The sequence below is a fragment of the Callospermophilus lateralis genome, chromosome 1 (genome assembly GCF_048772815.1).
Source record: "Callospermophilus lateralis isolate mCalLat2 chromosome 1, mCalLat2.hap1, whole genome shotgun sequence".
In the NCBI taxonomy this organism is placed as follows: domain Eukaryota; kingdom Metazoa; phylum Chordata; class Mammalia; order Rodentia; family Sciuridae; genus Callospermophilus; species Callospermophilus lateralis.
The window spans coordinates 53,435,223-54,588,655 of NC_135305.1; the positions used below are offsets into that span (position 1 = coordinate 53,435,223).

The following is a 1,153,433-nucleotide window of genomic DNA, read 5'->3' on the forward strand; positions in this document are numbered from 1 at the left end:
AAACTATTATTCTCTTTTGAATAAAATGCACACAATACTAAATGTAACTTGCAGTTACAGCCACTTTCCTACAGACTCATTCTCTCATCCAAAGGATTCTGTTTCCCCAAATGACATTAGAACAATATTCAAAAAGATAAATATTGAACTACTTTTCACAATTTGTGGGTATTTTGTTGTAAAAAAACTTTTTGTTTTTAAAAGACTAGCAATCATGTTCTTATTGTTTAGTATAAAATATCAGATGTTTCATTTCAAGAAAAGACATTTAACATTAACTTTTTTGCATGTGTGATTTATAACAGCACACTGTTTGTGAATGCTATCCTTCAGAGGGATAGTTGGAAAAGAATTTGGCCCCACATTTTTGAATAAAAAATAATATACATCAACACTGATATATGAAAGAGGAAGAGCTGCTGGAGCCATTTCTATCTTAATAAAAATAGGATTTAAAAATTCAACAAAGACCTTTAATATTGTACATGAGTATGAAATTCATTAAAAGGTAGGTTACTAAGGAAAATGCAGAATCTATTTCCCTGCAGATTCTAAAGAATAGAAGGAAATTTTTCTACAGGAAGGACCACCCCAGAAATTTCTCTTGAAGTATACAATCGTAATGCTCCACCTATCCAGCATTGAGGTTTTTGCAAACCTCCACCCATGATCAGTGTACAAAATGACTCAGAGAGTCAAAAATATAACACCCAAAGTTCTTTATTCCAATGTTAAGGCTGGATGTAACACACTCCAGCTTGCCATAAGAAACTGACTTTCAACTTGGTACACAGACAGATAATGCTGCAAGCACAGGTTTTTTGAGGTTGTTGTTATTTATTCCCAAAAGCAATATTCAATTGTTCTTCCATTTTCAGCCATCAGAAACTACAGAAGGAATAGGTCAGGGGATGTGGGAATAGCTAAAAAGAGAAGAGATTGTGCTTGCTGGCTGGGAAGACTTAACTAGCCATAGAGTTCTGGAAAGGCAGGAAAATCCCCAGGCATCAGGAAAACACATTCATTGAGGAACCAAGTGCAAAGGCAAGATAAACCCCTCATCTCAGCAGAACCCCTTTGCCCCCTAGATATTGTAGTTGGAAGAGGTTAGGATGCAGGAATATACTTTGGAAAAACTGCAATTATACCTAGTTGTGCTTTCTAAAGTCTGCTGTTTAAAATAATAAGCTTCAGTTGTCTAAAAAAAAATGTACATATGTGAAAAATCTTATTCCTCAGTAATGTTGGGAAAAATCTTATTCCTCAGTAATGTTGGGAAACTCATTCTATCTTCTATTAATTGCTATACCCATTGTTCAGGATGTGATCAAGGTAAGATTCAGTGAAACAGTATCACTTTATACATTGCAAAGCAATTCGACAATGTGTATCAATATCTGTCACTGAGACCTAATATTTCCATAGTTAAATCTGCATATGAAAAACATTATCTTAAGTATGGGGGATGATGCTTTGTGGATAAATCACTGCAGGACTCCTTACATTAAATATGCAAAATTAGTAAAGATGTAAAGCATCTTGCTATAGTTTGGATCTGGAATGTCCCCCCAAAGCCTTATGTGTTAAAGGCTTGGTCCCCAACCCATGATGCTATTAGGAGGTCATGGAATCTTTAAGAAGTGAGGATTAGCGAGATGATGTTAGGTCACTTGGGTGGGGCATGTCCTTGAAAAGGACATTAGGGCCCTGTCACTTTCCTGTTTCTCTTTTTGCTTCCTGGTCACCATGAAGTGAACGTGCCTCCTTCACCACACACTCTCACCATGATGTGCTACCACAGGCCCAAAGTCACAGGGCCCAGCAAACATGGACTGAAAACTCTGAAAATTGTGGGACAAAATAAACCTTTTCTTCTTTCAAGTCAATTATCTCAGGCATTCTTCCAAAGAAACCTGACTAGTACCTATCTACACGATAGCCAACTAACAGTATGATTACAAGGTCATTTTTACTCTTCTATGAAATATTTACATGCAGAGACCAACTCATGAGAAGTCTAGACTGAACCCGGAGCATCTCAGAGCAGGAGATGTGTGAGGGCAAGAATAAGAGCCAAGTCTGGAACTTAGTAGTGGCCAGGCAATGACCACTGAGACTGGTACAATAATGGGAGCAGTCAGGAAGGAGCTAAGATGCTAGATGTGGGAGGCAGAACTAGAAGATGGCCAGTAGACTAGTGAGATCACAGATTACGGCTGGGCCAGTGTGTATCTGGAAACCCTGTTAACAAAGGGCAGGGTAAAAGCATTTGGAACCCAGGTGTCATATCAAAAAATCAATATAAATATGAGGGAACAAGCTGATCAGGAGATAGCTGGTGTGGTCCATGAAGGAGATAATTCTCTCCTCCTACCTTAGAAACAAATTCTGGGTAAAGGGAAATTCGGAGGTGAGAACAATTAGGCAAAGGCACCAAGCTGACAAAATGAAGTGAAGGAACTCTAACAGCAGGTCCTGCCTGGAAAGGATAAGTGAGGCTCATGGGGCACAGACTGGAAATTGTTGTAAGAAATACAATTTCCAATACCCATCTCCCCCCATGACCTCTTAGTAACAGAACTCCTCCGTGTTTTAACTGGACCCATAGTTGTCTAGTTAGAGAGACCATATTTTAACCTCCCTTTCAATTCAATATAACCATGTGACTAAATTCTGACCAAGAGGATATAAGAGTAGGTGTTGTGTGCCACTGCCAGGTCACAACTTCAAAAGGAAGCTCTTTGCCCTCTGTGGGAGGCAGAACAATGGCCTCCTAAAGATGTCCATATCTGTGAGTGTGTGAAGTTACATGGCAAAGAGAAATTAAAGTCACAGATGGAAGTAAGGTACTAATAAGCCACACACCGAGATGAAGAGAGTCACCCAGGTTGCACAGGTAGGCCCCATGTAATCAATCACAAAGGGTCTTTAAAAGTAGAAAAGGGAGGCAGATGAGAGGGTGGCATGAAAAAGACTTGGCCTCACTGCAGCCTTTGAAGAGGGATGAAAGGGCCCTCAGAAGCTGGAAAACCGGGGAAAGGAATTCTCCCCTGGACATTCCAGAGAGGAGCTTAACCATGCCTTGATTTCAGCCTGCTGACACCTGTGTCAGACTTCTGCAGAACCTTAAGATACATTTGTGAGGTTTTAAGCCTTTTAGTTTATGGTAATTTTTCACAGAAGCAAAAAGAAACAAATAGCATCCTCCATTTGTTTGGTTGTTGTATAGTTGTTTTTTTTTTTTTTTCTTCTTTGATCTAGAATATAGCTATACAGCATATGAAGATAACCTGGCAAAACAAGAAAGGAGAAACTTGGGTCCCTGGTTGCCAGTGTCAGTCTGGGTGCCAGCAGGAAAGAGAGAACATAACTGGGACATTTTAATAAGGGGGCCGTTTACAGATGGGGACAGGGTAGAGGAAAGCCACAAGGACCATGTAGCCACCCAGAGCCAGCATTGGGCAGGGGTCACCACCAATCTCAGCCAGAGGGATGAAAGAGTGAACATTTAGACAGTGTAGGAAAGCCACTTAACAGGAACTATGGTCTTTGGTCAAGGGACCCAGCCATCTGTGACAACCCAGCAGGGAATCTGGGGGTATAAATATTCTCATGTCACTCTACCCACCTGCTCAGTCTCTTACTGATTGATATTCCCACGCAGATCAGCTCTCTGTAGCACACAGCAGGGGGCACATAGATGTGAGAGGCACAGTGACCTTGTGGATTAAAGTTGTGTGTGTGTTGGACTCCCTTGGATGACCTACAGGCCTAAACTTAGAAGTAAAGCAAACCTGTCATTTAAGTCAGGATGACTTTGGTCTCTCTTAAAGAAACTGAACTAACATCCTCATTAGTATGGTTTTTTTAATTAATTTTTTTTGTAGTTATAGATGGATAGAAAGCCTTTATTTTATTTGTTTATTTGTATATGGTGCTAAGAATTGAACCCAGTGCCTCACACATGCTAGGCAAGTGCTCTGCCACTGAGTCATAGCCCCAGACCCCTTATTAATATCTTTGGGACACAAGGGAACCCTAAATCCTCTCCAGTCCTGCTACAGCAGTCCTTCCTTCCTGCAGCATGGTGATGATAGACCAAGGAGATAGTGGAATCCTGCTTTGTCCCTTGCATGACCTCAGATGATGCACAGCCTCTCTGAATCTCAGGTCTTCATTTCCTTCAGCTGTAAATGCTAATAATACGCTCATCTATTTCTCAGATCTACTGAGCTAATTCACGTGAAGGGCTTTAAGAGTGAGACGTTGCAGAAATCCTTCAAGTCATTACTGTTGTTGCTTCGTGTAAGCTACACTTGTGGCCCCTTCTGTGCCATTGCAGCTGTAGTCCTGCCTGCCTTGGAATCCCATCCACTTGCTCTCTCAGACCTAACCATCCCTTACAGCAACCCCGAAGGCTTCTCTCTCTAGCCTAGCCTAAAGCCCCTCACTAAAGTTCTCCCTCATATTGCCAGGGGGCTGATGTGCCATATGTCTGGCCAGATAGTAAGTTCCATGAGGACACAGAGCATGTGTCCTTTTTGACCTTTCACAGAACTTACCACAGTGTGGAGTAATCTAAATAAATATTGGTTCATTTACATAAATTGACTCCAAATTGAAGCCAACAAGCAATCCTCAGACCTTCACTGAAGTAATGTTTTTTCCAACTGTCCTATACTGTGAAACCAGTTCACCTTATGCTTCAGACCCTCTAAAAGTGTAATTGAGGACAATTGAAATGTTTATCTCAAGTTTTAAAGAGAATATAAAGTGGGAATGCAATATGGATAAAATTTTAAAAATATATGTGCTGGGCATGGTGGTCCACAGAGACTTGGTGGTCATCCCAGAGACTTGGGAGGATAAGGCAGGAGGATCAACTTTAGCAATTTAGCAAGACTCAGTCTCAAAGTTGAGGACGGGGGGGGGGGGGGGGGGGGTGGCAGGGATCTGGGGATATAGTTCAGTAGTAAAGTGTCCAGGGTTCAATCCTCAATAATATAGATACATAATCTCCTGTCTCAATTATTAACACCTTCCATCGCAGCCATTTAAAGTCCTTCCTTTCTTGAAGCTCCTCTTCTCCAAAACATCTCCAAACCAAGCTCATACCACTCATTCCCTTGCTCTCATTTCCCTGTGATCTAGCCTCTTGCCTTTGCACTGGGTCACTCTCCCCTACCATGTTTGAGTTGACCAGAGTGTTGCTATGTTCCAAGTCACTTGGCCATAAATAAGGGGAGTTGCTCCCCAGTTAAGGTCAAGGTCCTGGACAGGCAATAGCTATGCTTTCCAAGTACAGCTCACTGAGCCAGAGGGAGGGAAATCTTTTCCTTCCTGTTCTGTCATGCTTCACCCAGAAAAACTGATTGCATTGCAGAGCTAAGAAAAAAAATTTTTTTCAATCTTTACAATTATTATAAAGATGTATGCTTACACAATTTAACAAAGATACAAATATAACCTGTAGGCCTCTCAATAGACCTTAGCCATCAAACAAACAAGTTTGATCAAACTCTCCTGTATGCACACCACACTTACCTAATTTGCTTCCTTCCTTGCCTCCCCACAAATGAGCTTGACTAGAACACCTTTTTCATTATGCTCACTTTATCCTGCTCACCAAAATTCTTTCCCAGCCCTAAATCTGTGCTTTGCAGCAGCGAACATAAGAACTTTGAGCAGTCTCACAAGCTGCTTCCCTCACAAGTTTGGAGGCTCTTTGCAACAACACTGCCTGCTCGAATTTTCCCGAAGAGAGCTTCTGTTGGCTTTCACATTTCTGCCCTCTCCCATTATAAGAAACAGAAAAATGATTATGTGATTTTTTTTTTCCTGCCACATCAAGCAGCCTAAGCAGGACTTCTGCCCTCAACACCTGCCTGTCCGATACACCTAGTGTTTCTCTTCTAGGGAAAAATTTGAACCTATGTGTCATCTTTAGTGTTACTCATTGACTGGTAAAGTGGCCACTCTGGATGCATTCTGCTTCTCTGATGATCTGTCTTTGATCATCCTATAGATTGAACAAATTTTCAGTTACACAAAATTTAACACATTAACCATATTTAATCAGATTGTGTGGAGTTTTTGACCAGAGATAAAGCTTCCTTCACATTCATACATTCTAGGATTAAGTGTACAGAATTCACAGCAGCATCTGACATAGTTATACAAGCGTAGTTCACTTTGATGATAACACCAAAAGCTAGCAGGGAGGAGGTTGGCTACACTTTATCCCCTATTCACTAGGTGGCCACAACTTTTAAGTACTGCATACACTGTGTACTTCAAAGCTCTCTCCAGTCATCCCAACATCCCACTAAGACTTACAATCTAATCTTTAGTACTGTTACGTTGTTACTTCTTACAGTGAAAATGTTAAAATATTTTGCCCACAAAACATTCACAATTAAAAAAAAAAACCCTTAAAAATCTACCAACTGAATACATTACCTCTGTTGGGAAAAGACACAGTTGGGAAAGCAGTAGATGAATAGATGCTGTTGGACCAAATTTAGCTGGTCTTAACCAGCTAAATGCAGGTGTTAGCTCAGAATCATGATTTTTCTCCCTGACATTGCCTCTTGGCTCAGGAAAGAGGAGCTCCAAAATATAAGATCTGAAGAATTTCCTGGTCCCAGGCCCTCATTCACTGAGAAATACTAGGATTGACTTGGCCAGGACTACACAGCTGGTTGGTGGAAATACCAAGGCAGATGTGATGGAAAGGTCCTTCCAGGAGAGCACTTCTTCTATTGCACCCTTCCTTTCAAGACAATTTGCTCTTTTAACTGATCCTAGGTGCTATTGAGTGGCCCATCAGGTATAGCAGATCATTTTCTTAATTGACTTATTTCTCTACGCAATGACCTACCCTAAAAATTAAATGTTAGTAAACATTTTACAGAAGGTAATTCTGCTTGAAAGAAAACAAAGGACAAACTAGCCAAATAGAAATGCTTTATCATTGAAATGTTACTGAACAAAAATGTATAATCTTTTGGGACTAGTGTCTTTTGAAAATAGCCAACTCTGCAAACATAAGGTTTGTCATTACATATATACAATGGAATTAGTTTTTGTTATTAGTACATTATAGTTATACGTATTAGTGGGGTTCATTTTGACATATTGATATATGCATGGAATATAATTTGCTCCATTATAATTCTTAGTACTTCACTTTCCTTCCTCTTCTTTTACTGGTCTGTCTGCTATTTTTTTTTTTTTTTTCTTTTTGGTACTGGGGATTGCGCCCATGGGCCCTTTACCAATGAGCCACATCTCCAGCCCTTTTTTATATTTTATTTAGAGACAGGTTCTCACTGAGTTGCTTAGTGCTTCACTAAGTTGTTGAGGCTGTATTTGAACTTGTGATCCCCCTGCCTCAGCCTCCCAAGCCACTGGGATTATAGGCATTTTTAATTGGTGCTTTATAGATACACAGAAATGTGGAATGCACTGTGATGTATTCACGTACATACACAACATAATTTGGACAATTTCAATCTATAGTCCCTCCCTTTTCCCATCCCTCTCTCTCTCCCTCAACCCCCTTCCTCTACTCCACTGATCTCCCTTCTATTTTCATGAGATCTGCCCCCCTGACTTTTTTATATTTCCTTATGTCTTTCTAGCTTCCCCATGTGAAAGAAAACATTCAACCTTCAGCTTTCCGGGTCTGGCTTATTTCACTTAGCAAGATGTTCTCTAGCTTCAGTGGAATTATTTTAAGTATCCTCAAAATTTACCATGTTTTAAAAATCGGGCCACACTTAAGAGTACCAAATTTTAGATATTGAGTGTTATGTTACCAAATTCAACAAAGTTTATTTAATTTTTTTTTTTTTTTTTGGTACGAAAACAAAACATAAACCTCATTACTAGAAGAACTAGTTGGTTGAAAACACTAGTTCTACATGATATACAAGCAATTGTAGGACTTTGTAATAAGCCAACCAGAAATCCAGATTATTTCTATTAAAGTGAATAGCTAAATCAAATTGAAACTCTCTTGATTCTCAGTTTAGAGAGCCAATTAAAAGTATCTTCTTACTATGAACTTTCTGGAGTAGAAATGGAAGTTAAATGGAGCCCATAAATCTAACAACCAAACCAGCGTTTGAGAATTCCAGAGGTTTGTACCATGGGAAGAAACTCAAAGCTTGGGAAAGCTGTATAAACACTCCATATCTAAAGATAAACATTCAAGAATCTTTATGACATTCAGGTTCAGCTTTCTGTTGGACTCATCTAGAGAAGGCAAAATATGAATGGGGAAGATGAAATATTAAGTATTAAGACTATAATTGCTTTCACATTGAAATGGCAAGTCTAATATTTCTTACAAGTCACTATTGAAAAAGGTCAATCTGTTTAGATATGGATATTTATTTGGTAGTAGGGATTGAACCCAGAGGTGCTCTATATACCCTGCCCTTTTTATTTTCCCTAGGCTTGTAGTTCTCTTGCCTCAACCTTTGAATATCAGGGGTTATCCATGAGTACCACAGTTGTCTGGGTAATATGATGTTTTAAATGAAAAGTTTTTCTTTTTTAAAAATCCCAGTTCTATGTGTTTTTTTTTTTTTTTGGATGGACACAATACCTTTATTTATTGATTTATTTGTTTTTTTTTTTAAAGAGAGAGTGAGAGTGAGAGAGAGAGAATTTTTTTAATATTTATTTTTTAGTTTTCGGCGGACACGACATCTTTGTTGTATGTAGTGCTGAGGATCGAACCCGGGCCGCACGCATGCCAGGCGAGTGCGCAACCGCTTGAGCCACATCCCCATCCCCCCTTTATTTATTTTTATGTGGTGCTGAAGATCAAACCCAGTACCTCCCATGTGCTAGGCAAGTGCTCTACCACTGAGCTATTCCTGACCTCTTAATCACTATCATACATTCTATCCAAAGTATAGAAATGTGTATGCTAAATTTTATTCTTAGAAAAATGAATTTTCTTTCATCTCACTTAGAGGATCAATACTAACATACAGACAACTTGATAGACTTGAACATTTACATAAACACACATCTCTGAGTAGGAAAAAATGTCTGAACTCTGAATGCAGCTTCCCATATTTTGATTAGAACATAGGAGCAAAAGAAGTAGTTAAAAAAAATATTGCTACTATAACATTGCATTTAAACCCAGACAAACCATTAATACTTTCTACTTAACCCCAACTCAAGTTTCCATAAAGTACTAGCTCATTTTAAGGAACACCAGCAAGTGTGATTTAATTTTTCAAGTTTTCACTGCCCAGAATATGTATTCTCTGCTTGGATGTGAACATTGCCCAATATCTGTGTCTAGATTGCAGAATCTATCAAAGTGAACTTCTTAAGCAGAAGGTCGTTTTTGAGAATGCAACCACAAGAAACTGTTTTAGTTTAAAAATATTTTAAGCCAGCATGGTGGCACATGACTGTAATCCTAGAGACTAGATAAATAAAGTTGGGGATGTGACTCAGTGGTAAAGTACCCCTGGGTTAAATTCTTAGTACCAAAAATAAATATTTTATTAGAACAAGGACTATGCATATTCAATTTAGAAAAAAAAGTTGAAATAAGGAAAAAAGGCAGCTATCATTTAATATTTGGGGCTATGAAAATAAATCCTGGGTGTTCTTCCTTTTAATCCCTTGAGAATTACATGTACATACATGATATGTATGTTGTAAATTTTTTCATAATTGGAACCTACTTCTCCCTCTACCTGATATTGTAGAAATAGGCCAAGTTGTTTTTAGGCAATTGCTTGGTGTTCCATCTCCTGGGTCTAACACTGTTATTTTTAACTAATCCTCTAGTGATGGTCATTTTGGATTATTTCCAGTTTTTCTGTAATAAAACAATACTGTAAGCATCTTTATATACATAGTTTGGTATATTTCCCAATCAAACTCATTTAAATTAAAGCATATTTCAGATTGCCCTCCAGGGAAGGCATCTTATTGATTATCCTTTATGCTAGTAGCCTCATGAGGCTCATTATAGATGAGGCAACCAAGACTTTGCTAAGCATTGACTTACCATTACATTGTCACCACTTGAGCTTTAAACATGACTGAACGTTGGGTCACTTCTTCATAATCCTCATGTAGACTATACTCTCCTCTTCACAGAGCAGTCACTGAACAAGTGTGTGTTGAATTAATACTTTCTTTGCTAATACTTCATTATTACATATGTGAATTACAGCAAACTATGTATTTCCCACTCTATAAAGTGAAATATGTCTATGCTTTATTTTTTAATTTGATATGGGGCCTAATTAAATTGCCAAGTCTAGCCTTGAACTTGCAATCCTCCTGCCTCAGCCTCCTGAGTTGCTGGGATTATAGATACACATCACCATGCTTGGCTGTGTACACTTTTTAAAGTACTAATGTGGATTTCCGTGATTCACCATGGTCAAAGAATCATCCATGAATGGTTTTTCCCCAGAAAGCACAGTGGGCAGAATCCAAAGCATTCATTCCCTCGTTCTTGAACAGTCTAAGCAAGTATTTGATGAGCACCTGCCAGGTAGCAAGCAGCTCTGTACTGGTTAAACTAAGATGCTTTCAAGGCACTTGGAATGTAGTATATAAGAAAACTGTACTCAGCAGGGCACAGTGGTGTGCACCTGTAATCCCAGAGTCCTGGGAGGCCGAGACACGAGTATCCCCAAGTTGGAGGCCAGACTGGGCAATTTAGCAAGATCCTGTCTCAAAATACAAAAAGGGAACCTGGTGTGGTGACAATGTGCATGTAATCCCAGCAGCACAGAAGGATCAAAAGTTCAAGTCCAGCCTCAGCAACTTAGGCACTAAGCAATTTAGGGAGACCTTGTATCTAAATAAACTATAAAAAGGGCTGGAGATGTGGCTCAGTGGTTAAGTGCCACTGGGTTCAATCCCTGGTACTTAAAATAATAATAATAGTAATAATAATAATACAAAAAGGGTTGAGGATATAGCTCAGCAGTGGAGTACATATGGGTTCAATACTCAGAACCCCCAAAGCCAAAAAAAATCTATATTCATATACTAGGCATTCACTTGACAGATACTCATTACACAGCTACAGTATGCTCTGCACTCTTTAATTTCTGAGGATATGTCACTAGTGCCAGAGGAGAATGCGTGTCTTCATGGCATACCTGTTCTAGAAAAATCTAGAAAGTCCCTCTCCAATTGGCATAAGTATTGTACTTAGGCAATGGGGTTGCAAGAAGCTATCTGAGCTGAGGTACAGACTGGAGGAAAAGCTGGCTTTGCACAGAAGTTATTCAGTTGGAAGGAACTATAGGAGCCAAAATGCAGGGTTTAAATTTTGCACATGATGAGTATGTTAAAGCTAGAAAGGGGCAGGAGCTGATAGACTGAGAATGCAGAGACCACAGCAAGATTGCATAGGGGCCAGACTTCAAATACTGACTCAGGCACCTGAACTTTGTACTTACTTTATAGATAAGGAAACTGAGGCACCAGAGGAATGGGGCTTACCATGGTCCCAAAGGAAAAGCCTATCATGTCTTTAACAGATGACTAGTGAATCTTTAATTCCACAGAAAAAGAAAAAATTCAGACTCAGTCAACATTCATAGTCTACTTCAATAGCCTACTTTCTTCAAATTATAGCAAACATTCATTCTTCAGGACAGTTTTGGCTAGAATTTTTGTTCTGATGAAAATGCTCTCCTTATTTAAAAAAAAAAAAAAAGACGAGTAAGGCAGGAGTTTCATTTTACTCCCACCCCAAACAATTCCTGTATTTCCCCCCTAAAACATCTACTGTTATTTATTATTCCTCCTCCTAGGACTTTATCACTTTTTATGTTTATATAAATGTGCCTTTGCTTTCTTTAAAAAAGTAGATCATTGTTTTGGGGGCCATGTTGTAGCTCAATAGTACAGCACTTGCCTGACATGCATAAGGCCCTGGATTTGATCCCCAGTGTTACAAACAAATCAAAATAAAACCCCTGTTGTTCCATCATCTTCAATTGAACCCTTTTTATTTTACCAACAGCATATGTATTTCAGAAAATTCTGGTCTTCCTTAAATATAAAACCACTGTACATGTCATGCTTGGCACATAATATGTGCTCAAGAAATGATTGCTAGCCAGGCACAGTGTTGCACACCTGTAATCTCAGACACTCGAGAGGCTGAAGCAGGAACATCCCAAGTTCAAAGCCAGCCTCAGCAAAAGTGAGGTGCTAAGCAACTCAGTGAGACTCTGTCTCTAAATAAAATACAACATAGAGCTGGGAATGCAGCACAGTGGTCGAGTGTCCCTGAGTTCAATCCCCAGTACCCACCCGACCCCCCCAAAAAAATGTTTGCTAAAGAATGAGAGATGTTGCTGATGAGGCTTAAGGTACACATTAGATAGTTATAGGTAAATCAAATCATGGTAACTATCTCCACAGGATTGAAAAAGTCCTCGGGATATCCAGATGACTCGACTGTCCACTCCCTGTTTCATGATTTCCAAAAGGACCACTGAGAAATCATTTAGTCCTAGATCCTCACCAGAATGGAGGCTCACACTGGCATTTCACTAGCTACACCAAATACAGCAAACACATCCTGCAACATCTCAGGTTGGCAAAAAGCCCAAAATTTGAAACAGCACCTAATCCTGGAGTGAGACCTAGTGCTGACTTGTTTCTGATGTGATAAAAGTGCAGCCGCTCTGCGCTAGGTGGGCTGGTCTTCATAAATCTGATTAGCAGCCTTGGCAGCAGCAAGCGCCGCAGCCATGATGAAATTAATGCTCTCTCCAGAGAAGCAGCCCTCCTCTTCTCTAGATGAACTACAGTCGTAGAGTTAATTCATCTCCAAGGCCAAGGGCATTACGGTTGGGAGAGAGGAGGCAAAACCTGCAGCTGTTTGAGAAAGGAGATGGTTTTTACTAACATTTCTACAACTTCTCAGAGCACAGATTGTTTTCCCAGGGCATTAATACTGGATTGGGAATTAAGACTTGCTCTCCCCACGGTACAAGCCATGAATAATAGCAGAGTGTTTAACTTGCTAATTAAGCCCAGTTTCCTGGATCACCCTGGGTAATGATTAACAACCCAGAATTGTGAGATAATCTAATCTACTCTATCTGCAAACCTATCACTGTGAGACTCGGGACAAAGACATGGCCAGAACCTTACCAGGTTTAAGATATTTGTTAAATACAATGCACTCTTCATTCAATAAGCATTTCTTTTTTTTTTTTTTTTTTTTTTTTTTTTTTTTTTTATTGGTTGTTCAAAACCCTACAAAGCTCTTGACATATCATATTTCATACATTAGCATACATTAGCTTCAAGTGAGTTATGAACTCCCTTTTTTAATCCTCAATAAAATTCTCAATAAGCATTTTCTAAGTATTTGCTGTTTGCCAGGTCCAGTTCTAAGAATGCTTGGGGAAGTGTGGTAAGGATTTGGGGGGTCCACTAGGAAATCTGACCTTGACCTTTCAAACAGACAGAATTTAGATAAAACAGAATAAAGGAAGACTTCAAAATTTAAATACTGGAATAAAGAGAATTCATTTTTCTCCTCTGGCTTTTACAGAATAGTAGCTTCCTTCTGAAACTAGAGAAAGAAAGCTGAAATAAAATTATTCCAAATCTTTTAAAATAAAACTTGAGGTGGATTCCTTTAAGAGATGAACTGAATTTTAATTAAAAGCTCCCCCAGTCCAAAATTTAGTAAATATTAACCATTACTTACTTAGTCTGACATCAGTGTTTTCCAGTAAACATAGTGACTCACTTTATGAAGATAAAAGAAAGCTAGCATTCAAATCATAAGGCATACAATTGACTACATTTAAGTGAATCCCACTACAAATCTGATATAATTTTCCTTTAAAGAGCCTTCCTACAGCTGTCTCTCCCTTCCTCAGACATCAATCTCTCTGCAGCTCATTTTTAAAGAGTCAGGTTAACAATCAGGTGCCCAAATTCACAAACAAAGAATAAATAGTGAACTGAAAAAACTTGCCCCATTTAGAGTGTTTCTATGGTATTCCTGTTAAATACAGATTGGAACTTTAAAAATTTGGAATTCATGGGCATAGGCAGGCAGAAATGAAGTGCCACCCTATCTCCCCTTGGATCTTGCCACCTTTTTGGGAAGCAAAGTGCAGCAAGTGTTCAATCTTGCAAAATGCCTGTAGCTTAGATGAGGCCTTCTTGAACCTATTTGAGTCACTATCTTAAAACAGTCAGGCACAGAATTTGGTATTCTCATCATGACATCACTTTTGAGATAACCAGGATCTCAAAAGTGATGTGTGATTATTCTTAAGACAATGTTGATAAAGACCTGCCAGCATCAGTCAGCATAGGCTACATTATGTTTTAGTTAAGGGGGTGAGGGGAGCCTCTCAAATCTCAGGTTAAAACAACAAAGATTTATATCTTTCATGCTACATGTCCAAAAAAAAAATTTATTGGCTAAGGTAATATATTCTGCCCTGTTCAGGCATAGCTGGATCAAGATACTTCAAGGTGGTCCTTAAGATTCCACCTTTCAGCTTTCCTCTGTGTTGACTCCAGTCTCTTGCAGCCTCTACCAGTTTCAGGCTGACATCCATATAACTACAAGTCTGGTATGGAGAGAGGAATGCTTCCCAGGAATGCCCACAAAAATCCCAGAGTTGCTCTAACTGGAAAATTTGAATTTCATATCTACTCCTAAACCAACCAAGGGAAAGGAGATGGAAATACCCCAGTTGGCCTGGAGCTGATGAGGGATTAGCCTCATCCAAATGTGAGAGGGCTAGCCCCTCAAGAAAAATCCAAGGGAGGTGGCCAGATGAAGGGAGAATGGATATTAATGAAAACCCAAACAACAGTCTCTGTTACATATCCAAGACTTAAAAGGCCTTGGCCCCTGTCTGATTCACGCCCTGATGGTTTGCATGTTATGGAAGGTAATAATAATAATGATCCCTTTGTGATCCCTTAACTGTTAGAAAGAAGGGTTATTCAATTTTATTCATGTAACAAGTAAATATTAAATATTATAAATAATATACTCAAATCCAGAAACTAGAAACTCTCCCAGGTGGCTGAATATAAACCTTAACAAAACAGTTCTTTTCTTTTTAAAATTTGTTCTAATTCATTATATATGACAGTAGAATGCATTTTGACGTGTTTTACATAAATAGAGTATGACTTCTCACTCTTCTGGTTGTACATGTTGAAAAATAACATCGGTTGTGTAATAATATAAGTACATAGGGTAATAATGTCTGATTCATTCTGCTATCCTTCCTACCCATCCCTTCCCTTTATTCCCCTCTGCCTAATCCAAAGTGCCTCTATTTTTCCCTACCTCCCGCCTTACTGTGAATTAGCATCCATAAATCAGAGAAAATATTCGGCCTTTGGTTTTGGGGGATTGACTTATTTCACTTAGCATGATATTCTCCAGCTTTATCCATTTACCTGCAAATGCCATGATTTCATTTTTCTTTAAGGCTGAGTAATATTCCATTGTGTGTATATATACCACATTTTCTTTATCTATTCATCTGTTGAAGAGCATCTAGTTTGGTTCCATAGTTTAGCTATTGTGAATTGAGCTGCTATAAACCTCAATGTGACTGTGTCACTATAGTATGCTGATTTTTAAGTCCTTTGGGTATAAACCAAGGAGTGGGATAGCTGGGTCAAATGATGATCCATTCCAAGTTTTCTGAGGAATATCCATACTGCTTTCTATAATTTGGAGTCCCACCAGCAATGTATGAGTTTTGACCTCAAAGAGTTCCTAGGGACAAGGGCACTTAATTCAAAACTATAAGTTTTCAAACTACACATTATAAAAGACATGTACAAGGGGCTGGGGATGTGGCTCAAGCAGTAGCGTGCTCGCCTGGCATGTGTGCGGCCCAGGTTCGATCCCTAGCACCACATACAAAGATGTTGTGTCCGTCGAAAACTCAAAAATAAATATTAAAAAAATTCTCTCTCTCTCTTTAAAATAAATAAATAAATAAATAATAAAAGACATGTACAAAATTATTCTGACATTTGTCCTGAATTTTACTGGTCATTGATCTTATTGTTACCTCCTAAACTTGAAACATATTGAGAAATTAAGAAAGTTGTATGAAATTGAACACACATGAAGCATCAGTTCATGAGTGAATTTTGGAAATATTCCTAAAATGAACTAAACTGGATAATATTTTTATTTTAACCAGAGAGATTCATGTTTGTTTGCAAGGAAATGGACATGTAAGAACTAAGGAAGTTTTTGTGTGTATGTGTATGTGAGATTAATTATGAATTTCACAAAGTAAAATTCAACCTAATTTTCAAAACAACAAAAATCTAATGTTTTTCATGAGCACAAGTTTATGTAAATAATGAGGAGGGGTTTATTTTGCTTTTTTTTTTTTTTTTGCGGGGGTGGGGGGATTACTGGGAATTATACTCAGGGGAACTAGGCCACTGAGCCACATTCTTAGCCCTATTTTGTATTTTATTTAGAGACAGGGTCTCACTGAACTGATTAGTGCCTCAACATTGCTGAGGCTGGCTTTGAACTTACAATTCTCTTGTCTCTGAACAGCTGGGATTACAGGCATGTACACCCGGCTAATAGTGAGGTTTTATGACCAAATGATCAAGTTCTTGAATGTGATGTCCCTGTCGTTTCACTGTTGATCAGAATTTAAGATGCCACCCATATGTGGCATTTTAAGACTGTGAGTGAAGGTAACCTTAAATGATTCTCGGTGGGTTTTTTCCAGATAAAAATAGTAAATGCCTCAGGGAGATAACTGTTTCACATTCTTTAAGGCAGAACAACCAACAATTTGCAATTCCATCAGTCATTCAAAATGCTGCAAAACAGTGATGATTTCTTCATGCAGAAGAGGTAGTGCCAGGTAAGTACAAGAGAGGGTGTCATCAGCCACTGTGAAGTCTTGGACAGGCTGACAAAAAGAGACTCATTTCTCCTAAACTTGTAAAATTTTCAGAAATCAAGGAAGTTGTATGGAATATAACAGGCAAAAATAACTTGTTCACGTATAAAATTTGGTAGCTAGAAAGTAGACATTTAAGAGCTAAGGAAGACTTTAAAAGGCAGAGACTAGTCTTTCTTTCCTTCTCGAGTACCTCTAACGTGCCCCATGGCATGCCAGTCAGTGGTCATGCAGAAATGAATGTTACACAGTACTTGTCCTTGTCTCACTGTCTATTGGAGATAAGGGCACAAACAAATAGTTACAGCATTATGTCATATATGCTGTTTTGAGCTTTTACAAGGCGCTGGAAGAAACATTCATGTAAAAAGTCAGTTTAAGTGGAGTCTACAAAGATTAATATAGTTGATCAAGTTGATAAGGTCAAGGAGGGTCCATGTAGCAGAGAGAGAGAAAGTCATAAAAGTATAAAATATGTCATGCACAAGGAAAGAGCAAAGGGAAACCACCGAAGGCTACTGAACAAGAGAATAATGTAGGCCAGAAACAGTGGTGCACACCTGTAATCCCAGCGGCTCCAGAGACTGAGGCAGGAATATTGCAAGTTCAAAGCCAGTCTCAGCAATTCAATGAAGCATTAAGCAAGTTAGTGAGATCCTGTCTCTAAATTTAAAAAGGGCTGGGATTTGGCTCAGTGGGTAAGTGCCCCTGGGTTCAGTTACTGGTATTAAAAAAGAGAGAATGACACAGTCTAGGTTGTGCCTCTGAAATCTCCTTCTGTGGGTTTTAGGAAGGACTTGACTGCAGCAGACAAGAGCGGTTGGAAGTTGGGACAGCGCCAGAGGGCACCTGCAGGCTCCAGATGTGAAGAGACACTGAACTAAGGAAGGCAGGGCAATGAGGCTGGAGCAATGAGGATGTGATAGCTAGTTGCTAAGAAAGTAGAAATGGCAGGAACTAATGAGGGGGTCAGGGAATGAGTGCAGGAGAGGAGGTGTCTAATGTTCCCAGGCTGCTTCATGGGCATGTAATATGTGCAGTTAGACTCAAGAGAGTCCTGTGATAGGTTTAATGCTCTGCTATTACTGGCTTTACATTATTAATAACAAGGGGGCTATGGGCTGGGGCTGGGGCTGGGGCTCAGTGGTAGAGTGCTCACCTAGCATGCGTGAGGCACTGGGTTCGATCCCCAGCGCCACATAAAGTAAAATAAAGGCGTTGTGTCCACCTATAACTAAAAAATTTTTAAAAAAAGAAAAGAAAGAAAGAAAAGAAAAACAAAAGAAAATAAGGGGGCTACCATTTGTCTCCTACTAGTAACGTAGCCTGACTTTTCCCAGTTCATTCCCTGAGATAAAGGATGAATCATGGCACTAATAACTGAAGTGGGAAACAGAAGAACATTTTACTCTGTGTGGTGCAATGGAGAGATGAGTTCAATTTTATGTGAATATGAAGTACCTATGTGTCATTAATGTCATTAATATTCAATGGCCTATTAGAAATTGCATGCAAATTCTGAACAAGGTACAGGCTACAGATATAGATGCAAGGGTGGGAGACAAGGCCATTGGTGGACCTATTGGATGTGGATGAGCACGTGCAGAATGGAAAGAAAGAGATGGAAACTTTGGGAGCACCAATGCTTAAGAAATCAGAGAAGGACAAGAGAAATGGAAGAGTCGAAGTCCTACGGAAAAATTTTGGATTTCTGTCCTGAAAGTCACGAAGAAAGCAGTCTGAAGAAGGGAGCGATCATCTGAACCATATGCCACAAAGAGATCAAACAGGACCAAAGTGGGACAAAGTCCATTGCACTGAGCAGTTAGAGGGACATGGCCACTAACAAGAACAATGGTGGAGATGGAAGCTTTACTTCAACAAGAAGAAGGAGAAACCAGGAGGAAGCAGAGAACCTAAGTGCAGACTGTCCTGCCAAAAGCCTGAGTCTACTGTCAAAGGGAGGAGAGGAGTGGGCGGCAGAAAACAGGCAGGGCTTATTTTGCTTTTAAAATGGGAGGAAAATTGAACAAGTTTTAATGTAAAAGCACTGATCTGATGAGAGGAGGACAGAAAAGATGTACCCTCTAGGAGGGAAGTACAAAAGATTCAGGTGGGATTGGTGGTGACAAATTCATGGATAGAGCGGTCAGAAGGTAAGTGTTACACACATTCTGCCCCCTACAAATACATTTGCAAATTATAGGAAAAAAAAAAACCCTAAATTTTTCAGTTGTGTTAGATTTACTAAGAGCGTGGTGATCAGGAAGGCAGCCAAGCTTTTGAAGAGTATTAATGGCAAATAAACCTTTGCAAAGGGAGAGGACACTGACCAGGGACAGGTGGCAAGGAGTTTCAGGAAAGAGGTGAATGGTGCTTGTAATTTGTGTGGATGAAAACTGTAAGATGAAACTTTGGTTCAGGGTATTAAAAAGCTGAACAAAGAAGAGATTTTTTTCCCCCCATTTAATCTGTATAGACTCTCCACTGCAGTATTAAAGCCCTCACAACAGCCAGGATTTTCTCAGTGCTGTCTGGACTGCCCAGTTAGCACCCAAGATCTTAAGCATCATCAGAGACCAAAAATCTACTCAGGCTGCAATAGGGGCAATACTTATTTGGTGAATAATTAATACCTCATCAAGACCTGAGGCTCCTGCCTCCCTCAGATTAGTGGATGTTTATAAATTCGTAGGGTAGCTTTGTCTATGGTCTAATGATTAAACTTCCCTTGGCCCTATCTCATTATAGCCAAGTTAAAAACTGACCATTTAGCTATGTAAACCCTTCACCTCCAGGACTGGAAAACAATCAAAATCTCCCGACTGGACTAACAACTAACTACATTTCCCTCAGTTCAGGCACAACTGGTCAGAGAAGGACTAAAGAAAGCTCAGACTTTGACTCCATCCATGGTAAAGGACATCAGAATTGGCTAATTCACAGCAGTAGGTTGGTCCCCAACCTCTTTTTCCTGTCCAACCGCTAGGAGATGGGTGAGCTTCTATTTAACCAGCCAGCTACTCACAGTGCTGTTAAAGACACTTCATTAGAGCACCCTCCTCACCACCCCATTTGTATACTAAGGAGTTCCTCCCTAGAAGTGTCCAGATTGTGCTGAACAGAAATTTTTAAGTGTGTCTCTCGTGAAAATGATCTCTAGCTTCCTGGCTGTATATCAGTTCTTCCGCAGAGAGATGGAGAAAACAGGCCTTAATGATAGTGTCATTCAAGAAATTACCTGAGAGAAGGGAAATTGCATGGAAATGGAAGGAGACCCTCATTGTTATACAAAATTACTATAAGAGGAAGTGAGGGGAAAGGGAAAAAAAAAACAAGGGAGAGAAATGAATTACAGTAGATGGGGTAGAGAGAGAAGATGGGAGGGGAGAGGAGGGGAGATAGTAGAGGATAAGAAAGGCAGCAGAATACAACAGACACTAGTATGGCAGTATGTAAAAACGTGGATGTATAACCAATGTGAATCTGCAATCTGTATACGGGGTAAAAATGGGAGTTCATAACCACTTGAATCAAATGTATGAAATATGATATGTCAAGAGCTATGTAAAGTTTTGAACAACTAATAATTAAAAAAAAAAAAGAAATTACCTGAATTAGTGACAGTATTTGGTAAAAAGTAGGATTTTAAAAACAGAACGGATAATTCAGTGCCATGACCATCTCAGTAGCACAGATTGTAAACATGTCCTGAATAAATGTGTGCGTATAAACAATACACAATGAATAGCATTTTCCTTTTTCATATGAAGACATTGAAGATGTGCCCATCTCAGACTCTGGGGGCTGTCGGTATGTGTGTGTGGGGGGGCGGGGGGGTCACATTCCAAACAACAAACCCGACAAGTTGACCCTCTTTCTAAGGGGTAACCAGCCTTCCCCCAGTGCCTGTGCAAGAGTTTGTAGCCTTAGGCACCTTTTCATGACTCACTTCTTATAAATGTAAATGTACGAGTCCAGGTAGGTCCCAACCGATTCCCCTCGCTGGGTGATCTGAGCACCGATCTCTGAAACCAGCCCAAACGCATCCCACCCTCACACGGGCCCAGGACGCGCACTGGTGGTGGCCCACCATCCCACGCTGCAAACTGGAGGCACCAAAACCAGCAGCAGCCCTAGAAGCTGCCTTAAAACAAAAGAAGAGCCCGGGGGGGTGGGACCGGGACCTCTCCCCCTCCTCGCGGAGTTGCAGCCGCCCGCCCCCTCAGCCCCTGCTCTCATTTGCGCATGAGCAGAGGCGCCTCCCTGGGTTCCTCCCAAGGCTAAACTTTCTAATTCCCTTCTTTGGGCTCGGGGGCTGCCAGGACCGTGAGGAACGCTCGCACAGTGGGGTGAGAAGAACAAAGTGGCTGCATGATTTTTCCCCTCCTTTCTCCAGCCCATCCCCTTCTTCCTTGGGAGCGGCAGGAAATGGAAGTGCCCTTCTCCTTTCCCTGAATATTCGCCTTTCCCCCTCTCCACCTCTCCAGAAACCAAGACGCGAAGAAGAAAAGGCAGGCAGTTTGGCTGGGGTGTTTCCCTTCCTCGGCGGTGTCCCCTCGGCTGTAGGGACTGGATATGGGGCTGCTCCAGGTGTTCGCCTTCAGTTTCTTAGGTAATTCTGAGAAGCGGTGGGGAGAGGGGTGGCGCTTGGGCATGGGGAAGGGAAACCCAAAAGCGGTTTGTCCTCGCTTCGAAGGTAGCCTAGGGGACCGGGAGCAGGACTGGTTGGAAATTATCTCCCTGGGATTAAACGCCACCACCTTCACCTCGGTGGTGGTTGGGGACGGCGCATGCGAAGGGCTGCGGACCCGCATCCCCCGGCTCTGCGCCCAGAGCTCCCGCCCCTGCTGCTCCGGAGGAGGCACCTTCGGCCAATTCATTTTACCCATTAGGAAAGGCAGGCTTCCTAGGGTGGCGGGGGTTGCCGTGGAGGATCTACGAAAAACTCAGTTGCCCAGGAAAGTGCCTGGGCCGAGGGTAGGTATCGTCCAGGGAACTGATTTGGGGCCATGTGGCTTTAATTAACCATCGCTGTTTGTCTCTGGGTGGCACCAGAAACAGCTGGACTAGATGGTTTTTCGAAATGGCGAAACCTTGAAGCCACTTCAGATCTGCAGAAACGAAAATTTGCCCTTTGCGTGAGGAAGCGGCATCTGCTACAAGCTCCTAGTCCCCCCACTGAATCACCAGAGACCCCCCGCGTGCATGCGCACACGCTTTAACCCCCCCACCCTGGTTCATTTCCACGTGCCCAAATTTCCACGCACACATACTGAGGAGGCGCGCCGCACTGCCATGTGCGCGCGGATGTGCAGCGCGTGTCCGCTAGCCTCCCTGAGCCTCGGTTTAGGCACGTCCAAGTGGCAGGTCAGCACATCCACCTTTTGTGATGGGAGTTTGCGCCCCTGGGGTGGATCAGGATGGGCGCAAACTGTGGGATGGGTTTTCCAGGAGTGATGCCTTCAGCTGCTGTTAGACTGACCTGATGACGTGTGTAGGTTTCTTTCTGCGTTTTTTTCCCTCCAGACCCTGCCTTTCCAGCCTCTTCGCTTATCGCTCCTTTGTGTTTTTTCTGTGTATTCTGCTTTCTTCTGAATTGGCTCTGTCCCCGCCTCCTGTTTTTTTTCTTTTTCTCGGGCCTATTCCCTGCTTGTGCCCCCCACCCAACCGTGTAGCTTGCTCTTCCTGTAGCCTTGTGCGGAACCCGAGTGCGCACTCAAGAACCGGAGTTCAGCTACGGTTGTGCTGAAGGCAGCTGTTACCCCGCCACCGGTGACCTTCTCATAGGCCGAGCTCAGAAGCTCTCAGTGACCTCCACGTGCGGACTGTACAAACCGGAACCCTACTGTATTGTCAGCCACCTACAGGTGAGGATCGACCACCGGGTGCTTGCACCTCCTCCAGACCTGACCTAAGGGGCAGGCGCAGGGGACTCCGCATTCTGCCAGCAATCCAGATAGGAAGTGCAGCCAGCCGGGGGAGTCCTGGGATTAGGCTAGTCGCTCTCGCCCCCACCTCAGTTTGCACAGTTGCATCCGCCAAACATTTCCTGCCACTACCACAATCAGTATGAAAAGCCAGGACTGCAGACAGACCTGGCCTTTGCCAGGGCCTCCAAAAGCTTTTTTTTTTTTTTTTTTTTTTTTTTTTAATCTTTTATTTGGAAATGTGCATTAAAAATGGTTTATCCTCTTATGTACTGAGCAGTAATCTTGGGTTTCCCCCCCTCATCTTTCATTCACACAAAAAAAGGGTATTCAAAGCACTATTGCCTTGCAAGGTGATTCCAGTCACTGAATCCATTTTTATTTCTTGGTTTGGTCCTCTGCCCACTTACCTCCATTAGATATTAGGATCCTATTCAGAATGCCCTGGTTGCCATGGTACCCTGAGAGTAGAGGACCAAAATGAAATGGCAAGGTGTTACCTGTTTCTAAGAGTGAACCCAGATTTTAAACTTCAGAGGTCATGTATATAAAGTCAGAACTAATTTAAAAGACAGAGCATAAATTACCCAGAATTTGGATCCTTTTCCTTGATTCTTAAAAAAAAAAAGGCCTTATATCTCTGGTTGCTAACAAAAGCAAAAGATGTTAGTCTCACATGTAGGGTGAGTTCCAAGCTAATTGCTCAGATCCTGGTCAGGCCACCCACCTGTGAATCTGCCCTTCAGTAAGAGGACAGTGTGTCCTGTGCTTTGCACAGCAGATGCCTTAAAGTAGAGACACATTTACAAAGCAGAAAGCTCATTCTGGAGACCTGATAAATTAAACTGCAGGAATGTGGTAAAGTGACTTCCACTTATTTGCTTCCAGGTTTATACAGAGATGTCTAGACTGCTTCCTCCTGATTAGAAGGGAGGCTATAATTAAACTTTTTTTTTTTTTTTTTTTTAAGTTCTGGTAATTGTTCGTCAGTACTAGTTTCCTTGACTACAAGTTAATGAAGGCAGTTGATGTTACTTTTTCTAATATTAGCATTTAAATTTTACCTAAACAGTTGTGCTGACATTTACTTCAGAGGCCAGGACATCCTGTAAATGAATCACCAGAGTCTGAAATCAGCTTCAACCAGAATGAGAATCCATCTGCTTGTCTTAAAAGCAAGTAGAGCCAGACTCTCTAGTTTATAGGATTAGCCATGAAATTGTAGAGTGCTTTTCACAGACAATGGGGTCGAAAAGGGAATAGGCATGCACTTTTTAAAAAAATTTTTTTTTGGTGCTGAGGATCAAACCCAGGGCCTTGTAAATGCTAGGCAAGTGCTTTATATCCTCAAGCACTTTCCCAAAAACACTTAGTGGGAGTAGAAATTAAGGGAGAAAGCTTTTGTTCCTGGTCCTCATATATCCCTAACTTTGGGTCTCTATTATTGTTATTTATTTATTGGTTAATACATCTTGCCAAACCTCAGATTCTTTGGGGAAGAAGGTAATGACTAAATAAATACAAATGTAAAAGTATAGTCAGTCAATTTGGGCTTTGTAAGAAAACTGTCCTGAACCAAAGTCTATTTTTGAAATAGATATACGTCAATCTCTATATATTTCCGTCTTTCGGTCATTTTCAGACTTGAGAATAATCTGCACTTCAGAAAATGTAGGTACAGAGCAAAGGTCCATATGGAAAGGGAAACTAGTAAACTTTGTTTTTTATGATCCACTCTATTACCATGCAAAGACAATTGGGAATTCTTGTGACCCTATGGCCCATTTGTCTGTGGCTACCATCTTAGGGAGAAAGAAAATCAGAGAAATTCAAGTCTCCTCTAAAACAAGTTCATCTTCATTCCAGTTCACACTCGTTTGTGAGTTCTTTGAATTGGCCCCCATTTATAGAGGTCCAGTGGGGCAGGACAGCCTGGTCCCCGCCTCTCCAGCTATTCTGGGCAGTTTGCAGGTTAGCCTGGGAGCCCACTGCCAAGCTGCTTGCTCAAACAAAGTAGAAGCTAAGAAATCTTGTTCTGTAGATCCCAAAGCCTCTCAAAATACTTCTGCCTAACACTTGGTTTCTGCCTTATTTAGGTTTTAGAAAATCAGGCCAAATGAATTGTTCTTTTTTCTTTTGTTTTTTCATTTCCAATTTGCTTTATGTCAGCAAAAACTCTAATACCTCTTCTTCATTTTCCTTTAGACTAAGCTTCTCCAGCAATTTACTGAGATTAAGGTTTAAGCCTAGAAATTTGATTTTGATTAAATTAGTAGCTTATGAAGACAAAGCCCTCTTTTTACTTTTGGCCTTGAATTTGCAAGAAAGGAGAAAATTATTTTCAGTAGTATTTTAGACTCAATAACTTAAAAATGTGAGAGTCATTTAAGAAATTTTTGCTTATTCATCTTTTTTGAAGCTGTAATGGTTTGATTTTTGTATTGTGGGCTTAATGGGTTTTTTGTTGTGGTGGTGGCTAGTTTTTTGTTTTGTTTTAATGAGATTGCTTCCTAGACTCATGAAACTACTTGTTTACAGGAGGACAAAAAATGCTTTATATGTGATTCCCAAGATCCTTATCATGAGACCCTCAACCCTGACAGCCATCTCATTGAAAATGTGGTCACTACATTTGCTCCAAACCGCCTCAAGATTTGGTGGCAATCCGAAAATGGTATGTGGTTGATGTGGGAACAAGTTCCATGGGTGTGATTGGTAACATGCATGGGGTTTACAGGCTCCTGGTGTTTGTAATTACTATTGGCTTTTCTGTCCTGTAATTATGGCCTCTGACAGATATACTGCCTGCAGCAATAACTTTTCTTGGTAAAATTTGACCCTTCTCCCTGAAGCAGACAGCTCAGAAGAAAGCGATATCTCATGCTGGACCACAGGAATATGCCATCGTCCTCACCCAAGGAGTCCCTTAGGGAATAAGTTTGTGTCAGGGGCAGTCACGGGAGGGTGTGTGAAGAGCTCCATATTCCTCAGGCTCTCTTGTTGCAAAATATTTAGAGACTGACATATATCTATCTCACAAATAGACTTTGGTTCAGGACAATATTCTTATTCTTCCACAGAACATAGCTTTCATTTTTATCAACCCCAAAGGAAAGGGGTTGATAAAATCAGAGATCCTCCCCAACCTTCTTTCCAGCTACAGAAAATTTCATAATAGTAATGCTGTTAAATAATAATAGTGAGATAATTATAAGAGTTCATCAATATGGATATGACCCTAAGTTAAACCATTTCCCAATAATTGTGTAAATCCACTCCCCTTTTTTCCTTTGCCTTTTGGGTTTTGACTTATTAAATTCATCAAATATGATGCTCTTTTTGATAAGAAACTAAGGCATGAGTATGACATTTGTTAAATGTTGAAATTTAGGGAATAAAGGTAAAATCAGTGTGTTAATTAACAATGTACTATTAGATCTTTTTATTAAAATTTTATGGAAAAGGACCCTCAAAGAAGTGAACAGAAGTCTGACATAAAGGGGCTGGATACAACTAAATTTCTTTAGCATAGGCCTATACCTAGAGAGCTTTGGATGTGTGCACTTGTTTATCATCCAATAATACAGGAACTCCCTTAATTTAATATTCTCCATGTCATTCACTATTAAATTGCAAAAGTTTCTAGAAGACTTTTTCTAGGGAGGGTTAGTTGTTCAGGGGTTGGCCTTGGGAACTATTGGTTACAAATTTGAGACCAATCCTCAGAAAGTATGCATAATTTAGATTCATTCTTAAAGAATTAACAATTCCTATAGGAAAATATTTTGGTTGACAGTTCAATGTGACAAACGTTGCTATAAATGTGAGTCACAGAGGAATTCTGAAATAGCCTGGAGTGTATTACAAGCAGGGGCAAGAGTGTATCCTGACCTTCCACATTCTTCCAGTGAAATGGAAAGACAATTAAAAGTGTACCTGGACAATAGGAGCAAGACTGTCTCTGGTTTATTAGTAAAATTGCTTTTCAGTTGATAGAGTTCCTAGGGAAGGTTTTTCTTAGTTATATCTGGAGTTGATCCGTTTCTGCAGCTTTGAATTTTTGCAACAAGAAAGTCCAAATGCCAGAAGGATTTTCCAAACAGAGGGGCTTGGGTTCTCTGTCACAAAGATTAGATGAGATTAGACAGATGGAACTGGGCCTTTAGAAAGTCAGACTGATTGTTACTATACCCTATCATCTCTCTGTTGTCTGATAGCTCACAATTAAAGACTTTCTCTCTGAATGTGACTTTATCTATTTTCTGTGTGTTTTGCGTGAGTTGTGTTTATGCATGGTGGTATTTAAATCAGCAGTGCTCAGGCCAGGAGATGTGCCTGGAACATACAGCTACTTTTAACTGACCCTTAGTGGTAATCTATTCCTAGATCTGAAAAATCAAATGCCCTATAGAAGAATGATCTTGTTTCTATTCTTCATGGATCTTTCTTCTCATATTAAAACTCAAAAACAAAGCATCAGAAAAAAAAAAACCAAACCATAGTGCTTTATCAGGCTATAAATCTAAATGGAATGTGTGCTTTGGGGACACGCACTGTGGTATGTGTTCTTACGTTACATGTAAGAATGTCTTATGGGGCTGGTCTTGCTTTGTACTTTATTTCGTTATCTCTTAATTTTGAACAAATATCCCAGATTTTTAAAAGCCTGGAAAAGGAGAGAAGTAAAACCACCTTAGCTTACATTTCACTCAGGAATAAGTGTCCAGAGTAGTTTTGTAACATGTTTCTTTTTAATAAGTTAGATAAGTTTCGTTAGTATGATTACAGTGTTTTTCTTTAACATTCCAACTAACTCATATCCGTTCCAGTGACCACTTTTTCCCCTCAATCGACTTGGCAGTTTTCCAGCAGGAGAGTTTATTTCAAAAGATCCCACTGATTTCCTGAAAATACAACCAGCCTGTGACATGATTCATTCCGACACATTCCTGTCTTCCCGCGTTTAAGAGTTCTTTTACTCTGGAAGATGGCCCCCAAAGGCTTCCTCCAGTCTGGAAATATGGAAAAGTCTCCTTGACCAAACAGGCAGGCTAGAGGGTTTAGGGTTGGGGGAGGTGCTTCCCATCCCTGGGATTCCAGTGGCCTTTTTAGTGTGTTCAAGTGGGACCGACTGACCCTCAGGGCACAGTGCAAAGGCTCATTTGTTTGTTCAGGCTTTCCCCTGAAAGGGAAGATGTTAGTATTTGTTCTGGGCCAGTTTATTTACTTGACTGATTCTTTGTCTCTTTAGCATTGTTTTTCGGCTATGGAAATGCATCCAAAGTTTGCCCCCACTGGGACAGATTTTTCTAAGTTGGCATAAACTAATATATGCACTAGATTTATTTATTTTCTTTGCTGTCCCATACAGAAAAAAGAGTATTTGTATTTTATTAAAGGAGGATTGTGTTCCTTTGCTTCATACTGCAAGCTGACCCCCTACTGTGTACAGGAAGTGCCCCCTTCCTTTCTGAGAATTGCTTGGCTTTGTGGGTTGGGGCATGTTTCATGTCTTCCTGGGCAAGAAATGTCTTTCTTGACAGCACTGAGAGGCACCCTGCCAGATGTCTTGTTCCTGTGAGCAGATTGAGTAAGTTGAGTTCCAGAATTTGTGGAAAACTGAAGACCCATTCTGGCCTGTGCTTCTTTACCTAAATAAGTACAGAAGATTAACATTAATATCTTCAGCTTCGGCATAAGTTGGAAGGCAAAGAGGATTTCCATAAGGAGCCAAAGGGTAGTTTAAGAAAATAGTCTTAAGTAGTTGTTCAGAGATGTCCCCATCGCCTTACTATTTCCTTCTTTATTTTTTAAAATTCTCTGATAGGTGTGGAAAATGTAACTATCCAACTGGATTTGGAAGCAGAATTCCATTTTACTCATCTCATAATGACTTTCAAGGTAAGAAATCTATAATTTTCTCTCAAATGACACGTGCGAGTACTGTGTAATCTCCCCTTTCAAAACAAATGTCCTTGTGAGTTGGCCCAACTGGAATTTTTGTTGCCCTAAGTTGGGATCATCGAGTAATTTTTAAAACATGGACATGAATAATGACCATTAACAAATACTCTGTCTTCATGGCCATAAGTAGAAAGAGCTTCTATTCTAAGGTAATTCAACTGTAAACTTTTAATTAGAAATCTCTCTATCTCTCCATAGAGAGAGGCAGCATTGACTTACTCCCAAACCACAATAAAACATCTGGACATAAATCTTTGATCCCATGTGTTTGTTTTAAGGCTGAGTCCTGGTAGCTGAAAAGGAAGTGTATTATCTTTAGTTTTCAAGGTTTTGCAAAATTCGTGGGAATAGTTTTACAGTTCCTTAAGAAATGTGTGTGCCTTCTTAAATGTAGATTTTTCTCATCGTTTTTCTTTTCAAGATGTAAAATGACTCCAGGACTAGGGAATGTCTCTGCACAAAGTCCCTTTGTTTCTTCTCAAGCAGCTGCCTGGAAATGACAGACTCCACATGGCTTAAAGTACACGTTGGCGCACATAAAACTCATAATTTGCTTTTTGCTTCCCAGATTAAAATCACTTTGAACAGTTTGCAGTTGGAGTTAGGGAACTTAACTACTACACCCTCTCAGGTTAGGAAAATGTGCTTGGGATCCATGTCCCATATGGCCAAGGAGCTGTGAAAGTTTCACTTGTGTGTACTTACCAAAGCCTGTGAGGCCAGGGAGCAAGGGTGGGCGTGGGAGCCAGAAAGTGACTAGCAGGAACATTGGGGCCATGTGGTTCCCAGGCCTGAGCTCTTCATCTCCTTGCTTACCCCCAAGTAACTGGTGGTTATGTTGCTGGGACAGTAAGGTTGACGTTGATACCGGATCCCGAGGGTGAACTCATCCAGGTGCTTCTTTTCACCAGACTTGACCTCTCACTGAGCACACAGTCAACCTGGTAGTTAATTAAAACTCAGTCACACATGAAGATGTTGCCTTCAGTTTATGTGACACCTAAAAATATTGAAACTCACCTTTATTAATGCTTATGGTCTTGACTTTTATCTTGGAGAGAGCATCTGTTCACATAGATGGATAGTTCTGAGTTTATTTGTATTCAAAAGTCCTTTGGGCACATATTCAGTACTCAGCCTAGTGAATATGGTGGGCCAAAGATGAAATTCTGCACACAAATGCAAAAGGTCAAACAGCAGGTGGCAACTAGATTGTGAATGATGGACACGTTTGTCAGTGTGAGGTTTAAAGGAAAAAACTTACCCTTCGGGTTCTAGCTCCAGTGAGAAAAGCAACACATATGGGGGTGGGTGGATTTGGGTGTGAATCTCTGTTCCACCATTTACTGGTGTGGGGCTTTCTCCTTGGTAAAATGGGAAGAAGGATACCTGTATCCAAAGGTTGTGTGACTTACCCCTCTGCTCTGGGAATGGGGATAATTGTGCTCTCCTGGCATGTTGTGGGCACTTGATAGTTTTATAAACGCTGTATTTTAGCATAGAGGAGGGGGATATTAATTTTTAGCCTGGGATCAAGGAGAAAGCCTCCCAGGGAGAGGACTGGGTTGCACTGGACCTGAGCCAGGAGGGCTGACCAGGATTTCAGTGAGCGGGGGTGGAAGAAAAGCCACTCTTGGCAGAGAACACAGTCTGCGAGCGCAGCACTGGTGGTGGGACCGTGGAGCAGGATTTGTTAAGCCAGGTGCTCTGTAGATTTGCCTGGAGCTCCAGGAAGTGAGGGTAGGGAAATTAGCAAAGCAGATTAGAATCAGAGGGACCTTGTATCCTTGGTGAGGAACCTGAGCTTTATAGGCCTGTGTTTCAGAAAGGGCAACCCACAAGGAAAAAGAGCCAGGACTGGGATAGTGAGAAGAGGGGACAAGTTGGGAGCTCTTACTGAAGTCAGGGCTGGTGTTAATGGAAAGGCCAGCTACGAGCCTCAGAGAAGGGAGCCTCTTCCTGCAGCTCAGGAGTCCAGTCCATATTACAGGTTGAGTATCCCTTATCCAAAATGCTCGGGACCAGAAGTGTTTAAAATTTTGAAATATTTCCATAGACATTATCACTTGAGCATCCCTAATCCTGAAATCAAATCCAAAGTGCTCCAAACTCCAATATTCAAAACTTTTTCAGTCAGGTTGGCACTCAGAAAGTCTTGAATTTCAGAACATTTCAAATTTCCAGGTTAGGAGCGATCAGAATGTTCTTGGAAAGCTTTTTCACATCCCATGTATCCTCTTGCTGCCATACTGAGACCCTCTGCTACCAATGCCTTTGAGAATCATTGCTGAGAGGGGGACACCCGGTTTCCCATGGACAGTGACTTGGATACTTTAGGATCAAAGGTTGACCCATGAAGGGGAGAAAGAGAAGAGGCAGAGCAGCAGAAGGAAAAGGATGAGTCAGAGGTTATCTAGCCGGCTAACTGGGAAGGGGGTGATTACATCCACAGTGGTGGAGAGGGAAAGGGAACTGAGGTTGGAGATGGAGATGAAGAGTATGTGTTGATTCTCACTCGAGTTTGCCATGGAGATGACTGACTAGGTTTTCTCAGGCTAGCCAAACTCATCTTGTGTATGTTCATTAGATTTTTGTATATAGTCAGATGTTTCCAAACCCTTGTGTTTATTATACATCTGGAGGCAACTGTGCAACAGCCCAAGAGAAGATTGATCACTAAGCAAAGGGCACAGAAAGGCTGCCTTCTTGAGGTGCAATGCATTGTTCCGGTTTCCAACAGCATAATAACTCCACAGAAATTGGATGACTTGCCAATGACCCTTTGGAATTAGAAGTTTCCAGAAGGGAAGAAGAAGAAAGCACAGGCAAAACTGGTTTCAGTGATTTTCCTCGCTTTCCCTTTTGACACAGTGACACCAGACCAGGTGTGGCTCTCTCAGACCCTCTCCTAGTGTCACCAAGTAGGAATCTGATGTCATGGGACAATGCCGTGGCTACTGGCACACAGGGTTTAGTCAGTCACTGGGGATCTCCTCCCTTACCTAAAATTCTTAGTCTCCCTTCAGTTTGATCATCATTTTCTTCTATTCCTGGATGGGTAAAAAAGTAATTTATGCATCTGAAAATGTAATCTACTTTCTTACTCTGGACTCATTTTATCAGAGAAAAAGGGTCTTGGGATTAAGAAGAGGTCTGAGGTCTAGGCACGTGCTCATTTTCACCCTTAGCTCTCCCCCAACTTACTGTCAAGTGTTGATTTTAATTTAGAAGTAGGTATCTTTATTTGGGTTCTGTTTCCTAGGTGGCTTAACTCTCCTTTGATCTTCTTCCATGGTAGTCTGACTTCACCTCCCAAAATGCGCTCGTCTTTGTGAAGGATTTGCCCATTTGCTCTTTGTTAGGGCTCATTCTGCTTTCTCTTACTTCCAGTTGTCCTTGTTCATCACGCCCTCCTAAATCTTCATCTTATTTTGGTTTTGAGCATTCTATCTTTTTTCTCTTTCCCCTCCAACTCTTTCCCTCTTCTATGCCCTTAACCAGAAAGGGAGATGGTACTAGTCTGATTTAGCCTGGATTTAAATGTAAGCTCTGCCTGTAACTATCAAGTCAATTAATGTCTGAGCCTCAGTTTCCTCCTCTGTAAGTCAAATGTGTTATGAGGGTGTGAAGTTTCCCAGGGCGGCCCTAACAAAGTATCACAGACAGGGGGATGAAACAATAAATATATATATTTTTTCTCCATCTCAGAGGCTGAAATCTGAGGTGGAGGTATGGGCAGGGTTAGTTTCCTCTTTCCTCAGCTTATGGATGGATGATTTCTCCCTGTGTCTTCACACTATCTTCAGTCTGCATGTGGATCTTCATTTCCTCTTCAAAGGACACCAGTCATGTTGGATTCGAGCCTGCCCTAATGATCTCCTTTAGCCTTAATTATCTTTTGAAGACCCTGTTTCCACAGAGTCACATTGTGACACATCGAATTAGATCTCCAACATAGGAATTTGGAAGGAAGTCAGATCAGCCCTTGGAAGAGAGTTAAATGGAATACTGTAATTGGCATCGCCGGCTCTGCTGTTTCCTTTGGTCTAGCCTCTCGCCGGTGTATTTTCCTGCAGCAGTGACCTTGGTTCCCCTTATCTTGCCTTTGCTTCTTTTTTGAAGACATCATATAGTTGATGGTTTCAAATATTATGTGTGTTCAGGGACTTCATGTTTCAAGCTCTGTTCTCAAAGCTGAGTGCCAGACCACTGTTTTCTCACCTCACATGTAACTGGCACATGCCCCAGGCCCAAACACAAGGGCCTTCACTCCTCTTCTATGCCTGTGTCATCGGCAGCACCGGTGCCTTGTTTCCTTTCCTCTCCACTGAGATCTAATTGACCACCAAGTGTAATTCAGCATATTTTACTGTCATTAACTTTTCAGAGCAGTCAATTCCACCCATTTGTTTCTCTCCATGTTGTAATTGCTTCAATTAAAAAACTTCACTTTTTTTAAAATTGGGGACTTCATTCAGGGGCACTTAACCATTGAGCTAAACCCCCAAACCCTTTTATTTTTTATTTTGAGACAGGGTCTTGCTAAGTTGCTTAGGGCCTTACTTACTTACTGAGGGTAGTCTCAAACTTGTAATCCTTCTGCCTCAGCTTCCTGAGTTGCTGGGGGAAAAAAAAAAACTTTTAATTTTTCCACTTAGTTTCCCCATATCTTGTTTTTCCAAATTCAATAATTCTGCCAAAAGCGTTATTTCGCTAAAATGTAATATGATCATTTAACTTTTTTCTTCTTAATTCCTCAGGAATTCCTTTTCATTGTAGAAGGGTAAAGTAAGCCCCTTAAAATGGCAAACAACTGCCTTCATACCCTGCCCCAACCAACCTTTCCTACCCCCTTTGGCCACCTCCAGCCCCTGCCTAGAAAACCAGGGAGGGTTTTTAAGATTGTTTGATGCTATCTTCTCTGCAAAGCATTTCCTAGCTTTATTTATTTTTAAAATATTTTTGGTTGTAAACTATGCATAAGATAAAATTTGCCTTTTAACACATTTTAGTGTAAGAAGCTCTGTAGTCCTTAAGCAATAACTCCCATTGTCTCTTCCCTCTTCCCCTAGTAACCTCTAATCTACTTTCAGTCTTTACTCTATTAGATATCTCTTAACTATCCTAGATATTTCATATAAATGGAATTATTATATTTGAAATTTTGTGTGGCTTGTTTCACTTAGTATTATGCTTTCAATATTCATCCACTGTAACAAGTATCATAATTCTCTTTGTGACCAAGGGATATTTCACTGTATGTATTTGCCATATTTTGTTTATCAGTTTACCAGTTTAAAGACACTTGAGTTCTTGCTACCTTGTGGCTATTGTGAATAGTGCAGCATAAATGGTCATGTAAAAGTGTCTATTTGAATCCTTGTTTTTAGTTTTTTGGGTATGTACCTAGCAAGAGAATTGTTGAATTCCCAACATCTGGATTAATTTCTTCCTCTTTTTTTGAATCACACTCCATGTAATTAAACTATGGTGTTTGACATGTACTGTAAATTTTTTATGCTTATATCAGTACCTCATTGAACTATGTAGAGCACATGTAATCCAAAGAGGTCCCTGTCTGGTCTATTTAGGCTGTTCATATATTTATTGAAGGGTTACATAAAAAAATGAGCACCCAAACCCAATTGTGTTATGGGCATGGTAAGTGTGCCAAAAATTGTTAGCTGTTAAGGTCTGTTTCTAATTCACTTCTAAAGAGAAACAGCTTACTTATCTAGTAGACGAGGAAAACGTGTAAAATTTAGAGAACAGACACTTTTCCTTGCAAGAAGAGGCTCCATGAAACAGCTTGAAGTAGTTGAAATCCAGCCGCTGTCTGAAATACCAGCCACATGCAGTCAGGGTTTGTGGCACATAGTGAGTGACATTTTCATGTGTGACTTAAAAAAAGTACAGATTACCAATAAAAATCATGCGACTTTTGTTCCCTGCTTTTAGACATTCCGTCCGGCTGCTATGCTGATAGAGCGATCGTCTGACTTTGGTAAAACATGGGGCGTGTACAGATACTTCGCCTATGACTGTGAGAGCTCGTTCCCAGGCATCTCAACTGGTCCCATGAAAAAAGTCGATGATATCATTTGTGATTCCCGATATTCTGACATTGAACCCTCGACAGAAGGAGAGGTTTGTTTACTCCTTTGTTCTCCATTCTACTTGCAAGTCTGCTTTTTGGACATTGTAAAAATGCCATCCACTCTTATCTATTTTTAGGTGATATTTCGTGCTTTAGATCCTGCATTCAAAATAGAAGATCCTTATAGCCCGAGGATACAGAGTAAGCTTGTTTTCAAATAAATGTTTGCATGGGAAACAGCACTCATGAAATAAGTATCACCCAGAACCCAAGTATTCAGTCCCTAATCCACCTACATTTTCTACATTTTCTTCCTTCCACTACCAGGAGCTCTTGAAATGATCAGTACTAGGTCTTCAATGATGGAGAACATGTTTTGATAAGAGTAAAAGATTTATGTCATAAGTACTCAAACAATTATGTTGATCATCCTGCTTTACTTCTGTTATTGGTCAGTATATTGTTTAGAATACAGATTAAGCTGTTGTAACAAAGAGTGCCAAAAAATACAGTTGCTCAAATAAAGTAGAAGTTTATTTCTCTTATGCAGTCAGCCAGAGGGTTTTCCAGAGAAGAAATGTAGCTCGACTGCTATAATTAAGCTTTCACTTCTACTTGCTACGTGGGTAGCCCCAGTTATATGGCCAGTCTTCTTCCTAGGTTTAGCCACGTGGCAAGAATTAGACCACTACCACTGTATCCTCAATCTGTGGCAGGCAAGCAAGTTTCATTTAAAATGAGAGCTGGAAATTGTCCGAATCACTTCTGTTCATATTCCATTGGCTGCACTGGTCACATGGCCACAGTGCAGGAGACACTAAGAAACATCTCCAACTAGGTGGCCATATGCTTTGCTAGAAATCTTGGTGAGGGAGGAATGGGAAGGAAGAAGTGTCAGCCGTCTCAATGTACTCAGTAAGGTGAAGGTTGTATTTCCATTTAATAGGTGAATATACTGAGGCTCACAGTTGGACAACATACATAAAGTGATGTGGCTATTAAATGGCAGTCAGATCTGAACCCACATGTTATGATTCTCAGTTCAGAGCTCTTTTTAATGTTCAGCATTATGCTCATGCTATTACAGTATTACATTAATAACATTCTGATCTTTTTTGGAAAACAATGTGCAATAATTAAAAGTATAGGCTTTGGAATCAACTGGATTTGAATCCCAGTTCCATCATATAGCAATGTGACCCGGGGCAAGTAATTTATTTATGACTTTTGTTGCTGCTTTCTTTCATCTTTAAATGGAGAGAATGATATTAACCTTAGGATAATTGTGGATGGAAAATGAGTTGATATATATAAATGACCAACCAAAATGTCGGACCTATAGAAAATGTTCAATAAATCGAAGCTGATGTTGGTGTGAATACTGTAGCCAGCTGTGGTTGAGGTATTGCACAGAGCTGGCCCTGGAAAGGGTGAGCCTGCCTCCCGTGCTGTGGAGTTGCAATCAGTTGAGTAGAGACAGGGCTGATCCTTGCTGATCTTTCCCAGCTGTGCTTGGCCCCTTTTTGTAAACCAAGTCCTCATGGAACTTCCAAGCTCGAAGCATGGAAGAATTGAGTGGCAGAAATCCAAGGAATATTGCCAGAAAAGTACTGCTTCCCTGCTTAAATTAATTTTGCATGTGGCCCAGACTGTCTCTGGTCCCTAATTTACTCATTCATTCTATTGTAAAACAAATGTTTAATAGTATTTCCAGCTCTGTGCCACTATATGAGTGAGCTATGAGGCCATCCTTCTGTGTTTCAAAATTCAGTTGTGAAAAAACATCCTCATGGGCTCTAGGACAGACCCCTCCTGAGTCCCCAGAAGGACCTACCTGCCTACCCCCTTGTAGGTGAAATATGGGGGACTTGGGGATGGTGCTGCTTCTATAACTTTAATCCCCTTCTCTTTTGTTTGTCTATGATCTCAGAAAACCTATTTGTGTATGACAGAAGCATTCACGTGAGCTGATCATGCTTTGGATTTACTTTGTAATCCAGGGAACAATGTTTCTTGAGTTGTCACTATTGTACAGACCTCAGAGAAGCACTTCAAAGATGATCCCCTGATGGAACAGCAGTTTTTTCAAGGCTTGATTCTTAACTATAGCAGGAGAGCAAGGGGAGCATATTTGCTCTTCTGAGGGCTTCCACAAAGATCATTTCAAGAGTTTCTAAATATTCCAGCTGCCCTTCACATTTGTGGTTGGGCCTCTCTTCAGCAGGGGCTTTGTGCTCACTTTGTGCAGGAGGATTTTGCAATAGGGAATGTTGCCATTCAGCTCAGTAGGAACGTGGATTTTCTGCTGCAGATTTTACAAGTTTAAGGCCTGCATTTTAACTTTCCACCCCCAGCCATTTCTGTAGTCTTTGTTGTGAAGTATGCATTTATTACAAGTATATAAAATTGTATTTGGGCTTTGAAAGTATCTAATGCACTGGGCCACTACTCTTTTGTCTTCTATTGTACATTGTAAGACTGTATCAGCATAAATGAAAATAAAGCTTATGAACAATTTCAGGCTACAGAGCTCAGCCAGGGGGCAGATGGAATAACCAATCTCCCGGGATCCACTTTGGCAAGAACAACTTAGAAATTAATGAAAACAATCGTGGAGAAGGTTGACTAGCTGTTGGTTTAGTCAATTATGGGAGGATGTAATTGAAGCCCAGCTTCTGTAGTATGCATAGGCCTTCAGATCTAGGATAAAGAAAAAAAAAAAAAGATGTAAGAAATTGATTTACAAGGATCTTATATTTAAGAAAAATTAATTTGCCCTGACATCCTCATACTAAAGCCCCTTTATCCTTATGTCTCTATATTATATTGATAAGTATGGAAATGTTTTGTAAAACTAGGACAAGAAAAGTTGTAGATTACAAAATGTTGCTTAAAAACTTGGTTGACTTATTCTTTCCCTAAATTGTAGTTATTCTGGAGTGTTAAATCTATTTTGGTAATTTGAATTTCATTGAAGTGGCAGGAAATTTCAGATAGTATTTTCTCCTCCAAAAATAGATAAAGAAAAATATGCTCCTAACTGTAAAAATAATAACAAGAATTGAAGTGAAGGTAAATCTTTTCCCACCTGAATGGAATTTTTCTGTGAGACTGACACTAATTTCTTAGGGTGCCAGATGGTATTCCGGAAGTGAGTGGCTTCTGGTAATCACACACCTGCATTCTTATCATTTCTCAACCTTCACACTTCTTCGTGAATCACTGGTCTTCAGACAGATTCAACACAGGTTAGACATTCTTGGAAAACTGAGAAGGCAGTAAGATTTCCTGCTTCCAGGGACCATCATGTTATGTTAAGCTTTACAACTGTCATCTAGACCATCTCAGGGGAGTAAACTTTTCTTAAGCCATTTTCATTTGTCAGGCCTTGTAAAGGGAAAGGAAGTATAATTGCAAAAGAATTCTTGGTTGTTTGACCAGACTTTTCATCTTCTTGGTTGACCTTCACAGATCTATTAAAAATCACCAACTTGAGAATCAAGTTTGTGAAACTGCATACTTTGGGAGATAACCTTTTGGATTCCAGAATGGAAATCAGGGAAAAGTACTACTATGCAGTTTATGATATGGTGGTCCGAGGAAATTGCTTCTGCTACGGCCATGCCAGCGAATGTGCCCCTGTGGATGGATTCAGTGAAGACGTGGAAGGAATGGTAAGTCAGTGTTCCTTGTGGCTTGCTCTTTTATACTAGTGATTTTAAAAGGCAAGATTTAGTCTTACCTTAAACCTTTCACATTTTTTTAGGGGGTTTTGTTTTCCAGGCTTAGGTTTCACCACTTTACCAGGTTGGTGGTTGATTGCTGATTTTCTCTTCAGTTTCTTGGACTGTGAGAATGTATGGACTGCTCATTTCACAAACCCTGAATGAATTTTTGTAATTTTTTGCTATAGGTTCTTGCTAAAGTAGATATTCTAGTCATCAAGGATTAAAAAATTGTCTAGATAACAATTTAGTTTGCCTTTACAGTAGGGAAGATTAAAAACCACAGGTATTCAGTCTTTATGCTAGAAAGCAGAAATTGATCCCAGTCCAAAGCAACTGGAAATTTAAACTCAGACCCATGGGATATCTTTAGAAATTTAAAGTTCAAGAAAAGTTTTCTTTGTATTTTTCTTCTAATTTCATTCCTTTTACACTTCCATGTTGTGTTTGTACTGTTATAAGTGTTTTAAAATTTGGAATTTGGGTGATTTGCCAAATATGTAGAAAGGGTTAGGGTATTCTAACCTAGTTAAGTAACTTCTGGGAAAATTCTTATAGACCCAGGGGATTTTAGTATCAGGATTCAGAAAATCACCTAAACCAACTGTTCTTGGTAGAAGAGACCAGAGATTGAGAACTTGGCTAAGGAGTCCTAGATAAGTGAATAACAGATGGGTATTCGGATTAGTGCTCCTGCCCTTCCCTTAGGGTTCCTGCCACCAAACTCCAGGCCTCCCTTGTTGAAGGGTGTGCCTTGCTTACTTAATGTCTTTTTGAAATTTGTTAATCCTTATTTTTTAAAAAAGGTTCAGGATTGAATGTATTCAACCGTATAAAAATTCTATCTTCCTTTTACTCCAGTTAGATGTTTCAGTGCATAAACAACTTGGATAATTTTGTTCTTATTGAGGTGCTGGGGATCAAACCCAGGGCCTCATGCATGCCAGGCAAGCCCTCTACCACTGAGCCACAACTTACTTAGATTTTTAACAGAGCCTGAAGGCAGGGATAGATATGTTACTGATCTTATAGTGTCTTTGAGAAAATGCCAGGTAGATTATGCAGTTACTTTCCAATGTAACAAATCTGCTACATAGCAAATGTCATGTTACTCTCATGGTGTCAGAGTATGTTGTCCTGTTTGCTCAGATACTATAGAGTCTCATGGTATGAGCTTTGAACCATTTTTCAGTTTATATAAAACCACTTTGTAGTGAGAGGACTTTTTATTTTCAGCTACCTTCAGTCTTGTCAGAGCAAGTCCAAAAGGGGCCTGTTAGTTCTGTTTCTGAATTCAGTTTTATAGAAACTAGTGTTAAGGTGAAATACCCATTACATACATATATGATGAGCAGAAATAGTTTATCATTTGCATGTCTCAGGAGTCCCAAGCATACATGTTTTATAGCCAAATAACATGAATAGTGCAACAAATTAGATTGTATCTTTCTGGGATTTTGTTTTCTGACTTAAAGGAAAAAAAATATTTGATTTTTAAATTTTTATTTTGGTTGAAAAAAGTGCTATGTCTAAAGTTGTTTTTTTGTTTTGTTTTGTTTTGTTTTTAAGCAAATAACTTTTTAAAAAATGGTTATCTGGGCTGAGCATGGTAATACAGCCTTAATCCCGGCTACTCTGGAGGCTCAGGCAGAAGGATCACAAGTTCAGCAACTTAGATCTTGTCTGAAAATAAAAAATAAAAAGGACTGGGATTTAGCTCAGTGGTAAAGCACCCCTGGTTCTAATTTCTAGCATCTCTCCCCCCAATTTATTTGGCCTTGTGGCAAAACTTGCAATAATATGAATTGGTCTCCAGATATAGTTCTGCATTGTGACTTTTGAAGTTTCTATTACAGTAGTTTTTTAAAAAAAATTCTTAAATAATTAGTTTGCTTTTTTAAATTAGCAAATTTTGTTTATCTGAGTTATTTTTATGGATGATAAAATACTGGGCATTATGTCATGGGAACTATTCTAGAGTGGGAATTATAGCCATCTACGAAATGGATAGAACTTGCTGGGAGAGGAAGAAGATAAAACGAGGAAACCCTCACTGTGGCAAGCTAGCAATTCATGTGGAAAGGGGTTTATATTTTCTATTGGTTGTGGAGACAGTTTGGCCATTAGTCTCTCTGACCTGACCTTGCTGGCCCCTGATTTTCAACTTTCAAGGTCCATGGACACTGCATGTGCAGGCATAATACAAAGGGCTTAAACTGTGAACTGTGCATGGATTTCTACCATGATTTGCCCTGGAGACCTGCCGAAGGTCGGAACAGCAATGCCTGTAAAAGTAAGTCTCAGCCCTGGGGAGGTTTTGAATCAATTGGGATTCCAGTTCTCTGGTTCACAGTGCCCAAACAGTGAGCTGTTTTGAAGAGGAAGAAAAGTTACACACTTCTCCCAGGCTCACCGTGATATTTCCAGGAGACCAATAGTATGCATTCAGTTAATTTAACAAAAATTACCATTTACTGAGCAGCCCCTCTGTGTTTGGCACTGACCCAGGAAGACTGAGTTGTTGTCCTTGATCTCATACCTGTTTTTAAGACAAGATGATATGAGGGAAAATGAAAGAAAAATATGGCATGATCGACCATTAAGGCCAGAGAGAGATGGAGTAGGGTTTTCAGCCTCAATTCTGTGCCAGCCAGCTGCGCCCTCTGGATAATTCCCAATGTTATTCTCTGTGCACAGGGGTACAGAAGTGTGAAGCAACACCCTTCCCACCTGCTCTGATTTCATTCACTTTTCCTCCCCTTTAAGAGAGTCCCTCTGCCCTCGCTAGGAAGAATGTTCTAAAAGTTCAGAAACCAGTGAAAGCTGGAGTGGTCACTGCTTTGTTAGCAGTTAGCACCCAGCTGGCCCTTGATGAGTGGTACTTGAGGTTGCTGGAGGAGAGGGACAGAGACGTCCCTCTGTAGAACGTCCTATGGCAGAGGCAAGTGGGGAAGCTGAGAGTGTAGAGCCCCAGGAGAACCAGACAAGAGCAGTTGGTATGCCCTTGTGTTGAGCATGAGTGAGATGATTGGAGCCACATTGGATAACTGCCAAAGAGGCTAGAGGAAGGAAATACATCTGAGAAGCTTGGCTAGATGGCTGTTAAACATACCCCAATTTTGTCGGGTGCGGTGGTATACGCCTTAATCCCAGTGACCCAGGAGGCTGAGGCAGGGGGACTGTAACTTTGAGGCCAGCCTCAGCAACTTAGTGAGGCCCTCAACAGTTTAGATCCTGTCCCAAAACAACAACAAAAAAAAAGGCTGGGGATGTAATTCCGTAGTAAAGTACCTCTGAGTTCTGTCCCCCAGTACCAAAAGCAAAACAAAATATAACATAACAAAATCTCAATTTTTACCAAAGAGCTTTACCTCTTTTACCAAAGAGACCTGATATGCTGGTAGGAATAGGGAAAAGGGAAAACGATACTTCGTACCATGTTGTTCCAAACAGGGAGTCCAAACAGGCTTTCCTAGGAATGTACCACCTTACGTCCTTTGGAGTACTTTCACCCCGTCCCGACCTGTGGGTACCCTCAGTGGACTGGCAGCTGTCCTTCTGATCATACGTTTCCAAGAGAATTTCCCTCAAGGGTTTTTCCTTTTTAGTAGTCCATTTTCTTTCACAGATAAATATGTTTGCTTCAGAGAGTTCACATTTTTAGTTTCCAACCTGATTTAGGGTTTGAACCAGTATCATTAGTGGGACTATGCCTTCTTGTTGATTGCTCTTCTGTCTGAACTCAGTTCCTGGTTTCCTACATGAGCCTATTCCTGCAGACTCTGTTGATAAGTGGCTTAAACGTCTTTTCTTTACATTCGTCTTGTTATACAGAGTGTAACTGCAACGAACATTCCAGTTCATGCCACTTTGACATGGCCGTCTTCCTGGCCACTGGGAACGTCAGCGGGGGAGTGTGTGATGATTGTCAGCACAACACCATGGGACGAAACTGTGAGCAGTGCAAACCGTTTTACTACCAGCACCCGGAGAGGGATATCCGAGATCCTAATCTCTGCGAAAGTATGTGGGGATATATCACATTGGGACCTACTTTAGGTTAGGTTAGGACCTACTTTCACATGGAATTGTCTTAGTAACATCCCTCTCTGAGCTCAGTATGAGCAACAGGCCAAGCATGGTTAGTTTAGTTGCTTCCTGGGCTATTGGGAGTGGAATTTACTTGATAGTTGAACCTTCTTTGGTTTATTTTTGTGAGATTTTGAGGGTAGAAGGGAACAGTGTATTTATATAACAATACATTGTGTTTTCTGGTCCATTTAACCTGCTCCTTTTTCTTCTTCTTAGAATGTACATGTGACCCAGCAGGTTCTCAGAATGAGGGAATCTGTGACAGTTACACTGATTTTTCTGCTGGTCTCATTGCTGGTCAGTGTCGGTGTAAATTGCATGTGGAAGGAGAACATTGTGATATTTGCAAAGAAGGTTTCTATGACTTAAGTGCTGAAGATCCATTTGGTTGTAAATGTAAGTCTGTTTAGTAAGAAGTTTGGGAGTTCTCCCATGTACCCAATTCCCATTTTACTTTGTAATTCTAAAACCAAACAGTGACTTTGGACTTACTTTGTGTGTTTTTTTGCCTCACTTTGTCTTTAATAAAGCTTGTGCTTGCAACCCTCTGGGAACGATTCCTGGCGGAAATCCTTGTGATTCTGAGACTGGTTACTGCTACTGTAAGCGTCTGGTGACAGGACAGCATTGTGACCAGTGTCTGGTAGGTAAATCCTAATCACATGGGATGAACAGTTAGTGAACATGACATGTTTTAATAGAGAACGCTTTTTACCATCATGGAGTCTACCAGTACCCCTTATGTGTTAATGTTGACACAAGTAGAACGTTCACAATATAGGAATTACTAGTGAATAATTTGACAAGATGTTCACAGTTAAAATTATAAAATAAAGCCATAGTGAAATACCACTTTTACAGGCAAACTAGTAAGTTTTTGAAAATGAGAATACTTGCTGTTAGTGAGGACATAATGAGGGCTCACACTTGTTTGTTGCTGATAGAAATGCAGACTGGTTCATACTCTGGAAAGCATTTTGGAGCTACATCTCAGTAGCCTGTGGAAATGTGCATACCCCTTGACCCACTAATCCCACTTCTGGGAATCTGTCCTAATGAAATAATCACCAAATTGGACAAAGATTATTCACAGGACTCACTGCCTCTTTATTAATCATGGCAGAAGACTTGGGAACAAGAGTGGGAAAATAATTAAGTAAATTTGGAGATTTCCATACAGTGCTAAATTGATTGCTGTTGAAAATGACAATATCATGAGGAAATGCTTCTGCTGGTTAACAGAAAAACACAGGGCATGAATAATGTCCTGATTATGTAGGAAAAAATATCCAACAAGAAAAACAAAATATGGAAGGAAATACACAAAAAAGTTCACCAAAAACGATTGAATGGGTTTTTGTTGTTTTTGCTTGATGCTTGAGATCCATTTGGTTATAAATGTAAGTCTCAATGGTAGAGGGCTTTATTCTAGCACATGCAAACCCGGGGCTTTGCATGTGTCAGACAGGCTTTGCATGAGCTACATGCCTAGCCTTGGGTGGAGTAATCCTGAGGACAGTTTAAAAACATTATTCTGCATTTTCTATGGTATTCTTACATTTATCACCATTAAAAAATGTATTTGTATATAATCCTGATAGATTATAAATAGATTTCTGGGAGTCTGATTTAAATTGGTAAGTTTTTGTTTGTTTTGGGTAACCTGGGATTGAACTCAGGGGTGCTTAACCCCTGAGCCATATCCCCAACCCTTTTTATTTTTTTATTGAGACAGGGTCTCATTGGTTGCTTACATTCTTGCTAAGTTGCTGAGTCTGGCTTCAATCCTCCTGCTTCAGCCTCCTAAACCACTAGGATTACAGTTATATGTCACCATGCCCAGCTTGGGTAGCCTCTTTTTAATCTGCTCATTTTTGAGGTTTAGAAATCATCTTCCCCGATAGATACTGTCCCATTTCTTTCTTTCTTTTTTTTTTCCCATTTCAAATGCCTCAAAGACTTTATGGTCTCCTCACCCTCCAGTTGTGAGAAGAATCTATGTAGTCTTTCCACACAGGTGAATCCTTGAAGGGCTTTCCTGGTGGGATTTATGACAAACTGAACTGAGGGAAAATTAAAGTCCTGCCAAATATTTGCTGTGACTTACTGCCAGCATAATTCAAATGAAGAAAATTGGTATCTGTACTGCTTACTCATTAATTGCACAAAGAAAAGGAGTCTGATGTGATCCTATCATGTGATTACCTATAATCCTCTGCCTCCTGTGACCTGCAAACTTGGCTTCATTATTTGAGAATGTCTCTTCTGTCAGCTTTCTTTGGTGGAAAAACCAAAACCACGCTGTGACTTGTTCCTTGTGGTGTGTTGTGCAGCGCCAGGAACCCACCTTTACTCTTTTCACCTTTTCTGTTCTGCAGCCACAGCACTGGGGCTTGAGCAATGATCTGGATGGCTGTCGACCTTGTGACTGTGACTTCGGGGGAGCATTCAACAACAGGTGAGTGGAGCTCCACTTTGTGCTTTTAACCACAGTCACTGAGGCAGGTTAGCACATCTGGGAGCAGCCTGAGTGTCTATTTACTCTTAAGCTATACAGAGTATGTCCATCTTTGGTTTTAATACCTGGTAATTATTGGTACCTGCAGTCTCAGTATTTTCAATATTTTATTACAGGATCTAGCTTTGAAACCTTCTAGTATACTTGCATTACTTGAGTTTTTATGGTGGTGTTTTCCTTTTCAGTATTTTTCATCAATGGAAGCCATGTATGCCCATGGTTAAAAAAAAAAAAAATTAAGTTCAGAAAGGTATAAAGTGAAAAGTGTTTCTTTTCTTGTTCTCACTTTCAATTTTCTTCTAAGCACTGCCTAGAAGTACCACTATGAGCAGCTTCTTATATCTCCCTAGAAATTAATAGTTTAATATGCTTGTTAAAATTGATATTCTATAATGCACCAATAAAACATGGAAAAGATTGATATTCCTTCTCATTTCTTTTAAAATGACATGTTAAGTTTTAGTAATTTTTTTTTTTTTTTTGGACAGATGAATTCAAAGAAAATCATGAACTCCTTGTTTTCTACTTTTATTCAGGGTTTTAAAAAAGAAACGTGTGTATTATATTCTGAAACTTGGTCTTTTTCATCTGTAGAACCTTTTCCATATCAGCCTGTATTCATCTACCTCTTTCTTTTCAATAGCTCTTTGGCACTTTAACATGTGAAAATGCCATGGCTTATTTATTTTCATATTTTTCCCTTTTAAAAATGTTACAGTGAATATACTTGCTATCTTGACGAACGTTTGGAGATTTTTCTGTAGACCAGGTTACCATCGATGGAAGTGCCAAGTCAAAGTACATGCACATTTTTTTATTTTAATAGAGAATGTCAGGTTGTTCCAGGCAGATTATACCAGTTGACTTTCCAGCCAGAGGATTATAAAAGTACCTTTTCCCCATCCCCAGAAACAGCTGATATCATTAAACATTTTATTTTTTTGCCAATCTAACAGATGGAAAACAGATTCTTTTACATGGAGAATCTTTTTATTTTCTTTCTTTCTTTCTTTCTTTTTTTTTTTTGGTAGCTTCCAAATCCAAAAATAAAAACTATGTATAGTAATTCTTTAGTTACAAAAATATGCCAGTATTTCTTGAGTAGAAGGAACATGAAGCTCTACCAAAAATTATAATACACATTTGGCAAGGTGCTCAATTTGTGGGAGTTTAATACACCGCCTTTGAGCCCCAGAGAATTTTGGTCTCTCACTGGATCAGAGTCAGAACATCTGGTGAAGTCAGTGTAAGTGATGGCTGAGAGACTCAACAGATGTTCCCTTGTCATCCTGAATCTCCCCTTGGAGAACATGCTGAATTCATTGAGCAAGCTTCTTGGACTCAAAACTCAGTTCTCTTACAAGGTCATTTCCCAACACCATAGTAGTCTACTGGGAAGGAATGAGATGTTTGGGGTCGCAAGAACATGTTCTGTTTGGCCTCTTTATTTGGGTTTGTTCCATTGTACATTGTGCTGCAGACTCAGTATGGCCTGTAGTCTCTGTAACTCCAGCGAGAGTTTCTGTTCTTAGAAAACATCCAGGGAATAAGTCAAAAGCAGGAAAAAAGATTAACTGCTGTCTGCTTGTGGAATCCCTTCTCTGACTCCTTTGTGGCTCCTGAAGGTTATTGATTCCTTTAGCAACTGATTCCTCCATAGAGAGCTGTCCTCACTCCCATAGCCCTCCTTGAGCCAATGGAAGTAGCCTACGTATTTCTCCAAATTATGTCCTAAACTCAGGAATGTCCTATGTTCCTTTACCCTAAGTGCTTTGTTTTTTACACTCCTTCCTCTTTTTCTCTGTTCCACGCACATTTCCTGCATGTCTCCACCCACACGCTGTCCCTGGCTACCCTTCAATGTCTCCTGCAAAACTTAATAAAATCCAGAATGTGTTCATCGAAAGTTTGTGAAACAAAAAAATTTTAGTCAAAGATTTTAAAGCAGGTAGTCCTCTGATTGACAAGACTTGCCAGCCTTTAAAGACCCACCCTTTAAAGATGTCTTCCAGTCCTGCTACTCTATTGGTCTCTAGAGGTGTTTGTCTTCCCCAGTGTTTTCCCCTAAGAGGAATTTCTCTACATGTCTCCGAGGTCCCATCTTCTAAAGCACTGCTCCTACTAGGAGACTGTGGTGTGTCAGTGGAACTCAGAAAACATCTGCTGGGTGTTTGATTTGGAGTAAGAACTCATAAATACCTTTTACCTGACAGAATTCCTTCACTTGCCTCAGACACATAGTAGGTATTAACTAAATGCCAATTGAGTAAAGGAATCTGAGAAACTAAACAGTTTTTAAGATGGAGTGAGTAATCACGCACTCCTTAGGCAATCTCTAAATGTGATCCTCAACAATCCCTAGTTACTTAAGCCAGGGACAGAATGAAGTCATTTGAAGTTTTCCACATTTAAAAATGTATTTCGAGCCAAATGGATTTTTGATGGTACAGTAAAAGCTTAGTGATCGTGTCTATTCAGTCCACTGCTAATCTGAAATTTTTAATATTTAAAGAAGATCTAATTTAAGTAATATAATTCAAGCCAGGTTAAAGAAATTTTGCCTGGCAGATGGCCTGCTTTATTAAATAAGAATTAGTGGCAGTGGTTGCTAGGTAAACAGTATGTTCAGAAACATTGAAAAAGATAAACATCTTTACAGCATTCTTCAAAATTGTTTCCTTAATTAAACTTAGGCCCTCCATATCTGGCTTGAGCACCCACCACTTTGGGGGAGATTTCTGCTTCTTATACTGATGCTCTAGCCCTCTCTCAGTGTTTCAGCAGCACCTTATTTTTGCATCTCTTTACCACCTTTTACTCTGTTTTGTGTTACAACTTTGTTTAAAAGGTCTCTAGACAGACAGTGTAGTTTTTACTTCTCCCATGGCACTCAGCACAATGCTCAATAAATGAGTGACTCAAAGTTATCGACTTTGAAACCAGAGCAGAATAAATAGAATAAAATAGACATTTTCATCAGTGTATTAAATGATTATGGTTCATCTAATCCTTTACCAATTGCCCTGATGTGGACATAAAGGGATACTAGAAACAGCTCCTACCAATTAGAAAGTATAGTTGGGATGATAGGGTGATGCTGCCCCGGAAAGAATGGGTGGTTTTGTTGATAATCAGGGTGGAACCAACTCTTAATTGAAATCAGACGTATGGAGGAGTTGACAGTATTGAGCTATTAGGTGGCTATCATTATGAATGATGCTTTCTGTACTTTAATTTTTTCCACCTAATTCCTTAGTAATAGGGAAAAGTTGAAATTGTATTTTCCTTGCACATGACTGTTTAAATTAAAATTTAAAAACTCTTCCAAAAAAATTTTAAATGCTGCTAATTTTTATATTTATGAGAAGTCTCTGTTGTTTTAAAAAAAATCTGTCTTCACCTATTGGAAAAACATAGGGCCTATATTAGTTTTACTATTGCTTCTATAATAAATTACCACACTTTAGTGGCTAAAAACATATAAATTTGTTATTTTACACTTCAGGTCAGTCTCAGCAGACTAAAAGCAAGTTGTCTATGGGGCCATATGGCATTCTAAGGGCTGTAGTAAGGGAGAATTTGTTTCCTGCTTATGGTGGTTGTTGGCAGAGTCCAGTTTCTTGCAGTCATAGAATGAGGTTTCCATTTTCTTGCTGGCTGTCATCTAAGGGCCATTCCCAGCCTCTAGAAGCTGCTCAGGGCCCTTGCCTCTATCTTAAAGCCAGCCATGGTGGGTCAGATCCTGGCTTACTTCTCTGCCTGCCTCTCCCACCTTTCAGAACTCATGTGCTGAGATGGAGCCCACACAGATAATCCACGATAATCTCCTTATTTCAAAGTTCTTAACCTTAAAGACATCTGTAAAGTCCCTTTTGCCATATCCACAGATTCCAGAGAAGAGGATATAGACATCTTTGGAGGCTGACAGTGCCTACCCCAGAGTATTATTTATTTTGTCATTATTCTATCTTACTGATTCAATGACTTGAACCTGTTTTTATTTTACAAGGAGACTGGTGGAACATGCAATATTAAAAAGTATACCGTTTCTATCACATGTGATTTTTGTTATTACTTGAACACCAGAAAGTGTCTCACTGTGGATAAGATCAGATTTGAGCACCAGTCGTGAAAACTGATGAAGATTAGGTGGGTGGGGAGGGCCTTCTAGCTGAGAGGAAAAGGAGGTAAAGACATAGACAGGAATGGGGGTGGCACGGTGACGATCTGGTCTGATCTTGGCCATCTCTGCTCACTTTCCTCCATCATGCTCTTTGTTCTTGTCATTCCTGCCTCTGCCCACCTCCCCCCATGTCAACCTGTCAAAAATCCTTTTTTTTTTTTGTACCAGGGATTGAACCCAGTGGGGCTTTACCTACCACTAAGCCACATCCCTAGCCCATTTTTTGAGTATTTATTTTGAGACAGGGCCCCTAGGTTCCTGAGGCTGGCTTTGAACTTGCATTCCTTTTGCCTCAGCCTCTGGACTCACTGGGATTATAGTCTGCGCCCACACCCCACTATTATCAAAAATCCTTTTCAAATTTCAGTGCCACAGCTTTCCTGAAGCCTCTCAGTCTCCTCAGTTGGATGAACTGTATCTTCCTCCATACCCAGAGTGCTTTGCTGGTGGTTCTGCAGAGTTCTTACTACATTGGTTAATTACTTTATTGTTTATCTCCCCAGTTAGACTATAAATTCCTTAGGACATGCATCCCTATCTGCCCCATTTCTCTTTCTGCATATCATTTAGTGAGGGAGAATGGACTTACCAAGGAAGTTTAAGGATTGGTTCAGAAAGTTGACAATGTGAGGGTATTGGTGCCAGGAAGCACAGCTTCCAAGGCCAATATTTGCTCAGTAAATATTTGTTGAAGAGTATGAGGAGTGTGGCTCCTCTGAAAGCTAAGCATGGGTCTTGGAAAGAGAAGCAGTTGTTTTCAGTGACTGGGTTGTGGAAGCTGCAGAAAGGCAGGCAGAGGCTTCACAACTTGATATAATAAGATCCAGGGAAACAACTGTGGGTTTTGTGAAAAGATGAAAACAGTGCCACCGGAAGGCAGGTTGGGTGGTGGTTGACTGGACAAACCGAGCAGAAGATGGAGAAGAGTTGAGAAGTCAATTTAAGAAACTGCTACAGTAAACAGGCTAAGACCGTCACAGTGACAACAGGAAGAGTCTGCTAGGTTAAGAGATGATTTGAAATAAGGTTTGAATATTGGAATAAAGAAAAGAGAAGGTTATATCTGACTTGCACCAACAGAAAAATTTAAACTCTTCTGACAGAAGTAGTAGAGGTGAGGATAAGAAGTTGGTGTGAAAGCGAAGGACAGTTTGGGACAAGATGAATTAGTGCAGAGGGCAGTTGGGCAAACCATGGCAATGTCTCACCCGTGGCTGGAAATACAGAAACAAGCACAGCAGAGTCGGGGTGCCAGGAGCTGTAGGGGCAGGTAGAACCACAAGAAGGAGCTCACTGAAGCAGTCATTGTGACCTAGAGCCCTGCTCATCAAAGATGGTGATTCACATCTGTCACAAAGTCACCAAGATGTGCAATGGCAGGGCAGTGTGAGGCAAATTCGACTCTCCTGGAGTTGCCTCACTGGGAGCTGTGCCTCATGGAAGGCAGCCTGGGAGTCTGCCGGGCCTCTTCAGCCTTGCCTCCATTTCCTGTCTCTTGTGATTGCTCCTGAAGGGATCTAGTTGTTTTCTTCTTTAATGGTTCGTGTTTTGGTCATTTGTTTCCTTGGTAAACATCTGCGGGGGAGGAAAAGAGGATTTCTTTTGTCCATATGATGTAATGTCTGATGGCTGAATTTCTGAAAAATGGCTGTTGGTGGCAGCCTGTGCCAAGAGCGCTGATTCCTAATGGGAACAGGCTTTCCTCTCCTGGGAACTGGCCATAGGGTGTTAAGGATTCCTGTTTCTGTGGGATAGTGACATGACATGCAGGAAGAGGACTTCTGAATTGTGACGGCCATTTGGGACATTTTAAACAAGCCTCTGAGTGTTACAGATTCCTGTGATAATTGATTTCGGGTGAACTTTGGGATGACAAAGAAAAAAGGGATCTCTGAGAATGGGTTACTTTAGTAACAATTTCAAACCACAGCTTAACTCTTTTTTTTTTGTCCTGGGGATTGAACGGAGGGGTACTTAACCACTGAGCCACATCCCCAGCACTTTTTATATTTTATTTTGAGATGAGGTCTCACTAAGTTACCTAGAGCCTCCCTAAATTGCTGAGCCTGGCTTTGAACTTGTGATCCTCCTAACTCTGCCTCCCAAGTAGCTGGGATTACAGGCGTGCAATATCGAACCTAGCACAGATTAAATTTTAATGGAGTAAATATGGTTGCATGTAATTTGGGTTTTAGGCTCCAGTGGTGATGGGGAAACTAAGGTAAGGCCCTGTTCAGACCCTCAAGGAGTTAGAGAAATAAGGGGTTAGAGAAATCTGTCAGTAATATGCTGTAAGGAAGAAAGCAACATGTCTTAAGAACAATATAGTTAAGGAACAATTAAAACCTCAGAAATCACCACTTGAGAATGGTGGAGGGAATGAAATAGAATGTGGATAAAGGGATAGGAGTTGAGTGAGGCTCTGGAAACTGGAGATTTGAAGACCCAGTGCTTCAATTTAGTGAATTCCTACTCTGACGAGCTTTGTTTTAGATGTTGAAGATACAGGAGTAAAAGAGACATTGTTCCTCCCTTAAGGAGGTGATGACATGAGAGGAAGTTCATTTTATGGAGGAAATTCATTTTATGGAATGGGGGCTGGTGGTCAGGAAATGCCACTGCAAAGTTGGTTTGTGAGTTGAATTTTTAAACAACACGTGGATCTTTGCTAGGGATTAAGGGGAAAGGACCTTCAGGCTGGAGGAACAGCATAAGCAAAGGGAAGGAGACTTGAGTCACATAGTGCATTCGAGAAACTGCAAGTAGTTGAGTGTGGTGGGAGAGATGAGGCTGGAGAGGTGCAGAACAGCAGATTATGGAAGGTGCAGAGTACACCTTCCCAAGGCCACTGTGATGTGACTCGGTTGATAAGTTCCAAACCTGGCAATGAGGATTCCAGTTAGACTTATTGCCTTTGCTTTTGGGAAAGAGAAGCAAAGTTTAGCATGATCAGTAGAAAAGAAGAAGACAGACATAAGATGCAAAGAGGTAAGGTCACAGAATTTGATTCTTATTTGTATATGAAGAAGTAATCTGTAGAATACCTTCTAAATTTCCAACTTAGTTGACTCAGTGGGCATAGTGGGGAGCAAGAGTGCCTTCACCCCAGTAGAAAACATGGAGGGATTGAGTGTTGCCATTTTGGACCCTTTCATGTGGGGTGCCTCTGGGATAATCAAGTTGGAGGTGTCCTTCAGGGAGTTGGATATTTGGGTCTGAGGCTCAGGAAAGAGCTCACAGTTGGATATAAGCAAAACAGAAAAGATACCAAAGCAAGAAAGTGTGTGATGTCTATAGAAAATCTCTACATGGTGGAGCATAAGTGAAGACAGAGAGGTAAAACTGAAAAGAGGTTTCATTGTCATGCTTTAGAGTTTGGGACTCATTCACAGGCATTATTTTTTCCCTCACATATTTTTGTTTTGTGAAGGAAATAAAATTCTACATAAACCTCTTACCTCCTGTAATGTTTAATGGCAAATACAGAACAGCTTCCAGTGAACCAATTCATGTGTATGGCCAACACAGCTGACCTGCTCTTCCTCCCCAGTTGCTCTGCGGAGTCGGGCCAGTGCTCCTGTCGACCTCACATGATCGGAAGGCAGTGTGACGGGGTGGAATCTGGGTACTACTTTACCACCTTGGATCACTACCTCTATGAAGCAGAGGAAGCCAGTTTGGGGCCTGTAAGTAGAGGGGTACATGGCAGGTTGGCAAAGCAGCATTATAAGGGGGGTTATGATGTAAATGTCTCGGCATGGAGGTCATTGAAGAAGCATTTTTGTAGCTTTTGTCAGCACAAAATATGGGTGTGGACATGCCTTATTGAAAACAGTCTAAATTTAAAGCTGAGTCAGTCTGTCATTCACAAATAAGACTTTGGAGCATTCACTAATAAGGCTTTTGGCTGGTGTGTTTAAGAAATTTGTCTTTGTAAGGAAAAGTCTTCCTCCATTCTTCTCTCTTTGTGTGCTCCAAAATTATATCTGACATCATATATACTTAAAATGTATGTCTAGACTTCAGCTGAAATGGCTGAAGCGGTTGGAGTCTGGCTGGGCATTTTTATCCACATGATCTCTCCAAGCAGGTCTCTTGAGCTTCCTGCTAGCTTGGTAGGGTGAGGACAGCGAGACTTCTTCACCTGGCCTCTGGCTTCCAGGAAGGAGGAAGCAGAAGCTGCCAGATCTCTTGAAGCCTGGACTCAGAAGTCCCAGAATATCATTTCCTGACATCCTATTGGTCACACAGCCAACTAAGTCTCATAGAGCATAATGTAGTTGGTGTCTCTTGATGGTTAAAGCTGCTTACAGATAGGGGAATAAAAGAATTGATGGTGGCTACCTATGGAGATGACCAACCACAGGTATTATCTAACAACCTTGTGAACAGGACATCAGAAATGACTTAGTAATTAGCAAGTGCTCATCAGCATATTGAGTTTATTTCCTTGTACTTAGAGCCTGAAACTAATGCCAATGAGACAGAAATAACTCCATTAGACATTGGACTGACTAGCCTTGTGGAGACTCCGAAGATGACTCCATCCCTCCTAGACTTGCTTGTCATTTTGAGTTCCATCCCCAATGTCCCAAGACTTCCAACCACAAAACTAAAAAGAAACTAATTACCTGCTTATATATCAAAAACTCTATACAACCTACTGGGAAATTTGTGTCTGAAGAACAGATATGAGAGTCATGGTTTTGAATCTTTGGGTGGCTTTGGATTTCTTTGGCTGTGAAGTGAAATTGAATTCCACTGCATATAAAGCATAGCACTGTTCCCCTTGTTTCCCAGGGAGTCAGTGTGGTGGAACGGCAGTATATCCCAGACCGGATTCCATCCTGGACTGGAGCTGGCTTTGTCCGAGTGCCCGAGGGGGCTTATTTGGAGTTCTTCATTGACAACATACCATATTCCATGGAGTATGACATCCTAATTCGCTATGAGCCACAGGTGAGGAACCACCCCGGTGGACTGTGGGGGAGGGGGGCGGAGGGAGGTGTTGGTGGAAAACAGAATTTTTAATGGGGACTTCAAGTTTCTGTGAAATCTGTGGTTTGTTTTGGTACAGATCAGCCTCTGACTTTTTGCTAACCTCCTTCATAAAAGTTAAAATGTATATTTTTCTTTTAAAGTTTTTTTTTTTCTTTTAATGGTGATAGGGATCCAACCCAGGGCCTCACGCATGGTGGGCAAGCACCTACCAGTGAATGACAGTGAATACCCTAAAATGTCTATTTTTCTTGAATCCAGTTTCATTTAGTAAGGTGCTTAACCTGGCTGAATTGAGGAGACCCCATAGGCCTGGCTGCCCATAGGTAGACACATTTCCCTCACTATAGTAAAGGGCTGGAGGTGACAGTGTGACAACAGAGGTGAGAATGGGGCTAAAAGATGGAGGGAGTGACACCAACTGGGCTGAGCCAGAGGCTGCCAAAATGTGTCATAAAGAATTGGATCTAGCTGGGTGCAGTGGAGCATGCCTGTAATCCCAGCAGCTCGGGAGGCTGAGGCAGGAGGATCGTGAGTTCAAAGCCACCCTCAGCAAAAGTGAGGCCCTAAGTAACTCAGTGAGACCCTGTCTCTAAATGCAATACAAAATAGGGCTGGGGATGTGGCTCCATTGTCGAGTGCCCCCTGAGTTTAATCCCTAGTACCACCCACCCCCGCAAAAAAAAGCTGGATCTAAGCCTTAATGTTTGGGTGGAATTTTTATAAACTAATACAAAGGAAGAAAGGAATATCATGAGTAAAGAAGAAAGATTTCTGGGAATTGTTCCTCTGGGTTAGATGGAGGATATGACTGGAAATGCTGTTAGGAAGATGCCGGATCAGTGAGGAAGGTGGGTTACATAGTCATAGGAAGCTTGAAGGATTTTGAGCAGGGGATCATCATCATTTGGGCTTGAAAGTAGGCCATAAGGGACACTGGGAAGAGGCAGGGAGGGCCTTCAAGAGGTGTTTCAGCATTTTTTTTTTTTTTTAGGTTAATCTAGCATTTATTTTTTTTTAATTTTTTAATTTTTTTTATTTTTTTTTAATTGATTTTTATTGTAGGTTGTTCAAAACATTACATAGTTCTTGATATATCATATTTCACACTTTGATTCAAGTGGGATATGAGCTCCCATTTTTACCCCATATACAGATTGCAGAATCACATCAGTTGCACAACCATTGATTTACATATTGCCATTCTGGTGACTGTTGTATTCTGCTGCCTTTCCTATCCTCTACTATCCCCCCTCCCCCCTCCCCTCCCATCTTTAGAGAAAAGGGATTGGGGCTGGAACTGGGGCAATAGCAGAGGAAATGGGAAAGAGGGAGGAAAAGCATCTGTGTTTTCCATTTAAACTTGGCAAATGATCGATTTGGAGAGAACAGACAGGCAGCCCTGGGCTAATGCAGATGGTCCTCTCTTTGTTTGTTTCATATTCTAGCTTCCCGATCACTGGGAAAAAGCTGTCATCACAGTGCAGCGACCTGGGAAGATTCCAACCAGCAGCCGATGTGGTAACACTGTTCCTGATGATGACAACCAGGTGGTGTCATTATCGCCAGGCTCAAGGTCAGTGTGACAGAGGTTTGCAGCTCCACAGAACTAAGTAAAATTAAAAAAAAAAACAAAAAAAAAAATTTTTTTTTTTTTTTTTTTTGGTCTAGTCTGTTGTAAGTAGTAGTTACTGTTTCAGAGCCAGACATTGACTATGGACTTGCTTCCTTTGGAATTGTCACTATAGAGCTTTCATGTTTCATTCCAATTTTTATTTTTTGTTTTTTGGATATTTATGGGCTGTTTGTTGTTGTTTTCTTCTCTTGTCTGTGGGCAGATATGTTGTCCTTCCCCGCCCCGTGTGCTTTGAGAAGGGTATGAACTACACAGTGAGGCTGGAGCTGCCCCAGTACACTACCTCCGATACTGACGTGGAGAGCCCCTACACGCTCATTGACTCGGTAAGTGCCAGGTCGTCTTTGACACATGCAGGAAAGCCTGGGCAGAAAGTACCCAACTGAGCCAGATGCCATGGTGCACACCATAATCCCAGCTACTTAATAGAAGGAGGCAGGAGGATCTCAAGTTCAAGGCCAGTCTGGGCAACTTAGCAAGACCTTGTCTCAAAATGAAAAATAAAAAAGGCTTGGGATGTAGTGTTCATCTGAGTTCAATCCCCATTATCAAACACAAAAAAAAGAGCTCAAATGCCAGGTGCAGTGGCACACACCTATAATCCCAGTAGCTCGGGAGGCTGAGGCAGGAGGATCACAAGTTCAAAGCCAGCATCGGCAACTTAGCAAACCTTAAATAACTTAGCAAAATATAAAATATAAAACACATACATATAAATAAAATATAAAAGAAGGGGGCTGCAGTTGTAGCTCAGTGGTAGAGCAATTGCCTAGCATGTGTGAGACACTGGATTTGATCCTCAGCACCACATAAAAATAAAGTTATTTTTTTTAAAAAGTGAATGTTTAAAAATATGTATATTGTACATAAGCACCCTGGGTTCAATCCCCAGTACCAAAATTTTTAAAAAGTGCCCAAATGCTTCCTGGAGGTGTTATGGGGATAGCACCCATGGAGAGGTAAAGCATATTATTCTTTCTCCCTTCCAAGTTCACCTTGCTTATAAAATTCTACCCAATGGAAAAGATCTACTTAAACTGTTTTTTTCCCAAAATAGGAAATGCCTTAAACAATAGCATTTCAAAAACAATCACAATATGTAAAGTATATCTAAACTTTTCCTGGCCAGAAGGTTCAAGAGTAGGAAGGATTTCACTTAATGAGTCAGATTTTCTTCTGTTCAGGGAGCAAAGAGGCCTTGGGGGTTTTATCTGTTTACTTGTTTTAACTGACGATGTGGACACAGCCATCAGGATTTTTTGCTGTTTTCATTCCTTTGCAGCTTGTTCTCATGCCTTATTGTAAATCGCTGGACATTTTCACCACGGGAGGCTCAGGAGATGGGGTCACCAACAGTGTCTGGGAAACCTTTCAGAGATACCGGTGTCTGGAGAACAGCAGAAGTGTTGTGAAGACACCAATGACTGATGTCTGCAGAAACATCATCTTTAGCATTTCCGCCCTGTTACATCAAATGGGCCTGGGTAGGTGTATCCTGGCAGCTGAGGCAGGTGCTGCTTCCTGCTCTGAGTGTGCTTGGCATCAGAGGTGCACTGGAGTGCAGACCCTGTGGTTCCGTGTTTAAACAAAGGAGATGGTGTCTGTATGAGGTTTTGTCTTCATTTTAAGTAATATTTTGGTAATAAAGCTCTAGGTGTGGTTCACCTATAATCCCAGCAAACCTGGAGGCTGCGGCAGGAGGATCACAAGTTGAGACCCAGTTCACCAATTTAGCAAGACCCTGTTGGAAAAAATTAAAAAGGGCTGGGGATATAGCTCAGTGGTAAAGTGCCCCTGGGTTCAACCCAAAATTAATATTTTAATAACTGAGCACCATTGAAGAAGGAATCAGTGTTTAAGAAATATACGAATACCAGGTGACTAGGGAAAAATCCCTGAGGATATAGCATGTCCATAGGTAGAGAGAGGAGTTGGGTGGAGTCAGAGGAGCATCAAATAACAGAAATTTGTTTTTCTGTGAAAGGTCAGAGAAAGGTCTAAGTCCTGTGATATTTGAGCTCTGAAGACCAGGCAAAAAGCCGGAATGACTGTTCGCCTAGAAAAACTGGTTTGATCTGTCCTCTCTGCCCTATTTCTTCTCTCCCACTTGGCACAGGAATGATACTGTTTGAAATTGGGATTCTGAATAAGCCAGAGTAGTAAGAGCCAGGACCAGGGGGGACCAGCAGAGAGGAGGTGGGCCAGCTCAGAGGTGGGTGTGAGGTGCTGCTGCTTATGTCATAGATTCTGGCCTGTCTCCACCCTGCAGCTTGCGAATGTGACCCTCAGGGCTCCTTGAGTTCTGTGTGTGACCCCAGCGGAGGCCAGTGCCAGTGTCGGCCAAACGTGGTTGGAAGAACCTGTGACAGGTGTGCGCCCGGAACCTTTGGCTTTGGCCCCAGCGGATGCAAACGTAGGTGTATGAGAAGCCCTGTTAGGTGTTCAGATGGACAACACCGTGACGGGGTGGGGTGGGGGAGGTGTACCATCCCTCCAGAAGGCAGTGCTGAAGCTGATCACATGAGCCCACGAACATTTGGATTTGGAGACAAGTTTTCTAATTTTTAAAAGGGTGCTCCAACATGTCTCTGTATTATTCAGTGAGTTTCTCAAGGCATTTCCTTGTTGGCCTCTTTCTGCAGCTTGTGACTGCCACCCTCAAGGATCCGTCAATGCCTTCTGCGATGCGATCACTGGCCAGTGCCACTGTTTCCACGGGGTGTATGCTCGGCAGTGTGACCAGTGTTTACCTGGGTACTGGGGCTTTCCAAGTTGCCAGCCCTGCCAGTGCAACGGGCATGCCGATGACTGTGACTCAGTGACCGGGGAGTGCTTGGGCTGCCAGGACTACACCACAGGCCACAACTGTGAGAGGTATGTGCACGCCGCCTCTTGTAAGACAAGAGTGATGTTGTCCTTGGCTGAGCAAATATTTTCTTAGACAAATCACAGACTTCATCTCTGCTGGGCTCCACGTGGCTCATTCATTTCTTACCACCTTGGTATTTCCTAGGAGCTCATTCATTTATGCAGCACAAATGTAGTTTATAACTTGAATGTGCCAGGCAGTGGCCTGTTGCTGGGGATGTGGCAGAGAACAAAACTACCATGAATCTGCCCTCATGGAATCATTCTAGAGCTCACCAATAGGTCTGTGAAGACATCATGTCTCTGTCTCGGCACATTCTGGCCTCAGATGGGAGTTGTGAAATGTTAGTGCCTAATTTGGGTCAAAGAGAAACCAAATCCAAATGGGATTAGTCATTTTAAGTAGCTTTGTTTTTCAAAACATTTTATGCAATCCCAGTTTCCAGGAGACATATAAAATGTGCACAAGCAGAACTGTTCTAGCAAGTGTTAATTGAGAAATTATTATGAATGCAAAGCACTCGGAAGAGTAGACATAAAATGTACCTCCATTGACATTAACAATTTAGTTCAATAGATAAAAATAGTCTGTGAAAAATTACACACTGACTTATCCTTTCATGACTAATTCAGAAATGCAGCCTTACTGTTAGAAACTGCTTTTGGGGGGAGGATTATAGTTTCCACCTTTCCATGTTCATAAATTTTCTTCTAATATCTGTCCATAAATATAGTCACTTGTAAGACTTCAGCAGGTGCTTCATTTGGTGCCAGTTGCTTATCAGATGAAAAATGTTTAGTGAAAACTGAATATGGGGTTAACTTAAGGCATTTAAAAACATTCATGAAGCAAACACATGACTCTTGGCCTGATGCTAAAGGTGTATTTAAGAATTTGAATCAAAGTCATCACAAAATTGTGCTGTAAAAAGAATAGAATACAAGGGAAGAGTTACACAGGGATGAAAATACAAAATTAATATATCGCTGTCATCTTTTGTTTTCTGCCCTAGATTTTTCTTTGTTGATTGTCCAGAGGGAGATGGAGAATTAGTATGAGAAAGAGATAGATGAAAAAATAAGATTAACCAGAAGAGAGGAGGGTAGGGAACAGAAGTAAGCAACAAAGGTGGTTTACCCACAGTGCTGATTCAAAATGAGACACACGGAAATGTTGAAAGAGCATCGGCTGAGAATAGACTGGTTGATATTTGCAACTGTCTTGGGGATTTTATTGGTAAAGGGTTTTTTTTGTTTTGTTTTGTTTTTAATTTTTTTTTTTAAAAAAGAATAGGAAGTGATGTGGGAGAAAAGTTTTTTAGCCCTGGGTTTGGAGGACAACCCTTTTTTAACAGTATTTGGAGTTCTGCCTTCTAGTTTGAGCCAATTTTTCATCCTTCTTTTCCTTATTCCCAGATGATCAAAATGTCAATCCCACAAATTTAAAACTGTATGCTAGGTTTGTTCTTGAGGGAGGAAATAAGGGGCAGGGCAGGAAATGAACGTTTTATTTGTCATGGCGTCTTATGTTTTATTTTACTTAGAAAAGTCCCAGAAATTTCCTCAGATACCATTGTACAAAATTGCTTCATCACTATGAATTTCCCAGCACCTAGCACATAATTAGGAAGTATGTTCGTGTATTATTTCTGCATCTAATCAAATATATGATTAGTTTTCTCAGAACAGGAAATTAATTCTCTTTCCCCCCCCACTTTAAAAATATGTTACCTCTACCTCCAAAAAAGCATGAAAAATAGGCAGGTGTTGTGTCTCAGTCCTTGGTAGAGCACTTGCCTGGCATACGTGAGACCCTGGGTCTATCCCCAACACCCTAAAACAAAACAGAGAAAACACACTGAATTGGAAATCATGGCCCAGCTCTGCTTCTAACTTGCTTTATAACTTTGGGTGAGTTCAAGTATTCAGTTTCTTATAAGTATAACTAGGATGGATGGATTTATCTTGAAGATATTTGCATGACACAGTAAAAGAATCTCTTGCTGAAAGTCAGCAATTGAAATAATAGCTCATTATCTAACAAGGTATATAAGCTTGGCAAATGATCCGGGCTCCATCGACCCCTGGTCTAAAAGTTGAGAGGATTGGACCTGTTGAATTTGGGAGTTAATAAATGGCATCCCTCATTGCTAACCAAGTTTGCCACCATGTGAGACGTGGACTCCTGAGTCACATAGTTGCAGAGCATCCCTGTCCGCTTTCTTACTGGTAAAAACTGGATCGGACGCATGGTTGCTAACATTTCATTTCTCCCTGACATGGTGCACAAACCATATCCACAAAGACTGACTCCTTAGGGAAAAGAGGGAGCAGAACCCAACACTTGGGGCAGGCAGGTAGCTTATGGGACAATCGGGTGTACATGGGGAACCCTTTATCTGAGGAGCTGTGAGCAAGTGGCCATGTGAGATGACGGTATCATCCTAATGATATTAGTCCTCCAACTGTGGTGCCCAAATCAGTAGCATCAGCACCACCTGGGACCTATTGAGTCAGAAGCTTGAGGAGAGGAGCCCAGCTATGTTTTAACAGGTCCTCCATGGGATCCCAATTGGGGTAAAAGTTTGAAAAACCAGTGCTTTGATGGAAAGTTCTCCATGTGGAAACATGGGGAATGGGGGAAGATGTCCCCAAGCAGAACACAGTTTCTAAGACTTTTCTTGGAACAGGTTTCTTAAAACTGTGGATCATGGCTCACTCTCTCTCGTGTCTGCTGCAGGTGCTTGGCTGGTTACTATGGAGACCCCATCATTGGGTCAGGAGATCACTGCCGCCCTTGCCCTTGCCCAGATGGTCCCGGCAGTGGACGCCAGTTTGCCAGGAGCTGTTACCAAGATCCTGTGACTCTACAGCTTGCCTGTGTTTGTGATCCTGGGTACATTGGTGAGTCGTGTACCAACTTTAGGAGGTAAAGAGGGTGGAAAGGTAGTCTTTGAGTTCATTGTTGAGGAGAAAGAGATGAAGGGTAAGTTAGTTAGGGTCACTTTTACAATCCTTAAGTAAAAGTTAAGGGAATTGGAAAGATCCTTCTATTTTCATACTTGGCATGTGGGTAGAATTAATTCTTGAGTCTCCTAAGTTGATAATGTTATCAACTGCACATGGGAAACTCTTCCCCTGGGAAGCTGTGAGCAAGTGGCTATATGAGGTGAGGATATCAAGTTCATTCAAATCTACACAAAACCCTGTGAAACCTTTTTCTGTTCTTAAACAGTAGGAAGATTAGTTTCTGTTTCTCTCTTCCCTTGTCTGACTCCTAGCCAAACCGTCTCAAAGCAGTGAGGTGGCCAAATGGTGGCAGAAGGATGAAAAAGAATATCATCTAGGAAATTGGCAGATAGCTGTGTTGGTCAGAGCTGAACATTTTCCTCACTGATTTATTATTATAATCACATTGTCTGTTCATACTTAGTGAATTTAGCTGGTTCTGAGAATAAGCTCCTTCTTATTTCATTATCAAAACCTCTGCTTTAATACTAGCTCTGCTTTTGTTTGGTTCACATAAGCCTGGGATTCAAGGATTTCTAAAGAAAATTGCTCATCATCAAGGATCCCATTTTTCAGATTGCTTCAGAAAGTGCAGTGATTTTTCAGTTTATATAATTCTTGGGGTAGGAGTTTAATATCGAGTTACCCTTTACAGTGTCTATCTCTGTCTAGCTCCTGGCCCGCTCGACCCCTGTATAATGAGAAGCTAAAGTCCCGTGTGCTAAGAGTCTTACAACTGTCTTGCCCTGCTGTGGCCTCCAAGGCCACAGAATACTTCCCTCCCCTTGCAGCTAAGAAACCTGATATAGTGGACTCAGGCTCTGTCAATAGCACAGTGAAGACAAGCAGCCAGGTTGGCTCTCTAGGCAGGAATATCAGCGGACTGTGATCTGGCTTTTTAGTCAAGCTGATAGTCTTTTTTGTTTTTATTTTTGTTTGTTTGTTTTTGCTCACTAGGCTCCAGATGTGAGGACTGTGCCTCAGGATACTTTGGCAATCCCTCCATTGTTGGGGGATCCTGTCAGCCTTGCCAGTGCCACCACAACATTGACACAACAGACCCAGAAGCTTGTGACAAGGAGACTGGAAGGTGTCTCAAGTGCTTGTACCACACGGAAGGGGACCATTGCCAGTTCTGCCGATTTGGGTACTATGGTGATGCCCTCCGGCAGGACTGTAGAAGTAAGATTTACATTCTCTTTGCCCTTGGTTGAAATGATTGTCACCTTTCTCTTAATCATCAGGGGTTGTTTGTATCATTAGTTCAGAAAGGTTATATTTTCAGTTTTAATAAAAAAGATGAGACTGAGCCGGGTGCAGTGGCACACACCTGTAATCCCAGCGACTTGAGAGGCTGAGGCAGGAGGATCGCAAGTTCAAAGCCAGCCTCAGAAATGAAGGTGCTGAGCAATTCAGTGAGGCCTCATCTCTAAATAAAATACACAATAGGGCTGCTAGGGATGTGGTTCAGTGGTTGAGTGCCCCTGAGTTAAATCCCTAAAACAAGGATGAGACCGAATTGGTTTTTAGCATTACAGCATTTTCTGGCAAGTTGTGGAGTCTCAAGATACGGCTCAATGTCAGGGAGAGAAAACCAAAACGGAAAACTGGCTGTGACCATGATAAATGGCACACAAAGAGTGTGTGGATGTCATCTTCTACCTGGGAACTTGCTGACCAAATGGGACTTGGGAGATTCTAAATACCACTGTAGGCCACACCTTTTCCAGAGTCATTGATGAGCAGAGCCCTCCAGCTTAGTGAAAAGGAGTAACATTTCTAAAATCTTTCACATTTTTTTCTCTCTTATCAAGAGATCAGTTAGAGCCTTCTCCACTGCTCAAAGCCCCCAGGCCACTGTTGGTCTATAGAAACCTTGTGTGGAATGTGGGGACCAGCAGGACCAGATTCCTTCAAGCCTTACTAGCTTAAAGGGCTTCTTTCTACCTGTTCTTTCTGACATGTTCATTACTGCATTTTCTTGCCAAGAATTTGAAATTTTTGGATATCTCTATTCCCGCAGGCATATATCTTTTTAAATTTCCAATTAAATCTTCAATTTTAAAATGTTTCACCAGCAGCTTATTAGATTTGTATATCTGGAAAATACTCCTAGGCAAAATCTGTCATTGAGCATTGTGCAAATATGTCATTTGCCTGAGAAATGTCAGAATGATGTAGTATATCATAACAACTTCCAAAGAGCAGTAATTTTAGATTTTTTCTGTTCCTTCTTGCCTGTCAAGATTGCGATTTGGAGAGGGAAAACCTTAGCTGATGAGCTGTACCCAGCTTCCGCATGCCTGTGTGTGTGTGTGTAACCACAGGTAAAGCTGATCATGCTGTTTTTTTTTCAGAGTGTGTCTGCAATTACCTGGGCACCGTGCAGGAGCACTGTAATGGGTCTGACTGTCAATGTGACAAAGCCACTGGTCAGTGCTTGTGTCTTCCTAATGTGATCGGGCAGAACTGTGACCGCTGTGCGCCCAATACCTGGCAGCTGGCCAGTGGGACTGGGTGTGACCCATGTGACTGTAATTCTGCACATTCCTTCGGACCATCTTGTAATGAGGTAAGGGGCTATGGCAGAGGAGTGAGGATTGGATGAGCCTAGGTGACAACTAGACCACTAGGTGGCTTTGCCCCAATTATTGAAAGGCCAATACAACAGTTGGCAGCCACTGCATGAGCTGGCTATCAGCCCTTACTTGTCCCCCTTCTTGGCTAAGGTGACTCATTCTGCAGCGTCCTCATCTGATGCATCCATAGCATTTCATTTTAGTGCCCCACTGCAGATGTAGACTCACCTGAGTGGGCCAGAGTGGGCCCCTTCCTTGTCTGGCCCCCAAATCAGACTTTTTTTTCTTACTCAGTTTCAAAGGAACCGAATAGCCATACCCAGCATTGTAAAGAGTGTTATTGTTTACTCACACAGGCTGAGTGACATGCTGCTAAGTCATGTCAGATAGCCTAAGATTAATGTTGATCTGTGAGGATAAACAGGAAAGGAGCTGATGACTGGAGGCTGAGGCAGAAGGATCACAAGTTTGAGGACAGCCTCAGCAACTTAGCAAAACCTTTCAGAAAAAAATGAAAGAAAAAAAAAATGAGGAAAGGTGTAAATCAATTGTATCATGCTGTGGGCCGGCTTAAACACTGTTGCAGGAGAGCAGATAAAAAGTGCTGGCACCAAAGCTGGAGGGACAAGCCTCTCCTCAGTCAGCATGTGCAGGTCTTCTCAGGCAGACAGCTCAGTCCATTCCTACCTGGCAACTAGGGGTGAAGAGTGACAATTAGCTTCTGCCCTGAAGCCACTTGAACCATGATCTATGTTCTGGATGCAGTTCACAGGGCAGTGCCAGTGCATGCCAGGATTTGGAGGCCGTACCTGCAGCGAGTGTCAGGAGCTCTTTTGGGGAGATCCCGACGTGGAATGCCGAGGTGAGGTGCAGTATTCTGCTGCTAACGTTAATGGTAACGGTAGGAGCAGGCTCTACAAGCATTTATGGCAACATTTTAATAAACCGTTTCAACTCTTTGCTATTCTTCTGTTCCTATTTTTTTCTTCCCTTTCTTAAATTTATAACTAGATATTTTCTATAGTTTGTGTGCTCTTTGGCATATTTTCTTTGTTGCACACACTATGTAGTAAGTTCCCTGTTGGACTCTAAATTTTAAAAATGATCTTTTTCTCTTTTGGATAACCTCATCTTTTTTGGATGAGAACAAGAAATAACAGATCCTGAGTGAGCAACTCTTAAAATATCTCCTTTTAAAAGGCCAGAAATTTAGGAACTATGTTCCTTAACTGCAGGAAAACTTCAAACAGTGGACAACACCAAAGCAAATTCATATGATTTGTTCTTAAGCTGAGACTTAGCTAGAAGGATTTGTGAGGACATCTTTGATTAAGGTTTGTTTCACAGAGTGGGTGATGTTTGTTGTGTCAATAAACAAATACTCTTTCATTCATCACTGTCAGTCCAGATGTTGGTTCTAATGAGCTCAGACTTTCTCACTTCTGTTAGAAGATATTGACAGTCAGTGGACCAGTTGCTCAAAGATCTCTCTAGAAATTAAATCCCGGTTTCTGCAGGGCCCTGGTCACTATCTGTTGAATTCCTCAATCTTATAGTGCCCCAAGGGCTTGATTCTTTTCCACAGAATGGCTCTGTCTTTGCTTAGACCCTGATTCTATCAGCCTGTGTCATTGGCAAAACAGCCTTGACTGCCAAAGCTCTCTGACCTTTAGCTCTATTGGCATGAAAAGCCTTATACTCAAGAGCTGAGTCAATCAGAGAATTGTTCATGGAGTGGTCAGAACTTTACCCCTTACTCTTTTATCTTTTCTTTAAACTTTTGCCTCTAATTCTGTAGGAGAAATTGTGGCTTATGGACCCCCACATCAGCTTGTTTGGGTCAAAATTAAAATTATGTTTTAGAAAATTCATGAAGAATGAGATTCATAGCATTGGAGTTCACCAACTTCTTTGTTTATTTTATCTAAAAGAAAAGTCAGCTTATTACATAGGAAACTGATAAGCAGGAAAAACAAACACGTGATACACAACCCAAACCAAGTTTTCTGCAAGGAAAAGAGGTTCATTTAAGAATGTATTGAAACTGGACATGTATATGCCTTTCAGCATCTCCCTTGGGTATTTCCTTTTTAAGGTGATCAGACTTTAGTTAAGGAAGAAACCACAAACATCATCTAGCTTTAGGACTTTCCTGTTGCGCAGTGGTATCCCAGCAGCTCGGGGCAACAGGGAGCCAGGCAGGTGGAGAATCCCATAGCGCAGAGCTTGAGTCCTGGAGCCAAGCTGCCTAGGTTCAGGTCAAACACTCCTTCTGTGTTAGGAGAACACCAAGCCCCTGCTCATCTCTGCCACCCAGCACATTCCTCCCTTTACTGGGTTTGGCATGAATATTTCTAATCTTCTTTCTATGATTTTACATTTATAATTTTTAAAATAAAGCATGTAGAATTTGCTTTTTAAAAATTCAACCTCAATTCTTTGCATTTTCATTACCCTTTTATTATAATCTGAGTCTTCCCATTCATTCAGCCTATCCCTATTATGGTTTAGATGTGAGGTGTCTCCGTGAAGTTCCGGTGTAAGATAATGCAAGAAAGTTCAGAGGTGAAATGATTGGGTTATGAGATCCTTAGCCTAATCAGTGCTTTCATCCACTTGATTAACTGGGTATAACTATAGGCTGGTAGGGTGTGGCTGGAGGAGTCTTTGGGGTATCTACTTTGTCCCTGGTTAGCTGAGCTTAGTCTCTTCTCTGCTTCCTGAGCATCTCCTGAGCCGCTTTTCTCTACCACACTTCCACCGTGATGTTCTACCTCAACCCAGACTCAGAGCAGTAGAATCGACCAGATCTGGATTGAGACCTCTGAAATCATGAGCTCCAAATAAACTTTTCCTTTCTAATTGTTCTTATTAGGTTTTTGGTAATAGCAACAAAAAAAGCTGACTAAAAACCCCAACCAGTAAAAAGTTGGTTGCAAGACCAACTTTTGGAGATAGTACACAGATTCAAGGGAAAATACCCTAGAAGTATTGGCAGGTTCTAGATATAGGAGTTCCATTCTGTCCTTACTTTCTTATTAAATTATGATACTTTCCAATCTCATCTTCAGGATTTTTTCTAAATGGGAACCAGAAAGCCCCTTTTCCCAAAGTGTTAAAATCTAGGTGTAAAATACCTAACCTCCTTGCTAACTTGGGCAATTCAGGGTTATAAGATGTTGTCGTATCTTTTTGCGTGTTAAGATCCACGATGTCCTTTGTGTCCACATTGATTGGGCTGGGGTGAGACATTTGAAAATTTGGGGGAAGGGGAACATTTGGGTTATCACTATGATGGGGCGGTTGCCATAGGTGCTTAGTGTTCAGAAGCCAAGAATGACAAATGACCCACAGTGCTTAAGGCAGGCTGTCAGGCAAGAATATTTGGGACCCAAATGCCTTTGATATCCTGCAGAGGAGACTCAAAACCTAGAAAGCATCTAGAGAGAGTGAGAATTGAATTCATAATGGGTGATTCATTGCCAACCACAGGGCCTGTGCACACTGGAAGGAAATGGGAGCTAGACCCAATATGGTCCAGTGATCACAGGGCTAGTAAGAAACACACTGGGCTCAGGGTTTTCTTTGCAGTGCTATACATTGGAAATGGGAGTAACAGAACTCAAGGAACTGGGTCCAAAGATCAACAAAGAAGAAGTGTTATCTAAAATTAGATGGGACCATGGGGAAAGAACATACTCTTTTCTTGAATTATGTAATTAATTGCCAAATATATTTTCAGTTGAAATGGTTTGTTGGAGGGCACAAATTTAGTCTTTCTGGTGCCATCTTGCAAACAATAAGCTTATAGAAAGACTTAGGTCATAGCTAAGTATTCTCCTTATGGAAAAAAAAAATGTAGTTATGTAAAAGACAAATGAGTTGAGCCTCCAACATAAAAATTGTTGAATGTTCCTATTGTCCCAGCAAGTTGGGGCTCTTGGCTGATGGTGCCAAGTCTGAACAAGCCCACCACTGTGCTGGGATGGAGAGAAAAATCTCATCCACCCACTGCAGAACATGCTAGAGGAAAGTTCAGCCTGGAGCTCTGCATTGTGCCCCCCAGAAGCTAAAGGGTCACATAAGGAATCGTTCTGTTGATTCATAGATTGCAAAGGGAGGGTACGGTTTCCATTTGGGGCCTTGGCTCTTAGAAAAGGCCAGTGTTTCTAAACCCAGAGGAAAGAAGGCAACTGTGGGGCACAGGTGAGAGGCCCTGGACAGTGGCTGTTTTTCCCCATCATGTTTGTTTCTTATTTCACATTTCTCCAGTAGAAAAATGGTGCATTCCTTTGCCCACACAGTCATCTTTAGAATGCCTGAATTCTTTTCTCAGGTTAGAATTTCTTCTACAATCACCCTTGCCCCTCCTTTTTTTTCTTTATTTCCATTGTGCTTCAGGAAATCGGAGAACTATAGATTCTGCTGATAGGCGAGTGAAGACACGTCTTATCTAATCCTAATAACAGAATGTGGGTCCCTGGAAGTGGGGAGCTAGACCAAAAGTGGGCAGACTGTAGGCAGGGACTTCACACAGGCCACTGCCCACACTGGGAACAGAAGCTTGGAGGCTGTGGGTTTGTATCTTCTCTGTGGCTGCTTATGCTGCAGTGCCAGAGTTGAATAGTCATGACGGACAGAATGGCCAGCAAAACCTCAAATGGTCACTCTATGAATCTTTATGTAAAAAGTTTGCAACTCCTGGACTAGTCAGGCAGCCAGTTTCTGTAGGTAAAATCATAGTCATCTTCCCACTTTCATTCCAAAATTGAAGTTATAGTACGGAGGCCAAAAAAGGGAAGGGGTAGGAACGATCGTCAGAAATAGAAAATCACATATAAGATATACAAAGTATTCAAGTGTTTCTTTTAGTGAAATGGAAATGTCCAGCTAAAACATCAGCTAACCTTTTAGTCTTGCTGTAAATCCTAGAGACCCACTTTACTTAAAAAGCAAAGCTGGTGGCAGCAAATAATCTGTCATCTGATACTTCAGATGCAGCACTTTCTCTGTCCCAAGGCAAATTTAAGTGTCCAGTAGAAAGGTGGATAATGAGCCCAGCATTGACTGATAGATGCACAGTGGTGAGTGGACAGGTGTCTCGCCTTAACAGGAGGCGCTTGCAGGCTATTTGGGGAAATGGAGCACAGAAAGCAGGAAAAGGGTAGAACAAATCTTTTCAGTTGTCAGGGCAAGATCAGTGGGAACTGACGTCATTAGAAAAGGTCTCAAGGAAAAAGTTACCTTTATTGGGCATTTACAGAGAATCTGCTCAATATTGAGCATTTTCACACATGTGATATCAGTCTTCATTTTATCCTTGCAGCCACCTTTGTGGGTAAGTCTAACCTCCCTGTCATAGTTGACTAATCTCAGACTCAGGCTGAGGCTTGACTGAAGACGTGCCTCAGTGAGGGCGGGGCAGGGCTCTGAAGCCATGCCTGTGCACCCAGATCCTGCTCTTTCCATAGGCTTAGTGGCTCCTTGTTGGTAGCTGGTATTTAGAAATTACTGTCCTAGCTGAAGGACGATAAGGACGTTGTGTAGTGACAAAGCCATAGGAAGTACCTATAGGAAAAAGAGTTAGCTGGAGTATTGGAAGATTTGGTTTCATAATTGTGAAAAGCCTTAAATGACAGTCCCTGAGGGTAGACTTTGCTCAATGGTGAAATCAGGTCTGGAGGAGCAGAGGGAAGGGTATGAGGAAAGCAGGTTTCCATTCCGACACCAACTTGCACATGTTTTCCGCTGGGCCTCAACATCTTCTAAATTGGTGCAATAGTTTTCATGTACCTACCTCTTAGGAATTGTTTTAAATAAGAAAACTTAGTAAACACAGAGGATACCTCCTGACCACAGAACAGAGAATTTATTTGTAGATGAAAATGGAATTCTTGGGGCTTGTTAATTCTTGGGGCTGGGGCTATAGCTAAGTGGTAGAGCGTTCACCTAGCACGTGCATGGCCCTGGGTTCAATCCTCAGCACCACATAAAAATAAATAAATAAAAAATAAAAGCATTGTGTCCAACTACACCTAAAAAAAAAAAATAAAAAAAATAATAATAATTTTCTCATTTTTGAAATGCTATTCTTGATCTTCATGATTTGTTCATGTTAAAGATCAAGCAATAACTTTTTCTGTATAAACTCTCTTTCCACGAGAAAGTTCTTGGTTCTCTGCCAAATAATATCACTTCCTAAAGCAGCGCTGTGCTCCAGGCACACCTTTTCTCATAGAAGGCTGCTGGAGCGCATCAGCCACAGCTTGCACAGTTGGTTTATCACTGTTTAGATCCTGGTGAGTGTGAGAGATGACCTTTGAATTTCCTTCATAATGTTAGCATCCATGAAGTTTTAAATTGTCAGGTGTGACCCAACCTTTCTGCTCCAGCCATGTGAGTATCACTAAAACATCTGGGGTGGGGGGAAGGTCTTTTGACAAGGTCACACATGTGGGTCATCTGGTGCTCATCTCCTATGCGGACTCCAAGAGAAGCCATTTTGGAAATTCAAGAAGCCAGGAAGGAGGCACATATTCACAGGAGTATAACCATTTTCCAGCTTCAGTTTGAAATTAAAACCTGATGTATTCTAAACAGTTGTTTTTTGTATTGTTTGAGAGTACAGGACTGACTTTTTCAGTGATGATCAGCTCCTCGGTTGGAGGAAAGGAATGTTGGTCTGTTTGGCTAGGTTGTCTTTTGGAGAGATTTGAAGCCCTGTGGAACCCAAATTGCATCCCCATGACCAGATAAGGAGGGAAGCTTTATCAGTCTTTTGAGCCTACAGTGTCAGCCCAGTGGTTTTCCCTCAAAGATGCTTGTGACAGAATGAGAGCAAGATAGGACCTTAGCAATGCAATAGGTGAAAAAATTCCTATTAGAAAAATGTTAAATAAATTCAACATAGGCTTGCATTCCTTGCCCAAGTCGTGAACCCAGTAAACCAGTAAAGTCCTATGCAAGATTGAACTAACATGTACCTTTGCATGAGCTATGGGGAAAAAATAATTTTCTGAGCAAACTAAAGCCTGTGTAGCATATGCCTCAGTTGTCCGAAGCCTAAGGAAGGAGTGGGGTAAGTGGGCTCTGGTAGGTGGGGCCATTCATAGAGATACCTCTGGGGCTTATGGGACAGAAGTGAAGTGGGTTTGTTTATCATGGGTGGCATTGCTTATCCCTCTATCACATAGGCCCTTATACTTGTGTATAAATCCACATTGTGAACTGATAAAGTCATGGTTGTGCCTCTACCCTTTAGAATTTGTTCACACACACACACACACACACACACACACTCTCTCTCTCTCTCCCTCTCTCTCTCTCTCTCTCTCTGTCTCTCTCTCTCTCTCTCAAACATGCAAGAGAATGTAGAAACAGCTACAAAAATGACAAGGTCAATACTTAAAGTCAGGTCTAGTGACACTCAAAAGCAGCATCTCCTGGGACCTTGTAGAATATTAAGTTGTTGGGTCCCACACAGACCTCCTGAATCAGAGCATGGCGTGAGGGAGCAGGAAGCCATCTGTTTCATGATCCCTCCAGGTGATTTTGGTGTAAGCCACACAGGTAACCAAGTTTTCTCAAAGACAACTGGATTTACCAAAATTATATGGAAACTCATTCTTAAAATTTAAATATCATAAGCCTTTCAGGTGTAGCATTATCTAAGTTCCCCCTATTCATCTAAGAAATTGAAAGTAGTGCCTTTCTCATTGTTTTTCTGAGATGTCACGAGGTATTTCACTAAAAAAACAATCAATCCAATAAATGAGTTTGAGATACAGCTGGGTAAAAAATATGAAAACAGTTGTTTTTTGTTTGTTTGTTTGTTCTTCCTGCAGAACTCCTGGATCTTTAATTTAGTGAATTTTTTTGTTGTATATCAGTGTGAAATATGCTCTCAATCTTCAAGAGGAGGATATAGAATCTCCCCTATGGGCCTTGATCATGGAACTCTTTTTTCAAGGAACATACAGAATAAAGGGTATAGGAATCACAATTAAAATTATCCACAACTAGCTTAAGCTACTTCCTGATTCAGTATGAGTACCTTCCAAAATTAGGAAAGAATGAACCATGCCTAAGGTGTTTGAAAAAAAAAAAAAAATGTTAAAAAAAAAAACCCAAGTTTTAATTTTGAAACCCCAAAGTTTAATTTTGAAAACCTAAGGCACCAAGAAAAGTATACTTTGTAATCATAAAAGTTAAGGACTGGAGTAGTCTAACATTCAAATTACTGGTAAATAAGCCTATGACCATGACTACTTTTTTTTTTTTTAATCCAGTGGAAATGTAATCAGGGAACATTGGGCAGGAGAATTAGACACAGAAAGTGATACTAAAAACTAACTTTTTTTTGAGTGCTTTCTATAGATAAGATGCTCTTCTAAGCACTTTAGAATTAAGTTATTTTTATCCTAAAAGCAATCATATAAGGTAGGTAAAATCATTAGCTCCTCTTACAGATGTGGAAGCCATGACTCAGTTTGTATCTTTGTAATCATAAAAGTTAAGGACTGGAGTAGTCTAACATTCAAATTACTGGTAAATAAGCCTATGACCATGACTACTTTTTTTTTTTTTTTAATCCAATGGAAATGTAATCAGGGAACATTGGGCAGGAGAATTAGACACAGAAAGTGATACTAAAAACTAACTTTTTTTTGAGTGCTTTCTATAGATAAGATGCTCTTCTAAGCACTTTAGAATTAAGTTATTTTTATCCTAAAAGCAATCATATAAGGTAGGTAAAATCATTAGCTCCTCTTACAGATGTGGAAGCCATGACTCAGTTTCCTAATTACCCAGGATTCCATAAATGTTGTGGGGTTTTTTTTGTTTGTTTTTTTTTTGATTGTTTGTTTGTTTTGTTTTGTACTAGGGATTGAGCCCTGGGGAGCTTTGCCACTGAACTACATACCCAGTCCTTTCTTTTTATTTTGAGACAGAGTCTCACTAAGTTGCTAAGGCTGGCATCAAACTTGCAATCCTCCTGCCTCAGCCTGCCAAGTTGCTGGGATAACAGCCTGTGCCACTGGCGCCTGGTTCCCAGCTTTCATTCTTCATCATGGTGCTGGACTTGTTGCTCAAGAATTTGGTGTGTAGTTGGCAAAGACAATATAAGGTAAACTAGCAACACAAGGCAGGATGTTGTGAGATGGGGGTCAGGCAAATGGTATGAGAAGATGGAGGTATTGCAGGCCCCTCTCAGGAATGTCAATGTAACTGTTCCTGCAAGATGTTCCAGTAGAGAGTCTGGCAGAGGCAAATTGAAGCTGTTATCCAAGAAGATTTCATAAAAGTATCTTGAAGATATGAATCTGTTGAGCTTTGCCACAGTTGCCAGCAGTTTTAGGAGGGTTATTTTCTTTTGAGGAGTTATATAAATGAGGTGAGGGCCTCATTTGGCAAAATACTGTTCAACTCCAAGTGCAAGTTTACTCTGCTCAATACTGAAAACAGAAAAATGGTTGAAGATATACCCTGCCTTTGGAGATCATAGTCTGGTTTTAGGGAAATAAAAGTATATTTATTTTACTTATTCACACCTTTTTCTAGAATGGATTAAGGTCCAGAGATGTGTGTAGTATGGGCCTTTATTTAGTCAAACACTGTACAAATACTGTGAAGTGTCAAGTATTGGTAGAAAAATAAGAAGATAGAAAATAATTTGGTCACCTGAGATTTGGAACTCTAAGACAGGATCCAGTCGCATTGGGATTGTAGTAAACAAAATCAATCACGGTTGTTGCCCAGGAACACTAATTTTTACCCTGTACCAGGCATGATTTTACCTCCTGTCATCTGGCTCTGCATAAGATGCCAACCATATCAGGCCCTTGGATCATTTTATGTGTCTCCACTTAGGATAGTTATCACAGTGGCAGATACTCGTGAATGAGATTTTTTGTAGTTGAAAGCCTTTAAACGAGATACTTTGGATTCCTGAGACTTCTTCCAGATTTGGTTTTCTTTGGTCAAGTTTACTGCATTTTACCAAGTAGTCACTGCTCTGTTTTGTGACCAGATAGGATCAGTTCCATTAGGCATTGCTCTGAGTGATGCACCATCTGCCAAATGACTCACATCAGAATGTAACCTGAATTGTCTGTGCTCCATGGTCTGAGGGAAGTCATAGTTGGAGGCAGAGGTGGGACGGAGGTCAAGAGCACAGGCTCTGGAGTTAGGATGGTGAATCAGATTCCTGACTTGGCTTTTTCTGTTTCTCTATACCTCAGTTTCCCTATCTGTGAAGAAGTGATTGTTATTACTCCTGTTCCATATAGTTACCATGAAGGTTACATGAAATGAGGCATGTAAAACATTTCTAAAGGGGCTGGGGCTGGGGCTGGGGCTCAGTGGCAAAGCACTTGCCTAGCATGTGTGAGGCACTGGGCTCGATTCTTAGCACCACTTATAAATAAATGAACAAAATAAAAGTCTATCAACATCTAAAAAAATATATCTTTTCTAAAATTCCAGGCACATAGTTGAAGTGTTCAATAAATGTTAGCTGCTAATTTTTAAATTGTTTATACCATGAAGAAGGGTCTACAAGGGTTAAGGTCATATGTGCTAGAGGAAGCCTTTGCAGTCTCTACATGAGCAGTTGGTAAACTGTCATTGACAGTTGACACCTTCCCATTTTAACAGTGACTGAGGATTCTAAATGCCAAATCTGGTAACTGCAACTTGTGACTCAGTAGATCACCTACCATTGTTGTTTCCTCTCTAGCCTGTGACTGTGACCCCAGGGGCATTGAGACACCACAGTGTGACCAGTCCACAGGCCAGTGTGTGTGTGTGGAGGGTGTCGAGGGTCCACGCTGTGACAAGTGTACACGAGGGTACTCAGGAGTCTTCCCCGACTGCACACCCTGCCACCAGTGCTTTGCTCTCTGGGATGTGATCATCTCTGAGCTGACCAACAGGACCCACAAGTTCCTGGAGAAAGCCAAAGCCTTGAAGATCAGCGGTGTAATTGGACCTTACAGGGAGACTGTGGACTCAGTGGAGAAGAAAATCAACGAGATAAAAGACATCCTGGCCCAGAGCCCAGCAGCAGAGCCACTGAAAAACATTGGGAATCTCTTTGAGGAAGCAGAGTAAGTAGTTAATGAGCTAAATTAACAACTTGCTGTGTTTTTTCAACTTTCACACAGCAGAGCCTTCCTGGTGTGATGATTCTGTTAGGTCTGTTGGTCCTGCTAGTGAAAATAGGCTCTGGGCCATCATTTCCCAGCAGTCTTGACTGTGAGCACTTGGGTGAGTGAGTGTGGGTTCATCACTTTTGACCAAGACTCTGGAGGCTGCTGTTTAGAATAAATGCATGTTTTATTCCTTGCAAATAATTCTCGAAGGCAGTGAAGTGGAAGGAACACTGGATTTTAGACAGAAGATCCATAACTAAGCCTTGGCTTTGCCATGTGCTAGGCCTATGAACTTGGATAATATTTCCTTCCTGAGCTTCTTTTCTCTCCTGTGGAGGAAGGGGAAGGTAATATTTGCCTTTACTCTACATTGTAAAAATGATAATTGTGAAAGTAAAAAAGTTACATTGTAAATTTAAATTGTCATTAGTTACATTACATTGCTACCATTAGGGAAATTCTACCACCACAAATAAGACTTCTTGTTCTCAAGTTTATTTTACTGCTTATCCATTGATCCACTAGGCCAGTGCTTCACTCATCAAATTATAAGAACTTCTTCACTATGAAAAATCCTCCTCCAGCCTTCCTCAAGGTGTTTACCTCTCTGATTGGACAGTGTTTGTTTTTGCCAATTAAAGCAGAGAATTGAGCTAAGATGCCAAACTTCTTAGGCATCATTTTTTCCACCCTTTCTCCTAGCCTCATTTTTTCCTGTCCTCCAACATTCTAATTGCCAATGGTAATTGCCAAAAAGGACCCCAGGAAACAGTACAGTAAGATTTATTTTGAAGGACAAAACAGAAAGGGGTACTAATGTTTGTTTCCCAGATGCTATGGGTTTTTGCTGCAATTCACTATCTAGGCAAGAACAAGAGGATTGTTTTATAGCTAAGTCCTGTCCATTAAGGAGGTGATTTTACATGATGACAGAAGTTCAGTAACTTTTTTTTTTTTTTTTTTGGTATGGTGACACTTAAATCAGCATATCTAAGGCAACATAGGAGAAGCAATAAGAGAACTAACTACTGACATCATTAGCTCAAGTGCCTTTTCCTTCTAGATTTAATGTTAACTGATCCCTTGACTTTTAAAGCCTTAGATTTTCTGCCCAAGACCATGTAGTTGACCAGGGAGTTAAGAAATGTCTGATGTGGAGTAATAATGCATTTAATGAGGCATTTTACCTCATTAAGAAACTTAGCCTCCTCGTGTGCAGCGATCACAAGTTTTGGTAGGCCATTTTCTGAGTGCAGGCCCATTTAGGGAGAGATTCTTGGCCTGGGTTTCATGCCCCTATTTGAGAACCAAAAAATCCAGTGTCCTTGGAGAGCCTGCCAGAAGATTACATTCCAGAAAAGCTCTGTTTCTAACCCCACTACTCTGAGGTAGACTGTAAGCATCTAAGGAAAACTAGCTTCATACATTTTTTAAACATTATCCAAGAATGTACTATTTTATGATATGAAGTTATCTTTCATAAAAAAAAAATCAATATTACAGGGTTGGGGGTATAGTTTAGTGGTACAGCATTCATCTAGCTTGTATGAGGCCCTGGGTTCAGTCCCCAGCATCACACACCCACACACACACACACACACACACACAAATTAGTTTTGATTTTTTATTGTAATTATTTTTGAGACCTGAGACGAAATGAAAGTCTTTTTTGAACCAACAGACTGACAGGGAAAAGTTGAAAAAATAGACTATTATCTACAGGAAAAAAAGTCATTGGGTTTATAAAATATAATTAATCTACAAATAGAAGGAACCTGTTAAGTGTTATTCTTTTAAGTTAGGTCATTCATGGTATTATTTGAGGTTTAAACATAATTTTTACCCAGCTTGTTTTTCTTTTAAGAAACAGGGTCTCACTATGTTGTCCATGCTGGCACTGATTTCCCAGACTTGAGATCTTCCTGCTTTGGCCTGAGTAGCTGACCTATATGTGCATGCCACCATGCCTCAGTCATTTTCCCAGTTTTTTTTTTTTTTTTTTTTTTTTAAGAGAGAGAATTTTAATATTTATTTTATTTTTTAGTTTTCAGCAAACACAACATCTTTGTTTGTATGTGGTGCTGGGGACCGAACCCGGGCCGCATGCATGCCAGGCGAGCGTGCTACCACTTGAGCCACATCCCCAGCCCCAATTTTCCCAGTTTTTTGTACTATTATAGTCCTGAGAAGACAGTTATATTCAATTAGATAAACCAGTAATTCCCAGAAATAAGTCTTCTCAAATATTACTTTGCCTCTCCCCCAGCCCCCCCGCCCCCACACACACACCCCACATACTGAATGTACAACTTTGGAGACATGAAGATGTATCACAAAATGCAGTTTGGTCTGGATTAAAGAAATATGTGAAAGCTACATGTTTCTTTCTCAGTAGATAATCACCATTTTTCTTATGAAAAATGGAAGGGCAGTTTGGTGTAAGGAGATGCCTTTGATGCAACCTTGCCTGAAGAAGGCATATATGAAAAGCTGGTTTGGGTGGTTCCTATTGTCTTCATGGTGGGCTATAGAGTTTCCTCTCTGCATGTTCCATCTTGCAGGAGATCCTTGAGATTCATAGAACATTTTTGGAAGGTGGCTGGAAGGCATAATTCTACACTAAAATCATTTTTAAGTCTGTGCAGTTATGTGGGCCTCAAGTTGCTTACACATGGAGCTGAGACCCACACTGACCTGTGTTGTTTTACAGCAGGGACTTGGAACCCATCCACAGCCGCCCACACCAGCTGGGTGTTCATATGGGCTTTCTTCAAAGTCTTTGAAGAAAGAAAACTCCTTAGATATAGTAGAATCTCTTGTAAGAGTAAAATCAGTACTTAGAGATGGAATTGTTACAAATTACTAAATTGGTTTTGAAGTCACAGAGAGTAACAGATACAGCTGGGCACAATGTGGCATCCCTATAATCTCAGCAGCTCAGGAGGCTGAGGCAGAAGGACTGCAAATTCAAGACCAACCCAGGCAATTTAGATTCTGTTTCAGAATTTTTCTAAAAATGGCTGGGGATGAAGCTCATTGATAGAGCAATTCTGGGTTCAATCCCAGTCCCTGGAGAGAGGAAGAAATAATAGTAGATACAGTATTAGAAAATGTAAAAGTGAGACTTTATGATTCTCCTTTGATTTATTTTAAATAGGTAACCTCATTTTTCTTTTTTATAGGAAACTAACCAAAGATGTTACAGAAAAGATGGCTCAAGTAGAAGTAAAATTATCTAACACAGCTTCACAAAGCAACAGCACAGCCAAAGAACTGGATTCCCTACAGGCAGAAGCCGAGAGCCTCGACAATACTGTGAAAGAACTTGCTGAACAACTGGAATTTATCAAAAACTCAGATATTAGGGGTGAGCACATTTTTGTACAAATTCTCAATCCTAGATAATACATTTCACCATCGCCTCACATTTTAAATAATAATGAGAAAAAACTGTTTTCTAATAGTTCCTAAACTTTTCTCATGGAGCTTGTGGCACAAATGGGGATACTAAAGTCTCTATTTTACAAAGATGGGACTTGGGGCACAGAAAGACTGAGACATAGCAAAAGCTCCGAAGGGTGAGTGGCAACAGTTGTTACATAGGTTCCACTTCCTAATTTTTCCAGTTAATGATTTAATCCTTTGGCCTTTCCTCGAAAGAAGCTCTTCTGAATAGCAAATAAAATAAGTTGGTAATTCTGCAAATCCTTTCACATTTGAGAATATTGCTTGGTCCAGGTAGTCATTTTTCTGAATCCTTCATTTATTGGTATTACAGACCACATAGTACCTCCTCCAAAAGCAAAAGAATGTAGAAATAGTAATCACACTATTTATCCTATTTTATGCACAACTGTTTTTTTCTTGTTTAACTAGGTCCCTAAAGTTAAAACACATTATGCTGTTGGGTACATGATACTGGTCATTTGAGTGGACCTGAATAGTAAAGAAAGAAAAGGAAAAAGCATCTGAACATATAATCTACAGACTTCCCACAATTTAGAAAGAACTAGATGTTTGCCTATGAATAGAAACAACATATATCTGTGATTAATTTCCCATCTCTCACCTTAATGTTTGGCATCCTTCAGAGCTCAACTAGGTGCTAATGGGACAGACTAGGTTCACTGGTCATGAGAGGAAAGCTCTACTTCTTCATAAAGATTTTTTTTTTTTCTGAATTCTAAAACCTTACAGTAAGTTTAGGGCATCAAATATGGATGTAGCTTGGCGAGGAAATCAGGTACATTGAGATTAATTGTGGGCGATTTCATTTCCTGCCCCAGGTGCCTTGGATAGTATTACCAAGTATTTCCAGACCTCTCTTGATGCAGAAGAGAGGGTGAATGCCTCCACCACAGATCCCAATAGCACTGTGGAACAGTCCGCTCTCACCCGGGACAAAGTAGAAGACCTGATGTTGGAGAGAGAATCCCAGTTCAGGGAAAAACAAGAAGAACAGGCTCGCCTTCTGGATGAACTGGCAGGCAAACTACAAAGTCTAGACCTTTCAGCTGCTGCTGAAATGGTAAGGTTTGGGGTTTGGCCTCACTTCTGTGGTATGCTAGGAGAAAACACTGTTAAGGGTGAAAACTCCCAGGCTTAGCTCTCCCAGCCAGTGTCGGGTATCCATGACCAAGTCAGATAAACAGAGTATGCGCTTTCCCAGCCTTCCCCCTCTTCCAGCTATTTCTCTGTGGCGCAACCAAACAATCATGACCACTTTCCCACACTGTTGTATTGACTGAATGACTTTTTATTGAAGCATGATCCTTTTTATGATGTGATTTCTGTCTTTTATAACCTTATTCTGATTTGAAGTGCAAAATATATCTCAGTGGGAGAATTCAGAATCATTCTGTGAGAGACTTTCCAAAAGAATCAGAGCAAAAGAATTTTTTCCATGGGTGTTAGCTAAGATGATCCTTTGTTCCAGTAACTTTACCTGGTGAAGATTAAGCCTGAAACTGGCTTAGAAAGTAGATTAATTTCCTAGAAGCTTTTAAAGGTAATTTTGGAGCCAAATGAAATTGAGGTAGTGAGTTTAATGAAAGGCAGAAGGCCAAAGGAGAGCCAAACTGAGTCTGTTTCTTCCTCCTGTTTCCTTACAATTTTTTTATGGAAGGATACATGAGAAAATTTGGAGGGTACTTTTTATAGAATAAGACTATATTTGCATTCTCTGATCCTAGAAACAGAGGAACAGTAAGAGAGATGGTGTTTTTTGAGTTGAAAGAGTTGACTTATCACTTTGTTTTAGCCATTGTCCCTCCTTCCCCCATACCTCTCACTTTCTCTGAAATCAGTGAAAACATGCTGTCTGTACTGTATTGTGACCAATTTTGTTGATGTCTGTAAGGTTTGATAATATCTTGTGAAGCTTTACAGCACCTAGAAGTAGGGAGTATGTAGAGATTTTACCATTTATTAAATGAAAAAACTAAAGAAAAGCAAAGGCCTAGAACCATGTATAAATTGCACCTAACAGTAGATAAAGCTGTTACAGATGGATACGCCATTCTGTCAGTCTTTTTAGCATGCTAGTTTCTTACTGCAGTTCAGAAATTTTGTGATTACTGATTTTTTTGAATTAGAATTCATAAGGAAGCAATCTTGATTCTAATTCAAAAAACTAGTCATCATGAAATCCCTAAACTGCAGTAAGAAACTAGAATGCTAACAGACCTTTGATCTGTTAAGAGGGCATCTTGGGAGCGGTGGTGGGTGGGCAACCCACTACAAAAGCGCGCCTTCTCTGGCAGGCTTTTCCACCACAAAAGCGCGCCTTCTCTGGCAGGCTTTTCCACCTTTCAGCTTCCTAGAGATTAGCCAGTTTTGCCAGTTCTCTTACTGTGTTTTTGTCTTTGTTCATTAGAACTCTTTGGGTTCTATACTGTCTTTTTCTTGTAAAAAGACATATTTTTATCCCTTTGTGTTTTCCTAGTACCTCCTGGTTCTTTATCTTTGTTGATATTCAGCTAGAACCATGCTGTTTTTCTCCTGCCTGCTCCTGTCTGTTGAAACAAAACAGACCTAATGTGCTGTCAGTTTGTTTTTACAAAGCATCCCTGAGGTTTTGGCTTCACCTCTTGATTAGGACTCGTGTTCTTCTATAGCACACAGATTAAACTTTCTGAAGTTGTTTTATGTATTGTAATCCAAAGATGTGAAAGACTATTATTTTAGTTATTAATTTAAGATATAGAGTCTTCAAACTTTTAGGCCAGAGAGCTGACTATATCTACTAAACTTCTTAAAAACAATACTATCCTCATTTGGGAGTATTATGATAACTACTTTTCTATCACAGTAAATTTTTTATTTGTAGTATTAGTATTTTCCACAAAAGGTCAGTTCTTCACAGTTTCTGTTCCTGCTTAGCCTTTTTCATCATATGGTATACTTGTTATTTCCCAATCTGCATTTGCATATACTTGTTATTTCTCAATTTGCATTTGCATGACATAACCACTCAGTGATTTTGGGAAGTTTTTGGCAGACAATAAAGGTGGTGTGGGAGGGTCAGTGGGTGGGTATTTGTAGTAGGGGATAATTTGGAAAAGCTATAGCTACCTTTGTTCAGACTGCTTTCTCCTTTCTTTTTGCATCTGTAATTTCTCCCACTCCCCTTGCTCAAATTCCACTGGCTAACAAACCCTTCCTCATCTATAACTACTATAATCCTCAGTAGTCTCTCCTTTGCTTACTTTCTTTCACACTTACTGCATCTGATCTGGAGTGCTTCTATCTTCCTCCCTAAATGTGAAAGTTAATAAAAGGCTATAGGCCTTTTTATGTTACCATATGCACCAGAGCAACTAACACAGAGATGGGTCCAAAGTTGTTTCACAATACTTTTTTTTTTTTCCCTTAAACCAACTGGCTAGGAAGAAAAAAAAGCAACATTCTGTGGCTCCAACATTGACAGAATCCAAATGGATAAAGCAGATAATGTTTATATCCTGGGTATGGCCCATATGATATTCTGATTCATTTGGGCAGGATTGAGGGATGTAAGTTTTATTTCATTATAAATAAGGAGATTTGCTGACTCCTGAGCCCATTGTTTCTCTCTCCTGAACACTGTGTTTTTAAACACCCTTGCCAAGGACTACACGCTCTCTGGGGCCACCCAGGCCCTGCACAGCTGTTATATTGCAGTAGATCACTCTCTGAACTCTTGTGCCTGATCTTTGGCTTCTTGCAGACATGTGGGACACCTCCAGGGGCTGACTGTTCTGAGACTGAGTGTGGTGGCCCCAACTGCAGAACTGATGAAGGACAGAAGAAGTGTGGGGGGCCTGGCTGTGGTGGTCTGGTCACTGTTGCCCACAGTGCCTGGCAGAAAGCTATGGATTTTGACCGAGATGTCCTGAGTGCCCTGGCTGAAGTGGAACAACTCTCCAAAATGGTAATTCAGTGGATGGCCTCAGTTTTTGTTGGTTTGCTTTGTTATAGACTGGAGAATTTGAAAGGTTGTGATCAACTCTAAATGCTAACTAAAATGAAATGGTAATTTCAGTGTCAAGTATGAAAGTTCATGTTTTTGTGTGGCAAGGAAAGTGATAAAGAGGTATTATTTATTCATAGAGTTTAAGAATTTGCTTTCTTCTCAACAGAATAGCACATGCTTTGGGTGTAGGAAGCTCAAATCTTAGATAAGCAAGATTTTTGAGAACTGTTAAACTGTAGCAGGTTAATGAATACATCCATCTATACTACAAAAATTCTATGCTAAATTATTTGGCATTTGTAAAAGTACTTATGTTGGTACTTGAGAAAAAAACTAGGGAACATTTTTATAAACCAGATGTTTTGGAAGAGTTAAAAAAAGTTGGAAAAAAATTAAATGCTAGCCCTATCCACGTAAGAATACTGTATATGAATTTGTGTACTAAATACTTTGGCTATTTAGGAATACAATACTTGGTTAAATGGGACAAATTTGTTTCCCAGAGACATGATTATAATACTTAGTTTTTCAAATCATTTTCGGACCCTTTCTAACATTCTGGTCTGCTTCAGAAAGAATGAAATTGTTTCATAAATAATTTATTCTTTATATTTAGGTCTCTGAAGCAAAACTGAGGGCAGATGAGGCAAAACAGAATGCTCAGAATGTTCTTTTGAAAACAAATGCTACCAAAGAAAAAGTAGACAAGAGCAATGAGGATCTGAGAAATCTGATCAAGCAAATCAGAAACTTTTTGACTGGTAAGGATATTTTTCATTTTACTTATACTTTTTGGGGATCCATTTTTATGTTCGTTTGACAACCTAAAAACACATACAACTTAAAAAATGAACAAGGGTCTGATATTATTGAAGCCTAATCATCTTTCACATTTGACATTTGAAACTCCCTGGCTTCCATAATACATTATTCTGATTTTCCTGCTTCTTTGACTCTGAATACTCCTTCTCTGTTTCTCTTTCCCTTTCTATAATTTTCCAAATCTAGGAAATTTATAAGGAATATCACAACACTTCATATCTGCATTTGCTTCCTTCCAACCTTAAATTTTCATTGTAAGGGCAAGGGCTTTAGCTCAGTGGTGAAGTGCTTGCCTAGCACGCTCAAGGTCCTGGGTTTGATCCCCAGAACTACAGGGGGAAAGTTCCACTGCCTTCAATCCTAGCTTTAAATGCTTGCCTCTGTGGTATTCCGTAATCCAAACAACTCATTCTGCTAGGCCTTCACATAACATGCTCTGCCTATACTAGTAGTCTTCATCCAGAAATCTTCCAAATTTGGGAATCTTCCAAACCTGCTCAGTACTTCCCTTACTCTATCTACAGCCTACCTTTGTTGCTTTGTTTCTTTATCTAAGAAAGATTAAAAAAAAAAAAAAAAAAAGGCACTCTTAGGAAATAGCAATTCTGTTCAACAATTTTCAAAATTGTACTTTAGGACACTGTTCCACTATTTTTATAAAGCAGCTCAAAAGTAACGCACAACCAGTGTCTTTGAGATTGAGCACCAACATCTTAAAACTGTAATTTTGATAATCACTGGAAAGCAACAAAGGCCAAAATGTCTGTTTCCAATGACCAATTCTAGAGCCTACAGTCTACTCCAGACTATGACAATTCTGGTAATACTGTCTGCAGCCCAAAAGTGACCCACATAGTTAACACCATGTAGGTATGTGTAGGTCTCATCTCCTTACCCAGTTAGGTTATAAATTCTTAAACAGGAAGTATGGGTATCTCTTGGTGAAATCACATCAAAGATGACTGATGTGGTTAAATCAGTTATGATTTTTAACCTCTTTGCTTTTCACAGAGGATAGTGCTGATTTGGACAGCATTGAAGCTGTTGCTAATGAAGTACTGAAAATGGAAATGCCTAGCACCCCACAGCAGTTACAGAACTTGACAGAAGACATACGTGAACGAGTTGAAAGCCTTTCTCAAGTAGAGGTTATTCTACAGCAGAGTGCTGCTGACATTGCCAGAGCTGAAATGTTGTTAGAAGAAGCTAAGAAAGCCAGGTATCTGAAGACACCATTGCATGTAGGGGACATATTGGTGTTGCTAGCTTGGATTACAAAAGGATTTCATTGACCAAGGAAATACCAAGGAATGACCTCTGTGAATCTCTCTGGGTCGTTTCAGCAAGACTATCTTTAAAAAAAAAAAAAGTTCTTTGCTAGGCTTGGTGGTGCATACCTGTAATCACAGTGACTGTAGGCTAAGGGGAGGATCACAAGTTCCAAGCCAGCCTCAACAACTTAGCAAGCCTACTTTTTTTTCATGTTAACAAAGAGTATGTTTCATTCTTTTATACAGCAAAAGTGCAACAGATGTTAAAATCACAGCAGATATGGTAAAGGAAGCTCTGGAGGAAGCAGAAAAGGCCCAAATTGCAGCAGAGAAGGCAATTAAACAAGCAGATGAAGATATCCAAGGAACCCAGAACCTGTTAACTTCAGTAAGATGTTATAGTCATAGTTGAATGTGGGGGAAAAATACCCATTTTATCATCCCCTTTCAAGTAAAAAAAGTACATTTTTATCAATGAACAAGAATTCTTCCAACTCTGTAGTAAAAAGGATTCCTTTAATTTAAATAAATCTGAACTACTACTCCCTTAGCACAGATGCTAAAACTAAGTGGTGGAATTTTCAAGGAGGATAAAAAAAAGAACTCTAATGACACTGGACCATTAAGTCCCCTTCCTTTTTGCCTCCACAAAAAGCCCTCTGTCCAATAGTATGAAGTATAGTATTAAATTTCAAAATTCCATTTTAGGATACTGTCCCACTATTTAAGCAGCCCAAAAGTGACCCACATAGTTAACACCAGTGATTATTCACAAAAACTGTGTTATAGTTTTGATAATCATTGGAAAGTAACAAAAATGAAAAATGTCTTTTCCAATGCCCAATTCTAGAAGAACCTAATAGAAATCTTATAGCTGAATAATCTCTTCTGTTCAGAATGCATGAAAAACTTATTTGTTTTTTCTTTTCTTTATAAGCAAAATACTAAGGGATTTCCAGATATTAAAGGCACGAAGAAAAGCATTTCAGATTTATTTAGTGCTATTCTAACAATCCTCTTGCCTCTTAACAGATATAATTCAAACAATTCTATTTTTTTCCCCATTTTTAGGAAAGTGGCTTTATGCTTGTGTTTTGTTGTTGTTATTATTGTTGTTGTTTTAATGGGTGAAGAAAACTTGATGACTAATTGAATTCCTATACTTCGTAAGCACCCATACTTGGCACTATCAGTCTTCTCAGGCTAACCATCATCTGTTTAAAACCTGGGAGATAGTTTTTCAACATGGTTTTGCTACCACTGGTTGATGCAAAACTGTGTTCCTCTATTCTACTGCCTCAGTGAAATGAAACTTGCCAGTTGCTTAGCCATTGTTCCTTAAATTTTGAGACCATATAAGGTCTCTTCTCCAGTCTACTTGTTTAGAAAAATATTTTTTAAAAATTGTTTCTTTTCCAGACTATGCTATAACCATTTAAATATTTTGATTTTTATTTCTGTCTCTAGGTTGTTCCAATTTCTTAATTGTCCTAATAACATTTTAATGAACTTTTATTTATTTTAATGACTTTTTAAAACAGTTTTTAAGAGCAAATTGGAAAATATTATAGTTGAAATATATGGTTTGCCAATATAAGAAGGTGGATATTTTTCAGGGACTCTGGGGGCAGGAAGTGTTTTAGATCAGTAACAATAAGAAACAAAGAGAAGCTCTAACTAAACCATTCTAGCAAAAGCTTGTGTAAATCTATATTTTTTTCAGGGACTCTGGAGGCAGGAAGTGTTTTAGATCAGTAACAATAAGAAACAAAGAGAACCTCTAACTAAACCATGCTAGCAAAAGCTTGTGTAAATCTATTCACTATTGTCTAAGAATTATTATTTCTCTCCAAGACTTTTTTTCTAAATTAACAAGTAGGTGAACTTTATGAGACTGAGGATCATTTGGTTTGAAATATTTGTAAATTTTTGCATATTCCATACTCAAATTCATATTAAGACAATATGATTACTCAGTTATTTCTATGGGATTGACCTACCTTGAGCATCACCTTTAATACAAACTAAATGGTCAGTGAAATTTGGCTATTCTGTCATAGACCAGAATAGCTGCCTACTTTGGCTAGCTTTTCGGAAACAATGTTCATTCATCCCACTTAACATTTTCCCAGACAAGATACTCTTTCCCTAAATAATTCTCCATATGTATAGTTTTCAGCTATACTTTCCTAGACCATATTCCATCTCACAATCTTTTAAAAACTTTGCAGAGTTGAACATTCATTAGCTGGAACCTCTACTGCTAGAGCATAACATTTAAAAAAAAAAAAGGATGAAAATTATATTTCTCTCTCACATTCATTTGGAAATTCATGTGGAAGTCCCTCATCTCACAGCTGCTTATTTGTGAACATTCTTTAGGCAGTTTATGAGTGTCCCTAAAATGCTTTCTTACTACTTCAAGCTTCCTGGGGCTTGTTTTTAATGTCAAATAAGAAAAAGAATTTCCATCAATCTCAGCTTAGATCATTGGAAGTACTAAATGAATAATGTGAACAAATACATGAGATGTAATGAGGACTAAAGTATGGCTCTTCTTATAACTTTTATCAAAATTATATTTTTAATTACTTGACATAGAAAAAAATGACATAACATCCTTCTAAATCTTACACTAAACTTGTACTCATAGTATTCTTACCATTTCTTAAAATAATGATTGGCTGGGTTCTTGAAATTATACTTGTAGATCGAATCTGAAACAGCAGCTTCCGAGGAAACACTGTCCAATGCCTCCCAGCGCCTCACTGAACTAGAAAAGAACGTGGTAGAACTTAAACGGAAGGCTGCCCATAACTCTGAGGAGGCAGAATACATTGAAAAAGTAGTATATACTGTAAAACAAAGTGCAGAAGATGTTAAGAAGGTAAGTAAATCTTTGAACTTCACAGCTAAGTTAATAAAATCTCAATAAATCTCTTCCTTGTCTAACTTAGGATTAATAAGGGACAGATAATAAGGGACATGGTTATTCATCAGAAACATTCCAAATGACCTATTTTGAAAAAGTTTTTAAAGATATAAATAGAAAAGTATAGAAGCAGATATTAGAAGGGTCCAATAAATATGACTTAGGACCTCAAATCCCAACTGGAATTAATTTAACCTAGGGGTAAGTCTTAAAATACATATACTGAACTTGTATGTCTATATTTTAATCAGAAAGATCTTTATAGCATATAGTAATTTGAGAATACTTTAAAAGCCATTTGAGAATACTTTAAAAGCAGAATGGAAAAAGCCTAGATCTCAATATAGAGAATGGCTTGTAGGAAATCAAATCTCACCTCTTTCAGACACATTTTGAATTAACTACACCTTCTCATTAGAAGGTACTATATTTTGCAGAGAAAATTTTACACAAGCCAAACTTTGAGCTAGAAGCCAGATAATGCTTGAAGCATGCATTCAATTTCTAAATTTATGCAGATAAATGTTAATCTCCAAAGATACTTTTGAAACTTGGGGGAAGGTATTAAAACTGTAAAATGATTTTTCTAATTCCTTCCTACTCAGAATTTTTCCTAAGTTGCTGTAGTTTCGTTGTTTAATATTTTTTAGTTGTAGTTGAACACAATACCTTTATTTTATTTTATTTTTTTAATGTGGTACTGAAGATCAAACCCAGTGTCTCGCATGTGTTAGGCAAGTGCTCTACCACTGAGCCACAACCCCAGCCCCACTTGCTATAGTTTCTAAGTACATAAATGTTAACTTCCCTACACCACTCAGTTAAGAGAATAAAACAATATATGAAGTTTATTGCAGCTATCATTTCTGCTGTAGTTTCCTACAGTTTGAAGGACAAAAGTCTCCCAAGTAGTCTGCTTATAAGGCATTTTACATAAAAATGACATAACAATGAAGAACAAAATACCTTGAAATGAAATTTCCATGACTACTGTTTGAACAGTTTTCAGGAGAATCATTTGTAGCTACTTTTCCTAAACCAATGCAATTCTCTTCTTACCCACTTTTTTTATATTGCTATAATCTTACTCTTCTTTCCTAATTTTTTTGTTTGGCATTTTCCTTGGATTTCCTGATGTTCAGTTTTCAAACCCTGTATTAGTCAAAATGCAGATGGATCCTTCAACTCTTCAGAATGGACTTTCTTTGATGTCTAGTCTACTTTATGAAGCTACTTTTCTATGGAAAAGTGTTCATCTGAGGGCTTAGATGCAATGCCAAAATTTTTCTGAAAAAAAAAAAATTTTGAAATCATAACTTAATATGAAGCCTGCACAGGGGGTTCAGAATGTTTGCCTTGCGGATTAGTATCTTTATGGTCCAAGCTTGCTGCAATTAATTACACAATGACTCTTAGATATAACTACTTACATTATCACCTCTTTGTGTCTAAATGTGGAACTACAGACTCTGGACAGTGAACTTGATGAAAAGTATAAGAAAGTAGAAAATTTAATTGCCAAAAAATCTGAAGAGTCGGCTGATGCCAGAAGGAAAGCTGAAATGCTACAAAATGAAGCAAAAACACTTATGGCTCAAGCAAACAGCAAACTGCAACTACTCAAAGGTGGGTCTTTTTTCACTTGGTCTCACTTTTTCTTTAAAAGGTGAAAGAGTCTATTAGCTTTATCTTAGGTAAGCAAATAGAGCCTTATAAACACAGATTGGACCAGGTTTTCAGATCATCATAGACTTAATGTTTTCTTTTATCTTCCACAGATTTAGAAAGAAAATATGAAGACAATCAAAAATACTTAGAAGATAAAGCTCAAGAATTAGTGAGACTGGAAGGAGAGGTCCGTTCACTCCTTAAGGACATAAGCCAGAAAGTTGCTGTTTATAGCACCTGCTTGTAACAAAGAAGAAAAGGCTATAAGATAGCTGAGGTGACCAAAGTTAAATATAAAATAGTTACATTTAAAAAACTGATATAATGACATTCAAGATAAAACTCATTACCTATTTAATGTTTTAATCACCAAATTTTGTATGAAGTTAAATAAAGTATGGTGCTTTTATATAAACAGTATAATTCTTACATACATTATTACATTTGCTGATTTACTGTTCATAAATCCTTTTTAACAAAGAATTTTTTTCAATGTAAAGATGAATTTATAAAAGCTTACTGCCTCCATGAAGACCCGAATTTGTTGTCTTTAAATAAGCTTTATTACCCATCTTGTTTGGTCACCATCTTCCAAAAATCTACCCCTTAAAACACTTCCAGGTTGGATTTCCCGGTAGAAATTGAGGAGGGATAGCGCCTAAGAAGCCTTCACTGTTTCAGTGACTGCTTAGTTGCTCCAATCTCCAACTCTTGCAAGTATACTTTGCTCTAGGAATGCGTACAAAAGCAATTTCTGTAATTGTGGTTTATAAGGTTTACCACTTAGAATAAGGCCACAGTTTACGGATACTGCTTTTTGCCTTCAGAGCAATGCTACTATTAATCATAAAGTTAAGTCACTACAGTATAATTGCCAAGGCAGTGTCAATTATGTAGCTGAATTAACTAGATTACAGCCCAGCTACTATCTTCTTACGCCAAGACTATGCTGTGGACCATTTAATCATCCATATATCCAACACAGCTGCATTTGAAATCAGGCCTAGGTGAGTTATGTTAACAGCTGGAATTTAGACAACAAGGCAATGTCCCTCTAATCTAGGGCAATTATTTGTCACCTTTTTTGAATCCTAATAACAAAGTGGTAGTATCTTACCATTAGAGCAATTATTATTTTTTCTTAAATAGCAAAAACCATCTCTGTTCCCCATGCCTTTTCAGTTAAAATTTAAAAAGCTTTCACTTTATAATTATTTTAAACTTAAGCTCACTCTTCACAGGCCCTCATAATACTGAAAACTAAGTAGCTAACAGTAAGTGAACATTTAAACATTTATTCCTAGGACTTTATTCCCCACCTCATACTGAATGGAACCCTTATGATGGGTTTATTATATTTCATTCAATTCCTTAACTACAAATTTTCCCTGAATTTTAAATAAACTACCACCAAAATATTGAGATTTTTTTTTTAAGATGAAGGTCACTTGCAATAATAGCAAAGTAAACTACCACACCAACTCTTCTACTAGTAACAACTGCAAACTCTGAACAAGATATATTTAACAAAAACTGTAAAGGCACTGGAGAGCAACCAAAAACAGATGGGAAGCTAGGTGAGTTGACACTAAAGCAGGAAACAAAAACTGACTGAATGTCCTGTTTTAAAAAGCTGTCACTTGAGGAAAGCAAAAAGCAAGTTTCTTTGTTAAGAGAATCAGAAGACAATTTGGGGCAACCCCAACAGCTAGAATATGAAGGGGAAAGTCTCAAGGAAAGTAAAGACCCCCTTGGACCAATTCTTAGCTAATTTTTAATATGTTCAGGCAGCTCAAATAAAGCTAAAACAATAGAAATTTTAGCAGTTCCCCTACCCAACAAAAGTATGGAGTTTAAGTCAACTGCCCAATTAATTTTTTTCAATATTTTTCAGAGTTATGTAAGAGAAGCCAGTCTTTATAGTACATCAGTCATGACTATGATATAATCCCTAAGATCACTAAACACAATAAAAGAAAATGTGAACCATATAATATAATTAAAGACTAATAAACTTTTCATTTTAGCTACAATCAACTGACTGTAATCTGTATGGAGTAAGATACTGTCTCCAAACTTTCCTTAAAACTATAACCTTCAGATTGCATCCAGTGAATATCTAGTTTGCCTATTGCTAATATTTTAAATTTTTATGTTCCTTTTTAGAAGTCTCTGCAATCTATACCAAATATGGAAACTTAAGGAACCTGAAATGATTTTCAAATTTAGTTATAACATGGAAAAGCCTATTTAGCATTTAGTACTTGGCCTTAAGTATTTAAAATGGTTATTTATCTTATCAGTAAATGCAACTTTATAACTCTTTAAAGAAATGATCGTTTTCTCAGCCAAGGAAAATGACATAGAAAAAGACAGCAAGTTAAGATCCTTTATGTTGTATTTCTCCAAAAGTATATATTAAACATTTACTAGGTATCTGTAAAGCAGATGAAAGAGAAATGACTTTAAATGATGTACTTAATGTTGTACAATATGAAAAAGAGATATTCAGAACTATAAAAGTAATAAATAAAATATACACCAGATGTAGTCATGAATGAATCAGGACCATCTCAACATGCACTTAGAATAACCAGTAAGTGAATATTAAGACATTTATTTTGGTATCTTCATTCCTTACTATAATACATTTGAGTCTCCATTTAATATTTGAGTTCTGTAGATAAGACTCTTGAGTAACTGTAACAGATTTGTAAGCTTCAATGGAACCTTTAAAAATCCCTGAAATACATAAATTCTATCCCTAAATTGCAAGAATTTTAAGAGTTTGAAATGGAAGAGATAGTCACTTTATTTACATGAGTTCAGTTCATATATATTTTAATATTGTTCTAATAAGTGATTTGTTTCCAATATGAAAACCAAATTTAAAATAACTTGATCACCTTCTTTCAAACACAGCTGCTGACAAACCATACTCCAGGCTCCATCCTTGTGAAAAGTAAATCCAACTTTACTGAATTAGATAAAAGCCACTTAACATTAATTCAAGGAGGTTGAGCCTTTCATAAGTAGCATGAAAATATGGGTGGATGAAAACTTTGCAGGATTCTATTATTAATAGCTTTTTGTCCTGCATAGCAATGCATTGAAACAAAATATTTCAAAATATAGACTATTCCATTCTTTCCAAGCCTATTAAATTCCTTCCAAAAGTTTCATAATTCAGTCCTAGAAATGGTTGGAACTGTGAGCATATCCTGTGACCTCTACAAAAGCTTCCAGGAGATTTCAGAAAATATATCTTCTAATTTAAAAATTGATTGATTTGCCAAATGATGCAGCCAGGTTTGCTTCTCTAAAAGCTTCTGATAAGGTCTGCAAGGGAAAAAATGTAAAATTAAAAAATCACATATTTGTGGGTCAGAAGAAAGTTTAGGTAGCCCATAATTCTGTGTGTTATTAATAATTACCGGATGTGCATGGCAGACTCTAGCTATATCTTCACAGGAGGCTCCATATTCCAAAGCCAGAGCAGCTTCATTTACCATTTCTCCAGCACCCTTTAAAATAAGCCAAAAAGTAATTTTGCTTTGAGGGAAAACAACTGTGTGCTAATAGGATAGCAATTATTAAGAGAATAGAATTTTAAGTCTTGTTTGCCATTATGGCAACTGAGGAAAATTCAGGAAAAGGTGACACAGAAGAGTTTGGGCTCTGAAGCCAGATGGATTCAAATCTCTTCACTCACTACCTCAACCACTCATTGGCTCTATGTGCTTCATTTAATTTCTTCACTTCAATAATAGCACCTATCTCACAAGCCTATTATAAAAATGAAATAAGATTAATGTATATACTTAGGAAAAGCAACATAGAAAGCACTCAAATATCATATATTGTTACAACAGATACCTAGGGGAAGAATACACTGTAGACTGAGTGAAGGCTTCCCTTAGGAGGGAATAACAACAATCACCCATGCCAAAATCTGGAGGCAGAGCATTCTAGGCAGAAGATCCTACAAGCACAAAGGCCTATTATAAAAATAAGACTGATGTGGTAAAAAATTAATGAGCATAGACAGAATGAACAGAGAGACGAGGTCAGAAAGGTGAGCAGAGTAAGGCTAGATTCAGTGAGGGCTCATCTTTAACAGTTTGAAGTTTAAAAGCACCACTGGAGGGTTTTAAGCAGGGATATGGTGTGTAGTATATGTTTTAAAAGGATGATTTAGCTGTAGTATAGATGATATACTACAATATCAAGACTGTGAGAATGCTGTTGGTACCCTGGTAGAAATGATGCTCAGAAGCCTTATTCAAACTTTTGTTGATAACATCAGAATGTAAATACCAGGTGGTTTAAAATTAACCTGTAAAATAGCAATGCTTTCCAAGATTCTCAATGGAATTTCTATTTTTACAATACTCACTGGTCCTAGAATATGTGCTCCCAGTACTCGGTCTGTTGATTTCTGCCCAAGAATCTTCACCATGCCATCTGTGTCAGCATTTGTCTTAGCTCTGCTATTAGCAGCAAAGGGAAATTTTCCAACTTTATACTCAATACCCTGGTGAGACAAAAAATGAGAACTTACATAAGCACTGAAAAAATTCATCTCCATTACTGAAATCATCTACTATTTGTACAAAAAACAAATCCCAAGAAGGCAGTTGTCCAGAAAGCATACAGAAAGACCAAAAAGCGTGTTAATGAAATCTATTTTGGGTATAAATGCAAGCAAATATAAATGTATGTCCATCTATTTCAAGTCAAATATAAAAGCTCTGAAATTATTAGTTTTTTAGTATAGGCAGCTTATTCTTTCCTCTATTACTACTGATAAACCTAAAGAGTGAATGAGCTCTTTTTGATGCCAACAAAGGAAAAAATACATAAAATCTAATGTTCTCCACAATTACTAAAAAAGCATCTAGTATTGCATTAATAGTTTATCAGTCACCAGTGTCATTAGATCAATTCAAACACTGAAATAAAACTGCCCATGTTCAGAATTACCTCTTCCTTCAACTGCTCCTCTGACTTGCCAACCCACGCAACTTCGGGGTGAGTGTAAATCACTGATGGCACACAATTGTAGTCAATGTGCACAGCACCACCAGCCATTCCTTCAACACAGATAATGCCTTCATCTTCTGCTTTGTGAGCCAGCATTGGACCAGCAACCACATCACCAATAGCATAGATACTACCAAGAGATCAAAAGAAACAGTGAACTTCTGAAATCAAGGATACTCTTCACCAGTTACACCATGTTAACAAAAATGTTTCTAGGGCTGGGGGTGTAGCTCAGTGCCTCACGTGTGTGAGACCCTGGGTTCTATCCCCAGCATAATAATAAGTGAATGAATGAAGAAATAAATAACTGCACTTCTAGTTAGTAAGTCACCAAAACACATATCAAATACAGTTCTTCAACTATAAGCAATGGGAAAAATTCACTGAGTTCTTTTTTATTTTACATCTTCTAAGTACACTGTTCTTCCCCCAAGTGGATACATTTTTTTAAATATAACAAAAGTCTTATTTTTAAAACAGTGTTTGAAATAAACTTTAAAATTACTGTAAATGCCCAGCATCTGAGAGGCTGAGTTAAGAGGATCACTTGAGCCAGCTCAGGAATTCAAGACCCGCCTCAACAACACAAACCCTGTATCCAAATAAAAGAAAAAAATACATACATATACACATGAACTGAAAATGTAAATAATTACCCAACTTACTTTGGTATTTTGGTTTGGAATCTGGTATTGACTGGAATTCTACCTCTAGGATCTAATTCAATTCCAAGGTCTTCTAGTCCCAAATTCTGAGTAAAGGGTCGTCGACCAATGCAAACCAAGAGTACATCACAAGTGATAACTTCAGCTTTACCACCAGAAGCAGCTTCAATACTAAACAATAAACAGTGTATAACTGTTAAACACACATTTATAAAGATGGGTGATAGTAAGAAATTTAAAATCAAAGACTTCTCAAAGCTTGATGAAATTTCTAATAATGTTAAGTTTACTTCATTATAAGCAAACTGAGTCAGGCAATGGGAAAAATGTATACATCCTCTAGAGTTTTATCGTTAAACTCTAATAAAAACAGGCAATGTAATATACTAGTTAAAAATAGAGTCCTCAGTAGGAGGCACAGTGGCACACCCCAGCTATTTGGGAAGTGAGGCAAAGTAGCCAAATTCAAAGCCAGCCCCAGCAACTGAGTAAGACCCTTGGCAATTTAGCAAAACTCTGTCTCAAAAAATAAAAAGAACTAGAATGTCACTCAGTGGTAAAGTACCCTTGGGTTCAATCCCTAGTAACATCCAAAAAGAAAAACCACAGGTCTCAAGGGTGGGGGGCTGTGGATCAGGCTCAGTGGTAATGTGATTGATTGCCTAGGGTTTTTAAGGCCTAGGGTTCCATTCCAAGCAACACAAAACAAAACAAAAAAGCAAAAAAAAAAAATCTTAGAATCAGTTAAGAACTATTTCTGCCACTCACCAGCTGCATAACTGACTTCAGTTATTTCACTAAATTATTTAAGTATTTAATAAGTAGAACACAGACACAGTAAGCAATCTAATATCATTGATTTCTGCCTAAAAATACTATATTAATTTTACTAAACAATGGGAACTTTAAAAACTTATTGTGAACACAAATTAAGAAAAGGAATATTACAATAAGAACATTGGTTAATTTTGTCTAACACGAACTAAATCATGAATTTCAGTGCACTAAGTTGATAGATAATACTGAGTCACACAATAAGCAATAAAATCATCTTATGTTATAGAAACCCAATACATTTATTAAGCTGATCTAGTGTTTCTTAAGGTGACAAGGATGATATGTCAAAAATAAATGTACTATACTTACGAAACATCAATTTTTCCATCTGACTTTTTGGTAGCACCAGTAACTTTTGTATTCAATTTAAATTTAAATCCTTGCTTTTGAAGAATGCGTTGAAAGTTTTTAGATACCTCCATATCAATTCCGACTCCACCAACATGACCCAAAAATTCAACTGCTGTCACATCTGCACCTAGTCGTTGCCAAACTGAACCCTACAAATAACAATTTTAAAAAAAGATAAAGATTTCCATAGCAAATGTTTATTGAATCATCTTAAATAATTTACTTAAGACAGTTTCTTCTCTTGCTAATACTTTTATTAGAAAGAGGTTTAAAATGAACTCTGAAGTAAATGGGTATAACTTCATATATTCACTTATTCACTCAAAATTTATTAAGCACTAACTATGTACTACATATGCTTTTATATGCTAGGCATATATTAATGACCAAAACCCACCAAATTCCTGCCCTTGGGGCCCTTATATTATGGCAGGGGAATTAACAAGTAAAATTGATGCTAAGGGACAGTAAAGTGTTCTAAAGAAAAAGTAGAAAATAAGAATCAAAATATTAAACTGGCTTCATATTTTATCAACAATGGAAATGCTAATTTTATTCAAAGTATAATTTCAGCTGAATAGTGTTTTTGTTTGTTTGTTTGTTTGATTGATATTGGAGATTGAACCCAGGAATGCTTAACCACTAAGCCACATCCCCAGTCCGCTTTTTAAGTGCTCAGACAGGGTCTCACTAAGTTGCTTAGGGCCTTGCTAAATTCTGAGGTTCACTTTGAACTTGCAATTATCCTGTCTCAGCTTCCCAAGTTGCTGAGATTATAGATGTGCACCAATGTGCACCTGGCTGAACACTGTTTTTTTATTTTAACCATATTTTAACAATTAGCATAACTTCTGAACAACTGCATAATATACACATGACAAGCAAGATGAATGTCATTTTATAGCATTAAATAATAAAGTATGATAAACAAAGAACATACCCTTTGCACAAAATTATATTAAAAAAATCACCTAGTATGAAGAATAATATTGGCCAAATTATATTGCTATATTGTGTGCATGTACTAATGTGACAACAAATCCCATCATTATGTACAACTATGATGCACCAATAAAAAAAAATGGAGGAACAAAATCACCTAGTGATTTAATTTAAAATTAGCTAAAAATTTACTCTTTCAATTAGGTTCGTACATTCATTTTACAAATTTCATAAAATTTTGAGGTGAGAGCTGGGTTAAAAAGAGGCAATACACAGTCACTAAAAATCCAACAGTGAGACTATACAAAGATTAACTTAAAATGCATCCTGAACCTAAAACCCAAGAATATAAAACTTCTAGAAGAAAACACAGAAGACAATCTTAGATCTAAAAGCACAATCCATAAGACAAACAAGCAAAAGATAAATGGGACTTCATCAAAATTAAAAACTTAGAAATATTAAGAACACAAAAGCAAAAGCCAGACTTTTGCTAAGATCTGCAAAATATTGCAAAAAATCTATGTGATAAAGGATTTAGATATAGAATACACAAGGAACTCTCCAAACTCAATTGGAAAAAAAAAATGCACCAATAAAAAACACACAAAATACTGGAACAGACACTTTCATCAAAGATGAAAACAGATGCAATTATGCACAAACATAAACTCTCAAGACTACAAGTCACTAGAAAAATGTAAATTAAAACCACACTAAGAGCAGGGCGCAGAGGCGCATACCTGTAATCCCAGTAGCTTGGGAGGGTGAGGAAGGAGGATCCCATATGAACAGCTACCCTCAGAAATTTAGCAAGGCCCTAAGCAACTTAGTGAGAACCTGTCTAAAAATAAAAAAATAAACAGGGCTGGAGATGTGGTTCAGTGGTTGAACACCCCGGGGTTCAATCCTTGGTCCAAAAAAAATATATGGACAGTACTAAGTATTAGTGAGGAAAAAGAGAAATTGAAACATGAATCACTGGTCATGATGCAGTCACCATTTTGGAAGGTATTAAAAAAATACACAGAATTATTATGTGACTGAACAATCACACTCTTAGGTACATAACCATTAGAAATGAAAACACAACTACATAAAAACTTATCCATGAATATTTATAGCACTGTTATTCATGATAGTCCTTCAAGAGAAACAACCTAAATGTCTATCAATTGATGAATATAGGTAACAAAATGTATAATATCCATAGAATGGAATATTATTCAGTTATAAAAAGATATTAGTATAGACAGCATGCTACAACTTGAATGAATTTTCAGAACATTATGTTAAGTGAAAGAATCCATACACAAAATGCTACATATTGTATGATTCCACTGATAAGAATATCCAGATTAGGAAATCTATAGACATAGAATGTAGATGAGTTTCCAGGAAGGGAGAAATGGATAAATGACTGCCAATGGGCACCTGTTTTTTTTTTTTCCCTCAGGTGAGGAAAATGTTCTAGCTATGCAATGTGATAACTATACAACTGTGAACTCTGAACTAAAACCACCAAATCAAACCCTTTAAATGGGAGAATTATACAATATGTAAATTAGATCTCAATAAAGTTGTTTAAATGCAACAGCACTCTTCTGAAACTAAATTAGAATAATAAGAAATAGTAGGAGTGTGGAAAGAGTAAGCAGCATTATCTTGGAGTAGTATCACTCAAGTAGGGAATGATAAACACAGATAAGTTCATCTATCCTAAACTGATTCCAAAACTCCAATAATATCCATCATTTATTTATAGAGCTTATTACATGCCAGGCATTGTTTTAAATGTGTCACTTTATTAAAACCTGACAATAATCCTATAAGCTACATAGGATTTGTATCACCATTATGAAGAACTAGTTCAGAGAGGCTTATTAATTTAACAAGAACACAAAGTCAATAAAAAGCAGAGCTGAAATTCAAATTTAAATATGTACTATTCCAAAACCTATGTTCTCTTTTTCTTGTGGGGTAGGGAATGTGGGGCAGGGTAGGGAGTTCTGGGGATTGAACCCAAGGGCACTTGACCACTGAGCTACATCCACGCCCCTTTTTATTTTCAGACAGGGTCTCACTAATTGCTTAAGGCCTCACTAAACTGCTGAGGCTGGCCCTGAACTTGGGATCCTCCTGCCTCAGCCTCCTGAGTTGCTAGGATTACAAGCATGTGCCACAATGCCTAACAAAACTTAGAGAACTGGGAATTTTTTTCACTTGACATGCTAGGAATTGAACCCATTTTAGGGGAGTGCTCTACCACTGATTTACATTTCCAGCCCTCTAAATCCTATGGTCTCCACCACCAAAACCAAAGCAGGCAGGCAAACCGTAAAAAATAAAAATACAGTCATATAAAAATCTTTATGAAAAAGGAAAGAGATATGACTATACAGTAAATTCCCTAAGTTTTTAAAAAGATGTGAAAACTAATTCAATACAATAAAAAAACATCTAAAACATTGTGTCAGAATGTCTGAAAATGACCTAAGATTTTATGGTTTGGTGAGAGGTAATCCCCCTAAAGCTCACAAGTGAGACAATGCTGACTTTTGAAAGATATTTATTTATCAACAAATATTTATTGAGCAATAACAAAAACTAATACAGGAGTACTTATTATATATTGGCTACGGTGTTTGGTTCTAAAGATATACAGTGAATGAAACAGTCCTGATATCTGCCCCCTGGAATTTAAGATTTAATGAAATGATAGGAAACAAGCAGTATCAAGAAAGTGAGATAAATAAAAAACTGACCTTCTGGGTGCAATGGAACATCCAGCAAGAGCACCCCAGAACTCTGGGGTAATAAAGGCAGGGCTTACAAGAATGCAAGGACTGGTAAGGAGTATCCCAAACAGAAGGAAGGTCTACCAATAGAGAGAGATCAAGGTGTATTCAGGAACTGATACACAGATAGACCCAGAACACAGCTTGAGAGGGAAAGGTGCTAATAAAGCTAGAGATATAAGCCAGTGCCAGATCATTTTTAAACCACATCAAATTTGGATTTGTCCTAATAACAATAGGAAGTCACTGAAAAATTTCAAGCAGGGAAGGGACATGATTAAATTTGTGTTAGAGAAAGATCACCCTAGCTACTATGATGAGAAAAGACTAGAAAAACCTAAGAAAATGCAGGACACAAAGGCAGGGGAGAAATCAATGTATAATTCTAATCTTCCTGCTTACCTCTATATGGATGGCAGTACCATTTATTGAGGTAGAAATGTTAGAAGAGAAACAGATTTGGATTTATTTGGGGTGAAGAGGGAGAATGGGCACAGGAAGGTGAAATTACATTTACTTAACAGAGTGCTTGTTACATACACAAATGGAGACGTTGGTACATTCAGATATGAACGTCTAGAGGCAAGGAGAGAGGATTAGGTTACAGATATTATAACTAGAGTGAGAGTAATATTCTGTGAAAGACAAAAAGAGTCTAGGAGAAAACCTGGAAAGAGTATTACAATTAAAGGGACAGCAAGAAAGGAAAGGTACAGATGAAGTCAACTCAAAGGATAGATATAAAATCAGCAGAATACAGAAACAGAGAAGCTAGAGAGTTTTAAAGACAAGAAATCACAACGCTGACTGCTGCAAAACAGTAGTCCACTGGACTGAGCAATAAATCTAGTCATGTCCTTATCAGAAGCAATCTATTGATACCATGAACTGAGGGATGTGTGGGAGCTGATAAAAAAGAGCAGAGACAACTCTTTCAACAACTGTGGTAGTGAAAAGGTGAGAGGAAAATTAGCTGAAAGGTCTGAGATCAAGAGAAGGCTTATTTATATGTACGTAAGCCTATCTTTGCAAGCATGGATGCACCTGAGCATGTGTGGAGGGGTGTATATATATATATATATATATATATATATATATATACACACACATATATATATACACATGTAGAGGCAAGCTCAACTATAAATGAAAAGGGAGAAGGAGCAGGAAAGAGTTGAAAAACTGAAAAATACAAGAAAGAATAAAAATCATAAAACCAAGCTCCTGAGAAGGAAAAAAATGATGTGCTACCAAGCTCAGGTGAAGGTATTAATCACAGAGAAAACAGCATTTCCATAGTAACAAGAAGGAGAGCAAAAGGATAGTTGCAAAAACAGCTAGTAAGGTCATTTTCAAATGTGGGGCATCAAGGGGAGGAAGTTGTCATCCCAAGGGGAGGGAGTTGTCATCTCATGGTTTCTCTTTAATGTGTTCTTTAGGAGAAAAGGAGATCTGCAGGCAAAAGACAATGTACTAGCAGAGGTATGAAAAAAGTGAGAAAGAAAACAGCCACTCCAAGATCAGGACAGTGTACCAGTGGGGGGAGTTATGGGTGGTTACCCAGGCTGAAGAACCTGTTAAGGTTTGTGACCAAAGAATTTATATAGGCATGAATCCATAGGATTTACCTTTCTCCAGAAAAAACAATGGGAATAGCATTAAAAAGTCATACAGCTGCATACAACAAGAGTTGAATTAAACTATTTCTGCCAAGCAATATAACAGAACCACTGAGGCAAGTGACACCATATAAGAGAGTGGTTAAAGTGATAGACTATGTAAACTGATAAAGAAAGCATTCATGACAGGAAAAAGCAAATGGCAAAAACATACAGGATTTCTGGAATAGAAAATATGGAGTATAAAGTACACTGAGAGTAACTGAGCAAAAATAAAGAAGATTGTGGTTACAGAATAAAATGTCTGAATTTATGATTTCAGAAACAGAGCAATTCTTGGTGATGAAAAGTACAATGGTCCTAGAAGAGGATACCTAAAATGAAGGGAAAAGGTCACTGGAAATATGTGGAAAGTTGCCAGATGGACAGAAAGGGTGAAGTTATGAAACAAGCAGAAGGTATGAAACAGCATGGTGCTCAGAGAACTCCAAGTTGTCTAATAATTATAAAACATAAATTAGGAGGGAGCAAAGAGCCAGGGCAGGAAGGATGTGTAAGAAGCATAGTCTTCAACTGGAATGCAATTTTGCTCAGAATAATAGACATCTTTTAGCATCTAGGGCTGTCAAATTAAAAAAGAATTAGCCATGGGCCTCTAATCCAGCGGCTCAAGAGGCTGAGGCAGGCAGATCACAAGTTCAAAGCCAGCCTCGGCAAAAAGTGAGGATCTAGGCAACTCACTGAGACCCTGTGTCTTAAATAAAATAAAAAAATTGAGCTGGGAATATGGCTCAGTGGCTACTGCCCTGAGTTCAATCCCAGTACCCTTCCCCCATCCCCACCCCCCAAAAAATTAGATTATCTTCAAGGAATAGAAAGGGTGGAAGAAACAGAGAAGCTGACTATAAAATATAGGAGAATGTTCTAATTATTAATGATCTAAATAGGGTGTCTCAGAAGAAAAAGTATATTCATTATTACTAGAAGTGTTTAAGCAAAACTCAACACTAATAGGCTTATACAAGAATAAAACAGGGGCTTTAAATCCAACTCCATGGAGGTAGTAAGAGAAAGACACCACTTACCAATTCTACACCAATTACTCCTGCACCAATAACAACCATCTTTTCTGGAACTTTTTTTAAAGATAAAGCACCTGTAGATGACACTATTGTATCTTCATCAATCTATAATAAGAAAAGCAAAAGACACAATCAAAATTTCTTGGAAAAAATACAATAATTTATAAACTGCTATCTCATTCCATAAAAATCACTGAAAAAATTAAGAGCTTTTTTTGAAGTATCTATGACTTCTATATGACCAATTTCATCAAATTACATTAAAAATGCTAACCTTAAATCTTACTATTTAGCATTCCAAAACAAAAAGAATTTTAGCTTTAGATTGAACTCCTATATATCTTAATATAAAATGTTATGTTATCTGGTCAAATTCACTGCAGAATAAGTAAGATAAGTAACTTTATAAATCCTAATGATTGTCAAAAAATATATTTCAGCCAGAAATCTCTCATTCAAAAAATTCATAAATTAGATAAAGTAAAGTAAACTGGGAATTGAACTCAGGGGCACTCTACACTGAGTTACATTCTCAGATCTTCTTATTTTTATTTTGACAGGGTCTTGCTAAGGAGAATGGCCTTGAACTTCCAATTCTCCTCCCTCAGCCAAGTAGCTGGGATTACAAGCTTAGACCGCTGAGCGTAACTTATAAAACTTATTTCTACAGAAAGGGTACAACAGGTGTAAATTTATAAAGCATACCGTGATTCCAGGAAAAGGAGTAACTTCTGAACCTGTAGCTATAAGAATGTTCTTTGTATCAACAACCTGAGTGCTGCCATCGGCTTTCGTAGCTGTGACCTGATTCTTGCCAGTTATCTTTCCATATCCATTGACGTGAATAACCTTTATAATGTTTATAAATTCACAAAGCTTAAAATGATTTTTTCTTACAAACATGAGTAACAGGAAAAAAATATTCAGTAATTAATTTAAAATACAAAATGCTTCTGTACTTTAAAAAATTGTTGTACATGTCAGGGAAATCTATTTCTGGTTATTACTGTCTTTAAATTAAGCAAATATCCCCCAGTAGGCAAGTTCGAATAACACCACTGTATTAACTTAATGTATAATGTTTAATGTGCATATAAAATTAAACAGAAATCTACAAGATGAACACCAACCTTATTTTGTTTGAATAAGTGGGCAATTCCACCTGTTAAAGCTTTTACTGCAGTATTCTTCTGCTCCATCATCTTCTCTAAATTCAAGCGAACTTCAGACACTGTAATTTGTTAAATAAACCTTAAGTCTACAGCTAAATTCTTGAAGCAATGTGTGGTATATTTTACTAATCAAGGTCTGAAAAATTGGTTTAATGCTGATAGAACTGCATAAAAATCAGAATTAAAATTTTTAAATCTAATAGCTAGCTTAAAAATCACAGAAGACAAAAGCCAACATATCATATCACAATAACAGAGCTTATTAAACATTGTACTATGTATATCGGAGGTAAAAATGCAGTGCAAAATAAAATATGAGTAATATATTTGTTTTTTAGCATATATACAACACCTCTATAGTCAGTGATTGCCTACATACGGTCCTTTCTCTCAGAAACCTACTGCTATAAAGGAAAAAATGAGGGCTGGGGATGTGGCTCAAGTGGTAGCGTGCTCGCCTGGGATGCGTGCAGCCCAGGTTCGATCCTCAGCACCACATACAAACAAAAGATGTTGTGTCCGCCGATAACTAAAAAATAAATATTAAAAAAATTCTCTCTCTCTCTCTCTCTCTCTCTCAAAAAAAAAAAAAAAGGAAAAAATGAAGGACAAGTTAATAACTCAAGGTATATTTAGGTCTTTCCTAGAAAACTTCAGGGGGATAACAATAACTAGAAAGAAAGGGGGAAAACAACCCCAAAAAGTATGGAAGAAGACCCATCAAATTCAATTGTTACAAAATATCCTCCTTTTATTCTACTATGCCTCATCCCTCTCTATCTCCTTGGCCCTTTCTACTACAACAATTTGAGGAAGCCTTCCCTCCTTTATCTGTTCACCAAACTCAGGAATCCAGTTTCCCCAGGTTCTCAAGATGTTAGGGAAATGAAAAATAAGAATTTACAACAAAATTAGTAGACATCTGGCAAAAGTCTGCAAAGGAAAAAAAGATACCATGGAAAAAAATCTGGATCTAAATAATCTTAAGTAAATCTCTACATTTTTAAGATTTGTTATCTTCCTCTTCCCTCATTAAACATCTATTCACAAATACTAGCCATATAAAAGTATTTAGCAAGAAGAATCAAGTATGCCCCAAAATGCTGCTAAATATAAAAAGTATACTTACTTTCAATTCCCCGAGATGCAAAATCTTTTCCATGGGCCATATGATAATAGTGAGAATTATTCAACAATGCCTAAAAAAAGCAACAAGACAAAATTATCAATTACTCTCTACAATCAAAAAGCACTTATGAAATGAGGTTCTCTACATGTCTTATGTACTAGTACATAAGACTACACCAGTTCACATTATCTTCTTATGTAATTAATCTAAGACAAATAATAATGACATAAAAAATTCAACCAACAAGAACGGAAAACAAAAAAACTACTTTCTTTAAAAGCACAAGTGTAAGAACATGCCTCTACATGGCAGATAAAAAAGGCAGTCATGTTCATTCTTCATAGAACTAGAAAAAAACAATCATGAAATTCATTTGGAAAAATAAGAGACCCAGAATAGCCAAAGCAATCCTCAGGAAGAAAAGTGAAGCAGGAGGCATCACAATACCAGACCTTAAACTATACTGCAGAGCAACAGTAACAAAAATGACATAGTATTGGTACCAAAATAGATATGCAGACCAATGGTACAAAACATAAGACACAGAGACAAACCCATATTAAATACGGTTATCTCATACTAGACAAAGGCACCAAAAACACAGACTGAAGAAAAAATAGCGTATTCAACAAATGGTACTGGGAAAACTGGAAATCCATATGTAGCAAATGTAATTAAACCCCCTATTTCTCACCCTGCACAAAAATCAACTCAAAGTTAATCAAAGACCTAGTTAGACACTAGAACAGAGACCCTGTGTATAACAGAAGAAAAAGTAGGCCCAAATCTTCATCATGTTGGCTTAGGACCTGACTTCCTGAACAAGACTCCTAAAGCGCAAGAAGTAAAATCAAGATTCAATAAGTGGGATGGATTCAAACTAAAAAGCTTCTTCTCAGTACAGGAAACAATCAATAACATGATGAGAGAGCCTACAGAATGGGAAAAAAATCTTTACCACACGCACCTCAGATAGAGCACTAATCTCCAGGGATATATAAAGAACTCAAAAAACTTACATTATATAAACAAATAACCCAATCAATAAATGAGTTAAGGAACTGAACAGATATTTCACAGAAAAAGAAATACAATTGATCGACAAACATATTTTAAAAAGTTCATTATCTCTAGCAATTAGAGGAATGCAAATCAAAACTATGCTAAGATTTCAGCTCACTTCAGTCAGAATGGCCATTATCAAGAATACAACCAATGGGCTGGGGTTTTGGCTCAGTGGCAGAGCACTTGCCTCATACATGTGAGGCACTGGGTTCGATCCTTAGCACCACATAAAAATAAATAAACAAAATAAAAATACTGTGTCCATGTATAACTAAAAATATTTTTTAAAAAAAGAATACACGCAATTATAAGTGCTGGCAAGGATGAAATTGATGCAAGCAGTATGGAGATACCTCAGAAAACTTGGAATGGATCCACCATTTGACTCAGCTATCTTACTTCTCAGTTTATACCCAAAGGATTTAAAATCAGCATATATCAGTGACACAGCCACATCAATGTTTACAGCAGCTCAATTCTCAACAGCTAAACTATGGAACCAATCTAGATGCCCTTCAACAGATAATAGATAAAGAAAATGTATATATATATACACAAACGGACTATTACTCAGCCTTAAAGAAGAATGAAATTATGGCATTTGCAGGTAAATGGATGGAACTAGAGAATACCATGCTAAGTGAAATAAGCCAATCCCCAAAAAACAAAAACCAAATGTTTTCCCGGATAAGCAGATGCTGATCCATAGTGTGGCAGGAGTATAGGAAAGAATGAAGGAACTTTGGTTTGTGTAGAGGGAATGAGGGGAGGGGTGGGACTGTTGGGATGGGAAGGATAGTAGAATGAGACAGAAATTATAACCCTATTTACATGTATGATTACACTACTCTGCACTATGTACAGCCAGAAGAATGAGAAATTGTGCTCCATTTGTGTACAATATGTCAAAATGCATTCTATTGTAAAATAATTAAATAAAAAAAGAAAAAGGCAGTCATATTTACATACATAAGGACCTAATAGGATTTACTATTCATTATCTGCTTCATTAGAAAAGAAAACTATGAAGAAAAAGAAAATGGATCATCAGATTTTAAATGGAAAGATTAGGTATTCATAGAAAAAGCTATTTCAGGAATGAGTGGCAGGCTGGTGATAGCACTGTTTTACAAAGAAAACAATGTGTCTTTCGTAATCTTACTTGGGTCATTTACTTTTTATTAACTGTATTAAGTTAGTAAGAAGTAAATGACCCCAGTAAGTATTAAGTTATTATTAATAATATTAATTATTAAATTATTATCTAATAATAACTGTATTAAGCTATTATTAGTAATAATAATAATAATCTAGTCTCAATAATCTAGTCTAATAATCTAGTCTCAATACATCCTTATATTTTGTGGCCAATGAAAAAAACATCTCTGCACTATTCAAAATACACGCTCACCTTAGAAGGAATACAACCAACATTCAAGCAAGTTCCACCAAGTGTTTCATTTTTCTCAATGCACACTGTCTACAACCAAAGAAAATATCAGTTAACTGCATGAAATTTGCAAAGTTTCAGTTCACCAAAATTCTAAATGCATCTGTCTTAATTGTTCTGCAAAACAATCTATTTGAACTATTTTTCAGGGACTAACACATAGATAACTTTAAAATTCATCATTTGAATAAAAAAACACAAGTTAGCTTCAAAATGAATTACTCTAAAAGGTATTTTTTTTAACATTACCATATATATGCTTTTACTTCTATCACTGTATCTTCTAAAATGTGATTAGAAGCTCAAGTGAAAAGTTTCAGGAGGAAAGGAAAAACGAAGGGTCTTACTTTCAATTCCTTCAGAATACTACAACCAAATAAACCCTCTATCAGTCTCAGGGTTACAAATAATCTATAGAGTTAAGAAATTATTTATTATGTTTCTACCTGCAAAGTATTTTGTGAATATGATCTACCTGTCCTGTTTGCTTTTGTTTGAAAGCAAATCAACATCTAGTTTAATCTTACCTTAAAGCCTAACTGGGCAGCTTTAATGGCAGCAACATATCCTCCAGGACCAGAACCTATCACTGTTACATCAGCATCAACTATAATAAAAGAAAATTGATGTAAAATAGTAAGTTGCTTAATACTTACCAAAAGGTGCTATTAAAAAAAAAAAACCCAAGATTTAAATCTCCAAGAAAGTGCCAATAACCAGCATTTTCTAAACAATATTCCTATTAACTTGACATTCTTTGATCCTACTAAATATGGCACAAATTAAAATTTTCATTTTTTAATTTTAAATTTCATTTTTATTTTCAATTATTTATTATAGCACATGAAAATACAACTATAATATTACTGGTATCCAGTGACCTTGCTAAATTCTGTAGTTTTCCTTAATGATAACTGACAGGAATTTAGAACACTGGAAGATAAGTCTATATAAAGGAAAGAGACTATCTTTGGAATCTGAAATAATACTTCAAACTTCTGCTCTGCCACTTACTAATGTCTGATCATGGCCAAGTGACTTCGACTTTCTGTAAGATGAGGAAGATAAGCATGGAATAAATATGACATTTCAAAGAAGAAACAAGAGGTTCAGAGAGGTCAACTGACTAGCCAAATAAATCATCTAGCAACTGAATGGCAAGGCAAAACCAAGCTATTTCTACTAATAATAAATTTCCCATTATTTAATACTATTCCATTCCTTAATTTCAGCCACCGTAAACTAAAATTCCAGAGAAGAACAATTGAGCTTTATAATTACTAGGTATATGACTTTAGGTGAGTAATTTAACCTGCTTTATGTTTGTTCCTCCATCTACAAAATAAAGACCACAAAAAATATATATAATTTACAGCATCATAACACAAAATAATGTACATTGGGACCTGAAAGAGGATGTTTTTTAATTGTCAGTGGCCTTAATTTCCAGTGTACAGTCACACTCTCCCACACTCACACTCTATGATCTCACCTGAAATTGCTCATCCTCTGAAATCCTGAATTGTAATACTTCACTTTCTGATCAAAACCCTACAATCTCCTAATCCATAAAGAAAAAGAAATATAACAACAGATTTGAAGTAAAACAACCCCGGGTTCAAATATGAGCTCTATCAGCCCTAAATCTTTGGATAAATTATTTAATCTCTCTGGACTTTGATGTAACATATGGATAATAATAAGGATGATATCTATAACCCAAGGATTGTAAGGACAGGGAGAACATAAGTCAAGACCCTAAAAAATGGATGGAACTAGAGAATATCATGCTAAGTGAAATAAGCCAATCCCAAAAAAACAAAAGATGAGTGTTTTCTGACAGGCAGATGCTGCTCCATAGTGGGGCGACGGAATAGGGAAGAATGAAGGAACTTTGGTTTATGGAGAGGGGAATGAAGGGAGGGGTAGGCCTGTGGGGATGCAACTTTAGTCTTGCAGTCTCCAGTATTATTCCCATCCTCCATAACACCATATACTGCTACACTGCTACCCTTGTTCTAGTCCTGCTAAAGACTAACTAAGATCTTACTCTCTTGCTCTTCACTGATTTCCCTGTCTCTTACTGGAAAAAGTTCAGGTTAGTAATTGTTACACTCACATCTTTTCTGTCACTATTTCTCAAATCTCATATCCCATTCAGTTTACCCAGGAAGCTTCAGCAGAAGTGTTAGCTTACATACACAGAATTATACTGGTCTATCTGTTCCATCTACCCAAAATCAAATACTAAGAGCATGTATTTCATGAAGTTCTTGTGATATATATGATGCATGGTCCTGGTTCTTATATCTAATTAGAGAAAGAATTATAATAAAGTCAAAATCTGAGAGAGAAAAAGAAGAGAAATTACATCAAATTAGAAAAAAAAATTACATCAAAATAGAAAAAATTATATAAAAATAGAATTACATCAAAATAGGGAAAAAAAAAAAAAAAAGGTCAGTGGACTAGATGAAAGGGACTAAGGGGGAGGGAGAAGAGATGAGGCGGAAAAACAGCAGAATGAATCTGACCTAACTTTCCTATGTACCTATATGAATATACCACAGTGAAATTTCACCATCATGTACATCCATAAAACACTTAAAAAAAAAAAACTAAAAATAAATAGTAGAAAGATAAGTAGAGTAGAGGGCCTGAACAACTTAGCAAGACCCTGACTCAAAATAAAAAGTGCTGGGGATGTAGCTCAGTGGTAAAGTGCCCTCAGGTTCAATCCCCAGTACCAAAAAAAAAGAAAAAAGTTATCAGTGTTAGTATAATTCCATTAAAACCTAAGTTTCTGCTCAAGGAATATCTACACATATAAAAGCAATAAATCTTTGTTAAATAACTCCAAAGATAAAGATTTAGCCATGAAAAGTATGCTTAAGAAATAAAAAACTAAAGTTTATCTTATATAAGTTGAGAATAATAAGTAATATTTCCATTTAACAAAAGAGACATAGGGTATAATGGATCCAACATTTTCCTCCCACCATCAAGTTAATATTTTTTTAATATTTATTTTTTAGTTTTAAGTGGACACAATATCTTTATTTTACATTTATGGGGTGCTGAAGATCGAACCCAGTGCCTCCTGCATGCTAGGCCAGCACTCTACCACTGAGCCACAACCCCAGCCCAAAGTTAATATTTTTTTAAAAAAGATTTCTGGACCTATTCAAAGCTAAAATAAATTACTCACTGTTGGTTACTTGGGACTAGAATCCTCTGCCCCAAACTTTCTTCTAAGAATAAAACATCTGAAATAACAGTTTGATAATACTTAAGGATTTAGGATAAAATTATTTCACAGAATGCAGGGAGACCGACTGTCACAATTACCACTAGCTAAAAGTTTCTACAATGAGGTTTTATAAGACATATAATTTTTTACTTATAATCCAATTAGGTGAGTCCGGTAAAGATCAAACAGATAATTCCAAATAATCAATATCCATATTAGGAAGTTAAAAAAAAATCTCAATTTTTATTTATATACTTCACGTTTTAAAAGTATGAAGAAGAAAATTCCATAATCCACAGCTTCCTTTTAGGTACATCCTGCTAGTTTTTAAAAGGTGCTTTTGATAAACCCATAAAGATTTTCATCCAGGACACCAAAAATCATTTCACCATTCTAAATTGTTAAAACAACCAACACAATATTACCCAGTAGGCAAAATCAATTAATTGTTTAAATTGCAAATATAGAAAATTGCTCCTCAGTTCAAAATCTCTCAGTTGTTCCCATCATACTTGGAGTCAAACCCACACTACTTGGCCTGATTTACAAAGCTTCCATTATATGATCCTTGCCAACATCTCTGATTTTACATTCTGAGGGTCTCTGCACAAGCTGCATAAGCATTCTTGCTATTCCTGAAACCTCACAAGCTAATTCCCATTTCAGACCTTTCTCACTGCAGAAATAACCCTCTCACTCCTCTTTCCACTGAGGGCCCTGCTCAGACATCATCTGCTCAAAAAGGTGTTCCCTGACACCTTATCTTAAATAGTCTTACTCCAGTTACTGCTTTTAGTTTCAATTACCTCCTCGGTACTTATCTGTTACTTATGTATTATTTGTCTTTTATTACCAGCTTATTAAGTTTCATAAGAGCAGGGCTTTGCCTTGTTCACCACCCAAAAGACTCTAGGTGCTCAATAAACATTTCAGTGAATAAATACATAAACAAATGAATTCTAGCACAGATTACTTATAATTCAATATTCACCTACTTTTACATTAAAACACAAACAAACTGTCAGTTAATTCTAGTACTGTTGTACTAGGTACTTACTTGACTGATCAGCATAAGTTCTCAGAGGCACTGCAGAAACTCCCTGTAGGCCATGGCATATTCGATTGAAATGGCCTCTCTAGAAATGAGGAGAAATTTTTCTATTATGTAAAATACAAATCATAGAACTAATGAAGACTTATGAAAGTACAACAACTTTGGGCAAATAAATCAAGCACTGCTTTTCAATGTATCTTCTACTAGCACACAGAAGTAATATCAATTTCTCTTTGTTGGTCATCATCTTCACTTTTCACAATCCCAGCTTACTATACTTATTTTTCATTTCAGATATTCAACAAATCATTTCATATTGAACCTAATAAAAGTGATATTATTAATTTTTCAGAAAGCATGGCTAATTTTTTGTGCTGGGGATCATTAATGCCATAATTAAAGCTGAAATTTCAAATTCAAGGACTTGAATAATTCATCTGCATTACAACAATTATTTTACTTGTAACTATGGTTTCCTACTCTACCCTACCAAGTACATACAGTCCCTATTTACTTACGTGTTTTGAGCCATCAACTAGGAACTGCAAATTAGACAAGGTATTCAAGAAAATGCACTAAAAATGTACTCTTATTCTGTAGTTACTGTAGTTCCACAAACTGCATCTTAATGTCAACCTCTACAAACCTAAGGCTATCATTTCCTAAAAAGAGCAACACCTGCCCCTATCAAATGGGAGGCAAATGGGAGGCAGTGACAAAAATCTACTCTGATGTAGTAATATTCTCTATTCCAAGGCAACTCTTGCACCTGAAGTAAAGAAAGCAAAGAAGAGTGTCAATTCTGAATTTACTCACTGCTCTGCCTCTCTTTAAAAAGCTTGACTTTCGGCATGTTTCACTTACTTTCAGGAACACAGATACCTCAGGTTTGAAAGTTTGATTGCTATATTATCTTTAAGTTCTTGTAGTACTCAGCTCTGAACCAGATACATACAATTTGGCTGTATTTGGTATATGAATGAAACGATAACCCGATGCAATTAAAAATACAAGCCTGTTGGAGGACCTGAGGGTTGGCAATGGACACTAGTTCAGAGCTACAAACACAGAGGCCCTCATAGAAATCTTCTAGCGCTATATGTTGGGGTAACCCCAAGGTTACTAAACAGCAGAAAATTAGGCCACTCGGGGGTCAGGATTAGGACTACGAAAAAGGTATGAAGAGCCAAAGTGAGAAGGATGGTTTACACTTTCCCTGCCAAAGTGAAGGCCTATGGGAGACCCATACGCCCCTGAGCCCAGGGGATGCAGTGTGTGAGACCGCTGGTCGCCACACACTAGCGGGGACTGTACACAGCCCGGGCCCGCCTCTCAGCTGCCGCTATCGGAAAACCAGCGGTGACCAGCAAGCCAAACCCGAGTCAAGAGAGGACTCTCGCCAGGGCGCCGGCCTCTCCCACCACCATCGGAAAGGCCGCGTCCTGGTCCTGTGAGCGAGCTCTTCGTACTTCAGGCTCAGCTCAACCCCAGCCAGTTGGCTCTCACCTTGGCCAAGGAGCAGTACACACGACTCCAACTCTGCATTTTTCCCCCGTACTTTCCTTTTCGCCAATCCTTTCACCTCCGCTGAGCCGCCCCACTGCTATTCCAAGGTCTCCCCACCCTGCGCATGCACTAGTGAAGCCTACGTCATCACCCGGGCGCAGAGCGATTGGCCTGCGGGGTCGAGGTGTTCTTGTCAGGTTAGGCGTCGTAAGCTGCCGTAAAAAAACATAGTGCTTTGTGGCAGCGGAGCGTTACGCTATCATTTTAGAGGAAGCTGTCAAAACGTCCGGAGCTGCTTTGCAATTTTATACTTGGAGAATGAAATAAACAAATAAAACTATCGTTTGCCCAATACAGGATGCAAAAAGGAAAGCTTGACGAGTTTACAAGTTGTTGGTTGTGCTAGACTTTCCTCGGCACTTTCCATAAGCATTATCTCACTTTGTAATAAACATGTGGGGTACTACTAGCCTCACTTTTTTGGATGAGGCCCAGAGAGGTTAAACAAACAATACCGTCAAGATCTCGCAAGGGAAAAATATCTGCAGCCAAAAGTACAAGACTTTTGGTTTTGATTACTGCTTTATAAATTCTCCCTCAAGTGCTATACGAGGGATGGGGCCACAGACTTTTGCATCACAAGCAGCCTGCTCTAGGTAATTAACTAGCAATATATAGGAAACACCTATCGTCTATTTCCTCATTTGGGAGATAACACCTCCCTTGTAAACAAAGGGTAGGATGGTGGGTGACAGTTGGGGATTTTTTTAATTAAAAATAGGTAATAAGTTTAAAAGTGTTAAAACTATTGTCTTTAAAATTGAGCACGGAGGTCTGAGGTCTGTTTCTCTCTTTGTGATAACTCTATTTAGTGTGGATAAAACTTCTTCATTTCCTGAAAGTTTACCACCCAGGCACTGTGCTGGGGGCTCTGTGGTTTAAACATTAGTTAGGAATTACTCCTTACCTACATGTGCTCAGTTTTAGGGGAGAAGAATGACACTTAGAGTTTGTTATAGACACTGCTAATTGCCACCCAATAATCATTCTCCCTTTTTTATATAGTAGTAGAATAGCTGGACACATAGGTGCCCAGAATAACAGTTACTTTTTCCCTTGAAGGATGTAAAGCCATGTGACCAAACACTGGTCAAATCCCTTCCTCTTTATGTGTTAAGTTATTTCTGATAATTCTCAAAGGAATAGCCTTTATTGTAGTATATTTAAAACATGTTCAAAATGACTTGACATTTCTCCCATCAAAAAGTTAACTTAGGGGCTGGGAGTGTGGTTCACTGGTAGAGCACTTGCCTAGCATCACACAGCACTGGGTTCAATCCCCAGCATCAAATCTCTTCCTACCCCCAAAAGTGGACTTAATCTCACCTTCTCCTGACCTGTACCAACCTTAGGTGAGTGCTTCTTCTAATAAGTAGAATGCAGCAAAAGTGATATGGGGTGACCCTTAGACCCTAAGAAGCAATACATTTTTGTCCTGGCACTCTGTGCTTGCACACTACGCTTCTCACCCCCACTCCCCCACCACCACCTTTCTCTATGCATTATACCTTATATTCCAGTCACTATGTTGTCAGGAAGTCAAGTTGCTAGTTGTAGGTATTCCAGTCCCAGTAGACAGCCAATAAAAACTATTAGTCATGTAAGGGAGCAAGCCTTCAGAGGATAGCAGACTCCAGACCAAGTATTACTCAACCTCCATGTTTATCAGTAAAAATAAGCATTGTCATTGTTTTAGCCATTATGTTTTAGGGGATAGTCTGTTGGACAACAATAGATAACTGGAGCGCTCACATCCCCACAAGTCAGTTGTAATTACACTGTTCTCTCTTCTTCTCCTTATGATAAAAAATTTCTTACCACTGTTGCTATTTATTATGAGAATAGCTACATTCTTGTTGCCCTGTAGATATTGCCATTCTCCCACCAAAATGAAACCAAATATGCAAAATCATTTAGTATACAAACTTGGCTGCCGTAACAGGGCTTCCCAAAATAATGACACAGGAGTCCATTTCTCTCTCATATGGAAGTCTAGGTGTTTTTTTCTGTAAGCTTTGTTCAAGCCTTCATCTTTTATTTCAAGATGGCTACTCTAGTTTCTGCCGTCATAACCTCATTTCATGTAATTACAAAACCACATCTAGCTGCAACAGGAAGCATAGGCTTGTCACCTGAGTACCCAGATAAAATTATATTAATAAGAAAAGATGAAGAAATACTGGGGGACAGTGAGCAATGTCTACCAGACAGGCAAGGAGAACTGCTTCTCCTTCCCCAGCCTTCTGCAAAACTTGGACATCTGGTTTAGGACTCATTTCTGGGTAAGTACCAAATCAAACAATTCTTCCCTGAACTGTTCTGCAGCTTTTGACTCCTACTCCCTTTCTAGGAGTATAATATTCTCATAAGAAAAACACCTCCAACATTTCCAGCTGACATTCACAAAGCCCAAGTGCTGAACCAAGTATGAGAAGGCAGACAAGATATACTTTCCTTACCATACTCACCATGATCCTCCATGCTTCTCTTCACCTCTTATAACAACTATGTCTCTTCTCTCTTCAGCAAGGTCACAACTCATATTAATTAATGCAAATAATCTTAAGAAAGTTTGATCATTGAAGGATAGCCCAAACTTTTAGTGTTTATATTCCAGGTAAGGCAGCCAAAAATGGGACCATAATTATTTTTGGTAACTTGCTTTATTTTTTCACTTGAAACTATCTCATGGGCAACTTTCCATATCAATATTAACCTGTAATATTAGTTCTAATTACATCTTAGTAGTATTTATTTATTCCTTATTATTAGATATTTCATCTATTACTAATTTTTCAATATTATGAACAGCTTGGGGCTAAGCCTTCACTCACATTTTTAAAAAATCATTTCCTTATAGTAAATTCCAGGAAGAAGAATTACTGGGTCAAATAAATAACATATTTTAAAGCTTTTATGCTGTATTTAACTTATTTTAATTCCTAACAGTGGTTGCCTTAAATTAATCATAAGTTCTAACTGGCAGTTCCAAATATCATTCATTAGTTTAAGAGGGTTAATGGAAATAAATTATTAATTGCAAGTGCAATAAGTCAGACAAACTAAATATTTCAAAACATGACTTTTAAAGCACTGTCTTTACTTATAGAAAAGAAGAAATATCAACTAAAGTATTCTATACTTCATTGAATATTTTGGCACAACTGGTAATAACAAGAACATGGATTTTGCAGTTGGCTAGGCCTGCATGGACTCTGGATCCTCCACTTAGTAAACAAATGCAGAAGCTTGTGAGCATTTCTTAGCTTCTGTCATCTTCAGCTCCTCTAAGGGTAACACAAGGTACTAGTTCCCATGCCACAGGCTGTTGTAAATACCAATGTTAATTCCCTTCTCCACAGCCCTTTCCCTGACTTGTTAAATTAAATCTTAATTCCTTCTTCCCTCTGTGTAACAGTCTAAGTGAGTTTTAGAGGAAATTGTGCTTTCAGAATGCTAAGAGACTAACTAGTTTAAGCGATCAAAAAGTGGCCACAGTTAAATGCTATGTCCAGGGATGGAGTACAATGTGGACTCTTTATCCTTTAAGTTTCCTTCAGTGGCTCTTCTTCCTCTACTTTGTTAAACAATGATGTTTCATAGAAACCTATTTTTAACTTCGTGTTCTTTCCATTGTACATAAGTATTTTGGCCATCTTACCCATTTTAATAGCCTAAGCTTCCACCTACATACACTGATAACTTCTAGAGCCTTATCTCCAATCTACTTCTCTCCTAATCTTCAATTCCATATTTTCAATTGTCTACTGGACGTGTCCAGTAGGCACCTAGTTTCAATTAACTAACTTCAAAACATAAAATGTATTTTTCCTTACAACCATGATTAACATTATCACTAAACAGTCTATCATCCACAATAAGAATTTTCTAGTCATTCTCAACTCCTCCATTTATCTTAATATAAGTAATCACTGCTTTAATTGAGCTCTCCTAGAAGGGGAATTGAAACTCAGATTCACTGGAGACTTTGAGAGACAGCATAGAGCCCACTGTATAGTTGTCCTATCCAAAATATATCCATTGCCTTCTGCTAATCATTAGTGAAAACTGTAACCAGGGGTTTTAACTACCTGGCACTTTTGGCCTGCCCAATAGGTGAATTGAGTGAGTACCTGCAACCAGGGAAATCCCTTATGCAAAAAGTCTGTGGTGCTTGCAGTGGGAAAGCTTTTGGTGAGCATGCAGAAGAAAAGTGAAAGCTGAGTGGATACAGGAAAGACACCAACAAGATCAGCTACCATCTAGTCTTATAAGATTGGATAGTCTAATCCAAGCCCTAGAAAGAGAGGAAAGGAAATGTTGAAAATGGCTCTAAAGTTTATAGCGTGAAACCCAATACAAAAATTGGCAACACAGGAGAAAAAGCAGTATTGAGAAAAGGCAATCAATTAAGTTCACCAAATTTGACAATCGAATGGAGAAAAGTTACTGGAAATACACATCTAGCATTTAGAAACATTAGACGTGGAGTTGAAAGTTCGCTGGCATACGGCTCAGGTGTTGTGTGTAATAATAGATAGTTTCACTAAGGATGACCCCTATAAAGGGAGTTTATGAGGAAGTATGCCAAGAAGCTGGAAGATTGTATGCCAGGCACAGAACAAGTGTCCATCACCATGGACTTTATGTCCTTCTAGAAAAGGCTGTTCTATAAGCTGCCTCAGGAAAGAGCAGAACATTCTGTGGGATGTGGGGGCTTCCTAGAGGGACCTCTGGCCAAAATATTTTCACTCTATCTGCTGCCCTAACTCCTGGCCTGAAAATTTCCCATTAAGATTTTCATCTCTATTGTTCCTTTTCCAAACATTGCATATTAAAATAAGCTCTTAATTGCTGCCTATAATTCTCCCCTTAGGGAAAAGAGGCTATAAGAATGAATATCTTTTGAGCAGATGTGCTAAATCGTGTGGTGAGGGTTTGCATTCTTTCTCCATTTAATCCTCACCACAGTGCTGTGAACTGGTTTATTGGCAGATTTTTTTCTGGATGGTTGGCCAGGGGAACAAGATCCTTAGGGTGAAGGAATTGTTCTGAAGGGTAAGATCCAGACTTCTGATTGGGGTAAATGAAGCAGGGTGAATGACAGGTGGACATCAAGTGAAGAGCAAAGGCATGAAGGAAAACAGGAGCCAAACTAGATGAGAAGTCAAAGACAACAGACTTGGTGAGGTGCTATCCTGCCCAGAGCAGCCCAACACTTGCCTTGAGTATGAGTATTGACCACTGCAGCAGTGTCGTAACAACTATAATAAAAACTTGATTTTTCTTCTTTGTAATTCGCAAACTATTCACTCCTTTACTGGTCCAAGAATCACTTGGGACCCACTATGTATTTGGCCTTGTGCTAAAAGCTGGGGAAGCAACAAAAAGATAAACCAGAACCAGTCCTTGACCTTGTAGGGTTTGAATCCTAATGAGGACATAGCATTAATTAACTCATTCCATGATAAGACCATTCCATGATAAGTGCTATGAAGGAGCATGTATTCTGGTTGGGAAAATGGAGAATGGAAGGCTCTCCTGGGGAAGTGGTGCTTGAGATAACATCCAAACAAAAAGGTTTAGCTGGGCAAAGAGAATGGAATGAGTGTTTCAGGCAGTAAATGTTATCATCACATTCATTTTACAGATAGGAAAGAGTGCTGTGAAGATGAACTGATAATTAGGAAACCTAAGTTCCAGATCCAACAGCTACTTCACTTCCTTTGTGTATAATCTAGCATAATTCATCTCTTGGCTTCCCAGACTTTAAGATCCTTCCAGCTGCAAAGCCTATTTATATGAATTTCAAAGAGCTGGCTTATGAATAAGTACATAACAGTCATAAAGCTGCATACCTAAAAGAATGGCTGTTATCTAAAAAATCTAAGATACATCAAGCATTGTTGAGAGTGTGGAGAAAAGAGAACCCTGTATAGTATTAGTGGAGAAGTATATTGATACAGCTATTATAGAAAACAGTATGTTTTCCATACTGTGCCTCAAAAATAAAAAATAGAACTATTACTGTACAGAGGTTCAAGTGACAAAAACAGGTAGACATGAACAATGGAAACATTGAGATTAGGAGGTTAATTCTACAGACTGAGATGATATAATAGCTCTAGATACGTTTATAAAGAAAAAACTTACACAAAGTCATTCTGGTCCTACTCTGACTTAAGATAATAGTTCATAACTAACAAAATATTATTCACAGGGCTGGAAAGTGTCTATCCAAGTATCCTCCTTTTATAAGAGGAGAACAGATTTCACTGGCTTAACACTATCATAAAATCTATAAAAAAAAAAAAAAAGTTCCAGATAAAACTGGTTAGCACAAACCAAGATGACTAAATTTTCCTTTAGGTCCTTGGCATATTATTTAATTGTAATTATAAATTTGTGGGTTTCACTTAGACACTCATGAATGAGACATATACGATAGGGATTTAGAAATCTGAAACAATCTGTCAATCGAAAGCTAGAAATGGTGCACTGGCAGGATCCTCTGGAAATTGCCAGTTAACCTCAAAAAATGCTGGGACACAAAGGAAAGAGTTGTTAATGTCTTCTTTGAAACACCCTTTATCTCACTTGAAGGTGACTTCTTCCTCTTCTTTCCTTTCTAATAAACTTTGCTATACTTTTACTATGCCTTATGTCTTGCTTGAAATCTGCTATTGTTGTTATGGTCTACATGTGGTGTCTCCTAAAAGCTCACATGTGAGACAACGCAAGGTATGGAAGAGAAATGATTGAGTTATAGTCTTAACATAATCAGTGAATTAATCCCTGATGGGATTAACTGAGTGGTAACTGGGGGTAAGTGGTGTGTGGCTGGAGGAAGTGGTTCATTGGGGACCTGGCTATGGGGTATATATTTTGTACCTAGAGAGTGGAGTGTCTCTCTCTGTGTGTCTATCTGTCTGTCTGTCTCTCTCTCTGTCTCTTTCTCTCTCTGTGTTTCTCTCTCTGTGTTTCTCTCTCTCTCTCTCTCTCTCTCTCTCTCTCTCTCTCTCTCTCTCTCTCTCTCTCCCCTCCTCTCTCCCTTTCTCCCTCTCTTCCTCTCTCCCTCCCCCTTCCCTCCTCCCCTCCTCCTTCCTGATTACCATGTGAGCTGCTTCCCTCTGCCATACTCCTCCAATGTGATGTTCTACCTCACTTCAAGCCCCAAGGAATGGAGCTGGCCTTCTCTGAATTAAGATCTCTGAAACCAAAATGAGCCTTCAAATAAACTTTTTCTCCTCTACAGTTGTTCTGGTCAAATCCTTTAGTCACAGCAGTGAAAAGCCTGACTAAAATCGGCAAGACACAAGACCCCAGAACACAATTCCATAACACAAGGAGGTTTCCAAGAGCAGAGAAAACCTTAACTATGTTGACAAAAAGAATTTAAGGATAGGTGATATATGAATAACGGTGCAAGAGATTTATGTGAAAGGGAAAGCAAACGTTCAAGACTAGGAGTATAGGTGATCTCAGAGATAAAGAGTGAATCTTGGGCTGGTAATGTGGCTCAAGTGGTAGTGCACTCGCCTAGCATGCATGAGGCACTGGGTTTGATTCTCAGCACCACATAAAAGTAAAATAAAGATATTTAATATATATTAAAATATATTTTAAATAAAATATATATTTAAAAAGGAGTGAATCTCCTCACTTGGTCTTGAGTTTTAACATTTATAAAGGGACAGTAGCTAGAAGACTGATCTAAAGCGGGAGTCAGTGCAGGGGTATGCAATTTCATGTCAGTTTTCCTTGCACTTGCACAATTTTACCATAGCATGTTCTAATCATGCTACTTCCTATGTCACATGTCTCATTAGCATCTTAAATCTGCACCCAGGGGTATGTGCCTTACTATCATAATGAAGCTAAGATCATTTCTTGGTTATTAGTTTTTAAAGGGCATGCTTCCTAAAGGAGTGTTTCCTCCAGATACCTTATGGTTATCTTGCAGTTATGTTGCCTTTTCAGCCAATCAGCAAACTGCAGGCAAGGTACAATGACATGGGTCAGGTTGCTCACAAATTGTTTGTTCTGCCTTTCAACAGTTCATAGCTGTTTCTCTTTTGAAACTCAGTGCTCTATCTTTGTATTCTTAATTCCTATCTCAAAACCACCATATAATTCAACAATCTAACTAGTGAATACAAACAGAGAGAGAGAGAGAGAGAGAGAGAGAGAGAGAGAGAGAGAGGAAATGAAATCAGTCTTGAAGAGACATCTATGCCCCCACGTTCAGCACAATATTATTTACAATGACCAATTCATGGAAACACCTATGTATCTATTGATAGGTATTATGGTTTAGATATGAGGTGTCACACCTGCAACCCCATGATAAGATGAGCATTTTTTTGTTTTAATCTCATTGATTTTGGCTCTGATTTTAATTATTTCCTGCCTTCTACCTCTTTTAGTTCTTTTTCTTCTAGGGCTTTGAGATTGATAAATGGGTGAAGGAACTGAACAGACATTTCACAGAAGAAGAAATACAAACAATCAACAAACATATGAAAAATGCTCATCATCTCTAGTGATTAGAGAAATGCAAATCAAAACTACTCTAAGATTTTGTCTAAAATCCAGTCAGAATGACAATTATCAAGAATATAAGCAACAATGCATTGCTGATTGGACTGTAAATTGGTACACCCACAATGGAAAACAGTAGAGATTCCTCAGAAAACTTGGAATGCCACCACCATTTGACCTAGTTATACCACTCCTCAGTTTATACCCAAAGGACTTAAACTCAGCACACTATGGTGATACAGCCCCATCAATGTTTATTGCAGCTCAATTCACAATAGACAGTGAAACTATAGAACCAACCTAGATGCCCTTCAACAAATGAATGGATAAAGAAAATGTGGTACATATACACAATGGAATATTACTCAACTTTAAAAGAAGAATGAAATTATGGCATTTGCAGGTAAATAGATGGAGCTGAAGAATACCATGCTAAGCACAATAAACCAAACCCAAAAAAACCCAAGGCTGATGTTTTCTCTGATAAGTGGATGTTAATCCATAATGAGGGTGGGGAGAATGAAGGAACTTTGTAGTATGCAGAGGGGAGTGAGGGGAGAGGAGGAGGTGTGGGGATGGAAAAAACGGAATTAGACAGACATTATTACCCTATATACATGTATGATTACACTACCCTTGTGACTGCACCACATCCAACTAGAGGAAGGAGAAGTTGTGCTCCATTTGTGTACAATGTGTCAAAATGTATTCTATTGTCATGTATTATTAATTAGGACAAATTAAAAAATAAATTGATAAATATAGAAAATAATATTTTTAGATAATGAGGAAAATAAAATTCACAATGACATTAAAAAAGAAAAGCTACTACATGCCAGACACTTTAAATGAAATATTTGCTTTAAAATCTGAGAATGCAAGGATGATAATACCATTTCATACAAAAGGAAACAGAAGCCCCACATTTAAATTCCTAAAGTAATTCATATCTAAGGTAATTCGTACCTAATGCATAACTAAAGCAATTCAGCCAACAAGTAGCAAATTCCAGTCCATCTGCCCGAGCTTCTTACAGTTCTATGCTACATCTCTTCATCCCAGACACATTACTTATTGGTAAGCAATAGAGTCACTTGCTCTTTCTCTCTACTATCTCATGCTTTTGTGATTGAAAAACCTCTTCTCTGGCATTGACCTGCTATAATTATAACACAGATTAACTGAGGTTAAATTTTCCCATCTATTAGGAAAAAACTCAGCCCCAGTGGTTTTCAGAGTTATTACATAAGCCTACTCTTCTGGGCATTTTGTGGTTTTATTGAAGGAGTATCTGTACTTCAGATCCTAGGCAAGTGCTCTACCACTGAGCTACGTTCCCGCCCTTGTGCTTCAGACCCTAATCATCTCCTTTTTCCCATAGAAATTTCATTTTCTTATATTGTGCTTAAACAACAAAATTGTATCAAAATTCTAATATAAGCAGTGATGATTGGTTGAGTAAATAATAATGAGTTACAGTTTAATAGTATTTAATCATGTGAGCTGAGAATTTAGTCAAAAGCTGCTAGTATTATCTTCCCAGAAGGGGGCAGTGTTTCCCCATTATGTCGCTCATTCTGTAGCTGTTGCAGGAAAAGCAACTTCAAAAAGGAAACCGATGTGTTGGTTGGGATGGAAAGATTCACCATTTATCCTTCAAAATGACTCTAAATACAAAGATATCAGGCTACTGATATGTGTCATAATTAACAAATCAACAATTATTAAGTATTGTTTGCCAAGCAACCACTTCGTGCTCTATATTGTAGAAGACGCTGAAGGAATGCAAAAAATGTAATCAGCAAATCTTCCTTATGTAAGAGAGTCCACAATTTAATTAAGAAGACGAACATCTATGCAAGCAGTAAAGGAGCATCATAGAGTGGGCCAGCCTGGTCTGGGGCTTGTCCATTCCCACCCTCCTCCCCAAGCAGCAAAAGCCAAATGACTCACTCCTTTGCCTCCAGTAAATCCTCACCTAAAAGTCTCTTTCTCCTAGAGGCTGGTTTTGACCATTCTAATTCCCATCTCTGTCCTGAGTTCTCATTCTCCCTGGTCTGGTTTTGTTTCCAAAGCATATATCATCTTCTATTGTCATCATATTTTGTTGTATTTATATCATAACATTTTCTGCTGCCAGTAGGATCTAAGCTCTGTGAAGGTTAAGATTTCTATTTTGTTCACTGATAACACGCCTAGAAGAGTGTCTTGCACATGAGATGCACTAAAAAAATTTTTTTTTGTTCTATGAATGAAAGTGAGTAGAAAAGATAAATGCCATGAGAATGAGAAGGTGAAGACATCATAATAAGCTTGGGACCTGGAGGAAGTCCTGTACTATTTCCCTCCTTACTGTGGGAGACTGGTTTCAGATCAACCCTCTCCCCTACAACAAATACATAGCTGCCCAAATCCAGGATATTCATAAATAAAATGGGCCAGAAAATAGCATAGTAGTTGCATATAACCTATTCACCCCTTCCTATATACTTTAAATCACCCTATGTCATTTATAATACCTAATACACTGTGGATACTATGTCAATAGTTGTTATCCTATATTATATCCTATACTATTTAGGGAATAGTAACACAGAAAATATCACATGTGTTTAATACAGATGCAATTTTTTTTCAAGTATTTTCTATCTGCAATTGTTGATTCCACAAATGTGGAGCCTGCAGACATGGAAGCCCAACTCTATGTGCAAGATATAATTACTTTAATTGTTTTTTGAAAGGTGGCATATTGGTTAGGGTTCTCTAGAGGAACAGAACAGGATATATACATATGCATGGTTGTTAACAGAGGATTTATTAGATTGAGTTACAGGATCTGACGCCAGATAGTCCCACATTGGCTGTCTGCAGGCTGGAGAGCTGGAAGAAGCATTAGCTCAATCCAAGAGGCTGAAGTTTCAGAGACACAGAGACCAATGATGTAGCCCCAGGCCAAGACTGAAGGGCTAGGAACTCCTAGAGAATTGCTGGTCAGAGTGTACTTTTGAAGAGTGAAGAAGGGGAGTGTCCTCAGGCAATTGCAGCAGCAATCCAAGCACCTGCACAAGAAGAATTGAGCTTGCATCTGCCTTGGCTTCCTCCTTCTTCCACCTTTCTTCCATCCAGGTCCTCAGTCTATTAGACTGTGCTATCCACATTCAGAGCAGGTGTCTCCTCCTCAGTTTGCAGTCCTACATTCCAGTCATTCCTGGAAACATCCTCATCAACCTTCTCAGAAGTCTCTTAATCTTAGGCATCTCTTAATCCAATGAAATTGACATTCCAGATTAACTATCACAGGTAGGTAGGATTTTGTTGGAGAAGAAAGAACCGGAAAAATCTGCATGGGAACATTTGGGCAAAAAGGAGTAAAAGATGAAGGCATAATAATTTACAACATAGTAGATAGGAAGAGGTATGGTTTTTAGGGTCAGGCCTATAGGTTGGAATTCTAATTCTGCAACTTCTTTGCTTATGCCCTAGGATAAATTTGCTAATCCTGTAAAGTGCTTTCTCACTTATAAAAAGAAGATAATAATACTTCCATTGAAGACTGTAAGAAGAAAAGTAGGACATACAGAGTAGGACCTTCAAAAGGAAAATTGTTATTAAATTGCTGTAACACACCTGACAGTTACAAAGCAATGTAGCTGAACTCATCTTCCAATACATTAGAAGTCCCTTGACCTGAGTCTCTGCAAGTGTTCTATAACGAATCTTCCATAAAATGGATTAAGGCAGTGGTCATAAAGTGTGTCTATGTGAGTAGCATTTGACAATTCACAGAATTCTGTCAAAACACACTAGCAGAAGTCTACATAGTGATCCTGATGTCGATATGATCACATCATACTTTCTGATAATAAAGTGGGAAAATTTGGCTTTAATAAAATTAAGTCACTGGTCTAAAACCACAAGTTTAATAAATGATTAAGGTAGGACTCAGATTCAGGATTTCAGATTCCAAGCATTGCTCTTTTCATGAACTGTTTCTCTGCCTCTAACCATTTTTATGGGGTTTAAACCAACACAATTATATTGTTGATCTGTTCAGTCAATTGAAAAAAAAATCCTATTGCCTCTCAAACCTGCAGCTGCCTCCTCTCCTCTCTATCTCACTCTCTCTGTCTCACACTGAGATAAGAGCAACTGGAGAACTGGAGTGTATCTCAAGGCCACTTTCTGCCAGCTTATGAAAGATTCCCTCTTCACAGGCTTTGTTCTCACAGATTTAAACTCCTTCAGGCAGAAATGGCACTTGAGGAAAATTCCCTTCTCTTTACCATTCAACATACTTCATTTGCTGCTTCCAGTTAAGAAGGAATTAATTCCAGCCATTCATAAGTTGAAAGGGGGAAAAAAGGAAGCTAAATGACCCAAATGCTTAGGGTGCACAAATATATACACATTGATATGGGAAAGTTATTACTATATGAAGGGACTAATAGATTGATAAATAATGTAGGAGAATATTACGGATTTGGAAAAACTATTAGCTTGCTCTTAGCAAAACAGAGTATGAAGAGAGATGGAGGGGCAAGGTATTTTTCATTGTTGTTCTTTTTATATATACATGACAGTAGAATGTACTTTGACATATTATACATACATGGAGTATAACTTCCCATTCTTGTGGTTGAACATGATGTGGAGTTACACTGGTCATGAATTTATATGTGAACATAGGAAAATTATTTCCCATTCATTCTACTGTCTTTCCCATTCCCCCTTCCTTCCTTTCATTCCCCTTTGTCTAATCCAATGAACCTCTGTTCTTCAGAGGGGTAGGTTTGAAAAAGAACTAGATGTAACAGAATTAAATAAAGATTGCATGTATGAGATAAATCTTTTGTAGAAATAGAGCTATTCTTACTAATAATAAGAAGGTTCTCTAATATACTATAACAAAGAACATATTTATCATCTGCCACAAATGAGTCATTTTTTGATTCTTGTCCACAGGCCACATAGGTGTCTTTATTTATTAGAATCAAGAAGAGGGGATTGGAGATGTATGCTCAGTGGTAGAGTGTGTTCCCAGCATGCACAAGGCTCTGGATTCAATCCCCAGTTTGAGAGAGAGAGAGAGAGAGAGAGAGAGAGAGAGATTTGCCCAAAGAGAAAATCTCTGCAATTCCTCTTTTCTGTGTCTCTTAAAGAATTACAGATTTTCCTTATGCCATTGATGTCACACTTTATTATTATTTTTCTGACAAAATGACCCTTAACAGTTAAGCTAAAACATGCTCCCATCTAATTTTTTTTTTTTTCCTGGAGGTCTTTGCAGCCTCCAGGAAATTTGTTAATTTAAGTTCAAATTTGTTAATTTAAGTTCAATTGTTCAATTAACAATTCAAATTCTCCCCCAAATGTCAATATCCTATTCCATGGGTGTACTTAATCAACAGGTCAATATGTAGTACCCACACTATGTCCAGCACTGCAGAACTTATGAAGAATATAAAAATTTGCTGTTTTTTTTCTTTCTAAGGAAAATTTCAAACACACAAAATGGACAAAATAGTATGATGAACTGTCACGTATCTCTCATCAGCTTCAACAATTATCATATAATGGTCAATATTTCTTCACCTTATCATTGCCCACTTCCCTCCTATTTCATTTTAAGGCAAATTCCAGTAATCATGTCATTTCATTCATAACTACCTCCGTGTCTGTCTTTAAAGGATAAGGATTTTTAAAAACAGAACATAAATTTAATTTTTCATCATCATCAAATATCAGTCACTGTTCACATTTCCAATTAAGACTTGTTTAATAATAACATTTACAAGGTTCCTCAGGTATGTCAGGCACTGTGCCAAACAATTTACAAATGCTATGCAGTTTAATCTTCACAAACTATGTGAAGAAGGACACATTATCTTCCTACACTTTAGAGCTGAAGTAACTAAGGCTCAGAGATGTCAAGAAATTTGCTCTGACTTTGGGTATAGGAAATCTGCAGAAACAGAAAACACAATACTTGCAATAGGTTACTGATTTGCATGGATAGTAGGATGAGTTTAAAGGAGGGAGAAATCTATCCGTGCTTATCTGACAGGGGAAAAATTATGCTGTTAGGTATGAGAATCCATAAGGTGTACTTTAAAGATCTTCCATGTTCTGTAATGAATGGGAATTCCAAAGAAAGTCATTTCAAGCTGCACTTGAGGAGATGTGCTGCCAGAAATAACAAGGACTTGCAAATGACCAAACAACTTCATTTTTTTTGTTGTTGTTGTTCATGTGGCTGCAATATGTGTTTCAACCCATAGATGGAAGCAAGGTGGCAGCCATAGTAAAGTCTCTCATTCTAGCCCCAGTCTATCCAGTCATATTCCTGCCTTACTCTCACTTACTCGAACATATTTTAGCAGGTCTCAGTACACTGACTACTCTAAAGGTGATTTGGGGCACACAGAGGAAATAAAAGGATCTCTAGAATGGTGTTGCTCAAACTATGTGTCATACTCTCTTGACAACCCCCTCCCCCCTGCCCACACACACATTATCGACACTTAGAAGCCTTGTTAAAATGATGGGTTTGGGCAATTTAGTAAGTAAAGATTGTAAAATGTTTCTGAAATTTTATATAGATTATAAGTTGAAATAATATTTTGTATATACTGGGTTAAACAAAATGTATCTCTATACATAATTCCATCTATTTCTATGGTTCCTATTGTATCTCTGTTTGACATCCTTGCCCCCAAATCTAGAGTATGTAACTCAAGCCTGGTTAATCGAGTAATATAACCTGTTGGCCACAGTGATTGGTTCATGGACTTAGAAAACAGAAAAAGGGGGGCTGGGAATATGGCTCAAGCCGTAGCGCACTGGCCTGGCATGTGTTCGGCCCGAGTTCGATCCTCAGCACCACATACAAACAAAGATGTTGTGTCCGCCAAAAACTAAAAATTAAATAAATAAATATTTAAAAATTCCCTCTCTCTCTCTCTCTCTCTCTCTCTCTCTCTCTCTCTCTCTCTTAAAAAAAAAGAAAGAAAGAAAAGAAAACAGAAAAAGTGAAACATACTCTTGTTCTCCCTGAATTTCCATCTAGTGAATATAGGGAGCAGAGCCATTGCTCTGTCTTGTCCCCACATGCAGCCCTATGGTGGAGCAAACACTAAGGAATTGAACCAAAGGAGAGAAATGGCATCACAGTGATGCTGAGTCCTGGATGAAGCCATGTCTGCGCTCAATCTATTCCTTGGCTGCTCAGTTACACTCTTTGTTGTGTAAACAATTTTGTTTGGAATTTCTGTCACCTGCAAAAAAAAGTCTTCTAATAAGCATAACTTTGGCATGAGTGATCCTTGAAAATAAATGTCAATTAAAAAGAAAGGTGGAAGTCCTTATTCAAGGAATTGGAAACCAAGTGGTAGGGAAATATAGGCTGAAAATGAAAACATGGTGTTTGGTGGTAGAAAGAAAGATAAGTCTGGGTCTGCTCAAAGAAGGAATGGTTCAAGGGAAGTGGGTTTTCTGTTGGTTGGCTGGCTGGTTTTTGTGGTTTAGGGAGCCTAGTTTTCCTCAGCTTTGGGGTCAGCAAGAACAAGGAATGCTTCTTCATCTCCCTCTCAAGAAGGCAGTTTGTCAGGGCTTTCCTTGCCCTAGAAGATGTACTTCTTGAAGGAACACAAGCAACAAGTGATGAAGGCCTGAACTATGTCAAAAGAGATGGAGGGAAGAAAAGGGATTTAGAGATGGCAAGAATACAGTTAAAAGACTGGTTGTTTGACTAGAGGTAGTGTAAAAAAGAGAAAGATAAGAATGAGCCTCAGTTTCCTGACTCTGGTAATGCCTGGAGTCTAGGAGGGAGAATAGAAGAGGGGCTGGGTGTGTGATTTTAGACTTGCTAGTTCATTTCTGTGCTCTCCTAGTAGTTGAGAATGTCCCTTAACTTTTCCCCTCTCTTGCATTACCCAAAAGATTGTCCAAGAAATCCTCAGCCCCTGGAAATATCAGGGCAAGAACTGAACATCAGTCTCCACAGAGGGCTGCACATTTGTCTAAATAACTAGTATCCAGCCAGGGATCAAGAATCCATTCTCCCCTTCTTGTGGCACCTCCAGTCTTCATAAGTGATTTTCTGGGACACCTGCCACACATTTCTTGGGAGTAGGCTGGAGGGGAAACTTCCTGGGGATGGAAGGATAAATTCACCATCTGAGGCCAAGGACTATTGCCTCCTACTCCACCACAAACCATGTCCCTTTCTCCAGGCCTCTCCTTACATAGAGGATAAGTGGTGTGTGGGAGGTGGAAGATGCTATTTCTGAGTATGGCCTGGGAGAGAATATCACCATGGTTTTTGGTGGCTTTCTTCAGAATGCTGGGTAAAAGGGATTTTTTTGTTGGTTGGTTCATTGTTTGGTTAGTTTTTGCTTGGGCTAGAATGAGTGAATATAGCCAACATGTTGTAGCTGGGGAAAGAGGATTCTGTGCAGAAGACTCCAAGGTGGGAAAGGTCTCAGCATGCTTGAAGATCAGAAAAGAGACATAAATTCCACGATACTTGGCATGACCTTTAATGGCCTAAAGTCAGCTACTACATAGTGGGACAGATGTACCTCTTGCTTATGCACAGTGACCATCTGATTGCTAAATATTTTGCATATAATTCTAACCTGAAATTATTCCAGTCATATTGTTAATGTGACAGTTGTTTGAGTTGATATTATGGATATTTAAATAAATAAAAACTGTATTATATCATGGGAGGAAGGAGAGACAAAGAAATTAGACTTACAGAAGAATTTAAACCATGTTAAGCCAGGCACGGTGGCACACTCCTGTAATCCCAGCAACTCAGGAGGCTGAGGCAGGAGGATCTCAAATTCAAAGTCAGCTTCAGCAACTTAGTGAGGTCCTATGCAACTTAGCAAAAACTTGTCTCAAAATAAAAAATAAATAAATAAATAAATAAATAAATAAACCATGTTAGATTTAACACTAAAAAAATTAAACTGCGATGAGTAAAAAACACTTACGTAAACACTATATTTACGTAATTCTTTAGGCTAACCCATTCACACTTATAAAGGCAGTAAACTGTATTACTGCTTAGGGTGTAACTGATAACTCAGTCTTGAGAATAAATTTCATAACACAAAGTATTTACAATGCCACACAGTAGATTCACTTACTTGGCAGGGTGGTGTAGTTTGGATCTGCAATGTCCCCCAAAGGCCCATGTGTTAAAGGCCTAATCCCAAGTTTGGCACAATTGGTAAGTGGTGAGACTTATGAGGAAGGACCTACTGGTGGTCTTCCAGTCACTGAAGGCATACCCTTGAAGGGGATAGTGGGCCCCTGGCCCCTTCCTTTTCCTTTATATTGTGTCCTGGCCACAAGGTGAATGGTCTCCCTCTGCCATGCATTCCCACCATGGTATCCTGCTTCCCAACCAGAGGCCAAAAAGCAATAGGTCCACCTGAATGTGGACTGGAACCTCCAAAACTGTGAGGAACCAAAATAAACCTTATCTCTTCATATGTTGATTATCCCAGGTATTTGATATAGTAACAGAAAGTTGAATAACATTCTAACACACTTGTGACAAAACTCTCTTCACAATCATAAATTTGTGCCTGTGCCCCATGTCTTTACTTAATGAGTTGGTGAAAGAGCTATGTCCCATCTTCTCTGAATTTGTCAGTTCTAAAGATCCAGATATTCGAGCTGGGATTGTTGGCTCAGTGGTGGAGCACTTGCCTAGCATGTGTGAGGCACAGGGTTCGATTCTCAGCACCACATATAAAAAAATTAAATAAAATAAAGGTTCATCAACAATTTTAAAAAATTTAAAAATAGATATAGATATTCTCAGTACCATGAGTGGGAGTCATGATGACAGAAAAGTTTTAGAGCAAATCCCAGTAAAGATATTTTAAATAAAATATTATAAGAAAAACGTATGCAAGTAATCCCCTTTCATTTTGTCTCATAAGTTGAAACCATGACTGCCATAGATATGTGAATACTGTGCTTTTTGTAGAAAGGGAAACTGGTGACAACTGGCCCTGGAGATGGCTTTAGTGACCACTGGGATCCTAGACCTCTTTCTGTTTACTGCCTCGCCCCCAGTTGTAATTGAAACTCTCCATTTCCTGATGTCCTGTTTTACAAAAGGAGGTAAACAACATGGTGTGAACATTTGACACCCATTTACAAATGGGTGGCATAATTGAATCATGGAATATTACAGGTGAAAGAAGCCTTTATAAATCATTTAATATGCTCCATATCTTCTATAATTGACAAAACTGAGGCTCACAAACATGAACTTGCTTAAGAGGTCTCAGAGTCAGTAAATTACAGTGTCAGTTCAAGAATTTACCTGGGTAGGCATGGTGGTGCATGCCTGTAATCCCGGTGACTCAGGAGGCTAAGGCACGAGGATCGAAAGCCAAAGGCCAACCTAAGTAACTTAGAAAAACCCTATCTCAAAATAAAAAATAAAAAGAGCTCGGGATGTGTCAGGCGTGATGGCTCATACCTGTAATCCCAAAGGTTCTGGAGGCTGAGGCTGGAGGAACAAAAGTTCAAAGCCAGTCTCAGCAACAGCAAGGTGCTAAGCAACACACTGAGACTGGTCTCTAAATAAAATACAAAATAGGGCTAGCAGTGTGGCTCAGTGGCCGAGTGACCCGAGTTCAATTCCAGGTACCAAAAAAAAAAAAAAAAAAAAAAGAGCTGGGGATGTAGTTCAGTGGTAAAGCACTAGTGAATACCAAAAATAAATAAAATTTACCTTATTTCAGATGACCCTACTGATAGCAATTGACCTTGAATTTTGAAATCAACATATGGAAATTTTATGACAAATATGCATTATTGTAGAAAACCCTTTTTTTTTTTTTTTACTTTGAGACTTCATGTATTATTGTCCTGCAATGTAAGTTGAAGGCATTGTCTTTTAAACTATAGCATCCTCATTAGTAAAGTATTCAACTCTAACATTAAGATTCAAGACTTTGGGGAGATTTAGAACTGTCAATGTGGGCTGTACAGTCATATGGAGAGGAAGACAAGGGACTGCCTGGCCATGGTTGACAAGAACCATGCAGAGGAGTAGACAATTTGAGGGAAATCCTCAATACCCTCTATTGAATTCTTCATGTGTCCAGTTTCATCTGTTAACTAAAATTCTTTTATTTATTTATTTTTGGTACCATGGATTGAACCTGAACCCAGGGGCACTTAACCACTGAATCACATCCCCAGCCTTTTAAATATTTATTTAGAGACAGCATCTCTCTAAATTTCTTTAGGGCCTTGGCTAAGTTGCTGAGGCTGGCTTTGAATTTTCAGTGCTCCTGCCTCAGCCTCCTGAGCTGCTGTGATCTCAAGCGGGCACCACCACACCCAGCTCTTATCTAAAATTCTTGCTCTAGCCTCTCTCCCAAGTTCTGGGATCAGATCTTTATCATATGCTTGCACAACTGCATTTAAAAATCAGTGTTCAGTAACTCTCAAAGCATATCTACTACAATTTAAATCAAAATATATCAATTACCTGTTTGATAATTCCAATATGCTCCAAAAACATCTCAAAAACAACTTATACACTCTCACTTTCTCCTTGACCCACCTGTGCCTCCTGTAATACTTACCAGCTCCTTAATTGCTGAATCCAAAATGTAGAAGACATTCTTGGTTCCTTTTTTCCCCTTTATCTTAAATCCTTCCTAAGGCACTGATAAATCTAGTTCAACTGTATCTCAAATCCATTCACTCCTCTCTATTGCCAACCCCACCTCAAGTCATGCCACTCTCACCTCTGACCTATGGTACTATAAAAACCTCTTAAATTTTCTCTCTGCTTCCATTCTTGCCCCTCTAGTTTAATTCACAAACCAACTCCAAGACTTACTTTCTTCAAATGCCAATTAGATCAGGTTATTTACCTGCATAAAGTCCTTCCCTGGCTTCCCACTGTGCTTAGAATAAAGGCAATGTCAAATTATTTACTGTGGCCCTGAATAATGTCTGCACTGACTCCTCAGACTTAAGCCTCTCTTCCATTCATTCACCACTCTTCAAGTCTTTGGACCCTTTTTACTTTCTTAACATGGTAAACTCCTTCCAGCTCAGGACCCTTGCACTGGCTGTGGCCTCTGCCTGGAACTTTCCTACCACTTTTCCTATGGCTGGCCCCTTCTTATCTCTAAGTCTTGGCTTAAATGGCACGTCCTCAAGGGGGCTTTCCTTGACCACCCTTTATAAAATGTGATCACCAATAATATTCTATCTCAGCATCCTGTTTCTTTGTAGCATTTGTGATAATTTGCAATTATTTATGAGTTTCTGTTTTATCTCTCAGTCATCCTTACTAAACTATATACTCCAAGAAGTCAATTGTGTTGGCTATCTTGTTAGTCTTTTTTATCTCCAACTCCTAGCACAGGGCCTGGAAGAAAGGAAGCCCTCAATAAACATATGCTGGATGGACAGAGGAATGAATGCCTGTTTACTTCTCTGCATCCCTTTACCCCACCCTAGAACAGTCTCAACTCCATGAGGTGGTAACTATTTTGTTATAAATACTTCTGTTCCTAGAGCCTACCTCTATGCCTGGCACACAGTGAATATTCAACATATATCTGCTAAATTGAAATAAAATGTAGGAGATGAGATGTGAAACTGCATTGGAAAGGTGGAGGGGAAAACAGTAGGCAGAGGGTACTTGTGACATTTGCTGCTGGGAAGACTCCCTCACACAGGTCTTGCCTTTTCTAGGTATGACCTTATAAGCATTCCCAGAAGGAATCTGCTGATCTGAAGTCTGCCAAGCACACCAGTAAGTGAAAACAACAAGGTCAAAACAATATAGAGAGTTTGTTCTCGTTTATATAATCAAAAAGATGTGTCTATACATTTATGTACAGAAAATGTTGGCATACTTGAGACTCTGTTAATTGCCTCTCAGGGAAGAAGACAAAGGTAAGAGAGTAGAAGAAAAATCTTTATTTTAAAAAGTACTCCCATATTAGCTTTTTTCTGTCATTTACAGTGTATTCCTTTTTTAGGGGGGTAGGGTACCAAGGATTGAACTCAGGGGCATTTGAACACTAAGCCACATTCCCAGCCCTATTTTGTATTTTATTTAGAGACAAGGTCTCCCTGAATTTCTTAGCACTTTGCTTTTGCTGAGGCTGGCTTTGAACTTGTGATCCTTCTACCTCTACTTCTGGAGCCCCCGGGATGACAGGCGTGCACCACCATACCCGGCCTATAATGTATTCCTTTTTAAAAAATAATGGTCAATTATTTTAATTAGTAAAGATCCCCTCATAGATTTTTGAAAGCTGTCAGACTCAGTATAGAATCACCCCCATCAAACCATGGCAAATAGAACTGAGGAAGACCGTGAAGGGAAGGTTGTCATTTTGCCTGAAAACAGGAACTACAGCAAGAAACTTTTCCAAACCACAGCTCACTGCACAAATGACACAAGGACAGCCAGAAGAAAAAGGACAGCTAGTGTTTTTATTAAGAAAACTTGCCTGATGCAGTGTCCTGAAATGAAATAGCCTGCTCTGACTTCCAGATTATTTTATCCATACTTGGAATGAGATTGATCTCATTGTATTATGTGTATATACTAATATGGCATAATGGATCCCACTACTATGTATGATTACAATGCATCAGTTTAAAAAATTTAAAGGCTAGTTTTACCCAGTAACTACATCCACTTGCCAGTCATGGTTCATGGGTTCTTGTAGGATGCCACAATACCAATAAGCTCTCTTTCAAAACACTTTCATTAGCTTTTTCTCCAATAAATTCCCAAACTTCCCTTTATTTCTCAGACATACCAGAGGCCACGCCTACTCATGCATGTGTGTCCCAAATTGCAGTCATGTTTCTTGTTTATTCTCAAATGGAAATTATATTATTAGAGATTCATCTCTATGTTTTTCTTGGATGTTGACACATTCGGTGTGTCTTGGATGTTGACTTCAATTCTTATGAAGCTTAACTAATTAACCCAGGTGATATTCTCTAATGATGAATTTAAATAACAATTAATGATAGGGCACTATTCTTCAGTTTCCAAATCACTTTCACATGCACTATCTCATTACAACCTAGCAACAAACATATTAGTAGTAACCATAAGTGAAGAGATATATTCAAGTAAACAGTGAATGGTGGTTTCAGGGCTTGAGTGAGATCTATAAACATCAAATGCTGGTCTTTCCTCTAAACCCAACTGCTTCCTCTGCTCACCAGATCATTTGTAAAAGATGACTTTATGCCTTTAATTTAGATTATACAGATGCATTATGTATATCATACACGCATGATTGGAGTATTATTAATTATGTATATTATCTACCTACTATTAGAGTGTTGGCTATCCCTTTAAAACTCTGTAAATGACTTTCAGGTTTCTTGTTATCCCATGAACATCCTGTATAAAGAATCATTCTATTCTTGATTTATGTTATTTTCTTTTTATTGGAGAAAACAGAAGAGTAATTAAGACCTTTCCTGCCTCCGGTATGTGTTGGTCCATTATCAGCTTTGGATTTTGTTGGTGAGAACTTCCCAGGAGCTAAAGTTTATGGTCCCCGTGTTGCTCCTAGGCACTTACTGTCCTGTGTGCTTGTCATAGATCTGCTAGAATCATTAAGAATGGACACTTGGCAGATAGAATTTCAATCCAAATGACATAAAATAGGAGAGGGGGCATCCAGGCTTCTATACTTTCACATTAGTCTAGGCTACTTGACAGAGCTTTTGGATGAACTGGGCAGATAGCCCCTGCCACGGCCAATAGGAAAGGGGCCTCTTCCCTCTTCACCAGAGGTTCTTAACCTGTTTGTACACTGGAACCACCTAGAGAGCTTTGTAAAAATAATAATAATAATAATGCTCATGAGAATTTTGAGCGTATTCATTGTGCTCCTTAGACATTTAAATCTTTAAACCTCTGGCACTGCCATAGTTCACCTTGTCTGGGGCTTCATTTGGCAGCTGACTTCTTCTGGGTCTATGGGGATGCAAAAGTAAACCTTAACCCCAGCCTTATCAAAGTCCCCAGTTGGCTTCAGTGGTCATGAGCAGCACTGTCTCTCCCATACCCATTGACACAGAACCCTAGGTCTCCAGCTGAGCACATGCCCAGGCGGCATCTTACTAGAGCGCCAGCCTGACCTCTGCCTTCCTGTTGAGAACTCTGCAAGATGCAAGAAGGATCTAGATCATGTCTTTTTATTTTTGTCAACAAATTAGAAACTTTACCCACTGCACACCTGGACTTTAAATCAGCTGGTCCTATTTTCAATCAGTAAGAATTTCTACACTTCAAGACATGCTAAGGAATCAGCCTGGAACTGTCTGCTTTATAGTGCTTAAATAAAATCTGGCTGAAATTTTAATGGAGTCATGTGAAACACCCTTTTGGCTAGATTCCATATTCTCCATCATTGCACAAAGCCACACCTGTGCTCTTATTTTTAGATTTCTATACAAAAGTCACTACAATGCCAGCATTGAATATTATGACCTGAGGTCTTTATAGTGAGTTAGTAAAATTAATAGCTACATTAATACCAGCCCTCCAATTGTAAGTAAGACTACATTTGAAGACAATAGCTTCTATTTGGCACAGTAGACAATCACAACTATTTTGTTCATTTTATTCAATCAGCAATTATTCAATTATCCATCCTTTTTTGGATAGGTATCAGCCATAGAGAGTTGGATCAATTAAGTATTTCTAATGTTTCTAATAATTCACAGACTAGTGGGGCTGCAGTTGTAGCTCGGTTGGTAGAGTACTTGCTTAGCACTGGGTTCGATCCTCAGCACCACATAAAAATAAATAAACAAAATAAAGGTATTGTGCCCATCTACAAGTAAGTAAAAAAATTTTAAAAAAGAATACACAGACTAGTGTAGAAAACTGGCATAAATAATCACAACACAAGGAGCTGAATACAATTAAAGGGTTAGTTCAAGGTGCACAGAGGAGGACCCAGTTTCAATGTGAGCCAGGCAGTCAGAGAAGGAGGTCTTAAGGAGTGAGGGGGTGAGGCCGGAGGGCATGGCTGCTCTTTGCAGAAAGATCAAATTTAAATTTTAGAAGATAATCTGGAAAGAGCATGGAGGTAGATTTATTTAACAAACATACTTTAGATAGCACTTGCCATGACCCAAGCACCTTTCTACATGCTCATGTACAGTAAATCATTTAATCCCTATAACAACTCTCTGAGGGAGGAACTAGTATCATCACAGAGATTATGCAACTTTACTGAAGCTGTATGGCTGTTAAAAGAGCAAAGCCAAGATTTAGAAGCAGAGGATTTGGCCTCAGAGTTTGTGCCATTGCTTTGCCATTATGTTATACTGTCTCAGGGAGAAAGACCAAGAGGAGAAGCAGGTGACCAGTTGTAAGATTGATGTAGTAGTCCCAGTGACAATGCATTTAGGAGGTTTAAAAAAAAAAAAAAAAAACAGAAAAATTGACTGATACTCGTGTCTTGATTGCTGGCATAGGAAACTATGTAAATTACTATGCTCTTAACAGTTAAGGAGCATTTAAAGGTACAACTTTCAGACAAAGCAAAAGAAAAGGTTAGGGAAGTAAAATTTATAGTGCAACATTTATGTTTGGGATGCTTTACATGGTTATCACATTAGATTTTTAGAATTCTACAAGGCAGGTATTAAAAATATGGAGATTGAGGTTCAAAGAGGTCATACAATATATTAGACATTTGTAGATTTGGGCAGCCAGCCATCCTAAAACACCCTGGTTTTCTTTTGGTGGATCCCATCTCTTCCATTGCATGTGGTCTTGGTGGGAGCATAATTCCAGGTGCCTGCTTCTAACAAGAGTCCAGCACCTACATAATCCTTCTTTCTGGGTGCTGGTATGGTCCAGAGGTGGACAGGCTAGTCAGAGCTGGATTTGATTGCTTGCAGCTAAGAAATCCTAACCTGAAATTGTGAGTGGTGAAGATAAACTTCAAATCCCACTCCATATTCTTCCACATCATGCACTACCCATACTTTCTGTCCTCAGAATGTATGTACCTGGTGACTGTTCACCAAAGGTTCAATATGGGAACCTTTCTACAATGCATTAGATGTTTATTCCAGGGTAAGTGAAGATCTTTGTTAGGCAATTAAATAAAATCATGTATATGAGGTATAATTATATACAAAAATTTCATTCTGCTTAGTCAACCAGTTCTATGATTTTAACAAACATTCAGCCATAAAACAGATTATAGGCTAGGCATGCATCTCAGTGGTAGAGCATGTGCCTAGCACATGAAAGGCCCTGGGTTCAATTCTCAGTACAAAAAAAAAAAAAAAAAAAAGCTACAGAATGGTTCCATTATCCAAGGTTCCTTTGTGTCCCTTTACAGTCAACCCCTACCACCAGTCACCTGTGCCTCAATCCCTGGTTATCATGGCTCAGCTTTTATCTGTATAATTTTTCCTTTTCCAGGAGGCCATGTAAGTGGAATTTTACACTAGCAGTCTTTTGAGTCTCATTGTCTTTTGCTCCACATAATGCAATTAAGTCTCATTCATGTGGTTCCAAGATCATACGTTTATTTATCACATAAATAAATTTTACTAAGTGTTAAATCTGTTAAGTTGCCCAATAAGTCATTACGTATTTATTAGGCTAAGCACTGTTCCAGGTACTGGAGATATAGCAGTGACTTAAAGAATCCTAGTTCCTGCCTTCAATGAGCTTATATTCTAGTGTTGGGAGATAGAGCAGAGGCAGACAGGGAAAAAACATCAACAGAAGTTTTGAAATAATTTCAAGTACTTTAAAGTGCCAGAAGCAGCTATAATAGGATAATCAGATAGGGTGGAGGTGGGCAGAGAGTGCTGATTTATGTAGGATGTTTTGTTAAGGCCCATCTAAAGAGGACATGTGAATTGAGACTCAATGAACTGAGACCAGCCGTGTGAAGCTCTTGGCAAAGGAATACAAGTACCAAGCCCCTGCAGGGGCCACTGAACAGCGAACAAGCTGCAGGAGCTCAAACAGGTAGGCTCCATGGGCCAATGCTAGAGAATGTGATTTTTTTTAATTAATAAATTTATTTATTCTAATAAGGTATATGACAGCAAAATGCATTTTGATTCATTGTACACAATTGCAGCACAACTTTTCATTCCTCTGGTTGTACACGAAGTAGCATCATACCAGATGTGCAGTTATACTGTACCTAGGGTAACCGATGTTCATCTCATTCCACCATCTTTCCTGCCCCCATGCACCCTCCCCTCCGCTCCTTCTCCTTTGCCCCAACAAGTTCCTCCATTTTTCCCATGTCCCCGCCCCATTATGGATCAGAGAATGTGGTTTGATCTATGTAAGTGGGAGCCTTTGAGAGTTTTAAACCAGAGAGAAATGTGATCTGATTTACACTTTATAAAGATGCCTCTGTCTGCTGTGGTGGATGAATTATGCCAGGCAGGGGAAGGGGTGGTTTAAGAACAGAGGCAGAAAGAAGTTCTGGAAGCTTTCTCAGCATTTAAGGGAGAGTTGCTGGTGACCTGAACCAGGCCTGTGGCAGTGCAGATGGTGAGAATGCTAGGATCTAGCACTTTCAGAGCATAGAGAGGGATAGAGAAAAATCACCCCAAAAGCTGTTGAACGGAGTATTTACTTTAAAAAGTTTGACTTAAAAATCTTATTTGTGCAAGTCTGAGTAAATAAAAACTTAAAAAAAAAGTTTAAGACTCTATATAATATAAACAGGTTGGTACCTAATCTGCACAAAGCAGGTGAACCGGTTTTGATAGTCAAGGTCCAATAACCTAAACTTAGGGGATTCATTTTATTTCACTGCATACACTGAGCAATAGTTCAATGAGCCAATTGTTCACCCAGCCTCCGCTGCATTTTGTGTGTCATCCAAAAACAGATGGAAAGAAACACAGGTAGGAAGCCTAAACTCAAAGAGCTACAGTATGTTGGTAAAAGGAAACAAAGAGACTCATAGTCATGGTTGTACCTTGTCCAGGTCACACTACCACAGTTACCCTTCTGAACTTTATGGCTTAGAGATAGGAAATATAAAGTTGAGTCAAAAAATATGGTGAGTCTATAATTGGAATAAACTATTAAAATCCATGCTTTCCTGTGGCCTTTAGCTTTTTCTCCTCTACATCCTTCATTCTCTCTGGACATTAAGGCCCATGCAAAAGACACTTGGTGTGGGGTCTGGTGGCACACACCTGTAATCCCAGCTACTCAGGAGGCTAAGGCAGAAGGATTGAAAGTTTGAGACCAACCTCAGCAACTTCAAAAGACCTTATCTCAAAATTTAAAGATTAAAAGCCTGGGGATGTAGCTCACCAGCATTGTGTCCCTGAGTTCAATCCCCAATACCAGCGGGGGTGGGGTGGGGGACGACTTGGTGCTGTGCTCTGAGATTATCATTTTGATCTATAACTGACCGCCGTTTTTCCAGGCAAGACCAGCAGCCCTTATAAACAGACCTGTTCATCTGACCTGGGAATCTGAAGGAGTACATCTTGGAGAAGTGTTCTGTTCCTTTAGCTGTTCAAAGGATTTGAGGGCCTTGTTTGTTTTTAAATAAGTAGCCAGTCTTCTCCCAAACCTCACAGGACAGCCAGTAGGAAGTCAGAGCTGAAGAGCAGTCAGTGATCCATATGAGCTCCCTGTTGTCCTGCCCCACTCCTTCTTCTGTTACCTGTTTACTTATTTTGTTTTGAAGATGTTACCTGTTTTGAAGGTGTCACCTGTTTTTGAGAATGTTACCTGTTACCTGTTTACTTATTTTGTTTCACCCTCAGTCTTTTTCTCAGAGGTTAATATACACTGCCAGTACTGGCAGAGTCCCTGCAGAACAGAGCCCCGCAGCCTTTGAGACAGCGTGTCAATTCCACATTCACTCAGCCAGGAGGCAGGAAAGGGACAATAGCAATGGGAAAGGAACCATGATTGTCTGCAGGCTCTTCTTTTTGCCATGACTATACTGCAGGGCAGGTGGCTGGTCAAGGCCCTGGAAAAAAATCTCTGAGAAGCTTAGGAATAACTCAGAAGAGGACCTCCTTGTGGAGAAAGCAGTCAGGAGGAGCGATTTCCTTATGCTCCTTCACACACCTGAACAAGGGTATCATCTCTTTATTCCTAGTCCTTGTGCCCAAGCCATTAAAGTAAGTATGGTCCTTTTTAAGTCTTTTCAGAGTACAAACTTCATTCCTTCCGAAAACTTTTTGCATTTTGAGAAGCTTCTTTTAGGGCTGGGGCTGTAGCTCAGTGGCAGAGCACTTGCCCAGCACGTGTGAGGCACTGGGTTCAATCCTCAGCACCTCATAAAAATAAACAAGTACAATAAAGGAATTCTGTCCATCTACAACTACAAAAAAAAATTTCTTTTAAAAGGCCATAAAGTCACCAGCAGCTAATACTATAACTACTTCTGCACCAGTTGAGGCCAGGCACAGTGGAACACACCAGTAATCCCAGGGATTTGGGAGGCTGAGGCAGGAGGATTACAAGTTTGAGGCCAGCCTTAGCAACTTAGTGAGGCCCTAAGCAACTTAGCAAGATCCTGTCTCAGAAGAAAAATATAAAGGGCTGGGGATGTAGTTCAGTGGTTAAATACCCGGGGTTTAATTCCTCAGTACTAAATAAACAAATAAACAATAAATCTTTTGAAGATAAGAGTAGAACATAAGAGACATATTCAGAGGGGAAAAGAGAGAGAGAGAAAGAACAAAGGAGATGAATTGATGAATTGAGATCATACTAATCTTTCCTCAGGATTGCCCAAGCCACACTATTCAAAACTATTCAAAACAACTTTTGATTTACATTTATTTATTAAAGAAACATTTTTGACCTGAGAAATAACATGAGGTAGCCCTTGGCACATTAGTAGATGCTAATAAATGTTATTTATTATTATTATTTCTACTAGAATTAGTGCTGTTGTTATTATTAACGTCCTAGTCTCTGTTCTTAATGATCTTGCAGTCTGGAAGGTGGGTTGGATGAGTTAATGGCAGATCATGGCACGATATAATCAGTGCTGAGCTGGGGTAGGTCAGACTTCTGTGAAGTCCAAGGTAGAGGCATTAGTGAGGGAGGGGCAGGAATGAAGGCTGCTTGTGAAGAAAATAGTCAGTAAGAGGAGTCTTAGAGGATGTATTGAAATGGCCTAGTATATCAGCCAGTCTTAATTGCAAGTAGACAGAGAACGTATGGAGAGGATGTCAGATGGCCACACAGTTTCTGAGAGAAGACTGGAGAACAAGATTTGAGAAAGCAGCAACATTATGAGGATTTTGATTTACATTTATTTATTTATTTAAATAAATAAATTTATTTTTGTTGGTGGCATGACAATCACAGACCACCCCCAGAAATTGCAAGCTTCGGCCCCCTCCCCCTGCCATGGCCAGGAAAGAAGTTTCCCAGCCCTGCTTCTGGGTATCAGTGCTTCCCAATTCAACATCCCAAACAGGGGTAGCTGATGGGCCAGCCTAGCTTACCTGTCGATGTCTTACCTTCCAGGGTAACTGGCAAATTGAATATGGAGTCTTGTCAGTTCTGTAAAAGAAAACAAGTGCTGTCTTCCAGAAAGGGAAGAAAAGTCCTCACACAGGAAGAGGACCCAGAGGCTCTGAGTAAAAACATGCCATGCCTTCTACACCAGGTGGAGTATGGTGTGGAGGCAGAAGGTCAGTGCATGCAGAGGCCTGGCCTGGAGGTAAGAAGTAGCATGGGGGCTTCGGGAGACTGGAGTGATAATTCACTTTGATTGGGGTATGGAGTGTGTAGGAGAAGATGAAGTGGGAAAGGTAGACTGTGTAGTCCGGGAGAAAGCCTGGCTGTCCAAGCCTATGACTGTGAAGGAGTTTGGATTTCATATTGTAGATCAAAAATGATGATAAGGTTTTCGGTTTGGAGGTAGGGGACAAGGTAACAGAGATGGGACAAGGGCTGACCAGGAAGATCAGATTTTTTAAAATTTGAGCTGAGTCTCACCAGAGCCTATCTTCTCTAGGTGCTAGAACGAAGATGTTTACTTAGCCTTTGTGGACGGTCAGCTTGCTGACCCTGACCTTCCATCCTACCTGCTGTGCCTTAAGTTAGACCCACCTTTCCCAGACTGCAACTGTCACAGAGGTTGATTCTGGGCTGTAAATTCTTACATTTGAGGGAAACATTGACACGAGCATGTGGAAGCTAGCCAGGATTGCTGGAATTATATTTAGTTAGGGTTGACACAGGTCAACTCTAAACTACAGCTACATTTTCACAGAGGTATGAACATTGCTCTAGACGATGGAGATAAGTTGTTAAAAGTGGACATCCTTTTGGAATCTTAACCTATGGGAGAAAAATACAATATAGAGATGTCATCTATAGATGTCACAGTGTACAGTGAAGTTGTGGTGACTGTGTAGTTAATTCAGGGCTGATGTTCTGATAGAATTTGTGGGAGTAGGAAAAGATTTTCAGGCACCTGGAGATTTGAAGCTCTCTGGTTGTCCAGCCAGGAGAAACTGTGAGAATGAAGAATGTACAGGGAAGGAAACACTCTGGATCAGGCACCAGAAGCTACTGCAGCCACAAACATTGCTGCCTGCAGCGCTAGTGGGAAAAGACAAAGGGGAGATGCATTCCATCCAGTGAATGGGGGAAGAATTAAGTAATTCAGACTTAGTTCAACTTGCCCTTCCAGTTCACCACCTCTTGTCTGCATTGCCCACCACACCTGCCCACCGAAAAATCGTAACAGCAGTCTCTGTAAAATAGTCCCCAATCCCCCAATTCAGAAGGAGGTGTTGTTCAGGGTGGTTTGTGGGCACCCAGGCTGAGAACAACGCCTCAGCCCAATGACACCTTGTCAGCCAGTCCCCACTCCAAGCCTCTGCCTAGCAGCTAGTCTTTGTTAACATCTCCATCACCATCTTTGTTAACATCTCGAATTTCTGGGTAGTGACAGATAACAGCATCACAATAAACACCCATCACATTGAACACTTACCCAGTCCTTGCCAGCAAAGGGTGCCTGGGGTCTAGAAAACTCTAGTTCACTCATGAAGTCTCACAAAAGCCTACAGTGAAAATGCTTCAGTTGGCTCCATTACCACCCATTTCTATAGGGATTTCGAGTTTATGAATTTAAAGGGATTTTAAAAAATTTAAACCAGTATTGTAAAATAGTGAGTGGTGTCTCCTCTGTATTGTCTTTAGCTGGGACTAAATTACCTGGTTAGCCAAGGAATCTAGCTGAGTTCTCAAAATACAATTTTCTAGAGGCAGAGAGTGAATCTCTTGGATCTGATGTAGACTTCATCCACCAGACTGAGGTCAGAAGTATACTTAGTGTATTTGTTCAGGGGCATCCTGAAAAGCCACTCATATGCACAGGGTGAAAACGGGCATTGTAATCTCTGCTCCTCATCTCTTTGGAGAAGTCTATAATGGGGCTTACAGATGGTTGTCAAAACACAGTACAACAACCTGGGGGACATGGTAATGGTGTATTTACACCATCACAGATCTGTAGACACAGGCACAGTCAAGTGACCAGAGCCCTTCTTTGATTTTTGTTTTTCTTGTCCCATAAGAATAAGAGCCATTCAGTCACTCTGGAACATTCTGGCTGAACCTGAACAATGTGTTTTGGGGAAGTTTAGAGACCAAATCATGTCTGTGCACTTTTCCACATTAAATAATTTTTAAAAGTTTATCTTTTATTATGTACTTCTCATTGAACACTTCCAGAAAGAAATAATTACAATGGTTTAAAAATGAAATCCCTGATCTCAATAAATATTCTTTATAATTATAAACAGTAAACACAGAAAAATGGATATGGACTTTCAGTTTACAAGTAAAATAACTAAATAAACTATACATCTTAGGGATAAGGAACATACACTATCATTTAAGTTATTTTGCCACCCTGGTTATTTGAAAACACAATTCACAGGTGAGCTAATCATGTACACATCCATCACAAGATAAAATGAGACCGCTGATTCTAATAACTTAAAACTGAGTGTCAGCAGTAATATTCATGGCACATGCATTGAATAACTCAAAAGGTAGAAACAGTCCAAATGTCCAATGGGTGAAAGGATAAACAAAATCAATTCCTTCTTGACTTTCAGATATCAACTCAAGTTTCTCCTTCTCCTGTCTACATCACTTTATCCTGATACTTACCTATTTATGCTCCATCTATCTTCCCTCACTGGAATGTAAGCTTCCAAGAAAGTTCCATCTGTTTTATTCCCTAGACTCAGAAGGATCTGACCCTAGGTCAAGAGTTCAATAAATCTTTGTTGAAGGAATGAATGGCTGAACTAATGACTCCGGAACTTAAAGCATCAATGTATGTTCTCTATAAATAGACCTCATTTGAAGTCAAGTGTACAAACTCCAGGCCGTGCCTTATTATTTTGATTGTGCATCCTTCCTCCTTCCCATCTTTCCCTCTCAATTTTCCCAGTCCTAATTCCATTTTTACATCATTTAAGTGAGTAATACTGAGCCTGTGTGAGCAGACCTCACCCATGTTAAAGTCCATTTGGTCCACACCTATCTTACTGCTCTGCCCAGAGTGGTGAGGTTGGGACTTTGAAGGGGGGAAGTGATTTGAAAGGTGGAAAAGTCAAACACCCTAGTCTATGGGTCCTCCTGGAATGATTCCAGATTGAAGTGTGAAGCAGCAAGCCTTCCTGCATTGGTACATTTTATTACAGTCATCAGCTGGAATAGGTTTACCTCTTGCTGGGATAGACTTGGGACAGAAAAACTAGGAAAAACTAGAAACTATCTGAACTGGCCTCCATTCTAGTTTCAGTTCTCATGAGGTGATATCTGGGACACCTATACACTCGAATCCCCCAGAGCAATAACTTGCCAAGCACAAGCCTTCAGATGTGCCCCAGATCTGGGGACTGGCTATGTAAAACCTAGGGATTCCAAAGACCCCAGTGTTACTGGGAAACTTTTATGTTAGGTTTAGCCCTTTTTAAAATTTATTATTATTATTTTGATACTGAAGATTGAACCCAGGGATGCTTAACTACTGAGCCACATCTCCAGTTCTTTTTATTTTTTATTTTGAGACAGGTTGTCTCTAAGCCACTTAGGGTCTCTTAGGTTGAAGCTGGCTTTGAACTTGGGATCCTCCTGACTCAGCCTTCCTAGTCACTGAGATTACAGGCATGGACTACCACATGTGGCAGGTTTAGCCTTTAGATATTAATAGAACAAAGTTGCATATAATCACTGCCAGCAGCTATTTACCAAATGACCACAATCTTCAAATGCCCCCTGTAAGGCCAAAGCCTAGATCTGCTCAGCCACAGGTGATACAGAGTAGGTGACATGAGAAGTACATTTATTCTTGTAGTATGCCTTTTTCTCATATAGGGTTTTACTTAATCTTATTTAAGCTAATTCCAGTTCTTTAATGATAGACTACAAATCTTCTCTACCAAGCCATGATGCAAATACAGTTTCATTGGCACATGGGATACTGGGGAAAATATGAGTTTAGGTGCGTGGGTCTTGGAAAAACTATTCAAGGCACAAATTAGAGGAAGGATTTGGCAATAACACCTTTATTTTTACTTTTTTAACATTGTAAAAAATGGCACAAGAGGATGATTTTGTTCTAAGATATGGCATTAATGAGTTTACTTATGTATATCCCTTCCATAACCACCACCTCACCTCTCTTTCTCTTCTTTATTTGTCTATGAATTAGGTTTCTGTGACTATCTAAAAGAATAGGAATTCCTCTGAAGTTTTGCTAAATCAGTTGATGAAAGGAAGGAAATCTAGTATTCTAAAAGTTACAGTAAGTGTTTCTCATACCTCCTAAATGATTCTGACTGTCTCTTTGCCATTACTATCAACAGGGGAATCACACTTTCCAATGACAGTCAACCAGGACCCCTCACACACAGAACACCAATGGGAACAGCACCCCCCCATGCCTTTCACAGTTGTAAAAAAATAGTATGAGTATGTGTAGAGAGAGAGGTGTGTACAAACATGACACACTGAATGAACAGATATGTCTGTTCCTGCATCATGAAGGGTACAAGACAGGTCTTTCCACCTTACTCCAGAAAGACATCAGAAAACAAGACAACTCCCATTTGAATTTTGCATATTTGACTCGAGTGGCCAATTTGTTGTCTTTCAAGCATTATTTAAAGTAGATATTTTCCCAGAGGACATAAAATTAGCATACTACAACACAGCCACATCAATGTTTATAGAAGCTCAATTCACATTAGCTAAACTATGGAACCAACCTAGGTGCCCTTCACCAGATGAATGGGTAAAGAAAATGTGGTACATATACATGATGGAATATTACTCAGCCTTAAAGAAAAATGAAATTGTAGCATTTGCAGGTAAATGGATGGAGCTGGAGAATATCATGCTTAGTGAAATAAGCCAGACCCCTAAAACAAAAGCCAAATGTTTTCTCTGATAAGTGAATGTTGATCCATAATGGAGCAGGGGAGCAGGGGATGAAGGGATTTTGGATTGTGCAGAGGGAAGTGACTCTGCACCATGCTCAGCAAGAGGAAGCAGAAGTTGTGTTCCGTTTGTGTACAATGTGTCAAAATGCATTCTACTGTCCATGTATAATTAATTAGAACATTTTTTAAATAAAATAAAAAGTATATATTTTAAGTGTTTCAGTGATTAGATTTTGTACATGAGATATACAATAAAATTACTCTTTTGAAATTTCTATAATAAGAGTTGTTGAGTAAAATATCAATTAATTATGGATACTTGGTACTATTCTTATTTTAGGATATATGTATGTGTGCGTAAGCGCCTGCGCACATTGCAAACGGACTTTGTAAATATGATTAAGGTTAAAGACCTTGCAATTAGAGGTTATCTTGAATTATCTAGATGGCCCCATTGAATTACAAAAAACCTTACAAGTGGAAGACTCAAAAAAGTGGATCAGAGAGATACAATATGAGGCCTTGACCTGCCACAGTTGGACAAGTGTGGACAGCTTCTAGAGGAAAAGACAAGAGAAGAGCTTCTCTGCTAGAGCCTCCAAAAAGGAGCACAGCCCTGTCGACACTTTGATTTTAGCACAGTGAGATCTATTTCAAACTTCGCCATACAAAAACTGTAAGGCAAGAATTTCATGTTGCTTTAAACCATTAAGTTTAGGGTAAATTTGCTCATCAGAAAGAGAAAACTACTACAGATGGCAATTTCAGCTACAAAGTAGTGGCATTCCAGATGTCTTCATCTGTCAGAATGAGGGAAAAGTAGAAAATAGGAAAGATTTTAAAGACACAAAAGAAGAAATCCTATGTATCCTTTGCCTTGATATCAGCAAACTTTAAATTTCATATTTAATTTTATATTCCCTTCTCCAATATCTATAGAAGAATTTAGTTTTCATGACTGTCACTACTGAGCCCCTGCTTATACCATGCACATGTACTCAGCACAATAAACATTATCCCAATTCATCCTTGCTTTAATTCTTATGAAGAAACTGTTTTTAAAAGCTGCAAAAATTTAACCAACATGAACCTGTTAGAGATGGGCAAAGCCAGGATTGAGATTCAAGTCCTAAAACCCACACTGCTAATATAGACCATAACTGGTTCATCCAGAGTTCCCCTAGAGATTTGTCTATTTCCTCCAGCCTCCTAATTGTCATGAAGGCAGTTCTAGATGTGTTCTAGATATAGCTCTAGATGTGCTCCGCTGGGGAAGCATATCTCTTGGCTTTTCCACAATTATTCTAATTTATAATATTCGGTTTCAAGGTCATCAAAATATCCCAGAAATCCTAAAGTTTAAATGGCAAGTGAGGAGAGACTGCCTGTGACATTAAACCCCTCACCCACAATCCACCATGCTGGCACGTGAGTGGGTGGGAGATGGCGCCCCGACTTCCTCCAGGCCACAGAGTCAACCCTGTGGAGTTCAACCCCAACTTCATGAGGCAGATCATGCCCAAAGTGGAGTCGGGGGCACTTCTGAAGGTGGCTGATACTTTGCACCTGGTGAAGGTGCCCTAAGGATAGGAACCCAATGGGACATTTCCAAGAAAGATTCAGGAGGACCCTTGCAATGGGCACAGGCTAAACAACTGTTCCTCACCAGCTGTGGGATTCCCAGCATGCTTCTGAGTGATGAGGAAAGCCAGACTTAACAAAGCAAGGCAGTTTTACATTTTCCAACCCTGTGTATCTTTGTTGGTGTATATTCTGTTTACTAGTTCTGCCATGTGTCACTCCAAACCTTGACCCCCATGACCTACAGAGCACAGTGTTCTTGAGCTCCATACTATATCTTTTTTCTTTCTCTCTCATTAAAGGTTCAAAACCAAAAACAAACAAAATAAATGGTAAATGAATAAATATTGTAATAAAATACACAAGAGTCCTCCTAATCATGTACTAAATCATATTACCTTATTTGTAATTCAGAGAATATGGCCCAGAGGCCACTGTGTCACCTAGCCCCTTAGGAAAGTCATGGCAAATTGATGTCTAGTGCAGGCATTAAATTCCACTCTGCCCAAATAAACTGGTTAATGAAGCACAAAATGAAGAGTAGACTGGGCCCTAATCCTGTTCATTTGATTAGCAGAGCACCTCAAATTGGATGGTAACTCCAGATACATAACTTAGGAGTTAGTTCCACTGTGTAGGACATTTCTATGCACAGACAAGCAAGATATGTATGTTGTGTATAGAGCCACATGATTGTCCTTCTAGAGTCCCCAAACCTCACAGCTGAGTTCTGAAGACGCCAAGATCTGCTCCGCATCTCAGGTGTTTTATGCAGGGTTTACTCTATCAAATTCCAGTCTTCCTGGCTGTGATTCTCATTTGCCCATAGTCTTACTCTGAACTCTGAAGTTGGAGCATCCTAGGCTATCAGCTGCCTGGCAGGCACCCCAGACAAACTGCAAACATGTCCAGGACTTGAGGATGGCCTAAGGAACAAAGCAGCCAGAGAATTTCAGCACACACCATTTGGTTTCAGTTTGTGAACCAGTTATATTTTCTTCTACTCTTATTCACAATATTACATTCTCCACCAATATCCAAACAGCATAAGAATCCTATCCACAAATGAGTATTATTTATTAGAAAATAAAGGGAAACAATCACTTTTAAAATTAAAAAAAAAAAAAGAGAGTTAACTGGAATTTTCACATATTGATGGTAGGAGTGCAAAATGATGGTCATCTTGCAAAACAGTTTGGCATTTTTTAAATAAATATATACTGTTAGCATATGACCCAGGAGTCCTACTCCTAAGTATTTAGTCTAGAAAGACAAAAACATGTTCCTACACACACCCATGCACATAACTGGATGGAAATATTCATAGTGGCTTTATTCATCATGGTCAAAACCAACCAGAAACAACCCAAGACCTTCAACTGGGGACTATTATAAACTGAAATACATCCACAGGAATACTATTCAACAAACAAGGAGCAATTACTGATACACATGACATGGGTGAATCTCAAATACATTATGCTATGTGAAATAAATTAGACTCCGAAAGCATGGTGTAATACATGATTTCACTTACATAAGATTCTTGGAAAAGGCGAAAGCTATAGGGATAGAAAACAGATGGGTGGTTGCCAAGAGTTGGAGTGAGGAGAGATTTTGCAACTATAAAAAAGAATTGTTCTGGGTGATGAAAACTTCCTATATCTTGATTGTGGTGGTAGCTATACAACCGTACATATTTGTCAAAACTCAGAATTGTCCACTAAAACCTACAAATTTCATTGTATGTAAATCATACCCCAATTGATCTGACTTTTAAAGTAAGTGATAGCCCCCCTTCTTAAGATAAAGACAAGCCCCATTCTCTGCTCCTGTGAGATAATTTTGGACCCATGCTATCAAGATGACCCCAGGAACACTGCTGCTCAAAACAATGAAGCAGTTGATCAGAGACCAGACGCTATTCCCTGCTCACTCAGGGCTTCACACAATCTCAGCTTCAGCAGAGCATCCTGCATCCCACCACCGCCCTCTGCACCTGTGCTTCCTACTCTTCCTAGGCTAGGGCTGCCCTTCCCTCAACCGCTCCCCTGGGGTGTCTTCTGATGCTGCCATTGTCTGCTTAAAGTCGCCTCCTAGCAGACTGCTCTTCCTGATTCTCCCCAGTTACATTAAGTGCCCATTGTTCTTCTCTGCCACCATGCCCTGTCCTTTGCTTCACCGATCATGATGTTAATTTTTTATAGTGTGTGTAGTGTGTTCGCGCCCACTCGTGTGTATTCATAGACTTGCTATTGTCTACATCCTCCTGGAGAAGGAAGCGCTGTGAAAACAGACACCATTTTTACCTTGCTCACCCTAGCACAGTACCTTGCCAAAGTAGGTGCTCAGTAAATGTTTACTGAACCAAGGAGATTAGAGCCCTTGCCTAGGGCAAGAAGATCAAATCAGCAGCAGTACAAGTTTACCCAGCATTGCAGTTATATTCAGAACCAACAATTGTCGTTTATCCTCTGGTCCCAGAGGCACAATGGTGTCTGCACCATGTCCAGCGGCACTAAATCCTGGGTAAAACAGATCATCCACAAGTGCATTTCTGCTCTGAGCTGAAAGACTTCTAGGGTAAGTTCATGGGGTGTGGGCAGAACCCAACTGTGTCATTGTGCACCACAACATAATGGTGATCTGTTTGTGTATGTAATACCACAGAATGTACACAAATACTTCTAAAATATGAAAGAATTGGTTTTGATCAATACATTACACAATACCTTCTCACAGTCAGTCAATTAATAAGTTAAAGCTTTTCCAAATGAAAATGTGATTAAAAATTAATTTCCTATGTAAACCACCGTCCAAGACTCAAATATTGATTTCTTCTCTAATAATTATAGATCAAATATTTACATCATAAGCTTATATATTAACTAGGTATTTTTCCCTCTTCACCAAAAACTATGTAAGAGTCGCCAAACTGAGTATTTCTTGCTCAAGATCCTCTTAACCATAGTCATTTATTTGTTGTAATGGAATCTTTATACCTGCTTTTCTCTCTGCCTGGAAAAATTGCCCCTGATGTCCTCAAGGCTTTCTCTGCCTCCCTCAAGACTTGGTGCAAAGGCTACTCTTAATAGATCCATCCCTGATCACCCAATTTAAAAGTCCATCATAGTCCTATCTATACTCTGTATTTTTCTTTCCTGCTTTACTTTTATGTATAGCATTTATCTCCATCTGCCATACTAGAAATGCAACTTATTTGTTTTTTTTTTTTTTTTATTTCACTAGAATCTAAGCTCAGGAAGACACAGATTATTTCTTGTTTTACTCATTTATTTACTATTATAGCTCCAGGGCCTGGAACAGTGTCTGACCCACAGCAGGAGAGAGATAAATATGTGTTGGATAAATATTATATAAATTGATGCAATTTATTTTATCAACCACTTAATACTGAATTAATGACAATAATCATAAATCTCAGGTCCCTTCTAGACGGTGTAGTGTTATTTGCTGTTGCTGGCATGTTCACAGCTCAGGAGCTGCAAGGGTTTAAGTGCAGGGGGACTAACCTTGGATATTTATAACTCTTGAACTGTGGTCATCACTGGGTATTTATTTGAAATTCTCAACACAAACTAAGCAAGTGTCAGGTAAAAGCAACATAATGGAAAGACACTTGTCCTGGGCTTCAGGACTCACTGTTCCCATAGTGTCAGGCAAGTCACTTAACTCTCTGAGGCTCAGTTGCCTCACTGTAAAAGAGACAAACCACAGGACTTGCTCTGTTCATGCTGAAGTGTGGGTGAAATGAGAGCACCTGCCACCACCCATACACACGCACTTTCCTTTCCACACATTCTGTTTACCTTACTTTTTGGACCCTGATGCCAAAATCTGATAAAGTAACTATAACTAATGGATTACTATGCCTGGGTTTTAAAAACATTAAGAAAGTCTTTGCCCTTATTCTGAAAGAATAAGTGAAGAAAAGCTATGAAGATACAGATTTCAGCCAGGGTGGTTAATTGTTTGGAGAGCAATGCTCCTTTTGGAATGCACTAAATTAGACTTCTAAATAATCCTAGGAAAACTAATTGTAGGCCTTAGAAAATTATTGATTGCATTCTGTAAGCTAGCAAATATCCTGAGCACCTACTATGTACCCAGCACTCCTCTAACAAGTGGCTACACCCAATTACCTTATCTATCCCCTCCCCACATACATATATATACACTTTCAAGTGGGTCATGTCCAAAGATTTACAATTCATTATTGTCCTGCTACCAAATAGTAAAGCAAAGGGCACCTAAAAGAGAAACCACTTACCCACCCTCAATAAACTCTCAGTGTTGTCTCTAGAATGATAGGAGTCCTGTCTCCAGTCCTGAGCAATATCACTACTGTTCTCATACATCTGATGATACAGTGGTTAAAATGTACTCACCAGCTTCTACATTCTTGTCCTTTGTGTCATATAAATTCACCTTTGCTCCTTGTTGTCTTCCTCTCTCTCCTATGTTTGTCTCTAGTTTAGCTGTTGATTTATGCCAGGCAGGGTACAGTATGGTGGTGCTGGGAATGCATTTTAAATCAGTATACACTGTCACACTGCACATCTGCAAAAATCTCATAGGATTGTGTACTGTTGGCTTCAGGGTTGGGCTTACTGCATTCTTGGCCAGTTCAGTCCGTACTTCATAAAGGAATGTCCCTGATGTAGGTCTGTGATCATGTATCTTTACCCTTTGTTAATCCTCCACAGAATGGTTATGATTAAGATCTTCTAAGCCTTTCATAAAAGAGGATTTTTTAAAAAAGCATCATGTCCTGTCCATGTTTCTAAGACTATGAGAGACTAAATAAATAAACAAACAAACAAATAAATGGGGGAGGGAGACAGGATATTGCTATGTTGTCCAAGTTGGTCTCAAACACATGGGCTTAAGCCATCCTCCTGCTTCAGGTGCAGGGATAGCTGGGACTATAAATATGTGCCATGGCAAACAGCTAAAAAATATTTTTACAAATTGGAAAACTCACCCTCCATCTAAACTTTCTGGCTTGTGCCAAAGAAAAAGCATAATCTTGATATTTAAAGCCTCAAAATTCAAGTTAATTTGTTCAATAAAAATTAATTGAAATCTTCCTATGCACCTTCAAGTAAAAGAATGAATAAGACAGACATGGTCCCTGCTCTCCAGGATTTCTAATGAGACAGTCTGGCATCAAATAAAGGAAATAAGCAACTAATGATTTATTGTATATTTCAAAATAGCTAGACAAGAAGATTTTGAAGGTTGCCAATACAAAGAAATAATAAAGATTTGAGGTGCAAAATAGGCTAATTACACTGATTTGATCATTGAATATTGTATACATGTGTCAAAATATCACATTGTGTCTCATGAATGTGCAATTGTGTCAATAAAAAATTTTAAATATTATTTTAAAGGAAAAGAAACAAACCCAAATTATGTTAAGTACTGAGAAAGGAAAAGACATGGGACAGTGTAAAAGAAAAACAGGAGGAATGAATTTAAAATTGGGGAATGGTGCAAGGAAGGTGTGAAGGACCAGGGCTGGGAATCAGCCAGACCAAGGAGAACTGGTGCAGAGCTTCATGGTAAAACTCTGAGATGAGAGGAGGCCAGAGAGGCTGAAGCCCAGGGAGGTGGGCAGAGTGGAAGTTGGTCTTGGCTGGAGGGGCAGAAGCAGGGCCAGGCAAGGAGGCAGGCTCTTCAAAGCTCCACGCCCAGCCTGGACCACAACTGACTTCCTCCCAGGAACATTAGGCAGTGGAGAGTGTAGTAGGATACGGAGGTATCCTTTCTACCCTCCCTTTTCAGTGCAACGTTGATCTTTTTTCTGAAAATAAAGTTCCCATGCTGGCTCACTAATTTGGCGAGAAAAAAGAAAGGGTACAGAGAGATGGGAGATGTGCAAGAGGCACATCTTTTGAAGTTTTTTTTTTTATTATTTGTATTGGTATATTAAAATTATATGTATGATATATAAGTGGGATTCATTATGTCATATTCACACTTACATATAACATAATTTGATCTATCTCATTCCCCAGTAACTTCCTTTTCCCCCAAGAGGCATTTTTGGGTACATAAAGCTGAAGGCTCAGTTCAACTCCAATTAAAACCAATTTAAACCCAGTTAGAACTAAAACGTACTACTGACTCCAAGGAGAAAATTCCCTACCCACCCTGGTGTTACTGTGTCATCATCACCTAGCACTTGATTTTCTCCCTTTCTGCTCCCCCAGGCTCTTTCCACATCACTAACAGGTGTCTTTTTCTTTTTTTCCTCCACTGACTATATCTTATCCCTAAAGGTGGTGTCAGGAATAAATGTAGCAGTTGGTGTGGCTCATTGAAGTCAAGGTTCTAAGTCACCACAGTGCTTGCTTTGGTTTAGGTGACCTTGCTAAAGGATTCACCAGGTGAGAAGCAGAGCCAGATTTAAGACAGAGGAGATGCTTCCCTGACTAAAATCTTCACCTACCAGTGGGTGGCAGAAATGTAGGAATAAATGTAGGCAGAATGTGGCAGAAATGTGACAGAAAAGTAGGAAGAGTAGCAGGTCCCCCATCTCCCAAACCCTGGTTTGGGGTGGGCCAGTGTTCACAATTCTCCTCTCTGGAATTAATCTCTGGAAGATGGTTTGACAGGATGCCTCACACCCCTTGGGCTATTCAAGTTTCCACATAGTAGATGGAAGAGGCAGATTAGTTTAGTAATAAAATTTCAACAGGAGTTTCAAGACAAATGGTATGTGGCCTTGACAGCAGTGCAGGAAGGATAACCTAGCACACAGTCAACACTTAGAAAGATAGCCATATCCTGGCAAAGCCCACTTGATTAACACCTGGATGCATTTCTGACTAACTCAATTTCTCCTGCACAATGGGAAAAGAGCTCATCCATTGCAGGTGGCCAGAAGGTTTTCACCACAACCTACCTCCACAGTTACCTGGGGAGCTTTTGAAAAGAATAGCACCCTGAGCTTTTGAAAAGAATAGCAATGGTTTATTGACTGCTTATCACAAGTTGGAGCCTGAGCTAACTACCTGATCTCCTTTAATTCCCAGGGCAACTCAATGAGGCAGGTACTAGCACCTGCCTATTTCGGAGATGAGGAAAGATGAAGCCAGGAAAAGGTGTGAAATGGCCAATTCATACCATTGTTAGAGGTGGAGTCAAATTCAAATAGCTTGACTCCAGATCCCTGCACTCCTCCCCCTTCATACTATTTAGTGTCATCTCCATTTGCTGGCACCATTCTTCTACATCACCTCCATCTAGGGCACCTGAGGAGTTGAGAGAGGGAAAGGGATTCACACAGTCCAAGTGCACATCCCCTAAGCTAGGCATTGTGCAAGGAGCTTTTACAAATATTTCCCAAGTTAATTGTTACAATTCTATAGCTAATAGCTAACATTAAGCACACTGTTCCAAGAGTTTTACTCATCTAAGAACAGAAAAACTCCATGAAGGATATTCTGATATTCTAAATTTAGAGGTTCCTAAATTTAGAACATGAAGAAACAGGATCAGATAGAGGTTAAGTAACTAGTCCAAGGTCATAGAGCTGTTATGTGGCAGAATTGAGTTTAAAGGCAGCTCCAAAAATAAGGGTCTGAACCTCTTCATATGCTACCTCTCAGGATGGGCAAAATGGAGTTAAGAGGTTGTCCAGCCCAAGGTCTCAAAAGTAAGAGGGGCCCATCCAGGGCTCAGAGCCCAGATTTGTCTGACACACCATACTTGTTTCTGATTACACCTCACTGCTAGAAGTAAGACTCTGGGGAGTGCTTCTTCCCACCTTGAGGAAGAAATTCAGATAAAGCCTCCAGTTCTGATTATGTTCTTTCTCCTTCATTTCCCTCTACCCCTTTTCTTCCCCCAATTTCTCTTCCCTTCCTCTTGTCTTTTCTTTCCTTTTCTCCCTCTCCCTCGCCAGTAACACTCAGAACACAACAAGGACATGATAGGTTAATGTGTAGCAATGCTCAGTAATTCAAGCAAACTTTTATATAGCTCCACAGAAAATGCCAATCTGCCCAGAAGCCTGTTAATAACTGAAAAGTGCTTATCTCAAGAAATGGTGATGAATTGGTCCAATTGTTGGACAAAGGGGCATTTCCGTTTTCCTTATGATCAGCCAATCAACAAGATCATTAAGTGCTCACTGGACTGATTGTTTAATAATTTGGTCAAGGGTTTGGTTACTGACGTGGTTGTTCAGATTAACCCAATTACAGTCTTATCCTTAGGCCGGATCCCAGGAAGCCAGCAGTTACCAAGGTAGAGGCTGACAACAAAGTTCCTAGTTTGTTGGCCTAGAGAAAATGAGGTTTCTAAAAGACCCCAAATAAAGGAATTTACAAAAGTCATCAGTACCTAAAAGACTCCAGGAGACTTTTGGTACATGACACCATCTGTACACTTTCTATTTATGTTCTAGTGCTGTCCAAGGATCTACCTTGATCCTTTTATTTACCTGCCTCCTTGTTCCCCGTAATGCCTTCAAGTCCCCTCTCTTGCTGATGACTCCCAGATCTGTTTCTCTAGAACACACTCTCAACAGGTGTTTCTAATCATCTTTCTGAAGTCTCTACTTGGCTATCTCTCAGGAATCTTAAATTCAACCAAAAATAAATTCCTTCTTCTTTTCTCCCACACAATTCTAGTCTTCGTATTTCTCAGCCTTACGTATTTAAATTCTTGACTCTTCCGTGAGTCCTCCCCCTCCTACACGCCATACTCTGAAATTTCTAAGTTCCTTCAGTTTGTACTAAGGAGGTGCCTTCCCATTAGCCCCACTTGCCTTGGTTCATTGTCTCTAACAGGATTATTATTATTACCTTGTAACAAGTCTCTGGGATAGAGTATGTATCTGCTTCCCCATTTGTTTTTCCTTAAAATCTCTACACTACTCATGGGCAAGAATTGAGTCTTATTCATCTTTAGATGCCATTACTGGCAGAACGGAACTGTTTTCCAGCACTTTAGTTCACTATTCCTATTGCTACAGAAATTCACTTTCTACAAAGTGAATTTGTAGAATTCACTTTTCCATGAGTTTCCTATTACTTACAGAATAAAGGCTAAGCACATTACCATGCCAAGGTCTTTCACAAACTGGCCACAGTCTCATTCTCTACCTCCTACTCCTCTTATTCTTCTCCATCTACCTGAATTTCCTCCTGAACACAATATGTTCTATGTGTTCCCATGTCTTTATGTTCGTTGCTGCTCCAAAAGGTATGATCTCCTGTGCATCCACCCCAAAGTTGCCTGGAAGATATTTGCTTTTAAAACCCAGCTCAGTGTTCCATCCTCGGAGACACTTTCCCAGACACCTCCCAGGCAGCTCTTTCCTCGGCAACCGTTCCTCACCTTGATTTTTTTCTCCATGTACGATGCTGTTTTGCAAAGATTTATTTACTTGTATCACATTTGCATTAGTTTCTGCTGGCTGCTATAATAAGTTAACCCAGACTGGGTAGTTTGAAATAATACTTTCACAGTTCTAGAGGACAGAAATCTGAAATCAGTATCATAGGTTAAAATAAAGGTGTCAGCAGGACCATATTCCCTCCTGAAACTGAAGGGAAGAGTGAGTTACCTATCTCTTCCAGCTTCTGATGGCTATTAGAGTTCCTTGGCTTGTGGCCTCATTACTTCAGTCTCTGCCTCCATCATTGTATAGTGTGTGTTTACATGTGTGTGTGTGTGTGTGTGTGTGTAGTCTCTCTACCTCCCTCTTTTAAGGATGCACGTGATAGCATTTAAGTTCATGAGGATAATCCAATATAATCTCCCCACCTCAAGATCCTTAATCACATTTGCAAGAGGTCCCCCCCAATAAGGGTAACATTTACAGCTTTCAGAGAGAATTAAAATCTGATATTTTGGGGACCACCATGTAGTCCCTACCTGTTCCAACTGGGACTTCCTTAAGAGCAGGGATTGTGTCTCACTCATTTTTTATTCCCAGCATTTAGCACTAATAGGCATCCAAAAAATGTTTAATGAATGGTGGGAAAATAAATGAACTAACCTGTTGTCCTGAAGGTATTGATAAGACAATAAGCATTCAACAATCATTACTCATTATTATTCATTATTCATCCAACAAGCCTTTATCATTTTTATGTACTAGGTACTGCACTAGGCACAAGAAGTACAGTAACAACATAAAACAGTCATGGCATTAAAAGGAGTGTGCATAAAGAAATATAGATCACACTGTATAATAAGGATTGGGAAAGAAAATTGCAAGGATCAGTGAGAGAAATTAAGGGGGTGGAAGTTATAGAAGGCCTCTTTGTGGAAGCCTCTCCATAGACAAAGAACTGAAGGATGAATAACAGCTAAGCGGAGGTGAGGAGGTGATTATTCCAGGCAAAGAAAACAGCATCAACATATGCACAGGCTTTCAGGAAGTACACAGCTTAATGAGCTCAAGAAACCGAAGGAGGCTAGAGGGTGACTTGAAGGGCAGGGAGACTGGTGAGGGGACTGGTGAGGCTTTGGGATCATGTTACTGATTTTGATTTTTGAGTTTAGGTTGGAACAATAGGAACTTAAGGTCACTGAATGATGTGAACAGATTTCCAATTTAAAAGATGCCTCTGGCTGCTCATTTGAGGACTGGTAGGAGAGGTCAAGGGAAGAAGGAGAATGAGGCCACGGCAGGAGTTTAGATGAGAGATGATAGAGTAACATGGTAGCAGCCGATAGGGAAAGAGGTGCAGACACTTGAGACATATTTGGAGAATAGAGTGGATAAGTCCATGCTAAATCACAAATACCTTTTTTTTTTTTAAGTATTGAAGTATTTTTTAAGCTCAAATGTCCATCTGGTCTGAGTAGAAAAAATATAAAAGTCAATGAAATATGTATCTACAATAGTTTTACTTTCAACAGCATCTGTCAGTGGGGCAAGAGTAGACTTTTCGACAAATAGTGTGGAAACAACTAGATTTTGACAAGCAAGAGAATGAAGCTGGACCCCTACTTTTACCATATATAAAAATTTACTCAAAATAGATTGAAGATTTAAACATAAGGACTCTTAGAAGAACTCTTAGAAGAAAACATAGGGATAAATCTTCATAACCTTGGATAAGGGAATGGATTCTTAGATATAGAATCAAAGCATACAAAACAAAAGAAAAAATAGAAGTTGTACTTCATCAAAATTAAAAATGTTTGTGCATCCAGCGTAGTATTAAGAGAGGGGAAAGCAGCCTGTGGAACTAGAGAAAGCATACCTAGTAAGGGCCTAAGAGCCAGGATATGGAAATATCTCTTATAATAAAAAACAAAAGATGAATAACTCATTTAAAAAGAGGCAAAGGATTCGAACAGATATTTCTCTAGAGAAAATAAGCAAATGAAAAGAAAAGTTGGCAACATCATTACTTTAGGGAAATGTGAATCAGAACTACAATGAGAAACCACTCCATACACACCAGGATGCTTGTAGTAAATTCTTTTAAAAAATAAAATAATAAGTATTGACAAAGATGTGGAGAAATTGAAACACTTACACATTGATGGTGGAAATGTAAAATGGTTTAGTCACTCTATAAAACAGTTTAGCAGTTCCTGGAAAAATTAAACATAGAATTGCCATATAACTTCACAATTCTAGACATAGGTATATCCTCAAAAGAACTGGACATAAATATTCAAACAAATACCTGGCACACAAATGTTCACAGCAGCACTACTCACATGGTCAAAAGGTGGAAACAACTCAATATCCATCAACTGATGAATGGATAAATAAATTGTGGCATACATACAATAGAATATTATTCAGACATAAAAAGGAATGAAATCCTGGTAACTGCCACTACATGGATGAACATTGTGCTAAGAGAAGAGGGCCAGACATAATAGGTCATGCCCTGAATAATTTCAGTTAGACATCCAGAACAGGTAGCTCCATCAAGACAGAAATTGCATTAATGACTTCCAGGAGGAGGGGGAAGGGCAAAGGGAAAGGAACTGCTTAGTGGGTACAGAATCTCCTTTGGTTGGATGAAAGTGGTCAGAATTAGGTAGAAGTGATGGCTTAAAGTTTATAACTGTTCTAGATGCCACTAAATCTATGCTTTAAAATAGTTGATTTTATGTTATCTGAATTTCATCTGGAAGAAAATAAGTCAATGGAGTAGACTTTTGAATAGAGTCAGATCAGAGAGATAGACCTGAAAACTCCTTCCTTTCTCATTTTGTAAAGAAAATACAAGTTTGATCCTCTGGGCAGATGAGATCAGTGGTGGGGCCCAAGGAAGTCTTGTGTTTTATAGCTGGCAAAGGATATTTGTGTGATGTTTTGTTTTGGGAACCCAAATTACTGCTTATACTGAAAAACAATGACATCTTAAAATGGCATGTGAGTACTCTCAGAAGAGAATAAAATAATTAAATATAGAGACTGATACATATAAATATTTGTCTGCTGAACAAAGGAATGAGACCAGAATATTCCAAATCAGCAGGGGATGGGGTGATAGGAGTGAGGAAATTTGTCTGGTTTTAATACCAAATACTCCAAAGTTGTATTGCTTAAGGGACTGAGGGGGCCAGAGGGAATAGAGATTGACATATAAGTGGGTTGAGCATTGAAGATAGATGCTTGCTTATTTCCAATACTATAATTTTCTCAACTGTCAAAGTTATATCTACCTCAGCAAAATTACAGGCCATAGCAAGAATGCATTGAAAATTTCAGAGCCTGGGCCAATATTCTATTTCTAAGGAACTCATTCCCAAATGACTCATATATTGCCTTCATTGCATTCACCAAAAATAATACAGTCCACCGAAAGCACATATCCCCCATGTAATCTTAAGGAAAATATCAGACAAATCCCAACTGAAGGACATTCAACAAAGTACCTGACATTCCTCAAAACTGTGATGATCAGTTTTATATCTCAACTTGGCTAAACTATAGTACCCAGATATTTAATCTAACACTAACATAGGTCTTGCTGTAGATATCTATAATAGGTTAATATCTATAATAGGTTGACTCTAATGAAAGGAGATCACCTTTAAAATGTTGGTGGGGTCTCATTCAATCAGTTGAAAGCCTTGAAGCAAAACCTGAGGTCTCCCAAGAAAAAGAAGTACTGTCTTAATACAGATGCATTGACCATTGTCAGTTTCTGATCTGCACCATAGACATCAAACTTAGAACCTGCGACATCCAATCCTGCCTGACTTGTCAGTTGCCAGTCTGCCCCACAGTCATATCAATTGCTTCCTAATTAAACAAATACAGATGGATGGAAAGATAGAGTCTTCTGTTGGTTCTGTATCTCAGGAGAAATGAATACAGTCATTAGGTAAATTCTTTTTATAATCTGGAAAGAATATGAACTTTGATTAGTAATAAGTATCAATATTATTGATTAACTGAAATGGTAATCTATAATAATTTGAGATGCAGGAGGTGGAACTACATACATATGGGAATCTCTACTATCTTGCAATTTTTCTGTAAGCCTAAAACTGAAATTTTAAGTAGGTATTTTTTTCCCCTTTCCAATGAACCAAAATAAAATTTGCATTCAAATGTGCCTTCCATAAGGCTATAACTATTTCACATTAAACAAAAAGTAATAAATATAATTATATAGATATATAATCTTAACATAAACATAAACCAGGGATTATTGTAATATTTAGATTATTTAGCAGACCACTGAATCAAAGCAACAAGAAAAATCCAGAGAATGCCTTCATTGAGCATTTCTGAGTTTGCATCCCCAGAGAAGGACCACTTCTCTTTATGTCTATTTTTTCCCATGATTCCTGATTTTGGCTTTGGCCTGACACAGGATGAATCTGACGGGCACCGTGATTTTGAACCACGTGAAACTGAAGTATCAGTGTTCATACAAACTTCATTGGGACACAGTCTTGCTCATACATTTACGTGTTCTCTGTGGCCGTTTTGGGCTATAACACTAGAGTTGTGTAGTTGCAACAGAAAGTATATGGCCTACAAAGCCTAAAATATTTATCTGGCCTTCTGTGCAGAAGTGTGTGAGCCCTGCTGTAGATTGTAGTCTATATCACCTCTATATAAGTATACATTTGTGTATCTAAAGTACTTTTCTTAGAACTAAAAAACATGTGTGTGTTACCAAACCTTGATTGTAAGCCTGTTTTCCAGGCCTTTCCTTCCACAGACTATTGAGAGGAGAAAAGGGCTGGAGAGCTTTTCTGTATTATCTAGACCTCTCCTGTATGAAAGTCACTGAACAACTTGAGAAATCTGTTGGCTAAATCATGTAAAAATCTGAATTGTCCACTAAAGATCCCACAAGGACAATATTGCCTTGACATTGTCCACAGAATGCTTCTACATACAAATTACAGCAGCCTTTATATTTGTCAGCCAAACTAGTATCAGACAGATAAATAATGCTATTTGAGCCTGATCCCTTCCTTTCTTTTCTTCCTTCCTTCCGTCCTTCTTTCCTTCCCTCTTTCTTTCTTTTCTTCTTTCTCCCTTTCCCCTTTTCAATTTAGCTTTTCCAAAGAAGGGAATGACCATTTCCATCTAATAAAAGTGACTCTGAAATTTTATTTTTCACAGTCTATAAAAATTGGAAGAAACTGATTAGGAAGCAAAATGCTGATTAAGTAGTTCAGCCAATCATTGATCAACATTTTTTCACAGAACCAACTTATTTCAGTTTAATTGTGAGTACAGACTAAATGTCTAACTTTCCAAAATGATATGTTTGGAATCATCAGCATATATATTTACATTGCAAGTGTTATACTAGGTGAGCACATAAATGAGATTGACAGGCATGTGGTAAAACGATGTTAACAATATAATAATTAACCTTTATGGAACTCCTATTTATGGACCAAGAACTATGCTGTGATTTCCGAACATCTCCTCATATTACCCTCGCAACAAAGGTGTAAGGTGGATACTATTGTTTTCTGTTACAGATAGAGAAGCTAAAGCTTAGGGAAGTTAACATGTCAGGGCACCCAGCTAATGGGTAGCAGAACCAAAATTCTCAGCTAGTTTTGCTCCTGTTATGAGGTCACCTTATTAAATGTATTGGTGTGCCTCTTTTTTTTCCTATGTATATATTACCATGTTGTTTCATTTTTTCTCTCAGATGAATACAACAATCTCCCTAAAGGCATACTGAGGATTTGGATGAGCTCGAGATGGGGGAAAATATGAGCTCAGGACTGTTACAGTGGGAAGGAGAGAGGGAGAATGAGTTAATATTCAACCTGGACATCTAAAAGCAGATTCCCAATTCCTTAGCAAAACAATAGGCTTGAAAGTCAAGCTCTGTCATCAGGGAAGGGGATTTTTCTAAATTCTCTTATCTCCTCTATTATCAAATAAAGAACCATGTCTGGGAAAGTTGTTCAGTGACCTTCATACAGAAGAGGTCTAGATAACACAGAAAAGCTACCTGCTCCCCTTCTCCTTTCATTGGTCTGTGGAAAGAAAGGCAGAGTTACACATCAGGCAGACATACATGTTGACATTTTCCCTTTCTGTGCCAATGCCCTTGAGAGAAGAGGAGCAGTAGATCAGGTGAATAGAAAGCTCAAATCTGAGGGGGTTCTGCCCTGCTTTCTGTGGAAGACTCTGGGAAGGAACCACTTCAGGAGGAGTCCTGTACCAACATGGAGGCAGCCAGGTTGAAGCAAATTCAGATTGCAGGATGGTTAGGCAGGAGGAGAGCCTTACTTTAGTTCTCCTAATGGCTATCAGTCCTACTTGGATGTTAGGCATTGAGGGATCCACTATGGATGAGAGTATAGAATCCAGCTAAGGAATCTGCCACAGGCAAGTGTCTCCAGAGTGTCCTCAGGCTCTGTGAAGGTCAAGGTAAGGTTGAGGTGTCAGGGAGGAGAAAAGCAGCCTAACCACAAGCCAAGAGAAGACCACTCCCCTTCCTCTGTCACAGACACCAGCAAAATAACAGGGGACTGGTCTAGTTACCCTCGGCAGCTGCCAGACCAGGATGTGCCTCTTACTGCTTCATTATCCTCCCCTACAGGCACTCCTCTGCCCACCCAGTCCCCCAAACATGCAGTAACATCTGGAAGAGAAGGGCCAGAAATCCAACAGATTGAACATTGTCTCCAAAAGAAAAAGAATATTTAATTCTAAAGAGACTATTTCAATTATTGATGAAACTAGACTATGTAATTAAATTAAAATATAATTTCCTCCCCTGAAAAATGGAGAATTATAAAGAATATCATATAAATAAAAATATTCATGTCCTCAGTGAGAGTCTTCAGACAAAATCTGAGCACCGTGAGTGAATCTATCTGATCTCAGAGCCTGAGCTCTACCTGTGAATTCTAATTCCAGTGTAGGTTAATGATAAAGCTTTGGTCAAAATCTTAGAAATTTTAAACATTTGAACATTTCTCATGCACATTTTTTTTAGTTGAAGTGGTGGCAGAAGGTATATCGCATGCTATAACAAATAATAATGATATTCCCATTGGATGGTTGTGAGAATTAAGGTCTTAGAAGAGAGCCTAGCAAGAGCTGTGTGATTGCTAGCATCATTATTATTATTTTATATGGTAAATGTAATATTAATTGACTTGCTGGTTCATGTTCCTTTCCTACTAAGTAGCATCCACAGCGTTTAAGTGGTATTGAGCCACCCCCAGCTTCACACATAGGTCCTGATTACTGATCTCTCAGATTACCAATCTATCCCCTTGCCATAGTGATTGGCACAAATCACAAACTGGCTTGACCAGAGTAAAGCTGGCCCTTCTGTTTAATTTTGTGGGAAAAACTCTCTCTTTATGCAGTGGGGTGAGTAAAACTATGACCTAAAATTGCTGAGGACTATTTTGCTACTGTATTAGCTATATTACTGTATTAGGCTGAATGAGCAGTTCACAAATTTTCTGGGCTTAGGATCATTGTGTACCCTTAAAAAATTTTGAGGGCCACAACGAATCTTGTGCTTTTTAGTTTCAAATATTTAATGGATTATAAATTAAATTTGAGAATTTTTAAATTGCTACTTCATTTAATAACAATAATAAACCTCTAATGGGTTAAAATAAACAACATAGTTTTAACTTTTAAAAACATATTTAATTTGGGCTGGGGTTGTGGCTCAGTGGCAGAGCACTCGCCTAGCACATGCAAGGCCCTGGGTTCGATCCTCAGTACCACATAAAAATAAAATAAAGGTATTGTGTCCAACTACAACTAAAAAATAAAATATTTTAAAAAATATTTAATTTTCCAAAATGAAAGATAAAATTAGAAGAGTATACTTTTTACATTGTTTGCAAATCCATTCAATATCTAGTTTAATAGAAGACAGCTAGATTCTCATATCTGATGCATTCAATCTGTTGTTACATCACATAGCCTTTGGAAAACTCCCTTGTATGCCTGGGAAAGAATGAGAGTGAAAGACAAATAACATCTAAATATTTGTACTAGTTTACTATTTTTTTGGTGGTGGGGGATGTACCAGGAACTAAACTCAGGGACACTCAATCACTGAGCCACATCCCCAGCCCTATTTTGTATTTTATTTAGAGACAAGTTCTCACTGAGTTGCTGCCTGGCTTTTGCTGAGTCTGATTTTGAACTCAAGATCCTCCTGCCTCAGCCTCCCAAGTCACTGGGATTACAGGTGTGCAACACCACATCTGGCCAAGTTTCCTATTGTTGCTACAACAAAGTTGCACAAACCTAATGGCTTAAAACAATATAAATGTATATTATCTTACACTTCTGGAGGTAAGAAGTCCAAAATCAGTCTCATTGTGCTGAAGTCAAGGTGTCAGTAAGGACGTTTCCCTCTAGAGTCTCCAGGTAGAGTCCTTTCCTTGGCCTTGTTCAACTTATAGAGGCTGCCCACTTTCCTTCATTTGCAGCTCCCTTCTCTTTCTCTAAAGCCGCCAATGTAGTATTATCATAGCTTCTTCTTTAACTCTACTCTCATTTCTCTCTTGTAAGGAATCTGTAATTTTATTGAATCCATTCAGATAACCCAAGGATATATCTTCCCATCTCAAGATCCTTAACTTAGCAGGGTGCAGTGGTGCACACCTGTAAACCCAGCAGCTGGGGAGGCCGAGGCAGGAAGATCACAAGTTCAAAGCCAAACTCAGCAACACCAAGGCGCTAAACAACTTACTGAGACCCTGTCTGTAAATAAAATACAAAATAGGGCTAGGGATGTGGCTCAGTAGCTGAGTGCCCCTGAATTCAAACCCACAAAAGGGAGGGAGGGAGGGAGGGAGGGAGAGAGAGAGAGAGAGAGAGATCCTTAACTTAATCACATTTGCAAAATCCCCTTTACTACACAGAGAACATATTCCTAGTTTCAGGAATTAGGGTGTAGACATCTTTAGGGGGCCATAGGCTACCTCACTATTATTATAAAATAATCTATTAAAAAAACCAGGGGTCCTAGTTGCCTACACTACAGAGACCCAAAATAGTACTGGTTTACACAAAATGATTATCTCTTTTCCATATTGAAGAAAAGACATAAGCCATTAAAGGTTGTCACAGCAGTTCAACAGTGTCAAGGATCCAGAATCCTTTAACTTTTGATACACCTTAATCTCTAGGGTCCAGATGATTTTGCCTTCAAAGGTGTCACCATCTGTATGGTTTAAGGTGGATTATTACCATGTCCAAATTCTATACACCAGAAAGGAGGAGATATAGAGGAGGGCACTCTCCCTTCCTCCCTTCTGTTCATATCCTATAAGCCAGACCTTGTCATGAGGTCATACCATTAGCTGACCAATCATGGATCCAACTACAATTCCTACTGGAATCAATGAGTAGTTTCTACCTTAGTTTTCAGGAGGAAAAATCTAAGCTGGTGATAGAGATTACGAAGAACAGACAAGCCAAGAAAGTCTCAAAAGAAAGGAAGCCAGATCAAGCCTATTCTGAAGCCTACATTTGAACTTTCCAGTTGCATAAAACATTACTTTTTCCTTATGTCAAAACCTATTTGATTTGGAGTTTCAGTTATTTGCAGCCAAAGCTATGTACCTCAGTAACTATCCAATATTTCTCCAATCAAAAAGAAGAAATGCAGAGCATTATAGAACTTTGGAAAATGTTGAGGCAGAGGCATATTTTAGATAGTTAATCAGTGCTTCATAGATGAATGATAGAAGTCCAATCACAGCAAGCTTGTTGAGAAAATTGTAGAGCAGATGCTGATTTCCGTTATAGGAGCCAGAGACCTTGCAATTGATATTCCTGAAGCTCACAATAGATATGAGAATGTCTCATTCACATTCTTGGGTGTCAAAATTGTTCCCTTTACAGACACAAGGAAAAAAATATCTGAAAATATCTAAGAATTGTAAGAAGAGGAAATGAGTTTTTTTCAAATCAACAGGAAAGAAAAGATAGGGACAAAAAGAAACCCTACCATCAGGAAAGTCCAAACACCACAGGGGTCTTCATTGCTGAGCCCAGTCTCACTTAATGTCTGAAAAATGTGCTCTGGAACAGGAATCTTTATTTCTGACAATGTTGTTTTGGAAAGTGAAAGGACAAACCACTAAGACTGAATGTGTTTTGGAGATTTCTCAGGGCTATATAGATATGCAAAGTAGATGAAATTTGGAGTTGATAACAAATTCAAATTATATATATAATGAATTTTTGAGATGACCATTTTTAGTCTAAAGTGGATGTAGAATTCACAATAGCCTGTCCTGATTTTGACTGCCTTTCCTTGCTGGATTAGCCTTGCTATTGAATGTTTAGAACAAAAGAGAAAGCCAATGGGAACCCAGTCTCTAATATTTTAAAACAAAGTAATGCAGTGCTGACTGCAAGTACAAAAAAGTCAATTATTAGTATTAATAAATTGTGTCAAGAAAATTCTTTTCTTTTCAATAAAGGGAGTTATTTTTTGCTCCTTTTCATGCCCAATTGCCCGTGATTTATGTGTTTCTCCCTCTGTTTCTAAAATCTTAATTACTTGGTAAAGAATAAAGTTCACAGTACGTGCCTGTTCAGTTTCTTCATAATGAATTCAACAAAACATCCAAAGATTATAAATAGTGGGACAAGCAGTCCTTAAACTCACAATGGACTGCGTTACTCAAAAAGATAAAATAAATCAAGAGATTAAGAGTCAAATCTGATTTTCTCACAGGAACAATGTTACAATAGCAGGGTTATGTTTGTAGCCAAATGTCAGATCCCATACTATTTTTATTTTTTAAGAAATGACCACAAATATCCCATTCAATTGGTTCTACATTGTCTAGAAACCATTCAATAATACACATTTCAATGCGTACATAAATCAATTACCAATTCAGGCCAATAACCAAGTATAAGAACTGTACTTATTTAAAAGGGGAATGTCAACAATATGAGAACAGAAGCCCTGAGGGAACAGCAGGCCACTCCAAGAAATGATCATACCTCGGGCTCAGGAGGCAGAGTGGTTCCTGGGAAATTACCTACGTATAGAAGAAAGAGGAGTCCTGAAAAGTCAGAGCCACAGAGGGAAGGTAAGGGCACCCTTCAATCTTGCACATGAATTGGGAGGACCCAAGGTCAGCCCACGTGCAAAGGGGAGAGGTCTAAGTGCCTGGCTGTACCAGGTGGTAGTTCTCCTATTCAGAGTAGAAAAAGAAGTGCCTATTTCTACAACATTTAGGAAATCAATCAATTTCTGCCTTATCCACCAAAACCATTTAAAAATAAAAGATTAGTGCTATTTAAAGAAATAAAATAGGTTATTATAGTGTTTTCATCTAAGTCTACTGAAGCAACCAAAAATCTCGGCTCAATTGACTCTTGATCAACTTTGTTAATAAGTAAGTTAGGGTGATGGGTAGGAAATTTTATTTTTATCCCATTTTTCCATAAAGTTTATTACTTTTTTTAAGAGAGAGAGAGAGAGGGAGGAAGAGAATTTTTTTAATATTTATTTTTCAGTTTTCAGTGGACACAACATCTTTTTTTTTATTTTATGTGGTGCTGAGGATTGAACCCAGCGCCCGGCGCTTGCCAGGCGAGCGTGCTACCGCTTGAGCCACATCCCCAGCCCAAGTTTATTACTTTTTTACAATGAAAAAAAGTAATAAACTTTATGAAAAGATAGGATAAAAAAATGAAATTTTCATTGTAAAAAAGTAAAACTTATTATTTTTTCATGTCACTTTGGTACCAAAAGAATTTTTCCATTTTGAAAATGAATATGGAAAGGACAGTTGAGAAATGGATTGACTTGAGTCCCACTAAGGAAAAGTAGAGAAGAGAATGAAATAGAATGAGAGAACTAATTGATGCAAAGTCATGAGGGTTGACAGAGAAGTCAGGGCTTCCCCCTGCTTACCCATTACTTAAAAAAGAACCATGAGTGTTTCCAGAACACTCCAGTTTGAGAAGGAAGGGGTGTGACTGTGAGAAAACTTTACTCCAGGAGTAGCTCAGAACTCTGCTAGTGCAGAGTTCTATGGGGACAGCAGCAGCAACCCTTCCTCCTTCCAGAAGAAACTCTCCAAGAGCTCCACCAGCTCCCCAGCTGTCAGGACGCTATCAAGTACTGCTGTACGTGTCTAGTCTGTGATTCCAAAGTAGGCTCAAGGACAAAGGGGGAAGAATGAAGGGATTTGATGGTCAAAACGATATCGTCAGAAAATTCACTTGGTAACAACATAAAGTATGAATTAGAAGATATAATGGTAATAGGAAAAACCTGTAGAGATAAAGTAGAAAATAGCATTTATTGGGCACACTATGTGCCAGAAACTTCATTTGCTTGCCTCATTTAAATTCTAAAATAGCCACCCTCCTACCCTGTAGGGGTTATTATTTCCATTTTATACATGAGGAAATGAAAGGGTGATTAAGTGGCTTGTTCATGTTCTCTGTGCAAATAAAAGTGACAATGTATCAAGATCAGAGCAGAGAAAGCCCCATTGAGAGGGAAGGATGAAACCAAGAGATGCCTGTAGAAGAAAGGGGATTTAGCAACTCTACAATGAAGTCAGAAAGGAAAGAGGAATTGAGACTGATTGTAAGCACTCAAGCCAGAGTGATAGGAAAGTGATGAGAATGAAATCAGGGAAAATATGAGATTAATTTTTGTAGAAAAAAAGGAAGCATTAAAAAAAAGTGTTAATAACAAAACTCAATTTTCAAAAATCCAGCAATACAGTATGGTATGTATTAAAAAGAAAAATCCTCTTCTTTTTCTCAATCCTTTTCTGAAACCATAATGACTATTTATTGCTTCTTGAGTATTCTTTCTTGAAATTTATTTTTATATCAATATGATCACACATGACAACTCTTATTTGCATTGTCTTTAATACTATATTTTTAAGATAGAGCTTTCTACTTCATTCTTTTTAAAGACTGCATAGTATTCCATTGTACTTAATATATTTAGCCAGTTCTTTATTGATAAGTAGTTTAGTTGTCATTTGATTTTTGTAGGGTGTTGTTTCTTGATACTATTACTGCTTGCAACCACAAAATACTGCTGCAATGCAAATTCTTATATACAATATTTGACCTATTTATGAACATGTATGTCTAAGTTAAATTCTAAGAAATGGAAGTACCAAGTCAAATGACATTTTTCTTTAATTCTAATAAATGTCTTTTAAATGTTGATAAATTTACCAACAAAACCAAATCTTTTTATCTTGCCAAACTGACCACATGAATAATGTTACTATGCTATTGTTTTCAGTTGCTACATGAACTTTTAGACATTCTAAGTTTGAGGAGAGTCAGGGTCCCTTAAAAGGAGTGTTCTTGCAGGTGGTCAAAAGTATAAGACTGCCTTTGAATGAGCAGCAATGACTACAGATGCTGATCATGATCAGAAGAAAATAAAAGTTTTCTAAAAGAGTGAGTGTGCAGTTAAAAGAGCAGGGAAACATACCTAAGCTCTGGGGAACCAGGAGTAATGGTACAAAGAGGAAGATATATAAGGAAACTGATAAGATACCAGGAAATCAAGGGAAATTTAAGATTATGGAAGGGAAAAGAGGAAGAGTCTCAGAAAGGAAGTGAAAAGTGTCCATATATTGCATCAAGAACTAGGAAAATAGCCACAAAAGAGCCATTTGATTAGGCAGAGCAATGAAAGTGGATTAACTCCATTTCATTATAACTATATGTTGAGACTTATGGGGACAACATCTAGGTTAGAAATCTTTACTAGAAAAACTCCACCATTGGGCTGGGGCTGGGGCTCAGGGGTAGAGCGCTTGCCTTGCACGTGTGAGGCCCTGGTTGGATCTTCAGCATCACATAAAAATAAACAAAAAAAAATAAAGGCATCTTTATTTGTCCATCTACAACTACCAAAAAATAATTAAAAAACGAAAAATTCCACAATTTGCAGGCTGCGGGGAAAGCCTGCTCTTTTCCAAAGATGAAGTTGGCCCACTTCCAAAATGTTAAATAATATTGACAATAAAGTGAAATGACGAATCACATCCCACACCCATATGCACACCCATTATTTTACTAGGAGTCCCACCTCTGAAATGAAGACTCTGACAATAAGAGTGAGCTTGGACATGATGAGGACAAAAGGTTATCATGCTGTTTTTAAACATATAAAATTTAATCCTTCATTCCATTATTGCTATAAGGAATCTTATCATACTGCTACACGTAATAAAATGAATTGAAATAAGAAGCAATAAAGGAAATGTGACTTATGCAAGAAAGGAGAGTCATGAGCCCCAGGTGACTGTTGTTCAAGATTGTACAAAGTGTACTTCCTGCAAGCATCTCAACATCATGTCCCACTCCTTCCCTTAACCACCCCCACCGGACGTGTATTTCTGAGGTGACTTTGATTCCACTAAGCCAAACTCTTGCAGGGAAGGAGAAATCTTTAAACGTGTATTTTACAGAATTATTTCTCATTTCCTCTTTCTACTCTCAATTCTCAAGTTTGACCAAAATAAAATATACTAGACAGTTTGTTTCTGATCTCTGATTACTGATTAGTTTTACTGTTTTTCTCTTCATTCTGATATTTGTGTTACTATCAGGTATTTCTGGACTTATCTTGATACTAAGAGAGATTAATAGAGCTTCATATTAAACTGGGGAATTGTTTTCTTTGATGAAGCAGTCTTCATGAAGTCTGATTTCCAAAGTTCTGAAAGAAACAGAAGAAGATGCTCCATATGGGCATCTTTGTAAAGACAGATGGGGTCTATTAGAAGAATATGTTTGACTTAAAATCAAGGCACAAATAGAGGAGTTCAAAGTTTTGTTGTTCTCTCCATGACCAAGAGATTTGCCTCCTGGTTTAATTTCTTCTTTTTTTTAATCAATAATGTTGGAGGACACACATGCACTATGACAGGGAATTTGTTCTGATTTATTCATTAAAACACTGACATTTAACTCAGGAGAAGAAAAACAAAGCTGGTTATTCAAATAACTCCACTAATTGTTTTTACACAAAGCTTCATAATGGATCTCTATAACCACAGTATTAAGTGTGTTAATTCTGCTCTATAACTTTTCATATTTTTCTACCTTTGAGAACCTGATGAAAATTATGGGAAATTTTGCTTAGAAAATTCATACTTGTATAATCTCAATCTCTTTCTTTCTTTCTCCCTCTCTCTCTCTCTCTCTCTCTCTCTCACACACACACACACACACACACACACACACACGTTTTGTAGGGCTTTGGTAGATTCTCTGAATTCTAATCATTTATTTATATGTGGTGCTGAGAATCGAACCCAGTACTTCACACATGCTAGGCAAGCCCTCTGCCACTGAGCCACAATCCCAGCCCCAGGAGTTCTTATTTTTAATAGAAATCAGTACAGTGGTAAGGTCACGTCTTTTAGTGCTGTAGAGTAGGGTGATACCACATTACCAAACGTACTCTCTGAAATATTAAAAATCACATGATGACACATCTAAAACAAACAAGTGGGTGAAAAACTTAGGAGAACCCAAGTAGGTAACAAAAATAATTTTTTACTCAATGTTAATTTTTTTCTTAAATGAAGCAAATCTTTTCCACTATAAATGAATAACAGAACAAACCCAAATTTGTAAATGGAAAAAAATTAATATTTCAAAGTTGACACTGTGGGTCTGTTATTAAAAGAGAGAGACTGGTAATTCTAGGGGTTTTTCCTGTGCATTAAACTACTATGCTTACATATTTTTATTAACAATAGCCTTACTGAGCACTGGCTGCAGGCCCAGCTTATGCTAATCACTTAAGATAAAATGTAAATAAAAGATAAATAAATAAAACACAACTCATCTTCAGAATGAGGAGATGGTGAGGAGTCAAGAGAACTATTTTTAATTCAAGGAATCATAGCAATTCCAATGATATTTGACAGGATAGAAAAAGACTTGTTTTCTGAATATATGAGTAAATCAATAAATTTGCTATATTAAGTTTCAAATGTTAATTATTAATTTAGATGTGTGATGGTTAGGTGCAATAGCACAGACCTGTAATCCCAGTGACTCCAGAGATTGAGGCAGGAGGATCACAAGTTTAAGGTTGCCTTGGGCAATTTAGTGAGACCTCAAAATAAGAAGAGCTGGAGGTATAGTCCATTGGTATAGCACCTGGGTTCAATCCACAGTACACACAACACACACACACACACACACAGAGAGAGAGAGAGAGAGAGAGAGAGAGAGAGAGAGAAAATGCTTCCAGATTATAATCATATAATGGCATTAAAAATAGCTTGTTAATGTATAACACCACAGGTGTAATCCCATGACTCCAAGGCTAAACTTTTAAGGAATATTCCTTATATTGTTGTTTGAGGGAGAAAACTTAAATAAATAAAACAAATATCCACTATAGGAGCTAAAATGGAAAACTGATAATATGAAGTGTTGGCAAGGATAAGGAGCAACTGGAATTCTCATACCTGGATCATGGGAATTTAAATTGATAAAACCACTTTTCAAAAGCTGGTAGGCAACTTTACGTAAGTTAAACATATTTCTATTCTATCTAGCAATTCTCACAGTACCAAAGAGAAATTAAAACATATACCCACAAAATATTTGTATAAGAATGTTCACAATAGCCATAAGCTAGAAACAATCCAAATGTCCATCAACAAGAAAATTATAAACAAAAATTGGCATAGTCACACAATAGAATGCTATCCATCAATAAGAAAAGAACAGGCAACTGATACACATAACAATATAGATAAACTGCAAACATATTAAGCTATGAGACAGGAACCTGGACACTAAGGAGAACATATCCTTTTATATGAATTTCAAGAATAGGCCAAACTAGGGGCTGGAGCTGGAGTTCAGTGGTAGAATATTTGCCTTCCACGTGTGAGGCTCTGGGTTCGATCCTCAGCACCACATAAAAATAAGTAAAATATTTATTATTTATTAAGGTATTTTTTTTAAAAAAAGAATAGGCCAGAAAAATAACCAAGAAAGTCAAATAAATCATTAATAATTAAAAAAAAAGGATAGGCCAAACTAATCAAGGATGATGAAAATCAAAACAAGGTTTACTTCTGAGAGTTGGCTGGGATTCACTGAGAAAAGACATGAAGAAATTTTCTGGGGAGGGGGTTGGAAGTGTACTCTGCTTTAGTGGGGTGGATGTTAGACAAAGCAATAAAGAATAATGACCTTTTACCTTATACAGCAAAAAGGACTTTGCAGATGTGATTAAGGTTAAGGACCTTCAAATGAGGAGATTACCTGAATGGGCCCAACCAAATCATCTGAGCTCTTAAAAGCAAAGAACCTTTCATGACTGTGATTAGAGGAAGAGAGACATTGTCACCAGAAGAAAGTGTAGAGAGATCCAAAATTGTTGGCTTTGAAAGTGGAGGTAGGGGTCATGAGCCAGGAATATGGGCGGCCTCTACACATTAGAAAAGACAAGTTAATAGATTCTCCTCTGGAGCCCCAAGAAACACAACTCCATTGTCACCTTAATTTTGTGCAGTAAAAGCCATTTAGACTTCTGGCCTTCAGAAGTATAAGATAATAAATTTGTGTTGCTTTAAGTCACTAAATATGTGATAATTTTTAAAGGATCAATAAAAGCAAATACACAAGGATATATGCATTAGAAAAACTCATTAAAATGTACATTCAAGATTTTCATATTTCACTGCATGTAAGTTATATCATATTCTTAATTGAATTGTGTCCTCCAAAAAGATATGTTGAAAACCTAATTCCCAGTACCTCAGAAAGACATTATTAGGGAAAAGGGGTCCCTGTGGATGTGTTAGTTATGCTGAACTCATACCAAAATAGAGTGGGCCCTTAATCAACAATGATTAATATCTCTAGAAGAAGAGGCAAGGATAGAGACAGTGCTAACACCATGTAAAGACACTGTCAGACATCAGATTGAGGAATGCTAAGGGTTGATGGCCATCACCAGAAGGTAGGAAGAGGCACCCAACATCTCATAGGAATATGGCTCTGCAGATACATCCACTTTGAACTTCTGCCTCTAGAACTATGGGAAAATAAATGCCTATTGTTTTAAGCCACATGGTTTGAGATATTTTGTGCTCTCATCTTTAGGAAATTAATATATACTTCAACTTTTTCCAAAATTCTGCAATAAGAAAAAAATATAAAACATTACAGATAGAATTGAAGCCCACTTAATAGTCCTCCCCAGAAAACTGTCCCTCTCTCCACAAAACCATTATCTTTAATTTCTTTTTATCATTCTATTGTTTGTGTTGCATATATTTGCTATGTAGCTATGAATCATAAACATTTTTTTCTTTTTTAATTTTTTTAGGACAAAAATATAAATTCCTCCTTTCTCTTTTTTGATAAATAAAAATTGTTAATTTAAGGTGTATAATATGATGATGTTACATATACACACATTATGAAATGACTACCACAATCAAGCTAATGAACACTTCCATCACCTCACATTGTTACCCTTTGTGTGTGTGTGTTTGTGTGTGTGTGGTGAGGACACTTAAAATCAACTTAGTAAATTTCAAGTATATAATACAGTATTGTTAACTATAATCATAATCACAATGTTATATGTTAGATCTTCAGAATTTTTTTTGTGTGTGTATGTTGGCAGAGGCAAGCACTCGACCAAATGAGCTATATCCCCAGCCCAGATCTTTAGAATGTATTGACCTTATCACTGAAAGTTTTAGGTGACACAATATCTTTATTTTATTTTTATGTGGTGCTGCGAATCGAACCCAGTGTCTCACGCATGCTAGGCAAGAGCGCTACCACTTGAGCCATATCCCCAGCCCCTGAAAGTTTGTATCCTTTGGCCAATGTTTCCTTGATTTCTCCATTCCCAGTCTCTGTCAACCACAATTCACAATTCTATCCTTGTTTTTGTTTGTTTGTTTTGTTTGTGGTACTAAGGATTGAACCAAGGACACTCTACCACTGAGTTGCATCCCCAACCCTTTTTAATTTTTTTAAAAAATTTTGAGACAGGGTATTGTAAGTTTCCAAGGCTGACATCAAACTTGCCTCCCAAGTAGCTGTGATTAGTGGCATACACCACCACACCAAACCATATTCTTGGTTTTTATGAATTTGACTTTATATTCCTCATATAAGTAATATCATACAGTATTTGTCTATGTTCATCTGGCTTATGTTATTTAACATAATGTCCTCCAGTTTCATCTATATTGTTGTGAATGGCCAGATTTATCTATTCTTTATGAATTAATATTATTATGTGTACCTACCACATTTTCTTCATCCATTCATTTGCCAATGGACACTCAGGTATCTTGCCAATCATGGATAATGCTGTCATGAATGTGGGAGTACAGATATCTCTTGAACTTACTGATCTCATTTTCTTTGAATATATACCCCAAAGTGATATTGTTGTACATTGGCCCAGAAATTATGGAAATTGGTACAGTCATTATGGAAAACAATATGGAAACTCCTAAAAAAAATTAAAAATAGAACCACAATGTAATCTAGCAATCTCATTTCTGCATGTTTTTAAACATTTTATAAACAGATTATATTGCATTTGTTCTTTAATAATTCGTTCACTCAATTTGTATTTGTGAAATGAGTTCATGTTGTGCAGCTCTAATACATTAATTTTCATCATTGGATGTCTGGAATTCCATTTTATGAGCAAAGCAGCATTCTTTTCTTTTCTTTTCTTTTTTTTTTTTTTTTTTTTTTTTTTCTTGAGTGTAAGAGTAGGATTTATTCAAGAATGCACAGAAACAGAACTCCCGCAGGAGGAGAGGGGGCCCAACAGGGGTCGCCCTACTGTTAATAGATGATGAGGATATTTAATTATTTTATTTTTATATTTTTGCTATTACTGCTATGGGCACAGTTGAACACATGCAATTTTCCTTAAGGATGTTTTCTTTAAGGATAATATCCTTAAGGATATCAAGGAATTTCCTGGGTCTTAGATAACTTGTGTCTTCAACTTGATAAGATAGTTACTAACTGCTCTGGGAAATCACTACCCCAATTTACACTCACAGCCATAGTACAAGAGTTCCTTGTTCCTATTATTTTGTTCAATTAATATGCATTAATAATTGCAGTAATTTTTAAAAGTACCCCTTCCTAATAAAGTTCCTATTGCTTCCCATCTCCTGTGACAATATTGTCAGGCATGTGTCTGTGCGTGTGTGTGTGTGTGTATGTGTGTGTGTGTGTGTGTGCATGCTAGGAATCGAACCCAGGGCCTTGCACATGCTAAGCATGTATTCTACCACTGAGTTACACTCCCAGACAGGTATTGTGTTTACCATCTGATAGGCAAAAGAAAATTCACCATGAAACAAATGAAGTTTAAGCTTAAGGACCCTTCATTCCCATCGACTTCTTTGAAAACCTTGTAGCTGATATTGTATTTGAAATTGTGTTTTCTTTTTCTTAAAATGAGATCCACAAATTGCACAAACTTCAAGCCCCACCAAATCTAGACGCAGCCCTACTGATGATGGGTGTGAAGTGTATCTCATTGTGGTTTCAATTTACTTTTCCCTGATCACTAGTGTAATTTTACTCCTTTTCATGTGTTGATTGGCACATCAAGTTTCCTGTGAATTTAGCTTCTTTGTCTTACTGATTTGTAGTAATTCTGGACTTAATTGGGACAAATAACTCATCCAGTATGGAGTTTATTTTTTTTTTTTTGTCATAGTGTCCTTCATGTTTTATTTATAATGATGCTGTATTTATCCATCTTTTTATTTATGATGTGCACATTTTTGTAACTTGTATAAGAAATACTTTTATGACAAGGCTATAACAGAATTTTTTCTCCTTCTAAAAGTTACGATCTTTATATTTGGGCTTCTAGGGAATTTTGAAAAAAAAATTTTGAAGTATGGCATGAAATTAAGATCTAAATTTTAACATGGATAGCCAGTTGTCTCAGCACCATTTATTGAAAAGTCCCTCATTTCTCTACTGCCTTGTAGCCTCCATCATGTTTCAAGTTTCAATATATGTTTCCAACACTTTTGTTCCATTGCAGAGTTGCCAGCACCCTGCCAGGGTAGATCGCTGCTCAGGAGGTGTGAGCTGCCTGAGAAATAGAAAGCCTGAAATAATTAGTAAAAAACAAGCCAGAGCCAGAAATTAGATTTTAAAAAGCACCTAATAGATCTTACAGTCCTGATAGGAGTTGGAACTAAACAACTAAAAAATGGCTCAAATTCTTTATTTAAGGGGGAGTACATGAAAGGCAGAGGTACATGAAAGTCAGCAGGAGGAGTCTTGGTAGTCTTGGCTCTTCCTTCTCAGTGTTGCAGGGGTCTTGCAGTAAACAGGCTGTGGCTCCAGTGGGTCATCCCATCTCCGATGATGTGCTGAACTTTTGATGGAGCTGGGTAGGAAGCCACATGAACCAAGCATCCTCAAACCAGCAGCATTGCTGCTGGGAGTTCCCAGTACCAGGCTTTCCTGCGTAATGGCTTCCACATCGCTTTAGTTCACACACAGTTCACGGATGACTTTCAGCATTCCATTGGTCTAATTATTGTGTTCATAGCACAAACCTGACATTGTCACAGTCACTATAGCTTTACAGCTAGTCTTTATACCAGGCAGAATAAGTCTCCCCATTTTTTCTTAATCAAGGTCATTTTGACTTTTCTTGGTCCTTTGTGCTTCCATGCAAGTTTCAGGATGTTTGTTCACATCTATGAAAAAAACCTTTAAGAGTTTCATTGTAATAGCATTTGAGTAATAGACTATTTTGAAGAAGACTCTTTAAATATTGAGCTTTCACATCCATGAAGATGTATGGTTTTATAATTTTCTCAAGTTTTCCTTTTGTCCTTTAATGATTTTCTCATTAGCATTCTTTTTTTTTTTTAGAAATTTCTTTTGTAGTTGTAGATGGACAGCATGCCTTTATTATATTTGTTTATTTTTATGCGGTGCTGTGGATCGAACCCAGTGCCTCACACATGTGAGGCAGGTGCTCTGCAACTGAGCCACAACCCCAGCTCTCATTATATGTCTTTAGATAAGATTTATTTATACTAATCTTTGTAGCTCTTGTTGCTATCATCAAAGGTATCTTCCTGTTATATATTCTATCTGGTTATAGTGTATGTATGTGTGTGTGTATATTTGTATATAGTATTTGTTTTTATTCAGCTTGTATCAATTAACCTTAAAAATCTCTTATTTGTTCTAAATAAGTCATTTTTAATCTGATCAGTGGTTCTGAGACTCTTCTTTTATGTACAATATTTTCTAGTTCTTTCTGCAACAAAACCTAAATACACAATTTGATCAATCACAGTGGTTCTGAATAGATGTGCTGTACGGTTCTTAAAATAATCAAAAGCAGTATTATATGGTAGCCAAAGAAATGATAAAGTTAGGCTGCCTGGTTCTAATTGACTCCACCACTTAAAGCAAATCTTAACATACTCATTTGTAAAAGTACTGCACTGCATATGGTTCTTGCAAGGACTCAATGGAATAAACACAATAAAATATGTTGTATAGTCTCTGGCCCATTGTAAGCATTGAATTAAGGTTAATTATTAAAAGCATGAGGTAAATGACACCATTGTTAATTACACAGTAGATTTATAAACCAGAGATTAAAACATGGGTTAGATTAATTTAGAACAAACTCTTAGTGCCCTGTCTAAATTATTTTGCAACTGTGTTATACCAAATACAATTTATTCATTAACTGTCAATCAACTAACATTGCTGTTCCATTGTTGGTTGTTCTGTGATTGATTGACTCGAGGTATTGGGATGCAGTGGTGAGTACAACAGTCAAGGTTCCTGCCCACATGGAGCTTTCACCCTAATAAAGGAGCCAAATTTTACATACATATATAATTGTGTATTTTTAAATTATGCTGCTGTGTTTAGAAAAACAAAGTGTAGGAAGCCATGAGAGAATACTAAAAAAGGGGCATCTAGAGATTGAGAAGTCAAAGAGAAGTAACATCAAAGTCAGACAGAGGGAGGGAGAAGTGCATTTAAGCAGAGAAAATGGGGCCTGAAAGGAGGTGACAAATTCAGGGGACTAACAGAGACCAGTATGGCAGGCGAGGAGAAGGCAATGGTGAGCAGGGCCAGATGAAATTGGACAGGGGGACATCATATAAGATGATGAAGGCCTTTGATCCTATATAAATCATTAGTCCCATGAAGGGTGTGAGCACGAAAAGTTTATTCCAGTTATTGGGTAGAAAAGAGACTAGGGAGGCTAAGAAAGGAAATGAGACATCATATAAGATGATGAAGGCCTTTGATCCTATATAAATCATTAGTCCCATGAAGGGTGTGAGCACGAAAAGTTTATTCCAGTTATTGGGTAGAAAAGAGACTAGGGAGGCTAAGAAAGGAAATGAGAAGGTCAACAAGAGGCCCTTGTAAGAGGCGGTAGTGGCTCAGGCGAGGGAGTAAGTGAAGATGAAGCAAAGTGATGGCTTTGGGGTATATTTGGAAGGTAACTCAAGAGGACTTGGTAAGGGACTGACTAGTATGGGGAGATGGTCAGTAAGGGGAGGGTCAGCAAAGTTTCCAAGTTTCTGACTTGAGCAGAGGGGCATGTTCTTTACCACAATGAGGAAAAAGTAGAGATGGAGCAGATTTGGGAGGGAAGATCAAGGGGACAGATTTGAATGTGTCAAGTTTGAGATGCCATAGAAGTATCCAAGTAGAGATGTTGAGCAAGGATATAAATATATGGATCTTGAGGATTCCAGTTACATCTGAAGGTCACTGGGAACCAGAGAACTCTTACTTAGGAGAAGAGGAAGAGAGAGAAGAGAACAGTAGTCCAGGACAGAACCTTGGAGAATGCTGAAGAAGGAACTGGATAGAAAAGGAGTTGGCAATGAAGTGTGGTGAGAACATTTTTTAAAACATTTTAAAGATGGTGCAATGAGTCAGATGTTATTACCCTATATATGGGTATGACTGCATGAATGGGGTGACTCTACATCATTTACAACCAAGAAATGAAAAGATGTGCTCCACTTGTATAAAAATAAAATTAAATTTAAAAAAATAATAAAATCAACATTTTAAAAGGAGGAGATTTTGAGGAAGAATAGTAGCAGGGTCAGATGTTAAGAGGTTAAGTAGAAGAGGATTGAAAGTATTCACTGGCTTTAGCAACATAGGGTTTACAGCACTTAGCAAAAGCAGTGGTAGGAGCAGAAATTAGAGTGCAAACAGAGCACTGTTGCCTGGAGTTGAAAGAGCGTTCCTAGCAAGGACCTTTATCGTACCAAGAGTCAACTTGTACGCTCCCCTTTTGCAGTTCCTAAGCATTTCATGGAGTCATCCAGCCAAGAAACGACACCTCTGCACTTCCATCTAAACTGGTTGATAAAATGTCAGGGAGATAACGCTGGTGAAGGTTGTTTTTTTTTTTTTTTTTTAACCTCTGTGTGCAAATCTCTGCAAACCAATGAAACACACACACACACACACACACACACACACACACACAAGTGCAATAGGTGGTTTAATCTCACAAGGAACTTAAGGAAGCTGTTGTCATCATCACTTCTGCTGATCAGAGTCTCAAAGGTCAAGACCACATTGGAGTCCTTCCATTGTTGTAAAAGTTAATGAAAGTTAATTATTAAAACTGACAGAAAGGTAATTAGCTCACTGCCTTACATAACCTATATATAGACATCCATGAACATATGGATGCATGCAAAGCCTATAGACCTAAGTAACTGGACACTGTTTCTTCGAACTGGGCTGCTTTATCTCAAAAATTGTTCACTGTTGAAGCTCCTCACTGAGTGCATTTCAGGTAGGAAAAAATCTTATACTTGTTTTATTCAATCTGGATTTCTATTTCTTGAAAATGGCATTGTCTTTCTGATCAAGGCCTGTGTAGAAGTTACTGTTATATTCTTGAGTTTATTTCACAAGCATGAATATTTTGAATGATTCCACTAATAGGTTAAAAATGTATGTCCGGAGCACTGGCAATGTGAAATAAATATTTGAGTAGGCTTTAAGTTACCAAGTTAATGTTAAGTTTCAATAGCCTTTTCAAAGATAGTGGTGAGTTTTACCTTAATTATCCAGATAATTCCTTTATTCCCCACCCAAATCTGACTGTATAGTTAGATCATCTGCTCCGAAGGCTAGCAAACATAGCAAGCCTTTAGGAAAAGTTTTCTCCAGGAGGTAGAATCATCCTTTAGAAGGGATATAGAAAGTCCATCTGGCCCTGATATGAGGGATTTATCTGCCAGACACCCAGAAAGTCCAAGACCAAAGGAAAGGGGGAAAGGAGAAAAGGCAATAGAAGTAAGAAGGACCAAGAGTCAATAGGGAACAGAAATAGGAAAAAAGATATCACTGGACAGCTGCAGAGAGCCCTATGACACAAGATGTATAAGATCATGCAGGGGTACATAGCCTATAGATTACCAACCCTACATAAACACATAGAATCTAGTTCATTCTTTATAATAACAGGAACAAAATTTTACAGTATTCTTTGTATGTAAAAGTGGGAAACAATTTATTATGCCATTGAACTAAATTGTTCTTTTTTCCAAAGTAAATTTATCATTTGAGTAAACAGTAGAGTGAAAGCTGGCCACATAAAACATCATTTCTACTGAGAAATTAGGATGCCTCTATTTGATTTCAGAAATAGGTAATTTTTAATGAGTGAATACATATCTTACCTCCTCCCTCTGGATAAATGGATTAGTAATACAGAAATAAATGAACAAATGTAGACAAGAAAATACAACCTCAGTTTCACAGTGTTGAGGAGCATAGGGGAGAATAAACCAGATCACAGCATGAAGATGGCGCCCCAGGCTGCCCAGGCTCACAGTGTGTGTGTGATGTTGACAGTAGAGGTGGTGGTTCTACTCCCAAGGGCTAGGGTTCTAAGGGTGTCTCTCCTGGAGCTCTGAGCATGTGCCTTGCTTCTCATGAAGATATGGGCTAACAGGTCCCACATTAACACTGCAGAGAAAAACATGCAGTGGAGTGTCAGTGATTCACAAAACCTGGTTTCTTTCTGGCTCTGTTACTTGTAGCTAGAGATTTGGCTTTGTGTGTTTTTTTGTGCAGTGTAGTGCAGGGGCTCAAACCCAGGGCCTCACACATGCTAGGCAAGCACTCTACCACTGAGTTATACCCAAGTCATTTATCTTCTCTCATCTCAATGTCTTCATTTGTGAACTGGCAATAATAATATCTACTTTTTCTGCATAGTTCACAGGGAACCACTGGAGGAAGAAAAGTGAAAGTGCTCAGAAAACCACAAAGCCTTCTAGAAGTGGATAGTAATTCTCTTTATCTTGTGTGCTCCTATTGGGCCTAAAACTTCTTGCTATGGTGCATTTATCTCATGGTTTAGTCTTTGGGCCAACAAAGCTTTCTGTTTCCGTTTTTGGGTTTCTTACTGTCATCTGGGTGTGATTTGCTCTTTTCCTACAACCTTCTCATCATCTTTTCCAAACTTATCTTCTGTGAAGTCTAATTCAAGACCCACACTTCCTTCGTGAACTTCATAAAACTTTTCTCAACTCCAGCTTACATCCTTTCTTTTTTCAACTTATTATCTGGACCAATCATTTTGGACACTTCTCCTGTGTGTGCAAACTTCAGATTTCAGGGTGATATCATGTATATCTCTTTTGTTCACAGTTTAGTTTATTCCAACAAACCTTCTTGCATACTTACTGTGTTATAAGACCTATGTAAAAGAGAAAAAATAGAATTTGGACCTTAACTTTTGGGGAATTTAATCTTATAGAGGAGAGAAACATAAGCAAATAATGACAATACAGTATGATATGGAATAGAAATATGGTCAAGGAGCTTTCAAGAAGGAAATGATTAACTCTTTCTGAGGGGTTCCATGAGGCTTTACAGCATTTTCTTATCTTGTACAACCAAGTTCCTGACAAACAATAGACCGATCAATGCCTGTTGAAGCAATGAAGAAAGGAATCAATAGTCAGGGCAACTGAGTATTTTTAAAGATGAATTGGAATTTAGCAGATGGGGAGAAGAAACCAGATTAAGGAAACCATATGGGCAAAGACATGGAGATATTAAATCATCATGGCAAGTTAGGAACCTATTATAATCATGAAGAAGCACCCAAGAACTTGAGACATAGGCCAGAGACAAAATATGAAGAGCCTTGCATGCCAGGCTAAACAGGTGAGATAGGTAGATTCTTTAAAAAATTATATTCAAGGGGGCTGGGGTTGTGGCTCAACAGTAGAGTGCTTGCCTAGCACATGTGAGGCCCTGGGTTCGATCCTCAGCACCACATATAAATAAATAAATTAAATAAAGGTATTTTGTCAACTACAACTAAAAAATATATATTAAAAAATTATGTTCAAATAAACTGAGGTGAGAATGGAAAACTGTTGCTTCTGGAGATAAGCTCAGAGTAAACATGAAGATCTAGAAAAGGTGGCAGCATGAACATTTTCCAACAGGCTATGGTTGCTTTTGTAAATTGGGCCTACACAGTTAATCCTAAAGCTTTTATATATAAAATCATGGCCAAGGTGTCTTTCTTTGCATACTTCAGCTTACCTTGACCACAGCCCTCAGGGAAGGCCTCCTCCTTTTACCATTAGACAAACTGAAGCTGGAACAACTTGCTCATAACAAACACAGGTAAACAATGGCAAAGTGGGGATTTAAAATTAGGCCTACTTAGTCGCCAAATTCTCACTCTTTTCTGTTTCAGACCTACCTAAATTAGACTTGGCTTTGATTTCCAGCATTGTGGGCAGTATAGTAAGAGAATTAATGAAAAATAATGTTAGTGACTAAGATTAAGCTCAAACTGAGCTAGATTCCTAGAACTATATATTAACTCAAACATGTAAGCATACTTCCTAAATTAATAATACAACACACGTCATTGCCCACCATGGACACTGAAATAGAGATACATGAATTATCTACATAAATTTGGCCAAAGGAAAAAATAATCAAGAACATTTTCTTTAGCAGTCTTGCTTAGACATCTAGGGGAACCACTTCCACTCCCTTAGGATCCTCACTTAGGATCCTCACCCAAGTCCCATCACCTTTAAACACCTGTGTCATCTTATTATCCCCTCTTTCCCACTCTGGTTCCAAAATCAGTCTTGTGTTTGTGAGATGCCAATAGCGATTATCACTAAATAGCAGAGAAAAACTCAAGTGGTTTTCATGTTCTAAATGATAACAGACACACTTATTTCTCTCAAAGAAACAGCTCAGATGTACATTCACAAGATACCTTCATTAATTATCCTATTGTGCTTCAAAACTAACAGACACACAAGAGAATCGTAGCATTTAACAGGAAGTCGACCCCCTTCTGACCTCTCTTTACCATTGAGTTACTCCTCATCACCACTTGGGCCCTATCCCGTGCTGAAGCCATCATCTCCCTGCCTCTATTCAGCTGGACACCAACAGATGTGGACCTTTTTGTGCCCTTGATTCTGGCTCCACTTTGCTGACTGGGGTGCCTGTGGTGGTGAGCACCACAACAGTTGTTCTACTTGTTCTCCCATCTCTCCCCACTCTCCCAAGGACAGTTATTAGAACACTGCTGTATTCCCCTTCTCCAGGGACCAATTCACAAAATAAGTCTGGCTTACCTATGGTTTTCCACTGATTGGCACAGGTGTATTTGAGATCCATGAAAGAAGCAGCATTTTCAGCATATGTTAGCCATAGTACGGCATTTGCAGTGATGTCTTCAGCAGACCCTCCTTAATGTGGCTGGCTCTGGAGGGGTGATGTCAGGAGAGCTACTTGGTGCTCTGTGACTGGGGAGGAGCTGGGAAATGCTCTGCACACCTGCTTGCATCCTGGTTTCAAATTATCACTAAGTTAAAAACAAATCCTAGCATTGCTCATGAGCATTTGGTTCAAATTATTTGTCTCCCAGCAGAAAGGACAAACCTCTGAAAGTCTAGAAACCTAGATCAATGCTGAACTGTGGAAAGGTCAAAGCTGCAGACACCTCTCAGGAGTGGGCATTCAGAGTGGAGGCTCCCAGGTAATCAAAGGCCAGGAAGATACAAGTGCTTAGGTTGGAAAAGAGTGGAAGCTGAAGTGGTGGGGAAAGGGTGTGTATATGACAATCCTTACAAGTATCAAAAAAGTTATTGAAAAACTGGAATAGTTGGGGCTGGGATTGTGGCTCAGTGGTGGAGTGCTTGCCTCGCACATGTGAGGTACTGGGTTCAATCCTCAGCACCACATAAAATAAATAAAGGTATTGCATTTATCTACAACTAAAAAATGTATTTTAAAAAACTGGAATAGTTAAATTGAGAAACTAAACTTCAGAAATTAACTCTAGGACTAAAAATCTACTTAAAAAAGAGAATGACAAATACATATAACTAAGACATGCACCAAGGTATACAGAAATATGTGTGCATACACGTGTGTGTCTATGTAAATAGTGTACACATCTAAAGGCCAAAAAATTTAAAAGAGCACATCAGAGGAAAGTGAATAAAAATGGGAATATTCACCAAAAAAAGTGTCAGAATTCCAAAATTATGGGAGGAAGGGTCCCTGAGAATGAATTTCAATTTCCCAGAAGCCAATGACACCCTAAGGAACCCAGAGAGAAATTGAACCACAAAGATAAAACAACATGAGAAGACATATGTTAATAGGGGGTGATATTTGCAGGTGAAAATGTGTTCCAAAAATTAAAAAAAGAAAAATTCCCAAGAATTTCTAGGGGAAAGGTAACTTGTTCAGGTGAAAACAAAGTAAATAAAATCACTTTTGAATCCTTAACTAAAGTAGGTCATTCTTAACAAGCTCAGAAATGATAAATGACATTCACTTATGACTATCTGGAGCCTGCTTCAGCAGAGGCTCCATCTGGGTGTTGGCTCAGGGCTCATGTTGTTTGTTACATGTAGAATACAAAGTAGCAGATTTGGGAGCAAGAGGCAGACTGGAATGTGGTTCTCAAGGTCTCCAAGTTCTGGAAAGATTTCTTGAGCTGCCCTGATTCCTTGCTTTCAAGCCCTCCCCTTGCAGGCAGTGCTGGGTGTGAAAAGGAGACTAAGTATGCAGCAGGAGGGCTAGAGTTCAGGCTTTTGATCAGCTGGGGATTTGAGGGAGCACATTACAGACCCAGTGTCAGTCATCCCAGGGAAGGAGCTACATACAAATGAAGGTCTTTCTACCATTATTGTCACTAGTTTTTTTAAAAAAAAATTAGACCATGGCTTAGCAAAGAGAGCACATACAACAGTCAAAGGAAGAAAAGAAGTACCCTCAGGATCTTTCTTAGGGAAGAGAACCAATGAGTTTCTGTGAATTCCTCAGTAGAAACATGAATGAAGCAACAAAAAGGCAGAATTTTTCTTTTCCTTTCTTTCTGTCCAGAGCAGCATCTGAGAAAAGTAAAAGCACATAGTGCTTCAGTCTTTGTCCTACAGCTAGCTGGCCAGGCTGGATCTCTCCCAGGATTAAAGCTATTCTTGGAAGACACTCTAGACAGTCTTTGCAAAGACCCAAGATGTCAACAGTCATTGACCATAGATTAGATATTAAATGTTAATGCCCTAACCAAATTGTTGGTAATTGGCAAAAAATAAAGACAAAAATTTATGTTATGAATGCCAATGACCAAGCCAGCTCCACTTCATGAGCAAGTTCTTTTTTTTTTTAACCAAGGCTCTTAACCATTGAGCCTCATTCCAAGTCCTTTTGGGTATTTTATTTAGAGCAAGGGTCTCACTGAATTGCTTAGGACCTAGCTAAGTTGCTGAGGCTGGCTTTGAACTCACATTCCTACTGCCTCAGACTCTCCAGCCACTGGGATTACAGGCATGCACCACCCTACCCGGCACGAGTATAGTTAGGGTATGCCACCTGGATGTGAGGATGGAAAGATGGAGGTGTGAATGGAGATGAGAGACAGAAGACAAGCTGCTTGACTGAGGAAAAGGCTCAGAAAGAATAGCAAGAGGATCTAAAAGTCAAAATAAAATTCAAAGGGTCTCAATACTGGGGGCCATGCTAGAGGGTGAGGCAGAAGCACTTCACTGTGGTCAGAGAAGACCAATACAGAGAAAGATAAGGGCACTGAAGAATTGGAGTGGGCGGGTTGGGGGTATTGAGGAATGGATGGACAAAGAGAAGTCAGGTGAGGCCAAGAGTTGAGGCCATCATCAGATTCCTGGTTGTAACATGAGCTCTGCAAACATGCTGAAAATGCCCTCAGGTATGAGAAAACACCATGTAGCAACGTACAGTCTAGTGTGACATAATTCATCTAATCACTGTGATTTCAGTCAGGGAACAGAACCCTGGGCATTATGGGTAATAATGCAAAATCAAGGTGGGGGGGATGGAATGCTAACAGAATGTTCTTTAAATTGTTTTTATAGGAAAATAGAGAAACTGCATGTTGTAAAAGAAACAGCAAAGTTTGAAAATGGAAATCCCATTTTGACACTGCTCATGGTCTGACTCAATAAAAAGTACTTAGATTTTTGTCAAGGGGTGGATGTGTATGCAATCATGTTATTATTTGTAAGAGGAGAAGAATTGTAAGGCCTCAGAGAATTGTGAGGGATAAATTGACAATGTTCATAAAAAGTCTTTGTAAAATTGATCTTTTAAGTGTAATAGAAATAGAATTAAGATAAGAATTAAAAATTCCGATCAGACATATAATTGTTAAAATAATAACTACCAGTTGATGAATGCATATAGCATGCCAGGCACAACGGCAGATGTTTTGAAAACATTCTCATGTAATTTTCACAATCACCTTGAAACTTGGGTATCATCATCATCACGGTTATATAGATGAAGCTCAGAGAGGATAAGTAACATGCCCAGGGTCTTTCCTTAGGAAAGTTCTTGTCACTTGTAACTAAGTAACCAAGTCTAATTTTAGTTTGTGCCATAGTTTCCTCAACTATAAATTATAAAACTTTACCAGACTCCCAGAAACCATAGGAAAGTAAATAGATTATATCTTTTAATTTCACAAATTAAAAGCACTTTATATGGTATCATAAAAATCCTGATGACTAAATTGGAATATTGTTTGAACCTAGGAACAATGAAAAGACTTCAATCTCTCCAAGTTCTTCAATGCCTCACTTTGGAAACATTTCTAGGGGAAAAAAAATATCCACAAGATGATCTCACTTTATACATAGAAAACAGATTCACTGGTTTGTACACTGAGTCAATTTTTATTGCTTCTTAAAAAATTAAATACAAGCTCTTTGTTTACTTACCCAAAGGAGCAGTGTCCAGCTCATTGGAGGAAAAAGTGATATCACTGTCACAAAACACTTAATCCTGCCTCTTTTGATCTCAAAAGGTGGTAACATTCAGTTCAGAGCTCACTCATCTGTAAATTGCATCACATTATCTCTGAGTTATTTAAGAAGCAAGTTCTATTTGGTTTCAGGCATTTTAACCTGCTAACGGCAAGAAGAAGGGTTCACCACATAGTTCCAAAGGTCTTCCACTTGCCACCACTGCCAAAAGAAGCAAAATGATCGAACCCATAGGAAATCAGTATGTTGTGGCCAGGCCAGTGTACTCTGCAAACACTTTTGGAGAAGAACATAAGAAGAAACACAGACATCATAAGACATTTCTGGATCATCTCAAATTGTGTTGTAGGTAAGATATTTTTAAGGCATTGACATTAGGAATAAACGGAGACTTTCTCCTAAATTTTCTAGCTTCCAAGCTCTCCTTTCTGGCTCTAGTCCATAACCAAGGAGTCTTTTTGTCTGAAGTTTCCAAATCTCCTACTCCCTGCCAGAGTTGGAAAGTTAAGTCTAAAATGAATACTGTCTCAGCTAGCGACACAGTCTTTCCAAATCAGATAATAGATGGGGACGAGGAAAATTCTCAATTGAAATATAGCACAGTTCAAGCTAAGGATAACAAACAAATTCTACTACAGCTAAAGAAAAGTTGGTCTTTTTATTTTTTAAATATGTTTAATATATTTAAGTTTTAGATAGACACAATACCTTTATTTTATTGATTTTTATGTGTTGCTGAGGATCAAACCCAGTACCTCACACATGTGAGACAAACACTCTACCACTGAGCCACAAACCTAGCCTAGTATTTGTCTTAAAAAAAAAAAAAAAAAATTCTATGATGGTGACCAGGGATCTGTTAACCTGGGTATAGTAGGAATTATATGGCTAGTTTGATCTTTAATATATTATCATCTTTACCAATTTTCCACCCACAGTTAGGAACTGAACTTAAAATTTGATATTAATTAACTGACCTGTGGTTTTCAATGTTTCAGCTGTTCCACACAAAAGGCCAAGAGAATTGCCCTCTCTTTCTTCCCCATAGCATCTTGGTTACCATCATACCGAATAAAGGAATGGCTACTCAGTGACATCGTTTCTGGTATCAGCACAGGGCTGGTGGCTGTACTTCAAGGTACTCTCCTCTCCTTTTTAGATATAATGCATATGCCTTTTGTTTTTGTGGGGTGTGTGGGTGTGGTATGGTGCTGGAGATGCAACTCAGGGTCTTGTCCATGCTAGACACTCTTTTTACCACTGAGTTATACCTGCAACCACCCTTTTAATGTGTACGATTCAATGGATTTAAGTATATTCAACAGGCTGCATATTTAACACCACTAATTCCATAACATTTTCACCCTCCAAAAGAAATCCCTTGCTCATTAACAGACACTTCACATTCCATACACCCCAACTTATCCCCTTAACAATGATTCTCTGTCTCTATGAATTTCCCTATTCTGGATATTTCATAAAAATGGATCCATACAATATGTGGCATTTTGTGTCTGATTTCTTCACTTGGTATCATGTTTTTCAGGCTCATCCATAATTGCAGCATAGACAAATAATGTTTTACATGATTATTCCATTTTGTTTATCCATTCACCAGTTCATGGACATTTGAGTTGTTTGAACTTTGAGCCTATTATGAATAATACTGTTATGAACATTTGTGTACAACTTTTTGTATAAACATGTGTCAATTGCCTCAGTATGTACCTAGAAGTGTAATTGTTGGATCATATGGTAACTCCATGTTTGATCACTTGTTGAACTGCCAAATTATTGTCTAAAGTGGCTGCTCTCTTTTACATTCCCACTAGCAGTATGTGATGATTCAGATTTCTCCATATCCTTAACTTTTGTCTTTATTACTTTAGCTATCCTAGAAGGTGAAGTGGTATCTCGTTGTGGTTTTAATTTGTATTTTTCCAATGACTCGTGTTAAGCATCTTTTCTTGTACATATTGGCCATTTGTACATCTTTGGCAAAAAGGGCTATTCAAATCCCTTGCCCTTTAAAAAAAGGTTGTCTTTCTATTGTCAAGTTGCAAAGGGTATTTATATTTTGTACATACAGTTGCAAAGAACTCCTTATCCAACATATATTTGCAAATAATTTTTCTCATTCTGTGGATTATCATTTCAGTTTATTTTTTTCCAGTGGTGCTGGGGATCAAATCTGGGGCCTTGCATATGTAAGGCAAGTCCTCCACCACTGAGCTACATCTCCAGCCCTTAGTTTCTTGAAAATATCCTTTGAGTACACATTTTACAAATTTTAATCAAGTCAGTTTATTTGCTTTTTTCTCCAATTGCTTATACTGTAAGGGGTCATTTCTTAGAAATCATAACCTAACCCAAGGTCACAAAAATGTATACTTGTTTTTTTTCTAAGAGATTTATGGTTTTCATTCTTACATTTGTATCTTTGATACATTTTTAATTAATAAGGTAACTTATTTTGTTTCCTTAAGATAACTTATTTTAAAGTTCCAACCTCAAATATCAGAAAAATCCTAATGAGAATTTGTGACATTCCCTTGCACAAAATAAGGATCCTTCTGCTTGTGTGTTTACAGGTTTAGCATTTGCTCTGCTGGTCACCATCCCCCCAAGATATGGGTTGTATGCAGCCTTTTTCCCAGTCATAGTCTACTTTTTTTTGGGTACTTCCAAACACATATCTGTAGGTAAGTCAGTTATGGTGCTAATGAATGTTTTATTGCTTTTTCTTTATGAGTTCTATTAGCCATCATTTCCCCTAAGACCTAGGACTGGGATTTGGGTAAAGGGCAGTCTTTGTATATACTGTATTGTAGTATGTGCTCCAGGGAGGCACAGGCTGACCACAGTTTGCCTTCTATTAATTAGGACCATTTCCAGTTCTAAGTATGATGGTGGGAGCAGTGGTTACAAATGTAGTCTCAGATACCAGTACCACGATGGAATCATCCAATAGCACAGAGAATAATGACTTGATATTGGAGCAGAAGAAACTAGTGGTGGCTACAACTGTCACGGTCCTTTCTGGAATCATCCAGGTGAGCACTTTCTCATAATCTGCTTGTTTTGACTAGTGTGCATTTTTCTGGGAATTTTCCCCCTCCTCCCACACACTCTTCATCTTCCCTTTGGTTTGTGTCCCTTGTTCAGAGGCCCAGAAGAAGTGATTTAAAAAGTATCACTCTCCACAACCAAAGGGTTGGGAAGGGGAGACAGATCCACATTGCAAAAAACAAGTGAATGTGCATCTAGATAGAAGGGAAAAAAAGGAGGAGAACAGGGTGGTGCAACTGGTAAGGAATTCAATGCTCAAGTCAATAAAATCACTTAGTACAGTCATAAAACATAACAAGTAATAGGGACACTAGTAACTTTGGGATTTTTTCTTCCTAATCCTTCAGTGACTCCAAGCTAATTGCAAGGGTTAGGGGCTTTGCACTTTGAACTGTTCATATCAAAGATTTGAGGTACAGTAGAGAAGATCATGGTGGAACCTAAAGACTCACTCTCAAACCACAACACTGACATCGTTTTGAATAGAGAAAATTCCATGGAAACTTCAGGATGTTGCTCAAGTTTACTGATAGTGAATTTCTTGAAGAAAGAAGAAATCAATCTCTACAGTACATAATGTGTGTCCTACTTACTGACAAATCATGCAGTCAGTTGTTTGTAATACATTTCTGAACCTAAGAACAGAAATAAAACCCAACTGGACTTTGTGTACCCAGAACTTTGTCTTCATTCTGAAGACATGAGAGGAAAGAAAGGCCAAATAAAGGCCAAGAAAGTCCATTCCATTCACTTTACTGCAAAACCCTGATGCTTTGAGAGGAATTAACTACCCTTGTTCCCCAGCTAGAACCAAGCACTTTTGATGTCCAATATGCAATTACGTGTTTCTTAAACAGTCAAACAATGTGCTTGAGAGGATGTGAATGGACACTTACCCATGCATGCTGTAGCAGCTAGAAAGTGTTGATTTCAAATTACATCAGCAAATTTATGAGGGCTGATGATAGATAAGATTCTGCTATAAATGGTTTATGGTGAGTCTTCTGAAGACACCGCACCTATAAATAAGGGGGGTGGGTTAAATCTTGGGGGCATATTGGACTTAAGTCCTCTTTTCTTTGAACATCATGTAACTTTCAACCTGGGGGGTGGGATGGGAGGGAATTAGAGGGAGGAGTCCTGAATGGGAGTTTTCTGGGAGGAGAGACAGCAGCCTTTTCAAAGCCTGTGCATGCAGGGTGAACCTCTAGGTTGGAATCCTTTCCATGGCTGATCCTTTAGTTTGCCGAGGTGTACTCTTAATCTACATTAACACACGCTTTTGTCCTTCTCTTGCCAGCTGATCCTGGGGGTTCTGCGGATCGGATTTGTAGTGATCTACCTATCTGAATCCCTGATTAGTGCCTTCACCACCGCTGCTGCCGTTCATGTGTTGGTTTCCCAGCTCAAATTCATGTTGCAGCTGTCAGTTCCAGCACACACGGACCCATTCTCGATTTTCAAAGTAAGTGTTCCCCTCACTTAAAAAGAACTATTGAAATACATACGATTCACCGCGTTTCTCCTAGAGAACCTTCCTTTAGTGCCCTTGCTGTAGGGCAAACCTACAACTTCCAAAAATCAATGGGTTGTGAAATTGATTCACATTATAAAAAGGTTGGTAGAAAAGAGAGGAACACTGAAAATCAACCACATCTACCATATAGTTAATGTTAACAACAGAGGAAAAAAAAATAACCACAATCTAAGTGTATTATTAAAAGATTTGCTATTTTTTCCTGAGTTTTAAATTTTTTTTCTCAAAGTCTAATTTTCAAAGAAATTTGCTTATCAATTTATTATATTTCCCTATTTCTCATAAATCAAGTCTTTTGGAATTGAAGTTTCCGAGTCCTTTATGAATATCTGTTCATAGAGCAAAAGAAAATTGCTCCACAGGTAGAACAGTGGTTCTCCCCTCCCCCAAAGAAAGCAAAGTAGAAGTATTAAAAGATGAAATTACCATAAATCTAGTTTTGCAGATATTAATTGGCTTTATTTGTAATTATAGAATCAAGCAGTAGTTTGGACCAAAATGATTCAGAAAGCTTCACCCTACCACACAGTCTGGTTACCTTTATAGTCAGAGGAAAGGAAGTGACTTAGAGAAGATGGAAGTAAGGTACAGAGACAGTCTGACTGGTTACAGCTCATGTCTGTCTTTGTTTGAAGATGGTTTGAACTGTCAACCTCTTGTGACTAGCTGAGTGAGACTCAGCTACTTGTTACAAGAGTAGTTTAATCTATGTACACATGAAGTTATGTTATTACATAAAAAGAAATTTACTTAGGTCAAATTAAAACAGAGGTAGTTTTAGACCAAACCTTATTCCCCCACTTTTAATTTTGAGAGATTAACTCAGTTTTGTGGATAGTGATGTCACTCTCTGTCATCATCATAAATGGACTTAGTCTCAAATTCCACTGGAAAATAGTGGAACAGTGGGGTTGGTAAAGTGGGAAGAACAATACAAAAAAAAAATTGATTGGTTGAAGGCTGATTACTTCTGGTTTAGTTTCTCCTCTTTCCCCCAGGAGTTAAAGCAAAGGGGACCATATTATTAAGCTAAGTCAGGCTGAAATCACCTGCGTCTAGCAGGGGGAAACTGTTATGTTTTGAGATCTATCTGCTTTCTTAAAGTTTCATCTTGGTTATGTGGCATTCAGCATGAGTGACTTCATTTTGGTTTGATCTGGTCCGGGGGAGGTCTATTGCAGGAGCTCAGTTTAAAACAATGACCTTCCATCATTTCATTTAACAATAGGTAGTCTTCTTAGTACTTCTATCAAAACAATCTTGGAGACAGATCTTGCTCCTTATTGGAGCAAACAGTCTCTCATTCCTGTCCAGAGCAACTCCTGTCTTGGCCCCATAGATATGCAACCCTCTGACTTCAGGAAGTGAGAGCAGCATTTAGGGAACTATTTTCCAAAAAGTGACCTGGAAAATAAGCCAACAAATACGAGGGAGTTGAACCTTTAAAAGACCAAGATTTAAGGGAATACAGGCCAGGCTTAAAAAAAAACTATCAGGGGCTAGGGATGTGGCTCAAGCGGTAGCGCGCTGGCCTGGCATGCGTGCGGCCCGGGTTCGATCCTCAGCACCACATACAAACAAAGAGGTTGTGTCTGCCGAAAACTAAAAAATAAATATTAAAAAAATTCTCTCTCTCTCTTTTTTTAAAAAAGAAAAAACTATCAGGGATTAGGAGTTATTCCTTGGATATAACAGCAGTGATGGTTGTGAAATAAAGAACAACAGCTAAAGAGAACTAAGTGCAGAAAAGATCTGTTGTAAACTGTGAAAAGTATCCAACAAAATTTGACACTAGCCAAAGAGCTTCTCAGAAAAAGAAAAAAAAAATGACAGATGTCCCCCTACACTAGGGTATCACCTCCACTAGGCTAATTTACCCTTCTCATACATATTTCCATGCTGGTCTTTACGATTTTGTAGTTTACATTTGACAGGAGCAGAACAGAGACTCACTATCCCTCTCTGCCAGTCCTCCTGCTTCAATGTATATTTTTATCTATTTGGAGGTAAGTGTTGTATCCAAATTATGCACTAATATAGGAGCTTGGTGTCTTTTTTTGTAACTGTAGGTACTAGAGTCTGTATTCACCCAAATAGAGAAGACTAACATTGCAGACCTCGTGACATCCCTGATTATCCTGTTTATTGTATTTGTGTTTAAAGAGATAAATCAGCGCTACAAGTCCAAACTTCCAGTGCCTATCCCCATCGAACTTATCATGGTAATTGATCATCTTAAAAATTTCTTTCATATTCTAGTGTCATCATGTCAGAAAGTTTTCATCATCTGCAGATTTTGAGGTTTTAGTGGGGCAGATGCTATTTCTGCAGTTTCTGGGTGTACTGTGTAGTAGAATTTTTCTGTTCATTCTGAATTTAATAACTTCCTGTTATGATTTTGGGCTTATTCTTTCCATGTAAGACAAAGATGGTGCAGAGAGCAAGACCTCTAAGAAGACCAGACAGCAGACCCATTTGAATTAGAGATGTGGTTCTTTGCTTAACTGGCAGTCAGGATTGCCTCAGGACCTCTTTTAAAAAGAAATAGCAAAGCCCAGGATAGAGAGTTTATTAAAAAGTCCAGGGTGGGTTTTGGCAGTGTTCCCCCACCCCAGGTTCAGACTGTTGGTTGCATTAAACATTTCTAACTTGGGCAATTTGCAACTTTGCAGACGGTGATCGCAACAGGTGTATCCTATGGCTTTGACTTCGAGCACAGGTTTAACGTGTCTGTGGTTGGGCAGATGGATACTGGGTAAGTGTGTCTTCTATGCTGGTGTCTCCGTGAATCAGCAGAGAGTGAGTAGACAGCAGTCACAGGAGAGTGCAACCCTGGTGAGAAGCCCCAGCACTGCACATGAAGAATGAAAGCTGGCTGCTGTCCTTCAAGGAAGTAGCTACAAAAGGAGTCAGGGTCCACTGTTAATATCAGGAAGTTTCTCCTGGTTAGAATAACTCACAGCCAGGCCAGCAAGGACGCACATGAAAGTAAATGTTAGGAAAGTAGTGAGAGTTAAAAAGTAGGCAAAATAAACCACTTCTTCTAAAGAAGCATCAACTAAAATCAGATTTCCTTGTCTGTAAATTACTATAAACAATACATAGTGCTTTGTTTGAGGTTACTGGAGCCAAGTTCCGAAAGTTCAAAAGAAACACTGAAGGAATACCTCTACACCGCTTGAGCAATCGATAGGCACACTGGCACACTCTGTCCTTTCTCATGGTCAAGTTCAAAACAAAGCCAGAGCAGCTTTCCCAGCTAGTACAAGGAATTTGAAAATATATTTTATTACATTTAGTGGATTGAGAGGAGAGATCTCTTTTTGTGTTGTCCTTTCTCTGCCCTCCAGGTAGCACCAGTTTCTTTCTCCAAGGAAAGATCATCATCTGTCAAAACAAATTAAAGACCACTCCCCTTCCCATGCTTTACAAGGTTTTGAGAATGCCAGAAGTCAGCAGTTCTATGTATATCATTATCTTAGAATAGCCAAATTCCTCTAAGAACAGATATATGTATATTTTTAAGCAAAAAATATATTTTTATCATCAGCTCTTCAGGTGTTCCATTTAATGAATCTCAAACATCACTTCTGTGAAGTTGTGAAGTGGAAAGTAGGCTGAAACTAAAAGACTATTTCTAGATTTTCCCTCCACCCTGTAACTTTCAGGTGATTGCACTGTGTGCTGGAAGACGCCAAATCAAAAATAAATAAACAAAAACAAAATCAAAGAAAGTCTGGTCAGAAGCAGACGTTTTGAAAATAAATGATAAACTTCAAGATCACTGAGTGACAAAATATAATTTCAAGGTCAATGGACCTCTCTCTACAAGGAATGTGGGGTGGGGGAAGAACCTAGCTCATATTTATTAACCATTACACTCTACAGAAAGGCAGTGTGACCCATTAGGTAAATTCACATGTTCTAGAGGCAGAGAACAAATAACTAAACTCTGTGCCTCGATGCTCTGGGCTATAAAATAAGGCTGAAAAGAATAGCTGTCATACAGGATTTTCAGAAGGATTGAACTAGTTACTACATGTGCCATGGTTACGTGCCCAACCTACAATTAGTGTTGAAACTGCATTATGACTATTACTCATTTAGCATCCGAGTTAGGTAAGAGGCACTTGATGTGCTGTTTTACACTCTCATTTTTTTCCTAAGCAACAATTGAGCATTTTAAATGTCTGTTAATTGCAAATACAATATTACTGGAAGATAACGATCATTAATTATAGTTGTTAATGCATATTAATGCTATTAATGCATATGCCACTTTACAAATCATTTTCGTGAAGACACACACACACCAAATGCAAATAACTTGGCCAAAGGGAAGTGCTGGTTGAAATACTGGAGGAAACACAAAGGATGTCATTTAGATGCAGAGGGTCCTGTAATAGAAGCTGATAGGCACTTTGTATTTCACTGTGTATAAATAGCAGTCCTATTCATTATTTTATTTGGCCCTCCCACAAAACTATGAAGAAAAAAAGAACAGTTGTTATCATCCTCACTTTACAAATGAGGAATCTGCATCTCAGGAAGGATAAGTGGCAGACCAGAAATGAAGACTTCGGACTATAAAATCTCCATCACACAAGTTTATGGCATTCAGAAACTAAAACAAAAGAATAATAGTAAGGTCTGGGTTATTTTGGCATCAAATGCAAAATTTAATTATATCAGAAAACAGGGATGGGGATGTGGCTCAGTGATAGAGCACTTGCCTAGCATGTGTGAGGGCCTAGTTTCCAACCGTACCACCACAAATAAGTAAATATATAAATAAGCAAGTAACATTCCTACAACCTTTCTAATTTATGATGTCAGCCGAGTATAGAAAAATGTACTTCTTCCAAATTAAAGCTGAAAATGTATTATCAAAGATGTTTATAAGCTGGGCATGGTTGCACATACCTCTAATCCCAGCGGCTCGGGAGGCTGAGGCAGGAGGATCGCAAGTTCAAAGCCAGACTCAGCAACGGCGAGATGCTAAGCAACTCAGTGAGACCCTGTCTCTAAATATAATACAAAATAGGGCTGGGATGAGGCTCAGTGTCAAGTTCCCCTGAGTTCAATCTGTGGTACCCTTCACCCCCCCAAAAAAAAAAATATTTACAGATTGGATCCAATTAACCCACTTCCAATATGTTTTAGATCAGAAACAGATGTTTATAGGAACTGAGCATTTTAGTAAATTGATATTATGTTTAAGATATAATACAACTAATAAACATATCTAACTCTCTAAGTTCATGAGGCATAAGCACAGAAGTATCCCTTGTGAAACGAACATTTCTCTGACACTCTATCACTTTAAACTATAACCCATGCTCATCAGGGCCATGGTTGGCTCTGGCAGCTCTCTGGAATGTGGGGCAAAGTCCAAGACCCACCTGTTTGCTAGGGGTTTTTCATGAAATGGTATGGTTATCAAATGACTTTTTCTTTTTCTTTTACTTTTCTTTTCTTTCCTTTCCTTTCTTTCCTTTCTTTCTTTCTCTCTTCCTTTCTTTCTTTCATTGTTTTGTTTTGTTTTGTTTTTCTTCCCTTGTCTCAAAATTGTTTGCTCAAAGAGCCTTCATCTATGGATAACTATTGGAGGCACCATGGGCGATGCTTTGCAATGTAACAATACAAGCAGAATGTAAAATATTTTGCAAGAAGCTTGTAGGGATAAAAGTGGACATCATAATGTAGGTGTGCTGGCAAAATCACTATCATTGGACTGGATTTAAAATCTTTTTTTCAAGCCCAGGCAGTGTTGCTTTTCAACAAGATGGCAAATTCCAAAGGTCTCAGTAGGACTAAATTTTTGTTAAGTCACACTCAATTATTCTCAACTTTGGGGTCATCCAACATTGGGCTCTAATTGTAAAACATATTCAGAGTCTATTCATCACTACTCCCAAACCTCTGTCACATAGAGTGAGACATAACTCAGGCAAGATTGCATTCATTCCTTGATTTTTTCCAATAATCACATGAATTTATAAGCTAGTTGGTGACACGCAAACTCGTTGCATTTCAATTTCAGATTTGAGCCCCCTATTACACCCGATGTGCAGATTTTCCAAGACACCATAGGAGACAGCTTTGGCATTGCGATTGTGGGCTTCGCAGTGGCCTTTTCTGTTGCCAGTGTCTATTCCCTCAAGTATGATTATCCAATTGATGGCAATCAGGTAAGTACATAATCTACCCTGGGTCTGATTAGGCAACTGTAAACAATATTTTGTGCACACAATATTCTTCTAAAACAGAAAACTTCTAAGAAAACTTCTTCCTTGTTCTCCTTCAGGAGTTAATTGCCTTGGGATTGAGTAACATATTCACTGGATCATTTAGAGGCTTTGCAGGGAGTACCGCCCTCTCCAGATCAGGGGTCCAGGAGAGTACAGGAGGCAAAACACAGGTATTTCAATATCCTTGCTGCAGGGGCCATCCCAGAATTCATAACCAGGAAAACCAAGCTAAGGGCAGAGTGCAGATTGTGAAGAGAACTGTTTTGTCTGCACAGGTTGCTGGGCTCCTCTCCGCTGTCATTGTATTGATTGTCATTGTGGCCATTGCCTTTCTTCTGGCACCACTGCAAAAGGTAACACTCCTCTCCCTTTAGGTAACGTGGCTTTCCTTGGGGTGATAAAACAAGGGTCTTGGCTCTTAAGTTCTGAAAGCACAAACTAAACTAGGGAAAATGAGGTAACAGCACACTCTCAAATATTCTCTTTAGCCAGTCCTCCATGGGTCAAAAACATTTTCTTTTCCTCCTGGCAGCATTTTATGAATGTTAGGAATGCAGATGCCCAAACTACCTTATCTACTCTGCTCTGTGCATGTACGTAATGCAGAATATAATTAATGTTTAAGCAGCAGAGCGCCCTGGCACTGTAGCTTCAACATGATTGACTGAAGTGGAGATTTTCTTCAAGGCTGAGGTCATCACAGGCCGTCTATCTAATGCAGAGAGTGGTGCTACCAGCCACACAACCTGTTCTCAAAAATACGCCCTGCAGCTCCTAGAGGTTTGGTTTGACTCCAAAACCAACACTGTCCGCTTGCAGGATGAGAGCAAAAAGTTCAAGGTGTCTAATCAGACCCAGCATAGGTTGTGTACTTACCTGATTGCCATCAACTGGATAATCATCCAGGGAATAGATGCTGGCACATCTACAGACTTCACCTATTCACCCTGGTGCTCCCCTAACTGTGAGGGGTTAGTTAAATGCTTGTAAATTGCTGCAGCATCCTCATTTAAAAAAATAACATCAGACCGTGGAAAACATAGGATCGCTAGGAAACCAGATGATGATGAATACAATGCATTGCTCTTTGTGGTTCTAATATGATTCGGAGGTAGTATATAAAGTACTGGGTTAGGAACTCTGTAGATCTCTTCTAATTCTGGCTCTGCCACTTATTTTCTGTGTGCTTCTATGCCAATAACTTTACCTCTCTGAACCTCAAGTTCTCTATTTGTAAAATAGAGAGGAAATTAGTACCCAACACACACAGCTGCAAAAATTAAATGAGATGGTGTAGATGAAGTACTTAACCTAGGTCATTAACATGAAAGTTCATTAATATGACAGTCATTAATAGTATTATTATTATTATTATTATTATAAAAATGTTCTATTGTTCTTCTCACTAAAAGGATATATAGTCCACCAATGTCTACTGGCTGTTATCTAAGCTTTTTTCCCAAGTTGTTTAGTAGCTGAAATGTGAATTTAGTCCCAGGTTTCTGGACATCCATTGGAATCTTCCCAAAGAGCTTCATTGGTTCGATCTGTCTTTAAACAATGTGGAATACTGTTTGCCAAAAACACATATCCTCCATATACTGACTCTTGATTTCAAAATTGATAACAAGGAAGAAGTCAAGAAGTCACCACTATATAAATAGAAAAAAATGTGTACCTCAATAAAATTAACTACGAACACTTACCCTTATATAAAGCACCCTACTGTGTATCCTTAGAGTATAAATGTGGGCTCTTCCTCCCCCCAACAAATTGGAGACACTGAAGAGACATTTGCCATTTAAAATCCTCTTTCCTGAATAAACCACACTCCAGGACATTGTCCAGAATGTCAATCAAAACACCTTCCTCAAAGAATCCACGTGATAATTCTCTTTAGATGATCATGTCAGGAATGTCATTCAACCTGAATAGCAACTTTGCTTCTTATCATCATATGAAGGAAAAAAAAGCTCATAATAAATTGGACTACATTTGTTGAGTACCTCTTAAGTATCAGCAGAGTTCTAAGCATTTTATACCTATTTAGTCCTTTATATTAATTGCAATGTGAATGTCAGGTTCCAGGTAAAATCATCCCCCTTTCATTTCTATGGTTTCTCAATGCTCTACTCTACTTTTAAAAAGTACTCTATTGTATATATATACATATATTTCATTATAAATTGCTTCAAAGTATTGTTCCATAGAACACTGACCAGTTGGAAAATAACACCTAATGAAAAAAAAAAAAATCTCTAAAAGGTTGAACTTGACTTATTTCACACTTATACTAAAGTCCTACAAAAGAAGGAGGGCCATTGCGTACAGAGTCTTGTGAGTCTCACACCAGCAACTACAGCGGTGACATTTCTTTTTTAAAAAATATTTTTATTAGTTGTTAATGAATTATTTTTTACTTATTTGTATGGCAAGCACTCTACCGCTGAGCCACAAACCCAGCCCCAGCAGTGACATTTCTTAAAGCTGTAGTACACTATCAAAACCTGGGCATTGACATTAGTACGGTACTAGTAAATAGATTACAGACTTTGTGCTGTTTCCCCCTACTTCTTAACTGACATTTATTTGTATGCAATTTCCTTTTAAAGTTACTTAAGACCGTGTTTGTTCTAAACAATGATCTCTAGTCTCAGAATGAATCAAATGAACAGCTTAGATAATGAAATGTGAAAGTTACTTGTGAAAATTAGAAATACCTGAATCACTTAAACTATCTTCAAGATATGAAAACAAATGCTGCATTTTTTTTGGATATCGGGCTTTCACGGTATGAAAGTAGTCAGTATACTCAGAGCGGAACAGCTCATATGTCGCGGGGGCATTCCTACCATTGTGTTAAAATCTGAATAAGGATGCATATACTTAGCTATTCATCAGGTTTCACCAGACTTAGCACAACTCTCACAAGACCAATTATGTCATTCTTGGGTGCAAAGAACTGGAAGCCTGAGCTTTTTGAGGAAGTCTGAGTTGAGTGAGTCCATCATTCTGTGATGTCAACACTGGGGCTTTGTGAGAGGCTGTGTTGTCAGTGGCAAGTACTAGCTTGGGGAATATTAGTTTGTTTTTAATTATTCAACTGAATAATTATAGAGCCACTCCCATATGCATTCACTGTAATACCTTCTGCGGGTACACCAGGAAACAAGACACATACAGCTCATGCTGTCAGAGAGCCTACCTCAAGTCTTGGTTAGCTTTTTGTGATCTTTAGCTTCCTCTTACAAAATGGCACCATTGCTGGTGTTCACCAAAGATTGGGATTCTCATTCCAGAACCTCAAGTTCCCAAAGCTTTTTTTTTTTTTTTCCTCCACAAAGGGCAACCCCCATCTCCTCAACTTTAATAAATAGATACACATTACACGGGCTTTGCTTAGGGAAGAATTTATTCTAGTGCTTACCTGCCAAAGTTCTGAAGATCTACCTTTCTCTGTCCCAAGGTGGAGGCTAGTAAGTGCCCTCAGATCATCTATGGCATAATCACAAAGAGCAATTCAGCCCTTGTCACTGTGGGGACAATAAATGCAGGGGCTAGGTCAGAGTTCCAGCTCTAATGTGTCTGTCTTGCATGGCATTGGACACCGGAAAAGGGTGTACTCTTTGATATGCTTTGAGGCCCACTAAAGGACTTACTTATCTTCAGCCTTCACCTTTGCTTCTATATGGTTTATTTGATTAACTTAAAGTACATGTGCTGTCTCTGTGTTTCACAGTCTGTCCTGGCAGCTTTGGCACTTGGAAACTTAAAAGGAATGCTGATGCAGTTTGCTGAAATAGGCAGATTGTGGCGAAAGGATAAATATGATTGTGTAAGTAGATGCAATGGTACTGGAAAAAGAGATGACTCAGGATGGTAGTTTAATGTTGATGTAAAATATATATTTACATTGTAAACGCTACGAAATTTTATTTCTATATGTCTGTTCAAAACAACCTCAGATTGTTTTACTTGCCATCTTTAAATTGCATACTCTAATGGACATTCTCTGAGATTTTAATATAAAAGGTTGGACTCCCACAAGTAGAAAATGCTCCACACAACACTAGTGCAGGACTTTCTTAGATCTACCTTTTTTTTTCTTTTCTTTTCAGTACCAGGGATTGAACCCTGGGGTGCTTAACCACTGAGCCATATTCCCAGCCCCTTTATCTTATTTTATTTAGAGACAAGTTCTCACTGAGTTTCTTAAGGTCTTGTTAAATTCTTGAGCCTGGCTTTGAACTGGTGATTCTCCAGCCTAAGCCTCCTGAGCTGCTGGGATTTCAGAAGTGAGCCGCCATGCCTTGCAAAACCTAATTTTTTCTTACAGTCATCATGAATGCCACAGAAACTCTGAATTTTAGGGTGGATTTTACTTTCGTTCTCGTTTCAGAAAATCTGTGAAGAATTGAAATTCTGAACATTCCTTCTGGAAAACACTTTTTCTTTTGAAAAGGCTCCCCCTTGCTCTCAACATGCCTTGCTGTGAGAAGCACAGTCCATAATTTACTCAAGGCCAAAGTCTATGGTGTAAAAATGCTTGTCGGCATACACTGTGGTACTTAAAGAACATAAAGTAATAAGTTACCCTTGGTTTACTTTTGTCCCTGATAGATCATTGTGGGGATTTAAACACCCTTTTGGCATGCTAAAAGTCTCTTAGAGACAGTAGCCATTGATTAAGTGAGCAGACCAAGAATTAAATTGGTATAGGCTCTACCAGTTAATTTTCTGATTTTAACAACTAGGCTGGTTCTGGAATTTTTGTTGTGAAAATTAGACTGTTTCCTTTACTGGTTCAGAGGTGAAATTAGAAATAGATGCATTTTCTTTGGCTCTTTTTATATTTGCTAGTGTTTCTGAGGCACAGACCCTGGGTCTGCAGAAATGACCTCTCAAGACAGGTGTCCTCCTACATACTTGGCTCCCTGGACCAAGATAACAACTTCCAACCTCTGCTTTTGGCCCCGGAAGTTCACACGTTCTCATAGCTCTGGACATAAAACATTGTACTTTACTCAAAGTAAATTGTATGCATCTGTTGCTTTCTTTTTACAGTTAATTTGGATCATGACCTTCATCTTTGCTATTGTTCTGGGACTCGGGTTAGGCCTGGCGGCAAGCGTGGCATTTCAGCTCCTCACCATTGTGTTCAGGACCCAGTTGTGAGTGCTCATTGTTCTCTGCATCCTGGCAGGCTTCGACCTGCACAATCAGAAGAGTAAAAACTTTGTCAAGGGTTAAGAGGAGTTTGGCTAATAAGCATGCATATCTATCAGGACTAACAAGTACAGCCTTTCTCAGATTGCTCACCTCAAGGATGGAAGGGCAATAGAATGGCCCAGCTACAGAGCGAGAGCCCAGGGAGAAGCTTGCTACTGGTCTACTTCTGGCTTTGATAATAATTCAAAGAAATCATTTAGATCTCTGAGTCTGTTTGCCCACCTGTAAACCAGAATTGATCTATGCTAAGTGAGTTTAATTTCATTGTCTCAGACCTGTTAAAACACGGGAATGTGTTACTGAGAAGACAGTGAAATTCTCCAGCCTTCTTCATAGGTTGTTAAATTGCACTCTCATCTTAAAAGCCTGGAGCTGGGTTAGAGAACTTCTCAAAGGCCCCTCTAGGTCTTAATGTTCCACAAAGACTGGAATTATTCTTAATAGTCATGCAGTTCAAGCATCTTTCTGATGTTTAAATCTTTGTCATATAACATCACCACCATGTGGTGATTCAACCTGTATTATATTAAGTGGTGTGATTATAAGGAGAAAGAAGGCTCCATGGGAACTAAGGCTTTCTAGGGCAGAAGTCACCATAATAGTTAAAGTGATTCCTTGACTAACAGAATATGCTGGTATTGAAATACATTGGTTTTGCTTTTGCACTTTTTTATTCATTTACATTTTTATTGGATTCTTTACTGGGACCCGTCAAATACAGAAACAAACTGAATGGTCATATAATCAAGTAATTTTACTTTTCCATGTCTTCATTCATATCACTGCCTTACCTCCCTTAAAAAGCTATGGTATCCAGAATGAACATGGCAAAAGGTTACGGCATTGCTTTGTAAACTGGCAAATAGGAAACACTGTTTTAGGAGCTGTGGGAGGACACAAAGATAAGTAAGCAAAATGTCTGCCATCTAGAGTCTCTGATGGCATAATGATTCCCCAGTTTTTTAAAACTGAAAAGTGAACCTGTGTTGATATGCTAGAAAGAAAACAATGTTAGCTTATAGGTCTAACAAATATGCATGAATAATTTATTTGCTGTTGTTTTTCCCTACAGTCCAAAATGTAGTACACTGGCTAATATTGGAAGGAGCAACATCTATAAGGACAAAAAAGACTATTCTGATGTAAGGGAGATTCATTTTTGTCTTTGACTTGCTAAATGATATTGATATGAATCTACTGGGTACCATCTAATATTCCTTCTCTGCCTTATAGATGTATGAGCCGGAAGGAGTGAAAATTTTCAGATGTCCATCTCCAATCTACTTTGCAAACATCGGTTTTTTTAAGCAGAAACTTATAGATGCTGTAAGGTTTGGGGTTGTTCTTTTTTTTTTTTTTTTTTTTTTTAATTTTGTTGAGTCTCTGGGAATGAAATCTTTGGTTTTTAACAAGAATGTTATTGACTTCATGTATGCTGAGGCTGAGTTGTATCAGCGTTTTTTTGTGTTCCATGTCCCACAGCAGGTGAAACTGCCGTATAAGGGATCCATTAATGTGTTCTGAAATAAGCCTCTTTAGATGAGGTCCAATATAGAATCCTTTAATCCAATTCTGCTATAGAGTTAAAAAAAAAAAAAAAAAAGACTTACCACAGGTTTAGACTGCTGGTCTTTAATAGATATTATCTTACATATTTTCTTTGGGCATCAACTTCAGAGACAACAGAGGAGCATTTAATATTTGACTGGATCATGGAAGAGATAACAGTTGTAAATGAATATTTAACAGTAAATACTGGGTGTTGGTAAAGGTGAGAAGGAAGCAGTCTTTAATATTGGGAAACAAAAGCTCAGAACTCTTCCTAGATACAGACCTTTTGGTCTGATCTGTGCCTTGCATAGAGTTGCCCTAAGCCTCATTATCATTCAGTATGCATCAGATATTACCCTACCTAAGTTGGGTTGTTTTTGTTTTTTTTTCTTAAGACTCCAGACAGTTTTTATTGAAAAAATTATATGTGGTGCTGAGGATCGAACCCAGGGCCTCACACATGCTAGGCGAATTCACCACCGCTGAACCACAACCCCAGCCCCTTGGTTTAGTTTTTTGGTTTTTTGTTTTTGGGTAGCAGGGATTGAACCTAGAGGCATTTAAATGCTGAACCATATCTCCAGCCCTTTTTTATATTCTATTTAGAGGTAGGGTCTCACTAAGTTGGTTAGGGCCTCAGTAAGTGCTGAGGCTAGCTTTGAATTCTCAAAACTCCTGCCTCAGCCTCCGGAGGCACTGGGATTATAGATGTGCACACCACCATGGCCGGCTGCAACTATTTTTTAAAATGGGATCCTTTTGTATATATGGCTTTCTATATTCCCTTTCTACTTAATCTAGTATCTTTCCCTCTAACTACATTTTTTTTTGGCCAAAGATTTTTGTTACATTTTTGATTCCCCTTTCTTACTACTCTTGAACTAAAATTATAACAATAAGAACACATTTGTGTTGAAAAGGGGGAAATGAAGGTTAACTCTAGAGCTAATAACAAAATTACAAAATAAAGTCATATAGGGATAGGTTTTATAAAATATAATCAAATAAATTGTAATAGAACAAAAATTATATACAGAAGCAGAATTCTCATTAGGTATCACTATACTCAAATAAAATTCCCTAATAATAGTGAGGGCTCAAAATACAAAAGAATTCAAATGAGGCTTACATCTATTAATGTATCATTTGTAGATAACTCCTGGACTGTATGGAGAATTTTAAATGTTGATAATTGCATATGGACTAAACGAATCACAGGTCTGACACAATGTTGTTGCTGATGTTGTTTAAATCATGTTTGGATTTTATCACAGTATCCTTATTTTGTGTCCTAAGCCCCTAACACATGGCTAGTTATAAGAATTATGCTATTGAGGTAGAATATTCTGTACTCTTGTAACACAGCAATGGGTTTTTCAGGTTGGCTTTACTCCACTTCGAATTCTACGCAAACGCAATAAAGCTTTGAAGAAAATTCGTAAACTGCAGAAGCGAGGCCTGCTACAAGTGACACCTGTGAGTTGCCTGGCCCATTCCATGTGTTTATATAGCTAACAGTTCAGTAAGATATAATTCAAAGTATGAGTCCTGTTCCTTTAAATGAAATGCCAGATAAACAAGTTATTCCATGTATCAGTGTTATTTCAAAAATGGTCTCCTCAAATTTTTTGTCTTGGGAAAAGTACCAAAGACAAGTGTCTACAGTCCCATTGCTTGACCTGACTTTAAATCTATGTTCTAGAAACTCCTTGGTTATCCTCAACATACACATTTTTCACAGTCAGGATTATCATGCTTGTATCCTCTCCTGCAGAAAGGATTTATATGTACTGCTGATGGCTTCAAAGATTCTGATGAAGAGCTAGACAACAATCAGATGGAAGAACTAGATCAGCCCATCAATACCACAGATCTACCTTTCCAGATAGACTGGAATGCTGATCTTCCCCTCAACATCATGGTCCCCAAAATCAGCCTCCACAGCCTTATTCTCGATTTTTCAGCCGTGTCCTTTCTTGATGTTTCTTCAATGAGGGGTCTCAAAACGGTAATTTATTTATTTTTCTTAATGGAAATAATCAATCATTAACTAAAAGTAAAAATTATAGTTATGGAACGATGTTCCTTTAGATAATACACACTGAATTATAGGTAAAATTTAATCTTACAATATTCCATGAAAGGACTGAAGGGGAGGGAGTGGTGTGTTCCGTGAATTCTTTAAAAGTGCATTTCCCATGGAACTGCTTACAATTTTGAAGGTGACCAAACCCATTCTAAAGTAGGCTGAGCCTTCTCTCAGACCACTATGCTCACACTCCTGTACAATCTGGGCATTGAAAATGGTGCTTTCAAATCCTGTGGGCATGTATCTAACATTATCCTGAAATCAGAGAAGATTTGGAAAGGTCAGGGAAACAGCGGAATAGTGCGTCTTTTTTTTTAATACTCATTCATTATAAGTTGATGAAATTTCACTTGGCTATTTACAATAATATCAAAAAACAGATATATAAAAGAACAAGAGTTACATGTGATTTAAAAACAGGGCAAAAACAATCAAGTTGCAGGTCTTTCCACAATTTCATTAACATTTTTAAAAGCAAATAAATATGCAACAAAGATGCAAAAACAGAAAATTTAAGAAATTCTACATTTTCCTTAGGTTTTCACAGAAATCTTCCTAAGTAATCTGAATTAAGATAAGATCTATTAAATATGAATAAGCTGGACACAAAATTAGGAAATGGGATCAGTTTAGTTTTCTTCCACCTTATCTTGAAATTGGTTTTGACGCTACATAATTCTCAAGACTGCTTGCCTTTTCTTTTTTAGTTTCATTTTTGTTTATATTAGCTTTTTTTTTTTTTTTTTTTTTTAATCCCAGCAGCATAGCACAAAGGACAGGGACAGGGTTTTTTTTTTCAAACCCCAGCTCTTAGCTCCAGATTTCTAAAAATGTTTGTTGATGATGGTGATAATATTCATCATCAGCATCTAACCTGATCAACAGTTCATGGAACTGTTTAATATTGCTCCTATCATCACTGATATCTATTTTTAGCCTAAAGACTAATACAGAGGATAAATATTCCTCAGTGCTAGATACATCAAGTAACTGTGGACAGGAACAATGAATGACATATAGGCCGTAGTGTTTTGTTTTAATGTTATGTACCCAGAAAGCTCTAGTTCCTATCATCCTCACTAATGATATTAGTTTAAAATTAAATCATAGAGCCAGGCACAGTGGCTCATGCCTGTAATCCCAGCCACTTGGGACGCTGAAGCAGAAGGACGGTGAGTTTAAAGCTAGCCTCAGCAATGGCGAGGCATTAAGCAATTCAGTGAGACTCTGTCTCTAAATACAAAATAGGGCTGGGGATGTGGCTCAGTGGTTAAGTGCCCCTGAGTTCAATTCCCAGTACCAATAATAATAATAATTAATTAATTAAATCATTCTTGATGTTATGAGTTTGAGGCATGAGATTTTCTCAGAACACTTCCCTCAAGATTGATCATTTTTAACTTCTTATTGAGGAGGGAGGAGGGCTGTTCTATTCAGGTTTCTTTCTTTCTCTCATAGAACCTTGTTTTTAACTTTAGTATCTACCTATGCTATTACCTCTGTTCAAAATGTAAAAGGTTCTGAAAGTAATATATCCCCCAGAATTGTTTTCCTTATGTATCTGATAAGTGATACTGTTCCCTAAAAAACAAAAAAAATGCACTTTTTTTTTTAAAACAGATTTTGCAAGACTTTATCAGGATCAATGTAGATGTGTATATTGTTGGAACTGATGGTAAGTTCTTTTATATTTATTTTATGCTCTGATACTAACTGCAGGCTCACTGCCAATGCTTGATCTAGACAGCCTCTCTGAAAAAACAGGTATTTTATACAATCATCAAAAAGGAAACCTAATTCCCAGTTGAGCCAATAAAATTCCCTATGGAAACAGTTTCACTGTGTTTGAGTTGTGTTGATATATAATTAAATGAATTTTACAGTTTGAATTCTTAGTAAGCATCAAATGAGCAAACATTATTTTTTTACTCCAAACTTGCGGCATTAGTCATGTTTTGTGTCTCTCTTCCTCTCTTCCCTTGCATTCCTCTGCTATAACATCTTGATTTCGGCTTCCCTTGGATAATGAGAATGCCCTTGTCAATGTTATGGTGATGTCTAGCTTCTCAAGATTAATGGCCTCCTTTTCAGTCTCCTCCTGCTGGAGCTTGCTTGAACATTTGACCGTTTTATTGGCATTTGTCTTCAAAATTCTCACTCCCTTGACTTCTGTGAGTCGAATTCCCCTCCTACCTCTCTAGTATTTCCTCTGTTTCTGACACTGGTATCTCTCCTATCCCTTAGAAGTTTGTCTTCCCAGCCTTCTATCTTAAACTCCACAGTTCTACTTCCATGAACTCCTAGTCAATATCCTTCACCCTTACAATAACTTCAAGTGTACCTACATGTTAATAGATCCCCATACTATACCTCCAGTGCAGACTTTTCTTCTGAGCTGCAAGATCCATGTATTCAATTGTCTGCCTGTCCCCCCCAGGCACCTCCGACACACGTATTCTAAACTATATAAATGACCCTTTTTTCCTTCCTAAACTGCTCCTTTCCTATGTCAATTACCACATCACTTTTCATCCAGTTGCCCAAAATAGAAACCCCAGAACTCTCTTTAATTTCTCCCTCTCTCCTTCCCTTTACAGGTAGTAAGCCACCAGCTCCTAAAAATATTTCCCCTTAAGTCAGTCTCTTCCTTGGGCGGGGATGTGGCTCAGTGGTAGAGTGCCTGGAAAGCATGAGGCTCTGGGTTCAATCCCCAGTGCATATCCCCCCGCCCCCCCCCACAAAAAAAAATCAGTCTCTTCCTCTCCATTTCCACAGCCTTAATCCAGATCATTATAAGACCTTTCTAACTAGTGTTTTTGTCCATTGCTAGAATGATCTCTTATCTCATTTTTTTTTCTGACTAGAAAATTCCTTCTAGAATTTTCCCCAACAATAACTGTGACAATTTCTTCCTTACCCAGGCAGTGCACTGGATCTTCAGACTGTTTGCATCTGTAGAATGCACATCACATAATTCTGCGGTTCTGCGTTTGTGTCCCCACTAGACTGTAATCTCTTCCAAGGGCAGTTATTAGTATTGTTTACCTAATTATCTAGTTTAGAACATGCCACACAACTACTATTGGCTCTGGGAGTGGCTATAGCAGTGAATGACAAATCCCTGCCCTTGTGGAGCTTATAGTTTCATGGGAAAGTCAAATAATAAACAAAGCAATATTTAAGATAGTACTATAAAGAACAAAGCAGGGTTAAGGATATAGAGCCATGGGCATGTTGCTATTTTAGACTAGCCATTAGGGATACCCAGTAATGTGACCCTTGAGAAGAGACTGAAATGAAATATGGGAGTCAACCTTGACAGTATCTGAAGTGTATTTTAAGTGTATTTATTTTAAGTGTATTTTAAGGAGTATCTTGTACAACCAGTACACAGATCTGCAAGGAGACAGAATTAGCACCTTTAATCTCTCTTGCCCCCTATCCCCAAGTCTACAGATATATTCAGTTCAAGGGTTGCTTAAAATTATAAATTTTCTCACTCAACTATTAACTCTTAATTTACTAAACAATTTTATTCCTTCCCCATCATTCCAGATCTCTTTGAAAGTGTCCATTCCTGCTGCCTGGTATCCCTTCTCAGTCAAACCAACATCACCCCTCTCCCCCACCCTCTCCCTTGGTCACCTGTCAAAAGCTTGCCTGTGAGCACTTTTCCATCTCCATACTTTTGCTCCTCCTCTTCCTCCAAATCATAGATACTAGAAAAGTGACATCTATTCAGTTAATTTATCCCAGATACCCACCAAGAGGAAACAATTTTTACCTACTGTCTCAGAATTTCCATAGTACATACATGTCCTGCACCTCTCTTCTTGAACAACAACAACAAAAAAAATAATACGAATACCTATTGTGTGCTGGGCATTATTTTTGAAACTAGTAATAAAGAAAAAACTGGACTGCTCCTTTCCCTAATTATTTTATAAAACACTTTTTTCCTTTCAGTACTACAATTATATATAAATATTCTATGTTCCTCCAGGGTAAGACTCAGATCTAATTTTCCTTTTGATCCTTTTTATTACTCAGCTAGAGCTTTGTACATAGTAGACATGAGGTCATATTTGGTTGAATGACCTGTGCAAACAAATGCTGTTTAGTGCCTATGAGAATGGGATTTCTCAAAGGTGATGGCAGTAGTAATATGAAATCCTAAGGAAGATGCTTTCTAATAAATCCCGGCAGCTCTGGGAAAATGGGCTACAGTTAAGTAACTGGTAAATGATAGGTTTGGCAATCAAAAACCAAAGCATATCACAGATCTATCATGTTTTGTGTTTTGAAAGAATACCAATTTTTAATAACTATATTTGATGTTCTAGCCATTGAACAGGGAGATTAACTTACTAGGTTCCTGCCTAAATAAAAGTGGATTAATTTTCCAGGAAATACTTCAGATTTTCCCATTTGAATCTTTTCCTTCTTCCTTTTTACAGTAGGGCATTAAACAGGTTTATTTATTAGAAAGGCACTCTTTTAATTCCAGGAGACATTGCAATAGTGATACAAAGTTATCCTATTGTTGGAACCCAACACTTAACCAAATATCAATGAAATGCACATTTGCAAATGGAATTTTAAATTATCAACCTCAAGAGGAAAACCTGCAGCCAATAACTTCTTCCTAAGTGTTACAGTTTCTTTTCTCTCTTCAGATGATTTCATTGAGAAGCTTGCTCGGTGTGAATTTTTTGATGATGAAGTCAAGGACTCAATATTTTTCTTAACAATTCACGATGCTGTTTTGCATATTTTGATGAAGAAAGATTATAGTACTTCAAAGTTTAATTTCAATCAGGTACCAGCTCTTTGATGACATCACATTTATAACAAACCATTTGCATTTCTTAATTTTTCATTATATTTGAACATTTTAAAAACTATACTTTCTTTTTCTTAGAAAAAAGAAACGAAATCTGATTTTACCATAAATACAAATGGAGGATTGCGTTATCGGGAATATCAGGTAAGATTCTTCAACAGACTTATCTTTATCTAGATATCACAGCAAATAAATAAATAAATAAAGTAGTAGGGCCTCTTCCAGCATACTGTAGAAAGTCTAGTAGTTGTTTGTTTTTGAGTCTCTCTGCTTCATCCCTAGAAAACTGAAGCGATGCCAACAAATCTCATGGGAAATTTTGAAGAAAATTAACTCAAACCAGTAAAAGCAACCCCCCCCCCCAAAAAAAAAGCCAGGATAGAAAATAGTGATGATAGATCTCTATTCATACAGTACTGAGAATATCTTTTTTTATTTTTCAAACTACTTATAGCCATGATCTTATTCTAGCCTTGTACTAAGTCATGAGACAGAAGAGGTATTGCTATTGCTATAAATAGATGAACTAGTGATGGAGTTGAGAAACTAATCCAGGTTCATGGGATGTCCTTAGCACAGTGCTTAGCTCAACATGAAAGTTAAGTTATTTTCCTTCCTTATGAGATGACTTACCAATCACTTAACTGGATAGTTCCATTTCATTCTAGAATGTCAAATCAAAATGGGTTTTTCTTGCAGGACAGGTATATGGTGGTGGATCCCATTCATTAATTCAATCCTTACAACAATATACAAAGAGGATATCAATATTAGAAGTGAGGAAATTGGGAAAGAGTTTCAAAAAATTTGTTTAAGGTCACACACCAAATGACAATAACTGCACCTACTGAGGACAAGACCTGAGCTCTGTTCACAATAACTACTTGTATTCTTTGATGAAAGACTAATGGATTGAGGGTCCTGCAAAAATCTACTGACTTATCTTCAAATACAAGAAGACTGGTGGTATTTTTCTTAACTGAGGAAAGGTCTAAGAACAGCAAAAAAGAATGTAGATTAGAAATGAAGAAATGTTTAATGTAAAATAACCTGGACCAAAGAGTAATAGCAAAGGTCAAATGAAGAGATCATTGCAGAAAGTTAGGGGGACCAAAGATGAGAGGAGAGTCAAGTACCACCATGCTACCTCCCAGCACTGGTTGAATGATCTGTACAAACAAATGCTGTTTAGTGCCTATGAGAATGGGATTTTTCAGAGGTGATGGCAGTGGTAATATGAAATCCTAAGGAAGATGCTTTCTAATAAGTCCTGGCAGCTCTGGAAAAATACAAACTCAGCTCCTTGCCCGAGTACAATAAAAAGTACCTGGAGATAAGTGCTCTATCTGATGTGTGTGTGGTAAGAATTTGTTCCTAATTAGTAGGCTCTCCATTCACCTGATTGTTTCTTTTGCTTCTTTTGCTGAGAAGAAGCTTTTTAGTTTGAGTCCATCCCATTTATTGATTCTTGATATTAATTCTTGTGCTATAGGAGTCTTATTAAGGAAGTTGGGGCCTAATCCAACATGATGGAGATTTGGGCCTACTTTTTCTTTTAATAGAGTGTCTCTGGTTTAATTCCTAGTTTCTTGATCCACTTTGAGTTTTGTGCATGGTGAGAGACAGGGATTTAATTTTATTTTGTGGCATATAGATTTCTAAAACCCAAGAACAGTGTTTAAATATGATGCTGATCCAAGCTTTAAAACAAGGAACCATGCTGTACCTTGCCTTCCCATATTAAAAAAGAAACAGTTTGGCCAGGCTCAATGGCATGTACCTATAATCCCAGTGTCTCAGGAGGTTTATGCAGGAATATTGAGAATTTGAGGCCAACCTCAGAAAATTAGTGAGGTGCTAAACACACGAGTGAGACCCTGTCACAGAATTAAAAATGAAATAAGAGGGAATGTGGTTCAGTGGTAAAGCACCTCTGGGTTCTATCCCTAGCACCAAAAAAAAAAAAAAAAAGTAACAACACTCCTGACTTTGCTTAGAGGAAGTCAGCATTTGTGGATAGGCTACTAGCAATAATTAGAGGTAAAAACTGAAGGTGGCTGGGGCCAGGCACTGTGCTACGAAAATTCCTTGGAGGAATTCCTTGGAGTTTGTGTGGTCCCTAAAACAAATATAAAGAAATATATTTCGACAAAACATTATATTGTTATTTTGATTGGGCAAAAGCAAGTCTTTGAAACACACACATACTAAAAATAATATAACATGGATCTACATTAATCAAGTAGTAAATTATCAGTGGATACTGGTCACTAAAATTGAACACAAAAATATTTCTTGATGACTCCAGAAAATTTAACTCCTAAGATGATTATTGAAAGACAAAATTTAACAAATCTTTTAAAACAAGAACTTTTTCTTTTTGCAGGTACCACTTGAAACAAAATTCTAATCAAAATATAATTCAGAGGGACCCTCATCTGGCTGTCACATAAAGAACAACTTTATACCCAGAAAGTTATTGATAAGTTCATACATTGTATGAAGAATATTTGTATTTGACAGAATTATGTTTCAAACTTTGGAACGAGATTGTTCTAGCATGGTATATTTTTCACATATCTAAATAAATTATGTAAATACTCTTTAATTTTATACCTGTAGATTTATCAAAGGAAAATTATTTTGTATATATGTATTTTTGTAGCACTGTTAGATTCCCATTCAAGTCAGAACTTTCACAATGCTTTGCAGTGTCTTTATACCACTGCTTTGAATCTCATAATTTATACAGGTCATGCGAATATTTCTCCATTTTAAAAAATTCAGTTGTACAGCAAATGTGTTGTTTTATTAAATTTGTTATAAGCTTTCTGATACATGCTTGCTGTGGATCCTTTTAATAGTGGTCTGAATAGAAAACTGCTACATGAGAATCTTTTAACAAAACCCCTGTGATGAGACTTCTCTGCACATATTTTATGACTGCTCCTCCAGTTTTTTAAAATATCTAACCTACTATCCAGATTGACACAATCCTCCTAATGTCATATGTGTAACTATAATTAGCTTTTGAGGCAAATCCTTATTTTCCCCTTCTTACTATGAAAATGTATAGGCTAATGTGGGCTATAAAATGACAAAGCAAGGTAAAAAGAGAGACCATGATGGATAGGTAGCCAATTTTTCCTGGCCTCAATGGGAAGAAAACAAGTGGTAGGAAAAGGGATGACTCTTTTCTTTTTTCACTGCTGGTCATTGCAACTGAAAGGGCAAAATAACATCTCTCGAGCTCAATTTCACTCGAGAATGAGATTCAGTACCCAGGCTTCTTTCTCACTGGCATTGTTCCAAACATCTTGTCAATGGGAAAAGCTGTCTCAATTGTTTTAGATTTATCTTTCAACATTTATTGTCAAAATACTCTTTCATCCTTTGTTAACAGTGTCTTATACTGAGAGGGTTTGTTTACTGGATGTAAACCCAAATAGAGAAAAGCATAATAAAGGTTATTTACATAGCTGATCTTAAATCAAACTATAATATCAGTACTCTTTACAGTGTTTCTTAAACAGTTTGAATCATGAACATCTCATAAAGTTTTATGCACCTTATGGATTTTAGGGGAAAAAAATATACATACACATGTATATGTGCCCTACAAACCTCAGAATAAGATCTTTTCCTTGATATAAGGTAAAGACTAGAAATTGAAAACAGGAGTCTATTTAAGTGATCATTTGACTTGAGCAGGGGACAAACGCAAATACATTATTGAAATTAAAAAGTTTGAAGCTATACATGTTGAGCAGTTTGTCTTATAATAATTAAACATTTGATAAATATTTGTAATAAGTTGCCACTTAGAAACATAAATAATAAAATGCTTTAAACAAAAGTCTGACTATTCACTGTATGAACAAGAATAGAAGAGGAATAATTAATTCATTTTTTTTTTTGGTACTTCCTGGATTTCACCTTGTTGAAACTAGTCTGCTCCCCTTATTGTGTTCTACCAGCGTATTTTCTGACTGTGATTCTACAACTCTACTCTTCAGGCTGCTCAGACTGACAAATCTGTCAGGAAATCCTATTGACTATGTAAACATACAATCAATTAATTCTCAAAATAGCCCTTACAGGTAGACACTATGATTATGCTGACTTTGTAACAAAGTACAACAAGGCTCAACAAGGATACAAAAACTAGTCTAAGTAAGATATATAGTTGCAGAAACCTGTCCAGAAATCCAACTTCAGAGCCCAGGTTTTTAATTAGGAAATATTACTTCCCAAAGGAAATTAAGACCTGTCTAAAAACTGATCTATTTCAAAGCAGGACATTTTTAAAGGTAAAATAATAATAATAATAATAAATAAATCCTGCCATTATAACTTGAAAAATACATAAAAGAAAATCTCTTGAGAAGATCTTAGGGATGACTATCAAGGACAATTCCAAGACAAGTTAAATTGTGTGCCCCTAAGGGGCAGGGACTGTATCTTTTTTGTTCATTACTACATACCCACATCTAATACATATTAGGTGCTTAATTTTTATGTATATTTATTTATATACATATATGTATCCTTCCACAAGTCACCCAGTTCTTAATGCCTACAATGCTACCACCATCATCTCTTGTGTAAAGTATTAGAACACCCTTCTGACTGGTCTCTGCCAGATTCTCCACTCTTTTAGTCAGGAGGCTACAATGGCTTCTCAAATCTATCGGAGCAGAGTCAAAGTCTATAATGCCTATTATTTCCCTATTCCATTATTATCTCTGACTCCCCCCACCACACACACACACACATATAACACTGGCTATTAAACTCAAGGTCTTTCTTGTACATGCTAAGAAAGTGCTGTATCACTGGCCTAAAACCCCAGTCTTTGACCTCCTAGTATCTCATTTATTCTACTCCAGACTCCTTGCTTCTCCTCAAATATGCAAGGTGCAATCTCATTTCAAGCCTTTACAAACTGCGCACTATGCTTCAAAAGCTCTGACCTACATTATCTACCTGACTTTCACTCAATATTTTTCATCAAATGTCACTTTTTCAATAGGTTCTACCTAGTCCATTTTACTTAAAATCACAAACACCTAGTCCAATTACCCTTTTTCTTTTTTGCATAAGATTTTACCACATGGTCTACAATCTAATGTTTATAAATCACTTTGTCTCTTTTAAAGATTGTGCATCCCACCTATCTGGAGCAGGGTCAAATTCTTCACTAAGGCCTTTCCATCACTGAAAAATACTTTGAGAATGCTTAAAATAACACTTGTGTTACAAGTTTAAAACTTTACTTAGTGCTTACTTAGCACTATGTCTAGTGCATAAATATTTGAATGAATCTTCATATTCCACAATAGAAACTCAGTATATAATTATTGAATAGAGGTTATGAAATTTATATTTGGCATGGATTAAGATGCTTACCAGCTGAGCATGTCTATTTAAATGTCAGATCTATAAAATGATTAGTCATACAAGTCAGTTTTAACAAGACTTATCAGAAGCTCACTGGCCAAGTGGTTGAAGGTATCTCTGCCTTTATTTGTAATATTAGTTTGTTTCCCCACAGGATATCATACCTGTGTAACTGAAAGTGACTAAAATTTTTTTTTAAAAAAAAGATTTTAAACAAGGAAGTAAAGTAAAATGGAGCAGGAAATTTCCAATCTGAAGGCAAAAGGACAATTTAACAGAAAATGTGCCGCAGTCCAGCTGGGCACAATAACCAGGAGGTGAAAAGCGACTTGAAGGTTGAAATGGGAATTGCTTTATTGTGGGGAAACTCAACGGGAACTGAGCGGGAACTCAAGGTAGCGGGCACCCAAGTAGCAGGAGCCGCTTTATTACAAAACAGCAGAGGTATATATACCTAACTGATTACACACAGCTTGACTCAATTAGCATCATCCAGTTACAGCAATCAGCCAATAAGGAATCTCCACCAACTTAATGGCTTGGTGGCGTTGCCTCACAAACCATTCCTCCTGGCAAACTGCCAGGCGCCATCTTGACTTGATTTGTGGTCCCCAACAAAAATGGGCTTAAATTTAATATGACAGGGCTTACAACTACTTAAAATAGAAATGATAGATATTCTTGGGTCATAGAAAATATTTTGTAATTAGTTATTTTTTTAAAAGATGATCCTGAACAATGTGAGAACCAAACCCATTACTTACTTTTCAATACTATGATTTTGTAAAGCCTAAAAATTCATAATTTTTAAAGATGGGGAAATTAAGCTTTAACACAAGTATTATTTTAAGCAATCGCCCTTAAAGTATTTTTCGACGATGGAAAATCCAAGGGGCATGAATCAAAACAAGGTGTTTTAAAAGCCAGGAAAATTCTTATTAGTAGTACTACCTAATATTTCATCTGGCATAATTCCCATTCCTCTTTCAGCTTAGTGTATTATCTAAACACTGCTTTACTACAGTGTGCATTTATTGTAGTAAGTAAATTCTGCTTGGTTTCTAGGCCATACTCATACAATACATACAAATTACTCACAAAAAGTAAATTCCCTTCAATCCGGCTGTAATGTTTGAATATGATTATGTCAAATTTCATTTAACATTGATCTACTAATTTGATGGCTAATCTGAGAAGTGTATTTTTTAGATATTTGTGTTTTTTCATGTACTTATAAGACTATTTTTAAAAATTCATGAAAGACAGCAGTGTAGGTCTTTTTCAAAAAGATACTCTCCCAGAATATCATTCAGAACAAAACTTTAAAGCAGTTCTATATATTTCATAACTAGCCACTTATTTTTGAGTTTTTAAATTAGGCTCAAATCTCTTTTCTACTTATAATTTGGCTAGATATGATTAGTAATTACACAATTTTGAAAAAAATGGATAGTTTCTTAAGGTCTTTGCAACAGATTGTTCCCCCAATACTATACTGTACAAATATGCACCAAAGAAATAAAACAATTTGTTGGTTTTAATCTTTAAAAAAGTGAACCTAATTTTGCTGTGGAAAGTTACAACATAAACATCGAAAATTTTGTATTCTCCCAAGCATGTCATCATTAGGTAAAAACTCATCTAGGCAAAATAGTATTTATGCTTCCATTTTATTGTTTTTAAGAATTAAACTGCCACCTCAGTAGTCTTAAGAGCAATATAATGAAACATACATACATTTAGACTTATGTCCATCATAGCTTCAAAGGCTTCCCTGAAATAAGGCTGGGATTCACATCTTTTTCCTTAAGAAAAGAAACACTAACAGTAATTTTGTTTTCCTTCTACCCACCCACCCTCATTCAAACAATGAACTGATGAATTCAAGTCTAACACCATTTAAAATTTTTGTCCGCTACAAGACATTCATCTGATCTGCCTCCCTGCATATTTATTAAACATAACTGAAAAATAAATCATTTTTAAAAGCCTATAAGAATTATTAATGTGGAATTTCACCATGATAATTTTTTTTATCCAAAACACAAAGTGGTTTCTTGCCACATTCAATGCTAGTGAATTTCAATAAGCGCAGGAGAGCTTTTCATAAATAGTTGAGAAGCTCTAAAGTGAATTTGGCTATTTTTCTAATTACAAGAAACAAAGAATGGTTGGGATTTAAACAGTAATATTTTAACAGCTCCTAAACGGGCATGAAAAGGAATCAAGTTTGCACCAGTCCAAGTACCTACAGTAATATGATAGAAGCACTCACCACCATTTCACACTATTTCACTCCCATGCTTCTAATAACAAGAATTTCTCACTAGAAATAGTGCATTAACAAACTAGACTTTCAAACTGCTAAGTGTGAAAAACCACTTGCTTAAGAAAAAATTGTATTACTTATTTTCAGCCAAAGTTGAAATGGCCATTTGAATTATTTCTAAATTCTGCTCTAAGTTCAGAAATGATTTTGCATCTGATTATCCAAGAATTGTGTTTTGCCTGTTCCTGACAGAATCAAATGGTAAATTAGCAATCAGTTTATCCTTTGTCAAAAAGAAATGTTCTAAATTTATATACTACACAAACTATCTAATAAATGATATCTGCATTCTACACATCATGTTTATGTTATGCACCATTTTAGGGGGGGAGGAAAAACTTCACAGGGTTTATTCAAAGGATATACAATAATATCCTAAGAAGATTGATTTATACATATGAGATCTGTATAAACTGTAAGTGGTCATCTCAGCTGGACTGTAACAAGCCCCTATAATGCAAAAGCTGACTCTAAAGGCACCTTATAAAGCACTGAAATTCACAATTTAGTCATTACTTTTCTCTTCTCCAATAAAAAATTATCTGGTAGTCTTTACTGTTGACTCCATGCTAAAATATTCCAAGTTTAGACTGTTTTACCAACCAAAAGGAAAGGAAATTTCAAGTTAGAGGAAAACCCCTTATTACACAGCAATGAAACCTGAGCAAATGCTAGTTTGTGATTACAAGAAAACAGCCTTCATTAATACATTATTTAAATTCCTCTACAACATTCAAATTGTAGTTTAAAATTCAATAAACGAGAATCCACATAAGCACAGAATTAAGCTACCATGAAACGAGGATTTATATAAAGTCTATTTAGCCCTAAATATTTAAGACAATGAACAGAGTAGAACACACTTCATCTAAATAACACCATTTAAACAGTTCTATAAAATAATGTTACTTAAGATTAATAAGTGTGGTGCATCATGTGATTCCAACCATTCACTAAAAAAGCATTAATAAGTAACAGTATCCCCCCACCAGCTTGGAGCCTACAGTGTTGAATCCTTTGGCCATATCTTTTCAAATAATTAGAATATTTTTTAATATTACAAAGATAAATATATCTTAGTATTGGAATTCCAATGTATTTTGGTGCTCCTGAGGCTGCCTAAACATAAAAAGGCATCCAAGTGAAGTGTATTACATACTTACGATATCGCAAAATTTCAGTGCCTAAAATGTGAAATAATTCTCTATCGTTTAACAGTCTGCCCTTATAGCAAATTCTAGCAAATTTTTACTTCTAGGATTTTATTGTAACTTTGAGAAATTAGTGGTAAAACATATGGTTTTATAAAACAGTATGTGGCTGCACTTAAATTCACATAAAAATAGCATTTTTACAACCATATTGAAATTTAATCCTTTTACACAGGTTAACAAAAATGTATCACAAGAAAAACTAAACATTGGGTTTAACAAAAGCAATACTTTTGAAAGTGGAACAATGAAAATTTTTTTTTTCAAAAAAAATTTTTTTTTCTTACAAATGGTCTCTTCTGGGTCAATTTACCACCTAGGGAACAAAGTTGTTAAAATATAGCTGTGCTCAACTGAGCCATTCATCTGCACTATAGTATAGTACTTGAAATCAATCCTAAGGTCAAGATTTAAAACCATTTTAGAGACAAGACCCTACGTGTTTTTTATAGTCACCTCAGAGGTACTTTTCCTTCCCCAAACAGTCAAAGCTTAATTAAAAGATTGACTACACGTTAAGTTTTTTTTCCTCATCATATCTTCAGTTCAAAATACTATTATCATTGGTAATAAGGTCTGTATCTTGTCTGATCTGGATGATGTGGTCCAGGAAGTGGGGTTTGAGAAGGCGGACCCTGCATTCGTGGAGGAGGAGGTGGCCCTCTTGGTGCAGGCCATATACCAGGACTCATTCCCCCTGGTTGTGTAAATGGAGGGCTCAGAGTTCCTTGATCTTCAGTAAATTGGGGTAAAGAATTTGGATTATAATGGTGAGGAGGGGGAGCAGTTACAGGTGGACCACCATGTTGAGGTGGGGGAGGTCCTGGAGGAGGATGATTCATATAAGGTGGCATCTGGGCAATAATATGTCCAGGGGGAGGGGTTATTGGTGGTGGAGCAGAGGTCATTGGTGGAGGTGGAGCTTGGCTATACACCAAGTGAGGAGTACCTGCAGCCTGGGGAGGATGTGGCATTGGATGGCTTATTGGTGGTGGAGGAGGTGGGGGTGGTGCATAATGTTGTTGTGGAGGCATAATATGATGAGGGTGCGATACCACTGGTTGACCCTGATATTCAGGATGATGGTGAGCAGGTGCTGGGGCAGGAGGTGGTGGTTCTCTAGCACCTGAATTTGAGTCATCCTGAATAGGGACAGTTATTAAATTGCTGTGTTTTCTTGTTGAAATGCGAAAGGTTTCCTGACTGACCGAACGAGGTGGAGGTGGAGCCATGGACAATTCTGCTGGAGGAGCACGAATATCCTCATGTGGCTGATTATAGTGCTCATGAGGCACATGTTGCAAAGGAGGTGGTGGCATCATGATGTGCTGCTTTGGCGGAATATGACTCATATGGTGCTTGTCTGGTGGCATTATAAAACGATCAGGGATGTCGGTTGGTGGTGGGGCAATAGGAGGATGAACATTTTCAAGTGAAGCACGGGTAACAGGTTTTCCAGCTCTCATATGGCGATGGTTGATATGAGCCTGTAAGTCTCTCTGAGACAAATACGTTCTCTTGCACCCTTGAACAATACTACACATGAAGAGAGAACCTCGTGTACACTGTTCAATTCGCTGCACAGGATCACTACAGCTAAATTAGAAGGGAAAAAATTTGATTTACTAAAAAGGTAAAAATAATGCACTTATTTTTAAAAATACACCTACTTTTAAAATGTTATATAAACAGCAAAAGTGTACATTAAAAGTTATAGTTACTCTAAGTAACTTAAATCTCCCCTACCTCGTTTCTAATCATTATTTCTGTCAACCTCGAACTCTTCGTGGTATTACCAGAATATATCTTAAAAGGAGACCTTATACTTCCCAACACCTTGAACTGATTTTATAAGTGGCTTTTTATTCATTTGTAAAAATAATAATAATCCAGAAAGAACTAAGCCAAGGACCTGTCACAACCAAAGGAATTCAGACCTTGAATTACTGAGCAGTATTTGCTGAGCAAATACTACTAAATGGAGAACAGTAAGTGGGAGATGCTGCAAGGACAATAACAATGGGTAAGATCATCCTAACCATTAGTGTTCTTAACATTAAATATAAAAAACTTAAATTTAAACCTTGACTATCAGGGTCCCTTTAAGAAGGGAATTTTTTTGAATTGGGAAGTCACTGACCCATTTTGAATGTTTCCTCATTTGTCAAGTGAAATTAAATTATGTACTCTAACTCACAATGTTGTTATATCTATTTCACCTTAAAAGAGTGTTCTTAAGATCAAATAATGAAAGTGACAGTATTTAATCACTGGTTAAGTGATATTGTTTAGATACAAGCTGTTAACAATGACTATGTGTGTCAACTGACATTCTTATTAAATATATATTTTTTTGGTACTAGGGGTTGAACCTGGGGTACTTTACCCACTGAGCTACATCCCCAGACCTTTCTAGTTTTTGAGATACTAAGATGATGAAGCTGGTCTCAAGTTTGTGATTCTCCTGCCTCAGCCCCGACAATCACTGGGATTACAGGTGTATGCCAATAAGTTAGGTTAAATGGCTCTATACTCTTGAAGTTGAGTTCTATTTCTCCATCCTGCTATAAGGCTGGCAATTCCTGTTGATACTAAAATGCTTCCCTTGAGTGACTATATAACACACTTCTAATTTTTCATTATAAACTCAGAAACATCCCTACATTAAGAGGATGTGAGACACTTTCTCTGGGTGATGCCTAACAGCAGTAATATATAATGTTTATATTAACTCTGGTTGTCATTTCTTCACTTCCTGATCTGGGTATATTAATCCAGATAGGCTTATGTCCTAAAATAGATAAGGACAGCACAGGTGAGGTGCTTACTAGAATTATATTTAATGCCTTGAAAACCAAATTTCCTGTTAAATATTATCACTGGAACCCTTATGTAAGAGGAAATTTCTTAATGTCCTTTACATACTGTTTTATCACATATGAAACCCTTTATCCAAAGGAAGCAATCTAAATTTACTACATAACTTAATGTATACTGGGTTGGAAAATTAGGCATTAGAGAAAATAACCAAAACAAGCAATATAAGCTTCTAATTTCATAACTCTTCTGAATTACAATTTTACAGAATACTGTTTTAATCCCCAACAACAAATTTTATAATGCTACTTCAAGCCAAGAAAATCAGTTGTCATTGGGTTCTCAATGAATCATTCCTTTCTCAGTAATGCCAATTTCCTACACCAAAAAGGGAATGACCCCATGCAATCATTCATAGCTTTGTTAGCAACCAATACTACAAGCCTTGGAGTGCTTCAAATAGAGGTTATAAGTAATCTAAGAAGCCTAAGGCTGGGACTGGAGTTGTAGCTCAGTTGAGCGCTTGACTAGCATGTGTGACGCACTGGGTTCAATCCGCAGTACCACATAAAAATAAAAATAAATAAAGACGTTGTGCTCCATATACAACTTACAATCAATCAATCAATCAATAACCTAAGGCTGTTCCAAGGAAGTTTCTATTAGTCTTTCTCAAGCCTGCCTTATCAGGGGTTCTAAACTGATATAAAAATTCCTACTTTATTCTCAATTCTTTTAGACTATCCCAAAATGGACCTACCTCTTCATAACTTATTTGGGTCTATGTCACAATTGTGTTTAATTCGTTTCCTCATTTGTTAAATGAAGTTATATAATAATCATATTTGAATAGCTTATATATACATAGTGCTTATGTTCTATCAATCAATCAGCCTTTGATGAATCCTGAAAATAATCTAGGAAGGTCAGTATAATTACCAGTCCCATTTTATAGATAAAAAATAGCCTATGTCACATAGCCAATAAATGGCCGAACAGGGATTTGAATTTAAGAATTCTAATATCAGGAGTCTCAGTTCTTAATCACTAACCTATATTACACTACCTCTCTAGTGAGGAAGAGGGAAAGAACAACCAAAAAAAAAACTAAAGACTGACTATCCCAAAATGGACTTAGTTCTTCATAACTTGTTTTGAGACTATGAAAAGCAAACAAAAACATAATTGGTTCTGGTTTAGAATACTAATTCTATGATGGCACAGAGATTTTATCATGTGGGTCAGTTTAAGTTGACTGATGGTGGCTGCCCATCATCTTGAAAAGGCTAAAGCCAACTCTGGGCTCACAAAGATTAGCCATGTCTACATATTTGATATTTTTGCCTGGTTTACATCACACCCTGACCTTTAACCCTTTATAAATCATTATACCACAAACTTTACCAATTGAAAAAGTAAAAATGACCTTATCTTACCCTGGACACATCTTATCTCCTTTTTTTTCATGTAAAATAGCACAGTCATAGCAAAAAACATGCTTGCATGGAATCTGTAAACAAAGACATTACAGTTAAGCACACTGGAACAACTTAAAATATTTCCGTAAAAAAAACCAATAAGCATAGTGATCTATATATAGAAAGCATATGAAAACTGTTCAAATGAACATTTAATAAGTATTAACCATATAAAAGCAATAGTTACCACTCTTTTTAATCACAAAGGCTTTGAGAATGTGTTAAAACTTTGATCCCTTTTTTAATAATGTATATATATACATACATCTGTTTACATTTTCTAGATGTGTAAGTCCTATAAATTTCTAACACAGTCCCTGCTGGTTAAAAGCTCCTGAAAACCACTGTAAACATGTTTTATCTTATCTTGTTCCTCCTGAAACTATTCCAAAGTAATAAATAACAATTATATTAAATTTGTTGTATTCCCTTCGTTAAAATTTCACTTATGAGGCTGGCATTGTGGCTCAGTGGTAGAGCACTTGCCTAGCACACATGAGGAACTGGGTTCAAACCTCAGCACATTTAAAAAAAAAAAAAACAAACTAAACAACAAAATAAAGGTATTAAAAAAAAAGATTCACTATGATGGAAACATTTCATGCTCTTAAAAATTAAAGAAACAAAATTTTGCTTATATATTTCATACTTAAATGTTACAAACATAGTTATTAAAGAATGAAAAACTCTGTCTACTTAAATTTTTCAGAATTCTACCTCTACACAAATGCTTACATTCACAAAAACAGAATTTAAGTTAATTACACTTACCATTCGCCCATAGATTTTAATAGGCAATCCACATTTGTCACAGAAATGAACTGGTGTATCATCCTTTTCACCTAAGATGTTGATCTGTTGAAATGATATAATTAAAATTTCCTTCTTATGCAATTCTAAAAGTTTTAGAATTCACAGTGGTATGGTTAGAATTTTATAAACATTGTTATAACAATTAGAAATAGAGGTTTCTTAGTTTAATCCTCACATATTACCCACCATTAGTTTGTTTTTCTTCTTAAATAGTGGTTATTGATCTTATTTTACTTCAATAAACATCACCTCAAATTATTTTTGAAAATAACAGAAACCTGGCATTAATAAGCAAGTTATTTGTGTATGATGAAAAAGTCACGGATATTAAAAATTCATAACATTCTTCACATATTATGCATTTCAATTATTTAATACTTAATATTTTATTTTTAATTATACCTTAAAGTCCCAAAAAAGGTGTCCAGGAAATCTTCGCTGATTTCCAAACAGTTCGCCCCCTTTACAGTCATACCGCTCTTCTTCATTATAATCAAATCCTTCTGAGGAAAAAAGAACGTTACCCATTTACTTTTTAAATCTTAAATTTCATTTGGGAACTATATGTATATGACAAAATAGGCCTATTCACTAAAAAGTCCATCTTATGTCTTTCAAAGGTCTTCTAAAAATAAGGTAATTAAGACTAGTTTAAAACACCAGGTAAAAATGATCATATAGTCCATCCTATTACTTTATAACTGACTGCAGAATACCCAATAATTCAACATACAAGATTAGTGGCAGAGCTAGGCATGGTGCAACACACCTGTAATTCCAGCTACCAGGGAGGCTGAAACAGAATAAGTTCAAGGCTAACTCCAACAACCTAGCAAGACCCTGCCTCAAAATAAAAAAAAGGACTAAGGATGTAACTAAGTGGTAGAGTGCCCCTGGGTTCCATCTTGTGCGGGGGGGGGGGCCACAGGGCAGGAGTGTAATTAACAGCAAAATCAATCTCGACTCCCATTCAAGTGCTCTTATCAATTATAACCATCATGCTTGCTGCATAATATTTTAAGATATCATATTTATTCTAATATCTACAAAAGTAGATACAAGGCTGCAAGAAACTGATTTTATTGCCAAAAGAACATAATGAAAAAGAGCAAATTCTGAAGATTTTCTATGACAAGATTTTTCTTGTTTTTTAATTTTTTTTATTTGTTTTAATTAGTTACACATGACAGTGAAATGATCTTGACATATCACACATTTGAATCAGATGGAATATAATTTCTCATTTTTCTGAGTGTACAGGTTGCAGAATTATATTGGTCATGCAGTCACGTAAGATTTTTCTTCTGAAGATTTTCTTAAGAATCCTTCTTACACACACACTGGGCATGACTTTAGAATCATCATATTCATACTTCATCCTTTCAATTAAAACCTCTCCCTAGTTAATCACCCAAATAGCAGGAGCTGTATGATCATTATCTATAAACTTGAGACAATAAAAAGATCAAATAGTCTCACCTTCTCTCACCTAATTAAAAAGTTGAGATAGCATTCCTCTCAATCCTTTCATCTCATACAAAAGCACAGAAAACCAATGAATAGTATGATGGAAATTCTAGGTAGAATCCAATTTCCTAAAGTAAAGCTGAGAAGACAAATATATCCCTCCTTCAAGGCTTCTCATGACTCTTTTGGCCCTAGAACTGGTAAACAAAGTAGCCAAAACACTTTTAATCTTACCCACATAGCTAAATACCAGCACCTATGGACAGATGGATGGACAGGCACACACGCATACACATGTGTGCGCACACACATAGTTTTGTGAATACTCCAATATACTATTTAATTACCTCTAACACAAATGTATAGTTCAAAGTCAGGGTTTTCTTATCATTTATACCCAAGTTCTTGTATGGCCACTTAAATTTCATAAAAACTGGGGTCATTTAAAATTCAAAATAAAGAAAATCATTGCTGGAAACCCAGAAAATTACCAAGATGAATGACCAAGGAAATGAGAAATATATAATAATTTTTCAGAGTGGCTTAACCAATAATCCTATAATTAAATTATACATCTGTGCAGATAATATACTAGCACCCAAAAATCACTATTTTGATCAATGCCTTAGGGGGAAAAATAATTTCTTAAGAATACCAAATAAGTGAACCTAAATATCCAATAATTACCTTCAACCTATGTTAATGCTATTAAGAGAGACTTGTAACAGTAATTCCCTCTAGAAAGAGCTGTAGGATTGAGGATGAGTGAGGTCATACCTAAGAGGAAACATGAGCGCATTTATTTTTTTTTTTGCATTGTTTGGATTATTATTAAGACAGAGATATTATACATCATGTTTAGTTTAAAATATTACTTAACAAAAAAAGCGGGGAAGGGGAGCCTATATAGTAGAGTAGCTGCCCTAGACTGTAACTACTGCGATTTTTCATTGATTTATTGGTGCTAGGATTCCAACCTAGGACCTTGAATATGCAAATATGTTCTACCATTTAACCATACCCCAGCTTTACCACCATGATTTACCATGTTTCAACTTCAAGTAGACCTCTTTAGGCAGAAGAGAAACCCTATGGTAAAAGGAACCATTTTATAAGGTAACTAAAGCAGTCTGATACTTTAAAAAATAATAATAATATACAGTCAGATTGCTAGAATACAGTAGAAAATCTAGAAATATACCTACTTTAAGAACTTTAACATATGTTAATGGCAAGATTCCTAGTCAGCAAAAAAAAATATATATATATATATATAGCCTAGTAAATGGTTGGCAAAATGGCTAGCTGCTATGGAGAAAAATAAGTAAGACCTCACTTTCTGTTAGGCTTTTCATTTGCTTGTTTTTAATAAACTGACACAGAGAATGGTGACACACATCTATAATCCCAGCAACTTGTGAGGCTTAAGTTTGAGGCTAACCTGAGCCATTTAGCAACGCCCTAAGCAACTTAGTGAGATCCTCTCTCAAAATTTAAAAAAAACACACAAGTGGGGGGGCCCTAGGGATATTGCTTATGGTAAAGTGCCCTGGATTCAATCCCTGGTACCAAAAAAATTAAAATAACAACAACATCAACAACCACAACTAAACACATATCCATAAATGTCCCAAAACAGGGGTTAGCAAACTTTTTCTGTAAAAGCCCAAACAATAAATATTTTAGAGTTTGTGGGCCATATTGTCTCTATCAAAAATACTCAGCTTTGCCATTATAGGAGGAAAGCAAAACAGCCACCAATAAAACTTACATGAACAATCATGGTTGTGTTGTGAACTTTATTTATAAAAACAGGGCCAGATTTGGCCCACTGGCCAGTTTACTGACCTCTACTAAATAGTAAAATAGGAAAACTTATATTCATGGAATAAGGAATTCCATTTAAAGAATCTCTTAAAACCCACAAGTCCTAAGAGCAAGACTAATTATCTGGCTACACGAAGTCTTCAAGATCTTTACAAGTAAAAATTTTATTCAAATAAAATTCAAAAGACAAGTGGAGAATACAGACAATATATAACAAATGGCTAACTGCATTAATTTACAAAAAATCTCATAAAAATTGGAGAAAAGACTGCCAAACAGAAAAACTGGAAAAGAATATGAATGGGAAAAAAACCTAGGCAAAAGAAATGACCAATACTATGAAAAGATATATATATAAACCTTACATATAATGATAGAAATATATATGAAAAGAAAAAAATTAAGCTAATAATACCAGAAATCGATGTGTGGGAATATAAGTTAATGTACCTTTCCTGAAAAGCAATTTGACAATATCTGACAAATTCTAAAATGTACATTATCATCAAGTTTTTAAATGTCCAAAGTTTTTGCAAAGTATAAATTTTACAAAATAATCATATTAAGCCATATACACAAGGATATTTCCTGTACCATTATTAGAGGAAAAAAACTTAAAAATTTGCTAAATAAATTATGGTATATCATAAATGAAATATCCAAACTTATTTCTTTTTTCTATTTTTGGTACCAAGAATTGAACCCAGGGGGACTTTATCACTAAGCCATATCCCCAGCCCTTTCATATATTTATTTAGAAACAGGGTCTTGCTGAGTTGCTTAGGGCCTCACTAAATTGCTGAGGCTAGCTTTGAACTTACATTCCTCCTGCCTCTACCTCCTGAGCCACTGTCCAAACCAATTTTTTTAAATTTTGTACATCTGAATGTACTGATAAGGCAAAATTTCAAATGCACTTTACATGAAAAACTACCTAGGAAAAAACTGTACTTTTGTACAAAAGTCTTCATAAGATTATCTTTGGAAAGAAGGATTATAGAGGGAGCTATTTTACTTATGCTATGCTTTCTGGAATACCATTTAGGTTTATTTTTAAAGGGGAAACTTATAAAGGGAGAAAAAAAGCATAAAATATACCAAAATGAAATAAAAAGACTGAAAAGAGCATGTAAGATTAAAGTAGCCATAAGTAAATAAGATCACAGATGTATGGTGCAATGAGATAAACAAAAAGACTATTGAACATATTAGTTTAAACAAATTACCTTCATCACCAGGTGGAGCTTTTGCAGGCATCCTGTTTATAGTCCTCTGAGTTCGAGGTGCAGGTTTGGCTTTGTTTGCTTGTTTGGAGATGAGTTTTATAGGAATTCGTCTGCGAACATCAAGACCACCCAATGATCCAGAACTATTAGTGCCTTGTAACTCATTGTCTATGTTAGAGGGAAAAGAAAATTTAATTTCTTTTAGTTTTTCTTTTTGAAGATTAATTCATCTCAGGTATTAAAACAACATAATCAACATTATCAAGGGTTAACAATATTAGTCCTGATTTTAAATATTACACTAACACAAATTTACTGCTAATTTTCTTTATTTTAGATAAACTTTTAAAGCAACGCTTTTTGAGACATGGAACCCTATTAGAAACTGACAAAGCTATAGTACTTTTATCTCTCTTAGAGAAGTGAACAATAAAAATTTTCACTAATTCCACAGTTTACAGAAAAATAAAAAACTTCATGAACCCAAGATAAGAACCTCTGTCTTGAACTATAAGAATTTCTTAGAGGTAAATGAGAACACTGATACAACATATCAAAATCTCTGGGACACAATGAAGGCAGTACTAAGAGGAAAGTTTATTGCATGGAGTTCATTCCTTAAAAGAAGAAAAAGTCAAGAAATAAATAACGTAACATTACACCTCAAAGCCCTAGAAAAAAGAACAACAAATCAACACCAAAAACAGTAGAAAATAGGAAATAATTAAAATTAGAGCTGAAATCAATGAAATTGAAATAATTGAAAAAACTGACAAAACAAAAACTTGGTTCTTTGAAAAAATAAATAAAACTGATAAACCCTTAGCCATGCTAATGAAGAGAAGGAGAGAGAAAACTCAAATTACTAAAATTTGTGATGAAAAAGGAAATATCACAATAGAAACTACAGAAATACAGAAAATAATTAGAAATTATTTTGAAATTCATACTCCAATTAAATAGAAAATATCAAAGACAAATTTCTAGAATCATATGATTTTCCTAAACTGAATAATAATAAGAGATCAATTTCAAGCAATGAAATAGAAGACGCCATCAGAAGTCCATCAACCAAGAAAAGCCCAGGTCCAGATGGATACACAGCTGAGTTCTACAAGACCTTCAAAGAAGAACTAAAACCAACACTCCTCAAATTATTCTATGACATAGAAAAAGAGGAAACACTTCCAAACTCATTCGATGAGGCCAGTATCAAAGGCCCTGATTCCAAAACCAGACAAAGACACATCAAAAAAAGAAAATTTCAGACCGATATCTCTAATAAACATAGATGCAAAAATTCTTAGTAAAATTCTGGCAAATCAAATACAAAAACATATTAAAAAGATAGCGCACCACGATTAAGTGGGGTTCATCCAAGGGATACAATTTTGATTCGACATATAGAAATCAATAAATGTAATTCATCACATCAATATATGTAAAGAACCATATGATCATCTCAAGAGATGCAGAAAAAGCATTTGACAAATACAGTACCCCTTTATGTTCAAAACACTAGAAAAACTAAAGATAACAAGACCATATCTCAACAATGTAAAAGCTATCTATGCTAAGCCCCAGGCCAACATCATTCTAAATGGAGAAAAATTGAAAGCATTCCTTCTAAAAACTGGAACAAGTCAGGGATGCCCTCTTTCACCACTTCTATTTAACATAGTTCTTGAAAACCTAGCCAGAGCAATTATACAGTTGGAAGAAATTAAAGGGATATGGATGGGAAAAGAAGAACTCAAACTATCACTATTTGCTGATGACATGATTCTATACCTAGAGGATCCAAAAAATTCCACCAGAATACTTCTAGAACTAATAAATGAATTCAGCAAAGTAGCAAGATATAAAAATCAACACCAATAAATCATAGGCATTTCTGTATAGTGACAAAGCCTCTGAAAGAAAAACTAGGAAAATCACCCCCATTTACAATAGCCTCAAAAAAAACACTAAAATACGTGGGAATCAACTTAACAAAAGAGGTGAAAGGCCTCTACAATGAAAACTACAGAACACTAAAGAAAGAAATTGAAGAAGACCTTAAAAGATAGAAATATCTCCCTTGTTCTTGGATAGGCAGAATTAATATTGTCAAAATGACCATTACCAAAAGTACTATACAGATCTAATGCAATTCCAATTGAAATCCCAATACATTCCTCATAGAAAAAGAAGTTATGAAAATCATCTGGAAAAATAAGAGACCCAGAATAGCCAAAGCAATCCTTAGCAAGAAGAATGAAGCAGGTGGCATCACTATACCAGACCTTAAACTATACTACAGAGTAATAGTAACAAAAAAGGCATGGTATTGGCACCAAAATAGACTTGTAGACCAATGGTACAGAATAGATAACACAGAGACAAACCCACATAAATACAGTTATCTCATACTAGACAAAGGTGCCAAAAACTTATACTGAAGAAAAGATAGCCTCTTCAACAGATAGTGCTGGGAAAACTGAATATCCACATGCAGCAAAATGAAAATAAACCCCTCTCACCACACACAAAACTCAACTCAAAATGGATCAAGGACCTAGGAATTAGTCCAGAGACCCTGCGCCTAATAGCAGAAAAAGTAGGCCCAAGTCTTTATCACGTTGGATTAGGCCCCGACTTCCTTAACAAGACTCCTATAGCACAAGAAATAAAATCCAAAAACAATAAATGGGCTGAATTCAAATTGAAAAGCTTCCTCTCAGCAAAAGAAACAATCAGTGAGGTGACGAGAGAGCCTACAAAATGGGAGCAAATTTTTAGCACACACACATCAGATAGAGCACTAATCTCTAGGATATATAAGGAACTCAAAAAACTTAACACCAAAAAAAATAATAATAATCCAATAAATGGGCTAAGGAGCTGAACAGACACTTCTCAGAGGATGATATATATGATAAAATGTTCAACATCTCTAGCAATTAGAGAAATGCAAATCAAAACTACTCTAAGATTTCATCTAACTCCAGTCAGAATGGTACCTATTAAGAATTTAAACAACAATAAATGTTGACAAGGATGTGGAAAAAAAGGCATACTCATACATTACTGGTGGGATTGCATATTGGTCCAACCAATCTGGAAAGCAGTATGGAGATTCCTTAGAAAACTTGGAATGGAACTACCAATTGACCCAGCTATCCCATTCCTTGGTTTATACCCAAAGGACTTAAAAACAGCATACTATAGTGACACAACCACACCAATGTTTATAGCAGCACAATTCACAAAAGCTAAATTGTGGAACCAACCTAGATGCCCTTCAATAGATGGATAAATAAACTGTGGTATATATACACAATGGAATATTACTCAGCATTAAGAGAGAATAAAGTCATGTCATTTGCTGCTATGTGGATAGGGTTGGAGAATATCATGTCAAATGTTTTCTCTGCTATGTGGATGCTGATACATAATGGGGGTGGGGGGAGCATGGAAGGAATAGAGGAACTTTGATTAGGGCAAAGGGAGGGAAGGAAAGGGAGGGGGATGGGGGTAGGAAAGATGATGGAATGAGATGGACATTATTACCCTAAGTACATGTATGAAGACACAAATGGTGTGACTCTACTTTGTGTACAACCAGAGATATGAAAAATTGTGCTCTATGTGTACTATGAATTCAAATGCATTCTGCTGTCATGTAAAACAAATTAAATATTTTTTTAAAAAGTAACTATGAGAATTTTTTTAAAAAAAGGAAAAGAAACAAAACCATCCCTATCTCCTGTCAAGCTTGCCACGTAGACAGTCAATAAAGTTGCTAAGTTTATATTAGCGTAACCAATAAAACTGAAAAAAAAAAAACTAACCCTGATGAAGGCAAAATTAAATAATGCATCTGAAAATGAAGTCAGTTTTAAAGAGATTATTTCCTTCAGCCTAAAATGGTTCTTCTAAAAAGGGTTGAGCGATAAAGAAAAAATTTATTATACCCCGTAATAACAGAAACATGCAATAATTTGTACTACAACATTTCTAGAGATACACTGAGTTATTCTTAGCACTGTATTGGAAAATTATAATCTAGGAGGATGCAAGGTTTCTAACTCCATCTAAGTCTAAACAAATGACACCTCTGCTTGTTATCATCTATGAAACAAATTAACTTATGTCCCATTATTATTTCATAGAACCAATTCATGTAGAGCTTAAAGAGTTACCTTTGTTCAAGTAAATGAAAAGATATTATAACACAGAAAATAATCAACTTTACCTAGAGTCAAAAAGGAAAATGCTCTAAAATGAGAAATACAAAGAAACAAACATTTTAAATTATGTTTTAAACATAAGTTACTGAACAAAGTTGTATAACTGCCCCTGCAAACAATATTACCATCAAAACAAATAAATAAACTGTTCATATTAATTATAAGTAAAGACAAAAGTAGTAACTCAGTACCAATGACCTCCAAGGCTGTATTACATGTACACTTTTTGTGTTAAAATAGGGTCCTGAATGATTATTTTGAATTTTTTCAGTCTACTTTCTACTTTTTTAACAGGTAATCTTGCAGGGGGATATGAAAAAGAGATTACATGGTTAGCTAAACTCTTGAATTAGAATAAATTCAACTTTTCCAACTTCATCAATTTTCAACATTTCACTAAATGAACTAACAAGCTGATTAATGTATTTCATTCATTTTCAATGCATTTGCTTATTTATGTAAAAATACTTAAAGCAATGCAACAGCCAAAAGGCAAATATTTCTAAATAACATTTTTCTTAAAAAGTATTCCTGACTTTCCAATTATTAAAAAAGAGCTAATATTGTCCTTCAGCTATCAAAAGGATTCTTAAGGGTTTTATCTTTATGAATGAAAATACCAACACTTCATTACAAGTTCTTTTCACACCACCCTGAACACGTGAGGTCTCTTATTGTTGATCACATAGCCAGCTTGCCATGTGCAAGAGCCTGCTGCCCCTTAAAACTTTGCTGTTTGCTTCACAAATTTCAAGTTATAAAGTAGAACACTTCACAGTGACAACAATCTGAGATTGTTTGAGGAACTTTTTTTTGGTTTGTGTCTTTTTAAAATTAAGGATTGGGGATGGGGATGTGGCTCAAGCAGTAGCGCGCTCGCCTGGCATGCGTGCGGCCCGGGTTCGATCCTCAGCACCACATACAAATAGAGATGTTGTGTCTGCCAAGAACTAAAAAATAAAATATTAAAAAAATATATATAGTCCAGTTTCTTTAAAAAAAAATAAATAAAAAAAAATAAAATTAAGGATCAAAACATACAATACAATTTCCTTTTGAATTAATAACTAAACATACAGTCCATAGTAACAAAGTCCTTGGATATTACTCAAAGAGAAAACTAAGGATAACTGGCCATTTATGGTGAATTCACCTTACAAGAAACAGCACTTTTTATTATGTAGCTTAAAAAGGTTTAGGATTTTTATCTTGAATAAAAGGAACAAAGAAATATTTTACAAAATTTAGGTTACTTTACAAAGGTGCTAATTCAACAATGCATATGAGTGACCAAAGAATGAATCAAGTGTTAACTGTTTCATGGAAAATTTTTTCTCCTTAAAACACTTCATTTTACATTTCAATTTTACGCATGACCATATATACAATGGGTCATTTTTGCACTAATATTCAAGGGTTTCACCAATTTTCCCAAAGATCACTTGATCCTTTGATATTAAAATCATTCTCAAGATGCCTATTCTGTCATGATGTCTTCAATTAACTAGCTAACAGCATTTCCTCATTTGTCAATGGCTTATTTGTGATTGTCATCAAATTCATGTTTATGAACTTTGATATCTGAAACTTTCACAAAAGTTTCTTCCTCACAATCAGTGTATAGCAACTGGTACTGTCTTCTGATATGAAACATTAAGGAGAAGGTCTCACAAAGAAATTAACTTTTATTTCCCATGCAAACTTTAACTTAAAAGTTTAAAATTAGGATAATAAAGCCTCTTACACACCCATCCATTTTCAGATTTCCTAATATAACAACTTCTAAACTGTAAAAGGGACTTCACTCCCAGTTCCAGTAACAGGATAAAGGAGAAATATTTTGCTAAAATTACACATTTGTTACCCTACCGTCAAGACTCCAGAGTTTCAACTCTATATATTTTCCAAACTCTGGAATTCCTTAAAGCCTGGTTCTAGGCCCTCTTCTTTTCTATATGCCTCTCACTAAATGATTTCTCCCATGCTCATGCTTTAAAGAGATCAACTATAAGGTATTAACTCCCAAATATATATTTTTGGTCCATATCTTTCCTCTGAGCTCCATTTGGTACCGCCCATCCTATATCAATATACATCTCATACCCAGCAGTCCAAAACCAAATTTTTGTTCCCAAATTCCTAACTTCCACTGAAACCAGAAGCCCAGGCATTTCTCTCCCATACCCCCAAATCAATTCATTAGCAGGTGCTTGAGCTCTACCACCAAAACATCTATTGCATCTGCCCTTTCTCACCCCTCATCCCACCTCTCACCACCTTCTGTTGTTGTAGTGGTGGTGGTGCAGGGGATTCAAACCAGAGCCTTGTGAACTGCATGTTAGGCAAGTACTCCATCACTTCATTTTCACTAAACCAAGCCTCCTTTCTGGTCTACTACAATGAACTCCTAAATTGTCTATTTTCTATTATTCTTGACTTCCACAAAACAGTCCATTATATATTTAAAATTATGTTCCTTCTTTTACTTCTATTCAGAGACTTCATATTCACTCAAACTAAAATTAAACTCTTTAATGTACCTTTCAAAGTCCTGAAGGTGGTGACTTAACTTCCTCTGCAATCTCAACTTAGGGCTCTTTTTCCCTTGCCAACTAGGCCACAACCAACTGGCATTCTCTACATTTTCCTATCCTGAAGTCTTTGAACTTGCTGAAAATGTTCCTTCTGTTTTATTTCATGGCTAGATTCTTCTTATACATGAGTCTCAACTACTAACCTTTCCCAGAAGACCTTCCCTGCCCATTCTCTCTGAAACTTCCTACTCCACAGCATTTGTTTTCCTTGAAGGCATTCACCACAATCTGTAATAATCTGTAAACGAGTTTTATATATATATATGGGGGTGGGGGGAATGAGAATGTGTGTGACTGTCTGTCTTCCCCAGCAGGATGTAATGACCACGAGGAAAAGAAACCAGTTCTATTGTTATTCCATCATTCCATCTTCAGGCCTGCAAGTATCTAGACATATCCGGCATAAATAAACATGTATGTACACACACTCAATAAATATGTAGCTGATGATTGAGAACATTCAGATCAATGCTTAAGAAAAAGTCTATTCCCCCTACGTGTGCTATGATCGATGTAACTGAAGCACTTACTAACTTCAAGTGCCTCATTCAACATCCAAGAACCACAAGAAAGCGAAGCACATAACACCTAACAAGAGGTGGAGCTACCCTTGGCGAAAGGGATGAGAATGTCTTGATCTTTTGTGTTCCTATATAAGTGGCCTCAACTGATGATGAGAAAAGACCACAGCCGAAGCATAGGCATGCTTTAGGCTTAGGTGGAAATTTCTAGCTGCTCTGTTTATGAATTGGAAAACTATATCCGACTCCCTTCTGTAACCTCTAGTCCATGATGGACCGAAGAGACAAACAAGAAATAACTGCAGCACCCGCCTAAAGCTGAGAGCAGGAAGTCTTACACTAACTACCAGCGCAAGGAGACTTCAATCACCGCTGTTATCCACCCACCAGTACCCCATAACCTAGGGCAGAGCAACTGTGTTGGGTTTAAATAAATAAAAGATACGGTGCTCTCCCCTTGCTAGGAAGCCTACGCCGCCCACTGTCCCAGCTGGGAGCTCAGCAAAACCAGACACAGAAGCGGTTGTTGCCGGCACCGAGGATGGAGGTACCGCACCGGAGGGTAGGCCGAGAAGTAGCAGGCCCTGCGGGGCACGGGAAGAGGGTCTATGAGATTTCTTCCTCACCGCCACACCCCAGTGCTGTGGGGCAAGCGTAACCCCTTTTGCCCGCTGGACGACCAGTCCCAGACTAGCCAAGGGGGCATGAAACTGGGACCCCCACTGCCTCCGCCTCCTTACCAGTGTGATCCATGATTCGGCTCGCAGGGCACAGTGGGAGCGGAAGTCAACCGGGCCAAAGTCGCAACGAGCGCGTGCGCGCTACCTTCCGGAGCCCAGAAGACGGAAGTGTGGCCGGTTTGCCCCACTTTGCCCTGCAAGAGCTCCTTTCTCGCGCCTCCACCACCCTTCTCTGATGAGGGAGTCAGGCATAGTCCAGGCAGTGGCAAGCGGAGCCAGGAGCTTCGGTATTGAGATTGTTAAGGCTTCCCGTTTGCCTCAAGAGGAAGTAGCCTTTAGCGTGGGAAGGGAATAGATGGGGCCAGGGGGTTGGGGGGCGGCGGCGGCCGGAGAGCGGTAGTAGCTAGAGGAATAAGCTTGGGGCGGCTAAGGCAGATGCCCGCCCACGCGGAGCGTTGCCTTGTGGGACTTGTAGTGTCCTGGAGCCGGCTGGCTTAGCGCGCATGCTCGGCCGTTGGGGTGGCCCCACCCCAGCGGGCGGAGTAACGGTTTGGAATCCCCCAGGGTCCGCGAGGGCTGCTTTCCTCCTCCTGGTCTAGGGAAGGTGTAAACAGCGCGCTCCTGCAGGCGTCCTCCAGTGGGAGGTTGCCCAGGGAATCGCTGAGCTGGGGGAAGCTCCCGGCTAGAGGGAAGCTCTGTGCTTATAGTCTAAATTTCGCTTTGTCTTGACGGGCTGCCTAGACCCACGCAGAGCAGACAGTTCCCCGGTTCCCACCTCCGAAGTTCCTCTAACTGTTGAAACACGTTCACAGTGCTTGACTACCATTCATTATCTAGCGAAACTCCGGCGGCGCTTCGAACCCTCCGGACGCTTAAAGGACTGGAGGACGAGCGATCTCCCTTGCCTCCCCTTACAGGGACACCTAGCAGTAACGTGCAGAGTGAGACTGAAGAAGAGAGGATCAAGACCAGGGGGGTGAAGAGAGCACTAGGGCTTGGCCGGAAGAGAGGTTAAAGAGGAAAGGCCTCACTGGAGAAAGAGAGAGTTAAACCACAACAGGCAGTACCTAGTTCCAGTTCTTGGTCCCAGGGGTTTGTGGTTGCTGCTTTCATCTTGCTCACCAAAACAAAAGGAAAGTGTCAAATGGCGATGCCTTAGGACTTCCAGTGCAGTCTCCACCTCGCAGATTTGGCTCATTTGTGTCCACTCCTTTCCCTAACCCTTTATACTTGATCCTCTCAGATGAGTAGAAAGGAGCACAATTAATGGAAAACACAGCTTGGGAGTCAAGGGATTTGGGTTCTATTCTTGTCCCTTGGTGACGACATCATTACTTTGGGTTATTCACACTTTCAGTGCCAGAATTCCTAGATCGATAAAAGGTTATTATGTGGACCTCTTATAGAAATGTTTTTACGGTACTGAATTCCTAATAAAGTTGTGTAACAATGACCTATATCTGTGTAGTTGTAGTGTAACAGCTATGAATAACTATGATAATCAGTACTGTAACTGCACCATGTTATTGGTGATTGTTTTAGTGGGATCTTTTAAAGTCTCACCTTATTTCCCTCTTATATACAAGATTGTACTTATATTCTGGACTTGATGGACATTTATGACCACAAGTCATTAATTTTGTTAAAATGTGAAGTTCTTTCTACTAAGTGTTTTTCAGGATGCTTTCAGTTGCTGGCATTTTTGCTTGGGGTCTGGAGGAAAGTTAAAACACTTCCTCCATACCTTCCTATTTCTCTAAATATGATACTGATGTGGTTGAGTATTATTCACCAATTTAGGGTTTTCTGGGAGATAGTTTCCACCCAGAAAGTGCTCTTTTTTTCTTCCCCTATCAAACTGATCTCTATCAATTAAACTTAAGGTTGATGCAAATCTAGGTTCAGAATGATGTTATCATTAGTGTCCACTGGTGCTAAAGAATTAAAAAGAGCTTTTAAGTTGTACTTGAGGAAGTGGTACTGGTAATTGAACTCAGAGGTGCTTAACCTCTGAGCCACATCCCCATCCCTTTTAATTTTTTTTATTTTGAGACAGGGCCTCCCTAAGACATTGCTAAATTGCTGAGGCTGGTCTTGAACTTGCAGTCCTCAGCCTCCCAAGTTGCTGGGGTTAAAGGCTTGCATCACTGCTTACAACCTAAATTGTATTTTATATAATTTAATCAGCAAATCAGAAGTTTTATAAGCATTTTATAGTGTATTAAGTTATGAAATTGGCTGAAGCAAGAGTCACTTGTTTCAAATTTGATCAAATATTAAATATTCATTTTATTCGAAATTTGTCATGTTTATGCATTGCTTTTGAATTGTGCTCTATAATCATCTCCCCACCTTAATTGTGGTTACCTCACTTTACCAGTGCAGTAGCACTGCGACAAATAGATAAGTGAGACTGTACAGAGAATTTTGTTACTACTCACTAACATCCCTTATTACTGACCTGTAAGTTGTAATCAGTCACAATTTTTTTCTTAAGAGTTAATGTTAACATTTATTTTTATAGAATGATACTGACCTAAAGTTTATAAAAGTGAAAAGTGAATGTGCAGTGGACAATATTGTCGCGACCCCTTGCCCGCAAGGAAGACGCAACTCAGGAATCTTCTTTCAGCAGTTTATTCAGGCCCTTGATATTTCTTCTAATCCCTGTCGGATGCCCCTCCCAGCCTTAATAAAACATCTCAAGCCACAATGCGAAGCTGCCACGTGGAACTTTCTCATAGGGTGTTGAAAAACCATGCGCCAACTCTCCCAAATAAGGAGTTGTTTGTCATAGACCACAGCGGAGCCAGCGCCATCTTGTAATGGCGACCATAATCTGCAGAAGCGGCTCACCACACAATATGAAGCACTAAGGTGCATATTTTCCTTTTTTTTGTTGTTTTTGTTTTTGCTTAGTTTGGTTTGGTACTGGAGATTGAACCCAGAGGTGCATAACTACTGAACCACATCCACAGCCCTTTTTTATATTTTATTTAGAGACTGTGTCTCATGAAGTTGCTTAGAGCCTTATTAAACTGAGGCTGGCTTTGAACTCACAATCCTGCCTCAAGTCTCCTGAGCTGCTGGGATTACAGGTGCCTGGCCCCATTTTCCTCTTATTAACAGACTACTAATCTACAAACATGTTTCAGGAGTGAGCTGAATAGAAATGGGTAGAAAAAAAGCAAGGCAATCATCTCTTAGCAGAGAAGCTCTATAGAGGTACAGGTCTATCCAGTTCAAAGGATACCCACAGCAAAATTTTTCTTCTCAAAAAAGGAGGCAGGCTGCAGAATTTTGCTAATTCAAAAAGATCCTTTCCAAATGGGTACATACAGTTCCAGTCCCAAAGGATGTAATGTCCGTAAAGAGATAAATGGGAAAATGCTTTCAACCATCAGCATTCATTTCTATTAGTCTTAATTTCTATCTCTCTTTTTAAAATGTTTTATTTATCTGTTTATTCTTCTGTGGTGCTGAGGATCAAACCCAGGGCTTTGCCCATGCTAGGGGGGCACTCTACTGCTGAGCCACACCCCCAGCTCTCTATCTTAATCTCTGAATTTGTCTTTTGGCCATTATCTGATGGTGTGTAGAAAGCTGACTGCCATACATTGATAAGGTATCCATCTAACCAGTGCACCTTGCTCATCCATTTTAATCAAACATATAGTAACTATGTTAATATATGGTAAATATTATTTATCCTGATCAGTTTTTTTTTGTTTTTTTTTTTTTTTTTGGTGTTACTGAGGATTGAACCTAGAGCCTTGCATATGTGAGGCGATTGTTTTACCACTGAGCTAAATATATGCTCGGCCCTTTTTTAAATTTTGAGACAGGGTCTTGCCAATTTACCCAGGCTAGCCTTAAACTTGTGATCCTTCTGCCTCAGCTGCCTAAGTGGCTGGTATTACAGGCTTGTGACATTACACCGAGTTCCATCGGTTCTTTTATGAACTGTTCATTAAGAAGTGCCAGCATTTTGTCCATGGTTTCCTGGTCAACTGTTTTTCTCTTAGTCTAATAGTATTGATTTACTACCTCCTTCCCAAATTTAAAATTTGCTTTTTGTTTTTTAATGTATCTTGTTGAATTATGTTGTTTATAGGACCACACCATCCTAAGCTTTATTATATATTCTATTTTCCAAATCTTACTCTGAAATCTCACTTTTTCAAGGTTCCCTACAATCTTACCTTATTTTTACTACTCCCAAACATGGATCAAAAGTACAAGTCAAGCTGATCATAGCCCTTAATATAAGCCATAACAATTCTCACTCTGTACCCATTCTCTTCCCTGAATGATGTGCCGGTCACTGCTCTCTTCTTCTCCAAATTTTATCTGTTCATCAAAGTTCAGCTTAAGTTACTTCATAAATCTACTTTAATACTCTCAATCCCACTGCTTACTACTTTCTCTAAAAGTGGGCAGCATTGCATTTCCTTGAAACATTTAATTATATGGGTCTTCAACAATTTCTATAAATGCTATGCTGTGTGGTCCGTAAGGTAGGGACTATTATTTACACAGCTCTTGCCTTTGTACAAAAATTGAAAGAGCAGTAGGAAATGAAGATTATTGTCCTGGGTTGGCACTGAGTAAACAAGCTACTCCTCAGTAACTCTCTGATATTCACTCTATTTTTCTCATAGCATAAACAGTACTAGGTAAATGGAAGGCTACAAAGAAGACATCTTGGGCTTCTTTCTTGCTGCTTCTCTCTCCATGTGATATCTCCCCACCATGTATGTGGCCTGCTCTTTACCATAAGATATTATGTATCATGAGGCCCTTACCAGAAGCCAATGTTGGCACTATGTCCTTGGACCTACAGAGCTATGAACTAAACCTCTTTTCTTCATAAAGTATTTAGTCTCGGATATTTTGGTATAGTAACAAAGCAGGGTAAGACAGGTATTAAACTGCTCTATAGCTATGCCAATTATGCTGTAAATAAATAGTCTTTGATACTGCTTTCTGTATTTGAGAAAATTTTGCCCAAACACTTCCTGACCTTAAACTTAGATGTTACTTCATTCCAGTTGGAAAAACCATGCAGTCTTCCCTAATTGTACGTTTTGAATATATGTGTTCCTCCAAAATTCATATGTGACACTTAAACCCTAAGATGGTGGTATTAAGAGGTGGTGATCTTTGGAGAAGTGATTAAGTCATGGGATTTATGCTCTTATAAAAGATGCTTCAGAGAACTGCCTGTCCCCTTTGCCCTTCGGCTGTGCAAAGTCACAGTGTTCTCCTTTCTACTTCTTCTACCATGTGAGTGTGGAACAACAATGTGCCATCTTAGAAGCAAAGACTTACCAGATACTGAATTTGTTGATCTCTTTACTTTGGACTTCCTAGCCTTCAGAACTGTTGGATAATATGTTTCTGTTTATAGATTATTCAGTCTCAGATTTTTTTTTAGGGTAGCACAAATGGACTAAAACATCTGGTATATTTGGTTTATAAATAAAACTTTCTCATTATCAGGAATACATTTTACATTATAGCCCAGTACCATAATCATAAATTCATGCACCTAATATATATTCATAAGTGTCATGAAATTTCCTTTTATGCAATTGTCTCTGCTCTATTTTGACATTTTTCAAAAAATGTCGATTATACTGCCCTAAACTAACTATATGGTTGTAATTTAAGTTTAAAAACCAATGATTTACATTTCCCATGATGTTTTGGAGAGTTTAGACTTATAGAAATAGCTGAGAGAGGAGCTATAGATCAGCAGTAGAGCGCTTGCCTAGCACATGTGAGGCACTGGGTTCTATCCTCAGCACCACATAAATATAAAATAAAGATATTGTGTCTACCATCTTTAAAAAAATAAATAAATATCTGAGAGGAAGGCTAAGTCTTAGCACTGGGAGGCAGTTACTTAAATTCAATTTATATCAGTAAAATGGGGGCAGTGACAGCTTTCCTCAGAGTTTTCCTAAAGATCAAAGTAGATGACATCTCTAAAGGTTCTTTATTGCTTGCCAAATAACAGGCCTTCAGTAATTGTTCATTTCCTTCATTCCTCTTGAGAATTACTACCCCTTCAGAACACCCAAGCATTGTTTCTTTCTTTCTTTCTTTTTTTTTTTTTTTTTTGTAGTTGTAGATGGACAGAATGTCTTTATTTTTTTGTTATTTTTATGTGGTGCTGAGGATCAAATGCAGTGTCTCACACATGCTAGGCAAGCGCTTTGCCACTGAGCTACAGCCCCAGCCCCAAGTATTGTTTCTTTTAAGACACGATTTTCTACTTCTTTGTAGCAGAATATATATTTTAGCCATTCTACAAGTCAAGCTTGTTGAGGATGGGGTCAGTTGGTTATCCGTATTTGTATACATAGTATTTAGCAGAAGGGACTCACAGAATATTTGTTGACCTACTGAAGAATGTCATCAAAGAGAAAAATGGCCATGTCAAAATTTTAGGAAAAAATGTAACTTTTGCACATGAATGTGACAACTAGCTAAAAGTTTCTAAGAAAAAAAAATGTGATAAAAAGCACTAATTAGTAGTGTATCCAGGCAGAACTGTATTAGTAGTTATTATAAATAAATAAACTGTATTAGTAGTTATTATAATAAATTAGTAGTAATTTGTAATACCAATCAATATTTAGCATTCACTCAATAAAATAAGCAAAGAGCATCTAATATCAGAAGATAATAGCCAATGTGTACAGAGCTTCTGCTGGGGGAATTATGACAAAGAATTTTGTATCCAGTAGTTCCAGCTTTCAGAACTGTGAGAAAATGAGTTTCTGTTACTTATGCCATCCAGTATATTGTTATGACAACCCAAGCTAATACAGATTTTGATACTGAGATTTGGGGTTGAGAAACTAATGTGACTCCATTTTTGAGAAACCAGCTTCTACCTCAAGCCTTGTCCAGAGGGAGGGGGTGTGACCCTTGTCCTTGGAAAAACCCTCCTAGGCACCAACCCACCCTGCTGAGTTGTTTAACCAGAGAGATCTTCCATGCTAGGTGTCCCTGACTCAGTTATGCTAAGTGAGGATCCATAGTAACTCCCTAGCAACCACCAATCAGCATGAGACAGGGAAAATATCTGAAATGCCAGGTGACCCTCCCAGTAGTTTTGGTGATTGATAACAAGATTAGGCCACCCTGCAGTTTAGCATATACACTCTTACAACCCCTCTCAGCCTAAACCAATCAGTTCAAATGTATCCACCCCTTGAACTAACCAATCACGCTTACCCAACTTGTTCCCGCCAGTGAATGTGCTAATCAATCTTAAGAGTTTTGTTGGGGCCAGGAATGTGGCTCAAGTGGTAGCGCGCTCGCTTGGCATGCTTGTGGCCCGGGTTCGATCCTCAGCACCACATACAAAGATGTTGTATCTGCCAAAAACTAAAAAAAGATAAATATTTAAAAAATTCTCTCTCTCTTTAAAAAGAAAAAGTTGTTGTGAAGTGATTTGCTGTGTGATGTTGTGACACATAGAGTATTCCCCCCCCCCAAAAAAAAAAAAAAAAACTTATAAATCCTCACTGAACTAAGGGCCAGAACTCATTCCCTGGGACTGCGTTCAGGTTCGAGCTTGCAATAAAGACTCTAGTGTGATTGCATCAGATTTGGCTCCTGGAGATCTATTGGGGTCCCACGAATCTGGCATTACAGGGTAATACTATAAAAAAAACATAAATATGTAGAAACATCTCTGAAACTAGGTAACGAGTAAAGAATGGAAGAGTTATTTTTTTAATGTTTTTTTTTTAATATTTATTTTTTTTAGTTTTCGGCGGACACAACATCTTTGTATGTGGTGCTGAGGATCTACCCCGGGCTGCACACATGCCGGGTAAGCGCACTGCCGCTTGAGCCACATCCCCAGCCCAAGAATGGAAGAGTTTTGTGATATGCTAGAAATATGGATGGTAAGTATTTCTGGTGAGATCTCAAATGGGAATAAGGAACATATTGATGGAGGAACTTGTTAATTGGAGGAAAGTTGATCTTTGTCATAAAGTGGCAAAGAATTTGGCTCAACAGTGGACTACTGTTTTGTGGGAGGTAAAACATGAGAGACTTGAAATTGGATATGTAGCTGAGTAAATTTCAAAGGATTCCTCCTGACTGCTTATGGTAAAATGTGACAGAAGGAATTGTTAAGCAAAGGGAACCTGAACTTGAAGATTTGAAAACTTCTTAGCCTATCAATATTACAAAAAGTGATTAAACTTTTTCTGCGAATACTAAAAGTGTGGCCAAACTGTTACCAAAAGCATGGGTTGTTTTTTTCTCACTTCAGGATAGAAATGAAAAGACAAAGTAGAGCTCTTTGATATTACCATCTTATTTGGTATTCCAGCTTTTAGTTTTACCAGCTTATTCGAGGGTTCTTTTGCTCAACTAGAGGCAGACATCAGCAAGAAGCAAGTAATACCATATGAATGAGGTTTTATGGGGCTTATGCTCAAGCACAAGTGAAACAGCACATAGGTTAGAGTCCCCACACTGCTCCCCAAGGACACGGTAAAGCTTATATAGACAGAAAAAGGCAGGCTTGCACAGGCACACAGTCAGCTGTTGCCCATGATCCCAGGGTTTCTGCACACATCTTGTTAGTTCTTTGCTCTCAGCACTGCACCAGATTTGTTCAACAAGGCAATTTGCATGCAGGTTGGGTTCATCTGCACCTGGCTCCATAAAGATGGGGGAGGTGCTCATTACTGCCACTCCAGGAACGTTCATGTGTTGTTGAAGTTCAGGCCTAGTCACATGTGGGGCTGCGGACTGTGGTAAGGTTTGGGGGAGTCAGCAGCTCCTGAACCTGGTTGTTGGTGAAAACAGTTATTTCAAAGAAGCTTGCATTCACTGGGAAACCTAGATGGGGGAATCAGGGGCCTTCTCTACTTTGTCTCAAAACAGCCAGTTGATGAAAGGTGTGATATTGGACTTAATCAGCCACTTAAAGAGAAATCAGGAATAGGGATGGTATTATACCAAAAGAGGCATGGCCAGTTTGAACTGAAGGGGACAAAGATGTCAAAACAAAATGAAAAGCTGGATGTGGTCAAACACACCTGTAATCCTGGCAGCTTGGGAGGCGGAGACAGGAGAATTGTTGAATTCAAAGCCAGCCTCAGCAATTTAGTGAGGCCCTAAGCAACTAAGCAACTCAGTAAGACCCTGTCTCTAAATAAAATACAAAAAATGGCTGGGGATGTGGCTCAGTAGTTAAGTGCCCCTGAGTTCAATCCCTGGTTTAAAAAAAAAAAAAAAAAAAAACAAGGAATGCTGTCAAGACTTCTTGGATCTTTCTAGAACAAGACCATACAGCTATTTAGCTATGAACACATTATTTTAATAGAAAAGGGAAGACATATGTTAAAGGTAATTCAGAAATTAAGGCTGCCCTTTCCACCACAGGCCCAATGTGTTGCTGAAGCCACCCAGGTATTTTATTATGGCAGCCCCAGCTAACTAATATGTCTGGGAATGATTTAATTTTCCTGAGTTACACAGGAAATTATTAACAATGTCCTGAAGGTCTACTCAGCAGAAAGAAAGAATGTGCACTCAAATGTGATGAACTTCTCATTTGGAGGCAAGAAAATGACATACTCTCCTTTTATCAAGAGTATGTGCTTCACGTTGTCAGAACAGAGTCTGAACTTGCTTGTTTGCTGTAGGAAGAGAGCATCAGTCTTCACTGTACTTCAGCTCTTCCATTTATTGCTACTGTTTGTTTCTATTTGCTTATCTGCTACAATAAGAGACAATAAAATTGATAACCTAGTCCACCTTCACCCTTCCCAGAATCACCCAAGGAATTCAGAACAAATCTTATCTACCCAGGATTTAGTGCAGGACATTTCTTGGCCCCTTCTTAATGACCCAGGAGATAGGCAAACTGCTTCCTTGGAACCTGTTAGTACTTAAGTCTTCTTCAAGCATCTCCAGGGTACAGAATCACACCATCAACATCCACTTACCTCCCAATATTGTACTGATTTCTCTAATTGAAGAGGTGACCCAGTGTTTTAGTATAGCAGTATAGCAGTGGGCTCTGGAATTTTACCCTTGCCATTTACTTCCTGAGTGACCTTAGATAATTCTTGACTTAGTTTCCATTATCTGTAAAATGGGGATAGTTGTTCCCACCACCATAATGTTGTTTTGGATACTAAATTAGTCAATAAATTTAAATAAATTAATGCTACACCTAACACAATGCCTAACATAAATAAGCGTTTAATGAATTTTGGCTATCTTCATCAACATTGCCAAGTAGATAAAAATTCTAGACTCAACCCTGTTTAAATGATGCCCACTAGGTGGCACCAGTCACGGGTAAATAAAATCTTACAAATATATTGTACTTCATCAAAAGTTTGGAAATTTTTTGAGTTCTTTATATATCCTAGAAATTAGTGCTCTATCCGACATGTGGGGGAGCAAAAATTTGCTCCCAAAATGTAGACTCTCTGTTCACCTCATTGATTGTTTCTTTTGTTAAGAAGAAGCTTTTTAGTGTGAGTCCATCCCATTTATTAATTCTTGATTTTATTTCCTGTGCTTTAGGAGTCTTGTTAAGGAAGTTGGTACCTAATCCCACATGATGAAAATTTGAGCCTACTTTTTCCTCTATTAGGCATAGGGTCTGGACTAATTCCTAGGTCCTTGATCCACTTTGAGTTGAGTTTTGTGTGTGATGAGAGATAGGGGTTTATTTTCATTTTGTTGCATATGGATTTCCAGTTCTACCAGCACCATTTGTTGAAAAGCTATCTTTTCTCCAATATATGTTTTTGGTATCTTTGTCTATTATGAGATAACTGTATTTATGTGGGTTTGTCTCTGTGTTTCTGTTCTGTACCATTGGTCTTCAAGTCTATTAGGGTGCAAATACCGTGCCTTTTTTGTTATTATAGCTTTGTAGTGTAGTTTAAGGTCTGGTATTGTGATGCCTCCTGCTTCACTCTTCTTGCTAAGGAGTGCTTTGGCTATTCTAGGTCTTTTATTTTTCCAAGTGAATTTCATGATTGCTTTTTCTATTTCTATAAGGAATGATGTTAGGATTTTAATTGGAATCCCATTGAATCTGTATAGCATTTTGGGTAATATGGCCGTTTTAACAATATTAATTTTGCCCATCCAAGAGCATGGGAGATATTTCCATCTTCTAAGGTCTTCTTCAATTTCTTTCTTTAGTGTTCTATAGTTTTCATTGTAGAGGTTTTTCACCTCTTTTGTTAAGTTGATTCCCAAGTATTTTAGTTTTTTTTTTAATTAATTAATTTATTTATTTATTTTAGGCTATTATGAATGGGGTAGTTTACCTAATTTCTCTTTCAGAGGATTCATTACTAATGTATAGAAATACATTTGACTGATGAGTGTTGATTTTATATCCTGCTACTTTGTTGAATTCATTAATTAATTCTAGAAGTTTTCTGGTAGAGTTTTTGGATCCTCTAAGTATAGAATCATGTCATCAGCAAATAATGATAGTTTAGTTCTTCTTTTCCTATTCTTTCATCTCATTGCTCTGTCTAGAGTTTCAAGGACTATGTTGAATAGAAGTGGTAAAAGAGGGCATCCCTGTCTTCTTCCAGTTTTTAGAGGGAATGCTTCCAATTTTTCTCCATTTAGAATGATATTGGCATTGGATTTAACATGGATAGCTTTTACAATTCTGAGGTATGTCCCAACTATCCCTAATTTTTCTAGTGTTTTAAACATGAAAGGGTGCTGTATTTTGTCAAATGCTTTCTCTGTATCAATTGATATAATCATATGGTTTTTATCTTTAAATCTATAACCCAGTCAATGAATGGGCTAAGGGGCTGAACAGACATTTCTCAGAAGATATACATTTGATCAACAAATACATGAAAAAATGTTCAACATCTCCAGTAATTAGAGATATAGAAATCAAAACTACTCTGAGATTTCATCTTAATGCCACTCAAAGTAGCAGTTATCAACAATACAGACAACAACAAATGTGGGTGAGGATGTGGGGGGAAAGACACACTCATACATTGCTGGTGGGACTGCAAATTGATGCAACCAATCTGGAAAGCAGTATGAAGATTCCTTAGAAAACTTGGAATAGAACCACTATTTGACTCAGCTATCCCACTCCTCAGTCTATATCCAAAGGACTTAAAATCAGTGTACTATAGTTACACAGCCACATCAATGTTCATAGCAGCTCAATTCACAATAGCTAAACTCTGGAAGCAAACTAGATTGTCCTCCAATAGATGAATGGATAAAGAAACTGTGGTATATATATACAATGGAATATTACTCAGCATTAAAAGAATACAATTATGGCATTTGTAGCTAAATGAATGGAATTGGAGAATATCATGCTAAGCAAAGTAAGCCAATTCCAAAAAGCCAAAGGTGGAATTTTCTCTCTGATAGTGGATACTGATCCACAACGGGGAAAGGGGAGGCATGGGGAAAATGGAGAAATTTTTTTTAATATTTATTTTTTAGTTTTAGGTGGATATAATATCTTTATTATATTTTTATGTGGTACTGAGTATTGAACCCAGTGCCTTACACGTTCTAGGCAAGCACTCTACCACTGAGCCACAACCCCAGCCCCATAATGGAGGAATTTTGATTGGGCAAAGGGGAGGGAGAGTACATGGGGGCAGGAAAGATGGTGGAATGAAATGGACATCATTACCCTAGGTACATGTATGACTGCTAATACAGTGCGATGCTACATCATGTACAACTATAGAAATGTAAAGTTGTGCTGCACTTGTGTACAATGAATCAAAACACATTCTGCTGTCATATATACTTAATTAAAATAAATGATTTAAAAATGGGCCACAGGTCTAAATGCAAAACTACAAAACTCCTAGAAGATAACATAAAGCAGTAGGAAAGGACAAACAGGTGAGAATAGAGAATGGAGGAATGAACTGGTAAACCACAGAGGATTTTTATAGCAATGAAACTACTCTGTATAAGGGCCAGGGTTGTGGCTCATGGTAGAGCACTTGCCTAGCATGTGTGAGGCACTGGGTTCGATCTTCAGCACCGCATATAAATAAATGAATAAAATAAATGTCTATCAACAACTAAAAACAATTTTTTTTTTTAAAAAAAGAAACTACTCTGTATGATACTATAATGGTCAATATATGTCATTTCAAATTTGTCCAAACCCATAGAGTGAATGTACACCACTAATACTGAAACATAAGGTAAAGCATGGATGGGAGCAATAATAAAGGGTCAATTTGTTTCATCAGTTGTAATAAATATACCCTTTGGTGGGGATGATGCTAAGGGGTAGGTTATCCACTTGTGGGGGCAGGGCTTATGTGGGAAGTCTCTGTACCTTCCTTGCAATTTTCCTGTGTACATAAAACTTCTAAAAAAAAAAAATGTCTACTTTTTTAAAAAAGTCAAAAAATAAATAAAGTTGGGGAGTCATGAAGAGACAAATAATAATAACACAATGTGTTCAAATAAGTATAAATATATTGTGGCCTCCAAACTAAGAACTGAAACTATAATAATTACCCAAAGGATGCCTTACAAGTCAAATATTGTGTTTGTGATTCCCAGACCCTATTTGATGCCAGGGTTAGCAAACTGAGAAACCCTCTGATTCTGTATCCAAGTATGGTGAGACAAACAACTGAGGCTTTCATTTTGTAGAAATCTGTTCCTCCATATTCTATAGAATAGTATGATTTGGAGAAGACCCTGCTGAATGCCAGAGATTTTTGTACAACCTTTGTCTTCACAGAACTTTATTCAGTAACCATTGAACACTTAACTCAACACTGTTCTATGTACTATGATGAAGAGATAAATGAGGTGCTGCCTTAAGGGTGTAGTCAATTTATAACAGCAGGGTTATCTGGCCTGGGGCCCAAACAAGTAGGATACTGAACCCTATAATGTTGGTTGGTAGGTCAGGTACTACCCTTTGGCTACTGTGCTGTCACAACCTGATTTTCTGACTGCTTGCTCAAATGCTATTTTATTATAGTATTAACAATTTTCCTATTCAACATATTGACCTAAAATTGCTGAAAAGGTGACCCTTTGGGAGGAAATAACCACTCTTTATGGTTCCCAACCTTATCTTCTGCCCCAAGTAAGCTTTCCTTATGTTCTCTTGGAGCTTGCTCTCTAGTGGGGTGAAACTGATAGTTTACATGTAAACAAATAATGATTTCAGATCATTGTAAATACTATGAAGTAAATAGAGCAGGGAGATGTGATAGAGCAGGGCAAGTTGGTTTATATAGAATCATCAAAGAATGCCTCTTTAGGAAGCTGATATATATTAATCTGAGACCTGAAATAAGAAACAGAACTAATCTTCAGTACAACCTGGTAGGAGGGGAAGCTAGGTGGTGAGAAGAGTTTAGTGCAAAGGTACTGAAGAACAGGGAATGTTGAAAGAATTGGAAAAATAGCCATAAACTTTGTGATATAATGGTGGTTAGAACAAAGAGGGAAAGGTGAAACTCTAATCAGAATAGCAGTTATCAAGAATACAAGCAACAGTAAGTTTGGCAAGGATGCAGGGGAAAAGGTACACCCATACATTGCTGGTGGGACTGCAAACTCTGGAAAGCAGTATGCAGATTTCCTTAGAAAACTTGGAATGGAACCACCATTTGACCCAGCTATCCCTCAGTCTATACCCAAAGGACTAAAAATCAGCATACTATAGTAATGCAGCCACATCAATTCACAATAGCTAAACTGTGGAAGCAAACTAAATGCCCTTCAAAAGATGATTGGATAAAGAAACTGTAGTATATGTACACAATGGAATATTACTCAGCATTAAAAGAGAATACAATTATGGCATTTGCAGCTAAATGAATGGAGTTGGAGAATATCATACTAAGCGAAATAAGCCAATCCCCCAAAAACAAATGTCAAATATTTTCTCTGATCTGTGGATGTTGATCCACAGTGGGTGGGAGTGGGGGAAAAATGGAGGAACTTTGGATTGGACAGATGGGAGTAAGGGGAAGGGAGGAGGTATGGGGGTGGGAAAGATGGTAGAATGAGAAGGTCATCATTACCCTAGGTACATGTATGATTGCACAAATGGTGTGACTCTACATAATGTACAACCAGAGAAATGAAAAGGTGTGCTCTATTTGTGTACAAGGAATCAAAGTGCATTCTGCTATCATGTATAACTAATTAGAACAATTTTTTTAAAAAAATGGGAAGAGGTGAGTCTTGCTTTATAAAATGGGAGATATTAATACAGCATGTTTAAGTGCTAGCAGTTATGATTCAGCAGAGAAGGAAGAATCAGGAGGCAGGAGAAGGATCCCTTGCCCAAGAGGAGGAGGCTATTTTGATAAGAGCCAAACACATGGCTTTTAAAGCTCTTTTCCCTTAGTTTTAATGTCACTCTTGCCTCTCCCACTCTTTTTTACAGTGCTGGGGATTGAACCCACAGCCTTGTGGAATAGGCAAGCACTCTATCACAGAGCCACATCCAGCCTTCCACAACTTTCAGTAGTCTTACCCCTAACCACACCAATACATATCACTAGATTTCATACTCCTATCCAACTTCAGATACTTGCTTTAATCTTCCAGATTTATATCTACAGTCCTTGTCTGTCTTCTGAGCTTTTGATTTAGCTGCTCATTTGACACCTTCACTTGCGGAAAGGCATCTTGAATTTTTTTTTAATTAGTTAATTAATTAATTTGTTCTAGGGCATCTTGAATTGAACATGTTCAGAATTGGAATTCTCGTGTATACACACACACAACCCAACACTGACCAGCAGGTTGCCGTGTCTTCTCATAACCCCTACCCCATTCTTTGATACATAGATAAAATGTCATTGACAAACTTTATTTGTGTTCACAATATTTTTAATTCTCTTTCCCTTCCTAGACATTTGGAAGGATTATATTTATTCACGTCCTTTACTTTGGCCACTGAAATATAAATGAAAGTTACATGTTGCTTCTGAACAGAACTCTTTAAAGCAGCTCCCCACTCTCTCACCTCCCCAACCCCAACCTCTACCCCTCCCCCACTTTCCCACCCATCCCACCTTCTTTTGTACCAAGGAGATTATGTAGATGTCTAAGAGCTAAACAGCCTGGAATGTTGAGGCATCCTGTGAAGTAACAGAATATCCCTAAGAGTCACTTGGACCTGCAGAAAAGTTTGAGCAAGGAAAAAAAAAAAATCTTTGTTATATAGATCATTAAGGTTTTTGTTCTTTTTAAGTTCAGAAGCATCATGTACACGTGTGTGTGTTTTAGGTTACTGCAGTATAATAAATCCTATCCTGCTAATATAAATGCTATTTAAATGCACATTCAATATACATCTCTCTTAGCCTCTACTTCCAACTAGCTAGTCACCCATAAGCCACTCTAAACAGAAATTCCAGAGCTGTGTGTCCCAAACTCCCTTTTCAGCTCTCCCCAATTTCAGTAATTATCATCTCCATATACTTAGTTGCTCAATCCAGAATCTTCAAGCAAGGAGGGAAGATTTTTTCCTTTTCCTCAATTCCTCCCCCTTTTCTCACCTCTTTGATCACTAAATTAGTTCCTGAGTATGTTTCACATACCTCAGACCTCTACCGTAACCTACTTCCTGTTCCTGTTCCCAGCCTTGGAATACATGTGCTTTTCCATGTTACAGAATCAGGAGTTATTAAAGAGTCAACAGTAAAATTCTGCTTCCCACTGTGTCCCCTGCCACCCAGTTTGTTCTGTTCCTTGTGTATCCTGTGGGAGATAACACTCTGCACATAGTAACAGACAAGTCTGAATTTCTCCCAGAATAATCTTTTAAAATGCTAATCTGACCATATTTTTCCCAGTGTAAAGCCTCTTACTGCCTTCTGGTTAACAAGCTTTTCGATGCCGAGGATTCTGCCTTGGCAGCCCCCTCACCTTCCCTTCCTCTCACTGTATTCCAGACCTGCTGATCTTTCCTTTCCTATTCAACACCCCTCCCAATTGACTTCTTTCCTGTCTCAAGATCCTGCGCAGTTCCCTCTGTTTTAAGAGCTCCGCCCCACCCCCTCTACACACTGATCCTCCCATAAATACTCTCTCCTCTGGGAGTAAGCTTAGTCCTTCCACCCTTGTTATTTTTTGATCATTGCTCTCCATGTGTCATCTTCAAAGCCTCTACCACACATGTCATTTATACAGTCAGCCCTCTATATTCACTAGCTCTGCATCCATGGAGTCAACCAACCACAATGGAAAGTGTTTGAAAAATGTGGTAACTATGGTTGACAACAATTCATTGTATATTTTAAAAGGGAGAGAGAGAGAGAATATTTTATGTTTCCAACACGAAGAAATGATCAATGTTTGAGGTGATGGGTTATGCCAGTTATCTTGACCTGATAGTTACATACTGTTTACATGTGTTAAAATACCACGTTGTACCCCATAAATATGTGCAGTTTTGTGTCAAATAAAAATAAAAAATGGTGGGTAAGGTGGTGCACACCTATAATCCTAGCAGCTCTGGAAACTGAGGCAGGAGGATTTCACATTCAAAGGCAGCCTCAGTAACTTAGTGATGCCCTAAACAACTTAGTGAGACCCTGTCTCAAAATAAAAAAAATGAAAAAATGGGCTGGGGATGTGGCTCAGTGGTTAAGCACCCCTGGGTTCAATACCTAGTACCAAAAGAAGAGGAGGAGGGGTGGGGGAGGGGAAATTGTGTCTAATGTATAGACTTCTTTTTTTTTGTTTGTTTGTTTTTTTAGAGAGAGAGAGAGAGAGAGAGAGAGAGAGAGAGAGAGAGAATTTTAATATTTATTTTTTAGTTCTCGGCGGACACAACATCTTTGTTTTGTATGTGGTGCTGAGGATCGAACCCGGGCCGCACGCATGCCAGGCAAGCGCACTACCGCTTGAGCCACATCTCCAGCCCTAGACTTCTCTTGTAATTACTTCCTAGACAAAATAACAGTAAAACCACTATATTTACATAGCACGTACATTGTATTAAGTATTATAATTAATATAGAGTTGATTTAAAGTATATAGGAGGATGTGTGTAGGTTATCTGTAAATATTACACCATTTACAGAGGGGACTTGAGCATCCATGGATTTTGATATCTGTGGAAGTCTGGAACTAATCCTCTGTTGTTTACTTCTTTGTTGATCACTTCACAATAAAGTTTCATGAGAAAAGAGACTGGATAACAGTCTCTTACACAGCCCCTACTTCTGTGCCTGTCATAAAATAGGTGCACAGTAAACATTTGATGAATGAATGAGGAATTGCTGGAAAAACTAGTGCCCTGGGGGTGAGGATGGGTGGAAGCAGATGAAACAAAAAAGAGCAAATAGCCTCTATTTGAGCAGGCAAATTTGGCCTCTGTGTTTCCTCACTCTGGCCCCAGAGATTTTGATTCCAAGCTTCCTCACACTGTGTGGCTGGCCATGTGGCTGGATAGGCCAGCCACCCAGCATGGAGAAGAGGGGCGGAGGAAAGGCAGAGCCGAGTGTCACTCCCAAAGTTTGAAGCTCTTTAATTCCTTGGGATGAGGTGGCAGCAAACACAGAGCCCTCATTTGCCAGAGCTGGTATTTTGTCACAGACATTTAATAACTGGTTTAAACAGAAATATTAAGCAACCACTCTTCCTTTGTTTTAAGGACTGAATGTTCCTTTTTTTTTTTTTTTTTTTTTTTTTACAAGCAAATAAAACCAGAAGAAGACAGTGACTCCCACATAGAAACAACAACATATTTATAAGGAAATATTAACTCTATCATCTCAAATCAGATTCTGATTTTGCTTTATATATTTTAAATTCTACATATTTATTTTTCTGATCCTAAAATAAGGTCTCGTGTAATTATAAATAATGTAATACTGCAATTATCTTAAAAGGATGAACTATAGAAATGAAAATCACCATCATGGAACAAGGCCTTTGTTTCAAAATCACGAAAGCTTTCATCTCTTACTCTGTCCTTGGAAACTAAAACACAAAAGCCCCATTCATTCAGTTTAATTTCACCTTCTGAATTTATTTCTAGGTACCCAGATCGGCTGATTGGATTAGTCAGGTAATGTAACCTAACCATTTTTGCCTTTATCTCTTACCAGAAAAGAGGATAAAATCCAAGCTCCTTAATGTAGTATACAAGACCCCTCATTATCTGGCCCCAGGCCAGTCTCTAGTCTTGTTTCTCACTACTTCCTTCCCTGACCAACTAAATGGGGAACTTACTGGAGAACGGCCATGAGCTCACAAGTGTGTTCTAATGACCCAGACCTCTCCTATTCGTGATATACTTCTGAGCCAGAGTATAGAAGGATTCCCAGCTCTTTCTTTTGTATATGGTACAAGCCTGGGGGGAATAATTTAAAGGATCCTGCTGTGCTGATTCACAAATTGATGCGCTAGAAATGAATTCAACTGGGGAAAGTAGGCTTGGCTATTTTGATCATCACACAGAGATAAGAACCATGCTCCTTATATTAAAGAAGACATTTGGCATTTGTTTTTAGGGATTGGCTAGCTTCACTTAGCATAATCTGCTCTAATGCCATCCATTTCCTTGCAAATGCCATGATTTTGTCATTTTTTAGTGCAGAGTAAAACTCCATTGTGTATAAATGCCACATTTTTTTTTTTTATCCATTCATCTATTGAAGGGCATCTAGGTTGGTTCCACAGTCTAGCTATTGTGAATTGTGCTGCTATGAACATCAATATAGCAGTATCCCTATAATATGCTCTTTTAAGGTCTTCTTTGATATAAGGAGAGCAACTAAGTACAGAGCAGGGAGGAAGAGCATGAGAAGATTAACATTAAACAGGGACGAGAGGTGGGAGGGAAAGGGAGAGAGAAGGGAAATTGCATGGAAATTGCCGCAGTCTGGCTGGGCACAATTCAGGAGCCACTTGTCAAAAGAAATGAACTTTATTTTTAGAATCACACAGGCCAAACAAAACAGCTCCTCAGGAAAAACCTTCAGAGCCCAACTGCCACCACTGGCTTCCCACAAGCCTCTCCACCTCCCCCACTCCTTCTGCTCTTGAGGCCGATTGGCTGGGTCGTGTGGGCGGAGCCAAAAAAGTTCCCCAATGAGCAGCTCCGTGGTCTGAAAGGGCAGGGAAACAGCCCAATGAGCATCACCGCAGAGGAGCCAATCAGCTAGAAGTTACTGGGGCCGCTGTGAGCCAATCATCAGCTGGCAGTCTGAAAGTTTGCTGGGGCCCCTTCAGCTGTGGCTCTCAACAGAAATGGAAGGAGACCCTCATTGTTATACAAAATTACATATAAGAGGAAGTGAGGGGAAAGGGAAAAAAAACAAGGGAGAGAAATGTATTACAGTAGATGGGGTAGAGAGAGAAGATGGGAGGGGAGGAGAGGGGAGGGAGGATAGTAGAGGATAGGAAGGGCAGCAGAATACAACAGACACTAGTATGGCAGTATGTAAAAACGTGGATGTATAACCGATGTGATTCTGCAATCTGTATACGGGGTAAAAATGGGAGTTCATAACCACTTGAATCAAATGTATGAAATATGATATGTCAAGAGCTATGTAATGTTTTGAACAACTAATAATAATAATAATAATAATAAAAAGAACCATCCTCAACTGTTGGGGCAGGTCACCTAGTTCACAGATGCCTTAAAGAAAACCTCTTCTCTGAAGACTCCCCTAGCTTGCAGTATTGTTTGATCAAGGACTTTTAGCATTTCATCACATGTAAAAAGTGACATTTAGATGTTCCTGCTAGAGCTCCTCCATGCCTGGGTAGTAGTGGGTAGAAATGAAGTTGCAGAGGAAAAATATTTTCTCTTTGGAGGCTCACTAGAAATCATTGCAAACAAGTTTTTAAAAATTTTTAATTCATTTTAGTTATAAATAATATTAGGATTCATTTTGACATAATCATACAAACATGAAATACAGTTGGCTTCAACTCAATCCCCAGTACTTAACCTTTCAGTATAGTACAGTATAATGCAGTAGAGTAGCAGGCATTCAACCTAACCTGGCCATAGGAAGGTTAATACCAGTTAATCCAACTCAAAATGTTCTTGTTCACACCATGGTGGTGTGATGGTGGCAAGGTGTATCTGCACTTAGAAGTGCTTTTTGAAAAGGGTCCTGAGGAAGAACTGGGAATGAATCTGACCTAACTTTCCTATGTCCATATATGAATATGACATAGTGAATCTCACTTTTATATACATCCACAAGGCACTAATTTAAAAAAAACTATAAATAAGTGTATCAGTAGAGGAAAGGGAACAGGGGAGGGAAGATGGATGGAAAGGGGAAGTACTGGGGACTGAATTGTAGTAAATTATCTTGTATAATTATGTCAAAGTGAACCCTAATATTATTTATAACCAAAATGAACTAATAAAAAAATATTTTTAAAAAGGGAACCCTCAGAAGAAGTCTTTTGTTGACAGGATAGTTAAGCTTGATTGTTTATATGAAGTTGTGCAAGGGATAACATTGCATAGAGATACACACATCTGAGTGTATGTGTAACTGATAAAATATGAATAAGCTCTATGGTTTGTACAACAACAATTTCCTGGGTTTATATTATACAGTCACTATGCAAGATGTTAACATGGGGGAGATGGAGAAATGAGTACCCTGGGAAAGTTTTAAATGAGGACAAAGGAGCTCAATACTGGAGCAAATGATCTTAAAAAAAAAAAAAAAAATACATGCACTGGGAATGATCTTGAAGCTAGAAAATCTTATACAAAAAACAATATCTCCATGTCCAGACCCAAAGATGTTCCTAAAGAAAAAGATAGAGTGGGCTACCTTGTTCAGCGTATTCAAAATGAGTACAAAGTCTAAAAGACCTTCAACAGCATGCTCTCTGTTAGCAGCTAAGTGATTTGCCAGCCCCTTTCCTGGAATCTAGTAAGTAAGCAAGCAAGGATGAGTTATTGCCGTAGGCCTCAGAAATAGTCTTGAAAGCTGGGGAAACACTGCATGTTCTTATATATTTTGAAGACTAATATTCTCAAACCATGTTAGCCTGATTCAGCATCACTAACTGCAGCTTAATTCAGCCATTCAGCAATATTTGTTGAGCACCTAATGTGTGACTGGCCCTTCTGACACTTCTAAGTGCTGGTGTTATGTCCAGGAACAAAACAAGAACTCTGCCTGGAAGAGCTTATGTTCTAGCATAGAAGAGGAAACAGGAAGAGAAAAACAACTAACATAAGTGAATTATAGGGCAAACCAAAAGATGATAACTATATGGGGTGAGGGAATAGACCCAGGTAAAGAGGACCAAGAGAGGGTATGGTGTGTAGGAAAAGGAGTGTCACTTACTTCTCTTGAGTTCTTAAAGGGTGTTTGTATTGAAATCAACCCTTTATTTGAATTTTCTTTTCCTGCTACCAAATTCTCTACCTCCTATTCCTTTCCTAATTTTTTTTTTTTTTTTCAGAACTGGGGATCAAACCCAGGGCCTCTCGCATGCTGGGCAAGTGTTGTACCACTGAGCTACAAGCACAGCTCTCTTTATTTTGAGATATGATCTTAGTAAGTTACTCAGGCTGGCCTTGAATTTGGGATCCCTCCTGCCTCAGCCTCCTGGGAAGCTGGAGTTACAAGTATGCACCACTGAGTTCAGCCCTCTAATGCCATTTTCTTCATCAGTGACTCTCCCCTTTTTTACTCTTTTACTCCTCTGACCTTCCTTTCCTCTTTCCCTTACATTTGTTTTTCTCTTTCTCCCATTCATTTTGTCCCATTCACTTGTTCCTATGTAGTTTTCTTGGAACTAATGTTCATTTGATTAAACTAGAATCCATGTCCCTTGTGTTACATTCGCTTGATAAATGCTTTCTATTCTAACTGATGTAGTCAGAGATTAATCCTATTTCCACTGACTCTCATTTCTTAGGGCCACGCCCCATATAGAGGACCCCACCCCAGATATTTCTGGAACCTGGAGGAGCACCTCACAAGAATGTCCAGAGCAGTCCTATTCATGAAAGCCCATGGATAAATAAGTATTTAGATAGTGGGATACTATTCAGCAGAACAAATTAATGAATGGTTGCTGCATGCATAAACAGGGATGAAACTGATGATGATAACATTGAGTAAAAGAAAACACACAAAAGTGAAGGAGGAAAATAATCTTTGCTTCCATTTATTGCCATTCAAAAAATAGGTTTTATGATTGAAGACAGTGATTACCCTTGTCTTTACTAGGCACGAGGAGTTTGGGAGGGCTGCAGGGCATTGATTCTGTTCTGCTTGCTGATGTGGGACTGGCTGACTGGTGTGCTTGTGAAAATTCTTTAAGAATACACTAGGATTTGTATTCTTTTTATATGTATGTTGAACTAAAATGAAGAGTTTGCTTAAGATAATGAAAATCATTGTACAAAATAAGCTGTAAATATTTGGTTAAGAATTACGGATTTTACTGAGATTTGTGAATAACATTATTTATGCATTGATAAACCTACAAAAAATTACCTACAAATGGAAGTAGGGCTATGAAGAATACATCAAAATGATGACTGATAAAAGTAATGGCAAGGGCTGGGATTGTGGCTCAGTGGTAGAGTGCTCCCCTAGTATGGGCGGGACCTGGGTTCCATCCTCAGCACCACATAAAAATAAAGGCATTGTGTTGTGTCTATCTACATTTTTTTTAAAGTAATGGCAAACTTGGAATATGGGATTTTAAAATTATATTTAATAGTTTTTCTCTGAAAGGACACACCTCAGCAAAAGGCAACTTTGCATTTATTAAATTTATGTGTAAATATTTTCAAATTAATATTATTTAAGGTTTTTCTTAATAACACTCCTTTGGCACACAAATTAAAATCAAGAATCAATAAATGGGATGGACTCAAACTAAAAAGTTCTTCTCAGCAAAAGAAATAATCTGTGAGGTGAATAGAGAGCCTACGTCTTGGGAGCAAATATTTACCCCTCACATATCAGATAGAGCACTAGGGTATATAAAGAACTCAAAAAGCTAAGCACCAAATAAACAAATAACCCAATCAATAAGTGGGCCAAGGACCTGAACAGACACTTTTCAGAAGAGGATATACAATCAATCAACAAATATATTTAAAAATGTTCATCATCACTAGCGATTAGAGAAATGCAAATCAAAACCACTTTAAGATTTCATCTTGCTCCTGTCAGAATGGCAGCTATTATGAAGACAAACAACAATAAGTGTTGGAGAGGACGTGGGGAAAAGGTACATTCATACATTGCTGGTGGGACTGCAAATTGATGCACCCAATTATGGAAAGCAGTATGGAGATTTCTTGGAAAATTGGGAATGGAACCACCATTTGACCCAGCTATCCCTCTCCTTGGTCTATACCCAAAGGACTTAAAAAGAGCATACTACAGGGACATAGTCACATCAATGTTTATAGCAGCACAATTCACAATAGCTAAACTGTAGAACCAACCTAGATGCCCTTCAATATATGAATGGATTAAAAAAGTGGCAATGGAATATTATTCAGCAATAAAAGAGAATAATATCATGGCATTTGCAGGTAAATGGATGGAGTTAGAGAAGATAATGCCAAGTGAAGTTAGCCAATCTCAAAACAACAAATGCCAAATGTTTTCTCTGATATAAGGAGGCTGATTCATAGTGGGGTAGGGAGGGGGAGCATGGGAAGAATAGACAAACTCTAGATAGGACAGAGGGGTGGGAGGGGAAGGGAGGGGGTGATGGGGTTAGAATGATGGTGGAATGTAATGGTCATTATTATCTAAAGTACATGTATGAAGACACAAATTGGTATGAATATACTGTGTATACAACCAGAGATATGAAATATTGTGCTCTACATGTGAAATAAGAATTGTAATGCATTCCGCTCTCATATATTAATTTAAATAAATAAATAAATAAAACATGGAAAAAAAGTAATGACAAACTTGGAATATGGGATTTTAAAATTATGTTTAATAGTTTTTCTCAGAAAAGACACACTTCAGCAAAAGGCCACTTTGCAATTATTAAATATATGTGTAAATATTTTCAAATTTACATGATTTAAGGTTTTCACTTGCTATTCAAATTCATATGTAATACTACAATCATCCTATAGGTTAAGAATATGACAGAGACAGTTTTAATTTCAAGTAAAATTTCCATAGACAATACAGAATTAAGGGTATACTTGCTATTCACAAAATGCATAGGAGAGTATTTCTAGAGTGTGCAGGTGAAACAAGTAAGACTGGTCTTCATAGTCGCAAATGGACCCAAGATTTTACAAAAATCTAGCTTATAAAATGGAACTTTGGTATCTCCTTTAAAAGAGAGAGAGAGAGAGCGAGAGCGAGAGAGAGAGCAGTGCACATTCCCTCTATTGAACAGAGGTATTCTTTCATTTTCTGCAAGACTATTACATTCACTCTTTAGAGATAATTTTTGCCCTTATAATCAGGTATCACTATGAAAATGAGATAGCATTATAATTCTGGTTAGGCCACAACTAGATATAATCACAATTCAGGATCATCTAATTTTATATTATCACTGATCATCTTCCTTCAGAAGTGGGAACATGGTTTCTGATTTTATTTAAGAAAAAAAAAAAACAGAGATGACACATTGTACCTTTGGATAACCAAACACATTTGGGAATTTCACACATCTGTGCTAAAGGGAAATATAGCCCTCAATCAAGCAGGACACTGGCTCAACTGAAGACCTGAGTACTTATTTGTTTCTGGAAATGGTGACTTCACTCCAACCTATATATTCTACATTAATACCTAGAACTGTATTTGGAAAAGACTAAGTAAAAATGAAAGATAAAATTTGCTGGCTTAAGATACGGATTTTTTTAAAGTATGTATTTCCAAAGTGTATATTCCAAACCATTTTTTTCCTTTTGAGTTCACTCATTTTAAGTACAGACTACTATAGATATTTTATTTTTAGATTTCTTTTGAAAAGTAGTTAGAATTCAATTAAATATTACTTTATGTACTGATAAGTGGAGAACAATATAAGCTAATTTTAATCATCATGATCTTATATCAAAATTGGTTTTGCTCATAATAGCAGTTTTCAATATATCATATCTATATAAAGTTTCACACAATGAGCATTTCTATAAGGATAAGTTAAAACTTTATTTTTAAGCTAGTCTGTCTCGTATTTTATTTTCTTTGATCTTAATTGTGATCTATGATGTTATCATATCAAAAAATTATTTCTATAAGCCATGAAAATCTCACTTCTCTGCCCCAATATTTTTAAAATATATGAGCCCCATTCTAATAGTTTTTAAGTGAACCATGTCCAGGATTAAAGAGATCCTAAATTCTGGTTATATATCTGCTCACATATAACAACACTTCATTATTAAGTACTAACCAAACTTGCATTTTAAAAACTTTGACTTATTTTGCCAAAAGGCTATTATTGATAAAAGCATGAATAATTGCATTTCAGCATTTTCTGAATGTGCCTTTACTCTGTGATCAGTGCAGCTCATGGATATCAAGGTCAGTCAGAAACAGATCTTCTTTATGATTAGTCCTTCCTGACTCACCTGCCCACAGAAGCTATTAGGTCAACACTTACTCTGATTGAACAGAGATATGCCAGTAACCTGGTGCACATTGCTAGTTCATCTGCATGACAGATTTGCAGCATTCTTACAATGTCAGCAGATCCTGGACATTACCAATTTGCCTGGCAATTCTCCTTGCCACTTTGCACATTTTAGAGGTAAGCTGCTTATTAAATAAATAAGGCACAGAAATTATCTAAATGTTTTCATCATTTAATGACTAAGAGGTTAAAAAACTCAATGACTTAAAAAAATGCAAAAGGAAAAGAATGAAGTGTTTCAAGTCCAAAGAAATAATCAATGCAGAAAATGTTTGCATAGAATGACATTGTTGGGTAAATTATGCCTTGCAGTCCTTGTTTACAGTGAGAGACCTCCTGATCCCACTTTCAGGAAGCAAGTCTACGCATAGCCTGTGGAAACAAAAGGGAAACAGTGTTGGTGCAACTTGTGTCTACATCATCCTCTTACAAATACGTTTTTATGGTATTGGTTGCTTAATTTTATGCATCTTAGGTACATATTGTCACAATAAAAGTAGAATAAAACTTAATGACCTTCATCATACTTTAATTGGATTTATATAAAAGCAATAATTACTATTTATTGAGCACCTACTATACATAAGACACTGCTCTTGTTATTTCACATGCATTCTTCAGTTTTTAGAACTCTGTGGTATTTTCTATTTTACATGCAGATACCAAAATAAAGACAGGGTAAGTAATTTACCCTGGGCTGTACAGCCAATAAATAGCAGAATCAAGATTAGCCCGCAGATCTGTCTGGTCCTAAAGCCCATGCTGTTGAAACTGCTGTGCCAGACTGTTTCACCACCTATAGAAGCCTAACTGAATGATCCTTTTATGTGGTAGTCAACAAAAATCCTATAATATGACAGCTTCTTCTTAAGTTCCAGTTTTGATAGGAGTTTTTACTCAAACTAAGGCTGCCCTATATCCATAGAGTCATAAGTTACTAAAACTGGAAGAAATTCTCAGCTCATAATGACTTTCCTAGGTTCATTAAGCTGGTGGGCTAAGATGCGGGGCCTCTGATTCTCACTCTAGCAATATCTTTATCAAATTTGCTGCTCATTGCCTCTATTGCCTGATTTTATGACAGGGGTTTGGATGTTATTCTTTTTTTAAAATATTATTTATTCTGTGTGGGAGGCCGTCACTCTATGTTACCAGCATTTTCCCTCCCTGATTAGTTGAGGCTCTGTCGGTCACTTCCAAGTGATCTGGCCACATCGAAGTGGCCCTAGATGGCTGCCCCGATCTTGGAAGTCACAAAATGTCGCAAAATGTGTTTTCATGTGTAGGCGTGCCTTCTTGCAGCCCCATGGGTTGAGCTATGCTCAACTGTTTGGGATAGAATGTTCCCCAGAAATGCCCTTTGTGTGCCTGCTTCTCTTGCTCTGCTTTTGGGTGTGGCTTTCCTAGATGTCAGTCAACCTGCTGACAGCAGACATCATGAAGCTAGACTCAGCCCCTTGAAACCTGATCCCTTGCCTCATTTGAAGGGCTTCTCCTCAATAAAAGGGGTTAGCAGGAGCTCACACACTCTCTCTTTCTGCGGACCCTTAAGGTCAGAGGAGCATCACAGGACCCCCAAAGAAAAAGGTATCTCTGTCTCTTGTGTGGTTATTTCCTCAGCCCAGTTCCCCTGGAGTGACCCTGAGCGTTTTTGTCATCGGGAATGCGACAATTCTAATTTGTTATACATGACAGCAGAATGCATTTCAATTCATAGTACACATATAGAGCACAATTTTTCCCTTCTCTGGTTGTACACAAAATGTAGTCACACCATTTGTGTCTTCATACATGTACTTGAGGTGATGATATCCATCTCAATCCACCATCTTTGCTACCTCCTGCCCCCTTCTTTCCTTTCCCTCCTCTTTGCCATATCTAAAGTTCCTGCATTACACCCATGCTTCCCCCGCTCCAGTTCCCATTATGGATCAGCATCTTCATATCAGAGAAAACTATTCTTATCAACAATTTTTATCAAGACCTGGAAAAAGGCAGAGAAGGCATGCTTATCTGATTTGTCTATGATATAGGTTGAGTTGGGGAGTTGATTGATAGATTCAAGTTGCCAAACTGTTTCAATAAACTGGAACCATAAGGTAAAATCTAGCAGAAATATGTGTAATCTTACATTTGGGCCCAAAATATACATGAACAAATGACAAATATACATGAACACCCCTGCTAGACCACAGTTTGTATGAAAATGTCTTTAGTTGACCCTGTTGGGTAGATGCTAAGATTTGGATGTAGCTACAATGAAAGCAGACATTTTAAAGTTACAGTAATAAAAAGATTCTGATGGGCTGAGGTTGTGGCTCAGTGGTAAAGAGCTCGCCTCACATATGCAGGGTTCTGGGTTCAATCACCAGCACCACATAAAAAAATAAATAAATAAAATAAAGGTATTGTGTCCAACTACAACTAAAAAGAGATTTTTTTAAAAAAAGATCTTGATGAGATCAAGTTAAGTAGTGGTTGTATAATGTCCATCTGGGTCTGACCACCTTTAGAACTTTCTGTTCCCATCTTGGACAGTGAAATATTGACAAACTTCATGTCTGTGAGGAACAGTAGAATAAATTGGAGGAGTTTTCCTGGAGGAGAGTCTGGAAGAGACATAAGAGCTATTCTCTGTTAAGTGGGAAGGTTTGTGTTGCTAAGGAAGGCAGATCTCATTCTCACTAGGTGGTTACTATGGAAAAGCCAAATTCAGTTTTGTAAACACAGCTAACATTTAGAAACTTGTATCCATGTAGCAAATTCCATTGAGCATCCCTTGTTGCCTGATTTTGGAAATGTTCACACAAAAGTAAACATCCATCAAGAATGGTGCAGGAGGGATTTCTACATAGGGTGGGATGTGACACTACTTTTTTTTTTTTTAGCACTGAGGATTGAACTTAGGTACACTTACCACTGAACTGACCTACATCCCTAGCCCTTTTTGTTTATTTTGAGCCAGGGTCTCGCTAAACTGCTGAGGTTGGCCTTGAACTTATGTCCCTCCTGCCTCAACTTCCCAAATAGCTGGGATTACAGGCATGTGCCACCATATACCCAGCTAACTTCATTTTTAAGAAATCTTCCAACTTTAAAATTCTCTGATCTTGGGGCTGGGGTTGTAGCTCAGTGGTAGAATGCTTGCCTAGCAAATGTGAGGCACTGGATTTAATCCTCAAAATCACATAAAAATATAAATAAATAAAATAAAGGTATTATATCCATATACAACCAAAAAAATTTCTTTTTTTAATTCTATGATCTTCCATTGTTGCTACCATTTTACTCAGGGTTGGAACCATAAAGCTTATTCAGACATTAGAAGTTCAGGCAAGTTTCCTAGGAATAGTCTGATGCCACAGAGCATCTGAAATACATAGAATCAGCCTCCAGTGCAGTATCTTTTTTAAGCTATTATCAGTCAGATGAAGAATAGTCATAGGTTCCTATTCCTTATGTACTATTCCTGAAAAGCGAAAAGTCATAAGGTTTCTATTCCTTATGTACTATTCCTGAAGCTTATGAAATTCCTGGATTAGGAATTCCTCCATTCACTTTCTCCCTATCCCATGGCCTCAGGTCTCTAAACAATATTTTGTTGGGTTAGGTATAAAATCAAGATGCAGTGCATTAGCTACTGCAAGTTGCTGATCATCTCAATATGCTTGAGACAAAAGGTCGTCAAGTATTTCATGTCTTCAAGGGAGAATTCTTGTTTTCTATTTTTCCCTCCTTTCAAGCCATCCTTTTTTAAAAAATTTTTTTTTTAATATTTATTTTTTAGTTTTCGGCAGACACAACATCTTTGTATGTGGTGCTGAGGATCGAACCCGGGCCGCATGCATGCCAGGCAAGCATCCTCTGCTTGAGCCACATCTCCAGCCCTCAAGCCATCCTTTTTATATTTTTTGGAACTCTCTTCCCTGAATGGTTCTTTTTAAAAAAAATATTTATTTTTTAGTTGTAGATGGACACAATATCTTTATTTTATTTTACTTATTTTTTTATGTGGTGCCGAGGAGCAAATCCAGGACCTCGCACATGCTAGGTGAGAGCTCTACCACTGAGCCACAACTCCGGTCCCCTGAACGGTTCTTAATCAGACATACTCACTACTTGCATTATTCAGTTTACTCAAAATTTAATCCAAATTATTTTCTTCAGGAGAAAATAAGAATCATACCTCATCCTGGACATCAAGTTCTTCCTCAGTCAACTCTGCTTCCATTAATTCAAGAGGATCTTTACAATCTTGAATGAGGGTGATCTTGACAAAGAGAACACAAAGTATTTATTGGCAATATAATAGCATTCATCCATCTGATACCACACTGAAAATTTGAAGCTCTGCTGGTGCTTCTCATCTCTAATCCCAGACTTCAGAATCCTCTTCAGATTTCTTCTGCTTTTTTTCTTTCTTTTTTTTTTTTAATTTCCCACCTTACCATTTTCCCTATACCATTTTTTCACATTCAAGTGTGAAATAGAGAACTGGAGTTCTCTATTGTCCAAATTCCTTTTCAGCAGTCTTCCCCAACCTCTGAAGTGCATGCCTCTCAACAGTACAACCCCTGCCTAAAGGACTGAGCAGTCAATAGCTCTTTTTCAACAGCTAAGCTAAGAGCACTCCATGCAGCACTGAGCAAGCAGTGAATGCACTGTGAAGGGCTCGTGACTCAGGTCATTAAATGGTCCCAACTTGAATTGGATGGAATTAATTTTATTGGAGGTGGAAACCAACAATCTATAGACCAAGCTGGCTGTTCCAGAAAGCTCTGCTTTTTAAGGGTAATACATAATTTAATCTGCATAAGGGAGAACAACAATCTAGGGGTTAATGCATGAAGGACATTTCCAAAGCAACTCCAAATACATGCCAAGGATAAAATGTCATCTTGTGGTGTTACTTTGCTCTTTTTCATCTCACAAACAACCCACTTCTCTTTTTTAGTATGGAAATTAATTAAAAAATTAAGTTGCTATGGTCATGACAGAATGGGAAGGGTACAGTGAAGTGTAGCTACAAGTTGGGACTGTTCTGGGGGAAGAAAAGGGATAGGAGAAGATCATATTGCTGCTTCTACAGTGTCCTTAATATACAAGTGACTGTTCTTGAAAAAAACGAAAGTGGTGAGGTTTGTCATCATTTACCATTTATCTATCATGTATGGAGCTTTGTGCTAGACCCTAAGGAGACACTGAAGTGTAAGGTTCCTGATCTCATAGGCCTCCAGTAATGCTCAGCCTACTCTTCAGTGAACCAGGAAGTAAGTATGTCATGCAAGCATTCAGTTACACTCAACCTAACATATTCGGAGAAAAAAAATTCATCCCAGCCACTCACAGTGTCTCTCTGATTGCAAATAAGATGGAGTCTAATATGGTGGGTGTACTCTTTTTTTTTTTTAATATATATTTTTTAGTTGTCAATGGATCTTTTTATTTTATTTGTCTATTTATTTATTTATATGCAGTGCTGAGGATAGAACCCTGGACCTCACATCTGATAGGCAAGTGCTCTACCACTGAGCCACAACCCAGCCCCGGTGGGTGAGTTCTTGGTGAGTAGGTTTTGTGACATTCACTGCCTAGGATTTTAGATCAACTGTGTGTTAACAAAAATAACTATTTTCTTGTTGATAAAGCACTCAATACCTTGGTTTTGCTTTTATCTTTAAAGTGGAATCTTTTTTAGATATATGATCCTTTTTGGGGGGAGGGGTCTTTGGCTTAGAGAATTTTAAATTGAATAGAAAAAGGTTTATGTGTTTTCAAAGATGAGCAGCTTCCATGTAAATTTTTTAAAAATATATTTATGATTTTACTACTTTTTCTCTTTTTCATATTTAACATTGACACTTCAGTATTTAGGGCCTCTCTTTTTTCCCTGGGACCATTAAGCAGAACAACCTCTCCACTGACAGAAGCTGAAATAGAATATATAATACTTTATAAATTAGTTTATTCAAACATCAACTTCCAATCTACAATAAAGATCTACTTATCCCAATTTTATAACAATGAGAAGCAATTTAATATTCTTTATGCCCCTAGAATCATCATCATCATATTTTTGTTGGCATTGGTTCTAGTTTCCCAAACTCACTGTGAAAAGGTCAAGGTCAAAGAAAAAGGAGGATCATGTTCCAGGCCTACCAGTAGCCTCATGCAATGAACTAGACCAGAATGTTCTCCTCTCCTAGATATTTGATAAGAGAACTGACAAAATAAAACCATTAGGAAATTAAGGCCTATTCTGTTTTGTGGGAGAAAATTCACCCTGGGTTTATTTGTGACCTTAGTATTTTTTTTTTTTTTTAAATCACTTATAAACTAATGTATCCTATTTAAAGATATTTATAATACAAGGATTTCCAGATTGCTAAACTTTATCTTGCATTTATATATACAAATCATGGAAGATCCAGGACTCAGTGCTATCTTATAAAAAGGCATTATAGCTAATGCCCACTTTTATTAGTAAACCCAAACATTATAGAACTGTTACACACTAGGCATCCCAGGTATGTTCCTATAAAATATCTCATTTAGACCTCATGTCTACTCAGCAAGGTAAATATTTTTACTTCTATTTCACAGATGAGAAACTGAGCCTCTGGGAAGTTATGCAGCTGGCCTAAAATCCAACAATTAGGCTGGATTTCAAACTATATTTGTATAATTTTTGCAGTTTATAGAAAACCTGATAGTTTAGGAAAGATACAGATGCAGAAAGATTAAATACTTACCGTTTCTAAAATGGAATCTTGTCCATCTTGGGATTTAACCTGGTTCTGTATATAGATTATAGCATCATGAACAGTCAGAAAGAATGTGTCCTTTCTAATGTTATCATCAAAGAAGCCACATTGCTCCATCTTCTCTATCACATGATCTACAGAAGAAAGAGATAATGGTTAGTAGTTGATAGGAAAGGTATTTTTATAACATCTACCAATACTGGTTTTGTAGTTCCTTTCTTTTTTTCTTTCTCATTTCCAGAATGTGACCCTTTTCTACACTGACTGAGATTTTTTTTCCCAGTAGCACACATAATGATTATCCCATAACTGCTTGTAGATGGCCTTAGTCCATGTATCTTTTGCCAAATCAGTGTACCAGCTGCTGTGAGCCTGGCTGCTAAGGGTTCACAGCTCTGCTCTTCTCTGGGTAATTTTCCTTGGCCAATAGGAGCTGTTTTGCCTGAAGAGACCTGGAGGCTATACCTGTATCTAAGGGGGATCTGCATCATTGATTAACTATAATGAGAATACAAAGGCACCCCCCTTGCTCAAGAGGGCATAACCTCTGGTATTCATCCTGCTGTGGAGCTCCCTATGCAATCAGGAATCTAATGTCAAACTTCTGAAACTACTTCGATGACCAGCCTCTCCTGCCCTGTCCTGCTTTTTTCACTTCTTCAGTTACTAACGCAAGAATCCCTGTCTCAAGCTCTGCTTCTAGAGCACTCAGTCTAAACATTATCACTTTCCTACACAAATACAAAGACACGGACATAAGTTTCTATACATTCCCAACTCTGTGACACAAATTCAAGGTATTATCTTTGACATAAAAAATGTTCTCAGAATTATTGTGTCATTGGTACAGAGCTTCTGCTTGTGATGATGAAAAATTCTGGAAATAGTGATGTTTATAAATATTGTGAAGATAACAAATGCTAGTGGATTAACTATACACTTAAAAGTGACTAAAATGGCAAATTTTCTTACACATTCTTTTTTTTTTTTTTTTTAAAGAGAGAGTGAGAGAGGGATAGAGAGAAAGAATTTTAATATTTATTCTTCAGTATTTGGCGGACACAACATCTTTTGTTGGTATGTGGTGCTGAGGATCGAACCCGGGCCGCACGCATGCCAGGCGAGCGCGCTACTGCTAGAGCCACATCCCCAGCCCCATTCTTTATAACAATATTAAAGAGGTTTTTTTTTTTTTTTTTTAAAGACCTTCAGACATTATGTGCCCATATTCCAAGGTAGGAGAGAAAGGACTTAGGGAAAAGTCTTATAGATTGGCACACAGATGCACTTACCTTGAAGTGATGCAAAGTACACATTCACATCAATTCTTTGGAATTCTTTGACAATCTAAAAGTAAAAACAAATTTGTAACATCAGACAGGTAAGCATCAGAAAGGTAAGCAGACTAAGGCATGACAATCAGATGTAATAATATGAAATAGATTTCTAACAGAGGTTTAGCTTAGCTGGGGGCTTTGGGGCTATATCTGCAAGGACAGGAAATGTCCCAGGGTGTGGGTACTAGGTAGGTAAGATAGGGAAGTAATTATGCTTGGCAAAAGTGTGTGAGAATATGCTGAAAGGTTCTGTTCTCTTAGCACATCTGGTTATTAGCTCACTGGAGAACACACATTTGTTCTTTGTTGTTCATTTCACTCTAAGCATTGGCTTAGATTCATTTTAGATTGTAATGGCCCAAGGGTTTAATGAATTACTTTTGAAGAAAGTCTAACATATTTAATGCTAGAATATTTCTCATACTTTAATAGTTGCTTTCAAATACAATGATGATTATATAGAATATATTGCTCATAGGTCTAGTGCATTGACTTTTTAAGATGAAATGTTTTATGATCATTGTAAATGTAGTTGTAAGGAATAGTAGAGAGATTTTATGTACCCCTTTCCCAGTTTCTCCCAATAGTAATATTTCATAAAACTACAATACAAAATTACTGTCAAGATTCTGACATTGATATTATATTCATAACAGAGATCTTGAGGTCTACTGGAAGTTTCACCTAAACTTGAAACCTAAAGGTGACACTCTCTTTAAAGACTTCTTCAGAGAACTTAATACAGTTGTTAAATTATAAGATTACTTAATGTTTGCCTTCCCTTCTAGACTGCTTAGTCCCATGAGGATAGAGACCATGGCTACTTACTTCATCACTAGTCTCTTGTGCCTGGAAGAATGCTTAGCACATATAAGGCATTTAACATCTACTTGAAAGAAGGTGTGAACTTGAGCTTGCATAACTGCTTTCTGAAATCATGGATTTTTTTTCACCCTGCATGCTTCTCAACTCTTACCTTGACTTCCTACATGCCTGACTATTCTAACCTCTTAATAATGCCTGGCTTTTCGAGTCCTACCATGTACCTGGTGTTCCTTATACTGCTGCTATTCACATAAAAAGTAGAATAATAATGACACAAACTTTGCCCATTTCCCCTTCTTTTCATATTCCATTTCCTATACATTCTCAGAAAAATAAAACACAATAAGTGTTCATAGCTGGGTATAATGGTATTCACCTGTAATCCCAGCACCTTGAGAGGCTGATGCAGGAGGACTGCAAGTTCAAGGCCAGCCTCAGCAATTTAGCAAGGCCCTAAGAAACTTAGCCAGAACCTGTCTCAAAAACAAACAAAAAATGGTCTGAGGGTCTGGAGTTGTGGCTCAATAGTAGAGAACTTGCCTGGCATGTACTGAAGCACTGGTTTTGATTCTCAGCACCACATATAAATAAATAAAATTAAAGTATTGTATCCATCTACAATTAAAAATATTTATAAAATAAAAAAGGGTCTGAGGATATAGCTCATTGGTAGAAGACCCTTGGGTTCAATTCCCTGTACAAAAAAGAAAAATAAATATTCATAATTGCTAAGGGGTACGTATATGCCAGTCACTCTTCTAAATTATTTGCATTTATTATCTTATTTAATCTTCATAACAGTGAAGCAGTGAAGCAGATACAATCTTTACCCACCCCTCTATTACAATGAAGAAATAGAGACACAGACAGATCAAGCAACTTGTTCAAGGTCACACTGCTAGTGCTAGTGATGAAGCCAGAATTCAACTCTGGCTCCAGAGCTTATGCTTTTAAATATCACACTCTTTAGAAGAAGGAGATCAAGGGGGAGGGAGGAGGGAAGGGAAAGGGGAGTAAATGTGGAACGAATTTAACAGAATCACATTATTTGCATATGCAAGTATATCACAGGGAATTTAAACCTTTATGCATATGTAGAAAGCACCAATCAAAAATAAGTGAATGGGGCTGGGGTTGTGGCTCAGTGGTAGAGCGCTGGCCTGGCATGTGTGAGGCACTGGGTTCGATTCTCAGCACCACATATAAATAAATAAATTAAATAAAGGTCTAACAACAATGACAATAACAAAACATTTTTAAAAAATAAGTGAATGAATGTAAGGAAGATCAGTAGAGGAAAGAAAATAGGAAGAGGGTGGAGGGAAAGAGGAAAATAGGAAGAGGGAATCAGGACTGAAATGGAGTAAATCAAATGCATAAATAAAATGAACCCAGCTTCTATGTAAAACTACTGCTCTAATAAAATTAAAAATATTGCATTCTATCACAAAAGTATTCACTTGGAAAAATTATAGAGCCCATGCATTAACTCTTTTGCAAAACAGGGTAACCCATTTTACTCTTGTCAAATCTCCAAGTTTATAGTTTAAATAAACAGAATCTTACCAGTCGCAATGACCTCACTCCAACGACATCCAGGAAAGATATAGCTCCACAATCAAGCACAAGGCTATGGATTGGTACTTTGGGAACATTCACTTTGACTGGAAGCTCAGAGTTCCAATCCACTTGAACCTCGATTTCCTTGGTTGGGATATCAAGTTCTTCAGGATCTTCAATATCTTCATCAGGCTCGAAAGCATTATTTGATGAACCAGCATCACTAACGATGCCATTCTAAATAAAGAAAACTCTGCCAACTTAATTGCCATTGATTTGAAATGTCTTTCAACCATTCATTTCAAATTATTTAAAAGTCCTGCATACAATGTTCCTTGGTAAACAAAAATGTCAAGAGAATGAACTCTTTTTTTTTGTGGCAGGGGTGGGGGGTACCAGTGATTGAATCCATGGTGCTTAACCACTGAGCCACATCCCCAGCTTTTTAAATTTTGAGACAGGATCTTGCTAAATTAAGTTACTGAGTCTGGTTTTGAACTTGCAATCCTCCTGCCTCAGCCTCCCGAGCTACTGGGATTGCAGGTGTGTGCCACCACACCCAGCAAGGGAATGAACTTTTACAGAAAGAATTTTACCTCAGCCTAAACTTTGGTGTTCTCTAGGAAAAAAATGGAAAAACAAGGAGCCAAAATATTCTAGATTTCTGGAAGATAATAGAACTTGTCAAGAGAGATATTGATAGGAAAATCTAAGCAGAAGTTAATAGCTCTGAAAGTTTATGAACTTACTGCCTTCAATTGTAATTTTCTGGCATTGAATTATTACTTTTGTTCCTTTAAAGTTATTTTTGAAGAAAAACCCTTATTTTTAAAATAAGGTTTTAAAATTAATACAGATGATATTCATGCTGAAAAAAAAATCACACCCTGTGTTTTGAGGGAGCCCTGCTGATTTCATTTTATTCCCACCCATTCCTCTTGCCTACAAGGACAGCTCAGCTGTTCTCTGACATACATATGTCATTCGTTCCTACACATCTGGATTCTAAAGGGGATAGATTTAATGTTAGACCATCTTACTGCTTTCATGGAGAAAGGAAAAAAATTAATGGAGAGGGCTGGGGTTATGGCTCAGTGGCAGAATGCCTGCCTGACACATGTGAGGTATTGGGTTTGATCCTCAGCACCACATAAAAATAAATAAATAAAGCTTTAAAAAAATAATTTAAGGGGGTGGGGGAAGAAAGATGGAGCCTCACCTTTGTTGCCCTTAACTGTCCTTTTTTGATGAGTTTCTGTATTCTCCTCAATGCCTTCAGCCTCTTATTATATACTCTAATGGCATCAAATCCAACCTTTGGAGATAAATGTCAGGTTACTTAAAATATCTGGTTCCCAATGCTCATTAGTGGCAATTGTTATCTGAACAGTTATTTCTCAAAAGATATTGTTTCTTTGAGACACCCTGCCAAAAAAGAAATTGTGCATTCTGATGGAGTAGATCCCCCTCTACTACCAGGTCACCCAACCCCCACCAGAGACTTGGGGAAGACAACAGCATATTAAAAGTTCCAAGAGAGTTTAAAAACAAAAGACAAAATAGCAAAAAGTAATCTCCTTAGCTTTAAAACTCTCTTTTCCAAATTTCCGTAACATCACAGAGCCCTTTTGTTACTTGCAAATTCTATGAACATTCCTCTGAATCAGTTTGCCCTGGAGCTCGCATAGGAAAACACTGATCCAGAGGCAAATTCCAAGTTCAAGTTCGAAGTTTAGAGAGGCATTCAAGATCAGAACTTCCTCCTTATGTATTCTTCTATTTACTCTTTAACTGGGCAACGGTCCCCCCAATTCACTGCTTCTGACAGTCTCCTTGAGGCTCACATGACTCCCAAGCACCTGACATGATCCTCTTTTCCTTATCCCAACTGTCTAGTTTGTCCAACTATCTTGGACATCTCTCCCTTCTATGAATATTTTTTCACTTTTAAAACTATTTATTAATTTAAAATAATCAAAATAAACCCAATATGTGTCAACAAAAATATGTTTTATTTTTAATGAAGGAAACTATTTTTCCAAATAAAAATATTTACAACAGTGGCATTGTTTTGCATAGTTGTTTATCTCTTCAATATCTGCCTTCCCTATCTGCTCCTCTGGGCAGTCTGTTGCACAACACAATTTACATCGCCTCTGGGAAAACTCCAAAAAAACTCTGCAACCGGACCTTCTGCCTGTTGGAATCCCAAAGCCCTAGGCAGTGGCCCTGGGCAGCAGTGCAGGTTCCCGGGCCACTCCCTGGGCGGCTCCTGGGTGGCTACAGTTCCTTGGTGCCCACAGCGATTATAACATCCTGGGAACTTGGCCCAACTTGCCAGTCCTGTCCCGGTAGTGTAGCCGGCAGTCCACAAAGGAGCACTTAACACTTTCTATGCTATTTGTTTAGAATTCACTAAATTCTGACTGGACTCACCTCTAGCGTTTTTGCCTGGCAATTGTTGCTAGATTAACATGTGGATTAAAATTCCCAATAGATGGTAAACAACTTATTTTTCTCTCCCTATATAGTTTTTGAGGGGAAGGATATTATATAAAATGTCCATCATAAAAGGAATAGTGCATAGGGCCTTATTCCCAGTTGGAGCCCAATAAATAAATGAGTGAAATCTCAAGGGTAGAAACCAGACTTTGAGGGATCAAACACTTACTGTAGACTTGATACATTTTTTAAAACCATCGACGTTGCCATAAAAAATAGGACTCGAAAATCTAAGAATCTTCACTCCTTCAAGTTCTTCAATCTGGCATTTGAGAAAAAAAAAAAAAAAAAACAACTTTTTGAGGTTAAAATTCTGGCATCAAATCATCCATTAAATTTCTGGTTATTCTGCAAGGACCCAGGACAGAATTGCTTAGGGGAGCTGGGTGGCAACCCCCAACTATTCTTTTTTTTTTTTTTTTTTTTTTTTGAGAGCTATGTAACAGGATTTACTAGAGTAATAGAAAGAAAGAAAAGAAAGCTCTCAAAGGTGAGGAGTCCCAAGAGACAGATACCCAACACTCAACTTCCCACAAATAGGGACTTGCTTCATCCCATTTGGGAAGTAACAGATGGCCAAAGCTCCAGGACTTCCACAATATCAAAAAAGGTCAAGTCTGAAAGGGCACAAAGAAACTGGGGCTCAAAATGGTGAAATAATTTGTCTCCAGTTCATACTGCTGACCCTCTAGATTTTTCTAAAATTCTTTGAGTAGTTTGGGAGGCAGGGGGCAAAATCAGGGTTTTGTAGAAACTGAAGCCTATGGTGTCATCTGCTTATTCGTACCCTGACACACAGTGGCCATGCAAAGAGTAGAATCCACAGAATCAGAATCAGGCTTTTCTGTTCTTTAGGAATCATAGCAGTATTAATCTGGGCCTTTTGGGTGAGAAAATTGAGGCCCTGAGAGGCTGAGTGACTTGGACAGTCTCACCAAGGCGGAGCCTAGATTTTAGAACTCCCAAAATTCAGGCTAGGGTTCCCTATGCCAGAGTCCTAAATCATTTTTAGCTCTTGATGCACTTGGTTCAACATAACAAAAAGATTGTGAAAATAAAGTAGCAGCTACAGAAATTCCAGGTTCAGTGTCCAGTAATTCTTAAATATTAACATAAAATTAGACTATAACTTCCTAGGGCTCACATTTATGCCTTATATGTTACATATATGCACATATGCATATATACATATACACATATAAATATGCATAAGTATGGTTTTGTTTTATTTGTTTGTTGCTAAATTTCTGTTTTCTTTAATTTACTTTTTCCACCTTTTCATCTGTTTCCTTTAGTGGTCACTAAGCTATTGTATTTGCAGGCAACACAAGCCCATCAGCTTGATTTGTTTGTTTTTCATTTCCTGTGTCCCAATATTTCTTCCAATTTCAAGGATAAAGCAACATATCAAATAAGCTCTTGATGACAGAGAACTTGAAAATCTCTTGCTAGAACTGAAAGAAGAACATCTTACAGGGATTTCAGGCATTTTCATAGAAGCTAACAATTACATAACAGAGAAAAAAAATTTTGATTAAACATCCGGGAATAATCAAATTGCCTATTATTTAAAATTTCTTCCTGCAATGGTTTTTACATTAAAATGACATTCAACTAGCACAAAGTTCAAATAATCCATATGTCAAAAGATACATTGAATGAAAAGTTCTTATGACATTTCCAGTATACTAAGGACTTTCCCAGCAGAAGTCTCCCTCTTTGACCACCATGTTATGAACATGATAAGAGAGAACTATTTGACTCCTGGATTGCAGGCTAGCAGACCCATATCTACCAAAAATATCACAAAGGCACTTACATTTTTGTAATGCTTGATACTTTTGTAGATGTCTGTACTAGGGATGCTTCCAAGGCCATTCCATGAAGGACTAAAAGAAGAGAAGTTAACATCAGGGGTTTTTTGGAATAGCAATACTTTGCACTAAGAAGTTTTTTGTTTTTTTTTTTTTTTTTTTTTAAATAACAGCTACTGAAGAGCCCATCATTCTGGTGTTTTGGACTCTGTCTTTATTGCAGGTGACATTTTCCCAAAGCTAACTCTGAAATGAACAGCTGGTGTTTTCGTGGAACTGGAAAAGGAACTAACTGTGACTCTCTTCTGATAGCTCAGAGAAATAATGAGCATCACGCTTTCACGTGCCTAACAATTTATAGGATAAGCAGAGAGCTTTCTCACATGTTAAATCTATTTGAAGCTCTACCATAACCTTGAAAGATCACTGGTGCTATTCTTACTTTTATTAGTGAGTAAACTGAGGTTTAGAGAAATTAGAAAAGGCCCAGGGGTAAAGAACAGCATAGCCTCTGTCTCTTAACTCATGTTTCTTTGGTGTCTGGTACTTATCTGTGACTTATGGCAACTTCCTGATGAAATATGTAGAATCTGCGGGTGATCAAATTAGTCTCTTTTTATAGAAACAGCAGCCTGGGAAGACCAGAAATAAGTCCTTCCTGTCAACCAGACTGTTGATTTCCTGTTCCCAATGCAATCAGATAAATTCCACGTTTCTTCAAGTGTGACTAGGGACATATGCTAAATGCAACTCCTAAAGAAAGACTGTTTGGGGTCCTTTCAGCATTGTGCTTTCTGGATCAGCATTATAATTACTGAAAATTAAATACTGTGCAGTATACTACTTTTTGTTGGCTAAAAGTCTAGTTACCAAACCAGCAGCTAAAATGAACCACCAATTTTTCCTTGACCTGCTATGTTGTGCTGATCTTTAACATAATACTCATAATGTAGTCTTCTTCTCCAAAACCCTTCTGTCGCAACCACACTCACATAAGAAAAGAAAAAGACACTGAGGCAGATATAGGAAGAGACATAGCATTCCCACACCCTCTTTTCTTTTCTTTCTTTCTTTCTTTCTTTTTTTTTTCAGCACTGGGGATGGAACTCATGGGTACTTTACTACTAAGCTACCCTTCAGTTCATTTTTATTTTTTATTTTGAGACAGGGTCTTGCTAAGTAGCTAAGGCTGGTCTCAAACCTGCAATTCTTCTGGCTCAGCCTCCCAAGTCCCTGGGATTACAGGTATATCTACTTTGCTTGACTGAAAGGCAGCATCTTCTAATGGCAATTTCTGAGATATTTCCTAGCAGCAAATGAGGCACTCTGGAACATTATGTGCCCTTTCAGGTCCCTGGGCTCCTAGGATGCTGAGGCAGAAAGCCACAGGCCTTTTGAGTAGATGTGATGTGCTAGGGAAGGGAGGGAGGATAAGAAGAACTATTGAAGGAATAGGAGATGTGAGCCTTTGCTAAGCTGAAAACATCTATGTTGATATTTTTCCAGGTTTCTTCTTCCTTCATGGCCCAAACACAGGCAGAGAAGAGGCCAGAAATCTGGAAAGACAATGGAAGAATTGAGGAGAGAGAGAAGCTCTGTTTCCCTCAAGGCCCAGGAGGACACATTACCTACTTAACCCTCTCCAGAGTCAAAACAAAACTAAGGACACCTTCAAGCTCCCTGACCTGCCCTCACAGATTGTTTTCCTTTATTTAACTTGTCTTTGCTGCTTTTACTCTGCATATGAACTAATTATGTTTACTTCTCAGAATTGTGTGACTTTGGGGTTTGTGCCTCATTTGACAGATTTGACTGAATTTCGGCTATAATTAGCTGTTCTAAAGTTCCCCTGTACTGAGTTGCATAACTTTTGGGTTATTAGCTTCAAAAGAGGAAAATGAGCTATAAATTTAGCAGTTGCTTTGCCTGACCTTGGACCCAGTGCCCACCTTGCATTTTATTTAAATAAAAAATGACAAAGTAACTTGGGGCTTTGGCTGAACCATGTTTCTTTTAGTCTGACCATGGCTAAAAAGAGAGCACAGCCACGGAGCATGTGACTACATGCCTGGACTTTGGGGTGAGGTAATCTGGGTTCAAATCTTAGCTCTGCCAGTTGGTAACTGTGTGACCTTAGGAAAGGTCCTTTGGCTTTCTGAGCCTAAATTTTCTAACCTGAAAAATGAGAATAAGCCATCTTATTCATAGGATATTTTTGAAAATTAAGTATGGTAAAGTTTGTAAAGCACTAGGTGCTTAATTCATAGAATCTCTCAATATATAACTATTATCAAAGGAAGAAGTTTCATGTAAACATAGGAAAGTAGAGGGTGTGTTGTCCCATTCATAGAAAATCTGAATTTTAAATACTCACAACTGAACTCGCAGGACCACGGTCAATAGTCCAAATAGAAGGCCAGCTAGTAAGCCCAAGTCCAACCCCAGAATGATGGACATGATGCATGTAAATACCCAGATAACCTACAGGGGAATGGAAATGAAAAGAATTACATTGATTCATAGGGTACTGTCAAATGTTAGGCTACCTATAACAATAAAATCAATCATTCATAATTATAACTTCTAAAAAATATTCTGACATCATTCATTTTATCCATCCATTCATTCATATTTAAGTGAAACTGGAGTTAGCCTTCCCAATAAAGACCAACTGTCCCATTTTATTTGTTTTTAAATATTTGAATAGGGCTCAAAAGAGAATTAATTTTAAGAGCTTTACAGTGAAAACTCTTGCTCACAATTTCTCTCCTCTCTCCACCCATTCCCAATCACCCTCCCTACATTTAGTCTCTTCATTTTTGTGTGTATGTGCGCACGTGTTCACACACACACACACACACACACACACACGCACACACACACACTTTTCCCCAGCTTTTCTATTCTGGTCTCTTTTTTACACATCAATATATAGGAAGTTTTCTCTGTGCATGTGTGTGTCTAAATTAGAGTAAACTGTAGAGGACTCATTTCTGGCTTTTGTAATTCCTCAGAATAGTTGTGAAGGACACTTTAGTCACAAAGTCAGCATGGGGTTTTGTATTTTGTTTTTGTGTTTTTTTAAAAATTTGTCCTTTAAACTAGGTTTTAAAGAAAATGTGGTATGTTGAGTTTTGCTTTGTTTTGGCTTGAGAAGGCCCAGGGCCTTATATGGGATTCTTGTTAGAAATCAGTCTTCTCAGAGATAGAGGAGCTTCACTAATGCAGTTCACACAGAATACATCAAGGCTTTTGTTTATACACACAATTCTAATTTCTGCTCTGAGGTTTCCAAAGTGCAGGTAAGATTTAGGAAATGGGGAGATTTAGGAAACTTCCTTAGTGATATGACAGGAAGCATATGAAAACCAAATCTTATTTCAGAGAACGGGTGGTGGGTGACTTACAGCATCAGTCTTATTCTGCCTCCACAAACGAGGAACATCACACACCTGCATAAACATCCCTTTCAGGTTGGCAATTACAACAGCTGCCAGGACTGACTGCCAAGAGAGACAGGGAAGGCTGTGTTATTCAGGGGAATAGCTTTCCGTGTGATGATTTTTAAATCCCCTGTTATTTCTCTGGTAGCAGAGTGGTGACAGGAAATTATGCAATCAGTATACAGAGAAGCAGGGTTTTACCTTCTGCAAGGGTTCCAGAAGCTTCCCCAGGGCAACAATGGCGATCATCACAATCCCAGCAGAGATGATGCCAGCAATCTGAAAGACATACACCTTGCATGAAGAGGGTTCATCCTCCTCCCTAGTGTCTTTCAGCTCACCACATGATCATGAAAGATCCTGCACACAGGCTCATTTGGTGCTTCTCTGATTCCTCTCCTCCCCCAGCTTCTGCTCAATATTGGGAGAAATGAGCATCATTTGCTAAATCAATACAAAACTGAAAAAAAAGGAAAAACATATATATGTGTGGAAGTGTGTGTGTGTGTGTGTGTGTGTGTGTGTGTGTGTGTGTGCTATTGCAGAGAAATTAAAGAAAATGTGGAAAGTGGGCCTGCTGAAGTAAAGCTACTTTAATGTGGATTTTATCAGATAGATTATACCTACAGTTTTAGTGTCAATTCTGGAGACCAAGCTTCTAGTAGTTGCCAAGCCATGAAACATACCAACTCCCTCCCTAACAACAGAGATTATTATCATGTTCTTGGGAAATAAATCTCACAGCATGTATCTGATTGTTTTACACTGTTGAAGCAGTGACCACAATAGCCACTCTGATAACATGTTGTACTTGTAGCACACAGTTCCCATGAACGTCTCAGAGAAAATAAGTTTATCCATTCAATTGCCAATTCATAGTGCCACACTGGCATGCTGAGAAGTGGGACCCTGTCTCCTATTTCCTCTGATATTTGCACAGATGCAGGTTCCAAATTTGCCCCAAAGCAGCTGCAGTGATGGAGCAATAGCAGGGGTAAAGAAGTCCAGAAACTTTACCTTCACTGGAAAATAAAAAAGAGCTCTCCTTAGGTCCACAGATAGGAGAGAGACTGAGGGGGCAGGGGACTATTCTCTGGTTTGATCAGATGACCAATGAATTCTCTCTTGAGACAGCTGGGGCAGGGCCAAGGTGGAGACTAGAAGCTCTGAAACAGAGGAGAAAAGAAGACAGGAAACCAGAAGCAAAGCTGTCAGAGAGGAATCAACAGGGAAGATGGTGTTGAGTACAAGCATTGCCTAGTACAAGAGATCTGAGTTAAAGGAGGAGGCAGTCACAGCAAATAGAAAAAGGAAATTAGCATACTTAATTAGAAAGTATTTGCTTCATCTGGCAAATTATATTCAGCTTATGTTCATTTATGTTCGGCTTATGGCTGGGTCAGTCTGGACATACCTGTGATGTACAAAAATGCTCACGTTGTTTGTTGAGCTCCCTACTCTATGCCTTTCCAGGCACTATGCCTCCAGGTTCCCAGCACCTTGGTGAGCTTTCCTCTTTCCTAATTAAGCAAAGAAGTTAGTACCTTTCTAATGACTCATGCAATATTCACTGAGCCATTTGCATCTCACTGTAGATAAAGGCCTCTGTGAAACAGTGAGAGAGATGGAGATTTGCAGACAGGAACCATAGCCTGCTGCCCAAGTCAGGACAAGAACGCTCGCCTAGCACACGTGAGGCACTGGGTTCAAACCTCAGCACCCTATAAAAATGCAATAAAGATATTGTGTCCACCTACAACTAAAAAATATTTAAAAAAAAAAGAAAGCATCCTCTATTCACCAGTATATATAATAAGTCTCCAAATATGGGAGTCTAGGCTAGTTTTGAATATCGTTAAGATCTGTGAGGGGTCAATTACTTGTACTTATGGTATAAAGGCTGGCTTGTGGGAAACTCTGTAGATTTTATATCTATGAGCAGATTCAATTACCAGGGAATTAATTATTCTGTTAAGTGAGAGAGTAATCAGAGCTACAGAGTAGTTTGTAATCAGAATTACTTTTTTTATGAATTGATAGGAGTAAGAGTGAGAGAAAGAACACATGGCCAATGTTCAGCTCTTCTACATTGTGGAGATGTGCTGAAAACACCAACACTTTTTCTTCTATTCATTCCTTCAGCTATGCTAGGTGCTTCTTACATGCCAGGAACAACACATGTATCATAGATGCTAAGATGCCATTCCTACCTTGAGCCCAGCAATCAGCACTTACTGGTATGTGCTTCACAAACACTTCTGAATCTAATCCTCTCACTGTTCCTATAGATGGATACAAGTATTAGTCCATTTTATAGGTGCTGAAACTGAGGCTTCAACAGAAGAAAAAAAATATGAGAAGCCACACAAGAGAAGACCTGCCAGTTTATTTGGTCACAGTCCAGGCACATAGATGTTGAACCCCAGAACTTAGAATACATTTCAGTAATTAAATATCAAGCCATTTCTACACTTGTTTCCTTCTTCAGTGCTGAAATCCTGGCATCCATCATTCCTAAATATAATACACGCCAGTGTGTGGCAGAGGATATTAGCTTACCAGAATGCCATTATCCCCCAAGCCCTTTGCCAAGAAGGTCACTTTACATGGGCATTCTTACTGGGGCAGCCAGCCCATGACTCATTTGAGCTTTTGCACTGTCTGGTGAGCAGCACATCTACAACTCTCATAAAAAGTTTTTCTGTGTTTGGAGGAAACAGCAGGAGAATGGACACCAGCAGTTCAGGATTTGCCTGCACCCTCTTAGGACCACGTGCCCTGGAGAGCTTATCAATACTCTGTCTCCAATGCAAGCAGCAAGAACTCCTGTTGCTGACAGCTGCGGCATCAAATGGGCAGAGCTTTGGAAATTAGCTCTGACCTCTTCCCCTCAACAACAGATCTCTGGCTGATTATGCCTCCTGGTTTGGACTATATTATTTTACCTGCTCCCTCAGAGGTAGAAATGCTTGCAAAAACAATTTAAGAAAAATTCTGAGAATTAACAATAAATTTTTGTTTCAAAGGAGCACGGACATTGGAAGAGGTCAATTCTTCCAACTCTATAATTATCACAATCCATTATAAATAGGAGAGGAACAACCTGTGTACCACGGGGACAATTAAAGCTCTTTCTAGGCAAGCCACTGTTGGAGTCTTTTGTTTTCTCAGTTGTTCTCTTTCATAGTTATTTGTGTGTGTGTGTGTGTGTGTGTGTGTGTGTCTGTCTGTCTTAATAAAATGCTGTAAGAAGATGCTGTGTGTGTTTTACACTATTTAGTTTGGATCTGTTTTACTTTTAGAGTCTGAATGTACTTTTACTTTTAAATAATGCTTCTTCCTGTGTTGGGAGAATAAAACCCTTGAGGCATAAAAGAGGCACAATTCCTGAGTCTGTCCCTAGCCCAAGGTCACTGGTTTGGCATATCTGATTCTGTGTCTGGCTTTGAGAACCATTCCTGAGCTTTCTGACTCACTGTGACTGAGGGGTTATCCAAAGATTAAATGGGATGCTGGTTCTATGGTCATCTCATGAAGACAACTGACAGCCACATTTAAAAAGGCAAGATTAAGTACACATTCAAAACTTCAAGAACAAAAATCATACTCGGGAATAAATGCCAAAATGTGACAATACAAGATATTCTTGGCTAGCAAACTCCTATTCTGTGGGACCAAAGGCCTCTGGAGGAGGTTCCTGATCCTGGTAAAGGAAATGTGAAGAGAAGTTTTCACTTTCCTGAAAGCAAAATAACACAAAGCCATGAAGTGCTTTTACTGGGCCTTCACTTTCCCCGGGTTAGAAATTACTAACAACCAGCATTCTTCATCCCCATCCTTGGCAGTAGCCAATGTCCCTAGAAAATCACTCCAAGGGCAGTGCTACGTGAGCATTGACACAAAGGTTTATAAGAATTGCCATCTCAGGAAATCATAAATGTTGCTTTTCAAGAGGTTTTTGATGAGGGGGTGATTCAAACAGATGAACAGGCCCAAGTTGGATCCAATGAGGAAAAACAAGTCCCTCTCTTCTCAAAGGTCAACTGTCCTGCCTAGTTCTTCCGCAAGCCTTTCTGAGCTGCCATTCCTTGGCTTCTTCTATGTGATTAATGTTATCTGCTGTCATTGCATACCTGTGTCTTTCCCCCAGTGCTCTCTTGGACAGCTGTCCGGGACAAGGCAGTGGTGGCCACAAAACAAGAGAAGAATCCTGAGAAGATGTTGCTGATCCCAAAGGCAATGAATTCCTAAGGGAGAGAATGGATGATGTAATACTACAAATAGACTCTTAGCAAGACCCTCGCCTCATGTTCAAAGCAAACTGCTAAATCAGTCCTGCCTGGTGGTCCAATTTCATTTTTACCTTTAAAGGTATATGAGGATCTTATAAAACATCTGGGGTTTGGACTCCATAGAATCTAAAAGAAACTTCACAGCTGTTGATTGTACTAAAGGTTGACAAGAAATAGTAGCTTGTGATCCTTTGCTAAGATGCTTTTACACTGCCTGGTGAGCAGCACATCTGCAACTCTCATAAAAAGTTTTTCTGTGTTTGGATATTTGCTATAAAACATAATACAACTAGTAGAGCTATCATTCTGCTTGATTACTAGTCATTTAGCTGTAATTGCTATGCTGCTTTCAGAAACATCCAACCACAAAACCTGCAGTCACCTGACAATGTATCATGTGCTTACAAAAATTGTCCTGTATTTATTAATCGCCCTGTGAACCTCCACAACATAAAGTGGTCATAGCTATTAATTGTATTTTAACCTTGTTTTGTCATATTGTGCTGCCATTAAAAAAGAAATGACCAGAAAGAGTTCTCATTCTGATCTAACATGATAACTTTGAGGGTTCGTTGTGTCCTGATTGAATTAGCTCTTTTAAGATTAGGGTTATTTCAAACTATTTCTTAAAAAGCAAAGTGATTTGGGGGTGGGGTTGTGGCTCAGTGGTAGACTGCTCACCTACCATGCTTGAGGCACTGAGTTTGATCCTCAGAACCATATAAATATATTGTGTCCACTTAAAACTAAAAAATAAATATTTTTTAAAAAGCAAATTGATTCAGCATGTATATTTCAAAATAATTTCTAATTAGGAAGCCCGAGAGAAAAACCAACTCATTAAGGACTGTTGGAAAAATCCAAGTCTTTCTGTAGCAGAGACCAAAGTCATTCTTGTTTATGTTTCTTTCTTGGTTTCTGCTCTATAAAAGCAGCTCAGCAGGAGGGCTCGCATACCTGGTTCCCATCGATGGTATAGTCGTGCTTGATGGCATAGACTTTTCCTACAGATACCGCAATAGCATAAGCCACCACAGCGATGGAAAATGATGCAGTCAGCATCTTGGAAAACAAGTTCACCGGGGGGAGTGCAGGAGGCAGAAACCTAGGAGTTTTTAAATGAAAAATGCAGTGAAGATTTGACAACAACTCCTTTTTCCCACCTCACCAAATGCTGCATCCACTCAGGCACATGAAAGAATGAAAGGTCATAATCCAAGAGAATGAAGAGCACATATAATGCATAAATGGCAGCATCCATATCCACACTTTTTTTTTAAAATTTATTTTTAATTTTTATTTTTTTCTTTTTATTAATTTTTATTGTTGGTTGTTCAAAACACTACATAGTTGTTGATATATCATATTTCACACTTTGATTCAAGTCATATCCACACTTTTAAATCAGAAGTCAGTGCTATCTCACTGGCTGCTTTCTTTGAAAGCCTCTCCTAAACCTCTGACATGAATAAATCTGCCTTGACTGATTGATTCTTCAAGGCCATACGGCTCCATCTGTGACACTTCACATATTAGAATTTCTCCTTTCACAATTTAAGCTTAAAGGTCTTTGAACTTAAAAGATATTCTAACCACAATATGAGATTTACTCGTGTGAAGAGATGTCATTTTGGTTAAAGAGACTAATGTATGATATTAAAAGAGTTCAGTGGAAAAGCTGGGTGTGGTGGTACATGTCTGGAATCCCAGTGATTCAGGCAGCTGAGGCAGGAGGATTGCAAGTTCAAGTCCAGTCTGGGCAATTTAGTGAGTAAAATATCCCAATGAGTGTGTGGTTAAATGACTACTGTTTGACAAAACTAGAAGTGATCTATTAAACTACATAAATAAATCTATAATTTTATAATCATGAGATTGTCCCCAAATGTGTAAATTTGGGGGATGACCTTCAAGTACCCATAGCTTGATAACTATTCATATGGTGTAATTTCAGACCCCCAACCATAAAAATATCTCTCCACCTACCTCATTTACGCCTGAATAAAGATAAAGTGGAAAATTAGATTCTTAGAGAAAACCACAGATAAATTTAGAGTTAACAAGAATCCTAGATATTGCTTAATCTACCTCTTTCATTTTGTTGATAAGGGAACTGAGACCCAGAAAAGTTTAGATATGAGAGTTAGATAGTATGACTTTCTAGGTAACAAGATCTTTCTGGTTCTCTGCTCTCATTAGGCTTTCTCTTCCCAAGGGGAGAGGCTTAGTTTTTAGATGCCTTTTCTTCCCATATCGCATCCTACCTAGGTGTGCTCTAGCATGCACCCCATCTGTAGGCAGGCAAACAGGACATTGGAAACCCTGAGTGACTCACCATTATATCATCAGCTAGTCTGGATATGATCTTAGACCTCACTTCTTAAAACCAGGCTTCTTGGGGCTGGGATTGTAGTTCAGTGGTAGAACACTTGCCTAGTATGTGTGAGGCCCTGGGTTTGATCCCCAACACCACATAAAATAAATAAACAAAATAAAGCATTATTTCCATCTATAACTAAAAAAATATTTTTAAAAAGGCTTCTTTTTTCTGAGACCCAGTCAACTCTACTTCAGGTAACTATGGGGCCTCAGGATAACTTTCCAGCCCTGCAAAGAATTTAGTTTTCATTGTCTCCTAATGTCCATTGCCTACCCACTGCTTCCTTCTCCAAATATTACCTGATCCTTGATTGTTCAGGGTCACAAAGGTAAGGGGCAAACTTGAAATCAAAGGACCTCAATCTCTCTGTGAGTAACTTTATGACTTGGGCATGTTGTTTAAACCTGCAAGTCTCAGTTTCTTTGGCCATCTAGTGGGGACTATGCACTGTTCTCATAGAATTAATTGCAGTATTACGTAGTGAGGAATTAGTGCCTACACACATATTCGGTGCAGTTTAAATGGGGAGAATCTAAATCTGTCATATTCCTGCCACCTTTTATACTATCTTGTTGGACCTTAGTGGTATTAATTATTTGCCCCAAGTCAACGGAAGCCCTGGCTTCTGATGACCTCCGTGTAAGCCTTTCCTCTAGTACTTGTCCTCCTTCAGTGGATATAACTCTTTGCAAATTGTATGCTCACTCAGGGGGTTTGTTTGGCCCCAGCCAACCCTGTCTGACCTGATCATGAGATAACACTACCAAGAGCCTGAAGGGGAGAGGGCATATGAAAACCCCCTGATCTGAAGATGAGGATGGGAAGGCGTGAGCCCTGAGGTGCCACAGAACCATGAAGAAAGTCAGGCACGTAAGCATGGTGCTACTTCCAGTTGGACCTCAACATTTGACAAAAGTGCCAGTGCTCCAGCTAAAGGAAGAAAATGGCCCTCAGAAGATGGCCCCAGAGAAGAACTTCCAGAATTTTTTGGCCACTCTCCCCACTCTGTGTCCTTCCCTGGGCCACACTTCCAAGTACAACCACAAAACATATCACTTAAAAGCAGTGGTAGCAAACAGCATGACAGGGAGGAGGCCTGGTGAGGAGAGGACCAGTCACTGCTGAGAGATGAGGCAGGAATGAGTTTACATAGGGATTAAAATTTAGAGAATAGGAGCTGGAATTGTAGCTCAGTGGCAGAGCACTTGCCTAGCAAGTGGGAGGCATCGGGTTCGATCCTCAGCACCATATAAAAATAAATAAAATAAAGGTATCATGTTCATCTATAACTAAAAATATTTTTTAAAAATTAGAGGACAGAGCAGAAAATTGTGTTACAGCTTAAAATACAACAGTGACATGTGCCTATAATCCCAGTGACTCAGGAGGCAGGAGTATTGCAAGTTCAAGGCCAGCCTGGGGAACTTACTGAAACCCTGTCTCAAAATAAAATAAAAAGGGATGGAGATGTAGCTCAGAGGTGGCACATTCCTGAATTCAGTCCCCAGTAACACAAAAACACAGCCCACCACACACAACCATGATGACAGAGGGGTAAATGAAAGCCCAGGTTGTGATAAGTAAGAGACTGGACACATTAATAGCTAGCTATAGGATTGGGCTCAGTTGTATGAGGAGAAAGGCAGGCTGTGATTGCTCTCTTGGAATGAGAGCTCCCAGTTTGAGTGAAACCTCAAACGCTGACTGGACATAGACAGGTATCACTATCTATCCTAGCTGGCGACCTAATGCTGGGTCCAAAAAAATCTGACTATTCCAATAACTTAAGAAAATGGCAAAGAAAGCACACAAACACACAGAAGTACCTTTTCAAAATCCGGGGATAGTTCTGTGACCTTAGAGGTTTGTGGAAAGAGAGCCACTGGCATTCTTTATTCTTAAATAGGGGACACACAAGGGGAGGTTCCATGGAACATTCTATCCCAGAAAGAGCAAAAGGGTAGGATTACAAAGGAACAGGTGAGTGTAACTCAACCGCACCTGGTGACGCCTACTCCTGGAGCCATGCCTCGTTATCTGAGCGAAGGTAAAGCCCAAGTTATTGCAGGGCGCAATAATTGTTCAGTATCTCTTGCTCAGGACTTAAGGGCATGTATTTCCGGACTGGCTCCCGACAGGCTTATTTAATTTTTTTTTTAGTTGTAGATAGATACAATACATATATGTTATTTATTTTTATGTGGTGCTGAGGATTGAACCCAGTACCTTACATGTGCTAGGCAAGCGCTCTACCACTGAGCCCCAGCCCCAGCTCAGACAAGCATATTTTTACCAGGAAGGGAGTGGAGAAAAGGACAAGGAGTCACAGCCTTTGTCAGTCTAGTGTGACATTTTTATTGGGAACCAAGCAATCCTAACATATGGCTCTGACCCTGAATAGGATGAAAGCAAGCTGCCAACAGCAGCCTGATTGGAGGCATGAGGCAGGGAGGAGATGAGAAGGTGGCACCTCCCCTTCTCCCTCTCTGTTCTTCCGCCTTTCCCAGGACTCGCCTCAGCAACTAGAACATTCTCTTTCACTTGCTCTTTTCCAATGTCTCAGTGCTACCCTTTCTTTCTCAGGTTTATTAATATTAGAATTGTTTTTATGCTACCAAGTGACATCAGATAACAAAGGTCTTTCTTGTGGCTTGTGTATAATGACACAGGCCTTGGTATTTTATCCCTTCAACAAATATTTTCTGAGAGTCTTCTGTGAGATAGGTACTGTGCTAGGGAGACAGAGCCGAGCAACACAAATGGGCTTATTGTCCTGTTGGAAGAGCTTATAGTCCTCACAGCCAGCAGGCTGTTAGCTGACCAGGCTGACCAGGTGGTCTGTCAGAGGATTCAGCTTGATTAAACCCAAGGCAAGAGGCTCCCGATCCATTCTCAGGAGAAGCCAGTCAGGAAAGCTTAGTAGAAGGCCGGGAAGGACAACTAAGGGCAGCAATCAACTAATAGAATATGGATTTGGGGGACAGGGCATATGCTGCCCCCCATATCCACCTATAGTTTGTTACATATTAGGGGGGCTGACAAAAGGGATCTATGAAATATAGTTTGTATAATTTTTATAACTACCCCCAAAATTGAATATTAGGGTAAAAACTCCATAATTCAAGTAGCCAAATTGCAATTTTTTATCATTAAATTCCTCTCAGCTTTAGAATTCACTACTAAAATTCAGATCTTCTAATACAGAGTTTCCCATATTTACCTGATCAGAAGACTCATTTGAGGCAGTTTTGAAAAATAATAATTTTCAGGCCCCTATTCTGGAAAGCTTGATTCAATAGTTTTGGGGTGGGAGCCAGGAATCTTTGTAAAGACAGGTCTCACATGATTCTTACATGTGTAAGTTCGAGAAATGCTATTATGGGTAATATGTAACTCAAGTCCCATGTAGATAGTTGTTTGTTTTGCAGAAGTGGGGACTGGACCCAGGGGCTCTCTACCACTGAGCTATACTCCAGTCCTTTTTTTTTTTTTTTTTTTGGTACTAGGGATTGAACTCAGGGGCACTTGACCGCTGAGCCACATCCCCAGCCCTATTTTATGTTTTATTTAGAGACAGGATCTCACTGAGTTGCTTAGCACCTTGTCACTGCTGAGGCTGGCTTTAAACTTTCGATCCTCCTGCTTCATCCTCCCAAGCCGCTGGGATTACAGGAGTGGGACACATGCCTGGCCAACCCCTCCCTATTTTTTTATTTACTTATTTTTATTTTGAAATGGGGTCTTGGCCAAATTGCCAAGGCTGACCTTGAACTTGGCGTCCTCCTGCCCCAGCCTACTGAGTCTCTGGGATTACAGCCCTGTGCCACCAGGCCCAGCCATTTTTCAAATATTTTTTGAGGTGATTTGAAAGAAATTGTGAGATTAATCAAATGGGAAGGTAGCAGTTTCCTGTGGAACAAGCAGTAGGAATTAGCTCGCCTGAGTAGTTTCTATCAGGATCAGGGAAAAACAAAGACCAGCACAAGGTGCCTCAGCTAAGATTAAGCGAAGGGAAACCAGTACTTACCACTCAGCAGCAAGTCTAGTCATAAATGCTATAAGTTAATGTTACATATGTGATAAATATCTGGGATTCTTTTTTAATACCATATAACAAATTCACAGTGTAAAACGCTTTTTCCACTCTGCGTTTTATGAGAGCTCTCACTGGCATTTCACAAGCTTGAATTGAGGCTTCAGTTGTTGTAATTACCCTTCACATATAGGCAACTTCCCGAAAGCCATTCAACTACACAGTGACAGAGATGGATACTACCAAACTTATTTAAAACTCCCCTTAAAGGGCTGGGGATGTGGCTCAAGTGGTAGCGTGGTTGCCTGGCATGTGTGCGGCCCGGGTTCAATCCTCAGCACCACATACAAACAAAGCTGTTGTGTCCGCCAAAAACTAAAAAATAAATATTAAAAGTTCTCTCTCAAAAAAAAGTTCTTTTAAAACTCCCCTATAATAGGGGATAATGCAACTTATGTATAGATACAAAAGATATAATTATTATCTAAGATAGATTAAATGGTGGAGAATTTAAGCCAGATGTCCCTGACTTCTCAAGCAGATTGTTCACAGTGCAATAAATACTACTGATCATAACTGTGTAATTCTATTGTGTTGTAATTATACATAGGAGTTTAAATCAGGATTCTGGTGCTAAATGTACACATCCTGCCACATTTTAAGAAAATGAAGGGAAAAGAACATATATAGGGACTACTTTTAAACAAATGGCTTGAACTTTATCCATGTATGTGCTGTTTGTCTGATGTTTTGCACAAATAGGTGTTTCTTTAAGATCATACACAAATAGGACTACTGAAAAAGCACCAGTGAAGTGAAGCTTGTAATAAAAGGTTTCATTTAAATAGAAAGTACTGGCTTTATATGTTAGCATTATCTAAGAGGAACGTCATACTCACCCCCTTGGGATGGATTTAACAATACCAGCATTGTAATTTTTTTCTAAGTTGGCTCCATACGAAATGGCAGTGGCAATTATGGTCTGAAATAAAATAAAAGAAGTTATGAAACAAAAAAATCCACAATCCCTCACTTGTCAACATAATTAATGCTGAATTTTCTAACTATATGTTCTACTTACCACAATTACTTCTATAGGAATAGGAACTGGGATTTTGTGTTTAAATCGATCATTTAATTCTTTAACTGCCATACAGATGACAATGGTGAGTAATCCAGCAATGAAATCAGCAAGATTTGTCTCACCGATATTTTGAAAAATCTCTACCAGAGTCTGTAAAGAGAAAATTATTTTATATACTTCCTGCTGCAGAGACATACACATACATAAAATCAATTCTCCCCTGGATTTTCCCAATGAAAAATCAGATCATCAAACAATATGTGAACATTTTATGTTAAATCTTAACAATGTGTTGGGACCATTAAGTACATGCTGTCTCTGCTAAGTGTAGATATATACATGTGTATATGTAAATATACCCAAACATATATATACATGTATGAGTACACACTAATGACAGTCTACTTGAAGAAGTAAAACTACATTCTTATTTTTTATAATAAAAAGTGAAAAGCTTTTTGGGGGCTGGGATTGTGGAAGAGTGCTTGCCTTGCATGCGTGAGGCACTGGGTTCGATCCTCAGCCCCACTTAAAAATAAAATAAAGATATTGTGTCCACCTATAACTAAAAAATAAATGCTTTTTTAAAAATAGTGAAGAGCTTTTTAAAAATGCCATTATATTCTTGTCCTTGCTGAAAAGCTTCAAAAGTTTATATCTTAAACTGGTTTTTACAGGTGCTATTAAATGGCCTATTTTTTACCAGGTGGATAAGGAATTATTGAGACTAAAAGCTAACAAACAAAAAAAGTCCCACTTGTTTTCTTTTGGGGTGGGGGGGTGGGGTCTCAATTAGCCAGCAGCTTAAATAATGCTTTTCCCTAAACCCAAATAATATAGGTAATATAAATAAATAAATAATCCTAAAATACATTCATATGCAGATACAAGTGCACTGATTTATTCTTTCTTTTCTTTTTTTCTAACTGGATATCAGACCCCCAGGGGTGCTGTACCAGTGAGCTACATCCTCAGCCCTTTTTATTTTTTATTTTAAGACAGGCTGTCATAAATTGCCAAGTCTGGCCTTGAACTTTCAATCCTCCTGCCTCAGCCTCCCAAATCACTGCGATTACAGGTGTGTACCACCGCATCTGACTGATTCATTCTTCATGGCAAAGGCTATTAAATTGATCTGTAGGCCAAGTATACATATTTTGAAATTAATTTGGTACATAGTTTAAACTTGAACTAAGATAACCACTAAAGATAATTCTTTCCAAGTAAGCAGAGAAGCCAGGTCAAGAAATGTAAGTTTTGTTTTGTAAATAAGAAGTTTTTGGAATTGAGGGTATTCTTAAAGGAAATTAGCAAAGAAGTCTGCAGGAAAGAACACTAACATCTTTGTTATATTTGTCATGTATAAGTCTCAACTTAAGAAAACATCCCTGAAATCTTTGAGATTTATGATCTCTCAGTGAAGCTTATTTTTCTTTGAATGAATCTTTATATAAAGATAAAGGAATGAAGCATCTTACAGTTCACAACAGATACCTTGTTGATTTTTGTAGGTAAGTAAAATTCTTAAAATAATTATAATGATAATCTGGTAACCATTATATAAAGAACACAAAGTCATCTAAGAATCATTTTGCGAGCAACCTCAACTCTGGAACACATTCAAGAGTGAGGGAATAAGGGAGTATTTTGCAAACAGAAAACATTCCACCAAGAGCTTGGATGAGAGCTCAAACATTGAGCTTGTAGGAAGCCTTTTGGACTTTCACTCAAAGGGGATTTTTGTTCTTATTTTAAACCCTGTACTCCTAGCAGGTACTGGGCTGTCTGCTTTCCAGAATCACTGAGAATTGCTGGAGGCAGATAGGCTGACAGAACAAGATTTAGCCAGTAGCCCCACAGTGGAAGAGAAAGAGAACTTTCAGGAGTAGACGCAACAAGAGCTTTGGCCATCACACACAGGAGCCAACTGCCCTATTCCTTATACAGAGGCTTGAAGGCTGTCATTGCTGTTTGACCTTTAGGAAATCAATTTTCTAATGAAGACCTTCATTAATTCATGAGATAGGTATACTATTTTTATTATATAGATTAACTGTCTATATAATAAAGGTCGACCTTCCAACTCAGCATGGGAAAATTCCAACTTTAAAAACAAAACATTTGGACTAATTATCCTAACCACACAAATATTTTCACATTATAAAAATCAGTACAGAAGAGCTGGGAATGTAGCTCAGGGGTAGACCCCTTTCGAGCATGTGCAAGGCCTTGTGTTCAATCCCCTACACCAAAAAAAAAAAAAAAAAAAAAAAAAATCACTACAGGATAGTCCCATTTAATCTAAGAGACACTTAGACCTTTGAATAAAAAGCACTTCTTGCAGGGTGCAGTGGTACATGCCTGTAATCCCAGCTATTCGGGATGCAGAGGCAGAAAGATCACAAGTTCCAGGCCAGCCCAGGCAACTTAGCAAGATCCTGTCTCAAAAGAAAAAAAAAATGGGCTGGGGATGTAGCTCAGTGCTAGAATGCCCCTGAGTTCAAGCCCTAGTACCACCACCAAAAACAAAAGAAAACAAAACAACTCTGTTGTGTCAAAAATGTAATATGAGCTGCAAAAATCAAAATCAGTTCATATTATACAATTGTTTCAGCAAAGCATATATATATCAGGTTTCCTACACACTAAGTAATCATTCAGGATTTCTTATGAAAAGTTCTACAGTAGAAACTTTAGTCTATATAGAAATAAAACTCAGGGCTGGTGTTGTGGCTCAGCGGTAGAGCTCTCACCTCGCACATGAGAGACCCTGGGTTCGATCCTCAGCACCACAAAAAAATAAATAAGTGAAATAAAAGTATTGTGTCCAAGTACAACTAAAATAAATAAATAAATATTTAAACAAACAAAAAAGAAATAAAAGTCAGCCATATAAATTGAAATAGTCAGGAAAAACAGTGGAATGAATCTGACATAACTTCCTATGTACATATATGAAAATACCACAATGAATCTCAACATTATGTACATTCACAAGACTGGGATCCTAAATAGAATACGATAAATTCCATGCTTGTATAAATATATCAAAATAGATCCTACTGCCATGTATAACTAAAAAGAATAAAATTAAAAATAAACAGAAATAGAATGTACTCAAAGAGAGAAGAGATACCCCAAGGATGTACTGAACAATAATGCTAATTGAGTTTTCTATAAAATACTAAAATGTGGATAAATATATGATCCTGTATTTTAGTGTAGAATTCTAACATAGTTCCAATCATGTTATTGACTTTTCAGTAATGTATAATATTTCACTATATTTCTTATGACTTTTGGGGAATTTTAGGACCATTTCATTTAGATAACTATTCTTGCCCAGCATTACCTAGGTGTAAAGCCATAGGGAAAAAATTACATCTGATCTTGTATATAATGAAATTTACTGGTTGACTTTGAAACTGAATTTATTTTAGTTTATCTTATCTCCATGAATATAACAAACCTTCATAATCACCTCTTGCCTTCAGGAACTTTCTGCTATCAGATATTTTGTGTATATGTATATTACCCCTTAGTGTGACTTTATGCTTTATTAAGGGTGTAAATTTAACATACTGAAGTAAGTATCAAGTTTGATCAAGCTAAGCTATGGCTTTCAAAACTCTCAGCTTTGGACAGAACTTTAGTGCATTCTTCTTCCTCACCTTGAAGCAAGTAGCATGAATTTAGTAAGCAAACAAAGAGACAAACCATTCAAAGTGAATGGAGGAAAACAACCACTTTACTTTAGCTACATGGTAGCATTAGTATTATTAATTAATTAGTATTATTAACTCTGAATTGCTGCCAACACCCTGTCATGCTCACTTCTGTATTCTATACCCAAGCATCTCTGGCATTTGTGAACTAAAGGTTTTTCTTTCATTCCTAATAGTTTCTCCTTCAAATTTTTGTATTCATTACTTCTAGTTATCAGTACGTCTTTGAAGGACAGGCTGGAACAAACCAAAATAGATTCTTACAATAAAAATATTTTAATTTGTACATGATGTTGTAATAAGTTAATCACATTCCAGGCAAAGTATTTTATAATAATCCTATAATCTTTCCTAGAAGAATCCATTATTGCTGAGTTTATTGAAGGAGACTCTTATAAATGCTTACAATAGTAATGTCATAAGCATGGGTCCATTCAGGGACCAAGTGGCTCTTTGAACTTCATGCAATAATTTCTAGACCTGTTCATTCTTTTTTTTTTTTTTTTTTTCCCCAGAATAGAATGCTTGCCGGGCATAGTGACACATGCCTGTAATCTCAGCTACTTGGAAAGCTGAGGCAGAAATATCTCAAGATCAAACCAGCCTGGGCAATTTAGGAGGATCTTGTCTCATAAATACAATTTTTAAAAAGAGATTGGGATGTAGCTCAGTGACACAGCACTTCCCTAGTTCAATTCCTAATATCACAGACTTTTCAGAATGGAAAGTTTATATTTACTATCAAATAGGGGTAATTGAAATCTTTCATCACACTTGACTGGCCTATAAGGAATTTCCTGCAAAATTCTACAACAGTAGGCTCATCAGTTATAAGAAATGTACCACTCCAGGGCTGGGGATGTGGCTCAAGCGGTAGCGCGCTCGCCTGGTATGCGTGCGGCCCGGGTTCGATCCTCAGCACCACATACAAAACAAAGATGTTGTGTCCGCCAATAACATAAATAAATAAATAAATAAATATTAAAAAAAAAAAAAAAGAAAGAAATGTACCACTCCAGTGCAATATACGATGTTAATAGTGGGAAGGTTGGGGATGAACAGTGGGTATATGGGAACTCTATACTTTCTGCTCAATCTTTCTGTGAGCCTAAAGCTTCTCTGAAAAGTAAAGTCCATTAGAAAAAAACCCTATGGCACATGCTAAACTGAAACTTCAGGAATAATATTCAATAGGAAATAAGTGACACAATGATCATGTTTGGTTTTAAAATTATGTTTGACCTTGGTCTTACATGTCCATGTTGCTTTAGTCCCTGTGAAACTGGGGCCATTAGCAAGCAAGTTTCTTCTTAAAATAGTCCTAAAAGATTATATGAATCATTTCTCCTGTTCTCCAGACGTCCAGCAATGGCCAGTATCCCTGGTCAAGGGCTGGCTTATGCCTCCTGTGAGCTGAGTGGATGTAGGCCTAGCACTGTTCTCGGAAGGCGGTGAGCATAGTTAGTAAGAGATGTCTTGGTGGGTTTGTACTGGGAGTGAACAGTAACTGGCACATTTACTTATTGCATAGGTCAATTGAATGGATGAAAATGAAGGAATAGATGAAGTGTTGATGGAGAAAGTGTGAAAGCAGCCAAAGATATGTGAGGGGCTGCAAAAGTGACAGAGCCTGTCTGAATAAGAAGTCTGAAGTTCTCAAAAAGAACTGAGGACTTGGAAAGGGGAAAAAAAATAATTCTGAATCAGAAAGGAGGCTATACTAATAACGTTTTCTCATAGGCTGGTTCTCTGGGAGGTAAATAGTAACCTCCATGAGGTCTACTCTTCCATGATAATGAAAATAATAAAAACAATAAACTGAGTTCTTAGTATATGCTAGATATTATTTTTAATGCCTCACACAAATTTTCTTTTAAAATCCGCTGAGAGATAGATATTACTATCACTCCATTTTATAATTAAGGACATGAAAGTTTAGGGAAGTTAATTTTTTGTTGTTCTTTTTTTTTTTTTTTGATTGATGGTATTTTTATTTGTTTGCTTATTTTGCAATATTGGGGATTGGACCCAGGGTAACCTAGCAATGAGATACACCACTGTTCTTGTAAAATTTTTTATTTTGAGACAAAGCCTCATTAAATTGATAAGGCTAGCCTTGAACTTGGGGTCCTCCTGCCTCAGCCTCCCGAGTAGCTGGTATTACAGGCATGATCCACTATACCCAGCTAGGGAAATTTGTAGTAACATAACCAGTCACATAGGTAGGTGGTAGAAACAAGACTCCAACTCAGGTTTGTTGAAGTTTAAAGTCCATGATCTTAATCACTATGTTGTTCTCCATGATCTCAATCACTATGTTGTGGGTAATGAAAGGATTCAAACCCCACTGGTACCTTATTTTTGCATGGTATAATTCCCCTCAAGCTAGAGTGACATCATGTTACTATTATCACCCATTTTTTTCAAGCATTAGTAACAGGCTTTATATAGAATATATATTTAGATTCAAGAACTTCTTCAAATCTAATTAGTGTGATCTATATCCTTCTTTTGCATCTCTTTTGCATGTTGAGTCATCTTGAATTTAATGTTCCTTTTCATTTATAATTGCTGAGACATTTGCATTATGCATTTTATGGACTCTCATAATTAGAAAGGGCTAGAGAAATACATCTCCAATCATTTCATTTTTAAAATAAGACAGAAAAGAAGCCTTGAAATAATAATTTCAAAATAACAACTTTTTAGTATTTGCTATGTGTTAGCCCCTGGACCAAGTGCTCCTCATCTATTCTTTTGTGTATGAGCCTGTGAGGTACTGGGTTTAACCCAGGGCCTCTGACATGCTAGGCAAGCACTCTACCACTGAGCTATGTCCCCACCCTTCTCTTTTATTCCTATTTAACAATCCAATCAGGTAGATACCATTAACAACCCCATTCTACAGAAAAGGAAACTGAGGCATGATGAGTTGCTCATATGACCAGTAAGTAGCAGAGTCAGAATTTGAATCCAGGTCCATCCAATTTTAAACCTGAACTTTCAGCTATTACCTTACTGGATGTATTCAAGGTCATCTATCTTGTCATAGCAAAGCGGAGACTAGAGTTCCAGTCTATTGCACCCCAGAACTGTCTTTATTTCAGCATATTGCTTTTTTCATGAATGTTTTTAGGTGCAGTAACATTTCAGAAACCATTCTGACCAGTTGAGAACAAGGATTTGCAAAATCTGCCTTCTTCGATGTTATTTCTGATTCTATTTCTTCTTTCAGAGAAAAATGTTTTCAGTGGTTACAAAAGTATATATGGGGACTGGGATTGTGGCTCAGTGGCAGAGTGCTTGCCTCACATGTATGAGGCACTGGGATTGATCCTCAGCACCACATACAAATAAATAAATAAATAAATAAGTATGTATGGAAAACAGGTTATCTAGGCTCAAGTTAAATGGAGAAAGAACAGTGACCCATCCCCAGAATAAAAAGCAGCACTTACATAGATAATGGAGAGAACTCCGTTATAGTTTTTGGTTGAAACGTTGAGGACAATCTTTAGCTGCGAGACCAGTACCTGGAAGGCAGCAGCTGTTGTAAATCCTCCAACCAATGGATCTGCCAAGTACCTCACTATGAATCCAATCTGCAAACCTCCAAATACCAGCTAGGATGAGAAGAAAGTAAAAAGTTAAAATGTTTTCCTGAGAAGCTAGGTTTGTGGCACACACCTATAATCTCAGCAACTCAGGAGGCTGAGGCAGGAGGAGAATCATTAAGTTCAGGGCCAGCCTCAGCAACTTAACAAGACCCTATAAAACTTAGCAAGACACTGTCTCAAAATTTTTTTAAAAAGAAAAGGGTTGGGGATGTGGCTCAGTGGTTAAGCACCCCTGAGTTTATTCCTCAGTATCAAAAAAAAAAAAAAAAAAAACCAGTCTGAGAAAATAACCAGATTTCTAGAAATATTAATAAATTAAGTTTAATATCAATCAAAACCCCTTGAAATATAAACCTCAAAGTATTTCTGTGTATGTACTAAGAAAAGCAAACATCATGTAGATTTTTTCTGTGACTTCCAGGTCCCGTGGCTCCACTCACCAGTATATATACTTTCTTTCTCTCATCCTCAACTGAATCAGGCATTTTCATCTGCTTTTTTTCCCCCTTCTATCTCTACTTTTGATAGTAAGTAAATCTTAATAAGTGAGGTCTTGCAAACTATCTTAACATCTGGCTAAGATAATGTATTTTGAAAATAACTTTTGGGTCCCGGAAATTACTTTGTTTTCCTTTTAGATGAATCTTTATGTTCACAAGTTTTGAAGTTACTTATTGCAAATAAGAATCGCACAATGGAGTTGGGGCTGTGGCTTAGTGGCAGAGTGCTTGCCTAGCATGTGTGAGGCACTGGGCTGGATCCTTAACACTGCATAAAAATAAATAAATAAAACAATTATTAAAAAAAAAAAAAGAGAGAGAGAGAGAGAGGGCGGCTGGGGCTGTGGCTCAGCAGTAGAGTGCTTTCCTAGCATGTGTGAGGCCTTGGGTTTGATCCTTGCACCACATATAAATAAATAAATAAAATAAAGGTATTGTGTCAACTAAAAAAAAATTCATAAAAAAAAGAGAGAGAGAGAATCACACCAATCTATATTTTACTTGTATGACCATTACCTGTATGATTCCAACCAAAAGGGTAAGGGTGCTTGCAATCATTACTCTTGCAGTATCTCTGGCTGCTGTATCTAGCATGGTAGTATTCAAGGTACTTCCATTATTGCTGGACATGAGAAATTGTTCGTCGGGGGCCATACTTAGAACAACAGATCCCACCATTAAACTGACCACAGGGAAAGGTCCTGGGGAAAAAGTCTCTTATCATTAATCAGTTATTAATCACAAATATTTAGACTCAACACGTCTATGTAGGATTATAAAAATGTATGAAATAATTAGCTGTGGCTAGGAAAATATTGCTTATTCACAAAAGAAGTTGAGAAGTAGATATCCCAAGTCATTCATGATCCAGAAATGGCCGCCAGACATGTCAGTAAGTGATCATGATACCCATTCAGGATGCTAAACACATAGGAAAGGTGTTTAGCTAACTCTGTGTGTGATCTTCTTGTGTATGGGGGATGAAATTTGGGGTGGGAGTTGTCAATTAAAGCTTTCCAGACAAAGGCATCCTATAATTTGAATTCTTACTTGTTCCACCTAATTGTTAGTTCATAAAATAATATTAACTTCCTCATGTGTCCAGTATCCTGATCTCTGAATCCAAGTGCCTTGATCAATATCACAGGGTCCAAATTGGCAAAGGAAGTATGTAGTTTCTCTTTCTGTCTTTGCAAGATAAATTATTTTTTTCATGTCAAATGCCAGTCTGTAAGATTGTAAGTTTAAAAAAGCTCTGATTTCTCAAGGGTTGTATTTTCTCTTATATGTGGAAGCTAGAGAAGAAAAAGGAAAAGAAAGTTGGAGTGGGGATCTAATTAAAATCAAAGGGAGATCAGTAGACTAGAGAAAAGAACTAGTGGGAGGAAGAAGGGGAAGAACATGGGAAGTACTGGAAAATGATATCGGCCAAATTATATTGTTACATTGTGTGCATGTACCAATATGTAACAACAAATCCCTCCATTGTGTGCAACTACAATACACCCATTAAAAATGTGGGCGAAAAAAACTGATTTCTTCCAGGAAGTGTTCCATTCACTACTGATATTTATACCCAAGACGATCCTATTATTTGACCAACAAAAGGATTTGTTGTTGGGAGAACTCAGTACCCAAACCCAGTAGCCTGGAATGTCTAAATGTAGAGAACACTGAGGAAAAAATAAACTCTTATGTTCCTTGCATTTGTCACTGATGGATCTCCAAGATGAGAAAGTTCTTTTATTTAATAACTTCCAGACAAGGCAATGAACTAGATAATGGGAGAGATACAACTAAGCACAGGGACATGGGTTGTGGGTAGAGTAGATGGTTACATTTGTTTCAAGAGAATCATCCAGGTAGACATGTCTAGCCAACAGATGGATACAGGAACAAAACTATTTTTAGTGTAAATGTCAAATTTGCAGGAAATAGCATTAAAACATTCATTTACTAGAACATTCTAACAAAAGAGAACTTAAATTTTAGAAATGGCAGGAAAACCTTTTATGAGCCTTGCCAAGAAGAAAAATCAAGCTTGGTTTCTACATTTTTTGGCAAGATTTTGCTAGTCTTCCAATTTTAGTAACTTAAAAATCAGTATGCTCTTTAATTTAATGAATATGTATTTGATGAGTATAATTTAATAAATGCTAAGTTAATCTAGTAAAATACTGATTCAAAGACCTTGCGAAGATTTGTTGCCCTGTCATTTTATATTTGGGAGAACAATTTCTAAATAGAGTCAAATTTATTATATTTTTAAAATCAAAACATATTAAGATCTAAAGGCAGGATTTTTCAGTCTTTCAAATTTATCCTCTTAATTTTAAAAAAGTATGTATACAGTTAACTAACATCATTGACTAGGAAGAGTAGACAAAGCACTAAAGCCTGATTTCCTTGGAAAGTATTAACAAAGATAAAGAAGACTGATGCACATAATATAGCAAAACACTTTGAACATGAATGAAGACAATTATAAAATATGCTTATATTTACCAACTGAGGGGTTGTGGTTGTAACTCAGTGGTAGAGTTCTTGCTTAGCAAGTATGAGGCACTGGGTTTGATCCTCAGCACCACATAAAGGTAAATAAATAAAATAAAGGTATTGTGTCCATTATTAAAAAAAAATTTACCAACTGAAATGTGTCTTGATGTTCCAAAGATGAAGTATGTCAGGATAGGGAAAAAAGCAGAGTAGAGGCCATATCCAATAGGAACTGCAGCTAGCAGAGCATATGCCATTCCTGAAATTACATTCAAAGTGATTAAATTCACAAACAAAAGTTACAGTATATTTAGATATGTAAGACTTTTCATTGATACTCTCAATTTATGGGTTCAAAACATCAGCCTGTCCTGAGTGGTTTCTTTATCTTGCATATAGACTGTGCCTAGGCTACCATGCAGCATACGATTTAAATCAGGATAATGATTTCATCTATGTGCCTTACCTGCTCAAATGAACAGACTTGATCAATATTTCCATCATTGACTGATCATATCAAGTCAGATATTGACTAAAAACTTAGTAAATTCAGGGCTGGGGCTGTAGCTCAGTGGTAGAACACTTGCCTAGCACATGTGAGGCACTGGGTTCGGTCCTCAGCACCACATGAAAATAAATAAATAAAATAAAGGCATCTACAACTAAGAAAACAAAATTAAGAAAAAAATCTTAGTAAATTTAGTGAAGGATCAGACCAGTTTTTGCACGTGGACAATTTTGTCTGAGTTCATTCACTGTCCCTCCATGTTCAGTCACTGTTGCATTTACCATTCTCTTTTCATTTTGGAGAGCAGATGTTAGATACAAAGCAAGACCAAAAAAAAAAAAAAAAAAAGACAATTGTGCTTAGCAGCAGGCAAGATAACTTTATCCTGGTAAGGGAAAACAACTCCACCAGTAGGCTATGCCAGCAGCCTGTGGGCCCACAAATGTTAAGCTATAGAGAAATCAACATTTCAGTGTATAGAGGGTTGGAAGAGGATAATGACACATTCTTTTTCTTGGTTAAATACTTAGGCAGTCAGTATAGCTTAATCCATTGTACCTCCCCACCCTTCAGTCTCAACAAGAGAAAATCAAGTCTTTTGACCCTGAGTTGTTAGTAAAGAACTGTAACAATTTTTTTTAACAGTAATAGCAACCCAACCCAAATGATCTGGCCTACAGGCACTCAAAGCTATTTTCTGAATGAATATTTTCAAATAGGAAATGGCCAGTTAAATTATACTTAATTTATGGTATTTCTAAGTTGTTGATTTTGGGGGGGTGGGTGGGCAGGGGGAATGCATGTAATTCCATGAAATGTAATTGATGTGATGTATAGCAGAACATAGAAAACTACGAAGTAATTTTTTTTTATAAAGTGAGAAAAATAATGATTAAAAACTGATAGTGTAGGCATGTTCCCACTCTTATTAAATTATTTGTTTAAAATATATATTTTAATATAAATTCAGATATGCAAAAAGATAATGAATATTAAAACACTCATGTATCCATAATCTAGCTTAAGAAATGTTATTGCCAGTACCACTGAACCTCTCTGTATCCTCTTCCTCAATCACATTCCCTTTTATCCCTCCACCCTCAAAAGGCAAACATTATCCTGAATCTGGTGCTTATTAGTCCCGGGCATTTTGTATACTCTTATATAGATATGCATTTTTGTGTTTAGTACAATACTTACTAACATATAAATATCATAACATATGAATGGGTTATATGGTAGGATCAGAAAAGACTTCCAGTTTATAGAAGTGATTTTTTTTCATGTTCCTTATATATATATTTTCTAGTTTTCTACATAAGTATTCATTCATTCAACAACTATTGATCGTACACATATCAGGTATGGTACTACTGAGGTCTCTGCCTTGTGGAATTTGCATTCTAGAAAAATATGTATTATTGGTGTAATCGTTTTAATAGGTAAATTACAATAAGGAGTTACAACAATCAATAGTTCCAGGAACATGGATTTAGAATAAAAAGATGACTCCTCAAAAGGAAGACAATAAAGGAAGGAGGAAGGAATTAGAGCACAACCTGTTTCTAATGGACATTCTTCAAGTTCTCCTAAAAGTTCCATTTCCCTAAACTGGGCTCTGTAGTTTTTTTTTTTTAAATATATATATTTGTAGTTGGACACAATACCTTTTATTTTATTTATTTATTTTTTATGTCATGCTGAGAATTGAACCCAGCGCCTAGCTCATGCTAGGTGAGTGCTCTACCACTGAGCCACAACCCCAGCCCTCTGTAGTTTTTAGTATGCCTGGAAAAATCGGGACTTTTTCAATATCTGTTTAGAAACACCTGCTACTCAAGGATATTGCAATCATCTTTATTACAAAGGAACTTGGTACAATACTTTTAAAAGTATTCAGTTTGTAAAGAAACTTAAGCCATTAATTTAAATTATGAAATCTCTTTGTTGGTCCTATGATTTGTAGGATGGTGGCATCAACTGCTAAAGCAGGTGCTACTAAACATTTGGAAACACTCAAAAGGAAAGTCCTCCCACTATGTGAGGACACAGTGGTCCCTCATGAGAAACTGAATCTACAGGGGCCCTCATGTTAGACTTCTTACCCTCAAGAACCACAAGAAACAAATTTCTACGTTTATTAAATAAGTAAATGTCAAAGATAGAAAGTAGATAGCAAAGGAGGGTCCAAAATTGCATATTAGAAGCACATAGCACAGCTGGACCTGATGGTGTATGGCTATAATCACAGAGCTCAGGAGGTTGGGACAGGAGGATCACAAGTTCAAAGCCAGCCTCAGAAAAAGCAAGGTGCTAAGCAACTTAGTGAGACCCTGTCTCCAAATAAAATACAAAATAGGGCTGGGGATGTGGCTCAGTGGTCAAGTACCTCCGAGTTCAATCCTCAGTACCCATGCCCCCAAAGAAGCATCTAGCACTTGCCCATTTCACCGGGGTTAAATCTCTAGGAGTGTGCACGCACACACACACACAACAACAACTGAACTGCAAGGCATAAGGGAACAGAAGTTTCCCCTTCAAAACTGTGGTTTGGGGAGCCAGCTGTAAGAGTCCAGGGGAATAAGCAGCCATGTGTGATCTCACTTAGGAGCTAAGTCACACTAAGTAGAGTCACGAGCAGTACATTGTGAGGTGACTGCCCACCGCTTTCCCCACAATAGATATTTGTGATTATATAGCTTCTTCCTGCATCAGTATACACTACTTATTTCTTTTGGCTCACCTCCCATGGTCCAGAAAAGGCAGCAGAGGCCATTCACTCTGCCACCTTTGTTTATTCTTAAGTTTTTGAGTTCTGGATATTAATCCTCTGTCAGAAGAACCCCAGATAGACATAACCAGAAAAGAATGTTTCCATAACATGTAGTTAAACAAAGTACAGAACAAATAAATAATATTAAAAGCTGCAAAAGAGAAGCATAAAGTCACATTTAAAGGCAGACCCATCAGAATTAATTTCTCTGTAGAAACTCAAAAGTCCAGGAGAGCATGGAATGATGTATCAAGAAGATATAATGAGGATGTGGGGAAAAAGGTACACTCATACATTGCTGGTGGGACTGCAAATTGGTGTAGCCAATTTGGAAAGCAGTATGGAGATTCCTTGGAAAGCTGGGAATGGAACCACCATTTGATCCAGCTATTCCCCTTCTCAGACTATACCCAAAAGACCTAAGAAGAGCATACTACAAGGACACAGCCACATCATAATAGCTAGAATGTGGAACCAACCTAGATGCCCTTCAATAGATGAATGGATTAAAAAGTGGCATTTATATACAATGGAATATTACTCAGCACTAAAAAAATAATAAAATCATGGCATTTGCAGGCAAATGGATGGCATTAGAGCAGATTATGCTAAGTGAAGTTAGCCAATCCCTAAAAAACAAATGCTGAATGTCTTCTCTGATATAAGGGAGGTGACTCAAAATGGGATAGGGAGGAAGAGCATGAGAAGAAGACTACCAGTAAATAGGGAAGAGAGGTGGGAGGGAAAAAGAGGGAGAAGGGGAGTTACACAGAAGATGGAAGGAGAACCTCATTATTATACAGAATACATATATGATGTTGTAATGAGAAAAACAAAAAAAAAGTGTGTCACATTAGATTGGATAGAGAGAAAGGATGGGAGAGGAGGGGAGGAATAGGCAGGATAGGAAGGGCAGCAGAATAGAATAGACAATATGATTGATGTATGTACATTCCATGTATGTATTATATATCAAAATGCATTCTACTGTCATGTATGACTAAAATAAATAAATAAAAAATTAAAAAAGAAGATATAATGATTATAAATATATAGAGATATATGCTGAATCAGAGCATCCAATGTTATAAAACAAAAACTACTAGACATAAAGGGAGAGATAGGCCACAATGAAATAATAGTTGGTGACTTCAAAACTTCACATAATCAATAGAACATCCAGATTAATAAAAGAAAAAGAAAAAAATCAACAAAGAAACATTGAGTTACGGATCAAATGGAATTAAGAGATATCTATAGAATATCCCATCCAATAGCTGTGGGATACACATTCTTTTCATAAGCACATGGAACTTTTCCTAGAATAGATTAGATATTAGAACATAAAATAAGTCATAATATTTTTTTAAAAATTGGAATAACTTCTTGCATATTATCAGATGATAATGGAATGCAACTATAAATCAACAGCAAGACAAACTCCAGAAATTATACAAACACATGAATAATTTAAAATACACTTTGAATGAACAGTAGGTTATTGAAGAACTTGGGGAGGGGTGGAATTAAAAATTCCTAGAAAAAATGAAAATGGAAACTCAATCTACCAGAAACTATGGTATACAGTGAAAGCAGTACTAGTAATGAAGTTTATATCTATGATTGCCTACATTAAAAAGAGAGAGAGATCTCAAATAATAACCTAATGATGTATCTCAAAGTCTTAGAAAAACAAGGGAAAACTAAACCCAAAACTAGTAGAAGGGAAAAATAGTATAGATCAGGCAGAAATAAATGAAAAGAGACTAAAAGAACAATACAAAGAATCAATGAAACAAAGGTGAGTTTTTAAAATTTGTTTTTTGTGGTATTGGGGATTGAACTCACGGCCTCAACGTTAGGCAAGTTCTCTTCCAATGAGCAACACCCCCAGAAGAACTAATGAACAAATTCAGCAAAGAAGCAGAATGCAAAATCAACATTAAAAAATCAGTAGTTTTTCTATATTCCAATAATGAACTCACTGAGAAACAGGAAAGCAATCTTATTTACAATAGCCTCAAAAGAAAAACAAAAACCCAAAGAGTAGTAAACTTAACCAAAGAGGCAAAAGATCTCCACAAGGAAATGGCACTGGGGAAAGTGGATATCCACATGTAGAAGATTGAAACTTGACCTTTATCTATCAACCTGTACAAAAATCAAATCATAATGGACCAAAGAGACCTCAATGTAAGACCTGAAACTTTGAAACTGCTAGAAGAAAACTTACAGGAAACATTTAAAGATACTGGCACAGGAATGATTTCCTGAATACAACTCCAATAGCTCAGGTAACAAAAGCAAGAACTGACAAATGGAGATTACATCAAATTAAAAACTTCTTCATTGCAAAGGAAACAATCTACAGAGTAAAAGAGAACCTAAAGAATGGGCAAACATCTTTGCCAACTATTCTTCTGACAGAGGATTAATATCCAGAACTCAAAATCGTAACAACCTAAGAACAAATAATCCAATAGTAGAAGCGAAGGTGGGAGTGAGGTGCGCCTCTGTAGTCGGGCTGAATGGCCTCTGCTACTTCTGCCAAACCATGGGAGGTGAGCCAAGAAGTCAGACCACTCAGGACACAGAGGTGGTGAGGTGGTGGTGTGGGCAGCCGTCAGGGACTGAGTGTGGGGAGCCTGCTGGCTGCTCGCCTGGCCTGGCCAAACTGGAATTGCTATTCTTGGCCACTGCAGGGCAGTCCACACTGTCTTCCGGAATCCTTATCACACAGGAAGAACATTTTCCTGACATTTAGGTGCTTTTATATTCATCTCAAAACACATCCTGAACTCAGGACCTGGCAGGTATTCTTATGTTGTCTTCTAGAGTAGGTAGTCCTGCTTCTCTCATCCAGCCACTTTCCCTGTTGAAACATGGAAACCTTTCTACACAGTACCTCCATGGTTTGGAATGGAAAAGACTGCTTTTCTTTTGTTCCAACTTTCAGATTCAATACAGAAAGAGGCCCTTAGGATGCAGTTATCCTTCATCAGGAAGGAAAAAAAAGTAAGCAACTGATAATGGGTCATCTTCTGCAGTTTGCTAATTATTGAGAAATTATTCTGCAAGCTGAAGGCTGATGTTTAATTTGAAACAGATGCTTAGGATGTGGTACTGCCTGGTGAGCCAATTCCTCAGGAATTGTGCTTTTCTCTCAGACAACTTCTAAAACCTTCCCTACTTTCCTCAATAAGACCATTTCTCTCTTCACCAGAGTAGAAGAGGCACATCTTACCTTTTCATTGAAAACATGGAATCCAGGAGAAATGCTCCCAGGTTGCTTTTCATCAGAATTTCAAGCCTCTCTGAATCTGCACACTTTGAACCAACTATCTTCCTTTGAAATGGAGGAAATCTCCTCCTTGTCCTTAAGGAGTAATATTCCCACTTCTGTCCAGCAACCTATCCATATTTGCCTCTTTCTCATGAATTTGCTTCTAGACATTTCTCCTTTACTTCTTGAACCACGGATCTCTTTCTTTCTGTGAGGTTATTCCTTCCAATTCACAAATAAACTGTAGTAGCTCTTGTATTAAAAGGAAAGCAGATCTGTCCTTCACTCCACCTGTATCCTTTATCTCCCTCCAATTCACAGCAAAACTTGCTAAAAGCAGTCCTGAATTTCCATGGGAAGCTTTATCCTTTTTGTTTTAAACTTTTCTCTTTCCTCTGGTCCCTCATTCCTTTGATTGTATCTTTTTCTCCAGCTTTCTGAGTCCAACTTCCTCAAGTGATTTGTTACCCCTTCTCATTTTCCTGACCTCTAAGTACACCAGCCCTCTTCTCTCCATCTGCCCTCTTTCCTATGTAATTGCAGACCTTTCCATTCCTTTAATCCCCCGCCACCCCCGCATGGCTCTTTTTAAAGTACCAGGGATTGAACCCAGGGCCTTGTGCATGTGACATAAGTGTTTTACCACTAAGCTACATTCCCAGCCTGTCCTGCCACCTGTTCCTTCAAATATCACCTCTAAAGTGATGTCACATTCAGCCCAGGCCTCAACTTTGACCTTTATACTTGTAAGAGTTCCAACTTCTGTTTGGAATCTCTATTTAGATGTCTCATGTGTATCTATCTCAAACCTAGACCATCCAAAAGGAACCCCTTGGTTTGTCATTCCAAACCTGTTTCACAGCCAGTTTTTGCCCCCTGCCCCTGCCCCTGTACCTAGGGCCTTGTGCATTCTTGGTATGTATTCTACCACTGGGCTACATCCCCAGCCCTTTTTAAAATTTTATTGAATCAGGGTCTCCCTAAGTTGCCAAGACTGGCTTTGAAGTTGTGATTCTCCTGAGTAGCTGGGATGACAGCTGTCTACCACCAAGCCTGGCTCAGTATTTGCCTTTTTGTTTGTTTGTTTGTTTGTTTTTTGTACCAAGGATTGAACTCTGGGGCACTCAACCACTGAGCCACATACCTCAGCCCTATTTTGTATTCTTATTTAGAGACAGCAACTCACTTTCACTGAGGCTGGCTTTGAATTTGCCATTCTCTGGCCTCAGCCTCCTGAGCCGCAGGGATTATAGGCATGCGCCACTGCTCCCGTTTAATCTTTGCCATTTTAATAAATGACATAACCATCCACCCAGTTGCACAAGTCAACAACCAAGGAGTTGTCTGTGATTTTTATATGCACTTACCAGTTATACTGATGAGTTCTTGTTGCAAAAAAATACTTCAGATGTTGCAGATCTCACCATGTTCTGCTTGATCTGGTTCAAACCAAATCACCTATCCTAAGGGCTGGGTTTGGGGTGAGGCAAGTGAGGAGCCTAGGGCACAATATTTAAAGAGGCTCCCTGGGAATGAATGACTCTCTTGCCTGGCCCTAAACCCTGGCCTTCCTAACCTTATCTCATCATTACCCACCCTCCCTCACTGTACTTCACCTAGACCAGAATTTTTCCTGCTCCTCCCAGATCTAGCTCAGGCCCTGGAAAAGACTAAGCACTTTTTGCCTTCATGGATTTTACATCTTTACCTGGTGCCCTCTTCCTCCTGCTCAGCACTTGGCTGCCTCCTTCTCTTCCTCTGGTCTCTGTCTATAATTCTACTTCTTCAACTCGGCCTTTTTTGACCATTGTATCTAAAATAGACCTTTCCTCCCAAATTAATTCCCATTTTTGGCATTTCAACTCCACCACAATGGTTGTCACAATCTATAAAATATTTTTTTTATTTATACACTTAATTATTTAATTCCCAGAACTACCACTAGAAAGGAGCTCCATGAGGTCAGTACCCATACCTGTTAATAAATCATTGAATCTCATGGCTCAATACCTGGCATACAGAATTAGTCTACAAATATTGATTACACAAATGAATAATAAACAAATATATGAATGAGCCAGACTACCCTCCCAGAAAGTTATCTTATAAAGATAATGTTCCTGGAAAAACCACGTATAAAGTAAAGAACATACAATGTACAAGTTAAGATCTTAGAAATTAGACTCTGAATTCAAATTCAGCTCTACCACTTGCAGCTCCCTGAACTTGGGGAAGATTTAATAGATTTCTCATCTATTGAAAAAGGAGATGATAATAGTACCTACCTTGCAGGGTTGGTGTGAGGATTAAATGAGATAACTAGGCAAAATCTTTTGTATAGTTTCTAATAAATACTAAATAAAATTAATCCATAGACTAAATACTTGTCTATGAAAACTCAGGAGACCTGGATCTTGAACTACTATTTTCATATATAAAGACAATTAGTTATCAACAATTCAATCCTCTTCACTAAATATTTATAGGGCCATCTATTATGTACCGATTTCTATGCTAGGCAAACATGAACTGCTAACCAACTGCTAAGCAAACATGAACTAGACATGCTTGGTTCCTGTTCCCAGGAGCACTGGATGTTGCTTTGTCACAGTCATTAGAGCCAGCTGCATAGAGCAATGCCCCATTCTGTTCTCCCTCCTATGGCTTTGGGAGTGAGACCCCACATCGGGACCAACAGAACATTCTCCCCTGTGGGAATCTACCTGGCCTGCTCTGAATAATCTGGAGCGCTCCATAACCAAATTTTAGCTCAACACAATATTGTTTACCATGTATTACTAACTTCAAAGTAGTCTGTTTTCAAGCCACCTTTCTACACACAGCCATACCCTCCACTACCTCCCATCAGCTGAGACTCAGACTTAACCTTCAGGGAAACAACTTTGACAACTTAAGTTCCAGGAAGCCATTCCCAATCCCCTGATTGGGTTGTGGGATCCTCGATGGCTCCCCATTATCAGGCAATGTTGCCCCTGCCACAGCCTTTGGCACACTAAATTGTGAGCCTCCATTTCTCCACTAAACTATGAGCCCCTTGAAAACAGGTGGTACATCTTATTCTTGTCAGTGTACATCCTAGGTGCTCCATAAAATTATAATAAATAATGAGACTTCTTTTCCGTGACTTGGAGGCTTTGAGGGATTGGACAGGATGGTGGTGCCAGTAGTGCTGAAACAAGATCATGAGGATGAGGAGCAGAGGAGAATATCTATACTGTTACACACAAACTATGCAACAGATTTCTAAAATGCTTATGGAAATATTATGCAATAAATAAAGTTTCAAAATAAAACAAAAAAATCTTACCTGTGTTGGAACATTTTCCCAGAAGATTAAAATAAGAGGATAGATAAAAGGGGAGTGGAATATTCATGTATGTCCAAGCTAAGACACTTTGTTTTTAATTTACTTTAAACCAGTTTCACACTACAGGTGAAGATCCATGCGTAAAATATAAAATAATTTAATGAGCTAAAATAATAATTTTAAAAAACCAGACTAGAATAGGACATATTAGAAGGTATTAATACAGTGAGAAAAAACATTATTTCACAAAAATTTAATTGTGATTAAATTTATTTAATTTATTTAATAAGTTGTGGTTTATAGGGGCTGGGATTGTGGTTTAGCAGTAGAGTGCTCACCTAGCACAAGTGAGGACCTGGGTTTGATCCTCAGCACCACATAAAAATAAATAAACAAAATAAAGATATTGTGTCCAACTACAACTAAAAAAAATAAATAAATATTTTAAAAAGTTGTGGTTTATAAATGTGCAAAGCCACCATTTGGTATATGCCTCTAAGTTGGAGCCACACAACTAGAGAAGCTATAGCATTTCCCAGGAAAAGAATTCAATGGAAGAGGAGAAAAGAGGTGAATCTTCCCACTGAGGGACTCTAGAGGAAAGATGTAGGCCTTGAAGGGGGAGTAAGCATTTGGTACAGAGCATGGTAGAAGGAGTGGGGCCAGGCCATTGTGGACTACAGCAGGAGACAGTATCTCTCAACTACTTGAGACCTAGCCCACCAACATCTTACCTTGCAGTGTACCCACAAGTCCAGTACTAACTCCTGAAATGATATCACTGAGCAGCCATTCCTTGATTCGGTATTTGGGGAGCCAGTCCAGGATGGGCAAGACAGACTTTAGCACACCAAAGGCTCTCTTTCTTGAACAACTGTCAAAAAATGAGAAAGCTGGGGTTTCCAATTCAATTTCAGTCATAACCAATTATAAATCCTAGAATTATAGAATGAACTCCTCTGATGTTTCTAACCATTTAGAAAAATAATTTATGGAAAATACTAGCACTAGAGAGCTACCACGATTTTGCCAAGAATTGTAGCTATCCTTTTAAGTGCCCTGTACTAGGAAACACAGGATTAAATGTCCCCTCCTCTCCTCCACCTTTTTAATCCTGTGAGAAAATATCCCTACACAAGAACCCATTTTCTGGTCCAGCCAAAGAGGGATCAATGTGGAGTCTCTAAGTGGAGATTAATTTTTAGACTTCTAACCTAGGTACTGCCTTCTTTTCTTTAAACAAAAATAAACACACTGAATATTTTGGCAATACAAGCTTGGAGTCAGTTAAGAAAACCTTAACATAATAAATGTATACCTTGTAGCAACTTTAAATTCAACAACCTACACATAAGAGGAAAAATATCAACAATAATAGGTAAACATTTGACTCATAATAGAAAATTATGTTTTTAAAAATTATGACATTCATGAAACAATTGGAAATGTTTAATGCTGAGCCAATGTTTTCATGTTAAGGAATTGGTTTTAGGTAGATAACAATATGTGGATATATAGAAAGAATATATATATAATATAATCTATATTTTATACATTATGTATAAGTTATACACATATATTTTATATATAATTTTATGCAATTTTTTTTTTTTTGGTTCTGGGGAATGAACCCAGAGGGGTGCAAGCCAAACCCAGACAGGGCCTTCCTAAATTACTGAAGCTGACCTCAAATTTGTGATCTTCCTGTGTCAGACTCCCAAGTCTCTGGGATTACTGGACTGGGACACCACACCTGGCTTGTGGTTATATTTTTAAAGAGTTCTTAGAGGTACATACTAAAAGATATATACAGTGGGCCCTTCTTTTCCATGCATTCTGAGTCAACCACAGATCAAAAATCAGGGGGAAAAATTGTGTCTATATTGAACATATGTAGATTCTTACTTCCTAAGTAGCACACTATAACAACCATTTACACAGCATTTACATATGTTGGTATTACAAATAATTTATATATATTATAGCCATTTTATATAAGGGACTTGAGCATCCTTAGATTTTGGTATCTTCCAGATTCCTGGAGCCAATCTCCTATGGATGTCAAGGTAGAACTGTAACTGAAAAAGACACTATGTGGGATTTCCTTCAAAATATTGGAGGGGTAAGGGAATGGTTGTAGGTAAAATAAGATTAACTGAGTTGGTCATTGTTGAAGCTAGGTGATGAGTAAAAACTTCGCAGGGGGGATTATTATACCTTTCCATATAATAATATGAAAAGGTATAAGAAGTGTTGCATAATAAAAGGGTAAAAAAAAGAAAAGAAAAATTTGCAATTAGTTGACTGTTTTCTAAGTTCTTCATGTTTGGATTTTCTAATTCTGTGTGTCACATTTGGGCTTAGAGACAAGGTGGTTCTCTGTAGGGGTCTCCCCTGTCTCCTGGTGAAGTAATTGGAGTACACCACTTGGAGCTCTTTTCTTTCATCCAGGTCTCTAACTAAATGGTATCAAGCCCGCATTCTCTTGAGGGTTTCAAGGACTCCTGGCCTGGTGGTGGGTTTATCCACCATTTCCTTTAAATGAGCCGTTTTCTTCCCTTCTTTCCTCATGCTGTCCTTCAAAAGAAGGCAACACAGAGACCCACAGTACCTCAAGGTACACTCCAGGTTTCATCAAGAGAAAAGAGATGGGGCTCCGGGAACCCACTCCCTCCGAAGGCGAGTTTCCCCAGGCAAGAGTTAGAGTGATTCCTGGCAGGAGACTGATGGAGCCACCGTCGGACAAGGAAAGGTGGCATTGTGGTGGTGAGACTCAGAATCAAGTCTCTCAGAGAAGCGCCGGGCAGTGCCGCGGGTAGGGCGGGAGCCCCCCACCCCGCACACCCAGACGCCCCGCTCCACTTCTCTCCGCGCCTCTGGCCAACTACCTGCAGCTCTTGGCCAGGCTCTCCCGCAGAGTCCTGCGCTCCTGCAGGCGCCGCTCGTGCTGTTGCTGGAAGGCGAGCTCGTTGTAGACCGGCCGCGACACCACGTAGCTGCAGCTGTACTCTGGTAGCTGCGGCGGATCCGATCTGCTGCCCGGCGCTGCCATGACCTGCGAACCCGAGGACAACCAAGAGGGAGCAGAAGCGGCAAGGGAGGACAATCGGAGTTGAAGAGCAAGAAACAGGCTGTTAGCATCTGTTAGCTGCCTCTGGGCGCCACCTGTTGTGGCTGACCGTGGCGAGCCTGGTCTGCGTCCTGCAGCCCTCCGCGCCAGCGACACGCAGTTCCACGGCACACACGGCCAACCTGGAGTGGGGCACTTGAGCACCTTCGTGTCCCGTGGCCTGCACCTATTGCCGGGGACTGCCCCACTCTGAAGAGAGGGATCCTTATTCTGAGGGCTTCCAGATTTGGAACAAGTCGCCGCCTTGGGCAGCTGGGGCGCTGTCCGCGTCCTGAAATCTCTACAAACCACCCTTCGGACAGGGGCCTCAAGAGCTTGCCAGGGGAAAAGCGTCCTCCCTTCCAGTACCAGACCCAGGGCACTGTTCCAGGCACGTAGTGGGAGGGGTGCACCAAGCAGGGCGTGGGACCCCCAAGATGTGCTCCTGAGGTCCCGAGGTTGCCTACGCTGCAGGCAAATTCCAGCGATAGGTCCCAGCTCTCCTGCGGGGTAGAGGAGGAGGACCCCACGTCTTGTTTTCTAACCCCCTTACTCTCAGCTTCTCAGAAAGAAGGCTGTACTGCCCCCTGCCCGCCCGCAGCGTGCCCCTAGACTAGTCTCGTCCCAGGGAGTTGTGAGAGGGCGGGGCGGAATGAGGTAGTCTTCAGCCGTGGTGAACTCACCTGCTTCGCTCCTGCGCTCTGCCCGGAATGCCCCGGGACAGCCGCTCCGCAGCCTTTATAGCGCAGACAGAAGTCGGTGAGACGTTTTATTTATGGAGCAACAGAGACACCTTGGTCAAAAGGAAGGACACAAGGACTGCGGCCTTTCCCCACGGATCCTACCGGGAAAGAAATCCTTTCCCTGCCGCGTTCTTTCCCTTTCCCGAACCTGGAGGGCTGAGTGTGTTACTGGCTGTCACACAGGGGCCACCCAGATCTTCACTCACTCCCCAATTACTAAGGCGGGTGGCGAGGTCAGGGGCGGGGCAGCCCCTGTGGTATTCTTTTCCGGAGAGCAGCACCAGCTGGGAGGGCTGACCTTGATTCCTAGGTTGTGTGAATCCACGCTCCACAGTCTAGCACAGGTGCTCTCATGAGGTGTGGGGGGCGGGGAGGAGAGGAGGAGTGGTTGGTTTTGTGTATTAATAAGACTTTAGATTTCTAGAAAGTATTTAGGAGTACTCAGTGGGTGGTGGTTAGAGTGTTCATGATTTACTCGTAGATTTAGGTACATGTTCTGTGTACATATTTCACAAAGTCAAGTGTTCAGGTGGCCCCTCTGGTTCTTTATTTTTTCTCATGCACCTGGACAATCAGGGAGGGAATAAGCTGGACTAGACAGGAATCAAGACTCAAGGGTGAGGGACAGTCATGTCTGTTCTACCTCATCAGTGTGTTGTCTTCTGTGGGTAAGTACATGCTGGGATAAATCTTGCAAAAACTAATACATGATTAAGATGAACATCAAAGGAAGGATTATCACCTGAGTTTCAATGTTTTGAGGTAAATGAAGAAGAGGCTTCAAAATATGGACTTTCTGGACACTGTCAGTTACCCATATTGAAAATACAGAACATGATTCATCTTTCGGCTCCTGGAAACAGTACTCCTCAGTGTAAATTCCCTAGTCAACACCATGCAAGCATGCGTGTTTTTCTGAGGTATGACTCAATAGCTTTCAACAGATTTTCAAAGACTTTCTTGACCCAAGGAAGTTAAGAACTTGCTGGGTGTGGTGGCTCTGGCCAGTAGGCCCAGACACTCAGGAGGCTGAGGTGGAAGGATCACTTGAGCTGGTGAGTTCAAGACCAGCTTGGGCAACACAGTGAGACTCTGTCTCTGAGAGGAAGAGAGAGGAAGAAAAAGGCCACTGAAGAAGGAACCTAAAAAACAATTGAGGTCATGAAGTGAATTCTTATCCACTTGCAGAGAAGAGGGAAAGAATCACTTGTGTGTTGTGGTTTCATATACCAGAGTTGCTTAACTAAAGGCTATTTTGCCCCCTCCCACCCATGACAATGTTAAGAGACATTCTTGGTTTTCACATCTGGAAGAATGTTACTGAGATCTATTGGGTAGAGGTCAGGGGTGCTTCTAAACATCCAATAGTGGAGTTCATCATCCTGCTAAGGTTTTGGGTATGATTCAACTTTTACATTTACTAATAATTTCCCACCTGTATTAAATATATTAATCTTTCCATATATTTGTATGTGTGTATGTATTTCTTACAAATAGCACATTGTGGTTGAATATATAACTCAGCTCCACTGAAATAGAAATGTTTATTTTAAAGTAGATTCTGAATATGCCTATATTATATACCTTTACACAAACTTTCAAGGTCCAGTTAAAATGCCATTTTTTCCATCAACATTCCTTGATGCTTTCAGTCAGAATTAATATAACCCTTTTTGTGGTTTCTCTTGGCACCTTATCTGATTCTCTCTTAAGATGTCTCTCATAATACCTTAGTATCATATTTGTATTTATCAATAAGTCTTATCTTCCTCACTAAACAAAAACTTCTTGAGGACAAGCAATATATCTCCCTCCAACAATTATTACCTTCTATCATGTTCTCTAAACAGACTTACTTATAGCCCAAACATGTTTTTTTAAACTAAAAATTATATTACATGTTTGTCTACATTTTGTTTTTCAGGTAAGATTATGATATAGGTAAGTATATGTGGATTTTTCTAGCCTGGGCCAATGGCTGTCTAGGATTCCAGAATATCAACTCATATATACAACTTCACAGGAAATCACCTAGATAATTCAAGCCTTTCTTTAATTTAGGGGAATTCTGTACAAACATAAAGACAACCATATATTTATTTTAGTCTGGTCCAGTCAGTCCTCTGAACCACTTTGCTTCAGGACTTGGCAATGGTTTGGTGGTGATAGTGATTCAGAGGATTAAGGAGTGAAATAGAGATGGCAGAAGGACAGAGGAGAAAACAGACTATCAAATAACACCAGGAGTGAACAATGTTAATTCTCTTGACGAATAAACAGAATTTTTGGAAAGGCAAATGTATAAGAATTCCATTCAATAATCACTATATGTCCTGCATGTAAATGGATGAAGATATTGCTTCTTTTTTTCTATTGAATACTTTTACTATAGCAGAAATAAATAGTGCATGAACAGAGTAGCATTTCCATTACAAAATTCTATAAGAGGATAAAACTTCTTTTCTCATAGGTAAGAGTCTGTGAAGTTGGCTGTATTTTAAAAACAGAGAAGAGTAGGAGGTGATAACAGTTTTCTCTCCTCACACAATTTACTTGTTATATTAAACACATAAGATTACTCACTTGGGCTTTACAAATCAAGCTTCACCTATTTTACATAGAGGTGGGTGGTTCTTATTTATCAGAATTTAATCATATCCAGGATTCTTTCCAAGAGATAGATGTGTCACTTCAAAATAAATGTCAGACAATAATACTGTTACTTTAGATTTTTAATTAGCAGATAATGATGATTTAAAATGTATATTTTGATTTATCATATCATTTGGAGTGTTAGATATACACATTCATTCATTCGTTCACTCAAGGGTTTATTAAAAATTTTTTTGTTGGTCATGGATAGAATGTTGAACAAAGTCATGCACCTAGCCTCATTTGTGGGTGTAGCAGATACTTACCAAATGGTTACAAAAAGTATATACTATTTCAATGATTTTAAAAATGCATATTTTCTACAATTTATCAGGATTTATCTTACAATTGATGATGTGCAATGGTTCAATTGGCAGCATTTTTTCTTTCTTAGTCAAAAATAATTTTGAGTTTTATAATCAATGGCATCCTAAAACTAATGAAATATATATTTCTATACTTTCATAGTATATCTGTTTTTAAGTGACTATTTGTGCTATAAGAATGATTAGATTCCTTTGTTTATTTAAGTGCAGCTAATTTTGTTACATTTTCCTTATCTAAACAGGAATATAGTGTAAATTTTTTTTTATTTTCACAACGTAAGAAGTTCTGTAATCAAGAATTGCAGAAGAAACATTCAAATAATGCCCAAAATGCTATTTTAAAAAACAACCTAGAGTTTGATTTTTATTATTTTCTACATTTGAAGTGTGATGTATAGAGCCTATTTATTATTTTTTATGTGAAGTTGAATCATTTTTGCCAGGAGGCAGTGTTTGGAATTCTAGGGATGAAACCCAGGGCCTCCTACATGATAGGCAAGCACTCTACCATTGAGCTATATCCCCAGTCCCAGTTATCCACACTTAAAACTGAAATCCTGCTCACATTGCAGATTGGCATTCATGGTCAATAGGAAACCCCAAAAATCACTAGGGAAAGAGGCAATTTTCCCCCAGGAAAATTTAACCTTAATTTTGATCTTTTATTTTTATTATGGTTGTTAAGTTTCTTCTCTCAATTTTCTTGACTTCTCCTGCTCTGAACAATATATTATTATTGTCAATAACCATACAGTTTTTGCCCTCAATTGTTTTGTTTCCTGCATGTTACTTAAAAAAAAATATCTTTATTTATTATTTTTATGTGATTGATGCTGAGGATAGAACCCAGGGCCTCACATGTTCTAGGCAAGTGTTCTACCGCTGAGCCACAACCTCAGCCCAGCCCCACTGCGTGTTACTGTTTTTTCCTCTCTCCAGTTATAAGATATTCTCCTTAAGGATATAAATAACATATATCTTTTATGGTATTAAAAAATAAGGTGTGTCTATTGTAGAAAATTTGGGAGGGTTGGGGTTGTGGCTCAGTGGTAGAACGCTCATCTAGCATGTACCAGGCCCTGGGTTCAATCCTCAGCACCAAGTAAAAATAAATTAAATAAAGGTATTTAAAAAAAGAAAAGAAAATTTGGGAAATAAATTAAAATTAAAAATGGCAATCACTTCTTATCACATTGCTCACATAATAACAGTTATGAATTTTGCTTATTTCCTTTTTTTGTCTTTTTTTCCTCTGTGCATACAAAGGTGTTCCTTTCCTCCCTCCCTCCCTCCCTCTTCTTTTCTTTCTTTCTTTCTCTCTCTTTCCCTCCCTCCCCGCTCTCCCTCTCTTTCCCAGTGGCACTCCACCATTGAGCCACATCCCCAGCCCAATTTTGTATTTTATTTGGAGACAGAGTCTCACCAAGTTGCTTAGTGCCTCACACTTTCTGAGGCTGGCTTTGAACTCCTCCTGCCTCAGCCTCCTGAGGTGCTGGGATTACACGCATGCACCACCGCTCCCAGCAAAGGTGTGCATTTTAATTAAGATTATTATGTTAGGGGCTAGGGCTGTGGTTCAGTAGTAGCGTGCTTGCCTAGCATGTGTGAGGCACTGGGTTCGATTCTCAGCACCATATATAAATAAATAAATGAATAAAGGTCCTTTAATAACTAATAACAATTTAAAAATATTATAATGTTAGCCTGTTTTGTTTCCTACCTTGGCAAATTATGATTATATAACAGGAACTGGAAAAATACTTGCTCGATTGATTGACTGATGATAGAATGTTAAGTAATCATTAGATAGGAATAAAAGTAATTTTATTTTAATGTTTTTTAAGAGACAGAATCTCATTTTGTTGTCCCAGCTGATCCTGAATCCCTGATCTCAAGTGATCCTCCTTCCTTAGTCTCCTAGGTAACTGGGAGTAGAGGTATATGCCACCATGCCCAGCTTCAAATTAAACTAACTTTAAAAGGTGAGAATCCACCCTTTGAAAAAAATTCTTTGTAATCCTTATATGGCAATCTATGCAGTTTAAAATAAATTTAGTGTGACTAAAATTACAATTCAATAAATTTCTCAGGCTATAGGGGAGATCCTGCTTTTTAGGGGGAGGGTAATGAGAATTTAACTCCAGGGGCACTTTACTACTGAGCTAAATCCCCAGCCCTTTTTATTTTTTATTTTGAGACAAGATTTCGCTAAGTTGCCTAGGGCCTCACTAGGTTGCTGAAGCCGGCTTTGAATTTGTGATCCTCCTGCCTCAGCCTCCCGAGTTGCTGGCATTACATTCTTACATTACATTCTTTAATATGAATCCAAACTTAAATTTATTGCTATTAAAAATTTATTGCTATTAAAAATTTATTGCTATTAAAAATATTCTAAGATACATTAATAGAAAAAAAAAATAAACAAGTTACAATATAAAAGAAATCTAAATTTAATATGTAGTTTAGTAGATTTGTAAATCTACCATAGAGATTTACAAATCTCTTCCTACCATAAAACAATGGGAGAGTTTTTCCTTTTTTTTCAATGTGGTGCTGGGGAATGAACCCAGAGAGTTCTTCTGTGGTCTTCCTGCACTTAAAACTTACTTTCCAAAGTGACCAAAAAGAGTTTTAGAAATGCATATCTGGTCAGGTGCATCTATCCTTAATTTAAAACCTTTCAAAATGGCTCTCCATTGTCATTAGTCTCCTCCTTCTATGAACTCATAGTACTGAGCTCTCTTTTATCTCTGGATTTGGTGACCTGCTTCTTTCTTAGTTTAGTTATCCCTTTTGATAATGGCTTTCCTAACAGGCAAAGGTAAAGTTAGATGTTCTTCCTATACATGTCCTTAGCACTCTTACTGTGTGCACTTCCCACACTGAATCCAGTATTTTCTAAAACCAGTATTAGGCCTTAAATTTTATTGTGTGCACTTCCCACACTGAATCCAGTATTTTCTAAAACCAGTATTAGGCCTTAAATTCCTTGAGAGTAAACACTATTTAGAATGTTGTGGAGTCAGACTGAGTTTCAATCTAGGCTCTATAGTTTTTTACTTGTGTGACCTTGAGGAAGTTATTTGGTTTTCCCTGGACTCAATTGCATCAATTTTAAAATAAGACTATGTGAGAATAGTATTATCTCATAATGTTGGAGTATTAAATGCCCATGCCTGGCACATAGTAAGCATTTGATAAATGTTAGCTATTATACTTGAATTTCAGAGCCCTAGAGAGCCATTTAAGTTAGATCTTGGTGTATTTTGAGCTTCATTCCAGAAAAAGGTACATGGGTGTATGTATATGTTATTTAATGTTGCCAGGAATAGCTAATTTTATCTGTCAAAATTTTCTTTCTAGCACGCTCTTTTGAGTCATGGATTTTGGCTTTTAAGTAAGCTAAAGGTTGTTAAGTGGGAAAAGGGCCAGAAGAACTTATCCACAGCTTTGGAATCACATGTTGAACAAATCTGGCATCACAAGCGTCAAGCTGCCTTCTGTTTCTAATCGTTTTTCTTTCTAATTTAGTTTCTCCCACTCAAAGGGATTATAATTTATTTTCATTGCAGAGTCCATGAAGATGTCACAAGATGTGAAGGCAATCATTTTCAAGTAGATGAAACCCATATTTGCTGAACATCATAGTTGGCTTTATCCCAAGTGCTAAGCAGTAGCAATACTTCCCCGGAATGAGAAAACATGTTACTGATCTACGGAGCCTGGCAAGGATCCTTAGCCGACATCTCATCTATACCTCTGAAAAAAAAAATATGTATACATACAATATATACATGTATATAAATTTTACATATACAAATCAAGTGGCAGCATCTAATTTTTGAAAGTGTGTAAGAGTAGGTCAGCAGAGTTTGGCCTATGAAAGCTTTGAACCTGTCATATTTCAAAATCTTCTCCCAGGGAATTTCACTTTTCTTCCCTTTCCTCTCTTCATTTTCCAATAGCTACCACGCCACCCTTTACTTTAACTTAACAGAACAACCTCCTTCTTCATGTCCCATATTCTGCTCTTATCACCCACATGCATTTTCTACACATAGGCTCTGAAATTCCTATAAAATGAGGTGACTGGAAATGCTTTTTGTCAGTCCCAAAGACCTTAGGTCACAAACTCTTTTTTCCTCCAGGAAGTCCCACCAGCATCTCCTTTGTACTGAACACACTTTCCTTGGCGATCTTTCTGTTTTATTTCTACCACAGATTTGACATCATCTTTTGCCAGTTCCTTCTGTGTTTGTGGAAACCCCCCAGTATAAAGAAATGTTTCTGGAGGGTTTAAAGCTTAATTCTGTGACCTTGAACAAGTTCCCAAACCTCCTTCACAAGTATAATGAAGTAACAGTCATTCATTACATTGTCATGGTAATTAAATACAATGACAAACTTGCTGGACCATAGTAAAATGCTCAATAAAGTTAATCCTCTTCCCTTTTTTCCTATTTTTTGTTTTTTGTTTCCTTCATAGTGCCTCACTGGCCAGTGGGAGGTAACCCAGAACACTGATTCACAGTATGGGTTCTGGGTTTGATTTTCTGCTTAGCCACTCCCTAAGGAATTAAGGAAACATAATCTCTTTATACCTAATTTTCCTTGTCTGCAAATTGGGGATAATATTAGCATTTACTTTGGAGGGTTAGCTGCAATGATTAAATGACAGAGAGAGGTAAAGCAATTAGAGTGTAGCACATGGTGAGTACTCAAGGAATGTCTGCTGACACTATCACAATGCGCAGTGATAGTAGGTGCCTAAAAATACAATGAATTGAGAAAAAAAATCAGAATAGATTAACTGAGATAATATTGGTTGCTGTTCTCTACTCAATGGTTGTCTTCTTTTTTTTTTTTTTTTTGGTTGTCTTCTTTTCTATTTAGTTTGCCCAATGCATTTTATACCTGGATTTTACAAAAGATTTACTGACTGGTTCAAACTGTATTCAAGTCATAAAAATCATAAGTATAAATATAAATATATATATATATATATATATATATATATATATATATATATATATATATATATATATATATTTTGTACTGGAGATTGAACCCAGGGACACTTTACCACTGAGCTACATCCCAATCCTCTTAATTTTTTATTTTGACACAGGGTCTTGCTAAGTTGCTGAGACTGGCCTGGAACTTGTAATCCTCCTTCTTCAGTCTCCTGATTAACTGGGAGTACAGGTGTATACCATGGAAAAATAAAAAAATTTGGAAGACAAAAGCCAGAAGGAATTGTTAAGTAGAATCATAACAAAGTAGGAAAGAAGTTTTATGAGGGTGAATGAGAAATTTCTAGGGTTATACATGTTATTATTTAAATTTAGCTGATGTAATGTTCTAATAATTACATTAGGAACATTAAACTAAGAACATCAGAATTATAAATAAGCTTTTTATTCCTCCCTCTAACAGGCTAATAATATATTATAAACATCTCATTAATCTGCAGTGTTTCTAGAAAAGTAAGGTATTTAATTCAGAAATATTGCTTTTTAAAAAGTGTTAATTTCATCAGTCTTATAATTTAAGGAATCAACTATTTATACCAGGACAAATACCAAAAATTACAGTCCTCAGCCTCCTTCTCTAAATTCCCCTCCCTAAGGTAACCACATTCAAGTTCATTACCTGAGTCTTAGATATGTATGTCCCTATCTCTAAATAATATTCATGTATATGTTTTTCTTATTTTGTGAGATAAAGATTTAGCTCTCTTTCCTGTATTCTCAACACCACCAAAGCTCTGGGAATTCGTCATTGCTTCATCCTCCCAATACAGCATCATAAATTTGTAGTATTTATTTAAACAGTATTTATATTGTTAATACTTCTGTTTTCTGTATAGAGTAGAACTATGTGGAAAATCACTATTAACTTTTTATTTCCTGGACTGCTTGTGTTTCCTTGCATTCTAATTGTCTTGCTTTTTTGTTTCCTCATTTTGTGTTACTTGCTTTGTTTTCTGTGACCACTAACACTTATCACTATTTAACCCTAAACTGACTTCCACCTTCTACATGGCTCAGTATGGTTATTCATACCAGCTATCTGATCAACTTCATCTTCTAGAAAAATTCTTTCCCGGAGTTGTCTGAGCTGCTTTGTAACTAGCTAACAACCTCTCTTAACCAACATCCTGGGGATTTTCTCTGCTTCTTCCCTGTATGGATCTCCTTTTTCCTGGTTACAATCTTCCTTTTTCTTGGTTTACTCATCCTTTAGGTGGAGTATATCCTCCCTCTAGTAGCTTCTTAAGGATAGATGTGTAGGAGGTAAATTTTTTGGAGAACTTGCAAGCCTAAAAAATGTCCTCACTCATATTTGGCTTATAACTTAACTATAGAGTACTAGGTTGGATATTTTTTTTTTTAGTCAGAATTTTGAAAACATTGCTCTCTTGTTTTCTATTTTCCTAAGTTTCTTTTGAGAAACCTGAATTTATCCAGATGCATAATCTTTGTGTTTTTCTGGATACCTGTAGAATCTTTTTGAACTCAGTTCACTGGTTTGAATGTTTCCCCACCAAAATTCAGTTGAAATTTGATGGCCAATGTGGTATTAAGGAGTGGAGTCTTTAAGGAGTGATTATGTGATAACCTCTCATGAATGGGATTTGATGCCTTTATATAAGGGCTTAATTGAGGAAATTCATCACTTCTTGCCCGTGTGTCTTCTGCCACATGAGGACACAGACTCTCCCCGCTCTGGAGAATACTGCATCAAGGTCCCATCTTAGAAGCAGACAATAGCCTTCACCAGACCTGAACCTGTTGCTGCCTTGATCTTGGGCATTTCCATCTCCAGGACCATGGGGAATAAATTTTGTTTTTTATATATTAGTCTCAGCTATTTTGCTATGGTAACTCAAACAGAATAAGAGTTGATTTTTAGGCATTGTGTTGATATTTTAAGTGGGCCCTTATTTTTCTTCCAATAGCTCTTTTTTATTTTCTAAAAAAAAAAATTTTTTTAAAGTTTCCAATTCTGATTTTATGAGTGCATTGAGATAAGAATCTATGGCGTCTCTGAAGATATTGAGAGCTTTGCTGTTATTCTCCCTATACACTTTCTGTTTTCATCACATTAAAAAATTCTTTTCAGGCTTTTCTCAGACCTCTTCATGCTTGATTGCCTGCTCATACTGAGGGCCTCAAGAGCTGCCTGGAAGCTTTAAATGAGTGGGTGAGGTTTGTTCATGAGGAGATTTCCTGTAGGGTGAGTTATTACCCTGTGTCTGTGGTTGGGGAACCTTTGATGTCAACATCCATGTCTCTTTGGGCCCTTACTCTTGGGTCTGATGAATTCCCACCAAGGAAATACACTTTGGTTTCCTGGAGGTAAAGGACTTGATTGCCATCATTCTGGAGTGAGGAAGAAGCCCTGCACTTAGTATGCCTGCATCATTTACCTAACTCTCCCATTTTCTCTGTTTATTAAAACAGACCTCTGTTTTACTTTCTTCAGAGAGGAAACCTGTCTTCTGCTGGTCCGGGGAGGGGAGCCATCCAGCATTCTGGAGAAAGAGGGGCATCCAGGGATCAGATTGTTCAGAAAGCTTCCAACCAACATGCTCCTCTTTTTGGGGAGTAGTGGTGTCAACACCTGAGCTTCATTATTTGGTGGTTTAAATTGACCTGATTCTTGGCTTTCTCTAAGAAGTAAGATATTCAATTTGATTTTTCACCAGTACCATTTGTTCATCTGCTTGGTAGCTGTTTCTTTTCATGTTCACTTTATCCTTGTACTTTTATGCCTTAAAAAAATCCCTTTATAATTTGGCCAATATCACTATACTGATCTCCTTTTGATTTTCATGAGATCCTTTCCCCCCTCCCAACTTTCTTTTCCTTTTTCCTCTCTAGCTTCCCCATTTAAGAGAAACTGTACAACCCTTGACCTTTTAAGTCTGGCTTATTTCAAGTGCAGTTTAAAATAAAGTAAAAGTATATTTTCAATTAGCCATGCTTTTGCAAGTTTGCTTTCCCTAGGTGAAAAATCCTACACTGGATATTTTCTAGTGTTTGGAGAGTTTTACAATTGCCTGCACTTAAAAAAACCACAGGCAGCAGACTCTGGGCATGCTTTGCTGGGAGGAACTCCTCTTCAAACTCAAAATGTAGGAGTGTGTTGGCTTCTCTTACCAGTTAAAAATAAAATTTCTCCAAATCAAGAACCAAGAAAAAGTTATGGATTCTGATTGCAAAAAGCATTTTCAAAAGTATTAGCATTCTCTCTAGGTGTCCATTGACAGATGAATGGCTAAAGAAAATATGGTATATATACACAATGGAGTTTGATTCAGCCATAAAGATGAAAATTATGTCATCTGTAGGAAAACAGAACTGACATTATTCACTTAACATTATGTTAAGTGAAATAAGCCAGACTTAGAAGATCAAGGGTTGTACAGTTTCTCTCAATGGGGAAGCTAGAGGGGAAAAAGTCAAAAGAAAGGTGGGAGTGGGGCAGGAATTGTATGAAAATCAAAAGGAGATCAGTAGGGAAAGGACTAGAGGGTATGAGGTGGGGAGAAAGAGGGGAAGTGTTGGGGAGTGATATTGGCCAAATTTTAATTATATTGTATGTATATATGTAACAACAAATCCCATCATTATGTAACTATAATGCATCAATAAAAACTGTGAAAAGAGAGGAAAAAAAAAGAAAAAAGTATTTAGCATTATCAAAAAGCTGTGGGATTTTAAAGCTTTTACCAAAGAAGTTTGAGTAAATATGTTTTAACTAATTTAAACATTATACAATGTACACACATATCCATTACAAGGTGTCCCATTAGTATGTACAATTTTTATGTTTTTATCAGTTAAAAATAAATTCAATTAAAAAGAAGTGAAGGGGCTGGGTATGTGGCTCAAGTGGTAGTACACTCACCTAGAATGCGTGAGGCACTGGGTTCGATTCTCAGCACCACATAAAAATAAAATAAAGATATTGTGTCCACCTAAAACTAAAAAAATAAATATTAAAAAAAGAAGTGAAGACAAAAATTACAAAATAAAAAAACCCAAAGTGGCCTTTTAAAAACATATTTAGTATTCAAATAACTCACTCATTGTGGTAGAAAGAATAATGGCCTCTCAAATATTTCTACATCCTAATTCTTGGAACCTGTGACTGTGTTGAGTTACATAGCAAAGGGAAATTAAGGTGGCTAATCAGTTAAATTATATAGATTGTCTACATGAACCTAATGTAATCACAAGGATTCTTAATATGGAAGAAGGAAGAAGGGTCTGTGTCAGAATATGATGTTAGAAAGATATGACCAACCATTGCTAGCTTAGAAGAGGGAAAGGGCCATAAGCCAAGAAATATGGTCAACCTCTAGAAGCTGGAAAAGGAAAGAAAACATTCTCCTCCAGAGCCTCCTGAAGGAGCTCTGCTAGAAAAGGAAAGATACTCCTTCAGAGCCTCCTAAAAGAGCTGGAATGACATTTTGCCTTTAGCCCAATATGCCCAATTTTGGACTTCTGACCTTCAGAACAGTAAGATAATAAATTTGTGTTGTTTTGAACCATTAAGCTTTCTCATAATAGGTAACAGCACCAATAGGAAATGAATATACTCACTACAACTTTTTTTTTAAAAGTGAGTCATACTTTAAGGTTTCAGCAAGTTAATTCCATTCCTTACCTAGAGGCAGACTAACTTGGAAGTAATGAAGTTTAAGCTTCAAGGCTCTGGATACAGAGATCCCTTTGAATACTGGAGTTGAAGAGTATCCTAGGTAGAAAGGAGAAACCACGTTGCAAGTAGGAAGCATTCCTGATAAAAACACCCTACGAGAGCTTAGAAGATAGATCAAAATCTCTAAAGCTACATGATTTGTGATTTCTGTTCTTATTCTGAGTAAATTATTGCATTCATATCTAACTTTATTTTGGTATTTTTGTATTTATTTTTATATAGAGTACTCCCTACTCTAGGCCTTCAGAAAAATTAGATCTGTCCACTCTTGCCTTTTAAAAAGTCAAAAATGTTACATATATTGTATAGACATAATTATATGTAATTATTATTTTTAACTATTGGGAAAGGGAAAAAATGCTGTTAAGGCTGAAGTGGCTAATAAATGCCCCCAACCCAGGCCCTTCCACAATATCAAATCTGCCAATGAGATTTTAAGGGAAATTCATCAGTTCCTAGAATACATAGGGACTTATTAATATTTTAAGATGTTAAAATTGTATCTGATCATGTAATAATCTTACTATAAGAGGACACACTCTAAAGACAGGGAATGGGAAGTCACTTGAAAAGAATCAGATGCACTAGAACTGAAATGAATACAACCCCCAAAATGAATATTTATTGCATATGGAAGCACATTGGGTACTGTGCTTTGTTTGGGGTGGGAAAAGAGGACACCAGAGGGCATTTTTATTACATAGAAGTAGGGGGTCCTCCTTCTACCTTTTTCCCCATTGTTTTTGTATTGTGGTAAAATAAGCAAAACAAAATTTTCTATCCTAAATCTTTTATGAGTGTAGTTAATTAGTATTGTCTACATTCACATTGTTATGCAATCACCACTGACTTATCTCCAGAACATTTTACTTTTCAGACCTATTCATACATTTCTGTCAGATTTTTAAAAAATGGGGACAATTCACCATTTGAACATTAGTGTATAACAGAGTAACTTACCACCAGATACTACTTTACACGTATTAACTCAATGAATTCTGTTAAGAAGTGCATGGAATAGAGCTCTAACCACCTTAAAGATGAAGAAAGTGAAAGTCATAATGTAAATGGAAATTGAACCTAGGTAGTTTATGCATGTAACCACTATGCCCTATGGTTTCCCCAGATCATTTTCTGCCAATAAATAGTCTCATGAAAAGTCAACATCAGGGGATAGGTTAAATACACTATGCCATAGGAAGTCTAAGTCCCCTTCTTCACTCCCAGTGGTGATGGGCTTGGTTTCATTGCTAACAATGGTTACCTGGCTCAGTAATTGTCAATGGGGGCAGTGGTGAATAGGACTTATGAAAAACTACTGGCCCCTCAGATGATGTTTATATGACCTGTTATAGGTAAGTTGTACACTCTTTTCATAGAATATTTTATTGACATGAGGGGAAAAGCAGGTTATGGTGAAGTATGTATCAAAATGATATTGTTTTTGTAAATATTTGTGTGGATGTATACATATAAGAAAATTAACCAAACTGTTAACTATTTTTTTTCTGAAATTTTTACATCCCCCACATATTGATTTGATTGATTGAGTTGGGGGCAGGGGGAGAAACACTTTCATGAAGTAAAGCTTCATGGAAGGTTATGCCAAGAAGCCCTTAGCTAAAAGTGATATTCTATGCCTCTTTGTACTCCAGGAAATTGGCAGTTTTTAGAAGGGAAGGAAATTTTTACCACAGGTGGTGCTTCTCACAGAACAAGGTTTTTTAAGGAGCACTAGAGAGAGACCTGGCATAACCAAGAAGATGCCTGGTTTGAGGGTCAAAGCCAAAACTTCATTTTTTGCTCAAATCTAGGAAGAGGGATGATTACCAAGATCACCACCCTGTAAGAAACTTGCTTCTCCTAATTTATTAGGCGTACACATCAAGTTTTTATGTGCTACCTTTTTATATGTGATGTAGCTGGATGTTTTTGTGCTTGTAGTGCAGGCTCTCCTTATGGTGTACATCGTGCTAATGATAAGGAAGACATGGAAGAAGAGACCATGGTCTATTCTCTTGTAAACTCTTATAGTGTGAAATGTATAGGCACTGAATGATGTTGACGGACTAGTAATAGTTAAATATAACATACTTAATATGCAGAGACAGTAGGGATGTAATTTTTAATTTAAGACCCCAACACAGAAGGCAGGGTACAGAGGCTAATGGTTTTGTGCCACGTAGGAGACATTTATGGCTTTTTATTCATGTTTAGGATGTTAAGAGATACAACACATCAAAGATATCTAGTGTCATTCATTTATTCAAGAACTTATGGGAAATAATTCAGGACAGGAGTGGTACTATGTTATCGAGGACATAGTTTCCTTCTCTCTCATTTCTCCATTTTGCATGGCCTCAAACTCTTGATCTAAGAGGACAGTGTCTGCTTCAGGAAGAAGGGAAGAGGAAGAAAAAAATAAATTGCCACCACATGACATTCCTATTTCCACTTATTAGAAGGACGTGGAAAATGTTTTTATGCTTGGTAACTATATGAAATAAAATCTAGGTGTCTGTACCACAGTTAAATAAAATAATTAGAAGATGGCAATTAGTATCCTTTGTCATAAGCACCAATTGTAGGATCTTTTCACCTTGGTGATGTGGATGTTTTGGGTCAGACTAATTCTGTTGTGGGTATCCTGTGCATTATAGAGTGGGATTAGCAGCATCCCTGGCTTGTGTCCATTAGTAGCATCCTGATTGTGATTACCAAAAATATCTCTATGTACTGCCAAATGTTCTTTGAGGAGGTCCTTTCCACTCCTTGTTGTGAACCATTGATTTACTGTGTGTAGGAACTATGTTAGTCACTGGGAAGAAGACAAAAACAAACCATAAGTGAGACAGTTTCCAACAGTGGTAAATGTTAAGATGAAAATAAAATAGGGTAAAAAGTCAAGATAAGGTCTTGGCATTGTGATGCATGCCTGTAATCCCAGCATATCAGGAGGTAGCGAAAGGAGGATCCCAAGTTTGAGGCCAGCCTCTGGAATTTAGTGAGATCCTGTCACAAGATAAAAAAATTAAAAGGGCTGGGGAATATATCTCAGTGGTAGAGAGCCCCTGGGTTCAATGCCCAGTCCTGAGGAAAACAAAAACAAAAACAAAAACAAAACAAAAGCCAGTTGGGTGAGATGTAGGGAAGGTGGACTGACAGGATGCTGGACATTAGGTGGGAGTCTGATGAGATCTTGGGGGTTTCAGGTGATTTCAGGTGCAATTGAAAATATTTGGAAAACTTTAAGCAGGGAATGACATAATGACATGATCTTTGATCTTTTTAAAAATTAAAAAAAATCAGGTAGTTGCTGAGCATGTGTATGAAAGGGTTAGGAGAAGATCCAGGGAGATCAGAAAAAGTTTGTCATAATAGTTCAAGTGAGAGATGATGGTGGCTTGCAATTTTGAGTGGCAGAGGCATGGAGAAATAAAATTCAAGGAGAAAAAATTAACAAAAACAGGAGACGGCTAAGGCAATCTTTGATTTGTCCAAATGGCTAACAGGCAGCCTAAGTAGTGGTTTTCCACACATTTTGAAATTCAGTCCAGGCCTGTATAGATTAGTCTTGTCTATTTCTGTATTAGCTTCCCCTGGCAGCTGTAACGAGTCACCATAAACTTGTAGCTTGAATCATCATATTTATTCTCATAGTCCTGGAGGCTAGAAGTTCACTATCAGTTTCACAGAAAGGTATGCAGTGTCATGATCCAGCACAAACTCTAAGGGAGAATTTGCTCCTTGCCTCTTCCAGTTTCTGGTGGCTACTGGCATTCCTTCACTGTGGATATCACTCTAATCACTGCCTCTGTGGTCATACTGCCACCTCCTTTAATGCATGGTGGTATCTTCCTTTATTGTTCTAATAAGGATAATTGTGATTATAGTTAGGACTTAGCCAGTTCTCAGATTATATAACCTCTCCATTTCAAGAGCCTTCATTTAATCACATATTTTATCTTCTGCCATAGAAGAAAATACTTCCAGCATCCAGGGATTAAGACATGGGTATTTCTGGAAGGCTGGAATTCAGTCTGTCACACACAGTTTCCTAAGTATTTGAAATCACTTTTGGCTAGAGAAAGAGGGACTGAAAGTCACATGTTTCTTTAGAGATCAAAGTGGAAAGCAACACTATGAGACAATAATAAATAAAATGCTCTTCAGTAAACAAACAGAAAAATCTTAAGAAAAATAAATTTTCATAAGTGGATTTTCAAGATTTCTAGGAAACAGGCTGAGAGATTTAAAAAAATACAGGCATGCTTCATAGACTTTAGACAGTCATTCTAGACTAGATACTAAAAAGCCAATGCTTGAAAGAATTGCTATATTTATACATTTGGTAATGGACACTCAAATGCATGATACATCACATGTCTGGAGGGCTTGGCTGGGCCATTCAGTTATGGTGGTACCCAGATTAGAGAGACACTGAGAAGGCAGTAGACACCAAAAAGAAAATGAGAAGGCAGAACTAGGCTAATCCACAGAGGCAGGGCAAGATAACAGGCACAAATAGCTTGGCAGCTGTGGTTGGGAGCTCTAGATTGGGGTTCAGGGAAAGGAAACTTTGTCACTGGAAAGGGATCCTAGTTCCCAACATAGTGTAATAAGTAACTAGGAGAGGAATTTAGGCCTTAGGGAACAAGTGATTGGGCTGGGGACTTAGTTCAATGGCAGGGAACTTGCCTAATATATGTGAGGTAGGTCTTAGGTTTGAGCCCTAGCACTGCAAAGACAAAAAAAAAGGAACAAGAAAATTACAAGTATTGGAGTTCAACATTGAGCTGGATAAGCAACAAAGATGACTCCTGTGGAATTCTAGAATGCTCAGCTAGAAGATAAGTGCTACTTCCTAGAGACCAGAAACTCAGGTAGATGTTTAAGTAGGAAGTCTGACAAACCTATGTAATTCTGATGGAAAAAGGGAAAAATAACAGTCCTGTGTATGAATTTATAATGCCATTCAAGACATAAAGAAGTCATTACTGATAATGAGAAGAAAAACAATTTAATATGCAGTGTAACTAAATTCATGTAATACATATTTCCTCACATGATAGAAATTGCTAAGTACAAGAACTAACAAATACGATGTGTGAGACAGTTTGGTATAGTGGTAAAGCATACAGATTCTGTGGCCAGACTCCCTGGTTCAAACACTGGCAAAACATGGCAATGTTTTCAATTTAGCAAATTACAGCCAGTTGTGAATGAATATCTAGGGAAACTAGATACATGAATTTTAAACTCAAATCCTTACCCTCAAATCCTTTCCTTGGGAAAAAGGATCAAAGTTTCAAAGTCTCTAGTTGAAGACCTGCAAAATTGAGTGTTGAGGTTTAAGATCCCCCATATGTAAACATTAAAAAGTTTTGCAAATCCTCATGCTTGTCAAAAAGTAACCAGACTCCTTACTATACAGTTTGAACAACTTTGAGAATCACTGTGTAATCTTAGTTTGTATAGTAATCCTTATCAAATTTTATTATTCCCATTTTGGAGATGAAAATGGAGGCCTAGCAAATTTGAAAAACTTAAAATCACATGGCTACATAAATGATGACGTTGGGATTTTGGTTCTTCTAGTTCTAAAGATGTGTATTTTTCTCCATTTTTTTGCATGTTATTCTGACTTTAGACTTGATTTTTGTAGAGTAGGCCAAGATCACACACATTCAATATCTATATATTTACCCATATAGATCTCACTTTGATATTTCTATGTCTTTACTTTGAGCTGTCATTTGTTCATTTCTCTCCTATTTCAGCACTCCCTTTCCTTGTTATTTATGGTGTTGTTAGACCATATGGGCTAACTCCTATTTCTTACTCCTGTTAAATGTCTTCTTCATATCTGTTTTCTAGCAGTAACACTTGACTTTTACTTGAAATGATATTATATACCTTATAATAAAAAGTCAAATACACACAAAATTAAAATACACATTAAAATTACAATGAACAACAGCTGGGTGCTGTGGTGTATGCCTGTAACCTCAACAACTTGGGACACTGAGTCAGGAGGACTGCAAATTTGATGCAGCCTGGACAACTTAATGAGTCCTGTCTAAGATTAAAATTAAAAAGAGTAGGCTAGAGAGTACCTGCTTAGCATGCAAGAAGGCCCTGGGTTCAGTCCCAAGTACTAAAAAAACAAACAAACAAAAAAAGAGGATGAGGGCTGGGGATGTGGCTCAAGCAGTAGCATGTTTGCCTGGCATGCTCGCGGCGCTGGGTTCGATCCTCAGCATCACATACAAATAAAATAAAGATGTTGTGTCCGCTGAAAACTAAACAACAAATATTTTTAAAAATCTCTTTTTTTTTTAAAAAAAGGGAATATCATGTATATTCAATAGCAAAATAGTTTTCACAAATAGATACTAATTTAAGCTCTTTTTGAGTTAATGGTTATTCATTTGTTTTAAATGTTCATTAATATTACTTAATTTTTCTGTGAAAAAAAAAGAGGATGAAATAGACCAGAGAAGTAAAAACTCCAGTTATTTTTCATTTTCTTTTATATTTAGGTCTTTATGAGACAAGGAAATAAATTTTCATGTCTAAATACTGAAACCTAAATCGTTAACTAAATTGTTACTCTTACAATCACTATCTCTAAATATATATTTGAAAGGAAAGCAGCATTTAATATTTAGCTTCTAGAATACAGAAATGTCTCAGAAACTGTGGACACCAGTGTATGAATATTTGAGGTAATATCTGTGTAATTTGTAGCTCTCACAAACATAAAAAACACTGCTTTTTGGATATGTTATACATTAACTTTTTAAGTCAAAAAATCCACATTGTAAAATAAGTTCAGTCCAATGCTATGATATTAATGCAAACAGTTGTAATCTCTATTAATAGATGATCTTGAAAACGTAGAATTCTTTTTTTTTTTTTTTGGAACCAGGGATTGAACCTAGGGGCACTTAACTACTGAGTCACAATCCCAGCCCTTTTTTATATTTTATTTAGATACAGGGTCTCACTGAGTTGCTTAGGGCCTTGCTAAATTACTAGGATTGACCTTGAACTCACGCTCCTCTAGCCTCAGCCTCCAGAGCTGGGATTACAGGCATGTGCCATGATGCTGAGTGAAAAGGTGAAATTCATAACAATTTTTGTGTTACTAACACAAATGTCAATTAAAAAACAGTATGACAGGTGTAAAAGTGCAGTAACAAAAATATATCAATAGTCTTATTTGAGTAAACCATAGTAAGATCAAGCTTAAAAAAACATTGTCATTGTTTTCACTGTTGTTGGTGACTCCTCTCTATAAATACAGTGGTTAATATTTATCATTTATCCTTATTTAAATTTCCTATGAATAAATTTTCCAATACTGAATACTATTTTCAAACACATCATTATCAGCAACTGATTAAATAGATTATTACTGAAAACTCATCAAAGTTTTCAAGGCTATTAATAGTTTCATGCAACTTTAAAACGCCTAAATTTGGAAGTAACTGGATAATCAATGAACCTTTTATTGGTAAAGAGCCACCATTGCACCAATGTCTATCAATATGTAAATATGGGTTTTAACATGCTTATATATTTTTTAAAGAGCTGGAATATACTCTTTGTAATATATTTGAAACATTATCAAATATTTTGAAAATTTCACTACTACCTAGTCTATGTGTGGCATTAAAAAACACTAGTAGCCAGTCATAGTACATTTTTCTAAATTGAATTTTAAATTTTCTAGTGGCTACCATGATAACAAATTTATTATCTTGACACGGTGTATCAGAATCTTCTTCCATGAAGTTCACAGGCCTTTCTTATTGTCTCTTTCTAAACGATTCTATAAGAAAAAAGATAACATATAGTAAAGAGAAACAGATTCACAGACAAAAATATCTAAAAAACTCTTCTGTGTATAACAATTAATTATACAACAATCATGTGTGAAAAATGAATTAGGAAAGTCTCAAATTATAAAAACTATAAAATTTGAGTTTTGCTTGAAAAAACCTTACAGGGCCAAAATAATACCCTTGGATAAATTCATTTTTTTTCCATTTCTTAATCTATTTTGCTTTTGTTTCACAGGTGACCCAGGAAAACAAAATTTTTAAAATTCCCCTACAGTAAACCCAATTAAGATTTTTGGCAAGGAAAGAATGAAGGGAAGCAAAAACCCAGTTGGAATGGCTTTTCTTTTTTGTCTTTTTCAAATTAGAACTGGCTTCACAAATTATGCTTTCCTGATCATGTTATAAAGATGACTATAATATGTCACTTAAAACTGAAGGAAGGGGCTGGGGATGTAGCTCAAGTGGTAGCGCGCTCGCCTGGCATGCGTGCGGCCTGGGTTCGATCCTCAGCACCACAAACAAACAAAGATGTTGTATCCTCCGAAAACTAAAAAAATAAATAAATATTAAAAAAAACTGAAGGAAAATGGCAGAGAAATTAACCTTAAGAGATCACTTGAACTAAGAAATCTCTTAAGAGGAATTGCAGAGTATTATTACTTGTACACAAAACTCTTGTTCAGTTTGAGCATTAATGCTTTCAGAGCAACTTAAATAACATTAACAATCAAAAAGACGATGGGATTAGAGGAGGTATCTTGAATAATAACATACCACTTTTACTATTTTAGATAAAAAAATCACAGCTTTAATGGAATTATTAAGGACAAGTCCTTTAAGCAAATGGTGATTTTTCCAAAATGAAATTTAAAAACTGTCAAGTGCTAATGGGTTTGTGCTGCCAAAAATCCCAATCAGTTCTTTTTCTTTTCTAAGAAGAAAGTCAGGGCAAATAAGGAAAGTATAGATTACATGTTTTGAAGGAATTGTATTCTAATATTTACTTAGTGCCTACATAAGGGACAGGAACCAGATGGGAAAATCCAAATGGATTTAAAAGATGCAAAATGAGATTTGATTGTGGAAAAAAAACCAGGTTTCCCTTATATTGTTTCTTTAATATTTTAACTATCCTTTATATTATGCTTGTTTCATTTGAACACCTCAATTATGTAAAATTAAGAAACTCATAAGTTTTCCAGAGAATCTTGGAATATAATTCAATTACTAAGGTTGGTTTTTGACAACAGAAAATATTCATGAGGTTAAACTCATAAGGTATAGTTCTTATTTAAGTAATGGAGTTAGCTGAGGTACATGAATGTCTGATAATTTACCTGAGGGTTATAGAAGCTGGGATTTTTTTTTTCCAACCCTTTGAACAGAGATATTTATTATTGGGAGCTGGTTTCACATGTGATGAGAATAATTGTACCAAATATTGAGGTAAGGCACTTCAAGGATTAACAACAGTAAAAATCCACCACTACTCCTTGGGCTGAAGAGACAAAGGAGGTTATGGTTAAGGGGCTCAAGACTGAGGGCCAGCAGGTAGAGCTGGAACTATTGCCCATTGGGGAACTGGAACCATGGAGGGAGGGAATTAGAGCCATGAAGGAGATGATACCCAAAGGAAGTGGGTAGGGGGAGGAGTTCTTGGTTTTCTTTTTCCTCTTGCTTTTAGCCTGGGAAATTATCTCTCTGAGACATGGAGTAGAGCAGCAATGGGAAGAGAATGGATCAAAAACACATAATCTAATCAATGACCAGCAAAGGCCAAAGAACCTGGTTAATAATGAAAGTTCTAGAAAAGATTTTCTGACTTTGAATCCCAACATTAAATCTATCACCTTCTCCTTTACTTTGGGTGAATTATATAATACTTCTGGTTCTTGTTTGTCCACAAAAATGTGGATATTAATATATTTTAACTTACTGAGTTGCCATGGGGGAGTAAGCATATATGAAGCCAAGTGTTATGTCTATTGCACATTCTCAGTAAATGTAATCTATTAAGAATTTTAAAAAATGAGATACAAGTAGAAATTAGATTAAGGCCTAAAGATGCTATTAAACAAGGCCCAACTCCCAGACTGGTACTTGGTATATCTAGGAAGGGGTCCTTTTCCAAAGAAATGGATATTAACTATTTTGGGGGGAAAGAATTACTCAGAAAAGCTTTCTACATGTTTTGCCAAGAATATAGAAGTTCCAAGCTGAAGGTAGTTTTTTTTTTTTTTTTTGGTGGGGGGGCACGGGGTGGGAAGGGAGGTGGACAGGTTGGGGAAATCTTACTGTTATATATTCTTTAGGGATTAAGAGAGTTGCCCTTTGCTATTGCTGTTACTACAATGGAGACATTGAGCAATGAATGCTGTTTATAAGAAATTGAGGGTATGTCCTGTTTTTCTTTTCTCCATTCAATGGTCTAAGCATTTTTCAGACCCTGGTCAAGTCCACAGATATTGAAATATCCTGGTTGAGGACACCTTGAATTCACAGGAGGAAAAAAAAAAAAATGTAGGTACAAGGCCTTTGAAATGACTTCTCCACTTCCCATGGTGGATCTTGATTTCATGGAGTAATTCTTATCATGCCCTGAGGAGGTAAGCAATTTCACAAACTGTACTATACTGAGGGGAAGGGCAGTCTTGATGGAAATCTAACTGTCTACTCCAAACCTATTTGAACTGAGCCCTTAGTGTCCTGGGAATGGGACACACAGGATATCTACCCTTCTCTAGGCTGCCCAGTCTTCTTATTGTTCTTGTCAAAATAGGCTAGTTGAATCAAACATGCAAACCAACTGGGAATGCCAGATTACAAACATGCTTTGGAATGCTTCTTAACTAACCCAAGACCAAAGTGTATGGTTGAGAATAAAATATTCTTCAGTAAAAAGAAAGTGAATCTCAGAGAGATAATATAATCTCCAAAAATTGAAAAGCTAATATAATACTAAGGTATTCTAGGTGATATATATATATATATATATATATATATATATATATATATATATATATATATATATATATATATAAATAAATAAATAAATAATATATAGGTATTCCAGGTCTTTGACTCCAAAGTCTATTAAGTATAGTGTCTCTGGAGTGGTCTCTTTCACATATGATCAAAGTATGGTTAGGAAATCACTTCAGGTTAGTGCATGGCAACTAAAGAGAGGAACAAAGATAAGCCCAATATGGATGAATGTTTGGAAATAACTCTATAAAGGGGTATAATGTCTGCAAGAAGGGTAGAGATGGAAAACCTATGGCTCAAATCTGACTATGATTTTAACAACAGAGAGATGTTTTTTCCTCCTATTTCTATTTTTCGAATCAACTGTACAGGCAAATCATGTTATGTATTTTGAATGCCACAGTCTTTTGTCCTAAGGTATCTAGAATACCTGGGACATTTGGCCTCACTTTGGCACAAATACTGCAAACATTCCACAGTGAAACTCCAGATTTTCCAGAGCCAGTATATTTTTCAATGCTGAATTTTTTTTTTGCCTCAATTCTTTCACCTAACATTTCATCCAAATTGAGATATTAAGTTACATGTCAACATTCTTTATGTGATGACTACCTTGTATTTTGCTGCAATGTCCTAATCTTCACCCTCTAGGTAAATCTGCCTTCTTCAATCATTTAATAAAGCCAGGATTAAGTATCTCATTTTAAATTTAGAAGGACAAATATTGATTAGTATTTCAAAAAAATTTAGGTGAAGTGTATGTTACCCACCTGAAGTTCTGAGTGCTCTTTCAGGAGTCGATCATATTCTTTTGAAAGTCTCTCTGACTGTGTCTTCATTGTCATCACATCACTCTGTGCCTTAAAAAGGGCTAGAAAATATCAAATAGAATTTTATTTTCAAAGAATTTGAAATTTACAGAAGAGCTGCAAGACTTATATAGAGAATTTGTATAGTCTTTACTCAAATTTACCAATTGTTAATATTGTATTACATAGGTTATCATTTTCTCTTTCTTTTCTTCTTCTTCTTCTTTTTTTTTTATGGTAGGGGGAATTGAATCCAGGGGTGCTTTACTACTAAGCCACAACCCAAGTAGTTTTTTTTTTTTTTTTTTTTGAGCTACGGTCTTGCTACTATGCTGAGGCTGGCTTCAAACTTGAGATCCTCCTGCTTCAGTCAGGATCCCGAGTCTCTGGGATTATAGGTGTGCACCATCATACCAGGTGAGCACACTGTCACACATGATTATTTTCTTCAATCATTTGACAGTAAATTACAGACATCATGCCTCTTTACTCTTTAAAATTTTACTGTGTATTTCCTAAGAATAGAATATTCTCTAACATAATCATAGTATAGTTACTAAATTTAGGAAATTTAACATCAATGCAATACCTTTAATTTACCACCCATATTCTGGCAACTATCCCAATTATCCCAAGTATGCCCCTTTTAGCTTTTTTTTTCCTTCCTATTTCTAGTCCAGGATACAGTCTTGGATAACATACTACATTTAGTTGTTGGGTATCTTTAGTTTTATTTATTCTGGAATAGTTCCTCAATCTTCCTCCAGCCCTTCTATCTCCATCTTTTGTGACACTGGCATTTTAAAGAATATAGCCCACTTTTGGGAGCTCAGTGGTACAGTGTTTGCCTGGCATGCATGAGGCCCTTGGATCAATCCCAGCACTGTTTTTTTTTTTTTAAAAAAGAGTGAGTTTTAAAATAGAACAGTTCATTTTGGTTTGGTTTTAAAATAAAACATTCATTTTGGTTTGGTTTTGACTGACTTTTCTCATGATTAAGTTCAGGTCATGCATCCCCACTGACTTATGAACATAAGAAATGTTTGATTTATTAGGATATTTAGAGGATAGATATTCACATCTAAAGATCCTTTGCCCCTCACTGCTTTTTCCATTTTAAAGTTGATACTTTCCCCCTTGTAACTAAAGCAGTAATATATGGGAAGATAATTTCAATAATGTAAACATATTGCTCCTCTTAAAACATCTCCCCTATATCCCACTGATAATTCTTGCCTAAATCAATCCTCATTATGTCAGTTGCAAAATGGTGATTTTTCCTACTTCACCATCCCATGCACATTAATGTCAGCTTTCTACTGTAAGGAAGAATCTTTTTTTGCTTTCCACCCATTTATTTGTCAATTCCATCCATCTGTATGAACTTGTAGTTTTATATTTTTTCAATGACTTACAATTCATTTCTATATTTAATTATTTTGATGCTCAAACTTCCCTAGAATTTTTCAGTGTGAACTTCTTCATGCTGGTTCCTAGTTCCATTGACATGTCTCCACTTAATTTATTTATTTAGATTATTTGGTTACTTTCTGGCAAAACATGTCTAAGGCTCTCCTAAATCTTCCCTAGCTCAGTATTATAGAAGAAGTATCAGAAGGGTCTGCTTCCAAAAACATGGATAGAAAAACTATTTTATCATTCTTGCTAAGGGATGGACAACTATATCTCACAAAGTTAAAAGTATGGGATATATAATTAATGCTTAAAAGGTTTTAACTGAAGATAATGACACACAAAATGGCTATATACTGGCCTCTGTTGACCAAGAAACTACAGTTATAAGTCATCACATTAAAGTCCTTAGAAAAAACAAAACAAAACAAAGCAAAAAAACCAAATATATAATAACACAGTTTGGAGAAGAAGATAATGAGCAAAACACACAGAAGGGAAGAGTAGCCTAAATAGGCAATTGACAAATTAAAATGGACATCCTTGAAATTTTCTCTTAATGTTTTTAGAAATTAGTTTTCCAAAATCTGGGAATATTGAACAAGTTCTCTATATAATACTGTATAAGTAGTCTTTGGAAGTTCTGCATTTGTTAATCTTTTAGGGTAAGAGTTTTAGGGAAGAATGTGGGATTTATAAGTTTAAAATTACTTTATTGTCACAATGAAATTGTCTTATTATAAACAATCTAAATGCCTTCTTGAGAAATCATTTTGTGGACATTTTTACATAAACACATAAGCCATTATCAATTAAAATGCTTTATGTCTTAGTACTTTGTTAGTTGTCAATATGGAAGTAATTACCTATGCACAGCTAGGGTGTGCTTTAAATGCAGCCAGTACAATTAAGGAAGAACTGAATTTTAATTTTATTTTTCATTAAATTTCAATTTAAATAGCCAAATGTACATAGTGGCTAGCCATATTAAATAGCACAACTTCATAATTTCTTTTTTATTCTTTTATAAAGTCACAATTCCAAATGAGGATTAAAACTGATTTTGACAAACTTAATGTAATATTACTTGGTAAAGGTAGACAGATTTTTTTGGTGGTAGTTAGATTTCATTAGGATCACAGCTACAATATAGAGTTACATATTAATTTTCAATTTGGATTCTATCAGAAAGGCATTTCCAGAGGCTACCTGAAAATAAGAAACATGGGGTAGGGAGGGGGGGCATGGGAAGAATAGATAAATTCTAGATAGGGAAGAGGAGTGGGAGGGAAAGGGAGGGGGCAGGAGATTAGCAAAGATGGTGGAATGTGATGGATATCATTATCTAAAGTACATGTATGAAGACACGAATTGGGTGTCAACATACTTTATATACAAATAGAGATATGAAAAATTGTGGTATATATGTGTAATAAGAATTGTAATGCAAAAAACCACAAAGTACATGTATAAAGACATGAAATGGCATGAATATACTTATATACAAAGACATGAAAAATTATGCTCTATATGTGTAATAAAAATTGCAATGCATTTTGCTGTTATTTTAAAAAATAAAATCAATTAAAAAAAATAAGAATTGTGGTTGGTGTTATCTTTAGGACTTAATAAAAATGCTTAAGAGCCCATATTTCTGGTATTTAAAAAGCAAAGTAGATTTCACAATCTAATAATGCCTGACTAGCCTTCGTAGGTTTTAAGGATGTTGATGTAACAATCTAAATGTTTCTTTGCCCCTAAAAGTCATATGTGAAACTTAACCACAATGTCATGGTATGAAGAGGTGGGGCTGGGAAGTGATTAGGTCATGAAGGTGAAGCCCTCATGAATAAGATTAGTGCCTAAAGGTCACAGAGAGCAGTCCTCTCTCTTCCCTCATTTGAAGACAGGTGAGAGGACTCCATTTATAAACCAAAAAACAGGCACTCATCAGACACTGAATCTCTACTGCCTTGATCTTGAACTTCCCAGCCCACAGAACTATTCGAAAGAAATTTAAGTTGTTTGTCAGCTAATATGGGTCTTTGTTATAGCATACTAAACAGACTAAGACAGTTGGTCAGGAGCTTGCATTAAACAGGGGGTTTGGTCTTAATGTTAAAAATAATTTAAATTTCTGACAAGAATAAATTACTTAGGAAATTTAAGACATCTAAGAAGCTATAATCTACTCAAGAGTTTCCTCAGGTTATTACTGGTATAAAGCTATAATAAAACAACAATGTGTAAATGTTGTTTCTCTGCCACGTCAAGCCAAGGTATGAACTGTGTTTTTGTTTTTGTGTTTCAATGGATATCAATAAGCTTAATGATTACTCTCCTACTGAATTCACTCCAATTAGGGAAGATTATTACTGTCTATAAGCCTCTTGGACTGTTTCCTAGTTCTTTTCTACCTCTAATTTTATAAAAATTACAATATTGTGTTTTGGATGCTTTCCACCTCCTTCTGGAACTGCATCTGTAACTAAGGGATTATATAAACTTGTCATCTGACATATGAGTATGCTTGATTTATTTTGAGCCATATTATTTTGGAAACAGCATATATAGGAAAAACATAATTGGACAAGGAGGTTTGAGGTGACAAATCTAAATTGCTGTTTCAATTTTTGTATCTGCAAAAATGGATTGCTATCACTTGCCAGTAGATTTGCAGAAATGCTGAGGTATTTCATGAGAATCTGGCAGATTGAACTAGAGACTAGGTTTGGAGTCACTAGGAACTTAAGGCACATACATCATTTATTAATATAGAAAATAACCACAATAAATATTACAGTGATGTATATTAAGCCAATATTTTGTGCAAAATGACATATAAACAGGTCAAAAATATATGTGGTCTTTCCAAGTGCTAAACTACTACTATGAGGCTACTGGCACAGTGGGAGAAGCTGGTGATACTAATGTACTGTGTAAATGTATTATATTACTATGATTTCTACCAGAGATAACAGAGACAGTTAAGTCTTGCCAGGAAATGAAAGAGAATAATTTTTAGAGGCATTGGCATGGTATATAAAGTTGGGCTACTGTACAATAGCTGGAAGGATTGAGCCAGAGGAAAACATATCTTATTTGAAAATTTTCCACGTCTAGTGTTGTTTTCTTTTCACTTAATTTGGTTCTGTTTTTGAGAACTCAAGAGTGCAATACATTGGAGTTATCCAGTAGTTAGGCTTTGTATGGACTATTCTTTTGCCCTTTATCTATTATTGTACATTAAACCACTGTAATGCTTCCAAGATGCTTAGAAAATAGACACACAAACTTTTGTTCACTAAGGAACATAAACTGTAACTTTAATTATATTAATTTATATATATGCCTACAGTGTCAGATCCATGTATATAAGGTCTATGTTTTATTAACCATTTCATTGATTACCTACTGTCTCTCTTTTGATACTGGGGATTGAATCCAGGGCTTTGCATGTGTTGATAGGCAAGCACTCTACCACTGAGCTACATTCCCAACCCTTTCTAAAACTTATTTTGAGACAGGGTCTTGCTAAGTTGCCAAGGCCAGCTTTGAACTTGAGATCCTCCTGCCTCCCCAGTAGCTGGGGTTACCATGCCCAGTTGGTATTTAGTTACCTTTTTTTTGGGGGGGAGGGGGAATATCAGGGGCTGAACTCAGGGGCACTCAACCACTGAGCCATATCCCTAGTCCTTTTTTGTATTTTATTAGAGACAGGGTTTCATTGAGTTGCTTAGGGCCTCGCTAAGTTCCTGAGGCTGGCTTTGAATTTGGGATCCTCCTGACTTAGCCTCCCTAGCTGCTGGGATCACAGGCATGTGCCAGAACCCAGCTCAGATTAATCTCACATTCATCTGCTAATTAGGTTTGTTGATTGTATTTTATTTATATCCACTCCACCTCTGTACATTCTTTTCATCTCTAACTTAGATTACTCAATCTTAGATTCCTCACCTAGTTGTTCAGCTCCTCTAATTCACTGTCACAATGCTGACAAAGTGATTGCTCTCATGCTTAACAACCACCCTGCAATAGTGTCTCCAAAATGTTAACATATAAACATGACATATGAGGTGATTCAAGATAATTCTTTTGCCTGCTGCTCAACTTTCTGCCTTATTTTATGCTGCAGTTGCAATGGGCTTCTTATAGTACCTTCAAAATGCCATATTCATTCAGTTATGTGCTGCTCATTTGGTTAAAACATCTGTCCATCTCCCTTTATCTCCCTGCTTCACTCATTCTCTCACATTTCATTTGGCTCATTAACATCATCCTTCAAAACACTGAGGAATTGTCTTGTTCTCCAGTGTGGGCTTCAAATGCATCTCAAGCTTACCATCATCACAGCACTTGTCATGCTGAAGGACAACTATGTCCTCACTAGACAAGGGACTATTACTCAAGAAAAAGAGCTGTGACTTGTGTCTCTCTCTGAACATGCAGCACACTGCCTACCACATGGCAGGTGCTTAAAATATGTTCCCTGAAGGAAAGAAAAAAGTTAAATGTAAAGTGTAAGCTTTAAGCATTTGAAAAATTCTGTGAAATCAGTTCATTTTCTACAGATGAGATGTCACTTTAGTTACTTAAAGGGAATCTTAGTTGCAACAAGATAAAAACAACTATCTCTTCAATCAAAAAACAAAATATTCAACATAGCTGGAGAGCCACAAAATAAACATATGAAATATATATTTGATGAAAATATACTCATGTTACAAATATTTCATGCTACTCCAGAATTAAAACAAAATGCAAATAAATAGTATCTCAGAATACAATTCAGTTAAAGGAAAAAGTTAAAAGACTAATTCTAAAGAATGGAGCAGGAAATAAGCAAGATAAGCCTGAGTATCTTGGGGTGTCAGAAAGGTAGAAAATGCTCCAAAAAACAAAATTAAAAAAAATCTATAATAATGAAAATCCACAATAATGGGGATATATCCAAGGGACACAAGAGCCAACCAAGAGTCCTCAGTGGTTGAAGTTGGGCAACCTGGGCAACAAAATGGAAGTAATATTAAAGCATAACCCAAAGTTTAAGATAAATATTTAAGAGTTCATACTGATATAAAATAAACAAATGGTAGAGAAATGACAAATTTGTGCAGAATAATTCCCAATAATATACACAGATACTCTGTTCTAAGGAGGTAGAGTATGATTTCCCATTTCTTAAGTGTGGACTGTGAACATGACTTCCTTCCAAAGATAGAGGGGGAAAAAGTAACTTTATAGTACAGAAACCTGACAAACATAATTTCTTTCAGGTGATCAAGTTATCATCAATAGTGATAATCATGTTAATAGTATATACTAGAAATAATGTGATGAAAATGTCACTTTACCCCTATATTTATACTGTAGTTATATATTCCAATGATAAGAAAAACAAAAGATAAATCAATTGAGGCTCGTTTTATAAAATAAAAGATCAGTGCTTTTCAAAAATGTCAAGGTTAAGAATAAGGAAAATCTGAAAAACTATTCTTGTCAAAAGGAGCCTAGGGGTGATAGGATTACTAAGTGTAATATGATATCCTCAGTGAGATCGTAGGATAGAAGAAAGACATTAAGTAAAAACTAAATCTGAATAAATCATGGACTTCAGTCAATAATATTATGTGAATATTGGTTTAATAATTATATGTATGTACCAGATTAATGTAAGGCATTAATAATGGGAAAACTGGGTGTGGGAAATATGGAAATTCTCTATATTATCTTTAACTAACTAGATATTAGTTAAAATATCTGAACTGTTTTAACATAAAAAGTTTATCTGAAAAACACAATGGGAAAAAACCCCCCAAATACTATGTATCTAGGACCAGATACAATAAAATTCACTAAGTCTATCCAAGTTTCTAAGAGTCTATTGAAATGACCTTCAAGGACAAGATATGATTCAAGGGTAAAACAAGGAGATACCCAAGCTAGGTGTCTCCTTAAAATTTTTGTTCTAAAAATGCACATTAAAATGACAAAAATATGTATGCAAAAATATTAACCAGTTATATGTTCATATAGATTTACTGTCCACTAAGCAGAACCAAAACTGGACTAAAAACTAAGTATCTCTTGGGTTAAGCACTAAAGTCTGGGGTTTATTTTTCCAGGAAATTTTTTTTATGTAAGTAGTGTACTATGGATATTTTTAGTCACGTTAAAAGCAGCATGCAGAAACATATTCTTTGGAATAAAATTTATAGTAGTGAAACATCAGAAATCATAAGAGTTTAGTAAATAAATATGCATAAAATTGATGTCTTATTACTCATATTGAAAATTGTAGTTGAAAAATGACATAAAAGGGCTGAGGTTGTAGCTCAGTGGTAGAGCACTTACTTGGCACATGTACGGCATATCAAGTTAAATCCTCAGCACCACATGAAATAAATAAAATAAAGGTACAACTAAAAACATATTTTTAAAAAATGACATAAAAGGTTTTAATATTAACTGTAATAAATTTAAGAACTAAAAAAGTCCCAAATGGTCTTCTAAATTCATTTAAATAGATAAAATGTTAATTAAAAATTGTACAAAATTTTCCGATGTTTTGAAATTATGTGGTATAGTGTTACAGTATATATTTAAAAAAAAACTAGAATCAAATGGTAATATTAAGAAAGATCAGTGAGTGGGCAGTGAGAAGATGGACATGAGAAAAGCAGATTGAATGCATTTCAAAAATGTCAAAGTATAGGGAACAACTTCTATGAACACATCTTATATAAGAGAAGGGTTGAGAGGCAACATGGTTATAAATATCTTAAAATATATTTAAAAAAATTCATAAAAAGTTTTTATGAAATCATACATTATGGTAAAAAAGTGCAACACACATAGAAGGGCTGTGAATATGAAAATCCTTAATAAGAGCAATGATAAACCTTTACTGTTTTAAGAATATGAGAAGGGCAGTTTTTCTCCTGGACTCTAAGAACTGTGACTCCATAAGTACATACCAAAAGTTTCCCTTTCTGTTCAACAACTTATGAAATGACTACTTTCATTCATTTTCTAAATGTGGAGGATACTGCGAAAAGATAGCTAGGGTCTTTGCTCTCATTTTCTATGAGGGGAAAGAGATATACAAACAAAGAAACCGAACAGTGATAGTGATAAGTGCCACACAGAAAGGTAAAACAGGGTAAATGGGCTAGAGACTGACTATGTAACTTTCTCAAATAGAGTAGTAACAAAGTTTCTGTACAGAGAAGAAATTTAAGCTAAAATCCTTTTGTCTGTTTAGAGGGCTGAGAAAGAATGATACTCCAGTAGGATCTGCATCTTATTTTCTAAATGCCATTCTTCACTTAAAGGCCAATTCAAGGACTGGGAAAAGGGGCTGGGGATGTGGCTCAAGCGGTCGCGTGATTGCCTAGCATGTGTGCGGCCCGGGTTCGATCCTCAGCACCACATACAAACAAAGATGTTGTGTCTGCGGAAAACTAAAAAAAAAAAATTAAAAAAAAAAAAAAAAAGGTCTGGGAAAAGTGCTAATAAGATGAACCTGGAACATCTTTCTTGCTATACCAGAAAACTTACAATAGAATGACATCTAATAAAAGGGGGAGGAATGAGGGAATTAGAAAATCACCACTACAAAATATCAAAATAATAAGTGAGAAAAATATGGAGAGAGAAAATGTTAAAATGTTATCATTTGGAAAACTGAGTTAAGGGTATAGGAGAAATTGTTTTTTATTATTCGTGTGCCTTTTCTGTGAGTTTGATATTATGTCTGAACAAGAAGTTAAAAGAAAAAATTAGAAATTTTCTAAGTAGAGCAGAGAATTGGGGTAGTTGCTGGGCATGGTGGGGGGGTGGAAGTTTTTTTTTTTTTTTTTGGTATAGGAGATCCCAGAGAAAGTTTGTAGGGAAGTAAAGGAGTTTAGGGAGAAATAAAGTCCTTGAGAAGGTTAGTGAGGTTGGGATTCAAAGTACCAGAGAAAAGATTGAAACTTCATTCAAGGGCAGGGAAAGAGTGACACTAGCTATGAGGGATTGAGAGGTGAAATAGTGGTTTTGGTGGTGGGAAGATAAAAGCTGTTTTTGTGTGATTCATTCTGTGTCCAATGAAACAGGGTATATTTAGAAGTTTGAAGTTGACACAAGATCTAAACAGTTTTGGAAAATGAAAAAGTAAAAGAGTTAAGAGAAGTTCAATAGGATTATCAGACAGTGTTGAGGGCAAATTTAAATGTAATGACTATTTATTTAAAATACCTGGGTCTTTCTGAAACCTATGGAGGGAAGAAGGAGAAGCAAGAGAGAGGGGAAAGAGAGCAGAAAATAAGTTTTCAAGAACATAACTATGATGAATCATGAAATCCTAAACTGGATAAGGAGAGAAGAGAAATCAATGTTTGTGGGTGAGATTTATTAATATGTTATTATATGCCAGATCAGGAACAGTAGTGAATGCTGGAGACACACAGATGTCTTAGAAGCAGTATTTGCCTTCACAGCACTTACAGTCTAGTATGAAAGTCAAGGAAATAAAAAAATAATTTCTGTGGCATACTCAATAAGTACGTAGGGCATTCTAGACAGGCAAACCTGTAGTACTACACAAAGGTGAAAAATAATGAAACACCACTATTACAACTACCAACTATGATAATTAATAAAGTAGGAGTGTAAAATTTAAATTGGACAAGGTTGGAGATGACATTGGGGGCCAGATCACAGAGGGCCACATCTGTAACCTTGGGGAGCTATAAAGGTAACAGAAGCCAATAAAGAATTTTTTAAAAAATATTTTTTTAGTTATACATGGATACAATATGTTTTTTTATTTTTTTTGTGGTGCTAAGGATTGAACCCAGTGCCTCACATGTACAAGGCAAGCGTTCTGCCACTGAGCCACAACTCTAGCCCCCAATAAAGAATTTTAAATAGTGCAGAGGTATAAGTGTGGTTTTAGAAACTGTTCTAGTCTGGAATGGCAGCACCTGCCTTTAATCAGATTGCAAGTTCAAAGCCAGCCTCAGCAACTTAGAGAGGCCCTGTTTCTAAAAAAAAAAAAAAAAAAAAAAAAAAAAAAAGCTGGATATGTGGCTGAGTAGTTAAGCGCCCCTATGTTCAATCCCCCAAACTAAAACAAAATAAATAAACAACAATAAAACTACTAGAATGGCAATGTGAAGAGGCCAAACTAATGATTAACAGATTAAACTGGGACATATACTAGGAGACGGCTTGCTCAGCAAGAGGAGTCAGACGTTTTAGGAGTAGAAAATAAAGCTGCATAATTACATTACAAAACAAACATTAATGAATAAAACCAAATATAATTCTTTTTTTATATGCAAAGAACAAAGGGGACAAGGAACAAAATTCCTTTTATTTTTCTTTTTTTCCATTGTCTCAACTCTCAAACTTCTGGACTTTGGAAAATATATAAGGTGCATGGGCAAAGTGGCAAAGTACTTCTGGGTTTTATAAAAGAAATGAGTTAAGGCATGCTGACACTTACACTGATAACTGGTACTCTGGGCCAGGGAACTGATAAACAGGCTTTCTAATTTAATAAATAAAATATTCACTATTGGTAAAAGAAACATGATACACACATGATGAAGACTTCATTAATCTTAAGTTAAAGTAATGTATTTAAGAAAATAATTCTGTATGTATTACTGAGCAAAAATATTATAAACTATATTAATGTGCTAGACCTTAAAAATAAAGATGTACTTTTTAGGCAAAGCACTAGGTAATTACAGATTATAGGAGATGCCTTGAAAAGAGAATATTTTTTTTAAAAAATCATTTTTTAGTTGTAGTTGGACACAATGCCTTTATTTTATTTATTTATTTTTACGTGGTGCTGAGGATCAAACCCAGGGCCTTGCACGTGCTAGGTGAGCGCTTTACCCCTGAGCCACGACCCTAGCCCTGAAAAGAGAACACTTTTATAAAGCAATTTTATGTGTATACAGAATTGATGTGAAATCTAGAATTACCAACCCATCATATATGAAAACTGAAGGAGTAAATCTGCTTTGTCTATAAGCACATAGAATTTCTAAAATTATCTGATCAATATTGATTTGGCAAGCACTTAAGTGCACAGCAGATTTTATAACATTATTAGTGGCAGAAACCAATCTTTTCAGCATATTCTCATTTATAGTGAAAAAGATACTTTCTTTATCTGAAGACTCTAATGGCCAATATTTCTGCAAAGGGCCAGAAAGTAGGTATATTTAGTTTTCCAGGTCATATAATCTCTCCAATTACTAAACTTTGCAGCCATAGAAATCATGTAAAAAAATGGACACAGCTTTGTTCCAATAAAATTTAATTTATAAAAAAAGGCAGCAGGTTGAATTTAGTTCATGGGAAATAATTTGGTAACCCCTGTCCTAAAACAACATTTGCAAGCTTTATCATTTTATCATAGATTATAAGTTTACTCAAAAGACCCATAAAATAATGTCAGAACATGAGAGAGAATGGTCCAAATTATACTGCAAAATATTAAGAAAACTACTATAAAGTCTTTTTTTTTAAATCTCAATTTTTCTTATATAAAAAATAAAAATACACAGGGGATGTTGTAATGGGATTTACTTTTAGAAAGGAAGTGTTTTTTACTCCTGTAATTTTTTTCAGCTGAATTTTTTCGTAGCTGATTGTTTCTTTTCAATTTCAAAAGTGACTGAATCAGGAACCACAAGTGAGGGTATTTGAAGGGGAAGGAGAATATGAGTTAATTTGAGACTGTGCCTAGATTTTCACATGGTAATGCTCTCATCAGGTGACTCTAATGCCAAAACTCACACTCTAAAATAAAAACTAACTCATTTTATTTGTGTTCATCACTTTTAAATACTGGGCGATTAATACACTGGTGCCTAATTAATCTATTTCCAAGACCCTAATTATACAAAACAGTACTATTATTATTACTTGAGTTTATAAACCAACCCCAGATTTAATTAGCAAATGAACAACTCAAACATCTAACATTGCCTGTTTCATTACTGATCAAGTTTTGAGAGGTCTTCTCTTTCAATGCAGAAAGCCTGTAAAAGATTTTATATTAAATCCCACTACATCCTCATTAGGCTACAGGAGAAAGGCAATATTAAAAAAATTAACCCTAAACTTGAGAAAAATATTTTACTTATGATAATTTTTTTTCTAAGTTGACAGTTAAAAGCTAAACTTTTCTTTTTATTTCAGTCATTTCCTATTAACTTGGAAAAGTTTTATAATAGAAATAATAATAATAATGATAATAATAGTCTTAAAATTTTTTTTAGTTGTAGGTGGACACAATATCTTCATTTTTAAAAATTTATTTTTATGTGGTGCTGAAGATCAATCCCAGTATCTCACAAGGCAAGCACTCTGTCACTGAGTCACAATCGCAGCCCAGTTAGTGAGTCTTAACACTGAATTATGTGCTCTGTATTCATGACAACTCCATGAAGAACTACTAACTTTCTCAAGGCCAAAATTCTGTTGCTGTTTCTGTACTTTCTCGAGAATACATTTTTGACTCTAAACATGGTACTCAAGCACTCCCACATCTTGTCTGTTTTCTTGCCAGTCTCATCATTCCCATTTTACTCTACCATCAGCTTCAAGCTTTGCCACAATGGCTTTTCATTCTTGGTTTGTGTGTATTCTTAACACTAGGGGAATAAACTCAATGCTCATTTTTGCTTCTGAAAGAAATACCACTGAAGCCTGCAGCTCAGTTGAAATGATACCTCTTCACTAATTTCCGAATTATTTCAGTAAGAAAATCATGAGCTCCTCTGCACTACCATAGTCCTTTGTAATATAACTTTACTTTGACTTTTATGACCCCTCACCTTACATTTTTAGTATCAGTGAATTTGTCTATCTTCCTCATCATACATTCTTGAAGACTGGGATGACTGTGTATTTATTCATCTTGGTGTCCTTCATAGAATCCAACACAATAAGTTGCAGATGGGCAGATACAATTACAAGTTCAAAAACAGAACTGAGCAAAGATTATATATCGCTTATGTTCCTTTACTATGCAATCCTTTGACCATTTGCAGTATTTCAAGTCCCAGGAGCTGATCCTACAAAAACTGTTAAGGAATACTTGGTTCAAAACAGTAGTAGCCACATTCTATGAAGCAAGAATACGCTATTGATTCAGTGTATAAGTCAAAGAAAATCAATTTATGAGAAGGTTTACTGAAATGAAATACCAATTTTCACATATGGTGGGTACAAAAATTTTACCTGACAGCAATATTTTGTTAACATTTAAGAAAGCAAAGCAAGATGGAAAGAGAGGAAATGAGGAAAATGCTGTCAAGCTCTGAAGAAAATACCAAGTCGTGGAAGTAGTCCAAGGGAGAGGGGAGCGGGTTTAGAGAGCAATGGCATTTGCTTTCCAATTTCAGTTTCTTCATAAATCCTAATCTCCCTTCTCAATTATCTTCTTTGTCAATCCTATCAACATTCTGGGACTACCTTTCTTCTGAATTTTCAAATTTTCATTTCCAATTATTCTTTAGGCATTTTCACTCAAATATCCAAAAATAGTATATTTATAACCAAACTCATTATTTCTACCTCCCCCTACTCATGAATAAAATAAAGCACCCACTACTCCTCTGGTTATTATCCCTGTTAAAAGCATTATCTAGTCAACCAAACTAGAAAACTGGAGTCAACTTGCACTTTTATTCTCTCTTATACAAAAAATCCTGTTGAAATCGTCTTCTTTATATTTCTCAAGATGAGATTTTACATCCCCAAGGACAGAGAAAAGATTACACAAGCTTCCTGAAGGCAAAACAAGACAAAGCAGGAGCTCAGGATGTAGCTCAGTGGTATAGTATGTGCCTTCCATGCAGAGGCCCTAGGTTTAGTCTCTAGCACTATAAAACAAAAGACAACAACAAACAAACCACACACATACAGAAAGTAAAATGACTCTGACCATGCTCAGCAGAAACAATGGATGCCAGAGATAATGGAACATCATCTTCAAATTTCTGAGATTAAACAGTTTTTAATCAAGTGTAAAAGGAAAGTAATATTTTCAGACATTCAGGCTTTAAATTGTTTATTACTCATCTATTTTTTCCCCTCCGGTAGCCACTGTATGATATGCTTTACCAAAAAGGAGAGAATAAACAAAGAGTATAAAACATGGAATCTAAGGAAGGCAAAGGGAACTAGTCAATAACACAATGTAATAAAAATTAAGATATGATTATATTAAAGGATGGAGGGGGATAGATGAGGAAATTGTATAAGGAGTTGGGTGAAATAACAGATATAAGGCCTTTTCTTTCATATAAGAAAGTCAAAGATAATATTCCACACTGTAAGGCAAATATCAGAATAGTCCAATGAGCTGAATATATTTGCTTCTGGGGAGAGGTGCCTCATAAGAACTCCTCAGGAAGAACATCAGGAGACTGTTATTGTTCACTGTAAGTCTCATATTACTATTTATCCTTTCAAATTATGTATATGTAAAATTTTGATAGAGTAAAAAAATATAAAGGTACTCTATTCCCTTTACATGGCACTACAGTGACTACTTAGAGTTATATTTCTATAAGTAAAGGCTCTCAGAGCTGGAAAGTTCTCTAGAGATTTAGTCTTTTTTAAAATATTTTTTAGTTGTAGATAAACATACAATATCTTTATTTATTTTTATGTGGTGCTGAGGATCAAACCCAGTGTCTCATACATGTGAGGCAAGTACTTTACCATTGGGCTACAGCCCCAGCCCCTAGAGTCTTATTTTTAATAATGAAAAAAAAAAAAAAAAAAACAAAACCATGCTGATTTCTTTTTTCAAATCACTTCTCCTTTCCTGTGAAGGTTTACTATTCCATATCAACAGATCCAAAAGATGTTCTAAACAACCAACCATATTCTTAACACTAATGAGAAATTGTTATGTTAGCACATGCCCTCTTTTTCTTCCCAATGTTCCACCCAAGAGAGTTAAATATTCAAGATTGTGAGCTAACAGATGGATAAAACATGCCAGGTCCTGTCTTAATGACAGCATGAGACATCTTTCTGAAGTGAAGAATATGATTTAATTAACCACCTGCTGAACTTAAGTTTGAGGGAAAGGGAAGTTACTGTGTAAAGTTCTCTCTCATGAAAAATAAACATAATTTAAGAATCAAAAAAGCCAACAGTGAAAATAGTTCTTGATGGTCATTTCTGCTTCTTGATTATGCTATTTGGGGTGATATAAAAATTACAACTAGTTATTTATTCCCTTGTTTAATGGAAAACTGTTGCCAAAAAGGGTTAATGACTGGACCAAAGTTATACAGTGTATTCTCACAGACTTTGAAAAGTAAAATTCATAAGATAGAAGTTAAACTACTTCTCATATTTAGGATCCACTCTCAAAGTACAATTGGGAATAGTCCATTAATTAGGTAATTCAAGCAAAACATCTACTGCCTCACAACTACCAGGATATTTGGAAGATAGGTTAAAAAAAACAATAAAAATCTTTCTCCTTATACATATGTACTATACATGTATTATAGAAAACAATTTAAAATCCAGAAAAGTCATTCATTATACATTCCAAAGATAACCATTTGTGTATTAATAGTTTGGTGTATGTTTTTCCTAAGTGTTTTTATACTAGATTTGCCCAGTTTAATTTCTGTACCTCATTTGGCAATAAACATAAATTGCTAAAAGCTCATACATTTATTATAAAAGCATTTTATAATAAATATATATAAAAGGTCTAGTGAACATGCACAACTAGGCAGGAAATAGGAAGGAAGAAAGAATACCAAGGTATTCAAATTAATCATCCTCCTTTAGGAGATCCATCAATCGACTCCTCAACTTTACAGCATTATCGTTTATTGCTTCCTAGTGTGACCATCAACTTCTAACTGACCAGTCTGCTATATATATTGCTCCTCTTACTCAGAAGAGTAAAGCCATTTCACTCAATTTTCTGCCACTCTAAGTTCATCAAAACATTTAGAGAACTGTGATTTTTATCCTTATTCCCCGGAGCATTCCTATATTCTGTATGCATTTAGCACTCTCCACTCATATTTTTGTGATATACTAATCTATGTATCCTATGTATATATGTTTAATCCACACATCTGGACCACAAACACTTCAGGAAACAATCTACTTTCTCTTGCTTTAATGTCCACTTTGTAAAGATTATAATAGCTTTTCCTTAGGAAAGATTATCAGTTTTGCTTGCTGTGATTGTTAATAACACATAAGGTATCCTTGAATTTCTGTCTTAATATCTTCTCCACAGCTTTTCCTCCCGTTCATGGAAGACATATAGTTTCAGGCTTTGGGAATAGATAAAAAGCTCACAAAAAAGGAAAATAATCACAACTAAGTGGTAATGTAACAAGGAACCATATAGAATAAAATATCAACATTGTGTATTCATTTCAGGAAAGTAATCCTATAGAAAGCTGTTTAACAATAACATTAACTGTAAGAGGAGATAATACAGATGAAGTAATAAAAACTAATAAATCCTTTATTTACTTAACTAAAAGGCTTAGTCATAGATTTTGCTTTAAAAATTAATATACTACAAATTACATATTGCCTACTGCTATATCCATCCAATAAATACACAAAGGCTTCACACACGGTAGGCAAGTACTCTACCACTGAGGTATACCTCTAGTCCTATGGTATTCCTTTTTTTGTGGGGGTGGGTACTGGGGATTGAACTCAGGGGCACTGGACCACTGAGCCACAACCCCAACCCTATTTTGTATTTTATTTAGAGGTATACCTCTAGTCCTATGGTATTCCTTTTTTTGTGGGGGTGGGTACTGGGGATTGAACTCAGGGGCACTGGACCACTGAGCCACAACCCCAGCCCTATTTTGTATTTTATTTAGAGACGGGGTCTCACTGAATTGCTTAGTGTTTCATTTTTGATGAGGCTGGCTTTGAACTTAAATTCTCCTGCTTCAGCCTTCTGAGCTGCTGGGAGTGTGGTAAAGCCACAGGTGTGTGGCAAAGGATGATTATTTTTAGCTCCAATATATTCAAGGTAGTAAAAGGAAATTTTATTTCTTTTCAAGGTAGGTCAAGGTGATATAAAGGTATTTATTTAGGAAGATAGTTGAATTAACAATATTTCAAATAGGGGACTAAAATATTTTGTTTCTTGGTTCAAATGTAAGGTCCCTGTTATATTCTGCCAATACTTAGGCATACTTAATAAGTTTTTATATTCACCTTAAATTGTGTTTGCATATAATTTTTTTAGAAAACTGATTTAAAGTTTGCTTTTTCCTCAACAGATACACTTTTTAAGGAAAGTATTAGTTATGCTTCATGTCCAATTATTTTGTAATGAATTATTGAAAATTTATTTTAAAAATTGTTGATAATTTATATATATATATATATATATATATATATATATATATATATATTTTTTTTTTTTTTTTTTTTTTTGTGGTGCTGGGGATCAAACCCAGGGCCTTATACATGCAAGGCAAGCACTCTACCAACTGAGCTATATCCCCAGCTCAAGTTCACAATAGCTAAATTGTGGAACCAACCTAGATGCCCTTCAATAGAAGAATGGATAAAAAAAAATGTGGCATATATACACAATGGAAAATTACTCAGCAATAAAAGAGAATAAAAATCATGGCATTTGCAGGTAAATGGATGGAGTTAGAGAATATCATGCTAAGCAAAATAAGCCAATCCCAAAAAACCAAATGCCAAATGTTTTCTCTGATATAAGGAGGCTGATTCATAGTGGGATAGGGAGAGGGAGCATGGGAGGAATAGACGGACTTAGAGGGGAAGGGAGGGGACATGGGGTTATTAATGATGGTGGAATGTGATGATCATTATTATCCAAAGTACAGGTATAAAGACACGAATTGGTGTGAAAATACTATATATACAACCAGAGATATGAAAAATTATGCTCTATATGTGTAATAAGAGTGGTAATGCATTCTGCTGTCATATATAAATCAAAATAAATAAATAAAAAATTTGTTGATGAAAGAAAGGCAGGAATGCAGGCAGAGTCAAGGAATTTGCCTCAGTCGCTTTGCTTTTTGTAGGAGATATACACTACTATACAACCTATACATCCTTTATTATAAGATTGGCAGCCCTAAAAATTCCTTTTTTAAAAAAATATTTATTTTTAGTTGTAGTTGGACACAATGCCTTTATTTATTTATTTTTATGTGGTGCTGAGGATCGAACCCAGGGCCTTACACTTGCTAGGCGAACACTCTACTGCTGACCCCACAACCCCAGCCCAAGAATTCCTTTTTTAACATAGCATGTGATAGATGTATTCCTGTCCCTGAAGAAATGAGGGGCAGATATTTCTATAAGCAGCTCAATCACTATTTAATCATATTTACCCTTTCCTGGATGCAGGCAATGATTGAGTGTTGCATGTTTCCTTTAGTTTCAAGAATAAATACTGGGAAAATATTTATTTATAACAACAGTTTTCCTGGATGTGTCCTTTGAAGTCAATCTCCTTGGATGATAGGTTTTTTTTATAATATAAAGTTCTATTTCTGTTATAAAAGCTTATGAGACAGACTGTAAATTCCTTAAAACTTAGGCTATCATTTTTCATGGCAGTGCTCTTTCTCAAATACTCCACAATCTGGGATATCAGAGTCATTGTTAAATGGATTATTAAAATGACAGACGAGGTCCTTACACATGACTAAGTAGTCCTGAGTATAAATTAGGTGCTTTGGGATATGTATGCTCTCTTTTATATCTCTAGAGTGATATTACTACATTGAAGTACAGGAATAGTTTACTAACTGGTCAAATCTAAGCTGGTAATTAAAAACTGATGAAGTTTGGCACTACGATAGAACATTTTTAATAACTGCCTTCAGAATGCCACTTTTCTAATTTGGAGCTTATCAATTTACATAAAACTTTGTATTTACAGTTCCACTAATATACTTGGGAGAAAATGTTTCACTTAAATTTAAGAAACACCAAAGGCAAGAAAATTCATATGGAAAATATCTTTGCCTCTCTCAACATTTGCAAATATAAAAGTCTTTACTGAAAACTTTTCAAACACTTTTCACCTTAATATCCTAAATTTTTAGGAATCAATGAATATTTTTGAGTGATATTATATATAAAATATATTGCTGCATGAATCTAAATTCACAATTCTAATTGACACAATTTCTTTATTCTTGCTTTCATGAATCTTACTGGTTGAAGAGAACATGGTCAAAAAAATGCTTTCTTTAGAAATGGGACCTTTGAGTTTCTCAAGGTTATTAAGAATATTAAAAAAGTAACTTTGGGTAAATGTTTTCATAAAATATCACATATCTTGCAGGAACCAAACCAGGCATACTCAAACAGGTAAAATCCGCTTTTATCTCAATACTTTCTCACTTTGAAAGGAGTTATGTAGTCTACATTTCAAACACGGAAGTTGGTGTTTCTTGTTATCAGATTACAAATACAATGCCTATATTATCAAAGAGTTCATTTTCTCCAAACACCAAATTTGTCTTTTAAAGAAATACTCATATAGTATTAAGTTGATTTTTATGTCAGACTTAGGAAACTAATTAAAGCTTCCTGAGAGGAGTCAAGAGAGGCATACAAAGCCTACAGCTTATTACTGTCTTTTATTTTTATACCACCTGTTTATAAGAAAAGGAATCAATAACCTTCCTACATTCATATATAAATACATGACTATTAGAACTCCACAGCATGTACAATCACAAAAACGGAAAGTCATACTCCATGCACATTTGATATGTCAAAATACATTCTACTGTCATATATAACTAAAAAGAACAAATAAAAAAAGAGATCCTTGGCTGATATAAAAGAAAGTAAGATTTTGAAACAATTTCCTTGCTTCTTTTCCTTTTCTTTTTACTTATTTAAGGTGGCTTGGAAATGGCTCCATGAATTCTCTAAAAGGATTAGCAATAACATTTTATGCTAAGTAAAAAAAAATGAATACTACTTTCTTTTCTGAAATGACTACTGCAGAGGGTAGGTGACTACTGAATTTATCATGTCCAGACTTTTTGTAACTGTAGAATACTTATCACTACCAACTATATGATTCCTCAAATTTGAGCTATACCATACCAACCAAATATTCCACTTTGTCTAGAAGGTAATTTATTTATTTACTTGAATTTTTTTTTTTTAACTTCAGTTTATTTATTTATTTATTTTATGTGGTGCTGAGAATCAAAACTTTACCAATGAGCCACAACACCAGTCTAGGTAATTTATTTTTAACTTACTGCCTCTAAACTGTCCTTTTTGAATTTTATATTATTTATAGAATTAGCTTTTATCTTTGGGCTTTCAATTTAAAATTCAAATTTATCTTGATGCAGTAAATCTCATCCAAAGAATGTAAACAGATGTTTAACAATAACATGTTATAGTTCAAGGAACTTTTATTGTACTGAGACCTACTAAAAGGAAACCTAAACTTACAAATGGCAGAAAATAGGTAGATTCAGTCACCAAATATTCTCCAACTTATCTCCAATTTAAAGTAGAAGTGATTTAAATTGGACATGGTCTATGCATTCATATTACCTTGATCCTGACTGGAAGACAAGTTCCCCAGAATCTAGCTAACAGGTTAGGAACAATTGTTCCTATATGCAGAAATGTGCCAGAGGTTAAGCTACACACTTACAACATGAGTTTTCTATAATGACACTGGATTTGGGATGTCTACTTTTCTGTGCTATGCAGCTGCAGGGAATATTATTTTGTTTTTTGGTTAGGAAGAAAATACTGTTAGAATACTTTTTTTCTTTTAATGTAGAAGAAACAGCTGCCTTCATGGAAATGGAATTGGGGATACTCCAATTCAAGCCTACAGTGCAATGCATTTTGGAATGGAGCACTTGAATTCTCAGTTGCCATCCCAGATTATTGCTTCTGCATCTATCCATCTCTTTCAAGGAATGCTTTCCTTTTATCTAGTGGGTAGGAAATATTAGAACTTGGGATAAGCAATGTATCTTTTTGTAACCAAAACTAATCTTAGTGACTTGTTTCTATGAAAGTAGTAATTCATGATGATAGAAAAATGGGACTCATTTTACAAAAATGTATTTACAAGCAACTTTTTAGGAACATAGCTCTTCTACTAAGGCACGAACATTTGTATTTACAACACAGATCTGAAACACCTACTTGTTTCTCTACATAACAGTACATGTTTCTCTTGGCTGATGCAATGTTTTATCTTCATATTTGAGCAGGAATTTATAAATAGGTCATTCTTGGTATTTTGGCCAAAAGAACATTTAGGCATGAGTTTTGTTTTAGGAAAAACAGTGAAGTGTAACAGCATAAAATATGCTAGTCTTTTCACTTTTTTACATGCACACAAAGTTACCATCTAAAGTCTTCTTTAATTCAGCTTTCAGTTTTTCCTGGTCTTCTACTAGTTTTTTGTTTTCTGTTTCCAAAGTGTGTTCTTCATCTGTGGTTTTCAAAATCTATCACAAAAGAGAGGTACAGGAAGAAGTAAGCTTAGATTAAGATAGCTAGATAGCTTATAGCTAGATAGCTTATAGCTAGATAGATAGCTAGATAGCTTAATTAAAGCTCTACTGAATATATTATATAATCTTCAAATCATGTTTGGGAAATAAGGATTAAAATATATTCTGGAACTAAAGGAGACTCAAAATTTTGAAATTAAAAAATAATTTTTTAGAAATCAAGACAAGAAAAAAAATCATAGGAAGGGAAACAAGTAATCTATCTAAAGCTATTGGTTTTTATTTTATTCTTTGTCCTTTTAGATATTTTATAATTTTCTATAAGGTTACCATTTTCTTTTTTTTATAATTTTCTTTTGCTAACAGAAACTTGATAATTGACAAACACAAAAAATATTCCTTTGTATTATGGCTAAAATATCTGAAATGAAAATAAGAATTTCTTGATAAGGTACAATTAGAATTATGTTTTCAAAATTATTCAGGTAAATAACATGAATCTCTCTTCCTCAATTAAGTGCATGGCATAAATCTAAGGAAATAAGAGGTTGATAATAATTAGAAAACCATTGTGTTCTGGTTGTAAAGCTGTCCACTCAAGACTATTTTTTTATACAGACAAATTTGTAAGAATATAAAGTTGTCAGGGTGGAAACGAATAAGTGGAAAATGACAGGGCCATATCTATGGCTGGAAAATTCTATCTAATTTTTATTGAGCAGTTCCCAAATTATTTTTACTCTGCAATTAATTCTTTTGAAATTTAAATTTTGAAATCTATTCTGGCTTTTAGAAAAATTGTAGCTTATCTTTTCTAGGCAGGAAAAATTAAGATCTCAACAGTGAAACAACTGATTAAAATAAAAACATCATGAAGTTAAAAATTCCATAATTTGTATGGATACAAACTATCACTGTTACTAGAACTAGGAAGCTGACTTAAAGAAATATTAAGGAATTTAAGTTACTAATATAAATAAATGAATATTTAAAAACTCAAATATGTAACCTCTAGCATGGGTTAGTGGACTAAATAAAGTGGCAACAACTTAATACTGACAGTTTCCACAGTCTGGTAAAAGAGCAACTCACAAGAATTTTACACAGACAGAGGTAAGAATTTCAAGGGTAGGGTGATTCATTTTTTAATGTAAGTTGATATGATCAACAAACAAAACTTACAAATTTCCACTGAGCAATGACTATAGGCAAATATTTTATAATCCAAGGTGCTGTAAGAGAAACATGATTCCTACTCTTAGGTAACTTTAGTAGAAATGAAAAGATGAGCATAAAAACTGTTGCACAAGACCAAATACAGTACTAATGCACTATAACAAAAATTAGGCAGGTCAGAGGAGGAATTAAAGCTCTACTGAATATATCATATAATCTTAAAATCATGTTTGGGAAATAAGGATTAAAATATATTCTGGAACTAAAGGAGACTCAAAATTTTGAAATTAAAAAATAATTTTTAAAAAAACAAGACAAGAAAAACAAATTTCTCCAAACCTTTTAATTTGTTACTTAGTTCAAGTTCAAAACAATTATAGCTGTTACTTCATTGAATTCAGTTCATAAAATCTCTAGTGATTACTCAAATTGGAAAAGAATCACTGAGTTGCAGGAATGTTTATAGTGACTACTTGAATTATTATGGCAATGATTTGGAAAAGTTGGATTTGTGTTAGTCTTGTAAATAAGCTTTCATTACTGCACCTGTAAAATCATCCAAATTTATTATGTGTAACTTCACCTTGGAGACAGACCAGGGACCCTAGAATCTGAAACTCAATAGCTACCAGCTACATGAACATGAGTATTCTCTGTCCCACTCACCTCATCCCACCTTGTTAAGTGACTGGAACAAAAAAAGTCTGTGCAAGGTAAAACTCCATACTGTTTTTTTTTTTTTTTTTTTTAAATTTTAAAGCACTTAAATTAAAAGTGAGTTTTTTCCTTTGGTTTTAGTTTTATTTTTGTAATTATTTCCTTTAACTGAGAGGCAGAACAAAAAAGGCACAAACTTCATTTTTTTAAAACAATTTTTTTTAGTTGTTGATGAATCTTTACTTTATTCCTTTATTTATATGTGGAGCTGAGAATCGAATCCAGTGCCTCACACATGATAGGCAAGCACTCTGAGCATAACCTCAGCCCACTACAAGTCATTTTAATAACAGGATAGGAATTGAGGGCAGAAAACAAAGTGGTTTTAAATGTGGATTCTAGTGTCAGGCTGCTTAGTTTCCAATTTTCTGAGTAACAGAAAACTTGATTTTGTGCAAGTTACTTAGCCTTTCTAGGCCTGTTTCTTCATCTATAAAATGCAGATAATAAAATATAAAATTCACAGGATTGTTGTGAGAATTAAGAGAGTTAATACCTTACTGTCTAGCACTTGAAGCAATACTTGACATGTTGTTAACTATTATTTACAGATAAAGAAACTTTAAGACCAGAACACACAGGTAACATCCCAGGTCACATTGCTAATTACTTAATTACTTACTCACTTACTTAATTAATTGCTAATTACTTAATTGCAGGGACTGGTACCCAAGTCTCTTAGATCTCAAGATAATGAGCTTTCTACCACATAATATGCCTCTGATAAAGAAAAAAGAGAAAATTTTATTTTTCCTTAGCTAATATTTCAAAATCCACAAGTACCTGAAATCAAAGCCATCCTTTATATTTTCACCTATGGCTTTTATTTTATTGGTCAATTAGTTACATTCTGAGCACTGAGAGTATTTTGGTCTAGTTCACAGACTTTCGTCCCATTGTATACTAGCCTTAGTCCTGCATTATCTGTGCTTCATCTGATGATCCAGCACCACTGAATAGGTCTCAGCTATGTAGGAAGCAGGGAACCAGGACAGCATGGAACCAAAGGAAAGGAAAATAAAAAAAGAAGAAACTGTGGGAGGTCAAGGAATCAGTGACCATAAAATAGATTTCCTTCCTTTGGGTAACAGAATTGAAAACAATTTCCAAAAGCAAAGCTCCAAAAATATTTTGAGGAAAGTGATTTTTTTTTTTTTTGAAGAATAAGGGAAATTTAAGTGCACTAATTATGGTGTACACGGGAAAAGTAACAGTTTCAAAACTTTAAATACTTTACATTTTTGTAGAGTTGAGGAGTAAAGAGAAAGACAACTGAAGATGAAAAAGTAAGTGTCCTTACAGTAGTTATAATTAATTACTCTGATATGATGTATATAATTTACAATCAATATGAGCATCCAAGAAATCTTTTCATAAAAATGAGTCTATGTACTTTTGAATTTAGTCATCATATGTTAATCAAAGCTTAGAGGACTGTGATTTTGTTTTTTATTATTGGGAAATGAGATCAAAGGATAAAAAAATGATGCAAGTAACATTAAAGCACAAAATAAAGTGCTTGACTGTGCTGCTGATACATTCCAAAAAAGAAAATGACATATTGCTTGCTTCTGAATACAGAAAATACCAAAGCAAATTTACAAGACTTTGATAGATCAATGACTTTTTGAAATAGAGCAAATCAAAATATAAACTGGTTTTTGTACTCCAAAAGTTTCCTTAAAACATGCTAACAATCTACTCAAAAGAAAAACTTCTGAATTCTGTTTCTATGAACAGAGATCTTTCTTTACCTTTTTTGTTACAGTATAAATGATGCAGATATAAAAAATAAAATATGGGCTTTGAAGAGGTGACCATAATAATGGAGAATCATTACAATTTTTTGCAATTAGTTGTTGCCTCATTTAATAGGTTTTAGAAAGCTTTATACTGTATCATGTACAGCTAACTTATTTAGAATTGATGAAATGGGGTGCTAATTATCCTTTCTGTAAGAGACTGAACATTAGGATTTAGACAAGGACTTTAATTTTCTACTGCTTGACTCAAAATACTTTTTACCTAACTATAACTTGGTGTAATGATAATGACTGTTTGCATTTCTTTAATTCACAAGAGAAAAATAATTTTGGGATGGGGATGTGGATCAGTGGTAGAGCGCTTGCCTAACATGTGTAAGGCACTGGGTTCGATCCCTGGCACCACAAAAATAAATAAATAAATAAAACAAATAAAGTAAAGGTATTTGTCCATCTACAATTTAAAAAATATTAAAAAAATAATATTATTGCATTATTTTAGGAATGTTTTCTTCAAGATAATGTGTTTCTCTTCCCTTTTTTCTAAGGAGAATGAGTGAAACTAATGGGTCTTAATATGAACTGACAACACTGAAGCATTGAAACCTGACTCCTAAATTTTAAATTTCTTTAGAAAAAAAGATATCCAAAGTAATTTTCTATCTTTCATTTTTCCATTTGTTCTTTTTGGTCAATGGAAAAAACACCAGTACCTAATCCACACTGAATGTAAGGGGAAGGATAATATAGGATTCTCAAAGTTGGAATATCAGTAGCATCACCAAAATAAAGATTTAAACTATTATGCGCAATCATCAATCTACAATCAATGACCTCTCTCTGCTTTTTATACAACCAATCATACTTTAATTGAAAAAGAAAAGGAAACAGAATCACAAAGATTTAGTTTGGGTAATGAAGTAAGATTAATGGTAATGAAGAAATTAAAATTCATAACCTCAGAATGTTTTCTCTTTGAATCATAAGAAATAGGTCCAAAGATATTTCTCTTTGAATCATAAGAAACAGGTCCAAAGAGAGATGTGAGAACAAGTAAACTAAAAGAATAGTAAAGGTACTTTAGATACAATCATTCCACAGAACATTATTGTTCAACAACAATATCAACAATATTCATATGAACTGTTACAAAAAAGATTAAATACCCTTTTTAGTTTTTCATTCTCTTCCATGAATCTTTTGGCAGCCTTATTAGTATTTTCTGCTTGACTTTTAAGCACTCCTTTGTTTGATAGTTCTTTTGCCAGCTGAGTTATAAGTGTAACCAGACGTCTCAACACCCTAAGGAAAAAAAAATCATAATAATGCATCACTAGATCAATCAGTAACTGTGACTTTAAATCAAAGAGCCATTATCAAATGATTCCCTATAAGGTACACAGGTGTGGGTGGTGGAGAAAGTGATGTTTAAATGGAATATAATAATACATATAATATATATATATATATATATATTCCATTTAAACATCACTTTCTCCACCACCCACACACACACACATATTATACACACACACACACACACACACATATACACACATACATATGTATATTTATTTATATATATTTTTAATATGTATGTATATAAGTACACATATATTTAATCCAAGTCTCTTAGTTAAAACAAGCCTGTGTCTTATTCCTTTGAAATCTCTGTTAGAAGACTAGCATTTAGAATAGTTTCAGTGGTACTTTTTTCTCTTATTTTGTTTTGCAGTGCTGGAGACAGAACCCAGGGCCTTGTGCATACAGTGATACTTTTCAAATTATTTTTCTAGTACAGCTCTTTAGCATGAATATCAGACAGTAAGGCCAGAATGAAAACCCTTTTTTTTCTGACCAGTTCAAAAAATGGTATTTAAAGGCATTGTATACATTTGACGGAGCCTAAAAACTGCTCAATCACATCTGTTCATGGTAACTTCTACTGTTAGAAATTATACTTGATCTCTTCAATTATTCATTCAGTGATATTTACTGAGGAACTGCTAAGTATTAAACACTATGCTAGGCACTCGGGACACAGCAGAAAATGAATTAAGTCCCTGCCTTCAAAGAGTTTACGTTCTAGTTGGAGGACTAAAATATTATTTAATTACAATTGTAAATGATACTAGGAACAAAAGTATATACATGTAAGAGAGAATATAACAGAAGACCTACCTACTTTTTGGGGGACTGATGGCCACAGAGGGCTTCTCTGAGAAAGTCTAAAGAATGAGCAAGGGAAAGGAAAACAGGGAAAGGAAAGGGTGTTCTGGTAGAAGAAATAGCTTGTGTGAAGACCCTAACAAGGAAAGGAGCTGGCTATACCACAACTCATTTGTTCTAAGAATGAGTGAATAGTGAAGGTGAGTGTGGCTGGAATGTATGGTAAGTATTAGAGAAGAGTACAAAGAAAGGCTAGACAGAGAGAGACAGGGGCCAGATCAAGCAAGGTCCTATGGAATTAGCAAACCTATAAACAGTAACAATTACTTGCCATTTGGTTATTTCACCTGAATTCCTTTATGAAGATGTTAGTAAAAAAAGTCTTCACATATGTGGAAAAAGTGAGAAAGAAACCTAAACAATGTGTTAAAATTGTGATTCAACTTTTTTTTTTTTTTTTTACTTACAGCCAAAAAAATAATGAAAATCCAGAAATGTAAAGATTTCTTTGAGACCTAAAAAGTTTCATCTGTGTATGTTCATAGGCACCAAGTTTGCTAGTTGAGCTCTTGTCAATGGTATGAATAGAGGCATATTTCCTTACTTCTCTCACAGCATCTATTATAGTAAAAGAGAAAATACTTTGTTCTTAAGAATATAAAATCATTAAAGAAAGAGAAGCAGTTTTAGAGTAACTGATCAAACTTTTTAATAATTGACTTTATGTAGGGGGCTCTCTTTCCTTTTCTAGCACCTGGAGGGTAAGCAAGTAGTGATTGTGATAGATTAGACATTATAGAAATGTCTGTTTAGTTCCTTCATCCATTTTTGAATTGGGTTATCTGGCTTTTCATTTGTCCCCAAGATGTCTTTTGTAGATTTTTTTTTCAAGCCGAGAATTACATAATGGACATTTGTCAAATGATTACATCTCTGTAGTTTTTGGATATATAATACTTAAATTGGATATATTTCTGATTGGATCAGTTCAATAATTTTGGTAGGTTACTATAGCATTAAAAAAAAATCCAGCATGGACTGTCATTGGTCATTGTATTGTCTTTCTAGCTATACTACAAACTTTTATCTTTTACTCTTTCCTTAAGAATGACTAAAATTTCACCTATTGACAGTAATTTAATGCAATATCCCATTACCATCAACTCCAAGAGATGATCCTATTTTTCTTATAGTATTAGCATTTTTAGTAGCTACTATTACTTTAAATAACTACAATTTTAGAAATATTTAACAGGTTTGTTAAAATGGGATTTGATCTGTGGTGGCATATACTATATATCTATATGGTGGCATATACTTCCCTGACTAACAATTGGATTACACCTATTACTGGAAATTTTCAAATAGCTGTTCCTTTGATTTTTTCAGTTCTGACAGGTCTCAGTTCCAGGTGAACTATTTCTTTCTAGTGCAAAATAGATACCAGCACATATGTTTAGTGCATTTTAAAATTAGAATTTCATAGTTATTTAGTTATTCTTAATCACTGGATTCTTTCATGTTCTAGAGAAGGCAACCATCTTAAATGTTTTAAAGCCAAAAGAGGTACAACAAGTTCGAATGCTCCCTTCATGTGACCATTAGCATTCCTGGGGAAGTTTTTGCCACATGAGAAGAGATTCCAGTTAGAAAATTGAGGCCATTTTGACAATCATTTGAATTTTTTTTTAATAACACTTTGAGACAAAATTCACAGTCTGTTTGAACTCAGTTACTTCTAAAAAACATGGTGATTATGAAGACTTACAGAATTTGTTTTGATTAAAAACTTTAAAGCCCTTTTAACTTCTAAAATAAAAATTTCAAACATGCTGAAAACTGTCACCAGTTAGAGTGTCCTTAATCTGAAATGCTTATATTCAGAAGTATTTGGGATTTACTCATTTTAAATATTTGCATGTACATGTTAAGATATTTTAAAGTCACATGAGATTCATTTAATTTTTATACAAACCTTATGCACATAGCCTGAAGTCAATTACATACAATTTGCTTGGGTTTTAAAATTATTTGTAATAGGCACATTATAATGATACATACTAGTGGGATTTGTTATATCTCTCTATATATGCATATAATTTGATCAATCTCAGTCCTCACCACCTTCCCTTTTCTCTCCTCCCCCAATTTGCTTGCTGTACTGATCTCCCTTCTATTATTATAATGTATTATAGTGTATTATAATCATATATATAAGTAGGATTCATTGTGGTATATTCGTATGTGAATATAGCATAATTTGACATATTTTGTTCCCGCCCTCTGTCTCCCTCCCTCTCGATCCCCTTCTTATACTCTAATGGTGTTCTTCCTATTTTTGTTTTTCATTTGTGTGTATGTGTGTTTGTGTTTTGACTCCAACACATGGGGTCAGGTGTGGAAGTTTCCACTCCGGTGTCATGTTGGTCTTCAAAGTTCCAGATTTTGGAATATTCTGGATTTAAAATTTTCAAATTAAGGATGCTCAATCTTTCAAAAAAACATTTATAATCCCATTACATTGATTCAACAATTATTAACAATCTGCCATATCTGTCTTTTAAAAAGTATTTGAAAGTGAAGTTGCAATAATCAAGACACTTTACTCCTAAATACTTCAGCATGCATTTCCTCAAATTAAAAACCCATTCCTCTACATAAATTAGTAATTTTTTAAAATAGAGTTTTGTTTTAGATCTTATTGATACAACTATCCAGCTCTGCAGTTATCTGTGGAAATAGGCATAGATAATATGAGAACAAATAGGGATGGAAATGTTTCAATAAAACTTTATTAACAAAAATTGGCTTCGGGTCCATAAGCTGTAAATTGAAATACAAAAACGTTGCTATCATAAATAAAAAAACCCAAAAAACAAAAACAAACAAACAAAAAACAAAAACAAAACTCCTCTAACATCTAACAATTACTCTAAGTTCAAATTTTGGCAGTAGTCTCTAAATCTGTGGTGATATCATTTTTTTTTTTTAACCAGGATTTAATCAAGAAGCACAGTCCACATCTAAGATTCCTTTTGAGAGTTTAAAGATTCTATTTCTTTGTTCCCTAGCAGCTGACCCCTTGGATGCTTAGGATACCACTTTAACAGAGGAGTGTATAACTGGATGCCATGAAAAACAGTATCTGATAACTCTGAAAAGTGGGATATGCATTATTTCATTTTAACCTTCAAATAAAGTAAGAGGTTAATAAGAATCCCTGTACTTCCCTGAAATTAATGCCTCTGTATACAGAATATCAAATGTGTATCAAAATATCAATATCTGCTGATCTCCTCTTGATTTTTAGAAATCTACCCCACCTTTTTCTTTTATCCTCTCTAGCTTCCAAATATGAGAAAAATATATGACCCTTGACCTTCCAAGTTTGACTTTTTAGCTTAACAAGTTCCATCCTGCAAATGGCATAATTTCATTTTTCTTTATGGTTGAATAAAATTCCATTGTGTATATATGCCACATTTTCTTTCTTTAGTTATAGATGGACACAATACCTTTATCTTTATTTATTTAATGTGGTGCTGAGGATCGAGCCTGGTGCCTCGCAAATGCCAGGCAAGTGCTCTACCACTGACCACCAGCCCATGTCACATTTTCTTTAATGACTCATTTGTTGACAGACACCTAGGCTAATTTGGTTATTGTGAATTGTGCTGCTATAAACTTGAGTATCAAAGAGAGATCAACAGAGGAAAGGGAACAATGGGTGGGAGGAAGTGCTGAGGAGTGACACTGGCCAAATTATATTGTTATACTATATGTACGAATATGTAACAGCAAATCCCATTATTATTTACAACTGTAGTGGACCAATAAAAATTGTGGCAAAAAATCAATATCTATCAATATAATATATAAATTCAACTACATGCCAATATAAACATCAACATAACTAAAAATCAAGAAATTCATTAAAAAACAACAACTAGAGTTATGCTTATTCAAAGGAGGGATCAGTACTAGTACTTACCTAGAAACAGAACAATCAATAGGATTATAATGGTAAGAAAAGCCTTGTTCCAAAAAGTTGCAATTTTACCCCAAACATTAAATGAAAAAATCTTCTGCCATCTGCAAAGCAATATAATTACATTAGGTATATATATATATATTTTTTAAAAAAGGCGGTTTTGAAATACTTTCTAAATAACATTTTTGTGGTAGTGTGACAAGTAAAAACAAATAGAGGGCTGGGATTGTGGCACAGTGGTACAGTGCTTGCCTAATGTGTGAGGCACTGGGTTCAATCCTCACCACCGCATAGAAATAAATAAATAAAATCAAGGTCCATCAACTGAGTCCAAGGGATACAAATAAAGATAGAAAAAAAGAAATAGAGAAATTTAATGTTTATGAAATAGAGAACTCTCTCAAATTTAATAATAATCTGACATTTAATTATCTTCTGTCTGGCAGCTTAAAAAAAAAAAAAAAGCTTTGTTTTTTTGGATACAGTAATGCAATGTTGCCCAGGCTGTCCCTAAAATTGAGATCATCTTGCTTCATCCTCCTGAGCAGCTGGGATTATAGGTGTGTACCACCACACCCAATTAAAAAAAAGAATTCTTAACAGTAAAATGTTGTATTGTTGATCAAAGCTATTTATATCATCTTTCCTAGTCAGAGTGATGACTCAGAAATGATAAAAGTCTATTGGTCCAAAAATTAGCACCATTTCAGGAGTAAGAAGTTTCTCTGTATATTTATTTTTATATAATATACTTTTAATATCTACTCCAAATAAAGATGTTTCTCTATTTTAATCATGAGAGAATTAAAAAAAATTGAGGTACTAAATATATAAAAAAGTGAAAAAAATCTTATATAGCTTGATAAACTTTTACATATGTTTATATCTATGTAATTTACCTACTACCCAGATCAAGATCTGAACACAGAGGAATGAGATGAGGGAAACAGTCTAGGTGGAATAGCAGAAGTAAACACAAGAGTTAAGAAGGAATGAGCAATAAATGGCAAAGAGTGACAAAATGATCCAACTTATAATTTGAAAGGTAACAAACTTTGTATAAGAGGATTTAAAATTAAAAAAACACATTAACTGAGCCCAAAGGAGACAAATAAAGGTAGGAAGCATTAAATACATTTCAAGCAACTTATAATCTTTAAAAAAAATTTTAATTTAAGATTACGACAAATTATTCACTGGTAAAATTTGTAAACAACTCTAAATATTAATGACTTGAAGTTGATGGGAAAAGGGACTTATAACAGATGGAACAATTTTTGCCTCTATACTTTCTTTTTATTTAATTTTTTATTTGTTCTAAATTAGTTCTAAGAATATACTTCTATACTTAGTTCTATACTTAGAATTAAGTATTTTTATACAGGTGCTATTCAAATTCTATATTACAAAACTTTTATTTTATATTACAACACTCTTTTAAAACAAGAACAGAAGTGGTAATACCTTGATCTATGTCCAAATGTAAATTCACTTAACCTCATTTCAAAGGTCAATACAAGAGGGAATGGAAGTGACTCTCTATACGGAACAACCAGCAATTAATAGGAAGACTCAATTCAAGAGCACCTAAACCTTGCTATATTATTGGTTCTAAGCAATCCTACACAGCTATCCTACTTAATTAATACAATTACCATATGAGGCATTATCACTTCAGGAGTAAGAGGTCTTATTATATAATATACTTTTATATAATATAATATTATATAATAGACAGTACTATTTCTATTTTATAGAAGGGGAAACTAGCTGGAGAGAGTCAATAACTTGCCCAATGTCACACAGTTAATAAATAATACCAGAGAACTGGGATACATACCCAGGGAGTGATTTTGAGCCTGTGCCTTTTATGACTGGGTTATATGAGAAAAGACCAAAACTTTTTTTTGAAGATTATGAAGATACACATATAAAAGGTCAAAAGATGTGTATACACAAAGAAAAGGGACATAAGTATAAGTTATTTGTGTGTAAATATGCCATATTTTCTTATGTGTATTTGTACATGAGAATATTTATATATCATGTGCCCAAACACTCACATCAATGTAACAGCTACTTGATCCTGATGGATATAAAAAAATATTTGGAAGAAAGAAAAAGGATGATCTCAAATTATGAATCACTTTGATGGAGAAAGATCAACTAAAGCAGCACTGTTTTTTTTTTTTTTCTTTGCAAATCTTCAAGTCTTACTTGTATATTGGATGTTCCCAAACAAGATCTTTCTCTTAAATATATAAATGAAGCAAATTTTGAATATATAAGAGTCCATTGCTGCAAATACTAACAAAAATCAAAAGAGGCATTATGGAGGGTTTAAAATGAGAGGCAGTATGATGAAGAAGCTGCACTGGACTGAAAGCAAGATTCTTGTTTGGAATTTGCTGCTGACCATGTAGGTGATCTTGGTTAGGCCATTTGCCTTCTCTGGGTCTCAGTATGTGATCTAAGGAATGAGTTGGGTTGGATGAGATAACTGAAGATTCCTTCCCCACTAACAATATAATTTTTTTCTTTGGTAAAGAAAAAAAAAAACCCAACAATAACAAAACAACAATGATAGGCAAAGACAGAAGTGAGTTGAACCAGGTAGATAAAGAGCAAGTAAAGAGTTGGGAAAGACTACCTAGACCTCCAGCCATGGTAAAACTTTCTAAAGTTTCATCCAGTTCCATTATTTTACTACAGTGTAGTTTAAGAAGATATTTCTAGGATCTCACTTATGAAATATTTTCTTGAAAGTTATGATGAGTATAAACAAATATCTTGCAACATTTTATTACAAATCTGTTTTATTATCCATACCATCAAGTTCCTGGATCTAAAACTAACCCCCTAATGAGTACATTATTAAAGGTAAAGTGCGTTAACGCTTGGGTTGAAATTTCTGTTCTTAAAGATCTTAAAAGGTCCTTTACTAAAGAAATAATGTTAATACATTGATAGCTTTCACATTTGGCCCTTTTAATACATTGAGTGGAATAAAAAGTAATAAAATGCCATCATTTTACATAGTTTACATAATGCCCAAACTAAAGAACTTACAGGCTTTGGTTTCTAAATTGCCATTCCACTGCCTCAATTTAACATTTTTTAAAAATACATGCTGTATTGTAAATATATATATATATATATATATATATATATATATATATATATATATATATATATATTTTATTCCACTGCTTCAATTCAGGGCAATAAAACAAAGGTAAAACCTCATGACAAGACAGGGCAAGTATCAAAAGTATGTAATCAACAGAATCAGAAGTACTCGCACTCGGCTTGTTTCCTTTGAGAAGGGAGGAAAAAATTATCATTTGTACACATAATAAAGTTTTATAATTTTTAAATAGATATTGTCATGAAACAGTTCTAATCTGTTAAGTAAGTTTTTAAAAGAATACCCTTTGCACAGCAGGCTCTGAAAACTTTTCAATCTTAAGAAAACCTTTCCGTATCACACTGCAGCCTAAAGGAGCTAATCCAATATTTAGTATTTTTAAGATTTGAAAGTTTCCTACCTCTGAGGAGGAATAAAAGGTAGACAGAAGAGTAAAATGAGTCCTATTTCGGCATAAAGAAAGGTTGCAACTGCCACCCATTGGATTGTCATTTTTTTCTTCACACCTGAACGGAGAAACATTTATTTTACTTTACTTCATTTGAAAGAAAACTGGGCTGAAGGCCCCGGGGCACACTGCTTTGTCAAAGGGCTGTACCGAGGCCCCGCACACACCCCGAAATGGACAGGACAGGAAGAGACGGGACTAGACCGGACGAGACCCGGCCCCAGCGTCTCCACCTCCTCGGCGAGCCGCGCGGAACCCTAGAGGCGGCCGAAGGGCGCCAATGACTTCTTCTCTGGCCGGCCGCTGCACCAACAGTCCAACGCCTCCCTCCTCTAACGCTTTGCGGCCCTCCCGCCCCCCGAAAGCCGCGGGTCTGCCGGCTCTGCTGGATTTTTCAGCCCACAGCCTCGCGGCCCGCGGGTCTTGCCCGGCCTTACCGCGCTACGGCCCGCCTGACTCTCCGCGCAGCTCCGCCGCCCCGACGCGCGGGACGTCAGACGCCGCGACGGGGAGGGGGAGGGGGAGAGAAGTGGGGGGCAGGGAAGGGGGAGTGGGGAGCGGCGGGCTAGCCGGCTTTCCCCAGCCTCAGGCTGTCGTCCTGCTAAGGTCACCGGCGGCGAGGCCACGTTTATTGGTAATAATTGTTTCCTAATTGGCTATGGAGTCTAAGACGACTCGGGCTCGGGGCTCGCAAGGGTAACTTCTTCCGGAGGGCGGGCTCGCGTTTCTCCAGCGCGCCACCGTTTCTGGAGGAGCGGCGAAGGCCCAGATCTGAAACCACTAAAGTGGGCTGCGCAAACCCAGTGTCTGCGGCGAACTCTTTTCCAGTTGGGGTTCTCTAGAAGGTTAAAACTTTCAAGTGTCCAGAATTAAACTGTACAAGAGCCAAGACTGGGTGGTCGTGCAGCATTGTTTTTGAATCCACAGGAGAATTTGTAGCATTACAACATATTCTGTCCGTTTCCCCGGTTCTTTTCCATGGTCTAGGAAAAGGCAATACCCTTTGAGGTGTTCTTTGGGGACCCAGAAAAGGTGGCCGTATTCATTCACTATACATTTCCCAGGTTTTCAAGTTGCCTGAAAAACATTCGAGTTATATAAGATTTTTTTGTTTTTCTGTATTGACAACGTATCAGGAATGTAAATAAAGTATCACTTCTCGGAGACAGTTATTTTGGGACCATTAAACAAATGTTGAGAATAATTACACAATGTAAAAACACATTTAAGTCAGTGCTTCTTCTTAATTACATATAGACTTGACCATATATAAACAGGAAGAAGTGTGTGTCGGGGGGAAAGGACTTTGAACACAAATTAACCATAAGGAAGTTATTTTTAACCCAATACCTGACTCTTGGAACACTGCTTCCCTATGCTGTGCATCTTAACTCTAGTGGTGCTGCTGTGCTTACGTTAGTGTAATTCACTCCAAAGTTAATTTGATGATATATATCTCCCTGTTTGCTAATATATTATTTCTATTCTATCTATTAAAATTTCAGTAACTGAGAAGTGAAAGCACAGAAGAAAAAATGTGGCAGTTTAGTGTTCATATTCAAATTGATTCATTTAATATCCCCAAACTCGAATTAATGAATAAATAGGTTTAGAGAACTCCTTAATTTTTGTGTTGGTCATAAAGAATATTTGAGGTATAAATTATTTTCACTGAAATACTTCTGTAGCTCACATTAACCGATAACAAAATCTATTAGTAACACTCTCAAACCATGGGAATTTAATTACAATTATCAATTACAGAGAGGCATAAAAATAATGTCACTAATAACAAAATATGAAAAGTTGTTTTTAAATTAAAATCTGGCTACTATTCTCTACTGAATAGTAGAGAAATATATCATTTCTCTGGATAAATACTATTTGGAGATATGTAATCATTAGCTACCAATTTTTTTTTTTTATAGTTAAGATGTGAGGGGACACAATTTTAATCTTTTTAGATTCAGGTGTGTTTATCGAATTTGCAATCTTCTAAGGATCTAGAAGGCTTAAAATGCACAAAGTCTAATATTAAAGAATTCCATGAAATCTAGGCAAAGGAACTGAACAGGCACTTCACAGAACAAAAAATACGATCAGTCAACAAATATATGAAATAATGTTCAACCCCTCTAGCAATTAGAGAAATACAAATTAAAACTACACTGAGATTTCATCTCACTTCAATCAGAATGGCAATTATCAAGAATACAAGTAACAAAAAATGTTGGCAAGGATGTAGGGGAAAAAGGTACACTCACATATTGCTGGTAGGACTGAAAAATGGTGCAACCAATCTGGAAAGCAGTATGGAGATTTCCTCAGAAAACTTGGAATGGAATCACCATTTGACCCAGCTATCCCACTTCTCAGTATAAACCCCAAAAGACTTAAAATCAGCATATTACAGTGAAGCTGCCACATCAATGTTTATAGAAGCTCAATTCACAATAGCTAAGCTACGGAACCAGCTTAGGTGCCCTTCAACAGATGAATGGATTAAAGAAAATGTGTTATATATACATGATGGAATATTACTCAGCCATAAAGAGAAATGAAATTATGACATTTGCCAGTAAATGGATGGAATTGGAGACTATTATGCCAACTGAAATAAGAGAATCTCAAAAAAACGCAAAGGTCGAATGTTCTGATATGTGGATGCTAACTAACAATGAGGTGAGGGGGGAAGAAGGGAAGAATAAAAGTACTTTGGATTAGAATAAAAGTACTTTGGATTAGACAAAGGGAAATGAAAGGAGGGGGAATGAGAAAAGGAAAGCTAGTAGAATGAATTGGACGTTACCTTTCAAAGTTCACATCTGACTACACGATCAATTTAATTCCATATCGTATACAACCAGAAGAACGGAAGTTGTATGCCACATATGTATATCAAAATACATTCTACTGTCATGTATAAAATAAAAAATTAGAATTCCATGCAATCTTAGTTCTAAATTCCAGATAACATATCTAATAAATTTTTGTTATGTACAATTTAAAACAAATATCTTGAGGTGTAAAATTCAATTAGGAAGTGTACCAGTTTGACATTCCAATTTTAAGTTTTAATGTTAAGCCCTGAGAATAATTCTATTTAAGAGTTTCTTGTTCATTTTATATGATGTTAGCTTTTATTCTACCAGAACTCTGCACTTACTTTTATTAAAAATGTACTTCTTGTTAAGGTACAGATATTATATAAGTCATACCTTGTTAGTATTAAAATAAAAAGTTTTTATTTAAAAATGTTAAAAACATTTCCTTTAGAGAAACCCTCCTCCCCCAACCATAACAAGATTCTGAACAGTTTGTCCGTGTTTGAACCTACAGCCACTGATTTAAAGTAAAAACAAAGATGCAACCTTTTATTTTATAAAGTATAAAACAGAGTATATATTAATATAATTTAGGAAGTCCAGTCAAATGCCATAATGCTCTGTAAGGTAATCTAAGACTGCTGATGCACTTGACAGTGCATTAAATACTCTTCTTTCCTGCTTTGAAGTTATCTTTTCCATCATGTACATTAAATGTTGATGGAAACACATGTAAGGAGTTCCAAGTTCAAGAGCGATGTCAACCCAGTCCCAGATGCATTTCAATGGGGTTTCCTCATATCCAGCAAACATGGCTGGGTTTGCTAAGAGTCCTCTTGCAACCATCACACCTACAAATTAAAGCAGACCATGTTTGTCCATACCTTAAGCGCCCATGATTATTAGTTCAAACTCAATGAAACAAATGTAGCATATTAAAAAACAAGTTATGACTAAAGATTTTCACAATGCTCTATTTACATTAGTCTGTTTAATTCAATAATTTAAAATATTTTATTTTAGTACCTTTTGAAAATGAATGAAATTAAATGTATTTAAGTTCTTCATTTTTTAAGGCTTCTACATTGCAAAATTAGTTTTTAGTTTTTCATTAGGGTAAACCCACAGTGTCATAAATCAGAATGTTTTCAGTTAAAGTTTATCTGCATTCTCCCCTATAGTAAATTATTACAGTGCTTGGCTTGGTATACCAATAATTTAAAGGATAATGAAACCACATAGGGTTCCTTTGGCTTCTCTATTACTCCTGAGTTTATTAACTCCATTGTATTCCAGATGTTTTTTTTTTTTTTTTTCCCCACTAATAGGTTACTGGGAAAATTCCTAATTAGTCACTAGATATGATGGTGGAAGACAAGTAACTTAATTTATCCCCATTAAAAAAATATAGTTTCTAAGCAGGAGAATGAATAGCATTTTAATAGACTGCTTAGCTTAAATCGGTATGATGGGAAAATGTAGCCCAATATTAAAAGAAAATAATGAAAATCAAATTAATATTACTACCTTATCCTTCTTTTTCCTAATTAAAAGATAAACAAAGCACTTTTTTCTTACCGTCTGTCCCAGTAATCTGCCACACATTTTCAGCCTCTTTTAAACTCCTGATATCTCCATTAGCAATTACAGGTATAGACATATTTTCCTTTATTATTTTAATGGCATCATAGTGGACTGGCTGGTGTCTTTCTTCAACAGTTCTTCCATGGACTGTAATCCAGGAAACTCCAGTTGCTTCAGCCTTTCGACAAAGATCTACGGTTCTGGTAAGATCATCATGGATCCTATAATTTCAAAATTACACCTATCTGTTCATATCAAACAAATCTTAATACTAAAATCCACTAAAAATGGTATTTTATATACTGTATTGTTTAGTTATGTTATAATGTCATGCCACTATCAGGAAGGATCTTTTCAGGGATTATTCCCAGTCAAGACCTCAAATTTATTTACTTTGCCATTGGCAACAACAGGACAACAAATGAGTATTATCTTACCTATTGCTTCTCCCTTTTGGCTTTGATAATGAAAGAGTCATCAAAATACTAAGATAGATGAAGTGAAAGATGCTATGTTAACCCACTAAGTCCAAAGTTTTTAATTTTATATAGGACTGTGGAACATAATGGGTCAAGATTTGATATGAATGCCCCAATCCCCAAGTGGAAGAACATACTACTTTATCTGTTAAATATGTTTTTAACTTTTCACCAAAAACACATTACTATAGTTTATTTTTATTGTAATATTTTAGTGCAAATATCTTTTCATTTTTATTCTTGGTGCTAGGAATATTTCTTTAGTGTTAATTAAAGAGAACTTGGAAAAAGTTGAGGGAATGGTGAAATCTTTTAATAAAGGGAGGTTTAATTTTTGTTAAAAAAAAGGTGTTCAGGATTATAAACAGAAGGGTATATATTTGTTTACTAAATGTATTGTTTCAAAAATTCCATAAACCAACTACCAATTTATTTAGGACAGATACTCCCAAATCACCAAACAAAAGAAATATTCTTTTAATTCTTAATCATTAGATTATTTTGTCAACAGACTAAAATATTGACTTTACCTTATTTTAATAGAAACTGAAAATTTGGGGTTTTCCACTTGATTTCTTACTTGTTTCACCATATCTCGAACAAGCTCTGGCTTATTTATTAAGCAAGCTCCATAACCTTCTGCCATTGCCCACCTTCGTAAAACAAACACAATAACAAATGAATTACAAACAGGTGGAAGAGAAGATAAAAATTGAAAAAGCACTGAAATGTAAATGTATTTGTATATTTCTTTATTTAGTGATCTGGAATGAATCAGATTTTAAAAACTCATAGATCAATAAGATTAGGAAAACAACCTATGGGGGAAAAAAAAAAGATAATGATAAGGAAAACATGTTCCCAGATCAAAACCAAAACCAAAAAACTCCAGGGAAATAGTTTCCGTTGGCAAATCAGAATACTAAATTAGAATTAGTTCAACCAAAACAGATTAAAATATTTGTGATTAACTGCAATTACTTCAGATATTTTAAATTCCAAATTTGATGCTTATTGTACATAACAAGAGGTTTTATTAAGTTTCAAAATTTTTGGCTTACAGCACTAAATAGCTTCTTTAACTCTTCTAATGAGTATACAATACATCTAATCTGGTTTGGATTATGATGCACTTAAAAACTTGATTTAATTCTTTGGATGCATTTTGAATTGACAGATAAGCTAGTACAGATAAGCTAGGGATACTGTTGGCAAGTTAAGTACAGCTTACTCAAATCCAGTTACTTAAACCCAACCAAATAACTCTGGCATGAGAAAGGAAAAAAAAAAAAAAAAGAAAAGAATGATTATAATAAGGTATTTTTTTAAGGAAAATAAGAAAATAGGCAGTTTCTATCAAATCATAGAAACACTTTTTAGAGCAAGAATATATATCACATGATAGTAAAATACATTTTAGGGATTATTGTAGTCGCTACATTTCTCATGTAATTTTGGATAAGGTTCAAGCAGATCTACACAAAAATGTTATTGATAAGGGGAGACAAAATACTTTTCAAAGGTCTACACATCATTTCAGTCATCAGATAGAGCTTTGAATTTATGTTCCCAAATATTTTTTCCTTCCTTCTTTTGTAGAATCCTGGTAGTTTAATTCTATGTTCTTACTTTTTAATTTTTGGAAAACTAGAAAGAAATTTTACCATGTTCATAAAGTTTTTTCTAATCTTTTTGAAAACTCTTCCAACTTCTTTGAGCTTTACCTCTGAGGGCAACCACAGTTAATGTCTATTCCATTTGCATAAGGACAGACTATACGAGCAGCATCAGATAAAAGTCTTGCATCGTTGGCAGCAAACTGAACAATCAATGGGCAATCACCTGATAAAACGAACAGCTCAACATTAAAATCCATAGGAAAAAACCACACACACACACACACACAGAGGAAACTCTAATGTTTGTACAGGATAAAATAGCAATAAATATTTTTAGCACAAGGAACATCTATTCAAATAAGGTAATATTCAAAAAGATTTATTTAAAATTGAAATAAATTTACACAAATATTCAAACAGCACAAAATTAGATAAAATTAAAAGTATTCCAGTACTTTTTGACGAAAAGACCCACTTCCTAAATGTGGGAGTTAGTTTATTATATCTCAGCAATTTTATATGTTAACCTTTTATATGTAAACAAATTAATGTGAACAATTCCACATACATTGCTATGCCTACCACTCTACTTTTCTTGATCTGGGATATGTGCTCAGATGTAATTTCTCTAATATTCCACTGTACAGATGAACCATACACAATTTAGATTGCTTATTATTTGTGACTCTTGCAAATACAGCTACAATAGGGATAGTTTTGCATTTATGTTTTTTGTGAAAATATTCATAGAATGGATAAATTACTAGATGTATAACTGCTGAATAGGCATTTAACATTGACAGATATTACAAAATTATCTTGCAAGAGTTTATCAGTACTGATACATAGCAATATGGTTCTTTCTTCACAACTTATCCTACAGTGCATATCTTAACATTTGTATATCTTTGTGAGCTCTTTTCATGTTTGTAAATTTTTCTGTGTAATTCTATTAGTTATTCCTTTTTTACTATCATTTGTAATTTAAAAAATAAATTAGTTTTACTATTAATCAGAGTGTTTTTATTTTTTCTAGTTCTTTATCTCTATTTGTATATTTATATATAAAAGTTTAAATTTTAATGTAGCTAAAGATATCATAGCTTTCCTAGGTTTTAAAGAACATGATAAACTCTGAAGAGATCTAAATTTTTCTGAGGACTACCAATATAAGATTCACTGGGTGTTTATAAAAATGCAGATTTCTGGACATCGCCATAGTTGTACTGATTCAAGATCTCTAGGGCAATCCACTGACTTGTGATTATGATAGGGTAGAATTTGCTTTTTTATTCATGTGGACATAGGGTGCTATTCCCTTTTCTACTTTGTTATAGAATTTCAACTTAACAACCATTTATTGGGCAAACAGATTTCACATTGTGTTAGTTCTTGAGGACAAACATCAAGCTATGTTTATAGCTTGAGCTCTCAAAGAACCCATCATCTAGTGGGAAAGAGTAGCACAATTAATGAAGATATTATAAAAAGTAGGATTAAGTGCAATAAAAGGAGATAGGGCACAAGTGGAGAATGATTAGGAAAGGTTCCCTGGCTACAAACTTTTAATACTGAATTAAGAATCATTAACTGTAATTTGCCTTAGGCTCCCAAGTCACTAACATTACAGGTGCAATATTCTAGGTAGGGAAGTGTGAGAGAACAAGGTATATTCAGACACATAAAATAATGTAGTGTTTTTTTTTAAAAAAATATTTTTACTTGTAGATGGACACAATAACTTAAAATTTTTTTATTTTTGTATGTGGTGCTGATGATTGAACCCAGTGCCTCATACATATTACACAAGTGCTCTACCAGTGAGTTACAACCCCAACCCTAATGTAGCATTTTTGAAGAATAAAGTTGTGGGCTATGGGAAGAAACTAATGGAAATTAAGGCTGCAGAAGATTTATTCACAGGCTAGTAGGTCATGAAGGACTTGGCATCTTATCCTCAGGTGCAGAAATTTTAGTCTTTAAGTCAAGGGTTCTCAAACTTTGGCAAGTTCAGAATTATTTGAACACTTTTCAAAATAGATTGCAGGACCACATACCCATAGTTTTTGATTCAGTAGGACTGGGGTGAAGCCTAAAAACTTTCATTACCTTTTTTTTTTTTTTTTTTTGAGACAAGATCTCACTGTTGTTCATGCTGTCAAATTGACACTTTAGATAGGTCACTTTGAGCAGTATGGAGATAGTTTGGAAAGGTATAACACTATAGACTGTAAGACAGAGATTTATTCTGATAGTCCAGGGGAGAGGCTGGACACCTGAAGAAAGGCTGACCATATATTTTGGTAGATCACCAATAACCTATAAAGCTCTCTGTATTATATGTAAAATACTAAAGGCATTTAAAAATGAAAGGATTTTGGGGCTGGGATTGTGGCTTAGTGGTAGAGCATGTGCCTAGCATGTGCCAGGTCCTAGGTTCGATCCTCAGCACCACATAAAAATAAATAAAATAAAGGTATTGTGTCCAAATACAACTAAAAAAAAAAAAAAGGAAAGGATTTTATCATATAAACTAAGATATGTTGTGTCTGATTAGATAAGTAGCTGAGTTACAAACAAAAATTTTTTGGTAAGTTTTACAAAGTAAACAAACTATGGGTTTCACATACCTTGGTTTGTGGTAAATTCACTGTCTCTGGCTTTTATAGATCTGACAAAATCAGCGGCAACTATCATTGGTGTATAACACAGATCACAACAGTATTTTCTTACTAGTGTCCTAAAAGCCAACCTGTGAGCATATAAAACTTAAGTTATGCAATTAGGAAACACCAATAATCATATCTATTTATAAGTTTAATTTAGTTGATTACTAAATAGTTATTAGGGAGAGTTCTGTCCATGAGAAGACAGAGTAGCTGTATTTTTTCCTATTCTTCCTACTAAATATAACTAAAAACCCTTTATATTATATGTAAAATAAACACAGGAAATTCTGAAAAGTTAAAAGAGGCTGCCAGGTTAAAATAAGAGGTGGTAAGCTCCTTCAATTTTATAAACTCAAATACCCCAGCCTTGGGACTGAAGAAGCTGATCTGGAATCACCAGTGGGTGCTGAATAGCCTACAAAAGTCTGTCTAGTTAAAAGACCAGGAAAGGGGAAGCCAAGCATGACACAAAACTTTTTTATGGTAATGGTTCAAATTCAGTCAAACATTACAGAAAAAAGCTATGGCCTCACCTGTACTAGAAAAGGTCAAGCGGGGACTTCTACCCCCCTCCAATGTTGTAACAAGGTGCTCCAACATCCCACAGTGGTGGTGTTCAAGAGGACCTGGTAGGGATCTGAGACTTTCATCCCTATTGACCTGTGAGGGCCCCAATTTTAGTGGTAGTAGTGTAGACCACATGAAGAGCACAGACTTCCATGTTTACTCAGTAGTAACAAGGCACTGTCTTCCTTGGGTGTGTTGTTAGAGACCATGTGGAAAGCCAGGACTTTTTGTATTGCCCAGTAGTTATGAGGCACCCCCACCAAAAGGAATTGGAACTCTCATGCCTTCCTACAGCAACAAGGAGGCCAAGAACCTAGACTAACTACTGACAGCAAGGAGATGGTGCCCTTCTCCCCACCTTTGCCTGCTAGAGAAGGTTCAATATTCAAAATCCATCAGTATGAACTATCATATTAATATGCTAAAGAAAAAACACATAATTATGAGTTTAGCAGAAAAAGCATTTGACAAGATACACTCATTCATGATAAAAAAAAATTCTCAGAAAAACAGAAATAGAGGGAAATTCCTTAACTTGAAAAAGAATATTCACAAAAAATTCGACAGAACACTTTCCTCCTAAATAGGAAAAAGGAATGGATGTCTGCTCTCATCACTCACATTCAACGTAGAGATGGAACTTCTAGATCAGTACAATAAGTAAGGCATGGGAAAGAAATGAAAGGCACTGACCAAAATGAAGAAATAAAACTAAATCTGTTTGTAGATGACACGGTTGTTTATATAATCCCAAGGAATTTACAAATAGCAAACAAACTCTCAGAATTAGGAAGAGGGCTCAAGAACTTTGTAGGATATAAGATCAACATACAAAAATTAACTGTATTTCTATATACTACTAGTAATGACCACATGGACACCAAAATTAAAAATACAATAATACCATAAACAACAACAACAACAACAAAACTGGTGCTAAGTTTTCCAAAAGATGTACAGAACTTGTATGCTGAAAACCACACAATGCTGATGAAAGAAGTCAGAGAAAATCTGTATCAATGAAGAGAAACATCATTTTTATGGATTGTGAGATTCAACATAGATAGGATGTCAATTCTCCTCAAATTGATATGTAGGTTTCATTCAATTCTTATGGAAATTCCACAAGATAGATATATATATATATATATTTGTAAATACACAAAGATCATTCTAAAATTAAGTGGAAAGCAAAGCAACTAGAATCAGGAGGTTATCAGTCCCTTGATTCCAAAACTTTTTATATAGCTACAATAAATAATCCACATACTGTGGAAATGGTAAAGGGATAGACACATAAATCAATGAAACAAAATACAAAACACTGATTTTTTTTTTTTTTTTTAGTGAAGTAGCAGAAGTAATTCAATCGAGTAAAAATAGACTTCTCAACAAATAGGACTAGAGTAACTGGACATTTCTAGGCAAAAAAAAAAAAAAAAGAACTATCTAACTCTCAAACTTACACTAAAATCAATATAATTGAATCATGATCTTAAATGTAAAGCATAAAATTATAAAAAACTTTTAGGAAAAAAACTTTGGAGAAAATCTTCAGAATCTGGAGCTATACAAAGATATCTTACACTTGACACCAAAAGCAAAATTTATACAAGGAAAAACTGATAAAATGGACTTCATCATAATAAAAAACTTTTGCTTTGCAAAACACCCTGTAAAGAGAATAAACTATATAATCTGAGAAAATATTTGCAAGCCACATAGTTGACAAAGAAGTCATATCAAGACATCTCAACACTTAATAGTAAACAAAAATATAAATCCGGGGCTGGGATAGTGGCTCAGCGGTGGAGTGCTTGCCTAGCATGGGCGGGGCCTGGGTTCCATCCTCAGCACCACATAAAAATAAAGGCATTGTGTTGTGTCCATCTACACCTAAAAAATAAATATTAAAAAAAAAACCCTATTCAAAAATGGGCAAAATGTTGAATAGATATTTCTACAATGAAGATATACAATTGGCCAATAAGAAAAGATGCTCATGTCACTAACCATTATGGAAATGAAAATCAAAATTACCATGAGATCCACTTTACACCCAGTAGGATGGGATAGGATAAGTTTTGAAAATTCTAGAAAATGATGAGTTGGCAAGGGTGTGAAGAAATTAAGAACTCTTGTGTAATGCTGGTGAAAAGGTAACATGGTATGGCTTCTATGGAAAATAGTATGAAGGTTCCTCAAAAAGCATAACACAATTACCATGTGATCCAGCAATTCCACTTCTGAATATATAGTCAAAAAGCATTGAGATATTTGTGCATCCATGTTCATAACAGCATTACTTGCAATAGCTAAAATATGGAAGCAATATTTTATCGATCAATGAATGGACAAAGAAAATGCAGCATTCATGTACAATGGACTATTTAGCCTTAAAGAAGGAGCTGGGCATGGTGACTCATGCCTGTAATCCCAGCAGCTCTAGAGGCTTAGGCAGGAGGATTTTAAGTTCAAACCCAGCCTCAGCAAAATCGAGGTGCTAAACAACTCAGTGAGACCCTGTTTCTAAATAAAATACAAAATAGGGCTGGGGATGTGGCTCAGTGGTCGAGTGTCCCAGAATTCAATCCCTGGTATCCTGCCCCCACCTCCCCGCCTTCAAAAATAAAGAAAGGAAAAATCTGGTATATGTTACAATATGAATGGACATTGAAAATATGCTAAGTAAAAAAACTAGTCTCAACAACTATATGATTCCACCTACAGTACTTTAGATAAGTAGAATCATAAGAAAAAGTAGAGAAACAGTAGAATAATGGTTGCCAGGGTTTAGGTGGGGAGAGGAATGGGGTTATTGCTTAAGGGTTTTTTAAGAATAGAGAGTTTCAGATATCAGATGCATGATATGGAACATAATTAACAGTGCTAAACTTTACACATAAAAATTATAAAAAGATAAATATTATATGTCTTTTATAATAATTTAAAAAACTACAAGAGTAAAAGAGCAATATTAGGATATGGGCAAAAAGCATTAAGAAACATTTCCTCAAAACTATACAGTTGCCAAATAAGCACATGAAAAGAAGTTTAACATCACATACAGGACATGTAGAAAGTAGAAACACAATGAGATATCACTATATACCATTAAAACAGTTAAGAACAAAAAACCAAAACACTGCCATTATCAAAAGTAGGTTAGAATGAGGAGAAACTGGATTTCTCATATGGTGCTAGGTAGAAGGGTCAAATAGTATTGCTACTCTAGAAAAGTTTGGCAAAAACTAAACATCTTATGATCCAGCAATTACATTCTTATACATTTGTCTCAAGACACATATTCAAACCAAAACCTGTGCATAAATGTTTATATCCATTCAATATCTACTATACCTTATAGATGGGAGTTATAAATGCCACCATTTATAAAAACATAAAATGTGACACTTGCAGAGATGATTTACTCAGGCACGCGCGCACACACACATATACTAGGCACCAGGAGTCATTTCTAGATCATGATTCCAAAACTAGGAATTGAAGAGTCCATGTAGTGGTCTTACAGTACTTAAAAAAGGCAGAACATAAAAGGGAAATTATGCCTCAGTTCATTAACATTTAACAACACTTACTTTGAATATCGAACCATTGGGGCACAGATTTTCACCAGCTGCCCAGAATGAAACATTTCTATTGGATCTTTTTTTCTTTCTTGACATTTTGTAGTTTGTATGGAGTCACACTTCATGAATATATTTATTTCAAATCTGAAAAAGACAATCCATTTGCACTTGGAATATCCTTTCTCTAGGTGAATTTCATCATTCTAAATTTCAATTGCCAATGATATTTATTTTTCATTAGGTTTGTGGGATCAGAATTTGTTTTAGCTTCTTTTCATATTATTAAATAGACTATCTCTTTCTCTCTCTCTCTGTCTCTCTCTCTCACACACACACACACACACACACAATGGGATACTACTCATCCATAAAGAAGAATGAAATTATGGCATTTGTTGGTAAATGGATGAAACTGAAGATGACCATGGTAAATGAAATATGCCAATCTCCCAAAATCAAAGGTTGAACCTTCTCTCTGATATGCAGAGGCTAACACACAATAAGGTGGTGGTGGTAGGGAAAGAAGTTCATTGGGTAAGACAGAGGGGAATGAAGGAAAGGGAGGGGGAATGGGAATCGGAAAGAAAGTAGAATGATTCCTAACAACTTTCCTAAATTCACATATGAATACACGAACAGTATAACTCCACATCATGTTCAACCGCAAGGATGAGATCCTTAGAAGTAGAATGTTATATTCCATTATGTATAATATGTCAAAATACATTCTACTGTCATGTATATCTAAAAAGAATAAAAAATAAGATAAATAATAGAAAAGGAATACCACAGAATTCTACTTCTAAGATAAATCAAAGTTGAAAACTACATGAGATAGTTGTAGAAAAACAAGATAGAAAAACTACAAGATTTTTTCTAGTATACCATATTACTTTTATTATTTTTTTCCGTTTTATTTTCTTTGGCATTGATAAATCAAGGTATTTGATTTGAATAATTTCCTACAAAATACTGTGTATGTCTGGTACTGTGAAATATCCTGTATTATTCAGGAAAATTAAATGCCATTATAAGAACAACTCTAAATAGCACTTCAAAACATAACTTGGTATTTTTATTCTTTATGATCATAGGGCAAAAAAAAAAAAAAAAAATAGTGCAGTTTGGGACATGCCAAAACACTAATTTGGTTTTTTTATGGATAATGAAACATAATGTGAAACTGAGCACACTGCCCCAGGCAATTCATGTGACCTTCACTCAGAACACTGACCCCATTCGTATAATTGAGATAAAATTATATTAAAGAAAACCCTCTGAGATAAATAATGCGCAGTAGCGTGAGACTAGCTCACCTGAATGGTTACGAGTATTAAATGAGTATAGATTTACAAAATAATTTAGAACACCCTTTAGCAACTTTCGTTCCCAAGCTTTTCCCGCCTGTTTTAATCCTTGGATTGCCAATCAAGGCGTGGGGCAGTTACTAACACCCGCCCGCCTAGAGAGTGCAGTGCCAGCGAAGCTCCCAGAAACCTCCACTCTTGTCTCTCGCCCTGCGTCGGGTTCTTAGGTTTAATACTTGCTTTATCTTTTCTTTTTAAAAATATGCGCCACGGTCACGTTCCGGCGCCCACCTTCTCCTCAGTCTGAGGAACAACTCCAGCCACTGGGGCGAGGCTCCGAACTGCAAAGGGAGACAGCGAAAAAGCCCGGGGCGGACTCGGCTTCCCAGACTGCGTGGCCGAGCACCGGGTCCTCAGCGCACGAGGGCTCTGGTTTCCACACCACTCCCAGCCAGGCTCTGTCAGCCGCGTGAGCAGCCTTTGGATTACCAGGCGGGCCACAGCCGCGGTCTGTGAAGGCGGGCGGCGCCAGGATTCTGCGTCAGCCTGGGCGGGGCCTCCTCTCACTGACGCCATCAACCCGGTACCTGCCAACATGGAAGGTGGCGACAGCGGCGCCACTATGGCTGGCTTTGGGGCTCTGGGTTCTGGAGCGGCTGCAGCGACAGTGCGGGAGCTTTTGCAGGACGGTAAGGAGTCGAGTACTGGCCAGGCTGCGGGGCGGGAGGGAATATCCTGCTCGGTGCCTGGGCCAAGGTGGTGGACTCAACCCTCGCTTTGCCCAAAGTTTTCTGGTCTCGACTTGACCACTCCCCTCCGCCCGGCCCCCTGACGTCCGGGTGCTGCCCAAGCCAACTTATTCCCCCTCTTCCTTTCCGGTATCCTAGGAACTCCTGGTTTTGAGTTGCTCCTCTTCTCAACTCCGCCCCCAAGTGTTTGGGCTTCCCTGAAGTTCTAGGACCTCACACCCAGTGACCCGCCTTGGCAGCCACCGCCTGCTGCCGCACTTTTGACGAAAAGATGAAGCATTCTAGCCCATGAAAAGTGTAAGACCTAGAACAGATAACAGACACTTATTGAAAGGAGTTCTTTTTAAAGTAGAGTTGGAAACACCTCCTCCGTTAGATTATTGGGTTGTACAGGTGTCCCTTCTTTCAGTCTTGTGTTTCTTTGAGGAGGCAGTTATTCACAATTAGACAAGCAGGAGGGTTTATACTCTTAGTTCAGGCAGGGGTTATCTATTCGTACAGAAAACAGCAGTCGGATTTATTGGTGGTCAGTTTTGAAGAGAAGTTATCCCCAGTAAGTTTAATATAGTGTACTTTAAAAGCACATTCAGTTGTAGTCCAGTTAACGTGCTGAGTCTCATCATTCAGAATAAAGTTCAGATTTCTGAGGGTAAACATAAGTTTCTTAGTGTTTTTCCTAATGGATATAGCGTTCTACCTTGTATTAAAATCATTTGTATACTTACCTTTATCTCTTCTGCTCTATTGTAAACCCCTACGCCCTCTTTTTTTTTCCCCCCCTTGGTACTAGGGATTGAACCCAGGGGCCCTTTACCACTGAGCACATATACTCAGCCCCCATCCCTTTGTTACTTTTTGAGATGTTGTTTCGCTGAGATTCGAGATTTCTCAAGTCGCTGGTGTGCACCACCACGCCCTCCGTAAAATCCTTTTTTAACTCCACAATGTTAATAGCCCTATCTTACTTACAGTAGGTGCAGAAAGATTTTTTTTAATTGAACATTACTGTAAGTGTATTATAAAAGGTTAAAAGTTCTAAATGGTTTTTTTCTGTTGAGTATTTTTGTTGACTTTTCATGACAATCTATATACTTTTTTTGGTCAAAATTAAGGATATTTTCAGGACTAGATTGTGTCCAATCCTTTAGGTTAGGTTCCCTGTCTAATACATCTTTGTATTTTAATTGAAATTTAATTTAACCAAGTTTTGAACTCTTGTGAGACTAACTGTCTGCATTTTTTTATTCTCAAGTAGCTCACCATCTAGTAGGGGAGAATGGGCCGGGGTTGTGGCTCAGTGGTAGAGCGCTTGCCTAGCACGCATGAGGCACTGAGTTCAATCCCCCGCACCACATAAAAAAATGAACAAATAAAATAAAGAGATTATATCCATCTACAACTAAAAAAATTTTTTAAAAGTTAATAATCTTTTGAGCTCTAAAAGTAAGTATTATAATAGTGTTGTAATAGTAGCATTAGAACTGTGTACAAAGTAAACCATTAGTTCAGAGGATGACAACTAGAGGTTAGGGATTGGTCAGGCAGTGTCAAGAAAAACTTTTCTAGGATTAGTTTTTTTTTTTTTTTTCCCAGTGATTACATATGTTTTATTTTTTAAATCAGACATTGTAATTATACATAGCAGTGAGTTCATTTTGGAAAAAATCATACAGGCAAGGAATTTGATTTTAATCACCATTCTTTCCTCCCTTTGGTCACCCGCTTCCTCCCCTATTCTCCCTCTTCTACTCAAATGATCTTCCTTTCATTACTTGATTTATTTTTGATTGGTACTTTCTACATATACATAAAGGTGAAATTCCCTTTGGTACATTTAGATATGCATATAACATTATTTCGTTATATTCATTCCTTCTTTCCTATTCCCATAATTTCTCCCTTCTTCTTGTTCTCCTCCTTCTCTTCTAGTGATTTTCCCTATATATTTATGATATCTGAACACCCCCACCCCCCAACAGCTGTCTTTCCTTTACTTTGTTCTAGTTTCCTCATACCAGAGAAAACATTCCACCTTTGATTTTCTGAGTCTCGCTTATTTCATTTGGCATGTTGTTCTCCGTTTCCATCCATTTACTGCAAATGCTATGATTTCATTCTTTTTTACGGATGAGTAAAACTTGATTGTGTATATATTCCACATTTTCTTCAACAGGCATTTGGGCTGATTCTATAATTTGGCTATTGTGAATGGTGCTGCTATAAATACTGTAGTGACTATATCACTGTAATATGTTGATTTTAGTTCTTTTGGATAAATATTAAGGAGTGGGTTAGCTGGGTCATATGGTAGTTCCATTCCTGATTTTTTTGAGAAATGTTCATACTACTTTTCAAGTGGTTGTACTAATTTGCAGTCCCACCAGCAATGTATGAGTGTATCTTTCCCCCTACATTTTTGTCAGCTTTTACTATGATTTGTGTTCTTGATCTTTTGTGTTCATGATCCATTCAGATCATTCTTGATCTGAATGGAGTGAGATAAAATCTTATTGTAGTTTTGGTTTGCATTTCTTTGATTACTACAGATGTTGAACATTTTTTTTTTCATATATTGTTGGCCATTTGTGTTTCTTTTGAGAAATTTCTGGCTGGGCATGGTGGCGCACGCCTGTAATCCCATCAACTCAGGAGGCTAGGCAGGAGAATTGCAAGTTTGAGGCCAGTCTCAGCAACTAAGGCCCTGAGCAACTTAGTGAGATGCTGTTTCAAAATAAAAAAGTAAAAAATAAAAATAATGGCCTGGGGATATGGCTTAGTGGTAAAGTGCATCTGGGTTCAAGTCCCGGTACCAAAAAATTAAAAATAAATAAAAAATAAAAACCAACAAACCCAACCAAACAAACAAAAAGCAAGAGAAAGAGAGGGAGGGAGAGAAAGAATTTCTGTTTAGTTCTTTTGCCCGGTTATTTGCTTTTCTGGAATTGAGGTTTTTTTTTTTTTTTTTTTTAGTTCTTTATCTCTTCTGGATATAATCCCCTGTTAGGGGAGTAGCTGGCAAAGATTTTTTCCCATTCCATAGGCTCTCTTTTCTTAATCATTTGCTTTGCTGTGCATAAGCTTTTTAATTTGATGGCATCCCATTTATTGATTCTTGTTTTTATTTCTTGAGCTTTAGGCATCTTGTTAAGGAAGTCAGTGATTGCCACTTTATGATAGATTGTTGACCCTGTTTTTTTTGAAGAGAGAGAGAGAGAGAGAGAGAGAGAGAGAGAATTTTTAAATATTTATTATTTTTAGTTTTCGGTGTACATAGCATCTTTGTTTTATTTTTACATGGTGCTGAGGATTGAACCCAGCGACCCGCGCATGCCAGGTGAGCGCGCTACCGCTTGAGCCACATCCCCAGCCTGACCCTGTGTTTTCATCTAGCAATTGCATTGTTTCTGGTCTAACTCCCAAGTCTTTGATTTTTCATGTTTCTTTGAAGTCTTTCATGTTTCTCTTCCTTTTTTCCTGAGCATTCTTTAGTCTCTGATTTATATTATTTCCTTTATCCATCTCCGAATTTTTGATGTCCCCCCCCCCCCCCCGCTTCTAAAGCCTATTTCCCCTATTTCCCTGTTTATTTTTTATTTTTGTGCATTCAAAAATTTTTTCACAAATCATCTACTCTTTTTGTTAGCCATCTTCTGAATTATAGAACTGCATTTTCAAATGTGTACTGGAATTTCTGTCTTGATAGTGAATAAGCAGTACCAGTTCTACATATGAAAACCTACACATAAACAAATAGTGCAAGTTTTACATATAAAAAAATGAAGTAGTTTTTTTTTCTTCTACTTCTCTCTCCTAATTTTTTCCTCTGGTAGATTCTATTTCCATTTATTTTATGTAGGTAGGTAAAGCCTGCATGTTCCTTATGTAGATTATGAATTCCTTGGCGGCTGGCATTTGCTTATGTTCATCTTTGCATATTTAATACCTAGTGGTCTAGCTTAATGCAAAACTGAATTCCTTATTTCAGTTACTTAATCAAGAAACTTGGAAATCATCCTTGATTTGCTGCATCTAATAGCCCATTTTCAGCTTTTCACTAAGTCCTAAACAGTGTGTTTATCTGATTATTTGTTACTCTTAACACTTCCTTGACATTCTTAGCGACACTATCATTCATGCCTTCCTTATGTCACTTGGGCTATTACCATAGTACTGTACTTTGTGGCTCTACTTTATGGGTGGCATACCGGTTATCTATTGCAGTAGTAAATCAGCTTTCTGGGAAAATAGAAGAGGTCCTTATTTTATAGTATCTGCCTATTTCCATAGTGTAAATACCCTCCCCCTGGTCAATTTTAAGATATGCACATGTGATGTCAACTGGCTTACAGAATTCCTGAAAATGTAATAGCTTGCTGCCAAAAGGCAACAAGAGCCAATTATAGCAAACTGTTGTGTAGCTAATCCCTTTTTAGTCATCCTCCATACCACTGCCAAGATTATTGTTCTAGAACACAAAGCTGACAGTGCTCTTTCTTGTCTTCAAAACCTTAAATGGGATATAATTTGACTATTTTGGGTATCTTAGAGGCCTCTTTTCAAACTGCCTTCCAACTTCATCTCTCATTCTTTACCCTTTCTGCCTAGCAGATACATTCTATGATGTAGACATACCAAAGTTAGTATTTTCCATATTTGTTAAAACATGCCATGGTACTTGCTGTTGCTAAGTCTTCCATTTGCTTGAAATGGCCTTTTCCAATTTGTCTGTCTGACAGGATTATTCTGAGAACCACTGGGCAGATTGGAAGGAAATGTGGTTCTCAGAATTAAGGCCAAAATAGCAGTATTCTTCTTTTACTTCACTTCATTTTGAGAGTAGTCAAGAATATGAGTCTTTGCTTTTAGCAGAATAATACTTTCAGTTGATATACAGATTAATTAACTCAACCAATGCTGCACATCTGACCATGTGTCCCATTTTTTTTTAGGGTTTGGGGATGTAGTAGGAAACAACACACCGATCTTATCTTCATGTATCATACATTATAGTAGGTGTAAACATGGATCATACATTACAGTAGATGTAAACAGCTCAAATGTTATTAAATACTTTGTTTTGCTTGTTGGTTTATTTTTCTTTATAATGTCTGTCAAGGCAGCCCTATCTCTATCTCATATACAGTTAGGAGGCTGTGGTATATATGTACCCTGAGATCATTTTTATGATTTTTTTTTTTTTTTTGGTTGAGGGGGTACTGGGAATTGAATTCAGGGGTATTTAACCACTGAGCCACAAGACCTTTTTGTTTTTCATTTTGAGACAGGGTCTAAGTTGCTGAGACTGGCTTCAAACTCACTATCCTCCTGCCTTAGCCTCCCAAGTTGCTGGGATTATAGGCATGTGCTGCTATGCCTCGCTCTGTATATCTACTTTTATTTCTTAATTTTCTCCATTTTTTTAATCACTTACGAATTTGTGGGTTCTTTATAGAAAGTCATCTTTTTAACACATAGTATCAGTTCTTTTACCGATTTACTTATTTCTCCTGGAAATCCTAAATTTCAGTAACATTTATAAGTTTCCTTGCCTATTTCTCTTAAAATTCAAGATTCACTTTATTATAACAGTATTCATGCACTGATCTAGAAAGATCTGAGGCCATACATATTATATATAAATAGCCAATTTTCCTGTTGTGTTCTCCCTGGCAATGACCTTGTTTTCTTAGAAAAAAGACTATGGTTGGTAGTTATGTTTCAATATTTTACTCAGTGTTTTCCTCCCTTTTGAATCATTAAAAAAGTAAGCATTTAACAGTATAGCAGAGAGGTTCAGAACTTGGGCTCTGCACTTAGACTTCCTGGTTTGAAATTGCAGAGAGTAATGTTGGATAAGTTGCATCCCCTGTCTGTGCTTGTTCCTCATCTGTGAAATGGGGAAAAGGATAGCTCCAACAGGGTAGCGCAAGTATTGAATGAGTTTGTATATGTTAAGAACTTAAATCAGTGCCCGGCATGTAGTGGACTTGAGTATTCTCACTGCTCTTCAGCTGTTGCCTGCTCCACTCCTTCCTCATTATTATAGGGAAGCATTTATTACAGATCTCAGTGTACAGGAAGATGTCAGAATATGTTAGTTATAATTGTTGTGTTTAATAACTGTGCTTTAGGACAGGATATATAAAGAGTTGTCCTGATTTTTTTCCTCCAGAGTGTTATAGTGACTTTTTAAATGAAGACTTTGATGTGAAGACTTATACTTCCCAATCTATTCATCAAGCTGTAATTGCTGAACAACTAGCAAAACTTGCCCAAGGAATTAGTCAGTTGGATAAAGAACTACACCTACAGGTAATTCAGTTCTATTGGATCATATAGATTATTCAGCCTAATATGATAATTTAGCCTTTTTGTAGAATCATTATTGCTAAATTAAAGTGCATGTTTGTATGAATAAATGCATATCTTACCAGTGACTTATTTTTCAAACTACATTTTTGCTTTTTGCAGTTTTCCGTATGTACCTGTCTAAAACGTTTTATTTATTCTTACTGTTTACCACATAAATTTATGTGCAGTGACTATAATGAGCAAAAAAAAAAAAAAAAAATTAGAATGTCTTTGATTAAAAATAATAGAAAATGGAATTTTAGAAAGAGAATAATGAGAAAAATTGGGATGTTATGCTGTGTTTGTAAACACAAAGGTAAAAAAAACCTTTACAATTTATTAAAGAAAGTTGATAAATATGATAAATATTGTGATGGGTAGAATACAACAGTTAGGAGATGGGTCTTAATTTCTGATGTGTAGTTAACTGAATTTCATATCATTTATCATCTTTGAGTTTTTTTTTTTGTTTGTCTTTTAAATCTATGAAATGGATTGGATTGACTAAGAGGAGGAGATTGCAGTAGATAATCTTGTAGGTTCCTTCCTCTTGTACAATTCTGTAATTTTTTTTTGGTACCCAGGATTGAACTCAGGGGTGCTGGACCATTGAATCACATCCCCAGCCCTATTTTGTATTTTATTTAGAGACGGGGTCTCACTGAGTTGCTTAGTTAGTGCCTCACTTTTGCTGAGGCTGGCTTTGAACTTGCAATCCTCCTGCCTCAGCTTCCCGAGCCATTGTGCTTACAAGTGTGCACCATTGTACCTGCCAATTCTGTAATTTTCATAGGGTAGTTTTACTATATGTTTCAGGTATTGCATTTTGCTTGAATAGGGACTTAATAAATAATTTTTTAGCTAATGAAAAAAAATATGCAAATAAATGGACCATGTACCATGAGACATGTCTACTTAAACCTTTTGTGTCTTAGTTTCTTAAATAAAATAGCAGGTTAGAGAATTTGTATGACTTTCTAATGTTACTTTAACTTAAAATTTTTTTATTATATACAGTTCAATATTTATTGACAAATATTTAGAAGACACTTTTTTTTTTGCAAACCAACATTTATGAAGACTTACCATTCACTGGACTTTGGCCTGAGCTCTTTGTAAGCATAATCTTATTTAATTGTCACATAACCTAAGAAGTAGATAGTATTCGTGTCACATTTTTTTTTTCATCTTTCATACATTTGATTCATGTGAGTTATGCTTTTCCATTTTTACCCCAAATACAAATTGCAGAATCACATAAGTTATACATTCACAATGTTTACATAATGCCATATTAGTGACTGTTGTATTCTGCTGTCTTTCCTATCCCCTACTATCCCCCCTCCTCTCCCCTCCCATCTTCCCTCTCTACCTCATCTGTTGTTGTTCCGTTCTCTCCCTCCCCCGCTTCCCCCTCACAACCTCATATATGTGATTTCGTATAACGATGTGGGTTTCCTTCCATTTCCATGCAATTTCCCTTCCCTCTCCCTTTCCCTCCCTTCATTTGTCTCAGTTTAATGTTAGTCTTTTCCTCATGCTCTTTCCCCCTGTTCAGTTCTTATTTGCTCTCCTTAAATCAAAGAAGACATTTGGCATTTGTTTTTTAAGGGTTGACTAGCTTCACTTAGCATAATCTGCTCTAATGCCATCCATTTCCCTGCAAATTCCATGAATTTGTCATTTTTTAGTGCTGCATAATACTCCATTGTGTATAGATGCCACATTTTTTTATCCATTCATCTATTGAAGGGCATCTAGGTTGGTTCCACAGTCTAGCTATTGTGAATTGTGCTGCTATGATCATTGATGTGGCAGTATCCCTATAGTATGCTCTTTTAAGGTCCTCAGGGAATAGTCTGAGGAGGGCTATAGCTGGGTCAAATGGTGGTTCCATTCCCAGCTTTCCCAGGAATCTCCATACTGCTTTCCATACTGGCCGCACCAATTTGCAGTCCCACCAGCAATGTACAAGTGTACCCTTTTCCCCACAACCTCGCCAGCACTTATTGTTGTTTGACTTCCTAATGGCTGCCAGTCTTACTGGAGTGAGATGGTATCTGAGGGTGGTTTTGATTTGCATTTCTCTGACTGCTAGAGATGGTGAGCATTTTTTCATGTACTTATTGATTGATTGTATGTCCTCTTCTGAGAAGTGTCTGTTCAGGTCCTTGGCCCATTTGTTGATTGGGTTATTTGTTATCTTATTGTTTAATTTTTTTGAGTTCTTTGTATATTCTGGATATTAGGGCTCTATCTGAAGTGTGAGGAGTAAAGATTTGTTCCCAGGATGTAGGCTCCCTATTTACTTCTCTTATTGTTTCTCTTGCTGAGAAAAAACTTTTTAGTTTAAGTCCCATTTGTTTATTCTTGTTATTAACTCTTGGGCTATGGGCGTCCTATTAAGGAATTTGGAGCCTGACCCCACAATATGTAGATCGGAGCCAACTTTTTCTTCTATCAGGTGCAGGGTCTCTGATTTGATATCAAGCTCCTTGATCCATTTTGAGTTAAGTTTTGTGCATGGCGAGAGAAAGGGATTCAGTTTCATTTTGTTGCATATGGATTTCCAATTTTCCCAGCACCATTTGTTGAAGATGCTATCCTTCCTCCATTGCATGTTTTTAGCCCCTTTATCAAACATAAGATAGTTGTAGTTTTGTGGATTGGTTTCTGTGTCCTCTATTCTGTATCATTGGTCCACCTGCCTGTTTTGGTATCAGTACCATGCTGTTTTTGTTACTATTGCTCTGTAGTATAGTTTGAACTCTGGTATCGCTATACCTCCAGATTCACACTTCCTGCTTAGAGTTGCTTTTGCTATTCTGAGTCTTTTATTTTTCCATATGAATTTCATGATTGCTTTATCTATTTCTACAAGAAATGCCGTTGGGATTTTGATTGGCATCGCATTAAACCTGTAGAGAACTTTGGGTAATACCGCCATTTTGATAATGTTAGTTCTGCCTATCCATGAACAGGGTACATTTTTCCATCTTCTAAGATCTTCTTCTATCTCTCTCTTTAGGGTTCTATAGTTTTCATTGTATAAATCTTTCACCTCTTTTGTTAGGTTGATTTCCAAGTATTTTATTTTTTTTGAGGATATTGTGAATGGAGTGGTTTTCCTCATTTCCATTTCAGAAGTTTTGTTGCTGATATACAGGAATGCCTTTGATTTATGCGTGTTGATTTTATATCCTGCCACTTTGCTGAATTCATTTATTAACTCTAGCAGTTTCTTTGTAGACCCTTTTGGGTCTGTTAAGTATATTATCATGTCATCCGCAAATAGCGATAATTTAAGTTCTTCTTTTCCTATTTTTATGCCTTTAATTTCTTTTGTCTGTCTGATTGCTCTGGCTAGTATTTCAAGAACTAAATTGAATAGAAGTGGTGATAGAGGGCATCCCTGTCTAGTTCCAGATTTTAGAGGGTATGCCTTCAGTTTTTCTCCATTTAGAATGATGTTAGCCTGAGGCTTAGCATATATAGCTTTTACAATGTTGAGGTAAGTTCCTGTTATCCCTAGTTTTTCTAGTGTTTTGAACGTAAAGGGATGCTGTACTTTGTCAAATGCTTTTTCTGCATCTATCGAGATGATCATATGGTTCTTATCCTTAAGTCTATTGATGTGGTGAATAACATTTATTGATTTCCGTATATTGAACCAGCCTTGCATCCCAGGGATGAATCCTACTTGATCATGGTGTAGAATTTTTTGATGTGCTTTTGCATTCGATTCGCCAGGATTTTATTGAGAATTTTTGCATCTAAGTTCATTAGATATGGTTCTTATCCTTAAGTCTATTGATGTGGTGAATAACATTTATTGATTTCCGTATATTGAACCAGCCTTGCATCCCAGGGATGAATCCTACTTGATCATGGTGTAGAATTTTTTGATGTGCTTTTGCATTCGATTCGCCAGGATTTTATTGAGAATTTTTGCATCTAAGTTCATTAGAGATATTGGTCTATAGTTTTCTTTCTTTGAAGTGTCTTTGTCTCGTTTTGGGATCAGGGTGATGTTGGCCTCATAGAATGACTTTGGAAGAGCTCCTTCTTTTTCTATTTCTTGAAATAGCTTGAAAAGTATTGGTATTAATTCTTCTTTGAAGGTTTTGTAGAACTCTGCTGTATACCCATCCGGTCCCGGGCTTTTCTTAGTTGGTAGTCTTTTGATGGCCTCTTCAATTTCTTCTTTTGTTATTGGTCTGTTTAAATTGTGATTGTCTTCCTGACTCAATCTGGGCAGATCATATGACTTAAGAAACTTATCGATATCTTCACTATCTTCTATTTTATTGGAATATAGGGTTTCAAAATACTTTTTAACTATCTTCTGTATTTCTGTAGTGTCTGTTGTGATATTGCCTTTTTCATCCCGTATGTTAGTAATTTGCATTCTCTCTCTTCTTCTCTTCGTTAGCATGGCTAAGGGTCTGTCGATCTTATTTATTTTTTCAAAGAACCAACTTTTAGTTTTATCAATTTTTTCAATGGCTTTTTTTGTTTCAATTTTGTTGATTTCCGCTCTGATTTTAATTATTTCTTGTCTTCTGCTATATTTGCTGTTGTTTTGTTCTTCCTTTTCTAAGGTTTTAAGATGTATTGTGAGTTCATTTATTTGTTGGTTTTTTCTTTTTTTGAGGAATGAACTCCAGGAAATGAATTTCCCTCTTAAAACTGCTTTCATTGTGTCCCATAGATTCCGGTATGTTGTGTCTGTATTGTCGTTTATCTCTAGGAATTTTTTGATTTCCTCCTTTATATCTTCTGTAACCCATTGATCATTCAGTAACATATTGTTCATTTTCCAGGTGATGCAGGATTTTTCCTTCCTTCTTTTATCATTGATTTCCAGTTTCATTCCATTATGGTCAGATATGGTGCATGGTATTATCTCCACATCTTTATATTTACTGAGAGTCGCCCTATGGCATAATATATGGTCTATCTTTGAGTAGGATCCATGTGCTGCTGAGAAGAATGTGTATCCTCTTGATGACGGTTGATATATTCTATATATGTCAGTTAAGTCTAGGTTATTGATTGTGTTATTGAGTTTTATAGTTTCTTTGTTCAGCTTTTGTCTAGAGGATCTATCCAGTAGCGAGAGTGGTGTGTTGAAGTCCCCCATAATAATTGTGTTGTGGTCTATTTGACTCTTGAACTTGATGACAGTTTGTTTTATGAACGTTGCAGCACCATTGTTTGGTGCATACAAATTGATAATTGTTATGTCTTGATGGTGGATGGTTCCTTTTAACAGTATATAGTGTCCTTCTTTATCCTTTTGATTACCTTAGGTTTGAAGTTTACTTTATTCGATATGAGAATGGCCACTCCTGCTTGCTTCCGAGGGCCATGTGAGTGGTATGATTTTTCCCAACCTTTCACCTTCAGTCTGTGTATGTCTTTTCCTATCATGTGAGTCTCCTGAAGGCAGCATATTGTTGGATTTGTTTTTTTAATCCAGGTTACTAGCCTATGTCTCTTGATTGGTGAATTTAAGCCATTAACATTTAAGGTTACAATTGAAATATGGTTTGTACTTCCAGTCATGTTTATTTATTTATTTATTTTAGATTGGTTAGTTTTCCCTCTTTGGTTATTTTCCTCCCCCTTTACTGAGATACCTCCCACTGTTAGTTTTGGGTGCTATTTTTCAATTCCTCTTCTTGTAATATTTTGCTCAACATACTTTGCAGTGCTGGTTTTCTAGCTGCGAATTCTTTTAGCTTTTGTTTATCGTGAAATATTTTAATTTCATTGTCGAATCTGAAGCTTAGTTTTGCTGGATACAGTATTCTTGGTTGGAATCCATTATTTTTCAGTGTTTGAAATACGTTGTTCCAGGATCTTCTCGCTTTCAAAGTCTGTGATGAAAAATCAGTCATTAACCTAATTGGTTTACTCCTAAATGTAATCTGCCTCCTTTCTCTCGTAGCTTTTAGTATTCTCTCCTTGTCCTGTATGTTAGCTATCTTCATAATTATGTGTCTTGGAGTTGGTCTATTATGGTTTTGGATGTTTGGGGTCCTGTAAGCTTCCAGGATTTGGCAATCCATTCCATCTTTCATCTCTGGGAAGTTTTCTAGTATTATCTCTCTTAGTATGCTATCCATTCCTTTGTACTGATTCTCTGTGCCTTCTTCTATCCCAATGACTCTCAGATTTGGTCTTTTGATGAGGTCCCATATCTCTTGGATAGATTGCTCGTGAGATTTCAGCATCTTTTCTGTGTTGACTATATTCTTTTCAATTTGATAAACTTTGTCTTCATTATCTGATGTTCTGGCTTCTACTTGATCTAGTCTGTAATATTCTCATTAGCGCTTTTAATCTGATTTACGGTTTCTTGCATTTCTATGATTGCAGCTTGATTTTTTTTTAACACCTCTATCTCCTGATAAAGCTCATTCTTTGCGGATTGAATTTGTGTGGTTAGTTCCTCTTCAAAATATACTTTCAATGCTTGGATTTGCTGTCTCATGTCTTCTCTAATATTCCGTTCCATCTGAATTAGGTATGCCTTGATTTCTTTCCCTGTCCATGTTTCTGATTCTTCTAGGTCCTCCTGTATATTTAGATTGTCCTCTATTGTTTGTAACCCTTTTTTCCCTTGTTTTTTCATATTGTTCACGTTGCTTTCCCGCTCTGTTTGACTGCTTAGTAACTGCTTTCTCCTATACATTTGTTTTGGCTTTGTATATCTCTGTTGTCTCTCTTTTGTGGTGGGAGATTATGCCTAGAAATGTTGGGCTTTGTTGTACTTTAAAGCTGATTCATTCAATTCATATAAGGCTTCTAGGTTCTTTATGCATATAATGTTTTGCTGTTTGTTCTTAGGACTATATGTTTAGGTTGGGTGCTCTGGTGGTACGATGGTTAGTATGTCTTGGCTACTTTAGAAGATTCCTCCACTGAAGGTGGATACTACCAGGCAAGTGGATCAGGGTGTTGGTAGTAGCTAGGTATTTACGAGTCTTATAGACAGCCTCGAGACATTCACCTATTTGCATTTAGAGAATTACACGCAATGGAAGATGTAATGCTTGGGATGAGAGTTGGGGGTTAGGGGAATGAGGGTGCTGTTAAAAAAAGAAAAAAGGATAGAGGGAGAGATAGATTAGAGGGGAATGAAAAGAACAATAAAACTTGAAATGGGATAGAAAGAGAGAAGGAAAAGGGGAGAAAGGAACAGGGAGAGAAGAAGGAGAGAATAAAATATTGACAACAGCAACAAAACAAAACGGAAAAAAAAAATTAAAGTCTTGGAGATCCACCTTCCTCTCTTCCAGTAGGCGGTGCTGTGCCCTCCAAGCGGAGCGTCTGCTCTCTACCTGCCGAGAGCTATCTCTGTAGGGCGTCTCCTGGGGGTCTCTCAGACTTGTCAGTCCAGAGCCATTTCACTTCTCCAGCTCTTAACCCCCTTCCTCCTGTCAGTCTACCAGCCAGGTCCTGTTCCCCAGAAGTGACTCCCCCAAGGTCTAGTTACACTTGCAGCCCCACCCCGTGTCCCTTTTAAGCCCCAGTGCTGTGATAAACTGGTGGCTAAGACCTCGGGATTTGCCGCTGGAGATATGTGGGGCTGGGGGTCTGGGATCCCCTCTGCTTCCCTACGGACACGACCCCTGAGAAGTCAATGAAGTTTCCTGGCTGCTTGTATCAGTATGGGGAGTCACGCACCTGCTAAAGTGGATTCTGCTGGGAAGGAATTCCGCTGGCCGATGTCCGATGACGTCACCTCTCTGCTATGGCGGGCCCCAGGCTCCTTGCTGGAGTGTCTGAGGGGAGGGGTGGGACTGATCCGGCCCGGTTCGCCTCAGCTCCTGGCTTGTGGAGGTTTGGCTAAAGACTTCTTCCTGCCAAGCTGTGTTTCGGCGTCTAGCAGGACCCAGTCACTTTGGTTGCGGGCGGGTGGACGGATCTGCAGCTGTGCCCGCGGTGCGCGGATTGTGGCTGTTGGATTTGGAATTTCGCGTCTCTGGCAGGGTCCCGCTCGTCCGGGTCACACAGACGCTTCAAAAAAATCCTAGTAGCTCCCGGGCGGTCTCTCTTCAGTGAAATTTTGCTAGGAGAATCTCCGTTGGTAGAATCCAAGAGTTATCCTTGCGACTTTATGATCCCATCACTGAGATTGCATTAAAAGCGCAGCCTCTCTGCCCGCCGCCATGTTCTGAATCTAGAAGACACTTTTAATTGTCATGTTTTGTGTCAGGCTGTGGGGATAGAGAAATGAATAGAACACATTTCCTGACTTTCCAGGGACTCTTAGATCAGTGGCACACAGACAGAAGTAATGGCGAACAGATGATGTATATTTTAATTAGAATAGTACAAGGTGTTTGTGAGATAAGGGAGAATGTAGTTAACTGTGCATGTAGTTCTAAGGTGTTGGCATTTTGCAAGAGCCATCTGAAATTCTTTCTGCCTGCTTATGCTTATTTTCTCTATTTTTGCACATAATACATTCTCTGTAGGAATCAGTATGAATTTAAAATTTAACATTTCATAGATAGGACAAGTTACACTGTTAAATTTAGGATGTGAGAGGAAATCTCTGAATTATAGTATGAGATCTGAACATGCTATAAGTGGTGTTTTTACAGAAGCAAAATTGAGATGATACTAATTAATAAAATAAATACAATAAAATTAATTTGTCAGTGAGATGATTAATATTGCAAAAGATTTACAACTAGTAATTAGGGCATGAGGAAAATTCAGATGTCTTCTGGTAACCTCAGAGGTTAAATTAGACTAACACTTGGATAGGAGAGGAAGAGACTTAATAGAATGACAGTGATATCTGAAATAGGACAAAGTAGAGGGTGTCAATGAATGAATCTTTGCTGATTATGAACTTAAGTTTACCAAGATAGCTTTAGTTCTTTGTAGATATGAATAAGGAACTTTTTATTCATTGGAATTAAGTGTAAAAAATGATAAGGATTTTTCATTCTAAAGATTTGGATAATTTCTTAATGTTCTTAGGAATCACTTGCCAGTGAATTTTAACTTTTGTTTTTTTTTGGTACCAGGCATTGAATCCAGAGATGCTCATCCACTGAGCCACGTTCCCCAGCCCTTGTTATATTTTTTTTACATTGAGACAGGGCCTCACCACGTTGCTTAGGTCCTTATTAATTTTCTGAGGCTGACCTTGAACTCGCAATCTTCCTGCTTGAGCCTCCTGAGCTGCTGGGATTATAGGTGTGTGCCACTGTGCCCAGCATGACCTTTAACTCTTAACCTTCTTTACTTTTGTTGTGGCATCTACACTGCCCTAATTTTTTTGTATAAAAATGTCAGTCTTTTGTAGGGAAGAAGATTTGCTGTGACACCAGGAAACTGGAAGCAGGGATATATTTAAGTATAGATAGGCACCAAGCGTCTTATCTGTCCATATTAGGATATAGCTTTGATGGTACTGAATTAAGTTCAAGAACTAAGAAAAACTGATGTTTGAAAACATTCTTTAAAGGGAAAGAAGAATAACCTGTCAAGAACTAGCTGATTTTTCCATTTTTGGTACAACTCCACTTATGTATCTCATTAGGGAAACCAGGGGCTTCCTATGGTCTGAGAGTTCTTATTTCTGAAGAATTAATGTAATGTGTTGAAGCTTAATCCCCAATGTAATAACATTAAGAGTTGAGGGAGTTTGGGGAGAGTAGTAGGGCCCTTATTAGTGAGGGCCAGGGGAGCTGTTCAGGTTTCCTACCATTGAAGACACAGAAGGCACCGTTTATAAGGAATGGGTGTTTACTAGACATCACATTTGCCTGCACCTTGATCTTGGACTTAAAGAACTCCAGAACTATGGACAATAAATCTGTGTTTGTGAAATTACCAGTCTGTGGTATTTTGTTTAGCACCCCAAATAGACTAAGACAGAGCTAGTGAAAAGGCAATATCTCCTCCTGTTCTATTAAACTATAAACAGATGTATGTGTTCCCACTAGTAACTTATTTTAAGCACACTTCCACAACCTCATAACCTTCTTTTGTATTAGTATTTGTCCCATTTATACCACCAAGAAAGAGCTTCAGTTCTTTATTGTGGTAAACAAGAAAAATGCATTATAGAGCAATTGTTGATTTTTCATTCTTCATTTTCAGGTTGTTGCAAGACATGAAGATTTACTAGCACAAGCAACAGGGATTGAGTCTTTGGAAGGTACAGTTTATCAGTTACCACAGATTAAGTATGTTCTTGGGGAAGTTAAGAACCTTTAAGTGCAGATAGACCTAATATTAGAAATTGAGATGGGATAGAGTGGAGAGGATTATGCTTTTTGATGGCTTTGGGGTGGGGCAGAAATTAATCTTAGGCATCTTAAATTTAACATAGCAAAGTTCAGGGCTCATAATTGTATGTGTATGTGTACATAGTTTGCTACAAAGAAAATCAATGTATATATACGTATATATATGTGCGTAATATGTGCATATGTACATAAGTATACACACATATGTATATATCAATATTTTATTGAACAGAGAGTATTTAAACATTGGGATTGAATGAAATCCCCAAAAGATTATAGATGGAGTAGAGAAGATTTCTGAGAATCAAGTCTTGGGAGGTACTCCAACATGTAGAGATCTAGCAGAGGAAGGAAGAGTAGGTTCAACAAACTCAAGGGTGTGATGACTTGAAGCCCAGAGAAAAATGTATTTTAAGGAGGGAGTGATGAAGTATGTCTGTGATCCTAAAGACAAAATTGACTATTGATTTTGGCAACTTGGAGATTTCAGGTGGCCTTGATAAGATCTATTTCAGTGGAGAATTAGTGAAAACTGATTAAGAGTAGATTGTGAAGAGAATAAGATGTAAGGTAATGCTGACAACCAAGACAAGTAGGGGAATGAACCATGAAACCAGCAAAAAGAAAGGAAAAAAAAAAAATCCTCAGGTCCTTTTTGGATTCTGTTGGACTGAACCATATTAATGTATTATTGTATGCTGATAGGAATGTTTTATTAGTTCTAATGTTACTTTATTTAGAATATGAAAGGATGTCTATACTTAAATTTATTTAGATTACTATGTTTTCAAAATATGACTGTGCCAGTTGAATATAGAAACTGAGTTTTAAAGAGTAGAATTCAAAATAATTGAATCACAATAATGGAAATCCTAAATAATGAAGTTATTTTCTCTCTGAAAACACTAATAATTTTGTAATTTTTTCATCATATTGTAAACCTGGATTATAAAGGCAGTAATATGCTTGCTGTCAATGTTTATTTGTATAATACATAATTCATTAATTCAAAAAATATTTATCATGGGGCTGGGGATGTGGCTCAATCAGTAGCGCGCTCACCTGGCATGTGTGGCCCGGGTTTGATCCTCAGCACCACATACAAACAAAGATGTTGGGTCCGCCAAAAAAAACTACAAATAAATAAATATTAAAGAAAATTTTTTCTCTCCCTCTCTTTTCTCTCTCTCTCTTAAAAAAAAAAAATATTTATCATGTACCTGCTAATGATTCTGAGTTAAGCTTTGGTTATATAGTAGGGAATGAAAAAAGATACTTTCCTTAATATCAGGAATTTATATCCTGGCAGGGGAGTAAAACATTAAACATATACAACTAAATATGTAATTACTTAATATAATTGTGCCATAAAGTAAAAAATATAATATTCTATAAAAGTGAATAAAAAAGGGAATCTAGATTAGTAGGGGATCTTGTTAGTAATTGTTTCTGTTAAGCACAAGTCTTGAAGAAATAGTGGGAATTATCTTATAGGAAATTAAGGGCTAGCTAGAGTAAGTATTCCATTTCCAGATAATGTGGGATCTAACAGACCAAGCTATGGACTATAGTTTTAATATAATAGTGAAGAGGAGACCACAGATGGGTTTTAAGCAGAAGAATAGTATGATATAATTTGAACTTTTGAAGATTTCAAGGATTTGTTTTTATAGTAGTAAAGTACATGTAATAAAATTTACTATTTTAACCATTTTAAAGTATACAAATTAGTGGCATTGTACATTTACAGTGTTCAAGAACTGTACCACTACCTAGTTCAAGAACTGTTTCACCACCCCAACGAGGTCCCTAGATTTCTGTTGTGGGGTAAGCATTGAAGGGGGAAGCTAGTAAAGGTTCATATCAGGGCAAGTAAAAGTATTGGTTGCTTGGTAGGGTGGTGGCAGAATGTTAAAATTAGATTTGTATATTATATATTTTATTTTATTAATTATTTTTACCCAGTTTGAATCCTTGTACTTGTAATGCCAATATAAGTTGTTGTTTTCCCAGGTGTTCTTCAGATGATGCAGACAAGAATTGGGGCTTTACAAGGAGCTGTGGATAGGTACTGTTATTCATTTTATAAATATATGGTATGAAATTATTTTTTATATTTTGAAAATGATTTTTTTTTTTTTTTTGTGATGCTTGGGATTGAACCCAGGTACTTGTGCATGTGAGGCAAGCACTCTACCAACTGAGCTATATTCCTAGCCCTTTGAAGATGATTTTGTTCTTATTTCTCTTTCTCTGTTTTCCTCTCTTAGGATGAAAGCAAAAATTGTGGAGCCATACAATAAAATAGTAGCCCGCACGGCACAATTAGCAAGGCTTCAGGTAGGTTCTCAATTTTATTTTTATAAACTTTATTATTATTATTTATGTTGTTTTTATAAATTTTATTTCTACAAACTTTATTATTATTATTCATGTTGTTTTATAAATGCGCTTATTTAAAGAATATATATCCTACAGAAATAAAAGAATTGGATAGAACATGAGAGAAAAGGGGACGAAGTAATAAATAGCCCTAGAAGATATCCAGTTTAAAAAAACATAAATCCAAATTATTTAAGTGAATTATTTTAATTCTCATTTACTGTTTTATTTTCATCTTCAATTTCTTTCATCAATTTTTATGGTTTTTGTTCTATAGATCTTTTACCTACTTAGTAAATTTGTTCCTAAGTATTTCATTTTTCTAGCTGTTAAAAATTGGAGTATTTTTTGGATTTATTTTTCATTTTTAGTGTTCAGAAATACTACTGATTTTTTTGAGAATTTTTTAATATTTAGTTTTTAGTTTTCGGTGGACACAACATCTTTATTTTATTTTTATGTGGTGCTGAGGATCGTACCCAGCGACCCGCGCATGCCAGGTGAGCGTGCTACTGCTTGATCTCTATTGTGTTGAAGCACACTCTTTTGACAGCTAATTTGTTGAGAGTTTTTTTTTTCAATTATGAAAGAATGTTGAATTTTGCCAAATGGCTTTTCTGCACCTGTTGACAGGATCATATTTTTTTTTTTTTTTTCTTCAATGTGTTAATGTGGTCAATCACTTTCATTGATTTGTGTATGTTGAACCATCTTTGTATCCCAAGGATAAATACCCTTTGGTCATTGTAATGATCCTTATAATATGCTGTTGAATTTGATAGTATTTTGTTGAGAATTTTGCATCTATATTGATTAGGGATATTGACCTGTAGTTTTCTCTTCTTGTAGTGTCTTTGCTTGGCCTTGGTGTCAGGGTATGCTAACCTCAAAAAATGAGTTTAAAAGCATCCCTTCCTCTTCTGTGTTTTGAAAGAGCGAGAACAATTGGTATTAATCTTTAAATGTTTGTCAGAATTTCATCAGTGAAAGTGTTAAGTTCCTTAACTTTGCTTTCATGGGATACTTTTTATTATAGATTCAATTTTGTTACTTATTATTGGTCTGTTTAGATTTTATTTCCTCATGGTTTAGTCTTGGTAGGTTGTATATGTCTAGGAATTATTCAATTTGTTGCTCTATAATTGTTCATAAATTATGATCCTTGTATTTCTGAGGTATCAATTGTAATTTGAGCCCCTTTTTTCCCTTAGTCTAAAGTTTTTTTGAATTTGTGTATCTTTTCAAAACATCAGTTCTTAGTTTTGTTGATTTGAGGGGCAGTTCTGGGGATTGAACTCAAGGCCTCATGCATTGCTAGGTGTGAACTGAACTATACCTCAGTTGATCTTTCCTATTCTTTTTTTTTTTTTTCTTATACCGTTATTTATTTATTTATTTATATTTATTTTTTTAGGTGTAGATGGACACAACACAATGTCTTTATTTTTTTTTTATGAGGTGCTGAGGATCGAACCCGGGTCCTGCCTGTGCTAGGGGAGCGCTCTACCGCTGAGCCACAATCCCAGCCCCTATTTTTTTATTTTTATGTGGTACTAAGGATTGAACCTAGTGCCTCACACGTGCTAGGCAAGTACTCTACTGTTGAGAGCCACAGCCGATGGGGCCCCAGCAAACTTTCAGACTGCCAGCTGATGATTGGCTCACAGCGGCCCCGGCAACATCTAGCTGATTGGCTCCTCTGTGGTGATGCTCATTGGAGATGCTCATTGAGCTGTTTCCCCGCCCTTTCAGACTGCCAGCTGATGATTGGCTCACAGCGGCCCCAGCAACATCTAGCTGATTGGCTCCTCTGCGGTGATGCTCATTGAGCTGTTTCCCTGCCCTTTCAGGCCACGGAGCTGCTCATTGGGGGACTTTTTTGGCTCTGCCCACGCGACCCAGCCAATCGGCCTCAAGAGCAGGAGGATTGTGGGAGGTGGAGAGGCTTGTGGTGGTGAGAGAGGCTTGTGGGAAGCCGGTGGTGGCAGTTGGGCTCTTAAGGTTTTCCTGAGGGGCTGTTTTGTTTGGCGTGTGTGGTTCTAAAAATAAAGTTAGTTTCTTTTGACAAGTGGCTCCTGAATTGGTTTTACCTGTGGAGCCTAATCTCTTGGAACCTCTTTCTACAGTACGGCTGGAAAATTTATCATGTAGGCTGGTATTATTAGTAACTGTGCTATTCTATCTCCTGGTGAAATTAATGATATACCCTTTGGAGAACTGGCTATAATTTTTATTTCAACTTCATAATCGGGATCAATTACCCCAGGACTTATCATAAGTCCTTTTAGAGTAGAAGAGCTGCGTCCCAAAAATAAGCCTACTGTTCCTTTGGGAAGAGGTCCTTTCACCCCTGTGGGAATGATTTGAACTCCCATCTCTGGAGTTAGTACTGATCTGGCGGAGGCGCAGATGTCCAACTTTGCGCTCCCTCTGGTTTGTCTGATGAGGGATCTGATGGACAATGTGTCCTGGGCACTACCCTGATGGGGTTGCTGGGTTCCTCCAATGCTCCGTATATTTGTGGTTTTGGGCCCCGGAGCATTGGACCCCGATGCTTTTCTCCTCAATATCATGGATAAACACCTGGTCCTTGTTCGTTTTTTGATAATGGAGTACCCTCTATGGTGATTTGAGAACGGCATTCATTAGCCCAATGTCTCCCTCTACGGCATTGTGGGCAAATACCCGGTATTCTACTCCTTTGATACCTAGTTTTGTTAAACCCTCCTCCTATGGGGCAATTCCTTTTAAAATGTCCTGTTTGTTCACAATTGTAGCATGTTCTTGGCCTGGCATCTAAAGCCTGTTTTACTGCAGCTGCCACAATTTGCCCTTGTTCATTAATGTCTCTGGCATCTAAAGCCTGTTTTACTGCAGCTGCCACGACTTGCTCTTATTCATTAATGTCTCTACATAATTTAATATATGTATTTAAATCTTCATGTTTCCATGGTCTAATGACTTCTCTGCACCAACGATTCGCTTGCTCATAAGCCAGTTGTTTTATTAGTGGCATTGCTTGTTCTGTATTCCCAAAAACTTTGGTAGCTGTTTGAATAAGCCTATCTACAAATTCAGCATAAGATTCATTAGCTCCTTGTATTATCTTAGATAATTGACCTTGTAAACCTCCATGTCCTTGAAAGTCTTCCATGCCTTAACTGCATCTACAGCAATTTGTGAATATACACCAGGATCATATGCAATTTGTTGCTGCTGATCCTCATAAGGTCCCTTTCCTAACAACATATCTAGATTTCTCTGAGGATAACCAGCTGCTGCACTCTACCACTGAGCCACAACCCCAGCGCCTCCTATCATGTTTCTAATCTTTTATTTCTTCTATTTCTGCTTTGATCTGTATTATTTTCTTTCATCTAATAGCTTTAGGCTTAGTTTTTTTTTCCTAGTTCTTGAGATTTAATGTTATTAGCTCATTTGAGATTTTCTATTTTGATGTGGGTGTTTATTGCTATAGAATTCCATCTCAGAATTACTTTTGCTTTATCCCATAAGTTTTGGTATGTTGTGTATTGTCCATTTTTGTTTTTCTAGAGATATTTTAAAATTTTCCTTTTAATTTCTTTTTTTGATCCATGGTTGTTTGGGATCATGCTGTTTAATTTCCACATTTGTAAATTTTCCAGAATTTAACCTGTTATTGATTTCTAGTTTCATATCATTGTGATCAGAAGAGATATTTGGTATAATTTTAGTTTTCTTCTCTTTTTTAAGACTTGTTTTGTGGCCTAACATATGATCTATCTTGAGGAGTGTTCCTTTGAACTTGAGAAGAATATATATTCTGCTGCTCTTGGATGAAATGTTCTATAAATGTCTGTTAGTTCCATTTGGTGTACAGTGTGTCTCAGGTCTGCTATTTCTTTACTTCTTGGTGATCTGTACATTGCTTAAGGTAGGGTATTGAAGTCCCCTATTATCTGGCATTTCTCTCTCTCTCTTGCTCACTCAATTGATAGATTGGCATTAGCTTTAAATATTAAGGTACTTCTATGTAGTGTGCATATATAATTATGGTTGTTATGTCATCTTATTGAATTGACTTCCTTTATCTTTATAAAATGATTTTTGTCTCTTTTTACGGTGTTTGGCTTATAGTCTGTTTTATCATGTAGCTGTAGCTAGCTCTTGTCTCTTTAGTTTCCATTTTTATTTTCTACTTCTTCATGTTCCTCACGTTCAGTCTGTGTATATTCCTAAAAGTGAAATGAGTGTCTTAGGGAACGCATAGTTGAGTCTTTTGTTTTTGTAAAAAATTTATTCAGTCACTGTGTCTTTTGACTGTGATAGTTGACTGTGATACTGTTGTTACTTTGTTGATTGTTTTCTGTTTCTTTTGTGGGTCCTTTACTCCTTTCTTGCTGTCTTTCTTTGTGATAAGGTGATTTAAAAATTTTTGAGATACTTTGATTTCTTCTCATTTATTTTTTGGTACTCTAGGGATTGAACCCAGGGTCTTTTGAATGCTAAACCCATGTTGTACCACCGAGGTACATCCCAAATCCTCTTATTTTTTATTCTTTTAATGTATCTATTAACAGATTTTGATGATTATCATGAGACTTTTGTAAAACACCCTATATTTATAACAGGTTATTTTACACTGATCACAATTGAACTTTGCACAAAACCTTTTTATTTACTCCACCCTGTATTTTATGTTTTGATATACCCATTTATATCTTATTATTGCATATTTCTTAAAAATTATTGTAGCCATGATTTAATTGTTTTCTCTTTTAACCTTCCTGCTAAAGATACACGTGACTTGCATACCACCATTACAATATTAACGTACAGTAGTTCTCCATCATCTGTTGTTTGGATTTCTGTGGTTTCACTTGTCGGTGATCAACTATGGTCCAAACATATTAATTGGAAATTTTCAGAAATAAACAATTTATGTTTTAAGTTGCATATTGTTTTAAGTAGCAGGATTAAATCTTGTACTATTCTGCTCCATTCTGTGCAGGATATGAATTATCTCTTTGTCCAGTATATCCATAGTGTATATGTTATACACACCTTTTAGTTACTTAGTCTCATCAGATTGACTGTTATGACATTGCAGTACTAGTATTTGGGGTACATTTCTATCTGTGGATTAAGGCATTCAACAGGAATTCTCAGACTGTATTTCTCATGGATAATGGGACTATGTGTTCTGAATTTGAATGTGTACTTGCTTTTATCAGTGCTTTCTACTTTCATATATTTTCATGTCACTAATTATCATCTTTTGTTGAAAAACTCCCTTTAGCATTTCTTGTAAGGCAGTCTAGTGGTGATGAACTTTCTCAGCTTTTGTTAGGGAAAGCTATTTTTTCCCTTAGTTTCTGAAGGATAGTTTTGCTGATAAAAATATTTTTAGTTGGCAGTATTTTTCTTTTAGCATGTTGAATTGATCTCTCCTGGCCTGTATGGCTTCTGCTTGAAAATCTGCTTTTTAGTTGTATTGAAATTCCTTTGTATACAATATACCTCTTTGCTCTTGCTGCTTTCAAGATCTTATTTTTAATCTTTGATTTTTAAAGTTTATTTTGCTCTGGTCTTGATTGGGTGAAATTGATTGGGGATCTTTGAGATTCCTGTCCCTGGATGTTTGTCTTTCCTAGAAGTGGTAAGCTTGTCATCTTTTCTGCCCATTTCTCTGCCTCTTCTGGGCTACATTGGTGTGTTTGATGGTAACTACTATAAGCTTTTTTTGCTCTTTAAAATTCTTTTATCTTTATATTTGTCTGATTCAGTAGTTTTAAATAACCTATCTCTGAGTTCACTGATTCTTTCCTTTGCATGATCAAGACAGCTGTTGAAAATGTATGGACATTTTCTCATTATTGTGTTCTTTTTTATAGTTTCAATTAATTGTTGAAATTCTCATTTTGTTTTTTTGTCCTTTCTCTCATTCCATTTAGCTGTGTTTTTTGGTTGCTTTCTGAGCTGCTTTAAGGTGATTATTTTGAATTCTTTGGAAGTATGTAAATCTCTATTCCTTAATTGTTGTTTATTAGTGCTTTATTTTGTTTTCTTTGATGGTTTCCCTGATTATTAGTGATCCTTGTTGCCTTGTGTTGGTATCTGCACATTTAAAGAATTAGGGACTTATTCCTGTCTATGCAGACTATGTTTGACTGGGAATGCCCTTTCGCATTGAGCCTGTTCAGAGATTGTGGGTAGAGCATCTGGTGTGGTTCAGGTGCAGGCTTGTTGCTGGGTTCCTTGGGGTAGGCAGGTTTGGTACCTGGTCATCAGTTGGACAAGTTTGGCTTTAGGAACCAAAGCATTGGGTCTGGAGCCTATGTCCAATGAGGAAGGTCTTTGAGATCTTTTCAGATTTTGGAGATCTTTGAGATTCCTGTCCCTGGATGTTTGTCTTTCCTAGAATTGGTAAGCTGTTGTCATAAATTTTCTACCCCTGTTTCTCTGCTTTTTCTGGCCTACATTGTTGTGTTTGATGGTGTTTCATAACTACTGTAAGTTTTTTGTTTTTGATGAAAGAACAAACAAGGATTGTCGTCGGAGCAAATGCCCGTTTATTGAGGAACAGCTCTGCATATTTATAGAGCCAGGGGTGGTTTGACAGTTGGCATGGGGTGATTTTTGATTGGAGGGTAAGGATCAGGTGAGCCAGCAGAGCTAGTCTGATTGGTGAGTAGGATCAGGTGAGCCAGCAGAGCTCTGATTGGTGGGTAAGGATCATGTGAGCTAGCAGGGCTCACCATTGGACGGCTCATCTTGGGGTATGGGGAAGTTAGTCTTTGGAGCCGGGGCGACTCCCAACAGTTTTTAAATTTATATCAGCTTGGGTCTGCTGGTTTAGGCCTTCATCCTTGGTCTATAGTGCTAGGCTAGCTCCCACTGTGGTGGATCTGTTGATTTAGCTTTACTCTTACATGCCTGGAGCCTGTATTTGTGAGGGCTAGCCTGAAACCTATGTCCTTGGACAGTGATCTGATACTGGGACTGACTCTGAGCCTGAATCTGCAAGATGAAGCTAAGTGCTAGAACATTCTGATACCCAGATCCTCTGGGACAGATTTGAAACCTGAATCCATGGGGGTGGCCTGGATTTGTGGTGAGTCTGGGTTGTAAGTCTGTGGGTTGGGCCTTTGTCCTGAGTCTACTAGGGGTAGCCTGGGGCATGAATGAATCTATAGGGGAGTTTCTGGACCTCTTTTATAAATAGTATTGGCCTGGAATGTAGGTCCATGAGGGTTGGCCTGGAGCTTGGGTAATAAGTTATGGCTTTGTTACTCGGTGTTGTGTTCTACTGGCATGGGCCTGGACACTTGGTTTGCTGGAGCAGACTGGGATGCTGGGTTTGCTGAAAAGTGGGGCCACAGTGGCAGATCTAGAATTTTTCTCTGGCGTCTGGCTTTATGTCTGAGGCTATAGATGCCTATCTGGTATTGTGGTGGGCCTGAACTGGGACCACGTGATTTGGTTTGAAGCTGCAGGGGCTTGCCTGATTCTAGTGTCTGTGGGTGCTAAGCTGATGCAGAGGGCAGACTTGAGGCCTAGCTAGGTCTGTGGTGTGTCTGGTGCTGAATTAGTTCTGGAGATAAGTCTGTAGTGCTAACCTGGAGTCTGGGTCACAGGGTTTGGCTTATTGCTCGAATAGATCCAAAATATGGGGCTAGTCAAAGACTGGGTTTTTGGGGTATTAGCCTGGTGGTGGGATGGGTCAGGAGGCCTGGTCTGCAAGTGCTGGCACAGAATGTGGGATATTAGGGTTTATCTGATAGTGGCTTTCACTGTGGAATGCTTGCTGTTAGGGTCCAAGCCAAAGTCCAGTGCTCATTTCTTTCTCTGTCCCCCTCCCAGAAGATATTTTTGTGCCAAGGTGCCTGGGGTGGGGAAAGGGTACATGGCCATTTCTATTAATGTGTCATTTCTTATTTCTGTGCTATACTCAGATGCTGTAATGTCTCACCTGCTTTTCTTTCATCTTGTGAAGGTATTTTTGTGCTTGGAAAAATTATGCAAATTATTGTGGCTGCAAGCTGAAATGCTGGAAATTATGTTATCTTGCTGACATAATTCTTCAACATCTCGTGTTGATTTTTTTTTTTTTTTGGTTTTTTTATGTTATCTAAAACTGCAGTACCCAACTTTTTGAAAATAGTATGCCTTTAAAAAATGATTCATCCATGTTGATTGTTTAGTTGCTTAATTTTTATTGCTGTAGAATATTCTGCTGATTTCATATAAATGGATCATACATTTGAGGCATTTTATGTTTGGCTTCCTTCATTTGGCATAGTATTTTCAAGATTTATTCATTTTGCAGGATAGATCATTCATCCTTTTTTAAAGACTAAATATTATTTCATTGTGTGAGTATGCCACTTTTTGTTTATCTCTTGGTTGATGGATATTTTTTCTGCTTTTTAGCAATTATAAATTAAGGTTGCTATGAACAAGTTTTGTGTCTAATTGTTTTTGTGTGGACATATTTAAAAAAAATTCTCTTGGATATGTTTATTCCTAAGAATATCTATGACAGGTCATATAACAACTCTATGTGTAACATTTTGAGGGATGCCAAACTGTTTCCAAGGCATCTACACTATTTTCTATTCCCATCAGGAATGTGTGAAGGTTCTAAGTTTTCTATTTCTTTCCAATGTTTTTCTTTTTAATAGAGCAGTTGTATTGGATGTGAAAAAAGTATCTCAATCCAGGTATAAATACTCATGCCTGTAATCCCAGTGTCTTGGGAGGCTGAGGCAGGAGGATTGTGAGTTCAAGGCCAGTCTCAGCAACTTAGAGAGGCTCTAAGCAACTCAGCAAGATGCTGTCTCTAATAAAATACAAAAAGAGGCTAAGGATGTGGCTCAGTGGTAAAGCACCTCTGTATTCAATCCCCAGTACCTAAAACAAAATAAAACAGAAACTCATTGTCATTTTAATCTACAATTCCCTAATAACTAATGATATTGACTGTGTCTTATTATGCCTATTGACCACTTGTATATGTTCTTTGGAGGAATGTCTATTCAAACCCTTTGCCCATTTTTAAATTGGGTATCTGTCCCTCATCCCTTTGTGTTAGCTTTCTGTTACTGTAAGAAATCTCTAAGAAGTCAGATTTTAAAGAGAAAAAGTTTATTTTTATTTTTGATCAGAGTTTTCAGGTATCACCATGACTGGTTGGCCTCATTGCTTTGGGCCTGTGGTGACACAGCACATAATGGTGGGAGTGTATGGTAGAGGTCATTCACCTCTTGGTGGGGAAGTGAAGAAGGGAGAGAAAGACACCAGAGTTGTATAGCCCCCTTGAAGGCATGTCCCCACTGACTTAAGATCTCCTACCAAGTCCTACCTCTTGAAGTTTTCTACCACCTTTCAATAGCACCAACTTGAGAACTCACTCAACAGGCCCTGGGGGACACTCCACAACCACACTATATCACTCTTCCATTCTTCCTTATAGAATTAATTCTTGTTAGTTTTTTTTCATGTAGAAGATATCATCCCATTGTATTCTGGCTTCTAAATGATTTATAAGAAACTGTCATTAAGACAATGATCTGCTGTTTCCTTTGGCTGCTGCTGCTGCTGCTGCTGCTGCTTCTTCTTCTTTTTTTTTTTTTGTGATACTGGGGATTGAATTTAGGGGCACTGTACCACAGAGCTATGGATGAGCCTTTTTATTTCGTATTTTGAAATAGGGTCTTGCTAAATTGTTGAAACTGGCCTCAAATTTGCGATCATCCTGTCCAGCTCTCAAAGTCACTGACATTACAGTCATGTGCCATCGTACTCCTTTGGCATCTTTTAAGATCTTCTTCCTTTTTGATTCATTCCTCTCAGTATCAGAAAGTGGTTTCTTTTATTCATCTCATTTGCAATTCGTTTTCTATGTTCATTGTATGAATTTGTTTCCTTTATTTCTAACCCATGATTTCTTCAAGTCTACACTGTTCTGTTTCTTGAGATTGTGATTAAATTTACGCTCAAGGGCTAGGGGTTTGTCTCAAGCAGTAGCATGCTCGCCTGGCATGCGCGGGGCACTGGGTTCAATCCTCAGCACCACATAAAAATAAAATAAAGATGTTGTGTTCACCGGAAACTAAAAAATAAATATTAAAAAATTCTCTCTCTTTTTATCTCTCTCTTTTTTTAAAAAAATTTACGCTCAATTATTGTTTTTTTTTTTTGAAATTTTTTTAATATTTATTTTTTAGTTTTCGGTGGACACAACATCTTTGTATGTGATGCTGAGGATCGAACCCGGGCCGCACGCATGCCAGGCGAGCGGGCTACCGCTTGAGCCACATCCCCAGCCCCTCAATTATTGTTATTTAAGTTCTTTACCCCCTTTATTTTATATTTTTGTTTCTCCCTGCTGTTTTCCGAAGTGTTTTTTTTTCCTTCCCTCTAAATTAGATGATCTTCCATTCCATTAATTCTTTCTTCAGCAACTGATAGATTGTGGATAAGCTAATCTAAATAATGCTAGTTTGCTAAATCTTGGTCATTATTTAATTTTTATTTATTTTTTTCTTTTTCTTCATTGTGTAATTTTTTAGAAGTTCGATTTTTTTCTTTTCCTAAAATGCTGCATCAACTCTCATATTTCCTGTTTCTTGAACATATTCTATTGAGGTTTTTTGTTATCTGAATTTAGCAGGACAGTGTTATTGGTTTTTACAAATTTATCTTAGTGCTGTTTGTTAGCTCTGTCTACTGGAAGTCCAGTTTCCCTATTTGCCTGGTTGTGTTTTGCGATGGGTTGGATATTTTACTTGAGAGATCATTTTTTTTTTAATATCTTAGTCTTTCAGAGAGGATTTATTTCTCTTAAAATAAACATTAAACTCAGTTTTAACCCCTGTCCCCTACTTTGCCTCAGAGGCTATCAAGATTCATTCTGGAATTAGCAAGTATTTTAAGATTACAAGTTCATTTGCTTCTTTATTCTTTGGGTTCACTTCTTTTGCTTCACATTTGGTCTGATATTTGGGTTATCATTTCATTGCTCTTTTGAAATGTCTTTGTGTTTGAGAAAACATTTTTAGTTGTTTTCCATGGGAAGCAAATACCTAGCCTGCCTTTACTGAAGAAAGGAAAACTGGATACTTCATCTTTCTAAAACCATATCAGGTCGTTTTTTCCACTTGATATAATTATTCAGTTGTTTCTCATTAAGAAATAGAATGAAGGCCCTTGTCTTTAATGGGCATGAGCCACTTCATGATGTGGCCTCTTTTTAACTTTATCAACATTGCCTATTGTCATTCTAAAAATATTTACCCTGGATACTATTTAATTCTAAACTACTTATTATTTCTGAGTGTGCAAGAGATTCTCACATTTATTCATTTGCACATTTTCTCTTTCCTAACTCAGAATGTTCTTGATGCTTAACAGATTTCATTGGGTATGTCAGCTCTTGTGAGTTCTGTTCTCCTTACTCTGGCAAAGCATAATATTTATTTTTCATTATTTGATTCCTTTAATAATCACATAAATATTTTCATATAGCTCTTTCTGCATAACTTTGCCTTTTTTTAAACTCTTCCATAAGACTGAATTCCTTGAAGGTTATGATAATACATTAATATTTGAATCACAACCTTAGCAGAGTATTATGTACCAGGCACTTATACTTATTAAAAAAATGAATAAAATGGCTGGGTGCAGTTGTGCATCATTGTAATCTGAGAGACTCAGGAAGCTGAGGCAGGAGGATCACAAGTTCAAGGCCAGCCACAGCAACTTAGTAAGACCTTCAGCAACTTAGTGAGAACTGTCTTAAAGCAAAAAGTAAAATAAAGTGGTGATGCAGTTCAGTGGTTACTGGGTTCAGTCCCTATTACCAAAAAAAAGAAAAAGAAAAAAAAAAAGGACTACAATAATTTTTTTCCATAGCACATTTGTGTTTTTTTCAAACATGTGGCATGTGATTAAACAAAACGTGTAATATTATTTATTTACTTATTTATTATTAGTTATTCAAAACATTACAAAGCTCTTGACATATCGTAATATTACTTTTAAAATGTATTTGTACTTGTCTCGTATTACAGTTTGAGAAATAGAGCATGCAAGAAGAGTTTGAATGTCTTTTTCAGATGGTGGAGATGAGATATTTTCAAATTATTTTGGGGACAGCCAGCCAGCAATAGATACATTTTTGGTCAGTGAGAATGCAGAGGAACCTTTCTCATAGGTATAATGGAGAGTGGAACATTATTCAGTCTGTAATATCAACCTAGCACCTTTTCCTAAACCTCAGTTCCTGAATTTTTGCTTCTTTTTCTGTTACTGTGGGCTTTTTCTTACTTGTGTTGTAGACTAAGCGTCAGTCTTTTCACTTGCTCATTTTTCTGTTCACTCATTCTTGTATTTCAGAGCTTCTGTTTATTGCTGTCTCAGGCTCTACCTTTTCTTGTATTCATACTTTTATAAAAAGAATAGTATATACAATCAATTCACAGTCTGGGAGGTTCTTATGGTAGGTAATGGAATTGGTAACTAGTGACAGACTTTGTATGGCTTCCTTTGAGCTAGCATTGTTTCCCTGATTTAATCAATTTTGGCTTGAGTTGCAAGGTCATATGGCTTGGAATATGGTGAATCTCTAAAGACATGCTCAAACTATTTTTCTGATAAGGTTCATGCACTCTTAAGTGCTCAGAGCACTGGAAGAGTTCTCTCTAGGGAGCTAATGTTTTACTTTTATGTTAAAATACATATCAAAACAATACTCCTCATAGTTAAACTGAAATATAATTGTTGCTTTTTAGGAATTTTTTTTTGATACCTTTCTCATTGTATTTTAAAAACATGGCATTAAATTTCATTGGAAGTCTTTTTCTTACTGAAAGAATGGATTAACATGCAAATATGGTGTTTTTAATTAAGAAAAATTATTGTGTTTATGTGTTTACAAACTTGCCCTGATAAAGTTAATTTTTCTTTCTTTATTTCTTTTGATATTGGGGATTAAACCTAGATCTTCATACATTCTAACCATGCACTTTATTGCTGAGGTATACAGTAGCCCTAAAATGAAATTCTGTTCTTTTGGAAAAAGAATGGAAGTTAACTTTGACTTAGTATACTTTAAAATATTTTTTGCATATGAAGACATAGGCCTATTTTTTTTTTTAGTGCACTTGTCCGAGACTTGTCTTCATTATATTATATTGTTATTTTGATTTGCAGCTCATTGTTTAATTTTGGTGCAACAATTGAAATTAATTTAATTAAAATTTAATTTCAATTAACTTCTTTGCACTCTAACACCAGATCTTAAACATGCTAGAACCATGCATTTATTTTTTCTCTCCTTTGTTGAAATCTTTTGAAAGTAATTTTCAAGAATCTTCCTTATTATTGTAACTATTATTACTTTTTGGTACCAGGGATTAAACCCAGAGGTGCCTTACCACTGAGCCACATCCCCATTCCTTTTTAAAATTTAAAATTTTGTTTTAAATTTTGAGACAGGATCTTGCTTAGTAGCTTAGGGCCTCACTAAGTTGCTGAAGCTGGCCTTGAATTGCAATCCTCCTGTCTCAGCCTCCTGAGTTGCTGGGATTACAAGTATACACCATGTCTGGCTAAGAATCTTTCTTATTTTTGCCACCTATCTGGTTATTAGTGATTTGAAAAAAAAATCCATGGTTATTTAGGACTTAGCAGTTTATAAAACATTTCAAAATATTCTAAATCACTAAACTTTCTAATTATATTTGAAAATTACTTTATGTGTGAGTCATCTTTTATGGGTCAACAAGTGGAAATTCTGAAAGTTATGTGCTGAAGTTCATATAGCTGCTCTGCAGCAGAGTTAAGACTGTGAGAGTGTTTCTTTCTTTGTTTTGATTCAGTGAAATATATTTTTAAAAGGGAAGAAAAGCAGAAAATATGATTCCTGTTTTTTTTCTAAAGTTTGCTGTACATAAAGAAAGCAAAACCAGGGGCCTGGATTGTAGTTCAGTGGTAAAGCACTTGCCTAGCACATGTGAGGCACTGGGTTCAATCCTCAGCACCACATAAAAATAAATAAATAAAACAAAGGCATTGTGTTCATCTACAACTTAAAAAAAAAGAAGAAGAAAGAAAAAAGAAAAACAAAAATCAAAAGCAGGTTCACAAAGAAAAGATGAAGCATTGTATCTTCAAAGAGCACTACAGCTCTCAATCCCTCTAACTAGCTGCATGAAAAGGAACAAACTTGAATATCATTTTTTATAGTGAAAGTTCAAACTGGATCTGTGTTCTTTTCTAGCTGTAAAATGCTATGATTCTATGAAGTTGTGATAGCTTATTTTATTAATTTTTGAAGATGTTTATGCAAGAATGAGAGGTCAGGATTTTTCATTTTAAGATTAACATTTTATTTATTTTTTATTGGTTTTTCTTAGTTATACATGACAGAATCCATTTTGATAGAATTATACAAGCAGATTATATCTTATTCTAATTGGGACCACATTCTTATTGGTGGGCATGATGGTAGGATTCACTTAGGTATTTTCATATGTGTACATAATAGGAAAGTTATGTTAGATTTATTCTACTCTTTTTTATTCCTATCCCCCTCCTTCCTTTCGTTCCCTTTTGTCTAATCTACTGAACTTCTCTTCTTCCCTTGTCCCTCTTTATTGTGATTTAGCTTCTACATATCAGTGAAAACATTTGACCTTTGGTTTTTTGGGATTGGCTCATTTCACTTAGAACAATAGTCTCCAGATCTATCCATTTCCTGGCAAATATCATAAAGTCATTTTTCTTTCATGGCTGGATAATATTCCATTTTGTGCGTGCGTGCGTGCGTGCGTGCGTGCGTGCGTGTGTGTGTCTGTATGTATCACAATTTCTTTATCCATTCATCTGTTGATGACCATCTAGGTTGGTTCCATAACTTAGCTATTGTGAATTGTGCTGCTATGTGTGTAATGTGGTTGTGTCACTGTAGTATGCTGATTTTAAATCCTTTGGATATATGACTGGGAGTTAAATGGTGGTTCCATTTTTCGTGAGTGAGATTTGCATTTCCCTGATTGCTAGAGATGTTGAACATTTTTTCATATATTTGTTGATCATTCATGTTTATTCTTTTGAGAAGGGTTTGTTCAGTTTCTTTGCCCATTTATTGATTGGGTTATTACCATTATTATTGGCATTACGCTTTTTGAGTTATTTGTATATCCTGGAAATTAACACCTTAAGTTGTAGGTGGCACAGATTTTCTCCCCTCCTGTTAGGTCTCTCTTCATGTTCTTGATTGTTTCTTCTTTTAAAAAAAATGTTTTTGGAGTTGTAGTTGGACAGTGTGCCTTTATTTTATTTGTTTATTTTTATGTTTTTTAAAAGATTTTTTATTCTAATTTGTTATATGACAGCAGAATGCTGCTTCACACGTGCTAGGCACGTCCTCTGCCACTGAGCTACAACTCCAGCCCACTTGATTGTTTCTTTTGCTGTAACACTTTATTTTTATTGTTAAATATTAATCCTCATTTTCTATACTACTTTGTTGTTTAAAAAAAAGAAGACACCATAACGATAGCTGAGTAGAGGGGCTGGGGTTGTAGCTCAATGGTTGAGTGCTTGCCTCACATGTGTGAGGCACTGAGTTCAATCCTCAGCACCACATACATAAACAAAATAAAGATTTAAAAAAAAAAAAGATAGCTGAGTTGAATAAATTTGGTCAAATTATTCCAAGCTTAAGAAAGAAAGGAAGGAAGAGAAAAGAAAAATGTACTCAGGTACATTTTAATATCTTTATTTCCAGTACAGTATTTAAATTTTCCTGGTTCAGCTTATACTCAGTTTTAACTTAGAAGGAAGTTTGTTTTAGAAACTTGTTGCCTTTCAAACAGGTCCTACAGCTCTTTGGAATCTCACTTGTGTTTCAGTCTTTGTTTTTCTGTTCACTTTGTCAGCCGTTTCCATTATAAACATTGAGGAACTTTAATGTTTTTGTTTAATCTATTTCTTATTTGAGCTCCTAATTAATTTAATTACATGTGATAGATGAAGGCAAGAAATAGTTATGAAGGATGTTTTTTCCTTGAACATAAACTTGCTAAGATACTACCTCCAATTAGAAGAAAGGACTTTTATACCTATTCTTCTTCTTCTTTTTTTTAATCCCCATTTCATTCTCTTCTCGGAAAGCCTTTTCTTCCTGAAGCAGAAGCTTCTGGCTTCATTTATATCCATCACCCCAAGGATTATGTCTGTCTTAATTCATTTTAGTAATATTGTTTGCTTATGAATTGTGTTTTCCAGAAAAAAATTTGAAAAGCTTATTTTCCTTTAAACAGAACATTTACATTTAAACAATTTTAAATGATCAAAGAATAATTGAGTTAACTTTCAAGTTCTATAAGTTTTTAACTCTTAATTATGTTTTAAATATATAATCAATTTATTGAGATGTAATTCACATAAATTTTCTTTTTATCTTTAAAGTCATAAGTAATAGGGCTGGGGTTGTGGCTCAGTGGTAGAATGCTCACCTAGCATGCGTGGGGTACTGGGTTTGATTCTCAGCACCACATAAAAATAAAGATATTGTGTCCACTTAAAACTAAAAAAATAAATATAAAAAAAATCATAAGTAAGAGAGTTTGTGAAAATTTGGAATGAAAGAAGAAATCATCCATGAAACCTTTTCTCATTTTTATACATATAATTATATATATATATATATGTTTTTCATTATGTAACTTTATAGGGTTTTTAAAAACTTTTTGGTTGTTGTATCAAATAATTTAATGTACTTTTTAATGGAATACAAACCTATTTTACTTGCTTTATAATTATCCTTTGAACAAGTAAATGTATCAGGAAGGAAAGAAGAAGCAAGATGGTAACAGTAACATAAAAATGCCAGTGAATTTAAACCCTATAAAAACAGAGCAACTAGGATAGCAAAACACTAAAAACCCATACTGATGGAAGTGATGCTGCTTTAGTTTGAGGCCTAGCTTTAAGGAACTTTTATTTCTGCTCTGCAAAAACCTGTGTCCATGTAAGTCCAGCTACCATATTACCACCATGCTATGAAGAAAGCCAGGCTAGCTATATGAATCTGATGAGTGAGAAACACCCAGTGAAGCCTTCTTGGTCCAGATTAGCTTAGTTGTTAGCCGAATGAAACACAGCGAGTAGTTCCAAGTGAGACCACCTGGAGTACTGGGACTCTTCCTGAACTTTTAACCCACAGAGTATGAAATAGTTTTCAGCCACGAAATTTTACGCTGGTTTCTTGTACAGCAGTAGAGAATTGATAGACCAACCAAAGTGATTTTCATTTATAGACTCCTATCAACCTATGTCAATGCAGGGAATATTGTTTTTATAAACTTTTCTTAGGAAACTAATAGTGTTTTTCAGATACCAAAATGATTAGAGAAATACCAGTGTAAAGACTTGCGGTGAGCATTAGAACTAAGATAAATAAGGCCAGAAAGGAATGTATAGTAGGTGATAACTATATGCTTTGATAAAGAAATAGAATCCAGAAAAAATTTAGATCATTTTCAACAATCATAGTTTTATTATGGTGTTGGTTTTGTTAATTAGATACTGTTTTCTGTGTATTGTGCAGTCAAGCAAATAAATTATTTTAAGTTATCACCTGTGTCCTTAAGAACCAAGAGTCTCAGCATGGAAATAATGATATACTGATATAATATAGAAGGTAATAAATACCCTGTACTTTTGATCTTTAATTGGAAGTTATCCCTAGGAACTTGAGATATTTTAATTTTATTTTAAAAGAGTGCAAACTTTATATATTTCTCTGTATATATTTATACATATGTATATGTATAATGTTAATCTGAGAAGTCTATATTGTAGATTAAAGCAAATAAATATTTATGCTATATTTTAATTATGACATTTCCTAGCTATATCTATGGAAAATTCTCAGAAATGAACAAAACTAGTTCCAAGAATGTGGTCTTGAAATGCTATTTCTTCCTAAAAGAAACAAGGGCTTCTTTGAGAACTCTTTTATTCCAGGTCTAGGGCATGAAATGTATAAAATGATTTTGAAACATTTTTTATACCAGATACCAAAGAAGATATTGGTGACTACTAGGTCTGTGACAAAAGAAATCAGAAGCCAATTTAAAGATGCCCGAGGTTGCTCAACTATCTCACTTTCAGCCCTAAAAGTCCTAAATTTGGGAGATTTTTAGTCTCAGACAATGTGGTACAGTTGATCACTCTGAGGCTCCCACTAGCCACAATGGGTCAATTTGAGTACCAATAAGGATAATAGCTCACAACAAATTGACATATTATGTTTACATTTATGAATTCATATATAATGGAAAAAAACAAACTAAGAACAAATTTGTTTGTTCATCATTAGTGGATATTAGGAAACCCTTCCTTTTGGAAATACAAGCTGAGAGGAAGATCAAGTATTTATGTATGAGCTCTACCCTTAAGGATAGACAAATATACTTAAGGTAAAAAAATTTTCTCGTATGAGCTCTACCCTTAAGGATAGACAAATATACTTAAGGTAAAAAAATTTTCATAGAGAAATTTTTATGTGCTAGCAAACAAAGATTAAACAATAGTACATCATTTTGCATTTACTCAGGTTTTAATGAATTTTGATGTTTAATATCAGTGGTTGCTAATAATAAAAGAAAATCAAATCTATGACTTTATTATTGGTTGCTAATAACACAAGAGAAAATCATACATGTGATTTATTACCACTTAATGATAACTTGCCAGAAATGATAAACCTAAATCAGAAGAAACTGTCTACATCCTCTTTGTAGGAAATGTAGAAGATTGAGGAATTTCTTAAACTACACTATGGGAATACAGTCAACAAAACCCATTCTGTGGAAACTGTAGTTCAGATGATCCAATATATTCAATAAATTACAAAGAATAAAAGGTGGTGAGGAAGCCCACAGATCAAAAAAGGGTGACATTGCAACACTTAGGTATATATGTTTCTGTAATAAAAGTATGGAAGTGATTCCCATAGAAGTGAGAATAGTAATTTCTCTTGGGCGGGGTGATAGACAGTGACATGATTGGGAGGGAGCATAAGAGGGGTTTCTGTGCTAGCTCACACAATTCTGTTTCCTTTCTGTGGGTGGTTCCCAATTCATTTAACTATATATATCTCAGTGTGATCTTCTGTCATATATTTAATAATAAAAGATCTAAAATAAAAAATAAAGGAAATTGGGGAAGATAAATATATTGGGAAATGGTGAGAGTTAAAGCTTTATAAATCAGCTAAACTTGTCGACTGAGAATTTTTTTAAATGCTATTCTTGGAAGGTTTAATATAATCTGTAAGTAGAAAGGTACTAAAGTTTATTAGAAAGAGGGCTGTAGTAGTTACTGAAAACTGTTTTTAAGAATACAAATGTGATAGAGTAGATTTCCCTGAGAGACTGAAAGCTAGCCAGGAGAGCAGTATGTTAAGGTGAAGGTAATAGATTTGGAATAAGGGTGATTCTTGTAGTAATGCAAGTAAAACAGCAATAGTCATGCAGTAGGACAGTCAATAAAACTTGGTGACAGATTAAGTATGATTGTGAAAAATAAAAACATTAAAAATAAACTCAAAGATTATATGTTTGAGGATATTACCTTTATATTGGGCAGGACTGAGGAATTCTGGAAGGGTAGTTCTAGGTGCTGTAGAATAAAGTCTTGTGTTTCTCCTCATGGTGTATTTAGAACCTTGGAGAAGTGGTTGCTAGGGATTCTGTGCTCTGAATTGTTCATCTAAAAATTCCAATTCTGACAAGTAAGCAACTGATATGGTTGTTTCTGTTAACTGTAAGTTGGGACAAAGATATGAGGGTGACTTAAAAAAAAATCTTCCGAATTTTGAATTATGCTTATAGTGTCTACTCAGAAAATAAATACTAGTTGATTAATATTAATATTAATATTAGATATTTGAAGACTATTCAGATAGGCACCTAGAAAAGAGAAACCAGGGTTGGAGAGAGTTAAGCAGTAGGAAGACTAGCACAGAGGCTGTCCACTTTGGCTGCCATGGGTATCACCTGTGGATATTAAATAAACTGATGCTTGATTATCACCCCAAATCTTTAATATCTGGAGAGAAATTCTGATTTTGTAATCTTTATTATTTTAACTGTAGTTAACTCTGAGAACCAGTCAAGTAAACATGTTTAATACTCCGGTGTCTATGACTTGCGTATGTTTGTAAACATTATATGTTTTTGTGTGTATATGTGTAGCTTGTGGGTGCACGAATGTGGCTGAGTGTGGCTCTTATATATTATGTGTTTCATCCATGAAAGAAAACTTACAGCTGGAGGCTCAGGATTCTCATTTTCCTGGATCTTTTAATTTTTTACTGCCACCATTTAGGATTTTCTTCTTTAGGCAGAGATCATGTCTTTGCTTTTCAACTAGCTTTGGCACTGCTCAAAGATTGTGGCGATGAGCAGCATAGACCGTTTCTTTTTTCTTTGTTATTACTAAGGCTAAAGATCACTATATATTCTTTATTTCTATGGACTCCCTTCATCTCACTCTGGCAACTGTTCTGGATCCAATTTCTGTAACAGAGTGTCCTGAAATATATGAATCTTTCTTAGCCTGATGGTAGGAGATAGACATGAGCAGTGGGGACATGGAGATTAAGTGGTCATCTATACAATCCTTTGGATAGGTAATAAGCCTTTAGATAGGTTAAGACTTACTGTTAGATCTAGGAAAGAAAAGGGAATAGGAGGCGATGTGAAATTATGTGAGAGTTTTTCCTTCTTTCTTTTTTTTTTGGTAACTATTTTTTTTAGTGATAAAAACCATTAGGGGAAGCCAAGTGGGGTATGTTTATTTTTTATGGCTGGTGAAATTGGGAGAAGTTTGAAGACTGTTCAGATAGGCACCTAGAAAAGAGAAACCAGGGTTGGAGAGAGTTAAGCAGTAGGAAGCCTAGCACAGTGGCTGTCCACTTTGGCTGCCATGGGTATTAAATAAACTGATGGATATTAAATAAACTGATGCTTGATTATCACCCCTAGAGATTCTGATGTAATTGTCAGGGATACCACCTGGGCATTAGAACTTGATTTCATTGATTTAGAGCAGAAAACTGGTCTAAGACTATAAAAAATCTTTGGCTTGCACAGTGTCTCAAACTCAGATTCATTCTATCTGGGATAAATTGGAGTTTATTGTGAAGGGTAACTATGGTACAGTGGATTGCTCCCTAGAAGATTTGATACTTTTTTAAGATTTGTATTTATTTAGAGAAGTAAGGCATGAATGAGTCTTTAGCATCTGGAAAGGATGGACAGATTAAGGGCTGGGGTTGTGGCTCAGTGGTAAAGCACTTGCCTAGCATGTGTGAGGCACTAGGTTTGATTCTCAGCACCGCATATAAAGAAATAAAATAAAGGTCCATTGACATTAAAAAAAAATGGACAGATTAACATATTAATAGTAATTATAATGAAACTTGATTGGACCTGCTACACATATTTAACATTGTGATATTTGCACAGGTTGCCTGTGATTTGCTTCGGAGAATTATTCGAATCTTGTATCTCAGTAAGAGACTCCAAGGACAACTGCAAGGGGGAAGTAGAGAGATAACAAAAGCTGCTCAGAGTCTCAATGAACTTGGTAAGTCCTTTTCTGATTGTTTAAATAGAGGTTTAAATATTTTAAGTTTTAGATTTATTGATATTTATTATTACTGTTAACAAATGTTATTGAGCAAGTTTTTGAAAAGTTGGCTATAGATAGCAATGTCACATTTTTCAGAATTGGTGAGTAAAATAATTTGCTTTCTTGAATGTCTTACTTATAAAATGATATTATAAGTTGGTCCTTTTTCATATATAGATATGTAGATTTTGACATGTGTGGATTCATGTAACCACCACCACAGTCATGATATAGAATAGTTCCTTCATTGCCCCAAATTTGCTCATCAACACTTGATAATCACATACAGACCACCTGCCTCTAATGCAGGCAACCACTGATCTTTATTGTTGTGTTTCATCTTTTTAAGAAAGTCAAGTAAATGAAATTATAAAGTTTGTAATCTTTTGAGGTTGGCTTCTTTTACTTGGCATAACACCTCTGAGATTTATCCAAGTTGTTGGGTGTACCACTGGTTTATTACTTTATATTTGTTGGACTACCATTCTGTGGATGAACTGTGGGTTGTTTATTGATTCACTAATTGGACATTTGTGTTCTTTCCAGTTTTTGGTGATTATAAGTAGAACTGCCATAAATCCTTGTGTTTTCATGAGAGCTTAATTTTTCATTTCTCTAGGGGAAATGTCAAAGAGAAATGCTGTTTTCTAGGTGACAATTCCCATGTTCATATTTTGCCTACATTCCTTATTTGTTCATTCTATACTCAGACATTTATAGCAGGCCCTTAGCATTCAAGGGTTTAGTGTTCATGGTTTTGACTGCTAACAAGCTTCAAGGTCCATTATATAACAATTCATAATTTTTCTGGGAAAATTTTTAATAGTGAGTACACATAGAAATGCTCACACCTGTGGTTTATTTTTATTTTTATTTTTATTTATATATGACAGTGGAATGCATTACAATTCTTATTACACATATATATGGTTGTATGTAAAGTATGTTGACACCCAATTCGAGTCTTCATATATGTACTTTGGATAATAACGATCATCACATTTCCACCATTCTTGTTAATCCCCTGCCCCCTCCTTTTCCCTCCCATCCTTCTTCCCTATCTCGAATTCATCTAATCCTCCCATGCTTTCCCTTCCTACCCCACTATGAGTCAGCCTCCTTATATCAAAGAAAACATTCGGCATTTGTTTTTTTGGGATTGGCTAACTTCACTTAGCATTATCTTCTCTAACTCCATTCATTTACCTGCAAATGCCATGATTTTATTCTTTTTTAATGCTGAGTAAAATTCCATTGTGTATATATGCCACATTTATTTTATTCATTCATCCACTGAAGGGCATGTAGGTTGGCTCAACAGTTTAGCTATTGTGAATTGTGCTGCTATAAACATTGATGTGGCTGTGTCCCTGTAGTATGCTGTTTTTAAGTCCTTTGGGTATAGTCCGAGGAGAGAGATAGCTGGGTCAAATGGTAGTTCCTTTCCCAGATTTCCAAGGTATCTCCATACTGCTTTCCATATTGGCTGTACCAATTTGCTGTCTCACCAGCAACGTATGAGTGTACCTGTTCCCCCACATTCTCGCCAAAACTTGTTGTTTGTCTTCACGATAGTTGCCATTCTGACTGGAGTGAGATGATATCTTAAAGTAGTTTTGACTTGCATTTCTCTGATTGCTAGAGATGATGAGCATTTTTTTTTTTTATATATTTGTTGATTGATTGTATATCCTTTCCTGAGAAGTGTCTGTTCATTGGCTCATTTGTTGATTGGTTATTTGTTTTTTCAGTGCTTAGCTTTTTGAATTCTTTATATATCCTAGAGATTAGTGCTCTATCTGATGTGTAAGGGATAAAAATTTGCTCCTGGGATGTAGGCTCTCTGTTCACCTGACAGATTTTTTTTTTTTCTTTGCTGAGAAGAAACTTTTTCATTTGATTCCATCCCATTTATTGATTGTTGGTTTTCATTCTTGTGCTGTAGAAGTTTTATTAAGGTAATTAGGGCCTAATTCCATATGATGAGATTAGGGCCTACTTTTTCTTCTATTAGATGCAGAGTCTCTGTTTTAATTCCTAGGTCCTTGATCTATTTTGAGTTAAGTTTTGCCCATAGTGAGAGATAGGGGTTGGTTTAATTTCATTTTGTTGCATATGAATTTCCAGTTTTCCCAGGACCATTTGTTGAAGATATTATCTTTTCTCTGTGCATGTTTTTGGCAACTTTGTCTAATATAAGATATTGTAATTTTGTTGGTTAGTCTCTGTGTCCTCTATTCTGTAACAGTCTGTTTTGGTCTACCAGTCTGTTTTGGTTACTATTTGGTTACTATGCTGATTTTGTTATTATTGCTCTGTAGTATAGTTTAAGGTCTGGTATAGTGATGCTACCTGCCTCACTCTTCCTTCTAAGGATTGCTTTAGCTTTTCTGGGTCTCTTATTTTTCCAGATGAATTTCATGATTTCTTTTTCTCTTTCTATGAGGAATGCCTTTGGGATTTTGATCAGAATTGCATTAAATCTTTATAGTGCTTTTGGTAGTATGGTCATTTTGATACTATTAATTCTGCCTATCCAAGAGCAAGGTAGATCTTTCCATCTTCTGAAGAAGGTTTTCTTTGATTTCTCTCTTTAGGGTTCTATAGTTTTTATTGTATAGATCTTTCACCTCTTTAGTTGGTTTAAGTGGTACCTTGTGGTTTTCTTTGAAGCACTCATGTAAAAGAAACAAACAAAATAACACTTGAAGGGATGTTAGCAGTCATTTAAAGGGGTAGCAGATTATTTCCTTGCAAGCACGTGTGGTTGTTCTTAAAAGTTTTTGCCTAGCAGCTAATACTTAGAGTAAAACAAGTACAGTAGTAATACTTATATTATAATTCACACTCCTAAAATTAGAAGTGATCTGCCAACCATGTGACGTTTTGAACCTTGAATTAGTGTGACTAGACAAAATACATTGGCAAATAGAAATGAAGTATATTCTGAGGGATTAAGGGTGTGTCGAGTGATTACTGTTGGATACAGCTTTCTTTTTTGGGGTTATGAAAATGTTCTGAAATTAGTATTGTATAGAGTTGTCCATATACTATAAACTGTTGATGTGAACACTTTGAAGGAATGAATTTTAAGTTATATAAGATATATGTACTTTGAGCATCCATAATTGAAAAACCCAGAATTCAAAATGCTTCAAAATCAAACTTTTGAACACTGATATAACACTACAAATGGAAAATGGCACATTTGACCTCTTGTGATGGGTCACAGTCAAAATGTAGGTATACCGCATACATTTGTATAAAATTGTCTATAGGCTATGTGTATAAATGATATATGAAATATAAATAAATTTTTTGTTAGACTTGGTCACATGACCGAGATATCTTATTACATGTGTTAAAATGTTCCAAAATCCTAAACCCAAAACACTTCTGGTTTCTAGCATTTTGAATAAGCAATTCAGCTGTATTAATTTAAAACACATATTTTGAATATCTAGTGATAATTATACCCTCCCTTTCTTTCATCTTTCCTTCCTTCCTTCTGTGACATAATAAACTGATATATTGAAAATAAGTAATTTTGACATGTGGCATCACGAATAACAAGACAGTGAACATAGTATCACTCTCCAGAGTTTCCTCTTGACTCTTGGTATTCTCTCTTCAAGTGTTTACTGATTTATTTTCTGTATATAGATTAGTTTCCACTTTCAAGAATTTCATATAAACAGAATTGTATACTTTGTATGTGTTTTTTCCAAGCTTCTTTCAGTTGTCATAATTATTTTGAAATGCATCAGTATTATGTGTATCAATATATTATTTATTTGTTTTTTGGAACTGGGGCTTGAATTCAGGGGCACTTAACCACTAAGCCACATCCTCAGCCCTTTTTGTATTTTATTTAGAGCAGGGTCTCGCTGAGTTGTTTAGGGCCTTGCTAAGTTGCTGAGGATGGAATTGAACTGACAATCCTCCTGCCTTAGCCTCCCAGCTGCTGGGATTACTGGCTTGCCCCACCATTCCAGGCTAATAATTTATCTCTTTTTATTGCAAGGTAATGTTCCTTTGATAGATCCCAGTTGTTTTTATCCATTCATCTGTTGGTGGACATTTGGGTTATTCCTAATTTTTGGATATTAAAAATCAAGAGTTATGAACTTTTATGTACAAATCTTTGTATCTTCATTTCTCATTAATTACCTAGGAGCGGAGAGTTTGCATCATTTGGTAGGTGTGTGTTTAACTTTTTAAAAAATTATTTTTTAAAAAGTTAAATGTAAAGTCGTAATACTTTACATTCTTATCATTACTGTGTTTATATTCTACTTCTCCTACATCCTTGCCAACATTTATTGTTGTCTTAAATTGAGCCTTTCAAATTAGTTATATTTGAAAACACATTTCACCAGAGAATTTGTATAAATGGCACATATGTATATGAAAATATGCTCAACATTTTTATAATTTAGGAAAATTAAGAATAAAATTAAAATCATACCATTATCAAATTGACAGAATTATTTTAGTGTAGACTTATACTTTTTTCATCAGGTTGTTATTGTGTATTGATTAAAAACATAAAACTACATAGTGTGTTTTGCAAAATTATATTTTATCATTTTTTATTTCTAATTTTTCTTTAAAAACAGCCCCTTTTAGGGGAGGGTTCTTGGATTGAGCTCAAGGTCTTGTGCATGCTAGACAAGTACTCTATCCTTGAGCCTGATCTATAGCTCAAGAAGTTTTGAGACTAGACAAAATGTATGTGGCTCATACTACAAAAACAATAACATTTTTTAAACACTAGTAAGATAAAATACTTGGGAAAATGTTTATTTTATCATACTTACTACTTTTTCCAGCTATTATTAACCCATTTGAGCAGAATTTCTACATAATTTTAAATTTAATAGTTTTCAGAATATTTTTGAATAGCTGGATAAACTATCATTGTAAGCCAGAGGATGGCAACTTTTTAAATTCAATGAGTGTCTCAAAACACTTAACATGATTCTGGGTCAGGTTGAGTAACAGATTTGCTTGTTCCATGAAGTGCATTCCTGCTTTATCCATGTTGAATTGAAGAAGCTGCATTGTTAAAAGGAGAATGTGCTATATTTCTATAATCAACATTAGCACTTTATGATTTTTCCTTTGTGGTGTTATTAGGTATTCCACCTATAATACAGATACGTTAACCCACCTATGGTACAGCCATTGGTGAACAATTGGATGTAGTCTTTGGTTCAGTATTATCAATGTTAAAATTGGCTGGGTATTGTTGATCTGAATATTTAAATATAGAGAAAATGTGAAAGATATAAATGTACTATTTGGAATTTGGCTAGATGATTCTTTTCTTGTGTACTGATTGCCATGAATTTTAGAGAAATTCATTTTGTACCTAGTTCTTCACTATGTATGACTTCTTTCTTTTGATTAATTGTACATTTTTATGGGATATTTGTTATAATTTTGTACATGTGTACAGTGTAATGAGATCTAATTATGGTAATTAGCATTTCAGTCTCCCTAAACATTTATTATTTCTTTATGTTGGGAACCTCTGAACCCATCTCTTCTAATTCTTTATAAAAATATTATTAGTTGTAAACCATAGGCACCCTATTGTGCTATACAAAGTACTAGAACTCTGAACTTTTTATTCCTCCTCACTATGTTTCAGTATCCATTTTCTGACCTTTCTGTATTTCCTTTCTCCCCTACTCTTCTAGTCTCTAGTGATTACTATTTCACTTTCTACTTCTGTGAAATTAACTTTTTTGGCTTCCATTTATGAGTAAGACTATGTCTATTTGCCTTTCTGTGTCTGACTTCCTTCACTTATGTCCTATAGTTTCATCTGTATTGCCACAAATGACAGAATTTTATTCTTTTTATGGCTGACTAATATTTTATTGTGTGTGTATATATATATATCTCACATTTTCTTTATTCGGTCCTTCATCAGTGGACACCGCTTAATTCCATATCTTGGCTTATTGTGGATAGTGCTGCAATAAGCCTCATTGTGCAAGTATCTGATAAGCTGATTTAATTTTCTTTGGATATATACCTCGTAGTGGGATAGCTGTATCATATTTTACTTTTTTGAATGTTTTCCATAATGGTTGTACATTGCCTCCAACAGTGTATAAGTGTTCCTTTTTCTCCACAGCCTTACTAGCATTTGGGGTGTGTGTGTGTGTGTGTGTGTGTGTGTGTGTGAGATTTTTGATCATAGCACTTGTTAAGTGGGGTGAGATAATCTCTCATTGTGATTTTGATTTACATTTCCCTGATGATTAGTGTTGCTGAACATTTTCCATATAGTTGTTTGCCATTTATAGATCTTCTTTTGAGAAATGTCTCTTCAAATCATTCATTCATTTTAAAAATCAGATTATTAATTTCTTTTTTGGTTGTTGAATTTTGAGTTTATAATATATTCTGAAAATTAATCCCTTGCCTGATGAATAGTTTCCACATGTTTCCTCCCATTCCTTAGATTGTCTCTTCACTTTGTTTGTTGTTTCTGTTACTGGTGAGAAGGTTTGTGTTTTATATCCCATTTGTCTGTTTTTGTTCCTGTTGCTTGTGCTTCTGAAGTCTTATTAAAAAAAAAAAAATTGTGGGCTGGGGTTGTGGCTCAGCGGTAGAGTGCTTGCCTAGCACATGTGAGGCCCTGGGTTCAATCTTCAGGACCACATAAAAATAAGTATAATAAAAGCATTGTGTTCAACTACAACTTAAAAATAAATATAAAAAATTGCTTATACCAATGATTTAAAATGTTTGTTTCTCCTATATTTCCTTCCAATAGTTTCAGGTTTTACATTTAAATCTTTATCCATTTAATTTGATTTTTATGTATGATGAGAGAGACAGGTCTAGTTTCAGTCTTTACTATGGATATCCAGTTTTCCCAACACCATTTATGGAAGAGATTGTCCTTTTTCCAATGTACGTTTTGGGCACTTTTGTTGAAGATCAGGTAGCTACAGATGGGTGTATTTATTTCTGGGTTCTTCATTCTGATTTATTGGGCTGTGTGTCTATTTTTATGCCAGTATCAAGTGTTTTTGGTAACTATAGTTTAGTAGTATATTTTGAAATCAGATATTGTGATGTCTGCCTATGATATTTTTCAATTACTTTCCTGTTATTTCTCTGTATTTATATTAGAAAGATATTTAAAAAGTTAATCTTTTTATTAGTGTCTTAACATTTAGTAGATATTTTTGAAATTCATGACTGTCTGTTCATCATAACTGAGGATCTGTTTCTGGTTCAGAAATTTTATTTTACTGACACCAAAACTTAATTTAATAGATGTTTATGGATATTTTATTGCCTTGTTCTAAAGAAGGCATTAATTTCACTCAATTGTTTATAAGAACTAACAACATATCAAAAAGGATGGAAAAGACTAGCAACAAAAGCAAATGAGGGATGGTTTGTAGGGGATTCACATAAGCAGCCCATCTTTTAGATTGAAATCCTTAATTGAGGTAGGAGGATTCATTTATTATCCTTTCTCCCTCCTTTTAGTGGGTATTATTTTCACTCTACTTTTGAGGGGAAATGGAATATGGGATTAATAGACAGGATGGCTGGTTCTCCATAACTCATTCCTCTAAAATTTTCCCAATTCTGTACAAACCAATTTCATAAGAGAAGGATTTATAATCTAGAACACTAATAATTCATTAACTTGCATTGAGGCACATGCTATCCTTTGACTGAAAGCAGTATGATTTTTCTTTCTGCACAGATGAAATGGAAACATATTCATAATTAGCAACTTGTTTGGTAAAATTTGAATTAAAGCTGGGGAATGCCGCAGTCTGGCTGGGCACAATTCAGGAGCCACTTGTCAAAAGAAACGAACTTTATTTTTAGAACCACACATGCCAAACAAAATAGCTCCTCAGGAAAAACCTTCAGAGCCCAACTGCCACCACTGGCTTCCCACAAGCCTCTCAACCTCCCCCCATTCTCCTGCTCTTGAGGCTGATTGGCTGGGTCTCGTGGGCAGAGCCAAAAAAAGTCCCCCAATGAGCAGCTCCGTGTTCTGAAAGGGCGGGGAAACAGCCCAATGAGCATCACCGCAGAGGAGTCAATCAGTTGGCAGCTAGAAGTTTGCTGGGGCCGCTGTGAGCCAATCATCAACTGGCAGCTGGAAGTTTGCTGGCACCTGGAAGTTTGCTGGGGCCCCTTTGGCTGTGACTCTCAAAAGGGGAAGATAATTATGTGATATCATGTAATTAACAATATATATACTTTACCTGGTATACTAAATAAAAATCTTGGGTCATGGAGAGCTCTCTGATTATTGCTAATCTCTTTATATGTAGTTTTTATTTATTCTTAATGCTGTTGACTATCCTCTTTTGATCCACAGTTTTCTCCAATTAGAATAGAACAAAATTGATTAGGTTTCTGCTTCTGGTTAAAATTATATTTCAGAGCTTATATTCCTGACATGAATTGCAATTTTGAATGTTTCCTAAATTTTAGTCATGCATTTTATCTCTTGACTGTTAGATTGAGTGATTTTTCTATTAATACCACTTGCTAAAACAAATGTTAGTATTTCAAATTTACAGGTCAATGTGATAAACTTTGGATCTTTTTATAATATTGATGCTTTTGCAACTGAAATGTCTTTTCACTTTTAAAATATCCTTTTATATCTTTAAAGGTTTTCATTTAAAGTTTTTTTTAATTAAAAATAATATATTGGGAGCTGGGGCTTGGGCTGTGGCTCAGTGGTAGAGCGCTTGCCTAGCATGCCTGAGGCACTGGGTTCAATCCTCAGCACTACATAAAAAACTAAGTAAACAAAATGAAGGTATTAAAAATTAATTAAAAAACCCCCAGATCATACTTTTTGCTTCTGATACTCTGATCTGTTTATGAAAATCATGATTTATAATTTATTTACCAAATATTAGGTTTCAACATCTGTAATCCCTGTACATTGTTAGGAACCTGATATAAAATCAGTGAATACTTGTAACTTTTGTGTTTGAGAAGTTCAGGCTCTGTTCTTTTATTTCTTTAAGCATAAAACTCACACATCAGCAACAATAACAATAATAATGATGATATCCATGGGGAAAAACCCTCTCCTCTAGTTTTTGCATTGGGACTCATCTGCACTTTCCTTGAAGTAATATGAAAAGAACGTCCATGAGTCCTCTTACTGTATGACTTAGATAAATTTATTCATTTATTCTGCAAGTATATATTGAATACCTACTGTGTGTGCCATGTACTGTCCTGGACATTGAAGCTACATTACTGTTCAAAACAGAATCCCCTACTCTTTTTATAGCTTATATTTCCATAGATCTTAAGGTCACATATCTAATGTATCTGTAAAAATCTGATTATAGATATCTTAAACCACTAATGCTGTATTCTTTCCTTAAATTCTGTGGCAGCATTTAATTGGTTTGCAAAGGAGATTGTTGGCATTGTTAGAACTTCCAATATCTTCTTTTTTTTTAAGGAGAAAATTCACAGATTTATTCTACTTTATATGTATACCTTGAATATAAAAGTAGTATAAAATTAGATGAAAATGATAAAATGACCTTTAAGTATGATAGCCTCATACTTAAAGCCAAAAATAAAATATTTTAATATTTATATGAAATAAAGATATTATATAATAAAGATATCTAATGAAGCAACTGTGGATTGACTGACTTAATATTCTATATTAAAGATACTGAATTAAAGATCCTTTTTTAAAATATAATTAAGCAGTAAAAAATAATGAAGTAATTGCATGTTTTGGAAAGTATTCCCTCCAATAATTTTTATTGCTTATGTTCTATCTTCCGAGTTTTACATTTTTTATTCTTAATCTATGATATATTATTATGAGAGAATATTCTTAAAATATTCTCTTATATTTTTAAAATATTCTTTTATATTCATAAAAGTATTTATGATAATACAGTCTCATCCATTAGTGCTCTTATTGTAGCTGTGGTATTTTCTTTTTTTTAAATTAATTTTTATTGTTGGTTGTTCAAAACATTACATAGTTCTTGAAGTATTTTCTTAATTTGATAAAATAATGCATTTATTGGCAAACATTTCTGATTCATGCACAGGTGAGAAAAGTAAGATTTATATTATTTTTGCCACATAATAGATTGGTATCCAATAGTTACTACACAAATTAATGTTATGTCTATAAGATATTTTAGTTGGTGAAAATTTTAGAAAATTTTATTTCAGGTCTATTAAAAATTGTGTATTGATAGATTATAAATATGCCATGAAACTGTTTCCAGTATTAAATTAGTTTCTTTCTTATAGGTCTTAGGTGATTTGTTTCTTAAATGCTTTGAATAGTGTGTGTGTGTGTGTGTGTGTGTGTGAGAGAGAGAGAGAGAGATAGAGAGAGAGAGAGAGAGAGAGATAGAGAGAGAGAGAGAGAGAGAGAGAGAGAAAGAACTTTGTTATAAGGAATTCAATTTGCATTTAAAAATCTACAATGTAATGACATATAGACATTTGCAGTAAGTATGTTTGAATTAGATTTTTATGTCTCTAAATTTTTTACTTATGTGACTGGGTTTAGCTACCACCAGGTGGGGGTGATGCTGTGCTCAGATCCAAATGGTCAGAAAGGTCTACCTTTTGATGTGAGTTTGTCTGTTAGAGGTAAATATGCAATTACACACTCACACAAAATTCTCTTCTTTTTAAAACTTACTGAATTTATTGTTACTAAAATTTATATTGAATAGATAATACCCATGTAGCATTAATCTCATTTTATTAGTTTTATCTTTCCTCATACAGTGTCAAAAATTCAGGATAATGTTTATACAACAACAAGTGGCGTACTTATTAGAAACTTTTGTCCGTTGTTTTTCATACATTTAAAAGTTATGATAGCATTTCCATGTTTTATTCCATATGGTTGGTTAAGAATGCTAATGGAAAGCTATATATTTTACCTACTGTCACCCATTGCTGGAACATTTATCACTGTTTAATTTATTTAGTGAAGGTTTTTGTTTTGTGCGTGTGTGTATGAGTGTGTAGCGGTGGGTATTGAACCCAGGTGCTCTACCATTGAACTACGTCCCCTACTCCTAGTGTAAGGTTCTTTAAACTAGTAATTATAAAACTAGTTTGCTGGTTCTAAAGGATTTTCTATTTGAATGCTGAAGCCAGTAGTGTTCAACGTCTTTTCCATTTTAGCATATATCATTATAATATTAATTTTTGAAAATTAAAATGTGTCTTAAATATACACAAACATTGCCTCTGACTCTAGGCTTATTTTGTTGACTGTTCCTTTTAAAATGGTGTTAGTTTTCTTCTTAATTAAGTGCAAGTTAGAGTTCTAAGTCAAATATTGTACAGGAACCCTAGGAGAGTTGTTGTACTTTTTATTGCCATAATTATAATTCATTACTCTGTGAATAGAAAATCCAAGAACAATATGAAATAATTTTAAAATACTCTTTGGTCTGATAATTTTAAATTAGCAATGGGTTAAGTTAGAAAGACTCAATGTAAATTTGTAATTATAGATATATTTACAGAATTCTACATCTTAGTACTGGGTAAACAATAATGTAGGCAGGTATGACCTTCTGAGAGACATATTCAGTAAGATTGAATCTAGTTTTATTCATTCGTTTTAATTTCTGTGTTAGAGACTTGACCTTTTGATTAGTTGGAAATATGTTCTTTTGTTATATATAAATGGAAAATAATGCTGATAATATAGTTTAGGGTTAGTGTTAGGTTATGTTTAGGGTTAGGGTTAGTGTTAGGGTTAGAGTTAATAATACTGATAATATAGTTTTATCATCACAACTAGGAATATATTCAGTGGTTGGGGTGATGATATACATTGATGTTTCTATATTGATTATGGTAAAATAAACATAAACACTTCACTTTGAAAAATAATTTCTCAAACTCATTATATCTAACCATTTTCTAACATCTGAAGTTTATACCATGTTAGCTCAAAATGGCCAAATTAGTTATCTAGGGATATATATCTTTTGGCTAATTTATTCTAGTGGGTACATCAAGAAGGCATGATGCTCAGAATGAGGTAATTCATAAAAATTTATGAAGGTTTTTCTGTGGTAGTTGCTTTGCAGTATCTGTATCTAAATTAAATGATTTGTATCTTGGGTAATTTAATTGTTTACTTCTCAGATTTATCCAGAGCTACTTTGTGAGGAAAATGCTGACATTGTCAGCCAGTATTCTTGAATACCTTCTTCATATGTTCTAGAACATAGTACATTTGGTAGTATTTTTATTTTTCAATATAGAGTGCTCTCTCATTCTAAATGGGTTTCCAAAACATATTCATCTATACTTATTGTGGATCTACACACTGTTGATTGGCTTCTGCAGTGTTTTGAATATGGATTGTTCCATTCTGAAATTCATGTAGGAATTTTATTTCCATTATGGCAGAGTTGGGAGGTTAGGTTTCTAAGAGGTAATTAGGTCATTAAGAGGATTAAGGCAGTTCTTGGGAGCCTGAGTTAGTGTTGCCTTTTTTTTTTTTTTTGCATATACCCACTTGTCTTTCTGCCTTTCCATTAAGGGTTTCCATTAAAAGTTGAAGCAGCCTAAGTTTCTTACTAGATGCTGTTGCCATGTTCTTGGCCCATTCCAAGGGCAATATCTATTGACTATCTATTTTTTTTTGTCCCCATGAATCTGATCACATTTTTTCACATTTTTTGCATATAAAGTAAAGTTTGGTTGAAAACTAAACATTATATAGATAGTACATTCTAGTGATTTTAAATTCTGTTTTGAGAATTGTTCTGTTGTTTTTGTTCTAACTTGTGGGTAACCTGGTCTCAAACTGTATATTTTTTCCTTTGCCTTGTGCAGTTGCTGTTTTTGCTCAGTTCTTTTAAGTTATAAATGCTATATTTGAAGTGTGGTACTCTATGGATTCCCCCATACCCAAATAGTTTGCTATTACTAAGAATTTTGGCAGAATTGATAAATGATTATGGCTTTCACCTGTTTTTTTTTTTTTCTTTTCCCTTTTCAGTGTTTCTGCTTAGTTTTCCAACTGTACTGATAGTTATGTTGACATCTCAACTTAGTAAGACCCAAGCTTTCTGCTACATGAGCTGTGTGTTATCACTTAGGGAAAATTGTCACTTTGTAAAAGGAGCAAATTCACCTTCTTTCAAGGGTAGGCTTTTCTCTGACTTTTGCTTGCTTCTTTCTCCTGAATCAACCCTACCCTTCTTGTCTCTTCTCAACTTTTTCTTCTTTTCCTTTCTCTTCTTCCTTCCATACTAGGGATGGCACCCAGGGGTGTTCTACCATTGAGCTATATCCTCAGCCCTTTTTAATTTTGAGACAGGGTCTTAGTTGCTAAAGCTGACCTCAAACTTGGAATTCTTCTACTAGGTTGCTGGGATTATAGGTGTGCACCACTGACTGTAAACCTGTATGTGTGTGTGTATGTATATTTGATATATAAAATATACATATATTATATATGTATATATATATTTTTTTCTGTAAAATCTGTGGGGATTAAGATGGAACTGTTGGTAGGAGTTATGGTAGTAAATGCCATAAGGCAAAAAGACACTAATCTTGGAATTCTTACCCATTAAAACTTCTCTAATTCAAAGGTAAATCTTCCTCTAGTATATTCTTGCCTGTGTTTATTTTCCAGTTCCTTCAAATAGTGTATTTTTAAAAAGCTTTATCTAGATTTGAAATTATCTGCAGGAAACTATGCCTGACTAGTTCACTGTGCCATTAATGGAATTTTCCACTAACTTAATTTTTATTTGCCTGTTTCTTATGTACACTCAACGTCTGTGAAATTGAATGAGTGTTGTAAATTTGAATCAATATCTGTATATTTTGAGAATTCATGCATTGCTTTGTAAATACAATTAGAAGTAATACTTAATGGAGACTGACATTTTTTGCATATAAAAGCTCTGTATTCCCAAAGAATGAATAGATATAAGAATGTTTCATTTAGCCTAAGTACCTTTCAAACTTAGGACAGTAAAGTTGCCAAGTCATTTTACTTTGACTTTCAGAGTCTGGTACTATTAAAAGGTTTGAAAATATGAAATGCTTAATGGAAATAATTTAAAAAGTCTGAAAATAGTTTCATGTGATTATTTTCCTCCTATTTAATAACAGCCTATTTTTCTGTGGCAGAGAAGAGCAGCAGTAATATTATACCCATAGAAGTTATTCTTTTTGTCAAAACTAATTTCAAGTAGTACACTTTCCATTGTTTTCAGACATTTAATATGGGGATTCTAAAAGATCTGGATATTGTGAATTATACTCATGAATCTTGTTATCATTTGACTAAATTTGCTTTTGTTTCTATCACATGAAGCATAGTGTTGTTTTTCCAGATCCCATTAAACCTGTGTATCTTCTAATATGACTTGGTGGGAAGACTGTATTTCAGAGAGAGAGGAGTCTAAAGGTAGAAACAAGTGCTATTTTATAGTAAGAAGTTTAAGTTATTCAGCTTTGAATAAGTTATGTTTAGATGTGTTTTAGTTAACTTTTTTATCACTGTGACCAAAATACCTAATAAGAGCAATTTAAAGGAAGAAAATTTCTTTGGGGTTGATAGTTTCAGAGGCTTCCATTCATAGATGGCTGACTCCATTGCTGTGATGAGCTCAAGGTGAGGTACCACATCATGGGGGAAAGGCACAGCAGAGGAAAACTGCTCAGCTCATGGCAGAGTCAGGAAGGAAAGTGAGCGAGTGAGGGGAGGTAGAAGAAGGGGCCACAGGGAAATTGTACCTTTTTAGGGCATACCCTCAGTGACCCACCTTTTCTAGCCATGCTCCACCTGCCTGAAGTTACCACCCAGTCAGTCCATTCAAACCTGAATGGACTAATTAGGGTACAGCTCTCCTAATCTAATCATTTTACCTCTGAATATTTCTACATGAAGAGGAGCTTTTGGGGGATACCTCATATCTAAATCATATTAAATATTTAAAAAGAAGTAAAAATGTAGTGATAATATCATCAAAAAGATGGAATTTTTAAAGGTAGTATTTAATGAAGCAATTACTCAGCATTTTGAATGCCAATGCTTCTGATACTAACAACTTTTGTGGCTAAAATAGTGTCGTATTAGCCAGTTTTTAATTGCTGTGACCCAAGTACTAGGCATAAACAACTTAGAGGAGGAAATATTTCTTTTGGCTCATCAGAGGTTTCAGTCCATGATCAGATAATTTCATTTCTTTTGCCTAAGATGAGATAGAATATCATGGAGAAAGATAGCTAGCTACTCAGCTCATGGCAGCCAGAAAGGTGTGGGAGGGGGAGAAGTTGGAGGGATAGGGACAAGATATGATCCCAAGCACATGCCCCCAGTGACATACTTCCTCCATACATAACCCATCCGCCTAGTTTCCTCTTCCTTCTCCCAGTAGTCCATTTAAATTATTAATCCACTAATGGATTAACCCACTGTCATTAGACCACTCATAATCCAGTCATTTCCTAAAAGCCCTACTTCTGGACATTGCTGCATTGGGGACTGTTGAGAGCCACAGCCGAAGGGGCTCCAGCAAACTTTCAGACTGCCAGCTGATGATTGGCTCACAGCGGCCCAGCACCACCTAGCTGATTGGCTCCTCTGTGGAGATGCTCATTGGGCTGTTTCCCTGCCCTTTCAGACCACGGAGCTGCTCATTGGGGGACTTTTTGGCTCCGCCCATGCGACCCAGCCAATGGGCCTCAAGAGCAGGAGGGTTGTGGGAGGAAGAGGCTGGGTTGGGGTGTGTGGCTTGAGGGAAGCCGGTGGTGGCAGTTGGGATCTGAGGGTTTTTTCCTGAGGAGCTGTTTTGTTTGGCAAGTGTGGTTCTAAAAATAAAGTTAGTTTCTTTTGACAAGTGGCTCCTGAATTGTGCCCAGCCAGACTGCAGCAGGGGACCAAGTCTTCAACAGCTGAGCCTTTACAGAGCCATTCCAGATCCAAACTGTAACAAGTGTTTTAGTTCATTTGTGCTGCTATCACAGAATACAATAGAGTGAATGATTTATAAAGAACTCACAGTTCTGGAGGCTGCAAAATCAAAGATCAAGGCACTGGCATATGATGAGGGCTACTTGCTGAGTCATCACATGCTTTAAGGGTCAGTAAGATGAACTCTTTGTCTTCACATGGTGGAAGAACAAAAGAGAGAGAACCCACTCCGCGTCCTTTTTATAGCATTATTAATCCATTTACAAGGGCACAGCCCTCATAACTTAACCATCTTCCAAGAGACTTTACCTCCCAATACTGTTTAACTGGAGAGTAAGTTTCCAACATATACATTCTGAGGGACATATTTTACCATAGGAGATAGTGACATGCTTTGTGGCTTTGTTCCAGACTTCAAATCAGTGTAACTCAATAAGTATGGCATGATAGCAGAATAATGTTCCCCCCAAAGAAGTTCATGTTCTAACCCACAGAACCTATGAATTTGTTACTTTGCATGACAAAAAAGGACTTTGCTGTTTTGATTAAGGCTGTAAGTTTTAAGATTGGACCCATTCTCAATACATCAGTTCTTTTTTTTCCTGTATTTTTTTTAGTGATTTTATTTTTTTAAATACATGACAGTGGAATGCATTACAATTCTTATTGCACATACAGAGCACAATTTTTCATATCTCTGTTTGTTTATAAAGTATGTTCACACCAATTCATACATGTACTTTGGATAATGATGTCCATCACATTCCACCATCTTTGCTAACCCCTTGACCCCTCCCTTCCCTTCCCACCCCTCTGCCCTATCATTATTCCTCCCATGCTCCCCCTCCCTACCCCATTATGGGTCAGTCACCTTATATCAGAGAAAACATCAGTTCTTGAAAGTGGAAGAGGAAGGTAACAGAATGAGTTAGAGTATAGAAGCGGAGACTGGAGAGATCTGAAGAATGAGAAGTGCCCTATCTGCCATTGTTGGTTTTCAAGATGAAGGAAAAGGTTTATGATTCACAGCATGGAGATGTCCTTTAGAAGCTGGGAACTGCCTTCAGCTGATAGCCTGAAAGGAAATGGGACCTCAATCCTAAAACCACAGGGAACTCTGAATTCTGTAAATGAGCAAGAAAAGATTCTGCTTTAGAGCTTCCAGAAGGGAACTCAGCCACATTGATTTTAGCCCATTGATACCTATTTAGTCCTCATGGAATAAGAAAGTGCCAGAGTTAATATGACGTTTACTGACAGAACTAGATATTTTTTAAATTTAAAGATATGAAACATTAACTGACAATCAACAAGTAAACAAATGCAATGTTTTAGTCAGCTTTCTTCGCTACTGTGACTAAAGGACCCAGCTAGAATAAGGAAAAGTTTATTTGAGTGTTCACAGGTTCAGAGGTCTTAGTCCATAGAAGACTGGCTCCATTCCTTGGGGCTCACAGTGAGGCTGAACAATCATGGTGGAAGAGCATGGCAGATAGAAGCAGCTCACATCTGATCAAGAAGCAGAGAGAGAATTCACTCTCCAGATACAAGTATATACCACAAAGCCATGCCCAATTTCCTTCTCCTTCAGTCACACCCTACCACTTTAGTTAGTACTTGGTTAATCCCTCTCAGGGGATTAAATCACTGATTGGGTTAAGGCTCTCGTAACCCAATCATTTCTTCTGAACCTTCTTGCATTGTCTTGCTTTTGGGGGACACCTCACATCCAAACCGCAACATAATGAGATATTGCTTATGAAATATATTCTTTTGGTATCTTGGCAAGTATTGCACAACAATACCCCACCCCCATTGCTCTTAAAGAACAGAAGCAAAAACAAATAATGACACATTAAAGATTTTTAGAAGAAATTGAAGAAATTGAAAATTGAAGAAAATGGCTTTTTATTCTAACCAGACTTACACGTTCAATTCTATGCTGATCATATGTTTTAAATCCAGTCTTTTTTATGTGCTCATCTGTTTATGTGTCTGTTTGTTTTATAGTTTACATAAATTAATAAATCCCATTCTTGATCTTTGGGACATCTGTAGGATATTATCTCAGGTATGGATACTGGTATAGAGTGAGTCTAGTTATGAGTCGTAGTTACTTAATAATAGAAATAAAATATTTAGTCAGAATTTCATTACAGTGAGTGAGAAATTTTTCATGAAGTTTCCTTTATAGGCTACTAATTTAAAATCATGTTTGTTTCACACTGTGTTCTGCAGAATCCTTGTGATTTGAAGAGAATGTTGAGGTATTTAACTCTGGTCCCCTAATTTTATTTCATTGAAAGTACTGTGCTTCAAGAAAGAAAGAAAGAAAGAAGTCTGCTTTTATTTTGCTTATAAATTTGGGCTGGTAAGCTTTTTTATTTGAAAGTTCTCTTACTAAAAAAAAGTTTGAAAATGAAAGTCATATTGTTTCTTAAAAAGTATAGTAAAACATTGAGGCCAGGATCTAAGTCTTCATTAAGGAAGAGTCTTGGGGAACTTGAATCTTTGGACAAGTTACTCTTCAAGGATAGAAGAGTACCTAGAGACGGCCCTGTCATTTTCCATTTATCCATCTCCACTTGAAAACTTTGTATTCTTCAAAATTCGTCTGTATAAAAAATAGTTTTAAGTAGGCTGGGCACGGTGGTGCATGCTTGTAATCCCAGTGGTTTGGGGGGCTGAGACAGGAGGATCACTAGTTCAAAGTCAGCCCCAACAATTTAGCAAGGCGCTAAGCAACACAGTGGGACCCTGTCTTTAAATAAGGAATGTGGCTCAGGGTTTCAGTGCCCTTGAGTTCAATCTCCGGTACCAAAAACAGTACCCAGGATGATGTTTTCTTCTTTGGATGATAGAATAGAGACATCTTAATCTTTTTCATATATACCAAACAGTAGTAATTGTGGGACAGAGGGTAGAGGATAGAAAAAGATATTTGGTTTGTATGTTTTTGCTTTTTGGTAAGATTTTGGGATGCTTAAGAATAGTCACCTAATTAATTGACATAGAAACTTGCCACCTGAATTTAAGTAATAAAATGAACATTTTAAAATTAGATTAAGCTGTAGCAATGAAAATAAAAACTAAAAGGAAGTGGTTGGGAAGTCTTGTTCTGAGGGTAAATGACTGAATAAATCTTATTGAATGGGAACATGGATTAAGAGATGTGAGACAGATACTGAGACACACATGTGCGCGCGCGCACACACACACATACATACACACACACTGGAGCTTTACTCACCCATCAAGAAGAATGAAATATGGCATTTGCTGGTAAATGGATGGAAGTGGAGAACACCATACCAAGTAAAATAAGCCAGACTCAGAAAATCAAGGTTTGAATGTTTTTTCTCATATGTGGAAGGTAGAGCAAGTAAGGAGAAAAAAAGGGGGCAGGTATCAGACATCATAAAGACAGAGGGAAGATCAGTTGAGTAGGGAATTGAGGGGAAAGGAGGAGGGATAGGAAAAGGGGAGGAAATGCTGAATGAATTTGACGAAATTACACTGTGCATGCATATGCATATATGTGTGTGTGTGTATATATATATATAGGTATGTATAGATATACATCACAATGACTTCCACTTTATGTATATCTCTGGGTCTTTTTTGTTTTGTTTTAGTTATAATTGGACACAATATCTATTTTATTTTTATGTGGTGCTGAGGATCGAACCCAGGGCCTTGCACATGCTAGACAAGCATTGTACCACTGAGCCACACTCCAGCCCCCTTATGTATATCTCTGAAGCACCAATTAAAAAATAAATAAATGAAAAACCAGTAGTGTAGAAGAAGGGTAATGGGAAAAGGGAGGAGGGGAGAGAAATGGGGTACGGGGGACTGATATGGAGTAACTAAATTCCACGCAGGTATGATTATCTCAAAATGATCTCAACTGTTATGTACAACTACAATGCACCATTAAAAGAAAAAAATTCTATTGGTCTATTGGTCGTTTATTTTCCATGTTGCAAAATTGTTATTGAATTCATAAGCACTTTAAATTTTTTATCTATTAAAAAATCTCTTCCTTGAGGATTGATCTTATAAGCAATCCATAGGGTAGATGTTTGAGGTGTATAGTTATTATCAAACAAGTATTTGAGGTGACATTTTGAGCTTATTTCCTCATTAAACATGATTTTTTTCTTTTAACATAAGTACAGCTGTCTTAATTAATGGAGTTTCACTTTTATCTCCTCAGCTTGTACTCTGATGAAGGTGATATAGAGAACCAAAGTTCTATGAGATAAAAGTATGGGACTTTTGTAAATTTGGTATGTTGGTTATATAATTGTCAGTGAAAGTTGAATGATCTGTACAACTTTTTAAAAAATTTAATATAATGATCACTCTTCCATGAATGCTACTTACATTCTTCTTTTGAGTTATCATTTATCCTGTGGTGTGAGAATATCCAAGGAATAAAGAATTCCAAGAAAATAAGAATACTTCTCAATCAAGAATTTGGGTCTTGCTTCTTATCATTTACATGTATTCTAGAGAATGTTTAAGGAGATGAAACATGCATCATTTAAATAGTCCATGCACTTTTAGTTTTAACATTTTTTGAAGTCAAAAATGGTGCACAGAGTGTCAAATGTACAGGTTTACCGAATTTTTACCACTTTGATTTTGAGAGCCTGGCCTAATTAACAAATATAAGAGGAAAACTTATTCAAAGAACATTCCAAAAGTTGGAGAAATCACAGCTAATATATTATGTTCATGTAGTTGCTTAAATTTTTTTGAAATGGAAAATGGCACATTTCATATGCTTAACATTTAACTTTAGGAAAATACTTTTGAATGGAGGAGAAACAATGAGAAAAGTGCTATATTTTTTTGGTTTGAAACTAACAACCCCAATCATAATTATGATATTTTAATCTTCTTAAGTCTCTTTCAAATATGGCAGGCCACAAAGCAACTCTTAGCAAATACAAAAAAAAATTAATATAAATTCCTTTATCTTTTCAAATCATAATGGAATGATGTTAGAAATCAACACCAAAAAATCCTAAGAAGCACACATGAAAATTGAACAATACACTTTTGAAAGATGAATGGGTGATAGAAGAAATCAGGGAAGCAATTAGAAAATTATTAGACTCAAATGAAAATAGTGGTACAACATACTAGATCCTCTGGGACACTATGAAGCTAATTCTAAGAGGCGAGTTTATAGCTATGAGTGCCTACATAAGAAAATCAGAAAAAAAAATCCCAAATAAACAATCTAATGTTGCATCTCAAGGTCTTTGAAAAAGAAGAACAAATCAGTCCTAAAACCAGTAGACAGAAGGAAATAATTACTATCAGAGACAAAATAAATGAAATTGAGAATAAAAAAATACAAAAGATCAAATATGGCAGGGAATGTGTATTTTGTAAATTTTGTTCAGAAATAAAAAACATAAAACTAAAGATGAGAGCAGAGAAGACCTGGATATTGATAACTTAGATTAAAGTTTGACAGTACCTTTGTGATAAAAATCTTTTTTTCTAAATATTATATCCATGTGACTGATTAACTTGACCTTCATAGGCTCAATTTTTCTTATATATATTTTTTCAATAATATGACTTTATACTCATATTTGGTGAGCATGAGGAAGATCCTAAATGTAGCTGAGAAAGGGATTTTTATAAGGCCTGCTATATGTTGTGTATCTTTTTTTTATTAAATGAATTCAGAATAGTTATCTCAGTTCTGTTATTTCCAGAATTAAATATGATATTCTTCTCAGTGGTTTAATAAAATGTTTTTATAAGCCTTTTAAATTTGTAGCTATATTAAAAATATGTGTTCATTGTGAAAGAAAATTGAGGTATACTACATTAATTGCTAAAAACTAAAAAATCAGGTGTTGCCTAGAATCACTATCAGTATTTTGTTTATATAAACTCCCAGTGTTTGGCTTATACATTGCTGTTTATTATACATATTATTTTTATTTAACATTACATTATGGACATGTTTCTATGTTAATAAACATAAATCTGTCTACATTTTAGTGGCTGGTTCTATGGTTTGTCCCTTACTAAATTTGTTGAAATTTAATTGCCATTGTGGCTGTGTTGTGAAGTGGGACCTTTAAGAATTGATTATTCTTTCTTAAGAGTAATTAATGTCTTCATTGTGGGACTGGATCAATTACCATGAGAGTGTTTTTCATAAAGTGAGGTCATGCCTCATGTTTGATCTGTTTTCTACAAGTTCACTTCCTCTTTTACGTCTTTGCCGTGTATATGATGCAGTACAAGGCTCTCATCAGTTGTAGCCACTTGATCTTGGACTTGCAGCCTCTGCAACTGTGGGCAAATAAACTTCCTTGCTTTGTAAATTACCCATCTCAGGTATTCTGTTATAACAATAGAAAATGGACCATGTGAACTGGCTAATATTTAGTTGAAAATGATCCAATAATTTATATAATCTATTATTACCTATTTTGGTCATTTATCTTTTTTTACTGGTGTAATCAGTGTTTTGATAGCCATAAAAATTCAAGCTATCCTTGAATATGGATCCTTGCACAAGTGTTTTATTGCTTTCTTAGAATAAATTTTGTAAGTTAATTTTTGGTCATTGGTTGGTTTAATGTTTCAAAATGAAAAATATTACTAATAGTAATGTGAAATAGTATATCCAAATTAGTAGTAACCGTCATTTAAAAATTATTTGTCAATCTTATATGTGAAAATTGGTATGGTTGTTTTAAAATTTATTCTAATTTGCATGCTTTTGCTGTCTGCCTTAAACAGTCTTATGCTTGTCATTTGATTTTCATTGGTGAGTTACCTGTTTGTGTCCTTTTGCCATGTTGGTTTGTAACTATTCTTCACGCAACAAAGGTGCATTTGCTTTATTTTGTAGGCTGGAAATATGTTCTGAGTTTTATTTCATTCTTTGATTCTTTTAAATGTCTAATTTAAAAAGTTTCTAATCTCATGTGTTAATCTTATACTTAATAGGTTACTTTAGTTCTTTACCCATAATATTAGAAGTATTCACCTCTATAATATTCTTCAAATATTTTTAGTTTTATTTTTTATTAATATGTAATTTATTTCGATATAACTTGTGTACATAGCAACCACATCTCACATCTCCCAGGCAGTACCATTTATTGTCACCTAGAATATAATGTGAAGTACATACAACCCAAACATTTTATGAAATGTTCAAATTAGGCGTGAGGGCTAAGTGCTACCTAAATGAATCATTTAGAAGTACTTTTATAATTTTTTTTTTGTTTTTAGTGCTTACAAGATAACAGACCTGTATGTTCTAGTAACTAGGATTTATGATTGATGATACAATTTTATTAGTGCTTACAAGATAATAGACTTGTATACTATAGTAACTAGGATTTATGATTACTGCTGTTTGACAGTGCTGAGCATTTTCTGAATCTGCCTACCAGATCCTGTGACATGTGTTATTAAGAAACATTCATGTTGAGACATTATGTTGTAAAACCAATAAGCATTTTTGTTAATATAGATGGTACTGAAAAAGGAATGCTCTATTTAAAAATAAGAGTGTCTTATATCTTATTTACTGTATTTAACCACAGTGATAAAATATTTATATGGTGTCATTATGTAGCTGAGAACATGGTTCTTTTTTGTTTCCTCTTTTTTTTAGGTCTTATTGTATCTACTGTAATTGTGTCTTTGAATCATCAGTAGAAAGGTATTTTAATGAGAACCAGAAGTGTCAGGCAAAAGAGATTTTTATTTTAAATTAATGAAAATTGAATTTTTTAACTTGTCATTTCAGAATTTGGTAACAGCCAGCTTTGCCAAAGAATAAGGTGGCATTCTAGGGGTTTTAATCTTTCTTTAAACTCAGGTGGCTATTCTGATTTATAGTGTGTACTTAATCATTTCTCTGCTGATCAATTTCTTCAAAGTTTTGTTGTAAAATCATATTTCTGGGCAGTTTTTCTGAAGGCTCATCTGTCATGCCTTTCTCCTAGTGAATTTCTGAAGTTGGTAGGTGTAAGGGAGAGAGAAAGGAGGAGTATGTACATTAGAATCACCTGTAGACCATTTTTGTTTTAAAAAATACCTGTCTTCTTTTTAGTTGAAAGTACTGTTGTTCCTTTTCTCTCGGGTTTGATTGACTCCTTAAACATGTTACAAAATGGTTGAGATTCACTACTTTAATATTCTACAATGTATCCTTGGATTAAACTAGCATTATTGAAGGTTTTATATCTGGACAACATAATATTTATTCCCATGTAATTATTTTTATCAAATTTTTCTATAGTTGATGATATTATTAAACAAAGAGGAAAATTATAATCATCAGTCTTAGGAAACGTCTCTTTACTTTTTCTGTAAGATTGTTTGGGCCATTTGAATACATTGAGAGATATAAGAAATAACCATATAAGACTTACATTATCTTTATAGTTTTAGAAAACATTCTTTACACATTATGTATTTAAAAAAATTTTTTTTGGGGGGTTGTGTATAGACACAATACCTTTATTTATTTATATGTGGTGCTGATGATTGGACCCAGTGCCCCCCACGTGCAAGGCGAGTGCTCTACCACTAAGCCAAAATCCCACCCCCTACATTATATATTTTTGGAGAAGACCAGTGAGAAGACACTTCTCTCTGGTCTTAGTACCAGTAGTTTGTATTTCTACTGAGCAGCTATATGATTTTTATCTTTGAATTCTGAGCCATGTAATCAGTTCCTTTTTCCTCCTTAAATGACCTTCCTTTTTCCTCCTTAAATGACCTAGTATTAAGCACAGGGAACAGTTTATGGCTCACCTCTTGCAGAACTTAATAAGTTATCATAAGTGAAGTTCATTTCATGAAGGTTTTTTAAAACATTTTTTTCATTTTTGTCATCTTCTTTGCTCTGATTTTATTAATTATTATCCCACTTTGTTGAACTGTATCCAATATTCTTTTTTTAAATGTATATATTGTTTTACTTGTAGAGGGACACACAATATCGTTGTTTATTAATTTATCTTTTAGTGGTGCTGAGGATCAAACCAGTGCCTTCATACATTCTAGGCAAGCACCCTGCCATTGAGCTACAACCCCAGCCCCTGTATCTAATATTATTAACTTTTTAAAGTTGTCTTATGTAGATCCTTCTCAACCAAAAATGATGTTACATTCTGGTTACCCATTTTAAGTTTAAAATATCTTAAGTCAAACATGAATTTAATCCACCTAACCTACTGAATATTTTGGCTTAGCCTAGCCTACCTGAAACATGTTCAGAATGTTTACATTAGCCTCCAGTTAGGCAAAGTCATCTAACAAAAAGCCTACTTTATAATTGTGTGGGGTATCTCATGTCATTTATTGAATACCTGTATTTGGCAACAGAGTACAGTGTAGAGTGTCAGTTGTTGTATATAACATTTATCAATTTTGTTTACCTGCTTTCTTCCTAATACCTATGATAAAATTTGTTTTAGTTTTGGATTATACAGCTAGTTTTGTATTGTATTATATTGACTGAATTTGTAAATCTTTTCTCCAATATACATATACAAATCTATGTCATTTTGATTCCAATTGCAGGGGATTTACAGGCATCCAGGAAATCCTATAGCAGTCATTGTTTATCAGGGATATATTATTTGGTAAATGCTTTTCTATAAGGTAGCCATATCCAATGCCTGAACTCTTGTCTTTTTATTTTTAAATTATATTCCCTAGCAGCACATTTTCAACAATAGTAAGCTGTTATAGATTGGTTCTATGCTTCAGTTAGTGAAAATGTTAAAAATCAAAAGAATTAAAGCAGAAGATAATGTCAGTGTTGTTAGAAAAAAATTCAGCAAAAGGGTTAATGAGAAATGTTCATAGGGTAATGTTTCTGTAACATTTCATATATTATCAAGTATCAGTGTTACTTAAACTATTTTGAAAGAATAGAAAATTCAGGAATGTCACAAAATTATCAGCGAATATGTGATGAATACTTTGTAAATTTTGTTGAGGCTACAAAGGAAATAATAACAAAGGAAAACTGTTTGATTTCAGACTACCTAACTTGAGTGACAGCTGTTTAAAATATACACATATTATAGTTTTTCAGTATTTTCATTGCAGATTTATTTTAGAGGTAATTCTTATCCTCTTTAATATATTTTTGTATTGAAATGAACAGATATACACAAGATAGTACTTAACATATGGTCAGAAAAAGAAAATATAATGACAAACATTAGCCATGAAATTATATGAGTAACCATTTTGGTTGAGTGAAATAAAAGTGTATAGTAGTTTATGGTATCATGTTTCATTTTTTTTGTACAATTTTGTCTTCTGAAAGTATATGGTTTTTAAAGTAAAACTTTTAGGTTGGGAGTATAGATAAGAGGCACATGCACTAGGTGCTGGGTTTCATCCCCAACACTGGAGGTGGGGAAATGAGGGAACCAACCAGGAGATTTTTTTGATAACTTCTTAAAAACAACTACAACATTGTTTTTATCTTTAGGAATCTTATGACCTACTAGATTAGAGTATGTATAATCCAATGAAAATTTAATTAGTTAAAATGAATTGTTAAAAATTTTTTCTCTTTAGAAAGGCACTATGATTTGAATTATTTTCAGTGCTGTGTGTGTATAATTTTATTTATTAGCTGCCTGAATGTATCTTGATACGTAGTCTATCTATCCAAAGTAGTGCTTCTTTTGGAGTTGGGTCTTGCTATGTTTCCTAGGAGAACCTTGAACTCATGGGTTTAAGTGATCCTCCTGCCTCCACTTCTTGACTGGGAGGTAGCTGAGACTACAAGTATGAGCCACAAAGACTGGCTTTTAAAGAAGTGGTTCTTAAACTGTAGCATGAAAATCACCAGAAAGTACTATTTAACACAGATTTTTTTAGGATTGCAACTCTAGAGATTCTAATTCAGTAAGTCAGAGATAGGGCCTTTGTGATTGGTATTTTAAACAAGCTCTGTAGAGGACTCTGATATAGGTGAATTGCATTTTGAAAACACTATTCTAAACAAGATGCAACAGTAAGTTGAGAAACTTAAAATTTATTTACTTTCAATTCTACTAATACTTATGACCAGTTAGTGTGAATCAGGGACTTTTGGGGGAAAGCACTACATCATAGTTAGTATAGCTGTTATTATAGTGTGTGGAATAGACAGTTTTATAGTGTTAGGTAGCCTATAGTTTATTAATATTTTGTTCAATAGCAAAAGAAAAGACTTTTTTTTAAAGAATTGGGATGAAAACACTGTAGAGTATGTAAATTTGATTTTCTTTACATTTTTATTTGATCTAAGAAATTATCAATATTATAGTGAAATACATATCTTTTAGTTGTTGTCTCTAATCCATGTACAACACCACATACCCAATCAAAATAACCAGTCTATAGTAAAAGATATGGATCATGTGTAATATTACTGACTTGAATATATGTATCTAATCTCATGACAGCCCCAAGTGTATTTCTTATTCCTACAGTCTATATTTAATGTGGTCAAAGCCCTCATTTGTTAGCATAAACGTTGAAACATTTTTATATTAAATTAAAAAAATTAATTTTCTATCTGTTGCATTATACATCCACAGCTGTCTGAAGGGAAAACAGTTTCTTTATATCCTATCATCCTGTCTGCAGCTTTTTGTTTTCATCCTGAAAAACTGGTGGAGGTGCTTTGGTAGTTTGCCTTGCTTAATACCTCTTAGAAAAATATGACATATTACTTTCATGGAAACAGGGTAAGGAAAATGACCTTAATTCCAGACAGACTCAGCTCTCCTGCTTTATCGTACTTGATGCTTCAGGGTTTGATAGTGGTAGAGAGCTGATGTTGGTGGCAGTGACAGGAATGACAGCCCTTTTTACCACTTGCTGGTGGAAGTACAAAGCTGTCATGCTTGAAAGCCATGGATACAGCTTATTGGGATCTGTAAAAAATGTGTGGCTAGAATGGTAGAGATATGGGTATTGTCACATGTTATTTTATCATGAGCAAGGGGAAAAATATTATTGTAGTTTGCTTAACTCTTTTTCTTCTGCAAAATGGATATTCCTTATATGATGATAGCTTTTATATTAGTGCTAAGCCCATTTTCCATTTCTATATCTCAGTACCACTGTGTTCCAAATACCTATGAATTGTTTGGTAATATTTTTATATTTATTCTGTTTATGAGGTAGTATGTGTTATTAGATTTTTAATATGTACAGACTGTCAACTGGAGTGTTTTTGCATTATTTTTAATTGAATTTTGAATTATTGCTCTTTAGCAAAAAAAAAAAAAAAGAAAGAAAAAGTTCAGAAGAAAACTTAATTTGAAGACTAACCTATGATTGTGTGTTTTATTTGTATTTTTCTAGTAGCTGAACACCTATTTTTACGTCTTTTTCAGTTTTATCTGGGTTTTATTATCTCCTGAATTTTCTCTTATTTGATTCTGTCTGTGATCCCTTTTTTTCTCCTTAATATTTACACAAGTCAATTCATCTTTAACTTCCTTGAAGTTCATGTGCTTCCTGAGGGGACTTGCTTTCAAAGAATGTACAAAGAGTACAAAGAAGTGCCCATCTCTAAAATGTAAAGAAAATAGTCTCCAAAAATTACCGTATTTCTCATTTTATTTGGAGGAAAGGAACACAGTATTTTATGCCTTTTCCTTGCTTTTTTTCCTCTGTCCAAAAAAATGACCTGCTTTATTTGCCAAGAAATATAAACCTTCCTTATATTTTCCAAGGAATCTTGAAATATAGTTTGAAGCCACTGATTATAATATAAACAGGTTTCATTACTATCTTCTAGATATATTGATGTATTTAAACTTTTTAAATTTAGAAATTATCTTTTTCTCGTCTTTAACAAAGAATTTGGAAGATATGTTTATAATAAAGTAAGTGGATGTTCATAATTAATTATTAGGGGGGGATACAAAGGATAATATTTGTATTTTTACCTGTGTATATGTTGGCATTTTTTCACTGTTTATAATTTCTTTAAAATTAAAATTACTGAAAAAGATATGTTTAATGGGAAAATGGAATAAAACAATTGCACAATGTTAAGTATATAACTTAAAATATTCATTTGAAAATTTCATTTTGAAATGAAATCTAGTAACTAAGAACATTCTTTAACAATATTATTTTTTTACTTTATTACATTTTTCTTCTTTTAAGTTTTCTTCGGAGCTTCTTTATTAAATTTTCTTCTTCTTTTTTTTCCCTGTTATGTACTTTATGCAAAGCATAATTAAATAGTTCTTCCATCATTGAGGATAACCTTGTTTCTTATGATCTTCCTTGTGGCTATTATTTTTAGTTTCTTATACCACTTGGCTTTCTAGTCAGTTGGCACACCTCGTTGATTCTGTCTTCATTTGCCTCTCACACAACTGTACATTTGTTTGCCAGTTTGCCAGTTTTTCTTTTTCTTTTTTTTAGTACTAGAGATTTAAACCAGGAGTGCTTTACCACTGAACCACGTTCCCAGCCCTTTTATTTTTTATTTTGAAATAGGATCTCACTAAGTTGCTGAGACTGCAATCCTCCTCTCAGCCTCCAGAGTTGCTAGGATTACAGATGTATGCCACAAGGTCTGGCTATTGTCATCATTTTTTGGCCTACATATCCAGGTGATGGCAATAACTTTCTGTCTTCCTTGTCTTGCATAATCAGCTGTCTCTACATATTGCATTCGAGTTCTTTTGGAAGCTCATTCTCATTTTGTTATATCTCCTGTTCAGATATCTCTGTTGGCATTTTGGGCCTTCTATCTTATGGCCCCAAGTTAACTTTTTAGATAACTTCTCACTTCTGCTTTACTTTCCTTCCAAACAACATTTTGCTCTTACCAAAGTATTCTTTAGTAGTTTTTCTCAACAATACTTTTGTTTATATTTTTCTTAAATTCAGTACAATCCTCTTCTTATTAAGAAATTGAATATTCTTTTTATAGCATTTACCACCACGTTCTGTTTCTTCTTTCAGGTGTTTTTATACTTTATAATATGGCTTTGAGCTTCCCCAACCTAAAATTCCAAAATGCTCCAAAATCCAAAGCTTGTTGACCATAAACATGACACTTCAAGGGAAAAATTCTGCTACTTGCTCTCATGTGATGGATTTTAGTTGAAATGCAAGTGCACCGAAAGTATTGTGTAAAATTATCTTAAGGCTATGTGTGTAAAATTTATATGAAATATAAATGAATTTTGCGTTTAGGCTTGGGTTCCTCCCACAAGATATGTCTTATGCATATACAAATATTCCAAATCTGAGAAAAATCTGAAGTTTGCATTTTAGGTAAGGGATACTTGACCTGAACTTTGATTATAGATTTCAAGCTTTTGAGGGTAACAACTCTATTTCTGTAATCCAATATTCTGTCATAATACTGCCTTCTATATGTAATAATTTAAAAGTTAGTTGGATTACAATGCTTACTTAAATTTATAATTATAAAATGTAATAAAATAAAAATATTATTGACTTTGGAAAATAGTCTTGAAATTATTGTAGTTAAATAAAGCCTTACCTTATAAAGGGTCTATTACTTATAATTTTAGATTTTCATCCTTAAGTCTAACAGCATTTAAATGAGGTATCTGATTTTTAATGCCTAGAGAAGTGAGATTTTGCTATAATATTTAGGGAATGAAAAAACAGACCACATGTGTAAAAAACTGACTTACCATGGGTGCAAAACCAGAATTATTGTGAATGGCATTTTTTAAAAAAAAAGCATAATTGTAAATAATTTAATTATCATAATAAGTTTGAACATCATTTCTAGGTAGTAGTTGGTAGAATAATAACCTCCTTAAATGAGCCAACAGAACAAAGAAGGCAGTGAAATTTTCCGTACCTCTTGGAACTCAGGTTAGTTTTTAAAGAAAGAATTCTAATTCTTATCCTTTTGAAAAATTGACTCAATTTGCATATGAAAATTCATATTTGTGTTTCTGATTTATAGCACATGGATATAAAATTAATTTTAAGAAGTGTATCAAGTTTACTGTTGTCTATATTGCATTTGCTTTTAGAACTTATATTCTAACAGGAAAAAGTTAGCAAAACAAAAAAATGCTTTGTTTTGGGGTAAAATTATTAGTAATAAGGTGAAATTTTTACATACTGGGACAGTGGCCATCCTGAAGAAAGTGAAGTTTCATCTTTTCATAGAATAAACACTTAATAAGAAATAAAAGTTGTCTAAGCTTATTTTCTCATTCATCTCTGTATTTGAAAACATTTGTGACTTGTTTTTGAAAGCTGAATTTTTGACACATAAGTATTATATACATTCACATATTATGGACTCTTTTATTATGTTAAAAAGCTATTAGCAGTTGTCTGATAGGTATGACTTTTCTTTGTTGAAATCAGTGGGTGCACTTTGTATATTTGAAACATCTCTATAGGTGGGCAAATTGCTTGTGAACTGTTTTTACTCCAATGTCAAGTGCAGAAATAGTAGCTTTTAGGGCAAAGCTATAACATCGTCATTTATTTTTTATTTTGTTATTACAGAAGATGAGAATGCATGAAAGCTATTAGGCTAATATATTAGAAATCTGTTTTTATACTTTTTTTTGGCATGCTTATAAACATGAAGATTAAGAGTATTTAAAACACAAAGGAGTTAAGATTTCTTAACATGAAGACTTTAAATATAGTTTTAATTTTTATTAAAAGTATAAAACTAAATATTAAAAGTTTAATTTATACTTGGAAGTTTAAGTATAAAATGCACTTTACATTTACAAATGAAGATATCAGGAGATATTGTGGCAAATATATTTATTGAATAAAGCTTTCCTTAATACTTGTGTCCACGATGTTAGTTTCTCTTCAGGGTTTCAAAAAATAAGTCTTACTTGCTTATGCTACATTTCATCAAATTAAAGCATTTCTGTAATTCCATAAAACAGTAGAAAATACAGCAGAAGGAAACTGGGCCTTTGCCAAGATTTGACATTATGTTAGCATTATTATCAGAAATAAATTGCTATTTAATTTGCTAGTAATCTCAGTGAATTCAAACTATTGCATGGTTCTCATTTCCCAGGGATTAGGGTATTCAGTAAACTAGTTTGAATGAACCCCATTTATTTATATAAAAGTGATATATTATTGAATCTACATTTTTAAATGTAAAAATGAACTATTACTTGATTTAGTGGATACAGTGTTAAAAAATAGAATAACCATTGTTTAGCTAACCAATTACAGTATAGCAGGTACTTGCCTATTTTATATAACCTATTGCTAACTTTCTCATTGTGATATTAGTTCTCATTGCCAGATTATTACATTACACCAGTTGGAAAATATGTTTGATATGAAATTTCCAATCCTTATCATCTATAGTTAGAATTGGTAATTTCATATCTTCCTTACATGAATTTAGGATTGGAGAGAAAAATTCATAAAGTTAAATTATGTGTGATGGAGTAGAAAAAGTGAAATTTGTTGTTCCTTAACGATTTTCATTGTGGAAATAATGATATTTTGAAGAACTAGGAGCTATGATTGCTTAAGAACATTGTGTAAATTTGTATTGCTCTAAAGTTGCTATGTATCTAAAATTAGAAACAGGTGGCTTTGTTAGGCTTTCCTACAATGATATAAAAGTCTTTTTTTTCCTCTTCCTAATAGTTAGATTTGTATAATTAACTTGTTATGCAAACAGAATTGAGTTGAATAAAGTTCAAAAGTAACTTTATTTTAATGCACTGTTTTTCACCAGTATTCTGTGTTTACCTAGAACATTTGGCTTAGAATCAAGCAAAGTGAAGAAGGAAGCTTTGTAGCTTTTTCTTCCTTCCCTTTGTTGTCAGTTCATTTGTACTTTATAGGCATAGTATCCTTGATCTAGGAAATCAGTCTTTTCTTTTTAATAGTAAACTTGAATTTTAAAATTTCCATATGTTGGTGTGCATATATGGGGATGTTTGGTTTTTGGTGTATGAATTTTAAAATACTAATAAATCCCATGATTTTCTACACTCAAAAGAAAGAATGAAGTTTTAACCACACTTCATTATTTTGGATGCATCAAACATTATAGCAAGTATACTCTATCAGGAAACATAACCTAGTCGTATAGAAAATCTTGAATTGTTTTGAGCCTATAATTTTTGTTTTTATGTTAAATGCTATTCCAGTTGTCATCATATAAATATATCTTTATAGTTTGTGGCTTAGAAACAATACACTTCATATATTTTTTTAAAAAGCAAATACCTGTGTCAGTTACTTTTTAAAGTTATACACTGTTTTAAGGCTATGTATTTATTCTTTAGAAAATATGACTTACATGAATATCTTCTGATGGACATAATATTGACAAAATATACACATGATATTTACTTTAACAAACTGCCATGCAACAAATACATTAAGTAATGAAGAAATTGAATATATATGAGCTAATCTAATTGACATTCACATTGAAAATTTACAACATAACCGTTACTTAAAATGGTTTTTCTTATATTTGGCAGTAAGATAATTTTTTTTTTTTTTTTACAATTCAAATCTAAAACTCCTCTGAATATGGATTTGGTGAAAATTAGACTTTTCCCTAGTCTGTGACAACCTGAGGTACTAAACATTTCTCTCTTATTTCACTATCTTCATATGTAATCTTTCTATTTCTTTTAGGATCTATCCAAGAGTTGTGTATTACAGCATTATTAGGCATGGGATCAGCTTCCACAATGGAAACAACTCTTTTTTTCATTTTGCTTTTCAAGACTTTTTGAAATTTTTGTCTAGTGAATGCATATAGTAGAGGATGAAATATAGTAGTTCCATAAGCCATGACTAGAAAACACAATCTTAATTTTACTAAAAGGTCACTTGGGCCTAAACATAAAATAGTGGTATTTAAAACAGAAATTGGTGTCCAACAGAGAAGAAATGTAGAAATAATCAGTAATGACATTCTGAAGACTCTTTTCTGCCTTTCTCGCCGTTCACGGTGTCGTTTCACAGCTCGCCGGAGGGCAATTATTACAGAAACTGAAGTTCTTACACCAAAGACTACATTTCTCCCACCACTGCTTTGTGACATGTCTGTAGTCTCATGTTGTGTTGTTAGAGAAATTGTCTTTTTCTTTCTTGCTTTCTTCTTCTGCCCTGTTGAAAATCTTGTGCCTATTCGAATATTAAGAGCCTGAAGTATCTTGGTATATGTGATTAACATTACTATAACTGTGAAAAAGAATATTGGGATCTGTACTAGAAGATGATAATACATTCCAAGTTCAGTGTAGTATTCATTTGTACTGACACACAAAAGTGTCTTGTTTTCCCATGTATTTCCACTTTGAAGACTGAAAAAATTTACTTCCATAAAGGGAATTAAGAATGAGAAAAAAGAAAAAATCCAAATGGATATCATTAACATTACAGCTCTGCCCATCGTCAGAATTCGGTTTGCAGGTTTTACAGAGATGTCATATCTGTCCAAGGTGATAGCAAAAACGTTGATTGCTGTTGAGACACTTGCAAAAGAAACACAAGCCTCATGGAAACAGCAGATGAGAGCTGTGTTACTCTCCAGTGAAAGCAGAAGGATAACTATAGTTAGAGGAATACATCCCACACAAATTATTACATCAAGTACATGAAGATTCATTGTAATAATATTACTGACAGAGTTGATTAAGTTGGATTTCATGCAGTAAAGTACCAATACGGTGAGGTTGCTGCCAAGTCCTAGCACAATTTCTAACATAAGAAATCCTGTGAGAGACACTTGAAAGCTTAGTGGATATGATAATGCTTGGTACATATTGGTATTGATGTCATCAATGTCATCTCGCACTGTAATGTTAGATTCGGACTGCATGTTGATTTCCAGAATGGGAGAAAAACACATTCTTTTGGAGCAGTTGGCTTTTTCCCTAGAAAGTGAAATAAAATAAACTTTTTGATATATGGCAACTTAAATGACGTATAAAATATGTATTCTTTGTAATCAAAAAGCCTTTATTGTGTATTTAGTTTAATTTTCATGTTTGTATGTTATTAATGGAAAATGTACAATTAAGAAACCATTCAAGACTGCATTGCTTTGTTATAAAAGGAAATTGCATTCTCCTTTCAGAGGAATAATTTATGGGGATTGTTCCCCTATAGTACAAAATTACTTAATATACTAAAAGGGTTTTCCTCCTTTGGAAATAAATGAGACATTTATTCTTGAGAGAAGGCATATTTTTGTATATTAAACTATCCAGTATGCAAAACTAAGTTTAGCCTATTTTAAAATTTCATTTTAAAATGTTTTGAGTAGATAGAAAATATATGCTATTTTAATATGCTCTAGCATGATTAGTGTTGGTGTAATCATTCCTGTGAGATTTTAAACGAATAGGGAAAGTGTTCATTTAAAAGGACATATGGTACAGAGCACTGATTTGTTTCAAACTGTCATATCTATTGCTTTTGATAGTCAAAAGTTAACAGTGTGCTAGGGGATATTCGGAGTTATTTACCACAAAAATAGGCAAGTGGCAAGTATTTCACATATCACGGTGAATATGCTCACTGAATTTTTTCAGTGTGCAAACTTAAACAAATAGAAGACAAGGGATATTAGCCAAAGCAAAAAGCCACAAAGCTTGATAAAAGAGTACTAATCATTCCTATGAATGATTTATTTTGTGACCACACCCTCTTAAATTATTAAATTGAAATTTAATACATATTAAGAAATAGCCATTTTTGAAGTGGTTTAAAAGAATATATTAGTTGAGTTTATTTGTTTAAACAGCTTTTAAAGTAAAAAATTAAATTCTAAGGAAAAGGAGTATGTAAAACCCATTTTTTGAGGAAGCTTTTAAAGTTGCACATTACCTCTGAAACCTTTTTATGTATCACCCAGTGTTTAATTTTGAAGAAAATTTTGAAAATAAACAAGTTCTTTTGCTAAAATTCATGCAAATCTATATTTTAATATATAGGGGTTTAGAGTAATTTATAAAAATAATACCTGATTTTCTAGGCTGAAATGTCTAATTAACATGTTCAAGTTAAAATTGGATATCATAAAACCACCTATAACATTTCAGATACATCATTTTGACTGCAAAATTACATTTAAAACATAAAATTATAAAAGTTATTTTCAAGAATTTATGTTACCCTTTTACTTGGTTTACTTTGACAAGTTTTAGAATATAATTTTATTTCTGCATGTTATTTTGGGATAATGTTCCAGAAACAAATGATAATATTAATTTCTTTTGAGTGGTATAAGTATTAATAGAAGCATATTCACATAAATGAAGATCTTCGCTAACACTGAAATCTTATGAAAATGGAAAATTCTATGTGTGCCAAGTTTTTTGAACTGACAGATTAAACATCAGGTCTTTGTCACATCAGTTATGTTTACAATTAAATAAAACAGAAATGTTAAGTTTGATGATAATTAAGAAAAATTATCTAATTTCTTTTGTAAATGTTAACCAATGTGGTGGGGTGCATGCATTTTCTGACCTACCTGTTTGCTGTTGCCTTATGGGCCTTTTGGTTCACTATGGCAAATTTTCACAAATTGATACATGATATCATTGACAGATTTTGACATGAATTTTTACCTGACAGCAGTGAAGTAGCTGTGTTTTATTTCATGTCTTGTAGGAATTCTTTCATTTTCTCTCCAGTACTTCAACTGCATAAATTATGAAATTTAGTTAGCTGATGGATTTCTAAAGAACAGTACATAATATTTGTGTTTGTTTTGCCTTAAAAAGTCACGACCAAGAGAAACTTCCTCAAATGATAGAAATTTCCCTTTGAGGGAATATATGATAGTGTCCCTTTATTTTCCAGAATATGTGAAAACAAAAAAGGAAATGTAAGTTTTCTAGCTTCTAAAATGTATTTAGACATCCTTTTGTTACATTTGTAAATCTTTTTGTATACCAGTCCTCATGGTTTTGAAATTACTTCTTGATCACATAATTTCTTTATATTAAAATCCAGTCCACGTTGTTTTGATGAAAACCATGTGCTATTTAATTTGGTTTGTTTTCATTAGAAGAGGATACATAATTGGTCATAAAGCTCAGATGGAAAAATCCATTAGTCACATCAGTTGATACGAATAGCTGAATAGTGTAGAAAACAAAAGATTCATTTTGCTTGTTGGTGAAATTAGTCATTCTCTTTTTTGAAACTCATATTTCATTGTTTCTTCAGGAATCCATAGCTTCCACAATTCTGGTGTGTTAAACTCCCCCTTTATAAATGCTCACCATTTTTCACCCCAGGCTTTTGTAATCATATTGTGTTTCCTTTTGTGGTTATTATTTGTAGCATCTTCTTAGGATACTGTTGATTTGTTATATTCCAGCAGTAATATAGAGCTATTCCTTGGTTTTAACTCCTTAGTTTCTTAGGAGAAATATCTTGTAGTTTGTGGTTCAGAGAGCTAGGGAGATTCTCAGTAAGTTGCAATCTTCATATTGATGGTTGTAAATACTGAATTAGCTGCTATGGATCCTTGTGAAAAAGAAAACAAATGATTAAGAAATAGGGTTCTTAACAATTTCTAATTACTTAAAAGTTACTTCAGTTTGTTTTTTTAAATTTAAAGCCATATAGTATTTGTTCTCTAAGTAAGGAAACTGTATTGCTAGAGCCATAGCTATATGCATAAAATTAAGTTTCTTGAAATAAAATACTCCCTTGTCCTGGCAGAAATTGTATTACTTAATAGTAGAGTTAAGCATTATAAATATAACCATGAGAGAAAGGCTGTATTTTTAAAGTATTTCTGCTCTCTTCTTAGATGTTAACCAGTATTTTCAGATTATAAACAGTTGTATACTCTAAACATACTGCAATTCCCTTGTCTTTATAATAAATTTAACATATAGAGCTGTAAAAAGGTAGCTTGCTTAATTATTAGCACATGGTGTAGATTATAACTCATTAAGATAGATTCCATCATAAGATACTATAAATTTCCATTGATAAATTACTCATGTGGTTGAAATATAAAAGGCAATACCAAAATGTAACTGCAGATTAAATAATTTTCAATGTCCATGCCCAATAATAATGTTAACATAAAATCGAATAATAAATAACAACTAAATGGTAAACATGGTTCTTATAAGAAATATAAGCAGTTTTTGGACACCTAAGAAAAACTGTACTGAACACATTAAGAATATTTAGTATGTCTGAGGTGATTTAAAAGCTGATGTCTTTGTAGGTAATTAGCAGACTATTCTTCAATTTAACAGCACATCCTAAAAATTGCATTTAAAATTTATCATGTCTTAAATGAAATAGATCTAAAAATTACAAATCTAGCATTGAGTAGAAATAAACACATAAACTTTAAATTTAGACTGAAAATTTTCAAAGCAATTTTACCCCACTATGCCAATTTCAAAAGCAGCTGTATATTGTAAGAAGGAACACATCTTACCTTTGCTAAGGATTTGATAAATTCTTGATGTAGTTGAAGCATTTCCAGTTTTGATTGATTCATTTTGTTCACTTGTTTGTAGAAAACTGGGGGAAGAGGGTTATAAATACATCTTCAGAAATGACCTTAATGAAAATATGTGTCTGTACTGTGCCATTGTTTCAGCAGTACTGCTAATGTATGGAACGTGTAAGGCTGCTTAGAGGCTGCTGCAGTCTCTCACTCTTCCTACTGTGGAATCAATAAGCATCCGAAAATACATAATAAAGTCATTTAACATACTGAAGGCTTCTTGTCTCCAGAGACAACGTTTAGATTCAGTCTTTATAAAAAGGAACTGCACTGCTTTTCAGAGGAAAGCCTGTTCTGAGCAGCTTTTGCAGAATGACAGCCTACCTTGTCGCTTCTCTTCACTGCAGAGAGATGCAGTGCATTCACTAATTTTGATTGGTCAGTTGTATCGAGCTTAAACTGTGCTTCATATGTATAGCCGGGATTTCCCCCCCACTGTTTTATGTAAGGATGCTTTTTAAAAAGACTGAATTTATAAGTGATTGCATGTTGTTCTTAAATAGAACATGAGTAAATTAGTCTTTTAAAAATCTATATTCTATTCTGGTTTGTTGGTCACTTATGCCAAACATTAGAAAATGCAGGGAGGCGTGGGTGGGTGGGTAGGGGGGAGATTTACATAGTAAAAAATATTATATTCTTTTTAAAGCCTTGATAATTGTACTTGTGAATCTTTTAGTAGTTATATATGTTTTTGGTTGAGGCTCTTTGTTCTACAAATAGAAACCCACTGCATCTCTACACTGAACCACATTGAATTTCAACTGGTTTGTATTTAAGTCGTCTCTGTATATTCCAAATCGTTGTGAACATGTCAAAGTGTTAAATGTTGTCACAATTTTAGTATTCATTCAGCTATTTCTTCGTTTCATTCATTCAAAATATTAATTGGGATGATCTAGGGTGATTTTCCCCTAAGATTTTTTTTTTAATATTCCATTGCTAATAGCACAGTTTTAGTGGTTAAAACTTGAGTCATTTACTTTCACCTTTCATAACTCTTTTACTTAGTAGATATATACTGATCATTTGTTATTAATATTTTATTTCAGTTGGCTAGTTTCTATTTTTTGATGGGGGTACATTTATTAGTGGATTGCAGTTTTGTAAATATTTTATGTAGCTATATGTTAATGTTGGTAAATATATGGGCAAAGGAAGAAGGAAGCTACATGTCCTCATAAATTATAAAACTAAATTATTTTTAGATATGCTTTCAAAATAATGAAACAGTGGTATGAGTATTGAACCAAAATACTAAAATTAAATTTTTATTAAGTTTAGAATACATTTTTATTCTCAGTCATGAGGAGGATAAGTATTCTTTTAGACTTGAGTTTGGTGGATTCTATATTGACAAAATTGAAGGCATTGCCAATGGTTGAGTTATTAGAATATTAATTGTTACCTATTTCCTTTATTTTAGGATTATTAGTGATCTTCACCTTTCAAAATATTTTATCCTAAGTTTTTAATTTGTCATCAGAATTATGCTCTTAAAATTTTGAAAAGCAATGTGCATTTTTATAATTGTTCAGACTGTGTTTTTTAAAGGGGAATAGCTGATGAGCATATATGAATTTTACATTGCATTTCTATAGAAATTGAGAATAATGTGAAAAATTTTGTTGTGAGTTTCTAAAATTTTCCCCACCCAAAGCTTTGGGTGACAAGGCTTTGGTAATAATAAAAATGAAAATGTTGTATTACTGTTTATGCATTTTGAAAGTTGTGGGAAAGGATCTTTCTACAATGCCAGCCACATTAAAAAATAGCTGATAATCACAAAATATTATTTTAAGCTTAAAACTAAAATCATAGAAAGCATGGTGGTATAAGTTGAAATTTGTATTGGGAACAAAGAAATTTATTAGTATAATGAAAATATATTTTTCTGCCAGAGTTAAGTATTTGGTTAGGTTTATTGTCAGAATATCCCCATGAAATAGGAGAAAATAAGGTACAGAGAAATTTATTGACTTGAAAAAGTCTAGATAAGTTAACCATTAGAGTCAGTGTTAGAACTCTGCAAACCCCACCCTACTAGGTAGCTAGCTCTCTCTTTGGAAAATTATGAAAGTATTGGACTTAAAATTGGATAATCTAGGTTCAGTCACTGATTATTTGTTATATAACATTTGGTGAATCAAGCTTTCTTTGGATCATAGAGTAGCTTTGATTCTTTTTGTTGGAAGCATATTTCTTTGCTTTGCTTATCTCTTTGTGAGACAGTGTTTCCACATTATATTCAAATTATTTCTAAGAAACAAAATCTGAGGTTTCTGTAAGCAGTAATGGTAGCAAAAAATGCTAAGGCCCAGATATTGCTGTTTATCCTGTGTATAAGTGACTGTGGCTAAAGATGCATAAGATTTCACAAACAATAATTTAAAAAAAATGAATTCAATGCTTAGTCTTATTTTATTTCTTTTCAAAAGCCAAAAATTTATTTGGTGCTTACAAGTTACTCATATCTTCACAGAATATTCCTAACATTCCCTGTTTTTAGCAAATATGCTATTAGATTGAGAATCAGATTATGTTACTTTCATGAAGAAATTATTCAAATTACATATCAGAATTTATAAATTCTTGTTTCCATAGTAACACATTTTCCAAACTTGTGCATTTAGTATGTTTTATATTCATATAAGTAACTGATTTTGAAAAATGCTACAATTGGTAATTTGAATCAAACCTTATATTATAAATAATTTTGTAGATTAATTTTTTACTTAATAAGTTGAGAAAGCACTTTGGCTTTCCCAGTGATAATTAAAAAAAACAAATGTGTATCTAATCTCAAAATATAGCTCACTTAAATCCTTTTTCAAAAGTTATGTTTTTAGTTTTAAATATTTTGATTGCTTATCTCTTTTAATTCTAAAAAGTCCTGATATAGGGTTTTTGACTTTTAATTTTATGCATTTGTCTTCTTAAATTTGGACAACTGCCACTGTTTACATTGCATTATTCATATCAAAACATTCTTGTCCAGCTTGTGGGTCATTCTGATTCTCTTGAGTGTCTAAGTAAAAAACTCAACTTGATGATATATTGGAATTAACTAAAAGTGCTTTCAAACTGTTTTACAAAGTATATAAACAAAAGTAGGGTTTAATTGTGGAAAATCAGTTTTTAAACTGTATTGTTTCAGAAAGGGTGCTTTTTAAATGAATACTTAATGTAGTTAACTCTGAACTCTCTGATACTGGAACCTAGGGAAAACCAATTTAAAAATTTCATGTGGCTTCTCAACTTCAAATTTCTTTCACAATAAATGTTTTATCAGAAAAATAGAAATGGACCATCTGCTGAAACCTTCTTCAAGTGGGGCAAAGCCAAGGTATTAGAGAGTCAATAACAGTGATGATTCATTATCTATAAGAGAATACTTGAAAACTAATCAAATTGGATAAAGTGCATGTATCAGAATTGAATATTTTTAGGAGATAGAAAATGCCACAAGCTTTTCTTTCCTCTTCTTCCTTACCCCAACTAAGTGGAACAATTAAAATTTTTAATTTTTATTTTTTGCAATATTTATTTGTAGTTGTGTCTTTTGCTAGCATGGCATACATTACAAAAATAAATATCTGGCATTTCTTTCTGTTTTTTCATTTGAACCTAGATTTTGGTTATACTGTGACTATTACTATAGTCTGTCCTCCCTCTGTTATATTACTTTGCATGTCTGGGGCTTTGTCCAAATTATTACTTCACCCCCAATTTTATGGATTACTGTTTTGACTGCTTTTATCTGTCTTTGCGTCCTCTAAATATTAAGCATTTTGCTGAATTTTCTCCTCTTTTATTTTAATCAAAGAATTATACAAACAGCCATGTTTGTGCTCCTGCTCCCACTGTTTTTTTCTGTTGTTTCCTTTTCTTTGCATAATTCTTCTACTCTTAATTTCTTTGTTTTGAGGCCAAATCATTTATGAGCTGAATTGTATATTTAACAAAGCTATGTCACTCCCTCTTCTGGGCTGAGTCTTACGCTTGATGAAAGACACAATTGAATGGCTGACTGTAATCTTGTGGATTCAGTAACATCCGTTGTACAACTTGGTTATTCATTTGGGAGAATGAATGTATTTTAAGAATTTACTATTAACCTCTAATGAATGTCATCCCAGGTGACTTTCTGCTAGTTATATTCAGTAATATATCTTCAGTTACTACTAGTTTCCATTTTAGGGCCATGATACCTACAAAAAATCATGTTATTTTGATTGGGATTTTACAGAATTTAGCTACAGATGGATTTTGGGAAAACTGTCAACATTATTGAGTCTTTCAACTTATGGACACAATCTCTTTGTTTTTTTAATGTAAAATATTTGATTTCTTTTATCCTTTTATTCTTTTGATTTCTTTTAGGTCTTTTGCTATACATCTTGCATATATTTTGTTAGATTTGTTTCTACTTAATTTCTTTATTGAAATAACACCTAACTTTAAAAATCCAATTGTTTGTGGTTAGTAAATATAATTTCAATTGGTTTTTTATGTTGACCTTGTAGCCTGCAACTTTGCTAAATTCATTTTTTAATCTAAAAACTTTTAATAATGAATTCCAGAGGGTACGATGGTGTACACCTGTAATCCCAATGGCCTAGGAGGTTGAGACAGGAGGATTGAGAGTTCAAAGCCAGCCTCAGCAAAAGTGAGGCACTAAGCAACTCAGTGAGCCCCCCATCTCTATAAAATATAAAATAGGGGTAGGGATGTGGCTCAGTGGTCATATGAACTCTGAGTTCAATCTCTGGTACCAAAAAAAAAAAAAAAAAAAGGATTGTACGATCTTTTTGATGTAAATAATTAATGTTGTGTTTAAATAAAGGTAGTTTGCTTCTTGAAATGTAACACATTATTTTTTTTTGCTCAGGTGTTAGATTGAATAGGATTGTGTTGGGTGAGATAGTCTTCCATGAGCCCTAAGCATCCCTGAAAAGTTTGTACTGGGTATGTCAGGAATGCAGACCTGGCTACTATGTTTGTTGTTAGCACCTTTGAGAAATGATGTAATAACTCTTCAGAAAAAAGAGCAGATAAAAAACCTTCTTTTGTTTATTATAAAAAATGATAAATTTTCCAAGCTCATTGTTCTTCAGCTGTGATGGAAACCCACCTAGTATAGATTGTACATCAATGCATCTCTGTCAGGAGAACTTAAAGAGGAAGGTGAACTGTCACTAACATGATGCTCATAACTGTTTGCTATATTATGGATAATAAAGTCTTTTGACCCAGCAACTTATATCTTCTATTTTTGTCCATGAAACAGTAACAGGCTAACTAGCTTCATAGCTTGTAAGTAGGGTAAAATTCCAGACCCTTAGCAATTTTTGGTGACAAGGATGTGATGTTGAAGACATATGGGGCTTCCTGCAAGAGAAAGTATAGGGCTCCTGAGGGCTGGTCTAGGGGATATGAGATAAGTAATAGCAAATGTTCTTTTTTAATTTGGTGGAGCAGTGTTAAGAATTAAATGAAATAGCTGGATTGATGCTTTGTCTGTTGCTCACTTTTTAGGCTGGAGGAGGAAGGAATATTATCACATCAATGAGGCAGCAAGCTTCAGAGCCATAGGCAAAAGGCAGTGTTGTAGCTATTGAATCAAGGGTTTCCAAGAGCTAACATAAAAGGTGTCAGCAATGAGGATGCTGAGCTTTGGATAGACTAAACACATTATAGGTTCATTTGTTGAGTCTGAGTGGGCTACCACTTGAAATTGAATGTAAATGCAGAGTCTTTTTGATACAGTGCTACTGTACTGATTCTTTCTCTCTCCCCTTTGTTTAATCTCAAGTGCTTAAGATAAAACCCAAGTAAGGTAGGGAACCTCAAGGAGGAAAAAGAACATAACTTTTCTAGTTCTGTTGGACAGAGCTGCTCAAGTCATCATCCTACCTGTCCTGTGGTGAAAAGTACAGTAGGTAGAAAGGGAGGCTGAAGGCACTGAGCACTGTAGGGTGGAGCTGCAGCGGCATGCACAGGGGCAAACTAGAGATTCTGAGGCTCAGGCCCTTGCAGGAACTTGGGGTAGAAGAGGGAGGAAATGAGGAACCCTGAAGTGAGGAGCCAAATCAAAACAAAACCCTCCTCACTGCCACAGATCTTCCCTGCAGGCTGGCTCCCCCTTCTCCATCATGCCCCACACTTCTGAACAGGAAATAATGTAGTCTCCTGACAGCTCTGCCTGTAGTTGCTTTTATGTGTCTGTTAAATTCTTTGATTTCTGTTCCTGCAGGTGGGGGGTAAACACTCAAATACAAAAAGTTGAAGTGTGGGTGGAGACCCTGGGCCTATTCACTGTACTGTTCTGGCTTCCTTTGCTAAATGTCTTATTGGTATTGATGTTTTCACATTTTTATACTAAGAATGCTTATAGATTTAAAACAGATTCTCCCATTCACTGCATTCGTTGCTCTGTGTTGCCAGGTGATCCAACAAAAACAATAATATATCATACTAGAAGGAAAGAAAAGAAATCACAGTTTTAGTTAGGGTTTGGTGGCTGCTGGAGGACTTAGACCATTTCCCAGTACAGCAGTGCCACCTGCCTGACCCAGTTACCAAATGCACCCTTAATCTTGAGGCAGGGTCTTCCTCTGTTGCCCAGATTGGCCTCAAACTCCTAGCATGCCTGGCTAAAGGTGTATGTGTGTGTGTGTTTGTGTATGTGTTTTGCTGGAGATTAAACTCAGGCCTCAGGAATGCTGGACAAACCCTTTACTGTTGATCCCTACTACATACCTACCAAGTATACTTTTTTTGAAAAGTGGATAGTTCTTTGCCAATTACCAATAACTTTGCTCTTGGTAAGACCCAAGGATGCTTTGAGTTGTCTGGTGTAATATTTCTTTTAGAGGGTAAGTTAATATGGTCTTCATGGTTAACAAAGAAAAAGCCCAGTGGATCTTATTCATTGAATGAAAATAGTTTTTGCAAAGATACACTGGTCTGGACTTAATGTCATTTTGGCTTTTCATGAAGGGGTGGAAGCTACCCCTTTTGGAGAAAAACTTACCTTTCACTTCAACATTTGAAGCAAAGCCATTGGCCCATTGGGACTGGGTCAGGTTACTGATAGTTCAGCTAAGTTGAGAGCTGATGCCATTGTTCTGTGTCAATGCTAGCTACAGAAAGCAGACTGGATGGGATCACTCCATTCTCATAGTTCTTTTGAGTATTCCCTTTGTTTGATCTTGTTATTGACTTCTGGTCTATTGGCAATAACTTAACTTCAGGTCTGTGTGTTAGAAGATGGGCAGACAAAACTTTTTCTTTGGGACTTAAAACTATGAAAACAAATTGTATCTCACTCTGGATTACTCATGCTTGCACTTCACAGATTTCCATTTCTACCCGGATCCATTATTTTACTGGATGTTGCAAAACATTCACTCCATCTATTGCTGTTGCAACATTACTAATAGATGGGTAACCACTATGTGCTGGGTTTTGGAAATGGATACTTCTCACTGTTCCTCTCAGCTTCCATGTATAAGAAGAATTCCTTTTCCATAGCTAGGGCTAGAGGATTTTCCCCCTTTTGTTTCTTTTCCTAGCTCAACTGGATTTTCAGCAATGTCCAGAGTGAGAGGAATTCTTACCCTTTCCTCGTTGGTTTTAGGACCACTCCCACCTCTCCTGATCCCTTGCCTTATTAATGTTGATAGAAAGGATCCAGGCTGGACTCCATGCTTTTCTCTTAGTGGCTGCTCTGTCAAGTCTGCACTATGAGGGAGGTTTTCTTGGGCTTTTCACTTTGTTTGTTTTCTTAGTGAACTTTTAGTGAGGTTTGTGAAGAAGAACCCTTGAATGGACATGAATTTCCTTTGTTCATGTTCTCTCCATGGGTTCAGTATTATCTTGCGTAGTGCACACTCCTGCCTTCAGCAATTCATTAAGAATTTTAGTTAGTCTTCTGGGTGTCCTGTAGACTTTCTCCAGTACTCAAGTGCTCATGCCCAATATGTTCTTCTAGACAACCATCTTTCCTCAGAGTTTGGGTTTCCTTAGCTTTCTGATGATTTCAAATAAAGTTTATATTTGTAGATTATTTTTTCTTATTCTTTTGTTGTCAGAATGTAAACTATGTTCTTTATAGCTTTCTACATTCCATGTGGAAACCATAAAAATAACCTGCTGAGATATTGTTTGGCATTGTGTTGAATCTATAGATCTGTTGGTGAACATTCACATCTTTATGTTGAGTCTTCTGATCTACAAGCATGGTATATCTGCATTTACTGAGATTATCTTTAGTTTCTCTAATGTAATAAATGTAGCTTTCAGCATAGTGGTCTCATGCATGTTGTGTCAAATTTGACAATGCTGGAATCATAATATTTTTTGATGCTATTATAAACATTACTATTTTAAAGTATTTAATATTTTTGATTTGAACTGTGTGCAAATACTGTTGAATTTAAAAAAATTTGTTTTTAGTTGTAGATGAACACGCAGTATCTTTATTTATTTTTATGTGGTACTGAGGATCAAACCCAGTGCCTCACTCATGCAAGGCAAGCACTTTACCACTGATCTCTAGCTCCAGCCCACTGTTGATTTTTTTTTTTTATATTGGACTTAAACCTCATGATCTTGCCAGACTATTTATTAGTTTATTTTATTGATTTCTTATGCTTTTCTTCTTCCCAGTAATTAAATTTAAATAAATAGAGGTTTATAACATCCTTTTCAATCTTTACACTTTTTTTTTTTTTTTTTGGGGCTTGTTTTATTGCCATAGTTAAGATCACAAGTAAAGTGTTTGGTGAGAATGGGCATCATTGCTTTTCTCTAGATCTTTGGATAAAAAGCATTCAATCTTTCTCTGTTAGAGTTGACTTTATATACAGATTTTTCATAGATGTCATATTTCATGAGAAGTTTCCTTTTTTTCTTAATTTGTTGAGAATTTTTATCAGGATGCTTATTTAAAATGTTAAATGATTTTTTTGCATTTACTGGAAGTTCATATGGTTTTTCTTATTTAATCCACTAATTTAGCAAATTATGTTGGTTTGGGGATGTTAAATTAGCTTTGCATTTTGGAAGTAAACTCCATTTGGTCATAACAAATTACCCTTTTAAATATTGCATGATTTCATTTGAAATTATTCTGATAAAATTTTTTTGCCTATGTGTTCATGATGGCTATTGGTATATCATTGTTCTTTTATTGTAAGGTTTTTGATCTGTATTTAGAAAATGAGTTGAAAAATGTTCCTCTTTCCCTAACTCCTGAAAAAGTTTGTGGAAGAGTAGCATAAGTCCTTCTTTAAATGTTTCATAGAATTCTTTTTTTTTTTTTTTTTTTAGCTTGGCTCATGGCAATTCTTTTTTTTTTTTAATTGGTTGTTCAAAACATTACAAAGTTCATGATATATCATCTTTCATACATTTGACTCAATTGGGTTATGAACTCCCATTTTTACCCCAAATACAAATTGCAGAATCACATCGGTTACACACTCACATTTTTACATAATGGCATATTAGTGACTGTTGTATTCTGCTACCTTTTCTATCCCCTACTATCCCTCCTCCCCTCCCCTCCCATCTTCCCTCTCTACCTCATCTGCTGTTTTTCAATTCTCTCCCTTGTTTCCCCCCCCCTTCCCCTCACAACCTCTTATATGTAATTTTCTGTAACATTGAGGGTCTCCTACCATTTCCATATGCTTTCCCTTCTCTCTCCCTTTCTCTCCCCCGACTCGTCTTTGTTTAATGTTAATCTTTTCCTCATGCTCTTCCTCCCTGTTCTGTTCTTAGTTGCTCTCTTTATATCAAAGAAGACATTTGGCATTTGTTTTTTAAGGATTGGCTAGCTTCGCTTAGCATAATCTGCTCTAATGCCATCCATTTCTCTGCAAATTCTATGATTTTGTCAATTTTTAGTGCTGCGTAGTACTCCATTGTGTATAGATGCCACATTTTTTTTAATCCATTCATCTACTAAAGGGCATCTGGGTTGGTTCCACAGTCTAGCTATTGTGAATTGTGCCGCTATGATCATTGATGTGGCAGTATCCCTATAGTATGCTCTTTTAAGATCCTCAGGGAATAGTCTGAGAAGGGCGATAGCTGGGTCAAATGGTGGATCCATTCCCAGCTTTCCCAGGAATCTCCATACTGCTTTCCAAATTGGCCTCACCAATTTGCAGTCCCACCAGCAGTGTACAAGTGTACCTTTTTCCCCACATCCTCGCCAACACTTATTGTTGTTTGACTTCATAATGGCTGCCAATCTTACTGGAGTGAGATGGTATCTTAGGGTGGTTTTGATTTGCATTTCTCTGACTGCTAGAGATGGTGAGCATTTTTTCATGTACTTGTTGTTTGATTGTATGTCCTCCTCTGTGAAGTGTCTGTTCAGGTCCTTGGCCCATTTGTTGATTGGGTTATTTGTTATCTTATTGTTTAATTTTTTGAGTTCTTTGTATATTCTGGATATTAGGGCTCTATCTGAAGTGTGGGGAGTAAAGATTTGTTCCCAGGATGTAGGCTCCCTATTTACCTCTCTTATTGTTTCTTTTGCTGAGAAAAAACTTTTTAGTTTAAGTAAGTCCCATTGGTTTATTCTTGTTATTAACTCTTGGGCTATGGGCGTCCTATTAAGGAATTTGGAGCCCAACCCCACAGTATGTAGATCATAGCCAACTTTTTCTTCTATCAGATGCAGTGTCTCTGATTTGATATCTAGCTCCTTGATCCATGTTGAGTTAACTTTTGTGCATGGCGAGAGAAAGGGATTCAGTTTCATTTTGTTGCATATGGATTTCCAATTTTCCCAGCACCATTTGTTGAAGATACTATCCTTCCTCCATTGCATGCTTTTAGCCCCTTTATAAAATATAAGAAAGTTGTAATTTTGTGGATTGGTTTCTGTGTCCTCTATTCTGTACCATTGGTCCACCTGCCTGTTTTGGTACCAGTACCATGCTGTTTTTGTTACTATTGCTCTGTAGTACAGTTTGAACTCTGATATTGCTATACCTCCAGATTCACACTTCCTACTTAGAATTGTTTTTGCTATTCTGGGTCTTTTATTTTTCCATATGAATTTCATGATTGCTTTATCTGTTTCTACAAGAAATGCTGTTGGGATTTTGATTGGCATCACATTAAACCTGTAGAGAACTTTGGGTAATATCGCCATTTTGATGATGTTAGTTCTGCCTATCCATGAACAGGGTACATTTTTCCATCTTCTAAGATCTTCTTCTATCTCTCTCTTTAGGGTTCTGTAGTTTTCATTGTATAAATCTTTCACCTCTTTTGTTAGGTTGATTTCCAAGTATCTTATTTTCTTTGAGGATATTGTGAATGGAGTGGTTTTCCTCATTTCCATTTCAGAAGTTTTGTTGCTGATATACAGCAATGCCTTTGATTTATGCGTGTTGATTTTATATCCTGCCACTTTGCTGAATTCATTTATTAATTCTAGCAGTTTCTTTGTAGACCCTTTTGGGTCTGTTAAATATATTATCATGTCATCCGCAAATAGCAATAATTTAAGTTCTTCTTTTCCTATTTTTATGCCTTTAATTTCTTTTGTCTGTCTAATTGCTCTGGCTAGTATTTCAAGCACTAAATTGAATAGAAGTGGTGATAGAGGGCATCCCTGTCTTGTTCCAGATTTTAGAGGGAATGCCTTCAGTTTTTCTCCATTTAGGATGATGGTAGCCTGAAGTTTAGCATATATAGCTTTACAATGTTGAGGTAAGTTCCTGTTATCCCTAGTTTTTCTAGTGTTTTGAACATAAAGGGATGCTGTACTTTGTCGAATGCTTTTTCTGCATCTATCGAGATGATCATATTGTTCTTATCTTTAAGTCTATTGATGTGGTGAATAGCATTTATTGATTTCCGTATGTTGAACCAGACTTTCATCCCAGGGATGAATCCTACTTGATCATGGTGCACAATTTTTTTTGATATGCTTTTGTATTCGATTCGCCAGGATTTTATTGAGAATTTTTGCATCCAAGTTCATTAGAGATATTGGTCTGTAATTTTCTTTCTTTGCAGTGTCTTTGTCTGGTTTCAGGATCAGGGTGATGTTGGCCTCATAGAATGACTTTGGACGAGCTCCTTCTTTTTCTATTTCTTGAAATAGCTTGAAAAGTATTGGTATTAATTCTTCTTTGAAGGTTTTGTAAAACTCCGCTGTATACCCATCTGGTCCAGGCTTTTTTTGGTTGGTAGTCTTTTGATGACTTCTTCTATTTCTTCCTTTGTTATTGGTCTGTTTAAATTGTGTGTGTCTTCCTGACTCAATCTGGGCAGATCGTATGACTTAAGAAATTTATCGATATCTTCACTATCTTCTATTTTATTGGAATATAGGGTTTCAAAATAATTTCTAATTATCTTCTGTATTTCTGTATTGTCTGTTGTGATATTGCCTTTTTCATTTCGTATGTTAGTAATTTGAGTTCTCTCTCTTCTTCTCTTCGTTAGCACAGCTAAGGGCCTGTCGATCTTATTTATTTTTTCAAAGAACCAACTTATAGTTTTATCAATTTATTCAATGTTTTTTTTAATTTCAATTTCGTTGATTTCTGTTCTAATTTTAATTATTTCTTGTCTTCTTCTACATTTGCTGTTGTTTTGCTCTTCCTTTTCTAGGTTTTTGAGGTGTAGTGAGAGTTTATTTATTTGTTGTTTTTTTTCTTTTTTTGAGGAAAGAACTGCAAGAAATGAATTTCCCTCTTAAAACTGCTTTCATTGTGTCCCATAGATTCCGGTATGTTGTGTCTGTATTGTCATTTGTCTCTAAGAATTTTTTTTTATCTCTTCCTTTATGTCTTCTGTAACCCATTGATCATTCAGTAACATATTGTTCATTTTCCATGTGATGTAGGATTTTTCATTCCTTCTTTTATCATTGATTTCCAGTTTCATTCCATTATGATCAGATATGGTGCATGGTATTATCTCCACGCCTTTATATTTACTAAGAGTTGCCCTATGGCATAATATATGGTCTATCTTTGAGTAGGATCCATGTGCTGCTGAGAAGCATGTGTATCCACTTGATGATGGTTGATATATTCTATATATGTCGATTAAGTCTAGGTTATTGATTGTGCTATTGAGTTCTATAGTTTCTTTATTCAGCTTTTGTCTAGAGGATCTGTCTAATGGCGAGAGCAGTGTCTTGAAGTCACTCATAATTATTGTGTTGTGGTCTATTTGACTCTTGAACTTGAGGAGAGTTTGTTTTATGAACGTTGCAGCTCCATTGTTTGGTGCATACAAATTGATAATTGTTATGTCTTATTGGTGGATGGTTCCTTTTAACAGTATATAGTGTCCTTCTTTATCCTTTTTGATTAACTTAGGTTTGAAGTTGATTTTATTCGATATGAGTATGGCCACTCCTGCTTGCTTCCGAGGGCCATGTGAGTGGTATGATTTTTCCCAACCTTTTACCTTCAGCCTGTGTATGTCTTTTCCTATCATATGAGTCTCCTGAAGGCAGCATATTATTGGATTTGTTTTTTTGATCCAGGTTACTAGCCTATGTCTCTTGATTGGTGAGTTTAGGCCATTAACATTTAAGGTTACAATTGAAATATGATTTGTACTTCCAGTCATGTTTATTTATTTATTTATTTTAGTTTGGCTAGTTTTTACTTTTTGGTTATTTTCCTCCCCCTTTACTGAGATACCTCCCACTGTTAGTTTTGGGCACTATTTTTCAATTCCTCTTCTTGTAGTATTTTGCTCAAAATGCTTTGCAGTGCTGGTTTTCTGGCTGCAAATTGTTTTAGCTTTTGTTTATCGTGAAAGATTTTAATTTCATTGTCAAATCTGAAGCTTAATTTTGCTGGATACAGTATTCTTGGTTGGAATCCATTATTTTTCAGCGTTTGAAATACATTGTTCCAGGATCTTCTCGCTTTCAAAGTCTGTGATGAAAAATCAGTCGTTAACCTAATTGGTTTACCCCTGAATGTAATCTGCCTCCTTTCTCTCATAGCTTTTAATATTCTCTCCTTGTTCTGTATGTTGTGTATCTTCATAATTATATGTCTTGGAGTTGGTCTATTACGGTTTTGAATGTTTGGGGTCCTGTAGCCTTCCAGGATTTGGCAATCCATTCCATCTTTCATCTCTGGGAAGTTTTCTAGAATTATTTCATTTAATATGTTGTCCATTCCTTTGGTTTGAATCTCTATGCCTTCTTCTATCCCGATGACTCTCAAATTTGGTTTTTTTATGACATCACATATCTCTTGAATAGATTTCTCATGGGATTTAAGCATCTTTTCTGTGTTGACTATATTCTTTTCAAGTTGATAAACTTTGTCTTCATTATCTGATGTTCTGACTTCTACTTGATCTAGTCTATTTGTAATATTCTCGTTTGATTTTTTAATTTGGTTTATAGTTTCCTGCATTTCTAGGATTACTGTTTGATTTTTTTTAAGATCTCTATCTCCTGGTAAAGCTCGTTCTTTGCCATTTGAATTTGTTTGTTTAATTCATTTTCAAAATATACTTTTATGGCTTGGACTTGCTGTCTCATGTCTTCTCTAATATTCCTTTCCATCTGAGTTAGATATGCCTTGAGTTCTTTCCCTATCCATGTTTCTGATGCTTCTAGGTCGTCCTGTAGATTTAAGTTGTCCTGCATTGTTTGTACTCCTTTTTTCCCTTGTTTTTTCATGATGTTCACATTACTTTCCAGCTGTATTTGATTGCTGTGTTTCTGCTCTCTTCTGTAGATTTGTTTTGGTTTTGTATATCTCTGTTGTCTCTCCTTTGTGTTGGTAGACTATGCCTGCTAAAGTGGATTCTGCTGGGAAGGAATTCCGACGGCCGAGCTCCAGTGACGTCAACTCTCTGCTATGGCGGGGCCCCAGGCTCCTTGCCGGGGTGTCCAAATGGGGGGGTGGGACTGGACTGTCTCTGGTTGGTTTCAGCTCTCAGTCGCTGGCGGGCAGGCTGTCTCCAGCCGCCCAGTCGCGCAGGCAGCGGGCCAGTGATCAGTTGCCGGCGGGCGTGTGGTCTTCAGCCGTCCAGTTCCATGGGCAGCGGGTGGGCTGTCGCCGGCGGGCGGGCGATCTCTAGCCGCCCAGTCGCGCGGTCGGTTCCCGGCGGGCGGGTGTTCTCCAGCCACCCAGTTGCGCGGGCAGCCGGCAGGTGATCGGTCGCCGGCGTGCGTGCGGTCTCCAGCCGCCCAGTTGCAGGGTCAACGGACCGGCTGTCGCTGGTGGGCGGGCAATCTCTAGCCACCCAGTCACACCATCGGTCGCCGGCGGGCGGGCAGTCTCTAGCCGCCCAGTAGCACGGGCAGCGGGTGGGCTGTCGCTGCCGGGCGAGGGATCTCTAGCCGCCCAGTCGTGCGGTCGGTTGCCAGTGGGCGGGCGTTCTCCAGCCGCCCAGTCACACGGGCAGTGGGTGGACTGTTGCCGGCAGGCGTGCGTTCTCCAGCCGCCCAGTTGCGAGGGCCTGGCCTCTAGTCTCCTGGTTTCTCTTGCTAGTCCTGGTTTCTCCTGCTAGACCAGATTTCCCCTGAGTGATGCCACTTGGCAGTTCAAACTATACTCTGGGCCTGCTGTTTGTTTGGTGTGGAGGGTGGCTATTGGGAACCCCTGCACTCTATTGTTTTGATTTTTTCCTCTTGCCCCTTCCCCAGCGCTGGCAAGACAGGTTTCGTTTTCGCCGCTTATGGGAGGGGGAGTTGAAGGTCAGGTGTCTCTAGTTTTCCCCGCATCCTTATGCAGGCTCGCTCTGATAATCCCTCCCCCGGAAAGCCTAGGAGAGATTTTATGCGAATTCCCCACTGTATGGGAGATGAGCTGAGTAACACACACCTGTATTATTGTTGAAATCTGTCGGAGAGTGGCGGTGGTTACTTCAGCTCTCCAAGATGGTGGCCGCTGGTTTCCTTGGTGGAGTTTCCATTGTGGGGGATAGAACTGTACTGCTTCCTTCCCCGTCTGAAATCCCGAACTCAGCCCGGGGCTCACTGAGGGCTCAGCCGGCAGGATTCCACAGAATCTGCAGCAACGTTTCTTCCTGCTTGCTGATCGCTTTCTCAGCGCCCTGCCATCAGTAGCTGTGGGGCGGGCGCTCGGATCAGTCAGCCCGGATCTCCAGTCGCACAGTTGGCTTCTGTTTGAGACTCAATTACCGGACCTCGGTGCTGGAAATCCTTCCTCTAGGTTTCGGTGCACCCCCATTTTGCTGTAAGTTCTTAACAAGATAGTTTTTTGTCGTTCTAACTCGTTATTCACCTGCGCAGTGGCGCGGTACACGGGGTGTGATGCACTCTATTCGCGGCCATCTTGGAGTTCTTATAGAATTCTTGAAAGAAGACATTTGAGCCAGGAGGTTTTATATTGGTTCAAGTTTATAATTTCCACTGGCTCCTTCCATCTTTTGTACTGATTTTTACTTTTACTTATATACTTCATAATACATTGTTGTTATGTTAGTTTTAAATATCCATTTCTCTTTTATTTTATTTATATATATATATGTTTATTTTTTAAATATTATTATTATTATTTTTTTAGTTTTAGGTGGACACAATATCTTTATTTTATTTTTATGTGGTGCTGAGGATTGAACCCAGTGCCTTGCACATGCCAGGCGAGTGCACTACCACTTGAGCCACATCCCCAGCCCCTCCAATTCTCTTTTAAACAAGCCTTAAATATAAAAACTTATTTATTTATTTATTTATTTACTGAGTGCTGGGTTCCTTTTCTCGGGAGTAAAAGCCTCAGGGGTCACTCCAGGTAAACTGGGCTAACTGGGCTGTGCAAAATAACCACAGAAGAGACACAAATACCTTTTTCTTTGGGGTCGCTGTGACGGCTCCTCTGACCTTAAGGGTTGAGAGAGAGAGAGAGCCAGCATGTACTGACCCTTTTTATTGAGGAGAAGCTATTCAAATGAGGCAAGAGGTCAGGTTTCAGGGGGCTGAGTCTATCTTCATAATGTCCACTGTCAGCAGGTTGACTGACATCTGGGTAGGCCACACCCAAGGCAATTGTAAGAGAAGGGGACACACACAAGGCACCTCCATGGGCAAGGGGTTATATTACAAAGGAACAGGTGAGCATAGTTCCACCTATGGGGCTATAGCAAGACACACCCATGCACGAGACATGGACCCTCAAACCCAAGAAGGGTGGGGAAATCTCTGCCACATTTCTGTAACTGAGTGCCTCAGTACCCAGCCAGGGAGTGTGACTCAGTCACGTGTAAAATTGGTTTCCCCAACTGAGCACCAGGGATTGAACTCAGGGGTATACTCCTGAGCCACATCCCTATCTCTTTTTAATATTTTATTTGAAGACAGGCTCTCTCTGAGTTGCTTAGGGCCTTGCTAAGTTGCTGAGGCTGGCTTTAAACTCGAGATCCTCATGCCTCAGTCCCCTGAAGCACTGGGATTACAGGCATGTTCTACTGCACCTGCCTTACTTATGCATTTATTTGTAATTTCTTGCCCTTTCATTTCTTTTTGTACATCAGATTTATCCTGGTATTATTTTCTGTCAGTCTGAATAATTTGCTGTGACTGTTTTTTGTATAAAGGATTGTTGGGAACAAATTCTGCTTTTGTTATCAGAAATGTACTCATAGGTTCTTCATTTTTTATGCACTTTCACTTTATGTAGAGTTACTTATTATTTCTCTTTAAAATATTTTGTTATTTTCTGCCGTTTGTAGTTTCTGACACGGAATCTAGTCATTATTCTGTATTCCTCAGCTCTATATTGTGTCTTTTTTTTTTCTTTGACTCCTTTTAAGAGTTCCTTTTTGTTTCATTGTTTCATTGTGTTGTGATTTGCTATGACCTCTTTGTATTTGTTATCTTTCCTTTCTGGGGGTTCACTAATATTCTTGAATCTGAGTTTTTGTTTTGGTTATTCTTGGTGATGCTCCTGCTGTTTGTATTTGAAAAAAATTCCATCATATATTCAAATGTTTTTTTTGTTTTCTTTTGCATTTACTTATATTTGCTATTCCCCTTATTTATATATTATTTAGAAATAAAGGTAAGACATCTTATTATTTCACTCACAAATAGAAAAGTAGTACAAATTATCATCGTGCAATTAACAGTGAATTTTTTTTTCAGTATTGGCATCAAATGTATTTTCTTTATCACAACTTTTATCTCCTTTTTGGACTGTTAACATATATTTTGGTATTATCTCACATGTCATTGAGATTTAGTTTGGGTGGTTTTACTTGCTCTGATTTTAAGTTAACCAGTCTTTTCTTTCATTGTGTTTAAGGTAGTCTTAAATCCTTCTAAAAAATTATTTAGTTTTAATTGTGCTTCATTCCTAGAAATTTTATTTGCTCAGTTTTTATAATTTTAATTTGTTATACATGACAGCAGAATGCATTTCAATTCATATTACATATATAGAGCACAATTTTTCATGTCTCTGTACACAAAGTAGTGTCGTCACACTATTTGTGTCTTCATAAATGTACGTAGGGTAATGATGTCCATCTTATTTGCTCAGTTTTTATAGTATGATTTCTCCCTTTATTGTGTTCATGTTTTTCTTTAAATCTGTGAATATAGTTGTAATAGACATTTTGATATCGTTGTCTCCTAATTCCATTATCCTTTTGCATCTTGTTACTTCTAATAATTTTTTTATTGGATACTGGCCTTTGTATTTGAACATTGTGAGTGAATTTTTGTCTTCCTTTATTAACTGTTGCACTTTGTTTTGTCAGTCAGGTTACTTGTGGATCAACTTAATACCCTTATTCTTGTTTTTAAGCTGTATTAGGCAGCTTTAGAGAAAGCTTTATTAAGACTGTTTAGCCTTGTTATTAAAATAAAGCTCTTTATAAATCATACAAAATATTCCTGAGTTCTGTGACATCTCCCCATTTGGCTTTCAAAGCTACGATATTTTGTAGCACACTGTGAGTACAAGAATTTATCAGTATGCAGGCTTTCTGGTGTTAGTTCTTTCTGTAGCCTTTCTGAGTCTCATTTTACTCATTTATAACTTAGTATTCCTTTGAATATTCAATGGACCCTTTATAGAAATTGATGAAACTTTTTTTCTGTTTAACCTTTTTCTGCAAAATGGCCTATATAGAATTTTGTGGACATTTTTCTGTTTAGCTTTCTCTTTTTTCTTCCTTTTTTTTCTGATATTCTGGCCTGAGAATTCTTCTTCAGTCTTCTCTAACTCAAATTTGTTGCTTCAACCCATTGAATTCTGCTGTTTTTTTTTTTTCTTACACTGTAGGAAAAGATATACTTAGCTCACTTTATTTACAGGGATTACAGTGCTGCATTGCCTATTGTCCAGTGTCAGAAAATAGTAGTTCCATAAATTTTGTTCAGTTTTCTAGTTGCTAGGGTAAATCCAATATCAGTCACTGTTAGGTTGGAAGCAGAAGTTCCAAATCTATACTTAAAACTTAATTATCATGGATCTTATTTTAGTAGTTAATTATGATCTATCTGGTGGCATTTCTTATACTGCTATCTTAAAGTTAATTCTTAAAGTCATTAAAATCTTTGTTGTTTTACTTCTTATGCTTTTATTTCTTATGTTAGAGCCTAATAAATAGACTAATAATCTGTATCATATAATTCAAAGTCTTGGTCTTTAAAATACCTTCTGTGGACAATTTTCTTTCATAAATGTTTTCATTATTTTTTTCCTTTTGGAAAAAAAGATCACACCGACAGAGAAAAGATCATACTGCTCAATACATTGATGACTTTTCAGATTTATTTCTTCAGATCTCTAGTAATTTTTCTCTGCTTCTCAGGTGATATTATTTAGACCCAGGGTCATCAAATTTTTTCTTTAAAGGAGCAGATAGTAAATATTTTACACTTTGTGGGCCATATATAGTCTGTATCATATTCTTCTCTTGTTTTTCCCCCCAAACCCTTAAAAACGTTGGCTTGAGATGCAATTATCCCTTTTTAATCATATATACTGTAGCTTGGCAGTTGCTTTGTATCTTGAATTTTAATCGCTTGTTTTTGTCTTATTTGATTCTAGATAGGCCCTTCTGCAGAAAAAGGTTAAACATTTGACCCATAGGTCTTAAGTTTGGTGACTCTGATGTATTATATCACTACTTCATTAAAAGACCCCCCTCCCGTTTTTACTAAACGATTTCACTTTTTATTTATTTGAAAAAACTGGAGGATTGAATTTTATGAATTTCTTTTTTCCTATGTGTTTTCCCCTAAAAACATATTTATATCTTTAGTTATTTGTTCATTTTTCATTCTTGTGTGAAGCAAAAATGTATGTGGTTTCTTTCATTTAAGGCTACTATGTGCATTTGTGCTTTGGTTCTCTTCCAAATGCATTCACACTTTGTTCCATTTTGCTCTCATATGTATTACCTTCCTTGATTCTTCCAATTGTATTCTTTCAACCTGCATAGTTCTCACTACTCCTGCTTCTTTTTATTTTGTACCTATGTCATCTCAAACTGTTGATTTTTAGGAAGAAGCAAAACCAGCACAACAGTTTATCTGAAGTATTTTTATTTGAGTTTAAATTGCGAATGGAAAGAAAATGTTTTTAAGCTGTAATAACATACACAGGTGTAAGGTGGTTTTATGATGAATACTCATTTCTGAGTCATTCTTGGCCATGTTTTTCTTTTTCATAAATTGATGCCTCCCTACAACATATTAAAGCCAATTAATTAGAGCATCTACAGCAAAAATATTTTTTTTTTTTTGGTGTGGAGGGAAGACAGCACTCTAAAAGTCAAAACATCAAGAACAGATTTTTTTTTCTTTAATTTTAGGAATTAGATCAGATCTAGGCATTTTTGTGTTGCAGGCATCACCTCACAAATCTGCCATTGTATGTGCTTTATGAGTTCCAACACAGCTGCTATCCTAACCACTCTCTTTTCCTCTTCTCCTTGGTAGTAGTGGTTTATATTGGTGTTTTGGTTTAGGTTGGGGAAGAAAGCAAAAATTAAAAAATCCCTTCCTCATTATTTTCATAATATTAAGGGTTTAAAAGAAACTGTAAATGGGTTAAGTAGCAGAGGATTTTGAAGAATAATTCTTATCCTAAGAAACATGATGGGCATTAGGTCTTTTAAATATAGATGAATCCATTTATATATAAAAAAAGAATAAGATTACTTGTAAAGAATAAAGATACATAAAAAAACTACATGTTCTTACAACAATTTGTTCTATTCTCTTTTTCCTATAACACACTTATTCCACCCCCGCTCCCCACACAACAGATTTGTAGTGTAAGAATAGAATCATGGTGCAGCCTGTAACTCCCAGAGGTAAAACACACAGTACTAAATTTCCATCTGTAGATTTTACTTTTCAGATTTCATGTCTTTTTCTTTTTTCAGAGTTAAACTCAAATTGAAATAATTTTTTAAGCTTTCAAGAACTGAATTTATGTTAGGTTGTTTCCTTAAATGATTTCATCATATGCTAGTTATTTATATTCTGTATTTAGATTAAATATTTTGTTAGGTGCAATTATCCCTTTTTAATCATACATACTGTAGCTTGGCAGTTGCTTTGTATCTTGAATTTTAATTGCTTGTTTTTGTCTTATTTGATTAGTTTTGAAATGGTCTTTTCTCTTCAATTTTGCATATTTTGGGACAGACTTACAATAGCATCATTAAAGGGTATCTTATCTATTTGAGAAAATTTCTAAAATTAGTTTTGATTTGGATATTTTAGATATGTCAGTATAACTAAATTGAATAAAATAGTATGAATGACCTGGATGAATTACTAATACAGTTATATAATATTTTTAAACACATGCCACTTATTAAACTTGGATGTGAAAGTATTTAGCCCAGAGTAATGGAAAGTTATTACTGATATCAAAATAGCTGTGTCAATTATTTGAATCTGTTGAATCACAGAGGAAGTCTGATACTAGTAGAATAAAAATTGCCATATTGCCCTCTCTTTTTGAACATGTGATGTAATGAAGATATTTCAGATAAGTTAAAAATACAAGTGTATTATTAGCTTTACAAAGGAGAATAAGTATTATTACATTCTTTGTTATCTGGTATTTTATTCCATGAAAACATGAGGTGATTTAATATTTGAAGTTTGGTTTCTTATTTGTTTGGAAGATCCTTGGTTTGTAGTAATTTATTTGCTGAGGCAAGAGTACAAAACACATGTTGGTGTAGCTGATGTTCAGGAAGGGAGTCACTGAGCTAATGTGTCAGCTTAATCTGATCTCTCAATCTCTTAGTTTTCTATATTCCTCAGATGATGATGATGACTATGATTCTTCTTCCTTCTTCTTCTTCTTCTTCTTCTTCTTCTTCTTCTTCTTCTTCTTCTTATTATTATTATTATTATTTAGTTGTTGAGGGTCTTTAATTTAATTTAATTTATTTATATATGGTGTGAGAATTGAATTCAAAGCCCCATACATGCTCGGCAAGTATTCTACCCCTGAGCTACAACCTTAGCCGAGATTCCCATTATTGCATATGTAGTAACTCTAAAGAGTCATATTTAAAAACTGGGAAATTCTTGAAGTTCCTATTATTTATTTGTACTGACATATTACTATGAGAGATTTGACTCTTGTACTTAGATCTGAAATTCTTTTATATTGTGGTGATGTGACTTGTTCAGGATATGGATATTAAAATCACCATGGTAATGTTTGATTGCTTGGTTAGACATTTAAGAGCTATTTAGTACATTCTTTGAGACACATGCTTTCTGTCACAAATAAATGTGCCATAACAGTATACAGTAAGTGCAATATTAAGGGTTAAGTATAAGATGCTAGGAAATCACATAGGAAGGGCACTAATATAGAGAGACGTGAGGGATATGACCAAGAAAATTGTTTCAGAGGAAATAGATAAGCTGAGATATGAATTATATTCAAGTATTAGGTAGATCAAGGAGATAGGTGTTAGTTGAGATTGGTAAAAGTGTACCAGGTATCCTTTCTCTGAAGAAATTTGAGGAAGATAAGAGAAGTGCAGAGAAGTATTGATAGGAAGAGAAGACAGATAGGAAATGGTTGTGCAAGCCATTTTAGAAAGTTCAAAGTTTTGCAGGAGAGCTGTAATGACTCCATTAATGAGAGTAATGAAATCAGGCTTGAAATTTAGAAAGATGACTCTGACAGCAATGTCAAATGGATCGGAATATGGGAGCATACTTAGAGACAGGGAATCTCAGTTTCCTACTTAGCATTTGATGCTGGTAAGAATTAAAGGAGAAGCATCGAGGATGGAAAAAGTAGTGGATTCATTTTAAGGGGATATGGAAGCAGTGAGGTTTGAGAGAAGCTGGATTAACCTGTCAAATTAAGTGGCTGGAGGAGCTTCTCACTGAGTGACAGCTTTTAGGAGGAATGGTTTTGTGACGGATGTTTGTAAGTAATAGAACATGTTGAATTTGAGGTCTTCTTGGACTCCCAAGTATAGATACTCCAGATGTGGATTTGGAGTCCAGGAGAAAGAAAGGAACAGAAGATACAGATTTGAGAGCTGCCACATACAAATGGCAATTGAATATGAAAAAGTATGGAGTTGTATCCCCCCTAAAATGGTGAAAATAAAGCCCTTGAGTTACTCTAATATAGAGCAGATGAGCATAGGAGAAGACGATGACAAAAGTGGCTAAGAGGCAGTGGCAAGTGAGGTGGGATGATATGAGTAGATGGAAGCCAAGAAAAGATGGTAGTCAATCTACCATCTGTTCTGAGACTTCAGATAAGATGAATTGAAAAGTGGGCTTAGGATTTAGGGAAAAGGAATTGATAACCTCAGGAAAATAGCATTGGGAATATGCTACTCATATAAGCACTGGGATGAAGGTGAATATTAGTATAATTGCATTTTCCATATGACCCTTTCAGTGAAGAAGTGATTTCAGTTTTCAAGTTCAGCAATAAAACATCTCATGTTTATTTGAAGACAAAGGTATCAATAAGAATAAAATAAATTTGTGGAAACCTACTTTTGAAGACATTAAAAATTAGAATAAAAATCTAATTCTTAAAATGTCATAACTTGAAACTTTATAAGAGAAAAAGAGAAGTAGGTATCATAAATGTAGCTTCAATTTGAATTAACTGGGATTTAATCTAAACTCTACCAATGTCTAGAGTTTTATCTTGTAAATAACAATATATGGTTATTGATAAAATTTACAAGATACCATATGAGAAAATGCTTAGCATAATACCTGTCAGGTATGTGTATGTATGTATGAAATATGTGAAATTTTGTACACCTTATATGTAACTCTATGTGGGTTTATAATTTAAGGTATTTTCTCTTGGTATGTGTATTAGTTATCTGTTACTGTGTAACAAATGAAAAAGTTTAAAGCAACAAGGATTTATTAAATCACGCTGTTCCTTAAGGTATGGTGGGGAGAATAATGTCCTTCTAAAATGTTCATGTCCTATTTCCCAAAACCTGTGGGCAAAGAGACTTTAAAAATATTATTATGATGATTATAGACCCTTAGATGAAGAGATGATCCTGGATCATCTGTGTGGGTGCAGTCAAGTATGTAAGACCTTAAATATGGAGAATTTTTCCTAGTAGAAATCAGAGAGATGAAACATTTGACATTCAAAGTATGAAATGTGAAATGGAGGTAGAGGGCAATGCACCAAGGAATGTGAGTGGTCTCTGGAAGCTGATAATATCCCTAATTGACAGCTAGTCAAGAAAGGTTTTTCCTTACAATTACATGGGATGAATTCTGCCAGAACCCTGAATGAACAGATTTTCTCTCCCCCAGAGCCTCCAGTAGGTAAAGGAGTTAGCCAACACCTTGATTTTAGGCTGTGACACCCAGAGCAGAGAAAGCAAGTTGAGCCTACTGGACTTCTACAGAACTGTGAGATAGTAAATTAAATTGTTTAAAACCGCTAGTTACAATTTGTCATGGCAGGACTAGTTAGAGGTTAGGGATCCAGAAGCATTGACTGGGTGGTTATGGCTCAGGGTTTCTCATGAGGTTGCAATGAAGCTAGAAGCCAAGGTTTTAATCACTTGGAGGCTGGACTGGAGCTAGAGGATATACTTTCAAGCTCATTCATGTGGTTATTGGTAAGCCTCAGATCCTTATCATGAGGGCTCACAACATGGCAGATGACTTCTCTCACGTTGAGGTGGGCAGGTAGAGAATAAATGGGTACCTACTATAGAAGCCATGATGCCCTTTATAGTCAAATCTCAAATGTTATGTACTATCATGTGTGCCATATTCTGTTATACCAATTCTAGTTTGAGTTACACAGAAAAATGTGATTACCTGGAGGCAGGAATTACTAGGGATCATGTTGGAGGTAGACTGTCATAGGTTGTATGTCTAAGATGACAAACTTTTAGTTCCATATTATCTCATTAGATGTATATTGTTTCGGGTCTGCAGTATAATTTTAAGCAACTTATTTGGCCTTTTTAAAACTGAAATTATTCATTCAGAATTGAAATTAGTTTGGTATATCAGCAGTAGAAATCAACTTAAGCAAGTTTAAGCAAATAAAGTTTATCATATAGGCCCTAGCATTTACCATTTTTGAATGTGCTGTTTTATTTTTTATTTATATATGACAACGGAATGCATTACAACTCTTATTACACATATAGAGCACAATTTTTCGTATCTCTGGTTGTATACGTAGTATATTTATACCAATTCCTTTCCTCATATATGTACTTTGGATAATAATGATCATCACATTTTCACCATCATTAATAACCCCATGCCCCCTCCCTTCCCCTCCAACCCCTCTCACGCTCCTGTCCCTATCCCTCTATGAATCATCCTCCTTATATCAAAGAAAACATTTGGCATTTAGTTTTTTGGAATTGGCTAACTTCACTTAGCATTATGTTCTCTAACTCCATCCATTTACCTGAAAATGCCATGATTTTGTTCTCTCTTATTGCTGAGTAATATTCCATTGTGTATATATGCCACTTTTTTTTTTTTTTATCCATTCATCTATTGAAGGGCCTCTATCTTGGTTCCACAGTTTAGCTATTGTGAATTGTGCTGCTATAAACATTGATGTGGCTGTGTCCCTGTAGTATGCTGTTTTTAAGTCCTTTGGGTATAGTCCAAGGAGAGGGATAGCTGGGTCAAATGGTGGTTCCATTCTCAATTTTCCAAGAAGTCTCCATACTGCTTTCCATAATGGCTGTACCATTGCAGTCCCACCAGAATGTATAAGTGAACCTTTTCCTCCATATCCTCGCCAACACTTATTGTTGTTTGTCTTCCTAATAGCTGCCATTCTGACTGGAGTGAGATGAAATATTAGGGTGGTTTTGATTTGCGTTTCTCTAATTGCTAGTGATGATGGACATTTTTTCATGTATTGTTGATTGATTGTATATCATCTTCTGAGAAGTGTCTGTTCAGGTCTTGGCCCATTTATTGATTGGGCTATTTATTTATTTATTTTTTGGTGTTTAACTTTTTTAGTTCTTTATATACCCTACAGATTAGTGCTCTATCTGATGTGTGAGAGGTAAAGATTTGCTCCCAGGATGTTGGCTCTCTATTCACCTCACAGATTGTTTCTTTTGCTGAGAAGAAACTTTTTAGTTTGAGTCGATCCCATTTATTGATTTTTGATTTTAATTCTTGTGCCACAGGAGTCTTATTAAGGAAGTTGGGGCCTAAAGGCATATGATGGAGATTAGGGCCTATTTTTTCTTCTATTAGACACAGGGTCTCTGGTTGTATTCCTAAGTCTTTGATCCATTTTGAGTTGAGTTTTGTGCATGGTGAGAGATAGGGCTTTAATCTCATTCTGTTGCATATGGATTTCCAGTTTTCCCAGCACCATTTGTTGAAGAGGCTATCAGCATAAGATTCATTAGCTCCTTGTATTATCTTAGATAATTGACCTTGTAAACCTCCATGTCCTTGAAAGTCTTCCATGCCTTAACTGCATCTACAGCAATTTGTGAATATATACCAGGATCATATGCAATTTGTTGCTGCTGATCCTCATAAGGTCCCTTTCCTAACAACATATCTAGATTTCTCTGAGGATAACTAGCTGCCGCATTTTGCCTAGCCGTCTCCTTGCAAAATTCCTCATTGGCAACCTTCCATAACAGGTATTGTCCTCCATTTAGCACAGCTTTACACATATTAGCCCAATTTGCTGGCGTCATGTTCAAGTTGTTAATGGATTCGACCAAGCTTACAGTGAAGGGTGCTTGAGGACCATAGGTTGTTACAGCCTCTTTTAGCTGCTTCACTGTTTTGAAATTTAAAGCATGGTAAATTCCCTGCCCTCCTACCTCAAATACAGGTACAATAATTGCAGTCCTACCAACATTTGTTATTTGTATTCTTGATAATTGCCATTCTGACTGGAATGAGATGAAATCTCAATGTGGTTTTAATTTACATTTTCCTAATTGCTAGAGACATGGAAAATTTTTCCATATATTTGTTGACCATTTGTATGTTTTGAGAATGTCTTTTTAGTTCCTTAGCCCATTTATTGATTGGATTGTTTTTGGTATTAAGTTTTTAAAAAATGTTCTTTGTATATCCTGGATATTAATGCTATATCTGAGGATTAGTTGGCAAAGGTTTTCTCACATTCTGGTATCTCTTCGTGCTCCTGTTGTTTTTTTTTTCCTCTGAAGATGCTTTTTAATTTGATGCCATCCTAGTTAGTGATTTTATCTCTTGTGCTTTAGGAGTCTTGTTAAGGAAGTTATTTTCTGAGCCAATATGTTTGATGGAGTTTTGGGCTTAATTTTCTTCTAGCAGGTTCAGGGTTTCTGGTATAATTCTCAGGTCTTTGATCCACTTTGAGTTTTGTGCGAGGTGAGAAATGGAGGTTAAATTTCACACATGAATTTCCATTTTACCCACCACCATTTTTTAAAATGGCTCTTTTTCTCAGTGTGTGTTTATGGCTTCTTTGTATTAGTATGAAGTAATTTTGTTTATGTGGATTATTCTCTGTGTCCTCTGTTTTCTTCCATTGGTCTTCATATTTGTTTTGATGCTACCATGATGTTTTTGTTTTCATAACTGTGTAAGATAATTTGAGGTCCAGTATTGTGATGCCTCCTGCTTGTCTTTTCTTCCTAAGGGTTGCTTTGGCTATTCTGGGCCTCTTATTTCTTCTAATGAATTTTATAATTCCTTTTTCTAGTTCTGTGAAGAACATCATTGAAATTTTGATGGGAATTGCATTGAATCTGTATAGTACTTTTGGTATTATGGCCATTTTGACAATGTAAATTCTGTCTATCCAAGAATATGGGAGGTCTTCCCATCTTCTAAGGCTTCTTCAATTTCTTTATTGTTGTGTAGTTTTCACTGTAGAGATCTTTCACCTCTTGTTAGATTGATTTCCAAATATTTTATTTTTTTAGGATATTATGAATAGGATAATTCTCCTAATTTCTCCTGTAGTTGATTCATCACTGATGTGGAATGCAGTTGATTTATGGGTGTTAATTTTATGTCCTCAACTTTGCTGAATTCACTTATGAGTTCTAGAAGTTATCTAGTGTAGTTTTTTTTGGTCTTCTAAATTTAGAATCATGTTGTTCCCAAATAGAGATAGTTTGAGCTCTTCTTTTCCTATTGGTTTTCCCTTAGTTTCTTTTGTGTGTCTAATTTCATTGGCTACAGTTTACAGTACTATGTTGAATAGAAGTGGTAAAAAGTGGCATCTGTGTCTTATTCCAGTATTTAGAGGGAATATTTTCAATTTTTCTTTTTTTAGAATGATGTTGACCTTGGATTTAACATAGATAGCTTTTACAATGTTAAGGTATGTTTCTACTTTCCCTAGTTTTTTCTAGTGTTTTGAACAGGAATAGATGCTGTATTTTGTCAAATGTGTTTTCTACATGTATTGAAATAATCATGTGATTTTTGTCTCTTAGTCTATTGATCTGATGATGAATTATGTTTATTGATTTTCAAGTGTTGAACCAGCTTTACATCACTAGGATGAACCCCACTTGATCATGATGCACTATCTTTTTCATGTTTTCATAAGTGATTGTGATATTTTCTTGAGGATTTTTGCATTTGTGTTCATCAAGGATATTGGTCTGAAGTTTTCTTTCCTTTATGTGTCTTTGTATGGTTGTGGTATGAGGGTGAATATTAGCTCCATAGAATGAGTATGAAAGGGTTTCCTTCTTTTCTATTTCATGGAATAATTTGAGGAGTATTAATTCTCTAAAGGTCTTGTGGAATTCAGCTTAGAATCCATCTGGTCCTGGGCTTTTCTTAGTTGGTAGGCTTTTCATGGCATCTTCAGTTTCATTGCTTGAAATTGATCTGTTTAAATTTTCTGTGACCTAATTTGGGTAGGCTGTATGTCTCTAGAAATTTGTCAATGTCTTCAAGATATTTTATTGTGTTAGAATATAAATTTTTTAAATAGTTTCTGTTTATGGTCTGTATTTCAGTAGTATCTGTTGTGATATATTTTTTTCATCATGAATTTTAGTAATTTGTGTTTTCTTTCTCTTTGTTAATGTGGCTAAGGCTTTATCATTTTATTTATTTTTTTAGAAAACAAATTTTTTTTCATCTTGTTTTGAATTTTTTTGTTGTTGTTTCAATTTCATTGATTTCAGCTCTGATTTTAATTATTTTCTGTCCGTACTGCTTTTGGTACCGACAGAAAATAACTTGTTCTTCTTTTTAACTTGTTCTTCTTTTTCTCAGGCTTTGAGATGTAAACTTAGGATATTTATTTGTTGACTTTCTATTCTTTTAGTGAATGAACTCAGTGAACTTTCTTCTTAGAACTGCCTTTATAGTGTCTCAGTGGTTTTGATATGTTGTAGCACTATTCTTATTTATCTCTAAGTATTTTTTTTGTTTCATCCCTGATTTCTTCTGCTATTCATTAGTCATTCAATAGCATATTATTTAGTAGCTTCTATTTTTAATTTTCTTATTGATTTTAGATTTCATTACATTATGATTTGATTGAATGCAAGGTATTATAGCTATTTTTTCTTTTGTATTTGCTAGGAGTTGCTTTGTGGCCTAAGGTACTACCGCAGTCTGGCTGGGCACAATTCAGGAGCCACTTGTCAAAAGAAACGAACTTTATTTTTAGAAGCACACACCAAACCATACAGCTCCTCAGGAAAAACCTTCAGAGCCCAACTGCCACCACCGGCTTCCCACAAGCCTCTCCACCTTTCCCCCTCCTCCTGCTCTTGAGGCTGATTGGCTGGGTCGCGTGGGCAGAGCCAAAAAAAGTCCCCCAATGAGCAGCTCCGTGGTCTGAAAGGGCGGGGAAACAGCCCAATGAGCATCACCGCAGAGGAGCCAATCAGTTGGTAGCTAGAAGTTTGCTGGGGCCGCTGTGAGCCAATCATCAACTGGCAGCTGGAAGTTTGCTGGCACCTGGAAGTTTGCTGGGGCCCCTTCAGCTGTGGCTCTCAACAAGGTACGGTTTATTTTAGAGAAGAATCCGTGTGCTGCTGAGAAGAAAGCATATTCAGTTATTGATTGATGAAATATTCTATATATGTCTTTAAAATCTAAAGTCTAAAAGTAATTGTATTTTTTATTTCTATAGCTTCTTTATTTAGTCTTTGTTTGGAGCATCTATCCAGTTGTGAGAGAGAGAGATGTTAAAATCATTCATTATTATTATTGTTGTTGTAGTTTGTTTGACTCTTGAAATTGAGAAGGGTTTGTTTGATGTATGTAAATGCTCCATTGTTTGGGGCACAAATATTTATGATTGTTATGTCTTGTTGATGTACAGTTACCTTAAGCAGTATGAATTGTCCTTCTTTATCCCTTTTGATTAATTTTGGCTTGAAGTCCGCTTTATCTGATATAAGGCTAGAATCTGTATGAATGATAAGGTTTTTTCCCCCAGTCTGTGGATTTCTTTGCCTATGAGTCAAGTCTCTTGGAGATAGCACATTATTGGCTCTTGTTTTTTAATCCAATCTGGCAGTCTGTGTTTTGATTGATGAGTTCAGGCCATTTACATTCAGTGTTGTTACTGAGAAATGATTTTTATTCCCCGAAATTTTGATTTATTCTGATTTTTATTTGAATTAATTTCTCCTTTCATTGACTATTCTTGCAATGTAGTTTCTCCCTTTGCTGGTTTTCACTTTTATTTTTCATTACTTCTTCATGAAACATTTTATTGAATATTTTTTGCAGTGCAGGCTTTCTAGTTATGAATTCCTTTTTTAAAATGTTTTTATTTAGTTGTAGATGGACACAATGCTTTTATTTTTATGTGGTACTAAGGATTGAACCCAGTGCCTCACATGTGCTAAGCAAGCACTCTACCACTGTGCCACAGCCCCAGTCTAGTTGTGAATTCCTTTTTTGAAAATTTGTTTTAATAAGTTACACATGTCAGTACAATGATCTTGACATATCATACATTTGAATCAGATGGGATATAATTAGGTTGGTACCATTGTAATTGGATTTTACCCGTCACTGACTACCGGTCCAGTATACAGCCACACCTGTGGAGAGGTCTTTGTACCAGCGGGGGGGTGAGGTTCTTTGCCTCACCTCTGTTGGCCCCCAAATTTTAGCTGAACGATCATGACAAGCAGAAGGGAGGAAGATACACCAAGCCAATTGACGGCTCCTTTTGGAAAAATTGTACCACCGATGACACCATCAGCATAAATACCACAACACTACCACAAGTCACTGCATCAACAGATAGTTCACAATGCATACAAGTGACACATAGTCCAGGCAAGTTCTGCAAGCAGTTCAGTGATGGCTATTGCAGAAGCTGTAGATTGGTTTTATCTTTGTCTTCACCAGCACTGGGATGAAGATAGGAATTCTGGCAATAATGGCTAAAGAAAAAATTATGTAACATTCCAGAAGGCACTAAAAGCAAACAATTTTCTTAACAATTTACATTATCTTGAAGAGAATTATTAAATATAATGAAAAGGAAATGTGAAAGTAAACAGATCTGTTAACCTCCTTTTTTGTTCACATTTTAAAACAATCCTCAACAGCTGTTTACCCAATTTAAATTAAACCATTTAAAATCACGTGAAATAAAAAGAATTTGGATCCAGTTTTTCATGAGCGCTCTTCATATATGATATGTGGACATATGTACATTCAAACATATAACACAAAACACATGTGTACACACATAATATAATACATACAACACATAACATAATAGTAAAGGCCTTATAACTTTTTACAGGTGAAATCTCCATTGCAATGTTTAAAAACTCAATAGTCAAAAAAATAGAACTGATCAACAAAACATTAACCTAGGTCTGTATGAGCTCAAAAAACAAAATAGAACTTCATGATATGGGAAAGGGCAATAATAAAATAGATATTGAAAAAAGCATTCTGGTTCTGTCGCAGATGTAAGAATAACCAAACTGGAGTTTTGGATATCGGCTGTTATGGATTTGAGCCAAATCATCTTCTTTTTGGTCTGTAGAAATCACTTTAGTTAGAACTTAATCTTACTATAAACTTATATGAGGGCTAAAAGTGGGGACAGGAAGAGACATTGGGCAAAAAGAAGAGGGAAAACGAGAGAGTCTGAAAGAAGAAACGAAACAAAAAGAAAAGGAGTAAAAGACTAATTCATACCAAGGTAGAAAGGAGAAATAGATGAATGCATGGTATTTGAGGTAGTGGCTGATAATGGAAGAGGTTGAGTAGCAGACACGAGGAACAAGTATTTCCTATCTCTATTTCCTAGAGATAGGAAAACAAAGGATTATTGATTCAAATTAGTGCTTTATATATTAGATGACATGCATTCAAATCAGTGAAGGTACTGTGTTTGCTGTTGGGGTAACAATTATTATTCAAGTTAAAGAGTTATTGATATGATCAAAGTTGATGTTAGAGTTTATAGTAAGCCATGTCAAGGTGAAAATAATTCTGTTGAATCTTGGGTTTGGGTTTCATTGGGGGTTGGACATATAGCAGATATCCATTAGTCTTTGGCTTCGGATCTCTCCAGAGTTACAGGGATAAAGGAGCCAGTTCCTAATTACTATGAATCTCCTACCAGCTGCTTCTGGTTTGTCAGCTCAGGGGCCTGCAACTGGTTGTTTGGAGGGTGCTGTGTTTTCACTTGGTTGTTTCTATTGTGTGCTGTAGTTCAGGATGCAGGCTCTGCATTGTCCCTGTGATTTCTGTGGGTCACCATATATATGCTCCCCTCTATAAGATCCTTTTTATTGTGGCGTAGATCCTGGTGGCCGTCTGTGAGCATAGGATCTCTGGTTGTGGATTTTCTGCAGGTGTTCTGTGATGCAGAAGTATTTCCCTGCCACTCTCAGGAGTACTTTTTGAAGGCGGTTCACCTAAACTGTAGTTTCTTTTACCTGAGGTTTTTAATGGCTGGCATTGATTCCATGTGTTTACTATGTCTGATGTGACATCTTGTCAATATCCAAACTGTTCTTTCTTTATTTGCCAGTTGTGATCACAAGTCAGGCTGGGCTCAGTTAAGGCTGGGAGCAGCCACTTCCTATTATCTTCACTCTTGTAATTTTCTATCTTTGAAGCTGCCTTCAGCTTATGTTTCTTGGGCTATTCAAGGAACTTATTCTTGCAGCCCTCTGTGGGCAACTGCCATCATGCTGGACCTGGTACTCCATGTAAGTGGCTATTCAGGCAGCTTCCCTCTGGTATGGCCCTGTGATCCCTGGACTTTCCATGGTACCCCCTCCCTGTCTGTGTCAGTGGACGGGGCCTGGTGAATCTACTTTCCTCTGTTAGGGGCCAAAGCTGCTCTGTTGCTAGCTCTGTCTGATCTAGCCAACGACCTGCATAGAGCTCTCCACCCTTATCCTAGTCACAGATTCTGGTTAGGCACCATTTTCGGCACAGGTCCCTAGCACCCCAATCCCCTTGTTCACACTGAGGAGAAGGGAGAAGGAGCTTCAGTGATTGTTGGCTAGTAGTGATCTTTCTAGAAGTTCTTTTTGACTGGATTCTTAAGAGGTCTTACAGTGGGGGACTTCCTTCTGTTTTAATTTCTAGCTGTCATGGAATCATGCTGGTGTTGATTTAAGGGGATGACTGAGTGACTGAGGGCTTCACCAGGTGGCTCATTCTTATTTTGATCAACTGTACTGTTGATGCTTTCTATTTCATTTTTAATATTGTTATGTATTTTTTATCTCTAGAACTTCTGTTTAATCTTAAAACTTATTCAACTTCTCTAATTTTTGAATTGTTTCTCTGTATTTTCTTGAAGTTCACTGAACTTTCTGAACACAGGTATTTTTAATTCCTTATCTGACAGATCAAGCAGCTCAGTTTGTTTGGGGTCTATTACTGGCACCTTATTTTGTCAGTTTGGCAAGAACATGATTTCCTGATTGTTCTTGATTCTTGTAGACAAACTTTAGTGTCTGCATGTTGAAAAATTATATATTTATTTCAGTGTAGCTTTTTATATTCTCCTTCTTTAATAAGCCTATCTAGAAATCTCAGCAGACTTTTGTTAGTATCCATGACTGCTGTAGCCATTTTATTCCTGGAAGATTCCCTAAACCTAGGTTTGCCACAGGTCTCATGAGCGTGCCAAGGTTGGTGCAGAGTCTTGGCCTGGATGAACTTAGGGGAGATTCAAGAGGCTACCCAGGTTATAGGAAAATGTTGCCAGTCACCTGAGTCCAGAAGTCTGTCATGTGTACCCAAATGAGTATGTTCCCTAAAAGTACCCTGCATAGGTGCAGTAGTTCTCTAAATGCAGTTGGAGGTAAGACTGGGCACCCTCTTGCTCTGCTGTGGAATGGAGGCTGGCAAACCTGCCCTGTTGGCTCACATATGTGCATATTTCACAGTTGTTTCCTGGTAAACAAAATAGTACCCCTGGTACTGTGATAGGGCTGAAACTGAGAATAGGCTCCTCAGGATCTAGTGTGGAATATAGGCTAGCAAGCCATTCATGGAAAGTTGGATAAACAGGTAATCCCCAGCCTTCAAGATATGGATTCTTCTCCTGCTAGGTCCTTTTTTTTTTTTTTTTGGTGGATAAGTAACTAGGTATTGAACTCAGTGGTACTCGGCCACTAAGCTACATCCCCAGCTATATTTTGTCTTATTTAGAGACAGGGTCTCACTAAGTTGCCAAGCACCTAGCTTTTGCTGAGGTTGGCTTTGAACTCAATATCCTCCTGCCTCAGCCTCCCGCTGGGATTACAGGCCTGAGCCACAGGCCCTTTAGGTCCTTTTGTGAACAGTTCTACATTGGGACCTCACTAAGGGGAGCGGAAGCTGAGTCACAGGGTAACCTTCAGATTCATTGTTGGGATCATTGTCGGTAGGCAGAAAGACCTTTCTGCCAAGAGACTGCCAAGAATCTGCATGATTCTTCCTGAACCCTTTGGCAGATAGCTTTGGTTCTGGCTCAGGGCCAAATAGGCTGTAGCCAAGCTCTTTGGATAAAAGATTTATTTCTGTGGTTTTGTGGTTAGAATTCAGGAGCATAGTTGGCAGGTCTGCTACCTGGGTGCCAGTCTGTACTCTCAAAATATTCTTCCATTGTTTTGGGCTCTTCTATGATTTTACAGCCTCCTACCTGAATTCTAAGGCTCCTTCAGAGAGCCTTTTTTGTATGTGAACAGCACCAAATTCTTATTGTTTGGGGAAGAGTGGGGACTTCATATTCCTCTATCTTGCTGGCTAGAGTATTTGTACTTTTAAAAGTTAACTTGTTTCACTAAATAAATCGCTGATTGATGGAATTTAAAGTGTTTTGATAAAGTGAATAACTTTGGGCAGTGGGGGAGATTTTTGAGCATTAGTCATTAAAATTTAGCACATATGGTCTAATTAAATGCCAGTAGACATGCAAGAAATGTGTTGTGAAAATTTAGAAGATAGATAAATTGTTTAAAGTTTGGGAGATTAGAAAGGAAAAAAGAAAGGATGTTGTGTGTAGGTAGCACTTGAACAGAGTATTGAAAGATAAGGTTTTATTGGGATGTTTGGAGCTTAAGAAGGTGCAAATGTTTGAAGAGGAGCAGTTTGTATTGTAGTTTGACCAAAATATAAGTTCTGAATTAATGTTCAAATATATTTGAATACATGAGCACCTTTATATCTACTTCCTCTTTAGAGTTTACTAAAATGACCAAAGAGGATTAAATGTTATAATTCTACAAGGAGAGAAAATGCATGAAGAGACCCAGCAGATGAGAGATAATGTATTAGAACAACTCATGGAACCCAGGAAAGTGTTTAACTGAGTAAAGGGTCCCTGAGTTACAGAAGGAATCTGGGTTTTATAGTTTACAATGAGGGTGAATTAATCATTGGAGACTGAGGATGTGCTGTTTGGACAATCAGGGACCTAGCTGTGCAGGTTAACTCAGAAGGCAATTGTAAAAGTTTGAAACTCATTATCACTAGGAAGAGCTCATAATTCAGTGTTCACTGCTTATCTTCTTTTTTCTGGAACCCGTTGTTACCTAGGGCTTCACATTTTGCATTTCTCCTTCCAAGACTCATCTGCAATGGGAAAGGGTAAAAGTACAGGGCTCAGCTTTTCAGTATTGCCTCCTCCTTTCAGGACCTATTGTGATGGGAAGGGGTAGATGCTTGCTTTTGGTGGAGAAGCTGGGGATGAACCCAGGCAGGGATGAAAGTTTGCTTTTTCTCTCGGGCCCATTATTACTGGGAAAGGATGTACTGGGAGAGGTTTAATGTCTAGCTAATTTCCCCTCTCAAGTCACATGTCTCTTAGTTTTTCTGGGGGAGCTATCTTGTAGGAATATTATTTTCCATAACCCTTCAGATACAGCTTGGGAATGGTGAAAGAGAAGAGATGTAAGGGTTACAATTGGGGGAAGAATCAAACATAACTGCCTTCTTTGATGGGTCATTGTCTAAACATTTTGATATAGTCATCAACTCAGATGCTTTTTGAACCTTGTTAGGGGTTTTTATGAGAATTCCATTACACAGACAGTCGATTAAATCATAACCATTGGTAATTAATTTCATCTCCAGTCTCTCTCCACTCACCTGAAAGGGATGAGGTTGAAAGTTCCAATCTTCCAATCTTTTTGGTGATCAGCACCTGAAGTTTCTGGTGGTTTCAGCCACTGGTTATTTCATTAGCATACAAAAGATTCTTGTTTTTCTTCTGTTTATTTTTTTGGGTGCTGACAATTAAACCCGGGACCTTATACATGCTAAGATCCATGTGCACACACATTCATATGTTACCCATAAGCCATATATTTTTTATAATTCTGTATATTCTAAAAGTTTGAGGAGCAGTTATTGCCAGAGGCATAGAACAATACCTAGGATACTTGGTTTGTTTGTTTGTTTGTTTTTGGTAACTACTGTACTCCTTTCAACTTCTTTTACCAGGAGGGAAAACCAAAAGTAGGCTATTTTATAGCTGCTGGAAGTTCTTTTTTTTTAATATTTATTTTTTAGTTGTAGTTGGTTGGACACAATACCTTTATTTTGTTTATTTTTATGTGGTGTTGAGGATCAAACCCAGGGCCTCGCATGTGATAGGTGAGCTCTCTACCGGTAAGCCACAACCCCAGCCCCTGGAAGTTCTTATTCTTTTATTGATTCTATTGTAGTATTCAGAATTAAGACTACTAGAATTAGTCTTCTGATAATTCATCCAGATAAGTATTTATTTAAGTGCTCCTATGTCCTAGACATTGCTCTAAGCAGTAGAGATATAATAGCCAAATTTCTGCTTTCAGGAAGATTATGGAGAATACTTTATGGGAATGTTAGACAATTCATTTGTGAGATCATTTACTGATATCATTTACTAAGTGAAGACAGTTTTATGGGGGAAATAATGATTTATTTTGAAAATATTGATGCTAAGATGCTTTTTAGTTAACCCAGAGATGATATATGAATTAGAAATTCATGGAGGAAATAGGACATTAGGTTATAAATTCAGATTCTATAGTGTGTAAATGATAATTATCTTAGAAGCTAAGGTCCTTGTTACCAAAAACATAGGCCTGCCTCCTGGTCCCCTCATCCATAGCCTTTCCCCTTTATAGTTCACATTCCCCAAACTAGATACTTGCTCCACCATCCAGTTTGTTCCATTATTGAAATATCATTTTGGCATAGAAATTCTCTTTCTTTTGCGTAGGCTTTCTGTTCCTGGTAAAGTATAATCCATTCTCAGTATCAAGGAGAATCTCTCAGAAGTTTCAATTTGTTATCACCATGGTGATTTCTACTAATTTGTAATTGTTCAGAATAGTATTTTCTCTCTTTTTTAAAAAATAGAATTTTATTTTTATTTTATTTATTTTTTAGGTATAGGTGGACATAACAGAATGCCTTTATTTTTATGTGGAGCTGAGGATCGAACCTGGGTCCCGCCCGTGCTAGGCGAGTGCTCTACCACTGAGCCACAATCCCAGCTAATATTTTCTCTTGACCTACCAGTATAAGCTTCTATTCTCTGAAAACTGAATAAATGAAGGAACAACTTTTTGCCTGTGTTGAATGATCTGCTTATAGACATTGAGTTTGAGAACTCAGACTAACTCTAGCCTTTGCGTATAAATTTTGGAAAATGCGGCTTTATTGATTCATTGATTGATTAATTGATTGTTGTAGGTGGACACAACACCTTTATCTATTTATCTATCTATCTATTTTTATATGGTACTGAGGATCGAACCCAGTGCCTCATGCATGGAAGGCAACCGTTCTGCCAGTGAGCCAGAATCTCAGCCTGGAAAATGTGGTTTTAGGGGTTATAAAAGAATAATGTAGTATCTGGAAATGTTTAAGGATGGTACTACATAAGGAGAAAGTTGGGTTTATTTGAGGATGCAAATTTAATTCAAGATAGCACATTAATTAAATTAACAGTTTAAAGGCAAATTATTATATAAGTAGAGAAAAAATATTTGGTATGTTTGACTTTTTTTTAAATAAAAAGTTATCATATGGAAAGAATTAAGTGAAGAGCAATTTTATGGGAGAATAAGAAATAGTAGGGGCATCCTTAATCAGATTGTGGCTTTCTATGAAGTAAGTATCATATTCATTATTGCAATTTTTTTCATACTAGAAATCTAAGGTTAGTAGAATAAGGAAAAGAAAAAAATAGTAGAAAAATTAAGAAGAAAGGAGCAATATTGTCTTTATTTGCAGATGATTGTCTACATAGAAAAATTAAAATAATTTATTCTAAATTAGAATCTCATTTTATGTGGTATGGGAGGAGTGAATAGGACTGTTTTCAGTAGGTGAAACAGGGAATGTGAGAAAAAAATATTAGATTCCTTATTGGTGGAATTTTGCTTTGAAGTGCAGTAGAGAAACTATTAGTAATTGGAAAAGGATATATAGTCAAAAAATTTTTTTAAGCAAGAGAAATTTGTGTTATTATATGTGGATAGGAATGAATGACTCAATAGAGAAGGGAAAAATTATAGGAAAGGTCCTGGAAGACTGTCTTTGGGCTGGAGAGTGTAGCTCAGTGGTAGAGCACTTGCCTAGCATGCATGAGGCCCTGAGTTCAATCCCCAAGATGAAAAGAAAAGAAAAGAAAAAAGAGAAGAGAAGAGAAAAGAAAAGAAAGAAAAGAAAAGTTAAGCTCTTGACAAGGCAGGAAGGGATTCTAGCATACAGAATGGAGAGGTTGCCCCAAAGGTATGACCATAGAATTGAGTAGCAGAGAATGGGTGAAATATAAGCTCATTATGCATTATGGGAGAGAAGTTCAGGGAGAGTAATGAATGGAATAATTTGATGACTTGAAATTCACAATTGGGGTTCTTTGGTATGGAGGGAGAATGTTGAAAAGTTTTAAGAAGTAAAGTGGACTACCATTGATCTCCAGGCCAGATTACAGAAGGGAACAGGAGAAAATAGTCACTACTTGAGAAGTTGCAGGAAGAGAAACAGATTTATTTTTGACTTTCTGATCTAAATTATATTCCTTCTCATAGTCTTTCAAGCACTTAACTCACAGGTTATATTTACTAGCAAGTACCATTTACTAGTACTTTGGCTCTGTCATGCAGTGACTTAAAAATAACATGCATCTTTCTCATATAACAGTCAAGAGGTGTTGTATTTGCTCAAAAATGATGTTAAGAAACTAAGTTTTTTTCTCTCTTTCTACTCCACCATTCTTATTTTCATCTGGAGGGCCTCAGTAAGATTGCTGCACCTTTGAGCATTGAATATACTTACTTGGTAGGAAAAAGTTACAAGTGCAAAAAAGAAGAGGAGTTGATTACCTGGGGAAGTGAAACTTTCCCAGATATTCTTGATGGACAGGAATAATGTACATTTCATTGGCCACCTTTAGAAAGCTAACTGTGGCCAGTAGATGTATTTTGCCTTAAAAGTTTATTTAGGTGGCACTTTGTTACCTTCAACAAAACTGGATTTTGATTAATGACGAAGGAAACATGATATTGATTTGACAAGTTGGAGTGACTGCAATGGGAAAATCCTTGGTATACTACTGTTATGGCAAGCAAGAATTTCTGTTTTTACGCGGAATGTGTGATTGTATTATTGTTTAAAAATGCATATTAAAATGCACATTAAAATTTTTAATTAATGTGTAACAGTAGAAATAAATAAAACATGGAATGTAAAATGTATATTAAAATCTTATAGTTTCTCTCTTGGCACTGGGACTTCAAATATCTAAAAGAGCACCTGTCACTAAGTGACCATTCTTTCCGAGGCACTAGCACTTTGTATCTTCAGCTGAAAATATCACAGAAGCAAAAATAAAAATCATTATAGTCTTTTACTGAACATGCCCAGGTTTCTGTTCATTCTAAAAGAAGTGATGTAATAGATTGATATCAAACAGAATGTATTAAGGTTAGATATTTGCCTTTCTTGAAATTGAGTATGTGGAGAAGAATGTACTTGGGGATATAAAATAGGAAAGAAGTCAGAATGTGGTAATATTTCTTTGTTTCCCATGTTTGCTTAATACAGTTTCTGATTATAATACCTTGCTTTTGTGTACAACACTCATATTTTGTAGGAGATTTCACAAATGAAACTCATTTCTCATATGAAACTCATACTAATCCATAGAGGAGCAAAATGAGGCTCAGAAAGTTCCTTTTCTGAAATTTGATGGCCTATAAATGAAGCTGAATTTAGATCTCCACTTCTTAACTTAAGGTCTAATTTTTGAGTAATATGTGCTATTTGACCTTAATGTCATTGGACTTTCTTTTATTAATCAGTTCAGATATTACTGGAAATGGACATTCACTCCCTTGAGGACAATTCAATATTTGCCTTAAAAATAGTAATATTATTTGCTTTAATTATTACATAATACACCTTTTCTTATCTTTAGGGCACATATTGAGTCTTGGGGCATTTGCTGAGCACCCTCAATCCAACTGTGCTTTAATTCTCTATTGCTTTGGGATTTTCATTATATTTCTTTTCTCCACCTTTTAAGTCAGTTTTCTGTCAGTTGCAAGCAAGAATAAACATTTTTAACAACTCAACCAACAAAAATTTAAAAGCAATTCTATATTCCAAATAGAAAGTTTTGTGGCAAAATATACAGAATGAAAATTTCTATTTTAAACAATTTTAAGTGTATGGTTCTATCACAGTAGGGACATACACATAGTTGTGTAACCATCATAACCATACATCTTCAGAACTTTTTCATGTGTATGAAATTGAAACTTTGTGTTCATGAAACACTAACTACCCTTTCCCTCCTTCTACTGGCCACTGGCAAACACCATTCTTTTTATTTCTTTAATTTTGACTACTTCAGCTACCTCATATAAGAGGAATCTCATATTATTTGTGACCAATTCATTTCATTTAATTGTCTTTAATTTTCATCTGTATTGAAACATGTCAGAACTTCTTTCTGTTTAAAGACTGGATAATATTCTATTATATCTGTCTGTATACCACATTTTCTATATTCATTCATCCAGTCAGTGAACACTTGAGTTGGTCCCACCTTATGGGTATTGTGAATAATGCTGGCATGAACATGGTTTTAAAAATATTTGTTCATATTGCTACTTGAAATCTTATGGGTGTGTGTGTGTGATATATGTGTGTGTGTGTGTGTGTATGTATTTATATGTATATATATAAATATAAATGGAAAATGGGTAGACCATATGGTAATTCTGTGTTTACTTTTTGGAGAAACTGTCATATTGTTTTTCACTCTGCACCATTTAATTTGCCTAACAGCTATGTGTGAAGGGTCCACCTGCACTTTATGGTTTTGTTGTTTTTTATATTGTGACAAAAAGTGCATAAAATTTAACCACCTTGACCATTTTTGAATGTATTATAATTCGGTGGTGTTAACTATATTCACATTGTTGTGCAAGAAATCTCTAGAACTTTTTCATCATGAAAAATGGAAATGCTGTACCCATTGAACAACTCATCTTCCTTTCCACTAACCTCTGGCACCCTGTTTTCTACTTTCTAAGAGTTTGACTATGTCATTGTCACGATTTGGATCTTAAATGCCCTCCAAAGGCCCATATGCTAAAGTTTTCATCATCAGTCTGTGGTATTAGGAGGTGGTAGAGCCTTTAGGAGGTGGGGCCTAATGGAAGAAAGTTAGGTTATGGGGAATGCCCTTAATAGGGATCTCGGGATACTCCTTTTTCCCTTTGTCACTTCCTGGATGCCATGAGATAAATAGCCTACTCTACCTCCATAAATCTAAAGCAACAGGCCAAAGTGACCATGGACTGAAACCTCTGAATTCATGAGCCCAAATAAAGTTTTTCTCCTTTTAAGTTGATTATCTGAAGTATTTTGTCACAGTAATGGAAAGCTGATATAACACAGTTGATAATTTGTGTAAGTGAAATCATACAGTGTATCTTTTTGTGACTGACTTTACTGAGTATTTCTCAAGGTTCATTTATGTCAGACTGTGATAGGATTTTATTCTTTTTTTTTAAGGTGGAGTAATCTTCCATTTTGTATATATGCCACATTTTCTTTATGTGTTCATTTGTCAAAGGATATTTGGTGTTCTTGTGAATAATGCTGCAGTGAACATGGATGTGCAAGTATTTCTTTGAGATCCTGCTTTAAGTTCTTTTGGATATATTTCCCAAACTACATCATATAGTGATTTAGTTTTTAGTTCTTTTGGGGGGGGGGAGGGGGGCAGGGTACAGGGAATTGAACCCAGGGCCTCAAACATTCTAAACTTACACTGCATCACCAAGCTACCCGCCCCCCATCTCCCTAGTTTTAATTTTTTTTTAGGAACCTCTATGGCTTTTATGAAAGCTCTGCAATTTTACATTTTCTGCAGTAGTGCACAAGGGTTCCAGTTTCTCTACATCCTTTTCAACAGGTATTACTTTTTTTGTTTTGTCTTGATAGTGACCATTTTAGTGGGCATGAGATGATAAATGATTGTTATGGATCTGCATTTCTCTAATGATTATTGATGATGAACATCTTTTCATGTGTTTGTTGACCATCCATTTGTCTTCTTTGAGAAATGTCTATTCAAGTTTCTTGCCTATTTTTAAATCAAGCATTTTGTTGTTTTTAGTTGTATGATTTCTAAAATATGTTCTAACTTCTTATCAGATTTATGATTTGCAAATATTATCTAATTTTATAGGTTGCCTTTTTGCTGTATTGTGTTTTTTAATGCCCCAAAGGTTTTAATTTTGATGTATTACAGTTTAGCTATTTTGCTTTAGTTATTTCTGCTTTTGGCATCATGTTCAAAAAATCTTTGCCAGATGCAGTTCCATAAAGTATTTCCCTTATTTTTTTTAAAGAATTTCATAGCTCTAACCTGTATTTTTAAGTCTTTGATTGATTTTGAGTTAAATTTTGTATATTTTGTAAGATAAACATACAGTTTCATCACTTTGCATGTGAATATTTAGTTTTCTCAGCACCATTTATTGAATAGATTGTCCTTCCTCACCTTGATTTTTCTTGGCATTCTTGCCAAAAAAATTTGACCATATATGCAATAGTTTATTTCTGGGTTCTTTTTTGCTGTTCCATTAATCTAAATGTCTGTCACCATGCCAATACTGCACAGTTTGGGTACTGCAGCTTTGAAATATGTTTTGAAATCAGGAAGTATGAGACCTTCAACTTTGTTCTTTTTAGAGTTTGTTTTCCCTATTCAGAGTCCATTGAGATTCCATTTAATTTTAGGATAACTTTGCTCATTTCTGCAAAAAATATTTTGTGATTTTTATAGGGATTCCACTAAATCTGTAGATCACTTTGGGTAGTATTGCCATCTTAATGATATTAAGTCTTCCAGTCTGTGAACAGGAAATATTTGGTTCTCTCTTGTAAACTTTTTTTTTTTTTTTAGTATGTGTTATTCTTAAATTACTGAAATGTTTTTCAGCCTGATATCTTTTATCACCTTGAGTTTTATTTTAATGTAACTGTTAAACCTCCTTGTGTTTAGTAGTTTACTGTAAAGCAGTTTTTGTTATTATTCTGTGGTTTTGGGGATTGGGCTAACACAACTGGGTAAGTGCTCTACCACTGAACTACACCTATAACCTTTTTTAAAAATTTGATCTTGAGACAGGATCTTACTACATTGCCCGATTTGGGCCTTGAATTTATGATCCTCTTCCTCACCCTTCTGAGTAACTGGGATTATAGGTGTGCACCACTGTGCTGGCCTAAAGCAGTTAGTTTTTCACTTGACATATTCTTCCTGATGATACTTTCTGTTTTTAAGATTTAATGATTATTTTGGAATATATGTGCAAAAAGAATCTGAGGCTTACTTTAAATATTCCAGCAAAAGGCTGGGGATATAACTCAGTGGTAGAGTGCTTGCCTAGCATGCATTAGGTCCTCATTCGATCCCTAGCACCAAAACAAAACAAAACAAAAAAACTCCAGCAAAACAAACCAAAGTATTGGGGGTATAGACAAAATAAGATTGGTAAAATGATAAAATTGTTGAAGCTTACAAGGTAGAACAGATTACCATTCTTTCTTCTTTTATAGTGCTTAAAAAACCCACAAAATTCCAAAGTAACAATTTTCTACACTGTGTTTAGAGAATGACTTTTATTTAAAAAGCAGTGCAGTGATACATTTTTTATAGTAAAACTTTCTTTATGGTAAGATAATCAAGTTTGATGATATTCCAGATAAAAATATATACATTTTATGTATTATATTGTGTGTGTGTATACATCAATATATATATCAGTGATTTTTCCCCATTTTTTTAAAAAAATAGATATTAGACTAGAGAAAAGTTGGAAGACTAACAAAATGAACACTTTTAGTCATAATGTAAATATGATTGTAAAAGTTTTGCCCCATTTGTGTTTTATCTCTCTATGGATACCAGTACTGATTTTCTGTCTGCCTGTTCTATCAGTTATTCAGAGAAGTATATATAAATATTTGACTCATGTTTTTCTGGCTCTTTCATTTTTATTAGTTTTTTTCCACATATATATTGAACTCTGTTGTGTGCAAAAATCTACTAGGAATGCTTGAAGTGTATTAGATTACTATGGTGATTATAACAAATTATCACAAATTTGGTGGCTTAAAATACCACAAATTTGTTTTTTAACAGACTCTGAAATTAATTGGGAAACTATAATCAAAATGTCATAAGAGTAGTTTCCTTTTGGAGGCTGTAGAGGAGAATTCATTTCCTTGCTTTCCCTATCTTCTGGGAAGTTGTCCTCATTCCTTGGCTCGTGGCCCTGTGTCATATTCCCTTTCCCCCCCTGCTTCCATTCTTAAACAGTGTCTTTCTTTACTAAATGTACTGCTGCTTCCATCTTATAAGGGCACTAGTGATTTTACTGGACCATACCCACGTAATTCAGGATAATTTCACAGTCTCAAGATCCCTAATCATACCTGCACTATCCTTTTGGCCACGTAAGGTAAGATTTCACAAATTCTGAGGATTAGGATGTGGGATGCCTTTACTCTGCCTACTGCAGATGGCAACACTGCCCAAATTGATTTATAGATTCTTTGCCTTCTCCAGAATTCAAATTGGCAATGTGTGCAGAAATTCTAAGGCATTCCTAAAATTCATTTGAAATAAAAGCAATCTAGGATAGCTAAAACAAATTTGAAAGATATTAGCCAACTAAACTTGAAAAAAAAAAAAAACAAAGCTAGAGGAATTATACTTACTCATTTCAAAACTTATTACAGAACTGTAGTAATTAAGACAGTCTGGCACTGGCATAAGGATAGGTATATAGATCCAATGGAATGGACATAAGAATCCAGAAATATACTGTCATGTTTACATTCAGTTGATATTTAACAAGGGTATGAGGACAATTCAGTTGATAATGACTAGTCTTTTTAACAAATCGTATTGGGACAATTGGTATACACATGTAAAAAGTACAAATATATATCATACCATGCTAAAAAGGAACTCATAGGTGTAAGGTCTAAACCTATACTTTTAGAAGAAAGCTTAAGAGTACATTGTTATGAACTTAGTTTCTTAGATATAACACCAAAAGGATAACCAACGAAAGAAAAAAATAGATAAATTATTATTCATCAAAATCAAAATCTTTAGTATATCCAAGGACACCATCAGCAGTGTGAAAAGACTACTCTCAGAATGAGAAAAGATATTTGCCATTTATCTGTCACAAGGTACTTATGTACAGAATATAAAGAACTCTTAGATCTCAAAATGAAAAAGACAAGTAATTCAACTTAAAAATGGGTAAAGGACTTGAATAGATTTTTTTTTCCCCAAAGAAGATAAAAAAATAGCCGATAAGCACACAAAAAGATGGTCAGTATTATTAGTCACTAGGGAAATGCAAATCAATAACAATAGTAACATACTACTTCATAACCCCAGAAAGGATTAAAAAACTCACACACAGTAACATTCCATTACTTCAAACTATTACATTAATATTGTGCTATCAGAGATTGACTAAGATCACAGCTTAGTTGTTTTGAAAGATTGACTAAAATAATAGTTGTTCCTTGAAGATCCTTTATAGTAAGGAACAGCCAAAGTAGTTTAGGTAAAATTTTGAATTGTGCTCTTAGTAATATTTATTTTACTTGGTTTCTTTCATTATAGAGTTGGTTTGATATGCACACATTCTCATATTTTTTTAAATGATGAGCAGATAGACAAGAAATGCTAATGATAGAATTGACAAGGTGCCATCCATTATATTTTGCAAATTATCTGGTGCCTGTGCTTCAAGCCCAAAGAGTTCTTTGTTCTACTTTCCTAACTCCTCTTTTAGAAGCATATTCATTCATTGTGCCAATTCTGTTCAGTAGTTCAAGAGCTCTTGAGCTAAACGAACATGGGAACTTGCTGGTAATGTGCCAGTGAATATTGTATAGAAGATTAAATGGTTCATCTTGCAGCTGCTCTGCATGTGGAACTTTCATTGACTTTAATTCTCTATTATCTCATTTGTTCTATAGCTTCAGGCCTAAATTGGAGATTGACTGAAGTTGGAAAAAGTAGATGTATCAGAGAGAATATGTTTTAGTTTCCTGAGGCCCCTGGAACAAATTACCACAAACAAAATGATTTAAAAAAAAAAAAAAAAAAAGAAAGAAAGAAACTTATTCTTACATAGTTCTGGAGACTAGAAGTCTGAAATTAAGGGGTTGGCCAAGGTCATGCTCCATCTGAAGGTTCTATAGGGAGAATACTTCCTTGCCTCTCCTAGCTTTTTGGTGGCTGTGGCAGTCTTTGGTGTTCCTTGACTTATAGGTGAATAATATTATTTTGCCTCTGTCTTCACATGTCCTTCTCTCCTGTGGATCTTTATCTTCATATGGTATTTTCCTCTTTATGTGTCTGTGTCAAGATTTTCTTCATTGTCTTAGGGCCCATTCTAATTCAATATGACCTCATTTTACCTCAATTAAATCTGTAAAGACTCTAATTCCAAATAAGATCCCATTTGTAGGTACTAAGAGGTTAAGACTAAAACACATCTTTTTTTTCAGGGTATAAATTCATCGCATAGCAAAAGAGTGTTTTTTGTTTTAAAATATATGTAGCTTCAATTCATGAGATAATTTGTGTATGCATTGTTTTTACAAGGAGTTAACATGAACCGAATTTAATGAAAAATACATGAAAGAGAAGGAGTCATCAGTGGGCCATTTGTCAGGTTTGATGTGTAGGAAAAACCAAACCTTAATTATTTTTCTTTTGTTACCTCTCCTAAAGTCCATGATTATTTGGAACCCTCTGTTATTTTTCTTGCTTCATTATGCCTCATTCATTGAGTATGGTTTATGTATGTAGCTTTCCATTTGGATAGAGGCCTTATAATTTTTATGATCAGTAGAGGTGAGTATATTTTAATACCAGAGAAATTAATTTTTTTGCAAGGCCTGTAAGACAGGTTCCTGACTTTGCCACAGTGCAAAAGTAAAACTCCACATACTAGGTAAGTACTTAGAAAACATTCAGGTATTAGTTTCTGAGTCAGTGACAGTTTCTATAGATTTCTAAGCTTTTCCTAAATTTCATTTCCTAACAGATTTCCTTATTTATCAGTCAGGATTCCTAGTGGAGGCCAAATGAACCTTCTGTAGCTATTTTAAATAGAAAGGATTTACTAGACGACTTTACAGAGTGTGGGAAGAGAACAAAGCTTTAGAGGGCCAGAATATCAACCACTGATGCTCAACAGCCAGGAATGCCATAGAGAGGTGAAGCACACAGCTATACTAAGGGACTGTTACAACCACAACCATGCAATGTACTGAATGTTTGTGGTTCTGCCTCCTCCAAATTCATATTCCAATATGATGCTTTTAGGGGAACCCCACATACCTCTTGTATGCTTTTCACCATGAGAATATAAAGGCCTGTAAACTTCTTTGAGGGTCTTCACCAGAACCCAAACCTGCTTGTACTCTGTTCGTGGATTTCTAGCTTCCAGAACTGTGAGAAATAAAATTTTGATTACTTATAAGTTTATAATACTTTATTATAGCAGCCTGAACTGAGACAAATATCATTTGTGTCACTTTTCAAATCCTGCTTTACCACTTAATAAATAATTGGGAAATTGGGCAAATTAATTAACTACATGGTGCCTCAGTTTCATCATCTCTAAAGTGGAACAGATACAAATGTACTTAACTAAAAGGTGGTTGTATTTAATGAATATATATAGTTTCTTATAAAGGTGCCTAGACACATAGAGTATTAGTTTGCTAGGGCTACTGTAACAAAATATCATACACTGAGTATAGAAAAAAGAACAGAAATTTAAAGAACAGAAATTTGTTGTCTCTGAATTCTGGAAACTAGAAATCTAAAATCAAGGGGCCAGTAGGTTTGTTTTCTTTGAGGTCCATTGCCGCAGTCTGGCTGGGCACAATTTACAAGCTACCTATCAAGCAGAAACGAACTTTATGTTTAGAACAAACACGCCGCACCACAGGAGCTCTTCAGGAATTCCCTCAGAGCCCAACTGCCACCACCGGCTTCCCACAAGCCTCTCAACCCGCCCCCCCTCCTCCTGCTCTTGAGGGTGATTGGCTGGGTCGCATGGGCAGAGCCAAAAGAGTCCCTAGTGAGCAGCTCCGTGGCCTGAAAGGGCAGGGAAACAGCCCAATGAGCATCACTGCAGAGGAGCCAATCAGCTGGCAGCTGGAAGTTTGCTGGGGCCCCTTCGGCTGTGGCTCTCAACAGTCCATGAAAAAGAATCTGTTCCATACCTCTCTCCTAGTTTCTGAGGATTAATTCACTGATTGGGTTAAGGGCTCACAACCCAATAATTTCCCCTCTGAACCATCTCGCATTGTCTCATATGTGAGCTTTTGGGAGACGCCTCACATCCAAATCATAAATTCTGCTCCTGGCCCCCAAAAGCTCATACACATGTCACAACGCAAAATACATGTTGTTCATTTCCAGAGTCCTCGTAATCTCAACAGTTTAAGGTTTGCTCAAAAGTTCAAGTCTAAAATCTCCTCTGAGACTTATGGCAAACTTGGAACATGAGTTCCTGTAAAAATCAAAACCTCTCACACATCAGATAGAGCTCTAATCTCTAGAGTATACAAAGAATTCAAAAAGTTAAACAACAAAAAATAAACAACCCAATCAACAAATGGGCCAAGGACCTGAACAGATACTTCTCAGAGGAGGATATACAATCAATCAATAAATACATGAAAAAATGCTCACCATCTCTAGCAATCAGAGAAATGTAAATTAAAACTACTCTAAGATACCATCTCACTCCAGTAAGAATGGCAGCCATTAGGAAGTCAAACAACAACAAGTGCTGGAGAGGATGCGGGGGGGGGGGGGGGGAAGGTACATTCATACATTGCTGGTGGGACTGCAAATTGGTGCAGCCAATTTGGAAAGCAGTATGGCGATTCCTTGGAAAGCTGGGAATGGAACCACCATTTGACCCAGCTATTCCCCTTCTCGGACTATACCCAAAAGACCTAAAAAGAGCATACTACAGGGACACAGCCACATCAATGTTTATAGCAACACAATTCACAATAGCTAGACTGTGGAACCAACCTAGATGTCCTTCAATAGATGAATGGATTAAAAAATGTGGCATTTATACACAATGGAATATTACTCAGCATTAAAAAATAACAAGATCATGGCATTTGCAGGGAAATGGATGGCATTAGAGCAGATTATGCTCTAATTATGCCAATCCCTAAAAATGCTGAATGTCTTCTCTGATATAAGGGGGGTGACTCAAAATGGGATCTGGAGGAAGAGCATGAGAAGATTTCCATTAAATAGGGAAGAGAAGTGGGAGGGAAAGGAAGGGAGAAGGGGAATTGCATGGAAGATGGAAGGAGACCCTCATCATACAAAATACATATATGATGGTGTGAGGGGAAAAAAAAAGAAGTGTGTCACATTAGATTGGGTAGAAAGAAGTGATGGGAGGGGAGGGGAGTGGAAGGGGGGATAGGAAGGGCAGTAGAATAAAATAGACACTAGTATTGCTATATATGTGTGTGTGTGTGTGTGTGTGTGTGTGTGTGTGTATAACCAATGTGATTCTGCAACCTGTACACTCAGAAAAATGAGAAATTATACCCCATTTGATTCAAATGTATGATATGTCAAGATCATTGTACTGTCATGTGTAACTAATAAAAAAATAGCAGAAATAAATAAGTAAATAAAAAGCTATTTACAAGTATCCAGTATATAAAGATGCAGAATAAACATTTCTATTTACAAAAATAGGGGCATAGAAAGAAGGGATGGGACCAAATCAAGACTGAAATTCATCTGGGCAAACAAGTCCTGTAGCTCCATGTCTAACATATGGGCACATGGCATGGTAATGTTCTGTCCAAAGGGTTTGTGTAGCTCTGCCCCTGTAGCCTTGTTTGCTTCAGCCCAAGTTGGCTTGTGTCAGCTCAATCCCTGCAGCTTTTTAAGGATGATATCCCATATTACTGGCATTTCTTAATCTCAGGAGTCTCCATTGCAGCTTTGGCTTCTTCCTCACATCTCCACACTTTGCCCTCTCAGGAGGTTCCCACAGGGCCTCCAACCCTGCTATACTTTGCCTGGCCTCTCAGGTGTTCCTTTGAAATCAGGGTGGAATCTTCCATGACTCCCTAACTCCAGCATCCTGCAGTCCTGCAGAACCAGCAACAAGTAGTTGACATCAAGTTCTGCTGCCATCTTGAGCAGTAGCCAAGCCTCCAGGGACCCTGGCTGCTGCAGCCTTGGAGTGCCTGGCTAGCTGAGCATGGTGAAAAGACTTCCTAGGCCCCCTTGTGCAAGAAGGGTGCCCCACTGGTCTCTTCCAAAGAGAACTTTTAATCCTGTTTTGTAAAATTCTTACAGTAAAAATGAATATGGTTGGAAGTTTTTAGGGTATCATATATGGTATCATATCTATATATGTATATGAAATTCTATAGTCATACATTTTTATATGCTGAGTGTCATTTGTACTTGAATAAGAAACAGATATGTATCTTCCTCATGTTGTATATTATTGTTTGTGAGTACTTTATACTACCTAAATAAGATCTTTTATTGACCCAAATTTTGAAGAGATAAACAAATCACTTTTCACAGTTAGTTGATGTGGATTTTGATTCTTTTATTATTTCAAGTGAACCAATATGACATAATCACTGTGTTTTTCTAAGTGTCTTCATTCCATGGATGATGTCCTATTAGGTGTTTTAAAATCTGAGGGGGAAAATTGGGGGTGTGGGTGGTATCCTGTGGATAATTAAAGTTTGGGAAATTTTATGTATTTATAACATTCTGAAGAGAACTATAGTAAATAAATTTACATTATTTTGTGTTTATCCCAGTATTTCCTAAAGTTGTTCATTGTAAACCAACTTATTGATATAATTAGAGTCAGTGTGCACTAAGTATTTAATCCTTTGGTGTGCCTGGACTTAATAAGAGAAAACAGTCCCTCCAGTATTAATGATTAAGAATTAAGTCTGTCAGATGCCTATAGTACCATCCACTTGGGAGTCTGAGGCAGGAGAATTGCTTGAGGCAAGGAATTTGATGTCAGCCTGGGCGATACAGTGAGACCTTATCTGAATGAGAGAATGAATAGAAGGAAGGAGAGAGGAAGTGGTGGAGGAAGGAATAAAAGAAGAAGGAAATAATTGTTTTTAGCTCTTAGTGAAGAAATCTTTTTAATGTATATGTTTCTTGTCTTGACTTTTTGGATAAAGAACTACCTGGCTTAGAATTCTCTTTTCTAGTTTGGTGACCAAATCTGATGTAAATGTAGGATTGGTGTTACTTATGTATGTTTGGATGGTACATAGCAAATAAGCATATTTAAATGGCTGTTTGAAGGAGGAAATCGAAGTCATACAGATCATTCTTGATGTCTTTCATAATTATAGTGAAGAGGGAAAATGATTTTTTCTTGTTTTTGAATAAGCCCTGAAGTTCTGTTTGATGTATTTCTGTTGTAGTTTTTCTCCTCTTCCTCCTCCTTCCCCTCTCTTCCCCCCTTCCTCCTCCTCTTCCTCCTCCTCCTCCTCCTCCTCCTCCTCCTCACAATTTTACCAAGTGTAATTGATATATAGTAAACTCACTTAAAGTGTTTCATTTTTTTGGGGGGGTATGGTGGAGTTTGAACTTAGGGGTACTCAACCAACCACTGAGCCATATCCCCCTTTTTTGTATTTTATTTAGAGGCAGGGTCTCATTGAGTTGCTTCATGCCCTGCCATTGCTGAGGCTGGCTTTGAGCTTGCAATCCTTCTTCTTCAGCCTCCCGAACCATTGAGATTATAGGTGGAGCCACTGTGTCCAGCTAAGGTGTACACTTGATAAATTTTGGCATATTTATATGCCTGAAAAACAAACCATCAGTAAAATGAAGATAAACATTCATTATTCCTAAAAGTTTCTATGTGAGATCTCCCTGCCACCTATTTCCCAAATCTCCTGCCATCCCCAGGGAATTACTGACCTACATTCTAGCTTGCATTTTCTGGAGTTTTTCTATCTGTATTATGTGTTTATTGCTTTTCTTTTTCTCTTTTTCTGTATTCCTTTGTATTGAGTATTTTTTATGATTATGTTTTTTTTTTTCTCATTTGTTGGCTTGTTAGTTATAAAGTCTGTGTTTTTATTTGTTGTTTAAGAGCCCATAGTAAACATGTTTAAATTATCAATGTTTATTTTCCACTGCATTCCAAGTAGAAACCCCCATGGTCATGGCATATTATTATTTTCATATGTTGAAAGATTCCATTTGCCTTTCATTTTATTAATGATTTTGTATCTGTGCTCAGGAGGTATATTTTCTCCAGGTTTTTGTTTTGTTTTTTAATCTTTGTTGGGCTTTCCTACTAGTGGCAATCACTTTAGTATTTTGAAGAATTTCATGTCTAGGTCTAGAGGAATATTCATGTTTTTTTGGCAGTCTTTCTTTTTTTTTTTTTTCCTTTTTTTCTCTACTTTAAGAAGTTACTGCTTCCTTGGTTGTATGGAATTTGTTTCTTTTTCAGTGATAGTGAAAATATCTAGGCCTGTAGATTTCTTACTCAGAATATTTTAAACTACAAGGTTAGTTTCTTTCATAGTTCAGATCTATTCAGTTTACTTGTATGAATTCTGATAGTTTCTTCTGTTATTCCAGTATGAATTCTATTCCATTATCTTTTTAGTGCCCATGAAATCTACAATGATAATCTCTTTTTCTTTCCTGATATGGGCAATTTTGTTTTCATCTTTTTTTCTTTGTTGCTTTTACTCTAAGAATTTTGGAATTTTATTGATGCTCTCAAAGAATCAACTTTCAGTTTTTCCCTTTTTCTGTTTTCAGTTTCTTGTATTTATTAATTCTCTTCCAATTGATTTGGGCTTATTTATTTATTTATTTAATTTTGGAAGTTGTTCATTGTTTTTTTTTAAATTGGTTGTTCAAAACATTACAAAGCTCTTGACATCATATTTCATACATTTGATTCAAGTGGGTTTTGAACTCCCATTTTTACCCCAAATACAGATTGCAGAATCACATCGGTTACACATCCACGTTTTTACATAATGCCATATTAGTAACTGTTGTATTCTGCTACCTTTCCTATCCTCTACTATCCCCCCTCCCCTCCCCTCCCATCTTCCTCTCTACCCCATCTGCTGTAATTTAATTCTCTCCCTTTTTTTTTCCCCCTTTCCCCTCACAACCTCTTAGAGGAGGACATACACTCAATCAACAAGTACATGAAAAAACGCTCATCATCTTTAGCAGTCAGAGAAATGCAAATCAAAACCACCCTAAGATACCATCTCACTCCAGTAAGATTAGCAGCCATTATGAAGTCAAACAACAACAAGTGCTGGCGAGGATGTGGGGAAAAGGGTACACTTGTACATTGCTGGTGGGACTGCAAATTGGTGTGGCCAATTTGGAAAGCAATATGGAGATTCCTTGGAAAGCTGGGAATGGAACCACCATTTGACCCAGCTATTCCCCTTCTCGGACTATTCCCTGAAGACCTCAAAAGAGTGTACTACAAGGATACTGCCACATAGATGTTCATAGCAGCACAATTCACAATAGCTAGACTGTGGAACCAACCCTGATGCCCCTCAATAGATGAATGGATAAAAAAAATGTGGCATTTATACACAATGGAGTATTACGCAGCACTAAAAAATGACAAAATCATGGAATTTGCAGGGAAATGGATGGCATTAAAGCATATTATACTAAGTGAAGCTAGCTAATCCCTAAAAAACAAATGCCAAATGTCTTCTTTGATATAAGGAGAGCAACTAAGAACAGAGCAGGGAGGAAGAGCATGAGGAAAAGATTAATATTAAACAGGGATGAGAGGTGGGAGGGAAAGGGATAGAGAAGGGAAATTGCATGGAAATGGAAGGAGACCCTCATTGTGATTTGGGTTTATTTTACTTAGTTTTTTTACTTTCTTTTTGTTTTTTTATTTGCTTGTTTGGGGAGAGGAGACACTGGGGATTGGACCCAGAGGTGCACTTTACCACTGAGCTATACCCACAGTCATATATATATATATATATTTTTTTTTTTTTAATTTTTTTTTATTTTAAGACAGTCTCAGTAAGTTGTGTAGGGCCTTGCTAAATATCTGAGGCTGTCTCCTTGAATTTGTGATCCTCCTGCTTCAGCCACTGGAATTATAAGCATGTACTGGATTTTTCTAGTTTCTTGTTGCTTGCATTATTGATTTGGTGCTTATTTATTGATTAGGTGCTTGCATTATTGATTTGTGACCTTTTTTAATAATACATTTTTTTAAAAGAGATTTATTACATTCTCTGTAGTTGTTTCTTTAGTTGCATCTCAAAGACTTTTTTTTTTTTTTTAAATACAGGGAATTGAACCCAAGGTTGCTTAACCACTAAGTCACATCCCCAGCTTTTTGTTCGTTTGTTTGTTTAATTTTGAGACAGAGTCTTAATAAGTTCTTAGGGTCTTACTAAATTGCTAAAGCTGGTCTTGAGCTTGAAATTATCCTACCTCAGCCTCCTGCATCGTTAGGATTATAGGCATGTGCCACTATAACTGGGGTATCTCAAAGATTTTGATGTTTTATTTTAATTTCTCGCAGTTCAATATTTAAATTTTTTTCTGAGATCCTTTGTGAGCCATTTATTATTTAGAAATATGTTGGTTAATTTTCAAAGTTTGGAAAATTCTTTGGTTTGATCTATTATGATCAAAGAACATACTTTGTATGATTATAGTTCTTTTAAATATAAAAAGTTTGTTTTGTAACTCAGGTCATGGTGATCTATCCTGGTTAATGTTCCATGTGTAGTTGAGCAGAAATTGTATTCTGTCTTTGTTAAGTGTTCTGTGGTTGTCAGATGCCTTTGGTTTATGATATTGTTCATTTGTTTCGTTTTATCTAGGACATCTGACTTTTAGTAGTTTGTGGCTAGGTGTAAATTGGAAGGTAGCACTAAATTAAGCACCCAAGATACCTTTCTGTGGAGAAAAAAAAGAAGGTTTTGTATAAATTAATCTTCTAAAATTGTAATGTCATATGAATATTATCATAGTTAGAAAATCAGGAGAAAAAGAAAATTCTGCCCAGAGGAACAGATGGACAGTACACTATCTGTTGGCCCTGATCATTTTTTTTTTTTTCTTTTTTTAAGCTGGAACAGACACAGAATAAGACTTAGGAAAGGAAACCTCCTCCTCCCTACTTTTAATGCTAAGATTTGTTCCTTTGCCCTGTAGTAAGTCAGAGAGAAAAAAAGAAGTAAGACTTTTGATGCTAAATTTTCCTGAAGCTTTGAAAGAATACAGAAGAGCAAATATGCCCCTAGAAAGTGCTTAGGACTTGAAATATAAAGACTCAGTCAAGGGAGTTTACTTAGGCCTAAGGCTATTCTGTGCATAATTTAGGTGGTAATAACAATTAATGTACAAAAATTTAACCTATGTTTATCTGTTCTTCAGGATTTTTTTTTCTCCTTATCCCCATCAAAAGGACAGGGGTTAGCAAGGAATACCTCATTATAAAGCTAATAGCTTACTTATATGTAATGGATTTGTGTGTGTATGTGTGTGGTTTAGAAAACATACTTCATGCATATTACCTCATTTATCTATACAACTGTTGTTGGTTTGAACATAGGTATTTTAATGTTTCCTTTGGAGCCTCAGTGATTTTTCTCAGATTGTACAATTGAGTGGAATTAAAGTACAGGTATTTTCATTATTAGTTCAACATTGTTTTGATGATACTCTGCCTCTGAAAAGATATACCTTTTTTTTTGTAAAATTTAGTAAGAATTAACTTTTAAGTAAGATATTTTTGGTGTTGGGAATGTAGCTCAGTGTAGAGTGCTTGCCTAGTATATGCAAGGCCCTGGATTCATGAAAACAAAAAAAAAAGTTAAAGGTGTTTTAAAGATTTCTAAAGGTGCTTCAATGAATATCTACTATTCAGTCTTACATAAAGATGAGCTTCAAAGATTACAAAAATCGTTTAATAGGTTTCTGCACATTAACATACTAATTTTTATATGAACTTATTATTTTTTGGTTATTTACCCTCTGGAAACAATAAATTATTTATATGGTTTTGATAATAATCTACCTGTTTCATTTTTGCAAATATTCCCTCCATTCTTTTTTTCCTTATGATGTTTAATGGGTTATCCTGGATATTAGTAAATCCATCCTAATTTTGGAATTCCATCTTAAACCAAAACTGAAACTTATAAACTGCCAAGAAAAACTTAAGATACCCTGTTCCCATACCCCCCCCGCCCCACCCCCAGCCCCTAAATACAAAAATCTGTTGTTATAGTGTGGTTAACCTGCACTCAAGGTCAATTCTACCTTGCTGCACACAAGACCATTTCCACCTTGCTTTTGTTCCTTGCTAAAAGACACATAAACCTCTATTCAATTATCTGGCTGCTGTACCACTCAACTGGGTAGCCTGGCAGGCCTTCCCTGTCAATAAACTTTGCTTTCTGAGCATGAGATCCTGTCTGGAGAGATTATTTTTGAGCCTTCTGTCCTAACAACGTTATTACTGTTTTTTATTGGTTAAAGTCGGAAATTTGTCAAATATTTCTTATAATCCAGTCATTCTTATGAAAGGGTAAAGTTATTTTTCTGTATTAGTTGGAATAAGTATTCTATTTTGCTTTTTAAATTTTTATACGATTGGTTTTACATCTTCAGAGCTTTTATTTGTCAACATTTTTCTATTTGTCTTATTAGGTTATCACATTAAAATCTTCCACATTTTAAGTTCGTGCTTTTATGTTCTGTGTTCTGTGTAAGTAATTATATATTCTTTTGTGCAAATATCACAAGACTTTAAAAACTTAGCTTTATAATTTCATTATGTTTTCCATTACATTGCATATTACTAGAATTATTCTGCAATTATATATAAGATTTTTTCTTTAAAATATTTTTCTCTGGGACGGGAAATGTGGCATAGTAATAAAGTGCTTACCTAGCATGCACAAGGCCCTGTGTTCAATTCCCAATACCATGAAAAAAAAAATCATTGCAGGTATGTTTTCTCATAAGAGTCAAAATATGCACTTCAATATATTTAAAAGAAACCAAATATAAAAAATAAGACACTATTTACACCCATAATAAGAAATGAAAATCAATGTGTATATAACTTTATATGGCTTTTAACTTTTTTCTAGCTTTACATGTTCTCTGAGGTTTCTTTAGTGAAAATGATTGTTTAAAAATGAGTCGTGACTGTGTGTCTATATATCTTTAATGTCGCAGTCCGGCTGCAGCAAAATAACCGGGGGGTGACGAATAACTTGTGTATGTTGATACAGCAGGAGTGGAAGCCGTTTATTGTAGGATCTGAGCGATATTTATACATTTTACACAGCTTATCTAATTAGCATAAAATAGATACAGCAGTCAACCAATAAGGAATCTCCACACTTAATGGCTTGCTTTTGTTACTTCACAAACCACTCCCTCTGGCATTTGGCCAGGCGCCATGCAGACTTGTTTACAGACTCTAACATTTCTCTGGCAAAATACCAGGTGCCATCCTGACTTGTTTACAGACCTTAACATTTTAAAATAAAAATTGGGACCGGGACTGTAGCTCATTGGTAGAGCGCTTGCCTTGCACGTGTGAGGCACTGGGTTTGATCCTCAGCACTACCTAAAAATGAATAAAGATATTGTGTCCAACTACAACTAAAAAAATATTAAAATAAAAAATATTGGAGTAACTTTAGTAACTTTAGGAATATTATTATTATTTTTGTTGTTTTGGTAAGTGAAAGCTCAGATTTTATTTTTGATTGGATACATTAGTTATGTCAGTTTTTTACAGTATACCATCCGTGTTGCTTGGTGTTATTTTATAGTTGTTTGTTTTGTCCTATTTTAAAGTTGTTATTTAGCCCAGTATTTACTTCTTAATAAAAATTTTAAAATTTGTTCTAATTAGTTATACATGACATTAGAATGCATTTTGACACATTGTACACAAATGGAGCAAGACTTCTCATTCCTCTGGCTGTATATGGTACAGAGTCATACCAGGATTGTAATTATACATGTATATAGGGGAATAATGTCTGTCTCATTGTACTGTCCTTTCTATCCCCACAGCTCCACTCCTTCCCTCACTCCCCTCTGAACAATCCAGCTTCCTTCATTCTTTCCTATCCTGACTCCTTGCATTATGGATCAGCATCTGCTTATCAGAGGAAACATTTGGCCTTTGCTTTTTGGGGGTTTTGGCTTATTTTACTTAGCATAATATTCTGTAGTTCTATCCATTTACATGCAAATGTCGTAACTTCATTCTTCTTTAAGGATGAATAATATTCCATTGTGTATGTGTACCACATTTTCTTTATCCATTTATCTGTTGAAGGGCATAAGTTGGTTCTATAGCTTAGCTATTGTGAATTGAGCTGCTATAAACCTTGATATGGCTACATTACTATAGCATGATGGTTTTAAGTCCTTTGGGTATAAACTGAGGAGTAGAATAGCTGAGTCAAGTGGTGGATCCATTCCAAGTTTTCTGAGGAATCTCTGTACTGCTTCCATAGTGGTTGTACCACTTTGCATTCCTACCAGCAATGTATGAGTGTACCGTTCCCCCAATATCCTTGCCAACACTTGTTATTGCTTTTATTCTTGATAATTCTGACTGGAGTGAGATAAAATCTTAGAGTACTTTTGATTTGCATTTCTCTAATTGCTAGAGATGATGAACATTTTTCATGTTTGTTGATTGATTGTATTTCGTCTTCTGTGAAGTATCTATTCATTTCCTTAGCTCATTTATTGATTGGGTGGTTATTATTATTTTTTGATGTTGAGTTTTTTGAGTTCTTTATATATCTTGAAGATTAGTGCTGAACCTGAGATGCATGTTGTAAACATTTTTCCCCATTCTGTAGGCTCTCTCTTCATGTTATTGATTTTTTTTCTTTTTTTTTTGCCGGGAAGAAGCTTTTTAGTTTGAATTCATCTCATTTATTGATTCTTGATTTTACTTCTTGGAATTTAGGAGTCTTGTTAAGAAAGTCAGGTCTTTAAGCTGACATTATAAAGATTCAGGTCTACATTTTCTTCTGTTAGGCATAAGGTCTCTGTTCTAGTGCCTCCATCTTCGATCCACTTTGAGTTGATTTTTGTGCAGGGTGAGAGAGGTTTAATTTCATTTTGCTTCATATAGATTTCCAGTTTTCCCACCACCATTTGTTTAGGCTTTTAATGTTTGTTTGTTTAATAGGCTTTTCTTCAGTGTATGTATTTGGTGCCTTTGTCTAGTATGAGATAACAGTATTTATGTGGGTTTATATCTATGTCTTCTGTTCTGTACCATTGATCTACATATCTATTTTGATACCAATACCATGCCGTTTTTGTTGTTTTTGTTACTGTAGCTCAGTAGTATAGTTTATGGTCTGGAATTGTGATGCCTCTTGCTTTGTTCCTTTTGCTAAGGATTGCTTTGGCTATTCTGGGTCTCTTAGTTTTTCCATTGGATTTCATGATTGCTTTTTCTAATTCTATGAATAATGTCATTGGGATTTTAATAGGAATTTCATTAGTGTTTATAATAATTTTGATAGTATTAGCTCAGTATTTTCTAGTAAATGTGTCCTTTATGTAATGTCTAAGGTGGTAGCAAAGAAGACTGATGTCCAGAATAGCTTAAAGTGTGTTCTCGATAAGCCCCAATTGTTATAATACAATGTATTGTAAATTCAAAGATAAAATTTGTTATATTTATCAGTCTTTTAGGTAACCCTTTGTAAAGCACAGTTTTTTTTTTGTTTGTTTTTGTTTTTTTGTTTTTAACATTGTTGATGCTTGTTTTTGTACTGACAGGCCTTAGTCTAAATTCCTGAATTGGGACACAGGTGTATGGAAAAATCAAATGTGGAACTTAAAAAAAAAATTTTAGTTGTAGATGGACACCATGCCTTCATTTTGTTTATTTAGATTTTTGTTTGTTTGTTTTGTTTTGTTTTTGTTGTTTTAATGTGGTGCTAGGGATCAAACCTAGTATCTCACATGTGCTAGGCATAAACTCTACCACTGAGCCATAACCCCAGCCCTTAAATGTGGAACTTTTTAAAGTTAGTTTCAGCATTATGTTCCAAGAATGACCTGAAGAAATAATACGTAAATATAACTAAAGAGTAAATATTGAACAGACTGTAAAAATGCTTATAGCAAATATGATTAGAAAAACATAAATATAACTCATATAATTAATGCAAGATGATGTAAGAGAAAGATGAGGAAGGAAAAAATCTGTAGATATTCTTGAAAGGAGTGTCATCACTTAAAAATTCATATTAGACCATCAGTAAGAACATATATCTTATATCATCCTATAATATGTTGAGATCTTATAGTAATAAGCAGTGCTTCCTGTGGTTAGATGACTCCCATGGATGATCAAGAAAAAAATGTATGAAATGGGATATTCTTTTTGAAAAGTGTTTTAATAATTTGTATCAAGAAACTTATGAGTATTTCTTTGATCCAATGTTTATGCCTTTGATTCTTTCTCGAAATAATTCTAGATATTCATAACCTGTATAAAGATATTTAATTATTAATGATAACAAACATCCTATCTGAAGGAGTAGGCCAAGTAGTAGTTGTAAATAAATAAGTTGTATTTCACTTACATGATAGTTGTCAAAAATTGGTATTTATAGACAGCAATAGGATGGGTCAGTGCTTATAAACAAAAATATATTGTAGGGCTGGGAGGTGTTCATAGATAACATGAATGAGACCCTGTGTTCAGTATCCAACACACACACACACGTACACACACTTACACACACACACACACAAAGGAAAAAACATTATATAAATAAAAAGAAGAACAAAATGATTAATGGATGAGTTAAAAAAGAAGATAGATTTTTTTAAAAGAATATAGTAGACATTTACCTTAATGCTAAATCAAGATTTTATGTATTTTAGAAACAAGTGAATGATATTTGTTATTTTGCTGAAACATATACATGAATGGAGCTCTTTGCAAAGTCATGTATAGGATGCAGTCACTTTTGTTGATAAGTGACTGTTCAGTTCCTGTGTGTTGGGTTTTGCTTCCCCTCTTTCTCATATAAACATCCAGGGATGGGATATGTGCTATTTTTTGGCTGGTTGAGAATTTGGGTGATTCATTAATTTCTCAGACTCATGTAAATTCTACTTTATAGTGAGTGGCTGCCTCTATGTTGTGGGGTTTACCTCTCTTTTAAATGTTTTTTTTTCCCAAATCTTTGATAAACATGGAATTTAAAGTTTTTATCTAGTTGCCAGCTAATAATTTTTATATCAAAGTATTTTTTCTGAGATATAATATATTCCACTTTTCTTTAAATCTCTCATCTACTGATAATCCCATCCAGGCATTATGTATCTCACCTTTAAAAGTTCTTTGTATGTCTTTATTAATTGCCCATTACTTAGCATGTTCAGTCTTGTCTTCTTTTCTTCTCTTTTCTCCTCCCTCCCTCCCTCCCTTTCTCTCTCAAATAGAGTCATAATAATTTTTGAGAGGTCCTTATCTAACAATACCATAATTTGTGCCATAAATTTGTACTCAGTCTTGGAAGTGAAAATATAAAAATACATTTTAAATATAAAATGTAAGCTGCGGTTAGTCTCCACCAAACTTAAGAATTGATTATTTAAAACATAGTGTATCACCTTTCTCTATTAACTTCTAGGTTTTGTTATTTTTTAAATGTGTTTCATATAATGTATTGTTTAGTCTTATATTTCTTTTTTTTTAAAGAGAGAGAGAGAATTTTTTTAATATTTTTTAGTTTTCGGTGGACACAACATCTTTATTTTATTTTTATGTGGTGCTGAGGATCAAACCCAGCGCCCCGCCCCAGTCTTATATTTCTTAAAACTTCATATGAATTGTCCCTTGTTGTGTGTATTCTTCTAAAACTTGTTTTATTCCCCTTCACATTATGTTATTCAGTATTGATATGTATATACCTGTCATTTATTTTTACTCTTCCATAGTAGTTATTTAAAGTTTTGGTTATTTTATTTTATTTTATTTTTTTTTTTATTTTTTTTTGAGATGTGTTTTTACCATGTTACCCAGGCTGATCTTCAATTTGTGAGCTCAATCTTATCTCAGCTTCCCAAGTAGCTGGGGCTGTTGACATGTGCCACCATGCTCAGCCTATAGTAGCAATTTGAATGTACTATTATATTAATCTCTTCTTTAGTTGCTTGTCATTTGAGTTTTCACCTTTGTTTTTAACAATGTTACTCGGAATATTCTTGTCCATGTTTTCTGATATCTACATGTATGTGTTTCTATGTGTATCATGTAAGTGAACTTCTTAGTTATATGCCCAGAAATGTATTTTGCTAATAGGGATACTCACATGGAACCTTATTTGATAATTTCAAATTGTTTTCCAGAGTGGATTTACTAGTTTATATATAATATTCATATTTATTCCCAGATGCAGAATCATTGTTTAAGAAGATATTATTTTTAAAAAATTAAGCTAGTAACTGTATTTTGTTTTCATGACTTCTCATTTACTTTTAAATTTGCTGTTATGAAAATTATACATGTATAATATTCTTAAATAGTTCAAGGTTTGCTATCTAAAATGGTATTCCCACAACCTCTTCTACTTTCCATTTACTCTTCCCCAGAGGCAATCATTATTAACATTTTTAAGATGACTCTTTTATTATTTTCTTTCATATGTGTATATAACCTGCTTGTATTCTGCCTTTTAATTTTTAACTGTTTTGACTTGTCATTATAGAGCATGAAGACTTATCCTCCTTTATTTCTTCCAACTTCTAGCACATACCAACTTCACATATACACTCTAATCTCTTTTTCTCTAAATAACTTAGTGCTAACATTATTGTGAAACATAAATGCATGTTTACATCATTCATCAAACTATAATTATACTTCTTTTATTTATTTTTTAAACAAAGAAGGAGACTAGTATAGGAAGAGACAATGAGGATTTTGTGGAATCACTTAAGATTTTATATTTCAAAATAGAACAAGATGGTCAACAGGAGGCAATAGCTTCATCAGTGATAAAGAAGATGATATTTGAATAGTAGCCATGTGTAGTACTGATTAGAATAATGAAGGCCTGGTAAATGACTGGCATGTGTTTTAGTGGGAAATAATTTTTATGTCACCCAAGTATTGGTTTAGCTTGAAGGCTAAAGAGACAAAAATAAGTTGAAAATCCAAGGAAATAATACAAGTACCAATTATTGAGACCAAGTAACTCCTTAGACAAAGGGGAATGAAGAGAAGAGAGAGGGTACAGGAATAGAAAAGACAGTGGAATGAATCTCACATAACTTTCCTGTGTACGTATATGAATACACCACAGTGAATCTCAACATCATGTACAACACAAGAATGAGTTCTTAATTAGAATAAGATATACTCCATGTTTGTATAAATATGTCAAAATATACTCTACTATCATGGATAACTGATTAAAAAAAAAAAAAAAAGATTTAGTTGTGTGAGACCAGGACATTGATAATGGGGGAAGACAGAGTTCACTTTGTGATATCTTAAACTTCAAAGAATTGAGTATATTTGACAAAAACCATTTTTATGCCCATTGTTATCTAGCCTTTTTATATCTGTGTCTAGTCCTTTAGTTGAGTTTCTTTTTATCTAATGGATTAATTTTTTCTGCAGTTTAAATAACGGTGATTAATGACATTTCTTTTCCAGTGAAACCACCAGCCTTATCATTTTCTCACTTCTAAGTAGAAGTCGATAAATACATAAAATCCAAATAGATCAATTTAATTTGCTTATATTTTAAAAATGTTTTTGTTGGTTTATTATTGTACATATATGATACTAGGATGTATTGTGACATATTTATGTGTGTAGAAAACATAATTTGATGAATTTCAATCCCGAGTATTCACTGCTCCCCTCCCTTTCACCTTCCCTCTGACTCTCTGATCCCATCCCATTCCTATATTCTACTGGTCTTGCCTTTTTTTTTTTTAAATACATGTAGAGATTTAACAGGTACTGACATTCAGTAGCTTGAAAGTTAATTCTGGCCATGTACTCCACATTTATTAAGGTTTAATTGTCATAATAAAGCACATTTAAAAATTGGCATTTTATGTTTTTAAATGTTCACTTATTGAGATTAAACTCAGAATATTTATTTAATATTTCCAGTGTTCTATCCTGGCTAAATTTAATTCCCTGATAATGATTTTTATATTTTATGCTTTTAATGAGCAAATATGAAGATATAGGAAGAATATCTGTCCTTTGAATGTAAAATTCTCTTTCAAAATTGTCTGAAAAATAAAATTTAAACTGAAAAAAAATCAGGGGTTTTCAAGATGGAAGAATAGAGGAGGTTGCTTTCCTGGCTGCTCTGTGGAGTAAAACCAAAAAAGCAGCCAGGCAGCTTCCTAGCAAGGTGGCTGAACAACAACAACAACAACAAAAGCAGAGGGATTTCACTGGAATTTAAAACTGGACATTCAAAGCAGATCAGGGACTCAGGAGGTTGGATATTATAAAATAAGGAAGAAATCCCCAGCAGCATAGCCACTGCCACAGCCAGAACAGAAGCAAAACCCAGAATTGTCCCTCTGTGAACATAGTGAAAGGATCAGGGAATTAAAGGAATCTGCTTTTTGGGGAAGCCTAAGGCATGTCTGGGTAAGGAGTATTTAGAGATCATGGACATTGCCTGGCAAACCTGAAAGACCTGTTGCAGGATATGCATGCATGGGAAAGAGGCCACCATTTATCCAGGCTGCCTGCAGAAGTCAAAGGAAAAAAAAACATTTTGTAGGTGCTGCACAGCTGAGGGGGCTGATTACTGGCAAACCCGAGTTTGGCCTGAAATTTAGGTGCAGTGAATACACACTGCATAACATAAGAGTGTGTTTAATTGACCGGGAGAAAATCAAGCATGTAAAGAGGTTTACACAGTGGCCATCTGGTCATAGAAAGCCACCCCTCTCTCCCCTACCTCCTTCAGTCCAGTGAAGTTTGCACGGGCCATCTGGTCATGGGAAGCCACCTGGCTCTCCCCTACCCTCTTCAGTCCAGTGCTTGCAGAGCATGATGGAAGAGACACATCTGGCCAGGAACTTGGAAGGGCAGTTGCAGGAAAGATTGTTTGGAGACTGAATCGAAGACCAGGAAATGTAGGGTCCAATAGTGACTTGGAAGACTAAGAATTGGGTCCTTCACCAATGATTGGAACCCAGGGGAGATCCTTGGGGTACAGTCTTCTGGCATGGACCAGCAAGTACTGTGTGCTAGAGGTGTACTGATGTAAAATTCCAGACCAGTTGGTATTCAGCAAGAGCCCTGAGTCCACCTAAGCCTAAACTCTGCCCCCAGGAAATCCATCTATGGGATTACCGCTCTCACTCTAGCACTTCAGAGGCTGGAGAATCAAACTCCAAAGGACCACACCTAAAACTGCTAAGAAGAGAAACTGAGAATCTTTTGAACCCCAACAGAAAGAATTCTTTAAGTTAATTCATCAAGATTTTAAAAAATTCTTTTTTTGTTGTTTAATTGTGACCTTAATGGTTCATGGCATTTATACATATTCATATTTTTTCCCTCATTTTTAGCATTTTTGAAGCCAGTTATTTTTCATAATTTAGTTTTTTTTGTGAACTAGGATAATCAGTTTTGTTTTGTATTCTTTATTTTTAATTTTTAAAAATTTATTTTATATATATATTTTTCTCCTACCTGTTTCTAGACCACTTGGAAGACAGAACATCAGGCAATGAAGACAAAATATATAATCTTGAAAATAGAGTTGACCATGGAGAGAAGATGTTAAGAAACCATAAACAGAACTTCTAGGAACTGTGGGATAGCATGAAAAGACCAGATTTAAGATTTATTGGGATATATGAAGGCACAGAGATAGAAACCAAAGGAATGAACAATCTTTTCAATTAAATAGTATCAGAAAATTCCCCAAATAAAGAATGAAATGGAATAAAATACAACAGGCTTACAGGTCCCTAGTTGTACAAAATTATAACAGACCCACACCAAGGCACATTATAATGAAAATATCTGACATAAAGAATAAGGATAGAATTTTAAAGATTGTGAGAGGAAAAAAAAATCAGATTATGTATAGGGGAAAACCAGTTTGAATCTCAGCTGATTTCTCAACCCAGACCCTCAAAGGTAGGAGATCCTGGAATAATATATATCAAGCTCTCATGCATGCCAACCAAGAATCCTATATCTAGCAAAATTTTAAGCTTCAGATTTGAAAATTCGATAAAAACCTTCCATGATAAACAAAAGTTAAAAAAATTTGCAACTAGAAAGCCTGCACTACAGAACATTCTCAACAAAATGTTCCACAAAGATGAAAAAAAAAAAAAAAAGTGCAAACCAGCAAAGGGAGAAACTTCATGAAAGGAATAGTCAAATCAAAAGAGAAACTAATTCAAATTAAAAACTAGAAATAAATCAAAAGGACTAGGAATACAAATCATATCTCAGTAATGACCTTGAATATTAATGACCTAAACTCAGCAATCAAAAGACACAGACTGGCAGATTGGATTAAAAAACAAGACCCAACATATGCTGTCTCTAAGAGACTCACTTCATAGGCAAGGACATCGACAGCCCAAAGGTGAAAGGATGGGAAAAGACATTTCACTCACATGGATTGCATAAACAAGCAGGGGTTTCTATTTTTATATCAGTTAAAGTTGACTTCAAGCCAAAGTTAATCAGAAGGGACAAAGAAGGCCATTTCATACTGCTTAAGGGAATTATATGTCAATAAGACATAACAGTGGTAAATACTTATGCCCCAAATAATGGGGCATCCTTGTATGTCAAACAAACTCTTCTCAATTTCAAGAATCAAATAGAGCACAACACAACAATAGTGGGTAACTTTAACATGCCTCGGTCACCACTGGAGAGATGGAAACAAAAACCAAATAAAGAAGCTATAAAAGTAAAACATATGAATGATAATTTAGACTTAACAGACATATATAGAATGTTTCATCCATTAATGAGTGAATACACTTTTCTCTCAGCTGCACAGATTCTTTTCTAATATAGACCATGTTATGTAAGTTATCACATATGTTGGCAAACAATTATAATATTACCTTAATATATTTTTAACATCTGTAGAATTATTTTGATAGTTTCCTTTCCATTGATATTCATTTTTGTGTACTTGCTTTTTTTCTTTTTCTTTTTTGTGGTGCTGGGGATTAGAACTCAGCGCCTTATGCATGCAAGGCAAGCACTCTACCAGCTGAGCTATATACCCAGCTCCTTCCTTTTTTTCTTGATTGGTTTTGTTTGATTTTTATCAAATTTTAGCTGAATTATTTCTCCTCTGTTTCATATATTTCTACTCCTACTCTTATTTTTTCCTTCCTGCAACATAATTTGAAAGTAATTTGATTGTTATTCTATCTTCTTTCTGATACAAGTCCTTTAAGTTATAATGTTCATCTGAGTACTCTTTCATCCCAGAGGTCCTGATATTTTAAGCTTTTATTATCACTTAGTTCAAAGCCTTTTTTATTTACTTTTTTTGTGCTTTTTTCCTTGACCTGTGAGATATTTCTAAGTGTGCCATTTAATTTTGAAATAGTTGACATGTGTGGGTGTGGTTCTATCTATCTTTATGTGGTTGATTTCTAATGTAATAAATCATGCAGGAAACACAGTCTGCATGAGTTCAAATTTAAAAAGTAATGGAAATGCTTTTTATATTGACTGTATATGTATGTGTCAAAACTGATCAAATTGCATACTTTAAATATGTTCATTTTATTGAACTCCAGTTTTACCTCAATAAAAGTATGAAAAAAAATTAGTGGAAAAAATCAGATTTTCTTTTTATATTCTATGTATTACTGTTCAAAATTTATGTAATAAATTGGTATATAGTATAGCTTGTCTTATTTTGATTCTGATAATAGTCTGAAGAGTATGAAGGGAATGAATTATAAATTGTTGCTATTTTATAGGTGAGAAAAACCTGAAGCTCATAGAGACTTTGACAAGATCACTTGTCTATGATCACATCAAAGTTGAAATGGTTTGCTGGCATTTTCAGTGAACGTTTCACTGAATAAACCTTTTATCCTTTTGGATATACACATTTAAAAAAAATGCTTGTGGTTATAATATAATTAAAAATAACTATAGTATGTAACTGTAGTATAACACAGTATTGGTACTTTTGTATTCTTTTGTCCTTGTGTGTAAAACTAAACCTATGTAGTGTTCAAATATCACAAACATATTTGAGTGCTGATATGTGTTTAGTTAATATTGTATTGCCTACTCTAATGTAGTTTAACCTATGTACCATGTTTTGACCAACTTAAGTAAACCATGATAAAATGTAATTGCTAGACATATATTTTAATAAGACCAAAGATAAACAGTAATTCTAATTAAGAATATGTAGGAAAATACATTTGATATTCTAATAACTGGCAAAATTAAGTTTTCCATCTAAGTAAATTTTACTTTTTAGAAATAATTTGTCTTGTTAAAATAGAAAGCATGAGTTATAGAACTGTGTCTAAACTCAAATTAAACTTTGATCTTTGTTACTTGCATTTTAATTACCTTCAATATGTTTAAGAGTAAGAAAAAAAAGGGAAGAATTTCCCCAATTCTAAGCATGCAGATGCTGTTAAGGTCTTAGTAGAATGTTTTCACAGTTCTTACGGTGCAAATTTGTCCTATAGAAATAGTTAATTCACCAATATAGTTTTTTTTTCATTCATTAATATGAAAATTCTAAAATTAAACAATTAGGTTTGCTTGATGATGTAAATTGGCAAAATGCTAAGTTTTACATAATTTATGAATCTTGTTACATAATTCATTAATCTTATTCTCCAAATGTTGAACATTTATTTCAGATGTTTTAATCTTGGAGAATAACTTTTAAATCTGCATTGCAACTTGAGAAATTTCTGGAAGTACCAAGATACTTATTTATATTAAAACAAATTTGAAACTTTTTAATGTAATCTAATGACTTTGCTTGAACTTGAAGTAATCATAATTTAAGTTTTCGTTTTACCAACTGTTTCTTATTTGGGACATTTGCCTCCAAATTGAAATTTGTTTATTAGGTAAAAAAATTTGAGAAACTCTTACTTTTTAAAATATGGATTTTTGAATAGTAAATTTATAATATTTTTGAAAAATTTATTCATGATATGTTGATGCCTTCATATTTGATATTGAAATATTTTAAATGTGTTTTTTTTCCCAATAGATTATCTTTCTCAAGGAATAGATCTTTCTGGAATAGAAGTAATAGAAAATGATCTACTTTTTATTGCAAGAGCTCGACTTGAAGTGGAAAATCAAGCTAAGCGCCTGCTAGAGCAGGGTGTAGAGACTCAGGTAATAAAAATATTATTTTTTATGTGAAATATGTCATAATATTGACAGATTTTGACTTTGCATCCAAAAGAGTAATAAATGTCTTTATTACTGAGGAACTATGCCTACAATTAAATTGGATAGTAGGACACATATAAATACAGGTAAATTTTAATATGTTTTGATATATTTAATTCTAAATTAGGCCTAAGTTTTCTGTGTATATAATATGAAATCATTTTATATGATGTACATTTTATGTATGATAGATAATAGTTATATCTGTGGAATGTGTCTGCTTTGTTCAAGGTATCCTTTCAACCACAGTATAGTTGGTATTATTGTTATTTCCATTTTACAGATGATGAAACAGCTTAAATAATTTGTTAAGATATATAGCTAGTAAATGAAATGGTTTGGATCCAAATTTTAATCTCTAGCCCCCCCATACCTTATACCATAACTAATTGTTGTGTCATAATTTTTAAAAAATGATTTGAAATTTTTCCTAAGGTATCTTATTCTTATGCTTAATTTTCTGGATTAAACTTGTAAAATCGAATATTATGTACATTTTGAAAAATGAACAAGTCAAAAATGTACCTAGAGAATGAAATACTACAGTGTGAACATATGTGTGAAATCAAAACTCACATCATGACATAGAACATTCCTGCTGTCTTAGAGTCTGGGTTTCTCACAATTATTACTTTCTCCCTCTTTCCCAGTGGTAAGGGTTATCATAACTTCTAACACTAGAGATCAATTTTATCTATGAGGACGAAATATGTATATTATTTTGAAAAATAATATTTTTTTCTACATTACATGTGAGAGATACCTTTTTAGATCATTAACAGGTAAGGATTTAAAACACAACTTTCTTAATCTGTCTGTCCTGAATGAAACATGAAAGGGGAGTTACCTTTCTACAGAGTAGCTGCTGGGTTTGATTCTGTAATCTTCTATTCTATATAAATTATACCTTCCTTGGGGATATACTTCCTTTGTCTAATGTCCTATTCTTTATGTGGTTGATTGTATCTACTGACACCTTTATCTCTCCCATGTATTCATTCAGGATTTAGGTGGAACTGTTTTCTCTTTATCTTAAAATCCCATAATTCCATGTTATCAGTGCTTGTGCATATTTTTATACATTGGCTATACAGCTTTTTGATGTTTACTTGCTCAAACATGAAATCTATTACCCTTCCTTTCTCTTCTACTTTTGCATCTTTTTCCCATTAATAATCTTGGATTGTCATCTTTTGCACATATCTAATGTCTCGGTCTTTGGCCATGAGCTCCTTATTTTTTTCAGCCTTTTCCCTGTTCCTATTATAAAACATAATTATTTTATTCATTGAGAACACCAGTCTTTTCATGTATTTACAACATCAGTTGTCTTCACTACTTGGTTTTCTACTCTGTCAATCATGTCTGTGATCTTCTCTGACTCTACAATTTTTCTATATTAAGTTGATCTGAGATTTGTATTTTATCTGTTCGTCTGACTTCATCTGTTCTAAAACTTTAGCATGCATCAAAGTTGCTGGGAGGCCTTTTAAAAACAGAGAAAGCTGAGCCTAATGCCCGGAGTTTCTGATTCAGTAGATCTTGAAAGAACTGTTGCTCTTGATGATACTGTCAAATTCTTTTACCCCTGCCTTTATACTAAGCTTTCATGTCACAGTGCCATTTGTGGGTCATTGAACATCTAGCCTTATTTCTTACTCCATGCTAGCCTTTTCAGTGCCAAGTAAAAATCAAATAATTATAAGATTGATGTAATTAAATTTTTGGTTTTTAAATACATCTGGGATCTCATTATTTTTTAGTGTATACAGTTTCCTTTCATTTCACAAATGACTGTTTACAATCTTTATTTCCTATGAATCTTTAATTCAATCCCTTCTTTTCTATTGTAATAACAGAATCTTATCTCATTCCTCATTAAGAAAATCAAGACCAATGAAACTGAGGTTTTTTTTAACTTCTGTCAACATCATTCTTAAATGTCCATCTCTATTAAATATTTTACCTTCCTGTTAAAGGCTAATTTCCCATCACCCTGGCTGCTTTCCTTCTGTACTCTGCTGTTTTCCTTTTCTGAATCTTCAGCCTTTTCTGTTCTACTAGCAGCATACAAAGATACTCAAGTTTTTCCTACATGAAAGGAAAAAGGAATCTTCAGTTTTAAATATTCTTTATGGCTACAAACAGCATGTAGATATTTCCTTGTTTCTATACTTCACAACCAAACTGTTTGGAAGAATAGACTAATCTTACTACTGCCTCCTTTTCTTGATTTCTCATGTAGTCCCTAGTTTATTCTGGCTTCTAATATACCCTCTTCAGTAAATCTACTTTTATTTATGTCTCCAAATTTCCCCAAAGTCTTTCACCTTTTTGCTCCTCTCAATATTTTTTTTTTTTTTTTTTTTTTTTTTACCTTGGTGATCGTTTCAACTTCTTGATACTCCCTTTCTTTCAGTTTCTCTAACACCAAATTTCCCTTGATTTCTTTTTCTTTGTTTTTCTCTTGACCTTGGTTGGGATTTTTTCCTCATTCTTAACAACTTCAGCCACTTCATTAATGTTTGTCTTTCCTTTGTCTGTTTGACTTCTTTTTACTTCACATGTTTTTTTCATTGGTGGTCTCATATATTTCTGTTTGCTGATAACTTTCAAATTTCAATCTGAATCCTAGAGCTTTTTTTCTAATTCTTGATCTATATATGTATGCATCAGGATTGTTAGTGTATTGTTAGTGTTTGCTTGAAAATAGAATCTACTTCTAGCTAATTTTAACAAGCAGGGATTTATTATAAGATATCATAGGGAAGGCTCAAGAAAAAGGCTGTAAGTTGAGCTTACTCTTTTCATTGGCTGTTACAGAGTAGCCTTATTTACCTGGGAAACTTGGGAATCAGGAACTATGTAGTATGCAAAATTAGGCAACCTGGGACATTAATGATCCTTGTATGTTAGGAAACTGCCAGCTGTTTTGGTTATTGTTCAGTGCAGTTGATAGCTTTAGAAGCATATGGCCTCTGACATGACCCTGATCAACAAAGTCAGTGCCAGTGTTTTACTTATCAACATTCATGAAGCTAGGACCCAGGCATTAGAACCTTTTAGAGACAACAGAGAAAAATGTTTACACATGTATGATCAAACTTGCCAGGAAAAACAGTAAATGTTGGAAAAGTACAGCCTCTGCCTTCTAAATTTTACACAGGTGCTACAGTTTACAAAACCTAAGTCATATCTGAAACCTTTTATACAATGGGGTCAGAAAAAGTCTCTCACTGATTCCACAGAAAAAGCATACTTAAAAGTAAGCCAGAATGTATGTTAAGTAAGTTCACTTATGGAATCATTCACATTATTCCAAGTGGATATTACAATGACCCTGTAACTCAGAAAATTAAAAAAGAAATGTCATATGTATCTCCTGTAAACTGTTTGTTCACTGTTAGAGAACTGCACCTTTCACCTGGGAAACTTGGGAATGAGCTATTCAAAAGATCAGGACATTTTCTGCAAAAAGCCAGACAGCAATTAGTTTAGACTTTGTGGGCTATTCTGTTTTAGTCATACTACTGAATTCTGTTGTGGTCAGAAAGCAGCCACAGGCAATATGTAAATGAATATTCCAGTAAAATTTTATTTGTAAAAATAGCATGTGGGTCAGATCCTAGGCAAACATATTTATTTATTTTTAAAGGATAACTTTTTTAAAAAACCTTTATTTCATTTATTTATTTTTATGTGGTGCTGAGGATCAAACCCAGGGCCTCACACGTGCAAGGCAAGCACTCTACCACTGAGCCACAAGCCCAGCCCAAACCCATTTATTTTTATTTTCACATTTTTTGCTTTTAGCTTTCTCACCTAGATTACTATAGGTGTTAGTGGCCCTAATTTAATTTGATATTCATACTGCTTTCAAAATGATCTTATTGAAGGATATTTAATCATATCCATGCATCACATAGACTTTTTCAACAGCTTGGTTCATTATAAATCTTATACTCCTTGTGCTGCTTGCAATCTTGCCACATCCCCAGAGGACACTTAGGTGTAATTGCCTTTGGTTCTCTGATCAGTACCAGGGTTTGTTTAGTCTATGTGTTTGCATTAAATGCTAACTATTTCTTGAACATATTTAATGGTCTAATTCTCCTGCTTATTTGTTTTGTATTGATTCTTCAATACTCAACTTTTTTGGTAATTTCTTCACAAAGCCCTTCCTTCTGGGTTTGTTTAGAACCTGTATTTAGGGTTGTAATAACATCCTTAAGATGAAATTGCTTAATTAAGGTTATTTATTATTATTTGGGTATTTTATTTATTGTTGATATAATACATATATTTCTGATGAACTCTTTGGATTGAATTTCATTAAGAACTAGAACTATATATTTTTTCTCCTTCCTCTTATTGCTCAGTAAAATACTTATTAAATAAGTAATTGCAATAAATAATTGAATAAAACACCATATTACAATCTTGGTGTTTCTTTTGAAGGATAATTTCACAGTCCTTATCTTCTCAAAGAAATTATTAAGAAATTCCAAATCAAATGTAAATAAGAATGGGTATTTCTATAGAACATTGATAGCAGTGCAGCTTATATATTTGCAAAAGAGGTGGCAATTAACATTTCAGAAAATATTATTATAAAATATAATATTTTATATGAATAGTCTAATAGGCATATTATCACCTCATGTATGAGTTAAAATTTTATTGCATATCTATTTTCATTCTTCTAACTTTAGAAGTGTTTATCCTCCTTCTACACATACATAAGTTAACCAAACATATCTGCGGTTCCATGTCTGCAGATTCAATCAACTGCTGATCAAAGGTAATTTTTTTAAAATTCCAACAAATTCCAAAAAGCAAAACTTGAATTTGTTACATGCTGACCATAACACTGTATCAATGCAAAAGAAGTGATGTATAGGCCTCACTTACTGTGGCCTCCCACCACGTTATACATCTTTAGCCTTCCAAACACAATTGTATGAGTATCCTTTGGCTCGTGTCTTATTCTTATGTACTCTGTAGTTAAGCCTATAGTTGAATGTGTGCAGACTTTTTTTTTTGTCACTGTTTCCTAAATTGTACAGTATGACAATTATGTGCCTAGTATTTACATTTTATAAGTAATCTTAACATGATAACTGGAAGGATGTGTGTAAGCTATATGCAAATGTTATACCATTTTATATAAGGAACTGGAGCATCCATTGATTTTGGCATCTTTGAGTGGGAGGTATACTGGAGCCAATTCCCTGTGAATACCAAAGGATGACAATATGTCTGTATAGAACTTTAATTTACACAGTTCTTAATATTTCACTATATTTTAGAGTAATGGGACTCAAACCAAATAGTTGTTTTTACAAACTGCCAAAGTTTGTAAAAACAAATTCTATTTTCAGTAAGTGGAGGTGATTTTAACATGTCATAAAGGAATGATGATTTTAAAATGATTTTTCCTCGTATAGTTAAAGTAAGAAGGCATTTTCTAGGGTACTAAGTATGTTTAGATATTGTTTTGTACGTATTTTAGCAGTTGTTAAATTTGATTTTGTTTCAATTTTTAAATTCATATAAAAACTCAAAGGAAATTTTATTTGTGAAATTAATATTCCTCAAATATTGATTGATTATATGTTCAGACTATGTAAATTTATCAAAAGATGATTGAAGTAGATGATCTTCTTTTATAGCCAAAGTCGTCTTCTTAACCAATGAGATTAAGTTAGATAAAAAGAAAAAAAAATGTAAAAATAATTTATGTCTGTATGGGTAGATATGGAATGATATGCATAATCTTAGAAATAAATAAAGCACTTTAGGTTTCAGCATGGTTCAGAGAAAGGTAGATACTGTCCAGTGGATAGGAATATTATCTTTTTGTAAGGCAGTATATGTCATTTTATCATAGTTTGTTGACCTTAGTCATTACTATCCAAATCACTGTCTGAGTTAGATGTAGAAAGTAACCTTTTGAGTATAATTTGGCTTCTGTCTCAGTCTCTTTGGCCTGCTATAACAAAATGCTGTAAACTGGGTAACTTACAAACAACAGAAATTTATTTCAAGTCCAAGATCAAGATCAGCAGATTGGGTGTCTGGTGAAGCTCCACTTTTTGGTTCACAGAAGGCACCTTCTCTTTATTTCCTCACATGGTTCAAGGAGTGAAGGAGCACTCTGGAGTTTCTCTTACTACAGAACAAATCCTGTTAATGAGGGTCAACCTTATGACCTAATCTGCTCCCAAATACCCCACCTCCTAATAGTATCATCTTAGAGGTTAGGATTTCAACATATGAATGTGGGGAGGGACACAAACTTTTAGACCATAGCAGCTTTTCATATAATTTTCCTAAAGGGAGAAAAACGTACTGATTTATAGTATTAACATTCTGGTTTGATTCAGAGTTTACTATATTTCTTGTCTGTAAATTAATATTTATGTTTATAAACTTACTTATTTCTGAATTTAATTTTGTGTGTATTTTTTCCTCAGTCTGGGTCCTCTGGCTTATTTTCATGAAGTCTGGTTTCTGGCTTTGCAGAGTTAAGAGAGTTAAGCCCTTAATAATGATGCCACTGGGATCATTATTGGGCAGGAGGGTGTCTTTTGGAGAGAGCCTGTGTTTTGGAGCTAATGACTTCTTCTTGGAGAGCAACACCTTGTCAGCAGGCAGTTTAGGGATTAAGAATGAAACTTTTATTAAATGCTCTTACTTGCCAGGTTTTGTTATATTTTGTTGGTTATAAATCATAATAACAAATCTGTAAGGAAGAAATAATTACCAACTTTCTTATAGGGAAGTAAACAAAGATATGGAAAGCCTAGATAATTAACTGACAAGTATATAGCTGGTAAGTGGCAGAATCATGATCAGGAGCTCCTAGTTTTCCCCTTTCTTTATTAAGCCAAGCACTTTCTTCTGATTTTGTTAAATAATTACATTGAAGACTATTAGATAATTCGTGCAGTAGTTCATATTGGAAAATAAATTTTTATGGCATTTTTCATTTATACTGTAAAAATGACTTTAGGAAGTCTCCATATGATGTCTGATCCAAACTGGTCACTCAGTATTCCTCAGAATTTTTGTTCTCTGGCTTTTTCCATTTTCGTGATCTGAAATTACTTCTTTAGACTTTTTGATCTTCTATCAGCCTTCCCCCTCTTACTTCTACCCTCTGAGCAGATGCCCTTAATTTCTACTTCACAGAGAAGCCTTCCACATCACCTGTGCACTAGATCTATTTTATTTTGTTAGAACCTTATGTTGTTGATATTTCTATTTCTTATTTATATCATCATCTCATCCTTTCGCTTTTACTAGCTTTGTATCAGCATTTAAACATGTTTGTTTTATACCACTCTCTGCTTTTCAGCCCTACAACTTTCTTTTAGTTTTTCACATTCCATTTTCCTTTCTCCATTAAGGACTTTGTGGTCTTTTTTTTTGTTTGTTTGTTTGTTTGTTTTTTTTTTTTTTGGTTGTTGTTGTTGTTTTTGTTTTTTGTCCTTGGAATACTCTCTTCACTTCTTATTAGAACATAGCTGCAGCATTTATTTATCTATCTATCTATCTATCTATTTACTTATTTTTGGTACTGGGGATTGAACTCAAGGACACTTAACCACTAAACCACATCTACAGGCCCTTTTTGTATTTTATTTACAGACAGGGTCTCAGTGAGTTGCTTATTAGCTCCTTGCTAAATTGATGAGGCTGGCTTTGAACTTGTGAAACTCCTGTGTCAGCCTCTGGAGCCACTGGGATTGCAGGCATGCACCACTGCACCCGGCTTATTTATCTTTTTTTTTTCTTTCATATATATATACCAGATATATATATATATATATATATTTGGTAGTTGTAGATGGACAGAATGCCTTTAATTTTTTTATTTGTTTATTTATTTTTTTATGTAGTGCTAAGGATTGAACTCAGTGCCTCACACATGCTAGTGCTCTGCTTTTGAGCTACAGCCCCAGCCCTATTTATCTTTCTTAAATTATATTCTCTTACTTATCAGAGATCATTGATATAATTAACTATATAATTAATATTTAGTATATATAGCTTCTAAAAGAAGTAATTTTGAGATACTATTACATTCATAAAATATTGTACTCTTAAGTACTTTATGAGCTCATAGTATGAAGAGATGCTTAGTAAACAAAGAACTTTTGAAAGATTATATCATGTCATCACTTGCATTTAATAATCAATTTCTGACACTAATTTGATTTCTCAAAATTATTGGTGATCCTCTTTATTGAGTATGTAGTTGATGGTCATCATTTTCATTATCAATTTTTTAGTATATTACTGGGGGAATATCAATTAATTGTAAAACTACAATAGTGCAAGACTTTTTTCTTTTTTATTGTTTTTAGATATACATGATAGTAGAGTATATTTTGACATATTATAGTATAACTTATTCTAATTAGGATCCCAGTCTTGTGGTTGTACATTATGTAGAGTTGTACTGGTAGTGTATTCATACATGAACATAGGAAAGTTTTAGCATAAGAATCATTGTTATCTTTACCAGTTGTTGAATTCACAGTAGTTAAGAGCAATAAAAGTGTTCATCTTCCTTATTTTCAGTGATTTTGGATGATTTGGCAGTTGACTGATAAGTCAATGAGATTTTTTTCACAAAATCAAATTGTGCAGCTGGGGTTATAGCTCAGCAGTGGAGCACTTGCATCACACATGCGAGGCACTGGGTTAATCCTCATCATCACATTAAAAAAATAATATAAATAAAGGAAAAATATAAAAAATCTAATTGTTATTGTCCGATAGAATCACCTTCAAGAAACAGATGCTGTTTCTACCACTTCTTTGTATTCCACCCTTAATAAAATAACAGTAATAATGATGATAGTTACCAAAATGTAATTTGCAGATGTTGTCACTTCTGTTGAATGGCTGCTGTGCTATGCATACATTTGTGCCTTCCTCCCAGTTTATATGTTGAAATCCTAACATCTGTGGTTATGATATTAAGAGGTTGGGTCATTGGGAAGTGTAAATTAGCTCATAAAGGTGGTGGAGTCCTGATAAGTGGGATTAGTGCCCTTACAGGAGACTTTCTCAACTTTTCATCAACCATATCCTCTTATCCCACTTCTCATTTTACTGAGAGAACTCTCTTTTTACTTGACTGAGAGAACTCTCATTCTTTTTGCCATATAAGATTATAACTAGGGGTTGGGGTTATAGCTCAGTGGTAGGGTGCTTGCTTGCCTTGCACATGTGAGGCACTGGGTTCGATCCTCAGTAGTATCACATTTAAAAAATGAATAAAATAAATAAAGATATTATGTCCATTAAAAAAATAAAAAGAAAAAGTTACAGCTGAAAGACATTCTTGTATGAATTCGAAGGCATGCCCTCACTGAGCACCCCATCTTTTGGCACTTTGATTTGGACTTCCCAATTCCAAAATTGTGAGAAATAAATTTCTTTTGTTTCATAAGTCATCCAGCTTATGGTATTTTGTTATAGCAGTCCAAAGAGTCTAAGACAGTAGCCAGTCTTTCATTATCTGAAACAGCTGTTTAATAAAAGAAAGCTAGTGTAATTTATTTAGCATTCCTTTTCATACCTCATTTTTTTTTTTTAGTTAATGCAGGTATCTGTTCAATAGTTACCCTCTTTTTTTCCTTGTTAATTGACTAAGTGTGTTGCATCCATTTGTAAGTGTTAAATTGTTATGTAGTATTACAAAATCCCTACTGCACTGATATAAAATTTTAGTTTTCAAACTTATATACACCAAATGACTACTTATATACAGAGAAACTGTTACTTCTTCCTACATAATGTATATAAATAAATTTCCAACCTCATCCTTGTTATTTCTATATGGAAAAGCCTTTTAGAAAGGCTTATTATTATTTCTATGTGGAAAAATTTATAGTAGTACCACTGCCACTTTTCAGACATTTGGAAGGACCGATGGTTTAGAGCACATCTTCTGGGCAAGTGTAGTATATTACCTTATTGGAAAGACATTCCATAGGCAGGTATTGTCACTGTAAGGGCTATCACTGTATGAAGCACCTGCTTCCCTGACTCCTGTTTCTCTCTGTTTTCTAATAACCCTTGGAATCTTTCACTGACAGGATATATATATATATTTTAAAGGATAGAAGTAGACTCCATTACATCAAGCTTTAACTAGCTTTCAAAAATAGGTGATAGATTTTGATCTGGATGAGTTCCTGCATCACCATAGATACGAGGCCCCCACAGTGAAATTGTGATATTTTAATTAGCAGGATGACTTTAACTTGTGAATTTTAAGATTTTCTAGTAAACAGTACAGAATTTTGTGGAGATTTAAAGTGGAGGATGATGATGTACTTACTTTCTTGAGAGGTCATCATGAAAGAGGGTCTTTGCATTTAGTTCTTTTAAAGCTTAGTATATGGCTTTACTCTGTTCTGTGGTAACTGTTGCTAACAAAGTAACTAAATATCCATGAACTTGCTTTTTCCTAAAGCAGAAACCTCCTCAAATGAAGCCCATGGTACTGGTGCTTATCATTTGTCAGCCAGTAGTACCTACCATGACAATATAATCTAGATGGGGTTCTCTTAGATGACAGAGTAGAATTGAAGTTTATTAGATAAATGCCTACATAGCATACCATATGTGATTATGACATTATGAACTCTTTTTGTGATTAAAAATTCTGAGTGTGTTAAATGGAGTATTAGATGTTAAGCATTTACTTGAGCTTCAAAGAGAAGTTCCTGGCCATGTTGAATACATAAACTATGTAAGTCATACAACATCATTTCTTTTGTTCTCTCTCTTTCTTACGGATCCAACAAACATCAATAGCATTTGTCAGTTGATTTTTCAAGCTTAGAAGTCTTTCTATTGCTATATACTAGAATTTTTTTCTGACTCATCTCATAAATTCTAGAATAAATTTGAGTTTACAGAAACTCCTCTTGTTTGTTCTATTTCAATATTGTTTTTGCCCTTTTTAAGTTAAAGAATTTCAATAGTTTTTAGGTTTTTCCCTTTTTTGAGACATAATATTTGTATATCTTTATAGGGTACACTGTAGCAATTTGACACATGTATATAATGTACAGTAATCAAATTGGGGTAATAAGCATTTTCATCTCCTTAAAAAACAATTTTTAATGTGTTGGGAGTTTTGTACTTTTCTAGAAATTTTGAAATAATATAGATTGTTTTAAAAAATAGTGCTACAGAAAACCCTCCTCTTAACAGTGTTTTGGAGCCCCTTTTAAACTTCTTGGGCTGGGGATGTGGCTCAAGCGGTAGCACGCTCGCCTGGCATGCGCTGGGCGCTGGGTTCGATCCTCAGCATTCTGTCCTCCCTCCTTGTACCCTTTCTAGTTTCTAGTGACCACTCTTTCATTCTGTGCTTCTAAGAGTTCACTTTTTTTTTTGGTTTATAAAAAAGAGTGAAACATATAGTTTTTATGTTTGTCTATCTGGCTGTTTCAAAGATTTAGAAAATGACTTTATTTCATCCATGTTCCTGAATTGACAGGTTTTCATTCTTTTCTGTGGCCAAGTACTATTATTCCCTTTTGCATATATACTGCATTTTCTTTATTCATTCATCCACTGATGGGCAACTGAGTAGATTTCCAAATTTTAGCTGTTGTGAATAGTATTGCAGTAAACATGGGAGTGCAAGTATTTTTTTGGGCAGTGGGTATAATGAGTTTATCTCCTTTGGATATATACACAGTAGTGGAATAGCTAGATCTTGTGGTAGTTCCATTTGTAGTTTTTTTTTTTTTTTTCAGAATCTCCATACTATTTTCCATAGTGTACTAATTTAGTTTTCTACCAATAGTATATGAGAGTTCTGCTTTCACCACATCCTCACTAGCATTTGTTACTTTTTGCCTTTTTTGATGATAGCCATTCTGACTGGGTTGAGATAATATCTGATTGTGCTTTTGAGCTACATTTCCCTGATATTCCCTGATGATTAGTGAGGCTGATAATTTTTTCCACATACCTGTCATTTGTATATCATCCTTTGAGAAGTGTCTGTTCAGTTCTTTAGGTTATTTTTAATTAACTTTTTTTTTGTTGGGGTGGTAATCAGCTTTTTTTCTTATATATTCGGGTTAACCCCTTATTGGATAACTAGTTTGCAGATATTTTCTCCTATTCTGTAGCTTGTCTCTTAACCATGTTGATTTATTGTTGATTTATGATATGTAGAAGCTTCTTAGTTTGATATAATCCCGTTTGTTGACAATGGGGATATGGCTCAGTGGTACACCACTAGTTTAGTATGTGCAACCCTGGGTTTGATTCCCACTACCCTCTTTTCCTCCCCCAAATTGATAATCCCATTTATCTAATTTTACTTTTGTTGCATGTGCCTTTGGGAATCTACCTGCCCCCGCCCCCCAAAAAATTCATGCCCAAATGTCTTAGTGTTTCCCTGTTTTCTTGTAGTAATTTTGTAATTTCAATATTTTAGGTTTTGCATTTAGGTCTTTGATCCAGTTTGTGTGTGTGTGTGTGTGTGTGTGTATGTGTGTGTGTGTTTTTTGTTTATTGTTTGTTTTGGTACCAGGGATGGAACCCAGGGGTGCTTAACCACTGAGTCACATCCCACCACCCCACCACCGCCCACCGCCCTTTTTGAGACTAGGTCTCACTAGGTTGCTTATGGTCTCACTAAATTGCCAAGGCTGGCTTCAAATCTGTAATACTCCTTCCTCAGCCTCCTGAGGTGCTGGGATTACAGGCATGCGCCACCATGCCTGGCTCAGTTTGTGTTTATTTTTGTATGACCTGTGAGAGAAGGGATCTAGGTTTGTTCTTCTGAATATGTATATACAATTTTGCCAGCATCATATTATTGAAGAGACTATTTTTTCCTTCACTGATTTTTAGCACCTTTGTCAAAAATCAGTTCTGTGAACATGCTTTAAATTTCTGGGTTCTTTATTCTGTTCCATTGGTCTATGTGTCTGTTTTTATGACAGTACCATGCTGTTTTGATTATTATAGCTTTGTTGTATGTTTTGAATCATATATTGTGATGTTCCCAGCATGATTTTTGCCCCCTGAAGATTGCTTTGGCTATTTTGGATCCTTTGTAGTTCCATGTGAATTTTAGGATTGTATTTTGTCTACCTGTGAAAAGAGTCATTAATATTTTGATGGGAATTTCATTGACTCTGTAGGTTGCTTTGGATAGTATGGTCATTTAATAATATTCATTCTTATAATCTATAAACACAGGATGTTTTTCCTTTTTTGTGTGTCCTATATCATTTATTTCATCAGTGTTTTATAATTTTTATTTTATAGATATTTCACTTCTTTGGTTAATTTAATCCTAAATTTTTTTGCAGTTGTTTTAAATAGGATTACTTTCTTAATTTCTTTTATAGTAAGTTTATTATTGATACATAAAAATGCTGCTTTTCTGGCATGCTGTCAGGAGACAATGGATCTGAATCTGCATTCTTAGTAAAATGTGTGTCTGTGTTTCAGTACATTAGCGAAAGTTTCTTTTTTCTTTTTTTTAGAAAAAAAATGAAATGCTGCTTTTCTTGTATGTTGATTTTGTACTCCGGAACTTTACTGAATTTGTTTATCAGTTCCAACAATTTTTTCATGAAATATTTAGGATTTCTGTGTATAAAATCATGTTATCTGCAAAACATGGATAATTTAACTTCTTCCTTTCCAATTCGAATACCCTTTATTTCTTTCTATTGCCTAGTTGGACTTACTCAGATTTTCAGTACTCTATAAATAAGTATGGTGAAAGTGGGCATCTTTGTCATGTTCCTGATCTTACAGGAAATACTTGGTTTCCTCTAAGTATCATATTTACTGTGGGCTTTTCATACATAGCCTTTAGTATTTTCAGATACATTTCTTCTATACCTAATTTTTGTGAATTTTATCATGAATGGATGTTGAATCATGTTTTGTTTATTTGTTCACTGAACAGATATCTATTTAACATTAAATAATAATCCCACTTTTCTAGATACTTGGAATACTTTAATGAACAAAATCGAGCAATTCTATGCCCTCTTTAGCCTTACATTTTAGTGATGTGAGATAGTAAACAGAGAAAGCCTGATCGGGAAGTTATGTATATATTCTCAATGGATAAATATAATGGAAATGTACATATATGTGCATATAAATTATATAGGAGCAGTAGCTAAGGAAGCTTCTGGTATGGAAAGAAAACTTTTGAGTCTGATTTTCTGGTGAATCCTCAGCTGACAGGATGAGTGGTAGCTTCTCTGGCAAAAGGAATATGTATAGGGTTTCTTTTGTGTGAATTCTGTCATAAGCCTCAGGTTGGTTTTGTGGATAAAGGTCTTTTCACATGAAAAGTCTTTTTACTCTGCACATGAAAGGCTTTTCCTTTGCGTGACTCATCTGATGTACATGCAAGTCTGATGTCTGGAAGAAGCTGTTTTGACACTTAGTATGAACAAATGACCTTTCATTCCTGTGTCTTCTCTGGTGAGCTATAGTGACAGGATACCTAAAAACCTTGGGACATTTCTCTCACTTGTATGATTTGGGGACTTCATGGAATTTCTCTTGATATCCCTCACATGTGGAAGTTCCCTCCTTGCTCAGGTAGGTAGAGACAGGCTTAGAGGAGGACTGTCTGGTTTAGAGAGAAGTGTGGGTTGCACCTCCACAGTGATGTTTTGATAAGAAGATCATTTCAGGGACCCTTTCTGGGAATTAGAGGTACCTACCCTTGCTCCTCTGGAGTTGTGTGAGTATCTCACAACAAACATCTTTCTCTTTAGGCGTAGGGTAGTCCTTTTCCTGGAAAATGAACATGGAAAATATGTGAGTCCCTTAATTATTAACAGTGTCATTTACTTGAGCATTTTTCCAGGAATTGTTATATCCATCTTCTTTATCTCCTTGTCTTTTTTCCAAGTAAGTATCTGGAGATTTCTCAAAGGGTATCCGTATTTTTCTGCTGTTGTGTTCTGCTGACAACGGGTTTTTGAGATGAATAAGGACTTCTCTTAAGGGCATAGTCTCAGAACAAAAGGGTTTCCTATCCCTGCATGGGAACATGGACTATGACAAGTGGCTTCACACAATCATAGGTCAGTTCTTCCATTAATTTCTCCAGATTCTGCCCCTTGATTCCCATTTCCCTTTCAAAGTGAATTTGTCCCTGCAGTTTCCATTAATCATAAACTGCTCCAGGACCAGTTGAGAAATAATTTAATCCTTACTATGCTTTTCTGGCTGCAACCATGAATGAAAAATCTCATGGAATCTTTGCAATTTTTGCCTTGCCCATGAGTTATTGCTTATTAAAATGAATTGAGCTGAGAGCTTGAGAACTCAAGAAATCTCCTCTCCCTTCTGAACAGCAGATCCTTGGGTTGGTCTAAATTCTATATTTTCTAATCAACATCATATTGGGGTGTTTCACATTGAAATGAATTTCTGAGATGTAATGTCATTCTTAGCAAAAGTTGTCAGAAAAACTCATTTAAATGTCTGAGGATCTGTTTTAAATATTGGTGGATTTAGTCTGAGGATCTGTTTTAAATATTGGTGGATGTTTAAATGTTGTAAGTTCCTTCTCTGTTGAACTTCAAATGGAATAATCTTGGCCTGCACACTGAACTGAGGTGTGACTTAGCTTTCTGCTGAGTTAATTTGGTATGTTGAATCTTACCAAATGCTTTTTTTATGTGTATATTTAATAAGATGATCACCAGGTTTTTGTCCTTCATTCTCTTGATATATTGATTTGGGTATGTTGAATCATTCTTGAATCTTAGGAGGAAGCCTGTTAGTTCATGGTGTATGATTTTTTTTTTATGTGCTGTTAAATTTGTTTTGCTAGTATTTAATTGAGAATTTTTGCATGTATGTTTATCAGCAATATGATTTATAGTTCTTTCTGTTGTAACTTTGTCAGGTTTTTGTATCAGGGTAATGCTAGCCTCATAAAAGAGTTTGTCAGAGTCCTTCTATTTCAGTTTTTTGAAATGGTTTAAGAAGAATTGGAATTAGTTATCCTTCAGATGTTTTGTAAAATTAAGCAAGTAAGGCCATCAGATCCTGGACTATTTTTGGGATTGTGAGGGAGGCTTCTAATTACTGTTTCAATCTGATTACTCATTATTGGTCTGTTTAGATTTTTTTATTTCTTCTTAATTCAATTTTGATAAGTTGTGTGTGGTCAGGAATTTATCCATTTCTTCTAGGTTTCCCAGTTTGTTTGTTTGTTTTTTTTTTTAAGTATATAATTGTTTATCGTAGTTTCTTGTGAGACTTTGTATTTCTGTGGAATCCGTTTAAACATATCCTTTTTCATCTGTGATTTCATTTATTTATAATTTTTAAATTGTTGGAGAAATAAGCAAGGAATATATAACAGTCACTGTATGTAGCATGCAAAACCTTTACTATCATGCACTTTTTAACGTATACTGATCTTGTCTTAAGTAACTGTATTTTTTTTTGGTGAGCTCTTTAATCCTTTCCTCCTTTCCTCTCCACTCTTATTTGCAGTATTTTAATTACCATATGTTCTGTGTCTATATTTTGTTTTATACCGAATGTAAAGTAGTATTGTTATTCTAGGGTTTTCACAGTCATGTTATTGTCTTGTTCTTTGCCAGATTCTCTTATCATGGACAGACCACAGGAACATTTGTTATTGTATTATTTTATTGCCATCTTGCAGTATAGATTCACATCTAATTAACTTTCTGCTTTTAGCCGTAGGGTCTTTTGGATTATTGCTCCGTGAATAATTTTTCAATAGTCGACTAAATTTTTATTATATTTTATACAGAATTCTATCACTGTTCTTTGATTAAAATTTTGTGATTACTCTTTAGGTATAATTGTTGTCTCTTTCTCAAAAATTTCTCCCAAATGTGTTTGCATTTGGGTAATTCTAAGAGATTTTATTTATACAGTGTTGTGGTAGACTTTTATTTTAGTAAATACTAAGATTTTTATTTTGTAATTCATAAAAAATGAAAACCTAGGTAAATACTTTGGGCCATTATAGATTAATTTGTATTTTCCAAAGTTTTATATAATTGTATCTGGCTTAATTTACTCAACATAATTGATATTCATCTGTATTATGTGTTTGGTAGTTTGTTCCTTTCTTATTGTTTTTATTTATTAATTGTTAATCATTCATTCATTCATTCATTCATTCATCCATCCATTCATTCTCTTGGCACTGGGGATTGGACTTAGGGTGCTTAAACTCTGAACTACATCCCCCTTTCCCTCATTTTTATTTTTTATTTTGTGGTCTTGCTAAATTGCTTAGGGCTTTGCTAAGTTGCTGCAGCTGGTCTTGAACCTGTGATCTTCCTGCCTCAGTCTCTTGAGTTGCTGGGATTACACCAGCACCCACTTCTTATTACTTTTAATATTTTATTTTATGAAAGTAATCTTTATTCATTCACCTATTGATAGCCTTTTAGGTTATTTTGAGTTTAGCCCTGTGGTAAATAAAGCTGCATGAACACTCAAGTGTAAGTTTTAGTGTCAGTAGGTGTTTAAATCTCTGATGTATAAATATCTAAGGCAAAATGGCTAGGTTATTGCAAAGAATATTATGGTTTCTTTTTTGCATCCCTCCACCTCCTCACCTCAGTTTTTGGTTCTGAGGATTGAACCTAGGGCCTCACACATGTATAGTATACAGGTAATTTTACCTCTACCCCATGGACTATGTACTCTCAGCATTATTATAGTTACTTTTTTAATTTTAATTTTTGTTGTTGGTACTAGGGATTGAACCCAGGGGCCCCTTACAGCTTAGCTATAGCCCTGGCATATTTTATTGATTATTTTGTGATGGCCTTGCAAAGTTGCTTAGGATCTCACTAAGCTGCAGAAGCTGACCTAGAACTTTTGATCTTCCTGTCCCAGCCTCCAGAGTTTCTGGGATCCACAGGCATGTGCCTACGTGGCTATGGCTACTTTTTTAAAGGACTGTAAGTTGTGGAAAGTGGCTCTGTTGTTTTACATCCCCATGTCATAAGCTTAGAATTCTAGTTTCTCTAAATCCTTGCCACAGTTTGATTTTGGCAGTCTTTTTCATTTTACCTTTGTAGTGAGTGTGATGAAGATTCTCATGTGCAATTGTAATTTGCTGTTTTAATATCTGAAGATGTGAACAATTTTTCAAATACATATTGTGAAGGGTCTTTGTCCGAATTTTAAAGGGTATATTGTCTTCTCATTATTGAATTGAAAGAATTCTTAATAAATTCTGCATGCAAGTCTTTTGTCATATCTTTATATTATAGAAGTTTTTTCATTTGTGGTTTCTCTTTTCCCCTTAGTGTTGTTATTGAGGTGTAACATACATTTCATAACATTCATGCCATTAAGTTTATAGTTTTGATGAGTTTTAGTAAATTTATATAGTTAATAACTCAGGTTAGAATACTGTTATCACCCCCAAAAAGATTCCCTCATGCCTATTTCTACTCACTTTGTCCTCCTGCCTCTAAGTCTTGGTAATTACTAATTTTTCATTGCTTCAATAGATTTTCATATAAATACAATCAAAAGACACATAATCTTATGATTCCAATTTCTGTCACTTAGCACAATGTTTTATTTACGTTCCTCCATCTTGCAGTAGTATATGTAAGTAGTCCTTTGTGGAGTAATATTCCATTCTGTGGATATTATGTTTGTTTATGTCTTGATAGGTTGATGATTATTAATTTAGTTATAGTTCTTTGTCTGTTAAGAATGATACTACCTTTTCCCTTTTGTTTTTATTTTTTATTTTTTGGGTACTGAGGATTGAACTCAGGGACACTTAAGCTCTGAGCAATATCTCTAGCCAATATTTTGTATTTTATTTAGATATAGGGTCTCACTGAGTTGCTTAGTGCATTGCTGTTCCTGAGACTGGCTTTGAACTTGCGATTTTCCTGCTTCAGCCTCCCGAGCCTCTGGGATTACAGATGTGTGCCACCGCACCCAGCTGGTATTATCTTTTTGAAAAGCAAAGAAATTTTTTAGTTTTGATAAAATCCAGTTTTATTCATTCTTTCTTTTGTATATGATTTAAAAAGTTATATATACTAAAGTTATAAAGATTCTTCATATATATTATCTTAGGAGTTTTGTCTTTTTGGTCTTTTTTTTTTTTGTTTTTTAAGTACCTGGGATTGAACCAATGGTGTTCTACCATTGAGTAACATCCCTATCTCTTTTTATTTTTTTTTATTTTTTTATTTTTAATTGGTTCTTTTTAGTTACACATGATGGTAGAATTCATTTTGAAAAAATTATACAAGCATAGAGTATATCTTATTCTAACTAGTACAGCATTCTTATGGATGTATATAATAGTGAGATTCACTTAGGTATTTTCACATATCTACATAGGAAAATTATGTCCTATTCATTCCACTGTCTTTCCTATTCCCATATTCTATTCCCTTCCCTTCATTCCCCTTTGTCTGATTTGAGACAAGGTCTTGCTAAATTGCTGAGCTTTTAGGTGCAGTACGAATTTCATTTGTTTCTGTGGATTTAGTTATTTGAGCACCTTTTGTTGAAAATGACTTTTCCCTTCCCTCAGTTATTAATACATTATGAATTTGTGCATACTTTGACATGTCGGGGTTTTTAGCCCCCCACCCCCGTTTCCTCCTGACCTGCCTGAGAGATAGGGAATGCACGCCCCAACCAGGACAAGCCAAGAAATGCAAAGGTCAACTGGCCGCCCGCACCCAGCCCTCCCCTGCAAGAGGACAATCAGATATGTCAGGGAGACCAATCAAAGCAGGATCTTGTTTATTGAGAAAACACACACAGCTAATATAATGTACAGGAGCTAATCAGGATAAAGGTCAGCAGGGTGGGGAGAGTTCACATGTACACCCATCCTACAGGCAGTAATGGGAGACACAAGCTGTCCATGAGGGCAGAAGAGTCCTGGACCTATCCTAGAGGTGGTCTTTTTTTTCCGTCACTACCCACAGCACCACCTCCTGGCTGATCGCCAGGTGCCATCCTAGCCATGTGCGGCCCCAAGACTGGGAAGCCAGCAGCAAGTCAAGTCAGCAAGCTAGGTTTCCTCTTTTCCTATGCAACACGCCTCACATGCCACGTCATGCCCTACATGGACATCTTGGGAATATTTAATTCTTTGTCAGTCTTTCTCCTAATGATTTTAACATGCTTAATAATTTTGCAATTTTTAACTAAATCATTCTCCCCCCACTCCGCTCTCTCTCTGGTGCTGGGGATTAAATTGGCGCCTTGTGCATGCTAAGCCTGTCTTCTATCACTCTATTGATTCTGCCTAAATCTTTAAATGTCTTTCATCAGGAATTGTGAAAGATTTATTTTCTACTTTGTTATTTCTCTGTATTTATTAGTTGTGATTCTTTTGTAGAAAAGTGCTTTAACTCAGCAACTATAGGTATTTGGTTACTCTGAACAGCAGTGGTCTTTTGAAAATGAATAGTCAACAGATACATTTAAAAATGTTCACCATCTCTAGTAATTAGAGAAATACCAATTAAAACTACACTGAGATTCCATTTCACTCCAATCAGAATGGCAATTATCAAGAATATAAGTGACATCAGGAGACAGAGGCAGGAGGATCACAAGTTCAAAGCCAGCTTCAGCAACAGTGAGGCACTAAACCACTCAGTGAGACCCTATCTCTAAGTAATTTTACAAAATAGGGCTGGGGAATGTAGCTTACTGGTCAAGTGCCCCTGAGTTCAATCTCAGGTACCCCTCCACCCCTCAAAAAAAGGATACAAGTGCCATAAATGTTGGTGAGGATGTGGGGGAAAAGGTTCATTCATACATTGCTGGTGGGACTTGCAATACTCTGGAAAGCAATATGGAGATTCCTCAGAAAAGTTGGAATGGAACCACCATTTGACCCAGATGTCCCACTCCTTGGTGTATACCCATAGGACTTACAATCAGCATAATAACAGTGACACAGCTACCCCAATGTTTATAGCAGCTCAGTTTACAACAGCTTAGCTGTGGAACCAACCTAGGTACCCTTCAAAAGATGAGTGGAAAAAGAACATGTGGTACATATACAAAATGGAATACTATCCATCCATAAAGAAGAATGAAATATTGGCATTTGCCTGTGAATGAATAGAGCTAGAGACTATCATGTTAAGTGAAATAAGCCAAACCCCAGAAACCAAAGGCCAAATGTCCTCTTTGATATGCAGATGTTGACTCATATTAAGGGGGGGTATAAAAGTTCACTTGCTTAGGCAAAGGGGGATGAAAGAAGGAGTGGGAATAGGAATAGCGAAGACAGTGGAATGAATAGAACATAACTTTCCTATGTTCTTATATGAATATACAACCAGTGTAACTCCACCTCATATCACCACAAACATGGGAAGTTACGCTCCATGTATGTATGATATATCAAAATACATTCTACTGTCATGTATAACTACAAAGAACAAATAAAAATTGAAAAGAAAGAAAATGATTTTTGTCCTTCACTGCCTATGATCATAGTAACCAGTTAATATAATAGTAACTACCGATGGTAGCAGATGATTTTGTTCTTTTTCCTCCTTTTTTAAAAAAAGTACTATTATGGGCTCATATATTTTTGCATATTGTTTTTCAGTCAGTTTGGTGCTGGATGGGACAGCAAGAACTCTAACAATAAGCTAGGTTAACAATGACTTATACAGACATTTGTCTGGATGTATACCATGCCAGCATTGTTTCAGCTATCCAGGATCTTTTTTTTTCTTTAACATTTTATTATTTTCTTAAACAATTATTATTTTTATTCATTTGCTTGTTCCATTATGGTTACAAGGTAGCTGTCACATCCCTAGGCATTAAGTCTGTGTCGAAGGTAGGCTAGTGCCAGTTGCCAGCCAAAAAGGCAGTTTTATAAAATCCTTTCCCAAAATTGCCTCAGCAAACCTGTCCTTATGTCTCATTGGCAACACCCCAGCTGTCAGCAGGACGGTGCAAGCAAATATCTGGCAAAGAGGAACAGAACTGCCAACAATGGCTTAGGCTTCTCATGAGGTATATACCTTGCCACTCGTAAAGGATTTTACTTATAAGAAGGAAAGGAGAATTTGTAGGGGTACAAAGCTAATAAATCTTGCCACAAATATCTTTGATAAAGCATAGAATGACTAGAATTATTCCATTATATAGTTGTTGGGAACTGGTTCCCAGACCTCTATACCGAAATGGTAGCACACTTATACTTTGAACTGTCTCTATATTACGTATAACACCTAACAATGTAAGTGCTATGTAAGCAGTTGTTATGCTGTATTATATGGTTTAGAGAATAACAACAAGAAAATAGTCTGTATGTATTCAATCACAGATGTGTGTGTGTGTGTGTGTGTGTATGCGTTCTTGTATGTGTGTGTGTGTGTGTGTGTGTGTGTGTATGTATGTATATATATATAAAACCTTTTTTTCTTGTATAAGGATTTAACCCAGGGGTACTTTGCTACTGAGCTCTATCCCCAGTTCTTTTTTTATTTTTTTATTTTGAGACAGGGTCTAACTAACTTGCTGAAGGTATTGCTAAATTGCTGAGGTTGGCCTTCAACTTGTGAACCTCCTGCCTATGCCTCTCAAGACACTGGGATAATAGGCAGGTATCTCTGTGCCCAGCTATAGACACAATTTAAACAAATATGGATCTGTGGTTGATTGAGTTTATAACTGTGGAATTCATGAATATAGAGGGCTGACTATATTACTTTATTTAACAGTAAGATCTATTTATATATTTACTTAAAACATTTACATTCAAGCATTAAAGTTTGGGGGCTTGCCACATCAATTTGTCATGATTATTTTTCCTATAAAGTTCATTTTGTTGAAGGCATATGTAGTATCCTTGAAATACTAGTTATTGTTTTCTAATATCATGGGAATGTTATTCCAAATATAGATATCATTTGAAAACTTCAGTGCCAAACTATGGATTTTTATATATGTGTTCTTCAGATTAATTTTATTAAAATATTTGGAAGCTAAAATAGCCCTTTTTCTGTATATTGATCATTGCTGTCTTCTTTTCCTCTTTTTCTTAGATTCTTTCATGTGCTATCAGTTTTCCTATAGAACTTTCCTTTTCAAATCCATGGTCATCTTCAATTTCCTCTCTCCTTTTTCTTTTTGTTCTCATTCTTTCACTTGCCTTTTTATATATTTTCATCCTTTTTTTTCCCTGCCTATCTTCAGAATAAAGGCTAGAATAAAGTCAGTTTTTGGTTGATAAGTTCTTAGTGTGTATTAAATGTTCTTCTTAGTATCTTAATTTCATTTATGTTGTGCACTGTTGACTGTTGATTGTTAACAGATTCTGGAATAATCCTATTATATTAGTTGAAAAATACATATTAAGTATTAATGGGCTGCATGTTACTGAATCAGAAAAGCTCCTGGTAAGCTCTGAATCACAACCAAGGTAGCTAATATAATTCTTGCTTTTAAATTACTTTATTTAATGAGATTTTCTCCTCCTTTAGTATTTGTAATCTCTCATGGAGCTCCATTATAAGTATTCACTATTGTGGGCAAGTGGTTACTTCAAAAAGCATCAGCTCTGTATATCATGTTAGGGCATATGCACACAGATATCATAAGCTGTCTTAAATATTTTGACTTAATGTACAGTTGTTAGGTATAGGTATTATGAATATATTAACCTTGTTTTTCTCAAATAAAATATTATATTAGAATTTCTATGATTTCTTAATTTTGTATGATGATGGTACTGTGGTTTTTGTTATCTTAGCTTTACCTGAATATCTGCCTAATTAAATATTCTTTCCAAAATATTGAAAGAATTATCTGCTTTGTGTTTAAGATTCTTATATTTGTATTTTTTCATTAAAAAATATCAACAGTACTTCATAGTTTTTTTCCATAGTAATAATTGTCTGTATAGTGAAAGATAGCTACTCTGAATTTTTTATTGACTTTGCATTTTTTTTTTTAACTTTGCATCTTTTTAACTATGGCCTTTATGTCTTTGGTGAAGCCAGATAAGCTGGGAACACATGGATCATTTATCATTCTTCCCCTTTTGCACATCATCCCTCTGTCTTTCCCCGCTCCCCTTTTCCTTCTTTTTCTTTACATGTTCCCCTTCTTCCATCCCCTCCCTCCCTTCCTCCCTGCCTTCCTCCCCCCGCCTCTGTAGTTGGACACAATACCTTTATTTTATTGATTTATATGTGGTGCTGAGGATCAAACCCAGGGCCCTGCATGTGCCAGGCAAGTGCTCTACCACTGAGCCACAACCCCAGCCCCTCCCATCTCTTTTTAAGGTGATTTTGGGGTTCCTAATTTTTTGTCTCAGTTGAATATGAAATGAAGTGTTAATCAGTATTGAATAAATTTTGTAGTTCTGCAATTTCTTACTAATAAATTATTTTGCTTAATCCATGCTTGTTTTTCAATGAAAGATTAGTTGAAAATCAACTAAGACTATCAGAGGACATAAACTTTTGTGAATGGAGTCATATCATTGAGTGGACATGGACTTTTTCAGCATAACAGCAAAGTTTATATTTTGTGTTTGTAGTTTTCCTTCTCTTATGTTGTTGCCCTTCTTGAATATAAAGATGGAAGAAAAAGAATGTAATATCTAAAGAATTATTGTATTTGAGGAGCAAGTAGAATGTGATTGATTATCTTCATGATACTTAGCAGAGTTTTAATATACGGCCATCATCCATAGTGGACTCATGGACTTCTATATGGTATTTTTACATTTTATTTCCAGTCAGATCCTGTCATTCTTTTCATTTCTAATTTCAATTATGTAAAGCTTTAAAATTCTGTTGAACTTGATCCAAAGCTATATTTATGCTCACAAAGGTTATTTCATACTAGCCTATGGCTTCATGAACACTAGAATATTGCTTCTGTTTCATGGAATACTCTTTATGGCAGTCTTGCTGTATCTCTGTTGCATTTGCTGTGTGCCAGCTGTTGCTTTGGATACAGTGTTCCTATTTTGGCAAGCTTTTTAGAGATCTCAACTATGATTTCTTTTCTCCCTTGTGATCCTATAGAGATTTAGAAAGAGAAAAATATATTGCATCATATTGTTTCCCAAGCAGAAAAGCAAAAGTAATTTAAATTTAGTAAAGAAAATAATTGTGCCATATTCTGAAATGCTTCTGAGGAGATCATAGTCTCTTTTTCTTTTTTTTTCTTACAAAAATTATCATTTTGCTCATTACATTATATCTTTTGTCTAATTTTATATAATAATTTACAAAATTAGAGATTTCATTTAAGATTGATTTATTGAAAATTCATAGTGATCATTTATAGAAGAATTAGTTTTAGAATATTGAATATCTCATTTAAAGTGAAAGCATTGTCTAGAAAATATTGGTACTTTATAGGTAGAAATTTCATTCTTAATAGCGTAGTATTTAAAAATTTTTTTTAGTTTTTCTGTTTTGGGATCTCTTATAGTTGTCAGATTCTGTTTCTCACCTGCAAAATTGGTACACCTAGAGAAATTCTAAAGACAAATGGTGGACAGAATGACCAGCTACAGAAAGTATAAATAGGCAGTGAAGGGCTCAAGATCTAAACCTGGCCTGCCACTAAGCAGGGGGCGGGGGGGTTACCCTCTTGCTATCTTTGTTTCCTTAACTCAAAAGAACATTGCAATATTTAACCTACCTTACCTATTTGGTGATGACAAAATGAAATTAGTGGATGTGCAGGCTCCTTTTAACAGCTAGAAGCAATATTCATTTATAAAGCATTGTTATCTTGGGAAGAGCATCTTCTTGGCCATGTACTATTTTTTAGCAGATCAGGATGGGGCATTTTAATGAATCTAGACCACCCAAGAGTTTACCAATAATAGGTGTAGTTTTGTAAAGAGATAGATTTGGTAGGGAATGTAAAAGAACAAAAAGTGGAGGTCCTAGACCTATTTCTGGAACACTGAGAAAATAGGTCCACAAAATAGACAGTTTAAAGATGAGCAGTGAATTGAAGAACTTACATTGTGTTTGTCAGGATTACTTGTGGGATGAGGTGGAGGCTGTACCTGTTAAGGACAGTGTCTAATTTTAGTGTTTTAAACTGTATAAAGTTGTGATTTGCAGCAGAGTGTGGGGAGTCAGATAAGTGAGGGAAGAAGTTGATTAATTGTCTTATGCCAACTTAAATCATCAACTCCCCAGAGATGACAGCGATCCGGAGTACTAGGGAAGAGAAAGTTTCTTCATGGACAGTTTTCTTTGGGACTTTAAACTTGAGGAAAATTTGTGATGTGCAGGTAGGTACTTTTTAGCAGGATGGGACTAAATTGTTTATTTGTTCAGAAAGGTAACACAGTACTGGTTTCCCAACAGTGAGTTGAGATTCTTATCAGCCATGCTGATATTTCATCAGTTCCCAGTAAAATTAGAAGTAAGAACTTGGTAATGAGTTAGTCATAGTATTTAAAGAATATCTCTGGTTCTGAGAATTTCTCATCTAATTTTATTTACTTATTTTTTGGTATTTCAATATTTTATGAGTAATGATAGTAGAGGGGTTTTTTTCCCCCCTTAACAAAATAAGAAGATATTATTACTTTCTGGTCATTTTCTTTACAGACTTTTCTTTAATTGTTATTTTCAAGAAAACATTGTTATTTGGAAGGGGCTTTAATATGAAATGCATACTTGAATCCCTGTTTTGCCTTCTGTTCTTTGTCGCCTAATTCTCTTAATTCCTCAATGCCCTACCTTTCCTATCCTTAATTAGGAAATAATAATAACTACTTTGAACATTTATTGGAGAAGGTATCATGTATATCAAGAGCCTAAAATAATACCTGGTTCATAATAGAGCTTACTAGGTGATTACAGCAGAAATACTTATTCAAGACCATAAACTTCCTCACTGTTAAATTGGGGTTTCTGTCTTTGAATAGAGACAATATTTTTGAATTCTGTACAGAGGACACTTAGAGAGCTCTAAAACTATGGAGAATGTCCAAAATGGCATTTCTGAAGAAAATAGGGTCTTTAAATTTGGTTGCCAAGGATGATATAAGCAGTGGTTCTCAAACTTGGGAGTTTATAAGTTACTTCGGGTCCTTGTTTTGAAATGCACATTTGTTACACATGCAAAAGAATGAAGTTGGATTTTTTACCTTGTACTATATACAAAAAAATTAACCTAAAATGGATTAACGACCTAAATGTAAGACCTAAAAATATAAAACTCCTCAACGAAACCAGAGAAAAAGCTTCATAATATCGGATTTGGCAGTGATTTCTGGGATATGGTACCCAAAGCACAGGCAATGAGAAGAAAAATAGATGGATGAATCTGCATCCCACTTGAAAACTTCTGAACAAGGTAGGAAACAGAATAGTGAATAAAGGCAACTTTCAGAATTGGAGAAGATCCTTGCAAACCATATACCTGAGAAGGGGTTAATATTTAGAATATATAAAGGCCTCCTACAACTCAACAACAAAAATCCCAGTCAATAAATGGAAAAAAGACTTGAATAGACAGAAAAGACATAAAAGTTACCAACAAGCATATGAAAACATGCATAACATCACATATTTTTAGGGAAATGCAAATCAAAACCACAATGAGATATTACCTGCTCCTGTATGTTGGCCACTATCAAAACAACATAAGATCATAGGTGTTGGTGAGTATGTGAAGAAATTGGAATCTTTGTGCCCTGTTATTAGGAACTCCATGCAATTTAACAACTTCCTATTCTGTATTCTTCTAACCCTCGACAACCTCCATTCTACTATCTCTCTGAATTTGACTACTCTGGATACCTCACATGAGTGGAACCATATTGTTTTTGTCTTTTTGTGACTAGCTTTTTCACTTAGCATAGTGTCCTCACAGTTTATCCATGTGTAGTATATGTTAGAACCTCCAACATTTTAAAGCCTGAACAATATTTCATTGTATGCATGTACTACATTTTGTTTATTCATTAGTGAACACTGGGTTTCAAGTGTATGTGTCTTTTTGTTGTCCTAATTCTATGTATTGGTTTCCTAATATGCAATTAAAAATTTCCACAGACTAGGTGACTTAAAACAATAGAAACATGTTCTTTTATATTTGTGGAGGCTAGAAGTAAAATCAAGGTGCTGACAGAAGCACCCTCCCTCTCCCCAAAAAGAAAAGACTGTAGGGAAGACTCCTTTCTTGCTTATTCCTCACTTTTGGAATATCCCATCATTCATTTGCCCTTGAAGATTTATAACTGTATCATTCCAATGTGTGGCTCTGGCCTCTGTTGTCCCATGGTATTTTTCACTGTGTGTGTCTGGGTATATATTCTTTTCATATAGGGGCAATCATTATCCAGTATGACCTTATCTCAGCTAATTACATCTGTTTCTAGATTAGATCACATCCTGAGATTATGATAGCGCATAAATTTTGTGGTGACAGTTTTCACCTCACTCTACCTTTTAAAATTTAATCCATTTGTTAAGTATGTAAATATGTGTTAGTCAGCTGTGGCTGCCATAACAAAATGAAACAGACTAATGGCTGAAACAACAGGTATTTATTTTCTCAGTGTTCTGGAAGCTGTAAAAGCTAAGATTGGGGTCCTGAACGATTTGATTTCTGGCAAGGACCCTCCATGTCTCTTAACATGGCAGAGCGTGAGAGCAAGCGAGGGAGATATGAGAGCAGGACATAAACTCAAAATCCCTTTTGTCTCTAGTAAGGGCCTTAAGACCAGCCCCATCCCACCCCTTGTCACTATCACATCCACTTTAACCTCCTAAGAGCCAACTTAGCCAACTTCAAACACCAACTCTGAAGATACAGTGGGAAAACCAAACTCAGACTCAAACCTGGTTTCTCTTGCTGTGATAACACAGATCTCTTCTGTGGCTCCAAAAGGTGTGAGGGGATTTCTTCCCACCACCAAGCCAGCATTCAGTTCTATAGTAGTCTGGGTAAACTAGCTGGGTAATCCCATAATCTAATTTAAGGTTCAGTCTTCCAGACAATTCCCCAGTCTCACCCACTTCAGATGCCAGTTGCAAGTCTCAGGTTATTTGCCTATTCTTTTGACTATGAACCTGGGTTTCTACAGTCCCCTTCTTGCCTCCCATTAATTTGCTTGAGCAGCTCATAGAACTCAGGGAATCACACTTACTGGTTAACTTTAAAGGACATTACAAAAGATAGAGATGAAGAAGAGATGCATAAGGCAAGGAATGTGGGAAGAGGTGTGGAGATTTCATGCCTACTCTGTGCACACCCTCCCAGGAACCTCCATGTACTCAGCTATCTAGAAGCTCTCCAAACCCTGTTCTTTTGGGGTTTTGTGGAGTCTTCATTACATACGCATGATTGATGAAATCTTCGGCCATTGGTGATCAACTTAACTTTCGGCCCTTCTCTCCTACCTAATCCTGTCTTAATCTTTTTAATGACCAACCCCCATCCTGAAGCTAGTACCGCCAGCCATCAGTCAACTCACTAAAAAGACACATCACTTTAAAGATGCCAAGGATTGTAGGAATTATACACCAGGAAAGGGGACTAAGACCAATTACATATTTTGAAATATCACTCTAGTAAATTGTGGGATAGACTATATGAATTTTGGGAGACATAGACATTCAGTCCATAACAGTCTTTAAAATTAAAGTAGAAATTTCACATTAGGTATTATTTGGGGAGTGAGTTATGTATTTATTTTGAGATGGAGTCCTGTGATATTGCCAGACTGGCTTCAAAATACTGGGCTTAAGTAATCCTGCCTCATCCTCTAGAGTAGCTGGGAATAAAGGTGTGCATCCACATGCCTGGTGTGGGAGTTGCTTATTTTAAAAAACAATCATATACAAGTTTAATAGTGTATACATGCAAGCATAATTCTTGCTTGTATTGTTTTGGGAAAAAGTTAGGTAACATTCATATTTAATAAATTAAATATATATATTTTCTTTTTTTAGAGAGAGCGAGAGGAGAGAGAGAATTTTTTTAAAATTTATTTTTCAGTTTTCGGTGGACACAACATCTTTATTTTATTTTATGTGGTGTTAGGATCGAACCCAGCGCCCCGCGCATGCCAGGCGAGCGCGTTACCGCTTAAGCCACATCCCCAGCCCCTATATATTTTCTTATTCTATATATTTGCCCTAAAATAAACTATAAATTATTGATGATTTTTAGGTATTTAATAAGAAGTCTTGCCTGATAATATATATATATATATATCGTTATAATACTACCTCTTTCACTTCCTGTTATTTCTTTCAGAATTTTAAAAATTAAAATCATAACAGAAAAGTGCACTCATCATGAGAGTGTAGCTCAGATGATTTTTCACAAAGTGAACAAGCATGTATGACTAGCATTTAAATTAAAAAAAAAAAAACATACCATAAGCATTCCACAAGTCCTTTCTTAATTAGCAAGTGCCCTCAAGTAATTCTTAACAGTTATACCAAAATTAGAGAGCCACTTATGTAGGCACCTGGGCTTGCAGAAGGTATTTCTTTAGATTTTTATCTATCAGGGATCAGTTGGTGTATTTATTTTCTAAAATGTTCAGTGTCATTCACAGACTTTTGTATATGCTGTTTCTCTGCTTTGATATGCTTTTATATGCTTTACTTCTCCTTCTCTGTGTCTTCCATACCTATTTACCTCAAGTTCTTACATCTTCCCATGGACTTTTTCCATTTCAGGTCTTAGCTGAGACTCCTTTTTTAAAGAGTGTTTCTTCATTCCTCCATCTTTCTTCCCTCTCAGAGTTTGAGCAATTGCTCCTTTTGCATATTTTCTTTAATCCTTCTTTTTCCTCTTCCCACATTCTAATTGCCAATTGACTTTATTCTCCATTAGACCATAAATATCGAAATGTCAGATAGTGCAATATTTTTTTATTATTATTAGTAGTAGTACCTCAGAAAGTGTCAGCACATGCACAATATCAATCATACACATAGATGATAAAATTATTATATTTTGGTATTAGAAAGTGCATTTAGTTCATCTAGTTCAGTCTTCTCTGCTATTAAATAGTAAATTAAAAGCCTTAATTTTATTAATAAGGACTTAGAAAGAGCCAGTGGTTAAAGTATATGGTATATGTGTGTGATGAGACAGAATAGTGGGGAAAGGACACTAATGTATCTCTAGGATATTAAACACTGAAGAATCTCTGTTATTCTTCACTTGAATCATACCTAGAAGCAATTATTTCGTCTTCAGTTCTTCTAATATTTCAGTTCCATTTCTTACTGTTCTATCTCCCAATTTCTATTCTCTTACTCCCACTGATTTTGTTATTTATTTACCCCTTTATGATTTTTGGTTTCCAATACCTGTTTTCATTCTTTGTTACTTCAATCTAGTTTGCTACCTAAACTAGTTTTCTTTGATTATACATTTCAAAAAATTTCACATTTCCAACAAAGAATTACCCATTAGTATCTTAGACTAATCTATAATAATTAAGTAGTTTATTAACAGCAGCTTTACATTTTCCTATCCCTCCTGTCTCCCACACACTCCCTCAAATGATCTTTTGATTTGTATATTTCTATTCTCAGTTCTCCAAGTGAGATATGGTTCTTTCTTCAAAAATATAGTAAGCTTTTTTCTCTGTCTTGTTCATTGTAGTTAGTCAGCATTCAGTTTCTTTTTAGTGTTTCAAAATCTCTTCTATCTGTCCTGTTTATTATATTCTTGTATTAGTTGGCTTTATCTTACTGCAACAAACTATCTGATACAGGCTACATATAAAGAGAGATTTTCATACATGGTTCTGGAGGTTCAAATCCAAGATTGGGCATCTGTGTTTGTATGACTGTCTGGTGAGGTTGAGCAAGTGGGAATACCTGTCAAGAGTGAGTTCTCGTGTCTTGAAACAGGAAGCAGAGGGAAAGGAAGAGATTGGGGCCCTCAATCCCTTTGGAGGTCACATCTCCAGTGACCTAAGGACTTCTCACTATGCCCTACCTCTTCAAAGTCCACAGCACCTTTCAGTTACCACTCTGGGAACCAAGCCAACTGTCTTTGGGGATAGTTGCCCAAACTAGAGTAATTCTCATTGCAGTTCACTAATGCATGCTATTTTTTTTCTATTGTTTTTTAATTACTAATTGACAAAGCCAATTTAATTTATCTCCTTAAACAACCTAGGATATGGTATTTAGAACATCAATAATTTTTCTGTTACTAACCAAACAAAATAAGAATTTCACAGAATGCCACTTAATTCTGTCAATGACTAGACTCTTTTCATTTCATAGTTATCTTTTATTATCATTCTTTTTTCATGTATACAACACTCCAGACAATAAAATCTATTTACTGCTCCTTAGGTATACACCGTAGTTTTCTGTAGTAATTTCTTTGTATACTGTGTTCTTTTGTTTTTAACCAGAAAATATTTATCTCTATGAATAAATGATTCTCTTCTTTCAAAGTCTGGCAAAGACATCTAATCCAGTAGTTCCAAAATGCTTATTTTCAGGTAGCTGCTCGGTGGACTGTGTTAGAATCATCTAAATAGCTTTGAAAAATATTAATAGCTAGGCCTTAATCTGGTCTAGCTGAATCAAAAATTTTAGAATTGAGATCTTATCAGCTCCTTTTTTTTTTTTCCCCCCTAAAACATATCTCCAGCTGGGGTTGGGGTTCCATTCTTTTATTTGTTCTCATCGTTTTGAAGTTTTACAAGATGGAGACACAGAGAAAGGAGGTGATTTCCTCAGGGTTGCCCAAACAGTATTTTTTGTGTAACTTTACTTAAAGTTGGAGTGACAAAAAATTTCTTAGGAACAGGAATAGATGCTATTCTTAGAATTCTTACAACTTTTGGAACATTAGAAAATGGTCTGAGTTCAAATGTATGATATGTCAAGATCATTGTACTGTCATGTGTAACTAAGTAAAACAAATAAAAAAAAATAAAAAAGGAAAAGGCAATTTCATATATTTCAAATCCCTAAATGTAGTTTTAGATTTTTGAATGAAGAAAATATACTGAAAACTCCATTTGAATTAGAGTTGGTTATGTTTTCTAGTTTTTTGTTTGTTTAATTTCTACGTTGCTTTAAAGAGAGAAGGTTTTGTTTGCAGTTGAATTTGGTGTAGTATAGTGTGGAGTATATCTCCTTTCTCCTTTGATTATTCCAATCAAAATAAAATAATACAAAAACAACAACAACAACAACAAAAAGAAAGAATGAAAATGGTCTGAAGACCAATATTTTCTATTAGTAGTGTACTGAATACCAAATATTGTAAATGTGTTATCTCAATAGTCTTTCCAACAGTTTCATGAAGAATATATTTAAAAACCAAAAAATAGAAATTTACTTACTCATTCACTTATCCTAAGACTAATTTTAAAGTCTCAAGTTCTTCCCACTATAGCATGTTGCTAACAGATCAAGGTGGGGGTAGCTAATGTTAATTGAGCTTCTCTTGTCAATTAAAAATGCTAATTAGTTATAAGAATTACTGCAGGCCATTATGGTGGTAAGTGCCTGTAATCAGGCTTGAACATAGGAGTTTGAGGCCAGCCTAGGCAACATAGTAAGACCTTATCCTCCAAAATATATTTTTTGATTTTACTATTGGGTGAGTACCATTATTTTTTGCCATCATACAGATGAGGAGACTTAAGTATTAAAAAAGTTAACTCATTTGGTTTTGGTGACTAAGTGCTAGAGCTTGGATTCTATGCTAGGCCTGAGTCCAAAGTCTGTGAAGTAGAAATAACAAAAGCAAATAATAGAATTAATGAAGCCTAACATTATTTATTTTATAAGATTAATAAATTGAAATAAATTATTAAATGCCCCCAAAGACTGTGAGAAAACAAACAAATTAAAAAGACACAAGATGAAGCGATGATCTAATAAGACATCAAACAAAAATTAAAAAGAAAATAAGAGGGCATTAGGTATAACTTTATAATAACAGATTTGAAAATTTAGATAAAATTGACAAAATCCTAGGAAAACAAAAGGAACACTAGGAAAATTAGAAAGTCTGAATAGTTTTATGTCCATTACCAAAATTGAACATCATTCAAAACCTTCCCTGTGACAAAACTCCAAGGGCAGATAGTTTCAGGGATGAATTCTTCCAAACATTAAAGGAAAAAATAAACCAATGTTATGTAAACTTTACCCAGTAATTGAGAAGAGGAAACACACACACACCTCTGCTTATTTTATGAGGCCAGAATAACCTTGATATCAAAACAAAGACATTATAAGAAAGGAAAATTACTAGCTGTCTTTCCAAAATTGATGCAAAAATGCTAAGAAAAAGTATTAGCAAATATAAGCCAGGAAAATCTAAAAATGATAATTTATCATGACCAAGATGGCTTTAGTCCAGAAGTACAATGTAATTACTTAAATACAGGGGGGAAAATGATCATCTCAGTAGGTGCAGCAACGTATTTAATAAAATTCAACATCAGTCTGATTAAAAATACTCTCAGCATACCAAGAATAAATTTCTTTAACATGATAAAGGAGTTATCAAAAACCTCAGTGATGAAATATTTAATACTTTTCACCTGATAACACTCAAGGATAATACTCTAATTTTTTTTTTTTTGTCAACATTCCACTGTAGATCCTATCCACAGTAAGAAGGAAAAACAATAAAATAAAGGAAGATTGGGAAGAAAGAAGGAAAAAATATTCTTAGATAACATGGTTATACATATATAGCAAAACAAAACAGTCCACAGATGAAATATTAAAATTAATAACTGAATCTTGTACATTTATTAGGCTAAAATTCAATATATAAAAATCAATTGTATTTTTTAATATGCTTGCAACAAACAAAATTTTTTAAAGTTACCATTTACAGTCTCCAAAAATGCATAGATTAATTCAAATGAAAAACTATATAAGAACTCTTAACAGAAAGCTATCAAACATTATTAAGAGAAATTAAAGAAAACATGAATAAGAGAAGAGAGAGAACCATATTCATGAGTTGCAGAGCTAGTAATATAAAAATACCAATTCTAATTTTATTTATTGTTATAACTTAGTTACAAATAAAATCCCATATTTTTAAAAATTGAAATTGTCAAGTTAATTCTTAAATTAAAATGAAAATATTATGAACCAAGAATGTTTCATAATCAGTTGAAGAACAGATAAACCAATTGTGAATGATTAAATAGAGTTTCTGGAGGATAACTTTATGAATGAAAGATATCTTTATGAATGTGAGTCAGGGACTACTTTTTAAATAAGACACTGAAAGTGTTTACATAAGGAGTAAGGTTGATAAAAAGGATCGCATTGAAATTGTGAATTTCTTTCCCTTAAAAGACTTTATTAAAAGAGGGAGAAGGGGCTGGAGTTGTGGCTCAGTGATAGAGCACTTGCCTAGCATGTGTAAGGCACTGGGTTCGATTCTCAGCACCACATACAAATATATGAATAAAATAAAAGTCCACTGATGTTTAAAAAAAATAAAAACAACAACAACAACAACAAAACTGTGTTTAAAAAAAAAGAGGGGGAGAATATATTTACAATACAAACAATCATCAAAGTCATAAAATCCAATGTATATAAACAAATTTACAAATACGTAAGTAAAAAAAATGGGCAAAAATGATAAGCATGCATTTCACAAATGATAATCCAAATAGATAATTAACATTGCAAGAAGGAATAACTTGCTCAGTCATCAGAACTCCAGTGTTCACTCAAAAGAATAGCTGAAATCAAAGGGGCTGATTGTTTTAATTTTGTGTAAGTTTGTTGAGCATCCACAATTGTCATATACTGTTGGTGATGTTATAAAGTATTATAGTAGCTTTGGAAAAATGGCCAAATCTAAAAACACTTAAACATAGAAATACCTGGTAATTCAGCAGTTCACCGACACAGCAGAAATTCATATGCATATCTGTCTACTGCAGTGTTCATTGCAGCATTAATTAAAATATCTAAAAGTGGAAATAACCCAAGTATTTATCAATACCAGGATGGATAATCTAAATTTCTACAATGGAATTCTACACATCAATAAAAAGAATCAACTACTGCTACATGCAATATGATGGAAAGATTCCACAAATAATGTTAAACAAACAAAGTCAGACACAGAAAAATACAAACTCTAAAATTCAGTGTATGTCAAGTTCACAAACAGGCAAATCTAATCTATCATGTTTCAGAAGTTATGGTAGTGGTGATATTTAGAGAGGTGCAGCTTGGGAGCCATACAGGGTTTCAAGGTGCTGACACCATTGTGTTTCGTCATCTAGTTGGTAGTTTGGTCTGTTTATTTTATTTTAGTTCATAAAGTTGTGCTTATATAATGTGCACGATCCTCTGTATGTTACTTTAAGAATTTTATTTCAAATAATTATTTTGTAGCACCTTTGCTAACAATGCATATATCTGTATTAAACCATATTGATCTATTGATATATATCTTAATTGATATTAATTGGAAAAGTAGCTGTTATTTGGAAAATTTTAAATTATGTTTAGAATTATATGTGTTATAAATTATAAATATTGCTCTAATATATGCTTTAGTAATGAACTATATACATTTATTTTTGAAATGTTTTTGGAAGTTAATTTTTGAAGCAGACAATCATGAAAACTGTTTTATTTTAACTAGGCCTTTAAAGTTGAATAAAAAAAAATGTTTTTCAGTTAATGTACACAAAAATTTTACAGTATACTTTCACTGGTACCTGATAATAAAACTACTGTATGTGGAAAAACTAAGTGTTATGCTTTTCAAATCTTTTCAAAATTGTCAAGGCAATAAGTATAATTTAAAGTATCTATCTGTATTCTGGTTTTATAAGATGTAAGTATTCTTTTGAATATGCTTTCTTGGATTGTGATGATATATGAAATTTCTTTACAGTTTTCTTATTTTGATTTCTTGATCTCTAAAATGTAAAAAAAAAAATGTGTATATTTCTTTTGTGCACACGCACATATATATTTCTTTTGGGAGAAAGGGAATAACAACAATAAAAAAACAAAATGTTGTACCCTGTTTTTAGTTCATAATGTAAGGGTCCGGCGAAACGTTGGAGAAAGAGACCACAAGAGACCAGCCTCATGCAACACACAGGGGGAAGTTTATTAGGATCCGCTTCAGCGCGCTGAGGCTCCAGGCAGGCTCGCACAAAAAGGGAGAGCAGCCCAGAGCCCTGAGCAGAGGTCAGGCAGAGCATAAGTACACTTTTTGGAGAGGGTGGGGGGCTTTGCATACATCAGAACAAATCATCACGAGGTGCGGGGAAATTGAACAACAACTCTGAGACCTGATTAGTACATTCATTGGCGGGAACAGATTGGACAGGGGTGATTGGTCACTTCTAAGCGGGGTGCACATTCAAACTGATTGGTTTTGGGACTTGCAATGTCTACGTGCCATTCTACACAGAGTCCCAAGTTATTAGACAACCAGAGGAGCCAGTGAGAATGTTTACTGGGCAGTTCTGGTATTGTTCCAACAGCTACAGAGATTACAGGTTCCGGGGGTAGCAGAGGAATTGTAACAATACTTGGTCTTTTACTCTTTAACCCAAGCCTTGTAGCCTAGAAACTTTACAATGTCCGGTCTTTTACACTTTAACTCGGGCTCTGTGGCTTAGAAACAGCTTAAAAATTTCACCTTTACAATAATTTTGTATGAAGTTGCTTACTTTATCTCCTGTGGCCTTTGTTGGTGTACTAGTACAAAATTGAAAGTGTATACTAGAGTTAAATTCTATTATAATCATATTAAATTAAGCTTTTTATTAGAACATACCTTAATTTGAATGATATTCATTTGCTTCTTTTTCTCCTTTAATGAAAATTTCCAATGGGTATTGTTATTCTCCAGCTCAGTTTCCTGTTACTGTCTTTAAGCTGACTATGCTTTATCTTTCTGTGTGTGTGCTTGTGTATTTGCATTGCATACTATTATTTTAAAATGATACAGTAGATTTCAGAAAATACCTTTTGTCTTATTCATAAATTTAATCATATAAACAATGAAATAATTCAACTTTTTAATTATGTCTCTAATAATAGACAGTAAATTATAAATGGAATAAGAGTTTCAGCTCTTTGGGCCTAGAAGTATATGTTATTGTAACAGCTTCTAGCTGATAATTAAGTCATTTACTTACCAAACAAATCCAATAATTTGTATTACTCTGGACTAAATCTACTCATTGACCATGTTTCAACTTCCTATCTTATCTCCTGCCTCTCCCTTTTTTACTTTGCTCTGCATACCATCATGGCCTTCTTGCTGTTTCATTAGCATGCCAAGTACATTTCTTAGTACTTTCATTGATAACACTGAAGAAGATTTGATAGTTCCTCAAATCTTCTTTAGACTGCCTCTATCAGGATAATCAGATCTGTTTAAATATCCAGTCAGAGATGAGTTTTGTGTGTGTGTGTGTGTGTGTGTATATATGTGTGTGTGTGTGTGTGTATTTACTCCTCTCTCTATAGTAATCCTAATCATTCTCTGTTTTTATTTTCTGCTATATTTTTTCTTATAGCATTCATTATTACCTGATATCTTTTTTTCTATTTTGTACATTTCATAGTAAATATATAAGCTTCCTGTGAGCGGGATGTGTTTTTCTACTGCATTTCCAACACATAGAATTTTAACAGATTCACAGTAGGCATTGTATAAATATTTGTAGTTAGAGTGAGTGAATGGATGAATTAAATATAAAGAATAGTTATCAGTTCTCATTGCTAAGCCCTTGGCTAACTCTTCAGGATTTTTTTTTTTTTAATTCTGTTATATATCTAGCATTTCTGTTCCAGCATGGCTCCTTTGTTGGGATTTGTGGTAAATTTTAAATAAGCTCTAGTATTGTACAAAAAGCTTCTAAACTTGTTATTATCCTTTAAAGGTAGAGAAAGAGGGAAAGGGGGAAAATGATATACATGGTATTTAAATTTGTCTTTTATGATGTATAACTAAATTTAATATTTGTTTCAAATTGTTTTTATCTTCAATAATTTAAAAATGTGGTAGCAATTGTTCAAGGTTGTAGATTTACATTGATCTTATTTGTTTCTATTTATATCTGTTTCTACCCTACCTCAATTTTATTTAAGAATCCAACTCAAGTTGGAACAGCTCTTCAGGTTTTCCATAATCTTGGGACTTTGAAGGATACTATTACCAGTGTTGTGGATGGATATTGTGCTGCTTTGGAAGAAAATATCAACAGTGCATTAGACATCAAAGTTTTGACTCAGCCTTCACAGTCAGCTGTGAGAGGTATGGATATACTTTATATTTAGCTTCTTTATTTATTTATAACTGAGAAGTCCTTTGAATAGTATGTGAAACATTCATGTTTCAAAGCAATCTAATGACTCATTTTTTTAGTAGACAGAAAATGAGAGAGAAATTATGTTTCAGAATTTATTTATAATTTTTTTTGTCTAATCAGTGAGTTGTGGCCAATTGGTACATTCAGAACTAGATAAAGATCTCTAAACTATGGCATCATTTAGTTGAGAGGAAACAGATGCAAAAAAAAAAAAAAAAAAAAAAAGAACATATTTTTCTTCTGAAGTCCTTATCCTCACATGTACTTCTTATTGAGTAGGAAAATATTTTTTAAAAATCTGCTATCTCTACTTTAGCTTTCTGGACTTTTCCTTATTGTAATTCTTATACTCAGGAGCAATAATGGCTGATGGAATAGAAACTGATAAAATTTGGGGGGAAACTATAACCATAGCAAAGTCTAAAGGAAACTGCTGAAAGAAGGTGCATTCAAGGTAGAGAGGAGTCTGCACCTCTTCCTGCCAAGGTAAATGGATAGCATTCACACTTCTCCACAAAGGGGAGAAAAGAGCATATATTATGTGCACCTCTCATTTACTTCCTCCATCTCTCTTCCTACATTTTTTTTTCTTTCTGTCCTGTTAGTATGGATGATATATACCTTGCTTCTAGCAAAGGCCACTCTGCTTTTACATTAAATTCCATAATTCCAGGATATTGCTTTAGCACATACCTTCTCCCTATCTTGTCTCTATTTTCTTCTCTTCATCTCTTTTTCATCACATACAGTTATCCTGCCATATCTCCTTCTACTTAAACATAGTCATATCTATCATGACTGCATTTCTTTCTTCAGCTGAACTATCCTGTTTTATTTCATTAGCCTACAGAAAAACTTTCAAAAATTTTATGTGTACTTACTGTTTGTAGTTTTTCTCTTCCCATTTTCTAAGTGAAGGCATGCTAATCATCACAGAGTTATCCTCAAGAATAAATAAAATAATCTCTGCAGAATTAATAACAGTTCCTGATATCTGGTTAATATTAAAAACTTGCAGGCATTTATTGTTTTTTATATATTTGGTATATAATATGACCTCAAATATGTTGCACTGGATAAAAAGAGATAAAAGAATTGCAGGTCTCAGAGATTTATAATGGTTAGCTTCTGAGTAGGTCGTATTAAGACTATTCTAGAATATCCTTGAAAATAAATTGCCATAGGAGATGTTACTCTCAACTTTTTCTAGCAATTATTATCAGAAAGTTTGATCTAACATTTAAATTTCTAGGAGCAGTTTTATCTCATTCCCTCTTATGTTGTCAAGAAAAGGGAAAAAAATTAAAGCAGTTATTCACATCTGTCAATCTTAATGTAGGCCTTTTTTTTTTTTTTTAAAGAGAGAGTGTGGGAGAGAGAGAGGGAGAGAGAGATAATTTTTTAATATTTATTTATTTTTTTAGTTTTCGGCGGATACAACATCTTTGTTTGTATGTGGTGCTGAGGATCGAACCCAGGCCACAGGCATGCCAGGCGAGCGCGCTACCGCTTGAGCCACATCCCCAGCCCAATGTAGGCCTTTTTTGTTGAAAGAATAAAGAGTCTTAAAACTGCCTTCCTATCATCTGTTAAGGAGTGGATTCCTTAATTTCATGTAGAAATCTTAAGCTTCAATTATTTGCTTCAATATGTTTTAAAAGGAATAATCCTTATTACTTATAATTTTTAATGCCACATAGACAGTATTAATGTTAGTTTCCTCTTGTTGATTAGATTAAGGTTAGGTGAGAACATATTCATTAAAATGTTCAAGGATGATGGGGCCACCATATCAATAAATTTACTTGCAAATGGTTCAGGGAATTTTTTCTCTCTTTTCTTTTTCTTCCTTTCTTTCTTTCTTTTTTTTTTTTGCAATACTTGTACATTTTCTACAAATTTAAGATTGTAGAAAGATTGTTTTAAAGTTTAAAAATATGTAAAATACAATTTTAAGGAAAATAATGTGAACTTGAATGTATAAAAATCTATAATTCAATAAGAAAAAGCTAACTCAATGAAAAGTTGATAAAGACTATGAATGGGCAGTTCATGTCAGAATATATCCATTAAACATATGAAAAATGGTTAACCTTTTTTGAAGCATATGATCTCGTTGTAAGGCAAATAAAGATACAGAAGAGGGCAGAGACTATCATGCAAAGACTCTTGTCATAATTAAACTTCTCTGCCATAATTAAGCTTCTCCTCTTGTCAGAAAAGTTTTTACAAAGAGTATCAGCAAGATGTCTATAGAGAGAATTGTGGTTTGCATCTTCCTCTTTCTTGTAAATGCCAGCTTTGCACACAAACAGTGTGATAGAGGGTCTGGGGCAGCGCACTTGCTTGGCATGTCTGAGGCACTGGGTTTGATTCTCAGCACCACATATAAATAAATAAAGGTCTATCAACAAGGTAAAAATAACCTTTTCTTTCCTTTTGCATTTATATTTAACTAAAGTTTTTTTTAATTAATTTTTATTGTAGGTTGTTCAAAACATTACATAGTTCTTGATATATTATATTTCACACTTTGATTCAAGTGGGATATGAACTCCCATTTTTACCCCATAACTAAAGTTTTTTTAAAAAGTTTTTTTAAAAAGATGTGGTAGAGTTAGAATCTACAGTCAAGCTTGTTGTACAAAAAGATATTATCCCTGTTTTCTTGGTAAAAAAATTATAAAACCGGGCTGGGGATGTGGCTCAAGCGGTAATGTGCTCGCCTGACATGCACGGGGTGCTGGATTCGATCCTCAGCACCACATAAAATAAAATAGAGATGTTGTGTCCACTGAAAACTAAAAATAAATATTAAAAATTCTCTCTCTCTCTTTTAAAAAAATACATATACATACATATATATAAACCCTGTCTGGCCTAAAATGCACTTTCTGAGAACACAAAGAAAAAAATCAATTACTTTAATGTAAAACCTCCATGAGTATAAAGGTCAAAGAATTTTAAAAATCTTCGTTTAGAGGAAGAACTTTTTAGGCTGTAGCCCCCTCTGGACTCTGCAGTCTATAAACTTGCTTCGTGAAAATTTCTTGGGTGTCCAGCCCCTTCTGTCCTACTTTAATACTATTTCCCAATCTTCTGATTGTCAAAATCTAAGACAGCTGTGTTATCTGACTGCAGAAACTCTTATACCTTTATTGTAACAAATGTTTCAACCAGTTAATATGAGGTTAAAAATTGTGTATTCTTCATGACCTTTTAATTTCTTTTATAAGACTGTATCTAAGACAAATTTTCATATATGTATAAGGATTTTTATTGTACTATTGCATATAGTGGTAACAAGGTAAATATAATCTTTCCTTTCATGGAAAAATGAGCAAATAATTTATTAAATGATTTTGTAGCCAGCACTTAAATATAAAATTATGATTCTCAAAAACAGAACATGAAAAGGTAAGTTCCAGAATTATATATGTATATAAAATATGATACCATATCTAAAGCCTAAGAAGAATACAACAGACTATAATATATATATGTATATATATATATATATATATATTGTTTTGCATATGTAATAAAAATATAAATACATCTAATGATGATCACCAATTTTAAGATTTATTTTGGAGAGAGAGCAAGGAAACTGGGACCAGGAACGGAGAGAACCAGGAAGCATCACTTCATATGATCTTGTATTTCTTGAGCTTAGTGACTAATATTTGTAAACTTATTCTGTATTTTTTTCTTTCTTTTTTGTACCATGGATTGAACACAGGGGTGCTTTAACATTGAACTATATCTCTAGCCCTTTTTTATTTTTTATTTGAGACAGGGTGTCTCGTTAAGTTAATGGGGCTGGTTTTGAAATTGTGATCCTCCTGCCTCAGCCTCCTGAGCTGCTGGGATTATAGGCATACACTACTGTGCCCGGCTCTATATACTTTTTTGTATGCATAAAATATTTATTAGTTTTGAATGATTGGTGCCTTTTTTATTTCCTTCTTTGTGCTTTTAAATGATTTGATTTTCATCTCGTTCTTTTTAGTATTACTTTTCCATTTCTACATTTATCATTCCTTTGCCTGGATTTTATAATAAATTGGTCCCCCCCCCCAAATTTTTATGCATTCTTTGATTTCTCAGTTCTTGCATAGAAGATGGAGTCTTTTGCCTTTATATTTAACTAATTTGGGCAAGTATAGATTCTTATTTTCACTTTTACTTAGAATTTTGTAGCTGTTTGTGGACCCCAAAATAATGTTTCTCTTTCCTATTGAATTTGAAAACAACTAAAATACAGATGTAGGGAACAAAAGGATGATAATTAAAATGTTGGCTTTATTACTGATTTAAAAAACAAAAACATGATGACAACAATAAAAAACAAACAACCTTGAATTGAAGGGCATAGCTTAGCTTTGAAACAATGAATTTCTTAATATAGCAACTCCAAATGAAACTTACTCCCCAATATTAGCCTGCCCTGCTGTACTTAACACTGATGGAGTGCAAGTCAGAATGCACAACTTATGCACAACAAGAGAGAAAGGAAGGGAATGAGTCATTAGGTTCCATTTTATTAATCAGGTAAGTGGCTCCTTTTTACATGGGAATGGTGGAATAAGAGGTAGGAAAAGAAGGCAAGAATGTTCTTTTAACTGAAGTTCCCCCATATGAAAGACAAGGCCAGGGAAATGGAGGGTTCCCTCAAATATTAGACATGGCTCTACCGACTGCTAGGTTCAGGTGTTCATATTAGAGAATTTTCAGGCTAATCAGATTGTTATGCCACACACAGTGTAACTTGCTTCTTCATGGATGTTCAGTGTTTTTTTTTCCCCCTTTGTCTTTGAATTTTAGTAACATTTTATGGATATATTTTAGGGTTAAATGCCCTGTATCAGTTTTTTTTTTTTTTCTGAGAGTATATATTCCCTTTTATAGAGAAGTTTATCCTATTAAATATTGTTTGTTATTGTTGTTGTTCCTTTTGTTTTTCCCCAGGAACTTTAATTATGCATGTATTAGATTTTTGTTTTCTATGTCTGGTATCTTCTCTATAGTTGCTTTTATGTCTTCATATTTCATTTTGAATGATTTCGTCTTTTCTGTTTCCCATGGTGTACTGTGTTTCCACCTTTGTTCATTATGTTTGTTTGTTTCTTTCTTTGTTTTATTTTATTTTTAGTATTATCTTAATCTCTGTGGTATTTTTCCAGTCAGGATATTTCCTGTAATCACTTTGAAATAGCAGAAAACAGAGTAGCCCTTCCGGTTGTTTCTTGGGGGAATTCCTTTGGTGACCTATGTGTATCATTTCTTTTAGCTTATATTCCTTTCCTCCTCTTACCTCCTTTATCTACCTTAAGTCCAGTGTCACTTTATTTCTGATTGCTTTTAGAGCACATCTTTCCTCAAATTTTGGACCTATCAAGAGTTTAATGTGACACATAGTGAGACTATTTAAGCCATTCCTTTGTTAAAAACTAGCATTCTCAGCTTCCTCTACCAACTTTCATCTCACTTTACCTCCAGTGAACTCCCTATGTTAGAGGGCTAATTCTTATACAGTAATATCACTTTATAAGGGCTTCTTTTTCGGCTTTTCTCTGTCATTCTGTAGTGTTTAACATTTTACTAGCTTTCCCCCTGGCCTGTCCATGTCTGTGGGTCTTATCTCCAATCAAAGAATCATTGGACAGCTTGTCCAGATTCTTACAGTTGATTTGAAAAGCAATGTGTTTCCTAATAATAGGTTAAGATGTCAGCTATGTGGTCCCTTCCTTCCTTGTTTGTTTTTTGTTGATGTTTTTTCCAGTACTGGGGATCATAATCAGGGCCTCTTGCATGCTAGGCAAGTCTCACTAAGTTACTTAGGCTGATTTTGAACTCCTGCTTTAGCCTCCCAAGGAGCTGGGTTTTAGACAGGTGCCTCCATGCATGGCTTTATTTCTTCTTCATTTTGATTCATCTACTTCATTTGATATGTAATTTTATAATCTCAAGTTTGAGATTTTATGTGATTCTTTGTTTCTTTGACAATTTTTCCTACTTATTATTTGTTCTTATTTTTATTGATTTTAGAAGAGAGTAGTAAAATTAAATTTTACACTATCACCAGAAAATATTATATTTTGAGGAATTCTCAGTTTTTTTCTCATTTTAATAAAATTTAGTTTATGACACAATCGTGTTTCTTGAGTCTATTAAAACTTATACTGGCATCAGTTTTTCTGTTTTAATTATACTTTCTCTCCCTTTATATAACTGTTCTCTATTTAGTCAATTATTTCTAAAATGTTTTTATCTTCAGAAAGGTGTATTTAGCTTATGAGTATAAAAAATCTTTATGTTTGAGTGGCTCAGGAGACTAAGGCTGGCAGATCATGAGTTCAAAGCCAGCCTCAGCAACCTTTTGAGGCCCTAAGCAACTTAGCTAGACCCTATCTCTAAATAAAATACGAAAAGGGCTGAAGGTATGGCTCACTGGTTAAGCACCTCTAGTACCAAAAACAAAAACAAACAAAAAAATCTTTTGTTTTGTCAGAAAGAAAAATTGGTCCTCTAGAAATATTTGAAGCAGTGATCAATGATTATGATCTTGTCTCTCAGTTTCTTCAAAGTAAATGCAGAGAGATAATAATAGCTTATATTTCTGTTTGTATTTACTTTCAGAGTAATAGGTTAATGGGTGCCATAATTCTTTTTTTTATCCTATCATTTATTTTCCAGAAATTTAAAATTCTTTAAATTCTGTCTCTCCCTCCCTCCCTCTCCCTCTCTGTCTGTCCTCCACCTTCTCTCCCCCCGACCCCTCTCTCTCTTTTTCTCTCTCTTTGTACCAGGCATTGAATCCAGGGACACTTAACCACTGAGCCACATCCACAGACCTTTTAATTTTTTATTTTGATACAGGGTCTTGCTAAGTTGCTTAGGGCCTTTTTAAATTGCTGAGGCTGGCTTTGAATATTATATCATCCTCTTGCCTCAGCCTCCTGAACTACTGGGATTACAGGCGTGCACCACCACACCTGGCAATATTTCATAATATTCACAAAGGTATTCCATATCTTTTTCTCATTTTTATGGTTTTTTTAAAGTATTTTTATTAGCACATGGAGTTTGTTCTTGATGAGACAAGTTCAGATTGTTTAAGTATTATGTGTTTATTTCTTTTATATCTTCCCTCACCAGTGTGTGTACAACACTGCAAATAATTTTTAAAACAAGTTAGATCTATATTTTCAACAGGAATTATTAATACTTTTAAAGCCAAAAACCTCCTAGCTTTCTCTTTTCCATTATTTTCTACTATAATCCCACTTAAAACATAGCATTTATGTGCTAAAGGTACATATAATTATTTTTTAAATTAAGATTTGTTAAAAACTAGAGTGAGCAAGTTCATATGCATAGTAGTTCTGGTTTTCTTAATCTCATCCTTTTTAAAACTACAAAGGTGTCTTCGACTGCCTTAGTGTGGACTGATACTTATGTCTTTCAATTTGGGTTTATTTTTTTTTTTTTCATATTGAAACATTTCAATCTGTACTTGTAGCTTTGTCTGTTTGTATTACCTATAAGAACATTCTTACCCTCCAGAAATTTAACATTGATATGTTAATATTATTTAATATCAGTCTATATTCAAAAACTTTCAGATATCTCCCAAGTTTTTTGATACTAGCGATTGAACCCAGGCACCACTGAGTTGTATCCCCAGCCCTTTTTATTTTTTATTTTGAGACAGGGTACCATGATATTTCATAATGTTACTAAGTTGTCCAGGGTGGCCTTCAATTTGCCATCATCTTGTCTCAGCCTACTCTGGCTTCAGTGACCATGTGTGGCACGGTACGTAGCTCTAAAATGTTCTTCATAGATGTTTTTTCTTCTTAATAGATCAAGGATCACATTTTAAAACTGTTGGTTATGTTGTCTCTGTACTGTCCTTTAATAGAAAACAGTGCTTTTTTATGGCATTAACATATTTGAAGAGCCCCTCATTTGAATTTTTCTGGATATTTTCTTCATGATTCAGTTCAGGATAAACATACTGATAGTAAAGTAATGTCCATTTATTTTTACTGTACTACTCACTTAATCCATGCTATGCATTGCAAAATCCCAGTGTATACTTGAAACTGCATATAGTAGTGAACTCTCTATATACTATTTTTTATCCTACAAATTCATACCTATGTTAAAATTTAGTTTATACAGTAGGCATACTAAGGGATTAACAACAATTAATAATAAAATAAAACATTTATGACAATATACTTTAATAAAATTGTCAGTATCACTACTCTTGCTTTTGGGAGCCATTATTAGGTAAGTCACTTGAATACTAGCAATATGATACTTCAGTGGTTGATCTGATAACCAAGGTGGCTACTAAGTGACAAATGGGCAGATAGTGTATACAGTATGGATTTGCTCGACAATGGGTGATGCAGTTCCTGAGTAGAATGGAACCATGATATCATGATATTTCATAATGTTACTCAGAATCATGTGTAATCAAACGTATGAATTTTCTGTGGCTGGAATTTTCCATATGGTATTTTTGGTTTCACAGTTCACTGTGGGTAATTGAAACCACACAAAGTGAAACCAAAGATAGGGAGACTACAGTACATTATATCAGAAAATAACAAAATTATGTCAGTTTGTCTCACTATGCTGTTGCTAAATCACTTCACTAAAATGGTATATACCAGATTGTCCCTTGTAATAAAGTTCTCTTTATAATTACTAACTTAATGTTGCATAGTTTGAAATTTATTTATTGACAACTATACATATTCTTTTTAATATAAATTATAAACATGTTTGTATTATAGTAGATGCTAGCAGCAATGCTATTTATGGATTAATTTCTGAAATGCACTACTAATTTCCCATTTTCTGTCATGTAAAAAATTTCTTATAATGTTTTTTCAAGTTTCTCTAGAGGATAAGATGAAAATTTTTGGTAAATAAGACATTTAAATAATGGTCATTAAAATATGTTAATTTTAGGCTTTAGAACTCATTTCATTTGTTCATTTCTTTCCATAAATATCTTGTTTCCTATAATATATCACCTTACGTTTTGTATTTATTGGTAATCTTTCTCTCAGTTAACTCTTATACCAGTTGTTACAACCAAGTATTTTTTCAGTCATTCTTTCTGCACTTATTAACTGACAAATTTTGTGTAAAGATCAGTTTCTTTCCTTTTTTAAATATTTGATTTTCTCTGTGAACTCATGAATTATTTTTTATCATTATTATAATTCATAATCATCAGTATTATTTTGGATGGTCAGATTGTCCCCAATTTGTTTTGTGGAAGTTTTCTCTAGTCACATTCATGCATCCTTTCAATAAGTTTTCTTTTATCTTTTAACACTTCTTTGCTCTCTGGAACAATATGTACCAGGTTCATCTTGTATTTTCATTAGTCTGTTAACGCTGAGGATCTTCATTTGCTCTATTCTAAAGTAAACACTTGTTGTAGAATTACTCCATTGATACCACATTTAGCAAAAAACCCATCAAGTTCATTATTTCTGGGTTGGGGTTGTGGCTCAGCGGTAGAGTGCTTGCCTAGCACATGCAAGATGCTGGGTTCGATCCTCAGCATCACGTAAAAATAAATAAGTAAAATAAAGATATTATGTTCAACTACAACCAAAAAAAAATATTCAAAAAGTGTTTATTTCTGACGATGTGCACCATCTTTTTGTCCAATGTATCCTCACTGTATAGTCTGTGCTCCCATTTGTCACTTTCTATCCATCAGATATCTCACTGAAGTCACTGTTCTGTGATTAAAAATTACTTGAATTATTTTCCCTCATGTTGGTTATATTATTAATTTTATGTACAGATAGTTTTGTTTCTATATTTGTTTATATTCACTTTTCGAGTTTGCCTTTTTCATTCCTTTTATATTTAAATTTGCTTTTGGAATATTTGAAATATTTGTATGGATACAAAATATATTTTGGCATATGTTAACACAGTTGTGTTAGTCACAAAGATCCATTTCTATCTCTGTAACTTTCATCTTGTTCCATTTCCCACCACCCTCATCTCTCTTTTAGAAAGCCATTTTCATTAATTTATTTGTGTCCCTCCCTCATTGTATGTGTGTGTTTGATTTCTTTCTTAAACACAAAAGGTTTTCTTAAAGAAGGAGCTTCTTGTGTTTTTTTTTCTTTTAGCTTTTGTATGCTTTCAAAATAGCATTCATTTTGTTGTATCCTGAAAGTTTTATTTTTTATATTTCTTTATCCTTTATAACTAGGAGGTCCTGGACGATCTACCATGCCAACCCCAGGAAATACTGCAGCTTTTCGTGCTTCGCTCTGGACCAATATGGAGAAACTTATGGATCATATCTGTGCTATATGTGTACAGGTAAATATTTCACGGGATGCAAAGAACATTGATTATTAACTCACTCCTGGTTATTCAAAATTGTATCATTTGGGGCAGGTTTTTAAAAATCTGAGCATTCAGCCAGGTCTTCTGTTCTACTCTTGGAATCCCACCCATTTGGGAGGCTGAGTTGGGAAGATCACAAAAGGCCAGCCTGGGCAACTTAGTGAGATACTGTCTTAAAATAAAAAATAATTTTAAGCAAATACTCTCTAGCAGAGCAGCCCTGAATTTAATACTACCCCCCACAATCTCTTAGCATTCAAACACCTCCATTAACTAATTGTAATATGTGTAAAGCTCTAGCATAATGCCATTTCCTTTCCCTTATAAGTGTAATTGTTTGTCATAGATGTCAGCAGCAATACTATTTACAGAGTAGTTTCTGAAATGTACCTTGTTTTACCTTGTTTGTTTTTTTTTTTAAGTACCCCAGCTTTACATTTGTTTTATTTAAAAATACCCAATTATATATACTCTTACTTCTCCCTCTCTTACAACCTTTTTTAGGTGCAGCATCTACAAAAAGTATTAACTAAGAAGAGGGATCCTGTTTCACACATTTGTTTCATTGAAGAAATAGTCAAGGTATATTTAAACAAAGCTGTCTTTACATCTTCCTTTTAGAAGGTAGAAAGATATGTACCAGGATCATTTGTGTTACTCCCTTACAGCACCTGCATATCCATTGGCAGTAGGGAAACTTATTTATTGACAACTATACATATTCTTTTTAATATAAATGTGAACATGTTTGTATTATAGTAGATGCTAGTAGCAGTCCTATTTATGGATTAATTTCTGAAATGCACTACTAATTTCCCATTTTCTGTCATGTAAAAAATTACTTACAATGTTTTTTCAAGTTTCTCTGGAGGATAAGATGAAAATTTTTAGTAAATAAGACATTTAAATAATGGTCGTTATAATATGTTAATTTTAGGCTCTAAAACTCATTTCATTTGTTCATTTTTTTCATAAAGCACATTGCTTTATTCATTTTCCATGTTCTGAAATTTCCCTTCTGTCATTTGCAAATCTGCTAGCCTTATAGACTATAAGAATATCTTCCAAGCATAGGAATCCTTAATCCTACATCTCATTCATTAATTTTGATGGTTTTTTTAATTATTAAAAGAATAATTAATCTGTATTTTATTTATTATTAAGTCCTAATGTCTAGTACTCCCCCCCCTCCAAAAAAAATGTTTTTTCAGGTTTCCATCATCATAGTATAGGTAGTTTCACATGTAAGTTCACAGTTTTTAAATATTTTATATACTGTAGTGAGGTAATTTGTCACACCAAGTTTGGTGATTTACTGAAAACAGTTACAGGATCCAACCTATATTTGTACTCAGGCCTATGATTTATTCCAGTGAAAGGATATGAAGCATAATGAGCAAAGAGGAAAGGTATATGGAGCAAGGTCCAAAGGAAACCAGGTACAAGCTTCCAGGAGTCCTTGGGCTCTGGAGTTATATGAAGCTGGTTTAATTCCTGCAATAGGAATTAATGTTATGATAGCATGATAGGATGTTTCCACTAAGGAAGCCCTCCTTGAGGGAACTGTCCTGGGTTTTTCTCAGGGACTAGTGACTGCCTAAGATGGACCAAAATTCTAGACTCACTGAAGAAAAGCAGATGTTGAGCATAAACCACATTTTTTATACAGCTTAGGTAAAGTGAGCAACTTTTATCAGTTTGAGAATCATGGTGTCCCTTTCAAAACCAAGGACTGAGCTTGCAAGTTGGCCTTACTATGGCCATTTCAGATCTACTGTATTAGTTATTTTCTGCACAATTTACTGAACATTAGTACATATTTATTTACTTCACCCTTATTTCTACTTGACTTTCAATTGTATAAAAGAAGGAATAAGGTATTTTTGTCCATTTGTAAAGTCACTAACTTTTTTGCATTTGCTAATGGATAGGATAATTAATATCAGACCTTCGTTTTTATAGGCAAACAACTATATATGTGCTGTTTTCACCCATTTGTTGTGATTTGGCCATCTTTACACATTAACTGATTTACTTGTCTCTATGTGCAGTGGCCACATTTAAAGCTTTTACTATTTAATTATTTTGTATTTTTAATTCCCTTTTAACAGCTAATAGTCTACAGTCAACATAAGAATAATTTTAATGAACCTATTTCTATAAAGGAAAGATTTTCTTTCATTTACAAGCTAGAGTCAAAAGGAAGAGAAAGGTCAGGGGAATCTCATTGAATTAAACGAGAGATCAGTAGAATAGAGGAAAGGAACCAGGGGAAGAGAGGGAAGGGGGAAGGAACAGGAAAAATACTGGAGAATGATGTTGACCAAATTATATTGCCATATTGTGTGTATATATGAATATATAATGAATCCAACCATTATGTACAGTTATAATGTACCAATAAAAATGGAGAGGAAAAGATTAAAATAAAGAAGTAATAGTGGTACTAAAGAGGCTTATGTTTGTGATACTATTATATTGTGCAATTTTTTTACATAAAAACTCAGATCAGTGCTTGTCAACAATAAATTATTATAGTAAATGAAAATTGGCAATTTGTGTAGGCCAGATTTTAAATGCATTTGAGTCAATGAGTTTGTAATTTATAGTTTGCAAACTATTACGGAATTTCTATTTTTAATGTCTACTTGCTAGCTTGTTTCATTTATACATAAAGTTTTATTTTATATTTTCCTTTGTTAAATAATTCTTCTAATTATTATCCTTTTGCTGTAGTTTAATATCTGTAGATTTTTAAAAATATATTTGTTTTTGTTTTTTAGAGCAGCTTTAAGTTATAAAAATGCTGAGCACAAAGTATGGATGTTATGCATTATGCAAATCTCATGTACCATACAAGGCTAACTAAGGCTAAAAGCAAATTCTCAAGTAAATGTGAACCTTAATATAAGTTAATATAAGAATAGTTGTTCATCATTTGTAACAAGGGCATCACACCAATGCAAGATTGCATAATGTGTTATGCAAATGTATAATGTCTTGCATCTGACATGAGAGTATTATACAGAGTAGCCTTCCCAGTTTCCATTCCCCTAAAATTTCCTTACCCTCTCTCTACCTATTCACACCTTTCCAACATCCTTCCCCACCCTCTGACAACCACTGATTCATATCTCTAGATTGTCATACAGTACGTAGCCTTTTCATACTGGCTTCTTTCACTTAGAAATATGCATGTAAGGGGCTGGAGTTCTGGCTCAGTGGTAGAGCGCTTGCCTAGCATGTGTGAGACACTGGGTTCAATTCTCACCACCACATATAAATAAATAAAAGTCCATAAACAACTAATTTATACACACACATACACGCACACACACACATATACATACATATACACACACACACACACATATATATATCGAAATATGCATTAAGGGTTCTGTACATGCTTGCATGGCTTGGTAGCTTATTTCTTTTTATCATTAAACAGAATCCTTTTGTATGTATATACCTCTCTTATTCATCCATTTACCTATTGAATGGCATCTTGATTGCTTCTGAATTTTGCAATTTTAAGTAAAGCTGCTATAAATATTATTGTGTAGTTTTCAATCAATTTTTAAGTCTATGGGATTTTTAGTTCATTTGGGTAAATGAGAGCACTTGCTAGATCATATAGTTAGACTTCATTTAGCTTAAGAAGAAACTGCCAAATTGTTAGAAGTAGCTTTCTCATTTTTGATTCCCACCAGAAAAGAAAGTGAGTTCTTGATGCTCCACTTATCATCATCATTTGGTATTGTCACTGTTTGGGATTTTAGATAATTCAGTCATTATGTTGTGGTATCTCATAACTTTAATTTGCATTTCTCTATGAATTTTATAAAATTATGTTCATGGAAAATTTTTTCCTTAAGTTCTAAGACATTTTTATATAGGGAAAAAAAAACTGGCTTGCCACACTAGTTATTTATAGTGTGTGTGTGTATATATATATTATAATCTGGACTATAGTTATGGTGGAGATTCTTTTTCAGTATTTTAAAATAACTACAATAATTATGTTAAAAGTAAGATAGATTTTTAGCATTTGGAAAACTGAATCTTAAAGGTCTTCTTTCTTTATACCTGTTCAAGCAAAGTCAAAGGCAAGATAGTATAGTGAATAAGAACTTAAGCTAAGCTTTGTCAATACTGATTACGCAAAGGTTATATAATCATTTAGAATCCAGATATCAAATGGAGATGGTAATAGTTATCATAAAACTGTAGTATTATGAGAGAAAATGAAGCGAAATGTAGCCTTAATTCAGAGACTGGCTATTATAATATTATTTCAGTATTTTTAATCTGAAATTTATATTTAAGGTTCATAAACTACCTAAATGCTAGGTACAAAAAGAACCCTGCCATAATGAAAATCACATTTTAAAAAAGTTTTAATAACATAATTTGCCTGTATATTAATTCATGAAAAATATCAAAAATTTAAATCATTGATCTCATTCTAAAACAAGTCAATATCAGATACTTATTTTAAATATATCAAAATTTGTGTCATTTAAATACAGTGGATTATGATCTAACATGGTAATTTTGTAGATATAAAAATAGTGAAAATAAGGGGCTTTGGCGGTGGCTGGGCAGTAGAGTACTTGCCTAGCATGTGTGAGGCACTGGGCTCAATCTTCGGTACCACGTAAAAATAAATAAATAAAATAAAGGTATTGTGTCCATCTATAACTAAAAAAATTAAAAATTGTGAAAATAACTCTCCTTATTTGTGTGTTATCAAGTCTTGTGAGAATTATTAATTCGTTTATATTCTTTTTTTTCTTTTAATCAGGGAAAGATAAACATTTGGACTTATTTTAAAGCTTTTAGTTGTCAGCTTAATGTCACCAAATCTGCCTTGGTGTTTGCTAAGCTATTGATTTTTAAATAATAGAAAAAAACTGTGTGTGCTAGTATTCACTGTTTCTATACTTGATTAGTTGAGAAGGATTTGTTTTAGATGTCTATCATGTCAAAGAATATAAAGCAATCATAATTGGGTCAAATTATATCAAATATAATAAAATCTTAGGGATATTTTAAGTGTAGAGCCTTTTGAAATTGAGGTAACTTAAATTGAAGTAACTATTTTATTTTCTGCTTAATTTAAGATGACTGGATGACTTGTAAAATTAGACTGCTATCTTCGGTTCATATGATCATTAGAAAACATACCTATCTGTTCATATAATTCATAACATTTTTATGCTTAATGTTCTTTTTCTGTTTCTCTATTGTATTTTCTAAACCTTGCACAAATGGATAGATCATTTATTTTTTAAATGAGAATTTTAGGCCTATTTTCAGACATTTAGAAGATTAATTTTGATATCTTTTAAAACCAGTTAAGAGTTCACTGTATAATCATTAATACTGCATATAACACTTTGCTTGAAATGAATGTAGCAAATTATTGACAAATTATTCAGAAATACATAGTGGAATACAGTTTGTAGATTCTCATCTGCAGAATTAAAACACTTTAGCTGTGTGTAGGAGTATAGATATGATACTTTTCATTTTCTAAGCCAGCAATTTTTATTGTTTAACAGAATCTTTTAATCTGTGTGTAGGATGCATTAGGCTAAATTTGGAATGTGTTCAGCATTTTGTGCAGCTATAGTACTAATGAGAATTTTAACTATGAAAAAGAATGTGTTTTCTTTTACCCTTTTAGACATATCAAATGATTTTATAATAGCATTAAAGACTCTACTTAGAAAACTTTAAGGGCACCTAAATTTGAAATTGTTTATTATTGTAAGTAAAATCTTCAACTTTTCTATCTGTGGCTTTTCAATTTGAAATATTGAATAGTGATGAGTTATTAAGATATTTTAAGTCAAATATTATCAGTAAATATTCTTTACATTAGGAGATTTCTACTCTTACTAGTCTGGGGTCCAGATATTCTTAAAGACCCTGTTGCTACAGTACAGAGTAAAGAATTTGTGGAGCAGGGGCACCACACAAATATATATACATATACAGAAAATAGTTGAGACTACAATGAGAATTTGTGAGCTCAAAGGCAATGCAAAAGATGGGATTGCACTGGGGTCAAATGTCCATAATTAGTGATGGAATGTGCACCCCAGGCTTTAGGGTTATAGCATATTAGAAGAATGACTTAATCCATTTGTGTATAATGAATTGAAGTGCATTCTGCTATCATGTATACATAATTAGAACAAATAAAAAAGAAAAAAATGAACTTAAGAGTTTTACATTAATGAGTGAGTTCTCAGAAAGGCTTTTTGGAACATATACTTTTATTAAGTTGTATTTTTGTGAGGGAGTTGTTCTGGGGCTTCCTATTCTATCTTGTGGATATCATTCAATCTTTTTAAAAACAAATTTTTAAAATTATTTTACTTTTCTATTCCTGCCTATTTTCTAAAGAAAGAAACAATGGGCAAATTTGTACTTACTGTTTGGTTGATAAATAGTTGGGAAAGAAAGAAAACAATACATAGATAGTTTAAAACTTAATTTCATGCTGGGTGCTGAGGTGCATGCCTGTAATCCCAGCAGCTCTGGGGGCTGAGGCAGGAGGATCACGAGTTCAAAGCCAGCCTCACAGATGCTAAGCAACTCAGTGAACCCTGTTTCTAAATAAAATACAAAACAGGGCTAGGGAATGTGCCTCAGTGGTTAAGTGTCCCTAAGTTATTCCCAGTTCCCACCTCCCCCCACTCCTGAAAAAATTAATTTAGTTTTTATTAGTTCATTATTTAGTCTGTCAGTTTTATTGACTAGAGGGAGTTTTATCAAAGAATGCTAATATATTGATGTTATAAAGCAAGCATTATAGTGTTTCGTTTTAATCAACTTAACTCTCTTGACTTCTTTAACATATTACCTGCAGATCCTTAAGAATTTAAACTTGAATTTTAATCAATTTGTAAATGTATGTTAAAATGGATGCTTTTTTATGCATCCCTTATGATGTGTATAAATCCATCTTTATAATCCCATCAAACCCATCATAAGGTGAAAATATCGTTAAGTTTTCCAAACGTATTTTGCATACCTCACCTGTAAAATATCATAGTTTATCAACACAGAACTCCACAGAATATTGGTTATTTACCTTTATAATTATATGGCTAACTTGGAGCTGTGACGTGCTGGTGCTGGTCACTATCTTGAGAGAATCATTGTAGATATTGCTAGCCTGGGAAAAGATCAAAGTTCAAAATTGCAAAATAGTTTTCATTGAATGTGTATCAATTTTGCACCATTGCAAAATCAAAATGTCATAATTAGAACCATTGTCAATTGGGGCCATCTGAATATTAATGATTATTTAAAATTTTAATAGTTTATGAAGACTTTCAGGGTCTATGAAAATATGTTTTGACTTCATATGGTGAATATTAAAAAGCTTTTATGCAAATGATGACTGGAGGTAGCTTGATTAAAGTGAGAAGTATACAAAAAGGATGAAACATTATTCTTTTGATAAACTGAAGGGGAAAAACAGTATAATATGTGGTTTGAGAGGCCAAGAGAGTTATATGTTATATGTATTTTGAACTTTTTCTTAAGCACAAGTGATATGCTCATATTTATAATTTGTAAACATGATGTTAACTGCACCATAGTCTGTAGATTGGAAGGTGCCAACATAGAGAAAAGTAAACTGTTGACAGTGATTCAGAAAAAGATAACATGATCATATTAATTTGTGAGGGATGCTGCAACAAAGTACCACAGATTGAGTGGAATAAACAACAGAAATTTATCCTTTTTACATCCTAGAGCCTGGAGATCTTAGATGAAGGTTTCAGCAGGGTAGGTTCCTGTGTGGTATATGAGTGAAGGATTTGTTCTAGGCTTCTTTCTTTTGTCTTCCTTCTGTATGCATGTGTCCAAATTTCCTCTTTTTCTAAAGGTACCATTTTTATTGTATCAGGGACTCTCCTAATGACCTAATTTTCATTTAATTAATTTAAACACCTTGTGTCCAATTATGCATCCATATTCTGAGGTACAAGGGATTATGACTTCCAACAGAAAAATTTTAAGGGAATTCAATTTAGCTTAAACAGTTGAATGAAATTTGAGTGAATCGATTTGAGAATTACTCAGAAGCTAAAACTTGCAGAAGTGGTGAGATGGAGAGTAAGGTTTCAAGGATGATAAGACTTTTGGTAGGTAGCAGTGACTTCATTGTGAGTGCAAATTGAGAAGCACATTTAGAGGAATAATGATGAGCTCTGTAGGGCATGTGCTTGCTTTTAGGTGCTCAGATATCCATATCTCACCTGTAAAATATAATAGATGTCATTTAGGCAGTTTATTTGAATCTGGAGCTCAGAAGAGGCCTGGGATAGAGACATAAATTTGGGAGATCTCAGTTAATGAGGGCAAGGGTGGGGATGTAGCTCAGTGATGTAGAACTTCCCTAGTATGTGGGAAACACTGTGTTCAATCTCCAGCACTGAGGGGGGAAAAAGAAAGAAAAAAAGAGAAAAGGCAGTTATAGATGTCATTAGAAGCTTGCCTAGCATGTGTGATACCATTAGTTTAATCTCCAGTACTGGGAAAAATATTAAAAAAGAAATTCACAATATTTATATAGAAGCCCATTTTCTTAAGTCAAGTATGCATTTTGAGATGGGGAAAGATAGTATAATTTCTACCTATAAATTTTTTCAAGTATTTTAAACTATTTTTGTGTATTTTATATTATACATATTTTATGTCATGCTTATAATTTATAAACAATAAGTAAAAATGTTAGCATGTGAGTGTGGTGAGGGAAGCTAAGGAAACAATGTTTTGAGGAGAATATGATTCTAAATTGAATTTCAGTGACAATTCAAAAAAATGAATTTTGCTTATTGAATTTTTAAAATACTAATTAACCATGCATTCTAACAGGTACAATTTAACCCCAAGAGGGAGAAAATAGTTCTAATTTTTATGTTGGGGAAGGTATAAGCACAAAATTCAGACATTACGATAGTTCATTGCCTCCAAAATTGAACCCTGTTTTATAAAATCTTATTCCTTAGTATTTATCTTCTCTTTTTAAGGAATTCCTCCTCTCATGCCCCCTGTCTCAGAGGTAAAGGTAGATTGTATCTTCTTTCTCATGCTCATCCCTCTTGTTTCTACATCTACTCATCTCTTATAATACATGTGTTATATATAAGCATAATTTATGCTTTGCATAGGGATTATACACTATCCCTATATGTAATTTATATAAAATTTCATTTCTCCTTCAGAAACATGTATTATAAGAATATAACTATAGTTAATTCTTTAATTTTATCTTTAGGGGGAGTGATGATAAATAAAAAATGACTGATCTGCAGTAAACTATTTGGAAAGAGTTTTAAAATCCTTTAACACTGTAGCTTAACAGTGATCTCTAGGGAAGGGCATGTGATCAGGAATTTGAGTATGAAGTGGAACATTTACTTTTTAACCCACATATTGCAGTGTCAAATATTTTCACATTGAGAATTAACTATTCGATTTAAAATTAACACTTAAATGTCTATATTACTCTGAAATAGTCAAAAGAAAAAAGAAACCATCACTTTGATCCTTTCATCCAGAGATAACTCTGTTAACATTCTGGAAAAGAATCTACTGAATGGTATACAAAATGGTATTTTGTTTTGTTTGTTTGTTTTGTGATGCTGGGGATCAACCCAGGGCTCTTTTCATGTTAGGAAAGCATTATACCACTAGACTATATGCATAACACCACTGCCATGATTTTTACAGGTTTTATTTGTTCTATTTCAGGATGTATTGATAATGTGACTACTCTTAGTGTTTTATAAAACTCAATGTGTGATAACTTGTATTTTTGTTTTCTCTCTGAACAAAATGTATAAAATTCAATATTTTGATTTTTAACTGAAATTCTTTTGATTGTATTAAGTTTTTCATTTTGCTTTGTGGTATTGAAGTCCATATTTAATTTCTATATCTTCTTTCTTTTGTAATCAAACACAGCAAAACATTTTCCCCTTGAAGGGTACTTTTCAGCAAAGGGAATCTTTTCTTTGTCTTATTGCTAGGATTCCTCTCCTTTGACTAAGATGATTAAGAACTAACTCAAAATTGCAGTGTACTTGGTGTCTTTGATCAAATATGCAGGCTTCCTTATCCACTACATGATCTCTGGCACAGACTTTTTGCTAAGTATTTTACATCTTTTTTTAAATTTTAGTTTTGCTTCATTGACTTTCCTCTAACCTCTTCTCAATAAGCATGCTTAGAAACACTTCATCAAGGACCAAAGAGTGATACTGCTGATTCCTCCTCTCCCCTACCCGTGTCTTGAAGGTAGAAGGTAGAGGTAGTTTGTATGTTCTTTCTCAGGCTCATCTCTCTTCTCTTTTTTCTACATCTACTCATTTCTTTCTTTTCCTCCACTGACAGGAAGACCTCTCAGTGGTCTACCATCTGAGAACAGACAATAGCAACAACAAGAAAAATAAAAACCTGGGTTCTTTCTCACACACACACACACACACACACACACACACACACACACACATTCATATTCTCTTTCTCTCTCTCTCTGTCTTTCTCTCTCTCTCTCTCTCTCTCTCTCTCTCTCTCTCGTTTATGGTTAGCTGCCTTATATCTCTACTTCCCTGTTTCTGTTTTGTTCCAAACTGCTAAATTAACCTTTCACTCTACCCAAATAATTCTTAATGCAGTCAGTCCAATGATCCAGTCACTAAATCCTGCTGCCTACTTTTTAAGCCCTGTTTAACTTGACTCTTGAGGTGATTGACCATTTCTTCTGCCTTAAATTTCTCCTCCCTCAGCTACTCTCACTCTTCAGAATTTTTCACTGATTCTTCTTTCTCCTTCTACACCTCCTTTTAAAGTGTTTTACTTATAAAATTTGAAAAACATAGCAAACTATAAAATTAGAGTATAGGACAGTGATACATGGGCAAGCTCACATATGCTAACAGTTTCTACCACCTCCAGTTGTTGATTTCATATAAATCTGTAGTCTCAATCTTGCTCTTGTGCAAACAATTTCCACATGGATGCCTGACAGGTTCCAGAGGCCCAAGTTTACATGAACTCATCTCTCGATCTACCTGATACTCATCCTGAAGTTTCATTTTAATTGCATAATCTCTGTGCTTCTGGTCCTTCATGAACATATCTAGTCCCAGACCTTCTTAAATACATGTAAATCTTCTTATGGCCTACTCTTGGTACTCCTCTATTCCTATGGCCAGAGAAAAGTCCCTTTCACCTAGATTTTTTTTTCCAGTGAATTTCTAACTGATCTCATTGACTACAGGCTCACCACCACCCCATTATACTACTATTCATCTTCCATGTTACTATCAGAGTGATTTTTCCTAAACCACAAACTTGGTCATAATATTCATTCATGGAAATCCTTAGTAGTTGACTGGTATCTGTGATGAATTCAAGTGTGCCTTTATCTGACCCTTGTCTTGTCTAACCCTAATCCCTTTCTCCTGAATGTTCACTGTTTACTCATGGAATGAATTACTTTTTCATATCTCTATATGTTCATCTCTCTGTCTGGAATGCTCTCTACTTGCTCTTTACCATGAAAGATTGAGTAGAATAAAAATCTTATAATTATCCCTGTTGTTTACTTGAGGAAACCAAATCTGAGAAAATGAAGTCACCTACCCAAGGACACAGAGCCAATATATAGTGGCAGAACTGAATATAAGTCAGGGTTTTCTGACATCATAGTTAGTTTGAAGGTTTTGGATCTCATTCTGTGTGCAACAAGAAGCCATCAAATATATTTGAGCAAGGAAATTCATGATATGTTCTGGATTATAAAGGTATAGAAACCAAGTATCTACTTTGAAAACCAAATTCTGTTTAAGTATTATTATTCAAAGTTTCTTTGTGTACATTTAATTTTGTTACAAATCAATGAGAAAAGCAAAGGCTGACTTTTAATTCTAAATAATAGATTCATCTAAACAGAAAACTTTTGCTATTCCTCATATTCTATATTTATTCTACTTGTATGAATAATATGTATCTGATTTTGGTTTTGTGGTACTGGGAATTGAGCCCAGGTTGCTTTACCATGAAGCTATGTCTCCAGTCCTTTTTATTTTTTATTTTGAATCAGGGTCTCACTTTGTTGCTGCCTAAGCCTTCCAGGTAGTGGGGATCGTGAGTATATGCCACCATGCCCAGCTCCAACTTGTTTAAATAGCAAACTTTTCCCTGAATTGATCTAATAACATAATTGCATTGTACTTCTTGAAAGTAAGACAGTATTTGGTATAAATTATAAATAGATTAATGTCAAATATTAGTTGACATCTAATTAGATTAAAATTTAGTTAAATTAATTATGTTTCAAAATACAAAGAACAAGTATGTAACTGACTAATTTTACTTGAAATAATGAAATGATTTTATTTATTTTTATTTTTTCTTATTCTAAGAAATTATATATTGTAGTTTTGACCATAACATTTTTGATGATACTTTTATAGTTAAAATGAATATACTTTATTCTTCAGATTTTGGCACAGAATATATATATATATATATACTGTATATTTATTATCTATGCCAAATGGATACTTTATAAACCTATATATCATATACCTACATGTGTATATATTTAATATATATGTATGTTTTATATTAACATAATGTCCTACTTACAAATCTGCTTTTTTTCTTATTATTTCCCACACCTTTCACAACCCTCTGAATCTGCTTCATCTTTTTTCATCTAAGAACATTTCATACCCATTCTTTTTCCAATAACTATCTGTCCTCTTGCATCTTTGATATGCATCTTTGGTAACTGGCTCTAGCTCTTAATATATTTTATTTATTCATTTATTTGTTTTCGTACTGGGAATTGAACCCAGGGGTGCTTTACCATGGAGCTGCATACTTAGTGTTTTTTATCTTTTTAGTTTGAAAAAGGATCTCACTGACTTGCTGAGACCCTTTTTCAAATTTGACAAATTGCTGAGATTGACCTAGAACTAGTGATTTTCCTGCCTCAGCTTCCTTTGTTGCTGGGATTATAGGCATGCATCATTGTGCCCAATCTCTAGGTTTTAAGTTATAACTCATCCTTAGGATTGACTGATTGGTAGATTATTGATTCATTCATTTATTCAACAATTGTTTTAGGGTTCCTCAGAGAAACAAAACTAATAAGATATAGGTAGGTGGACACATAGCTAGAATGATTGATTGATTGCAAGTAATTCACTCACCAGATAAGGAAAACTGATAATCTCCAAGATCTAAATTCAGCAAGAGATAGAGCCAGGGGAGGTGATGGTGTAGTTGAATTCAAGGTCTGGTAGACTGGATACCCAGAAAGAGCCAAAAGAGCCAACGTTTTTCAAGTTGGGAGGTAAGAAAAAGTCAAATGTTCCAACCCAAAGGCAGTTAGGAGAATTTTCTTTTACTCCAGCCCTTTTATTCTATTTAAGGTCTTCAACTAATGTCATATAGCCCACTCACATTGAGGAAGGCAATTACTTTTATTCAGTTTGCTGATTCAAATGTTTATTTCAACCCTACCCACCTTTTTTTTTATTGGTTGTTCAAAACATTACAAAGCTCATGACATATCATCTTTCATACATTTGATTCAATTGGGTTATGAACTCCCATTTTTACCCCAAATACAAATTGCAGAATCACATCGGTTACACATTCACATTTTTACATAATGCCATATTAGTGACTGTTGTATTCTGCTACCTTTCCTATCCCCTACTATCCCCCCTCCCCTCCCCTCCCATCTTCCCTCTCTACCTCATCTGCTGTTTTTCAATTCTCTTCCTTGTTTCCCCCCCCTTTCCCCTTACAACCTCTTATATGTAATTTTGTGTAACATTGAGGGTCTCCTTCCATTTCCATACAATTTCCCTTCTCTCTCCCTTTCCCACCCACCACTCGTCTCTGTTTAATGTTAATCTTTTCCTTGTGCTCTTCCTCCCTGCTCTGTTCTTAGTTTCTTTCCTTATATCAAAGAAGACATTTGGCATTTGTTTTTTAAGGATTGGCTAGCTTCACTTAGCATAATCTGCTCTAATGCCATCCATTTCCCTGCAAATTCCATGATTTTGTCATTTTTTAGTGCTGCGTAATACTCCATTGTGTATAAATGCCACATTTTTTTTTATCCATTCATCTATTGAAGGGCATCTAGGTTGGTTCCACAGTCTAGCTATTGTGAATTGTTCTGCTATGATCATTGATGCTACCCACCTTTTAAAAAAAAAAACTTTTTTTTTTTTTTTTGCATACACACACACACACACACACACATGTTGTAGATGGACAGGCTTTATTTTGTTTATTTATTTTTATGCACTGCTGAGGGTGGAACCCAGTGCCTTACATGTGTGAGGCAAGCACTCTGCTGCTGAGCCACAATGCCAGCCCATCCCTTCCCACCTTTACAGACACACCCAGAATAATTTTTGACCAAATATCTGGGCATCCTATAGCCCAGTAAAGTTAATGCATAAAATTTATCACACAGAATAATTTATTAGTTATAAGATTATGTACACTGAAGATACAAGGATGATCAAGATAAATTACTTATTAAAAATAGTAGCAATGTTGACAAATGTTGATAATAGTGCTTACTGTGCCAGGCACTTTTTTAAGTACTTCATAAGTATTAACTCAATATAGAGATGGTTTTCCATTTTACAGATAAGGAAGCTGAGGTATAGCCAAAGTAACTTATTCAAAGTCACACAACAAGTAAATGAATTTGAACCTTTGTATTATGGCTTCCTTAGTAAATTATGCCTATGGTGTACATTCTCTTGCTCTTCCAGTTGTTAACTGGTATTTTCACTCTGTATTATAATGTTACACAAACACTGGTAATCTGGTTGTGCTTGAGTTTAACCTAAATTTTTATCCTAAAGGTTTAACCTACATTAACTAGTACTTATTTAGGAAATAATTATATAATATTATGTTTAGATCTTGATATTGATATTTAACTTATAAATTCTTAAAGTTCAGAATTCTAAATTATTTTTTTAGCAGTAGCCTCAAAAAAAAATATTTGAATTTTCGTCTTTGAAAAGTGAGAAATATGAGATCATATAAGGTTAAGCTGTTTTTGGAAAAAAAAACGAATATAACCTTTGATAGACTTGAAATCAGAATCTGTAGTACTCAAGCCACTAGGGAAGATAAAAGCAAACAAAGATTCTGCAGAGCACAGAAAACAAAGGAACCAGAAAGACAGCATAATATGAAATGATGAAAGCAAGAACAACCTATTAGCTAAATATATTTGAGTTATAATTTCTTACTAAATGACAACATTTGTGATTTAAATAGAATTAAAATATTACTTTTAAGAGTCACATCAAAAGGCAAATAATAGAATAAATGGATTAATAAACATTTTTCAAAGGAAAGCAGAAGAGTTAATAATAAGTTTGGATAAACAAGACAAATAATAACGTATTTGAATAAAGTGAGTATCACAAACTTTCACTTTGAAATTTGAAATAACAGATAATTGTTGAGGAAAATGTAATTAATTGAAGAAGTAGAATGCATGAATAAATCAATTCCATTTACATTTTCTTCAGTTACCAACAAATTATCCTGAAAACATTTTTTACTCTTTTAACTAGTGAAATTCCTTCACATTTTTGTGGAAGGAAAATATCACAGTCTATGATAGTTATCTGATATATATATTAAAATAACCTTTTTGAAATAGGGAAAGTAATTCATTTCATGAGTCATGTTTAATTCTCCCTCCAAAGTAAATGACTAGGAGCCTTAGAGATGTAGTTCAGTGGTAGAGTGCTTGCCTTTTCTTATGTAAGATCTTGGGTTTGATCCCTAACACCACAGAAACAAACAAACAAACAACAACAACAAAAAAAAAACAAACTAAACAGCTAGGGTACTTCTATGAACACACATGCATATACTCAAAAAGGAAAATTGGATCAATTGTTGCTTAAGAATGTAAATGCAGAATTTTCAGATGAAAGAAAATTATTATTGTTAAAATAATTATCTACATTATGAAACTAAATAGATAGGACTAATATCAGTAATAGAGGGGTCCTATAATTTTAGGAAATCTGCAAAATTAATAAACCAGTGTTTCTAATCAGGAAATCCACATAAATGTGCATTTACCTTAGTGCATAAAAACTAATAAAAATAACCTTAATACCCAGTTCGTTTCTATTTTTTAAAATAAATAGAAAATAAACATAAAATACATTTTTTTAAATTGTGGCACAGCACAACATAAAACCATTCTAACCATTTGTAATTGTGCATTACAATAGTGTCAACAATATATATATATCTTCTTGTGCAAAAGATCTCTAGAACTTTTTCATCTTCTAAAACCAAAATTCTGTCTATTGAACAAATCTTTTTTCCCCTCCCCAACTTCTGTCAATCACTGCTCTCTACTTCTAAAAGTGGAATTATTCAGTATTTCTTTTTGTGACTGATGTATTTCACTTAGTATAATGTTTGCAAGGTTAATTCATGTTTTAGCATATGAAAGTATTTTCTTTTTAACGTGAAATAATATTCCACTATATATATAAAAGATACATAGCATAGGAAACATTTTCTTTATCCATTCATCCACAGATAGACTTTTGGGTTGTTTTTACCTCTTGACTTTTATGGATAATACTACAGTGATATTGAGTGTGCAAATATCCTGCTTTTAGATGTTTACTTGGAAGTGGGATTGCTAAAATACAGTAATTCTATTTTTAATTTTTTGAGGAACCTCCCTACTACTGTCTTTTTTTTGTTTTTAAATAATGACTGCACCATTTTACTTTCTTTCCCACAGTGCCCAAGATTTTTAGTTTTTCCACTTTCTTGCAACGTTTATTATTTTCAGCTTGTTTTTGGTGGTGTGGGCGGATAGTGGGATCCATTTCTCTGATAACTAAAGATGTTGAGCATCTTTAATTTGTTGGCTCTGTTTTTCTTTTGGAAAAAAATGTCTGTTCAATTCTTTTACCCATTTTTAATTGGGTTATTTGTTTTTTGTTGTTAATAGATTTTCTTTATATATTCTGGATATTAACCCTATTAGTGTGTGTATGATTAAGGAATATTTCTCCCATTTAGATTTCCTTTTCTTTCTATTGTTTTCTAGGCTGTGCCGATGTTTTTAATTTGTGTATTTTTCCTTTTCTTGGTGCCTTTGGTGTCATATTCAGTAATCATTGGAAAATCCAGTGACTTGGGAATCTTTATTTGTATATTTGAGGCCCTTAACATTCCCTACAAGTTTTAGGATGTTTTTTCCTACATTTGCAAAAATTGTCATTGTAATTTTGATTGGGATTGCTTTCAGACAGTAGATTACTTTCATTTATAAACACATTTTAACAATAGTAAATCTTCTAATTTGTGAATAGGAAATGTCTTTGCATTTATTTGTGTCTTCTTTATTTCTTTCAGCAATATTTTGTGATTTTCATTGTAAAAGTCTTGCCTTTTTGGTGAAGTTTATTTTTAAGTGTTTTATTATGGATGCTATTATATGTGATAGTTTTCTTCCTTTTCAGATTGTTCATTGTTGGTTTATAAAATGCAACTGATTATTGTGTGTTGATTTTGTATCCTATTGACTTCAAGTATTCGTGTGTGTGTATGTATGTGTGAGTGTGTGTGTGTGTGTGTGTGTGTGTGTGTGTGTGTGTGTGTGGTGGGTTAATTACAGTTTTCTACATACTGAGTCATATAATCTTTGAAAGTATGATTTTACTTCTTTGTCAATTTGGATGCCTTTTCTTTCTTTTTCTTGCCTGATTGCTCTGATACGACTTCTAGAATTATGATGAATAGAAGCAGTGAGAATTGGCATGCTGGCCTCATTCTGAAAGTTTCACATTTGAGTATGATATTGGTAGCTGTGACCTTTATTATACTGACATAATTTACTTCTAGACGTTGTTTGGGGTGTATGTGTGTGTGTGTGTGTGTGTGTGTGTGTGTTTGTTTTCTTTTGTTTTTTGTTTGGGTACCAGGGATTGAACTCAGGGGCACTCAACCACATCCTCAGCCCTATTTTGTATGTTATTTAGAGACAGGGTCTCCCTGAGTTACTTAGTGCCTCACTTTTGCTGAGGTTGGCATTGAACTCACTCACAATCCTCCTGCTTCAGCTTCCCAGCCACTAGGATTATAGATGTACAACACAGCTCCCAGATGTGTTTTTGAAAGAATTTTTGTCAGAACATGTTTTATGTGCATCAATTGAAAGTGTTTTTTTCCCTCCATTTTGTCAATGTTTTAAATTATATTACTTTGATATGATGAAAAACATCTTTAAGATATTTGAGAAGCAGACTGCATTATGTATAAAATCTTGGCAATCAGAATGTATTTTGTGGTTATTCATAAGGAATCATTAATTATTTGTACAGTTCCCACGTGATTAAATTTAAAGCCATGAGATGTATGAAACAAATTTGTAAGAAACAAATAACATTGAAAATAGAAGTTGCATATATATAAAAATCATAAATTGGGCTGGAGGTGTATGTAACTCAATGGTAGAGTGTTTGCCTAGCATGCATGAGGCACCGGGTTCAATCCTCAGCACCACATAAAAATAAACAAGTAAAAAATAGGCATTCTGTCAAACTATTAAAAAAAAAAAAAAGATAAAATGGGCCTGTTGAGTTTGCTCTTTAAAAAAAAAATCACAAATCAACATTTTTCATTTGTCATTTTATTCACTTACAACAGTCAAAATTAGAACTTTCTTTTTATGACACTAATAATCTTTGAAATGTTAGACATTTATTTATATTATACTCTTACTTATATTTAAAAGTGATTTCATTGTAACAAAATTGAAATATCTTTTTTTAACAAATGATACTTGGTCTATAATTTTGTAATACTTTGTAAAGCTTGTTGAAAGTAATAGTAGTAATTTCTGTGGGTTTTGCATTTTATTTTATCAAATTGTATCTAGGCTTCTACCATTTTTTTGTTAATCATCTTTGATCTAAACATGCTTTGTCTATAATTTTTTTATGGCCTCACAAATTGTCTTCTTATATCAAAAGATGATGCTGATAATAATAATAATAATTATAATAATAATAGCTACCATTGATATTTTTGTCAAGCACTGGCTCAAGACTTTTATTAGTCCTTATAAAAGTTCTGCAGGGTAGGTACTCTTGCAGTTTCTGTTTTACAGATGAGAATATAAGGGCAGGAAATTGTTAGTCAACTTTGCTGAAGATCATGCAACTAGTCAGTGGCAGAGCAGGACAGCAACAGATGATTTTAGCATAAGACATAATTTAAATCATCTATATATTCCCATTTAGTCACTTAATAATTTCATTGTTTGATAGTTCAATGACTAAATTTTTTCTTTTAAATAAATTTTCAATATTACTTTTTATGTTCAAGATTCTTCTTCTTCTCCCTCCCCCACCCAGGATGGGCAACCTGAAATTTTGTATACATTCTGGAATTCAGTTACTCAGAAACTTTCTTCTCAGTTTCATACAGCAACAAATTGTAAGTTTACTCAAATCCACTTCAAGTTTTTTAGTTACTTTAAAATTTGATGTGAATAAGTTTTGCTTTATTTTATTGTTACTTTAAATCCTCTGGGTAATTGCTATTTCTTCTAGATGTTTAGTCCAGAATACTTAGTCATATAAAACAGTTTTATAATTAGTATTTAGAATAAAATTCTCTGAAAGAATAAGTTCATTCTACATAATTCAAACATTGGAAGAACTCTGGATTTTTCCTATATAGAGAATATAAAGCAGTTGATGTTGATGAATTAGTTCATGCTTTAGAATTAATTTAATTCTGAATTAAATGATTTTAAAATTTAGAGATTTCACAGCTGTTTCCTTAATGTTAACAATGAAAATTTAATTATAAACATGTAGATAAAATACCTGCCCCATGAATTAAAAGTTGACCACTCAAATTTGATTTGAAAAACTTAATATTAATTCACTATGTCTTGAAATAATAGCACAGGAGTGGTTTCAAAGAGTGAAATGTGAAAATTGGCTAATATAATTGTATTTGTTTAATTATTGATGATTAAAGCATTGATCGTCCCAAGGCTTTCACAAAAAACTTTGAAGAGTTTGTGTGTAGTTAAATTTTATTCACATATGTTTACTAAAAGGATCAATTGTTTGTTAAGCATTAGTCACTGGGAACTCAGAGTTGAATAGACTATACTACTTGACTTCTTACTTCTGTTTTTAATTAAGTATGTAGCAAAGCAGCAACCACAGAGATGGCCTTCATTCTTGTGTGGCCAGACAACCTAAGCAGAGGATTTAATTGGAACTGATTTACTTGCACAAATCCCCTTTATTTATCTTGGAAGAGAATACTGTGCATCTCCTTACATTTGGTTAGCTTTGGTTAGCTTCATTGACCTAAAATTTATATGGAGTAAAAATTCACCAATTTTAGACATAAAATTCTAGGGTTCTTGACAGATGCTCACATTTATATAACTGTCATAACCATTAAGATGTAGAATATTGTCATCAGTCAGGTACATGCCTATAATCCCAAGGTTTTGATTAGGATTGCACTGAGTCTGTGTGTCAATTTGTAATGAATTTACAACTCAAAATTGCATTTTCTCATCCACAGCATGATATATCTCCCTGTTTATTTAGGTTTTTTATATTTTCATTTATTATTGCTATATGGTTTTTAGTGTCTAGCAAATGATGTCATAAATTTAAAACTATTTCTTACATTTTGATGCTATTATAAATCATGTTGTCTTAAAAATTTCACTTTATAAGTATTCATTATTAAATTATATAAATATATTTGATAACTTTATTTTGGTCTTCTGTACTGGGAGTTTGCTAATCTTGCTTATTATTTCTAGTAGTTGTTGGAGATTTCTTAGGAATATTCTATACAGATGATCATGTTGCCTGCAAATAAAAAGTTGGTTTTTTATTTCAGTCTGGTTAGCCAGCTTTCTTCCTTTTGTTTCCTTCCTCCGGTTAGTCAGCTTTTTCACCACTGTGACCAAAAGGCCTGACAAGAACAATTAGAAGAGGAAAGGTTTATTTGGGCCTCATGGTTTTAGAAATCATAGACCATAGATGGTCAGCTCCATTGCTTTCAGCCTGAGGGTGAGGCAGAACATCATAGCAGAAGGATGTGGAGGAAAGAAGCACCTTGGATATGATTGCCAGGAAGCAGAGACAATTCCACTCACCAGGGACAAAATGAATACCCCAAAGGCATGGATGGCCCCAATGACTTACCTCTTCCATCCATACCCTACATTCCTGCTACACATTTAATTCATTCAAGTAAATTAAGACATTGATTAAGTTAAGGCTATTATAACCCTATCATTTCACTTCTAGATATTCTTGCATTGTTTCACACATGAGCTTTTGGTGAAAACCTCATATTCAAATCATAATACTCCCTTTCTCGATTTCTTCCCCTTCCCTTCTTTTTCTTTATATTATTGTACTGTGTTGAGCCGCTCTGGACAGGAGCTTAGTATGTGGTAAGCCCAGCCATGGGCTGTGTGTGTGTGAATTGGAAGCATTGAGCACACAAATTGGACTGACGTTGCCCCTTTGGGCTGGCGATCCTTTTTGCTTGCTCTGCCTCTGATCCCCAAACAGCACATGGGATGGATGTGGCCTTCCAAGATGTCATTCTGCTGACAACATGACATCTGGAAGCTAGATTCAACCCCCTGAAACCTGACTCCTTGTCTCATTTGAATAGCTTCTCTGCAATAAAAGGGTTCAGAATGTGCTCCTTGCTCTCTTTCTTGCCCGCCTTGCCTCCTTTGTGGGAGCTGGGTCAAAGGAGCCATCACAGAACCCCAAGAAAAAGTATTTCTCTGTGTGTCATTATTTCGTGCCAGCACAGTTCACCTGGAGTAACCCTTACTGGTTTAGTCATATGTTGTAACAGTAGTACATTATATCTCTGGTACTGTATAGATATAAATAGGGTTGGCATTTTTGTCTTGTTTACCATCTTAGAAAACATTTAGCCAACATTCATTATGATGCTAATTGCAGGTTTTTCAGTAATGTCCATTATCAAATTGAGGGGGTTTCTAGTTTGTTGAGACTTTTTATTTTAAATCATTGATTTGGGGGTGGTGGTGGCGGCATGTAACCAGGGATTGAACCCAAGGGCACTTAACCACTGAACTACATCCCTAGCCCTTTTAAGAAACATTTTATTTAGAGACAGGGTCTTACTGAGTTACTTAGGGCCTCACTAAGTTGCTGAGGCTATCTTTGAACTGGCCCTCTCAAACCGCTGGGATTACGGGCATGCATCACCATACCCAGCTTAGAAACTTTTTTTTAAAATTCTTTTTCTCTATCTTTTCAAGTAGTATTAATTATTTTAATCTGTTAAAATGATGAATTGAGGGCTGGAGTTGTGGCTCAGTGGTAGAGCACTTGCCTCGCACGCATGAGGCACTGGGTTCGACCCCCAGCATCACATTAAAAAAATAAAATACTAAATAAAGGTATTGTGTCCATGTACAACTAAAAAAATACATTAAAAATGATGAATTGATTAGTTTTCAGATGTTGAACTAACCTAGTATTTCTAGGATATACCCTACATGGTCATGATGTTCTTTGTATATATTGTTGCATCAATTTAAAAAAAAAAATTTAAAAAGAAAAAAATGAAAGTTTTTGCATCTAGATTCACAAGATAATAATATGTAGTTATTTTTTTCTTATAATGACTATTTCTAATTTTGTTAGCAAAATCAAGATAATGCTGATCAGAGAGAATAGGTTGGGAAGTATTTTGTCCTCTTCAATTTTCTCTAGCCATTTGTGTAGACATGGTATTATTTCTTCCTAATGTATGGTAGAATTCTCCAGGGAAGTCATCTGGAACTCGAATTTCTTTGTGGGAATGTTATAAAACTATTCGGTTAACTTCTTTTTACATATAGGGCTATTTTGTTTTTTTACTTCTTGGGTGAGTTTTAATAGTTTGTTTTTCAAAGAATGTTTCCAATTTGTTCAAATTCTCAAATTTATTGGCATAAAGCTCTTTTAATGTTCCTTCTTCTCCTTTAAATATATGTGGAATATATGTGATATTGCGTATCTCATTTCTAATATCATCATTTTTGTTTATTCTTAATTATGACTAAAACACTACTTTTGTTGACCTCAGAAGCCAGTGCTTTCATTGATTTTTCTCTTATTATTTTAAATTTTTTTTCTTTCTTTAAGATTATTATTTTCTTATCTTTGCTTTGGTTTTGTTATTCTCCCCACCCCACACCCCCTCCCCATTGAATCCATTGGTGCTCTACCACTGAGCTACTTCTTTACCCCTTTTTGTTTTGAGACAGGGTCTTCCTACATTGTCCAGGTTGGCCTTGAATTTGAAATTCTGCCTTAGAGTCCTGAGTAGCTGGGATTACAGGCCTAAACCATCACACCCCAGCTCTTCACTGTTTCTTAAGGTTTATTGATTTAAACTTTCCTAATTTAAATGTTTAGTGCTACAGATTCCTTGATAAGTAGTGCTTTAGTTGCATTTCACATTTTCTAACATGAAAAAGTTAATTGTGACATGAGCATTCATATAGGTTTGCTTCAAATGTTAAGGCCAGCCAGTTGGCCTGCCTCCCTGCCTGCCTCCCTTCCTTTCTTTGTTTATTTTACTGTTACTGGGTATTGAACTCAGGGGTACTATTCCACAGAGCTACATCCCCAACCCTTTATACTTTTTTTTTTTTTTTTTTGAGATAGACTCTCTCTTAGTTGCCCAGGTTGTCCTCAAACTTGCATTCTCTTGCCTCAGTCTCCCTAGAAGCTGGTATTACAGGCATGTATTACTACACCTGGTTAAATATACAGTTTTAGAATTTGACATGTTTGTTTGAAATTTTAAATTAAGTGGATGATTTTAGGAGGTTACATTTTCATATCAGATACAGTATTAGAAATGAAGCATATAAAGCATCCCTAATAAGAAAAGATAAAATCCTACATGTTCCCAAATCCGTAACTTTTGGGGCACTGATGTGACTTCACAAGTGGAAAATTCTACAACTGTAAGGGTCCGGCGAAGCGTCGGAGGGAGAGACCACAAGAGACCAGCTCCATTCAATTGGCAGAAGGGGTTTTATTGATTCAGCATGCTGAGGCTCCAGGCTCACTCAGGAAGATAGAGGAGCCCCGAGCCCAGAGCAGAGGTCAGGCAGAGCATAAGTACACTTTTTGGAGAGGGTGGGGGGCTTTGCATACATCAGAACAAATCATCACAAGGCGCGGGAAAATTGAACAACAACTCTGAGACCTGATTAGTACATTCATTGGCGGGAACAGATTGGACAGGGGTGATTGGTCACTTCTAAGCGGGGTGCACATTCAAACTGATTGGTTTTGGGACTTGCAATGTCTACGTGCCATTCTACACAGAGTCCCAAGTTATTAGACAACCAGAGGAGCCAGTGAGAATGTTTACTGGGCAGTTCGGGTATTGTTCCAACAGCTACAGAGATTACAGGTTCTGGGGGTAGCAGAAAAATTGTAACAATACTTGGTCTTTTACTCTTTAACCCAAGCCTTGTAGCCTAGAAACTTTACAATGTCCGGTCTTTTACACTTTAACTCTGGCTCTGCGTTTTGGAATCAGCTTAAAAATTTCACCTTTACACAACTAAATGAATTCATGTGAAGAATCACAGCCAAAACACAGATATTGCAAAGGCTGGGTGCAGTGGTGCACACCTGTAATCCCAGTGTCTTGGGTGGTTGAGGCTGGAGGATTGCGAGTCCAAAGCCAGCCTCAGCAAAAGCGAGGCTCTAAGCAACTTGATCTTGTCTCAAAATAAAAAATAGAAAAAGCTGGGGATGTGGCTTAGTGGTAAAAGTGCTCCTGAGTTAAGTCCCCAGCACCAAATATAGGGAGGTGGATTGCTGTGGAAGTGGCTTAGTAGTTGGGAGCCCCTGGTTTCAGTCCCTAGCACTGCAAAAATAAAAATAAAGCAAAAACAAAACAAGTAAACAAACAACAGAAACCCCAAATGATTTAAATATTTAAGTATATATACACACACCATACGTTTCAAAATATTGTATGGTGTGCATATATGTGAACTGTGGGTATATTTAATGTCATTATCACTTATTTTGGTCATCTGCTTTTTTTGCTTTCCTTAACCATTGCAGGGTGCAGTACTCTCCACTATCTTCCTTTTTTCTATTCTGTTCACTCTGAGAAACTCTGCCCTACACCTTTCTTTCAGATTAAACTCTTATCTTCTCTCCTTTTGAGCCTCAGCAATATCTCTCATCTGCTTCAAGGCCATCCCAACCACTTACTGTTACCCAAGCCTGCCTGCCTGCCTGCCTACCTCTCTCTCTGTCTCTCTCTCTCTTTTCATTCCTTTCTGCTAGCAACATCATTCATACTCTGTTTTCACTCTTGGCTGTCTCATTCCTTTTGATCTCTTATTCTCAGGGAAGTTCAGGTTGTCCCCATCAAGTAAAAACTAAAAACAGGAGGATTACCCTTTAGTTACTGTCTCCCCCCACCCCCCACTCCCAATCCCCTTCCCCGTCTGTCTCTTTAATCTCTTTCTCTTTTTATCCATATTTCTCAAAAGGCTAGTTTGCAAATTTTTATCTTTATTTTCAAACTGTTGATTTCTCCACTAGGTGTAATCTGGCTACTTCCCACTGATAAAATTGTTTTTATTAAGATAAACACTGACTTACTTCTTAATTGCCTAATACAGTGTAAGTTTTTAGTTCTTACTTAGAGTATGATTTTTTTTTAGGCAGAGATCCTCATTAATATTTCACTTTCAGAGTACTCTGTTACTTCTGATTACATTGTTATTTTAATAATTTCTTTTGGGAGGACTCCAAAGTAAATTATTTTTTAAGTGCCTTCCATTTTTATAGGATGTAAAGTCCCTGAAGTGTACTGTAGTACTTCTTAAAATTAGACAGGCTGTGTTAAAGAATGTAACCACCTGCAAATTTGATTATTATACAAAATGTAAATGACTGTCTAAGTAATATTTTGGCAGAATGTGTATCTAAAAAGGAATTTTCATAGTTAGGAACATATCTTTCCCATTATACATGTGCATGCTTAGTAAAAAGAAGTTCTGCTAGAAGTTACAATCAGGAATTTGACAAAGAATAAATTTATTCAAAAAGTAAAAGACCTGGGGCTGGGCTGTAGCTCAGTGATAGAATGCTCACCTTGCATATGGAGGGCACTGGGTTCAATCCTAACCACCACATAAAAAACAAAATAAAAGCATTAAAATAAATATGTCCATCTACAATTAAAAAGATATTTTTTAAAAAAAAATTAAAAGACCTGAACTTGTTACCACAAAGTTTCGAAATAGCTCTTATATGAAATCTGCCATTTTAATTATGTATAGGTCATGGTTATTTCCAAAATGACTTCTCAGCCTTTTTTTTGTGTTACTTTGCTGTTGTATTTTCCAGTGAATAATATTAACTCAGGAACTTGTTGGGTTATAATGCATATTTTCAAGTCTCAATAGAAACAAGCAAATAAGTATCACATTTTTTGAACTCTTTGAAATGAAAACATAATTTCCTTTGTAATTGGATGACTTCCACAGAATGTCTCATCATAATAAATATACTTTATTTTTCTCCATATCTCTTATCAATTTCTAACATATCTTTATATGCCCTGTTATTTATTTATCTATCCTGTCTGATCACCCTCTCCCACTGCTTTGGTCCTGGAAACATCCTTGATGGCTAGAAGAGTACCTGACCTGCAATAAGGTTTAAGTAAGTGGTAATTGTCAGGAAGTAAAGAAAAGAAAAACAAATCAAAGAAGAAAGGATGCAGTGCTATTTTATGAAAACTTAAGTATTGAAAAACTTTTTTGGGACTGAGAATGTAACTCAGCAAGAGAGCATTTGCTTAGCATGTGTAATGGTCCTGGGTTCCATCCCCAAGAATACATAAAACAAAAAATTGTTTTATAAATATGCTTGAAAAAATTTTCAAGTAAAACTTTTTGAGTTTTTTTTTTTTGTTTGCTTTAAATTTTATAACTTCTTGTGCAATGTTAGTCTCTCAAAACTCTTGAGCAACTCAAGGAAATTGTTTATACAGTTAAGAAAACAAATATGGTATATATCTGTAATACTTTGGAAAATCAAGTGTGAACAAAAGAAATAATTAGGTGATTAATATGTTTTAAGCTATAGAATTTTGTGCTGGGCCTTGTGGAACACACCTGTAATCCCAGCAACTAAGGAGGCTGAGGCAGGAGGGTCATAAGTTCCAGGACAGCCTCAGCAATTTAGTAAGCCCCTTAGCTAACTGTGTCTCAAAATACAGAAAGAGAAATGAAGGAGAGAGAAGATGGTGGATTAGAGGAAGGATTACTTCTCAGTAGTTCCTTAGCAACAGACTTACAAATTAAAAGAAAGCTCCTCAGTGGCATGGGTAACTAAGGGAACTCACTGAAACTTAATGCTGGACTGTAAAAGAAACCATAGAAACACAGAAAGTCAGAAACTTCCAACATGATGTAAGAATATGTTAGAAATTCTCTAGCTTGACTGTAGTGGTAGCTGCTGATGGGAGGGGGAGCAGAGGCAGAGTGAGAAGACAGAGTGGCCGCAGATAAAGAAATTTAAAAAATAAAATAAAATTGGCTTGGAGAGACCTGTGGATTAGAGAGGAAGGCTGAAGTTAATGGACACAGAGTGATGAGGGTAACAGTTCAATGAAGACAAACCAAAAATAGTTCACCTTATAGCGGATGGTTCAAATACTTAAGTGGGAACCAGGATTACTGGCAGAAAGCAGTCACAGGAGGAAAATGCTCCTGGATACAGAAACCAGTAGCCACCTGGTTCTGGAATCAGGTATAAGGGGTGTGCAGCACTGAGCAGAGCCAGGAGATAGTGAATTCATCAAGGAAATTATCAGTAGTTGTCTATTATAATTCCCATAGTGTTCCTGAACCGGTGACTGAAAGAGGCATAAAGAAAATTGTAACTGGACCATATAGGCTCTGGATACAAAGGAGAGAAAGCTCCCTTTGTTGCTGGCCCCCATAAGAGCTGTTGGGAATACACCTACAGCAACTATACAAGACCATCCACATTCCAGGGCTGATTATCCAGTAATTCATATTTATAGCAGTAAAGGTAAAACCTGTGGAGGTTTATTCCCTAGGCCCTAAATGTGGATTTTACCTGAGATCCTAGAGATCCAGATATCCTGCAGAGACTGGCCTTTCCTTAGCAATAGGGGTATGTATCAAATCTCACATACTGACAGACTTCTAAAGTTCAGCCAAGACTAAAGCCCAATTGCTGGAACTCCCAATTTAGAACTATACACCACCCACACTATAGAAATACATAATTTGTTAGCATTCCACAGTCTATCTCACCCTATACTAGGAGAGTAAATACTGAGATCTACAATCAAGTTTGCCTCCTAGCCACAATGGCTAACAGCTGAGGGATACACCCTTGACTCAAGGGTTACAAAGCCAATTATAAACATAAAGAATGAAATCCCCTCCCTACCAACAGTCTTGACCACCTTTGTGGAAATAAGTCTTTTATTTCTCATTAAGATTCTTTCTCTTGTTTTTCTTTTTTCCCATTTTTGCCATATTCCCATTTTTAATGTATTTTTAAAATTTTTAACTTAATTTTTTTTCAAATATCATTTCACTATATTTTGTAATTTTTAAATTCTTTTTTCATTTTACAAGATTTTGGTGTGTATGTGGGTGTGTATGTTCTCATCATGCGGATAAGTTTGAAAATGTGTTTATTTTTATGTATGTAATGTATATATTCATATAATTTAACTTTTACTTTAACAACTATCTTCTGCACCTGTTTATTATTTAGCCTTGGTTTGACATAGGTGGGGTATAATTATACATGGGTTTGTATTCTAATTTTTTGCTTATAAAACTATGATTGGATTAATATTAAAATTTCACATCATAAAATTTTGAAAATATATGCAATAAAAATTGATATGCATTAATTGAGGAAAAACCACAGAAAACTATAAAAATGATGGAATTTCTTAACATGATAAAGGATATTGAAAACTCCCTAGAGTAAATATCCTTCTTTAGACAGAAATGTTGTAATCCCTTTCAGAGCAGAATGATAACAAGGTAGTCCACTTTCATTGCACCTATTTCTCTCTGTCTGGAGGTGCTTACCATTGCACTAACAAAAGAAAATGAAAAGAAACTCACTGTTTGTAGACAAGATAATACCATTCATAGAAAATCTCAAAGAATCTACAAATATTTCCTTAGATTAATAGTTTAGCAAATATCCTGAACATAAAAATAACTAGTTAGCATAGTTTATTTCAACAGCATTTCACATGATGTTTGATAAATCTGATTTTATGAAAAATTTATTTTTCTTCTTCACATCTTTTTCTCCTCCCAAGGACCCCTTAGACTCTCTTCCATCTTTTGCTCTTTCTTTGTTTTGGGTCCACAGACCACACACAAATCCAGATGCTACCCCTATGAGATTCCAAGCAACCCAGACTTCTAAATGTTGAAGTGGTTTCTATAATATATTAGTCAGGGTTCTCTAGAGGAACAGAATCAACAGGAAGTATGATTATAAAAAGGGGATTAGAATGGCTTGCATAACCAGAAGCTACATAGTTGACAATGGCCATGTTTAGGCTGGAAAGCTGGAGAAACCAGTAGCTGCACAGTCCAAGATACTGTTGCTTCAGAACAAGAGGGATCAATGATGCTACCCCAATCTGAAACTGAAGGCTTCTGGAGAAACACCCGGGAGTGAAGGAGCAAGAGTCTGATATCCTCAGGCAATCGAAGCAATAATCAAGAACCTTTGAGAAGTTTCTTTATAAAATCGACACACTGATATTTTCTTTTGGAATGAACATTTTATTCCCTGCTTTGGTGAAAATTCTTGGGTTTGATGAGAAGATATAGCCAGAAAGACCAGGTTTCTGTAGTTTTTTGTTTGCCTGTTTCCTCATGTTTTCAGAGGTCTTTGGGAAACAGGCAAACAAAGCCTCTCTAAAAAAACTCACAATCCCCCAACAAATGAGCCCACAGGTATGGAAGTGGGTGAAATTTCAAAGAAGGGTTATAAAAAAATGATTATTAAAATGTCAGTGAACTAAAAATAGATCTAATTAAGAATGAATTAAGACAGCAAATGCAGGAGATGAAAGACCATTTTAATAGAGAAATAGCTATTGAAGAAAATCATAACTCTTAGAAATGAAAAACAGTGACTCAAATTAAAAATTCACTTGAAACCATCACCAACAGATTTGATTGCATAGAAATCTTCACCTTGAAGATATATGATCTTAAATACTCAGTTTGTAATAAAGGGGAAAAAAAACCCACCATGATCAAAATATAGAAGAATGCTGTGACAGCATCAAGAGAATAATGCTGAGAGCCATTAGCCAAGTAGGTATGACAATATCCTTGCCAGCGTACCCCATGTTGCTTAGAGGAAGGACTCCTGGAAATGGACTTGCCCAGGTCATCTGCAGTGACATTGCATGTAAGGTGACCTTGCTCAAGGACCACGGTGGATCAGGGTTTAGGGCTCTCCTTGGATTTAGGGCCATTCCAGGTTTAAGGTGTACCCTGCTGGGAATAGGGCGTATCCTGCTGCCTCAGGCTTGCCCCGCTCCTGTAGTTCCTGTTGAGTTCTCCCGGGATTCAGAGTATTTTGGGATTTTCCCCCAGAACGTGTTTGCCTCAGAACGTGTTTGTAGAGGGCTGGTGTGAGTTCGGGAATAAAGAATTGCTGTTTGAATCTACAAAGCTGTGAGTGGCTCGTACCTGAGAGTCATCAGGACATACAGGCTAAAGGCATCAAGAACATTTTCAGTGAGATAGTAAGAAACAAAACTTTTCCATATCAGAAATGAGATAGACATTAACATACAGAATGCATACAGGATCCTAAGTAGAAAGATCAGAAGAGAAACTTTCCAAGACACTTCATAATTAAAATACCTAACATAGAAAATAAGGACAGAATATTTCAAAAGGTGAGACAAAAATGTCAGTTCACATTTAGAGGCAAACCCAGAAGACTCACCCCAGACTTCTCAGCTCAGGCTCTAAAGTCAAGAAGGGCCTGGAAGAGATATTACAAACTTTACAAAGAAAAGAATTGCTAGCTAAGACAGCTATATCCAGCAAAGGTCTCTTTCAAAATCAGGGAGGAAATAAAAACTTTCCATGACAAGAATAGAAATCGTGACCTCCAAACCAGCACTGCAAAGAATACTCAAAGATAAATTGTACATAGAGGAACCCCAAAACAAACCCCAAAGCTACCCAGTAAATGAGAATCACTAGAAGTGAAACCAACTAAGTGACAATCAAGACAGAATTAATACAGGGAACAAATCAAAATGGCAGGAAACTGCAAACCTATCCATAATAATAATGAATGTAAATGATCTCAACTGCCCAATTAAAAAATATAGGTTAGCAGAAAGCAACAGAAAGTAAGATCCAACTACATACTGTTTGCAAGAGACTCGTTTCATAGGCAAAGAGATCCAAGCTGATGAGGAAAAATCTTTCATGTCAATTGAGTCTTAAACAGGAATAGTTGTTCTCATATCTGACAAAACAGATTTCATGTAAAAATTAATCAGAAGAGACAAATAAGGGAATAATTTAGTAAAAAAGATATAGTGGTAGTAAATATATATGCCCAAAATTTCAGTGCAACTAATTACATTAAAAAATACTTCTTGGGGGCTGGGGATGTGGCTCAAGCGGTAGTGTGCTTGCCTGTCATGCGTGCGGCCGGGGTTCGATCCTCAGCACCACATACAAACAAAGATGTTGTGTCTGCCGAAAACTAAAAAATAAATATTAAAAATTCTCTCTCTCTCTCTCTCTTAAAAAAATACTTCTTGACATTGAATTCCAAATTGACACTAAATACAATAAAATGGAGTTATTTGAATATACTTTTTATCACCAATAGACAGGCCATCCAAATATGACATCAATAAGGATATTGGGGTGCATTGGTGCACATCCAGAATCCTAGTTACTCTGGAGTTTGAAGCAGAATGATTGGAAGTTCAAGGCCAGCCTCAGCAACTTAGTGGGCCCTAAACAATGTAGCAAGACCATGTCTCAGAATTTTAAAAGGGCTGGAGATGTAGCTCAGTGATAAATCGCCCCAGGTTTAATCCCCAGTGCAAAAAAAAAAAAAAAAAAAAGCTTAAATATATAAATCAAATGGACCTCATATACATCTATGGAATATTTTATCCCAAAACAGCTGAATTTACCTTTTTTTCAGCAGCTCATGGAACTTTTTCCAAAATATATTGGTAACAACGTGCTAGCAAATGCAAAAACATATAATCCATGCATCTATCAATTTAAAATAGAATGAAATAGAAATCAACAGCAAAATAATAATAACAACCACATAAATAAATGGAGATGGAATAATACTCTTCCAAAATCAGTAAAGACAGGAAACAAATAAAGATTAAAGCCAAAATCAATGAAATGGAAAATAAAAAAATAACACACGGCATCAATGTTGGTTCTTTGAAAAGATAAATAATGTTGGTTCTTTGAAAAGATAACTAAGGATTGATAACAAAGAGAGAGAAAAAGGCCCAAATAAAATTAAAGATGAAAAAGGAAATATCCCACAGACATTTCTGAAATCCACAGGATTATTAGAAACTATGTTGAAAATTTGTATTCCAATAAACTGGAAAATATAGAAGACATTGACAAATTCCTAGATAACATGTAGCCTGACCAAATTGAACCAGGAAGATAAAGAAAACCCAAAAAGACCATTATCAAGTAATGAAATTGAAATAGCAATTAAAAGCCTTCCAACAAAGAAAAACCTAAGACTGGATAGATTCTCAGTAGAGTTTTACCAGACCTTTGTAGAAGTACTGACATAATCTTTCTCAAATTATTCCATGGAACTGAAGGGGATGGGACACTTCCAAAATAAATTCTATGAAGCCATATAACCCTAATACCAAAACCAAACAAGGACACATCAAGGAAATAAAACTACAAACCAATATCACTGATGAACATGGATGCAAAAATTCTTTAATAAAGAATTTTTATTAGTTATATTCAGAAGCACATTAAGAGGGGTTGTGTTTATGGTGGAACACTTACTTAGGACATATGATCCACTGGGTTTGATCCTCAGCACCACATTAAAAAGTAAACAAAATAAAGATATTATGTCCATCTATAACTAAAGATATTTTTAAAAAAATACATCAAGAAAGATAATACATCATGATCAATCCCAAGAATGTAAAATTCATTCAACATATGCAAATCAATAAATGTAATTCATTACTTAAGTAGAACTAAGGATAGGAATCATATGGTGATCTCAATAGATGCAGAAAAAGGCCTTTGATAAAATCCAGCAAAAAAATAAAGAAGGGGGGAAGATTGGATATCATAAATATATAGGGAAGGTCAGTGGAATAAAAAAAAAAAAGATTGAGAGGGAGGTATGAGGGATGGGAAAGAGGAGGAAATAATTTAATGAATTTAGTAAAACTGCATAATATGCATATATAAATATACCACAGAAAATATCACCTTTATGTATATGTAGAAAATGCCAATCAAAAATAAATCAACACGTGAAAGGAATGTCAATAGAGTAAAGTGAGGGAAATAGGGGGATGAAGTGGTGGGGGGGAAGGGGATTGGAATCAAATCCCATGCACGTATGATTTTGTCAAAATGAACTCATCTACTATATACAACGATAATGCTCTAGAAAACAAAATAAAACTAAGGATGTATTAGAGTGACTAAGTGCCTCTGGGTTTGACTCATAGTATCCACCCCCCAAAATTAGAACTTTCTAAGACATGAAATATTTTATGCTAAAACTGATTACCTTTTAAAAAAGATTGTGATAATAAAGAGTCCAATCTCCCTAAGAATAAGGAGGTCATGCAGTTGAACAATTATGAGTATGCAGACTTATTTTTAAAAGTTAGAATGGTTCCAGTATTTTTGTTAGCTTTTTCGCTGCTGTGACCAAAAGATCTGACAAGACCAACTTTAGAAGAGGAAAAGTTTGAGGGCTCACAGTTTAGAGGTCTCAATCCTTAGACAGCTGGCTCCATTCCTTGGGGTTCTATTTGAGGCTGAACCTCATGACAGATGGGTGTGGTGGAGGGAAGCAGTTCACATGATCAGGAAGCAGAGAGAGCCTAAACTCAGCTCACGAAATGTATTCCCTAAAGGTACACCCTCAATGACCCACCTCTTCCAGCCACATGCAGCAGCCTACAGTTACTACTCAGTTAATCCCAGTCAGGGGATTAATTCACTGATTGGATCAAGGCTGCCATGACCCAAGACATTTTACCTCTGAATGTTCTTGCACTGTCTCACACATGAACTTTGGGAGGGAATACATAAAATCTAAACCATAAGAGCAAGTTACATGATACATTTCTTAAAACTTAATTACAACTTAAACACATGCACATTTTTAGGAGAATAACCTCACACTCTCATTTGGAATACCATTATTATTTTTATCCCTGCAATTGAAGTCTTTTAATACAGTGACAATGAGCTTGTAAGGCACCATCCTAAGTATTCTGTAGAATATATGGAAGAAAACTTGCAGTTTGAAGTACTAAAAGTTCATATAACTATAGGAAAGTAAGGAAGTGTATACTTATTTAGCAGGATGCAGTTTATTATGTTATTTTCTAATTACAAATTTTCACTGACTCCCCATTACTCTTTAAAAAAGATCATTTGAGTATCATTGACCTAATTGAATGAGCAACATCAATATCTAGACACAGCATATTACCTCTACTTCAAAAGTGAAAAGGGCAAGAAGAAACCTCTTGCCATAGATCTGTGTATTCCTTATTCTTTGCTATTTTATAGGCTGCATAACCATTATGCATGCCATGGACAAGTATCTTTAAGGTCCATCAACTATCCTCTTATTTTTATTTCACAGATAAATGATAGCTATTCTTTCCACCTCTTCTCACCATTATTCCTGTTCAAAATGGCAAATTGAACAAGACAATAATTCTATAGAACTTTGCAACAAAGCAATTAGCTGATAACAAAAGAAAGAATGGGGGAAAAACCTATAGAAATGTATTAACATTTGGTTTGGAGAGAAAGCATAACATATATATTAATGAATTGATAAAGTTATTTTTAGGTATTTTATTGAGGAAGATAAAGTGAACACAAACTAATAACTTCTTAACTGCATTCAGTGTTAGGAAGAAAATAAATTTAGGTACTAAAATAGAGGAGGTAATGAAAGAGAAACAGAACACATGGATTACATTCATCGTTTCATGTCTCTGTGGAATTAGCTCAAGGTTTAAGATGGGCCTGAACCTATGAATTTTTGAAACTACAGGAGTTCTCAGTTGCAATGAATTAAAGAAGATAGAGGAAAGGAAATCATCTCAGGACAGACTTTCTTATTCAGAGGTTGTTTTTCACCAGACCTATTACTTAGGAACAAAATTTTAATAGTAATTACACTGATTAATGTGAGTTTCATCTTCTTGTTAGTACTTGTATTTAATCACTAGTAAATAATGAAAAATTGCAATAGTTTGTAAGGATAGAATCTGAATAATAAATTCCCAAGAAATTGGTAATAGATAACCTATCAATCATTTTCTGTCTATAATTTGTGTGGTATTAAGATAAATGGCTGGGCGTGGTGGCATATACCCGTAATTTCAGCAATTCAGAAGGCTGAGGCAGGAGTTTTGCAAGTGTGAGGCCAGCACCCAACAATTTAGCAAGACCCTGACTTAAAATAAAAACTAAAAAGGACTGGTCTTGTGGCTAGAGTACCCCTGGATTTAATCATTAGTACTGAAAGGAGATAGGGGAAGGGAGAGAAGTGTACACAGTGTCCAATTAAAAAAAAAAGTTATCATTCAAGAAATGTTTACTTTATTTCTACTATTCCAGGTATTGTGCTAGATAACAAATTGTAGATTGAAGAAAACAAGCATTGTCTTTGTCTTCATGAACTTTATGGCCAAGGAGGAAATACAACATACTTTAAATGAATATGGTCAGAAATGGTAGTTAATGCAAAGATGGCAGAGAACAGATTATCACAAGAGAATAACTAAGGAATATTATTTATTTTGGAGAGTTCAGGACTGTGAAGGATTTGAGATTTTTATCTGACTTTAAAAGTCTAATCTGCCATGGGTTTACTAAATGTTGTCAGAAGGCAAGAGTTTCCTGAGTTAGGGAAAAACAACTTCATTACTCACAGTACAGCATACATTATGAGCATTAATTTATTGTTTGTTGCTTTCCCAAGCCTCCAAATGTTATGGAAAAACATGATATGGACCCACAGGGATGGTATGTGTCTTGTGAGGTTGCATTGCTTGTAAAGAACCTTGAGCTTGGAGAAACTACCCCTTTTGTACTAAAAAGGGGTAGTAAGCAAACCAGCTTGCAGTCTACAGAAAGATATTACCTTATTTCTCAAGGTTTCTTGCTGCAAATAATAGAGTCACAATGGACTTGCTTTATGGGCATGCCATGCAAGAACATATTCAGGGATCACGTCCCTGCTTCTGCTTCTGTTCACGTCTTCTGCTTCTTCAGCAGAAAAGGAAGGCCAAAGAAGTTATCTCTGAGATAATTTCTTTTTTATATAATTTCAATAGGACAAAATTGGCATATAATAAACTGCATATAAAGTGTACAGTTTGATAAGCTTTGCCATGTATACAGCTCATCAAACCATCAAAACAGACCAGATCAATGAATATATCCACATTCTGCCCAATTTTTTTTTGTTGTCTCCCTTTGTAATTCCTGCCCCCATCTCTGCATCTCCCTCTACCTCCCCAGGCAAACATTCATCTGCTTTTCTTCATTGTATATTTTTATCTCCTAGAATTCTGTACAAACTGAATGATACAGTTTATATTATGTATGTTATTTGTCTATACTCTTACATGCACTTGTTTTTATTGAGGTTCATCTATATTGTAGTTGTTCTTACTGCTTGATCGTATTCCATTATGTGGTAATAGTACATGGTCTTTATACATTCCTCTGTGGATGACATTAGATTATTTCTGATTCTTTTCTCTTAAAAATTCTTTGAATGTTCATGTATTTGCTTTATGTGGACATATAGTGTTACTTCTATTGGATAAGTATCTGGGAATGGGATGGTATAACTATATGGTAGGTATATATTTAACATTTGAAGGAAATACCAAACTGTTACAAAATGATTATACAGTTTGTCCTTTCCGCCAAAAGTGTATTCTCTGATATTGTCATTGGATTTTTTTTCATGTTCTTATTTGCCAGTCATATACTTTCTTCAATGAAAGTCCCATTTTAAAAATTAGACTGTCTTATTACTGAGATATGAGAGATATTTATATATTCTAGATACAAATGCTCTGTATACTTATTATTGAGGAAGTTTTAGTAGTTTGTGTCTTTCAAGGAAACATTTCATGAAAGTTTTCTAATTTACTGCCATAGTTCTTCAAAATTTCCTTAATATCCTCTTATTGTCTGCAGAATATGTAATAAGGTCACCTCTCTTATGGCTCATATGGTTTACTTTTTTCCTCTCTTCTTAATCCATAAGGCTAGAAGTTTGCCAATGTTACTTATCTTCTTCAGATCCAGTTTTGGGTTTCAGTGTTTTTCTCTTTTATTGAAGTCTCTGCAAATATGCAGATATTTATTTTCTTTCTTCTGTTTTTCTTTGGGGTTTTTTTGCCCCCCTTTTTTCTAAAATGTTCTTAAAATGGAAGCATAAGTTATTGATTTGAGACATTTCTTCTTTTCACATGTAAATGCCTATATAAATTATCCCCCAAGTATTCCTTACAACTGATAGCCTACAGATTTTGCTGTTTTATTATAATTTTAATTCAGTTCAAAATAAATTAAGTTATTTATCCCTCTCCCTCCCACCTTCCTTTCCTCCTTCCTATGTCTTATGTCTCAAATATGTGAGAATTTGGGGGTATGTTTTTGTTATTCATTTCTAATCTAACACTATTTTGTTTAAAGAAGATATACAAGATATACTTTGTTTTGAAGCCCAAGTATTGTGAATCTCAGCATATATTTCACATATATATAAGAAAATATGTTTTTGATGTTTTGGATGAAGTATTGTATAAATGCATAGTCAGTCAATTGGGTTTTAGTTTTGTTCAATTTTCTGTATCCTGATTTTTTATGTACTTGTTTTATCAGTTATCAAGAGAAGAAATTGAAACCTTCAACTATAATTTGAGTTTGTCTATTTTTAATATAGATTAAGAATCAGCACGTATGTTCCATACAACAAATTTAATGCATCATCTGAAAGGAAAGTTACTGTTACTAGCATTATTTTATGAAGTATAATTAAAACATGTCTTTGATTATTTGGTGATATTGTGCTATTTATAACATCAGCTTCATATTCAAAAGAAATATTCATTTACTATATTTTATTGTTTTATCATTTATCTAACCCATGCTGTTGTTTTTCTTGGCAGCTTCCATGTTTTTGAAACAAGCCTTCGAAGGAGAATATCCCAAATTATTATGTCTTTATAATGACTTGTGGAAGCGTCTTCAACAATACAGTCCAAACATCCAAGGAAATTTTAATGCAAGTTTAACTCCAGACCTTTATGTTGACCTACAACATATGGAAGATGATATACAGGATATATTCATACCAAAAAAGTCAGACTATGAGTATGTTTCTCTAATTTGATCTGTTTGTTGGCATGTAAAGGATTTCTGTTTCTTATTTTTATTATGAATCAAAAATCGTGCATACACTAAGCTGCCAAATATTTGTAATGATTGTTATTTATTAATGTACTTTAACTTAAGACTTTTTTCTGAAGAAATCAAACTTCATCCTTAGGTGACCTTTCAGTTTTAAAATACAATATTAAATAGGATAATTGGAAATTATAAGTGAACATATGTGGTCATTGTTTTTTGTTTGTTTTAAATTTTTGTTTGTTTTTTTGTAGTTGTAGATGGACAGCATGCCTTTATTTTATTTGCTTATTTTTGTATGCCGTGCTAAGGATTAAACCCAGTGCCTCACATGTGCTAGGCAAGCCCTCTGCTACTGAGCCCCAGCCCCCCCCCATTGTTTATTAATTGATATTTTAATATATCTTAGTTATATCAGATTGCATTATTATGAGGAGTTAATGTTTGACCTGAGATCTAGATAATCTGAATAAGTGAATCATGAGAGACTTGGAGTAAGATTTTTGCAGGCAGATCAAACTTAGAGTTCTCAAATACACTAAAATGGAGAGGTTTAAGGAAGAGAAAGCAGCCAATACAGCTGAAGCACAGTAAATGAAGAAGAGAGGGGTGTAATACTAGGCCAGAGTAGAAGGGAAATAGGAGATCATGTGGGGCTTTATAGGCCATGCTAATGAGGTTGGATTTTATTCCAAAAAGTTACAAATCACTGATTTTAAACAGAGGAATGATATAAACTGATAATTGGTTTAAAATTAGCATATTGGCTTTTTTGTGGACAAGTAAGGGGGTGGTTAACACACAGGAGGAATAATGTTTCCTATTGAAACTATTTTGTTTTTCCAGAGAAAAGATGACAATGACTTTAAGTGACTTTAAATAGGATGAGCAGATAAGATGGTAAGAATTGATCAGATTGATCTAAGATGGGTTTTAAATCAAGATATAGTTTAGAGGACAAACCAATAGAATTTTCCGATAGGTTAGATTTGAGAGGAAAGGAGGAATTGAAGATATGACTACATAAGTTGGTAGAAGACTAGGATTGGAAAACTGGTTGTGTTGAATTTAGGTTTTGTTTGCAATTGCTGAACTGAAAATGCAAATAGAGTTATTGAAAATAATTAAGTATGAGTTAGGGCTAGAAATATGTACTGTCATGCATTGCTTAATGATGAGGCAAGTTCTGAGAACAGAATTATTAGGTGATTTCATTACTATGAGGACCTCATAGAGTGTACTTACACAAACCTAGATGGCATGAGTAAATCACACCACATGGCCTTTTGATAGTCAAGAAACAACATAAACCCAACATGTGTGTGGCTGCTGATGATATAACATAGGATACTATTTTATAGTAAACTTTATTTTCTTTTTTTAAGTAGAAGAAGTATACTCTAAAATATACATACAATATATATGATAAGTATAATAAATACATAACCAATAATGTAGTCATTTATTATTATTAGTTATACACTGTACATAATTGTATGTGCTGAGCTTTTTTAGGACCAGTAGTACAGTAGTTTTGTTTATACCAGAATCACTACAGACACATGAATAATACATTCCACTGTGATAATATGATAGCTATGGTGTCACTAGGTAATAGGAATTTTTCAGCTTCATTATAATTATATGTGACCACTGTCATATATGTGGTACACTATAAGTAAAATGTCTTCATGCAGCATGTGGTTATATTGGGGAGTTATAATCATAAGGATCTTTTTTAACATAACTGGAAAAGATTACATAGGGAAGATATATATAAAGAGCAAAGAGAATCCTTGCCTCATAAAGGCACTCCAGCATTTATAGATTGGGCAATGCAATGGCTCCTACAAAGGAGACTGAGGAAAAAAAAAAAAAAAGATGAGATAGAAGGACATATCAAAGTAATTTATAACCCCAAAGGAGGTGGGGTAGTCACCTGTGTGATGCTACTGAGAAGCTGAAGAATTTAAGGACTCAGAATAGACCATTGCTATAGCAAGATTTAGGCATTTGGAAACCTAAATGTGAAATAGTATTATTATTAATAATTAAAAAAGCATTATTAGAATTGATTATAAGAGAAAGGAAGATGGACTTCTAGAATGAGAACACAAAGGGCTCTGCTGAACTAGCCCTCTTTAAAGCTGGTGAAAAGTATAAGAAAGGAACCTAACCACAATAGCAAATAGCATCTATAAAGAAAAAGTCTTAAGAAAATTTGTTAAGAAAGGCTACAGTCCATAATATTTGAACCAAAGACTGTTCCCTCATTTCCCTTTCCATTCAATGAGATAAAGACTACTCTAGACTGCAGCCACCAAGAACATTGGGCTCCCTCTCTTCCCAGCTGCCAGCTGCAGGCTTTCTTCCTAGGAGGAGCAGGACCTCAGTGTTTATTCTCATGCCCTTAACTGCCTGTCACATAGGCTTACTCCAAGCTGAGTATGATTAAAAAGTAGAAGTCCCTTGTTTTGCCCAGTCCCCATTCAAGGAATGGCTCCCTGCACACATAGTGAGCTGAAAATACAGGGGCCCCACTAACCTATGCCTGGGCCTTTGAAGTTGTGATTTCCTGCCAGTAAATGCACAGTAAGAGCCACCACCACTTCCCCCGCCCCCCTTCCATCAAGTGTTCAGTTCCTGGATTAAGGAGGTTTCACTCAAAATTTAGCTTCCACTTTCTGCCTGGTCACCTTCAGAGCTTGGCAGAGGTTTTGCCTGGGGGAGAAGCAGGCAGTAAAACAGCTCCTGATCTTTTCCCAAAGTAGCTGTCTATATTCATAACAGCCTGGAAAAGTATAAGCCTAAGAGCACTCTCTAAAACCTAGGCAGTTGTAAAAGGCAATGGGAGGTGATTTGTAGATCTAGTGAAGATACAGACTAAATTATAGATTAGCTAGTCTTCAGGAGAGTTCCAGGGAACAGGACAACTAGGAGTCCTCCTGGAATTAGAATGAATATCAACTATGACCTTAGAAACTGTTCTGTCAAAAGAGCTACAGTTAAATTGTATTCATTTGTAGAGGAGTTTATGCCTACTGCATTGTTGAAAACTTAAGACAATCAATTAGTAGAGTTTAACATGAAAGTGTGTTCAGGAAAAGCAAGGTGAAGTCCCAGGGTGACTTCTCATACCCAAACCTATATCTCACTGAGGGAAAGTATCACAGGCTTAACACTATGGGAAAGAGAATTAAAATAATCCAGCAAGTCACTAAATAAATAAGGAAGTAGCAATAACAAGCCCCAAACCAGGAGATCAGTACCCAGAGTTGCTATATTATCTAAATTGTCCAGTTTCCAATAAAAGATTATGGAACATAAAGAAACATGAAAATTGACCTGCACATGAAAAATAAAACAAAAAACAAAACTCAAGGACACTGCCTGTGAGAGCAACTGGATGTTAGATTTAACAGAAAAAGATTTTGAAGTAGCTATTATAAAAGTGTTCAGAACTCAAGGAAAGCATGATTTAAAAGTGAGGAATATATGAGGACAACGTTGTATCACATAGAGGCTGCCAATTAGGAGAAATTATTTTTAAAAAATTAATGGAAATTATGGCATTGAAAAGCACAATAACTGAAATAGGAAACTGACCAGAGGAGGTCAACAATAGATTTGAATAGGCAGGAAAAAGAATTAGCTAACTCAAAGCTAGATCGATAGATATTATGCAAACCACAAAAACAGAAAAATAATGAAAAAATAATAATAAACAGAGCCTCAACAAAAGTGGGATACCTATAGCGATCTATGTGTAATGTGATTACCACAGGAGAGGAGAGAGAAAGGAGAAAGAAAAATATTCAAATAAATAATGACTGAAATCTTCCAAAATTTAATGAGAAGCAATAATCTACAATGTTCAGAAAGCTCAGCAAACTCCAAGTTGGATTAATGAAAAAGATCTACAAACATCAGTGTGAAAATGTCTCTTGATATTAAGGGGTTTGCAAGAATGCTTAATAGGAGCAACTTACTTTTTTTTTTTTTTTTTTGCGCAGCTTAAGGGCAGATTCAGAGACTATTTTACTAAGAGCTTTGAAATGAAGGTGAATTGGAAAAATCAGGATGCCAATTGAGAGCATCTTTGAGTGGATGGTAAAATTCATAAGACCTGTTAGGCTGATGAAAAATCTGGTAGGAAAAAGTCACATATCTCCAATCACAATAAGGTCAAAGAATGTGTTCTTTAGAGTAAAATCTACCCTTGTGGGAATGCAAAGCCTGACTCTTCTCCTTTTGAGTCATCTACTTTTTTTCTCTTTGTTGTCATTTTGTACTATTAACTTGTCATCTACTTGTTCTGCTCCTCTGTTTGGCAGACATAGCCAGGTATGGATTGACCTTTGTCAGGACTTTGCACTTGCTGTTCTCTCATAGAAAGCTCTTCCCCCGAAAAATCTGAGTAACTTGCTGCCTCTTTTCCTTTAGGTCTTTGCAGTAAACTTTTCCTTGCCATATCCTATCGAAAATTGAATGGGGGGTGCGGGGGGAAAAGACAAATCTATTCTCTGTCTTCCTTGCTTTATTTTTCCTGTAGCACTTATCAGTATCATATTCCATATTGAACTCATTAAATGTATTTGTTTTTGTGTCTCTTTCTTATGTAGAGGTATTCATACTTAATAAAAACTGTGCTCACTGCTATATTTCCTGCACCTATTAAATAAAGCTAAATATTATTAAGTAGAGACAATAATATTTGTGGGAAGAAGAGAGAAAAGGTGGGCTATATGAAAAGTTGTCCTCAGACTGGGACACCTTATAAATAAAACAGTTCAAAATTTGGAAGTTCTTTAGTAAAGCTAAAATAAAGATCATTATAAATGTAAACTTTCACATACAAAACAGGTAATTCTATCAAATACTGAACAGATTTTAGGAAAGTTACCTATATTGACATTGTAGTCAACAGGGATTCTGCAGCAGATTTGGAGAAAAGAGTGTTAACACTTATATTCAGGGGTCAGAATTTCTGCAGAATTGGAAAGATGCTTCTTAAGGACAATAGATAATAGGAGAAGAGATTTAAATAGATGACATGTAATTCAGTAAGAGGAGTGCCTTGAACAGATTTAGATACTAGCTCAACCTTGCTTCTAAGTGATCTTTGCATCTTTATCTGTTAGAGAGATTATAAAATTTGCACTTCACCTGTCCATTTTTCCACTTGACTATAAAACATTCTTTCATACATTTCTTCCCAGCACTTGTCAAAGTGCCTGGTGCATAGTATTCTCAGTAAATATGTGTTGAGTGAAATACTTATTGAATGAGAACGTATTAAGAGATAACTATGGAATTATGATGCAGGAGCCAAGAGTATTCTGACCTCTAGACCTGTCAGTGGACCAGAGGGTGAGAAAGAGAGAAAGCCAGGTTTCATATACATGAAGAACAGGTCAGATATTGTCACTGTTAACATTTAAGATAAAGAGGAATTTGCTCTTTAAACAAAAATTTTTGAAGAGCTGTTAGAAGGATCACAAATAGGAGATTTGAAAGTATCTTCAGTTTTCAATGAAAATATAATAGACTTAGATATTGTCAAAGGAAAGCTAATATCCAGTCATTTGGCTGCTAAATGAGAATATAGAAATTGTTGGAGACTGGAAATGTAAGGAGGAAAGAAATGTGTGTAGTAGATTAATTTTATTTTGTGAAGAATATTGTAAAACAAATTAGCTTAGAACTTCAATTGAGGTTATTTGTGTAATCATAGGACTTTCACAAATACTTTGCAGTTTGTCTTTGTTCTTTTTAGTAACACAAGAAGGGAAAACTGATAATAGTCTAGATATGTACCTTTTCCTCTCAGTGAACTTTATGGAAGATGATGACAGCTGTGAGTGAAAAGGGTTGAGCTAATGAGCAGGTCTCTGGAGATTTGCGCTCTTGTGTATGCTTGATACTCTATAAATAGGGCTTGGTAAGTAAAGGCATATTCTTCATTAGAATTAATAGATTCTTAAATATTATTATCTTAGTTTCAAGTGATAGATAATAGTAGGTACTGCTACATATTATATTACATTTATAGTTGGGTCTAATGCATAAATTAAAATATTTATGTGATCCTTAGTAAACATTTAATCACAAAATATATTTATACAATTATGTATTTATTTGTTTGTTTATTTATTAGTACCAAGGATTGAACCCAGAGGTACTTAACCACTAAGCCACATCCCCAGCCCTTTTTATTTAATTTTTTATTCTGAAACAGAGTCTCTCTAAGTTGCTTAGAGCCTCATTAAGTTGCTGACGCTGTCTTTGATTTTGGGATCCTCTAGCCTCAGCCTCCTCAGCCACTGGCATGGACCACCATACCTGGCTATTTATATATATATTAAAAAAATATTTTCTTTCTTTTTGCTAATATAGCTACTCTTATAGTAGATATATTTAAAAGGTATTTATTGCCTGATAACACTAGCATTTAGTATTGCATAATTTAAACTAATTTTTTAAAAATTTCATTTTCCACAGTCCAGAAAAGGCTTTGAAAGACTCACTACAACCCTATGAGGCTGCTTATCTCTCAAAATCCTTATCTCGACTCTTTGATCCTATCAACTTGGTTTTTCCTCCCAGTGGGCGAAATCCACCTTCCTCTGATGAACTTGATGGTATCATTAAAACTATAGCAAGGTATGTATTTTTTGTATAATGTCCTGCCTTAAGATGCCTGCCACATTTATTATTGATGTAACATGGCAGTGCATTTTGAATTTACCTCAAATTATTCAAGTAATTAGGTCTATAATTAAGAAGTCCTGCAGTGAATGAGTGTACACATAGCAAGTAGAGATTCCAATTAATGAAATTTATTCTAAAAATAGTCTATTATAATCTGTATCTTGCCAAAGTTGGAAAGCAGACCTAGCTTTTTCTATCATAGTAAATTCCTAATATCTCATGACAAAGTAAGAATAAAAATAATTTTACAAATTGAGAAACTGAAACATAACAGTTAGTGTTTTTTATCCTAAACCCAGAAAGTGCTTCATCGCAAAAACAGGGTTCTAATCCTCATTAGCCTACTTGTGTTTGCTATTTTAAGCTTTCTAAGTGAATGTGACAGCTTTTACAACTCTAAAAAGGGAAGGTATCCTAAGGGAGGTGCCACCTAAATGCTGGCAGGCAGTGTAATTATCCCTTAGCCTTTAGATGTGTGCATTTTAAAGTGATCCAGATTAGTTTGCAGTTGACACTATCAGTTCCTGTCACTGCTGACAGGTTGTTTTGAGAATAAGCCTGTACAATTAAAATGGACATTTTAAGAAGGAAAACTAGTGGCTGGTTATTATTGGTCCCAAGTGTAGAACTGTCTCAGTTATTTTAGACTATAAATTTGAAGATGGTGATTCTGAGGAATGGGAGAGTAAAACTAAAAAGCCACAGGTATTATACACATATCATCAGCTGCAAACACACCTATAAAGAGTCTAGATTGCCCAGTATCTTGGTCCTAAACCTCTTTGCTGTTATCTTAACTTGCTGGAGATTTGACTCTGTATTTTTTTTTATCCTAAGGTCTGTTACCTGTTCAGGGTGCAGGTAATAAAAATACAGTCCTTGATTCAACTTGAGCTCATAAACCTATTTATGTAAACATTAAAGAAGCATCTCTCCTATGCCAGTTACATCTTGACAGTGGTGGTATAATAAAAAAATAATCAGAACCTTGAAGAAGCATACTGATGCCAGTGTTTAATACAATTTTAAAGTGAACATTAATAAAATTATGTCTCAGTACTATATGAGAGAGCACTTTTTGTCACACATAATATGCACTAATATTGTTCCAATCTCCTTCTGTTTCTTTAAGAAGATAATCTGGGAAGTATCAACATTCGGTCTACTTCAGAGATAATTGCTTTTCTAGCTTGCTTGTATATGGGTTTTCATGCAGTTTTTAACTTTTAGTATTCTTTTCATGGTCTTTGTAAAAATTTCACTATTTTTGGTTAGTTGTGTTAGATGTCAAATTAATTAATTTTTAAAGATGAAAATAAACACAACAAGGAAATACTTAAAAGAATCCAAGTTTATAAAATTTCTATTTATAGCCATTATGCTTTTGATATGTTTTAAAAGCTGGTCTTTACAAAATAGCATGCATTGACATAATTTCTACAAAAACTGAATATCTTTATGTATCATGTGTAATTTATATTTTTAGACTATGTCCTTCCAAGGTCATCATTTCCATTCAAAAGCTGTCATTTCCTTGCAGATGTCTGTGATATGCAGTGCCTCTAATTGCACTTATCAGTATTTGCAAGAGTGCTGCTTTAAAAATCTGTACACAATTCACTCTGTTAATCACAGAGTGAACCCACACGTGATGTGCTTTTATTAATGGGAAACTGGTCATTAACAAAGCTATATCTCAAAGCACTTTTTCCTAATGCTGAATTTAGGCAGAGGTGGGGGATAAAACAATGTACCACTTCTTGGAAACAATCAGCAAAATGTATAAAAAGAAACACTGCGTTGCTTATTGGGCTTATTAGGCTTATATGTTGTGCTTTACTTTGTTGATGAACATATTTTGCTAATATTTAAAATTGTTTTTGTTTTCTGCAGTGAACTAAATGTTGCTGCTGTTGATGCAAACCTCACATTAGCTGTGGCAAAAAATGTGGCAAAGACCATTCAGTTATATGGTGTAAAATCAGAGCAGCTTGTAAGTAGTTCCCTTTTCTGTAAGCTTTAATGATTTTGTTTAAAAGTACTAATTACATAATACTTGACTAAACATAACTAACATCGTAAAAAATGAAGTAATCTATTTTTGCCAATATCTGAGTTGTTTAATTTGGTTCTGTAATGATTTTTAGGATAGCTTGTTGACAAGTTGACTGAAATAATTTGCATAAAATGATCCTTGGTGGTAACTGTACTTAGAGCCTTCCTACTTGTAGTTCCAACGGAAGGCCAAATTTTGTTTGCTATAACACAGTACTGTTTTCCATTAAATTCTTCTTGTTGTCTTGACAAATAATTTAGAGGCATTTTTTTTAAAACTTTGTTTATTAAAAACCAGCCATACAGAGAAATGGAAGTTCTTTGTAAGCAATTAGATGACTAATTTTTCTCTCAAACTTTGTTTATAGAAAATTTAATCTGGTTACTGAAAATGTCAGGGAAAAACGCCCTTATGAGATGGTTTCACTAGAGGAAAGAATCAGCATATGTATAGGAAATATCTTGCATTTTGGTGGTGGCAGGGGTGGGATAGAGGTTAGGCAGTAATATAATGGCAATATATTTGGTAGAATTATTGCAAAAGACTTTGAAAACAATCAAAATAATCTGAGAACGGTGGCGCATGCCTATAATCCCAACAACTCAGGAGGCTGAGGCAAAGGATTACAAAATTAAAGCCAGCCTCAGGAATTTAGAACTTACCTTAAGGTGTTGTATCTTAGTGGTAGAATACTCCTGAGTTCAATCCTCAGTACCAAGAAGAAAAGAAGAAAAAAAAAATCAAACCACATCAACTAACACACTTGAATTGATATTTTTGCTTAAATAGTCTGTGGCTCTAGGTTGCTTAGGCATATTTAACCTACAGTGATAAAGGTTGATGAAAAAATCATTAAGTTTTTCATTTTTTTAATAGAATTCTTACCTCCCCCCCAATTTTACTTTTCAACTTTCATTTTATTATATAAGGAAAGTCTTTAGTGAAAAAAATTACAAAAAAAAAAAAAGAAAGAAAGCATGTGCTTTATTTATTTATTTAGGTACTGGGGATTGAACCCAGGGGTGGCTTGCCTCTGACCTACATCGTTAGCCCTTTTTTTTTTTTTTTTAATTATTTTTTATTTTGAGAGAGGGTCTTGCTAAGTTGCTATGCCTTCACTAAGTTGCTGAGGCCGGCCTCAAACTTGAGATCCTCCTGTCTCAGTCTCAAGTGACTGGGATGGAGCTGGGTGGCTGGGATTGAGCTAGGAATATGGCTCAGTGGTAGAACACTTGCCTCTCATGCATGAGGCCCTGTATTGGGGCCCAGCACTGCAAAAAAGAAAGGATCAAGTGACTGGAATTATATGTGTGTACCATCATAGCTGGTATAATTTCAATTACATTTTGTGTTGTTTAGGCTGTTAATAACACCATTCCTGCTACTCCTCTATGTTTTAAAATTTGATGTGTTTTGTTCTTTGATCTTTCTATATTTTTACTCTTAAATATTTTTTTGGTGGTACTGGGAATTGAATCCAGGGCGTAGAGCCTCCCCCATGCTAGGCAAGCATTCTTCTACTAAGTTACATCCAGCCTTCATTATTCTTATTCTTTTAGAATAGTTTCACTAAAAACAGTTAGAGGAAATAGTCAAATACTAAGTATTTGGTTGAAGAAAGAAAGAAAACAGATTTTTAAGTAGAATAACAACTTGTATATAAATGGAAATGTTGACTCAAGATTTGGAATGGAAGCTAAATCTTTAAATAGGAGATTCCTTTTACAGTTGAAAAATTAAAGTCTCAAATATACCAGGTTGAAAAGTGACAGAAATCAGATTATTAATGGGACGTTTAGATAAAGGAAATCTAGAAATTTAAAGATAGGTATGCTTTCGAAGAGGGTGACTTGAAAATACAAGCTGAAATTAATTAATTAATTAATTTTTAGAGTTTTAAGGATATCAGTGACATGGAGAAATACTATATAACATTAAGTGGGAAAAGTATGGTACAAAACTGTGTGTGTTTTAGTCAGCTTTGCGTTGTAACGCCTGAAATTTAGAATGCCCAGCTATCTAGGCTCCAAAATTTATTTTCCTAAAAATTAGAAGTTTCCTACTGCCAAATACTTTAAAATACTTAATTATAGCTTTAATACGTATCAGGAGAAAGGCTCATGAGAGGATTTTCAAACTGCTTTTAACATTGTGGGTATAGTAGAGTATAACAAATAAATCACCTGTAAAGTACATTTATATTCTTATAATAACACATCAGAACTTATTTTTATCATTACATATATATTTTTCCCAAGACCTTTTCTGTTATTAATCATCAAAGACCAGTGTCATACAAACATAAATTTCTGTAAGAAGAAATCTTAAAATCCTTTCCTCCCTCCCTTCTTTATCCCTCTCTCCTTCCTTGCTTCCCTCCCTCCCTCCCTCCTTCCTTCCTTCCTTCCCTCCCTCCCTCCTTCCTTCCTTCCTTCCTTCCTTCCTTCCTTCCGTGGTGAATCTGAAGTGGTATCAGAGAGTAGGATAGACTCATTCCCTCCCCACACCAGGGATTGAACTTAGGGGCATTTTAACCACTGAGCCACATTCCCAGCCCTATTTTGTATTTTATTTAGACACAAGATCTTACTGAGTTGCTTAGCGCCTCACTTTTACTAAAGCTGGCTTTGAAATCAATGATCTTCCTGCCTCAGCCTCCTAGCCGCAGAGATAGATTTATTATTAAACACTGTATTCACTATAAATCAGTCATGGATTGTGCAAATCCATTAACATATATTATCTACATATTTTGTGATTTGCTTATTCACTTTACAAAATAACAGAGATCTGTAACTACTATTTCAATACATGCATAATATATATTATATATATCATAGTTTATTAACTTCTGTGCTCTTAATATATAGTTAGATGATAATTTAGTAGTTTAATTTTGAGATAAGAAGGGTTTAACACTGAATTCTCATGTGTGAATTCTAAGCAATAGGATATACATCCTCTAGTATGTATTTTTTAGGACGTGTCATGAATGTCAGCTTTCTAGGTGAATTTTTGTAAAAATTAAGAGCACTGGTTTTTGGACTCTCTCCATTTAAAAATTCTTATTCATTTGCCTTGACAGCAATTGGGAAGTTATAATCAATGTACTAAGTAGAATTTGGTATTCAGAACACATAGACATATAAACCATAGTGTTTTATGATTGAACTGAACAAATTATTTAATAGCAATGTATTGCTTATTTGTTTCTATAGTCTGAAATGTGCCTTACAGAAGAAAATAACACTAGACTTTATAATGGAAAGTTCAAATTTATGTTTTTCCTTGTCCTCGGTGTGTTAAAAAGAAATTAAAATTTCACTATATAAGGGAACTGTTAGTGCACCTTTATAATTTATGGGGATGTAAGCTTTTTTGGTAACAAAATTGTAGGTAAATAATAAGTATTCCTTTAAATAGTGAATTATTATATATTTTTCAGCAGTAACTATTACCTTGAGATTTTAAGGAATCTAGAATCAGTGTAAATATCAAATGTTATATGAACTATGAGAAAGTAAAATTGATATATAATTAGGTTGAAGACTGAAACAATAATAGGAGTGACTTTTTACAGAAGATTTCCATTTCAATACAAGTCAGTAGTTATAGACACTAGGGTTTTGTTTTAAGGCCTTATAAATATATACGTATTCTTTGTTTAATTTCATATGTAACTTGGAGACTTGGCATTCCCTTAATGGAAGAAAACTTGCATGTGTGTTATTTAAATACTCATGTAGAGACATATGAGTTCAATGTTTGTAGTTTTAAAAGAATTATTTAGTGGATATTTTAATGTCATCTACATGAATACCTCTTCATGTAATATGGTAATGACTTATGTTGTTCACATTCAAATAAATAAAAGATCAAAGGAAATACGAAAATCTTGGAATAGTTTTTATATTATATTTTTATGTTATAAAAATAAATTATATAAATAATAGTTTTGTTATAATAGTTTTTACATTATTTATAAATAAAATATAAGTATGTTCTCTTGGACTAAATATGCACTTAGCTATAATACAAACATGCTGGACCCTTTGGGTTAACTACCCTCTTGATCCTTTAGCTAGCCCTCTTTCATACTCTGTTTTACATTAGACTTATTTTAGTTCCCTCCCTTTAAGATAGCTTTATGACTTACGTCCTAGACACAAAGTAGCTTGATTTTCTGGAGGCTGTTCCAGGTCAGTGGTAGATGTATTGTCAGGCTTGTCTAAAAGTCAGTAGGCTCTATTGATGACAGAGAGCAGTGCTACACAATGGTGATTCTCATCATAAAATACTTCCATGAGAAAGCAAAAAAGTCAGAGTTTTCAGTTAAAAACTGTTAATGTCTATATTAGTTATCTGCTGCCACAGAATACTGTGTAACTAGCAGCCAGTTAGTATTTATTGATCGCGCTTTGCTGGTCAGAGGGATTATAGCCATGTGGCTTTGCTGACCTTGGCTAAGTTTGCTCATATGTTGGCTGGCTGCTGATCTAGAGCCTTAACCATAATTAAGATTATGTTCTGTATGTTTATAATCCTACAGCCAGCTCTCCTGGGCTTGACCTTACAGTAAAGGCAGAGGCACAGGAGAGAAAGTATCTCCATTAAGTTTGGTTCACCAAAACAGCTCAACCACAGTACCAAATTAAATAGCAAATAGAGATGCAAGGAAAGGTGAAGGATTGGGGCTAATTATTCCATCTATCACAAAGCCAAATTGGAATGTGGCAACTACCAAAAAAGAGAGCTTGTGAACTTTACTTTTTATTCCCAAAGTTAAATAATCTTGTTATTTGAATCCTAACCAACTTGTATTTGTTTTTGTGTCATTTGGCTACTAGCTTCAGAGTCACAGAAGAGAAAAATTCATTGCTATAGTAATTTCATAATTTTGTTTTGTTTGTTTTTTACTTAATGATTTTAATTCATGTTAATATTATATTTTTTAATTGAGTTTTTATTGTTTTTGTTGTTGTTATTGAAGCTGTAGTTGCTCTGTTGCCTGGGCTGCCCTCCAGCTCCTGGGCTCAAGTGATCCTCCTGCTTTTGCCTCCCAAGTAGCTGTATAGCTGGGACTACCAGGCATGCACCACTACACCCGACTGTTAGCCTTTGTCTGAACTACTAGGACTTCATTTAATGATACTGTATGTGTTGACCCCTTATCACATTCCTTAATTTTTGTTATTCCTGAACTTGTTTCATTACCACAACTAAATAATATTCAAAAAATATTTTCCATCATCTATTTTCCCTGCCTTTCTTATTAAAAATATTTCTATTAATTTTTTCCATTTTTCCAAAACTTGCAGTTTCTTTCGTCTATGAGTGAAATAAATCTTCCATACTCATGGAAAGACTTGAAAAAGAATTGAACAATTAGATATTGCCCTGTAATTTTTCACTGCCATGTTAGCACTTGATGCAATCAAGATAATTTGATAAATAAGTTATTCAATTTTTCTAAGTGTTCTCATTGAGACAATTTGTCTGAATTACCTAGTCAATTTTTCACAGGAAGTGGAAATCTTAACATTGTAGAGCTGTTACATCCCCCGCCTTCTTTATTTATTTGTTTGTGTGCTTATTTTTTCATTTATTTGTTTGTTTGTTTTTGCACCAGAGATTGAACCCAGGGGTCTTAACCACAGAGCCACCTCCCCAGCCCTTTTTATTTTTCATTTTGAAGCAGAGTCTACTTAAGTTAGTTCCTCACTAAGTTGCTGAGGAAGGCCTTGAACTTGGATCTTCCTGCCTCAGTCTTTCAAGTCTTACTGAGATTACAGGCATATACCATCATACCTGGCTGTTACATCTTTTCAAGGATATTAGTGATCAAATAGAGCTTTTAATACTACCCGTTCTCAAGTATAGAATATGATTTAATTCCCTCATGGATAATTCAAAGTTATAACAAAGTATATTCCTGGAAGAAAAAGTTATCAGCAGTTAGCCAAGATTAGGCTGTGCTTCACTATGAGTAGCCTCTACTACCCTAGCATAGCCGACACATAGATGCATATAACAATAAAGGTGTAGCCATACTCACAAATAAGGTCTAAAGAAAACCTGCATTTACTAGATAAGGCTGCTATAGGTATGGACTTGCTACATGAGGCAAGATTGCCTTGCAAATGGAGCCAAGACCTAACATGTTTTGGTTGGGTCTGCAGTGTACCAGTGTGACTAGATATCTCTGTTGCTAGCATTACACAAGGCTCTGAATTGAGAATTACAATAGGAATGATGGGGAGGGATATATGAGTAAAGATGCCTCTATAAACCCCAGATATTAAGGACAAACTGACAGAGAACACAAGAAATACTAGCTTTGAAGAAAAATTAGGATACAAAGTTAAATTCAGTATATTCAAATTTAAAAGTGGTTATTTACATCTTAAAAGATATTAATTGTCTTAGATTATAATTAACTTCATCAGTTAATAGCATACTTTTGGGCAACTGACTTTTATTCAGCTCACCAGTATGAAGTTGTGCCTATTTAGAGTTTTCTCAGATATAGCTAACAATAATAAAATGGTGACATATAGAAAAATTCTCTCTGTGATAAGAACCAAGAAAATAATTTCTTCCTCTCTGGGAACATATTTTTCTCATTTTTCAATGTGTTAGGACATGAAGTGTTAGTCTAGCAGATCAGTGTATAGGTTTTATGGGATCTTTGAATCCCAGGAATTATAAATGTTATATGATGTGTAAATTTTTACCTGGGAAATTGCTGCAACAGATTTCAAAGAAGCCTGTGATGCCTACTGTCACAATACCTGAAAAATATCTGGAAAATCCTCCTAAATATTTAGAAACTAAATGGGTCAAAGAGAGGATTGGAAAAAAAAAAACTTTGTTAAGATACAATTTTGCATACCATAAAATTCACACATTTGAAAAAAAAATTTAATTGTGATAAAATGCACATGTTACAGTTTACCACCTAGCCAGTTGTAGTAATACACATCAAATACACATCAGTCCCAGATTCTCTGGAGACTGAGGTAGGAGGATTACTGGAGCCCTTAAGTTTGTGGCCAGTCTGGGAAATATGGACCCTACTTTAAAAAAAAAAAAAAATCCCCATCTCAATTGGTTTTAAGTGGACAGTTAATATACTCACATTGTTATGTAACTTATGTGTTCTGGTTACTAACTTGTCTGAGTTCAGTGAGACAGAACATACTCATATGCAATATATTGTGTAGAATGAATTAATTACTTAGAGATAAACAGCAAGGGACAACAGAAGCTTAGGATTCTTGGTAAACCAGTCCTCCAAGGATGAAGTCTCAATTGCATGTGTCCTACTTGCACCATGGATAAGGGCCTCTAAAGCATTTTATACCTCAGGGTCACTTGAAAAGATGGAAAATTTTAAAAAATATTTCGAACTACCTAAAAATGAAACATACCAACATTGATAGAATCTAGTTAACTCAGTAAGGTTCAGAGCATTAAATCCTCATATTGGGAAGAAAAAGGTCTTAACTTAATGATTTCATAATTTTTCACATAATGAATTAGAAAGGAAAGTAGTTGGGAATGTAGCACAGTATAGCACTGGCCTAGCACGCATGGAGACCCTGAATTCAATTCCCAGGCCTTCCCCCACCAAAAAAATAGAGAGAGCAAATTAAACCCATAACAGGTTGAAGGAGGGAAGTAATAAAATGAGAATAGAAATCAATCAAATTGAAAACACAAAACCAATAGAGAAGATCAATGAAACAAAAATCTTATTTTAGAATTATAAATTAACTTCAGTGAAATTATTGTACTTAAAGTGTATAACCCGCCACACTATTTCTATTTATCATCTACAAACAGAAAATACAATTTGTTTTTGAAAATGCTTTAATGGCAGCAAAACATCAAAGTCTTAGGAATAATTTGACAAAATATGGGTGGGCTTCTACACTGAAAACTATACAATATTACTGAGAAAAATAAGAATTAGATAAGTGATGTTGTATATCCTATTCATGCCTTAGATGATTCAATATTACAAAGATATCAATTCTTGTGAAATTAATATGTAGATTTGATATAATTTCCATAAAAATCCTAACAGATTTTCTTTTACAGAAATTGATAAGGTGATTCTAAGTTTACTATGGAAATGCAAAATGTCAAGAATAACAAAGACACGTTTAAGAGGAACATTGTAGGAAGATTTGATATTCTAGCTAATAAACTTTATTTAAAGTATTAGTGCCAGTGTAGAGGGATAGAACATTGAAAGAGAAAATAGCCCCACACATAAGTAGTTACTTACTGTATGACAATAATGGTACTGAAGAATAGTGAAGAAAGGATATCTAGAAAGTCTCCTAGATATAATAAACTAATCTTAGGATAAAAAAACTGAAAAAGGACACAGATTAGAAATTAAAATGTGGGAATGCCTTCTGTATTCTTCCTTAGTTTCTTCAAACAACCACCTTTCCACAGTTTAAATAACCCAAAACTTCTAAAATAAATTTTGTAAAACTAAATATGTTATATGTCCTGGAAGTCTGGGGAAAATAAAGGAATAAAATGTGTATGTAGAAGGGTATGTGTGCCAGAAGAAATTCTTTTCTGTTTTCTAGGTTCTTTTGTAAATTCCAAACATATGTTAGAACTATCCTTGCTAAGAATTTGATTTAGTCAGGAGATTGAATTTCTAACTGTAATCATTCTAGTTGAACTTCAGAGATTAACAATAATGACAAGTTTTGTGCTCTGAGAAATTCAGATCCCCTTACTTCATCTCTTATGCATCCAAATAACTTTTAAAAATTATCAGGAGAAATATTTGTATGTACTGATTTGGAAAAGTCTAAGATGTATTATTAGGTTAGAAAAAAAAGATCAGAATAAACAGTAGTCCCACTTGTAAGTAAATTAAATATATAAATAAATGCTGTTTTATGCTTTTCCTTTTTTACCCCCTCCAGAAGGTCACATAAGAAACTATTAGTATATGACACTGTGGAGAATGAGACTTATGATATGGAGATTTTTTTGTGTGTGTGCCTTTTAGTTTTGTTTCAGTTTAAACTAGATGTAGGTTTTAGAGGAAGAAATAGCCAGGTGTGGTGGGCTACTTGGGATGCTGAGGTCAGGAAGATGCAAATTCTAATCAAGTTTTGGCAACTTAACAAGACTGTGTTTCAATATAAAAAAATGAAAAGGACTAGGGATGTAGCTCAGTGGTAAAGTGCCCTGGGTTCAATCCCCTTCCCCCTTAATACCACCAAAAAAAAAAGAAAAGAAAAAAAAAAAAGAAAAGAAAAAGAAGAAATACTTTAATTAGTACCCAGAGAGGTTGATCATACTGAATGGGAAATTAAGTACCAGTGGCTTACAAGCCAACAGGAGTCTGATAGATGATGAATTAATTTGCTTGGACTTTGGTTATATCACCAGATCTTCCAGATTTGGGGACTACTTCTTCACCTTTCCCTACATGTCTGGATTCTTAGAAACTGACAGACTAAAGACTAATTGTTCTTGCTTTCCCAGAGTTCCTTGTGACCCAGTCTGTATTCCTGAAACTATATGACTTTAACCCTCAATCATGCTAGCCCTTGCCTTTATTCTGAACAATAGGGAAAACTTTAATGATTGGATTTAGAAGGAGAAATCTAACTCAAAGAGGAAGTATTGAATGGAAGAATTAATATCCCAAAAAATTGACCAACATGTAGGTAAATCTAAGCTTTAATTTCTTAAAACAAAACTAATAATGGCTGATATGGAACATAGAAATAGGGTTGAAATAAAATACAGGTCCACATTAAGGTGTCATGAATTTTAAAACTTCCTAAAATACTTTCAAAAACTTTTTATTCTTTTTAGTTATACATAACAGTAGAATGTATTTTGACATATTATACATACATGGAGTATAACGTCCCATTCTTGTGGCTGTACATGATGTGCAGTTACACTGGTTCTGTATTTATATATGAACATAGGAAAGTTATGTCCAATTTATTCTATTGACTACCCTTTCCTTCATTCCCCTTTCTCTAAAATATTTGTATTATTTAAAAGGATTATGAAGTCATAAGTACTTGAACTTAGGTTGATTGTTAATTTTTAACAATTTAATTATGACCTGAGATAATAAAAATAGAATGTATAACTTCTAAATAGTTTGGTGGCAAAAGGGATAAAAAGAAATCTATCAGTACAATAAAAGGCTGAAAAGAAGGCAGAATAAAAGAATAAAAGTAAAATGATATATAGAAAGTTCATAATAAGGTGGTAAAATAAGTCTAAATGCATCATGCATCGTATTAAATATAAACAACTGGCCACTGACATTCAGATAGAAAATATGAATAAATTTAGCTTTGTGGAACATACCTAAAATATAAGGACAAATAGGGGATGAAAGTAAATAAATGGAGAAATATATTTCAGACAAATATTAATCAGAAAAACACTGACATAACTATATTACCATCAGATAAAACTGACCTTAAGGCAAAGACATTAGGGATTGGGGAAGGTCGCATGCTGAGAAAAGAAATAGTGTACTGAGAAGGCATAAGAATTATCATTGATATCAAAACCTCAGATTAATAATGCAAAAGTAGATACAATTACAGAGAGAAATTTACAAATCCTTTATAAAAATGGGAGGTTGTGATAGTGAGTGGGGTCACTCAGGCCACAGTAGAATGATAAATCTTTAGACCTATCCTCTTGAGACTTTCTTAGGCAGTTATAGTAATTTATGGAAATCACAAACATGGTGTGACAAATATAATAGTGACATAGTTTGAAAAATAGATTTTTTATATTTTTAGAGAAACAGTTGCTCTCAGGTAATTAACCTTTTTATTTTTTTCTAAACATTGCTATTAAGATTGATTTCTGGATAAAACTTAATTAACTTGGAGTTCAGTAATACGCTTTGTAGTTTTGACTTAAATTGAAATTTATTTATATATAAAGAAAGTAATAATTGCTGGATGTGATTGTACATACATGAAATCCCAGCTACTCAACAGGCTACACAGGAGTATTGCTTAAGCCTAGAAGTTTGAGACTGACTGAGCAACATAGGGTGATCTCCATCGCACATATGAACTTGCGTGCCCGCTTTCTCTCTCTCTCTCTCTCTCTCTCTCTCTCTCTCTCTCTCTCTCTCTCTCTCTCTCCCCCTCCCCCGCCCCAGAGATTGAACCCAGAAGTACCTAACCACTTAGCCATAGTCCCAGGCCCCCGCCCCCCCCCTTTTTTTTTGAGACAAGGTCTTGCTAAGTTGCTTAGGACCTTGCTTAGTTGCTAAGGCTGACCTCAAACTTATAATCCTCCTGCCTCAGCCTCCCAAGCCACTGGGAGTGCTTATAGGTGTGCTTATAGGTGTGCACTGCCACACCCAGCCCCATCTCTTTATAAAAAAGGAATAATGCATGCTACAAAATTGTGTTGATTAACATAGGCCTTAATAATAAGATATAATGATTTTAAGTGTTTAGTAGCAATGAGAGTAACAAACTTTCTTATCCTTTGAAAGTTCTATAGTTTGAAATTTAACCTGTATTATACTCAAGTTACTATAAACCACAGGTCTTATTCTCTGTATTTTTTGTTGATTTATAAATTAATAGCCTTCATTATTCAAAAATGGGGAAAACTCTTTATATATCTCATGGTAAATAGTTCTTATTCAAAGAAATAAAAATATGCAGACTTGTGACTGTAATTAACAAGGCCAACATTAAAAAGCCTGTGATTGGTCATGAGTAGGTGGTAAATCCATGGGCTGTATCAAAACTTAAGGGTATTGGAAGGAAAATAAAGTCAAAGCTTTTGGGGAGTATCATATTAAATGATCTGTTTTTAGGAAGTTGTTTGCTTCCCCACCCAGCATTAGTGCCAGGTGGAAATTTTCACTTGAAGGACAGGAACCTGGAGATGTAAAGGAAGTTAAAGAGAAAGATAGGTTGTTAGAATATCTCAGCAGCAGGTTGTCTGAGCAGAAAGCTGTATTTCATTCCTGTGTGCTATTCTTGCTCATCTCTTATGTAAAAACAAGATTTAATTTTGCTTCCTGCTTCTTTTTTATATGTTAACTGTTCAAAAGGGAAATGTTTTCTTTTTGAAAATGGATTTATTAAGGGTTTAGTCCAACATCAGGATATAACATTAATGCTGAATCTGTTCTATGCTTAAGTATACCTGTCTTTACTTTTTAAATAGCTGTGTCGTAACACTTTTTTTTTAATCTAGTAGTCAAATATTTGATAAATTTAGCAGTCTGTAATATAGCTAAGAACTAGAAAGGAAAGGAAAGTATCTTTTGAATGGCTAGACTTGATATCATAATGTCTGTATACAAAAGCACACACTTAACTCACAGGAATGTCTCCTGACTTTAACGTGGTTAGTTCTCTAGTTGTATACTTTAAGACATATTAGACTAAGATGAAGGGAGAGTATCAACAAGAGGTCAATAAAGAAAAGGCTTACAACTTAGAAATAGGGGAAGGAAGACCGGAGGAGGAAGACGCGCCAGGCGCCCAGCCAGACCGGAGGAGGAAGTCCGGCCCTCCCCCCAGTGCTAGTCCGGAGGAAGCCCATCAATTCTTAAAACCCATCAAAGGGGGTGTGGCTACCAGCACGGTTCTGCGGCTGATCCAGGTACCCAGTTTCCAACTCCCCCACCCTTAGCTGCGATAACTCAAATCATTTTCCACAAGCTTTTGGGGACTGTAGCTATCAACGCAAAACAACAACTGTACAGGCACCTGGTTTCTACCTCAGAGACTAGAGTAGGGAAGATACAGGTGGAAGCTCATTTCCTTTCACACTGGCTATACCCACCACCCTGATTACAGAGGCTCAAGCTAGGAATAGACAACGCGACCTACTGGAAGCAAGGAAAACAGTGTTCTGAGAGACTTTTTTTTTTTTTTTTTTTGCTCTCTTTCTCTTTTCTTCTCTCTCTTCCACAACTTCGGCATATGTGAAATCAAGAACTGTACATGAACAACCGAATTGCCAAAGTAATATAATATAGAGGAATTGCATTTTTCTTTATTTCTATCTTACTTCCCTTTCCCTTCTCTTATTTCTCTTTTCTTCCTTGTTATTTTTTTTCTTTTTTTTTAATTCGTATTCTCACTATCCCACTTTCAATCTCCTAACTTTTGCTATCTATACATAGAGTAACTATCTAAATAGATAGGAGGTTGAATATATACATTCTTCCATAAATTACCAGTCTAGTGGTTAGAGTTCTCCAAAGGTGCTAAGTTAGTTTAACCTCATACCCTCACTCCTTTCCCTCTAAGTATAACATCCTTCATCTGAAATTAAGTTTTCTATATGCCACCAGATATGGTACGCCTTTTATGAAACTAAGGAATATATTCTTAAGTAATAATTAAAACCAATATCTATAGTCTTAGAATCTAACTATAAATGTTTCAATAATGAAACTTGTGCCTAGATAATGTGCTGTTGATATTGGGATCTGTTAACATTGTCTTTCTCCGCAAAAGAGGGATTTTGGAGCTATACAAGAACAATACAAATATATAAGGGGAAAAACATTAGCACAACCGTTTCACAAAGCTAGAAAGAATCATGAGCAGTATGAAAAGACAAGGAAAGAAAGGGCCACAAACAATACAGGTCAATTCAACATTAGATGAAGTAATATCTGCAGCTGATGGAATGTCAGACAAAGAGTTCAGGATATACATGCTTCAGATGATTTGGAGTCTCAAGGAAGACATTATACATCAAATTCAGACAATGAAAAATCACTTTGACAATGAATTACATAAACAAATCCAAGAAGCAAAAGATCAACTCTATAGGGAGATAGAGGACATAAAAAACAAACAAACAGAAATCCTGGAAATGCAGGAAACAATAAACCAAATTAAAAGCTCAAATGAGAGTATTAGCAGCAGAGTAGAACACTTAGCAGATAGAACTTCAGACAACGAAGACAAAGTTTTTCAATTTGAAAAGAACATAGACAGCTCAGCGAGAATATTAAGAAACCATGAGCAGAACATCCAAGAATTATGGGATAACATCAAGAAACCAAACCTAAGAGTTATTGGGATACAAGAGGCTACAGAGGTCCAAACCAAGGGAATGAGCAATCTATTCAATGAAATAATACTAGAAAACTTCCTAGACTTAAAGAATGAAAAAGAAATCCAAATACTAGAAGCCTACAGGACACCGAATATACAAAATCATAAGAGGTTCACACCAAGACACATAATAATGAAGATGCCCAACATACAGAATAAGGAGAGAATCTTAAAAGCCATAAGAGAGAGGAAGCAGATTACATATAGGGGTAAACCAATCAGGATAACTGCTGATCTTTCAACACAGACTCTGAAAGCTAGAAGATCCTGGAATGACATATTTCAAACGCTGAAAGAAAAAGGGTTCCAACCAAGAATCATGTATCCAGCAAAATTAAGCTTCAGGATTGAAGATGAAATAAAAATCTTCCATGATAAACAAAAGTTAAAAGAATTTGCAGCTAGAAAACCAGCTCTTCAAAACATCCTTGGCAAAACATTACAGGAAGAGGAAATGAAAAATAACAATGAAAACCAACAGCGGGAGGTAGTACAGTAAAGGAAAAACTAAGCATAGAGGAAAAACAAATCATGTTAAGTATCGTACATAACCAAATATGGCTTTAAATACAAACCATATCTCAATAGTAACCCTAAATGTTAATGGCTTAAATGCACCAATCAAAAGACATAGGCTAGTAGAATGAATTAAAAAAAAAGATCCAACAATATGCTGCCTACAGGAGACGCATCTGATAGGAAAAGACATACACAGACTGAAGGTGAAAGGTTGGGAAAAATCATATCACTCATACGGACCCCGGAAGCAAGCAGGGGTGTCCATACTTGTATCAAATAAAATAGACTTCAAGCCAAAGTTAATCAAAAGGGATAAACAAGGACACTACATACTGCTCAATGGAACCATACACCAACAAGACTTGACGATCATTAATATATATGCCCCAAACAATGGTGCAGCTACGTTCATCAAACAAACTCTTCTCAAGTTCAAGAGTCTAATAGACCACAACACAATAATCATGGGAGATTTTAACACACCTCTCTCACCACTGGACAGATCTTCCAAACAAAAGTTGAATAAAGAAACCATAGAGCTCAATAATACAATTAATAACTTAGACTTAATTGATATATACAGAATATACCACCCAACATCAAGCGGATACACTTTCTTCTCAGCAGCACATGGATCCTTCTCAAAAATAGACCATATATTATGTCACAGGGCAAATCTTAGCAATTACAAAGGAGTTGAGATACTACCATGCATTCTATCTGATCATAATGGAATGAAATTGGAAATCAATAATAAAATGAGAAAGGAAAAATCCTACATCACATGGAGATTAAACAATATGCTACTGAATGAACAAAGGGTTACAGAAGACATCAAAGAGGAAATTAAAAAATTCTTAGAGGTAAATGAAAACTCAGACACACCATATCGAAATCTGTGGGACACTATGAAAGCAGTACTAAGAGGAAAATTCATTTCATGGAGTTCATTCCTTAAAAGAAAGAAAAGCCAACAAATAAATGACCTCACACTACACCTCGAAGCCTTAGAAAAAGAAGAACAAATCAGCAGCAAATACAGTAGAAGGCAAGAAATAATTAAAATTAGAGCTGAAATCAATGAAATTGAAACAAAAGAAACAATTGAAAAAATTCACAAAACTAAAAGTTGGTTCTTTGAAAAAATAAATAAGATTGATAGACCACTAGCCACGCTAACAAAGAGAAGAAGAGAGAGAACCCAAATTACTAGCATACGGGATGAAACAGGCAACATCACAACAGACAATTCAGAAATACAGAAGATAATTAGAAATTATTTTGAAACCCTATACTCTAATAAAATAGAAGATAGTGAAGGCATCGATAAATTCCTTAAGACATATGAACTACCCAGATTGAATCAGGAAGATATAAACAACCTAAACAGACCAATATCAAGTGAGGAAATAGAAGAAGCCATCAGAAGACTACCAACCAAGAAAAGCCCAGGACCGCATGGATATACAGCAGAGTTTTACAAGAACTTTAAAGAAGAACTAATACCAATATTCCACAATCTATTTCAGGAGATAGAAAAAGAGGGAGAACTTCCAAATTCATTCTATGAGGCCAATATCACCCTGATTCCCAAACCAGATAAGGACACCTCAAAGAAAGAAAACTACAGACCAATATCCCTAGTGAATTTAGATGCAAAAATCCTCAATAAAATTCTTTCAAATCATATACAAAAACATATCAAAAAGATCGTGCACCATGATCAAGTAGGATTCATCCCTGGGATGCAAGGCTGGTTCAATATACGGAAATCAATAAACATTATTTACCACATCAATAGACTTAAAAATAAGAACCATATGATCATCTCGATAGATGCAGAAAAAGCATTCGACAAAGTACAGCGTCCCTTTATGTTCAAAACATTAGAAAAACTAGGGATAACAGGAACTTACCTCAAAATTGTAAAAGCTATGTATGCAAAGCTTCAGGCTAGCATCATTCTAAATGGAAAAAACTGAAGGCATTCCCTCTAAATTCTGGAACAAGACAGGGATGCCCTCTCTCACCACTTCTATTCAATATAGTTCTCGAAATCCTGGCCAGAGCAATTAGACAGACAAAAGAAATTAAAGGCATTAAGATAGGAAAAGAAGAACTTAAATTATCACTATTTGCGGATGAGATGATCCTATACCTAGAAGACACAAAAGGGTCTACAAAGAAACTACTAGAGCTAATAAATGAATTCAGCAAAGTGGCAGGATATAAAATCAACACGCATAAATCAAAGGCATTCCTGTATATCAGCGACAAATCTTCTGAACTGGAAGTGAGGACAACCACTCCATTCACAATATCCTCAAAAAAAAAAAATAAAATACTTGGGAATCAACCTAACAAAAGAGGTGAAAGATTTATACAATGAAAACTATAGAACCCTAAGGAGAGAAATAGAAGAAGATCTTAGAAGGTGGAAAAATATACCCTGTTCATGGATAGGCAGAACTAACATCATCAAAATGGCGATATTACCAAAAGTTCTCTATAGGTTCAATGCAATGCCAATCAAAATCCCAATGGCATTTCTTGTAGAAATAGATAAAGCAATCATGAAATTCATATGGAAAAAATAAAAGACCCAGAATAGCAAAAGCAATTCTAAGCAGGAAGTGTGAATCAGGAGGTGTAGCGATACCAGATTTTAAACTGTACTACAAAGCAATAGTAACAAAAACAGCATGGTATTGGTACCAAAACAGGCGGGTGGACCAATGGTATAGAATAGAGGACACAGAAACCAATCCACAAAATTACAATTATCTTATATTTGATAAAGGGGCTAAAAGCATGCAATGGAGGAAGGATAGCATCTTCAACAAATGGTGCTGGGAAAACTGGAAATCCATATGCAACAAAATGAAACTGAATTCCCTCCTCTCGCCATGCACAAAAGTTAACTCAAAATGGATCAAGGAGCTTGATATCAAATCAGAGACTCTGCGTCTGATAGAGGAAAAAGTTGGCTCCGATCTACATATTGTGGGGTCGGGCTCCAAATTCCTTAATAGGATACCCATAGCACAAGAGTTAATAACTAGAATCAACAAATGGGACTTACTTAAACTAAAAAGATTTTTCTCAGCAAGAGAAACAATAAGAGAGGTAAACAGGGAGCCTACGTCATGGGAACAAATTTTTACTCCTCACACTTCAGATAGAGCCCTAATATCCAGAGTATACAAAGAACTCAAAAAATTAAACAATAAGAAAACAAATAACCCAATCAACAAATGGGCCAAAGACCTGAACAGACACTTCTCAGAGGAGGACACACAATCAGTCAACAAGTACATGAAAAAATGCTCACCATCTCTAGCAGTCAGAGAAATGCAAATGAAAACCACCCTAAGATACCATCTCACTCCAGTAAGATTGGCAGCCATTATGCAGTCAAACAACAACAAGTGCTGGCGAGGATGTGGGGAAAAGGGTACTCTTGTACATTGCTGGTGGGACTGCAAATTGGTGCGGCCAATATGGAAAGCAGTATGGAGATTCCTGGGAAAGCTGGGAATGGAACCACCATTTGACCCAGCTATTGCCCTTCTCGGACTATTCCCTGAAGACCTTAAAAGAGCGTACTACAGGGATACTGCCACATCGATGTTCATAGCAGCACAATTCACAATAGCTAGACTGTGGAACCAACCCCGATGTCCCTCAATAGATGAATGCATAAAAAAAATGTGGCATTTATACACAATGGAGTACTACGCAGCACTAGGAAATGACAAAATCATGGAATTTGCAGGGAAATGGTTGCCATTAGAGCAGATTATGCTAAGTGAAGCTAGCCAATCCCTAAAAAACAAATGCAAATGTCTTCTTTGATATAATGAGAGCATCTAAGAACAGAGCAGGGAGGAAGAACAGGAGGAAAAGATTAACATTAAACAGAGTCATGAGGTCGGAGGGAAAGGGAGAGAAAAGGGAAATTGCATGGAAATGGAAGGAGACCCTCATTGTTATACAAAATTACATATAAGAGGTTGTGAGGGGAATGGGAAAAAATAAGGAGAGAAATGAATTACAGTAGATGGGGTAGAGAGAGAAGATGGGAGGGGAGGAGAGGGGGGATAGTAGAGGATAGGAAAGGTAGCAGAATACAACAGTTACTATTATGGCATTATGTAAAAATGTGGATGTGTAACCGATGTGATTCTGCAATCTTTGTAATGTTTTGAATAACCAATAAAAAAAAATAAGAAATAGGGGAAGGAGAAGCAAACTTTAAAAGATTGTTACCTGTAGCCATTAAATGATTGAAAGGGCAAGCGGCTATACATACTCTACTCAGTTCTAGTAAGTCATTTTTAAACAGAAGAGGTGTAATGCTCAAAAGTACTGCTCACTCTAACAGTAGTCAACATCTACAATGGTTAACTTAAGTAGAATTTGCATTTATAAGATACAGTGAAACATAAACTATCGTGTAACATAATTGTAGAAAGGTTTCCTTGAAAATAGTTTCTGATGGTTTTAGCACCCAAGCAAATTAGTTTCATTCAAGGTGGGTTAAGTCGATTTCCCAGGGAAATGAGGAATTGCTATGTAAATCTATGAAATTGTCCCTTGCTGTCCATCTCCAGAAACACATCCTAAATCTGGACTCCAAATGTAATATAATTTCTGATGTTTTACCAATTATGTTTAATATTAGAAATATTTGATAATTTAATTGTAAGTACATGTATATAAACATTATTTCTATTTTTATAGGATAATTGACATTATAATAAATCAAGTTATATTTAATAATAATTCTTATCTTATATTCTAATCTAAACTGGAAATCTATGAAGAAATCATTTGATGCATAAACATAAATAAAAATCAGTTATTTTCATCAGTGTCACGGATGATTGATTGAAATGTACCTTAAAGAGATTTACTTTTTCTTTCTTTTTTTTTTTAAGAGAGAGGGAGAGAGAGAGAGAGAGAGAGAATTTTTTTTTAATATTTATTTTTTAGTATTCGGCGGACACAACATCTCTGTTTATATGCGGTGCTGAGGATCGAACCCGGGCCGCACGCATGGCAGGCGAGCGCGCTACTGCTTGAGCCACATCCTCAGCCCTAGATTTACTTTTTCCTAACAGTTTTGGAGTAACCAAAGCATTTTTTGCTTGTTTGTTTTAAATCTTTATGGGATGGAAATTGTATACTTTAGAATTTTATAACCGACAAAATTTTCTTGTATAATATTTTCTAAGTCTCTGAAACAACTGAACCTTTAGGTACTTGGTGGAATTCCAAAATGCCTTTAACTGCTATTTTACTATTTTCTTCTTTATGTGATTCTTCATACTGTTTCTCAACATTTTTACTTTATTTCTTTTCACTCTTTTTGTGACAGCAGATTACAACATAGATAAATCTTTTTTTTTTTTTACTATTAACACTATAACAAAACATCTAACACTCTTCTTTGTTCTGTCAGGTGAATTGCCTAATATACCCAACGATTCCCTTATTCTTTGGTTTTCTTTATGCATATAATTTTCTCTATTATTTTCTTAGGATACATTTACAATGGAGGAATATATAAAGAAACAGCAGTTTTGAAGTGCTTGGAATTTATTTCCCTTAAGATTTCCTGATCTAGAATAACCATAGACTATGCCTGCATTCTACCAAATTTGGAATACACACACACACAATGTACACACAAAAATGTGATGTATTATTATTGTTGTTCTTTTAAAGAAAAGCAGAAAGAGTAATCCATGGCTCTCATGTTATCATTCCCATGCATGTCAAAGAGAACTATGAGTTGTGGCCTGCTATGCCTTCTCACCAGAACAATCTGGGAAGTGACTAGAGCTCTCTTGAATTTGACCCTAGAGATAGAATCTATGAGTAATCCCAGATTTACCTCATATCAGTACCTTGGACCTATGCTATATGTCTAAAAGTTTAATGTAGGGGAAGTAAAGCTAGAATAACAATTGACAACACTAGGGCTAGTAATCCACCTAGTAGGAATAGATTATAAAGTTGCATAGGCAAATAGGAAATATTATTCTGGTTTAATGTGTTGCATTGTGCTTAGGGGATTTACAGGCATATAGTTGTCTGAGTCTTCTAATAGGTCTGAGGAGAATAAAACTAAGGCTAATATAAAAATAAGGAGTATCAAACCTAGGTATCTTCAATTGTATAGTAGGGGTGAAAAGGGATTTTTTAAAAATATTTTTTTTAGTTGTAGATGGACACAACACCTTATTTGTTTATTTTATTTGTTTACTTTTATGTGGTGCTGGGAACGAACCCAGTAGTGAGAAGGTATTTTAATGAGATGCTGTAGATCAGGGATTACTAATAGTGTTAATGGGCCAAGCTATATGGGCAATGACCAAACAGACTTTATTTAGCCCAGGTCATGTAAGAAATGCTTCTCCCATGGGAAAGCCCCGCCTCTGTACTCCTCAGTAGTTGCTTAGCATAGCATGTTCGGCAACACAAAATGGCAATTTTTATACAATGTAAAAGTGTTCTCCCTCTGGTCCCCATTTTTCTTGGACAATGTACACTTTCAGAGATTGATTGTCTAGATGTTAGTAACCATTCTTTTATTATTTTTAAGTTGTCAGTGGACACAATAACCTTTATTTTATTTATTTACATGTAGTGTTGAGGATCAAACCCATGGCCTCACACATGCTAGGTGAGCACTGTACCATTGAGCCACAACCCCAGCCCACTATTCTTTAACTTGTACTCAATAGGGACCTTTTGGCTGACTCCTCTTTCTGCTTATGATTTTACATCTCATGACATTGTTTTTGAATCATAGTGACAACTACTTCTGATTAATATGGTTTGGACCATAAAAGGTGTACTCAAACCCCGCAAGGGGGTCAAAGGGTATAGACTTGCTTTGCTCCTTGGCCTACCAGCTGGTGGATCTGAACCACTGGCTAGTGAATAAAGGTTCTGTCTCCTGCTCTAAGATTGACTTGGTGATTTATTGCAATTTCACCTTACCAATAGAAGTCATCTTCTGGGTCAAATCTAAGAGATCTCTAGTCACATTTTGAAGTGCTGTGTTAAGGTATCGTGCACAGTTGATTTTTGATGTTTTCTGCATCTTTGAGAGGGAGGAGTGATAATTTAGGAGTCATGCATTTTCTCTTTCTGCTTTTCATTAAAAGTATAACAGCAACATGGTGGTGGGGGTGTGCTCAGCGGTAGAGTGCTTGCTTCTCATGTGGGAGGCACTGGGTTCAATCCTCAGCACCACATAAAAGTAAATAAACAAAATAAAGATACTGCATCCATGTATAACTAAAAAATATTTTTTCAAAAAGAATAACAGCAACAATAATAGCCTTTCTCTGTATACATTTTTTTTGCTGTCAATCCCAAAATTGGATAAAAAGCATATATTAGATCAAAAGAATTCATCTTAATAGAAGTTTCATATTAAAATTTAATTTGGCAGTTATAAAAACATGTTTGCTACTTTTGGAAAAATAAGCATAAAAATTCATCAGAACTTTATTTAAAGTTTTTCTTAATATCTGATTTGAGTATAAAAATGTTTACTTATTTTTATTCAGAAAAGCATTGTAGATTTGTATATATTTCACATTGTTCTGCTTCTCTAAATCTATGAAATTCTAATAGATTTTTTTTCTTGAGTATTTTATGTGTACTTGCAGGGAAATAATCAGGATCATGAATAAATTCATGTGAAAAGGAGTTATCCTGTAGTCTTGCCATTCCCTTAACAGTAATGGAAATAAAAGATATATAGACCACCCGAAGTATTTCCATAATATCTGGAAAGTAGCTTACACTTTTGTAATTCAAAACTGATCTATGATGTGTTTTCTTGTTTTTGTTCTTAGACATTTTTATGAGTCAGCTTTATAACATCCCAGAAGTAGTTTTCAGGAGATTTTTTTGTATAGAAACTTAGAGCTATCATCCAACTCATTTCATGTATTATCAGTTTTCTTGTACTTTGAGACTTCAAGGTTGGTGATTAGAGAGAGATCTTGGTCTCATTAGTCCGAAAAATAACAATTATATAAAAACATTATTCATATTAATTATGTGGCTTTTCATTGTTTCAGGAATTCAGGCTCATCACTTGTTTCTCAAACATCAGATTTACCTGCTATTCCTAGTGAGCAGATGTACAGAATTTGAATTTCTAAAAAATATTTTATTCAGATACATAAATTTAAAAGGGAATAATATATTTTTATTTGTATGTAGGAACCATTTTAATTGTTATTAATGGATTTGTTTAGCTCTTGGATTCCCTCTCATTCTGTGTGTGTGTGTGTGTGTGTATGAGAGAGAGAGAGAGAGAGAGAGAGAGAGAGAGAGAACGCACACACGTGCGCTTTAAAACTGAAATGCAATTCTTCTGATTTCTGACATCCTTCCAGGCTGTATTGGAATTATATAATGTGATTTAATCATACGTACATTTATCCTGTTTTAGAATATGGAATCTCCCACTTTTCCAGTCTCCCATTTCCCAGTGCTTTATAGCCAAAGCTGTATGCACTTTGTGTAATTTCATTCATCTCAAATAAATTGAACTTTGAAAAAGCAACTGTTACTCTGGTCCTCCATGCATTCAGCAGATATATAAAGAATATTTGCTACTTTACAACACTTTGCAAAACATGTCTGTGAACTAAGAAAAAGTGAATTTTAAGGAGTTCAAATGCAGGAAATGGCTGGAGACAATAAAAGTTAAAAATTACTGAAGATGAGTGGAAGATTCTAAAGTAGTGAAAGTGCTTATTCTGTGCAAGATGCTTTGTTACAACAGCTCAAGTGGAGCAAAACCCACTGTAACTTTAGGGACAACTTCACCCTCATTTGATTCTGATCCCCACTCCTAGTTTACACCTATGGTCCCACCCTTGCTGGAAGCATGGGTGGTAGGGAAAAGAACCCAAGCAAAGGATAAGTGAGTAGAAAATAAAAATAACACAGAATTGTCCTGCAGATAAAAATTATAATACATTATATTTCTAAGGCATTTTGTACTTTGCACTCTTATTTAAACTTTATCATCAGTTCCATGTTATAGTTAAAGAAATTGAAGGTACAATACACTTGGCTAGCAAGCAACAGAAACAAGTCTCTTTAAACTTCTAAGTATGGTATTCCTTTTACTGTAGAACAATAGGAAAACTCCATCCAGTGGAATAGCAATAGCATAAAAGAGAGCAAATGTATAAATACCAGAAACATTATGCTGAGTGAAAGAAGTTTTACATGCACATTAATAAGAACTTGATATGAAGTTATAGAATCACCAAACTAACAGAGGGGTGAAGTCAAGGGGAACATTTATAGTGGTATTTGCAAGTTATTTTGAGATGTATGAAAAATATAAAATAGAGTCAAGTGTGGTGGTACATGCCTATAATCCCAGTAACCAGGGGCTGAAACAAGAGGATTACAGGATGCCCCTGGGATCAATCCTTGTTACCAAAATAAATAAATAAAACTACATGAGAAAAATTTTTTACTTTTCAAGAAGGAAAACAATGACAACCAGATTGTCTGTGAAACTCTGCCTCTGGAATGCTGTAAAAATTTTGTTGTTATTGTTGTTTTTGTTTTTCCTGTATTGACTCTGAATGCAGCCCCACCTCAAGCCAAGGTTAGTTTATATTTTCAGTATTCTTTCCATCCTGTTTACAAAGCCCTAGGACTTTAACTTTTTTTGAAATAATAGAACATGCTGTATTAACTTTGTTTCCTTTTTGATGGGATTTCTAGAATAGTATAGAATGGGAATGTTGTAGAGATGGTATATCTAGATTTCAGCAAAATAATTGAATATTTCATATTAGCTTGTGGACAGAAGGGAAATCTGCAAACAAGACTAGTATAGTTAAGTGTCTTTGCCAAGTGATTTACTCACTGTGTAAAAGGACTGATTAATGGTTGATTTTCATCATGAAATGAAAAGAAGTGTGTCTTCAGCTTTGTCTTATGTACCAATTTTATCAGTGAACTTGATAGGAAGGTAAATGCTTTGTTTAAAACATGTGCAGATTACAAAACTGGATGGGGCATAGAATATAGTTATTCATAGAATACGTATAATTAAAAGTAATGCCAGGATGAATTAAAGCCAAAACAAAAGGTTGCCTATGTGAAACAGTATAAATTTGTATACCTACTATCAGAAAACTGAACTATTTAAACTCAAATGGAGTAAATATTGCACTTGATGTAAATTGATATGGGATTGTTGTCTGACTCTAACCCTCATTTTAAATAGTAACTCTTAAGTACAAAATTACCAAAATAGCTGTAGGCTTTAATAATAAAAGCCTAGGGTCTGAAATGTGGGATTTGCTGATAAATTACATATGGCATGTAAGGAAAAAAAGTCAAGGATGAATACACTATCATTGGCCCAAGATGCTGAGAGTAGCAGATGCCATTTACTGAAATAGATAAAACTGTGTTGGATGAATCTGGAGGATGAAGGAAGTTAGGAATGAAGAGCTGGGCTTTGGGCAACTGTGAAGTATCAGTAAAGGGTTTGAGTAAGCACTGAGATGTGTGCATCTGGGATTCACAGGAGAAGTGAATACTAAATCTTCAGTATATTCCATTGGTTCTCCAGCAGGGGTGTTTTTCTGTCCATTTCCCCTTCTCCCCAAGGATATTCTCCAATTTCTGCAAACATTCTTGATTGTCACTTGTGTGTGTGTGTAGGTGCTACTGGGATCTAGTGGCTGAATGCCAAGGATTTGCTACATATCCTACAATGCTTAACAGCCCTTCACAACAAATAATTATCAGGTCTAGAATGTCAGCAGTTCTCAATTTTGTGTATTTAAAGCAATCCATTTTGGGAGAAGATTTAGATAGAAAAGAAAACAGATAGGGTCAATGAGGAGGAACCAGTAAAGAGAAGTAAACATGTAAGGAATGGCCCAGTGGGTAGGAAGAACTGTAAGTTTGATAACCGGTAGCCAACTGAAAAATATTTGAAGAAGAGAAACTGATCAATTGTGTCAGGCTGCTGATGGGTATGTATGGAAGAACACCAACTTTTTCATTGTGAAAAGTCTTTTGATTTTGACAGGAACTGCTTTGGAAAATGGAGACAGTAGCCTGAATGGAATGATTTTAAGAGATGATGGGAGGAAAGGGAATGGAAACAACTTTTGAGTTTTTCTAGAAAGAACAACTGCTAAATGTTGATGGGAATTTTTTATTGGGAAAAGAGAAAATGATGATCCAGCAGAGGAAGGACATAATTTTAGGATGCGTCTGGTATAATGTAAAATTATTGACTATAAATGGACAGTTCATTTATAATAAGACACATTTTAAAGATAAAAATGTGACACTATGATAAAGAAAGTTTCCGATTGCTCCTACTTTTTTCAGAAAAATAGACAGCCAAGTCATCAGCTGAGAGTAAGAAGGAGTAAGGTTTTGGAGATTACAGAAAAGGGGAGAGAAAAGGAGACAGTGAGTGGGATATATAACTGGATTGACAGGAATTACCAAGGACCCATCTTAGTTTCATAGTCATGGAAACTAAAAATTTGCTCCCAAGATGTGGGTAAAAATTTGCTCCCAAGATGTGGACTCTTTATTCACCCTACTGATTGTTTCTTTTGCTGAGAAGAAGCTTTTCAGTTTGAATCCATCCCACTAGTTGATTCTTGATTTTAATTCTTGTGCTATAGGAGTCTTATTAAGAATGTCCACTTGAATCAAAGTGTGAAATATGATATATCAAGAACTATGTAATGTTTTGAACAACCAACAATAAAAATTAATTAAAAAAAAAAAAAAAGAATGTCACGGCCTAATCCAACATGATGGAGATTTGGGCCTACTTTTTCTTCTTTTAGGTGCAGTGTCTCTGGTTTAATTCTTAGGTCCTTGATCCACTTTGAGTTGAGTTTGTGCATGGTGAGGGATAAGGGTTTAATTTCATTTTGTTACATATGAATTTCCATTTTTCTCAGCACCATTTGTTGAAGAGGCTATCTTTTCTCCAATGTATGTTTTTAGCGCTTTTGTCTAATATAAGATAACCATAATTATGTGGGTTTATTCAACATTAAAAGAGAATAAAATCATGGCATTTGCAGGTAAATGGATGGAGTTGGAGAATATAATGCTAAGTGAAGTTATCCAATCCCAAAAAACCAAATGCCAAATGTTTTCTTTGATAAAATGATGCTGATTCATAGTGGGATAGGGAGAGGGAGCATGGGAAGATTAGATGAACTCTAGATAGGGAAAAGGGGTGGGAGAGTAAGAAAGGTTATGGGGGTAGGAAAGACCCAGGTGGAATGAGATAGGCATCATTACCCTAAGTGCATGTATGAAGACACAAATGGTATGACTCTACTTTGTGTATAAACAGAGATATTAAAAATTATGCTCTAGATGTGTAATATGAATTGTAATGCATTCTGCTGTCTTATATAACAAATTAGAATAAATTTTTAAAATGCTTTAAAAAAATGGGACGAGTGAAACATTCAGCTTCTCACATCAAGTGTGGCCTTAAGTAGGACTGGAGTTTTGCTAAGCGAGTATAATGTTTATATACTGAACTCCCTTACCCAACTATCTCTAAAACTAATGGACTCTACAGGCCCCAGTTTAAAGCCAGTCACTTCACTGGTGCACGGGATTCCATCCCCTCACAAGACATCTTTACTGAAATTCATTATGGTGAATCATGAAATCTAAGCCAGAAAGTAGAGAAGTAAAGAAATGAGGGTTTGGGACAGCTGTGAGATTGAAAAATCAGTAGAGTTGGGAGGTCTCAAGAGGCCAAGGTATCATTGGAGGGAGAACAAATGAAAAAATAGGAGTAAGGTGCTTGAAGTTCTGATTCAGTCATTCTAATGGTAAGATGTGGGATGTGATCAGATAAATAAATTTGAGTGGAGAATAAGATCAATGAAGGAGGATAAAAAGAAAAACAAATGGAAGTCTATCTCTTTGAATATTAAATTAATTAAGAATTATTATTGGAGTTAGTAACAATGACCATACTTAGTGACTGGGTCTTGGTCTTTAATATCAGTTCCCTCTAAAAGGAACCAGAACTCCTTCAAGACTTAGCAGATTCCAGATAAAAGTACTATATTAGTGTAAATTTATGAGGTTGATAACAGAACTGTAGTTTTGTAAAAAAAAAAAAAAAAAAACCTATTTTCTTTTTTGTACTATGGATTGAACACAAGTTCACTTTACCTTTTTTATTTTTTAGTTCGGGACAGGGTCTCACTAAGTCATTGAAGTTCGACTCGAATTTGTGATCCTCTTACCTCAGCTTTCTAAATTACTGGGATTACAAGCATACAAAAATGTCTCTCTTCTTGGGAAAGACATACTCTGAAATATTTAGGGGTACAGGGCTGTAATGTATGAATATTCAGAAAACAAATTACACATATGCATGAGTGGGAGAGGGAGGGAAAATAAAAATAATAAAGCAAATGCATTAAAATGTTAACAAAATAGGTAAATCTGGATAAAGAGTACATAGTGTTCCTTGCATTCTTTTTTATTTTTTAACTTCCTATAAGCTTGAGGTTATTTCCCAAGAAAAAATTTTGATAGGAGTGATGTTGAGAGAGACACAGGGTGATCATGTTAGCTAAGATGTTGGACAATTATATCCTGTGCAGATTATATACATTTTCATTCTTTCAAACCTTGTATTTTTGCATCAGTTTGGTTATTTTGTACCTTATTTTTGACACAGTTATGTTTCATTTTTAATTCTTTTATGTTATCACTATTGGTTCCCATAGCTATATTATTTTATTTATATAACTTTGTGGGTCTGTCGAACTTAGCCATCATTAGTTTTTGCAAGGCTCTCATGGCACCAGTCAGATAACCTGGAAGTCTGGAATTATTCTTTCTTTGTATTTTTTTAAATTAAAACCAGATTTATTAAGATTTAACTAACATGTCATTTAACTCACCCATTCAGGTATACAGTTGAATGGTTTTTAGTATGTTCTCATTCACTTTCATAGCATTTCATCATCCTGCAAGAAACCTGGTATACACTTGCCCCTCCTACCTTCACTCCAACAACAAATCTGTTTGTATTTACAGATTTGGCTATTGGGGATATTTCATATAAATTCAGTCATTTGATACATGGACTTTTATTTCTCCTAGAGTAATGTTTTCAAGATTCATCCATGTTGTAGTGTGCATCAGAACTTCATCTTTTTTATTGCCAAGTAATGTTAGTTATGTGGTGTTGAGAGCCACAGCTGAAAGGGCCCCAGCAAACTTCCAGCTGCCAGCAAACTTCTAGCTGCCAACTGATTGGCTCCACTGCAGTGATGCTCATTGGGCTATTTCCCGCCCTTTCAACCACGGAGCTGCTCACTGGGGGACTTTTTTTTTTTTTTTTTTTTTTAAGAGAGTGAGAAAGGGAGAGAGAGAGAGAATTTTAACATTTATTTATTTTTTTTAGTTATTGGCCGACACAACATCCTTGCTTGCATGCGGTGCTGAGGATCGAACCTGGGCCGCAAGCATGCCAGGCAAGCGTGCTACCGCTTGAGCCACATCCCCAGCCCCCCCCCCTTTTTTTTAAAGAGAGAGAGAGAGAGAGAGAGAATTTTTTGATATTTATTTTTTAGTTATTGGCAGACACAACATCTTTGTTTGTACGTGGTGCTGAGAATCGAACCCGGGCCGCACGCATGCCAGGCAAGCGCGCTACCACTTGAGCCACATCCCCAGCCCCTGGGGGGACTTTTTTTGGCTCTGCCCACGAGACCCAGCCAATCAGCCTCAAGAGCAGGAGGAGTCGGGGAGGTTGAGAGGCTTGTGGGAAGCCGGTGGTGGCAGTTGGGCTCTGAGGGTTTTTCCTGAAGAGCTGTGTGGTGCGGTGTGTGTTCTAAAAATAAAGTTCCTTTCATTTGACAAGTGGCTCCTGAATTGTGCCCAGCCAGACTGCTGCAATGTGAATAGTCTATATTTTATTTAGCTTTTTATCAGTCAGATAACATTTAGATTATTTCCATTTTTGGTTATTATGAACAATGCTATGAACATTTGTGTGCAAGCTTTTGGGTGAACATATATTTTTATTTCTCTTGTTTATATATCTAGGAGTTTAATTGCTGGGTCATATGGTCACTCTGTATTTACTCTGAGGGAACTACTAGACTATTTCTGTACATTGCCACCAGTAATGAATGAGGGTTTATTTTTTCTGCATCCTGGTCAAACATTTGATATTACCTATTCTGTTTATAGCATCTTAGAGGATGTGAATTCAGCTTTTGTTTTATAAATCCCCAAAATATGATCAGTTCTCCCTAATAAAATGATTACTACCCTTTTCTAGCAGTAAGTCTGTCTCCTCATTAAATGTGGAACATATAAATTCAAATAAAATTATTTTATAAATATATTACAAATCAAAATAAAATAAGAAAATGTCTTTTCTGTTTCCATTTCTTTGTTAGTTCTTCAAAATTGTTTTGAGAATATCAAGAGAACCAACAGATGTTGAACTTTAAAGTTTATAACTTTTGTTTTCCTTGAGTTGGGGGGTCTCATTATGTTGAGCAGGCTGGCCTCCAATTCCTGGGCTCACACAATCCTGGCTCAGTTTCCCAAGTAGCTGGAACTACAGGCATGCACCACTGTGCTCCTCAAGTTCATGACTTTTAAGTACCTAGTCATATATATGTTCCCTATCTGGTCCCCACCCGCAAAGTCATCTGTAAGAACTGATGCCATTGACTGTTGCCACTTTAGTCTTCAGAGTACCTTGTTCAGGAACCTTTCTTCACCCTCACCCTTGCACAGAGCCCATTATTTGCCTTCTCTTGGGGAGTTCAGAGCTTCTGTTAGTATTAGTTTACCACTAATGGATTATATTAGATTTGTGGACTCTGCTGAGTATCTTTATTCTTTTTTGTTTTGTTGTTTTTATTTTATTTGCTTATTTTTTTTATTATGTATGTCGAGGAGTGAACCCAATGCCACTCATTGGCAAGCACTCTTCCATTAAGCTACAACCCCAGCCCTCTTTTATTCTTTATCATACTTTCTACAGAAAAATGTTTTTTGGTTTTTTTTTTCACATCACCAACACACAAATTGACTACTTTAAAATATAATGGAATTGCAAGTTGGTAACTATGTCCATGAGGAATGTTATTTAACCTGGTGTCAAAAAAAGTTTTATATTGACTTAATAACCACCAGCATGTGTTACAACTTTAACAAAGGATTGTTTCCTTTTCTATAAACTGCAATTTTAATGTTTTAAAATTGTTTTATTACAGTTGGAAAACTAGAGATTGAATTTAATTTTGAAAATTTATCTATATATATGTAATACGAATTGAAATGCATTCTGCTGTCATATATAACAAATTAGAATAAATTTTAAAAATAAAATTTACACATATTTTTTAAAGGAAAGTAGAAAGAAAGAAATAGTACTTATTATTTGGTTTTCTGTAATAATGGGAAGATGATCTTAGTTTCAGTTCTCCTAAAAAGCCAATTTTTTATATGTTTGAAATCTGCATCCACATTTGTGGAGTGAGTTATGTCATTTCTATGTCCTGATTGAGTTTAATTTACCTTTAAATAATAATCATGATAGAGGATTGGATTAAAATCAATCAATCTGAGAATGATTAATATGTGGATTTTTAAACCCCAATTATAGCAGATACAGATTAACTCAAAGTATTTCATGCACTTTTCCCCCAAATTCATGTCATTAGAAATAAATCAAAGGTCAGAAAGATGAACTATATAATGGTATCTTAGACAACTTCCTTTGGGGAAAAAAATTCTACAAAAATAAGCATAATATCTTTTCTTACCACCATTTCATTGGAGTTCAGGAAAAATTTCAAGATTTAGGTTTATTTTTCTCCTTTTGTTTTCCTTTTTAATGGCTTATTTCTGAGTTTTCAGATAGAAAAAAATAAAAAAACCTATTGGCGGTTGCCAGAAGGTATTCCTTAGGGTTACTTTGCTAATGTATCAACACGACAACACAGACTGGGAATTTGGGTCACACCTGCCTCAGAGGCCCATCAGCCAGGAAGTGTTATAATAGATATTCTTTCTGCACAAAACTAATTGTGCTTTCATGTCCATGGTATTATCTTTATAGAGATTTCTTGTGCCTAAGTCCAAAGTTTTAACTTGACCTGAATATTTCCAGTTGACATTCTCTTTGCTGGTTGGCATTCTCATTGTCAAGGGGATATGAATTTCTCCCTGGTTAAAGAAAAAATACACACTCTAATTTTGATATCTTTTTGTGTTGAATTTTTACAGCTCTCTACTCAAGGAGATGCAAGTCAAGTGATTGGGCCTCTTACTGAAGGTCAGAAAAGAAATGTGGCAGTGGTGAATTCACTGTATAAGTTGCACCAATCTGTAACAAAGGTAACCTTTCTTTTTGGTTTTAATTGATTATTTTTACTTAATTTCAGGTTCTTCTGTTCTTGTCTAAATGTATACAACTTACAAAATATTATTTTATTTTTTTGGAAAAGAATACAATGAAAATGTCATGATTATAAAATAAAATGAGACATTAACTCTTTTTAAACACTTTGATTATGACCTATATTATTTTTTTTTTCTTTTTTTTAAAGAGAGAGTGAGAGAGAGAGAGAGAGAGAGAGAGAGAAAGAATTTTTTTAATATTTATTTTTTAGTTATCGGCGGACACAACATCTTTGTTTGTACGTGGTGCTGAGAATCGAACCCGGCCTGCACGCATGCCAGGCGAGCGCGCTACCACTTGAGCCACATCCCCAGCCCCAGACCTATATTATTTACATACATTTTATCTCTAATAGTGAGTTTAAAACACATGAAATTCAATCCCTCAAGTTAATCAAATTTATTGAACAAATTATTTAAGGGCAAATCATATGTGTTTCATACTTTATTGAAAACCGTAATTTGATACAGGTGGTAATAAGTACATAGCAAAACTAATAACAGAATGAAAACTCTTAAGCCCTCCAACATGTCAGAAAGTTCTGATATGGCTCAAAAAAGCCAGGAAAGAACGGTATTAAAAATAGCAAATTTTTAAATATTATCACAGTTGACTACTTGCAAGTAGAAATAATTTCTGTTATTTTTCTACTAAAGCATTTAAAGTAGTCAGCTAAATTTTACCTTGTTTGCCTCCATGTACAGTCCTTCCTCAATATCCATTGAGGATTGGATCCAGGAATTCCCATCCTACTTTACATGGATACCAAAATCCATAGATGTTCAAGTCCATATATAAAATGGTGTAGTATTTGCATATAACCTATGTACATCTTCCTATGTATGTTAATCAGTTCTAGATTATTCATAATGCCTAATACAGTGTAAGTGCTACAGAAATAGCTATATGGTATTGTTTAGGGAATACTGTCAATAAAAAAGCCTATGCATGTTCAAAACAGATGCAGGGTTTTTTCCCTAATATTTTTGATCCATGATTTATTGATTTCATGAACGTGGAACCCAAGGGTACAGAGAGCCAACTCTATTATGATTAAAGTGAACTATATTCTTTGTTACTAGAACAGTGTTTTTTACTTCAACCATGACTTTCCAGTAGCTTGTGTTTAATTATTCTCTGTAGACCATTTCAAAATACTTCGTAAATAGAATGATAAATATTTAGAAGACTTGAAGAAAGCTAAAGGTTAGGTGTTCTTAAAAATTTGAACTGCTACTAGACATGGTGACACTTGCCTATAATGCCAACTACTTGAGAAGCTGAGGCAGGAGAATCACAAGTTGAAGGTCAGCCTGGAAACTGGGTGAGACTCTTGTCTCAAAAGAAATTTTAAAAGGCCTGGAGATGTGATTCAGTGTGGCCCTGGATTCAACTGCCAGTACTGAAAAAAAAAAAAAAAGAAAAATCTTAAATTCTTAAATTGAGCTTTAATATGCTAGATTATATTTTAGAATAGCCATGTGACATTATTCATTTGTTTAAAAAATTTAACATTCTCTAATCAGCTAAGCATTTCTAAGAATATGAATTTCAACATACTAAACAAAATAATTTTAAAACGTTAACAGGTAAATCTCAGAAAAGTAAAATTATCAGAAACATTCAATGATGTATAATTCTGTTTCCGTACTCATTCTCTAAAACACCACAAATAAATGAATGATTATTCTGTTTAGCCTAATTTAAATGTATTTATTGATATTTTGTGTTGATTTGTAAAAACGGAATATTTTATATTTATGTTTTAAAGACTTCATCAAGAGTCAGCCTAAAGGAAAGTGAATATTTTAAAAGAAATAAGTAAATATGGCTTTATTCTGACCTTTTCAAGTTAAAACTTCATAATGAAACCTTTTTAAGGCAAACAAAGGAAACTAGCTGCTGATATTCTTAATATTTCTATTATTTGAAGTATGTCTTTGCTTTATGTATGTCAAAACATTTTTCAATTGAGTTTTAAAATCATGTATGAGGTAGTACTATGAAGTAGTGATGATATTTTAATGTAGCTTGTGGAAACAGCTTTGTTTTGTTATGATCAAAATTAGTATTTGCAAAAATAAATGTCATAAGCAAAACTGTAACTGAATCAAAAAACCTCATTCTAGGTGGTTTCCAGTCAGAACTCATTCCCTGCTGTAGCTGAGCAAACTATAATGTCAGCCTTAAAGGTAAATGAATTTAATTAAATATTTGACTTTATATAGCAAAGTGATTTTAGAATTGTTTGGCTGAGTAGGAGAATGCTATGTTCTTAAAATATATATAAATGTATTTAAAGTAATATGTTGGATGATTATCCTAAAAACAGAGGATACAGGTATTTGTATTTTCTAGAATTTAAAAATAGATCCTTTTGTTATCTGCAGATAGTGTTCTGCTTATGACAATTGTATATACAGATGCAAGAGTTTTACAGGTATTTACTGTATTTATGGTAGATATTATCCTAGTTCTTCACCAGGATGACACTGATAATATCTGGGAGATGTTTAGGGTTGTCATGACTAGGGTTAGAGTGCTACTGGCATCTATCAGTGGTGACCAAGGATGATGCTAAATACTGTGTAATGCAAAGGACATTTACCCCAACAACAAAGAATTATCTTTCCCAAAATATCAGTAATGCCAAGATTGAGAAAACCTACTTTAAAGTGTAGGGCATAACATCATGGTACATGCCCATTTTTAATATAATTTTTAATAATGAATATATTCCTGTTCAAATAATTAGGAAGTTTACTGAAAAGAAATGTTGGTATGAGATTCAAAGCTAAATGTAGTTAACATTTGGTAACACTTTTAAAAACAAGTAAGTTCACTAGGCACTGTGGTACACACATATAATCACAGTTATTGAGGGTACTAAGGCAAGAGGATCTCAAGTTCAAAGCCAGCCTCATCAACTTAAGAAGACCCTGTCTGAAAATAAAAAGGGCTGGGGATATAGCATAGTGGTGAAGGACCCTGGGTTTAATCCCTAGTACCACTATGCGCCCCCCCCCCCAAAAAAAACAAGTTATTCATTCTTTTTTTTCAATTAATTTTTTAAAATTTATATATGACAGCAGAATGTATTACAATTCTTATTACATATATAGAGCACAATTTTTAATATCTGGTTGTATACAAAGTATATTCATACCAATTCAATTCTTATTATACATCTAGAGCTCAGTTTTTAATATATCTGGTTGTAGCCAAAATATAATTACATCAATTCACGTCTTCATACATGTACTTTGGATAATAATGTCCATCACCTTCTACCATCATTTCTAGCCCCATGCCCGCCCCTGTTCCCCTCGCACCCCACTGCCCTATCCAAATTTCGTCTACTCCTCCCATGCTCCCTCTCCCTACCCCACTATGAATCAACCTCTTTATATCAGAAAAAACATTCGGCATTTGGTTTTTTGGGATTGGCTAACTTCACTTAGCATTATCTTCTCAAACTCCATCAATTTATGTGTCTTATACTTTATTGAAAACCATAATTTGATACAGGTGGTAGTAGTTATATAGCTAATAACAGAATAAAAACTCTCAAGCCCTCCAGATGCCAGAAAGTTCTGGTGTGGCTCAAAAAAAAGGAAGAAACTGTATGAAAAATAGCAAATTTTTAAATGTTATCACAGTTGACTACTTGCAAGTAGATATACTTGATTTCATTCTTTTTTATTGCTGAGTAATATTCCATTGTGTGTATATGCCACTTTTAAGTCCTTTGGGTATAGACTGAGAGAGGGATAGCTGGGTCAAATGATGGTTCCATTCCCAATTTTCCAATAAATCTCCATAATGCTGCACCAATTTGCAGTCCCACCAGCAGTGTATGAGTGTACCTTTTTCCCCACATCCTTGCCAATACTTATTGTTGTTTGTCTTCATAATAGCTGCCATTCTGACTGGAGTGAGATGAAATCTTAAAGTGGTTTTGATTTGCATTTCTCTAATTGCTAGCAATGATGAACATTTTTTCATAAATTTGTTGATTGATTGTATATCATCTTCTGAGAAGTCTCTGTTCAGGTCCTTGGCCCACTTATTGATTGGGCTATTTGTTTTTTAGGTGTTTAGCTTTTTGAGTTCTTTATATACCCTAGAGATTAGTGCTTTATCTGATGTGTGAGGGGTAAAGATTTGCTCCCATCATGTAGGCTCTCTATTCACTTCACAGAATATTTCTTTTGCTGAAAAGAAACTTTTGAGTCCATCGCATTTATTGATTCTTGATTTTAATTCTTGCGACAAAGGACTCTTATTAAGGAAGTTGGGACCTAATCCCACATGATGGAGATTACTTTTTCTTCTATTAGACGCAGGTTTAATTCCTAGGTCCTTGATCCATTTTGAGTTGAGTTTTGTGCATGGTGAGAGATAGAAGTTTAATTTCATTTTGTTGCATATGGTTTTCCAGTTTGTCTCCACACCATTTGTTGAAGATGCTATCTTTTCTCCGGTGCATGCTTTTGACACCTTTGTCTAATATAAGATAATTGGATTATATGGGTTAGTCTATTCTGTACCATTGGTCTACCAGTTTGTTTTGGTGCCAAAACCATGTCATTTTTGTTACTATTGCTCTGTAGTATAGTTTAAGGTCTGGTATAGTGATACCACCTGCTTCACTTTTCCTGCTAATGATTGCTTCAGCTATTCTGGGTCTCTTATTTTTCCAGATGAATTTCATGACCACCTTTTCTATTTCTTTGAGGAATGCCATTGGGATTTTGATCAGAGTTGCATTAAATCTGTATAATGGTTTTGGTAGTATGGTCATTTTGATAATATTAATTCTGCCTATCCAAGAACAAGGTAGATCTTTTCATCTTCTAAGGACTTCTTTGACTTCTTTCTTTAGGGTTCTGTAATTTTCATTATATAGATCTTTCACCTCTTTTGTTAAGTTGATTCCCAAGTATTTTATTTATTTATTATTATTATTTTTTGAGGCTATTGAAAATGGGATAGTTTTCCTCATTTCAAAGGATTTGTCACTGATATACAGAAATGCCTTTGATTTATGGGTGTGGGTTTTTTTATCCTGCTACTTTTCTGAATTCATTTACTAGTTTCTGGTGGAACTTTTAGAGTCTTCTAGGTGTATAATCATATCATCAGCAAATAGTGCCAATTTGAGTTCTTCTTTTCCTATGTGTATCCCTTTAATTTCTTTCATCTGCTAATTGCTCTGGCCAGAGTTTTAAGAACTATGTTAAAAAGAATTGGTAAACGAGGGCATCCCTGTCTTGTTCCAGTTTTTAGAGGGAATGCCTTCAATTTTTTTTCATGTAGAATGGTTGGCCTGGGGTTTAGCATCAATAGCCTTTATGATGAACATAAAGTCATTCTATGTTTTGTCAAATGCTTTTTCTGTGTCAATCGAGATGATCATATGATTCTTATCTTAAAGTCTGCTGATGTGATGAATTACATTATTGATTTCCATATGTTTAACCAACCTTTCATCCCTGGGATGAATCCCACTTGATCGTGGTGCATGATCTTTTTGTATTTGATTTGCCAGAATTTTATTGAGAAGTTTTACATCTATGTTCATTAGATATATGGTCTGAAGTTTTCTTTTTTTTTTTGATGTGTCTTACCCTGGTTTTGGAATAGGGTGATATTGACCTCATAGAATGAGTTTGGAAATGCTCCCTCTTTTTCTATTTTCTGAAATAAACTGAAGAGTATTGGTATTAGTTCTTCTTTAAAGGTCTTGTAGAATTCGGTTATGTATCTGTCCAGTCCTTGGCTTTTCTTGGTTGGTAAACTTTTCATGGCATCTTGTATTTTGTCACTTGAAGTTGATCTGTTTAAATTGTGTATATCATCCTGATTCAATTTGGGCAAATTATACAACTCTAGAAATTTGTTGATGCCTTTGATATTTTCTACTTTACTGGAGTACAAGTTTTCAAAATAATTTCTAATTTTCTTCTGTATTTCTGTAGGGTCTGTTGTGATATTTCCTTTTTCATCCCATATGTTAGTAATTTGAGTTTTCTCTCTCCTTCTTTTCATTAGCATGGCTAAGGGTCTGTCAATTTTATTTATTATTTCAAAGAACCAACTTTTCTGTCAATTTTTTCAGTTGTTTCTTTTGTTTCAATTTCATTGATTTCATCTCTGAATTTAATTACTTCCTGACTTCTACTGCTTTTGGTGTTGATTTGTTCTTCTTTTTGTAGGGCTTTCAGATATAATGTTAGGTCATTTATTTGTTGACTTTTTCTTTTTTTAAGGACTGAACTCCATGCAATGAACTTTCCTCTTAGAACTGCTTTTATAGAGATTTTGATATGTTATATCTGTGTCCTCATTCACCTCTAAAAAGTTTTTAATCTCTTTGATGTCTTCTGCAACCCATTGTTCATTCAATAGTGTATTATTTAGTCTCCACATGTTGGAGTGGCTTTTATTTCTCATTTTATCATTGATTTCTGATTTCATTCCATTATGCTCTGATAGAACACAGGGTAGTATCTCTACTTTTTTATATTTCTAAGAGTTGCTTTGTGGCATAGTATATGGTCTGTTTTAGAGAAGGAACCATGTGCTGCTGAGAAGAAAGTATATTCTCTTGTTGAAGGATGAAATATTCTATATATGTCAGTTAAGTCTAAGTTATTGATTGTATTATTGAGTTCTATAGTTTCTTTGTTCAGCTTTTGTTTGGAAGATCTATCTAGTGGTGGAAAAGCTGTGTTAAAGTCACCCAGAATTATTGTGTTGTGGTGTATTTGACTCTCGAACTTGAGAAGAGTTTGTTTGATGAACGAAGATATACTCTGTTGTTTGGGACATATATATTTATAATTGTTAAGTCTTGTTGATGTATGTTTCCCTTGAGCAGTATGTAGTGTCCTTCTTTATCCTTTTTGGTTGACTCTAGCTTGAAGTCTACTTTATTTGATATGAGGATGCGAACCCCTGTCTGCTTCCTCGGTCCTTGTGAGTGGTATGCTTGTCCCCAACCCTTCACCTTCAGTCTTTGGATGACTTTTTCTATGAGATGAGTCTCTTGGAGGCAGCAGATTGTTGGGTCTTTTCTTTTTTTAATCCAGTCTGCTAGTATATGTCTTTTGATTGGTGAGTTTAGGCCATTAACATTCAGGGTTATCATTGAGACATGATTTGTATTCCCAGCCATTTTTGTTTATTTTTGGTATTTAACGAACTTGTTTTTTCCTCTGATTTGGGGATTTTCCTTTAGTTTAATCCCTCCCTCTGCTGATTTTCATCATTGTTTTTCATTTCCTCTTCTTGGAATATTTTGCTGAGGATGTTCTGTAGTTCAGGCTTTCTAGTTGTAAATTCTTTTAACTTTTGTTTATCATGGAAGGTTTTTATTTCATCGTCAAATCTAAAGCTTAGTTTTGCTGGATATAAGATTCTTGGTTGGAATCCATTTTCTTTCAGAGCTTGATATATGTTGTTCCACGATCTCCTGGCTTTGAGGGTCTGGGTTGAAAATCTGCTGTTATATGAATTAGTCTCCCCTGATATGTAATCTGATTGCTCTCTCTTGTGGCTTTTAAGATTCTATCCTTATTCTGTATGCTAGGCATATAATGTGCCTTGGTGTAGATCTGTTGTAATTTTGTACATTTGGTGTCCTATAAGCCTCTTGTATTTGGTTTTCCAGTTCATTGTTCATGCTTGGGAAATTTTCTGATATTATCTCGTTGAAAAGATTGTGCGTGCCTTCCTCTATCCCAATAACTCTTATGTTTGGTCTTTTGAGGCTGTCCTATAATTCTAGATGTTCTGTTCATGGTTTCTTACTATCTTCACCATGTGGTCAACTTTATTTTCCAGATTGTATACTTTGTCTTCATTATCTGACGTTCTTTCTTCCAAGTGATCTAGTCTGTTCATTATGCTTCCTATTGAGTTTTTTATTTGATTTATTGTATCTCTCATTTCAAGGATTTATGGCTGGTTTGTTTTCAGAGTCTCTGTCTCTCTCTTAAAGTAATATTTTGTTACCTGCATTTGCTCTCTTATCTCTTTGTTGGAGTGATCAATTTTTCCTGTATTTGCTCATTTAGGCCATTCTTTAATTCACAGATCATTTTAACTGTGAAACTTCTGAACTCCTTCTCTGACCTTTCATCAACTTCGCTGTCCATGGCTTCTATTATTATAGTGTCCTGGATTGTTTGAGGTACTTTCTTTCCTTGTTTTTTCATATTGTCTATGTGTCTCCCTTTCTTGCAATGTTGGTCTGAAATATTACAGTTTCTACTCTGTATTCTTGTAGTACCCATCCAGATTGTCTCTACCTCACCTTGATGTTGGGCTTCCAGACCCTGCTGGTGTCCCTCAGTCTGTACTACTGCATCTAAAGGTGGTGGCGGCAATACCTGAGATAACTCAAGATAATATAGTTAAGATGCCCCAAGATGGAAGCAATGTCTTTCAGAGATTGGGCTGAAAGGGTGGGCCTCACACTTCCTTTGGGATGCCTCCTCTGAGATGCAGCTGCTTCTAGGCCCTGTCTGCTGTCAAAAAGTTTGGGGCTACTACATGGGAAAGGCTATGGTAATGACTGCAGTGTCCCAAGATGGAAGTGGGTTAGGCTTAGGCTCCCAGGTTTGGTGGGGCGGGCAAACTTGGATCTACCCTGGACGTGGGTTCTATGCAAGTCAATGTGGACAGATCTGGACTGTGCCTGGGCTCCTGCCATAGTCTACTGGTCAGAAGAGGTGATCATGTTCTGGAGGCTGGGCTTCAGCATATGCCTGCTTTAGAAGGGTGGCCCCTACTGTGAGCCTGGGTCCCCTGCAGGCTGTTATGGGTGGATCTGGGCCACTGGGCTTGACCTCCCTTGGTAGTCTGCTGTTTGAAAGGGGCGGTTCTGTGCCTGTGGCTAGGTTCCGGGAGGTGTCTGCCCCAGAGGTGAAGGGGTGAACCCAGGCCTACGGTGAGCCTGGGTCCCATGCAGGCTGGTGTGGTGGTTCTGGGCTGGACCTGAGCTCCAGTGGTAGTCTGCTTGTTGGAAGAGGCAGTCCTGTACTGGAGGCTGGGCTCAGGTGGGTGTCTGCCCCACCGGTGGAGGGGTTTGTCATGGGCTTACTGTGAGCCTGGGTCCTGCACAGGCCAGTGATGGTGGCTCTGGGTTGCTGGGCTTGACCTCCCCAAGTTATTCATTCTTATAACACTACTACTGCCAGACACATACATAGGCAATAATTGAAATATTATGACAACCGTTCAAGTTATGTATTGTTGTTCCCATTTTATAGATCTTAAAAATAACAACTTGTCCAGTTTATCATAGAACTGATAAACTCAGGTCTTATTGACTCAAAAGAGGTGTGCCTACTGTATTTTGCCACTATTATTTATTCCTTCATTTACTAAATATTTATTTAGTACTAAATATAACAGACTTTCTGGAGCCAAACTATATGTTTATGAATCCTACCTCAGCTATTTCACCAGCTATTTTCTCAGACAAGTTAATAAACTCTCTTATTTTTGTTACTGCATCTATAAAATGGTACAATGTGCCTACTCAAGATAATAAATGTAAACTGTTAGATTGGATTTCGATCACTGATAAAAAGAGGGGAAGGAGATAAAGGTCTACAAGTAAATCTCAAGGAGAACCACATTTAGAGAGTGAAAATAATATAAGGAAAGAATAGAGAGACTAATTAAACTGGAGAATTATCCCAGATTTTAAAGGAGAAAGGAATTTCTGAGGCTAAATACCATTCCTATATTATATGAATGGGAATTTCACAGGCAGCAAAATAGAACCCTAAACTTATATATGAGTGAATTTGATTCATTGAGAATAAGAGAAGGAGACAGTTTTCTGCCAGTATAGAAGTATATTTGGCTATTTTTCTGTAGGTTTTTCTTATCCCCAGTGTGTTCATCTCATTATGATTAAATAGTATGAAAGCTGCCATAATAAAATAATTATTTTTAGTAAAAGTTGTCAATTTTATTAATTATTATAATCATACTATAAAATTGGGTCAGTGTGACAAACTTAAAAGGTTTTTAAAATCTCGATTATATATAGGTAACAGATAGTTTTCTTTCCTGTGATTCCCCATGTTTCCCTATTTTCAAGCAGGAGATATAAAATGTTTTTTGATTATGGTCCAAAATAAGAAATATGTTTTCCTTTGTGACCACATACATAATTAATAAGGATTTATAAATATACACATATATGTAGTAGTATAGAGGCTACCTCCAAAAATATCTCTGTAATTGACATGAAAGTTTTATATAAGTTTCACAAAATGATATTTAGCCTTATTTTGTATGATGTGCTCTAATACTTTTACACTAATATTAAAACCATTTTGATAGTGACCCACTCACTACATGGCTTTTTTTTTTGTTTGTTTGTTTGTTTGGTTTTTGTTTTTTGTTTTTTTTTTTTTGTTTTGAGGGCCAGAGGAGTCCCTTACTGGTCACAACCAATGGTTTGAAAAAGTCCATTCTCTAGATTAAGACAGAGGACCTCTCACTTTGCCTGATGATAAAAATTACTTGGAAAAGTTAAAAATAGAAATTCCTCAGAGATTATAGTTCAATTTAGGATGAATTCTCTGAATCTGTGTTTTTAACATACAACAAAGATTATTCTCAATTTTATTTCTTTGGACTGAGAGTTGGCACCAGTATAAGGAAAGTCCCTGATAGTTGGCTGCATCCTTCACCCTGAGGTTTGCTCAGAGAACAATGTCACACATAGCTAAGTGCTGCAGTTTGTGAGAGGCATTGCCAATTTTGCTTTTGAGAACTGGGTAAAGAGTAGTAGCAATAGGTATAACATCCTCCTGCAGCAGCCCTGCTAGTTAGACACTTAATTGCTTATGTTATATAGTCAATGAAACAGTTTTATTTTTGATTTTAGTTAATTCTTATAAAAACCATAATGACTTATTAAGTAATAAGCAAAAGTTTCTGACTTGAAAAAAAGGCAACTTTAAATTTCATAAAATTGTAGGAAACATTAAATCATTTTAAATTAGGAATAGAATGTTATGATGCGTAGACTAACTCTTTAAGAAACAAAAATCTGTATACTTTTATTATTTTATAAAGAAGACTTAAACATACTTTTTTGGGGGTAGGGGTGCTGGGGATTGAACTCAGGGACACTGGACCACTGAGCCACATCCCCGGTCCTGTTTTGTATTTTATTTAGAGACAAGGTCTCACTGAGTTGCTTAGTGCCTGACTTTTGTTAAGGCTGGCTTTGAACTTGTGATCCTCCTGCCTCAGCCTCCTGAGCCTCTGGAATAACAGGCATGTGCCACTGTGCCCAGCTCAAATATACTATTTTATTTACTGGAAAAAAAAAAAAAAAAAAAATATATATATATATATATATATATATATATATATATATTTTTTTTTTTTTTAAGAAATGTTTCTATCAGAATAGGGTCTCCCTGCTCCCATCCCAGTCCCCAACCCACCCAGACTAGAGACTACTTAAATAGGAAACACTTCCCAGCGACTGAAGACTACTTAAAATAGGAAAACAAGAAATTAAGTAGTAAAATCAGAACACATACATATACACACACACACACACACACACACACACACACACATACACACACCTGTGTATGTATGTACATGCATATACTAGTCTTTGCCTTGTTGAAATTTTATCCAAAATTAAATATTATTTTAGGCTTGAGATCCATCATTATACCTGTCACAAGATGTCATTTATAATTGAGTATACATTTACACTCATTTCATTATAACTACCATGACTCTTATGTGGCATTTAAATATCTTGGGCTCAGTAATTGTGATCCATTTTGTACTGAGATTATCTTGTACAAATAGTGATTGTATTGCTAAATTTATATATGGCAACGTCTCCTTTCTTCCTTATTGTGTGGGTTTGATATTCTATATGAAGGAATTTTCTAGATTGCTGAAGCTCCAATATTTTTGTAATCTTGACTATTTTAGGAAAATCTTTTTTAAACATGTGTGACAGACTTTCCTGCTTTACAAAGAGTATATGAAACACAATCTCCTCTCCTTTTTCCATTTCCTTTGGTAGTTATTTATTTCTTCCCTTCCTTGGTATGAAGGCATTCCCCAAGATGCTCTCTTCTCTTCCAGTTTCATATTTCCCTAAATGGGAAACCAACTAAAAAGTTTTCTGTGTGAATCATTATATGTTATGCAAATTGAGAAAGTTTTCTTTCTTTCTTTTTGGCCTTGATACCTGCTTTCCATGCCTTGTTTCACTGACAGAACCTATATATAGTTCAGTTCTTTCTTTCTCTCTCTCTCTCTCTCTCTCTCTCTCTCTCTCTCTCTCTCTCTCTCTCTTTCTTTCTTTCTGTTGTAGATGGGCACAATATCTTTATTTAATTTATTTTTTTCATGTGGTGCTGAGGCTTGAACCCAGGACCTCACAACGTGCTAGGCAAGCGCGCTCTCACTGAGCCCCTGTGTTTTTATTTTTAAAGTGCATCTCTTAATAGACACTATATAGTTGGGCCTTCCTCTTTTGTCTATTCTGATAATCTCTGCCCTTTAATTGTTGCACTTAGTCCATTAACACAATAAAAGTATTATCAACAAGATTTTATTTAGTTTTATAGTTTTATTTGCTTTTTCTTTTTCCATTTTTTTTAAAATTTCTCCCTCTCTTTTCCTCCTTTTCTGTCTTCTTTTGGTAACTGATTTTTTTAAAGAATTCTGTTTTTATTTATTTTGTTTCACTTATACTTCTTTGTATGATTTTTCTATATTTAGTATTTCCTCTGTGGATCACCATATACACCCTTAACTCTTTACAATTTTTTTAGAGTTACTATTGTACTATGTCATGTAAAATCATAGAAATACATTTATATTTATGTACATTATAAACCCCTTAAGGCATAGTGTAATTTTTGCTTTTTTAAAAATTATACATTATTGGTGGTGGTGGTGGGGTGTGTGTGTGTGTGTGTGTGTGTGTGTGTGTGTTTGATGATACTGGGAATGAGCCTAGGCATCTCAAATTCTGAGCTATATCTCTAGTTCTTTTTATTTTTTATTTTGAGACAGGGTCTCACTAAATTGCCCAGGCTAGCCTCAAACTTGGTGATCCTTCTGCCACAGCCTCCCAAGTAGCTGGAATTATAGGCATAAACCCCATGACTGGCAAAATTATATGTATTTTTAATATGAAAGGAAAATGTTTATAATCTATATTTTACATTTACTTAATGCTCTGCATTCATTTTTAAAGATTTGAAGTTTCTTTCTAGTATCATTTTTCTTCAACTTGTTTTTATTGTTTCCAACAAATCCCCTTTATTTTCTCTTGCAGAAATATTTTTATTTCACTTTCAGTTTCAGAGGATATTTTTACAGGTTTGAGAGTTGTTTTTCTTTCAACACCTTTAATATGTTGTTCCACTGTTTTCTGGAGCTTTCAGAGGAGAAGTCATCAGTCCTTAAAATTGTTTTGTTTATGATCTGTCAACTCCTTTCTGTCAGCTCCTTTTTCTCCCCTTGTTTTAAGATTTCACCTTTCTCTCTGCCGAGGTGTTTTTTTTTTTTTTTTTTCTGTTATGCTGGGGGTTGAACCCAGGGCCTTGTGCATGTGAGGCAAGCACTCTGCCAATTGAGCTATATCCCCAGCCTTCTCTTTGACTTTCAGTGGTTTTATTTATGATGTCCTCTTCATAAATAAGAGGCATAGTCCTCTTCAAAATCATTCTGTTTGGTATTTACTGATTTTCTCAAATCTACAAATTCATGCTTTTTATTATTTTGGGAAGTCTGGGGCCCTTTTTTCCTTCCAAATAATTTTTCTGCCTCAAGTTTCTCTCTCCTTATGTGACTCTAGTTTTCAATATATCAGACCTTCTGCAATTACTTTACAAGTTTAATTATTTTTCAGTTGTCTTTCTCCAGATTTCTGTTGATTCTATCTTTAGGTTCATTGACTTTTTTTTCTATTATCTCATTTCTTCTGTTAAGCCTTCTCAGTGAACATTTGTGTTTCAGAGAGTACAATTTTATAGTTGAAAATTCCCATTTGGATCTTTCATGAAACATTTTGAATCACTGAAATTTTCTATTATTTTGCTTACTTACTGTGAGCATGTTTTTTTTTTTTTTACTCACTGAAGTTCTTGCCTGACAATCTAGAGTCTGGGTCATGTCAGGTTTGGCATTTGTTGATTGTCTTTTTTCCCCTTGAGAATTGATTTTTTAAAAAATCCTATCTTTTTATATATGTAGTAAATTTTGATTGATATATCCTGGAAATTGTGAATGTTATGTTGTATAGACTAAGAGGGTTTTTTAAAAAAATATTTCTTCTAAAAGAGTGTTGCTGATTTTTACTTTAGCAATAAACTTGATTGTAATCAAATTGTAAACTGTCATACCTGTAGCTGGCCAGGGCTCAAATCTCAGTTCACTTCTTTAAATCTTAGTTGCAAGCTACATTTGGTTCCCTCTGAACACGCATGGTTGATGAGTCAGCTAAAGACAAGTGCTAAGTTTAAACATAGAATCAGGCATTTTTCTCCTGGCTTTTTCCTTTTCAAGATTTCTCTGATTTCTGCAGCCCTGATTGACCTAGATTTCCCTCCCCTGTTCCTTTGGCTAAAAAAATAGTGTGGAGTCCCCACCCCCCTTTAGCCACTCAGTCCTACTCCACCATGACTGTAGTCACTGTAAGAACAAAGCCACAAAATATGAAGAACTCACTCTGTACTGGTTGCTTGCCTCATCCCATGCTTTTCTAAAACTACCTGTATTTTCCTCTCTCCAAAGCGTTCCAGGAGGTTTTTGTTTTGTTTTGGGCATTTTCTCCCGTAGTTATTTGTAGAAGGATCTATAGTTAGACATTCCTTCATACCATAAATAGATTTCCTTCTTGAAATCTTTTCATCTTTTTATTTCTACCATACTCCAGGGTCTCTTCTCATCTCTGCTCAGGTGCATAATAATAACCAGAAGCTCAAAAAAGTCTGATATAGCTAGATAATCTTGCTCACTTATGCCTTAATAATCTCCTTAGCTTGACTTTAGTTTTCCTATCTATTTTGGATTCCTCATCTATAAGTTGGACATTTTAATAATTTTTGATACAGGAATAATTTAGTTATAAGTAAAATTATTTTACATGAAGCATATATATACTCAATAAATGTTTTACCCTTAGTAATCCTTTAAGGGCTCCTCTTCCTCTGCATGACCTTAAAGTGGAATTTGGCCTTAATCTCTGCAGCGTCTCATTGACTTGTTTGGGTCCCTCTCACATCTTAAAAACCAGTGACTACCAAATCAAATCAAAATGTATCAAAAAGTACAAATTTAAATATCTCAGTACCTACCTGATAGCTCATGTAGATTTCCCATAGACACTTCAAATTTATGTTCCAAACTGAACTCTTCATCTTTTTCTCTCTCTTCTGCTTCTGCATTTACACATTCAGTTAATAATATTGCTAAACAGTTAAAGAAAAAAATTGTATACTCTCTAATATTTTCACTCTTGTCTTCCAGATCTATTTACCAAGTTCTGTTGTCTTCTCATCTCTATTCCTGCTACTACTCACTTATTACAAGCATTCACTACTGTGGCCTCATAACTGTTCTGTCTGTAGTCTCATTTATCTATGCTACTGCTTAAAGTGTTTTTTACTAAATTATAATCTTTAGCCACATTTTTTCATTGAAAACTCATTATTGGCCTCCTGATCCTTTTGTGATGAATCCCTAACTCCGGAGCAGCCTACTCGGAGAACCTCTGTTATTGCTTCTTTCTCCTGTAAATAGGTTGACACTGGTAGTCTCTGTGTACTAACTGCTTTGCAGTTTGCCTAAAGCGTCAGCTTTCTCTGGGTTTCTGTGCCTTTTAACAGATGAGCTACCAGTATTATCCTTCTTTAAAATTCAGTTCAAAGAACACTTTTTACTTTTCATATCTTGTCAGCATAATTTGAAGGTCCTTCTGTGATCCCACAGTACCAAGTGTTTATATCACTATAATTTTTTTTATATGTGGTTACTAGACTGTAGATCCTTGAGGGCAAATGGTATTTCACTCACTCCTGTACATAGTGTGTTCATTTTCACCAGGGATAAAAAGCTACAAATGCCACTTGGAACTTAATAAAGAAGATTACTTTTTTTAAAACTTTTTTTCATTGATTTCAATCATATGTATATATGAGCCAGAGCCTTTATCTAACTTCAGTATACGCAATCATCATTAAAGCATGTAAAGTGTACTTCAGTGTTCTATTTACTGAGGGTTTACTGGGTCCCAGTCAGTATTTCCTCACCAAAACCCCATAATTAACTTAGTACACAGAGACTAATGGGGTTTTGCATTAATTAACCAGTAATTATGCCTCTCTGTGGACGTTTTTCACCCTTCACCACATGTACATTTCAGGCAAGGTAATTCTTTGTTGTGATCTGTCCTGTAGGATATTCAGCAATATCTCTGACCTTTCCCACTAGATGCTAATGGCACATTTCTCTCCCCTTCCTGGTTATGACAACCAAAAATGTCTTCAAGCATATCCAAATGTTCCCTGGGGGAGCAAATTTGCCCACAGATGAGAATCACTGCTAAAGAACTCTCAGCAGAAACCAAATTGTGAAATGCCTAAGTGTTCTTCCCTGTGAGAATTACCAGTGTATTTGTTATAGTCATTCTGGTTAAAAACATATGATGATGTTTCAGTTTTTAAAGAATTACTTTTGGTTTTACCTCTTTTGAGAAAAAAAAGTGTTCATTTTTTTCTTTGCTTCATAAGTGGAACCATTTTTCCCTTCTTTAATGTGTTACTTTCTCCAGGGGCTCATTTACCCACTCAGCCTTTTGAAAAAAAATGAGAAGAGTAGAGGAGTTGAAATTTTTCAGTGCCATGTTCCACATATTTTAAGCTTTAAAAATTGTTACTGACAGGATTAGGAAGAAGAGCAGACTTCTGTTGAGTTAAACTATGTATAGTCTAAATTAGATAGAATATGAAAACTGTTAGTCAAAATGTTTCTCACATTTCAGTTTCTTTGTGTTGATTTCTTTGATTTTGCCTCTTCTTTCTTTTTTCTCTTGTCAGACAATTCATGCTCTTATGGGGAATGCAGTGCAGCCTTTACTGACTTCAGTGGGAGATGCAATAGAGGCCATAATCATCACCATGCATCAAGAAGATTTTTCTGGGTAAAACTGTTAATTAAAAATTTAACTAGATTCTACTGCCTTTGGTTTCATCCCCTCTTTCACTCACTCCACCCCTTCCAGCTAGGCCTCATTCTTAGAATTCTATTAGCTCCCAACCTCCATTGTATTATTAACAGATTAAAATTTTTTCTTCTTATTTTCATATCTCTCCTCCTGTTGAAAAATAGGATGGGTTTATGGGATTGACTTGGCACTTCAGGATTTTTGTGGTTTGTACCACCTTCCCTTTTCACTCTTGCCATTTTCCTTTCTTCTGACAAATACCCTCTACTTCAGCCTCTTTATTACCTCCTGGCCCAGCCATAATATTTCTTGTACAAAATGTCCTCCCTGTGCTACAGTGCTCATCTGAATCCTGCTTTAGCTTTGCGGGCAGGTTCTTGCCAGCCCATTCAAGATTGATTTCCCTCCCTCAGACTTTCTAGTCACATTTAATGTAAAATGACACTTGCCAGATTTACAGTTTGAGTGGAGGAAGGAAGGCCGGAAGAGGAGGAACCTAGGTCCTTGAAGTGATGGATGAGCCCCTTTCAGGAGGGAAGAACATACACACAAGGCATCACATAAAGATGACAATCTGCTGCTTCTCAGTTATGCATATGTTTAATTCTTGTACCATCAACTTCTGTATGTAAGCTATCTTTATAAAGGTGCTTAGCTGGGTGAAGTGGTACATACTTGAAACCAGCTACTTTGGAGACTCAGGAGGATCATAAGTTCAAGGTCAGCTTCAGTAACTTAGACCACCTCAACATAAACACTAAAAAGGTCTAGGGACATGGCCACTACTAAGAATGCCCCTAGATTCAATCCCCAGTACCACAAACATAACAAAAACAAGCAAAAAAGATACTTAAGCTTCTATACAATTCATTACTATATTTTATCAGTGGAGAACCTCTAGCAATAGCCAAGCAAGTTTGATTCTAGTAAATTTAAATCAAGCATCTAATCCACAATAAGAATTTATAATATATATTTTACTTGTATTGACACATGGGTGTGAAATTCTTAATATTTATTTGCTACTGCTCAAGGAAATAATTGCAACTGACTAAACCAGAACTCTTGAGAAAGTCCTTCAGAATAGAAGATTCAGCTTAAGAAGATTTGAGCCAGGCACAGTGGCACACACCTGTAATCCCAGCAGCTTGGGAGGCTAACGCAGGAGGATTGTGAGTTCAAAGCCAGCCTTAGCAACTTAGCAAGGCACTTAGCAATTCAGCAAGACCCTTTTTCTATATAAAATATTAAAAAGGGCTGGGGAATGTGGCTCAGTGGTTGAGCACCCCTGGGTTCAATCCTCAGTACCAAAAAAAAAAAAGAAGAAGAAGAAGATATGAAAGACCAATTCTATGTCACCTAAATAGGAGAATCATGTCACCTTTAAGGTCACACATAACTTGAGAATGAAGGGATAGAAACCAAAAAAGAGCAGGGTAGCTGTATTTATAACAAACAAAGTGGATTTTAAATAAAAAACTATAAAATAAAGCAAGAGCATTATGTACTGACAAAGGAGTCAGTTCATCAAGTATATATAGTATTTAAATCATATATAAACCCAATATCAGAGTACCTAAATATATAAAATAAATACTAAAGGATCTGAAGAGAGAGAAATTAAAATACAATAGTAGTAAGAGACTTAAATACCTCACCTTCAACAATGAACATATAATTCAGACAGAAAATGAATAAGGAAACTGTGGCCTTGAACTATACTTCAGACCAAATAGATCTTGTAGACATATAGAACAGTCTATCCAACACCCACAGAAAACTAATTCTTCTCAAGCATAAATGGACCAATCTTCCTGGACAAATCCTATGTTATTCACAAAGCAGGTCTGAACAAGTTTAAGAGGATCAAAGACATAAGAAATACCTTTTCTGATCATAGTTTTGTGAAACTAAAAATCAGTAATAGTGAAAATATCCACAGATATGTGTAAATTAAACAATCTGCCTTTGAATAAACCAGGGGGTCAAAGTGGAAATCAAAAGGAAAACAAAAAATCTTTTAAGACAAAAGAAAATGGAAACACAACATATCAGAATATACAAGATGCAGCAAAGGAATTAATAACCTAATGTTACACTTCAAGGAACTAGGAAAAGAAGAATAAATCAAGCCAAAGTTAGCAGAAGGAAGAAAATAAGCATTGGAACAGAAATAACATGGAATAGAGACTTGAAAAAGTCTGGTACACACCTGTAATCCCAGGGACCCAGGAGGCTGAGGCAGGAGGATCATGAGTTCAAAGCCAGCTTCAGCAAAAATGAGGTGCTCAGCAACTCAGTAAGACCCTGTCTCTAAATAAAATGAGGTGCTTAGCAACTCAGTGAGACCCTGTCTCTAAATAAAAATAGAGCTGAGGATGTGGCTCAGTGGTCAAGTACCCCTGAGTTTAATCCCCAGTGCTCCCCCCAAAAAAATAAGTAAAATGAAATAAAAAAGAAAAAGAAAAATCAACACAACCAAGAATTTTTTTTTTAAAGATAAAATCAACAGGCCCTTAGCTAGACTAAGGGGGAAAAAATGAAGGCTCTCAAAATCAGAATTGAGAGGAGACAACTAAAACTCTCATAGCAGAGAAATAAAAAGATCATAGGAAATTACTGTGAACAATTAATTAAATCCCAAAAGATTTGATAATCTAGAAAAAGACACATATGTCTTAATGGCTGTTAGTAAAAACACAAATATTAAATAATGGCAATGGGGCTGCGGATGTGGCTCAAGCGGTAGCGCGCTCACCTGGCATGCGCAGAACGCTGAGTTCGATCCTCAGCACCACAAACAAATAAAATAAAGATGTTGTGTCCACCGAAAACTAAAAAATAAATATTAAAAAATTCATTCTCTCTCTCTCTCTCTCTCTCTCTCTCTCTCTCTCTCTCTCTCCCCCTCCCTCCCCCCTCTCCCCTTCCCTCCCTCCCTCCCTCTTTAAATAAATAAATAATGGCAATGGTGTATGGAAAACGGAACCTCTATAGACTGTTGGTGGGAGGTTCCTAGGCTCATATAACCTCTGAATCAAGAAGAAATAGCCAGGTGCAGTGTCACATGTCTATAATAACTACTCAGGAGGCTAAAGCAAGAGGATTGAAAGCTCAAGGTCAGCTAGGTAAACTTATTGAGATGCTGTTTCAAAATAAAGTTAAAAAGGGGCCTGAGGGTGTAGTTCAGTGATAGGTCATTTGCCTAGGGAGACCCTGAGTTCAATCCCCAATACAACAATAAGAAATAGAAAATCTAAGAATGATAATGAACAAATAAAAAATTGAATCAATAATAAAAAGTCTCCTGTCAAAGAAAATCTTAGGAACTAATGACTTCATGGATGAATTCTACCAAACATTTAAAAAGGAACTAATACCAGTCCTTCTCATACTCTTCCAAAAAATTAAAGAGCGAATACTTCCTCTTTTTATTTTTTAATTTTTTTAAGTTTTCTTTTTCTCTTAATAATCTGTCTCCATGAGATCAAAATAAAGACATACAAACCAGCAGACATGACATTTAGTTATACACATAATAGCTTCAAAATCATACCCCAAGTACAACTAATGTAAGCTTATCTTAGCTTGCTGATCAGGCTTTTTCTAGGACACCATTTCAATATTTTTTATTAAACCTAAGATAAACAACGAGGAAAACAGGCTAACCATCATGTATGTAAGGAGGAATAGGTGATGGGTACCAAATCTGACTCAAAGAAAAAAGACACACAAAAAAATATGGGATAGAATAACAATGAAATAGCTTCATTTCTCCTGAAAAACAAACAAGTAACTATTAGATTGGGGGAAAGGTTAGCGTACAAACAATTTTTATTTAAAAAAAAAAAAAATTAGCCATTGACAAAGTTCTCTGTGAGCCAAAGGCATGGTAATGCTCTAAATACAAAAAGTAGTATTAGTAATGTTAAAACTTTTGCATGCAGGGAGATCATTATTTGGCGGGAATTTTTAATCTAGATGATATATGCAGAGTAAACAAAACATTTATAGTGGGTCCAGAGGAGAGACTCAGGGATCATCATCAAATACATGGAGGCTATGAGGAACAGAAAGGAACAGTTGGTGGGACTTCCAGAATGAACTTGTCTGTGTGAGCTCAGCATTCTCCACTTTTCCTTGTAGGACCATCCAAAACCATCAAGGAAAACTCTTCTAGCCTCCGCCTCTGTTTTTTCTGCTGCTCGATATGTTTCTGCCTCTCTGCCTGCAGGTGCCTTTTATACTCTTCCTGCTCCCTGAGCTGTTGCTACTGCAATAGCTGCTGTCTCTGGAGAGCCTCAGAACGTTCCTTGTTCTCCTGCTGCAGTCTCAGGAAATCCTGATGGAGAGTAGACTCACCAGGCACGTTGACAGTGGAACTTGGCTCTCCTTCCTGTTCAGGCACTTCCTCCTCCTCTTCCTCACTCCTAACTCTTTTTATGAGGCCAGCATTACCTTGATGTCAAAGCCAGACAAGGACACTACAAGAAAAGGAAATTATAGGCCAATATCCCTGATGAATATAGATGCAGAAATTTCCAATAAAGTACTAGTAAATCAAATTCAACAGCACTTTAAAAGGATTATTCACCATAATTAAATGACATTTATGCCTCAGATGCAAGGATGTATTAACATATACAAATCAATAAATGTGACATATCACATCAATAGAATGTAGGACAAAAGTCATATGATCATCTCAAAAGCATTTGTCAAAAATGAACATCCTTTCATGATAAAAACTCTCTTAATAAATTAGCAATAAAGTGCTAATAAATTAGCACTAAAGACCGTGTGTTACAAGCCTACAGCTAGTATCAGACTTGATAGTAAAAAGCTAAAAGCTTTTTCTTTATATCAAGAACAAGATAAGGATGTCCACTCTCACCACTGATATTCAGTATAGTACTGGAGTTCCTTGCTGGAGCTTAGTCAAGAAAAAGAAAAAGAAGACAACCAAGTAGGAAAAGAAGTAATTCAAATTGTCACTGTTCACTGATGGTATCATCTTAAATGCAGAAAACTATAGAGGCTCCGTCAAAAAACTTGTAGACCTAATAAACAATATAGTAAAGTTGCAGGTTACAAAGTAAGAATTAAGAAAAAAAAAAAAGGAGCATTTCTACACACTAACAAGGAGCTCTCCATAAAAACAAACAAAGAAAATTACATTCTCAATAGCTACCAAAAATAAAAACAAACAAAAAACTAAGGAGTTAATTTAACCAAAAATTTGGAAGATCTATATTCTGCAATTGAAGAAGACACAATAAATGAAAACATTCTGTGTTGATGGGTTTAAAGAATTAATATTATTAAAATATTAGTACTACTCAAAGCAATGTACACGTTCACTGCAATCCCTATCAGAATTCCAATGTCATTTTTCACAGAAATGAAAATATTCTAAAATTCATATGGAATGACAATCCTGAATAGTCAGAGCTGTCTTTAGCAAAACAAAACCAGAACCATCATACTTCCTAATGTCAAGCTGCATTTTAAAGCTATTGAAACAGAATGGTACTGTTATAAAACTAGACACAATGGGACAGAATAAAGGGCCCAGAAATGAACCCACACACTGAGGGCCAACTTATTTTTTAACCAAAGTGCCAAGAATGCACAATGAGAAATAAATAGTATCTTCAAGAAAGAGTATTGGGAACACTGGTTATCCACATACAGAAGAATAAAATATCTATTTTTCATCTCTAATTCATCACCAATTTTTTATGCCATTCTCAGAATATGGAAACACTTAACTTGCATTTTGAAAAATCATATATAGCCAGTGATCTCATCTATTAGCCAGTATCAGGTGATTTTTAATTTTGATATAATTCTTTTCTCCTATATTTCATATTCTTTTAATATATTCTTTAAAGGGCACTTGTAAACATTTATAAGTTATAAATAGTATATCATGGAGCATCAGCTGGCATCGTCTGTTGATCCAAATTAAAGCCTTTCCAAGCCTCATCATCTGGAGGAAGAAATTGCATACCATGTGTATTGTTACATAACCAGTTCCACAGTCAGAATTCTGTTGTTGGACTGATCTGATTAAATAGCGCAAGAGCAGAGATACGATTGCCAAGAATTTGTTTAGAGAGGACAGTGTTTTCTGCCATTGCAATGTGTAAAATGCTATTTCAGGATTCATTATTGATGCATTCACTTACCAGGCAAAACATGGGCATGGGTGGAGAATTGTGAGACTGGAAGGGTCCTTGTGAGGCCAGAGAATAAGAGTGGCCCTGTGTGATTCATCTAAGAAAGATGGCTGTCTTCTTCATTTTTAATGATCTTTTAGGTAAATGGATTCTAAAATTCCTTCAATAGTCCTTCTAGCATCTAAACACATTCTTTAGAATATAATTTTTTAAATTTGTAGATGGACACAATATCTTTATTTTTAAATAAAGATATTGTTTTTTAATGTGGTACTGAGGATCAAACCCACAGCCTCATGCGTGCGAGGCAAGTGCTCTACCATTGTGCTATACAACCCCAGCCCTTTAGAATATAATTTAAATATTGTTCTATGATCTTTTACACTTAGCAAAAAAATGCATGCCTTTTTACCATTAAGGGGGAAAATTGTGCAGACTTGAAATAGCAGCCAAAAGTGGGGAATCAAATTTAGTGTATTGGTGCTGAAAATGGTTGTGTTTTATTATTTTACAGGTCATTATCCAGCTCAGGAAAACCTGATGTTCCTTGTTCTTTGTACATGAAGGAGCTACAAGGTTTCATTACTAGAGTTATGAGTGATTACTTTAAACACTTTGATTGCTTGGATTTTGTCTTTGACAACACTGAAGCTATTGCCCAAAGAGCGATTGAACTGTTTATCCGCAATGCCAGTCTCATAAGACCTCTTGGTGAAGGTGGGAAAATGCGACTTGCTGCTGATTTTGCACAGGTAAATTGATACATAACTTAAGATACAAAGGGAGAAGATTTTTTAGTCTCGATATTATCTAGTCAGTAAAGAGCTATTAATCATGGTTTTTAAAAAGTTACAGCATAAAGAAGGCTGGGGCTGGGGCTCATCCATATCGCACTTGCATGGCATGTTTGAGGCCCTGGGTTTGGTTCTCAGCACCGCATATAAATAAATAAAATAAAGGTCTATCAACAACTAAAAAAAATATTTTTTAAAAAAGAAAGTTACAGCATGAAGAAAAAATAAATCCACTTTAAACTAATTGATTAAATGAAAAAGTTTTAAAATATTTTTATATTTTGTTGTTTGTATTTAATGAAATAATTATCCCTTATCTTTGATCTTTCAAGGTTAAGGTAAAGTAACTCATTCCATAATAAAATAGCATTTCCCATTTTTTTGTGTAAAATGGGGCTTTTTCATTGTTTTAACATCCTAATAGATCAATACTGATAAGAGTAATTGATTGATTTAAAAAGTGATATGGGCTGTAAAATACCCTTTCAAATAATGGAAAGGGGCTGCTCTTCATGAGAAGAGAAAAAACTCCAGCGTATCTATTATTCTCTAGAGGCCAGCTCAGCACTTCATCATGGTGTTTCTGATTCGTTGAGATGTACAGTGAACCAGGTAGATATGGAGTCTGATCTCTTGAGTACATTTCTTAGTTATGGCTAGCCTTAAAATGAAATTAAAATAGCAGAAGCATAATCAGCTCTACTTGAAAGGATTATTTACATAGATTTTAAAAACCTTTCAGTACTTAGGAGAGGCAAAGAAGAAATACCCCAAATATATACTTTCATTAAAAGATTCAGAAACAAAGATGATTCTTGTTTGTATAGCATGATGAGAGTGAAATCATTTTTTAAATCTTTCAAAGCTATTAGCTTTCCTAATCTAGTTATTCAAATTGAGACTTCATAGTGATTTGCCAGATCCTCCCTGCTTATAAAGATAAAAGGTTAATGTCGATATTTATTCTTGCCTGTATCTGGGAGTGTGTCTTGGTTCATTACTCTTGCATGGTAGAAAGAATCTAGCCTGACCGTTTATGTTAGGTGATGGCTGTCAGTTTTGCTCCCTCAGACCAAACAGAATGTAAAAGTTGGAAGAGGTAACACAAACCCGCTTCAGATTTCAAGAAGCAGGCTTTTTACCTAATAATTGATCCAACTATTAGTCATTTTCATCCCCAAATGATAGTCCCATGTCTACTAGACCACACACACACACAAAAAGCTTCCTTTGGGAAATGTGCCTTTAGTAGCCACATATGAAAACAAATTAATCAAATGTTCCCATTAAAAGACTTTTTTTAACCTTGATTATTTTTGTCAGTTTCATTTTTGGGCATCTGTATATTTTGCTTTGTTTTACCAGTAAACTCAGTTTAAAGAGAATTATTATGAACTTTTCTCTTACTGGGTTTATAGGCTGCTTATTGAAATGAAAACACATTGATGTCCTAGGCCTGCCTGCTCTTTTTTGTTAAAACATAGCTGTACTCAAGTCTCCTTTTCCCTTTTCCTCCTTAATGTTGTTTTACTTTTCCTGTCCTCTTCCCTTGGGCTCCCTCCCCCACCAGCTTATTTGCATTCTGCTCCAGCTGGTTCTTGAGTCACTTTCCTGGAGGCAGCACTTCAAGTCCAATTAGAGTGGCAGCCGAGCAGGAGATGGCCAAAATGAGAAGCTGTTGGAGAGAGGCTTGTTGTTTGGGGGTTTTATTTTAATGGTATGTTTCTTTATGAGTCTTGAAAGATGGGAACTGTTGTCCTTGAAACCTTACCACTGCAACTAGTACCTGCTCACAGTATAGGGTCCTTTGTGGCAGGAGTGAGTTGCTTCTAGCCCAAATTGCATTATTCAGAATTTTATTTGCATTTATTTTTTCTTAAGACACCTTACTCAGTAAACCAGATTTTTCTCTTCTATGACAATAAATGAAATTCATCACTGATTATTACTAATTTATGTTCAAAGGCTCTATTCTCTGTTTCTTAAATGTAGAAAAGGCATCTATTTATACGGCATTTGCTCAGTGTTAAGAATCTGCTTTCCAACCCCTCAGTGGCCTTTGGTTGCCTCAGTCTGTATAGTATTGAGAGGCAGATGCCTTCACTCACTGCTATACAGTGTGTCCCAATTTCGAAACGTCCCAACACTTTCCTTGGGCATGGCTCCAGTCCTATGGATCAAGGGCACAGGAAAGTCAGGTGGAAGCACCATTATATATAATCATATTTAGGACTAGTAGCTTTGGCAAATGTTTTCCAACAAGGGGGATGATTTTATGATTCCCCATTCCCACTTTTTTTAAAAATTAAATTTTGAATTTGGGGTTTTCATTTCATTGGTTTGTTTTCTTGCCACCACACAATTATGTGTTGTGCCTCATTTTTCTGAATTGTGCATAATTGGAAGTGTTTTTTTTCTAGGCTTAGTCAAAACACTTATAAGCATTACCCCGACATTTATATTCATGACAAGCATCAACTGTCTACTAGAAACCCTTTTAACACCCTCGTCATTGAAAGTTCTATCAGTTTGTATTCAAAATTAAACAAAGCCACTGAGGTCACTGGAATCAAGAATACACAAATACTCTATGGGTTTGAAAAGTGTTCTTGTGATAAAAGTGCCTGGTATTCTGGCATAAATAACAGAAAGAGCTTAAGAAGGGCCTGGTAAAGTGGGTTTGGGAATGCAGGTATTTGGCATAATGTCCTATAGCAAAGACAAATATTGGTATATTTGAGGACTTTTTAAAGAATCCTAACCTCTCACTGGCACCAATGCAGAAAAGAGAAAGTAGTTGGAGGGTGCCATCTGGAGGGCTCATGGTGAGGGAAGTACACAGCATATCTCCCCCTTAGGAATCCAGGTCATGGGCATGAGGTGGCTTCCTACAGGTAATTAATTCCCTGCTGTGACCACATGGTCTCTGTGTCTACACTAATCACACAGCAGTTCTGAAAGCATTAAGCTTGTCCAAGGCCCTGGGGCTCTGCTGATTCCAAATCTTTGTAGACTTGCCCACAGTGCCCTCTGAAGCACACAGTCCCCCTCCACTGTTCTTTTCTTCCCTGAGGGAGAGGACATCCATTGAAGTTAGCTTTAAATAATTTAGTGGTATTCCTAGCAGTTTCTATTTATAGTCTTCTGGTGCCCTTTAAGTATTTATACATTTTTATCTCTCTCACTTTTCCCAAAAATATAAATTGAGAAAAGAAAACAAAGGTGCTCTAAATTCTAATGTCTGTTCTGATTCCTATTGCCTTTTCTTCTCATGAACAGTGTCAGGGCAGGAGAGCTCTAGGAGTATCCAGAGATGCCCTGTGGTTAACCAAATGTCTGTGGTGGATAAGGAACAGCTAGTAATTAGTTCATCTACCTGCAGCTGACTGCTCATTCCTCCCGAATAGGCGGGCTAGAGAGTAGCAGTTGTACATGCCATTTTTGTTTCCATAGCTAATTTCAGAGTCACCTCCTCTAAAACGAACACTCTTGCCCTTTTAAACATGGCCTTTATTTAATGGAATTTGTTTAATGGAATTCTGGCAGAAGAAAATGATTTTCAGTATTCTAGAGGCCTTTTATGAATGCAAATGTATTTAAAACATGTAACATTTTGAAATTGTCCTATGACATAGAGATCTTCTGTATCATCATAGACTTCACAGCCATTTGAGGTCTATTTTCCTCATATAGTAACTTTTTCTTAGTCATTTAATTGTTTTAACATTTAGTCCTGCTCAAGGGCTAGGCCAAAGATTGATTGGTTTGATCTTTGAAGACAGTGACCCACTAGGGTAATTGGGGGGAAAAATGACCAAGTATCTCATGAAAAATAAATCACATAGCCTGTCCTTTAAAAAAAAAAAAAAAAAAAAAAAGCTTTTACACACACACACATACACACACACACACACACACACACACAGGTTTATGAATGGAATTAGCAAATCAAAGCTAAATAATGATCTTTTTTTTTTTTTTAATTTGTCCTCATAGTAAAGTAAATGATGGATTCTGAAGGAAACAAGTAAATTCAAGAATGCTGGCTCACATCTATTCTGTTTTGTGTTTTTGGCAAGAAGCAAGAATTCTAGCTTTTTCTTCCTTATGTTTTTCTTTTTTTATTTTTGTATTTTAGAGTTTTCCAACCATGTACAATATACATTGTATACATGGAGTATACCATTGTATACTCCATGACTTCTATACAGTAACAGAGAAATTAACTTGGCCATTGTTCATCTCCAGTCAAACTGCCCTCCAATTCTCCTTGACATTCAGTTTATATATTTTGACCCACCACTTTAATTTTACCTAAACTAATGGTTGTATGCACATGTATATTTATATCTATATATATATTTATTCAAACAGTGATTATTCAATAGAATCATAAGACTGTGTATGTGTGTGTTATGTGCCTACGTACACATACCTTTCTTTCGATTTTATTAAATGATCATTATATTGTTTGAATAATTAAATATCACTTTTTTCACAAAATTTGAAAGTTCCTTAAGGCAAATAATCTCATTAAATTCATCATTTTATTCCTGTGTGTAGCTCAGTACCTAGCAATCAATAGGGAGTCAAACATGCTTCTCAAAGGAATGATTGATTACAAATAGCAAGAAGATTTTGAGCAGTTTTTCATAAGAATGACCAGAAGAACAGAGAGCTCACTTTCTTCCATGTGTTTCTTGAATAAAGATGCTGTTCTACCAGGGAACAGCTTATTCTCAGCCATTTTCTAAACTGTTCTTTGCCAGGGTACAAATTTATAGCAAGAGGGAAGAAGCAGTTTATCACCTGAATGCCACATCTGCAAAAACTTTGCATGTGCACTTGGTAGATAAAGAATAGATAGCCCAGGTAATGATAAGTAGAATTTCTACTTAATGGAAGAACATAAAGAGAAGTGAAACCAATATTTACTAATTTTTTATGTCAGGGAGCAGATGAATTTACCAATAATTTAAGAGAGGAAAAATGTTTTAAATAGTGATAATTGCTGACATTTAACGTGCACTCAGATGCCATGCACACAGACCTTTGTGGAATTGTCTGTTTAATTTGCATAATTCTGTTAAGTAGTTGGTAGTATCTCATTTTGTAAAAGAGAGACCTGAGACTGAGAGAGGTTAAGAAAGTTGTTAATAGTCATGCTACTAAAACCTATAGTTTTGGAATTCTGACACAGATGTACTATAGAAAGTTTTAGAGTTAAAGCTTGTAATGACTTGGGCCACACTGACTCATAAAAGTTTTCTTTGTTAATCATAAAAAAGATTTGACATACCTACTTAAAATATAGGCACACAGTCTTGAAAACTTTCTTTCCCAGTATTTCAATGGAGAAAATGACCTTAACTTTCTTCCCTTATTTAACAACCACACACACACACACAAAGGTTTTCTATTCATGTGAAGGAATTGTCTTGGGCCCCTTTAGTAATGTAAAATTTATCTAAGTTCTTATCTTTTTAGTAATTTTAATTGTCTTTTAAAACTGGCTTCATGGTCCAGGTAACATTAAGTTTACTGCAAGCTACAACTTTGTGTGATTCAGCTATGTCCCAAATTCACCTAAGGATTCTACATAAAAAGCTATGGAGTATCTTTTAATATTCCAGATGGAGTTGGCCGTGGGTCCATTTTGCAGACGAGTATCTGATTTAGGGAAGTCCTATCGAATGCTGAGATCATTCAGGTGAGAACCAATTCTTTGTTACTACAGTCATATCCTATAACAAATAAATCCTTTTTTCTTATTCAGGTTGAACTATGTAAATTTTTCATCATTCAGTCATTTTTGACCTATAATAATTGCAATTTGATATGAATCATCTTAGAAGTTTTGTTCAAATCAGAACCCCATATATAATTATATGAAATGACTAATAAGTTAGTGGGTATGTTTTTTCTTTTTGAGGTACAATTCACAAGATTGAGCTGGTAAATTTTCTTATGCTCTTCGTAGGTTGTTTCGTTTTGTTTTGTTTTTGTGTCCTATTGTTGAAAAATGTATTTAGTAGTAAAGCCAGGCAGTGCATAATAATATAGACATCTCTTTTTGAAATTTTCATTTGTTCATTTATTACTTCTAATCCAGTCTACTTTTTAAAAGATTATAGATTATATTTCATGATATGGATATAACCAAAACTATTGAATGAAGTATTAAGAGAACTGAACTCAGTGATAGACTGCAGGGAATGGCTATAAGTGTACTGGATAACTAAGGCTATTATAGTGAGCACCAATCTTTGGAAGTTTCCTAGAAACCAGTTAAAAAAACAACAACAAGTTAATTCATAGTCATAATCTAAGAATATGCCAGTTCAAAGGGAAAAAACTCTTTTTGGTGCTGATCACTTAGGCTTTTATTAGTTAACATAGACTAACTTAATGACTGAGGTCTTCAATAGCAGATTTTAGAAGATGAGGAGATGTTGTTTTTATGGCTATTTATGTAATTTCCCAATGTTTTTTACATCATGGCACATACACAAAATATTTACACTCAAAAATTTGACCAACTCTGAAGGTTCAGAGTATCAACATAATATATATTTATAATTTTGTGAGCACAGTATGTCACATGGGAAGCCTTGATACAAACTAACCATTATATCTAAGACCACAATATCTCTGAATATAGTTTTATAAAGGTAATAGAGTGCAGCATGCAGCTCTCTAAAGATTGACTTAGTATTGGAGACTAATCAAAAAGTAGTGTTTCCTTTAAATGATCTCTTTGTTCTCTTATGTCATCAAAATATTACAGTAGAAAATTCAAGCATAATGTAAGAAATACAGGAATTCAAGATTGTTGATCAAGAGGGGAACCTGATGCTTCACTTTACCTGTTAGTAATTGACAGAGATACTTTTTTTAAAATGTCAACACAAGCCTGAATTTTACTTTTTCCCTCAATGAAGAAATCACTGCCCATCTGTACAGAGGTAGACAACTTGAAGTCAGATAGCAAATATTTTTATATATCTTCTTTTGATCAGCTCAGATTTTTATAAAAAGTGTTTAAATTGTTTTGTTGAAGTTACAGAGTTCTGTACTATAAATACAGGTGAGTTAAAAGATCATGAGATCCCAAGGTTACCACTCCATCAGTCATCTGTACCATAAAAGTAACTTTAATAAAACTCCTGTGGGGGCTGGGGTTGTAGCTCAATGGTAGAGTGCTTGCCTAGCATGTGTGAGACACTGGGTTCAGTTCTCAGCACCACATATAAATAAAATAAAGGTCCATCAACATCTAAAACAGAAATTTAACAAAATAAAATAAATTTCCTGTGAAGTCATTTACTTTGAGTAAGATAGTAACACAGCAATCCCAGCTGGGTAATAAAATGTTGCCCTGGCTGAGTTGGTTAATATACTAGAAGTATGGTTAACATATTAGCCAAGTAGTTATTGAAAAAAGTATGAAAAAGCTGTTGATTTTTTGCTGTATTAAGGTTAGGCTATTGTTTTTGATAATCCTATGTTTAGTTGTTTATTTCATCTGTGGATATTAAAAGAGTATTAATTTTTTTGTCAACCCTCTCAACTCTTACACGAGAGAAAGGATTCTTAAATTCTTCAAGTCTGGGTGACATCTTCTAGTACCTATTTATGGAATAAAAAATTAGTCATTGATCAATGTATAAATTTAAAAGTTGTCCATTTTTTATATTACTTTTTCCTGAAGTAATGGTCAGTCTAAATGGGTTTCAAATTTGTGACCATTACTCATGGTAAGAAGCTTTTTAAATTGTAATTTGGCATATACTCACATATAAACCTGCAAGCATACTCAGACCTATTGTACATATATGTGGGTATATATATATACCCACATGTATGTTTTCATGAACCAGTAATTGCCCTTGCTTCATTTTTCAATATTCTCTGACCTTTCTTTTTCATTTGATTATTTTAACTCACAAAATTAGTTTCATGGCTCACTAATGGTTTTCATCTAGGAGTTACTCAACTTTTTCATAGGGCCCTTAATTCTTGAGCTGTAATTGTTCTACTGACAGAGAGAAGCATTTTTTTTTCTTTCTGTAGACTATGAAGATGCATGCCCATTTATCTTGGGATTATGGTACCCCTGCATTTCCCCTGAAGGTAGCCCTTTGGATCCTAAAGACTCAGGAACACAAAGATAATTGTATCCTACCTGTGGAGTATCTTCCATAACTTGAATTAATTGAAAAATTTCAACAAAGATTAGTCTGTACCAAAATATTCCTGCAGACCTATTGAATCTGCAGAAATCTACTGAATTGCTCCTAGCACTTTCTCAGTTATTTAATGGAACTGGGACAACTATTTTATCAACTTGATCGAGAAAAAGTGAAAGCATAGTTTATTAGGGTGTTCAAAGAGCCCTTACACTATAAAGAATAAGTTAAGTCCCATTGCTTGAGAAGAGGAAAGCTGTAGACATATGTCCCTACCTTGTGTTGTCATTGGGCAAGCTGTAGCTCTACCAGATATTCTGAGTTGCCTTTAGAAGAGATTTGACTTGGGAAAGCTTACCCATGTGTGGGGTCTACGAGATCCCTTTCAGAAAGGAGGAAATCAGTACAGAACACCCTTTGTTCTAATAATCTAATTAATCTAATTAAGCCTCTATTCTGTATATCCACAAAAACTTATTAGAGATCTATTAGATCTCTAACTTATTAGACCACATGCATATTACACTTTGGCTCTCATTCATGAATCCCTGTCAAAGACTTTGAATGACACCAAAAACAACTTCATGGAAGACAGTAGGAGATTGGCTGAATAAAATATGTACCATTAATAAGATCAGATATATGCAGCAATTAACAATTATGTTGTCTTCTAATATCAGTAATATGAAAATAATCTCTAATGCATCACTAAATGAAAAACAGAGTACTAAGTGTGATATGTGATATGATTCCTACTATATTTTAAATAATAGTGTATATTATATGGAGAATAAAAGCCAAAAGGAATAAAATATCAAAATATTATCTTTGGATAGTAAGATTGTCATTAGTGATTTTTCTTTATTTCTCAATTTTTCTGCCTCGATTGTTTTACTTTTTGTACTCAGAAAAGTTGACACATTTTACTTTGAAATTCTTCTTCCATTGTTTCTACCATTTAAAAATAACAAAGGGACTTAAGAATAATATAAAATATACTAAATCATTACCCAATAAGGCTAGGGCAAGCCAAACAGCAAAACCCAGCATATTATGGGAACACAGAAGACCTCAGTCTGAATTAGATGCAGTGGCTGTGAGGGAAGGCAAGGGGCTTCTGCAGAGGAGGGAGGTGTGCTGGCCACAGCACCTGCCTCCAGCTGTACCTCACTCATACTCCTTAACAGGCTCCCTTCCTTCACCATGCAGCTATTTACCTCAGGGCCCTGTTTTTGACTGTAATATCAGTGGACTTTTTAATTAAGCTGGCAAATTTATTGTATATATTTATATTTTGTTAGTTTACATTAGAGTTCTTCAGGCAACAAGAACCTTTTCATACTAAGGACAGAATGCTGCCTCAGAAAAGTGCTGACATTAGTGATTTGCCTTTGGGTAATTTGTATTCTACACAAGATACCCAAGTCAGAGCTGCAGAGATTGCCTCCTTGCTATCTTTCTACAGCATGATGATCCTTGAGCAGATGTCATGTGGCTGGTACCTTCACTCACCCTGTCCACAAGCCTTAAAGCTCTGACCTTTGACATTGTCAGTGCAGATCTGTGTGATGCTGAAGACACATAAGTCCAAGTGCCCTTCACTAGCTTAGAGACACAGATTCTGCCTTCAGGCAGGCCCTACCACCTTTGCTCCTGAAGGGGCAATTTGGCCTGAAGATGTCCACAGCCTGCTCAGCTGAAAGCCTCATTACCATCCAGGTTAATGACAGAGTGATGAAAATTGTCAGGACAGGGGTTCTGTTAAGATAGAGCTTTTAGCTGGGCACGGTGGCACACTCCTGTAATCCCAGCAACTCAGGAAGCTGAGTCTGCAGAATCACGAGTTCAAACCAGCCTCTGCAAAAGCAAGGTACTAAGCAACTCAGTGAGATCCTGTCTCTAGATAAAATACAAAATAGGGCTGGGGATGTGGCTCAGTGGTCTGGTGCCCCTGAGTTTAGTGCCCAGTACAAAAAAAAAAAAAAAAAGAAAAGAAAAGAAAAGATGGAGTTTTTAACATGAAGAGCAGTAGAAAAAGGAAGCCAGTAACCTGATTAGTAACCAGATGGGGGTGTTCATGTCAGTTACTTTTCATTGTAGGAGAGGTGAGGGTTTTCTAGGTCTATAGTTTGTGTCGATGATACAGATGCTCCTTGAAATTCCAGACCTCTGTGTTTGAATTTTTGTAGAACTGGAAAAAAAGGCCACCTTCTTAATGTTCTGTTCTTTTTTTCCACTTGTGTATCCAGACCCCTTAATCTATTCTCTGAAATAACAACTGCCCTGAGGTTTCTGGATTCCTAACTCCACCACCACCTCAGATTTAGGTTGTTTTTGTTATCCTCTGCTGCTGCTTTTATAGTGCAGGGGGTGCTTAGCTAAACATGAAGGGGTGAATATTGAGTTTATTATCATGTTTATTATTTCTCACAACCATAATTTAATTACTGACTATATGCCAGTCCTATACTGGGTGTTTTGCTGATATTCCTTGTGTATCCTCATTGCACTTATGAATCAGGAGCAATCTGTGTGAGGCAGTTGAAACTTAAGACGGGGAAGTAGCCAGCACTGCACAGCCAAAAAGCAGGAGTATCCCAAAGTCCCATTTCGGGCTTAAAACTGCCTGATTTCAAAACCTGTGTTTGTGACCTTACATTTTATTCCAGAAATTCCTATTTGTTTTCACTTGCATTTGTCATGGAACAACATTTGAAAGTTTATAATCAACTAGGAAAATGTGGAAACATTTTTAAAGGATTCTGGCAATTCCTGCTGCTGAGATGCCTCATCTCACTCTTCACTACCACGTGCAAACTCCAGGACAGTGCACAGGAACATTCAGTCAAGTGTGTTTTTTATTGCTAGAGAGCATCTGTCTAAAAGCCTTTCGTTCTGGTCTGCTGGGATAGAGAATGAGACTCCAAAAAAAGGAACCATTCTCACCTCTCTGCATCAAGTCCTTGTTTACCCCAAAGCATTAGTCTATATCATTCTCTCCTAGGGTCCACAAAGCTCCTCAAGTCCCAAACCAGGCCTCCCTAAAGTTTGTGTTCTATGGAAGGAAGATGGCCAACTGTCCCCCAAGTGGAATCATGTTTCCTTCCCCTACCTTTACACTTCTGTACTATTTAATAGAGCTCAATGCACATGTTCAGTGGTTATTGCTTTATTAGGCCCCCCACCAAGAGGTTATGAAGGCATGGCAGGTAGTATGAAAGGGGCCACCAATGATGTTGGGTGTTGTGGATGTAGGAGTAGCAGGACTTTTGTCTTACTTCACTTTATGATTGACCTTAACCAACTGTCAGAAAACTGATGACTACACAGTTGTCAGTCACTTAAATGTGAATTTTCCTGACAGAAATACAGTTTTTCTAAGGGACCTAATACTCTTAATTAATACTACTTTCTCACTATAAAATTTAACCTTGATAGTGATGCTATAATTAGAATATTATTTTCTAAGAATGATATTGTGACATTTGGGATAACTGCTTTTTAGATTACCGTAATTTTCTTTTACTTCTTAAAGCACTTCAAATGATGATTTATTTTTTAACTTGCCGGTTTTAAAATCCTATCTGGAATCAGGGAGAAGGGTGGGTGTAAGTTGTATTCTTTCAGCCTCTTAAAACCAATACCAGGAATAAAATGTCTACATTAGATGTTTACTAGTAATTATATCAACAGTGTATAATTCAGAATCCAGTTCTGTTTTGCTTTCATGGTTCTTTTGGCAGTTCTGTTAGGGTGGCCAGTGGGAAAGATTTAGTATTGTCTAAATAGCTTCTGTCTCAGAACTCCAAAGGGACTGATGATTGAGCATAAGGTCCCATTTTAAAATGAGCTGAATTTTACCAGCCGAGGCTTATGCAGATGTTTTTATGAGACAGCTTCTGTATGTGCCAGGCTGCTAGACAGGGCATGTTCCATGCATATGTGTCCAGCTTGTTCCTCTCTCCCTGTCTTTTGTCCTCTTTCCCTTTTTGCCCTTCTTTCCTTACTTGCCTTTCTTTCCATTTGTAGTTTATATTAAGAAAATACTGGAAGAAAGGAAAGAAAAACATGAATATTGAAACATAAAACTAACTTCATTGAAACATAAGTGTCAAATTTGGCTTTAAAATTCCTAAAGCCAAAGATAAAAAAGAAACAAATTGAGCTGTCAGTATCAAAAAGGAAGATATGTATCAGCTCTTTAGAGAAAGTTAAATGTTTCGATAGTCCTGGTGGGATCCTCGTGTGTGATGTTTCTTATCTCTTGCTGCTTCTAGAAACCCCCCACACCCTCCGAATTGAATTCAGGGATCATGCACACTAGGCAAACACTCTACCACAGAGCCACATCCCCAGTCCCTAGAACTTTTTTTCTTTAAATAGTTTGTTATGTGGTTTTGTAAACTCTTCTTTGGGTTGAATTTGATTGCAGATCTGTTTGCTTTCTGTACCTAGATGTTGACATATTTTCCCAGATTTGGGAAATTTGGCACTGTCGTTTCTTTATTATTTCTGACTACCTTCCTCTTCCTCCTCCCCTTCTTCTTCTTCTTCTTCTTCTTTTTTTACTGAATTATACAGATCTTAGTTCTCTGGATAGTGTCTATAATTCCTCTAAAATTTTATTTATTATTTTTCTTTCTTATTGATTTTTGCTCCTCCAACTGGAATTAAAATATTCTGTCTTTAAGCTCTGATTTTATGCTTGATTATACCTGCTATTGAAGCTGTCAAATTTTTCAGCTTAGTCATTGTATTTTTCATATCTAGTTTTTAAATTTTTTATTATTTTTCTTTGTCAAAATTTTATCTTGTATATGTATTGTTTTCCAAATTTCATTTAATTTTTCATGTATATATTCTTAGAGTTTGCTGAACTTCCTCAACGAGATTGTTCTGAATGCTTTGTCAGTTATTTCCATTTCTTTAGGATCCCTTATTAGAGCTTTCTTAGTTTCTTTTGGTTGTATCATGATTCCCTGATTTTTAGTAACCCTTGTATCCTTGAACTGATATCTGCATGAAGAGATAGCCACCTCTTCTGGCTTTCATAGCCATTCTTTTGGCATAGGTAGAACTTTACTATTTAATACAGCCTGTTATTCTAGGCGGGCCAGCTGATACTGACCCTGAGAACAAGCAGAGTTGCTGCTGGGCTCTGTTGTCTGGCAGTACCAATGGCTTGGCCCTGCGGTTAGGTAGAACCATTGGCTGGTTACTGCAATCACCTCTGATCTGGCAGAGTTGCAGGGTATATTTCCTGGTTAGACAGTATTGTTATTTGAATTGTGCGCACTTGAGTAGAACTATAGGCAGAGATCTGAGTTTAAGCAGAATCATTGCCCTAAATGAGTGGACTCTGAGGTTGAGTGGAGCCAGTTCAGACAAGTCTAGCCCCTATACTGCATAGATATGCACTCTCTGCCTAGGGTGGGGTCTTGAGGTAAGTTCTGAAGCTGGGCAGCCCCGCTCCAGCTCCCTACATACTCAAGCCAGCTTGAACTTTTCAGTGGGATTCTAGGAGCAATTTGCTCATCTTTGTAAGTAAACTGTCATGGAGTGGTTTCACTCATCAGGCACCACTGCTGCTCCAGATCTGCATACTGGTTGCTGTGTGCCCTCCCCTACCATTCTTTGTTTCTACTTGACACCAGGGAATCCTGTCCCATTGTTCCCTATGAGGCAAGATTGAAGTAGGCTTCTGCAAAGCATCTCAGAATTCTGGGGAAGCTGGATGTCTACTTCTGAGTCTTTTCCAACCCAGAAACTGTGGGCCAGGGAATCTTCTATGGTGCTGTGCCAGGGCAGGGAGGAGTGAGGCATTCAAAGTAGAACCGTACCTCTTAACTTTCTAGCATAGTTTATATATGGTTCTGTAATCCACATGGGTATATCAGTCTTATTCCTGAGTTTGGGATTTCACAAAAGTGTTCTCTTCTGAGGATAGTTGCTAGGTGGACTTTGTGAGAGGAACATAGTGAAGCCTGGGACTTATTCTGCCATCTTGCTTTCTGTCTAACCCTCTACACAGCTTTTAATCTGTGTTTGACATGTTGTAAGTGCTACTACGTGTGTTAGCTATTTCTGCTGCCACTGATACTGAAGATGATGATGGAATCTTTCACCTACATGAAGACAGTGTCATCCACACAGAGAAGGACTTAAAGGGATGCCTGCGGTTGAAACCGAAAATCCCTCAGTAACATTTCATACCTAATTAGGTGCTTGATGATGACCCAAAGCTCCACATCATGGAACACTGAAATGATTTGACAGATGTGACCACAGGAAGACCTTGATCACATTCCCATAGAACTTGGATCATTCTGGCTTTCTGGTGAGAGCCAGTATAAGTGAATTGAAATATTTTCTCGGTAACTAAAGAGAGTAAATGATGAAATGATGTTATTTGATAAAGCAGTTGAAATTAGAAAAATTCTTATCAGAGATAGATTCTACTTACAGAATAGTTAACATAAAGACATTTTTTCCTAATAATATTCTGGATCCAATAAGAAGCAACTGTTGAGAGCACTCCTGACATAAACTTCATTAGTGTAAAAAAAGGAAGAAATATCAAGATATATTGCTGCCAGCTCACTTTTCAACTTTGAGCTTCCAAAGCTCAGCTTGTAGTTATTAGCTCTTGTCCAAGAAAGCTCAAAGCCAGGGAGGGAACAATAACAGTTTCAAATAATTCTTTATAGCCTTTTTTTGTTATTTTATTTTTCATACTTTGAGCAGGAGATCACTATTTTGCCCAGGCTGGTCTCAAACTGGTGGGCTCAAGTGATCCTCCCTCCTCAGTGCTGCATGGCTGTAGTGTGCATCACTGCAGTGGATCAGCTGCACACTTCTCTTATAAAATCATAATGGTGAGACCCAGAGCTATAGTGTATGAGAAAGGAGCTGCAGTTGGTTGGCAAGGTAATAACTTGGTATATGCAAAACATAGTTACCATTTTGAGATGTGTAGAAATAAACATGTATACTTAATGGATTATAGCCCAAAGAAGTATTCTATAGGAAATGAAAGCTGAAAGGGTTGACCAAGGTAAGAATATGTTAGTTATCACGAATTGGGGTGAATATACTTTGTATACATCCAGAGATATGAAAAATTGTGCTCTATATGTGTAATAAGAATTGTAATGCATTCTGCAGTCATATATAAATTTTAAAAATAATGTTATAATTTAAAGACTTGACTTGGTACTTTATTTGATTTCAGCCTATTAATTAAATGAACTTTAGGAGGGGATTTTGCTGAGTCAACTGGAAGTTACTTCAGATCCATTAATCAAGGAATCAAGAATCAAGGAAGGAAAGATTTGAAAGATGTATCAGCCACCCTAGAGCATGTGCATGTGTATGTGTGGTGGGTCTTAGGGTAGAATGGGGCATTACAAAATTGAATAATCATCCTTCAATAGCCAGTTTAGGAAGAATATTGATATTTAAGTGTAATGATTCTTCTACCACATTACCTGTTTTGATGTGGAATGGCATGAATTAACTTGTGGCTTTTCATCTTCTAGACCATTGCTCTTCCAGACAAGTGAACATGTAGCTAATAGTCCTGCACTGGGGGACATCATTCCATTCAGCATCATTATTCAGTTTTTGTTCACAAGAGCACCTGCTGAGCTGAAATCTCCTTTCCAGGTAATACAGCAAAGCCAAAACCCTCTTTTGAGTCTTCCCTGTTAATTTGTGAATATTGAGCAACTTAACAACCTAGAAAATATTTTTTTAAAAAAAATTATCCATTGAATCCAGAATTAGCCCCTTAAATAATGATGTCACAAGTAGTTTATGTTCATAAACTTTATTGGATGGAGGCCCCATTTTCTTTGCTCTCCCACCATCAAGTGGGAAGTTCTGAAGGCTCTCGGGAGTTAGGAAGGTGCCTAAAGCCTGTGCCACCTTTTACAAGCTTCTGTCAGGCAGGTGTGTGAGGGAATTTCACCTTGAAAATCCCCAAGAGTGCTTTATTTATTTATTTATTGTTTTTATTTTTTATTTTTTTAAAGTTATAGATGGACACAATACCTTTATTTATTTTTATGTGGTGCTGAGGATTGAACCCTGTGCCTCACACATGCTAGGCAAGCACACTGTCATTGAGCTATAAGTCCAGCCCCTAAGAGTGATTTTTGAACCAGCATTTACCACCATTTGCTGAAGAATGTATTCACACTCTTCTCTAATTGTGTTTTGACCCTGCAGAGGGCAGAATGGTCCCATGCACGCTTCTCCCAGTGGCTGGATGACCATCCATCTGAAAAGGACAGGCTTCTCCTCATCAGGTAAATCCCTGTGTTTTAGGGTACCCACCTGGGATAGAAGCCCAAGGTAGGTGGGGGACACAGTGGGGATGAAGGGCAGTGCCTATATAGACATGGACACAGGATTGCACCTTCTTAAGGCAGGCCACCTCATTGCATAGACCACTCATGCTAGAGCACCCAGCTGTGAACCTTTGGGTATGGTAATTTTGCCCTTAATATCTAATACTTTCAGTCCTTTGCATCCTATTTTGTGCCATTCCATACCCCATGCAGGAATGGCACTATGCACTTCCAGCTCTAAAAACCAACCTGCACTCTTTGGCTTAACTCCACATTTTCTGTGTTATTTTCATGTGTTGCAGCTATTGAATTGGTGGAGCACAAATGTGAATGAACTTTAAACACTACCCAGATATGAAGTAATTGTTAGAAGGAGACAAGGACAACTTAACTATTTAGATTCTATGTGTCCTCCCATAGTGCCCCATGAGTTCACTGTGTATATACGTGTGTGTGACAGCATGTGCACATGTTCAAACACACATACTATATACTTCAGTTGTGCCGAGGTTGGAATGCTTTAACTGTTATCCTTCTTCCAACAATACTTTTTTCTGAAATTGCCCTCGCCAAGTCATCAAAGACCTCCTACTCATCAGAAATCTTCATTCCTAAACTGAGATGTGGCCCTTTCCTCTTGGAGCCTCTATGACCCTATGGACATGTTCATCTGTTTCTGTTATAACATCTCTGCCATTTTCCCCTTCTACCTCATTTGCTGAATTCTCTCCTTCCATCCATTCTTTGAATAATATTACTTCCCATATTTTGTTCTTGCCTTTTTTTGACTCATTCTTTCCAAATGTTGGTTCCCGGATGAGTTCATCCAGACCTATGCCTGTTGTGGCCTCTTCTGTACTTCATGGCATCTGATATGTGACTTACTTGATTGCACAGGCCCTCAGGTAGGTAAACTTGCTGTCATGTCACCACTGGAATGCCCCAAAGAAATCTCAGCACCAAAGTGTTCCAAATTGATCTTTTCTTACGAACCTTGTTCTACCATATTTCCTGTCTTGGTTGGGAGGTCACCATCACCTAATCAACCAAACTAGAAAACCTTTAAATCATCATTTGACTCCTCCATCATCTTTGTCCTCCGATCCAGTCAGTTGTCTCTGTCAAAGGGTTCTTGAAGCCATTCTCATCTCTCTCTAGGGTCTAGGGCCATGCCAGTTAACCTGTGTTTAAGCCACAGTGTGGGTGATGAGCTGAGTACCCTACAGCCAGAATGGGGCTCATGGTGCTAAGGTGATTCTCAGCCCTGTTTGCTGAGAAGCATTTACAAAACTTTGAAAAGTCCTACTGCCTAGGCTACACCCTTGACTGCCTCAGAATTGCTTGTGCTACGGCCTCAGGATCTCTGTTTTTGTTTGTTGTTTAATTGATTTTATTTTTTTAAATACAGGACAGCGGAATACATTACAATTCTTATTAACATATAGAGCACAGTTTTTCATATCTTTGTATATAAAGTATGTTCATACCAATTCATGTCTTTATACATGAACTTTATGTTTTTTGCATTACAATTCTTATTACACAAATATACCACAATTTTTCATATCTCTGTTTGTATATAAAATAGGTTGATACCCAGTTCCTGTCTCATACATTTGGATAATGAGTCCATCACATTCCACCATCCTTGCTAATCCCCTGCCTCCTCCCTGTCCCTCCCTCCCTTCTTCCCTATCTAGAATTCATTTATTCCTCCCATGTTCCCCCTCCCTACCCCACTATGAGTTAGCCTCCTTATATCAGAGAAAACATTCAGCATTTGTTTTGGGGGGTATTGGCTAACTTCATTTAACATTATCTTCTCCAGCGCCATCCATTTACCTGCAAATGCCATGATTTTATTCTCTTTTATTGCTAAGTAAAATTCCATTGTGTATATATGCCACAATTTTTTTTTATCCATTCATCCACTGAAGGGCATCTAGGTTGGCTCCATAGTTTAGCTGTTGTGAATTGTGCTGCTATAGACATTGATGTGGCTGTGTCCCTGTAAGTATACTGTTTTTAAGTCCTTTGGGTATAGTCTGAGGAGAGGGATAGCTGGGTCAAATGAGTTCTTTATATACCCTAGAGATTAGTGCTCTATCTGATGTGTAAGGGGTAAAAATTTGCTCCCAAGATGTAGGCTCTCTGTTCACCTCACAGATTGTTTCTTTTACTGAGAAGAAACTTTTTAGTTTGAATCCCATTTATTGATTCTTGGTTTTAATTCTTGCACTATAGGAGTCTTATTAAGGAAGTCAAGGCCTAATCCCACATGATGAAGATTAGGGCCTACTTTTTCTTCTATTAGACGGAGAGTCTCTGGTTTAATTCCTTGGTCCATTTTGAGTTGAATTTTGTGCCTGGTGAGAGATATAGGTTTAATTTTATTTTGTTGCATATGAATTTCCAGTTTTCCCAGCACCATTTGTTAAAGATGCTATCTTTTCTCCAGTGCATGTTTTTGGCACTTTTGTCTAAGACAAGATAATTGTAATTTTGTGGATTAGTCTCTGTGTCCTCTAAATTCTGTACCATTGGTCTACCAGTCTGTTTTCGTGCCAATACCGTGCTGTTTTTGTTACTATTGCTCTGTAGTATAGTTTAAGGTCTGGTATAACAATGCCACCTGCTTCACTCTTCCTCCTAAGGGTTGCTTTAGCTATTCTGGGTCTCTTATTTTTCCAGATAAATTTCATAATTGCTTTTTCTCTTTCTATGAGGAATGCCATTGGGATTTTGATCAGAATCGCATTAAATCTTATAGTGCTTTTGGTAATATGGTCATTTTGATAATATTAATTCTGTCTATCCAAGGTCATCTTTGATTTCTTTCTGTAGGGTTCTATAGTTTTCATTGTATAGATCTTTCACCTCTTTCGCTAAGTTGGTTCCCAAGTATCTTATTTTTTTTTAGGTTATTGTAAAATGGGGTAGTTTTCCTCATTTCCTTCTCAGAGGCTTTGTCACTGATATACAGAAATGCCTTTGATTTATGGGTGTTGATTTTATATCCTGCTACTTTGCTGAATTCATTTACTAGTTCTAGAAGTTTTCTGGTGGAGTTTTTTGGGTCTTCTAGGTATAGAATCATATTGTCAGCAAATAGTGCTAATTTAAGTTCTTCTTTCCCTATACATATCCCTTTGATTTCTTTCATCTTTCTGATTGCTCTGGGCCTCAGGATCTCTTAAGAGCTCATCAGACAGGTCCATTGTGCAGCCCAGACTATCACCCACTGCCACAGCAAAACATTCCAGTTACCAAGTGAAAGACTCCACTAAGGAAGCTATAAGTGATCATTCAGAAACATCAGCTCATCAGCTTCAGAGAGTGGCACTGAGCCCTCGGATATGGTGCCCAGGACTGTGGCTACTGTGTAAGCAAAGTTGATTAGCCCAGACCCCTTCCCTTCTTTCTTGCCCTTCTGAACTCAGCTGTGAGCAGTGGGAAAGGTTGCAAGGGGAGCTTCCCATCAGTTCCCATAACTGGTTTCAACTGCCCTCTGAAAAGGCTTTGGGTGTGTGAGGGAGTCTGGGTCTAGCCTAACTCAGGCATTTGCAGGGTCTCTGTGAATTTTTTCCTTGTCCCAGTGATTCACTCAGCTGCAACACACTTGATAATAGACAAGAATTCAGTGAATTGAGCGGGGCTCATTTTGTCTTCTTAACGAGTTGGAATGAGTTCATCCACAACAGTTGTCCTGCTGTGGGTACATCACAAATCTGTTTTCTTTTGCTTCTCTTTAAAAATGTTCCTGAGTGATTTCATCAGCAATGCTGTTGCTAAGCCTATTTTTAGCAACTGAAAATCATGCTCAGAAATACTGTCATGCCTTTTAAATAAGGACTAACCAGGCTTCTACAGTTGACTGATACCAGAACCTTCTTGCCCTGAGCAGAAAATTTAGCCTTCCCTGGGGGATTCAGAAAAACTGCACTCTTGTAAACCAGATTGTTGGCAAGAAAAGGACCTTTATTTCAGACAATATGTTTTTTAATGTATTACCACAAAACTAATTTCATTCCTGCATACCAAAGCATCACTGGGTGAATTTCTTTCCCCTGTAGATAAACCCAGGGTGACAATTGCCCTTTAAATGTCAGCACATTTGTTTTAGCTTCTGGGGTAAACCTTGTTGTATATTTATTCTGTTTCTCCCAGCATAATCTGTTACTTGTCATAAAGTAGGGCAAAATGAGACGAGTGTAAGTACTGCTGCCGAATAAATGGCAAATAGTGAACTCTCCTGCCTTTGTTTCCTTTTGACACCAAATGTTTTTCTGAAACTTGAATGAATAATAGTCAAGTTATTTCTAAAGTCAGAGTAATCACTGACTCATGAGGCCAGGTGGGGTAAGTGGGGCAGATTGCACCTACTCAGACCCACCAGGCAGGTGCTGCAGATGTGTGTGCTCCCAGTTCAGAGATGACTGCCTTGCTCATACCCGTGAGTCTGCTGTGTTGAATGTGTTTAAAGTAAAGATGCAGTAGGAGGTTTTGATGAAAACATTTCTCAGGATCTGCAGACTCAGAAGAACTGGCCTCAAACCCATCTACTTTTTTGTAATTTTTTTTTAGTTGTAAATGGACAGAATACCTTTATTTATTTTTATGTGATCTGAGGATCAAACCCCATGCCTCATACATGCTGGACAAGCTCTCTACCACTGAGCTACAACCCCAGCCCTCCATTTACTTCTAGTATTGGTAGTGCAGCAGCAGTCCTTCTTACTGCAGTCCTCTCTGGGAACACTGAGGTCAGAATTGTTCAGACTTTATTAACATAATGGTACTTTATCTATACAGTTATCAGAAAATGCTTGACACCACATGCATTGGACTGCTTGCCCTTTACCCTCTTATCATGGGCTAGGAGCCATAAGTATTTTTGCAAAATTCCCAAATCCCTGTTGAGGGTCGGTGAAGTTTGGTCTCCCCTTCTTGTATTGTTATGTCACTGTATTCAAATTCTGGGAACTGTGCCTGAGTTGGAACCCAGAGGGAAAAGCCTGGGGTTTAAACTGCCTTTTTAGACACTTGGTATATCCTTAAATCATGTATGTACCTCAGTACTAATCACACTGAATGTTTAATGCCTGACAAAGATCAACTTTATTTTCTATGAAAACCTCTACAGGGTTTGTGTATGTCACATTGAGCAGTGTTGCCATGTTACACAAGCCATTCCTCTAGTAATAATTTGTGTTTTGTTTTTTCCCATTAAGGATAACTTCAGTAATCATCTTATTTTGGTTACAAACCAGAGTTGAAACTAACTCTTACATAATTCTTGGCCTGACTTCCAAGAAAGCTAATGTTTTGCTGAAGCAAATGAAATAATTTAATAAGTGCTTGAAAATCTTGCTCTGATTTTATGTGGGAGGGCAGCTTCATCTGTTTTTCTCCCTGTAGTTCTGGTGGAGTTTTTAATGAATATAAAATTAAAAAATAACTAATTTCTGAGATGCTGAATTTTACATATTGTGTAATTTATATAATGTCTTATTCTTTTAAATGCAAATGAAACTGCCAAGTTGATTTTTGTGTATTAAACAGAATAGATATAATTCATTCACTCTGGCAGTTTCTATGAATTTCAACACACTTATTTCTTAGATAGATATATACATACACATATATACCATTTCTCAAAGATAATTTAGTCCTTGGGGGTGTCTCTATTATTGATTTAAAGGACTCATGCCCTGAACAGAGCATGGATCCAGCCTTCAGGAATCCAAAAATGCTGAGTCCTGCAGAGTCAAGGCTGTTGATACAGAAGTCAGATCTTTCCACAAATTTATGTAACTCCAAGATGATTTCCATTCTTTTGTGCTTCTAGGAGTTAGGAGAGACTCTTCTAAAAGGGAGCATTTGAAGCTGAGTTTAAGAGAAAAAGAGCTCTGCAATGATGAAAACAAGGAAGGACATTGCAAGGATAAGGATAATGCACAAAGGCCTAAGAGATTATCCTTATTTCATTTACCATGAGATGCTCAAAGATGAACAGACCCTTTCCCAGCTGCTAACCTAATAGGGAAATATTTCATTTTCAGCAATGTATGAACAAATACCCTTCGTCTCTCTCTGGGTGGATAAGGGTGCAGACTAATAATCACAAGTGCAGTTTAGCTGCATTGCACATTATTTGGTAATAAAAAAGAAAAATACCAAGTGACGTGAGGTCTTTTTAGGCCACATCAAACTGTCAGGAAGCCAGGAATTGCGTGGAAAAGGGCCGGGTGGAGGTCTATGGAAAAGCTGGTACTCAGCTGGATGTGAGTCGGGCACTGTGCTATAGTGACTCAGGCATAGCAAATGTTATTATGCTTCAGGAGGAGAGCTCTTGTTGTAATGTAGGGAAGACTGACCAGGAGGGGGAAAGCCAGCACCAGGATGACCACCCAAGAGGTGACAGCATTCTTCAGGACACAAGACAGCAGGGGTGAAGATCAGGGACTCTATGTGTAAATATGTGAGGTGAATTTATAGGAGTGAAAGAGAACTGATAGAAACCTTAAGATGCTGGTGTCCTCTGTTAAAACAAGGGAAGGCAGGCAGAACACTGCCCTAAGTGTTTGGTAGGTTAGGGTTAGGGTTAGGTTTGAGGGATACCTGGAAACAGATGTGTTAACGATGTCCAAAAGACAGTAAACAGAAATCAGGAGGGTGGTCAGGGCTGGAAGAAAGAGATATGAGAATTATTGCTGTATGAAGGTGATTGATGGTAGAAGACACTGCAGATTGAATGATTTCAGTGTTTGGGAAAAAAAAAAAGAAAAAGAAAAACCAGCTAAGAGTTATATATTAAATGGGACGTGAGACTGAATCTGTAAGTTAAATAATGGAATTAACATCTTTATAGAAATGCTCTACCTCAAAGTGTAAAATTTTGAAGAAAACAGTGTCACAAAATTGATTTGTATACCTTGCACTTATGTAGGCCAAAATGAACAATCTTAGAACCATTCTTTTTAGCTTCCACTTAACCAGATGATGTAGTTCTGGGAATGGCAAATTTTCCAAAAAGGGTCAGACACATTTTAGATTTTGGAGGCTCTATAATCTCTTCCTGAACCATTAACTTGGCCATGGTGATGTAAAAGCAGCCCTAAACCATAGACAGAACGAGCATAGAGTGACATTTTGCCTACAGGCATTTGCTGACCCTGATATAATTCATGAAAAAATACCATCATGAGTTTACATGGAACCACGTACCCTTGACTAAATTCAGACTGCTTCTCATCACATACCTTAAAAAAAGAGAGTCCTATAACATTCTAGTTGTGGATTGTGTGTAGTCCATAAAATATTGTGAATATCATGTACCTACTAGTGGTTACCATACATGCCAAAGGACCCCACCCCCAGCACTCCTAAACATGTCTTTCCAAGGTGTCGTCTCCTTCGTTCTGTGGATACACACAAACTATGTGCAGCTTTCAGAGGTGTCTTCAGTAGGGAAGCAGGGGGAAGGGAAACAACACATATTTAGAAGCCAGAGAGCCTATAACTAGATCACTACATAAACTGCAGATTGACAAAGTTTGCAGTTTTGCATTTTACTTTGTAGTTACCATTTTACTTTGTAGTTAACACTATCATTAAGTGTTTGAGGCTGTGGGTTACTTCCTGTGTGGTATAGCAGTTCCAGAAATGGATTTATTTCTATTTTTTTAAAAATACTATTTACCCCCCAAACTGTTTAATGTGGGTAATGTTATGATACTGTTTTCAATTTGGTTTCAGGGGAGCCCTGGAAGCTTATGTTCAATCAGTGAGAAGTAGAGAAGGCAAAGAATTTGCACCAGTGTATCCCATAATGGTTCAGCTGCTTCAGAAAGCTATGTCTGCTCAATAATAATGTGAAACCTTCGTTAATCTACATACTGCACTAACCCAAAATATGCAGTTACTGTGCACTATTGTTGAAGATTGTAAATGATCTTGTCCCATTTCTTTTAAACATTTTGACTTTAGATGTCAAACTAGGATCTTCAGCACAACCTCATGGACCTGATTTTTCCAGAAATAATCAAACTTTTTTCCTCCTGATTTCAGATTTTTGTAATAGACCAGCTGAAGTTTCTTTCCCATCACATTCCCCTACAGTTACAGTCTTTACTGTTTTTAAAGGGATATGATCAAGTGATAATACTAGGCACTCTGCTTCCCCCAACCTGCCTGCTTCTGCATTAAGTGTGTAGACCAGTGGTTCCCAAATAGGACTGCATATTCACATCGTCAGGGAAATTTTTTAAATCATGAGGCCTAAGTTTCACCCTAGTTGATACATTTTGGAGTGGTGGAAACTAGGCATCAATATTTCTAAAAGCATGTCCCTAAAGAGATTCTAATGTGCAGCAAAGTTTGTTAACCAGTGGCACATCCCAAAGCTCAGACATACCACACCACTAAATGTTCTCTAAATGTCAAACTATAATAAAGCAAGGTTTTCTTTATACTTTGTCATTTTATTAAAAGCAGACATTGGTGGTTCAACCTTGTAACAAAGATGACAAGTTAAAAATAAATTTTCTTCTACCAGAGTCTCTATAAAGTCCTTATTTGTCTATTGCTCTTGCCCCATTAATTTTAAAAATGCGTCAATATCCTCATAATTATAAAACTAATAAAGTCTGTTTTCCATCTCCTGATCATTTTATTTTGACAATTCATATATAAAATTTAGACCAGATCAATCAGAAGTCAGAGATAAACTTTTTTTCATTTTATTTGAAATAATATACAAGAATATAGTGTGCAAAATTGAGGGGCAACATCATGAAGAAGTGTAAATGAACTGAAATCAATTTTACAGTTGTGATTCCTAACCAGAAACACCACTTGGTAAGTAACATGAAAAGCCATGATTGTAGCTCAGAGCAAAAGCAGCTGTATTGCCAATGTATTTGCTCTAATTTTAGACAGTTGGAGGAAAAGTAAAGTGCAAGTGTTGCACTGCAATAAGTGCAAAGTCTGCCCCCACCATAAAGATATGATGACAAAATATATTTAAGATACGTGGCTGAGGAGATATAGAACACAAAGTTAAAAAATACAATGGTGTGGGACTGTTAATAGCACCATTACAGTGACTATATCCCAATGCTATTAACTAACTTTACCTTGGCCCAGGCTAGGTCTCCACTGCAATAATGGATTAGTGCTGCCACCTGCTGCATGAACTCAACATGCCTGTGGTAACTGCAGCAGGTGGCATTTTTTGCTGGGACAGCCACACCATTCACCTTCCACATGTTACACAGTCCCTTGGCACTGGCCAGACTAAGAGCGCCTGTTTGGCACAGATGCTGGGCCACATGGTGGGTGCTCACAGAAAGGCCAACCCCAGCTTCTGCTTCATTTCATCTTGTTTACAATACAGATTAATAAGCAGTAAGGAGCCAATGTATAGACAGCAGTTACATATTTTTAAATTCCCCTTTGATACAATTTAAAATAAAACAAGTATACACTTCTCCTCTCTTTCTACTATACTTTAGCACCACAGGATATCAATTTTCAAGCCTATATTACCTGATAGACATATATGAAGTTTGGAAGGAAAATAAGGCAATTTGGTTTACAATGTTGATAGTTTTAGCATACTTAATGCTCTAATGGAGAAAGCAAATCCTCACTCATATTATTAAATCATTTCAAGACTCAATGCTATCAGTATCTTATGGTCACACGAATTCAGGACAAATGGTGAGACCTGGATCTTCTTAAGTCTTTCCATCAAAGAGTCAATGTTTATGCAACTATAGACTTAAGAACATAAGCATCCTGGTTTAATGTTGTTGTGAGCCCTGTGGAAATAAAATTAAACTCAGTGAATGTTTAAAAATCAATACATAATAATTCTATATATGAAAGATCAGATGTGTAAGATAATGTTTATAAATTTACTATTTAAAAAAGATTGCTTTCTCAAAGATCATTTTAAATTTTGTTAATACTTTATAAAAGATGAGATGGATTAGGGCAAACATAAAAGAAATACAGGTCAAGTCCTACCACATGAAATTCTAAACTAATGAAGTTTAACTTCCAAAATCAAGTTCAGCCACCTTCTCACCTATTACTTTAAAACTTTATGCAGATGTGACCTGCATGTTACTATAGAAGTAGGCATAAATATATAGAATGAATTTAAAATGTCCTTTTAACCAGCCCTCCTGTTAACTACTGACCTCTCTTCCCTTTTTCAGTGAAGAGCCCAATCTGCCCTATCGTGTGACATTTTCTTGTAACTGATCTAAAAACAGTAAACATAAAAAATGCTAGTCTAGTAATAGAGAAGTTCTAAGAAACAAGTCTATCTGAGACAGCATTATGATACAAAATTGTTTACCACCATTTCTGGGCCTATATCCTCTTTTGAGGTTTTTAATCTAAAAATTCTGTGCCTATGGCAGAAATGACCCCCTGGATGTCAGTAAACATACACCCACACCAGCATCCTCATTAGTTTCTCACCAATTAAGGACAGAAAGGCTGGTGAGACCTGCCACCAAAATTAGACAAAATTTCTACTGTGGTATTAGTAGATTAATAATGCTCATCTTTCAACCCAGCTAGAAATAAAAACTATCTTTCTACCTCAACATTTAAGACAAACATTCTTTATAAATTAGCTTCGGATTTCTATTTGCATACTAAGGGAGTGAATGCACAGAAAGTGTTTCCTCATATGATATGAAAATATTATTAGAGTATAAAGTATAAAAATGCTAAGAAATAGCATCAATACAACCTTGAAAGTTTGTAACAACTGCTCCCCATCACTGCAGCACAACTATGGGGATAAGTCAAGATCATTTTAAACAACTACTTGCTGAAACGTACTGAATTGGTTCTTTTCCTTTTCCAACAATCAGGATTTAAACGTTTTTGTTCTTCAGCCAAAGCCTTTGCTTCTAATGTATACATCCTTCTCTCTTCATTCTTCATTTTCTTCCACCTGTCACCAAGGATCACACTTATGGCTCTGGAAAATAAATATTTACACAATGTTGAAGACAAGAATTTTTCACAAAATTCACATCAAGTGCTGCTACTTGAGGAAGAATTATAGTTAAAGACAAAAATCTTGTCCAACATAAAGAAGGGAAAAGGTCAAGGCTGTCATTCATTTCCAGCAAACTCCCAAGTCATATGGTCCATTTACCATAATCTTGACATTTAAAGCCTCCGTGGAATCATGCCAATATTCTCAATTGCAGAAAGACATCTAAAAGGGCCAGAAATCAGGTATTTTAAAAAGGATCAATTACCACTGGATCTATCCTGGTATACCCGCTTTTAAAAGATGTTTAAGACATAAAAGCAGACAGTATGCAGTATCAGTATAAAGTATTCAACTTGTATTAAAAACTGGTTGTACTTCTAACATATCAGTTATGATCCATGTCATTTTTTATCCATGCAACCACAGTGATTAACTATGCTTGCCTTAATGTTTATCTTATGATGTTCTTATCATTTAAACTGAATTAAAATCAAAAGGTTAAGAAGTCAAATTAATAGGATGCATCGTGATAGAAATTTGTAACTATTTTCCTATTCATAACTTGTCACTCTGCTACCAAGCCTATTAAAATAGTCTCACCCCAGGTCACACAGACATAACTCCTCTTCTTTTCTAAGAGTGCCTAACCATTCCATGACACTCACACAAGACAGAAAACCTTAGAATGACTACACAAGTACAAACCAGTGATTTTATACTGATAAGGAAGGTAGACTGCCATCTATGCTTTAGAAGATTGTAACCACGGATTCTCACAAAGAAATACATAGTAAGTATAATTATCTTTTGTCAACTATGTCAAGGTGGTTAAACCTTGCACTATCTTCTTTTATTAAAAAAAATTTTAATAAATGGACATGGGTACCATGTAACAGTTGATTTATTTGCCACTTAAACCAGTAAAAACTATTCACATACACACCCTTACCTCAATTTTACAAAATATATGAGATGTTTTTGAATGGGGTGGTTATGTAATACTTGGGAAACAATTTACTCCTTAAGTTAAAACACCATAGATACTGAAATTTATCTATATTCCCTTTTTTTTAAAATGTCTTTTTTATATTTACTTATTTTTATGTGGTGCTGAGGATCGAATCCAATGTCTCAACGTGTGTGAGGCAAGTGCTCTGCCACTGAGCCACAACCCCAGCCCCTATATTCCCTTTCTTTATAATTATAAAATAAACGCACTGTCTAAATATTCAGTTTTGTAGTGAATTTTTCATCCAGGTTAATGTTTATACCAACTTAAAAAAAACTATATATCTCTCTGAACTATCTATTTTCATCTACTCCCTCAATTTGCCAAATGAGAATCTCTTTATTCACTGACTCAGAACATCTCTCTATTGGAGAAAGGGAAAAATAATCCTTTTTTCTGTGTGTGTGATACTGGAGATTGACTGCAGACCTCAAACATGCTAGGCAAGCACTCTATCACTGAGCTACATCCCTAGCCCATAAGTTCACAAATATGAGATTTTTCCTCCTTCAATTTAAAGATAGATAACCTCTGATATCCTTTGATGTTAGATGATGATTAATAGATCACATGGAAGCAATGCTAAAATGCAAAGAAAAATAAGACCTATGAGCAATAAAGGGAATAATCTGACACACAGCCCTTAAAAAACAGAAAAAAATATATATAAAAGTAAAAATGAGATTTATACTCTTAATCAAACAGTTCATTTATCCAGAATTATAAATAAATTTATAAAGCATCCCTGCTGACACTCAGGGGTGTTAGGGGATAAGACTGATTAATGTGGTATAGGCACAAGAATCTAGTAGCTACATGTCAAAGGACACTAACAATTCAGTACCAAATATGTGCAACAAGAATGCAGCCCTGCACCTGTTACTAACACTCTATGGATGGTTTCTCAGATAAAAAATTACTTAAAAAAACAAGAAAGTTAAAAGTTATTCTTACAAGGTCTTTAAAATTTTAAGTGTATTTCAATATTACATATTACTCACCAGAGAAAAGATTTCCAAACCGAATTTTTAAAAAGCACTATAGTTAAACCCACTTTTTTTTAAACTGATGAAGAAATGGAAGACTAGAACTTTAATGTCCAAAGTCACACAAATGACACACCCAAGAGTTCAAAAACTGCACTGAAAAGGCCCTTAGAATGCTTTACTCAATAATTCTACAGATTGTAAAGAAATAACCAGATGCTAAGCCAAAGCTATTCATGTTACTTGTAATATATTGTAAGGGAAACTGTGTAGTAATGCAAAGATGCATGTAGGATGAGAACCTTTTCTTCTAAAAGGTAAATACTACTTAAGATCTCAAAATACTCAAATCTGAATTTACAACTGAATTGTGTGATTAATCACTTAACTTATGGTACCAAAGGTAAATGAAATGGCTGTTTTGATCATTAGAGAAATAGGAAGACTGGAAGAAGAGAGCTTTAACATAAGAGAGAATATGATTGGTTTGAGAATGACAAAGGACTCAGATGAAGTAAGGCTACAGGAAACAGTAGGCAAGATTTGAGTTCATTTTTATTTCTGGGCTCTACTGAAGACAACTCAAAAGTCAGTCTTTTGACAAATCTGGCAGCTTAGACAAATTGCCAATGGTTGTACATTTCTATTAAGACTCAGTTATAAAATCCTTGAAATATGACACAAGATAGTGCTAGATTTCTTCGATAAAGATACAATCTACCAAGTAAATGATATTCTTATTTTAAAAGGTAGATCCTTGCCACTGAAAGAGCCCAATGTATTATCGGTCCATTTATTGTAAAGTAAAACCTGACCCAAAAAATTCCATTTAAACTTACTTTAAGGTCAACCTAATAGGAAGAATTCAATTAAAGCTATTAAAAAATAAAATTTACGTAATATCCCAGTTACCGTGAAGTGTTCTGAAATATTAATAATTATAATCAGAATTATTACTATGTTTACCTGTTATCTTTCCCTGGATACATCTGAGTATATTCAACTCTGTATTTTTTGGCAAAAAGCATGAAGGCATTCATTGGTCTTTTGCACTTATTAGGAGAAGTGGCACTCACAGTCCCTGAGCTGTGGTTTTTGACAGCTTTAGCATACAAAGAATTGGAAGAGAGCTGTGATGATCCAGGTGAGCCACAGTTTTTACTGAATCCAGATCCTGCAAAGTCTTGACCACCAGGTCCTCCACAAGACAAAGATGCACGACGCTGACGAGCCATACTACTTAACACATAAACTGCAGAAGAATCCATAGGTGTGAAGTCATAGCTAGAAAATTTAAGAAATTTTATTAACATGGTTTTAATTCAATTTGGATTATCCAAATTCTAAAAAAACAGGATAAAAAATATCCTTAACATCTGATTAGAGAGTTAACACATCTTTCCTTATATAGTTTTCTAACACTACTTTTAACTTTTGCCATCAATAGTTGCTTGTATAATAAAACCTTATGTATGCATTGACTAAAATAATTTTTTAAAACTCTGCAAATCATGAAAAAGTTTGAAACAAAAAAGACTCCAAATCACCCAAAATAATCTAATTGGTGTATTTTATTCATAGTAACTCCTTCAGATTCCACAAAACCCATTTATCCTTTAGATTCATTTTTTGATAAATCTGACAATCTGATTTTGTAGCCTATAGGAACCTAAATCTAGAAAAATTAAAAATGGGGTAGCAGACAGATACTAAGGACTAACTACTACAGAGGACAAAAGGTTATATAAGGGCAGCCAAAAGCTGTTAATGTAGCTAAAGGAACTTAAAGAGCACTATAATCTGGTAATCTGAATAGGTACAGAGTCCCCAAACAGGCCCTTTCAAGAATTATAACATAGCCTAGTATATTAAAAGTTCATAGTAAAAATACACCTTCAATCAGGAAAGGCCCTGTTTTCTTTTGTGAATTCAGTTTTACATAAGCATAGAAATAAGCTGTCCATATTCTGTTTCCTTTCTTCACTAAGTTTGCTTAGAGAATACCATTACCCCCTCATTTTATATGAAGAAAACCCTGAGACATAAAGTAGTATTCACCCAATGCCACACTACTAGGATCCAAATCCAAGAACTGTCCCTCTCCAAAGCCCCAGGTCTCTTCACCAATACATGGGGCATTGCCATTGACTATAAACTCAAGGTAAACAAACAATGAGAATATTAGATGAAAATATGAGTAAATGTAGACTAAAACCTAATGATATACCAGTCAAAAGAATTAATTTTTGCTTCAACAGTGTTAACTCTTCCTATAATTCTACTTTCTTGTCAGAAAACCTTTTTATTCAGTGTTTATTCTGAACACAGCTGTTCCTTTCCCTGAAACAGAAATTCTGGCAATACATCAAAACAAGCTGATATTAATTATAGGAATAGCATCTGCCCAATGATGCTCAATCACAAACTGTGTTTACAAGCTTATCAATTTATTGTTGACTTCTGGCTCTTACCAAGCTAGAAACAAATATCCTTTTCTGAAAATCGTAATCCAAAACCCTGCCCTGAATCCCTCCTTGTACCTGAGTATTTATTCCAGGTTTCTCCTGGACTGTTTGTTTTACCTCTCTTTCCTTTCTGCCCTCCCTTTACCAGGCATCATCTTCCTAAGCACCCACAAATCATAATCTAATCACGATGAAATACTCTTGAACAGATTGGAAGAGTTAAATGAAGCAGAGGCATACCATTTACTATAGTGAAAATGATCTCTACCAATTTTCAGCCATGCAATCAATGTCTTTGTTCTTAAAGGTACTACATGAAATAAACATACTTATGACTCCAATATTAATAAATGTTGGGGAAAACTTATGTCTCCAACATTAATAATGTTGGAAAATCTGTATTATTTTCAATAGATAAAAAAGCTTAAGCCCCTCCCATATAAAGTTTAGAAAAATAGCAAACTTAGGCACTGTAAATGAACAGGACACAAAATTACTCATCTATACTAAAGAACATTATAATTTAAAAAACCAAAGACTAAGAGTAAGATAATTACTAAAATGTGAAAACTCCACCATCTAGTGACACAAATCTATCCTCTATTTCCATTATGGATACAAATAAAATATTCAAAGAACTAGACTGGAAGCTAAGAAGCATGTTCATGTCAGTTCATTTTTAAATTAATTCTAGAGAATGTAATAATGTAAAATTGTAACTGGGTTCAAATCCCAGTTCTGCCACTTACTAGTAATAGGACCTTGGGCAAGTAAAATAAAACATCTAGCCTCAGTTTATTAACTGTAAAAAAAGATTAATAGAAACTATAGCAATGTTGCTGAAAAAAAATAAATGTAAAACACTTCAGGCAGATGCTGGCACTTAGATTAGTAGGTAAGAGTACTAAATTCTTTACAAGGTCAATGCCTGAACTGGGCATGTTACCTTAAGATCCTCTCTCCCCCCCCCCACCCCAACACAAAGACAGTGATGAAGTGTGAGTAAATTAACATATAGTAGAATCTCAGTAAGTTACCACATTGCCTGAAAAAAAAAGCTTTACAATCTCCAAAGTGACTGTTATAGCCCTGCCTGGTACTTCAAAGGTTGGCCTCAATTATCAATTTCTCAGAATGGGCTTCTTCAAATTCTGCTCTCACTTCTACAGCATAATCACAAATTGTGTTTAAAAGCTTTATCAATTTATTATTGATTTCTGGCTCTTACCAAGCTAGACATAAATGTCCTTTTCTGAAAATCATGATCCAAAATCCTGCCCTGAATCCCTCCATGTACCTGAGAATTTATTCTAGGTTTCTCCTGGACTGTTTGTTCTACCTCTCTTTCCTTTCTGCCCTCCCTATACCAGGCATCATCTCCCTAAGCACCCAAATCATAATCTAATCACAATAAAAGTTCAGTCAGCTTCATACTCCTTTTTCATGGCTTCTCATAAATGAAACTGCCAGCTTCCACTCCTTTCAGGGAGAGGGAAGAAGGCATTGCTTTTATATTGCAGACACTCAACAGTAAAATAAGACCATTGGCTATGGTCATCTTAACGGTATTATTCAAAAGGAAGAGGGATTAAAAACTTGGGACTCTTAGAAAAACAAGAGGTAGATAGCCAAGTTTTCCTTTTTGCTTTAAAAGTTTTGCATCATGCAATACTTGATATGTTAAAATGTATGTAACAAAAGTTATGAAGCATAAAAAGAAATACTAGTGAATCCAAAATCTAAATTAAATTGAGTATTTCTAATATCACTAAAATTACAAATTTACTATCTCCAAATAACTACTCTCCTTAGTGGTTTACCATTCCTTCATTCTCTCAGTAATTTTATTATAAAAATAATATACTGGTTATAAACAGTATAGTAGCATCTTTATTTTATTTATTTGATTTTATGTGGTGCTGAGGATCAAACCAAGTGCCTCATATGTGTGAGGCAAGTGCTCTAACACTGAGCCACAGCCACAACCCCAACCCAAGCTGTTCATTTTATTAACATAATAATGTTTTGTGTAAAAGACTTAATAGGACTGGCTGGGCAGGTGACTCATGCTACTACTGGGGAGCCTGAGGCAGGAGGATCACAAGTTCAAAGCCAGCCTCAGAGCTTAGCAAGTTCCTGTCTCAAAACAAAAAACAGGCTGGGGATATGGCTCAGTGGTAAAATACCCGTGGGTTCAATCCCTGATACAAAAAAATTATTTATATATATATATATAAAAAAAAAAATAGGCCTGACAACTATCCTTTCAAAAATCTACTTACTGGGTGGACCTTTGACTGCCACCTAGGACTTGAATTTTAAGAGAATTCTCATAATTTCTACAAATAATAAGAGTACTTTACTATGCTTAAATTGTATACAAATAATACTCTGAACACCAGATTTCCTTTTGAAAGTTTGGAATCTGGGTACATGCCAGAGACAGCCTATGTGACCAGCCCAATATTCTGGGTCCTGAGTGTCCAATAAACTTCCCTGGTAGAAAACATAAATAATTTCATAATTCACTGCTAGGGGAACAAAAGAGTTCCCTGAATGACTCCACTGGGAGAGGTTCCCTGGAAGGCTAGCTTCATCCAGACTTTACCCCGTGTTTTTTCTCTTTCTTTACTTTGTATTGTACTCTTTTGTCTTAATAAATCATACTCATAAGCACAAGTATATGCTAAGTCTTGTGAGATCCAATCTGACCAGCAAATCATTGAACATGGGGATGGTTTGGGAAACCTGACATGATTATATAATGTGTACCATATATAATATATAAAGCTTATATAATACAACGTAATTACATTTATGTTATCCAATACATTTCTAAAGAACAGGATTCCATAAAAAGAATTATACTATGTATGTTTCTAAGACTAATTTTTTATTTAACATTGTTTTTAAAATAGATCCATGTTTTAAAACGCGTAGCTAAGGTTCATTCATTTTTCTACAGATAGAAAGAATTCCACTCTAAGATTGTATCACAATTTATATGGTAAAATCCAATTAACTGTTATTAATATTGTTTCCACAATTTTTGCTGTCATGAGCAATACAGCTATGAACTTCTTTATGTATCTCCTTTCACGAGTCTACAAAAATTTATTTCTCTAGGGTATATATTATAGGAATAGAACTGCTGATATTCACTATTACAATATAAAGTCAAACTATCTCCCCAAACTTTTCTATCTGGTTACATTCTTACCAAAATATAGGAATAATCACTGTAATCCTTAAAATTTGTCTCATTTTCTACAGTTTTTCAAAGAAGAGTATATTTAGCTCCAATTACTGAGCAAATGGCCTATGTCAAGCCCTATGCTAATTGCTTTTTAAATAATAGCCTCAATTTTCCTTATAATAAATGTAATAACCTTATATTAAATAGAATAAAATGAAATCTATATGCTAAGAAACTTTTAATTCTCTACTTTGGGCCCATACCTACCTATGGATTTGATAACTATCATAATGAAAGAATAATTCTTAAAATCCCTAATATCTACATATATGCTTTCTTTGGATAACTTGTGGGAATAGATGATCAACTATCCCATTTCGCCCAAGACTGAGGAGTGGCGGGCTTTTAGTGCTAAAACCAAAGTCCCATATAATGGGGAGAGTTGATCAGCCTTTCTGAGTTTTAGGACTTGTGGGGTTTTGTCCTATTCTGCCACTTACTAGCAAGATGATCTTAGGAAGAACAGTGTCCCTCTCTTAAGTCTTTCCCAATGTCAATTTTTATTTGGTGTTAGTTTTATTATTTGTTAAGCCATGTAACTAATGCTCTTGGTCAAAATGAATATTAAACGAAGATGTAGTTAAGAATCACACCCGCTAAAAAAAGAGGAAAAAAAAAAAAAAAAACAAGGACACGATTGTGGTCTGGTTCGAAACAACTACTTTTCTTTTCTTGTTTTGTTTTTGTTTTTGTTTCCGGTACTGAACCCAGGGCCTTGTGTACTCAGTTACATCCCAGTACTTTTTAAATTTTGAGATATGGTCTTGCAAAGTTACCAAGGCAGGCCTCCACTTGCAATCTTCCTGCCTCAGGGTGGCTGGTATTTCAGAAGTGTGCCAATGCACCCAGCTGCAGTTTTTTGATCTATTTTTTTCAATATACCTATGAAAGTTGATCTATTAACTAGTTCATCATATAACATGTGATATTCTTCCTAATCTAATCCTAAACATCTTATAAACTCACTTTCCTATATGAGCACTTTATACAAAATTCATTAGCTTATATTTTTAATTGCCTGATTTTTTTTTTTGTTTAATAGTGTGTGTGTGTTTATATACTTTACGTCATTCTTTCAATTTTGAAATCATTAAGGTTTTAATTTCCTAAATGTTTGATGTAGCAATTGCTAGGGATATTAAGGATAAACTTTACTAGAAAACAAATGAAAAAAATCCAATATTACCTTTTAAATGTATCAAAAACACCTGAATCATCAAAATTAATGGCATCAGGGTGTCCAGGAGGTAGACATACATCGCCAATATGAATTTCACAACATGGAATGCCATGCTGTACCACAGTCAAGCTTGGGTAAAATGATGACCAACCTAAAGTTAAACAAGAGTTGCATAAAGAATGAGAATTGACAGAAAGAACCTAAAGTATGTTATAAGATATATTTCTATATCTTAAAAATAAATTTACTATTTAAAATCACAAAAGATATCATCGCAATAAAGAAAATACTAGGTATTTCCTTTCAGCAATGTAAAAGCCCTCGATGCTAATTTAATTCATCATTTTATCTATATAAAGATCTCTACCAATTAACCCTTCTATTCAGTCTACGAAACTGTAAATGATAAACGGTGATGAGACCATGAAATAGTCCATGAATTATTAAAGTATGCTTAACGTGGTGTAATTGTAATAAGGCTCTTAAGAGTGACTCAGGTTTTTAGCATATTTATAGCTCTAAACCAAAATTGTGGTTATCGAATACTCCATTCTCCAAACTATACTAAAATTGTTATTTTTAAGCTTCATGAATCTGAAATTTCCGATATTCATAGAAAGTAAGAGTTCTGTCCAATTATTGCTAAGATACTTAAGCACTATTAAGTACTATTAGAAGAATTTCCTATAGTAGTTTAGTTTGGAATAAATTTTCTCTTCAATTTGTTTTTTTAATCATCAAAGCCATAAGATAAAATGAAGAAGCATTCCTTAAAAAGTTACTACACATTTGGGCTAGGGTTGGGGCTCAGTGGTAGAGCACTTGCCTAGCATGTGTGAGGCACTGAGTTCGATTCTCAGCACCACATATAAATAAATGAAAAAAATAAAGGTACATCAATATCTTTTAAAAAAAAAAAGTTACTGCAAATTCAAATGAAGCCCTACCTTTATTTTTAACATAGAAAGGGTGGTCCAGTTTACACTCTACAGTAAGTAAGCCATCTTCTACTGTACCAGGATCAAAAGTCAACTTCAGTACAGACTCACCAAATGATACACTTTCTTCATGTGATAACAACTTTAGACCATCAGAACCATAACCCTGAAAACATATGCATAGAGTGAATGAATTGGAAATGCTCAACACACAGTGATGTTTCCATTATGTGTAAGACTTCGTGGAAAAGGTAAAAAGAGCTTTTGACTGAGCAGTGAAGAAAGACACATATGTAAGTGAGTAAAACATAGAAGGTAGCATGGAATAAGCATTTTTAACTCAAGTATAAATAATGCTGGTGGAGTTTAGTAAAGGAAGATATTGATTCCAAGAGAGAATAGAAAAAAGATTCTAATTCTACTAGAACTAAGATTTAAAAGATGATGGGCTGGGAATGTGGCTCAAGCGGTAGCGCACTCGCCTGGCATGTGTGTGGCCCGGGTTCGATCCTCAGCACCACATACAAAGATGTTGTGTCCGCCGAAAACTAAAAAATAAATATTAAAATTCTCTCTCAAAAAAAAAAAAAAAAAGATGAATGAAATTTAGGTAAAAGGGCATGCCTTGCACCAGGAACAGTTGCATTTAGCAACTTCTTTGAGGAGTGCTAAGTATTTGCTAAAAATACAGTGAAGTCCAGGTTTGGGGCAAATGTGACTGAAAAGGAGAGGTCAATTAGCAGAGGGATCTTAAAGACAGTCAAGCGCTTAAACTTTTCATTTAGAAGATACTGGGAAGTCAATGGAAGTATTTTATTAATATGACTGTGTGTGTGTGTGTATTTATTTTAGTTATACGTGGGCACAATATCTTTATTTTTTTAAATTTATTTTTAGGTGGTACTGAGGATTGAACCCAGTGCCTCACATGTGCATGGCAAGCACTCTGCCACTGAGCCACAACCCCAGCCATAGACTGTAAATTTTAAGATGATAATGACTATAAAATACAAAGGATATGCTCATATTCAATTATTTGAGGATACAATGAGAGATACACCTGACAGTCCTGAATTGTCAAGTGCACTGTAGCAGAAACAGACTAAATTTCAATTTAATGAATATTTGTTGAGCATTTAGTACACTCCAGGTGGTGGGCCCTGAAAATACAAACATTAACAAGACACAGAAAAATAAATACACTGATAGCTAGATTATAGTACCCAATCACTATTACAACAGAGCATGAACAAAGTAATGAACTGACAGAGAATGACTATTGAAAATCTTTATGGAAACAGAATCAACTGAGTACAAAAGGGAGAACAGGGAATAGTAAAAGACAATTTCATGATTTTGAATACGATCTTCAAGAAGATAATAACATTTTTAAAAAAGGAGGAAAGTAAGCCAGAAAGGTAAAGAACAAGGTATGTTATGGTCATACTAAGCTGAGTTTGAAGAACTAAATGCTGTTCATGTAGAGATGCTGTTCATGTAGAGATGTCTTAACATGCAATTGGAAATGTATAGCTATAGGTTTGGGACATATTTGTAAATAATCAAACTATAAAATCTTCTCTTACTAGAGCTACAAGATACTTTGAAAGTAGTCCAATTCCATTTTACAGATCAGAAAGCCAAGGCCCAGAGGGATTAACCATATGCTTAAGCTCAGACACAAAGTTTCTAGAAGAGCTAGAGAGAAGGCCCAGGTTCCCTGATGCCAAGTCCACAGTGTTTTCCACTGCATGTATGGAGGTGCTGCTGACATATAATCAACAAACAGTGGTGAAGAGAAACAGAGCCTTGTATTAGGTACCCTTGCCACTGTAGGCAGACAAGCAGTAGTCAAAAAGTCTGAGAACTATGGCAGTGTTATGCTACTTAAATCACAGGAAAACAATGTCAGGAATTAACCTGGTGTGTCAATTGTTGCAGAATAAATAAAATATAAATAAAATAATAAAACAAAAGTTTCCACTCCTAGAAATTAAAATAAAACCAGTAAACTCTGAGACAATTTTAGTAGGGTAGTAGAAACCACAGTCAGAATACTATGTACTTTATTAGAAGGAAGAGTAACAGCAAAATGGGGACAACAAAGGCAGCCAAGTTGAGACTATTTTTCTACTAGTTTTCTAAGCTGAATGGTTGAGACTACTCAACAGCAAAAGAAAACAGAATCAAAAAAGGAAATTTTAAACAAGCACATTTCACATCCCTATTTTCTTTGCCTACAGTGAAGACAGAAAAATTTAAAGATTTCAAAGTAAAAGGAGTCAACAGATATTTACCCTAATGTTGATCACTACTGCTTTTGCTTTCAATTTGGAAAATGATAGTATTTTATGGACTCATTTAAAAAGTAACAAAATAATCAATTGTTAATTACCTATAGAGGAATTAAGCATTTGTAGACTAAGACAAGGCTTTGATTAGTTTATTTATTATTTATTTTTAATGCCAGGTTAAAATGACAAAGTATAAAATGTAAAATATACAAAATATGAAAAAGTGCTAAGATATATACTCTTTATCCTATTTTGAGAAAGTATAATTAATTTAGGTAAGTCTAAAGTCATCACTACTGTCCATCAAGCTAACAACAATGCGTGGTCATAAAACTTCTACCTAAAATATAAGATGCCATTGAAACATAAATATTTGAAAGATCAAAAATTTGTAAACAATTTTAAATCAACCTTGTGAGTGCCCATTTGGAGTTCCTCCTCATTATCACAGCCTTCAGCTCTAGCAAAATCTTCAACATCTTGCCATTCCTTATTGCTTCCCTTATGAAAGCACAGTCGTGTGCCTAAAGTTTAATTAGAAAACAAATATTAGACATGTGAATTAGTGAGCAGCACAAGTAAGCTGTAAAAACTGCACATTTCTTTACCTTTCAAAAAACAGTGCCAAACAGTTGAAGGCCAGGAATTGCACCATCCCAAATCATCATCATCTGACAGGGAGGACATACAGAAGATGCCAGATTCTGACTCACTATTTGCCTATGGAGAAAAATATTATAAACTTGTTTATTTTTGTTTTTCTAATATATCTTTTTTTTTTTTTTTTTGGTACTGGGGATTGAACCCAGGGCCTTATTATGCAAGGCAAGCATTCTAACAACTGAGCTATATCCCCATTCCTCTAATAAATCTTTTAATACCCATTTTCCTCCCAAGCTTCCAAATAACTTCATCATTCTAAACTAAAAGGGAGAAGAGGGGAGGGGAGGGGGGAGGGGGGATAGTAGAGGATAGGAAAGACAGCAGAATACAACAGACACCAGAATGGCAATATGTAAATCAATGGTTCTGCAACTGATGTGATTCTGCAATCTGTATATGGGGTCAAAATGGGAGCTCATATCCCACTTGAATCAAAGTGTGAAATATGATATATCAAGAACTATGTAATGTTTTGAACAACCTACAATAAAAATTAATTAAAAAAAAATAAACTAAAAGGGAAAACACTTTCAAAAACTGAAGTTTCTGTACTTTTTGGTTTTGCATTCCCATATGTAACACACTTTCCTATCCATAGAGCTGTATATAAAATCCAATCCATATCACTAATAGAACAATTTGAAACAATATTTCCCATCTATACAGTCTTCAAAAGAATTTCTTAAATGTTTTGTTAATGTATTCAACTGTTTGAATAAATTTAATAAAAGTTTAACCTCATGAATAGACTCACCCTTTCATGTCTTACTGGTGTTTCCTCCTTCCAGTGGTGGTGAGGGAAGGCTGACTCACTCTTTGAAGAAGAGGACACTGGTGGAGGTCGTGCATAGGAATGTAAACTTTTGCTTGTTGCTATGATGTGTACAGGAGATGATCTAAAACAAAGCAGCAAGTTTTACTATAAACCATAGGTTCTTAAAGTAGATCCTTCTTTTTGATGAAAAGAACATCACATTCTAAGTGCTGATTACATTTAAGATAGCTATGCTAACATCAATAAAGAGCAAGATGTTAATTATAAAAATGTTATTGCTTAACTTCTTACCCAAACCCACTTCACATAGCAGATTTAACAATTTTTATTTACTTATTTTTTGCAGTGCTAGGGATTGAACTCAAGACCTCACACACTCTAGGGAAGCACTCTATTACTGAGCTATAACCCCAGGCCTTAACAGTAAATTTTAAATTACCACTGTTTCATTTATTTATCCCATTCATTTTTATCTCAATACAAATAAATGTGTGTATTTTTATTCATAAATGATAATACCCCATTGCAGCTTCCCATTCATTTCCTTTTACTTTCATGTACTCAATAAATCTCAATATGTTTACAGCATCTTAAGCTTAACGTGAGCAACACTCAACTGCTTATCTAGCAACCATTTTATCATTGGGCAGACACTACAAACTGCCTTAAGCAAAAATGCTTAGACTTATCATGGCAGAAAGCAGTCTACTTGTCATTCCTTGCAACTGGACACTACATTATATTTTTTAATAGAAACCCATTGAAAAGCAACTACACATTATAAGGTCTAGTTATTTCTCTCCTAGGACCACCTTTAAAAAACCTGACCTCTTCTCATCAAGTCTCTTTACCAGGTAGTTCTCCCTTTAAAGAAGCTTCCAAGAATATACTTTCACAAACAGACCCAATTTTAATGAGAGTGTGATAGTAAGAAACAAACCTACAAGAAATTAGAGTCATATGTGAACACTGAGAAGTTTGAAAAGAAGTAGAGCAGAAATGCCAAATAAGAATGTAGTCCTTGGGGCTGAGGTTGTATCTCAGTGGTGGCGTGCTTGTCTAGCACCTGTGAGGCACTGGTTTAGATCCTCGGTACCACATATAAATAAATAAAATAATGGTATTGTGTCCACCTATAACTAAAAATTATTTTAAAAAATGCAGTCCTTAAAAGAAATTTTATTAGCCCCTCAATTTTCATTTTATCCCCATTAACATTATTATTTCTATCTATGTAAAAATGCTCTTTTAAAGAGAAACTATGAAACTACATTTTGTTTTCATGTTTATATCACTCCTTAAATTAAAAAGCCCCTAAAGTTTCCATGCATTTTAGCATACTCTCCAATCACTTTTAGACTGCGAGAAACATGCTAACATCTGCCCACCTTCTTTATTACACATTTAGATATGCATGAAATATTAGAGAATGGCCAAATGGCTTTAAATTCCTTTTGTTCATCCTTGACTTCATGAATAATGGATTTTTTCAGTTCTTCTATTTAACAATTTAAAACAGAAATTGTGATATTCTAAAAAAGGTATGGGGACAGTACTGGGGTTGTAGCTGAGTGGTAGAGCACTTGTTTAGAATGTTTAAGGCCCTGGGTTCAATCCCTAGCACCATCAAAAATGGAATAACAAAATATAATGTATGGAGCCTAAATATTCTATCAGTGTACTCTATCATTTTTTACTAACAGTAATGTAAATCTGGGCATTTCTCTATTACATACTGCCTAATTTAACCCACATGTTTTTAGAGATAAATAATGAAATGTTATCCACTTAGGTCTCCTGAGGAATGATAGTGGGAAGCTTTCATAATTTCACAGTACAGCAACTCATTTTCTTCAACACTGGTCTAGATATATGAAACAGTAATTTTATCAAGAGAAGTCCATTTTTTTTTAATATTAAAAAGATTTGGGAGGGGGTTTCTGGGGATTGAACCCAGGAGCACTATACTACTGAACTACATACAACCCCAGCCCTTTTTATTTTTTAATTTTGAAACAGGGTTTCAAACTAAGTTGCTTAGGGCCTCATTAAGTTGCTGAAGCTGGCCTCAAACTTGTAATCTTCCTCCCTCAGTCACCCAAGTTACTGGGATTACAGGCATGCAATCAGCAAAAGAATAGGTAAAACTACATAAATTGAAAAAAATAAACCTAGATCAAAAGGAGCCAAATTCAAAGTTTATAAATACTTACAATACAATGCTCATTCTAACTATGGTTCTTCAGACAAATTAATTTCTATCTTTGAGCATGAAATGTATAGTAATAGTATTTCTCAGTCTAATATATTTTTGATAACTTTTTGATGACATTTACCAATTTTTTTAAACTTTTTTCATAGCACCTTGATCCAGTTCTTAGACATATGAAATCACGATATTGAGTGAACTAAGCCTTTGATCATTATGAAACGAAGAGCTTATTTCTAATGACTTTATTTAAATTTTAGTTTATGTTAAACATCCACAAGATAGTTAATTTAAAATATTCTTATAACATAGCTTTTTAGAATTATAGAATTTTTAAATGAAAATACAATAAATGCTCCTACCTGTTGTAAAATGAGCACTGCATAAGTGGACTTTGTGGACTCGTGGCAATATTTGCTAATTCTGTTAGCCAATCCACCTCATTTTCACCATAAGTATTTTCCGATATGTCTGAGGTATTCTGGTTCCAAGATGGTCTTGGATATTCTTGATGAGAAACATCTGAATTTAGCTGGTATATGGCAGATTGGGTAGAATCACTTTGAACAGCCTGAAGTTCAGGAAGATCATCTGCAAATACGCACATTCAATATTTCAAAAAACAAATTAATAATACAATGAATAATATTAATATTTCATCTAAAAGTCATCAAATTTAGCAAGTTCATTTTATGAGAGGAAAATCAAAAATTCAAAATTAAACTCAATGTATTTTCTTGAACAAATTATTTTTAAAAAATGACATTTTGCTATTTAAGGGTTAATAGAGTCTGATCAAGAAGTAAACCCAACAAATGTGATGTGAAAATGGTTCATCACCTAAACCATGTAATTACCACAAGTGTTTTCACACTAACAACAGGGCTCACTCTGTGTTTTCTGCTCTTCCTCCCATTTTTTTTGTACCTTACCTGGAAGTAATCTATACACAAAGACCTTTTTTTTAACATTAAAAAGTTACTGAGGAAAAACACATCTTATGTGTGTATATATGTGTAGTTATTGCTTACATACTGATTGACTTACAAAACAGATAACTGCAACATTGAAAACAACAATTTCCAAAGATGAGAATGTAGATTGTATTTATTTTTCAGTGTTGCTTACACAAATTTGTGTTAAAGCTTTAAAATGTGGCTGAGGATTGAAACCAGGGCATCACACATGCTACATAGGCAAGTGCTCTACTACTGAGTTACATCCCTAGCCTCAAAAGTATTTCTTTTCATTAAGAAATTCTGAACTCAGTAATACTTTCTGGCTATTTTTTTTTCTATATATTCCCCAAAAGTATATCATGATAAACTTTATACTCTCCAAAAGAAAAAAATAGCACTACCCCCCAAATAACACTACAAAGAACAATGAGTTTGGAAAAGAAAAAAAAAAAAGAATTCAAGAAGAAAAAAAAAAAAAGGAGACAGAAAAAGAAAGATCATCTGACAGGCCTTTAAAAAAAAAACAAACAGCCTTCTCTAGGAAACACATATAAACTGAAAACTATATAATCTATTGGGTCTCTCAAACATAAGAAAACTCTTCAAGTTGTCTAAAATGTCATCCAAAAAAGTAGGTACAGTTTCTATTCAAGCAAATATTTCAGAATATCTTACAAAACTCAAATTGCTTAATTAAAATTAGTAATTCAGTGTATCAATACTTAAAACTGACTAGAAGTTATACCGTTTCATGAAGCAGCCAAGGAGTTCTAAAACATCACATAATTTAAGATAATTTCACCTCCAAATTCTCACAATGGTGTAGCTACTTCCCTCCCCTCATTGCCAACACCCTTTGACCATCATTTCTTTATTATAAAGGGTTCCTTTCTGTCTTTCAAGTACACGAATTTAACTACTTTCTGAAGTCATGGATGGAAGGGGCTAAATTTTTGACTCCCTGAGCCTAATTTCCTCCTGAAACCTAAAACAAGATAGTGCTCCTTGTACAACAGGAACTATTACTCAACGATATTCAGGTTCTGAAAATCCTTGGCATTCAAACAGGTCCCAAGACCTTCAAGATCTCCAAATTCCCAAACATTACTATAGTATATAATCTCTTCCTTTTATTTCAGCATTTGTAGAATAAGGACAGTCCTCCTCTTCAGAGTTGTTAATGAACGTTAAAGGCAACTACATATTAAATGGAGACAAAGCCAAATTGAAAAGTTGGGCTGCAAGCCAAGGGCACTCATTTTCTTCTGAACACCAGCCTCAAAGCAATACAATTCAAATTACCCCTCAACAAATCTACACAATTCTACAGGTCACATATTTCCAGAGTAACTCAGCAAGAATGATCACTTTAAGGTACAAGGGTCCACAGTCATTTCCCTATTACACCAACAAATCAGCCCTGAAAAGCTCACTGGGAGGATGTTTCAAAATTGACATCTTTAAAAAAAAAATTAAATAGACTATTTCTAAGGTATTTAGTAGTCTAATCTTTATACACAAAACAAAGCATTCAGTTTAATAACTTAAATGAGTCTATGATAACTATAAATAGCTCAAAGTCACTTTGATTTTTAAGTAATATTTTAAAAGCAAGAATCAGAGAATGTTATGTATTCCTAATACACAAAAATAAACTTTTTTAGCCAGTGAAGGTTAAGCAGAGAAGCTGACTAAATGTGAAAATTAATTTGAATCTTAGTAAGATTCCTAGATAATTTTAATTTTAAATTTTGTTTACCAAGCTCCATGTGCTCATCACAGGAGTTATAGCCAGGTGAAGATGGCAAATTCTCATTACACTGTAGCAACTCCAATGAGTCATTCATTCCTGAAGCTCTCTTGTCCATCACCAGCAGGAGTTTCTGTACTGCATTAGGCATCTGATTTGTCTTCACTTCCCACACCATGTTACGGTGCTCCGACTTAAAAATAACAAAGAGGAAAAAATTATCAAATTATGTGATTTGATTATCACATAAATATAAGATCAAAGACACATCACTATGTTACATTTTTAACTTAAATCACATATTGCCATTTATACCTTCCTCAATTCCTCTGGACCATGACAAATCCCTGTCTTGGCCTACAGCTATGTATTCTGTACTAAATTACACCTAATTACTAAAGGATTAACATCTTGAATTAAGCTTTTAGTTTTAAATAATAGCTATTATACATATTTATTTCTTCAAGCTTGTAACGCTTTCAGATGCAAATATTAAGACTAATGAAACTTTTTTTTTCCATATGTATCTTCAAATTCAAAAGAAAATTAAACTCAGTTAAAGTTAAAAAATAAAGACTGGAGGACTATTCTGTATTTTTTTCTTTTTTTTAAAGACTATTCCACTCTATTTATCAACTGTGTTCAATATTTTGTTTCCTCATATTCTGAAAGTGAACAACTTTAACACACTTAAAGATAATTATAATCTCTAAATAATATTTAAAAGTTTCTTTAAATGGCCATGCTACATGTATCATATTTTTAAAGAGAATCTGGGATCTAGCCATAATAAAAAGATACCTTTGATTCAGAATAGGCTGGTACTTCTAGAAAAATGAATAATAATCATAGTGAATTTGGCTAAACCACCAGTAAAACTACCTTCAAATCAGGCCTACAACTTATGACAAAGAAGAGAATAATATAGGCTAATACACTTAAATTCTGAGCAAAGTCCATTCAATGTCTTATGAAAGGAGAATGTGGTTAATACCCTTTACACTGGTCTCTGGACAATAATCAATTAGCTACTTAGTATGAGTGATAACAGCAGGAAGATTTCTTGATTCCTCAGGCTATCCTCCAAATTTTATTAAAAAAAATCAAATAGGTTAATAAGAAATACACAATGGACTGGGGTATAGCTTGATGGCATAGTATTTGCCTATGATGTATGAGACCAACCTCTTCCCCTGGGACACAAAAAATCCTTACTTTTTCAACAATACATAGCTTTTTCTAAAAGCAAAACAATAAAATACACTGCTCTTGAAAGTTATTAACAGTTAAAATCAACTATGCTAGTCCAGTCTGATCAAAAATACAAAGATCTTCAATACTTAGTATTTATACCATAGCTTTCTAAACCATGATGTAATCACTGAGCTCTTTTTCTACAAATGCTTTTTCATGATTGTGTTGATTATGAAATGTTTCCCAACTATAAAATATACAATATCACTGTAAACATCTGGAAAAAAAAAGAAATATAATGATAACTTCTAACCCCATTAAACAGATTTAGATACTGCTAACATTTTGGTGTATTAAAATCTAATCTCTTTATCATGCACACATACTCACACTTACTTTTTCATACTTCATATTAGAGTTGATAACTTTTCTTAAGATATGTTCATAAACTTTTTCCTATGTCATATGGAAGAATCTATAAGTTAAATAGTATACCTAGTGAGGATATACCAAAATTCACTTATCCCTCCTACTGCTGTTATTCCCAATTTTCTCATTCTTCTAAACAATACTTTATTATAATGAAAAAGTATTTACTTACAGTATAGGATTATTTTAGATTCCTAGATAAAAATTAATAAGTGGATGGTGATCAAACATCTTAATGTTCTTTTTTTTAAAGATGCTATTTTTATAATCATTTTATTTCATTTTGATTATCATGTATTAATTGTATATATTAAAGGTTTTCAGTATATTAGTATGATATTTCCATACATGCATGCAACAAACAGTGTTCAATTATAACTTCCCTTTATTTAACTTTCCTGAACCACATATATCCTGCCCACTCTCTGATTATTACTATTGCATATTTGGGTTGGCATTTTTTAGCTTCAACATAAAGAACTTGTGGTACTTGTCTTAGTATTCTGGCATATTTTGCTACATAATGTCCTCCAGATCCATCCATTTGTTGCCAATGATGGAATTTCATTCTTTATGGCTGAATATTATTCCACTGTGTGTATGTATATGTGTGTGTGTATATACACACGCACGCGCACACATACACACATACATACACACCACATTTTCTTTATCCACCAAACAGTTGATGGACTTAGGCTGATCGTTTATGTTAGATATCATGGACAGTGCCACAATAAACATGTGCATGCATGTATCTCTAACATATATATCTCTAAACTGAATATTGCCTTATGTTGTTTGTAACATTCTATTTTGTATGCTTTTTGCCTGTACCCCTCAAAAATGACCCTTATCTGGAGCATGGGAGGAATAGATGAATTCTAGATAGGGCAGAGGATTAGCAAGGATGGTGGAATGTGATAGACATCATTATCCAAAGTACATGGATGAAGACACAAACTGGTGTCATCATACTTTATATACAACTAGAGAGATGAAAAATTATGTGGTATATGTGTAATAAGAATTACAATGCATTCCGCTGTCATTTTTTAAAAATCAATTAAAAAAATTACCCTTATCCTCAGATTATAGAGTACTATTATACTACGGTTTTTGTTTGTTTTCCTTTCATACTACAGATTCTTTTTTAAAATTCTTTATTTATAGTCATACATGACAGCAGAATGAATTTTGACATATAATACATATATAGAATGTACATACATCAATCATATTGTCAATTCTATTCTGCTGCCCTTCCTATCCTCCTTACTCCTCCCCTCCTCTCCCATCCTTTCTCTCTATCCAATCTAATGTGACACATTTTTTTTTCCTTTTCTCATTACAATATCATATATGTATTCTGTATAATAATGAGGTTCTCCTTCCATCTTCCGGGCAACTCCCCTTCTCCTTCTTTTTCCCTCCCACCTCTCTTCCCTATTTAGTGGTAGTCTTCTTCTCGTGTTCTTCTTCCCTATCCCATTTTGAGTCACCCCCCTTATATCAGAGAAGACATTTGGCATTTGTTTTTTAGGGATTGGCTAACTTAACATAATCTGCTCTAATGCCATCCATTTGCCTGCAAATGCCATGATCTTGTTATTTTTTAGTGTTGAATAATATTCCATTGTGTATAGGTGCCACATTTTTTTAACCCATTCATCTATTGAAGGGCATCTAGGTTGGTTCCACATTCTAGCTATTGTGAATTATGCTGCTATAAACATTGATTTGGCTGTGTCCCTGTAGTATGCTCTTTTTAGGTCTTTTGGGTATAGTCCAAGAAGGGGAATAGCTGGGTCAAATGGTGGTTCCATTCCCGGCTTCCCAAGGAATCTCCATACTGCTTTCCAAATTGGCTACACCAATTTGCAGTCCCACCAGCAATGAATGAGTGTACCTCCCCACCCCCATCCTCGCCAGCACTTATTGTTGTTTGACTTCATAATGGCTGTCATTCTTATTGGAGTGAGATGGTATCTTACAGTAGTTTTAATTTGCATTTCTATGATTGCTAGAGATGGTGAGCATTTTTTCATGTATTTGTTGATTGATTGTATATCCTCTTCTGAGAAGTTTCTGTTCAAGTCCTTGGCCCATTTGTTGATTGGGTTATTTGCTTTTTTGTTGTTTAACTTTTTGAGTTCTTTGCATACTCTAGAGATTAGAGCTCTATCTGATGTTTGAGGGGTAAAAATTTGTTCCCAGGATGTAGGCTCCCTATTCACCTCACGTATTATTTCTCTTGCTGTCATACTACAGATTCTTAATGTGGTAAATACAACAGTATTTGAAATGGATAACAGTAAACAACCAGACAGCTTATTCAGTTTCAGCTGCTTCTTTACTGGGAAATATGACAAGTCATCCAACACATCTCAGTACCAATTGTGTATTATGCCATTACTTCAAGCAAATAACAGTTTGTCTATCTAAAAGATGTTTAAGGCATTTAAAAGGTTAATATATAGGCATAAAAAAGAAAATTCATTTTTCCTAAATACAAAAGGTTACTACAACGTACTAATTAATCAGTCTTAATGTACAGTTATAGCAAACCTGCTGAGGTATAGGTAATTTCCTACAAAGTGGATGGTTAAAAGAAATGGGATTTTTCAAGTTTCAAATAATATTTCTAAGTCTCTACCTAATCTTTAAATTTAAAAAAAAAATTGAGTGAATTAAGTTTAACCAGTGATTCTCAATTCAACTCTTGTGACATAAAGAATCATGTATGCTTTAAACAAATGATACCCAAGCCCAATCCCCAGAGTAAATGATTTGTTCTGAGGTCCAACACTGTGCACTGGTTTTCATTTGTGTAGTTGTGTGTTAACAACTACTGGGCTAAAAATAATTGCTAATTTTTTTTCATTAAGAAAAATGTCCATTTATTTAATACATATTATGTATATGGCATATTAATTGTAACGTTAGATCTCAATGGTAATAAATGAAGACTCTCAAGGAATCTATACATTCATGAAAAAAATCCAAGCAAATGACCCCCTTTCTACAGAGCAGGGTGGTTTCCCAGTGAGAAAAAACTAGTAAGCTCAAACAGCTGGCCAGTACTGGGTAAGACCAGAAATATGCAGAATCTAGCATCACCAGAAAGTGGGATGGCCTTACGTGTTATGTGGTCATAGATACTAAGCTCATAGATTATTATGTGGAAAGGTAGACTAAGATGTGAATCTCTGATCTTAGTTTAGGAAAACTTAATTTTCTTTTTTCCTTCTTTTTTACCCCTAAGACAAGAGTAAGGACTCTGAAATCAGGCTGAGTTTATGTACCAGATTTTCCACTTACTAGCTACGTTCCCCTTAATTTATTTAAGATCTTTGTGCCTTTTTGTAAAAAAAAAAAAAAAACATTATTATACATTATTATAAAACTCAGTAAGAAGGTAAAATGCTAAGAAACACCCAACACAAAGCAAACGTAATGTGGCTAGTATTGTCATCAATTATGAGACAATGGGGAATCACTAAAGATTTTTGGATAGGGTTTTGACATGATCAGTACTATACTTGAAACACTCTTTTTGGAATCTATGCAAAATCATACTAAAACACTACATGAATATGTAGAAACATATTCATATATTTAAGGTAGGGTGCAGTTAAGAAAAAGAAATACACTCATTCTTAATTTCTATGTAAGCCACCTGCCTCCAGCTTCTTTTGCAAGAATTCTCATAAAAGAAAAGGTAATTGGTAGTATCAATGCAGATTCCTTATTTGGTAACTCCTAAGACAAGAGAGGAACTAGTCATTCTGTGCGAGTTCTTTTAGCAACTAATATTAACAATTGAGATAGCACATAGATATCTCTTTGCATAGAAATCTATCCAACATCTTAAACATACAGGACATAATTAAACCTATCTTGACTAAAAAACCTTCTGAACAACTGTACCATGCTTTATATATATAGATTTGAGCTGTGTAAGTCAACTCCAAATGAAATCGTACAATTTAAAATTTTCCCATTTTTTTTAACCTTTGTTATGAAATTCAGAGTCTGTACTACATCTCTCTCTCTCTCTTCAGTTATCCTTTGTGTATAAACAGTACTGTTCCTGGGGTTCACAAAATAGATGCAATCTGTCTTGTCTTCCCCCATCCCTCTCCAGAACTCTTCCCAGTTTGATTTTTTTTTCTTCCCTAAAAGCAGGTCAGCCAATCATCATTTACAGTACACTAACATCTCCTTGTAACTTTATCATTTCTTCAACACCTTGTCTTAGTTATCTACCACCATCCCAACATTCTTTGAATGAAGTTGGAAAAAAAGCATGACTTTAATTTCAAAACACAGCTACCTATAAATAACAAAAGGGATAAAATAATTATTGAACTTAAGTTCTATGTATTTGCACCTCTCCCTGCTCAAGGTAATCAAAATTTGGCCATCAGCTGAAGTTTTGCTACTACAGACCTACTATACCCTAAAAGAAGGCCTAGACTTAAAGACAGAAGACTTGAATTTTACTCTTGCTGGCTGTGGACCTGGGGCAGGTAACTTAACCTTAGCCTCACAGTACCTCTACTTATCTCACAAGGGTATTGTAGAATTAAATAAAATACATAAAAACAAAATATAAAAACCATATACAAATGTAAGTTGTCTCACTTTTCTCTGTCAAACTATTTTTCCCTGTCAAACTATTCTGGGGAAAGAAAACAAGGACTCTGACTTGGGAAAAGAATATGGAAAGAGTTCTTATTCAAAAATACTCCCCACCATATATTACACCAACTAGACATTCATTTTGAAAAACAGTTGCTCTTTCAAATATCTCCTGGTAGAGCTAACCCTATTGTTTACTTATGATTTTGTATTCTGCTTTGGGATTAAAAGATTCAACAGAACTTGCCTTGTATTTTACTTAACTCTGCATGTGTCATTTCTTCACAAGATCAGTGATTTTTAAAGAATAAAATTCTCCTATAGTTGTTGTGTTTTGAAAGGTCATGTTCAATATTTCAAATTTTACTATAGGGGCTGGGAGGCCCTATTGTTTTTGGTGTGCAAACTTTCAGAAGCAAATATCCACAAAGCAAATATCCATAAACAATGAATGAAAATGGGAAACAGGGGTTCACAAATGCCAACCCACCTATAGAATATTTCCACATAAGTATTTATGAATTATACTTTTAAAAAATTTATTTAAAATTCAAAACAGCTCTGTAAACAATATATTATGATGGAGGGAAAAAAAAACAGGACTCTGACCACTGAATGGGACCATTTGCTTTTTGGAGAACCAAGGGAAAAAAGACAAAAGATATAGGTCAACATAGGTTAGACTCCCGCTTCTGAAGTGCCTGTTCTTTCTGAATCCTTACTTTTCCATGATTATGCTATGATCTTCTATATGTTCTCCTCTAATCCTGAAGACTTTCATACCAATTCTAGACTATTTGCTCAAATTATTTTGAAAGAGTGGTTGAAGAGAAGGTAATATGCAATTATTATACATCTCTGACAGAAGGAATTAAGGTATTTAGAATGTACTACAAGATAAAACATGACACAGCAGACAAACTTACATAAACTATTCCAAATGCAACTTTCTAAACAAAAGCAGTTGGGTGGCCTTAATACAATTCCTTAATATTTTCACTGAAACTTCACTTCTTTTACAGAACTATTTCTACAACTCTTGTCTGCCACTGTGTAAAAACAATAAAATCCCACAAATAGCAGGGTTGTTTCCTATACTACCGTAGAATAACACTTAACACCTTTATGGCCCTGACATTTTAATTTCTATGCCTGAATTTTATTTGTAAAAAGTCCCTATCTAGACATCAGAATTTTAGGTAGAAAAGATACTACATCCCACATCCTTGACTTGGCTGTACATTGCTCAATCACATCTATACAAGTTATCAGTAGTTTTCACATCTATACAAGTTATCAGTGGTTTTCATGTTTATTCAACATGAAATGTTAATATTGATGAATGTACACGGAACTCATAATACTATTAAGCAGTCACAGGACTCTATAAAAAACTTGAAATCTAAAAATTCATATTATGTAAACCTGTTTTCCTATATTTGTTATCCTATATATTTTCACATTACTAATAACTTAAGAAAAGCTTTTCTAAGCTACTGTCAATAACTTTTAATAATTCAATTAATCAATATTAGAATTATTTTTCTAATTTCAGAAGAAAATACTATTAAATTATGACTGGACGTATAAAATAAAGGCATATCAAAATATGAAGGGATATTAATTGTCAGGCAATTAATAAACAAGAAAAAATATGCCCATCTTCCTGAGTTTTGTAATGGGTGTCAGTTTAAAATTTTTTGTAATTTCTTGTCATTTATTTTCCCATTTGAATAGTCCTTTTCTTAGTTAAAACACAAAAAATATTTGGTCTTGTCTCATTGACATGGTAGTAACTTCTTTTTGATAAGGTATGCCTGATATTTTCATTTCAAACAGATATAAAAGAAACCAGCTTGCAATTCACTGCAGAAGAGCCTTCAGGGCACAGCAGTTTATCCATTCACGAAGTACATGTCATATGCCTTCTTTTAGAGGGCACTTGGATAGGGAGGAGAGTCCAAAGAAGTTAAAATACAGTGAAGACAATTGGATGCTATCATGTTTGAATTCTGAAAGGTTCAAACCTTGTCGCTGGTGAGTGAATGCATTGGTAAAACTTGGGTAAAAGTACCCTTTTAACTAATTTATGCAGGACCTGGAGAAACTAACAATGGGGAATGCTTTTCAAGTAGAAAGAAAAAAGCAATTTGATTCATAAAATTAAGATGAAAACTACGAAGTGAAATAAAAATTTCCTTCTATAAACTGGCTGTAGCTCAGTGGCAGGGCACTTTCCTAGCATGTGTGAGGCACTGGGTTCCGGTTCCATACAACTATAAATAAATAAATAAATAAATAAATGATTGATTAAAGAGCATTTTGCCTTATAATGATTAAATTATACCTTCCTCAAAAGTATAAAGTAGCTCAAAAACTTGAGCGGCTTTAATTCTTTTGAAAGTACTCAAATTTCTTTGAAACTTTATCAAATATTGCCAACCCAGCAAGAACTTAGTTTAATAGAAGAAACCAAACAGATCGTCCTAACACTCTTCTTAGCAAATAAACGATGGCGGGAAAAAAAAAAAAAAAAGACCAAAACATAAGTAGTTGGTGTTAAAATTATTATTAGCTCTCAAAAGGCAATTTTAATTTCAAAACCACTGTGTTGAGTCATCGTTACTGTTATTTATTAGAAAATAAATACAAAGAACTTCGCCAGAATTGTTGGTAGGACTCCATAGCTTCTCAATAGGTAAAACTTCCTTTTTAAAAAGCCCCTTTCCGTTCTAGCGTCAGCGGCATCCTGAGTCAATAAACTAACTTTGTGTACTGCCGTGCTGTCAGTACTTGTTTTGAAATGGACTCTAGCTGAAAACTCCCTACGAAAGACATCCAGAGAACTTAGAGCACACAGCGGAGAGTAAAATCCCCTAGGCAGCAAGCAGCGTTTAAAGCTACAAAAACCGGCGGCTGACTCCGCCAGGATTCTTTCTTGTTTTGTTTTAATCTGCCTGCGGCAGCAGCATAAATTAAAAGGCGGAGTCTGGAATCGCCTGCCAAGCCTCCTCTCTGGGTCACAAGGAGCAGCGCCTCCCAGTTCACGCCAAGTCCACCCCCACCCTCTTTCGCCATTCATAGCGCTGCCCTCCCATCCCCCCATCATGTGATCGCAGCCTGGACGCCAAGCTTGTTTTTCCCCTCCGCTCAGCCCCACCGCGCAGGCGCCTCGGAGCCCATTCATTCGAACTGCGTAACAATGAGCCCCGGGGCCCAGCGGCTACCCTAGCTTCCCACCTCTGCCTGAACCCCTCTTGGCCCAGAACAAGACCGCACTTCGCTAGGGTCCTCCACACCGGTTCTGCCCCTCACTTGTGGCTAGCCTCCGACCCTCTGCCAACAAGAAGGGAGTTGAAATCAAACTTTTCCGGGGCAACCCAGGTGCCGCGCCGACCCCTTACCCCGCCCAGGCCCGCCTGTTCTCAGAGCCGGGCCCGACCACCCACCGCGAACGCGGCCCAGACCGCGGTTTTCGCCCAGCCTCTTCCTACCCTCCGCCCCGAGACCCCGAACGACGACGCCGCGAAGCCCAGGTGAGCTCGCGGAAAACGCCGGTCCGATAGACTCGCCGCGCGCGGACAGTAGTCTGACAGTTAATAGCCCCCACCTTGGGGGCAGCCCTGGAGAAAGAGGAACCCGGACCCGAGGTCGCCTAGCCGCCCAATCCCCTCGGGCTCCTGCCCCTCCCTTCCCCACCCCCACCCCTTCGGAACAGAAAGACAACAAACCCGCCGCAGAGTGTGGGCAGCCTAGTCGCGGGCAGCTGTGGCGGCGACACCCCCACCAGAAGCTCCCGTACCCCCTCTCAGGCTGACGACGCCTTCTCCGGCGCGCGTTACTGCTCCCGTCGCGGCTCTTACTCCTCAACCGAAACTTTCCTACTTACCAAACCCGTCGCCATTACCAAGTCTTTCAAGCTTCGTCTTCCCCCTCCCCTCAACACCCTGGGGGTTGAGCCTTCGTGCAGCTCTTTCGCCCTCTTATTGGTCTACAAAACTGCCATTCTCTCTTTCCACTTTCCCATTGGGTGATACCGTGGTCCGTCTCGGAGGGCGGGCATGTATTGACTTTTGTGTTGTGTTTACTGGAGGAGGTGGCCTGTCAATCACTGGAGTAAGCGCTTCGGATTGGACTATTGCCGAGACTCTGGGGACCCGGTCCAAACTTTGCCCCCGACATGGATTGTGGGTACGTAGTTTCAGCCTCATTTGTTAGCTGAGAAAACTGAAGGCGGGGGGAACCGGTTGGACTACACATCCCAGAAGTATGTGCACAGCACAGTCTTGATAGTAAACAAGAGTCATAGGGACACGTGTATCAGCTCGTTTGTTTTGGTGTCTGAGACAAAAGGGAGGGGGCGGAGGAAGGGAGTGTTTTAAAGCTTGGGCCTCTTTTCCTCTGGGCCTCCTCTTCTAGCACTGGGAGAAACTCCAGCCTTTCGCAGTACCCAGTCCAGGCCATAAGCAGCCAAAGTTGTTCGCTGCTCACAGTTTGGCAAGAGGCCAAGGTATTGTTTTAGTGCGAGGGGAAGGAGATGACTGCACAAGCGGAAGCAGGGCACGTTCGCGAGGGACGTAGTCACTCACAAATCAAGGCCCCTGGCACCAAGGGGATGATGAAGGTGATGCTGGACTGCATCGCAGTAGGAAGAACTAAATCTCTTTATTCCGAGGAGAGAAACTTGAGAAGATTCGTCAACTCTGTTCAATTCATCTAGGATTTGTTGAGAGCCAAATAAGTGCCAGGCACCTTGAGGCTGGGGATAGACAATGAGAGAGAAGTTCAGTGTACGGAATTTACAAAGCTGTCGAGAGGGGTTAACGATTACATTGAAATTGAGGCAGATCGTTGTTTTCATATTGACCTGATTGCTTGTTGTTTAAGGCCATACAGAGGAGTATGGAGAATGAGTTAAATTGATTTGAATTGTGAATTATTATCTAAGTTTCTCTTAACCATTTTTCCCCTCCCAGAGACTTCCAATTGATGAAAGAAAGCTGTCTTTTCACTCGGTTTCCACTAGGAGTTCCCCTTAAGTTCTAATTCTCTGATGCACCAGAGGAGGATGGCTTCTCTGCTTTATAATTACCTTTACTTTAAAAGAGGCTCTTCATCACAGTTAGGTGCATCTAGTCTATAATTGCTATTTTTACTATTCACATTACAAAGGCATTATTAAGCTTTTTTTTTCTTTGAACCTTTAGTTTTTAATAATTTAAGCTATGCTTTAGGTGTTATTTGGATCAGTGGACTGTCTAGTTAAAAATTAAGTTGAGGAAAACACATTAGTAAGAAGTCTGTAAAAGCAAACTTTTGAAATTACCCAAAAATTACAGCTAATTGTTTCTTTAAAACTAAGTACATTACTTGAATTTTTAAATCAACTTGAAATCCACATAACAATCCAAAGAAATCCAAAATCACCATGGCACACACATGTAAATCCCAGCTACTCAGGAGGCTGAGGCAAGAGGATCGCAAGTTAGAGGTCAGCCTGGGCCATTTAATCAGATCCTATCTCAAAGTAATTTTTTAAAATGGGCTGGCAATATAACTCAGAGGTAGCATTCCTGACAAAAACAAGGAAATCCAAAATAACCTTTGTATGTTGAAACAAGTTTTAAATTCCTTTAGGAGTTCCCATTTAAATTCTTGAAAGTATTTATAAAATATGTCTTCCCTACCATGTGATTTACTTTCTATGTTCTCAAATAGTAATCAAACATTTTTCTTAAAATAATTCAGAAGAGAAACAATAAAATGTTTATTTGTTCCTAAGAAAAGAACAGGGATTTGAATTTACATCTTTCAGAGATAAATAGAGAAACCCAAAGAAAAGAATGACCATTTTTGCTGAATGCTATATATGCTGGTTGTATCTTCTCTCTCTTTTTTTTTTTTTTTTTTTTGTTTGTTTGTTTTAACAATAAAGTCGTCTTACTCCATAATTTTAAAAAATATAAATTTCAACATTTAATTTAGTGACAAAAAGAAAACCCCTGGAGTTCAGCTGATCATTTTAAATTAAGACCTGGGGTATTTATGCCTAGCTCACTTCTCCCAGTAAACTAAAAAAATCTTTTCTTTGTAAAAATGAGATCTCAAAAACTTAAGCCACTGTTTTATCCCTCCTGAGCACACACTATGAGATCTGCTTTCAGCTGTTACATTAAAAAGTTAAAATATTTGAGAATTTTTACCAAAGCCTTAGTTGTTGGTGTTTTTTTTTTTTAATTGGAGGACACCAGGATGGAAGAATTAATTTAACTTTAGATCTAGATATTATACATTATTATAAATAGTAATTTATCCTTTAATAGCACTGTAAAGCTTTACCATTCATTTTTTTAGTTCTATTTGTTGACTACTGTGCTAAATGATATGAATACAAAGATAAAAAACATATAATATATAAATTTTTTTCTTTTTTGTTCAAGTTTTTAAATATATGTTAAATTCAGATAGTTTAGTCACAACTTAATAAAACTATTAGAATTCTTTATACTTTTCAGTAGAAATTTGTTCATTAGACTTTCCTGGAAGCTCAGTATTTAACAGGAACATCATCATTAGTTCTTGAGTAATCAACAAAACCAGCAATCCATAAGCCAGAACAAAGATCAAAGGAAAAAACTAGTAAGATCTCCTTCGAAATTTTTACATATGTTAAGTTATATTCTTAGGCTAAAACAGATACACAAACTTTTATATCTGTCCTTTAGATGGTTCCATGATAAAATTGATATTAAAAATTCAGTTTCTTTAACACCTTCTATTGGCTAGTGTTGTCATTTTATTTTATATAAATATTATATATATATATATGTATATATGCACATAATGTATGCTAAAATGTCAAAAAATGTCATCTCAAATCAAAATGTCTTTCCAGTAACTTCTAAAATTATTTGTGATAAAGAAACATCAAGTTCTAATAAATTAAAGATCATTTTCTTAAAAACAGATAAATCCTATTTAGGATTTATTTCACCTCCTATTTAGAGGTGAAATTAAGTAGTTTACCATATCTGGTATACCAGTAACCACTTGGATTGACTAAGAAGTACAAGCATATGACATCTGTCTTGTCTGAATACTGAGTATATCACTGTTCAAATTGCAAAAAGATAAACAAATGAAATCACCCAACAAGTACAAAATTAGGACATAGAGCACACATTTGATCTAAAATAGTACCCAAACACTTTTTCAATAGTACCTCAGCAGATTATTTGAATTCATATATATACACACACACACACACACACACACACACACACACATATATATGTATGTATATATCCATATATATCCTACCATACTTGAAAATGAGTTAACTTAGTTCAAAGTGTTTAGATAAACTCAATGAAATATAATGAAATGCCTGGGAGCTGATAAGTGCGTAGTAGTAGTACGTGTCTTGTTCTTAAATTCTTGATCAACTACAAGTTTCTGATTTTGAACCATAAAGCAAGACCTTTCTTCAGTGGCTGATATGTGGTATCTAACTTAATAACCATTAAGAAGAGAAATCAATGGGAAAGCAAAGAATCAAGAATGATCGCTGGGTTTCAGGTTTAGGTAATTGAGGTATGTTGATTCCACTGTGGTAGGGAATATTGAAGAAAACAGATTCACCATCTTGGAGGAGGGGGAAAGGATGGGTTCAAATGAAGATGCTAAGCTTGCTATGAAGCAAGAAATTTGAATACAGGAGTCCTATAGGCAGGTGAATATATTCATCTGGGCTTTAAGAGATCCAAGTACACAGAAATAAATTTGGATGACTATGGAGAAGACTATCCTTTTTGGCTGCCATTGCCCTCAAAAAGTTTTTGTCAAGTTGTCCAGTTTGGTATAAATGAAAATGTGAGTATTTAGAAAAGGCAACAAGTAATTCTACTTTATCTCATTTCCAGTTTATAAAATCAAGCTCAAATGACTCATATCTTTTAATCCAAAGTTTTCTAGAATAGATAATTCCTGTTATCTGGCTTGCTTAACACAAATTCTCACATAATAATTTTCCACTTAAGTCTATTTGGTGTCTTAGATGTTTTCTATGCATTTTTCTATTATTTGCTAGACAAAATTACCTCATATTGGGAGCAATGAAGTCTGATACAAAGAACAATTAAAGTCATAATATGTTGCTGGGAGCCATCAGCCAAGTAGGTATGACAAATTCCTTGCCAGCTTACTCCCATGCTGTCTAGTGGAAGGACTTCTGAAAGGTGACCTTGCTCAAGGACCAGGGCGGTTTAGCATAATAGGAGATTAGGGTGTTCCCCCTTTAGAATAGGGCAGTTTAGCATAATAGGAGATTAGGGTGTTCCCCCTTTAGAATAGGGCGTATCCTGCTGCTGAGTTCCTCTTGAGTTCTTAGGGTCAGACAGTATATTTTGGGAGACAGAAGCCCAGAGAAGTGGATTTGGGCAGAGTGGTGGATTTGGGCAGAGTAGTGGATTTGGGCAGAGTGTGGATTTGGGCAGAGAACGTGGATTCCCCTAGAACGTGTTTGTAGACTGCCGGTGTGAGTTCGGGAATAAAGAATTGCTGTTTGAATCTACAAGCTGTGTGGAGACTCGTGATTTGTGCCCAGCCAGAGACTGCGGCAATATGTACTTTCCTTCCCACATTTTAATTGGTGCATTATAGTCGTGCGTGCCTAATAGTGCGATTTCTTGTTATATATTTGTATATGCACCCGATATGATGATATAATTTGGCCACAATCACTCCCCAGCACTTTCCCCTCCCATAGTTTTCATCACACTGTAGTAAAAACTTGGCATTTTTGGTATTTTTGTTTATATCTGCCTCTTCCCATATTTATATATTTCATCCTTCTCTCTCGTTCACCATCTGATAACATGTTTTTTTTCTGGTCCACAATAAGCAATTAATAAATAGGTGCCTACTAAACAAATACATGAAAAGTTACAGGTAAATAAAACAGCTTAAACTTTCTAATATACAATAATATCATATGCTGTCTTGAACACTGAGTTTGTCAAACACCTTCCATGTGCTTTAAGGTTCACTTCCTCCATATAGTCATTATAAGGTTAAGCATCTCTAATCTGAAAATCTGAAATCCTTAATACTCTGAAATTTGAAACTTTTTGAGCATCATGTTGGTATTCCAAAAGCTTCAGATTTCAAAGCACTTCGGATTTCAGATTTTCAGATCAGGGATGCTCAACAGGTATGCAAATATTTAAAAATTCACAAAACTCTGAAACCTGAAAACATTGGATCCCAGTCATTTCAGCTGATATACAACTTGTACTATCATCTGAAAACAGTTCTCATCTTTCAGCTACATTACATAAGCACTGTTCATTTTGTGTCCCTCACAGTGCCAGTCACGTGAAGGCAAACAACATATTTATTATAGTTCAGCTCTTCCAAGTTACATAGCAAATCATAATGCTCTATAGTAATAAAATGCTGAGGTCATTCACTTAATTTTTCTGTTGAGTTTTAAAGAGAAAGTAAGAGGAAAACAAATTTACCAAAGATGTCCTCAAAATGAGCATCAGTCTGACAATATTTCACTTTTAAAAACATCATTTTTGTACACTTCATGAATATAGTCATTATATAAAGAGAAGCACACTTGTATTAAGTGTCAACCTTTGGCCTAAAAGAAGCAATGAAGTTGCAGTGTTACACAGTTGGTTCTCTTGTTGCTCAGCAAGACCTAGGTAGGTTTCCAATTAGGACAAAGATGGAAAACAAGAAATTAGAAGTGACTTTATCCAAGATTTTGATTGGTCATATTTGCTGCTCATAAACTCATTCAAGGGTTCTACTTTATAAACTTTTGAAGATAAATAGAAAAAAGAATGTTTCCTATCTAGGTTGTTGCGGTAATGAGCCATGGCTGCTTTTGTTATTTCAGAGTCCATTTCCAATTCAACTTTCTCTTGCTCCTGGAAGAAAAGTCTTTTTTTTTTTTTTTTTTTTTTTTGTCTAATTGAGAGTAAAAAAATGCCCTAATGTGCTATAAGGAAACCATTTACAGTCGATGCTAACCAAATATCATTTCATGTGTATGCAGTTTGCACAGTATCAAGTTTTATATTTGGGAAAATGGCAAGATTCTGGCTATGGTTAAATCAAAATGTAAGAAAACCACCTCCCCAATTGGTGGAATTCTATTTTTTTTAAATTTATACATATATTTTAGTTGTTGATAGACCTTCATTTGTTTATATGCAGTGCTGAGAATCGAACTCAGTGGCTCACACATGCCAGGCAAGTGCGATACCACTGAGCCCCAGGCGCAGCCCCATGTTTTATTATTTTTTTTGTAATATTTATTTTTAGGTGTAGATGGACACAACACAATGCCTTTATTTTTATGTGGTGCTGAGAATTGAACCCGGGTCCCACCCGTGCTAGGTGAGCACTCTACCACTGAGCCACAATCCCAGCCCTATTCTTAAGATATAGACCAATTATTTCATATCATAGCATCATCACACCTTCCCACATGTAGATGATCTGTGCAATTTCAAGTTTTGAAAGGGATTTCTAAAAAACATTTTTAGTTGTAGATGGACACAATACCTTTATTTTGTTTATTTCTATATAGTGCTGAGAATTGAACCAGTGCCTCACATGTGCTAGGCAAGCACTCTACCACAGAGCTACAACTCCAGCCCCTTAAAAAGGATTTTTTATTTACAAACTAAAGAGCATAAAAAGTTAAAAACCCTTGTATTGATCAAATAAAAAGTTTTTTTTCTCAAAATTATCTGAATCTGTACTGGAAATGTTTTATAATTTTCTCTATATACCAGGCTCATGATTAACATTAGTTGGAAAACAGGATAAGAATTAGATATATGAGATCTGAATTCTTCATGAGTTCTGCTATCAACTCACAAATTAAATCTTAGTTGAAATCACTGATTCTTTGTAGTAAATTGAACTGATTTAAACTCACATGGTTATTGTTGGGCACACAAATCCTCTGCAAATAATGGTTATACTTTGCTGCTTGGATTTTCATAAATCATTGCACTTGTAAGACTTTTTTAATACCTGTGAAAATGAACAACTACATATTTTCAGTTGCTCAGCCAGTCTTGCTGCCTTAGAAACATCCTGGAACAGGTGAGGTTGTCTCAACTCCTATTCCAATTTCTTCCTTTTTGTCAAAATTCTTTGGTATTCAACATCAGTCTGTATCTCACACTTTTAATTTTAGAATCCAGCATTCCTTACAACTGTTAAATTTTTATTTAGATATTAGAATCCCCTATTTAGCTATTTAACAAAGCCTTGGCTTAATCCAGATGTAATACCTCTAAGCATAAGTATTAAGAATGCTGAGGTCATCTAATCCTTGTAAGAAATATAAGATTTCTTAAGAAGAGAAATATTTCAGAAATTTAAAAGATGCTTCAGAAAGGAACTCAGCACCTTAATCTTATAGTTTTTAATGCCCTTGTTTCATACCCTGCTTCTTTAGAAGCATTTTGAACACTTTAAGTTGTCTTCTAGCTTATAATAGTAACCAAAATATATTCACCCAACTTGTGTGGTAGAATATATATGTACTAAACCTTAATTCATATTGATATACAGGAAATACACATAACCCCTTTATATTGGTTTAAAACAAGGGAAAGCACCTTTGTTCTTCAGGAAGAATTCCTAACCTCTTCCCTAGCCATACATGATGTGTCAGGAAGCTCCATCCTTGCATGAAAACTTCCAAGGAATTCCCATAACTTGCAAATATATGCAAGAGTCCTGGTAAGGACTCTTGGATAGTGACTAAAAAGTGACAATCACAAGTCAAACTTGAGCTGTTTTAATTAGATAATTTACACATAAATTCTCTAGTTAGCCTATTTTATTTGGTTATTCTAGCACCAAGGTTTTTGCTCATTTTAGGTGTTTTTTTGATTGTTTGTTTGTTTGATGCAGTACTAGGAATTGAACCCAAGGGTCTCACACATGCTAGGCAAGCACTCTACCACTGAGCTACATTACTAGCCCTATTTGGTTACCTGAAAGTCCAAATTAACATAACCACAGTTATTTCACATATAACTACTGCCATTAAAAAAACATACTTTCTTTCGGAGTTATACCTTGGGGCTCATTTGCATTCACATGCCACATGTCTATCACGTTTTTCATCGCATTTATGCTGCAACTCATATTAAGTATTAAAAACAGTAATTCACATATTTTATTATAAAAGTGTGCTTTATTATAAGGAAAATTTAAATATAACCAACAATACTGAAAATAACATAACTGGCATTGATAGCCTTGGTCAAAGTTCTTTATTAAACAGGCATTTATTTACTGTTCCATGAATAGTTAACAATCAGCTTATTCGACAAAAGAGATAAAATGGAAAAAGTGAATGAAGAATACAGAATGATGAACCAGAAATTTTCTTTTTTTGCTTGTTTAACAGACATGGCTTTTAAAATAAAGTCTTAAATAGAAAACAAGTCATCTTCATATAGCAAGCTCCCTTTCCCTATAAGGTTTTGCAAAAGTGTTAAAACAATAGTCTGAAATGTGGCTGATGTTATAAGTTACATACTTTAACTTCTTATATATACATTATCCAATTAAAATTCTTACCATGTTTTCATATACAAGTAGGACTATAAACATCCTCTAGTAGGACAGTAGCCCCACAATAATTTTACCCATGTAGGAATATATTCTTTTGATACATGTTTCCCAAAATGTGAATACTGGTTAGAGTTAATGTTTTTAGACACTGGATCATGGAACCTAAAAATCATATAAGATTATATTCCTTTGGTTGAATATAATTAGGTTTTATATGTCAGAATAAAAGCATATCAGTGATCAATGAAAATCTGGTAAGTTTATGAATAGACATTAACACAAATGGCAAGGCCTGATGTTATCTATGGTATGAACAAAAACTCCTTTTTTGTTATATGTGGTTTTGCTTACAAATTTTATACCTACTAAGAGAGGTTTTAAGGGAAAAAAAGGCAAACCTCACTGGCTGCCGATCAATATGATTATGTGTTGTCAACCATCACAAGGAAGAATAGAAATTTGTGAAGGCAGATATATGCAAAGGACCATATTGTGTAGGTCAAGTGAAGAATAAAGACATGTATTGTGGGCATGTAAATAAGGTTCTCAACATATTTTTGGTATAGGACTAAGGTTTTTCTTTTAAGTATAAGATCTTAGGCTTTTAGAAGATAAAAGTCAGATTTAACAAATTTAAATAGCTTAAAAAAAAAACAAAACTTTGTGACACACCCAAATCAATCTCTTAAAAGTAAAAAATACAGGAAGTTGTAAAATGAAAAAAAGGAAACAAAGATACATGTTAGATGAGGGAAAAATGCATTAATGATTACTCATCTTAGAAAGACTCTTTTCCCTATTATAATAACTAAATTGCCATTCCTTAAAACCACTGGAATATGTAGGTTACTGACATTATGCCAAAGAAGTCAAAATGTATTTTATTGCAAAAATATATAGTTTTAAAATTGCATATGATGTTTTATACCATTTCACCAATAGGCCAAGGCTAACACATAACTTTTATCAAGCCAAAAAAAAATTTATGAAAATGATTAAATTTTACTATATAATGAATTATAAAAAGAATGTGATGCCATGCTGGTTGCATGATTCATTGCCAAGTTCTCTCTTACATGGGCATAGTCACTAACTTGATATCAATCTGAATAAATCAAACACATTGCCTATGATAGTATCTTTTAATTATCTTCTCAAACATGGATACTTTCAATATATTACAATCATTATAATAAAACTTTAAGTCAAATAATTTTGAGGAGTAGAAAGTTATTTTATCAATGTTGTTTTAATGAACTACTAATTAGAAAGTGATGTTAAAGCCTATTGACTATTAAATCACTACTATTTACCAATACATTGTAAATGTAAAAAAAGGAAAAACCTGAAATCACAGAAAATGCTTGGCATCTACACAAACACATTCTCAGTGGACTAACCACTACTGTGTAATTTTGTCACTATAGGTCTTCTTGCTTCATACTTTGCTTCATGCAGTGGGTTCAACAATATCCATGTTTGTTCCAAACAGGGCAACTAATTGTTCTTCATAAGTGGCGATGTTCCTTTTCATTATTTCCATGCAAGGTCCCAGAAGCCTTTCAAATGCTTGCACATCCATGGCTAAGAAAAGAAAAAAATGAAAAACAACACTCTTTGCAAAGCTGTGGAATTTCCAAGTCAATATAATATCCATTCCATTATTCTATTCCATTATATTGCAACTTTGAATAATACAAGTGTAAGTTTTAAGCAATACTGTCAAATGAAGAAAAACCATAAAGATTAAAATTCTGTTTCAAAAAGGAAGCAGCCAGGGCCCTCTCAAGCTACACTGTTGGATTCCTCAGCAGATAATATGCAATGCTAGGTTGGTGTGAGGTTTCTGGTCTAGGCCAGGAAAAGAATGAGTGTCATGGGAGGCCCTGGAATTTTAAAAAATGTTGATGTTGCTACCTTAGTAATATGAACACCTTCAAAGGTGGCAAAGGAATACTTCCTAGTCTGGTCTAAGGGTTTGCAGTGCCATGTTGTGAAGAACAAAAGTTACCTAAGTTTTTACTCTTATACCATTGTCTATATAATCCAAAATGGCAGCCAACATAATGCTTTTGTTTACTTCTATAAATATATCCTATATCACTTTTCTTGCCTGTCTCATGCACTTCAGAGCTGAATTTACAATACACAGTGAAAAATATCATACTTTCCATCACAGAAATACAATTTAAAATGTCTTTGCCTTTCAAATTTGAAAAAGTAAAAAAGGCAGAGTTTATAACAATGGGGTGAATGCAATGCTAGTAGCATATAAATTAGTAAAACTAAAAGTGATCTATATCAATCCATTTTTTAAAGAACACTTCTGAGAATAATTTCTTAGGAAAATTTCTAGATATGGAAAAGCCATCTATGTACACACATATACACAAAAAGTTAGAGCTAAAACCCATAAAATATTTACCAGTAGGGAGTGACTGAATGATTTATCATGTATATATTTACCTAACTGAATGCTAAGATTTGATGTAATGATAAAATTCCCAAGCTATAATGGATGAACAAAGCAGTTTACAAAATTGTTTTAAAACAGAAACCCCATGCAAATAAAAAGACAAAAAAAGAATTATAATAATAGAAATCACTGAGTGGTGATGGTATAGTGTGTGATTCTGTGATTATTAGTTTTCCCTGCATTTCTGATAATACTCAGATTTTTGTGTTTTTTTAGAGAGACAGAGAGAGAGAATTTTATTATTTATTTTTTAGTTATTGGCGGACACAACATCTTTTGTTTGTATGTGGTGCTGAGGATTGAACCCGGCCCGCACGCATGCCAGGCGAGCGCGCTACGGCTTGAGCCACATCCCCAGCCCTCAGATTTTTTTAAATAAAAAAATTAAAAGAATTTCACTCATATCACCTTTATTCTTACTAATAGCTCTACTCTGCAAAATTGTCTGTGTCTACTTGTCTTCTTTTTCATCCAATATATTACTTATTTAAAGCTTTTTAAAAAAGTTCCTCTCTAAGAAGTTAATTCTGTAGAGCCCTACAAATCTTAAAAACACAGAAACTAACTTTATCCTATTGAACTGTGGATAAAGAGCACAGAGAGGCTAATTACTGTGGAATCAATTTTCTAAAGTGCCATCTTTGTTGCTGCTTCCTGAATTATATTTTCCTATTACTCTGGTAATTGATTTCTCAGATATAAAACCTCAGATACATACAAACATTTTCCAGCTGAGGATGGCATTTCTGCCAAGATCCTCTGATAGAAGAAAGGAATAAACAGCTGAACAACAGAATGTTGATACACTTTGATAAACCTAAACTCTGGCATCCCTGTGCTTCGATGAGTATGTGTTTTCACAGATATTCCAACTTACCTTGCAGAGCCTAATAATGAACTTTACAAAATTATTATTTTAGCTTTTTCTCCTAAGAAACATAGCATATGTTATTTGATGGGTTAGATGTAAAACTTGGCACTTGCAAGTTTTTCTTTCAATGATTAAAATAAGGTGTTTTTTCAAACATACACAAAAGAATAAAATATATTTATTTGCATGTGAAAATTTTCAAAGAAAAAAAATGGCTTCCATAAATTGATTTTACAATGCAGTGCTAACTCTTACATTTTGTGGGGACCCCACAACATTTTTGAACCAAATGATTTATACAACATGAGTATGTGTTTTCACAGATATTCCAACTTACCTTGCAGAGCCTAATAAAATGCGACATAATTTCAATGCTCACTATTGTGATTCCTACCTAAGCATTTGACAGTCCCAATGGCGTGTGCAGAAGCTGCTCGAGGTTTGTTAGTTACCAGGGCGAGCTCTCCAAAGTACTGCCCCCGAGAACATCGAGCGATCTCTACTGCACCATTCTCTTCCACTTCTGATTTACCCTGACAAGGAATTAAAAATATTAACTTTTGCTCAGCTTGAAAATAAAACTTAAACTTAGGCTCAATATCAGAAAGAAAACATGTTCCTTGCTAATATGTGAATTTTTAGGACAGAATATTTACCTTTCTTTTCATAGTAATTTTCACTTCTCCAGATTCTACAATGAAAAAGGAATCAGCCAAATCTCCCTATCAGAATAAAACAAAAAGAGGATGAAAATGCAAATTTGACAATTCTGAAATCATACCCTTGAAATCAATCCAATCCTAGTATATAGCTATTTGCCTAAAAAGTGAAACTCACCAGGAACAGGCCATTTCATTTTCTAAATCAAGACGTTATAATTGATAATTATATAGTAACAGTTTCCTTTGTAAAGCTATTTGAAAGAACATACTCTCTACCACAGCATTTCTGCTAACAGCTAAGAAAATATGGCAAATAACAGGTAAGAATCTCCTCCAAATTTCAGCCTGGATAACAGCATAAGAGTTAGAAATGGCAATACTGCTGCATGTCCCACCTGCAGCATCCCCTCACTCTACAGGAATATGTCAGCTCATCTTGTGATCATTGGGAAGTGCTAGGATGTGCACCGTGTCCTCCTATTTTTCCTGGCAGAAATAAAGCAGACAGCACCCAAAGCACCCAGGTGCATTAGGAAGCAGTGTTGAGAGCCACAGTTTAGTCGGAATGAAGCCTGGCATTTTGCTAGAGGGAATGATTGAAAGGTGACCCTGCTCCGGGAATAGGGGCGGCTCCAGGATTAGGGTGGATCCTGCTGGGAATAGGGTGGCTCTGGGATTAGGGCGGATCCTGCTGCCTGGCGCCTGCTACTTTGAAGTTCCAGGAGAATTGGCGCATGGAGCCCAGTAGAGGGAGTGTGTTCCAGGGAAGTGTGTGTAGAGTGCAAGAGAGAGTTCGGGAATAAAGAGTTGCTGTTTGAATCTACAAGGCTTTGTGGCGGCTCGGTTATTTGTGCCCAGCCAGATTGCAGCAAAGCAGTCCCTATGGCTTTTGTGTTTTTACAGCAGTTAAGGACTTTGCTGAGATATGCCAGTCTACTAACATTGAGGTTTTGAAAAGACTACTAAAATTCTAAAAAATGATGCTGTTTCTCACTACATACACGTTTTTTCTTGTTTGTTTCTGAATCAACTGTGTCTTAATTTCTAATGACAATTTCTGAGTAAAACAGTACACTATGTTATGTAAGATAATAACAATTTTATTTTTTACTTAGCTTTTCAAAGTGACCCTAGGGAAACAGGTATTTAAAATAAAATGTTGAATCTATATTTCTATAATGTAGTACATATATAATACATATGTCTATAAATGCTTACGTAGTTATTTAAATTCTAAGTATAGCATATCTCTGCTTGGGATTGAATTCAAGACCTTGTGCATGCTAAGCGCACACTCTACCTGAGCTACACCCTAATTTTTAAGTGTTATGAATAACAGGTCTCTTGATTGCTGTGTAAATATGCTCCAAATGTATGTGGTGAAACTGATGAAATCTGAATAAACTCTGGATTATGCCAATGGCAATTTCCTATTTTGATATTATACAATAATGATGCAAGATGCATTGGGAAAAAATAGGTGAAGAGTACATGGGACCTCTCAGTGCTATTTTTCTAACTTCTTGTGAATATTTCAAAATAAACTAAAAATGCAGCATGTAAGGTGCTGGCTCAGTGGTAGAATTTGTGCTTAGCATGCACAAATTCAATCCCTATCACCAAAAAATATATACAAATAAATAAAATAAAAATAAGCATTTTAAAAATGCCCTATATTTTAATTACCAATTTACATAGCTGAAACTTAGTCTTATTCTCCAATTTGACTCCACTTCTTCCCAATCCTTAACTGTGTAATCTGCATGGTATGTGTATACCCACACACAGATTTTGAGATATTCACTTATTTGCCTTATAGACAATGATTTTCTTCCTCAGTCTCGGACCTAGAAACTTGTTTCACATTTAAAGGAAGAGACAATAATTCAGATAAGAGCACAGTGCTGTATAGTGCAATGAATCAAAAAGGCCACTTAAATCATTTGCTCAATGCTTCAGAAATATAACTAAGAAATAAGGCAACACTGTAAGTATGTTTTACCTATGAACTTAAACTGTCTTCATAAATCCTGCTTTTTAGTAGCCCTAGCAAACTGAAGTACGCAATGCTATTGGTTCCAACCAGGATCTTAGAAAAGCACTGGGGGTTAAAGAACGTGTTTATTTAAACATTTAGTGCTTGGAAACCAGTACAGATTATGGTGCAATGTGTCCCCTTCTTGGTGTCTGTTATCTAAAAGCAGCTGCAGGATGTTTCATCATGAACTGATCGTGTAAAACTCCACAATATCTCCCAAAGGACTTCTGGGTTCTTACTAATCTCAGGGAGCACTCATCTTTTCCTCTTATAAATTAAATCTTATTCCCTATATGCATGTGAAATTTCATGTCACATATTATAAAACTGCAGAAAGCCATTTGACAGTTTAATATGTATTCATTAAAGTATTCAAGAAAGCTGCATTCCTAGTTATTCTGAAGCTTGGGTTTCAAGCGGCAGGAGTACTGCTTCTCAGTGAGTGAGTGAACAACATTGGACAGTCAGAGTGTCTTAGAGACTTAGAAATTTGAGTACCTTTGGACTGGGGCTGGGGCTCAATGGCAGAGTACCTGCTTTGCATGTGTAAGACCCTGGGTTCAATCCTCAGCACCACATAACAATAAATAAATAAAGTCATTGTGTCCAACAATAAATAAATAAATAAATAAGAATTTGAGTGTCTTAAAGAAGAAAGACTATACTAGAGCCAAACTAGCTGTGTCAGTGTCAGTGTTGGTTCAGCACAGAAATACAATGGATAGCTTTAGTACGGAAAAACCTGACATCAGAAAAGCAGCCTGCCCTTAGCTGATCTAGGGGCTGCACTGTACACTGGTGCTTGGAAAGTGCCCCATGTGCCGAGAGCTGAGGGGGGAGCCATCTTGATGTGGCCACGCTGAGGCTGCTGCTGCTGCAGGAGCTGGGAGATCTGGACAAAGTTGACTACACTGTCCTGGCAAGCACCTTCCCCATAGACTAGGGTTTGCCTATCAGATTGGGAGCAAAACAGACAGAGAGACTGTTTTGCCCTGGGGGGGTTTTATCCAACTTGCTTCCCCCTTTGAGTCTGTAGGCTCAGGTGAACAACTGAAGCAGTCAGGAATCTGAACATATAGTGTGAATACACTCAGGGACTATGCCTAGGAAGCCCGGAAAGACTGGGTGAACAACAGAGGGGGTGAAGGTCTGGCTTCCCCAGTCCATGAGGAGAATCCTTGAGAGGCTCACTAGATCCAGACTCCCAGCTGTGACAGCAACTGCCAGGCCCCATGGGTATATTGATCTAATTTCTCCAGATTAGTCACCACCCAATAAAGCCCCTGAGTCTGATTAGACCTAAGCTAAGCCCCACCTGCAGGAACTCCATTCACAGAACTCTGCAGTGGCCCCACCCTGGGAGTACTCCTATCTGGTCCATACAGACAAATCTCCCAGCTGACAGTACTTCCTATTCCATCCTACCTCATTCTAGGGAGAAGAGAAACAGAATTATTTGAGCCAGCTTCAGTCCTAAGCAAATCCAAGTGGCAGCTTTGCTGAGCAACACAAAATGAAGGATTTAACAACCCCCAGCCCTTGTTCTCACTCGCAGAACACAGCCCAAGATAGACAGTATCCATCTGTTCTTAGTTGACTACTTTGACCTCGTCATTGGAAATAATTAAGTTTTCATTGAGAATATTTGTTTTGTTTTTGTGTTTGCTGTGTTGATTGGTTCATGGATACATATACATATTTTTACTTTTTTGTTCACTTTTAGCATTTAAATTTTTTTTTATTTTATTTTAAAAATTTTCCGTTGCTTTATCTTTTTAGGTTTATGTTTTTTGATTAGTATATTTTGGTTTGGTTTTGTATTGTTTTTCATTTGTGTATTTCTTGTTTCTCTTTTCTGCTAGCAACCAAATTCTATTATTCTTTTTCATTCTCCCTTTATTCTATTTTTCTCCTCCTTATAACAATCACATGCTACATCTCTTCTGCATTAATTTTTTGAAATTATGAACTCTTCTCTATCTCTATCACATCTTCTTTTATCTAAATTAATTGTATTTTTACCTTTTTTTGGTATTAGGGATTGAACTCAGGGGCACTCAACCACTGAGTCACACCCCCAGCCTTATTTTGTATTGTATTTACAGACAGGGTCTCACTGAGTTGCTTAGTGCCTCACTTTCACTGAGACTAGCTTTGAACTCGAGATCCTCCTGTCTCTACCTCCCAAGCTGCTGGTATTATAGACATATTTTTTTACCACCTTTAAGCACTAATTGGCTTATAGAATTCTTGCCCCAATTATTAATGCTGTTTCAGTTATTGTGTATGACATATTTGACACCCGTTGTTTACCTTAATAGCAAACATAGTTCAGGGTTACTTACTATTTTTGCTGTTGGCAATTGCTGACCCTACCATTTCTGTTTTTTGAGCAACTAACATTGTAGTTGTCATAGTAGGAACCAAGTATTTAGCTTAATGCTGTATATTCTTTGTATTGTTGTTGCTATTGTTTGAATTCCTCCTTTCTTTGAGGTGCTGGGAACCTTTAGGGGCACTACAGGTTCACAGGACAGAAACTCTGCTGTTGAACTAACTTAACCAAAAGACACCACACCTTGTTCCAAGCACAAATTAATGACACTCGATCTTCAGCTATACTTTAATACAAAGAATAGAAGAGACAAAAAGCCAGACTCACAACCAGGCCCCAAGTAGAACACTGAGGGACATCCATTACTATAGCAAAACCAGAAAGAAATAACACAAATGATGTGGACACCTATAAGGGGGTCTTAATCCGGATCACTCTAGGACACTTTGGCAAACAAAGACTTGTGCCCAAAAAAGGTCTATACATAATAATGGAAGAGAAATCCCTTCCAAAAGATGCAAAAGAGGTTTAAAACCCAACAAATGAATACAAGAAATATGAAAAAGCAAGTTAACAGTACCTCCTAAAGTTCATAATTCACCAGCAAACAACCCCAAAAATATTGAATGAAGGAAATATCAGATAAGGAATTCAAAAAAATCATTATAAAAATATTCAATGAATTCCAAGAAAATGTAGAAAAAAACAACTGAATGAATTAAGGAAGTCAGTATAGAATACAAAGAAATTCAGTAAAGAGATAGAAATGTAGAAAAAGAACCAAACAGAAATCTTGGAAATGAAATACACAATAAATCAAATAAAATATTCACTTGAAAGTCTCTCTAATAGGCCATGCTGAAGACAGGATCTCAGCGCGGTAAGACAAAGTGGCCAGCCTCACTCATTCAGACAGTATTAAAGAAAAAGAAAATAAACCATGATCAGAATACAAGAACTCTGGGACAACATGAAGAGACCAAATTTAAGAGTCATTGGATTTGAAGAGGGATGTGAAATATGACCTAATGGAATGGATAAACTCTTCAGGGAAATAGGAGAAAATTTTCCAAACCTTCAGAATGAGATGGACATCCAGATACAGGAGGCATTCAGAACCCCAAGTAGACAAGATCAAAAAAGAACCTCTCCACAACACTTTATAATTAAAATGCCTAACATACAGAACAAGGATATAATTTTAAAAGCCTCAAGAGAAAAACATCAGGTCACATTTAGAGGCAAGCCAATTAGAATTACTTCTGATTTCTCAGCACAAACTCTACAAGCCAGGAGGGCTTAGAATAATGTGTTCAAAGTCCTGAAAGAAAATAACTGTTAACTAAGACTACTATATCCAGCCAAATTATCATTCAAAATTGAATATGAAATAAAAACCTTCCAAGATAAGCATAAACTAAAAGAATTCATGACTACTAAACAGATATTACTTAAAGAAAAACTGCACACAGAAGATATTAAAAAACCTCAAAGCTCACAAAAGAACAAATTTCATTTGAAGAATAGCTAAGCAAATGAGAAACAGGACCAAATTAAAGACTATCAATATTCAAAATGGCAGGAATTAATAACCATCTCTCTATAATAACATTGAATGTAAATGCTTTCAACTCTCCAACTAAAAGACATAGGCTGGCAAAGTGAATTAAAAAGACCAACGTATATGTTATTTGCAAGTAACAGGCAAAGAGAACCACAGGCTAAAAGTGCAAAGATGGAAATTGATATACCATGCAAATGGAACCAGAAAATACACAGGAGTAGCCACTCTTACATCAGACAAAGAAGATTTCACACCAAAATTAATCAGAAGAGACAAAGAAGGTCACTTCATATCAGTAAAGGGAACAATCCAACAATAAGATATAATAGTAATAAACATTTATGCCCCAAACATGGGTGCAATTATTTGCATAAAAGAGACAGTACTCAAATTGAAGCTTCAGATACACCTCAGTACAATAATTCTGGATGATTTCAACACACTTCTGTCACCATTAGATGGGTCATTCAGACATAAACTCAGTAAAAACTCTTTAGACATGAACTAATATAAGTCAAATGGACATCTATAGACTATTTCATCCAACAAGAGCTGAATACACTTTCTACTCAGTAGGTCAGGGAACCTTCTCCAAAATACATAATATTTTAGGCCACAAAGCAACTTTTAGCAAATACAAAAAAAAACTGATATAATTCCTTGCATCTTATTGGATCATAATGGAATGAAATTAGAAATGAACACAACCAAACCCTATAGAAACTATATAAACACATAAAGATTGAATACTCTTTTAAAAGATGAATGGGTGATAGGAGAAATTTAAAAATGTTTAGGCTCAAATAAGATACAACATAGTGATACAATAGATCAGAACCTCTGGGACACTATGAAGATAATTCTAAAAATCAACAGCTTTCATATATGCCAACAATAAATCTGCTGAGAAATAAAGAAAGAAAACAATTCCATTCACAAAAGTCTCAATAAAAATAAAATACCTATAAATAAGAATGCAAACAATAAAAAATGCTGGAGAGAATGTGGAGAAAAAGGAATATTTTTATACTGTGGTATACCTTGAAGTTGGTATTTCCACTATGAAAATCAGTACAGAGACTCTGAAAAGACTAGGCATGGAACCACCATATGACCCAGCTATACCACTCCTCTGTATTTATCCTGGATAATTAAAGTCATAGTACAATGATACATGCATACCCATGCTTATAGCAGCATAATTCACAGAGCCAAACTATGAAATCAGCCTAAGTGTCACATCAACAGATGAAAGGATAAAGAAAATAAGGTATATACACACAATGGAGTTTTATTCAGCCATATATAAAAATAAAATTATGGTATTAGCAAGAAAATGGATGGAATTAGGGCCCATCATATGAAGTGAAATAAGTCAAATTCAAAAGGTTAAGGGTCATATGTTTTCTTTCATATGTAGAAGCTAAAGAGGAAAAAGGAAAACAAAGGTAGGGATGGATTTCCTATAAATCAAAGGGAGATTGATAGAGGAAAAGGAACCAAGGGATGGGGGGTGAGGAATGGGGGTGACTAGTGCTGGGGAGTAATATTGGCCAAATTATATTGTTATAGTGTGTACATGTACAAATATGTAACAAAAAATTCCATGAGTATGTACAATTATTAAAAAATGTGGAAAAAATAAAGAAAAAAGGAGTTGATTATATAAACAAGATATTCAAATAGATTAATGGCTGTAGATTAAACCAATTTTTTAAAAAATATATTTTTTAGTTATAGATGGACACAATACCTTTATTTATTTGTTTATTTTTATGTGGTGCTGGGGATCAAACCCAGTGCCTCACGCATGCTAGGCAAGCGCTCTACCCCTGAGCCACAACCCTAATTAAGCCACTTTTAACAGGTCATTTAGTATGAATAATATTCATGTAATATAATATAACATAATATTCATTTGCATACATTACTGCTTATTAATTTTAGTGACAAAGTTTGTCAAGATTTATAAATGTATAAAAAACCTTTTGGAATATAACCCCAAAGTGAATTACACTTAAAAAATACATACCTGAGCAATGATTTGTTCACCATCATTGTACACTTTGGTGCCTATCACATCTACCACTTTCAGGCGTTCAGAAACCTATAAAGAAAAAAAGGTAGTTATTAAGTAGACAAAGACTTATTGGGTAATCTGACCTATTTTACTTCTTAAAAAGTAGCATCCTAGAGGCTAAGTGAGCAGTGTGTGGATGACATGATTACATGTTCATTATATTAGCTGGTAGCATTTAAAAATAAATTTTGTATTTCTAGCTTCTCTTGAGAAATCAGAAGACTCAGGAATTCTCAGCCCATATTTTCGTATGGCAGTAATAAAACTATGACGGAATAGCAGCTGTTACTTTAGATGGAGTACATGTTCTCTCTAGCTTGTCACCATCCCTTCCCTTTTTGTTACTTGCCTAGCTTGGAAGGCGCTGGATTTGCATCCCTTCTACTTCTATTTAAGGAGATATGCTGCTGGAGAAGATCAGCTGGCTAACATGCATTATGAAAGGTAGCCAAGATTCTACCAGGAACAAACCAGCCATCTAACGTTAGAAAGGAAAAGCACTGTTGTGTTGATATTTGCCGTTTTATAAGACTCTGTGGGTACATACATGTTCCCCTCTTTCATTAATCTCAATTTCAAATATGAGAGTAGGATATCTAGAAAAATACTGAGCTTAGCAAAGAAGTATGTAAAGTAAGCTCTCATGGTTTCTGGCAAATTTTTACCATTCAAGATAAAAACAGCTGATGAAGGAGATGAGGGAATGAGCCCTGGGGCTGTGCAAAAGGACATCCAGACAGATAGCCGGTGCACAGGACCTGAAGCCAGTGAGAGTCAGCATGCTAGAGGAACAGTGCAAAGCTGTATGTCTAGGTAGGATAAGGAGCATGGAGCAGTAAGAAATGGAGCCAGGGATACAGGGCTGGGCCACAGGGTCTTAGAGGCCTATGAGAAAAGTCTTAAAAAGAGGTCTGTTAGGATCTAGGTTGTAAAAAGATTATGCTGGCAGCTGATATAAACCAGGCAAACGGTGATGATGAATCAGACAGAAGGTAATGTGAAGTTGGTGGGAAACAGATGCTGAATAAATTCTGAAGATAGGGCTGATCAGGTTACTGACTGGACATGGGTGGGGAAAACGGCTGAGTTTACTGGAAGGATGTTATTGCCATTGATGAAGATAAGGAACAGAAAGGAGGAGATCTGGGACCTATTAGGTTTGAGATGATAAAGGTTGGCGATAATGTCAATTTTAGGAGGTATCGGCCTACAGACAATATTTAAAGCCATGGAATTTGACATGTGCACCAAGCCTAAATACAGAAGAGACCAAAGACAGAGCCCTGGAAAGCTAATTGTAAAAAGGAAGGAGAAAAGAAAGAAACAGCAAAGGTGACTATAGGGAGAAACTGATAGGGAGAAGAGATGACTCTTCCCTGTAAGGTAAAACTAGTGGCTCTTACTGGTATTTATATGATTATTTTAAGTCTGTTCTTAAAGAATACATATAAATATGCTACAGGAGCCTGTTACTTATGACTAACAAAACAAATGCAGTTATAGGTGGTAAAAGGATGAGTTATAAAAACTCAACAGTCTTTTTTTTTTATTCAAAGAAATGTTTGTGTAGAACTAATTATTCCTAATAAAATAAACTTTTAAAGCAGAATAAAAGCATAAATACACTCACCTCCAAAGATTTAAGGAATGGCAGTGACTCAATAAAGCTTTCATACATTTTTCTCTTTTTGGCATTGTTTTTCACAATTATTCTCCTGAAGGTTACCCTGTCCTGAAGACAGAATATCAAATACAAAGAAGTTAAAATGTAGGTTTTTTGGAGGGTGGTGTAGTACTGGGGACTGAACCCAGGGATACTCTATCACTGAGTTACATGCCGAGCCCTTTTTCATTTTAAGATAGGGACTAGATAAATTGCTGAAGGTCTCACTAAATTGTTGAGGCTGGCCTCAAAGCTGCAATCCTCCTGCTTCAGTCTCTGGAATCATAGGATTACAGGCATGTGCCACCATGTCTGACTTAAAATGCAGATTTTATGGAGGAAAAAAAATCTGAATAAATAGGGTTTTTTTTCCCCGTACTGGAAATTGAACCCAGGGGTGTTTAACCATTAAGCTACATCTCTAGCCCTTTTTTATATTTTATTTAGATTACAAATATTATCAGGATTACAGATATGCATCAGCGTGCACAGCTGAATAAATAGTTCTATTCCCCATATAAAATAAACAGTAATTGAAGATTTCAAAATAAAAGGCTAACAATATCATTTTTACTTTAACTTAACTCATTTCATATTTTTATTTCTTCAGGCACAAAATTAATGTAGAACCATATAAAATATCTTCATTTTTTTTTAAAGGTTTACTTTTGTTCCTCCATCTAACATGTTGTGCTATACACCACAAGGTGGCACTATGAAACTATCTTAAAAATATATACTAGCATGTTCTTTTCCTGTGAATGGCAACCTTAGAGGATTGCAAAATCAGGACATGACAAGAATTTTTATTAAAAAAATAAAGTAGGACAGAAAATCGTGGAGTACAATCTTTGTAGTAAAGTATTTTTTTGTTAATTATCTCAATCATACACAGACACAAATATCCTGGTTTTGATGTTCCTATTGTAGACTAAAGTAAAAACCATATGAAAAACAATAGAACAAAATTTTAATCATAAAGAAATTACAAAGTCAAGAGATTTTGAAAAGTTATATACTCTAGGTTAATTTTCACATCCACATTATGATGGAGTTTCTTTAAATGTAAAAGGCTCAGAGAAACTAAATTTTCTTGAATAAGATCTAATTCTAGAGCTTATCATGTTTTATCTAATTCTTATGGCCTAAAGTCCTATCATTTATATTTATACTACATGATCTCGAGCATTTTAGTAAAATTAAAACTGAAATAGACGTATTAAGGCTGACTTCAAATGTTCTAGTGTGACAGAGAAAAATTCTAGTATGTATTGAAAGTCTTTAAGTGTGATGGACTGAAATGTTTGTGTGCCCAAAATTCATAACCCCCATTGCCCAATCAAAGTTCCTCCGTTTTTCTCATGCCTCTTTTTTTATTGGTTCTTTTTAGTTATACATGACAATAGAATTCATGTTGACATAATTATAAAACCACAGAATATGATTTCTTCTAGTTCAGTCCCCAGTACTTCCCCTTCCTTCCTCCCACCCTGTTGCCTTCCCTCTACTTACTCTATTGATCTTTCTGCTATTTACTTAGGTTTTTTTTTTTTTTTTAAATTACTACTCTATGGATGTACGATGGTGAGATTCACTGTGGTATATTCACATATGAACATAGGAAATTTAAGTCAGTTTTATTCTTCTGTATTTCCCTATCCCATCTCTCCTCCCTTCCCTTCATTCCCCTTTGTCTGCTCCACTGATTTTTCTTCTATCACCCACACCACACCTCCCGCTTATTTTGGATTAGTTTCCACTTATCTTTAGATAAAACATTCTACCTTTCACTTTTTAGGACTGGCTTACTTCACTCGGCATGTACTTTCCAGTTCGATTCATTTACCAGCAAATGCCTTAAGGTCATTCTTCTTTAAGGTTGAGTAATACTCCATTGTGTATGTATACCACATTTTCTTTACCTATTAATCTGTTCAAGGGCACCTAGGTTGGCTCCATAGCTTGGCTATTGTGAATTGTGTTGCTGTAAACATTGATGAGGCTGTGTTACTATAGTATACTGATTTTAATCTTTTGGATATATACCAAGGAGTGAGATAGCTGACTCATATGGTGGTTCCATTCCTAGTTTTTGGAAAAACCTCTCTACTGCTTTCCAGAGTGGTTGCACCAGTTTGCAGTCCTACCAACAAGATATCAGTGTACCCTTTTCCCCCACATCCTCACTAACATTTATTGTTATTTGTATTCTTGATAACTGCCATTCTGACTAGAGTGAGATGAACTCTCATCTCAGTGTTGTTTTAAGTTGCATTTCTCTAATTGCTAAAGATGTTGAATTTTTTCATATATTTGTTGGGTCAAGAGGAGTTTTAAAATTACCCTAGGTAATTCTGATGTGTAGCCAGATGAGAAGCACATGTACAAGTATTTTTGCTCTACAAAGCTGCTCTTTTTTAAAAAAATATTTTTTTAGTTGTTCATGGACCTTTATTTTACTTATTTATATGCAGTGCTAAGAAATGAACTCAGTGCCTCACACACGCTAGGCAAGTACTCTACCACTGAGCTACAACCCTAGCCTTATTTATATAGCTGCTTTTAAATAAAAGTTATAACCATCAATGGATCCCAAGAGAATCAATTTCTAGTGGTTTTGTGTGTGTGTGTGTGTTTTTTTTTTTTTTTTTTTTTTTAAGACTAGAGCACTCACCAATCACCTAGAGAACTTACTCAAATAGTTTGCTGGGCCCCATCTCCAGAGTTGCAATTCAAAATCAATAGGTGGGACCCTCGAATGTGCATTTCTAACAAGTTCCAGATGACACAGATGACACCATCCAGGGAGCATACTTTGAGAACCACTAATTTATTGGATCATATACCTCAGAGAGCAATCTGAGAAAAAAGCACTGGAGACTGTGTGCCTGGTTGTTTTTTTAAGAGTGGTTAAGAGAGGAGCATTTCGAATGAGTGTCTTTCCTGTCCCAGGGCCAGCAGATCCCAAGTTCCTGACTCGACGGGAGGAGTGGGGAAAAGGACATGAAATTCTGATTTAGCACTTAGTCCCAGTGCCCAACAGTTCAGCATCCAGCTTAATAAACTGCTTAATAAGGTGCTTAAAAAAAATTCCCTAGTGACTAATGATTTCAAATAAATCTACCTATTAGAATTAACACACAATGTAACAATTCTTACAAATAGTAATTTTCAGGTCAAACAACTGTTTTACTCACCAAACCCCACAGAGCACCAGGAGAGGTAGCAGTGATTGTAGCTGCTCTGGGTGTATTGTACATTAAGGCCAGTTCGCCGAAACTCCCACGATTATCGTAGTTACCAACACATCTTCCCACTCCATCGCATTTTACATAAATATCAAATGTTCCTCTGTTGGACATATATAAATTAGAGATAAAAATAATTCAAGGAAAATCCCATTACAGTAAGACATTATTTCAGAGAAGAACCCTGTGCAATAAAACTTTACTTCTGTCCTGTCTAGCCCCTCTGGAGACAAATAAAAAAGGGGGATCAATATGTTGATCAATACATTATAAAGAGACCATCAACTAGACAAGGGTAGGGGCCACATATGTGCCTCCTGGGAAAAACGGGACTAACCAATAAAAATTTAAGAGAATAAATGATAATAATATAAGACTACAACCATATAGTAGATGCCTAGAAAATCACCTACAGGAACAAATACCAAGTTGACTATTACTCATCTCAGACCAAAGAACTGTGAAGGACTTCCAGGATGACCCAATGAACATGTATTACTTTTGTCATCAGAAGAAAATGGCTATTAAAAAAAATACATCTATAGTAATTTAGTTATCCACTACTCTATAGAACTTACAGTAGGGGCCTTTACAATCTATAGCAGGGGTCAGTCCACAGGCTGGCTGCCTGCTTTTGTAAATAGTACTATTGGAACATAAATATATTTGTTTCTTTATGCTTGATTTATGGCTGATTTGACTACAACAGCAGATCTGAACAGTTATAAAGACCATAGTAGCCCTCAAAGCCTCAAAAATTTACTCTCTGGCCCCTCTACACAGTATGTCCCTTTATTTCAGATCAACCCCCACCCAAGCTAAAAAGCAATAAAAATCATACTAAATCTGATCCTGGACTTTTACATTATTTTTCCATTCCTTTTTTCTTTGGTGATGGTGGGTTACTGGGGATTGAACCCAGGAATTCTTTACCACTGAGCTATATCCCCAGCTCTTTTTACTTTTTATTTTAAGACAGGGTCTCATTAAGTTGCTGAGGTTAGCCCCAAACTTGCAATCTTCCTGCCTCAACCTCCTGACTCACTGGGATTACAGGCATGTACCACCATGGGACCATACTACAAATTATCCAGGCCCAGTACTATATAAACTATCCGTCATATGGGTGACTGTCATTCCATGTACTGTACTTTATCAGAGAGAATGTGATTTCAAGACTTGCTCAAGCACTTGTGAGGACACACAAGAGAAATACTTTGGCTTTATTTTGTTGTTTATTTTGGTAGAGATATATATGTGTGTGTGTGTGTGTGTGTGTGTGTGTATGCTTTTAATATTAGAAAAGGATTATGAATGATAAAGAAATAAAAGATAATAGATATTAATGTAGGAATAATAAGGAAGAGAGCAAGTGATGTTTAATATATTTCATGGACAGAATGACTATTTTAAGGATACTTTCTAGAATTTATTCTATGGATAATTATTTCCAAGTATAGATCAAACTCTTCTACTTATTTTATTTATGCTTTTCCACTGAAACTGTTTTCTACATTTACCACTTTGAATAGGATAAAACATACAATGTGCTAAAGAGAAGTAAAACAAGCTACCAATTCAGTTGAAATCACATCAATCTAATGTCTGTTTAAAAAAAAAAAAAAAACAACTATGGGTTGTTTTTCACGTGGTCTCCTTCCTGAGAGTCCAGGAGAGAGGGCTATGGGGTTGGCTCCACATTGACCATCTGGGCAACCTAATCCTATCACTTCCATGGGCCTGAATGTTTCATCTCTCGATGGGTGATTAGGATCTAACTGAAGAAAGAGCATACTATTGTCAAATATAAGACAGTTTTTATAGTAAAAAATATTCATTAAAAAAAGACTAATATCATCATGTTTGGGTTCCCATATTCCCCTACATTAAACAGTTGAATGAATTTTTAAGCTACTCATTGATAAAAGCTGGCAATAATAACAGAAATCATGACTTTGATTTACATATGGGATAACTGGTTTTGTTCTATTCCAAAATCCTGGCTAGTGTTTGGCAGTAAGTCACCCAGGCATCAGGTATAAGGGAATGGAGAAATGCGTGGAAACCTTGATTCAAACAGCACGCACAATTCATCTATAAAAGACGCCCACCCACAGAGCCCAGGTTGGGAAATGAGGCCTGAGGAGACAGAAGAAAGACAAGCTTCTCAGCTGAATATAACTCTCTACCCAGAGAAGCAGATGTAATTCAGCAAATCGACTGGGAGATGATCTGTGTTCCATGCAAAACTGGAGAGCTTAGGGACACCAACTATCACATGAACACTTCGTCATCACTTTACAAAAGCGAAGAAACGAGGACTCAGCCCAGACTGCTCCCGTTAAGCTTCCATTCTCATTTGTTTCATGAATAAGGCACACTGTTCTTTGATGAAGTAAAACTCAAGTTTTCTGCATTCGATTTTCAAATGTGTGCACTCTCATTTTAATAAAACAATTTCTCTAAAGTTTTTTATAGACAAATATAATAAGGCACAAATAATTTCTGGAAATATACACAAACTTTGCACTGTACTGAATAAATATACTGAAGCAACTGGAAGAAAAGACCAGCTTTTAACTTTATGCCCTCAAAATATCTGAACTCTTTCAACCATGAGGATGTTTTACTTTTATAGCTAACAAAATAACTTGTAAAAATATTAATTTGTATTTTACTTCTATCTCACTATAATAGTCATCTACTACATACTATTACACACTATCTTCCAAATGCAAGCAAGCAAATGAGGAAGCTCACATTAAAGACTAAGATTTAGGGATTAATCAAATATCATCAGTTCCTCTATAAACCAAGCTTCTTTTCAGGATCCAGTGTGGTTTCAATGCAGGTACAGGTTTACTATGCCTATTATGTACTAATAACAATAAAGAAGCAATAGCAACTATCATATATTAACTTGTCAGCTGTCATAATAACTGCTGGGATTCTACACAAAAAGTTCTTTAAATTTCAGTAGTGAATTAGATAAAACTTACCTATCAATTACATAAAAGTTGTCACCATCATCGCCTTGATCAATAACATGCTCCCCTTCTTTGACCAACTTTTCAAACATGGCATCTAATACTTGAGACATCTGCTCCTATTTTTTTTTAAAAAAAAATAAGATATAATCTTTATATTTATCAAGAATGTTTTCTTAAGTGACCACAATTACCTTTATATCTGTGTATGATCTCAAAGTAGAAGAAATATCATCATTGCCATTAAGTCTTGTTAGAAAAATGCACTCACTATATAGTTTTCTGTATTGCATACAAATAAGATGATTATACAGTCAATCTCAGATTCAATTTTGAATAACGTTAATTATAATTAGTCTATTTCAGAATATTTGCAAGTGTCACGACTTTAAAATAAAAAATAAATCACCATATATGTTGTGAAAATTAAATTTTAGCAATTAAAATGAGCAGTTTGGTAAAGAATTCTTTCAAAATGCTTTCAAAGATACCTGTTTTTAAAACTTCCTATTAATCGTCACCAGAATTTATGTCAAAATTACCCGAACACTTGATGAACTTAGATCCTCATCCCAATCCTTCTTTTCATTTTAGCATCAAAAACAAAATAGAAACAAAACAAATATTCCATTACTATTCTTTATCATTAAGCAATCATATACCTCACCAGGGCAGACCTATCAGAAATACAAACTGTTACTCAACAACTACTTAAACTATATAAAATTTTTATCCTGCTCAAGTGTGATTGACAAGAATTAAAGATAAATTTCAACAAATGAGAATAAACTTGGAGGTGAAAGAAATCCTTCCTCAGAACACATACAAGAACAATTCAGACATCTGAACAGACAGAGCAAATAGATGTGGAGGAGAACATGGTACAATAGTAACAGAAAAGTCAGGAGCCCAGAGGTGTATGTGTTCTATCACTTCTAAGTTCTAAGCTCTTGACCAAGTCACTCTGTGAGTACAGAAAAGCTGTATATCACTTACTGCCCAGGTCCAAATCAGTTATTATTACAACCAAATTAAAGAGCTAATACAAAGATTAGGGTTGCAAATGAAAAGAGTTTGAAAAAAAAAACATTTTGGATCAAGAGGATAACAAGTCACATGTGATTCTCCTCCTTTTGAGTCTCCATTCCAATTTTATAAGGGATGTCAAAATTTGAACCTACAACAGTACAGAGTATGAGAAGGGGCACTTGATGGGTGAGAATTCCGGTGCAAAGATGGTGAGTTAGATATGGCAGAGGGAGCTGTCCAGAGCAGTACAGATGGGCTGCAGTGTGGAAAGACCAATGTGCCTACCCAACACCCAGAAAGGTCCCAAGTAGGAAAGCCCTGGTTCTATCAGGATGGGACTGAAACACAAAGCTGAAAACAAGTGCAATGGTTAGGGCCCTACAAGGATGGATTTATATCTTCCTTCAAAGTCCGCCTACTCCAAACACAGAATGCCTAGCAGTCAAGTGTTGACCCAACCCTTCCCAGACAAGAAAACAAATTAAAACTAGAACAGATGATGTGAACACTGGTGCCCTAGCATCAACGTCCTCACTTGCTGGGATTGAAGGGTTCCTAGTGTAACAGCGGGCTCCACAGGAGCGCAGCCCGCACACATACCGGCTGACAGGCCTGCCCTGCTTACCAGAGCTCTAGTCCCCTCTCTGTTACTCCTCTGGCAGCCTACAAGACTAACAAATGGCGAAAGAGCACCACATGGGGTGGCTATTTCAAGAATAGTACAAAGCATTTAGAAAGTTCTGCTTGTATATCTAGATATTATATCCATGAGATTTTTTTTAAAGGTATTTAGAAAAAGAGCAAAAAGTGTAGCTTGGAAATATAAAACATGATGGCCAATCCGCCCCCCCACCCCCGCATATTAGACTTTTTAGAGCAGTTTTAGGTTCACAGGCACAATGAACAGACATCCCATACATATACCCACTGCCCATATACCTTCCCAGCCTCCCCATTAACAACATCCCCCACCAGAGTGGCAATTTTTACACTTTGATGAACCTATATTGACATAGCCTCATAACCCAAAGTCCACAGTTTACATTAGGGTGTATTCTCGCTGTTGGGTACTCTAAGTTGGGACCAAAAAATGTATAATGACACACATCCACCATTGCAGTATCACACAGAATAGTTTCATGGCCCTAAAATACTTGGTACCTCACCTACACATCCTCTTTCTCCCTGACTAATGGTAAACTGACCCTTTTTCTGTATCCATAGTTTTGCCCTTTCCAGAATGTCATATAATACTGGGACCACAGAGCAGGTAGGTCGTCTTTTCAGGTTGCCTTCTTTTACTCAATAATATGCACATAAGGTTCCTCCATGTCTTTTCATGGCTTAATAGCTCATTTCTTTTTAGTGGAAAATAACATTCCATTGACTGGATATACTGCAGCTTTTTTTATCCATTCATCTGCTAACAGATATCTTGGTCACTTCCGAGTTTTGGTAATTATGAATAAAGCTGCTACAAACATCTACACACAGATTGTCACATCGGTGTTTTCAACTTCTCTATGTAGAAACCAAGGAGTTTCTTCTGAGTTTTTTTTTTTTATAAGATCCACAGCACATTTATTTTTACCTATATATAGTATTCAACTATGTGAATATACAGAAATAATTGCCATTTATCTTTCTAAAAATTGATAATAGGGGTGGTACTTGATTTCCTTTTGCTTTCCTGGGATGAACAGTCCTACTTTAAATATACCTTTACACATCTCAGTGTTGTACACAATAGCAAATAATTGATAACAATTGGAATTTTGCATAGAACAAATACATTGTAACTTGGTGCAGACAATGCCAATGTGTTTTCCTAATGCTTGCTATATGAGCTACTTGATCTTTTTTAATAATTGTTTTGTTTTTAATTTTTTAAATTTGTTTTAATTAGTTATATATTATGGTAGATTACATTTATGTACTTTGATATATCATACACAGACGGCATAAAATTTCTCATTTTTCTGAGTGTAAATGTTGCAGAATCATATTGGTCATGCAGTTACATATATACATACAGTAATAATGTTTGTTTCATTCTACTATCTTTCTTATCCCCACATCCTCTCCCCTCCCCCATCACTTCCCTCTACCTAGTCCTCTCCCCTCCCCCATCACTTCCCTCTACCTAATATAAGGTAACGCTATTCTTCCCTAGTACCCCTGGCCTTATTTTGAATTAGCATCTGCATATTAGAGGAAACATTCAGCCTTTGGTTTTGTGGGATTGGCTTATTTCTCTTAGCATGATATTCTCCAACTCCAACCATTTACTGGCAAATTCCATAATTTTACTCTTCTTTAAAGTTGAGTAATATTCCATTGAGTATATATACCACATTTTCTTTATCCATTTATCTACTGAGGGACACCTAGGTTGGTTCCATAGTCTAGCTATTGTGAATTGAACTGATATAAACATTGATGTGGCTGCATCACTGCAGCAATCTGATTTTAAGTCCTTTGGGTATAAACCAAGGATATATGCATTTAATATATGCATATAAAAATATATTCTTTTCTAAGGCATCTCCATACTGCTTTCCATAGTGGATGCACTAATTTGCAGTTCCACCAGCAATGCGTGAGTGTACCTTTTTCACCACATCCTCGCCAACATTTATTGTGGCCTGGATTCTTGATGACTGCTATTCTGACAGGAGTTTCTTTACCACATCCACCTCCCATAAAGCATTAATCTCTAGGATATAAAAAGAACTCAAAAAACTTAACACACACACACACACAAAAAAAAAAACAAAAAAACAAATAACCCAATCAGTAAACAATAAATGGGCTATGGAACTGAACAGACACTTCACAGAAGAAATACAATTAATCAACAAATATATGAAAAAGTTCAACATCTCTAGCAATTAGAGAAATGCAAATCAAAACCACTCTAAGATTTCTTCTGAGTTTTTGATGAAAATAGTTTTGTAAGATACTAACAAAGTATCTTCTGAAGTGTCCATGGCATCACACATTCCTATTAACAACAAATGAGAGTTCCTGTAGCTCCACATCTTCACCACCTCTTGTTGGTGTCAGTGTTTTGAATATTGGCCATTCTGATAGGTAATGGTATCTCATTGTTGCTTTAATTTGCATTTCCCTGATGACATATGAGATGGCACATCTTTTCATGTGCTCACTGGTCATTTGTTCATCATCTTTGATGAGGTGACTGTTAAGGCCATTGGTCTATTTTTGAATCAGGTTATTTTCTTACTCTTAAATTTTAAGAGTTCTTCATATATTTTGAGACAACATTCATTTATCATATGTATCTCCTGAAAATATTTTCTTCCAGTCTGTGCTTCTCCTTTCGTTCTGTTGACAGTGTCTTTTGCAGCACAGAAATTTCTGGATTTCATCCAGCTTTTTAATTCTTTCATATATTGTGCCTCTAATATTATATGTAAATAAAAAGTCATCATCACTCCTAGATCATCTAGATTTTTCTCCTGCATTACCACCTAGGAGTTTTAAACCTTGAACATTTTTAGGTCTCTGATCCATTCTGAGTTCTTTTTTTTTTTTTGAGGGGTGTAAGTTATGTGTATAGATTCCTTTTTCTTTACAAGTATAGTCATTCCAGTACACAAAAATTAAAAATAAATATAAAAAGACTATCTTTGCTCCATTACATTGCCTTTGCTCCTTTGTCAAAGATCAGTTAACATATGTGGAGAAGTTTGGAGGAGGCTATTTTGTTCCACTGGTCAATTTATGCATTACTTTGCCAATATCAATCACACTGTCTTGATTATCACAGCTTTACCCTAAGTCTTGAAGTCAGTATAAGTCTTCTTCTATATTGTATTTGCTATTCTGGGTCTTTAATCTCTCCAAATGTATCTATTTGGAGTATAAACTTAGAATCAATTTGTCAATATCTATGAAATAACTTGCTGAAATTTTTACTGGAATTGTATTGAATCCACAAATTGAATTGAGAAGACTCTATATCTTGACAATATTGAGTCTTCCTATCCATGAACATGGAATATCTCTCCATTTTATTTAGTTCTTTGTATTTTTTTTTATGATCAGAGTATTATCGTTTTCCTCATGTAGACTGGATACATATTTCTGTTAAATTTATCTTTTGTTTTGGGGGGTGTGTGATTGTAAATGGTACAATGTTTTTAATTTCAAAATCTACTTGTTAATTATTCATATATTATAAAGTGATTGACTTTTATATATTAACCTTGTACCCTACAAACTTGCTCTAATCACTGTTAGCTGGGAGACTTCTTTTGTGGAACCTTGCAAGATAATCACATCATCAATGAACAAAGATAGCTATATTTCTTCCTTCTCAGCAAATATGGTTTTTGTTTTGTTTTTTACTTCATTTTCTTATTACAATACCCAGGGCTTCCAGTACAGTGTTGAAAACAATGGTGAGAGGGAACTATATTTTTTTGTTTATTGAAATAAAATTCACAAAATATAAAATTAATCATTTTAAAGTGAATGATGCAATTGCCACAAGTTGTGTAACCACCATCCCTATGCAGTTCCAAGACATTTTCATCACCCCCAAAAGAAACTCTATGCCCATTAAACAGTCACTTGCCATTTTCATGTACCCCTCTTCCCTATAAACCATCAATGTATTTCCTTTCTCTATAGATATATCTATTCTGGATGGTTCAATATAATGGGATTATAAAATACATGACTTTTAGTCTCTAGCTTATTTCATTTAGCATATCGTTTTCAAAGTTCATCCACATTGTAGCATGTATCACACTTTTTCTTCAGTCTGAATAACATTTTCACAGTCTGTGTATACACTCTCTGTCAAAGGATATTTGAGTTGATTCCACCTTCTGACTACTGTGAATAGGGCTGCCATGAACATTTATGTACAAGTATTTGTTCTCAATTATTTCGAGCATACATCTATAAGTGGAATTACTAGATCATATGATACCTCTGCATTTAACTATTTGAGGAGCCACAAAGCTGTTTCCTAGCTGAAGCAGTGGTGCACACATGTAATCCCAGCAACTTGGAAGGCTGAGATAAGAGGATCGTTAAGTACAAGACCAGCCTCAGCAACTTAGTGAGACCCTCAGCACCTTAGTGAGACCCTGTCTCAAATTATAAAATTTGCCCATTTTAAAAATGGATTTTGTCTTTTTGGCTTAGGATATAATTCACTACTAAAGCACCCCTAAGTTAGATTTCTAGTACCAAAAAAAAAATCTATTTTCTACAACAGCCAAATCATTTTATTTTACCACTAGCAATATATGAGGGTTCTAATTTCTCTGTATCCTTGCCAACATTTATTATTTTTCTTTATTTTAATAATAAAGAAAAGTGGTATTTCATTACCACTGTCCCAAAGGGGATAAAGGAGTGGAACAGTATTTCATTGTGGGCTTTTTTGTTGTTGTTGTTGTTTTAGATACTAGGGATTGAACTCAGGGCATTCGACCACTGAGCCCCAGCCCTATTTTGTATTTTATTTAGAGACAGGGTCTGAGTTGCTTAGCACCTCACTTTTGCTGAGGCTGGCTTTAAACTTGAGATCCTCCTGCCTCAGCCTCCAGAGCAGCTGGGATTACAGGCATGCACTGCTGCGCCCAGCTCAGTGTGGTTTTGATTTGCATTTTCCTAATGACTAACTATGCTGAGAATCTTTTCTTTTGCTTGTTGGTCATCTGTTTATCGTCTTTGGAGAAATAGCTACTTAAGAGCTTTGCCCATTTTAAAAATGGATTTTATCTTTTTGACATTGATCTCGGTTACTTATGACTGCAAACATTTTCTTCCATTCTGTAGACTGTCTTTTCACTTTCTTTTTGGTAATATCCTGTGATATACAAAAATCTCACATTTTTATAAAGTCCAATTTCTCTCTTTTCTTATTCTTGCTGCTAAATTCAAGGTCATGAAGACTTAACCCTGCGTTTTCTTCTAAAAGTTTCATAGTTATATTACAGGTCTTTGATCCATTTTGAGTTAATTTTTTAATACAGTGTGTACAGGAGTACAACTGTGTTCTTTTGCATGTTGATATCCAGTTGCCCTGGCACCTTTTGTTGATGAGACTGTTCTTTCCCCATTGAAAGGTCTCTACCCTTTTGTTGACAATCAACTGGCCGTAAATGTGTAAGTTTATTTCTAAACTCTCAATTCCATTCCATTGTTCTATATGTCTATCCCTATGCCAATACCACACTGTTTTCATTTTTGTACCTTGTAGTAAAAAAAATTTTTTAGTTGCAGATGGACACAATACCTTTATTTTATTTATTTATTTATTTTTAAATATTTATTTTTTTAGTTGTAGTTGGACACAATATCTTTTATTCATATATTTTTATGAGGATTGAACCCAGGGTCTCGCATGTGCAAGGTGAGTGCTCTACCGCTGAGCCACAACCCCAGCCCCTATTTTATTTATTGATTGATTTTTATATGGTGCTGAGGATCAAACCCAGTGCCTCACACGTGCTAGGCAAGTGCTCTGCCACTGAGCCACAACCCTAGCCCCTTGTAGTAATTTTTAAATTGGGAAATGTGAGTTCTAAAACTCTGTTCTTTTTCAATATTGTTTCAGTTACTTGAAGCCTCCTCTAATATGTATACAATTTTAATACAGTGTACAACAGCTAAACACTAATGTATTGTCATGGCTTAGCTCTAAAATACATAAAAGCTACAAGTTCAAAATTTCATAAATAAATTAATATTGATTGAAAAATAAATTTAGAAAGAATATAAAACCTCTATTGGCATAGATATATTCCAGTAAAGAATCTATGTCCACATATCTCCATGGAATCTGATATATTGCTAAGTAAAAAAAGAATAGGCAGAACACTTGTGTAGATTTTACTGCCACCAAAATTTTTTAAAAAGAATATATTTTTATATGCATTGCATAACTCTGGGAAAATGTACATAATAGTGCTAAAAGGACTTGGCTACTGAGAAAGTGGGTTGCTGGGAGACGGAGGTGGAGAGGAGATTTCCTTTCACTATCTTTTGTTCATTTTGAATTTTTGTAAATTTTGTATGTGTACAAATTTAAATTTCTTAATCAAAAATCTATTTAAGCAGAGAAGATAATTTTACATCTTCATGTAGACTAAGAAAACCTTGGGAAAATGATGATGACAGGTTTGCAGGAAACCATCCCTTCCTTGGGTGCCTGTGTGAGCTCTGGCACCTATTTGTAGGCCAGCAGCCAGGGGCTGAAGATGAAGCCAAAGTGACAGTAAAACAGAGCTTTCTTGATATGGTGCTAATTGGCCCCATGGGCACCCTTTTACCCAAATGACTTCATCAACTCAAGCAACATATGGTTACCTATCAAAATTCTGAAGGTTGATTAAATGATTTACTAATATTTTAGTTCTCTTGCTATTTCTATTTCAATTCTTTTAGAAAAGGAGGAATATTAGCTTTATTGATTAGTTTCCACTCTAAATGTCAAATGGGAGAAAAAAGATGAAATCAATTGCTATAGTATATTTTTTATTTATTAGAATCAGCTAAATTTTAAATTATACACCTTTTAAATTATAAAGGTTGAGAATTCATACCTGGATATATGAAAAAGTAATTTCTGATAAAACTCAGAAAAATTATTTCTTTTACCACTTCTCTACGTGACAGGTGTCTGTTCTACTCAATCAAAATGTAATTTCCCCATAATTATGCACAGATCGAGAACTTAGGAAATATTTAATATGCATAGGCTTATCATGATGACTGACAACTGCTATATGAAATCCACATCTAATTCTCCTACAGAATGCAAATTCAAGACCGAACTCAGTAAAGGGCTCTGACTCACTTAAGAAATAACAATTTACTCTGCATTAATGAGAGAGCCTATCATATACCATAGGAAAATTATTTCATTTAGTCTCAAATTAGAAATGTTTCAGAAGGAAAATGGCCTACTGAGTCGAGTGTTAAAATATTCATGAAAAGAATATCTTCAAAGAGATTGATAATTATAAATGCTGTGGCTCAATGTAGGAATATACAGTACTCCACAAAAAAAAATGTTCTGAAGTTGAGGAAGTGCAAGATTTTCAAGCTAAACAATGATGTCAGGAAATTAAAATGAAATAGTAGATACAAAGTCAAGATCATTCTTCTTGCTAGTTAGTAATTACTATTTCTCCTTCCTTCACGTTTTCCCAGTTTCAGAAAGGAACTACCTTCACAGTCATTCTGGCAGTCATCTTAGACTTTCCTTTAGGCCCCAATTAATTCAACTACTAAATACCAAAGTCTGTTAATAGTCGTATTTGTATTTAGTTACAGTGGGGAGAGTGATGAGAGACTTGGGTGAGAAAGGAATGAAGTAAGGGAGCCATGAAATTATTCAGGGAAAAACAATGGACCTGAATTAGGGAAAGGAGAAAAGGGACAGAAAGGAGTGGTTTTACAAAATATGCAGTATTCTCTGCCAAAAACTTTAGTTATGCCCACTGCTTATAGGATGGCATTCAGGAATGGTCCTTCATGACTGGTCTTCACCCACACCCTAGCTGCCATCACTGGATGGTATCCCCCTAGGCTCTATCGGCATCACTCTTGGAAACCTGACTATGGACCAGAATCTATAATGGCCGGGCTTTGTATGTGTGTTTCAAATTATAAATCCCAGGAGGATGAGAATCATGTCTAAACGTCATTGTCATCTTTTTTTCCCGATTTGACAATGCCTTTACAAGTATTGAAACACAGTGAGAAGTCAAGAAATTGAATGGAAAGGAGTTACATGATAAGCAGAATATACATTGTATATGTAATTCAATAAAAATGTATTTGGGTTACTAGAAATAAAGTGTATCATAAAAAACCTAGGAGGCTGCTTGAATTATGAGATCAATCTAAAATCTTAATCTGCCATGTTGAAGGCTGAATTTCTTACTCCAGGTGGTAATTTGTTGAGGAAAATAAATGTTTACTTTTTTTATATCCTGCATCATTTTTAAAAAGAGCTGAGATAGTAGGAGAATAAATAAAGCTGATTTAAGCTCAAATTTTTAAAATGATCCTTGGGAAACAACTATGTAAATATGTCTGCTTCTTGCCTATAAAACATTCCATAATAACAATTCATGTTTTGGGGTCTCTTCCTCCTCTGCCCATGAACTAGTTTTTAAAATTTATATAGAAGATCTTTGGCAGAGCAGTAAAAGAACTCTTAAAAAAATCCTGTGTTTATAAAAGTAATCACTTTAATTAAGTAAAGATACTCCTTCCCAGACTACACTAGCAAAATTCTTTAAAAATAGTTTAAAATATAACCATAATTTCATAATGCTTTAAGCGTTTAAGTTGAAATGGCAAAGTAAATCAGTTTGACTTAGATGATAGAAAAGGAAGTATCCCAGGAATGTATAGCTAGAAACTATTTCATTCATGCTTGTTTATCACTTAGTGTATAGAAACCAGAATATCCCTGCTTAGTCACTTCTGAAGCATTAAAATTCCAGTTCAGGGAATACAAACAAAATAACATATGGCAGTACCAAAATACTGAACTTTTTTTTTTTTTTTTTTTTTTTTTTTACTGAACATTTTCATATCTAGCTGAGTACCCTCGCTACTATGTTGCAGACCAGAAGTGTCAACATTACCTGGGAGCTTGTGGAAAATGCAGGCCTTCAGGCTCCACTCTAAACCTACTGAATCAGAATTCATTCTAATAAGTTCCCTTGAGGATATAAAGGCACATTAGAGTTTGGTAGGCACTATTTTTAAAGACCTTTGAAATTTTCCCATTTAAAATCCCTGTCAAAAAATAAGGAACCCTTAATGGGAGCCTACCCCTAGGTATAAAAGGAAGGACTGATTTTAGAGCTAATAGGTGCATTTGGAACCAAATAATCAAACAGGTAATTGGTCATTTTCTTAGAGAACATCTGATCCACAGACTAGCTTTAACACCAGCTCAGGACGTTGACCAGGTCTTTGTTTCCTCAGCACTGACCACCACTGCTAGTTCAGTGGTGGTAACAAGTGAATGTGGGGTGACAGGACTCACTCAACAAACTTGGGTAGACAAAGACATGCCAGGGCATGTGAATAGCGGTATGTGAACAGCTCATAATGCTCTATGTTTCACTGTTAACTTTTTTTTGTACCAGGAATTGAACTTAGAGGCACTTAACCATTAAGCCACATCCCCAACTCCTTTTTAATATTTTATTTAGAAACAGGTCTTGCAAAGTTGCTGAGGCTGACTCAGAACTTGTGATCCTCCTGCCTTAGCCTCTCGAGCCACTGAGATTACAGACATGAACCACCATGCCTACCTTCACTGTAACTTTTAGCAAGATTTGAGTTAAACAATATTTAAATGTCATCATTTTATTACAAATAATAAATCTATCAAAAATATTATTCACTAAATATGCACACCAAGATAAATATGAAAGAACAACTCAAAACATTCCTATTTTAGTTCCAAGTTTTTTTAGAAACTGATGCGTTCAGAAAGCTCTGAGTAGCATATGTCTACCTAAAGAGACAGGTGGGAATGGAAAAGACATAGCTCGCGCCTCAAGAAATGGACAGAAGTACTGATAGATCTTTTGCATGGTCAGGTCAGGCCTTTCAGAGAAAATAATCTGGACCCAGAGAAGGATATACAGACTTGTAACACAAGGCCTTACAAATCAGATTTCCAAAGTCACAAAATGTAATTCATGTTTTTGAATAAAAGGTATTAGAAACCAATGGAGACGTTTTTTTTTTTTTTAATTTCAGGGTATAAATATGACCTAGTGTAGGAGGCCATGTATGAATTATGGGTTTGTCTGAGCTATCACAAGGCAGGGAGGTTGCTTTTCTGGGAACTCCTGGGTGAAATTCCCCAGTTCAAGAATGCCCAGATTATGCTAATACCCTGCCTTAGCTCACAGCCTTTGGTTCAAACACAGCCATCCCAGAGGTAGAGGAAGCAGCCCAACCTGCTAAGCTCCAGCCAGTTGTTTCTGCCATATTCTTCCTATTTCCTCAGGAAGTTCTTTACACTGAATCCCACTGGAGTCCCACTCATTTAAATAAAGCCCACAGACTCCATTTGGGGGGAGTTAGACCCAGTCTCCATTAGAGCTGATCCCCATGGGATCCAGTTGTTTGGCTTATTTTTGTGTCTTATTTCTTAAATTTCTCATACCTTTAATATTTCTAATCTGACTTCACCACCCTAGCTCGGGGAAACTGAGTAAATGTCACACGGGTTGTGACTACCTAATGTGGAAGAATTGGTATGATGCAGTACCTTAATCTTTTAAAAAATGTCCTTTTTAAGAAGACATCTCAAAAAAGAGTAATTCTTGATTTAATGCTTTTTCCTCTAGGGCATCAATCTGAAACCTAGAAGATGCAAAGTTTGACCAAAGAAAACAAAACACAAAATGTAGAGGTAATTACAAAAGGTGACTCAGTTTTCACTATGGAACATGGTAAGAATTCTTTCCTAAATGATGAGGTAGCAAATGTATGCATAATCTCTGATGAAGAAAGTATAACATCCAGGTTGAGAGTGTAAGGCAAAACGTAAATAGTACACAATCACTCACACTGAGTGGGTATCCTAGAAATACCCAACCAAAGACTAGACATTTCAAAATCCCTACAGAGAACAAAAAGTCCCCCTACTTTACAGCCAAGTAAAATGTTAATTTAAAAACATAATACAGAATTTTTCATTTGAAAATTTTAATAAAATTCCATACTATATTTTAAAAGTAACGTTTTTATAAAATATTCAAATATAATTACTATTATTAGCTGTTAGGAAAGGCCCTCCAACATGGGTCCTAAGTATCCCTGCACATCCCTGCTGGGTGCATTCAGAATGCAAGGATCTGTCCTGTCTTTACCTGGATCATTTCTCAAGGTTGTATTTGTAAAGAAGCAACCTGAAGGGATAAGAGAATGTCTCCCCCCAAATATTCCAGGCTATCTTACTCCTTCCTCTGACAGTGTATAACTCCCCGAATTTAGTATCCCTCTCCTACAGCACAACCCACTGCATGCACAGGTATACACACTGGGGCCTCTGTCACCTCTGCCATCATCCCAGGGTGATATGATGTTAGCTTGAAATGAGGGTAAAATTGAAGCCACTGCACAATTCTTGAACCTGGCACTGAAAAAAGAAAACAAACAAACAAAAAACTCATTCCTATTATTAAGATTAATCTTACCGGATCCAGGTTCTTAAAAAGCAGGATGTCTTTGCAAGCCTCTTGCAATCTATTTCTTTGATCATCAGTTTTGGGATGTATAATCTAAAAGGACACCAAATTAGAAAAACAAAGACAGTGGTGAGAACAAATTAAAATCTAACAGGAATGCCAAAAGGTGTTCACTCTAGGTTAGCACTGAGATTCACTTTAAATGACTAGTAACTATCAGCCCACTAAGTAAGGAAAAGCAATACAGTTTGTCTCGGGGTGGTATACAGTCATCAATACAGCACTCCAGCATTCTTCAAAAGAGTGTTTCCCTAAAGTTAGCAAGTTGATTATGTAAAGGTTCATGACTGGCTATAAAGACTCCAAAGTTCCCAGCCAACAAGGGTAAGTACAAAAGGAAAACATGTTACAATGAAAACTTAGAGACTGCCTTTACTCTGTTTCTGAGTTTAATACTCTTTTAAAACGAAGCACTTTCCTTTGAAACTTGATGAACATTGTTTCTAGAAGCAAATAAATTTTTAGCTATATATTAGATGTAGGATTTTCATAAGGGAGAAAGCAATGATGCACTGCCAATTCAAGACAGCAGTGTGTGTTCAAGAGAAAGTGAATCCAAAGACTGCTGGTGTATTATAGTCTCACTAAATTTTTATTCCAGGAGGACAAAGACAGCAGAATGTCCTTTGTAAGAGTGGCTAATCAACTTTCAAGTTCCTTCTGACCAGCAGAAGGCTCACTAAACCAAAACACCTATTCTTTTCTGTTTGTTTGTTTGTTTGCTTGCTTGCTTGCTAGGGACAGAACTCAGGGCCTTGCACATGCTATGCAAGTACTCTGCTATTTTAAGGGCCCTACAAATACCAATTCATTTCTTATTAGTAACAGACCCCATAAAGCAGGCACCAACTCAGAGGCAGGAAAATGACCTTGCCCAAATGACCTCTCCAGCATCTCCTGGTCCATTGCTGCAGAGCTAGGACTTGTTGCAGGCAGGCAATGATTTCTGAACCAGGGATCAGCAGACAAGTTTGTTTTTCTATGCCTCTGAGTGAAGGATTGCTTTAATGACTGGGAAAAAAATTAAAGAATATTTTCCAATACATAGAAAGTATATAAAATTCAAATTCAATTGTCTATAAATAAGGTTTTAATGGAACACAGACATGCTTTCATTTATATGTTGTCTAGCTACAGCAGTACAGTTGAGTAGCTGTAAGAGACCTTAGAACCTCCAAAGTTCAAAAAAAAAGCCTCTATAGAAAAATTTTGCCAACTCCTGCTCTAAGGTTCTGCTGCCTGTCAATTAGAAGAATTACAACACAGTCAATAAATAAGGTTTACTCACGTGTTTTTAAAGAGCACTAAGTATCTTGTTATGCAAGAGAAATCTGTAGAAGATATTTTCATTTTTGTCTAATCCATTCTCCACAAAGAGCTGAAAATCATCTTTTAAAACTGTCCATCAGAACACCTCTTTCTCCAGCTTTAAACCTCAATGGACTCCATTCATCACATCTGTTGAGAAGTAAACCCCCATTCCTTCCTTCTCCACCCTATCTCAGCCAGCTACCCCTGCCTTCACTGGGAACCTCATACTCCTCCTAATAGCTCACGCCAAAATGCACCACTAGCTCTGGCCACATCCTTCCCCATTCATCCTTCTCATCTCAGCTCAAGAAGGCCTTCAACCACTCCAGAAAAACAGGGCCCCTGTTTGCATTAGGGGATTTTAATTCTTATACTGTTTTATAGCCCCATTAGCACTTCACAGTTTGTAATTATTCATTTATTTACTTGTTTGTCTGCATTTGCCCCTAGACTCTAAATTCCAAGAGGGCGGGAGCCTATTCTTTTTGCTCACTGTTGTATACCTAGCACCTAGGCAGATATACAAAATATACTCCAAAAGAAATCTGTGGAGTAACAGAACAAAGAAACCCTCCACTCTTAAATTTATCAGCTCTACTCTTCCAACAGCCACATGTTAGATATATAAAATCCTTACATTTTCAGTTATTAAAGGTATTCCAACTGAAATCTGTTACTTTCCAAAATGAGTTTTCAGTATCTAGATTTTCTTTGAATTCACATCAGAAGATAAATGCCTGTTTATACTAGAGATTTAATGATTTGGTGATGTACATAGTCTTAAATTTGGTATTACATAGAGAAATAATACAAAAATGTCCAGATGAAACATTATTCTAAACAGTGTACATTTTTCTCACATTTTCCAATATCTGCCTAGATCTAATTAATGTTGAAATGTGTAGTAATCATTCCTAAGAGCAGTTTGCCTTATAGTTTCTATGACAAAAAGGTGAAGTTTTAGTAACATGTTCAGAGGAGAGAATATTACGAATGGCTGAGAACCTAAAGCACCTTATTAAAATCATTAACACATTATTAATACATTACCAAAAAATTTCAAATGTGGGGCTGGGGTTGTGGCTTAGTGGTGTAGTGCTTGCCTAGCATGTGTGAGGCATGGGTTTGATTCTCAGCACCACATATAAATAAATAAAATAAAGGTCCATGGACAACTGAAAAAAATATTTAAAAAAAAAATCGTAAAGGTATTATAGTGGACAAGTCTTGGAGTGAATACCCAAATCCACAAAGAATACCCTAGGAACTTCTCTAGGAACTGACTGCCCTTGTTTATAGAAGTTGTTCCTGAGTAACCAACTTGACCTCCTAATCCTGTCCCCAATCTGGCCAACACTGGTTCTCCCAGAAACTTCTGGGAAATTAGAATTTTGAGCAGAGAGATACAGGAATAAAGAGAGACTGGAAGCTGGGTATTTTTCAATGACAACACTCAGTTCTGGTACCCTTGCTGCTGAAAACATCCCAAAGGTAGGTTACCTGCTAGTTACAGCTTGGCCTTTGAACTCTTTCTGAACTTGAGTAAGATCTCTACACACTGTCCAATAAGTTCTCCCCAGTATTTTCTTTTTTGTGTGTTCAACTCAGTGTGAATGGGCTCTTTTATGCAGCCAAGGGTGGGTGTGTATGTGAGTGTGTGTGAGGGGGTGTGTGTGTGTGTGTTATTGGGAATTGAACCCAGGAGCAAAGGCTCCCTTAGTGAGATATCCATTCTCCGACTCCATCCCTTTTTTATGTTTTATTTTGAGAAAGGGTCTCACTAAGTTAGTTGCCCAGGCTGACCTTGAACTTGAGATCCTCCTGCCTCAGTTGCTGGGATTACAGGCAAGTGCCACTGCACCCAGCTAGCAGAGCAAATTTTAACACAGGGAGCCTCCCCATCAAAACTGTTAGCAATTAGTTAGAGTGAACTAGCCAACATTTATTTTTCTCATAAGTTCTATGGAAGCTAAAATTCCTCTCAAGATCTCACAATTTTTGAGTCAATGAGACAATGCACAGTTTTTAAATTGTACTGCTAAATTCTCTTTAATTTAGATTTTTATTAATTTAAACTGCCTCATCAAACTTACCTTTATTATTATATTTTATCATAATCATTTACTTACAAATATAAAGAATGTGAGCAGTTTTCAAATGCTGCTGGATAGGTATGTGATAGGCACAAGGTAGGGTTTTTTCAGACTTCACAGAGTGGTAAATAGCATGTCACAGATTAGCATAAATATCTGGATTCTAAGGCAGCATAATTCCCAGGCTGGGATTTGAGGACTTCATCAGAATAACTGAAGTTCTGGTAGTGAGAAATAATACTTAGCGCTGGGAATCTTCACAGGATCAGGAGTGAAATGAGACTTCAAGATCTTCTGTGTTACAAGTCTCCTGATCTTTCTACCACTGGATTTCATGTGTATTTCAGGGAGCTTCATGATATAATGACTAGGGACCTACCATCTGATTTTATTTATTAAAACTCAATCTAATTGAAATAGTTTTCAGAGCTACAGAAATAGGTTCTTATTTATACCTTTTAAGGTTAAAGAGAAAAGGGGGACGTTTACAAAGCATGTACTCAAAAAAAATTATTACTTTTCATTTCCAGGCACAGTAATCTCTTATTTAGTTTACTTTCAACTGAATAAATAAAAGAAGAACCAAGTTAAAGGACACAGCTTAAAAACTGCGTCAAACCACACTGGACAAGTTCTTACAAAAACATTAGGGCCTCCAAGAAATCATTTGCTGGGCAAATAATCAACACATAAATTTTTTTTTTTTAATGGTAACTGCTGTACTGACACCTTCTATGTGATTTTACTGTAACTTGTTTCAGAGTAAGCTTCTATTGTTATCACTAATAGGAACAGCAGGTCTTCCCCAGCATTTTTCTTTACTAGAAGCACTTTCTAAGAAAAATAACATTATCACTCTGAGAAAGACAGCTGAAAACATTTTTCATCACCAGGATGTATTTTGCAAAAGAAGTAAAACCAGAAATACAGTGAGCAATATGTTCATCTTTCCTTTTATCCAAAGAGACATATTTTTTGGATAAAAATAATTCCAAAGAATTTGAAACAGAAGTAGGCTATCAGAGGTAAGACTTGAAAATGTAATAATCAAAATAATTCCATTATGTCTCCTTTTAACCTGTATGCCCACTGGCATCTTTTCTATTACTCTTTATATAAATATCAATCGAAAATTAATTCATTCAGTAAATTACATACCCTGGACTCTGCATCATCTTCTTCTTCATCAGGATTATAGGCTTCTGCACATACTATAAATATAAAAACAGACTTTTTAAAGATTTGTTCATTAAAAAACATACTACAATAAATACATCTTTAAAAAACTAATATACAAAGAGTACCATGTTGTAAAAAAAAAATTAATTCCAGGGCAAGTAGTCTACCCTCTAAAACTGATTTTATAACATAATTTACAAGGAAATTCTTAGAATATAATGCTGTATTTTAAGACATTGACAAGTGCTTTTAACTTTCTTTCATTCAAAGCCTAAATCCTTTTGTCTTCATTCCCAAGGCAAAGAAATACTTAAAACCTAAAAAGTTACTTTAAAGGACACACTCAAAAAAGTCCAAGTCTGCTGTGAAATTTTATCAATTTAATCATATTGCTGAACAACTTTCATAAATTATCCATATTCTAACCTTTCAAGAACAATATTACTAATATTTTGCATATTCCCTTCATCTTTATTGTTTATAGTGCATATGCAATTTTAAAACCTGCTTTTTCATTTAACACCATAAGAATTTCACATGTCATCAGAAGCAGTAAATATTGTTTTTAAGGACTGAAGATTATTTATCAAATGCTATAATTAACTACTTCCCTAATGTGGAACATTTAGCTGGCTTTTATTAAAACAACTTTGCAATAAACATCTTCATACATAAATATTTGTCTACATTTCAGATTATGCTGTAGACATTACTCCCAAGTGCTATTTTGGGGGGCTAAAAGGCATGATGAATATTAAGGCATATTTATCATCATATTTCTTCCGGGGGGTTGGACCCACCCATTATCCTACAAAGAATGTGTAAAAAGGCTCCTTGAACTGTACCACAAAATTAGATGTTACTGTTTATAATCTTCACCAATTAAAAAAAAGAATTTATGTTTTTCTAAATTATTAAATCTTGACTCGCCTGGCATGCACGGGTTACTGGGTTCAATCCTCAGCACCACATAAAATAAAAATAAAGATGTTGTGCCCACCAAAACCTGAAAAATAAATATTAAAAAATTTTCTCTCTCTCTCTTTAAAAAAATGGCTCATCTTTAAAAAAAATTTAAATCTGAACAATTTTCTAGTGTTTATAGGCTGACCATATTTCCTCCTTTGTCTTATCTATGGGGGAATATTTGGTTTCCTTTTCAAATTAACCAGTTTCTTAATCCAATGTTAACTGTTATATGAATTGTTTTATCCAATTTGCTTTTTAATGAGTTTTACAATGTTTTTATAGATCATGCATGTATATTTTTAACATAGTGACATCTATTGAGGAATAAAATACCCCAGTATGACTTAAACCCAACATTAAATATTATAGGAGTACCTCCTTCTTTTGAGATTGGACACCATTTTCTTATTTGCAAACCTGAAGATCTGCTACTTGCTTTTTCTTTAGGTTTTTGTTTGAAACTACGTCTTTTTACATTTATTCTTTAGTCCACAGGGTATTTATTCTATCATGAATATAGAAACTGAGAAACAAAGGATAGGTGAAAGGCTGACAAATATCTTCCCAGGGACCTCAGTATGATATCAGGAGAGTTATCATCAGTCAGTAGCATCATCACCATTATTACTATAAAATCTGTCTTTGGCTCTCTTCTCTATGTACCTGGCTACGAACGGTGGTTCTCAGCCAGGTTCAATTTTTCCTCCACAGAGGACATCTAATAATAATGTCTGGAAACATTTTGATTGTTACACCTGTGGAGGGGTGAGTCTTCTGGCATTTAAGTCACGGATGCTACTAAATATCTTACCATGCACACACTGTACAGTCCATACTCCACCACCCGCCAAAAAGCATTATCTGACCCCAAATGTCAATAGCACTGAGGCAGAAACGCTGACCTAATGTATATTATCTTACTCAATCTCACAACCCTATAGTCAATAATAATGTCATCATTTGACAGAAGAATGACTACAGCATACAGAGGCCAAGGTCACACAACTTTATAAGTAACAAGACCCGGGGCTGGGGATATGGCTTAAGTGGTAGCGCGCTCGCCTGGCATGCGTGAGGCACTGGGTTCGATCCTCAGCACCACATAAACATAAAAAAAATAAAGATAAGTAACAAGACCCATTTCTGATCCAAGATTGCCTGACTCAAGACTCCAAAGCCCTTGCTCTCAACCCCTGTTGTACACTTGAATGCTCTGGTGAATTGACCAGAACAATGCTTGGACTTCAGTCTGATATCTCAGAAATCCAGACCTTTTTCTCAGGAGCAGGCTCACATGTAAGACCCTCACTGATGCATGTAACCAGAATGCCAATTTAATAACTAACTTCCAGGATGAAGTATGGAGTCAGCATGACCAGCCAATTCTCTCCCTGCAGGAAAATCAAAGAAGCAGCCAAGTCACAATTAAAAGACTGCTTGATGAGAAGGAAATGGGGAGTTAGAGGGTTTGTCAAATAAATTGAATGACTAAAAAAAAAAAAAAAAATGGTACAAGGCTGAAACAGCCTGAGGCATCACACACACACAATACAGATGGTCCTGCTACTGTGGCCAGGAACTGTAACTGGGCTAGCCACAACTCTCCAGAGGTCGTGAGGAAATCTATGACTAAAGTGTGGCTCTGTAACTTTCTATCCCCATGCATGACCAACCTCACAGGCAGGACTGCTACAGAATTTGTAGGGCCCAGTGCAAAAAGAAAATATGGGCCCATGTTCAAAAACTTACGACTTTCCAGAGGACAATAACAGCAGAGAATTAAGCCAAATGCAGAGCCCTGATGAGTATAAGGCCCATGAAGGTGGCCCAGTTCACATGACCAACACATTCAACAAGGTGACATTTTATATATATTCTCTGACCCATTAGTATTGATCTGAAATTTTAATCCACAGAAAGATCCTAATTCTCTAATTTCTAAACTTCTAGCCACTAAGTTCTGACTAAAAATCATATACAGTAGGAATCTATTATTTTCCAAATAGCTTACTAGCTGTCCCACTGTTGTGTGTTACTTAATACCCTCTAATTTGTGATACCTACTTTATCACAGAGTATGTATGTTTGTGTCTGGATTGTTTTATTAAACCATTTATTGTTCCAGTACTATAAGGACTTAATTCTAGGCCTTTATATGTTGCAATTATTTTCCTAGATTGCAATTCACCTCCGATAGCCAGATCAAAATAAAGCACTTAGAGTTGTACTAAGTTGCCAGAGAGCCTTATAACTCCTTATAGTCAAACTGTTTTCCTCTAATTGGAACCATTTCCCTACATTCTCCTTTCCAAACCATCTCTCATCTCCAGTTCCAACTAAAAAGTCAGATCAAGAGCGTATCTTGGGCCGGGGATATAGCGCAGTAGAACACTTGCCTAGCATACATGAAGTCTTAGGGCTCAATCCCTAGCATTGAGGGAAATGAAAGAGTCACATCTTGACCTCTCACTTACACAAAGCTAATTTATGAACCTCCACTTCTGTGCTCCTCCTTTGCATTCACCCAACACAGTGAGTAGAGCTCATTATTATCACTTACCATATTGTACTCTTCCAACATGTTACAATCTGTTTGCCTCTCCAGGCTGGGACTTGCAGGCCTTCAGGGACTTACAGTATGCCCTTGTTTATCTCTTATTCCCCTAGCACTGACATGGCACATTGCCTGGCTCAATGCACATTTGAATGAATGGCTGACCAATGAACAAACAAGAAAATTCTTGAGGACAGAGATGATATCTCTTTTTAATGTCTCACAATAATGTATCTGTATATAGACTCTCAGACACATGGAATGAAAGCATGCATGCATCCATGCGTGAATGAATGAATGAATGAGTGACAAGTTGCTCTTAGTTGAAATACCCTACACTTTTTGTTCATGAGATGGGGACTGAGAGGATGAGTGAAACTGAGGGTCTTCTGTGTTTTCAAAAAGGGCCCAGCAGAGGTTAGGAGTTCTGTAAATATTTGTGCAACAGATAAAATGAATGACAGGCTCTATGTCTGGATATCTGGTCAAACTAAAGTGTTCAGATAACTTGTTCTGCCCTGTATTCTTTCTGAAATGTTTTTGCCCTGTATCTTCTAGGCAATCTGAAATTTAGTTTGAAACTATATATTTCATTCTTTAGCAATTAAATAGTAGTAAGAGACAGAGCCCTATTCTTTAAGTAAACTCTATATCAAAGTTTTACTGTTATGTCGTGCATATGTGTATTCAGATACTGGTTTTTTAGAATAGTCCAAAAATTTAAGCAGATTCCCACATTGCAGACAGAGTAATAAGTACTGGTATAGCCAACTGTCACAGATTGCAGAACAGACAGGAAAGTAAGAACTATATTGACTTTGCATCTTGTGGGACTTGGCCCTCAATCTTTTCATGCACTATATATAAATAGTGTGGTAGACAAAGGGTTATGCCAACTCCCAGAGTTTTCCACTAAGAACATGCTTCATTTTGTTGCAAATGGTTGAAAAGCAGTGCAGTCAAAGTAACTTTGCACTCCTCAATTATATATAATCCTAGTGGCAATCTAGCTAGCAAAGAAAAAAGGAACAAGACTAAACTCTATAAGCCACTCGGTCTTCAACTCTGACACATTCTTTACACACAGCATACCCTCCATAAATATTTATTAAAAGAATAAAAGACAAATTTAAAAAGACTTTACACAAAGTTCAGAGGTCTTCTATCTAGCCCCAAACTGATTTCTATACAATATATAAAAGTGACTTCTCCAGTGCTTTCAATACACTAGGACTTTAGCATACTTATTTAAATAATAATCAGCTTAAAATAAAGTGATTATAAAACACAGGTGTGTGAACAACTGACTCAATATAGTTAAACTTAACTTATTGAAGTGGAAATACCTTCCTACAAAGGAAAAAATTACCTTTTATAAACAACAGTTTAAGGTATCCATCTCAACGAAGAAAATGGTTCTTAGGGGGCAAAAAAAAAAAATGTAACTCACTTTTTTTGGTATAAAGTACAAATACACATTAATACACAGATATGCAGTCTATCTGTGGTGGTAAAATTTTATTGGGACAATTAGTAGAAATAATGTCTAAAAACAGTGAGGGAGAGTGATAATGCAAAAAAGACCGAGGAACTCTGGTATAAAAAAACAGTAGTTACAGCTAGTGAAGGAGGGGGCACCATGAGGCCAGCAGGCTTCCCCTCCCCTATTCATTCATATTTCGGCCCAGGTAATTTGATATAAATCTAGTCTCACCCATTCACAATGGTCTTAAACTTGAATTCACACAGTAGGGACATTTAGAGAAAATGCCCCAAACATGGAAGTTTACATTTTGATCTTAAATCACATTCAAGCAGAAGTCCTCACAGGAAAATTTATTTGTTCTTTAAAAAAAAAAAAAAATGTTGTGCTTTTTTTTTTTTTTTTAATATGGGAAGAACACAAAGAATAAAGGAATGTTACATAAATATGGAAATGATCAAATAAGAGATTGGATGGGATTTCATAAACAAATTCTCTTCTTGTACATTACATGTTACCTTAAATGTTATAAATGTATACCATATGTAAAACATATTTTAGCCCAGAAAGTGAGATGGAAATAGAACCATCATGATAGCATCAGTGTCAAAATGGAGGTACGTGTGAGGAGAAAGGAGTCACCAGAGGAATGGAGGAGAGAAGGAGGCTTCCCGGTGAGGGAGACTCCTAAATAGCTAAGGAAGAAAGGGAAGAAGTTCACTGAGAAAAGGAGAAAGCCTTTTGTTCTGCACTGTATTCTTAGCACGAAGAATGGTAATAAATGGCACACAGTAAATGTTAACAAAACTGTGGAAGAAATTATTATTTATTTGGTAAGAGATGCCCTTTCCTTACTCTTGGACATACAGAAACTGCACATCAGGTTAGACTGGCTTGACAAGGGGAACAGGCGGTCCTCAAATCTCGGTGACTCTAAACCAAGTAAGTCTGTCTCTTGCTCACATGGTACGTCCATCTCAGGACAGTGGTCCTTTGTTCTATGTGGTCTTTAATGAGGGCCGCAGGCTGACAGAGCCTCCACAGTGTGGAATGTCACCAATCCCTAAGGCAGTGACAAACTGCTCCTTGGCTCCCAACATCTCTGCCTGGAAGTGATTTGTGCCTCTTCTGCCAAGAAGGAATATATATCACATTTCACTGGCTATGTGACATCCCCATTCCCAACTGAGAGGAAATGGGGAAATGCACTATTACCATGACTATACCAGGTAAGAAACCCAGCATACTAAACCAGCTGATGGCCCTCACCCAAGGTGTCTCTCTACCCACCCCCTACCACAGGCTTAGAAGGAAGACTGAAATCACCTTCACAATTTACATAAAAATGGGGAAGGGCTGGAGGCCTAGCTTGGTGGTAGAGTGTTTGCCTAGCATGTGCAAGGCCCTTGATTCAATCCCATAAAAAATTAAAATTAAAAATTTCTTAATTTTTAAAAAGGTAAAAAAAAATCTTAACCTATAAATATAGAATAAGGCTGTCCTACAAGTTCTGACCAGAATTATTAAAATTTTCTTAAAACTGTCTCTCCAATTTTAATATCTAGTTATTTAATTTATAATAATGTTTTACTACTTCCTGCATGAAAATATTAACTTCTTAAAAATCCACCCTGTTATTGACTACATTTTAACTACAAAAAGAGCAATATAAATGTATTCTTTAGCTATCCTGCAGAAATTTTGGCATCTTTTCATTAAATAGTACCTAAGTGAATGCTGAATTCCCAGATCAGCTATGTTTATGTCAGCTGACTTTTACTATAAAGATTTTAGCCAAAGATTTTAGCATTTACCTTTATGACCCTGTCTGGATGAGATGATAGAAATATTTTCCTCTGAATCTAAAATATTCTGCCTTTTCCCCCAAGTTATCAATGGCACTTTAAGAATCAGCCATCCACAAACCACCTTCTGTTTCCCTATAAAACTCTGTTTTAAACATTCACACTCAGGTAGATCCTAAATCACCTCAGATACATAATTATAATCCTAAAAAAATTCCTCAAAACTTTTTTCTTGTAATTTCCTCTATATCATATTCTATTGTGTCCTAACATGTTAAATATGTCAAGTATTTTACTATACTGCCACAATCTCAAAACTATGATTTTTTATGCCATTTAACAGGAGACGTATTCATAATGAAACTATAAAATTGACTGATTCCCTTTTAAGATTATATGTTTCCAAAGACAATTTTCCCCTCATATATACCACTCCTCTTTTAAGTGACTGCATAATCAAGAATCACTGACAACTCACAAATAAACTGTCACATTCGGAACACTATTGGGATGAGTGTTGCTAAAAAATACATAATGAGTGCAATAGAAAGCTTCAAACAAGTAAGATTTTGCTCATCGTGCGCTATTTTCCTATTATTAAAGCTAAATAAACCAAAACATTTCAAATTTTGTTTTTAAAAAAAGGTCTCCAAAGGAAAAACAAAAGTCATAGATATTTGTTAAGTAAATTTTTATTCCAACAGGTTTAAAACTGGTTATTTAGCATGTCTACTCCATCACTGGCTCTCTTCCCAGTATGTTTTCTTCCTATCACATGCTCTACACATATGCATTCAGGCTATAAAACATCAACCACTCCTTTAAATAACAAATTTATTTACAGCATGGCACATTAAGAGAACAAAGCATTCAACAGGTTCACAGAAAGAATTCCAGCAATATGGGACATTTCTAAGAGCATGATTCCAATGTTCAAATATCATGAAAAGCTTTTGGTATTACAAGAGGAAAGGACATAAGGACCTTCACTTCCTTTCACAATGAAACAGAGCTCTGTAACTCCCAGTGCTCTCATAAAAAGCTGTAAGAAAATTAACCACAAGAAAAGACAGATGCATGTAACCTGGGAACCTAATTTCTGTTATAAGTACTCTTCAAAGTAAAGCAAACATTGTTTTAGAGTAAAAACACACAAATGATCAAGAGTAAGATAAACCATATAGCTAAAAGAGCCTGAAGAACAAATGAGGAGACTATATTCAGAGAAGCATTAATTTTTTAAGGCCTATGTTATGTATTTTCTATTAATCATCTGGAGAATTCAAGAATGATATTCTCCAGAACATGGTTAAGCAGCAGACAGAGCAAATGGATCAATTTGTACTGGGGAACAGTACTGCAATAGGAATTGTATTTGCATCTTTCTGAAAATGGTCCAATGAAGATTTCTGAGCATTGTATTGGATGAATATTGTGCATTTTAAGAAATTAATAGCCAAGGACAAATAAAAATGAATTCTGATTCTTTGGTTTAAATACCAACAGACAGTTTTCCAAGAGTATGTGCAAATACTCTGAATATTCAAATGCTGTGATCATCTCATGGCATTTATTTTGTTGGGTCTGAAACCTTTAATTAAATTACATATAAATATTAGCTGATAGTAAACAATATAGCCACATTCACCAAAATACAATTTTGCCCTTCAAATATTTAGTAAAATTACACTTAAGGCTTTTGAAATATTTTATTTATTTAGTGTTTGTGAGACTAACGGTGCCTAACATACATGTATGAGAGAATTATAGGAACAGAAACACTACAGATATTCTTGTAATTTACTAATAAATTTTCAGAACAAGTATCATTTAACTGGATTGTTCTAGGATAGGAAATTTGGACTGAAATGTAACCAGGATTATGAGCTTAATAGTTTAGTAAATTCCTAGCTTTCAAAGTGAGAAATAGAACTATCAGATATGAGTATTAGGGAAATATGTTTTCATCAAGCATCTCCATGTGATTATTAGAAGACTAGTAAGAATTTTGATGCTATTAAATTATTACCCAATTATGACAGTAGGCAGCATATTAATTTCCAAAGACTCACAATATAGAACACATTGAAAAGAAAATGCAATTCAGTCTGGTTTATTCATAATTTAAAGTCAAAAGAAATAAATCCATCTAACCTAATAGGATTTTCTTCCTGAAGAAAAGACATACTTCCATTTTTTAAAAGAGAACACATCAGACTTTTCTCATGCATATTTTCTTTGAATTTAAACCACACAATCTCTTGAAAAATGCTTTAAACTTATAAGATTTGGTGAACATTTTCTCTGTTATTAGATTATTTATCTAAAACATAATTTTCAAATAGCCACACTGAAATCTATAGATATAAATATGAATAAATATTTATTTTAATTATTGATAGATATATTAATTATTAATATTAAATATTAATAGATTTATTTTAATTATCCCTTGTTGATAATTCAGATTTTCTTTACACTATTATTTCTTCTGATCAGGGTCTGAATCAAGATTTGTCAGGTGGTAAATGACAAATGAGATTTGAATTTAAAGTTATATGATGATTAACAAGATGAGATATAAAAATAAACTAAAATACTAAACACTTTTTAAGTCTAATAAATTAGCAAACTTGTTATTTTTGGGGGGAGTGGGTACTCATAGATTGAACTCAGGTACACTCCACCACTGAGCCATATTCCCAGCCCTATTTTGTATTTTATTTAGAGACAAGGTCTCACTGAGTTGCTTAGCACCTCACCATTACTGAGGCTGGCTTTGAACTCCATCCTCCTGCCTCAGCCCCCTGAGCTGCTGGGATTACAGGCCTGTGCCACTCCACCCTGAGAAGATGCATTGTTTAAATGTACTTTGTCATAACTGCTGGTAAAACTCTAAACAGGATGGGGGTAGAAATGGAGAGATCAGTTTGGAAATTTATTAAAAGCTCTGGAAATTTTCATGTTTAATTCAGCAAGTGTTTTTCAAGTAATTTTGTCTGAAGAAATGACAGTTGCAAGAGAAAGAAATCTAAATTTCCAACAATAAACAATAAATTAAGATATATATCCACATATACTATTGATATTTATGCAACCATTTAAAAATAATTTCTACAGGAATATATAATGATAAAGAAAATGTTATCAAATCATGCTAAGTTTTTTTTTTCTTGTTTAAAGCAGTTTTCAAGACAGGTGCATGATATGAACACAGAAAATATGCATGAAAAAAGCCTGACAGAATAGATACAGACATTTACACAGTTAGTTGCTGCAGGATAGTAAGACTGTGATTACTCTTGCTTTCTTTTTGTGCCTTCCACAGTTTTCCTCATTTTCATCAAGAATGTACTATGCTTATAATCAGAAATAAAGGAATTAAAAAAAAAAGAGAGAGATGATCACAAAACTCCTTAAACATTCATATCACAAAGGGAGAATGGTTGTAAAATTCCCTGAAACATTCATATCTCAAATGCTAAAAGGGATTAAAAGCATAAAAATGGCTTCTTGCTAATAATCTTTTAAGAAAATCTATCTAATCCTTTTTCAAAATTAGCTTAAATTTAATACTTCCTAAAAACAATTCATTACTAACAGAATCAAGATGTTAAAATTTCTTAAAAACAGTTCTGAAAAATATCTCATTAGCAATGCTATGGGTAAAACTAAAAACTCTACTTATAGTAAAAAAATTCACATAAAAGAGAATAAGGGGTGAGGTTATAGCTCATTGGTAGAGTGTGCGTTTAGCATGTGCAAAGCTCTGGGCTTAATCTTCAGTAACAAAAAGACAAAATGTCTACCTCAATCTTGTAATAATATGTGGTCTTTTCTCCACCTTGCAGACTTAAAAACCATCTCCCCCCCACCCCACCCCCACCCCTCCACCCCACTTTTGGTACAGGGATTGAACCACTGAGTTCTTTTTATTTTTTATTTGAGAGGGTCTCATGAAATTGCCCAGGCTGGGCTTGAAAGTGGAATCTTCCTGCTCCGGCCTCCTCAGTAACTGGGATTATAGACATCCATCACCACATACAGCTCTTAAAAACCATCTTCAGAAGTATGCTAGTACCACAGAGTAAAGAGTATGGTAAATCCTTCCTACCAAAAACAAAGACAAAACTACACCAAAAAAAAAAAAAAATCAGGGCTCTGGAAATCAACCAAAGGCATACAATAAATTAAGAAGAAATTAATCACGAAAAACCACCAACTTTCAAGTTAGAATATCAGGAGCCTATGGCATTCCTGCCCAGAGCTGCTATCCTTCATCTCGAGCTTGGCCAGCATGGTGGTTCTACTAGCTCTGCTGCAGAGGAGGCTAACTGGGTTCAGAGAACACCACACTCTCAACAACAACCACCCTGCCCTGCAGCACTGCTGGTTACAGTGACCTGGGTCAAAGACAAGCAGGGAGGCTAGGAGCTCAGACAGCCTACTGCTGTGCTCCTGGCTATAGCAAACAAGACCCCCAAACTAACCAGAAATTTAGCAGAAAGCGAGACAGTCATGGATGCTTGATAAGTTCTCCAAGCATCCATGGTTGCCTGGAAGGCTGTGCAGTATATGCAGGAGAGACTGGCCAGAACCCAAGCCATTCCTTTCTCCAGCTGTCCATGAGGCTATAGCATATGCACAGGAGATATGAGATGGCTTGGCAGAAAGTAAAAGCAAGGGCATACTTGAAATCTGCCTGAAATTTCAATGTCTCCAAATTCACACAAAATCCATCAGCTCTAGATATAGTATAACCTCTGACCAATCACTGACTGCCAAGTCAGACAGACACAGTAAACCCAGAGAAGTCAGAATTAAGAAAAACAAACCAACTAAAATCAGAGACATCAGCAGCCATATACCATGGCAGACACACAGCACACAGATACAGCACAGGCAAATTACCAAAAAAGAAAAAAAAAATGCAATGATTTGAACAGGAAGGAATTCAGAATCTAGAACTGCTACCATATATATCCAAAATGTCCAATTCTCAGCAAACTTATAAGACACACAAAGAAACAAGAAGTGCGACTCATACTCAGGAAAAAAGCAGCCAGCATAAATTGTCTCTAACTAGACTTGTCTAGTCTTTTTTGATTGTTTGTTTCAAAAAGACTATTACAACATGTTGAAAGAGGTAAAGGAAACCATGTTTAATCAATTAAGAATAATGATCATGACTCAACAAATAAGACTCAACAAAGAGACAAAAATTATGAAAAAAAGAATCAAATGGAAATTCTGAAGTTTAAAGAGTACAACCAAGATAAAAAAAAAATGACTAGGTTGGCTCAACAGATTTGAGTTGGCAGAAGAAAGAACTAAGGAACCTGAAGACAGTTCAGTAGAAATTATTCAATTTGATAAACAAAGAGAAAAAGAATAATAATAAAGCATTTCAGAGACCTGTGAAACAACATGGAGCACACTAGCCGGTGTGTGATAGCAGTTGCACAAAAACAGGAAATGGGCAGAAAAAAATTGTCATAGATGACAGCCAACAACATTTCAAATTATATGAAAATATTACTCTACAAATCCAAGAAGTTCATTGAACCTCAGCATAGAATAAAGACAATGAAATCCATATCTAAACATGTTTGAGTCTAACTGCCATACGTCAAATCCAGAGAAAATCTTCAAAGCAGAAAAGATGATATATCTCCAACACAGAACAATAGAACAGTAACTAATCTCATCAGAAACAAGGGACCTCAGAAGGCAGTGAGATGATGTCTACAAATAGCTGACAGAAAAAAACATATTCCATGAATTTTATATCTAACAAAACTATCCTTTAAAATGAAGGTGAAATGAACTCATTCCCAGGTAAACAAACACTGAGAGATGTACCTAAAGAAAAATTTTAAAAAGTCTTTCAAGCTAAAAGGAAATGACACCAGATAGAAACTCAAATCAACAGGAAAAAATGAAAAACACCAGAAAGGGTAAATATGGTAGAAAATATTTGCAGCTTATGCATCTAATAAGGGACTAACAGCCAAAGAACTCCTATAACTCAACAATAGAAAAACAAGCAACCTAATTAAAAAATGGGCATAGGACTTAAATCAATATTTCTCCAAAGATATATAAATTATCAATAAGCACATGTAAAGATATTTAGCACATCACTAATCATTAGGGAAAGGCAAATCAAAACAACACTGCAATACCACCTCACAATCCTTAGGTTGGTTACTGTTTAAAAATGCAGAAAAATAATAAGTGCTAGTTAGGATGTGGAAAAACTGGAATCCTTGTGCATTGCTGGTAGGGATATAAAATCATTCAGGTACAGTGGAAAACACTGACATTCCCTCAGAAATTTAAACACAGAATTACCATATGATCCAATAATTCCACTTATAAATATATATACCCCAAAGAACTGAAAACAGGGCCCCAAAAGGCATTTGTACATCCATTTTCATAGCAGCACTATTCATAATAGTCAAAAGGTGAAAGAAATCCAAGTGCAAAATCAACAGATGAATGGATAAACAAATGCAGTATGTACACACAAGGGTATACTATTCACTCCTCAAGAGGAAAGAAATTCTAACACATGTGAACCTTGAAGACACTAACTAAAATAAGCCAGTCACAATGGGACAAATATTGTACAAGTCCACTTATATGAGGTACCTAAAGTACTCAAATGTAGAGACAGAAAGTAGAATGGTGCTTCAGGGGTCAAAGGGAATGAGGAGTTAAGTTTGTTTGTTTGTTCTTAGTTGTTGATAGATCTTTATTTTATTTAATTATTTGTGGTGCTGAGAATCGAACTTAGTGCCTCACACATGCCAGGTAAGTGCGCTACCGCTGAGCCATGTCCCAGCTTGAGGAGTTAAGTTTGAATGGGTGCAGAGTTTCACTTTGTGAAGGTGAAAAACTGTGGATGCATGGTGGTGGCTGTTGCACAACAAGGTGAATGTATGTAGTTACCACACAACTGGAAACTTAAAAAAATGGTTAAAATGGTAAATTTTATATTATGTTAAAAAGTAATAAATTTTTAAGATGTTTTAAGTGACAAATATGTGAGTAAATATAAGGCTCTATAAATGTATTTTGCTACTCTCTTTAAAAGACAATATTCACCAACAATAATTATAACATTAAATTGTTGGTTTTTAACATAGGTAACGTACAGTCAGTATCCATACAAAGGAAGAGTCTGATCACTGTATGCATGTATGCTCTGGAAGAGATCCTCTCAACTGCTTCCTGGAAAATAATCCAGAGAAAAGGGACAGGAAGGACTATAAGGACCTATTTTGAAACTTCACGATCCCATCCTGATCATCCTGAAGATGATACATCTGCTAATTTCACTCTCTGAAAAAAAAAAAAATTATTGGCTCCCAATGCAGAATAAAACCTAACCATTGTGGCTTTCACAGGTCCCTCCCCAGAGATCTGATCCAGACCTCAGTTTAGTGTGTCTCCTCTTACTATCTCATAAGATAGCCCAGGTACTTGAGCCTTGTTAGACCATTCACTACTCCCTGAGCACCATAGCACCTTACATGACTTACTCTTCTGGAAATCTATTCTTTCCACTATTAAACCTACCCTTCCCTCAAAGCTCTGCTCAAATGCCATATCCTCCCTGACACTTTCCCCCAAATACACCAGTTAGGATTAAATACTCCCTTCTAGGCTGAAACAGAATGCACCTTATTTACCTCTCTATTTCCGTGGAATCTCATCTTCTGTGAGGGTCTAAATTCTAAACATGATATGAAACAAAAATCTCCTATGGCCAATTTTATTCCTGAAAAATCCCATAGGTTACTGGAGATGGACATGTGGTCCCAGACATCCAAAAAAGTGGACTTTTCTCTTCACCATAAAACTAATTTTTCTCCTGTTGAGCACTAGAGATAACTGCTAGCTTACATTTAGCAGTCTCACTGTATGGAAAATGGGCATCTTGAAACCCAAGAACACTCATGCTCCAAGAGTCAAGCAGGAACCTAGCAAGCCTGTGGGAAAGGTTGTTTCTCACCCCACCTCACACTCGTGGGGCACAAGCTCACTAAGCAGAATTCAGACATGGCTCCTCTGCACTTGTGCTGTGTGTGGAGTATTTACAGGTGAAGCAGGTAGCTGACATTCATGATGTGACTCTGCCATGCTGTTCCTGAGGGCTTGGGTACAAGCTATATCTTCCTTACCTCTAACAATCTCAATGAGTGCATACAATGGTGTCTTGCAAATAGTGAGTGAGAAGTAAATGTTTCTTAATTTAACTGAAATGATAGCACAATCCAAGAGAGATAAAGACATCTCTTCTACAGTTATAAAGTACCATCATTTTACAAACAAACATTTTTGCCTGAAGATCTGACATCTTACAAATGAGAAACTCTCACAATTCCAGAAAAATCATGCAATCTGATTTTTAAGATGCAATTATTTGGCCAGGAATAGTGGAGGACACATGTAATCCCAGCTACCCTCTGGAGGCTGAGACAAGAGGATCGCAAATTCAAAGCCAGCCTGAGCCATTTAGGAAGAACTTCTCTTAAAAATTAAAAAAAACTAATGGATCGGGGATGCTGCTCAGGGGTAAAACACCACTGGGTTCAATCCCCAATACTTAATATTAAGAAACCAGGTCGGGGCTAGGATTATAGCTCAGTGGTGGGTGCATGCCTAGCACGTATGAGGCACAGTGTTTGATCCTCAGCACAACATAAAAATAAATAAATAAAGAGCTGGGGTTGTGACTCAGTGGTAGAGCTCTTGCCTAGAATGTGTGAGGCACTGGGTTTGATCCTCAGAACCACATAAAAAAATAAACAAACAGAAATAACACTATTTTAAAAAAATAAAGTATCCCTCTAGAACTAAAAATATTAAAAGAAATACTTTGTAACATGTAAGATGACAGTGACCTTCAGCATCTGACTTTTGTCTTTAAAACTTGTGGTTTAATTTATTTGGGAAATTTTCCATCAGTAACTAGATGAACACATATGTAAGATAACTGCCCCATTCTTTAAAGCGAAGTGACATTTGTCATTCTGTGTGAAGTACTGTTCTCTCATAAACAGTAATGTTTCTTAACAGAAAAAGACATCCAAATGGGTCACTTACAGTAGCACAGGGCAGGTGGTCAAACAGGTGACTTGAGTTTTCCTGCAGAAGGAGCTCAGGACTTATCAGCTATCTTTTATTTGCAAATATGCTGAGTAGACTGCAGATGTCCCCTCAGGCTGGAAATTCAGTAGGCCAAGAGACATAACTACCGATGACAAAGATAGATTCGGGGCTTCTTCAGGGCAGCCAATCTGAACTAATAATCAGCTAGCAGACATGATTCTAATAATCACACACTGGTCAGCCAAAATTAGTCCCAGACACAGTGAGGATTTCTGAGCCCTGTCCCAAAGCAGACCCCAGATGGGCAAATGCAACAACTCCAGATCAATTCAGGATGGCTAGACCTCTTCCTGGGATACTGGAGTGCCTGAACCAGAGGGAAGGTGAGGTCTAAGTTCTTTCTGGTAGCTACTACTATAAAATGCAGAGCTGTGCTGGTCATTATTCCCACAGCAGCCTAAAGCAAGAGAGAATCAGGCCAGAGATGGAAAGTGTTAAAAAAAAAAAACCAGTTCCAGTGGCTCCCGAAGTCCAATGGTACTCCAGCTTGGTGATTTTATGAGAATCACACACCCACTACATCTCAATAGACTTTGCTTCATTAATTGAATTAATATGAGATTCACTTAAAGTCAGAAAGAATTCAAGAGTTAAGAAGAACACTAGTTGACAAAGAGCAAGACAAGAAGGAAAACAGAAAATAAAGGTTCAACAAATTATCCACAATAACCAAGAATAAAACCACAAAACAGTCATTAATAAGGAAGTAGTATTTGCAAAATAACAAATTAAAACTCCAGTGACCATTCAATGGAATTAAAACCACAAAAACTGGATAATGCATGACCCAGGGTGCATGCGTGTTCTGTTGAGAGTAACCACCACGATCTGTTTTTCAATGATTTTAATATAGGAATATAAAGATAATGGGCAATATTATCTATCAAAAATTCTACAAAATTTTGCTAAACAAATGAAGAAATTTGCCAAGCAAATAAGACTGGTCTTATGTCTTCGATTTAGTTTTTGTGTCCCATGGATTTCAGAACCATTCCATCTATCTATCTATATATACACATATATATTTAATTGTAGTTGGTTATAATATCTTTAATTAATTTATTTATTTTTATGTGGTGCTGAGGATCAAACCCAGGGCCTTACCTGTGCTTGGCAAGTGCTCTACCACTGAGCCATAACCCCAGCATCCCCATTTACTTTTAGTAAATGAATGTAAGCTGCAAATAATTCAATTTTGACCTAATAAAATTTTATTTGCCATATGTAAAATGCTCTGAAATGCCTCTAGCAAAACTAATACATGGAAACAACTTTTATTTACTGAAGGATATGGAAAATAACATCCCTCAAGAAAAAGGGAAGACACCCCCCAGGGAGGAGGGAGGACAATGGGTTCTGGGAGAGAGAAGGTAAACATTAGGTTCTGGGCTCTGGTCTGTCATCCTTTCCCAGTAACACTGAGTTCTGGAGGGGAAGGAAAACAAATGGGCTCTGGGCTCTGGATTTTTATCCCAGTAACAATGAGTTTCAGGCTTTTATAATTGTATCCCTGAGTTAGATTTTTAACCTGCACAACTAGTTTCCTGACTGCCCAGCCAGCATGTCCCAAGTCTCTAATGATTAAGTCACACTAAACATTCTGCTATGATTAACTCTCATTAACACCTATTAAAAACAGACCCCTCTTGTAACAAGTTGCCATTTTCTCCCCTGAAAATGTTCCACTGCTGCTCAATAAAGACAGCTTGCTGATCTGAGGTCTGCTTCCATTTTCGGTTACTTTTGCTTACATTTACTGACCACTCGGTGTAAAGCTGTGGTTGATGTTTATGAAGGAGGCCAGTACCATAGGGTCCCTGGGCTCTTACCCACTTACAATTTGGCTACAAAGATAAACTCATTTATTAAGGCAGGAGAATAAATTATTATTATTAATAATATTAAGGATAACTATCATTATTCCTAATAATATTTAAAATGACTGATTTACAATACGGAAAAGAGCACAGGATCAGACAGACTGAGGTTTATCTCAGCTGTGTCATTTTTTCCCCTGCCACTTAATAACTATGTGACTTTTGCATATAACTAAACATTATGAATACCAATTTTTCTCACCTATAAAGTAAGGGACCACCTTTGTTAAGTTTTTGATGTTGATACAAACTTTGTTATACTTTTTTTTAAAAGAGCACAGGCTCTGTAGATTGCCTGCATTAGAATTCTATCTCTGTCTTCAGTGGCAGTGTAACCTTTAGCAAGAACTTATCCTCTCTGTGAATCAGTTTCCTTACCTGTTATTAGCAGAATATTAGTACCTGTTGCACAGAGCTGCTTTAAAGAACAAAATGAATTGTACACGCAAAGCACTTAGAAATGTTCTCATGGAAAGTACTGAATAGTTAAATAGTTTGCAGTTATTCAAAGTATTTCCCATTTTGTGCTTATTTGGAATGCCAGGTTCTAATCATATACAAGTCTGTGTGCAAAAAGAACTCATAGCATGGAAACCATAAAATACCTTTTATCCTGTGCACTACCATTTCCAATGTTCTTAGTACTTTTGAAGTTTAAAAAGGAGGAAATAAGAGTATCTGATGGGGGAAAATGCTTTTAGGAAAGAAAATCATAAGGAATGACCTGCACAAATACTTTCATTGTATTTCACTTTTCTGCCACATTCCCAATCTAAAATTAATCTTAATAGAACTCGTTTCATTAAAATAATATACTACTTCAGAGGAGCGTATGCTTTTAAAAGGTGCAAATTAGACATGTAACACTTTCTGTTTGAAAAAAATTCTTCTGCAGTTTTATAAAACTATATCATGATTATTATTTTAAAAGCCATGATGTACGTATAATCTTCATATGCTTAAAAATGAGGCAGACACAAAGTGTCACTTTTCTATGCAGCTTCCTGCTGCACAGTATGAATGAAACAATGGCTGCTTGTTATACACACTAATTAGCACATCTGACATATGATAAATACCCCTTATGGTAATTAGTAGGTGCTTCAACAGTTTCTATCAGGGTAACTCTTAGTTCTGATCACTAATTATTCACTTAAAATAGGAAAGCTCATTTAACAATACTTTATGAAATTGCCTAAAATTCAAAACTGAATTCTGTGTTGAAATATGTTTTGATTTGTGCTAAACAGTAGTTGTTACATGCTAGTTACATTTTTTAAATTTCCTAGTTGTTTTTTAAATTTTTTATTTATTTATGTAATGCATTCAATTCTTTTATTATTGTAATGCATTCAATTCTTTTATTATTAAGAATTGAATGTATTACAATTCTTGTTACACATATAAAGCACAATTTTTCATATCTCTGGTTTTATACAAAGTATATTCACATAATATACAATTTGTGTGAATTTGTCTTCATACATGTACTTTGGATAATAATGATCATATTTTAAAGAACATGATTAATAATCAATGTTTGACCAAGCAGAGTTCTTTCCAGGAATTATGAGAATAGTTCAATACCACAAAATATATTAATACAACTTACTGTTTTATGATGTTAAAAGAGAAAAGTCAAATGATTATATAAATACAATGAAGACATTTCACAAATTCTATTTTTAATTTCTAAAAAAATCTTAATACTAAACAAACATAATATTCTCCCCATACTTTAGAAATGTGTTAAGTACTTTACATTCATTATCTTATTAATCAATTAATAATATCCATGAGTTAAAGGACTTTTATCACTGTATTTTACAGATAATAAACTGAATTTCCCTCTCAAAGTCAATCAACTAGTGAATAGCAAAGCCTAAATCTGAACTCACAGCCTTCTAATCTCAGAGCACAAACACTTACAAATTAGAAAGGCAAATAAAACAAAAAAACACACTCAAATAGAACAGGCAGTTCATACATACACATAAAAAAAATGCTCAACAATAATGAAGAGAAACTAAGCTGCACCCATAAATAAGGAAATGCCAACTTAAACATAATTGACCTATAAAACTGAGAAACATTTAAAACTTCTGTAATGCTGAGTGTTTTACACTGTGTTAAACATAAGACAGGAATATGAATTAGTATGCTATTTTAAAGGTCAATTTGACAATGTTTAGACAAATTTCACATGCTTATGCCTTTGACTAAGCAGTTCCACTTCTAAAAATATATCCTATAGATACACTTGCACAATTACACAAAAATATAGTGGCTAAACTCAACACCCCTGTTAGAGAAAAGCCAAATCATCATACAGATACTATGAAGATACGATGATCATATAGTTTCTATAAAGCATCCATGTAATGAAACACTGCTCAGTTCCCAAGAAGAATGAGGTAGCTCTAGAAGGGAGGATATGGAAAGCAGTACCCAAAACACAGTTAAATGAACAGGACATGTAAGTTCCAACTAAATATGTATGTGCATAAAAATGTCTAAGAAAGTACACAAGAAACTGTTAGCTGTGGTTATTTCCAGGACCACGACTGGGAATAATGGGAGACAAGCACCCTTTGTTTTCATTTTATACCCTTCTCAACTACAAAACACATACTGACTGAATATTTAAATTTTTAAATGACATAAAAGATATATTTATATACTGATCACAACTATAAAAAACATGGATACTGATTCATAAAGTTTTCAGCTGGAGTAATTTTGATAGTTTAACTTTATAGTTAAACTATCAAAATTAATATGATTTCATCATTAAAAATTTTTAAAAAAGATCCTGACTTATTATTGCTTAAGATATGGAAGCTGGAAATGATTTCAAATTAAAATGGAGAAATTGAACACAACCATCATCCCCTCTCATCCCTCCCTCCATCAGGTCCACCTCCATGCCCTTCCTCCTCACCTGCTCCTCTTCCTTCCAAATCCCCAGACAGCGCTTAGCACATCTGGCTTTTAGAGTGCTTAGGGGGCTGGTCATATCTGTTTCTAGGTTATACCAACAGATACAAGTGGATCTTTTTATTTTTTATAGGACCTGTAACTACAAAGGAATATAATTTTTAATAATTACAATGCTACAAACCAAGCAAAGCTGACTAATGCAGATCCTAGCATTATCCTTCAGTGTACCTGTATCAACCTGTTTGATTTGCAGACATTTGAAAACTATAGAGATGGTAGTCACTATATCAATTTAAATGAATTTTCCTGATATTAAAAGTTTTTCTCCCTCTCCAAGGAGAAACAAAGAGCAATTACAAACTGAATAAACTAGAAGCAAATCATTTCTAGAAATACACTTAAGTCCATGTGTCAACAAACAATATTGTAGTTCTAAGTATTTCTAGATATGTATCCATTAATTTGGGTAGCAACATGGTATTTTCAGACTTCTAATTGTAAAGGGAAAGGAAAAATACTTAAATTTAGATCAAAATTAATCCGAATCACTCAAATCGATCGCTAAAAGCATAAAATGTAAATTATTTTATAATTTTGGATACAGGAATTTTGAATAATGAATTGATTAAAATATAGAAAACATCTTTAAAACACTAAGCAATAACATAATTTAAATGTTTCACCTATAAGATGTGCAGAAAAACAATGCTAGCACTAGAAAGTACTCAATTGCTTTTTTATTTAAATTCAGTGTAATGGTTTCAAAATTCAGGAAAAATCATAACAAAAAATAGCTAGAACAATTCACAATAGCCAAGCTAGGAGCCTTTGAACAGATGAATGGGTAAAAAAAAATATGATATATATACACAATGGAGTATTACTCAGGCATAAAGAAGAATGACCTTACAGCATTTACTGGTAAATAGATAGAATTAGAGACTATCATGCTAAGAGAAATAAACCAGTCCCCAAAAGAGGAAAGATCATTGGAGTAGACAAAGGGAAATGAAGGGTAGGGAGGAGAGATGGAATAGGGAAAAAACAGAGGAATGAAACTGACCCAACATTGCTAAGTACATATATGAATGTACCACAGTGGATTTCACCATCACGTACATCCATAGGACACTAATTAAAAAAAAAAAAAAACTATAAATAACAGAAAGAGCAATAAAGTACAGGGAAGACAACAGAGGTTGGAAGAAAGGGAGGAGAGGGGAAGTAATAGGAACTGAATTAGTACAAATGATATTCCATCCTTTTATAATTAATGTCAAAATGAATCCTATTATTACGTACAACTAAAAAGAACCAATAAAAACAGCTAGAAATGGTTTGATTTTATTCCCTGAAAAATATTTACAAATACCTGTCTGATTTGACTTCAAGTTATCCAAGATGGTTAGAGTCCACTAGTCCATACTTTCATTTAATATTTAAAAACTAGTTTTAATAACACTAAAAAAACCAGCTAATGATTTTAAAAATAAAAACATGACTTTGGGCGTGTTAAACTCTTTGCCTCAGTTTCTACACCTATAAAGTGAAGAGATCCTCCTTCAAACGTTGTGGCAGAGGTTCTCCTACATTATCATGGGGAAAACAGCTGAGAAACTATTTTCACAAACTGTGCTCAGGTTCATAATCAAAACAATCATCGTTACTCAAACTTTTGTCAAAGAATTTTACTCTTTGACAAAAGTGCAGGAAAAAACATGGAACTCGCAGGCCATCTTCAAACCTCTTAAGGGTCTTGGGCCTGGGGCTGTAGCTCAGTGGAAGAGCACTTGCCCAGCACATGTGAGGCACTGGGTTCAATTCTCAGCACCATATAAAAATAAATAAAATAAAGGTACTGTATCCATCTACAACTTAAAAAAAATTTTTTTTAATTTATTTTTTAGTTTTCGGTGGACACAATATCTTTGTTTGTATGCGGTGCTGAGGATCAAACCCGGGCCGCACACATGCCAGGCGAGCACGCTACCGCTTGAGCCACATCCCCAGTCCCAAAATTTTTTTAATAAATAAAAATCTCCTAAGGATCTCTGCTCAAAATGTGTCATGAATAAGAAAGTACATTATGCATTACTCCTGCAGCAACAACCTCCATCCAGAGGACTTCTCTCTCACCAACCATGCAGTTTGACCTCAAGGATCCCTTCTAAAAGTATCACTTCATTAAAGGAAACTTCTAATTTCATTTAACTCCTAAGTAGTGGTCTGTGTAATACATCATGTTTTTTAATCAATAATATGTAATTCTGGATCTTAACTCTTTTTCATCATTCCAACTCCAAAACCAGCTTTCGAATCTACTTGAATATGCTTAAAGTATGTTAAGTAGAGCCCCTCATAGAAATGTGCTGGGAAAAAATATATTCTAGCAGGTTCACAAAATCTGAATAGAGAGAAAATGCCAAATGGAAAGGCAATTTGAAAGTAACTAGTTTTCAGAAAGCCACTGAATAGATACGGGAAGTACAAGCTTTCAGTTTTTGCTGCAGATTACCACTCAGCAAGCGTCTGAAACTCAGCACAGAAACTGGGGAGTCTCAGTTCAGGAAATGCCCTCACAACGAGAAGCCACATACACAGGCCCCTAACTTATATGACAACAATATTAAACCATCTACATCTGTTTGTAAAAAAAGATATAACTTGGAATTCTGTTTTAAAACATTTTTGAATGTCAGTTCTTCCTTTTCTGGTGAACATCAGTAAAAAAAACATTCAGAATTTCTTGAAACAGGTTTAACAATATAATTTTTTTTTTTAGGCTCACTAGTCTTTCTGATAAAAAGCCCCTCATTTCCATCATTTTGAAAACAATATACCATTAAATTTATATTTCAGGTTTTTGGCAGTGTTATACTGTCTTCCAAAAAACATCAAGAAATCAATGTTCTCTGGTTTTAGTAACACCTGACTGAAGGTAGGGGAAAATACTGGGGTTGCAGTAGCTGGAAGTAGGAATAACCTGATTCATACCCGGAAATAAAAGGGAAGACCTGAACACATATTTTGCTTTTTAGTTGTATTATTAATTTTTTAAATATCGGAAAACATGATCAAATAATTAGCATAAAATACATGTTGAGCCTCAGTGACTCAGGGCCCAGTAATGGTAACATTCTCCAAGAATTAGTTCCAAAGCAGCAGTTGGTTCACACTGATTAAGGGGGTGGCTATATCTATATATACCTGTTCGTAGTAACAGGCTAAATTTTAAAGGGAAGATCAATTTATTTTCAAAATAATCAAAATATGGATCCAGCTGATAAATTAAAGGAGAATGAGATTGTACTTTTGTTCTTATCTAAAAACATCTAATGGTTGTTTTTAGATTAAGAGAAATCCCTGCTGCCCCAAAGATACCAATACAATGATAGGCCAATCCACATTTGGGGTAGGGGAGTTCATGGTAAAATACACACAAAATTATGTATTTTGGCCAATTAAAATTGAGTATGGGGGCTGAGGATGTGGCTCAAGCGGTAGCGCGCTCGCCTGGCATATGTGTGGCCCGGGTTCAATCCTCAGCATCACATACAAACAAAGATGTTGTGTCTCCCGAAAACTAAAAAATAAATATTAAAATTCTCTCTCTCTTTCTCTCTCTCACTGTCTCTTTAAAAAAAAATTGAGTATGGTAAATTACAGGAGAAAAAAAAAACAGGGATGTTGATATTATGGCATTTTATTAAATTAAAATTTGATTAACTGAGTTGAATAACCCATAACAGTTTATTTAGCACTCACTATGTGTCAGGTATTATGCTAAAAGTTTTGTGTGTTCTCATCACGAATTACCACAACCACCTAGTTTTATAGAAGATGCTTTAGGTAATTTGTCCAAGTCACACAGCTAATAGACAATGAACCTAAGATCATAAACTATGTCTGTCTTCCTCAGAGCCCAGCCCACACCCAAACACAGTCTAGGCCTTCATGAATTATTTACTCAATAAATGAAAAAATGGCCCCCAATCCAACCTCTTCAGTCTACATCAAACTTCCTTCTTAAGCTAAGTTAAAGGAAGTATCAGAAGGCTGAAGGGCTGTCTTGGGAGGCTGACAAAGATAGTTTTAAGGAAAGCTTAGTTTAACAAGCATTTATGGTGAATAAATTATAACCTAAACCCCATTAGATCTAACTCTGTCCTCTGTTCTGTCGCCCTTGATCATCCACAAAATACAGACCCTCCAGACAACCATGTTTTTGCCCATTTCATCTCCCCACTCATTAAGCTTCCCAGTTAGACTTAAGTTTCTCAAGAACTCAGAGTACTTATTGCTGGGCATTAATACAGCCCCTGGGAATGGTATTGCTTAATAACTTGCTCAGTTGAACTGCTGACCATGATTCCTCCTGTCCACCGCTACCCTTCTTTTTAACATATTCCCCTCATTCTCAAATTCGTTCATAAAACATTTCTGACATTTCTCTGCCTTAGCTGAGAAATGGTTCTGCTCCAAGAACATTACTTCCCTTGGAGGCCACCACTCCTATACACAGTGAATCGGCAAGGCAGTAAGGGCACCTTGTGGCTCTCCCACTGGCATCCAGACTACAACCTGGTATTCCCATGTAAACACTGTGTTCCTCTGAGATTTGTGTCATTCAGGTACCCTTCCTGATGGTATCTAGTTGTCTTTCCACTCCAATTTTGCCATCATTACCGAAGACTCTGATGTCCAAGTTGGTAAATAATTTGAGAGCCCATCTTCAATTAAAAAAAAAAAAATTGTAGTTGTAAATGGACAGCATGCCTTTATTTTTTATTTGTTTATTTTTGTGTGGTGCTAGGGATCAAACACGGTACATTACACATGGTAGGCAAGCACTATGCCATGGAGCTAAAGCCCCAGCCCCTTCATTTTTTTCGTCTTTTGTAATTCCAATAAAACTTCATCCAATCTCCGCTTCAGCATCCTTATTCTGTAACTACTGTCACATCTGTCCTTATTCCATAACATTCTTCCTCAGAAATCTTACTACACAGGCACCTGACCAAATTTTCCCATCCCACTAGTACTCTCATTTCCTTACCCCTCCCTTCTTTTTTTTTAATCTCACAGTGCTCAGGGCCTCACAAAGGCTAGGTGAGCATTCTACCACAGAGCTACACTCCCAGCCCTCCATTTTTATTTGGACTTAATTCAGAAATATATCTTTCTCACCTCATTAATGATAAACCTCACAGTTTAGTAGAGGGAAAGAGACATGTGAACAAACTATAGTATCAATAATGTGTAACAGTAACATAAGTACAGGTTCTATATATTGATGGCAGCCAAAAAGAAAAAATGCTGAAGATAGGGAATATAGTTGCAAATTAAACCGTAATAAGACCAGGCAAAAGAAGCCTGTGGAGTGTTCCAAACAGGAAGAGGCACATATGCCAGGCTTTAGAAATGGCATGTGCATTGCACACCTGCAGCAGAGCTGCCACAGGCCATCACCTACTGTTCCAAGGGGCTCCATTCACACACTGCAGCTTATTCTACCAAAATGCCAAGAAGGTAAAAATAAATGTTTATTTTTTTAAAAAAGCAGTTGTTTTACATTAATTTGTAATTTATAAAAGGTTTTCATGAGAATTGTTATATTTCATGTAGATCATATCAAGGTCAAGTCACCTAAGCCATGGCAGTCCATAAAAGTCAGAGATTAAGACTACTGAGAAATTATTATGGCAATTTGATATCTGTGGCAATTTTATATCTTATAACAATGCTGGTCTATATCAAACTGAGAAAAAAGAAAAAAACTGGTCCTTTTCACAGAGAGTTTGTGAAGTAGAAACCTAAACTCAATAATAACTGAAGAATGGTTGAATTAAGTCCAAATTTCCATTCAGTCTACTCATGTCTGTTTTATATATCTACCTGACTGCTTGACTTTCTCCCCCAGCTCCAGAGGCAGTGGAGTAACGATGATTCACAGGGTTTCAATGGGTTACATATGTCCCAGGCCATCTTCTAAGCCCCTTGGCATCCCCATGCACAGCTACTGGTAAGAAGGCTCTGAGGAGGCTATAGGAATAGAAAGATACTCCCCATCCCACCTGTGCCCACCTCAACTGGTGATCCAGTTGTTTAACCTTCTCTCTCCCTGCCCTGGAGGCTCAAGGAGAATTCTGGGAGAAATACTGGCAAGTTAAAGAGATAGTCTAATTCCTCATTAGCCTTGGAAAAGTTAATCAGCATTTCTAGGCCTAACAAAAATGAACCAGAGACTCAACACTTCCATACATTCCACTGGGCTCCAAGACCCCCAGCATGCTAAGATGCGGAAGAACACAATATGCTTAAGAAATATCAGCCAGGCGCAATGGTGCATACCTGTAATCCTAGCAACTCAAGAGGTAAAATAGGAGGATCCCAAGTTCAGACCAGCCAAAGCAATTTAGCAAGGCCCTAAGCAACTTAGGGGATACCCTGTCTCAAAATTTTAAAAAAATTTAAATAAAAAGGGTTGGAGATGTGGCTCAATGGGAAAGTGCCTCTGGGTTCAATACTCAGTGGAAAGAAAGTAGAAAGGCAGGCAGGCAGGCAGATAGGCTGGCTAGAGAGTAAATCGGGGCTGCAAGGGTATGGAGGATAGACAAGTGGCTGGAGATGAGATGGAAGCGGCACCTGCTCCATTCACTTTCTTTTAGTTGCAACAAGACTACAAGGAAGAATATGTTTTAACATTAGTCTGGGGAAATAGAATTAACAGGTGCAGGAAATGGCTGGGAGCCCTTAATGGACTTCAATCCCCAATGAGGAAGAAGCCTGGACCAAGGCATGTGGACTCTGGCATCTCAAAGAACCTCTCCAGGTCCCACCCTCTGACATCTCTTTTCAACTCCCTTGCCCAATACTGGTAGCTCTGGTTTCATCTGTTACCTCAGTGGAACTGACCCTTACCTTGGGTGTCATCTTTCCATCTAATTCTTCATGTCAAACTCTGAAGTACACAAGCTGCTTCTAACCCACGTCCACATCCAGCCCAGGGAGGCCCCTGCCTATCTGTGAGACATATTTAGACAACAGGCCAATAGTGTCAAACTAAGCTGGAAAGAATACTGTGTTACATGTTTTTCACAGATTATCTACTGCTCAATTAATTTAAAAAAATCTTGTGAGTTGTGCATTATCTTCATTTTATAATGCAAATAAGCTTAGAAAGGTCACTAAGGACAAACACGTTTTTAGTACGTAGATATATTAAGTAAGAGAGCTTGGTCTACCTGGATTCAGAGCCTATATGGCCTCCCTTGGCAAAGCAGACACTAACACTTTGATGTGATGGTGTATTAAAGGCAGAAATCATTCCAGGCCTTAAGTCCCTGCTGTCAATGGCCACAGTCATCTACTCACTGCATGTGAGAGGTGCCTGACAGCAGAGGTAAAATGCCTAGCAACGTACTGTGCAAATGGAGTTTATACAATAATACTTAATAAAAATAGCTAGCTATTAGCAATAAAGTACAAATATTCCCTTCTCTTATTTTCCCAGTGAAATGCATGTTAAAAGCTTAAAGACCAGCTCAAGTAGTACCCTTTCTGTGAGCCATGCCCAGGGAGAACCATGCTATTTTCCTTTCACTTCATGGATATTATGGTATCTACCACAATATGAGTCATAGCCAGCCTTCCAGATGAACTGTGAACTTCTTAAGGGCTGTAAACTTTTTCTTGTTGCATCCCTAGAACTACACCTGGCACAAAGGAGTCCGTTCTCGGTAAACATTTGCAGAATCAATTAGTAATCTCACTGGTGAAAGTAGTATGTTCCCAGCATGCATTGTCAAGTACTGGTGATCACCAAGCTCAAAATGTTATATAAAATGAGGCTGATTTCAAAAAATAAAATATAAACATAACTATAATCATACTGGCAAATTGGTTTGATGATATGAGAATCACCTCTAAGGGGGAGATGATAATTTGAGAATTAAAAGCTCTTATCATCAAGAAACTTTAAAGTAGAAACAGTGAACACCAAGGCTACAAAATATTTCCAAAACAAAACAAAAGGAAGCATATGTTCCCTGAATCAAGGAAGCATATGGTCTCCGAATCAGATTCAAGACAAATCTGAACTTCTCCTATTTGACTACTTTCTCAGAGACTAATCATTTTCTGTTTGGGGTGATTTTACTGAGATTCTTAATATGTTTCACAGTGAGTATGTGAGATTTAAAGGCTTTAATTTCACCTCTGAGTTTTTCTGAAGGCTAGTTTAGATAAAATTACAACTTTGTTAAAAATATACTCTAGGGCTGGGATTGTGGATCAGTGGTACAGAGCACTTGCCTAGCACGTGTGAGGCACTAGGTTTGTTTCTCAGCACCACATAAAAAAATAAACAAATAAAATAAAGGCATTGTGCCCATCTTAAACACACACACACACACACACACACACACACACACTCTCTCTCTCTAAAATCCAATGTTCATGGTAAAACTTTGATGAGTGAATTAACTATTCCCACATGAAAACACACAATTCATAATTTGGAGTTCCGTTTTCACTTCTAAGAAATAATTACTTTAGAGCAAGCAATGCTCAACAGTAGTCCATAAGGCAATACTAAATGCCAATGGAAAGATTCGTAGATGCCAATGGGGCACACTGACTAGGCAGTGGCTGGGCCCATGCCAAGCAATACAGGAAACTGTTCCACTGTTAGGAATAAAAACTTTGAAAAAGCAAATTCCAGGAAGTCAATCTCTGAAAGACGAGAAAAACTGAGTTATGACAATTAAATGCAATATAAATAATAAATACATGAATGGACTTAATAAAAATAGGGGAAGAGAACAATTAGGACAACTAGGGAAATCTAACTCTAAACTGTACATTAGCCAATCTTATTGTAGCAAGTTTCAATTCCTTGAGTGTTACGTTATATTGTTCTCAGGAGTTATATTCTCCAGTATTTAGGATTCCATAAAGGCTCAATAAAAAAATAAAAGTGTGTGTGTAAAAAAGGAGGGGAAAGATGTGGCAAAACATTAACAACTGGGGAACCTAGGTAAAGGTGCTCACTGAGCTCTTCTTTAAAGCTTTCTACAAGACTGACTGTGATCAAAATGAAACCTTGTAATAAAAAAATTCCAGAGAGACCTGACCTTGTGATGCAAGGCATTGTCTCCAGTCTGATCAGGCCTTTCTTTCTTTCTCTTTTTTGTTAGTTCAAAGAGACAAAACCAGAGGGAAACCATTCTGTAGACATTTTAAAAATTGGTAGTAGACAGACAATATAAAAGAGATGCCCTTATTAAAGATTAATATCAAATCATGTTATAACTCTCCAAGGCTTTTCTCTGACAGGCTTACATACAAAACTAAGGGTTTTATTGTTTTGTTTTAAACCATTTTCAGGAGAAGAGGGCTGAGCACAAACATTTTTGAAAGACTCAACACTCGGCTGGGAACTTTATTGAAACCATTTAACTTATCCCTCAAGACAAGCTTGAATACAGGTGTTAAGGTCCCAAACTGAGGGCGGGGGGGAATGAAAAGAAACCTCAGTGAGGTAAATAACTTTATGTATATATTTCTCTGTATTTTTAAAGAAATGATTACTAAGACTTGAAATAGGTTTAAGGGAGCAAAAGCAGTATTTCTTCTTAACAATGGGGTTCTGGAGTGCTGTTCAAAACTAAGGTTATGAGATGCTGTCGGAAGACATAGGAGGATGTATACAGCTGCATCTCAGAAGGCGTCCAGCTGCTATTCTTCAAGTTTTGCAGAACCTGCCCAACCTAACCTGGGGCGGGGTGGGGCCCTGTTCTCCCAGCACCTTTCTTCACTCATTCCCACTAATCACTCCACCCCGTGCCTCTCATCCCTGCACAAAATGGAAAAATGGCTCATGAAACCCTAACACCTCTACACATTCTTAAAGATTCTAGAAGTTCTGTTTGGAAATATTGAGAGAAACTGATCTTTTTACTTATAAAAATGATGACTGACAGGTTTATGGGCAGACACTGAAAACGCATAAAGACAGGAGAGTTTAGGACAAATAGTACTATTAGTACTGCAATCCTAAATAATGTATTTGGTAAATATCTCCTAACTAAAAGATTCTTCTCATTGAAGCTAACAAAAGAAAAAGGAACAAAAAGGTGGGGAATGTTTTATTGAAATTATTCAGGTTTGAAAATTTTAATAGATGCAGTACAACTATCAAAAGCCAAAAACTCAAAGAATTAGGAAACTTAGAACATTTTTTCATTCTTTCAGCAGTAATTGAATACTCAGCACCACAAAGTTATTATTGTGATATGTAGCATATATTATGTACTATGTAATACAGGCAATATAGCATTTATTTTTTTGAATTATTATTTTTAAATAGATGAATAAGAAACAAATTTACATTCCGACTTCTGGTTGATTTATCTGACTTTTTTCCCCTAAATTTTACTTCTTATGTTACAGTTTTATAATTTACTTTGGAAAAGAAAATATTTCTCAAATAAAACTTGATGAGAAAAAGATATCTTAAGAAATATTCTTAGTTATCACAATTTAGAAATCACTTATTTTTAAAATTTTCTGGAAATGTTACTTTCAAAGAAGCTGATGTATATCTCCTCTACTAAACCTCACTTTTAGCCACTAGATCAAATTTTCAAAGAGAGCTGTAGAATATCCTCTTTAGGATGTCTTAAGATGGCCCCTATATCCTTCTTTGCCAATAATAATAATAATAATAATAATAATAATAATAATAATAATAATTGTAGACTAACTTTCATAAGAAAAATAAGAAAGCCAATATAAATTTTAGATGTGTAGATAATTAAGTAGGTCCCATTTAGTTTTTTGCTTTTTATACCACTGTTCTTTTTATCTAAGATACTAAATATAATTTCCTCTCCTATAACCAAAGATTTATAATGCATTTAAAATGCTTAGCATAGGTATTCTCCATAAATTGGTTCTCTTTTCCTTCCAATACTGTCAAAAATCATTTTCATTATGGTTCCCAACATTCTGCATTATTAGATAACAATTTTACCCATTAAGGCTTATTTTTTTTTAAAGAGAGAGAGAGAGAGAAAGTTTTTTAAATTTTTTTTTTTAATTTTCGGTGGATACAACATCTTTATTTTATTTTTATGTGGTGCTGAGGATCGAACCCAGCACCCTGCACTTGCCAGGCAAGCATGCTACCACTTGAGCCACAATCCCAGCCCCAAAGGCTTATTTTTAAGTATAACAAGACTCCTGAATTTGTATCACCTGATTTATATCAAACAGTATCCTATTGTATTTAATTAATATTTCTAAATATATGTCACTCTAGGAATAAATGCAACATTTGATTTTTAATTTTAATTTTTTTTCTAGTATCCCATCATCTTTACATTCTCAGCTAAGTTTTGATGAGATATACTGAAGACATATTTGGTGGAAGAGGGATGTAAAATAATGGAATAATGGTTTTTTGAAACTAACCTATACACTGGAGCCCTGATCTATCAATTAATGATAAATATATTATACAAATACTAATGGAGTTTAACCAGAAATAAAAGTCACATGTCATACAGTTTGAGGCAGAAAGGGAGATTACTTATTTTAAGACTCCTAAGTTTCTGTTGAAAGGATTTCATGTCATTAAGACATGATGATACTGATTCTTATTTTTCCTTCCTTGTTTCCATCACTGTTCATAAAGGTCAAGTTTGGTATCTCTGCTTGAGATAAATTTGATGCCTTACTGATATAAAATAACTCATTCCACAAAAGGCATTACAATCGATACTTTTTCTTTACCATTTAAAATAAATACACTTTGATATTACAAAAACCTCAGAATGGCAATATACATACCATACCAATGTAGCAAATTTTCCTCATTCCTGTCTTTATAGGCCTGATCACTATATAGCAAGGTTAAATTGAACCAGAAACTGCTAACAAATTAAAAATAAAATTCAACCTAAAAGCATCTTTATTATAGCACAGGTGAAAATAAAGTAATTTTATGAAATAAATTATTCATATATAATATTCAAGCTCCAAAGGTCATCTGTTTGAAATGTTTATCTTTTGTTTTTCAAAAGAATAATTCTACTTATATTTACAAGGGAGCATGATTTTTCTCAAACCAAATATAATAGTACATCATTTGTCCCCCATCTTCAGAGAAGAAGGATTCCACAGTATGACTTTTCAAATAATAGCTTATTCATTTCAATGACCAAATTCACTTTACTTAAACTATTTTGGACAGAAATTGTTCTTAATTACATCCCATACTTCCCTACCAGTTCAGGTAGAACACTATAATGAACCTAATTTAAGCACTTGTTATAGGGCTGTCCCATGACTATCTATAAGGTTACTGTGGCAAATTTAAAGACAGCAATAGCCTCAGGACATTAACAAATATAAAGTAATATATTCCTATCCTAAATGACTCCATAATGATAAGTTCTTCAATTTGCATTTTAAGAGTCTTCCAGCCCCTAATTAAAAACTCTCACTCATCACTGTTGCTAGGTCTCCTTCACCCATCTTCTAAAATCACTGCTTCTAAACTGTAGCTGGTAAATCAGAGAACCATGCAAGTAGTAATTTTACCAAAATGTAGAAGTAACACACTGGGATGAGAAGCTCCATTTAAAAGGTACATCAGCTTAGGTTACAGCATAACTTACATATTTAGTTACTCAGAGAACATTTTCAATTATTTCCTAATTCATGATTATGTCAGATGGTTTTGATTTTGGGGAAAATGACAAAGAAGTTATTAATCTACAGCAATTATTCTTTGTAACTTCTTGCCCATTTTGTAAATGTCCCCATAAGTAAGCAAAAGCCATAGTAGAATAAGACTTACCTGAGGCACGCCTTGTGAATCGATTTATTACTGGAGCTAAAAGAAAAGTGCAGAAAAATATAATTAGATTAAAAATCTGATTTTTCCAAACCCCTACAAAGGCTCAGATTAGTAAGTAATCTTATAATGTAAACAGAGAAAATATGAATGAATAAATATAAGAAATACAAAAGATACAAAAATTAAATGTTCAAATTCATTAATAAAGAAATGCAATTTAAATCAATATTTTACCTATTAAATTAGTTTCCCCAAACACTTTAAAGAAAATTCACCTGGTTAGAGAGAGCTGAAACTACTTAACTGGGACAGTGTAAATCTATATATTACCTATAGAAAATCTGACAATTACATCAAGTACCATAAAAGGTTTATGTCTGTGGATAGAGTAATTCTACTTTTAGAGATTTATTCTTAAAAAAGCTACAAGAGAAGAGGAAAACAATATGTGAACACTTTTCACATTATCATTTTAAAATTGAAAAAAATAGGAAACAAAGCTAAAAGTGTTCATGTATACAGAGATCATTTTTAGGTGAAGGATAGTATATCCTTGAACATTTCCGATTTAATATTTCTGGTTTTGATATTTTTGTGCAACCCAAATGTCCATGACATACAAATGTGTACACTGAAAGCTGCGACTCCCGGCTGCTGCGTGCATCACCCAGCTGGCAAGCCTACCGTCTGCCCACATGCCTGACTCAACTCAGCTCTGTGCTGCTGCTTAGGTTTGCTGACACAGTTATCTCAAGTGGAGGGCTCTTTTTTTCTTTTTGTTCTTGAGAAAAGTAAGTAAATTTATGGTTCATATTATATAAGACAAGACCTCACATATTATACTGTATATTTTGTTTGCAGAATGTCATGGGTCTACTAAAGTACTCCAATACTTTCAAAAGAACAACTATGAAAGTTGTTTACACTATGTACTCACTTGGGTCAAGGAAAAGACATAATTTTTAACAGTACTGTGGTCACACTGCATGACGAATATATAGGAGTAAGTACCAGGAGAAAACCGCATCAGATTTTTACCTTCATCTTTGCAAACATGCTATTAAACATCAGCATCATCATATTACTGATGATTAAGTTTTATAGTAAGGCTTAGAGAAATTGATTAATTTGTTTTAGATCAAATAACCACCCTGTAGCAAATCTGGAGAATTTAAACCTAGGAGTATCTAGTATGAACACAATCCTTTGGAAAGAAGAGAAAGTGAAAACACTGATTCCCGAAATCACATCATAGGAAGTAAATACTTTCTTTCATACTGATCTTCACTGTCATTAAAGATTAACTTCATTAAATAATTCATAAATCCAATTATTAAAATAGCATAGGGTTTGCAGCAAAACATATCCTCCAGACTGATGGAGAAAAAATTCTTATTATTTATATACCAAAATAATTTAGCCATGTATTTGCAGAGTCAAAAATTACTTATATCAAAAAAAGTTCAATACTGCAAGTATTTTAAAACACAAAGGTCCTTCAGTTTCCTTGGATGCTTTTAATCCCCCTTTTCATAACTCCTTTGGAACCTAAAGAGAGTCTCCTCTGCAGGATACAAGGACAGTGACAAGAGACAATGTACAAAAACATTCAACCATAGGAATGCAGAACAGAGTACCTCAGATAAAGAAAGATGAAGGCTAAAATCCTATCTAGAGCTTGGGGCAAAAAATAAAAGTAGATATCTGCTGCCTCCTGTCCAGATGAAACCACAGGGCTATGAGCTTCAGGCTAGACATGGTGGGAAATCTCTGTTCTCATGAGTCCTTAGGTTTATGCATCTTTCTGAAGTGGTTGAAGAAGAGGACTTCCTGCACCAATGGCCCTGTCATCTAAAACATCTTTTTTTCTTTCTTCTCCTTCTCCTTCTGCTTCTTCTTCTTCTTTTCCCTTGTTTTTTCTTTTTTTCTTTTTGGCAGTGCTGGGGATTGAACCCAGGGCTTCATGCATGCCAGGCAAGTACTTTACCACTGAGCTATATCCTAGGCCCCCAGCTCTTTAAATTTGCAGGAATAATTCCGATTGTCATACTAATTCAGAAAACACCCTTGGCATTTGGCAGGCAAACTCCAGAACAGTCCTACACTAGAAAGAACTGTCCTACATTCCCAGCTTTCATCCCAGATGACTTTCAAATACCCCACAGGGCATTCCTGATTCTAATACTGTTTTATATATGTACTTGATTACTTTATGCTGTTTTAATATATATCAAATTTTCTCAAACAAAACTATGTAAATCAAAGGAATTACATTTTTGTTTTTATACTGATTGGAATTACACTTTACTAGATGTTCACTCTTTCAGGAAGTCTATGCCACTTGCAACAACATCATTTGTCATTTGGGCTATTTGAATACCAGTACTAGACATTTTTTTTAATTTTTTTAAATTTTAATTTATTATATATGATAGCAGAATGCATTACAATTCATATTACACATACACAATTTTTCATATCTCTGGTTGTACACAAAGTAGAGTCACACCATTTGTGTCTTCATACATGTACTTAGGATAATGATGTCCATCTCATTCCACCATCTTTCCTATCCCTATGCCCCTTCCTTCCCCTCCCACCCCTTTGCTCTATCTAGAGTTCCTCTAATCCTCCCATGCTCCCCCCCACCCACCGCATCCCATCATGAATCAGCATCCTTATATCAGAGGAAATATTCTGTATTTGTTTTTTGGGGAGATTGACTAACTTCACTTAGCATTATATTCTCCAACTCCATCCATTTACCTGCAAATGCCATAATTTTATTCACTTTTAGTGAAAATAGTATTTAATTGTGTATATATACAACATTTTCATTATCCATTCATCTACTGAAGGGCATCTAGGTTGGTTCCTAGACAGTTTAGCTATTGTGAATTGTGTTGCTATAAACATTGATGTGGCTGTGTCCCTGTAGTATGCTGTTTTTAAGTTCTTTGGGTATAGACCGAGGAGTGGGATAGCTGGGTCAAATGGTGGTTCTATTCCCAGTTTTCAAGGAATCTCCAAACTGCTTTCCATACTGGTTGCACCAATTTGCAGTCCCACCAGCAATGTACGAGTGTGACTTTTTCCCCACATCCTCGCCAACACGTACGTTGGAGAAAAGACAGCCTCTTCAACAAATGGTGCTGGGAAAACTGGAAATCCATATGCAACAAAATGAAATTAAACCCCTATCTCTCACCATGCACAAAATTCAACTCAAAGTGGATCAAGGACCTAGGAATTAAACCAGAGACATTACGCCTAATAGAAGAAAAAGTAGGCCCAAATCTCCATCTTGTCGGATTAGGCCCCAATTACCTTAATATGACCCTTATAGCACAAAAATTAAAATCAAGAATCAATAAATAGGATGAATTCAAACTAAAAAGCTTCTTCTCAGCAAAAGAAACAATCAGTGAGATGAATAGAGAGCCTACAATTTGGGAACAAATTTTTACCACAAGCACATCAGTTAGATCACTAATCTCTAGGATATATAAAGAACTCAAAAATCTTAACACCAAAAAAAAAACAAATAACCCAAACAATAAATAGGCCAAAGAACTGAACAGACACTTCTCAGAAGAAGATATACAATCTTATAAAATATATGAAAAAATGTTCAACATCTCTAGCACTTAGAGAAATGCAAATCAAAACTACTGTAAGATTTCATCTCACTCCAGTCAGAATGGCAGCTATTAAGAATATAAACCTACACAACTTTTATAGCTTTTTAGTCTAGCTAGTCAAAAAGGACTTAAGATTGATTCAGGGTAGAGGCCTTCCTGGAAATAAAGTTATGTGCATCTGGCCACGCCGTCATTTTATCCCTCAGTGGCCTAAGTCAGGGAAGGGAACCAGGGGTGAGGTAAGGTCAGTACTGCCAACATTCTGACCCTCCACATCACTGGTGGTGGTGATGAGGGTGGGTAGGACAGCAGGCAAGAGTTGTGGGCGCCACTACTGGCCCCATAGCCTCCCATGAAACTGAGGAGAATGCATGTAACTTAAATTCTCAGCTCATGAAATAGGGACACTAAGACCTGTCTTTCTTCTTCAGAGGGGTTTTTTGGAAGAAAAAAAGAAAACATATCTTTAAAAGTGCCTGTCAACTATAAACTCCTATTCAAATGTAAAGGACTGATGCTTATTTACTGTGAACAAACATTACCATTTTTTTAAAAGTATTTTTAGTTGTAGATGGCCACAATGCCTTTATTTATTTTTATATGGTGCTGAGGATCGAATTAGTGCTCTACTATTAAGCCAAAACTCCAGCACCAACATTACCATTTTTAAAGCATACTAACTAAACAACAATACAAATTGTCATAAAAGAAAATTTACAAATAAAGATGTTCTAAAATGTGACAAGTCAAATTAAGTTTACTTAGGAATCTTGGTTTCACCTTCAGATTTTCTCACTCATGGATATTCTGTGAATATGCACATGTGTCATACAAATATATACATATATTCACCAAAAACACATACACACACATATATTGGGGAAGGAGAAAGAGAATATTAGAGAACAGGACATGTCCAGAGAAACAAATATGATTTAAAGATATACCAAACTCCTACATTTTCAAAAGCTATAACCTAAGATCTTAGGGAATCCCTGAGGACAAATACAGAAATATTTATGTAGGTTTGACTTTCTCCCAAATACCTGAGAATCCTGTGTGCTACTAGGAGTATTTTCACACCATATGAGCAGAGATCCATTCAGTTGCCAAAGTATATCCTAGTAGATTGGTTTTACTTGCTGAGCTCCTGAAAGACTGGAAGTATAATTCAAGTCCTCATTAATCCTTGAGGATCCTTAGAAGAAAAAGACTCCTTTATTTTGGATAAACTGAAGGAGTCTCTCAATAACTAGCAGTGAAAACAGCCTCCCACACCTGTTTGCTCTGAGCTCCCCACAGTGCCAACAGGAACTGCTTATCTTTCACCTCTTCAGGCAGGTTCTGAGTTAATGACCACAGAGTGAATCAATAAACGTTGAAAAGTACACAGAGCAAGTCTCCTGTCTCCACTTATTTTCTGGCCATATTGAGTGTGGAGGACAGCACTGGAACTGTAACACTCTGTTACAGAAGGGCTTAATCAAGCCTGGTCCTATTTACGAAAGAAAGGGCTTACCCTGGCAAGTGGCCACGTAAATTTAAAATAAATAAATAAATAAATAAATAAGATGAAAGAAAATTTCAGAAGACTAAAAAAATTTAAGCTAGTTCATAAAAATAAAAGCAATCAATTGAAAGCATGAAGCAGTAAGTCTGGTCTTTTAAAAGGAAGCCCAGAGACACCATTACATGTAAGTAGGTTGCATCTTTGAGCACAATGGGGAGAGAAATCACAAGTTGAAGAAATAAGAGCTCTGAGTGGTGATCTGAAGACATGAACACACACACACAATTAAAAACAAACAAACAAAATCCATTAAAAGAATATACCCTATCTCTACTGGAGTCACCTTAGCTAAATGGCCTTTTATAGAAAGGTGTTCATATGCCCTGAAGTGAAATACATACAACAACCTTAGTTTCAATCAAATAATTAGCATCCCTGTCCTCCTATCAGCTGGCTTTGCAAGCAATAAACACTTTCTGAATCTGTTAGCTGCCTAAATAAAAGACTGTAGAAACTGTAAATTGAAACCATGTAAGCTAATTATTTTTGACAAAGTAAATAAATGCTAATCTCAGAATAAATTAATTTTTCCTACGCCTATGCTTCCAAAATTGAAATGAAGATCACCCCTGACCCAAGGAAGAATTAACTTTTTAAAATAGATCAACAGCAAATAAGCAAATAACAAAATAATTTTTTAACTGTTTTGCTAATTAACCTAATAGACACAATTTGCACACATTTTTATACATGTTCAATTATTGGTATTGAAAACACCACTTATTTTCTACGTTTTGTTAAAGGACATGATGAGCCTTAACTGCTTTCAGAAACAACTGGAGATATTCATTACTGTCCTGCAATACCTTGACCTGTATTCCAGATACACGGCACCTAACAATCTGAGCTATAGTTTAATTCTGGAGGTCAGAATTAATTGGAGAATATACTCCAGAGCTTCCAGGTGTTGGTGCTACGGAGACACTGGTGGTAAAACATGTAACTCAAAGCACTTCACTGGACATAATGGCAAATGTGTGAAAGGCAGGCTTGGGAGAGGGGACAAGTTTCTACTGCCTTTTTGATTACACAACCTGAGGAACTGAGATCATGTCCAACCCACCTATTCACATGGATCAGGGCTTGAGATGGGCCACAGTGACATAAAGTATAGATGTTCTGACTTTTACAAAGTGCCATTTTTAATGATCACTATAAAGATACACATTTTTGTTCAATTTATAAACCAAACTCCCCAAAATGTAACTGATATTTTAAAATATTAGGGTAATAAAGTGTAATGATTAAACCAGAAACAACACATTTACTTTTATTTATGAATGAACGTGATGCTTCACTTTTTAATTCATGAGGATTTTACCCATGATGCTCTCTTACAAACAGAAAGAAAAATACAGTTACAGCTAAAAAAAAAAAAGTCCCACAGTGGCTAACCACACACAGAGTGAAGCAATACCGATACCTAGAGAAAGATTCCCAAATATTTTTTGGATTTTTAAATACAGAAGAAGATAGGAAAGGGACATTGTCAAAACTACACAAACTCGGTATCTGTTTCTCCAAATGATAAAGTGTCTCTTCCAAAACTATATTGTCAGATACAACACATGAAAGACAGATTTGCTAGAGGCCAATGTTCTGCCACACATTACAAAATCACAACACAACTTTCCAGACAAGGATAAATTTAGAATAATATGAAAGCTTTGAAATGAAGATCAACTTAGACAACAATTAGGGGATGTGATAAGTTACTCTACTCATAAAAGTAGTTATAATAGAAAATAGTATACAAAACCCTCCCTGTATTTTCCCAGAATGAAAGTTTTCCTGCCATTCCAGCCTTGGCTCACATGTCCTCTCCTCAGGAAGCCCTTTCTTGAACAACCTGTGTAACTAACAAGTAGCCCTTTCCTTCTCTCCAGGGTGATCAGCTATCTAAAAAATTCTAGTGATTTACACTTATCCTCTATTTCCTTTCATGCTAGACTACAAGGTCCAAGAAGGTAGGGTTTCCTTGTCAGTGTGCTTCACTACACTATCCCAGTGCTTAGAACACTACATGCAATTATATATATTAGTTTAAATACACGAGCAGTTCTAATGAAAAACTAATGTAATTAATAAGGGATACTCCCTGATACCTAAAATCATTTGGACAAATGTGATATTCACACAAGTATTAAGTTTGTGAAACTCATCAATAAAAATACAGTATTGGATGAAAACATACAACTGATTTTAAAATAGTAGAGATTGACTAGCCTTTGGCTCTTTTCCCCTAAGTAGCAAAAAGCAACCACTTCGTATTACTGTTCTCAGTTTCTCACATTTTTCCTGCTCTAGAAGTACATGTTATATCCTTTGCAGTACCTCCCACTACCAGGGGTGCAGTACATTTCCCTCCCCACAGTTACTGTGTTTTGCACGTGACTCTCAGGACAGGAGAAAGCAAGACAAAAAGCACATAGTCTTCTTCAAATGTGCTTGGATAATTCTAGCTTGGCTGCTTATGTTTCTAACATCACCGGGAAATGGAAATCTCCAGTTATCACTTATCCCAAAAGGAGGCTACATGAGGGGCAGAGCAGAACTCAGGTCTACAGCCTGGAGCCAAATCCAGCTGAAATCAACCAAATCACAATCAACCACAGACTCATGAGAAAGTATGTGCAGTTGTAACCAATTATATTTTAAGTCTGTTTCACAATAAAAAATGGACTAATACTCAAAAAAAAAAAAAAGCAATCTCATTTGTGCTCAAAAATCATGAAAATATAACCTGGACTTTAATCTCCAAATAATGATGATGATGATGATGATGATAAAAGATTTCACAAGAAGGGCTGGGGCTGGGGCTCAGTGGTGGAGCAGTTTGCCTAGCACAGATGAGGCACTGGGTTCAATCCTCAGCATCACATGAAAAATAAATAAATAAAAGTTATTAAAAAAAAGATTTCACAAGAGAGTAGAAAGCAATAGTATTTCTCAAAAGTATGGAAAAGAGGACTTCAATAGCATTCATGTTTCCAATTCTTCTTTAACTGAGTGAAGTTGACATAAAATGAGATATAAAATTCAGTGAATTTTGATACTTACATATACAACACTCCAATGAAGATAAAAAACATTCCAACATCTTGGAAAGTTTCTGTAAGCCCCCTTCAGTCAATTCCCACTATCTATAAGCAATTACTGAGACAATTTCTACCATAATGGTTTAATTTTGACTGTCTTTGAGCTTCAGGTAAACATGAGGTTCTTTCTTGCTGTTAAAAGGATCAACCGCTTGTTCATTTTTACTGATAAGTGGCATCCTTTTGCATGAATATGCTTTAACTTATTTATTCATCAAATGTTGATGGACATTTGATTTGTTTCTAATTTGAACTGTTTTGAATAAGCCTTCTATAAATATTCTTACACAAGAAGTTTTGTAAACATATGCTTTTATTTCTTGGTTTAATGCCTAGGAGTGAAATTGCTTGGTTACGGTAGATGAATGTTTAAAATAAGTCCACAGTTTTCCCAAGTGTTAGTATCATTTTATGCTCTTACAGGTCACTTAGAAGAGTTCTAGTTGTTCCACATCTTTGCCAACATAAGGCATGTCTTATTTTAGCCATTCTCATATTAATAGTGTCTCTGTGGTACCAAGTTTCACTTTCCTGATATCTAAAATACAAAACATCATTCCCTGTGCCTATCAGCCATGCTTTTCTTCTTTCTTCTTTACTGACATGCCCCTAATAGTGTTCAATTTGATTAGGGTTTTTTATTATTGAGTTTTACTAGTTCCTTTTATACATAATAAATTACAAAATATAATAGAAAAAGTCCCATATATAATAACAATAAACATGAAAAGTTACTTAGGAATGAAACTGAGAGGATACAAAAATTCTTTGTGAAAAAAAATTACAAAACCTTATTGAAGAAAAAGAAAAGAGACCACATTCATGAATAGAAGGTTGAATATCATTAAAAATGTCTGTTCTGGGCTGGGGTTGTGGCTCAGTGGCAGAGAGCTTGCCTCACATGTGTGAGGCACTGGGTTTAATCCTCAGCACCACATAAAAATAAGTAAATAAAAAATAAAGGTATTTTGTCCATCTACAACTAAAAAAATTATAAAAAATGTATTTTCTCTCCAACTTGGTTCATATTTGCAATGTAACTTTAATAAAACTCCCAATAAAATATTTTCCACAAAATTTAAGTATATCCTAAAATTGGTAAGTCTCAAAAGTTCTTTACACTCTTGGGAACTATTTGCTTATGTGGATTATATTCATTAATATTTACTGTATTCAAAGTTAAAAACTAATAAATGTTTAAATAATATTTAATTTAAATCTAACAATAAAAGTTGCCTGTTATCATAAATAACATACTTTGAGAGAAAACAATTACATTTTCCAAATGAAACAAAAGTTAGTTATATTTAGAATGCCTTTGTTTTACATTTTCCAAATCTGCTAGAAGAAAGATAGCCAGGTTCTCATATCTGCACCTGCATTCAATCTGTGCAACCATACCTCATGTACCCTCCAGAAAATTCTGCTGTATATTTTTAAAAGCATGACAGAAAAAAATCAAGTTAGTATTATTTTACTTTTTATCCTATAGCCTCCTCAAAAGGCCTAGGGGTGGGAGAGAAATAGCCCTCTGGGGTCTCTATAACATACTTTGAAAACAGTCTTCAAAAACTAGTATAATTTCATAATACACACACACACACACACACACACACACACACACACTGTTCACTACAGCACTATAAGAATAAGAAATTGGGAACAACCAAAATATTTACCAGAGAATGAATAAAGTATTTATTTATATGAGTATACTACCTAGTAGTTTAAAATAAATAAACTGGAGCTGCATGAATCAATTTAACATCTCAAATACTGTTCTCAAAAACAAGTTAAAGGCCAAATGTTTTCTCTGATAAGTGGATACTGATCCATAATGGGCAAGGGGAGAATGGAGGAACTCTGGACTGAGCAGAGGAGAGGGAGGAGTGGGGTGTAAGGGGTGGATGGTAGAATGAGATGGATATTCTTACCCTATGTATGGGTATGATTGCACAAATGGTGTGACTCTCCATCAGGTACAACCAGAGAAATGAAAAGTTGTGCTCTATTTGTGTAAAAAATAAAATTAAAAGTAGTTAAAGGATAATACTATACATAAAATAAATTTCCATAGGGGAAATTTATACAAACTTGGACTACATTTAAAATAACACTATTTCTAACTAATGAATAAATGCCTAAGAAGTACTTGTGCAAAATAATGCACAGGAAATATAAATACCAAATACTGTATATGTGGTATATTCTTAAAAGAAAAACACAAAAAAACTGAAGGGTGCCAAACTTTGTTGGAGCTAGGGGATGGCTTTCATAAGTGTTATTTAGTCTTTGTATCTCTTTGTATACTGGAAATACCTCATAGTTTTAAAAAGAGAAAAAATAATTCTCTATTTAGTATGGGCAGTTCAAGGAGATTAGTTCACGTTGTATTTTTATGCTAAATGTGCTTCTAAAGTATTTTTCATATATTATCTTTAAGATTTTTTTTTAGTTGTAGATGGACACAACACCTTTATTTTACTTATTTATTTTTATGTGGTGCTGAGAATTGAACCCAGTACCTCATGCAGGTGGGGCAAGTGCTCAACTATAACTCCAGCCCTCACACCATATCCTTTTTACAAATGAGTTTTTGTTAAAATTCAAACACTAAAATACCTTATATTCTTTGTAAACAATTACAAGGTAATTATTATTTTAAAATATGACAAAAAGTCCTAAAACTGCTTAGTTGGTAAACTTGTTAATAAGAGTCAAACAAAAAAAAATCGAAGATCTTTGAACAATTCAATGTGAAAATAAAGATACAAAAGGAGTGTCTTTTTTTTTGCCATCTAAAAATATATTACATTAGCAATTTGTACTTAAATAAGTACAGAATTTTGGTTTTATAGGAATTAAACAACAAACTAATGTAAAACTTGGAGAGGATAAATTTGCCCCACAAGAGCTTACTTTTATAAATATTATGACTTGTGGAAAAGGCAACAAGCTGTCAATTTAATGCAACTAATTTTTTCCAATTAATTTATATTTCAGGCACACGGTCATGTTTCTACTGCAAGCATCTGCCTCATTTAAATAAAGCACTATTTTCAGTATTCCTACCTACTCTGTCCTAAGTTGTTTAAAACTGACTCGTAGAAGTTAAATAAGACCATAAATTTGGAGACTGTATACATACAACTTTATTTATTCTACCAGTTTAACAGTTATTCTCAAGGGAAAAAACAGTGTGAAAACAAAGCAAAGCTTTAATCCATCGCTTTTTTATTTTTTTTTAAGTCAAACTACCTTGAATTTGAAATGGAATTAAAGGAGGCCCTGAGTTTTAAGAACAATGGGTGTTTTAAAAATTGAGGCAACTATAAGACTCAAAGATTTTACTTTTATATTTCCATTAATAATTTTTTAAAGTACTACTACTACAGTGCCTTAAGAGCAAGCTTATTATATTTCCAATCAAACCTCATTTAAAAAAAAAAAAAACCTGTCACATTCTCACTAACTTCTAAAACGTGTGACTTGTTTCTTTTCTTTCTTTCTTTTTTAAATCAGCCCACAAATGATGCTTACTGTATGCCAGGTCCTGTTAGCTCATTTAATTACTACAACAGTTCTCTGGCATAGATACTGTCATTACTCCTATTTCATAAATGAGGAAACTGAGGCACAGATCATAAGGTACCTTGCCAAAGGTCCTAAAAGTTATAAATGGCACTACTAGGATTCAAACCCAGAGTCCATGCCAAAATTAAAGTCAAACTTTAAAAAAAAAAAAAAACAACTTTACATTATTTCAGATTTTTCATGCCAGGACGCTTAAATTTTTGGAAACTAAAAGCAATCTTGTTTTGTGTGCATTTCCGTAACAGTGAACTACTGCATGTGAGAATTGTGAAACAGAGGTAAGGGACTCAGTGACCACATTTCTCAAATCAGTAGAGGAAAACATAAAAGAATGAAATAACAGTACAGAAAAGATAGGAGGAAGAACATGAGGTTAGGACAAAATTATCTGCAGGTCACTGAAGAACATGCAAATGAAGAACTGATGGATGTGTCAATGTGATCCTGAGAGGGAGGTCAAGGCTAGAGCTAGTGGGAAACACTGGGGTCCCAAAGAGCAGAGCAGTAAAGGGAGGAAGGCAGCACTCAAGGGCGGAGATGAGAGTAGACAAAGCAGGTTTGGGACACAACCCCAAACTAGATTTCGCACAGGGTTCACGTGAGCAGGAGCAGTGACATGTAGCATCAGAGGCTCACATGGGGTCAGAATGTCACCTCACTCGGAATGGGAGGAATTTAAAGGGAAGACAAGCCTGTGAGCCTTTATTCTCTGCATTTCGTAAAGTGATCACGTCAGGTCTAAAAATAAGCCTCATTTTTAATAAAATGAAGTTTACTTCTCTGTAACTGAAGACTAAAGCATTTTAAATCTCATGAAAACATTTTAAAATGCATTCTAATTAATGGATTACTAGACTAGCATTTTAAAATATATGTGTGATTAAAGGCTTCAACCACTGTACATTTATAAACATTTACTATTAGGCATTTAATTTTCAAATGAGTTTTAAATGTAAAAAGATTTGAGCACCCACATTCCTGCCTGCCTGCAGTGAAGACCCCTAATCTGCAAAGCTTACTGTGACAAGTGTCTATTCACCCTACCACACGGGCACTATTAACATCAATAAGGGAAACCTAGGAAAATTTTTAGTGTGGTTTGTAAACTAACTTCTAGAGAAAGAGTGAGATTTAGTAAAAAAAACACTTGGGACCAAGAGAAAAACTTAGGTGAGAATATTTGGCTATATTAACTTACAACCATGTCATGTGTCTCTATAAATTGTGTTTTATTTGCCATTTAGTGAACCTTTACAAAAGAATTGCTCTTATAGCAGGTCTTTTTATACTTAAAATTACTATAATAGGTAATATAATGAATTATAAACATTTTTTGAAAGTTACAAAACAGAAAATAGTGAAGTCTTTTCCTCCTAACAAGTACCATACCCAAAGGTGTCCTTCCTGAGATATTCCTAAGACACTAAAAGAACTATTCTTTTAAACTTTACACTTTCTTCTAATTCTGAATGGTATTCACAATTTAATAATTTTTTTTTAGTTGTCAATGGACCTTTATTTATTCATTTCTATGTGGTGCTGAGAATTCAACCCAGTGCCTTACACATGCTAGGCAAGCACTCTTCCACTAAGTTACAACCCCAACCCACAATTTAGTGATTCCTAAACATCTATAGCACTTATTACACTGTATGATTCTCTTTGTCCCATTCACATTTTTTTCCCATTAATGGAGACTGAACCCATGGGGGCTGTACCACAAAACTGAGCCATATTCCCAGCCCCCCCGCCTTTTTTTTTGAGGTAGGGTCTTGCAAAGTTGCTTAGAGTCCCACTGAGTTACTGAGGGTGGTCTCAAACTTTCAATCCTCCTGCCTTAGCCTTCCAAGTCACTGGGATTACAAGTGTGCCACCATGGCCGGCTCCACCTACAAAATTTGCACCAAGAACATTAGTAATCTACAGTCTAGGACACAGTCCAAGATGCATACAGGAATCGAGTTTAAAGAAAAATCCTAAGAGGAATAGCTGGGTCAAATGGTGAACTTAAAAACTGCACACTACAGGGACACAGCCACATCAATGTTTATAGCAGCACAATTCACAATAGCTAAACTGTGGAGCCAACCTAGATGTCCTTCAGTGGATGAATGGATAAAAGAATGTGGCATTTATATACAATGGAATATTATTCAGCAATAAAAAAGAATAAGATCATGGCATTTGCAGGGAAATGGATGGCATTAGAGAAGATTATGTTAAGTGAAATTAGCCAATTCCAAAAAAACAAATGCCAAATGTCTTCTCTGATATAAGGAGGGTGACTCAAAATGGGGTTGGGAGGGAGAGCAAGGGAGGAAGATTACCTCTAGATAGGGAATAGGGATGGAAGGGAAAGGAAGGGAGAAGGGGAATAGCATGGATGGTGGAAGGAGACCCTCATCATTATATAAAATACATGTATGAAGATGTGAATTTGGTGTCAACATACCTTATATACAATCAGACATGATAAATTGCAGTATAAAGGTATATTAAGAATTGTAATGCAAAAAAATAATAATAAATAAATAAAACATTAAAAAAAAGTAAAAGAAAAATCCTGGATCTTCCTTGTTTAGGTAACATGATTTATTTCCTTCTCATTAGAGAATTTTTCTCTATATTCCACCAAAATTTTCTGTTGAATCCATTAACTTATCTAATGAATGTTTATTAAATGTTTATTAAAAAAGGAGCGTGTACACATACAACGAGATCCCTACCTACCTGCAAGTCCTTCATAATCTAGAAACTTAAATCTGGAAACCAACCAAAAGTTGATCACATCTTACACATTAATAGAGATCAAGTTAAGTTGTATTGTGAGTTGTGGTTTCCAAAATGGAGTTCATAAACCCTGAGCCACTGTATAAGGCAATCTTTTGAGGGTTGGACCACAAGTTTTTAGAGGAAAAAATATGTAGCTTATTTTTTGGTATGTTCTTTTCAATCATGTTATTGTTATAAGAGTTACTGAAAATGAAGTGTATGTACTTTATGTATGGTTCAGGAACTGGGCTCTGAAATCAGAATGCCAGGTTCAAATCCCGATTCTAGCACTTACTTTGGGAAAGACTAAATGATGTACATAACAGGCCTTGTTCAACATCTGGAAGATAAGCAGCCAAAAATGTTAACAGTAATTATTACTAAAGAAACAAAACACAATTTAACAAACATTAGCATTCTATAAAGATGGGAATGAAATGGCTGAGTCATGTTTTAATTCAACATGACCTTTTGAAAAAATGCTTTTTGAGTCTAAAATGTATTTAAGCAAATATGGGATTTTTTTGCCTGCTTTTTTTGTAACCCTCTCATCCCCTTAATATCACTCCCATGAACTGTTTCAACTTGGAACAGCTAATGTAAATTAAATAATGTCAGTCCCTAGCCAAACGGATACAGGAATAACTGTATACAGTATATCTTCTTGGCTTGGCTTTTATGTGGAACATGTGTTTATATTTTGACCTTTTTGTCTTTTTTCAAAAATTAGGAAACATTTAAATAGCAGCAACTGGAATGATTTTTTTTTTCGTTTTCAAACATTATTAAGCTACAAATGGCAGAACCTATTGCTGAGACATTTATAAATGTTACACCAACTGTGTTTATATTTCTGATTTTTTTTTTTAGATTGTTTTGTTTTCTTGTAAGCCATGACCTGAAAATTTTAGCTCAAATTCTTTCCGCAAAATAATTACATAATGGAATGGTCTGAGTCATTTTGAATTTCTGAGACACAAAATTCACTCCCATAAAATAAAGATAATGATCAGCATCACAGTGAGGTTTTTGCAGTGGGCTTTGTCATCACAACAGACGGTGTGGATAAGATGGCAAAGACAAGAACAAGACCCAACACAACAGTAATTCATCCAACTTGGAAAAACTGCTGCACTCTCCATTCTTCTTCACTGTCAAATACAGTCTAATTCAAAGTTTCACTGTCCTGAAAAAAGAATGGAAGAGTAGGGGGGGAAAAATAAAATAAAAAACAGGAATTTTGAAGGCAAAATCCAAAAGTACTTTTCGTGAGCCCAGCTGTTCAAACCATACCTAGCACCTGAATAGAAGGCAGGAAAAATTCATAATATGTAAGCTAATGTAAACAGCACACAAAATGTTAGTGACAGTTCTATGAACAAAACAAAATTTATAAGACCAAGACCTACTAAATTTAAGAAAGGAACTTTTCTGTCTCTTACCTGCCTCATCTTTTAAACCAAACTGATCACATCTACACTCTATGAAATTGTTTCTTAATTCTACAGAGCAAACTTAATAATTTTTTTCTTAAAAAAAGAAAAATAAAAAAGGAGGTTGACATTCAATAAACATTTGTACTGTGAATAAATGTGAGTGACTTCTACATATTCCTTTTCCTAATTGGCCACTCCAGGTCCTGGCCCCCTTCTGGTACTGTGACTCTGTACACTTCTAACACAGACACTGTGGTCAACCACTTCAATCTCCTTCACTGAGTTCCTCACTCTAAAATATTCCACAATCCCCACCATAGGCCTTCTCTTATTGCTACTACTCTGATAAATGCCTCTCTTAAGGGGTCATAAACAAACTCCTAATTGACAGATTCAATGGTCTCCTATTGGTATTTGCACAGGTGAAAAAGAAACATACTTGTTTTTTTTTTAACACAGCTAGGAACACAACCTTGACAGCTGGAAATTTACTGGAATCCATGCAGTGAGATTTATAACAATAAATAACCATTCAGTATTTACTTCTGTTCTACCAAGACACAGCAAGCACATCACTATGTGCGACCTCAAATGAAAAGCCACTACTGTCTTGCATGAAATAAATTTGGTTTTTTAACACAGGCAGAAAAATTAAAGTATCTAATGCTTCCATTTTTGCCTAGGTGATTTTATTGTATGCGCTCTCTTCAGACAAAGTATGAGTGACTTAAGGAAGTCTTCACATGTCTCAGGTGATTTTCCTTCTCCCTTTCTCTGGCTTCTCTAGATTTCTCTCTCCCCCAGCTCCTTTTGGCTTTTCTTCTTTTACTTTCCTTCTCAAAACCCAAAGTAATAGGTGGTTAAGAACAGAACACGATTTCAAGTTCTTTGATGTCCCAATTTCAACCCTAAAGAAATCCACTTAATACTGCTATTTAAATGAATAATGTTCTTAACTATTCTACTTCAGAAATTACCATCTCTAACTCAAAATATTTTTTAAATCTTCTCTAATACTACTGTGTTATGCTCATAACTAAAAGAATGGCTTCAATATTTCAGCCATTGTCATGAATGATATAATCCATTTCAAGAGGATTTGAAACTATCACGTAAATCTCTAATAGCCAAAGACTACACAGTGTCATTAAATACAAAATCCTGGAGCTCTTAGCTACAAATTATAAGTTGAAAGGATGTGGAATTTATTACTGTGCAACAGAACTTCACATTAAATTCTAAATGGAGCTCCTGCTTGAGAACATTTCCTACTTCAGCTCTCCAAAAAGTACAAATATTAGATTTATGTCCATAAAACACTATGAAATTGCTATTCTACAAAAGTTTGAACTTTTGCAAGGTTTCGTACCAATTAAACAATTTATTTGAATGTATTCAATGCTTGCTATGTCTACTGTCCAAATGGTCTTACAAATAGCAATCCTTTTATCCTTGTGACAACCTTGAGGTAGGTTTTTTTGTTGTTGTTGTTTGTTTTTTTGGGTGGTGGTGGTGGGATGGGTACTGGAGATCAAACCCAGGGACACTTTGTCACTGAGCTACATCCCTAGACCTTTTGAGACAGGGTCTTGCTAAGTGGCTTAAGGCATCACTTGTCATTGTCCTGCCTCAGCCCCCTGAGTCACTGAGATCACAGATGTGCACCACCACACCTGATGAGGTAGGTATATTAATGCAATAACATGCCAATGTGTTTAGCACAGTGATTCATACACTAATGTCTAAATGTTTATAGTTTATCCAAAAAGCTAATGTTCATGGACATTTCTCAGCCTAATTAAGTGTATTTGAGAGGTTCATAACATATTAAAAAGATATTTAGCTTTTGGTTGGTACAAGGTACCTATAATACTAAAGTAATTTTTCTCAGACAGATGTTGATTGCCACAGGCTGCAGGAGGCAAGAGCTAACAATTGGCTGCTTAGTCTCATAAAAGCGTCTAGTGACCATAAAGAGAAAATTCTTAAAAGGGCATAAGGAGGTGAGCCTAATAAATTGAACAACAATTTTTGAAGTTACACCTACTGTCTACAATTTCCTACTACCAGACCACGAACTCAATAGTTAGTTAACAGAATGAGCCAGTTAAGATCATTTTCACAGCAAATTCTTGAGCAGTCAATCAGTCTATTGTCACTATTGCTTCTGCCACCTAATTTCAGGGAAACCATGTAAACCATTCAGACAGATTTCTGACTTTTATTCAAGTTACAGTGAAACTTGGTCCTAATTCTGCATCTAACAGAAATGAAGAACATTTGCTCATAGTCACCTAAGGAAACTTAGATACATGAATATTCTCAGCTCTTCTTCAATGATTTTTTTTCATGATAAATAACTTTTTTCTCTTAGTCTCCCACCACCACAAGCTCTAACTTACCAATATTTTGCACAATCTGAAGGATCACTTCTAAAGTCTCTATAATCCCTAGAGACTTTAGAAGTGATCCTTCAGATTGTGCAAAATATTGGTTAGAGTTAAAAAGGTTAGGTCACGGTTACTGCCTGGTAAATCTCAACTTAAATATCTTTGATGTGCTTGTTTTATTAGGTATGGTTCCAAATATTTGTATATACACAAGACAGAAAAATCAGTTCTTCCACATTATTTCCCAGACTGACTGCTCTGCATGTACCCCTATGTAGTTTATTTTGTTTAATACTTGTCAATTTATAGGAATAATCCCAATGTATGTACTTCATTTTTAATTTTGGCATTTTTCATTGAGGAAATGGGTGAACCACACAAGATCTCACTAAATAAAGTCTATATGAAACTACTAATCACCACAGATTTTACTTCAAATTAATTGTGATTTAACTCTTTGGACTACTATAAATGCTTTAATAAGGTCTAGGCTTAAGGACACTGGTCTTTCCATGTCAAGCTTTATGTGCTTCCTGTAGGATAAGGAAGCAAAATGCAGAGAAGATGCCAAGCAGTCTCCATGAAAGCTTCTTTACAGTATCAGGAGTTTTCCTAAAGAGGATCACCATAAGCCAATGTGTTGACCTTTAGGTTTTAGAATGACAGTAACCAGAAAGTAATAATATGAACTGATAAAATTAGAAGACAACAGGAGTGGAATAGAGAAGCAATATAGTTAAGATAAAAGATTCCTTTGGAAAGGCAGGAAAGAAGTAAAGCCTACTTTTACCTACCTGACTAGCTGGCTTGGCGCCACCTACAGCCACAGCACTGGACCCTCAAAGACCATTGATTGAACTGTGGACTAGACCAGATTTTTCCAGTGAACTGTAGGTGCCTGGCTTTCTGATTCTACCTCTAAATTGTGAGTTCAAAGTCAGAGGCTTGATCCTTATGTTAGTCATTGAGCACCAGTTTCATGGTCAACAACTTTTCTTTTAATCTCAACATAACGTGTTATAAATACCATCACTTATACTAAAGGGATTTGTGAGAGAAGATGTGAACCAACAACGCAAACCCATTATGAATACTGGAAAAATACCTAGGAAAACTTGACCTGTGAGTCAGCCCATGGAACAAATTTCATTTAAGAACTCCTTGATGTCTTGGGCTTCAAGGTAAGACAGATGTTATGGAACAAGTATCTGCTACTTACTGGTTCTGTACACCATCTTGGACAAGTTAATTTTCCAATGCCAAAAAGACAAAATACATTCAAAGTCTCCAGAAGAGCTTGATATATAAGGGGCTAGCACAGGTTATGATAGCCCCAGCCCCCTTTGTAGATAAGCCTGGCAAGTCAAAAGCACATGGATGAAACCAGGGTCACCTGTGTCCCAATCCTGGTTTTACAGCACGCTACCTATGAAACACTAGTTAACTGGTGTCTCATCTTTCTCATGGAACTAGGAGAATGAACGAAAGCATTCAGATAGTGCCTAGTACACAGCATATGTTAACAAACAGCATTCTTTATAAATATTATTAAGGAGGCATTATTATCACCATCTATGTTCAATGGTTTTCAAAGTATGGTCAGGAACTATAGGTTTCAGTATGCCTGCAGATGTCTGGTGATCAATAAACAAACAAACAAACACCCCCAAAACTATGTCCCACCCTAGCCTATTCACTTATTTGCAAAAGCTCTCCAAGAATAGTACCAAGTAATATTCATTTCTGAATCAAACTTCCTTGAGATGCACATGAAAATGCAAAACTTATTGATCCAGCTGGTCTTGTGCTGTGTCAGTAAATTAAGACTTTTTTCCCCAACATTTTTTCTTTACTACGCCAAGAAAATTGCCCCAGTCTCTGATGGTTTTTCTTTGGCACTCTTCTGGATGCAGATATTAAACTGATGACTTTGTGTTGCTTAGGTTCAGTCCTGACATGTTTTTTTTTTTTTTTCTCTAGTGGAAGTATTTTGACTCCCTCCACAGTGTACCCACCAACTCCCAGTGGGCAAGATTGGTCTGCAGACCTCAACCTCCAGAGGGAGTGTGTGTTTAAAAGGCTGTTAAGGGGGGTGGGGGGAGATATTGATTTGACAGAGCAAAGTCTAAAATATTCATTATTTGGAACTTTACAAAAAAGTGTACCAGATATTTTGTAGTTTACAATTAAGTGATTTTAGCCAACAATTTACTTTAAAAAAAATGATTAGAAAAGAAAATATCACAAATGTTGCCAAAGCTTCAGGAATATATGTAAACATGTATGTCCACAGCATAATGATCAAACTATACTTGGTTGCAGTCAAAAGTTTTCAAAGTCCTTGAGGGTCAGGCAGGGGAATAAATAGCACAACCAGTTAACAAGTATTTACTAAAACTCCAGCTGAATAATTTTACAGTAAAAGTATCTTGGAAAATATAAAGCCAAATAAAATATCCTGCTGCTTACAAGTTAACAGCTTGTTTCTTACATTACAAAATGAAAATTACATCTTTTCTGTGCACAAATACCCACTGTTATAGGGAGAATATAGAATCATCAATGCACAGTACTTCAAGAGCATTAGACAAACAAAATATTTTAGTTACATTAACAATACTATAGGAATACAGGCTCAAGACTCTTAGTTCCTAGCTCCTTCTTATCTGGGAAACAGGTCCTTTCCTTTCTTTGTGTGTGTATGCCTGCATGTGCACAGATGTGTTGGGAGCATAAAAGAAATATTAGATGCCTCTGTCTTTTCTATGGCATCCATTATTGGCTTCTCCTTTTCATCTACATAAAATAGTACTCTTTCTTTTGCTTCTAATAAGAAAAGCATTTGATTAATTTTGTGTGTGTGCACACAAAAAGAACAATTAAGACTATGATTACCCTATCCTGGGAAACACTAAAAAGTGCCCACAATTTAAAATTTAAGTAACAATCTTCCCTTTTATCTTCATAGTGGACTAATTTCCAGGTTTCTGTGATTGTTTTAGACAAGCTTAAAAAAAAGCATGAATTTTATAACTCATTTAAATGTGTGATTAATTCTGCAAAGAAAAGAAACATCTTCCTAGGAAGGGACATGAGGAAATGAAATGACACTTGAAAATGTTTTCATTATACAAAATGCACTGTGGATGCACAAACCACAGCAGTATAAATAAATAAAAGCTGGTGCAATGCTACATGTATGTTTGCCTTACACCACAAAGAGAAAACACTTGCACATTTGCACAAGTATTTTAGCTTGGGATACCATAAAAAATGGAATTTAGGCATATTGTGTAAATACAGGAGGCTGTGAAGGTGCGTGTGTGTCTGCGTGTGTTAGGCAAAGAGGGTTGTAAGCAGAAGGGGTGGGACTTGCCAAAAGCAGCTATTTGAGAAAATTCCTTTTCTTTCCCATTCATTCTTTCTAGCTTCAGTGTCTGGCACAGTCCTTACAATTACTCACTGGCTTTTCATTCTAAAGACAACCAACAAGCTTTCAGAACTTCCTACAGTGTTTTTCACACACTTTTCATTTTTTAAAAAAGCATCAAATCATTCAATATGTGTTTTATTTTAAAACAACAAGCCATTAGTCCATTTCCTCATTCCAAAGACCCCTTGGGTTACAGGCTAAAAAGAATCCTTTGTTGTGTGTCCAAAAATAACATAAGACGGTACTGGTAAATTGGAAAATAATACATTACTGTTTCCAAGAATGTCACAGATATTACCATAAATTTTGAATTACCCCCAGTGAGTCCTATTCCATGCTCCTTTTAGTGAATCTACAGTCCTGACAACAGCAAAGCCAATCACATTGAACACTCTCTCTGCCTTTTCTCTTTGGACACCCCAATAGTAAATTTAAGGGCTGAAAGAGGATGCCCAGTGGGCCAGGTTCCTTTATTCACAATGGTGTCCTCCAAGCGAAATATCTCCAACCACAGTGAAAGTTGTCCTCCCAACGGATGCCCACCCCAAACCGGACCAGGAAGAGAGCAGGCAGATGGGCAGAGGGAACCATAACCTTTCAGCTCTCGCACTTCCAGAGGCGGGGAAGACGGGGAGGGCATGACAAGAGAGCAGAGTAGGAAGGTGGGCGAGTGGGAGAGACAGAAATGGATGCTGAGGGGGTGGGCGAGATGGGAAGGTAGGAAAGGTGGAGAACGCGGGGTGAGGTGGGTGAGCGAAGCTGCATGATTCAAGAGCAAAGGCGGGGAATGCTAGTGGGCAGCAAGGGGACCCGGGGGCGTGGAGGTGTCTGGTCCTCACCGTTGAACGCTCCTGCGTCCGCGGCCTCCTCCTCCTCCTCGCCGTTCTCGGAGTCGGAGCGCATGGGCTCCTCGGCGAAGTTGACCCCCTTGCTGGGGGTGCCGCCCCCGGCGGCTGCGCCCGCGTCCCCCCAGGTCCTGCCCTCATGGCCGAAGCGTGCGGCGCCTTTGCGCTCGTTCTCCTGCTGCAGGCGCGTGAAGTGCTGCAGCGCGAACTCCAGCAGGTCCGCGGGCTGGTGCCTCAGCACCTCCACGGTGAAGCCCTGCAGCAGCTCCGTCAGCCCCGCCGGGATCTCGATACTCATCCTGCCTCCGGGCGGGCGGGCACCTGGGCTCCGCCCTCGCCCCTTTCCTCGATCCGATCTCGGGCCCCGCGGCCACGAAGCGAGCGCCGAGGGTGCAGGAGGCGCTACCCGCAGCGAGCGCGGCGCACTGGGCCCCGGCGGCCCGGCTGGCCCGGCCCGCGGCTCCCGGCGCGCGGCTGCTCCGTGCGGCGGCGGAGGGTGAGCGAGCGCGGCCCCGGGAGGGCTGGCAGCATCTCCAGCTCCTCCCGCTCCTACCGCGGCCGCGCCTCTCCTCCGCCCGGCGCCCCGCCCCCGCCCCGCCGCGGCGCGCCCACGTGACCCCCAGAAACCATGGCAACCCCCGCCGGCGAGCGCCGTGCACGCGCCGCTTAGACCGCTGCAGGGCGGAGGACGCTGACAGGCGCTGGCGCTCTAACAGGGAGTGGGGCGTGAGGCACCGGGAAGCAGCCCCGCTGTCCACCTGTCTGCAAGTCTGGGAGCCGTGGGCCAGTGATTCGAATTCCCATACGTCATTCACCAGGGGAAACCCACTCAGAGCTGGTGCCTTGCGATTTGTCCTGAAATCAGCCACCACCTCAGTAGTGACATTTTATTTTCCTCTCAGAATCTAGTTGCACTGATGGATGGTGACGTCTTTTGTCTAAAGTCAGGTAGTGGTACTGGTTCTCTTTTGGTCAAAGAAATCCTATCCCATCTTCGTGACATTTTCATTTTTATTTCACATTTCATCCAACCTTTCCCTATTCATCCTATGTATTACGGTTTGTCTTGCTGATGCTCTTCCATTGTGCCTTGGATGCACTGTTACTGAGACAAAGGCACTATTTAGTGGGAGGCACTTATCAAAGTTAGTTGATACCCTTCAAACAGGACAGTGCAATTTGTGTACAATGTCAGGGCAGATGGTCCTAAATCAAAAAAAAGTTTTGCCTGATTAGTCTCTAATTGTTTATTTTAAAACCTTTCTTATGATTTGAGTAATTTTCAATTAGAACTTAAAAAAAAACCTGAATATTTCAATATAAAGAGAAATAAAATTGCAAATTTGTGCTTTAAAGTCACCTTGACTGCAATGAGGCTAATTCTGCAAGTGTTTACATTTTTGGAGTAGTGAAAATTGTCTTTTGACAATTAAACACTATTTAAATACACACATACTTAATTTTCTACAGTGACCATATCATTGTAAATAAAGTAGTTCAAGTGCAAGCGCACTTGTTCCTTTTTTTAACTATTATTATTATTATTATTTTGTGGTGCTGGGAATTGAACTCAGGGCCTTGTGTGTGTGAGGTAAGCACTCTACCAACTGAGCTATATCCCCAGCCCCTCCTTTTTCTTTTTTTAGTTTTATTTTATTCACTTAGTTATTCTGATTCCTTTTCATCCCCACAAATGAGAAAATACATGACATAGGAAATTCAAAAACTAGAAATCAGAAATATAACTACTCCCTTTTCTAAAAGTGCATCTTGATATTAATCATGTGTTTAAGATGCATCTTGTATTTATCCCATGAATGAATGTATTTCTCTAGTTTGGTTTCCTAACAACCTCATAATATTGATGTTCTGTTGTTTTTAAAGTCCTTCAGACTGTAATAGTGAAGCACTTTGAAGAAGTAAACTTTTATAAAATATGATAATCCTCACAAATGACTTCTTGGATACAATATTAGTTGATATTTATATTAGTTATGATTACTTTGTTCACCTATGGCAGAAAATATCGTAACTAAACAAGAGAGACTTATTTCTCTGTAATGTAAATGTAGGCCATTCAGGCTGGTAGATTACTCCAAGATCATCAGGGACTCAGATTCCTTTGATCTATTGCTCTGTAATCCTTGGCTTGTGGTCCAAAATGGTTGTGTGCTAGTTACCTTGTCCATATGTCAGCTAAGAGAAAAGTGAAAAAGAGAAGAGAACCTCCCCTTCTCCTCAACATATACCCCTTTAAGAACACTTTCTCGCCAAGTCCTCATCTATTCTCTTGGCCAGAATTTAATCAACATGACCACACCTGTAAGTGTAACAGATTGCATTTTCCCAAGGTTGACAGCAGCAATATCTCCAGTTGCATATGTTCTTCTACAGTGTGACCTTGCAACTCTCCCATGATGAGCTAAAGTCTTACTTCCTCAAAATGGCGTTGTGTACTGCTTCGAAAAACAGAACATGCTGGAAATCACACTGTGATGGATGCCCTATTAAAGGCCTGATCCATAGATTGCATGAAAATTTTTAAAAAAAGGTTATTTTAAGCCTCTAGTTTTGGGGGTAATTAGTTACTCAACAATAGTAGAGAAACACATGATTATAGGGAAAGTTTGGGAATGTAACTTTTATTTTGACTTGTTAGGTGCCAAGAAAACATTTATTTGAGGATTAAGAACTGAGTTGGGGCAATTATCAGTCTCTGCCACAACGTTTAATACCTCTTCCCAAGGAAGGACACAAGAAAGAAGGCATTAATCTTCCAAACATTAACAAGAGCTATATTTTAAAGTGTCATTCTACATCTTGTTTCCAAATTCATTTAATTTCTTTTGGTAGATTTATAAGACGTGGTAGATGGCCCTCTGTCATCAACCACAATGCCACAGAGACTCTCATTTCTTTAGGAGTGTAGAAATGAACCAAGCATGAAATGTATAATTGGACTAGAAGACCTATTGATCTCTGGCATTCCAGGAGATTTACAATAGTGTAATATTAAAAAGAAGATATGTTATGTTACATTGAAAATATCTTCACAAACACTTCTCTAAAGATTTTTATTTGCATCAATTCTTAAATCAATAACCATGACCTGAAAAGGTAAAGTTTGATCCTGATGTTCATATTATGTTAGTATTGTTCCCAGAACAAACACTTCTCAAATCATGTTCTGGATTTTATTTACTATCATATAACCTTTTGGTAATATTGTATGATTTTCTTTGCTTTCATTTTCAAAATATTTTCTTTTGAACCCTAGAGTGCAGTGACGGTGACTTAGTGGTACTGTTTATCCTGACTTCTTTAAAAGAACATCCCTGGTATTGATTCTTTGCTTGTTGATTTACAAAGCAATTTGTGTTAGTTTCTCAGAGAATCAGACTCTGAAAGAACTCGGAGCTCAACATTGAAATAAGAGTTCTAACAAATGTGTTTTCACTCAGAGAAATTAAACATATTGGACAGAGATATCAATTTGCATGTATGTGGCTGCCAAACCAAAAACAAACCAACAGTTTGGACAAGTTTACAATGCAGAATAATAACTACAACCTGTCAATCATGCAGCGTTCCTTATCAAAAGTTAAGATGTGTTCTGATAAAGTCTTTCTGGTGCAAGAAATATATATTCACTCAAGGCAAAAAAAAAAAAGCAGTTGACAGGATACAGGGGCTGTGTTTGCCTAAGGCTCACTGAAGTCATCACGGTAAGTTTATGTGCTTTATATTTTATATACAGTTCAACATTGACTACAGTTTTGGTGTCTCTAATATTCTCAAGAGAGTAAGTCCAGAAAGCTGGTCTTGACTATCCTAAGGATTGCCTTGCTTTGACTGAGGTAGTCCAGGGAGGCCATTGGAGTGTAGGATGAGAAATCAGTTAGGTAGTACAGACTTAGCAAGATCTACCTCTTCAGCAGAGAAAAGCCCCAAACTTTGGGACCAGAATGGTACATGTACCTAACAAAATGTCTGCTAAAGAATGGTCAGTTTCATAGCTTGAAAATCTTATAAACATTTAGACTAAACATTTGGATTAAAATGTTTAATCTCTAGATTTAGCTTTTAAAGAAGTACTTCCAGAAGACAAGTAGTTCCCAGATTGTGGCAAACATCTGAAACACCTGGAAGACTGGTTAAAATATAGTTGCTAAGCCCCACCCCTAGATTCAGTAAGTGTGAGGTAGGACCCCAAAATTGGGATTTCTATTACATACCCAGGTGATGTGTACACTGTGGGTCTGAAAAAAAACACTTTGAGAACCAAAGTGGTGCTAGATTTCCTATGGAGGAGTTTATACTCATGATGAAAAGGGAGCATCTAGAAGTAACATTTTGCTTGACATCAAAGCATAAACTTTCCTCTGGCTAAATGAAGACAATGTAAATTCATTCTTTATTCTATTCTCCTTTAAGGGGTTTTTAAAAGTTAAAGACATTTTTTTAAAAGCATCAAAGAATATCTCCTTAAACACCAGATTTTGCAAATAGAATATGGATTTCTTTTTGAAGACCAAATTGGATACACACTTTTTAAAATCTCTACTTCCTGAAAGCTCACCAAAATAATAACTAAAGGAATAGGGGGAATTCATAAGTTAAAAAAAAAGGAAAGCCACAATAAAAATTAAAATACTTTTAAAAAATTTTTAAATCTTAAAAGGAAGGAAATTCTTACATGTGTTTGAAGACATTATGCCAAGTGAAATAAGTCAGTTACAAAAAGATCGATCCTGTATGATTCCACTTTTATGAGGCATTTAAAAGAGCCAAATGTCATAGAAACAGAAAGTTGATGGTGGTTGCCAGGGCTGGCAATGGAGGAATGGAGAATTGTTGCTTAATGGGTAAAGAGTTTCGGTTTTGTAAGATGAAAAAGTTTTGGAATTGGTTGCACAACAATGTGAATATATTTAAATGTTACTGAATTATCCCCTTTAAAATAGATAAGATGGCAAAATTTATATTATGTGTATTTTATCAAAATTTTTAAAATTTTAAAGAAATGTTTATTTTTTTTAAAAGATCAAGAAAAAAGACAACAGCTGATGAAAGTTATCTGCTAAAGCTTTGGAACAAGTTTAGCAAACCAGAGAATGCTGAAACCTAAGCCTGGGTGAGGGGTCAGTGAGAGGAAGCCAACAAGAAGCAAGATCACATCTGTCTCACAGAGTGCAGAAGCATGGCATCTGAAGACACTGGGTGCCTCTGAAGGGATGCGAAGGGGAGAGGATTGGCTAAATGTATCAGGTGCTGGTAACACTCTTCACTTTCAGACCCCTATCTACCCTGTATAAGCAAATGCTGCTTCCCATTTCCCCTGACCCTCTTGAGAAATTGTGCCTGCTAGTGTCACCTCTCTCACCTTACATCATTGTTTGTTCTGCAACTGAGCTGTTCTGTGATAAGCAGATCCAGGGTGATCTGCTTCCAACCCACTGCTATTCAAGCCCTGTCTAATTCCTTTCCCTGAGTGTGGTAGTAACTGAGACTTTCTTCTACTAATAGAATATGACAAAAGAAAGGGATTTTGCAGATGAATTAAGGTCCCAAAGCAGTTGTTTTGGAGTTAATCAAAAAGGAGATTATCCAGGGCCTGACTTAATCAGGGAAAGCAGCTACAGAAGAAAGCGGTTTTCCTTGCTGGCTTGCTGATGTAAGCAGCCATGCTGAGGAAGCCCAAGTGAAATATTTTTTTCCCTGTAGCTTTCAAGTTGCCACTTTTTCCTTATTTTCCTCTTGTCACTGGCTTAGTGAGTTATGCAGAATAGAAATCAGAATTCCTGACAAAAAGAGGATTAGTAAGAATGATTTATTGCATTTCTTTACCCCTAGGCAGAATAGCAAGCAAAGATGGCTACCACCTGGGTTGTATATGTTTGGGAGCTAGAAATTAACATATCCATAAGCTATGTTGTTATTATCGTGCCTGGGTCATTTTGGACTCTGCCAAAAATGTTTGCACAAAATGTGCCTAGCATTGTGCTTTTCTCCTTCCTGGGTGCTTCTTTTAGTATGTAAATGCATTTAAATGAGGGTCTTGGCTACTTTGGGTATGCAGTTGTGGTCAGATCTGCTTGCACCAGTGCTGTATTTCCTTGTTTAACAATGGATGTGTTGAGGAAGGTCCTCCTGTCATTTATCTCAAGCTTTGAGTACCTACGTAGTCTTTTTCTTTAACAGTGCCCAAGTGGAGGCTACACTCCTGCCTCCCTCTACCTCCTCGTTCACATCTTTTTAGTCTCCTTTGGTGGCATGTCTTATCCTCCTAAACTCTAAACACTGAAGCATCCAAACATCTTCTTTCTCTAAACTCACTCCCTAGTAATCTCCTCTAATTCAGTGACTTTAATACCATTTATATGCAGATGATTCTTAGAATAATGGTGAAGAAGCCATGGTATAGCTGAGGTTCAGCAAGTCTAGAGATCATCTGAGTTCAATGGAGCAGGAAATCAAAAACACATCAAAGGAAGTCCCCAAGGAAAAAGGAAAGGAAGCAATGAATGATCTAAAGTACTTGATTATACTGAGAAAAACTCTGTTAGAGCATTTGGGAAATGAATAAATGACAAATGATAGTTTCTGAGAAAACTAGACAATTGAAAACAGAACAGTTCACTCCAGGGAAAACAGGTTAAAAAAAAAGAAAAAAAAATCATAGGATACTGTATGGCTTAGCCATAAGCAGTATCTATGTAGTCATAATAATAGAGGGGAAAAAGAGTACTGATGCAACCAGAAAGTATGGTATGACTTTTTTAGGAAGAAAAAAGGGAAGAGTATATATGGGTTGTGCCTGTGTTGGTCCATATCTGTATGTGTATGTGTGTCCGTGCGTATTTGTGGGAACTTGGAAAAGAACACTAAATTCTCTTCCATAACAGTCAATGGAAATACAAAATCAGAGAATCAAGAATAACAACATATATATCATCTAGAAAAAATGACATTAAGTAGCAAGAGAAATAGCATACATAATTCAAAGTGCCTCTGAGAAATAGAAAAAATATACAACTTTGACTAAATTAAAGAGTCTGAATTTCTATGGCAGGTTTCCAGGATCCCCACCTTTCATGTAATGCTTTCCTTTATTTCTGGGTTTAGGGGATCATATAGCTGAGATTTTTTCAGTTTCTATATTTAGTGGGTGGGCTAAATGTTTAGTGGGAAGTTCCAAACCTGCATCTTCAAGCTCTTTGAGTTCGATAAATCAGAGGCTCTTAAAATAGAGAACCACTTTGTACATGCCAGGTCTTCAAGGTATTCTCTATCCTATTTATTGTCTTACTTAGTTGAATGCTTATGAAGCTTTCCTTTGTTTTATAATATCCTGTTCTATTTCAGTGGTTTCTTTTTCTGTTCCTTATTTTCCCTCTCCAACTTAGCCTCCATTGCACTTGTGAAAGTCAAAACTCAAGATTCCCAGGTGTAGAATTCTCTTGCTAATCTGTATCCCTACGGAGTAGAATGTTCCCTTTTTTACTTTCAGTCTTCTTAGAGCAAATGTGTGCTTTATTTGAAGAACAGTTTGCCATTTACCCTGCTTCAGGATCATGGTATCTCTTGTTTGCTGAACTGCAGGCTCTACTAAATTCTGTTTGGTCTTTCTCTTGCACAGAAACAAATTACACATGTGTCAGAATAGAAGGGGATACTTAAAGTGTCTAAGTTATCTTTTATTTACTGTTTTGAAGGCAGATCTGCCTTTTCCAATTCTCCTTTAGTGCCTAAGTTCTAGAGCTTGTGAAAACATGCATAAGCCAAGCTACATGAGCACTCATACAAATAGGTACCTTTTTTACCTGGACATTTAGATCTTTCCATCTGCTATACATTATACATTGTTTGTTCATCCATGAGAAGACTGTGGTGTTATTCCTTGACAGATGATTCCAAAATACACAAGACTTTTAGTTCAGTCCTCTCTCTTACCCACAAAGCCCACAACTCCATTCATCTGGAGGACTATAATTAAGTTCTAACACCTCAAATTCAACAACAAAATGCATTAGAAACAAACATCAAGCTCTTTCCCCTCTGTTATTTGGTTATAACATCATCTAGATTGTGGTCTAGACTCTCAAAGCCACCATTGACTTTTGTCTCTCACATACCTAAGTGGACAAGCTGTCCAGTCCTGTTGATCCAAACACTATGGCGTCTTGCTGACATTTCTCCTATCCCTGCCTTCCTAATGTCACTGTGCATCTTAGCTTGGGCTGACAGAACAAAGGACCACAGATTGAGTGGCTTAAACAACAGAAATCTATTTTCTTAACATTTTGAAGGAAAAAGTCTAAGATCAGAGTGTCAGCATGGTTGGGTTTGGGTAAAGGCTTTCTTCCTGGCTCATATTCACTTAACTTTTTCTTGGCATATGCACAGGGAGAAAGAGCTCTGGTGTCTGTTCCTCTTGTCCTGAGGCCACCAATTCTATTGGATTAAGACCTTTCCCTTATGTTCTCATTTAACATAACCCCTCCCCACAGCCTTGTTTCCAAATGCGCTTACATTGGGGATTAGGGCTTCAACATAGGAATTTGGGGGTGGAAGCAGACAGAATTCAGTCTGTCACACTGTCCTAGAATGTGTCTTAGTCACTTCTTGCCAGGACTGCTGGCTCCTAATAAACCCTCCTGTCTCCGGTCTCTCCCATTTCTAGTTATGCATTATCTTTTCTAGGAACATTTTTGCTTATGTCACTTTCTGCTTTAAAAAAAATCAAAACAATAAAACCTCCAATAGCTTTTTATTTCCTGCAGAATAAAGACAAACCCTATAATGATGAAATCTGAGGACTTTTATAATCTGATTACAACCAATTTCTCTGCTTTAATTCAAAATCCCATCATGTCATTTATATCACAACCGCACTGGATCACTTCCTTGCTTTCCTCTGAACAGTGCCTTCAAACTTCCCACCTCCAAACCTTTACTTACCATGTTTACCCCACTGGAAACCCTCACCTTCCCCAATCAAACATCCTAGGTCCTTGTCACATGCCACATCCTCATAAAAACTTCTTTGATCTTCTTGCCAGAAGCAACCACTTCTTTTTGTACTTGCAATTTTTATTTTATTTTTGACATGAGTTCTCATCAGATTGCCCAGGCTGGCCTAAACTTTCAATTCTCCTACCTCAGCCTCCCAAGTAGCTGAGATTACAGGTATGTACCACTGCACTAAGCATATTATAACTATTTATTTATTTATTTATTTTTGTGGAATTATTTAGTCTGTCTCTGGAAAATAATCTTATGAAAAAAATGAGTCATGGTCTGGTTTACTCACAAAATATTGCAGGAGACTTACAGAGTCTAATAACTACAAGCATCCAGTGAGTATATTGTTAATATGAACCATGAATCTATAAATGGAAATTATAATATATCCTAGTCAAATGGATATAACATAGTGTTTATATTAGTGTTTTTCAGGCTATGTTGATTGGAGTTGTATTTTATTCCACGCCTCAGGTTTCATCAATATTTTACTTGAAGAAAGGGTTTTGTTGTTAGATATTTTAAGCCATCACTTTCATTTGACATCTTCATTTTCTAGATGAGAAAAAGAGAAAGAACAAAGAGGGGTTTATAATGACTTCCCCAAGGTTTCCCAACTGTTTGGTAGCAGAAACAGAATCAGCAGATTATATGTAATCAGTATCAATTGGAAAGATGTATTTACAGAGCAGCTTAGTGACCTCATCCTTTCCTAAGACATTACTCTGTCACTGGGAAAATGAAGCTCTGAAGGGAATTACAATAACTCAGGGAGGACACCTGAGGTTGAATCTCGATGAGTTCTTTCCTGTAGGTACTGTTGGTACAAAACTATGAAATATTTCATTTTCTCAGGAAATGTGTTATTCACCAAAGTCTAATTTTAAAGGGATTGACAGAAGCTTTAGAAAAACCCACATAAATAGTATTTCCCAGGATTTCTCAAGGACTATATCAAAGCAAGATCATGCAATATTTTAGAATATCAAATATATTCACTGCTTGGGTATATTTGTATGTGTGATAAAAATTAATGTTAAGATGTCATTTCTAGCTGTTGCTAGTTCTTGATTCCTTTTTTTTTTTTTTTAATTTCTTGTAAGTCAGGCAGTAAGTTCACAAGGTCTCCAACAAAATGAGGAGGGATGAAAGAAACAGAATGCTAGCAAAAATATTAGGTTTTTTCTCTCAATGTTAATTTACACTAGTAGTTTACTCTTAATAGCAACACAGTCTGACAACGCTTATCTACGTATTTAAATAGAATCTGCCACTTAAAGAGCTCTGTGAAGCATGCCTTTTCTGGCATGAAGTAATCCAGGGAGGATGGGAAGCTACCGGGTAGAGAGCTGAAACCTGAGTTTATCATCAATAAGAATAGTTATATGTCCAGGATGCTACTTCCTGTGCCAATTTATGTATTTAGATTAGATTTCCTATTTCTGATGCACATCCCAATGAATCAGAAATATTAATGCTGAGGGTAGCACTAAGCAAATGAATGAGAATAAATATTTTAAATGCAATAATTTTCCAGGGTTCAAAAATGTGGAAATTTACCTGTTAGATGTAGATTATGGAGCATTTCCTTTAATAGCTTGCAGTGGTTCTCCAAGAAAGAATTCACACATGAAGTCATCATTATTTATAGCACCTACTCTGTGCAAGGTCCCAGGCAAGTAGTTGTGGTTACAAAAAGGGATGATTAGGATAGAGATAAAATGCTCCCATCCCTATATTGAGTTTGGGGAGATGAGCATGAAATAAATAAATAGGAAGCAAATCCCATAATTATGAAGAAATATAGGACAGGCTGAGAGAGTATAAATTGGAAATGCTTCCTCTTTGTTGATTGCTGGTCTTGGGTCCATCATTTGCTGTTCAGTAGAGCACAAGAATGTTATGGGCAGGGCTGCCATAGGGAGAAAAGCTGATACCATTTAACAGATCCTTGGCTCAGATCCACCCCACCCCGCCAAGAAAGCAGTTTAGCAAAATGCAGCCATTCTCCATAGGCTGCCTCCCTTGAAACACATCTATCCTCTTCACAGCTTGCAGGGCTCCTGTCTGTTCCTCCCAGCTGGCTTTATTGCATAATTGGAGGAGCCTCTGATTCCAACAGGAAGTAGGCCACAGGTCAGCATGAGTCCTGACAAAATATACTTGACAATTTTCCTTTTTTACTTTTAAGTTGTCAAGGCTTTATTCATAAAAATTCATAAATGTATTTCATTTAAAATGCTTTTTCTGGGTGATATAAAAAAAGAGGAAATGTAAAACATTACCATTGTATTGATCAAATACCATTCTTTGCTCTTTAAAAAAAATATATAAGCATTTTCAATGAGTTTCTTTATTTATAGTTCAAGTTCATTGTCAATAGAGCAAAACCTAGATATAAATATCCCAACCTACTTGTTACACATTCTTAATTATGAATTTTTATTTCTATTCACTAGAAAGGATTTTCCCCCTGAAATCTGGTTGCACTATTGGAGTCAAATAATCCTTAAACATTCCAGATCATGTCTGTGCTCTTGTGTTATGTTCTTTGTCACATGTATCCTGCTTGCCTCTCCTTTCTTTCTACTTCCTACTTTTTATTTAAGTAACTGTTTCCTGAGCAAAAGGACTCTTATTAACCCTCTGTTTTCAGTTTGAAGCTTCCAGAAAAGTCTGCTATTTGGCTTTCCATAAATAACTAGTTCTGATCAGGTGCAATGGCATATACCTGTAATCCCAGAGACTTGGGAGGCTGAGGCAGGTGGATGGCAAGTTCAAGGCCAGCCTCAGCAATTTAGCAAGGCCCTAAGCAACTTAGTGAAACCCTGTCTCAGAAGAAAAAATAAAAAGATCTGGGGATGTAGCTCAGTAGTGAAGCACTCCTGGGTTTAATCCACAGTACAAAAAACAACAACAACAACAACAACAAAACCTCAAAACAAAACAAACCACAACACAACACAACACAACAACAAAACACCAGTTTCTGAGTATTTATTTCCCCTTCTAGTTACCCAATACTTTTCAGTTTTAGAAAGGTTGAACATGAGGAAGGATGGAAGACTGTACTTATGGCATCGTGGCCCAGCCTAAATGCAGCTCCTTCTCTTTATTGGAAGTTGTAGGTGGATGATTATTTTGTTCTCATACAACATAAACTACAATAAAATCAAATGAAAGGAGTTCTGAATACTGAGGTCTTGTGTTCAAATTTCAAACTCACTTTTACTAGGTTTGGGTCACTTTGCTTCTCTGGGGTCATCTAGTCCTATAAAGTGAAGGAACTGGATACCAGAAAGTCTCTAAGATCGTTTTTAGCACTAGAGTTCTTGATTCTACTTATGTCTCAATATAAACACCTCAAAGCCTATACAATGCATATGCATATTATAATTTAAAACTCTGCAGGAAGTCTTTTCTCTCAATACTCTTTATTTAATAGCCTTTTTAGTTTTTGTTTTGTACCATTTCACTATCTAAAAAACTACACTCTTATGATTCTAATGAAGATTTATATTTTCTTTTCTCATTCTTTTTGTGTTTCCCCTTTTTTTTTCTGCTCAATCTCTCTATAGTGGTTCATAACTAAATCTAGAACTACATTTGTCACCAAAATGGAAACAGAATCTACCTGTTCTTGTCATCCTTATAAAATTATTTTTATAGGCTACAACTTATATATGCTCTTTCCTTTGTTTATATACAATACTAACCCTAAATCTGAAGTAAAAATTTAAAAATAATATTTTAAACAATAAGAGTTGATGACAATAGAATGGATATTTGAATAAGAATATTTTAAACAATAAGAGTTGAATTTGAAAAATAAGACAGTACAAAGAAAAATACAGAAATTTGCATTTTCCCAGTATCTAGGGACAACACTATTATTTTTTAAAATAAAATTTGGGTCATACCTTATTTATTTCTTTCTCCTAATGTTTTGCTAAAATAAAAGATTATCTCTGTCATTTCTCGTTCTCTCCTCTTTTTATTTATAAGCTTCACTTTTCCATAAACAATAGATTTCTCATCTCCAGTAACCCTCTACTTTCACTGATTCTGCACAGAAATTTTTGCTTATTAATGTTTCATTAGCATTTCCCGTGCAGTGTATTTTCAGTTTCTATTGTTATGCATATTGCCGAGGGTTGCATGAATATTCTTGCCTTATTTTCAGCTTTATCCATTTAGAATTATCGGAATTCTAATCACATTTGGCCTAGCAGTTTTGTACATTTCACACAGTTAGAAGATAACCTATATGCTGGCCCTATTTTTAAAAGACATATGCCTCATTGAATTGATGTCTTCTAATACAAAAACAGTAGTTCAAGCTCTTTTTTAGTCATTCTGTTATTAGCTTTGTACTGACAGAAAGTCTAGTCTGTCATCTTTCTTTCATAGCATAATTTTAGACCAGAGGTATTTTCCTGTCCCTGGCTACCATTAGTCTTTGCAATGAAATTATAGAAATAATTTAATCTAAATTCAAGCCCATCAAGCGCCTCCAATTACTGCTATTCTTATTAGTTTCTTTAAAATGAGATTGTAAAAAGCACTAGTGTCATGGATTTTATTATTTCCCTTTTCCCCAGAATCTAACTGAATTTGTCTGCTGAATCCTTATTTAACTGGGGGGGGGGGGGGGGGATTATTTGCAAATGCTGTGATAAGCCAGCCTGTTCCAGGAACTCTCTTTTTTCCTCATGAACTTTATTATGCTTTCTAACTCTCAGACATTTGCCTCTGCCACTTAAAATCCAGTCTCTCCTTAGGTCAATAAATGGCATAATCCCAGAGCATTAGAAGGTGTCCTATTTCATCCCTATTCCTTGTATAGTCCTAAGAGGCTCTCTGCAGAGCTGGACTGTTGGACATGGCCATGCTATAGGGGTCTTGGTGTCACTCTCAGCTCTTGCAGAGCTTTATTTTCTCCAGGGGCAAAAAGAACATGAGGTGTGGCTCACGAGGCTGAGGCAGGAGGATCTCAAGTTCAAAGTCAGCCTCAGCAAAAGCGAGGTGCTAAGCAACTCAGCGAGACCCTGTCTCTAAATAAAATACAAAATAGGGTTGGGATGTGGCTCAGTGGTTGAGTGCCCCCTGGGTTTAGTCTCTTGTCCCTCCCCTTCAAAATGAGGCAACATCTCCTACTGTTTTTTTCTTTAGTTTTTTTTACTGATATTCATTATTTATCCATCCAAAGATCATTTTCTCCTTTATCTGACGTACATATTTGAGTGTGCCTTTGAGTAAAAGTTCTGCTTCTGACTGTGCCATTTTTCACCTTTCATAAACGTGCCTACTCCGCTCTTCCTCATTGTCAGTGATTTCATCTTCTCCCTGATAGATTCCCACCCTTTTGACTGTTGTGCTCTACAGATTCCACTCCAGATCCTGCCTTCCCCCTCCTTGCCGTCTCTTTCTCATGGTCTGACCTCTCCCCACAATCTCACTTAATCTATCAGGCATTTTCCACACCGACTCTGATTCCAAGCACAAAGTGCAGCTACTCTTTACCACCTACCCCTGCTTGTCTTGAGCAAACTATTTTCTTTCACACTACAGTGTTCACAGTTTTTTTTTCTTTTTATGATATTTGTACTTCTTTAGTTTTGATATTCTCCTAAAATCTTTGTCTGTTGTTGATGAGTCTGAGAAGAAGAAAGTGGAAAGAAAATGAATCAAAAATTTTTTTAACCTATAGTTAGAATGAATATTTTTCACAAAATATCAGAATGAACTAGGGACCTTTAGGCAAAAATTTCAGTGGATCTCCTCACCCTTTATTAAATATAAGATCAAGCCCACAAAGAGAGGCTCATCATAGGCTCATCATCTTCTGTACTTAGTAAGAAGAAAGGTGTGTGTGTGTGTGTGTATGTGTGTGTGTGTGTGTGTGTGTGTGTGTGGTGAAATTAATAATGGTGCAAGTATTCTCTTGATTTTGGAGATCAGTGCTATAACTAGCAAGCATATTCTTCTACAAAATCTTGTTCTACTATCATAGATAGAATACTGAACCTATATAGACCATGGTTTGACCCAAGTGCCTTTGTGCAAGTTTTTCAACTGTGAAGCATTTTTTCCTTTATTCTTCCAGAAACCATGATATTCTGTGCTCCAAATATGTTGATCCAACATCTCCCCAACTCATCAACTTTCTATGTTAGTTATTTTCTGAACAATTTTTTTTTTTTGTGTGTGTGTGGTGATTGAACCCAGGGCCTCATGCATGTGAAGCAAGCACTCTACCAACGGAACTATATCCCCAGCCCTATTTTCTGATCAATTTTTACTGGTTGTATATAAGAATGTTTAACAAGCAGCATTTTTTTTTCTAACTTTTTCCCCTCTTTGTTGGTCTTTTTCTGTCTTCTTTCTTCTTCCCTCTTCCCTATTAAATGAATTAACTATTGCCCTGTAACAAATTACTTTCAAGTTTACCAGTTTAAAACAACTAACATTTATGATCTCACACTTATGGGGGTTAGGAATTTAGGAGCACTAGGGGTGGTGGTTCTGGTTCTGGATTAGTTAAATGGTTCTCCCAGGCTATATTTATCTGAAAGCGGAGTGGAGACTGAAGGTCAGGTTCCAGGTGGACTCACTCAGAGGGCTGCTGGTGGACACATAAAGCCTTCATTTCTCTCCTCAGGCTTGAGTATCCTCATAACATGGCAGCCGAGTTTCCCCATAACGTGTCCAAGAGAGAGCAAGGAGGAAGTCACATTTCCTTTTATGACCTAGTTTTGGAAGTGACAAACCAACTGCCCTGCCATGTACTGTTCACTAGAAGCAACTCGATAAATTCCACTCATATCCAGAAGAAGAACCTTGCTTTTCCTCTTAGAGAAAGAGTTATTAAAGAAATTGTGAACATCTTAAAAATGTTCAATTAAAGAATTGTGAACATCTTAAGGAATTGCACCTATTTCCTTCTCCCTCCTTTTATAGAAATTTTCATTTGATGAAAGAGAACTGTAAAGCAGCAGTTTGCTCTCTTATCCAAGGCATCCAAATAATACCTTAGTAGAAACACAGCAGCAGAGGTCTAGGAACCAGAAAAACCAAATTTACTCTCAATTCCATACTTAAGGAAGTTTGTATTCCTGGGTTAACCACTTATTTGTCTCAATTTTACTCATTGTTAAGCTGCAGAAATTCTTCAAGTTTCCTTTTAAATTCACAATTTGATTTTATTTCCTACATTCATTTTTCAGAAAATTCACACATTAGACAGAGTACAATAGAATTAACTGAATAGAACTTTCCCTAAACATAATTGCAACTCAGTTTTGCCCTCCTGAGGTGACACACGGATCATCCAGATTATACTGGGCACTCACAACCTGTTGGGTCCTCTATATTTCCTATATTCATTTTTCAGAAAAAAATATTGCTTAACATTTGTTCTTTCGGAGCTCTAAAGATGAAATTCTTAATTTTGGGGGGTCTCAACCAGTATAAAAGCTAGTTACCCATAGATTTTTGTTCAAGCCTTATTTACTTTTCTCTCCCACTAGTATATGTGGGCTTAAAATGAATGTCCCACCTATATCAGGGTCCCAACAGAAAAGAGACAACATGTCTAAGGTGGATAATCCAGGATGGTTTAATAAAGACACTATCTACAATGGTGTGGTCAAGATTTAAGGAGACCTACAAGGACTGCAATGTCTTGCAAACTGCAATATCAAGGAACTGTTACCATTCTGAGCCCAAAATAGGAAAAGGGAGAGGTCACCAAAATTCAGTCACAGGGAGAGAACTACTGACAAGTGCTGCATCCTTTTACCTAAAGATGGAGCCTATTTGCAGTGACCCCATGGGAGAGAGCAGAGGGAGTATATATTCCAACCTTGTTTCTCTCTTTCCTTTTCCTTCTGCCATCCCATTTGTTGGCCCAACCCAACCACAACTGACTACAGAATAGATCTCATAAGTAGAAAGGAGGTAGCACATCCCAAAATGAGGTTGAAATTACGCTTCAAACATGAACATAGAGATTATTAAAACATGATGGATACAGTCAGACCTAGGTAGAGGACCCAACAGGTTGTGAGTGCCCAGTATAATCTGGAATATCTGTGTGTCACCTCAGGAGAGCGAAACTGAGTTGCAATTATGTTGAGGGAAAGTTCTATTCAGTTAATTCTATTGTACTCTGTCTAATGTGTGAATAACAGTCAGGTGCTCTATCAAGGGATATTGAGGAAGATAGGTTCTCTAGAAGTGTCCAGAAGGAGATGGCCCCGACTCAGGATTACAGATGTCTTCTGGGAGGCAGATAATGGCCATAGAGTGCAGGTGCACACACTGGGCTATCACTGCTTGCTGATGCTGGGCGTTAGGATCATCCAGCTCACTTCCTTCACTCCAGTCCATACTCTGAGCAAACTTTTGATGGTAATCTGTCCTGCCTAGATTTGTCTGTCATGAAATAATGCACGGATCAGAGTACCTAAATATCCAGATCTTTTACATTTGTTTTGCTTACTACAAATTAATAAGTTGGTCTTCTGGAGATTATGTCTGTTAGCTTGGTTAAGTTACATCCATTTTCAAGAGATGGATGTAGAGGTAGGAACAAGCTAGATTTCTGTATACAGAGCCCCAGGAACAGCCTCTGGATTGGAGGACACTGAGCATGGGAATGAAAATGGCCTGTGAGGAGCTACCACGTGCCTCCCAGACCCCGCAATTACCCTGTCCTGGCAACAGTTCTTTATAATTGCTTGTTGAATTTTCCATCTCCATTGCTAGGCTCTAAGCTCTGTTATTAAGCCATCTTAATAACTGTGCATGAAAATGAATGAATGAATGAATCAACTTGTCAAAGTGTGTATGCGGATCTTTCCAAAATTATCCTCACTCGGCAAAAGCTCTTTAAATCAGTATTCTGCAGTGAAGCTTATTTGGAACTCTTATTCTTCTGTACTGGGTTACCTTAGGGAGCACCCTTCTGTGTTATCTGTCACTGCTCCACTGTTTGAAGTGGAATTCTAATCCCTTTTCATCTCATAATTTTTGCTTATGCCTCTGCCTTTTCATTCAGCTTCACCGTAATGCTCTTATCCAGGGCTGCTTTGATCACGTGTTCTCCTTCTTCTTTCTTCTTGGTTATTATTTTTGTTTGTTTGTTTTGTAAGTGGCTATTCAGGTTTTCTGGTTTCTATTAGCTTTTCCATTCTGGCTTCCATTTGTCTTTTCATCTTTTCCCTTGCACTGTTTTCTCAAGTCCTCACTCCTCCTTCCCTTTCTTCCACCCACCCTGCCACCCCTGTTCAGGGAGGCACAGTATATACCTGTACGTTCCTGGTGGTGGCTACTGCCAACCGCTTCTTTGCCTGAAGGCTCTTTTCTGGTTCTGAGAAATTAGATTGGACCTGCTATTAAAAATAGTTTTATAATGTAAATTTTGGAAGGCACATAAGAGTAAGGAGAATAATAGGAAAAAAATCCTATCAGCTTTGGCCATTGTTAACATTTGCTAGTTTTGTTTCTGGATGTGGCGATCTAAGGCTATGTATTACTGAGCTGTTCTCTATACCTTCAACCTGAGAGTATGAAGCAGGTCATATTCAAATGTTCTTTTGAGACACAGAAAGTCCAGGTGGACCTGATTGCCCACCACTCTGCTCCCAACACACACTCTGAGCACACCTCAATGTAGCGCTCACCACTGAGATGCTGCTGATACTACTATGTGATTTCATCTCCCTCTCTCCTCCTCTAGCCTATGAGCTCTTCAAGGGAGGGAGTTTTATCTTCTTTATCTTTGTATGCCTAGCACCTTGCACATATTGCCTGGCACTTAATGGCTCTTAACAAAAAAGTTCTTGAATGGATGAATGAATGAAAAAATATACTGTAATAACATCTCCATTTCAAGTTAAAAATTCAACTATTCTGCTCATTTCTTTTCTAGTCTATTATTCCTTATCTATAATGTCAATTTATTTCCTTGGAGACAATGTAGTTTCTTACTTGTTCTGATGTCATAATTTATGAGATATCTACATTGCACATTGCAACCATTTTATTTCTAAATAATGTGATCACTATTAGGGTTTAGATATGGTTTGTCCCTCAAAAGCTCCTATGCTGGATTATTGCTCCCTAGTATGAAGGTGAGATCTTAATGTAGTAGGAGATGATTAGATCACGGGGCACCACCCTCAGAAGGGATTAATTCTCTTCTCTCAAAAGTGTTCTTGCTTTGATAATGGGTAGTTATAAGCAAGGCTGGCACATCCTTTAGCTCTTTTAGCTCAAGCCCACTTCTTCTTCTGCTTCCTTGTTATGGTATAATGCAACCATAATGGCCCTAGACAGACACTAGTGTGCTGCCATTTGGACTTTCCAGTCATCAGTTCAGAGCTCTTTTCTTTGGTAAAGTACCCAGTCTCAGGTATTTTATTATAGCAAGACAAAACAGACTGAGACAAACATCATCATTTAGATAGCACTTAAATGTTAGGCATTGTACAGAGTCTTTGCAGATATTTTCTGTTACTCTAAATCACAAAATCCCAGGAGCTAGAAACTACTATTATCCTCATTTTCTAGATGAGGATGCTAAAGTCCAGGGAAAATAAGCAACTTGTCAAGATCATATCACAAATGTGTAAAGGAGTCAAATATTTAGATATATTTGATTCCAGAACTAGTACATCTACCCACTGTGCTTACTAACTTACTACCGTGGAAGTGGTTTTCCTCTTGGGTTGGATAAGTGCTATTTGCATCCAGCCAAAAGCTCTAAATCTTGCCCTTTAGCTACTTTATCCAAAATAAATAAGAAAATAAACGAGAAATCCCTGTACTCGTAAAGCTTAAGTCTTGCTCTGCTCTTTCACCCTTGGCAACCAAATCACTGCAAAAAATGTCTCTTGAAGTCTTCCCTAGTGACTTGATAATCTGGGTTCCCACACAACATCCGCATGCAGGCACTTGTTGACTACTTTTCATCTTTTCCTGATGACAAATAGTCCTTTGGGTGGCTTTATGATCTCTTTTGCTTTCCCGTAGGGACTGTTGTGGAAGCACACACCATGGACAGGACGCATCTTTTATCTCTTCCTCTTTCCCGACTTCTTCTGCCTTTTTCTTGTCCTATCCTGTTAGCCCACCTGGTCTTCAAATCTTCCTGTCTTGGGCTTGCTTACCACTTCATGTCCTAATCACTGGCCTGCTCAGGATTATTTTGGGACATTGCCCTTCATGCTTGCCATTGTCAATCCATATGTTATGGTGGAACTGGCCTGGGTTAGGGCCATAATCCAAAAGGATGCAATCTCAAATGCCATAATCTCAAAGGTTCAAGTCTGTAAAAGCCAAAATTGCTAAAGTTTAAAATGCTCCTCAAATCACAGTGCACAAAATAAAATTTTGGTAAGATAATTTCATAATTATTTAAATGACATTTTTGTAAAGGTATATAAATGTACCAACATCTCAAGGAATTTTATTTTTACTTTTTATTTTTGGTACTGGGGATTGAACCTAGGGGCATTCAACCACTGATCCACATCCCCAGCCCTTTTCAATTTTTAATTTTTAGACAGAAACTTTAGGGTCTCGTTAAATTGCTGAGGCTGACCTTGAACTTGTGATCCTGTGGCCTCAGCCTCCTGAGCCGCTAGTATTACAGGCATCTACCATTGTACCCAGTGAGAAATTTTATCTTTTGCAAATGCAGATGTACAAAAAGGACATCTCTTCACTTAGGAAATTTCAACACTTTATGAATATGAACAATGCTTACACACAAAACCATTGTTGTGATATGCATTTTCATTAAGTCAAATTTGCAAAAGAAAGAAAAAAAAAAAAACAAGGTGCACAAAACAAACTAGCAGTCCAACTTTGCACAATTTATTCCTTCCAAATTGGAAGTGATATGGAGATAAAATAACATAAAACATTGAACTGTAAAAAGTAAGGCTGACAATTTAAATTGTTAGAAAATAAAAAAACATAAAATGCAACTTTAATTCATTAAAAACCCCTTGAATTAAAAAAGGAAGAAAAAGAACTTTAAATTAAAAAAGGAAGAAAAAGAACTTAAAATTAAAAAAGGAAGAAAAAGAACTTCTCTCCCCAAACACTAACCTGACATATGAAAATGTGTATTATAAGACTAGATTATTGGCAATAATAGTCTATAAGAACTGGCCAGCATTTATGATCATTAATAATATTTTGAAGTTTTGAATTGCAGTGAATTGCTACTTTTTCAGGTCAATTCCCAGCACAAGGAAAAAAAAAAAAAGCTACTTTTTACTTTTAAGGCATGGCTCTCCTCAGAGAATATATTCACAATTATTTTCTTTTGAACTTCTTATGTGATTTGATATACACAGACATGAACATTCTCTATTAAATTTTCCCACCTTCTGTGTCATGCTCTATATTCTGGGTATGCAGGAACTTACGCATCATGTAAAGATGAAAGATTTGCTGGTGACTGATCAGCAGCACTGTCCTTATGCCACTACGCACATAATTATTTTTGAACCAGTCAGTGGCTTCTCTGATGTATTCAGGCAAATGCAACTTTAATTCATTAAAAACCCCTTGAATTTTGTCAGCTAGAAGGAACGTTGGTGCCGACAAATGATGCATTTCTAAACTGATGTTTTCTTCATTGCTCTATTACCTGGTCGATCCCTTTCCTGGCATTTGACTTATACATCTCTCATAGAGCTTATTTTCCCCCATGGATTTAATGGTTTGGGGATTTTCAGCTTTCAGGATTTCAACAGTTAGGATTTTAATCTTTCAGAATTACAATTTTCAGGATTTTAGACTTTAGGGATTTTAATCTTTTGGAATTTCAACATTCAGGATTATGGTCTTTGGAATTATGTGTTTTGGGATTATGATCCGTATCTAACTAGTCTAAACCCCTGCTCCATGGGTGAGCACATGAACCAGGCCTGGCCAATTATAATTGGGAATTACTCCAACACCAGCAATTGGGTCAGGATGGGCACATGTCTGATGATGAGCCTTTCAAGTCCTTTTAAGGACTTGTGCTACTAAGGGAGTCACTCTATCCTGAAATTGCAGGTACCAAGGATGATAGAAGTCTGCAGATCCACCCTTCTCTCCTGGTTGGACAAAATGCCAAAATAATTGGTTTTGGCTCTTGTCTATGTGTCCTATTATTGAGAATATTGAAGATGCCCATAGATACTTTTGCCACAGGTGGGAAGAATCTGCTTGAGCATGAAAACTTCACAGAGAATGCAGTCTCAATGAATAGAGAGATAAATACTCCTGATTTTGTAAATTAATGCCTGGATCAAACTATGCTAAAGTCACCTGGGCCTCAGAACGTGACAGTCATCAACTGGAAAGCACTCTACAGAGTAGATCTCTGTTATGAAGAGAAAGAGGACACCAACTCTTCCTTAAATGTCAACATATCTGGGGCTGGGGATATAGCTCAGAGATAAGGCACTTGCACAGCATTCAGGAGGCCTCAGGTGTGATCCTCAGTATCTCACCCTCCCCCCCACCAACTGCAGGTGATTTGGGTGTTGAGAAGGAGGCTCATAAAGAGCAGGAAGTTTCAAACCATGCCCTGAGCTGGCCTACAGGGTTCCATGAAAGTTCCTTAGGGGACACCATGGAAACCAAAAAGCAAGGCTAAGAATAACTCTGTATTTGTTTTCTATACTGGGCTTCAAAATAAGGTTTCTGAAGAAAGGCTCGGTTGCTAACAAAAGCAAAAACAAAAATTCTTTGGAAATGATTGACATAATGCTTACGTTAGTTCTTCTAGAAGCCCAACTTCTTCTAATCTCTAAATCCTGCTTTGCATCCTATTTTGCCTGTATTTATATACCCAACTACACAATCATGTAATTGCATTTCATACTTTATTTTCTCTCTCTCTTGTAGTCACGTAGGGGGTGATAAATTAAGCATTTCTTCCCTATACTCCTTTCCCTTAGTGTCAGCCAAATCATGAGTTCAACAAATACAAATTCAGCAGATATTTATTGAGTGCAGGGTAGTGCTATGTGCTGTGCCTGGCAGCATTCATGAATGCTTCCAGTTCTCTGAGATGTATGTAGCTATTTATGTTTGATGAATGGGGTGAAGTGATCATCACAAAGGTCAGAAGGAAAATTGTTGGCAAAGCCAGATATATAACCTCCACTGCAGTCAGGTGTAACATGAAAATCCCAGAGTTAAGGAAGAGCTAGACTTGGTTGGTTCCTTTTCAGAACTTGAGCAAATTATTCAACTTCTGTGAGCCTCAGTTTTCTGTCTGTAAAATGTAATAATTCTATACCTTGCAACGACATGTGTATATTATATTAAACAATATGTTAAAAGTACAAAGTTGGCTCAGGAACTATTAGTTTTCTTCTGCTCCACCAGGAAATACCTAAGTTCCTCTATCCATTATGATTTGCACATAAAAGAGATCTTTATTACTTCCCTTTAAATACTGATATATATTATAAACATTGTGTGTCTGCATATATGCATGTTGTGCTGGGGTCAAACTCAGGGCCTCATGCATGAAAGAATAGGTAAGTGCTCTATCATTGTGCTTTGCCCCCAGCCCCAAATACTGTTTTTCATTTAGATACTTGTATGTGTGAATGTTGGATGCATAGTGTCACAAATCATAACATTTAATCATCTCATTGTTAGTGAGACTCTTTTTGGAGAGGGCAAAGGCCAGTTACTGTGGATTCTCAATTATAGGACACATAGACAAGAGCCAAAACCAATTATTTTGGCATTTTGTCCAACCAGGATAGAAGGGAGGATCTGCAGACTTCAACAAATCATGACTCATTTCATCCATTTGAATCTAGCTATCATTCACTGAATGGATAATGCCTTCAGGCCTAGTACATGCTGGGCAGGTACTGTTCTAGGGCTGGAGTACAGTCTGAACAAGACAGTCCAAGCGTGGGGAAAGGGCCAGCTGGATGATCTTTTCATTTTCTTCATTCCACTCTCCTGCCCTTTATGGCCCTTATTGCTGGGGCAAGAACTTAGGGCAGGGGGTAGCAAATTATGTTTTTGTGTAGCTGAGCTAAGGATGACTTTACATTTTTAAAGAGAGCCTCTGTAGGGGATGGGGTTGTGGTTCATTGGTAGAGCACTTGCCCGGCATGCGTGAGGCCCTGGGTTTGATCTTCAGCACCACATACAAATAAATAAATTGATTAATTAAATTAAGGTTCATTGGCAACTAAAAGAGAAAGAGAGAGAGAGAAAGAGAGAGAGAGAGCGCGAGAGAGAGAGAGCGCCTCTGTAGCTTGCAAGCCTAAAATATTTGCCATCTGGCCCTTAACAGAAAATATGTGCTGATTCTGGTTTGCAGTAATCTATATCATTCATCAAGACCAGAATAAACAGTTTAATCATATGACTATTAGTGCCTTTTTATTAATAATTTGTTATTTATGTAAAGAATCATTAAGTATTATTTCCTGTGAATTTTTAAACCTCATTCAAGTGTAAAAAGTGATGGATAGTGGGAGGGCAGACTTTTTATATCAACTTCATGTGATGGTAATTCTCTCTTAAGTCATTCGGTTGGTTGTTTCCTTAGACTGTGAACTCCAAGACAATGTGAGCCTTCTCTGTCTAGTTTTTTTTTTTGTTGTTGTTTTTTTCCCTGTACCTAAAATAGAGCATTAAAAGATGACTTGCAGAAACTATCCCAAAGGAAAGAAAGAAGAGATGCTACTTTGTCATTACTCCTGCCTTGGAATTATTACTTAAAATCTCTCAGCCTTTTTATCTAAACACCCTCTGCATTTTTTTACTGAGCCATACTTATTAAAACAAAACAGTCCTCCTTTTAAAGTCCAAATATTTCCTAGCACTTTCTTTCATTGGTACACTCATAGACTTCCTTTCCTTCCTGTTGCCCAGGCTTCTCCTACTTGGTCAGGGAGAGTGAGTGGCTAGTCACTGACTTTCACCTCTAAGATTAATTCTGAGCCATGGAGGTACACCTTCCTCTTCCTCTTGTAGACTGGCTCCAGGTAGCAAGGCAATGAGCTCCCACACTGAGCTTGTGAAAGGCTGTCCTAGTATCACCCTGGCACAGCGTCTGTTGCACAGGCTCACACTGTGAATGATTTGAAGAGTGTTCCAGCTCCAGCCACCAGTATCCCCATTTGGGTGTCAGCTGACTAATTCCAGCTCTTCTTCCTCTGATTTGTTCTTGGATCTGGGCCAGCTACTTAGCTTCCAAATGCCTACATTTTTCACATCTGTAATATTAAGATAATGCCAACTTTCATTCCAGCTTCTGGGAACAGAATTAAACTGTAGATGAACATTGATGTTTCCATGGTAACAGTCGTGTCAGGTATATAGCATGCCACTGGAGACAATAAATTATTTATGATAAGCACTTGTAAAAGCTCCTAACTGTCACGGTAATAAAAGATTTTTACAGGAAATCCTGGGGATATACTATCACATTAATTTGCATTCATTATTTCAGGGAGAGTTCATCATCCTGCTCCAAAATACCTCACTCTCAATTCACAGAATAAAATCAATTAGCACATCCTGGAGTTGCTGAATTCAAAAGCAATATGAAGTGCTCCCATAGCTGGTATAAGCTGAAAGAAGAGATAGGCTTCCTGGGGATATTCATTAAAACCAGGGAGGAGTCCATGGGTGTGGCTTGTTTGGGAAGAAATGGTTCCAACTTGGGACCATTAGAAGAAAACAGGAATGCTAGGAAGACAGATTTGTTATAATATTATTGCTATGTTATTTGGGGATTTTTTTCTTTTTTCTTTTTGGTACTGGGTATTGAACCCAGGGGCACTGTATTATGGTGTTACATCCTGAGTTTAATTTTTTATTTTCTATTTTGAGGCAAGCTCTCACTAAGTTGCTGAGACTGGCCCTTGTGCTTGCATCCTCCTGTCTCAGGCTTCTGGGGAATTTTTAAATATCTAGAAAAGCACACATATAATACTAGTCACTTGTATTATTATCATTCAGAGATAACCAATATTAACATTTTTGTCTATAGCCTTCTATCATATTTGCATACATATGTATATAAATACACACACATGTATTATGTATATGCATATACACAAACATTGTATTATAATTGCTTTGATTTGTGAACATTTTCACAAATCATTAATTTTCTTGTAGACCATAATTGGCTGACTATATCATCATAAGGATGTAACAGTTTATTTAACCAATTCATAACTAATAAATTCAGATTGTATTTTGAATTGTCCATTAAAATCAATTCATGTATTAACTTGAGGCCTTATATTAATTAATCTGACACATTCTAGATCCACAAATATTTTGGTTCATCCATAATAGTTCCATTACTAATAACACTTTCTTTCTCACAGTGTCTTTGCTAACAGCTAGATAAAGCAAATATACTCCAATTCCTCTTCAATAACAATTCCCATAATAGTCTCACAAAGAAAGGACCTCTGCCTGAGTTTTGTTTTTCCATACTCTTTGGTCTGGTTATGGATCTTTTGTCTAGAATGTTATTTTTTTCTTCAGTCTGTTGAAAATATTTTTCTGAATTCTCTTTTTAATTTTAACATTAATTTCTTCATTTTAATTCCAAATTCATTCTTATTATTTACTTTTTATAGTTATTTTTAATTTTCTCTCTTAACAAAGGTTTCTTTCTCTAACCCATCAGATCTCAAACATTTTTAGAATCAAAATCCTTTTAAACTTTTAGAGGATCCCAAAGAGCTTTTGTTTCTGTGAGTCATATCTATTACTATTTATCATATTACAAATTAAAATAGGAATATTGAAAGTATCTATCACTTCATTTTAAAGTAATGTTATAAAACCTAACAACACATTTTCTGAAAGACTCATATTTTGCAAAGCAAAAAACAAATTTAGTGAAAATTTGCAAGACTCTTTAATGTCTGGAACAACAAAAGGCAGCTCCATCCTCCAATCTGCTCTGCATTGATGATGTTGCCACTTATTGTTCTGGTTGAAGCATGTGAAGAAAATCCTGTGTCTCACAAATGTGTGGTTGGTAAAGGAAAGACCTAGCAGTTGTCCTGAAAAGTCTCAGGGACTCCCAGGGATCCTTTGCCCACGTTTGAGGAACTACAACCCCAAACTAATTTCTGGGCAGCCTTTTTGTATTTTTCCATTTCCCTTTTTATAAAAATATAGTAGTGAAAGTATTTCAAAGTGTGATCAAACTATAACATAAAAAATACTATAGTGATAGGCAGAAATCTACACCTGTACAGAACACTGTACAACATTCCTTTGGGGGTATTTGGGAGATAAGGTGCTATCTGAAGTAATATGGTAACTAAAGCAAGTCATTCTTCCCAGGGGACATTTAGGTTTCACACTTAACCACTATGAGTCAAAACAAGAATTTTCTAAATAGAACTTAAAAATTTCTTCATGTAGTTTTGGTTAAAAAAAATTTTTTTTTCCCCCAGGAGAATAAAATGTGAATTCTGGCTTAGTTTGGAAATGGACTTGTATCTCTCTAAAATCCACTGCAGGTTATCTTAATTTCCTTTGATCTGTAAAATGGACTCATTCTTTGTTTCTTGGAAATGTTGGATGTGTCAGATTTTAATTCAATCAGGCCAGAGTGGAACTAATCACTATGACACATTTAAAAACCAGAATATGAAGTTTCCCTGTGGTAGACTTCAGAATCCTGTGTATTGCAAATGATCAAATATGAGATCCAATGATTCTTTTTTTTAAATTTCTTTTTTAGTTGTTGATAGACCTTTATTTTATTTTTTTATACATGGTGCTGAGAATTGAATCCAGTGCCTCACACGCCAGGCAAGTATGCTATTGCTGAGCCCCAGCCCCAGCCCCCAGTGATTCTTATATAACATATTCTGCAATGGGTTGATTGCGTACACCCTGTTGGCAGATGTGAGAAGCTGAAATATTTGCATCCTCGTGGGACCTGTGTCTCAATAGTGCACATTCTGCTTAATCTGGTAGAGGGACTTGGCCAGTACAGGAGGATTTGGGGACAGGAGAGATCACATACAATCCTGCCCTTGATCCCCACCCATAGGTCCAGTAGATTGTCCATCCCTGTAAGAACCTCCTGGCAGTAGTTCTGCTCTCAACCTTTGAGAGGTAGGGGAGAGGCCAGAAACAGCTTTTATTTTTCCTAATCCTCCCCAAATTCTGATTGTACCTAAATTTGTCATCCCATGTATTTGCAGCCCACATTTCAGAGAGACTTTGTGTCTGCATTTGGAAAATTGAGACAATGATCCGTAAGCCTGGGTGAGGACAAAATAAAAATTGATATGAAAATGCTTTGAAAACAATTTAAACCCCATATAAGTGTAAGAGTTATTATTTTTAAGTGTCTAAAATCTCCTTATTATAAGGCATTTGAGAACATAGACATACCAGGTCTGAAGGGATTCTTTCATTTGCTTTATGTAAGTTTTTCATCATGGTAACCAAAATAACCTGACAAGAACAACTTAGAGAAGGAAAGTTTATTTGGGCTCACAGCTCCAGAGGTTTACTTCACTGCCGGTAAAGTCCATTGGGTGGGCTGGACCCGCGATAAAGCAGAACATCATGGAGGAAGTGTGTGGAGGAGAACCATTGCTCCATTCAGGCAGCCAGGAAGCAGAGAGTGGGAAGGGGAGGGGTCACAGGGAATATGAACCCTTTCAGAACACACCCTCAGTGACCCACCTCGTCCAGCTACACCCCATCTGCCTAGTCAGTCCATTCAAACTAGGATGGACTGATTAGGTTACAGCTCTCACCATCCAATCGTTTTCCCTCTGAACATTCCTGCATTAACACAGGAGCAGGACACCTCACATCTAAACCAGAACAGCATTGTCAGACCAAGGACAAGAATAGGCTAGATTCTTTCCAGATTATCCTATGATGATCTTGGCCTTAGAGATTTTGGAGTTGACAGTCACAGGAAAGCCAGATATTGATCTCTTCTCTTCCCTTGTGTCATAAATGAGTGGTATTGAACTTTATTATCTTCCTATATAGCCTAATGACTTGTTCTGTCATGAAAAATTGGTTGCAGCTTCATTATCATTGACTTTATTTTTCAAGTTTTTTATACTTTACTATCAAAACATAGCTAATAAAAACCCTAAAGATTGCTTTATCAGAGTATATTAAATACTTCAGTGTGTGCATCCAACATTTAGAAAAACCTCTACCAATTTTTTTTTCAGTTAAAAATAAGCAGGGCCTTGGCCCCAAAATAATCTTTGAACTTAGAAATTGGTTCTTGAGTGAAACCTCGACTTCTTTGTGTTTAATTAGACTTCAATTGCTCCACTTTAAAAGGTCACCTAAATTTGGAAAAGACAACTGATTTTAATTGTGACAATCTAATGCCTGCTGAATTTTATTAGAAAGGATCAAGTACTTTTTTCCATCCACTTAGTGACATTTACTCATACTTTTCACCAGTAGGGCACACCAAAAAAAAAAAAAAACAAACTTGGATTCTCAAGTAATGAAGCAATCATCATTTAATGGATTAGACTTTGCTTCCTTATATCAGCATTATCATCTTGCTGTGTGCCAATATTCTAGGCTATGTGCACCTAATTTTCTTTGCTGCAATAAGGGAACTATGTTGCCCATGGGATTGATTAGAGGTGTTGCAGGTTGAATAAGAAATTGTCTACAAGCACTTAGAATCTCTGGAGGGAGCTGGGTCATACATGATGTGACTTTATTTCTAGGGAGTCAAGGTAAAATGAACTGGGTAACCAGCGGAGAGGATTCAATAGGAGTTAAGGCAGAGGAACTGGAAAGGAACTCTGTGGAACCTGAGCTAGAGTTCTGTAGGCTTGTTTCCCATGGCGGTATGGGGCTGTCAGGCAACATATTCTTCATATCATTCTTTGGTTCACATGGAAAATGGAGGTCGGTTCTAGATTGCAGCTAAGAACTAGACCAAAGACTCCAGGTATTCTCTGAGACATGTCAACTTGGTTTATATACAATATTGGGCAAAATGAGAAAAATAATTTGGCTACAGATTGCAACCCTGAACCTCTCACATAGACCACTATTCAAATATAATCTGGATTATTATCATTATTTTTCCCAACTACGTATAGCCAAGGATTTTTTTCTTTCTCCCTTTTTGGGCTGAAGTTGAATCCAGGCCCTCATACATGCTAGTCAGACATTCTACCATGGCACTCCAGGAATTTTTTTTAAAGCAAGTATTCATTACCTTTATTTTTATGATTTTTTTTTACATATCTGCATGGAAATTTCAAATACTACAAAATTATTTCACTACTTGTTTCCTATTGCTTGGAACTATCATTGAATGAATTTTGCATTATAGGAAAACAATAGCCTGGACTCTCACATCCCCACAGGTATCTCTGAGAGGAAAGGGTTACTACATCCAAGTTAAGAATTAGAGAAAGAGGGGAAGAAATAGAGAAGGCTATAGAAGTGCTATCAACTGCTGCTATGGCCGCCCTGATACAGTTGGGAAGAAGTAAGCTAGCCTGAGGGCTTGAGGCTGGAAGCTATTGATCTACCAGCAGAAGAGGAAAATTATAGCTCTGAAAAAGATTGATCAGAAAACAGATTCTTAAGAGCAGCTGAACAATGTTACGGAAGATGAACTGATTTCTGTTCTCCAGTGTGGCTAGAAAAAAAGTTTTGCTCTTGTTTTAGATAAAATGGTTACACTAAGAATTTGAAGCATCTCATAGGCATATTTTTCCAAAGCCCCTAGAGATGTGAGTCATTATAGCAGAATCTTGAGGAAAAGACAACTCATAGGGACTTGCAAAAAGTGACATTTTATCTCTGTGTCTAGCTAATATACCACTTTCTTGAAAGGACTGGTTTGAGGAGTCTTCACTGTTCTATTAATGATGATGATCCAAGGACAAAGGAACCTAGCAATTACACATGGTCCAAGAGCATCCCCTTCTCTGATTTTTCCTTACTCAGTAGTCCTTATTCTCTTAAACTTTTCTCAAGAAAGGATTGGATCTATTCCTTCCTCCAAAGGAGCAGAAAGATTTGGCTTGTTTTTCTTAGGCGAATTTTCATTAGGGTGCTATTACTTGTAGATTCTACTACTTGCAGAATCCCACACATCAGCTAAGTTGATGGGGAAGCAAGAAAGATGCTGTTGACCCTAGCTAGCTGTCTCTGCTTCTGAGCAAGGCAGGACCTGGTGGGTTCCCACTAACACAGTAGACATCTCTGTCAAAACCACTTCAGAAATCATAGTTAGATATTCATGTTGTATGTCAGGATAAATGGCTGCACGGGGAGGAGCTTCCTAATGTCCTGTCTGGCACTGACCCTAAGGCAACTTTTAGCAGTTGTAGAACAGTTTTTAAGTTGATGCCCATCCTTGGCAAGGGTGGAGGCATTGGACCTGGGAGACGGGTCTTTTGCTGAGGAAGGTCTCATCTTTTCTCAGAACTATTCTTATAAAGAAAGCAAAAGGAAAATTTTATTACATAGTTGCAACCGATTGTGGTAAAAAATACCAAAGCAAAAGTTGAATATGAACCTGCTTTCCTTTCATTTGTTCAGAAAATGCAAGACTTTCTTACTAAGACTGTTCCTTCTTGCATATCACAGACTTATTTGACTTTGCCACCTTGTTAAGCTTGTGAAGTAACATCAGAGAAAGCCCCTCAAATCATGAAGCCATCTGCACAATTTTTATTTCCCTGACAAATCTACCAATCAAGGACACCTGGTTTCTCTAACCATATTCTATTTTGAAAATGACACCTTGGGTACTTTAGGTTGAAAAATTAAAAGTCACATTGTTTTTGAGGGAATATAGTTTATAATATGTGCCATTAGAAGCATTTGAACAAAATGTTTTTGGAACGGAAAGAAGGAAATAATCAATTCTAACTGGGGAAGGAAATAATGTTAACAGTAACAATAATATTAGTAGCTGCTATTTTTTCAACTATTCAGTTAGGTCCCAAATGTACACCGGTACTTAATTTTGAGATGGAAATGTGTTGTTCTAATGGGGAAGAACTGTAGGAGACACTGGTTCTGTGACAATATTACTACTGATTGAATAAGGGACTTTCAGTAAGTCATTTACTAACCATCTTCAAATCACCTTCTTCACCTATATAATGAATACTTGTATGTCACATATTTCAGAGGGAAACTTCAAATACAAAATATATGGAAACACTAATTTATTTCCTGATAAATAGGTGTAAGCAGCAGGAATGTGTTCCTATGCATATGGACATTGCTAATATGTCTTGGCATTGGTTATATGTGTTGAAATACATTTCATAAGCATTTTTGGAAGTGAATTAAGGCTTTTTGAAATATTGGCACATTTTTAGTAATTTCAAATGGAAAAAGCTCAAAAAAGAGTTTTTTTTTTTTAATTAGGCTCTGATATATTCTGCTGAGTTCAGTACTTAGAAAAACCACTCACCCTGGGAATGCCACACTAAAAGGGTGGGGGACGGGCACAAAGAAGAAGTTAACCACACCCCTACCCTCAAAACCCTTCCAATCTAATAGGGAGGGCAAATGTTTAATTAAAACGCTAGAGTCAAAAGAGGCTTACTAATAAAATATTGAATTGGCAAGGAGAAATTAGAAATTCTCAGAATGAGGATTAGAGAAGGTAATTATGCTGACAGTAACAACAACAGTAATAGGAACAGCTACAATTTTTTTTAGGAGTCTATTATATTCAAGATACACTAAGAATTATTTTGTTTACTCAGTGATACCCACTGAATGCTTTTGTTGTTCCCCCCAAAAAACTTACATGTTGAAACCGTAGTTCCCAGTGTGATGATATTTGGAGATGGGGCCTTTGGAAGGTAAGTAGGTCATGAGGGTGGAGCCCGGATGATGAGGTTAGTGTCCTTATAGGTAAAAGACATGAGTAGGCGGGGGAGGAGAGAAAGAGGGAGATGGTAAACAAGATAGTAGCTGTCACCAAACCAGACCTAGGATCTAACACCTTGAACCTGGAGTTTAAAGCCTTCAAAACTGTGAGAAAGAATTGTTTGTTGTTTAAGCCAGTCAGTTATGGTATTTGTTATAGCAGCCTGAGCTAAGATTCCCTTTCAAAAATCTATAGAAAAACTATTTTCCTTTTTTCACAAAAATGCAGAAACCAAGGCTCAGATAGATAGTATGACTTGGATAAGGTGACATGACAGTAAAAGGTGGATTCAAGCTTTTGAGTTTGGGTCTGATGTCAAAAATCCATGTTCTTCCACTTTGCCACATTGCATCTCGGGAGCAATGCCATTTTAGAAACCTACTGCAGTGATGTCTGAACAACCTGACACTTTTAACAGACCACTTCTCCAACAGCAGCCATGACTGTGTGATACCTATGCAAAGTTTACATCTTTTACATTTTTACAATTTGGTAATTAGGAAAAAAAAACTCCTGTTATTTACAATATTTTTCAGAAAACATAGTCATTTAAAATATAATAAAGATTCCAAGGTGACTATGTGAACTGGACATTTCTAAGCAAAATATTGCAATGAGATAGTTTTTACATGACCATTCAAAGGTCATTGAGGTGGGAAGATAGGAGCAGGCACGAGATCCATGTGGAGACTACTTTCTAGTCTCAGGCTTGTATAGCTTGACCTGACCTAGTAACAGCAGCCAGCTGGCTCTCTCCCACTTTCTTTTAGAAAGAGAATCTAGTCATTTTCAAGGGCAAACCATCTAACTAGCATTCGCACATGCTCACAAATGGTTTGTGTTTCATAATCTCCTTATTGGAGCCATTTACTTTGAGTGTTTTTTAGGGAACTCTTCCCTAAAAATAAATAAACACATTTTGGGGATTGATAATATTTGTTATATTTTAAATGACTATATTTTCCAAGATACAAGTTCTGAATAAATATAATTACAAAGTTTATTACATGAAAATTCTTAACAATGAAATTAAAATCTTATAACCATTTGGTTGTGGTTTTAAAATCAACTCTTTTTATTAACAAGAGTGAAAAATGACACAAAAGTGGAAGTAGTTTGATAATACGCAATATTTATAGTATGTAAAATAAGCTTAAAATCTCACAACATGATAGTTTTCTTCCTTATGTGAAAAAAACTTAAAGAACAACATATTTTGATTCTATTCTTGTTTTACGATATGATAGCAAAACAATCAAATAAAACAAAAACAAAAAAACCTTCCAATCAATGTGATGACATTTTGGTAATGTTAGAGCAAAGCAAGAAGATTTATTTAAAGTGTAATCCTTCTGTGATCAGCACAAGGCCTAATTTGGTATCAGGCTGGTGTACTGTTGGTTTTTTTGAAGCCCGGAAATACAGAAGAAGAAGCAAGCTTTGTTTTCTCCATCCTAGTCAGTGACCTGAATTCCAACCCAAAGCCACAGGCAACAGGCTAATTCCAAGATGGCTGCCATAGTTACAAAGGGTGGTCAATGACTCTGCTATAGTAGTTCAGAGTTTTCCTTCAGCCTTTGCAATGGAATTCAAACTGTGCCAGCCATTTTATATTAGTCAGACCCAGGGGATTTTTATTGTTAGTGTGAACCAGATCTATTTTTGTTTAATTCTATGGGAACCACACATAATTTGTACATTTGCCAGAAATCTATTTTCCAATGAGTATTACCCAATTCTAAATAAGTACATTCTGCATTTTTAGGTTGGGTGATATAGTAGGGGTGAGTTCAGTTAGAAACACCATTTTAAATGACACAGTCTAGGCTTTCTTTTTTTTCTTTTTATAACTGACATTTTGCTCTATGACAGTGAGTTAAGGTTTTGCTTATTGTTTTTGCATTTTTAGAAATATATTTTAAACAAAAACCTATTTTATAATTACAAAGTTTATTACATGAAATACAGCACTATGGTTTTTTGTTGATTTGTCACATTTGAAATGTGTAACTGCTTCATGTATTTATTTATGCACAGAGATGATCACTATATAAATTCTAGAAAATTAATACCCTGTGTTCTTTCACTCAACAGAGAAAAAGGAAACATTTCTCACTTAACTTTTGAAGCATGATTTATATGGAAATTTAAACTTGTTCCCAGAGATGGCAAGACCTCTTATTCTACTATACTAAGTATCAGAATATGTATGTATGTGTGTGTATGTATGTGTTTTTGTACTTGAACCTAGGACCTCAGGCATACTAAACAAGTGCTCTACCATTGAACTATACCCCAGCTCTTATAATATGTGTATTAAGATAATGACTCTCTAACCTGAGGAAAGCAGATTGTTTTCACTTGCAACAAAACTTTACTCCCAGAACTGGAAGGAGAAAAAAAATAAGTGACCTTATTGTAATAGAAAGAGCCCTCAAGTATCTCAGATTCTGAGGAATTTATAGATTTTCTACTTTACTCAATGGAACAACGGAATTGTTAAGTAAAACAGTCCAAAGAAAATTTATAGAAAATGACTCCTGTACTAAAGCTTTTAAAAAAATTTAAAAAATTATAAAGATTTTACAAAACCATTTTCAGATCACTAAAGAGAAAACAGAGGAATTTTTAGTGAATATTATTTGTTCCTCCAAATAAAAGCAGGTTTTTTTGTTTAGTTTGTTTTTTGATCATAGATGGAGACATAGAAGACTACATGTTTTATTCTACTTGTAAAACTAATTATTTGGCCAAATGTCTGAGGCATAAAATAAAATTTCATGTTTTATTTTGCTTTTCAAATAGACGATTTAAAAAAAAAAAAAAAAAAAAAACATACTTTGGGGGCTGGGGATGTGGCTCAAGCCATAGCTGCACTCGCCTGGCATGCGCGGAGCGCTGGGTTCGATCCTCAGCACCACATAAAATAAAATAAAGATGTTGTGTCCACCGAAAGCTAAAAAATAAATATTAAAAATTCTCTCTCTCTCTCTTTAAAAAAACAAAACAAACAAACAAACAAACAAACAAAAAAATACTTTGGAGGGTTGGGAGAGTGGCTCGGTGGTAGAAGGTCTGTGTGGCAGGTGTGAGGCCCTGGTTTTAATCCCCAGCACTAAATAAATAAATAAATAAAATAAAGTGGGGGTGACTTTTTATGTAGAAAAAAAAATGATAAAAGAGTAAAATTTAAATGGCCCAAAGTCCCATTGACTAGATAATCTTGTTGACATTTTGAAAAATCTAAAGTAATACAATCATGTTTTTGTTTTTGTTTTTAAATCAACTAGTAGTGAGAGAGGAAATGAAAATTAGGTGCATTCCTCCCTTTTCCTCATCCTACCCTAATGATCAGTCTAATTCTCCAAAGGAGAAATAAAGGAGAAACTATTAACAAATGCTTGTTTATGAAAATGGATTATATCCTGGATATCAACATTATATGTATATGCTTGTATACATGTATTTAGGTATATAAGTAGGATTATTTTCACAAGTGAGTATGTTATTCCATTATATTCCGATTTTTTATTTAATTATATATTTACAGATCTTCCCATATGAGCATACACAAAGCTATCACATTTTTAAAAATGATTTTTATGGTTCATTATTTTTAACAACTGTAAAATATTTCATTACATAGGGTGCTATAAATATATAATTAGTCCTCTATCCATTAATATTTATTTCTAATTTCCAACTTACCAATTGAATAGTGGTGAAAAAAGTCCACATTTTAAAATTTGATAGGATTTTTTTTTTTCAGTTCTGGGGATTGAAGCCCTTTTGATTTTTGTATTTTGAGACAAAATCTCAGTAATTTACTGAGGATTGACTGGAACTTGTGATTCTCCTGCCTCAGTCTCCTGAGTAACTGAGATTACAGGTATGTGCCACTGTACCTGGCTGATAGGATATTCTGTAATTTGTTAAATCAGTTTTCTTTCCCATCAGTGGTATTTGAGAGTTACTTTTTCTTTAGAAGAGATATTATCAAAGTTAAAAATTTTTACTCAAGAGAAGTGAAGTTTATAGTGGTCTTTTAAAAATAGATGACACTTTATAGAAAAATCAGAGTGCATTTCCTTTTGGGGTATATATTTATTAGTTCAGTAATATGTAAACCTATGTAGGAAAAATAAAATACTTTGATGTAAGTAAGACAGGATTGGCAAAGGGGGCTAGCACCAGAGTAAAACTTGATAGGCCAATAAGTTTTAGGGATCTTTTGAAAGAGTAAATAAGCTGATAGCTCTCATGTTTAAAAGGTAATATGCAGCTGGGGAAAGGGGAAGTAGGAGTTATTTAATGAGTGTGGAGTTTTCAGCTTGGTAAGATGAATTCCGGAGATTGATAATATAATAGTGTGAATATACGCAACACTATTGAATTGTGCTCCTTGGGGTGGTTGGCTGGGGTATGGCTGAATGGTAGAACACTTGCCTAGTATTCATGAATCATGAGGACCTGGGTTTGATCTATAGCACTGGAAAAAAAAAAAAAGAGGTTAAGGTGGTAAACTTGATATTATATTTATTTTACCATAATTTGAAAAAAAGGGTAATGCACAAAAAGTATACATCTTTAGAGAAAGAAACAACTACCTAAATATAATCTCAAAAGTGGAAGGGAAGACTATGGAGACTCAGTTGAATACCTTCACAGTAGGATAAGACTCAGAATGCAAAGAGTGCTAGTAATGGACTTAAAGTTAATCTAAGGCACAAAGGACTAATATTAGCAGCAGTAATCTCCCCATTCTGCTGTGGAACAGTTGCCTGCTATACCTGACAGATACAGGACATTGCTCCAGCTGGGAAAGTACCTGTTCTCTGGAGCCTCCGTGGTCTCTGTAATAAAAGTATAGTCACAGTCTTCAATCCCAATATCCAGGTTTATGCCTGAAGTGCCCATGACAAGGATGTAGAACCACGGTGAGGACCAGGGAGCTCAGTTCACTCTCTCACATACGCTGTTGATTCAAAGTGCTTTGTCATTATTTTTATTTCTCTTCCCTCATAGCCACCTAGTGAGAAGAGCCAGGCTGAATGGGAGAGGGCAGTCACCAAAACCTAGAGAAATAACACTTTTGTTCACAGTGACTGATTACCAGGACAGACAAATCACTGTTTTGAAAATAAAATGTTATCTTGGAAAGGTGACTCTCAGTGAATGCTAGGGAATCAACTTTAGTTAAAGTGCTTCACAAACTGCAGCCCATTTCCCAACTATTCAATGGAAGTTAAACAGCTGTCGCTGGTCTGTTTTATCTTAGTGGAGAGCGGAGGTTCTCATCCTTGGCTGCAGGTTAGAAACATTGGGGAATTTTGAGACCACAGTGGCACATGCCTGTAATCTCTGTGGCTCCAGAGGCTGAGGCAGGAGGATCACAGGTTCAAAGCCAGCCTCAGCAATTTAGCAAGACCCTCAGCAATTTAGCGAGACTCTGTCTCTAAATAAGATACAAAAAGGGTTGGGGATGTTGCTCAGTGGTTAAGTGCCCCAGACCAATTAATCAGACTCTCTGGGTGACTCTCCTGGTGGTTCCATTATGCAGCTAGGGCTGAAAGGCACTGGCACTGAGGATTTCAACTTTAGCAGGCATAATCCTTGGCCGGGCTTGCCTTCCCACCAGCAAGGCAAGTGCTCTACCCCTGAGCTACATGCCAGCCTTACATTTCATATACGTAGCTCAGGTGGTACTGAGGCAAACGGTCTCTGGTTCACATGTGCCTGCTGCATAGTAACTGAAGTTCCTAATTTTTCATTGTTATCATTTACCCTCTTTGCTTCTTCATAAATCTGATTCTCTGGGACTTGTTCTTAAGGCTCATCACCCCAAACTAATCATTTTTATTGCTTTGCCCTGGAACGTGCCCAAGATATGTACTCATTTACAATGAATCACTCCAAAGTAGTCCACATAATCCAATGAAATCCTGACGGACTGAACAAAATGGAAAGATTATGTCATGGTTTCTCCAGGACATGCTTTTGCTAACAATTTCTAGAGTCAGACTTTTAAAAACAAGGACACAAGCTGGGTGTGGTGGCACATACCTGTAATCCCAGCTATTCACAAGGGTGAGGCAGAAGGATAACAAGTTTGAAGCCAGTGTGGGCAATTTAGCAAGATCCTACCTAAATCATGGAGGACTAGGGATGTAGCTCAGTGGTAAAGTGATAATCAATCCCAGGTACTGCAAAAAAGAGTAAAAACAAAACAACAAAACAGACAAGCAAACAACAATAACAACCAAACAAGAATACAGCCTTCAACATTATCACCAACATCAAAATGTATCATTAAGGATGTTCTGCCGAGTTACAATTAACTCGTTGACTACGAACCTGAAGATATCTTTAGTTAGGCTTACACAGAATTCATCCTCTGAAGGTTGCATTCTTGCCTGTCCTTTTGAAGTTTGTCTTCATTAAATTTTTCCTTCATTTTTTCCCCCAGTGCTGGGGATTGAACCCAGGGCTTCGTGCATACTAGGCAAGTACTCTATAGCTACATCCCCAGCCCTTACCTTTATTATTTTTGACCACTGCTCAAGTTAATGTCATCAGCAAATGATGAGATGTGTGTGTTCCCTGACTCATGTTTTCAAGAGAAATTTTGAACCTGCTAATGCCCCAAGCAGATTCCACATGTTCACGCCTGATGATATCTCCAGGCTCACCTAAAACTCCACATGCCTATTTGAATAATCATAGCCCCATACAAGATGGTCAGGATCAACATTTTCTAGTGAAAAGACAACAGGCTTTGGGGTGAGAGAAATCTTCTTTGAGCTTGCAACTCGGCTTCTCACTAGCTGTGTGACTTTAGGGAATAACTTAATCCTATAGAGTCTCAGTTTTCCCCCTCTTTGGAAATGTGTGGTTACAATAGCTCCCTCAAAGGAGTACTGTGGCAATGATGAAGTGAAACACAAGAGCACTGAACACACTGGCTGATACATAGCAAGGTGCTCAAGCAATATTAAGCTTTCTTTCCTTCCATGTAATATAAGATGGATCACATGAAAAGCTGAGAATATAAATATGGACATTTTGCTGACTCAGTTTGCTCCAAGATATTATGGGAAAGGAAAAATAGTTCAAACAAGTGTTGTCTTAACCCTTAGAAGGTCACTCATCCACGGGTGACTGGGTTATAAGCCAGCATCAGTCAATGTTGGGCAGGGGACACTCTGGATTCTGGTTGGGATCCAGACTAGCATGGCTGAGGCCAAGGCCAAGAAGGAGGCACAGAGTGAAGCCAAGGAGACCAACCAGAGCCAAGGAGAGGCAGGTGCCATGCTTGAAGGCAGCAGGAGGTCACTGAGCAATAGTGGCTTTCAAAACCTGGAAGATGCCATGAGGAGGCAAAGGGTCAGCTACCAAGAAGAGGTCTAGAGGCCAAAAGTCTGCATCAGGGGAGATGATGGAGTCTGGCATGGAGCAACTGCACAGCAGCAAGGCCCCAGCCAAGGTCACCAGGAGGAGGTTACAACCTACAGCCTTCCAGAGCCGCTCTTGCCTTCTTACATTGACCTGGCTGAACTTCTGTTCTTATATTCTTTCTTGTTGGCAGGCTTTAAAAAAGTGGTTATAAATGTATTCTTGTATAATTAGACTATACATTAGGAAGAATGGGCTAAATTAACTAAAAAAAAATCTCAGTGCCAATCAAAGTTTCTATCCCAGCCCACTGTAAGTCAGGGAGGTAGCTAGGAGGGGACTCTGCTTCATGCAAGTGCTCGGGGACCAGGTTGCTCTCATCAGATGGCTCTGCCACCTCCAGCAGGAAATCTTAATTTCTTTTCCTTTTTCTTATCCCCCCTCCTCCAATTTTTCTTTCTTTTGGAGGTTTGCATCAAGTTGTATGGATACCAGCTCAGCATGAAGTTTTCAACTATGTAAAACAATATACTGTGTCAAATGACAAAAAATACGAATTGTGACAGGGTAATAGAGATGCTTCTTGGTTAATACACATGCTTTTTTTCACGTGGGATATCATCATGTCATCATGCTGCAGGACTTCGAAAGAGTCACAGTGTGCTCAATGCTAAGCCTGGAGTAGGGTCAACACCATACCTCAGCCCTTGTCACATGTGCTGTACATTGTCATCTACTGCTGCTTAGCAAACTGGTTCTCAAACTTGATGGTTTCAACACTCATCTTATTTTGCTCATGATATTGTGGGTCGGGAGTTTGGGAAAGTCTTAGGTGGACAACTCGTCAAGGGTCTATGTGGCCTCCATTAGGGCAGCTGCCAGACGATAATGCTCCAAGAAGGCTCCCACACTCAGGAGCTGGCGTCTCTGTGTCTCTGGCCCAGTCTTTTCCTGGCTTGGTTCTCCCAGCATGGTGTCTTCAAGGTGGTCATGCTTACTAGACGGCAGCCAGCTTCCAAACTCAAGTACAGAGACTGGCAAGAGTGGAAACATGAACATGAATATTTTTCTAATTTAATCAAGTCTAGGAAATTACCAGAAAGGGAGAATAATCCAAACTTGTGCTGGACTTGCCCCAAGAAGATCACCCCACTGAGGGCAACTGGGTTACTCTGCAGCATCGAGCTCGATTGAGTGGGGACCACAGAATCTTTTCTGCTGTGTCCATGAGTCATAAGTCAAAGCCGTCATCCTTGAGTTCACCAGGTTCCAGACCTCATAGCTCAAGGAAAGGGACCCCAGAAATGTGTGGCCATCTTTAACCTGTAAAACCATACTGGGAGGTAGATGTCATTGTCTCCATTGACTGATGCGGAGATAGAACCTTGAAGAAGTCGAGCATGTTGTCCAAAGTCACAAGCAAAGTTAGTTAGAAGCTAGACCTGGCTGGTTCCAATGACAGAGCTCTCAATCACACTATCTTCTTCATTTCCCCTGACTTGGGTGTACGACTGTTAGGTAGTAGCTACAACGAGCAGTGAAATGCAGGCAAGGTCACAAGTGTTCTTTAAATGACTTCAGAGTCCTTGTTTAAATAATTCCAATATAGGCAAGAAAGCAAAGGGTGGTAGTTAATTTGTAAAAATAAACAGAGGCAAGGGAACTAGTTGGAAATCGTGTCAAGAGAAAAGGATTAATGGGACTAACTCTTGACAGGGGCCATTGTTGCTGATGTTAAGCTCGGAATTATGGCTATATTCCCAATTGTCTGGGAAAGAAGATTCCTTCAGTAGCACAGATGCACTAAGGTAACTTCTGACCCAGCAATTGACCTGACCACATTAACACTGGTCGTGTATTCATATACGAACATAGGAAGGTTATGTCCAATTCATTCTACCATCTTTCCTATTCCCATAACCCCATCTCTTCCCTTCTAATGGTCTAATCCAATGAACTTCTATTCTTCCTGCCTCCTCTATATCTCAGAGAGAACTTTTGGCCTTTGGTTTTTTGGGATCAGCTTATTTCATTTAGCATGATAGTTTCCACTTCCATCCATCTACTAGCAAATGCCATAATTCCATTCTTCTTTATGGCCGAGTAATATTTCATTGCATATCATTTTGGTTGGTTCCATAGCTTAGCTAATGTGAATTAAGCTGATATAATTGATGTGGCTGTGTCACTGTATGCTGATTGTAAGACCTTTGGTATATACCAAGGAATGGCATAACTAGGTCAAATGGTTGTTTCATTTCAAGATTTCTGAGGAATCCTCATACTGCTTTCCAGAGTGCTTGCACCAATTTGCAGTCCCACCAGGAATGTATGAGTGTACCTTTTCCTCCACATCCTCACCTACATTTATCATTATTTGTATTCTTGATAATTGCCATTCTGACTAGAGCAAGATGAAATCTCAGTGTGATTTTAATTTGCATTTCTCTAGTTGTTAGAGACGTTGAACATTTTTTCATATATTTGTTGATCAATTGTGTTTCTTCTTCTGTGAAGTGTCTGTACACTTCATCAGCCCATTTATTGATTTGGGTTATTATTTTTTTTTAATGTGTTGAGTTTTTTGAGTTCTTTATGTATCCTAGAGATTAGTGCTCTGAGATGTAGATGGCAAAGATTTTCTCCCATTCTGTAGACTAGAGAGTCTAGTCTTCATGTTCTTGATTGTTTCCTTTGCTGTGAAGAAGATTTTTAGTTTGATTCCTTCCATTTATTGGGACCAGCTTGATTATTATTGATTCTTGATTTTACTTTTTGCATTTTAGGGGTCTTGTTGAGAAAGTTGGTTCCTAAGCTGAAATGATGAAGATTTGGCCTGACATTTTCTTCTATCATAAATTTCATAAGGAAGTAGGCACAGAGTCTTTGGTCTGTTGCTTAAGTCCTTGATTCACTTTGACTTGAGTTTTGTGCAGGGTGAGAGACAGGGGTGTAATTTCACTCTGTTACGTATGGATTTCCAGTTTTCCCTGGACCATTTGTTGAAGAAGCTATTTTTCTCCCACACATGTTTATGGTGCCTTGGTCTAGTATTTGAAAACTGTATATATATATATATATATATATATATATATATATATATATATATATATGGGTTTGTCTCTGTGTCCTCTATTCTGTTCCATTGGTCTTTAAGTCTGTTTTGGTGCTAGTACCATGCTGTTTTTGTTAGTATAGCTCTGTAGTATAAGTTAAGATCTGGTATTTTGATGCCACCTGCTTTAGGAGAGGAAAACTTAATATAACTGACAACTTTGAAATATTACAGGTTTACTAACATTTTTTTTCCAAGGAACTGGAGATACTTGAGATGAGATTGGGTGCATTTAGAGTGCGTTCAGGTGGTATGGCTGTACACTAGAGATACTTTGAGGCAAACTCAAAAGCTTTTAAAAAATACATATAATCGGTACTGCCCTTAGAAAAAGCTTGTACATTGTCCTACTGCATGTTTCTTGATATTTCAGCTACTTTGCTTTACTCAGTCCAGATTTAAAGTGGTAAGCAGGAGCATCTGATTGGCCAAGGCTGAGTCACAAGTCCTAAATTTTCAGGGATGGCAAAAAGAATCAAGGATCAGACTCTTCCACCAAGAGCTACACAATGGGGAATTCTACAAACATCTGAAAGGGTTCCTTCAAAATTCTCTATAAATTTCCAATATATCTGGCAGGCAAATCCTTCCAGCAGTCATTTTTCTTTTCTTTTTTGACACTGGAGATTGAACTTGGGACACTTAAACTACTGAGCTATACTCCCTATCCCTTTTTATTTATTTTTTTAATTTTAAGACAGGGTCTCACTTAGTTGTTGAGATGGGCCTTGAACTTGTGATCCTCTTGCTTCACCCTCCCAAATCAATGGAATTACAGATGCACTCCACCATGGTCAGCACAGCAGTCATTTTTATATAAGAAATTCCATTACCAGCAGGGTCCAGGGGAAGAGAATCAATAAAAGTTAAATATGCCACCGGCCCTGTGTGTGGAATCAAGGGGTGTTCTCTATACATGTGAATTAGTGATATTTGGTGAATGGGGGGATCTACAAGGAATGTCAGTGAAGACCGTCATTCTTCAATTTGCAGCATCAATTTGTGAAGGAAATTTGAGCTACTTCCCTTTCCCCTACCACCTGCTTCCTTAAGCCATTTGATTTCATTCTTCTAGTAAACACGCTCATTAATGAATTCAGAAAATGTGGTTTTAACTGACTAAATTGATAAACAGATGCCAAACTTGGACTGAAGAGCAAGCAAAAACTAATGATGTTTTCTTAGGATTGATTCTGGGCCCAGTATTCTTATTTCCTGCAGTGGTTTGTGTAACGGAATACAGAGAGGTAACTCATTACATTTCCAAACTAAATTTTCAGTGTGAAAAGAGATGGGCCTTTCATTTGGAATCGTCTGCATTCCAAACAGTAGGAGAAGTTACCAGAAACATCACAGAAAGAAGATTCAACTGCAAAGATGAGACATAACCTCTTTGTGTCTCAATGTTCCTTTAGTGAAGGAAAAGAACTAGATTCCCCGGGTTCCTTTCAGTGTTATTCTTTAAGTAGTATGAAGATAAAGACAAATCATGTGAATATGATAGTCAAAGCTGAAAAATATCCAGTAGTTTTTAGTGGTTTATATTTAAATATGTTATAAAGTGAAACAGTTGTAAAAGAAAAAAAATACACAGTTCAATGTAGTGGTTAACTCTTATCTGTGGGTTGCAAACAAGAGAAATTCTGAACGATTTAGACAAAAAGGGCAATTTATTGAAAGGATCTGGGGTCACAAAACCTCCAAGAAGAACAAGCTCAAAACTCAGGTAATGATCAGACCAAACCATGCTGCAGATTACACAATGAGGACACTCTTGGTGTTGTCACCAAATGCTGTGTCCCTGTTGGTGCCACAGAGCACAGATGGATTCTCGACCACGGAAGTATCTTTGCTCATTCCTTCTAGCTTTAAAGCCGTAGGCAGGAACATCTGCTTGGCCAAGAAGAGTCACACACCTGGTCCTAAATGTCTAGGAATGGTAAAAATCAAGGAACAAAGTCTTCCACTAAGACTATATAATAGGGAATTATGAAAATTTAGGAAAGGACCCCTTCAACTATAAATTCAAATACATTCAGCATACTAAGGATAATGTATAACAGTCCCGAGGTGGAAAGTATAACTTTGTCTAGCTGTCATTATATTTTTTTTACAAGGGAGGAAGTCAATATCTCTTGTTAGAGTTTCATCTGCTAGAAAGGTGCAGAACTAAAAAGCATAGCCTTCTTGATGCATTCAAATCGAACGGTCCTACAGGTACAGAAAGGCTGCATAAAGCTGCTTCAGATATTTGTTTTTGGTACTCCAGTTTCTGACTCTCCTTATGTTTGTGGCATTATTTACTTTATGTTTTTACTGTGTTACTAAAGCTGCTAATACTTAATTAGCTGAAGACCCAAGGTACTTCCTTTTCAGCGGTGTCTTGGACTTGTGTTGAAGGCACCACAATCAGATGGGCCTGCACAGACCTTGAATTAATTACACAGGAAGGGGACAATCAGGGAGGCTCCCCAACAGCAGGGCAGTCGAGTGGTGGCAGCTCCAGGTGCTAAAAGCCACTAGTGTTGGCAGTACAGGTGTCTAGCGCTGTGTGCTCCAAACCAGTTCTGCAGTGTGATTTTGGGTGGTTTTCATGGCCACATAACCATGATCTTAGTTGTTTAGTCATCCTGGTGATTCTATGCTACCCAATGTTCTTTTGATAATTTAATGAAGGGAAGTAGGTTTCTGTTGCTGGCAACTAAGAACTCTGACTGACACATATTGGCCCCTTAGTATCCTCTCATGCTACCCAACCCGGTCCTGAGACCCAGCAAGAGCATAGAACTATTTGTTGCAGACAGGCAGGCAAGAAGAAAGAAAGGGGAAAAAAGGTAGAGCATATAGTTTGGAAGTTAATTCTTCTATCATACTTTGGAGGGTCACCTGGAGAAAGTTTACAGGAAAGTCATCAGAATACAGAAAAGTAGAGATTTAATTTGAGAGAATCAATGGAATGGTTGTGATGTGGCGTTAAGAGAAGATTCAGGGCCAGAGAACAAATGTATTTATTATTACATAGGTTCTGTTGTATGTGACAAACAAAGTCACTGGTTTAGGTAAAAACTGTTTAAGATAAAAATGTATTTTATGCTCATGTGACAATCAGGAAGTAGAGGTGGTATGGAGGTCTTGTTCCTGAAGTCATTCAGGGACACAAGATTCTTCTCTCTTATAATCTATAATACTTAGAATATTGCCCTTACTTGCATGGTCCAGTATGGCACACCATACATCTGCACCCACAAATGATAGGAAGTGGAGGCATGATGGGCATGCTCCTCCATCAAGACACAGCCCAAAAGGTGAACATCACATTTCCCATCACATGCAGTTGACCAGCTCTTAGTGACACAGCCACACTGTGAAGAATGCAATGGTGATCTTGAATCTCCATGGAAATGTCTAGCAATTAAAGGTTCTATCACTATAGAAAAAAAAAGAGTAAAAACATTTGAGGACAACCATCCATCCATCCTTGCTTCAACAAAGAGCAGATCAAAACTTTAGCACATGGAATTAGGTGAGAATATGATAGACTTTTCTGAACACAGTACTTTTGAATGGGAGAAATGACTCCTGATATCTTAAAATGGGACAATTCTTCATTTATCATGAAATCAGTTCGGGAAAGAGACATCTCATGTTCAGTCTCAGCCTTAACATCTAAGTTTAAAAAAAAAAAATTAAAGGGTAAAAGACAGAACTGAAGAAAAGTTTAAAGGTCTTTCTCAGGGCAGATTGCCATGGCCAGAGTCGTGTGCTTGGCAGAATGCAGCGTGCCTATTCAAATGTTCCTCTGGGTTTTTGGTAGAAAATCCAATTGCCCATAAGGAGGTCAGAGAGGCCTTGGGACTAGAGGAGATAGAGAAAATACCAAGGGAAATTTACAGACGACAGATTCAAGGACAAACTGGGGGTAAGTTCAAAGATGTGGTAATAACATGGACAGACGGAGGGCACGTGTATGTCTGAGTTATCTTGCAACATGCTAGTAGGGGGGAAAGAGTAACGGGGCTCTAAGTCACTGGCGGCAAAGGCAGGAGGCGGTGTCCAGAGAGGGACTGCTGGGTCAGCACCCCTTGGGGCTATGTCTGCTCAGCTGCTGAAGTCCTGGGCTGACTCTTTGAATCCCACTTTCTGAAGCAAAGTCTTCAGGCAGCCTGTTTCCTAGTGGCAATACTTGGCGCGTCTCCACTACTGTAAATGTCTGTAAAAGCTCATTTTAGACATTCTCTCTCAGGCTCTCAGGGTTGTTATAAAGACACAAGCCACCTATGTGTGTCATAGTGTGCTCTAGCTTAGTATTAGTGTTTTTGTTTCTTTCCATTTTTGATCTACTGTAATTAGTTCAGGGTGAGGCAAATCCAAGGAGTATATGTTTCAGAAAAAAAAGATAGCTGCAAGTCTATTTATCACTGTACAATAACATCTTCTAGATTCTTCCCTACTGTACCACTGCACCACCACAACAAATCAATGCCTCTGGGGAGATCCCCACTTGAGATTGGCCTCCTCAATTTTCCCCCTTATTTCTCTTCTAGTACTCACCCTTCAGACTTCTCCAGGCAGTGCTTCCCCCATATATGTTCTAAGTGACTGTGTGTTTTGACATTCCTATACCTGCTGTGTGGGGATGTAACAGTTCTTCTCTATGACTTCCTTCATGCACATATATATACACACTTTCTTTTTTTCCATTTGGCTTTATTTTTATTTCTCACGTAGCTACCGCTCGCAGATCCTGTGTCAGCAGCTCAGGGCACAGGCTCTCAATTCACATGGGCTGGTTTGAGTCTTTGTCCTACTGCTCGCTTCCTGAGTGCCTTTGGTTAGTACTTCACGTACCCACTCTGCTTCCTCCTCCATACACTGATGATAATGATAGTATGATAGTGTTTTGAGTTTTAAAGGGTTTGTGACAGTGGCTGTCTCATAGTGAGCACTCAGTGAAGGCCAGCTATTTTTTATTATCGTAAGGTTGACTGGTATTATTTCCAGAAGTTCTCTACAGGAGTCTTCACTAGTGAGAATCTGTTGGTTGCCTGGTGAGCCTCCCCCCCCCTTGTTCTGGCAATGAGACATTCCTTTACTTGGGAGAACCCCCATTCCACATGTTTCTGCTAGTCCTGGTCCTATTCAGATACATTGCAGAAGCTATTAAGAAATGTAGGGGCTGGGGTGTAGCTTGCTGGGTAGTGTATGTGCTTGGCCTGCACTGGCCTTGTGTTCTATCTCCAGCACAAAAGAGAGAGAAAAAGAAAGAGAGAGAGAGAGAGAGAGAGAGAGAGAGAGAGAGAGAGAAGGAGAAAGAGAATTTCAAATACAATGTCTTCCAAATAGAAGAGCTTTTACATCCCTCAAAACAGCTCAGGTAGTCAGCATCAGGGCATGAAGATGGGCATTCAATCCAGTCCTGGCCAATCGAGATACTCATCCCTCTAGCAGCAGTGATTGGTTCAAAGTGTGGGTCTGGGATCCAAGGAGGGCCAATAGCCGTTCTTCTTTGGCAGTGACAGGCAGATGCATCCCTACTCTGGAAATCTGAAATTAGTAATTCTCCAAAATCTGAAAAGTTTTGAGCACCAACATGATGCCACAAGTGGAAAATTCCACACATGACCTCAAGTGATGGTCACAATCAAAATGGAGGTGCACAAAAATTATTGGATAAAATTGCCTTTGGGCTATGAAAAGGTGCATACAAAATAAAAGTGCATTTCAGGTTTAGACTTGGGCCCCATTCCTAAGAACTCTCATTATGTATATGCAAATATTCCAAAACCCAAAAGGAACTCTAAATCTAAAACAGTTTTGGCACCAAGCATTTTGGCTAAGGGATACATGGCCTATAGATCTTTTTTCTCTGGATACTTCTTTACACTATACTTGTTTTCCTTAATGGCAGGCATACCACTCATTCTAGACCTTGTGGCTAAACTTTCTTCTTAGTCTCTGGTTCAAGATTAAAATTTAACTTTGGATCCACTTTCCCTAGCCACCCCAGTTTCTTCTCTGTTTGAATACCTAAATGGTCTTCAGCTTTAAACTATTAAAGAAGGTTCAATCTACCTTTCCTGTCTCAGCTGCAATCTGAGAACTATGTCATCTAAAGAGCAGGAAAGACGCTCAGTTCTCAACCATGTCTTCACTCTGAGCTGTGGCTCTTATCCATCGATGTCTCTTCTCTTTGTGGTTTTGAAAAGACTTTGCCACATTTCTCAGATCTGTAACATGGTATTTATTATCACAAAAAACTCTCCCTCATGTAACAACCTGCTTTAAAACCACTGTTATTATTAGTAGAGGTAAAATTAATGAGACTACTTGTATCTATGTGGGAGCATGTTATAGTCTGAATCTTTAATATCTCCCCAAAAGCTCATGTTTTGAAAGCATGGTCCCCAATGCAGCAAGATTCAGAGTTAGAGTTTTAAGGCGATTATTAGATCATGAGGCTATAAACTCATCAGTGGATTAATCTATTGGCAGATTAATAATTTGAATGGATTACTGTGTAGTAACTTTAGGCAGGTAGGCATGGCTATAGGAAGTAGGTTGTTGGGGGCACGAACTTGGATTTTACTTGTCTCTGGCTCTACTGGGTCTCCTGGCTTCCTGACTGCCATGATGTTCTGCCTTGCCTTGGGCCCAGAGATGTAAAGTTGGCTGACCATAGACCAAACCTCTGAAACCAAGATCCCTAAATAAACTTTTACTCCTCTGAGTTGTTCTTGTCAGATATTTTGGTCACCGACATGAAAAGCTGACTACATAGAGCAGTTCAGTTTTACAGATAAACCGTTGATTCAGCAAAAGGTCCAGTGAGATAGAATCTCTCTTACTTCCCCTCATCCCCTGCAAAGGCAATGGAAAATGACTGAGTAGTTTCTCAGTTCTCTGTGTGCTCTCTTTGGGAATTTGCCATTGTTGTTTTTGAAGATAAAAGCATTTGTACTGTAGAATTCAGGGAGAATATTGTCCAACTTTGTTGTTTTCTAAGTGAAGTTTGGGCAAGGACCTCTCCATTTCTTAATGCATTTGAGAGATGGAAATTGGCCTGACTTTGTAAGGGCTCCTTATGTGTCTCTCTTTCCCTGTCTCTATGGCTTGCATGCTGACTACCCAAGCTGATTGGAGGGGTGTAAGAGGTCTTGCATTTGGAAGATATGGTACTTGAAATTTACCTTTAGAAATTATTTTCTTTGGATTAAGTATTAGCCTTTTCTTCTCCTTCTTTTTCTCTGCTGTGGATTGAACCCAGAGCCCATGAATGCTAAACACATACTCTACCAGAGAGCTATACCCTAGCGCCTATATTTCTTAATAGTTTCTAAAATGTAAATACTTTCTAGAAGGAGATGATACATTACACATTAGTGAGTCTTAGCACATCAATCTCTATTTGAAAGTATGGGCAGAATGAGCCCTTGGGAAAAAAGGGAGGAAAGCAGAGAGCCTTGAAAGATAAGGGGGACAGCCAAAGAAACCAGATATGATAGTCCCAAGGACTAACAAGGGGCTGACTGACCCTTTTTGATTGTGGAGAATGTCATTGAGAGGGATGCTGGTAGTGCAGGGAGAGACTCCTGAGGGTTGTCTTTTCTGTCCTAGGGACCTGGATTGTTCTACTTCCCCTGAGGACACAGGTAGTGCTGTTTCTCGGAATGAGCCCCCTTGACTGCGAGTCTCCAAGTTCAGGAGCATTCCTTAGACTTTTTCCCCACCCTGGGACAGACCAGGCCACTGAAGTTCCTCTGGATTTGAGAAGAAGCAACAACGACAAGTTGGCTTAAATAGAACTTGGGTATTGTACTTTGTTTTTCTCCTAAGGGATTGAAAAAGAGTAACAAAGGATGCAGGACAAGATAAGCTTGCTGGTGTGTGGAAATGATCCCCAGTGCCTCCTCACCTTACTTACAGAGGCCTTTCCAGAGTTCAATGTTAAGCCAGCCTGCAAGATGCCTCTTAAGCTGCACGTCATGAAAATCGTACACTAGCATGTGAGGCAATGATTCTATTGCCCCAGGAAACTCCCTGTCTCAGACTTTCTGTCTAGGTTTAAGGCCTTGAAATTCTTGCGTCAGTCCTGGGACAAATATCCCCTTATCTACACTTGTGCTTCTGGGCAGAGGTTTTTGCTGATGTCCACGAGGGATGATGGCCCCCTGCATGTGTCTAACCTTCTAGGGGTGGGATACACTTCTGTCAGTGATGGCAGCCTGTTCTATTGATGACTTGATTGGATAGAAGAGAAGGGGAAAGTATCTGTCGGTCTTTTCTGGAAAAGGGAGGCATCTCATGCAATCCCCAAGAGAGCTACGACTCCACGACTCCATGCAGGGCTTCTTTTAAAATGGGATTTTTTTGAGTGTTAATAGAAAAAAAAAAAAAACACAACAAACTTACAAGATGGGTTACTTTATATAGCTTAAACTAGTTTCCAATTACTACAAGTTGTACTGAAGAGTTGGTAGTAAGTATATCTATAATTTATTCTCTTAAATTTCATGTATAATTATTTCAAATGTCTGAATCTGCAATGCTTGAGAAATATAAATTGCCTTTAAAATTGTGATTTTGATGGCTCCTTTGTTTTCCTTGTTGATGAACTTTTTTTTTTAAATGCCTGTAGCAGTTAAGAAATTATCTGTACTTAGAGGGTAAAGACATGACGACAGTTTTTCTTCTAACTCCCTCTCCCCTATCTTTTTGGAACAGGCTGTAGATGTGGGCGGATTCTTCTGATACCATTGCTTTGGCTGTGCAGTATTTTGCAGCTTGAAAGTTTTATCTGTTGCCATTGAACATGCATTTTTCTAAATATACAATGGGAGTTCTCTAGATATAAATAAGTTCTTTAGGTTCTGCTAGTTCAGTTCAATGGCTCTCAAATTTTTCCATGCATAACACCACCTGGAATGATTTAAACAATACACATATACTGTGTTACTCATGGATCAGATGATTCAGTAGATGGGCTTGGGTCCCAAGGATCTGCATTGTAACTTTGTATTGAGAACCACTTTCTGTAGGCAAATCATTGTTTTAGAGCAGGATTTTTCAACCTCACACTATTGCCATTTTGTTTGGATGAATATTTGTAGTGAGGACTGCTCTCTGCATTGTAGATTATGAAGCAGCATCTCTGATCTCCACCCACTAGAAGCCATAACATTCTCATCATCCTCCAAGTTGTGACAACCAAAAATGTTGCCTCACTTTGGCAAATGTTCCTTTCATTGGTGGATTTGAAAAACACTGCGTTGGAATTTGTTCTTCCTAATTCAAACATCCTGGTCAACCGAGCATTCTTGTGATAGATTTGTGTATGGGACTCTAGTAACAAAGGTAGTTTTCTTAGGACTCTGTGTGATAAAATGAATTTTTTGGCATGTAGGGTTCAAACCAATGGTCCATGGCCATTTCCAGCATCAAACTTTTATTTAACCTGAAGTTTTTTTTTTTTTTAATTATGAGAATAAATTTTGGGGCATGGGGCTCATACCTGTAATCCCAGCTTCTTGGGAGGCTAAGGCACCTCAAGTTCAAGGCCAGCCTCAGCAACTCAATGAGACTCTGTTTCTAAATAAATAAAAGGTCTGGGGAGGTAGCTCAGTGATACAGGGCACCAGGGTTCAACCCCATTACTAAAAAAAGAAAAGAAAAGAAAAAAAAGTTACTAAAATAATTGCTAACATGTTCAGATTTATTTCTAGATTTACTTAAAAATTTAGACTCTGTCCACATCTGTCCCCATTCCTATCAGTTAGGAATCAATAGGAAAAGAGTGCATTTAGAAAGAGCTGGACTCAAAAACCCTTAAGGAGACTTGAGTTGCAGAAGACCCTAGTTGATGGACTTCAATCCTGCATAGTGCTGTTTGGCTTCTCTAGGCACTGGATTTGAATCCTTGATTTAAAGCTCCATAACCACTAGCTGAGGAAGGAGCATCCCATTCAGAATAATTCTGAAAGCGCTGGCCTTTTGGATGCTAACTTGTGAATGTGTTTAATGATTAATTTGATTATAAGGCTTTGGGCCTAATGTTTTAATCTCCTGTGATCATGCTATCTTCTCATTTCATAATATGCTTATGAGGACTTTGTGTTTCCCCTTCTGAATTAAAATCTGGATCTAAGGCACTCCGTCCCCTTTGCTAATTTATCATATTCAGCAAATACTTTTTGTTGTTAAGTGATTCAACTCCACCATGTCTGTTTAGAATTTTCTCAAGGGCAGGTTTTTGCTCTGGCTAGTGAAGCATTTCTGGAGAACAGCAACGGAGGTGAAAGAGGTATGTGATGCTCTTCCGGTTGCACTGCTCTCCCCGCACCTGAACCCTTGCTCTCATGGGAACAGATATTTCACACAGATGACTCAAAACTGGACTTGTGACTGACCTCAAAAGGGATTAGGAAAAGTGCTGTGGGGAAGGTTGGCTTCATGGGTGTGTGGCCATGCCGAGAAGGGTGCTCAATTTAATTCTCTGTGGTTGCCATCTTGAAATTCTTAGTAATTTTTGAAAAGGAAGTCCTGCAATTTCATTATGAACTGAGATCTGCAAATTATATAACCTGTCAGAAAAAAGGGGCTTTTGATTTAATTTTGTATTATTTTATTATTGTAGGAGGTAAAGATGTTCAAGAATATCAGACTTAAAAATTCCATTATTGTAAAGAGAAGTCTTGTCCTTTTCTCTTACTGAGAGAGGGAATTTTTTTTTTTTTCAGGAAATTAACAAGCAACCTCTGAAAATCAGATGTTTGTTGGAAGACTGCCAGAGGGCAAGGAAACACAGTTGATAAGGGAAGCGGTGCTGGGATGTAGAGCCAGGTAGAAATGGATACTAGTGAATTTCCACAAATCATGTACTTTCTCCAAGGCCTGGTCTCTTTATCTGCAAAGTGAGGATAATAGATCCAACCTTAAGAAGTTGTAAGGTTTACATGAAATAGTTGTGAGTGCTTGGTGCAGTGTTCCGCACATAGCAGGCCCTCAGTATATGGCAGTTATATTGAAATGGGTCTTTCCTTTCAAGGAGATAGGTTCAAGAAGGAAAGATAGATGCATCCAATCATAGCAGTAGACCCTGGTGTATTAGTCAGCTCAGGCTGCCAAACAAAATACTGGGTATTTCTGAAACAATGGAAATGTATTTTCTCACAGTTTTGAGAAGTCTGAGAGCAGGGTGCTAGCACAGTTGGATTCTGGTGAGGGCTCTATTTCTGGCTTGCATACAATCCCGCCTTCTTACTGTGCCCTCACCTGGGAGAGGGACAGCTCTGGTTCTCTTCCTTTTCTTATGTGGATACCAGTTCTATCAGATTAATGAAGGAGCAGAGTGATTATGCCCTCATTTAACCTTAATCATTTTCTTTATAGTCCCTATTTCTAATACAGTCACATGGGAAGGGGAGCTTAGAACTTCAACATGTGAATTTGGTGGTTGTAGAGAAGAATCCAGTCCATAGTACATGGGAATATAAGTACAATTACAGCATTAATGAAAAGGCCCAATTATACTTGTGGAGGAGGTCCGAGAAGGCTTCACAGAAGAGATGTTTTCTGAAATGCATCCTAATTTTTTTTTTTGTCAAAGAGGTATATATTTTAGATAAATCAGAGCACATAATAAAAAATAATAGTCTCCCCTCCTCTGCCCAGCCTCAAGTTCACTTTTCATAGTCAATGCTATGTATTAAAATTTTGTATCCCCCCAAATCCATATGTTAGAACCCTAGTCCCCATCGTAATGGCATTTGGAGATGGAGCTTTTGAGAGGTAATTAGGATCTGTATACGGGGTAAAAATGGGAGTTCATAACCCACTTGAGTCAAAGTGTGAAATATGATATATCAAGAACTATGTAATGTTATGAACAACCAACAATAAAAATTAAAAAAAAAAAAAGAGAGAGGTAATTAGGTCGCAAGGGTGGAAGGAGAGACAAGAGAGAGCTTGCCTCCACCCACCTCTTTCTAGGCCATATGAGGATACAATGAGAAAATGGCTGTCGGCAAACTTAGAAAGAGAACTTACCAGACACTAGATCTACCAGCACCTTGATCTTGTACTTCCAGCCTCCAGAACTGTGAGAAGTAAATGCTTATTGTTTAAGCTACACAGTCTATGGTATTCTGTTCCAGCAGCATAAAACTACTAAGCCAACATTCAAAACAGACTTCTCTTTTAGTTTTTCTCATGTTGCACACTCCCTCCCACTCCTTCCAATGTGGAGGTCTAACTTTCTTTTTTTTTTTTTTCTTTTGATTTTTCCAAAAGAAAATTGGTCACCTCTCTGACTATAGAGAGTTATCATTTAAAAACTAATGAAACTTTATAAGAACAAGATATCTAAATATGTAGCAAGCTCAAATGTGTAATGGTTTTAAGCAATTTCTAAGTTGTAATAAAAGAGAATTCATTTGACCTAGAAGAAAAGAAATTATCCTACTAGTCATTTGGATCAGTAAAGAAGTTCCTCTTCTCCTTCTCCTTCTGGTACTGGGGATTAAAAAGACAGGGCTACACTGAGTTGCTTAGGACCTTGCTAAGTTGCTGAGGCTGACTTTGAACTCCAAATCCTCCTACCCCAGCCCATGCCCCTCAAGCCTCTGGGATTAACAGGCATGCACCACCATGCCAAGCTAAGAAGTATTTCTCCACACATCTCTCTCTCTTTCCTTCCTTCCTTCCTTCCTTCCTTCCTTCCTTCCTTCCTTCCTTCCTTCCTTCCTTCCTTCCTTCCTTCCTTCCTTCCCCCTCTCCCCACCACCTCTTTTCTTCTTTCTTATATTTGGGCCAAAATAATTTCATTATGCTCTACTCTATGATAAATTGCCTGAATTGCCTCCAGTACAACATTCTATTAACTAAACTTTTTGAAAAACAATTCACATACTAAACAAAATTTCAGTTGCTAAATGTAAATGAATGATTGAATGTCTTATCAATCTTGTACATGCAGAATATAGCTAACTGAAATTGTCTTTCATATGGCATTTGGATATAAAATCCCTCATGCTAGTTTGTAAAAGGTGAAGGCTACCAGATAGTCATTTAGCTGGAGTGCATATGGGAGGCTTTCAGACCATGCACAGGTGCAGTGCTGCCCACAGTGCAAGATGGTGGAGGACTGAACTGTGCAACTTACACCTTGCCTAATAAAGCAGATTTAGTCCTCAAGCCTAGACAGAGCTCCATGTCTGCTGTGTCCCAACCAGGAGTGATTTTGACTTTGTTCAACAACAACAGAAATTTTTTTCCTAATGAAAAAGGAATAAACTCAATTATCTGTGGCAAATTATACCATCTTACTTGCTTAAAACTGCGTTTCCAGCTCGAAGAATTAATATTCTTTGCTTAGAAAAGTTCCTGATAAATATTTATTATACCAAAGTTAGCTGGAAAATCCTGAATTCATTGGGCCATAAGAGAGATCTTACGTTGGTATGAACTTAAAACAGTTATAGGAAATGCAAAATGTTTCTAATAATTTCAAAAAGAAAAAGGAAGGAAAATATCTAACCTTATTTAAAATAATTATGATATCCTGTTTACCATTTGCAAAAATTCCTGGTGTCACTGGTCAGTAGTTGTCCATCCACACCTCTATTTTTTTTGCCATCAATGTTTAGCATTATGAATGAATTCCCAGCTTCGTAAAAAGACATTGGTGCCCATATTGGTCTCATATTCTTTTCTCTAGTTTTCCTTCTTCTTCCATGGTTCTTCTTCTGTCAACTACCATTTTGGATGATCAAGATTACCAATTTGAACTCTGTTCTGCAAGACAAAATGCAGCTTTTTTGTTGTTAAGCCTGTACCAATACTCAAATTATGTCCTAGAAATATTTTTGCTTCTTCACTGATCTAAATTATATAAACTCAGGGTCAGTAGGATGGTTTCTTTTTCTCTAAGTCAAATGGATCCTCTTTTATCACAATTTAGAAATTTCTTAACACCATTATGCATTTGAGTTTGCTACATATTTAGATACCTTGTTCTTGTAAAGTTTCATCAAGTTTATAAATGATATCTCTCCTCCCTCCTCCCTTCCCCCACACCTCTGCTTTTTCTTAAAGCTCCACCTTCCACAAATCCTTGCTGTGATATTGTCTATTAGATTATACATGTTGTCCATCAAGATCACTTTTTTTTAACAGAGACTACTCTCCCTGAAACTTCCCTCCTTTCCAGAGACTGACTCTATTTTCCTGCTCCTTTGGGAATTACTTTCTAGGTCTTTACTAAAGCCGTAACATGGCAATACCAGGACTCCCCTTTTACTGCTCTACAGCATCTACTTTTCCCTGAATTTCACATCTTCCTCTTTCTTAGTTCCCTCTTGTTTTGTTAAAAGAAATCAATAAACTTCCTACAAATGGTATAAAACTAAGATTTGAATGCCTCAAAATACCTTGGATTTTATCAACACATTTGATAGTTTGGCAGAGAATACAATTGCTCATCAAGCAATTTTCACCTGCTTCTGCCCAGCCCTGTCTTGATCAGATGAACGGGCTTTCTGTTCGTGCCACTAGCATCCCACAAAATGTTTTAGGTGTCCAAAATCAGATTGTGATGGTCCACTCATAACCATGAGTGTCCCTTTGAATGAGACACTCAATGGATGGTGACCACCCTTCTGACCAAAAGGATGAAGTTTCTCACTAGAGACTGTAACCAGTGTGGACTGCTCAGCACTGCCAGTTTTCAGGCACCAACTGATATCTGTAATGAAAGGCTATCCCTCTTCCACCCCTTCCTCTCTTAAACTTAAAGAGTTTTCTTCATTTCATTTCTTTCTGAAATGATTCCTCTGCCTTTCCTTCCCCTTCCCCAATAATTTACTTAGACTTTGGAAAGGAAATAATAGCTCTGCAAGAATGCAGACATATCATTTCATCTGTTCTTTGGCTAAAGACTTCATCTTTTTAATTTTATAGTCATTGTTGATGTTTCCAGAGTGGGTGACTCATGTGCATGTGAATAGAACTGAGGGGAAGGAAAATAAGACCCTTGGGGTTGAAGTGAGTAAAAAGGGATAGAAACACACAGGAAGCATACAAGTTAATACTGCAAGTTGCAATTCTATTGCAATAGGTTGAATATTATTTTCCCTTAGACTTTTTGAAAACATAACTGCATTTGTTTTCAGCATCCACAGTTACTAATGAGAAATCAGATGTTAGTCTGGCTTGTTCTTTTTGACTTGGCTTTTATTTCCTGGAGGATATTAAGATCATCTCTTGATGTTTGGCGTTCTGTAATTTCAATACCATGCATCTAGGAAGAGATATTCATTTTTAAATTCTTGAACCGGGCATTTAACAGATCCTCTCACTCTCAAGATCTGTGACCTCATTCATGGCTTTTGATGTTTCCATTACTTCTTTGATAATTTGGTCTTCTTTATCTTTGTCCTTTGTTGTAACATTTGTTGAGTGCTAGACTTGCTGAATTGTTCTCATCTCTTAATTTTTAAAAACTGTGGTAAAATATGCAAAACATTTTGTTTCTTATCTTTTATATTATTTCCTCCTATTTCTTTTTCTTTTTTGTCCTACTGTCTAGGAGATTTCCTCAACTCTTTGATTCTCTATTTTTTTTTATATCAGTAACTAATAACTTCTAATAATTCTTTCTGTTTTTTTGCTTGCTTCTTTTTAATAGTATCTTATCCTTGGTTTATGAATATCTCATTTTTGAGTATTTTAATTATGATTGCTTTGTTTCTCAAGTTGTTTCAGTTTTTCTGATTATTTATCTTGATTTCTTTTTCTTATTGCTTTTTTTTTCCCTATGTTTGGCACTTCTAAAGTTGTCTACTCATATGTAAAAAGGAGTGCAGCTTTTTCCGGTGTAAGGTGGACTTTTCAGGTTGAGACTGCATGGGGTAGTGCAGATAGGGCTGTGGCTGATAGGCTTTGCTCTCAGGAGAAAGAGCAGGGGCTGGCCAGTAGGTTGTGTATCCTCCAAAACCTCTGGATGAAAAGGACTTTATTCAAGACCACACTGGTCACACTAGAAATTTACCCCTTGACAGTTGTTCCTGTGCAGATGGATGGCTCAAATGATTCAAAGTTGAAAATGAAGTATATACATTTAGAATTTTTCCAGCATTGATGCTTTGTTTTAAATGAGTGAGCCTCAAACTATGTGCATTCTTTTAATGGAACAGAAGACAATTTTTAAATTTTGAATGTGGATTTACTTGCAATAGGAAATATCTCACAACTATAATATATAGTTGTAGAAGTGGATTAATGTTATCACTAATTTTCTAAAGAAGGATTCACCTGCATATTTGGCTTCTATTGCTGTTCGGGTAAGCATTTTACAAGCAGCTAAGGCCAAATTCTGGAGGTTTCATCACCTTCTACTTATGAGATATTGTTTCATGATATAGCTAGAACTTTTTATATCTCAAAATTTACACCCACCACCACCACCACAATTAGTCAATGTTGTCTTGGTAGCTCCAGTGATTTTATGGTTCTGTTTAAAAAATGAATAAAATCTGATTATCCAAACAACAAAATATTTCTGTCTATCCACTTTTTCTTCCTTTCTCCTACCTAGAAGTTCAATAATGTTCTGAAAATACCTACTGAATTCAATTTTTCAAAACAACGATTGCAGGAATCCTGACACCTAGCTAGCATCATTGTGCTTCTAGATTGAGAAGTAGAAGACTTCAGAATGCTCATGTTTTGTGGTCAACTGTTTCTAGCCTATTACAATTGCTTCTGCTCACTTCCTAGGTTCTCATTTTGAGTGGGTCCTGAAGCTTATCCCATTCTTTCCTTCTCTTGGTTATTGTGGAACCTGAGGAATACCTTACCTGGTTTCTGTAGGTCCTCGGAGTTATCTTCTTCTTGGTCAGTCTGGACTGGAACAGCAATCAATATAGACAGTTATGTTCCACAATTCCAGCCTTTCCCAGCAGAATCTTAAATCTCCTTTGTCTTTCTCATTCAGGTTGGACCCCCAGTTTTTTGGAGATGGCAGAAACCCATGCTAGAATTCTCTGTGACATTAGATTGATGTGAGGCTCCACAAATACTGCACAAAGAGAGCTATGGTCACTCCAGAAGTCTACTGTCTCTCTACAGGATGAATGCTACATGTTGGGCTTCTTCTGTTTTTGCAGAAATCCTAGGGAAGGCCCTGCAACCAGGAGTTGCAGGCTCTGCTTCACATCAGACCCATTAGCTTAGACCAGGGAGGATTAAACATCAGGATGGAGTGTGCCTGGGCCCTCCATGGAGGTTCGTACTCCTTTCTTCCAAATCTCTATAACTGTTTAGGAATCTAAGGAGTGAGTGGCCCTGGTTTTTGTTTGTTTGTTTTGTTAGCTCTTATTTCTGGGTGGTAGCTCCATTTTAGGGTAAAACTTTCAGAAGAAACCGAGTCCCTGGTTTCCAGGATTAAATGACCCCTACAGACTATACAATGTGTTTGTTCTCCTTTTTCTTCTGCTTTGCTACAATTTTCTTGAAAAAGAATAAATTATGTGCAAAATTAAGCACATTCATGCACTAAATGTTCAATCTAACAAGTAAAAACATTTTAAAAGAACACAAGTTGAGATTAAAAGGCCCCTACTGACCTCTTTTCTGTGACCCCCAAGACTGGCTTCAGGAAGCCCACATAGCCTTCTGCTCTCCCTTGCTCACCACAAATACTGCACAAAGAGAACATATGTATTTATCACATGAGACACTCCCCATCATCCCTGGCTTTCTCTGTTTAATACCCAAGTATTCACTTAATTGAATAATTGGCAATGGATGAATGGTAACTAGAGAAAATGAACAACAAAAAAATAAGAATAGCATCTTGAAAGTTACCCTGATGTCCTTGCAATGACATTTGAAGGTGGCTCAACCTCCAACTTGGTCTGATCTGAGCCAATTCCATTCTAAGGAAGAGATCGAGTGGGAATTCATTACTGGTTTCTGAAACACAAGCTGGAGTCCTTACACATTGGAAGACATGTAACACTATACTCAGATATTTTGCCCACCCACAGGGAGCTTTAGAAAGTTTACTCTCAATAAATTGAAATAAGGGAAGTGACACACAGAGGAGTTAAACTATGAAATCAACAAGGAATGGTATAGAACAGAATGCAGAACACAGAAGATGTAAAACCACTTAAAAGAATATTCTCCCCAACCTACAAGATGGTAACCTGACTGTTATTCAGTGTATCTAAAGAAATAATATGAAAACCAGGAACATGGTGATCAGCATGGAAACAGAAAATCAAGGCACTAGACCAGTTAGCAGGGCCTCAAAGAATCATCCAGAGGAGAGGGAATAGGCCCATCTGTTGGCTGGACCCATCCTGTGTGTAGGTGGAAGCATCAGGCTATCTCAGCTAATGCCATCAGGCATTGGATTTATCTGAAGAACTCTCTTTGTTCTGGTTCCTGCTCTCCAGGCAATCTCTGCTTATTATCTAGTTTCCTCCATAGTTCTGCCTACGGAGATGGATCTGTTACAAGGTATTCCATTCCTTACAATAGTGCTATTTTCCCCTGATCATAAATGAACAATATGGCATTTTGACCACTGTGTTATTTGGCTTCCCTTGTATGTTTGCTAACTGAGAGAGAAAGGCTGGTTAAACAATATATAGTGTACCTGTTCCTATGAGAGTTATTTCTCATTGTAAGTGATTAATTTGGCAGTCAGTTTTGGAGCTTCGTGGCTGTGAGTCTGCCCTGGAGGAGATTAATACACTCAGTTTGCACTTGGGTTTCTGTGCCTGGAAGGGAGGAGGCCTGATCTAGAATGTGGGAAGTTCGCTTGCTAAGGACATGGCCCACTGAGCCTGTTTCCTATGTGATAAACACATATGCTTCTAGCTGCTGTTATTTTACCATTTTTAGGCAAAGATAAAATGCTCCATTCATAACATGAGATAGTGTTGCTGTGCCTGGGGTGTTCAACATCAACATCTGGGTTTCTGAAACAGGGGAGGGGCATTGTTTCCCTCTATTTAGCCTTTTCAAGTTTTACCCCAAACTCAGTCTAAAATAAACAATGTGTCTAACATTTTTAACCTAATTAAAATTCTAGGGCAGATGTATTTTTACTAGGCATACTTATTAAGTAGGGGGAGGAGGAAGAAAAATTAATTATTTCAACTCCGAAGTCGAATCCTTTTCTTCCCCTACACTCAGAGGCAAAGTGCAGATGAGAAGAATTTCTGTCCTGTTTGGATTATGCTGGGATGCTTTTGAAAGATAATCAAACGAAGGAAACAAGAGTGGTAGAAAAATAAATCCCCTATTTACTTTTTTGGGGGGTACATATTTATAAACTCCATGAACCATGAAAGTCCCTCCAAGAAAATAGGATTCTAATCTGAGGTAAGCAGAAGCAGGAACTTTTAAAACAGAATGGCACGGTTGCCTATGAGGGGATCCTATCTAGAGAGAATGGCTGCGGTTTCCATGGCAATTGCAGATTCACCTGCACACCACATCACTCTGCTCCTTTGTTCAGAGCAAATTCCCATTAAGCCACAGCCAGCATTATTAGCAAGGCAGAGGCATTTAAGTGAGCCTGTTGCCACCACTCTTCCTACAGACCTTTTGTTCTGTAATGGATCTGCAGTTCCCTAGTGGCTGGTTGTTAACACAATAGCAGGAGGGTGCTTGGAAAAAGACAAAAGAAAAAAAAAAAATCCCCGCCTAAAATGTTTGTGATCTAATCTGGGCCAAATTTTTCTGAGAGTTAGGATCTTTAATTTTCAAATCCAATAATTCCTAAATTCTAATATGCTTCAGAATCCTTCATATCTTCAAAATACAGATCCTCAGGCCCTACCTCCAGAAAATCTAATTTAGTAAGTGTCATGGTCCATTTGGTGTTACTATAACTGTATTCCATGGATTGGACAATTTATAAACAATAGTGATTTATTCACCTTGTGGTTTAAGAGTCTGGGTGGTCCAAGGCCAAGGGGCCACATCTGTTGAGGACTTTTTTTTTTTTTTTTTTTGCTGGTGGGGATTTTCTGTAGAGTCCCAAGGCAGCTCAGGGCATAAAATGGCAAGAGGGGTGCAAGCAAGCCAGGGAGAGCTCACCTTTATAAAAAGCCACTCTTGGGACAACCCATTAATATGTGAAAGAATTAATTCAATCATGAGGTCAGAGCCTTCATGGCCCAATCAACTTCCAAAGATCCCATCTCTCAAATACCATTAACATGATGTTGGGGATTATTTGTAACATGAAATTTGAGGGAACCATAGCAGTAGGTTTGAAATGGGTCCTATGAATGAATTTTTAACAGGTACCCTAGCAGATAGTGGCAAGACCTTACTTCTGAGAATTCCTGTTTTGCGTACTGTCCAAATACCCAGAAGAGGGCAGAATTGGACACTCTCCTCTTCATGGAAGATCATGTTTTAAAAAGAACAATGGAATCTCGAAGAATTTCTCCAGCAATGAATCTGCTGTGAGGATGGATGCTTGAGAGGATGCCCATCTTCCTCAGTCCCCAGGCCTGTTTCGGAGGTAACTCTGGTGTGCATGCTTCAGAGTGCCACAGGTGGTACTCATGCTTATATTCAAATGCAGTTTCTCTTCCCAGAACTGAGTAGATCTGAATAAAAGTCCTATTTTTGGAAAGGAGAAGTGATGCACTGATAAATATATACAATATAAAAACTCTTTCTTCAGGGAAAGCATCCTCAATCATTTAACTTTCTTATAGCAGGGGGCTCAGGAAGAACCCCAAATCACAGAGGGTGGCCCATGACCACACAGATTGCTGAGTGGTCAAGGGCTCTTGTCATTTTCACAAAATAGGAATGAAAAAACTGGTTTCTACCACCATAAGCAGGCAATTGTTGGCAACATTTTCTGGGACCTGACTTTGCACCAACAACTGCAGGGCCAGCTTTGTAATCACAATTTTGATCTGAGCACAGAAGTGCTGGGTTATTATCTCTATCAAATGAACCCCATAGTTGTTTGATTATGAATAGCAGGGAAGGGAAGTAATAAAACATGATATTGAAGCCTGCAAGTTTTAGAACCAGGCTGTCTGACCACTAATCCACACTCCCCCACGTACTCTGCAGGCTCCTCATCTGCCACATGGGAAATGACAATGACATCATGTGGTTTTGGAGAGAATTAGACAAGGTTATGCATGTTAAACCTGTAAGGGAAGGCTGCCACCTAGAAATGGCCCAGAGCAAGTTTGCTATTCAAAAAAGATGACTGAATTGGATGTCTACTTAACATGGTTGGCTTTATTTGGAAGATTAGGGAGACATTGCTTTCACCCTTTGGACTGGAAGAGTTAGCTCTCTGGTTGCCTTCTTGCGTCCATAGGATGGGCGATGTGGAATTAGCCATTGTGAATCTCTTCATCAAATGAGTGAGAGCACACCAAAAAGGTTGGATTTGGGGATACCCAGTCCTGCTTCCTACTGAACAGGACCCTTCTTTCCTGCACACCCGAGTTCCAGGATCAGATTCTTGTTACTGGATCATGTGCCTTGCCCTTTTTAATATCCAGAACTCCCATTCTTCTCAAGCTATGCTCACGGTCTAAAATAGAGTGAGGGGACTTCAGGAATACAGTGATTCCTCGAAGGAATTATTTCCTCCTGTGCAGTTGAACAAAGTAAAAAAATTTGGAATAAACAAGGAAAAACCCAGCTCTCTTTTATGCCTGCCACTCTCTCACCTCTTCATCTATCTTTGCTTTCTCAGACACTTATATAGTACCTATTCTGTGTACTAAGGTGTTTCAAAGAAAAGAAAGAAGAGATTGAAAGAAGAAAGCAATGGAACAGAGATTTGGGATGCTACAATAGATAGGTTGATTGTGAAGGGGCCACTGTGACTGGAACCTCAAGGTGAGAAAAGGCTGCCTCTTTGTACGAGGACTGCAAGGAGGTGATGTTCTCAGTCAAGAGCCAGACTTGGGTTGGGATCAGAGGGAAAAAGGATTTGGGGAAAAGCTGAGATTATGGTAGTGGTGCTGAGTTCAGAGCAGGCATCCCAGAGGGTTCAAGGGAGTGCATTTAAGGACTGAGTGTCCGGTGGATTAGGGACATTCAAAACACAGTGCAAATCCATCAGTTTGTTTGGTCACTCTCTAAGTGTTTATGGAGCATCACAACATGCCAGGTACAATTCTGAGTGCTTGAGTTACATCAGCCACCAACATAAAGATTTCCACTCAATGGAGCTTATGTTCTAGCTGGGGGAAGTAGAAAACAACAACTAAAAAAGTAATGAACATGTAAATTATGTCTAATGTTAGAAGGTATTAAGTGCTATGGAAAAAAGATAAGACAAGGTAGAGAGAGGTGAGAGGATAATCAGGAGTGCCAAGCGCTGGAGTGTGTGTGTGTGTGTGTGTGTGTGTGTGTGTAATTTAAAATACTGATCAGCATAGGCTGTGTTAGAAGGGGAGATTGAAAGAGATAAGGGTTTTAGCCTTATAGGTGCTGGAAAAAGCTCCAAGCAGGCCAAACAGCCCCAAGAAGTGGGTTTAGACTTCAGGATCACGTCTAGGTCGTTCAATATTTGATGGGCAAGTTAGTTGACCTTTCTGAATTCTATATTTCTTTTTTTTTTGTGTGTGTGTGTGTGTGTGAATTCTTTATTTATAATTGGAAAAACTAGCTTCATGTGGTGGTTGTAAGACTGCTATAAAATAATGCATTCATGAAAGGTCATTGTAAATTTTATAATGCAAAAAAAAATTGTGATATCACTATGGAATGGCCTCAAGTTCCTCTTCACTCTTGAGTGCTTGGACATCTCGCCACTGGATGGGAGCCCATCTCTGTCCTAAGGGTGTGTGAGACTCAACAATATGGAGTCAATAGCAAACTTTCTGGTGACTGAAGCTTGTAAACAATGCTGCTAAACAGGATGGTGGGCACTGAGAGAAATTTCTTTTTAACAAGGGAAAAAGGAAATAAAACAAATAGGCCCTGCATCGCTGAATTCAGTGGAGTCCTGGGCTTCTATTTGGGCTCAAAAGGTGGGAGGGCAGAAGACCAGGGAAAGTGGAAGCCAGTGGGGCGACATGTTAGTGCACAGGGGCCTCTAGGAGGCCAGGGACTGGAGAGCCTCGTCAGAACAGGACTGATGGCAAAGTGGCACAAGGCAGGACTCAGCCTCCTCTGAGACCGCCCCCTCACAAGTCATCTGTCTTTGTGTCCCAAAGGGAGTCCCCAGAGGATCCCCAAAGAGACTAAAGTGCTTATCTAGACCAGCACAAAAAAGTCCCTATGTCCCCACTGCCCCACCATCCTTGCTAAGGCCAGTGAAGGAAAGGCCTCTTCTCATCGCACTCGAAGGCAGAGGGAGGTAGAGTGTGCAGGGCCCCTGTAGCAGGCCATTTTCCATGAGTAATGCCATTAGTGGGGAAGTAAGGAGCCGAGGAACTTTAGCAGAAGGAAGCAGATGAGGCATGCAGGAGTCTAGTCTGTTGCTGGGCTCTGAGGAAAGAAGAGAGAGAAGAGCAGGCGTGGGTAGAGGTTTGCCACCATTGTGGCCACAGCTGAACCGTGGCTCAAGCTCACCAGGAAGAAGGTGGCTTGCTCCTTGGGTGAAGACAACTGGGTGAAGATGGCGGAGGCCCCAACTCAGGCTGATCAAAACTTGTACATGTGCTTCAGCAGGAGGGAATGTGGACTCCATGGAACGTGGACTCCATGGCCTAATGCTGTAGGCAGAGGCCCCATGGAAATCCTGTATTGATAGAGACCATTTGTTTACTACTTTTCCATTTATGACATACTTTATCTTTCTTTTTTTTTTTTATTGTGGTGCTGGGGATTGAACCCATGTCCTTGTGCATGCAAGGCAAGCTCTACCAACTGAGCTATGTCCGCAGCCCATGACTTTATCAAGTCTTTTGATTCTCACAACAACCTTGCAAGTGGAGCCAGTGTCATCAAGTCCATTTGGTAAGAAGAAAACTGGAGTTCATGAAAGTGAGATGAATCATCGAAGAGTCTGGATTTCTAAGTGGTAGAACTGGGAGTTGAACACGCGCGTGCTGACTTGGAGTGTTTAGTGTTTCATCTTTGCTTTTCTCTCCAGTGCTTTGGATTGGGCGTACCAGTTCTGCAATGATGCCATCCCTCCAGCCTGGCATCCCTTCGTTTAGGCCGGCTAGGCAAGTTCACAGTGTGAGCAGTTGAGAGTCTTGGCTCCTCTGGTGAGCCCGGGTCTGGCTAATGTGTGAACTTGAGCTCCTGCTTTTGCTCTGTGTGTTGTATATATTTAGTCATGTTTGACATAATTTACGTTAGTGCAAGTTCAGGCTGTTAGCCTTTTTCCTCTCATTGTTTCTTCCATTTTTACTTAGGCTTGGTTCAAGTGATTTGTCTTCCTTTCATCTTCAAATACACAGTTCTCCTGTCCTTGCCACCCCAACATCCACAGAAGATGCCATCGTTAGGAAAACTCTCTCTCTTTCCCTTGGAAGGGGCATTCAGCTTGGGGATGGACTGTTGCCTTGGGAAAAGGAGCTATAGTCCTCTGAGCTTTTTGGCTCTTGCTCTTTGTAAGCTGCATATTTGTTTTATTTTTCCTTTCCTTGTCTCAGTTTTTCCAAGTTTTCCTCCTGCCTTGACTTAAGACTTCCCCTGCTTAAGTTGCCTGAAATTTTCCTGCTGCTCTGAACCTTCCCTCATTTAATTATTTCTATCCAAAATCATAGTGACGTTTTGTTCTGGTTAAAAAAAGAAAACTAGGGACTATCATTTATAACATGCAGCTCCCTTTGGGCCTAACGCTGTAGGCAGAGGCCCCATCAGCTGATGCCTGCATTTCACGGCACTTCTGTCTTCACAGAGGGTTTTCATGCACTTGGTTGTCACAGCAATGCAAAGCTGGCACAGTGGGAATTATCCTCCCCATTTTATAGAGAAGAAAATGCAGGATCACATAGGTTGGCTCATCAAAGGCCATCTGCCTTCAACTTTTAGCCTTGTAACTATGATTTTGAATTTTTCATAAGAAAACCTATTGTTTTAGAGTAGATTATAAAAGTTCATATTTGAGCCTTGATATTGAATTGATACTGAATGTGTGTAGGAGAGATGAGCCTGGCTTCTAACACATCTCATATTTTAGTGAATGATCACTTGGTCCAACAGTTGGCAAGTTATTCTGGGAGCCATCAGATATTGATTCCTGACTTGTTGTACCCAAGCTACAGAGTGACACATTTTTAAAGATAAATTAATCAGATTGCAGTGAAATTTCACAGGTGTAAGAGCCAGCTGTTTTCTATACCTCCACTCTTATCCAATAAGTCTTGACTCGTATTTACCCTGAGAGAGCCAATTCACTTTTGTTTCTTGTGGGACATCTTGCCCTCGCTTCCATGTTCCATGCACCACTCCTAGGGTCAAGAGAGGCCTATTCACTCTCAATTAAACTTGATGTTTCCTCATCTCTTTGTTCCAAGTATCCTCCTGTTTGGGGAATCTCATTGATACTCATTGACTCATTTTTTTGCATCAGAAAAGACATACTTGCCTTCTGCTTTATATTAACATAGGGTTCTTGCTCATTGTTTCCTTGAAAAATCGGAGAAATTGTTATTCCCATTTTAACTTAATGCTTTTTTTCCCCCAAGTAGTTGGTGTCTAATCCTGAAGACATAAGGAGCCCAACACAGGAGTGGGTAGCTTTTTTATCTCAATAAACCTATCCTCCCACCCAACCTGAAAAGCTTGCTTCATTTTTCTTATATCGCTTATAAATACTCTACCTTGAAAATGTGAAAATAGCTAAATTAATTATTTTTTCATTAATCCAGCAAATATAAGTTGAACATTCCTTATGAGCCAGATTCTGTGCTGTGTGTGCTTTGGGTATGCCAAAGCTAGGATATACAAGATCCTCTGGAAGATCTGGCCTTATGCCGAAGCTAGTTGAGTGATCAAACTGCCACAATGGTGTAAAAAATCCTATGCTGGAACATTCTAGTAGGGAAATAGAAACAATTGTTGTAGAGGTGGGCATTCCAATCCTCTGGCAGTAGCTACAGCTCCCAGCACCTATAATTCCGAATGGTTGTGCCTCCCTATCATGACTCCACCTCTTTCTGGGATCTGACATCACTGTTTCCTCCCCTTGTCTTTTCAGCTTTAGCTGGTGATGCTTTCCCACCATTGCTGGTCTGTGGATACTTCATTTTTTTCTGGTTGAGTCACTTAACCCTTCCTATACCTCCAAAAGTAGTTCTTCATTCAAGGGTCTTCATGTGAACTCTCCTGGGTGAGTTCTGTTTCTGCCAGGCACCAGAACATGGAGAAATTTTGCACAAGCAAAGAATTGAATGTAGGTAGTCAAATAGGTACAGAGTGTGAGGTAGATGAAGAGCAGGTGAATTGCAGGGATGGGGCTAATAGAAGCCAATTCATGAATGTTGAAATTTCAGGTTTTTGTTCTGAAAGTTCAAAATTGAATGATTTCAAGCGTGAGAAAGAGATATTTGGATTTCTATGTTAGAAAAAGAGACTATTTGCCACTGTGTTTAGATTTTATTGTCTAGGTGGTAGTTTAGACAGATTAGTTAGGAGGTACTCAGGAACACAAAGCAATGAAGCTGAATCAGCTAATCGTACACCTTAGAAGGTTTCCTACATCTGCAGACCATTGGTTCCTATCCTTCCAAAAGCCTAGTAGTTTTTCTTCAATTTGGGGAAATTGCTCAGTTTCCTGACAACACACACACACACACACACACACACACACACACACACACATGCTCCTTATAACAAAGTAGCCAGAGCTACTTTCTATGTCTGTTTCTATTGCTAGTTTATTTGCAATCAAAGACGCCTGATTCAAGTAAGAAATGGATAGGGTCCTTATGGGGTGGATGCATTTCATAGATACTTAGAAGTAAGTGCAACTGACTGAACTTGGTGCTTGCAACATTGTGTGTGGCTAAGGGAGACATCAGAATCAAGAATGACTCTTGGTTTGCAGTTTGGGTAGATGATGCACCTTTCACTCGGATGAAGGATATGGAAGGAAGATCACATTTCCCACTCCTGCTGTGGGGGAAGGATGAGTAACTCAGTTTTGACAAGCTAAGTTTGAAGAGTGTATGGAAAGTCCAATAGATACTCCAGTTACGTGGCTCTGGAATTTAGGGGAAATATCTGGCTGGAGATAGAGATCTGGGAAGCATCAGCTTATCAGTGAAAGCTTGGGAGGAAATGAGGTCACTCTGGAAGAGTATGTGACTTGAAAACAGAAGAGGGAAGAGCTGAGAAAAGGAAAAGGAGTCCACGTGGGTGAGGAATTGAATAATGTAGAGTAGTGGCAAAAGGTTGCACCAATTGAGCAGAGTCTGGGGTGGAAAGAGCGAAGGGACACAAAGTAGGCTTGGTAGGCGGGGCAGAGTGGGTGGGATTCAGAAGGAGAGGTGCCAGTCTAGTTGAATGGTGACTCTGTTGTCATCTGGAAGAATAGGTTGTGGTGATGGGGGGGGCATGTTGGAATTCAACATTTCAGAGATGGAGCAATTCAGGGAAGTAATTAATTAAACTCAAGTTGTGGACATGAGAGGTCAAGGTACTGTGACAAAGGAGGCTGGTCATGGAGATTAAAGCCCTCCAGAGGGAAGTGGTGACCCAAGTGACCGAGTTTGTGGTGAATGTCTAAGGGAGGTCAGAGGTGAGAATGACAATGAGAGGCGAACGGATGCATTCATGGGCTGAAAGTGGAAACAGGAGAATTCTGCCTTCCTGCAATACACACATCAGGGCCACTTCTATCCCAGGGGACTCAGGAAGTGAAGTTTCCCTCTCTGCAAGGAGAATAGAGCAGGGAAGTTCTTTGAATGGGTTGAGAATAAGATGCAGTTTGTTTACAATCAAATGAGGAATCCAAATAACAATAAAACTTAGGAAGGAGGAGAATACAGGGAAATTGGATCTTAGAAGCAAAATACGGAAAAAGATAAACGACTGGAGGTGTCTGGGAGGTGGTATTGTGCCAGGGTGACAGGGGTTACGGAACACTGATGAAAGTTGGGTAAATGTTGTGCTCGAGCTTGCTTGTTACCTAGCACAGTGGCCTTTGCTTTCTTCTGGTTTTTCATGGGACAACAGTGAAGTCAGCTGGGATGCAAGAAACTCTGGGACATTTGTTTGCCATCAAAGGAACGGCTTTCATTGTAATCTAAAGAGGCAACTCTCTAATAGAATTATCCTCCAAGACTATTGAATTAAGTGGCAATCTGAATTTTAATACCATAAGTATTTTAAAGAGTAAGCAATTCTCAATGTGTGTGTGTGTGTGTGTGTGTATTTGCATTTTCTGTAATCTAGAGCTGAGGTCAGATGCAAAGTATATGTATATTTATATAAAGTAATTTTTTTCTAAAAAGAAACATTGTATCATTGTGGTTATAGAATCTATTGGGAAATCAGCAAAGAACATTCTTGCTAAAGGATTTGGAAAGACTTAAAATAGTTATCAAAGTTGTCAAGTCAGGAACATTTTTGTGCAATATACAAAAGGCTCATTAGCCTACTCACGATGATTTTGACATTGTCTTCTCTTTTTGTCAACTAGATCTACTCCTGTAACACCAGGTGAATAAAATTTTAAAAAATCCTTTTTGGAGCTCCGTGCAGTGGCACATGCCTGTAATCCCAGAAATTGAGGAGAAGAGGAATGGTAAGTCTGAGGCCAGTCTCAGCAGCAACTTGGTGAGAACTTGTCTCAAAACAAAAAATATAAAGGGCTGGGGATGTAGCTCAGTGGTAAAGTGCCCATGTTCAATTCCCCAGTATCACCAAACAAACAAACAAACAAAAACCCCCACAACTTTATGGAAAAACCCAACTCACAAAAGAAAAGAGGGAACTCTAGAGGAATAGCAGAGAAGGTTCTTGAGCTGTTGACTAAACCCCCAGTCTATTTCTACTTTGTTAACTCTGACCCCTGGGGGTCGGTTTCTGCAAATGCATCTACTTAAACACAAAAGCAGGACTCAAATGATCATGAACTTTGGCACTGCCTTTACAAGAACCTTCATAGAGCTGAAACAAGAATGTGGGGCCATTTATTATGAAACTGAAGAGAAGAAATCATGCTAAAAGGCAGCTAAATGCAGAAGAGAGCTCATTAAAAAACTATGAAACCAAACAAAAGACTTCATAATTTACTGGCAATTATTACCCAGAAAATAATGAATTATTGAAAAATCATAAAAGTGTCATTGTCAATTTTCTTCATAAAAATATTAATTGGTAGCTGTGTATGGTGCTGCATGCCTGTAATCCCAGCAACTCTGGAGGCTGAGGCAGAAGGATCTTAAGTTCAAGGCCAGCCCGGACAATATATTTTATTAAAAAGGGTTTGGGTTGTAACTCAGTGGTAGAGTGGCCCTACCTTCAATTTTCAGTACTGTTAAAAAAAAAATGACTGGGGGCTGGGGATGTGGCTCAAGCGGTAGCGCGCTCGCCTGGCATGCGTGCGGCCCGGGTTCGATCCTCAGCACCACATAGCAACGAAGATGTTGTGTCTGCCGAGAACTAAAAAATAAATATTAAAAATTCTCTCTCTCTCTCTCTCTCTCTCTCCTCTCTCACTCTTTAAAAAAAAATGACTGGTAAATAGCAGTATTTCCTTCATTAAAGACATTAAGCATCAGCTGTGTGCAAGGTACATGCGTATGTATTGTTACATGGGTCATATAACATGGGGAACAAGAATCTAGCCATTAGCTCTGGAGAAGTTTATATTGTGAGAGACAGTAGATTCACAGTAAACATTCTCTTCTATAGTATCCTTTTTTCTATTGAAATATATATCTTGGAATTTTCCATGTCAGTTCATGTAAACATATACATCCACCTTAATTTTATTAATGACTGAAAAGTATTCTGCGATATGACATTTATTTTACAAATGCTCTATTAATGGGCAATTAGATGGTTTCCAGTGTTTTATTCTTATGAGCAATGTTGCACCAATATCTTTATACATAATCATGCATTTTGCCTAAATATCGAGAAATCAAATTGCTGCCACAGACGACCCTTGTTGTTTGCTTTAAGAGAATTCTATGGTGTAAAAATGGAGTTGGAATTTTGCATTTATCTGGGAGTGTCTTGAATATTTATGTTGTAACACTGGCAGATTTTAAGGTGTCGGTATTACATGTGTTTTGGGGAAAACTTATCTAAAGAAAAGTCCAAATGTTGAGGAATCTCAAAACACTTGGATCTTTAAGATCATAAAGAATGAAATAGCTTTTATCTGTCTCTGACTTACTTTTTAAATCTTCCTCTGCTTTTTTGGATTTTGATTGTTTTTTCTTTTAGAGGATACAAATCTCCCACAGAAAAAAGATTTGAATGCGAGAGAATTAAAGGACTCAAATGCTGCTTTTTCAGACCAGGAAATGGAGGGAAATGATATGGACAGTGGAGTAGAAGCCCTCATCTGTCGATTCCTAGTATTTGTAATTTCTCAAATTCTCAGAAGCTATAGGGAGTATTAAACATGGAAGGAAAGCTTTGGGAAATCAACTAGATACCAAGGCGGATGGATGATACTCTGTGTCTGGTATCAAAGTTATCTAAGCCCTTTATCCCATCATGAGATCCTAAGACCCTTAAGTGTTGTATCTAAGTCATCTTCTTAACCCCACAGCCCTTCATATAGACTTCAACAATCTTTGTGCTGAAATAGAATTTCATTTAAAGACAAAAATCACATTATCTTAAGGAAACTAGTATTCTGTCACCCCAGAGTAGGGGGAAAAGAATACATTAAAGCCATCTGGGTAAAAACCTATCTTAGTGTGACAAACTTTTATCATTTTAAAACAATGTCTAATCATTCCATTATCCATTACTGAATCCTTATAGATGGAAAGATATCTCAGCCAGAACTTTCTAGAAGAGCTTTATGAGCTAATCCAATATAAAAGTATAACCTGAGGGAAGGTTACCATCAAAGTATGCTGGGTAGAAATGATAAAAAGTGATAAAACCCCAATTAAAAAGTCACGAGCTAGTTTTTATCTTCCGCCCTTCTCTTCATCCTATCTTTTTTGAGAGCCGCTCTACTCCAGGCAATTATCTTTGCAGCCCACTTCCTCACATCCTCCAGTCACTTGTTGCAGATTTTCAGAATGCTTCAATGATAGGAACACTGATATTTTCTGGTATTGTCTCTGATAGCGTTAAAAAAAATTTTTTTTTCCCGGTTACTAGAGATCGAACCCAGATCCTGACATAGGCTGAGCTCTACCCACAGCCCTTTTAAAATTTTTATTTGGATGTAAGATCTTGCTACATTGCTCAGGCTGGCCTCAAGCTTACGATACTGCTGCCTCAGTCTTCCCAGTACCTGGGATTTTATGCCTGTGTTGCTGCGCCCAGAGAGTGATAGGCTTTTTTTCTTTGGTGGTGCTGGAGACTGACTCCACCATGGCATTGTCTCTGCTAGGCAAGCCACTGAGCCATGTCCCCAGGCCCCGCTTTAAAATAAAGATTTAATTAAGATATAATTTGCATACCATAAAATTCACCCATTTAAAGTATGTGGTTTTAGTATATCCACAGAGTTGCATAACCATTATAATTATTTTAGAACACTTGCATCACCCCCAAAACATACCCGATAATCATTAACGGGCACTCACCGTTTCCTCCCATCCAACCCCAACCTCGGGCCTAGGCGGCTACTAATCTACTTTCTGTCTCTACAGATTTATCAATTCTGGACAGTTATTTATTTATTTTTTGGTAGCAGGGATTGAACCTGGGGGTGCTTAATCACTGAGTCACATCTCCAGCCTGTTTTTTTTTTTTAATTTTTTATTTTAGATACAGGGTCTCACTAGGTTGCTCAGGGCTTTGCTAAATTGCTGAGGCTGGCTTTGAACCTGTGATCTCCTGCTTCAACCTCCTGAGCTGCTGCGATTACAAACTTGTGCCACGATACCCCGCTAGACATTTAACAAAACAAAAACCACACTATGTGGTCTTTTGTGACTGGCTTCTTTTCTTCTGTGCATGTTCACAAGGCTCATCCATGTGGTAGCACATGTAGTACTTCATTCTTTCTGTTGTTGGATAATATTCCTTTGTATGGCTATACTTTATTCATTTATCAATTGATGGACATTTGGGTTGCTTCCAGATTTTGCCCATTCTGAAAAATGCAGCTGTTTGTGTAGTAGTTTTTGTATGAACATAGGTTTTTATTTCTTTTGTTATATATCTAAAAGTTGAATTGCTGGGTCCTAAGATATCTAGATATTTAATCTTTTCCAAAGTAGCTGTGTCATTTTACATTTCTGCCAGGTGTACAAGTGTTCCCATTTCTCTGCACCCTCACTAAAACCCATTATTCTCTTTTTAATGACAGCCATCCTGGTAGGTATGACATGGTATGTCATTGTGGGTTTGACTTACATTTCCCTGGTGGCTAATTATGTTGAGCGTCCTTTCATGTACTTATTGATCTTTTAATATGCTCTTTGGAGAAATGCCTATTCAGATACTCCCATTTAGAAACTGAATTAATTTTTCTTTTTGTATTTGAGGAGCTCCTTCTATCTTCTACATATGAGTCCTTTATCAGATATATGATTTGAAAACATTTTATTTCATTCAGTGTTTTGGTTATTTTTTTTAATGTTCTTGATGTTGTCTTTAGAGGCACAAAAGTCTTAAATAAAATCAAATCTATGTTTTTCTTATGTTGCTTGTCCTTTTGGTGTCTGAGCTAAAACCCATCACTTGATCCTGATGCTCCAAAGATTATAAAAACTTAAGTTTTCTTCTAAGAGATGGACGATTTTTGTTCTTAGATTTAGATCTTAGATACATTTTGAGTTAATATTTTTATATGGTTTGAGGTAGAGATCCTATTTAATTATTTTACATGTGGGTAGCCAGTTGTCCCACAGCAATATTTGCTGAAAGTATTGTTCTTTCCTCATGGAATTGTAACACCCTTGTTGAAAAGGGCTTGATCATAAAGGTGGACATTTGTTTCTGGACTCTTGATTCAATCTGTGGATCTATATGCCCATCATTATGCTAGTACCACATGGTTTTAATTTCTGTAACTTGACAGTAAGTATTGAAATCAGGAAATATAAATCCTCCATCTTGTTCCTGCATCTGCATTTTAGGATCAGCTGTAAATTTCCAAAACAAATGCAGCAAGGATTTTCACTGGGTTTGTGTTGAATCTGTACATCTATTTGGGGACTGATCGGTGAATGTGGATGTCTTTTCATTTATTTTGGTGTATTAAAATGGCTTTCAACAAGGCTGCCAATATCATGCTGTAGTTAGAGCAGGAAGGGTGGGGTAGATACTGCTGTGTCATCTTTGGTAAGTGCAGTCTGCCTCAGGCATAGACTAGTGACTCTTAGCATTCTAATTCCATCAACCTGTTAGAACAATATTTTACCAGAAACTCTGAAACTTCTGTGTGTCTTTCCTTGAAGATATTAATCTCTTTTTCCCTTCACACATCTCCACCTACCTGTATTTTGGACTTCTCTCTGAAGTTCTACCATGTGTGCTTTTACACTATCCCACAATGGGTGTGTATGTGTGTGTGTGTGTGTGTGTGTGTGTGTGTGTGTGTTTGTACATGCTGAGATCTGAGTTTCATATAATTAAAATCACACTGAGTTCTTCTACAGTTTTACTTTTATTACTTAGCTTAAGATCCAGCTACACTCTTGCATATAGCTTAGAAACATACATTTTCCAGGCCCTATACTATTGCACAGAGTCTATATTTTACAAATGATCCATTTTATTGGTGATGGAGTTTGGTTGTTCCAGTCTTATTTATGTAACTACCATTGGACTGCTATGAATATTAAACATTCTTGGACACATTTCTTTGTGCTCATGTGAGTGTCTCAAGCCAATATTCTTCAGAATAGACTGTTCCCAGTAATAAAACTATATACTCTCCAATGTTTATATTGTCATATAAATTTCTGTGACTTCTTCTTTCATATTAAGGCTTTAATATACATGAAGCCTACATACATCATGTGTAATAAAGTGTATTTTTTATGTGAAAAATGGCTTTCAACAATGTTTCATAATTTGAAGAGTACAAGTTGTGCATTTCTTTTCTTCAATTTATTCCTAAGTATTTTATTCTTTTGGATAGTATTAAAAATGGAATTATTTTCTTTATTTCATTTTCATATTGTTCATTGCAAACATATAAAAATGAAATTGATTTTTATTACTTGATGTACTTTTGCTCTAAGGTAACACTTAAACTGGTAACAGAAAACAGCTTGCTGTGGGAAATAGTATTTGATTTAAATAATATTATAGCCCCAAAGTGGCTTTATTTTATATTGAGGACTCAAATATCTAATTAAAAAAAGATATATAATGCAAAGACATTTAAACATATCATATCCATCCCATAGAGGGCTTTTGATGCTCAATATGTGAATACCATTGTCTATTTCTATATGTACTTAATTTTCTCTAGTAACAGCAAATAATTACTGGCATTCTAATTCTCTTCTTTCAGGTCTCAGCTCAGAATGTAAATCCTCAGAAGCCTTTCCCAGCTCATCTATGTGTGGTTATCCTCCTGTATAAATATAGGAAATGCAATTAAAATTGGTAACACATTCCAAGTTTATTTCCTCAATTTTACTTTTTATAATCCGTAATTGTCTTGTTTATTGTTCTCTTCCTCACAGAATAATTTCATGAGAACAGATATTTTCCTTCTCAGTGTTTGTTCACTGCAGAATCCCCAGTGACTGACACATAGTCACATAGTGGTACCTTCTAAAAGTTTTTGTTGTAAAGTGAATAAATAGATTTTCCAGCTACAAAGAGTTAGCATAGAAAACCAGTAAACATGGCAAAGCAATAATTCCGGAATTATTTAAGATCCATCTACACTATTGCATATAGCTTAGAAATATACATTTTCCATGCCCTATACTATTGTACAGAGTCTATATTTTACAAATGATCCATTTTATTGGTGATGGAGTTTGGTTGTTGAGTCTTATTTATCTGACTACTGATCTTAAATAATTCCGACCTCACACTTTTCTCTTTTTCTGATGTGGAGACTTATGTTAAGATTTACATGTTTCGCAGTTGCGTCTGGAGGAGACAATTGTTTTTTTTTTTTTTTTTTTTAATGAGACTATCTGGTCTTAAAAGACTAAATCCACATGTTACTTGACTTATTTATTGTTATATAATCAGTCAACATTTGCAAGAGTTGCAAGAAGTCTCTAAAAGAAATGTCATATTTCTATAATAGAAGGGATACAGAGATCCTTGCATGGTCAGACCTAAAAAGGGCAATATTGACTACAGCCACGGATTTGTTTACATCAAATAGCTGAGCCAATGCTGAATTAAACATCTCTATCTACATCTATAATTTTGGCTGAGAACCATCACCAACTAAGTCTCCTTAACATTTACTTTCCTCTGTCCCATAGCCAGCACTTTTGGTATTCTTTAGGCGACCCTTTTTTAAATTAAAACAACAACAATTTTTAAAAATTACTTCAAGAAAAGTGATGCACAACTGAAAGAATTGTAAGGAATCAGAATATGAGGGATCAGAAAGACTCACTTATTAGCTAAAGGCCTCTACCCTCACTCACATAAGCCTCAAGGCCTGGATTCAAAGTTGTTTTCCTACAAGAACTGATTAGTTAATACTTATCAAGGACCTAAAAGTTGCTCTTCAAGGTTGAAATCTTGGATGTCAGTTCTGCAAGTGTCATGACATACTTTTTGTCTCAGAAAGGTTAAAGAAAACAGTTTTAAAAAATCTGCATATATTTAGATCCTAATATTTCTGTTGTCAAAATAATAGCAAACACTTGATTGCATAGCCCAATTAATTAGACATTGTGAAATTTTTCATTGTATGCCGTAGTTTCTATATCCAGATTTATGTAAATGTAGCTAAAACATCCTCAATTCAATTGACATACTTGATTAAAGACAAAATATTTTAAGTATTCAGAATATGCTCTACTTATCTATGATAAATATAAGCATTTAAGAGATTTCTGGGAATTTAGAGAAAAAGGATATATGGTCTTTCATTAGGAACCAGTGCATCTCTTCTTTGTGATTTACAGAAACCAAGGGTTTATTTAAAGGGCAGGGTCACTAACAAAATGATGAGCCTTAACTGAACTTATCTGGAGAGCTGAGGGCAGTTGTTGCTCACACAAACCCTGTGTTAGTTTAAATTGCTGGCCCTGTTTTAATGCTAAGAGCAAAGACCAGTCATAAACATTTTAGGAACTTGAGATTTTGTGTTTTAGAAAATGTAGCAGGCCAAAGTCGATTTGAGAAAGTTATTTCTAAATAATATTTTATCCAGAGTGATTTGGAACATGATTAAATTTTCCCTAAAAATAAGAAGGAAAAGATACAAGGAAGACACCTAAAATTACCTTGTGTCTGAAGGAATTTTATGTTATTAATTCTGAATCCCAGAGATTTCACATGGCTCTGGGCACATAAATATTTAGTAATTACACTGAAATAGAAGGGATGTTTTTCTGAAAATATTGAGTATTTTCAGTCATGGCTCCATGGAATCCTAAGTGCTAAGGATGGTTTCAAGTGGAAACAAGGATGCTTTTTTGAAGGCCTGGCTTAATAAGGGAATCTGGAGTAGGCACTATGTGGGCTGATATTTCTTTTCCAAGTCCTTATTCAAGACTTGTCAAAGTTATAGTTGCACTGTCTGTTCTGATTTACTGAGGAGTATTATTCAGTCTTTTCCATATCTTAGAATGATACCCCTTTTCCTATGTGATTTACTTGAATTTTATCTGTTCTATTGGTGCTAGACACGGGACAGAGTTAGACTTCCATCCCAGGACATAGAGTAGATGCCTTAAAATGCCCAAGTTTCCAAACTCTAAAATAACATGGACCTCCCCAAACAAGGATGCATAAATTAGAAGCGATAGATGAAGGGCAATTTCTTCTGATGAAAATTCTGGTTATTCTGGAGATGGGATAGGGAAGGAAATTGGAGGAGAATTGTGAAATGTTGAAGAGGAAGAAGGGACTGATTACTTTTTGCTAAAGTCTAAATGTTTACACCTTCCCAAAATTCATATGGTGAAACCTTAAGCCCCAGTGTGATTGTATTTGAAAGTGAGATCTTGGATAGTGATTAAATCATGAGAGAATCCCCACAAATGGGATTAATGTTCTTGATGGTTAATCTGAATTATTAAGAGATGCCTAAGATTAAGAGGTTTCTGGGTGCCTCAATGAGGGTGTTTCTAAGAATGATTGGCATGTGGGACGGTGAAATGAAGCAGAGACCTGCACTAAATGTGGGCAGCACAGTCCAATAGATTGGAGATTTGGATGGAACAAAAAGTTGGAAGTACAAGGAAGCAGCTGCAGACACAAGTTCAATTCTTCTTGAATGGGATCTAGATTACTGCTGTGATCACCTGAGACATCAGACTCCAGCTTCTTCACTCTTCCAAAGTGGACTCTGCCCACTGACTCTCCAGGGAGTTTTCAGGCCTTTGGTCCCAGACTTGGTTGGCATCATTGATCCCTATTCTTCTGAGGCTTCAGCTTCTTGGGCTGAGTAGCTACTGCTTCCTCCAGCCTACAGTTTGCTATTATGGGACTACCCAGCTTCTGGTTGTGTAAGTCAATCTAGTAAATCCTCTTTTATAATTCTATCTATCTATCTATCTATCTATCTATCTATCTATCTATCTAACTTTCTATTGGTTCTGTTCCTCTAGAGAACCCTGACTAAATAAGGCCCAAAAGAGATTCATTTCTTATGCCATATGAGGTCACAGTGAGACTACATCCTCACTAGATTCTGAATCTGTTGGTGGCTTGATCTTGGTCTTCCCACTCTCCAAAACTATCAGCAATAAATTTCTGTTGTTTAAAAATTACTCTGTGTATTTTATTTTTATTATAGTTGCTTGAACAGACTGAGACCCTTATATAAACCTGTGGTGCATAATATATCTCCTTTCGCTAGGTAAGAACGATTCCTAACCTAGCTCCCTTGGCACTTTGGTTTTGTGCGCATTGCTGGGGATTGAATCCAGGGCTTTTGTGCATGCCAGGTAAAACATGCTACCACTGAGCTATATCTCCAGCCTTCCCTGGGTACTTTTGAAATCAAGGTATTGATATTAATTGCCTAAATCCTGAAAATCTGATAGCTCTTTGTCTCCTTTCTTCCTTCTTTTCCTCCCTCCCTCCCTTTCTTTCTTTCTTTCTTAACCACCCTCTCTCTCTTCTTTTCTTTCTTTCATGTTACTCAAGAAATGTGTAGAATGATAGCTATTGAAAAAGGTCCTGGGACAGATAACTCTATACATGATGTCTTTCCAGGTCATTTAAATTCTAATCTGCAATGCAATCTAAACATGACTGCATTGAGAATTCAGAGTCAACTAATTTATAATAATCATGGAGTGATCTCCTCTGGTTCCTCAGGGAATCCCCATCACCCACTTTGATATACACACAATAGGACTTCCTCTGCCTCTCTTTGATATGCCAGAACTTGAAAATGCTTCAACAAATACCAAAATGAATCTGATCACATTTTTTTTTCATGGAACCAGCTGGTAAAGAAAGACTTGATATTAAATAATCTTAAGCAAATAAACCCAACATTTGCTTCTGGAGCTATAGTTGAGGAGCCTTGGTCTTGACCTGTTAATGAATGGCTTAGGGCAGGGAAGAACCCCCCCCCGCCCCCCCCCACCGCCCCGCCCGGGTTGCAGCACCTGCTTCCTAAGATGATGCATGTGCAAACTCTTTAGAAAAGGTTTCCAGGGAAACCATATCACTTCTATTCTTTTTTTTTTTTTCCTAAAATTTATTAAGCACTAAACGTGCCTGCTAGTGCCTGGGGTTCTCATTTGAAATCAGGAGCTGCTGAAGAAAAGTGTTTGCCTGAAACACACCCACATGCCGAGAAATCATTTTTATGCTTCCCTCACAAAATGTCAGTTGCATGCTCAGCTGGGAGAACTAAATGACCCGGGTTCATTTGTGGGATGAAGGGTAGGGAGGATTAACTCCCATTGGGTGAATTGTTTTTAGGGAGGATTAACTCCCATTGGGTGAATTGTTTTTCTTTCTTGTTATTGTGGTGGCTACTAATCAATGATAGTCATGTGCAGATTGAGCAGTTGTGTTTTTCCAGTTAGATCTTATGTACATTAAGCTAGGTATTGAGAAAAATGGTAGTGTCAGGGAATGTCTTCATGTAAATTTTTTAATATGCAAAGAAATACTTGAGCAAGAAAATCTCTGAAAAATTGGCCAAACTATTTTTTTACATAGCTCCATTGATGGTAAAACATATTGAGTTAATCGGTTTATTACCCTGCCCGTGTTTGGGGTATGGGTAAGGTAGGAGTGATGTTTCTGCCAGGTGATCCCATAACTCTGACCATAACTTACTGGTCTTGAGGTGGATTTCTGACCAAACTAAGCCCATACCATTTGAGTTAGACTGCAAAGGTGAAGGAGGTTTAAACTCGATAATTAAACCAGAGAAGAATTTAGAGCAGCTATGCTTAACGGCTGGCTTGCTCAGTGCAAAGCAGGAAGCTCACATTCAGGAAGAGGGAGACTGAAGAACACAGAGAAAAAGATAAGGCAGAGAGGGGAGAGAGAGAAGACAGATTAGAAAGATTTTTTTGATGGCTTTAGTTCTGTTTTTCCCACAGGGAGACCTGGGTGTACTTCCTGATCTAAGGTTTTGTGAGACAAATTTACATCCTCAATATAAATCCCTCTTTGTTTTTCAGTGACAGTAGTTTTTTGTTGCTTTCAACCAAAAGTCTCCTCATAAAACACCCAATATTCCTGGAATCAGCTTTCACACCATTTCTTTCCAAATGGGTTTGTAGTCTTGCCATTTGTGATCTAAGCCAGTGCTGGGATGGATCTTGCCTCGAAAGAAGTTGTCCTCCTGCACTGGCCTTTTGGTCATGCTCTTCACACTGGGTGTGACTAGGTGACCTACACAGGGATACTGCTCCCTAAGCATGTGCTGCTTTCTGATGGGGGCATCAGTGGGCTTTTTATAGAACTGACACAGAGCAAGCTGGCCCTACTGGGAAATAGTTGAGGAGTTCAAAGTTTTCCCAAGGAGGGAGACTATCAGGCTTGGGGATATGTTGGGGGTAGATATGGAAGGAATCTTTCAGAGTCCAGCTCCATCTCTCTTTCTCCAGATGAGAATCCTGAAACCCAAGGAGGCAGTCATGGTTTGCCATTTGGCAAACTTCCTGGGTTCCTTCTCACCCTTGTTCTACTTCTAGTACTTTCTTAATGAAAAGATATTCCTGAGTTCTTTGCTTCTGGACTATGGTTGTAATATACAAAATATATGTGGGCTATGGGTGTAAAAGTTCAGAATGATATGTCTTATATCACATGTGTGGCTATGTGTCTCATATTTTTGTGATGAAATTAAATTCATTTATTTTTAAAGCAAATTGAAGAAAAATATGTGTCCACAGTTAATGAAAAATGAATTCCCCCCCAGTAAATCTGTATGTGTGGTATGTGTCTAATTTCAACCCAAGTTAACTTGGGCCTTGCTTATTCTGATATCCATGATAACATACCATAGTCACCTGAACTTAGTTACATGGTATGTTGGTTAGCTTTTCATTGGCATGACCAAAATACCTGACACAAATTACTTAAAGGAGGAATGATCTATTTTGGCTTATAGTTTCAGAGAATTCAGTCCATGATCAGCTAGCTCCATTGCTCTGGGCCTGAGATGAGGCACAACATTAGAGAGAAGGGCATGATGAAAGAAAGCTGCTGAATTTATGATAACTAGGAAAAAGAAAGAGAATGAGCGGGGTGGGAAGAAGAGAGAAAGAGAGGGAAAGAAGGAGGGAAAGGCTTGCAGATCTCGTCACTAGTGACTCCCTCCAACTAGGCCACCTTCCTGAGGCCATTAATCCATTAATCCATGGATTAATCCACTGATGAGGTCAGAGTCCTCAGGATCCTAAAAACCCCACCTCTGAATACATGAGCCTTTTGGGGGGCATCTCAGACCCAAATCATGGGTAGGAACATGATATTAACCTAAGTTTTGATTTTGTAGCATATGCCCCCTAAATCATATCCATTACACAGATGATTCCAAATCTACTTTTTAGAACTTCTCCTTGACCTCTGGGTACTTTATGTGAGATTTTGCCCACTACTTTTGTCCTGGCTCATACCATTTCCAGTTTTACCTTGTCTATTGTAGAAGTTTCCTTGCTTCTGGGTATCCCTCCTCCTTATATCCTCCAACAGACTGTCTCTAGAATTGTCTTTCTATATTGTCATGGATGGGGAGAGTCATCTTTGCACATTTCTCCTTCTTTTGAAAACAGCGCTTGGATTTTCCTTTGAGGAACTCTTTCCCCCAAGGAATGGCATTTGGGTGTATCCCATCCTCTGTTTCCAGAATGGGCACTGTATCCCTTGGCCATAGTGTTAATGTCCATAATGGATGATCCAAGTTATCCATTGACATCCATCCCCAGGCTCTTGATGGAACTCTAGGTACAACCTAGAGCAATGCAGGCATCAGTAGATGATGATTTATCATAGGTTTCCCCTCATTGTAGTCAGATGTGAATGCACCTGTTCCCTCCACCAGATGGTGCCTGACTTAGGTCAGTTTTCCTGGGATTGCCTAGCGCAACTGAGTGTCATGCACATAGTAGACACGTTTAAAGGTCTATTGAGAAGAGTGGATTTGGTCTCAGAGGCTTCCAAAGTCATTTTCATATAGGTTTTGGTGGTACTGAACCAGTTTCAACTACCGGTTTCAATACTCCCATCTGTGACTCTTTACTCAGCCCCTTCAGGATGCCTTGTTAGTTCCCCATCAGTTCTGGGTGCCTTGGAGTGATCTGTAGTGTTGTTGGCTAAAATCTAAATGAAGGCATAAGCAAAAACATGGCCAACAATTCTTTAGGCATGAGAGGTGTGTGAATGCTCTTCATGGTCTTTCTTTCTCGTTGAGGGTGAAGAGCTGTGATAGCTATAGAGTGGTAGCTCTGAACCCAGGACTGATTTCCCTTAAATGTTTCTTTGTAGTTTCCATTTGATTTGCTGCTTGCCTTTGACTGTGTATCTTTGAAGAAAAAAAAAAAAAGAAGGTAGAATAGAGAATGAGAAGAAAAAGTGGGGTCACTACTTTGTAGAACATGGCTCAGTGGGAGTTGCTCTTTCTCATTACTATCTCTCTGCGTCACCTGAGTGCCTTGTGGGGCACGTGATCCAGCTCCACACTCGAGGAAAAAAGTTACAAAGTGGGATTATATGGGATTTATGTAGATGAAAGTGGAATAGTCTACATATCTACACATGGGCATTTAGCTGTGCCTGTGTATTTATTTGTACAAGACAGCCTTTTCGGTCTGAAGGTTTCCTGTCCAGGTGAAACTAGGACTTTATATACACAAATTATTATTCTTAGGTTCGTGGCTGCAGCTGCTGTTTACAAATTCTGGTGACATTTGTGACTCTGCTGTGTCTAGATTTGACTGATTACCAAGCAGTTACTCTGTTCCGGGCACAGTGTTAAATTCTGTCATATACATTAATTACTTTTTCTTCTTTAACTTTCAAAGAAACTCTGAACAGTATTAGTTATTTATTGCCATATAATAAATTACCCCCAAATGTAGTGGCTTAAAACTCCAGTATTTATGATCTCATTGTTTCCGTGGGTCAGGAATCTAGGCACAACTCAACTGGGTCCTCTGACTCAACCTCTCATATGTCTCCACTTGAGAAGATGCATGTCCTCACTCACTGGTGTGGTTGTTGATAGAGTTCAGTTACTCACAAGCTGGTGGCTGGTGATCCCTCTGGCTTCCTTGCCCCATAGACCTGTCCATTGTTCATTTCGTAACATGGAAGGTGTCTCCATCAAGCTGAGCATTTGGGAGTGAGAGAGCCAAAGGATGCCAGCAATATGAAAGACACAGACTTTGATAACCTAGTCTTGGAAGTGCCATTGTATACCTTTATTGTATTTTGTTTGTTGAAAGCCAGATCACACACAAGGGGTAGGAGTTCCATACAGTTGTGAATATCAGGAAGTAGAAATCACTGGGATGTGTTAGAGGTTTTCCTACCACAGAGGTAGAGATAATCCTCATTTTACAGATGAGAAAAATTATATAGCACCATTTAAAGAAACAGAGATGATTGAGAAAATATGTACATATACATTTCGTCATATATTATAAAAATTCCTGTCTCTGAGTAGTATTTCTCAAGCACAGTTTGGCACCTGTTTTCAGTCTTCTTGTTTGTTTGACTTTCCTCGCTGACAATCTGCTCTATGTCCTGTCCAGCCTTGCTATGCAAAGTATGTTCCAGGAACCAGCAGCCTTGGCCTCACCTGGGAGTTTGTTGGACTTGCAGACTCTCAGGCCTCATCCCAGACCCGTGGAATCAGAATCTAATGCCTGGGAGATTTATGTGCATGTTAAAGTTTGAGAAACATTGCTCCAGAGGTCTCCTTTCTAGGGCTCTCTGCTGACTAAGGTGCTCGCATGCTGGCCCTACTAGTTTGTGGTGGAGCACATTAGGTTCTATCCCTGCACTATTTCAACACCAGAGGAAAAACAGCAAAAAAGGAGGAGTGATAATGGGGTCCTTCTCAATAATCCAAGATAGAATAGGGGCCATTGGCATAGATTGTCATCGACAGCAGACAATTCCCAGTGAAAGTTGGCGTTTGGCTGTAGAGGGAACCACAACAAAGCTGTTCAGACGTGAGCCTTTCTAAGTTTTATTTTATTTAGGTAACATAGATACATCTCAAAAGTACTGTGCTATGAGAAAGAAGCCAGGCACAAAAGATAATGCATTTTATGAGACCATTTATTTGAAGATCTAAAAAAGTCAAAACCATAGTGATAGAAAACATTTCAGTGTTTCTTAGGGGTTAAGAGAGAGGGGAGAGCATTTTCTGCAAAGAGACATGAAAGAGCTTTCTGGAATGAGGGAATTGCTCTTTATCTTGACCACAGTGGTTAATACATAGGCATGTACATTTATTAAAGCTCACGAAATGGTACATTTAGAGTTGGTGAATTTATGTAAACTAATATTCAGTAAATCTGATTTTATAAAAAAAGTTAAGTAAATGGGAGTCAGTAGCATTGTCAATTGATTATAGTATCTCAGTCTAATTATCTTTAGGCCCAGAACTCAGAAGCTAATTTGCATTGATTAGAATAACTCATCAGAGAAGGATGCTATTTAGAAGATTTCTTAGTATCTGATGTTGACAGAAAATGGAAATTATTTCTCCTTTGAAATCCTCCTGGAAAGATACTGTACTAGAAAATTGTAAGATTTCCATCATTTAAAGTACTCCTGAAAGTCAGGCTCCAAGGATGGAGCCATTGAACTTTTTGATTGCCTTATATTCCTCCAGCCTTCCTTGAAAAGAAACATAGAAATGATAGCTATCATTTACTTAGCAACAACTCCAGGCCACACTCTAGGCCTACTAGTGCTTCACTTTTATTATCTCATTCATCAGCAGAGCCATTCTGTACAGTAGGTTCTCCTGTCTTCCCTAAGTTTGCAGAGGAAAGATCTGAAATTTAGAGAGGTTAGATAATTTGTTTAAGTAACAATTAACACTTTGATTAGGATTATCTAAGGCTAAACCCACTTAAACTCTCTTTACTTCCCATCTCTTCTTAACTGTTCCTGCACCATCTTGCTCAGACTCTAATATGTACTGTCTCCAAGTTGCTGGCTTAAGGTCCACCCTGGGTCCACAGCCAGACATGCTTACTCTACATTTCTTCCAGGATCTTGTGAGTCTTGGACTCCTTTAAATCTCAATAGATTAAAGAGGTCAAATTTATTTATTTGCTGAAAATTTGCAGATATACCCTGCCACTTTAAGCAATTAGCACCTGGGCAAGGAGTTGCTTCAAATATGAGGAATTATCTTCTCTGTTTTCCAAAACCACTGCTCTGGCAGAGCTGAACTCAGGAGAAATCAGGGACTTGACAGTGGGTTATGGCCCTCAGTAGCCAAAGGGATTTTTTTTTTTTTTTTTTTTTTTTAAGAGCAGATGCTTAGTGATGATGCACAGGAAAGGTACATAGTATATGTGGGAGGTACTGGGGATCAGGATGGCTTTAGCCACCATACACATCTGGTGACTGAAGTCACTGTTCAGCCATACATCTTGCACATGGCTGGAAATGGTGGGGGTAATAGTGAATAGACTTCTGCCAGAGAGTGGAAACCCATTTTAACTCTTAAGTACAAGAATCAAAAGATTCTGAGTTTGATTTTCAGAAGATTGCCCATCTGCTGTGAGAGGCAAAGAAGTGCTATTAAGGTGTTGCAAATGTCCCTGTCCCCTAATACATCTTCCATGTCAGAGGGCCAATTGCATAATAAAACCAGATTCAGAACCCAGGCCCCAGATGGGAAGATTCTTACGAAAGCCCCAGGAAATGAGGTTTACTCACTTGTTCTAATGAGCAAATGCTTAGAAAAGAAACTGACATTCATATGAAGTGAAAATGAGGCTGTTTACACCTCCAAGGGGGACCTCAAATGTGAGCTTGAGAGCTCAGCATGTCCACAGAAGCTGTGCTGCCTGAGGACTGCAAAGATAAGAAGAGCCGTGCCAGCTAATGCATCTCTTGCTGATTGAATAGGTAGCAACCTTAGAAGCCCTCCTTCTCCAACAGCTTTGCTGCTAAGGGAGAAATCAAGGGCAGCCTTAGCAATAACATCACCATCAGGTAGGGTCAGGTAAAGCAGGAAACTTTAACATGGTCATTTTTTTATGCCAAAAATTTCTGACAATAGCTTTGATGCTACTGCTTGATAATTATTGACTTCACATTATTTTTTTGAGAAACAATTTTTTGAGTTTTTAATGAAGTATAAGAGAAAGAATATGATTTTTATGGAAACTGCATTTTTCCTCCAAATGAAAATACTTAAATTTCTCTCCTTACTGAGAAAGTTAAATAATAGAAAGTTAAATTCCCTAAAATCCAAGAGAAAAAGTAGATGCAAGATAAAAAAGAAATAACGATTAATGCTATGGTGCAAGTGGACCCTCCCAGCTTTTTAATGGACGTACAAACCTACCTTTACCTTGAACATGGTCTAGTGCAATACTGTTCTGTAACCACCTTGTTTTATTCCTCAATTTGTCATGGCTCTACGCAGATGTGAATACATTCTGATCTACTTTATCTTTCCAAGGGCTTTATTATAGTCCTCTCATGGATGTAGTTTAATTAACTAATCCTCTGAAAGACTTTTGGGCTATTGTTAGTCACTACAAAGAATTCTGGTAACTATTTTTGACCATAAGTCTTGGCATACCTGTGCAATAATTTCTAAAGGATAAATTCTTGGATGTGAACTTGCTAGTTAGAAACTAGATACATTTTCCATTTTAATAAATTTGTCAAAATGGCATGTATTTCTTTACTGACTCCCTGGTTTAAATGTGTGAAACTGTATGCTTCTCAAATTAGTATTAACTATGGGCAGTACCAATCTTTGCTAAAATGATAGGGAGAATGAACTTATATTATTTTAAATCACATTTGTTTAGTTATTAGTGATTTGAGGTCTATGTCATATGCTCACTGGCCATATGTATTTCTTTTTTTGTAAACTCAATATATTATGAGGATACATTTAAGGTTTAATTATTGAATTAGAACTTTTCTTACATTAAGAATACATTATCAGGCTGGGGATGTCGCTCAAGCAGTAACGCGCTCGCCTGGCATGCACGGGATGCTGTTTGATCCTTAGCACCACTTAAAAATAAAATAAAGATGCTGTGTCCACCGAAAACTGAAAAGTAAATATTTAAAAATTCTCTCTCTCTCTTTAAAAAAAAAGAATACATTATCACATATTTTTCATGGAATTAAATATTTTTAATAACAGCAGAAAATATCAACCAGGTTTACTTATATAAACTCTGTTTTTGTTGCTGTGACCAAAAGACCTGACAGGAACAATTTTAGAGAAGGAGAAGTTTATTTGTCGCTCATGGTTTCAGGCATCTCAGTCCATGGACCCTGACTCGATTGCTCATTGCTCAGAACCTGAGATAAGGCAGAAGAGCATGCAGGAGGAAATGACTCCATACATAGGCAACAGGAAGCAGAGAGAGAGTTACACTCAAGGAAAGATACATGCCCCAACGTCACACCCCCCAGGGATCCACCTCCTCCAGTCACACCTGCCTTCCTACAGTTACCACCCAGTTAATCCCAATCAGGATTAATACATGGATTAGGTTAAAACTCTCATAACCCAACCATTTTACCTCTAAACTTTTTTGCATTGTCCCACACATGAGCTTTTGGGCTAATATCTAACATGAGTTAATATTTAAACTCTGATCTCTTTCCTCACCCTCCCCCCCTCCAAAAAAGGAAAACTACCACAAAACTTTTAGTTATTGTATTAGTTTCCCCAAAACTTTTAGTTATTGTATTAGTTTTTTTTGACCATGCTGTAACAAAGAATCACCAAGTGGATGTCTTAAAAAATAAGACATTTTTCACAGTTCTGGAAGCTACAAGTCTAAAATCAAAACTTCTTTGGAACTTTTTAAAAAATATTTTTATTAGTTATTGATGGGCCTTTACTTATTTATTTGTTTATATGTGGTGCTGAGAATCAAACCAGTGCCTCACATGTGCTAGGCAAGCGCTCTAACACTGAGCCTCAACACCAGCCCTTTCTTTGGAGACTTTTAAGGGAAGATCCTTCCTTGCCTCCTCCAGCTACTAGTGCCTCCAGGTGTTCTTTGGCTGGTAAATGCATCAATGCAATCTCTACCTTTACCACGTGGTGCTTATCTTGTATGTCACTTCTCTGCTTATCAGGATACCAGTCACATTGGATTAGGGCCCACACTAAAGATGTCATCTTAACTCGATCGTGTGTGTAGGACCTATTTCCAGGCAAGAATACATTCACAGATATTGGGGATAAGATTTCAATGTATCTTTCTGAGGGACACAGCTAACCCTATAACCAACACTTACCTATTACAAAGTGTCTGCTATCACCTGCACTTATAAACATGGAAGGACAGGACTGGGTCAGTCTTGTGCCATATTCTAATTCCCAGTACTTTGTACAGTGTCTAGAAGATAGTGGGCAATCAATTATGGTTTCTTAAAAGAAAGAATTTTAGTTTCAGGAATATCTGGTCTTTTCAATATGAAAAGATATAGAATATATCGAATTCTCTTTTATTTAAATTAACATTTGTAGGGGCTAGGGTTGTGGCTCAGTGGTAGAGCGCTTGCCTGGCGTGTGTGAGGCACTGGGTTTAATCCTTAGCACTACATAAAAATAATAATAAAAAAGGCATTATGTCCATCTACAACTAAAAAATATTTTAAAAAATAAATCAATATTTGTAATTACACTATTTGCAAGTGAAGTTACCTAGACTGTACAGAAGTGATGGTCTCAGCTTTCTGAGTGGGCACTTTAGTCAAGATGTGTGTTTATGGTTTCCCTGGCACCTGTAATAAAATGAGTCTTTGAGAAAATGCAGATAAGCCTTCTCTAAAATCAAATTTATTCATCAGAATTATTGAGCTGGATGAAACTGAAAATAAGCGAACAGAACCCTTAAGAAATCCCAACTTTTTTATTTTCTTCATAGTGTTAAATATAATTGCCAATTTATTACATAATCAGGGAAAGCAGAGCCCAGCATACCAAAGATAAGAAATGGCTACAGAAACTAAGTTTTTTGAACTTATCTAACAAACTAATTAATTTCCATTAATAGCAAACACTTCCAAACTATTGTACAAAATTTCCGTATTTAAACTTTTTTTAAAAAAAAAATATTATTTAAGCTGGGCACAGTGGCACACACCTATAATCCCAGAGGCTCAGGAGGCTGAGACAGGAGTGTAAGTTTGAGGCTAAACTCAGCAATTTAGCAAGGCCCTAAGCAACTAAGTGAGACCCTGTCTCAAAATTAAAAAATTGAAAAGGCTGAGAATGTATCTCAGTGGTAAAGTGTCTCTGGGTTAAATTTCCAGTACCAAAACAACAACAAAAAATATTGTTTTAAAAATAGTTATATATATATAATTACTATAGTTAATTTTTTTGGAAGTCAAGAGTATTCTCTAGTTATCTATAATGTCTTCCTCCTACTTTCTCCAAAGGTAAGATTAGTCAAATGCAGTCCTATAGGGCTGTGTCTAAAACATCTACTTTGCTTTGCTTTACTTTCTGTGACCACAGTTCTATTACAAGAGCAATGTTTTAGGTCCTAGTGTATAGCAAGAAAGATGAGGTATTTCAATTCCAACAGAAGCAACATTCTGATCTGGGCATTTTTTCCTTCACTCATGCAGACATGGCCTAGGTGTGCAAAACTGGGTCATTATTCAGATACACACCAAGGGCATTATTCAGTTGTGTGTGACCTAGATGCCCAGTTCCTCACACTCAGAAGGGCACTTGGTTTGATGTGCTGCTGTTGCCATCTCCAGTTTCTTAATCATTTTTAAACAATGGGCCCCATGTTTTTATTTACACTGGGCTTTGCAAATGATGTTGCCAGTCTTAGACACACACACAAAAGTTGCTTTGGCCTGAATTCATTTTACTTGTGATCTGGCTTTTAATTTGGCACTGAACAGAGAGATGTGGGTAGTGCCCCAGTGGCAGGATGACTCCAGTTCTAGAAACTTTTCAAAAGTGTAGAAATTCTTAGTCATGCAATTCCCTGGAAACAGTAAGGAAGGAAACATACAAAGATGATTTTTTATTTTTGTTTATCTGCAAGCCTGTAGAGTTGAATTAAGCTCTTATTGGAATATGGAAGAATAAAGCTCAATGTATACACAGGTGCACCATGCACGCACATACGCATATATCAGCTTCATGAAATAACTGGTTCATTTGAAGAGCAAGTATGTATGCATATGTGCTAATAGGCTAAATATAAATCCATTCCTCTCTCCTTTATCATCAAGGTGATTATTTCAGCGATTGAAATGAAAAGCAGCATTTGTACAAGGCCCGAGCATGGCTGTTCTTTAGAAACACAGTCAAAGCTGCCTGTTTTAAATCAGGAAGAACCTTTTTTTCTGGTTCTTCTCCAAAAGGATGGTGGGGGATTGTGCTCTAGAGATGCCGTGAGATGTTTAGCTTCCATTTATGAAGAGAAATTAAATTCAGTACAGGACATGGTTCTCTGTACAGGGGGTTAGAGTGTGATTTTGAAAGGATGAGTTGTGCTGGGCGTGGTAGTGCATACCTGTAGGCCCAGAGACTGCAGAGGCTGAGACAGGAGGTTCCAGGCCAGCATTGGCAACTTAGTGAGACCTCGTCTCAAAATTAAAAAAAAAAAAAAAAAAAAAAAAAAATTTTTTTTTAAATGGGACTGATTGTAGCTCAGTAGTAGAGTGTTCCTGGATTCAATCCTCAGTAACCCTTACTACACACACATGCAAGTATACACAAAGGATGATTTGACAAAGAAGAAGAGTTCTTTGTAGATACCTAGGAGCAAGGAGAAAGCTCAGTGGACCAGGAGCTACCCATATCCCCAAAGGCCATGCAGGCCTTCTTACTCTGGCTGAGTATTAAATTCACCTTGGAGTACTTAGAAAAATACTGATGTCTGGGTCTCATCTAATGCTTATTAGATTTTAACCTGAGAGTGGGGGCACAGGCAAGAGTTTGTTTTGTTTTGTTTTTGGTACTTGGAACTGAACCCAGGGCACTTAATCATGGAGTCACATCTCCAACTCTTTAATTTTTTATTTTGAGACAGGGTCTTGCTAAGTTGCTTAGGACCTTGCTAGGTTGCCAAGGCTGACTTTGAACTTGTGATCCTCCTGCCTCAGCCTCCCATAGGGAGCCTCCCTGGGATTACAGGTGCGTACCACTGTGCCCAGGGAAGACAAGGGTATTTTTAAAATGTGTTCCTGGTGGTTCTTATTTGCAGCCAGAGTTGAGCATCCCTTAGCCTTTTAATACACAAAAAAAGAAAGGTCTGGGCTACATCAAAGTCCATCTGGTATCTATTTTGAAAATAAAAAAAATTAGAAATATATTTATAATATCTGATTATACTTAAATGTAGACAGCATCAACATAATTATTTTTATGTAATTTATTAACTACAGGTAATTAAAGATATTATATAAATAATTTAATGATCTCTCTCTGAGGTTAATCAAGAAACTTAAGAGATGAAACTGGCAAGAAACTTAACAGATGAAATTTTTTTTAAGGAAGATATTTTAGTTGTTTTTAGTAAATACAGGATGTACCAAAGTCTGAAGTCTATGAAACCAAGAAATGGGTAAGACAAGTAGTGTTCTTCCAAACTCTTTAAATAACAAATATCTTCTTCCATTAAAAATTAAAAAAATATATTAAGACCAAAAATTTAAATTAAAGCATGTGGAAACTATCATATTAATAAAATCATATTTTCTAGAATGCCTCCCTTAATAACATACTTTTTAAAAAATCCACTAAACATCTTCATAAACTAGTAGTTATAATTCTAGTAATCCTAGAATACAAATCTTTTTTCAGCCAAGTTTTGAGTTTAAGGTCCTTGATGTTCTCACAGGTCCACAAAGGGTTGAAGAAAGGTCTCACCTGAAGAAGAAGGGAGTCAGGGAGGAAGGGAGAGAGGGAATGAGCAGGTGCAGGCCCACAGAGCCCTACTGGTGACTTCCGGTTTCTGTGCTGGAGGCCACACTAATTGTATTGGATAATAAAAGGTCTCATCTCTGTTTTGGATATCCATTACCCTGGAGGCAGGCCAGCAAAGTTCAGGCAGGCCAGCAAAGTTCATCTCAGCTGCACAGTGTTAAAGAATCTGATTGCAAAAGATACTGAAAAGACTAACACGCTTTCCTTGCTTTTAGCACACCACTGACATCTGCCAACACCAAGGGGAAGTTTGGAAGCATCATTTGAGGAATGAGACAAAGGTTACAACAGTTGCATCTTTTTTCCTGGAGAGCTTAAAGCACAAGAGGAGAACCAAAATTGAGAGTAAAACAGATGTCATCAACTATTCTAAAGAATTTCCAGAAGCACTCAATAAGATAGTCAAAATATCAGGCCCCGTAAGGACATCATCAGTCTGTCTCAACTCGAAATGTCCTCCAGCATCACTGAGACGAACGAGAAGAAACAAACCTGCAAAGCAGCCCAGCGCTGAATATAACTTCAGCAGTCGGCGATGCCCATCTTTTCTTTTCTCCAGTGAGGAGTTCAGCTAGCAAAGGAGCTCTGTTAAGTGCCAGCTCTCACCATGTCCTGTTGCATTTTAAATACAAGCTTGATGACTCTGATGTGATGATTTAAAAGCTTTAGAACATGGAGTTGTTTTTTATACCAGCCCAAAGTATTAGGCTGAGTGTTTCTCTCCTTGCTTGATGCCAAGGACAAGGTGCAGGAACCAGTTAAACTGCACAGTCCATCCTTTGTCTCTGCAAACTTCAATCTGATCAAGGAAGTACTTTTTAGCATCCTCCTCGTTTTTCCCCACTGTCAGGGCATCCCGGATGTACTCGATATCTTCTTTGCTGGTTAACTGGGGCATTCCTGTCATCAACATCATGGAGAACAGGATGATCAGCAGATTTGTGTGATGGCGAAGGGCTAGGTAGGCCTTGACACAGACATCCTGGATAAAGGAGAAGAAACTGCTGTTACGGGTGTTAGAGTAACTGTAGGCTAAAGACCACTGGGCTGTACTGGCATTTACGTAGCATCATCATGAGAAGAAACCATCATACACAAGGCAGCTCTCTGCCCCAGAAGGAAAACTTGATGAGAACATCGGCTATTTTTATGATTTCTTCAACACTGCAGTGTGGACGCATAGAGGCAGGGTGTGCTCAAGAAAAGCTAATTGATTCAGTTATTTGTTGTTTGTTATTCTACCTTTTAAATTCAATTTCCTTCCTAAGAAATTGAGGGTAGAAATATTCATGGTCTCTGAAGAGGAATGAGTCATTTTTGAGCACCATACAGGAATCAATAAACTTTATGTAAGCAAAAACCATGTTTGCCAAGAGCTAATGAAATCCAAAGAAGTGAAAGAAAAAAGTGTCTGAGATTTAGTTTTATCCTTATTTTGCACTTTGTTCTATTCTAAGAAAGCAGATGAGTTAGCTTTTTACTGCCTGATTCTCAAAATTGTTGAGTGAACTTTGAAATTTTAATACAAATTCTGAATACTGAGAGAGAGGGCTTTAAAAATATGATGGTGGATGCTGTCCCAAAAAAGCTTTGGAGCAGGTGATAAAGGTGAGTTATGCCTACTTAGTGAGAAACAGGTACAATTATGTCATTAAATTGTCCCAAAGCATAGGAAAAGATGCAAAGTTCCCAATTTTATAACATGAGAACATGAGACTTAGAATAGACACATACATAAAAACATTAAAAAAAAAGGTAAGACAGTTTACTGAGTTACATAAAATAAAACTTAAAATACATGGAGTGACCTGCGATGTTCTTCAAAGATAAAATTGCTAATTATCAAGATGTAACTTATTCTTGGATTAGTCTATAAACATAATCAAATTTCAATAAAAATCTTTATCGGTGTTTAAACTCAGATATAGTTCATGCAGAATAGTTAGGGTCCAAGAGAATGTTTTGGAAAAGTACAATAATGAAAACCAAAGTTTGCCATAGAAGATATTAAAACACCTTATCAAACTATAATATTTAATTAATTACCCTGAGCGCATGCCTGTGATCCCAGCTTGGGATGCTAAGACAGGAGGATTGCAAGTTTGAGGACAGCCTGGGCAACTTAACAAGACTTCGTTGAGGCCAGAGGGCAGCATATTGTGAGAGCTCAGGACACGTCAGTTCTTTCCCTCTCCTACCATCTCTTCTCTGCTTACTTGTGAAGCAGGAGACTTGAAGAGACTCAAAAGTCTATTTGGATGGTTCCTGCTGCAGCCCAGGCCTCAGCTGTCCCCTGGCCACGGCTCCAGTGCATTAGTGCTCTTGCATTCTTTATGACTCCACCGATGTGCAGAAATCGTTTTCTTTTGCTCATCTGTAGGACCCAAAGAGGTCTGTCTTGGTTCTTTGTAATTACAGAGGCTAAGTGCAGACTTCACCTCAGGCTACAGTCTCATTAATTTGCCAACTTTCAAGATTCTCACACAGGCTTTGTGGGGATGCCTTTCAATTCTGAATTAGAGTACATTCTGATTTTTAATTATTTCCTATTCCTTTTACATACTAGGGGCTCTAGGCAAATCCCGTGCTGGGTGAGCCCACTGTGTGGTCAATCTCTTTTTAATCAGAAATTTTCATGGAGGGAAATTAACCCAAGGCCAAGTTATTACCACACCAATCCATAGGTGCTCAGTAAATAATTGTTAGGTGGTGACTGACATACTGATTCCTGCATTACCCAAAGAGATTCATTAAGGGAAAGGAACTGTGTTGCTTCTCTTAAAGACCTCCCCCACCATACAAATGATATATGTATTTTTTGTTTTTGTGTTTGTGATGTTGGGGATGGACAACCCAGGGCCTCATACTAAACTACATCCCCAGTCTATATGACTGATATTTTTTGGCTCTGATATGTTCTGGCTAGTTCTGATTTTCACACACAAGGGTCTGTTATATGAGAAAGGAAAACTTCCTCCCCAAGTTTAACTGCATGCTCCTTACTCGTTGGACACAATGTACAAGTTCTGACCGGCTGTGCAGACTTAGAGACTCAGTGCAGATTTAATTATCCTTTGCTTAAATTAAGACACTGTGTGGAGCAGTGGTTAACAGCGGAGTCACATTTTGCTGTATAATTCAGAGCTTGGCCTTCTTACTGACAAGCTGTCTATCATCAGGCAATTCACTTAACTTCTCTGGACCTCAGTTTTCTTACAACAATAATAACAGTAACAAACTGCATCCATTTCATATAGTTGTGGTAAGATTTAAATGCTAGGTGACTGGTTGACCATCACTACTAAATACTCTGCAGATTTGCGTTATTGAACACATATACGCTTATCAAGGCTAAGGAGGTCACTTTCCCACCTAGACCCTCTGTCTGTCCAAAACATCTTCTTAGATGGCGAAGCTGTAGGGGGTGAGATGGGCCCCCCTCCACCGAGTGCTGGGGGGAGAGTTGACTTCACTGGCCCACTGAAGTGGGTGGGATGGAAGCCTGTGGCACCTGGCTACAACTGCAGGTGGTCCTCTTGCCTTAGAGGCCTGGTGGAGCCTGCTCCACCCACTCAAGCCCTAGAAGTTTCATTTCTGTCCTCTGCACCCAACCAGGGTGGAATCTGTGAATCTGTCCTGATCATGCAGGTTGGGCTCAGGGGCCTGTGGCTTGAGAGACTCTGAGGATGTGGCTTGGGAACTCGGGGGAAAATCCAGAACACAGAAGTTACCGGCTGTCAGAATTTTCCCTTCTGCCAGTGCTGCCTGTCGTTGACCTCAAAAGTTCCTCCCAACTATATTTTGAGGCTCTGTATTATTGAGTGGAAAAGAAGAGGTAAGGGAAGAATCTGATTTGGGGGATTTGGTTTAATGTACTTGTTAATGAGAGTGAATTATCATTAACGTCATTAGTAGCTAATAAAGAGGTCCAGCCTATGTAGTACATCTGCTCTTAATTTCATTGTTGATTTAAATGCCTTAATGACAGCAGCTAAGTTACCAAAGGAAGGATTGTTTTTACAAAGCTACCACCCCTGTAAATTTTGGAAACCAAAGGAATTTATTATCATTTCAGGGCCCAAACTTTGAATCCATTTGCTAACTGCCCCACCTATCAGTTTGCTAAAGAAGAAGCAAAGGACCGCTGAACACCGTCTCCTAGTTTCTTAACCACTGGGGAGCTGTGACTGCGGCAGACTGTCCAGGGTCACAGGGAATACTTGTTCTTACAGTCAAATCCCCCATTCTCATCCAGAATTAAAGTGGAAGTGAAATATTCACAAAAACAAAGAAGTAATATTAGGACCATAAAATAGAAACTCCAGGGAAAGAATCTAAGGCTGAGGGGAGAGAGAGATGCTCACAAAAATTCATCAATGAAAACAAAAAGTTCCCACCCACTGACTTTTCCTAAATCGTAATGTTACCTCTGTCTGCCAAAGGAAGGACACAGAAGAGAGAGAGAGAAAACATTCAGTTTACAGTAAAGGACTTTATTTATTTATTTATTTTAAAATTGGCTAGCCAATGTCTTTAGGAGTGATTTTGGCCAACCAGAGAAGGTCACTGATTAATAGCCCTAATAATGCAGGAAGCATCACTCTCTGATAAACCTGAACTAGAGGATGCCCAACACTTAGCCACGTACGTGTTGAGTTTGTATTAGGATTCATATCTTCATAGACTCGAAAGTAATTCTCAGACTAGCTGTTTGCAAAGGAAAGGACTATGCTGTTATCTCAAATATTTAGCTAGAAACTCATTAGAAGCCTAAAGACTACAATTAAGCTGTTCTACTTTAGTCACTATTCAGAATAGTCTATATTAGGAAGGAGTGTGTGTGTTTGTGTGTGTGTGTGTGTGTGTATCTTCCAGTCTTGCTGTAAAAAGGATTTAAGGTGAACTATTTGGATACATAAAAGTCAAAACAACATTAGTGAGAGGTGGATGGAGAAAGAAAAGGAATAACAAAGGAAATGATTCACAATGGCCAGAGAAATAAACTAATTTAAAACCACACACAGAAAACTCTGTAGACTTGCTATATAGGTTGTCTCCAAATAAATCTCTAACCAAAAGGAAACTAATTCATTTCTTTATCCAATGCTTAGAGGATTTTTTGAAACCTATTTGTTTAGGAGAAACACTGCTTTTCTAGAAACCAAAATCAATTGAAATTTTACAAGGGCATCTATGGAGCATATACTCTGTAACATGGCAAATGAAGTCCTCAAAATATTCTCATGGTGACAAAACGATTCTCTAAAAGAAACTAGAATTAAGAGGCTAATGCTAGGTGAAAGATCATTCTTGATTAGTGTTTCAAAGTAGCAGGCAATGGGGATGCTGCATGCTGGTTCCTTAGCCTATACATCACCATATATGGATTCATATCTTTTCTAAAATAGTGATCAAACTCAATAAGCTAAACAAAGTCCTTACAATCTGACAAGCTCACACAAGTCTGCATCTAGCGGAAATTTCACACCAACATATTCAACCCCCTATATGTAGCTGCTGCTGGACCCTTCTAGGCAAGTGTCTTCCAATCCATAACACAGAGAGTGAAGTACGGAGAGTCTCTTCACTGGGATTGATGAGATCTAACTAATGCACCAGGGTAAAAATCCCAAGAGTGAATCCTTAATCAGCTCAGCACATTTTGTGTAATGTGACAGATGAACTTGTCATCTCCCATTTGACCTATAATAGACCTTAATTAGAATAATTGTGGTTAATCGATTGAGCTCCAAATAACATCGTTGCTTTGCTCCGCTCTCTATCCTCTAGTCCAGCCTATGCACTATTTTAAGTTGGATTCAAATTTCCTTTCTTGACTCAAGTTCTATTACACATTCCATAGAAACCTATGTTCCATTCATACTGGGGTATTGTACTTTTTCTCCCTAAATATCGATTGTACGTACTTTTCTAACTTTATGCACTCCCTCATGTTAGTTTTGTTCTGTCTAGATGTTCCTTCTCTTCCCTGAATGAGTCTGACAAAATAAAATTGAATTCAGCCCTAAAGGCTCGATAAAAACACTTCCTTCTCTGAATAGTTCTATCCTCCAGTGTAGGATTAATTGCTCCCTCTGCAAACCACTGTTAGCACAAAGTATTCCTTAGCACAAAGTAATGTACATCTTGGTCTTACTGCATTCTGGAGCTGTGCCTCTGCCCAGCAGTGTCTGCCAAACTGTAGCTGAGCTATGTAGGTGAGATGGATGGATGCTTGATATGCAGTAGTCAAGTTCAGTCTTGGGCAAGATTCACCTCTTTAAAAACCAGGAGGAACTGGAGAACAATTATACATGAAGGGGATTAAGCTGGAAAGACATCGTGCCTTTTTGAGGGCGATACTTGACCCTTCTTTGTGCCTGGCCCAGCTCCTGAAATAGAGCAGGTATTTAGTAAGAGTATGAGAATCAGTTTCCTATTTTGGATGTGGTGAACAGGGCCTGATGAGTGCAACAGGATGGAGTAGGAGGTTGAGAAAGGCCAACTGGCAGGTCACAGGTCACAGTTGTACACAAGTGTGAGGACTCCCACTCGAAGGAAGGGGAGTCAGAGTAAGGAAGTAATGGTGAGTGGCTGCAGTTTTTAGAAGAGTTTCAGGTGGTGAGGTCTCTGTGGTCCCTGGGGCTGGGCTTAGGAGGGGACAGGGCCCTGGACCTAGAGGTAGGTAGGTTAGGCTTCTGGTGGAGGAACTGAGGCACAAACAGACCAACCTGGGCTCCAGGGGTAGAATAGGCTACAGCAGAGATGGACTTCAGTTGGGTAAGGGTTCTTAAAAACTTCCTGCGTCAGGGGCTGTGGTTGTAGCTTGGTGGTAGAGCGCTTGCCTAGCATGTGTGAAGCACTGGGTTTGATCCTCATCCAATAAACAAACAAACAAATAAATAAATGAATAAAATAAAGGTATCGTGTCCATCTACAATTGAAAAAAAAAAAAATCAAAACGTCCCAGGTCAGGACTCCGCAAAGGGATTGGGCATGCAGCTGAGCGTGGAGCCTTGTCATCCTGGAATGGTGACAAGACTTCTGGGACTGGAAACTGGCAAGGCCTGGTCAAACTGGCAAGGAAACTATAGTCAGCCTAGGTTAAAATAACACAATAAATAGACTCCAGACTATTTCATGAAATGCTTCTTAACAGTGACATCTAGGGGCAAGCGCCATTTAGGGACATTCCTCAAACTGCCTGTTTTGTACAACTGTGGCTACAAATATTGTTCACTTCACCTGATGACCAGATTTATCTACATACATTTGCTTAGAGTTGACTGTGTGCAGAGAACATCTTTAAAATAATCATTTTGAAAGAACAAGTTGTTCATGTTCCCAAAAAACTGTCCCATATAGGACACCTCCTACACGTGTGTATTCCATGTTCCGTTCTCTGCGCATAGATTACTGTCCTGCTTGGGGGGAAAAGTAATATTTATCTCAGTAAGGAAATCTCCACACAAATGTGAACAGACATTAAATGACACTTCCATATTTGTATTATTTAATAAAACACTGGGTTTCATAATTAGGGTTAGTTCCTCATCTGATGTGAGGATGTGTTGTTACCTGCATTGTGATGACTTATTACCTTCCATACTGGTAGCTAGTCAATCTGTGCCCGAGGAACTATTTCACAAACTCAGAATACAACATATGGTAGGGAAGGAAGATGCCAGAATGAACCCCACTCCGCCCTCTGCAGGAACTGCCCCTCCCCATTTTGTTCCTTCACTCAGCAAACACTTTCTGAGTGCTCACTGAGTCTCAGGCTCCACATAAGGGACACAGGACCCATGTGGCCCTGCTGCACACAGCCTGCTGTCTGGGAAGGGAGAGTCAAGCAACATATTGGCACAAATCACTGTGATAGTGCAGGAAATGGAGAAGGGGCTGTGGCAAAGCCTTACAGGAGGGGACCTAGGTTGGAAGGCTCCCCTGAAGAATGGCATTTAAATGAGACGTAAAGGCAGTGAGGGCCTTCTGGACAGAAAGCCTGACCCGTGAGATGGCTCGGGATAGTGGAAGATGTGGAAGACAGAGACTCATTCACATGAGGAGTAGGGGGAGGCAGCGGATGAAGGTGGCGGTGCTGACCCCAGGATGAGGCTACAGCAGGTAGGCCCCCCAGCACGGGCCTTGCAGGCCAAACTTCCAAATTCAGATTTTATTCAAGGTGACAAAACTACCATTATGTGGAAGTCTGAAGGGAGGGATTAATATATCTAGTTCTTAACTTCAGTTTCTGAGAAAACTCTGATTATCTACAGTCTTTTTTTAAAATATTTTTTTAGTTGTCAATGGATTTTTTTACTTTATTTATTTATTTTTATGTGGGGCTGGGATTGATCCCAGGGCCTCACACATGCCAAGCGAGTGCCCTACCACTGAGCCACAACCCCAGCCCTATCTACAACCTTTTATTTTTTTTTATTTTTTTTATTTTTTAAAGAGAGAGTGGGAGAGAGAGAGAGAGAGAGAGTGGGAGAGGGAGAGAGAAAGAGAGAGAGAGAGAATTTTTTAATATTTATTTTTTAGTTCTCGGCGGACACAGCATCTTTGTTTGTATGTGGTGCTGAGGATCGAACCCGGGCCGCACGCACACCAGGCAAGTGTGCTACCGCTTGAGCCACATCTCCAGCCCCATCTACAACCTTTTAAAAGACCAAACACTACTTGATAAAATGAAGGAAAAACACTGAAATGTTGACAGCGTTATCTTTAGAAGGTGGGACACAAGGGTTTTGATAGCTTACTGATATTTTAGAATACATTCCTGTCTTTTATTTTTAATAAAGAAGCATTCACTACTTTTAAACTTAGAAAAAACTCATCAAATAAATACAAATAAATGGGAAATCAGATTTCATTTGCCATTGATATGAATGTGTTTATGTGCTCCGTATGTTCTATAGCTGTTGATTGAAATGTAAAATAAAGTGGTCTAAAATAAATTACCAGGGGGTTAACCACAGTTTACCTTTAAAAAAAGTATTTTCAGTAAGAGTGAGATTTTTCTAAATGGAATTTATTTATCAAAATTTTCATCACTACTATATGTCAGTTTAACACCCTGTGTGTAGGACGTTGCTCCAAAGACTGACAGATACCCTGAAGTTCACACGGTGGGCCTTGGTTTTCTCTAATTCTAGCTTGTTCCTGAACTTACCCCTATTCAAGAAGTAACTTACGAATACAGTCCCAGGCTAAACTAGCTTCCTTGGAAGGAAGAGAGATGAGATAAAGCACAGCCTTCCTCTTTCAGTTCTCTTACTTCCCTCCTCTGGTCACCAGCAAATGCATGTTTTCAATTCTTTGTGGCGAAAGCTCACCTCACCCTTAACAAAAAGTGGGCCAACTTCTCTCCACCCTTTTAATAGATTAATCAAATATGCAGCATGTCTTAATTAACTTTATAGAGTCAAACTTGGCAACTGGCTGGAAATGAAGACACTTTTAATTCAAAATACTGGATATGACACTTCCCTAAACCTGGCTGCTTTATTCTACAAGATTATGAGACACTGTTGATAGAGTTTAGAGACTTGGTCCCTGAGCTTGAAGAACTTCAATTTAAAAAGGAAACATACAACTCAGAAACAGAAACCCCTGCCTTAGCAGTATGTAAAAGGAAACAAAAAGGAAAAAAAAAAAAAACAACTGTCCAAGGGCAGAGTTGAACAACGAAGGTTTGGTTGCCCATCTTTGTCAATGAGGAAACTTTGGAAATTCTGTGTGTGTATAATTTAACATGATGCTGTTCAGCCTTTTCTTGTGAGGGAGGAAGATGGTGGGACAAGAAGGGAGGATAGCAGAGAAGGGGAGCGTGGAAGGGGAAGCAGAAGGTGGGGGTGTACTCCGTCTTTAACCAGAACATGTCACTTGGTCATGTTCTACATGTCACCTTATTTTGAAAACCGTTTCTCAATTTAAAAGTTTTCAAAGTCTGAAAACCTACTGTGATGTATATAACCAGGCTGGCAGTGGCTTACTGAGTCTCTACTACTGTCCAGGGTCTAGGCTAAGCATGCTCCATATTTCATTTAAATAACCCCTACCTCTGCCTCCTGCCTGCAGATGTGAGCATTTTGCTCCAACAAGTGCTCCTTGCCATTGCCACCCAGTGCCCTCGCCTGATGCTCACAGACGTGGGGCTGCCTGAACTTGGGTAGGAATCCTCAGAACTATGAGCTAAATAACCCTTTTATCTTTATTAAAAGATAACAAGCAAATAAATAATTCCTGGAAAAACCACACGAGGCAGCTCTTCTTCCCCTTTCAGAAGAAGAAAGCAAGGTTCTGAAAGGGAAAGTAGTTTTCATCATACACAGGCAATTAAGGAGCAGGGCTAGGATTCAGACTCAAAGTCTGTCTGCTCCAAGAGCTGTCCTTTCACCCACCATGCTACACTCTGCTCTCTACCTGTGTTTAAGGCTCAATGGGGGCACTCAAAATGCAGAAAAGTGCTTCAAAACCTGGGTACATGGAAGGACCACAGAATTCACAAAGATGTGTTTTTGGTGGTGCCCACTGACTAGGGTGTTGCTTTAATGAAGGAAGTTTTAACAGTCTGAGAAACAAGCTTTGGTGACAAAGGATGAAGAATAGCTCTTCGCAAGAGGACAGACTGGGCAAAAGCTCACTGCAGGCTGAAGCACGGTGGCACATGCCTGCAATCCCAGCAGCTCAGGAGGCTGAGGCAGGAGGATTTCAGGTTCAAAGCCAGCCTCAGCAACTTAGCGAGGTCTTAAGCAACTTACTGAGACCTGTTTCAAAATAAAAACATAATTTAAAAGGGCTTGAAATGTGGCTCAGTGGTTATGTCCCTGGGTTCAATCCTTGGTACAATAAATAAATAAATAAATAAGCTCAGAGCAGATGAATATAGCTTTGGGTGGAAATTGCTGGTAGGGGCAGGAAATCTTTCCTTGGCCTCCTCATAACAAAGATCTTTTCATTAAAGAATGTTTTGAAACTGAAAAATAATTACAGCAGCCAAAACAAAAGTCAAGGGAGTTGCTGATGGATCTTAAGGTTGACATGGGCCTGACAGGGATATTGATAGCAACAGAACAAATGGGCAGTCAGCCTTGAGAACATCACTGGAAAAAAGGAAGAGACTGTACATCCAGAGAGAAGGAGAGCCAGTGGATAAGGTCAAGCTCCTGGCTTTGTCTGACTCTCTGAATCACAGTTTACCATGGCTGTTTGAATCTCGTCAGATGAACCTCCCTTCCAGGAAAGTAGAACTGAGTGTTTTTCCTCCTTTAAATGGTGAAACTCTTCCAGGTTCTTTTTTTGAACCATTATCTCTTCCAGTAAGTTGTCAAAATATATGATTTTTAGCTTTAAAGAAAAAGAGGACTGAAATGTGTCAAGTCCCTGGAAACAGTCTAAAGCTCAATTGAGTTTATACAGAAAAACACACTGTAAAAATCCTAAAACCATCTGGCCGCAGAGATCTCAGTTTCTCTGACAACACCACTGGAACTGTGGGAGGGTGAGTCTTGTAATTACCAGATGGAAAACCAGCCAGAACAAACCAGAACACACAGGTTACAAATCACACATCTGAGTACCTGTCCCAAGGAAGTTCAAGGGCCATGTCATCTCCCAAGAGTCACAGTGGACTCAAGAGGAGACTCAGGAAAAGCACTTGTCCCTGGGATGTTCACTGCAAATCAAACCAAGCGTAAGACTACCATGGTGGGGGCGGGGTGGGGGGGGGCGGCGGCGAAGGTGAGTGGGTGGGTGGGTGGATGGGTGGGAGTTCATTTAAAGGCAAATGGCTCTTTGTCTCTGTTTTGTGTTGTCCACAAACAAGTGCGAAATGTTCTCCATTGGATATTTGAAATATTCAATAGTCAAAACTGGGTACAGACCAGGCAGGAACGAGAAAGGAAGTAGAATCTGAATACTCCCAGGGAGATGGTAGGCTCATGAAGGAAGCAGGACAAACCAGAGTTGTTTGTAGAACCTGGGTCACACTGCTGAGATTCCCAAGGAGAGAAGAGACTGCCCTTTATGAAAGCAAGACACGCATATGCATATGGTGGCACAACAAGAATCCGTGCTAGTAGTGTGATAAATACACATGTGTAGCAAAAACCGAGTGAAGCTCACGATTGTTTTGAGTGGCCTGAAAAGTATTTGTGAAGTTTGAATCCTTTGTCAGTGTCTTCAATAGATAAATATCCAATGGCTAAATTTCTCACTAGGTGCCCTTCCTTAAAGGCCTCTTCAGTACCAGCATCAACCTGAGCTCTGTATTTGCCAGTCCCACTGCTTATGGAATGTTTCTACTTCCTGTTTGGTTTTAGGTGGGAGGATGGCTGAGAAGCACAGCCTTGCTCTTGGGAAATGAATGAATAGAGGTAACTGGGAGGAGGAAGGTTGGCCATGCCAGAAGGGGATGGGGGCAGAGGCTAGATGAGCCTCCAAGTGGGCTGGGAGGTAAAAGCTGCAGCAGATGCACACACCACCTGCTTGGTTGGTACTCTCCGTAGGAAATAAAGAGGCGGGTGACATACCTGAAATTTCTGGAAGTGTGGGCTTGTCTTTTTTCCAGAAGTTCCCATCACAAACAAGAAGTCTGGGGTGAGCACAAATGGCACTCTCTCTTTATTAATGCCCAGGAAACTTTTATAATTCCCAAGAATGTGCCCAAAGTCAATATGAAATAGGTTTCCTTAAAAGAAAAAGAATATCTGACATTATTACACCAGCATACATGCTTGTAATAACAATTCACTTCTTGAGATAATTTTTAAGTGGCCTGAAAATGAGCTACCTTGGGTGAAAGCATCTGTTACATGTGTTACTAGTCTGTCATATTTTTGGTCTTAGCAGGTGTGTGAAAGTAGTAACCACAAAGTGTTCTTTGAACCAAATATGTTTGTTCTTGATATCTTTCTGGTGTTCTTTAGATGACAAATGGCCTTAAAAAGTTAAAAATTATCACCTCAAAATTATTCTTAGAAATCAAAACTCTCTGGCTAATATGTCACCATTATACTTAAAACTCCCCTAAGCCCTTCATGTAACTCAGGATAGCCTGATGTTGTACTCTGGCTTGTACTCCTAAGCCCCACAATAGAAATAACTCATTTTGAAACTCCTTTGGGTCAATATTTACCATCACACCTTCTCCACATCACTTCTTCTCATTTATTTGGTCTTTTATCATTTCTATAGTCCAAAAATGTATTGCCTATTTTGTTTTATTCCGATCCTCACAGGGAGTAAGCAATTTGTTCCCCTCTCATGCTTTTTCCAGACTCTACTCTGAAATTGGTTCAAATCACATTTAGAAAAGTTTCGTGGTGTGGTGGCCACTACTGGGCACTGTTAGACTGGGTAGTGAACTGGCAAGATGGGGTGAGTTAGGCAGACAGAATGTTTCACTTTTTTTTTTTTTTTCATTTTTAGAACTGGGGGTTGAAAACAGGGGTGCTTAACCACTGAGCAATATCCCTAGTCTTTTTTATTTTTATTTTTTAAGTTTTGATACTGGAGATTGAACTCAGGGGCACTCAACTACCAACCCACATCCCCAGTCCTATTTTGTATTTTATTTAGAGACAGGGTCTCACTGAGTTGCTTAGCGCCTTATTTTTGCTGAGGCTGGCTTTGAGCTTGAGATCCTCTTGCCTCAGCCTCTGGAGCTGCTGGGATTACAGGCATGTGAAACCTCACCTGGTGCCCTTTTTATTTTTCATTTAGAGACAGGGTCTCACTAAGTTGCTTCTGGCCTTGTGAAGTTGCTGAAGCTGGCTTTGAACTTTTGATCCTCCTGTCTCAGCTTCCTGAGTTGCTGGGATTACAGGTGTCTGTCACTGCCCCTAGCACATTTCAGATTTGAGGGTATCTCTGAGATTTTTTCCCCCTCTTTTACTGTTTCTCTGAAATAGCTGATACTGCTGATCACCCCTACCTTCATTAGTTCCTGAGATATGCCCTACTCTACTTTTCTAGCTCTAACGGCCTTTTCCTCCTTTACTCAGTCCTCTGCCCTCAAGGTGGGTGGTCTCTGTAGAGTGATCACAGCACTAGAGTCCCTACACAATAATACCTTCTCACTCTGTGCTCTGGCCTTGAACTCAAAAATTTCTCTGCGATGGGAGGGTGGGGGAATGGGGTGGCTGTGTTTAATGAGGACAGCGTTTCAGATGCGGAAGATGAAAAAATTCTGAAGATGGACGTCAGTGATGCTTGCACAGCAATGTGAATGTGCTCAGTGTCCACTGAACTGCACACTTAAATGGTTAGAATAGAGAATTTTGTTATGTGTGTTTTGCCACAATAAGTTATTCTACAATAGATAAACTCACCTGTCTCTGAGATCATAATATTGTCATTGTGTCTGTCGCCTATTCCAAGAACAAAGGTTGCCACACAGTAGCCTGCACAGGAATAAACAAATCTCTCCACTGCTGCCTGAAACTAATTAAAATGCATCAGAATATTAATTGTCTTTTAACTACAAAGAGCAACATGAATCTATTACAGATGATTTCCAGAAAGACACTGTTCTGGGAACCATTTTTAGAGAGCAAGTTACTTGTGCCTGATTTCATTAGCATTATATCTACCAAGCGCCAATTTTCACATTGCTGTGCTTATGTTTTAGGTGAAGATTCAGTACATCACAACAGCACGAGGAGGACACATGAGTCAAAGGGCAACAGAAATTTAATCAAAGCGCTTGCTTCCTCTGCATGCATCACTTGCTCACAAGAATGTGGAACCCATAGTAATTTCTTCTCCATCAGTGAACATGTTTTGCTTGTGACCATTTACAAGTATGCATGGGTTCACAAATCCACATGTATAACAGATTAATAAGTACTGCTAATTATATTTCCTCCCCAAATGACTGCTAACCATGCAAATGAGAAGTGCTAATCCTGTGCGGTAGAACTTCAGATGACAGCCAAACAGCCCAACCACACAGCTTGCGAAGGATTCAGCATATGCACTTCAGAAGATGGTGGAACTGACATTTTCCCCATCCATAATTTACCATTTATATTAGAGTGCAGTGGTAAATTATAAATTATGTCGTTGGGCATGTGGTATTTCCTAGGTAGGAAAGAATTTATACAGAGTAACTAAATCTCGATGCCGAACAACAACAACAACAAAATAGCCATAAAAAGTGCTAACAGATTATTTTACAGAACCAAATTGTATACAAAATGTGCCTGGGAATCAAAGCCAAAGATAATGATCATGGGGTTGGGAACTGAGCACTTCTGTTTTACATAGATGTGCTGTGTCATCAGGGAAAAGCCCTCAAGCCTCCCCACCTCCTCACCAGTAAAGGATTCACCAATATATGGGGATGCAATTCATTGAAAAATTCTTTGAAAACCTGGAACCACTATTGCTTCATAAATGACAAGTTGTAAGGGACCTCTGCAGCGGGGAGGCACAGCTCACCTTTTCTTCGATGGGGCATTTTTCTTTGAGCCAGTGATTCAGGACTTCATCTTTGAACGCACCCGTGTTGCCCACTGTGCTTTGCTGGATTTTGGCAATTGTTGTCGCATCTTTTACGATCTCGATCATTCCTACATTGAGGATGAGGAGTTTGATGGAGAAGGGGGCCTAGCGCCTGACCCAGAGTGGGGGCAACTTGTCTTTGTTGAGTAGGGAACAGAGGGGACTTTTTTTTTTTTTTTTTTTTTTGTATCAGGCATTGAACTCAGGGGCACTTGACCACTGAGCCACATCCCCAGCCCTGTTTTGTATTTTATTTAGAGACAGGGTCTCACTGAGTTGCTTAGTGCCTCACTTTTGTTGAGGCTGGCTTTGAACTCTTGATTCTCTTGCCTCAGCCTCCCAATTTTGTGCTTGTTTTTAAGTAAATGAGAGGGTTGTTTTCCATATCTGTGCTTTTTTTTTTTTTTAAGAAAGTTGTATGGGATATTCTTACAATATCCCTCAATGCAAGGGAAAAGGGTTGGTTTTGATCAGCAGTGAGTAAAGGCAGTTATGTGCTGAGAATAACCTACCTCACCCAGTGCTCTGTACCTTTTCCTTTTTAAATTATAGGGTCAAATGTAAATGGTTTTGCACTGTTCTCATATCAGAAGCTTACATAAAAGTATGTTTGATTGAAACTAAAATATTAAATGTCTATAAAAGTACCTAAGAGTAGAGAGTGTAATAGTTTTAATAATGTGAATTCTGGAATTTAAAAATAAGTGACAGATCTTTCTGTCTAATTTTAAATGTTATTTGTGAGAGAAAAATTTAATGTGTAATGAAATGAGTTAAAGTTTAGAGGTGAAGTAAAGAGAAGGGAACAAGTTCTTATTGAAATCATTTCCATGTACAGTCACAAGGACTTGAATCATGCGTTCATGTATTTTCAACATATCCATATTAAATTGAGAGGCACATTCACCAGCCTGGGAACATTTTCTTCTTCTTTATATGGATTATGATCCTATTTTTTCAGTTATTAAATGCCTACACCAAGGGAACTATGATCTTTTAAAATTAGCTGAGTGGTATATTCATTTCCTGAGGTAATCACATACCTATTTTGTCCCCCGTTGAAATGCAACCATATGGCAGGAGGCACAAATCCAAAGATTCAGTCTCCCAAATGGACTCCATGATTCGCAGAATCTGGGCATCACAACAGAAGAGTTTCTATTTTATATATATATATGTGTGTGTGTGTGTGTGTGTGTGTGTATACACACACACATACAAACACACACACAAGTGTATTTACTTCATATATATTTTTTATCCTTCAAAAAAACAGCAGTCTTATCTGGTAACACAAAATATCTAAGTGAATGTAAAATTTTTAAGTAAAAACTACTTTTACTGATCATCTTGGTACTCTCAAATTTCCCTCATTGGACATCTGTTAATTTCAGTCTGAGATGTACTTTGGATTTCTTCTGGAGTAGGTTTTAGTCATGTTTGATTATCTACCTGTTCAGTATGTTCTACTCTGCCATGGATATTTTCCCACCATAACTCTAATATCCTGACACATATCTATTACTCTAATATCCATAAGACACTCAGGCTAGACCTAAATAACGGTAACAACAATGATGATAATAATAGCTAACATTTATTGGGTGGTTTTTTATGTGTGGTTCTTGCATTAACCTCATATTGGGAATATGGTTATTATTCCCTTTCTGCAGGTGAAGGAACAAAGACTTAGAGAACTTTCCTTTAGCTGCTAAACTTGTCCCTCAATAATAAGCCAAAGGACACAAAAGACAAGGGCAAACTTTCCCTCAAAATGAGAGAAATAACAGACAAATTTTTGTGTTTTTGAATTGCTCATCTTTGAACAATTCAAGAAATCTTACAGATTAATTTGAAATTGAATTAACCTGAAAAAGAATTGAAGGATTTCTTTTTTTTTCTTTTAAAAAAATATTTCCTGGAGGAGACTAGTAGAGAAAGGGATCAGAGGGAGTGAGGATGGAGGAAATGGGAGGTTCTGGGGAATGAAACTGAATAAATTATGTTATGTGCATATATAAATCTATCACAATGAAATCCAAGATTGTGTGCAATTATAATGCACCAACAAAATTAATAAAAAACAATAAAAGGAACTAGAAAAACCACTTCTTAGACAATACTCATACCATTCTTGACAGAAAGCAAAGCAAGGGTATTATTGTTTGCATATTAGAAATAAGTAAAAACAGAATCTTAGAATTGAAAATATGACCAGTTCTTAAATAGCTTACTTTTAAGTTAATAGGATTTCTCTATTTCAAATAAACCATATTAAGTTTTAGAAATTGTTACCTATACAATTTTGAGCAAATAAAATCTAGGGAATACAACTTTACAGATTTCTGAAGCTGAAGTTTATATAGATATGTCAGAAAATATGAAAATGATCATCATCGATACTTGGCCATTCAGCTTCGCCGTAATATCACGTTCACTCTGTACAATTTCTCATTCCCTGTTCACCTTCTTTCTCCTTCCCATCAAATCATTCTCTTGAGTTTGTGTATGTGCATCAGAGGGAATGTATCTAAGGAGAGTGCCTATGAGTGTGTAGATATGTCTATGAATAAACTGGGTACTGCAGGTTTATGTGGTTACATTTGATGTTACCAAGCTCAGAAGGGGGTGTATGAAAAAGAGGCGAGGAATGTTGGATGTGAATCTTCAAGAAACGGACAGAACAGTGATGTTCGTGGGATTGGGTATCTAACATTTCACAGCCATATTCCTCACACTAAAACTATATTATGTAGCTTCTGAATAGTGTTTATCATGTGAAAGAACGGAATGGGAATGAAATTGGTATAAGGCATGTTTTAAATCTAATACAGAATTATTTTTTTCAGATAATTGAAAATGTTTCTTAACATCAACCTACCTGTAAAATAAGCATGTCTTGGCGCAGATCATCGCCATGTTTGAAGATGATTCCAATTGTTTCATTGGAGAGCGCTGTAGGATCTGCACATTTAAACTCAAGCCACAGGGGTTTTTTCTTGGAGGCCATCACTTTACATTTTTCAATCTGAAAGAAAGCAGTCACGTGTTTCCTACATGCGCTGAATACACATTGTGGAGACACAGATTCTCTGGCAAAGCCTCACTGTAAATAACCAGGACAAAGTCCTAGGTGGGAAATGATTTTCAGTCTTTGGGGAAAATGCAGATGTTCTCACCAAATCTAGATTTTTTTTTTTTTTTTTTTTTTTTTTTTTTTAGGGAAAATTCACCACACTTCAACCAATGGTTCTCAAACTGTGTTCCAAGGAAGATCAAGGGACTATGGAGATGCTGACGCCATGAGGTGTGGCAGATTCTGCCCTGTGCTTCTCCCTCAGGACACTGGTACTCCCACATTCCCTTTAACCCAGAGAAACTTCACTATTATCTATTTATATGTTTGGCCTCCCTCTAAGATTTAGCTTTTAAAAAAGAGTTCTAATGCTACCACAGTGTCTTATTATTGCAGAACCAGATGCAATAGGCCAAAGATAACAAGATAAAATTTAACAGAAATTAATGGAAAACTGGGCAGTCAAGTACAACACTCCTCTTTCATCCCTCCACCTGACACACTGAAACAAATTTAAGGTAGAGGAAAACGTGATTTGGCATCATTCAAAAATCAAAACTAAAACCAAACAACATACAATTTTCAGCCAAAGTGAATTCTCCATGGATCAAACAATTTTTATTATATTTTATTGGTTCTTTTTAGCCATACATGACAGTTGAACCCATTTTGATATAATCATACAAGTATGGAATATATCTTATTCTAATTAAGACCCAGTACCTCTCCTTCTCCTTCCCTCTATTGGTCTTTCTGCCATTTACCCATAGTCATTTATTTATTTATTCATTGTTAAATTAATTATTTGTGGATATACATGGTAGTGAAATTCACTGATGTGGTCTTTTAAAAGAGCAAACACTTTGAAATCTGTATTAATATATCATAATTCCCACCATAATTCTAAATGGACAGTAGACGATATATGTTTTTTCTATAGGGCCAATTTACTAGTAACTGCATATAAAATTAATCATGTAAGAGAGGAAGGTTTTCCTTTCTTTGCGGTTTAACCATGATAGGAGTTGCTGTCCTGTCACACACAGCTATAGGACTAGGCAAAATATATGAAATAACTCTTTTCAGACATTGGTGGCAGGCAGTGGAGGTCTGTGACCCCTGAGAGAAGGAAGACAAATAAAGTGAACCCTTTTATTGCAACAGTTGATTGCTCAGGACACTTTTGAGGCTAGACAACAGAAAAAGGCAACCTAGACTGAGTCCATGGGCAAGCAGTCTAGAACATAGCAACTGGAGTCTCAGAAAGAGAGGACAGGAAAAACATTGGTTGAAAAAGTACCAAATGTGATAGGCTATCAACCCCCAAGTCAAAGGTTCAATACTCTCTAGGAGACTCAACATAAAGAAGGCACATCAGATTCACTTTTGTGAAAACCAGTGATTAAATAAATCGTAGAAGAAGCCTACAGAAAAATAAAATATATGTTGTATAGAGACAGTTAACGATAAGGACAGAGAATTAGAATCAGAAAATATTCAAGCCAGAAGAAAATGAAGAAGAAGGAGAAGAAGAAGAAAAAGAAGAAGAAGAAGAAGACGACGACGACGACATCAATCTAAAACTCTTCATTTAGTGAAAATATTTTTTAAAATGAAGATATAATGAAAAGTTTTTAAGATAAACAAATGCTGAGAGAATTTATTAGTAGCAGAACTAAAGTATATAAAATGTTAAAGGTCAAAGGGAAATGATACCAGCTAGAAAGTCTGGGTCTATGCAAAGCAGTGAAGAGTAGCCCAATGGTAATATGGGGGAAAACATTTTAAAATGGCTTAATCTTTTAAATCTATTTTTGTTTAAAGCAAAAATAACAACAATGCATTTGGGGGTTTATAAACACTTGTAGAAGTTAACAGCATGACAAAAAAAGTACAAAGAATTGGGAGGAGGTTAATAGAAGTGTACCGCTATAAGATTCTACTTGTTCACAATGTGGTTTGTCATTTGAATGTAACCAAGGGTGTGTGGTGTTGATCTGAGGACAGATATTTAGATTAATGGAAAAGAACAGAGAGCCTTTGTATGTAGACTTGCATATAATATAGTCAGTTGATTTGTGACTTGAAAGAACTTTTCCATAATATTTCTTAAAATGTACCTTTATTATTATGGTGGTTATATGGTAGCATATGTTTGTCAAAACTCATCAAATTATACACTTAAAATGCACAAATTTTATTGTACATAAAGGATATCTCAATAAGCTAATCTGAAACAAGATGGAAGGAAAATTACCAGGTTTTGAAGCTTTCAGAAGCTAATGATTATTAGCAGAAGCTTGACCATGGACTCTCCAGCTTCCCTGTCTCTATATAAACATCAACTTTTAAGCACTGGACCCTAGAAAGCACTCCAGACATTGCAAGACATATAACCACACATAGACATCCAAGTGATACCTACCACCAGGGTTCCTGCTTTCAGACCAGGATCATAGGGAACTCTAAAGCTTTTTGGGAGATTAGAATTCTGCAGGGTTTCAAGCTTTTGCTTCAGTTGTGAAATAACTGTAAGTGTCAAAAGCACAAAAGAGTTATATGAATTCAATAAATTACCAATATTATCTACAACATTTCCTGAGGCCATATTTACTTACAGCAGTCTATATATTTGGTCTGGGGTGGAGCAGGAAAAGATTGGGTAGAATCCTGCCTTTGAGGAACTAATTACTTGAAGGGGCAAGATAAGTTGGGCTTGCTGTGACAATATAACCAGGCACATGTTTCACAGTGGGGGATGGAAATATGTGAACATATGTGGGATAGCACACAAATGCTGTACAGGATATGGGGAGGAGTTTCTGAGGGTAATGATAAGGACTTAATTCTAGTCTTCTTTCCAGCATGTGAAACTTTGAACTGCCATCTGATTTGGGGAGCAGACATTTGAAGACAATATTAAATAGTTAGGTTAAAGTTCTGCAAATTCTTTTCAAAAGAGGAAGTTAAGATGTGTATAGAAGATGTGATAATCTCAAAAATTTCAAGGCAAAATACATAAATTAAAAATTACTCTATGTACAGCAGATAGAATGGAGGCCAGCACAAACATAAGGTTAATATTATTACTGTTATCATTTTTAGGAGATAGCATTATTTGTGTACTGCGAAAGGGTCAAAGGGAAAAAGTAGATATTTAAAATATTCAAAAGTTTAAGTGATTAGGTACATGAGTAAGTGTCTATCATGAGGCACAGTGCTAGGTCTAGGTGCAGAAAATCAAGAGATATTCCCTAGTTTCAAGGCTTATACAGCTTATTGGGTCAGAAAGGTGTATTAATGACCATGATTTAATGTGGTATCAACCTGAACTTATGGGACTACAGACAAGAAGTGGTTAAATTTCTTAGGGCAGGCACAGGACTTCTTAGGGTAGGGATAAGAGGACATTGGAAGTGGCTTCATAGAGGAGGTGTCTTGTGTGTGTGTACATATACAAAGGATTATATATATTTATATATTATTAAACATCAATATTAATGTTACATATTATCTTAATATATAATTCATATAACATATTAATATATATCATTATCTATTATTATATACATATATTACTCTGAGATATATATGTATGAAGAAATGTAAAAATATTTAACATAACTCATCCAGAATTTATTACCTTAAAAGACTGAACATTTAAAAATGACATATACATATTTGAAGACAGGGAGAAAAAGGTAAAGATTTGAAACTAACTACTCTTTTATTTTGTGTGTGAAAGTGTTCTTCAAAATTATACCTGACACTACATAATGATTTTTAATTTTCAAAGAGTTTAATGTTTGTTATCATAGCTTTATCCTTAACAATATATGTTTAGTTTTTAAAAGTCATTAACTTATAAAAGGAGGGAGAACTTGAAATTACTTACTCCACGCAGACAAGAGAATTAAAAATGTGTTCTTGGCTGCCTTTAGGAAACTAAAACTTGGCTTCCCAAAAGAAGAATCATAATGATTCTGGCATTTGGAGATGAAGACATTTGGAAAGAGAACCAGGAAAATACAGCCGCTCTACCTTGGGAACTGACGTCATACTTCTCAGCAGAGAGTGACTTAATATCAATGGTGACTTTTTGTAACATCTCGATGACTTGGACCTGCTGGGTAAAGTCCTGCAGCATGGCTGTGCCACAGCCCCTCAGATAGGCTTCCAGGATCACGGCGAATCTCTGCTGATAGTGCCTGGACTGAGCGATCTCGCTTCTCAAGAACCAAAACAAGAAGTGACCGATTCTTTTGTTCTGAGGTGGGTACAAGAAGGTCGAAATTATTATGACTAATGCTCTAAGTCTGTCCGTCAATTCTCAGTGACCTAAAATGTCATGCCATTATCAAGGTGGAAGTACTTACCCTTAAGCCACGCTTCAGCAGAAATCTTGCCAGGGCACTGTCATGGTATGGTTCAAATTTGACGGCCTGAAGGAAGAACACGTTGGCATTAGCAGGACTGTACTCTATGTTGGTAGGTCAGGAAAAAGGAAATGGAGAAAAACTGGCAATGTGCTTGAGTGAGTCTTTATGGCTAGGGTGATGAGAATCCGATGAGTCACTTAGATCCATTCTTCCAGAAGACTCTTTGGACCAGAATGAACCACTTCCTTAGGGTCACAGAATAGTAACAGAAGTGGGATTAGAGGCCAGAAGTCTTAGCTCAGAGTCACATGCTTTTAGTAATTTCAGAAGTGGAGAGGCAGGGGCATTGGCTCCATTAGGGGCTGACCTGATTCATAGGAGGACAGAGGGGAAAGATGGAGATGGCTAGAACAAACCAATGAAATAGAAGAAAGGAGACTTGTTACATGAAAAGGACAGTGGCGATTAGTGCATTTAAGGAGAAGAATGTTCTTTAGAAGTGAAAATCCTAAAAACCCTAGAGCTTTCTTTTCAGCATCTCATGGCAAATCGTTGAGCTGTCTCACAGGTTCTCATTGCAAGTAGACAGCAGGTCTAGATCAATCCAGAAAAGTCATTACCTGCTGCCACGCTGTGTATATAGAGAGCTTTTACTTTTTCTTTTTTCCCCAGAAAAATCCCTGCTTTTATGTGCTTCCTCAGGTAGAGTTTGCTTTTCATCTCTAGGATTTAGTATTTTTCATGTTGTTGGTTGATTTTTATTTCTTTTGCCATGTTGGAGATCATGCATGCTAGCAAGCATTCTATCACTGAGCTACATCCCAACCCCTAATGTAGAGAATATTGACTTAAGTGATAGCTTTAATTGCTGAAGACAAAAGAAAAAACAATAAAAAAAAAAAAATCTCAATGAGTACAGTGCCTCACGCATGCCAGAGCTCTTTACCACTGAGCCACAACCCCAGCCCTCCCTTAAATATTTATAGTGACAGTTTGGAGTCTAAATGTTTGTTAAATTATTTTCTCTACTTCTTTATAGGTTTAAAATAGTTCATAATTTTTTAAACTAACAAGCATAACTGCATATATAAAGTTAGAAGGTATATCTTAGGTGTAAAACTGAAGGAGTTTTAAATTGAATATATCAGAGAGTTTCTTTTACAAATACAAACAGTCTGGTTTTTTTTCCCCCTAAGTAACAGGAAGAAATTCCCATTCTAGTTAATATTTTGGTGCCTGGAGTTTTCTTAGTAAGATTCATAATTCTTACTCTGGTTTTGCAATTTGGAAATGATAAATACTAACCATAATGTTTCAATTATACTCCATGCTTTCGAAAATGTTCATGGGTGTGGTCAAATAGGTACCATGATAGCTGTATCTATGTAAGGCCTTAATTCTGAGAATGTGGTTATTTAGCCACTAGTACTTACTTTAAATACATTTTAAGTTTCTAAACTGAACGTGAGTCTTTCTGACCTTTGTGTTTCACTTCTGTAAAGTCAGCTAGGAGACCATTTTAATTAGGAATGAGTCATTTAGTCTTATGTGAAAATGTCTCAAATAGTTTTACAAATGACTACTCTTCTTCAAATTTAAGACCACAAATTCAATGTTAATATAACTTATTGACCTTTTTCATTTAAAATGTTTCCAAGAAGAACATTATTTATCCTCTAATTTGAGAAGGTTTACTTATAAAAATGACAATGAAAAATAATTCATAGTAGCCTAGGGATTTAGAATAATGGATATACAAATTTGTTTGATGTTAGTTTTGTCATGGAGAGCCAGAACATTGAGGCTCCTTTAATTATTCTAAAATTCTCTACTATTATGCCAGTATCTGAACTAGTGGGCAGAAAAAAAATAGTGGCCATATTTAATAAATGAAAGAGCCAAACGTAACGTTTCAAGTATCTGATGAGGGGAAGGTGAAGGTTCAAAGTTGAGAATATCCAAAGTGTTTATCAGAAAATTCTAGGGACTTCCCACAAATATTTTTAAAAACAAATTTTTGTTTTTAAGTTGTAGATGGACACAATAACTTAATTTTACTTATATATTTTTATGTGGTGCTGAGGATCAAACCCAGTGCCTCACACATGCCAGAGCTCTTTACCACTGAGCCACAACCCCAGCCCTCCCATAAATATTTACAGTGACAGTTTGGAGTCAAAATTTAGCCTGACTTATCCTAAAGATCTTGGGGCAAATATCACTCTGGACTATGTATGCCTGGATTCCTCAGTCGAAATTAAGCATCCCTAACCCCCTTTTTTCTCATAATACTCTGTTGTTTTTCCTTGACACAATCTGTTATTAAACATGTTTGTGTATGTACTCATTTAATGTCAGTCTTCTCAGTATGGGTTGTTGAATTAATGAATGGACATGTCTGGGCTCTAAAATGACATTTATATTCCAATTCCTTTTTTCCTTATCTTTTCAAACATTACAACATAATTTGAGAAATGCTAGAGTGAGGAGGAGAACTGCTGCTCCTTAAGTCTTTAACTTCCTAGCTAAACCTCAGGGACATCACTGAGCCTCTCAGGGCCCCAGGGGACATCATGAGAACTGGAGTGGAAACATAGCCCTGGACCTGTCTAAGGAGAGGAGCTTTCAAGACTCTACCCAGCTATGAGCTTTATTCTATGAATTGGAGTACTCATGGGGTGGGGTGCACAGAGAAGATCTCTTTTAGCTCACTCTTTTGGGGCAGTGAAAAGGGCAGGGCTTGAAATCAGACCTCCTACATTTGAATTCTGGTATGCTTCTTTCAAAGTATGTGATCTTGGATTGCTTAGCCTCTTTGTTCCCTAATTTCTTTATGTATAAAATGCAAATACTAATTTGACCACTATCATAGTCTTTGGAAGAGTTAAATGAAATAACACAAAAAAGCATGTAAATCACTTGGAAACTTGACATAAGAAAGCATTCAATAAGTTGAATCTATCCTTAAAATAATAAATGAGAACAAAGTATTTCCATGAGGCCAATTTTCCTACAAAACAAAATATCATACTGATGTCTTTAAAATGCTTGTCAGCAAACCCTTAAGGACAGTAAAATAATAAATGGAAGCATTTACTGCTTTCTGAGGTGGCTTCATTAGATCTGTTTTGACCCATCATGAAGCTCAGAACAAAGAGTATCTGATAACAACTGAATGGGGTGCCTATGTACATGCAAATAAATTCCTGAGGACAGTTCCCTTGATAAAGCCAACGTCCCCTACCTGCACCAGCTGCAGCAGGTAATGCAAAACATCATCGTCCTCCAAGCTCTCCAGTTTCTGAACTGCAATGGCTCTGACATTCTCATCTGAAAAGTTGCAGTCCAGGAGCTGCATTGTTAACCCAACATCCAAAGCACTTTGATCCCAGACCTCCCTTCTGGCTAACAGTTGGTATGTTTTGGCCACAATTTCTTGCTGTCCCCATTTCACTGAGCTAAATAGCTTAGGATATGCTTTGGGATGCTTCAGGCTTTCATATCTAAAATGCCAGAGCAATTCTTTGTCCTCTGCTGTGAGGGGATTAAGTGGATCAGTGGCTATGATTGCCTCTAGTTGCTTTCGAAGCTGGTTGGGCATTTCAGCTCGAACTCGGTCACCTTCGGGATCAGGAGTGGGCCGATGCTTAGGCAGAGCTATTGGGTGACAGTAATTGTCCAAAAGAATGGAGATGGACATTGAGTTCTCTTTGTCTGGGTTGGTTGCAGAAGTGAGCTTGTCCGCATTAAAGCTCCCTTGGTCTTCTCCCTTCCCAGATATCTGCCACATATGGAGCACATATTCCCCATGGCGCAGGAGGAACCTGTGGTCTATCAGTAGCAGGTTTACATAGTAAAGAAGCTGAGCTTTGCCCTTGGACTCTGAACTGGGAGTCTCTGCAGAGGCTTTGCCTGACAGTGCAGGAGCTTTGCCACAGAATATCTGGAGGTTCAGTAGAGCCCCTTTGGGCAAGTCTTTGATTTTGATACTGAACTCGAGCCATACATTCCAGAGCACCTCCTCTGTGAAGGGTTTGGGGCTGGTTCTCTTTTGACAAAGAACTTGCTGCCCATGCTGGATGTTTGCTTCCACAAAAACTGTGAGATCTGCATTTCGGGGTAGGACAGGAATATCAATGCCTCTGATCTTGACCCTGAACTTCCTGTCACAGTCCCACAGGGATACAGTAAACACACTCTCATGATCCTTGCCGTGGATGGTCAGCTGCTCATGGTAACCGGTGACTCCCGTGCAGTCATCTACCAGTGGCCACTCTTCTTTTCTCACCTCGTCCAGGGCTGGGTCGGGAGGCCGGTCCAGCACTAGGTGAATCTCTTCTCCATTCTTAAGGCAGTGCCTAACCCATTGGAAGTTTTTGATGGGTGTTTCACCAACCAGGTACTCATCCCGGCCACAGACACGCAGCACGAAATCCTGCTCATTTTGGCTTTCGGGGATGTCCATCAGTGACTTCTTTTTGGCCATCTTGGTGAAGAAACTCTGGAGGATGGCACCTGGGGTGTCATCAGCTGAGACCTTGATGGTCTGGCTGGTCGTGCTGCGATGGATGACAATGAAGATGCAGTTGTTGGTAATCTTCCTTGACAGGTACTCAGGGAGGGGCTTGGATGTCACCCAGGGGTGCATGGCGTAGAGCCTGGCATCGCGACTTGCCACCTCTGCCATGCGAGGTGTGACCAGGCGGCGGCGTGTGAACTCCAGCTCGTCGTCATGCACGTTGCTGACGTCAGTGACGTCGTAGCCGATGAGGGCGGTGAGCTGCTGCTGGAAGGCCAGGGTCTCCTCACAGGGCGCATGCCGCTGTACTACGTGGATCTGACCTGGGCTCTTATTCAGCATCTTCCAGTACCGCAGGCAGTCCAGGGTCTGCACCACCTGGTACTTGTCATAGATCTCGTACCACTGTCCCTTCTTCTGGTAGAGCAAGATGAAGTGGTCCGGACCCAACCGGTGGTAGAAGTCCGCGGCCACACTGGTCTCCATGGAGCGCAGCCACACCTGGGCTTTCATCTGCTCCACGTTGCCGTGCCCCGCCACGTGCAGCAGCGCCGTTTCCGGAATCTTGGTGTCCCGCTGGCTGGTGGGCAGCACGAACTCAATGGGGATGAGCTCCATGGAGGACAGGCTGGCCGCCACACTGCGTGGCTTCATTCTCCGACGCCTGCGGAGGTTGTCCTCTCTCAGAATCACCGGCTGCTCATAGCTCTCCAGCTCCATGCCCTACAGAGTCTGGGAGCAGAGAAACAGAGGCCTTGGTCACAAGAAAGGCTTTTCCCTCTCGGTTTCCTACCAGATGGTGGAAGAGAAGGCGTAGTAGATTGACGTGCACCCGAGGACCCAGAGGGACCGTGTACTTCAAGGTGGATGCAGCACAGCTTTTAAGAGCTTGGGCCTGCGAGTTAAGGCATGAGAATCTTGGCCCGGCTACTATCTATTTAAGTGACTTGGACTATTTAATTTCTGAGCCCGTTTCTAATCTGTCAGATTGGTTGGTAATACCTCAGAGGGTGGAGGTGAAAGTTACATAAGGTGGTATACTTTTTTGTATGGACAATGGGCCTATGGGAATTCATCAATCATTTCTCTCCTTTTGTGTGTATTTGAATTTTTTTAATTTAAAAAAGAAATATTCCAAAGAATCATCTAGTGCAGTGTCTGACTTAATAGCTCAAAATGATAATTTTTGTTAAATATACTCAAACACACAGATAAGTAAAATAATACAGTTAAGGATCAAGTTCTAGTTTGCAAGGTGCAACTGAAACATCTCACTTTAAAAACATGCCCTAAACTTTTTCCTTTGTTCAGTCTCACACTTCTCCTCTAACCCAGACACCTTACCCAACCTCACATCATGTTCTCTATTTTCAAACTGTCTGGACCTGCTACTCCCTAGTCAACTTCCTGTCTTTCTTTTTTTCTTTTCTTTTTTTTTCCTTACCTCTCCTCTAAGAATGGTAGTCATTTCATTCATAAAATTCAAAAATACCAGAAATAGTAAAGTTGCAATCAAGACCATTTAAAGGTATGTAAAATTTTGAATCACAAAATGTGTAAGTGTTCTAGACATCAGCCCTTTTAGATTAAATTGCCTAATTTAAACATCTAACATAAACATCCTAATATAAACATCTAGGCACTTTTAACCCTGTACCAATTCACTGGTCTGGCTCTGCTTTTGATAGTGGAAGGACCCCAGAATGGGAGACAGAATTTCTGGACTCCAGTAACCTACTATTTTGACCCTAAATGATTACTTAACTTTTTATTTTGCTCTAATCTTTTTATTCATATGTCAAGAATTCACAAATATATTCCCATTAAATTATCCACTTTCAACAAGCATTTCATGAAAACCTCCCCTTCACAAAGCATTTAAATATAAATGTGACTTACTGTAGTAAGAAAACCTTCTAATATTTGAAATTCTGTAAGTATTAAAATTGAAAGATGAATAATTAGGTATTTTAATATTTAATATCACTACCTTGTAATACATTATATTCTAAATAAGACTCACTATTGAAATAAAAAAAATAGTTTCTCAGAAAATATCATTCACTCTTAAATAACTAATATTAATGAGACTCATGACAATTTATTCCCTTAAGAAATAGTAGGGGGATTAATATATACCAAAAAGGTGGTATATGTTTTTGATTAAAAGCTAAGAAAGTGAGTTTCATTAGATCTTAAATTATGTTAACTTAAGTTAACTTGGCTTAACTTATTTTTAAAGTCAATATTCCCTGCCTTAAAATATAATGAAGGTATACTTAGTAAATGAAATCAAGACAGCCCCAAGGAACTCTCTCTTGTAACACCCATTTTGAACTTTTGCTACATTATAGAATAAGAAACAAAGAAGAGAATTGTAAGGTAGACTGCTATTGACACTAACTTGAAATGAAACTGTCCAAATTAGGCAGCATAGAAATATATGGCCATATCTACTTCAGTGATACCAAACAGGCTGAGCAAATACTCACTGGATTTCTTCATGGTTGAGGCTATGAAGTTTTCTTCTCTTATAAAAAGACGTTAGAAACACGGTAAGTTCAGTAATTTCTACATGCATTTGTAAGAATATGAAGCCTGGTTGGCAGAGGCTCCCAGGCCCTCCCTCTTCCTCCCAAACAAAAACAAAAAAGAATCCATGCACCTGCAAACTATTGCCGGAACCTTGTGGATATCCACAGTCTAGGTTGGACCAGACCATGAAACTCGGACCTTCAGTGGGAGGATCATCTGAAGAACCGACAACAGTTCCAGATAAAAATATTCTAGCTGAGAAGGAAGTGTCTCTATTTCGAGTCAGACCCAAAAGAAAGCAAAAAAATAGAAGGAAGCAATACCTGATAGAGCAGCGGAGGCGATGATGCTGAAGGATCATTTGTTTAATTTTTGAAAACAAAACAAATTCAAACCTACCCAGTGTGCCTCTCAACTCTTCCGCTTTTCTGGGGCTCCCTTCATATCCAGATGCAGAGGAAGTGTTGCAGTTACCAGGAAGGAAGTTTTAACCAAGTTGATTATAAGTGTGATTGCTCATTTTAAAAGTGTCAGAAATGCATTTCCTGCTATAGCACAGAGACAGCGAGGGAGAGAGAGCGAGCGAGTGCGTGCATGAGCTGGAGAGTGAGCAGCCTCTGCCTTATTTTCTTTTTACTCTGAATTAATTTTTCAAAAATTGTGACAGACTGAGACAAATTAAAATTATAGAGATCCAAATAAAAAATATACATGAGACACAAATAAATGAAATATTTTTGTGACTAGTTAGAAGTAGATGAAAAGGCCTCACAGCTGCAATCGTAGATGACTTGTTGGGGAGAGTTGTAAGAACTGAATTAGACCTGTTACTCTTATGGAAATTCACATAAACTCTGGTTCATGAGACGTAACTGAGGGATAGGGGAAGAGAAACCTAGTGATCTAGAGGACTGAGTTATCAAGCTGGGCGTTTTCAAAGGCAGTGTCTGGGAGCTCACTTCCTCAGTGTGGTGAGAGATTTCTCTATTTTTTTTTTTTTTCAGAGAATTTAGAGCCTAAAATATCATGGACTCAAACTGAAAGTCCTGCAGTGTGTGTGTGTGTGTGTGTGTGTGTGTGTGTGTTGGTGTAGGTTGAGGGTGGAAGCTTACTGTGAACAATGGTTGCTTGACTGAAGACAAAATAGGAGGTTTCTTGGTATCCTTGGGAAACAGGGGAGCTGAAGACTGCCATAGAGGAAGGCCGGTAGTCAGTGGGAGATGGCTTTTGGTTCCCATGGGAATGCAGAACACACAGAAGAGTCCTCCTAAGTCAATTTTTAGAGCAATTCTATATCCTGCAGATTAACTCAATTTCTTCAAGGACCCCCATGCCCACTTGGATCCTGAATGAGGAGTGCTCCTTCCTGTACATCCCAGGGTTCTAAAGTTTATCCTCCAAGTTGGGCTTTCATGGACTATAGTTGGGCTTTAGAAATAACTAGAAGAATGGAGTTGGCCTCCTAAGTCTCTTGGAAGTATATAATTAAGAGTTCCTTGAATTACTCAGCTACCAAGATAATTGATTGTTTGACCTGTTCTGTGTCTTTTCACATAGAACCCCTGAGATCTTTACTTTTTGATAATACTCCAATAATTGACATCACCAGGTGAAACACTTAATTCAAAGGTTGCCTCCCAAATATTTAGAGGGGGCTTAGTAGCTTCCCAAAGTATATTCCTATATAAGAATATTCCCTTAGGAGCCTGACAGCTTTAGAAAGCTCAAGACTTTTTTTTTTTTTTTATTTTGTTTGAGGGGAAACCACCCCTCTGTTGTCATCAAGTCACAATGTAAAAGCTTGCCAAGCTGTGTTTCACTGAGTGTGGGACAGTTCATGGGAGTCTGTAAAGTGGAAGGTGAGTTTTGGATAGGAGGGTTAACCTTAGAAGGACCATGAGCTTGACCAGTTCTGCCCTCAAACCATTCTTTCCCTGGCCTGCTGATACTAAACACACACACACACACATACATACACACACACACACACACACACACACGTGTGTTTTCCCAGATATGCTAGACTCAGGCTCCTGGGTCTCCTTGCTTCTAAAGGAACTATTTGGTTAAATTCAATTATGCAACTTTGTTGGTGGTTTGAAATTAAAAATACCCTGATCTTCCCCCAATCCTGATATAGCCACCAAAATTTGACTATACGTAGTGAGAGTTCCCAGGGAGAAGTAAAGGTCAATGTCTCCATCTGGCATATGGGTATTTACATCACGCCAGGGTTGTCTTCATTAATAAGAATATTTTATTCCCAGAGTTTTTAGGTTAGAAGACCCCCTAGGCCTCATCATTGTTTTGTTTACTAATATGTTTGTTATTTTTCCCTTTTGTGAATCTCCATGAATCTAGCACGGTATTTTACATATGGTAGACATGTAAGTTATTTTGGTTAAAAAAAGTAGAGTCTGACCTTTTATATCACATTCAACCATCATACAAATGACAAGATGGAACACATTAGAAAACAAAAGTGTGATAGGAAGTGTCCATGATAGAGAAAAAGATAAAGAATTAGTTGTTTGTGCAGTTGGGCATGGGGTCACATGCCTGTAATTCCGGGAGCCAGGGAGAAAGATGATATATTTCAGGCTAGCCTCAGCAACTTAACCTTAGCCAGGCCTCAGTAATTTAGGAAGACTCTGTCTCCAAAAAATAAGATATAAAAAATAAAAAAAAGAAGCTTGGGGATGTAGCCCAGTAATAAAGTACTCCTAGGTTTAATCCCCAATATCCCCTCAAAAGAGAATTAGCTATTTGCTATCAGGAAGGCTCTTTGCAGTGACCTTCAGAGAGATTATTTATGGTCTAATTAGAGAAACAAAACACGCAGATGCATTTCTTTTCATCATGCAGTTGAAAAAACTGTGTGCCGTGTGATAGTACATATAGTCCCGGTGGTTTAACTATATTACATAACTGTCATTATGCAATCCAAAAGTTTATTGGAGGAAGTAACTTCTGGTGGGATTTTTAAAGTTCTATTTTAAATATGGAAGGGAAAGCCCAGGATTCAAGGCAAAAGTAATTACAAGGCAAGTCAATACCCCAGTACTCCAGGCCAAAAGGTATTTGGGATAGTAAACAGATTAGTTGACTGAAATGGACAGTTTGTGGAAAAGAGCAGAGGGGGCTATGGGGAAAGTATACGCTTTCCAAACTTACCTCTTGGCACATTAAAGGGTAACAATATGTGTTGGCACATTGGGGCAAACTGAAGAGGCTCCTCCAAGCATGCAGTAATGCCTGTACCCCCAAAGGCTCCCCAAACTCTTGGAGTACATTGATTGCAAAGATCTTCAACTGGTCATTGTTTGTGAGTGGAATAGCTGTCTGACTTAGTCATGTGGGTACCTCTCAGCTTGAAAAAGCACTAGATCCATCTTTTCGTATTCTTTAGCAGGTTGTTTATAAATGAACAAAAATGAAAAAAGGCATTTTAATCTAATACAGTTTAGTTCACATTCATGCTTTGCTTTGTTGTCTGGGCACAAAAAGAAACCTTTTTAAAGCTGTGCATCTTATTTTCTGGCCTGGATTTGATAAGATCAAAGAGAAGCATCTGGTATTATAAAAGCACCAGTATCATTCATCTTTAGGTGTAACATGTGCCAGTTCATCTCTTTCAGCTTCCTCATCTACCAAAAGGATAACAACCACCCTACTTATCTCCTAGGAAGTTGCTATAAATCTTCAGTTTTCAACGGAACAAAAACTTATCTAGCTGTACTATGAAAGATATTGTGTAGATGCTCTAGAGGACATGCAATTCTGGGTGTCACACATCAGCACAACATCCAGAGGAAGAAGAGTCCACGTCATCTTGTGTGCTTTTTTTCAGAGAAAGAAAAGAAGCCTCCTGGCTTCCATTATGGCTCTGGCTAGAATTGTGGCAAGTGCCCATCCATACCTCAGTCAATCAATGGGAAAGTGGATAGAATTATGAGATTGGTCTTAGCTACTCAGAATGTACCCCCTGCATTCTCAGCTGGCCAGGGAATGTTATATACCAAAACAGACTGTCAGGGCTCTGACAGTAAGAACAAAGGCAGCCCTGGAGATCACTGGGGAGGCAGGTTATTAGCCTGTGGGTAGAGAGGAGCACTGCAAATTCTGAGAAAAGAGGCTACAGGAAATCAGTCATTGTCAACACAACCGCAGGAATCTATAGCCAGGTCCAGGTGCCTACGGAATATTCCACTTCATTTTCCATTCTTATTAGCAGACTCTGGCCATTCACTACACTTTTCTTAGATTTCTCTATTCAGTTAATTTTTGCTAACATAGTTTAGGAAGTACTTCGGAAATTTCCAGAAATTTTTTTTCCTGTAGATTGACTTTTAAAAATCCAATTCCTTATGTACGTTGGACCCTTTATGGTCTATTCTGCTTCATCTTTCAAATCACCTCCACAATGGAATGAAACTGATCTCACTCTTGCTGGGCTCCTCTGCATTATGTGCCTCTGTGTGCTGCTCCCTCTGTCCCCTTCCCCCCATTCTTCATTCTCCTCTACCTTTCTTTCTCTACTCCCCTCAGCCATTTAGTCAACTCCTGCTTTTTCAATACTCAGATTGAGTAACCTCCTCTGGGAGAGCTTTCTGGGTTGGGAAAGCACAGGGTCAGGACCACAATAATAATAATTGTCACCACCACAAGCACAAACTCTTTTATAGCTCTTTCTATGGGTCTTGCATAGTTCTGAGCACTTTAAAACTTATTCACTTAATTCTCATATCATCTCAAGGAGATGGTATTACAATGCTCCTCATCTGCAGGCTGAAGCATGGCACGGAGAGTTTACGTGGCTGTCCTGGGTCCCAAAGCTTGTCAGTGGCAGTCATCATAATGCTCCTCCCAAGGTTGAACAGCTGTGCACTGGGCTGCCTCCTACACCAGTCACTTGAGAGACTGCTATGTTCATTATCCCTCTATTACTCGGGGCTCTGCGTATATGAAGATAGGGCCTTGATAGATCACTTGTATAGAATGTCTCCTTTTTTGAAAATCTTTGCATTTACAGGAATATTAAGTGATATTCCCAAAGTTGTCCAGACCATCCAAGATCCAGACAAAGCCCTTCCCTTCAATCTAACCACCTGACCTAAAACCCTGCAATCTCCCTCATTTTCAATCATCAGAATGGGGAACTTGGGAGAAAAATAGTCTGTGGCCTGTGGAATTTGGGAAGAATCCCACTTTGACTACCCTAAGGTCTTGCCTGCCCTTTATTGCCCTTCTGTTGATCCAATCTATTAGTTGTCCTCAGGTTCTCTTATTAATATTGACTGAAATTTAGGACCAAAGGGTGCCGGTACCATGTCCTAGTGAGCAAGAACTTCTGCTTTATAACGACTTCTCCAGACCCATTTCTGGGGCCCTGGTTCAGAGTTATCTGCAGACTGCCAAGAGTTTTTATGTATCTGCTCACACACCTACACAGCCACCTACCAACCTGCCTCCTTTCCCGAGTATGATGCTGCCAGAGAGGAAGCAGTAAGGGAGGGAAGTTCCCAAATCAAGGATGGCTCCTTCCATCATGGGGTCTTTCCTGTTCGGGGGCATTGTAGAGTGTCCGAACCTCGAGGAAGACTTAGGGGACCGGTTTGGATGCAGCCTGCTCCCTGAGCTCTGGTCCTGAGGCCTCAGGTGACATTATAACATGGGAGTTGCTGGCCACATTGCTCCTTCCTAAACCCTGTGTTCTCAGCTTGGAATCTGGCAGGTGTCACATCCCGCTGGAAGGAAGCCCAGAGGATGCCCCGCCTCTCCAGGTTCAGGGAAAGGGCGCCCAGTGCGGCCCCGCGGGGTCGACCCGGGCTGGAAGCGGACGGTGGCGCTGCGGGAGCGGTCCTCTTTCCTGGCCCGCGGGAGGGCGACGCCTGGGCGGCGAGCCCGTAGCTCTGCACAGCGCAGTGCGGCAGACGGTCGGGGACCTCGCGGCCCGGCTGCCATTCACCTCGGCCGGCACCTGGTCGATCCCCAGCCAGGGGCCTCAGCGGGACAGGGACCTTCTCTGCCGGTCTTGCCCTGAGCTGTACCTAGAAGCCCTGTTCACCTTCAAAGCCTGGCCGACGTTTTCTGGAATTACCCTTTGTGTGAAGCTGTGTAATCACAGCAGACTGTTTGGCAGATCGGGAAATGCCTTGTTGGGTGTGTCCGGGTGAAGACTTGAGTTCCCTGAGATGTGTCCCCCTCCTGTGACTGCGTCCCATTATTTTTTAAACAGATGCCCGGGCAGTCTCCCTTCCCAGTGTCTTTTTTTTTTTTTCCCTCCCCCTCTCTGCTTTTGCCTTCTTCAAAAAATACTACGTAAGGGCTTGAAGGGGAGGGGTTTCTGGGCGGCTGGTTCTGTGGTTTCCTAATGGGATGCTGACTTCACGGGCTATTAATTTGCAAAATCCATCAAACTGCACATGTGATGGCCACTTTTCTGTATGTATGTTTCATGTCAACAGAGAGTCAAAAAAAATTTGCCTAAAGTTATTTTTACTAAAAAAATAAAAAAAGCCTCAAAGTTAAGCTATTTCTTATACTTTCTTACACAAGATTGTTTTCCCTTGTTCTTGGTAGACTCCTCTCTGTGTGAATCTTGATGTTTCAGGGACAGGCCAGTTCTGGACTGTTGTGTCTGCCACTCACAAGCTCTGATCTTTTCCCATTTGCTCATCTTTCTGTTAGCTGGAGGGCTCTGGCCTAAGCAGAATGTAATAAAGGAAGCACGGTTACCTTCAGACTCATTTGGAAGGAAAGGGGTCCTCCCATTCAAGCTGATGCTGTGGAATTGCGTTTACTTATTCATTGACTTGAGCATTCATTCCCATTTGCTCACAAATTCATATGACATTTATTAGCATATCTTTTATGTGCTGGCACATGAAGTTCCTGTTGCAAGGAACTTGCTACTTAGTTGGACAGTTTGCCTATCATCATCACGAAACCTGGAACATAGGATGTGCCCTCAGAGCTGTACAGGGAAAGGGCTGTAGGCGTTTGGAGCAGGATGCTGTCATTCCCAACTGAGCCTTCCAGAGGGAAAGCCTTGGTGAGAGTGGCAGGGAGAGCAGTGATAGAATTCGAGTAGGCAGAGGTGATGGAAAAGAGCTTTCTAACAGAGAGAGTTGTGTAAGGCAGTCAGAGCTTAAAAGAACTAAGTTCACCTAAGAAAGGCCAAGAGAGGATGGCTTATGGCTAAGTCATGGGGTTCCTGAGAGGACCAAGGTAAGAAGCAGAATCTTTATGTTGTAAAACTGTTACAAAGAAACAAATTGAACAGGGTGGGAGTGGAAGTAGGGGGCCTCTTACACTACATCACCAAGGCCACCTCTGCTTGCTTTCTTAAATTAATGGCTTTGTTAAGGTTTACTTAATATACCGTGTGTCTGTGTCACCCCTCCCCAACCTTGACATAATTCTCCTCCGAGGCGAATATATTTGTTAGCATATGCCACGTGCTAATCACTATAGCAACTCTCCAAGTGCTCTTTCTCTCTCACCTTGCTGCTTCGTGCACATAGGATAGGGGAGATGCTGTTCTACGCATTTATTGGAAGCCTCCCTCCCTCCAACTGTGGTCCTGCTCTCTTCTTGGGCCTTGAGTCCTCCACTGAGTCTGAGAATGCCTCATATCTCATGCCTACTTTCCATCGGCCAAAACTCTGATATATAACCCATTTAACCGTAGGGGTGGCCAGAAATAAAGCCTATTCATATGTTCATAGGGACAAAGAAAATAGGTTTGTCATGGGAAGTTATACTCCATGTAGATATAATATGTCAAATACATTCTACTGTCATGTAAAACTAAAAAGAACAAATAAAAAAATAAGAAAATAGGTTTGGTAAACGCATAGCATTATGGTTACCATGTTATCGATAATAACACTTCAATGAGGACGATAAAATCTAAGCACTATCATACATCTAATTTCATGTATCATAAATTAGTTGTATCATGAGACATTTAGAATATGACCCTTTAGCCTGAGGCAGTCCCTGATGTGATTATATCTTGTCTATACATTGAACTGTTGAAATCCTGGGTTCTTTTGTAATCATAGTTCAACTTAATATGTCACAACAGATTAAGGGTCTTTTTGAAAAAATAGGCTCCATAATATTTTGTATCAAATTTTATAAGGTTAATTTTTACTCAGTGGGATTAAAAACCTTTATAGTGGAGATTTTGTTGAAATCAAATTTAAGTGATATAAAAATATCATTCACTAAATATAATATTTAATTTAAAAATGCTTCAAAAATGACTCTAAACTTCTTCATTATATAAATATCAGAGAAACAGAAAACATTTCATGTAAGTTTAAGATACAGTTTACCAGTGACTTTAAAATGAGATATAATTTTTAGGGTTTTATACATAGTTGTTTAGTAAAAGTAAATTATACTTAATTCTTTTCGTCTTTCTTCATGAAAGCTTTCCTCCTCCCTCAGGGATTTTATGTGGCTTTTCTTAGAATCTCCTTCTTCTTAATGGTATTGAAATAACTGGAATTAATAACAGAGGAGCCTTTTCTCCTTTTGTCTCCTCAGTTCTGCTTTTAAAATTCTATGATTAGTGTATTTAAATTGTGGTATCCGAGGCAGGCAAGATGGAGGCCAAGATGCTCTGATGATCGTCTCTTCATAGGTGCACTAATTTGAGCATCTATTCACACACCAAATCACTTTCCCAGGAGCTAAGGAAATAAGAGAGAAACCACGGTGCCTGCTTTTAGTGTAACAAAATGAAAAGCATAGTGAAGAAAGCAGGCAGGAAGGAGTTGCCTATGTTGCCTCTACCCCAACTTGAAGCAGTGGAGCGGTAATTCCCACTTGGGGAAGAGGGAGAGGATTAATCCAGGCTTTAGACTTGAGACCCATTATCAGGTCCACCATGCTTTAACACAGGGCTGGGCAAAGCCCCATGGACCCTACCACCAGGCTGATACCCAAGGAATCACGTTACCCAAGCCTGGAATTATTAGGCGGGCTGCGATGGCCTCCAACACCCCTCTTCCATCTTCAGGTGGTAGAGCAGAGAGCAAAACTCTACCTGCTAAGGAGCAGGACAGGAGGGCTAGTATAGGGCTTTGTCCTGGAATCCAGTGCCAGGCCCACGGTGGTGAGACCCCCACATCTTACAGAAACTGAAGGGTTCCATAAGCAAGCCAGAGCACACAGAGTCTCTGGACTGGCTGTGGCATCAAGGTAGAGACCCGTGGATCCATGGGACAGACTCCAGGTTCAGTCTACATCACATCCAGATTTGGAGTGGGGCTGGACATACCTGCCCTCCTTTTGAGACTATATGGGCCCCTGTAGTTGTGACAGTTGGTGTGACCCAGCATAGCATTAGTCAAAGAACTATCTCTACTACCCATGCCCCAACCTTCAATCACACAGTTGTCACCATGTCCGTGGTCACAGATGGGCCTCTAGAACTGTGCTTGCACCAAGCAGTGACCTATGCCCTAGTAGGATGAATTCAAGTTTCACCTTTTATCACTGCCAGCTGTGGTGTGAGCCTCGCTGCACCCCTGAGACTGTGCAGGACCTTGTGACTGTGAGACTCAGGCGCAACCCAGCTTAGTGTCAGCTTTGATGACCAAGGGGCTGCCTTTACCCTTTACTACCCTAACCTGTGATAGCATGGGGTAAGACCCCATTTGTTGTGGGGAAACCAGGGAGTAAACATAAGACTTTGCCTTGGAACTTAATGCTGGACTATTGAAACCTAATACTGGGCAGATCCTCCCTTCTCCCTGCCGGCCTGTGGACTGAGCTTCTGGAACAGCTCCAGTGGGGAAGAAAATGTGGTTCCTAGTCTATTGGATTTCTATTCCAGCTGGCATTACTTGTGTCTATTTGCAATGGTCTTGGGCCACTCGTCTACCTCAGCAACAGGCAGTGTGGGGCCTTTTACCTATCCCAGTGTTTGCTGATCTTGGCAGGCTGTGGGCTTAGGGTATGACACAGGTTGATGACATTGATGGCCATATATGTGACATATATGATATAGGAGCCTGGGTCTGCTCCATTTGTGGTGACTCTGCCCAAAGCTGGGCAGAATTCTGTGACACAGGCCAGTAACTATAGAAAAGGTATTTGGACCTTCCCTGACTACAGAAAGAAGCTTGTGAGGACAAATTACTCTTCCTAGGCATTCTCCTGGTTCTTTTTGAAGAACACAACAACATTGTATTTGAGAAAAATCTGGGCTTGAATTGCCCTCTAGTACTGAAACAATGACAAATACCACAAGCAGATTCCTAGTATTTCTGGACCTGGGCACCATTTAGTGCTGAAATAGTGGAAGTGACTGTAGACTTAGGAAAATAAGCAGACTGCTGAGAATTTCTGGAAGACAGGCACAAATAAAGCCAGATTAGAAAGACTAGAATAAATACCTAATCCTTCAATGCTGAGACAACATGTCACACCAGCAAACATCTAAAGCTTTTAATAAGGTGCCAGAAAGTAACTAGATAATACTCAATATTGGAGAACTCACTGGGAATTTAAAACAACTGTTTTAAGGAAATTCAATGAGTCTAGAGAAAATACAAAGAAATATTTCAATACTATAATAGAAAAATTTAACAAAGACATGGAAGTAATTTTTAAAAAAATCAAACAGAAATTCCTGAGTTGAAAAACACTCAACAAAAAAAAAATTTAAATGTGAGAGAGGGGCTGGGGTCATGGTTCAGTGGTTGAGCGCTTGCCTCGAATGTGTGAGGCAATGGGTTCAATCCTCAGCACCACGTAAAATAAATAAATAAATAAAATAGAGATATTGTGTCCATCTACAACTAAAAAAAAAAATTTTAAAAATGTGATAGTAGTAGGACAGATCAAATAGAAGAAAGAATTAATGAGTTTGAAGACAAGCAAAATGTAAAAATCTTCTAGAAACTTTGGGACAGTATTAAAAGAGCTAATAGGTTATTGGGGTTCAAGAGGATCATTGAGGATGCCAAAGAGCTAGAAAGCTTATTCAAGCAAATAACAGATAACTTACCAAACCTGGAGAAGGATATGAAAATCTAGGTACAGGAAGATCAAAGGTAACCAGTCAAATTTAACTCAACCAAGTTTACCCTAAGACATCTTAAAACAAAGCTCTGAAAGGTGTAAGAGGAGATTCTCAAGCCCGCAAAAGAAAAGAAACAACAGATAATAATACAGCTTGCCTGACTTCTCAGCATAAGCCTCCAGGCTGGGGGAGTGGGCATGAGATTTTCACAGTATATTGAAATTAAAAAACTCAACTGATAGTACCCCAATATTGGAATATACAATACATAGAGCAAAGATTAATAGGCTAAAGAGAGACACTCCAATACAATAATAGCTTGTGACTTTAACACTTCACTCTCAGTGATAGATTATTCAGACAGAAAATCAACAAAGAAATAGCAGAGTTAAAATATACCCTAGACTAAATGGACCCAACAGACAGCTACAGAATACTCCATCTGTCAGTTACTGAATACACATTCTTCTCATCAGCACATGGAATATCTCCAGGATAAACCCTTTGATAGGCCACAAAACAATGCTCAACACATTTAAAAAACATTCAAAACATATCAAGTACCTTTTTCTGATCACAGTGCAATAAAGCTAGAAATCAGTAACAAGAATCTTTTAAAATTATACCCAACACATAAAAATTAAACAACTGACATTTGAACAACAAATAACTCAAGGAAGAAATCAAGAAAAAAACTTTAAAATTTTCTTGAAACAAATGCAAATGGAGATACAAGATACTAAAATCTATGGAACACAGCAAAACAGTACTAAGAGGGAAATTTATGGTAATAAATGCATACATCAAAAAGATAGAAAAATCTCAAATAAACAACTTTCCATTGCATCTCAAGGGCTAGAAAAGCAAGATAAACTGAAGTCTAAATTAGTAGAAGGAAAAAAGTTAAAAAGACAGAACAGAAATAAATAAAATGGAGACTAAAATAATAATACAAAAGATGAAATGAAGAGCTGGTTCTTTGAAAAGATAAACAAAATAGACAACCCTTATACAGAAAAAGGCAGCTGAGAAGACTCAAATAAATAAAATCAAAAATGAAATGGTACTGGAAAAATTGGATATCCATATGCAGAATAATGAAGCTAGATCCTTATCTCTTGCCAGTTACTAACATCAATCTAAAATGATATCTTCTAACCTCTATCTACCCCAATAGGCCTCACAATGGGTATAGACAATGACAATACTGAGTTATGTAAGCACACCTTCACATGTGGCAACAGGTCATGGATCTTTCCTATCTTACAGTAGAGCTGGAAGTTCAAGGATTGGTAGGAAACATGATTGACCATGCTAGTGGTTCTATGTGCCAGTATTTGGTCCGGCTATATCAACTATCTAGGAGACTTGTTAAAACCATCAGTTCTCATGATTCACTGTTATTTCCTTGAATCAAAATATCCAGAGAAAGGACATGGAAATCTGTTCTTTTAACCATGTCTCCAAATCATTCTGGTGGACAACTGGGTGCATCTCAGCAAATGCTATTGTATTAGTTTATTTTTTATTGCTATAATAAAATACTGTAGACTGGGTAACTTTATAATGAAAGAAGGTTTATTTATCTCATAATTCTAGAAGTTCAGGGGCATGGCAAGGGTATTAGCTGGGTTCCAATGAGGACCTCATGTGAATGTTTTGTCTACACAATAGGGTGCCAAAAAGTGATTCAAGGTTACCTGTACAAATTGTCTCTCGTCATTCAGCAACTTGTACAGAAAACGTAAAAAACTGCTCTGGAAATTAGAAGACACAAGTTCCAGTCTTGAGTCTGCTACAAGTTAACATGACCAAGCACCTGTGGACAGGAGTTCCTTCATCTGTGGTACTTAATAGCTGAAATGTACCTATTGCTTACCGTGTACCAGGATCTCTTCTGTGAGCTTTGCACATGCTCATTCACTGAAGGCCCACAATCCTTTGAGGGCATTTCCCCAGTGACTAACTTCCTCACAGGAGTCCCTCCCTCCCTCCCAAAGGCTCCACTACCTCTGGACCTCAGACTTCAGAGTCTTTAAGCTTGTAGATCCAAGATATAACTTAAACAAGAAGCAAAATAACCATGTATCCTACTAGTGTAATTAAATTCTTATTAAAGAAAATGTGTGAAATAAATAATAAACTTTTAACCTCTGTGATGAATTCTCTAGAAACAGTTTTAACCGACGTCAATATGAGTGCCTTTTTAAATATATGTGAATTAGCACCTAGCTCAGTGCTCCGAGGTGAGCTGTTTTATTTTAATATAATTATCCTTCTGAGTTAATATTTTTTTCTGAATTGAAAGAGTTTAGAAGTGTCTTCAATCTAAATTTAAACTCTGACCAATCTCATCCTTAGGTAATCCTCAGATATTCCTTATCAAAACACTCTCTTTATGTGTATCCTCACAGGATCTCCTCTTTATCTCTAATACAATCTAAACTGACCAGTGGCTCCAACAGGCCACATCCTCTACAGTACTGTGTATAACATTCTGTGGGTAACTATAAATGCTAGGCTTCAGGGCAACAGCATTCAAAGGAGGTCTGAACTGTCAGACCAGTTGAAAAACAGAGAAGCAGGGGAGACAAGGATGAATATAAGGATTGAGGAATGAGAATTGAATTGTAGGAGACACCTATAGTTAGGAGTAGAAGAAGGAAAATCTAGGCATTCAAAGAAACAAAAAAGAGATATATAGATACTCCCAAGAACTAAGAGAACCTTGTTTTCTTAGTCCATTTTGGTTACTCCATAACAAAACACAGTGAGCTGAAGAATGTTAAAAAAAAGAATTTCTTTTTTTTTTTTTCCCCATGGTTATGGCGTTGGGAAGTTCAAGATCAAGGCATCAGCAGATTTGGCATCTGGAAAGGCTGGTGTGGGCTGCTGACATTTTGATAGATGGCTATGTTCTTGCTGTGTCCTCCCGAGGTTGAGGGACAAGAGAGTTCTCTGTGGCTTCTTTTATAAGGGCTCGAATCCTATTCATGAGCGCTCCACCTAAAGACTTCCTGAAGTCCCCACCTCCTAATGCCTGGGGGCTGGGATTTCAGCAGAATTTGGTGGTGGGACTGGGGTGGGGACACACACATTCAGACCATAGCACTTGTGTTGGAGAAACCGAAGGAGAAGGTGAAGGAGGCTGGGAATCTGCTGGGTCAGAAGCACCACACCAAGAGTGGAGCAAATCACTGAATTCAAGAAGGAAAGGTTTGGTCCTGATGTGCAGAGAGCAGCTTCAGGGTGTGAATGTGGGAGAACAGAGGACAGGGAATAAGGATGGCTTCAGTTCAGAGAAAACTTTATCACCTTTAGCTAAGAGGACACAGCTGACTCCCTTGAAATGCCTCATTGACTTCAATTAATGACAAACAAACTATTAGCGTCTGTAAATCATACTCCAAACAATGACTTCATATTGTTTTCTTTAATTGCCAAAGGCAGGAGCTCATTAGCTAGTGAGTACACACTAATGATCAGCTCAAATAGTTGCAGTTGTGGTGTTATTAAAATAACTTGGATTGATAACCCCCTTAACATGGATTCATTGGTTCATAGAGACAACAGGAGCTCTCAGCTTCTGAAATAGGATTTTTGACTCTAGATCTAGGAATCTTATTCCTCCAAGGTTGGCAGAAAAAAAAAATTAAGTGGAAACAAGTTGCAGAGATTACAGTAACTCTCTAAATTGTACACCATGCTAAATAGCAGGAGTCCCTGTAAGAATATTCTAGAAATTATCTTTGGGGTCCCCTCACTAGTTCATCCATGACAGCCTTCTGTTGCATCTGAAATTGGCCATTTTCTCATCTGGAAATATTCTCTGTTGGTTCGTCTGGTACTGGTTTTTCTCTGGTTTTCTACATCTCTGAATGTCTTAATAAACCTTGGTTTCTTTTTCTCTGCCAGCCCCTTAAAGGGTGCTTTCTACCTGCTAGTACAGTCACAGCTTTCTTCTTATATGCCTTTTCCTGGAAAAATTGTACAGCTTTACTGATATCCCAGATTCAGGTGATTGCATGCCCAGCTCCTTCCTCCTTAACTTCCTGTCCATATATCTGGCTGCCCACTGAACAGCTCCTCTGGTGCCGCAGTCTAGCTGGGCACAAGATCACGAGCCACTCAAGCAGGAACAAACTTTATTTTTGAAACTGCCGCCAATGCCCCTTACTGCTCCTGGGAAAATTGCCAACCGCCACACGCAGCGTTCTCCCAGACCAACAGGAAGTCCCTCCTCCAGAATTCCCTCCTACCGCACTTCCCCAACCAATGGGAACTCTCCAGGAGTCCCATAGCAGGCCGAAGTGGACAGCAGGAGTCTAATATCCATATGAATGCAGATCTTAACATAATTATATCATCTCAATGGCTTGCTGGCCTCACCTTTCAACCAAAAATGCTATGCATCATACTACTTGGATATGGCTCTTAGCACTCTGGGAGACTATATAGCCAACTTGAATTCAGTTTAAGTCCATAACATCAATTCACAGCCTCCCTACCTCATGCTTTATTTTCCCCCAAACCTGTTCTACTTCAAATGGCTCATGGCACCAACATCTACCCAGCCAACTGGGCTGGAAGCCTCAAAGTAATCCATAGTGCCTTCCCCTTCCCACCTCCCACATCCAGTTTGTCTCTGAAGTGTGGATGCTCTGCTCTTTGACATTTTCTACATCTATCTATCCATCCATCCACTTTCTCTTCTGATCCTTCTAATATATTCACTCAACGAACAAGTCCAGTTTATGCCAGGAACTGGGAATGGCAACAGATGCTCTTAGAACCTAGTAGAGCAAGATAGGTAATGCACAACATATACATGATGATAGCTGTATTTGGTGCTGGGAAGAAAAACAAAAAGAGTTAAGTCAATAAAAAGTGAGGAAGAGAGATTTGCCATTTTAGGTCAATTGATTAGAGAGCTTTCCACTGTGGTCACGAATGAAGAGACATCTGAAGCAAGGGAGGGAATTATCCCCGTGAGTATCTGGTCATAACTGCTTCCGCAGACTCGTTGCACCCGCTGGGTGCAGTCTTCACCAGTGCCCAGGAGCTCTCAGGCTCCAGGCTTCAGATTTCCTGCTGCCTGATCTCATGCAAGCTGTCACTCCTTTCCTGCCCTGGAACATCCACCATGTTGTCCAGAATTCTTCATAGTTTTCTGAATAAACCACCCTTTTTCAATTCTTTAGACGTGTGTGTGTGTGTGTGTGTGTGTGTGTGTGTGTGCGCGTGTGTGATTCCTTTTGTCTGTAAAGTCCCCTCATCAACACTTTTGCTGGGCCAACCCCTCAGTTATCTTTTCCATCTCCTTGTAAATTGCCTGAAATCCATTCTCAAACAAGGATATTGCCAACAGATAGAAAGCAGGGACCTTTGAAGTAATCAGTCTTTGTTCCCCATTTCTTATAAATTTGTACACATGGCAATGATTTGATTTCAGACTTCCTTACATCCACCTGTAAGTAAGTTTGTAGAGGTGACAACCTTACTTACTTCTAATCTGGTAATTGCTAATTGACCAAATTAGCTTGGGTAGGTTTGCAACACGGAAATATTAACACCCCTGGCCTAGACAAGCATAACCAACATATTTTTTTCAGATTACAATTTCAGGAAAAGAGCATTTCTTGTCAGTATTTGTGTCTATACAGGGCCTATTACCATTGAGGATGTGGCAGACAATACAATGCAAAGAGTTTCTTAATCAGCTTTAAGCAGCATCTTTTCTCTGATTTCCCTCATAAGGTGACACAAACATGACCTAGCGCTGGGTTTAGAATTACAGAGGGAGGGAGGCAGGTTGGCTAATGAGAAATGACAAGGATATGCCTCATCGGATTCATGAATAGTAAAATAAACCCATGAGTCCTTATATCACTGAGCATGGAATACCCTCAATGCCACTTCGTTTTGCTCCACATGTTACTGAAAGACAAAATTTGATTTGCAGAGCATAATGGATTTGGAATTGACAATTAATTTGCCAGAGATGCCATTTGAGAGTCTTGTAAGTAAAGCATGGTACTCAGTGTATGAATGGCCCACAGCCACTCCATGGGAGATGTGTGTCTCCATTCTCACATACTTACCACCAAGCAGTCAGCCCATCCTAAAGAGGCCTCCTTGGCTGCTGGGCACAAAGGGTTGCACAGTTTGTCACTACTCATTCAGCTGGTGGCTTCATCTTCTGATTCACAGCAGTGTCCTTGAAATTTGCTGAGATGTCCCACAGCCATTGAAAAACCAATGGTCCAGAGCTAAACACATCATTCCTCCCACACAAACCCTCTCTTCTTACTGTGTTTCCCATTTTAGTCAACGACACCACCATCTGTCCAGATGCACATGCCAGAAACCTGGGGTTTCTTTGACCGTTTCCACTTCTCACAATTGCATCCAACTGACCTTAGACTCTGTTGATTCTAACTCCAAAATAATTCTTGGGATAGGTCCACTTCATTGTGTCACATAAGTAAAAACTCAGTCCAGGTTGCTGCTGTACCTTGTGGCCTCATACTACCTGGTCTCCTTGCATCTTCTTTCTATTGGATATCATTTGAGATAAAAACATGTATTTCTTTTATGCCTTTATTTCCTCCTTTATCCCTTCACATCTAATCGTGTATAGCAATATTTAGAATAAATAGCTACTATAAAAAATAAGAAAAGTGGGTTCTTAAACATTCAAAACTAAACTGTGGAGTCAAATTATTTCATGGCTTATGAAATGCCTGGGACCAGTCTGTATAGTTTAGCTGGTCAGCAATTCCCCAGGCCTGGCTGACTATGGTGGCAGTGGTTCACTACAGTTCACTATCAAAGGGGATCGTTCTGTGTCTTGTGATGACTGGGACTTCCAGGACTGTAATGGTGATTGCAGAAATTTCCAGGTGTGTTGGCAGAAGTCACCATCACTTTTCTGCCCTCAGAGTCAGGGTTGCCCATCAACCATCCATTCAGCTTGCCCTTCTTTCCAAGTCACTCCCCAGCCCCATGTAGGAAGTGGTAGTGGTTATCCTACCCCTGCTTGAGAATGGGGGCTGGTTGGATACCTGGAGTTCCTGGTAGTCATGTTATAGCTAAATTATGATCTCACAGGGCACGTGTTCAGGAATTTTTGTTTTGTTCTCATTGCTTCAAGGGAGGGATGTGGAGGTGAGAGAATAGAAATTCTTGATTTGGATCCTAAAACATTATCAGCGGATTGTGAAATGGGTCTTGGAAAAGATGATTTATGTAGATCAGAAGTAATAATAGCAGAAAAGACTTTACCATAAACTGAAAAATACGATCTCCCATCAGTCCCCAACCACAATGCTTGGTGGAAAGAAGGGAGAGTGAATAGGTGTATGTATAGATTAGAAGGGCCTAGACTCGGGCCCCTGGTAGTACCCCGAAGGCAACAGGACCCCACAATGAGACTGTTGCAGAATAGGTCCAAGTAGAACAAGAAAAAGCACCTTTTGAAGACACCTGGGCCCCAAGTAGAGGCAGTTCCTCTGGTTATAAATGATGGAACCCCAAATGTTTTCCTTCTCTCAGGGAGGTTTTATATTTTAGTGCTAAGCAAGTCAAGCTCTGGTCTTAGAATCCTGGGCTTGAGATGGGGCTGGAGAGAAGGAGCAGGTAAAAGACTCTCCTGGCTCTCCAAAGTCCATCCAGTCATTGATTTTCTGGGCCTTCTGTGCTGTCAGCACAGGCAGAAGGTTGGCCCAGCTGCATAGCACAGGGATTTCTCTTAGCCCAAGCCATTCCCCATCCTCCTCTCTTTTGATGTGTATACCCCAGGGAGGTGCAGATTCCTCAGTTAAAAATCACTGCAAAAATGAGTCACTATTCCTGGTGGGAAGCTGTGTCTCCACTGTGTGTCAGAAAAAAATAGTAAGCAACTGTTACTAGTATGTTTGTAAAGAGTTGAGAATAATCTGATTTTAAAAAAAATGAAATGGCACTGGAACTTAACCTTTTCACTGCCGTTTCAGAGTCAGCATGGTTTTTCATATTATCCAATGGAGCTGAGGTATGTTAGTTGTGAGATGACCTGAATATTTTCCATTGGTGTCAAGTCATGGCGACAGTGAAGAGAAACAGAGAAACAGATCTCCAAGTCAATCTGTGGGTTGTGACCTAAAGAATTAATTTCTTGACCTTACCTCCAACAATTCTTATATCTGTGCATCTTATTATATACTTACTATTTATAAAATATTAAGGGTAACTTGGTAGGTAAGATTATCTACAAGTGTGAAATAAGTAATAACAATTTTTTGTTTAACAATCACTTGTGTGTATATATAAGCATATGTATGTGAACATACATATTAATGTAGATATATTTAATTATTGTATTAGTGAGAAAACTAAGTATGTACAAAAATTGTAGGCTGAATATAAACATTTCCTTACAAAATCAGAATTAATAATAGCTTATTTTTTGTTGTGGATCCAAAAATAACATGAAATTGCTTCTCTGTCTTATTTAATTCTCATTTTATCAAATTTCTATCACTGCAACTATAGTGAGTAGCATGGTGTTCCACCCAGGGAAGGTCTTGAGCCTTGGTGACTGACTGTTTCATGTCCCTGGATTAAATGTCTTAGTAGAACAATAGATAGAGAGAGTTTTTTTCCCAGAAGGAATGTAGCCTAAGATGGGGAAAAAAAGCAGGGGGTGGTGCAGCAAGCAGAGATCTTTTAAGCAATTTGAATCAGATGTGGAAGTTGGGAGCCATGTGTTATCAAGAAAAATCATGATTAAAAATGGAAGTCAGTGTGAATTTTGGGGGACAGTACAAGCTAAGTAAAGAGCATTTGAAGAAGTAAACCTGGTATTATGAAGCACAATTTAATCAAAATTAGTCATGCAAATAGCATGCATTTTTTGCTAATGATATTCTGAAGAATACAAAGTAAACTTACTTTACCTACATTTTGACTGAGGAATGAAGGTATTAGTAGGGAGTTATGCGAAGCAGGTGGCACTAAAAGCAAGTGAATCTTAAATTTTTCTTTGTTATAGTTCTGTTGTTAAAAGAGCAATGCTTCTCAAATCGTGGCCTTAATTCAAAGGAGTTTTATTCAGGACGGCTAATGGGAACTGACTCACTCATTTCTTTTTTCCAGTGGTTTATAATTATTGTTTGTGAAATTACTTTTAAAGCTAAGCCCTTGCTAAAATGCTCTCTGGGTAATTAATTATACCATAGATTCAGGTGGTAAGTCTTAATCCATTACTGTTTTGAATAGAATCAAGAGAAATGAGGTGGAAGTTTTTGTTAACATTGTGAAATTTTCAAGGAATGTCTGAGTCTGTGGGTACTTACGGTGCACTCATTTAGTCACTCAACATCTCAGATCAGGCTCATCAGAAACAGAGCCTGAGCTGAGGACTCATGGGTAAGGGAGCAGGGCTCTTGCTCCTATATCAAAAAACCATTGTGATGGTTTTTTGAATAAAACCATCACAATAGGCATTCCTGATATAGTCAGGGGCAGCTGGCTGTCAGAGAAGATGCAAATGTCCGTACTGCAATGCTCTGCACAAGGCAGCAAATAGCCCCCAGGAGCTCCAGAGCAGTGCTGCAAAGATGCGTTAGGTGGGATTTGGGGGGCCTATTGGCATAGAAGAGGATGCACAGAGACAATGCAAAAGTCACAAAGACATGATGGCGTGAGGAAGGAACAACAATGGCATCTGCTATACTCAATGTACAGTTAGTCTTCAGTACCTGTGGGTTCTGCATCCTGGGATTCACCCAACCAAGGATCAAAAATATTGGAAAATAATTGCATTAATATTGAACATTATAGACTCTTTTTAGTACTCCCTAAATGATACATTCTAACAACTATTTACATACCATTTATGTATCATTAGATTTTTATAAGTAATCCAGAGATGATTAAATATATAGATATAAGTAAAGGGCATTTGAAGAAGTAAACTTGGTAGTATGAAGCACAACTTAATCAAAAGAAGGATGTGCATAGATTCTATGTAAATACTATTAAAAAATATTTTTATTAGTTGTTGATGAAGTTTTATTTTATTTATTTAGTTGTATACAGTGCAGAGAATCGAACCCAGTGCCTCACACATTCGAGGTAATTGCTCTACAGCTGAGCCATTATCTCATCCCTACTCTGTCATTTTATATAAGGAACCTAGGCATCTTCTGCCAGAGGTCCTGGACTCAATCCCTGTAGATACAATGGGATTATTATACAGAGAACCTACTGTCTTTTGGGCTCTGTCCAAAGCTCTGAGGACTAGTGGACTGTAAGACTATGGGTCTTCCATGCCAGAAGGGAAGACAGATAATATAAAAAATAAGGTAACACAGGAAGATTGTGATTAAAACACAATAATCCATGCTATGAAGACTAAAAAGCAGGGCAAGGGCATAGGAAATCACCAGAGGTGCTATATTAAATAGGGTAGTCAAGAGAACATGAAATAAGCAAAATCTGTTAAGAGTGTATTCTAGTTTCCATGGGGCTCTTCCATGGGGAAGTAGTGGCATTGTGCATTGTTCCTCTCTACCCTGGGAATTTCTTTCACATGGAGCTCATGGAAAGGAAGTGAACCTCCTATTGAATAAAACCATCACAATAGACATTCCTGATATAGGAACAGCTTAAATTAAAAGCATACCACCCCCCACCTTGCACACTTTATTTCTTAATGTTCTGAAATCAAATATTTGTATGTTAAGAACTCTGAAAATGCTCTGTGGTAATCATCTCAACTCTGATTAAGAACATAAGAAAATCTGCTACTCAGGGGAAATGGATATTTCAAAAAGAAGGAAGAAAACAGCATCTATCTTAGAACATAAAGCTATTTTTTAAAATTGAAAATCCAGGACAATTTAAATGACAAAGTAGACTTTAAGAAAGGTCTATGATGAGGTGATAGTGTTGCAGAGATGACAGTCAAGGTCCAATACTAGATTTTATTTCAGAGGAGACTCAAAGACTCTTATCACTAAATCATGCAAAAACTCACAAGTGACAGCCACTCTATTAACATCTGGGGTTACCTTTGTGGAGGACCTTACTGAGAAGAGCTCTGATTATTCCATCTGAAGCAACCTCTGGTAACCTCATTCCACTTTCTTCTTACTACCCCCAACTTCTCTTCTATCTTTCCAACCAGTAGGATAAGCAAGACATGGTAGCCGAAAAGGAGCCAACTAGGTTTTATTAGCAGAAATAGATGGTGACTCCTTTTCTCCATTCCTTTCTTACTATTCTCCATGACAAATGTTTCAGGACCTTTCTAACTGTAAAAAAGAGAAATGTGGACATAGGTTATATTGGTCCCCTTATGTTAACTTTTAGTAGGGAATTCTTTCCAGCTTTCTTTTCTTAGAAAATATGCACATCATGTTAAGAAATTAAAGGGGTTGTGGATTTTGAAATTTCATCAGTGAGCATTAAATATCATTATCAAAATGTTACCAATTCATTAAATTTTAAATAAAGTATCCAATCAATCTAAATAATTTAGTAATATTGAGATGAATTGTGGGACAATATTCTTTAATATATAATCTTTTTTTTTTTTTTTGGTACTGGGGATTGAACTCAGGGGCACTTGGTCACTGATCCACATCCCCAGCCCTATTTTGTATTTTATTTAGAGACAGGGTCTCACTGAGTTGCTTAGTGCCTCACTATAGCTGAGGCTGGCTTTGAACTTGCAATCCTCTTGCCTTCGCCTCCCAAGCCGCTGGGATTTACAGGTGTGCTCCATCCACCACATCTGGCTTAATTTAATGCATACTATTTTAAAAGTAAAAACAGCACCAATAATGGACAATAAAATATATATCAGTATCTTACTCCATTTTGTGCTGCTATAACAGAGTGCCTGAGATTGGGTAATTTATGAAAATCCAAAACTTATTTTCTCACAGTTCTGGAGGTTGAGAAATCCAAGACCAATCCGTAGCATGTTCACTTGTTTAGTGAAGGCAGCTGATATAATTCTCCTCATTTTTGTCTTTGAAAATTTCCTCTTGTCTCAACCTCTCTGAATACACCTGTTGTTTATTGTGACATATGTATTCCCATTGCAATGTCCTGCTATTTCCATTGTTCTGCTATCCTCATGTGAATATCAGTGTTCTTTGGAGAATTGCTGTGATTGTGTATTTAGACTGACAAAACTCTGCCCTCATGGATCTTATATTCCAGAGGCAGGATATAGACACTCATGCAAATTATGGCAAATTGAAGAAAATAAAGGGAGCAGTAGAGTACAGTCAGGGTTGGCAAACTTCTTCTGTAAAGGGCCAGATAGTAATTATTTTGGGCTTTCTGGTCATGTGCTCCCTATCTTTTTACTCAGCTCCATCATTGCAGCCTGAAAACAGCTATAGGCAATATGTGAATGAATGGTGATGGCTGTGTTCCAACAAAACTTTATCTCCAAAATAAAATCATCAAACAAAATCTCCCAGATTTGGCCTATGTGCTGTGAATTGATAACTCCTGGAGTGGGAATGTACCACAATCTCCAGTCACCATCTCTCACTCCTGTGAGGGAGAATGCTAAATGAAGGACTGGATAAATGGAAGTATAAAGTATAATTGGTTGATGACAAGATCATCGGATTTTAATTTTTGATTAAAGCCTTTTGCTAGAAGACAATTATTCTGGTGATATTTAGACTTTAGCTGGTAGGCAAGAAGGGATGTGCTCAGGGGTGAGGAATTTGGTTGCATGTCTGGAGATATTCTCTGGGCCATCCACCCTGAGACCAACCCTGTGGATGACAATGGGAGAACTTGCTACTGAAACCCAGGAAGGCAAAGCACTTCCTTGGCCTACGTGGTGGATAGCCAGAAAGCACATGTGCTGTGAAGCATGTATTTCTGCCGGTCCTCCTAAAGAAGGGCCTTTTCTTTTCTTTTTTTTTTTTTTTAATTAGTTACACATGACAGTACAATGATCTTGACAATTCATACATTTGAATCAAATGGGGTATAATTTCTCATTTTTCTGATTGTACAGGTTGCAGAATCACATTGGTCATACAGTCCCCTATATACCTACAGCAATAATAATGTCTATTTTATTCTGCTGCCCTTCCTATTCCCCCTTCCCCTCCCCTCCCCTCCCATCACATCTCTCTACCCAATCTAATGTGACACACTTTTTTTTTTTCTCCTCACAACAACATACATGTATTCTGTATAACGATGAGGGTCTCAAAAGAAGGCCCTTTTCTTTAGAATAGGATATCTCCAAAGAGCACATGAATTTACTTAACAGAATGAGATGCAATTAAGGATGATTACAAGCATTAGTGATACTAATTATAAGACAGATCAACAAGAAAGCGTTTTCTTTTAAGTACCTGAGTGTTTCTACACTCGAGAGTCACAGCATCTGTTTCTATCTGTTAATAGATTTGAGGTACAGTTCACATTAATGAACCCCTGTTTGAAAACATAGTCACCATGGACAATCATTACAAATATTCACTTCCATACTCTTGATTCATATCCACTGCCTAGCAAAATCACAGTCCTGGATAGATCCAATTTTGCCCCACAACCCTACAGTTCATTGTGGCAGGAGAATACCACATTACCACCCTGATTCACGATAGAATTAAGTGGGCCTTTAGTGCCACACTTCTTGCCTCCATTTACTCCTCCATTTTCCTGGCTGACTTTGTGCTTCTCCTCCATCTTTCCCCTGTCATTTCTTTTGAATTGAGGTCTAATTTACACACAACCAAATGCACAGTTTGATGACTTTGATAAATGTCTGCACCCCTGTCAAAACAGAGAACACTACCATCAACCCAGAAAGTGTCCTGAGGTGACATCCCAGGAAGTTCCTGAACTACCACCCCAAGAGCATCACTGCTTTGACTTTTACCCTGGGTGTCTTATTTCACATTTTCTCCTTTCTCTTATAATCTCTAAGTTTTCCCCACTTATTGTCAGTAGTTGGATGATCTTGTTTCCTATTTCACTGAGCAAAGGAAAGCAGGCCATAAGAAAACTCTCCGCAAAACTAAAGAAAGAAAAAAAGAATAAAAAATCACGCCCGGATTTCTAGTTGAACAGCTCTTCTGTTGACAGCAGCTTGTACAGACCTTGAGATATTGTGGTGCGTGGTGGGTTTTATTAGCTGGAACCATGAGGAGGTGGCATTTCAGGAGGGAGGAATGGCTGGCACAGGTAATGAAGCACATGGAGACCAATGGCTGCAGCATAGAGATGACTGTCCTGAGGTTTCAGTCAGATACCAGCTCCACAGCCAATCAGGGACTTGTCTTCCTTCCCCACAGGCCATCCTGAAGTCCCTTGGGCTTCCCTTTTGTGCACAGCCAGGATGATGTTGGAGAGGAACTGACCTGGGGAAAGCTGGTTTTGCTTTGTGCTCCCTTGTCACGGAGTGAGCTAAATTAGCTGGCGTTCTGCCTCTGTCAAGTCGGCTGTTTTCTGAATTGAAGCAGAAGTATGATTTTTTTTTTTTTTTGCCACTTAGTCTTGAATTTTGCTGTTCTTGCTACTTTGAGATAACCACAAACTGACTGTATTACCAAATGGAAAACAGCACTCCCCTTGCTACCTTCACCTAGTGTAGCCAGCAAGGCCAGCACTCAGCATAGCAGATGCCTCTAGCAGCTTGGCAGCCTCCGGGGTCAGTGCTTGGCATGCAGCAGAACAGTTGTCGCTAAATAGCCCAAATGCCTGGATCGACTCTGGGGTCTAGGGGTGGGTCGGTACTTCCCTTTCTAGGCCACCTGAAAGCTATCAATCAACTAAACAGCAAGCATTTAATGGCTGACTGTGGTGTTGACGCAGTGCTATCAGCCTCCACCCATTTCTCTATTTCTAGCTGATGCTATTTGAGGCACCAGACGGGAACAAGACATTCATTTCCCTGTGAAATCTGGGGTCTGGGCTCAGCATCCCCCAACCCCCAAACCCCAACCCCACTGCACTCCACAATCCTGTCAAACACTGTCCTCTCCCTTCCAGCCTCCATCAGGGTAGTGTAGCGGAAAGATCGTGATGAGCTCGGATGAACTAAGATACTACAGACACAGTGCTTTGGACATGATGATGTGCTTGCCCAATGTCCTCCCAGGAAGGACTTGGTGTCCCAGCTCTGGGAGTGCTATCAACAGACAGCTGTCAGCTGCCAGCCCTTCAGCCTCTGCCTCAGCTGCTGAGAGCCACCTCCCCCAAGGCCATGTCCTTCCTGCATGGTCCGTTTCCAGTGGCCGATTGAGTCATGCTGTCGACCCAGATGGGCCTCCCAATCTCATTTTCCCTCCTTTCCCTTGCAGGTGCTTATCCTAAGGCTACTCCCTAATAAAACCCCACAACCTGAGTTCCCAGAGGACCCAACTTGCCCCACTTGAGTTGACATTTACGTTCAATAGCTTATGAGCCCTGTGACCTTGGGGAAGCAGTACCTTATTTTCTGTAAGATTTAATTAGTCATCAGAAAAATGGGTATAATAGTAACTTCTTCACAGGTTTGTTGTGAGTGCATTTGGTTTATTACTTGATACAGAGGAGTCCCTCATAGATATTAGATATTACAAATATTAGATGTCATAAAAATTAGATGTCATAGTCCTTGGACAAGTTATGTAACTTCTGTGAGCCTTGGGATCCTTTATTCATGACTGAGAACAACACCACTCACATCTCATGATTTTGGTAAGGATTGTATGACATAAAGTATGCTATGTGTTAGGTACTTAATAGATCCGTTCCTTCCGCTATTATTTCTTTGAAATATCAACTGTGCCTTTTATAGTGAATTAAAGAAATGTTACATTTATTTTCTCTCTCTTATTGCTGTCCTTTTAGCAGAGTATAGAACATTTATATTTGAAGGAGGAAAACTAAATGCAGAGCAGAAAGGTGAGGTCAAGGTGGAACCTCTGGGTTTGTGACCAACTCAATGGCCAGTTCCTTCAGGAAGCTCACCCTGACTGACACCACACAGTCTACAAACTACTCAGAGAACTTTTTTCTTTGAATCGCTTTGGTAATTCTTTTAATTATGTGTGTGTGTGTGTGATATATTTTTTATTACAGGATTTCTGTTTTCATACTGTAAGCCACTAAAAGGCAGAGATGATGTCTGTTTTTAAAAAGCGTATACTTGCCTGGAAATGTTCCCTGGTTACTGTACAGGTATCCCTTGGTGTCCTCAGGGGATTGGTTCTGGAACCCCTCTCTCCTCCAAGGATACCAAAATTTGTGGATGCGCAATTCCCTTATATAAAGCAGTGCAGTATTTGCCTACAACCTCCACACATCCTCCCATGTACTAAATCAACTCTAGATTACTTACAATACCTTATACAATCTAAATGCTAATTGTCATAATGTCTTGTTTGGAGAATAATGACAAGAAAAAATGTACATATTCAGTACAGTTACAATGTTTTCCCCCTAAATATTATTGATATATAGTTCTTCAAATCTGAGGATGTGGAGCCCATGGATGTGGAGGGCCAGCTGCATTGATCAATGACCACTGACCATTGACAATGCTGAGTCCTGCTGGGACTGAAGTGCTCCAGGAATTCCTGCTGAACTGACCAGGAAGATGAGAGCCAGATGAGGTCTTCGGAAGCACCAGAGTTCAACTCTATCGCCTCACCCAGAAGGAAGGAAATTTAATTAAGGTTAGCCTTCTCTTAAAATAATGGCATTTAAAAGCTCATGTGGAAAATTTGAGGCCTCCTCTTTATTGCATATTCTCTATTTTAAAATTCAATACTCTTTCTGTTTATGTAAAAGATGGGTCAATTCTAGGAATATTGTCTTACACTGACACCTGCTGGGCAGGTGAAAAATAACAAATACCTGGAACTCCAGTGTTTCCTCACTTGAAGCAGGGAAATGTCTTCCTTGTTGCATTCACCTTTTAATAAGCTACTGGTTTTAAAATTTCCTTTCCTTCTTTCTCCGTTAAACCCAGAGGTCTTTATTAGATTTTATATTCCTTAAGTATGATGATTCTATCACCAAAAGTCCATAGTATTTATTATGTCATCCCACAGACACACCTACTATTTAAATAATTTAAATAAATATTTAAGCACACTCATTACTGTGGTTCTGTGCACAATACCCTTCCTAACCACTGACTTGTCACGTGGGCTCTGTAGAAAGTATAGCCCCATCCTTAATCCTCAACTCATCCTTGTTGGGCACTTACTCCAATCATTGAGAGGCTGATTTCAATGATGGATGTAAGAACCAGCCAGAAAGAATGTCAGAATGTTACTCCAGGGATCACAACCTCAGCAAAAATTTGTTCAAGTATTTCATCATCCTAATAATATTTTTATTACAAACCATCTCTCTTCACTTTTATTCAAACATATTTTCTTTTGTTTGTCCACCTAAGGTTTAGGAAATGACTAGTCGGTTTTCTATTTATCAACACTCAAAAAACATTACACAATATACTAGTAGGTTATATTTTACACTGCTTTTCACTGTTCTTTTTTCCTTGTTTATTTAATAATGAAAAGTACTTTCTAGACGGTTCCATATTTTTTTCCTGGAAAAATGTTGACATAGAGAGGAAGACAGTGCCCACAGTCAAAGCCTGAGGCTTTTGTTAACAGAGGCATGGTTGCTGCTGATCCTGTTGGTCATCTGAGGTTGGAGAAGGAGGCTCTAGAGGAATTGAATCCAGGGATTGCCGGGAAAGTGCCTTGATACCTTGGGTGCCAGGACGCAGGAAGGACGTGAATTTTGGATCCAGTTAGACTCAGATTCAAAAACTGCCCTACTAATATTGGGTCTCTGGCCATTGTTTAATTCCTCTTTATCCTTCATCGGTGTGCAGGGATAACAATACCTCCTTGTAGAAAGTTCTTGATAATTCAAGGAAACTGTGGTTGGCACACGATTGATACAGAATTATTCTATTTCTTGTTTCAAAAAGGATACTGTTTTGCTTGTGTCTGGCTTGGTCCACTCTGACTACTTCAGTAACAGTTCTTACTCATGACAGATGCCATTCCTGAAAGTCCTTGAAAGCCTCAGGCCTTTCCTTCAAGTTTTCTGGTTGTCACAACGAATCTCAGCTTCGCTCTTAAAATTCTCCGACTTGCTCTGGTCCTTGCACTGTCTGTTGTCATACTTTCATAGAGTGGCCTTAGGGATTTATTGGTTTTACAAATATTTGTTGAGCTCTTACAAAGTGCCAGCACAGGGGATACCGCAGTGAACACAAAACAAAACTCCATGTTCTCCTGGACCTTTTATCACAGGAGCGGAAAGAAAAAGAAGAAAGTAAAGCATATGATTTGTCAAATTGTCATATACCAAGAAAGAAAAAATAGGGTAGAGAGGGCAACAGGGATTGTGTGTGCCTTTGGGGAGGTGGCTGACTGCTCATGGAGGTCATAAGGGCTGCCATGCATTAGCTTCCCAAGGCAACCTAAACAGAGTTAATAGTACACAAAGGTTGATCCAGATGGGATCAAGGAGGTGACCTTATACAGCGTGAAGGCTGGAGAGATGGTAGGTCCAGCTACAGCCAGGAGCCATGGAAGAGGACTTGGGGGAGGGACCCTGATCTTAACTGGATCACAGAGAGTTGGTGGATTTCCCTCTTGACTTTTTCAGTTCCTGATGACAAGATGGGTAGTGGAGACTTTGTCAATGTTGACTTCTTGAGACTCAAGCATTGGAGAGGAGGAGGATGAATAGGAGAAGGAATAAGAGAAGGAGAAATAGGAGGAGGAGAAAGAGGAGCAGAAGGAAGAGGAGGAGGAACAGGAGAAGAGGGGCTGCTGCCTTCAAGAAGCCCATCCCTTTCCTCTGGGAAAGGAGAGAGAGTTGTGTAGGATCTGATCTGGCCCACGAGACTATGAGCCTCTCCCTTGAGCAACTACCCTAAGATCTTGGATCAAGAGGTGCTGGTAAGACAGTGTGGGCTGCCTGGGAGTGAAAGGTCTTCCTTCTCCCTCTGGCTGCCTGACTCCGGGCACATTGCCCGGCTCCTCTGAGACTGTTTGTTCTTTATCTCTATATTCAGAAAGTTGCTTCGTCATTTCTGCTCCCAAAAATTCCAAGATTTTAAGAAGAAGTTGCAATTTTATCTCTATCGTTGAAGTTCTGAACAGAAAGTAGGGGATTTTAGGGTATAGGGTTCTTATTGACTTTTTTTTTTTTCCTTTTTAGCTGATTTTGGAAGAAAAGAAACTGGGAAAGGAAGAGTTGGTTTTGTTGATGATTTAGAGGAGTGAGATTAGGTTTCCTGAATAATAGCCAAAAATACCAGAACAGGAGGAATGGGCCTTTCAGAGTTTAGGAAGAATGTGTTTGGCAGGAGATTTGCTGACTTGGTCAAGAGGGCTTTCCCACTTTCCCAAATCCCAGCAAAATCAACTCCAATGTTCCCTTTGTGAAGATTTCTGGTCCTCGAGGCTGAACTGGTTGTTCCCTTCTCTGTTTCCACAGAAAAGTAAAGAGCCAGCTGGAGTCAGGGGGTGGGAGAGGGGCCAATGACCCCATGGAGGAGTGGAACATAAATTGATATTTAACAAGTGTGTGATGGATGAATAGATAAATGAAAAAGAGAAAGACAAACCAGCAGGTAAGGGGAAATGAGAGAGATTGGGGACAGGTGACTCTGCAATGGAATAATGTGGTTTACGAGCCCTCGGGAGAGGAGTGGCCCTCAGGACCTATCGCAGCCTCACCAAGGGCTGGTCTTTAGGAACCCCACTGGTAGAGTCTCCAGATTTGTAGGTTAGGGGGATGTGATGGACGTCATTTATCTTAATTTCAGAGAAACAAATAAAGTCCCTTTTGTTTTGTGTTAAGATGGTGAAATGAAGATTATATGTTAGAATAATTTTCAGCTGGTAGAAACATCTTTATTCAGCTTTTTTTTAGCATTCATTATGGATGTGGAATTTTTTGACATGGAATGAGGTATCTGTGGAATACCACAGGGTTTAGTCTGGGACATGTTAGCTCTAAAAAAAAAAAAAAAAAGATTTATGTTGAAATAATTATAGGTTCTCAGGAAGTTATCAAAATTATATAGAGTTTGTACCTACACTTCACTCGGTTTTGCCCCAGTGATAACATTTTTCTTACCTATGTACATAGTACAATATCTAAACCAGGAAACGATTATTGGTACAATCCACAGAGTTTAATTCAGATTTCACAAGTTTTTGCATGTACACATGCATGGATATGTGGGAGTAGCTTTATTACATGTATAGGTCTGTGTGGCCAACCCTGGAGCAGGCTCCATCTTCCATCCCTTTATAGCCATTTCTGCTCCTTCCCAAACCTTAACCCCTGATAGAATTCATTCTGTGTTATTTTTATTTCAAGAATGTTATGTAAATGGAACTGTATTGCCCATAACCTTTTGATTTTTTTTTCACTCAACATAATTCCATTGAGATCCATCCAAATTGTTGCATGTGTCAATAGTTTTTTTGTTGCTGAGTCATGTTCTATTGTGTGATATACCACAGTTTAACCACTCACCTGCAAAGAAAAATTGGGTTGATATTGGCTGTTAAGCAGGAAACCATTATGAACATTCATGTACAGGTTTTTGTGTGAACATAACTTTTCTTGGCTTGGGATAAACACCCAAGAGTATATGTTTAGTTTTAAAACTAGTTTGACAAATTATGATCCAGAGGGTGGTACTATTTTACATTCCCACCAGTAATGCATGTGTGATACAGTTTCTCAGCATCCTCACCAGCATTTAGTGCTATTGCAATTTTAAATTTCTGATATGGAGGTAATAATATCTTATTGTGGTTTTAATTTGCATTTCCCAAATGTTTTCACATGCATATCTCTATCTGTATATCTTCTTTGGTAGAGTGTTTGTTCATATCTTTTGTGCATTTTCCATTTGGTTGAATTGAGTTTTGCTCTCTTACTCTTACTCTTTTACTCTCCCCCTCCCCCTCTCTCTCTTACTCTTCCTCTCTCTCTTTCTCTCACCCTCTCTCTCTCCTCTCTTACTCTCCCCCTCCCTCTCTCTTACTCTTACTCTCTCCTCCCTCTCCCCTCTCCCCTCTCTCTCCCTGCTCCCCTCTCTCTCCCCCCTCCCTTTCTCTCCCCCTCCCCTCTCCTCTCCCTCCCCCTCTCCCCCTCTTCCCCTCTCCTCTCTTTCTCTCTCTCTCTCTCTCTCTCCCTCCTCCCTTCTCTTCTGCGACTGGCCGCTATGGTCCTGCTAATAAAATCTCGGACAGGTTAAAAAAAAAGAAAAGAATTAATTGAGTTTTGACTATATATTATTGACCCAAGTCCTTTATCTGATATATAATCGGCAAATATTTTCTCCTCATCTATAATTTGTCCAAGTGGGACTCACTTGGACTGGGTTCTTTGCTTCCTCTCAGAAGGGTGTTTTGCAGGACAAAAGTTTAAACTACTGATGAATTCCAATTTATCAATTTGTTTTGGTAGCAGTTTAATGTAGTGGTTGAAAATAGGATTTGTGGAGCCAGAGAGCTTGGATTCAAATTCCTGCACTCCTGGGAGACATTAGGGAAATCCTATAGTCTCGCTATATCTCAGTTTTTATATCTGCAAAATAGGATAATGAAAGTATTACCTTACAGGGTTGTTGCTGTTGTTGTTGTGAGAACTCAATGGTGCAATACAAACTTAGAATTATATTCAAAGAAATGTTGCCCATGATTATTATTAAAATAGGACATGGGGCGGAGTTGTGGCTCAGTGGTAGAGCACTTGCCTCACATGTGTGAGGCACTGGGTTCAATTCTCAGCACTGCATATAAATAAATGCATAAAATAAAGGTCCATCAACAGCTAAAAACAAAACAAAACCGGACACAGGATTAAAAATTGGAAAATTACACAAGAGACGTGACTAATCAGGAATAAATGTCAAAAAAACCCCTTGTGTACACAAAGGATTACAGAAGATTGACTTAACTTATTTGAAATGTTTAACTCAAATATCTGCTGAATTTTTGTTTAGTTACGTATTCTTATAAACATGTGTCTTCATTGAGAAATGGCAAGATTTACATAGGATGGAACCAACAAGGCATTTAGATCCATTCAATGAAAACCAGAATCCCCTGTTAAGGGTAGTATAGATACTCAGATGCATTTTTTTCTCATGTTTTTTTAAAGATTTTTTTTTTTTTTTTTGAGAGAGAGAGAGAGAGAGAGAGAGAGAGAGAGAGAATTTTTTAAAATATTTCTTTTCTTTTTTTTAGTTTTCGGCGGACACAACATCTTTCTTTGTATGTGGTGCTGAGGATTGAACCCGGGCTGCACACATGCCAGGCGAGCGCGCTACTGCTTGAACCACATCCCCAGCCCTTTTTCATGTTTTTATTGAGATTTGACAAAGCAATGTTTTAGATGATCAGCTACTAGAAAATGGTCACTATTTCTGTGCAAAGAAAAATAATCCAGAAATAAACAATCAGCGTGTCAGCAGAGTTCATAGTTACAGCTTGATGTGAAGGTCATGAACATGCCGGATCTCTCATGTGCAGAAGCTCTTGGACCCCAGCCCTCAGCACCACTGAGAGTTGTGGGAAGCACAGGTCTTTCTTCTTCTCTATGCCTTTGCTGGCAATGAGGAAATGAACAGTGTGTTCTCACAGGAGAGTTGGGTGGATGGGTAGGGGGTTCCCAGAAGTGACAGGAAGACACTGTTAACAAATAATAGAATTAGAGAGAGAAAGAGACAGAGGAAGCAGAGAGTGCCTCAGACTGCTAGAAAGAAGTGGGACTCACTTGGACTGGGTTCTGTGCGGTCATTCCTCTTCCAGGAACCAGATGAGAGACATTGGGCAATTCACTCAGCCTCTGGCTGAATTTTCTTTTCTGCCACATAATGAGACTAGTGCCTTCCCCATGAACTCTGTGGGCAGTTATGAAGAATAAATTTACATGGAATTCTAAAGCAATACATATGACATTATTATCATCATTTAAAAAGTATACGCTTATTTTCCAGAAATACTAAATATGCATACGGTTCTTTTGTTCTTTTAATGGAAGATACCATTAAGAGCTAGCATAACTAATTTCTCTCTCCTACTCCTCTCTGCCTTAACAAATTCTGTTTATATTTTGGTTCCTCTTTCCACCTTAATTGTGGTGTTTCAGCAATGAAACCTGGCTGGCTCTTGCAGGTGCTGCTTTGACTTGGTAACTGCTACACAGTTTCTGGCTAAATCACTAAGCTCACTCTTCTCTCCTAAGACTGTAATACTGGAAACTGTACTTGGGTAGTCAAGGTCAGTGTGTCCTTGCTATTACTTCTCAGATATCTTTGTTCCTGAAAAACTCTCAGACCAGAGACCAAGAACTACAGTCAAGGATACTATTGAACTGACCCTACCCAAGGAAACAAGCACAAATTTGTCTTTAAATAAATAAATGAATGAATATTAGTTTAGGCTCTGTAATAAATTGTAAGTGTAGAATCCCTTTACTCACAGTTCACTGAAAATTGAGTATGTGTATGTATCAGAATAGGTTGGAGAGGGGACTTTTTTTTAAAAAAAAATTCTATGAATGGCTATTATTGTTTTACAGAAAACTATTCTTTGGGATTTGCTGTTGTGAACATTGTGATTATCATTAACTTCAATTTTTTTTAAACTATGTGGTTAATCACTAAAGAGGAATATTCTTTACTCCTCTGCATTTGCAGGAGTAGGCCAAAAGTTGAGGTTTAAAGAGTTACTCTTTTGGGGGACCTTTTAGGGGAACAATTTCAGTGGCCACAAAGTTTCATAAAGTAAGCATGAAAACACAAAGAAAGAATTTCTAACAAAGTGGGCTATATAGAGAACTTGGAAAAATTTCAAGTTTTCTTATTTTGAATGCTTACTTGCTATCCATATTTTATTCCTCTCTGTGACCTAAATGGATTAATAAATAAGTGATATATATGAATGAAGAAAATAGAATAAATATATATTTTTATGATCTGAGGAGGCTGTAAGAAGAGTATATGGATGAAAATAATTCTCAAAGGTTGACCACACACTCCTAAAAATACACCAATAGGGAATTGTTATTTTGTAAGTATCAATTCTCTGAGAAAGGGATAGGTGAAGCTTCTGTCAGTTAAGAACACATACACAAGCACAGGCTCTCAAATCAGATGGAACTAAGATTGAACTTGGCTTTGGCACTTAGTAGCTGTAGGAACCAAGACAAATTATTTATTTCCTCTGAGTCTCAATTTCATCTATAAAATTGTGTTATTGATGGTTATCACATGAGAAATATAGTAATACAGTTTAAATGAGCTGATACATTTTCTAGAACCTAATACAACAACTGGTAGCTCCCAGTACATTGCATTAATAATTACTAGTAATGGTAGAAATATTTAATCCAAATTGCAGATACATGAAGACATTCCAGGAGATATACAAACTCAGAATCGATTCCCATATATTTTGTCTCTTTCACTCTCTCTTGCTTTTGAGAAATACACACACACACACACACACACACACACACACATTCTATATTCATCAGCTTGAAAATGTACCTGAATCAGGCTGCTCTCTTTTCTGTCCTCCCTTTTACAACCTCCTTCTTCTACCTTATAAAATAATGACAAATTTTTCTTCTGACTTAAATCATACTGTGGTACAGCCTTTGATAGAAACCTCTGGGACACCACTCAGAGGCAAATCTATGGTATGTGACAGACAGTCTCCTTTAATCAAGATGGCATCACAAACCCAAGGTGTAGGACAGTGGTCTTTCCCTGTCTTATGCTTACCTGTTTCAGGTGCAGAGCACCCTGTAAGCAGATATGCCCATTCATGTTGGAATTTTGGAGTTTCAGGGATATGGTGCCATTAGGCAGGGGAGCGATGGCATTCCCCGCTCTGCCCTCCTCACAGCTGCAAGAGAAGGTAACATTTTTGAGGAAAAAGACTCTTGAGAATAAAGCAAAAAGAACATCTTTTGGAAATATTGAAACGGCAGCCTGTTATTCATCCAGGTATAAAACTCATGGGAGGGCTCCGTGCTTTAGCTGTCTATCTTGAATTATTCAAGAATTGTAAGGAGCATGCTGGGAAATGCCAGTCAGCCATGAGTCACACTTTTTCTGCAATTTCAGCATCCTGTAATGAGAACAAGCTCAGTGAAAACTCCAATTTTTCTGCATTTTCCTCTATGTCTCAGTGGCATAATTTGTGTGATTTGAAGGTGAATAGATCTACAATTTCTTCCAAAATATCGATGTTACATTTTCTAATAAAAGAAACATACACCAAATACACTAAGGTAAGTTAATGTTTTGTATTTTTTTTTTAGTATGTATCTGGGTTCATAGGAAAAACATTTATGTTAATTTTTGCTAAACATTAGCAAAACATGAGATCCATATTTTTTTTTTGAGGATACACATCTCTACTCACTGTCGCTCATCAACCTCTTTTCTGCTTATGTATTAATTTCTGCCATGTATTTATTAGTCAGTTTGCAAGGCTGTAACAAAATGTCATGGGCCAAGTGGCTTAAATGACAAAAAAATATTTATTTTCTCACAGGTCTGGAGGCTTGAAGTCCAAGATCAGGGTGCTAGCATGTTTGGCTCTGGTAAGAGCCTGCTTCCTGGCTGGCAGGCAGTTGTCTTCTCACTACATCCTCACATTGGGGTGGGGACAGGAAGTTCTGTCATCTCTTCCTTTTTTTTTTTTTTTTTTTCAACCATACCCAGGGCCTCAAATATGGTAGGCAAGTACTGTACCCTGGAGCTATATTCTCAGCCCTCTTTCTTTCTTTCCTTTTTTTTTTTTAAAGGCACAGACCTATTGGATTAGGGTCCCACCCTTCTGATCTCATTTAACTTTTATTACTTCTCAGGCCCTATTTCCACATATAGTCACATTGGGGATTAGGGATTTAAAACATGAATTTTCAGTGGATAGTACTCAGTTCACAGCATTAGGTTTTAGAAACTTAATGTGACTATATTGCAGATTATACTCCAAATTATCTTTTTCATAATCCTTAATGTGCTTTTTCATAAGCCTATACTTACTAATGACCAAGGGTTTTTCCTTGCTGTTTATTTACATAAGGTATTTAAATGATACTGCTAAAATTAGAACATCCAATTTTATGAAACATAAAATTGCTCCCCAATGCAAATCTAGCATCCAGTGACTGGAGCACTAGAAATCTGGTTCGATTTAATCAGGATTAATTCTTCCTTCCAGATGTTAATGTATTGATTCCAATTCTATCAAATGTATAATTACATAAATCCAACTGTCTTCAGTCCTCTTTGGGAAGAAATTATCACATGTAATAAATATTCTCAAGTGTCTGGGTCTGTCCCTTTGTTATCTCCTTACTATGCATTTTGAGATGTTCTTTAAAAATGGAATTTGACATGGGACACAACTTACAATTTTATGTTTCTGTTTTAAAATTTAGTTTTGTCTATGTTAATCCAATAAACAAAATCTCTGTAAGTAAAGGAGTAATAAAAAAAACAAACAATAGTCATGCAATAAGTTTTGTTAAGCCTTTTTAGGTCATACTTCCTAGACTGGAAAACAACACCCTCCTTCCCCCACCAAAGTAGTTGATTTTCAATTCTTCTTTTTCAATAAGATTTAAAAGTTGTCAACAAGCGACTAAAATAGTTTGGGATAATAATTCACTATATACATTTTGACTTGTAACTAAAAAGGCATTCATTAAAATAACAGAGTGACATTTCCACAAGCAATTGCCTAACATGCTTAGTACTTATTTAATTGAGCAAGTTTTTTAAATGTTTATAACAGTGTAAAATAGGAATAGAATTGATGCCAATTTCCTGTCTCATTTTATCCATGAAAGACACAGATACATGAACTAATTTAAAAAGATCCATCTTGTCATTCAGCTTAATTTTTTGGTAAAACTCTACTTGTTATATTTTATAATTATTTATCAAAATATGCTATATATTCATGCTGGTTCAGCTAATTGTGTGCTAAAAATCACTCTAAAGATATTGCTATTCAGAAAGCTTTAAAATTCTAAACAGGAATATATTAAATTTTCCACTGTCAAGAAAAGCTTGTTCATGAAATTTTCAATGAGCAAAGGTGGCATTGCCCTGGCATTTACAGTCCATTGGATAGAAAGGATGATGTTTTGTCTAAAACAAAAACATAACATTTATAATATGCAAAGTACATATTTTGTAGCTATCCAAATTTACGGTAAAAAGTTTTAGGTGTTTATTTAAAAATATGCAAAGGGATACACAAATTAGGAAGTCTGAGGAAAAAAGTTTGAAGACCACTCACTTTGTTTATCAAAGCTGTACAGTAACAGTGGATACTGATGGATTGCATGGGGGGAAAGTAGGAAAATCTTCGAGCATAAAAATGAGTGGGCATGGATGTGTTGTTAGCATTAGCTCTTGTAGAAAATACATCCTGACAAATAACAGAAAACAATGAGGCAGTTCTTAATTTTTGGCCAGTACCTTCAGACATGGCCATATTCATTATTTATGAAATTTGCAAAGCAGATCTGTGAATTTATTTCTCTCTTCTGATGAGTTTCATTGTGTTGGAGACTAGAAATCCATCACTGAAATCGAGATTACTAGATTAGGTATGTGGCGCTGTGCAAGTTGTTAGAGCTGCAAAGAGGAACAGAAAGAGAAGACCTCTTAGAGAATTTACAGAAGAGAAGAAAAAGGATGTAAGCTGGAAGTCAATCATCACGTGGTTTGAATATGGGGCTTTTCATTTGCATTCCGTATTTTTGTGCACCAAGGATTTGAAACTGAGTCAAGATTGCCCTCGGCAGTTTGGGTGGGCATCCTCTCACCTATGGAGGTTCTAAACAGAACCAACAGTGGGGGAAAGGGGAGTTTGCTCTCTATTTTTGAATGAAGATATCACATTTTCCTGTTTTCTGACACTGGCACTTCTAGCTCTCCAGACTTTGGAATTGGACTGAATTATACCAGGGGCTTTCCTAGGGCCTCTGTCCTAAGTCCATCAGGGACTTAGCGCCACAATCATGGATGCCAATCCCATCCCTAGGACATATGTGTCTTCTGTTGATTCTACTTCTTGGAAGAACCCTGAATAATACAAATGGTTTGTACCCCTGGGGTTTGGATCTTGGTATTTAAGCTTCAAGAGAGAGAGAGAGAGAGAGAGAGAGAGAGAGAGAGAGAGAGAGAAGCCCTCTTCTTTCACACCCTGAGCCCCCGGCAGACCAGGGTTTCTGCTATGCATTTCCCAGTCTCTGAGTTCATATTCCATGGCTTTTATCTGCCTGGATGGTCCTACCCAGAGGGTGTTATATACAAAAGTGCTCAGTAACTGCTGAATGATGGATGAAAAGAAAAGGTGACAGGAATTTAAAAACATTGGTTATGATTTTGATGTGAGCTGTCTCCCAAAAGCTCATGTGTAAGAAAATGTAAGAAGGTTTAGAGGAGAAATAATTGGGTTGTGAGAATCTTAACCCAATCAGTGAATTACTCTCCTGATTGGGTTAACTGAATGGTAGCTGTAGAGGGTAGGATGTGGCTGGAGGAGGTGGGCATCAGGGGTGTGACTTTGGGGTATATATTTTGCATCTGATGAATAGAGTCTCTCTGTGCTTCTTGATCATCGTGTGGGCTGCTTTTCTCCACCATCACTCTTCCTCCATGATGTTTTGCCTCATCCCAAGCCTCAAGGAGTGGAGCCTGCTGTCTATGGACTGAGACCTTTGAAACTATGAGCCCTCAAATAAACTTTCCTTCTCACAAGAGGTCCTGTCAGGTTTTTTTTAGTCACAGCAGTGAAAAAAATGACTAAAACAGAAATTAGTACCAAGAAGTGGCGTTGTTGCTATGACTAACTTGATCATATGGTTCAGAAGCTTTTGGGGCATTTTGGAATTGGGTGGGGGAATTTTAAGATGTGTAGTAGTGCAAGGTGGAAATGTTTTAGATTGCTGTAAACAGAGCTGATTGTCGTAATTGGCTTAATGGCTGATTCTGGTGGGTGCACACTATTGGTAATGGGACTAGAGGCTATTCTTGTTATATTCTGGCTGAGAAGTTGTCTGCATTTTGCACATGTCCTGAGACTTTCCATGAGGCTGATTTTAAAAACGATGGACTACTTAATCTGGCGGAAGAAATTTCTAGACAACATAGAACTCAGGAGGTGGCCGGGGTATTGTTGGCAGCTTTTAGCTAAGTTTATTGTGATATTCAGGAGCAGAAAGCAGAGCAGAAAGACTGGAAAAACTCAGACTTGAAAGGTGGGAGTAAACAAGGGCTAAGGAAGTTGCAGCTGGGTGAAGTGGTATCACATTGTATCCCCAACATTCATGTTTGTTCAATGGATATGTAAAAGACATTGGTTTTCATGTGTGTTTCCAGTGTAAAACTAAAATAAACATACATTATATCTTCTAAACCAAATAAACGGGATCATAAACCATCAAAAACAAACAAACAAACAAACAAACAATAAACATTACTGCCACTAAAGAAATGCTAAAGACTTTGCCAGAGACACTGAGAAAGATGGCCTAAAGGCATCTCAGGAGACTGCAAGACCTTATCAGTCCCAAGAGAGTGAAAGTAAAAATTCTCTTGAGAAGAGACCAGACAGATACCCTTGCCCAAGGGGGCCTAGGAAGTTTTTCAACATGCTCAGCTACCCAAACACTCAGAGGCTGTTGCAGCCAGGGTCCCTGGAGGCTTCACTACTGCTCAAGATGGCAGCAGATCATGGTGCTGGCTCTGCAAGATTGCAGGATGCTGGAGTTAGGGGTCTTGGAGGCTTCCACCAAGATTTCAAAGCAAGGTCTTGGAGGCCAGGCAGAGTGTAGCAGGGCTGAAGTCCCTGTGGGCAGCTCCTGAGAAGGTAAAGTATGGAGATGTAAGAAGGAAACTAAAGCTGCAGTGGAGACCCCTGAGATTAAGAAATGCCAGTAACGTGGAACTGACTTTTCTAGGTGTTCAGGATGCAAGTTTTCCCTGAATCTCAGAGAAGATTTTGGACTTGAGCTTTTGGGCAATCTTGGAACTGTTGAGAGTAGGAAATGGACTTATGTAATGCCAGATTTGTGGGACCCCAATAGACCTTCAGGAGCCAAATCTGATGCAGTCACACAAGAGTCTTTATTCCAAGACTGGACTCCCAAACGTTCCTGACGCAGAGGTCCCAGGGAGTGAGTCCTGACCCTTAGTTCAGTGATGATTTATAGGTTTTTTGGGGATACTCTATGCATCACAACATCACACAGCAAATCATTTCATACCACGGGAAAATCAAACAACAATTCTTAATATTGATTAGCACATTCACTGGCGGGAACAAGTTGGGTAAGGGTGATCAAGTTAGTTCAAGTGGTAGACACACTTGAACTGATTGGTTTAGGCCTCAAGGGGTTGCAAGAGTGCTAAACTTCAGGGTGGCCTAATCTTGTTATCAATCACCGAAACTACTGGGAGGGTCACTTGGTATTTCAGGTATTTTCCCTGTCTCATGCTGATTGGTGGTTGCTAGGGGGTTGCTATGGGTCCTCACCTAGCCTGAGTCAGGGACACCTGGCTCAGCAGATCTCTCCAGTTATTTAGAGACAAACAACTCAGCAGGGTGGCTATGTGCCTAGGGGCACTGTGGGTTTTTCCAAGGACAAGGGTCACACCCCTCCCTTTGGACTGGCCTTGAGGTAGAAGCTGGTTTCTCAAAAATGGAATCACATCAGTTTCCCATTTAATAATTTATTTTGCATTGTGAGATGGTTGTGAGCTTTTTTGGGGCCAGGGCAGAATGTTATGGTTTGGATCTGAGATGTCTCCCAAAAGCTCATTTGTGAGACAATGCAAGAAGGTTTAGAGAAGGAATGATTGGATCATGAAAACCTTAACCCAACCAGTGAATTAATCCCATGATGGGATTATCTGAGTGGTAACTGTAGGCAGGCGGGGTGTGGCTGGAGGAGGAGGGCATTGGGACCGTGTCTTTGGGGTATATATTTTGTATCTGGTAAGTGGAGTCTCTCTCTGCTTCTGATCATCATGTGAGCTGCTTCTCTCAACCACACTATTCCACCATGATGTCCTGCCTCATCCCAAACCTCCAGGGGTGGAGTCTGCTGTCTGTGGACTGAGACCTTTGAAACTGTGAGCTTCCAAATAAACTTTTCCTCCCCTAAAATTGTTCTGGTCAGGTCTTTTAGTCCCAGGAGTGAAAAAGCTGATTAAAACAAACATTATAGTTTAACAACTTAAAAAATGGCCCCATTTCTGTTGGGAAGCCAGGATCATTTCTCTATATCTCGTTGGGGATCATGGTGTTTTCCGAAAGCTGGTGAACTGTGGGGGTTGGGAGGAAGATGCAGCCTACTCAATTGTAATGCAACTTGCCAGGAATCAAGCAATAGTGTTCTTGGAATCCTAGTGTTTACAAGGCTCCACATGGAGTGCCTGGGCTTGGCTTCTAGAGGACCTACAGGCTATAGAGGTGTTAATGTCTTCAGAAAGTGAAAAACCAGCCTCTACCTCAGAGCAAAGCCTGTCCAAGGAAGGGACATGACCTATGTCCTTGGAAAGACCCACAGAGCACTCCTAGGTACATTCCCACCCTGCTAAGTGTTTTATCTACAAATAACAGGAGAGATCTGCTGCGCCAGGTGTCCCTGACTCAGTCAGGCTAGGTGGGGATCCATAGCAGCCCCCTAGCATCCACCAATCAGCATGAGACAGGGAAATACCTGGGATGCCAGATGACCCTCCCAGTAGTTTATGGTGGTTGATAACGTGTTGGGAAACCATGTAGTTCAGCAGGAACACCCCTCTTGGCTTAAACCAATCAGTTCAAATGAATCCCCCTCTTGTAGTAACCAATCACTCCTACCCAACTTGTTCCCGCCAGTGAATGTGCTAATCATGTTTTAGAGTTGTTATTTGATTTTCCCGCGGTGTGTGATGATTTGCTAAGAGATGCTATGATGTAGGTGGGGGTCCCTGCCTTCTCCAACCAGTTGCTGTGTGTGCGCGGAGGACGGAGCTAGCTCACAATAAACACCTCTTTGCTGTTTACATTGATCTTGGTCTCTGGTGGTCCCGAATTCGAGCATAACAAAAGGGGCCAGATCTGGGGGGGGGGCACAGAGTCAGTAGACCCCATGTGAGGGGCAGGACACTTTACCTTCTCATGGTTTGATAGCAGATCTTAAATTTTCGTATGATTGTAGGTGGTTTAGGAAGATTGTTTAATGATGAAGATTCCTAAAAACTCTGTTCAGATTCATGGATCTGAGTTAGAGCCCAGGAATTTACATAGTAATGGGCTGCTTCTGGACTATGTTATAAGAAGATTAGATCCCTATTTACACAAGTTAGAATAAAAAAAGTTATTAATCGGCCCTTGCCGATTTATTAAGTTATTAAGGGGCCCCTGCCCCGGGATTAGTGGTCTAGAGGCCCTCTCTTCTGGCCATGTCCAGTCTTGCTCCATGAGGAGGGCGAGGGTCCAGGGAAATAGGCCAGTGTGGTCGTGACCAGCCTCCTAGACCATGAGGAGGGGAGAGAAGGACAGAGGAAAAGAGGAGAAAGACTTTATCTTATTATGAGATAGGCTCATGTGATGATGGAGGCTGAGGAGTCCCACAGTCTGCAGACTGCAAGCAGCAGCCTGGGGAAAGATCATGGTGTAGTTCAGCCCAAGTCAAATGGGAAGCGGGGGGCAGGGGGGGTGAATCCCAGGTGGAGAGCCAGGGAGGGAAAGCTGAGAGGTCTCTGCACAGGCAGGCAGTCAGGGAGCAAACGGACGAGTTCCTCCTTTTCTGACCTGCTCTGCTCAGGCTCTCTGGATTAGATGAGGTGCACCCACACGGGGAAGGCCACCAACTTTACTGAGTCCACCAATTCAAAGCTGATCTCCTCTGGAAATACCCTCACAGACACACCCAGAAATAGCCTTGAACGCAGGCACCCATAACCAGCCAAGCGGCTACATACACTTAGTTTCACCTGTGCTGAGCTGCCTCCCAGGGTTTCTCTGGGCACACCCTTAGGCCTGAGAAGTGACCAAGGGGCAGCTGTTGGTTGGGATGTGGATAGAGATGACTGTCCAAGCAATGACATCCCCCAGCTGGCCCTGGGGAGTCCGGACAGAGGTCTGGCTGTGGGAGGAGAGGGAGCAGGGCCTTGGGTCAGGAGGTGGCTTGTCCTGTGTGGTCCCTCCCCTGTGCTGGCCATCCCAGTCCTTTCGAAGGTTTACTTCTCAGGACACATTTTGCTCAGCAAGTTGTTGTTTTTTATTTACGACATCGGAACATACAAGCACATGGTCTGTGGGCCTTCATCTGTCTGTACTCCTGCCTCGGGCCCCACAAATGTTAAGGCCAGATTTGACCAACATTTTCAATTAGTAACATCTTAGAATCGATTTGTTTGTTCTGATTCTTTTTTTTTTTTTTTAAAGAAACCTGCCTTTCTAAAAGATCAATGATTAATTGGTAGCTTGAATAAAATTATAGGTTATTTAAGACAAGGAAAAACCATTGTCCTTCAAGTCAGGCCCCAGAGAAGGGGAAATGGACACAAGGTGGAGAGGAACTTGACCTCTAGGCTTGTCCAGGTGCCAGGGCCTGTGTGGCAGGGTGAGCCTGGGCTTGTCCCCTCCCAGCCCTGCCGGCTGTCCTCTCATTCAAGAGGTGAGAGTCTGGGAGAGGACATCATTCCGTTCTGCAGAACTGGCGTAGTCCAGCTATTTGGGGGCTGGAGCCCAGCTTTTCTAGTCTCATTCTCTTTAGGATTCGGCCTCTCCAGCATGAGTCAAAGGGCTCCAACTTTTTCTTGGAATGAGATATACTCTGGAAACGTAAATGCTTTAAGGACAACTTTATAATATTTTCAAGAAAAAAATATAACTTGTTGAAATTTTCATGAACTGCTTTTTTTCATGAACATAAAAAGACATGCTCAGAGTCCAATTATTTTATACATGAATTATCACAGGAAACTTTGACTTGTTTTTATATATTTTACACACATGGGAGATATAGAAGCCATCATCATGTGAAGTCACTGTACTTGATACTGTTATGCTCGAATTCGGAACCCCCAAAGACCACCAGAGACCCAAGATTGATGTTAAGCAGCAAAGAGGTGTTTATTGCGAGCTAGCTCGGTCCTCCGCACACACACACAGCAACTGGTGACGCTGAGAGGCCCCGAACCCAGGGTTTGCAGCATTTTTGTACATTTTTTGGAGAGGGCAGGGACTTCACATACATCATAGCAAATCATCACACACCGCGGGAAAATCAAATAACAACTCTAAAACATGATTAGCACATTCACTGGTGGGAACAAGTTGGGTAGGGGTGATTGGTCAGTACAAAAGGGGTATTTGTTTGAACTGATTGGTTTAAGCCAAGAGGGGTGTACGTGCCGAACTACATGGTTTCCCAACACCATAAACTACTGGGAGGGTCATCTGGCATCCCAGGTATTTCCCTGTCTCATGCTGATTGGTGGCTGCTAGGGGGCTGCTATGGATCCCCACCTAGCCTGACTGAGTCAGGGACACGTGGTGCAGCAGATCTCTCCTATAGATAAACCACTTAGCATGGTGGGAATGTGCCTAGGAGCGCTCTGTGGGTTTTTCCAAGGACAAAGGCTATGTCCCTTCCTTGGATGGCTTTGCTCTGAGATAGAGGCTGGTTTTTCAATACCATATGACAGATGTTTTAATGGAAATATTACTTAAAATATCCAATAACTGTGCCCCATTAGGTCCCATTCTTTGTTCCCATTAGGTCTGTTATATACAGTTGTGTAAGTAGTTGACTGCATAAAAGTACCTACTCTAAGAATTACTGAGTGGGGGCCAAAATCCAATCTATCTTATTGAGTGCTCTGAAATGAGCCTACCAGGAGGAAGAGTGCCATTTTCTAATCCCCAAAGCCAGTCTGTTTGTCAGGTCACACATCTTGCTTGTGAGAAGGAATTTGTTTGCTGGGGACAACCCTTAAAGTGACTAGAGTTGAGGATGCTAGGGTAACACCAGACCTTGAAGAATAGTAGGAGCCTCCTAGGGAGAGGGTCATCTGGGAATTCAACTTCTTCCCACCACCTTCTCTATACCTCTTTGATGGAGAGAAAGAACACCTTTGTGGAAAGAGAAAAGAAAAAAAAAGTGTGTGTGGGAGCACAAAAAACAAAACAAACAAGCGAACAAAAAACAAAGGCAGCTACAGCCATGGTCTCTGTGAGTCCCCGAGAAGAGAGGGACTCCTTCTTCCCACTGTAATGACTGGGAACTGGAGCAGAGTGAGCCCTGTTAGAAGGCCGAGCAGATGAAGTGACAGAAAGAGCCGGAAACCAGACACCACAACCTGTTTGTCAGCTGTGAACAAAGGAAGTGACCAGTTCAGTTCAGGTCAGCATTTGTCACAGATGTGGACATGGGAAGGACTTCTCCTACCCCTGCTCAATCCTGAAACCTTCGCTGTGTGCCCCCTGGGGCTCACCATTCTTTACCAGCAAAATCCAATACCCTCCACCCGGGCTCTGAATGGTGCCATCACCATCTTGCTCTGATGAAAACCTGGGTGTCCCTGGAGAAAGTGCCCACGCGGTTCTGGAGGTGGGGAGTCCTCTGATTCTCTGAGCATTCTCTTTGTCATGTGGTGACTTTGGTTTTCTCCCCACACTTGTGCAATGGGGCCTGAAGGTGGGGTATTTTTTTTTTTCACTCCTCATTGCCTCTTCTGGATCATATTCTCTCTCTCTCTCTCTCTCTCCATATATATATATTTGAATTTGGGACCCCCAAAAGACCACCAGAGACCAAGATCGATGTAAACAGCAAAGAGGTGTTTATTGCGAGCTACCTCTGTCCTCCTCATGCACACACAGCAACTTATGATGCTGAGGGGCCCCGAGCTCAGGGTTTGCAGCAGTTTTATACACTCTTTGGGGAAGGCAGGGACTTCACATACATCATAGCATCTCTTAGTAAATCATCACACACCGCAGGAAAATCATAAAACAACTCTAAAACTGATTAGCACATTCACTGGCGGGAACAAGTTGGACTGGTGGCTGCTAAGGGGTTGCTATGGGTCCTCACCTAGCCTGAGTTAGGGACACCTGGTGCTACAGATCTCTCCTGTTATTTACAGACAAACAACTCAGCAGGGTGGGTATTCATTTTTTCATTTGAAAAAATAAGAGGCCCAAAAGCAATCCTTAATAAGAAAAGCAAAGCAGGAGTCATCATAATACCGAACCTTAAAATATGGTATAGCTTTAGTAGCAAAAACAGCATGGTACTGGCATGAAGACTAATGAAACAGAATAGAAGACACAGAGACAAACTCACACAAACACAGTTACTTCATATTAGATAAAGGTGCTATTAAAAACACATAGCCTCTTCAAGGAATGGGGCTAGGAAAACTGGAAATCCATATGTAACAGAATGAAAGTTAACCCCTAGCTCTCACTTTGCACAAAAATCAACTCAAAGTGGATCAAAGATCTAGGAATGAGACCAGAACCCCTGTGACTGCTAGAAGAAAATGTAGGTCCAACACCCCAACATGTTGGCCCAAAAACTGACCTCCTTAACAAGACTCCTAAAGCATAAGAGGCGAAATTCAAAAATCAACAAGCTGAATGGCATTAAATTAAAATCTTCTTCACAGCAAAGAAAACAATCAAAGGCATGGAGAGAGATCCTACAAAATGGGAGAAAGTATTTGCCACATGCACCTCAGGGCATTAATACCCAGGACACGCAAAGAACTCAGAGAACTTAACACCAACAAAACAAAACACCAAATAACCCAATCAATAAATGGACAAAAGATCTGAAGAAACCCTTCTTAGAAGAAAAAATACAAATGGTCAAGAAATACATGAAAAAATGTTCAACATCTCTAGTGATTGGGGAAATACAAATTAAAAATACATTGAGATTCCATCTCTCTCCAGTCAGAATGGCAATGATCAAGAATACAAATAACAATAAATGCTGATGAGGGTGTAGGGAAAGGGTACACTCATACAATGTTGTTAGGACTGCTAATTGGTGTAACCACTCTGGAAAGCAGTCTGGAGATTCCTCAAAAAACTAGGAATGGATTGGTCACATGACCCAGCTATCCCACTCCTTAATATATATCCAAAGGATTTAAAATCGGCATACCACAGGGATGCAGCCACCTTAATATTTGTAGCCGAATGATTCACAATAGCCAAGCTATGGAGCCAAACTAGGTGCCCTTGAACAGATGAATGAATAAAGAAAATGTGGTTTATATACAGAATGAGTATTACTCAGCCATAAAGAATGACTTTGGGACATTTGCCAGTAAATGAATAAAACTGGAGACCATCATACTAAATGAAATAAGGCAGTCCTAAAAAGTCAAGGATTGATTGTTTTCTGTGATATTTGAAAGCTAATCCAAAATAAGAGGAGAGAACTTTTCAAGCTGGTGATAAAGGAGGTGGCTTTCCTGGCTGGTCCATAGTAAAGTGAAACCAAGAAAGCAGACAGGCAGCTTCCCAGCAAGGTGGGTGAACAAAACAAAAGTAGAGGGATTTTACTGGAATTTAAGACTAGACATTCAAAGCAGATGGAGGACTTAGGAGGTTGGATATAATATATTATATCTTATAAGATATACATTATGATATATAATATATTTTTATTATGTTATATAGATATAATATAATAAAAAAAGGAAGAAATCCCCAGCAGCACAGCCTCTGCCACAGCCAGACCCAAAGCACCACCCAAAGTTGTCCCTCTGTGGGCATAGTGGAGGGACAAGGGAATTAAAGGAACCCACATTTTTGGGAGGCCCAAGGTGTGTCTGGGTATGGAGAGTTTAGAGATCAAGAACATTTGTCCAGCAAACCTGAAAAACACATTGCACGTTGTCCGGTGTGCCAGGCAAGAAGCTGCCATCTCTCCAGTGGGTGTGCAGAGAACCAAGGAAGGAATCATTGTGTAGCTGCAGTGCAGGGGCCAAGAGCTGAAGGGGCTGTTCCTGGTAAACCACGTTTGGCCGGAAATACAGACCCGGTAAACACACACTACATGACATAGTGTGCTTAAGTGACCAGGAGAAAATCAAACGTGGAGAGAGGTACACACTGGGGACAACTGGTCGTGGAAACCCACTTGGCTCTTCCCTTCTCCTTTCAATCTGACTGCTTGCAGAACAGGCTGGGAGAGACCCATCTGGTTGGGAACTCAGAAAGGCAGGTGTGGGAGAGATTGTTTGAGGACTGAACCTGAGACCAGGAAATGTGGGGTCCAAAGGTGACGTAGGGGACTAAAAACTGGGTCCCTCACCACATGAATTGAACTCAGAGGAGATCCCTGGGGTGCAGTCTTTCAGCATGGACAGGCAAGTACTAGGCTCTGGAGGTGCACTGATTTAAAATCTCCAGACCAATTGGCATTGGAGAGCTTGGAGCCCACCTAAACCTGAACCCTGCCTCCAGGAAATCCACCTGCGGAATTACCTCTGTCACTCCAGCAACCCTGAGGGTGGAGCATCACACTCCGGATGACCCCACCTAAAACTGTTGAGAGAAGAAAGTGAGAGTCTTTTGAAAGCCAATGGAAAGAATTCTTTAACTTTTCATCAAGATATATTTTTTCTTTTTTTTCTGTTTAATTATGACCTTAATGGTACAAGGACTCATATATAATCATATTTGTTTTTTCTAATTTATAGCATTTTTGAACACAGACATTTTTTATGGATTAGTTTTTTTGTGAACTAGGATGTTTGATTTGTGTATTTTAGTTGCATTTTGTGTTCTTTTATTCGTATTTTTAAAAATTTTTTTACTTCATACATTTTTTTCTCCTGTTTCCCTTGATTTTCTCCTTTTTCTGCTAGCAGCCAATCTCTATTGTTCTCTCTTTCTATCTTTAATTTTTTACTTCTTCTTTTCTCCTCCTCCTTCATAATCATCACATCCTATATCATTTCTGTTCTCTCACTGTCCACCATTTGAAATTATAAACTCTGTTGCAAACTTGTTGTTTTTATTGTAGGCAATAACTGATCATATTATTTCTACTTATTGGGATAATTAACACAGTAGACATCATAGTGGGAACTATTTGATTTAACGCTGTATATTGTTTGCATTGGTTGTTATTTGTCTCCCCCAGAACAGCGAGGTACTGAAAACCTTCAGGGATGCTATAAGTCCACAGGGTAGAAACTCTACTGCCTCAGATCCATACTGTTAGACGGGTAGACACACAAACAACATGAAAATACAAGGGAGAAAATTGCCCCAAACAAACCATGATACTCCAATAACAGAATCCATCGACACCACAGTGGAAGAAATGTCAGAGAAGGAGTTCAGCATGTACCTAGTGAAGCCAGATTTACAGATAGGTAGTTAGTGTAGTTAGGTAAATTGGGTCTAATATTGAGTAAAATCAAGAATGAAGGCCATATTGAGAATGGAGTCCAGGTAAAGGGGAATTGAAAATGTCCCCAAGGCCCAGAGCCCATCCCAAGGAAATGTTAATGAAGCAGCTCTCAACAAAGGTGGAGATGCTAATCCATAAGTTCTTCCTGCCCAGATTACTCCTTCTGCCCACCTGTCTCCCTCCCTTTGGGCCTTCCCACCTACATTCCATCACTGCAAGATAACAGAACAGAGGACAGGAACCCAGGAATGTGGGAAAGCTGGAAGAAGACCTTAGCTATAAAAGAGGGAGGACCTCCCCCTTCCAAGGATTCCACCTCTTGGGTCCCCTTCTTCCTCCAGGGAGAAGTTTTTTCTACTGTCCTTTAATAAAGCTTTTACTTTCCACTCTAAATTTGCCTCCGTGTGCTTCCCTGGTGTTATATTTCAGCATCAGGGAAGTTAATACTCGTTGCCGGTAAACAGCGGTATCACTAGTTAGACTGATCTTTGGAGTAAAGGATGGTATAAGAAATGAAGAAGCTAATGTATGCTAATGTATGAAATATGATATGTCAAGAGCTTTGTAGGGTTTTGAACAACCAATAAAAAAAAAAATGAAATCAGAGAGAAAATACAGGAAGTGAAAGATCACTTCAATAAAGAGGCAGAGATTCTGAAAAAAAACAAAAAACAACAAGCAGAAATTCTCAAAAGGAAGGAAAAAATAAACCAAATTAAAAATTCAATGAAGAGCATTACCAACAGATTAGACCACTTGGAATACAGAACCTCAGGCAATGAAGACAAGTTATATAATCTTGAAACCAGAGTTGACCCTGGAGAGAAGAAGTTAAGAAACCATGAAGAGAACTTCCAAAAAGTATGGGTCAACATGAAAGCACTAAATTTAACATTTAATGGGATAGATGAAGGCACGGAGACACAAACCAAAGGAATGCATAATCTTTTCAATGAAATAATATCAGAAAATTTCCCAAACCTAAAAATGAAATGAAAAATCAACTACAAGAGGCTTACAGAACCCCAAATGTATAAAATTACAATAGACCCACACCAAGTCACATTATAATGAAAATGCCTAACATACACAATAAGGATAGAATTTTAAGTGCTGTGAGTGAAAAATATTAGATTACATATGGGGGAAACCAATTTGGATCTCAGTAGATTTCTCAACCCAGACCTTCAAATCTAGGAGTTCCTGAAATAGCATATGCCAAGCTCTGAAAGAAAATGGATGCCAACCAGGAATCCTATGTCCAGCAAAATTAAGCTTCAGATTTGAAGATGAAATAAAAAAATCTTTCATGACAAACAAAAGTTAAATGAAAAAATAGGCCCAAATTGTCATCCTGTTGGATTAGGCCCCAAATTCCTTTATAAGACTCCTAAATCTCAAGAAATAAAATCAAGAATCAATAAATGGGATGGATTCAAACTAAAAAGCTTCTTCTCAGCAAAAGAAACAATGAGGTGAAGAGAGAGCTTACATTTTGGGAGCAAATTTTTACCACATGTATATCAGATAGAGCACAAATCTCCAGGATATATAAAGAACTCAAAAAACTTAACATGAAAAAACCAAATAACCCAATCAATAAAGGGGCTAAGGATCTTAACAGACATTTTTCAGAAGAAGATATACAATCAATCAACAAATATATAAGAAAATGTTCAACATCTCTACTCTAAAATTTCATCTCATGCTAGTCAGAATGGCAGGTATCAAGAATACAAACAACAATAAGTGTTGGTGAGGATGTGGGGGAAAAGGTACACTCATACATTTCTGTTGGGACTACAAATAGGTGCAACCAATCTGGAAAGCAGTGTGGAGATTCCTTAGAAAACTTGGAATGGAACCACCATTTGACCCAGCTATCTCACTCCTCACTCTATATACAAAGTACTTAAAATCAGCATACTATAGTAACACAGCCACATCAATGTTTATAGTAGTTCAACTCACAACAGCTAAACTGTGGAACTAAACTAGATGCCCTTCAATGGATAAATGGATAAAGAAACTATGGTATATATACACAATGGAATATTACTCAGCATTTAAAGAGAATAAAATTGTGGCATTTTCAGGTAAATGGATGGAGTTGGAGAACATTATGCTAAGTAAAGTTAAGCCAATCTCAAAAAACCAAATGTCCTGAATGTTCTCTCTGATAAGTGGAGGCTGATCCATAATAGGGGGGTGGTCATGGGAAAAATGGAGGAACTTTGGGCAAAGGAGAGGGAGGAGAAAGGGTCAGGAAAGATGGTGGAATGAGATGGACATCATTACCCTACATGTATGACTGCACATATGGTGAGAGGCTTGTATCATGCACAACTGGAGAAATGAAAGGTTGGGCTGCAATTGCATACAATGAATCAAAATGCATTCTGCTGTTTTATATATATATATATATATATATATATATATATATATATATATATATATAATTAAAATAAATTAATTAATTTAAAAAGATGATATCTAGAAATTTAAAAGTAATTTAATATTATTACCTACTTCAGCCATTATGGGTACAGAAGATAAAGAATAGTATTTGAGAAACCAAAGACCAAAAAAAAAAAAAAAACAAGTTAAAAGAATTTGAAACTAGAAAGCCTGCACTACAGAACATTCTCAACAAAATATTCCATGAAAATGAAAAGAAAAAAAAAAGAACAATAGTGAAATACAGCAAAGGGAGGAACTACACTGAAGAAGTAGTCAATCAAAGGAGAAACTAATTCAAATTAAAAACTAGAAATAAGCCAAAATGACCAGGAATACAAATCATACCTCAATAATAACCTTAAACATCAATGGCTTAAAATCAGCAATCAAAAGACACAGACTGGAAGATTAGATTAAAAAACAATACCCAACATATACTTTTTCCAAGAGACTCACCTCATAGGCAAAGAATCCACAAACTGAAGTCAAAGGATGGGAAAAAACATGTCACTCACATGGATCATGTAAACAAGCAGGGGTTTCTATCCTCATATCAGATAAAGTGGACTTCAAGCCAAAGTTAATCAGAAGGGACAAAGAAGGCCATTTCATACTGCTTAAGGAAATTATGCATCAATAAGACATAACAATTGTAACTATTGATGCCCCAAACAATGGAGCATCCACGCACATCAAACCAACCCTTCTCAATTTCAAGAATCAAATAGACCACAAAACATATCCTGGGTAACTTTAACATGCCTCTGTCACCACTGAATAGACTCTCCAAACAAAAACTAAATAAAGAAGCTATAGAAGTAAAAAATACAATTGATAATTTAGACTTAAGAGAGATATTATATAGAATATTTCCTCCATCAATGACCGAATAATCTTTCTTCTCAATAGCACATAGATCTTTCTCTGATATAGACAATGTTATGTAAGCTATCACATATGATGGCCCACAATTACAATATTACCTTAATATATTTTTAGAATCTGTAGGGTTACTTTGATAGCTCCCTTTCCATTTATATTAATTTTTATGTTCTTGCTTTTTTTCTTGATTAGACTTATTGTTATTCAAATTTTAGCTGTATTATTTCTTCTTTATTTTATACATTTCTACTCCTACTTTTATTTTGTTCTTCCTACAATACAATTTGAAAATAATTTGATTGTTATTCTAGCTTCTTTCTGATACAAATACTTTAAGTTATAACTGTTCATTTGAGTACTGTTTCATCCCAGAGATCCTAATATTTTAAGCTTTTGTTATCACTCAGTTCAAAGCAGTTTTTATTTGCTTTTCTTATGCATTCTTCCCTGACTTTTGAGATATTTATAAGTGTGCCATTTAATTTTGAAATAGTTGATATTTGGGGGTGGGGTTCCAAATATCTTAGGGTGATTGATTTCTAATGTAATAAATCATGCAGGAAACACAGTATGCATGAGTTCAAATTTAAAATAGTAATGGGAATGCTGTTTATGTTGATTGTATTGGTTACATCCATGTCAAAACTGATCAAATTACATATTTCAAATATGTGCATTTATTGACTTGAATTTTACTTCAATAAAGCTATGAAAAGAAAAAAAACAAACTGAGGGAAGAGACTGAAAAAAATAGAAGCAAGGTCAGTGGAATAGATGAAGGGGAATGAGAGGAGGGGAAGAGGGAAAGACAGTGGAATGAATATTACCTAACTTTCCTATGTTCACATATAAATGCATCATCGTGAACTTCCACAGGACACTAATTTTAAAAGGAAAAACTATAAGTAAATAGCAGAAAGATCAATAGAGTAGAGGGAAGGGAACAGGCAGAGGGAGGATGGGAGGGAAAAGGGAAGTACTGGGGACTGAATTGGAGCAAATTATATTCCATGCTTTTATAATTATGACAGAATGAATCCTAATGTTATGTATAACTAAAAAGAACTAATAAATAATAATAATAATCACTTTAAAACAAATGCCCTGCATTGAGTCTCTCAGGTCATCAGGTTATAACATCTGTCCTCATTTTGCTGACATCTGTTATCCTGAGGTCATTTCCCAGTGTTCCTGTCTGGCCATCAAAATCCTCTTCCTGTCTTAATTCTTAGCGACTTCATTCTTTGGGTAGACTGTCCCTCTATTGTGCCAGTCTCTCAGTTCCTGTCTATCTCTTCTCCTACAACCAGGTCCTTCCCTTCTCATCACCCACAGCCATATGAGTCCCTGTTGCCCACAACTGTGCAGCCTCTGCCATCACAGCAGGGACCACACTCTCTCACCTGGTGAGACCCTATCTAGCACCTGGTTTGCTAGGGCTGTGGAAACAAAGCATCACAGACTGAGAAATTTATTTTCACACAGTTTGGGAGATGAAGGTGTGGCTGGGTTGGCTGCGAAGGAGGCTCTGCCCACGCCTCTCCCAGCTGCTCCAGGTCGGCTGGCCACCTTTGCCGCTCCTTGACTCATCACTCTGATCCCCGCCTTCACGTGCGCACGGTGTTTTCCCTGTGTGTACACGTCTGTGCTCAAATTCCCCGTTTTTATAAGGACACTCACTAGTCATCTCACAGTAGGACTCGCCCTTTTCCAGAATGATCCCATTTTAACTAATTGCACCTGCAATGACCCCATTTCCCAATAAGGTCCTGGAGTTTAGGGCTGCGACCCATGTCTGGTGGAGGGGTGGGGTGGGACACAGTTTAACCCAAGACACACCCATCTCCAGCAAGCCCTGGGAGTCCTTCTCTGATCCCACAATCTCTCACTGTGATTGCTCCCTTCATACCTGCTGGCAACTCTCACGGTGTTGACCTTGGTGGGTAAAGCTGCAGTCCTGTAACACTGACCTACCTGCTCAGGACAGCCCAAGGTGTTGGAGAAAAATAACCACATGGATGCTTCTCATTTTAAATGCAGGAGCATAAACCTCAAGGCTGCTTGGCAAACATACCACCTCTTACACCGTCCATATCCCCCTCAGTTTTGGATGGTTACTCTCCCCCTACCAACACCTCTCTCATGTTAATTACACAAAACACATTTTGTGACCCCCTTCCACTCTCCAGCTCCACTCTCTCCGCCACTCTGCCCAGCACAATTCTTCTAGACCTGTCTGTACTTACTGTTTCCAGTTCCTCTTCCCTCTTAATCCCTGGAATCAAGTGTTTGCTCCTACAGCTATTCTGAAAGTCCTCATGTCAACGTTACCAAACACCTCCAGGTTGTGAGTCTCATGGCCAATCTCAACTTCATTTTACACAATCTGTTGGTGACCTTTGCTGCAGTTGATTACTCTTTCTTTCTAGAAGCAGTTTTCTTCCTTTAGCTTCCAGGGATGCTGCTGTGTCTTCCTGTCATCCCCCTCGTTCATTTTTCTTCTGGTCTCTTGGGTTGGTACTTCCTCTTCTTCGTGCCTCTGAAGTGCTCAGGGTTTTGAGCTTTGGGTATGTCTCATCTTCTTCATCTACACTCCTCCTTTTGTGGCTTCAGCTGGCCTCATAGATTTAAAAACTCTCCAAACCTCAAGCTTATGTCTCCAAACTTGATCTTTCTGAAGCATAGGTGATCATCCAGCTGCTTCTTCAGCTTCTCTGCTTGTCCCCATTCAAGGTGTCCAAAACGGAACTCCTAAACTTACCCACCCCACCTGCTTCCTCTGGGCTTCCACTTGCTCAGGCTAAATATCTTAGTTTGTGGACCATCCTCTCTTTCTCTCACAGCCTACAAATTTTAGTTGACTCTCCTCCAGCATGAGCTTGGAGTCTGATCCCTTATTACCATCCCTCCTGTGATCCCCCAGTCCACCGCATCACCCCAGTGTGGCCAGAGTGGTCCATTGGTGCTTTAATAGGATCAGTGCCCTGCTCCCTCCATCTGCAGCAACATTCCAAGGGCTCTGCTTCATGTAGAATACAAATCAGAGTCCTCAGGAGGCTTGCAGAATCTGGAAACCACCTTGACCTTCTCCGTCTTGTCTCCTACCTCCCTCTCCTCCTTGATCTCTTCCTCTTCCTTGGACATCAGGCTGGAGCTGCTCCTTCCCTAAGCCATTTTTTGTGATGTCCTTATTTACTGGTTATTCTGTGCGTCATTCCAGTAGAATGCAAGTTCCAAGATTTTTGTTGGCATTTTTTCTTTCCTGTGCCTGGAACAGTGTCTGACACCTTGCAGTTAAGATGCCCAGTATTTACCATATTTGGTAAATGAATGAGGGGAGGGTTACCTGGAACTAGACAATGAAAGAAAATCAACTTGCAAAAGGAGAAGGGCATACTTGGCTAGGGGCTGTTGATATGAGAAAAAAGATCACTAAATTATACCAGAATCACCTTAAAATTTATCTGGACATTATTTGAAACCCCTGTTGTGAAGGCTGACATGTAACTGATTGTTAAGGGAACTGATCATGGTTTCTTCCTAAGCACCATTCAGTGACTAATCCTTCATTGCTCTTATAAAGTATTGAGTGATCAAAGCTACCCACTCTCCCATGAAAACCCCACTGTGTTCGAGAGAGGAGCAGAGAGGAGCTGGGAGGGTGTTGAAATGAAGAGGCTGCACGGTGGGCAGGCCTGATTATTCTACCTCTAGGTTGCTGCCTCAACTGGGCTTTACATGTTAGGGTCTGTCAAGTGTTGAAAATGGACTTTATAAACCTATGTTCCCCTTTCCCGTGTCAGGAAGTATGCAACTGTCTACTGAGGTTACTTCTGCATCAGGTTCTATGTAGGACATTGTAGTGTCCTGCTGGCTGGGTAAGTGATTGCTTTCCCACAGAAATATGAACTACAATTGAGGCTGAGACAGAAGCACTGTTGATCTAGCTCACATTCTTGTATTGGGAGCATTTCTTGGGAAAAGCATTGTTGGTTTTTAGATCATGCTTTAAGTGCACGTAGATCATTTAAAGTTCCATAAAAGTCCACATCAACACCAGGTAACATTTAATAGGTGACTATGTTGATTAGACAGGAGGAGTGAGGCCCTTAAACTACAATTGGATCGTGCCATAGGACTTCCTAAGTGTTTAATATAACTTCCAGAACTTTGCTTTGGTTTATTAGCATAGTGAAGGATGTGCCTTTTTGAAAGATGCTTTCTTGCATTAGTGAATTTCTCCTCTTTGTATGTTGGTTATTTTCAGCAAGGATAAAGATGAAAAATCAAACTGACTCCTACTTATTAACTGTACTAAGTGATGAGGTTTGCCTAAAGCTCAGAAAAACAATAATGAAAAAATTGGCAGGAAAAATATGGAGTGAAAAAATTGTTGAGAATAAGAATTTTTTTCTTTTTGTAGAGTTTGCTGCTTCATAGAGATTTGATATTTAGCATTTTATATTTACACATTTTAGTTACTTTATCCACTTGGAACACATGGATGCATTTAAATCAACCATTCTGTTTTTCCAAGTTCTTTGTGTAGCAGCTTTGCAGATCTCCCTAAATAAGGAGTTCCAGGGTCTTTCTGGGAGTATGACCTTGTCTTAGGGCAGTCCTCCCTAGGGATCCATGGCAAAGGAGGGAGTGGTGGACAAAGTGGGGTGGTGGAAAGATTTAGTGGAACAAAGGGATAAAAGACAAGGAAAAACCAACCAACCAACCAACACCATCCCTCCTTAAAAAAAAAAAAAAAAAAACAACCCACAAAAACACAACCCAACCAACCAAACAGTAGACCCAGGCAGCATGAGCTGTGGCTATAAATACAGTTCCTAAACTGTTTTCTGTATTGTTGATTGGAAATCAAAAATTAAAACACACTTGCATTTCTTTCTTTTTTTTTTTTTTGGAATCAGCACACCACTTTGATTGTATGTTTGATTGTGATGTTGTAAGGGAGAAAAAGTTTACCTTAATACTTGATAGGCACACTTTGAATTCAGATCTTTAGAAACAAATAATAACCCAGGAGCACTCTCAGACTATGATTCACTTCCCTGCCCCGTGAGTCACTACTCTGAGGCACCAATGCTGGACAGGAGGCTGAGAGAGAACTTTTGATTTGAAGATCCCTGAGCTGATTCAGTCTTTTGGGTCTTTATGTTTTGACACTGAATCAAAGCTTTGAGGTGTTTTAACACCATAAAGTAGTATCGATGAGAGTTCAGGATCAAAGAATTAAAAAAAACCCAAACTGGTATGAGGCAGGGGTTGGTACCCAGAAACATCCACTTCTTGCATATCAGAAAACAGGGTTGGGTATCTATCAACAGAATGGGTGCTGAATAAAATTTCTAGTTTTTGAACCCAGAGAAGATCTGCCATTTGCTTTCATACCATTATTCTTTTAACTGAATCTGTCACTGATATCTGCTAAAATTCATCCAAAGAAACACTGAAGCTTTACTACATATTTAGAAAACTTTAAATGATATATAAGCTATAAAACTAAACACATTATAAAGTAGTTGTCCACTTAAATTATTTTACGGTGATAAAATTTTGACATCTTAATTTCAGTGTATGTTTGGTATATGAAAAAAACATTTAAAATTCCTAGTTCATGACATTCTGGAAGTTTTCCTTAGAAAGGTGTCTTTCTTTAAGCTTCCAATTTGATGGTGAAAATGGAACATTCTTTTTAGTGGAGCAGTGGGTGGGAGTGAGGTGAATGCACTTTTCTTTTGCTTTTTGTATTTAAGGAAACTAAAAGTTCAAGGTTATGAACATGTACTCAATTATAGACTTGCCAAATACTAGTTGGGTCATTTCTCAGTTTTATTCTTCTTCAGGCTTTTTATTTCATATAAGTGCATTATTTCATATCCGTACCCAAGAGTTGACCTTACCGATTTCTTGGCCATGTGTGTGAAAAGGCTGAAGGAAATGGAGGTACTTGGAGAAGTTACTAGTTGGTAGCCATATGCTTGGTGTCTATCCATATATTTGGAATAGTGGGTAGCTATTTACGTGCACCAAAATATGAAATTTGGTTTACAGTACCACCTGAGCCTTTTGGATGACAGCATATTTTAACATCTGCTGGATTTGGGGGTTGGGGAAAGCATATTGTGAAGCTAAAATGCATGAGTAAAATTGAGAAATTTTAGTGGTATTTATCTTTTGTATTTAAAAGTTGTATTTATCTTTTTAAAATTTTTACCCCAAATTCTTTAAAAAAATACTGTGTGGCTACTTTTATTGGATTAAAAATATTGCTAGTATCAGACTAACTATGCATGTGAGGTTCTCACAGAGAAGACCAAAGAATAAAACATCAAGAATCAACAGAGCTGTGCTGGTGGCAGTGACCATCTTAAGGGTCCTCATAGGCACTGACTTCAGGATGTTAAAAGTTGGAAAAGGAAAATGCTGACTGGGAAGAGCCACAGATATTTCTCTTGAGATATTGTAAATATTTTATGCTTCAAAGCAGTAAGGTTTTATAGGTGTATTTGTAAATATGTATTACATTCAATACATATAATATGTATTACATTCAATATGTTTACATCTGAACTCACCCAACAGTAAATAAGGTGAGGTTTGGCTGGGGAGTGGGTAGAAACATAGAAGAAGTGAAACTGGCACATAATTAGCAGATGTTGAATCAAATATTGAATCTGCTACTATTCACTTTATTTTAAAAATTTACGTAAAAAACCATTTGTATAAATATAAAAAAAGATGGAAGGCCAAGGCCTGTATCAATTTTATACATCAAGAAATTGAGATGCAAAATGGTTACAATTTGGCCCTGTGTTCCAAGACAGAGAACCTTTATTATACCATGCCATGCCAGCGCCCAAATCCCAGGACTGCCTTTGTCAGCGTTGTATTTTAACACGACTTATTTCCTAGCTGCCAATGAATTTGTAGAGAGGCATGTGGATGGAGATCAAAATCATGTGATTAAATGTGAGACAAAGTGGTACTGAATGCCTAAAAGCCTAAGACAAATATTGACATCCTGTCTTTCTTTTTGGAGTTCAAACTTCCTATCAATTTTTTTAGTGTTTTTCTTATAAATATCATATGCATACATACATAAAAGAGAATTTTTAAAAAATTAACTTAACTTAAGAAAATTTTTAAAAAATTAACTTGGCAACATCTGTTGAGATAATTAGCTCTGGGAAAACAGTGAGGTCATCGTAAGATTGCCAGGCGCAGACATGGACCTCCCTCCTGCCCTGCCACCTGTTACCTGTAGACTCTTATTTTACAGTCAGTCGCTTCATGTGATTTCACACTTTGTTTTCCAGTCAATAAAACAGGGATGTTGAAGATTTCTTTACCTCTGAGAAACATTCTGAGGATAAATGAAGTAAAATAAAGTGCCCTGTTTCAAACATTCCTTACAGTAGGAGAATTAAACCTACAACAACTTTCTTCAGCTTAGAGTGCTGACAACTTCATTTTCTTGTTATTATAAGACTCAATGATTCTCAGGAATTCTTTCTCACACCATTTAACATTTAAATCATTTTCTTGATTTAATTTTAAATTTAGAAGGTTCTGAGAAGTCACCTGTTGGTTTTTTTGTTCCATGGCTGAGCAGCTTCAACACAGAAAAATGTCATCTAATTGAGCAAAAATCTCTTAGTATCATTTAATACTAGTCCTAGGGTTTTTTCCTTTTTATTACATAGATTTCATCAATTCCTAAAATACTTGAATTTGACTATCGTGTTTCTCCTAAATTTTCAGTATTACAAAAAGAAAGAAGATAATGTTAGTTGAGTGCCTACTATGCAGTATTAAATGCTTTTGCCTAGGTGTTTCCACTTACCAATCAAAATAAGTTTGTGTCACATGCCTTCCTTTCCTGCCTTGATAGGAATAGCAAAGTGTTTAAACCACAAGCTCTGGAATGAGACAGACCTGGACTTAAGTCTGGTTCCACCACTTACTAACTGTGTGTCTTGTACCATTTACTTAACCCCTCTAAGGCCTTGGTCTTCTCACTTATGAATTATAATAATTCTAATTCTAATTATAATACAGTTGTTAAATAAAATTCTAATATAATATAGTTGTTAAATATAATGCATTTGAAGAAATACTGCATAGTAACTATTCAATAAATGTTAGCTATCAGTATTATTATAATTATTATTATCTTCTTTTTGGCCTAAGCATAGGACCTCATATATTATACCAAATAACTTGTATTTTTTGTTGTTGTTGTACCTGGTTTCTATATGAAGAGATATTTTTAAATTATCTCCTGGTATATTAGCTCTCTTCTTTCTAATTTTAAAATCTAAATATTGATAAGCATGCATCATGTGGTCTTCATGTTTTTGAGAACAGTGTTGAACAGGAATGGCAAATCATAAATCCTTGGGGTTTTCATTCAAGGCTGAAGTCAAGTCTTTGATCAACATTCTTCGGGTGACATTGGTTGCCTAACTATGAAGCAAAGTTGTCTTGCTATTGCCTGGCACTTATTTCTTCTTAACAACAAAGGGATCATGAGATTTGGCAAATGCTTTGCTAAAACCAAGATGTGTACATGCTTCTCTCTGACACACAGGCCACCAATCTAAGAAGGCAAACTGATTGGCATAATTTTTTTTTAGGGAGTTCACCCTCATTGCCAGTGGTAGTATTTCCTTACTATGTCATGCTTACAAATCATTTATTCTAGAGTTTGCTTGGAATATGCCTGAGGCTCATAGGTTTATATATGAATCTCACCCTGTTCCTCTTTTGGGAGAAGAAACATTTCCTGCCACCAGGGACCTCTTCCATTCTTCTTAATTTTTAGAAGGAGTTCTTTGGTCTCATCTGCAAGCTCTTTTGATACTTTGGAATGGAATTTGTATTGATTGATGTTTTGAATTCATGTAGAATGACTGAGGATTCTCTTACTATATCTTTTCCTGTTGTCAGTTTTAATTCTCTCTCAATATGGCTTCACAATTGGTGGTCATTCTCTATGAGAGAAAAATGGAAGAAAGCAGAAAATTGAAGATCTCTTTGGTTCTTCACTAAACTCATATCATCTGAGTTACAGCATACCTATTCCTTCCCTGATCCTTCTCTGGCTATAGAGATTAAAATGAAAAATGGCTTTCTTATTGTCTTTAGTGTTTCTCTCAAGCATTAATTTATTTTGAGGCTTTATATCCTTGTAAATCTCTAAACAGTTTTTCCTTCCTTTTGTTGCATTCATAGCTATGCCTACCACATCTTTCTGAACTCATTAGAGAACCCTCTAAGACATAGGAACTTAGATCCTTATCATGCTGTGTTAGGATCGGCCAATATGGCCAGCATCCTTATAAGAACTGAGATCTTCTGACTCCATATTCAAGGTTCCTTTCTCTTACTTGAAGCTGTCTGTGCCTAGGCCACTTCTCTATTCATGATGTTTATTTTTTTCAGTCCTAGTTCAGAAGGTCATTTATGATCAATCATGAGAGACTTTTTAAATTTCTTTCCTGATAGTATATCTTTCTCATGAGGATCATTGTTTATAATGCTGAAATCATTCCATATTAGAGTTCCCATTTCTCTTGTGAACATATTCCTTTGGGCACTATCATTTTTCTTTAACTTTTGCAAAGCCCCCTTTGTGAAGACCTGCTTATCGTAAAACATCAAATCTATTTTATCTCAAGGTTTACTTGTTTCTACATTTAATATCTCATTCTTTCTTACTGGTCAAACTGGAATCCAGGATGGAAATTTGCCAAATTTAATTCTTTATCTTCTAAGGGAATGAACCACATGTTGTACTCTGGACTGAGTAATATGCCTTTCCCCACCACCAATTTATGTACACCTGGAGATTGTGAATGTGATCATATCTGGAAATGTGATCTTTGCAGATGTTATCCAGTTACAATGAGGTCATACTGGTTGAGGGTGGGCCAATAAAACTGGTATCCTAGACAGGGACACCACAGCAACACATGTGTGCTGACGCACACACAGAGAACACCATGTGAAGATGGAGATAGAGATTGGAGTGATGCATCTGTAAATAAGGAATGCCAAGGATCACCAGCAACCACTGAAAGCAGGAAGATACAAGGAAGAGCGCTTCCCTCAAAGCCAGGACCTTGATTTCAGACTTCCAGTTGCCTATCCCTGAGACAATCAATTTTGGTTGTTTTAAGCCACAAAGTTAACAGAAATTTGTTATGGCAGCCCTCTGAAACTCACGCATGCTGTTAAAAGCACAAGGCCTCTATCAGATTCCAGATGGCCAATTCTGTAGCAGTTTTGCTACATGTATGAGAAGACAGAGTGGTGAGGTGGCAAGAACACAGACTTCAGAGTTAGAAGACCTGTGCTCCAACCTTGAACCTTCCACTGTGATATGGGACACAGTCAGTTAATCATTCATAACTTCCATAAAATGGTGATGAGTCATCATTCATTTAATTGGATTATGGTGAGGGTGAAGTAAAAGCAAATATGAGAAAGTACGTTTTAAGTTGTAAAACCCCAACAAATGCTTATTAAGTTTAATTTTTACCTAATTTCCTCCCCCTTGGTGGATATTTGAAGTACCCTCCCTTAAAGATAGTACTTTCATTTCTTTCTGGATTCATCCTCTCTTAAATGCTTCTACTCTCAGATTTTGAATTTCCATGGGCATATATACATTCTTTTTTAAAAAATAAGTATATATATATTATATATATTAAATCAGATATAAACTTCTAAAAACCAGACACAATAAAAGATTTCAGGGATCCCATGGCAGAGAACCTTATAAGTTTCTGAAGTCATAGGAGTAGATAAAAAAAAAAAAGAAAAGAAAAGAAAAAAAAGGAAACACCTAAGAACTCAAATGAATATATTTTTAAATGAATATATATATATATATTTAAAAATATATATATTGTATTGTAGATGAACACAATAGCTTTATTTTTTTTTAATATGTATGTGGCACTGAGGATCAAACCCGAGGTCTCACATGTGTGAGGTGAGCGCTCTACTGCTAAGCCACAACCCCAGCCCCCCATATATACATTCTTGATACCCAGTTTCTCCATTCTGTCCTTAGAGTGGAAACTTTTCCCTTGGACAAGGAATATGTACTCTTTTTTTTGTATTCCAGACATTCATCTCATCCAAAATCCTCAATGATTCTGAGACAGTGTTCACCATTCCTTAGCTAAGAACCTTAAAAGTGTGCTCATTCTCTGCATGGACATATACTCATTTGAGTTCTTGGGTGTTTTCTTTTTTCTTTTGACCTACTCCTATGACTTCTCCTGAAACTTATAGGGTTCTCTGCCATGGGACCCCTGAAGTCTTTTATTGTGTCTGGTTTTTAGAAGTGTATGTCTGATTTAATTTTTTTGAGATTTTAGTCTCCATTCCTATTCTGGGTAAATCTTTCCTTCTCTCATGGATTTGAACGAGCACAGCCTTCTTTAAGTTCTCTTCTGTTTGATTTTCCATTATTTAGTTCATGCAATTTTGTTGTCAGAGAGACATTATTCTGAGATAAAATATTCTATGATTTTAAGAAAACCATTTTTTCCCTTACAACATAGAAAAAACGCATAGTTAAGAGCGACATAATAATGTTTTTCTTCACTTCAACTATCTGAGAGGCTGTCATGTGAAAAAGAGATTAGACTTACTTCACACAGAACCATAGAGGCAGATATGCTTTTAATACAATAATAAAAATTAAACCTTCAATGATCAGAGCTTTGCCAAAGAGAATGGCATGCCTTGTGAGGTTGGCAGGTCTGTTTCTGGAAGTTTTCAAGAAAAGTATCTTAGGATCTTTGGAAGCAGAGCCTGAAATCTTATAAAATGATTTCTTGAGGGAGCAGCAGTCTCAGGAGAAAACAGTGGAGTCAGAAAAGCAGGATAGGCGAGGCGGAGGGAAGCTGGGCAAAAATATGGGTGAAGCTGAAATCCAGCCTCAACCTGATCCTGCAAAGGGTTCTAGAGAGTGAATAGTGCCAGAGTTGTCTTGTCTTGAGACAAGGGAGGCAGGTTTCCTGTGCTTCATTATCGTCCATCCATTGCCTGTGAGCTGCATGGTAATTTTTTTAGCAGGCAGGTACGGGTTGGAGAGGAAGAGCTCTCACAGGCATCTCCAGGCAAGGCAGTTGGGATGAAGACATATTTTGGTGGAGGATACAGCTGAGAGCCCCCAATGGCAAACACCCATAGCAACTGGGGTATGGAGCCATTGGTCAGGTAAACAGTATCTGTGTTGGACACCAATGGCACTTCTGAAGAGGATGGTTGGTCACATTCCAGAGTAGAGATGAAATAAGGAATCAGAAGACCTGTTCTCTAGTTTTAGTTTTGCTACTGATAATTTCTGATACTCCATTTCTTCTATTTCTATGAAATAAGGGTATAGGAAATTGTGATCATTGAATTCTGTTTCCAAAACCCTTGATTCTAGGGTAGCATGCTGTGGGGGGTGGATAGTTCTTTGTGTGAAGACCCCTAGGTACAAGGGTGGTGAGAGGACAAAGACACAGTTTATTGCCATGATCATATACACTCCAAGCATTGTATTCATATTACAATGTGAATTATTTACCATTTCACCCATATTTTCTATTTTTAATATATGTGATAAATAATATAAATGTTCACTTTAAAAGCATTGTGGAATTTATACTGCTTATTTTGCATTATATGTTCTCTCAATCATTAGTTTCTAAATGAACAACCTTTATCTTTAAGGTGAGGGAGAATCCTTTAAATCATATTGACATATTGCATTGAGTGGGATTATGAATGAGTTAATGTCTAGGAAGAATTCCTGTGAATTTGTTTGTGTTATATGCATTGTACCAACTTAGGTTGCTATTTTCTTAATGGTCATTTTTAAGGCATGCATTTAGGTATATGAATATTCAGCAATTAATAATGAGAAGAATAAAATTCTCCTTGTCTGCAGGACAGATTGATCTTTGAGAGCTGGAAGCCTTGCTGTTGTTACCTGGTCTCTTTTACTGATGAGAAAACAAAGGCCCAAAGTCATGCTGAGAAGGTCTATAGTACTGTTCCCTCCCAGTTCAATTGTTATTTCCATTATGCTGCCAAAGTACATAAGAATTCAGATTCTGAAAAATTACAGATAATTGGTCGCACCATATGTCCTCAGTTAAAAGTAGTTAACCCATGACGTGAGGTATCTTGAATAGCAGGATGCACATTTTCATGCTATCATCACCATACTGTGGTTCTCCCCTCTCTGTTTAGATTTCAGTGTGTAATTGATCCCCTTTCCATATGTTTCAACAAATTCATTTCCCACTATTTCCTAGTAAAGTTATAAAACACGTAGATTACTTTCACTTTTAACCTTTTTCAAATAAAGATAATTTTTTCCCTAGGGTTTTACAACCTTCAAGAACAAAATAAACATCGTAGTAGGCTGATATTGATTCTACCTATAACAACAATGTGACTAGTGCCATGGGAATGGTGCTAATATTTTTCATTCTTGTACTCTCTCCTGCTCGTGTGTTTGCATCTGCTTAGCTGCTGGGCTTATAATATTGCAAGGCCCTGGGACACAGAAAGAACAGTACACTGCCTGCATCACTATTTCCCTTATTACTTTCCAAATGAAACTATGGGTCTCTTTTGAAATATTTTATTAAGAGGAGGAAAACACTGTCTTTCTCTATACAATTCAATGTGAGTGGTACCAATGGTGCTTCTATAGATTTGCTGATTCTATAGATTGTGTGTGTTTTTGAAGATGATTCTTCATAAGTTCCTTACATTTCTGCACATTTTGTAAGTGGAGGTACTTACTATCTTTATTCAGAATTATCTTCCAAGGATTTGTATAAGTAAACTGCTCTGAAAGATAGTACCTCCCTATGAAACAGAGGACAAATAAAGATAATGATAAAAAATAAAGATAAAGATGATGTCTCCTGAGTAACAAAGATTGGGCTGGTTGGATTATATACCTTATAAAAGATTGAGGTTCCTTAAACATTATTTATTTTAACATCATGACTTCATTTATTATTAAAATGTTTACAAATTCCTGGTATTTGAGGATGTCATGACTAATGACTGATTAAGATATGGACATTGAACCCCAAATATATGAAGCTATTTTGAGCAAAAAGAACAAAGAGCAAAGTGTTACATTACTTGACTTTGAATATACCACAAAGCTATGAATTTAAAATAGCATGGTATTTGCATAAAAACAGATACTGAAACAGAAATAAACCCACACATTCTTAGCCAACTGATTTTTGACAAAGGTGTCAAGATGTATTGTAGAAAGGACTGTCTTTACAACAAATGGTGGTGGGAAAACTGGATATCTATATGCAGAAAATTGAAACTAGACTTATATCTCTCACCAGTTACAAAAATTAAATAGTTATAAGGTCTGAAATCATGAACCTACTAGAAGAAAACACAAAAAGATCCCCAAAATAAGGAAACAAAAGCAAAAATAGACAAATAGTATTTCACCAAATTAAAAAGCTTATGTACATTAAAGGAAACAATCAACAGAGTGAAGAGACAATCTGTAGAATGGGAAAAAATATTTGCACACTACACATCTGACAGACGTTAATAAACAATATATAAGGAACTCAACATAATAGCAAAAAATAAATAAAATAAAACAACTAATCCAATTAAAAATGGAAAATAGATCTAAATAGACAATTTTCAAAAGAAGACATACAAATGGCTAAGAGGAACATGAAAAAAAAATGTCCAACACTACTAATCATCAGGGAAATTCAAATCAAAACCACAGTGAGATATCACATAATTTCAGTTAGAATGGCTGTTATCAGAAAGGCAAAAGATAACATGTGCTGGTGAGGATGTGGAGAAAGGAAATTTACCCACTGTAGATGGAAATGTAATGTAGTATAGCCATTATAGAAAATGATATGAAGTTTCCTCAAAAAATTAAATATAGAAACACTAAGTGAAATGATCATATGGTTCTTATCTTTAAGTCTATTGATGTAGTGAATAACATTTATTGATTTCCGTATATTGAACCATCCTTGCATCCCAGGGATGAATCCTACTTGATCATGGTGCACAATTTTTTTGATGTGCCTTTGTATCCGATTCGCCAGAATTTTATTGAGGATTTTTGCATCTAGGTTCATCAGAGATATTGGTCTGTAGTTTTCTTTCTTTGAGGTGTCTTTGTCTGGTTTTGGAATCAGGGTGATGTTGGCATCATAAAATGAATTTGGCAGAGCTCCCTCTTTTTCTATTTCCTGAAATAACTTGAAAAGTATTGGTATTAATTCTTCCTTAAAGGTTTTGTAAAATTCCGCTGTATACCCATCCGGTCCTGGGCTTTTCTTGGTTGGAAGTCTTTTGATTGCTTCTTCTATTTCATCTATTGATATTGGTCTGTTTAAGTTGTGAGCATCCTCCTGACTAAGTCTTTTCAATAGACGCAGAAAAAGCATTCGACAAAGTACAGCATCCCTTTATGTTCAATACATTAGAAAAATTAGGGATAATAGGAACTTACCTCGACTATCTATGTAAAAGCTATCTATGCTAAGCCTCAGGCTAGCATCATTCTCAATGGAGAAAAATTGAAGGCATTCCCCCTAAAATCTGGAACAAGACAGGGATGCCCTCTATCACCACTTCTATTCAATATAGTTCTCGAAACACTGGCCAGAGCAATTAGACAGACGAAAGAAATTAAAGGCATAAAAATAGGAAAGGAAGAACTTAAATTATCACTATTTGCGGATGACATGATTCTATACCTAGAAAACCCAAAAGGGTCTACAAAAAAACTACTAGAACTAATAAATGAATTTAGCAAAGTGGCAGGATATAAAATCAACACGAATAAATCAAAGGCATTTCTGTATATCAGCGACAAAACTTCTGAAATGGAAATGAGGAAAAACACTCCATTCACAATATCCTCAAAGAAAATAAAATACTTGGGAATCAACCTAACAAAAGAGGTGAAAGATTTATACAATGAAAACTACAAAACCCTAAAAAGAGAAGTAGAAGAAGATCTTAGAAGATGGAAAAATATACCCTGTTCATGGATAGGCAGAACTAACATCATCAAAATGGCGATATTACCAAAAGTTCTCTATAGGTTTAATGCAATGCCAATCAAAATTCCAACGACATTTCTTGTAGAAATAGATAAAGCAATCATGAAATTCATATGGAAAAATAAAAAACCCAGAATAGCAAAAGCAATTCTAAGCAGGAAGTGTGAATCAGGCGGTATAGCGATCCCAGATTTAAAACTATATTACAGAGCAATAGTAATGAAAACAGCATGGTACTGGTACCAAAACAGGCGGGTGGACCAATGGTACAGAATAGAGGACACAGAGACTAATCCACAAAGCTACAACTATCTTATATTTGATAAAGGAGCTAAAAGCATGCAATGGAGGGAGGATAGCATCTTCAACAAATGGTGTTGGGAAAACTGGAGATCCATATGCAACAAAATGAAACTGAATCCCCTCCTCTCGCCATGCACAAAAGTTAACTCAAAGTGGATCAAGGAGCTAGATATCAAATCAGAGACTTTGCATCTGATAGAAGAAAAAGTTGGCTCTGATCTACATATTGTGGGGTCGAGTTCCAAATTCCTTAATAGGACACCCATAGCACAAAAGTTAATAACAAGAATCAACAAATGGGACTTACTTAAACTGAAAAGTTTTCTCTCAGCAAGAGAAACAATAAAAGAGGTAAATACGGAGCCTACATCATGGGAACAAATTTTTACTCCTCACACTTCAGATAGAGCCCTAATATCCAGAGTATACAAAGAATTCAAAAAATTAAACAATAAGAAAACAAATAACCCAATCAACAAATGGGCCAAAGACCTGAACAGACACTTCTCAGAGGAGGACATACAATCAATCAACAAGTACATGAAAAAATGCTCACCATCTCTAGCAGTCAGAGAAACGCAAATCAAAACCACCCTAAGATACCATCTCACTCCAGTAAGATTGGCAGCCATTATGAAGTCAAACAACAACAAGTGCTGGAGAGGATGTGGGGAAAAGGGTACTCTTGTACATTGCTGGTGGGACTGCAAACTGGTACGGCCAATCTGGAAAGCAGTATGGAGATTCCTGGGAAAGCTGGGAATGGAACCACCATTTGACCCAGCTATTGCCCTTCTCGGACTATTCCCTGAAGACCTTAAAAGAGCGTACTATAGGGATACTGCTACATCGATGTTCATAGCAGCACAATTCACAATTGCTAGACTGTGGAACCAACCTAGTTGCCCTTCAATAGATAAATGGATAAAAAAAAATGTGGCATTTATACCCATGGAGTATTACGCAGCACTAATACATGGAATTTGCAGGGAAATGGATGGCACTAGAGCAGATTATGCTTAGTGAAGCTAGCCAATCCCTAAAAAACAAATACCAAATGTCTTCTTTGATATAATGAGAACAACTAAGAACAGAGCAGAGAGGAAGAGCAGGAAGAAAAGATTAACACTAAACAGATACATGAGGTGGGAGGGAAAGGGAGAAGAAAAGGAAATTGCATGGTAATGGAGGGAGACCCTCATTGTTATACAAAATTACATATAAGAGGTTGTGAGGGGAATGGGAAAATTAACAAAGAGAGAAATGAATTATAGTAGATGGGGTAGGGAGAGAAGATGGGAGGGGAGGGGAGGGGGGATAGTAGAGGATAGGAAAGGTAGCAGAATACAACAATCACTAATAGGGCATTATGTAAAAATGTGGATGTGTAACCTATGTGATTCTGCAATCTGTATTTGGGGTAAAATTGGGAGTTCATAACCATCTTGAATCTAATGTATGAAATATGATATGTAAAGAGCTTTATAATGTTTTGAACAACCAATAAAAAAAAACTCAAAGAATTGGATGGAATAGGAAAGCAACAAATTAATTGTAGCTGATGTTGGCTAATTGGTAGACAGGGTGATTTTATGTTCTATTTGGGGTATGTTTGAAAATTTACATAATAAAAAGTTATAAAAAATTTTAAAAAAAAGAATTCAATTCTCTCAATGATACACAAAATTACATATAAGAGGTTGTGAGGGGAAACGGGGGGGAAACAAGAGAGAGAATTGAACAACAGCAGATGAGGTAGAGAGGGAAGATGGGAGGGGAGGGGAGGGGGGATAGTAGGGGATAGGAAAGGTAGCAGAATACAACAGTCACTAATATGGCATTATGTAAAAATGTGAATGTGTACCTGATGTGATTCTGCAATTTGTATTTGGGGCAAAAATGGGAGTTCATAACCCACTTAAATCAAATGTATGAAAGATGATATGTCATGAGCTTTGTAATGTTTTCAACAACCAATAAAAAAAAGATTGTTATAATTATAAATTAACAAAAAAAAAAAAAAGAAAGAAACACTAAGTGATCCAGTAATCCTTCTACTGAGTATGTATCCAAAGGGAATAAAATCACTGCATGAAAGAGATATACACACTCCCATATTTATTATAGCACTGTTCATGAGAGCCAAGAAATGGAAACTTCTAAATGTCCATCAATTGTTGAATTGATAAGGAAAATGTGGTCCATATATACACAGTGAGTATTATTCAGCCATTAAAAGTATGAAGCCCTGTCATTTGTGACAATATGGATGAAATTGGAAGTCATGATGTTAAAATAATTAAGCCAGGAACAGAAAGATAAGCACCATATGATCTCTAAAAAAGGTTGATTCCATAATAGTTGAGAGTGAAAAGGTGGTTACTGGAGGCCGGGCAGAGTAGAGGAAAGGGAAGAAAGGGAATAGGTTGATTAATGAGTACTATGTTATAGTTACATGGGAATCCTGGTGTTCTGGGGGACAGTGTGGTGACTACAGGTGATGATATTGTAATGTATATATATATATCACATATACACACATTATATATATTTAAAAAGGTCTAAGAAAATATTTTGAGTGTTTTTACCTCGAAGAAGTGATAATTCAGAGATAGATATCTTTATGCTGATTTGGGGGCACTTACAGGGGCTTTTCCTGTGTCTTTCATGACTGATGGTAACTCTCTGCTCTACCTTCTAGGAGATAAGATCTAGTCCTAAATCCTGTTTGCCTTGGCAGGGGTGAAGGCAACCAAAGATGCTCTGTCCGCCTGAGCTTCAGCAAGATGAAGCAGCTCAGAGGTCCATTTGTATTAACACAGACCTCACCCAGCCTGGGCAGAGGGCTGCTGACTCCAGCTGACCTAGAGCATTGCCCTCCAAACTAGCGTTCAATCCCATCTCCTAGGTCAGAACTGTTTGCTTTCCTCACTAATCAAATGGCATCTGGGACAAAGAGCAAAAAGAAGGGAGGAGAAAAATAAAGGATTGAGTTGAGGGGATTGAAAGGCCTTCTGGTTGCTTCAGGCAGAGTGTGATGGGGTTAAATTGAAGCCATCTGGAGTAGCATCAGAGTTCTGCTCTACTCCATACCCACTTCACAGAGTGATCTCAGCACTAAAGGATAAAAAAGCAGAGGAAAGGGAGGAGTGGGAGAGGTTGATTGAGGAGTATTAAGTTATGGTTAAATGGGAGAGAGAAGTTCTGGCACTTCGTTCTGGAACAATATGGTGATTATAGGTGATGATGTACTGTGTATATGTATGTATGTGTATATGTGTGTGTGTGTGTGTGTGTGTGTGTGTGTGTTTTAAAAGGCAGAAGAAAGAATTGTGAGGGTTTTTATTATGAAGAAGTGATAATTGTTTGAGAGATAGATAACCTTGATGGTGATTTGGACATTATAAAACATACACATGTATGCAAACATCACGTCATCACACTATAAATATGTATAGAATCCCTCTAGTATTTAGAATCTAAAATACTTGCCAGTGTTTTACCTACTTGCTTGAAAAGTTCTGTAATATATTATCTACAAACTCAGTAAAGATTAGTACCCATTTAATAGCAGTAATGTGACAGATCACCTGATGAGAACGCCAGTCCTGAATAATTATTGACCTGAATAATTACAGACCGTGGATTCTCTTCTTAGTAATCATTCAAGTAGTCAATCCGACATATTGTATGGCAAAGAAAGATGTTCCAGGTTTATTTTTACATTTAAAGTCATTTCTAAATATAAGTGGCAATTCAACTTTATAATAAAATACATTTTGAAATTATTAAAAATATTTTCTGGGATTTTTTAGGATAAGGAATAACCCTCACAAAAGCCATTGCAAATCAGGAAATGCTGATTCGTATATAACTTACTCCAGATGACCTTGACTAAGCATTCAGCATAAACTATATATAGCAGCCATTTGAACAATTTGGAAAACTCTATTCTGGGCTCATGTTTAATGTATGCAATAGTCATTAAAGATATTGGAGAATTTTCTTTTCTAGATGTATTGTATTTAGTCTTCCTGCTGTGAAATGTTTGTGGCTCTCCTGATTTTAGGACCTCCCAACTTAGCCCCTGGCTCACTGTACTCCAACCAATACACCTGACAACCAATACACCTTTCTTCATAAGCTCTAACATTTTAAAGAAGATTTTTAAAATATATAAAGCTAACATTCTATAGATGGTACATATGCTTTTTGTTAGAATATATTCTTGGGAATCATGGTAAACTGGATAATCAAACGTCAGATTGCCGCCACACCTCCAACCTAGAGATTGGGAGGAGAGGCCTGCCTGCCCTGCGCCTAGAGTGCAGTGAGCCAGCCCTCGCGGGGTTCCTTGTTCACCAAAGTGTGGCTTCACAGCCCAACATCAGGGTACATATAGGCTTGAGGCTGCCACCACCACGAAACTGGGATATCACTGCTTCTATCAAGGGACAATAATAAGGACCTGGTAAGACATCACCAAGGTCCCTGTGGGCCTGGCTGCACCAGAGGTTTCTCTAGTAGGAGTGTTATCAGTTATCCTGTTGCTGAGGTAATAGGGAGTCTTTTATGGAGTTGCCTTCTCCTACTAACAGCCAACTTCTTATGATTACCCTCTCACTTGTCACATAATCTAATACCTCCATATTCTCATAAACATTTCAGCCAACCCCCCAGACCCACCTTCTACCATTAGAAACAGTAAACCATTATGCAAACATATGGACTATAAGGTAGAAGATAACTCATCATTTCTAATTATAGTGACAAAACTATAAATGTAAAAATAGAAGCTGATATATGGCTGCTCATTGGGTACATTGAGTGCTGTAATATTGATCTCTCCCTTAAAAGTGAGCTATTGGTAACCTACAGGGACTCTATAGGACAATAGGGCAGAAGCTGTAATACCATCAGATCTACACTGCAAGAGAGGAAGACTCATAGACATCATAAAAATACGAGGAAGGAAAGTGCCCCAAACAAACCAAGATACTACAACAATAGAATCCATAGATAGCAGTAGGTGAAATGTCAGAGAAGGAGTTCAGAATATACATAATTAAAATTATTTGACAATTAAGGAAAGACCTGAATGAGCAGATACAGGTAAAATTCGATCACTCCAACAAAGAGATAAGAGAACAAATACAGACAATCATTGATCACAGCAACAAAGAGATAAGAGAGAAAATACAGGTTGCAAGAGATTACTTCAAGAAAGAGATAGAGATACTGAAAAAAAAAAAAAGACCAAACAGAAATCCTTGAAATGCAAGAAACAATAAGCCAATTTAAAAAATCAATAGATTCCATCACCAACAGACTAGATCACTTGGAAGTCAGGACCTCAGACAACGAAGACAAAATATACAATCTTGAAAATAAAGTTGACCTCTCAGTAAAAATAGTAAGAAACCATGAACAGAATATCCAAGAACTATGGGATGCCATCAAAACACTAAATTTAAGATTTATTGGGATAGAGGAGTGTTCAGATATTCAAACCAAAGGAATTCACAATCTCTTCAATGAAATAATAGCAGAAAATTTTCCAAGCATAAAGAATGAACTGAAAAATCAAACACAAGAGACCTATAGGACACCAAATATACAAAATTACAACAGATCTACATCAAGACACAATATAATGAAAATGCCTACCATACAGAATAAGGATAGAATTTTAAAGGCTGCAAGAGAGAAAAATCGGATTACCTGACCAATTTGGATCTCAGCAGATTTTTCAATCCAGACTCTCAAAGCTAAGATATCCTGGAACAACATAGACCAAGCTCTAAAAGATAATGGATGCCAACCAAGAATCCAGCAAAATTAAGCTTCGAATTTGATGATGAAATAAAAGCCTTCCATGACAAATAAAAGCTAAAAGAATTTACAGCAAGAAAGACTGCACTACAGAACATTCTTGGCAAAATACTCCATGAGGAGGAAATGAAAAACAGCAATGAAAATCAAAGGGAAGAACTAGAATAAAGAAAAAGTCAACCAAAGGAGAAACCAAGTCAAGCTAAATACCAAAAATAAACAAAAGTGAACAGTAATACAATTCATGTCTCTTTCAACCCTTTTAGATAAATTTTTACACATAAAAATTTTAACTACAATATCATCTAATTTTCAGGTTTTTGTTTATTTTGTATTTTTTTTGTTTTCCATTTCTCTTCACAAAGTTACACAAATATTTTCTTTAAAAGTTTTATCATTTTATATGTTATATTTTAATATGTAATAATTTGGTGTATGTATGTACATTGCCTGTGAGATGAGTTATATTTTATTCTTTTATAATTAAAAATCCATTATTCAAGATTCAAGGGTGAAAAAGATCAATCAGAGTAAAAATTGTTTAATAAGGTATTTATAAAGGTAAGAGCAATGTTGAGGGAAACTAACAAATTTTGTGAAGCACCCTTCCTTCTGTAAACTTGAAGAGGTAGGAGGTGAAAAAAGAGAGAGCCATTATGAAAAACTTGTAGGAGAAGATGACCTAACTGAAATTATTCCCACCAACTCACAGTCTAATAGAGTCTTATAGGGAGGAATAAAATACCTTGCTCTACTCTTGTATATTCTAAGTTCATCTCTTTGGTGTCTCTTTCTGATGGAACTCAACAAGAAACCATATAACAAGGGGACTTATCAGGCAGCCTACAGCATATGTCTCACAAAAAGGTGAAAGATGGAGAAAGGAGCCAATATGGCAGCCACTGGTAACAAGAGGCTGCTGAGTATTTGAAATGTGTCTAGTCTGAATTGAGGTGTGCTATGTTTTAAATAGACATAGGATTCCAAAGAATTACTAGGACAAAGAAAATGAACATGAAATATCTTACTGACAATTATTTTCTTTGAAAATTATGTTAGTAATCCATTGGGTTAAGTGAGAATATATTAAAATTAATTTCTCTATTTGTTTAAAAAAGAAGTAAAGGAGAACAAGGTAACAAATTCTGTATTTCACAGCAGTACTATATATCCATATTTATATGTTGTCATTTTTTATATTTGTGTTATCAAAATTCATATAACTATAAAACTGAATAGGGCAAATTGTACCATATATAAATTATATCTCAACAAACATGACTTTAAAAAGAAATCTAGTTCATGAAGTGTTTTAACAGTACTGGGCACATACTAACTACCTGATAAATAATGGCTATTGCTCTCTCTTTTGTTACATAGTTATACTTTACCAGTCCAAACTAATTTGGTTTAAAATTGAATCCTATATCCTAGAACATTTAATTACTGCATTTACTTTTTTATAACATTATGTTCCTCCCACAATTCCCTGGTGTCTCTAAGACCTCTTTGTTCTCAGTAACTGTGGTTTTTCAACCATGGTAAGTTTCAGGAATATAAGTTCTGTGTTATAAATACCATGTCTGATGAGAAATGATTTTATGTAGAGTACTTATTAAATGGTGCTGGGAAAAGTGAATAACTATTTGGAAAAAAAAAGCTAACATGATTACAGAAAATAAATTTCAGATACATTTAGAGATTGAAATGTATTAAAAAAAGACAAAAACCATCCCAAAAAACAATATAAAATCTAAAAGAAAACATAGACTTTTAATAAAACACTTCAGCATTTATGAAAATAAATAATCTGACATTTTTCATATACTATTAGTTGGGGAATAAATTGATACAACATTTTTGGCAGGAAATTTGACAAATACGTATCAAGGAAGAATGAAAGAGTCTCTATAATATACAAAATAGAGAGAAGCTTCCTAACTCACTCTGTACTGCCTTAGCCTCAATATCAAAACTATGCAATAAAAAGTACAAAAGACTATAATCTATTATCATTTATAAAATAAATAATTCTAGATAAAATTTTAGAAAACAGAATCCAATAGGATGTTCAAACAATAATATCGCATGACTTAGTAGAAGCCATCACAGAATGCCCAGGAGTTTGAACATTTATCTATGAATTTATTGATTTAATCTATTTATCATTTATCTATTTATCTATTCATTTATCTATGAATATAGGAGAGAATATGACTATATGAATATCTAAAAATCCCCAAAGCTTTTGAAAAATTCAACATTTGTTTATGGCAATACTTATAATAAGAGTAAAAATATCTAGTTTTAAATCATATATATATAAAGAAAGTCTTCAGTCTGGTAAATATTGTATACTAGAAATTTGCTGTGAATTAATTTTCCTTGTGAAACACAGATTCATTTCTATTAGAGTCACAACAAACTTACCATCTGCTTCTAGTTAGCATTTTATTGGGCTTCTTAGTGTCATGAAACACAAAAAGGAGGAATGATATTGAGAAAAAGAATCTAATGGTCAGTATCTATAGGTGATATTTTCTTATCCAGAAAATTCAAGAGACTTGATAAAGCTATTTGAATTTATATAAAAGTTCAAAATAGGGAGCAGTTCAAAATCAATGTACAGAACTCAATTAGAAATAAATAAGTAGAAAAACATGATGGAAAAATGATATTACTCACAATGGCATCAAGCCCCATAAATGACCTCAAAATAAATTTAACAAGAAATATGCAATACTTTTATGAAGAAAACTATAAAACTTTCCAGGATTTTATGTGTGTAGGGAAACCTGAATAAATGGAGAGATATAATCATGTTCCCAGATGGAAGAATTCAATGTTGTATAGCTGTTCAGTACCTCAGATTAACCTGTCAAATTAAAGTATCTCAGTTCTAATCCCATTAAGGATCTTTATGGAACTTGAAAAGTGTCTTTTGACATTCATAAAGGAGGGAAAATGAGCAGAAATGTCTATGAAAATGTTGGGGGAAAATTAGCTGTAGTGGAGATTTACTTTATCAAATAGCAAAAATACACTAAAAAACAACATGAATTAGTATTTTATTGTTGGTAACAAAGTTCCTCCAAATTTGGCATCTTAAAACAAATATTTATTGTCTCACAGAGTTTCTGAGAATCAGGAATCTGGGAGTGGCTTCCTGATTCCCAATATGCTCTGATGTTGCAGTCAAGATGTTGGCCAGGACTGTTGTCATCTGAAGGGCTTGGAGAATCTACTCTCAGTCCCTTCAGTGGGATGCTAGCAGAAAGCTTCTGTTTCTTGCTGCTCTGTGCACATGACATCTGCTTTGCCCCAGAGCAAATGATTTTGTCATTCCAAAATGGAGGTGACATACAATCACTTCTGCATATGCTGTTAGTCACATAAACCAACACTAGTACAATAAAAGAGGGGATTACAGAGGTGTGAATAACAGGAGCCACAAGTCACTGGGAGCCATCATAAAAGCTCCCACCATGCACAGACAGCTCCATTAACTGTGATATTAGCATAGAAAGAGATAAATGGGCCAATAGGACAACATCCAGATTCAGAAATTGCTGTGTGTATATGGGAATTTGGTTTATTTTAAAGGTGCAAATTCAAATTAGTGAGGAGAACCAACATTTCAATACATCATGAAATTCACTGATCATTTATAAAGAGTTTCAGATTTCATCTATACCTTATACCATATACCCCCAAGTAAATTTCAGAAATGTTAAAGAGCATATACATATATACTTAAAACAAATATAGGAATATTAAACCAGCTTCTAGTAGGGGTGCTTTTTCTGAGTAATACGTAAAAATCAATAGTGTTGAAGTAAAAGGATTGATATAGTTCATTATAGTAACAAAACAAACTTCGACAGAACAAAATAAACACATAAAGACAAGTGAAATCTGGGAACAATTGTTAAGATACATTTTATATAAAACATATGTTCTCCAGGTTGTATAAAGAGTTCCCATAATCTTTAAAGTATAGGGACAATATCAATAGTAAAAAGGGCAAAGAGTGTAAACAAAACAATTTTTGGAAAAAGAAATACAAATGTCAAATGAACACAGGACATAAATTTCATTAGGAATCAGAGCAACACAACTTTGACAGGAGATTCCTTGACCTATTAGAATGGCAAAAATTAAAAATGCAGCTATGACCAAGAATTGGCAAAATACAAGAAAATGAGCACATTTTTGTTATTGGAGAAATGTGTGTTTGGTAGGACCTATCAAAATTTTAAAGATGAGAAGCTCTGAGGTAACATTACATATTTAGGAATATATGATATGGAAATAGATATGCACAAAGATGCAAATCTATTTACTGCAACATTGTTTTAAACAATAACAAAATAATTGATATAAATTGACTTTTAATAAATTTTAATAAATTATAGAAAATTCATGTTATATAATACTATGTAGTCATTTAAAAATTAAATAAATTGTATCCATTGAATGGAAATGACTATAAGAAGTATAGAAAAAGAAGTCACAGAACAGGACTTATGGTATGATCACACTTACCACATATGTGTATGTGTAGAGAAAAAGAACTAAAACACTGCCCATGGAACTTTAAAAGTAGTAACCTCCTATGAAAATTTTGCGGGGATGGGTAGTGAAGTGATATGTTCATATTTTAGACTATATATTTGTAAAATTTTTACAATGAGAAGATTCATATATTGTTTACTTTTTTTTTGGTTCTAGATATTGAACTCAGGGGCACTCAACCACTGAGCTACATCCCCAGCCCTATTTTGTATTTTTTTTAGAGACAGGGTCTCACTGAGTTGCTTAGCACCTCGCTGTTGCTGAGGCTGGCTTTGATCTTGTGATCCTCCTGTTTCAGCCTCCCAAGCTGCTGGGATTATAGGCATGTGCCACTGAAAAACCAGCCTCTACCTCAGAGCAAAACCTGTCCAAGGAAGGGACATGACCTTTGTCCTTGGAAAAACCCACAGAGCGCTCCTAGGCACATTCCCACTCTGCTAAATTGTTTAACTACAGGAGAGATCTGCTGCGCCAGGTGTCCCTGACTCAGTCAGGCTAGGTGGGGACCCATAGCAGCCCCCTAGCAGCCACCAATCAGCATGAGACAGGGAAATACCTGGGATGCCAGATGACCCTCCCAGTAGTTTATGGTGTTGGGAAACCATGTAGTTCAGCACGTACACCCCTCTTGGCTTAAACCAATCAGTTCAAACAAATACCCCCTTTGTACTGACCAATCACCCCTAGACAACTTGTTCCCGCCAGTAAATGTGCTAATCATGTTTTAGAGTTGTTATTTGATTTTCCCTCGGTATGTGATGATTTGCTAAAAGAGGCTATGATATATGTGAAGTCCCTGTCCTCTCCAAAAAATGTATAAAAATGCTGCAAACCCTGGGTTCAGGGCCTCTCAGCGTCACCAGTTGCTGTGTGTGCGTGTGGAGGACCAAGCTAGCTCGCAATAAACACCTCTTTGCTGCTTACATCGATCTTGGGTCTCTGGTGGTCTTTTGGGGGTCCCGAATTCAAGCTTAACACCACCATGCCTGGATGTTCACAGATTTTTAAGATGAATTTTTTAAAAAACCAAAAGTTTATTCTTAATCAGATTCAAGATAACAGACTGAAAATGCTCATCAACTACCCATTTTTAAAGTTTTTTAAAATTATAACTGATATGTAATTGTACATATTTAAAGGACACAGTGTGATATTTCATACATGTATACAATGATAAAATGAGAGCTATTCACATTTAATTGGCATTTACATAACTTCAAATGTTTATCACTTTCATGTTGAGAACATCCAAAGTCCTCTCTTCTAGCTATTTTGAACATATAACAAAAGGCTGTGGGACGCCAGAACTTATTTCTCCTTTCTAAATATATTTTGAAAGGTACCTGTTATCCAACTTCTCTGTATGTCCCCACCTCCCTACCCTTCTAGCCTCTGGTAAACACTATTATATTCACTAACTTCTTTGAGATCAGTCTTTTTATTTTTTTAGCTTCCACATATGGAAAAATACATTTTTTGAAGGAATAAAATCATAGTAGCATGACAAAATAAGTAGACCAGACAATTTGAGGAAGTCCTGGGAGATACAAATCAGATAGGATCAATATATAAATTGGCAGAGAAACTAGAACAACAATAAAAATTAGAACCAGACCTCTAAGATAACATACGTTCTTTCCAAGAGACACCCCAGGGGGGCTCTAAAGTCAGAATCTGTGAATATGAACAGCAGGGATGGCCTGTAAAGTTGTCACTGGAGCAATAAACTGGTATCAACAGGGCTTTCAGAACATGGGGTCAGCCAGATTCCAGACCCTCCCCAGATAGCGCATATGGAATGGCTGCAAACTCTAAGTACTGCCCCCTAGAGGAGAGAGCAAGGCCTGAGATGTTGGGCCTGATGAATAAGTGGAACTGAGCTTGACCTAATACCAGGTGTCTCTAACAAACACTAAAGAAAAGAACAATTAGAATGAATGTGTGTTTTGCTCAAAGTTTTCCCCACTTTGTTATTCCTTGACTATGAAACTACAGGAGAGTCAGCCTAATAAGTACCCTAACAGGAAGCCTGTAATCAGTCTTCCTGTAAGGGAAGCTGGTCTGCCCTACTGCAGGGAAATCAGACCACCAACATGGGTGAATCTACTTGGTTCTTCACTGATGAGCAGTCACAGACAAATGGGAACTCTGGGGCAGGTGTTTGGAATATGGGTACAGTGATCATCACTGCAGCCTTGCCTTGTGCAATAGCAAAAAGGAATGAGTGAATGAATGAATAAAGTACACAACTAGAATCTGCATCAATAGGGAGGGCCTGGATGGGATACAGTATGCCCACATGAAACTCAGTGGCCATTAAAACCCAGACAAATCTATGTGTACTGATATGGAAAGATATCTGTACTATTTTACTAAATGGAAAGTAGGTTGTGGGGCACTATGCATATGCAATGCTGTTTTTATTTTACTTTTAATTAATTAATTAATTTTTTAAAAGTAACTCTTATTTTCCTAAGCCTTACGTGGTTTCTGACTGATATTTCAATAAACATGATCTAAAATTTTCATAGGGATAAACATGCTTATGTAACATTTTTCTAACAAAAAATTTTCACACTTCACTTCTTTTTTTTCTTATAATTTATTATTTTTTTAGTATTTTAAGTATTTTTTAAAATTGCTTTATTTTTTTTAATACATGGCAGCAGAATGCATCACAATTCTTATTACACATATAGAACACAATTTTTCATATCTCTGTTTGTGTATAAAGTATGTTCACACCAATTCATGTCTTCATACATGTACCTTGGGTAATGATGTCCATCACATTCCACCATCATTACTAACTCCCTGCCCCTCCCTTTCCCTCCCACCACTCTGTCCTATCTAGAGTTAGTCAATTCCTCCCATACTTCCTCTCTCTACCCAACTATGAGTCAGTCACCTTATATCAGAGAAAACATTTGACAATTGTATTTTGGGGATTGGCTAACTTTACTTGGCATTATCTTCTCCAACTGCATTCATTTACCTGTAAATGCCATGATTTTATTCTCTTTTATTGCTGAGTAATATTCCATTGTGTATATATGCCACATTTTTTTTAAATCCATTCATATAAGGAGCCTATCTGAAAAGGACTAGAAGAATATGCCACAAACCATACACAATAGTTACCGGTAGGGTATAGCAGTTTGGGGAGAGGGATGAAAGAGTGAAGATGGGTCTCTAACTTTTTACTTCAAACACTGATATTGTTTGAATTTATTCCATTAACAAATACTTTGTTTTGTAAATAAACATTTAAATAATTGCATTAGGAAAATGTGATTACAAATGTCAGCAGCGTTTCTCTCTAAGGCGGGAAATTCACAGTGAAGATTTACATTCTTTATAAATTTTTATATTATCTAGATTGTGCTTTCAGAAATAGCTATTAGGACATGATGGAGTCTATTTCCAAGCCTGTTGCAGATAGGGGTTTCCATTCTATTTTTATTAAAAAAACAACACTAGTGACTGACCCATCACTTAATTATAACCTGGCTTCTAGACATCAGCTCTTTGAGTCTGTTGCAGTCATGGGTTACAACTGAAGCCCTCAATCAAGTATTAGGGTTGAAAGCAATCAAATGTTAGTTTAAATGTTGGTTTAACAATGAGTTCCCCTCAAAGAAAAAGCACCCTGATTTGTGGACACTTTTGTTTTTTGGGGGCGCGGGAGCTCAAGCCCACGCCCGCTGGGCAAGCCCTCCACGCCTGGCGCTAGCCTCGCTGCCAGCGGGAGTTCCGGGGCCAGGCTGGGGAGACATGCGCACAAGCGCTGGGATGGCTGCCTCCAGCTCCGGCCCACCACTGACCCGGAAACCGTGAGCTGGGGTTTCTTGACTCAGATTTCCCAAGTTGATTTTCGACTCAGACTCCTTCTTCGTGGTCACGTGGAAAGCCAGCCTAGAGAAGAGGTGAAGGTGGGAGGGAGAGCTCCTAGATGTACAGTAGAGGTGAAGATGCACCCGCGAGCCTCGCTGTTGGAGGCTCTTCCTGGCCCGGTGCAGGCAGGGGCCTCCATTTTGCTTTTATTAACAGAACATTAGAGTGACTGACCCTTCTTCTCACAACCCTGGTTCTGGACACCAGCGCACTGAGGGTCTGGTTACAGTGAAGGTGCTTAGGAAGCCGAGCTGTGGGTGTGAGGGGAAGACAGATGAGAGGAATAGAAGCTGACCCGAGGCCCACCTGTGCTCGATTCCAGTAAAGGCAGCTGTCAGCTCGGAATAAAGGTCTCGGTCACCCCCTCTTTTATTATGAACACAAGCCTCCAGTATGCTCTGGCTCTGTTCTGTTCATGCTTATCTCGCGGTGCCGCCTTTTGTTTAAAAGGAAAAGGAAAATGAAGTAAGCTGGAAAGTCAGGCTGACTGTGCCCTTCAAATTTATAAAAGCAGGAAAGAGAACTTGGCCACAATTCCCTTCCCAGTGTAACTATTTAATGCCAGCCACCCCCAACCAGTGGAAATCTCTGGATTTCTGTTGACTTTGTGCCTCACGATGACATGCCCACAGGACCGCTAACCATGATGTGTTCCCTCCCCTCAATGGAATATGGTGCATTTGTCCCTCTTAATCAGCACCTTCATTGCTCTTGTACATTCTTCATTGTTGCCAAAAGATGTGAGAGAAACTGGTTCCTGGCCACAAAGCAGAGGTGGGGACGGGTGGCTAGGACCTTGATTATTTCCATAGAAGGAAGCCACAGGGCAAAAAAAATGGTTGTGGTTAACTTCTGAGGAATTGTGGCTCCAGTCTAAAACAAGCATCACTCTTAAAAAAAATAGCTTTGCATTTTTCAACATATAGATTACAGGTAAAAATTATTTGGATCAATAACTGTTAAATTTCACAGATTTGTTATTTTTTAAAGGGAAGCATGGATGCAGAGTCAACGGGGTGGTAATCATATGCATTTATATAAATAGAAATGTTTTTATCTATATACACATTAGATACTAAATATGAATATGTTTATATATAAATGTGATTCCCCCCCCTCATTTTTAATTTAGATTCAGGTAAATGCATCATCACTGAATGATGGAGTCAAGATGCTTTGCATGGTTTAAAAATAGAATTCTAGAGACCAGCTACATTTCTTTGCTAGAAATGGTAGGCCATTTCCAAAATATGGTGGTGAAAGAAAGAGTGGGTTCTGAATCAGTAGTTTTCATCGTGTTTTTCTCCTGAGCATGCAGGAAAAGTATGACCCAGAACAGTGGGTCGCCATGATAAGAGATTCTCAGGAGGTGGTACATGGGATCTGGCATGAGAAATTCTTGTTTAAGGCAGCTTAATAGAATAAGGTGAGTGAGGCTGAGGAGAAAGGGGAATATTAAAACTCAATTTCATCCTAAAGTAGAGAAAAGTTTATTAATGTATATGTGGGTTGAATGAAAATAATTATCTGCTAGTTTAAGAAATCTTTATTGAGAGCCTACTATTGTTATAAAAAATAAGCTAATGATGTAAAAAGGAAAATTAAATCTAATACAGTTGCTCTTTTCTTACACAGGTGGGTATCTGAATCTGGCCAGCCAGGATCCAGGCAGGTTTCCTGGCTTGGCTGCCAGTAACACTGTATTGCAGGTTGTAGGATACAATAGTGGACACACCAGGTGGAACTGTCATGGAGTTTCTGTTTCAGTTGGGTGGAGGTGAGAAAAAAGAGAAAACTAAATTTATCTGATGGTAATAAGATTAGAAAGACAATATAACATGTTAAAGGGGAGCCCTTGTTTTGTTGTAGAAGGGTTGGGAAACAGCCTCCTGACAGTAGAATGAATTTGAGCAGAGATTTTAAGAAAGGGACCAATGCAGATATCTGGAGGAGGTGCTCTCTAGACATGGGGATCAGCAAAATCAAAGATCTTGCTGTGAGGCAAACTTGATATTTTTAGGAGTAGCCATGAGGCTATGTAACCCAGGAGGGTTGGAGGGTGTAGCAAGAACTAATGTCAGAGAAGGAACTGGTCTCCAGATCATGCCCTGAGGCCATTGACAGGACTTTGGCTTTTTAAAAAAAATTATTTTAAGTGATACATAAAAATCTCAATAAATATATCTAAAGAAGTATATTTATATTTGCTTATATATTTAAGCATATTCATATACTTAATACATATTTGCTTATATAATTAAGTATATTTATATTTGCTTATAAATTTATGTATAAATGGGGTAACATGATGTTTTGACACAAGTATACATTTTGTAATGTTGAAATCAGGTTAAATGTATCTCTTCAAACATTTATAATTTCTTTATAGTGAAAATTTTCAAAATCCTTTCTTCTATTTTTCCCTAGCTTTTTGAAATACACAGTAAATTATTATTATCGTCTAGTTACCCTACTAGCACACAGAACTTCCTGCTCCTATCTGACCATAACTTAGTACCTATTGATCAACCTTCCTCCACCCCTTCTCATCACTAGCTTTTGCTTTGATCTGAGGAAAAGTTAGGGGAGGTATTATGGTTTGGATATCAGGTGTCCCCAATAAGCTCATGTGAGAGACAATACACAAATGTTCACGAGTGAAATGATTAAATTACAAGACCTATAATGTTATTCATGGACTAATCCATTTGATGGATTTGCTGGGAGCCATCAGCCAAGTAGGTATGACAATTTCCTTGCCAGCGTATTCCCATGTTTCTTTAGTGGAAGGACTCATGGAAATAGAACATTTTGCAGCGACATTGCATGTAAGGTGACCTTGCTCAAGGACCAGGGCGGATCTGTGTTTAGGGTGTTCCCGGTTTAGAATAGGGCGTATCCTGCTGCCTGAGTTCCTCTTGAGTTCTTAGGGTCAGACAGTATATTTTGGGAGACAGAAGCCCAGTGGAGTGGTGGATTTGGGCAGAGAACGTGGATTTCCCCAGAACGTGTTTGTAGACAGCCAGTGTGAGTTCGGGAATAAAGAATTGCTGTTTGAATTTACAAGTTGTGAGTGGCTACATGTTGGAGATATAATTAAATCATTTGTGTTCTATAAGTGGGCACAAATCACGAGACACTCACAACTTGTAGATTCAAACAGCAATTCTTTACTTATTAAGTTCCATAAGGTAATATACTTAAACATTATGTGTGTTTTCATAAATTTTTAAACCTTTATTTATTCTAATTTGTTATATATGACAGCATAATGCATTTCAATTCATAGTACACATATAGAGCACAATTTTTCCTCCTGTCTCTGGTTGTACACAAAGTAGAGTCACACCCTTCGTGTCTTCATACATGTAATTGGGGTAATGATATCTATCTCATTTCATCACCTTTCCTATCCCCTGCTTCTTCCTTTCTTGTCCTCCCCTTTGCCCTATCTAAAGTTCTGCCATTCTTCCCCTGTTCCCCGCCACCCATTTTCATTATGGATCAGCATCCTCATATCAGAGAAAACATTTGGAACTTTGTTTTTTTGGAATTGGCTAACTTAATTTAGCATAATATTCTCCAACTCCATCCATTTACCTGCAAATGCCATGATTTAATTCTCTTTTAGTGCTGAATAATATTCCATTGTGTGTGTGTTTGTGTGTGTATATATATATGTGTGTGTGTGTGTGTATGTGTGTGTATATACACACACATACACATACACACCACAGTTTCTTTATCCACTCATCTTTGAAAGGCATCTAGGTCAGTTCCACAGTTTAGCTATTGTGAATTGTGCTGCTGTAAACATTGATGTGGCTATAAACATTACTGTAGTATGCTGATCTTAAGTCCTTTGGGTATAAATCCAGGAGTGGGATAGCTGTATCAAATGGTGGTTCCATTCCAAGTGTTCTAAGGAATGACCATACTGTTTTCCATATTGGTTGCACCAATTTGCAATCCCATCAGAAATGTGTGAGAGTTCTTTTCCCCCCACATCCTTGTTGTTTGTATTCTTAATAGCTGCCATTCTGACTGGAGTGAGATGAAATCTTAGATTTGCATTTCTCTAATTGCTAGAGTTGTTAAATTTTTCTTTGTATATTTGTTGATTGATTGTATATCATCTTCTGAGAAGTGTCTGTTTAGTTCTTTGGCCCACTTATTGATTGGGTTATTTGTTTTTTTGGTGTTACGATTTTTGAGTTCTTTATATATCCAAGAGATTAGTGCTCTATCTGATGTGCATGTGATAAAATTTTTCTCCCATTCTGTAGGCTCTCTGTTCACCTCACTGATTGTTTCTTTTGCTGAAAAGAAGCTTTTTAGTTTGACTCCATCCCATTTATTAATTCTTGATTTTATTTCTTGCACTATAGGAGTCAATTGGGGCCTAATCCATCATGATGGAGATTTGGGCCTACTTTTTCTTCTATTAGGTGCAGGGTCTCTGGTTTGATTCATAGGTCCTTGATCCACTTTGTTGAGTTTTGTGCATGGTGAGAGATAGGGGCTTAATTTCATTTTGCTGCATATGGATTTCCAGTTTTCCCAGCACCATTTGTTGAAGAGGCTTCTTTTCTCCAATGCATGTTTTTGGCACCTTTATCTAATATGAGATAACTGTATTTATGTGAATTTGTCTTTGTGTCCTCTATTCTGTACCATTTGTCTACAAGTCTATTTTGGTGCCAATACCATGCCATTTTTGTTACTGTTGCTCTGTAGTATAGTTTAAGGTCTGGTATAGCGATGCCACCTACTTTACTCTTCCTCCTAAGGATTGCTTTAGCTATTCAGGGTCTCTTATTTTTCCAGATGAATTTCATGACTGCTTTTTCTATTTCTATGTGTAATGTCATTGGGATTTTGATTGGAATTGCATTAAATCCGTATAGTGCTTTTGGTAGTTTGGTCATTTTTGACAATATTAATTCTGCCTGTCCAAGAAAAAGGGAAATCCTTCCATCTTCTAAGGTCTTCTTTAATTTCTTTCTTTAGTGTTCTGTAGTTTTTACTGTACAGGTCTTTCAGTTTTTTTGTTACGTTGATTCCCAAGTGTGTGTGTGTGTGTGTGTGTGTGTGTGTATTTTTTTTTTTGCAGCTATTGTGAATGTGGTAGTTTTCCTAGTTTCTCTTTCAGAGGATTTGTTACTGATATACAGAAATGCCTTTGATTTGTGGGTGTTGATTTTATATCCTGCTCCCTTGTCAAATTCATTCACTAGTTCTAGAAGATTTCTGGTGAATTTTTTGAGTCTTCTAGGAATAGAATCATATCATTGGCAAATAGTACTAATTTGTGTTCTTTTCCTATTCGTATTGCTTTAATTTCTTTCATCTGTCTAATTGCTCTGGCCAGTGTTTCAAGAACTATGTTAAATAGAAGTGGTGAAAGAGGGCATCCCTGTCTTATTCCAGTTTTAGAGGGAATGCTTTCAATTTTTCTCTATTTAGAATGATGTTGGCCTGGTACTTAGAGATAAGTACCTGTTATTCCTAGTTTTTCTAGTGTTTTGAACATAAAAAGGTGCTGTATTTTGTAAAATGTTTTTTCTGCATCTGTTGAGATGATCATATAATTCTTATCATTAAGTCTATTGATGTGATGAATTACATTTATTGATTTCTGTATGTTGAACCAACAACCTTGCATCCCTGGGATGAACCCCACTTGATCATTGTGCACTATCTTTGTGATATGTTTTTGTATTCGATTTGCCAGAATTTTATTGAGAATTTTTGCATCTATGTTCATTAGAGATATTGGTCTGAAGTTTTCTTTCTTTGATGTATCTTTGTCTGGTTTTGGAATCAGGGTGATATTGGCCTCATAGAATGAGTTTGGAAGTGTTCTCTCTTTTTCTATTTCATGAAATAATTTGAGGGGGGCTGGGGATGTGACTCAAGCGGTAGCGCGCTCGCCTGGCATGCGTGCAGCCCGGGTTCGATCCTCAGCACCACATACAGACAAAGATGTTGTGTCCGCCAAGAACTGAAAAATAAATATTAAAATTCTCTGTCTCTCTCTCTCTCCCTCCCTCCCTCCATCTCTCACTCTCTCTTAAAAAAAATAATTTAAAAAAAAAAGGAAATAATTTGAGGAATATTGGTATTAGTTCTTCTTTGAAGTTCTTGAAGAACTCAGCTGTGTATCCATCTGGTTCTGGGCTTTTCTAGGTTGGTATGGTTCTGATGGCATCTTTTATTTCATTGCTTGAAATTGACTTCTTTAACATGTGTGTATCATCCTGATTCAGTTTGGGCAAATCATATAACTCTAGAAATTTGTTGTTGCCTTAAATATTTTCTATTTTATTGGAGTACAAATGTTCAAAATAATTTCTAATTATCTTCTGTATTTCTGTAGTGTCTGTCATGATATTTCCTTTTTCATCACAGATGTTAGTAGCATGACTAAGGGCTTATCAATTTTATTTATTTTTCCAAGGAGTAAACTTTTTGTTTTGTCAGTTTTTTCCATTGTTTTTTTGTTTGTTTCAGTGTTATTGATTTCAAATCTAATTTTAATTATTTTCTGTCTTCTACTGCTTTTGGTGTTGATTTGTTCTTCTTTTTCTATGGTTTTGAGATGTAATGTTAGGTAATTTTTTTGTTGACTTTTTCTTCTTTTAAGGAATGAACTCCATGAAATGAACTTTACTCTTAGTACTGCCTTCTTAGTGTCCCAGAGATTTCAATATGTTGTATCAGTGTTCTTTTTTCCCTCTAAGAAATTTTTAATTTCCTCCTTGATGTCTTTTGCAACCCAAGTTCATTTACTAGCATACTATTTAGACTCCAGGTGTTGGAGTAGCTTCTGTTTTTTATTTTATCATTGATTTCTAATTTCATTTCATTAGATAGAATGCAGGGTAATATCTATTTTTGTTTGTGTGTGTGCTGAGAGTTGCTTTGTGGCATAATATATGGTCTATTTTAGAGAGGGTCCATGTGGTGCTGGGAAGAAAGTCTATTCACTCATTGATGGATGAAATTATATATAATCTGTTAAGTGCAAGTTATTGATTGTAATATTGAGTTCTGTAACTTGTTTTCTTTGTTTAGCTTTTGTTTGGAAGATCTATCCAGTGTTAACAGAGTGTGTTAAAATCACCCGGAATTATTGTGTTGTGGTCTATTTGACTCTTGGACTTGAGAAAAGTTTGATGAACGTAGATGCTGCATTGTGTGTGGCATATATATTTATAATTGTTATGTCTTCTTGATGTATGGTTCCCTTAAGCAGTATGAAATGTCCTTCTTTGTTCCTTTTGATTAACTTTGGCTTGAAGATGGAAACCCCTGCTTGTTTCCACAGTCCAGTGAGTGGTATGTTTTTTCTCAACTTTTTACCTTCAGTCTGTGGATGTCTTTTCCTATGAGATGAGTCTCTTGAAGGTAGCATATTGTTGGGTCATTTTAAAAATCCAATCTGCCAGCCTATGACTTTTGATTGGTGAGTTTAGGCCAATAATATTCAGGGTTTTTATTGAGACATGATTTGTATTCCTGGTCATATTTGTTTATTTTTGGTATTTAACTTAACTTGCTTTCTCCTTTGATTAGTATTTCCTTTAGTTTAATACCTCCCTCTGCTGATTTTCATTGTTGTTTTTCATTTCCTCCGCATGGAATATTTTGCTGAGGATATTCTGTAGTGCAGGCTTTCTAGTTATAAATTTTTAAACTTTTGTTTATCATGGAAGGTTTTTATTTTGTCATCAAATATAAAGCTTAATTTTGCTGGATATAAGATTCTTGGTTGGCATCCATTTTCTTTCAGAGCTTGGTATATGTTGTTCTAGGATCTTCTAGCTTTCAGGGTCTGTGTTAAAAAGTCTATAGATATCGTAATTGGTTTCTCCCCTATATATAATCTGATTCCTTTCTCTTGTGGCTTTTAAAATTCTCTCCTTATTCTGTATGCTAGGCATTTTCATTATAATGTGTCTTGGTGTGTATCTGTTGTGATTTTGTACATTTGATGTCCTGTAACCCTCTTATATTTGATTTTCCAATTCATTCTTCATGTTTGGAAATTTTTCTGATATTATTTCATTGAATAGATTGTTTATTCCTTTGGTTAGAACTCTATGCCTTTCTGTATCCCAATAATTCTTAAATTTGGTTTTTTATGTCATCCATATTTTTTAAATGTTCTCCTCATGGTTTCTTACCATCTTCACTGTGTAGTCAACATTCTTTTCAAGATTATATATTTGTCTTCATTGTCTGAGGTCCTGTCTTCCAGGTGACCTAATCTATTGGTGATGCTTTCTATTCAGCTTATAATTTGGCTTATTGTTTCTTTCATTTCAAGGATTTGTTGTTTTTTTCCCCATAACCTCTATCTCCTTATTGAAGTAATCTTTTTTCCTGTATTTGTTTATTTAGCTCTTTACTGAAATTTTTTTTTTTGCTACCTGTATTTACTCTTTTATATTATCCTTTAATTCATAGAACATGTTAATTATGTACTCCTGATCTCCTGCTCTGTCATTTTTTTCTGTTGTGCTGGCTATGGATTCTAATTATGTAATATCTCCATTTGTTGTGGGTATTTTCTTCCCTTGTTTTTTCATGTTGTTCGTGTGTCTTCCCTTCTAGCACTGCAGATCTGAGGCATTACAGTTTTTACCCTATAGGCTTATAGTGTTCCTGCAGGTTTCTAATACCTCTCCTTTAAGGGAGAGACAATGTGAACAGATCCCAATACAAACGATATACAATCTCAAAACAAATAGCTGCTATTAAGACCTTTACGGTTTTGTCACAATATTCAGAAATGCTAAGTTCCATTATTATCTACAATATAAACAGTAGGTTTGCAAAAGGGTCTACAGTTTCTGATGGTGGACAAAGAACCGGGGGTGAGGCATAGGGTGGGATGTTGAGGGCATAGGAGGTGAGAATGTAGAATTATTAGATCTTAGAAAGCATGAAAGTGGAATCTAAAAAAGTCTGTTAGTAGCAGGAAAAGAGAGAGAAAGTGATTTGGGGGAGACAAGTAAGTGGGAAGAGAGTAGAGTACATAAAACAAATATTAAGAAAAGTGAAAAATGTAAAAATAGGAAATAAAGGAATATACAACACCACTGTAATATACTATTCAGACATTCCAGTCCTCAGTTGCTTAATGCATGCAAAGTACTTGGTTTCACATGTTGGGAATGTGAGGGTGGGAGAAGAAGAGAGAGAGTGAAAAAAAAAGGCTCAAGGGAAGATACAAGGATTATTTTTGTTGTAGACCAGTATCTTTCCAGCTTCCCTTCTCATCCAATCTGTTGTTTGCTGATATCTCCTCCCTCAGGATGGTGAACATTATTAGGGTGGGAGGGTTGGTCTTGAGGGTGTATCTCCTGGAAGTGGGGAAGTACTATAGCACTTGCTGGTCCCCATTGAAGACTGCATCCCAAGGATTTACTTTGGAGCCTGCTCATGTGATGTGGGCACCTGGTCTTATCTCCTTATATCACCTGTAGATCTAGCAATTTCTGGTCTCTAATTTAGTCTCTAAACTGTGTCTCATTCACAATCCAGGAACCTTTTTCTCCAAAGGTCTTGAGGGCTGCACTCTTGGGGCTCTGCATCTGTCATGGAGAGCTGTTTTATATTGGGCAGTTTAGGACCCTGTTTTGTAAGCTATAGACCAGCTGTATAGCCGCACACACTGCCTGGTTAGCAACTCTTGGGGAGAGGGGGGAGTTGGGGATTTTTGGTACCTTGGTATTGCTTCTAAGCCCCAACAGGTATTCCAAGTTGGGAGTTGCCCCAACTAAAGATGGTGACAAAGGTGTCCCAAGGTGGAAGCGGCTGCTTTCAGTGATGGGGTGCTCCATCATGTGGGGCCAGGTGGTGACATTGAGCGGCATGTTCAGACGTGCAGCTCTGTGGCTGGTGGCTGTCTCTGGATCCAGTGCAGTGACCCAAGGTGCAGGCTACCATATGTAGGGGACTTGGCAATGGTTGCATTGCCCCAAGATGGAGGCGACAGGAGGAGCCTTATGTTGGTAGATGGGGGTTCACAAGGGAGTGGCGGCCAGAGTTCCTGTGCGTGGGCTGCAGCTGTGGGCTGTGTGTGGGTGTCCTGCACCAAAGTGGCAGCTGGGATTCGTGTGCCAGTGGGCGGCCAGGAGTCCTGTGATGATGCTGATGCTGGTTGTTCTACTCAGGCACCTGGAGGACCTGTGTGGACAAGTAGCCGGGAGTTCTGCACTGTCACTGAGGCCTGGAGACCCTGCGCTGCATGGTGGCCATGATTCCTGCACAGAGCAACTGTGGGGATCCTCTAATCACTCACAGAGAAACAGCATTCCCACTCTTTGAATACCAGGTCCCCAGAGAGACACACAGAATGCAGCCTCACTTTAGCCTGCCATCTTGGATCCCCCCCCCCCGCCCCCCCCCCGATTAATAATTTGAAGAATCACTAGATGGTAACTATAGGCAGTTGGGGTGTGGATAGACGAAGTAGGTAACTGGGCATAGGCCCTTAGGGATATATTTTGTCCCTGACTGTACTCTTTCTCTTTTCTTCCTAGCTGTCATGAGCTGAGCAGCTCTCTTCCACCATGCCCCACCATGGCACCCCAGGACCAGAGCAAAGGTATCTCTGGCCATGGACTGAACCTCTGAAACTATGAGCCAAAATAAACTTTTCCTCCTTTAAGTTGTCCTTTGAACACAGTGACAAATGCTGACTAATTCAAGGGGGTTTTGAGTAAATAGTGGTCTGATCTGATTTATATTTGAAAAGGATTGGCTTGATTGTGTTGTGATTAGACAGTGAGATAGAGATAAAGAAAGACCAGATAGTAGTCCATTAGCCATGGGAGCAGTTATCCTCGCTGAAATCCCGTCTGTAGCAGTAGAGATGGTGAGAAGTAGTCAGATGCTTCTAATTTTTTTTTAAAGCTGTGCCAATAGTTAGGGTCAGAATTTGGTGAGGTAATGGAAGCACCTCAAGTCTAAAACTTAAGAAGGAACTCCCCTGGATATGTCATTGAAGAGGTAAGAGAGGACAAGATTTAGTGCACTGTCTTACCAGAGCACAATTATTTGATCCATAGCAGAGTATATGAGCACAGCTGGTACTGTCAGAGGAAGTGGAGGCTCTTTTTTTGATTGCTTTTCGGTAAGTTAGAAAGCAGCCAGGTGAGCTGGAGAGAAGTAGAAATTTGAGGAAGGGGAAGAAGGGGTGGAGTCATCTAGGAGAGTGGAACTGAATGACTCAAGGTCATGTAGCAGGATTTCCAGCTGTTACTAAGGGTCCCCTAAAGTCAGCATCAGGGCCTGGTGTTGCCACTTCATGCTCAGGACTGTTGGGACTGCGTGTTCAAAGTTATTTAGCTCTTTGTTTGTGTTATCCATAGAGGAGTAGATGTAAGATGTATCTAAATATATGCTATACATAAGATACTTAGATATAAAATCTGCTAAATTGGGCTTTAAAGTGCGTACTCAAAAACTAAAGGGTCATATGCATTTTGTCATGTGGAAGCTAGAAGAAAGTTTAAAAAGGTTGGGGGAACCTCATGAAAATAGACCAGTAGAGGAGAGGAAGGGCTCAGGGAGAGGGAGCAAGGGAGGGAAAGGGGAGGCATTTCAAATTTTATAGTTTGAAATTGATCAAATTATCTTATGTTCATGAGTGAATGTGTCACAATGAGACCCACTTATGTATAACCCTAATGTACCAATGAAAAATCAGCTGTAGCTGCCACTTTTATGAATAATCATACCTCATTATAATTATTTGATAATAATTAGTCTGAAAAAGAAATTATGAACACAACCCCATTTACAATAGGCTCAAAAAGAAGAAATACTCAGGAATACATTTAACCAAGAAAGTGAAAAATGTGTACATTGAAAACTATAGAAACAATGGTGAAAGAAACTGAAGACAAAAATAAATGGAAAGATATTCTGTGTGGGCTGGAAGAATTAATATTGTTAAAATGTTCACAGTATCCAAGCAATATACAGATTCAGTACAAGCCCTATCAAAATTGCAGTGGCCTTTTTTTTTTTTGAAGAAATTGAAACAATAATTCTAAAATTCATATGGAGGAGCAAAAGATCCCAAATAGCTAAAAGAAAGTTGGAAAAAGAAAAACAAAGTTGAAGGCATCACTCTTCTTAATTTCAAATTACATTACAAAGTTAGAGTAACCAAAATAGCATAGGGATGGTGTAAAAATATGTATAGATTAATAGAACAGAATGGATTACCCCAAAATAAGCCCAAACATGTATGGTCAACTCATTTTCAATAATACCATGAGAAAGACACGTGAGTTGTATATTTTACAACTGATAACACTGACACACAATGTGTAGGGAAAACCACAAAGAGATTCAAACTCAGTTTTTCCCACTATACACTCACAAATGTCATCAGCCAAATATAAGAAGGGAGAAGGATAGTCAGTTCAGTAAATGGTGCTTGAAAAACTGGATATCCATAAGCAAAAGAATGAAACTGTGGACTTACCCTCTATGAAAAAATTAATTAAAAATGAAGATCTAAATGTAAGATTATAAAACTCTTAGAAGAAAACATGGGGGAAATATCCTTGATATTGATGTTGGCAGTGATCTTTTGGATATCACACCAAAAATAGACAATAAAAGCAAGAATAAATCTGAGGGGATATCTCAAAGAGCTTTTTTAGGGCAAAAGAAATAATCAACAAAATGAAAAGGCAGTGTGTGGATTGGGAGAAAATATTTGGTGATCATATGTCTGATACAGAGCTAATATCTAATATATAAGGAAATTATACAACTCAGTAGCAAAACAAACAACATACCACCAACAAAAAGTAACTTGATTTAATAATTAGCAAATGGAGTTGGAGCTCAGTGGTAGAGCATGTTCCAAGCCTGGCCTTGGATTCAGTCCCTAATACCAACAAATAAAATAAAAAATGAGCAAATGACCTCAATAGCCATTTCCTCCAAAAAGACAAAAATAGCCAACAGGTATATAAAAAAAAAATGGTCCGCATCACTAATTATCAAGGAAATGAAAATCAAAACCACAATAAAGAGATAACAAGATTACAAATGCTGATGAAGATATAGAGAAAAGATAACCTTTCACACTGCTGGTTGGATGAAAAGTAGTACAGCTGTTATGGAAAATAGCATGCAGTTTCCTCGGAAAATTAAAACTAGAACTACCATACGATATAGCAATTCCTGTGTGGCGTGTATGACCAAAGGAAGTGAAACCAGCAACTTGTTTATTTATCTAAGGTGTCAAGTTCATTGTAATATTATTCATAATATTTAAGAAATGAAAACAACCTAAGTACCGTAGGCGCGCGCGCACATGCACACACACACACACAGAAATATTTTCAATCTTAAAAACGAAAGAGATACTGCTATTTGCAATAATATGGGTGAATCTGGGGACATTATGAAATAAGCCAAACAGAAAGAAAAATATTGCATGATCTCATTCATATGTGGAATCTTGAGAAGAAGAAAAAAAACAGATGAATAGATAGAAATAGAGCAGTTTGGTAGCTATCAGAGGCAGGGAGGAGGAGGAAATGAGGATAAGTAGGTCAAAGGGAACAAGCTTGCAGTCTTGTAGGATGAATAAACCTAGAGATTTAATGACAGCATAAGGGCTATAGTTAATAACATGGTGATGTTGTACTTTGGATCTGAAATGTCTGCCAAAGACCATTTGCTAAAAGCTTGGTTGCCAGCCTGTGATGCTTTAGGAGATGGTGTACACTTTAAGAGGTAGGACCTAGGGCAAGTCTTTGAAGGATATGTTTTGTCTCCAGCTCTCATACCCTCTCCCCCCACCACCCTGAGGTAAGCAGCTTTACTCTACCACATGCTTTATACCATGTTGTATTATCTTGCCTCAGGTCCAAAGTGATGGAGTCAAGGAAACATGGACTGAAACTTCTAAAACCATGAGCCCAAATAAATCTTGCCTCCTGTAAGTTGATTTTCTTAGGTATTTTGTCACAGCAATGGAAATCTAACACAACTGTATATTAAACAATTTACTGAGAGGAGATTTTAGTGCTCTTAGCATATGGAACACAAGGTAACTAGAAGATGATGGATGAGCCCACCTTCCTGGGCTTTACCAGGATATTGACTTAAACTTGTCTCAGGTTTCTCTTAGGTCCCCTCCCATGGCTGTTCAGCATAAGTTACAGCATAAGATTCTTTCTTGTAGACCCAACAGTTCCATCTTCTCCATCCCTTCTTGCCAGACTAGCTCCTTTTATGTGGACACATTGGTTCTTCCTTCATCAAGAACTTTCCCCAGCTCTTTGATGTATGGTGTAAACTTCATGAACGGAGTCCTTACCTCTTTTGATCTAAATAGACTCCCCTAAAGTATCCCCTTGCTATTGAATTCCTTGGCTTTCCAATACACTGTCTCTGGTATACTTTTTAAAAATCCGTTTTTTAAACCAAGAGCCACAGGTCTGACTTTGGTCTGCAGCTTCCAGAGTCCCTAATGCTCAGTTCCATAGGGTCTGTTTGTAATGATGGGAGGACTGTGAGGTCAAAAGAAACTACCCCATATTTAAATTTATGCTATCTTTTAAGCCTATCCCTCCATTAAAGAAGCCTGTAATTGTAGGGACTTTAAGAGGGTGAGAGTCAATGGAGCAAAGTAGTCCTGAAGGCCAAGCCATGGAGAGGAGTGAGATTGGAACCCTGGTTCTCAACTCTACACATGTCAGAATTCCATGTGGTCCTCTTTTTCTTTTGGGGACCAGGGATTGAACCCAGGAGTGCTTAACCACTGAGTCACATCTCCAGCCCTTTTTTATATTTTATTTAGAGATAGGGTCTTGCAGAGTAGCTTAGATCCTTGCTAAATTGCTAAGGCTGGCTTTGAACTAGCAAGCCTCCTGCCTCAGCCTGTGGTCCTTTTAAAAGGACATACTCCCAATCCCCACTTTGAGAGCTGCTAATTCAGAAAACATCACATTGTTTTAAAACTTCAAACATTCACTTTCCTGATTTTGATGTATCGTTGCCACTGAAAGACAGGGTTAGGAAATGTTGTGGCCTGATGACCAGTCATAAAAACATCTAGAGGAGGATCTAGAAGTGTCTAGAATCAAGTAATCTGGATTTGGGGTTCATCCATCACCACTGCTTATAGCAGGAAACACAACTAGTCCCATGTGCAGGATCAGGAGACAAAGGGAACACTTAGCAGGAAATCTGCCAGGTAAGGAACAGGTGCCAGCAAAGTCATGAGACAAAGGGAGAGTATGGAGAACTTGGCAGGTTAGAGCGCGTGCACGCGCGCGCACACACACACACAAACAAAAATCCTTCAGGAATAAGGAATCCAGAACAAGGAGCTTTTGATTCTCTGGTGTCATTCTGCTCCACAGCAAGGAAGATTTTTTTTTTCCCCTACTAAATCAGGGACCAGTTCCAGGAAATTTTAGTCAACAATTTACTACCTCGGGTGGTCAACAAGGAAATGGGGAGATGTGAAGCTGAGCTAGACTGGAGTGGGTAGACAGGTAGAAGAAACCATTTCAAGCTGTAGGAATTCTATATTCGATGCCGGCTGACATGACCAAGCACTGCACTTCCCACCTTCTGCCTATACCCCAGAGTTAAAGTACTCATTTTGAGTATATTTTTTGATAATTTTTGGATATGAATGATATTGCAAGGTCTTCATTTAAAAAAAATTTTCCTAAGAAAATATTAAGTATAGCAGATAGCACATGCTGTCTACCATTCTGTTTAAAAGGTAGTACACAGAGCTACTTTGAAAGGGTAAAAGAATCTGCTCTATGTAAGCCAACTAACTTCCTTGTTTTTAAAGTAACAGTTAAATCAGTGAATGATGACTCTCTCACCCCAACTGTAGCCAGAATATATGGATTTGTTTTTGATATTATTTTTAATTGTGGCAAAATAAGCACAACTTAAAATTTATCATCTTATTTCCTTTTAAGTGTATTGTTCAGTAGTGTTAAGTGTATTTTCATTGTTGTTCAATCAACCTCTAGAACATTTTCATTTTGTATAACTGGAACTTTATACAAATTAAAGAATTCCTATGACCTCCTACCTTCAGTCCTCGGAAACTACCTACTTTCTGTCTCTGTGGAATATGACTATTCTAGGAACCTCATATGAGTGGAATCACATGGTATTTCTATTTGTGGCTGTTTTATTTCACTTAGCATAATGCCCTCAAGATTCATCCATGTTGTAGCATGTTTCAAAATTTTCCTCCTTTTTAATGGTGAATGATATTTCATTATGTGTATACAAATCATGTTTTGTTTAATATATGTATACACACATACCTTTTACCTGCATGATTAGAGCTGCTCTGAACAAATGTACAAATATCTCTTCGATCCTCCACTTTCAGTTCTTTTGTATGTCTATGTAGATGTGGTGCTGGATCATATCGTAATTCTATTTGTACTTTTTTTTTTTTTTAAGAATCATCATAATGTTTTCCATACACAAGGTCCAATTTCTCCATATGCTCCACAAGGCCAACACTTGTTATTTTGTGTTTTCTTTCTATCTTTTTTTTTCTGGTAATAGTTATCTTAATAGATGATATGAGGTGATATCTGCCAGTGGTTTCATTGGAAATCCCCTAATGATTAGTGATGTTAAACTTCTTTTCATATCCTTGTTAGTCATATGCTTGTTAGTATATCTTTTTTTGGAGAAATATCTATTCAAGACCATGGCCTGTTTTAAAATCTGGTTGTTTTTTGTTGTTAACTTGTAAGAATTCTTTATGTATTGTGGATATTAACCTCTTATGAGATATATGATTTGCAGATATTTTCCTCTGTTGTGTAGCTTGTTTTTATTCTATTGATTGTCTTTTGATATACATGGAATTTTAATTTTAATGTAGTCCAATTTATTTGTTTTAACTTCTCTTGCTTGTGCTTTTGGTGTGTACCTACATAATCATTGCCAAATCCAATGCCATTGAACTTTTCCTCTATATTTTCTTTTAAGTTTATAGTTTTAGGGTTAGATCTTTGCTCCAATTTGAGTTTTTTTTTGTATATAGCATAAGGTAATGGTTCAACTTTATTCCTTTGCATATGGGTGTCAAATTTTCTGAGTACTATTTGTTGAAGAGACTGTCCTTTCCTCATTGAATTGCCTTGGCATTTTTGTCAAAAATCATTTGTGTATGTGAGTGTTCATATATGATTTAAAAAATAGCTTTGTTGAAGGATAATTCATATGCCACATAGTCCACCTGTTAAAGTGTCAATTCATTGGCTTTTAATTGTATTCAAAAAGCTATGCATCCATTACCACAATCAATTTTAGAATATTTTCAGAAATCCCGCCCCCAGAAAAAAACCCTCTATACCTCTTAGCTATAAAAATCCCCTATCCCCATTTTACCCTTCAACCCTGGTAAAGCATTAATATATTTTCTGTCTTTATAGGTTTGCCTATTCTGGATATTTCATATATATGGAATTAGACAATTTGGGTCCCTTTGTAACTGGCTTCTTTCATATACAATAATGTCCTCAAGTTTCATCTACATCGTAACATGCTTTAGTACTTAATATTCCTTCTTGTGGATGAATAATGTTTCATGGCATGGATATACCATGTTTTGTTCATCCATTCATCTGTGGATGGATTTTTGGTTAGCTTTTAGCTACTATGAATAATGTTTGATATAGCTATCTGTATACAATAATGGGTTTTTGTGAGGGTAAACATTTTTGTTACTCTTGGAGTACATAACTATGACTAAAACTGTTGGGTCTTATGGTAACTCTGTGCTTCTTATGTGGATTTTAAATATGAGAGGAGATCTTTCAGGAAAATGAAGAAATATCGAATAAAGTATAGTGAACAAAATATTGGTGGGTCTCGTAAGTTTTAACAATGTATTGAATAAGGAGCCAGGAATGATTAGTTCTCAAACTATTTTGAAATTTACACCTAGTAGTACTAGTTTATCAGGTGTGCATTCCTAGGACATGGTGCAATATAAAGAGGCTAGGCTAGAGATGATGTAATATGAGAAAATTTCAGTGAAAAAGGAAATAACTGATGTGGGGAACCCCATAGTAAAACTGAAGGAAATTAAAAAAAAAAAAAAGGAATTGGTCAGTGGCAGTACTTTGATACCCTTCAAAGCAGGGGATTATAAATTCTTTAATCCTGAAGGTCTTCTACAGTTGAGAGAAAAAGAAACAGGTTGATTCACAAGCTCAAATGCCCATAAAGGCCAGGGAAGTAATGTAAATTAGTGAATCATGCTGGGCTTGGTACATGACCTTAGGGAGTGGTGGGGAATTTGTGGTGTGAGAGAGCACATGCCTACATAAAGGCATTTGAATTCAGATATTTTTAAAAAGTACAATGCCAGCCAACTGAAACATATCTGCAGCTGAACTTAGCCCTGAGCAGCTAAGGGAATGAAGAAGGAAGAGATAAGAAATCAAGAAAGAAAGGGTGAGGGGTAACAAGGGAGCCAGAGGACAAAAATGAAGTCGTGCTAGTGGATAAAAATTAGAGAAAGGTGGCAGGGCAAACAGAGCAGGACTGGAATTGAACATAACAAGCAAACTCCAGTGACCCCTCATTTCCTGTTTTCTTTTTCCTCCTCCTCCTCCTCCTCTTCCTTCCCCTCCTCCTCTTCTTCCTTCTCCTCCTCCTCCTCCTCCTTCTTTTCCCTCCTCTTCCTTTTCTTCCCCTTCCCCTCTTTTTCCTATTTTTCCTCCCTTCTCCTTCTCCTGAATTTTACTGCTGAGCTACATCCCCAGACCTATTTACTTTTTAATTTGGAGACAGGGTCTTGCTAAGGTGCCCAGGCCAGGCTCAAAGTTGAGATCATTCTGCCTAAGCTTTCTGAATAGCTGCACTACCACGCCCAGGGACACCTCATTTTCTCACACTGCTTTGTCACCACAAGGTTTTATGTTTTCCACAGAAAACACTGCTTCCCTGAAGTCCTCCTTGCTAAAAGCATGGGTTGAATGAGTGAGGGTAGGAATGCTGCTGCTGCTTCTACTTCAGGACCTGAAGGTAGATCTCTGACTTCTAAAACACTACTTCTTGTTAAAATGTAGATTAACAATGATTTTGGTTCAGTAGGTCTGAGGTTGGGACTGACCTCTTGTTTTTCCAACAAGCTTTCAGGTGGTGGCTATGTTGTTGATCCTCAAAGATGACACTTTGAATAGCAAGGCATTAACTCCTGGATAGAAGAAGAAATAAAAACTACAATCTCTTTGTATTTAGAAATAAGTAGCAAGGGATAGAGCACACTTAGGGATGTTTCCCCTTTTAGGCCAGACCATTCTCTGAGTTTTGCAATCATGGTAAGATATTTCAATATATCAAGAGGAAAGGACCAGTCAAACATGGGTGAGTATTCCTGGCAGTCAAATATAACCATGTGTTGGTTCTGGCCAATGGGACGAGATTATTTCACCTTATTAGTAAGGTGAAATTTGGGTTATGCCTTCAAAAAGAATGTTCTTCTCTACCTTGTCTGTGGCTGGAATTCAGACAGTGGTCAGCTATTTTGGACCACATAGATGCAAATATTAGCCTAATGATGACTAAACAAAAAGATAGAAAGGACTTAAACTTTCTTTATGTGTCTGGCACTAGAGATTCAACTCAGGGACACTCAGCTATATCTGCATCCCTTTTTATTTTTCATTTTGAGATAGAATCTTACTAAATCGATGAGGCTAGGAGCTCAATATTGTGAGTCTCTTGCCTTAATCTTCTGAGTTACTGGGATTACAGGCATGCATGACATGCCCAGCTAGGAAGGACCTAAACTTGGTACAGAAGGATAGACTTTTCTATGCCTGCTCAGACATTTCTTTCAGAGAGAAAGTTCTAACGTTTTAGAGCTGCTACTATTTTGAGTCCAGCAAATGCAATCAATTCTATATCATCAGTAGTATAGAATCGCACAGCTAATTTTATTCATTGTAGTAGACAAGTTCAGTTACAGAGAATAGAATTGACCCTGGTCAGTTTGGGAAGATTATTACAGGGAATTATATTGCTTACAGAAATGTTGAGAGTATGCTAGAGACCAGATGCTAGGTGGAGATTTCAGAAATGACTCAGAAAACCACACTCAATATGGTGTCACTAAAGCAGCTGCTATATCTTCCACATCAGAAAGCCATTGCTACAGAGAAATATAGTCCTGTTGAGAATGCTACCGTGATCAGCCACTACTGATGCAGTTACGGCCTCTGCTATGATCTTCACGAGTAAAATGATTCCCTATGCCTGTCGTACCATATCCACAAGGCTAATCACTGGCACTGAAACCTCTGCTAATTCAGCTGCAGAGAAATTAATCATTTCAACTGTGCCTGCCAGAGGATGCACAACAGGCCCTGCCTCTGCCTTTCCTCTGCCATCCAACTCTTGCATGGATGCATCTGACTGGGTAAATCTAAATCTCCTTTAAAACCCTATCTTCCAGGGAGTCTGAGAAATATAGGTCTTAGTTTTCTGGGCTCTACAGGAAGGCCCATGGGAAGTAGAGTAGAATGAATGTTGAGCACCAGTCTACCATCTGCACAGCATCTTTTCACCAAAAAAAAAAAAAAAAAAAAAAGGGATGTACTTGAGTGCAGTTTTGAGTACTAAATGTGTACTCAAGCAGAAATTCATGGTTATAAGTGCTTTAATTAGCAACCAGAAAGTGAATTGAACACTCAATTCAAAGAGCTGGAGAAAGAACAACAAAATTGACCTCTTTAAAAAAATACAACAGGGCTCAAGACAAAAGAATGGAGACACACAGCACTAGTCTGCTCCTCCATAGGATGGAAACAAAGGTGAGTGACTGTGTGTGTGAACACTGGAGATTGACAGCATAGAAAATGAAACTAGATAAAGTTCAGAGACTAGAGAGAATTAAAAAAAATGAGAAAAAGAATGACCCAGCACCTTGTATCTGGCACCTGAGTTGGGGGACAGGGACCTCCCTTCTGAGGAGTAAGGGTGAAAAACAGTCATCAAGGTGCAGAAGGCTGCACCCTGCTGAGTGACTGCCATTAAATAAATGAATGACTTGAGGTCTGCACAATAAGCTAGCTTTAAAGAAGAAATACACTGTATCTCTCAGCAAATTCTCAGAGTACTATAGCCAAGAACTAACTTTAGATGGGTCCTACCATCAGAGACTGAACTGCTCTTAGGGGGGATGAGTCAGAAAACTGAACATAATCCCATTTCAGGGTCCCACCAGACACCCACTGTGTGGGTAGGTAGCAGCCACACAAGATAGTCCTGGCTTGGGCAAGTGTCTCTTGACACACACCTAATGAAAGGTTTATGCTTCAGGGAAGTGGACTTTGATGGGGAGGAGAGTAGAGGGCACAGCAAGACCTTGACCCTGCCTCTGTGACATGGAATGACACCAGTCATGTGTGGTTTCTTGCAGGGGCCAGACCTGAAGGCACCAGAATTGAGGCTAACTGGTTTCATGGTTCCTGCATACCCCTCCAGCACAGAACTTAGTGGTTCATTTGCTCCTCCTCATCAGAGAGATTCCAGGGATCCATGTGTACATTCTGGAGAGAATGTACCTTGGTATGATCAACATTCTGCTTCAGCTTCTTCTGTGAGAAACTTGAGGCACAGCTTGAATACTGCCCCAACTCATTCAGAAAAGCTGAGAGGAATTACAACAAGCTGAAGTTGTGTTCCTCTACCAATTCCACACCCCCTAACATTCATACTCCATAATAACTGATTCAAAGATGAAATGCCAAAAAATTCAAAAGAATGATTTTTTTAAAAAAAATGAAGTCCAAGAAAATGCAAATAAACAGTTAAATGAATTAAGGAAGACAATGCAGGATATGAACCCAGAAAGAAATTTTTGAAAAAGAACCAAACAAATCTTGAAATTGAAATGCTAAATAAGATAAAAATCTCAGCTTAAAGCTTCAAACAACAGACTACATCGAGCAGAAGTAAGAATATTAGAATAAAGATGACTGCCAAAATATTACACTCACACAGCAGTAAAGAAGAGAAGAGAATACCTTCAAGATCAGAGCTTGATTCTGATCAAAATGACTTTGCCAAAATATTATATTCAAACAGTATTAAAGAAAAGAAAGAGTGAAGAAAAAAGAAAATCTCTGGGACAATGTAAAAAGATCAAACAACTATATATTCAGCATACCAGAAGGAGGAGAGGTACATGTTGAGGACACAGAAAATGTATTTAGTGGAAAAATAGCAGAAATCTTCCTACATTTTGGGAAAGACATGTACTTCCAGGTATGGGAGATATTTAGAACTCCAAATTAACATGACCAGAAAAGAATCTCTCTATAAGATATTATAGTTAAATTGCCAAAAGCACGGCAGCAAGAAAGAATATTAAAAGCTGCAAGATAGAAGCACCACATTCACATTTAAGGGCAAATCCACTAGACTAACAGGAGAAATTATAAAGTTCAGGAGGGCATAGGATTACGTATTTCAAATCATGAAAGAAAATAACTGCCAGCTATCCTTCAGAATTGAAAAAGAAATAAAGACCTTCAAAGATAAACATAAACTAAGGGAATTCATAACCATACAGTATTATAGATGCTGCTTTAGGGAATTCTCCACCCAGAAAGGGAAGGAAGACAAACATAATCATAAGAGTACATGAAAGAACAAATCTTACTAGAAGAGAAATGCAAATGAGAAGTAGGAAAAAATAAAATATTATTGATCAAATAAACCATCAAAACTCTAATATGAATAAGAGGAAGAAATGATGACAAATACTCAAAATAATCAATAAAATTATAGGAACAAGCATATACCTTTCAATAATCTGAACGAAATGGTCATAATTCTCCAATTAAAGACAGACTGATTGAATGGATTAAAAAGAAGACCTACATAGAAGAAACTTGTCTCACCTGCAAGGACACACACAAACTAAAAGTGAAAAGAGGAAAAAAGCAATTCCAAGCAAATGGAATCAAAGCAAGCAGGAGTAGATATGTTTATTTCACAAAAGAGATTTTGAGACAAAATCAATTAAAACGGACAAAAAAAGGTCATTCTATATTGATCAATAGAACAACAGATCAATAAAATATAACAATTATAAATATATATTCACTGAACATTGTGCATTAAATTTTATTTAAATGCCAGGTATAAAAAATGATATAGGCACCAATATAATAGTAGCAGGTGACTTCAATACCCCACTTTCACCAATAGATAGATCATCCAGACAAGAAATCAACAAAGAACCATCAGAGATAAATTACTCTATAGATCAAATGAACTTAACAGACATCTACAGAATATTCCATCCAACAGCTGAAGCATATACTCTCTTTTCATCAGCATATGGAACTTTTTCCAAAATAGGCCAAATATTATGCCACAAAGCAAGTCTTAAACAAACATAAAACAAAATAATAATTTCTTGCATCTGACCTGATCACAATGAATGAAACTAGGAATAAGCAGCAAGAAAAACTAGAAAATATAAAAATGTATGGATACTGAACAACACACTATTGAATGAACAATGGGTCATCGAAGAAATCAGCGAGCATTTTAGTCAGCTTTTGTGCTGATGTGACTGCAAGACCTGATAAGAACAATTTTAGAGGAGGAAAAGTTTATTTGGCATTCATGGTTTCAGATGTCTCAGTCCAAAGATGGCCAACTGCACTGCTCTGGGCCTGAATGAGGTAGAATATCATGATGGAGGAGAAAAGAATCTCAGAATATGGAAAGAAGGAAGAAAAAGAGTGAACTTTACCCAGCAGGGTCATAATATATACCCCAAAGGCATATACCTAGTGACCTACCTCCTCCAGCCACAGCCTACCTAGCTACAATTGCCACCTAGTTAATCCATTTTAGTGGATTAATGCATTGATTAGGCTCTCATAGCCTAATCATTTCACCTCTAAACTTTCTTGAATTCTCTCATTCATGAGCTTTTGGGGAACACCTCATATCTAAACCATAACAGGTAGGAAATTGAATCTAAAGAAAATGAAAACATACCCAAACCTGTAGGATACATCAAAAGTAATACTAAAAGGACAACTTATAGCAATGGGTCCTACATTGGAGAGAGAGAGATATATATCTCAAAGAAATTACCTAATAATTTATCTCAAGATCTTAGAAGAAGAAAAACAAAACAAACTCGAAAGAAGAAGAAGAAAAAAATTATAAATGTCAGAGCAAAAATAAATAAAATAGAGACTCAAAGACCAATACAAAGCAACAATTAAGCCAAGAGTTAGGTCTTTGAAAAAAAATAAAATTGACAAAACTTTATGCAAACAAAACAAAATAAAGAGACGATCCAAATAAATAAAATTAGAGGTGAAAAAGAAACACTAAAACAGATACCACTGAAATTCAAAGGATCATTAGGAAATATTTTGAAAATTGTATGCTAGAAAATATAGAAGATTTTGGGCATATCTAACCTACTAAAATTGAATCAAGAGGATATAAAAAAACCTAAGTAGATCAAGACTTCTTCATCTATTATCATATGCTTTCTATCCTAGCAAGTAATGAGACTGAAACAATAACGTGTTTCCCAATAAAGGGAAGCCCAAGACCAGGTGGATTCATTGCTGAATTGTATCAGACTTTTAAAGAAGGACTAATGCCAATGGTCCTCAACCTATCCCACAAAACAGAAGGAACCATTCCAAACTCATTCTGTGAAACCAATATGACCCTATTATTGAAACCTGCAGGGACACACATACATATGCAAGCATTATAAACCAATATTGCTGTTGAGCATTGACGCAAAACTCAATAAAATACTTGCAAATTGAATTCAGCAGCACATTAAAAATATCATATGCCATCATCAAGTTGATTTCATTCCAGGGCTACATATGGTTTAACATACACAAATCAATAAACACGACACAGCACAAATAGAAACAAGAAATTGTAGTAGCATAAAAAATAAAATACTTAGGAATTAATGAAAGAGGTGAAAGATCTCTACAATGAAAACTGCAGAACACTAAAGAAAGAATTTAAAGAAGATCTTAGAAGATGGAAAGATCTCCTGTGTCTTGGATAGGTAGAATTAATATTGTCAAAGTGGTCATACTACCAATAGTGCTATGAAGATTTAATGCAATTACTATTTAAATCCCAATGACATTCTTCATAGAAATAGAAAAAGCAGTCATGAAATTCGTTTGGAAAAATAAGAGGCCCAGAATAGCCCAAGCAATCCTTATCAAGAAAAGTGAAGCAGGAGACATCACAATACCAGACCTTAAATTATACCACAGCGCTATAGTAACAAAAACAGCATGGTATTAGCACCAACACAGATATAAAGAACAATAGAACAGAATAGAAGACAGAGACAAACCCACATAAATACATTTGTTTCATATTAGACAAAGGTGTTATAAACATACATTAGAGAATAGATATCCTCTTCAACAAATGGTGCTGGGAAAACTGGAAATCTATATGTAGTAGAGTGAAATTGAACACCTATTTCTCACCCTGCACAAAACTCAAAGTGGATCAAAGACCTAGGCATTATACCAGAGGCCCTGTGCTTACTGGAAGAAAATGTAGACCCCGCTTTCCATCATTTCAGTTTAGGAATTGATTTCCTCAGTAAGACTCCTAACACAAGAAGTAAAACCAAGAATCAATAAATGGAATGGTATCAAAATAAAAAGCTTCTTCTCAGCAAAGGAAACAATTACATGAAGAGAGAGCCTATAGAATGAGAGAAAATCTTGGCCACCTGCACATCTGATAGAGCACTAATCTCCAGGATATACAAAGAACTCAAAAAACTTAACACCAAAAAATTCAATAGCCCAACCAGTAAATGGACAAAGGAGCTAAATGGGTAGTTCATAGAAGAAAAAATATGAATGGTCAACAATTATATTAAAAGATGTTCAACATCTCTAGCAATTAGAGAAATGCAAATTAAAACTACACAGACATTTCATCTTACTCCAGTCAGAATGGCAATTATCAAGAATACAAGTAACAGTAAATGTTGACAAGGATGTGGGGGAAAAGAGTCACTCATATATTGTTGGTAGGGCTGCAAATTGGTGCAACCACTCTGGAAAGCAGTATGGAGATTCCTTAGAAAACTTGGAATGGAAGCATCATTTGACCCAGCTATCCCACTCCTTGCCATATACCCAAGGGACTTAAAATCAGCATACTATAGTGATATGGTCCCACCAATGTTTATAGCAGCTCAATTCATAATAGCTAAGTTGTGGAACCAACCTACAGCAAATGACTTGACAAGAAAATGTGGTACGTAAACACAATGCAATATTACTCAGCCATAAAGAAGGATGAAATAGTGATATTTGCTAGTAAATGGAGACTATCATGCTAAGTGAGATAAGCCAATTCCCCCCCCCAAAAAAACCCCACAAAAACAAAAAAACAAACCCAAAACAAAAAAGCAAAAACAAAACTGGAGGCTGAATCTTCTTTCTGATATGTAGATGCTAATTCATAATAAACAGGTGGGGAGGGAAGAATAGTCATTAGATTACACAAAGGGGAATGGAGGGTAGGGGAGATAAGAATAGGAAAGATAGTAGAATGAATTGCACAAAGCTTTCTATGTTCACATATGAATATACAACCAATGTAACTCTATGTCATGTACAACTGCTAGAATGGGATCTTAATTAGAAGAAGTTATATTCCATGTATTTATAATATGTCAAAATACAGTCTATATTTGTATATCTAAAATGAACATATATAAAAAAAGAAATCACATGATGATAGATGTGGAAAAAGTCTTCAATAAAATTCAGCATCCCTTCATGATAAAAGCCCTGAATGAAAAAAATAAATATATGTAAAATTACAACATAATAAAGGCTATATATATGTATATATATATAACAAATTCATAGCCCAAATCATACTGAATGCGGAAAACTTTAAAGCATTTCCTGTAAGATCAGGAACAAGACAAAGATGTCTATTCTCACAACTGTAATTCAATATAGTCTTTAAAATTTTAGCCAGAGCAATAAGGCAACAAGCATCTTCAGCCAACAGATTTCCAACAGGGTTCAAAAAGCATACATTGGAGAAAGGACAGCCTCTTGAACAAATGGTGCTGGGAATTAGAAGATTGAAACTAGGCCTTTATCTCTCACCCTTTAAAAATATAAATTCAAAGTCTACCAAAGTCCCTAATATAAGACCTGAAGCTCTGAAACTTTTAGAATAAAACTTAGGGTAAACACTTGAAGATATTGGCACAGAATGATTTCCTGAATGGGACTCCAGTAAGCACAGGAAATACAGGCAAGAATTGAAAAATGGAGTCATATAAAATTGAAAAGCTTCTTCCCATCAAAAAAAAAAAAAAAAAAACAATCAATAGAGCAAAGGGACAACCTATACAATAGGAGAAAATATTTGGCAGTTGTTGGGAGCCATCCATGGGTTGCCTGTGGGTCACCGGCATGGAAGCCTTATGGATAGAGACATCTGGTGTCTGGGAATGACCAGTGGACATTTCCTCTGGTCAACAACCCAGGGACAGTGTGAATCTCTTTCCCGCTCTGCCATGGCCCACATAGCACCTGAGATGGGTGAGACTGCCAAAATGTCAATCAACATGCTGACTGCAAGACATCATGAAGCAAGACTCTGTCTTCGAAACCTTTTCCCTGCCTTTAATGTACCTTTAATGTTTATTTAAGTAAACCACTGGAGCAATTTCCTCTTTGTCTAATCAGAGACAAATTTTTAAAGGTGAACAATAAATTAGCTAACAGTACAGAAAGCTGGGAAAATAATCTCCCAGGTGAAGGGAACAGAGATGTCTTTTGGATGGCAAGTAATGGAATTCAGTAATGGAACCTATGAAGACTAGACCTATCACATTCTGTAAATATATTTCTGAGTATTTGTGCTTTGTTACTTACTAATTATCTTAGATTGTAAGTTTTAGGGTGGCTTGGATTATCCTGAGCAGGAAGAAGGACGCCTTAATGAGACACTGGCCATCACCCCCAATAGGCAGTTATTCATTTGACAGAGGATTAATATCCAGAATATATAAATAACTCATTAAACTTAACAGCAACAACAACAATAGCTCAATCAACAAATGGGCAAGTTATCTGAATAGGTAGACACTTAAAAATGTGGAAAAAATTAGAGATCATTTGATGGATGTTTGATATAACAATAATAACCACTTAAACCTTGTGGGGATGCATGTTTATTGTGGCACTGCTCATAATAAGCAAGATATGGAATCAGTGTAGGTGAATTTAGTGTAGGTAAATATCACATGTTTACACAATGGCTCATTATTCATCCATAAAGAAGAATAAAATTCTACCATTTGCAGGAAAATGAATGGAACTAGAAGGTACTACGTTCAATGAAATAAGCAAAACACTAAAAGACAAATATCACATGTTTTTTTAAATTTTTTAGTTATAGTTGGACACAATACCTTCATTTATTTATTTTTTGTGGTGCTGAGGATCGAACCCAGGGCCCTGTGAGCACTCTACTGCTGAGCCACAACTCCAGCTTATTATTATTTTTTTAATATGTGGAAACTAAAACAAGACAAAAGATGACCTGAAAGTAGAATAGGGACTATTCGGTTCTGGAAAGGAGTCCTTGCCTTCAGGGAAAAATATATTTTTCCCTTTTAGACTCCATTACTGAATTCCATTACTTGCCATCCAAAAGACATCTCTGTTCCCTTCACCTGGGAGATTATTTTCCCAGCTTTCTCTACTGGTAGCTAATTAATTTATCGTTCACCTGTAAAAATTTGTCTCTGACTAATGGTTTATATGAAGTTCTTGTCACAATGTAAGTTTCCCTATCTTTCTTCTTCTGTTTCATCATTTTAGTGTAAATTATTAACTAGTACAGGAAAGTAGCATGAGTAAGAGAAGATGTGATGGAGTTCCTTGATAATTTGTGTTATTTAGAATGCTTTCTTTCTGTGCTTGAAGCAAGTTCTGGTCTTAGTGGAAGATGACATCTTGTAACATACCTGCTTTGTACTTTCTTTGTGTCTTGCTGAACTATGCATTGTGGATCCATCAGAATTCTGGGATCATGGGTTTGTGCATATCATATGCAAATGGAGCAGCAATGAGAGATACATGGATTGTGCATATATTCTTCACCCATGCACATGTGCCTTTGTCCTACTGGACTTCACTTACAAAAGTTCAAAAATAAATTTATTAAGAATTTGAAGACAGTGACAGCAGACAGTTAAACCAAATGTGGGGCCCATCTAAGTGCAGGGACACTGCACAGATCACATACCCATCAAGCTGGCTCTGAGACTAGCTAAACATTTTTAAAGGAAGAATGATGATGGAGAGGGTTTGCTATACAGATTTTTAAATAATCCTGTGTAATAAAGTTTTGACCTTGTCCACTATTGGTTTGACCTTCCCCCTTGGTTCTGGGAGCTTCTGTTATATCTGATAGGAATGTCTTTACTTAGGGTGAGAGTTGACCACTCTTGTCTTGGGAGCAGAATGGCCAGTGCCAGAAAGACCAACCATGTGATGTTGAGTGGTTTTGGGGGGTCATGTAGAATCAGTCCATCTAGAGACTGAGTTCAGTCCCATAGGGAATCAGTCAGTTATGCCTACAAAATGCCCAAGAAAAACTCTTGTTACTGATCTTTTCTGTTTGGCAATATTCCATGCATAGTATCACATATTGATCCCAGGAGTCAGTGACCTGACTCCATGGAGAGTACAATGAAAGTTTTACTTTTTTTTTGGTGCAGGGGGGAGGAGGAGCATCACTAGGGGTTGAACCCAGGGGCACTTAACCACTGAGCTACATCCCTATCCCTTTTTATTTTTTTATTTATTTAAATTTTGAGACAGGTTCTTGTTAAGTTGCTTAGGGCCTCACTAAGTTGTGAGGCTGGCTTCGAACTTGCACTCCTCCTGCCTCAGCCTCCCAAGCCACTGGGATTACAGGCATGAGCCACTGTGCCTGGGTTTGAAAGTTTGACATTTGGGACACTTCCAGACATTGCCCTTTTGTGTTTCTTTCTTTAGGTAAATTTAGTCTGTATCCTTTTTGTTTAATGGACTGTAACCATTAACGCATATATTTGAGTGAACTTTTTAAATTACTTTATGAATTACTGAGGGTAATTTTGGGGATCCCTCAGATTAGTAGCCAACATCAGAATTGAGAGGAGTCTTAAGTACTGTGCTCTCAAATTTTGCAGTTTGACTTCACCCAGTTCAATTTGTAGAATAATAATAAAAATGGTACAGTGCTGGTACTAGTATAAATACTAGATGCTGTGCAACAGTAAGTATCATAATATAGAAGGTGTAGAAATGAATTCAGTTCTATCTGAAAATTTAGTCTAGGACAAAATGGCACTTTAAACCAATGAAGATGGAAAAGGTCTTCTGACAAATGATGCCATGACAATTGGCTTTCCCTTTAGGAATGTTTTACTATTTATACACACAATTAATGTAAATGTGAACAATGAAAAATATAGAGAAATATGTAATTTGGTGATAAAGGTATTTCTAAGATTAGTTGAAAAAATTTTGAAAAATATTGAGATATTTGATGGTTTTTAAATAAAATAATTTCTGATCACCAGAAGACATCCACAAACAGAAACAAAAGACAATGAAAAACTGAGAAAAGGTATAATTAGAATATACTTAAAAAGTTACAATGCTCCAAAATCAGCACAAAATCAGTTCCACTGTACTGAAATGGTAAGAAGCTAAATTTCACTTTATCTTTGTTAGCTCTTTGCCCAGACGAGCACAGCTCAGTGACTCTAATGTTATAGGTAGTGGAGGGAGAGTGGGGAGAATGCCCAATGTTCTTGGCCTTTCAGTGGGTTTCCTATGGGACTTGCTTACCCCAAAGAAAATGCTGAAAGAATTGTCTTATTCCAGATACCTGGGGAAGCCCAGGAAAAGAGGCACCTTACTGTGAAAGGAATGGCTCTATGAGCTTCTGAAAAGGCGACTCCAACATTCTTGACATTTCAGTGTGCTTCCCAAGGGACTGGTTTTTGTTCTCACACAGAGTGCCAGAGAAACTGGAATAGTCCAGATGCACAAGGAAGCTGCAGCTGGCATGGGTATCTATGCAAGACTGGAATAATGCAGGTAACTGAGGCTTCTCAGGAGAGAGGCAACAGGGTGGGAGTTGATGGAGTATCTAGTTTCTGTCTTGCCCCAGAGAGTGTTGGTAGAATGAACATCATTAAATACCTGAGAGAACAAGAGATTATGGGTTTCTTCAGGGAAAAGACTGAATTTCCTAGAGCAGGCAGGGAGAAACACCCAAAATCTCTGGCTGAGTTGACTGAGTGAAGATATTTCCTAGTGAAATCCATTCTGTAAAGGCTGGAAGACAGAGCTGTTTCTTCAGATGTGCAGATATTAGTGCAAAAGTCCAAGAAACATAAAGAATCAGGAGAACATGACACAATCAAAAGAACATAAAAATCTTCAATTACCAATCCTAGGGAGAAAGGAAATCTATGAACTACATGGCAAAGATTACAATGATCTTAAAGACATTCAGTAAGTTGCAAAATAACAAAGTCAAGAATATGATAGGTGAAAAAAATGAAAATATGACTAAAGAGAAATGATAAATAAAAATCAAAAAGAAATTCTGAAACTGAAGAATACAATAACCGAACTAAAAAATAACTGGAGGGGTTCAACAGCAGACTTAATCAAGCAGAAGAAAGAATATGAATCAAATTGTCAAAAGTCAAGGACAAAGAGAATTTTAACAGCAGCAAGAGAATGGTGATATATTATAAACAAAGGACCCTTCATAAGATCATCAGATTTCTCAGCAGAAACCTTGCAATAAAGAGAGATGGATCTATTCAAAGTAAGAGAGAGAAAAACCTGCCAGGCACAGATGCTTTACCCAGCAAATTTACTGTCCTTCAGAAAGGGAGGAGAAATGAAAATCTTCCCAAACAGACAAATGCTGAAGTTCACTACCACTAGACCTGACATATAAGAAATGCTAAAGGGAATTCTTCAAGTTGAAATGAAAAGACAGTAGAGATAAAACTCATTGATAAAGGTACATATGTAGACAAATACTGAAAACTATAATAATGTAATTATATTATTTAAATCACTTTAGCTTTAGTATAAAAGTAAAAAAGACATACTTTAAAAATAACTATAAATACAAAAGTTTATTAATAAATACACAAACTAAGGATGTAAAGTGTGATATAAAGTGTGTGAGAAAGGAGAGGTAAAAATGTAGTTTCTTTTTTTTATTAGTTGCTCAAGACTGTATGCAATGAAAGGATATCAGCTTCCAATAGACTGTTATAATTGTAAGATGCTTTATCTAGGCATGGTGATTCCAAACTATTATCTATGATAGATGTACACATTACACACACACACAGGAATCAAAGCATTTCATTATAAAAATCAGCAAATCACAGGAAGACAGCAAGGGGGGGGACAGACAAAAGAATTATAAGAAAACAACAAAAAAGCAATATTAAATTCTCACCTATCAATAATTAAATGGATTGAAATATACAATGAAAAATGTATGGATGAATAACACAGACATCAACAAAAAATGAGATCCAATTATATGCTGACTATAAGAGACTCATTTTAGAATAAGAGACATATTTAGGCTAAAAGTGAAGGGATGAAAAAGTTATTCCTTTTGAATGGTAACCAGAAGACAGCAGGGATAGCTATCCTTATATCAGACAAAGTAGACTAAGTAAAATACTGTCACAAGAGACAAAGTCATTATATAATGATAAAAGGAACCATTTATCAGTAAGCTATAACAATTATAAATATATATGCATCCAACATCAGAGTTCCTAAATATAAAAAGCAAATGTTGATATATCTGAAAGGAGAAATAGACTACAATTCAACAATAGTATGTGACTTTGATACTTCATTTTCAATAATATCTAGAATATACAGACAGAAAACCAATAAGAAAAGAGTATACTTAATCATATAGACCAACAGCACTCATATATATATATATATACACATAGATATAGATATAGATATATATATCACCATATGTGTATATATACACAAATGTCTCTTTGAGATTCTGTTTTGAATTCTTTGGGGGAAAATGGTTTTTAAGAACCTTCTGCAAACCAAATGTGTCTATATATATATAATTATATTTATGTGTATATATACAGACCTAAATATATATACACATATACATATATATGTGTGTATAGATAAAACATTCCACCCAGCAACAGCAGAATACACATTATTCTCAAGTGCACATGAATCATTTTCTAGAATAGATAAATATAATGTCACAAAACAAGTATTAACAAATTTAAGAAGACTGAAATTAAAATAAGTATCTTTCCTAATCACAGTGGAGAGAAACTAGAAATAATTAAAAAAAGGAAAACTGAAAATTCTCAAATATATGAATTTCCTTTGATAGCTCCTATTCATCCTCATCCCACAAGATTAAATTTAGGAGATTGCTTCTATGGGTTATCTCTCTTCATCCTCCATGCCTATACTGCGTGTTTCCTTCCCTTCTTGAAGAGGTCCTGGGTATGCTGCACATCCCCTGAATACATTTTTAGAATGTAAAATATTTGAAGGCAGGAACTGAGATTATCAGTTTTGTATTCACTGTGTGTCACAAGTGCCAGATGAATATTTGCTGAAGAAAAGAATCATTCTTATTATTAAAGACCACATTCCTATGTAAGAACTCTTAAGTTAATCTTATCTTCTTTTAAAAATCCTACCATTATTCCAAACTCAAAATTAATGCCTAAGGAGGCCTGGCAGTTTATTTAAACACATCAATCAGGCTATAGTAAAGAATGTTGGTCTTTCAGTGAACTGGCAAATCCCTCTAAAGGCAAATTTTAAAATTAAAAAAAAATTTTTTTTCAAGTATGTTAGAAAAGAAAATGTCTTCATTTTCTTTTTTTAATTTATTTTTTTTTTATTAGCTACACATGACATTACAATGATCTTGGCAATTCATACATTTGAATCATTGGGGTATAATTTCTCATTTTTCTAATTGTACAGATTGCAGAATCACAGTGGTCATAGAGTCACCTATATACATACAGCAATCATAATGTCTATTCTGCGCCCTTCCTATTCCCCTTACTCCTCCCCTCCCCTCCCATCATTTCTCTCTATCCAATCTAATGTGACACACTTTTTGTTTCTTTTTCTCATCACAATATCATACATATATTCTGTATAACGATGAGGTTCTCCTTCCATCTTCCATGCAACTCCCCTTCTCCCTATTTTTCCCTCCCACCTCTCTTCCCTATTTAGTGATAGTCTTCTTCTCATGCTCTTCCTCCCTATCCCATTTTGAGTCACTCCCCTTATATCAGAGAAGACATTCAATGTTTATTTTTTAGGGATTGGCTAACTTCACTTAGCATAATCTGCTCTAATGCCATCCATTTCCCTGCAAATGCCATGATCTTGTTATTTTTTAGTGCTGAGTAATATTGTGTATAAATGCCACATTTTTTTGATCCTTTCATCTATTGAAGGGCATCTATGTTGGTTCCACATTCTAGCTATTGTGAATTGTGCTGCTATAAGCATTGATGTGGCAGTGTCCCTGTAGTATGCTCTTTTTAGGTCTTTTGGGTATAGTCCAAGAAGGGGAATAGCTGGGTCAAGTGGTGGTTCCATTCCCAGCTTTCCAAGGAATCTCCATACTGCTTTCCAAATTGGCTGCACCAATTTGCAGTCCCACCAGCAATGTATGAGTGTACCTTTTTCCTGCATCCTCACCAGCACTTATTGTGTTTGACTTCATAATGGCTGCCATTCTTATTTGAGTGAGATGGTATCTTAGAGTAGTTTTAATTTGCATTTCTCTGACTGCTAGAGATGGTGAGCATTTTTTCATGTATTTGTTGATTGATTGTATATCCTCTTCTGAGAAGTGTCTGTTCAAGTCTTTGGCCCATTTGTTGATTGGGTTATTTGTTTTTTTGTTGTTTAACTTTTTGAGTTCTTTGTATACTCTAGAGATTAGAGCTCTATCTTATGTTTGAGGGGTAAAAATTTGTTCCCAGGATGTAGGCTCCCTATTCACCTCACATATTATTTCTCTTGCTGAGAAAACCCTTTTTAGTTTGAATTCGTCCCATTTGTTGATTCTTGGTATTAACTCTTGTGCTATAGGTGTCTTATTAAGGAATTTGGGGCCTGCCCCCACGTGATGACGATTAGGGCCAACTTTATCTTCTATTAGACGCAGAGTCTGTGGTCTGATTCCTAGCTTTTTGATCCATTTTGAGCTGACTTTTGTTCATGGTGAGAGAAAGGAATTCAATTTCATTTTGTTGCATATGGATTTCCAGTTCTCCCAGCACCATTTGTTGAAGATGCTATCCTTTCTCCATTGCATGTTTTTAGCACCTTTGTCTAATATAAGGTAGTTGTAATTTTGTGGATTTGTCTTTGTGTCCTCTATTCTGTACCATTGGTCTACCAGCCTGTTTTGGTGCCAGTACCATGCTGTTTTTGTTACTATTGCTCTATAGCATAGTTTAAAATCTGGAATTGCGATACCACCAGTTTCATTTTTCCTGCTTAGAATTACTTTAGCTATTCTGGGTCTCTTATTTTTCCAGATGAATTTTATGATTGTTTTTTCTATTTATGCAAGGAATGTCATTGGGATTTTGATGGGAATTGCATTGAGTCTGTAAAGTGCTTTTGGTAATATGGCCATCTTAGTAATATTAATTCTACCAATCCATGAGCAAGGTAAATCCTTCCAAACTTCTAAGGTCTTCTTTTATTTCTTTCTTCCAGGTTCTGTAGTTTTCATTGTATAGATCTTTCTCCTCTTTTGTTAGGTTGATTCCCAGGTATTATATTATATTTTATTTTTTTGAGGAAATTGTGAATGGAGTAGTTGTCCTTATTTCCATTTCAGAGAATTTGTCACTGATATACAGGAATGCCTTTGATTTATTGGTATTGATTTTATATTATGCCATTTTGCTGAATTCATTTACTAGTTCTAGAAGTTTCTTAGTTGAACTTTTTGGGTCTGCTAGGTATAGGATCATGTCATCAGCAAATAGTGCTAATTTAAGTTCTTCTTTTCCTATATTTATGCCTTTAATTTCTTTCATCTGTCTAATTGCTCTGGCTAGTGTTTCTAGAACTATGTCGAATAGAAGTGGTGAGAGAGGGCATCCCTGTCTTGTTCCAGATTTTAGAGGGAATGCCTTCAATTTTTCTCCATTTAGAATGATGCTGGCCTGAGGCTTAGCGTATATAGCTTTTACCATGTTGAGGTAATTTCCTGTTATCCCTAATTTTTCTAGTGTTTTGAACATAAAGGGATGCTGTATTTTGTCGAATGCTTTTTCAGCATCTATCGAGATGATCATATGGTTCTTTAAGTCTATTGATGTGGTGAATTAATTTATTGATTTCTGTATATTGAACCAGTCTTGCATCCCGGGGATGAATCCCACTTAGTCATAGTGCACTATCTTTTTGATATGTTTTTGTGTCCAATTTGCCAGAATTTTATTGAGGATTTTTGCATCCATATTCATTAGGGATATTGGTCTGAAGTTTTCTTTCTTTGAAGTGTCTTTATCTGGTTTTGGAATCAGGGTGATGTTGGCCTCATAGAATGAATTTGGAAGTACTCCCTCTTTTTCTATCTCCTGAAATAGATTGAAGAGTATTGGTATTAGTTCTTCTTTAAAGTTCTTGTAAAACTCTGCTGTATATCTGTCTGGTCCTGGACTTTTCTTGGTTGGTAGTCTTTTGATGGCTTCTTCTATTTCCTCATTTGATATTGGTCTGTTTAGGTTGTTTATATCATCGAGACTCAATCTGGGTAGGTATTCACATTCTTATACAACAGATATTCAGAGACTTTTAATTTTTCAAAGTCTGAAACCATATGGTTAAGCAATTCTGTATTTCTTCTCTCCCATCAGCCCATGGCAATCAGTATTTTACTTCTATTTCCTATAAGACTATTTTAAATACCTCATATGAGTGGAATTAGACAGTGTTTATCTTATTATAACTGGTTCAGTGCACTCATTATAATGTTCTCAAGCTTCATTCATGGTGTAGCCTTCTTTTTAAAGGCTGAATAATATTCTGTATACATATATAATATGTTGTGGTTATCCATTGATCTGAGTATGAACATTTGGGTTGCTTCCACCTCTTGCCTGTTATAAGTGCTGTTGCAATGAACACAGTGCATGCAGATGTCTCTTTGAGTTTCCTTTTGAATTCTTTGGGGGCAAAAGTGGTTTTTAAAACCTTCTGTAAGCCAAATAAAATATAGCTTCTAGCCAGAGTCCAACTGTAAACTCCCAACTTGCAATCCTTGTTATTATTTACTTATTTTTATAATGGGTGACAATGGAAAGCCAATGATTGATCTGATAAGAAAGACAAGGCTCTGAGCTGAGGCGAGTAAGATGGGAAGGAGATGGGAAGAAGTTATCAAATGAAGATGTCCAAGGGCAGTTTAATCTGGGCAAAATGAGAAGAAACTGTGGGAGAAGACCGGTGCCTAGAGATGCCAGAATTTGGGCTGACAGTGATAACCATGATGAGAGGCAGGATGGTTGGTGTTGTCAGTAGTGTTGCAAGGTAATTATCATCAATGTTCCATATCTTTGAAATTTGAGAGTATCATCACTCAGATTCCTAGGCTAAAGGACTTGGGGTAAGGTGAAGGTGTTAGAGCCAGGCCTCAAAACTCCCAAAGAGAATAGAAGAGAGAATGGTAGGCACAAATAACAGTAGCAAGTGACTTGTGGATAAAATTATCAGATGGTATTTCACATAGATACAAGGCAATAATCTGCATTTGGAGGTGGGGAGAAGGGTTAGTGTGGTCTCCAGGGGAAAGTACTCTTAGAGAAACATCCCTGTGCCAGGCAGAGTTCTGGTGAATGGTGACCTGATCTTGTCCTGCAGAGATGCCCACTCTCCACATAGAACAAAGAGACACCATTCTGCATTCATGGTATCTGCCGGTAGGGAAGAGGGCCCATCAGAAAGAAAGAATGGGGTCATCAACGTCTGATGTGTGAATGTTGAGATGGCAGGTGTTGGTGTGGAGTTATCTTGTGGGCATCCCTCCCCCCCAAAATTTAGTTCAGATGTCAAGACTGATGATGCCACACATTCACAAGAAGGTATATAAGAGGCTACTCACATTATGAAACTTTATGGGAGAGCAGGGTAGGCTCCCAGAAAGGTCTAGAAATGCCCTGAGAATGCAGGGAGGGGCAGCTAGCCTGGGGCTTTGTAATGGTTAGGGCTTGGGTGAGGGCTGCCTCATCCTGACCAAGGCTTGCATGGGCTGAATTTCACATCAGTGCCAAAGGAGGGAGCACCCAGACTTTCTTGTTAGCATGTTCAGATATGGGACACAAAGGGAAGGGGGAGACACAGGACTTGAAAGCTCTCAGCCATCATGCAGCAAATGTGGACCCGACTTTATTACAGAATACCAGAGTGTATTAGCCTAGAATTAAAAGCCCAAGGCTGCCTAGTGGACACGCACTTCATTCCTTAGGGGAAGCCAGTAACCAGGGGCTTTTGAGGCCAAGACTGTTCAGCCCCTGTGAAATTTTGGAGTGTTGGTAATTTTCTGTGTTTCTCATTTATATTATTCCTGATCTGTTTCCTGTTTGGGTTATCAAAAACATTTTATATAACAAAAAGGACCAGTAATATTGTCAGCTGGGATGGCATATGTGTCCGTGTGTGTGTGTGTGTGTGTGTGTGTGTGTGTGTTTGGGTTTTAGGTGTAGCTGAGTGGTACCCAGTAGCTATTCTAGCCTTCCTCCCATGTTTTTTGGTGTCATCCTGTACTGCAGGGGCTGGCAAGCTGGTGACCCCATTTCCCCAACTCTCCTGGAGGGATTTATTATGCACAGTCTGATTTTAACCTTGAAAGTAGAAGTGAAACAGTAGCCACCTCTGTTCCAATTTTTTATTCTTTCTGTTGGTGATTAAGATCTTGGACAATTTCCAAAATCTTGAGGTTTTTCTGAAGTGGTCTAGTATCCAGTCACTGGCTTTATGGGTGTTGAGAGGCAGTTGTGATGTGGCAGTGGTAGCTTCCTAGTCCTGACTTTGTGATTCCAGGATCACAGCTATGCTTGTAGGTTCATGAACTCAACAGTTCCAGAGTTAGCTGACTGACTGCTCACCATCGTATCTGCTGCAGAGCCTGGATGGTCAGTTCTGCATTGCTCTGGTGCTATTGCTATAGCCACTACCTATAGTCTACTTCTCCAGTCATTCTTATTAACTTGTAAACACCCGGTTCTCCTTATTAAATTACTCAGTGCCTAATATGACTACCCTGGATTCTGTATCCTGCCTAGAACTCTTAATGTGTGTCATAGTAGAGGAAAATGATTTGGGGACAATGAAACTAGAAAAATTATACTCAACTCCAAACCATAATTGGAGATTGGGATTTGTAGGGACTGCACAGGAGAGAGCGAATGGTGGCTTTTCAAAGTAGATCAGTTGGGACCCGAGAAAATCCTCTGGGCAGGATGGTGAGGGGGAAAAGGCTATAGGGTTCCCAGAAACCCTCCCTCTGTCTCTACTAATCTTGGGGCTGCAAAGGAAGAAGGTCTTAGATGAGTTTCTTGAATCAGTTGGTAAAGGTGCTCAGTATTGTATTCATTGTCTTGTATATTCATTGTTTGCTTCTAAATTTCTGGAAGCTTATTATTATTATTTTTTTTAGCATTTTTAGTGTAATTATAGAGTACCCGGGAAAATCTGATTTCTTTTTCTTCCACAGATAAGAAGTAACTTGAGTATAGTCTCCTTTCAAATTCATACACCTATCCCTGAATTTAGTAGATAAAAATAAAATTTGCCTAAGCAAAATATAGTGATAATTTTTAAGACTTTAAAAGTTCCATTGATGCTTTAGTACTACGTGATACAGTGAGAGTGAGGGAAACAAATTCTTGATTCAGTTTAGCAGATATTTTTAGTTGTATTGAGCTCCCTGACTTCCCTGGCCCCTGACCACTCTTCCTCCACTCAACCTTAGCCACCCACTCCCAAGACACACCTTGGAGCCCCTCATTACCTGGAACTATACTACCTCTGTGGTATTTGTGTCTGACACATCATTTTCTGACTACAAGGTCCTTCTAGCATATAGTTGTGCTAGGAAGGCTATTTAAGTGAGCACGTAGACATTTTCAGTTGGGAGTTTCCTCAACTATAGTAGTTCAGCTAGTGGCCTTGTTTTTACTCATAACCTCTTCCACTTCTTTTACTCAGTTTTAGAAGTTCATCATTTAAAAAAACAATCTATTTTGGGATATAATTTACATACCACACAGTTCACCTTTCTAAAAAGAACATGATTCCGTGGTTTTTAGTGTGTTCAGAGTTGTGCAGCCATCACCACAATGAATTTTAGAACCATGAAGAGAACCTCCTTAGCCATCACTCTGCAGCCCCGCATGGCCCCTCCCCAGGACAACACAAGCCTCTGTCTCTGCAGACCTGCCTGTCCTGGGCATTTCATGCGATGGAATCAGACGTGTAGCCTTTTGTGACTGGTGTCTCTTACATGGCATAATTTTTTATTGGTGCATAATAATTATACAAAGTAGGGAGTTTCCTTGTGGCATATTTGTACATGCGCATGACCTACTTGCTTAGTTTCATTCCTCATTCCCTAACCTACCCTTCCCTCATCCTCCCTCTGTCTCTACTCTTGGGTCTTCCTTTCCATTTTCATGACATTCCTTTTTTGTCTCTCACTTCTACATATCAGAGAAAGCAAATAAACCTTTACTTTCTTAGTCTGATTTATTTCACTGAAGGTGATGTAAATTACATAATATCATTCTTCTTTATGACTGAAACTCCATTGTGTATAGATCCCACATTTTCTTTATCCATTCATCTGTTGATGGACATTGAGGCTGTTTCCATAGTTTGGCTATTCTGAATTATAGCATGTTTTTAAGGTTCATACACATTGAAACATGTATCAGTTATTCAATTCCTTTTTATGGTTAAATAATATTCCAATGTATGAATATGCCACATTTTATTGATCAGTTAATCAGACAATGGATTCTTTATTTGTATCTACCTTTTGACTATTATGAGTAATGCTACTATAAATATTCACACACAAAGATTTATGGGTGGGCATATGTTTCATTTCCCTTGGTTGTATACCTAGAGTAGAATGGCTGGGTCATATGGTAAATTTTTTCAAATCATTTGAGGAACTGCCAGACTATTTTTCCAAAAGAGTCATACCATTTTATATTTCTGCTACCAAGGTTTAAGGGTTCCAATTTCCTTATGTTCTTGCCAATACTGGTTTATATGTGACTTTAAATTATTGCCCTCACAATGGATGTGAAATTGCATCTCATTATGATTTTGATTTGCATTTCTCTGGTGGATAATGATGTTGAACATTTTTCATGCACATATCAGCCACTTGTATATCTTCTAAATAAAAATTCTTTTCAGATCCTTTGCTCATTTGAAAATTTGTTGCCTTTTTATTGCTGAGTTGTAAGAGTTCCTTACATATTCTAGATACAACTCATTTGCCAGATAAATGATTTGCAAAAATTCCTCCCATTCCATGAGTTGCCTTTTTACTTTCTTATCTTCTTGAAGCACAACAGGTTTTTCTTTCAGTTCTATAATATCTAGCTTATCTATTTTTCATTTGTTAATCATATTGTCATATTGAAAAAATCATTGCCTAATCCAAAGCCTATATATTTGTATTTGTATTTTCTTCTAAGAAGGAAGTTATAGATTTAGACTTAGGTCTTTGATCCGATTTGAGTTAATTTTTGTATATAGTATGAGGTAAGGTCCAGCTTTATTTTATTTATTTATTTTTGCAGGTTTTATCAATACCACTTGTTGAGAAGGCTTTCCTTTTTCCATTGAATTGCATTTGTTCCCTTGTTGAAAATCAGCTGGCTCTAAATGTGATGGTTTATTTCTTCATTCTCAATTCTATTCCATTGATCTATAGGTCTAACCTCATACCAGTACTACAGTGGTTTTGATTGTTTTATTCTTTTTAGTCATCCATGACAGTAGAATGCATTTTGATATATCACACAGAGGTGGAGTATAACTTCCCATTTTTTGTGTTTGTATGTGATGGATTTACACTGGTGTTCATATAAGAAAATAGGAAATTTATGTATGATTCATTCTCTCTTTTCTAGTTCCATCCCCCTAACTTTCCCCTCATTCCCTTTTGTCTAATCCACTGAAATTCTAGTTTTCCCTCCCTGCTGCTTATTATGAGTTAGTATCCACATATCAGAGAGAATATTTGGTCTTTGGTTTTTTTGAGATTGTCTTATTTCACTTAACATGATAGTCTCCAGTTCCATCCATTTATCAGCAAATCTGATCATTTCATTTTTCTTTATGGCTGAGTAGTGTTCCATTGTGTATATATACCATATTCATCTTTGAAGGTCACCTAGCCTGGTTCCATAGTTTAGCTATTGTGAATTGAGCTGCTATAAACTTTTATGTGGCCGCATCACTAAGTATGCTGATATTAAGTCCCTTAGGTATATGCTGAGGTGTGGGATAAATGGGTCAAATTTATTTGATGGTGGTTCCATTCCAAGTTTTCTTAGGAATCTCCATACTACTTTCCAGAGTGGTTGCACCAATTTGCAGTCCTACCAGCAAAATATGAGTGAACCTTTTCCCCCACATCCTTGCCAATATTTATTGTTACTTGTATTCTTGATAATTGCCATTCTGAGCTAGAGATGTTGAACATTTTTTCATCTATTTGTTGACCATGCATATTTCTTCTTCTATGAAGTGCCTGTACAGTTCATTTGCCTATTTGTTGATTAGGCTATTTATTTTTTGTGTGTGTGTTAAGTTTTTTTTAAATTCTTTATATATTCTGGAGTTTGATGCTCTGAGGTGCAGGTGGCAAAGATTTTCTCCTATTCTGTAGGCTCTCTCTTCATGTTCTTGATTTGTTTTTAGTCAGCTTTTTTTTTTTCCTGTTGTGACTAAAAGACATGACCAAAACAATTTTAGGGGAGGAAAATTTTATTTTGGGACTCACAGTTTCAAATGTCTCAGTCCATAGACAGCACACTCCATTCCTCAGAGTTTGAGGTGAGGCAGGAACAACCTAGTGAAAGAGAGTGTCAGAGGGAAGCAGCTCACATGGTGATCAGAAAGCAGAGAGAGAGATTTCCACTTTTCACATATAAATATGTACTCCAAAGCCACGCTCCCTAATTCCCATGTCTTTTAGCCACATCCAACCACTCAGTTACCACTACATTAATACCACCAGAGGATTAATTCACTGACTGGGTTAAGATTCTCACAATCCAAACATTTTTTCTCTGAACCTTTTTGCATTGTCTCACACATGAGCTTTTGGGGGAACCTCACATTGAAACCCTAACATTCTGTTCCTGACCCCCAAAAGCTAACAGCCATCTCACAATGCAAAATACATTTTGTACATTTCCAAGAGTCTCCATAGTCTTAACAGTTCTGAGATTGCTCAAAGTTCAAGTCCAAAGTCTTCTCTAAGGCTCAAGGTAATCTTTCATTATGAGTGCCTATAAAATTAAAAGTGATTTACAAGTATCTAATATATAATGGTACAGAGTAAACATTTCCATTAAGAAAAATTAGGGGCATAGAAAGAAGGGATGGGACCAAAGTGAGACTGAAATCCAGTTGGGCAAACAAGTCCTGTAGCTCCATGTCTGGCATCACGGGGCACTTGGCATTATGATGTTCTCTCCAAAGGGCTTGTGTAGCTCTGCCCCGTGGCCATGTTGGTTGTAGCCCAAGTAGCCTTTCTGTTGGCTTGTTTCTGTTCAATTCCTGAAGATTTCCTAGAACAATGTCCCATGTTACTGTCATTTCTTAATCTTGGGGGTCTCTACTACAGCTTCAGCTTCCTCCTCAGATCTCCATACCTTGTGTTCTCAGGGAGTGCCCACAGGGACTCTGATCCTGCTGCACTTTTCCTGGCTTCCAAGGCCTTCCTTTGAGATCTTGGTAGAAGCCTCCATGACCTCCTAACTCCAGCTTCCTGCATTCCTGCAGAACCAGCACCATGTGGTTGACACAAAGGTCTGTGGCCATCTTGAGTAGCAGCCAGGGACCTCCAGGGACCCTGGCTGCCTTAGCCCTCTGAGTATCTGGGTGGCTGAGCATGTTGAAAAAAATATTTTAGGCTCCCTGTACAAGAAGCATTCCTTGATGGTCTCTTCTCAAGATAATTTTTGTTTTTGTTTCCTTGAGCCTGAGATGGGTGTGGTCATGCGAGCTCCTGAGATGCCCTCAAGCCATCTTTCTCATTGTCTCTGGGCAGTCTTTAGCAACTTCCTTAGCCCCAGTTTTATCCTGCCTTTCAAGTTTAAGTTTTTCAAATATTTCTGCTCTGCTTTCTGCTCCTGATTATCATAATAAATTTGGCTAAAAGCCTCCATCAATATCCTTGCACCACCTGAATACTATGCTGCCTAGACATTTCTTATGCCAGATTAAGGAGTCTATCACTTTTAAAAGCAGCTTCACAGAAAGTCTCAGCACAGGTGCAAAGTGCATACAACTTCTCAGCCCTAACATAACATGAATGGACTCTATTCCAAATTCAATAGAGTCCTTTTCTGAACCCTCTTAAGCCCCGTCTTCACTGTTCATAGTTCTGTTGGCATTCTGGTCTTCTGAGCTCCCAAAATAATTGGCCATTAAGCTCCACTTACAAGAACCCAAAGTATTTCCAGCTTGCCCTGCTAAGAATCTCAAAATTCCTCCCACCAACTCCATAAAGCTCAAAAACCTTCTGAACAATATGGTCAGGTTAGTCACAGCAATGACCCCACTTCTTGGTTCCATTGTCTGTTTTAGTCTCCTTTTTTGCTGCTGTGACTAAAAGACCCGACGAAAACAATTTTAGGGGAGGAAAAGTTTAAGGGCTCATGGTTTCAGAGGTCTCAATCCATATACAGCCAGCTGCATTCCTCGGGGCTCTAGGTGAGCAGGAACAACATGGAGGAAGAGTGTGGCAGAGGGAAGTGTGGTGATCAGAGAGCAGAAAGGGGGTGTCTCCACTTGCTAGATACAAATACATACCCCAAAGCCACGTCCCCAATTCCAACCTCCTTCAGCTATACCCTACCACTTGTTATCATTCAGTTAATTCCCATCAGGGGATTAATTCACTGACTGGGTTAAGACTCTCACAACCCAATCATTTCTCCTTCTTGCATTGTCTCACATGTGAGCTCTTGGGGGGACACCTCACATCCAAACTATAACAGGATTATTTCTTTTGCTATGAAGAAGCTTTTTAGTTTAATGCCATCCCATTTATTGATTCTTGATTTTACTTCTTGTCTTTCGGAGGAATGGTTTGTTTTTGTGGTACTGGGGATTTGAATCCAGGGACACTTTTCCGCTGACCTACATCCCTAACCCTTTTTTATTTTTTAATTTTAGGACAGGATCTTGCTAAGTTGCCAAGGTTGGCCTCAAACTTGTGATCTTCCTGCTGGGTTCCTGAGTAGCTGGAATTGCAGGTATGTGCCACAACACCCCATACATTGTCTTAATTACTGTAGCTTTTGTAGTAAGTTTTTAAATTGAAAAGTGTGAGTCTTCTAACTTTTTTCTTTGAATTCCCATATGAGTTTTAGGATCCGATACCAATTTCTTCAAAGAGACTAGCTTGAATTTTGATGGGGATTATATTGAATCTGTGGGCCAGTTTGGGGAATATTGCTGTCTTAATAATATTAAGTCTTCCAATCCATAAACGTAAGATATCTTTCCATTTATTTAGGTCTTCTTTAATTTTTGTCAATAGGTTTGTATTTTTCAGAGTGTAAATTGTGTATTGTTTCTCAAAATTTATTCCTATGTATTTTATTGTTTTAAGTTATTGTAAATGGAATTGATTTTTTAATTTTATTTTCTGTATATTCATTGCAAATGAATAGCAATACAACTGATTTTTGTAAATTGATCTTATATTCTGCAACTTTGCTGAACTCACTTATTAGTTTAAATAGCATTTTAGAGTATTCCTTAAATTTTATCTATGGATGAGACCATATGATTTGCAAATGGAGATAATTTGATCTAGTCACATACACACAGAAAAACAAAAACAAAAACAAAAACAAAAAAGAATTAAAATTCAGTTATTAAGGCTCAGGCAATCAGAATGGCAAAGAGATCAGTTATTGAAAACTGAATCATTTCTTTTGTGTACTTTGGCTCCAATTGGCCAAGAAATGTGGTCTTTTGTTCCAGAAATATGAGCAATACCACACTGATGGGAAAATTATTGTTTATCAATATTTGATTAGATCATATTTGGCTCATCTTAGTAAAGAGGGTTTCTATCTTAGGCAATGGTTAAGGTCAAAGGACAAGTCACAGTTCTCCCTGGTGGAAACTGACATGGGTTCAAAGTTCTCATAGTTTATAGTTTGAACCCAAGATTTTCTGTTCAGCTCTTTCCCGTTTTAGTGGGGACCAACAGAAGAGAGCCTTGATAAGCATCTAACTGGAAGCTTTGCATGTGATAGCAATTAGAAATGGATCTAGGGACGATACAGTCTTCTTTGTTTCTTTTTATGTGGCACTAAGGATTGAACTCAGAGCTTCACACATGCTAGGCAAGTGCTCTGCCACGGAGCTACAGCCCCAGACCAATGTGATACAGCCTTCTATGGAATAGAAGGGATTTTTTTTTCTGAAGGAGATGAGTCACCAAATTGATGGTCTTAAAACTGAGTAATGGGATTTACAAGGTCAAATTGAGATAGAGAAGTAGGGGTGCAGGTTAACTGGCAGAATGGAAGGAGCCTCCTTGTGACAGCTGGTGTAGAAGACTTCTCTGGGAAGGGAAAAGGCAATGGCTATGATTTCCATAAATTTAATCTGTATCTGCCCTACACTGTTGTTGGAGGTGGGGTTGTTTGGAATCTGGTGAAGGGATGGAGTTTGGAATGCAAAAAAAATCTTTAGAGACCAACATCTATATAAAATGAAGAGAGGGGAAGCAATAGATGGGAAAGGTGAGCTGCAACAAGAGCCCAGGAAAGCCTTAGGAAACCTACAACTGAACTGACTGACAATTGACCAAAATGGCCAAAGTTGTAAATCCCTCCTTCACATAGTCACTGTATAGCGGCTTCTTAGGGATGGTCTTAAATCAGGTGGGGAAATGCTGGAATTTAGGCAGACTATAAAATATGTCAGTTGGAGATGATGTGTTGTTGGCACTTGTGCCTGTTGGGTGACACGTTCTTCCTTAAAATAGAATTTGGGTACTTCTGTATCTCTGTATCTACCATACTGTATCCTGCTTGAAGACTGAATCTATTGAGTTACTAGTCTAGAGTGATTGGCATGGCAAAGGCTGTTGGGTCAGGCTGCTTTCCCATTCCTCTTCTTGTAAGGTTTGGTAGCAAAAGAAGAATGTGCCAGAGGGAAGCCATTCACCAGCATGTGGCCCTTCTAATGCACCTGGGTTATAATGTAAAAGCCATCTTATTTGTGGGCAGTGAGAGATGCCTTTGACCTTCAGGCAGGAAGAACCACTCTCTTATATGGTTTCTGAAAGCACTTTCACAATCTGGAGGAATTGTCATGCAGGAAACACATCTATTGTTGTCTCCATTTCTTTCTTGGTTCCTCCTGTTTTCCTGCTAACCAGGGTGTTATGCCTCATTTCTCAGCTCTGCTCCCTGGGTACCAGCCCAAGAAATGGGTAAGAACTGGGCCCCTTATCATATCTTTTATCCCATTTACCAAGTAGACTGGGCAGGATGTCCCCTTCTAGCTCTTCTGTCTGGCTGGAAATCCAAGTTCTGGTCAGGGAAAAAACAATTTGGCTTCAGCCCACACTGTTTTCTTCATTCCTGCTTTACCACTAATAAAGCTAATACTTTTATATCCATCATTCTCATGAAGCTGTTTTCAATTTGGAGTAAGTGGAAATGGTGAGAAGTTGAATAACTGCCCCCCCCCCCCCCCCCCCCCCCCCCCCCCCCCGCCAAATCTAGTACACAGGAGGTGAGACCCTGGGTGCAAAAGTATGGTTAATTCTTTTGATTTCTGCTGTGGTAGTGAAGGTTAGGTATACTTATAGCAAACCTACAAGGTATGTATAAAAATCTGTTGTACCAAATGAGAACATTCAGGGGTTTAGCGATAATTTCACATTAAAGATGAGTATAGTTCTATATATATCCTGGAGATTAGTGCTTGTTGAGAGCCACAGTTTAGTCGGAATGATGTCTGGCATTTTGCCAGAGGGAATGGTTGAAAGGTGACCCTGCTGGGGGGGTGGTGGTGGAATAGGGCGGCTCTGGCTCCGGGATTAGGGTGGATCCTGCTGGGAATAGGGTGGCTCCGGGATTAGGGCGGATCCTGCTGCCTCGGGTGCCAGCTACTTTGGAGTTCCCATTGAGTTCTCTCGGGTTCCGGGAGAATTGGCGCGCGGAACCCGGTGGAGGGAAAGTGTTCCCGGGAAGTGTGTGTAGAGTGCCAGTGAGAATTTGGGAATAAAGAGTTGCTGTTTGAACCTACAAGGCTTTGTGGTGGCTCGGTTATTTTGTGCCCAGCCAGACTGCGGCAAGCTCTATCTGATGAGCATGTGGTAAAGATTTTCTCTCATTATATTGGCTCTGTCTTCAAGTTATTGATTGTTTCCTTTGCTGCAAAGAAGCTTTTTAGTTTGAATCTATCCCATTTGATTCTTGATTTTATTCTTGTGCTTTAGGAGTTTTGTCAAGGAAGTCAGGTCCTAAGCTGACATGATGAAGATTTGAACCTGCTTTTTCTTTTATTAGGCACAGTCTCTGGTCTAATTCCTAGGTCCTTCATCCACTTTGAGTTGAGTTTTATTCATGGTGAGAGATAGGGGCTTAATTTCATTTTGCTGCATATGGATTTCCAGTTTTCCCAGTACCATTTGTTGAAGAGGCTATCTTTTCTCCATTGTATGTTTTTGGTGCCTTTGTTGAGTATGAGATAACTGTATTTATGTGAGTTTGTCTTTGTGTTCTCTATTCTGTACCATTGGTCTACATGTCTATTTTGGTGCCAATACCATGCTGTTTTTCTTATTATAGCTCTGTAGTATAGTTTAAAGTCTGGTATTGTGATGCCTCCTGCTTCACTGTTCTTGCTAAGGAGTACTTTGGCTATTATGCATCTCTTATTTTTCCAAATGAATTTCAGGATTGCCTTTTATATTTCTATGAGGAATTTCACTGGGATTTTGATTGGAATTGCATTAAATCTATATAACACTTTTGGTATTAGGGTCATTTTGACAATATTAATTCTGCCTATCTAAGAACAAGGGGTATCTTTTCATCTTCTAAGGTCTTCTTTAATTTCTTTCTTTAGTGTTCTGTTATTTTCATTGTAGAGGTCTTTCACCTCTTCTGTTAGGTTGATTCCTAATTTTTTTTTTTTTTTGAGGCTACTGTAAATGGGGTAGTTTTCCTAATTTATCTTTCAGAAGATTTATCACTGATATACTGAAATGCAAGAACTCAAAAAAAGAAATAACCCAATCAATAAATAGTCTAAGAAAATGAACAGACACATCACAGAAGAAGATATACAAATATATGAAAAGATAAAGAAACATACGAAAAACTCTTCAACATCTCCAGGTATTAGAGAAATGTAAATCAAAACTACTCTAAGATTTCATCTCACACCAATCAGGATGGCAATTGTTAAGAATTCAAGCAACAATAAGTGCTGGCGAAGCTGTGAGAGAAAAGGTACTCTAATTAATTGCTGGTAGGATTGCCAAATAGTGCAACAATTTTGGAAAGCAGTATGGAGATTCCTACCCCACTCCTTGGTCTATACCCAAAGGACTTAAAGTCAACATATTACAGTGATGCAGCCAATTGACAAAAGCTAAACTGTGGAACCAACCTTGATGCCCTTCAATAGATGAATGGATAAAGAAACTGTGATATATATACATAATGGAATATTACTCAGCATTAAAAGAGAATAAAATTATGGCATTTGCAGCTGAAGAATATCATGCTGAGCAAAGTAATCCAATCCCCCAAAGCAAAAACCAAATGTTTTCTCTGATAAATGGATGCTGATCCATAATGGGTGGGGGGCGCAAGGGAAGAGTGGAGGAACTTTGGATTGGGCAGGGGTGGGGGAGGGGAAGGGAGGGAGTTTGTGGGGGAGAAAGATGGTAGAATGAGACAGACATTATTATCCTATGTATGGGTATGATTGCATGAATGGTCTACTCTACATCATGTACAACCAGAGAAATGAAAGTTGTGCTCCATTTGTGTAAAAAATAAAATTAAATTTAAAAAAGATGAGGATAAATTCCTTGAAATCACAGTCTTTTTTTTCCCATTCACTTTTTGACTCATTTTAAACAAAGTGTTTCATTGAAATTGCTTTCAACAACACCAACAGAGGATTTTGTTCTTTGATAACTCTTATCAGATATTCTTCAGACCTTATCTACCTGATTAAAAACTTTTCACTGCTCCGTAGTTTCTGAGCACTGCACCCTCTCCCTTGTTCTTCAAATTCCTTTCCCCACTGGCTTCACTCTTGTGGGTTGCTGGAGCACTCACCTCTCTGACCATGTCTTCTGCTACTGACTTCTTACACTTTCAATGTTCATCTTTCCCAAAGTTCTGTTTTTGGTTTTCACGGTAGGTAATGTGGTTTAGCTCATTCCACATTTCTCTTCAGCTTCCTCCTAACACATTGAAGATAGAAAGCTCAACAAACAAAGTTAACAACAACAACAACAAAAACACAAAACATTTTTTTTCAGATGCCAGAGAATTCTGGATATAATCTAAATTTTATAGACAGACATTGTGAGAGACACGTATTATATTTGGAGCTAAATTTTCTATTTGGAAGAGAAAGTCAAGGTATGGGTTTTTGTTTTGTTTTGTTTTGGCATGGTGTAGTTCTGGGAGCAGGTAGTTTAATAGCAGTTTCTGTTGAAGCAAAAGATTTCCTGATTTTATGGATCTTATTATTTTAGAGGCAGCAGCTCCTTTAGCGACCCAGTTCTGCAGGATAGCTTTGGGAGTTGTTTCTTGAAGCTTAGGATAGAGTTTTATTTCATTAACTATGTATTTAACCCACTAAATATTCTTTAATAAATTCCTTTCTTTTTAATCTACCCACAGTAGCTTCTGTTTTTTTCTTTTTCTTTTTTTGTAAATGAATACTGACCAATACAGTCTTGCTTTTCTTGGAATTTCTTGTTTTTGATTTAAATTCAGTGTGTTCAATGTTATCAAACAGTATTATCTGGTACCAGACTGAGATCTCCTCATTTTATATCAGATGAGATAACTCTTCTAGGCTTCAGATTTACATTTCCATGTGCCTAACAGACTTCTATATCTGGATGTCCAATAAAACCTAAACCTCACTATATATAAAATTGAACCTATTTAGTCTCTTGGTACTTTCTTTGTTCCCAATCCAGATGGTGACCTAGAAACTTTGGTGTCATCCTCTACTTCTTTGTTGCCCTTGTTCTCACCGTCCCATCATTACCAAGACATGCGGATGCCAGTTTCTAAATATCCAGCCCTTTTCTCCCTCCCCTGTGCTAGTTCTTTAGTTCCTGTCTGGATTCTGGAGTAGCCTTTTCTTCTCCTTTTACACATCCTTTTCCTTCTGATATTTTGATTTTAAATTACATATTGAAGATAATTGTTTTTTGTTTGTATTTATATTTGAACACATATGAAATTGGTGTACATTTTGTAATTGATGGTGAATTCCACTTGCTGTCAGCTAGGAAGCTGTTCTAGCATAGTGATTATTATCTGCTTGCTCAAACTGGATTGTTATTTAGGGTGACTTGAATGGACAACTATAACTTCTTGATGGTTTATTCAACAATCATTGAAGGGCCATTTGAGGAAGAAATATGAATCCTGGTTCTTGTATAGTAAACTTTTACTAACACCTTTGGGTAAAATTTGAGAGCATCAAAAGCTGCAGAGTGGGTACCAAGAGCTTAGGAAAAAACCCATATGCAATATTGGAGCTTTCTGTTAATAAGAGCTGTGTATCACTAGAGGTCTGGATAGCCGTGATTGATATCAGGCTGTGGAATGGGGGAGGTGGGGAGGAGGAGGAGGTAGAAGTTAAAAAGTGTTCAATGTCAACAAACATTTCTCTCAGACAGATTAAGTCCATCCAATCCCAAACATTTATAAAAACATAATTTAAAAAAATTACGAGTTAGATCATTAGATCTAAGTATTTAGAAAGGCAGGGGTCTCCAAATAGGTGAATATTACCTTGTTTTAGAATTTTCAATAATGATGGTCTAGTTTTCTTCATTTCTAGTATACGGATGTGACAGCTTGGCTTCTTGAGTTGTAGCATTTGGAAAATGAAAATGAAATGATATATAGTATGCCTTGCAACAAAAGTGGAGAGTGTTAAACAATTTTAAATGGGGCAAAAGAATTAATCCCTACTTGCCAATAGTCATGCATGGTAATTTTCTCCCTGCCCTTGCTCTGCTTGGATAACCTTGACAGAATGCTCTAAATTTTTATAATTCATTATGAAGCTGAACATGTGTAAGAAAAACAAGTGCTCCTTTCTAACCAGGGGAAAAGGTGTTTTTTAAATGTTATTTTTATAAACATTTGCTTATCTTTTTTGTCTCCTTCCTAGTTCTGCACCCCTCCCCCCCAGGTGACTGTTCCCTGACTCAGAGTGAATCCTCCTACTGCTTCCTGCTCAGCTGAATCAACACTTCCGGAGGTTGTGACTAAGAAAAGCCACAGCCCATGGTTATACTTGACTTTTGAAAATCCTGGTTCTTTAAGGACATAATTACAAGGACCCATGCTTATAGAATAAGTAAGTTGGTTTTAGCTATGTCTATGAATTACACTCCCCAAAAATGTACAAAAATAAGTCAGACTTCATTAATGATAATTTATTTGGCTATTTTTAAAAAAATTGTATTGGCTAATTACTTAGATATTATGAGATCGTGATAATATAAATTCAAGAATTTAGTGTATAGAATCCTTAATGGTCCTTTGCTTTCCTATTCCTGGCTCAAAATAATGGGAAATATGAAAGAGGAAAGATGATCTCAGAAAGGCATGATAGATACTGTGTCTCTGAACATTATTTTGTCAGCTAATTACCATGGAGATCAATTAATCTCTAAGAAAAAGAGGAATGCTTCATAACTCCAACACTAAATAATTTCCTTTTTGTATTGATCACTAAACTATGAGTATGCTTTTAATTTTTCCCAGAAAGAGCTTCCATCATGAGAAGGCAAACTGTATTACTATGCATCCTCCACCTTGATGTTTTTATTATTTTTAATCTTTACAATATATTTTAACATGTCTGAAATTTAGGATTTATCTTATAATTAATGGTGACTTCTAGTTGCTGTATCTATTAGGTTTACTTTCCTAGGCTTAGTGCCCACAGCTGTCCAGCAAGAAGGGCAAAATCACTGGTAGACCAGCCACTCAGGGGTGACCACGGATCCACCAGAGATGATAAGCAGGTTTAAAGAATTTACCCACCTCTTCCACTCATAGCCAAGTGTTTTGAAAACGTCATCTTAAGCTTTCTGTTTTAGGTTTCCTGTATTGCCTTTGATTCTTTTTTGCTCTCGCTTCTGTCACCAATATTTAATTGAACCTGTCAAAAAACCTTACTGATGTCCTAATTGTCAAATATAACAGACTGTTCTCTGTTCTTACTTTTGTTGAGGGTTATTTTGTTTGTTTGAAGCAGGGTTTAGTTGACATCTCCTCTTCCTCAGATATCCCTGTTGATTTTCCTTCTGATTCTTCAGTTTTCTCCTTAGTTTCTTGCCCATTGTTTTCTTTCTTTTTTTAAAAATTTTAGCATATAACTTTATTTATTAAATTATTTTTATTATAATTTGTTATATATATATATATATATATATATATGTATATATATATATATATATATATATATATATATATACACACACATATAGAACACAATTTTTCAAGTCACTGGTTGTACACAAAGTATTTTCACACCATTCGTGTCTTCATACATGTACTTAGGGTAATGATGTCTAACTCATTCCACCATCTTTTCTACCCCCATACCCCCTCCCTTCTCCTCCCTCAGCCCTTTGTCTCCTAGCTTAAAGTTTCTCCATTCCTCCCATGCTCTCTGCCCCATCCCCATTATGAGTCAGCATCCTCATATCAAAGAAAACATTTAGTCTTTGGATTTTGAAATTGGCTTGCTTCACTTAGCATTATATTCTCCAACTTCATCCATTTACCTGCAAATGCCATGATTTTATTCTCATTTATTGCTGAGTAATGTTCCATTATGTATATACACCAAAGTTTCCCTATCCATTCATCTACTGAAGGGCATCTGGGTTTCACCCATTGTTTTCAATCTATTACCATTGCCATCTCAGGGGCATTTGACCATACTCTGTCTTCTATTGTATTAAAGGAACAGTTCTTCTCCCAAATTTGTAATCCCTCTTGGAGATCACCCTATGTTTTCTTCCCACTGAAAAAGAATGTAAAGCTTCTCTGCACCTCTTCATTGCTCATTTACTTTAAAGCACTTCATAATTAGGCTTATATCCCATCAATCTAGTGAAACAGCTCCTGCAAAGTCATTGATGACTTTCTAACATTTTAAGATCCTCACTCTTCTTCGCTTTTCTTTCCTGCACTTGACCATTTTCATCATGTCCTTCGTGCAACTCTCTCCTCTTTAGTTTGTGTTTTTTGCTGGCTCTCTTCTTGCTTTTCTAAACATTCTCTTTTGGGCTTCTCCAGTTCTGTTGTTGATTCCTTAAACACTGAGGTTTCTTAGCACAGGGCCCCTTTTCTCCTCTCACCCAGAAGCACTCCTAAATCAAGCTCACCCTTTTTCATAGCTTTAACCACACCATACATGCTGATGACCAGTTTGTAGTCTACAGAAGTCAGCATATTTTCTGTTTTGCTACACAGAATTGTCTTTGACAATTGACCTTGGGCCTGCTTTGGGGCTTGACTGTAAGAGACATATAGAGGTGTCCATCATAGAATCCCTTTTTGTTGGTGCAAAATTTGCTTCAGGGCAAAGGTTATGACATTTTATGTATATTTCCTCTTTTAACTCCCAAGGCTCCTCACTTTGCCAAATATAACTCTGGTCCTCCAATGGACTAAGCTTTGAAAACAACATCTTCCTAACTTTTTATTAGTCAAGGAAATATCAGACTTTTCAGACACACTGCTTGTTTGCTTGGGTAGGTATATGAGGTAGATTAACAAACACACCTGTCTAATCGGATGTTCTACCACCACTTACAGTGTGACGTGTCCACCAGTTGGTAGATATCATCTCTGTCTAAACAGTTCCCAGGCTAGAACCCTGGGTGCTATCTTGTGCTTTTGGTCTTCCCCTTCCCTTGTTAGCCAGTCCTGTTGATTCCGGTGTCTAAATGTCCCTTAACACCACCTTCTCTCCATAAACTTGGTGTCATTGCCTCTGTTCAGCCCTATTCACCTCTTTCCTGTGGTGTTGCTTCTTCTGGTTGGTCTTTACTGCTGTCAGAAGGACCATAGGTCTGGTTACACTTGTTGCTTACTTAAGTCATCTGTGGTTTTATGAGCAGTTGGATCTTCACGGGGTCTGTGACACACTCCTTTCATACTCCTCCTGTGTTCTCTCTTGCCCCATTTTTTACCATCCTCTGTCCCCACCATATATACTATCTCCAGCCTCCGAGTCTTCTTGTTTTTGTTGGTTCTTCTGTCTCTGTTGCCTCTTCCTCCCTCCACCCTTCCCCACCTGTTGCCTCTACAAACATCAACTCATCAGGAAAATGCAAACTGAAGCCACTATGAGATACCGTGACATAGGTTCCAGGATGGCTAAAATTAAGAAGAGTTATAATAACAAGTGTTGACAAGGATCTGGAGAAGCTAGCACTCTCATTTATTGCTGATGAGAGAATAAATTGGCAAAACCACATTAACAAACTGTCATCTATGAATATATGTAAAAGCTGAACATAAGTGAAACCATTTAAAAATCAGCTCCTGTTAGAAATAGTTGGGTTCAATATTATGTTTGCATAGCATTGTACTGTGGCATTTACCACACTTTTTTGTACTTTTCTTCTCCTTCTCTTTCTCCTTCTCCTCCTTCTTCTTCCTCCCGCCCCCCTCTCTCTCTTGTTCTTTTGTGATTCTAGGAATTGAACGCAGGGGTATTTTACCACTGAGCTACACACCCCCAGCCCTTTTTCAGTTTTTCTTTTTACTTTGAGAGGGTCTTGCTACATTGCTGAGGCTTGTGATCCTCCTACCTCAGCCTCCTAAGTCTCTGTGATGATGGGTATGTGCCACTGCGCCCAGATGTTCCTGCTTATTTTCTTATTTGTTTTTTCCAGGAGATCGTGACATCTTGTAGAAACAAGATTTAGTTTTACGTCTGTATTCTGATAGACTAGTACAATTCTGGCAGGTGATGGGTACTCAACACATGCTTCTAAATGAATTACAAATGTACTTAGAAGAAATAGAAATAAATTTTTGATGGCAGTTCTAAGTCACATTCACTGGCTTGTGAACTTGTATGATTTCTTTGGTAGGAGATGAAAAGTATGTAGCTTGCTGTGCTTTCTCTTTTGAATTAATTTTTAGAGAACTGTACGACTTTAAAAATCAGACTTTCAAATATTGGCACCAACCCATTTTGTTTTTCAAGGAAAAAATAAAATTAAATGAAGTCAGCACATCATATCACTTATGTAGCAAGAAGTGTCAGAGACAGTGAAGCAGCTTTAAGAACCACCTAGAGACAAGTCACCTACATTAGTGAAAGGAGCATCAAGGACAAAAAAAAAATTTAGATTCATACTCAATGACTTTGTCTGGCTCAAATTCATAACTAAACTACAAAATGAGACATTGACAATCAAACACAGTAAAGATCATCTAAGGAAACAAAGGGAGGGGATTCTACCAGCTACCTCAAATGAGTCATCTGATATATACAATGCAGTGCTGGATTTAGCTCCAAATTTTCTAAAAATGGTGACGAAGAAAGGTAGCAATTAAATTATGTAGTTTTCAGATTCTGTTGAAAGGACGTGTGAATTCTCAAACAAAATCAACCAGCTCTTAACTGGCAGGGCTGAAAGTCGGACTTCTTTTCCCCCGTGGAGTTCTCAGGGTGGGATGTACTCTGTGGGTCCTCACTGGCTAGCGTGCTGTGGATCTGGGGGCTTAGGCCGCCTCCCCAAAGAGTGAAGTTGGTCATACAAATTTCAGCCTTGATCAGGGATGGAAGTTTGTTCTGAAAATTTTAAGGAAATCTTAAAAGGCTATAAAGTCTTCTTAACTACTTCCATAATGTTTGATGAAAGAACTGTCATGAAATTTTGTGGTCCCTAGAGGTTTTCTAACTTTTCTAAGGGTGAGAGAAGGACTTGGGTAAAAAACCTTGTTTCATGATCATACTGAGGAAGAGTGATTCTCTCTCTGGTCAGTGTTTAGCAAAGAGAAACAACCATTTGTCAAGAGATGCATTTCTCATCCCGTTCTTGCTTATGAATTCTACTCAGGTCATTGATGTTTTGCATATCTTATTCCTTTGCTTCTGGAAGGTTGTGATTAATAAGGTGGTTCAGGCACTGAGTCAGAACATCTCTTCCTCTGCTCTACTTCCTCATTCTCCTTACTAGTACCCCAGACCTAAAGGCAACTAGAGTGCTTTTCTGATGTCACCTTGATAAAAGTATAGTGAGACAAGGGTGTCAGTAAAACACTGAAGTTCTCTCCTGATATAAAAACTACACACAGACTTATGGCAAAGCAGCCTTTCAGAAAAATGTATTAGAAAACCTTTTTTTCCTACTATGCTGTCATCTGTGTTCTCCTCAGAAAAGTGCCCTGTTATGCTTGAAGCCCAAGTATGCTTGGGAACAAAGTGTCTATATAATGCATCTGGCTACTGGTATGGGGAAGGAGCCAGGAGGAAAGGAAGAAGATACACTTCTGTATAATCCTGCTTTCCCATTGGTAACAATGAAATGGAATTTTCTACTTCACCTGAATTAAACTAATTTTGTAAAAAAATTAGGTTAAAACAGTATAAAAGCGAATGGCGAGAACAGAGGAAGCCAAAGAGTAAGTGAACAAAGTGAGGAATGCCCGGAGCAGATGAATTCTTGTTTTAGAACCTTGAAAAGATCGAGAGATTAGTTCTGAAAGTGGATTGTGTTACAAAACCAAATGAGAATCAATTAGGTCCTGAGATCCTCTTCTCATGTCTCTTCTAGGGCAATGACTTCTTCTAACCCAGCCAAAGATGGAAGGTGATGCTGTGAATCAGCAGGGCTCTCTCCCAGGACAGCAGATGCACCTGTAGGTAGAGCATGGCCCTGAGAATAAAGTAATTTTTTTTGTAGTAAATGAATAGAATCCTCTCACCCTACAACCTAGCTTCCTCTTCTTGGTTCCAAGAAAATGTTGACACACAGACTTACATACCCCAAGAAAGAATTTGGAGGAGTCCTCTTCTGAGGAGTGATCACATCTTGAGAAAAAAAACAACAGCTACTGATGATTTGGGTCTCCAAACAAATGTCTGGGTCCCTGTCTAATCAATGAAGTCCAAAAGCCCCATCTGTTCATCATTCATTTCTCAGTGCTTCATCCTAAGGCATGAGCAGATAATCAGGGATCATCAGACAACTGAGGAAATTGACAAAGAGTGTACAAGACAAAAGAAAAAAAATCATGAAAGTAACTTGGAGAGTATGTAGATAAGTCAGGAACAGACCACATCAGAAAATTAGAGAGATAAGAGAAGATAACGCATCCATGAAAAGAAACATTCAGAAAACAACAATAAAAACTCTTAAAATTAAGTCCATGATAAAAGAAGTGAAAATTTAATAGAAGACTTAGTAAGAAGATAAAGATGAGGAAATCTTTCAGAATGCTGACAAATAATAGAAATGGGGGGAAAAAACTTAATAGATAAGAATGTCAGCTAGAGAAAAGGAATTTCTGAAGTAGCAGTAGGAAAACATAAAGGAGAAAATTAACTGAGAAATAGTACCCCCAAAATTCCCAGAACAGAGTGCCCATATTAGATGTCCAGCACAATTTCTTGGTGGTGATGGTGAATTCCGCCTGACAAGTAGTTATTAATTTTTAGGCCTCTGAGAACAAAGTGAAAATGGGGTAGAAGGTCAGGGGAGGAATGAAAATAAAAACAAAAACAAAACCACATAGCTTCTAAAAGAGTTCAGGAATGAGAATGGCATTATAGCAATATTGGAATGGCTCAATAGCAATATTGGAAGCTAAACAAACAAACAACATCAACAACAAAACAAAAGCTGGAATAATCTCCTTAAAAATGCTGGGGGAAAGTGATTACCAACCCAGAATTCTGTGTCTAGTTCAACATAATTAATTGTAAGCATCAGGTAAGAAAGCCCTCAAAATTTTAACTCATATACACCTTTTTTTTATTTTTCAAGACACTACTGGGGGAGATATTTCATTAAATGAAGGAGTAAATTGAGAAGGATAACGCCACCCCAAACAGAAGAGAGATGAAAGTAATTCCCAGGCTGGTCGCAAAGAGACAATCCAGAATGACAGTAGAGAAGCACATCAAGAGAGACACAAATTCAGATTGGCACAAGATGCTTAAGGAGGCCAAGTAGGAAGTTCCAAAACGTAATGAAGCTGACATTTTATCAGATACATTGAAGGTTTTGAGTATTTATAGTCCTATTTGAAAGTCTGGATAAAAATAAGAGATAGGTCTATGTAGGAAACTGATAAAATAAGAAACTATTAAAAACTCTAGGGACAAACAAAAATTAAGCAAGCAAAGAAATATATTACCCTACATATTCAGCTGCAAGTAATAGTCATAAAATCTTATGAGTAGGGGATTATTTAAATCATAACTATAAAATTAATGGGATTAGAAACTAGATTAGGTGAAGTGTGTGTGTGTGTGTGTGTGTGTGTGTGTGTGTGTGTGTGTAGTATAAGAATATAAATACTCATTTTTCTTTAGGGAAACTCAATAGATAATATTTAAGGTGAAAACACCATAAGTACCTATTTAGAAACAAGGTGATAACCACTAGAATAATAACTATGAAGTGGAAAACTAGCGTCTTTCACTTCAGAATTAATGTGAACATTTACTAATTTCCCTAGCAAGTAGAAATTTTTAAAAGGCAGCACTTGGAATTTTGATTTTTTTTAAAAAAAGTATTTTGTTGAATTATTTGAATTTTAAAATTTATGTTCAGCATCCAGTTTTTGACCCATCAAGGCAGAAGTTTGGAATTCATCACTGTGTCCTAACAAGTAAAAAGTTTAACAAATTAAAAATTAATAGTTGGTCTTAGATCCGTAAAGGAAGTGAGGTAGGTCAGAGTTTGCCTCACAAACATTTGTAGGAACAGAACTGAGGTAGAAAAAGTGAACTGTAATTGAGGAATTGCCAGAGGGTTAGTGTGGACAAATCTGAGATAAAACCTCTGGGAGAACTCGGTTATCGGGGATCCTGCTTTGTGAGTTTTACCTCCTGGCATTCTACCAGACTCTCATAGTGAATGTCAGAGAAATATCCCCTCTTGCTTCCAGCAGAGGAGGATAAAATGGCTAATTTTGAAATGTACCTGAGCATTCTGTTCTTAACAGGAGAAACTTTTAGTTTCAGGAGAAACTAAATAGTGCCTAAAGTGCTGGGGTTCTATCAGAGCCTAAGTGAGCTGAAGCCCAGCTCCATTTGACTTTAGCTACACTGTCTCACCCAATGGTGAAAAAATGGTGAAGACCTTGTCAAGTTCAGAGGCTCACCAAAAGACTGAAACCTAAATAATCCTGGGACTACAGAAGATTCACCCTCCTCCATACCTAACTTACCACATCATTAAGGGCCTTTTTACAGAAGTTTCTTCCCTCTAGTAAGTTGTGTCTGCTCTCACCAAAAATTTTCAAGACACACTAAAACAGAAAACAAAGTTTGAAGAGACAGAGCTATCATCAGAACCATCAGTGTTGTTGGAATTTTTACATAAGACATTTAAAGCAACTGTGAATAAAGTAGTAAAAGCTCTGATGGATAAAGTCAACAGAATGCAAGAAATGGGCAGTGGAAGCAGAGAGATGGGAACCCTAAGAAAGAACCTAAAAGAAATAGCATTTGATCTCTAGCAGAGATCAAAAGCCCTATAATAGAAATGATGAATGCCTTTGATGGACTGATTAGTAGACTGGACAAGGCTGAGAAAAGTCTCTGAGCTTGAGTATATAGCAATAGAAACCTCCAGACTGAAAAGAGGAAAAGACTGAAAAAAAAAAAAAAAAGAAGAATGCAATAGCCAATAAATCTGGGACAACTACAAAAGTTATACATAATGGGACTACCAGAAGAAGAAAGAGAAAGAAACAGGAAATACTTGAATTATCTCTAAACCTCTAAACCTCACCAACTTATAACTTAGAATTTACCCAAATTAATGTCAGTCATGAAACTATAGAATTTGAAATTTCAGATGACACCAAGGAGGATAAATGCCAGAAAAATGGAACCTAAACATATTATTTTCAAACTACAGAAAAATAATAAAAGATTAAGTGAAAAACAAATTCTGAAAGTAACCAGAGAAGGAAAAATTGTACCTTGAAACTAACAAAGGTAAGAACTACATCTGACTTCTCCAAAACCATGTATGTAATAAAAGATAAGAGTGAAATATTTGAAGTTTTAAGTGAAAAAAAAATCCATCAACCTAAAATTCTGCAGCCTGCGAAATTGTCCTTCAAAACTGAATGAGAACAAGACTGTCTCAAGCAAACAAAAATTGGGAAATTTGTTGCCATTAAATCTGCCTTGCAAGAAATGTTAAAAAAAGTTCTTTAGAGAGAAGGAAAGTGATATAGACTTACAGAACCATAAAAGAAAGGAAGAGCATTGGAAAATAAAAAAGAGAAAGCAAAATTTAAAAAAATTTCTTTTTCTTAATTAACTAAACAGTTTGAAATAACAGCAACAATTCATTCTGTTATGTATGAATACACGTATGTATAAGTATCCATGTTTGCTTATGTACAAACGAATGTACATAAATGAATGTACATGTTTGCTTATGTAAAATGAATGACAGTAATGATGCCAAGAATGGGAGGGAGGAATTAGGATTATAATGACTATAAAATAGTGGTACTTTCCATTAAGTAGTATATTGTTATATTATTGTTATATTGTTATTGTTGTATTTGAAAGTGGAGTTGGATTAGTTGTAAATGTACATTGCACATTCAGAGCAACCACATATAATAAAAAACTCCAACTGGTATGCTAAGAAAGGAGAGGACATGGATGATGAAAATGCTTGATTAAAACTAAAAAAGGCAGAAAAATTAAAAATCAAAAATAAAAAGAACAAGGGCAACAACTACAAAAGAATTGCAAAATATATAGGAAATATATCAATATATAGGAAAACTATCCCATTCACAAGAGCCTCAAGAAAAAAATACTTGGGAATCAACTTCACGAAAGAGGTGAAAGACCTCTACAATGAAAACTACAGAATGCTAATAAAGAAAGCTACAGAATGCTTATAGACCAGAAGCCCTGTGCCTATGAGAAGAAAATGTAGGCCTAGCTCTCCGTCATTTAGGCTTAGGAACTGACTCCCTCCACAGTGCTTCTAAAGCTCAAGAAATAAACTGCAAAACTTCTCCATAACAAAGGGAACAACCAGTAAGAAGAGAGAGCCTAGAGAAAGGGAGAAAGTCTTTGCCACCTGCACTTCAGAGGATTAACCTCCAGGATATATACAGAATTAAAATACCACACACACACACACACACACACACACACACACACACAACCTAATCAGTAAATGGGCAGAAGAACTGAACAGGCAATTCACAGAAGAAATACTATTGTTCAACAAATAGATGAAAAAATGTTCAACATCTCTAGCAGTGTTAAAATAACATTGAGATTTTATCTCATTGCAGTCAGAATGGCAATTATCAAGAATACAAGTAACAAAATAAATGTTGGTGAGGATGTGGGGGAAAGGGTACACTCAAACATTGTTGGTAGGACTGTAGAATGGTGCAACCACTCTGGAAAGCAGTATGGAGATTCCTCAGAAAACTTGGAATGAAATCACCATTTGACCTAGTATTCCCACTCCTTGGTATATACCCAAAGGACTTAAAATCAGCACACTAGTGACACAGCCACATCAATGTTTAGAGCAGCTCATTTCACAATAGCTAAGCTATGAAACCAATGTAGGTGTCTTTCAACAGATGAATGGATAAAGAAAAGGTGGTATATATACACAATGGAATATTACTTAGCCATAAAGAGGAATGAAATTATTTGCTGGTAAATGGATGGAACTGTAGACTATCATGCTAAGTGAAATAAGCCAATCTCAAAAAACCAAAGGTTAAATGTTCTCTCTGATACACAGATGCTAATATACAATAGTGGGGGAGGGAAGAATAGAAGTTCAATGGATTAGACATGGAAAAATGAATGGAAGGGATGGGGGATGGGAATAGGGAAGACAGTAGAATGAATTGGACATAACTTTCCTTTGCTCATGTATGAATACATGACCAGTGAAAGTACATATCATGTACAACTGCAAGAACAGAATCATATTTAGAATAAGTTATACTTAATGTATGTAAAATATATCAAAATATACTCTACTATCATGTATACCTATAAAGAACAAACAAAAAATACAAAAGATAAAATAATACTATGAATAGCTCTTTGCCTACAATTTGATAACTTGATGAAATTTACCAATTCCTTGAAACAGACAGTCTACCAAATTTCACACAAGAAGAAATAGGCCTAAATCTATTAAAGAAATTGAATCAGTAATAAATAAACTTTACAAGACAGAAAGCACCAGGCCTAGATAGATTTATGACAAATTCTATCTAATATTTAAGGAAGATATTTACCTATTCTGTACCACTTCTTTCAGAAGGTAGAAGCAGAGGAATTCTTCCTCATTCTCTGAGACCAACATTACTTTAATTCCAAAACCAGGCAAAGATATGACAAGAAAAGAAAACTACAGACAAGCATATCTCTTGAATGTAAATGCAAAGATCCTCAACAAAATATTAGCACTTTGAGTCCAGTAGTGTATAGAAAGAATTACATACTTTGACTAAATGGGATTAATTCTACATATGCAAATCTGATCCACCATTTGAAAATTAATGTAATCCATCACTTCAATAGGCTAATAAAAATCACATGCTCTTTTCAATAGATGTAGAAAAATCACTTAACAAAATCCAACACTCGTCAGAACAATAATTTTTAAAAATTAAGTGAGGGGGCTGGGGATATAGCTCAGTTGGTAGAGTGTTTGCCTCACATGCACAAGGCCCTGGGTTCAAACGCCAGCAACACACACACACACACACACACACACACATAAAAAAAAGAAAATAAAAAGAAACTACTAAGTGAAGTATAGAAGAGGGCTTCCTCAACTTGATAAAGAACATCTACAAAAATGCCAGTTACAATCCCAAATGATACAGTCTTGAACACCATAATCCCAAATGTTGATATTCTGAAAAATCAAAATCTATATAGTCCAAAATCATCTTTGAAGATCAAAATCCTGAAAATTCACAAGCCTGAAAGATGAAAATCGTAACTATTGAAATCCTAAAATCTGTAATGCCTGTTAAAAGAAGAAAAAAAAAAAGGACTATTTAAGAAGGGTAGAAAGGTGAATTCTGGGAAAGAGCTTAGTATGTTTTCAGTTGAACTAGGATGGTTGCCAAATTTTTCAATCCTACATTCTGCCCCTTTACACACAATGTCATGCTTTCCTTCAGAAAACATCCTTCACCAGAGAATAAAAAGATTTTGTGAGCCCATTTGACCTTCTGAACCAAAGACGCTTGCTAATGAAGAGGTTCCTGCAATGTTACAAAACATATTAATTTAGATAAAGAAAATGTGGTGTATATGCACAATGGAGTTTTACTTAGCCATAAAGAAGAATGACATTATGTCATTTGCAGGTAAATGGATGGAACTGGAGAATTATGCTAAGTGAACATCAAGGTCATATGTTTTCTCTCATGTGGAAGCTAGAGAGAGAAAAATGGAGGGGGATTTTCATGAAAACAGAAGGGAGACTAATATAGTAGAAGATGGGGTTGGAAGGAGGGAGGTAAAGAGGAGGTACTGGGCAATCACTTTGACCAAACAATGTTATGTTCATATACAAAAATATCACAACGAATCCCTCTAGTTTGTATAATTATAAAGCACCAACTTAAAAATAGTCTTTTGAATAAATGATGCTTGTACAACTGTATACTCAAGAAATAATGTACATGCAAACAAATATCAATAGAGAACATACACAATATACCAATCACAAAAATTAACTCAGAATGGATAACAGACTCAAAAGCAAAACACAAACTGTAAAACTTCTAGAAGATAACACAGGAGTAAATCTAGATGAAATTGGGTTCAGTAGGAATACTTCATGAAGGGAAGAGTTTATAAACTGGACTTTAAATAAAAATTCTGGACTGAGAATGAGGCTCAGTGGTAGAGTATCTGCTTAGTATGCATGAAGCCTGGGTTTGATCCCCATCACTGAAGAATATTTTTTAAAAAATTCTGTACTTGCAAAAGACAACAAAATGGAATGATAAGCCATACAGAGAAAAAATATTTGCAAAAGACACATATGTTAAAGGACTGTTATCCAAAATATACACAATTCAAAAACCCAACAATAAAAAAATGAACGACCAATTAAAAGAATGGACCAAAGACCTTAACAGATACCTCACCAATGAAGATATACAGATTTCAAGTAAGTGTATGAAAAGATGTTCCATATCATATGTCATCAAAGAAATGCTAATTGAAATAATAATATCCCATTACACAACTATTAGAGTGGCCAAAATATAGAACACTAACACACCATGGAAAGCTGGCCAGGGTGTGGAGCAATAGAAGGTCTAATTCATTTAGGGTGTACTGCAAAATTGAACAGCCACTTTGAAAGGCAGTTTGGTGATGCCTTCTAAAAGTAGAAACTCTTGCCTTATGATCCAGCAGTTGTGCTCCTTGGTGTTTACCCAAAGGAGCCAGAAATTCCTGTCTGCACACAGATATTTATAGCAGCTTTAGTTATAACTGTTAAAACTTGGAAAGAGCAAAATATCCTTTAGTAGGTGCTATGGTTTGAATATGCTTTGTCCCCACCAAACTCATGTTGTGGCTTAGTCCCAATGTAATGGTGTTAAAAGGTGATGGAAGCTGGGTGCTGTGGTGCACGCCTGTAATCCCAGCAGCTTGGGAGTCTGAGGGATCGTGAGTTCACAGCCAGTCTCTGCAACTTAGTGAGGCCCTAAGCAACTCAGTGAGAACCTGTCTCTTGTGGCTGTGGCTCAGTGGTTAAGCACCCCTGAGTTCAATCCCCAGCACCTAAATACATACATACATACATACATACATACATAAATAGTGGTGGAAACTTGACTAGGTGGGGCATAGTACAAATTAATTGGGTTATTAGGTGCTCCACATTTGGAAGGATTAATGACTCTAATGGAAGCAAGTTAGGCCTTGTAGTACTAGATTGTTTTCTGTAAATGTGGGTTGTTATAAATTGAGCTTGCTTTTTTTTCTTGGTTCACTTTCTTCCTTCTTCTCTCACCATATATGACTTCTCTTCTGCACCTGCCACTTGCCACTCTCGCATGTGTTCCTGCCATGAGATGCCATCTCCCATGTTGTGACACAGCATAAGACCCTCATCAGATGTGAATGATCAATCTAGTCTTCAGAAAATGGACCAAAACACAAAGTAAATGGATAAATAAACTGGGGTACATCCATACAAGGTAGTATTATTACTCAGTACTAAACATCAATCAGCCATCAAGCCATGAAAAGACATGGAAGAACCTTAAGTGCATTGTGCTATATGGAAGAAGCACATCTGGAAAGACTAGACAATGTATGATCCCAACTATGGGACATTATGGAAAAGACAAAATGGTGGAGACAGTAAAAAGGTGTTAGGGAAGAGGGAGTCATGAGTAGCAAGAGTAGAGACGTTTTTAGGGCAGTAAAACTATATGTTATTATAATGGTGGCTGTATGTCTCTATGCATTTGTCCAAACCCATAAAATGTACAACACCAAGAGTGAACCTCTAATGTAAACTATGGACTTTAAGTGAATAATATATATATATGTTGTGTGTGTGTGTGTGTGTGTGTGTGTGTGTGTGTGTGACCAAAGGTAACAAATGTACCACTCTGATGAGGGATGTGCATACTGGGGGAGGCTATCAATGTGTAGAGGAAGAGAGCATATGGGAAATCCCTGTATCTTCCAGTGAACCTAAAACACAAAACTGTTCTAAAAAATAAAGTATATCTTAAACATATGTACACACACAGAGGTATAACGTGTAGAAATTGATTTAAAAATACAAAAATAGAAAGTTTTAGACCTATAGGATCTCTGGTGGAAAAATACTAGTAGATCACTTATTCAGTGGCTTTCAAATTTTTTGACCACTACTAACCATCAAAATATATTTCATATAACAGCTCAGGACATTCATTCATCCATTTATATTCTCTCCCCTCCCCCCCCCCCGCTTTCCTCCCACACAATTGTAATATGTATTCCATGAAACAAGGCTTAGACTTATTGTGTTGTACTGATACTTTTTATTTTTACATGTTTCTTCTCTAATTCATTATTTCAATTTGAAATATACTAAACTAGTTCTGTCATTACATGTTTTATATCCAACCTGTCACAGAAAATTTCCTGGTTCTCACTCAGGAGTAATCTTTGGCCAATTACTCCAATAATACTCCCAAGGACGTTTAGGGTTACAGAGTCCAATGGGACTATCTCACATTGGACCAGAAAATCTCCTTCAAGTCCTCTGGGGCTAAGCCTGGAGGCTGGAATGTGTCTCAGCGCATCGAATAGCTTTCTAGGTCCTATGGTGATACACATTTTCATCAACACTCTTGCACTGAGAGGGAGCTCAGTAAATACTTTCTGATTTAGCTTGACTTGTTCATAAAAGCCCATTAAAACCTCATCATAAGCATGCACATATTCGCTTTCTTGCATCTCTGGTGATTTAAATAGAGCTGGATGGTTTACATTTCTGTTCCCATTTGACTTGGTGGAGTGTGCTCCGTTGCATCTTGTAGGGTTCAATGCTCAGAATGACACTGAAGCTCTATCATGGGCACTGTTCTTTTTAAGGGTCTTCATACATCATTGCTCACTGAAGTGCATTCAACTTCATTCACAGAGGATGGAGTCTGGCAGACCAGCCATGCAGGGCTTTTTGTTAAATACCCCCAAAGGATGCACATTTCAGACATCTTAATGGACCAGATCCTCACAAAAGAATGAAAAGTATTTGAAAATAGGAAACAATAAAAGCATAAAAGAGTTTGGCTTAATAAAAATGTAGACTCCTCTAAACTTTTCTTTGTCCTTCTTCCTTTCATTCTTTTAATTCTTATACCTTAAATGCAATAAATGAAGTCAGAAATCCTAATATTATAAAAATTAGACCTTGCCCTCAGAGATAAAGAATGTATACAAAACCACTGAAGATCTAATGGAAGCTGAATGGTTGTATGATGAACCCAGGCTAAAATCTTAGCTGACTTATTCTTTTGTCTGGGAATTTTCTTGGAAATATTTTAGAGGAATACACTGATCATAGTTCTTAAGGTTTTTGATAGTTTTGCTTTTAAGGTTTTTGATAGTTTTGTTTTTAAACTAAAGAGGAATCCATAAACATTCTAAGAGTGTCATCTTTTTTGGTTTTTTATTTTATTTTGAAGGTTTTAGAGTTTGTACACATTTATAGGTTTCCAAATAACACACACATCAAAAGAAAAAATTCTTCCCCTATGAACAATTTAAACCCCCTTTGAAAAGCTTTATATAATCCTAAATTCCTGTGGAACACACCATTAAAAAATCTTGGTCAAGAGGAAAGCACATTGGAGACACTGAAAAACAGAAGGGCAATGGTAATGGCAATGGCTATATCTATGCATCCATTTTATGCATAAAACTATGTTACAACTAAAGAACAATACCTAAAGAATGTGTGGAGATGTGGGATGTGGAAGTGGAAGATTGCCAGTGGATTGGTACCATTGCAAAGATACACAATGAAGCAAAATTTAGTTTCTGATGAAACAATTCTCAACATCTTCTCTGTGGGCTGGTTTCATCAGAACCCCTTGAAGGGTTTGTTCCCATGGGAGGTAACTGACTCCATCCCAGACTCACTGAATTAGAATATCTGGAAGTAGGGTCCAGAGATGCATGCTCAACAAGTTTCCCCAAGTGATTCTAATGAAAACCAAAAGAACCACTGCTCTGATAATGGGGGTGGGCTCATGGCAGGAAGATAGAGAGATTCAGAGGGAGGGAAAGAAAGAGGGACGGGGAGGGAACAGGGAGGGAGAGAGAGAACCTGAACACTACTGATAAATGTAACCCAAATAAATATTTGATATTACTCTGGAAACCTGAGAAGAAAAGTGATCATTGTTCAAGGTTTTCTAGTTACAGTGTTGCCTAGCAGATTTATACACTTATCTAAAACCTTTCCTGGAATCCTGGACTTACCAAAAAGCGGCTAGAATTCTCTCCTGCTTTTTCTCATTGTCAGACCCCACTTGTACATCATGTCCTTTGTTTCCTTCTTGGTCCCATGTATCATAGTGCTCACATAACCATTCACAATCCATATTTCTGCACATCTTTTCATACAATGAACAAACTCCTGAGAAGTGCAATTCTATTTTAAAAAATCATTTTAATCTATACTATATATCATATAAGCTATATAATAATAAATGATAACATTACATATCCGAAAGGGTAGCAGATCAAATTCTTTACAGACTGTGAATTACTCAAATCTACTGACATGGCAGAAATACTGTCTTATCCTAAAAGTGAAGTACTAGTAGTTTTAGAATAAAATCTTATCCCAAATATTCCATACTGTTACTCTCAGTATGGTTTGTAGACTGACAGGATGGCACCATCTGGAACATCATTAGAAATGCAGAATCTTAAGGTCTCCCCTCCCGACCTACTTAGAGTGACTCTGCATTTTAAAAAGATTCCCAGATGATTTACATGCACTCTGAGTTCTAGAAGCACTGTTTAACATGCAGCTCATTTTGAAAGGATGAGAAGTCCTGCTACTGCACAGCAGCACACCTTGCTCCGTGAATAAAGGCAGAGTCATTAGACTTGTGGAGTTTAAGTGCAACTGTATGAAATGTTAGAGCTGGGAAAAACAATGCAATTTCAAACTTGCAAACTAGTGTCCCTGAACCTGCAAGCTCTAGGTCAACTTCAAATGATCAATTTGTCAAATCACCAATTCTCTAGACTCATCACAAATCATCCACATAGTTCAGAGAAATTCCCACTGATGGATCAGCAGGGAACCTAACTTTCCCAGTCCTGAGGTCATCAGATTTTCTCTCCAGTATTCAGGTTTTTCCTTTCTTTTCCCTTGTCATGTGTGTGTGTGTGTGTGTGTGTGTGTGTGTGTGTGCGCCTCTCCCCTGTTCTCTACAGTGGTAGGATTTTGGAAAGAAGCAATTTAAAAATTCTTTAAAATGCTATAACTAATACAAAATGGAAATCTGTCAACTGAAATATTGCAGAAATTTTTAGAAGTTGTTAAAAATGATAGTTATTTTCTCCCTGCAGTGACTTCTTTTTTTCCAGAGCAGCAGTCTTCTGGAACTGCAGTCTGGAGTATGTTTCTCCACCTTGCTATAGGAAAATGTCCTGGATGTGAAACCCATGTACAGACTCTCCCTAGCCTTGCAGGAAACTGCATATCCATACATGGGTCACTATTACAAACTAAGCTGGCACATGTCATGTCTAGTCACTTATTCAGTAGATGGATAATGTGGTAGGAAAGCCCTCGTAGCATTCAGTAAGAAATGGTTGGGCATCTAAATGAGAATTCCAGTGAACCCCTTGGGAAATGCAGCTTCCCCCCCAAACCACTTAAGGCATTATACTGGAGTTTCCGAGTGATGTGGTTAGAGGGTTTAAGAGGCTTGGTTAGGACTTGGTGTTTCCAATACCTGGTAGGACCTCAGCTGGGATAGGCAGTTTGTCTTTGCCATTATGAAGTCTCCCAGTATCAGTCACTGGGAAGCCCCACTGCAGTCCTGGTGTTCTTGACTAATAATCTACTTTTTGTGCTTATTGCAGCAAACTATAACCTCATGGGCATTTTGCCAAGCCTAAGACGCAGTCTTCCATGGGATGACTTCAGCCATATAAATATGCCAAGTAAACAAGAGAATGCCAAATAAACAAAAGATTTATTCATCCTCTCAGGATGGCAGAGAGAACACACACACACACACACACACACACACACACGCACATACACACAACTAAAAAGACCAATTATTTCAATTATTTTAGGATCCAAGTTTTAAAAGTTTGAACATTTGAGTAATAATAATAATTAACCCCCAAATTTCCTATGATATAGTTAATGAATTTATATATTCCTTTAACGGATATTTATTTTATGTATAAATACCAATGTTCTGTTAAGAACTGGGGATTCAAAGGACATTGGACTTATGATTTAAGACTCATAAGAAAGAGAAATCTATAAGCAACTACAAATGATGTGATACTGCTAAACTACAAATATGAATTTTAACAAACTTACATAAGGAGTAGTACTAATAGTCTTTTTTCTGTTGTTATTTTATTTTAAACATTGAAAAACAAAACAAAACAACCCACTGATTAGAAATTTCCTATTTGGGTCCAAATACAAGCAAGCCTATGTGCTCCTTTCAGTTTGTCTGGGTTTTAATGACCTTACCACGGTAGACTCATTCCTTTGCAAGGATGCTAAGGGATGTTGCTGCTTAAGAGACAGAAAATTGATGTCTTTGGTTTCTTGGTTGTATTATTTTCCTTGTTGATATTTTTAAAATCAATTAATTCTAATTTGTTATACATACAGAAGAATGCATTTCAATTCATAGTACACATACAGAGCACAATTTTTCATGTCTCTGGCTGTACACAAAGTCGAGTCACACCATTTGTGTCTCCATACATGTACTTAGGGTAATGATGTCCATCTCATTTCACCATATTTCCTATCCCCAGGCCCCCTTCCTTGCCCTCCCTCCCCTTTTCCCTATCCAAAGTTCCTCCATTCCTCCCACCCCCCTGCCCCCATTATGGATCAACATCCACTTATAAGAGAAAAAAATCTGCCTGTGATTTTTGGGAATTGGCTTACTTCACTTGGCATGATATTCTCCAACTCCATCCATTTACCTGCAAATGCTATGATTTTATTCTCTTTTAATGCTGAGTAATATTCCATTGTGTATATATACCAAAGTTTCTTTATCCATTCATCTATTGAAGGGCATCTAGCCAGAGCAATTAAATGAAAGAAATTAAAGGGATACAGATAGGAAAAGAAGAACTCAAAACTATCACCGTTTGCCAACGACATGATTCTATACTTAGAGGATCCAAAAAATTCCACCAGAAAACTTTTACAACTAATAAATGAATTCAGCAAAGTATTAGGATATAAAATCAAAACCCATAAATCAAATGCATTTCTGTATGTCAGTGACAAAAATTCTGAAAGAGAAACTAGGAAAACTACTCCATTCACAATAGCCTCAAAAAATAAATAAATTCGGCTGGAATTGTGGCTCAGGGGTAGAGCGCTCGCCTAACATGGGTGGGACCTGGGTTCGATTCTCAGCACCACATAAAAAAATAAAAAGGCATTATGTTGTGTCCATCTACAAAAAGATTCTCTCTCTCTCTCTCTCTCTCTCTCTCTCTCTCTCTCCTTTAAATAAATAAATAAATTAAATACTTGAGAATCAACTTCACGAAAGAGGTGAAAACTACAGAATGCTAAAGAAAGAAATTAAATAAGACCTTAGAAGATGGAAAGATACCCCTTGTTCTTAGATAGGCAGAATTAATATTGTCAAAACGACCATACTACCAAAAGTACTATATGGATTTAACGCAATTCCAATCAAAATCCCAGTGACATTCCACATAGAAATAGAAAAAGCAGTCATGAAATTCATCTGGAAAAATAAGAGACCTAGAATAGCTAAAGCAGTCCTTAGCAAGAAGAGTGAAGCAGGTGGCATCACTATACCAAAACTTAAACTATACTACAGAGCAACAGTAACAAAAATGGCATGGTATTAGCACCAAAATAGACTTGTAGACCAATGGTACAGAATAGAGGACACAAAGACAAACTCACATAAATACAGTTATCTCATATTAGATAAAGGCGCCAAAAACATGCATTGAAGAAAAGAGAGCCTCTTCAACAAATGGTGCTGGGAAAACTGGAAATCCATATGCAGCAAAATGAAATTAAGCCCCTATCTCTCCCCATGCACAAAACTCAGCTCAAAGTGGATCAAGGCTGAGAGTTTTAATGAAACAAGATGACAGTTCATTTTTTACTATGACTCCACCTACTTTCAGGAGGTAGTAATGTTTAATTTTCTTTAGCTTTTAAAATGTATTGAGGAGAACCAGCTATCCATTAGTTCATTGTAGATACCTTGACTCTGAGTTTGGACAAAAGGCATTCACAAACTGTTATTAATAATGCTCTGTTATATTTAGTAGACTTATATTTTCTAGGATTGACTAGTGTTCAAAGTAAGGCCTGGATGTTTTTAGTGACTTATAAAGTCTCTCAGGGAATTCATGGAAGTGGCATCCAGTGGTTTCAATCCTGTAATGTAGTGATTCTTTTTCTAACATTATTAATCATTCACTTAATTTATTTCTCTTCGATATCTTTCAAAGAATATTTCCTCCACTGAGTCTTTCTCCCTTTTCAAAGGAATAGATGGTGATAGGGACTTTTACCTCATACTGCTGATCAATATTGTTTGTAAACAAGTAAACAAACAGTTCCAAGGTGAAAGAATTAAAAACTGAATCACCACAAGAAAAGGTTATATCCACTAGAGAGTGGAAAAGTATTCTCTGTTATTATTTCTAATATGTAACTTGTTCTTCAAAGCTCCCCAAAGTAGCTTCAATTCTCTGAAGCTATCCCAAGCCAGATAAATAGCAAAGTGTGTGGGGGGGTGGGGGGTCAAATAGTACCTCCAGTACTAAGAGCATAACCTCTGATTTGGCAAATTTGAAATTTCACAGTCTAAGGACTGAAAGTTTAAATATGTTACTGAGGACACACAGGTTATTAAAACAAAATGAAACAAAAACCAAATAACAACAAAAAGGAATTACTCAGCTGTAGCCCTGGTGGTCATTGTGGAATGAGAACCTACTGATGACAGAAGTTACAGTTTTTCAAAAACAGCCAGAAATCCATAATTCTTGTAAACTTTAATGATGATTAAAATTTTGTGAAAATTCAACAAAGCATTTCTTTAGCTCAAAAATCAAGGCCATAGTCTTGTATAAAAGCTGGAAGTCCTCATAAAAAAATCTAGAAAAATCCATGTTCTTTCACTGAAGACCAACCCTACAATTCAAAATCCAGAGGGTGTTTTGATTGTTTCCCCCTTGCTTTTCATGATGTAGTTTTTAAACTAATGTGGTAAAACATCCTACTCATTCTTTTACTGTGCTGATTAAAAGACAACATCATTTTCTCCTTCTTCATTTTATATTATGACAGAAATTGATGGACTAAATAAATATAGTTTCAATTGAATAAATGTCTCATTATATATAAAGAAAAGTAAAATAATAATTGAAATATAAGATTCCAGTAATAATTATTATCACAAAGGTGATAATGCTGTAAATGAAGGTGATATTGTTTTAAGTTGGTATACCTTTTAATTTCAAAAAATTTTATTTGATTCTACAAAGAATCCCATTTCAGACTCTACTCCTAATTTTTTCTGATTATTAAGTAATCTGTTATGACAATAATAGCAACCAACAACAAAATCAACAAAAGTAAAAATATCCTGAATCTAAATTAGACCTTTTCTCAATGTTTGTCATCTTGGAAAAGATTGAACCACCATTTTCTTCTGCTGTGAAATGTGTGTGTAAAACCCATCATATTCAGGACCTCTGAATGCCTCTTTGGAAGTTGGAAGCACTGAAAAGGGTACAGCACTTCTCCTATTTACTAATGTCTATAGTCTAAAATATCAATAAATACTAAATTGCTAAATGCAGAGTAAGAACATTAAGTGAATCCTGGTTTTCATCCATCATGAGTACTTTGATGTTTTTTTTTGAGAAATATTAATTGCCACACCTTTTACAATATATGCTCCTATTATTTATGAGCCCCTCTCTGAATTTCCATAAGCAATGATTGTCTATTATTCTGTATATGCTTTCACTTTGTATTACACATGTCCCTAAAAACGTGGCTAAACTGAAATATGAATTGTGTAGGATAACATTATGGTGAATTATTTTATAAAAAATAATTTTGTAACACAATATTTCCCAAATTTTCAAATTTTGAAGTTGGATTTTAATATACCAGGTTTTCTCAAAATGGATCTCACCTACATTTTACTTTGAAGTTGACAGAATCAAGCTATCTGTGATGGATATAGCCATGGAATGGCAATGTAATGAAAGCCAGGGAATTCAGTAGAAGACACAGCCTTTCCCAATCAAGTATGAGAAATACATGTGTTCACATACACCCCTAACAAAACAAAGCCATTCACTGTAAGTGCCAAATGATTGACACATCAATTTAGAGAAGAGGATGACTGCTCAGTTGAGAGGAAGTCTAAGAACAATTTAACCATAGATCAAGGCAGTAGTTGGCACCAAGATGTCTATAGGGAACTGACTAGGAACATATAAAACATAGTAATTCCTTCGTTAATCCACTTCTCAATGATTTATTGGATGGATGTCTACTCTTTTGCCATGTACTATATATTATATATATTATAATATTATATTATATTATATATTATATATATATAATCTCCTAGAGATTCAAAGTTTATGATATAGTCCTTCTGAGGACATGTATAATAATATAAGAGGTCGCTTAAATTCATGGGTTTTGGTAGATCATATAACTATAAAATTTTCAGGTTTATTCAATCCCATCTCTGATCCAATGCAAAAATACTCTGACAGATTCCTTCAAAGTAGTAATCAACATCTATTTGAAGGTTTTTATTGACATACATTCACTCAATAAACATTTAAAGATTATAGCACATATGCTGGCTTTGCAGAAATTACTAGAGATATAAAGTAAACAAGATTAGACATTCATCCTCCAGATATTTACAGTTTCAGGAACTTGCTAACTTTGCAGGACATTTTTCCACTTTTGGAAGAGTTCAACTGTAGAAAATTTGCTTTATTTATATAGCTTTTGCAATGTAAATGCCAAATACAGATTTAGCAAAAATATGTATCATCTTCCATAGTAAGAAATACATAAATAATATTTAAAACTGAAAAATCAAGAAATAACAGTATATTTAAATTGATGGCACATGCCTGTAATCCCAGCTAATCTGGATTCTGAAGTGGGAGGATCTCAAGTTTGAGGCCAGGTTTGGCAATTTAGTGAGACCCTGTCTCCAAATACATACATACATACATACATATATATATGGTCTAGGGTGTGGCTCAGTGGTACAGCACCCTTGGGTTTAATCCCCAGTACTGCAAAAGAGAGGGGAGAGAGAGAGAGAGAGAGAGAGAGAGAGAGAGAGCGAGCACACGCAATATCAGCATATTACTTACAAACATGAACAAAAGAAATACTAGAAGAGTTGAAAATAGTTGCTTCTGGGAAATGAAAATTGTGAAGTAAGGTGCAATGGACAGTCCACTTTTTCAGTTTAAGCCTTATATAACTGGGTGAATTTTAAAACTGTATTAGTATTAACCTTCTGATTATTTTTTTGTCACAAAATGGAATAAAATACATTGGATGTTATATTAGTCAGTTTTTCAATACTATAGTGAAATTGAAAGAACTAACAAGGCTCATTGTCAGAGAAAATGCCCGTCTATTGAGGAACAGCTCTGCATATTTATAGAGCTGGGGGTGGTTTGACAGTTATGACAGTTTAACAGTTTAATGGTTTGATGGTTGGCAAGGGGTGTTTTCTGATTGGTGGGTAAGGATCATGTGAGTCAGCAGGGCTAGTCTGATTGGTGGGTAAGGATCATATGAGCCAGCAGGGCTAGTCTGATTGGTGGGTAAGGATCATGTGAGCCAGCAGGCTCACCATTGGACAGCTCTTCTTGGGGGATGGGGCTGTTAGTGTTTTGGAGTGGGGGCGACTCCCAACAGAAATACCTGAGGCAGCCACTTTATAAGGAAAAGAGATTTATTTTGGCTTCTGGTTCTGGAGGTTCAAAGTCGAGATAGCATGATATAGGCTCTTGCAACAGCTCCCCCAACCCCATTGGCTGCATCACATTGTAGCAGGAACATGTGTGTATGTGTTTGTGTTTTTATCCCTCTCCTTATAAAGCCACCAGAATGATGAATGGGCTCTACTTTAATGACCTTATCTAATCACTTCTCAAAGGCCCCTAAAGACTATAGTGAGAGTAAATTTCTACCTTCTTAATACCATTAAAATATGATTTGGGGGATTAAACTCCTGTACAAGATCCCTAGGAAACAACCATATTCACACCATAGCAGAAGCACAGAGAAAAACAGAGATAGAAAATGGAGATCAAAGAACTCTAGGTTAATTACAAGGTTCAGTCCTTGCTGTACCTTCTCCCTAGGATTCTCAGAGAAATCAAGCTATCTTCTCAATATCCTCTTCTTAGTTAATCAAAATCAAGTGAGTTCTGTTATTCACAAGCAGAAGTTTTCTAATGCATACTAATAATGATATAGGATTAAAGGGTGAAACAATTAGTAATAATTGAAAAGTTAACTTTTTCCAAAACTTGCTTTTTAAAAATGAGTAGTCATCTTTCAAATCCCTAATGCCACTTCCAATCCTGATATTTTACAATGGGTTACTAAAATCATTATAGAGCAGGAATTAGCAAGCTTTTTCTGCAAAGGGCCAGACAGTAAATATTTTAGCTTTGTGGGTCATACAACCTCTGTTCCACTACACAGGTCTGTTACAGCTGGAAAGCAGACTAAACAGTATAGATGAATGTGACTGTATTTCAACAAAAATTTATTTACAAAAGTAGGCAGTAGGTTGAATTTGTTTATGATGATAATTTATTGATCTTTACAGCTAGGGCCACTGCATGCTACTGAACAACTTCTGCACAAAAATGAGTGACCAAGGGGTGAGTGAGGACTGAAATATAGCTTCACTCTCCTTGCCATACTCTGCTCTAAAGTGTAAAACTCTGTTTACCTCCAAAGGGGAGAACTTTCTTTTAATTCATTTTCCTTAATGACAGTGCATTTTTCTAATTATAAAATGGCCACATGCTCTGCTTGGAACCTCAGAGAACATGCAAAGATTAAAATGTTTGCAGTTCATTAATAAAGTCCTATGTGAGACTTCTTTTCTCCAGGCAAAATAATGTCTGAAGCCCGCTATCCATTTTTTCCACGACATAGTGTCGAGTCACTTCATCTTCCCAGTCATTCCTCTGAGGATGGCCTCTAGTGCACTAGTGTCCAAGAACTATATATAACACTTCAGGAATGGTCTAAGGAGTTCAGAGTACAGCAACTATTAATACAGCTATATGACCACATTCATTGGGGGGCAGCAGATGCCTACTGGGAATGCATATTAAGCTTGCTGCAACTGAACCCCCTGGTTCTTTAGACATCTGCTGCTATGAAGATACAGTTCTTTCATGTTATACTTCTACAGCTGAGTTTTTGGACCCCAGATTTAGACTTAGAATTTGTGTCTATGAAATTACACTTTTTAGAATTTGTTCATTGTTCAAGGTAGTTCAGAAGGAAATATCAGCACTCTGTTACTGCTCCATGGGAGTTCTAAATTTGATAAGCCTGCCTATCACATTATCCAAATCACCTATCGTCTTATTCAAATCACAGATCAAAATGTTGAAAGTGGTAGAAGCCAGAGGATGGTGAGAGAGAATGAAAGTACAACAAGTCAAGAAATATAAAATGTTCACTGTCACTAGCAACAGAATAAATACAAGTTAAAATGATAATTAATGACAACATGTTCAGTATATCTAAACATCTACTGCTGGAAAGGTTAAGGTGAAACATACATATACTCATATATTGCTAGAAGTATTATAAATTGGTATAACTTCCTTAGAAATCAATGTGGCAATGCATATTTTCAGACCCAGAAAATTTATCCTAGGAAAGTAATAAAAAGAAAGAAACTATGCTTAAGACATGTATTTGAACATTATTACGAATCCTTAAAATCCAAAAACAATGTCCTAGTGAGATATATATATATATATATATATGACATACACATACATATTCATTTTATATATATACTATGATCACCATTGATTAGCTGGCAAATTGTCTATTTTCTCCCTCTTTAGTTCAAAGAATTTTAGAGTATGATGTTATCTTAATACTTAGTATATCATCTAATTTGTTTGTGTCAGTCAAGACTAAAATTAGAAGACACAGATGAAAATGGTGAAGTTTTAAAGATGGCCAAAGAAGATGCTACCATCTTCAATTTTAAAAGATTTGTTTCAAAATCATGGTTGAGTGCTTTTACAGTGAGCAAGGAGAAACAGGACTGAAAAGTGTTCTGACCTTTGAATAAGAAAACTTTGGTTCAGGAGCCAGCCTTTAACCTTGGACACATCATTTAACCTTATTAGGCTTCAGTTCCTTGTCCATGAATGAGAATAGCAACATTTTACCCTTAATTTCCCTTACTTGATTCTTTGAGGATCAAATTGATATCATATTTTTTAAACTTTAAAGTACTCATATGCAGAGAAAATATCAAGATCTTATTGCTATACACAGTGACAAGAAGGTGACTAAGATACAGCATTGACACAAAGGAGTTTATAATCTAGATGGTTCACAGTTTTTCTCCTAATGTAGTACAACTGAGAGATACAACTCATTCCCCTCAGTGACAGCGACTTTCCTGGGGGTGAGGGTAAAGTAAGGACATGAGAAAGGGCAGGAAAACATGCTGTCAGGGAGATAAAAGCAAATTTCAACAGCCTTTGTAGAACAAAACGGGTATAGGGACCAATGGCTTTGGTGAGGGGCATCAAAGGGTGGGTAAAAAGATGGAAAAGGGAAAACAGGGGAAGAGCAAAGATATACAGGTGTGAAAAAAAGGTGCCAGTATGCTCATCTGTAAAGTGGAACATACAGAATAGTACATAATAGATGGGACTGCTGAGAAGATTGAAGTGAACTACGGAAACTGCTTAGCCCAGGGTCAGACATAACAAAACATGAGTATTCGGTATATGTTAAGCTTGTGTTATCATTAGTTAAAGTTTTGATT

The 1,153,433-nt window shown here is 36.6% G+C and overlaps 12 protein-coding genes, 2 long non-coding RNA genes and 1 other non-coding gene across 23 annotated transcripts; 4 read left to right on the top strand and 11 right to left on the bottom strand.

Annotated features, from left to right (window-relative positions):
- Positions 1–21,221: 21,221 nt before the first annotated feature.
- Lamb1 (laminin subunit beta 1) lies at positions 21,222–90,276 on the top strand. Its single transcript, XM_076834453.2, has 34 exons — positions 21,222–21,307; positions 21,446–21,570; positions 22,650–22,825; positions 25,424–25,559; positions 28,713–28,786; positions 34,808–34,996; positions 35,084–35,147; positions 38,418–38,620; positions 40,844–40,964; positions 42,506–42,694; positions 42,980–43,159; positions 43,294–43,406; positions 45,142–45,221; positions 53,015–53,150; positions 54,265–54,423; positions 55,911–56,038; positions 56,301–56,424; positions 57,381–57,582; positions 58,368–58,511; positions 58,741–58,972; positions 61,707–61,870; positions 62,933–63,157; positions 64,333–64,547; positions 65,320–65,416; positions 75,293–75,662; positions 78,890–79,074; positions 79,994–80,235; positions 82,915–83,118; positions 83,777–83,921; positions 84,994–85,201; positions 85,500–85,641; positions 87,964–88,140; positions 89,652–89,811; positions 89,964–90,276. The coding sequence occupies exons 2-34, from the start codon at positions 21,534–21,536 to the stop codon at positions 90,098–90,100; spliced, it is 5,358 nt and encodes a 1,785-aa protein (XP_076690568.2). The 5' UTR covers positions 21,222–21,307; positions 21,446–21,533; the 3' UTR covers positions 90,101–90,276.
- A 2,178-nt stretch (positions 90,277–92,454) lies between these two features.
- On the bottom strand, positions 92,455–113,958 carry Dld (dihydrolipoamide dehydrogenase). Its single transcript, XM_076834465.2, has 14 exons — positions 113,817–113,958; positions 112,314–112,392; positions 108,534–108,613; positions 107,968–108,036; positions 105,492–105,561; positions 104,321–104,421; positions 103,896–104,039; positions 103,194–103,295; positions 96,708–96,898; positions 95,562–95,732; positions 94,837–95,026; positions 94,250–94,387; positions 93,288–93,377; positions 92,455–93,192 (listed from the first exon to the last, which is right to left on the bottom strand). The coding sequence occupies exons 1-14, from the start codon at positions 113,853–113,855 to the stop codon at positions 93,127–93,129; spliced, it is 1,530 nt and encodes a 509-aa protein (XP_076690580.2). The 5' UTR covers positions 113,856–113,958; the 3' UTR covers positions 92,455–93,126.
- A 78,586-nt stretch (positions 113,959–192,544) lies between these two features.
- Positions 192,545–219,305, top strand: Slc26a3 (solute carrier family 26 member 3). Its single transcript, XM_076862338.2, has 20 exons — positions 192,545–192,675; positions 193,325–193,464; positions 194,918–195,028; positions 195,210–195,379; positions 196,696–196,860; positions 199,002–199,154; positions 199,605–199,687; positions 202,976–203,123; positions 203,240–203,353; positions 203,459–203,536; positions 206,923–207,018; positions 208,248–208,354; positions 209,485–209,554; positions 209,646–209,738; positions 211,344–211,439; positions 211,738–211,971; positions 213,673–213,727; positions 216,729–216,871; positions 216,974–217,039; positions 219,282–219,305. Exons 1-20 carry the CDS (start codon positions 192,545–192,547, stop codon positions 219,303–219,305), a joined length of 2,277 nt encoding a protein of 758 aa, XP_076718453.1.
- Positions 219,306–223,946: 4,641 nt separating this feature from the next.
- Cbll1 (Cbl proto-oncogene like 1) lies at positions 223,947–243,603 on the bottom strand. Its single transcript, XM_076862346.2, has 6 exons — positions 243,551–243,603; positions 235,464–235,631; positions 231,346–231,446; positions 230,902–230,985; positions 230,089–230,162; positions 223,947–227,431 (listed from the first exon to the last, which is right to left on the bottom strand). The coding sequence occupies exons 1-6, from the start codon at positions 243,561–243,563 to the stop codon at positions 226,396–226,398; spliced, it is 1,476 nt and encodes a 491-aa protein (XP_076718461.1). The 5' UTR covers positions 243,564–243,603; the 3' UTR covers positions 223,947–226,395.
- Positions 243,604–270,437: 26,834 nt separating this feature from the next.
- Positions 270,438–323,461, bottom strand: Slc26a4 (solute carrier family 26 member 4). The gene is made up of 20 exons (XM_076862355.2): positions 323,298–323,461; positions 321,144–321,283; positions 310,666–310,776; positions 308,538–308,722; positions 307,363–307,527; positions 300,177–300,329; positions 299,995–300,077; positions 293,640–293,787; positions 292,524–292,637; positions 288,592–288,669; positions 288,355–288,450; positions 287,322–287,428; positions 284,953–285,022; positions 283,303–283,395; positions 281,851–281,946; positions 280,638–280,868; positions 278,202–278,256; positions 276,898–277,043; positions 274,332–274,415; positions 270,438–270,517 (listed from the first exon to the last, which is right to left on the bottom strand). Exons 1-20 carry the CDS (start codon positions 323,459–323,461, stop codon positions 270,494–270,496), a joined length of 2,343 nt encoding a protein of 780 aa, XP_076718470.2. The 3' UTR covers positions 270,438–270,493.
- A 15,757-nt stretch (positions 323,462–339,218) lies between these two features.
- LOC143381194 (B-cell receptor-associated protein 29) lies at positions 339,219–384,608 on the bottom strand. 2 transcript variants are annotated; one of them, XM_076834565.2, is made up of 8 exons: positions 384,415–384,608; positions 383,930–384,035; positions 380,382–380,482; positions 376,858–377,008; positions 375,388–375,523; positions 370,457–370,559; positions 348,577–348,677; positions 339,219–344,808 (listed from the first exon to the last, which is right to left on the bottom strand). In XM_076834565.2, exons 2-8 carry the CDS (start codon positions 384,019–384,021, stop codon positions 344,773–344,775), a joined length of 720 nt encoding a protein of 239 aa, XP_076690680.1. In that variant the 5' UTR covers positions 384,022–384,035; positions 384,415–384,608; the 3' UTR covers positions 339,219–344,772. The 2 variants fall into 2 exon arrangements, with proteins under 2 accessions (XP_076690680.1, XP_076690689.1); XM_076834574.2 differs by lacking the exon at positions 384,415–384,608 and adding an exon at positions 384,145–384,394.
- On the bottom strand, positions 367,291–367,413 carry LOC143384419 (small nucleolar RNA U109). The gene has a single exon (XR_013089316.1). It is a non-coding gene; the product is annotated as a small nucleolar RNA U109 (small nucleolar RNA).
- Positions 384,609–387,264: 2,656 nt separating the features above from the next.
- Dus4l (dihydrouridine synthase 4 like) lies at positions 387,265–399,128 on the bottom strand. Of its 2 annotated transcripts, none has more exons than XM_076834553.2 (7): positions 398,909–399,128; positions 397,320–397,454; positions 393,115–393,236; positions 390,590–390,707; positions 389,396–389,518; positions 388,381–388,586; positions 387,265–387,653 (listed from the first exon to the last, which is right to left on the bottom strand). In XM_076834553.2, exons 2-7 carry the CDS (start codon positions 397,433–397,435, stop codon positions 387,406–387,408), a joined length of 933 nt encoding a protein of 310 aa, XP_076690668.2. In that variant the 5' UTR covers positions 397,436–397,454; positions 398,909–399,128; the 3' UTR covers positions 387,265–387,405. The 2 variants fall into 2 exon arrangements, with proteins under 2 accessions (XP_076690668.2, XP_076690660.2); XM_076834545.2 differs by having other exon boundaries at positions 388,381–388,607.
- Positions 399,050–755,654, top strand: Cog5 (component of oligomeric golgi complex 5). 4 transcript variants are annotated; one of them, XM_076834507.1, is made up of 22 exons: positions 399,050–399,306; positions 405,539–405,678; positions 415,849–415,906; positions 418,011–418,065; positions 418,268–418,337; positions 439,910–440,030; positions 549,447–549,577; positions 588,793–588,958; positions 599,278–599,390; positions 599,922–599,999; positions 618,908–618,989; positions 638,097–638,301; positions 644,836–644,997; positions 646,939–647,038; positions 679,093–679,203; positions 681,397–681,459; positions 696,385–696,488; positions 703,209–703,446; positions 709,122–709,198; positions 719,216–719,342; positions 719,907–719,986; positions 755,570–755,654. In XM_076834507.1, the coding sequence occupies exons 1-22, from the start codon at positions 399,213–399,215 to the stop codon at positions 755,571–755,573; spliced, it is 2,379 nt and encodes a 792-aa protein (XP_076690622.1). In that variant the 5' UTR covers positions 399,050–399,212; the 3' UTR covers positions 755,574–755,654. The 4 variants fall into 4 exon arrangements, with proteins under 4 accessions (XP_076690622.1, XP_076690593.1, XP_076690612.1 ...); XM_076834478.1 differs by lacking the exon at positions 755,570–755,654 and adding an exon at positions 727,787–728,637; XM_076834497.2 differs by lacking the exon at positions 755,570–755,654 and adding an exon at positions 725,877–727,774.
- On the bottom strand, positions 473,657–476,658 carry Gpr22 (G protein-coupled receptor 22). The gene is made up of 2 exons (XM_076862368.2): positions 476,588–476,658; positions 473,657–474,983 (listed from the first exon to the last, which is right to left on the bottom strand). Exon 2 carries the CDS (start codon positions 474,956–474,958, stop codon positions 473,657–473,659), a length of 1,302 nt encoding a protein of 433 aa, XP_076718483.1. The 5' UTR covers positions 474,959–474,983; positions 476,588–476,658.
- On the bottom strand, positions 728,747–759,732 carry Hbp1 (HMG-box transcription factor 1). Of its 3 annotated transcripts, none has more exons than XM_076834519.2 (11): positions 759,695–759,732; positions 749,548–749,731; positions 747,192–747,420; positions 744,600–744,741; positions 743,791–743,902; positions 743,594–743,706; positions 740,898–741,054; positions 739,957–740,101; positions 734,016–734,333; positions 730,892–731,033; positions 728,747–729,852 (listed from the first exon to the last, which is right to left on the bottom strand). In XM_076834519.2, exons 1-11 carry the CDS (start codon positions 759,707–759,709, stop codon positions 729,835–729,837), a joined length of 1,575 nt encoding a protein of 524 aa, XP_076690634.1. In that variant the 5' UTR covers positions 759,710–759,732; the 3' UTR covers positions 728,747–729,834. The 3 variants fall into 3 exon arrangements, with proteins under 3 accessions (XP_076690634.1, XP_076690642.1, XP_076690646.1); XM_076834527.2 differs by lacking the exon at positions 759,695–759,732 and adding an exon at positions 759,608–759,689; XM_076834531.2 differs by lacking the exon at positions 759,695–759,732 and adding an exon at positions 759,537–759,585.
- Positions 759,733–768,020: 8,288 nt separating this feature from the next.
- Positions 768,021–863,202, bottom strand: Prkar2b (protein kinase cAMP-dependent type II regulatory subunit beta). Its single transcript, XM_076834596.2, has 11 exons — positions 862,687–863,202; positions 839,914–839,949; positions 806,217–806,269; positions 801,604–801,687; positions 788,360–788,466; positions 785,310–785,463; positions 782,080–782,181; positions 780,402–780,476; positions 772,427–772,492; positions 772,165–772,303; positions 768,021–770,007 (listed from the first exon to the last, which is right to left on the bottom strand). The coding sequence occupies exons 1-11, from the start codon at positions 862,988–862,990 to the stop codon at positions 769,874–769,876; spliced, it is 1,254 nt and encodes a 417-aa protein (XP_076690711.1). The 5' UTR covers positions 862,991–863,202; the 3' UTR covers positions 768,021–769,873.
- An 8,341-nt stretch (positions 863,203–871,543) lies between these two features.
- On the top strand, positions 871,544–940,797 carry LOC143381229 (uncharacterized). 2 transcript variants are annotated; one of them, XR_013088798.2, is made up of 3 exons: positions 871,544–871,881; positions 934,774–934,878; positions 940,744–940,797. It is a non-coding gene; the product is annotated as an uncharacterized LOC143381229 (long non-coding RNA). The 2 variants fall into 2 exon arrangements; XR_013088795.1 differs by lacking the exon at positions 871,544–871,881 and adding an exon at positions 910,005–910,086.
- On the bottom strand, positions 872,187–873,767 carry LOC143381226 (uncharacterized). Its single transcript, XR_013088794.1, has 2 exons — positions 873,277–873,767; positions 872,187–872,271 (listed from the first exon to the last, which is right to left on the bottom strand). It is a non-coding gene; the product is annotated as an uncharacterized LOC143381226 (long non-coding RNA).
- A 16,977-nt stretch (positions 940,798–957,774) lies between the features above and the next one.
- On the bottom strand, positions 957,775–986,197 carry Pik3cg (phosphatidylinositol-4,5-bisphosphate 3-kinase catalytic subunit gamma). The gene is made up of 10 exons (XM_076834608.2): positions 984,203–986,197; positions 980,956–981,021; positions 980,621–980,846; positions 979,005–979,108; positions 976,385–976,531; positions 974,547–974,637; positions 973,441–973,571; positions 972,330–972,441; positions 970,530–970,687; positions 957,775–958,972 (listed from the first exon to the last, which is right to left on the bottom strand). Exons 1-10 carry the CDS (start codon positions 986,195–986,197, stop codon positions 958,694–958,696), a joined length of 3,309 nt encoding a protein of 1,102 aa, XP_076690723.1. The 3' UTR covers positions 957,775–958,693.
- Positions 986,198–1,153,433: the final 167,236 nt, after the last annotated feature.

Coding starts and splice junctions, on each gene's coding strand:
- LOC143381194 (XM_076834565.2), bottom strand. CDS start 384,021: ATGACAATCCAATGGGTGGCAGTTGCAACCTTTCTTTATGCCGAAATA. Junction 375,524..376,857: donor TTTTCATTATTTTTTTGGCT/GTAAGTAAAAAA, acceptor TTTTTTCCTTAG/GGTGTTGAGACGTCTGGTTA. Junction 370,560..375,387: donor AGAATGAAAAACTAAAAAGG/GTATTTAATCTT, acceptor CTTTTGTGATAG/ATTTTGAAAACCACAGATGA.
- Hbp1 (XM_076834519.2), bottom strand. Junction 744,742..747,191: donor CAGTGCTCATTTTACAACAG/GTAGGAGCATTT, acceptor GCTTTGTTTTAG/ATCATCTCCTGTACACATCA. Junction 741,055..743,593: donor TCCAAATGGGCACTCACAAG/GTTGATTTAAAA, acceptor ATATGTTTTCAG/GGTTATGGTTCTGATGGTCT.
- Pik3cg (XM_076834608.2), bottom strand. CDS start 986,197: ATGGAGCTGGAGAGCTATGAGCAGCCGGTGATTCTGAGAGAGGACAAC. Junction 976,532..979,004: donor TGAAAGCAGGAACCCTGGTG/GTAGGTATCACT, acceptor GCTTTCTTTCAG/ATTGAAAAATGTAAAGTGAT. Junction 973,572..974,546: donor TTCAACGGGGGACAAAATAG/GTATGTGATTAC, acceptor TCCTCAATGTAG/GAATGATCGAGATCGTAAAA.
- Slc26a4 (XM_076862355.2), bottom strand. CDS start 323,461: ATGGCAGCGCCGGGCAGCAGATCGGATCCGCCGCAGCTACCAGAGTAC. Junction 283,396..284,952: donor GTATCAAGCATTACAAAAAT/GTAAGTGCCTTT, acceptor CTCAAATGCCAG/ATTGAAGAACTTGAAGGAGT. Junction 270,518..274,331: donor AACTTGATGTCCAGGATGAG/GTATGATTCTTA, acceptor TTGTTTCCACAG/GCTATGCGTAGACTTGCTTC.
- Dld (XM_076834465.2), bottom strand. CDS start 113,855: ATGCAGAGTTGGAGTCGTGTGTACTGCTCCTTGGCCAAG. Junction 104,040..104,320: donor ACTTATTCAAACAAAATAAG/GTTGGTGTTCAT, acceptor AACATTATAAAG/GTTATTCACGTCAATGGATA. Junction 95,027..95,561: donor TTCCAAACCAAAATACCAAA/GTAAGTTGGGTA, acceptor ATCTCTTGGTAG/TATCTATGCTATTGGTGATG.
- Slc26a3 (XM_076862338.2), top strand. CDS start 192,545: ATGATCGAACCCATAGGAAATCAGTATGTTGTGGCCAGGCCAGTGTAC. Junction 195,380..196,695: donor TCCTTTCTGGAATCATCCAG/GTGAGCACTTTC, acceptor TTCTCTTGCCAG/CTGATCCTGGGGGTTCTGCG. Junction 211,972..213,672: donor CAATGAGGGGTCTCAAAACG/GTAATTTATTTA, acceptor TTTTTAAAACAG/ATTTTGCAAGACTTTATCAG.
- Gpr22 (XM_076862368.2), bottom strand. CDS start 474,958: ATGTGTTTTTCTCCCATTCTGGAAATCAACATGCAGTCCGAATCTAAC.
- Prkar2b (XM_076834596.2), bottom strand. CDS start 862,990: ATGAGTATCGAGATCCCGGCGGGGCTGACGGAGCTGCTGCAGGGCTTC. Junction 788,467..801,603: donor TTTTTAAGAACCTGGATCCG/GTAAGATTAATC, acceptor AAAAAAAAATAG/GAGCAGATGTCTCAAGTATT. Junction 782,182..785,309: donor CTGGTGCTCTGTGGGGTTTG/GTGAGTAAAACA, acceptor TTCTGTCTTCAG/GACAGGGTAACCTTCAGGAG.
- Cbll1 (XM_076862346.2), bottom strand. Junction 230,163..230,901: donor TTAAAATCTATGGGCGAATG/GTAAGTGTAATT, acceptor CTTTGTTTACAG/ATTCCATGCAAGCATGTTTT. Junction 227,432..230,088: donor GGAGATAAGATGTGTCCAGG/GTAAGATAAGGT, acceptor CTTCTAATTTAG/CTGTAGTGATCCTGTGCAGC.
- Dus4l (XM_076834545.2), bottom strand. CDS start 397,435: ATGAAGTGTGACTCCATACAAACTACAAAATGTCAAGAAAGAAAAAAA. Junction 393,237..397,319: donor CCAATGGTTCGATATTCAAA/GTAAGTGTTGTT, acceptor ATATGCTCACAG/GTTGGCTTTTAGGACACTAG. Junction 388,608..389,395: donor TCAGTTTCTATTAAAATAAG/GTAAAGTCAATA, acceptor TTGAAATTATAG/GATCCATGATGATCTTACCA.
- Lamb1 (XM_076834453.2), top strand. CDS start 21,534: ATGGGGCTGCTCCAGGTGTTCGCCTTCAGTTTCTTAG. Junction 42,695..42,979: donor AGATCCTAATCTCTGCGAAA/GTATGTGGGGAT, acceptor TCTTCTTCTTAG/AATGTACATGTGACCCAGCA. Junction 88,141..89,651: donor GTGCAGAAGATGTTAAGAAG/GTAAGTAAATCT, acceptor GTGGAACTACAG/ACTCTGGACAGTGAACTTGA.
- Cog5 (XM_076834478.1), top strand. CDS start 399,213: ATGGAAGGTGGCGACAGCGGCGCCACTATGGCTGGCTTTGGGGCTCTG. Junction 638,302..644,835: donor CCAAAAAAGTCAGACTATGA/GTATGTTTCTCT, acceptor CATTTTCCACAG/TCCAGAAAAGGCTTTGAAAG. Junction 681,460..696,384: donor CTATAATGTCAGCCTTAAAG/GTAAATGAATTT, acceptor TTCTCTTGTCAG/ACAATTCATGCTCTTATGGG.